Below are 1,118,725 nucleotides of genomic sequence, written 5' to 3'. Positions count from 1 at the left end.
CCAAGGAGGGAGCCTCCCGCATCCCACCGCGGCGCTCAGAGGCAGCCGCCTTCCCTATGGATATACCCCCCACCCCCCCCCGCCACGCAATCCTTGTGTAACGTGTCCCTTCCCCCCAGCGAGGACCAGCATACAAAGGAAGCCTTGCTCCATTGTCCACCTACAGCACCTACGCACCGAGCCCGCAACCACACTCAACCTACACCCCGAGCCCCTTCTACACCCACGAACGTCGAGGTGTTGGCACCCCCCAAAAGGGCTACACAGCCGACGTGTCATTTCCCCCCTGCACCCACAGCCGAACCACGGGAAGCGTTATTTTATCCGTGTTTACTTGCACGAGATCGGCCTCCTCCGAACACGCTAATCCCGGTTCAAAAGCCGTTTGGGAAAGGCGGTGAGAAACGGCAGGAATAGGGGGGTTGCCTGGCTGCAAATCCCCTTCCCAAGCCTCCGACTGAAACTCGGGAAGGTTAAAAACAACCATAAAGGAAAAAAAAAAGGGAATTCACAATTCAGCGCCTGCCATTTTTCCCCATCCATCTCCAAGCAACAGTACCATAGCAACTTTTTCCCTGCTTCGATACATCTTACAAAAGGAGAAGACCTGGACAAAATCAAGCCCCAGGAATGTCACATTCCCACTTTCCAGTGCCTATTCCTTGCGTCAGCCATGCCTGGAATCAACCCAACAACCCCAACGGGGGGATTTCACCCCCAAAACCCTTGTCTTTGTACAACGCTGGGTCACGGCACCCAGCCTGACGGACAAAACCAACCGCGTCGAGCACTGAGCCACGGCCCCGTGGTGTGGGCTTAGGGGGAGAGTAAGAGAAGCTCCATTACACCAGGGCAATGCCGAGGGCTGGCGATGCCGGGATGGAGCTCCGCTGCTGCAGATGCAGCCCAGGAGGGTGCCTCCATGCACCCGTCACCTCAACCGGGTCCCCAACACCATTTTGGGTGCTGTGAGGATGGGGTACGAGCAGGAGCCGGGACCTTCCTTCCCCCTCAGTGTCACCGCATCTATTTTTCCCATGGTGACTCATTATTAAGGACGCGCCGTCATTTTTCCAACGCAGGAAGATTAAAGGAAGCTTTAAAATCCTTTTCCTTCGGTGGGGTGTGTGTTTATGTGTGTGTAACAGCCCTGCTGGAGCACCATGCGCTGAGCAGCCACCCCGGGGCTCCTGACCTTCTTTTTCCCCTAAAAATGGTGAAAAATAAAAACGATTCCATCAACTTTGTGCGTTTCCCGAGGAAAAAGGTGTTGCTGAGGCAGCGGGGGAGAAGCTGCTGCCTCCTCCTCTTCTTCCTCCTCCTCCTCGCATGAAAAGACATGGGGAGGAGGAAAAGAAAACACAACCATGCAAACAGCTACTACTTCCTTATGAGCAGGATTAACCTCGGCAACAACAACAACAAAAAACGGGAAAAAGAAACCCAAAAAAAGCCACGATATCGTCAGGAATCCGCAGCGCTTCCCGCGGGCAGGAATCCCGTGTTTTCCTCATGGGGATCGGTGTGATTTGGGGGGGGGGGGACGGACGGACACGACCGTGTGTTTAAGTCACGTTTTCGCTGCTGCAGCCGCTTCGGTTCCCAGCGCTCGCTGCGGGACGCACACACACACACACGCAGCATCCTCATGGCTCCAAGGCGGAGGAAAAACACGGCAAAAAAGGCGGGGAAACGACGAGAGAGAACTCCAAACGTTGGCTCCGGGTGGAAAACGGCGGTTAGAAAAGCAAGATGGCCAAGCTGGGGCTGCCTCCGGCACCGCGCACCCCTCGGTACGAGATCCACTCCGGGCGCAGCTCCCACACGCGGCTGGCGCTCCGCCGTCGGTGCTGTTATTACCGGTGTTATCACACGGGGACGATGCTCCTCGGCCCGTCCACGCCGCCGTCCCTCTGCGGACGCTCCTCGCCATGGCGCGGGGTTATTTACAGCGATTTTGTCCTCCTGCTGCTCCCCGCAGGCCGCGGCAGCCCCGTTCCCCCGCTCCCTCCCCGCTATTTCCATCTTTGACGGCGTTTTCACCCTCATTTTCCTCACAGCGAGGGCCGGGACGGCCGCGGACACCGACCCGAAGGCGCGGGAAGGCCCCTCCGGAGCCTCCTTTCCCCCCCCCCGCTCTCCGCACTCACCGCTTGAAGTGCTCGATGATCTTCTCCTCACGCACGTTCTCCGGCAGGTTGCCCACCCAGAGGTGCCTGGTTTCCCGCACCATGCTGCGCGGCGCGGGGCGAGCCCGCCGCCCCTGCCCCGGCTCGCTGCCGCCTCTCCCCGCGCAGCGCTGCCGGCCGCCGCTCGCTGCCCGCCGCCGCCGCCACCTCCTCCTCCTCCGCCTCCTCCCCGCCGCCCTCCGCCTCTTCCGCCGCGGGGCCCTGCCGCCCTCAGCGCCGCCGGCTGCCTCCCCCCGCGGCGGACGACACCATCCCCTGCGGGGGGGCCCCCTGCCTGCCGGGCCGCGGGCTCCCCCTCCGCCGAGGGTTTTCTTCCTCGCTGCCTCCCCCCGCCGCGGCCCTCGCTCGCTCGCTCCCGCTTCCTCCTCCTCCTCCTCCGTCAGCGGCAGCGCGGATCCTGCCCCAAGCCCCCCCCCCCCTTCTCCTTCTCCTCCCCCCCCCCCCCCCCGCCCCGCGCACGCGCACGCGCACTGAGCCCCCCCTCCCCACGGGCGCGCGCCTCGGGACCGCCGGCGGGGGTTGAGCGCGGGCGCGCAACGCCCCGCCCTCGTGAGCGGGGAGAGCGGCGGGAGTGCGCCTGCGCGGCGGCGCGAGCAAGTTGGGGGGGAGGGAAGGAGGTTGCGATGGGAAACATGGGGGGGGCAATGAGAAAATGGGGTGGATTGGTAAAATCAAGGGGTTGTGCTGTAAAAAACGGGGGTAAAGGGGGGGCCTTGCAAAAGGGGGGGCGGTGCGAAAACGAAGGGTGAATGGCCAAAAACGGGGTGAATTGGGAGAAATAAAGGGGGCACTGCAAGAAACGGGGGGGTATACAGAGAATAAAGGGGGCTGTGCTGCAGATGTAAAGGGGTGGGTTGAAAAGGGGGGGCAGTGCAGAAAATAAAGGGGGGTGCAATGCAAAAAGGGTGCTATGCAAGAAATAAGGGGGGCTGCACTGCAAAACATAAAGGTGAATTGCAAACAATAAAGGGGGTGCATAACAAAATATAAAGGGGGTGTAGTGCAAAACTAAAGCGGGATGTATTGCAGAAAATGGGGTGCTGTGCAAGAAATAAAGGGGGTACATTGAAAAATGAAGGGGCTATAAAAAGGGGAGACACTGCAAAAAAAGGGGTGGTACACTGAAAATAAAGGGGGTTGTACTGCAAAGGGGGGCACTGCAAAAATAAAAGGGGCTATTGCTAAAAGTAGGGTGCTGTGTAATAAAATAGAGTGCTGTGCAAAACAAAGAGCTGCATTGCAAAAAAACAGTGGGATACACTGCCAAAAAAGAAGGGGGTACATTGCCAAAAATAAAGGGGTGCACTGCAAAAGGTAAAGCTTACCCCAGAACCCTTCCCCAGAATGGGAAGGCCATGGGAATTCCTGTTGGGAGGATTCAGCTGCACACCCTCGAATCCCTTCTCCACCCACCATGGCTCTGTGATTAAAGATGGGGTGAAGGAAACACTCATGGTGAATATGGCGCTGCTCAATGGGAGACTCTGCAATGGGGCAGAACGGTTTTCAGCCCAAAGGGTCTTGTTTTGCACCGTATCAGGCAGAAGCTCTTCCCTGTGAGGGTGCTGAGGCGCTGGCACAGGGTGCCCAGAGAAGCTGTGGCTGCCCCATCCCTGGCAGTGCTCAAGGCCAGGTTGGACACAGGGGCTTGGAGCAAGCTGCTCCAGTGGAAGGGGTCCCTGCCCATGGCAGGGGTTGGAGCTGGGTGAGCTTTAAGGTCCCTTCCAACCCAAACTACCCTGTGCTTCTATGAAACGTGCTGCTGTACAGATAAAACCACCCATTTCTACACCCTAAATTGAACATACCCAACCAGTTGCCACCGTGTGACTCCACACAGCTTGAGGTCAGGATAAAACGCACACCCATGGCCACAACAGTATTTTTCTTGAAGCCCATTAGCAGTTTTCAGCTCAGAATACCAATATTCCCCCATTTTCCTTGGCCAAAACCTCCCAACAGCACTTTTCTGTCAATCCAAACCATGTTTTCTTGTCATGGTCCCCTCCAGTTTGGCCAGACCCTTCCCCAGGGCCACTGTAACCTCCTGGCAACAAGTCCACCTTGAGAAGTGGTCAAAGTCATCGCGCTATCAGTGCTTTAACAAACACACGGATCTCCTGATTTAATCAGGCTCTGACGCACGTCAACATGAGCGCTATCCCCAACCCCTCGACCACGAGCCCATCCCGAACCAGCCCCGTGCCTCAGTTTCCCCAGCCATGATGGGTGTTAGCTGCTCCACCAAAGCAAGATCTACTGATGAACCTAACATAAAACCAATGGACCTTTGCACACAAACCATCTATTATTTAAAACTTGTGATGGAGCCACGTAGACACGAGAAGATGCGCTGCCAGCGTGCTCCACCGCACGTTGATGTGAACAGGTTTTGCTCTCTGTTTCAGCTGGTTGGAAGCACAGAGAGCGCTTGCTACATGTCCATACCTTCAACAGGCTCCACAGGCACCCATCTGGGAGGGGAAGAAACCTAAACCACACACCAAATGGCTCTTCTATGCTGATTTTCTCCCTCCCTGCCAGGGTGGCACCTCTAAGGGACACAAGGAAACTGCGTCAGCTCCCAGGTCTCTCAAGGAATCTCAAGCAGGGTCCGAGAGGGATGTCCATGGATTGGAAGCTGTAGCAAGCAAAGCTGTCAGCTCTGCTGACAGGAAAGACACAGTTGAAATTAGCTCTTCCTGGGCTCTGCCATGCCAGAGCCAACTGGAAGAGGAGCACAAAGCCTGGCTGGTGACGCAAATAAAGATCTGGAACATCCCAGTACTTCTGAAATGCTTTGAAGGGGAAACATTTCCAGTTACAACACTGGGATGTTGCTGTAACAACTCATTGGAAGACTTTGAAGAACACAGACCCAGGCTAGAGACCAGCATGAGCAGAACCATGCACCCAGCAAAAGGCACCTCCCTGATGGAGGGCTGCTCCTACATGGCAGCTGGCAACACTGCCACAGGCAACACCACAATGAGCATCTAGGGGCAAGGCACGGACACTCATTCCCATGTGCCACCTATCCTAGGGGGGCAGAGAGTTTAGGACACGGGGACTCCAGCAGCTCTCCAATGCCCAACAGCTTTCGGTACACACAAGAGCCTGGCACACCTTGAGGAGCAACATGAGTTACTCCTGTGGGTGTAGCCGAGAACCCGGCTATCTCCGGACATCTCGGTCAACCCTGTAGTGAAAACATTGCGACGTTTCTTATCGGCAGTTGGAGAGGATTAAAGCACCAGGCTACATATTAATGAGGTTATAAACCCATCTCAGCTTGAACGCCGTGTCCACGGCAAGAAAATCAAAGCAAGAACAGGGCAGATCAAAAGAGAACCATTAAAGGCGTGAGAAAATGGGGCTGCCTTATAAAGAACTAGTAACGTTAGCAGCAACCAGTTTGGAGGAGAGAAAAAGGGGCAGGAGAATCAGAAACCATCCTTGGGGTCCGCAGACTAGCTAGAGACAGCCTCCCTTCGAGGAGGGAACACCAAACACCAGAGAAAAGGCAAGTTTCTATGTTCTGAACACAGCAGCATCTTACCCATGCAGCACAACTCGCTGCCACGTGTCACCAGGATGGCTTGCCAAACACTTCAGAAGCAAACACAGCAACGGGAGCTCCATGTACACGAGTGTAACTCCTTACACTGGGTCCCAGAGTAGCAATTGATCTGTGGAGCACGGCTGGAGTCGGGAAGGAAGGCGTTACACCTCTCCCCATAGCTGGGGACACGGACAGTGACATCCAGCATGGATTAGAGCAGTCACATTAGTGACACACAGCAATCCCCCCTCAATAGCATCCAGTGCACATCCCACTTGCTTTGTTTTTTACTGGAAAACCACAGGTTACCCATATGGGAGCCCTCAGACATCACGAGGAACACACAGAGCATTTCTTTGTTTGAGCCACCCAGCTCCAGCCACCATCTTGTCACTATAAACTGTATTTATTTACAGCCCTTTCCTGCTCATTGACTCTATTTATTAAAACGATGCTATGGCAGCTGAATACCCAAATGCCAGTGAGGCTTTTAGCTCAGTTTTAAGCCAAGCCTGAATTACAGACCTAATTTTATTGCTTACCCATTAACGTTTTATGCGACGGATAATTTTCTCCAAGAAGGCATTGGTGCTGTTTGCTATTTGGGCTCATTTGTTGCCAAGACAGAGGAGATCAGCTCACACACAGATAATGCTTTGGACACGAAGTCTGGTTCCGGATCCTAGGTAACACAAAATACGGGATTTGTATTAATAAAGCTAGTCATTTTGGTTTGTTCCCCTTTGAGTGTTACTGCTCCAGCTGTTCATGAGGAGATGACCCCCCCCAGAACACTCCCTCCACATTTTCCAAACCCGTTATTTAGTAATTTATTTGCTAAATAATTTTATTTTCTATTTTCTGTTTTTCTCATTTCAGTTTTCTTCAGCAGCAGAGTCCAGTGTGATGGCCGAGCCACGCAACCGAAACACCGCGTGCCAGCACAAGACTGCAGAAGAGCTTATTCTTAGTACATATATTAGAATTTTTATTTCTATATTATGTATTTATATATAACAACCCATACTTTTGCCTGTTGTTGGGGAAAAAAGAGGATTATCACAGTGCTGCTCCCCCTGCCCCTCAGCTTCTGTGTGACCACGTACCATAGAGCTGAACCTGCCCACCTCACAAGGGGTTTTCCCAAAGACAGGGCATTGTACCAGCTAAACAGAGAGGACTTCAGTCTTCCAGGCTGCAAAAGATTACATTTTTGGGGAAAAACAAAAAACAGCCAGCCCTGTCTGATTTGGTACCCAAACAGGACCACTCCAATGGATAGAAATCCCTCACGATGGGATAGATCACTGCATCCTGTACTATTGTTGCACTATTTCTACGTAGAAGCCCTATGTGCCCAAGAAAAAATCCCAGATATTACACTGGAGCTGTTGCAGAGCAAAGTTTTAATACAAAACCCAAAGTCCAAACCTGTCAGCTTAAGGCTGCTCTTCCCCACATTCCCCATCAGATTGATCAGCACAAAATAAACACTGAGCCAGCCACTACCAGAGCTTTTGTTCAATCAAACACCATTTTGATACTGGAGCAACTTGGTGTTTGAGGCAGATGGAACACATGTTGGTGTGCTTATGGCTCTCCCCCTTCAGAGAAAGACACTAAGGAAATGTAACAGCAATACAGCGCAGGAGAAGGGTTCCGTGAGTGGCCTTTGCTTTCATTTCACCTCTGCAGATCTCATGGTGCAGCTTTTTAACTCTATGGGATAACAGAAAAGCTTGAAAGACCATGGTTTTCCCTGCTATGGAACGGAGGTTTCTACTGCTCACCTGCTTTTTGGCACCAGAAGTGTTTAGCTTGGAAACGCCATGGATATAGTAGTAGCAACTCTTCAGTCCAAAGCAGAGGTGGTGAAGGTTCAGCTCTCACAGGGCAATTCTCCCTCATTTGTCCTAAACTGCTGAAGAAAATTAATCCCGAGCCCCACAGGATGTGCCAACCTGGAAAATATGGGAACATCCCAAGCAGCCAGCTTCTCAATCCAGGGTCCCTCCATGCCAGCAGAGGCCTCTGAGGAGCACAAGGTGCATCTCCAAACCAACACATCCCTGATGAGAGAATAAAAGTCATATCCCTGTCCGTGGTGATTTACTTCAAGTACAGCCGAGGCCTCAGGCACAGGAGCTATTGGCAGTTTTCATAGGACACCACACACCAGCTTTCCCAGGAGCACAGTATGAAAGCTGGCCTGGACACCTCATACTTGCTCTGCACTCATTTTTTGTGCCAAAAAAAAGCATGAAGTCAGAGCTGTGCTACAAACCTGCAGCAAGCAGGGGGACACTGGCAGGGAATCCTGCATTTCCCACATGGTGCTGCTCCAGCTTCGCTGGGCAAGGCCTCTCCATGGTCAGCCAGAGGCAGGCATGCGACACCGATGCCAATATTCTCATTACAGGAGGCTAACAGGAAGGTGCCGATACCCAACACTCCCTGTGCACTAATGACTCTGTGCCGTGAAGTCACCTGTGACCTCGGGAAGACCAGCACTGGGTGCTTTTTACAACACCACAAAAGGAGCTGCACCCAGTAAAGAAGCATTGGCCTTCTTCATAACATCACCGGATGGTTTGGGTTGGAAGGGACCTTAAAGCTCCTCCAGTTCCAACCGCTGCCATGGGCAGGGACCCCCTTCCACTGGAGCAGCTTGCTCCAAGCCCCTGTGTCCAACCTGGCCTTGAGCACTGCCAGGGATGGGGCAGCCACAGCTTCTCTGGGCACCCTGTGCCAGCGCCTCAGCACCCTCACAGGGAAGAGCTTCCATCTAACCTAACAGATCATCTTGTGAGCCAGCATGGCTTTGAGGAATCAAGTAATAAACCAGCAGCATCTTACAGGCACAAGTTCATAGGGGGAAAAAGCGTGATTCAAGGGGACACTGATCTCCACCAACACAATTTAGGCCATTGCAATGTTCCTTCTGCCATTTGCTTTAGCAAAATTGAGAGTAATACACTACCACATGTAGGTCTGTTCATTGTAGGGAAAGGGGCCCCACAGTTTTACTCCCTGGAGGCAACTGTTCTCCCCACCCCTTTTGTGTGTATTTTTTTAACGTGCCACACAGCAGCACAATGCTGACAAGTGCATTGTATGTTTTCTGCCTATGCAGCAGTTCACGAGCACACAGCTCGGGAAGGGGGTTTTGAAAGGGGAAAGGGGGAGGGAGCTGTCTTCGCTGTACCGACTGAATTGCACACCCAGCTCTTCTATAGGACCATGGGGAAGGGGAAAGGGCACTAAGGTTTAAAAACAGTACAGCTTTGAGCATCCAAAAGGGTCTTCTCTTTGATACAAGTGGAGCTTAGAGTAAAAGCTACTACAGGCAGGAAAAAAACAGTATATGTAAATCACCAGGGTTTCTTCTCTGGCACTGGAAGTGACCCCAGAATACAGCTCATCAGCCCTCACTGCTGTTAATCTCCATGTTTCCACACCTGACAACGCAGAGATACCAGCTCTGAGGAAGGAAAATGGAGGAGGGAAGGGTATGGAAAGCTGGATTGTCCCTTTTCCACCTGCCAAGAGAGCTCGATGGAGCCTCAGTGGCACCGCTCCACAGAGCAGCAACCAAGAGCACATTACCAGCTGCCATGAATGAATCTGCTGGTTCATGCCCCCCAACACACGTTACACACAGGACTGACAAACACAGCTTCCTCTAACAACGAGGATGACTAATCCACAGCACTTTATTTATTTATTTTTGGTGAAGGCCACAGGGCAGAGCTTTTTTTCCACAAAGCCTCTGCTTTTGTGAATTAGTAAGCAGTGGGAAGGGGAAGCCCTGGGACCTACTCGTGCTATCCAGACAGTAGTAACCACAGAAACATTGTGGGTTTCTGTGGCCCGTGTACAACACACACTTACACAACCAGAGCACCATGCTTCCCGCTCCTCCGCAAGGCCAGCTCCCACTGCCCAGGAGGCTCTGAGATCACTGCGTGGTTGTAATACTTACAAAGGTGTGGAGCGGGGTTACACAAACAATCCTGTGTTTCCCTGGAAAGGAAGAAAAACGGGAGAAAAGGCGTAAGACAAGCTTCCACCCATAACATTGCAATGTCCCCCTGTGCTACCTGGGTCAGAAAAGGGATGTGCTGGAGAAACAGTGGTGTGCAGGGTTCTGTCATGGAAACAGAGCATCTGCATTAGCTCGGTGGGGGCCAGTCCCCCAGGCAGGGTTGCTCTGGCTCGCAGGGCGCATTAGCACTAGGAGCCAGCTTTAATGCAGAGCTGTGGTCAAACCACAGCAGAGCCAGCACCGAAGGAGGTCACTTGGGGACTGCAAAAAGGTAATGAATTAAAACAATGTAAAACGGGGGAGGGGAGGGCACAATCTGTAAGCAGATGCTTACTGACGAGCAGGCAGGTCCACAGCTTCGCCCTGGCAAACTGCAGAGCTGCCTGCACGAAGCAGGGGGAGAAATCCCAGCCCAGTTCCCAGGGCGCAGCATAACAATCCGCAGAGAACACTGAACAGATTTGGGTTACAGCTTTTAGCCAGCCCCGCTCACCCCCACCACCCCCGTTCGGCTCTGCAGCCCTAAACCCCACCGAATCTGCCCTCTATTTAAGCACTCAGAAGCAGAGATTTGCCACCAGAGTGATTCCGGGTGGTGGCACCGTTAAATACTCACCCACCTCACAGCCAAGGGCTGTGAAACCTTACAATTCGGGAGTGTTTGCAAACGGTTTTGAAAGCCTTCCAAGGAAGGTGCTGTAGGATTGTAAATCCTCCCCATTATTAATAAAATGGAGCTGTTGTTCCAACTCTAATCAAGACTTGTCTCCAGCTGGGCAATTTAAAAACGCAATTGAAAACACACACACACAAAAAAAAAATCCCCCCACGATCATGAGGAAGCTTCAAGGAAAAAAAAACACCAACAATCATCAGTGAAAAAGCTGTTGTTTAAGGGGAAAGGAGGAGAAACCGAAAAATAACGAGCCTGCTATCTGAAATGAATTCCAAGCAGGAGCATGGCGGGGCGGGGGGTGTTCGCCGCCCTCCCACCGCCTGGGAAAGGTCACTTCTGCCATCGGTGGCCTCGCTGCGCCCGATGAAGCGAGCAGCAACCCCATTGCTGTGAGCCAGCCCCATCCATCTCCATCAGGAGACAGCCCTGCTTTTAATTCATTTAGCGAAGGGGGAAGGGGAAAAAAAACAAACCAGAAACCAAATTTATGTGAAAGAAAAAAGAAAAAGAAACAAACCCTCGCAAACACCTCCCTGCACCCTTGTCATGGATGGGGAAATCTAGCAAGGGGGAAGAAGATGCCAGGGAGAAGTGGTGCATCCTCCTCATCATCATCTTCATCCTCCTCCTCCGGCAGGGACCACGCCTGCCCGGCTCTGCGGCAGAGGCTCCGCAGTGGGTGCTCCCCTCCCCCGTGGAAGCTTCTGGAATAAGGAGCCGAGCTGGAAAGAGGAGAGAAACCTTTATACCCGCAGAGAGGGGGGGAAGAGAGCGAGCGGCGGAGCGCCTAATAAACGGGAGAGGATTGCACAAGGCTGGGGTGTGTGCAGGGGGGAAAAGAGATCTAAATAGATATATAGATATAAATGAAGCGCAGGAGCGGCTCTGCAGCCGGCTCGGCTTTTAAACCAAACACCCCAACACAGAGCACACACAAATAAGAGGGAATATGGTGGTGTGTGGAGCGGTAGAGGATGGGATAAAGGAGCTGATCCCTCCTCCCGGATCTGCCATTGCGCTGGAGCTCGTTTGTCGTCTCCTTCTGTCGCAATGAGTTGTCTGATCCGGACTCTTTCATTTGCAGCTTCAGTTTGGGGTTTCTGTGTGTGTTTTTTCTTTTTTAATCCTTTTTCCTTTTTATTTATTTTTTTGGCTGTTTGTAAATTATTTTAATTAAAAAGGCAAAAAAAAATCCTCCCAAAATCTCCATCTCCGTGGAACAAATAAAACATTCAGGCACACTTCCACCACGGACCGTAGGAGAGATGAGTTCCTTCTTGGTTTTTCCTTTTTTTTATGGCTTTTTTTCCTTTTTCTCGTGCTTTTAGGATGTGTTGTAGTAGAAAGCCAATGGAGGAAAACAAAGGTAATATATATACATATATATATATAAAATCAAACGTACATACGGGCCAAAATTAGTGGTTATATATAATTAAATCACAGCGGTTTAGGTGTGGGGGTTTAGCTGATATTCTGTAATCAGTCCATAGGAAAAAAGGGGATTCCGATGTATATAGAAATATGGTAGAAATACTTCTGTATGTGTAGAAATGAAAGAGCCATAAGCATGTGGGCCTAAATCTGCTCATTCCAGGTTAAAAACTAGCAGTGGTTTAGGGCTGCGGTTTGGAACAAAGAAGGGACAATGTTAAACTGTTCCCTGTAACAACACCGGGGTAGGAAAAAGGGAAGGCAACATTAAAAGCAACATTAAAAGCCTACGTGGTACCTTGGCTGCAGCCTCCAACAACGAGCATTTGGATGTTAAGGGGTGTATAGATATATATAGATATATATATTTAGAGTATTACCACGTCTGACCACACGAAGGATATGCTTTTAATTAACGTTATGGCGGGCAGGTTGTCGTCGGGAGCAAGACGAGCGGCGACGGCTTCTTCTTCCCCACACGCCTCCGGCTCGGAAGGCACGTCCATCCTCGGGTGCTTTGGGGTTGATTCTTGCTCTTTTTTCAGCACGTTTTGGGTATTTTCCATGGCGGCTCGAAGGAGAAAAGCTGTGGAAGGGAATGGAGGCATGGACCTGCCCGCCCCGGGGTGCGTGTGGTGGGGATGGGGGGAGCGCAGGGAACGGGCAGCTCGGGGCCAAAAAGCTGCAGGCTATGAGGAAAAGTAAGAGCTATTTTAAGGGTCGGTGCCGGCGACCTGCTCCGGAGGAGGGCTGAGGCAGCAGTTCTGGCGGATTTTCGCTTCCTTTTGTCAAGGCGGTGAGGAAAAAAGGGGGGGGGGGGGGGAGGTCTGGTTTCCCCCGCAGCGCTTCCACCGCCCTCCCGGAGGGGATGCGCACACGAGGAGGAGCCCCTCCGCCGAGCTCTTGGCACGGCCGAAGCTCCCTCTCGCCGCCCCGGCCCCGCCAGCCGCGCCTCTCGTCCCGTCCTTCCCCCCGCTGCCCGCCCGGCGCCATTTTGTCGCCTCAGCGCCGCTCGCCGCGGCCCCGCCGGGCGGCCATTTTGTGAAGCGGTTCCCGCCGAGGCGTGGGTGAGGCGGCGCTGTGGAGCCGGGGGGGCAGCCCCGGCCCTCGTCCTCCTGCCCGTGTTCGCCCTCAGGAACGCTTCTTTTGAATGTTTTATTTCTCTTTTCTTCACAAAACGCCGTGCCCTTAAAGCGCCGGTCTTCAAAGCAAGCTTTAGCCTCAGGCGGAGCAGTCCGGTAAAGGAGATTAAAGTGTATTCGCGCGGCTGTGAGGGAAAGTGTGGCCGCACGGAGAATGAAGTGATACATTCATTTTTAGGAGCCATTCACCATTCCTTCTCCTCCTTCCAGCATTTTGTCCCAGTGATAAATCTCCGAGCTCAATAAACGGCCTTGACAAAGGGGATAAACTGAGAAATACCTCTTCCATTAAATAAAACACCTCATCTACAGGCTCTAATGGACGCTGCAGTAAAACGGATAATATAAACCGGTCTGGGCAAAAATAAAAGGTTCATTTGGGGGAAACAGGGCTTGCGGGGTGCTGGGGTCGCCTCGGATATGAGGGAAAGGTGGGATCTAAAAGGTCAAATCCATGCATCTGTGTTCAGAAAGAGGGTTGGGTTGAAATAACCAGAGCCTGGTAATGCGCATGCGTAAACGGCTGCATTGGTTTAACTTGGTGTTATTGAGCAAAACCCAGCGTGCTTTAAATACAGCCCATGCTGCTGGTGGGTCAGGTGTGCAGGAAAATGGGGGGGAAAGGAGAATATTGAGGTTTTATATCTATATCTATCTATATATATATATCCATGCTGTGTAATGAAGCTGGAGAAATCCAGGGCTTGGGCTGCTCCCAAAGGAATCGCTGCTGGTTTTTCCCCCTCTCCCTTAGCAGGATCAGACCACTTCTCATTGAAGGAACGTTAGGGTTTTATGTCGTGTTGCGATGTGACAGCACAGAAAACTGCTCCAAGCACGGTGGGGAAGGACAGCGCTGCAGCAGGATGATGGCAGATGGTTTCCTCTGGTCCGACCAGAAGAAAAAACCCGTTTTCCCTCCATCTCTGTTTGAAAAACAAACCCATCAGCAGCAGTAATTCCCTATCCATCCATCCATCCATCTCTCCCTCCCTCCCTTCATGCACCATTCATCCATCCCTCCATCCATTTCTCCCTCCTTCCATCTGTCCATCCACCATCCATCTCTCCATCTATCCTTCCCTCCCTTCATGCCCCATTCATCCCTCCCTCTCTCCCTCTAGCCCTCCTTCCCTTCAACCCCCATTCATCCATATCTCCATCCATTCCCTCCCTCCATCTGTTCCTCCTTCTATCTATCCATCCACCATCCGACCACCCATGTCTCCCTCTCTCCATCCATCCACCACCCATCCATCAATCCCTCCCTGCCTCCATCCCTCCCTCCTCCCAGCAAAGCCCTGGCAGCTGCTTCAGCCTTGCTTTCCCCTCCTGCAGCGTTCCCCTCCAGCTCCTTCCCGGCCCCTTGGAGGCGGTGATGGCAGAGCGAAGGCACGCGAGGAATCCAGCTCATCTCTCCCGCTCTGTGCTTGCATTTCTCACGGCCGACCATGGGGGATGCTGGGGGAAAAGGCACTTTCCAGCCTGTTTCCCTTTACAGGCTTCGCTTTCCCTGCACCACGCCAAACCTTTGGCTTACAGACAAAACCTCTGAAAAGGCCTCATTTGTAACAAAGCACTACTTCCACCACTGATTTAAAACCACTACAGGTGAGCCTGGCAGCTCGTCCTTTACTTCAAAGGCTGTTCAAAGATCAGTTGAGTTGTGAGGGAGACAACCTTTGGAGTTTTATGGGCTATGAACTGGGGGGGGTTCAGGCTGGAGAAGAGAAGGCTCAGGGGGGACCTGATGGCTGCCTCCAACTGCCTGACAGGAGGATGGAGCCAGGAGGGGCTGGGCTCTGCTCCCAAGGAACAAGGGATGGGACAAGAGGAACCGGCCTCAAGCTGCACCAGGGCAGGGTTAGATGGAGCTGAGGAACAATTCCTGCCCCAGAGGGTGCTCAGGCATTGGAACAGGCTGCCCAGGGCAGGGCTGCAGGCACCGGCCCTGCAAGTGTTCACACACCCTCAGTGCCATGGGGCAGTGGTGGCCTTGGCAGTGATGGCAGCAGTTGGACTGGATGATCCTAAAGGTCTTTTCCAAGCCGGTTGCTCCTGCGCTTCCCAGCTCACAGCAGGGTACGGTGTTAGATGCCTTCGCTGGGAAAGCCCGGGGAAATCTTATCCCCGGACCGCACCCAGCCTGGAGTGAAGAAATGCTTGCATTTGCTTCTCGTTGGAGGGCAGCCACGTCCCGCCCCGCTGCCCTCGGCCTGCCAAGAGGGATTGCAAGACAAGGCAGGCTTATTGCAGCAGCCAAGGGAAGGGCAGGGCCGGCCCGTGCGACTCCAAGGCTGTAGGATCCTCTTTGCCCTTTTGCACTGCCACTGGGGCAGGACAAGACCTTGGGTGGGTTTTATGCCTATGATGGTCCCTGGGGAGCTCTGCAAGGCTTTGGGGTGCTCCTAAGGCAGAGCAAGAGCTTCATCTTGCTCCGTGCATGATTTGTGTTTGGTTTAGTCTTTGCCAAGCAAACCTGGGTGCTTGTAAAAGCGCTTGCAACAGGGCACAGAGCCCAAGGACAAGCGGAGCTGTCGCAGCAGACCTGGGCTTGCTCAGCAGCAGGATGGGACCCGTCTCCTGCAGCCTCACCCTGCAGAATCTCCTCCATGTGGCTCGGCCAGCACTGGAAATTCCTCGAGGTGCTCCCAGGGGAAAACACGGGGCCGTGCTTTTCAGGCATAGCGACGTTCCCAGTGCCTCGACTTGCCGTGCTTCTCCCCTCACCCAAGGAGAAAATGGCTTAAGTCAGTTTATTTTCCTCTTGCCTCCATGTCCGTCCATCCCTGTCCCTCCTCATCTTCCTTTCCTGGAGAATATGCCAAATTTGACCACTTTTCTGTCCCTTTGCCACGCAGCCAAACTCTCCAGTGTGAAGCCTTGCAGAGTTGCCCTTCTGCCCTCCAGCAACTTCTGTAGTGCTTCATGTCAATCAAAACCCTTTCCTGCCTACCTCTGACCAGAAACTGCCGCAGTCCTGGTGCTAACAGCCCATCCTGGCTTGCTCTGCAGGAGAAACACCCAGCCCTTCCCACCATTAGCCCTGCAGAGGGGTAGCATAGCTTGCTGAGCACCCAAGGGTGCTGCGCAGAGGGGTTAAGCCAGCGTGCAATGTAATAACTCATCCAGAACACCTCTCAGCATCAGCGTTTCCATCCTCCCCCAACATTGACTGGAAAATCACCCGTACTGCAAAGAAGAGAGCAGCCCATTGCTCTCTGGAGCTCCCCTTCCCCACACTCTTTACCCACTGCTGAGTCTGCCCACTTCTTTTTACTGTTTTAGTACCATTTGGTGCCTGGTTTTCCCCACAGGACAAGAGGCTTTGGAAAGTGAGAGCTGCCTTGGAGCATGGGACACGCCAGAGTCAAAGCCACCTACTTACGTGACCGGGACAGACCGCAGCTGTGCATTAACATCCTATTTATAATAATAACTTTATAGCGAGTTATGACCTGATTGATGGGCTGTAGACTCCCATTAGCAAACACTGAGTAATTGGCTTTGTAGATGGGGACCAGTCAGCAGGAAATAGTTGCAGGTTGATGTGATTAATCAACCGGTGCTTACATTAATGATACATTAACCCTTTCATTTGTAAATACAGAGCACACTAGAGACATCCTGTGTGACCTAGAAACGTATGGCTGCTGCTTTGGTTGGGTTTAGCCCTTTTTTCAATCAGGGAATGTGTTAACCATCACCTCAGATGTTCTGTTTCCTCCTCTTGATTTCATAGAATGGTTTGGGTTGGAAGGGACCTTAAAGATTCAGTTCCAACCTTTTTAAGCACTTTCAGTTAAAAAGGAAACTTTCTCCAGCTGGTTTGCAACACCCTCACAAACAAAACCCTGGTGACATCGGTCGCACAGATGCTGGGCATGCTTCTAAATAGTTTAATTTCTGCTGGTTCGGAGCGTGGACTGAGAGAAGATCAAAACCTGCCTGAAGGCAGAGCGATCCTCTGTCTGATAACGTGCAGAAACGGGAATGGGTGGTCTTTCCCAGGATCGCAGCGCTGTGGGGTGCAGCACAGAACGTTTAGCCTGAGTTTTCTGCCTGATGGAGGAATTTGTGCTCCGGCTGCCCTCTGCCGACCCGGTTGAGGTGGAGCCCAGACAGCGCAGGCTGTCAGAGAGAAAAACCCCAAACCAGCCACAGCCACCAAACCCCCTTTCCTCAGCACCACCCACACCATGAAACCCCGAATCTTGCCCCCAGAACCGACCCTCTGCTCTCTCCAGGGCAACAGCAGCATCGCTGCACCCCAAACCCAGCCGTGTTCTCACTCCGAGAGACCCAACTCTTGCCACACTTCTCAAAACTCTAAAATGTCCTTTTTTCCTTCCTTCTAAATGTGCATGTTATGGGTTTGGAATGCAGGGCGGAGGAAAGAAACGAGGGGCTTTAAACTCCGGGTTTTATTTAACTGCAAGTAACTAAATCAGTGCCCGCTCTGCGTCACCACAGAGAGAAACGTTTAACTGAAACCCCAAGGAGGCTCAAGAAGAAAGGAGAAAAATCACCCAAGAAACCAAACTGGCCTCGGAAAAGGAGTTTTAAAAAAGAAATGAGTGAATAAACCCTCGGCTCCTCAGTCCCTGAGGCTTTGCCAGGGCTTTTTATGTCCATAATGAGCACAGGGACACTGCATCTGTGCTTCCCGGGGCCAGCCCAGCGAGTCGGGGTCCCGGGTGTGTTTTGGTGATGCAAACCCCAGTCCTGCAGCTCTTTGGGGGTGCAGAGGACACCCGGCACTGGATCCTAGTGGATGCACCCCGTTTGGTGCCCAGGGCTGGACGATGGAGGTTGAACCACAGGGTTTTAGCAGGATGACTCGCTTCGCCAGCGGATGTGGCAGGACTTGCAGAGGAGGTGGTTGTCCAGGGGGTAGCACCCATCCTCCGTCAGCTCTGGTGACAGGGGTGTCCTGCAGCTCTGGGGGGAAGAGGGAAAAGGGAGGACACACGTTAGGGGTCCCGTGCCATGTTGCATCCTATCAAACCCACCAGTGCTTGGACACAAAGCAGCAGACTCCATGAAAACCGGGAAAAGCTGACGTTCTGGCTGAACACATTGTCCTTTTCACCAGATCTGTTTATAATCTCCCCATCACCACCACTTGCAAGATAAACTGATGGCACCTGGGGTGCTGCAGACCCCTCGGCTGTGCTTTACAAAGGCTCAGAGCCAATCCCTTGTGCTTTTGGGGGGGGCACCGTCGGGGCCGTACCTCACAGCAGTAGCAGCTCTCATGGAAGCTGCGTCCCAGGCACTCAATCTTGTAGGTGTCCTTGTCCTCGTGGGGGATGATGGGGCGCTCACAAGCGCTGCAGACCGCAGCGTATTTCCTGATGGGAGCAAACGGGAGCGGCGTGAGCGCTGTGGGGCGATGGGGACAAGCTGAATGTCACCAGCACTGCCATGATCACGTTCCCCAACCTGTAGAAGTCGGCCACGCAGTACACCTCATCCTGCTCGTCCACAGCGAAGCTCTCAGCACCAATGGCCCGGCCGCAGGCAGCACAGGAGAAGCAGTCAGGATGGAAGCCTTTGCCCAGGGCACGGACGATGCGCTCCGTGATCAGCCCCTTGCACTTGGCACATTTCTCCAGTGTGGCCTGGGTTTGGGGGGGGCACACCATGAGATCCCTGCTCCCACTCTCAAGGACTGCATCTCCTGCCACCCCCCCGAGGGTGCTGGTTGTCCCCATGGGAGGACAGGTACCTGGTAGCAGGCGTCGCACATGGGGCGCCCATCCTTCTGGTAGTAGCGCTGCCCAGCCAGGAGCCGGGGGCACGTCCTGCAGGTGAAGCACTCAGCATGGTACTGCTTCCCCATCGCCTCCACCGTGGGCTCCCGCGGCCCCAGTGCCTTGTGGCAGAAGGCGCAGATGTCTTCGGGAGGAAAGGAGAGGGGTTTGGTGCTGCGTGCCTCAGTTTCCCCAACTGAGAAAGCCCTCACAGTGCAGCCCCATCCCCTCCTTACCTCTGGAGCTGTCCCTCTCTGGGTACCCTTTTGCATCCCGCTGCTGCAGCTTGCCAGCTTGCTCCTGGCAGAATTTGGGCGGCCTCAATTCGGCAGGGAGGGCAGAAGGGGCCTGGCGGGGCAGGAAGACAATGGCACATCACACTTATGCCCCTGTATGTGGGGAAACTGAGGCAGTGGTGGGATGCATCCTAACCTGGAGGGTAGCGGGTGCTGCCAGGTCCATTTGCTGCAGCGCCGGAACCAGTGTCTCTGCAGACAAGGGCTGGGGAGCTTCGGAGAGGACAAGGACCGTCGGGGATGAAGGCACGGGGGCTGCTGGGCGGGTTTCTGTGGCAAAAGCCAGATATGGGGGATTTCAGGGGGTCCAAAAATGCCCCATTGCAATAGCTCCCTGACAGCTTTGCAGCACCGCTCACTGCACCGACCTGCCCCAAAAGCAAACGCCACCGCAGCCGAGGGGACAAACAAGGCCGATAAGCACCTGATTGTGAAGAGTAAACACAGCCTGTTCCCAGCAGCCGGATCCATTCGGGGATGGGTGCAGGGATTTGGGGAATAACCCCCTAAAACCCCCCACATCCCCTCCTGCCTGCGCACACATCCCTTAATGCAGAGGAGACACAAAGCATCTCCACACCATCATCCTCCCAGCACCGTTCGCAGCCCCCCGCAGCCACCACTCACCTCCATTGGGCAATGCAGGGGGCCGGGGCAGCGGGGTCCAGGGGTGATGGGTGCCGGGGACCTTGTCCCCATCTGGCCGCAGCTCCCTTTGGGTTTTCTCCTTGGTGGCCTCCTCCCTCCGTGGTGGCACCAGGGTGATGAATACCGATGAAACCATCCTCTTCTCCGCCTTCCCCGGCAGCATCGCCGAAAGCACGGACGGGCCGGACCTGGGCTCGGTTTTAGGGCCAAATGAGAGAGCAGAACCTGTGGGCACACCGGGAGCTCCCCAGGCCCTGCTGCCCTTCAGCCTCAGCCGCCTCCCTCCTCGCCTTCCCGGAAAGGGAGAAGGAGCGAGTGTCCCCGTCCCACGTCACGGCAATAAACAGCCTCGTGCCTGGGAGGACGCAGGGTAAAGGGTCCCGGTGAGGCAGCAGCCAAAATCGCCCATTTTCAGGCCCTTGAGGCCAAGCCTTGCCCGTTTTAATCCCCTTTACTCCCTCTTTTTGCCCCCATTTGGGATTAAGCTCCTGGTGGGCAGCAGAAAAATCTCACTTTTCCTCTTAAAAATAGGGTTGCGATAGGATCTCCTTTTGCAAACCCTTTTTGGGAGTGTTCCCATGTCCCCCGGCTTCCCATTCCCTCCCTGCTTACCCCCATTTCCCTGCTAATGACTTCCAGCTCAGGGCATCCCCCCCTTTAGCTTTACAGATGGGGAAACGGGGGGGCAGTGCTGCACACCACCACATCCCCCCATCACCAGAGAGGCCCCCGAGCATCGCCCAGCAGCACAGGCAGGATGCGCCTGATCCCGATAAACCCCATTCGGGCAGGAAAAGCGCTGTTTATTCAGCTTCCCAACGGGAAAAGCAGCCGGGGCGAAGCTTCCCCTTCCCAAACTGGATGGTTTGGGGGGGCAGGGAGCCCCGAGGCTTTAGCCAGGAGCTGCAGCAGTGAAGATTCATCCCCGTGGTGGATTGTCAGCATGAACAATACCTGTGTGAGGAGCTGCCGGGTCTCATTCCCTGTGCAGGGCGGCTCTGCTGCCCCAAACTCCCTCTCATCGGGGCCAGTGCATCCTTTAGGGGGGGGGGACGGTCCCCCTGCGGTGGGTGCAGGCTTCGGGATGCTCACACCGGTGACCTCAGCCTCTGACTCAAGCAGGGGAAGGGATTAGAAAGGGAACTCGAACCCAGCCCAAGCGGCTTCGCTCCCGCCCTCCCCACCGGCAAAACCCCAACGGGGCTCCAGCCCCGCCGGCCTCAAACCCTGCCCGCGGGAGCCGGCGCTGCTCCTCCTCCAGCGCTGCAGGGGAAAAAGGGGGGGGAACCGGTAATAATGGTGAAACATCCCCCCGAAGTACAAAACCTGATCGCTGGGGCTAATGGGAACCATGTGCTCAGCGCATTCCTCTTTGTGCCGGGGCTCACGGGATCCCGGCGGCCCCATCGCAGCACCCCCGGTTCCCCCCCCCTTTTCCAGGGGCCGTCAGGGTGGTCGAGGCTTGAGGGGTGCAATAATGGGGTGCCCCCCCCACCCCATTTTATATGGGGTTCCTTCCCCTGCTCCTTGCACGTAGCGCTGTCCTGTTTGGGATGGGCCATGTTGGGAAGGGCCTGCCTGGTTTCCCGCAAGCATCGTCCCGAAATCTCCTGGGGTGGGAGCCCAGGTGGGGCCGACAGGGATGGGGCCACTTATGGGGCACCCCAGAATTAGGAGGGGACACGGGAATCCTGCCAAGTGACCCCAACTCTGTCCCCTGCCCTGGGGACCTCTGGGAGAGCCCTTTGAGGACACCCAAAAGAGAAGGGACAGAGCGGGGGGACACAGCCCGGGGTGTCCCCTGCTCCCTTTCACAAGGGGCCCCGCTGTCCCCATGTCCCTTACCCTGGGGCGGCCTTGCAGTCCCCCACAGCCCCATCTCCCACCGGGCCCCCCCATAGCCCCTTATCCCCTGTATGGCGGTGGCCCCACCATGTCCCCCCAGCCTGAGACCCCCAGTCCCCTTCCTGCGGGTGGCTCCGGGTTCCCCTGTCCCATCCCAGACGGCTCTGCAGCCCTTCACCCATTACCTGGGGGGGTCCCTGTCCCCTACCTGGGGGTCCCCAACCCCATACCTGGGCTGTCCCCTACCTGTGGGGGTCCTTATGGGGATGGGGGGGGGGGGTCGCTTGCCCTGCGGTGCCCCCACAGCCCCTGGTTGGGGGTTCCCGTCCCTGTCCCCTACCTGGGATCCGTTGCGGGTCCCTCCGTGCGCTCCGCGGACGCGCCCGGTGCGGCGGGGGCAGCGGGGGGGGGGGGGGGGGGGCAGAGCCGCCCGGCATCACCGCCCCTTCCTCCCTCCTCCTCCTCCTCCTCCTTCCTTCCTTCCTCCTCCCCCCGTCTGCCCCACGGCGAGTGGGGCGCCCGATGCACCCTAGGGGTGTTGGGGGGATCCGGAGCTGTACGGGGCACCCTGGGGTACCCCATAGGTACTTAGAGTGCCCTATAGGACATGGGGTGCCCCATAGCCCCCCCCCGACTGCCCCATGCACCCCAGGGTGCTCCATGGGGCCTCAGGGTACTTCACGGACCCACGGGTGCCTTCTGACTGCCCCCTGCACCCCGAGGTGACCCACAGCCCCTTGGGTGCCCCTGTGTGCCCTGGGGTGACCCCTGCCCCCCTCCCCACTCCCGGTTGTTCCCCCCATTGCCCCAGACCCTCTCAGGTTGCCCCATACAGCACTGGATGCTCCCAACACCCCCATAGTGCCCCATGAACCGCCCCATTACCCCCAGGATGCCCCATGTGCCCCCTCTATCCCCAGGATACCCCATAGATCCCTGTACAGCCCCACATGTCCCGCTGTGCCCCCTTATGCCCCCAGGATGCCCAGTACACTCCCAGAACACCCCCACACCACCTCTGTGCACCCCGCTCTGGCACGGTGGGACCTCAGCTCACTCTGCCCATGGATTTTGCTGGAAAAACCTTTATTTCCCGAGGTTTGCAAGCCCTTGGAGGCCCCTGAACTGCCACAGCAGCCACCAGGGCCGGGGCATCCATCAGCATCCCAGGTCCACAGTGGGACCAGGGAGCCAATCCCCAGCAGTACCACAACTTCATGGGATCCCCCCAAAAACAGGGTATACAGGAGCCCCTGAGCTCCCCCACCCTGTGGGATGGGGTCCAGCACCTTCCAGGAGCCATTTTTCCTTCGTCCCCATGGGGGATCTGTGATGGGGAGGATTTGGGGGGGGTGCAACTGTTCTGGGGGAGCCAGGCAAAGCCACTTTGAGTCTCTGATGCCCAGTTACACCCTGTGTCCATCAGGATGCTTCCTCTGATCCCGATCTTGGCCGCCTATCCGACCGAGAATGCTGGGTGAAATCCTATGGGAGATGGAAGGAGAGAAGCAGAGAAGCCCCTCACCGTGGTCTCCAGGCTGCCGCAGTCCCTCACTGCAGCGTCGTGGCGGTGTCACCACCTCACCTGCCTCCAGCAGGCCTCCAGCATGACACGGGCATGGAGCAGGCACCACAGCTCTCCCAGCAGCGAGATGAGGACGTGGAAGATGTCAACCCAATGCCCAACGGTGAGGAGGAGGATGAAGAGGCCGCCCATCCGCACCAGCACCGTCTGGAACACCGGCTGCCTCCCGCTGCTCTGCTGCGGCTCCTCTGCAAGGACATGGCCACCACAGTGGGACCCTGTCCCTGCCCCACAGCCAGGCACTGACACCTGCTACAGATGCTCACATAGGGACATAACCCCCCAAACCCCCATAACTGGGGACCCGGTCTCCTCCTCACCTTGCATGTAGATGACCAGCAGCGTGTAGCAGATGGTGAGCGGCGTCCAGAAGCGGACGGCCTCCCCGGTGGAGAGGAAATCCCGGTTGATGAGGGCTACGGCAGCCAGGTCCGCCACGGTGAAGGTGATGGCCATTGCCTTGCGCAGCAGGCGCGGGATGCGGTGCCCGGAGCTGAGCAGGAGGATGCAGACGCCGCAGTACTGCGCGGTGCTGTGCAGCTCGTACAGGGTGCAGACGTGCCGCGCCAGGCGCCGCGCGCCGCAGGCCAGCAGCCCCGCCAGCCCCGCCGCCAGCGCCAGGTTGCAGGTGCCGTGGGGAGCCCCCTCCAGCAGGAAGCTGAGGCCGCAGGACACGCCGCAGCCCAGCGAGTACTGGCACAGCAGGTAGAGCTGGGTGCTGGGGGAGCCCTGCGGGACGGGAGGCACCGTCAGCAGAGCAGGGAGGGATGCAGGGCTTCCTCCATGCTGCAGCATCCCTGTGACCCCCCAAGGACTGGTGGCAGCAAGGGGATGCGCAGTTGCAAGGACATGCATCCTCATCCTCCCCACAGATGTTGCAAAGGCAGCGCTTGGCTGCAGTGCAGAGTAGGATGCATGGCTGCAGACACACCGGCATGCAGAGCGATGCATGGATTTCTCCCATCATGCCACCCATCCTCATCCTCCCTGCAGCTGCTGCAGAGCTGCGAGGGGATGCATGGCTGCAAAGCAATGAGTGGTTTTCTCCATGCTGCAGCCCCCTGTAGCCCCGCAGATGTTGCAGGCAGCAAGGGGATGCACGGCTGCAGACATGCATGCATGCAAAGCAGTGCATGGTTTTCTCCATGCCAGCCATCCTCATCCTCTCTGTAGGTGCTGCATGCAGCAGGGATGCACAGTTGCAAAGCAATGAGTGGTTTTCTCTATGCCACAGCCCCCTATAACGCTTCAGGCATTGCATGCAGCAAGGGGACACACGGCTGCAGACATGCACGCATGCAAAGCAATGCATGGTTTTCTCCATGCCAGCCATCCTCATGCTCCCTGCAGAGGCTGCAAAGCAGCAGGAAGATGCCCAGCACCCTCCATGCCCCAGATCCCATACGCCTCATGGGTGCTGCAAGCAGCAGGAGGATGCTTCATTTCGGGCATGCCACAGCCCTCACCCTCTCTGCAGGTGCTGCAAAGCCACACGCAGTCCATGCCCCCTCCCCATCCTCCCCATGCAAACCCACAAGCGAGGCTCAGGTCCGCAGCCCCCCGTTCCCATCTCACCTTGCCGAGGGAGAGCAGGCTGGACACGGCGCGCAGGGAGAACTCCAGCACCACCAGCGCGGCCACGCGGGAGCCCACCAGCGCCAGCAGCCCCGTCAGCCCCAGCACATGCAGTGGCTCCAGCACCCGCCGCTGCGCCCGCATCGCCTCCTTCTGCGCCTGCCCCTCTGGGTCACTGGGGACAGCGAGGGGGACACTGAGCCGGGCGGGACGTCCCCTTCCTCCTCTGCCACCCCAAAAGCGGGGTGACAGCCTCGAGAGCACCCCTGTGCTTTGCAGCAGGGAGAAAAGGGCACAGCCCTTGCCCTGCCACTGCCAGCACGCGTGGGTGCTGCGAGCTGTCCTCCCCACTAGTGGGTCCCAAAGGCGGATCCATCCCCAAACCCCCTTATGGAACAGGGAAGGAGGGGCTGGTGCTTACTTCAGGCACTGGATGTAAAGATAAACCTTCAGGAGGCTGCAGAGCACCGAGACGGCGCAGGCACCCACCAGCCCTGCAGGGAAAAGGCAGCAGGAGGTCACCGGTGTCCCTGAGCCGTACCCAAGCTGTCCCCATGGACCCCCGGGGGCTCTCACCTTGCAGCAGCGCATCCAGCAGCGCCCAGCCCCATGTCAGCCCCGGCAGCCACGACCCCAGGGAAAACATTCCGGATGGAGAGGAGCCACGGCAGAGCCAGGGCCCGGCTCCAAGGTCCAAGGGGTGGAGGCCGGGAGCCTCCCCCTGGCTGGTAAATCATTGCTGGGGCAAGTGAGGGCAGCTGGAGCTCAGCTCCTCCAGCCAGGGCTGCAGCTGCCCCACGGAGGGGAAAATGAGGGTGGAGACAGGGAAGCAGCAATGGGATGGACACAATGGGGTCTGTGGACTGTGAGCATTTTGGTCCCTGGCATCACCATTGTCCTTTCCAGCCCGATGCAGAGCAGCGTTTCAGGTCCCCCTTTGCTCAAGGCTGAGAACACTGGGGCTGTGCAGCCTGGAGAAGAGAAGCTGCATGGAGAGCTCAGAGCAGCTTCCAGTGCCTGAATGGGGCTACAAGGATGCTGGAGAGGGGCTCTTCATCAGGGACTGTAGGGATAGGACAAGGGGTGATGGGTTCAGACTGAAACAGGGGAAGTTCAGGTTGGAGATAAGGCAGAAGCTCTTCCCTGTGAGGGTGCTGAGGCGCTGGCACAGGGTGCCCAGAGAAGCTGTGGCTGCCCCATCCCTGGCAGTGCTCAAGGCCAGGTTGGACACAGGGGCTTGGAGCAAGCTGCTCCAGTGGAAGGGGTCCCTGCCCGTGGCAGGGGTTGGAGCTGGAGGAGCTTTAAGGTCCCTTCCAACCCAAACCATTCTGTGTTTCTATGATTTGCACCACCCCAAAGACCCCAAAACAACGCCAAAAACTAGAAAAACCCCTTTATTGACGGGCGCAGCGGGGCCGGGACCCGTCCTACAGCCCCGGGGGCTGCTGGTGCTGCACCATCTTCCTGAGCTCATCCCAAAAGAAGAGGCTGAGGACGGTGTGCGGGCCGAGGCGGAGGTAGACGGCGCCGATGCCCTTGTACAAGCCCAGCAGCCCCTCTTTGCTGGAGATTTGCAGGATACAATCCAAAAACCCCCGGTAGAGCTTGCCCTGGGGAGAGAGGAGCCCCTGTGGCGCATGGATCCTGGGAAAAGCCGTGTTCCCCCCCATCCCCTTCCCCGCGTGGCCTTACCGTGCCATCCGCATCCACGGGCTGGTTGTAGAGCCGGGTGCTGACCACGTCGAAAGGCGTCATCGTCACCGCCACGGCCACGCCGCTCACCATGCCCCCCGCCAGCACTGCGGCCCAGCTGCCCTCCCCAAACCACTGCGGGAAGCGCCGGGCATCAGCTCCTGCCCCCAGAACCACGGTGGGATCATTGGATCGATGGCTCCCGGATCCCGCGCGGCCCTCACCTGGTGCTCGCAGACCCAGTCCTTGGCGGAGGCGAAGGTGGCGAGCTGCGCGGCTGAGCCCACGGCCACGCGGGGCACGGCGCCCGTCACCCCCCGCCACAGCCCCGCCACCCCGTGCTGCCGGTAGATGCTCTCGAACGCTGCGGAGATGCTCTGGGAAGAGAGGAAATGGGGAGGAATGGGAACAGCGCATCCCTTCCTATAGCAGCCTGCAGTGCCTGAAGGGGATACAGGGATGCGGGAGAGGGGCTCTGCATCAGGGACTGGAGACATAGGACAAGGGGTGATGGGTTCAGAGTGGAACAGGGGAAGTTCAGGTTGGAGATAAGGCAGAAGCTCTTCCCTGTGAGGGTGCTGAGGCGCTGGCACAGGGTGCCCAGAGAAGCTGTGGCTGCCCCATCCCTGGCAGTGCTCAAGGCCAGGCTGGACACAGGGGCTTGGAGCAAGCTGCTCCAGTGGAAGGGGTCCCTGCCCGTGGCAGGGGTTGGAGCTGGATGGGATTTAAGGTCCCTTCCAACCCAAACCATTCCATGTTTCCATGATTCCATCCCACCCTGCCGTGCAAAACCCCCTTGGTGGCACAAAGCCACCGTGGCTCCGTACAGGTGCCAGTGGTCCCGTGGGGTGCCCAGCTCCAGTGTCCCAGCTCCATGTTCCTGTCACTGCCTCCCTGTTCACTGTTATTTATAGCATCCCTACGGGCCAAACAGCAGCTTTCAACACCCAAAATAGCACCGTCCCCACCGGGTCCTGCCGCGTGCGTGGCCACGGTGCCACCAAACCATGGGTGCCCCCCCCAGACCCCACTCCTCACCTCATGATTGTGCTGGTGGCCCACGGCCACTGAGGACAGTGTCTGGGCTTGGAGGTGGGTCTTGACCTGGGAGGGGGACACACAGATGTGGGTCACGACCCCCCCAATCCCCACCGGGACAAACCGTGGGTCCCTCCCCCATCTCAGCAGCTCTCAGGGGTGTTCTGAGCCCCTCGGCAGATGTGGGGTGCCCAGATGTGGGCACCTCCAGACTTCGAACCCCTGTATTCACCCTCCCAGCCCGCAGCAAAGGGACCCTGCGAGCACTCATTGCAGCCCTATCTGAGCTCTGCAACCCTAAAATCCGGGGGGGGGGAACACCCCAATTCCCTTATGAGGGAGTTCTCTGCTCAGATTTCCAGCAGGGGAGGGATTTGGGGTGGGAAGCACGCACAAATCAGACCCTCACTTGGGGGGTGAAGCAGCGCAGGGAGGCAGGGATGCGCCGAGCGCTGCTCAGAGGGCTCTGTGTCCCCAAGCCCCTCAGCTCCTCCCGCAGCGGGGCACAGGCACTCACCAGGTACGCGGGGCTGCCCACGAAGGCTCCCACCGCCCCGGCGATGGCTCCGGCGGCCACGGTACCCCCGGGGTACCGCGTCCAACCGGCGTCCTCAGCGTGCGAGTAGCAATAGAAGCGGACGCCGTTCATCAGCCCCTGGTAGAGCAGGCTGGCGGCCAGGCCCTTCTGCAGCCCCCGCAGCCCATCGGCGCGGCACACGGCCCCCAGCGCCCGCAGCACGCCCCGGTACGGCCGCGGGTAGGTACCGGGGGGCTGCAGCTCGCCCTGGAGCTGCAGCCGCGTCTTGACCACCTCCAGCGGGTTGGTGAGGACGCAGGCCAAGCACCCGGCCGCGGCGCCCAGCACCAGGTCGGTGGCTGGAGGCACCCCCCCAGCTGGGGAACCCCCGGAGACGCGGGGTCTGCCCTGGGGGGGGTAAGGGAATTCATGCAGGGAAGCGGAGGGGACCCCAGGGAAGGGGGCGAGGGCGCCGGCACCCGCCGCCATGCAGCACCTGCCCGCGGGGATGGCCCCAGGCTCCACCTTCCCCCCCCACTGCAGGGAAGCACCGAGGGGAGCGAGCGCCGCCTCCTGCGAACCAGCCCCCCCCCCCCCCAACCGGAGCCACCCCCAATTTGGGGTAGGGAAATGGGGCAAAGGTCACCCCCCCTCCTCCCCCCCCCCCGGACCGCTGCCAAATCCCAAATCCCGGCCGGGCGTCCTCGTCTCACGTGACCCGGCGATTCCCGACAGGGAATAAAAAAGGGCTCTTTCTGCGGAAAAACGGGGGGGGGGGGGGGGGGTTCGGCTCCCCCCGGTGCGGGCTCAGCGGCGGCCGAGCCGCGGCGCTGGTTCGGGGGTTGCGGGGGGGGGGGAGGGGGGGGGCTCTCACCCTCCTCATGTCCCCGTTCCTGACCCTCCGGGGGTTGAAATCAGCTTCCAAGGACAAAAAGCAACGGGGGGGGGGGTGTGGGGTGTGTGTGTGTGTGTGTGCTGCTGCTGTCCATCTGCCCCCCACGTTCCCATCTGTAGGGCAACCGGCTCCAGGGATCACTGGGGATGCTGGGGAAGGAAACCCTCCCCATGGCTGCCCCATAGAATCATAGAATGGTTTGGGTTGGAAAGGACCTTAAGCTCATCCAGTTCCAACCCCCTGCCATGGGCAGGGACACCTCACACTAAACCATGGCACCCAAGGCTCTGTCCAGCCTGGCCTTGAACACTGCCAGGGATGGAGCATTCACAACCTCCCTGGGCAACCCATTCCAGTGCCTCAACACCCTCACAGTAAAGAACTTCCTCCTTATATCCAATCTAAACTTCCCCTGTTTCAGTTTGAACCCATCACCCCTTGTCCTATCACTGCAGTCCCTAATGAAGAGTCCATCCCCAGCATCCTTACAGCCCCCCTTTAGATACTGGAATCCTCCCAACCCTCCCCGCTTGGCTCCCGAAAGGCAAGGGAGGATTTATGGGCTGCTGGGCGCTGGCCCTGTGGCTGTTTCCTTCCTTGTCTAGACTGGGGCTATCAGGATGGGTAACTGAGGGTCAACACCGATGGGGTGCACATCCTCATCCCTCTGTCCTAAAACTACTGCTTCTCCCTGCCCCAAAGCGAAGCTGAGGATGGGAGGAGGAGGAAGAGCAGCCCCTGGCGCTGGGATCTGACTTACCAATGAGTATTTATTTGGGGAGGGGGGAAGGAAGCAGATGTATGTACATACACATTCAGTCCCCTAAAAGGCCCCATGAACATATATTACATGTCTCTCGATCATTATTATTATTTAAAAGCTGGGGTTGTGCCCCAAGGGCTCGCTGTAGAGGGCAAGCAGCAATGGGTCCTCACTGGCCTCAGGTGCAGCGAGCTGAGATGGGGACGTGGTTGGTGACAGCCTTGTGACAACGTCCCTCAGAACACCTGAAGACCATGGGCCTCACTCTCTTCTCTCCCCCAGCACACGGGGCCAGCATCCAACCCTCAAACCAGCTCCTGAGGTCGTCTAAAACCATGCTGGGAGGAGTTAAGGCTGGTTTTTGGCCCTGGTCCTTCTTCCTTTAGCCTCAAACCTCACGGACAGGCTGGGGAGTGGTTTGGTGATGTCCGGAAGCCCGGTGCGGGGTGATCCAGGAGGTGAAGCGGTGCCGCACGCGGTGATTGCATGAGCCAGGAGAAAACATGCACGGCAGCGATGTGTGCTCCCCTCTCCACCTCCATGCCCCATCCCTGTTCTAAAATGAACAAGTCCTCTGCTCCCTGCTGCAACCGGGGGATGCTCACCCCCAGCCCTCCCCTCTCCCACACCGTTTGGGGGATATCATTCCATGAAAGGCAAACGATTCTGCCCCGTGGCCACTGGATGAGGAAGGTGGAGGCTGCACGGCTGGACAGGGAAAGTGGCCGGGCTCAGCCTCACCTCCTGCATGGAGAAGCGTCCGGTTGCTCCCCAAAACGTGCCCGATGTCCCCAGCGGGGTGGGGACGGGATGCAGGGCCCACGCCTGCAGGCACGATCCCGGTGGGGAGCGCGCGATGGCCGGAGGGTTTGGGGAGCCGGCTGGCTGCGGGCAGCTGGGTACAGACCCTGCTCTCCCAAAATGGGCCCCCAGCATCCGTCCTCCCCCCGGGCAGGGTTAGCACCAGGGGTCCCGCTCCGCTCGCCCGCGGCAGAGGCTGTCGCTGCGCTGCCACGCGCTGTCGATGAGGCTCTGAGCGTCCTCGCACTTCTTCTTGATGGCAGCGTCCAGAATGGCTTTGTGCAGGAGGTCAACCTGAAACACACGTGTGGGGCAGTCAGGGGGGGAACCGACCCCAGCCCTTGGTGTCCAATCACCCCAAAACCAGATGGCAGAGTCACTGTGTCTTAAATACAGGTGACAGAGAGGGACGGGGCTGAACCAGGTTATTCCCCTCACTGGCTCTGGATGCTCATAGCCCGTCTTGCCACAGGATTTGGGTTCCAAGTCCCACACCCCATGGTCATAAGGACACTCTCTGGCTCTCCTGCCTTTGTGGGGAAGCTGGGTTCACCCCACATGGAAAATTCCACCCCACCTTCCTCGGGGGGTCCTGTTGGCCCTTCCTCACCATAGGAGGGGTGTGCCACAGCCTCACCCACTCACCTGGTAGATGTTCCTCCAAGCAGCGTTCAGTGCTGAGAGAAACCTCTCCAGTTCTGTAGTGCAACTAAAATAGAGGACCCAGGGGGGCAGGAACTGCTTGCTGTCCTGAGCAAACTCCTAAGCACCAAGAGAGAGGCCGGGTGTTACCACTGGGGTCCTCGCCCAGCCCTGGGACAGCCGTTCCCAAAGCACCACGCTCACCAGGATGCAGTACTCCTTGCCAGCCTCCGTGGAGACAGCGGTGATGTCCGTGAGCTCCATGGTGCCCAGCGAGCGGAAGAAGCTTGTCTGGCAGTCCTCATGGCACGTGAAAGCCTTCTCATCCGTCAGCACGAGGCAGCACGGGACGCACGGCGTGGGGGCAACACCCTGGGGGATCACCTGCACGGGGTGGGAAAAGGGGGGTTTGAATGTGGCAGGAAGGAGATGTGTCTCCATAGGGTGCTTCCTGGGGAAAACCCTGCTGAGGAGGGAGAAAACTGCCTCCTCCATCCCTGCTCCCTGCCAGACACCCCCGGGCAGCTCCACATTGACAGAGCTGTGCCCCACAGGGCGATGGAGGGTGCTGATGCACCCACACCTGGGGCCTGTCCCCGCTCACCCCTTTGGAGACAGCCTGGCAGAAGTACTGCATCCAGTCGGCCATGTCCTCCTCGTTGTCGGCGCTGAGCTCCAGGGAGGGCCGGTCCGTCAGGATCACCTGGAAGGAGTGGGGCCGGTCGGTGGTGTTGGAGCGCCGGCATCCCCCGCACTGCTCACCGCTGGGAGAGAGGGGGAGGATGGAGATCAGCGCCGGGGCGGCCTCAAAGCAGCCTCCGCCTGCCCTCCCGGCGCTGCGCGGCGCCTGCTCCCCATAGGAGACACCCCCGAGGGTGCTCCAGGGGCGGCCTTGGTCTCTGCACCTTGTGTAGAGCTGGAGGTGAGAGCAGTGGAGGGCTCCATCAGCCCTTCAGAGGCCAATTCCCATCAAAGGGTGTGCTAAATCCAGGGGGAAATGAGCCCATCTCCAGCTGCCTGTACCGGAGACTGAGCAAACAGGCACCTGCACCCAGCCAGGAGCAAGCAGGGAGTGCTGCAGCACGGTCTGGATTGTGATGTGCCCCAAAACACCTCTCTGAACACCCCAAGGAGCTCCTGATCCCCACTGGGTCTGGGTGCCACATCCTGCCAGCTGCTTACCCCATGTTGATGGAGAGCAGAGGGGTGACGTCCGTGCGGTCCGGGTACTGGTACAAGATCCCATTGCTGCCCGTTGGGAAGATGAAAGAGATGGGAACTGGAGTCAGCTTGGCTCTGGCAACTGCACGAGCACCCTCTGCCTCTGGTCCCACTGCCACTCCTGCCCTGCCCTCCACCCATGCAGCCCACGGGGTTGCATTCCTGCTGCTGGGCAGACACAACTGGTGGTTTCATCCTCCCAGCCGACAAGATGGGTCCTTGCCATCACCCAAACAGCTCCTGGGCAGCAAACTGGTCCCAGCACCTTCTCCAATGAGCCCTGTCTGACCCCAGTCCTGACCCACAGCCCTGGCACCAACCTGAGCACCACAAAGCAGGTCTTCCACTGCTCCTTGCCCAGGTAGGAGGTCCCTGCCTTGTAGTGTAGGATGCCATCCTTGGTGACCGCGTTTTCAGTGGAGGCGTAGCTGTTGCTGGCAGGTCCCAGCGCCTCGTCCATGGGGTCTTCCCAGTGGACAAGGCCATAGAAACGCACAACCACGTTGCAGGCCTGCAGGAAGCAGGAGGAGAGGTCAATGGGAGGGAATCTCCCGTGGGAATCTCCTGTGCAGTGATGGCTGCAAGGTCCAAACTCACCTCACACTTGGACTCCTGGGCCACAAACTTTGCAAGTGCCAGTTTCTCCATGGTGGCATCAGTGAGGATACTGGGGTACGGCGGCTCCCGGCACCCTTTGATCATGGCTGACTTCAAGGAGAGCAGGAAGAATCTGAGAGGGAGAGAGAGATGAGGCCAGGGCAGAGAGGATTCATCGCCCTCATACAGGCACTTCCCTTCAATGTGAGCCTCTGGTCTTCCAGACCAAAGGATCCCAAAATCAACCTGTGGACCAAGGGTGCAAAGTCTGAACTCCAGGAAGGAGATGGGTGAGAGTGGGAGATGGACGCTCATCCCAACACAGATCCAGGCCCTGAAGGGATCACCTCCCTGAGCTGACACCATGCAGACAGACCTGGGGACGTGCCTTGAAACTCAAGACCTCGTCCCTCCTCATCCAAAGGGACACAAAGAGCACACAGTCTGCACGGCCCAGAGCCCCGAGGCTGTCAGCCTGAGGCACAGGCTGGCTGCTGTGTACATCCTTATCCATGCTCAAGGCCTTCCCAGTTCCCTGCAGGGTTTAGCCAGTGGCGTCACACCGAACCCCACACCCCCCTGCTGGCAGCCCGTTGTTGTTGAAGGGCTGTCACCCGAGTCCCCCAGGAGCAAGCACCACAGTTCACCGCCCGGCCCCTGCTTACTCGGTGAGAGCCACGTCCGCGGTGTCGAGCAGGAACTGCTTCCTCCGGTTGGTGCACACCAGAGTCACCGTCTGCTGATCCAGCCCAACCTGTGCCACATAGGACGGGTTCAGGGAGCCAGGAGGGAGATGAGCAGCAACCAGGCAGGGCTGAACCTGGCTTCTGGCCCCATGGGAGAAGGGCAGCAGCTGCTCTGCTGCCTGTGTGAAGATACGAGCAAGCTGGGCACCCACAGAGGGGGGATTTAGAACCACAGAATGGGTTGGGTTGGAAGGAACCTTAAAGCTCTTCCAGTTCTAACCCCCTGCCACAGGCAGGGACCCCTTCCACTGGAGCAGCTTGCTCCAAGCCCCTGTGTCCAACCTGGCCTTGAACACTGCCAGGGATGGGGCAGCCACAGCTTCTCTGGGCACCCTGTGCCAGCGCCTCAGCACCCTCACAGGGAAGAGCTTCTGCCTTATCTCCAACCTGAACTTCCCCTGTTTCAGTCCGAACCCATCACCCCTTGTCCTGTCACTCCAGTCGCTGATGAAGAGTCCCTCTCCAGCATCCCTGTAGCCCCCTTCAGACACTGGAAGCTGCTCCGAGGTCTCCACGCAGCTTCTCTTCTCCAGGCTGAGCAGCCCCAGTGTTCTCACCCCTGAGGGAGGCTCACTTCCAACTCTCCCAGTCAAAACACTCCCCACAGACAGAGCACCCTCAAAACCACCTCACTGTGATGCCCCCAACACCCCTGCAGCTGGAGAGGTGAGGACTGACCCCACCAGCCCACCTCCTGCTCCTCTCCCCGGGAGCTGCACTCACCGAGATGTAGTCCAGCTCATTGTAGGAAACAGCCTCCTCCACCATGTACGGCTTCTCCGCGGCCCCTGGCACAGACACAGAGAGCCACATGAACCGGGGCAGAGGAGCCCAGCGCCGCGGCTCAGCAGCAGTGATGGACCCACAAACCAAGCTGTGTCCCAGGCAGCACGGAGCTGTGGGCCATGTACCCCGGGGCTGCTCGGGGGAGAAGTCAACCTGAGCTCCCCACTGTGCCACTGCTCCGGGGGACATGGGGGAACCGGCAGGAGCTGGCAGTGAAGGTACCGAGCTATGGTACCCTCATGTATGGGCAAGCCTCCCTCCCTGCAGCCCCGCAGAGGCTCTCAGGATGGGATCTACCTTTCCGGATGAGGTACACGTAGCAATCCGTCAGCAGGACGTAGACCAGCTGCAGGTTCCCCTCCATGTGCCCAGTGCTCATCCGGATCATCTGTGTGGAGGGAAAAGAGCTCTCAGTGGATGCAGGCACAGAGCTGGTCCCTTGGGGGAGATCACTGGTGGCCGCCTTACCCTGAACAACTGTTCCTCGTTCTCCCGAAAGACATGGATCATCAGCAGGAGGAGATGGTTGTTATCCACTCTGAGAAGAGAGACGGGAGAAGATGGACATAGTCATGGGGCTGGATGAGTCCAGGAAGGACAATCCCCTTCCTTACTGAGCTTGTCCTTGATTTGGGAACCCTTTGCCCCCCCCCAGAACCTTTCCCTCCTGAGCCCTCATGCTTCCTCTTCATCCTGGATAAGGATGGGCTTTGCCCCCCAAACCAAAGACAAAGGGAAAAGTGACAGCTTGAGCTCAAGATTGGTTGGAAGATGCTCTCCCTGCTGAGCAAACCCAGCCTCACCTGAACTCGGAGGGATGGGTCAGCTCCGAGGGGCTGCCCTGTCCTTCCTCCACGCCAGAGTCCTCAGCGCTGCTTGGGGAAGGGCTGGGCTGCTCCTTCTTGGGCTCACAGAGAGCCTGGGGCTCCGTGGTGTCTGTGTGGCCAGTTTGGGGCTCATCACTCGCCCCTCCAGACTCCTCTACTTCCCCAACTGCTTCTCCTTCTCCGCTTTCTTCTTCAGGAGCCTCAGGGCTACCAGAAACATGTGGCGGTTGGCCAGGCCCTGGAGTGTCATGGTGGCCACCACCTGGTGCAGCAGCGTTTGGACTCTCGATGGTAAAGCGGTAGAAGTCCATGGGGGCTGAAATCCCCTCACTAAAGTCGCCAGAGGACGATCCATCCGGGGTCTCCCCTGGCGTGCCAGTCCGAAAGGACTGCCCGGGGGGCTCGAGGGGCGCGCTCCAGGCACCGCCGGGGTCCAGCTGCCCGTTGAGCCTGTCCATCACCTTGCTCAGCGGCTGCCCCACGCTCTCCATGGACGTGTCCTTCATCTCGGGGATGCGCAGCGCCAGCTGGCTGAGGGCAGAGCGCTCGGCACCCTCCTCCTGCCCGCCGGGGCCGGGGTCACCTCTCTGAGGGTCCTCTCTGTCGCTCAGCCCGTTGATGCCGCTGTCGCCGCTGGCCTCGGGTGCTGTGGGTGCTGGGGTGTTCACGGGCTCCTCGTGCTTTGCTTTCTTCTTCTTGCCTGTTTTCTTCTTCTTGGCCAACCTGCGTGGTGAGAGACAATGAGAGATGTTCCTCGTCTGCGCCTGCGTAGGTGTTTGTGGCACAGAGAGGGATCCCTTCCATAGAACCACAGGATCAACCAGGTTGGCAAAGACCTTTAAGAACATCAAGTCCAACCTTCCCCCACCACTAACCCATGGCACCGAGGGCCTCAGCTACACGGTGTGTGAATACTTGCAGGGATGGTGCCTGCAGCCCTGCCCTGGGCAGCCTGTTCCAATGCCTGAGCACCCTTTGGGGAAGGAAATTCTCCTGATATCCAGTCTAGAGGTCTTAATCCTTTGCAACTTTCCCTATTGCACAGAACACTGTAGCCACACAGAGCCCTGCGTCCATGCCAGCCACCACAAGAAAAGCAGGCTATGGACACTGTTTCCCACCCATCCAAAAAGAACAGAGGCTCCAGCTGCCAGATGCAGCATCCTGCGCTTCCTTTGACTGTGAAGGGGATCGCAAATGGACACGGAGCTAAAGTGAGGTGAGAGAAACCCCTGAGAGCAAGATGCTGGGAAGGGAGGTTTCAAGAGGCCATGGGAATGCCGTGTCCCTGCCTGCCAGAAGAGGGAGATGCAGGCTGGAGGGAACGGCACTCCGGGGTTCCAGCTGTGGAACTGTTCAGGCCTCCCGTGGCCACAAAAACTGCTGTCAGGCCACTCTTGGTTGGGGAGTGAGTGCAGTGCTCCCCTTCCGGTGTGTGTGCGCCACAGCCCAGCTCCTCTCAGGAAGAACAGGGAGTGAGAACAAAGCACAGGCCTGCTGGGCTGGTTCTGGGGTGCAGACGGAGCCTTGAGCTCTGTCTGGGTTAAAGGCTGCAAGGGTCCCCTGGGGGCCTCCTCTGGAAGAGTCAAACACAGGATGCAGGAGGCATCTCCCTCGACAGGTTTAACCACAGCTCATGGACAAACAAAGAGGAAGGACGGGAGAGAAGATCTGAGACCTGGAGCTGCTGCAAACCTGCCACCAGCTGGAGAAAACCACAGCTAAAAGCTCCTGGCTTCCTCTGAGCTCTCTGATAGTGTCAGGCAAAGGTGTTTATGCTGAGCCAGCCCGTAGCTCTACAGACCCAAGGGACCAGCTCTGTTGACACCTACAGGGCATCAGTTGGTGTCCAGAGGTACAAAACCACCTTCTTGGGATTGTACAAAGGCTACCGCACAGATGCTGCCTCCATTGGGCTACAAGGGGGGGCACATCATCAACCTGTGGTGACAGATGACACCCAGAGCCACGTCTCCAGGCCAGGCAGCTCGGTGCCCACCTGATGACCTCCAGCTCCGTGCAGCTCTCAGACTGGTCCGTCCCTTCAGGGGTGCCCTCTGCCTTCTCCCGGGAAGCCGTGTGCACCGGGGTGGTCTCCGTGGAGGACGCCACGTCCGATTTCTCCTCGTTGAAGGGGTTGTGGCGCTGCGTCGGGCTCTTCGCGGAGCCTTTGCTGCCGTTCGCCTCCGAGGCAGTGGAGCGCGGGCAGCTCAGTGTGTCCGTGAGGTCTCCATCTGCAAAGACAGGAAGGGAGGAGGTGGATGAACGTCAGCTCAGGCACCAGATCAAGTCAAATCAAGCAAAGCGGTGTGCTGGGGGCTTGGGGCATCGCATGGTCACCACACTGCTGGCAGTGACACCACCCCAGGTACCCGCAGAGCATCATCACACCCGCTTCAGTTCAGAGATTGCTGCAGGCAGCAGGCTGCTTGTGAGGAAGGACAGAGGCCAGCGTGCCACCAGCATCGCTCTGTGCTTTGCACCCACTGCAATTTAGACAACAGAGGCATTAAGCTGGGATTTAGACATTTAGCTGGAAATTACAGCTCGGTCCCCAGGAGCCAGCAGCTGGATTAAGAAGTAGCATCCTTGGGAAGGAACTGGAGGGGTCTTGGGGCCGTGGTGCTCCTTAGTAGGATGCCAGTGAGCCAGCGAAGCTGCTGCCCCACACTGCTGCTTCTCCTCTGCAACAGGGTCTTAGGAAGATGCTCACTCAGTAGAAGGGCAGGAATGGAGCCACCCCATAGAGCAGTGACCCTTACGGAGCTGCCTGCTTGCATGAGACATACACAAGCTGGAAGTGTGCTGGAGGGCAGGACACAGCATTCAGCAGGGTCTGAGGACAGCAGGCTGCACAGACAGGTCATAGCACAACCAGCCTCACCCATGTTAGTCTTCAGAGGGAAAAGGAGCAGTGGAGAAGGGCTATAGGAGTCATGCTCGGAGTTACCCATCCACAAAGTCATGGTTAAGGGAAGGTTATCCATGCCCTTCTCTTCCCCAGCACCCTACATATCCAAAGCCACGTAGGAACCTGTTGCTAGGCAGGGAGACCCTGTCTGAAGGAAACCACAGCCCTACGGACTGGTTTGGGGCACAGGGTTTGAGTAGGAAAATGAAACTTCTTCTGAACATCTGATAAAGGCAGTTGTGTGATGGCTCATTTCAAAACACTGCTTTGCTCCTGCTGAAATGCCTGCCCTGAACGTGGAGGGGTTGAAACTCCATCAGGGGATGTAAATCCCATGGTAAAGGGGAAATAAACCATTTAAAAGGTATTTCAGCCCCAGGCTTCAAGCCTGCATCACCACAATGAATGTCACTTGATAGTTCTGTTGAGACAAAACAATCTTTGACCAAAATACAGAATTTTACCCCAAAATGTGTTGAAAACAGGGATCTGCCCCAACCTTCTTAACCCAGTTCTTCTAGCTCTGTGTACAAAGAGCAAGGAATGCATCAGGACACTGACCTGGCAGGGGTTATAATGAAAGCTTTGCTACAGCCAAGGTTTGCTCGGCTCACCCATTCCAGAGCTGCGGTGGCTCACACTGGCCACCTTGCAAGCAGGACCTGCACAGGGAAGCTCCACAAAAGCCAGAGGGATTTGCCCCTGGCATCCATTGGCTTCTCCCAGCCTGCAACCAACACTCACAGTTAAGCTGTTTGCTGGGTGTTGGGTTTGGGAACGTGGTTTGTACCCTCTACATGGACACCCAGGCTTCAGGGACACATTAAACCATCTCCACATGGTAAGAAAGAAGATGAGAAGGAGCGTGTTGGAGCCCAAGAGCAATCCACATGGAATTCAGGCAGACTTTCCCCAAATAATGAGGTGGTACCAGCCAAGGCAATTTGGACCCAAGGCCCCATCCAACTTTGAGCTGCAAAGGACAGAGCATGGGTGGATTTCCTCCAGGGGTGAAGCAGAGACATCTCCTACTCCTGTGATGTGTAAAGGTTATGCACAGGGAGTGCATGTGGAGGAAGGAGAACAAGTTCCTCTACAACGGGCACATGCTCTTGTGCATAAAGGCCAGACACAGTTGACAAATTGGGTTTAAAAGTGGTAATATAAAAAGCATAGAGACCCAAACTGAGCAGAGCCATGTGCTGGATGTTGTGGCTTCAAAAGCTGTTTTGACACAGCACAGCAGGGTGCAAGGGACACAAAACCTCCCAAACCAATCCCTGCAAAAGGCCCCCAGTTAAAGAAAGCAGAATTAATTCAGCTGCTTTCCAGGGCTTTCAGGAAATCAACGACTGGATCAGCTTTTCCATCAGCACCCTGCGTGCTTTATCCCAAAGAGGAGATCTACAGGAAGAGATCTCCTCAGCTGGCATGTCTCACTCATTTTGGGCAGTGATTTTGAAGCTCTTCTTTTGTAACCTGGTCTAGAAGACACAGAGGCATCATCAGAGGCAGGAAAACATCCCTCTGCTCCAGGATACACACCAGATGAGTGTGCCTGCATGCACCAGGAGCTGGGAAAGCTTTGCACGTGGCCTCATAGATGAGACACACAACCTCCCACCTTGGGGGATCCTTTCTGCTCCTTTCTGCCTCTACTGAATTCCATCAAGATGCAGTGGTTGCATGTTAAAGAACTGAACTGGGAAGCATGCAGCAAGCTTCAGGTGGCAGCAATGCAGAGAGAAAACCAAAAGGTTGTAACAGATGAGTATGTCCCACCTTCCCAGTCTCTGCTGGGCATGGTCTGCATTGCTGGAAAGACATCTCCAAAATCATAATCTACAAAAATGAGGGATAAAACTCAGGATTAGAAATGCAAGTAGTGGGGAGGGAGAAGGGACAGGGGAGAGTGTGAGGGGGATCTGGGGAGGGAGATGGGAAAGGAGAAAAAACAAAACAATTTTCCACTGGTATCTGAAAATAGTTAGGGAACATGGATGCAAATGGAAATCAGCTGCACCACTGGTTGTTCTGTGGGATGTCTGTGTTATGGGAGCTACCAGCGAGGGATGAGGGAAAGCTAAAACAGAAACATGGTCATGTCATGGCTGGGATCCCTTCTGGGAAGCAATTTAGTCAATCTGTGTCTCGGTTTTCCCTCTTCACACCTACATCCCATAAACACTGTGATGTTTGACTCATTAACTCTTCCAAAGTGTGATTACAGGGAAAAACTTGTCCACTGATCCTAAAATCCCGAACTCCACCTACACTTGCAGGGCAGGGAGATGCTCCTGTTGAAATGATGAGCAGTGAAACAGTTACTGAGGTTCAGTTCCTCCAAGCAGGAGGAACAGTGGCACTGCCTGGGCTCAGGCACCTCCACTGTCCTGGTCCTTCCACAGAGGATGGCATTTCTGGATCACCACTGAACCCTTCTATGCACAGGGAAACTGAGACACAGATCACAACCACTGCCCGAGCACACGGGATAGCTTGTGATGATGCCAAATCCAAAATCTAGCTGCAAAATCTCTTGGATCTCTACTCCAAACCCCTCTTCTCATGAGCATTAAGCTTCCATCCACCACAGGGGCTAGAGAGCATGGCCTACCCCAAGTGACTCCCCTTGCCCAGTCAATAGGAACAGGAAGGAGACTTGCTGGCACCAAGACAGGTTCTGCTGAGGGAGGAACAGGAACACAAGCCCAGGGCACGCTGCAAGGACTAAAACTGCTGCTTATGTCAAACCCCTGAGGACAGAGAAGCTTCTTCCTGAGACTTTCATTGCAAGGCTCCTCTTGCTGTCTCCACCTGAGATCCTGGAGGTTTGGCATAAGCAAGTCCTGGGAAGCAAAGCCTTCCACACTTACAGCACAAGTGCAGATACCATGGGTGAGCCCAAACCAGGGTTGTGCTTCAAAATCCTTTGCTAAAGGATGCTAACACCCATCCCAGGCTGTTCCTTCCCAGCATCTTTAATGTCTGCTGTTTCTATCTTACACATTAAAGGCAAATGGGGGACCCTTGTCTCAGAGGGAACCCATTCGTACATGGACTCAGTCCTGAATTCACTGCACCCAGTTCACAGCACTCATCACCCCATCTGTTCCTTCCAGAACTGCCTGATCTTGCTTTGTCCAGACTGGCATCAAAAAGGGAACAGGGGTAACGTATTCTGGAGCTGCTCCTTCATGTGAACATGCTTCGTGCAGGGCAAGAGCTCCCTGCTCCAGCCTGAAGCAGGTTAAGGACACAGGCACAAAGTATGTCCAACATCCACGAAGAACATCCAGCCCCCTCTGATAGGGATGAGGGGACGAGTAGGACAACTTGTCACGCTGCTCAAGTTAAGATGCATAGAGGGAAAACCAGCACCTCTGAGCCCACTGGCTGCCTTTTCCTCAGACTGCAGACATGGAGAAAAGTCCCTGGAAACTACTCCCCACCACCTCCATCGTACGTGGGTCTCTGGACTGCAAAAAAAGCAGTTTAAAAAGGTCCTCTGCAGCTCTGTGTGCCTGCTCTGAACTGGAAGGCACATTCAGACAGGGGCTTGGCTTTCACTCCATGGGCAAATTTCTCCAGTTCTTGCTAAAACAGCCGCAGGGTGGAGAGGTGGCCTGAGGTGACTAGCAGGGAATGTCCTCCTCTCCCAGTCTGAGGCAAAGGGGCTGTCCACAGTCTAAGTCCCAGCACCTCCCAAGGCAAGGCAGGAGACACTCACAGCCTAACTTCTGGGTCTCTCTTGCTTTGGTCTTTTCCAGCCCATCATTTGCTGCCTCATCCACTCTGACAGCTCAGCCAAAGGGGATGTGGGAGCACATCCCAACTCCAAACAACCACTGACCTTCACTGGATGGAGCAATGGCACTGTCATCCCATTCCAGGTTGGTGGAGGTGACTGAGTTGAAGGAGTTGAGGGAGAGGCTGTCTGAGCCATGCATGGAGCTGGGCAGACGATCCTCAAAGTCTAGCAGGTACTGAGGCTTGTAGTAATCTGGCATGTATGGGGCTAGATCCAGGTAAGGAGCATCCTGCAGAGAGGAGAGCACAGGGTGAGTCAGGCTCTGAGTCACCACACAATTATTAGCACTTGAAATGATGGGACTGTCCTTGAACGTCCTCTGAGGGCCCATTTCTGCCTTTCAGAGGAAACCCAGTGGCTTTGTGTTCACCTGGAGGGACTCCAGCATTTCGTGCCACACTTGCAGAGCTCAGCTCTTCTACCCCACTACGCTGCCCAGCAGCTGCCATGTTCCTCTCCTGAACTGTGCAGAGCAATAGGAATAAATCCCACTGCTGGATCCCCAAAGACCCCAGCCTAAAGCCTTGTCTAAAAGTGGCACCTTCACGTTCTCAGCTGAAGGCCAACAAGAAGGTACAGCCTGGAGCAAGCAGTGGGACCTGTCACACCCAGGCCTCCCCCTGCCCCCAATACCTGCTCCCTGAGCCAAGGCAAACAGGTAAAACACTCACCAGATCCAAGTCAAAGCGGATGAACTCCAGCCCGGACACCAGTGTTAAGAACAAGGTCAGATGATCATGACTGCAAACCAGGGCGTTCCTGCAGCATGGATTGAACAAAACAGCTTTAGAGATGTGAGAAAGAGAAGAAACAGCTACAAGTGCCCTTCTGTTTTCTTGGTTGTGTGTCTCTGAGCTGCCCTATAAACTGCCCCGGGGCTGTGACCCTGCTGTCTGCCTCCTAAGAGCAGTGCCAAAGCTTAAAGGCAGATGTGTGCAGCTCAGAGCAGTCATACATCCGCTGTGTGCTGTCCCCAGCCAGGCTACAGGCAGATTTCCAAGTGTCTGCCAGAGCTGAGTCCCAAGAGCTCAGTAGCTCCTTGGAAAACATGGAAGAATATAAACAGTACAGCTGGGATGGGGAGTAAAAGCAGTCACTAGGAGAGATGCTTGTAGGCTCTCTTATAGGACAGAGTGCTCGCAACTGGGACCTTTAAATTAATCATGCAAAACCACAAAGGAAAAGTCAGACCCTGATCAGCTGCTTGTTCCCCACTGGCAAATTAGGGCTGGCTTCTGAGAAGGGATGCCCACCAATGCCCAGACAAGGAGCTGGGATACTCACTTGACATAGTACTTGTGCAGCAGGCTTAGGTTCTCCTGGAACAGCCTCAAATAGCTCTCCAAGGAGTTCTCATTGAGGGCTAAGTACAGCCATGCCCGGCCTGAAAACAAAGGAGCAGAGAGATTCATTTCTGGAGAAATACTGAGAAGTGAAGCAAGCCCAGAAATAACCATGAATCAGTTAAAACATGTCAGATCATCCATTCACATTGGTATCATTCCAGGGAAGGAACTGACCACTGGGGAAATCTGGGGGGAAAATGCCAGTGGGAAGTGAAGGGGCAGATTTGTGATTTGGAGTGGGAATGGGAATAAGAGCCTGTGTGGTAGCTGGTTGAGAAGAAGCAGACACACAATTGTGTGTCTCTAGTGAGATGGGAGCCCTGTGGGCATCTCCAGGGATCAGGAGACAGGAGAGATGGAGGAAGAATCACTCTAAATCAGCACAGGAGCAGTCTGAGACATTACACACATTCTGGTGCAGAGAGGTGATGGGGGAGTCTGTGCTCAGCTCCGCTCTCACCAGTACGGGCTTGGGAGACGAAGGGTGTTGGGATAATCAGGCAGAGAGGAGGTCTCTGGGCACCGTCCTGTGTCAAAAGCAGCCTCGATGGTCCCAAACATCCACTACAGACAACTTGCAGCAAGGGAGAAGCAGCATCAGGCACCTGATCCTGAGGCACGGTGCATACGGTTAAGGCAGGACTCCCACCTCCTTGGCCCTGAGCTGCCTGCTGCCTCCCTCACTCTGCTGCAGCCCCAGCCCTCGACCACATCAGCACAGCCTGCCTGGGCCTCCTGTCAGATGTGCCCAGAGCTGTTTGCCCTCAGAGCCGGGGCAGTGTCTGTGAGCACTTACTGCGCCCCAGGTTGGTGGCCACGTGCTGAAGCACCTCTATCTGCTTGATGGCTTCTCGGCGGGTGAAGTGAACGACCAGCACCCAGTAGCCTGAAGAAAGATCTTGCAGGCTGGAAGTAGAAAGAAACCCAGAGGAAGGTTCAGGAAGGGCTGTGTTACCTCCGTCCCAGTGACTGCCCAGATGGCTTCCCCAAACCGAGGCTGCACACTGGGTGAAAAGCACCCTAGCAGCTGCACACTTACCCATAGAGCAGAGCATGGTCCAGATGTTCACAGAGACGCTGCAGGACCTTGTCATGGTTCCTGATGGCTGGTGTCTCATCTTCACAGGCAGCAAAGTAGCTCTGCAGCTGCAAAAGGAAGAGATGAGACAGCTGAAACACCCTTCGACAGCCCACTGAGGAGGCAGATGGAGATGCCAATGCACTCACAGGCAGCATTAACTAGCTTTCTTTAATCCCTCAGCTTGCTAAACCTTGATGCAGGTTACTTACAGGGTGTAGCAACTGGGTTTAAGAGTACCCTAAAGGCAGTAACTCATAGTGAGAACCTCACCCATAAAGACTCATCCACATTTCAGAGACAGCCCAGCAGCATGGCTGTGGCTGCACAACCAACTTCCCTGTGTGCTGAGCAGGCTCAGAACCTGCTGTGCTGCACAACCTGCTCCTTTACAGCCAATGCTGCAGTGGGGTTTCAGTGATGCTTCTGCAGTGGTGCAGCCATCACAGAGCAGTTCAGAACAGAAATAACCCAGAGCTCTGAGCAATGTTTTTGGCTCTGCATGGACAAGTCCCCTCCTCGGTCTCAGGGCCCTGCCATGGGAAAAACCTGGTTGGGGAGAGACATTGCTTCAAGGTCAAAAAGATGCTCCAAGTCCAGCAGCTAAATCTCAGCATCCTGAGAAGAGACAGAGGTTTGCTTGCTGCAGGTGGCCCGAGGGAGCACCATGATGCTGGGTACTGATGCCAGGCAGCTGAGAGCTGCCCCTGACTTTCAAACACAGGCTGGTAGGAATCGCCTGGCCGCACTGCACTGCACAGGCCTCAGAGGGTGCAGAAGGCACTGGATACAGACAGAGCCATGTGCTGCTGCAAAAGCTGCTAGAAATCCTAGAAATCCCCTTACCCCCAAATCCTATATCCCTTTCCCAGCTGACCCACCGGCCTCTGCCTGCCCCTACAGCTTACAGATCTATTTAGGTCCCCGTCTCACACATACTTGGCATTCAGGCGGGGAGATTACTCACGAGGGATGTAATCTCAGCTCTATACACTACCTTTATTTGTCTGGCTGGTGACAAGCTGAAACACAATAACACATCAGCCACAAGTGCAGTGTTTCAGTGACCTGATACTTCTTTGCCAAACCTCTCCAGCTCCATGGTAGACTGAAAAAACAAGAACTTGCTCTGGTTGAGTCTGGTTTGTCCCCAAAAAACTGCTTTCTCCTCTTCAATTATTACTAGAGGCAGAGAAGCTGCTTCCAGTCTCCATATAAAAGTTATCCAGGGGACACAGAACACTCCATGGTCCCTGGAAAGCTGTTCCCAACAACGCTCTTGAAAACAGGAATAGATCTAACTCCAACACCCTCCCTGCTTGAAGGGTGAATCCCTCTGGAGCTCTTAGGTAAGATGGGAGAGCCAGGCGTGTTCCTGCATGGAGCTGGTCCCAGCCCTTACGTGGGAAAGAACTGCTGAGCCTGAAGAATCATGGCCACATTCCCACATCCCATCACACAGCACACATGAACCTGCCCCGTCCCAACTAATCCAGAAGGTAAATCCCCTGTGGAAGCAAACAGGCAGCAGTGGTTTAGCTGCAGAGCCACTGGGTGCCCTGGTGATGCACAGATGTTCTCACAACACCCGGGTACATTGCAGCTCAGCAGCTCTTACCCCTTCCTGGGAGGAAACTGTCCCAGAGGATTTACACTATTAACAGGCAGCCCAGACACAGGTAGGGAGAACACCCTAAAATCCCACTATTCAAGACCTGTTTCAGGAGCTACCTGGTGCCTGTGTTTTAAACTGTAGCAAGGACAGCAGAGGAACAAACAGAGTCATGATTCAGAGCTGTATCCCTCAAGCGATGGATAGATTAAACTCCAGGGGATGCTCTCCCTGGAGCTCACTAAAATATCCCACTTTTGGGGAAACTGAGGCAGGAAGCAAAGCCCCTGCCATACAGGCAGGATTTGAAGGCAGCAATACCTGGCTTGTCCCAACCAGGCCTTTGCCTCTGCAGAGCCTGGGTACCCTCGGAGGAGGGCTCCCGTCCTGGGTGTTTCTGCAGGCTCTGTGCTGGTTTGAGGACAGCAAGGAGGAAACAAAACTAAACCAGGCCCCCCACTAGCTTACAGTAAACCCAAGCAGACCCTCAGCACACAGCTTGGCGAGGTCATCCTGCACGAACTTGGAGCCTGTCTGTGCCACTGACTAGAGGAATTCCCCGTGACAGAGACACTCTGAGCCTGAGCAGCAAAAGAGATGAGCAAATAGAAACATTTCCTCTTTTTCCTTTCCTTCCTTCCCCCCAGATAACTTACATCTTTGTTACAGTCCTTCCGCCAGCCAGTTCATAGCTCCCAACCCTCTCCATTGCTACACAGAACAACCTGCTCCCCTCATCAGAGGATGCAAACCATTAGCAAGTGCTGGCTGTCTCATCTCAACATCTCCAAACACTGAGATGTAACCAGGAATTCCTAAAACCCAGATTTCTCTTCCCTTGAAAAGCCAAATCTTCTCCCATGAAGGGATCTAGGGTTTGAAGGGCTCGTTCTGTGTTATATTAAGGCTTGCTGTCTCTTTTAGCTGCTCTGCCAGAAGCACGCAGCCTCCAGTTCCACACAAACCAGCCACCCTTGCACTGCACCCTCTTCCTGGGAACGCTGCTGGAAAACCCAGCCCCATGGAGATGTCCACAGCAAAGCTACCCCAAAAGACTCAAGTCTGTCCCTCTGCAAGGTCAGGAGGCAGAGGACGAGCTGGTGTGACTGTGCTTTGCTCAAACATGGGGTCACACCAGCCCTGTGCACATGGAACCCTGCAAGGGGGAACCGCACTCAGCAGTTTCAGATCTGGATCTGGGCACTCCAAGTCATGGCATTTTAGGAGTTGTCAGTCACAGGGATGTGCACCGAGGGCTTGTCCTATCCATAGGCACTAAGTTGTGCTGCCACATTCCTATACAGTGCTGTGTCAAGAGATAGTGCTGTTTCCAGCATCCCATTATCCAACAGCTTACAGTCCAGCAAAGGATATGCACAGCTTGCAACAGCCCCAAAATGAGTTTGGCCAGACAAACTCCTGCCAAGGCACCACATGTCCAGGGAGGAAGCAAGACAGAAGAAGCCTCAGGGTCTCCTGGGTTGAGTCATCCCTACAGCGAGGGTGGGGAGAGGCTGAGATTTGCCAAAGTTGATGGGGAGGCATTTTTGGCTTGGGAAGAAGGATGAAGAGGAAAGGGGAAGTGAAACAGCTGTCCCAGTTGGGGAACAAAATCCAGTTGCACCATTTCCCAGAACAGGCCTGGAGCTGGCCTGCTCCCAGATCCACCTAGCTGGAAGTTTGTAGGAACTATGACCATGAGCATCTTGGTGTGCAGGAGCCATGTGGCACTGCCCTGACAAAAAGGCATTTCCATGCAGCAGTTAATTCTCTAAATCATTATAAACCGCAAATGAACAATTTGAAACCACCCGCTCCCCAGTTACAGCAGATGGACCTGTCTGGGAGGTGGTGACCAAACCTTGTGAAGCATCCACAAAGCAGCTCCCTGCCATGCCTGGGCAGTGAGCCACACTGGAACCAGGGAGAATCAGGATGGAGGCAAGGAATCAGGTTAAAAACATGACCCAAACGTGACACTGGTCACTGCTGGGTTGTCCTCAGAGATGCTTTTTCTCTCCTCTGTGCTCCAATGCAGAGGGAAGGGTTGAAGGCTGGCTCTGATGCAGACTCATGTGGGGCACTGGTGAATGCCTCCTGTCCCGGGGCTATTTATAGACATTCCTGTGGCCAAAATAAGCGCTGCTGGCGTGCAGGAGGCACCTGACACCGAGAGCACGCTGCAGCTGGCTGGGTCCCTGCACCGTGGGACAAACCCACTGGGGTGATCTGGTTACAAAAGCCCAAACACTCGAGGCAGGTGAGTTAAACACTCCTGAGAGGGAAGCAGAGCAGAGAGTGTTTGTCCAAAGGGAACAGAGCTGGTTTGCAGAGGGGGAGCACGGGGCTTGCAATCCTTCCATCCCACCTCGCTCCCATTGAGGAGAAGGCGGATTTAATTGCTGTTTATCCATCACGAGCTGACTCGACTTGGTGCAATGACCACCACACCCCGTGCTGGCACGCACCAGGAAGGATCACTCCTTGCACAAGTGTAGAACCTCCTCATTGCACCGGCTCTCAGAGCGTGAAGCTCTGCAGGCCCATTCACAGAGCTCCTGTGTTGCAAGGGATGCCAACAAACACGCTGTGAAGTCCGTTCCCCAAATCCAATCATTCTCATGGTGCTCCTTTGAAATCACTCCAGAGTTTCTAAAACCTTATTGAAATACAGAGCCTCCTTACCCTGATCATGGCTGGCCAGAACCGAACCGAACCTCCATCTCCACTCCATAAATCCAGCCTGCAGGTGTTTCACCAGCAGTTTTCCGACACCAGCTTCCTCTCCCTTGTTCTGCTTGTCCCTGACAGGACAGACACTGCAAAAGGAAAGTAACCCCCCCACCCCCTGCACTCCTTCATGTCCCCAAGCACTGTGCTTGCTGCATGGGGAAGGTGGGGGGTGCTCTGAAACCCACAGCACATGGGCTGCTGAGGGGGTTTCCTCAGCTGCAGGAATGCAAAACAAAAGCAGCCACCATAGAGCAGCAAGTGGGCAGCCAAAACCTAACAGAAGCCTCTTCTCTGCCTCAGTTCTTGTTCTCTCACCATCTTCCCCAGCAGCTGAAAGACGCCTCCTCCAAGCTACCAGGTTGGGGTTTTCTTTGAGGGCAGTATTTCAGGAGCCATCCAGGCAGGCAGCTGGAGATGCAAACAAGACCCAAACCCCAAAGCCTGCTCCCGGGGCCTAATTCTTTCACCAACTGGACAAGGATGGTGGCATCTTACCTACCACACTGCGCACACACAACTCTCTGCAAGAGCAAGCCCATACTGCTTCCTGTGAAGGCAGCCTGCAAAGCTAACAAAGTGATTAAAAACATGCTGATTAAGAACCAGCTCTGGGTCCTCAATCTGGGGCTGCACCCTCAGGAGCAAGCCTGGAGCTCCAGGAAGCACCAAAAAAGGTGGTGGGTGATTGAGCTTGTTCAAAGCAAGCAATGGCAGCTCAACCCCAAGGGAAGTGGCAACGGGAAGGGATAGGACAGACACATAAAGGTGTGAGAGAAAGCACTCTCTTACCTGCTCAGGCAAGTACAACCATACAATGGCAAGTACATAAAGAGGAGACTGAACTATCTGCCTGGAAACCTTCTGGTCTTCCCTAAAAGCAGGCTGAATTTTGAGGCAGGGATGTTATTCTCTCTTGCACACTTGCAGCACACAAACCCTAAAGCTTCAGCTCTAGCTGCCTGCATACACGATCTGACTCAACATTTCTTACAACAAGCTTTCAAACCAGCTTGGGTCTCGGTGCCCAGTGTCCATCCTGGACTCAGGACATCTTGCCTGGATCTTGTGGCTTTCCCAATGAAATACATCATCACGCTCAGAGTGTCAGCATGTTGAAGGCACCACAAGTGATGCTGGAGCAGCCTGGAGAGAAACAGAGTGTGCTCATAATGTGCACAGACAGGAGCCTGAAAGAGGTGAAGCTGAAACCCACAGCAAAGATGCTCCGTGGCTGGAGACACAGAGCTCTGAAGCATTTGCAACCCAGCACCAGGAAGGCTGTCACCTCATGGGACACGTACACTCATCAGCTTCAAGAGCCCCAAGGCTTTTCCAGGGCTTTCCTTCATTACTTCTAAGCAGCAAATCTTGCAGCAGGCTGGACCTGTGCATGGCTCAGCAAAGGACAGGATATTTTCCAGTGGTGACACTTGCTTGCAAGTCACAGGGCACATCCTGTTCTTCTTGCTTGTGCCCTGCAAGTCCTTGTAAAGGTGCTGCTGTCCAGAGAGCTGCTGTTTACTCACACCCTGGGCATCTGATGCTATAAATCTCTCCCCATTATCCAAGTCCTCTGCAGTTGTTTCAGTTACTCCTCTTGGACCAGGTTATCAGCAGTAGGGAAAGCTGAAATCACTCAACAGCAGTTGTGCAATCAGAGGCAGAGAGGCTCAGAGGCATTGCTTCAGCTCTCTGTACAAACCCTCTGCCAAAATTCAGCCTCCTAAACCAACTGCTCTCCAGTGAAAGGCTTTGTGTTAGTGGTAAAACAAGTGGGATGTTTTCTCCCCAAAAAGCTATCATAGCCTTGTCCACCAACAGAAACAGAGCTCATTCTGAGAAATGCCTCCCCTGGGTATGAGACAAGCATCACTTCAGGTACCTGCAAAATCTAAACCCCTTGCAAGCGTGGGCGATGAACCTTCTATCCTCACCAGACCTGTCCCAGGATGAGGCAACAGGAATTTCCAAAGAGAGAAACTTTGAGATCCTCAAGCAACTCAGGGAATACACAGCTGTGCTCTCGGCAGAACCACAGCAAACAGCTTCATTCCCTCATCAGACAGTGGCAAAGCTCTTCGAGAACCACCAAAATACAGAGTGTAGGAGCTGCAAGCATTCACAGGCTTCTTAAAGCACCTGAGAGATCCTTGTGTCTTCACGGCTGACTTCTGAGCTGTGTGAGGTTGCTGCTGGCTTCAGGCACAGGCTTCTGGCAGCTGGCAAACCTGGTACATGTGGTGAAGGGGCATGGCAGGACTTCTGGACTGAATCCCTGCTATGTGCTCCCCCCAGCAACAACAGATGCAAACACGAGCGAGGGGAACACCCTGGGCAGAGATAAACCCCTGTGGTCTCAGAGCCAGCGAGGTGCCCCCCAGCAGGAAGCAGGAGACAAGTCACTGCTTGGCTATTTTCACATCTCCAGAACTGCCACCTCTGTGTCAAGGCAGCTGGGCTCGATAAATCCACCCAGCCAGAGGTGAGCACACTCCCTATGAGATTTGAGGAGGGATGCTCCATTCCAGCGCTACCTGCTCCTCTCCAGGACATGGGGGCACTAAACCATCCCCAAACCTATCCTCCCTCACCACGCTGGAGAAGCAGAGATGTTGCATGGGTGTTGCTCAGGCAGCAGGGCAGGCTGCAAAGGCATTTCAGTGGTACAAATCTGAGCTGGAGACAGGCAGAGAAGGCACAGCATCAATTCACTGAGAGGGAAGTGGAAACCTTCCCGAAGGCATGCACAAACGCAGCAGAGCCAGGGCTTTTGGCAAGAGCTCCTGCAACATCAGCAAAAACCATGGCTCCACCTGATTGGCATGCACCAGGGATCAGCTGCTCTGGGGTTCATGGGAATGTGTGTCCTTCAAAGCCAGTAGGAAAGCTTGAAAAGCAGAGGAGAGCCCCAAAATCCTGGATTCTGATCTCTTCTGGTCTTATATTGAGCTCCTGAGTTGCCAACAGTAAGTGTTGTTTGAGGAAGTCGCATTTTCCCCACCTAATCACAGGGAGGACAGCAGTAAACCTCTCTAGAATACAAAACACTTACACTACCAGCTTTACCATGGACCAGGTCACTTGTGGTAGGTTCTAGCTATCAGGAGATGGCTGGCCAGAGATGGGTATGAAGCTGCTGGCATTTCTCACATGCTTATCAAGGTAAGAGTTCAGCTGGGAAGCACCAGGAGGCAGCTCTCACCCCACTGCTGCCACGCACAGTAGCATCTCCTAGAAGAAAACAAGCACTTGAGTGAACAAGGGAGAGGATGCACAGAAAGGGGTGACTCCACATTGAGTCATAACGTGTCCATTTCCAGCCTTCTGCCTCAATAAAGCCCTAATCCTTTAAAAACCTTAAGGGTTAGGCACCAGTTTGCTCAGTAACTTGTGGTGGAGCACAGCTCAGGGCAGGAAGCAGCGTGAGGGAGCACTGGATGGGAAAGGGGAAAAGAAGCAGTCACAAGGCAAAAGGAATGAGCCCGCAGCACCACTGTCCATGTGGGCAGAAAGCAAAACCCTCTGAATTAACTTACATCTGCCAGAGAGGACAAGCTCTGGATGGGAAATCAACACCATGCTCACAGTGTCCTTGGATGCATGTTGGAACTGATGCAGGGACCCCCCTCACCAGTGCTAATGTTTCCTGACCTCTCCTGAAACCAAAAGCAGAAGCCTCTGACAGGTCTCCAGCTGGAGGGGCAAATTTTGTTCAAATTGGATGTTTTGCCTCTCTCTTTGCAGAGCCCTGACCTCAGACCTCTGCTCTTGCACCTCCACAGTCAACAGCACCATCACCACTGATCTCTGAGGTACAGGTGAAGTACAGGAATGGTCCAGATGTTGTGTACCACAGAGAACCCCTCTGGTTTGTAACTTCCCTCTCCAAGCAGGTTTGTGACCCCACCTTTTCTAGCTGGGTTCCATCCCTCAGCTATTTCTAGGAAAATAAGAGAGAAACAGTCCTGGTTACTGAGGCTCAAGGGTTCACTTGGAACGAAAGCCCTTTTGCTGCTGTTGATTCATACAGAGCTCACCCAGTGCTTGTGCTCTGAGCCCACTCCTGAATTCAGAGGTGCTCTGTGGAACCTGAAGCTGCACCCAGGTAAAGTCACAGCCACAGGGCTCTGTGGCACAGACCCTGCTCCTCATTGCCTTCCCTGTCTGAGGCAGAGGGAAGCTGACCAGTGTCTGCATGTTTTCCCCTGGGCCACTCACTCAAATGAGGCATTTTTTCTGTGGCTGCTACTCAAAGCCTGACACCATAACCAGGAACCTCAGCCTTCAGTGGGGGTTTGTCCCAGTTTAACCAGTCTCGAGGTGAGGTTTAGTCCTGGCTGACTTCTAAAGTAACATTTAACTTGTAGCCCACAGGCTGAGAGTCCACAAACTCCTCTGAGTCTGAAACTGAGGAGTGAAAACCCTATTATCATCCGGCCAAAAAGTGGTGCGGAGGCGTGACCATCACCACAAACACACCCAAACCCTCTGCTGCACCACTCCAACCTGTCACAGTGGTGAAAGTAAGGAGTGAGCAACCTACACAGTGAGGAAGCTTCTGAAATGAGAGCAGAGATACTCTGAAACCTCCTCCATGCCCCATGGTGCAATCCCAGCCACAAGGAGTTACTCAAGAGGGACCCAGAGGTAGGGAGAGGAGCATGAATGAGAACATGATTTCCCAGCACGTGTGTGTACCTCCTCCCCTCACCTACTGCCTTACTGTTCCCAATGACATGGAGTGAACAGAGAAACACCAGGGTCTTGAGGGCTGAGCCTAGAGGCAAGTGCTGTGAAAAATCAGTGGCTCCAGAGCTGAAGAGAGGCACTGTCCCTGAGGAAGAACTGCATCCTGGGGTAAAACCAGGGATGTGCCAGCACTGGACTTTCACCATGTGCTTGAGCTCCAGTGGGATGGTGTAAGGAAGTCCATCAGCATGAAGCTTCACGGAGGTCCCTGCATTTCCCTGAGCTTCCTTGCTCTGAAGAAAAAAGCCAAAGAGGCAGGACTGGAAAAGCCCCAGATCCCTCTTCACCACTGGACCAAGGCAGGAGGTGGCAGGGATCGAGGCAGAGGAGTGCTGGCAGAGCTGTAGAGTCCTGTTCAAGTACAATAATCATTAAAATAAACAACATGCTGGTTCTATAGCATTTCCAACAGGGATCCTCCAAGGTTTTTCTGAATGGAAGGAAGTGATGTGCAACAAATCCTATATGCTTGCAGTATGTTTTCATACAGATGGGGAAACTGAGGCAGTAGCTCTGCAGAGCATCGTAACAGAGCTTGGAGCAGGCTGAACATCCACTGATTTCCAGGTAGATGCAAGAGTATCCTGAGTTTCCAGAGGACAGAAAGGTGAGAGAGCAGAGGGCAGAGTCACCCATGGAAGAAAAGAAGGCAGCTGGGAGAGGTTTGCACATTGCACATCCATCCTGCATCCCAGAGGCAATGTCAGGCCACCCCTTTCATAACAGTGCTGCGAATCCACTGGTGATGGTCTTCATAGGACCATGTCAGGACACGCTGCAGACCACAGGAAAACTCCTATTCCGTAAGGCGGTGGGAACCCAACAACCACACAAATGTCAGCGAGCCCAGAGAAACTTCCCTGCTCCAAAAACTCGGGATGAAAACAAACAAGACACCCCCCCTGCCTCCTTTACCTCCTCCAACAGAGCTCCAATCCCTTCTCCAGGAATGCTGGAGCTCACACGTGGAGCAGGCAGGACACACACTCCAACCCAGACCCCTCCAACTCACTCCTGCAACCACCCAAAGAGACTGCAGCATCCTGGGCCCCTCCGTGCATGCAGACACTTCCCACCAAAGGGAAAGGCTTTAGGAAACGCTCCCACCAGCAGCAGACGCCGAGGGGCAAGGAGCAGGCCAGGGTAGGATGGGGTAGGACAGCACACACCTTCAGAGCCCTTGTTTTGAGGGCGCAGCCCAGCCCATGGGTATGACCCGCACATCCCCTGTGTCCATAGGGAAAAGATTCCAGGTCCTGCCCCTCCAAGGCATATCCCTGGCTGGAGGGAGCCCCCCTTGGCAGAGGGTTTCAGGCTGGACTCGTCCAGATCCCCCCCAGTGAACAGGCAAAGGGATCCCAGCGGCATCCCCACAGCCCCAGCCACAGGAGAAAGAAACCCATTGACAAGGGGGAACCCCAGGGGGAACCCCAGGATATCCCAACCAGCAGAGACGGAAGCTCCCAGGGGAGACCCCGGCAGTGTCCCTTTGGCAGGGTGCACCGGCGGTGACCCCACATTGTGGGGTGCCCCATGGCACCAGCAGTGAGGATGCCTCCATCCCTGACGGTTTCCCCAGCCTCTGGCAGGGGTGTCCTTGACCCCGTGCTCCTATCCCAAAGCATCCCCCAATGTCTTGGGGTGTCCCCAGGCCCCTACATATGGGGTCTGTGGGAGGGGGGTCCCAAGGTACTCACCTTCAGCCCCACATACCCGGGTGTCCCAGGGGTGTCCCCAGCCCCACAGCCATAGCAAAGCGAAGGGGGGTGTCTCAGCCCCACGGCCCCCCCTCGGAGCGGGGGGAAGGTGCCTCCATGGCCCCACAGCCTCCCGCCGCTCACCTTCTTGACGGAGAGGGAGATGTTCTCCAGGATGCGATCCTTCACCTCAGCCGGCTCCATGGCGGGGCCTCCCGCCCGCCTCCTCGCCCGACCGGCGGAGGCCGAATGCCGCCCTCCTCGCCGGGCCCTGTCGCCTCCCCGCCGCCGCCGTGCCCCGCCGGCCGGCTCCGTGCTGCCGGTTGGCCCGGCCCGGCCCCCGGCCCGGCTGCGGGGTAGGGGCCGTGGCTGTTGTTCAACGCGCCATGGCCTCACCGGGGCCTCCAGCGGGGAGGAAGGAGCGGAGCCGGGCAACGATCGTGACAGGCGCCGCGCTCCGGCAGGAACTGAGGTAAAACGGGAACGGGAACTAGAATGGGAACGGGAATAACGCTGCTTGCCCGCCCCCGGCACCGGGACCGCCCCGTCCCGGCGGTAATGGCGGCCGCGGGGATACACTGAGGGGTGGGGGCAAAATGGCGGCGGGTCCCTCAAGGGGCAGCGAGGGGAGATGGCGGTCGTTGAGGGAGCATGGGAGGGGGCATTGGTGTCAGTGAACCCCAGCCTGGTTTGGGGTGGAAGGGACCTTAAAGCTCCTCCAGCTCCAACCCCTGCCTACGGCTGGAGGAGCTTTAAGGTAGGTCCCTTTGGATGGAAGACATCGTTTGGGACTCATGGCCCAGTGAGAGGACACAAGGGGACATGGCGCTGGGTCCTTCACGCTCCCCTGAGGGGACAGAAAGGGACAACAATGGTTGCTGAGAGGACACCAGGCCCTCTTAACCAGGGCCTACCTATGGCTCTGCTGCTCTTTGGGGTGCTGGCAGCGCCCAGTCTCAAAGGAGGGATGCTCAATGGTGAAATGAGGGGGGTGCAAATGGCATCCCATCACCTTGGGCTTCAGCAGTGCTTCCTCTGGTCCCAGCAACCTCAAGCTGGAGACTGCTAAGGTTTATGTGAGAAGAGAAGCTGTGTGGAGACCTCAGAGCAGCTTCCAGTGTCTGAAGGGGGGCTATAGGGATGCTGGAGATGGACTCTTCATTAGGGACTGCAGTGACAGGAAAAGGGGTAACAGGTTCAAACTGAAACAGGGGAAGTTTAGATTGGATATAAGGAAGAAGTTCTCACCGTAAGGGTGGTGAGGCACTGGAATGGGTGCCCAAGGAAGTTGTGATTGCTCCATTCCTGGCAGTGTTCAAGGCCAGGTTGGACAGAGCCTTGGTTGCCCTGGTTTAGTGTGAGGTGTCCCTGCCCATGGCAGGGGGTTGGAACTGGATGATCTTAAGGCCCTTTCCAACCCAAACCATTCTATGATTCTGTGTGCTTGGTGGGACAGCACCTTGGAGCCAGCAATGGGGCAGGTAAGTGTGGCTCAAGCCCAAACCTCCAACAGTGGGAAAAGGTCCTTAAAACCCCACTCAGCATCACAGGACAGAGGCAGGAGGTAGTGGAGAGGCTTAACAGAGGTGCTTTAGGAACTAAAAGAGAATAATAAACTCACCTCCTTGCCCAATGTGAAAGGCCCCGGTGGGGACTTGGGGCTGCAACTGACAATGGAACTGAAAGTAAAAGCAATTCAAACAGGAAGAGCTGTCAGGAATGTTCCCTGCGCCATTCCCACCCCTTCCCCTGTAACTAACCTGTTGGAAGGGAAGGGCTGAGCAAGGACCTGGGTGGAGAAAACACACCAGACCAAGCCTGCTCTCACCCTGCAGCTGCAGAACAGCCCAGCCAGTTCAACAGCTTTGGAGAGCCTGGTTGGAACTCCCAGGGAAGGGATGAGCGCGGCTCCTTGGTGCCTGGGTTAAAACTGAGCCAAACCATGCAAATCCTCTTTGCTCCCGTCCCCAGCAGCAGCTGGAGAAGCAGGAGCGTTGTGCTGAGCTGCCAGCAAGGATCAGGGCTTGTGTAGGCACCGAGGGAAGGTAAAACTGCTGCTGAGCTGGGGGGCAGGAAACATCCCCACTACGATGCACACACAGTGGCTCAGGAGCTGTCCTGAGCATGAAGCATTCAAGCCTCATCCCTAACAAGTCACTGTAGAGACAAAGTCAGCCCCTTTTCGAGAAGCCCATCAGATCCAGTGCGTTGGTTTATTCTCCACTGGTGACTTTTAGGATTTATATTCAGGAGGTAAAGAAAAGCTGCACAGCACCAGCCAGCTGGTCGGTGCATCTGGTTGCATTCCCCATTGCTCTGGAGGAACCAGATGCAGGGTATCCACCTCTATAATCCCAAGGTGCAGCAGACTTCCTGGTCTCCTACAGCTTTCCTGGATGTTTTCAATGCCCCAAGTCTTTTAGTCCAAGTAAAACAAGTTGTTTGCAATCCCTTAAAGCACCCACCACACAATTACAGATCGACAATTCCCTGCTCCCAGCACTGAAAGATAGCTCCCAGTCTCCTTGGATAAGCACAGGAGGCACCATTCCACCCCCACCACATGCTACTGCTTCCTGCCCTCCTCCCAAGAGATGTCTAACTCTTTGCTCTGTATTTACAGCTCAAAGCCAGCATGGAAGATGACCCATAAAGAGAGGAGCCATCAAGGCACGAATGGATAGCAATGGACTTGGAGTCACTGGGGTGGATCTCATCCGCTGCAGCAGTGTTTATTACGTGCAAGATCCCATCCTTGTGAGAGCCACACTTCACTGCGCAGTGCAGTGGTGTTGTCAGTGATCCAGAAAGAAAATAGAGGCACAAGGAACATTTTGGGAGGTAGCAGTATAGGTGTAGGCAGGAAAAACGAATAGTATTAGGAAAAAGCAAGGAAGAAACCATAGCCTTATCAGGCTAAGAAAGCAAAGGGACTGAGAACAGATTCCTTTGGCAGATGCTGTTGTGAGGGATTTCAGCCACCAACCCCTTACCTTGTCTGCATGACTCAGTGCTGTGTGGGCAACCGTGACAGCACCCTGTAATTAGCAAACTTGTCTGTTAAAGGCACTTAGGTCGCAGTGATTACTCTTCCCAGGGGGCCCTTCACACCCGGGAAAGAAGAGGCAGAGCAGATAATCGATGTAAGGCCAAGAGGAAACCAAAAGCCAGGCTGGACAGAATTTTCCAAATCCCATTCTAGCGACAAACCTGCCCCCAAAAGTGGTGCATTTGGCAAAGCAGCACCAGGCACATGCTATAACCAAGAGAAGCAAGTGAGTAGCACTGAGGAATGTGTGAGTGATGGCTCAGTCATGTTTCTTCCGTTGACCATTCTCTCTCTGAAATACTCAGGTGCAGGAAGTCAAATGATACAACAGTCACCCCTCTGCATCCGGCTCCTGCTCTTAATGCAGCCTCTGTGCCCACCTGACTAACCAAAACCCTGTGTTTGTCATCACAGGATCCCAATCTGATTTGGGCTGAAGGGACCTTAAAGCTCCTCCAGCTCCAACCCCTGCCACGGGCAGGGACCCCTTCCACTGGAGCAGCTTGCTCCAAGCCCCTGTGTCCAACCTGGCCTTGAGCACTGCCAGGGATGGGGCAGCCACAGCTTCTCTGGGCACCCTGTGCCAGCGCCTCAGCACCCTCACAGGGAAGAGCTTCTGCCTAAGAGCTCAGCTCAGTCTCCCCTCGGGCAGGTTCAAGCCATTCCCCTTGCCCTGTCCCTACAGGCCCTTGTCCCAAGCCCCTCTCCAGCTTTCCTGCAGCCCCTTTAGGCACTGGAGCTGTTCTAAGGTCTCCCCTTCAGGAGTCTTCTCCAGGCTGCTCCAGCCCAGCTCTCTCAGCCTGGCTCCAGAGCAGAGCTGCTCCAGCCCTTGCAGCATCTCTGTGACCTCCTCTGGCCTCATTCCAAAAGCTCCATGTTCTCGTGTGCTGGGGACTCTTTGGGGAGTCCCTTGCCCTACTCCTAAAGCACCCATGAAAGACAACCAAGGGAAGCACAGCACCTTGCAATAACCTTTACATTTATTACATAGGGGCTGAACCTCTCTTGGCCATGTAAGGGGCATTCAGAAAGTGCCAATGCCTCAATTCAGACAGGCTGGGACAATCCCAAATGGGAACAGAACTGTGACAGTGGTTAATCTGCACTTACCCACAGCACCAGAAGAAAACCATCTTCATAGAATCATAGAATAGTTGGGGTTGGAAAGGACCTTAAGATCATCCAGTTCCAACTCCCCTGCCATGGACAGGGACACCTCATGCTTTAAACCATGTAATCCAGGGCTCTGAAGCAGAATGGACAAGGCCCAAGTGCTCCAAATAGTTTTTAAGGGAAGCATTCAGTCCTTAGATCGTTTCCCAGCAGAAGAAACCATCACCAACATTTTGGACAATGTATGAACAGGCTTGTAGCAGCACACACATTAAAGCCTTCCCTTTTCCCACCCCAAGACCAGAATGAAAACATAGTTTTGCCCTCATAATTAATATCCGCCTTAATGATGTAACTTAGCTGACACCAGCATCACGTGTAGAGCTCTGAGCACGTGAGGAGGAAGCCACTGTCCCAGAAGTGCTTTGTCACAGTGACTGATTCAGAACCTCTCCTGTTTCCGAGGCTCTGCTCACGCGGTATGAACACCAACTGCTCTTTGGACAGCAGAGATTTCAATATGGTTAAAACCTCAGTGTTTGCCTCGAGGAAAAATGCATGTTTTCCAAGAGCTGAGAAAGGAATTACTGCTCCATGAGACAAAGCCTGACTGCACACAAGTGACAGAGGAAGATGCTCTACTCCCCTCTTCCAAAAGCTGTTCTATTACAAGACACTTAAGAGACTTTAGAAGCAGTTATTTCTAACTGAAACTGGCATGAGCCTCCCAGAGATATAAATGCCTTTTTTCTTTCTTCTTTGATGTCCCAAGAGCTTCCAGCTCCAGAAGAATAAAACCATCTCCTAATCTGGCTGGAAATGGGGTGTTTTGATAGGAGACATGAGGACTGCCTCGCTCATTCTTCCAGCAGACAATGCTGTGCCCAAGTGCCAGTTTATGTTGTACTCCAATGCTTTCCCAAATCCTGCCTGAAGGATTCAACAGTCCATCCCTGCCAACGGGGAATACAGAAATTTCCCATGCCTGTCCTCAGGCCCTGATTTCTACTCATTATGTTCAAAATGGCAACATTCATGTTAAGGAACTTCTGCTGGATTTGGAAAAGAAGCCAGAGAAGGATGGAAGCGCGGAGCTGCTGACCTCAGGAATACAGACAGACCAATCAAGCAACGTTATGATAAAGTGTTTATTCTTTTTTTTTTTTAAATATCAAATGTTTTTACACATCCATTTTGTTGATAAACAGTCCCCCAATATTAAAAAAAAATAATCAAAATCAAAAAGAGAATCAAGTGTGTATTACTGTGGGCAGAACCACATCCCATTCTCTGCTGCCACAACCACACTCCTCCTGCCAGCCTCCTGGGAGGACTGCTGCAGTGGTCAGCCCAGAAGAGTAAATGACACAAATGCAACCAGCTTTAGGATTCCTGAGTATTGATTCCCTCAAGCTCCTTAAGTGAGTCTGTAAAACTCTTAAGCTAAAAAGCATCAAAGAGTAACCCAAACTGCTACACATTGGGATCACGGACTAAGCCTCGTCTACACAGTGCAGGAAGAAATCTCTTGAATGCTTCAGAGGGGAATGATGTCCCCAAACCAACCCCACTTCCCAAGCTGACTTCTGAGAAAGACAGGAATATACCTCTGGATTTCTCCTCTTTCAATCCATGTTAGAGTTCTGGGGAGCCATTCAGCAAGAAGTCCAAGTCTGGTGAAGAAACCTCTAGGATCTGCTCCTCCTCTTATTTGTAAATGGCATAGTGTGTTAAAGAAAACTTGCCTGGAAGTTAAGCATTCAGCAAGTACACTTAAATATTGCTACTTCTGAGGAAAGGAAACGCCAAGAGGGGAGACAGGAAGAAGGGAACATATTGAGGAGGTACAAGGTTAACAGTCCTGGAGACCAAGTGTCTACGTAGGAAGTTTAACATACGTAGCAACAAGGCAAAGATTGTCATGATAATGCAGCTCAGCTCTGTCCAGCAACAGGTAAAACCATCACCAGGAAACATTTCCTCCCCTTGTCACCATTATCTATACCCAGAAACTTTCAGATGTGGGTGTTTCACTGAACATCACCTCTCAGCTCACCTAGAGCCTCAAGTACAGAAACGTGTTTAGCAAGAGGCTGAGCAAATTCCTTTGGCATCCTCAAGAATACATCCCAGAAACCCACAGCAAGGGACACGACCACAGTGGCTCCAGCAAACACCCCGAAACGAGCTCTGCAGACCCACTGGGGCATGCCACAGGCACTGGTGTCTTCATGAAGCAGCCTCTGAGTGCTGCTTTACTCTCTATAGATGGACTTGTAAATAGTTTTGCTAAGCTGATGTGACATTAGTACATTGGAGCAGTGATTAATGAGGAGGGGGAAGAGAGTGAAGAGAGGCCAGGATACATGGCTCCTTAGAAACCTGAACAGCTTTTGGTGTTGCCTTGATCCCCTGCTCTAGCCAACAAGCTGTAGCAGTCTACATAGAGGTATTCCCACTTTGTAGGCCAGGGATCAGTTGAGAGACTGCTAAAGGCTGAGCAAAAGATGTGTGCGTACAGCAGAGAGGACACACATGCATGTTGAAACAGAAGACAACTTTTAGACAATGTTCACTAAATACATGTTCTATTACCTTTAACCTTAAATACTCACCACGGCCCCAGTTTTCTCCAACCTAAATCTTGCTCCTAAAAACCTGATTCTCTAGTTTAGCAGCACATAGCCATTCACTCAAAGCAAGGCTCTGAAATGAAGAGATTTAAATCACCAGGCTTGGACTAACTTGATCAGAATAGGTTTAGAAGTATTTCTCAGTTGGGGTCAGGCTGTTTCTAGCAGTCCAGAGAAAGCTACCCAGGAAATTCTAGCACTATTGATAAACGCTTCAGTAACAGCTTTGGCAGAAGGGCAGATTTCAGAAATGATATTTGACAAAGAATAAATCTAAGCATTGAAGCAAATTGGCTGCTGCTCTAAAGCTTTTATAGCATAAATTCTGTATATGCACTCTGAGTAAATGAGGCCATAAAACTAGAGCCTTTAACCAGCTTGGTGCGAAGCAGTGGTACTTTGTCTAGCTATTAGCAATCGCTTCTAAAACCATGAAGTGTAAATACAAAAAGGGTATATACCACTGAATAGCCACTATCTGATGCTTCCAGAAGCTGGCTGCAGGCTAAGGGTGCAAATTCAGCTCTCATGCATCCGAGGGCCGACCTGCAGCTGGTGTCTGTGCACCAGATGGGGGTTTGCCCCTAGGACCACCTCACTGAGCCCCAGGGTGTCAATGAGGAGCAGATTCAGCTGGTTAGACTGAGGATGCTCTGATCTGAGAGCCTCATTCTTGTTGCTGCTTTTGATAGTGAACCAGATGCAGATGGGAATGGGTCTAATATATCTTATTTCCTAAGGCTTCTAGAGGGACATCTGATGACACTGTACTCCCGCACCAGTCCAAGCGTTACCCTTTTCAGAGGGGGCTTTCGCTGATTTGAGGTGCTTGCTGCAAGGAGAGTATGTAAAAAAAGATAATACTTCAGCAAGGGTAACACGTACCACCTGCCCAGTGAAGATGCTAAAGCTGTGTTCTTGCCTCAGTAAGTCGTTCTGAACAGAGCCTCAAGTGAATTACTCAATGCTGCTCTGGCAAAGGGTTCCCAAACAGCAGAGCACTGCCTGCTGCCAGCATCAGAAGGAGCAGGCTATAAGCTAAACACATCTGGGAGCCCAAGGCCTACCTGGTACCCTCACAGTGCATGCAAAAGCTCCATTTGACAGACAGAGGAATGCCTTAAAGCTGTTGGTTCCTCTTAAAGGACCTCCTGGCTGCCCAAAGATCTAAGAAAAGCCTGACAACCACAGCTCACCGACACCACGGACTCCTGCGAGTTCACAGATGAAACCAAATTTGTGCTGGTTTTTCAATGCCACCCTGCACAAAAACAAACCTCGCACACATGGAAGCAAATCTGCCAAGCAACAGGGAAAGCAAAACACCAGGAACACAGGCCAGAGACAATGATGGCAACAAATGAAAGCCATGACAGAAACATGTGTCCAGCTGCTGCTGACCCATCGCTTCAGGTGTAGCTCAAAGCAGAAGATTCCAGATGAACACTTGACACAAAGCCACTTCTGCCATTTGCAAGTGGGACCAAGTGAAAAGTTCCTACTTCAAATTTGGTATCATTTTTCAGCCACACTTTCCTTCCCCTTCCCCAGCCCCAACATGGTTTTGGGGCTTTGCAGAGCATCACAGAGTACTTTATCCCTCCAAAAACAACATCTGGAAAGGGCTTCCTACAGCACAGCCTTGGTGAGTCCTCATCACTCACCCGGGACATCCCAGAAGGCCACTATTGTTAATACAGAAGCCACATCAGTGCATTTGTTTCATAAACCCTATTGGGGAGCCCTCGCTCTCTGAAGAGGTATTAAATTAGTACCCACCAGCTCCTGCTGGTGCCCCCCAGTTTGCATTTCCACAGCTGAGAGGCTGATCATCCCCAAACATCCAGGTAAAACTAGTGCAAAGCAGATTTCTTCATTCTCCTGATCACCCCCTGCTTGGTGCATAGAGAATGCATGCACTGCAACAGTTCATTCTTCCCCGGGCAGAGGGAGCTGTAACACATGGATGGTTTGTTATAATTCCATCATTTTGCCTTAAAGTGGTTGAGCTTGTTCTTTTGTCTGGGGGGAACACCGTGTAGGCAAGGCTAGAAAGAAAATGTAAACCACTCCTTTTCCATCCCCGCCCCTACAATTAATACCAGCGCATCTTCAAATAAGTTAAAACGTCTCTTTTTAAGTTTTGGTAGCACCAAATTCTATCCCTTCCATTCTTCTATCCCCATGTTGTAAACTTGAACACACTGGCCCAAGAGCAGAAAAGGGTTTGGCAAAAATAGGCATCAGCCTTCCCTGTGCACACGCAAAACCACACATATCCAACCCCCCCTCGCCCGGTGCTCCTCCTGCAAAGCACTACACATCTGTGGGCATCTACAGACCTTTAGCAGCTGCCACAGTAGTTTCACGTGTCACAGACGTTGGGTTATGAAGCACAGGAGAGCTAAGCCAGATCCCAGAGTCCATTTGGACACATGCTGCCGTGCCGGCGCCGCACCGAGCTCAGTGTGCAGCTCCTGTCCTGCACACACGCACCCTCAATTCACTTCACAACCTGCTCTGCGCCGGCCAGGGCAGGCACCTGAATGGCTTCTGCTTTTTATTCATAACATTGGAGCTTATTCTAAACTTGTACATTGAAACCATGAATTTTCATCCAGTATGCATCATTAAAAGCTATTCTGTCCACACAATGCTAGGACGCTTTTGTTCTTTTCAAAGGCCAAATCTAACGGGTGAAACAGAAAAGACAAGTTACTTTGGCTGCAAAGAATTAAAACCTGGCTCACATTCAGCTTGTACATCATGGTGTGTAATTTGGATATGTCCTTTAAAAGAAAAGACACCCCAGTCAGCTACCTCTTCCGTGGTTATGTAGGAACAACGATACTCTTAGCCAGCAAGATGAGGAGAGCAAGATCCGTGTTTCCATCTGCTTGTTGCAAAGCCTCAAGAGCTTCCCGCATGGTAAAACCAGCACCAAGGATCCGATCAACATCAGCCACAGGGAAGGCAGGGAGGGGAGAAGCTCCCAAGGCAAGTCCAGTACAGGCCGATGGTGGGTTCTGCACTGGTTCCTCACACCCACCCAGGCAGGGACCTTCTGGAGCAGAACTGCTGCTCCTCCCGGGTGCTCCTGTGCACAGGCTCTGAGTATCTTGAGGTGCACCCTCACCCACAGTGGGTGCAGAGGAAACGGATGTCTTCTGCTCCAGGGCAGGACCAGCTGGACTCTGATGACCTCCTGCCAAAACCTCCTCCTGCTCAGAGCTCTGCTGCTGGTCAGATGTGGCTGCAGAATCCACCATGACCAAATCACTCTTACCTGAAAGCTTCTGAACCTCAGAAGCACCTTCTCCAAGAGCAGACTGTTTGTGACCACCAGACCCAGCGCTGATGTTCTCGATGCCACAATCACAAGGCTCTTTCTCCTCTGCTTTTCTGCCTTCAGACCTCACCTCATAGGAGGAACAACTCAGTTCTGGATCCGAGCCTTTCTGCTTATCTTCAGAAAGCCCCTTCTGCTGTGCTGCTGGCCCTGTGTGAGCCATTTCCAGCTGAGAGACTTCTTCAGAGGCAAGGATTTTACATTCTCCTTTCCGACTGGTAACCAAGAGTTTGTGAAGCTCTTTCAAGGCTGATGCAAGAGAGAAACATCGCTCTTCGGAAGCTCTTCCTGGATCCATGTCCAGCTGATGGATGCTGGAAGGGGAAGAGCTGCCTTCAGCCACCAGCTGATTACACAACTCAGTATACTTTGCAGGAATCCCACCAGTGCTTTTAGACTGTGGAACGCCACCGATGGAAAGCGGATCACTCAAGGAGGATGCAGATTTCAGTGACTCCACTTCCATGGAAGAGGCATCCGAGTTCAGGTTGGACCCACTTCTGTTCCCAGCCTGCTGCTTCTGCTCACTTGTTGAGCTCTGCGCTTCAGCTGCAGCCTGCTCAACCACATCTACTTCCATTAAGGCTTCCGTATGTGTACAGCTGAAGGAGGCTGACATTTGGATACTCCCTTTCCCACAGGAAAGACCTGGTTTCTCCAGTTCACCTCCTCTCACTTCCACAGGAGGATTTTCCATCTGGCTGGCTTCTTCCACAACAAGTTTCTCAACCTCACCAACATGGCAAGGAGGTTCTGGGTCAGTTGTCTCAGTTTGCTCCTCCAGGTGTTCCTTCTCTGGTTCTTTGTGTGTCTGATGCACTATGGGAAGCTCACGCTTCCCCTCCTGTTCTGAAGACAGACATACATCTTTATTTTGCCCATGTTCAGCAGCAGTGTCAGCCAAACTATTTGCTTTTGTCACTTCCAAAGGACATTCCTGACCACGGTCTTGTTCTTCAGCTTTACATTCCTTTTGACTGTCAGCAATAAGTGCTTCTTTGAGTGTCTTCTGTGAAAGGCAAGCTGGACTGCAACAGGGCACCTCCCCTGGCTGGGGAGAAGGGTCATTATTTGCCAAGGAAGCATTACTGGAAAGATGTTGTGATAATAGAGGATGTTCTTCTTCTGGGGTTATCTGGCATTCAGTTGAAGACTCCAAAGACTTGACGGCTCTAGGATCAATGGGCTCCGTGAGGCTGGGTTCGGATGAGCAAACTGAAGCAGGGGCAGAGACAGAACGATCAAGTAATTGATTTGTGGGATTACAGATCTTGGAATTTAGTCCTGAAGACTGGACTGGATTTTGAAACCCATCAGAAGCTGGTAATGAGGGCATTTCCAGTGAGGTAGTTTCTTTGTCACTATTCTCTAACGGAAGACAGAAAGAAAGAAGTAGTCAGGGTACAGGAGAACTGTGTTTTCACTGTAGTAGAGAGAACTTATAAACCAGTGGCTGTAAATACCTGGTCTGTGGCCCATTCCAGCTGCAGTAAACACACACTACATGCATCAAGGCTTCTGACGTTCTGTTTGGATTAGGAAACAAACACACCAAACTTGCGTTAGTATTCAGAGCACACCACATGCATGGTTACAGTCCTGCGACCTCGCAGCTCCCCTCCTGACTGTCCATCCAGACAGTGTGGAAGCAGCTTGAGCTCCTCCTGTTCACTGCTTCCAGGAGTTCTGCCTGGGGAATTCCTTACATCAAGTCAAAAATAACTCTGCTGAGAACCATTTTAAGGCTGTTCTGTACTATCTAAGCTGCAGAGTGGTCCGTGGGTGATACTACACATAGGATAAACTATACACAGCACAAGGCACATGTCTGGTTTGTTCTCCGTAAGGCTGAAGATATTCAGGCAGCATGTTTCAGGGCTATGAGAACTGAGACGGCAACACAATCCCTGCGCTGTGCTCCCAGCAGTGCCAAAACACCAGCTTGCTGCAAAAGGGAAGCATAAAGATCCTAGGGTGAAAGGCAGAAACCCCAAAAAGAATTGCTGGCCGAGGCTGGGATGAGCAGAGCAAAGGAAGCGACAGCCTGAAGTCAAACCCAGCTCACTGCTTCCTTCTCCACCCTGAGAACGGATGGATTGCAGATCTCTATCAGGAGCACCAAACACTGGCTCTAGTTATCAGGAGAGATTAAATAAGAGAACTTATCTTGCTAATATATCGGCTCTCACATGCTCAGTCATTCACCAACATGACCTTTGCAGCAGCGGTGCCTGTTCTTCCATTAAAGCCCTACTCTGTTCAGTGTCAGATATCCAGATTGTGCTGCATGATTTGTTTGCTTTAGTTTCCTTTCCCTTCCCAGAGGCCTCCAAACTCAGTGTTTTACCTGAAGTCTTTCTGCACATAGCCAGGTGTACTGGGGACAGCTAACCATTCCCAAGTACAGCCAAGAATTCCTTCAGGTCCACAACATGGAAGAAATCTGCCTTTCACTTCAGTTACTTGTTTCTTTTATTGTCTGTTAAACAGCAATGATGCTGCACTACCACACCCTGATCAATATGCTTTGGTATAAAGAACAGCAGCGAGGCACACAGCAATCCCTTCTGCTGCCTGCACATCTGGTCTTTATGCAGCTACAACAACTCGGAGATGCTGGGGTATTAAAAAGCCAGAATTATCCTGCAGATCTGCAGACTGCTCAGCTTTCATCCGGTGGCAAAGAGGCTTCAGACACAGGATACGGATGAACACCAGGGGGATCTGTTTCTGTCTCTAAGCAGCAGGATTACATTCACACTCTCTGCTCCCAAGGCAATCCTTCAGAGAGGAAGCAGAACTGTCTTTTGATTCAGTGCGTTGGTAATAAAGGGTCTGATCAGACACGAGGGAGTTGCTGTCATTTAGACAGCAGAAGTAGCTGGTAGCCTGCCAAGCACTCCTCCAAATCATCCTTCCGAGCCACTGTCATCCTGCTCCACGGCTATCTACAGGAGCTGAATCCCAGCCTGTCAAGGGTATTGATCCAGCTAACACTGGGAACAAACTCTTCTGCACAAAGTGCACCAGCAGAGATAAATTCCTCTCTATATTAGGAAAAACCTGAGTTGCATTTGTGGTGGCAGTGCCTTTCTTGTACCGAGCCTGTCAGGACGAAAAGCTGTGTAAGGGGTAAACTACTGAGTATACTTCCTAAAGCTACTGCAGTTTTGCTGCCAGTTCTGTAAATCCTCCATTGTCACCGAGTCTCCCAGTGGCAGGGGAAACACTTCATATAGGCAGAACAGAGCAAGCTCTCAGAGCCAAACAGATGAGGAGGATCTAGATCACAGTAAAACACAACAGGGGTCCACGACCATCTCAGCTGCCCTTCTGCAGGTGTTGAAACGTGGGCTTCAGGGGATGAAGTAAAGCTCAAGAATCCCCCAGGTGCATTCAGAACAAGAACTTTAATAGCCCCCAGATGTATGCAGCAGTGTCTGCTGTACCATCTACCAGAAGGCAGCAAAAATTCAAGCTGTTATGAAAGAACACAGGTCTTGTAGATAGCCGAGCTTCCTTGGTGCTGCATTACATCCGCTCCCGCTTCACCTTCCTGTTCTTTCACTTGGATTTCCTGGTACCATCTGGCAGCAACTAATAGTTTGGGAAGATAGGAAAAGGGTATATTCTGGCATCTTTGGACATAGCCAACAAATGCCTGTGGGCTGGAGGCTTGTAATACACCTAAGACTTACACAGAGTCAGTCTAAACAAGACCTACCTTAGTTTTGTGCACTGGTGTTCTGCAAGCATTAAATGAATACCCAAATGATTTCCTGTTCTCATACATCTCTGACATTCCTCTAAGGCTCAGCAGCAGTGGTGAACTGCGGATTGATTAGCCTGAACAAAGCCACATGGCCTTTGGAACTGCAGCTGCATAAGCAGCTTTAACTCCTTTTAGGCACTTTTCATTTTAAAGCACTCAACTACAATACCTTTATTGTAAAAGCTCATATTTTGGGATGAGGTTTGCTTTGTATTTGACCCTTTCAGTAGAGAACTAAGCCCAACCAACTACAATGTCTGCAAAATCTTTTCTGAAATAGAGAGGTACTACAAAAAACAACCCAGGCTTCATCAAGCTCAAAATCTGAATAGGAAAAGCACTCATATTTACACCTGCATGTTTTCTCTGCAGGTTATATGAGGAGACACGAGCTCAAGCTGCTGAGTCTGACCTTTAGCGCTGCCAAAACCTGAGAGGGACAAGGTCAAATCTGTGTTTGTGTTTCTCTCTGTTTGCTGCACTTAAGAAACATACAAATTTGGTTTTAAAAGTCAAACTCCTAAACTATTTCTTGCTGATTCATTAAAGCCAGGCCTTCCTCTCAAGGTTTTTATATCTCTGGAGAACTTGTATTCTTAGCATGGAAGCAGATGGTCAAAGGGACCAGTAAGTGCAGTCCTGAGCTCCCCTTAATGGAACAACTCCATTATTTGCATTAAGCTCACTACTTACACTTTGGACTATCAAGCAGCGATTGGGAAGTGTTAAAGAAAAATGGCAGTGCATTACAACTGGTTATATATATATATATACACAATATATATATATTTATATTATATATAATATATATCACATACAAGCAATATATAAAGACACATTTATATACATTTAACCATATATATATGTATATATATATATGGTTAAATTTGGTTATCACACTTCAATTGTACATACGGACATGCTAACGTCTTCAAAAAACAGCAACAAAAATGTTGAAGGAATCAAATTTATCAGCTCAAACATGACCCAGCATGTTTTGCGTGTGTGTGGGAAGCAGAATCTCACTGTGTGCTTTCAGGGGGACAATCAGCAGTAAAACTTGAAAGTCTCTAGAAAATACTTGCATGTAAAATGTTGTCCTTAAAGGTTTTGGAAAAGGGCTAAGGAATACACTTTGTGAGGTGTTCACAGCTTCATGGAACTAAAATAATGAAGCTTCCCTCTAGTCAAAAGCCTATGCTGGAGTGAAGGGAGGAATTAAACAGACACTTCAGGTCACAGCTTTCAGCTATTTTGGCATCTCCACTTTACATTTTGCAGCTACCAAATTCTTCCATAGCCTAAAGTCAGGCTTCATTTGTGCAGCTCATGGATTCCAGAGGCACAAGGAACAGAACTATGGGGAGGGTGAAAATCCTCTTTGCAGATACACATCAGGATGTGACTTCAGCTGCTGCTTTTGAAATCCCGAGCACCAGCAGCCTCAGTAAGAGAAGCACTTCACCTTCCAAGGGCACAAGCAGCACTCTAAGGAAAAATGCTGAAATAGTGCTAGTTCTAAGAATTGTCATCTTTGGTCCAGAGATTTGCTCTGATTGCTTCAGCTCCTCTATTTTTACATGCTGCAGCTATTAACAGAGTGCTTGTGGAAGCCCCCACAAAGCTGCCTTTACATGAGGCTGCTGAAATATCACCCAACTGAGCTACGTCCCTGCCTAGGCACTACAGCTGGTGCCAGAGACAATCATTTATCTCCACACCTCTGAAGGCCAAGAAGCCAGAGCAGGTAGGAAGTTGCAAGGAGAGCACACATAAACAGCAAGCACCCCCAAATGCCTTCATGCAAATTTGCTGTACAGAAAGGGAGAGAGAAGCGCAGTTAGAGGCAATGAGCATGAATAAAGCCCCTTCCTCTCCACTGTTTACTCGCTGATGCTGCATTAAACTGCGTCTCCTAGGTGCTGAGAAGGGGGAACTGCTGACTGACACCCTGCCACACAGCAAGGGAACTCTGCAGATCAGTATTTCAGTGGGGCTGCTCCCGGTACCTGCTTCCTCGACGGATTTCTGTATTGCTTCTGCTAGTTCCTGGTCTGCGATCTCCTCCGGCCGGATGTCCTCCCGCCCGGCCCCATACGCCAGCCGGGCACACTCTGGGAGCTCGCCCTCTGGGAGGAACGTGGTCTGTGAGCCTGTCGTGCCAATCACCAGTACATTCTTCTTGAGATCAATGGAGCACTGTGAAAGAGCATCGAGACATCAGGGGCCTGGGTAAGAGCCAGTCCATTCCCAGAGAAAAAGGAGAAACAAGATTAAACAATCCACTTCCAATGGGAAGAACCCACAGCAGCCAACTGTGGGCCAAGAGCATCAGCTCTGAACAAAAGGGCTCTTATGACCTGCTTTGTGACAAATCATTCAGTTGGAAAGCTCTGAGCATCTTCAATCAAAGCAAAAAACTTGCCAGACATGCTCCAGCTACCCATGATACATGAAGTATATGTACTTCACAACTGGCTGGAAGATAATCCACCAGCAACTCTCCCCAGAAAAATCCTAATACATTCCCAGGCAATGAAAGCATTCCTGTTGCACTCAGCACTGAACTTGGAAGTGCAAGTAACTGCTTCAGAAGAGGTCAGGAAGTGGAGCAGCTCTGCTCTGGAGCCAGGCTGAGAGAGCTGGGCTGGGGCAGCCTGGAGAAGAGAAGGCTCCTGAAGGGGAGACCTGAGAGCAGCTCCAGTGCCTAAAGGGGCTGCAGGAAAGCTGGAGAGGGGCTTGGGACAAGGGCCTGTAGGGACAGGCCAAGGGGAATGGCTTGAACCTGCCCGAGGGGAGACTGAGCTGAGCTCTTAGGCAGAAGCTCTTCCCTGTGAGGGTGCTGAGGCGCTGGCACAGGGTGCCCAGAGAAGCTGTGGCTGCCCCATCCCTGGCAGTGCTCAAGGCCAGGTTGGACACAGGGGCTTGGAGCAAGCTGCTCCAGTGGAAGGGGTCCCTGCCCGTGGCAGGGGTTGGAGCTGGAGGAGCTTTCAGGTCCCTTCCAACCCAAACCATTCTAGGATTTTATTTTTCTATGAGGTTCTGATACCTGATGCCTTTTAAGCATATCCAGTCCTAGAAGCATGTCCATGGGCTGCTCTTCAAGGATTGAGAAGGAGCACGCAAGGAAATCCCCTTCAATCTGGACCTGAGCTGAAATATAAGGAAGAGAGTTTACCTCCTTGAAATACCTAAAGTGCAATAAATCTACTCTCATCTCTTTGACCTCCTGGGCAAGGTCTGCTCCTGCCAAATCTGAAACCAGAGCTCTGACATAGCATTTTGGTCACTGCACATCCAGCCCTGTGCAAGCCTCAGGGACTACCAGGCCTGCCTTGGTCTCAAGAAGCTAGTTAAGAGCTGACTGCTGTAAACCCTTACTTACTGCTCATCTAACCCTCCAAGCCTGAGGAGCTGTACAGTGAAGACAATCTTTTTTCAGACAACAAGGAGAATCTTCTCTCATCCAGAAAAACTGAGCAAAAGCACAGGCAATCTTCTCTTCCCAAAGGAATACAACACACTCCACTGTACTGGAGCCCTAAGCAAATCATACTGCCCAGCAGTCCCACCCCAAAGACATTAGCCTGGTTTTTTGCACCCAGACTGAACACAGCCTCTCTCTGTCTGCAGGAGCCGAGGACTCCTGCACCTAAAAGCGTTAAGGTAATTCCATTAAAAAAGCATTAAACGAGACAGCAGCTTTTCCTGAGACAAGCAAACATTCTGGAGATGCACTTTTATTTTACTCTGTGGGACCTCCTAACAATTATAGCATTAAACTAGATCCTCTTGGTGCCAAGAGTGCGGGAAATGCAGTCACACTGCTGCTGAATCTGCCCCGGTGCAGAACGCCAGCACTTACCTAAGTGCACTCTACCGATGATCTTCTGTGTCCCTACACCTTTAGCAATGCCAGCCCATCGTCGATCTACCAGCCTCATAATGTTGCACCTTTCAGCACAGGCTTGGCTCATGATGGTCATCTGGGCACCTGCCAGCAACAGAATTGGTGTTAAAACCTGAGTGCTCAACACAGATGCAAATTCTCCTCTGGAAGGGCTTAAGATCTTGCATTCAGCAGCTGGGAAACCAACCTGCCTGCATCAGGCAACTGCACTGGGGTGCAAAAGTCTCCTGTGAATCCCACTATGTTGCATGGACTGTAATCACACAACAGTATTACTGTAGAGCTGGAATAATCCCAAGTACTTTCCCTTTAAGGCTGTGGATGGGAAGCCCTACATTAAAGGCACGTGTAATCCCCCCATCCGTAAAATGAGATAAGGCAGACACGTGGCAGTGACCGTTCTGGCACTGAAGGCCAAAATTCTCCCAGGAGCATTGGTCTGAGGGGCTCAAGCACTCGTGTGTGCTGCTTCTCTCAACAGTTTTGCCTTATGCAATGCCCAAGCTGCTCTCAGGCTTTAATTAGATGCTTCAAAATGTTCTAACACAGTGCTTTAGTATGGAATTTTTGGGCAATGATTCTGGAATGATTGCTGTCTCCTTCAGTGAGAGAAAGGAGAGCAAAGAGATGAGAAAGAGTCAGTTCACCTGAGTCAACAAAGGCTTTCACTGGATGTCCGTTGACTTTGCAGTTAATGTACAGCATCACCACCTGCCCAAAGCTCTCTGGGGCCTCTTCCATTGCTATCGTCATATTTTCTTCAATGTTTTGTTGCCTGATTTTAATGGAGAAGAGAGAGAAGAATCAGCCCTTCCGTCAGCTGAACCTTACGAGCATCCCTCTGACTTACAAACAGAGCCAGCATTCCCACCCACTGCAGCTCACCTTACAAACAGCACAGCCAGAGCACACCAGGGACTGCTTCATTAGCTACACATACGCTTCCCAGAAAAGGAGTTGCTAGTAATGACCTTGGCTTAATCCAGAGCCATGGAGACTGCTCCTTCCAACACCCTGCCTAACTCACACTACAGCTCCTGACAGCCTTCTCTTTGCAACAGAAACTCACCACCACAGGGTTAACCTGGAGAACTTGTGAGCAAAAACCCTGCATATTTATTACTCTAAAATAAAGCACCGAGGGCACACAATGACAATGTTGCCAGTAGCTACAATGCTGGAATCCCACACAGCAGCTGAACGTTCAAATCCTCCAACGTTTCCCTGGTATCTTCTCCTTGCCAGGCACAGGAAAGGAGGGAGGTGAGCAAAACCACAGTGAGAAACACCACCATGAGCACAAACCTCTGGTGCAATTTCAAGCCTACAGAAGAAACGTGCTTCCAGAAGCCCACCACAGCCCAAGAAGTATCTTGGAAGTGATGGGCATCCACAGCAACTGTATCCAAAATAGCTTCATCTACCAAAAAGGGAAAAGGGCTTCCAATTTTGATGTCATTTCATTTTAACTCCTCAGTAGGGGAAGGGGAAAACCTCAAGAGCCACTCTTATCCATCTTCTGTGCTGTGGTAAGCCTTCCCCCAACGATGGGGAGAGGAGGTTTCTTGGTGGTGAAGGATAGTTAATGGCCCCTGATACCTGGCTCACTTGGGAGCTAAAGCACCCTACTGCCAGCATGTCCCACTTCATGTATTCATGCATCATATTGTCCTGTCTTTTATTATTTAAGCTTACATTGGATACACAGTGGCTAATCTTCAGTTTGTTCTCTTGTCAAATCCATTACTCTGTTCTCTCTGTGCCTGACACTCCATCTAAGGTACACTCTGAAGGGCAGAAACATGTCTCAAAACAAATAGGACACTTGCCACAGCCTCCTGTCAATCCTGGGCACAGCACATCTAATGAAGCAAAGAGTTCAAGGTGTGAAATCTGGGGACAGCTGCATGGCCTCCTGCACCTCACCTTTATCTGTCCCCTCATCTATGGAAGCAGGAGAGCATTCCTGTGCCTCAAGCAACGTTTTGCTACCTACAAATGTGTTTTCCTGCTTTGCTAAACAAAGCATTTATCCAGCACCAACACCTTGTCAGCTGCAACACAAGAATGACTCTTACTGCAACTGAATTTTGGTTATGATCAGCTCTGAGCCTGAACCAAAAAGACATTTCTGAGTTGACGAAGAAAGCATCCAACATGATCTGACTCAAGGATTTATCACTCAGTGTAAGAATCAAGCCCCAGCCCAATGCAATTACACTTGGAAGCCAGCAAGAGGGAGGGAGCGAGTGCTGATGAACAGAACATATTTCTACAGAACATCTCTTCTGACAGCAGCGATGTTCCGGGTCTGGAATTAGCCAGAGACACAAACCAATTAGCAGTACACAAAACCCAGTCTGGAAGGCAGCTGGGAGAAATGACACCACGTTGCTGTGCAGAGAGATCAGCCTAGAGACTAACACAAGCCTGAGGTTCAAAACATGCCTGAGGCACCCAAGTACCACCTCACCAGAGGACCTCAGCTCTTGTTTCAAAGGGAACCAGCTTAGGCAGCTCTGGGACATCACATGCACAGATAGTGATACTGCTACCTCATGATCTGTGCTCAGATAGATACCTCTGAAGGATGGGGTGCACCCACATGTCCCTGAATCCCAAACTTCCCATGTGTGAAGGCAGCTCAGAGCATCGCCCTCCAAGCAAATGCATGTCTTAAGGCAGGATCTAAACATGCTCCATGCATCTTCCATGGAAAACACACCATAGATGGAGGCATGCTGTGGAAAAAGGCACTGTGAAAACCTCCAAAGCCTGCAAGTGGCTTTGGTTTCCTACCTTATGTCTTCTTCTATCTTGGCCTGTGCCTCGAGATCAAAAGGGTCAGCTGAATAGAGCCGGATCCTCTCCTGCTCCCGGCGGGCTCGGTCCTGCTGCTGCTCCAGCAACACCCTGGTGAATTTCTCTGCAGTAACAGGGAGACATAGAAATGCTCTTTACTGGAAATGGCTCTTACAAATCAAGGTCTGGCACAGCAAACTCCTCTTTCTATGCCAGCACGCACTCAGGGCTAGAGTCAACAGCACATGCAAAAAAAGGCTTCCTCTGCAGGCAGCACTGATGGACCACAAATGAGCACACCTGGGAATGCCCTAGGATAAAAAATGACTCTTTCTCCTTGTGTCTGCTACCCAAACTCAGCACAATCAGACTCAATTTCCATGCACATACATTTTTATATGGAGAAAAACACAAAGACAATATTTAAACCAAAGAGCTGCCATTAAAGCACGAATTCACTCTTCTACTGCAGCAAGAATTGCCTACACAATATGCCAAAAATACCCAAACAGCTGCAAAACCAGCAGATAAATGAGACCCGAAGCACAGATCAGGACTAAGAATCTGCACACTCAATTGAGAGGCTTAAGTGCACGTGCATTTTGGAACAGCTTCAGAGATAGAAGGGAGGTTTCACAGCTCTCAGCAAGATGCCCATCCCCAAGAACAGCTTGCAAAATGTGCCACATTTTACACTCAGCATTCCCAGTAAAAGAGCAGCCTGTGCACCCAGCAAAAAACAAAGGCAAAGGCTAACAACAAAGCTCACTTTAAACCCAAGCAACACAGGCAAAGACATCATCATCCCCACAGCTGAATACCTGCCACTGCAATCAGGAGGTCCTAGCTGGGACACCCACTTCCCAAAGTTTTAGGTGCACCTTTTAAGAACACAGTTTTTAGATCCCCGCTTTTTGGATAGCCTCTGGCTGCTTTTTATGACCTGGATGTGAACATGTACATTCCCAAAAGGACTTGGCAATAAATGAGGTTCTGTAAATATAGAAGGTTGTAGGTTTGCTTCCAGAAATGCAGTTCCCATGAAGAAGGTCACTGGCTCCGAGGCTGTTCAGGAAGGCATTAGGTGTATTTTCTTACTTGTTTGGGTTTTTATGTTTTAAACTAGGCTTCTGTATAGCAGGTACCTTCTACAGCACTTGCGGTACATATCTATGCATGTACTGAGGCATGAGAGCTAGAGCTGAACTGGATCTGTGCCCAAACACTAACAGTAGCCATAGAGAACAAGGCAAGCACGACCAGCTCAAACCCCATCCTTCTAGCAGCTTGCTGTGGCAAACTGGGGACTAAAACCACGCATCCGAGTCACAGTTTACAAGCACAAGGCAAGGCAGAGCAGCAGATGAGCCAGTTCTGGGTGTCTGGGGCTTAACCTCTCGTTTTCTGTGCCAGGAGCAGCACATCTTGACAAGGGGATGGAGAAACACCAGCATTACAGGCACAGCACTTGCAAGAAGAGCGCAAGCGATGTGGTTTTAACTCTGGCTATAAACTAAAGTCAGAATTGGGAAATGAAACAGACCAAGAATATTCATGCAAGCTCCTTTCTAGCTTTATCAGACAGTGAAAAATCACAAGGATGTAACCTTGAAAGTGGGGAAGAAAGTCGCCTGCTAGAAGATATTTCATTCTCTGCCCATGGCAGGGGGGTGGAACTAGATGATCTTCAGGTCCTTTCCAACCCTATCTGATGATTCATTTTCCCCAACTCAACAGGATTTATTTCCTAACTAACTGTCTTGCAGCAGTTCAGAAAGCACAACTGCTGATGCCCACACCACTGAAGGACCAACACAGACTCAACTGCAGAGGAAATCAAGGACATGATACTAGGCTTCAATTGCACCCAAATTAATCACAGTGTTCAAGGCCACGTTGGACACAGGGGCTTGGAGCAAGCTGCTCTAGTGGAAGGGGTCCCTGCCTGTGGCAGGGGTTGGAGCTGGATGGGCTTTAAGGTTCCTTCCAACCCAAACCAGTCTGGGATTATGACTCTATGAAAAATCAGTTGCTGAGCCACTTGTGACCAACAGAAACGACTCATCTGTGCAGCTGATATTTCAAAGTAGGGGACTGAAAATATTAAAGCAGCCAAGCAGGAGAAATACACCCAACTCAGCAGAAAGGTCTTGTTAGGAAAGGAACCCTGCCTTGAGTATTCCCAACTGGCACCTTTTATCAGCACCAACAAGGAGTTGGCAGCAAACATCCCAGTTAAACACCCACAGCTGCCTTTTGTCAGAAGGGAGCTCCAACAGGTTCCAAACCACCTCCCAGAGGTTAACCCCCACCTCACCGAGGTCTCCGCTCAGCAGCGCCTCTGCCAAGGGCGGGTTCCTCTCCTTCAGCAGCGACAGCTCGTGGGGGTTTGCGAGCAGCATCTCCCGGAGCAGCGCCGGGTTGTCCAGCCCCTGCGGGAATGAGGGGGCATCGGGAGGCGACGGGCGCAGGCGCTGCGCTGGAGGCTGCTGCTGCTGCTGCTGCGTGGACGTGCCCGGAACTGCGATGCTGCTGAAGTCTATCCTGGGCAGACCTTGAGGGACAAAGAGGTCAGAGGTGTTGGGGCTTCACGTTCACACTGTGAGAACTGCTCTTAATGCTGCACTACTAGACCAGATTCTGTAAGAGCAGTTTGGAAGCATGGCCACGCATGCAGGTTACTGGGTTAGGGATGCCAGCCTTGCTCGACGTAACTCGTCCAACCTTCTATCTGGCCTGTTTTCTTATCCCCTGAAATGCACTTAGTGAATCACAGACTCGTTATTTCCAGCTTCACCAACGTGAATTCCACACGGAGGGATTGCAAGGCTGAAGCTCACGTCTCTCTAAGGCGCTTCTGAATCTCACCGATTAAAACAACCAACCAGGGAAAAAAAGAGAACTGGCATTTCTGCAGACCTGCATTGCAGGTACCCAACCTCCAGCTGAGGCAGGAGGATGAAGACCTCAGGCAATGCTCCCATGCCCTTCTCAGCCAGCAGCAACTTCTTTTCCAGCCATGTTTTATGACACGGATTTGCTGGGAATGGCTGCAGAATGCAGGACAGAGGAGCAGAGCTCTGCTCAGAGGAGTCTGTAGCACAGTTGCATAACTGGGTTTGTTGAGATGCAGCTTCTCTGGGTATCTGTCATGTGTAGATTCAAAGAGCACATCAATACAGCCTTTTAAAGCACCTGAGCCATGCAGACCACATATTACTGTGCCATTACACCAGGTGGCTGTATAAATATTCACAGGCCTTTACAAACCCCGCTGTTCTGAACCAGTTCCCTTCCTTGCTCTCTCTGCATTCCCCCCGGAGAACAGTAAAATGATATTTGCTTCCTTGGAAGAAAAAAATCCCATTAAAAACAAGCCCTCTGGCTAATTTTCAAAGCCTCCCACCTCACTCCTAACCACCCTCCCTTCCAAGGTGCTTTGCCTAGTGAATTGCTAAAGGAGACCGACAAGACATGGAATTGGTGTTTGATAAACATGCAGATCTTTGCATGCTCTGAGCAAATGGTAACACAAATCCTTTCTCACCTGGGAAGCGGATGGAGGGCCGTGGCTCCACGGCCTCTTTCTGTCGGAGGATCACCACATCCCCGTCTTTCAACCCATAGGAGGCCAAAGATCTGTTGTTGTCAGTCAGCGGCCGCTCCGCATAGACTATCTGTTCATGGAGAGAGAGCAGTGAAAAACCCCAGCAATGCAAAGCAGGGCAAGATAAAAACCAGCAAGAGGTTATTATCTTAGGAAAGGCTCCAGTAAATCCTCTGGCCCCATCTTGAGCTTCAGAAGGGAAGGTAAGCAGTGCTCACCACAGCCCTGCCCAAGCACCTCCACCTCAGGCACAGAAAGGCCTCTCTGAGTGGTTGGACAAGGACGCAGACTTGGTCTTGCTGAAATCTGGCAGTGGTTCCTCAGAACCCAGCATCTCAGAGGAGGGCTGGTCTCCTTTCATTTCACATTGTGAAAGAAGGTAAGCCTTGCCCCAGGCCTGGTCACCACACATTTCCAAACTCCAGTCTCTAAGATCACAAGTCACCACTGCCTTACACTGTGCTGTCAACACCTACTGACCAAGGACCAACTGCACACCCACAGGCAGCACCTATCAGGGCAGACCCACGGATGATGCAGTCCAATATCTACAATCTCTGCCTTCTCCCACAACAGCTCCCCAGAATAACCAGTTTTACAAGGCCCACAGTAATCAGCTCAATGATTTCCAGTTTACTTCATTGATGTCCTCAACATAAAAAGGACATGGAGCTGTCAGAACAAGTCCAGAGAAGAGCCACGAGGATGCTCAGGGGCTGGAGCACCTCCTGTATGGAGCCAGGCTGAGAAAACTGGGGCTGTTCAGCCTGGAGAAGAGAAGCTGCGTGGAGACTTCAGAGCAGCTTCCAGTGTCTGAAGGGGGGCTATAGGGATGCTGGGGAGGGACTCTTCATCAGGGACTGGAGTGATAGGACAAGGGGTAATGGGTTAAAACTGAAACAGGGGAAGTTTAGATTGGATATAAGGAGGAAATTCTTTCCTGTTAGGGTGGTGAGGCACTGGAATGGGTTGTCCAGGGAGGTTCTGAATGCTCCATCCCTGGCAGTGTTCAAGGCCAGGCTGGATAGAGCCTTGGGTGAGATGGTTTAGTGTGAGGTGTCCCTGCCCATGGCAGGGGGTTGGAACTGGATGATCTTAAGGACCTTTCCAGCCCTAACTATTCTATGATTCCATGTAACTCTAACTGGACATGAGGGTTCAGCACCCAAACACCCCTCCTGAGACTGCAATCAGCCTGTGTTGGGGAAGTAACTTCTTTTGACTATAAAACACATTCACATCATTTTCTATTAAGATAATCTGCCTTAACAAGGGGTCCACAGATTAAACATAAAATCATATTGAGATCAAAATGAACAATCACCATGGGAACATTTCTATTCACATTAGATCTGTGATACCTACAGATGCCCTGAATTACAGAGAAGCAAGAAAACAAAATAAAGATGTGATTTACAGGAACAGATGTTCCCAGAAATGGTATCTGCTAAACATTACAGTTCCTGTGCCTCCACTGAGGCACAACAAGACCTGTTTCAACAGCTCCTACCCCTAGCAGGACTCCAGGGTGAGAAGTGCTGGAGAACTCGGCCTAAACCCGTTGGGCATATGATGGAATTTCACATTTACCACCTTGTTTAGCAAGACTGGGTCTGGAGAAGGCCGGTTCAGCAACAACAGGTTTGCTGCAGGTCAGGACTAGCAGCAGTGGGGAGCAGCTCTGCAGTCCTCACGTGGATGAGCCACAGCTCTGTTCGATGCTATCGCAAGCAGCAGAGCCAAAAAGAAGATCCAAAAAGCCCCCTAGTTACTGCACGTCTTCATGTCTGGAAGATGCTCCTGACGTTCACTGCTTTACTCCAGGAACTCAGAAACAACACAGAATCTTACTAGTGCCTAACAGCTGAGATCCACCGGCAGCAGCAGTGCCAAAGACAGACAGAAAAGGCAAAACCAACAAGAACCATGTACAACAGCAATCAGAGCCATCAGCATGAGAGAATCCTGCACGAGCTTCCTACCTCCTCATTAACAACACACCTCCCAGCCTCAGCAGTACTGCACTAGGCTGGGTCCCTTCCAAAGCAAACACAGGTCTGTAAGCAATATTCCTTTCTATTCCAATGGCTTGCAAGACATTACCAGCATAATTCAGGTTAGGCTCTGATGGGAAGAGTCCCCACGCGTTACCAGATGCACCCTGCCCAGCCTGACTCAGTAACACCGCTGCCCGCAGGGAAAGCAAGAGTGGGATGAATCCCAGCTGCACGTGCAAGTCTGAAATGGCAGTCTCCCTGCTCAGACACTCGGGAAGAGACAAGTTAATCAGTTTAAGTGAGGCTTTGCCTCCGTCGCCTTCCTGGAATTGGATTTATGAGCATTCGGCCTTAACACCTCACACAATGAATTAAGTGCTCCAAGCTCACTCTACATCCATTAGCAGCCTGGCTTAGCAGCTTCTGACCCACTCTGCTCTGCTCTCAGAACAAGCTGATGTAATTTGGTGTGTTTGGATTGTCTGGTTTGCAGCACACTTTTGTTTGCTGGCCAGGCACCGGACATGGGCTCTTCTGGGGGTGGCCTGAGCCAGGATGGAGGTGCTAAGACTGCACGATGGATGGATATGACACCACAGGGTAGAACCTCCTTACGGAGCAAGGAACCCCAGTCAAGAGCACGAGATACCACCAGCAACCACAGATCAATCCAAACGCAGAACCCATGAAACAACCCTATGCCCAGCCGAGGACAGGAGACACATGGCATGTAAAGAAAGAGAAATGAAGGACATCAGTGGTGCTGCAGAAGAACACGGTTCTGCCGAGAGCCTCCCCATCTCCTCTCCAGAAAAGCCACCACCTTGATGTGTGCAGGAAACCAGAGTGAGCCAAATTAGCTCCCCTCTCCCAGCACAGCTCCTCTTATCACCACAGCCTGCCAGCAGTGTCTCTGTTATCTCATGCCACCCTGTGACCACGGCCCCTGCTCACCTCCACCCCAACTGCAGCACCCAGAATTAATGTCACAAACCAGCAGAGAGTGAGAGTGGGATGAACCCTCCTCCACACACGAGAGGTTTACTCCACCCTGCACAACCTTTCCCATGAAATTCATCCTCTCGTTAGTGCTGATGTGACACCTTCAACATACGCCTTGGTTATGGGAAAATGGCAGCAAACTACGTGGTTTGGTGAATGTAATGCTGCCTGTTTGAGGAGGACGGTTTGAGCACACAAAATCCTTCCACACAACTTGCTTTGCTGATAACTTGTGGTTTTATACCTTTCTCCTCAGTGAAGGTCACAGAATCCCAGACTGGTTTGTGTTGGAAGGGACCTTAAAGCTCCTCCAGCTCCAACCCCTGCCACAGCAGGGACCCCTTCCACTGGAGCAGCTTGCTCCAAGCCCCTGTGTCCAGCCTGGCCTTGAGCACTGCCAGGGATGGGGCAGCCACAGCTTCTCTGGGCACCCTGTGCCAGCGCCTCAGCACCCACAAAGGTCCTCAAAATACTTCATAAGCACTAGGCAGAAACAACAGAGAAAGTGAATACACAGCTGGGCAACATGAGAATGAAGCAAGGGGATGCACAAACAGCAGATGGGGGAGCAGGAGGAGGCAGTGATGGCTACAAAAAGCCCAGCGCTGATGCCCGTTACCTGCAGCTGATTTCAGTACGAAACTCCACTGGTTTCATTGCAACAGAGCAAAACCAAGCAAAATGAAAGTAGAAAAAGCCCACGAGCCCTCGTTATCCCAACCCAGAGCTGGCAGGTGATGGAGGCCAAAGTGAGGAGTTACGCAGTGGTTGTCCCCATTGCTGGCCACAAATTCAACAGCAGCTGCAACACAGCCACAGGGGTTTGCTGGAGCGTGGCTCCTCTCTACCTACCTACTAAAACCCAAGAGTTTGTCCCTGAAAGGAAAACCCATTTCACCTTGATTCTGTATGCTGGCTTTGCAGAGGACATCTGCCCCACAACCAACCTCTCAGTGTAAAACCAAAGGCTGACTGAAGGCAGGGGTAAAGCAAAACACTGCATCAGGAACCTGTTTGGTGAGGGAACATGTCCACCTCAAGGGCTGCTTCAGCACTTTTTCCATCGCTGACTAATATTGCCTTCACTGGAAAAACACTTCATTAACTTAGACTGGGAAAAGGCTTAGGAAGCAAAAGTCATCCCACAAAACTCCACCGAGTTTGCCAGCGCCCTGGGAAGAGGGACATCGCCCTGTCCAGCAATGCCTCGACAAGAAACGGGTAGAAACCGGGGGGGATGGGGGGGGGGGGGAACAGCAGGACTGAGCCCAAAACATTGAGTAAAGCCCAGATGGATGGGCAGACGGACGCGCAGACGGGCCAGAGCCGCCCCCACCCCGCAGCCTCGTGTTTCAGCACGCTGTGAGTAAGCCCCGAATTGGGGCTGCAGGGGGATTTTGGGGGGAACCAGGCGGATGTTGGGTTCAGTCCCTGCACCTGCAAGGAAAGGTAAAGGAGCGGAAAAGCCTCAAACTGCCCTTTCTGACCCGGCTGCGAGTAGGAATGCGCTGATACAATAAATAAAACTCTTCCTGAACGTTTCGGGCTCGATCCCAGGCTCTGCCGCCCTCCCCACCCTTGATTCCGTCCCTTTCACTCCAAACTCTCCCCGACTTGCACACCGAATTCCTCCAACGCCTCAATAACAACACACATCTCTCTGTTCTCCCCGTCAGCTCCGCCGCGGGAGGAGAGGGAGCGTTCCCCACAGGAAGGCACCGCCGGACCGGAGCCCTCTCCTGAGGGGAAGAGGAGGGCTTTGAGGGCAAAGGGAAGCGTCTCTCCCCAAACCCAAAAGGTGGGTGCGCGGAAACACACCCCCCCCCCCCAAACAACCCCGAACTCGGGATGCGGCGGGGCTGAGGCCCCGGGGGGCCTGGCGAGGGGACACAGGTTGTGGCGAGACCCCAAGGGCAGGGGTAGGGGCAGAGCCGGCCTGAGGCGGCGGGCAGGGCCTGACCTGGCTCTCAGACGCCGGGATGCCGGACTCCAGCTCGCAGAGGGCGCGGAAGTTCTGCAGCTCGAAGTCGGCGTCCACCTGCAGGGAGAAGGTGAGCTCGCTGCGGTCGCGGCGCAGGCAGAACACGGTGAGCAGCATGGCCGCCCCGCCGACACCACCACCGGGCCCGCCGCCGCCGCCAACTGCTGCCGCCGCCGTCAAGCGCCGCCGTCGCAAAACGCGCCCCTCCCACCAGAGCTGCCAATCAAGGCAGCTCGACCAATCAGTGAGCGCCGGGCGGGACGAGGCTCCGCCCTCTGCCTGCGGCGGCACTGGGGTGGTCCTTGCCCCCCAAAGCTGCCCCAATCCCCTCATTCACCCCTTTAATTGTGACCCCAGGCAGGGACGGAGGAAACCCCTGAGCCGTTTCCTTATCTTTCACCTTGAAACACCCCAAAACAGCCCTATGGGTACCCCAAAACACCCCCAGGGGTGCCCTGAAACAGCTGCCGATTCCACCCCGCTGCCCATTCCAGCCCTGTGCTCCCTCTTCCACCCTGTTCTTGGGATCTCATCTTCTGGCTGCTCCTTCCCTCCCACCCCCATCAATGTGCATTTTGGGGTGCCTCTGAACTCACCTCTTTGCTTATTGGGCACCAAGCGGCTTTTGGGGTGCCCAGCCTTCCTCAGTGACACCCTGGGCCCCTCCGTGCACTCCAGACTCCCCCTTTGCCTTTCAGCACACTCCAGCCCTGGCACTGACTGTTCCCTCACAGCCCACCCGAGGGACACGCGGAGCTGGAGATGTCGTACATGGCGAGAGCCCCACATGGTGAATTCACTCAGCTTCCACCCAGGGAGACAGGAACAAGACTTTATTTTGGAAAAGGGAGTTAATCTCAAACCAAACCCATCCCAACAGCAGCACAAGACAACGGTCACGAATCCATGGGGGAACAGTGCTGGAAGCATTCTGATTCCAGGGCTGCAGACACTCTGGGGACAGATTCCCCCCCACACACACACTCCTCAATGTGATTTTCTTTACTATTAGTTCCTGCTCTGTGTAAAAATAAAAAGACCATAATGCAAATCCAGGGAGTGTCTGGCACCTACCAGTCCTCACACGGATACAACCGAAGGGCCTGAGTGCAGCCCAGTGCCAGGGGAGAGGCTCCTCTCCCTCCATGGGGAGCTCAGTCAGATTTCTCCTTCTCCTTCATGTGCAGGAAGACGATGCTGAACATGAAGAGCCCGACCATCATGGAGAAGGCACCGGCATAGTACGGGTATGCGGAGGGGATGAACCGTTCGTACTGCGTGTGCTGGAGGGGACGCACGGACACCTGGGAGGGGACAGAGCAGCCCTTCGAGTCCAGCACCCCATAAACTCACCCCCCTGGGTGATTAATCCCCCCTGGGCTCACCTGGGTGGAGGAGTAGAGGTGGGTGTAACCCAGGCGGTTATAATCCACTTTGAACTGAAACACGCCATAGACATCCGGCAGCTTGAAGCGCACGCTGTATTTGCCGCCTGGGATAGAGGCAGTGGTGACGTTGAGGTGATGGTGACATTGAGGTGACAGCAGTGAGGGGTGGGATCGGATCCCTAGCAGGGCTGGGGGAACCTACCATTCCTCTTCAGGAAGGTCCGCACGAAGGGATCGATGCGCACAAACTCCAGCTGAATGTCATCGCCATCAAAGGGGACCCACTTGCCATCAGAAAGCTTCTCGATGACAATGCTGTACTCCTGAACAAACCCACAACAGGAGAAGTTAATGAGTGACGCCTGAAAACGAACCTCAGCCCATTATGAGTTCCAGTGTCCCCTCCCAAGCGAGCAGCTGTACCACGAGGTCGGTGACAGTGTAGGCACTGGGAGGTGTGAGTTCCCCCACACGGTGGTGGGACACGGCTCCGACACGCAGCACTCCCTCTTCCTTGAACACCCAGCGGGACAGGGCAATGGCCAGCTCGTAATTACCCGTCTGTGAGTACCTGTGGATGGAGGAACAGTGGGAAAGCACAGCAGCCATGCCCTAAAACCACACCATGTGCCAAACCCCGAACCGTTAATAGATGTGAAAGCAACACAAAGAGATCCAGGGTGAAAGGAGGGAAGTGTCACGAGGATGGAGCCAGGCTCTTTTCAGTAGCAAACAATGAAAGGACAAGGGGTAATGGGTACAAACTGGAACACAAGAGGTTCCACTTAAACCTGAGAAGAAACTTCTTCTCAGTGAGGGTGACGGAACACTGGACCAGGCTGCCCAGGGAGGCTGTGGAGTCTCCTTCTCTGGAGACATTCAAAACCTGCCTGGACGAGTTCCTGCGTAACCTTATCTAGGTGTTCCTGCTCCGGCAGGGGGATTGGACTGGATGATCTTTTGAGGTCCCTTCCAGTCTCTAACATACTGTGATACTGTGAAAGCACTTTGTTTCAAAAAGCCAGAGGAATGCCCTGATCACACCTGGGGAAACCCCAAGCAAAATATGGCATGGAGAACAGCCCCGAGAAGGACTTTGGGGTGTTGGGTCATGAGAAGCTTCCCCATGACCCAGCTTCAGGGAGTGCTTGAGCCCACAACACCCCTGTGTGCTGGGTTGCACCTCCAAAGTGTGAGCCTCTGCTGCGCTCTGGGGAGACCCCCCCCCTCATAGTGCTGATCCAGCTCTTGGCCAACAGCACAAGAGGGACCTGGAGCTGCTGGAGCGAGGCCAGAGGAGGCCATGGAGATGCTGCGAGGGCTGGAGCAGCTCTGCTCTGGAGCCAGGCTGAGAGAGCTGGGCTGGGGCAGCCTGGAGAAGAGAAGGCTCCTGAAGGGGAGACCTTAGAGCAGCTCCAGTGCCTAAAGGGGCTGCAGGAAAGCTGGAGAGGGGCTTGGGACAAGGGCCTGTAGGGACAGGCCAAGGGGAATGGCTTGAACCTGCCCGAGGGGAGACTGAGCTGAGCTCTTAGGCAGAAGCTCTTCCCTGTGAGGGTGCTGAGGCGCTGGCACAGGGTGCCCAGAGAAGCTGTGGCTGCCCCATCCCTGGCAGTGCTCAAGGCCAGGTTGGACACAGGGGCTTGGAGCAAGCTGCTCCAGTGGAAGGGGTCCCTGCCCATGGCAGGGGTTGGAGCTGCAGGAGCTTTAAGCTCCCTTCCAACCCAAACCAGGCTGGGATTCTATGATTTAATTTAAGCATTCCACTATGAACATTTGCAGGAATTTCTTCATTAAACAGCTCCCTAAATATTCCTCAGCCAGGGAGCCAACATACCTCTTGGAGCCAGGAGTAGCTTTCTGCACAGCAGAATTGAAGAAGGCATCACTAAAGAAATCCAAGGATCCACTGAAAACCACACGGGCGTTGTTCCGAGCCTGGAGTCCGGCGATCAGAAGCGTGTTCTTCCCCACTGCATGTGGGTACTGGAAAGGAACGTGTTTAGGAGGGAGTTTAGCCCATGTGGGGATGATTAAAGAAGAGTTAATCTGGGTTTGTGGTGTGGTGAGATAGTAGCTGGCATAGCCTGTGATTAAGGAGAAACCAAGAAGCTTGGAATAACTCAGAGCTAGAGTTCACAGCTCCTGGAACAGGACATGGAGAGACGATTTGGTCTAGGCAGGGTTTTCTTCCATTGCTTCCCTCACACTGGATATATTGCCACCAACAGAAACCCAAGAGGAAGATTCCCACCAGGGCATTGTCAGAAAGCGGACAACAGCCTGAACCTTTCAAGGAGATGAAACACTTGGGTATGTTCCCAAGTGGCTGAAATCTGAGGGACTTAACTGTAGAAGCTCAAAAGAAGAGAAGTAGTAACAGAACGTACCTGAGTAATGGGTTTATCTGGGAAGAAGGAGTAAGAGGTGGAAGAGCCGGTCAGGATATCCAGCACCAGCGGGTTGTCAGGATCAGCCACCATCCTTGCAGGGAGAGGCACAGTGAGCAGCACCAAGTCACTCCGGGACCCCCACAGAGGGACATGCAGCCCCCACCTCAGGTACCCAACTGCCCTCAGATGCAGCAAGGCAGAGCTTGCACACACACAGATATTAAGTATTTCCACAAAATACTGAGTCAAGCTTTGGTGATTTATGTTAAGAAACATTCCTAATTCAAGGACTGAGTTCCTCTGGAGACTTTATTATCATCTGAAACCTTATTATCTGCTCTGTCAAGAGTCACAGCCGCTCACCCTAGGCTTATCTTGCAGCACATCCATGTTTTCACTCTGCATCCCCAACCACCAGCACCTCCCCTCCCTCCCACTCGACTCACCCAACTCCTCGGAACAGGATGGGGTTCAGTGCTGCTCTCCCCACGATGGTGGGAGCCTTCAGGAGGTTTTCAGTGTCTGCAACTATGAGTGTGTGCTAGGAGAAACAGGAGAGAGAACAGTGTCACCGTGGTGCAGGGCAGGAGGGTTCATGTCAGGCTCTCATGGCTTCTCGTTCGATGGGGCTTGGAGCAACATGGAAGGTGTCCCTGCTTATGGCAGGGGGTTGGAACTAGAGGAGCTTTAAGGTCCCTTCCAACCCAAACCACACCATGATTCTATGATTATTTATGACTTTCCTGGAAGGAAGGTGGGAGAACAGAAAACAGATGGAGGAAAAAGGAAAAACAAGGATAGAAGATTCATCCCTAAACCTTTACACAACAGTTCTAATTGAAAATACCCAAATCATCCTGGCAAACCGATGTACCTGGCCTGGGTCGGATATATCATAGTTGTGATGGTCGATGACAGCTGTCCTCTCCTCATCAAACTCAATCCCACACTCGCTGCCCAGCTCTCGCAGTGGATCACCTGAAGGACAAAGCAGATTCTCCATTCTGCAGCACGCTCAGGACATGATGACAGTCTCAGCACTCAAAATAAAGAGTAAATTCAGCTCAGAGCCATGCATTATTCTGCACTCCACAAGTCAGACCCTGAGGAGCAACACAACCTCCCTGTTGCTAAATCCCTGCAGCTAAATCCCTGTTAAAATGGCAGTAAAAGCTGTTTATCACCCCCTTCCTCATAGTACAAACCTTCACAATGAGAAACTGTTTTCACACCATTTTTGCTGCAGGAACTCACAGAAGCACACATAAACTATTTGCTCACTGCAGAGGATAAGCAGCAGAGGTGCTCATTACAAGAAGTGGCTGAAACACCCCAATTAGCTCTGCTGAACGTTTGTACTCACCGATGTCTGAGCTGGCAGCAACGAGGACGCTGCCACCACCATCAATGAAGGCAGTGATGGTCTCTACATTGATGTTTCCACCAAAATCTGAAAGCACACACCGGAAATTCATAAGCAGTTCTCAGAAAGAACACCACAGCAGAATGAAACCACAGCAAACCAGCAAACCATTTCTCTCATGGCTGAAAGAACCTCTGCTAAATGCCTTGGCTGCATCAGCAGTTTGCTACTGACACAAAGGGTAACATCCAAAGCATAACATTTGATTAAAATTCACAGAACAGTTGGAAAACCCCTTCAAAACCGCTCCAAGAGCACTCTGGTACTTACCTTCTATGGAGGGTGAGAAGATGATCAAGTTGTCATATAGAAACTCTCCATATTTAATCAGGGACAGGCCAGCATCATCCGCCGTGCGGAAGGTGAGATCGAAGCCCCTGTCTGCAGCCATGACACAACATCCAACAGTTTAGGGTGTCACAACACTGACACATAAAGCAACAAAGCAGCATCAAGATCCTAAGGTTTACTTCTCCAGTAAACAGCTGTGTTTTGGCGGAAAATAGCTCTGGACCTTTATGGAAGCACCACTGGGGTGTTCCCACATAAAACCAAACGGGCCCAATCCCCTGGAGAGCCGCTTTGTTGCAAGAGGCTGACACCCATCAAGCGGGTACGTGGAACCCAGGCAGGAGCGGGTAAACACCTCCCTGAGCGCCGGGGGACCCCAGGCCCCTCCTCATCCTCACCAGAGGACCCCGTTCTCCTCCCCCAGCCGCCCCCCGAGCCCTACCCGCGAGGCTGCGGAAGAAGAGCGAGTGCGTGTCGCGGAGGTTGCTGTTCTCCAGCAGCACCAGGGTGCGGGGTCCCCCCTCAGCGCCGGACGCAGCCGCCGCCACCACCAGGAGCCACCACAGCCGCAGCACGGCCAGCGCCATCTTGCTCCCTGGCGCCAAGCTTCCCCCGGAAGAGGGTGGAAGAGGGCAGCCAATCAGAACGGGGAGCCGCGCTCACGACGGCCAATCAGCGACAGACAACTCCTCGCCGCAGGCCAATCAGCGGGGCGCTGCCAGCACCCCCCGCGCGGCCACCGTAGCAGCGTGGCGGCGGTGGCGGTGTCCCGCATGGGAGGAGGCAGGAGCGCAGTAAAAGACCTCGAATGGCGGTGTCAGGCTGGTTTATTGCAGCGGTTGAGGGTACAGGGTGCGAGAGGCCATGGCCACAGCGAGTTCGCCTGTGTCCCGCGCCCTGCTGTACAGCAGGAGCGCTTCGGTGCAGAACTGCAGAGATTTGGCGTCTTCTGCGTCAGCAGTGGCAGTTTCAGAGGCGGGGGCTGCCGGACCCCTTCTTGCTCTTGGTGGTGGCGGTGGTGGGAGCGAAGACCAGGGTCTGGAGGCGAAAGGGTCGGGGCCAGGCACGCAGAGCCCCCTCGGGTCCCGGGGCTGTTGTGGGAGGAGGAATGAGGCCTGGTGAACATCTCCCCTGTGGGACACAGAAACGGCCCGGTCCTGCCCCTGTTGAATCAAGGCGGCTGGGCCAAAAAGCTCTCCCTCAAAAGTGAAGTGAGGAAAGCAAAGGGGAAGTCCGGGATTACCTCGGGTTGGGGTCCGGTTGGGGTGCAGGATATCGCGGGTGCGCCGCGGTTTGAAGTAGTTGGAGGCAATGGTCTCGCTGTCACTCCTGTCGAGCACTAGCTTGTAGCGGTCTTCCTCCAGCTGGAGGTGGAAGACACCGTCGTCAGTGCCAAGCCCTGTGCCAGTACACAGGTTGTGTGGCTTGGGAATGGGGCAAAAGTGGCCAAACACCATGATGGGAATGGGGCAAAATGGTAAAACATGACGGGAAAGGAAGGAGGAATGTGCCGTACCGCTGGCTCTCTGCTCTCAGCCAAGGGGCTGTCATGGTAAGGTCTGGATCCTGGCAGGGCTGGAACTACTGTGAGAGGAGACGGGTGTTAAAGGCTCAGCTAATGCTCTCCTGCTCCCAGCACCACTCCCTCACCACAAGGCTCCGAGATTCCCAAAGCGTCCATGTCTTACACAAACTTTCCAGACAGACTCTCTATATACAAGGGAGATTTCAGAACCCAGCAGCACCATCAGGACACTCCTGTTACCTGGAGGCAAGTGGATTTTGTGAACGACAGGCTCTGGAATTTTCCAGCAGCCAGATTCCTCATCCCAGATGGATTCACGCTTGATCTTGTCCAGGTTGCTGTAGTTGCAGTCACGGCGGACGAGCAACTGCGCCTGATCCATCAGCTGTCGGCAGAGCATCAGGTCTCTCTCCAGGCGGCGGATGGTGCTCAGGTAATCGATCCTCTCCAGTTCAAACTCCAAGTGCAGGTCTTTGATCTCAGTCTCAGCAGCTTGTAGCTGAGATGTAAAATAAATCATTGGGGTTATAAAGGAGAGAGCACAGGGATTTGTCAGGTAGAGGGATGGAGATACACAAAAAGGCTTTAATATTTTGGATTTAAAAATCAGAATGAGATTTGGGTGGAGAGGTTATTCCACATTGGATTTAACAAAGATTTCTCAAGTTTCTCCACAGAGTCAAGTCTTTGAGTTCATAGAATCACAGAACAGTTCAGGTTGGAAAGGACCTTAAGATCATCAAGTTCCAACCCCCCTGCTGTGGGCAGGAACACCTCACACTAAACCATGTCACCCAAGGCTTTGTCCAACCTGGCCTTGAGCACTGCCAGGGATGGGGCATTCACAGCCTCCCTGAGCAACCCATTCCAGTGCCTCAGCACCCTCACAGGAAAGAGCTCTTCCCTTATATCTAACCTGAACTTCCCCTGTTTCAGTTTGAACCCATCACCCCTTGTCCTATCACTCCAGTCCCTGATGAAGAGCCCCTCTCCAGCATCCTTGTAGCCCCCTTCAGACACTGAAAGCTGCTCTGAGGTCTCCACGCAGCTTCCTTTTCCAGGCTGAACAGCCCCAGTGTTCTCAGCCTGGCTCCATACAAGGGTAAGAAACCCTCAGAAGTTCCTAGCACTGACGAAAAAGGAAAATATTTCTTAGGAAATATTTCTTTGATTACCTAAATACCAAAATAAAGCAAGTTCTTAATTTGCAGTTTAGCACTGTGCACACACACAAACACGGAGTTTGTCTGGAACTTCCTTGGATTCTGCCTCATCAGAGCAAACCTGGCAAGCTAAAATCTAAGAGCACTGCTTTTGTATTTACTTATTTATATTTATTTATGTTTCATCCCCCCACCTCCGAGCACTTTTGACGGGGTAATTTCTTCCTGCAATGAGCTGATGAGGAGGAAGCTGTGCAATAGATCGCGCACGTCAGCAGAGGGAGTTGCATCCTCTCGTCACCAGACATCACCAGACATCATAATCATAGAATCACGAATTGGTTTGGGTTGGAAGGGGCCTTAAAGCTCATCCAGCTCCAACCCCTGCCACGGCCAGGGACCCCTTCCACTGGAGCAGCTTGCTCCAAGCCCCTGTGTCCAACCTGGCCTTGAGCACTGCCAGGGATGGGGCAGCCACAGCTTCTCTGGGCACCCTGTGCCAGTGCCTCAGCACCCTCACAGAGAAGATCTGCTGCCTAATCATCGTCCAGGCAGTGCCACACACAGAGACCAGCCTTTAAAATGGGTGGGATTTGGGGTTTCACCAACCTAATTCACTGCCCTGAGGGCTGCTGCATCTGGGCATCTAGCAACATGTGCAAACGGCCATATAGGGACTAACACATGTAGAGTATTTGGCACAGCCAGCATCACTTCATAACATGCTGACCTAGAACAACTCCTTCACCTAAAGAGGAAGTACACAGAGGACGAAAGAGATGAGAAGGACAGCGGGGAGCTGCTCACCCTTCTCTGCATCTTCTCCAGAAGCTTGCTCTTGGCTCGAACCTCCTCGTGGATGGAGTCATAGACTTTGAGCAGCACCCACTCACTGCTGTCCTCGGTCGCCTGCTGCAGCGCGGCCACCAGCTGCATGCGCCGCTCATCCGCGTATCTCTTTCGACGCTTGCGCTTCTCCTTGAGGTCCTTGTTTTTCGCCTGCTCCCCCCCTACTACCTGTTGCTCCAGCACCTGCAGCCTGGGAAAGGGAAACACTGCCCTCAGGAATGTGTGTCCTCACCTGGATGGTGTTTGGGAAGCTGCAGTGCAGAAAATAGTGATGTCTGATGAGATTTGCTGCCCTGAGTAACCATGGCAAATCCCACTTTCATTTTGGTTTATGAGAAAGTGAACATGACCGAGCTTCAGTGTGTGTTTGCAGCCCAGAAGCCACCTGTGAGCTGGGCTGCATCACCAACAGCTTGAGCAGCAGGGTGAAGTAGTTGATCCTGCCCCTCTGATGCACTCCGGGGAGATCCCAGTTACAGCACTGTGTGCAGTTCTGGTGTCCTCAACATAAGGAGGACGTGGAGCTGTTGGAGCAAGGGGCTGGAGCACCTCCAGAATGAAGACAGGCTGAGAACACTGGGGCTGTTCAGCCTGGAGAAGAGAAGCTGTGTGGAGACCTCAGAGCAGCTTCCAGTGTCTGAAGGGGGTTACAAGGATGCTGGAGAGGGGCTCTTCATCAGGGACTGCAGTGACAGGACAAGGGGTGATGGGTTCAGACTGAAACAGAGGAAGTTCAGGTTGGAGATAAGGCAGAAGCTCTTCCCTGTGAGGGTGCTGAGGCGCTGGCACAGGGTGCCCAGAGAAGCTGTGGCTGCCCCATCCCTGGCAGTGCTCAAGGCCAGGTTGGACCCCCCAGCTCACAGGGGCTTGGAGCAAGCTGCTCCAGTGGAAGGGGTCCCTGCCCGTGGCAGGGGGCTGGAGCTGAAGGAGCTTTAAGGTCCCTTCAGCCCAAACCGGTCTGGGATTCTAATTCTATTAACAGTTTCTCTGGCCCCAAGGCAAAACATGTTACTCCAAGCACCTCTGCTGACAGTTATGTCTGGAAATTTGTACCTATACACACAGGATTCTTTTCAAAAACCCCATTTCCTAAAATTTATATTTAAATTATTACTGAAATGCATATTGATATGTTCATACATTTCAGTTCTTCTTTCTTGTTTTCAAAGACTCTAAAAGCAAGCCAAAAATGTTTTTGAGCACTCCCAGGGATGGTGACTCCAGCCCTGCCCTGGGCAGCCTGTTCCAATGCCTGAGCACCCTCTGGGGCAGGAACTGTTCCTCAGCTCCATCTAACCCTGCCCTGGTGCAGCTTGAGGCCGGTTCCTCTTGTGCCATCCCTTTTTCCTTGGGAGCAGAGCCCAGCCCCTCCTGGCTCCATCCTCCTGTCAGGCAGTTGGAGGCAGCCATCAGGTCCCCCTGAGCCTTCTCTTCTCCAGACGGAACCCCCCAGGTCCCTCAGCCCTTCCCCATCACACTTGTGCTCCAGGCCCTGTACCAGCTCCATTGCACTTCTCTGGTCCTGCTCCAGCACCCCAAGGTCTCTCTTGTAGTGAGGGGCCAGAGCCGAACACAGGATTCGAGGTGCAGCCTCACCAGTGCCCAGTGCAGGGGCACAATCCCTGCCCTGGCCCTGCTGCCGCACTGGTGCTGACCCAGGCCAGGATGCTGGGGGCTGCCTGGGCACAAGCTGCTCATGTTCAGCTCCATCAATCAGCACCTCTGGGTTTTTTCCCACGAGCAGCTTTCCAGCCACTCTTCCCCAAGCCTGGAGCGTTGCAGGGGGTTGTTATGGCCCGTGTTGAACCTCATCCCATTGGCAACAGCCCATGGGTCCAACCTGTCCAGATCCCTCTGCAGAGCCTCCTGCCCTCCAGCAGATCAGCACTCCCACCCAACCTGGTGTCATCTCCAAACTCATTGAGGGTGCACTCGATCCCCTCATCCTCATCATCAGTGAAAATATTAAACAACACTGGCCCTACCACCGAGCCCTGAGGGACACCACTAGTGACTGGTCACCAACACTATTTACCACCCCTCCTTGGGCTCTCCCAACCAGTCAGTTTTCAACCCAGCTGGCTGCCACAAACCCATGTTTGAAATCAAATTCTTCTCATGTCCCTGACTGGAAATAAAGCCGTACTCCAGAGCTGTTCTCTTTATCTGCACAGGGGCCTGAAACAGAGCAGACAGCTCAGCTTGGCCAGTGCTGTCCAATCAGACAAAAGCCCACTGCTGATCAAACCTCTTCTGATAGTAACCTCTTAATCATCTTCAAACCACCCCAAAGAGCTCACCCCACCGGAGGTATCCTGCTATTGTACTTTACTGTGCTTGCCAAGTAGCCTTTAGTTTTCTTTTGCTTAATACGTGATTGAATCCTTGCTGAGTACCTGAGCTCTCCCAGCCAGCCTGATGTGCAATGCTTTTAACAGGCAGCTTTGCTAATCCCCACTCCTGCAGAACCAAACCCTCCTGCTCCATCTGCACAGAGCTCTGGTGTTAATAGCAGAATTAGAAAAGCATTTTCCACTTCTCTGTTACAAAAAAGAAAGCTGTGATAGAACTGTTAGAGTCACAACACCCTTTTCTTTGGAAAGCTCTCCACTGACAGACAGAATTGCCCTTAAATTACAGACACTGCTACTGGAGATCTCTTAATAGCTCCTTTTTTTAGCTGGAAGAGCCCCAACAGGGCGAATTTGCACCACATGAGCTCACGGTAAAGCTGAAAGACTGGTTAAACCCCACAGAACTGTTCAGATTCAAACTCTATCATCTACAATCTATTTTATGTTAAGTATTTCTAATTTTAATATAATTCCACACAATGGATTAAAAGAGAGCTATTAGCAGAATTTGCTTCCAGTGTGTATTTCTGAACTAGCCCTAAACCCCCATGCTGTGTCAGTGTGCTGTGTTGTATTCTGGAAGGAGTTCTAAAGGAAATCTGTCAAGCTGCCTCTTGCACAGAGGAAAACCTTCAAGACAGGATGCCCCCAAGATGGGCCAAGCACAAGTCTTAAGCCTCATGCTTGAGAGGTGCCCCTAAAATGTGATTATTGGGAAATTTTGGTGTCAGTTGTGGCTGAGGTCTTGCAAACACTGTCAGGTGCAGGAGTTAGAGCAGAAGTGACTCCAGTGACAAGACAGCGTGGCAGAGAACATGCTCCCCTCCTTCTGCTTCCAGGCACAGCAAGCAGCAGAGCCTTACTTGTAGTGGCATTGGAGAGCTCAAGAACCCTTTCCAAGAGGAAGAGGAGGCTGCCCCCAAAGCCTCTTTGGATACTTAAGTTCTGTCAGAGACCACCAAGACTCAACTTTGTAAACACCTCATAAATTCCACCTGCAGAATGCCAGAGAAGGAAGAGACCTCCCTGCCTACCAATTGAGAAAGGCTCAGCAGGAAAGCACACTTGTTTGCTTCCACAGCTGCTGACACAGACATCTCCAGACCTTTTCTCTCATAATTCTGGCATTTGGTATCACAGAATGCTGCAGCTAACAGCTATTTATCTGCCCAAATAGGACAAAGTTGATTTGGGGGTAAAGAACATGTATGTGCCTGGTTTTGTGAGCTGAAGCTCAACAGCTGTAACATGGGGGAAGAACAGGGCTGCCTCTCACCTGCATGCCCAGGAGGCAGTTCACAGTGCTGCCATAGTAACTGACCTGGCAAGAACCTGCTGCTGGTCCACAGGCAGAGCCATCCCCTCAGCAGTGACAGCCACCCCTGTGCCAGCACTCCTCCTGCACACACCACCAGTGTCTTGGACAGCCTGAGGTGCTGCTGGGTCCTGAGGACAACAGGAAACCAAAAGCTTCATCTCTGAAAAGAGCGAGCACCAGAGCACTGACATTACCCACTCAGGTTTATTCAACCTGGTGAGAAGAAGCCTGAGGGGTACCTGGACTGATGCTGGTTCTTCATCTACTGCAGCAACAGTGTCTTTGGGCAAAGGTGGCTCACCAGGAGCAGTTTCAGTCCTTGCGGCAGCTGAAGAGTGAAAAAGGGAATATCCACAGTGTCAGTAACAAGCACTGCAAAATTGAGCATAAAACCTGGGAAAACATCACACAAAGTCTTCACCAAACACTAGGAACATTGTGTCTGGAAGGAAAAGGTCTGTTATTCACCTTCTTATGCTGGTCAGTAAAAGCCATCAGGGTTTTTATATACCCAGAGTATATCAGGGTAGAAACACAGGGGCTGGGAGAAGCTGGATCCTCGTGGTTGCACACAAATAACACCCTCTCTATTTCAGAGGCTGGGAAGTGGCACATTTGTAATCAGATGAGGTGGGGGGGGGGGGAACCTCTCACCTTAGAGAGTGATAGCATTAAAAATGAAGGATGTATGTTCAGGAATGAATATTGGGTGGTGAGTGCTGTACAAGCACATTGCAAAACGTGCACTGAGGCACTGTGGAAGTGTAAATGGAAAGCAGAAATAAAGAGGAGAGCTGGCAGCAGTTTATAGGTATGTGAGAGGAATATCCACCCTTCAGCAGAGCGATGCTGGTGATAATTCACCAGGAGACCAAGGGCTGCATCCCATTTACATGCAATGGAACAGACTGCAGCAGCCACCCCCAGCTTGGGTGTGTGAGTTGTGCTAAGCCAATGGGATCAGGACAGAGCAGCACCTGGAAGACCAGTCACCCCTGCAGCTCAAACCCCTGCTCCAGAGAAACCTGCCCTGAGTTTCTGAAGAAACTCACAGCTACATGGGCAAAAGAAATCACATTTCATCACCTCAAGGATTACCAGCAGGGTCAGGCGAGTCCTGACAGGGAAAAGAAGTCAGGGAAGTAGGGAAGAGGACAAAGCTGGGACAGTCTTATGGAGAGCTGAAGTTATCATTCCTACTGTTGATAAGGGCAGGTTGAGAACAGGGACTGCTGTTGCTGGGGGTGGCACTTGCTGCAGTAGCAATCACTGCCACTTGAAAGTGGCTGCACCAGATTTGACTTTGCAAAAGCGGCTCCTCCCTAGAGCTGGAGGGAACCCTCAGCCTGGTTCACACCCTCCACATCCACACCTGCTTCCTTCCTGAGGCTCTCCTCCAGAGCAGACAGCTTGCGATCATAGTGAGCCCTCAGGCTACTGATGTCCTCCTCCAGGCGGGCACGGGATGCCTGCTCTGCTTCATAGTTAGCCTTTAGCCAGGCCAGTCTCTCAGCGTACTCCTGAAAGGCACAGCACACAGCTTGGGCACCATACACAAGGTCCCATCGAGGTCACAGTCGTGTCCATCCCAGTAAAATTTCCCATCCTAGATTCATTTGACTTTTACTGTGATTTAAGTCACCACAGTAGTGATGGAAGGGGACTAATTAGCCCTAGAAAACACTGTCTTGGGCAGATGTGGTACCCTGGAAGGGCTCTGTAAAGAGCAAGGAGTTTTATTTCCTTCTGCCCCCCAACTCCTTATTCTTCCTTCTGCTCCATATCCCTTCTTTATCTTCACCCTTGTACTGATCTTAATGTCTTTGACTACTGGTTTCCTCGTCCCCATTTCTCCCTCCTCTGAAAGGAAGAATCTAAGTTTCACTTCAAAAATTATTCTTGGGAATCCATTCTAATTCATCTCAGAGAGGTGGGAACAATGCTGAGAGAAAACAGCATTGTAAACAAGGCTTCCATCAGCACAAGTTCTGTCCACAGGAGAAGACCAAAATAGCATCACAGAATCCTAGAATGGTTTGTGTTGGAAGGAACCTTAAAGATCATACTTGTAATGATTATTATAAACCTCCACAAGCCTTAGTCAAAGTCACTGCAGGATACCTCCTCCTGACTTACTTCTCTGATCAGCTGCTTCTCTGCTTCGAGATCTACCTGGGGTTTGAAGAGGGGAGGCGACTTCGCTGCCAGGTGAGCAGTCTCAGCATGCAGAAGCCCTACAAAGCAAAGCAGAAATAAAAATCACTCCCAATTTCTGGGTGGGATTGTCTGTAGAATGCTGGAAACAGAACAAAGAACCTGGCTGCTGGCAAAGAACATCACGATCCGGGTGCTCCTTTAAACTGTGCTCATGTGCCAGCATCTGTGCTGCCAAAACACCCACTGGCCTCTGCCTCTGTAGGTGCAGGAGAGAAGGAGTCAGCTCAGAGCAGAGCGGGAGAGGTGTAAGCTTTGGGTATATTAAAGTGAATATAAATCTAATCTCCTTCACAAAGTAAAAGGAGAGTCTTTTCCAGGGCTATGCTAACAGGTTTGGAAGATAAGAGACACTGGCAAGGAGATGAAAGGTGCAAGGAGATTGCCTTTGTTCTTCACAGATGTTTCTGAAAGGTGGCAGAAAAGGGGAAAAAAAAATAATCTTACAGTCTTCTTGCTCTGCTTGAAGTTGTGCTTTTTTTTGTGGGGGTATTTCTCAAAAGGGGATCAACTCCCTAAGAATGCTCTTATCACTTGGCTCCCACATTTGCTACTCCTATTTTATAGCAAGGAGCATCTCTGAGGCTGGGCTGAATCCTCAGTGGGAACACAGTGCTGCTTTCTGTCAGCAGTGACTAAAACTCTTGTAGCACCAAAAATTCATAGTGTAGGAGAACAGGGGCTGAGTGCTAACTTTGAAAACATATATATATATATATATATATATATATACACACATAAATATAGATACAGTTAATAGAGAATTTTACATTGCTATTTCTTTTACAGCTCATTTTTACTCTGCCAGCTGAAACCTCTTCTTTTACTGACCAAATTCAATCCAGAATGAATGACCAAGAAGAATCAAGGATTTGAATCATGTCATTTTCTAACAGAGTCAGTCATTATTGAAAATAGTGGAGAGTTGAAATGTTTTTTACCAGTGGAATGAGGTCGATTTGGCAACAGTCCATTACCAGAATGAAGAACTCCTCCTCCAACAGGGAAGGGAAGGGTTGAGGTGAAATCCAGTGAGCATTTTAATGTAAAACCCTTTTTCCGGACAAAGATAAAACATCTCTGCAGCCACTAAGGGCTCTCCTACCTGCTGAGTTATTCACACCCATCTGTTCAGCTAGGATGGCCTTCAGCTTCTTAATCTCCTCCTGATACTCCCTCAGCAAAGTATCCTTGGGGTCCTCATTGATACAGGGCTTGTTCTTGATGTTTCTGGCTCGATTAGCATAGCGCAATGTACTGAGGCTCTCATCATAGTTATTACCAGCTGGAGATATGCACGCAACCATCAGAGTCTTGGTGTTCCCCCCAAGGGAGTCCTGCAGCAGCCTGGTCAGCTTGGAGTCTCGGTAGGGGACGTGCTTACACTTGCCATCAACCAGGGCTGAGATGACGTTGCCCAGAGCGGAGAGGGAGAGGTTGATATTGATGGCCTCTTTGAGCCGCTCCCCTATGGCTCCAGTTTTTGACTGTCTCTCGCTTCCTGCCAGATCCACTAAATTGAGTTTTGCAGCCCTGAGGTGGTCCAGCCCTCGCTCATCTGCAAGAGAACAATTCCAGGTTAAGCTCTTCTTAAGAGGAAGCATCTTAACATGTTTTAGTGCTTCTTTGGACAAGATCTTGCAGAGTAAAAATTCATGCCCATTTTTACTCACCCAGTGAGTTCTGAACACACACCCCCCCTCCACATATTTCCACAGTGTTTAGAATTCCACACAAGTAACAAGGTCAGACCATGACTGCAAGAAACTGGGACTGTGCTTAGCCCAAACCACCTGGATGAGGAGACAGATCTCAGTCAGTGCAGAGACAGGCCCAGTGAGCTGGTGCCATTCCCATTATAATGTTTTAAGGCAAGAAAAGACAGGAGCTGAAGTTACAGCTGGCTCCCCAGCTACATAAGTGCACACCTTACAAGTGTATCATGCTTCCTTACTTGCATTTTGAGGCTGGAATTATGTGTTGACACAAATTCCCTGTGATATACGTCCACTTGCTTTAGGAAGCCCTCAGTTTCACTGGCTAACTTTACTTTCCCAGCCTCATGCAGAGCAAAGACTTGGACACACACTCCCAGATCCCAGACTACTGTTTTAAGCACTGGACCATGCTCTTGGGTGTCCGTACCCCAACCATTCCTTAGATTGCAGCCTACATTCAAGGCAAGACCTCCCTTAGTGATCCAAGCAGAGAAAGCATCAAGGTTTTAACCAAGTCCACCCTTTTATGGACAGACTTTACAAATCCCAGCCTTGAACTGAGTCAGAGTTAAGATTTATGGCTGTGGACAACACCTAAACTTGAGCAATGAATAATCTGATGCATGAGGGAAAATGAAAAGTTCACAGGTAAACACCCCACCGCCCCCAAAGACCCCTACATTTTATTGCCACAGGGTATTTTCCCACTTACAGCAATAGATTGTTAACTGTGGGACTTCACATTTGCCACTGAACAAACTTGTTTCACTCCAGATCTTTGTGGTGTGTCAAGACATGGGAGGACAGGAAAAAAAATAGACGGAGCTGAAAGAGAGCACCTCTCACTATCTCTTCTGAGTGGCCAATCACAAAAAGAGTTTCTGACCTTTTCCCTCCTTCCCCCAGTTTATGTTATCACTGAGGGGCAATTAAAAAGCAGGTTTGGTTCCTGCCAATCCTTTTGCCCATGGTGAGTGTTTCAGTCTTGGAGCTCAAGTGTGTTGGTTTCTATGGTGTGACAAGGTCCCCAGGCTCTTGATAAACGCCTGCAGCAGCCTCAGAGTCTTGTCTCATACTCAGCCCATTGCACAAGCACTGGCTATCATCCTCATTAACAAATGAATCCTTAAACACAAGGTAAAAGAATCAAACATCTGCTATTCTTAACAACAGCAAAAACACTGATGGTGACTCGCACATCTCTAAACATCTGCAGCCAGAGAGCCTGGTATTTGCCATCATTCCTGAACGTGGTACTTCAAAAATGAGCAATTCCAGTCCGCATCATTGCAAAGAGAACCTTTAAAGCAGCAGCTCCCTGTAAATTGTCATTTACTGTAGGTTTAACTGGAAAATAAGTTTGAACTACTCCATGCACCTCTTCAAGAAACCTAAAGATGACAACAAAGCCACCAACTTCATTAGCTGTTTCAACTAATGATAACACAAGTAGAACCATTCAGTTGTAAGAATTGTGCCTGACCCCACAGCTTTCTCCTGACGTATTCCATCTCTCTCCTGTTTAACTGCCAAACCAGCAAGTTTCCCACCTGCCATCCTGTTCCATGTAACAAGTTTTCAAAGCTTTAAATCAGAGAAATTCAAGCTAGATTAGGAGGCCTGCACCAATCTGGGACACAAGAGTGTAAATGTTTTTTTTTCCTTGTTAGGATTAAAGTTGGGATTTTATGGACCCACATAGTGCAGGGATTAGCATCCACTGGCTGTGCTACCCCCCCCTCCCGTATTTTGGGTAGAGGAAAATGAGGTCTTGTCACCAACATCTGGAACCACAATTTAGGAAGACATTGTGTAACTTTCCCATGACTGAAACAGCTGAAGAAAACGAAGCCAAATTGTTTGCAGCCTCGGTGAGGTCAAGAGAGAATATATGAGACTAAATCCTTTCTTAGTCCCAGAATAAAAATCCTTTTGATGTTTGTGTTCAGACCAAGCAAGGCAGCTTTACCAGCTAAAGAACTGTCAATGGAAATGAGATACTTGAGAAAGGAAAATTATTCACTAAAACATTATGAAGGGATTCTTTTATTCTGTCTTTAAAAGATGAGCCCTATGATTAAGCACAGTGGAGGAACTGTTGCATGAAATGATGTGACTTGCATTGCAAAGGAGGGCAGACCAGACACATAATGACAGAAGTTTCTCCAGTCACTGTATGGGCTGTGAGATTTATCCCACTTCACTGGAGAAAAAGGTTTAAGAAGATAAAGGAATGGAAAGAGAATTAAATATGTTCCCAGTTTGAGTGCAAGACATTTCACTCCCAAGGGGGAATTGAGGAAAAGTAAAAGACTTTGGCTACTCAGCCATTTCACACTGTGAAGAATGTTCACACCAGGGCACAATTCTGATGTCTACCAGACCTAAAATCATTTAGGCTCCCAGTTTAGCTGCAGGGTGTCTGGTCAGACCACACAGATTCTGTGCTCTGCCAGGTCCAGGCCTACCACAGCACATCCAGCTACCTACCTACAGTGCAGATCTCAATATTGACAGTGAAGATGGCGTGGGACCGGGACGACTCCTTGTTCATGAGGGTGTAACCCACTGCACGGTTGCTACAGCCTGTTTCCATGAGCTGCTCACACTGTACAACACTGTGCACAGTGTGCAGAGAGAGCCCCTTCACATACACCCCATTCTCTGGGTGCTCCTTCAGCTGCAAACAGAGGGAACACAAGACAGGTTAGAACAAGACATACTGAGACTGCAGGAAGTCGTGCTGGGAACTAGAAGCTCAAGGGCTATGAGAGTTTTGCCTTTCAAGTTAAACAATGCTAAGGCAAAACCATATCTGACTGTCATTAAAAAGCTGTAGTATTTCTGAAGAAGGAATAAAACCAGACAAAAATAAGGAACCTGTTTCATGGCTCTGCAGGGAAAAAGAACTGAAGTTCGCTGATTGATTCAGACATCTCCTGCCAGGCCATGAGAAACTCAGGTTCTCTGTGCTGAGCTGCCTTCTGCCTCCCCTGTTATTAAGCTGTGCATTTGAAAAGAGAACTGAAATGTTTTTCACCTATTATGGCAAAGGCTCCAGTATCTCTTCACTCATAGGGAGCTTTTTTTAAAAGCAAAGCACAGATTCAGCAGTCACAGACACTGTCACTGCTGCTGTGCTGAACCCCTCGGCTCTGAGAGGGCGGCTTGATCCCGCTGACAAAACTCCCATAGTCACACCCAGCACTCTCAGGATTTTTATCCAGATAAATTCATTTTTAAGATGCTCTAAAATCCTATTGAGGCACCTGGGTGGAGACAGAGTGGTAAATACCAAACAGCAGCTTTCCAGCAATTATCAATCATGCAGAAGAAAAACCTCATCCTGCATCCAATAGATGACTAAATGTTCCAAATCCTGACTGACCCATCAAGCCTACATAAAACTCCCAAAACAATCGAGATCCTGCACGCCCCCCTCCACACTCTGAATTTAAAGGAGCTGGATTCATTTTCAACAGCTACATTATACCCCACATCTGCTGAGTTCATAACCAAAAGTCTATTTTTATGGTGGCAGCTGCAATATGGTTGTCATGACTTGGTGTCACAGAGTGATAGATGCTACATTTGGCAGTGTGACTCCCAGAGAAGAGCCCCAGAGACCTGAGTGATGCACTTGCCACAAAAAGCTGATTAAAATAGAGTGTTTGCTGTTAAAAACTGCACAGAACTGAGTGGAAGTGGCTGGAAACGAAACCAGGCAGGATTTTAGCCTTGTTTTAAAGTTGTGTCTGGCCAGAATGAACCCAGTTACAGAATCACAGTGTTCACACACTGTGACTTTTGCCTGTGCTATAGGAGAACCCTATGGCTGGCCCAGCTGTATTTGAGGATGCTGAAGAGTCCCTGAGGAGCAGCCAACAAAGGACACGGCTGTTTAATTCCACCACAGATTGACAGGGGCATTTCCTTACAGAGCTCAGTAAAACCTACTCTTCACATGGTTTCATACCACAGGAGGTGACTGTGGGCTTAAGAATCATCAGTCCTTAATGTTAAAAGGCAAAAGAGCAATCAGAAATGGGACTCTGGAGGAGAATTGTGAGACACAGGAAATCCCAAACACAACTACAGCCTGGGCAGAGACTGGATGGAGAGTAGCCCTGAGGAGGAGGATGGTGGTTGGTGACAGGATCCCCAGGACCCAGCTTCAGTGAGCGCTTGAGTTCAGAACCCCCCCGTGTGCTGGGCTGCACCCCCAGAGCGTGAGCAGCAGCTCAGGGAGGGGATCCTGCCCCTCTGCTCTGCTCTGGGGAGACCCCCCCTGCAGCCCTGATCCAGCTCTGGGGCAGCAGCACAAGAGGGACCTGGAGCTGCTGGAGCGAGGCCAGAGGAGGCCATGGAGATGCTGCGAGGGCTGGAGCAGCTCTGCTCTGGAGCCAGGCTGAGAGAGCTGGGCTGGGGCAGCCTGGAGAAGAGAAGGCTCCTGAAGGGGAGACCTTAGAGCAGCTCCAGTGCCTAAAGGGGCTGCAGGAAAGCTGGAGAGGGGCCTGGGACAAGGGCCTGTAGGGACAGGCCAAGGGGAATGGCTTGAACCTGCCCGAGGGGAGACTGAGATGAGCTCTTAGGCAGAAGCTCTTCCCTGTGAGGGTGCTGAGGCGCTGGCACAGGGTGCCCAGAGAAGCTGTGGCTGCCCCATCCCTGGCAGTGTTCAAGGCCAGGTTGGACACGGGGGCTTGGAGCAAGCTGCTCCAGTGGAAGGGTTTGGAACTAGAGGAGCTTTGAAGTCCCTTCCAACCCAAACCACTCTGTTATTCTCCGATTAATTCTATGATTCAGTGACACAGAAGAAAGCAGTAGGTCAGTCTGGCTTTTCTTTCTCCACAGGACACAAGTCCCCTAATTACTGGGTGGAGGCAGCAACAGGCAGCTGCTGTTACCAGTGGGATGGTGTTACCCTGGCAACTGTTCTGCCCAACTCCTGCCCTCCCAGTGCCAACTGCAGTCGTCATGGAAACCGATGTCACTGCTGATGTGGAACAAAAGCTGGGAAACTGCAGCAAGCGCCTTCTGAACCATCCAGTCTCCTTCTCCCACCCTCCCTTCTACACACACAGGCCAAGCACACTTGGATCATGGAGCAGAGAGGGGTTTGCCTCCTTTAAAGCCATGGTAAAACAATACATCTGCCCCAGAAGATGGGTCTGTCACCATCTCCTGTGCAGAAGATGGTGCTGGTGCCTCGGGTTTCTTCACCAGGGCAGTCCTGCAGAAAAGGAAATTGGACAGAAGATCTGCAGCTCCCACCAGTAATACATGTAAAAACATCTGCAAAGCCACTAAGAAGGAAAAATCAGCCCCTGCTTGGGATTTCAGGACTGTTTTGCCTCCTGTGCTCCTGGAAACTGCCTTCCCCATATGTGCCCATGGGGAACAATGTCTGAGGCATCTCCTCAAAGAAAGATCAGCCTTTTTTGTTTTAGACAGATAATGAGCTACACTACATCAGATTTGTATGGCACAGAATCCTCCCGCTTTAGAGACAGCTATGAGAGGAAGAGATTAGGAAGAAATTGCCCCATCAGTACTTTATTCCATCCTTGTCCAGTAATGACTTTCACAGTAAGCTATCAGCCACTATCCAGTCAGACACACAGGACAAGTTTGACTGGATCCTGTTCCTCCTGCCACTGAACCTTCACTAAAGTCCCTCAAAATCTCCTCTTGGCTTTCATATTCATCACTATGATTTCATAGTCTGGCATTCAGCTTCTGACAGAGCATATTATTGCACTTCTGTGAGACATTCATGGTAACACTTATCTGAGGAAATTAAAGCACTTCCTAACTAAGACAAACTGACTCTGCCTCACCTCCAGCTTCTGCTTGGTATCAGCTCCTAGTAGGTCTCGTATGTCTTCATTGTAAATCTCCAGGTAGGAAGCTCTCACCAAGAACTTGGCATTTTCAGCACACTGCTCCCAAAGAGGAAGGATTTTCAGGTGAGGTTCTCCAAATGGAGGCAAGCAGGCAGCCCACGTTGCCCCTCAGCGCCAGCTGGGTGCCTTCAGCACTTCATGAAATCTCTGCTGGCATTTCATTCCCAGGTGTAACCACTCCACACACTCACTATAGGGACTTTTGGTCCTTAAACACCTCAAGTGGGAGCCCATGAAGTCACAGAGATGAGGGTGCAGCTCATCTGACTATATAGGAGCCTCAGCTTTAGGAGAGGCAGCATACCCCAAAGCCTGGCCCCATTCTTGCTGCTGAGTGCAATCAGCACTCCCTCCTCAGGGTATGACACAAGAAACATCTTTCTAGATATCATGCCATCTTAAAACAGACCTCTTTTACGTTGTTACCTACCTGCACACTCTCAAAAATGTGCTCAAATGCCCTGGGAATTATGCCTTTCTGTGCAGAAGGCTCCACAACTCCCTGCATGGTGAATGACTTCCCACTGCCAGTCTGACCATAGGCAAATATGGTGCCATTGTAGCCTTCAGTGACGCCCTGGAAATGGAGGACAATCAAACAGAAAAGGCATTATCTTCACCCTTTGGTAACTGGAAATGCACTGTCCAGATTCAATCCCACCTCAAAAAAGGTATTTTAGGGGAAAAGCTGGAAATAAACATCGAACAACTACTTGATCTTCACATGTCATCAGAGTATAACAACTAAATAACACATTCTGCTGGCTTATAAACGGAAAACCTGCAGAAATGCAGGTGTTGAAAAGTGGAAGGGCAGTTGACAACACTTAGAATAACAGAGTATTTTTGTCATAGGGCAGAAAAGTCTTGTGAAAACCAGAGACACGAATGGAATGCCAGAATAGGGTGGCCAAAGGGATGGTCTCTAGCTTAGAGCTGTTTTCACTTGGAGAGCTGGCTAAAAGAAAGCCTCATCTTCACTTGTTCCTATTTCAGAGAAGCATTGGAGGCACATTAGATATTTGGATTTTTTAAGGTTTAAATAAGAACCCCCCCAACTTTAATAACATACTGTTTCAGACCCTGCTTGTTCCCATGATCAGGAACTTCCATCTTAAGAATACCATTAGCCATTTCATCCCTTCTAACAAAACTGGATTATTTGGGGGGGGATGTTGGGCTTTTTCCCCTTTAACTGGTTCCTTCCTCACCCTGGCTGTTTGCCATGCAGCAAATGGATCCCCTCTCATTTTACTACTCTAAGCCAGGCTGAGGCTCCCTGTCTTCAGTGAAAATATCCCTAAAGCGATCAGGAGTATTGTTTATTCCCTTCTTCCCTCATCACCTTCAACTGCAGTCTCTACCCAGCCACTGTCTCTAGGGCTTGCTCAGGGGGTTCATCTTTCACATAAACATCTGCCTAAAACAATTTAATGTAATTCTATCCTCAGTGGCCCTCTGGCTGCTGAAAAAGTTGTTTTCCTTCCCAATTTCCCAGCCCACTGCTGGGACGCTGGTTTGCCCACCCCAGGGTTGCAGCTAAGCTTTTTGAAGCAGGAAACAGGGCTGTTTCTGTCCATAAATCATACCAGCTGGGGGTCACCTATCCATGTGGAACTCCTCAGCCCATGTCCTGAACTATGTGTTCATAGAGTCAACCAGATTGCAAAAGACCTTTAAGTTCATCAGTTCCAACTGTTCCTCAGCACTGCCAAGGCCACCACTAACCCGTAGCACTGAGGGCCTCATCTACACAGTATGTGAACACTTCCAGGGGTTCCAGCACTGCCGTGGGCAGCCTGTGTCCCTTGTGTGCGTGGCTTGCTTCAGGCACCACTCACCTCCACGAGCGGGTAGGCAATCTCATTGTAGATCTGCTCCGTGCTGTGCTCTGGGCAGTACGCCCCATCGAAGGTGAACTGCTTGGGGGGCTCACCGGCAGCGGCAGGGTTCTGCAGGAAGCACTGACCCCGGGTGCTCTCCATGCTCACAACCGCCTTGCAGCCAAGAGCTCTCTCACGCACGTTCATGGGCCGGCAGCGCACGATCACCTTCACCGCCTCCGAAGCCATTCAGTCCTGGTCCGGCTCAACCCCACACGCGCTCACTTGAGGGGCCTGGGAGGGCCTAACCCCGAGGCCTGCACCCCTGAATGTGGAGCCCCCCACAGCTCGGCATGGGAAGGAGGCACAAGGAGGGCTGGGCGAGAAGGGGAGGCTACAGAGGAGGAAAGCTAGAGGGGGGTGAAGGGGAGACTCGGAACCAGCCTGAAGGGCAGCTAGGGCAGGCGGGGGGAGGCTTTGCGCGGGGCAGCCTGAGGTAATTGTGGGGAACCCGGAGAAGCCCAACGGGGACTGAGCGAGGCAAAACCTGAGGTGAGCCTGGAAGTGTCAGGCGCCTGTAGGCGGCAGGAGGCAACGCCTGAGGGAGCCGAGGAGAACCCGAGGCGGGCCGGGACGTGCAGAAGGCGCCGGGCAGCGCGGCAGATCCCTGTCCTGAAGGGACGCGGCGGGAGCGCGGCCGGACGCAATGCGCATGCGCGCAGCGACCCCACGCGGTTGCCACAGCAACCCCACGCGGTTGCCATAGCGACCGGGGAGTGGAGGGGTGGGGTGGGGGTGGGAATGACGGCAGCTCGGCGGGAGGCCACGTGACTGCGGGCGCTCGTGCCCGTGCGTGTGCAAGCGCGCGGGGTGCACGAGGGCGCGCGGCGGCGGGTGCACGAGGGTGTGAGCGTGCAGGAGCACGAGAGGGCAAATGCACGAGTGCAAGTGCATGAGTGCAAGTGCACAAGTGTCCGAGTGCGGCTGCAGCCATGCGTGAGTGTGCAAGAGCACAGGGGCCTGAGTGTGCAAGTGCATGAGAGGGCAAATGCACGAGTGCGAGTGCACGGGTGTCTGAGTGCGGCTGTAGCAATGGGTGAGCGTGCAAGAGCACAGGGGCCTGAGAGTGCAGGAGCACAAGGGGGCAAGCGCACATGTGCAAGTGCATGAGTGCAAGTGCATGGGTGTCCGAGTGTGGCTGTAGCAATGTGTGAGTGTGCAAGTGCATGAGTGTCCAAGTGTGGTTGTAGCCATGCGTGAGTGTGCAAGAGCACAGGGGCCTGAGTGTGCAAGAGCACGAGGGGGCAAGCGCACGTGTGCAAGTGCGTGAGTGCAAGTGCATGAGTGTCTGAGTGTGGCTGTAGCAATGTGTGAGTGTGCAAGAGCACAGGGGCCTGAGTGTGCAAGTGCATGAGAGGGCAAATGCACGAGTGCAAGTGCATGAGTGTCCAAGTGTGGTTGTAACCATGCGTGAGCGTGCAAGAGCACAGGGGCCTGAGTGTGCAAGAGCACGAGGGGGCAAGCGCACATATGCAAGTGCGTGAGTGCAAGTGCACGAGTGTCTGAGTGTGGCTGTAGCCATGCGTGAGCATGCAGGAGCACAAGAGGGCAAATGCACGAGTGGAAGTGCATGAGTGCAAGTGCACAAGTGTCTGAGTGCGGCTGCAGCAATGTGTGAGTGTGCAAGAGCACAGGGGCTTGAGTGTGCAAGCGTGAGCGCATGGTGCAGTTCTGCAAGCGTGCGTGGGCACCAGGGCACACGTGCACGGGCCTGCGAGTGCGCGAGTGTGAGTTCACGAGGGTGCGTGAGCGTGCACCGCGGTGGGAAGAACAGACCGGTAGCACAACAGCCATTTATTGCCAGCGCACGCAGCCGCGGGAGGGGGCAGATAAGGCAGACGGCAGCGGTTTAAAGCTCAATGGGGATGTTGGGGGGGCCGGTGCCCTAAAGGGGGTGCCTGGGCTTAACCCCGCTCATGCTGGGCCCCGACGGGGCCGGTGGGGGCCCAGGCAGTGTCCCCCCAGGCGCTGGCTCCGCCACCGGGGTCCTGCTCCTCGTAGCCGGGGTTGCGGCGGCCAGGGGCCAGGCGACAGAAGCAGCCACCTGGTGCGGTGGAGTAGTGAGCCAGGAGGGCAGCCACGCTGGGGAACTCGGTGTTGGAGTGCTGCCATGGGGGAGACCGTAGAGGTGAGACCCTGCAGTGCCCATGCACTGTGCACCCCTGCACTGAATGCACCCGTGCACCAAATACCAGTGTTGCCAAATGCACCCGCAGACCCAAAGGTGCCTACGCACCAATGCATGAGGATCAAACGCACCCATGCATCCACTGCGCCCACATGCTGTACTGATGTACCTGTGCACTGTGCAACCACCCACAGCTGCACCCTGTGCGCTGATGTATCCACAAATCCAAGGCACCCATGACCCGTGCACCCGGGAATGAAACACACACCAATGTGTCTGTCTAGCACGTAGCCATGCATGGATGCACTTGTGCACCCATGAAACAACTGTATTGACACACCAAAGCATGGAAGCACCCATGCACCCACACCCATTGGTACCCATGCACCATGCACTGAGGCACCCATACACTGTTGCCCCCACGTATCAATGCACCTATACACCAATACCCCTGTGCATAGATGCATCAAATCTACTTACACAGTGAAGCAAATGCACTAATGCACCCATGCGCCCATGCAATAATGCACAAATGCATTAAATGTACTTACACAGTGATGCAAACCCACAATTTCACCAGTGCATCCATGCACCAATGCATCAAATGCACTAACTCTGCATTAAACACACAAATGCACCAATGCATCCATGCACTGATGCATTAAATTCACTTACACAGTGAATTAAATGCACCAGTGCACTAATGCGTCAAATGTGCTTACACCAAAGTGCATCCATTCACAAACACATCAAACGCCCTTACTGGGTGCAATGGTCGCACCCCCGCAACCCCAACACAAACACCCCAAGCACCCCCATGTGCTGGCCATGCACTGCCCTCACCTCCACGCAGAACCTGCCCTGGTGTGTCCTGACGAGGCCGTAGGTGACGATGCCGCAGGGCGCCCGCACCCACAGGCACCAGCGCTTGGCCAGCCCGGGCTCGGGGCGCAGCAGGAAGGCGCCGGGCACATCGCGCCGCAGCAGCGCGATCCCGCTGTCCCTGCGGATGGGATGAGGCGGAGGGTGGGTGAGAAGGGGAGGGATTGGGAAGGGATGGGGATGGGAAGGGATGGGGATGAGCAGGGGGGTCCTGCGCACCCACCTGGAGATGCCTGCGAAGCCCCACACGCTCTCAGCAAGGATGCTCTCATTTTCAGGGAGAAAGGCGAAGCTCCTCGCTCCTTTGCTCTCCCATCCCGTTGATGCTGTGGGAGCCCATTAATCCCCTCTTCACCTCCATACACCCCATGACATTAGGGCTGTGTGTGCCCCCCGTGCCTCAGCTCCCCCCCGGCACTCACCAGTGTCACGGGGCGGCTGATGGAGCTGGCTCTCAGCCCCACAGTCCCGGTAAGCCCCCGAGCGCAGCACCTTGCTGCGGATGGCTTTCTTGCGCACCAGCACTGGGGAGCAGTAGGGGTTCCCGGGGCGCCAGGCTCTGCCCTCTGCCTGCCGGTCCTGGGGGTGAAGGGGCTGTCAGAGGGGTGATGGGGAGGGGGGTGTCTCATGGTGTGAAATGTCACATGAGACTCCATGGAGAAAAACGCTGCGCCGAAAACGGCACACCAGAAATGACACCCCGAAAATGACACCCCAAAAATGACTCCTAAACAATGACACCATGAAAACGACACCTAAAAATGACACCCCAAAAATGACTCCTAAACAATGACACCTAAAAATGACACCCCAAAAATGACTCCTAAACAATGACACCTAAAAATGACACCCCAAAAATGACTCCTAACAATGACACCATTAAAATGACACCTAAAAATGACACCCTGAAAATGACTTATAAAAATAACAGCCCAAAATGGACATCCTGAAAATTACACCCTAAAAATGACACCCCAAAAATTACTCCTAACAATTACACCCCAGAAATGACACTTAAGATGACATCCCAAAAATGACATCATGAAAATAACACCCCAAAAATGACACCCTGAAAATGACACCTTGAAAATTACTCCTAAAAACGACACCTCAAAAATGGCACCCCGAAAATGACACCCTAAAAATTACTCTTAAAAACGACACCCCCAAAATGACATCTAAAAATGACACCCTGATAATCATGCCTAAAAATGACACCCTGAAAATCATGCCTAAAAATGACACCCTGAAAATGCTACACCAGAAATTACACCCAAAATAATGTCACCCCAAAAGTGCTACACCAGAAATGGCACCCCAAAAACTACACCCTGAAAAGGCCACACCAGTATTATCACCCCAAAAATGACACCCCAAAAGATGCTGTGCAAGACCTCATGACCGAAAAACCCTACGCAAGGAACGCTGTGCTAACCACCATGCAACAATGCTGTGCGCAAGCCCACCCTGCAGCCCATGCTGAGCGAGAAAATGCCCTGCAAAAGGCACTGCACAAAAAACGCTGTGCAAGAAATGCCCTGCAAACCCCATGTGAGGAATGCCCTGCAGCAGAGCACGCCGCCGAGAGCACCCTGCCCAAACCACTGCAATACATCACCTGCAGAACCGCTCTGCAAAGATCACCATGCCAAGAAAGCCATGCAAGGAGATGCCGTGCAACAGATGCTCTGTCGGGAACGCGACACAAAGAGATGCCATGCAAAACACCCTGCAGAAGCGCTGTGCAGAAACCACCTGGTCCAAAACGTTGTGAGAAAAGGCCATGCAAGACAAAAGCATGCAATAGGCTGTTAGAAATGGGCTGTGCAGGGGGGGCTTGCGAAACGTGCTGTGTAAATACATGCCATGCTAGGGCAGGTTGTGCAAAACGCCGTGGGTACCCCACTGTGCAAAGAGGTGCTGATCAGAGCAGACGTGTGAGGAAAGGCTCTGTGAACCACCACGCCAACCAGGCTCGTGCATTGATGCACCATGAAAAGAGAAGGCAAACTGCAGCATGAAGTGCTGTGCACGTCTTGCTGTGATAGAAACTGCACAAAGAAAAGGCTGGGCAAGAAAAAAGCCATGCAAAAAGCAGGCAAAACCATGCTAAAAACCACACTGCGGAGGGAAGGGCCCTGCAGACCCCGCATGTGTGAGTGCGCCATGCACACAGTGCGTGAGCCCCCATCACCTACCCCTGCGCCCACGGAGCCCAGCGCGGGCAGGCGGCGGAAGGACACGAGAGCGTTGACGTTGCGCGACACCTCCTCGGGGTTGAGCGGCTCCCGCAGCACCCCCGGCCCCGTGGGCTCCCCGTCGGGCGCCTGCTCCTCGGGGTGAGCCAGGAGGTAGCAGAGCTGGAAGCAGCGGCAGAGCAGGAGATGCAGGGTCTGGACCTGCGGAGGCAGGAGATGCCGGGTATTAACCCAATGGAAGCGAGAATGAACTGTAACAACAGGAGTGTGTTTTGGGGGTGCCGGGGCACGCACCTCGCCCGGGAGCCCCACGAAGAGGTGGCAGAAGAGGGGGCTGCCGGGGCTGCGGGGGTTGCGGGCCACGAAGGCGAACTGGCGGTCGGCGCGTCGCCACGTGCTGTACAGGATGCGGCGCAGCGCGTGCGCCATCAGCAGCGTCTGTGGGGACAAGGACAAGGTGGGGTGGGGGTCATTGAACCAAGCACACCCCCCCCTCCCCGCTCCGGGCACCCTGGGGTGCAAGTGATGCTGTGGGCACCACTACGGCACTGCAGGTTGCAGCGCTATTTGTGAATGCAAAGCAGGTTCCCAAGAGGAAAGTGATGCTCAGAGAGGTGCAACCTCCCTACAAAGCACATTTCCAGCATCACTGAGCTCCCCCAGCACCCATGACCCCCCCCCAGGACCCATGGGCTCCCCAGCACCCATGACCCCTGCACCACCCCTGAGCCCCCCAGCATCCCTACCTCGCCATCAGCGCTGTAGACCTTCACCCCCTGCAAGCTGAACCTCAGCACCACCAACCTCCTCCTGGGGCAGTCCTGGCCAGGAGACACACAGCGCTGGGGGGGATCTGGGCTATGTCAGCACCCCACTATTGGGGGTCCCCCTGTTTGCCCAGCGTGGGGAGCAGTGGTGGATGCCCGACCTTCAGTGCCTGCAGCTGCTCCTCCAGCTGCCCTGCTCGCTGCTCCAGGTCCAAGTCCTCCACCACAAAGGAGCCCACGTACTGAGGGGAACCAAAACCAACCCATGTCAGCAACACCCCCCCCATGCTGCTGCAATCGCTTCACCCCAGGGCAATCAGCCCACCCTGAGGGGATGGACTGGGGATGGACCCACTCCCAAACCCCATCTCGGGGTGTCCTGGCCCCCCTCCTGTGGGTAACTCACCTCTGCTGACTTGGTGATGCCCCGGGCTCGCTGCTGGGGGGCTGCAGGATCCGGCCCCCTCCCATTGGCCGCCTTCTTCTTCATGGCAGTGGGGTTTGGGGGGCGAAGGCTGGATCAGGATGGGGTTAAGCAGCTCTGGTGCTGCAGCCGAGTTACCCGGAGGCAGGCACGGTGGTGCAGGAGCTCAGATCTGCCCCCCAGTCACAGTCCCTGTGAGGAGGGAGGGGACAGACACAACCTGCCCCACTGTCCCCCCATTTCCAGCCCAATGAGCCCCAGGAGATGCTGCAGTCTCATACAGTGGCCCCCAGTCCCCAGTGCAGGGGAGCCCGAGTCCTGGCCCTGACACAAGGGTCCCTCCATACCAACCCTAATAAAAAGGTTCCCAAATCCTGCCCCTAACCCTAACATGAGGGCCCCTGCACCCCAAACCCAATGCAGGGGTCTCCATGTCCCCATCCCAAGCACCACGTTGGGGTCCCCACATCCCAGCCCCCATGCAAGGGCCCCCTGTGACCCCAAGTGCCATGTAAGGTTCTGCACAGCGTGACCCCAACCCCAGCATGGAGGTCCCTGTGTCCCCACACTGAACCAAGGATCCCAGCATCCCGACCCTAAGCACAATGTGAGGGTCCCATATCCTGCCCCTGAGCACTGCATGAAGGTCCCACATCCCAGCCCTGTGCAGGATGCAGATGGTCCCCATGTCCTGACCCTGAGCATGATGTGAGGGTCCCCAGATCCCAACCCCAAAGGTGACCCATACGGTCCCTGCATCCTGGTCCCAATTGAAACCAGTGTGATTCCATGTCCTGAGCAAACAGTCCAGACCCTGAGCAAGGTGCATGCAGTCCCACAGCCCAAACTCCAGGGAGATTCTGGGGTCTCTCCCATTCTCCCCTCCCTCCATCCCACTGCCCATGCAGCACCAAGACCCCATGGCTGTCCTCCAGGGGTGATCCCCAGAGCACCAGCGATGGGGGCAGCAGGTTCGGGGGGGGAGGTTTACAGCTAAGGTGCCCACCCAAGGGTGCACCCGGCCGCTCTCCAGCCACCCAAGGGGGTTCTGCCCTCTGCAGCCCTCGGGCAGGCTGAGACCACACTGCAGCCTCCTGGGTGCAAACACAGGGGAATCCGGCAGCCCAAAGGCATCCTAATGGGGTGGGGGGTCCGTATGGTGCCCTCATCCCCTTCGCGAGCTCAAGTTTGCCCCTCTCCTTCAGGCACAATTTGGGGGGTCTCTCCCCCCTCCCCCGAGCCAATCCGCAGGCAGGCAGCCCCCAAGCCCCGCCCCCTTTTTCCCACTCTTCATTTCTCAATGAGCCCCCAGCCCACCCTGGCGGACCCCAGGGGAGGGATGCGGTCCCCAAGGGGAGGGATGCTGACCCCCAGATTTAGTGGTGGTGATGGGGAAGTGACACCCAGACCCCGAGCATCCCCAGAGCCCCCATCCCCTGTGCCCCCTTCCCTGGCTCACCGGCTCTGTCGGATGGCTCCGGAGAAACGCAGGCAGAAAAACCCCCTTGGCTCCAGCTCTCGGCCTCCGCCGGTTCTTCCCCTTCTTCCCGGTGCCTCCTCGGCAGCTCCCTCCGCGCCGCAGGGATGCTCGACCCGTTGGCGTCAGGCCCTCGCCGCCAGCCAGGCCCCAGCGAGCCCGAGCCCACGGCGGGCACGGGGCAGGCAGCGAACTCCCATTTCCTGCCTCCGATCTGCCCACGATGAATCACTGCAGTTTTACCTCCCCGGCTCTCTCCGTCTCTTGGAAGCAGCAGCAGCAGCGCTCGGGCTCTTCGGGAGACGCGGCTGCATTGGATTCCTTTCCCCCTCTCCTGTTTCCTCTCCTCTCCTGCTGCGTGCCCAGCCAGAAGTGATTCTAACCCCACCACGCACACGCGTGGTCGCTGCTCGCCACCCCCTGCCCTGATGCTCAGACCCTTTTCACCCCGGTTGCTGAATTCCCATGGGAGTTGTGCTCACCACGGTCTGCTCGCGCTGGGAATAAAGAGGGATGGCTCTGACCTCACTGCAGAGCCTCAGGTGCCCAAAATCCTCCAGCTGCCGGAGGGCAAAGCTGTTCCCAGCCTCAGGGGTGTGCTTGGCTCCTGGAAAGGGAAAGCAACAGTCTGGGGAGGAGAGGGGGTCACCCCAAAATCCCCTTCCTGCTCCCTGAGGATGCAATAAGGCTCCAAAGAGCAGTGCTCCAACCTTGGGCTGCCGCCAGCTCCGGCTGCTTGGAGATGCTGTGAGATGCCCCAGCAGAACCCGTGGAGAAACAGCGGAAAAATGGAACACGGAGGACAGATGGGGCTGAGGAATAACATATCGGAGCCCAGGCTGGCCAGGAAGCGGAGATGGAGCAGAGCCCCACCGGCAACGCTGCCATGGGATGATGATTTTCCTGTTCAATCCCACTTGCAGCTCTCAGGAGACAAGGATTGGTCCTTGGGATTAAACACAACCAGAGCCACAGCTCTTGTTTTGGCTCAGTGCACGGAAACCACTTAATTAGCAATTAAAACCCCAACCAAAGAGTTTGGGGGTGATCAAGGGAGCCAATGGCTGTTTTCAGCACAGGGCTCTAATTCAAGGTGCCAAGCAGCAGAACTGAGCCACAGCCACGGGTGGAACATCAGTGTTTTCCACCCATGGGGTGGTCGGTGTGGGAATGTTGGGATGAGGGATGTCACACTGCCCTACAGCTGGGACAGGGCTCAGTGTCCCTGTAAATACCTGTCCATGAGTGAAGCACTTGCTCAAACTTGGTTCCCTTAAGTGTCAAACCCCCCTGCTGTTTGGGTACAAGTAGCCCTTAGAAAGAGCCATGAACTAATGCTTCCAATTGCTTTGCTTCCCTGTGGCTCACTCTTTGATCAGGGCTTTCACTCTCCCAGTTTCCATAACTGTTGTTTTTGTTAACCCCCCCATGTCTGCACCCTTGCTATGGGGCTGGCAACAACTGAGGCCGTTTCTGACACTGTTTTCTCCCTGTTGGTCAAGGCAGCACACAGGGACAGCAACTAAAAAGAATAAACTCAATAGGGTTGTTCTCTCTTTTTGCATTTGATTTTTAGAGGTACTGCCGCTCCTCTCAGCATGGAACATGCAAAGCTCTGTCCCAAAGCACGGTGAATGAAACTGCCAGGTCCCATTGGAATCACCAGTGCACAAGGAGAAGGTAGTGAGTGCTCTGACTGCAGGTGCTGCTCTGTTGAGCAGGGGATGATTTCAGCTGGTCCTTTTCTCCCCCACAGGCAGATGGGGGGCAGAGGGAGAAGAGAAGCAGTAAGAGGTTCAAACAGAGCTTTCTACTTGCTCACCTTTGCCTCCAGAGAAACCAGGGAAGAGATGGGTCACAAGGCAGTTGAGCTACAGTGCTCAGGCTAAAGCAGCCCCACTCTTTGACGCTGGCAAAGTGCATTTAACAAAGATTTGCCTCTGCAGCAATCCATGCTGATGGTAATTCCCTCCTCTCTGCAGTTCCAGGAGGAGGAAGCTGTGGCGAGGAAGAGAAAGGACACACAGAGCAGGCCTGGAATCTAGTTTCATTTTATTTTAGCAAACCGCATGTTCTTCAGTTATCAACATCTCTACATTAGCAATTGTATAGCTCTCCCACTGTTCTTTAAAAAAGGGTAAACAAGAGGTGACCAAACTCAGGCTCTTCATCTCTTAAAAACATCGGAAAGTTGGATTTCAAGAAGACTTTTACGTGTTTTGGTTTGAAGGTAACAGATGTGACGTGGAAACACTAATTCAAATCACCCGCCTAACTGAGAACTACCCCTTCTGGAGCCCCTCTGGCATCAGTGGATGCTGCAGGAGGTGATTACTGAAGCTCTGACTCACCATCAAACAAACCCTGCTGGTCTGGAGGAGCCAATCGTGCCCCCTCCTCAGCCTGCCCCCCTACCAGCCGAGCAGAAAGCAGCACCTCCAGGACTCAGTGCAAGTGCTGTATATACACTGCTTCTTCACAGAAGCGATAAGGACCTCGTAATGCAGGGGATCTAGGGAGGACTCTCTTGCCCTTGTACCTTCTCTTTAAGAATCACATTCCCCCAGTCATCCTGGTCCTGCTGGCTAAAGATATAAAGATCTTCTTTGAAGAACATTTAAAAGCCAACCCTCCCCCCTCCCTCCCCAGCGCCCAACCCAGAGGAACACCAGAAGATGTACAGGTTGTATATGCCCTAGAAGAAGTCCTACCATTATTGCAGAAACGACAGATGACTTGTTCCAGGGGAGGGGCAGGCACGAGGCCCGGCACTGAGCTCTAACAACTCCTCGGGTAGCTTTGATTTAAGTTGCAGCTTTTTTCCCCCCCCATCATTCAAGAAAACAAAAATAATAAAACCCCATTAAAAGAAGTGTTGAAGCATCAGAACTAAAATACAAACGCATGTTCGACTTAGAAAACAAGACTGTGGATTCGACCATGGCATTCCCTGACACTCCAAAGGTTTTACTTTTTTGCCCGGAGAGATTTCCTCATGGTGGATTTGCCCTTGGCAGAGGGTTTCACCTCCTTCCTCCCACTGGCTGCTGGTTTCTTAGAGGAGCTGCCACCAGAGGGTTTCTTGATGGCTGAGGCTGCTGGTTTGGCTTTCTTAGCAGGGGTTTTAACCTTGGGGGGGGGCTTTGCTTTGCCCCGGCTGGCGGCGGGGGTTTTCCTTGGTTTGGGTTTGGACTCTCTTCGCTTCATCGGAGGGGCCCTGCTCCGTGATTTTGGGGGTGGCCTCTTCTGCATCCTGTCAGAGAGAGACAGCACAAGAGCTCAGTGGAGTCACAAATGGTACCCAGAGCAGAGCTGCTGTCGTCAATCTGCATCTTGGCATCCTCCGCCTTTACCACGGGTGTTGCTTTATGCAGCAGTACATTTCATTAGCTAAACCCCAAAGAGCAACAACTCCTCTGGCAGATCTTGCCATGCTCAGCACTTCTCAGTGCCCACAGTGCTCTGCCAGAGAGGTTTCCACCTCCTTCGTTAGGGATATGAACATGCAAATAACGACGATGAATCAAAGCCAATTGTCAGAACAGTTCAGAGACCTGACCACTCTCCTCTCTAAATGGAGTTGTGTTACTTAACCAACAACACTTATGTTAAATCCACATTCTAAGGAAGGCTGGCTTTGTACAGGACTGCAATAATACTACTGTAGGGAAAACATTTCCTAAGGAAACAATAAATACAGAAAGTCCCCTGTGAAATGTCACAGTTCTGTGAAGCACAAAAACTGACTTCAGAACACTAAAGGCAATACAAAGGATAAATACAGGCTCTCCTCTCATCTGGAGGAAAAAAGAGGTAAGCTTCAAACTATGGGATAGGGGAGACCAGTATCTCTGGAGCAAAGCATTATCAGAAACTTCTTCCAACACCTCTGAGCAACAGCCCCGTGGATAAATAACCACACTAAGATTCACCTGTATCATCTGAACAAGCCCATTCCTCTCTCATGTGGCCATACCTCTTCTTTGGTGGCGGCTCTTCCTCCTCAGACTCTTCCTCTTCAGAGTCTTCTTCCTCAGATTCCTCCTCTTCTTCCTCATCAGATTCCTCAGAGTCCTCATCCTGTTGCTTCTCTGGGTAGAGCACATCTGGGCTACAAGAGGATTCATGTCAGAGTGTGACTTGCTATTAAGGATAAGACTCCAGCGAGCCTTTGGTAACCCTGGCAGAGACTTTTCCAATCACTATGTTGCCATTTGGCTCTCTGTGGGACACTAAATCACCATCCCTGGGCTCCACGTGGCCCAGCACAATATCCACTCCCAGCAGAAGAAAGGCTGTTTTAGTCTCACAATAGCTGATCTAGGTCATCTTCCCTCCTCCCACTTCTTCTCCACGTCAGCATTAAAAAACAGCTGGGTCCTACTCATTGTGAGCATCCTTGCATTAACACCACCACGCTACCTGCTCACGTGAACTTGTTTTAGCACAGCAACACTTAAATAGCCTCCATCCTGCAATAAAATCACCATGACAGAAGATTTGAGAAGACTGAACCCAATACCTTTAACTGCCCTTAAAAGCTTCCCTTGCTTTCTTGCTAGCTTTATGTTCACTCACAGTCAGACATTCAAGTAATGGCATTATCTAGAGTATGGGTGATATGTAGGGACAGGCCAAGGGGAATGGCTTGAACCTGCCCGAGGGGAGACTGAGCTGAGCTCTTAGGCAGAAGCTCTTCCCTGTGAGGGTGCTGAGGCGCTGGCACAGGGTGCCCAGAGAAGCTGTGGCTGCCCCATCCCTGGCAGTGCTCAAGGCCAGGTTGGACACAGGGGCTTGGAGCAAGCTGCTCCAGTGGAAGGGGTCCCTGCCTGTGGCAGGGGTTGGAACTGGATGAGCTTTAAGGTCTCTTCCAACTCAAACCACTCTGGGATTCTGTGAATGCTGCAGTTCATCAGTTATTAAACCCTCCACAAATTATTAAATTATTATTATTATTAAACCCTGTGAACAGGTCAGCTGATGAACCCCTGCAGTGCTACCTGGCTAACCTCCTCACCACTTGTCGTGAGGACTGTTTAACAGCCAAGTGCTTTACCTAGGATAATAAGGGAAGCAAAGCTGAAAGGTTCCACTGAAGCCCTTTCCAGAGATTTGCTCCATCCAGCCATTCTTCTCACATTTCTGCAGGGTTCTCTTCAGTAGATGCACTGTGAAAATAAAATCAAATAAAAAACTCAGAGGAAGGTTGTTACTATCTTTACCCACTTGTCTGACCTTACTGCTCCCTGCAGAGCCATCTGAAATCAGAGCTGGAGTCAGGATGAAGTCTCCTTTGCTAGGATACCTGCAGAGCACTTAGAAAGTGTGGCTTTAAAGTCTCCAAAGGATGAAGTCAGGAACAGCGCATGGTTTTGATGTCCCCATCAAAGGATGCTCCTATCCTAAATGCAATCAGTAGTGGCATGGAACTACTGCTGTTCAAATTTAACCCAAATCTCAACTTTCTACAGCCTGTTCTCCAAAGTGCTTTTTAAAGACTTGTGTCTTTACCCTGGTTTTACCTTCCTTGTATCCCTAAATGTCAAATGTGATGCATCTTTCCCCAGTCTGTGTTTTTGTTTTGCGTTTTAAAGGGAAAATACCTGGTCTAGACCTAGGACAAATGCACTTTTTATTCCAGCCTTCTGTTCCATGTGCACTGTGTAAGAATTGTAACCAAAGCTGTGCAAGTACAGAGGATCTTTGGCAAAGGGCTGAAGTTGTTTGTTAGTTCAAAACCATTTGCAGCTTCAGTCAGAGGGACCATTTTCATATTTAGCTCCCTCCAGACCAAGGCTGCCCTCAAGCACCTTCCAAAGAGGTTCACTTGAGAAATGGAAAAATACAAAGCAACACAGTGGCTGAACTGTCACCTGGATCTGTGGGGACAATTAATGCAAAGGTATTTGCTCCAACTGCTTATTCCACACTACTGAAACAGGCTTTTATCAAGCACTGACATTTCAGAGCAAGAGAATCCTTCGGGACAAGGCCATACTTACACCAGACTGCTTCTGCTGAAACACTGTACTTTGAATGGCACTGGAAGAGCCTGCACAGCTAATGGAGTTGATCCTATCCATGAAGTCACTACTGTTGCAACATTTGGATCCTCATAGTTCAAGAACTCTTTAAAAATCCACGCTTTCATCAAACAGGAGCAACGCAAAGCCTAAGGCTGGTTTTATTCTTTGTATCAAAGATAAATAGCAGCACAAAGTTAAACAGCACTTGACTCCAGTCAACTCCAGTTCTGAGGTATAAAAGGAGGAGTGCAGAGCACTGGCTCTGCAGTGTGCACCCGCCTGCTTTTACATCTCACCAGATCTTCCTCTGGTTGCTCTTAAAACAGAGCAGAGATCATCAAAATTCCTTTTATGTAACAGAAAGGGAAAGAAAACAACAGATTGCAAGCTGAAATTTCTTTATGTGACTTGCAAGGCTGACAAGCACTAGAGGCTACCTGAGCATAGGCCTCTGAAGACCAGGGAGAATTCCAATGCTCCTGAAAATAAATCATGCAAGGGCTTAGGATGCCTGGAAACTCTTCTCCCTGCCCCAAGATTAAGAAGTCACACTTGACATCAGTCTCTAATTGGCAGAAGGCCTCAGGCAGCTTCTTTAGCCCACGCTGCTGTGAGGGAACCTGCGCCCTCTTGGCATCAGTAAGCCCCGTTTCAAGCTGATGTGCTGCTGCTGTGCTTCAGCTCCAGGTGAAGTGTGGGATCAGCAGCCTCCCACCAGGCCCATGTCCTAACAAATGGCACCAGAACCATGACACCACAGCAACAAACTCATCTACCTCTAGGTTTGACTCTAGTGAAGACTGCTGCAAGCTCATCCTGCTTCAAGTGACCTCCAGCACTGGTTAATAAACTGCAGTGGGGCTCAGGCCAAATAATGCACACAAACCATTAAAACATCTGCTTTAAAGCGTCTGTTAGTATTGCTTCTGCTAACGCAAAAGCCAAAACAGACATTAGAGTCATTCCTGAGAACAAAGACATGCCAAATCTCTTTCCAAATACAACAGGATTGTTTCTCTCCTCACTTGCTTGACCTTTTAAAAATCAGAGCCAAAGAATGACCTCAAGCAAATCCATGAGAGGGGTGCCTGCGAATGTTTTAAAAGTTAGACTGTGCAACTTCTCTAACTAAAAAGCAACTGGGAACTGCATTTATGCCAAGCTGTAGCCTTTCAAAATAGAGACAGACAGATGAAATCAACTTGGTGATTTAAGAACAACAAAAGTACTTGAATACTATTCCCCTTTCCTGGGAACGTGCTACAGACAAGAGAAACATGTATTATGTCTCAAACTAGCCTTTGTCAGGCTTGAAAGGAGCTGATGGGAATTAAAACCACTGAGCATCTCTGCAGCACAAAGAGCTGAGCAGCTGTCAGTTCCCCAGCAAGCTCAATGGAATACTTTAAAGGTGCTGTGCAGACACATCTGCAGCTGCAGGACTCTTTCAGCATGCAAAAGAGAAGCACCACACAGACTGGTACTTTACCCTGGAGGTTGGAGTTGGTCCCTGGGTGGTTTTCCAGGATATACTTCTTGAGGGCTGTGGTGGAGCAGGTCTTCGGTTCGTTCATGGCCGCAATAGCAGACAGGATGGCGTCTTCCATCAGAGTCCCACCCAGCAGGGGCTTCTCCCCTGATTTCTTCAGCTATTTTCCAAGGAGGAAGAGAAAAGCATCAAGACAAAATTCTCCCAAACCAGGTCAGGACAAGCTCCTCTGCACCAGGTGGGTCGGCGCTCCTGCATCAGCACAGATATGTTTTACATTAAACACGGCACGGGGAACGCTGCTCTCCCAGCTTTAACTGGGAGGACAGGCCTAGTCAAGTGGCCTGGAGGGCTTATCATCAGTAACATATTGTCCCAGTCCCCAAATACACTGCAAGGATGTGGCAATCTAAGGGCCTGTCACTTAGGGAAGGAAATAAATCAGCTCTTCTTCCATCCCCCAGACCAAATGTACCCAAGAGACTTCTGTGGAACATCCACAAGAACAAAGCGTTGCAGGCATCTGGGGTACCTACTGCACCCACAGTAAGAGATGGAAAGGAAAGCTTACCCCACCATCTCCCCTACTGTGCTAATGAGTCAGAACCGAAGCAGCGTGAGGAACACGCTAAGCAAGGAAGGCAGGGGGGGCTGCTCCAGAAATGTGGGCCCAGAGGAGAATAAGAGTCCTACTGCTTCATAGTTGGACAACTCCTGAACATGACAGGCTGCTAAAGAAAGGTGTACCCAATGAAACTGGGGGGGAAGAGGGGGTGTTAACTTATATCCAAGGCTTGTGGTCAGTATAGTCAACAAAACAAGGTGAACTCTGGCTCTGACCTGGAATGTCCCAGACGCTCCCTTCCCTGTGATCTGCTCTAACTGGCCCTTCTCTACAGCTCTCTGGAGGGCATTCTTCAACAGCTGGGGTCTGAAATACAGGAAGATAAAGCTTTACTGACACACACACAGACTGACAGCTTCAAAAACAAACAGATAAACAAGGCTTTATAAAGAGTGTGAGCAGAGCAGTACTTCCGAGTGGTATCTGCCTGCCTACAGGCATTTTAAATAGAGATCTGTCAGCAAGTGAGTGCTGATTACATGAGAAAAACAATGTACGTTCGTGGAAACTGAACTGCAACGTTTCCTTGGTGTCACTGCATCCAGAAACAGACAAGCTCCACTTGGGAGGAGTTAATCGTTTTGAAAAGCATATTTGGAGTCGGTGGGCAATGAGTCAGCTCACAGACAACAAGGAACTGAGTACAGGGCCCCTGCAAGAGGTGGCACACATGGCTTTCCCAGATTTGCTTCCTCCCCAAGCTTTGATCCATTTCACATAAGCAAGCTTAATGCTTACTGTAAGCACATGCCAGCTAAGGCATCCAGAACCAAGAGGGACAAGATCCCAAGGAGAGGCTTCACATCCCCACAGCTAAAGAGAGCTCGTTTTGATTAAGGGTGGAGGTGCACAGTCAACGCTGATGTTGGCATCAGGAACAAAGATTGGGTGTGGAGGGATGCAGGAAAAGGCACAGCTTTTCCTCAAGTTTTCCTGCAGGCTCTACAAGGCAGAGCACCACCTGCCTGCTGCAACGCTGAACTGGATCACTGGGAAGCAAGGCAAAGCCAGAGGAAGGCTGTATTTCACTGCTCCTCTGCAGCTCTGCTTACAACAGCATACTCCTGCACCTACCTTATATCTACTTTGAGTTTGGGGTAATACTGAGACACGTATTTCTTGATGAGGCTGTAAGAAGCTTCCTTCGGCTCACAAAGGCGGGTGAAAGCCAGTGGCAGGATATCTTCCAGCTTCACTTGTTGCTCTGCAGCCGAAGTAGAAGTGCTTTTCTGAAATACACACACTTTACTCATCAGTGGGGCCTAAAAGTCTGGGGTATCTGAAGCAGCAATGCACAGGGGGGAAGTGCTCCTGACACTGGACACAGATCTGCAAAGTCAAGTTCTGTAAGGCAACTCTTTAACAATTTAAAAAGTTTAGGTAAAACCAAGCAAATTTGGCTGGAATTTTCATAGGAGTCTCTGGACAGTTTTGCAAATAGAAATTGCTCAGTATTTAACAACATCTGTATTTTTACATCAGTTTCCTTCCTCTTTCTACACACACTTTCCTCTGCTGCCCTTCTGACATGAGTGAAAATCTTACACACTGCCATGAAATTTAAACCACACCAAAGGCTTTTTACATCTGCCCAAAAATGACTACCTTAAACAGGAGTGGGTTTTTAGATGACAGAATGAAATCCTGATTGAAGCCAACTTTTCCTTCTGAATTTTCCTCCCTCCCTTTATTACTGTGAGGAGGGCATGAGCAGGAAAAAATAAAGTCTGCTGTTTATACAGAAAAGACAGTGGGAAAATGTGCTGAAGTTTAATGGTTTTGATGCTGAACAGCAGCTTTGCAAACAGTCAAAGGGGTGAGGGTGCTGCTCACCAGACAGCTGCTAGCTGCATTCACCAACAAAACCAAGCTGTGTTTTGCTGCAACACAGAGAAAGTAACTAGGAACAAAGACACTGATATGCTGCAGACAATAAAAGTGATGTGCTGGCAGTTATCAGGTGTCTTGCTCAAACTTCTTGTGGAGCCAGTGAGCTCTATTTAAAAAGTTACACTGCAATTGGTTTTCTCCTGTTCCACAGTACCAAGCAGGTCACTGTTACCCTCGGCTTTAGGGCTTTTGGTCTCCCCAGAAGTGAAAAGATACATTACAATACTCTCTGGGTTCATCCCTCTAAGCTGCAAGGGGATCAGCTATTCTGGCTAAGTGTTTTGTAACCACAGTGTTAGAAACTTACTTCATACACCCAGTGTAGCAGAGAGTGGAGAACAGTGGAGCTGGACTAATTGTGAGGACTAGGCTCAACCAACCCCCTCCCATATCACATAGTACTACCTCAGAGCAGTATACACCCAACATTAGCAGCTTTCTTCCAGAAGCCTTAGGACGTTGTCTTCTTCCTCCCTCTGCACTCACAGCTCATGGAAAAATGTTCACCTGACAGTCCTCAAGACTGAAGTCTTCCATTTATCCATGCAACAGATAGAACAGACAGCAGTAGCATAAAGCTCTCTTACAATACCTGAGAGGCATCTCTCTCTACCAGGTAAAGACAGAAGAGGAGCTTCCTGGTTATTCAGTTTTCTGCCTCTGAACCAAAGCCTAGGGGTTTAATGTAAACATTTTAAAACTAAGATTTTGTTTATTCTACTTGGTTTAATTTCTAAAACTAACTTTCTGGTTCTGATTTTATGAACAGGTTTTTTAATTACCATACTTGGGGAGGAAAAGTACAGCAAGAAGAATAATGTCTGGGTTGGGGTTAAGCTGCCTTTGGTAAGATACATGTGTTTCAGTGCAAGATTTTTCAGGGTATTGTTTAAAATGATCCATCTTACCTTTCTGTCTCTGGATTTTGGAACAGATTTTCCTGCACTAGCCACCACCACAAAGCTGCCAGAAGCTCCCTTTCCTTTTACCTAGTTTGAAAGAAAGTCCATTTCAGTCTTTAGCAAAGTAACTCAGAATAACAACCTGAAAGAGACTCACTGACACCATTACACAGATTTTGACTTCACTGCCACCCCGGTGATGGGCTGTTATGGCAGACGCCTGTTTGAACCCACTGAAACTTTAATAAGATCAGAAACTACAGCCAGACATTAACAAGGTACCATGACATCCTAACAGACAGCACAAGCATAAATGAGAGCTAAATGTGCTGCTGCAGAAGTGACAGTGCTGGACTGAGTTTGAAGACAAAGGCTGCTGCAATGCTGTATGACACAACACCAAGAAACGGTCATACATTGCACAAAAGACAACTGGGCAAAGTGTCTGACTGACAGAGCAACGGTGAAATCCCATCGGTATCTAACAAAGTGAAGAAACAGGTTGATTAACCTTCATGAGGAAGAAAAGACCTACTAGCAGAGTTTAAGAACCCTGTATGTAATTCAGTAACACCACCTCCAGTGCTGCTCCACAAAGCAACTCTTACCTGTCTAATGATTCCTCTCTCCAGCTCCCTTTTCAAGGCTTGCTTTAGCAGATAGCCTCTCCTCTCCAGCTCCAGGGAAGGGTATTTATGGATGATGTATTTGCGTATTGCAACAACGGATGCACCACTCTTTTGAAAGCATGCCTGAAACGGAAGCAGAACATTAGCAGAAACCACCTGCACTGGAATGATCTTGCTGTGGGACTGGAGAACAGCAGTTGAACTGATGCACACAGGCCAGCACACTAACACAGAATTCCAGGCTGGCCTTTTCCTCATAATGCCTCAAGAGGATAAAATATAACTAACAAAATACTTAAGCTAAAGAGCAGACAACACAACAGCAGCACAGCAAGTGCATGTCAACCACTCCTCTGCTCTGCAGCACTTACATGTAATGGCTTAAACACTAAACGGTACTACAAAATACAGCCACCTTTTGGCAAACCACTGCTGCACAACTGGCAAGTTGGTGCACTAACGTCAGAGTTATTAAGTCAGAACAAGTCAACAATTCTGTGTTTTTAAGAAGATGGAGGCTTGACATTAGCAAACCAGCAAAAAGTCTAAGCTGAAGATCACATTTTGAAGATAGAGCAGCTGGAAAGGCTGTCCTACAGTTAAAGTGGGTAGAATCCAGGCCAGCTCTGAAGGCAACACGTGTGAACCAAGCCTCAAGGGGAGAGCAGCAACACAACTACAACAGCACAGGGCTCTTCTTACAAGCATGAGGGACACAATAGACCCATCCCAACACCACTCTGGAATGCTAGTGTACAGTTTCTCCATCTGCCTTGAATTAGAACAAGTTAATGCTGAATAAATCACGTATCAAATAGATGGCTTAATCAAGGTAAATCAAGTTAAGTGTGGCTAGAAGGCACACCAAATTAAATGATGACAGCAATCAAGCAGATTATGTCATCCACCCTGTTTCTAATAATGTAATGATGGAGGAAACAAATTCTAAACAAAGAAATACTCTACAGGGCCTCTCATCATCATCATGGACTCACATTTCAGCTCCACGGGCTTCCAAGCAGAAGCACACGTGTCTCATAGTGTTTCCTGCTGACAGCCAGCACTATCATCTGTACCAGCAGCAAGCTGAAATGTGAATTTTAGGCACACAAATTATTCTGCTTTGCAACAGATGAACAAAAGAAACATTTGTCTCCTGCTTACCCTGATGGCCTCAGTTAAAATAGCATCCATTTTGGGACGTGAGGTGGCAGCCATCTGAGTCTGTTTCTGTGCTCTAGCTAGCTGGCTAGCAGAAAGAGTAGCCCAGGCAGGAATGGTCTTCTTCACCTTCTTCTCCTTCTCCTTTGACTGATCCTTCTCACTTTGGAGGAATAAAAATCAATAGTAAGACAAGAGACACTGTAAAACAAGCCAACAGCAGCACAACAACTCCACAACATCTGACACTGAAAAGAATTTAAAGGAGATTTTGGTGTTTCTACTAGAAAAAAAAGACCCTGTCTGGATATTCGGTCTCACATATGTTCTAGAACAGCAGGCACACTCTACTGGTAGCTTCTTCCTGAGAAATACAAGCACTTTTTTAAGGGACACATCCTATTTTTCTCATCTCTCCTGTCATCTTTTCCATCTCTAGAACCTAACTTCGTTCAGAACCCTACCCAATTTCCCAAATTCAGCACTAAGCTGAAAGAGCCTTACTCCTTTTTGGTTTCTTCTGAGGGCTTGGTTTCCCCCTTCCCTTCAGTCTCAGGTTCCTTTGGCTGTTCTGCTTCACTGGATGCAGCAGGCAGGGTTTCAGTCTCTTGTTCTTCCCCAGCAGAGGCAGATTCCTCAGAGGTGACTTCTGCATCTAAGGAGACATGAAAATGCATCAAGTTACTGCCAAAAATGAGCCTTTATTCTTCATGAAGGCGGGGGGCCTGGAGGGGGAGGGAGGGGGGAAGAGGTGTGTGTGATAAAAAGCTTAAGAACACACCTCAAAAATTATTTCCCTTCAGACAATTTCTTTTCTCCAGTTTAAACAGATTATCTAAATGTAACTTAAGAAGCAAACAAAACTACTGGGAGGAGCTTCAATAAGGTGCAATCAGCCATCGGATGCCAGAATAACGTCAAAAAACATCATGCAGCTTTTCACAGCGCACTAATTCCCCCGTCTTTCCCTCTTAACTTCAAAGTTATTGTTGCAATCATCACTGGTCAGAGAGGCCTGGGTGGGGAAGAGAGGAGGAAACGGCTTTCCCATAGGCTGAGGTTTATACATTTTTAACTCATAAATGTGCAAACCACGTATCTCTACCCGAAAGGTAGACAGATACATACAAGCAGCTGTGTTTGTACCCACCTTGTTTTCAACACTGCTGTTCCTGCACCACACACTGTGGCACCTGAAGGATTTCTAACTGTTCAATCCATTTTTCCAGACTTGGCAAAGCTTTAGATTGCACACGCACTGACAGAAGCACTTGTCTATCAGCAGGATCAAATCCAACCAGGAATCAACTTCCCAAGCAAATAAACTGGCATATTTAGCTGAGAACAGGACTTGGCTGCCTACTAGATAAGGGGCATATAAACTGCCTTTACCCACTTTTTGGATAAATAACTGTCCACCATCACTGCTCTGCACAGGTTCTCTTGTCTCTGAGAATGAGCTTAATACCCTCACCATGCTGCTGTGCATAGTTTTCCCCATGGAGGCATCATGCATTTAAAATCCACAGTGTATTAAGGTAGTTTGGTATGTAACTGATTTATTTGTGACAGCAAAGAGGACAAAGTCAGTGAAACTGAGTGCAGTACTGAAATGACACATCCTGAGAAACTGAGGTGAAGCTGCTAAGACCACACACGTTAATATCAGACTAGACTCTATGACACGTTGTGGTAAAATCGTCTTGTTTAGGAATAAACTCCTAAATACATTGTTCTTCCATTCCTTAACTCCACCTTTCCATCTCAAGCCACCTTCCTGACACTACTGAGACTTCACAAATGTTACCTTTACTCTAAAGAATGTGCAAATTTAAAAGGGCCTTCATTTATCCACATTTTCATGTCTGGAGTGTCAGAACTTTGCTACAGGGGATGAAGGACAAAATGAACAGGTCAGACTGAAAAGTGGCTACAAAACACAACTTCCCAATAATCCAGGAGAAGCCTGTAGAAAGGAGCTAAGCATTGGGAATATTTTAGTCTTGGCAGGAGGGTTTTCAGCAATGTTAGAGCACAAGCTTATGTTTGGATATACATTAACAATCTGCTGTAGATTTATCACTGTACCTGCTTTGACCTCTTCACCTTCAGCAGGTTTGCTTTTGGGAGGGGTTTCTCGGGGAGAAGAATTCACGGAGCGGCGGATGGGCATTGTGTCGTCTTCAGCCTTCTATGGAAAGCATAAGAAAATCAGGATAGATACTGTAAAGAATCAGAAAGGTTTAGAAATGGAATTAAAGTAAATCAAAGCAGCGTATGTAGAGATATTCTGGTTACATTTGGATTTTTCAGCATTTTAAAAGACCCTCAAACCAGCATACTTGGAAAGGAGAGTTTCCCACTTTACAGTTACAAAAGAAATCATTTATTTTCAATTCCACATTAAAGGAGATTTGAGGATCTTGCTAAACACAACATCTCAGGGAAAGCAGGGAAGGGGAAGGAGAGTGCCTGCAGGGGTTAGTAGACTCCCAATTGAGTTGCCTATGAGCAGGGGAGAAAGAGCACTGAGTAACCTTCAGCAGGACTGGAAGTCAAGGACTGATCCAAGGGCAAGCTTGGAGAATGGGCCAGCCCCTACCTCACTTAACTTGTCCGTGTGGATGAGCTGAGCTCCCGTTAAGAGTGGAAGCGCCTTATGATGCACGGGTTCAGCTTCAGACAGATCAGTCGCCATTTAAATAAATTTCTAGCCCCCAGTGCAGGTAACACTGTAGAGCCCCAGGTTTTAACCCCAAGGACCTTTTCCTAATGGTTTTCACAGTGCAGTGAGGAGTCAACCTGAAGTACAGAAAAGATGTGGTGTGAAAATTAACAAAACAAAACCATCTACGTCCATGTATCTAACAAAGTAAAGATTAAAAAGAAAAGAAGAGTAAATGACTTACAGCTTATGACTAACACAACTGACAATCAACACTTGCATTCAACAAAGAGGCTAAAACATGTACGCAGACTTGAGAGCTATGGATGTAGCAGAAATGGTAAAGGTGTAAAGCCAGACTTGCAGCCTGCTCCATAAAAACAGATCTGAAAGAATAAAAAGGCTCTTTGAATGAACAGAAAGCATTAATGAAAAGCACACATTGCACTGCGCCTGAAGTGAGGCATGGAGGAAACAAGTCATTGACTGTGGGTAAAAGCAGGAGCTGACATCTTGATCCAGCTTCTAACAGCCTAAGGAATTAAACCGTTACATTTGTTAGGAAAATACACACACTGGGACCCAAACCATGCCCTTCCCAAACTAAACCCATGCAGTTCAGAGAAATGGAGGAGCCTTCAAAGAAAACAACCATCAAACCAGCAGTCTCAGACCTTCTAAAGTAAAACTTAAGCTTTACAAAACCCTCCTCCAAACACACGCACGTCATGGGTATAGAATGGGTTAAGCTTAGTCTAACCCTCACCAAGTCTCATCCCTTACTACCATTTACATTTCTATAGACTTTCTTACCTGTTGACCATGGGACTGCATCAGTTTCTCCCAAGGAGGGGTTCTCAGAACCCCTTTAAAAACCTGAGAAGCAAAGCTTCTCTGGCAAACCAGGCTGGACCTGTTCTCTCCTGTTCCTCCAGGCTGCACTCCCCTTCCTTACAGAGAAACCAGATGCTCCCAGTTTCTAGCTATTCTGGATGTTTTCTTTTGCTCACATGAGAAGGAAGGCACTTAACATAAATTTTCACCTTTAATAGGTATCTCCCTAGTGGGTCTTCCTCTTAAATGAGACCTGACATCACTCCTGTCACTGTTTTCAAGATGATTTTCACCAGTTTCAGCACTTCAAACTGCATTCTCCCCTGCCCCATGTACCACATCAATACCATCTCAACCACTCTACATTCTGGCCCCAAAACACAGTCCTCTTATTACTCAGCAGTGGGGGCTTCCAATCCAGAGGGATTCTCTTTACCTCAGTTACTTTCTCAGGAAAACCAAATACCAGTTCATTTGAGTATTAAAACTTCCATTAAAACTCCAAGCTGTGAGTCACTTCCATTCAGAAACCAGTGCCAGTGAAAGAGGAGCAAAAGGGGAATGTGTGGTAAGATATGATGGTTTACAAGGACTGGTGATAACAGAATCCCAGCCTGGTTTGGGTTGGAAAGGACCTTAAAGCTCCTCCAGTTCCAACCCCTGCCACAGGCAGGGACCCCTTCCACTGGAGCAGCTTGCTCCAAGCCCCTGTGTCCAACCTGGCCTTGAGCACTGCCAGGGATGGGGCAGCCACAGCTTCTCTGGGCACCCTGTGCCAGCGCCTCAGCACCCTCACAGGGAAGAGCTTCTGCCTAAGAGCTCAGCTCAGTCTCCCCTCGGGCAGGTTCAAGCCATTCCCCTTGGCCTGTCCCTACAGGCCCTTGTCCCAAGCCCCTCTCCAGCTTTCCTGCAGCCCCTTTAGGCACTGGAGCTGCTCTAAGGTCTCCCCTTCAGGAGCCTTCTCTTCTCCAGGCTGCCCCAGCCCAGCTCTCTCAGCCTGGCTCCAGAGCAGAGCTGCTCCTCGTTACTACAATTGTACGTACAAGATCTTCTCCCCAGACTTGTAAACTATAAACTAAATCCACTGCTGCTGCAGGAGGGTGCAGTGTCACATCAGGTGCACACACCTATGGCACAACAAAGACACTTTCAGCCTGATGGCAGGAGGACTAAACACATTGCTAGGCAGCCTTTCTGCAGGAGGTGCTCCAGAAGACATTTCCCTAGCTGGCCATCTTCAAACCACAGTGCTTGTGGCAGCTAAAGGTACCTCAATCTGCTCCTGCAATGTCTACAACTTCTCCGGTGTGACTGAACAGTCATTCTGAAGAACGACAGGGCGCCAGTCCTGTGTCTCAACAGCAGCAGAGGCAGATGAGTGTAACAGCAACAATGGTTTCTTCCGAGACAAAACAAAAACCCCCAACACACTACATGCCAAAACCATGCTAAATGAGATGAGTGAAGCTTTCTCATGGAATTTCAGGATGGGAAGAAAGAATGCTAATAGCCAATGAGAACATGCAAACTACAGCCCAGCCTTTCTGAAGCCTATTTTAAGGGCTCCTCCTCACTCAAGTGCAGAAAGTGAGAGGAAAAAAGAGTTTTCACCAGCTCAATCCCAAATGTGTTTCCTACCAAGCACAGCCTGAAGCCCTTTAAAAAATGCCAGCATTTTGAAGTGAGTCCTAAAACAACCAATTACAGATCCATCCTCCAGGAAATCAGCTGGGGGCTACACAGACACATTCCCTGGGAATACTAACACACACATCCAAGCATGCACTGTGGCTGACCTGGGCCTGGAGTTTATTTGTTTAAAACTCTGCGACCTGTGTGTCACATACATGAAAACACAGTGCTCCCAACTCTGACTCCAAATTCCCCATGTTCTAAAAGACATATCCTTTGTTTAGCTCTCAGTATAAACCACTCAAGTGTTGCTGCTCTCAAGAGCAAATGTAACACAGCACAATTCCTCACCCATGCACAAAGCCATCACCCAGCAGAAACTTCCAGCAGTGACCCAAACAGGAGCTTGTTGATTCCCTCCATGTTCCCCATGTGGATCATTCGCTCAACTGGCTAAGGGAACCAAAGGGGCAGGAGGATCATCTCCTGTTGGCTTCAAAGTAATGGGATTCTCAAACAGCAGTCACAAGCGCTACCTTGTGAAAGCATCACTGCTCTTGCTCAGCCTGTTTCTTCCCACAAAGGGATCAAAAGTAGTTTTCTGGACAGGGTGTGAAATATCAACCATAAATAGGCCTGAATTTAGTTTTTCAGAAAGATAAAGCAAAAGACTAGACAGTTTTATAACAGTGATGCAGGAAAACTCTCATATCCCCTCCAAATAAAATGGTAGATTGAATGGAAAAATCAAGTCGCCCAAACCAGCTGTTACCCGGACACCCTATTTCATGTGAAAGATAACCAAGACATCTTTAAATGTGTACCACAGACTGCAAGCATCACTGTTAGCAATACACAACTGGAAAGTGATGCCACCTTCTGCATTTACACCTATGTCAAGCAAATATTGTGCTTGGAAAAGAGGACAAGGACATCAGTTGAGGCTGTGGGTTTTCAAGGTGCTTCTTGGGAACTGTCACATACACTCACATCTGATGGACTGTCAGGATAAAAATAATCACATCAGCAGTGAACCAAACATTGGGATACCAACCTTCCAAAAGTTACTTCAAAGTACAGGCAGTAACTCCCCACATAGCTACTCACACTCATTTTCCTATAGGCCATTTGAACTCAACATTACCCAGCCATCATGAACTAGTCACTCCAAACTAGTCATTCCAAAGTGAATCTAGCAAGGAGCTGATAAGCAGCAAAACTCCTACACTTTCAGGATTTCTAGATGAGCAGGAATGGTTGGGAGTGCCCAGTCTCTGAGCTCAGAGTGGCCACTGAAGGCAGCTGCAGTCAAATGTACAGGTAGGTTTCCACAAGCTATTACAAAAAATGACAGCAATTTCCTCCTGAGCTATCAGCACATCCTTAGGGGATAAAAAAAGGGAGGCTTCAGGTGAGACACATGCATTATAGATAATATAGAAGAGTGGAGTCCCCCTACCAATATAACAGACACAAGAACATAAGACTTGAGGCATAGTTTGGCTGACTTCAAGAATTTCTGCTGCCCGTAAGATTTTCCAGCTCTTCTCAGACCTCATTCTCACTTGAGGGAAAACATTTCAGGATAACCCCAGGTCTCCAACATGGCAAGGCACCCAACAGGCTGGCAGAAACACCAAGGTGCAAGGACTCAGGGTAGGGTGCACAGGCCGAGAGGACTGAAAACAAATATGCAATGGAAAAATGAGAAAGCAAATCCCATCGTGTGCCGTTGGGGGTGTCCCCTTACTGTCACACGACACGTACGCTGGTGATTGATGTGCTCTAGACATGACTTGGTATATGGAACATGACGCAGGTCTAGAAACTGGGTCAAAAAGGGCTGGAAAAGTTTTTGTGTTCTTGCAGATGTGAAGCCAGGGTGTCAATGGGTACACACCCAACAACCTTACAAACAAGAACAACAGTTTAGTACCAAAAAAGCTTAAAAAGCAAAGTAACTGGGTTTCAAAACCAGGCTATTCATTATTGTACAGTTATCTACTATTACATAGCACTGTCCTGAGCAGAAGAGCATTTAAATACTCCTCAGAAGCTGCAGAAAAAAGCCAAACAAACCAGGAAATGTTGATATTTTTGCAAATAGAAACCAAACATATCAAAATATCACGTTCTGAATTGCAAGCAGGCCAACTTCTCCAAGGCTTCTGGCCCCTGAAATCCTCAAAGTGCTTCCCTAAAAATCCAGCTGAGATAGAAGATACCTTTCTTGAACCCTCAGTATCTATATCCTCACAGAATGCATCATCCAGGAACACCTTTGATACAAACCTGTTTTATACAGAATGTATCTGTTAGAAGCTCTCAGCTGATTGCTGTCACATCCCGTTGACAAAGGTGCTCCAGCACTGCCTGACTTCCCTTTGGCTTCTGCATTTCAGTGAGCTGCCTGTGCTCTGGATGAAGTCAGACTAGTTGTATTTAGTCATTTAAATGTGCAGAGGAATAAGATACCTTACTGAAGACACAATATGAGTTAGTCCCCACTTCTAATCCTTATTTGGCAGCCTGATCGGAAATTCCCTCCCGTTTCACATCTGGCATTCCCATCACTTTTGCTGCCATTCAACAAGTCTGGGGCTCTGTCCGGATCCTTATGGCAAACCTGTCGCATTGACTTCCTGGGAGGTGTTGTGGTTAAGCTGACTTTTAAGCTACACAGGCTGTACTTGCAGCTCTCTTGTGAGATCTGTTACAGGCTATGGGAGCCCCACACTGCTACAGGCATTACAAACCATCTTGTTTCAATTAAAGGTCCAATACAAAGATCCGATCGCTCATCATTTGCCAGGCAAGAAATACTTTGGCTTGACTAGTGTTACAAGTTTCTATTTCCATCCACTCCTTCCCTATACAGCATTAAGAAAGAGAATAAATCCCAAGTATATTTGGGAAGCACAATGAAAATCTTTCACGCTTCCAGTATCCAAATGCACATGATCCTACACACGCAGACCCAAAGGAGAGTTTTTCTAAGCTGAAAGACACATCCTCATTTCAGAGTAGCACTGAATTTGGATCTCTGACTCCAAACACCACAAATGCAGTCTGACTTACACTTTGCCTATCCCATTGGATTTCAAAGCAAAGGAAAACTCAAACACTGCCCTTCTGCACACAGAGATGCTGCTTCTACTGCAGGGGAAAGCACTCTGCCACAGTGAGATTGATGCTCTGCCTCCCCACCTGGGACTGAGCTCAGTGCCTCATCTCTGATGGGGTGTAACAGCAGCAAATCAAAGTCAGATCCATCTCAACAGCTGTTTATTAAAACAGAAGTAACAACCCCTGCCTCATCTCCACTATTCTTCTCTACCAGCTCAATATGCAGTCCACTATTAGTTTCAGATTCTTTCTGCATCAGTCACTGACCTACACAGAAGACAGTAACAGCAGATGACTTCCGTGGCCTGGATTATCTTCCACTGAGGAGCTTTCCTCAATGTCCCCAAGCCAAAGCCAGGCCCTGTGCAGCTTAAATTATGCACCAACTACCTAAAAACTCACAAAAACTTCAGCTAAGGGATTAATACAAAGCAGAATTTCTGCTTACACTGCTGTCTAAACATAATCCTCCTCTGCACTGATGCTCAGGATTGTGACAGTGACATCACGCTCTGTGGGACAACAGTTTTTGGCTAGTATGGTCCTTGATCCAGACTCTCCATGTGGTGCCACTGACACAAGCAGCTAAGGAATGAAACAGAGTGCACAGGGTTCAGCTTTAACTCTAGAACAAGTTTAGGTCACCAATTTAAAACTACTCCAACATGAAAATCCACTGCTGGGAATCTTATTGTCTTGGATGAAATATGAAATATCTTAATTCTAGGACCCATTATGAATTCTGACAAACCACTGACACCTGAATGAAAATGTAGGCCACTAACATTACATACCAGAGTACAAACCTTTGATAGACCACATCCCCCTTGCTTAGATGGATTAAATATAAAACCACTAGAAAAACCCTCCTTCCAAAGTGTTACCTATGCAGCCATCACTTCTTATTCTGTAGTACAAACCCATACATTTTAAAAGCTGTGACTTCCTTGCAATCTATACAGAATTACTCACACCTCCCATTAGAGTCTATCAACGTAAAATTTATTCCCTCTCTTACAGCAGTTAAAATTCTCAGAGAACCCTGGGTCACTTGTAACACACCACTGACAAAAAGAGTCACACATCAGCTTCTGTGGAAAAGGAAAACACAGCAGAAAAAGATATTCTGAAGGAAAGCAAACAAGTCAAACAGCTTCTACGTGAGGACAGGGTGTGACATGTTGAGAAGTTCATGAATTAGAAGGCACACACAGGTAAAGGGGAGAAAGGCTGCAAAAAGCCCGATGTTGACAAGACATATCCATCAAGTTCTTTGCCCAGAACAGAAATCACATGGGGATTTCTTCCCCACCCCCAACCAAGAGGGGAAAATCCAAGGATTTCCCACTCTGCCCACCAACCTTTTCAAGTCCCTCCTGATGAAGATAAATGCTCTCCTGCCCAGTCCATCAGAACACCTCCACTCGCAAACCAAACAAAAGAAGACACTCACCAGTGATTACAGCCCAACACACACCACACAAAGGAGCTTATCAGTGTGACATTGTTTACAAACAGGAGTACTTCAGAACCTTTCCCGCCGCAGTACAACAGCTATTTGTTTGCCAAGGATTGCCGGCCAACTGTCTTAAAGATGCTAAAATTACTATTTACAGTAAACCCAAACAAACAAAGCCACATGGGTGGAAATCAGAGTGCAATTATTACTCCAAGGGCCCGAGATAAGGACTGAAAAATAACTCAGCAGTCAAGCTAGACTCCCATTAGAAAGGAGAAAACACCCCAATAACCCCACGTTATCCAACTTTTCCTCCCCTGTAGCACAGTCTGAGAATTCCCCCAGGATTTACAGACACCAGTGACAGTGAAAACAGAATCCAGGCAGGAAGGACTTGAGCTGGAGCTGTTCTCATCACAGTAAGCTTTGGTCTAACAAGGGTTACACCACTTTACATCAGCTGCTCCTTCCCTCCCCATTTTCCGAGTGTTTAGCTAAAAAACCAAGCCCAGAACAGCAGGGGAGCTCATGAACCCAGAATGGAAACCCCTCCATTCCAGACTGGAATCTAATATCCTTCTCCATGGAAAGGCATGTGCCATAAGGGGAAGAGGGTAATCAACATTCTTCAACAAAGCTGTGACCACCACAGGGGCTCAGAGAGGAGCCCCAGAAAGGCCTCGTAGGCTCACGCTTCGGCCTGCATGCACCTCTAACCGCACCGGGGGGCATGAGGAGCGGCTTTCCGGCAGCAGAGCCGCACTGACACCCCGGGCAGAGGCTCTGCTCCAGCGGCAGCGCCTATGCGGCCTCTGACGAGGTGTGCTCAGGCAGGAACCAAAAGGCGGGAAGCGGCCCGCAGGAGCAAAGGCCCTTCCTAAGTTTATACACAGCGACTATTGCCCGTGCCGCACCCCCGCCAGTCCCCTCCGCCGCTGACCTTCCCTCCCCCGCCGGTGTGCACCGGTGCCAGCAGGCCGGGAGGGCCGGCTTGAGACCCGCAGCTCCTTTGTGAGAGCCACCGAGGCCCGCACCAAGGCCCGGGGCCGCCGCCTCAGGCCTGGCCGGGGCCGAGGAGCGTGTGTGTGTAAAGGGATGAGCAGGCCGCGCTCACCGTAACAGCATTCACCATACGCACAGAGTATCGCGACCCGTCACGACAGAACTCCCCCCACGAGGCCTGTCAGGGAGGAGGCGCGGCGCTGACAGGAGTTCCCGAGGCCTCGCCAGGCCGCCCCCGCACCTCACACGCACGACCCCGCGGCCTACCGGGCCCGGACCGCCCCGGCTCCCGGCGCAGCGCCGGCGGTGGGGACTCACCAGCGGACACAAAGCGGCCCCTCTAATGGCGGCAGGGAACCGACGGGGGGGGTCGAAGAGGGGGGGACGGGGCAAAGGGGCGAGGGCGGGGCCGCGGAGGGGGGGTGTGGCTGGCGCTCGCGCCGGGAGGCGGGGCGAGGCTGCCCCGTCAGCCAATGGGAGACCTCGGGCATTTTTCGAACGTCGCCCCCCGCCCCCTCGCCTCCACGTCGCGGAGGGAAGGGGGGAGCGTGTGTGTGCGTGCGTGTGTACGTAAGCACGTACGTGCGTGCCCCCGGTGGCCGTCAGCCGCTGTGCGCTTGCATGAGGCGTTTCCCGCCTGCTACCGCTGAGGGCTCCGAGGGCGGGGAGCAGCCCGCAGGCCCCGGCTCACCTCATCCCGCCGGTTCCGGAGCGCTGCAGCAACAACAGCGTGGGGGTGTTGGTCAATGGGAAGCTCCCCATGACCCGGCTTCAGTGAGCGCTTGAGCCCAGAACCCCCCCCGTGTGCTGGGCTGCACCCCCAGAGCATGAGCAGCAGCTCAGGGAGGGGATCCTGCCCCTCTGCTGTGCCCTGGGGAGACCCCCCCCTGCAGCCCTGATCCAGCTCTGGGGCAGCAGCAGGGACCTGGAGCTGCTGGAGCGAGGCCAGAGGAGGCCATGGAGATGCTGCGAGGGCTGGAGCAGCTCTGCTCTGGAGCCAGGCTGAGAGAGCTGGGCTGGGGCAGCCTGGAGAAGAAAAGGCTCCTTAGGGGGAGACCTTATTGCTGCCTTCGAGTTCTTAAAAGTGGCCTATAAGAAAGATAGGAAGAGACTCCAGCAGGGCTCATTGCGACATCACAAGGGGGGTGGTTTTAAACTAAAAAACCCGAGATTCAGTCTGGACTGAAGAAAAACCCTTTACATTGAGGGTGGTGAAGCACTGGCACAGGTTGCACAGAGAGGTGGTGGATGCCCCATCCCTGGAGACGTTCAAAGCCAGGCTGGAAGTGGTTCTGGGCAGCTTGATGTAGTGGAAGATGTCCCTTTTCGTTGCAGGGGGTTGGAACTGGATGAGTTTTGAAGGCCCCTTCAACCCAAACCATTCTTTGATCTTTGCTCTGGCCTCTTAGTTCATCCTCCTGATGGTTGTGATTTCCCCAGTGGCTGCCTGTGCTTTGCTTCAGTCTCTTATCACCCCCCAATCACTCTCACTAGCTTTCTAATTTACTGCCTGCCTCAATTACAGCAGTTCCATGGTTGTGATCTGGCTGCAAGCTGGTAATCTGTCCAAACATGCTCACAAGTCCCTGCTTGCAGAAGGGATCCTGCACTGGTCCTTCACTCTTGTCTCCAGCTGTTTTACCTGTGCCTCACCCACCCAGGGTGAGGATCAGTCTTGCAGAGCATGACCCACACTGGTATTACTTCAGGTCTGTGGAGAGTACACTGAGAAGTAACGAACACCAGCTCTTTCTGCATACCTCATGCTCCAGGTTTGTTTCAATATTGTTTTGGCCAAAACTATGGGTAGGCTTTTTTATCTTGTCCCCAAACCCCTCTAATTCCCCTTCACTTAAGGTACAGATCCTCAGTTCCCTTTATTGTTTTCTGCCATAAGCATTCTACAAGCTGCCTCCAAACACACCACAGAACTCTTCATCTTGCCCAGTTTTTCATGTTTGTTATCTGCACATCGTCCTTACCTTGTGCATTGCCAACCTCTCCTTCTCCATCCTAAGATTTCAAGGCTATATAGGCACTGACACATTTATTTGGGCACTTCCTGTTATGGCAAGCCCCTCTGTGAGCACTTTTTAGAAGCACTAACACCATTCAAAGCATTGTGGAGGGGTCTTGTTTCTGTAACAGTGCTTTGGCTGGTTCTCACCTCAGCTTTTTCCCCCACTAGGGTGGCTGCTGTAGCTGTACTACACCTGAGGATGTCACTTCCCAAAGCCAAGCTGTTGTCACCAAGGCCTGGTCCTGCTCAGTGTCATCTTCTCCACTCCAGATTATCTCTGTGATGCTCTGCTTCCGTACAGCCCTTTGTCTCCTGCACCAAACAGCCCTGGAAGCGCCTTAGCCAGATGGCTTCACTTTGCTAAACATTCCATGCAACTGCAGGAAAATGTGTTCTTTGGCCTTTCCCCCCCCTTGCGGTGCCTCTCGGGCAGGAGGGGACGGATTGGGAGGTGGAGGAGAGGGGACTGAAGGGGAATGTTCTCCTTTACTGCTGGCTTTTAAGGCTCCAAGCAGGAAAAGCTGAAATCACCCCAGCTGCCCTCCCCTTGCTCGCTGCAAGCCTTTGTGCAAAACCCAGCACCTGCACTGGCTGAGCCACAGAGATGCAAGCAGAGGAGGAGAAAAGCTTTCCTTCTTCCCTGTTTTTTACCTCAAAATCCACCCCCGAGCGGAGCTGTGGGCTCTGCACATTCCTGAACAGCCCCACGCTGCCTGACCGTGGTGGGCTCTTGCAAAAATGCCTCATCTGGGAGAGGCAGCTGAGTCCTGCAGCAGGACCAAACCCCATTGTTCCATCCCCTCTGCCCTGGTTTTTGGCTTGTGTCATTGGTGTCTTCCTCCCTGTTCCCTCAGTGCTGTATGCTGGTGACAGGAGTGAAGTTGTGGGGCATGGAGCTGTTGGAGCGAGTCCAGAGGAGGCCATGGAGATGCTGTGAGCTGAGCTCTTAGGCAGAAGCTCTTCCCTGTGAGGGTGCTGAGGCGCTGGCACAGGGTGCCCAGAGAAGCTGTGGCTGCCCCATCCCTGGCAGTGCTCAAGGCCAGGTTGGACACAGGGGCTTGGAGCAAGCTGCTCCAGTGGAAGGAGTCCCTGCCCGTGGCAGGGGTTGGAGCTGGAGGAGCTTTAAGGTCCCTCCTAACACAAATCAGTCTGGGATTCTATGATACAAACAGCACAGGACAGGGAAATCCATCCCCAGGGAGTCCTGCTTCAGCGGGAGGCTGCTCTCAAGAGTTGATCTGTGATTGTATAGAGCATTATTATCATCAAATACTTACAATAAGCACTAAGCACTTTAAATAAGCACTGAACATTTTTAGCCTCATTCCTGCCCCTCCAGGTGCTGCTCTAGGAGGATTCCAACTGCTTCATGTTTTTTTTTGTCCTGAAAATCAGTTAGTTTGATTACATCTTTCAGCAGCCCTGGAGCTTTCACAGGTATGCCTTTGGGTTCTTACTGTACAGCTCTGCTTGCAGTCTAAACCAGATCACTGATAGATGTTGCTGTTGCTCCTGAGGAGTCGCTCTAGAATTTGCATGGCAAGAGATTTACCATTTCCACCCTGTAGCCAGAGAAATGCCACATGTTCTGCTACACACATGAAACCTGTTGTGCTTCTGGTTTAAATGCATCTGGTCACAGCAACTCCAACGCAGGGGCTACTATTGTTAAATTTCATACCCTACATCAACACAGAATTTCCCCATTTGCCACCTTTCTTTTAACTTAAAATGAATGCTTTTTATTTAATAAGCACTGCTCCTGTGTTACTTAACAGCTACCTGCCACATATGGTACAAAGCACAAGATTATCACCTTTTTTATTACTTTTGTCCCATTATGCATGTTATAGGCTGAAATCAGCTTCTGTTGATGCGTTCTCATCCCACTGGCTGTGTTGCCAAATTCTGTTTTAGCAGTGACCTGTAGCTCCAAACTGCAGCCCTATTTAGCCCTCCCCTCTGGTGTTGTCACCCCAAGTTATTGGTGGGATTTTTTGCTTTCCCATTCATATGTCAACTTTTGCATCCATTTTAAAAAGCCTTTTCATACATTCTTGGTGCACAGCCCACTTGGCTCAAGGAGAATTAGAGCCTCGTTCCATTTCACCCCATGTCTGATCACCAGCAGGCTGAGAGCTCCTTCCTGTCACTTCAGTCCTGCTGCTGCTTATTCAGCTTCTTGTGCTTTGAAGAACAAAATATTCTATGAGAAGCTTCTTACCTTTTTAGATCTGGTTATCCCTGAACACACACTGGAGGGGGGTCATTTTGGTTAGATGGGACTGTTCTGCTTTGAAGCTTCCATTCAGCTGATGCAGTGCCCAGCATGAGGGGCCAGTGGCTGCTGGTTTCAGCTTGACCCAGTGGGTTTGCACAGGGAGCAGTGCTGAGTTATCCCAGAACCATCACAGAATGAGGACGTTTAATTCGTGTGGGTCTCACTTTCCTCTTGGAAAGCCACACACAAACTTCCAGAGGCCTTTTGCTGGCAGCATATGTATAACTAAGTGATAAAGGATTTACTTGGAAGGCAGCAGGATCACCCTTCCTGCAGTCCCACACAGTATTTGATGCTTGAGCTGCTTTTTACCTGTTTCCCCCCCTTTTACATATCTAGTAGAAATACAGATTTTCAGAAGACACAAGGTGATGCCCTTTAACCACAATTTCCCCCATGCTGCTGATTCACTTTACCCAAGATGTGTCTCATGATCACCAGGACAACTTACAGTTCTAATTCATACTTACCTTTTTCAGCAGCAGTCTTACCATCAGCTCTGTAGCTCCTGTAACTCTGTGCAAAAAATCATTCCTTTTCTGCTTCCAACTCAAAAATGCACACTTCCTGCCACTCTGTGGCCTTGCAGACATCACCTTTGGTCTCTTTATTCCTTATCAGCTTCCTAACATTTTCTTCTCTTTGCCTTTCCCAGCATCCCAGCTGATGGCTGTGGCTGCCCCTCTAACCCTTGCCCTTAAAGCTAACCTCGTTAGGTTTCTCTTCAAACCATTTCCCCTTTTCCAAGGGGTATTCTGTTCACCTGCACACTTCCCAACTCACCAACCCATCTTTGTATCAGTTCCTGGCAAGTAAATAAAATACATTAAATATACCAAAGTTTCTGGAGCAAATGGAGGATACAAATGCAGCTGGAGCTGAAATTTGGAGCAGGAGAACGCTGTGGACTGCGCTGCCTCCACAAGCTGCTGCTTTTCTAGAGACACTCTAATTTGAAATAGATCCTTACTGCAGGTGCTGTCATCACTCCAGAAGCTGTGAACTGTTTGTGGTGTTACAGTAGTTCTGAGAAGACAGAAACCTTTGCGTTGAGCAGGAATTGGAAGCATTTTTGGCCATGGCTCTTGTTTGAAGGCTGTGGTCAGCTCTGGTACTCCTCTCCATGGGAAATCCTGTCGACTGGCTCTTCTTCAAGCTGTGTCAGGCACAGCTCAAGGCTCCTGCTCTAAATATCCATCTTGTGATGTCGGAGGAGGTCTGAAAGTTGGATGTGTTTCCTTGGAGGATGGGTGAAGCACTTGGCTCCTGTTTTGCAGAGAAGGCATATAAAGTTCCTGTGTTTGATGCTCACGGTGTATGAAACCCCCAACGCAGGGCCTTGCACTGACCAGATCTGTGTGCTGCACCCAGAGCCATGGATCACAGCCCTGCAGAGCGTGGGTAAGGCTGGGTGCCTGCTCCCTGCTCACACCAGCTTCTGGTGAAGGGCCCAGTCCCCCACACACTCACACAGGAACAGGAGGTGGCAGATTATCCACATTAGGCTGACTTTAATGGCCCAGAGCATTTGCACCAGCTTATTCTGCAGCACTGAAACAACCATTTTCATTCACGGATGAGACCTGAATGTACCAGCTGCATCCACTGAGGTGATCTTTTCAGTTCCCTTCCAGCTGTTCTCTGCAATGCTGTGATAAAACACCTCTAATAGGGCTCTGCTCCACATTCCCTACTCCTGAGCTTATTTAAACTCTGCTTCATGAGGACATTTGCTATTCACCCTTACAGGGGCTGCAACGGGACAACCCAGCATGTAAGAGCCAGGCTTTACCATGTGCTCACTCAATCATACAGAGGTTTCCTACTCAAAAGCATCAACTGCCTCCCCCAAGCCCCCTCTCCCCTTTCCAATTTGCAACCACAGCACAACCATCCCTGCAGCTGGGACAGCAACGGCGCACTTGGACAAATTCCCCTTTGGAATGTACTGAATGGAGCAGGAGCTCGTTTGATTCCTGTTGCTGCTTCAGCACAGTTTAGCAGCTGGAAAGGAGGAACAGAATCCAGTGCCATGTGACCAAAGCTTTCCATGGATCACAGTCGGGCATCCCTACAGCAGCATTTAAATAAGCAGGAGTTATTTCAGCAAGCCACACTTCCATGGTGGTTACCAAAGGTGGGAAGTGGAGCCACTTGGAAAACACAAGGGAAGGCTAAGTTTCCTTGGATATTGGCAGGGATTTAGTCACGCTGCTGGAAGCTGAGTGGGTTAATCAATCCCTTGCTGTGGCTGCTTGCCCATCACTGTGGTTTTCCTGCAATGGCTCCATGTGGGATATCTGTCTGCAGGGATGGGCTGGGAGCTGGACAGCCAAGTAGGATGCTCTTGGCTGAAGCCTCCCTGTCCCCAGGTGCTATCAGATGGTTGCTGCAGCTTGCACATGGCCCCCAGGCTGCACCAAACTTGCTTGGAGTTTCTATCAGCGTGTGTTGTCTCGTGCAAGGCCTCTGCATTGGCACCTTATTAAAAGAAAGCAGCGTGCAAATAGCTCCTGCTCCTGCTGATGCTGCTTGGTTGGAGGTGCTGCTTGGCTGGCCTTGTACTGGGCAGCAGCAGAGGGCCAGCATCTCCCAAAGAGCAGAAAAGCCGAGCTCTCCCTGCTAGAGGAACTGTGTGAAGCAGGAGCTTGGTGCACTTGCCAGCCTGGACATCTGATGGTTTCATCCTGACCCAACCTCTACCGCCATCACTCACCACCCTGCACTCAACTCATCTAAAGGCAGTTCAATGCCTCAGGGCCAGAGGTGTGGGATCTAAAGGTGGGTCTGATTTTGAGCTTACTGTCCCCAGAGCTAAACTCTCTCACATCTGCAAAACAAACAATGTGAGGCGCACCAGGGGCACAGTGTAACAGCTCCTCTGCACCAATGCTTCTGACAAGGCAACCAGCTGCAGGTCCCTGTGTTTGTACAAATGACTCGTGCTGGAACAAAATGCAGCAGGAACAGTCTCAGCCACCCTCTTGGCAGCGAGATTCTGACATCTGCAATTGGTTTTAAGCATTTTCAGGAGTTAACAAGACTGTTTAGAGGCTCTGTTTTTCCTTTATCATAAAAAGCAGTCTATAGGGTTGGTACAAAAAGCTCTGTGAGATGTAGGAATGCAGCAATGATGAGTGTAAGTTCCTACTGGCTTGTGCACACTGAAACCTCCTCTGCAGAAGAATCCCTTTGTCCTGGACCAGGAAGGGCAAACAGATTTTTCCATGCACCAAGGTCTGCTCCTGCACCTGAGGCTTCCTGAGAAAATGAGGTTAAAATCCAAGCACGTCAACACAAGCAGGTGGAGTGCAATGTCCGGTATTGGGGTACAGCCTGACCTTGTTCACAGAAATGGCTCATCTGTTTCTGAAAACACCTTCCTAGAAAGAAACCAGCCTTGGGAGTGGAGATTGGCTGTCTGACTGCATCAGGTTTTGGGGGTATTTGCAGCAGTAACCAGGGATGTAAGTGGTGCATCTGCTCCTTCTTGCTAGTGCACACAGCCTCGCGCAAGAAAGGCTCCCAGGAGCAGAAACGGCTTCTACTGCAGGTGTTTCCTGCATTAACTCCCTGCCATGTTCATGAGCCTGCCCAGATGTTGCTAAATGCCTTAAAGGACCAAGACTGGGAGGAAAAAACCCCAACACACTAAAAATCCTGTAGTATTCTTAGTGGAAATTTGCTGTTCTCATGCTCAGGTGTAGCATTCATGGTAACCACAGCTCACCTCACTTAACCTAAAGTGAGGCTCTCACAAACCACATTCTCACAGGAACCTAATTAATGATCCCCTTTTCTGTTGGACGTATCTTAACAGATCCTCCAGGACCATAGGCCATGTCCTTAGGAGCAACAACAGCCTGTGAACCTGTGCTGATCTGGAAGGCAGCTGAAAAGCAACCACATCTCCACATGGGTGCAGGTAAGCACGTGGCAGCACAAGGGGGGTAGAGAAAGCAGTTTCAGTCCAAGACTGGTGTAAGACATGCTCCTTGGGATGACATCTGTGGGAAGCTGAGCCTCAAGGTAACAAACCCACAGCTGGAGCGCTCAAGGTCTCTCCTGCATGAACTGCTCACAGTGCTCCACATGCACCAAAACTGACAATCAATCCTTCAGAAAACACAAAGCTCACCATGATGCAAACCCACCAAAGAGCCTTTGAGCAATGCTAAAAACACCTCTTAAAACCTCTGAAAAGTCTCTTCCTCGTGTTTGCAGGATGCTAAAAGGGCAAGTTCTCACCTTCCTGGAACGTTTAACATTAAAAACAAGGAGAGGAGACTTTCTAATGTCTCCCATCCCCACAGGCTCCCTGTTCCCACTCCCTCCAGCCAGTGGTTTTCCAACTCTTCCAGGCAAAAGGTTCAAGCTCCCCCAACAAACTTCCTTGCCCTGACACACCTCAATGCATGTGGCTGTTCGAAGGCTCTGCAGCCATTTCTTCCTTTTTGATTCAAGGTGACAGATGAATAAATTGCAGCCCGTGCACAGCACGGCTCCGGTGTCACACACGCACGTGCCCAGTGAGGTCTGACACTGCCCATAGAACCACACATTGGTTTAGGTTGGAAAGGAGCTTACCATCATTCAGTTCCAACTCCCTGCCACAGGCAGGGACACTTTCCACTAGACCAGGTTGCTCAAGGCCCTAATGAGAAACCAGAGAGGAAATTCACCAGGAGCAAATAACTGGCCTCATTTACATACCCACATCCATTTAACTCACTATTTAACTGCAACAAGCCATCACATACCCGCTCCTGTTGTGGCTCAAACCTGACAGGTGCCTGAGCAGCATCACACGACCTTCTCCAGAGGTTTAACACACACACCTTTAGACCTGCTGGGCGAGGGGGTTCCACGTGGACCAGCCTTTTGGAGACACTGAGAATGCTGTCACCAACCCACTGCACCCAACTGCTAGGCAGGAGGGGACATGGCTCTGGATGAGGGGTCGCTGGATGTCACACGAGCAGATACAAACATATGTGGATATTAAGGGTGATTCTTTTCTTTTTCTTAACAAAACATCAAAGTGTTTTATTGTTACTAAAAAACCCCCAAACAATGCTCTAGTGTTCCAGGCCATGGATTTTCTAGCTTGGTTCATGGTGTGGAGTGCAGGTTAACAGGGGAAGCGTCTCGGGGACATCTCCCCTCTAGCCACAACCAGGCCCCCTCCTCCCTTTCCCTTGGTGACCAAATAACAGCCTTCTGCAAGTACAGCAATTGTTTACATGTAAAAGTAAGATTAGGAAAGCATTTAATGTATCTCAAGCCTTTTTTTTTTCTTTTTTTTCCCTGTTTTTTTTACCTTTTTTTTTAACCTTTTTTCACCTTTTTTTTTGTAAAAAAAGAAGTGATTTAGCAGCTAGAAGAACAGCATCATGTGGGCACCTAGTGCTGCACAGCCCACCAGCAAGTGCTCCACGGCTTACTCGTGCTCCATAGACCACAGTTCACAAATGTTTCGGGGCTTCACAACCTTTGTGTTGTGGCAGATGCTTCTTCACAGTGAGAGCCAGCAGGTCATTTTTGGTTGGAGAGACACACAGGAGACATCATCCACTCAGCAGCAGCTCAGTTTGGAGCTCTGACTGCACTGCTGCTCAGCTGTACCTGGGCAGCACTCAGCCTCCAGTGGGGTGGGCAGAGCTGGGGGAGCACCACATCGCTGGTTCCTCCTCTTGACTCGTGTAGGGTGTCTCTGTGTTCATCCTTACGGGTGTCTGGCTTCCTCAGGCACAGCAAGGCAACCAGGAGATGCAAAGGGCAGCAGCAAGCCATGGTGCAGGGCTGTCAGTTCTCTGCTCGAGCGGCTGTGACCTCCGGAGCTACCAGGATCCCAGGTCCCCAGGATGATGCCACAGATCCAAGTCACATAAGAGACACCACAGGAACATGGCTGGGAAAGCCGCTCTGGGACCAGCACCGACCACCCCTGAGGCTGTCTCCCAACAACATGCTGGGAACCAAACACACCCACAGCAGCCCTGCCAGCAAGTTCTCTGCAGGAAAGGTCTCCCAGGCAGCAACACCCCCCCCCCCCTTATTTTTTCCTTATTTTCTGAAACAACAATTGCTCTCACCCCTCTTTTTGGTGGACACACAGACATACACACACTATATGTACACAATTTGGAACCGAGGAGCTACACCGCGGCAGGGGAGCGATGGTGCCACACATTCAGCAGCTGCCAAAGGAGAAGTCGTTTGACTTTCTGTTAAACTTGCAACGTTTGTCTTTATTTTGTTCTTTATATTTTCAAAGTGAAAAGAAATAGTATCGAGTCAATTTCTTTTTTTCTCTTTTTTTTTTTTTCCTTTTTTTTTAAATATTTGTTCTATGTATTTACAAGCCTTAAAGTTGCTCTAAAGGTTCTCAAAGTAGCACTAAGGACTCTTTTTTTTTTCCCCCTGGGGAGCACTGGTTTGAATGAGTTACTTTTGTTTTCGGAGCGCTCTGGTCCGCAGTGTGTTTCTCAAATGCGTTTCCTTCCATTCCAAGGTTAGGTAGGGTTTTGGATTACTAGGTTCTTTTTTTTGTGTGTTTAAGTTTCTGAAGCAAGCTGAGAGGCAGGCAGAAAAATCTGATGGCAATTTAAGAAAGAAAAGAACATAAAAGCGGGTCTCTTCCTCATCTAGCTCACCCCAACCCCCTGGAAAGTTTTGTCTATTGTATCATGCTTGGAAACAAAACTGAGGTGCGGATGAAGGGGAGGGAAATTTATTTCTTGGCTTTTGTTCTATTATACAATTTGTATACAGAAACTGCAAATTTAAAAATTACACTGGCATTTGCAGTCCTTAAAATAATAAATTAAAAGTTTTTATTTATTTTATTTCTTTTTTTTTTTTGTTCTTTTGTTGGTTTTTTTTTGCTCAACAGATTTGTTTCGCTTTGTGGTAGTTTTTTTTTTTTTTTGCCTTTTTTTTTTTTCTCTAAGTCCTTGTTTAAAAAGAAAAGAAGAAGAAGAAAAAAAAAAAAACCCGAAAGATTAAAACAGAAAATATTTTCTATAAATAATACATGTGTTTTGGTTTAGTGCTCCCGCCCTCAGGTTTGAAGTTTGCTCTTGTGTTTTGCTGTATGCGTTTGTTTTTCAAGTACCTTTTTTTCCTCCACGGTCACCTTGATGTTTATGTATTTTACCTCTCCCACTCGTGCGTGTGTGGGGAAGGGGGTCTGTGTGAGCATTGGCTTTGCTGCACTCTGATTGGCGAAGACGTGAAACTTGTTAAAAAAATACTTAAATCCTTTCTTTTTTTCTTTTTTTTTGTTTTTTTTTCCTCTTTTTTCTCTCAGTATTTTAAATTTTAATTATCCTCCGACTCCTCTTCGGCCTCCCGTAGCCACGTGAAGAATGCTGTGACTGATTTTAGCGCTACTCCTTTCCCGTTCTGCTCTGCTGGGTCCTTGCTGCTCTCCCACTTGTAGAAGGCGTCCTCTGATATTACCTCCTCGTCGTACAGGCAGTCGAAAAACATCCGCAACAGATCTGCAGAGATGGAATAACGGGAGAGAAAGTGCATCAGTGGACCAAGCACGGTTATGGATAAGGGGATTAAGAGGACCTTTAATGTGAGTGATGCAGATACAAGTAAGGGGAAGGTCTGTAACCGAGTTACTGCTTACACAGAGATGAGAAGGAGCATGGGTCCCTCTGATGCAGTGAATAAGTCCTGCTCTGCAGGAAACGGCCTGGAGCACAGGTGTGATGTGGAAGGGCTGAGGGAGCTGGCGGCTTCAGTCTGGAGAAGAGGAGGCTCAGGGGGGACCTGATGGCTGCCTCCAGCTGCCTGACAGGAGGATGGAGCCAGGAGGGGCTGGGCTCTGCTCCCAAGGAACAAGGGATGGGACAAGAGGAAACAGCCTCAAGCTGCACCAGGGCAGGGTTAGATGGAGCTGAGGAACAATTCCTGCCCCAGAGGGTGCTCAGGCATTGGAACGGGCTGCTGTCACTGTCCCTGCAAGGCTTCACACACCCTCAGTGCCATGGGGCAGTGGTGGCCTCGGCAGTGCTGGGGAACGGTTGGACTGGATGAACTTAAAGGGCTTTTCCAACCTTGCTGATTCTATGAAAGGGAAAGCTTGAACAACAGCTGTGGCTGGGCAGCGGAGTCCCCAGCAGCCTGTCCTCCTCCTGCTGGACCTTGCAGCCAGCTCCTCTCCAGGGTAACGAACAACCAGAGCCTTAAAGCTAAGGACGATCAACTTGGGTGGTTCTGGGCACTCTGATTTTGTGCTGCAGATTCCCCAGGAATCCCTGTTTCTTTGACAACTCCCCGTCCTCTTTTCCAACAGAGGTTTCTGCAGTGTCTCTGGGACAAGACCCATCAGCTGCAATCAGTTCATTCCCTCCACAAACTTACAGAGCACAAGTGCAATCACAGCACCCAGTGCTCCCACGTGTCCAGGTACTGTAAACTCTATAGATGATTTCTTACTGCTCTTTGGTTTTTCCTCTGTTTTTATCAACAGGGTTTGTCCTTCCTTCTGCACGGCTGCTGACATGAGCAACCTGTAAGAGTCGGCCTCTGGCTAAACATGTGGGGACAAGCAGAAACCTCTGTACGGTGTTTTCCCTCATCTGTTGTGTACAAAAAGGTAAGGAAAAGCACATCCTCGACTCCATCTTCACAGAAACAACTTTCCCTCACACTGTCAGCATTCAAATCCCCAGCACAGAGGCAACACTTACTAGGAGGTTGATCAAGTTTTACTATTGATGCTTGTAGTGCATAAAGTGCTTGTAGTTCCTTCTCTGTGTCTGAGTCTAGGTACTTGATTAAGATCGGCACTCTCTGTTTGATAACAGCAGTGTCCACACGGAAGCTAGAAGATTCCGCTGAGGGGAAGAGAGGAAAACAGGGTCAGCTCTGGCAGATGGTACCAGGGGCACATCTTTTACTGATTCAAACAGAAATCACAGATACAGGTTAATGTGGAGAGAAAAAAGAAGATGAGGAACATCAGAAGTATTTCTTTGGCTCTTCCTGGAAGTCTTGGTACTTCCAGTTCCCCAAATTCAACCAGTATCTGCAGTGACCTGGCCTACCCAGTCTGCTGCCACACAGAGAGGGATTCCAGCCTTACTTTGCAGCACAGTTGTTGTGTTTCCTCAGGCAACTGGGTGTCCAAAGTGTGTACAAAGGGTAGGGCTAAAATTTTAGGTATGCAGAAGGTTTGAGAAGATTATATATTAAAATACCAAGGCAGAAACAGAACCACAGGCTGCATATGACATAAGAAATCAGGAATACATAAAAAATAGGCATTAGAAGCCCATCTGGAACATGGATAAATGATTCAGCAGCTTCTAAGTCGATCCTGCAACACAATTCTTAAGTGATATTTTGAAAACAAACCTGCTCAATTAGAGGCAAGGTCACAACATAAACCAGATGTTCCTGATACACATCAGGGAACCCTTGAACATCTGTAATCAAATCCCGAGTCATCTCCCCGTTAACACTAGGTGGCACCAGAAAGGTTCTGTTCTGGAGAGAAGAAAGAAGCTGGGCTCCTTCCCCTCTCAACCAGATGAAGTTGAGGCCATTCCCTCCACCAGGACGTGTGACTCTTGGAGCTCACAGCAGAAACGGCTGCTTTACAAGCACAGTTTCTTGCCTTGCCAGATGCCAACGGTAAAGCTAAAGAAAACATAGTGCTCTGACCAGATGTTTCTGGCTGCAAGCTTATTCAAGCCCCGAAGGGGCTGAGGCTCAGTCTGAGTCGGGATCCCTTCCTTCCCTCCATTTCCAGCCAACTGCTGACACATAAACTGTACATTACTTGAATTTATGTCCAAAATTGCTACTTTGGACATAAACCTATTACCAAGATGAGATGCAGGCTGGCTTCTCTTCTGCAATCCATGCTGCCACCTCGCACGTGGTGATCTGCGATGGCAGCGCACCCATGTGTACTTGCTGACACAGGAGGGGAAATGCTGATTACCTTAATAATGTCTAGCAGCCTATTTCCATCTTCACTAGGAAAAACCCATGAGCAACCTGGCATTACGCAGGGTCGACTGAAACATCTGCTCATGAGAGGTCACTGGGCTATGCCAGCACCTCAGGAACACCATAACGGGGAAGGGACAACCCACTCGTGAGCACTACAACTCAATATGGTGCTATAGTGTGTGACAAAAAGCAGCCTCAGGGGAGAGAAAAGTGATAGAAACCTGAAAGATAGATAGAAAATAACTTGCACATTTGGTTTGTACAGTGTTTCCATTGTGAGTTACTCACCTACAATAGCTGCTTTACAAACTGCTGTCATTAAAGCTCTAAGGAATGTAGGTGAACTCATCTGGCTTTCATCTAGATTAGCCTGAAATCAAGCGCAAATGGACTGGTTAAAAACATGCCACTGGGTGAGAGCAACCCTTTCAAACTCCACTGCTGCCTGTGGTACAGGTACAAGCTCAGCAAAAGCTACTGCAGCAGAAGTCAAGTTTACTCCTCTGTGAGACCTCAGCTTTCCCATTCCCTTCTTGAAACCAGCTCAGGTACATCCATACACTGCAGGAGTGGTCAGCACACCCTCTAACTGTCCCCACAGCCACAGAAACAAACCCAACCTATCAAGTATGGCTCTCACAATGCCCTTTACATGTTCAGGACGTTTTTTAGGCTTTTCCAACCCATTTTACAGCATGCTTTTGGGTGGAGCTTTGTTTGCATTGTAGAAGTTCAGAGAATGGCAATGTAACTTGTCCAAGACTACAAAGAGCCCAGGGGGGGGTCCCCAGATTTTCAGTTCTGCTCTTTCATGTAGCTCTCAGCAGGAGAGAGCTGACATTTCTAACACAGCGCTGCAGCAACAGGAGTAACTGAAACAAAGCTGGCCAGGATTTAGCTGTAAGCACATGTCTAAATGGATCAGGTTGGGTATAACCTCAGACACTAGATTGAATACCTGGCTTAAGGGATGCAGCCAGAGAGAGGGCAAAAGATCAGTGGTTGGCTGGGCTTTCCCCCCCTTTCCATTATTATCTCTTACAGAGCCCAGTCCAGTGCACTGGGAAAGGTCCATGTGCTCTCAGTGAGAGCTCAGGATGTTTCTGCAGCATGGCAGGGGGGGAATTTGCAGAGGTCATGTTGCAAACAGCAGTGAGAAGCTTTCACCGCTTATGGTGGGAAGAAAGAACACAGCAGCGAACTCAGCTGAGAATGCAGTAAGTAGCCAGAAACAGTGTATTGGGCATCAAAGTATTTAAAAGGCAGTTCCACAGTTAATGTGTAACACAGTTACACAGTGTTATGTGGCTAAAATCCTTTCTTCCTAAATCTTACTGTCAGAGAACTGATTTATCTTTTAGACTTTAATCCTTGTCAGTGCCAATTGCACTGACCTGCTCATTTTAGTGTCCTGTGCCTAGGGAGGAGCCTGCGGAGATGCTCCTTTAGATGAGACAGTATTTACAGAAGCAGCTAATAAACTGTGTGCAGGGAGGGAAAAAATAGTCTTTGTACCTCTACCCAGTCAAAGATTTGTTCATCATTTGCCTTGTCCTCAACAATGAGTTTTTCAAGCTGCTTGTTCAGCTCTTCTGCAGAGAGTTCTTTCTCTGAAAGTGCTTCTGAGGAACTGGAACAGTCGGACTCTGTGAAGTCCAACTTCTGCAACATCAGAAATGAGGACAAGAATTAGTTAAATACACTTTTCTATGCCAAATGACACCACATTGAGGCAGCAAGCCACTCTTCCTTCTGCTTTCTGGCATTTTTCAACTGCTAAGTTATCATTACAATGATTTATGTACTTGCTTTCTAACCTTTGGAACAGAGAATTTACAAACACGTGGGATCTACATGTTTGTATCCAGGAAGACAACGGGCACCTCGGAGCAGCTGCAGCCCCACACACTATGAGTGTGCACGAAATAAAGAGCATGTTACTCAACTAAAACGATGGGGAGCTGGAATGCAATGACCAGAGCTGGCATTGCTCAAAGAAACTGCAGTTAACAGCCCAATTAATGGGACAGAGGAGCTACAGTGCCCCCAGCAAGCCCCATGCCTTAATAATCCATTTCATTTCCCGCAGTACAGCACTTCCTAAGTGCTAAAATGTGGTGGATCACTCAGAGCAACAAAGGGAGACTTCCAGCAAGGTGCCCTCCATCAGTCCCGGCTCCTGCAGGTTGTGAAACCCTCTGGGATTGTAACACAAGGTGGGATAAGTGAATAATCACTACCATTCAGTCTGGCCCTTCTGCACAACATCTGTCCTCGCTGCAAACCTGGGCTCATTTCCCCAGCTGGAGAAGCAGATCTGCTGGAGGAAGCCAGCTGATGGGAGATGTGTGCCTGGAGGCAGAGGGGACAAGCCCATCCTCCTGGTGTTTCAGAAAACAATCTAACCCCAACTCAGTGCAGGAGACACTTCACCCCACATCCCAACCAACCACACATAAGAATGGGATGGAAGAGCATGAACAAATGGGATGTGGAGCCAAAAATCAGTGTGCCAACGTCACGAAGCAAGCACTTGCTCTGAACTCACTTGTTCCATGAGAAAGGTATGTACATCCTCCCCTTCGGGTAAGTAGTCCTTCCAACTGAGGCCAGTCTCCCTCCATAAGGCTCCCACTTTCTTATGGCTCTGCAACACAAAGTTTGTTCATTTTAAAGCCTGCAGAGACAACCAGGAGAGTTTACATGAGCTGGAGTGGTGCAGCTGTGTGAGGAGAAATGAAGAACCATTCAGCCACCAAACAAGATGCCTGACAACAAAGTGAAAACCTCTGGAAATCCCATGCAAGAGGCACCATACACACAATCCTGCCACAGGGAACCACATCGTGTCCAGTGTCAAACATGACTTTATGTTTTTAAGTTAACAAAGCAGACTGTTTAGAGCTAATTGTACATAGTCCCTGCTATAACCATCAGGATCAGAATGAAATGACTGATACTACATTGAAATACCCAAATCCAAGTATTGGCCTGGAGGAGACGGGATTAGAAAGCTTCAACACCCAGAGCACAGCAGCTTTGCTTTCACAGAACAGAGGAAATAAATAAATGGAAGTCGACTGCCCAAACAAGCAGAAGACTCAAATAAGTCAATAAGAAGTCACTATTTGCACTGCTAGACTGAAATGCTCCTGGAACGTTCAGTCCTATCTGAGTGCAGGCTTTAAAACAAAGAAAAAGGAGTGAGGGATGTTACAGGTTGAAACTATCCCAAGTGCAGTATCCAGCTGGATTAAAAAATACAAGAAAGACAAAATATGGAAGGAAAATTACAGGGAAACCACCAAAGTGTGGATACTGCAGCACTCTGGCCTCTGCAAGAAGCCAGGTACAAAGGGAAAAGTGATGAGCAAACAAGGAGTTAGCAGTTTGGAACCTTGTCAGGCTCGGCTGGAAACTGGGGAAGGAGCAGCAGGTTTCCTAGGTTATCTGGGCTGGCTCATCCTTCAGGATCTTCATGTGGGAAACATGTTGGCTTCATGCATAAACATGTACTCACTGCACCCAGCCCACGAACAGCACACCAGCCACTTACCATTTGTTTGCATAGAAGGTGCAAGATTTCAGCAAGCAAGACGCCGGCTCTTCCCACAGGAAGCAAAGGTTTGCTAAATTCTCTAGAATGAAAAAGGAGAGATTTTCCCTTAGAACATGAATTTGGAATGCAAGCCTGGGGGTAGTGATCAAACTGAGGCAGGAAAGCACTTGTGACTTATACCAGGGATAAAGGGTTTGATGTGGCACCACTGATAGAAGAGACTTCAGCAATGCAGTGCACTTGCCACAGCAGGGCTGACTGCAAAGGCTTTATGTACCATCAAATGCTCTCATTTCTGTGGGATGCTGCATTCAGGTAGCAGGACCCTTTTAGGGGAAAAGCTGTTATTTTTGTAACACAGGGTTGGCTTCTAGTTAATCCCCAAAATACAGGTACAAAATAGAGAAACTCTGGTCCTGGAAACTATTCCCAGTCATGCAGGTAAGCTTTTGTGCCTGCTCAAGGCAATGCGCAGGTGGTGTTTATCACACCCCAAGATACAAAGACCCCTGCAGAATGCCTCAATCTCTGCAAATCTAATTCTAGAGGCTTGGTGAGCTCTCAAATGCCTCCCATTGTCCACCACAGGGTATTAGCTCAGCTGAAACAAACAGGATTGAAGTGGACTTATGGATAAAACTTTCACCCCTGAACAGTGATGACAGAGCAGCGAGTTCCCTTCCCACCACAGCCTGGTGCAAGCCTTCTATCAATTGATATGAGAAACTGAGCCTCCAACACCACTCATCTTTTATCTACTGATGGGAACCACATGGTGGAACTACTCCAGCAGACCCAGACAGGCTCTGCTTGGCTAGGAATGGAAAAGAGCAGTGTTGCTTACTGTATAAGTTCTCTCATAGAGATTCCTCCTTCTTTTAACATGGGGGTCACCAACTCAGCTAGGTACAACCAAATATGGGGTATATCTATGGCCATATCATCCGCCATCTCCAAGGTGTCTGAAAAGCTTTAAAAGAAAAGGAAAACATCAAGTGTTAAATGCCATTTAGAGAATTGCAAAGCAAATCTTGTCTTTCAAACCCCTTTGTTACAGAAGAGAGGAGGTAACACAACAACTGGTGCCACCTCCTGCTTCCAGTGCTTCCAACTGCCAGCAGAGAATTTCTCTATGCAGTAACAAGGGGAGTATGTGGAAACCAGCAGATAACCCAGGAAAGCTCCATTTACAGTTAATTCTTGTACCACCGTAACAAATCATTTGCCAAATCATCAGACCTGTAAAACTAAGCAGCATTTTTGTCTATAAACACCAACCATTTAATAAATGATACATGGAGCTTTCTTAAAAATATCTAAACATTTCCAGAAGGGGATTGATAACAGTGGAACTCCAATGGTAATGAGCAAATGTCTGTAAGGGTGGAAACCACGATTGGAAGGGAGCTCCGTGCACCAGAGGGAGGTTTCCATCTGGAACAGAAAATGCAGCAGGATGGATTGCAGAATTGCTCCCCAACACTGGATCCACTTTCCAGAATGGCTCAGAACTCTTCTTCCTGATACAAGCCTTGCAAGTGCTTCACCCCTGTGCCTGTACAAGGTGATCGCTGTTCTGGCTCTTTTGCCAGCCCTCACCATGATTCCTTTCTCCCGAAAACCCTGAAGCTTCTGGTGTCTGGTTTAGTGCCTATAAATGCACATTTTCTCTGTGCTTCAAACCCAGAAACCATCTCCTTCGCTTTGCTCTTTACATCCTCTGCTACCAGCTCAGCCTGCCTTTGTCCAAGTGCTTCTGCCAGCAGTTGGTTTCCTGCTGTGTATCCCTCCACAGACTTGTGCTGTGACCATACTCATCCCATACCCTCTAATTACACTGTAATGGGTCTTGTTGAGTGTCGTGGCTTTCAGTGTTCTTCTTATGTGCCCGTTCAACACCACTTGCCCTTTCATCATCTCTGGGAGCCATTTCCCTGTTTATGCCACATTCAGACCACACATCCCACTGTTTCATCAAGGTCCTACTTGTTTGGCATCACAACCGCTTACCCACACTGCAGGAAACACAGGGAGGGCTTTAATCACAATCCATTACGGAAACCTATCACTGCAAATGAGCTGTTGTGACCATTGGTGGCTGCATGGACACAGACAAGCAGCTCCATGGGGATATATGTTTTTTTTTACTGCTGTTCCAGCTGAACTCAGGCTGCCTGAACCTTTCCTGTGAGCCACTGGGCTGCATCATGACAAAATTCACTGCCAGACACAGACACAGGGAGATCACAATGGGAGCAGTCCCACAACAGGATTCACATCAAAGCAGCAGGACAGGGCTGACTGCTAAGAAACCTGGTATCTGGAAGGGTTATTTCACCTGCTCTTCACTGGCTGCTTCTCATGGTTACCCTTGGTTTAATCACCCTGCTCTAAGCCCCAGTGAGGACTGAGCGGTGCCGGGGACCTCCTGGAGGACATGGATTGATTTACAACTGGGCACCAGTTCAAATCCAGGCTGGGAATGCAAAAGCAGCAGAGCAGAGATGAACCAGCAGCTGAAACATCTCTGGAGGAAGGTCTCCTCTGTCTGGTACTACACTGGTGTGTATTCCCCTCCTCAGCCCCTTGAGGACACATCTGCTCCTTAAAGCTGAGCTGTCCTAAGAAGTGGCAGCATGAGTGTGAAGCCAGTTTTACCACTGGGAGGGCAGCTGTGGCTCTGTGGATGCTCAGGGTTTCAGGCATTAATGTCACGTCAAGATGTTTGACTTCTTCCTCTTCTTTTAATCATAGTCAGTGATTTGCCAGAAGGCAAACATTGACAAATGCACCACGAAACAGAAATCTAACCACACACGTTCAAACAGACACCCACTTAGAAAGAAATGCTTACATAAATAGGGAAATATTTACATCCACTACAGCATTTGCAGGACTTGAAACTAAATCACAAGAATCCTATTACTTATAAATACACCCAGGTGAAAATGCTCCTCCGGAATGGAGGCAGGACACCAAAGCAAGGTGGGAATTCATTCCTCTCTAAGGAAAGCACCAAGTTTCCACATGCAGAATACAAACCCCTTGAAGAAATCCTGCTTGCTCAGCTTTCCCGACTGCACCAACTGGTGTAATAACTGGCCCATGTGATCCCTGGTGATCTGACTCCTCTCGAGCGTCGACTCCACTCCCACTCGCACGAACACCGGCAGCAGGTTGTGGGTGCTCAGCTCCTCCACGCACTGCATCGCCTCCTGTGCCAACGACACGCGGGGTCATTTCTGAACTGAAAGCATCCAAACCTGGAGTATTTTCTACTATAACATTGGGGGGTTCCTTCTGGGAAATGAGTATTTAGTGGAGTTGCCAGGCAGAAGTGCTGAACTAGGCTGTGGAACCTCATCACAAACCACCACTGAGATGGCAACTGAATACTAATGACACTGCTAATGGTGCTAACAATGATGTGATAATGGTGCTAACAATGATGGTGATAATAATACTGACATTTATACCACACAGGCAACAAGTTTTACAATACACAGTTATGCTCCAGGGTACAGTTTGGCTGCTCAGTGCAAGGACAGGAATTGTCTTCAGGTTGCCATCAAAACACCTGCTATTTCACCAACTATCATGCCGAGGCAAAACGAGGACATCAGGTGAGGTTCTGTACTGATCCGTTTGACACAGAAATGCCTGTGTACAAACCCACTTCGTGTAAAGAAGCAGACAATAGGTGCAGGGCACCTGGAGGAGAATTTACCCTGTCTAAAGCTTCTGCTTTCTGGCACGTACCTTTTGTAACCTAAGCAAATTGGACACTCCAACAGAGACTTTCAGAGGAGCATCAATGTCACACGGAGAAATCTCCACTGTCGTCAGTAAAGATTCTCCACTGACCTTCTAGGCTCTGCCCAATGGATGTCAATGCACCTCCCAAAGACATCTGCTCTCTGTCTTAGGTTATGCCTTTAGTTATCAAGACCTAGCAGCCCCAGGTACATTATTGCAGGCCCTAAGAGGCTTTTTCTGCATGTCACAAGCCGGGCGGTCCTGGACCACGTCTTCCTGTCAGAGCTCTTCCCTCAGATGTGCCTGGTGGATCCTGGTGTCTCCAGGACAGAGGTGAATGTGCTCCTGGGTGACCCTGCTGTCACCAGGCACTGGCACACAGCTCAGAGGGTTTACTTACAGACAGCTTAAACACAGAATGCTAAACTCCTGAGAAACAGCCATTGCTCTGTGATGTACAACACCAATACACCCATGTATGGCCTTATTAATGTGAGCTTAAGCTGAATCAGAATCATAGAATCACAGAATGGTTTGGGCTGGAAAGGACCTTAAGATCATCCAGTTCCAACCCCCTGCCATGGGCAGGGACACCTCACACTAAACCATCTCATCCAAGGCTCTGTCCAACCTGGCCTTGAGCACTGCCAGGGATGGGGCAGCCACAGCTTCTCTGGGCACCCTGTGCCAGCGCCTCAGCACCCTCACAGGGAAGAGCTTCTGCCTAAGAGCTCAGCTCAGTCTCCCCTCGGGCAGGTTCAAGCCATTCCCCTTGGCCTGTCCCTACAGGCCCTTGTCCCAAGCCCCTCTCCAGCTTTCCTGCAGCCCCTTTAGGCACTGGAGCTGCTCTAAGGTCTCCCCTTCAGGAGCCTTCTCTTCTCCAGGCTGCCCCAGCCCAGCTCTCTCAGCCTGGCTCCAGAGCAGAGCTGCTCCAGCCCTCGCAGCATCTCCATGGCCTCCTCTGGCCTCACTCCAGCAGCTCCAGGTCCCTCTTGTGCTGCTGCCCCAGAGCTGGATCAGGGCTGCAGGCTCCCCAGGGGAAAACATACCCTGGTCCCACAGACCTTTCCGTAAGTGAGGTTTTCATTTTGCTTACCTTGAAATCATTAATATGCAAGAACTCATCAATGATAGATTTGCATTTTCTCTCTATTTCCTCTTCTGATAGCGAAGGCTTTTCTTGTGCTGGAGCTGGGGGAGCTTCTGGCTTGGCTGGTAGAAATACAAGACAAAAAATGTAAGAAACCACATATAGAAAAGGAAAATCAGCATCATTTTGAGACAACATCCTGAAAAGTCACCAGAGCAAAGGGTGTTCCTGTCCCGTCATCAAGCACAGCTCACTTCTATCTTGGTTACACATGCCCCTGTATGAACTCTCAGTATTTCTGTAAATCAACCATCTCACAGAGATGAAGCAGCAGTGACACAGGTTGCAACACCCTCAATGCTGTGGCGCAGTGCTAGTTAGTACTGACAGCTGTGTGGCTCCAATGAATCCTAAGGACAAGTTGATAAGAGATGATGCCAAGGCCTGTGTGAATCAGTTGTGTTACAAACCTCTGGGAGGCAATCACAGCAGCCTGACCACATCTCGCTGTGGCCAAAACAACCGTGGAATCATGAGGTTGGAAAAGACCTTTAAGCTCACCCAGTCCAACCTTTACCCCAGCACTGCCAAGGCCACCACTGCCCCATGGCACTGAGGGCCTCATGTATGTGATGTGTGAACACTTGCAGAGACGGTGCCTGCAGCCCTGCCCTGGGCAGCCTGTTCCAATGCCTGAGCACTCTCTGGGGCAGGAGTTGTTCCTCAGCTCCATCTAAACCTGCCCTGGTGCAGCCACAGGATCCGAGGTGCAGCCTCACCAGTGCCCAGTGCAGGGGCACAATCCCTGCCTTAGCTCTGCTGCCGCACTGGTGCTGATCCAGGCCAGGATGCTGGGGGCTTCCTGGGCACAAGCTGGTCACTTTCAACCAGCACCTCCAGGTCCTTTCCCATGAGCAGTTTCCAGCTGCTCTTCCCCAAGCCTGGAGCGTTGCAGGGGGTTGTTGTGGCCCAAGTGCAGGACCCAGCACTTTCCCTTGTTGAACGCAATCCCATTGGCCCAGCCCATCAATAACATTCACATCGCAATCCAGAACTGTCACTTTGTCTTATAGCTTTTCCCTTAGGCCTTTCCACACAGCCAGCAAGATTCCCTGAGCCCAGAACAGCACTTACCAGATTCCTTGGCTTTGCTCCTCTCTGCCTCTGTGCTGTTTCTATCCATCTCCATGCCCCCTGTCAACTGCTTCACTGTCTCCAGCATCTCCCTCCGCTGCTCCTCCTGTGCCTGATTGTCGAGCAGCAGCTCTTTACTGCTGCTGCCCCGCAGGAAGGTGTTGGGACGGGAGAGGGAAGGCGGCAGAGGTTTGTCATTCTTCTCCCTGCCCGTGCTCCCGCGACTGCGGAACAAAAACCACATCTGCTTAAAGGTTGTGGTACGAGTAACCCCTGCTCACAGCGCTGGGATGTCGGACAACATACTGGAGAGCTTCACAGAACTGCACCTGAACCCAGCAGGATCCTTGTCTCAGTGTTTTACAGTTGTAGTTGCACAGAATAAAGCCAAAATAAACTCAGGTCTCAGACATGGACAAACACAAACACCCACAGAGAGGCCAGGCAGAGCCCAGAGAACACATGGAAAAGCAACAGCATCCTTACAGCACCCCTCTGATACATGGAGCTGGGGATTTTATAACACTGTTTTACTATCAAATGGTGTGAGTGGTGTGGGCTTCACCCATTCACTGAAAAATAGTGAAGGCTACCAGCAGCAGAACACAAGGATCTGTCCCATAAATCACTGTATTAATAAGTAAGATGGGCAAACCAATTCCAGAATGGAATAATTTCCAGCTGAGTTGGAGTTTTAGGTGGAATAGGAAGGAAAATGTCAGAGGCACCAACCCAAGAAAACAGCCCAGCAGCTTGTGTGCACTGGGAGGACAAACACATTGTAAATGACCTGTACATTTATAACCTGTGTCTAGAGCCAATCCATGATTGAGGGTTAATACATGCTTCATGCTCCAGGCTGGAGCAGCTGCAGCCCTGATGGGATTGGGTGTGAGAGCCCTGCGTGATGTGGGAGCATGGGCAGGTCTGGTCAAAGCAATTGGGAAAGGTCAGATGCAGACAGAGCATTTTAGGAGCCCTCCTTAATTTCTGTAAGGTTTTAGGCATTTTTTTCCTTCTAAATAAACCTCCTGAGCTGGCTGAGCTGATCTGACACCTCTTTACTACACCATGTTACCTGGAGGGCTTTTAACCTGTGATGAACTACCAGTGAATGAAGCCTTACATGAAGGGCGACCAAAAAGGGGAAACAAAAGCATTCACTGTAATGGCTTTAAAAACTAATGCTACCTGTCTCTCCTATAAGATGTTTTAAGATAACTCAAAGTACACAGTGGTAAGGGGAAAAGAAGCAGCTGCTCCTGGAAACTCAATGAAATTCTCTTCCTTCTGTGTGCTGGTAACTAGAGCAGCAAGAGAAAAGCAGCAGTGTGCAGACAGCACAAAGGGGTCATTGCTGGGCTGACACTCACCTAGTTAAGGCCCTGCGAGAATCTAGTTCTGCAGATGGAGATGAGGCAGATACAGATGACACTGGAGGCTGCAGTGCAGAAAACCTGTTCAAACTCGTGGCACTTGGTCGTAAGGAGTCTGGGAGGTTGCAAAGACAACACAAAGAGCAATGACAAGGTCAGCAGCCGTTCACACCTTGGCATCACAACATCACTTAAGCAATAGCTGGTTTTGGAGTGATGGGGAGAGAACTGAAAAGGCTGGTCCTGCCCTGCTTCCACCCCCTTGTCAGGCAGTCACACATAGGGATGAGCATTCCCACCCAAGTCCACCCCTGGCAGGGTGGCTGGTACCACCACACAGGGTGAGGGCCCATTGGACTCACCCATCTCGCTTGCCTTTGCTCCGCCACTGCTGCCCTTTCCCCAGCTGCCCAGCTGGGCTTTAGGCACAAGCTGAATCTTCTCATCTATTGTGGGCTGTAAAACACACCAAGGCACCATGTCACCAGGCTGATTGTACAACTTAACTACAAATGGGTAAGGTTTTGGCAACACTCTCTGTCTTCTGAATACCAAAATACTTTAACACAGGTTTGGAATCAGTCACAGAATCCCAGACTGGTTTGGGTTGGAAGGGACCTTAAAGCTCCTCCAGTTCCAACCCCTGCCACAGGCAGGGACACCTTCCACTAGAGCAGCTTGCTCCAAGCCCCTGTGTCCTACCTGGCAGTGAGCAGCACAGACCATGCTAAGTGATCACAAATATCCTTCCACTGAACACCTCCATTGGATTTCTCTCCCCCTTTGCAGTGCTGAGGAGCTTAAGGTTCTTTCCAACCCTGGCCATTCTATGGTTCTGTGATTTATCCCTTTCTGGTGTTCCATGAAAGGCAGCACATCCCATCAGTGTGTGGTAAAACATAACCAAAAAGGGTTCTTCAGATCTTCCATTGTAGACAAAGAAAGAGCAGAAGGAATGAAACTGAAAGGACTTAAATGAACAGGCCATGTGTCATACCCCAAGGGTTGTTGGCTCAGTGCTATGAGCATCTTCCAAGCAGATGAAAGGCCAAGCATTAAACCTGGCCTCCCACTCTGCCACCCTCAACCTGGGTATAAATTCTGTTACAGAGTTCCAGAGGGGGGAAATTTATTACCCAATTGTGAGTCATGTTGGGAGACCAAACCCTACCCAAAGACAGAGGACACAGACAACAAAGGGATCACAGCCTTTCCGAGTGTCACTGGAAGACATTCCCAGTGACCAGGAGCTTCTTTTTATTGGGAAGTCTGAAGTCCAGTAAGGAGGAAAAAGCAGAGGACATCAGTACTGGAAGATGTTCAGTTTGATGGTGACAAATTAAATGGTTCTGTCTGCTCCACCACCAGACACAGCTTTGGGGGGAATCTGCACAGTGACAAACAGAATTCAGAGTGATGAATGACAACAGGCTGCACAACCTGGAGGGAAAATAGTGTCCAACAGGAAGAGAACATTGATTTTACAATGCTCTGCAGGTGAATGTATTGACAAGGAGGTTGTGACCCCACAGATCCCTTTGTGTGAGCTTCCTTCTCTGACAACCCAACTGCTGTGGAGCTAGCTCTGCTTGTACTGAGCTGTACTAAAAGGAGCAGAAGGGCTTTGCCCAACGTGAGCTGTCAGCCCCGACAGAAGCAGCCTGAGTCACTCCTGCTAATTCAGTTTTGGAGCCTGTTTGATGACTCTCACAAGGAACAAAGTGAGTTTGAGCTGCAGGAGGGCTGCAGCCTGTCCCGGTTCTGCTTTACAGCTCTCCAAGCATCCAGGCACTGAGAGTAAAGCTCAGGGAGAGTGACATTCATTGGAAGAGGGAATGTCTGGGAATCACCCTGATCTGTGGGAAGGCCTGAGCTCTTGGCGAGAACAGCCAAAGCTGCTCTGATGCTCATCAAAAAGACATCTCCAAGCTTGCCTGACCTGCAGCCTGAAATAAAGCTTCCCAAAGTACCATTCTGATGGTAAAAACACTGGGAGATGCTCATCTGGAGGATGGGTGTGAAGGTTTATCACATACTGTGGGTTGCAACTGCACCACACACAAGTCCAGGAACACCATAAAAGCGGACACAGCTCTTGTACTGCTTGAACCTGTCAACCCTGGAGCGCTGCCACTGGTGACACGTCAGGAACATCGTGTTTTCAGGCTGAATATGGCACCCTCATTCTGCTGAGTAGCAGTGGCAGAACAGAGCCTTGAGAACTTGAGACAGCAAAGGGTTTCTGCCATGCAGGTGTTTGAGACCCCTCCTGCATCAGGCATGTGATGTGATGCATCATCACACGCAATACCCCAAACTCATGTTCTCTAGTCATTTAAAAGAACACAGATTTACCAATGAAGAGAACTTCTGGGTTACCAAAAGTATGCCAAGAACCTGAGAAAAAGTGTGTGTGTACTGCTCTCCCTCGCAGCAAACACTGAGAAGATAACACTCTTCCTCTGTGCTTTATTTAGGCACAGTATTAACTCCAGAGATACAAAACATCCTCAAACCCCAGTTCTGACCTGTGAACACCACGTCGGTCCTTTCTAGACACACAGAGTAAAGCAAGACCTCGGCACGTTTGTTGCTCTGAAGGAGTCTCGTGCTGGCACCTACCTTGGTGATTTTAAGGAACTTGGTGGGGTCCAGCACTCTGCTGTTCTTTGCCCCCTGCACAGTGTTCCAACCGCCTTCATCGACCCGCTGGACACCTGACAGATAACAAACACAACCACCCTGAGCTCATCCCCGTGGCTCCAGCAGTGCCCAGGAGGACAAGGGCCATCACCTCCACGTTCAGCAGGAGGAGGAGAAGGAGATGGCACGGTTCTGCTCAGCCCCAGCACGATTCCGTGCACAAACCATGTCTTTTGGGAGTGTTTCTTTAGAGTAAGATGATGTAGCCACATGGCCTGACTTTATGATTAGAAACCAGCTTTGACAGGAAAAACCTCACTGTTTTCAAGGGCTGGTTTTGCTTGTGATTCTTCCTGCTCAGGTTTCTCAGTGTCTGTTTCTGTGATCTGAATGTGGTTGCACGTGGTGCATCCACAAGCTCACAAGGAGCAGACCACAAGCCTTTGCTAACACAACCCCAACCCCACTTGTTGCACAGGTTTCTGGTGCAGTCTGCACTGGGCTGGTGCAGACAGAATCCCTGAGGCAGTCCCGAGTTCCTCCCCTCTCCTCATGTCAGCGGTAGGGTAATGAAAGCCTAATCCCCCCCATTGCCCTGCAGGCAGCGCCAGCCTCGAGGGCTGGCAGCAATTGAAGGTAATGCCACACCACTTTCTCCTGCTGAGTTAACAGCTAAAGACAACAGGGTTACTCTAGGAATTAGATGCCGTTCTCTTGAAACCAGATTCTGCTGTATGCCAGAATGGATGGCAAACCTGGCTCCTGCCTCCTAACTTGTAACAGATTCCTGGCAGCCTGACACCGCATCAAACATGGTCTGCACGAAGGAGAAACTTCAGCCTGTGATTGTCTGGTTTTTACCCAAGGGATTTGCCCCCTGGAAAGCGCACACAGCCAGCCCATGGCAAGTCTCTTCCTTCCCCAGCCTCAGCCATCATCAGGCCTCAAATCCCTTCACTTTACACGCTAAGGAAAAGAAACCAGATTTGTTTCTGTTACATGGGATTCCCTCTCTGGCCACTGGATGGGAAATGAGTGAAAGGAGCAGCCAGCTTGGCTTGTACTTACCCGGTCTCCTCTTCTCTTTGGTCATGAGTTGTTGGACCTTTCTCTGCTCCTCCTGCTCCTCAATCTTGGCTTCTTTATGAATCTGCTCGATGGTCTTGGGGCCCTGGTCTGCTCTCCGGGACACCCAATTGCACTGGGGAAGAAGCAAACACATGCTCAGAGACGCTTCCAGGGGAGCATCATGAACAGGGGGGTTTACACTGCCAACGAGGCATCACCCTCACACCCCTGCCACCTCCTGAAGGGGCAGCTCAGGAGGGACGGGGGTCACGTTGGGGATGTGGTTATCCCAGCACCACAGGTCAAAGCTATGTGCTCTGGTATGTGCGCTGTGGTATGTACACTCTGGTATGTACATTGCTGTATGTACACTGTGGTAGGTGCTTTGGTGGAGAGTGGAGGCTGCAGTGAAGACCTGACTCTGCAGAGCCATGAATGAGTTGAGGCTGTTTTAACCCCCAGCATCCTGCACATTCCCAGCCTTCCCATCTTTCTAGGATCAGAGGAAAGAGAAGGACCAGAGGGACGCTGCTGTCACTCTCTATTATTGACACTATTTGCTGAAGCCCTTCCTTCAAGCTCAAGATAAAAACATGAAGCCCTGAAAATAAAGCAGCAAGAAGTGACTGCATTTTATCTGGAGATGGTGCTCTGCCACTCCTGGATCGTGATGGCTGAGCCAGGAATCCTGCAGAGAGAGGTGGAGCTGTCTCCCCACAAAGCACTTCCTACGCTTGATGTGTCTACCTGACCATACATTGCACAGATCCATCTATCCCCAGTTAACCTGACTGTTCCTTGATCTTGCTACAACCTCATTACAGCTTTTGTGGTGACTACCTCTGTGCCCCCTGCAGTCAAAAAGGTGACTCCAGCTTCCAAAAAAGCCCAAACCAGCTTCAAAGCAGCTGCTTGAGGTACGAGTAAAACCTGTTCAGGGCTTGAGTCAAGCGCTGTCTCGTGGCTAAAGCTGCTGTCACACCTACAGGGTGACATTACAGGTACTGGTCTGTGAAACCTGCAGTCACATCCTCAACTGTGTGGTGCAGAGACAGCCGCCATGGCACGAGGCTCCAGCTTTAACACCTTGGCCATGTTCAAACCCATGGTTGATGATAACACAGAATCATAGAACAGTTTGGGTTGGAAAGGACCTTAAAATCATCCAGTTCCAACCCCCTGCCATGGGCAGGGACACCTCACACTAAACCATGGCACCCAAGGCTCTGTCCAACCTGGCCTTGAACACTGTGAGGGATGGAGCATTCACAACCTCCCTGGGCAACCCATTCCAGTGCCTCAGCACCCCAACAGTAAAGAACTTCCTCCTTATATCCAATCTAAACTTCCCCTGTTTCAGTTTGAACCCATTACCCCTTGTCCTATCACTGCAGTCCCTAAACATGGACAAATCCCCATCTGCACTGGGGGTGCACTTGTCTACCCCACAGTATTATTGATTTATGGTTTAGTGTGGACGCACCATTGTCACATCCCAACAGAGCAGATTCCGTTTGCTTCTGTCTGCACAATGCAGCCAGGAGAAAACTAGCAGATGCCTGGCTGTGCCAGCGGTACAGGACCAGGTTCCAAGGAGATCCATACTGCTTTGGGGAAGAGCCCTCTCTTCTCCAGCCACACCAACCACCCCCTCACTTGTGGGGGATGCATCTCAGAGTGATTCAGCCCCATCAGCACAAGTGCTGGCAGGGAACAGCTACATCCAGAGCACATGGACTCGAAGGTAGTGAAGCAATGTGACTGACACAGAGAAGCACAAGGGATGCTGTGGGGGAAGCCCATCCAAAACCTCTCCTGCGACAGGAGCTCAGGGGTGGCTGCTGCCATGGGGCTGCACCAGCAGCAGGAGAAGCCAGTGTGGGCATGTGTCTAAAATGGAGCAGAACCAAAGCACCCGACACAAGCAGCTCCTCACCCCTCTACCAACACTGGCCTTTGCTTAGGCAAAATAAGAGATTTTCTGCCTTTAATCAGCTGCACTTTTGGGATAAGGGGCACAGATCTCCCCCCTTAGCACCCCACTGCTGCTGTAAATACTGTAAATCCCTGCTCTTGCAGGAGAGCTCTTCCAGCCTGGACACGACAAGGAACATGCTCTTTTACTTACTTGTGTTGGTACCTACCAGCCTGAGGTCTATCACATCCTGAAGCATGAACCGAATCCTTGAAGAGGTTTTCCTCTCTTTCACAATCTTCTCCATCTGATTAAAATACTGGTCCATGCGAGGCTACACAAGAGAAACAGCAGCAGCAGCAGTGAGGCTTGGAAGGGAACAGGAATGCTCCCTCAGGCGGGGAGTGAGCAGGTTCTGCACTTCTGTGTCAGAAAAACACATCTGAGGACACGGAGCTGCTCCCTGGAGGAGAGGACTGGGTCTTGTGCGCTCCCCCAGGTTGGATTTGAGTGTGCACAGTGCAGGATGTGCAAGAAATGAAGAACAGATCTGTGGGCACCTCCTTCATTTGGCACCTGCTTTCTCTGTGTATTGAATCACACAAATAATCTACACCCTCTGCACAGAATCACAGAATGGGTTGGGTTGGAAGGGACCTTAAAGCTCCTCCAGCTCCAACCCCTGCCACAGGCAGGGACCCCTTCCACTGGAGCAGCTTGCTCCAAGCCCCTGTGTCCAACCTGGCCTTGAGCACTGCCAGGGATGGGGCAGCCACAGCTTCTCTGGGCACCCTGTGCCAGCGCCTCAGCACCCTCACAGGGAAGAGCTTCTGCCTAAGAGCTCAGCTCAGTCTCCCCTCGGGCAGGTTCAAGCCATTCCCCTTGGCCTGTCCCTACAGGCCCTTGTCCCAAGCCCCTCTCCAGCTTTCCTGCAGCCCCTTTAGGCACTGGAGCTGCTCTAAGGTCTCCCCTTCAGGAGCCTTCTCTTCTCCAGGCTGCCCCAGCCCAGCTCTCTCAGCCTGGCTCCAGAGCAGAGCTGCTCCAGCCCTCGCAGCATCTCCATGGCCTCCTCTGGCCTCGCTCCAGCAGCTCCAGGTCCCTCTTGTGCTGCTGCCCCAGAGCTGGAGCAGGGCTGCAGGGGGGGTCTCCCCAGAGCACAGCAGAGGGGCAGGATCCCCTCCCTGAGCTGCTGCTCACGCTCTGGGGGTGCAGCCCAGCACACGGGGGGGTTCTGTGCTCAAGCACTCACTGAAGCCGGGTCATGGGGAGCTTTGCACATGACAAACCTGCCATTCAGTGCGGCTGTTCTCACAGTGCAGCTGATCGGATGTGCTGGGTACCTGCTGCTCTACCTCAGCCTGAGAAAATGTGGCTCAGGAAACTAACAGGCACGAAGCTGCCTGTGCAGACACCATTCCAACACACTGCCTCCCCGAACCGGCTCCGCTGGGGTCAGGCAGGAGAAGCTGCAGCAGAAGCTGCTCTCTACCAGGAGCCTGTTGAACGGGCTCAGCTCTAGTGCGAAATCCTACGAGCTCCATCTCACCCAAGGAGTCACAATGTGATGGAACCCCAAAGGGTTCACATTAAGACACCAACTGCTATCCTTAAAGAAGCCTCCAGTAGGTCTAAATTTAACCTGCCAGGCTCCACAGCGCCTTTTTCCCCCCAAACGAGGCTCTGGCTGTTTTAAATGAAGTTTCAGGTGGTTTTATAAAGTGTTTCCCACTCCCTCACTAGAAGCAGCCAAACCCTTTCCCTTACACTTAAACCAGCAAGAAAAACCCTGTTAAAATTGGGTTCTGGCCTTACCTTTGAAAAGTTTCAGCTTGAGAGCAAATGTTTCCAAAGTTAGGAATGAGGGGGAAAATATTTAACATGGACTTTGTCCAGGAGCTTTAATCATAGCGCTCACTACCCCTTCAGCTTCAATAAGGACACGTAATAAAACATCTACCCCACTAATAGGATACAAATAACAGATTATCACTTGATAGGAATAAGAAATCACCAAGACAGGACAGGGACAGCACAACATCCACCAGCCCTTCCCTGCCTGCACCCACTGTGCCATGCGGTGCCAGGGCTCCAGGTTGCAAAAGGGAACAGTGCACCAAAATGCTGGCTTCTAGCACGTTTCCATGCTCTCAAAGAGCAAACCAGCACCCAGGAGCCATCCAGCGTGATCTCAGCTACTGCTCAGAGGTCAGACCCTGTCTTCTTCCCAGAGCACGTGGAGAAACTGAATCCTGTTCCTGGCACTTTCAAACCTGCATCAGTGATGTGCGCGCTGCTGCGTTAACCCTGCGCTCAGCTGGGCATCAGTGGTAAACTGCACTGGTGTGGTGACAACACAGAACAGTTTGGGAAGCTGTTTCCCCATAAGGATCAGGATGGATCTGCTGTGATCCCTGCAATCCGGAGCCCTGTTAGGGAACTCCCTTCCCGAGCAGCTGAAAACAATTACAGCTCCATTTGCTTCAGAGCTGAGTCTGACTGATTCCTGGCAAAACCCCTGAGCACTGTTTCATCCCAAGCCTGGCTTTGGGGAAGGAGAAGCAGATTGTGCCAGAAGGAGCTCATCGAGTGTGTAATGCTCTGTGCTACATAGATGTTTGTTGGGAAATGGGAAGGAGGAGGATGGAGTGCTGCGGTTGCTTCACTCTGGAATGATGGTGACACCAGGATGCAGGGAGGGATGGGGGGCAGGCCAGTTAATGAGGGTTTTTAGGTTTAACCCTAAAAATACATTCAAATGATACATTCTATAGGTAACATAAACCTTCAATGGTGAAGAAACAAAAAACAAAGTGTTTGGATGAAATATTTGGAAACAACAACTGGAGAACACGGCTGAAAACACTCCAGAACGTTACAAGGCAAGGGAGCGGGGCCAGGTCATGATGAAACATCCACACAAGAGCAGATGACTTCCTCACGCCATTCCTGAAGGAAAACCAAGTAAATCTTCAAGTAAACCCACCCCACACCCATGTTTCCACCCTGCCCACGAGGCCTTGTCTCCCACTCATGGTCCTGCCCTACCTTTGCCTTCTCGAAGTCCAGGTCCTTGCCAATGGTGGTCAGGAGGCGGCAAAGGCACTCGAGGGACTCCTCGTCATGGTTCTTGAGCAGCTTCACCACGCAGTCATGCATGATGGCCTCCGTCAGCATCTTCAGCTTGAAAAGCTCGCCAATGAATTTTATATTCCCAATGGATCTCCGTCGGGCTTTGTCCTTGGCCTCTTCCAGCTCGTCATGGAGCCGCGTCTTCTCCTCTGGCTGTGTAACAGAAAAGAAGCTCTAAAACCCCATGTTCACAGCGCACAGAACTCTTCAAAGGTCCAGTTTTATGTTTATTTCAGTTGATGTTGTCCCTGTTTACTCTTTTTCTCCTAAAACCCCCAGAAGAGGCTGGTCTAAACCCACTGATCGAGGCAAACGGCTTTTATTAGGCTCAGCCACAGGGACAGAAACGAAACTCTCCCCACATCAACTCCATCTTCAAAAGAGATCACGCTCAGAGGGAGCTCTTGAGAGCTTAAGAGGGAAAACACCACTTACAGTGGTTGCAGCTTCAAGTTCCTTCTGCTTCTTTTCAAAGACGTCGTCGTCAGCCTTGTCCTTTTCAAACTCCTTCTGGCAGCGATTTAGCAGCAGCTTGCGGAAGTTCACCGTGCTCCCGGGTTTGTCTGCCATGGGCACCTTCAGCTGGAGGACAAGGAAGAGAAACATCAGCAGAAATAGGGCCAAACTCCACGTATGAGTGAGGCTTCCTACGAGCCATCGTCACAATCTGTCATGTACTTCATATTGGGCAGCACAACCCTGCAGGGCTCTGGATGTCAAAGCATCATGCTGTCATTTCCAGTGGAGCTTTATGTTTCAGATGTAAAGCCACACTCAGAACTTGGCTGACACCACCTCAGCCCAGAGACAATTACATCTCCATCCACAGCATCTTTTAAAAGACACACTGCTTAAAATCACACTTATTCTGTGCTGCACACTCTGGAGCTCTGCTCCTTTGTTGTGAGCCAAGAAGGATCAGGGGCAGAAGGGGGTTATTTTGTCCCAAGTACAGAGACAGGATTCAGGTTGGATGTAAGCAGGGAATGGCTTGAACCTGCCCGAGGGGAGACTGAGCTGAGCTCTTAGGCAGAAGCTCTTCCCTGTGAGGGTGCTGAGGCGCTGGCACAGGGTGCCCAGAGAAGCTGTGGCTGCCCCATCCCTGGCAGTGCTCAAGGCCAGGCTGGACACAGGGGCTTGGAGCAAGCTGCTCCAGTGGAAGGGGCTGGAGCTGGATGGGCTTTAAGGTCCCTTCCAACCCAAACCAATTTGGAAATCTATGATTCAAATTCACCATCTGAAATGAGCTCTCTGGAGCTCAGCTCAGCCCCTGTGGGCTCTCCTTTGGAATGAGACAGAGGCTGAATTCCCAAATGTGACTCCTGCTTGTGGACAGGCTGAAGAGGGTCTGGAGAAGGGCCACAAAGATAACCCAAGGACTAGGAAGCCATGTGAGGGAAGGCTGAGAGAGCTGGGTTTGGTCTCAGGAGACCTCATCCCCATATTCCAGTGACTACAAAGAAGCTGGAGACTCTTTTTTTATCAGGAGTCCCATAGAAAAGACGAGGGGTGATGGGCACAAGTTACTCCTCTGGACACGAGAAGAATCTTCCCAGTGAGAACACTCAGTCACTGGAATAATCTCCCCAGGGAAGAGGTGGATTCCCCAGTGTTGGACAAGGTGCTGGGCCACTGAGCCTACATCTTGCTTGGCCTGGAAAGGTTCAACCTTTCTAGGATCCTTGAGGCTCCTTGCAGCATGGGTTTCTGTGATTCTATGTCTCATTGTGTATGACTGATGTGAGCAGGCAGGGCCAAGTGCCCTCAGCTCCAACCAGCACATCACTCCAAGCAGAGCTTTCTGCCTGCAGGCTTGGCCAATGGATGTTGAAGAAGAAACCCCTTACTGATGCTCAGCAATTAACATTTAACCCTGCTCTTGCCACTTTCATGTCACTGCCCATCAGGTCATGGGGATAACGTGCAGAACATCCCCATGCAGAGGAATTTCCTGTGTGACTCTTACCGTTACAAGACACCTGCACATGTTGGCATACGCCACCGAGAAGCTCGGTTCATCGATGGCCTTCTCAAAGACCAGGTCGATGACTCCTTTCAGCCTCTCCTCTGTGTCTACCGTCAGGTCTGTGACTTGCTTCATGAGCTGGTTGAACATCTGGGGTGTCAGCTTGTTCAAGATGCTTCGTACCTTGCGGAACAGCTCCTGAGGGACAGAAAAACTGTGAGTTGAGGTCTACATCAGATACCTCTTGGGAACGAGCTGGGATGCAGCTCAGAGGTGAATGGAGATGTAGGAACTTCTAGAAGTTACACACAATTTGGCCTCAGCTACCAAAGACCAAGGCTGTGGGCAGGACTTTTGGGAATGCTCAAGTGCTCTTTGTTTCATGTACAACAGAGGCACAAGGCCCTTGCTCCCACCCAAAGTGTCTTCTCGTTATCAGTTTAGCCAAGAGGTAACAGGGAGTGGCTTCCTCCCTCAACCAGAGATTATTGACTTCTGTATTTACTTCAAAGCACCTTTTTCCCTATCCAGAATGACAAGAGGTCAACAATGCTGCTGTTAACCCGGAGAACAGAATTCCTGTGTCCTTCTACACTACCCCAACTCAGCCTTCAAACTACAGTCTGACCAGCAGGCAAATACCTCTGCCCAGAGTGGCTGCCCCACGGAGGACAGGAGGGGCAGACAGGCACAGAGATGCACTCTTGGGCTGTGCAGGAGCTGAAGGAACTTTACAGAGGAACCTCAGTCTTGCTGAGTGTAAGAGGGGATGAAAAGCAAGTTCTGTGCTGGAAGGTTGAGGCTGTTTTGCTTTCGAATGAGACAGGAATAGCCCAGTAAAGAAGCAATAGAAAAACAGTCCTGGAGGAGAAGTAGCAGGTTGTCCAGTGTTCCCTATTGCAAGCCCCTTATTAGACAGGGCTGCCATTTGAACTCCAGGTCAAGTATAAGCACACGAGAAAGCCATTCAAGGCAGGGGAACGCTGTGGTTCAGACTGGAATTCATTGTCCTTTCTCATGCTCTTACACAACAGCGAAAGCAAAGCCCCATTCTCCCTCTGTCACGCACTGCTGTGCTCCCTAAGCGCTCACCCATGCTCTCACCTGTGTTTTGACATTCTCTGGGTCCTCAGTTTGGTTTTCTCTCTTCAGGCTTGGCTTCCAGGCATTCTCTGCCTTCTTCAGGTGCACATCCTCCTTCACACACACAGTGATGATCTTCCTGGGCTCTCTCCTCTGGCCTGGCTGCGATCTCCTCGGTCCAACATTCAACAACTAGGACAAAAACATTCCTTGTTATATCCCCTTTTAAGCTCCCATCTCCATAACACACTCCAGGGCACACGCCAACGCCGACAACCAGCAGCTCCTCCTTGGGCTCTGAGGACTCCCTCTGACCCAACACACTGCTCCAGGTTGGCCAGAGGGAACACGAAGACACCAAACATGCTTCTCTCAGGCAGCTTTTCCCCAAAGCAGATATGGGATGACCATGGCCTACGCACACTGGCGATGCTCCGGATGCTGCCTGAGCACAAGTGAACCCAACTGACAGAAGCAGCCTCTTGAAAGCCAGAAGCTGTAACTGCGACATCCCAGCAAAGGTGTATTTAAGGATTAGGAAGTCCTTACAGGTGTATTTCAAACACTCCAAGCAATCAGATAAAGATCAACCAGCAGCCCTGCTGAAAACGGGAAGTTTTACTGGAGATTGCTCAAACAAAGCCATTCTGGGATGGGAATGACACAAACCACACTGAGCAGAGCATCAGTGCAGCTCCTGCATTGAAGGAACATGGATCCCAACAGAGATGGGTCAAACCCCTTGTAGTTTCACACAAGAAAGGGACACACGGCACTCTGAAACAGCATCCAGCACCTCTCTGCAACAATCCTGTACAACATGATGCTCCTCCCAGTCAAACCAGGTACCAAACCTGCCAAAACTGGTGAGTATTTCATTCGCTGTACAAGTGATAGGGCACAAGACACCCTCAAACTCCCTCTTCATCACTCGGAGCTTCTGATTAAGGATGAAAGGTTCATCAATGCTGTCAGGTTATTCCTCCCCCTTGCTCTTTTGTATTCCTGAACTCATTCATTAGAAATGACCAACCTCAATGTAAAATTAGTGCAGCAACAAAACTCCATCATCAGACACAAGTCCTTCATCTCCTCAGAGGACAGTGGGCAACCTCCATGTGAAAGACAGGCCATTAAAAACCTTTCTTTGTTCAACAAAGGGATTCAGCGAGCATCAGAGAGGCAAAACCAGCTCAGTTATTCAGCTTCACTGAATACAGAAGGAAACTGCTCTTCGCTGGTGGCTCTTATGTGAGCCCCAAACCTGGTTTTGCAGTATTAGAAGCCAAAAGCCTCCTTAAAGACAGGAGCTTGTATCTGCGATGTGAACTGCTTGGCTTTGACAATGTCAGCGTGTGCTGTGGGTGAATGCAAACACAATCACCACCACTGCTGGAGCTCTTATTTGAGCTTCATTATGGGGTAACAGCAAGAGAGTAAGATGTTGGCAAAAGACAACCACCTCACGCTGTGCACGATGCATGCAAGAGGGGGACATGGTGTGTGTCACCATGCTGCCCCACCACGTACCAAGATCTTAGTCCAGATCCCAGCAGCATGCACAGAAATAACCCATCGCATCTGGGTGCAAGCCATAACTGTAATGCATCCGTGTGAGTCCATCACTCATGAGGAACCAACAGCAGAACAAGACAACAAGAACGGGGGGATCTTCATGCTGCTTTTGGGTGTTAGAACCTTCCTGCACCAGGTACCAATCCTCTCTGCTCCCACCAGCTGGCGTTGAGAGCCCTTGCTTGACACCAGCACGATGCAATGAAGCCCGCTTTGTATGCTGAGACACCCACCTCTGCTCTTACACCATTTCACACAGTTCTGCTGCCCAAGTTCCAACCACGCCACAAACGTAGGGCTGGGGAAAGCAGAAACTTCCCTCCAGCTGGAAAACCAGACAATGATGCAACAGCAAAGCGGCTGGCTTCAGCCACGGGTGTTAGACCTCACCACACAGCTCCTGGCCCACGGGAAGCTGGGGAACCAGAGCCAGGCTGGCAGCAGGCCCTGAAATCCAAGTGTTTGGGCTCATTTCCCCAAGGAACCCAGGCAAAGCCAACGAGAGGGAACCTGTGGCTGCCCCATCCCTCCTGCAAGAGGCAGCTCTGCTCTGCAGGACCCTCCCAGTGCAGCTGGGTTGCAGCACGCGAGGACAGAGCCGCAAAGCCATGGAGCTCCATGGGATACGGGTCCAGGAAAGCCAAAGCCTTGGCTTGAAGAGCACACATGCCTCCCTGAGGGAGGTTACTATTCCTAAAGCAGAGTATTCCAAGGAGCACTTGTGCATCTCCTTGCGTGCCACAGCCTCCTCAAACCCGGCTGCCTTTGAGACCAGACCTTCAACTGCATGCCCAGAACAAGGACTTCCTTTAGGATTGTGTTCTTTCGATATCTGTGAATAAACTCGGTTCAAACTGCTGGATTAGGCTGTAAGAGCAGCGAAGAGGAGCCTCCTTTGAACATGTAATAAAATCATACACGGATCAAACTTAAAACAGAAAATAACCTAGGGTTTTCTGGTTCCAGATTTACAAGGCAGCAAGTTAAAGGGATGCTTCCCTTTTGTAACCTGGCCCCAGTAAAGAACAACGGGTCTGCACCACCTGCACTTACAGGGCTACAGCTTGCACTGAAACAGTGTTTTCCACCATAGGCACAGAGAAACGATCACCTGCATCCATCTGCATTACCTGTCTTCTGGATGAAGAGGGAGGAAAAAAGGAAAGCAGGAAGAAAGAGGGGCAAGCCTCCTGCAGAGGAGCCCAAAACTCACAGCAACACAGCACAACCCATTGCTCAAGGTCCACTTCCACTCTCAGGCCACGAGTCATGGTAACTTTGAAAGCCATCCAAGAAGTGAAAGAACTGCTTCTCCCTCTGCAACAGGCCTCAAATGCAGAAGGGGAAACTGGAGTGACTCTGCCTCCCAAGGAAGCACAAGCATTGAGGTGACTCGAGATCCCATCACCCCATCCTGCCTTGGTGTCTGGGGCCGACGGGTCCTCTCCAACCCTACTCCTCTGTGTCTGAACTTACTACCCACTGCACTCCTCTAACTCCTTGTCCACACCAAGAAGTGTTTATGAACTCCACTTGGCTGCTGTGTAGTTCCACCCCTTGCGTTTGATGCGACATTTGTTAGTTCTCAACACAGTCATACAACACGTTGAAGCAAAAAAGAAGGAAATGAAGACAAAGCCAAGGAAGCAAAACAAAAGATTCTCAAGGTGCCAGAAGCTGGTTAGCGCTGAGCTGCTTGACATCACCTCGAGGGCGAGCGATAGGCAGTGGGTTTAATGGTTCATGGGCATGGCCTGTGCAGAGGTGGGATGACCGAGTGGACAGGCAGCGTACACGCAGGGATTTGCCATGCTTCACGAGAAGGCAAGGTCTGGTTTTGCTCAGGGCTGAAACCCCTCTCTTCCCCTAACAACCACCGCCAGAGGGCTGGTGGGATCACATCACCTTCACACCCTCCACGACAGAAACGCAAAGGAAGGCTCAACTCCGGGAAGGCGCAGATGTAGGATGTATGTTATGTGCTGAATGCTCCAAATGAACGGGGTAAGCGGGACTTACCTTGTCTCCCCCTTTCCACAGGTCTGCAAAGTGCAGACCCCTCGCGGATCCCGCTCAGGCCAACGTCCCAGCATGCCCTCAGCTGGTGATGTCCCACCCACCACTGAAGACTGCCTAGAGGGGTACAATGCAAGTCTGGTTTCGGTTTGCTTTGAAACACGGTTGCACCTTTTTGTAAAGTTTTCTGCCAGTGGTTCTTTATCAACAGCGGGCATTAGGGAGAAAGACAACTCTACAAAAAGGTGCAAAGATGTGGGGGGGAGAGGGGGGGATTTGGCTTACCCCTAGCGGCAGGTTCCTCAATGGTGGGTGAGGCGAGACCAAGAGAGGGCATGCTGGGGACCCGCACCGAGCCAGGGAAGGCAATCCAGGGTTGCTCTGCACTTTGCAGGCCTGTGGAAAGAGAAAGAGTGACAGGGACGTTACCGAGATGCTGGGAGGCTCGGGACATCCAGCGCATGAAAGGAGAGAAGGTGCCACAGTGCCACCTCCATGTCCTACACACAGGGAGCGAAGTCGACCTCCACCAGCATCGAGGTTTTGGCACCCAGTGGTGCTCTGAGAGGAACCAGGGCACCAAAGCTACTCCAGGACACGGGCACAGACCCCATGGCACAGGCCACAGGACCACTCTCAACCCAGAAATGCAACATCAGCTCAAAATCACCAGGTTTGCCTCTGAGCCTCAGGAAATGTGCACGCTTGAAGCCGAGGTCATTCAGTGAATGCTTCCAAAACCAGCAGTTTTGAAAGATAAATGATGGCTACGTCAATAGATACACCCAGATGGAGATACTGGATGTATCTTAATAGGGAGCTGAAAATCCATGATTGCTCCTAATGGAGCAGCCTCCATCCTCAGCTGTGCTGACTGGGCAGGACCATGCTTGGGGGGGGCACCTGCCCCCCAAGGAAGAGATGGCAAAGGCGAGAAGGAAGAATTCAGAGAGGGATTTCAGAGCATGGGCAAAGCCAGACACAGGGGAAAGATGAGAAAGGGAAAGAAAAGAAGAGGAAAAGGCAAGAAAACAAGGAATGAAGTAACCAAAGCGAAACACCACGTGGAAGCACGGAGGAAGCAGGAAGACAGGCTCTGTGTATATTGTGCATTCTTGGTTTTTGTTTCTGGTTAGTAAAAGCTCTTTGCTCTAGCAGTATGTTTCATAAAACAGACTCCTGTGATGGTACATGCTGACGCCGGGTTGTTGTATGAGAACCGTGTGCTCACACACGTGCCAAGGCCGGGTCCTCAGCGTGGAAACGTGCTTCCACACCTCTGGTGAAGGGAAAAGGCGAAGGAGATCAAATCCATTGAAGACCAATACGTACCAGTTCAAACCATCCACCACGCTCTCCTAATCTGCCTACAACAGCCAAGACAACACCACCCTGGCATTCATCCTGACACAACCAGAACCACCGGAGCATCGGCAGAGGCCCGAAAGCCTGAGGATGGACTTCATCAGCATTAAGGCCAGTTTTATATCAGCAAGTTGGGGTAAACTCACACTTCCAGATACGTTTCTTCCCCCGGGGCTTTGCCTCCCAAAGTCAGCAAAGGCTGGCGTGAAGTCTGGTCCTCGAGGCAGTATCCGGGGGTCCAGAGTTCTCAGTGGCATTTTTGGCTGATTGACCTGCATTGTGGTGCAGAAGAGACACAAACAGGACCTGTTCAGCGGGTGCTGCAGCACAGAGCTCATCCAAGTCTACAGACAACCTCTGCTAACCCGTACCAGTCACATTTACTATCCAAATGAATGCTTTTAACAAACCCTGCAGGTCTTATGCATCCACATTTACACTACACATAAGCATTTAATCTTCTGCAGGTGGCTCCAGAGCAGCTCAGTGACACTTCAAGGCTGAGCATGACTCTGGAGGATAAAATTAATGCTGACATGGGCCTGCCTTGGTTCAGGATCACAAAACTGCCACCTTCCCTCAAACAAATGTCTTTTGTGTTAACAAGACAGATGGCCAAGCGAGCAAAGGAAGCTCAGATGCAGACAGAGCAGTGAGAAGCCATCACAGAGAACTAGTAGGTGGATGAAATCACTTGGGGAACAATTTGTCTGGGTATGAAATTCAGAATGGAAACTTTTCTGCACATGAGGATCACCTACGTCCTCCTCTGTGCTTCAGTCTTAAGAGCGAGTCTGTAGTGATTACATCAACATCAACGAACTCCATAGGCCTCACTTAGAGGAGAATAAGGGCTTGGTGTCAGCACTTCAGAAATAACAAGTGTTTCAGTAAGCACAGATGTACAGCAGAGAAAATCACATCTGTAATAAGGCTGAAGAGAAATCACACAACTGCTTGCGAGCTGAGGTTTCATCAGATCGGCTCACAAACAGTGGCATAACTGTTTCAGACCAAAGAGTTTGCCCAAAAGCTTGCCTATGCTTTCTAACCTTAGAACTGATGTGATTAAAGACACCACCTCTCTGTTTAGTCTTGCTTTGCTCCATAGGTCTTCATGGCTGTATCATTTTAAATGCTGATAATGACCCAGCACAACTGAATCCAGATAAGAGACCATTGAAAACGCTTCAGTTCTTAAATCATCTGTGCACATTCATTAGGCACCAATGCCTCTATGGGAAGAACTCTGTGATGTGACATCAGCCAAGTATTTCCCCTTCCCAACAGCAGCTTGCATCACAACAGTCCAGGAATGAAGCAGGCACTTGGATCTTTAGCTAAACACACTGCACGTACCTGTTTGATGGGCTCTCCTCTCACCTTGTCGAGAACCACGTCGCTTATGGGAGGCAGCCCCTCCGGCTTTTGGATGCAGACAGGCATGAACTGGAAATCCAGCAGGAACTCCCTGTCATACTGCTTCTTCCCCTCCGGGTCCAGGGGCTTCCACTGCTCTATAAGGAGAGAAGATGCCTGAGATTCATAGGGAACCAAACCCTCCTCTCTCCAAGATGTGTTTCCATTAAATCCAAAGGGAAGAGGTTGCTACAGCCTGCGAAGCTTTCACTCAGCTTTATCTTCATACTGAAGGCAGCGAGGAGAGGACACACACTGCAATAAAGGAACACAACCACTGGGGAGCATATAGCCAATGCCAGCAGCAACCCCCATGGAACTGATCACCAATTCCAGTTCCAACCTATGGTGCCTTGTTTCAGCTCTGAATTCCACTCTTGTGTGATACGATGAAACAGGGACAATTCCCAGAGGTTTGGGGTGAAAATGCTAAAGTTAACGCAGGGGTTTTGTGTAAGCATCCTTTGAAACCATGGGAACACGGAGCCTTTAACAACCCACGCTGGAAATAACAGTGGGAACTCCAAGAAAATGCACAACCCCAGGCCATGCTCTAAGAATCCCAACTTTTCACCCATTTTTTGCTCCTTTCCAGGCAGGAGAAATACAGTGTGGAGAACCTCACCTGATGCAAATCAAAGTGTAAACCTACGGCCATTCCAGCACAAGGAAAATGGGCATCTGGTCGCCTAAAGATGGGATTTTCCTTCCTGGCTGCACAGTTTGCAGTTAGGAAAGCAAACCTGGATTTGCTTGGCAGCCAGGCTGTCTTTATCAGGCCCCTGTGCTGGGGGCCCCTTTCCTTCTGAAGGAAAACATCTGCACGAGATGCTGCCTTTGTACTGCACTGGTGCCCAATGGCATCACTTCCCATTAATCCAGTTCAGGTTTGCTGTTAAAGGGTTCTATTATTCCTTTATTTAAGTCCCTGATCACCAGCTTTATGTCTCTGGGTTCTCACCATCCTCATCTCTGCACAGGTCACAAAGAGGAACTTACTTCAGCAATGGGATTTAGTAACTGGGAGCAAACACACACAAAGGGAACTACAAACTTAAGCTCTCTGTGCAGTTTTGTTTCTGCAGAGCTTTGGGATAAAGAGGTGCAGAAAATAGTCTGGTGTTCCAGCCAGTGTTCCCAGCCAGCTGCCTATCCCGTGCCACAGCACCCTTCATTTACCATGGGAAAGCCCTGACAGCACCAAGAAACAGTCTGGATGTACAGCTCCCTTCTGCTGGAAGGCTCTCAAGAAGCTGTTTTAATGTGAAAAGCAGCTGGGCAGTGTCACTGGCTCCCCAAGGAGGGCACAAACCAGGATCAAACACACAATTCCTCCTATGGTTGCTTGATCAAAAGGCAAAACTCCCCCTTTATAGAAAGAGCAGAGCTGAAATCCAGTGTCACTGCACCAAGCAGCCAGGGCTGCTCTGCAACCACAGGGTAATTACCTAACAGTGCTGCTCCTTGTCCAGTACCTCATGCACCAGGCTCCAAAGGCTCTTCCTTATTCTGTTTTATACCCTTCTATTTCTGGGCTCCCAAGAAAATGAGTAATTTATTTGGAGGGAGCTTCACCTGAATAAGAAATGGCTTAAAAATCGGTAGCAACTGAGAAGTCGGTCTCAAGGTCTCTTTCAATGAGGTGAATTAATAAAGATTGAGGCCTACAAATTAAATATCTTAATAAATAACAAAACCACCCCTTGGGTATTCTACATCCAGTGCTACCCAGCAAGGAAAGGACCTTATCTTGTGAGCCCACACTTGAATCATTTCATCAAAAGAACTGCCCTCTCACAGTTCAATAGCAGAGCCTGGATGAAACCACAAACTCTTCCCTTTCCTTACTCTTATAGAAACCTGAAGAGCTATGCAATGTTTTACCCAGGAAATTAAATCTATATAACACACATAACTCCTATTTAGGACTCAATCAGAAGTTATAAATCTCTTACTGAAGGAATATACCAACTTATATGGAATTTCTTGGATCATTCTCAGCTGTCAATCACACGGGAACCAATTCACCACCATTTCCACCGTGCTGCAGCCAAGGTCCTCAAATGCAACAAATTCAAGGAATTGGGGATTTCCTCTTCCCTTTATTACCCCCAGCAAGAGGAAAACAACCTTCCCCTTGTGCTCCCCCAAAGGTGTCTCTGGGCCCATTGGGTGGTGGATCCCAGTGAAACACTGAGTACCCTTCCAGCCCCACTGGAAACATCCGTTATTCCATGGGGAGGACACATGGCCTTTCCCTTTGGGAGGCACAAACCCAAGCAAGCTCACAGGAGACCGAGGCAGGATTTACCTGGTTTGTACTGGTACACTGGCCCTTCGCCGGAGCTCTCGGTGAAGCCCAAGTTTGCTTCAGTTCCTTCTCCCTCGGAAACGCTCTCGGCACCGTTCCTCACGGGCTCCGCTTCCTGCTCCCCATTTTCCTCCACAGGTTTTGCTTTCTGAAGCTCAGAGGGCTCTCTCTCCAATTGAAACCCATGGCTCATTTTCTCCGGGTCAGATTCAAGTACTTTGTCACCTGAAAGTTCCTCTTCTACTTTAGGCTGAGGCACAAGATGGAAACATAAGAGATTACGGTAAAACCACGCTGTCAGGACTCAAAGCACGGGAAACTGCTCTTATTTATTCACACAGCGTTTCTGTGTGCCACAGGATACACACAGTCATCTGGAACACTGACAAGGAACAACACACAGAGCCCCCGGGTGATTTACTGGTTCATTCCTGGAGAGAACCCACCAGTAATGAACACTGCAACTGGAGACACTCAGTGCTGCCCATGGAATCCCCAGGAGCTACTGGGATAGGATGAAGGAGCTGTTAAGGCATGAGCAATGCCAGCCTGGAAAGCCAACCTCACTTTTCTCCTCTCCTGCAGCTCAGCACCCCTCTTATAGGGCATGCTTTGGTTGGCTTCAGAGAATCCCAGACTGATTTGGGTTGGAAGGGACCTTAAAGCTCCTCCAGCTCCAACCCCTGCCATGGGCAGGGACATCTTCCCCTAGAGCATCTTGCTCTAAGCCATGTCCAATCTGGCAACGAGGAGCACAGATACAAAGTGGTCACATCTTCTGCTGAACACCTCTGTTGGATTTGTTTCCCCCCTTTGCAGTGCTGGTATCATGACGACAGCCCAAGATCAATGCTGCAGAACTAACGCTCCTCTTGCATCCCTTTTTAGCAGTCTGTGAAGGGCAGCGTTGCAGCACATCCACATCCCATCAGTGTGTGGTAGAAGATCACAGAATCGTAGAATGACGAGGTTGGAAAAGACCTTTTATGATCATCAAGTCCAACCCCCTTGGCAGTGCTCAAGGCCAGGTTGGACACAGGGGCTTGGAGCAAGCTGCTCCAGTGGAAGGGGTCCCTGCCTGTGGCAGGGGTTGGAGCTGGAGAAGCTTTAAGGTCCCTTCCAACCCAAACCAGTCTGGGGTTCTGTGATACACAGAGTATGAACTGGGTGCAGTTCCAGCAACATCCTTCACTCTCTGGCTTGAAAACAAGCACAATGATGCTCTTAATTTCTCTGGATGACTCAACCATCAGCTCTTCCACTGCACACAGACCAGTGTCACTGCAGGATACCCTGCACATGAGCATTGTTAAGTGTCTACTCCCACCCAAAAGGAGGGGAAGACACTTCTATGTCATTGGTAATATGTAAATCTGCTACTTCGGGGGGAAACAAGCACTTGCTTACACAAAGGAGGAGGCACCATCCACAAGAGTCAAGATTTACTCGGTGACAATAGGCTTTATAGCAGAATGGTTCAGTGATGTCTGCACTAAGGGCAAAGTGTGAAGGAAACAGCAGATAAGAAACTAATAAAAAACTAAGAAAAACTGGATAACACCACCAGTTGTTATCAGTGCAGAGACAGGCTGAGCTTGAACACTTTCACCCTCTTATTCCCTTCTCTGATCTAGTCCAACCCCAATTTCATCTAGGATATTAAACCAAGAGGTCCCTCCTGTAATATCTCACCCGGAGCAGCAGCAATGGAGACTTTCATTACTCATCTAATTGCTGTCAAGGTGGTTTTGTCTGCAGACTCCAGGCTTTTCCTTTCTCTGCTTCTCCATCAGGTGGTTGTTAGGAAAACTAACCTGGCTGTGACATCACTGTGGCATCACTGTCCACAGAACCTGCCTGATGTCATGGTGATGGCACCCAAACAAAGCAGTGTAAAGGGTTCAACCCCACTTTGGTTCTCATCCTTAATCCCAGAGTCATTAGTGTTGGGAGGGACCTCATCCAGTGCTGCCCCTGCCAAGGCAGGGCCACCCAGACCAGGTCACACAGGCACTTCTCCAGGCGGGTTTGGGTTGTCTCCAGGAAGGGAGATTCCACACTCCCCCTGGGCAGCCTGTCCCAGGGCTCTGCCATCCTCAACAGAAAGTTCTTTTTCATATTGAGGTGAAACTTGTGGTTTAGTTTATGGCCATTACTCCTTGTTCTGTTGCTGGGCATCACTGAAGAGAGTCTGGCATCATCCTCCTGGCACCTGCCTTTGAGCCACTGATCTGCATTGACGAGATCCCCTCTCAGTCTGCACTTCTCTAGATGAAACAGGCCCAGCTCCTGCAATCTCTCCTCATAAGAGAGATGCTCCAGACCCCTGACCATCCTTGTGGCCCTCCTCTGGACATCCTTGTCTGGAAGGACAGCAGTTGGATGCTCCTGAATGCTGGTAGTTACTAAATCAGGCAAGAGCAAATACAACTGAAGAGCTGTAACAAGGAATGGACTAAACCCCGTTATCTAAAGGGTACTGAGGAATTATCACTGTTGTTCCCCCATAGAAGCCTGCCCTGCATCCTTGCAGGACAACTAGGCAGCAACGCCTCTAAAATACAGCTTCAAGAGAGCAAATTCATCATTAAACTTGAGCAAAGCAGCACTGTGGTTCCCTCTTACCTCTGCTTCTGCCTCTATCACCTCCTCAGTGTCTTGGGTCCGGTCTTTTGGTTTCTTCCACGTCTTTGGTGCAGTTAGAGCAGTTTGGGCTGCAATGTAAATGTACATCCATTACAACACTCAGTGCTATGGAGCAAATCTGCCCGGGGGTGATGCTCTGCCCTCTCACACAACCAGTTTTCCGTAGAGGCAAAGGAAGCGGTCACAGCCTTGCGAGGGTTCAGACTGAACCAGTTTCGTTTCAAAGCAGCAATGACACTGTCATTAGAAGGACATTAAAACAGGGTAATTGTTTTACAAGCTGCTCATTCAGGTTTGACATGCTACCTGTGACACACAGAGTTTGTTAGCAACAGCGTAAGGATCATGCAGGGCAAAAGACATCCTTCAGGAACAGGGCTTTGAAGGAGCTGAGAGTGCTGGTTGCTCTCAATGTATACCACAGGAATATAATGAGAGTTAAAACATTAACCATAAACCATAACCATGGACAGCCCCAGTTTTCCAGTGTGATCCAAAAGGACAACTCCTCAAATCTTGCAGCACTACTGGCTCTCCCGAGCTGGATTTAGATTGCACTTTAAAAGCAGGTTACCAACTCCACCATGCACTTATTTCCCTGGATTGGAAGAAAACACCAGGTAATATTCCTAACATCAGCAGTGATTTACTCTAACCACTTTTCTCCCCCCCAAAGGGTAAAAGAAACCACACCATATATTAGGAGAGGAGACAAAGCATTAATCCAACATGCTTGTAATTAGTTGCAAGTGCCACCAGCTTAACGTCTGCTATGAGGCCCAGATGCAGATGTAACACAGGGCACAAACAGAACTGATTTCGTGACTGAAGTTTACTGCAAACAGATTTCCAGCCCGAGCCTTTGGTTTCCAGCAGTTCTTGTGGCAAACCACAGCGTGCCCTTCTTTTATCACAATAAAACACCACTCTGAAAGGCCCTTTAACTATGGAGGGTGTTATGACAGCCTGCCTTGTTCCTATGGGCACAGAGGAAACAGGATCTGCGACATTCCCACTGTCCCAAAGGATACGTAGGAGCCTCAGCAGTTTCTTAGCAGCGTTTTCCTGTCTGGAGGGTGACTGTGGACTTGTTGGCTGTGGAAATCAGGACCATCAGCACACCAACACCAGCCCAAGGTGCAATAGGAGCTACCATGACTGGTAAGAGATGTCGCCTTCATGCTGAACAACACAAAAGCAAAGGTTGCTTAAAAAAGCCCAAGTCTAATTCAAATATTCATCGTCAGGTTGTCCCCAGAACTGATGGTTCATGGAGGAGCTGGAGAAATCAGCCAGGTCTCCCAGTCTCCTTGTCCTGCATCCCCATCCATCACAGGACCCTATGGAGCAACGTGAAGTTTGAAGAGAACAGAGCCCCAGCTTGAACCTTGAACCTCCCAGGGCTCAAAGGAGCAGAGAAACAGCCAGTGGGCACAGGCTGCAAACCAGCTTCACCTTGCACAACTGGGGATCAGCTCTTCCCATGGCTCCGGCAGCCTGCGGCAGGAAGAGCCACAATCTTAACGTCATCATGGGGTGAAACTGGGGTTGGGTCAGGTCCATGCAGTGATTTCTGTGACTGAGCAAAGCGAGGACCTAAGTGAGGCTCCACAGCTCCCTCCATCACCAAATCTGCCACAGTTTAGTGAAAATAGTGCTTTTCAAAGGTCAACCTGCTGCATGGAGCCCATGGGGAGATGCCTCCTTGTTTGCTGGTGCCACCATGAGGGTTTCGTTAAGGAGGAGGTCACGTTTGCACAGTAATGACCCAAATACTGCCATAGCCAAGTAATTTCACCAAAAAGGAGATGGTTTTTAACCCCAAAGTTTTTAATTTGACAAAATTCAAGTATGGAAAAAACATCCACAGTGTAAAATAACGCTTCGTTTTAAATACACAGAAATAAACTCAAGGTCACGGATTTGGGGTTGGCAAAGGTTTAGGGTGTGACTTCCTCAGCTCTCAGGATGTTAACACTATTGCTCCTCAGTAATACATTTTTTCCACCTTTTCTTTGGCAGAAGAAAGCTATATAAAGCTGTGATCCTGCCGAGCCTCCTGAATGAGCCTCGCAGCTTTTGCCTTTACTTGTGTAGATCCTTTTCCTGCTTTGGGGTTTCCCTACACGAGGATGCTTGGCCAGACTCCTGCCTTGAATCCCGAGAGACCTCTGGTTGTGCAGCCTGTACCCCGGGACCAACACCTGGCTGTGTTTGAGAGCTGACTGGGGTACACCAGCGAGACCTCTGAGACGTTGTTCAACTTCTCCCCTCTTAAAAAGAGCAGACATCAGATTTGGTTTCATTTCTGCTACAGGAACTGACTCAACAGGAGCGTTCACACTAATGTAAGCTTAGAAGATTAATGGGAGTTTAGGTGCCAACTCTCCCACAGCCAAAACCTGACCAGGACAATGGTGTTTCAGCTGCGAGGGTCTCCACAAGCTGCAGAGAGCAACAAAAATGCAACACGTCCAGTTTGGCTCTAGGAGGGGTCCAAAAGCCCCTTTAGGCACTGGAGCTGCTCTAAGGTCTCCCCTTCAGGAGCCTTCTCTTCTCCAGGCTGCCCCAGCCCAGCTCTCTCAGCCTGGCTCCAGAGCAGAGCTGCTCCAGCCCTCGCAGCATCTCCATGGCCTCCTCTGGCCTCGCTCCAGCAGCTCCAGGTCCCTCTTGTGCTGCTGCCCCAGAGCTGGAGCAGGGCTGCAGGGGGGTCTCATGAGACCTCTGATCTGCGCTACCTCAACCCATTTCTGCAGCTACATCATGTTCTTCAGCAGAGCATCTTTCTGCAGGAGATCCCCCCCACAAGCTGACAGCCCATCAGGCGAGGCAGAGCAGACAGTCTCCTCTCTGATGTGGGTGCCAACTGCTAAGCATAAATTAATACCAGCTCTTATATTTCTCTTTCTTAGCCCATGTGCCATTATAAACCAAAGCAAAGACTTGCCATCCCCTTACAGCTCATGGGAAAGAACATATATTCCAGTGCGCTGTGGCAGCAAATCAAGGAATAGGCGATATCTGATTTATGTCTCTGGGTGCTGGGGATATTTCCAATTACTGCCCCAAGCTGCTCATTTATGGCCTCCACAGCAAAGAAACTCAGGGACTTGCAGATGGTTGGGCTACTTTATATTGAAATACATCTTATAAATGAGCTCTGCAAGAAACAGCCCTTGGAATTCAACACGTACGAAGCTTTTTTGGCTTCCTGCGTTCCTCGGAGTTCTGCCTGGGACAGCCATCAGGCTCCTGTTTTCCTCTTTGCTCCTCGTAATAGCCACAACAGAAAGGTGGTACCAAAAGATGCATTCAGAGCATGGCCTCAAGGCTTCGAGTCTGGGAGTGACACCTCCTTTAGAAATGCCCCCTCCTCCAACAGAACCTCTCCAGTTTTGTTCCCTGAGGATGCTGGTCCCTCACTGCAGCCGCCAATGCTACTACAGATAAACCAGAATCTACTGACAAGAGAGGTTGCCTGTCATTGATGGCTTCAACTGGAGCAACGTTTCAGTAAGGATGACGGTTCTCTTCTTGATAATATCTCTATTTTCTTTCCTTGCAATGAAGATGAGTAGCAATTAACAGCTGTGTGCTCTTGCCCTTTGCAGATACAACAGCTCTGCCCATCCTGAGCAGGCAGGAACAAGACCTGCACCCTCCACAACTGCAATAGTGGGAATGTGCCTCCCCATAGCCCACATTTTGGCAAATACTTGGAACAGAAACACCCTCAGTGGCAGGAAACCGGACACTTGGGTACAACATCCTGTCTGTAGGGTGAAAAACTGCAGTTCTCAGGGGTTTAATGCTCCAAAACCCACCAAATCTTCCCCATTTTGCAGGGGATTAGAAGCAAGAGCACCGACGAGCAGGCTGCAGATGAACTGCTATCAGATACTGAGACTAAGCCAATGAAGTTGCTATCTTCATCATGCAGGCTAACACAGCTTAGGACTTAGAGTAAGAGTAGACAGAATATAGTGCAAAATAGAAAGGAAAACCAAGCACACTCCAATGTCCACAAAATAAGAATACAACAGAGGCGCTCGGGCAGAGATTCTCCAACCTTGGAAATCTGGTGGAGTCGTAATGCCAGTGGAAAAGATAGAGCAGAGGTTCCCCTGGATCCCAATTGGACCAGCTCTGCTCAGAGCCCAGCTCCTCCTGCAAACACTGACAAACTCCTTTCTTGAGCTGTAAAACAGAACTGCTGGAGAATGAAGATGTTTAAGGATGTTAAACCTCTGTGGTCCTCCTCTCTCTCTACAGCTTGATGAAGGAAAACACGAAAGTCTTGTTTCTCTGACTGGGAGACAGAAAGTGCATTCTGTTAAGTGCTTGAGAAACAAGCAAATAACTTCATTCATCCCTGAAAAGCTGTCGCCTCCATCACAAAATAGGGAACGCTGCAAGTCTTAACACCACTGCGTCCCTGCCCGTGGCAGGGGTTGGAACTGGATGAGCTTTAAGGTCTCTTCCAACCCAAACCAGTCTATATTTGTGGCCAAACTGCTCTGCAGTAGGCACACATTCCTGCTGGAACCCCTAAGGAAACAGTGTTAACAGTCACAGAGTTCATGCTTACCGGCATGAGTTTGAGAGGTTTTCTTTATCCCAATGTCTATTGTACCTCCAGAGACCACAGAAAAGACTCTTGGCCTTTAGTCCAAGGGAAAAACAGTGATAGCAGCAGCCCTTCCTCCTTGCTCCTGAAGCTCAGCATCTGTATTTTCCAGCATATGGCAGAGACCTGCAATTCCTCATTCAGCCCAGACGGATGCCTGAGTGAGCAGTCACCTTCAGATGATGTTACTTAAACCTCTCTTCCTCTCTCCAAAGAAGAATTGGGAAAGTATGGCTCAAAAAATGCTTAGCACAGCAATGCAATACAGTTATAGGTCATTAAAGGAGGGGTAAAGCACCCAACAGTGACTTGGGAGAGTATTTTGCTTCCCTTGAAGCACTGAGCTTTTAATAGGAATTACAGTTTCAAGCGCTCTTATACATGACTTGAGAAATCTTCGTTTCTCTGTTGCCAAAGCCAATGCATTGGCTAATGTGGGCTGTCCATCCTAATGACATTAGAGCATTAAAATTCATCTGCTGCATAATTAAAAGCTCAAAATGCTTTTTGTTTTTCATCTAAACTACAGGCCCTCACAGAACAAGCGCTAACAGTGCAAGCTGGAGCCTGCCTGGGTAAAACCTGATTTACAGAGAGTCCCATTTCCCTGCTTTGTAAGGAAATTAATTTGTGTTATGAAGTGGCTCAGCCTGAAGGAACAGCAAGAGCCAGAGCAGTGAAATGACCCGAGCAGAATAAAAATAGAAGATGAACAGGACCCCCCCCGTGGCTGCTAGAGCAGGGTTCTTTCTGATCTTCCCAAGATACAGGGTTTTATTTCAGGTCCAGCATATTGACCTAGTGCAGCAACACACAAATATGGAACAAGGCCAAGCTCAGCTTTTCATTTAATTTAATCCATAGCAGACAGTAGCTCGAGATGCTCCTGATGCCAGTGCACATCCAGGGCTGGCTTATGAAAGAATAAACTGGAAAACACCCCAAATCCTATTTTAAATGTTACTTAAAAGACCCCAACAAACCCCCCCCCCCAAATCCCAGCCTACTCTTTCTGCTTTGCCTCTTGACCAAACTTCATCAAATTCCAAGGATATATCTAAATAAAACACCTCATTTTCCCAGCTCTGAAAGGACTCCAAAACGGGGGAAAGATGAGACACATCTAAATGCTTTAACACTGCTAAACATGCACAATAGCCAGTGTTACACTTGCCGCAGCAGCTAAATACAATCAATTGATTTAACTTGATTTCCAGTATCATTTCCAGGAAGTCCTGAAAAAAATCCAGTTTTCTATAGAAAATACAACCATGAAAAGACAGAGGTCTACATGAATCCATTCAGTGCTAACCCAGCGATGACAGAGGACACTGAAACCAAAGGCAGGTGGCAAGGCTCAGAGAAACAGCCTGGATTCTCAAAGGCAGATATAGAAATGTCGAGTCTTAGTCACGCAGCACGATCAGATTTTGCTTTGGCAGACAGAAACGGAAACACCTGATGAAGGAACCACCCCAGATCCCTTTCCATCATCCTCCAGTTCACTGCACGCACCCACGGTGCCAACACTTACCTGGGACAGGACTCTTGCTCGAGTTTAAACTCTGAGCCTCCGTGCTCTCCTCCAGTTGCCCATCTGCTTCTGTCTCTTCCTTCTGTTCAGTATCTTTTACCTCTTCGCTAAGAGTAGTTCTTGTGCTCTCCTCTCCTTCTAAATCTCCCTGGACAACAGGGAGGGCACTAGGAGATGGAAGAGGAGGTGGAGAAGGAGTTGTAGTGGTAACAGCAGCAGCAGCAACCAAACTGGGAGGAGATGGTGGCGGGGGAGTGGGAGGTGGGGTGGGAGGAGGAGAGGGAGCAGCGTGAAGAGCACTGGAAGATGGCACGCTTTCCACTTCTGCTGGAGGTGCTTCGGGGGTCTCCAACTCAGCAGTCAATGGTGCAGCTTCCGTCTGGGCTACATCTACAATGCTCTCTGCAGCAGTTACCTTTTCACTAACTCCATTCACCTCATTAATTAGATTAGTACTAGCAGTCACTGGAATATCACTAGATGCTACACTACTAGGCTCCTCGCACACCTCGGCATCAGCCTCTTCTGCTGGCGAAGGGTCTGACGTGTCCGTGCATGGTGTGGCATTGGATATAGGCATTGCCTCCTCTTTTGGGGAAGCCAGTTCACATGTCTCCTCTGAGTCAGCTGTGAAGGGGGGTTTACTAGAAACGGTGACAACAGCAGCAGATGGAGCAGCAGGAACAACTGCGACGGGAGCGGTCGGGGTTGGCGATGGAGCAAGAGGAAGTTCTGGTGGGGTTTCCACTGAGGTGGCCTCGGCCGCCTGGCCAGCTTGATCTTTTTTCTCCCCAGTAGGTTCTGGTCTGAGGACTGGAGAAGGAGGTTTTAATACTGGGTCTGGTTTTGGCTTCTCTTCTGGGAAAGGAGAGAAACAAAGGCAATGTTACAAACAACAAAACAACCCCACTTCCCTTTGCTGTACCTAAGCCCCCCGGTTCCCCTCGCCTGCATCCTGCCTTCCATCCAAGAAGCTCCAAGGAAGCCACCTGAAGTTAACCCTGCAGGTAAAAGGGAGCTCCAGGCAGCCTGCAGCCAGTCTCAAACACAACCCCTGCTCCTGGTTTTCTGAATGTAATGGCCTTCACAGAACAGGCCTGGGAAATGTTACAAAAGGTGCATTTTGTGCAGAAACTTGCAGCTGAAAATGGAATTTTTCTTGACAGAAATGACAAAAGCATCACTTTACTTGGGTTCTGCCTCAGAGGAGCCTGGGGCTGCAACCCCGAGCCACGGGCCATTCTTTTACAGATGCCACGTGTTGTGCCATTATGAACACATGGGATGCATTGAGTTTATTTTTCCCCTTGTTATTCCTCAGCTCCACCACCATCAGCACACCAGACTAAAGGACACATCCTCTCTGTCTGTTCTAAATTCCAGCAGATACCTCTGTCCAAAGAAAGCAGAACCAAGAAGGGATTTAAGCACAGCCAAACAGCATCATCAGCTCTTGATGTTTGTGGTCCAAGGGTATCAAGCAGGGAAAAGGTACCTGCATGTGTCACACCAAACCCCAAACTACTGAGCACAGAGAAGTCCCTGCACTGATGCTGTGATGACCAAAAAGCTTTGCAATACCAGCCCTGCTGCAACCACCATGCAGCTCCCAAAGCTGAGCTGCGTTTAACACATTTATTCCCACTTCTTTTGAACAAAGTATGAGCCAAGATCCTAAAATATCCTACAGAACTACTTAGGATCTCTGTTACACCCTCTCCTGCCTCTGATTTGGTGACAGGATGTAGGTAGACTGTGAGATCTTGTGTAGGGAAGTGGCTCCATGCTACGACTCTGCAAGACGGATGAGACACTCAAAGCCAACGTCCTGGACTCAACAGCCCAGTTCTAACTAAGCCCTGTTACAAGATCAGCTTTGTCTGGCCTCAGGGAGCTGTGCTCTGCCCCACCAATGCAAAACACCCCAGGGCTTTCTGAGCCCTGAAGCATCAGGGAGCTCCTTTGGGACACTGCAACAGCAGGCAAAAGTAATTCTGGAAAAGGCAGAGGCACAAACCCTGCTGTTCAGATTAGGAAACGGAAGGCCACATCCAACCCCAAACCCAGTTAGAACCGGATGATTTGTAAGGTCCCTTCCAACCCAAACCATTCTATGACTCTATGATCAAAAGTCAGTTAGAACTCAGGTATGGCTTTGCTTGGTCTTCTCCAAGCTCTTTTGGCTTTCCATTTGGGGCTTATTCAACAGATAGGCTGAAGGAAAAGGGTTTTTGAAGGAGAACCCATCTGAAACTGCTTGCAGCACCAAGTCCCATCTTCAGGAACAGCTGGAGCAATGAAGAGTTTTGCTCCCAGCCGTCGACATCCCCGGCAGTGCTAAAGGGAGGACCATGGCCAAAGCAGTAGTTTAACTTAATGAGGCACGTAGGGATATGGCTTTGGAGGAGGATGACAAATGAGGGAAAAGATGGGAGAAAGTATCCCAACATCTGATTTTGATTCCAAAGGCTCCGTGGAAGAAAAAGGACCCGGGAACTGCCTTAGAAAAGCAATTGTGTCACCTCTGGTTTCTGGAACATCCTTTGCAGAACTCATGCAGCATTCCTGACATTTACAGCTCGCTGTAAACAACTGCCTGGATATTCTCTCCCTTGAGTCAACTGCGATTGCTCCAAAACAAAAAGAAGGCATCTGAAGTGTCCAGAAAAACATTCCAAGAGATAAAAACCGCAGCAAAAAATACACGACTGTGTTTTAAACCAGTGTTCAACCACTGTCCTCCAACTGCACCTTATTTGGCCAATGGATCAGCCACCAATACAGGCTGCGTGTGCAAAATCCAAGGAGGAAAGCAATTTGAGGTGGGGGATTTCAGCACAGGAACGAGCAGGTTTGGCTGAAGAGAAGTAAAGCTTAACTGGAACCAGCAGAGAACAACTCTCCAAGCCCTGGCAAAGGAACATTGATCCCTGCCAGCTACGACAGCAAGTGTCACATGGAACAACATACAGTTGGGAAGGGAAAACAAAAATCAACGCAATTCATCCCAAGTGAATCAGATCCCTTCTAAATATGCCAGCATCACTCCTGACATTATATTTAGAAGGTATTTACAGGAAGCACTGGGCTGTTCAGGAGCAGAGTTTGCTCCTTCAGGAGGTATTTTTGATCAATACAGATCTGGCCAAGTTACTCATTAGAAATACTGTGACCAACTCAGCAGGACAGATGCTTGCTGCCTCCTCCATGCAGAGACATAAAGGCCTGAGAGGGACCTGGGTTGCTGCGTGGTCATGGCAGCAGGGACCGCCTGGAGCAGTGCATGGGGAAGATTTCACTGGACACAGGGATTGGTTTCTGCTTCGTGGTGTTTATCTGGAAATGATCGCTGGGCTTGCTGCCATCTTTCCATGCTCTGTCCCGGTGCTGCCGCCGGCTTCGCAGGCAGCTTTTGGAGCCCACGTTAGGAGCCCTGCTGTCAGCCGAGCAGCTCGAAGCTTTCCAGACTTCAGGAGCTCTGCTTTCCACAAACTGTGTCCCACATTTTCCATGTCCACTGCAGCGTTTACAGAGAGTTAAAACCCCATAATGATAATACTCCAAACATCGCACTGAGCCTGAAGCTGAGTCAAAGAGGACAACTCTGATTTCATGCACAATTATACCCCGTTACAACTGGCCTGAAGCCAGGTTCCTGCCCTGTCTGCCACCAGCTTGACCTGGATTCTTCAGCAATATCCTCACCTTCTGCAGCCCGGCTGTTACTAGGAGCACCTCTAGGAATGACAGCTGCCTGTCTGTTCCCAAGTAACGCTCCTTCTCAAGGTATCAGAGCAGCAAAGTTCAAATCATCTTTGAAGCCTGAAAAGCCAGAAGCTGCTGTAAAAGCAGCAAATGCCAAATGCTTGTCTTTTAAAGGAAAAAAACCAGGACGTTAAATGCAATACAGTCCCAAATCCAGCCTTGCAAAAGCACAGGGATTGCAGTTGCTCACAGTGGAAAGTAACAGAGGCCGGGCTGCCGGCACCACACATGCTTCAATCCCGATCCTGGAGCCAGCCAAGGGGCCACAGTTATAAATAACTGCAGAATGATCACTGAATACCACAAACTTGGAATGACAGCTTTACCCCAAACCTCAACTGATGCAAACTCGTGCCCGAAGTAAAGGGCACAAGTGAGGATGCGATCCAGAGGATGAACACGGTGGAGAGGTCTTAAGGGACCTGATAATACTCGTTTTAACCAATGTTTGCTTAAGAAAGCCATGCACCCCATCTATGCCTGGTTTTACCTGGGAACAAAAACCCCAACATCAGGCACAAAGTGAGAAATTATTATTTCCAGAAAGATGTGCCACTAGCTTGCCTGAAATCAATGATTTCAATGGTATCTAAAGTTCCTTCCCCTTCCCTTTGCTCTGTGCTGTGACCAAGCCCACTGCTGCTGCCCCAGCTTGAGGTTCATGGTGTTGTTTCAGGGTGCTCTTGCTCTGCTGTGCTCACCCAAATGCACTCTTGAGCAGTTTTTGGATTGGAACAAATGTTTGACTCTTTCTGGGATGGAACAGATATAAATACAGGAAAGCTCATCAGCGCTAAATCCCACTTGAAGCTTTGATTTATAGTTAACCCAGCACAGTCAGACCTGTGTAACTAAATAAAGACCACATCCAGTTCACTTCCAGTTCCCTACAAAGGGATTAAGTTAAGAGAGAAAACCCACCTGTCCTGGAAATACAAGTTTTCATACGCCAGGGAGGTAAAGTGCTGGATTTTATGGTTCAACATTAACTTGCTCAAAAGGGCAGATGTATTTTGGTACTTGCACCTCAGGCATCAGTTGTTCAAGTCCCGGTGCCACCATGCACCTTGGCATGCTCAGAGATACCCCTGGGATGTGGGTGCCTCGGCAGAGGGGGGACAAGGACATAGACTGGGAAGAGCAGCTGTGCCAGAGCTGAGCGAGCCTGCGAGTCCTGCTCAACCACCACCATCATCATGGATTCCATGGGTATTCAAACCCACCCACAGCGCTTTAGGTGACACAGACATCCAGGTTTTGCACAACTGTACAGAGCCATTGTCCTGCTTCATGTGGGAGATGGGACCAGATGAAAGGGGAGACTGAGCTGAGCTCTTAGGCAGAAGCTCTTCCCTGTGAGGGTGCCCAGAGAAGCTGTGGCTGCCCCATCCCTGGCAGTGCTCAAGGCCAGGTTGGGGCTTGGAGCAAGCTGCTCCAGTGGAAGGGGTCCCTGCCTGTGGCAGGGGTTGGAGGTTTAAGGCCCCTTCCAACCCAAAGGAGTCTGGGATTCTATGAATCTCAAAAGCTTCCACTTCAACCATTTCCAGACACTGCACCAGTTCAGAAACATATCCATGGAACGATTTTCCCTGGGGGAACACCCTGAAGCCTGCACCACTGGCTGTAAAAGAGCAACATTTCCAGTAAATTTTATCATCTGATACAAATGAGCCTCAGGGATCTCTCCTTTTACTTCCAAGCAGCAATGATGCCGCTGTTTGCATCTAGGACAGCTGAAGCATCACATGCAGATTCTCCCCTCTTTCCTCATGAATGAAAGGGCATTTCTCCTTTGGGCACCCCTCGGAGGCAGAACCTCCAACACTGCAGTGCGGAGAAGAACCGGGACACAGCGGTGGTGTCGAGCTTGAATCCCTACACTGGCTCCGTTAGCTTGACAGCAGCACACACCTCATTAAACTGCTGTTTAATGGCTTTTAGGTGGCTGTAAAGTGTGGGAAGAGACTTGGCACAGGTTCCATCCTCCCTCCTGGGACACCTTTCCTTTGAACTGGTTAAAAGAACCTGCCTTTAAATGTATATTCTTGGATAGGAGATGGAAATGTCATCACTTTGAGAAACTTTTTCCATCCGTGCTGTCCTTCCTAAGCCAAGTCTGATCACTTTGCTCACGAATATGTCTTTTTTTCTAATTAATATTGCCCATGTCCTGCAGGACAAGACAGAGCAGCAGCTCTGGAGGAGCCATATGATGCTCTGGTTACGTGCCGTACCTATGGCTAATTGTCCAAGTGATCTAAAACCTCTCTGGCCAAGAGCATTTTGCTGGAGGGTGGCACATGGGCAAGAGGAGGCTCTCACTTCCAGATGCTCTGAAACAACATTTAGGACATATAAGCTCGGCTACAATTATTTTTAACTGGTTTCACATTGGCAAATTTCAATTAATTCCCTTAGCAACACATTGTTAAAATGTTCCAGTGGAGGCAAAGTCGTCCCTCCCCTCCTATTTCTGCTGAGTGCTTGTCTCCATGCCAAAAATACTCAAACTAAAACAAGAAACGAGGCAGGAAAAAAAAAAAAAGAAAACGAAAAAGACTAAAAATAATCAGGGAGGAAATAGGAAATATCCATCAACAAACCTTGCTTCGGGTTGCTAGTCGCAGTGACAGGGGTGCTGGCAGCGAGGTGGGTGCTCTCCACAGTCCCATAGACCACAGGGCTGTGCTCGGGGACCTGGCTGGACAGCTGCTGGGATGTGAAGTACAAAACAGGGTGACAATGAGCGTGTGAACATAAGAACCAGCAACGTGGAGCACAAGCAAGTGGGGAAGAGGGTGGGGTAGGAAAGAAGAACCAAGGGTGAGGGGAATAAAGAGGGAAGGTACCAGACCGAGTGAATGAATTCAGAAAGTATGTGGACAAGGGAGGGAGGAAAAGGCACCAGGAAAAGGGGAAAGAGGGACAATCACAGTTAACAACGAGAAGGAGACAGCACAGCACAGTTATTAACACACTTCATTCTCCAAATGCTTATCCTAAGAGCAGCAGAAATGTTCATCTGGGTAGGCTGCAGAAAGCTGGATACACACAAGCTGGACCCTTTTAATCTGTGTCTGCTTTCTGAACTCCACTCCTTCCTCCACTCATCAGTTACTTCAAACACCTTAGATATTTCAATATTCATTTATTTCTCTGCGTATTTATTTATAGACAGATAACGTGTGAGCAAAGAGTGCTTTTTTATCTCCATGCACACATAGGAACTTGTTATTGCAATAGGAGAAGAATCTGGATTGGTTATACCTCGGTGGTTGTATGAAGGAATCATCTGATACCTTCTACAAAGAGACGTAGGGATGGTGCCTGCTGGGTCACCATCAATCTAAAGGAGAGCAGGAGGAGCTGGTTCCCAATCAACGGGGACTGAGCCTGAGGTTTTCTATATAGAGAAATAAAACTGTGAGACCAACAAAGTCACAAGAGTGAAAAAGCCACAGCCTGCTGCAGAGACCTGACCTGTGTGCCCACTGTTAACGGGACAAACACCTCACTTGTGTTCACAATGGTTCCATAAAGACAAAAGAAAATCCCCTGTATTTTAGCTCACAGTTTAAGGAAGACCTCGTGTAAGAGCAAGTGACTGCAGCAAAGTCACTCAAAGGTAAAGGTGAATCCCTTGGGTATGTTTGAGTGAACGCAGATGGGGCAACTCAAGTCTTCACAATTGCAAAACCCTTCAACATGCTGCAGGGACCGTGGGAGGATGAAAATGGGGCTGAATTCCAAGTTAATACTCGGAAGCAGAAGCCACGCTGTGTGTTGCAGGTGCCTGTTCTCATCCAGTCACTCACCCAAGCCAACCATGCACAACATCCATGGGAAAAGGCATTTTGGAGCAGTCAAAATAAAGCCGAGTGCCCAGGACACAGGTGTCTGAATGCCTTTTTTGGGCAGGCTATCAGAAATACAAACTCCCTGGCAACCTGCTCCTCTTCCTGGGACTCCTTTTTCCTCCCATTTCCAGCTATTTTATCTAACAGTGCAGAATAAGGAGTGAATTATCTTCAACAGGACACTTTTCACCATTTCAGGACACAGAAAGGTAAAGGAGCACTGGGAAAAAGCACATCTGGAAAAAGAGAGACCTAAGTAAGCGGGGTGAAGGGTTGAGATTTTATTTGGGATTGCTCCTCTTCCTGGAAGGAGCCCGATGAGATTGGCTGGAGGATGGATGAGGAATTGCATCCCGACCTCCAGCCAAAGAAGGAAGCCAAAGAAAACACGGTTTCACACATGAGCCAGTCTGGAGAAGGCTTTCCCCTCATCCTGTTTTATTTCATGTAAAATTTATGGATGAAAGCAGTGGGGAAAAAGGGGAATGTGATGAGAATGACAGGGACCAAGCGAGACTGGTGGGCAAGGAGCCTGGAAACTCCCTGGGTCAGAAAACTGGTTTTGTTAAGACCTTTGGAAAACACTCTGTTTTGTGGGAACAGCATCACTAAGTAATAGAAATGGGACTGAAGGCCTGACCCTTCCAGGCTCGTGGCTTCGAACTGGAGCATTCAGAGACTTTCCAAGGAAAAACCCCATTTAAAATTACTCTCATGATTAATGATGCTAAAAGTTGCTCTGCGTTACCCCATCCTACTGCAGCTGTGCACTGAGAAACCCAAAGTGTGACAAACTCATTGACACTTGGAAGAGGCTCCCCAGGAAAATGAGAGTTTCTCACTTTCAAAGGTGCTCTTCTGTGTTAGGGACTGGTGAGTAAACACCAAGACCAGATTCCATATGTGGGCCTGGGGTTTATTTATCTTCCCAGTAAAATATATAGCATGAAAAATAGCATTCAGCCAGAAACATAAATAACATCACCTAGAAACACGTAAGTAATGCCTTACTGCCAGCTTCCCTTGCAGGAACTTTAAAGCACTTCAGCACCACTGTGGAGGTGCTGGGAAGGCTCCATCTAAAGCACTTTCTGGTCAGCTACAAAGCAGGAGGTACAAAAAGCATGGCAAGGGCTAAAACCTCGTGGCTTGAGGCTTGCTTGCCTGATAGACAACTTCAGTGTTCTTTTGGTGTGAAGCACTTGATCTCCTGAGAAGAGGGGGTGCTCTGGGCTTGGGCTGTCAAAGTTTCAGGGTTACTGTGAGTCAGTTAAAAAAATAATCCAAATCTAAAGGAAAAATCCCATTTTTTTATATCTATTATTACTGCTGCTATTATTATTATTATTATAAAAGGCTTCTTGAATTTGGGTCAGGGACTGGTCTGTGCCCTTCTTGAGCAAGATTTTCTCCATGCATACGCCATTTAAATAAAGAGATTACAGAATCAGACACTGGCAGTCAATATAACAGAAGTATTACCCAAATTCAGCCCAGAGATTGCACAGCCACACTTTGAGTGTTCAATCAGATGAGATCTCATCAACCCTCCCAAACTGCAGGGTTTGATCCCAAGGAGCGGTGGAACAAGACACCAGTAACGCTGCTGCCCCTGCACCCAACAGGGACTGTTTCACAGGGAGTTGTTCCCAGGGGAAGCTCACACTGACTGGTCACTGCTTTTATCAGCTGCAGAAAGGGAATATAAGAAAGCTCTGGAATGTTTGTGCAAAGTTGTAGCTGAGTCAGTTCTGGAGCAACAGCACAAGAGGGACCTGGAGCTGCTGGAGCGAGGCCAGAGGAGGCCATGGAGATGCTGCGAGGGCTGGAGCAGCTCTGCTCTGGAGCCAGGCTGAGAGAGCTGGGCTGGGGCAGCCTGGAGAAGAGAAGGCTCCTGAAGGGGAGACCTTAGAGCAGCTCCAGTGCCTAAAGGGGCTGCAGGAAAGCTGGAGAGGGGCTTGGGACAAGGGCCTGTAGGGACAGGCCAAGGGGAATGGCTTGAACCTGCCCGAGGGGAGACTGAGCTGAGCTCTTAGGCAGAAGCTCTTCCCTGTGAGGGTGCTGAGGCGCTGGCACAGGGTGCCCAGAGAAGCTGTGGCTGCCCCATCCCTGGCAGTGCTCAAGGCCAGGTTGGACACAGGGGCTTGGAGCAAGCTGCTCCAGTGGAAGGGGTCCCTGCCTGTGGCAGGGGTTGGAACTGGATGAGCTTTAAGGTCCCTTCCAACCCAAACCAATCTGGGATTCTGTGATGAGCCTATGAATATACAAAGTTTACTCATTTTCGGCTGTTCAATACTGTAACATCCACTACTGGAACATTCCACTACTGGAATTCAGGCACTGAGCACAGTTATTAAGGCACAATCTAATTTCATTCAAGATACTAAACTTGCTCCAAAGAAATGAATTGGAGATGATGTTGGGACAATAACTTTGAATTTCCTGGCTTAAGTGGGCTTTAATTTTCAGTTATGTTACACTAATGAACTTTTTCTGGTGAGCACTATTCCAGAGCTCTTCTGTGATTAACAAAAGTGGTTCCAAGTACCTCATCAGAACGAAGCCTGGATATTAAACAATGAAGTATTTGCATACCTTACTCAGAGTAGATGATTGGACATCACTGCTGTGCTCTGCATCTGAATTACAGCTGATCAAAATTCATGCCTATTAACCTCCTCTTGAAAAACATTCATTTTGTCCTGTTTGACTTAATTGTAGAATCTTAAAATAGTTTTCAGAAGGCCAAAGTGATCCATAAAGTGCCTGAATTAGCTGCACCATGCATAGGCACGACCTGAAACCTGGCTGCTTTCAGCTCTTCCACACTTCTAATGGGGAAAGTCATTCAGTATGAGACAATGGGAAGGGGATCTCACCAGCAGGCAAACACTTGGCATCTCTAGTGTCTCCTCTGATGGAAAAGGCTTGGAAAAGTCTAATTGATTCTATATGTAACCAGCTCTGGGTTCTGTCCCCTTCCAGCTCTACTCACAAACCCCCAGACCAGAAACCCCGTGGCAGAAAACAGGTTATTCCAGCTGAGTATCACACACCTTTGTTGCAGAACCAGGAGCTGCTCGAGGTGTCTTGCTGCTGCTTCCCATGACGGAGACCAGCAAGAGAAAACAGGTGACCCAAAAGTGATGCCTTCACATGACAAAAGGGTGTGATTGAACCAGGGTGATGGCTAAAACCTGTAACTATCCTGTTGGCCACAAGGGCCAACACATCTCACACACCCCTGTGACACTTTCACTGGCCCAGATACAACCTCAAGCTCCCACTCCAGCACAGGGTGTCTCAAGGTGAGCTTGTGCTCTTGCCTCAACAAAACTACCCAGAAGCAGAGGGAAAACAAGGTGTCAGCTCAGGAAAGGCTGGTTTACCTGAAAGCTGGCAAAACCTGGGGACACTGAACAGTGAAGAACTTTGGAAGAAGAGGAAATTGCACCCCAGCCTCAGCCAGGCTCTGATCGAAAGCCTACCCATCACTTGGAGAACCTTCACATCTTCTAATCCAAGCAGTGGACAACAGCCTCCAACAAACACAGCCAACCTCCAAGGCTCGTGCCAAAAAATAGGAGTTCCTTCTCCAATTGTTCAAAACCTTTTCAGTTTAGCAGCCTGTGGCTTAGCAGCATCTCTCCCAAAGGAGAGGGAGAACTAAGAGGATGTATGAAGCCAAGAGCAGCGACACCAAGCTGGGAGGGGGGAAGAGGACCACAGCCTCTCCATCTCTGATGATATGGGGAGAGATCAAGGAGGCATCACCTCTTCCTGCTGCAGGTGGGGAAGGGGGGTCAGAAATCATTTCCTGATTAGATAACATGGCCACTTCCAGCCAAAGCAGCTCACGTTGTGATGGACCTAGGTTGACGTCAGCTCCGCTGGTCTGCAAGGCTCTGGCTCCAATAGGACAAGAACAGACGTGCATTTCCAATCAGTTTAACTTCCACATGGACTTCCCAGGTAGAGCAGGATACAGAGACTTACAAGGGCCCAAACTCAAAGGTGTGTGTCAGAAAGATTCCTGAGCTATGGAAAGTGTCACTTTGGGATATTTATGCTTTTTCCTACACCAGAAAAATGCATGTTTTAAGGCTGAACAGGTAGAGACCAAACGTGCAATAGATTTATCCCAGTTCTCTGACAAAATTCCTGAGCTACAGGAATTCTGGTGACTCTAAAACAACACTACTAAGGCAGAAAGACATTAGCATGGACAGTGATACAGGCATGAGATGGCCTTTCCTCAGGTACACAAGACTGACAGAAGCATCACATTTCTCATTTCTTCCTTAACACTGGAAGTCTTTACAAGCTTTAAAACCTATTGCTGACGCAGAAGCAGGGATGGGCAACAAGCAGCAGTGCTGCAGCTCCATGTTTTCCAAGCTAAAGGCTGGGTTAGGGTTAGGGAGACAACAAATCCTTGTAAAACATTGACAATTTAGGACCATCCCGGTGTTGGAGGTGAGGGGTGGCGTGGACGGGAGATGCGGGGTTTGACTCTAACAACCAGCAAAGCAAAGCAGACATCACTGGGAGAGGGCTACAGGGCCACTTCCTTACCTGAGGTGGAGTCGGTGTGGAAGTGGGTCTCACGATGGGAGGCGTTGGGTTCCTGCTGCCCCCACCAGACATGATTTCTTCTGTTATATCTTTGCCTCCCTGGTTGGGATCCCGGATTCGGATCTACAGCATTGAACAGAGAAGGGATTCAAGTGAGTCTTCCCACTACACACTCTCCTTGGGGTTTATGGAGAGGAGACATGGACAGGCTATAATTCCATTACACCCGGTAGGAGCTGCTCTGGGTTGAGTTGATGCTCTGCAGAACGCTGGAATGTGGTCTGTTTTGATAACTTGAAATGCCTGGTATCTAATTTAATCCCTTAATCTCTAATTTAATCACAACACCACACCAGTTAGGCCTAAATACCTGCACCCAGTGTGTGACCCTGTAATTCAGAGCACGGTCCCTACTGCAGGATAAGAAGTTTACTGCAGCTTAGAAAATCTAGCAGACAGTTTAGCTACAGAACTCATCTGCCAGCCAGGGGAAAGTGCAAGAATTAAACGAAAAGGCCCTGTTTTACCCTGATATGGAATCCAGTGACCTTGCCAAGCCAGCTGCTGGTGAAGGGGGAAAGCAAATCAGCTCTTCCTGCCTTTCCCTTCCAAGCTGGGAAGAGTCACACCAAGAGAAGAGAGGGAATCAACCAAAAAATCCTGAGCGGAGGAAAGGGAAACCACAAGAATAAACTCAAGTCCTATGAAACTCATCAGCATTTAGGAAACGAGCCTGGGTTGGAGACTCTTCACAGCCCCAAAATGGGAAAGGAAAAACATCTTCCAAAATAAACCACTCAAGAGCACACTCGTTTGAATCCTCAGCTGACACTGGAGCCGATCTGAGTCACTGAACACTGCAACAGTCACACTGCCTGGGTCAATCTGAAACAGAGCTTTTAATCTTCAATACAAGAGTTAAAGATTTTCACAAGCCTGAAGCCAGTGCTGCTGTCTGTCCCCCTCAGAAGCTCCTGGTTTAACTCCACTGAAATTGGTGCTGAAGTCCCCATCATGCTGAGCATGATGCACAACCAAAAGACACAATCTTTCTGAGGGCAGGGGGCTCTCTGGAAAGCACCAGGCTTTAATCAGCACCATACAAAGTCAGAAGCTGCAGAAGGGGTTTGGGATTTACCCACTTCAGTGCCTGGCTCTTTGATTTACAATAAATACACACATGGTGCTTGGGATGCTGGCAAGATGTGCTCCTCTCTTAGTTTTGATGGAGTTTTGCTGCTAAAACATTTCGTTAACCACAGCACAAGGACTCAGGAGTTGGCCCAAATCTCTGCCCTCTCCTCCTCCCAGGGAATGTTTTCATGCCATGCTTGATGGTTTGTAGGACTTGAATGCTCACTTAATGGTGCAGAAGGGCACGTGTATGTATATACATTTAGTTTTTCTTTAATGTCTCTCATTTCTTCAGTCCCAACCCCAGTTAGCAAACTGGAACAGAGCATTCAGGGCCAAACAGCTCAGGCATTTAAGAAACCTTTTGCCTTTCCGCTTCGGAGAACTTGGCTTCCCTGGCATGAAACTGCCTTAACCACAGCTGAATGTTTCTGAATGTCTCTGCATTTCAAACAGCATCAACGATGTGGCCATGCTGTGCTCTGGATGCTGAGAAGAAACTCCTCAGGCCTAGCAAGGAGGTGGCAAGAGCTGCCTCACCCTTTGCTGACAGCAGCTACAAGAAAAGCCACTCTCACAAGCCCAGTGGACACATTGTTCAGCTCTTCCAGTTTCCCAACTCAAACTTCATCTCAGACCAGCTTCAAAACTCAAAGACACAAACATATGAGACACATACAAGTCCCTTTCCCCCACTCCTCCCTTTGGAAACAGTTGAGGGCTTTCAAACCACTCCAAAACATGCAGTGATGTAAAGCAATTTCCTTTTCATCCACAAGTTTAAGACCACTCTGAACTCTTTCTGTTTAAACAATACATTCACTCAGTGTGCCTTCACTATTCCCTTCCACTGTCCACCTGCAATAATAATCCAGTGATAATGCAATAATCTGCCCCTCTCAAACTCTCACCAGTGAATTGGGAAGTGAGGAAGTGTGGCCTCCAAATCCCTCAGCACTTCCACGTGTTCAGGTTCTTTCAAGCCTGCCCATATGTCCATAACTTGCTGGGTTTCTGCCTTTTCCAAGGCAAAACCTATTTCTTTTTAGTCAGTTGCACCCAATTCCCAACTCTCCCAAACCGATCCGGGTCTGTTCACTGGTACAGCTCGAAGCAGCAGCACAGGCAGCTCAGGGACCAGGCCTGGGCACCCAACACTGGTTTCCATTTATGTTCACTGCAAAACCACCAAAAACCTTTTCCGTTTTGTCTGGCTGAGATGTCACAAACCCAGAGCACAAAATCCCCCCACAAAAATCAGACACTTGCAGCATTGTGCAATGTTTAATTACACTTCGCCTGTGAAACTTGGTCTCTCTGTGATGCTAAAGCTCAGTTTAAGCTTAAGATCATCAATAACTTCCTTCAAGCTTACAACCAGGACAGACCTTGGGTGGGATGTACCAATCCATGACCATCACTCACCGTTTTTTTCTCTCTTTTAGCTGGTGGAGGCTGCTGCTGCTGTGTAGGCACTATGATGGGTGCTGACTGATACACTGGCTGACTTGGGTAGAAAGGTGTTCCTGGGAGAGGAGAGAACAACAGAAACAAGAGGGAAAAGGTCTATTAATGAAACTAAACCAAGTGCATGATGTAAACCAGACCCATGTGCTCCTCCCTCCCTTCAAACCCCACAACTACAAGCATCCACCTGGCCTGTGTTTTGCTCCTCCCCACTGCCATAAGCCAGAAGCTGTTGCTCCATCATGACACTGATGAAGTCCCTATTTCATTTCTTATCTCCATGAACACAAATGTCATTACAAGCAATGTTCTCATGCTGCACACAGAAAAAGCATGGCCAGGTTTATTGTGGAATTACACCACCTTGATGATTACATTCATAATACCCAATGGAGTTTTGTTAGGTTTTTCTGTCTGCAGTAAGACTGGCTCAGAATGACCAAGTGCTTTAAAATCATGCCACATATAAAGGTGGCCTTGTAGAGCAGTCTTCTGCCTGCAGATTAGACATCAGGGGCACATGGAAGATGGCACTGGGTTTCCTTCTCTCCAGGCATGAATGCCACAGGACTGCCTGTCTGCACTTGTGTCTGGAGCAATCTCACTCATCCTCCAACTGAACCAACCTTTAAATGAGTTGTGTGTCTGTAACCTGAACAGGAGGTTACTGCTATCACAAGTAAATGGTGAAATCCAAGACACTGAATGAAGGCAACCCAGCACAACCTGATCTGCAGTTTCAAAGGCTGCAGTTCCCTAAACTGGGAACTGGGAAGCAAAAGCTCAGAGCAGGCTCCTGTTTGCATGCTCAGAGGGAGAACATTTCTCTGCTGAGATAGTGGGCAAGTAGCAGAGAGCATTGCCTGGCACTGGCTTAGGGCTGTGGAAAGCTCAGCTGCCCAAATTCCATCCTGGATGCTGCAGTGAAGGTGGCCTAAATGATTCAATAAACTTCTTATTGTGAACTCCAGTGACTTCAGATCTGGCCTCAGGGCACAAACGTCTCTGCCCTAGACTCACAGACCGGTTTGGGTTAAAGGGACCTTCAAGCTCATCCAGTTCCAATCCCCCACCATGGGCAGGGTCACCTTTCACTGGAGCAGCTTGCTCCAAGCCCCTGTGTCCAACCTGGCCTTGAAAGAGTGCCTGCAGCTTGGGAAGCAAGAACCCTCCTGCCTCTCTCTTTAAGAACACTAACGAAGCCTCAAACTCTTCCAAGTGCTGCTTTGGCCAAGCTGGCCAGGTGAACAGCATGAGCTTGGATAACAGGAGCAAGCCTGGGAGCCTGGGAGCCTGGGTTCATCATCTTGATTTCCAGTTTCCTAGAAACCAGATCTAATCAGCCAGCCTGTGAGGTGATCCCTGCCTCCGACTGAGCCACAGAAGGAACTCAAGGAAGGAATCCCGAAAAGCAAGAGTAACTTCTGGGAAGAAATACAGCTCCTGTGGCAACAGACCAAGTGCAACAAAGTGCAATTTTCTGTGCAGCTCTGTTCTCTGTGCTTTGGTTTTTGTTCCTGTTTTGTTCCCAGTTCAGCAGCACCCAAGTTTCATTCTCCTTCCTTTCCATTCATCCTGTCAAGGTCTTTCCGGATGCAGCGCAGAAGCTCACTGATACCAAATGACGACACATTGCAAAGCTGAGACAATTACAGAGGATGCATTGTCCATCACCCCAAGTATTGTCCTCTGCAGTACTTTCCCTTCCCCCTTCTTTTCAGCCTGCCAAACTGCAGTGATTTCGCATCTAGCAGCCACACTGGCTACAAAGTCCTGAGGTTTACAGGCAAGGCCCCTGCCAGCAGCATTATCCATGCCCATGTCATAGATTTCCTTGCCTCCCAGAGCCATGGTGAGATACTGACAGTCCCTGTATGAACAGCAAGGATGCAACAGGAGGGAAGGGTGGATGAGCACAGGCAAACCTGCAGTCATCCACTTCCTTGGCTAACCCTGCTCTGCCTGGCAAACTCTGGGCACAATGGAGGGCTCCAGCTTCACCCACTGACACTCTGCAGACGCAGGAACATAAAAGCAAGCTGGGACTGCAAGGTGACAGTCTCTGTGCAAGAAACCAGGCGCCTTCAGGAGTGGAAAGGGACCAGAAGGGAACCTTCTCCTCATTACAGGAGTGAGGACAGACAAACGGCGCTAAGCAAGCAGAAAGCAAGAGAGCAGACCTGTAATGGCAGGAAAAATGAGGAATACCAGGCAATTTCCCCCTTTACTGGATCAGATTTAAAGAGCCAGAGCAGTATTTCTGCTCTTTTACTAGAATAAGCAAACAGGAACCAGCTGCCTTCTAATTGCTCTCCCTCCTTTTTACTCAGGAGCTACATAACCAGGTTTGAAGGCTTCGTGGCAGCCTGTCAAAGTAGTCCCATTAGCTCTATATACACCAAGAAAAGGAAAGGGAAGAAGGGAGGGGAAAAGATGACAAGTAGAAAAGCAGCTGAGGCTCTTCTCCCCTTTAAAAGGCATGTGGATTTGTGAAGAGCAAACATGCAATTCTGCCAGCAATAAGGGGTTGTTTCTGTTCAGCCTGGAAGGTGATCATTCACTTCTAAGGCTCCAACATACCAACAGCTAAAGCCTGAAGTTGCATGGGAAGCTGATAAAATCTCTGCCCCCCCAACAGACTACAGGCCGTGTGTGGGCAGGTAGCAATGAGACTGAACAAAATACCTCCAATTTGATATTGAGAGGTGAAAACCCTTAAAAAGCCCCCACAAAACATTACAACAGGGTGATGACTAGAATCATCCTGGTGGCTTTTCCAAATGTTCCCATAAATGAGCAAGGGAAGGTAAATAAAGAAGTGATAAACTTGACTGCAGGATATCTTGATTCTGCATCTCATTCAACTATAGCTTGCAGGAGGCTGATTTAAATACCAAAATACAGATGCCACTGAAAAGCTTACAGGGATTGTGATATAAATATGATATATCTTGTACATGGCACCACGCTGGAAATTACTACGAAAGGACTTGAATGTAGAAGAGGATTGCCAAGAGAAGAGGTGTCACAGGACACTGAAGGACAGTCCTCCACTGCTACACAGGGTCTGCAAGCTGGAACCCAAATGAGAGGGGGTTGTGAGGTCCTGGAGGAGTCAAGGACCAGTGAGATGCAGCCTTGGGATGTTTAGGTGCAGCTCTGCAGCTCAATACATGGGTGAGTCAATCAAACCTACTGACCATTGTGTGTCAAACAACCACAGCACACACATGATGTCAGGCAATCTCCCAAGCCTTCTGCTTCAGAAAAGGCAAGCCCAGGATTTGCCCATTAGAAGGGCAAATTTCAGCCTGTCCATGGGTTACAAACTGACTGGACTAACCTGACCTTCGCAGCATAGGATCGGTGAATCAAACCACTTGGCTCCTCTAAACACCAACAAAGGGGTGCGAAACATTAACTGCTGTGAGCTTGTTCAGGGCATGGCTCAATGGAAACCAGAGCTGCCCCTTGTATTCACAATACCTTAATAAATAATAATGCTTCAGCAGGGAATAACAAGTAGCCTCCATTCTTGCTCATGTGTGATTACAGGTAGCTCTCTCTGTGAGCTGCAGCCTATCCTCAAGTGCTCCCACAAACAATACTGTGTTACTGTGCATTTTCAGGATTGAATAGTAAGGGCTGTGACACAACCCAACTGAGCAGCTATCTGAAGTTCAAACACATGCTAATCCGTTTTGCTATTGTAAATCTTCGGCTTGACAACAGCAAAATACTTGAGGAGAATGCTCCAAGCAGAACTTACCGTAGGCATTGGGGAATTCTCCAGGACCTGGTCCTGGATAAAAGGGTCCTGGTCCTGGTGGCTGAACGGGATACTGCTGCGGGGGCCCGACATACGGAGGGCCACTGTGACGATACTAGGAGGAGAAAAAATAGCCATCAGCTTACATGGAGTTGGGCAACTTCATCCTGTTGCACACAGAACCTGTAATCAAGCCCCTGTATCAACAGGGATCTGATTAGCAAACTGATTAATTATAGATTGAGTTACTGTCAGAAGAACAGGAGAGAGCTAAAGCTGTGTCATCAACAGACGAGGACTCAAGAGCTGAAGCAGTAAATCCTGATTTCAGCACTGGTGTGTTTTTAAGAGGCCCAGGGTTTCATAGCTGCAGATCTACGAAGTCGATTCAGACACATTTATAGCACTGAACATTCTCCAGGAGCTCAGTTTCACACTGGTTTTGAGGGGGCCTCAAAACCTAGAGGAGTAATTTATTCTTCCTGCCTCCACATACACAACAACAAATACTTGATGTAGAAGAAGGACAGGGGCTAAATATGCATCTACCAGCTTCACTTCACACACACCCCCTAACTCTGCACCGAGCCTTGAGGAGATCCAGATGGAGCCAGCGTTGCTCTGCAGTCCTTTAGGTGCTGGGTTAAGGGGTTTGTTACCTGTGGTATACAGTACTGGGGGCCCTGAGGCATCGGGTAGGGCATTGGCAGGTGATTAACCATCATGATGTGCTGGTTGGTTTGATACACCGCCGTGGGGGTCTGCGCACCAGGACGGATGGAAGGGCTGCTGTTCTGGATGGTGGCTCTTGGAGGCTGGATCTGAGGCCTCTGAAAAAACTAGGGCAGGGGAGAGAGGAAAGAACTGGTCAGGCCTCCTGGGCAACAACTGGAAATACCATTGTGACATTAGAATTCTCATACTACTTTCAAAGGGTTGCCACGCATTCAGAAAACTGCAGGACAATTTCTGCTTCGCTCACCCTCCAGCCTTCCATTCACATGGAGAAGAAAGGTAAGGACCTTTAAACTCCAAGAGTGATGAGTTTGTAGCTGCTGGACTACACAGCTCAGCTTCCAGCGTGAACATTAAGAAACTGGCTTTTGTCACATAGAGTTTGGATAAGAGGGGTTGGCTGCCAAAACCCACCTTTATAAACGTGCTTGGGAATGAATATTCCAATAGAGCTCCAGAACAGTTATAAAGCCAGATTTCAGCAAGGCCAGGGGTGCCTCACACCTCTCCTTTACACAAACTGAAGCAGATGACTTGTCTTGCCCTCTGTTTTCAGGAAGGTGGCAACCTCTTTCCAGGGTGGTACCAAACTCTTCTACCACGTGTGCATGAAGTGATGCCCCACGCAGATGGACCAGGTCCAGGAAACCAAGCAACCCCCTGGAACACGCTCCATCCTCAAGCCTTACACGCTGGGAAAAGGCATCGGTATTCCTGGGATGGAGCATTCACGGCACTGGAAGACCTTGCTCTGGAGTCTTTGCAATCTTGAAACTCAGGTTTTGGTAAGATATGCATCAGACATCAACGCATTCACTAACGGAGTAATGATACAAGTGATAGAGACACTTATGCCATGCAGAACCAGGAGTTAAAATTACCTGTATAGGTCTGAATCCTCCCTTCAAGAACGAAGCAAGAAAGCAGCAGGAAACAGAAAGAAAGCCAATGGAACAGCTTACAGATCAGTAGGAAGGAATAGGATATAACATGCACCCTAATTGCACACAATTCCATTCACTTTGCTACCCTGCCTTGACTAACTTCTTAGAGGAACACCATGAAAAAGACACTGAACTGGCATCAAGGACTCTTCTACCTGAATCACAATGGAGGGGTCAGGAACTGCTGGAATAGTTTAATATGGAAGTATACAAATTTAAAGATAAAAAAGAAAAAACCCAACCAAACCATGGTAAACTGCACAAAATATGATGCTACAAAGATGCTATGGTTACTCTGCTCCTAAACAGCAAAGGTTTTCCTTTCTGGTCTCTTTCAGTGCTACAGAGACAGCAGATGAAGCAGAAACCCTTGTTCACATCTTGGGTTTGGTCTCCATTTCCACACCAAGACTGGAAGGATAAGAAATGCCAAGTATTTAAGTGTTAAGCAAAATAATCATGATTAGGCCATCACACACCACACTGAAGACTGCTGAGTGATGAAGTGCACTGATGGGAGTAGTCTGTGAGCAACTGCATCATGAGTGGGGAGAAGAAAAGAGAGGAAGGAATGAAGGAATGAGCTGGGCTAATCTGCACTGGCATTTAGGAAGAACAGGGTAGGGCAGGAGGAAGCTGTGATGCCTCTATCCTTGACATGACAACAAGCTCAACATGGTCATTCTGGTGCTGCTGAAGACTTTTTGACACCCCATAGCAAATGATGCCTCCAGGAAAGCCAGGGATGACTCCGTATCACAAATCCAGATGCTTTTACGTCCAGCCCTGTTCAACTGGATGAAGAATTGTCCCCAGCACAGTCCAAGTGTGACCTGAACCAGAAGGCAGCTGTTTGAGGAGAAAAGCTTGGTTGGGAGGGTGCAGAAAGGAAAGCAGAAGAGCAACACACTGTCTGCATTAACAAAAACTGTGGCTGTCTAGATGTGGGGAACCACAGGAGCATCACAGGAACCAAGGGCATATGCTGAATTGATGGGGAGAACAACCAGAGTCTGCAGTGTTTCGTTATCCAAAGACATCAGAAAGAGCAAAATCCTTTCTTCTTTCTGAATAATGACTGTTTCTAACCTGTTACACCAGAAGTGTCCCAGAGTGGGGCTGGAAAAGTCAACAGCCACCATGACTCCGTATTCACGCAGAGCGAAATGGGCTGGAGGCTGAGGTGGGACCTGCCTCTGCTGACAGTAACAGCATCCACAGGGCAGCACAGAAAAGCTTCACTGCAAGAGATGGGAGTCCTGCACCAGTGTGAGCTGCAGACGTGAGCTCTGCTCCTCAGGTCCCTGCTGCACCTATGAAACCTGCTACCAACAGCACCAAAACCATCAGAGAAAAACTTGCAGCAACAGAAACTCCTGCCCATGGAGAGCTTCCAGATGTTACCTGTTGGGGTAGCACCCTGAAGAAACTCTGTATCAGGATCACAAGCTGGCTCTCTCCTGCACTGGGACAGCAGCTCTGTGCACCAACACGGGTGGTGTGTGCCACAGGCTCACTCCTCCATTAAGCATCAACCACCCCATGGCAGTGGTTCCTCACTAGGAGTAGCACCTCCGATGAGGAAACTCGTTTTAAACCCTCCAGCCTCTCAAAACCATTCTGCACTGCCCACACCATTGCAGAGGTGGAGATGGAGAAAGAAGGAGGAGAACTCCATTACTATGAGGAAGACAGACACAGCAGGAAGAACAGCAGATCCATTATTCCAAAACAAGAGCACCAGATGCTTTTGGAAGAGCCAACCAGAGATCTCTTAGCAAAGTCTGAATCGGCTGTAGCTCCTCCACTAAACAACAGTATCAGGTACCATCAGAGTGCTGCACATCCCATTTTAGGTGGGTTTGACTGTTCCAAACAAGTATCAGCTGGCTGGCAAACTGGTTTCTGCTCTGTCCTTGCCCCTGTCCCTCCAAGGCTCAGCTAGCAACATTCATTCTTAGAAATGCTTCACTATTCTGACCTGGTTTGCTGAATAATTGGTTGTGTGAGGTCAAACAGATGCCTGCACAGGCAGTGATCACCAGTAACACTCCATGTCCCATAGGAGAACACTGGGAGATTAAAATCAGATCTATTTTGTCTCTTTTTCTTCTAAGAAGTGTAGGATTTGGGAGTGGAGCACACACAGAACCTACCCAGGACCTGAAGAAGGAATCCTGGGCCTCAGCAAGGCTTCTGATAGGTTTCATCCACCCTTCCTCGACTACCTCCTGCAAAAAGTCCTGCTATGTCTAATGATGGTCAAACTGGCTACACAGCCATGCAGCAACCAGTGCGGATCTGAGCCATGGTCCTCAGGTCACGGTCCCATCCCTTACCTTTCCAACTCAGTTACAGAGGAATTTCTTGGATCATCGTGGAGTCAGTAATATGGTGTTTAATGTCTCCCTTCTGAGGATTACTCCCTTGATACACTTATGGAAGGGCACAAGGAAACCCTTCTCAGACTTTGCTTTTATCAGCTGCCTCAAGCTCAACTCTTTCAGCCTCCTCATTTATTAAGCTCTCATCACAGAACCCCAGCCTGGTTTGTGCTGGAAGGGACCTTAAAGCTCACCCAGCTCCAACCCCAACACCTTCCACTGGAGCAGCTTGCTCCAAGCCCCTGTGTCCAGCCTGGCCTTGAGCACTGCCAGGGATGGGGCAGCCACAGCTTCTCTGGGCACCCTGTGCCAGCGCCTCAGCACCCTCACAGGGAAGAGCTTCTGCCTAAGAGCTCAGCTCAGTCTCCCCTCGGGCAGGTTCAAGCCATTCCCCTTGGCCTGTCCCTACAGGCCCTTGTCCCAAGCCCCTCTCCAGCTTTCCTGCAGCTCCTTTAGGTATCCGCTACTCACCTCCTGCCCACCCCTCTCAGCACTACCCTGCCATTTACCTCTTAGTCACTCCTTACATACAAACACTTCAATATCTATTTACTAACCATCATCTTCTCCTGCTTGATTTTCCTCCCACATGACCCTGTGTCAAAAGTCTGTTGAGGACCAGCCACACAAGAGGCTGTCATCCAGAAAAATCAATGAGCAAAGGGCACAACCTCCTCCTGCTCAACCACCAATGCATTTCAATTGATTTTCTCTTTACACTGTATTTCTAAGCTGTTTCTTCCAGTGAAATGTCTGTGGAGCAACTCCCCCTGTGCTCTAAAAGCTTCACTGGGAAATAAACCTGTGGGAAGAGCACTGAAACCCAACCTATGTGAAGCTCAGCCCATCTAACACAATGTGTGCAGGCCCAGCTCAAGGCTGGCAGCTGCGATGGCTCCACAGAGCCCTGCAGAAGGCAGCAGAGAAAGGGACCAAAGGGAAAGTTCAACAAGTTGTCATCAATGCTATCAAATCAAATCAAAAAGCACTGCTTCAATTAAGCTTCTCCTACCCTGGGACAAGCTTGTGATTAAGTTTGAGTCTTTTTATCCCACCAGCTTTCCTGGTGGGATAACCTGACCCTGAGGTGTCTGCACAGGTGATACAGCAGGAACCACATCTACTACTTACAGACCAGCACTGGCACATTGTATTTGATCCTTCAAACTCCAACACAGGGACCAGGGCTCAGCTGAGGAGCTGCAGCCTTGACACAAGAGCTGCTGCCAGAAGCAGGAGCTGCAGAAGGAAGCCCCCAGGTCCAAGTCTTCCTTCCCCAGTGGCCACCAGTAACCCAGTGCAGCCCTCTGGGCACAGCACACGACTTCCCCCCCCCCCCCTTCAGGTATTCCCAGTTTTATTATCTGCTAAATGATAAAACTGGGTGAAAAAAACCCTTTTTGTGTCCTCTGTGGGATTCAGAACTGGCAGCTCCAGTACAGGCTCACGGATGAAGACAGACATGACCATGGCAGCTGTTTCCACCCTCTTTCTAACCTGAGATGCTGCCCAAAGCTACCAAATGGTCGGTCTTGAGTCAGCTCAGGGAGTGCATTCCTGACCTCTCCAAATCACAAGGCTTTAGAACAACAGCACACAGCCCAGCCCAGCTTTCTGTTGTATAAGCTGTACCCAAAGGAACTGGAGTAACCCCAAGCTAAAACTGGAGCAAACTACACCAGCAACCTCAAACTAACTTTGCCTGCCATACCCAGCAAACTGATCTCAAATACAATTACAAGTCAGAAAGGGAACTATGACATTTCAGTTCATACTTCTTCTTATTTCTGTTTCTAATTACACTGGCCTCTTCTGAGCATCCATTTTAAAATAAGCCAGATGCTCCTGAAGTACTTCTTGAATTAAGGGTTATTCTACATTCTGGACTTTAGATTAGAAGGAAACTGCTATTTCCAATTGTGTTTCATGAGGATCAGAAGCAACAAAGTGACAGAAGATCCTTACACAGGGAGAAGGAAAAACAGGGATGCTCCATGCACAGAGAGAGAAATGGAGAAACAACCTAGGCAGGGTCACAGCTGCATCTGCTATGATTCTGAGTAAATCTCGAGCTGACAATGTATTTCAAAATCATAGGATCCCAGCCTGGTCTGGTTGGAAGGGACCCTAAAGCTCACCCAGTTCCAACCCCTGCCACAGGCAGGGGCCCCTTCCACTGGAGCAGCTTGCTCCAAGCCCCTGTGTCCAACCTGGCCTTGAGCACTGCCAGGGATGGGGCAGCCACAGCTTCTCTGGGCACCCTGTGCCAGCGCCTCAGCACCCTCACAGGGAAGAGCTTCTGCCTAAGAGCTCAGCTCAGTCTCCCCTCTGGCAGGTTCAAGCCATTCCCCTTGGCCTGTCCCTACAGGCCCTTGTCCCAAGCCCCTCTCCAGCTTTCCTGCAGCCCCTTTAGGCACTGGAGCTGCTCTAAGGTCTCCCCTTCAGGAGCCTTCTCTTCTCCAGGCTGCCCCAGCCCAGCTCTCTCAGCCTGGCTCCAGAGCAGAGCTGCTCCAGCCCTCGCAGCATCTCCATGGCCTCCTCTGGCCTCGCTCCAGCAGCTCCACACTGAAGCTGGGTCATGGGGAGCTTCTCACTGACCAGCACCCCCATGTCTTTATCCTCAGGGCTGCTCCATCCCTTCCCCACCAGCCTTGCGTTTGTGCTGAGGATTGCAGGACTTCGGTGCAGGACCTTGCACTCGGCCTTGCTGAGCTCCAGGAGGTTCAGACGATGATAAAATACCACCACAGAACACTCTGTTCAGCTCATTTTCTTTCCCTTACAAAATGAGACACTGCAGGGGTTTCCCGGGCATCCGTGGTACTGGAATCAAGGGTTACTGATACACATTTAATCAGGACCACTGCAGCTATTTACATTTGCCTCCGGTCACTCGTAGTGTAGCGTCCTGAATGTTCTCCTGTTTTCTCCTACACAGAATCTGATAACACTCTCTACAGCATCACCTGGCCATCACCCAGCAGGGCAGGCATCCCCATCCAGAAGAAAATCACTCATAAATTTGCCAGTCAACATCAGGTGCTTAAATCACACTAATGTGAGTCTAATAATACAGGAAATATCGTTAAAGAACAATCCATTATTGACTGAAAATGACCCAGAATCAATACGAGGCACACGTTAACACAATCACACTGGGACTGACACAGGAATCATTGCAAACCTCATTTTGCTGCTGCTTTTTGGAAGAGCACGTTATGTTGATGCAAGAAATATTCATGGCACTATGCTTGATTTACTCATTTAGTACTATTCAGGTTACAAAATCTCAGTCTCGAAGCCCAACTGCTTATGTTACATGTTAAAGGCTTCCCATGGGAGAATTAGTACTCCTGTTGGTCTCAAGCATCTTCTAAGTCTTGGGTTTGGGGTGAAGTGGGTCGGTGGCAGAAGTCCCTCTCTCCATCCCCACACCATGGGCAGAGAGCTTTGGATGAGAAGAAACAAAGAGCTCATCTCCAGCCCAGGTTTCTCTGGGCCTGCCCTGAGCCAGCACATGACAGCCAGAGCTGGGGATAAAGCCTGCAATGGTTTGCTGATGGTGACAGCTTCCCTCAGATAATTCACATGTAAGAGAGTCTGCAACGCAGTTAACCACCTAGTGATGGAAGTGGGAAAACACTGGGTAAAGACAAGTTCTAACCTGCAGGCAGGGTGGTAACTGCGTTCAGAAGAGAGTCTGAAATGAAGTTACAACAGACCAGTGGTAGAGGCACACCAGGAAAGCCACCAGTTGCTGGCACAGCCTCCTCCAAGGCTGTGCTGCCTCCAGCCCCGTGGTCCAAAACCTGCTGGCAGTGAGCTCAGTGAGACTATTAAATGCCTCACTCTGAATCAATCCATCACTTGCCTTTGTAACAACCTAGGCAAGAACACACCAGCTCCTGGATGGCAATGTGTGCTCAGTGACAGGCAAGGGAAACACAGACCTGGAGTTAAGGTCAAGAACAAAAGTATCTAAACAAGGTTCTAATTCTGGCATGCCCTGCGCTGCCCGGTCTCCTGCAAACATTCCATCACCACCGCTGCTGTCGCTGCAATCCCTCCCATGCACAAAGAGAATTGCTGCCTCTCTCACATGACATCTGCCTGGGAGCAAACAAGTGCAAATGCCTCATTCTGCTCTTTAAGCCTTTGTTTTGTCCTGCTCTGGAAGGCTGCCTGCCTCCACGCTGCTCTCTGAGGTGGAAGGACCAAAGATAATCAGCTCTTTGGGGTGGCTGTGCCCACTGAACACACTTACCTGCTCCCCTGAGACAGCACTTCCTCAAAGGTGCTCATCTCTACATGATTAAACTGCTCACACTAACAGGAGCAAAGTGAGAACAAAATCGTCCTCCTGGAACAAGGACTCAAGCCCCAGTCCCAACATTAGTGGAGTTTTATCTCCCTATTAACTTGGTGGGAACAACCTGTTCCTTCCAAGCCAGGAAGCAGTGACATGGGAACAACCAGACCTGGGAGAGCTTTCCTGCACTCCTCACACCATTTTTCCTCTCCTCCACCCCTCAGCAGCTTCTCTGTCCCCTCAAAAGCTACGAATGGCAGCAAAATCAGTGCCAGGGGAAAAAGGGTTTGCAAAGATGAATGTAGGAGTTGATAGAAAGACAGCTTTGGACGCCCTGAGCAGGACAGAAGGGATCTGTGCACTGTCCTGATGGTGAGGAGTCCTCTGGGTATCTCTTGACACCCTACTCAGTGCTGCCCATGAGTTTCATGAGCTATTCCTCATTTTCATTCTTCTTAATTAAGTGGTTCCTTAAAAAGTCCAAGTCTTGCAATGGGAACACTACAAAGATTCCTAAATGTTGGCTTTCACAGGGTAAGTAAAACCAACATTAAGCAACATAATGGTAACGGATCACCAGGCATATTGCACAAGAAAGGCATGGACTGGGAAGCCATCTGCCTTGCTGCTCCGAGTTTGAGAAGCAGGATTTTCTCTGGGATGTGAACTCCAAGTCCTGGTTAACATCTTCAGCTCAGGCAGCTTAACCAGCACCTACTTTGGGAAGTAGTTGGCAAGGTTTCTAGACTGTCTTGACTTCTAGACTGTCTTGACTTGACCAAGGCAAGCGAATCTCACCTGTACCTGGACAAGAACTCCTTGTCCAAGGTTCTCCTTTCCTATGGCAACAGCATTAAGTGGGGTGGTTCAAGAGTGCAGTGACACCAACAGAATTAGAAGTGTTACTGAGCGTTGCAGGCAGCTTGTTAGCAGGGTTATGCATGTGCTAGTATCTGCTAGGGGCCGGTTGCCGAAGCGAGCCTTTGCTCTGGGTTAGTGGGTGAACCTCCTCCAACCACCCTCCTCCCCCAGCAATTAGTTTAGGTTGATAACGAAGGGGCAGGTACTGTACCTGGTGATGGGCAGGTCGAGGCCCCGCTGCAAACTGAGGAAAGGCGGGAGAAACAAACACAAAAGGAAAGGCACAAAGAGTCAGAAACACCACAACGAAACCAAAATGTCACACTCTATGCAAAAATAAACCCACAAGGGAAAAAAACAACAACCACCACACAACAGTCAAAAGCTTTGCTGCAGGACAGCGACAGACAGGGACTGAGATATAACGAGTGGCTGGGGGGAGCACGCTGCTCGAGATGGGAGATTAACAGCCCAAGCTGCTGGTTGCTGGAAAGGCGCTCAGGGGATGAACACAGGCATTCCTTATCCTGCCTGGGGAACAAAATAAAGCCAAACCCCAACTTAAACCAAGCTGTTTCAAAGGTGGAGGTCAATGGTTAAAGCAGCTGGACTCAGAGCTGTTCCAAACGTTTGGTGGGAGCGGAGGATGGAAAACTCATGGCTGGAGAGGAGTAAAGAGCCAGGTAGGCACTGCTATATTGTCCTGCCAAGCGTGGGGAGGTCCCTGCAAGGCAAAGATGCAAACACACAGTGCCATTTGTTTCCAGCCTTTTGCTTTTAACCTCACAATCTAACCCTCCTTAACGAGTTGGAACTGTCACCCCCATCTGAAAGTGAAGACAGGTTAACTCACGGCGTCCCAAGGGAGCTGAAGGCATCAGTGGGTAGAGAGCTTGGATGGAGAACACGAGGTCCTGGTGCCCAGCCCTAAGCTCACTAAACCATTCCCCACCCGCTTGGGCTACCCGTGGAGGAAAGGAATCAGGCTTTCACATGCTTGGTAAATATTAAAAGCATTTCCCAATAAGTAACTGAGTGTTAGAAATAAAAATGAATGCAAGAAATGGAAAATATAAAGAAAGATGACAAGGGATGCTCTTGGAGAAGCTGAGTTAAGTATTTAAACCCCTCATTCTCAGTGTAATGAGCAGAACTCCGTGATGAAAGCAGAGAAATCTATTGATAATAGCTCCAGTAATTAAATGGAGCAAATGAAAGGAGATCCCACAGTGGCTTTTTACCCACCACAGCCTCTACCCATCACCAGGCTGTGATGGTTTAGTAACTTAATGCACGTGCTGAGGCACAAGGTACAGTCCAACTCTGCTCATTCCTACTACAGGGGCTCCTCATGCTTTACTCTCTGCCTGAGAAGAGGAATCAAAGCTGGTTACTAATTACTGGTTGTCTTAATAGGAGGGTTTTTCAGTAAGACAAAGTGGCTCCCTTGCAGCCCTACCTCCAGCTATTTTAATGGCATCAAACATGAGAAGCAAAGTATAAATATTCAGCGGTCTGGCTGATTTTCTCCTTTATAACCACTTTAATTGCCTACATTTAAGACTTCCAAGAACTAGGCTGCTAACACTGGTGTTTATATATTCCTTCTGCCTTCACCTCATGGTGACATTTGGGTGCAAAGTCATGAAAACCTTCGCAAATAAGAGTTTTTACAGATGTACTCTATGCCTATATGTGTGTCTATATAAGAGTTGTGTGCCTATACAAGAGTTTATAAGGAATGACCTGCACTGATTCACCAAATAGTCTTCCCGTCCTTGAAAACTTCCCCTAAACCTTACATTAAAGAAAAAAAGCAAAGCAGCATCATGTAAGACTGAAGAGCAGAAGGTTCTATTTTAATGGCAACCATAGGACAGAAGGAGTCAGAGACCCAGCATCCTCCTGAGGCTCAGGGTGTGAAGGATGGTGGCTCTGCCCATTGGTCCTACAGCAGTGAGAAACAGGCCCCTGGATGAGGAATGCACTGCAAGTCCTTATTTTCCTTGAGGAATAACTCCTCAAACCCACTTCCAATGCCTTGTGTTTGAGGATAGGGCTAAAGCCCACCCGAGGTGGGATGACAAGAGCCTCTCTGCAGGGCTACACACTCCATGGTACACACCAATGAGAAAAATGAGTCAAAAAGAGATTGATAGGGTGCTAAAACCTCGTGTTGCTTCATTTCAGGGTCAAGGTCCCTCTCTCATCACTGTTCCACAGGAAAGATTTGTTCTCACTGTGTTTAAAACAAGAGCTGAAATCTTGTACCTTAAGAAGCCAAAATATTTTCCATGGTGAAAAGTAAGATGTGTTACAAGGGGAAAAAATAAAGGAATAAAATAAAACTTCAAAGTTAGTGAAAAACACCCTCATCTATTTTGAACTGGTCACCACTGGCTCTTGATTTGCTTTTAATTTTGATTTCTTTTCATTCATTCAGGTTGATCAGATTTATTCCTACTTGAAGCTGTAAGCAACAGAACAAACTGTAGTCACTGCCGGCTCAGATCAGCACAGGCACTTTGGGCTGGTTTATTCCTCTGGCTGATGAAGGTAGTAGATAGAAAGGAAAACCTGATGGAACCCGGGTCCAGCATCTCTGCCACCCCACTCGTCCTGGTGCTGCCCTTGCTCCATGGACAGCAGAGTACACCCTCTACCTGCTGCTGCTTAAGCCTCCCTGACAATAAACACCTCTGCATCACTCCAGCACCCTCCTGATCATGGGGTTTTGGCAAATGTCCTAGAATTGGCCAGTTTGTGTTAAAATCACCTGGGGCTCCGGGCTGGCACGGGCAAGAGGTAATGGATCATGCTCAGGCGTGCTGAGTGATTCCCAATCCATTCTCCTTCCTCTTAGCTGGAGCTGTGAGATTCTTGCTATTGGAGCACTGCTATGGTGCTAACAGGGAGAAAACATGCAGCCAGTTGGACTGCAAAGGCAGCAGTCCTGGAAGGAGCAGAAAAGCCTCAACTCTGCAATTGCCAAAGGCCCTTGAATGCAGAAAAAAGATGGAGGAAGCTTCAGCTGCTCAAGGAAGCAGGGTTAGGATCAACCTCAGCTATGTACCCACAGCTGCCTGCTGGATGGGACTGTGCTATGGCAGCCCGGGGATGGCAAAGACCCCCTGTCACCTTCCTCACGCCCTCCTCACCCTCCCCTCGCCACCAAAACCAGATGGTTAAAAAATGAATGCCAAAATAAGAATTAAAAACCAAAAGGAAGTCAAGCCCAGAACGAAATGCAGGAGTAGCTCAGGATGGGGCCAGTCCTGCATTTGTTTTGGGATGGGGAGGTGGAATGAGATGTTATGGGTGCAGCTTTTAGTAATGGGGGTGGAAATGGTCACTAGCAGAGCGGGTGGCAAAGTCTGCACACAGGAGAGTTAAAAAAAATAACAGAAAAATGGCTGAGAGCTGCAGACAAGTTCTTCCTCCTTAATAACAGGGCCAAACTCCTACAATTTGACCCATTTTCCAACCAAATTCACTGCAGATGTTACCCGCAGAGCAGCAAACCCAGAGTGAGCCTGGTCTCTGCCCTACCCCAGTCAGACCCTCCCAGCTGCAATCCAGCTTTGGACTTGGTGTCACCACTTGACCTGCCAGGGCAGCTCATGCTTTTAGCAAAGCAGCAAACCCAGTGCAATGCTGTAGATCAGCCAACAAAACCCAAGATGTGGTAAAAGACAAACTTAATAAAGAAAGAAAGGATGAAATCAAAACAGTGCCATCGGCACAACCGCCTGCAAGAAGGAGTACAGTTTGTTATATTGCTTACAATGCAGTATTTTATCCAGCCTCTTCCAGCCAGGGACCTGTAAACCGGACTCTGTTCCAAAACCTTCCTCCTCTTCCAGTTGTCTGTGCAATGTATTGGCACTGTTCTGCTGGGCTGTCAAAAAAACTGGTTTAGAGATGCAGCTCTTCAGTCAGGTTTTCGCTCCACTTCTAACCATACCAACTTAGCTGTGCTTTTCAACAATTCACGATGATTATACTTACTGAGAAGAGAAGGGGGTTACCATCAGTATCCTGCATTACTGATCAAAATGAGGGGCTAAGGATAAAGTTGCAGGTGTCCACATCATCAAACTGGTGTTAACTGTTCATCAACACAGAGGTTAACGGGTCTCAGGAGTCACCCTCCTGCAAATCCCATGGAGGTGGAACCTCCAGGGCTGGGGCAAGCACATCAATGTGGCTGCACACAGGGAGGAAGCTTACCCTCTGTGTGTGAGTGTGTATATATATACCTGGACAACCAGAAGACTTCTGTCTTGGAGCCTTCAGCTGCCACCTGCAGCAGCATTCATCTTACTCTGAAAAGAGAAGTGCTGGGAATGGCGCAGTGGCTTTATAGGAAACCTGAAAGTGTTATGATGCAGATGTGGCTTTGCAAGAGGCACAGGGTTGCTGCTCCCTTGGCTAACTGAGGCTTGAGATGCCATGATGGCAAGCTACCGCACCTCCAGAAGCTGAGCTGAGCCCTAGGAGGGTCTCCTAACACCATGTGGATTTGTACTATGAGCAGAGATTCCGCTAGAAGTCCTACAGCAGCAGAGCAGTATTCCAATACACACACAGAAAGGAAAAATAAAAGATGATGGAGGACAATCAAACCTGAAGTTGGATGAAAAAGGGGCTCACCACAAAAAGATGTGGGTACCCTGAAGCTCTATGTTAAATGTGTGAGCACCTATGAGGTGCTAGGTTAGAACTGATCCAGTGGCACTGAGGCAGAAGCAAGGCCCAGAGGCCACTGGAGACTGAGTGCTGATGCAGAGAACCATTTTGGTTTCTTGACTTCATGAAATACTTCCTTAAAGGGGGAAAAAAAGGGGAAAAAAAAAAAAGAAAAAGAAGAAAGGAGAAAGATTCTGGCAATGAATCTAAACTCTTAAAATAAAGTGAACCTGAAAGCAACTATGCTAAAAATAAATGGTGTTATTTGCACGGAGATGAGAATCCCTCCATCGCTTCTCTTCTGATAAGCCACTTGAAAACGATCCTACCAGGAGAGCGTCTGAAAGATGCAGTCAACATTTGCCATTTGGAACGTGCTTCCAGTTCAGTAGAATACGTTTTCCAGAGAACTGGCCCAGTGCTACAGACACACACAGACACACAGAGACACACACGGACCAGGAAGAAAGAATGAAGGGTAGTGCGAAGGCGAGCTCCCTTACCGGCGAGCGGGTCTGAGGCTGCGTGTTCATTGTCTGAGGGGCTTGAGGGTACACCAGTGTGGTTGGAGCTGCATTCTGTCCTGAGGGGTAGGGAGCCTGCCAGGGAACAAGAAAAGTAAGTAACAAATGAGTGCATCAAGCAATTCATCCCAAAGCACAGAACTGAACATGTTATCAGGTGGACTGCTGATCAACACGGGGATAAAGGTGACACAGGTGATGCTGGTGCAGAAAACCTTCTCCATCAAGGGGACAACCAATGTGCCAACACTGCCCAAAGCTCCCCATTAAAACAGTACATCTCTGAAACCCACTGTGTTCAGACCCCCAGCCACGTGCTTCCCAAAAGCCTCCTCTGAACCTGCTTCCCAGGAAAGCTGGAACCATGGGTATTGCCGATAAATCCTCCGGAACAAGGCAAACACTAAGGAACAAGCTCCAACACATTTAACACACCCCAGTGCTGCTTGAAAGCGTTTGCAACACAATGAAAAGGGCCCCAAATCGTTACAGATGTGAGGCAGAGCATGGGCTGTGCAAACTGTTCCTCATTTCAATGGGCTATAACCATTTATACCACCAGATGCTCTCCCATGTTATGTGCCCGAAGTAACAATAAACTGGAGCTGTGCAGTTATGGGGAATGCACATTTTAACAAGACATTTGGAACTAACTCTATAGAGTTCTCCTTATTCTCTTTAAAAAAAGATTGTAACTCACCTTCTTTAAATTGTTAATAGTTTGTTATTGTAATGGCCTAAACCCAGCCTACAACAGCCTCCACTTTAAAGAGGCATCAGCCCAATTCTACATGCTGCCCTGTAAGTCCTGCACGACTCCTTTCCAAACCACTTCTTCATCCCCTTAGCTCTTCCCCTTCACTGTCCATCCCTCATGGTGCCAGCGCTGGATATTGGCAACCACGTAATAATGGTAACCACAGTCCCTGTTAACCCCCTGGTTACACACCATCAGATTTATCTGATGAATAAAGGAGCTTATTGGGTTTTCTCTGGGAGAAAGACTTTCGGCTCATTGTACAGATTATGCTTAAAAGCACTGCAATACTCCTCTGTACACTGAATTAGGATTTATTCACACCACAAGCTCTGCCGAAGAATCTCATCTTTGAATTTCATGGCCCTTGCATTAAAATTCAATAGCAGGTCTAAGGACTAAAGAGAGCTGCTTCAATCCGTAATGGGATATTGAGAGCAGAGGTTTCGCTGCACCAGCCCTCAGGCACGTTTCAGGGTATCTTTGATTCGAACTGTGCTAGATTTCATTTGAATAATTAAGTTTTTAAACAATAAAACTAAGTTAGAGTTAGTAAACTAAACCTGCTTGTATTAAAGGAAGAAAAAAGAAACTCATAAACCCCATAGCTCTCAAGAGAGATGGTCCAGCATAAAGCCTGAAGCAGTTTTAGGCAAACAGCTCAAGGAGTGGTGTAGGAACAACACAAAACGTGCTCTTTCTAGAAGGATACTCAGTCCTGAAGCCTGCAAAACTTTCAAGTCTGCATTAGCCAACTGTGCCAAGTACAGGCAGGCATGTCCTGCCTTTCAAAGGAGACTCATCCAGGCCTCAGCAGGCAAAGGATGCATGGCTTGAAGAAAAAGAAAGTGATTTAAGGAGAGCTTTTCTTACAGAATTAAGTGGGCGTAAGAGCATGCCACTGGGTAAAGCACGGATTTCCTTCTCACCTCCCAGGCTGAGTCCTACAGCAGAGTCACAGACTTCACCCACAGCTCAGCCTCTTCAGCCCTGTCAGCATGAGCACATGTGGGATGGTTCTGGAGCAAGGGTATGTCTTTAGTTTGGAAGAGCAGACCTGGCAGTGTTCAAGGCCAGGTTGGACACAGGGGCTTGGAGCAAGCTGCTCCAGTGGAAGGGGTCCCTGCCCGTGGCAGGGGTTGGAGCTGGATGGGCTTTAAGGTCCCTTCAACCCTAACCCCTCTGTGACTCTATAGTAAGATTCTATACATTTGGAAGATGTGTACCACCAAGTGCCCCTGCACACACTGACCAGTGTCCTGTGCCCTGCAGAGTGCCCAGGAGACAGGCACAGGTCTCTGTGCTGTTCTATTGTTTCTTTCTCATCACTAAACATAAAATCCCCGCTTCATCTCCTGCTGATCACAATGTAATACAAGGTAAATGAGAACACAGTTCAGACACAATCCAGCCAATGAATTTTCCAGTCTCAAGAAGAAAACAAAACCCAAACCCAAACCTGAATGTGGCAGAGGGAACGAGAGGATTGAGTATAACCCAAAACCAGTCCCTGCTGGTGCAATACCTCCAATTCCTACTTTGGGACCACACTCAAACTCAGCATTAAAAAGCCAAGCTTACCCCCGAGCACACAGACACTGGAGGACAGCGTTTCTATGGCACAAGCTAACTCAGCAGGATGTTTGGCTATGTTCTACCTGATTTTCACACTGCTTTTTTGTGTTAAAGAGATGATAAAAACCTATGCCTCTGAGCACACCACCAGATCTTTGCTGTGATTTAGGACTCCAAAGCACACTTGGTGGCATATTTAACTGACAAACATTGTTCTGTAGTAGTTTATACCAATACAGCAGCAAAGACTCTGGTTCAAGAGCAATTCAATGCTTTAATCAGCTCCTGTGATGGAAGTGGAGATCTCTTGCAGGAGCAGGGCAGCTTTTCCATTGCCACTCCACCCCAGGAGCTCATTCAGTCTAATCCTCCGCAGCCAGCACTTTCCTACCTTCTTACCACTGGCAAAACCTCTAATTCCCATCAACGAGTAATTTGCAAGAAGTCTTCTAATTTTTGGAGATGTCAGATGCAGCATCAAATATTTCCCCCTTTTATTTGACAAGTGTGATTCTGCACGAGCTGTTGGTGTCAGTGCTGTGTAATAAACAGCATGCACCATATCTCACAGCAGCGGTGACACCACAGCGAGGAGCAAGTGCAGCACTGAGGAGTAATCGAGCACTAACAAGATGTGGGGTACTTGTACCTTTCCATCCACAGCCTACAGAAGCTGTCCTGCACTTAGCAGCATCTTGCTGTGGACTTTCTGGTGCCTGGGATCTCTGCCCAGCATGAGGCTGAGGCTTCTCCCCTTGGTGGATCAGCAGCGCTGTCTGTCACCATGAACCTTGCAAAGAGGCCTGATGCTGCTCTTTGTATCTTACCAAACAGCACCAAGGGTGCAAATGGACACCTGGATGTAAATGGACCAGTTGACCTCCAGCTCATAAGAAGAGACTTTATCCCAAATGGTTAGAACTGCAGGTCCCACAGCATCTCAGAAAAGAGAGAAAAAAACATCCACTATTCTCAGACTTCTCCAGGCTGAAGAAAACATGTTTTATTCAGGCTTAAATGACATGCATCAGTGCAAAGCCTAAGTCACTTCCATGCTTCCCCCAAAGTCCTCACCCACCTCCAAAACACCCCAAGTCTTCATCACAGAATTACGGAATGGTTTGGGTTGGAAGGGACCTTAAAGCTCCTCCAGCTCCAACCCCTGCCACGGGCAGGGACCCCTTCCACTGGAGCAGCTTGCTCCAAGCCCCTGTGTCCAACCTGGCCTTGAGCACTGCCAGGGATGGGGCAGCCACAGCTTCTCTGGGCACCCTGTGCCAGCGCCTCAGCACCCTCACAGGGAAGAGCTTCTGCCTAAGAGCTCAGCTCAGTCTCCCCTCGGGCAGGTTCAAGCCATTCCCCTTGGCCTGTCCCTACAGGCCCTTGTCCCAAGCCCCTCTCCAGCTTTCCTGCAGCCCCTTTAGGCACTGGAGCTGCTCTAAGGTCTCACTGGAGCCCTCTCTTCTTCTCATCACCGAAGCAGAAGGGAATTGGAAAGAAAAGAAGCGCAGCTATCACTGAGCCTGAAGAACGATGACTTTTAGCAGCAAGTCTGTAAAGCAGGCATTTCAAACACAGTGCCAAAGCCAGGCACCTCGCTGCTAACAGATGTCATTTCTGACACCCGGAGGGCTGAGAGGCACATGAAAGACGACGCAATCGAGTGTTAAATTTGCTTCAGCATTCAAACCCTTTCAGAATAAGTATAGCATTAAGTTATAAATAAAGAAAAAAGCATGTGAAGGCTTCAACAGAAGCACAGAATCGTTTGGGTTGGAAAAGACCTTCATGATCATCGAGCTCAAGTTAACCCAGCACTGCCAAGGCCACCACTAACCCATGTCTCCAAGCATCACACCCAGACGTCTGCTAAATCCCTCCAGGGCTGGTGAGTCCAGCCCTGCCCTGGGCAGCCTGTTCCAGCGCTTGACAACAAACTGTTCCTCAGCTCCATCTAACCCTGCCCTGGTGCAGCTTGAGGCCGGTTCCTCTTGTCCCATCCCTTGTTCCTTGGGAGCAGAGCCCAGCCCCTCCTGGCTCCATCCTCCTGTCAGGCAGTTGGAGGCAGCCATCAGGTCCCCCTTGAGCCTTCTCCTCTCCATCTGACCCCCCAGGTCCCTCAGCCCTTCCCCATCACCCCTGTGCTCCAGGCCCTGCACCAGCTCCATTCCCTTCTCTGGCCCCGCTCCAGCCCCTCAATGTCTCTCCTGTAGTGAGGGACCCAGAGCTGAACACAGGATTCGAGGTGCAGCCTCACCAGTGCCCAGTGCAGGGGCACAATCCCTGCCCTGGCCCTGCTGCCGCACTGGTGCTGATCCAGGCCAGGATGCTGGGGGCTGCCTGGGCACAAGCTGCTCATGTTCAGCTCCATCAATCAGCACCTCCAGGTCCTTTTCCATGAGCAGTTTCCAGCTGCTCTTCCCCAAGCCTGAAGCATTGCAGGGGGTTGTTGTGGCCCAAGTGCAGGATCCAGCACTGAGCCTTGTTGAACCTCATCCCATTGGCACATCCCATGGATCCAGCCTGTCCAGATCCATCTGCAGAGCCTCCTGCCCTCCAGCAGATCAACGCTCCCACCCAACCTGGTGTCATCTGAGGGTGCCCTTGATCTCATTGCCCAGGTCATTGATGAAGACATTAAACAGACCTGAGCCCTGGGAACACCACTTGTGAGCAGCCACCAACTGGAGGTAACTCCACTCACCACCACATTTTGGGCTCATCCAGCCATTTTTCTACCTAGCACAGAAACAGCAGCACTGAAGGGTTTCTGCTATTAAGCTGCCATCAAAACAAGGTACGTTTGGGCAGGCAGTGGTTTTTAACACAGGCAACCCACAACTGCAGCCTTGAGGAACAAGCGCAACACAAATCCCACTGAAGACAACAAACATCACCTAAATAAACACGTTTCACAACTATTACACAATGAACGCTTCTGCCCAGCATGCTCCAAACCAGATGCAGGTGTGCCTGAACTGGTATTTGTGATAGCACCATAAGGGGGGGGGAGGTGGGAAAGGGAAGAAAAAAGCCCTTTATCAGTTTCTGAAGGTACTAAGTTAACATAGAAGTACATGGCAGCCTGAATCACAACATCCAGCAGAACAAAGCACAGTGCTCCACTGCTTTTCACACAAGTCAGCTGATTAAAAGTATTGCATCTATTCATCTGTCAAAAGGGCTTCCTTTCTGTGCCCAGCATCTAAATAGGTACAAAGTCAGAGAACCACGTGCAGTCACGCTGGAAATACGTGGCTTTTCTGCACCAGGGCTGCAGTGATGGGGACAAAGAGAGGAAATGCTCTGAAAATCCCCTAAATAAACTATGCTGAGGGGAGGCTGGGCAGCAAGGGCTGCTCTGCGTAAAGATTCTGGTGCAGAAGCACCCAAACAGAACCCCTGAAGCCAAGGTAACTGCAGCACCCTGAGCTGGAGGGGACCGGATGGCACCTGAGCTGCTCCACTTTGAGGCACAGCAATTTGTTTCCCTTCAAGCTTTCACCTGAGGCATTTCAGACTTCAGATGTGGCTCTTTACAAAGGGTAGGTGTGCTTAGGTATTCCTGCAGCCTGGCAGGGAAAACCCTCTCCGTGCAGTTCCCACCTTGGGGAAAGGAAGCTCCGAGTGTGCCAAGCAAGGAGAGAAAGGCAGGAACCACAAGCACCAAACCAAATGAAACCAGTTATTCTTAGCTGGTTAATCAACACTGAGCCTGCTGCGTAACACAACTCCCTCAGAACTGCCTGTACTGGGAATACACAGGCAAAGTGCACACATGGGCATGGAAAGAGCTGAGTCAGAGTCACGCCGCTCTGCTCCCACAGCCCAGGGAGATCTCTGCTTGGACCAAACCTCTGCAATTCCCACAGGAAGCACTGCTTCTGCAGCTTGCTGCCCTCTGTTTGGTGTGGGAAGGGGTTAAGAGCTGTGGCTATTCCATGAATCCTGTCCCAGCTTAGGGAAGGAGTTTGGCTGGGTCTATATTTACTGGGGTTACATATGAGGAGGAGAAATGGTCTTGCAGTTCCACCACATGACCGTGACTCAGGAGCTGCTGCTCTATCACCATCGCTGTGACCTTGGGGGAGAAGGAAAACCTTCGGACTTCCAGTTCCTTCCCAGTGACACCAACACGTTCCTGCTGGCTCGGGGTGAGCTGAAACCCTGCTGAAGGTCAACAAAGAGCTTTCACCTCTTGGGGAGGAACACGGCGGCACAAGCAAAACGTTTCCTAACAACAGGGAGTGTGCAGGGGCCACTGGCACCCCCGAGACACCCCAAGGGCTGTTTGTCCTGCACGGGCATGACAGAAAGCAGTGTGGTGCTTGGATGTGAGTTAAACGCTGATACCTTGCTGTGGTGGTTGGTAGCTCTGAGCATGCAGGTCCCTGCACTAACAGGAGCATGCAGCTGACAGCTCACTGCACATGTACAAAAGGAGTTTTTACCACTTTAGACTGAGACATCAAATAGGAAATTGGGAACAGGGTGAAGCTGCTTCAAAATCCAGCTCTTCCTGCAAGAGACCTCAAACAAACCCAGACATATTTCTCAGGGTGCACAGGTATTCCTGCACCACAATGGTCTCCAACACAGATGTTCGCTGACCCAGTTAAACACTAACTGTTGGTTAGAGCCACCCCAGCTGAGCAACTGCAGAAACACTCAGGGTACTTTATACTAAGGTGCCATGACCTTAAGTTCATCAATTCCTATTTACACAAGCTCCTGACACAAAGCTCAGCAAGGTACAGGGCAGAGCACTACACGAGTCATCAATAAGATCCCTGTGCCCGTATTTCCTTTTGATCCCTTGTTTTTAACACCAGACTCAGTTTTCCTTCCAGCTGCTGAAGGAAAACCCCATCAGGGTGTGCAGGACAGGCTGTGGTGATGCACCAGCCCTTCAGGCTGCTCTTAGGTGGCTTTCCCTTGGGTCACAGGCCTGGGCAGCAGGAATCTGGCCTCAGATGCAGGTAAAGAAATCCCCTGCAGCAGCACACGCTGGTCCACAAGTATGGAAGGATGGTGCCAACAGGGATGTGCCTTTTAATTCTGGATCATCATTTATTTGTTGAGTTTGCTCTGCCCTCCCCCAGCCTCAAACCAAACCCCTTTTATTACCTGAACAACTGCCACTACTGGTACCCAGAAGGGGAAATCTCTCAGTGTTCAGCTCTTCAGAAGTAAGAGGATTATTACTGTAATTTAAACCCTGTATCTTCATCTCCATGAATCTCTCACCTAATGAACTCCCAAACCTATTACTTAATAAACCCCCTGCAGCAGTTCTGCCCCTACTACAAACCCAGCACCTTTATTTTCCCTCAAGCTTTAGTTTCAGAATGGCCTCACTTTTAGGAAGGGTGCCTAACAGCTCAAACTCGCAGTGCTGGCAGAAGCAGCTCTGTCTTCCCTCCAACAGGACTGTTTGCTCCTGCTCCTGTGCTCTTTCAGCATAAGTAACCATGAAAATGTTTAAAACTTGCAAAGACAGAATGTTACAGCAGATGATATTTTTTCAGCTGATATGAAAAGTGGCATTATTGCCAAATTACAGAGATAACAGCTACAGCCAGAGCATCTGAGAACAGATCGGATCATAGAGTCCCAGACTGGTCTGGGTTGAAGGGACCTTAAAGCTCATCCAGCTCCAACCCCTGCCACAGGCAGGGACCCCTTCCACTGGAGCAGCTTGCTCCAAGCCCCTGTGTCCAACCTGGCCTTGAGCACTGCCAGGGATGGGGCAGCCACAGCTTCTCTGGGCACCCTGTGCCAGCGCCTCAGCACCCTCACAGGGAAGAGCTTCTGCCTTATACCTTATCTAAACCTCCCTCTATTTCCCCTTAAAAGAATCTCCTCCTACTAAAGCCTACAGAACACATCAGTAACAAAAGGCTCTTTTTTCCATCCCATGCTAACTTTTGAACACTGGTACCATCATGTGAAAGAGGTGAAGCAGTTCCTGCTCTCGCTGTCTCCCTTTGTCCTCCCAGGGACCAAGATGACTGAAGAGGAGGTGAAGCAGCTTTTGACCTACAATCAGTACGTTGGCAACACAAAATAAAGGCTACTGAGCAACCAATGGTGGCATCTCTGGAGATGCCCAGAGCTCAGGTACCTCACCATGGAGTCCACAACCTGTGCAAAGAGTGCGGACAGCAAAGAATTAGCTCTTTTTATCCACCTGCCCTCACAAATGAATACCATGGGAAGCCAAACCAGCCACATGAGATGCTCCCAGTGTCTCTCTGCCCCTCCAGTTGCAGGGGTCACATTATCGAGATACAGACACCCACCTTGGTGACAAATGTGTGACAGCACCACACCACCCACACTGTGGCAGCAGCCAGCCCACGGCTGCACATAAAGGCAGTGGAGTCCTGAGAGGAAAGGGAAGTGCCAAAAGAGCTCACAGAAATCCTGCGGGAGTGAACTGTGCTTGGCACATCGGGAAGCATCCCTGGGACCAGTCCCAGTGTCACCACCATCCCTGGAACCAGCCCCAGTGTCACCACCATCCCTGGGACCAGCCCCAGTGTCACCACATCCCTGGGACCAGCCCCAGTGTCACCACCATCCCTGGGACCAGCCCCAGTGTCACCACCATCCCTGGAACCAGCCCCAGTGTCACCACCATCCCTGGGACCAGTCCCAGTGTCACCACCATCCCTGGGACCAGCCCCAGTGTCACCACCATCCCTGGGACCTGCAGCCACCACGGGCCACAGTTCCTGCATCTCAGTGCAAACACGGCGCTGCTCAGCTCCAGGATTTCTCTTGGACATACTTGGGGTTTATGAGCATTTTCATAACTGCTTAATTCAAATCTATCTTTCTTGGCAGACCCTGATGCCCCCATCTGCAATGGTTTGTGCAATGGGAATTATCCGAGTATGGCTGGGAAAACCCTGTTGTCTCTGGAATACACAGAACCAGCTCACCTGCAAGTATTACAAACCATTATGAAGATGATTAAATTCACTGGAATAATATGAATTAAGATATGAATTATTTAATTCTTTCATCCCAGGCTTTTCTACACATCCCAGGCTTTTTCTCTCCCATAATGCATAAAAGCATATTCTCACTTCTCCTGTGAACTAGCCAGCTTTACAGCTTTCAAACCAGCACAACAGTGATTAAATGATACACAATTCCCCTCCAAACGCTCACAGTTTGGCTTTTCTTATTTACAATGATACTTGAGCGGTGTCTCAACAACCTCACTATCCCATTATTCTGTTTAAGCCCTCATTTGCAGCTCCACGTTCAAACATTCAGGTTTTGGGTTCACATTGCATCGGGAATTGCAAATTTGCTCATTTGCAGATTACCCAGCATCACTGCAATCAGTCCTCATCACAGCATCCTGCAAATCCAATTCCATGGCAATTCTCCTCTGCTGCCTCCCTGTATGATGTACCAGGAACTTGGAAACACTCTGGTTTACTGCAGAGATTGGTATAAATACCCAAAGCCCCATTAAACTCAATGATGCAAGTACCAGACCCCTGACACTGACCACTTTGTGCAGATTCAGGGTTTCTACTCTATAATGGAATTCATCACATCACAGTGCCAATACCTGATTGGTATTGGTATTGGGAGGGACTGGGATGGGACCAGTTTGCAACGGTGGTACAAAGTCTTTGCACACTGGATTTACTGTGAGGTTTGGATGTGGAGGGAAGCAAGAGTGAACAGGAACTGTGACTGCTGCATTTATTTAAAGACATTGGCTTTTCCTTCTCCAAAAGCCACTCTGAGGTGGCACATACCCAGCTCCAGGTGCCTTGCACAGTTTTAGGGATTCCTGACACTGCACACAAGGACAAGAAGCAGGGAAGAGCCTGCACTGCTTGTGAGGAAGAGGAGGAGAAGGGGAGGATGCTGCACAAGGGCTCCTGTTTCCACTCCCTCTTTTTTCCATAAGCCCAGCTTCAAGAATTCCCTGTGTTGGTAATTATTAAACTGAGCCTTTAAATAGAGAAAAATACCCTCATCCAAGAGCAATTCCTTCTCTTAAATGTGGCTCAACCGCTGTTACCTCTATTCCTCTGCAGCCGCCTCTTGGTGTACATGGCCTGGGTCATTACCTGCCCTGATGAACTTCCAATCACCTTTTTATGGCTTTGTAGATGCAGTGTCACACATTTGAGCAGGCAAAAGCAGCACAAGAAACAGGGAAACGGAGTCCCAAGCAACACACACAGACTACAGGCACTTCTCCTACTTGGAGATGAATAATCATATTCTCACTGAGGGAAGGTGGTGAAGAAAACGTGGCTTCCTCTTCCCTGGACAAGGATGGTTTGTGCAAAGGGCAATATAGACACGAGATGAACACTTCTCTCCTTCCTGGTTAAGAAGTTGTGATTACTCTTCTTGTAGGGATGTTACAAAGGAGGAGGGGGGAAAGGAAAAGGCAGAAAAAGCATCTCCCTGCAGTCCAGCCTTAGCTTGTGTTTCCAACATAACAACTGCAATTAATCTATCGGCATTTTTAGCACTGAATGCAGCCATCCCACAACATGCTGTTAAGGGGAATATAACACACAGCTTCGGGGAGGAGAGAAGCATCTTTCTGCCTGTTAAAACAGAGAAGGCATTCAAGTCAGTAACCCTATACCAAATTCCGTAGCACAGGGATGGGGTCAGCTGAAGATGCAGAGTTTAACAAGTGCAGTTTTAAGATATCTGGATGTTCAGATCACAGAATCCCAGCCAGGTTTGGGTTAAAGGGACCTTAAAGCTCATCCAGCTCCAATCCCAACACCTTCCACTGGAGCAGCTTGCTCCAAGCCCCTGTGTCCAACCTGGCCTTGAGCACTGCCAGGGATGGGGCAGCCACAGCTTCTCTGGGCACCCTGTGCCAGAGCCTCAGCACCCTCACAGGGAAGAGCTTCTGCCTAAGAGCTCAGCTCAGTCTCCCCTCGGGCAGGTTCAAGCCATTCCCCTTGGCCTGTCCCTACAGGCCCTTGTCCCAAGCCCCTCTCCAGCTTTCTTAAAGCCCTCTTAGAGGTCTCTCCAGGACAGTACTCCATGCTGAAGGTATAAATGACTCCAGAGGTTATCCTTCAGTTCCCTGGTCTGACAGAACAGCTAATGGTGGACTCCAGTAATTCAAGGGCTCCTTCTCCCCTGTTTTATCTGGATGCAGGGGTATTTACTGCCCTCTACGTTCACAAAACACAGATTGTAAAGCTCTGACTTGGCTGTTTACTGGGACATTTTCCCTTCTGCAACACATTGTGTTTGTTTGACAACTACGGATTTTCTGGAGCATACAGGAAAACATCCATTAAATCGCATGGAACAGAAGGTATTATTGCAGGAGGAATAGCAGAACAGAAAATATTAAACATAAGAAAATGGCAAGTTGCCTCCAATTATTTTGTCATCTGAGATTCTGAATAAAAATGTAGTTCAATGAGTGGTGAAGTTGAAAACCATCAAATGAAAGCACAGTCCACGTGATGGTGAGAAGAGGAGACATGCATGAAGTCCTCAAGAAAGGGATGTGTACAATTTATACCAGCTACTAAGGATTTTGGTTCTCTATTAAAATGCCACTTCAATCCCCCCAAAAAAACAAGTTACTGTCAATTTTAAAACTGCTTTTGGTTCACAACAGTATCACAAGCCCAAAGAAAACCCTTGTGCTAGATCAGGCACCCAATGTGTTGTGTGGCCAAGACACCCACTGTGCAGAGCTTCCTTACTCAGAGTAACTCCGTGTACCCCAGGGTGGATGAGGCAGGGATGACTCTGAGCAAGGCTGGAGCTAAAGGAGACAAACCGCATTATCCTCCTGCACTGGGCACACAGGATGGCACGGAGAAGAATTAAACACAGCTCTGCAAGCAGTAATCCCCTGCACAACGTGGTGTCAGCACTGCAGGTGGGTCTGCAGGCAGAGCCAGGCCTGACTGGACTCACTGTTTGTGCTGATCTTTTCTTTGCAAGGAGATGCTGCGAGGGCTGGAGCAGCTCTGCTCTGGAGCCAGGCTGAGAGAGCTGGGCTGGGGCAGCCTGGAGAAGAGAAGGCTCCTGAAGGGGAGACCTTAGAGCAGCTCCAGTGCCTAAAGGGGCTGCAGGAAAGCTGGAGAGGGGCTTGGGACAAGGGCCTGTACGGACAGGCCAAGGGGAATGGCTTGAACCTGCCCGAGGGGAGACTGAGCTGAGCTCTTAGGCAGAAGCTCTTCCCTGTGAGGGTGCTGAGGCGCTGGCACAGGGTGCCCAGAGAAGCTGTGGCTGCCCCATCCCTGGCAGTGCTCAAGGCCAGGTTGGACACAGGGGCTTGGAGCAAGCTGCTCCAGTGGAAGGGGTCCCTGCCCGTGGCAGGGGGTGGAGCTGGAGGAGCTTTAAGGTCCCTTCCATCCCAAACCACTCTGGAGTTCTGTGTATATGATAAAATTGTACCAGATTTTTCTTCCGTTCCTTTCCTTGTAGAAAGGAAAGAATTTCAGGCTGTTCCTAGTCCTCCTTCAGTGCACAAATATTAACACTAATCCACATCCCACCTACCTTGCGCCTTTTGAAAGCCAGCTGCTTCCAAGGCTAAATAACTGTTGATGTTAATAGAGTTATTTGGCAGCTACCCCTTTCTGCAACCCCAGATCTCCCCTCTGCAGCTCTTAGGCCCAGAGCAGCAGCCACCCATGCGGTTGAGCATCCCCACACTAAAGCACCCCGAAGCCCAAAGGCACTAAGACACAGCCATGCTTTACGCTTCCAGCACAGCTTTACCCAGATTTAAACTAATGAGGTAAAAAGCACAGCAGTGAATCAAACCTAATGAAATATGTGACACAAGCAAATATTCCCAACGTTATTAACCCAATCAAACCCCTACTAATCCTATTACAACACAGAGAGTTCAGCTGCACTTCCAGCAGGTCTTTAACACAAAGGCCACAAGAAGATTACGCTTCTCCTGGATTTATCAGCTATTAAATAACTCACATTTCCCATCTCCACCAGCAGTCACACACTCCTGTAGGCTCACAGTCAGGGAGCTGCACTGCAAGGCTGCGTTGGGAAGCAGCCTGACCCAGATGCACAGAACCACGGCCAAGGGAAGTGTAAGAGGTCAAGTTCTTGCCTGCTCATAAACACAAACTCGTGCCCATGGCTGGAAGGAGGTTTCTTGCCCACAAAGCCCTGACAAGAGTGCAGCTGCTTCAACTGTCTTTTTCCTCATGATCTGGTATGGCCAGGATACCCAAGAGCCTGGAACCCATGGTCCAGAGGGGCATGTGTAAACTCCTGCCTGGTCCAGCCCCGGTTTCTTCACCGACACAAGGAGACTGTGCTCTTCCATTCTGTGACCACAAAGAGGAGTGTTAATGCCCTGAGAACCATTCCTGCTCTGCAGGCTGCAGGACTCTGTGTGCTTTCAATCAGCATGAAATCTTCTATAACTGCACCTTGCATAAACCAAGGAGGCTCCCGTATGGAAAAGCTTTCTCTGGGTGAAGAGTGGAGCTTAGAGCTGACTCCAGCCAAGGTGTTCACATGAGATGGTCTCAAAACAAAGGAAGTGATGGGCAAGGCACTTGTTCAAAGGAGACGACAGAATCAGGGAGCCCCTTGTGCTCCAGGGGCTGTTGAAGTTTATTACATGACTTAGGAGAGAGCACTCCTTCCCAGCAAAGCACACACAGGCTCCTTTAATGGAGAATAGGAGACCTTACAAGAGCCTTCCAAAATCTAAATGGGACGACTTAAAACCTGGAGAGGGGCTTTGGGCAAGGGCCTGTAGGGACAGGCCAAGGGGAATGGCTTGAACCTGCCCGAGGGGAGACTGAGCTGAGCTCTTAGGCAGAAGCTCTTCCCTGTGAGGGTGCTGAGGCGCTGGCACAGGGTGCCCAGAGAAGCTGTGGCTGCCCCATCCCTGGCAGTGCTCAAGGCCAGGTTGGACACAGGGGCTTGGAGCAAGCTGCTCCAGTGGAAGGGGTCCCTGCCCGTGGCAGGGGTTGGAGCTGGAGGAGCTTTAAGGTCCCTTCAGCCCAAACCATTCCCTGATTCTATGGTTCTATCAATAGCTGCATCTGAGGGAAGATGAGTGCAACACGCAGTTCACAGGCAAGAGAACACAGAAGGCAGCTACCTCCAACATGAGGCAGTGAGCAGCTACCATAACACTTGCTATGTACCAGGGCACCTGGGGTATCCGAAGACATGATGGGGTGAGGTTATGATTGAGTAACACTCCTCCTCCCCTTCCTTCATTCCTCCTTCCCTCCCATCCATTAATAAACATCAGCTCATTAAAAGCATCTAAAACCTAAACTGGGCTAAAAGTGATGGGAGGGAAGTAGTGAATAAACATCGTGGCTGTAACAGGATTCCAGCTCTCATAGAAAGGCTCCAAGATAATAAAAGGGGGGCTTGGGGAAAGCCTATAAACCCGCCACAGATGGCACACAGACACGCTTCCTGGCACACATTCCCAGACCTTACCGCACTCAGGAATGTCTCACTGCTATTACAAACGCTGATTTAGCGATGGTGACATTTCTGAGGACCAGAATGAGACCACAAAACTCTTTTCAGTTCAGGCAAAGGACCAGATGGCAACAAGTTCCAGCTTGTACAATCTGCTTCAGGTTTCCATCAGCCACCTACAAGTCAAGGTCTCTGTACACCAAGAGCATTCAGCTCTCCTGCACTTCTGTTCTCTGCGGGTGCTGTCTGGACCCTGCTAGAAGCAGGTAAGGCATCATTAAACACCACTGTGAATATGTGCAACAGCTTCAGGGCAAGGTCTCAATAGATGTCAGAGGTTCCTCTGGATGCTCAAGAGGCAGCTGTGGGCATGAAGCACCCACAGCGTGCAGGGTGTTCCTAAGGAGAGCTAAAGCTCTCCCTGACTGCAAAGGAAATTCCTGGCCATTTGATCCAAGAGCAGCTGGTCAGAGCTTCCAAGCTGTGGTCCCGGGCTGAAGGAATCCCTCAGCACGCACATCAGAGCCTGTGGTTTGAAAGCTGAGGTGGAGAAAGCCAAGAGTCTTTTCCAAGTCATTCCCCTCTTGTGTTGCTTCACCCCAGGCGCCAGAACCCGCAGCACTTGTTCCTTGGGATCCTTCAAGACACTCCTAAGCCACGAGGAGGGATGAAATCATCTTCTCCTGATGGCCTGAGCTACAAATGGAGGAGCCCTCTCCTCTGCTCCCATTCACGCACAGCGGGAAGCACTTTGCCGCTGCTCCCCTCCAAGCCCCAGCCGCGCTGCTTTGGCACAGCTCCACTTTCCCGTTATTCCCATCCTAACACGGATACTCCATAAATTACTGGAACATCAACCCGGAGCGGGGCAGATTTACAGCACTTCAGCTGCTCTGCGTTAACTCCTGGGTGAAGGCTCCTCGCCTGCAGTACTTGCACTGGGCTGGCTCACACCCGTCACAGGATGCGAGCCTGTGGTACCCAGAACACTGTGAATCCATCCCTACCTGATGTCAGGGCACCTTGCTCTGATAGCCATGCCCAAGGAGAAACTTCTCTCCTCCTTTTTCAATGGCTTCTCCTTTCCGCTGTACAATAAGAGAGTGAACTGTCTCAAACCAGACACTCCTGAAGCCTCCAAGCTGAGAGAGGGGGCAGAGGAGACACGTTCCCCCAATCCCAGTCAGTACGAGGAGCCCTTCCACACAAAGAACAACTGGAATATGGAATTTTATATCCATGGGGCCACATCTGGCCATAACATCACTGCAGCAACATGTGCTGTGCATTCCCCAGTGCCGGCGGAGTTCACCACATTCCTGAGAGCAGCAGGATGATTTCAAAGCCCTGGAATTTGGGAAGCACAAATGCTGTGTCTTGCTGTGGAGACAGGGATAGGATGGCTTCACATCGCTGCCGAGCTCTTCTCGTTTCACCACAGAACCTAAGTCTGAAGGGCAGCAAAGTGCCAGAGGCCAGACATTATGGAAGACTTTGGAGGAACAGGAAAAGCCTTTCTCTTGTTTTGGGTCCGTCAGATGGAAAAGGTAGAAGAAAAAGTGAAAGAGGCACCAAACCACAGCCCCGCAGGACCCTCTGCTGCTGCTTACTTAAATAATGGTAAAGGAAAACCAGCTACAAAGCTACAAGCTACCTCTGCACCTGCTTGTCTTTGCACAGGAGACGCTAAATATCCTGTACACCTCCTGACCAGTGCTTCCCAAGACCTTTCTTACAGACCATTCTGTTGTAGAACCACAGAATCCCAGCCTGGTTTGGGTTGGAAGGGACCTTAAAGCCCATCCAGCCCCAACCCCTGCCACAGGCAGGGACCCCTTCCACTGGAGCAGCTTGCTCCAAGCCCCTGTGTCCAACCTGGCCTTGAGCACTGCCAGGGATGGGGCAGCCACAGCTTCTCTGGGCACCCTGTGCCAGTGCCTCAGCACCCTCACAGGGAAGAGCTTCTGCCTAAGAGCTCAGCTCAGTCTCCCCTCGGGCAGCTTCAAGCCATTCCCTTTGGCCTGTCCCTACAGGCCCTTGTCCCAAGCCCCTCTCCAGCTTTCCTGGAGCCCCTTTAGGTACTGGACAAAATCTTGTCATGCACAACTTTGCAGACCTATCAAGTGCTGCAGCTCCCAGTGCCCGGAGTGTGTCCAAGGGTCAGCAGATCCTTTTATCCTTTCCAGTGTTCCAAGGTACCTCCTGAGCCCAGGCACCAGCCTTACAGGAACAGGCAGCTCTGAGCAGCCAGCTCAGCACTTACTAACGCTCTGCTCACCTCCGGCACAGCTCCTGCAACATCCCCACTTAAGGAATCTGGTAAGTGGCTCTGAGCCCCAGGAGGAGGGATGCTGAGATGCCCACTAGAGAAAAGCACGGCACTGACCTCTCTGCTGAGCCCTGCACTGACAGCCCTCAGTGATGTGTGAACACAAGCAAGCAACACATATTCTATCACCAGCAAAATGATTTTCAGGCCTGAATGATACCCGGAGCTCAGAACCACACGTAAATATGTTCATTCACTACTGCCTGAACAGCACTCCCTACCTCAGAAAGACTTGGTTTGATGAGTACTCATTAAATCACAGTTCTGATGGAGAAATCAATGACCTCTTAATCGGATTCTCATTCAAATGAAGTGGTCTCTTCTTTAGCTTTTTAATTACTCTGTCAAATCCAGAGCACACACACACACCTCTGACCGTGCACAAGCATCCCCCACAACATCAGGCACAATGGGACAACCACAAAGACAACCTTTGTTCAATGTCCAGTCATCAGCATGGGGTGTTCAGGTACAGAGCAGCCTATGCAAGCGGGATATTGCTGCTGAAGGAATCAGTAATGAACCATCCATCAGGACACCACACCGGGTCCCTGTGTCTTAAAAGGGACACAGCAGCATTGAAGGAGCCCAAGAATCAGACAAATGAAACAGCCACATGGGAGAACTTTCAAGTGATGAGAGATTTAAAGGATTTGGAGTGTTTACCTCAAAGCAAGCACATCAATGAAATCATGACAGAAAGTGCTCTGGAGATAGGAAACTTCCACTCCCCTCACTCCTTAACACAAGCACAAGAGGGTATTAGCTGAAACCACAGGAGACAAGGGGTAGGTGCAATGAAAAGGTAATGCTTTCACCTGACCCTCTGCTCAACTGGGAGTTCCTTACCATCACGTAACACTGACCCCAACACCTGATGCTGCCATACACAAGAATATCCAGACTTTGAATTCACCCAAACCCATTCAGGGGTACAGAAAAAGTTCTCTGGGTTCTACAGGTTATCCTCTAACTGCTGATGTCGAAAGCCTCGAACCCTTTTAAAGCCTCAGTGCTGGAAGAGTCCCAGGTGTAGACATTTCCAATGTGATTTTTCATGGTCACCTCCAGCTGCAAGGTTGAGGGATTCAACAAAGACGAGTGCAAGGTCCTGCACATGGGCTGGGGCAATCTCAAGCACAAACACAGACTGCGGGAGATTGGATGGAGCAGTCTGAGGAGAAGGACCTGGGGGTGCTGGTCAGTGGGAAGCTCCCCATGACCCAGCTTCAGTGAGCGCTTGAGCCCAGAACCCCCCCGTGTGCTGGGCTGCACCCCCAGAGCGTGAGCAGCAGCTCAGGGAGGGGATCCTGCCCCTCTGCTGTGCTCTGGGGAGACCCCCCTGCAGCCCTGATCCAGCTCTGGGGCAGCAGCACAAGAGGGACCTGGAGCTGCTGGAGCGAGGCCAGAGGAGGCCATGGAGATGCTGCGAGGGCTGGAGCAGCTCTGCTCTGGAGCCAGGCTGAGAGAGCTGGGCTGGGGCAGCCTGGAGAAGAGAAGGCTCCTGAAGGGGAGACCTGAGAGCAGCTCCAGTGCCTAAAGGGGCTGCAGGAAAGCTGGAGAGGGGCTTGGGACAAGGGCCTGTAGGGACAGGCCAAGGGGAATGGCTTGAACCTCCCCGAGGGGAGACTGAGCTGAGCTCTTAGGCAGAAGCTCTTCCCTGTGAGGGTGCTGAGGCGCTGGCACAGGGTGCCCAGAGAAGCTGTGGCTGCCCCATCCCTGGCAGTGCTCAAGGCCAGGTTGGACACAGGGGCTTGGAGCAAGCTGCTCCAGTGGAAGGGGTCCCTGCCTGTGGCAGGGGTTGGAGCTGGAGGAGCTTTAAGGTCCCTTCCAGCACAAACCTCTCTGGGATTCTATGGGATGGCTCAGCAATGAAGACACCTGGTCAGAGCCAAACAAGTGCTGTAAATGAACAGAAACCATTCTTTCTGCTTTGCTACCAAACCCCAGCTCTGTAGGCATCACCTAGGCAAAGCTCCCCAGACCACACTTCTCTATAGCACCAGAAGTGCACAACAGCCAACGCTTCCCCTGCCCTATAACCAAGCACACAAGAGCCAGCTCCATACTGTCAGAGGACAAACATCCTCCTGGAGCTCTCAAGGATCCTCAGCTGACATGGAGGACGTAAGGTCAACCCTCTCCTAGGAGCAGCATCAGAATGACACAATCGAAGCTCATTTCCAAGAGCTCAGAGGCAGCAGAACAGGAAAGGAGCGTTTTCCCGCTGGCTGGAGCGGAGGTTTGGCATGGGGCCCGCTCCCTACGTATGCACTGACTCAACAGGAAAGTATTAAGGGAAGAAATAACCCTTGATTAGAGGAGTTTTTAAAGAGGCTGCCTAGAATGTTCTCCTCCTTGCCCTCTTATCTGCCCCAGGATTAGCTTCCCTCTGCTGCACCAGGAATGAATTTCTTGCTGCATGACCCAAGCCAGACAAGCTTTTGGGGTCTGCTCTGCAGCCCTGCTGCCTTCTCCCTCTGTTAGGTGAGGCTCAGCCTCCAAACCAGAGGCTGTATTTCCACCAGCCACGTGTCAAGAGTGCAAGAAAGGGCTCTGACACCGCTAATGCCCACAAGCTACTTATGCTCCTGAAGAGATACTTCAGCCTCTGACTTCCCAGTCCATAAGGGATGAGCGTTTGCACCTTTTCAAAGAGCACCACAAGTCTCCAGCTTTCCCACCAAGTTTTACGTAGGATGTGCAATATTAAGATGAATGTTCCTTACATGACCTGGTTTGTTTTCACACATCCCCTAGTCCAAAAGGTCAGCTGCAGTTTAATGTTTCATCCAAAGCCAAGAGGCTGCAGGAGGAACGGAGCTGCCTTCTCCCAGTGCTCAGCACACTCAAGGCCCTCACCAGCACCTCGCTGCTCCCAACCCATCATCCTGCACCCCACCTAATGAAAGCACACATCTGAACAGCCAACCTACTCACACCTTCCTACCTCATTCATTTGAGCAAGATAAATTAAACATAAGGCTTTCCTCTATCTCAAACCTCAGAGCTTTTATCTCACTTTCCCCAATCCTAGATCTTCACCTCCCCTCTTTCTGCACCCCATTCCTTGTCTCTTTTGCCCTCATGATAAGATTCTCCACTCTCACATGAACCCTGGTGAATATTCATCTAATACAGACTACAAAAGGACCAATTTACTCCACAGATCTCACTAGATGTTACTTCTCCATTCTTATTATAACTCCTATTTATCTCCTTTTTTTTTGTAATCAGTCCTTTGTCTCATTTCTTTTATTAGCACCCCGTTTTGTAACTCATTTACTGTCCCACTTCTCCCAAGTACAGCATCACAGCCTCCCGCACAGCACACTTGAGATGGAAAAATCCCTAACAGAGGACACTGGGCACCTCTGTGGTGTTTAAAATAGAAGTCAGACCATGCCCAACAACAACGCACATTCCTCATCAGTGAGTACTTCCTGCAGTTATTCACGTTGCTTTTAGTTTCTGCTGCAGACTCAACAATGAACTGATGCTTAATAAACCTGAGAGCTACCTGTAAGGCACTGCAAGGCTCGAGCTGCAGAAAGACACTCTTCACTACTCAGGGTTTCTACACTGGTCACAGACATCTACGCTGATGTCTGAGCAGCAAAGCCGAGCATCAGCCAAGGGGAAAAGAGGGCGGCTGGGAACGCTCTGCTCCAGTGCCAGGTCTTACCTGTGAAAGCCCAGGGGACGATGCATGTCCCGGTGGCGTTGCAGCAAGATTGGGGTGTCCCTTATTTATTTCATGTGCAGTGTAAGGGGATGGGGCAGAAGGACCCGGCTGTCTTGCTACTTGTGTTACCTGTGTGGAGATAAACTGTTAGTAAAATATAGTATTAGTAATCCAATCTGTATAGATAGTGTCATCTTCTTCTTAAGAAAGCAGCTAGCAGCATCTTTTTATATAAATATATATAAAATAATACCTATATTTATCTAAGTGAAACGCTGTACAAGTTAGGTAACTATATGATGCAGGAAAATAGGGAAGGATCACAAAATAAAGAGCTCCAACTGGAGTCAGAGGTGGGAACGTGTAGGAACTGGATGTGGTTGTGATGTGGTTGTGCTTTGCAATAGCCCATTGACTTCGGGCCTGGGATCCCCTGATCCTTCCATTATAGGCCATATCAAACAATACGGTGATTTTGCAAAGGGATACACATTACCAGTGACCCAACAAAGTAAGGGGCAAAGCTGCCTATTCCACTCCAAGAAGGAAAAAAAAGACAACATAGAGGCCCTGTTATCCAAAGGGATTTCTACAAGCAAAGAATAAAATTCCAGAGCAATTCCTGCATACATTTTTCTCCTTTCTCAGCATCTATAACGAAGTACTAATGAAAACACATCCAACAAAATGCTGTAAAATACACTCATGGCACATATCCTTGCTCCACTGTGCTATCTCCATGATGGAAGTGCTTTAAATACACTTTATACAGTCGCTATAGTAAAAAATTATAGGTACAAAAGGTACAGAAGGCAGGAGGCAATTCCTGGCCCTTGATCTTTAATGGCCTATTTAGCACCGAGCTCCAAGAGAGCAAAGTATGAGAGCAAGAGTCACCGAGTTCACCACTAAATGCTTTTTCCAAGCCATTTTATGGCATCCCAAGTACCGACGCCTGTCGCTGCATTACCTAAAGCACTAAAACAGCTGCCCCGGCCCCAAGAACCCCAACCGGGAATTTCTGGAGCCTTGGACATGGACCAGGGTTGTTCACTGCAGGAAGATTTACAGCAGCCTTGTGCTCATTAGAGAGGAGGGTGGGTCAAGCCGCAGAACCTCACCCTCCGCCCCCGACTGCAGCCTTCCCCATGGGGGGAATCAGCTCCCTTGTTTGGCTGATCTGGATTAGCAGGTGTGTGCGCACACAGCCTCATTCAGCTTGAATTGAAGCCACTGCTAGAGAGATGTGATAGAACTTCCCATCTCCCATCCCCAAGAAAACCCAAGTCTCTCTCATGTGACTGCTAAGACAAGCCTGACAGACCTGTCACATCACCGAGGCAGCGCTCAGTGCTTTGAAGTGACTGTAGATCGTGATGGACATCAACACCCGCAGTTAAGATGGGCAGAAGAAAGTGAAGGCAACACAAAAGACGAGGGTATCACCGTAAAGAGCCCCATCAGGAGCCTGTGAGTGTTCACATCACCAAGATGTATCGCCTCTTATAGAGAAAAAGAGGTTATCTGCAGTACCTGTGGTACTTCAAACACTGCCAGTTTTACCTCCCTACACCTACAAATGCACACAGTATTCCAGCAAAGGCCAGAGCCACCCAAAAGCCTCCAATCTCCAACAGCATCAAGTCCACACCAATGCCTGACAAGAGGGACAGGGGCACTAATAATATCCCAGGTTAGTGTGAGCGTTCAAGAGTGCTCTTCAGAAATTAAAACATGCACATAACCTATGCTGGAGGTTAATAGAAAACCCTAAGGAACACTGCTCTGAACTGGGTATGGAATCTGGAAGCCAAACTGAAAGGAAAGCTGTGCAGCACCATGAATGATGCTCCACAAGACACCCTGGTGCAATGTAGCAGACAAGTGGCAGAATGGTTTTAAATGGCTTTTATTAGTAAGGGGATGGCTTTAACCTGATAGAGGGGAGACTGAGCTGAGCTCTTAGGCAGAAGCTCTTCCCTGTGAGGGTGCTGAGGCGCTGGCACAGGGTGCCCAGAGAAGCTGTGGCTGCCCCATCCCTGGCAGTGCTCAAGGCCAGGTTGGACACAGGGGCTTGGAGCAAGCTGCTCCAGTGGAAGGGGTCCCTGCCTGTGGCATCATCCATTGGAGCTGGAGGAGCTTTAAGGTCCCTTCCAACCCAAACCAGGCTGGGGTTCTATGATACAACAACAGATTGCCATTAACAGTTCATCACTGAGATCTGTCCTTTCCTTAAACAAAGCCCCCTTCAAGAAGGGCTCAGACCTGGATGGAACCTGTTCCCTACCAGCATTCAATGAGTTCACTTGTGCTGGCACAAACAGCTTCAGAGCAGCACTGAGGACATGAGCATCCCTTGCATACTCTGCAGCCTCCACCACAGCCAGACAGGGGCACCAGTTGGCCTCCTGACCCAGATCCTTCCTTGAAGCACAGGGTGGCTGGAGCTAATCCTCCCTAATCTCTTTTCTACAGGATTCTCTTCACTGTAGGAAGATCTCTTTAAAGGACATAAAGGCGAATCACAGTACCTCTGCTGGGTTTGAAGCTACCAGGAGGCATCAAGGCGTAGCATCCTGCTGCAGCAAAGCAACCCAATGGACACCCAAAGAAGGGAATGATGGAGTCAAGCTTAGTCACTGACAATTTGGGGCAAAAAAGGTCTTCAATACCTCACCTTCCCATCACCTTCTTTACTAATGAGTTGGGCAACCTGACAGGGGGTGGTACCTTCTCCAAAGGGACATGGTGAGATCAGAGTTAACACCATGAGTTAACACAGAGTTAGCCATGCTACAGAAACTCCGCTCAAGACTGCACCCAACCAACCTGCAAGCACTTCTCTCCAAACGGGCACCCCACATAGCACTAAACCCTAATCCAGGAGTCAATGCTGTCCCTTAGCTCTTAAAAGTATATCCCAAAGTATTTCTGGTCCAAGCTGCAGCACTTGAGATCACGTTACCATGACAGTTATGACCCTCCACCATCATCTGCCCCAAAGGTGTGAGGAGTGGATGTGTGTTACCCAGCCATGGTTTATATCTGATTCCCAGCTCACACCTTGTGCTGACCTTGAAGAGCACACATCTGCTTCTGAGCATCCCTCCACAGGCACTTCAGGTCCAGTAGAAACCAGCCCCCACTACTCTGTGTGCAGGCACACATGGTGGCCCGGGGTATCTGAGGTCACCTTTGGTGCAGTTCCCTATGTGTCAGGAGCCAAGGTCTTTCCCTCTAACCCAAGGCAAACAGGTCTTTGCATTTACTTCTCTGAAATATTTAACAAGAGATCCCAAACTTCATTCTCATTCCCTGTTCCAGACTCCACAGGTTTGGGATCTGACAGCAGATGTACGAGCATTGCCTTAAGGTCTTGCAGTATGAAGAATTAGGGAACACCACTCAAGCAGCTGCTCTACAGGACCAAACCCAAATCTTCACTGCCCATGGCAGGGGGCTGGAACTGGATGAGCTTTAAGGTCCCTTCCAACCCAAACCATTCTGTGATTCTATGTCCGAACACAGCTCTCACGATACAGCGTTCTCCATTGCTGATGAGGGGAAATGATCACAACATCAGTTCATTGTAACAGCTCTTTCCAGCTGAGATTTGCTTTAAAATAATTCTAATGGGTTTATTTATTATAAAACAGACTCCAACAACGTACCAGGTATCAGCATTTTCTACAGTATTCTATATAAAATGAATGAAGATGACAGACACTGAGGTTCGGTGGGTTTGGTTTTAACACCAGCACGGTTTCATTGACAAAGAGGTTCTACGAAGTCTTGGGAGGAATTCTGAGCACCTCCACGTGCTCAGCCAAACCTGATTTCACCTGCCAAACCACACTGTGCCACTTCCTCACCTCCCATCTCTGACCAACAGGGGAACGGGTTCCTCTGCTTTTGTTTCGGGGGAGATTACCGGGGCTCACAGTGAAAGCCACATGATTTTCCATTCCCGTTTTTGGCAAGCAGCATGTAATTCTGGAAAAAAAGAGCTCAGGAATGTGCAACTGATGTCCTGATAACACACGTGGAAAGGCATGGAAAAGATAACCAAGTTACTTTTCATCTTTACCTCACTAAAAATAGTGGTTTCAGCTGTGGGCTGCCCATGACCCCCAAACAGGGGAAGGCTGTGGAGCTGTTGGAGCGAGGCCAGAGGAGGCCATGGAGATGCTGCGAGGGCTGGAGCAGCTCTGCTCTGGAGCCAGGCTGAGAGAGCTGGGCTGGGGCAGCCTGGAGAAGAGAAGGCTCCTGAAGGGGAGACCTGAGAGCAGCTCCAGTGCCTAAAGGGGCTGCAGGAAAGCTGGAGAGGGGCTTGGGACAAGGGCCTGTAGGGACAGGCCAAGGGGAATGGCTTGAACCTGCCCGAGGGGAGACTGAGCTGAGCTCTTAGGCAGAAGCTCTTCCCTGTGAGGGTGCTGAGGCGCTGGCACAGGGTGCCCAGAGAAGCTGTGGCTGCCCCATCCCTGGCAGTGCTCAAGGCCACGTTGGACACAGGGGCTTGGAGCAAGCTGCTCCAGTGGAAGGGGTCCCTGCCTGTAGCAGAGGTTGGAGCTGAAGGAGCTTTAAGGTCCCTTCCAACCCAAACCATTCTGTAACTGTGACACCTGAATGATTCATCCTCCCACCCCACACACACTATAACCTCCAGGGAAACCACCACAGCAACTCAGAGTCACCATGAGCTGGTACCAGACCTCAGACCTCCTCCCAGACCAGCCATCCTCCACCGGAACACACGTGTTTGAAACCTGCCCCGTGCAGGAGCCCACACAGGATGACTGCTAGTGCAGGGTGGTAGTGGAAGAGCAGAGCCCCGTGCTGCCAATGGTGCTCTGCCATACCCGTGATGGTGTGAGTTTTGTCATGTGTAGACAAAATACATCAGACACTAAACACAACCTCTTCGTTGCAAACCCAGAACTGAAGCACACAACGCTGCTCCTCGTGGAATAAAGCAGAGAGACCTGCGATGAATGAATTTGTCAAGGACCTCCATCACGTGCCTCCTCCACCCGAACTCATCTGAGCAAGGACTTCCTCTACATTCGCCATCTGCCAAAGGCTTCAAATAGAAGCTCAGAAGGAACCGAGCTGAGAAATTTCTCTCCTTTCTCTAAACCATGACATTTTCTTTCAAACTTGTGTTTTCTTCAAGCCCAGAACTGAGCTACTCCAGCCCTGGCTTCTATTCCGGTCCCACATCAAGGAGTGGTATTTTTCCACACTCAAACCCTATTTTAGGTCATTCTTCACAGTTACTTTTATATTTTACATTCATTTAAATTTTCACAGTCATATTTTCCCCACAGGCATCTGAATTATATCTTTGGATGAAAGAATTGATAAAAAAGAACCTTCTTCTTCCCCCCCAAAGCAATTCAGATGTATTTAAAGTGGGGTTTAAGTGTTTTATGGGGTATATAAAGGATAAACTGAATTATTTATTGTAACTGTTTGTACATTTGTGTTCCTTTGGGTTTGCTTTTTGCATACATACATATGCATACCCACGCAGACGTATGCAGCATGGTGCTGAGGACAGAGGGAGCAAAAAAACCACCCCAGCAACCAGTGCACACCTCGAGCCTGGCAATCCAACTGCTGTCAATGCCACAAAGCTCAAAGTGCTAAACCCTCATCAGCGTTGTACCCCAACCCTTTGACTCACCTGGATGGAAACCCGCTGCCTCCTGCCCACCACAGCATCCATGCTCAAGCCTGAGGCTTGCTGCTCCTACTATCCAACTATCTTCCTGCTCCTGGTATCCAACTATCACCCAAGTCTCTGCCTTTTCTGGACCCAGGGGCACTGGACAGCACGTTGGCACTTAATCCTGTGCAAAGCCCGGCTCTGCATCCTATGCCAGCAGTGTCTGTGGTGGAAAAGGGGATCACAAAGCTCTTCCTACAACCCAAAACAGGAAGGGGCTGAAGATGCTCCAGACCCAGACTCCACACACAGAGCTGACAACCCCACCACTAGCTATTCATGCAAACAGGGGGAAGGAGAAAACCTCATACGGCAGCTTATGTTTTTCTATAAGCAGCTTATGTCACTGCATAAAATACAGCTAATTTCTCCCATCTACAGCTTTGCTTCCTGTTTTCCCAATAATTAAAAAGAGCAGCTTAAAAGCGGGGTTTTGCCATTAAAAATATTTGTGCTATCCCACCAGAAAAGCAAAATATTCCTTTCCCAGGGCTGTGCTGATTTAGCAAAGCTCATAAATAACACTGGGCTTCCAGCTACTGCCATGGAAAAAAAAAAGAAAGGAATAAAAGGAAACCAGGATCAAACGTTCACAAATAAACTTCATCACGTTTCTCAGCTAAGTTTCTTCAAGAATTACAAACACAAAGGACAGGGAGCCGAAAGCTCCTATCCCAAATACCCAACCTACAACCAAACCATCTTTTCCTCTGGGTAATGGAATGTTTCACCTGAAAAACCAATCTTCCTTGATTGCTTTTCCGATAAGGAACCCTTAGAAACGTGCAGGACTAAAGCACAACAAGGCAGTCTTTGAGATGCAGGAGGCAGGAAAGGGGCAGAGTCAACAGCCTGAAACCATGGCCAGGAACATTCCCACTCAGGTGAAACTCTGTTCGGAAACCACATGCTAAATAAAACTACAGACACCCAACAAAAAAAGGATTGGATATGGAAGTCCCCAGGCTTTCTTCTTTTCCTACTTACATGTGACAGAAAGGGTCTTCATCCAGCATCACTTATTTCAGGAGGCAAAACCCAATGTTGTGGGGTGTTTTCGATTGTGAATTGTGATTTACAAATGGTAATTGCAATAGTTTAATGGTGTTGGGTTTGAAAGGAATCTCCCATTTCCTTATGCCTGGAGAACAGGCTCCTGGCACCAGCAGATACTCACAGTGCTGTACACAGCGGAGACGGTCGGAGTGAAGATCCGGTCCTCGAGGGGCTGCTGCACAGGACCCCGGGGAATCCTGCAACACACCACGTTAAGGAAAGACAGGTCCCAGGGAAGGCTGGGTGCTGGGTGCCCATCAGCTCCCACACTCAGGCAAACACACACACATCACTGGGTCACTCACATCCAACCAGGCGGCTAGGATCCATCAAGGTTTCCCAAAGGAGGAGCACAGTGCGGTTCAGATGTCAAATACAGGAACTGGAAGCAAGCAGATTGCTGAACCATCTACAAAACCTTGGTCCTGTCGAGAGACTCCCCCACCTCTATGTTTGTGAAGAGTAAGGGAAAAAACCACACCGAGCCCTCTGCATGCAGCCAGACAAACCCGCTGGTCAGCAGAGCTCTGCTGGACAATGGCAGAGCCCGTTCTGCAAAGCAGGCAGGAATGGGGCCGTGATTGTTGCCGTGTTTGCCTCCCTGCAACCAGCGACTCCTTCCCGCAGCCTCCCACCAGCAGCGCTGCTAAAAGGGGCTGCCACCGAGACGTGAAGCTCTGAAGAGCTGCTGCCAGGTTATTTAAAGGCAAATTGCAGTTGCTTTCTGAAATTGGAAAGGTATTGTGGGAACACAGAGGGGAAGGGAAGTGGGTAAAGACTTCATGCCAGAAACAAACAAGCCAGAATGTGTTTTACTTGTGGAATAACACAAGAGGATGCAGGTATTTAAAAGGGAAAAGCTTCCTGACTTAGCTAACACCTTGTGGCCTTAGGCCCAGCGCATCCCTGTGCAACACCCGATGCCTGCTGTCACACAGAAGCCATGCTTAACCTGCTGAGACGTTTTCCACTCAACGCCATATTCAGACTTCACCTTTCTGTTTCCACTTTGTATGTCAAAGCCTCTTGGAAAATGAGAGCAGCCCAATTGAGAGACCTCAGAGCAGCTTTCCAGCATCTGAAGGGGGGCTACAGGGATGCTGGGGAGGGACTCTTCATTATGGACTGCAGTGACAGGACAAGGGATAATGGGTTCAAAACGAAACAGGGGATGTTCAGATTGGATATAAAGAAGAAGTTTTCTACTGTGAGGGTGGTGAGGCACTGGAATGGGTTGCCCAGGGAGGTTGTGAATGCTCCATCCCTGGCAGTGTTCAAGGCCAGGCTGAACAGAGCCTTGGGTGCCATGGTTTAGTGTGAGGTGTCCCTGCCCATGGCAGTGGGGTTGGAACTGGATGATCTTAAGGTCCTTTCCAACCCTGTCTATTCTATGGTTCTATGATTCCATGAATTGATTGATTTTCTCACACACACACCAGGAACACAGACCTCACACGTGAACGTGATTGTGGACACTGGTGGATACTGCATTTGGTTGGCAGCCAGAACCCTCCCCATGTGCTGGGCTTAAGGGGAGACCTTAGAGCAGCTCCAGTGCCTAAAGGGGCTACAAGAAACCTGGAGAGGGGCTTCAGACAGAGGGCTGTGGGCAGGGGGCTGGAACTGGATGAGCTTTAAGGTCCCTTCCAACCCAAACCGCTCTTGATTCTATGATGGTTCTATGGCAATCATGAAAACACTTCTTGGGGTTTGTTCCAAACAGCTATAAATTGAATTTTGAACCTGGAACATCAGTTTGAGTCCTCCAAAAGTCCTCGCTGTGCCCCACATGTTTGATCTCCAAACAAATGCTGCTGCCCAAACCTTTGCAGGGACCAACATCTCAGCGGCAGGAGAGGCCCCACCAGCACTGCTAAGTGTCAGAGCAACCCCAGCTCCACAACCTGACCTGCTCCCTGCCTTAAACCAGATGGAACTTCAAGGTTGAAGCAAGGAATGTTCAGACATGAGCTGCTCTGCATCTGCTGCCTGCCCGCAGCACGGCCCAGCTGCATCTCCTCCTCCAGGACCAGTGTGATGCAGAGCAGAAACTCACTGACAACATCCCACTGTTTTGATCCCAAACATGTCACCATACGGTCTGCCTTCTCCCAGCAGGATGGGAAATCGTCCTAAAACCTTCCCATTTGGCTTTATATTCAAGGCTTGAAGCCAGACACGACAAAATCCTGTATTATAGGATTATGCAGGGAAAAGACACCACTGACCTTCACAACACCTCTGCACTAAGTGATGTCCCTGCTGAAGCCTGGCAGGTGTAGAACGGGACACCTACAACCAGCTCCAAAGGAGAGAACTGAGATGAGGATCCAACACTGTTACCAGGACAGTGCTCACCCATCTTCCATCCCTTTTTCCCTTCTAACTGAGTGCCAGAACTGCTCTGCAGGCTCTAAGGCTCATCTTTGATTTGCAGACTCGTGCACAAGTGGTGTTGTTTGATCAAATAAAGAGGCTTTTAACAACAACATTAGCTGCAAAATCCTGACTCAAGCAAAAGAACAGGAAGATGTGCACAGACTTCAGCAGGGCTGAGATGCTGCTCCCAGCCTGCATCCTCAGGGTCTTCCATTCATTCCCGACTTTTGGAAAAGCTAAAAGTAGGGAGAGGAGGGTTAGAGACACACTGCAAAGCAGAACAAACCCTCCACATTCTGTGCATGCCAAGGCTGCAGCACCAACCCTCACCCCACAACCACCAGCTGATGCAGGTGGGTAGGACACAGGCCCCGGGTCAAGCTGCCACCCTTCCCTCAGAGCTGAGGCTTCCCATGGGGAAGCAGGTCTGACAATCAACTGGAGCAGCCTCTGCTTCAAAAGGGATGGCCCCGAGTTTGGAAAACGGCTTCATCCTCGCGAAGGTTGGGATTTATTTTCCTATTTTAGAACTTATATAAGCCAGGAGGAAATAATCTTCTTTGAGCAGAGCAACCTCTCTTTTTGCACCCAGGAAGAGCTGCCTGAAGGAAGGAGTTTTGATGGACTTGCAGGGTTTGGGGCTGCTGTTTAAGATTACTACTAGGAAGTGAAGACTGTCATCAGATTAAAGGGAAACCATTTAAGTCCTTTTTGCCAAAGGACTTGACCTGGATGTGAAATTGATAGGGACAAAACCTCCTTAAACTCCACACAGAGCCACAGGATCCGAGGATGGTTCTGCCCAAGGAGCCCAGCCTGGGGCAACGGCTGCTCCTGCTCCAGAAGCACAAGTCCATCAGCAGGCCCTCACGTAGGAGGCTCTTTCACCTAGAGCTGGGTTAAGAGTGACAGCACAGAGACCCCACCGTGGGACATGAACGGGTCACAGCAGGCAGGTGGGAAGTGGAACCTCACCCAGCACCAGCATCCCCTCTGTGCCCATAGCAAAGTGTACCCCAGGGCACTCAGCACCTTTCACCACACTGAGATCTCAGTGCCACTGGGAGCTGCACGACTCGAGGTGCAGCACGAACTGCCCTCCCACTGCCCCACCACATGCAGGAGGTAAAGGATAACCCAGCCTGGCTCTCTTGCAGCATTTAATGAACCACAGCGTGAAGAAAACGAGGGTATGCTGAATAATTCAGGCAGCTCTTTCATGTTACTATTCCGGCACGCTTAGATCCAATTCCAGAGGATCCTGTGCCCTCCTCCTCCCCCCTATATCCCTGCCACCCACGTCACCCTCTTCAGCTGCACAGCTCCAATACTTGTGCAGCCATGCTCTGAAACGATCCAGGAGGGTGGGAAGGGAAGGGAAGGGAGGGTGAAGGGATGGAAAAGCAAAGCTGAATCCAAACCTCACACCGTTGTCAGAGCTCCTTCCATTACCGCAGCGAGAACAGATGAGGTGGGCGATGAAGCCAAAGAGCAGGAGCGAGGGGAACCTCTTAAATCTCAGTGCAGGGGAACTACAGCCCCTGCTCCTCACGCCTGTGTCAGCTGAATGACTCCTTCCTCCATCAGCATCATGCCAAAAACTAGGAGAAGGACACAGGCAGCGGGCAGCACTGGCTGGATTCTCTTCATTGCTGTTCAGGGCTCATTAACTCATGAAATATATATATTTAAAAGCCCACGTAAGCGAGGTGCTTGTGGCAGGCTAATAAAAGCAGCACAGCTGCAATGGGAGTTCCACCCAGTCCCCATCTGCCTGCAGCAGGGATTACAAGCTGGGGAATTTCAGGAGCTATAAAGACCCGGTGGGAGAAGGCAGGCAAAGATAGAAACCAAACAGGATCCTTCCTGAAACCAGCAGTGTCCCTGCGAGGAGGAGGGGATGGTTTAGGTGCACAGCCACAGCCACGCTCCAACAGGAAGCACCCGCAATTCCTCTATGAAGTGATTAAGGAATAAACCCGGAGCAGAGCTCAGAGCTGCCCATCAGATGGAGTGGTCGGAGGCACTGCCAGAGGCAGAGTTAAATACACGCCAGGAGGAATTTCCTGCAGAAGCCTCTTCCTTGTACCCCATTTTCTCTGCTTGCTCTAATCACCAAAGTGAAATGCTGCACGGTTTTTGTGTGCTTTTACTGCAATGAACAGCCTGGAACACGCAGCTCTTACAGCACGGATCTGCACAGGTCTCTCTGCTCTGCTCCTGCTCCCACGACTGGAGGGGGATAGAGAACACACTATTCCCGTTTCCTTCCAAAATGGATTCATTTTCCTCCTTACCTAAGCTCATTTCCAGCAACCAGCAACCATTTTATCCCCAGCATGCACTGATGGCCTCTTCCTTCACTTCCAGCTGACAGGACCAAGTAAGCCCTTTCTCACATGAATAAACAGATCCGCGGGTACCCAGGGGCACGCAGGCAAATGCCTCACACACAAACATTCCAGAAGTAATGATTTCTCTCCCTGCACAGACCCAGTCTCCCACCAGCCATCCCTGGGGTTGCATAATCCCGGTGCATGTCGCTGCCTGTCCTGAAACTTGAGTGTTAAAGGACTGAAAACACCCCAAGATCAAACCATCACGCGAGATGACACAAGGGCACGAAGCCACGTCCAATTCAAGCCCTTCCTTTGGCTTGTTTTGGTGCTAGGAATTCTTCAGAGGTGTTTGATGGCAGAGAGCTGCTCAAAGAGCCTGGTTCCCCCTCTGCAGCCTCACCTCGAGGGAACACAATTACAGTGCAGGAGGTGAACACCCCGACAGCAGAAGCACTGAATTTAGGGCTCGCCTGAAAGGGAAAAGGGAAAAACTTCCCCATCACCCCCCCAGCATCCTCAGCTCCCCAGCAAAGCCTTTTGTTTGGAATGCTGCATCCTACCTGGCTGCGGGCCCCCGGGGAGCTTGGCTATTGAGCGGGCTCAGGGTCTTCTCCTCTCCATCCAAGCCTGAGCAGCCGGGGATGGCTCCTGAGCTCCTGCCTCTCGCAAGCGGAGCTCTCGCAGTGCGCTTGTGCTCTTAAAGAGGTAGTGCCATGGGGTCTGAGCAGCACCTTGCTGGGGTTGGGATGCTGCAGCAATAACCCCTCTGCTTCCCTGGGCTCGCTGCTGTGCACACAGAGCAGAAGGGACGGGAGGCAGCACCAGGCTCCTCTTTGCAAGTTTAGATGGGATAAAAATCAAAGCAGGCTTACAAAAGCAAGCACAAAGATAAACTCACCCGCAGCACGCTGTGCTTCAGAAACCTGCACTGCAACGTGTAAAGAGCTGGGAAAGCTTCAATATTCCCTATTGGAAGGAGAATTAAATCACAGCATGAACACCTCAGCCAGGAATTTTACAGGCTTGCTCCCTTGCCCCACCACCAGCAAGTACTTCACAGACCAATATTCCCCTCAAAACACATTCCTCTCTTGACAGGGCAGGTTTCAGGAGCTGGGAAAGCGAACTGCAGCCTTCAAATAAGATACCCAAACCCCACCAAGTGACACATCGCATGGGGATAAAACACACACACAAGATGAAAGCGGTGCCATCCGCTCTCTCCACACTGAAATACTGCAATCAAGCAGGGAAGCCCCCAAATGGTACACAACAAACAACTCCAGCTTGGGAAAAGGCAGGATTCATGTTGCCTGTGAGTCCCGAAGTCAATCCCATGTGTACACACAGAACCAAGCCCCTCATTACCAAGGCACAAGCTGGTTTTCCCTGGTGTCTCCACTTTTCCAACTGTCTTCCAGGACTCAAGCACCTGATCCCCTTCATAGCGAAGCAGCTCTTGTTATTAAGAGATAAAGTTGATATTACAAAAATCAAGACCAATGGAATTCAAGGACTTCAAAAAACATTTAAAGACTTAAGAACCACTTCATAAGATGCCAGCCTGCTGCTCCTACCCTTCTGCTGCCCATACCCAAAAGCACACCCCAGCCCCAGCATCAAACATCTCCCATCCTTGCTCAGATCTCATCCCATTTTAAGTGGGTTTGATTCTGTTTGTTCTGGGTTTTTTTGCTAGTGGATTCCTGACAAGGGGCCATGGAACCCCACAGGAACGAGCTGACCTCCTCTATTGAAACACTGGGTTTATCTCAGCTTTCTTAGACAGATGCAACTGGTCTTGTGCAACGCGATGAGATGTCAACATAAAGCATGATTCAGAGCTCTGACTGTACCACAGGTCAAAACTTAATGGGGGGTTGTTGGTTCAATGGTTGGTGTTTACTGTTATTACAGCAGGGAAGAAATAAATACAGCTTCTTGTCGGAGAACTCAGAGTAGAAGTTGAGAGCTGCAGGTGAAGAATCCCCTAAAAGACCACATCAGGTTCACGCCACGCTGAAGCCTGGTACTGAGGGCAGGTTTCTGCTTAGAAACGTGTTAAAAACAAAGGAACACAGTAAAAGCTGTTTGCAAAGGAGCAAATCTGGGGGTCCTGGTTTAGAAGTACCAAGCTGTGGAGCAGAGCAGCTCAGCATCATGCTCCTCTTCCTGTAAACAGATGCAAACCAAGATTCACCCCCTCCTATCATGACTTACATCCAGCAGGACCTTGTGGCAAAAGCTATTATTAAGCTTGTTTCTAGATTTTATGGCCTAATATCCAGCTCTTACCTGCAACTTGTGTAGTCAATGCTCACAACTGCATGGCCATTTAACATCTACACTTTAAGGGGATCAATGGAGTGTTTGTGCAAACACCTTTTGAATCCTTCCACTTATCCTGTGAACTAAACAGCAACTCTAAGCTCCCAGTTCTGGGCTGGTTTATACTTGTAACAAACACCTTAAAGAAGGTATTTACCCTTTTATATTTTATATATATATAAATAAATAGATTTTCTATTACCAGAACTGCACCTACATCAACGCTGTTGCTGTTTCACAGTCTCACTGGCACCTTTATGAACTGCAATTGCCTTGTCTGAAATCACTGACCTCCCAGCACCCAGTCTGAACTGCCTGATGATAACTGGAAGTGATAAGGCTCGTTTAAGTGCTCCTCATTAAAGTATCATCTCCCAAGCCTTGTCCAGATCCAAACGTTACAAGCAGCGAGGCTTTTGCTACTTATCCCAGCTTATACCAGACTCTCAACAAATACTCCCCCCATAGTAACTTTTCTCCAAATTCATCTTAAGCTTTTTACCTAATTACCTATCATTAGGCTCAGTTCCAGCTTTCCAGTAATACCAAACACTTCCTTTCCCTTCTGTCTGCCACATAACATCATCCAATCTGCGCTTGCACTGAGCTGAACAGGAGCAGGGTGAGAGCTTCCCAAAGAAAAGGGGCACAAGAAACCCGATGGAAATCAGTGCCCACCAGAGGACAAGCTTCCCAATGCTCCTCATCATCACTGCTGGAAAGGAAAACGTGGCCTTCAAATGCCTATTGAAAGTGTGCTCTCCATCCCCTTCCCCAGCACTGGGACCCAACATCCTCCAGCCATTGACATTCCCCCTCCTCTCCCTCCAGTACATACCGGAGCTGCATCTGCGGACACTGGTGTTCACATTCATACACTGACTGCATCTGCAGATCCAGGGTGGCCCAACCCCTGGTACACAACACAGGGCCTCTTCCTGGCTGAACACACACTGTGTTGCAGCAGTCACCACCAAAGTGAACCTTCGGTCTCTACCTGAGGCCATATTACATGCTTTAATACCCATTCTCACACAGTATCTATTCCTTTTAGTCTCCAACCCACGTGTGATAGGTCTCACAGCCAAGCCAAATGGAATGCCAAAAGAAAGCTGAGGGTTAGAGGGGAAGATAACAGAAAAAAATACCCCTTTTTGTTGCAAATTAACTGTATTTCCAGCACCTCACTCACAGCTTTCAAATAAAACCCAGCAACATTACCACCACAGCTGTAGGCAGCCGCCATAGTTACACCTGCAGACAACACCTCATTATCCACAGCTCATTATTGCAGGCTCAGGTTTGCATCTCTCAATTAAGGAGAGCTGGAGACAGCAGCTCAGCAGCACAGAACCATCCCCATCGCCATCCTCAGCCCCATCCCTTCATTGAGCCTGTGAGCAGTGATGGCAGCCATCAGCCCATGGACCACATCAGTGCCAACACAACAAAACCCATCCATTACCTGGCCCAATACAAATGTGTTCCTAAGGGCAAACTGATCTTGTCACTTCATCTCTGTCTTCTTCAGCTGCAACCCCAGCATCAATACAAACTGCCTATTTTCAGCTCAGACCTGGAAAGGTTGTTTGGGGTGGAAGAAACTGTGTCTGAACCCCTCTAATCCTGATGGGATTTCCTTGACGTGTGGTGGTTCTGGATGGGGGGACTGGAAGCAACGGACTGAATATTCCTGTTAACTGTGAACTTTGTCCTATGGGTATCTCCATCATCTCCAGTAAGTGTTTATCCAAACCACAGCCTGAATAAGGTGAAATCCAGGTTTGGACCAAGCTGAAAAACAGCAGTAATTAAGACAACAGAACAGTACCAAGGCCCTGGATGAGTCCTGTGCCAGCTCAGGTAACAACACAAGGTGAACAACGTGCCAGGAAGCATCTGCTCAGCAACAGAAAACTCCTCACAGCCAACCTGTTCTAGCTTATTAGGCCTCTTTCCCCCATAAAACACCAGCCACCCCTGTACTTTTTAACTTCATATTTTATTCTTACAATAGATGGACTCTGCTAAGAGATGGGAAAGTCAATAGATTTCATCAGCTCCCTTCAGCTGGAAAGTCATGGTATTGCCTCTATGGCATCACAGGGAATATGCCAATGCAGCCTTCAAATCCCATTTCATTTTAGGAGGGTTATTTATGGGTGCCCCTGTTAATTGAAACTCCCGTCATGCTGCAGACCGCACGCTGAGCTCAGGAACTCCAGACAGCCCCATCAGTCTTCAGCAGTCCTGCCCTGCTCAGCCACTGCTCAGAGTGATTTCTCATGGTCCTCCAGCCACAAACCCAGTTGAGGGAGGTTATAAAGAGCCCAAAATATTGGGGTTGGGTGAAGGTTCAACAGGGTGAGCCCTGGTGACCAGCACTAAACCTGGCTGAGCTCTGGGGGGTCTGCTGTAAGTTACAGAGGAGCACCATATGGCAACAGCCCAAGGAGAGGTGCCAGAAGAAGCCTACACTCTGGAATACACCAAATCAATCAGAAGCAGAGATTTGTTACACCAGTATCGTGCTCACCCAGCCAGCTCTGAGCAGCTTGGCATCCAAAATGAAGCCCAAAGTCCTAAGCAGGACAATGCCTGGAGGTTGGGTTCATGCCATGCGATCCTGAGCTATTTATCTCTAACTATTAGATGAAATTGCTGCAGATCTTACCTGCCAGGGCTATGGGGCTGGGCTGCTCTCATCCATTATTAAGTTTTCCTTTGCTTTCTGCTCATAGAGTGCAAGGTGTGGGAATGATGGGATTTAGGTGGTGCTGCTCTTTACATCTGTGTGCTAAAGGCAAACTTGGAATTTTGCTTGTCACCTTCAGAGGATCTACACCAAGACATCACTTCCTTATTTCATAAAGCATGCACGAACCGATCAATACATACAGTCACAGAAGTGTATCTGTGAGCACCCTACAACATGTACACACACTTCAACAGATGATTCATATGTATGTGGAACAGAGGGAAGAGAACCTGCATTCCCCAGGGGTGTTCCAGCAGGAGCTGTGTGCCCCCAGGCACCATCTATGTGAAGAAACCATCACATCAAATGTGAGCTGGGTAAGACGTATGGCACCCCCCAAAAAGGGGGCTGGATGCTTGCAGAACTCATTTCCAGCTATCTAGGAGGTCAGGCAAACGTCTATGGGTCAAGAAACCACTGATGTTACCAGGGTGAAGCCCTCAGTGCCGTCGGTTAGTGGTGGCCTTGGCAGTGCTGGGGTAATGGTTGGACTTGATGATCTTACAGGTCTTTTCCAACCTGGTTCATTCTAGGACAAGGATAGGTAAAGGCACTCAGCTTTTAAATTGTCCAGCAACTCCCTACCTGCCCTCTCAATACTCATTTCCTAATGCTCAGTTCCTCCTCTCAGACTTTCATTTCGCCTTTTAAACACCCAAATGCAGCCCTCAGTTCCTTCCAGGGGAGGGACTGGCTGGGAAAGAGAGCAACTCATGTGGCTGGAGCTCTCCGAGCTATTCTGAGCCAGTTCCTAACCTGAAAGGGAGGTGCCTCTCAAGGCTCCTCAGGGCACAGGAAGTCACAGCATCTACGAGAAGTCAAGAGGCATCAAAGGAGAACTGCTGTCATGAGGGTGTAATCCAAGGAGCAGCGCCTGCAGGCACAAGGACACAGCATGATGTGATCCATGGCACCAGCATCAGTGCTGCCAGAGGTGGCCCCAGCCTCTCTCAGCCACTTGCCCTGTGCCAGTGGGAACCCATTCAAAGGGCTCAGTCAACAGGACCAGGATTAAAATGAACGTTTCCTTCCAAACTTTGTTTTCCACCCAGCCACACTCACAACTGTGTCAGCCTAAAGCACAGGACCAAGCAGGAACAGAGAGATGGTGAGGTTGCACCATAAAAAGCTGTAGTTTCCCTAAGCACATCCCTGGCCTTCAACACAAGGTGCAGGGATGTATTAACCACAGGGGCAGCTGCTGAGGCTGACCCGAACGTAACACAGTGATCCTAAACGCTAACACAACTTTAAATCACTGCATAAAATGGTTTTCCAGCTATTTTTCTATCCTCCCAAATGAGAACACAAGCAGATCCCCCTTAAGGGATCATTTTCCTGCAGGGGATGGTAATAGGCTAAGCCTTCAGTAGCTGAACTCGCAGCGTGACAGCCATCAGTTTGACAGATCATACAAGCCTTGGGAGATTTATCCAAAGGTTGGGAGCTCAATGGGGCTGGGAAAGGAGGCGCAGGTACTCAAACAAAGGAAATGAGCTGAGGCCCGGCTGCATTAAACCATGAGTAATGCTCTGACTTGAGGCCACGAGAGGACTTGCTGGAGGTATCACCTAAAAGGAGGATGCTGCAGGTATCTCGCATCCAGCCCACGCTGCAGAGCTCTGGAGACAGGGCTCTGAGCTGGGAAGGAATGGATCTGACTGAGAGGCGATGGCAGGTAAGACAGCCAAGACCATGTGGGTTGGGAAGTGGTTCCTTTGGGGTGGCGATGCTGTTCCTCACAACCATGCACATCTCTTCTAGCAGCACAACCCCTTCTGAAAGCACCAGCTCATGCAGCTTAAAAGATGAGGGATGGAAAGACCCCAGTAAGAGAAAGGTAACAGTGAACAGCTTTCAGTGTTTCCCTCCTCAGTCCCAGAGGAGCCATCCTTCAGTCACACACCACCCGAGGAGGCTGGCCCTGCTACCTGGCACACTCGAGCACAGCAATCTGGAAGCTACAAATACAGGCATAAAACATAAAATCACCAGAGCTGGGGCAGTCCTGGGCCTTCAGTTGACCAGAAACAGTGATATTCCTCCCAGTTATTCTTGTTGTTTGGCAGCAGCTGTTAAATCACCTCCTCTGCTCCGTGATGCTCCAGACATCTGCATGTTCTCATGCAAGCAGCAGGTCTCCTACCCCAAAATGCTGGAGGGTCAGCGGGATGTGGATTCACTCCTCCAGGCACTAACATGAGCCAAGAAGTTGGCTCAAACAGGAGAGGCCCTCATGATTTCTGACCAAGAAGCTCTTCCAGACATTCTCACACTCAAGTAATGAGCATCTCAGTGGCAGTTCACAAACCCCAACAGCTCCGCTGCTTCTGTCCATTGGGAGATGTTCTGGAGCTCCTGCTGTTCCCTGAGATCAGACATGGCTCCCGAGTTCCCATCACCCAAATGCTTGGGTTTGTCATTTTTTTATCATTTTGTAATTTTTTTCCCCTTTCCTGGGACAGGAGGAAACCAAACCCACTGCTCCCTAAGGGCATGGTGCCACAAGCACCAGATTGAATGCGATCCCTAAACCAACCCGAGTCAACCCCGCTTCTTGCCACCCGCCTTCAGCAAGGATCAACATTCACGAGCCTCTCTGGTGACCCAGCTCACCCCAGCGATTCAAGAGGAAACCATTGCTTTGTCTTGGCTGGTGGAAGTTTTCCATGGATGCTGTGAGCTGATTTAAATCACCAGATACTCCTATGATCACCACAGCTGGGATGAGGGAGTTGGTATGGAGAGCCACATAGTGAAGGCTGATCCACCCTTTGAGCTCACAGGTACATGCCTCTAATCCCAGGGTCAAACTCCATCCACCATAGTCCCTGCCTTCACCCCACAGAGCCAAGTATCCACGCTGTGAACAGAAGCCAGCACCTTTCCCAGCCGAGGCAGAGCACTCCACTTGCCCAGAGGCCTTTCCCCTTCTGCACTGGAGCACAGGAACTGGGTAGGGCATGAAGTTCAGCTGCACACTCCCCATGCTCACAAGGCTTCCTCACCTCTGCGGACTGCACAGTCCATGTCACAGCCAGGCTTAACAGCCCCAGGGTGCCTGAGTGAGCTCTATGCAATCAGAGAAAGCAAGCAAGCACAGGATGCTGTTCACCTGTTCACCCCAGCTGAAGCCACCCGTAGCTCTGTGATCCTCTAAGGTTATCATTGTCCTCCATGGGAGATAGCACGGAGGTAAACCTTGGAGGATGCAGCTTACTCCTGAGAGGGATGGAGCGTGTTGAGGTGAAGGACATCAGCCAGTGCTCTTTCATAGAGCAAACGGACAAGAATAACCACACACACCCACAAGGACCATATGAGCTCCAAAGCAGCACAAGCCCTGGGGTGGCCACGCAGAGCCTGGCATCATTCACCAAGAACAAGCAAACAAGTGGGAAAAGTGACACTTGATCCCAGCAGAGCTTTCCCAGTGCTTCCCTGGCACACAGTGAGATCTGTTCTCACTGGCACTGCCCGATTTGCAGCCTGATAGCTCTTTAATCAGTGATTCAGTTCAGTGCCGTTAGCTCATTAACGCCCTGAAGCTTTCAGGAGGTGTTTCACACACCACCTCCAACACGCCAGTTCCTGCCTCCCTTCTGGAAACACGCTTTGGAGAGGGCACCCTCCCACCATGAGCCATGTCCTGCAGTGCATAACCCCCATCCTGTGCTGTTGAGAGGGTGCAAATCCTGCAGCTACCTCCCATCAAATCCCAGGGTGGTTTAAAACCCGACTGCAGCTGCGACAGCCAAGCCAAGATGCAACAGAGAAGCTGTGGCTGCCCCATCCCTGGCAGTGCTCAAGGCCAGGTTGGACACAGGGGCTTGGAGCAAGCTGCTCCAGTGGAAGGGGTCCCTGCCCATGTCAGGGGTTGGAGCTGGAGGAGCTTTAAGCTCCCTTCCAACCCAAACCACTCTGGAATTCTGTGGTCAGGCTGCTCCTCTGCAGACCTTGACCAAGGAAGGATGTGTCTGTAGACACCATGTGAAGCAACGCGGGTGGTGTTCAGGAAGGCGATAAGCAAGGCTCCAGAACTCAAACACATAAGGCAAGGATCCTCCCGGGTCAAGCTGCTTCTCCATGCTCTCTGCCAAGCTGCAAGCAGCTGCACCAAGGGATTTTATGTTGTCCATGTTCTGGGTTAGGGATTAAGCATTTTGGGAAAGGAGAGGACTAACACAGGATGCAGGAGGGAGCAGAGATCATAGACAAGGCTCAGGTGGTGCTGATGGCTTCACAGAGCTCATCCAATCCCATTCAGTGTGCTGGCAGGCACAGTGTTTGTAGGACAGTGATACCAAGCGGAGCACTGAGCACTGACTTTGCACACCAGGCATGCTCTAATGGACATGGCAAACAGAAGGCAACAGTCAACACTGCTAAAAAAGTAACATCAATGTTTCAGCCATGGAAATCTGTGCAGGAGGATCTCAACATTCAATGTATGAGCCGTTCCCAGCTGGCACAAGGAGCTACAGGACACATGTCTCTACATAGGCTGTTATCTCCAGCCATCCGAGGACTCCAAAGGAGAAGGGAGAGGAAGGGAGGTGATGGCCACCTGCACTCAACTGAATGAAGTGCTTGAAAAACTCCTGCAGGTTTTAACCCAATGGACCTGGAGACAGAAAGCAGAAGGCTGAAGTCCTCTCTCATCCCTGCAGGCATAAATGAGGCATTCACTGTCATTTACCTTTCCTCCATACAAGACTTCTGCCTAGAACCTGCTGTACACGGCATCAACAGCACCTAAGACGCTCATCTCCAACGCAAGCAGATATATAATGTGCCTGCAGAATGAAAAGATGTGACCAAGGGACAAGACTATGTAAAGTAACCCCTAAAGCCAGAGATACAGGGCTATGACCCAGACATCTTCCTTTCTTCCCTGGTACAGGTGATTTTATACAAAGGTCCTTCAAGAAGGCAGCAATGCTGGTACCAAAGGACATCAGGTCTGAAACTCCTCATTAAGAAAGGAGTTTCCAGCTCGTGCCCCTTCGGTGAATGAAGTTATCTGGCACAGCTTGAGAAAGAATAATTGAGCAGCAGCTTGTGAAATTGGCTGCTCTCTGCTCTAAATTTATGCAAGATATGGTGCATTATCTTGGGTACCAGGCCCACGTCTTCATTAGCTGAAAAGGTCCCTCAAGGCAGGAACCGGTTTCCAGCCCCGGACCCCGTGGTGCCGGCGGGCAGCTCACCAGCACTCACACACTGCAGCTCCTCCTGCAGCACCAAGGCAAAGCTCCTCCGGGGCGCTGGGGACTGGGCAATGAGTATAAAATAGAGGGTGCTGAGGCGCTGGCACAGGGTGCCCAGAGAAGCTGTGGCTGCCCCATCCCTGGCAGTGCTCAAGGCCAGGTTGGACACAGGGGCTTGGAGCAAGCTGCTCCAGTGGAAGGGGTCCCTGCTGTGGCAGGGGTTGAAGCTGGGTGAGCTTTAAGGTCCCTTCAACCCAAACCATTCCTGGATTCCATGATTACACTGGGAGCTTTGCCATGAGAGCCACAGGAACTGGGAACAAGGATCACCAGCTTGGTGCAAGCAGAGGAGGTGTTTCAGGCATTTGTCCTCCCTGCAGCAAGTAACCGTATCCATCACTAGAGAGGCTGCACACACACACAGGTATTTAGATCATCATCATGACATTCCCCACCAGAGGAGTTTTATAAGGCGATATTAAAGCTTCTAATTCAGGAACAACTAAAACATCCCCATGTTGCACAGCAGAAATACAGAGTGATGTAGATCTGTAAGCAATGTAACTCTAAACAACCTTTCCTGGATGCCTGAAGCACTGCATGTGGCTTTCAAACAGTTATCACATCCCTATCCACATAAAGATCTCTCATTCCATAATCTCCCATTATACTCTAAGAAGAAACGTATCCCGCCCTCCCCAGCCATTTCATCACTCTTTGTCCTTCTCTATTTCCACAGCAAATGAAATGACTACAACGGTCTGAGATTTTTCTTGGCAAATAATGTCATTTGATGGCACAAGAGCTGAAAACTGCAATAACCACTTATGCAACCGAGCGGTTTAACACAGGCCAAGAGCTTCTGAGGCCAGTTCTTACCTGTGCAGCAGACAGAGCCTTTATCTGTCAAGGCAGGAACAGCCACGCTGCATCAGAGCAGCAGGAAGCAAACCCAGTTCAAGAGCAGCAATGTGACCTGCTACCAGCAACCTAAGCTGGCATTCCCCAGACACTTCCATAATGTATTCCTTCAGTATTGTAAGAGAAACAGCAATTCAGGAGCTGTTAAAAGCTCTGCATCTGAGTTTGAGCAAAGTCCCATCAAGATGTTTGCAAAAGCTAACAGAAGGGATGGGTTTGTGACTTTTCCACCTATGACTAAAAACCAGTGCTCTTTTAAAGAGATAAACAGGGGCTAACCACACATACCTGCAGCATCTGGGTACCAGCTCTGTGAGCAGCAGTTCTAACCACAGCCATTGACTTAATGTGTGCTCCTGTGCCTTCTAACATCATCTGTCCTGTGATCGGTGCTGAGGATGGGCACAGGCAGGCTCACACCCCCATATCCAAACTGATCACCCCCTCTGCAGCAAGACATGATCAGCAAACAGCTTCTGGGGAAGCAGGAAGCACTCAAGTACAGCTGACCAACGAAGCTCCTCAGAGCCCTCCTCAGCTACTGGAACCCTGCAGAGGTTCAAGCACAGCTGAGCTGGTCACAACTTTTTACACAGACATTAAATGAGGGAAAACATTATCATGGAATCAGAGAACGGTTTGGGTTAGAAAGGACCTTGAGATCATTTAGTTCCAACCCCCTGCCATTGGCAGGGACACCTTCCACTAGACCATGCGTAGCAATAGACAAGGGGAATGGCTTGAACCTGCCCGAGGGGAGACTGAGCTGAGCTCTTAGGCAGAAGCTCTTCCCTGTGAGGGTGCTGAGGCGCTGGCACAGGGTGCCCAGAGAAGCTGTGGCTGCCCCATCCCTGGCAGTGCTCAAGGCCAGGTTGGACACAGGGGCTTGGAGCAAGCTGCTCCAGTGGAAGGGGTCCCTGCCCATGGCAGGGGTTGGAGCCGGAGGAGCTTTAAGGTCCTACCCAACCCAACCCTTTCTATGATTCTATGTGGCTCAATTATCTGACATTATAGGTAATTATAGAATAATTTATAATAAAACCACACATGATACCAAGATCTATTTAATTACATCCATGTCCAAATGCTTTTAAGACACACACACTATCTGTGGAGCTGGGTAGGGTTTCTTGAGCGCTGCTCAGAGACTGCAGGCCAAGCTGCTTCTCCAGGTAAGTGAAACATTAAGCAAGATGTCTTTTAAGAGCAGATCACAAAGAGAAAGCTTTCTGCAAGGTCAGCTATTCCATCAGTCATCTTCCCTTTGATATCCGTTCATATCACCTACTATTAATCTTTACCAAATACCGACTGCAACCAACAGCACTCTTGAGGGGGAAATCCAACTGGAAATCCCCAACAAGATCTCCAGATGTTGAATTCCAATTCATTTAATCAAACCTGCCATAGCCTGAAGTACTTGGCCTTGTCTACCTATGAAGGGTTTTATGCTTGTTATTGAAATGGACACTTACATTTGAGTCAACTTACACCAAACATCAAGGTGAACAGGTACAAGGTCTTCTATTAAAATAAGAAACCAAACCCCCTTTGCCAGGAAAAGTGAGGATCTGTGCACAGAAAAAGAACAGAGAAGGCTGTTTCCTAAGCACAAGTGGTTACTCAGCTAGGTGGGTAAAATGTAATACTAATAGCAGTTACCTCCTCCAGTGAGCCCACAATGCTGCTTGCTCTCCTGCAGTACCAGAGCTACATCATGTCACTGCCTTAAGGCCAGTGCCACAGGTCAGGTGAGCTGCTACCATGGTCCTTCAGGTAAATACAACAGGCATAAAAACTGCCCGGTGTATCACAGAACCTCAGAGTGGTTTGGGTTGAAGGGACCTTAAAGCTCCTCCAGCTCCAACCCCTGCCACAGGCAGGGACCCCTTCCACTGGAGCAGCTTGCTCCAAGCCCCTGTGTCCAACCTGGCCTTGAGCACTGCCAGGGATGGGGCAGCCACAGCTTCTCTGGGCACCCTGTGCCAGCGCCTCAGCACCCTCACAGGGAAGAGCTTCTGCCTAAGAGCTCAGCTCAGAATCCCCTCGGGCAGGTTCAAGCCATTCCCCTTGGCCTGTCCCTGTTTGCTCTCATAAATCCCCAAGGCAATCTGTGGATGATCCAATGACAGGAAGTTACTTTCCTCTTTTTTACTAGAAAATAAATTCCCTGTTGCAGCACAGGGAACAGCCCTGAGAAAGGAAGATCCTTTAGGACTTCTCTCACTTACTGAAGGGTCTGGCACAACCAAGCTTCACCAGTTATTGTAGCTTCCAAGGGAAAAAACCCTCCCCATGAGGAAAGCCTCCTCCCAGCCAAAACACACCCCATGGGGCTCCCTCCTCGTACATTCCTGTAACTGAAGAGCTAGTGAAGTGAGGAATGGAGTCAGGGTGACAATTTCTAATGTCATGGGTTTTAATTTCCTGTTACTTTACCTGGCATTTACCTCATCTGTTACGTTTTAATACTGAGTTTCCAGCTCCTGCATGGTTTAATTGCCATTGGGTCTCTCACTAATTCCCTGGGCATCAGGAAGAGCACTGACTCCAGACCAGGGTTTGTGTTCCATGACATCTCTGGAGCCCACAACAGGCTGAGAACAGCAGCTCTGTTACTGTGTGTGCCCGTGTCTGACCCCACAGGTCTCACCTGGAGCTTCAGCACAGGACTGGAGGACGTCTCCTCTATTTCAAGCCAGCTCCTGACACACAGCGACCAACAACATCCTCCAGCCTTATTCCATGTTCATCTGCAAGCACAGCCGAGCTGCAGCATTATCTCCTCATAACCTCCTGGACACAAAGCAGGAGGAAGAAAGCGTTTCTTAACTTCCTAAAGCTGCCACAGCAAGAACCATGAGGTCTAAAGCACAAACTGAGCAAGCAGCTCCATTTGTTCCATTTAAATTTCAGCTACTGCCCTTTCTCCTCCATCATGAACTGAGCAACACAGGCTGAGTTGATCCCCACTGCAAAGCCTCTGCTTCATCCAGCCCTCTCCAGTACCTATACTGGAGTAGAGCATCCCTGGGTGAGCCTCCACATCCTGCCTTAAGCAATGCTGAAGCCAAATGCTTATTAACATTGCTCAGCCTCTACAGGTGAAGCATACACATGGATTTGGGTGCAACCACAGGGAGCATTGCAATGCCTTACTGCTCTTCCAGTGCCTAAAGGGGCTACAGGAAACATGGAGAGGGGCTTGGGACAGGGGCCTGTAGGGACAGGCCAAGGGGAATGGCTTGAACCTGCCCGAGGGGAGACTGAGCTGAGCTCTTAGGCAGAAGCTCTTCCCTGTGAGGGTGATTTGGGTCTTGGCCTGGTGCCTCCATGCTTCACACAGTGAATAACAAGGAGGGCGCTAAGTATGAGTCTGTTCATCCAGGCCAGGCCGAGGGGCAGAGCTCAGGAGCTCTCTGCCCCAGACCCTGCTCTCCCCTCATGGCCCTGGGGCCTCCTCACTCACTGAATTAACTGGCTCACAACACAGCCTGTGGCAGCTTCCAGGATTCACGCTCTTCAATAGCTCCTTTGAGCAGGAACAGCCACTTGTTCTTTCTTTGGAGAGACGTGGATGATCCTGGAGGATAAATGGGCATTTACAACATTTGGGGAGACAGAAAAGAAATTCTGGGTTCTCTTCCCCCCAGAAAGCTTTTGGAATCTGGTAGCTATCTAGAAAAGGAGCCAACAGCAGTGCAAGGTATTCCTCAAGCACCTGAACTTTGGTGCCCTATCCCACTCCCTGCACTGATTTTGGCATGGGGCTATGCCAACCCATCTGTACCCTACACACTAAATCTCCATGTGCTTATATCCAAGCAGGCTCAACTTTTCAAAGGGGAAAAAAACCACCCTAATAACAACATCAACTGACCTCAAGGGGACAGACACCCTAAACAGAAGAGTCTGCACAAAGAGCAGTACTATGAGAATTAGGAAGAGGATGTGAAAAAGCAAGCTGATTTCCTTAAAACACAGAGATAGGGGGGAAATCAAAGAGGATGCAGGCACCTAAAAAAAGGAGAATTGATCAAATTCCTTCAAGCATCTGAACACCCACCAGGCTCCCCCAGCAGTTGGGTGTAAATCCGGCTGCTATGAGTACAAACCCCAGCCCAACACAGGCAGTGGCTCATCCTGGCTCATCCTGTCCTCCTCTGACTCATCTCCCGCATTGTGCACTCCAGCCCTGTCAGGGAAACAGAAAGGCTCTCTCCAGCGTCAGCCCAGATAGGAAGGAAACTATTGACCCAGCTTTAGCAGCTGCAGGCTGTTCTTATCGCCACAGCAGTCAAGCACACACATTTAATGCTCCAGATTCTCCTGCTCACAGGACTCTGCCCAGCTCACCTCAGCCAGTACGAACATGTGTACAACTAGATCTTATACATTTGGAGTAGGAAAGGGTTAAAGAACTAAAGCAAGGATTGTCCCTTCCCCTGTTTGATGGAACTGTCACTGTTACAGAAGGTCCAGACATTATACAACCTTGTAACTTCATACAATAGCAGTGGTTTGGTTTGAAGGGGCCTTAAAGCTCCTCCAGCTCCAACCCCTGCCACAGGCAGGGGCCCCTTCCACTGGAGCAGCTTGCTCCAAGCCCCTGTGTCCAACCTGGCCTTGAGCACTGCCAGGGATGGGGCAGCCACAGCTTCTCTGGGCACCCTGTGCCAGCGCCTCAGCACCCTCACAGGGAAGAGCTTCTGCCTAAGAGCTCAGCTCAGTCTCCCCTCGGGCAGGTTCAAGCCATTCCCCTTGGCCTGTCCCTACAGGCCCTTGTCCCAAGCCCCTCTCCAGCTTTCCTGCAGCCCCTTTAGGCACTGGAGCTGCTCTAAGGTCTCCCCTTCAGGAGCCTTCTCTTCTCCAGGCTGCCCCAGCCCAGCTCTCTCAGCCTGGCTCCAGAGCAGAGCTGCTCCAGCCCTCGCAGCATCTCCATGGCCTCCTCTGGCCTCGCTCCAGCAGCTCCAGGTCCCTCTTGTGCTGCTGCCCCAGAGCTGGATCAGGGCTGCAGGGGGGGTCTCCCCAGAGCACAGCAGAGGGGCAGGATCCCCTCCCTGAGCTGCTGCTCACGCTCTGGGGGTGCAGCCCAGCACATGGGGCTCAAGCGCTCACTGAAGCCAGGTTGTGTTGAGCTTCTCATACACTTGACTCCATCAGTCCCCTCCAGCCATCCCAAAGCTGCTTCCCAGCTCCACGCTCCCAATAATCAATCAGCCAACAGGAGAATCCCAGGCTAATGATCAGGCATGAGAAAACCTCTCTTTAGTTAAAACTAACCAGAGCTGAGGCAGGGCACCGGTGCCTTGGGTCCGGCAGCAGAGCACAGCACATGCCTGTGGAAATCACCACAAATATGCAGCACTCAGACATCAAAGACAGGAAAAGAGGAGCAGTAAAAAGGGCACCCAAGGTCGTAGGCCACGGCTTTCCAACCCACGATCTGTACCCCAACAAACCTTCCAGGCTTGTACAGGACAATGACAGAATCCATGCTCAGGAAACCTGCACCTCAGCGGCTGCCACGGAGGGATGGGGTGGTGCCTTGGAACAAGTGATGCTGCAGCATCACTGGGTTGAGGAGAGGGGATTCAAAGACCCTACCTCACTTCTATTAGGGCTGCATGTTCACGTTTGGTGCAATCCCAAGGTCCAAACCTCTACCACCAAAGGCAGGGGGGCAGCTACAAGGCTTCACTCAGTGCAGACCTGAAGACAACACCTCATTTTGCTATGCTGGGAAATCTGGGCACAAATCTAAGCAGAATTGAGTAGAAAGGACAATCTGGGTGTCGTCTCACCGCCACATTCCGTAGTTTTTAAGTGAAGCGAAGGCCCCTGGGCCTTCAGAGTCATTTCCCTTTTGATGCACAGGAGCCTGTCTTCATTAGCCTTCTAGACACGCGCAAGTCTCATCTCTTTGTACAGGAAATTGGAAGGAATTCGGACAAGGCTTTATGTAAAGTTCAGACTCCCTCTATTGGGCTGCACTGCCACACCAGCGACTGTACCCCAGGCATTCACATACACACCTAAAAAGCACCCCAAAACTAGAAGCAGACCCTCTGGTGAGGAGAACAACAGAATGAAGACACCACTTCCCAAGGCATGAAGACTGTTTGCATCGTGTGGCGGACCAGTTGTGAAGTTCTCCCTGGCTAAAGTAACCCCTTCTGAGTAATGAATGCTGTATTAAGCTGCTATAGTTCCGTGGTGAAGGAAGCCTGAACGGGAGGTGATGGAGAGCTTCCTCCCCAAGAGCAGAACCAGCTCTAGGTTTTATTGAGTGGCTTCAAAGTACTTCAAAACTCCTTTTGAGCCCTACAGTGGGGCAGTGCCAGGAGGTAGGAGACAAGAGGAGAAGCAGCAGTTCCTATTTTGCATGTGTAGGCATGCGGTGATTTAGAAAATGCTACAAGAAACCCATAGGAAAGCATCACTGAAAAATCCATCCTCCAAATGATGGAGTAGGCAGCGATCAGACAGCGCCGGAGAGGTGGCAATGAAATGCCGACCTAGGCAGATTCTCCTCCCCTGCATCCTCATAGCCCTGTACCTATCTGAAGTTGGTTTAATTTATGAAGAGACTATGGATCTTAAAGCCTTCAAGTCCTTACAAAAAGCCCAGACATTCCCATACGTGGGCAGTTTCTCATTGGGAGCCTCGGGCAATCGCTCTTCCCAACTGCGAGGCACAGGATGGCTGGGGAGGGAGTGATGAACAGTCATGTCCAGGGCGACTTTCTCCAGCTGGGAACTGTGTGCTCAGCAGCCATCTATTAAACAGTTTAAGTCATCCTCCATTAGGGGAAGAGAAGAAGTTGTGCTCTCATGACAAGTGCTTCTCCTGCTACTTTTTGCCCCTCCATGGGTCTGGAGGACATTTTTCTCCCTGCTTGTCACATATTCACTATGGGATGTTACATTATCCTTTAGAAGGTGCAGACATAAAGCCTCACTACTGCTCTACTCCACAGCTCGCACTGCAGTCGAGGCACTGGCTGAAGACAACACAGTTTTACAAGCTGTTAAAAAGTGGCTTAGAGTACCAAAAAAACAACTATTTCTAGGGATAAAAGGTGCACCGAAGTGCTCCAAACCCCAGAGCAGTTTGTGGTCATCTCTCAACTGCAGCAATGGTGCTGACACCATCTCATTCGCACAATCAAACCCATCCTGGCGCTTGTTTCAACCCAACAGGACATCTCATTTTGGGGCATGCCCCCCCAAAATGACTGCCTGTGCTTCACGATAAGAAACAATCATCCCACCTCCCTTTTTCCTCCTCCTGGCAGCATTTACATTTCTTTTTGCATGCCTGCCATGCACCAGTGCTCCCCATCAGCTGCTTCCTAATGCTCTATTTCCAGGAATTAATTCCAGCCTGATGTTTCACAATGATTACAGAGCACCTTCCAGTAGCTCCCAGATTTCCCAATGCGGACTTGGAGCTTTGCCTGCCATCCATCCTCTCTACCTGCTGGTAGGGGGAACCACCTCGCACATCCCCTCCAAGATGAAGCCAGTTTAGGGTGATGCTGGAGTTTACAACTGTTGATCGATGCTCTCCAACTCCACACTGCTGCTCAGCAGAAACAGCTGCTTTGATAGGAGCACACATCTTTAGCTGGCTAATGCCATAACTAAATTAAACAGGACAACATGGAGACTAATCCAAGCGGGGCGGGGGAAAGCCACTTAGTATTCCCAAGCACTGGAACAAGCCCTTTAGCCTGCACCGGCGTCAACGCTGCGCAGCCACGTCCCGCTCACGCAAGGATTTGCCAGGATCTGTTTACAGGATCCGCTTTTCCCTGCTAAAGGCAGGGCAGAAAATCCTCAGCAGAGCCCGCAGAAGGCAACGTGCTGCTTTCTGCAGCTCCTTCCTGTGAACCGGGCAAACAAAGTGAGTTCAGAAATATCAGTGCTGCTCCTGTATTAACAATGAGAGTGAGGGCTGCTGGAAGAGAAAGGGGGGACTCAAAGTATTAACAAAAGCCCACAGCACACTGGCTGTGGCCAAAGCTAGAGCCTGAAAGACTTCTTTGTCTTTCTGCTCAATGCAAGCCTATTCAACAGCCCGATATATAGCAGAAAGAAAGTGAGGGTGGGAGGAAGAAGAGTCCTGTCTCTTTAGGGGACGTCTCCTCAGCTGCCAAGCTGCGAGGCAGGGAGAGGAGACTCGCATGAGCACAGAGCAGCCCATCACCCAGGCATTGTCTGCTAACAAACACCCACTGAAAGGACACGCTCTGCTCGCGCCCAACCTTCCCGACCAAGGGACACACACTCCAGGGACTGGACATCCCGTTCCCAAAGAGCCTCCGAGTGCAATATAAATAATAAGCTATAGCAAATAAACCCCCTATGTCTAAAAGTCTGCTTGCTTTTCTGCAATCCCTTCCTCCCAACAATGAGCTATTGTTCCACTCCTGGTACTGAGGAAATGTTTGTGCTCCTTCTGCGGGTCCTTTACATCAAGAGACCTGCTCCTCATTTCAGGATAATTACCCAGTGTGCAACAAAGCCCACGAGCCCTTCACAACCCCAGAGAAAACAAGCTTAACACTGATTTCCCCAAACAAAACCAACACTTCCTTCCTCATTTCCTTAGTGTTACCATAAAACCTCAGCAGAGCTCAGTAACTGACCAAAACACCTACAATAGGTCAAAGGAGGGTGTCACGGTTGATACTGGTGTGCTACTTACCACGGACACACACGCCCATCAGTTGGAGATGCAGAGCAATGAAGGTGAGCCCTGTCTCAAAGGGACTGACACCTGCTGGGCAGTATTTCTGCTCCCAGATGTTGAAATAGGGGCACACACAAGCTCCTCGCCTCGGCCACACAGCCACAAGCACCAGGAGTGCACTCACACGTGGTTTAAGCATGGCCATCACGTACCTTCTTGTGAAGGAGCAGACTCTGCTGTGTAAAGCAATGAACACACACGTCTAGGCTGGCTCCTCTCCTGCCCTGGACACCCTCTGAATGCTGGAGCCTACAAGTGAAGAGGGCAGCTTGAACCCTCCCTGCTTCTGAAGTCTTGACCAGTGCAAAGGTTCTGACACTGGCAGGACCAGTGAAAAGAGGCCCCTGCAGCAAACCTTGCACGTAACCAAACACAGAACACTTCAGTGAGGTGCCTATTCCCACTCCTTTTAACATTCATCCTTCTAACCATGGGATGCAAGGGGACAGCCCAGCCACCGCCAAATGAAGCTCCTATGGCAGAGGAGCTCCTGCATGCAGGATGCCTGGACTGTACCAAAGCAGACCCGAGCGTGCAGGCTCTGTTCTCATGCCACAGCCTTACTTTGGATAACCACACGAAACACAAACTTTTTTTACACCACCAAACTAACTTTCCACATCTATTGTTGGAGCTGGCCAAGGGGCAAGAGATGCCTTTATAAAGAGACACAAACTCATTTATTTGCCTTAAAACCACAGGCTTCTTAACTGCAATCACAGCATTAACTTCTACAAGAGCAGTTTACAAAGATAGAAACTCTTTCCCCTGTGTCGTAGCTGCACTAAAAGGGATAAGACTCTGCCTAACCACAGTTTTAATTAAGTTTGATTGATAGCCCATTACAGAAGCATGCACAAAGCCCCCTTCGCACAGGGTGCTGCTTCCTTTTGGGTTTTCAATACAGAAAGGGCTCCCCTTCTTAACCATTAAGATAAAGATCGGTTTAGAAGTGCTCATCTGTTGCCTGCTGGAAAATGGTGGAAGCTCTCATTAAAAACAGCCAGCTGTGCTGTGCAAAAAGTTCCTGTTCCTCAGGCATCCCAAACGCCTCCAGAGGGAGAATCCACCCAACGGACCCTGCACACAGCCCCTGTTCACCCCACATCCAGCTCCCAGCGCAAAGGGCCACTGCACACACGCACTGGAGCCTGCTGCTCTCCCCTCCTCGACAGCAGGAGGAGTTTTTGCCTCCTTTGTTTCTTCACAGGTGGGGAATGGCCACGTGGAGGGGGGAAGAGGAACCAAAACCACAACCCCCATTCACTGCAAACAGCAAAGTAGCTTCACTGCTGCAGAAGGGGATTTGACAGCATCTTCTTGCACCATGTCTTCAGTCTCCTGTGTTTTTAATGCTACGTGGTCTCAGATTCAACTGTCCCATTACCAAAACACCCTCAAAGAGGAGAAAGAGCCAAAACAACCAGAAAGAGCAACTAAAGAAAGTTACTCGGCATACAGGTGAATCTTTGCATGCTTTTAACTCAAGCATCTGCTTGTACCGTCCATGAGCTTGAAACCAAGGTCTGAAGAACCATGGAAATAGAGGAGAAAAAGAAACACAGTCCATGAAAGGCTTTATTTCTGACTGACGACGACTCGGGCTTCCATTTGCAACTCCAGCACTATAAATACAGATGGGAAATTCTCTTCCACCTTCTTAAGTGCAAGTCAGAGGCTGCTGCGCTGATGAGTAAGAACAAATCGTAGCAGGGTACAGCTGATTTCTCTCTGTTCCTGAATGCAGCATGCATTGAGCAGCAACTCAAATAGAAAGTCTTTACTCCAAAGCTTTGGTGTCGCCACCGGAGACATGAGGACGTCAATAACACCTGTGTGAAAGTACACCTAGAGATGGAAATATTTGTTCTGCTTAATTCTGCTTTGTGCAGTCCCAATAACACGTTTGAGATGCACTTCTGAAATGCCAGCATTCAGGAATCACTTTATGATAGAAGTTAGTCAATAAAACAACTGAAGACATAACAAAGGCACGCATTCCCCCATAATCAAGCACAACATACCCAAGAGCTACATGATGCTGCTTATACCTCAATATTCATGTGGGAAAACATTAAGGCCTAAGGAAAGGCAGACAAAGACCCTCACTAAGTGCTTTAAGGCAAGTAAATGAGCTCCAAGTGCAGCTGCCATAGAGCAGGTAGATCTAAGCCTCACTTCTGGCCTCTCTGCTGCTTCCAGTGCAAACACTGCAGCCTCGACACCCAAGCGTGTAAAAGGCTTTAAGGGACAAGCAACGCCACTGAAAGATGCATCAATTGAACGAGCCTCTTCAAAGCACAGTGGGTGAAGGCTTCCTGGGTTTATGTCCTGTGTTTTTACTGAGCTGTAAGCTGCAGAGGGGACGAGGCACGTTTTCAGTATGGAGACTGTCAGCAGCTCACTGGTTTCACACCAGTCCCGTTCTGCAGCTGCCCGAGTCAGTTCCGAGATTGGGATGATCTTCAAGCACCATCCTGTTCCCTGCATCATGAAAAATGACCACAGGAACCTTGCTGTTCCCAAGTGATGGCCTGCTCTCATATCCTACTTCTTAACCTCACATGCGGGGTGAGGCCTCTCCTGTGGTTCCCTCTCAAGGGCAGTTTCACACAGCACCCGCTCCCACACTGTGGTTACACTGCACAAGAGCCCAGAAACCAAAACCAAAACCTGTGAGCGGCCATCCTGATGCAGCAAAGACAAACCCTGCTTGGGAATAACACACAAGGAAGTCCTAACTCCACCCTGCAGTTAAACAGCTCCTGGCTTGAAGGCACCACAAGGTGAACTTCACACAAGCTTCAGCCACCTTCTGCCCATGCTGCTAGCAAAGGTTTCCAAGGGGTAGTTGATGCTGTTACCAGGCACAACCAAGCTGCCATCGTGGAGCACTTGCCCGGCACGTGCATGGCTCATTTTTACTTTGGGGCAGCCTCTTTCCATCGTTGGCAAGAGTATTTTGCTGCAATTTCCCCATTCTTAAGTGCAGTTGAGCAAATCTCTGCAGCAGGGCAGGCCAACAAAGGAGGAAGCTCCCTTCAAATAATCCAGATTCACTCACCTCCCATGCAAACAAACCCCACTTTCCTCCACTGGACCCCTCTGCAGTCAGGCTTCTCCTGAAGAGCAGTGACCAGGAGGTTCCACAAACCCCTCTTGCTCCATTACTACTCCTTAGGCTTTTATCCAGACAAAACTTACTGTTCTCCTGAGCTGACAGTAGGAAGCTACCGCAAAGAAACAGTTTACTTCTCACCTTTAGGCAAGAGGAAACTGCAGCCAACAGCAGCCACAACACACATCCCTGGGGAGAGAGAGGCAGGCGATGGCTTCCAGTGAGAGCTGAGGGCTCCATCCTCACAAACACCATTCCCCTTGAGGCACCCGGCTGGAGCCACTGTGTGCTAGAGGCTCAGGACCTCACACCAGGATACGGATGGAGCCCTAGCGGAATGCTGATGCTCAGGGAGCTCCGGTGAGCATCTGGCCAGCACGATTCCCATGCTGTGAGGACAGCAGCACAGTTCTGGATTGCAATACTTCACTATGAGCACAGACTTTCTGACCCTGCAATAGCTAAATGCCTGCTTAGGTCCATCCTGCCCACATCCTGAAGGTATTTCCTACCTCTTCCTTTTTCCTCCAAGAGCTAAAAGGTGATGAAATATTTAGTGCTTCACCAAGCATTTCTTGAATACAGAAGGAGCTGAAGTCCCACCATCCACAGCACCACAATGCATCTGCTTATATATACATATATATACCTGTATGTTACCCAGAGATGCCGTGGCTGCCCCATCCCTGGCAGTGCTCAAGGCCAGGTTGGACACAGGGGCTTGGAGCAAGCTGCTCCAGTGGAAGGGGTCCCTGCCCGTGGCAGGGGTTGGAACTGGATGAGCTTTAAGGCCCTTTCAAACCACTCTGTGATCCCATTCTATTTGAGCTGTATTTTGGGTAGCGACCCTGGAATTCCTTTGCTCTGGAATGCCAAGTTTTGGCACGTTTCAGAAGAGATGTGCTAAGGGATGAAGCAGCAAGTACAGAACTGGAGAAGACCCGCTCTGTCAAGCAGCACTTGGAGCAGGCTGCCTTCAGAGCAATGGTATAGATGACCTGGGGAGTGGCACATAGTGATCCCCATCTAAAAATAACCGGATCAGAGGAGTGACAGTCAATTCTAACTCCATTATTCAAATCTTGATTAAATCTAACGTCGAGTATATTTCTTAATCAACCTGCCACAAGTGACTACTTGAAGGCTCATCTCTCAAAGGCTGTTTTCAGGGTAGAGCCGTAACGCACAGAGGAGCAGGTAAAACATGAAAACGATTATCCACAAAGCCTGTTCTCTCCAAAAATATTTGGCAAAGCACCGTATTTTTTTGGTCTGTTTCATATGAACATGATGTAAACCGAAGGTAAAACACGGTCTCAAAATGCCCTTTAGCATCTAAAAGCGAACGGAGCTCAGAGGGAAGAAAGCATCTTAACCAAGGCTTTTCTCAGTGTGGTGCAGGAAGAAAAAAGTCCTTTGGATACTTTTAACTGCATTTATTTCTGCATTTAACTACAAGAGAAGGGAAAAAACATCCATTGCCTTAAAGAGAGAGATATCTTAACACTGCTTTACTCGACAGAAGCTCTTCTAGACCAGCCTCTGGCTACCAAGCAGCTGGTAAGTGTCAGAACACATACTTAGGTAAGGAACAGCCAGCAGGGCAATGGAATGCTGACTCCTAGCCCCCAGCACATGCACTGGAGGTGACTGCCCGTTGCAAACCCCCCTCCAGAGAGGACGAATGCAAAGACGCTGCCAAAAAGCAGCTCCAGCTGCTGCTCGCTGCAGTTTCTGCCCCGGCTGATAACCAGGCTGCTCAGAGCCAACCACACCCCCTGTGTGTCAGTTCAAAACCCACCCCAGAGCCTTGTTTAGAGCATTTAAAGGTGGAAGTGAACGGAAGGGTCAGGAGAAGGGAAAAATCCCTGGGTCACTTCATAAAGCACAGCCACTGAGCGAACTCACTGCACCCATCACCAAGGAAGAGGGAAGCTGCTCATCCCAGGCCAGAGGTGGGCACAGAATAACAGTGGTTTGGGTTGAAGGGACCTTAAAGCTCATCCAGTCCCAACCCCTTGCCATGGACAGTGACACCTTCCACTAGAGCAGCTTGCTCCAAGCCCCTGTGTCCAACCTGGCCTCAAAAGCCAGGCTGGAAGCACCACTCCCAGCGAACATGGAGGAGACTTCAGAGTGAATGAACTACTTTGTTCAGGAAAGGAAGATGGAAGAGGGGGGGGGAAGTAGGAATCTTTATAGGATATAAGCACTCAAGAAGAAACATCACACCCACAACAGTGCCAAGCACAGGCTGAGGAAGAGCCAGGGTGATACAGGGAAACCTGACACAAGGCAATGGCTGAGCCGAACGTACGACAATGGACGTTCTCCATCATCGCTTGTTGAAGGGGGAAAATAAGTGACAGCAGTAGTGTTCACTGAAGAGCAGCTACCCAAGATCAGGACTAAGGAAATGGCTTGGTAAATGCTGTGAGAACACACAAAGCAAGGCTGCAAGCCAGCCAACTCCACAGGGATCACAAGGAGCAACTGGGAGGAGATGCCATGGAGAACCAGGTTTTGATCTTGGCCATAGCTCAGTGACACGCACCAGCCTTTCTGGAGTTACTTTGGCTTCTGGTATATTCCAGAAGTAATAGGTATGGCTCCTCGGCTGTCCTCCAGGCCTCTGGCTGCATCAGATGCCTGGGCACACCTAGTCTGGCAGAAAAAATAGTAGTTTTAATGAAGTATTATTAAAGTATTTAATTAAAGTATTGTAAAGTAATAATAAATTAATAATGAATTTATCATTAAAGTATTTAATAAAGTATTTTAATAAAGTCAAGAGAGCAGAGCTACAGCCATGAACACCTTCTACCCTTCCCATTCTGCAACACAAGTGCCGGTGGGGTTATTGTCAAATCCTCTGTATTTCAAACACCGAGCTTAAGACAATTCACACCACCACACTCAAAACTCACAAACTGAGTCCCACTTCAAAGACAACAAATAGCCCCAAATTTACACACTTCTGTCCCCTGATCAGTGGCTGAAACAGCAGTTTCTGGCCTGGTACCGGCTGCCTGCATGCCCACTGAGTGGCACTGACCTGCTTCACCACTGTTTGCTTCCAGGTAATCCCATAAACAGGCTTTGGGGTCTGGGTGTGAGGTGTGGAGCTGGGCACTGACCCCACCATCACAGCAATCTCTCCATTTCCAAAGCCTCGCCAGCAAGAGAAGGTTGGGATTGTTTGCTTTGTGGCTTTGGGGTTTTATTCCTTCAGAACAGTTAACACACACACAGTCATTTCCACACTGAGTATATCCTGCAAACACAAAACCAGTTAAGAACACTGAAGTCTGAACAGACAAAGCACAGAGGGACAGATGACACAACTAAAACAACACACGGAAGAGGGCAAACCAGGAGGAATCTGCCTCATTGCAGAGATAAGTAACCAAGCTTCTCTTCAGCCTTTATTCAGCTACAGCCTGGAACAAACTCCCTGTGGGGGTTACAGTCCACCTTCCCTCAGACTGCATCCAGGAAGTCAAACCTTATGTCTCCAGCTTCCCTTTAACACCAGCAACTACCTGTATGTGGAAAGCAAAGCTCCTGATACAGACACAAGTACTGCAGGCTTGCTGGTGGTGATGATCACCCAAGAGTCTGAATGTCTGCAATGTCCTAAAAAGCAGCTTATTCTTTTCATCTTCCTGTGCATGCCATTAACTTACCACAACCTCTGTACCTTAACCCCACAAATAAGTTAAACAGAGCTACAACCCACACACACTTCTCCTCTATAGGAGGATCAGGACCCCCCCAGCAGTGACCGTGTATTTCCAAGGCAGGCTTTCTCTCTGTATGGCAAGCAGGAATATCAAACAGCCCGGTACTTTACCATCTCATCCACTCTGCCACATTTCCTACTGTGTCTTTAGTACTTCATGCTGTGATGTGATTTCCCACTTCATGGGAAAATGTGATGCTCTGCTGGTCAATCCGTCAGGAAGCATCACAGTGACAGCAGCGTTGTCACCCAGACCCATGGCCCTGCCCTCTGCTGAGCGACAAATCCCAGCAGTTTGCTTCTCAAGAGTGTTAATGCTCACCTTGACTCCCAGTTTCGTAACGCCTCGTGATTCTCCCCCCTCCATAACCTTTATTTCCGCAGTTTATCAGAATGAAATGAAATCCTAAATACCCTCTTGCCACATGCAGAGCTCTTATGACTTTATCCAAGCTAAAAATCCTGTGTCATACAAAGTGAAAGCCTGAGGAAGCAGGCAGCTTGGGAAGACAATGCAATGCACCTTACACTGCTGCACAAAACCATACTTACAGAATCATAGAATCATAGAATGGTTTGGGTTGGAAAGGACCTTAAGATCATCCAGTTCCAACCCCCTGCCATGGGCAGGGACACCTCACACTAAACCATGGCACCCAAGGCTCTGTCCAACCTGGCCTTGAACACTGCCAGGGATGGAGCATTCACAGCCTCCCTGGGCAACCCATTCCAGTGCCTCACCACCCTTACAGGAAAGAATTTCCTCCTTATATCCAATCTAAACTTCCCCTGTTTCAGTTTTAACCCATTACCCCTTGTCCTGTCACTGCAGTCCCTAATGAAGAGTCCCTCCCCAGCATCCCTATAGGCCCCCTTCAGATACTAGAAGGCTGCTATGAAGAATACAGGCTGCATGGGAGCTCAGAGCCTCCTTGGTCCAATCCTCCATACATTCTATTTTTCCCTCCTAAGGACTCTCAATTGCATCCTTACACACACCTCTACAGGGTGCTTCAAGAGAAAGAGCAGTAACAATATATTTATCCCAGTAGAGTCTGAAGATGAGCAGTAAATGAGTCTCAGTGTTCTTCACTTAAGAGAAATCCTGGGTTGAATTCTGTTAGCCCTGCCTGCTGAATTCAGGCCACAAACACAGAGGTGGAGCACAGGGGGAAAGCTGAATCTGCTGCACGTGGCCAGCGAGGAAGACTTCCAAGCACTCATCTCTTTACAGTGCAAAGTGGCTTCTGAAGCAATGCTACATGGCTAAACGAGCCCATAGATGTGAGGCAGGAAGATGGAGATGCCCTGCACGGGTTGAGGAGAAGGTCCCCATGACCCGGCTTCAGAGCATGCTTGAGCCCAGAACCCCCCCATGTACTGGGCTGCACCCCCAGAGAGAGCAGCAGCTCAGGGAGGGGATCCTGCCCCTCTGCTGTGCTCTGGGGAGACCCCCCCTGCAGCCCTGATCCAGCTCTGGGGCAGCAGCACAAGAGGGACCTGGAGCTGCTGGAGCGAGGCCAGAGGAGGCCATGGAGATGCTGCGAGGGCTGGAGCAGCTCTGCTCTGGAGCCAGGCTGAGAGAGCTGGGCTGGGGCAGCCTGGAGAAGAGAAGGCTCCTGAAGGGGAGACCTTAGAGCAGCTCCAGTGCCTAAAGGGGCTGCAGGAAAGCTGGAGAGGGGCTTGGGACAAGGGCCTGTAGGGACAGGCCAAGGGGAATGGCTTGAACCTGCCCGAGGGGAGACTGAGCTGAGCTCTTAGGCAGAAGCTCTTCCCTGTGAGGGTGCTGAGGCGCTGGCACAGGGTGCCCAGAGAAGCTGTGGCTGCCCCATCCCTGGCAGTGTTCACAGCCAGGTTGTTGCCTGTTTTACAAGTGCTGGTTTACAGCCTTTTATCAAACTAACCATCATGAAGACAAACACTAAGGTATGGGGAAGAGGCAAAACAGAAGACCAAGAAAAGGATTTGCTCCAGTCTGAGATCACTGAATATGGTCTCGAATGCTGACATTTTGCTACACTTCAGAACAGGAATGGACCACATCACATATTTTACATCCCTGTTGCAGGGCATCCCTGACGCTACCAGGAGCTGCAGCACAAGCAGCCTGCAGATACACAGTTCTCCAGGCCACCAACAGGCTGGTCCCAACACACTTCCTCTTTTTCCTTTGCAATTCAGAGACATTTCTGACCCACCTGCTGCAAGCACTGATGCTAGAGATACTTTATGTCCCTCATTCCTAAGCAAAACCACCACCTTAACAGCAACATCATAAACACAAGGACAGAGCTAGACCTCAAGGAAAATCAGTCGAAGCCTGATGAGTGAACTCTCCTCCTTTGAGGAAGTATTTTCAACCCTCTCCTCCTGGAGGTGGAAGTTCAGCAGACTTCTCCAAGAGCTTCCAAACCTTGAGTGACCTCTTAGCTCAACCAGCAAGACCACAGACTCCCTGATGGAGACCAAAAGTTATCGCTGCTTTCAACACGTCCAGCTTGGCTGTGTTCTTCCCCTGACAAACTCCTTTCAAACAGCAAGACCGACCTGCATTGCCAACAGAGAAGCAGCTCTCCATCCTCCTCAGTGCTCTCCTGCTCTCTTGGTTTATTGCTGTGCTCCAGGTTCTTTCTACACACCCTTCAGAGGTCAATTAACACTCCTCTTGGATGATCAGCTGTCTGATTCAGGCTTTTGAACCACTCCACACCATGACTCTCAGCAAGGCGTTCACATCTCACTAGAAAGCTCTCTGCTGACTGTCCCCACTACTGACATCCAGGCCATTCAACAAGACATTCTGGAAGCAGGTCCAGGCTATAAAACTCACATGTTCTTCAGCTGCCAGGATGGGAATTTGGTGACAGGACAATTCATTCATTTATTTAATGATCTTAATGTCAGCCTGAGTGGATAAAGTGAGCTTTGGCTTCAGCAAGCAGCGAGGGGACCGTGCCAAGTGCAGCAACAATTGGTTGGGCGCATGCCGGCAACACCAGGTACTGCTGCACAGACACTGCAATAGAAACCTAAGTTTTGGGGGGGGAAATAGGAATATTCCAAGTTAAACTTGGTGCACAAGCTCAGCACCAGTTGTTTAAACACAGTTTATTGTGCAGATGAACTTTTCTGTTTCAATTTATGAAGTGGTTTGGAATGTGATCAATACAATTAAGCTGAACAGCTTCAGCTCATCAAAAATCACACTTTGCTATATTTGCATATCCACAAAAATTAGATCTGGTTTCTTTTGAAGAGACAGCCATAAAAGCACTTTGAAATGCATTGTAAAACACAATAATGCTGAAGGAAAACATAAAACCTAAGTCAGACAGGTTGACAGCTGAATTATTTCACAGACCCCAAATACAAAACACAGAGCCCATAAAAGTGAACTATTCAAAGAGCCTGTCCAGTAACCAGCATTTGTATGTGTGTAAGCAGTGGACAGAAAGTGCCACACAAACTTTGGATTCTCCCCCAAGCTGAGCTCAAAGATGCCTCAACGGCTCAAGTACATCCACAAGAGCGTTTCCATGCTGAAGCTGGGCATGAATCACAGCTGCTGAAACCCCCTTCCCAGCGCACGAGATGCACCATGAACTTCACCTTACAAATCACAACAAAGATGCCTTAAATGTGTTTTGATTTCTTGACTTGCCCTCAATGAGCAGTACAGGTTACATACCCTCCGCATAGCACCCTGCCAGCTTCCTTTTCAGATGTAACATAGTTATTGAGTCTCTCCAATTCATCAGCTGCACGCTGCAAAATAAAGCACCCAGTGTCAAGCCTACAGCATCTTCATCACCGCAAACAGGAATTCAAGACTTCAGACCAGATTCCATTCTGCATTTCACATCAGACTTGACAGATCTGCCGAAAATCATCTGGCAGCCCAAGGACAGAAGGACAAATCTCACTGCAGAGTGGAAATGAACATTTCCTACAGAGAAGGCCTTTCCTCGGGATGCTGGGAGCCTTTCAAAGACAGTGGCTGACTCAAAAACCAAAGCTACAAGTAGTATCACTAAAAAAATCTTTCCCTTTGATACCTGTAGGAAGAGTCTCTGGCTTAGTCTGAAAAGACTGAAGACTTCTGTCACTGCTGAGCAAAATAAACCCAGAAAAATGCCGGTTTCAAGGCCCGGTGACTTCTATGACTTCTTAATAAGGCATAAAAGAGGGAAATCCCTTTTTCAGACCACCATTATTGCAGCCATAGCTTTAGTTCAAATGGATTTCCAAATGCCACCAGCAGGGCCGACATTTAAATCTGACTACTCCTATTAATTCAATAACTCCACACAGTCACCCTCACATCACACCAGAACACAAACACACAATCACCACCCCAACCCGAAGAGAGAACTGATGCAATGTTTATTAGCTTCCACCTCCCAAAAGCTTTCCAACCCCAGGACAATCTGTGTTACTTAAGGTCTTTAACTGCATTAACTCTTCCTGGCTCGGTGTTTTCACAGCACCAAGAGCAAACTCAAAGCCTGGCAGCAAGGTTTCTTTGCCCACCACCCTGAGGCTGTACCATGGGCACACCATTCCCCTGGTGACAGGGTGAGAGTAGGGGTGGGGTTTGTGTTTGTGACTTTGACAGAGTTATTCCCATGCACATACTCTTACTCCAAAGCACAAGAGCCTCATTCCTGCTGAGCTCAACCACTTGGAAAGAGCAGCTGCTCCACACATCTTGACAAGTCCTAACCCATTTCAACCCTTCGCTGACGGCTTTGGAGAAGGCTACAGGTATCGGTCGAGGACTGGATATGCTTCCTTTCAAGATGCACATTATAGAAGCCACTCTGCCTTTTTTCCAGGTATATTTCAGGCTCTAGAAATAGTTTCACTCTCAACCAGATAAAGGACACACAACAGAAACGTATTATTTGTGGTAGCAGAATTGCTTTAAACCTGATACAATCTTGGTGTGGGGAAACTTGGCCTTTCCTCTCCCCCTCATATGACTGCACAGCAAATAAAGGTACAAACAATTCTTAGGGACAATCCCAATACACAGTGCATTGTTTTCCTTTCAGGAAAGAAGGAAAATGCTGTCCCATTAACCCAGTTACGTGCCCAGCAGCAATTTGACTCAAGTCCCATCAGCAACAGCGTGCCATCACCTACTACGAGAAGGGAGCATGTGTTCTGGGACACCTTCCAAACGTATATAATAAAACATAAGAATAACATGTACCAGAAAATTTCACTAGCCTAAAAGCTCATTTTGCTCTCTCCCTTTGATGCTTTCCTTTTTTAAGAACACATTCTATTTTCTTCTTCCAGCTGTTCCACATCATCATCTTCTATCTGGGAGGCAAAACCAAGTGGAGTTTGGAAAGAGAAGCTGCACGCAGGAGAAGCTCTTCAAATTGCCACCCAGTGTAAAACACAGCACTATGAGAACTCACAGCAACTGTTCCCTTAGAACAAAGAAAGAGAAATGAGTTCCCCCAGTTCCTCCAGACCCCAGGGTGCACAGCTCTTGCACCCACATCTCCATGCCCCATAGCAAACACTGCTTTGCTGTCCCCCACTCATTCCAGAAGAGCCTTTGCCAGCAGACACAGTCATGGCACAGATGAAGTTTCCTCCTGAAGAACGCCTGTACAACAGTGCTGCTGCCCATCTGGGATTCCCCAGAGTAAAAATTCCAGCAACTCTAATCATATCAGTGGATTTACACACAACTAAACTTGACACTTAACCAGCCTGAAACTGCTGGCTTAGGGAGAGAAAGAGAATACAGGTTACTTATGACCGCTGAAGAGAACACTTCACTAACTTACTGTGAAACAAAACCAGAGGCAATGCACCAGCTCCACACATCCCAGTGTTTGCTAAGAACATGGAAAAGCCTTTCAGCCCTCAGGTGATGGAGAAACCCACACACAGAGCTGAAAATCCTGCTACATCCCAACATCTGAGAGGGAAGTTATCTGTTCCAAGTCTCCTATTACTCTCTCACCAACTTCTCAGCATAGCTAAAAACACAGACTGGGTTCCAAAATCAGCACTGCACATTAAATACGTATATATTGAAATGGCTGAAGTAACCTTCTCCTGCAGGCTTCTGCCAGAGAACCCACACAATCATGTCCTCAGATGAGGGGAAAATCAGCTGTGTGAAATCACACTGCTGGAAGAATCATTCTCTCCAAGTCTCCCAAAGCTGGTAAAGTGACATATCTGCGCTATAACATGATTAGCTTTTGTCATTAAATAAGTTAAAGCTATTTCTGCTGGAGAGAACGCTAAGATGTGCCAAGACTGGGGAACATCAACAGGGGAGATGGCAGAGAGGTCTAAAAGCACTTAATTCTTTGGCAATACGCTCACAAACCCGTTCCTGTTCCTCCCCTGCAGAAGAGCTGCTACCACAGGGAAAGCCTCCATGTTTTCAAAGCTTCCCTCCTGCTGCATTCCCTCCCAAGTTGTATGATCTCCACAGCTTCAGACACTCCCAAATGGAAACACTTCTCAGGCAACACCGCTGCTCTTCCTCCCCTTCATCCAGCCGTGCTTTCGGAAAGCGCACTCCTGAACTTGGAAAAGCAGAGAGCAAGAACACCTCTGAGATCTCAGCCCCGCTCCTCCCCTCCTGCCCACCTCTCGCCACTCCTTCCCCTTCTTGACCAGAAGGCTCCAAACACCCTTCCAGGCGAGCAGCTGCCGCTGGCATCTGCAAGAAGACTTCCAACCGTGCTCTCATTCTAGCTCCAGTTCAATGTCAAAGCTACCCAGAGGCCGAAGTGGATCCACCTGAGGTGCAGGGGGGCCCAGCACTTCACACAAAAGCCACCAGCATGCTCTTCAAGCTGACTTTAATGCTCAAGCAGCTTCCTGACCCCTGGGTCTTCATCTTCAAACCCATCACCAGCTAAACTCCAGGCAGCAGAGATGTTGCATCACACGCTCCAGAAAGAGGTTCTTGTAATGGAAGTAAGCAGGGAGGAAAGACGGCACTGGGGGTACCACAGCAACCCAGAGACCCTGATCCTTCAGTGCGCGCTGAAGATGCTCTCCTTGGAGAGATCCTTAGGCACTTTCCCCTCCAGCTCAACTCTCTGCTCCACTAAGAGAAGACAGAAAACCCCACGCACCCAAATCCTCCTCAACAGCCTTGATTTAACCAGAACATCATCAACACAGGCCTGCTCCAATTGCACAACCTGCCTGCACCCGTACACCAGGTAAGTGCGGACAGAAACTCATCCTTGACTTCACACACAGTCTCTTGCATTCCCAGAAGTGATCCTGTATCTCTTGCAGTTATCCCAGGCTTTGGGAAGCTGCTCGCATCCGGAAGATGCCACTCATCAGAGCAGGAAGCAACACACTGCTTTCAGAAAGGCACTACAGCACCGTTAGCTAAAACAAACCCAGAAGAATTAAAGGCAACACTCAAGTACTGAGGCAACATCAGCAAACCCCACATTTCCATGCACAGAAACAAAGTACCTCACATAGAACCCCCCCTCCAAACACTGACCCTTCCTCTCTGCTTCTCAGCAATGGAATTAAATTGGAGGAAGAAGGATTTTCAATGACTTTCTGTTAAAACCCACCCTGGAACCACCACAATCACCTCGCTGCAGTAACCCAAAAAACATGCATGTCCAGGGATACCCTATCCCACACTGAAACAGCCACAGTGTTAGATTAAGGTCAAGTTTACTGGTCCCTGCACAGAGCCCATCAACAGCCAGAAAGCTGAACTCCCTCCAAACACAAGGAAGTTTGGAAAAGGAAACAAAAACCTACTGACACCAGCCCATGATGGCTCCAACTTGGCTTCCAGGTCGAGCATTAAATTAACCCTGCAGGGCCAGGACACATGGAGCTCACCCACGTCCACCAGTTTGTCCTTCACAGCCCAATGTTTGCCCACATCCAGGCCAGGGCTGTGAGGAAACCAGTGACCTGATTATACCAATCCAGAGAATTCATTCTCAATGTGGAGACTTTGTAAAGAGCAAGCTTAATGCAACACACACAAATCCTTCAGAGTGAAAGTGTGAGGGACAGTAAAGAAACACACTGCAGCTTCGTATGTGTCCCAAGCAGCACCAAGTGAAGAATACAGAGGGACCTTCCTTGACATTTTTATGGAACAAATCTCACTACAGAACAATCAACTCCACCTGGAACTGCTTCTTCAGAGGCATTCGAAAGCCAAAGCAGAGGTGGGCAGGTGGGATTTATTGTTGGTGATATCCCTCTTCAGTTACACCCTTCTCATCCCCCCAGACAAGGCTCACAGTGTCTATGCTGACAACTTCTGAGCACAATTCCTGCCTGAAACCAGGTTCAGCTGAACACTCGCCACTCCCACAGCTGCAGAATTATCCCAACTTACTTGTACAAGGGGAATTTACCTTCTTGAAGCCACTGATAGAAGGAATTTTCTCAAAGCTCTGTCTTGTCTTACAGCAGCTCCCATTAATTTCCTATTCAGCACATAACACAATGAAACTCCCATCAAAACATTTCTGTTCATGTCCATCACTCCCCAGCTTCACTTCCCTTCAAGAAATGTACGTATTTTTTAATCCCTTCTTCCCCCTGTATTTTTCTTCTCCTTTCCACAAATGCACATGCTCTTTCCCCACACAGTTCTTTGCCTCAGTTACACAGATAACATTTCATTTCACGACATATGAAGTACTAAACCCACACGTGTTTCCAAAGACACAAAGTTCACCACATGGAAGCCCAACTCCGAGCCTCATCCTACCTATTAACATACAGTAATCCTTCACATCAACAAATAAACCCTTGTGCTGCCGTGAAGAGGAGACCTCGCAGTGCTCTGCTCGCTCCGAGTCGTCAGAAGCAACCTGCAACCGGCCTGTGTCTGCTGGAGGAGAACGCTGCTGCCTCAACAGTCGGATCAAAACAGAAAGGGAAAAAAAAAGAAAGAAACCCAAGAGAGCTAAAAATAAGGCTGAACTCGGATGACCCTCTGCACTCCAGTAAATCAGAGCTGAACTCTGCTCCCCGCGCTCGCTCCTGCGAGGTAACAGCTTTTGTTTACTACCTGGAAGCCAACAGGAGTTGCAGCGGAGGCTCAAACTCACCAGGACATCCCAACACCTAAAAGGCACCAAGAACACATGGAGGGGTTTGTCCACACCACAGGCACAGAGCAGGGGTTTGTAAATTTACCGTGGGTTAAACAGTGTGTTTTCAAACAGGAATGGCTAGAAATAAATATCAGACTTTATTATTTTAACCTCCTCACCTTTATAATGCCAACCCCTCACGTCTACCCTGTACTCTTCCATTCCTCTCTATCTCCTGCTCCGAGGGTCCAGCTGGGTCCCCGAACACCTCCAGCTCCTTCGGGATCTCGCATGCTCCTTCTGAGCCTTTTTACTTTCAGGCTGCACTCAGATGTAAGCCCCAGCTTCACCCCTCATGTGTGCAAGGCGACTTGTGCCAACACCCACCAAAAGCCACGGCGTCCGCCTGTCTGAGCTACAACAGCACAGCCACTCTCACAAACCACCACCACGCTCACCCCCGACCACGGCAGGGAAGGATTCAAGTCCCTCCACAGTGTTTTTACTGAGTCCTTCAAATCAAGCTCTTGGGAAAGCCCAGCACACTCCTGATCCTAGAGCCTGGCACACCGCAACTGCCAAGGCACCCAAGTGTCACATTCCCTGTTAAAAGAGATCCTTTCCAGACAAACCAGCACCTTACAGGGCAGGTCAGCTGAGCACAGGCTCACTGGCCGGCATTCCCACTGTAACACTTGGCACATCACTCAAAAGTGAGCAAATTTCCCCCTGAGCAACAGTTTTACTCACCACCAACCCTGCTGACTCTGCAGTGACAGCACCTTCCCACTTAATTCCTTCCCCCCCTAAAGCACAGGCTGGAATTCCAGAAGAGGACCCAACGGAGAGTGCGTCCCTCCGTGGCACTCCGAAATCTTGGCGAGGCTTTTCACTTGACCCAAACAAATCCGGAACGTCAACAGTCTCATGATTTAAGCAACGCATTTGTTGTCATGGCAAGACCGATTCTTGCCGGAAGCTCGAGAAAACAATGGCCCTAAACTGATTAGAGAAGGGCTTGGTTTTCCCACCTCAAAAATGAAAGTGAGAGCAAGAAGCCGCTTGCACACGGGAAGCACTGTTCTTGAAGAGCACAGGCTGGAAAAGCCCTCAGCACCTAAAACACCCTCTTAAAACCCAAGCTGCTGCCACCGACCAACAGCGAAGCACCCTCTTTGGTGCTGCCGGCCCCGACACAGCCACACCATTCCTGGATAAGGGCACATTTCCCCCAAGTGTGGTTTACACTTCACGCTTCCCCCCCCCACACACACACACCATTACAAACTCCAGTTTGGGGGGCAGGAAGAGAAGAGCCAGTTTGCCAGGGGATGCTGCGGGACGGGAACAAAACCTCACCCCACTTTCCTGCTGATCCCTGCAGTATTTCCCTCCTGACTTGGGGCCTAGTGGCAGCAGCGAAGCAAAGACCTTTAAGAAACATTCGCCGCCGGCCTCTCTTTGTAGCAGGGGTTGTTCTGCGGTGGGGTTCCTGCCGCGGGACCCTTCCCTTTCCCTTCCCCACCACGCGTGTGAAGCTGCTCTCAAGCACCACGTTCTGCCCGCGCCTCATCCGCACCGGCCGCGGAGGACAAAACAAAAATGGCCATAAAAGAAAGGAATCCCAGGAAAACCGGCCCCCGGCTGGGAAAACCCGCTTGGAAAACAACAGAGCCAAAGCACTTACCTGAGAGCACCGCAGGTACGACTGAGGAGGGGTGCGTAAGTTTACCCTTGGGGGTCACCGCTGCTCAGAGGGGGGGGGGGTGGAAGGGGGCTGAGGGACCCTTTGCTTCCCCAGGGGAAGGGGGTGAACCCCCAAAGCAGCCCATAAGCAAAGGGGGGAAGGGGTGAGGCACCCCCTTTCCCGCACCACCCCAGCAGGTGCAGCCCCCCCTCTGCAATGGGGGGGCACAAACACACACAAACACACACAAAAAGGAGCGGGGGGCCCCAACCGCCACCCCCCGCGGGACGCCCCCTCCCCACACACACACCCCGGGGCTGAAGGGGCCCCCGCGGCCCCGAGCCCCCCCCCCCCGCTGTGGGGAAGGGGCTGTCGCCCCCCGCCTCCCTCTCCCCCTCCCCCGGGGCAAAGGATACTGCTGGGGCGGCTGGGGCGGCAAGGCCCTGATGTTGGGGTGAGGCGCCGGCGCCGCCGCCGGGTGAGGGGGAGCCGGGGGGGGAGGCGGCCCCGCCGCCGCTGCCGCCGCCGCCCCGCTCCCGGGGCCGGTCCCCGCCGCCGCCGCCGCGCCGGGTTTCAAAGCCGCCTTCTGCGGTAAACTCATCGCCAAGCGGAGCCACCACCCCCCGGCGGGGAGCGGGGCCGGGGCCGGGGCCGGGGGGGAGCCGGGGAGCGGGCCGGGGGCCGGTACGGCGGCCGGGGCAGCGCGGCGGGCCGGCACCGGCGCCGGTCTCCGTGACAACGCGCCTCCCGGAGGGCTCGGCGCGGGGAGGGGACGGGAGAGGGGCCGGCGGGGAGGGGAGGGGGGGAGGCGGCTCAGGCCGCGCTGCTCATGAGCCGCCGGCGGCGGGGGGTCTCGGTCCCCCTCCCCGGGGGCAGCGGAGCCCTTCGCGGTGGCGGCTCTCGGGCGATGCCGGCGGATTTTCCTCACTGAAGTAGCGGAGCATCAAACATGGCGCTGCGGCCGCCTCCAGCAGTCCGGCAGGACGGACGCTCGGGCGCCTTCGGGCCGCTCCGGAGCCGCTCGGCCCACCGGCGCTCGGCAAGCTTCGGCTCTTTCCGGAACCGCTTGCTAGCGAGCGGCGTTCGGGAAACCTCGGCTTCTTCCGGAGACCTTCGCGGGCGCACGCGTACTCCGCGCCGCGTTCTCCCCTCCCTCCCCTCTCGGCCCGGCACCTCCCGTGACCCCCGCGCTCGGGAAACATCGGCTCTTTCCGGAGACAGGGGGCGTGAGGGATGTCGGGAAACTTCGGACTGACTCGGATGAGGAGTTCCCGCCCAGCCGGGAGGCGCTCGGGGCTTTTCGGAGCCTCTCGGCAGCGGCGAGGCCGCAGCTCCGGGCGCTTTCGGCTTGGCCCGGCGTGACTTCGGCAACGCTCGGCTCTGAGGGAGCAGCTTGCAGGCGAGGCGGCACGGAGCCGTCAGCACCCACCGCACGGCCGGCCCGGGACCCTAAACTGCCCCAAAACCTCATCCCCGGCCCCATTGCCAGCCCGGCGGCCCCCAGCCACATGCCAGGCTCCCGAGTCGGCTGGCAGGGGCAGCACCGCAGCCCCGCACAAGAACACTGTCAGCTGTGAGAGAGCCGCCTTGGCAATGGACAGGACGCAGGGAGGCCCCTCAGGGCCGCCGCTGTGGTGACAGGCACCCCACCGCCACCATCTCCAGCCCTTCACACCGCTCACAACCACCCCCGGGTTGAGCTCGGCCGAGGCGAAGGCGGTTTGTACCATCTCGGGGAGATAAAAGGGACTTCAGAGCGGATCCCAGCAGCAGCCGCATTGTCCTGACTTGTCCTGCCCCGCCGCTGGCTCCGCAGCGCTCATTCCAGCCGCCTGGCACCTCCCGGCCTGCCTGCAGCGCCGCACGTCCCAGGGAGGCGCTCCCAGCGCGGGCAGGTATCGGCACCCTCGGCCACCAGCCAGGGCCACACCAGCTGCCCCATAGAGGTGCTCCGCAGCTTGTTTGCATCCCGGCCCCTCCGTGTTCTGGGCAGCTGCGGGTTTAGGAGGAAGGTAATAACTTAAAGTGGTGGCAGATAAACTGTTAGAAGGGAAAAGCTTCCTTTATTGCAGTAAGCAGTTCCCTTGGTGGTGTGTTCGGGCACTTGGCAAGGAACTGGTGCTGCAAGTGAAAGCTGCCGGAAGAAAGATGGGGTTTTAGTGTGCAGGACCCCTGCCTGATGAGTTGCCTCTACTCACATCTCCCCAACAGCCCGGTATGCAAACAGAAAAGTAATGTTGTGTTTTAAAACACAAAGGCTGAGAAAACTGGGGCTATGGAGCCTGGAGAAGAGACCTCAGAGCAGCTTCTGGTGTCTGAAGGGGGCTACAAGGATGCTGGAGAGGGACTCCTCATCAGGGACTGTAGGGATAGGACAAGGGGTGATGGGTTCAGACTGAAACAGGGGAGACTGAGCTGAGCTCTTAGGCAGAAGCTCTTCCCTGTGAGGGTGCTGAGGCGCTGGCACAGGGTGCCCAGAGAAGCTGTGGCTGCCCCATCCCTGGCAGTGCTCAAGGCCAGGTTGGACACAGGGGCTTGGAGCAAGCTGCTCCAGTGGAAGGGGTCCCTGCCCGTGGCAGGGGTTGGAGCTGGGTGAGCTTTAAGGTCCCTTCCAACCCAAACCATTCTGTGGTTCTATGATTCTGTTTAGTTCCCCTTTCTGTGCTCTTTGCTCTGCCCTTGGGTAAGGGAAATCCCTGAGATAAGGTGAGCTCACATCTACTTCAAATGGTGTGTGGAAAATGGGGTGAAATAGAAAGCAGTAAGTTGGGTTTTTTTGAGGGTAAAAAGCCTTGCTGGCCTGTAAAGAAGTCCTGAATGGGCACTAGTTCCACCTGCAGCCAGGAACTAACATTTAAAGAGGGCTCTGGGTACTTTTTCCCAAGCCAGTTTCCCTCTGCAGCCTGCTTCCCCACCAGGAAAACTGAAGAGAGAAATGGAAAGGACCTCTAAGTGCTCTCCCACTTCCCAAAAATGGGAGAACAAAGGAGGAACTTTCATCATGGTAGGGGGGTTGCCTAAGGACAACCACCATCTCCAGCCACCCTGGAGAGCCTCTGCCCTGCAGCACATCTCAACTGGCTGCACCCTGCTGGGAAGATGGATCCCCCTCCACAGCTCATGAGCCATAATGACTTGTGTGGTCTGGGGGTGTCATTGTCCAGCACCATCCCATGGACCAGCTCCCAGGCATGGCACATCTGGTACCCCCCAGAGCAAACTGACATCCATGGCTCCCTCTGTTCCACAGCAATAGCTGCTGTAAACACAGCTGTGACGAGCCTCCCAGCCCAGGATCTTTAGAGAAATCACCTCTTTTTGCCAATGTCGAAAGGAAAAACCAGCATTTTCAGGATGGTATCTGCTGAAGCATGAGGCATGCGATGGAGCCAGGCTCCTGGCTCTGCTCCTCCAGAATCTACATCCTCCCCCAGCCATCTTTTACCATCTTGTTTTTTTCCTGCAAGGAAAAGCAGACACATCTCTGTTCTGTACTACCCCACGTAGGATGATTTGGCCAACAGAACCTGCAGTTTTGGCGAGCCCAAGCAAGTGCCAACTGGATTCACACCCTTCCTACCGCCTCTGGCTCCTCTCCACTTCGGTTTTCCTCCCATTTTTCCTGCTAACTTTATTAGCACCTGGGAACTGATGTGTCACCATGGGCAGCTTGAGGTCACAGTGCTGAACTCTTGTTCCACAGCATCACCAGCCCTTTTGCCAGTCCCACCAGTCTCTCAGGTACTTGGGCACAGCATCAAGTACCACTCAACCATGAGGCAAAGAGTGTAGTAGGAACACCAGAGCTGTTGGTGAACTTGGGGAAATAAAGGATTGGGGTGTCACTGAGAAAGTGCTGTTTTCCTGCAGGGATTGTGATAAAGAGGAGAGCATAAAGCACAAAGCTGTGGTCCTGAGATCAAGTAGGACAGATAGCCTCATGGCTGCTTGGCTCTGGGTGAAAACCACTGCGGTGAGCAGGGCCCAAGCTGTGAGATGAGACTCAAACCTGCTCATCACCTCCCATTTGTTGGCCTCTTTCCTTCAGGGAGGTCTGGTTTTGGTCAGGGAAGCTTTAGGCCGTGAAATCTGATGATCCCAGTAGGTTACCCCAGACCCGTTGTCATTTGTTGGGGATTAGATCCTGCGTTGAGGGAGCAAACTGGGAAGGAGACTTTATAACAGTCTTCTGACACCTAAAGAGGCCAACAAGAAACCTGGAAGAGGGGCTTGGGACAAGGGCCTGTAGGGACAGGTCAAGGGGAATGGCTTGAACCTGCCCGAGGGGAGACTGAGCTGAGCTCTTAGGCAGAAGCTCTTCCCTGTGAGGGTGCTGAGGCGCTGGCACAGGGTGCCCAGAGAAGCTGTGGCTGCCCCATCCCTGGCAGTGCTCAAGGCCAGGTTGGACACAGGGGCTTGGAGCAAGCTGCTCCAGTGAAAGGGATCCTTGTCCATGGCAGGGGTTGGAACTGGGTGATGTGTAGGTCCCTTCCAACCCAAACCAGTGTGTGATTCATGAGTAGAGCAGTTCACATGGGTGAGTGCAGCCTCTAAGGCTGCCTTGGCCCCACCAAACCTATGAACAAGCTCCATTTCCAGCTCGTTTTATGGTTCTAGCAAGCTCCATGGCAGCGCCTCCCTCTTTGGCCTTCTCCCACCTTTTCCCCCACTGATCCCCTTCCAACACCTTCCAGGCAAAAACCGAAAACAACATCAAACCCCCGTTGCCAGCCCTGCTCCGAGCATTCCTCGTTCCTGTTCCTGCCCAGGCTCAGCCCTCGGCAAACGTCTCTGCCCTCGGGACACGGCTGAGCAGGGAGTAAAGCAAATACCACCCAGGATCGGGCAAGCCCACGGCAGGAGCTGGCACGGGAGTGAATGATTCACCTCCTGCCTGCTCCGCCTCCACCTCTGCCTCCAGAGAGCCAAACACCCACCGAGGCAAAGACCATCACTCCAAGCCCACCACAAGCAGCTTTAACCACGACATCCCCCTGCCACAAACCACCACCAGTCTGCTGTCTCGTTACAAAGACACGCTAGAGAGCCAAAATACTTCCCTTTTGGATGGTTAAACCACCTCTATCAGCATCCTACATGGGATCCATGGGCTATGCTCCTCTCCCTGCTTCTTTCCCTACACCTTTCACCCCAGCCCCGCTCTCCCTTCTTCATCGCTCTTCACTTTGCGGCCACACCGCTCCTCTTTTCCTAGGAATTCCACCTCATTTTGGGCACCCGGGGCTAGATCCAGGCTGAACCCCAGGGCCGGTAGCGCGGCTGAGCCCTGCAGCCCCGGGAGCCAGCAGCGCAGGCAGCGATTCCCTCAGCTCCACCGCCCTCTGCGGGTCTGCAGCACTATTTCCAGCCGGATCCCAGGGAAATCCAACGGCCACGGCTGCGCTCCCAGCTCCGCAGGGAAGCGAGGGCCCCACACCGAGTCCTGCGAGCAGAAAGTAAGCGCTCTTATTCCATTTGTGACTCAGTCTGGGAGAGAAAGCACAGTAAAATAGGATGAGGGAAATGGCACCGCCGTCTTTATGCAACACTTGCATCCCCAACTCGCTGCTGGGCTCAGTCCTGCCCATCCCAGCAGCAAAACCACTCTATATCCCCAAAAGCTCATTACCAGCGGGGTCAAACCAGGGGGTGCAGCCTAATTCCAGTCCCTGATAATGAGTCAGGGTTAAATAGCAAGTGAGCACCCAGGATTTTACTTGTTTTATGGCCATCATCTCCCCCAGGCGCTGGGTGAGGCTCAGCACACAGCCTGCGGTCCAGGTCCTGCCTGGCATTTTTGGGGCAAGCCTGATGAAGCCATGGAGCATCTGCTTGGGAATGAATGTTGGCCTGTGTTACCGAGCTGGCAGCGTTCAGCAGCATTGCAGGGCTATAAATAAGGCCCTTTGGAGAGGAACCTGCACAGCCCGGCCAGCCAAAAATTCACCCAGGAGGAAACAAAAAGCATCCGGGAAAGACCTCCCTGCTGGAAGATGCGTGGGGCCGTGCCATAGAAGTGGGAAGCAAACACCCACCTGCAGTAAGAGTGAGGGTTTGGGGCACAAAAGCTTCACTTCAGCCTCCAAGAGAAGCAGCAGACACAAGCTCAGGCTGGGAAAAGCCTCCTGGGCTTGGTTTTGGCAGCATGGGATGGTCCCAGTGGTGTGGACAGGGATTAAAATGTAGAAAAAGGGATGCAAACCTCCTGCTATCAGAAATAAAACAAGTCATGAGCAGCTCCAGCCCAAGTAAAAAGTATTTATTATTTCAATAACAATAAGCCCCACATATAGGGTGAAAAAATAGTTACAAAAAAAAAAACAAACAACCCATCCTTCCTTTTACATATAAATATTAAAAATCCCTCTACAGCTTTGCAAGAAGGTGCCCCACGAGACAACACGCAGCACCTGAGCTACTGTCAGTGGTTTCCTCTTAAAACTGCAAAAAGAACATTACAAATAACCCTTACGAAAGCCCCTTGCCCCCATCCCAGTGCCAACCCGGCCATGGAAGGATGAGGTTTGGGGCCAAGGGGTGATTTTGGGGTTTGCAGCTTCCCAGTATAGAGGCTGGGTACGGCAGAGCGCAAAGGAGCAGCAGGAACCGCCTGCACTTGTCTGGGGAAGCTTTTGGGGCAGGAACTCATGGCTGAGCTCACTTCAGAGGGGACAGGAGGGTGCACCCACAGTCACCACCTCGGTGACACCTTTGGCACGCCAGCTTGTCCCTCTGAAATGAAAGCTAATCCCAGGAGCTGCAGCAGAGCCTGTGCCCTGCAGCATCCTCCAGCCCTGTCCCCAGTGTCCCCATCAGCATCCCCCAAGGACAGTCCCTCCCAGAGAAACCAGGATGCAGGGCTGGATAGTTGCATCCACAGCCCCATCCAGCTTCACCAGCAGAGAGCCTGTCACCACAGGGTGCTGCACCTCCAGCTGCACTGAGTAAAAAAGAATTAATAAATATACTCATCTTTTACTTAAAAAAGAAAAAAAAAAAAACAAAAAAGGCTTTTAAATGCATTTTCCCTGAAATTTTCCAGTGTATTCCACAAGGCATGAAAAAAATAGATATTTGCCCCTCCCCCAAAAAATATATCTTAAAATATTTTCCATCCTCATGTGCGCATCTTTGGAGAGAGGAAGGTCCATCGGGTGCCTTCAGACACGCAGCCAAACCTGCCGGTGCCGTGGGATCCCTTTATCACCTCCGGAAATGAGGAATTTGCCGGGATGGTGGGTCAGGCTGGAGCACTACGCAGGGTAGTGCCCATGGACTCGTGCCTGGACACATGGCCCGGTCATGGTGGGGAAGAAGAGACCCCCAGGTGGAAGTCATTCCACAAACGAGCAAGGGGATGAAGGAGTTTCACAGTGAATGAAGCTCGGATGATCCTGGGAATGTGGCTGAGAGCTGGGCAGTTCCTTGCGTGGAGAAGTGGTTTGTGCCTCTCAAAAGGACCTGGGAAATCCAGCCATCGGATGAAGCAGCCGGTTCCCTCCAGGCACTCGCCCATCACCAGACTTCACATTTCTTGGAGGGATTCATGGGGGAACCGAGGGGGCAGCTGAAATGCTCCGCAAATTCCTGGGAGTTGGAGACGGTGCCGATGACCCGGAATCGCGAGGGGCTGTGGGGGTCAGTGATGAGCCCCTCGTGCGAGCTCTCCGGCGTGCGAACCGAGCACCACACCTGCAAATGAGGGCGACAGGCACCAGTGCCAGTGTCTGCATCCATAGGGCCCTGCTTGGTGCCAAACTGGACCTCCCCGATTCCATGATGGACACCAGGAAGACGGAGCTCCAGCTTTGTCTCACTCTAATCTGGTTCAGCATCTCTAGAAACCTCAGGTCTTGCCATCACATCCTTCCAAGACCATCTGGACATGCCTCCACTCCCCACAAACCTATGTGTCCACCCCTCCTGCCCACCACCAAGTGACCTACCTGCGCGAAGCCAACAAAGAAGAGCTGGTTGTTGGTGAGGCCAAGCGTTGGGAGGGTTTCCTCATCCCCATTCTTTTTCAGCCAGTTCTGATATGCCTGGAGGACAGCAAGCTCAGAGGACACCACTGATCCCACCACACTGTTCCCCACACACCTCCTCAGCCCCACAGCCCTACCCTGTAGGCAGCCTTTAGGCCCCCGTTGTCAGCGATGTTCTCCCCAAGGGTTTGCTTGCCGTTGACAGCCTCTCCATTGATGGTGTAGTTGCCATACTGCTCCACCATGCACGCTGTCTGACGCTTGAAGGCCTCTACCGAGGAGTTCTTCCACCAGGGACGCAGGTTGCCATCCTTGTCGTATTCCCGGCCTGCCAAAACCACAACAGATCCTTCATCACCTCCCTGGCCACCCCTCCTGCGGCCCATCCGCCTGGCCCTGGCCGTACCTTGATCATCAAAGGCATGTGTCAACTCATGGCCCACCACCACACCGATCCCACCAAAATTCAGCGACCTGCAAGGAGGCGATGCTGAGGTTTAGACAGCAGCTGCTGCTTCCCGCAGCCTTGAAACTGAGCCTCAAATGTTAGGACCAGAGGATATTCGGGAATCCTGCCCTCCCTGGTTTCCACAGGCTCTTACTTGGGAGATGCACGTGTGTAAAAAGGGGCTTGGAGGATGCCAGCAGGGAAGACAATCTCATTCTTGGTGGGAGAGTAGTACGCATTGACCGTTGGTGGTGTCATGCTCCACCTGTAGAGACACGGACGTGGACAACGTGGCTGCATAAACCCATCACCACCACTTATCATAATGCAAAGCCATCAGCCCAAACTTAACTCCCCGAAACCAGCATGGTCTGGTGGACACCAAATCCTAGTGCTATTCCCTGCTGGGCACAACAGGGAAGCGGAGCAGAGGACTTACTGGTCCCGGTTCGGTGGTTTTCGGAGCTGGTCAGCGGTGACCCTGGCCGAGAAGTTGTAGAACTGCATGACGTTCTCAAAGTAGAGGTCGGATACAGCCTCGTACTGCAAGAGAGCAGGGCATGAGTAGTGTGTGGTGACCACCCAGCCCCGCTCCTCCCTCCATGGTCATGTCTGAGCCTTCAGGCTGGCTGTTACAGCCGCTCTTGTTTCTCCTCCTCTCCCACATCTGTGCAGTCTCAAGGGGATAGTGAATCACCATTACGGAAACCGGCTCCTCCTCTTCCCAGCAGGGATCCCGAGAGCCCCATCCACCCCCAGGCTGGGGCAGAGCTCTCCAGAAAGCCCCCCGAGAAGGGCCAAGGGCATCAGTGAGACCCTTCAGGATGAAACCTGGGACTGTGGTGATGGGCACATCCTGCATGTTCTAGTGGAGTGGGGAATAGGAGACCCAAGGGACATATCCGACCAACTCACATCATTAAAGACTTTATCCAGCTCCTTGGGGTCCATGATGAACTTGGGGTAGCCAATCATGTTGTAGATGGCATCTGCCTGGTGGGGTGACAAGGACCGAAGTGCTTTTGGTGGCAGGGGTGGAAGGGCAGACTCACCCAGCTCCACCATCCTCCACCACCACCCTCTCCTCCAACTGCTGCCCACACCTCACCTTCTCTTTGGCCGATTTCCTTGTCTCTTCATCCATCCACTGCAGGGTCTCCAGACTCTCCTCGAAGGCTGTTTTAATCTCTGCAATCATTTCCTCTGCCTGGACAAAACAAGGCAGCAGTGTTGGTCCAGAGCTGGCCTCCCACCTCAGAGAGATCAAGGACCCTTCACACCAGCAGGGAGGCCGAGATGGAATGTGGACCAGTGAAAACCCAGCAACTGCAGATGTCCAGTGAACAAAATAAGGTGGATAGAGAAACAGCATCTGCCCCAGTGGTTCCACCATCGTGCTGGCTTTCCTGGCACTGGGACCCCCATGGGGGACGTACCACTTGCTTGCTGTCCTCGGCAAAGGTGGCCTTGACGAACATGGCCCCCAGGGCGAAGCCCAGGTTGTTGTCAGTGTCACTGATGCAGAACTTCCAGCGCGGGAGGCAGGTCTGCATGGGACAGAGGTGGGCATCAGTGATGGCACAGCCAAAGCCCCTCACCTTCACACCCCCTTGCCCTGCCAAGAGGTGAGGTCCACATCCCTGTGCTGGAGCTGCCACCCCAAAACCCGCCCCACACCTCTCTCTTTTGGGTACAACATGACAAGGTCTTGGTTTAAAAAGCTGTCACCAGTTTAATGGTGATGTGGGAGCACTGGGAGCTCCATACTCACCTTCTTCGTCCCATACATCACTTCCATGAATTTTTCCTCAGCATCCTGGAAGCGCTGGTCGAGGAAGGGGCTGGTTTTCCGCACCAGGTTCCAGATCATGTAGTTGTTGAGGAGGCTGCAGCAAGAGGCAGTGAGTGAGCAGGGGGATGTTCCTGCCCATCCTGTGCGCTCTCCATGAGGGCTGGGGGCTCTCACCATTTATCTGTGGCCAGGATGAGGTCAGAGACCTGCTCCAGGTACTCCTTGGCATAGACCACGACGGGCTCAGACTCATTGAGCTCCACGGGGTAGAACACCGTGCTGAGGAAGGGCATCCAGTCCACGGCTGGTGCCAGCTCCTGCAAAAGCCATGGCACTGCTATGGACCCAAAACCCATCGATGCAGCGTGGCAAATGCTTCCCGAGCTGGAAGCGGCTGCATCAACCCCAGTTAGAGGGATTCAACTGATTTGAAGAGGCCGGTTCCCATAGCAGCAGCAGCCTCAAAAGGTCAGAGAGGAGTAAACAATTCCCTTCCACAAAGGAAAAGAAAGTGGGGCAGGTGTCAGAGATGTTGACACAACCCATTAGGGCCCCTTTGGGGATGCGGGGAGGTGACCAGGCTGGTGTCCACAGGCAGCAATGCCACAGCAGGGGTGGTCCGGAGGCTGGAGGAACAGGTCAGGGTGGGATTCCCCAAGGAGGACATGGGCCAAGCCGTTGCACAAGAGCTTCCCAGGCTGTGTCAGGCTTCCTCAGAGAGCTGCATCACCTCTCCCCACTCCCTCCACTTCCCAAACCACAGTGGAGCAGGGACACTCACCAACTCCATCCCTACCTTTAGGTCTCCAGCTGTCATTTTATGGTAGATGACCTCTTCATCACGGTGCTTCTCCTGTGGGATGGTGATGTTGGCCAACGCTGTCTCAAAGTCCAAGATCTGCTGCATCTGCTGCCGAGTTGACTCCTCGTCAGTGCCTCCCAGGAACATCCCCAACTGCACCATGTAGTTCAGGTACCCAGCAAGCACCTACATCATAGGACAGGGGGGTGTCAGCATGGTGGGTGCCACTCACCCATCATCAAATCCACCTTTCCTCCACCAACCCTACCTTCTCATTCTCTGTCTTGTTGAGGTAGTAATCCCGTGATGGCAGGCCCAACCCTGACTGATCCACCTGGATCACGTTGCTGTTGGAGTTTTTGGAGTCGGCGCTGACGTAGACGGAGAAGAAGGGTGAGGTGCGGTAATGCGCCGTCACCTCCCGCAGCGTCGCGTTGAAGTTGTCACCGGCCCATGGACCTGTGATGTTCCAGCCACCCAGCTGGGGACAGACAGCAAAAGGATTTTGGGTAAGGAAGAACCACTTGGAATTGCTCAAATATCCACCTAATACCTGTCCTGGGGGGAAACTTCTCACAATGGGGCTCAAAAGCCCAGGAGTGGCATGAGCTGCATATAAATCTATGCCTATAGATATTAGATGGGATCTTAAGCTCTTCCCTGTGAGGGTGCTGAGGCGCTGGCACAGGGTGCCCAGAGAAGCTGTGGCTCCCCCATCCCTGGCAGTGCTCAAGGCCAGGTTGGACACAGGGGCTTGGAGCAAGCTGCTCCAGTGGAAGGGGTCCCTGCCCGTGGCAGGGGTTGGGGATGGATGGGCTTTAAGGTCCCTTCCAACCCAAACCAATCTGGGATTCTATGATAAATCCCTGCCTCTCTCTGCCTGCCTCCTCTGGGGGATGCTCTTCCTTCGGAAGCACCCAGAATGGGGTCTGGAGTGTGCTGGGACTGCCCACAAATGAGCTTTTTCCCCCCATTTTGCAGAGGGCAGACAGCTTTTCCCCAAGGAAGGGTCTGAACCTTTTCGATGAGCTCCATGAGCGGGCTGGCGCGCAGCTCCTCGATCTTGCTCTCGTTCATGCAGGCTTGGTAGTAACGCTGTGCCTTGCGCTCTGCCTCGCTCGACACATTGGCCGTGGTGTTCTCTGCAGGAGGTACCCGGGGGGGAGCTCACAGGAGGTCCCATGGGGCAAGCATCCAGCCCCCCCCATGGGCACAGAGCCCCCACTTTCCCACCTGAGAAATATTCAGCCCCATTTGGGCAAAACCAGGCTGAGCTTTGCCCTGGCAGTCCCCTCTGTGCCTCCAAAAGCTTCCCATGGCCCCCAGCCCCTTCCTGGCCTCCTGCCCACATCTCCTTTCCCACCCGCAGGGACTGCTCTGGGCTCCTTGGAGCAGGAAGATAAAGGGAAAACAAAAAAGCACTTTTCCATTAGCTCTGATGTTCCCACCATCACCCAGCCCTCTGCGCTGCCCTTGCCCCTGTTCCAGTGCTTCCCAGCCTGATATTATTTATTCCCGCAGGCAGGAACAATAAACCCATTTTTCTCCTCCTCCAAACCCAACCTTTTATTCCTTCCCCCCCCCCCCTCTAAATTTCTGCCTCCCCAGAGGTTTGGTTTTTATTATCTGACGTTCCTCATGACACAGCTTGCACCTTTGGCTTCCCAGCTGTGTGGGTTTATTAACTAAAGGTCCCTCGGCTCCAAGGAATTCAAGGAAATGCCGAGCGCGACCACTTGGCTGGAGGCCTGGTCCCTTCTCCCAGTAAAACCAGCACCAGATTTCTGCAGGAAGAGCTGGGATGAAGCCGTTCCTGCACTCCCCCCCCCCACCTCTCCCAAAAGACAACACTCTTCCCAAACCTTCTCTTTCCAGATAACCGGCCCCAGCATGGTGGAAAGTGCTGATAAGGAGCCAGTTGTTTGCTCAAAGCTTGAACAAACCGTCCCCGCCGGTCACTTGGATAAGCCACCCCGCTTTGGTGCTCGCACGCAGAGGCTGAGCCTGGGATCCTCCCTCTGCTGAGGGAGCTTTGGTCCCAAAAACCAGATTGGCAGCCAGCCCCCCCCCCCCCCGAAAGCCACTCACAAGGCTGGAAGATAGAGCAGGAGGAAAAAAAGCCCCACATCCTTGGGGTGCTATTGGGGTGTTACATCCTCTGGAAGCAGTCTGGAGGGCAAATCCTGAACTTAAGAGCTCCTGGGAACACCACCACAGGGTTTGCAGAACCAGGGCCAGGACCCTTCCCATACTCGGCACCAAAGAGCTGCAACATCACGGTCAAACATCCCAGGGGCAGCCAGGAGAGCAAACACAGCCAGGATCTGCTTCCCAATGTCCTTGCAGCACATGCGTCACGGACTGGGTTGACGCTGGGATTGAAGTCCAACCTGACATCCCCATGGGCATGTTTTTGGCATCCCCAGACCTAATGGGGTTCCTTAACGCCGCAGGTCCCACCGCTCCCATGTACTCACCCAGCAGATGCTTCATGACGGCCTGGTTGTGCTCCCAGAGGTTGTTGAAGGTGCCCCAGCGCGAGTGCCCATCGGGGAGGGGGTTGGCCTTGATCCAGCCCCCGCAGGCGTAGCTGAAGAAGTCCTCGCAGGGATTCACTGCCTGGTCCAGTGAGCTGAGGATGGAGCTGGTGACAGAGATGCAGGCTTCTGACAGGCACACGGCCGGTGCCCCTGCGGGAGGGAATGATGGTTCAGCTCCTTCATTGTGGTATGATGAGCTTCACTGGGAAGCATCCTGCCCCATGATGAAGGCCAGGTTGGACACAGGGGCTTGGAGCAAGCTGCTCTAGTGGAAGGTGTCCCTGCCCATAGCAGGGGGTTGGAACTGGATGAGTTCTAAGGTCCCTTCCAATCCAAACCAGTCTGTGATTCTATAAAGGATGCGGGCAAACATCCTGCCCTGTACCCTAACACCCCACTCCAGGATGATACAGGCCAGCATCCCATCCCATGCTAAGCATCCTGCCTGCTCATTCCATTCTACGGCAAGGGATGCAGGCAAGAACCCCATTCTCTCCCTAAGCATCCTGCCCAGTGCCCGAGCATCCCACCCTGGGATGAAGGATTCAGGCAAGCACCCCATCCTATGCTCAAGCATCACACTCCACGATAAAGGATGCAGGGGAGCATCCCATCCCAGGGAACCCCCCCAGCATCCCGCCCTACTCAAGGGGATCCCTGCACGGTGCGAGGAGGACTTACGGGCTCTGTACTGGAAGATGAGACCCAGCAGACACGCCACCAGCACGGCCCCCAGCACCCCCACCAGCACCACGAGCTGCTTCTCGGCGCGCGTCCGCTCAGCCCAGCACCCGGGGGCACTCCTCGAGCCGCGGAAGTTCACCTGGGGGAAGAGCAAGGTCCTTTCCCCACCGCTGGAAAACCCCACCGACACATCCCACATTCTGCTTCCTACAGCCCACGGCACCAGCTTGGCTCCCAGCGACGGATCCGGCGCGGTTCGGCCTGGGAAAGGCGGCAGCTGCCTTCCAGAAACTGGCCAGGAAGGGCGGCACAATGGCAGGAAAGGGAGCGGGGTGAGCGTTTCGGGAGGCTCACCTGCTACCCTGTGCCACCCCGAACCCCTCCTTGAGCACGGCCATAACCCCCCCCCGGGCGTCCCTGTCCCTGCTGCTGGCAATGGGACAGGGTGGGGGCCACGGCGGCGGCGGGAAATGCCTTAACAGGATACTCCCACTCGGCCGAAAAACATCCCCAGGAAACATCCCGATGCGCCGGCGAGCGGAGACGGCCCCGTTGGGAAAGCACAAACACAGCAGAGCGCTGGTCTGGGGACAGAAAGCACCATTCCGGGCACAGAACGATGGGGCTGGGAGTGGGGCCAGCACCAAAAGCATCGCTCCAGTGCCAGAGCTGGCACGCTGGCTGCAGTGGGGTTTCTTTTCTTGCCACCCTCAGCCCTTTTTAAGCTGCTTTTCTGCTACTTGGGGAGGAATTAACCTAATCCCTTTTGGATGGGGACAAAGCTCCCACTGCCACCATAATTGCTCAGCCTGGACATGCTGGGAAGGGGTTTGGATAGCAGAAAACTGGGTGCTGGGGCATTGCGAACAGCACCCACAGGCTCAGGGTGCCAGCGGGAGCCAACATGGCTCTGCCCAGACCGGACTTTGCCCCACAGAAAGGCTGATCCCAGGCGGAAAACCCTTCAGCAACCCCCTCTGCTGCTTACCAGGACCTAAAATCCTCCTTTTTAACCCTAAAACACACATAAAACCCTACCTGGAAGCCGTTGGGGTACCCATCACCATCACCAGCTGAGTCCAGGGGGTCTTCATCGTCCAACGTCGCTCGCTTGTAGGTCGACATCTGCACAGGGGATTGGCAAACAGAGGTGCTCAGTGGCTCGGGGTTGAGGAAGAGGAGGAGGAAGGAGGGTAAGGAAGGAATATGCACCCTCTAAAGCCGCCTTCTCCTTGAGGGAGCTAAATCCCGACCGGCTCTGGGGTAGTGAAGCACTCAACAAACACTGGAGGAAGGTTATGGAAAGCAATGAGGGCTGGAGCCAAAAGGCTGAGCAAAGCCCGAACCCGCCTCACGTTCCCCTGGGGCCGAGTTGTGCAACCTCCAGTTCAGCCTGGAATAAAGCCGGGTCCTCCTCCACCGGCCCCGCAGCAGGGTGAGGGACCCCAGGGCCAGGGAACCCCAAGACCTGGGAAGGGCTGGGAATGGAGGAAAAGGGTTTTTCACCCCAAAACTACCATCTCGTTCATGCTCCACACCCTGTGAGCTGTGTGCACCCCGAAACACCCCATCAGGTCCCTCTGAGAACCCAGAAGCGACAGCACCTTGAATTGAGGCTGCCGACGGGCTCCCTCCCTGCTCCTTGTCCCCAGGGCATTATCTTGTGCTGGTGCCTGGCTCTTATCTCATCTCCAAGCAGAAAAACAAGGGGACACCTCAGGGGTTGGCAGCCAGCCCTTATCATTCTGCCGTTTCCTTCCCCCCTGGCACAGCCCTGTCACCCAGCCAGGGAAAACAACCCTCTGCCTGCCCACCGAGGGGGGAAGCACCCCAAAACCCACCCCAACCCCTGCTACTGATGGGCTGAGCGGCACTGGTCACATCCCTTCACCCCCAGTGCAGCGCCTGGTTGGGGTTTGCACCCATCCGGATGTCCCCATCCTGCTGCCATCGTCCCCAAAGGGACACTGAGGTGAGCTGAACCCAGCACTGCATGCCTCAGCATGCAATGAAAGCCCCAGTTCTCGGCCCTGTTTCCTCTACCGGCCTTCCCAAACCTCCTCTCACGCAGTTAACACCGAATCCCATCCTCACCCCTGGATCCCAAATCACAGCCTGGGTTTCAGCAGGCACAAAACCCACCTGGCGAAGGGAAAGGGTTAAAAGAAAAAGGCATTTTCCCTCTTTGCTTGACCAAAAAGCTCTGCTTCCAGCCCCAAAATCCCCCCCTGGTGCCCTGGAACCAGGAGACGAAAACCCTTTCACTGCAAGATGCTATCGCTGCTGAACCCGGGGCTTCAATGATGTATTTTTTCCATCCCCTTTCACTTTTTCCCCTTATTTTCACACTTTGCACATGGCTGGAACTTGCAGCTCTGGGCACAAATCCCTGCTCATTGGGGGGAGCCCCCCCCCAGCTCCAATAGCACCAAATTCCTGGAGTCCCAGCTTTGTGGCCAAAGCTTTCACTCTGTTTCCTGAGGAAATGAAGTTTTTTTCCAGCGATCCCCCCCCCCATCAGCCTGCAAAGAGCAGGGAAAAGGGAAAGAAGGAGAGAAAAACCCCACGTTTTTCCTTTCACTGAGGATGTGCCGGTTCAACCCTGTATTAGACATCAGAGAATCCAAGCTAAGCTTGAACACCCCCCAAAACGCACCGGGATCAACCCCCAGCATCCTTAATAAGGGGAAAATTGGGTATGGGAGGTATTTTTAACACCCATAGTCCACACACATCATTGGGGACATCGGGGCAGTGCAGCACCCATGGGTGCTCCCCAGCTTGCAACAAGGGAGCACCCTTTTTTGGGTCAAAACGGGGTGGGTTTTGTTTCTTTCCCACCCCCCCCCCCCAGCTCTATTTGCTTAAATCACAGCAAAGATTATAAATAAAGCTTTAAGAGGGTTGGGGGCATCCCAAGGTGCTGGGGGGGCAAACACACTTTAACCCCCCAACCCAAAGGATTTTCATTCACTTTATAAGTTACAGAAGTCCTCACGGGGCCCGAAACCCCTCGTTTTTCCCCCAAACCACCCCTCGGCCTCCTAAACAATGAGCCGCACGTGCTCCGAGCCCGCAGGGCCCCAGCACTGTTGCGGGGGTGGGGGGGTGTATGTGTGGACCCCACTGTACCGCTCCCCCCCACTCCCCGCACCGGAGCCCCTCACCCGGCACCGGGGCGCCCCGAGCCGCCTGCGCTCGGCTGCGTTCGGCTGCGTTCGGCTCCCACTCGGGCGCCATTTCGGAGCGGCCACCTCGGCTCCGGCCGCGATGGCGCTTCCCCGCCTGCCCCAGCGCCCCCAGCCCCCCCCAGTCACCCCCGTACCCCCAAAGCTTCCCCCCTCCCCCCAAGCCGAGCAGCACCACCCCCTTCCCCCCCCCCCAGCACCCATGGGTGCCACCTCCACGGCCTGAAGGGAGCACCCATTGAGTCTCAGGCTTCTAATTAGGATGCCCAGGGGGTTATTAGCAACCCCTGGTGTTAATTAGGGGGGATGGCGTTAATTGGGGGTGCGGGGGGGGCACCCAGTTTGGATGGGGGGGAGGGGGGGTTGTGAGTAAAGAAAAAAAGCTTAAAAAGGGTGGAAAAGGGTTAAAGTTTGCAAAATATCAGGGGGAAGGGGGGGAGCTCAATTTGGGGTTGTTTGCAAACACCCCCCCGTTTGCAGCCCCCCCCCAAAAGTGGGTGTTGCTGGGGGGGGGCACCCCTGCACCCCTTTCTATGCAGAGGGAACCCCTGTGGTTTGGGTCAAGGGGTGGGTGCTGGGGGGGTGGCTTGAGGGGGGTACCCCCCTTGGGGTCCCCACTCTGGGAACCCACAAAGGAAACCAGGCTGGGGGGGGGGTGGCTTGTTGTGCACCCAGGGGTGCGATGGGGGTGCAGGGGGGAGTCTTTGGGGTGCAATGGGGTGCTATGGAGGATCCCAAGGGGGTGCTTCAGGGTGCAATGGGCAACCCTTTTGGGGGGTGCTTGGGCATCCTCCCTCGGGGTGGAATGGGGGTTTCTTGGGGTGCAATGGGAGGTCCCATGGAGGTCTTCTGCGTGAACTAGGAGGATCCCATGGGGGTCTCTCGGGGTGCAATGGGGATCCCCATGGGGGGGGGCATGGCCTTCCCTTAGTGGGGTGCATGGGGGTCCCTTGGCGTGGAACGCAGCATCCCCCCGCGCCGCAGCCCCGATGACCTCAGGGGCAGGGGAGAGGGGGGGTCCCCCCGCTCACTCACCATGCTGACACCCCGCTCCCTCCGTCCCGGCCCCCGCTGGGGCCAGCCCGAGCCCGGCGCCGCTCGTTGCGCTGCGGCCTACGAGAGGGTGACGGCGGGTGACGAGCGAGGATGTACCTGGGGTGGGAACACCAATGGGGCCGGGAGGGACGGGCTTCCCCGCGCGCCTCCGTTAACTCTTTCGGGGGGGCCCCAGACCCCATTTTAGGGGTCCCCATGGGCCCTCCCCCCCAAGTCCCTTCGGGCTGCTGGAAGCATCGCCCCCATGAACCAGCGCCGCTTGTGCAAAGGGATGCGGGGAGCGCAAGGGGACAACGCTGCGGGAGCGTTTAGGGCAAGCATCCGGTTGTGCAAGCACCCGAGTGTGCAAACGCGCTCCTCGGGCTGCAGCGCCCCCCCCCCCCAGCCCCCCCGTGTTTAACAGCCCCGCAAAGGGGTTCGGGGTTCGAGCCCGATGCGTTTGCACACTCAGCGAGGTTGTGTCTGTCCTAACGATGAGCACACAGACACCCCAAGCCCATTGCGATGTGGGGGATACCGGGGATGCGGGGGGGCACACACACACACACATACACAGTGCCACCACCGCACCCCATCGGTGGGCTGAGCACCGACACACTCATCTCACCCATGGGGCCGCGAATCGCTTCGCTGGGCTGGGAAAGCACATGGAAAGTGGGGGGGGAGGGGGGCAGGCAAAGGGTCGGGGAGAGGGGTTGCTTGTGGGATGATGGGGGGGGGGTGTCTGCCTGCAGGGGCCGTCGCCCATCCCCGTGGCGTCGGGGCGGCGCTGGCACCCCCGGAAAGCTTTCTCGGAGCGGGTTTGTGTGCCGAGACCGCCACCTCCTGGGCACCCGCTCCCGGCTCCAGGGCACACGGAGCCCCCGCAGACACCCCCCTGCCATGGGGAAACTGAGGCAGGGGCGAGCGAGCCCCCTCCCGCAGTGCCTGGTTTAGTGGACCTACAGTAAAGCCGTGCCCAAGCCGCAGCCCGCGGTGGGAAACTGGGGCACGGGGACCCCCATCCCCATCATCCCTCCTCTCTAAACCGCGCTCGCGCCGCTCTCACGTTTTGGGTGAAAATAACGCCAAATCCGGCAAAACACCCCCCCACGTGTGCGCACCCCCTGCGCGGATGGGGGGGATGCTCAGCCCCCACACAGCCAGGCTTAGGGGCACCCCAGTCCTCCCAGTATAACCCGGCAGAGGGCACCAGTACTCCCAGTTTGTGCCTGCCCCCCCCCCCACCCCCCGCTCCCCGTGCTGGCGGCCAGTGGGGAGGGAGGAGGAAGGGGAGGAGGAGGAGGAGGCGAAGGCCGGTGCGGGGGATTTAAGGGCTCGCTGCGCCCCCGGCCCGGCTCCTCCCGCATCCCGCAGGAACCTGGTGCCGGCCCCCGAGTTTGTGCGGGTACGTGCGGGGGGATCCCCCCCGGGGCCACCCTGTGGGGCTGGGGGTGCGATGGGGACATGGATATGGGGTGGGGACACGGGGGTGCAACAGGGAGATGGGGGGTGCAATAGGGACACGGGCGAGCGATGGGAGCATAGGCAGGGGATGGGGACATGGGGGTGCAACAGGGAGATGGGGGGTGCAATAGGGACACAGGCGAGCAATGGGAACATGGGCAGGGGATGGGGACATGGGGGTGCAACAGGGACACGAGGGTGTGATGGGGACTTGGACATGGGGTGAGGACATGGGGGTGCAGTGGGGACATAGGGGTGCAACAGGGAGATGAGTGTGCACAGGGGCATGGGGGAGGGATGGGGACATGGGGGTGCAACAGAGAGATGGGTGGTGCGATGGGGACATGGACGAGCAATGGGGCATGGACATGGGATGGAGACACGGTGGTGCAAAGGGGACATGGAGGTGTAATAGGGACATGGGTGTGCAAGAAGGATGCGAGTGCAACAGGGACAGGGTGTGTGGTGGGGACATGGGGGTGCAACAGGGACATGGGGGTGTGATGGGGACGTGGAAATCGGATGGGGACATGCGTGTGCTATGGGGACAAGTGTGCAATGGGGACACGGGTGTGCAACGGGGTCAGACGTGCAACAGGGACATGGGGACATGATGGGGATGTGGATGTGCGATAGGGACACAGGCTGGGATGGGGACAGGGGTGTGTGTGCAATGGGGACACAGAGATACGCTGGGGACATGGACATGCAATAGGGGCATGGGTGTGCAATGGGGACATGGGGATGGGACGGGGTCACAGGCACAGGATGGGGATGCAGGATGGGACACACCATGTGATGGGGACTCTTAACGTGCAATGGGGACCCCGCTGCGCCGCGGGCACATCAGGTCCGTGCCATCGCCCCCCACCCGTGGGCTGGTGGCAATGGGGGGGGACAGCCCTGGGGCTGGCGGCACGTCCCCAGGGGGTCACAGCGGTGACAATCAGTGACAGCGCGGAGAGGGACTTTTCCCTCTGTCCTCGCTCGGCTGAGCCCGGGGGCAAAGGTCTCAGTGGGGAAACTGAGGCACGGGGTGCGCGCAGCTCTCTCTGCTCTCCAGCCCCGCAGGATGAAGCTGCTCCTCCTCCTCCTCCTCCTCGCCCAGCTCTGCTCCGCGTCGCTGGTCCCCGGTAGGTGAGGTTTGGGATGGGGGGCGAGCACCCCAAAGGCGGGCACTGTGGGGTGCGATGGAGCCCGGGTTCTCCCGCAGAGATTGAGAAGGACCCCGAGTACTGGCGGGAGCAGGCACAGGAGACCCTGCAGCAGGCACTGCGGCTCCAGCGCCTCAACCAGAACGTGGCCAAGAACCTCATCCTCTTCCTGGGTGATGGTGAGAGCGGGGCACCCACCGGGGGGTGGGAGGAGCTGGGGCTGCAGTGATATGGGTGCGGTAAAGTGGGTGCAATAAAGAGGGTTCTATGGTAAAGTGCAATAAAGTGGGTGCAGTGAACTGGGTAACTTGGGGGCTGGGATAAACTGGGTTTGCAGTGAGTTGGGGGCTGGGATAAATTGGGTTTGCAGTGAGTTGGGTGCTGGGATAAACTGGGTTTGCAGTGAGTTGGGTGATGGGATAAACTGGGTTTGCAGTGAGTTGGGTGCTGGGATAAACTGGGTTTGCAGTGAGTTGGGTGCTGGGATAAACTGGGTTTGCAGTGAGTTGGGTGCTGGGATGAACTGGGTTTGCAGTGAGTTGGGTGCTGGGATAAACTGGGTTTGCAGTGAGCTGGGTGCTGGGATAAACTGGGTTTGCAGTGAGTTGGGTGCTGGGATAAACTGGGTTTGCAATAAGTTGGGTGCTGGGATAAACTGGGTTTGCAGTGAGTTGGGTGCTGGGATAAACTGGGTTTGCAGTGAGTTGGGTGCTGGGATAAACTGGGTTTGCCATAAGTTGAGTGCTGGGATAAACTGGGTTTGCAGTGAGTTGGGTGCTGGGATAAACTGGGTTTGCAGTGAGTTGGGTGCTGGGATAAACTGGGTTTGCAATAAGTTGGGTGCTGGGATAAACTGGGTTTTCCATAAGTTGGGTGCTGGGATAAACTGGGTTTGCAGTGAGTTGGGTGCTGGGATAAACTGGGTTTGCAGTGAGTTGGGTGCTGGGATAAACTGGGTTTGCAGTGAGTTGGGTGCTGGGATAAACTGGGTTTGCAATAAGTTGGGTGCTGGGATAAACTGGGTTTGCAGTGAGTTGGGTGCTGGGATAAACTGGGTTTGCAGTGAGTTGGGGGCTGGGATAAACTGGGTTTGCAGTGAGTTGGGTGCAGGGATAAACTGGGTTTGCAATAAGTTGGGTGCTGGGATAAACTGGGTTTGCAATGAGTTGGGTGCTGGGATAAACTGGGTTTGCAGTGAGTTGGGTGCTGGGATAAACTGGGTTTGCAGTGAGTTGGTCTGGGATAAACGTTTCAGTGAGTGGGCTGGGAACTGGGTTTGCAGTGAGTTGGGTGCTGGGATGAACTGGGTTTGCAGTGAGTTGGGTGCTGGGATAAACTGGGTTTGCAGTGAGTTGGGTGCTGGGATAAACTGGGTTTGCAGTGAGTTGGGTGCTGGGATAAACTGGGTTTGCAGTGAGCTGGGTGCTGGGATAAACTGGGTTTGCAGTGAGTTGGGTGCTGGGATGAACTGGGTTTGCAGTGAGTTGGGTGCTGGGATAAACTGGGTTTGCAGTGAGTCGGGTGCTGGATAAACTGGGTTTGCAGTGAGTCGGGTGCTGGGATAAACTGGGTTTGCAGTGAGTCGGGTGCTGGGATAAACTGGGTTTGCAGTGAGTTGGGTGCTGGGATAAACTGGGTTTGCAATGAGTTGGGTGCTGGATAAACTGGGTTTGCAGTGAGTCGGGTGCTGGGATAAACTGGGCTCGCAATAAATCACGTGCTGTGATAAACCGAGCACTACCATAAACTGCGCTTGCAATGCCGCAAGTTGGGTGCAATAAATGGGTGCTGGGTGGCACCGGCTGGCACCGGGGTGGCTGAGCTGTCCCGTCCCTGTCCCCATCCCGCAGGAATGGGGGTCTCCACCGTCACAGCCGCCCGCATCCTCAAGGGGCAGCTGCAGCACCGCAAGGGCGAGGAGAGCCTGCTGGAGATGGACAAGTTCCCATACGTGGCCTTGGCCAAAGTGAGTTGGACACACACGCACATACATAGGCACACACATACATAGACACGCACACACGCACACACGCACACACGCACACACGCACACACGCACACACGCATGCACACACATATATACACACACACATACACACACACATATATACACACATACACACACATATATATACACACACATATATACACACATATATACACACATATATACACACATATATACACACATATATACACACATATATACACACATATATACTCACATATATACACACATATATACTCACATATATACACACATATATACACACATATATACACACATATATACACACATATATACACACATATATACACACATATATACTCACATATATACACACATATATACACACATATATACACACATATATACACACATATATACACACATATATACACACATATATACACACATATATACACACACATATACACGCGCACGCGCACACACATGCACACACACATATCTACACACACATATACGCACGCATGCACACACACATATATACACACGCACGCGCACACACATGCACACACACCTATATACACACACACATATACACACGCACGCACACACACATGCACACACACATATATACACACACACATATATACACACACACATATATACACACACACATATATACACACACACATATATACACACACACATATATACACACACACATATATACACACACACATATATACACACACACATATATACACACACACATATATACACACACACATATATACACACACACATATATACACACACACATATATACACACACACATATATACACACACACATATATACACACACACATATATACACACACACATATATACACACACACATATATACACACACACATATATACACACACACATATATACACACACACATATATACACACACACATATATACACACATATATACACACACATATATATACACACATACATACATACACACATATATACACACACACACGCACACATACACACATACATACACACACGTCACGCACCACCCAAGGTCACGGGCGGGCGGCATCGACCTGGAATGGGAATGAGGTCATGGGCAACCGGAGGAGCTGGCGCTGGTGCCTGCGGCTGTGCCAGGGCTGTGCCTGGGGACGGGGGGGCAGGATGGGGACAGGGGAAGCCACAGGGCACACACACACATACATACATACATACATACACACACATGTACACACATACACACACATACACACACATATACACACATACACACACACAAAGCCTCCTCCTGGGGTCGTTTTGCTGCACAAAGGGGTTTTTTTTGGTTGAGAATCATTAAAACTGGTCCCCTTCACCCCACGGGGGATGCTCCTGGTGGTGACTTCTCCTTCCCTGCCGCAAAATGGGCTGGAAAAGGGCTAAATGATGTGGTGAGGGGAGGTGTGCTACCACACTGGGGGAGCAATGGGTGCAAGTGGGGGTGCATTGGAGGATAATGGTCCAATGCAGCCAAATGGCATGGGGAGGGGAGCTCCAGGGTGGGGATGATGATCTTAAGGTCCTTCCCAACCCAAACCAGTCTATGGTTCTATGATGATGAAGCCCCAGAGCTGGGAGGATGATGGTGATGATGATGGTGGTGATGTCCTTAAAACACTTCCAGGAACACATCCCTGGCAGTGCTCAAGGCCAGGTTGGACACAGGGGCTTGGAGCAAGCTGCTCCAGTGGAAGGGGTCCCTGCCTGTGGCAGGGGTTGGAGCTGGAGGAGCTTTAAGGTCCCTTCATCCTAAACCATTCAATGATGATGATGATGATGATGATGGTGGTGATGGTGGTGGTTTCTTTATCTCCCCCCACCCCAGACCTACAACACCAACGCTCAGGTACCCGACAGCGCGGGCACAGCCACCGCCTACCTCTGCGGGGTCAAAGCCAACGAGGGGACAGTGGGCGTCAGCGCCGGCGTCACCCGCGACCGCTGCAACACCACCAAGGGCCAGGAGGTGACCTCCATCCTCCGCTGGGCCAAGGATGCAGGTGAGGAGCTTGAAGAGGGGGGTAAAGCATTGGGGTTTGGGGGTGTTGCCACCATCACCCCTGATCTCATGGTGCAGGCAAGGCTGTGGGCATCGTCACCACCACGCGGGTGACCCACGCGACGCCCAGCGCTGCCTATGCCCACTCTGCCAACCGCGACTGGTACTCGGATGGGGAGATGCCCCCGGATGCGCTGGAGGGCGGCTGCAGGGACATCGCCCGGCAGCTGGTGGAGAACATCCCCGACATCGAGGTAGGGATGGGGATGGGGCCACCCAGGGGTGAGGGTTGGAGCTGTCTGGCGCTGGGGTGTAAGTGGGACCCCCAATAAGTGAAGGGCTGGGACCCTCAGGAGGTGTTGGACTGGAACCACTGGTGGGTGAAGAGCCAGGACAGAGGGGGTGCAAGGACAGGACCACCCAAGTAGAGGTGAGGCTGAGAACACCCATGGGTGCAGCACCAGGATTGGGACCACCAATGGGTGCAGAGTTGGGACCCCCAGAAGATGTTGGGCTGTGACCACCAGTGGGTGAAAAGCCAGAACCCAGGGAATGTGGGACCAGGACCACCCGTGGGTGCAGAACCAGAACCCTCAGCAAATGTGGGACCAGGATCACCCATGGGTGCAGAGCCAGAACCCTCAGCAAATGTGGGACCAGGATCACCCATGGGTGCAGAGCCAGAACCCTCAGCAAATGTGGGACCAGGATCACCCGTGGGTGCAGAACCAGAACCCTCAGCAAATGTGGGACCAGGACCACCCATGGGTGCAGAACCAGAACCCAGGAAATGTGGGACCAGGATCACCCATGGGTGCAGAACCACAACCCAGGAAATGTGGGACCAGGACCACCCATGGGTGCAGAACCAGAACCCTCAGCAAATGTGGGACCAGGACCACCCGTGGGTGCAGAACCAGAACCCTCAGCAAATGTGGGACCAGCACCACCTGTGGGTGCAGAACCAGAACCCAGGAAATGTGGGACCAGGATCACCCATGGGTGCAGAACCACAACCCAGGAAATGTGGGACCAGGACCACCCATGGGTGCAGAACCAGAACCCTCAGCAAATGTGGGACCAGGACCACCCATGGGTGCAGAACCAGAACCCTCAGCAAATGTGGGACCAGGACCACCCATGGGTGCAGAACCAGAACCCAAAAACCAACACCCACAACCAAACCCAGAAATGTGGGACCAGGACCACCCATGGGTGCAGAGCCAGAGCCCCCAGTCAACATGGGACCAGGACAACCCATGGGTGAAAAGCCAGAAGCCCCAGTAGATACAGGACTAGGATGGGTGCAGATCCAGAACCCCCAGCAGATGTGGGACCAGGACAACCCATGAGTAGACAACCAGAGCCCCCAGTACATGTGGGACCAGGACCACCCATGGGTGAAAAGCCAGAACCCACAGCAGATGTAGGACTAGACCACCCATGGGTGCAGAACCAAAACCCTCAGCAGATGTGGGACCAGGACCACCCATGGGTGGGCTCTCAGCACCATTAGGTGTATATGAGACCAGACCCTACCAGACACAGCGCTGGGACCATCAGCTCCCCATCACCTCCCTCCATTCTCATCCTTCCCATACCCCAAACCCTGCATCCCCCCTGGTTCTGCCCAGACCCACACAGAAATGCAGCCTGTAAATAAATACTGTGTGTCCTTCAAACCAGCCCCAAAGCCAAACATCTCAGCCTGTTATTTCGCTCTTTAATAGCCTCTTCTCCTGTTTTTTTTCCCTTTAATATAAATTTAACTCTGTCCCAGGCTGGAAATAATTATATAGTGGGGAAAAGGGGTTTTTTTTTGTCCCTTTTTTTGGCTTAATAACTTTGGCGCTGGTGTTTTGCAGCTTTATAATTCACCTTCTGCGTGGAGAAAGGGGGGGAATGAAAGAAAAGACCTAAAATCTCTGCTGGGTTATAAATAACAGAGGCCAAATAAACCAGGCTCCAAAGCAAACAGCGGGAGCCGCGGGATGAGGCTCCATCCCAGAGGGTTCATGCGGGGATCCCACTGTGGAGCATCCCTCCCCTCCCACTGATGGGGAAAGCAAAAACTGATGGAAAAGCCAAGCTTGCCGCTGGAGACGGGTATTTTTGGCCTGGTTTTAATTAATAGGAAGAGATTCCAGGTTATTTTGAGTGGGGTGAGATTCCTTGGGTGTTTTTTCCACGTGATGCTGGGGTTTTCCTGGACACCCCACACCGCCTCCTTGGGGTTTTCTCTCATTAAACCCCAATTGAGGGGAGGGAGATGAAAAATACTGAAAAATCACTTTAAAAATGCATTTTCCCCATCTTTTTCAGGTGATCCTGGGCGGAGGGAGGAAGTACATGTTCCCTAAAAATGCCAGCGATGTGGAATATCCCCATGAGGACAAGCACCGGGGCACCCGCCTGGACCGCAGGGACCTCATCCAGGCGTGGTATGAGGCCAAGCCCCCTGGCAAGGTGACAGGGACATTGCTTTGGGGGGGGGGGGGTACCTCACTGTGGCCCTACAAAGCCATTTGGGGCATGGGATATTGTGGGGAGAGGGGGGGGATAGAGCAGCCCCGGGGATGGGGAGGTGACAACGTGCTTGTCCCCAGGTTGCCAAGTACGTGTGGCACCGGAGGGACCTGCTGGCGCTCAACCTCAGCCGTGTTGACTTCCTCCTGGGTGAGTCCTGGCACCCAAGGGTGCTCTGGCTTTAACTGGGTGCAGGGAGGGTTGTGGGGGACACCCCTGGCCTGGCCTGTGGTGCTGGGGCAGCTGGAGTGGGCGGCCAAGGATGCTGCTGCCTTCAAGGGATGCTGGTGCCCCCCAAGATGAGGGTACCACAAAGGGATGCTTTTACCCCCGAGATGCTGGTACCACAAAGGGATGCTTTAACCCCCGAGATGCTGGTACCACAAAGGGATGCTTTTACCCCCGAGATGCTGGTACCCCACCCTGAGACTCTGGTACCCGCTAAACATGTTGGTACCTTCCCCTGGGGATGCTGGTACCCCCTAAACATGTTGGTACCTTCCCGTGGGGATGCTGGTACCCCAAAGGAATGCTGATACCCCTCCGTGTGGATGCAGGCTGGTTTTGGGAGCCCATGGCACAATTCCCCAGCCCGGGATGCAGGGTTCGGCTGGGCTGGAGGAAGGAAGGGCTGGGAGCATCCCCCGGCTCCTATCTAAGCACCGGGGATCCGGTAGCCTGAGCCAGCAGAAGCAGTCGGTGCTGCTGGATCTGTGTGTCCTGTCCCCTGTTTACTGGTGGGGAAAGGATGTGCCCAGCAGTGCCATTGTCCCCAGGCCTCTTCGAGCCGGGTGATATGGTGTACGAGCTGGACAGGAACAATGAGACGGATCCGTCCCTCACTGAGATGGTGGCTGTAGCCATCAGGATGCTCCAGAAAAACCCCCGGGGGTTCTTCCTCCTGGTTGAAGGTGGGACAGGGGGAATATGGGGATGCAAAGGGGAGTGGAGGGGATGTGGGGGTCAAAAGGAGGGTGATGGGGATGCAAAAAGATGGGGATAAAGGGGGTGATGGGGGGATAAAGGGGGATGCAAAGTGGGGGATAAAGTGGGAAATAAAAGGGGTGTTGGAGGATAAAGGAAGATGGGTAATATTCAAGGGGGGGGGTAAAAGAGAGACATAAACAGTGAGATAAAGGGGACCATGGAGATGTCAAGGTGGGGATAAAGGGAGTGATGAGGGAATAAAGGGACTGGAGGATGAAAAGGGGGAGATAAAAGGGAGAATGGGGGATGCAAAGGGGATGGTAAGGGGACAATGGGGGATGTCAAGGGCGAGGATAAGGGGGGGACAGGAGGATGTATAGGTGGGGTAACGGGGGCGATGAGGGCTGCCAAAGAGGGATGGAGGGCGATGCTGAGCCATGCTGGGTACCGCAGGAGGCCGCATCGACCACGGGCACCACGAGGGGAAGGCGAAGCAGGCGCTGCACGAGGCGGTGGAGCTGGACCGGGCCATCGGGCTGGCCACTCGCCTCACCTCGGTGCAGGACACGCTCAGCGTGGTCACCGCCGACCACTCGCACGTCTTCACCTTCGGCGGCTACACCCCGCGAGGGAACCCCATCTTCGGTGAGTCCGTGGTGGTGGGCACGGGGGGAGGAAACACCACAGGGACACCGTGGGGATGTCCCCATCGCGCTGATGGTGCCGCCGCCGCCAGGTCTGGCTCCGATGCAGAGCGATGTGGACCGCAAACCCTTCACCTCCATCCTCTACGGCAACGGCCCCGGGTATAAAATAGTGGCAGGGGAGCGTGAAAACGTCTCCGCTGTGGATTTTGGTGAGTGGGGTTTTGGGGCAAACCCCCCTGAGCTCATAACAACGTGGATAAATCAGTGCTTTTCACTGGTTATACTGATCCGGGGCTATCTTTTACCCAGCACACGCTGACTACCAGGCGCAATCAGCCGTACCCCTGCGCCAGGAGACCCACGGCGGGGAGGACGTGGCCGTCTTCGCCCGCGGCCCCATGGCCCATCTCCTGCACGGCGTCCACGAGCAGAACTACATCCCCCACGCCATGGCTTACGCCGCCTGCATCGGCTCCAACCGAGCCCACTGCAACGCCGCCGGCCGCCCCGGTGCCTCCGTGCTGCTGCCCTTCCTCGCTCTTCTCCTCCTCCTCTGCTAAAGTGCCTCTTGCAAAGCACCAAAAGGGGGGGTTATTTTTAATTCCTGCCTCCCTCCTCCCTTCTCTTTGGGTTTTTGTGGATGGCAGCGCCCGGGAAAAGAGGAGAGCAAAAAAGAAAGACTCAGCGGAGCAAAAAAGCAGCCGCCGGCGGTTTCGTGCTGGGAGCTGCCTCTGTAAATACACGGTTCCTTCCCCTGTAATTAGCATCCTTGCCTGCCCTATCCCCATCCCACCGCGGGATTTGGGATGGGAGCCGGAGCCTCAGCGGATAAAACCCCCCTCTTTGAGCCAGACGCAACGGGGCCGGGTCCCACATCGCTGCCCCGGTGCCTTGGCTAAGGACTGACCCCAACTCACCACGTGTGTGGCGACCCCGAAACCACACGAAAATGGGGAAAAAAAAGATTAACTCCCCGGGTTCATTTGTCCCCAAAAGTTGGGTTTTTTTTGGTGCCTTCTGCGTGATTGAGTCCGCTTTAAAAGCCTTCGGTTGGAAACAATGCGCTGCCCCCCGGGAGGGATCTGGGGTGGGAATTGCAGGGAGAGAGGAGTTAAGGGGTGGTACCCACTGAGATGGGGGGGAATTGAGGCTGGAGACAATGTGCCAATGGTGCTCTGAGTGTGCAAACGCTGCCTGAGCTGAGGACAAGGGTGCTTTGCACAAGCAGCACTCGTGCAAACGCCGTTGCTTGTGTGCAAGGGATGCTTTGTAGGGGCAGATGCCACCGGGGGTGCGTGTGTGAATGCACGCACTGCAGCCCCTTGCTGCATCCCGCGTGTGCAGCACCCCTAAACCCCGAATCCCCCCATGAGCACCCCCAAATCCTTCCCTGCACTCTCCCAATCCCCCCCCCCTTTCTATTTATTTACCAGCTTCATAAATAAATCCCTGCTCCGGTTTCCCATTCACCGGAAGGCTCCGGAGCAGGCGCTGGCCTGGATTTAGGGGGGGGGGGTGGGATGGATGCTGTTGGGACACCCCCACATCTCCCGGCGCCCTTCGCACCCACAGCGGCGGCATTCCCGACCGCGGCACAACCGCTTCCCAGAACCCGGCTATGTTTAACTGGTTTTGGGGGGTTCAGGGATGGGATGGGATGGGGGGGGGAACCGCTGTTCCTTGGCTGGGGCTTTGGAATGGTGCCGGTGGCCACCGGCCAAAGGCCGCTCCCGACGCCGGGGTGGCCACGGAGCCAAAGAGCAGGGTTGGACGGGTGGTTTATGGGGGGGGGGTGATGGAGGAGTGGTTTGCCGTGTTTTGGGGTACCCACAACCCCCCCCCCATAGTAACTCGGAGATAGGCTTTGCTAAGCCAAAGCCCCATATTTGGGTGAATAACTCCCCAAAATGGGTGAATAAAGCCCCAAAAATGGGTAAATAACCTTCCCAAAATGAGTGAATAACCCTCCAAAATGGGTGAATAACCTCCGAAATGGATAACCCCCCAAAATGACTAAATAACACCCAAAAAATAGATAAATAACCACCCCAAAAAGAGTGAATAACGCCCTCCAAAATGGGTACATAACACCCCAAAATGGCTAAAGAACCCCCCAAAATGGATAAATAACATCCCCAAAATGATTGAATTACCCCCCAAAATGGGTGAATAACCTCCAAAATGGATGACCCCCCCAAATGGCTAAATAACACCCCCAAAATGGCTAATGGCTAAATAAACACCCCAAAATGAGCGAGTAATGCCCCAAAATGGGTAAATAACCCCCAAAAAATGGGTACATCACCCCCCAAAATGACTAAAGAACCCCCCAAAAATGGATAGATAACCTCCCCAAAATGATTGAATAGCCCCCCAAAATGCATGAATAACCTCCAAAATGGACAAGCTCCCAAAATGGCTAAATAAAACCCCCAAAATGCATAAATAACACCCCCAAAAGAGTGAATAATGCCCCAAAGTGAGTGGATTACCCTCCAAATAATGGGTACATTATCCCTCCCAAAATGGATAAATACCCCCCCAATGAATAAATAACCTCCCCAAAATGATTGAATAACCCCCCCAAATGGGTGAATAACCTCCATAATGGATAACCCCAGAAATGGCCAAATAACTCCCCCCAAAATGGATAAATAACCCCCCAAAATGGGTGAATACCCCCCAAAATGGGTGAATACCCCCCCAAATGGGTGAATAACCCCCCAAAATGGGTGAATAACCCCCCAAATTGGTAAATTTGGGTGTTTTCAAGAGCACCAGCTCTGTTGTGTGAGGTTTTGGGGATCCCCCCCATTGCCCCGCAGCCGTAGCGATAAATAAACCTTTATTTTATACAGGACTCACAGGAAACACAAACACGATTTGGGGGGGGGGGCTTGAAAAAATCCCCCCCTACCCCCCCCCCCCCCAATTCCAGCATCCGACCCATTCCGGAGCCTTTTTCCCTTAAAATAAAGGGGGGGATGCGGGCACAGGGGGATTCCCCACTTTGGGTTTACCCTGGATCTGAGCCCCCGTTTTCCTTAGGGAGGGGGTGATGCTCGGGTCGGACCCGCTCTTCATTTTGGGGTGACAGCGGGGGGGACTTCATAGTCCATCACCCCCCCCCAGGGGGATTTGGGGTGATGGAGATTGTCTGGAGGGTGGGGACACCCCCATTTTTTGGGGGGGTCCCCCCATATCCTACATTGGGGACGATGGCTTCAGCTCCTGGTACATGAGGGGGGTTCACACCCCCCCCCCTGGCGATGGGGAGGGTTAACTATGAGCCCTGTGCAAACGAACATCAGTGGGTGCACCCCAATATAGGTGTCCCCATAATGGGGTGCACTGGGTGAATGAGGGGGGGGAGTCACAGCCTCACCGGATGAGGGGGGGGCCGCTCCAGTTGGATTTTGATCTCGGGGCAGGGGGACTCAGGGGGACGTCGGCCTGGAGAAGGTGGGGGGGAAGATGGGTGAGGGGGGGGTTATGAGTTGGGGGTCCCCCCCCCATTAAAGCCCCGCAGAGCCCTGACGCCCCGGTGATGGGCTACCTGTGGGGGTGCCGGGGGGGTCATCCGGCCACGGGGTGTCGGTGAAGGCGTCGCGGTGGGTTCCCGAGGGGGAGCGGCTCTCCTATGGATGCAGTGGGGGGGGAGGGTGTCAGGGGGATGCTGGGTGCCGTGTGTGTCCCCCCCCCCCATCCCATCCCCGTTATCCCCCGTTATCCCCCCCCCCCCGGCACCCCGGTACCCGTCCCGGCTCGCTCGGCTCCTCGGGGGCGCTGCCGAAGCTGCTGCCGCTGGAGGAGGAGCGGGAGAACTCCGGCGGCTCCGGCTTCTCCCTGCGGAGGGACCGGCCCGAGCCGTGGGCAGAGGCTGGCACCGCCTGCGGCCACCGCCGCCTCCCGGCCCCGAGCCACCCCTCCCTGCGCTGCCTTTGCCCATCCCTGTGCCGCCCCGTCCCCGCCATAACCCATCCCCGCGCCGTCCCATCGCTGGGGGTCCCATCCCTGGGGCTCTGTCCTGGAGTGCCCCATCCCTGTGCCACTCATCCCTATGCCATCCCATCCCTCACATACCCCATCCCATCCCTAAGATATCCCATCCCCTGCCATCCCATCCCTCACATATCCCATCCCCATGCCATCCCATCCCTCACATATCCCATCCCCTGCCATCCCATCCCTCAGATATCCCATCCCCATGCCATCCCATCCCTCACATATCCCATCCCCATGCCATCCCATCCCTCACATATCCCATCCCCTGCCATCCCATTCTATCCCATCCCCATCATCCCATCCCCTGCCATCCCATCCCCATGCCATCCTATCTGTCAGATACCCCATCCCCATGCCATCCCATCCCTCAGATATCCCATCCCCTGCCATCCTATCCCTCACGTATCCCATGCCCATGCCATCCCATCCGTCAGATACCCCATCCCCATGCCATCACATCCCTCAGGTATCCCATCCCATCCCTCACATATCCCATCCCATGCCATCCCATCCCTCACATATCCCATCCCATCCCTCACATATCCCATCCCATGCCATCCCATCCCTCAGAAATCCCATCCCCATCCATCCCATCCCCAATATCCCATCCCCTGCCATCCCATCCCTCACATATCCCATCCCCTGCCATCCCATCCCTCACATATCCCATCCCCATGCCATCCCATCTGTCAGATACCCCATCCCCATGCCATCCCATCCCTCAGATATCCCATCCCACCCCTCAGATACACCATCCCATGCCATCCCATCCCTCAGATATCCCATCCCATGCCATCCCATCCGTCAGATACCCCATCCCCATGCCATCCCATCCCTCAGATATCCCATCCCCTGCCATCCCATCCCCATGCCATCCCATCCCTCACATATCCCATCCCCTGCCATCCCATCCCTCAGATATCCCATCCCCATGCCATCCCATCCCTCAGATATCCCATCCCCTGCCATCCCATCCCCATGCCATCCCATCCCTCAGATATCCCATCCCCATGCCATCCCATCCCTCACATATCCCATCCCCTGCCATCCCATCCCTCAGATATCCCATCCCAGGCCATCCCATCCCTCAGATATCCCATCCCCATGCCATCCCATCCCTCAGATATCCCATCCCCATGCCATCCCATCCCTCAGATATCCCATCCCCTGCCATCCCATCCCTCACTATCCCATCCCAGGCCATCCATCCCTATATATCCCATCCCCATCCATCCCATCCCATATCCCATCCCCATGCCATCCCATCCCTCAGATATCCCATCCCCATGCCATCCCATCCCTCACATATCCCATCCCCTGCCATCCCATCCCTCAGATATCCCATCCCAGGCCATCCCATCCCTCAGATATCCCATCCCCTGCCATCCCATCCCTCAGATATCCCATCCCCTGCCATCCCATCCCTCAGATATCCCATCCCCTGCCATCCCATCCCTCAGATATCCCATCCCCATGCCATCCCATCCCTCACATATCGCATCCCATGCTATCCCATCCCTCACATATCCCATTCCCATGCCATCCTATCCCTGTTCCCCTCATCCCCCTGCCATCCCATCCCTCAGATATCCCATCCCATGCCATCCCATCCCTCAGATACCCCATGCCATCCCATGCCATCCCACGCCATCCCACCCCATGCCATGCCGTCCCCATGTCCCACACCACACCAATGTGTCCCCATGCCACCCCCCCATGCCCACCTCCCCTCTACACCACCCTGTGCCCAGGCCACCCAAGTACCACTCCATCCCTGTGCCACCCACCCCACTGCTCCCCCTTGTCCAGCTCACTGATACCTTGTCCCTGTGCCACTATGTTCCTGTGCCACCCCATCCCTGTGCTATCCCACATTGTCCAGTGTCATTCCATCCCTCTGTCACCCTGTCCATCCACCTGCTGCCCCGTCCCAGTGCCCTCCAGTCCCCATGTCACCTCGTCCCCTTGCCACCCCATCCCAGTGCCAGCTCAGTGTCCCTGCATCCCTGTGCCACCCTGTGTTCTATCCCAGCCCAATGCCCTCCAGTCTCCGCGTCACCCCATCCCAGTGCCACCCTGTCCCATTGCATCCCTGTTACCCCATGCCAGTACCACCACATGCCAGTACCACCACATCCCCATGCCACCACGTCCAAGTGCCACCCTGTCCTTGCACTGCCCCATCCCATTGCCCTCCAGTCCGCACATCACCCTGACATCACTGTCCCCATGTCACCTCAACCCAGTGCCTCTATGGCCTATTGCATCCCAGTGCCCACCAGTCCCTGTGTCACCCCACTCTGTGTCAACCCGTCCCTGTCACCCCAACACCATGTCACCCCATCCCTGTGCCACACAATCCCATATCGCTCCTCCCCATGTTACCCTGTCCCATGTCACCCCATCCCCATGTCACCCCATCCTGTGTCACCCCAACCCTTGTATTCCCAACCCTGTGTCACCCCGTCGCCATGTCACCCATCCCTGTGTCACCCCATCCCGTCATCCCAATCTTATGTCACCCCATCCCATGTCACCCATCCTGTGTCACCCATCCCATGTCACCCATCCCTGTGTCACCCTATCCCCTCTCACCCCAATCTTATGTTACCCCACCCCATGTCACCCATCCGTGTCACCCATCCCATGTAACCCATCCCGTGTCACCCACCCTGTGCCACCCATCCCTGTGTCACCCTATCCCCTCTCACCCCAATCTTATGTTACCCCATCCCATGTCACCCATCCCATGTCACCCATCCCGTGTCACCCATCCCATGTCACCCATCCCGTGTCACCCATCCCGTGTCACCCATCCCATGTCACCCATCCCATGTCACCCATCCCGTGTCACCCATCCCATGTCACCCATCCCTGTATCACCCATCCCATGTCACCCATCCCGTGTCACCCATCCCATGTCACCCATCCCATGTCACCCATCCCGTGTCACCCATCCCGTGTCACCCATCCCATGTCACCCATTCCATGTCACCCATCCCGTGTCACCCATCCCATGTCACCCATCCCTGTATCACCCATCCCATGTCACCCATCCCGTGTCACCCATCCCATGTCACCCATCCCATGTCACCCATTCCATGTCACCCATCCCATGTCACCCATCCCGTGTCACCCTTCCCATGTCACCCATCCCGTGTCACCCATCCCGTGTCACCCATCCCTGTATCACTCATCCCATGTCACCCATCCCGTGTCACCCATCCTTGTATCACCCATCCCATGTCACCCATCCCGTGTCACCCATCCCTGTATCACCCATCCCATGTCACCCATCCCGTGTCACCCATCCCTGTATCACCCATCCCATGTCACCCATCCCGTGTCACCCATCCCTGTATCACCCATCCCATGTCACCCATCCCGTGTCACCCATCCCTGTATCACCCATCCCGTGTCACCCATCCCGTGTCACCCCATCCCCGTGCCCCGTCCCGGTGCGGGACCTGTCCTGGTGCCGCTGGCTCTCGGGGGAGCTGTGCGCGGAGCCGGCTCCCTCGGGGGTGGCGGCGGGGCCGTCCCTGTGCGGAGGGGGCGGGCACTGGGGTGACCCCGGGCGGGGACAGCGGCCGCCCCGCCCCGCCCCGCGCCGGTACCGGCGCTCACCTGCCGGCCGGCGCCTCCTGGATGCTCTCGATGCCGATGGCGCTGGAGCGGCGGGAGCCGAGCGGGCCGGGCCGCCGCCGCGAGGGGCTCTTCCCGGGCACCAGCAGCGCCTGCGGGGCGCCGTTAACCGGGACCGGGTGTCGGGATGGGGTGGGGGTGGGGGGGCACCGGAGGATGGGGGGGGCACCGCGGTACCCACCTCTTCCACCGAGCCCAGCCCGATGGCGCTGCCGCGGCGTCCGCGCCGGCTCCCGGGCACCAGCAGCGACTGCGGGGGGCAGCGGGTGAGAGACCGGCACCGGGAGGGGCGGGGCTACACAGGAGGGGCGGGGTCAAGGAGGGGTGAGCGGGGCTTAAGAGTGGTGCCGCGGATCCGCTAAGCTACCCCCAGGGGGGCGTGGCCTGTGTTGAGGGGCGGGTCCAGAGCGGTTTAGAGGCGTGGCCTCACGGGGTGGGTGCGGCTTCGCCCAGGCTCCCGCAAGGTGATTGGCTGAGGGAGCTGTGGGCGTGGCCAAGGCGCAGGGGGCGGGGCTCTCCGCGGGGTCCCTGGTACCGCCCGCCCCGCTCCGCACCTTGAAGGACTCGAAGAAGCCCGGCGCGGCGGAGCCGTTGTCCGGACGCTCGTCCTCGGGGCCCAGCCCCAGCATGGCCTGGCTGCGCGCCTGCAGCTCCTCGTGCAGCGTCTCCAGCAGCGCCGCCCGCGTCCGCTCCTGCGCACCCGCAGCGATGGGAACCCCCCCCAAGGGAGAGCCCCCCGTGCCCGCCCGCGCACGGCCCGTGGCACCCATGTGCACAGCACCCATAGCACCCGTGTGCACAGCACCCATGGCACCCATGTGCACAGCATCCATAGCACCCGTGTGCACATCATCCATGGCATCCAGTGTACGCAGCACCCATAGCACCCATGTGCACAGCACCCACAGCACTCAGTGTGCACAGTACCCACAGTACCCATGTGCACATCATCCATGGCATCCAGTGTACACAGCACCCATAGCACCCATGTGCACAGCACCCATAGCACCCATGTGCACAGCACCCATAGCACCCGTGTGCACATCATCCATGGCATCCAGTGTACGCAGCACCCATAGCACCCATGTGCACAGCACCCATAGCACCCATGTGCACAGCACCCACAGCACTCAGTGTGCACAGCACCCACAGTACCCATGTGCACATCATCCATGGCATCCAGTGTACACAGCACCCATAGCACCCATGTGCACAGCATCCATAGCACCCGTGTGCACATCATCCATGGCATCCAGTGTACACAGCACCCATAGCACCCATGTGCACAGCAGCCACATAGCACCCATGTGCACAGCACCCATAGCACCCATGTGCACAGCACCCATGACATCCAGTGTATGCAGCACCCATAGCACTCAGTGTACACAGCACCCACAGTACCCATGTGCACATCATCCATGGCATCCAGTGTACGCAGCACCCACAGCACCCAGTGTACACAACATCCACAGCACCCACAAGCACCTAATGTACACAGCACCCATGTGCACCGGACCTACTGCTTCCACAGCACCCATGTGCACAGCAGCCACATGCGCATCATCCATAGCACCCAGTGTACACAGCACCCACAAGCACCCAGTACACAGGGTACAGTACAGTGCACACAGCCCCCATGTGCACTGGGCCTGCAGTGTACACAACACCCATGTGCATGCATACACGGCACCCACTTCCAGGCACAGCACCCACATCCTTAGCACTGGGTGTTGTGCCTTCAGTGCCGGGCACAATGTGGGCGCTGTGGCTGCAATGGGCAGCCCCACTGAGTGCCCAGCACCCCCATTGCACCCAGCACCCACTGCAGCCCCCCCAGCACCCATGCATCACCCACCTCCAGCTTGGCGAACTTCTCCGCCTTATAGCAGGCGTACTCGGCATTGATGAGCTTCGTGAGCAGGAACTCCTGGAACTCGGGGCCCTGCAGGGCAAGGGGCAGCCCTTGGGTGGGTGCCACCCTTGGACCCCCCCTTTAACAGCACCCATGGGTGCTCACCTTCCTGAACACAGCGGGGTCAGGCAGCGGCGGCCCGAAGAAGGGGACATCATCACGGGCAGTGACGGAGACCTGCGGCGGGGCGGCAGGGAGGGGGTGACGGGGGGCCCCCAGCGCCCCATGGATGGATGGGAGGTGGGGGGCACAGAGTGGGGCACCTTGTAGAGGGGTCCCTGGTCGCTGCCCTGCTCCAGCTGCACCACCACGAAGGCGTGCAGGAAGTTGGAGGCGATCATGTCCGGCACGAAGGGGGTGTTCTCGTCCTGGAACACCACGGCCACGATGTCGTTGCCGATGTGGCGCTTGCGCTGCAGCTGAGGGGACAGCGGGGCGGGGGTCAGGGAGGGACGGGGAGGATGGAGGGGACAGGGGCAGCCGCTGTGCCATATGGGTGCCCAACAGCGCCCATGGGTGGCCATGGAGCTTCGGTATCCCATAGGCATTCCCCAGCACCCATGGGTGACCATGGAGCTTTGGTATCCCATAGGCGATCCTAAGCACCCATGGGTGACCATGGAGCTTTGGTATCCCATAGGCATTCCCCAGCACCCATGGGTGACCATGGAGCTTTGGTATCCCATAGGCATTCCCCAGCACCCATGGGTGACCATGGAGCTTTGGTATCCCATAGGCATTCCCCAGCACCCATGGGTGACCATGGAGCTTTGGTATCCCATAGGCAATCCCCAGCACCCATGGGTGACCATGGAGCTTTGGTATCCCATAGGCATTCCCCAGCACCCATGGGTGCTCTGCCATCCCCCTGTATACCATAGAGAGCATAGGTATCCACCCAGGACCCAGGGGTGACCATGGAGCTTTGGTATCCCATAGGCATTCTCCAGCACCCATGGGTGCTCTGCCATCCCCCTGTATCCCATAGAGAGCATAGGTATCCACCCAGCACCCATGGGTGCTCTGCATCCCCCTGTACGCCATAGATAGCATAGTTATCCACCCAGCACCCATGGATGCTCTGCATCCCTCTGTATCCCATAGAGAGCATAGTTATCCCCCCAGCACCCATGGGTGCTCTGACATCCCCCTGTACACCACAGAGAGCATAGGTATCCCCCCAGCACCCACGGGTGACCATGGAGCTTCAGTATCCCATAGGCAATCCCCAGCACCCATGGGTGCTCTGCATCCCCCTGTATACCATAGATAGCATAGTTATCCCCCCAGCACCCATGGGTGCTCTGACATCCCCCTGTACACCATAGAGAGCATAGGTATCCCCCCAGCACCCATGAGTGACCATGGAGCTTCAGTATCCCATAGGCAATCCCCAGCACCCATGGGTGCTCTGCCATCCATCTGTACACCATAGATAGCATAGTTATCCACCCAGCACCCATGGGTGACCATGGACCTTTGGCATCCCATAGACATGTAGACATCCCCCCAGAGCCCATGGGTGCTCTGCCAGCCTCTGCATCCCAAGGATGCTCCCCATCTTCCATGGATGACAATGGAACTTTGACGTCCTATAGACATACAGACATCCCTCCAGCACCCATGGGTGCCCATAGAGCTTTGGCATCTCGCTGACATTCCCCAGCACCTCTGGGTGCTCTCCCAGCCTCTGCATCCCATAGATGCTCCCCCATCGTCCATGGGTGACCATGGAACTTTGGCATCCCATAGACACCACCCAGCACCCATGGGGGGTACCGCTAGCCCTTGTGCTCCATAGGTGCTCAGTAGCACCCAGGGGTGCTGTACCAGCCCCTGTGCCCTGTAGCTGCCCCCCAACACCCATGGATGCCCATGGAGCTTTTCTGTCTCATTGACACCCCCCCTAGCACCCATGGGTGCTCTGCCTCCCATAGATGTACCCCCATGCACCCATGGGTGTACTGCTAGCCCTTGTGTCCCACAGATACTCCCCAGCACCCATGTGTTCCCCAGACACCCCTGCACCCCATGGACACCCCCATAGCACCCATAGGTACCCCACCACCCCTTCCACCTCATGGGGGCACCCTATAAACCCCTATACCTCCATCCCTGTGTCCCCCGCAGCACCCATGGGTGCCCCACCTGCTGCGCATCCCCCTCGGTGTAGGGCAGCTTGGTGGAGACGTGGAACATGATCTCCTTGTCTCGGAAGTGGCAGTAGATGGACTCGCTGCCCGTCTGCCCATGGGTCACATCCAGCCCCCCCCGGAACCTGTGCATGGAGGGGGGCACCCTGAGCCCGGCAGCACCCATGGGTGCCCCCAGCACCCAGCGCCCCATCACGCACCCCTTGAAGTCGCGGAGCTGCACCCGCTGCCCCAGCACGTCCAGGAACTCGGTGAAGGCCGGGCTCTCCTCCGTGGTGCCAAAGAGCTCCTCCTCGGATGTCTGTGATGGGGAGGATGTGGGTGCACCCCAGCACCCACAATGAGACCCCCCCATCCTCACCCCCCCCATACCTGCCCCAGCTTCTGGTAAATGACCCCAAACTTGAAGTGGTTGCTGAGCACGTGCTCGTCGAAGGCGAGGATGAGGCGGGAAGCCTGCGGGAGCACAGGGAGGGTGGGTGGGTGGGGAGCACCCACGGGTGCCCATGGGCGGCCCCGGCCTCGCACCCCGCTCACCTTGGGGTAGAGCACGGGGTAGAAGCGATCCACGTTGACGTCCTCGCACACCAGCTGCGGGAGGGATGGGGGATGCGATGGGTGCCACAGGGTTCAGGGGGGCACCCATGGGTGCTGCTGGAGGTGAGGCACCCACCTTGGCCATCTGCACCACGTTGGGGAACTCGGCCAGGCAGGAGATGGGCACCACGTCGTGCAGGGTGCGGGTACGGGTGCTGTGGGGTGAGGGTGGGGGGGGTTAGGGTGCTTCCCTACCTGCAGGCAGCACCCATGGGTGCCCCCCGGGCCCCTGCTCACCGCAGCAGCAGGTGGAGGTGCTCCTGCTCATCGTACTTGAGGGAGAAGACGAGGTGGCCCAGTGCTGGGTCCAGGGAGTAGTAGTTGAAGTGCTCCTGCGGGGAGGGGGCCGAGCACCCATGGCTGCGCCAATGGGTGCTCACACTGGGAGGCACCAGTGCCCATCAGCACCAATGTCCGTGAGCACCCATGATCGTGAGCACCAATGCCCATGAGCACCCATGCCCATGAACACCAATGTCCATGAGCACCCATGATCACAAGCACCAATGTCCATGAGCACCCATGCCCATGAACACCCCATGCCTGTGAGCACCAATGTCCATGAGCACCCATGCCCATGAACACCCCATGCCCATGAGCACCAATGTCCATGAGCACCCATGCCCATGAACACCCATGTCCATGAACACCCCATGCCCATGAACACCAATGTCCATGAGCACCCATGCCCTTCGAGCACCCATGCCCATGAACACCCTATGCTCATGAACATCAATGCCCATGAGCACCCCATGCCCATGAACACCCCATGCCCATGAACACCAATGTCCATGAGCACCCATGCCCTTCGAGCACCCATGCCCATGAACACCCTATGCTCATGAACATCAATGCCCATGAGCACCCATGCCCATGAACACCAATGTCCATGAGCACCCATGCCCATGAGCACCAATGTCTGTGAGAACCCATGATCACAAGCACCAACGTCCATGAGCACCCATGCCCATGAACACCCCATGCCCATTAACACCAATGTCCATGAGCACCCATGCCCTTGGAGAACCTGTGCCCATGAGCACCCCATGCCCATGAGCACCAATGTCCATGAGCACCCATGCCCATGAACACCCCATGCCCATGAACATCCATGTCCATGAGCACCGATGCCCATGAGCACCAATGTCTGTGAGAACCCATGATCACAAGCACCAATGTCCATAAGCACCCATGCCCATGAGCACCCCATGCCCATTAACACCAATGTCCATGAGCACCCATGCCCATGAACACCAATGTCTGTGAGCACTCATGCCCATGAACACCCCATGCCCATTAACACCAATGTCCATGAGCACCCATGCCCTTGGAGCACCCGTGCCCATGAGCACCCCATGCCCATGAACACCAATGCCCATGAGCACCAATGCCATGAACAACTACATCCATGGGCACTCATGCCCATGGGCCACCCGTCCTGAAGACCTGTAGATTCCCCATGCCCATGGACACTCATGTCTATGAGCACCCATGCCATGAGGCACCCAGGTCCCTGAGCACCCATAACCCTGAGCACTCATCCCCCCAGGGCACCCAGGTCCATCAGCACCCATACTCACAGATACCACCACCTATGGAGCACCAACATGCATGGGCTTACATGCAACGAGCCACCCATGCCCATGAGCACCTATGTTATGGGGCATCCAGGTTCCTGAGCACCCCTACCCATGGGCACCCATACTTATGGAGCCCCCATGCCCATGGGGCACCCAGATCCATGAGCACCTATACCCATGTGGCTCCCATGCCCATAGATATCCACACCCATGAGTCACCCATGTCCATGAGCACCCTGCTCATGGGGCACCCATGTCCATGAATACCCATGCCCATGACACCAATGAGTCAACCTTGTTCAAGAGCACCCATATGCATGAGCACCCTGCTCATGGGACACCCAGGTCCATGAGCACCCATGTCATAGGCCACCATTGCCCATGAGCACCTATCTGCATGAGCACCCATGCTTATGAGGTCTCCATGCCCAAGCGCACCCATAGCCATGGAGCACCCACGGAGCACCCACGGAGCACCCATGGAGCACCCACGGAGCACCCATGGAGCACCCATGGAACACCCATGGAGCACCCATGGAGCACCCATGGAGCACCCACGGAGCACCCACGGAGCACCCATGGAGCACCCACGGAGCACCCATGGAACACCCATGGAGCACCCATGGAGCACCCACGGAGCACCCATGGAGCACCCACGGAGCACCCATGGAACACCCACGGAGCACCCATGGAGCACCCACGGAGCACCCACGGAGCACCCACGGAGCACCCATGGAGCACCCATGGAGCACCCACGGAGCACCCATGGAGCACCCATGGAACACCCATGGAGCACCCATGGAGCACCCATGGAGCACCCATGGAGCACCCACGGAGCACCCGAGCACCCATGGAGCACCCATGGAGCACCCACGGAGCACCCATGGAGCACCCATGGAGGAACACCCACGGAACACCCATGGAGCACCCACGGAGCACCCATGGAGCCCCACGGAGCACCCATGGAACACCCATGGAGCACCCATGGAGCACCCATGGAGCACCCACGGAGCACCCATGGAACACCCATGGAGCACCCACGGAGCACCCATGGAGCACCCATGGAGCACCCACGGAGCACCCATGGAGCACCCATGGAGCACCCATGGAACACCCATGGAGCACCCATGGAACACCCACGGAACACCCATGGAGCACCCACGGAGCACCCATGGAACACCCACGGAGCACCCATGGAGCACCCACGGAGCACCCATGGAGCCTCACCTTGCCCAGGAAGTGCTTGCGGTAGATCTTGGCCGTGTGGTTCCCCTCCAGCTTCGCCCGGGTGCTGGGTGCCGGGGTCGGGGGGGACTCGGGTGCCGCGCTCAGCTGATGGTTGGTGCCCTCGATCCAGTACCCCCCAAACTGCGGCAGGAGGATGAGGGGGAACGGCCCCTCCCGGCCCAGCACCTGCACCCACAACCCAGATGGGTGCTCAGCACCCACCGCTGACCCACCCCGGTGCTCGGGGGCCCTGGCACCCATCTCTGAAGGGGAATGGGTGCTCTACCTCATGCACGCTGGGGTAGGGGATGTAATCCTCTTCCGTCTGCAAGACAGCGGTGGGTGAAGGCCATGCTGGCACCCATGGGTGCTGGGGTTGGTGGAGGCCTTGTTGGCACCCATGGGTGCTGGTCTGGTGCCCCCCACCCCACCAGCGCCTACCTTGAGCGACGGGGGGACGGCGTGGCGCTGCTGGGCCATCCTGCTGCCCTGGGGGACATGGGTGCTGGTGGGTGCCCATCACCCCGCCTTGGGCCTTGGGTGGGGAGCACCCATCGGGGCTTACCTCGGGGTGGGGAGGCCGAGGGGGCGGCGGTGCTGGGTGCAGAGGGGTCTATGCGGTGCGGGGGGGTCCTGGGGGGCCCATGGCGCTTCCTGGGGGCGAGGGGAGCTCCCCCACAGCCCCCTTGAGCCGCGTTAACCCTGAAGCCGACTGCGGGCAGCGGGCCCCGGCACCCCCGGAGGGCGCCCCCTGCGGGCGGGAGGCGGCACCGCGCGGGGCAGCACCACGGACAGCGCCGAGCCCCGGCACCGGCTCCGGTCCTGGTGCGAACGGATCCGTTCTCGCCCCCCCCCCCCAAACCCCCCCCCCAGTCCCGTCCGTGCGCGCCCCCCGTGCACCCACAAACCAACCCCGTGCAAACGGACCCCGCTGCCGGGGCAAGCGCAACCGGGGGCAAACGCGACCCCGGTGCCAACGCGGCGATGTCACCGGTGCCGGTGCAGGCAGGACCCGTCCCCCCCCGTACCCGTGGGTAACACCGTGACCCCCCCACACCCACGCCCCCCCCCGGGCCACCCTGCGTGGTCCTTGGGGGGGGTTCCCCCGCATCGCTTCGCTCCCCCCCCCCCATTTCAGTGGGGGGAGCAGGGGGGGGTGACCCAAATCTGGGGCGAGGATGGGGGGGAGACGGGCAGAGATGATGGGGCCGGGTTTGGGGGGGAGGGGCAGGTTTGGGGGCCCGTTAAGGGGGGGGGCAGGTTTAAGGGGTAATTCAGATATCGGGGAGGGGCAGGTTGGGGGGGGCTGTTCCCCACCCCCACGCCCAGCCCCGGAGCATCCCCCCCACCGCACCCCGCGCTACCGGTACCGGCTGAAGGTCACCGGGGAACGGAGCACCCCCCCCCCCCCCGGTGCTGCACTGATGATGAAGGGGGGGGGTTGGGGGCACGGTGGGGGGGGGCCGATCCCCGCGGAGCGGCACTTACCGGAGGGGCGGCGGGGCCGGGACCGGGGCCGGGGCTGGGGCCGGTACCGGAGCGGAGCCGGTACCGGAGCGCAGCGGAGCGGGGGCCCCGGCGCTCGCAGGCACCGCGCCGCGTCACGTGCGGCGGGGCGGGGCGGCCCCTCCGGGGGCGGCCGGCACCGGGAACCGGCACCGGGAACCGGGGAATGGCAGCGGGCACCGGGACCGGCGACCAGGAAATGGCACCAGAACCAGGAAGCAGCGCTGGGAACGGGAACCGGCAGCACTGGGGAAGGGCACTGGAACAAGGAACCGGGATCTGGCCTCACCCCATCCCCATCCTGCGCTGCCCCATCCCAGCATCCAGGTCCCCCCCATTGCTCCCCAAATCCCTCCCTGGTCCCCAGGGAACCGTCTCCATCCTCCTGCCCTCCATCACCCCATGAGCCTCTCCCACAGCACCCAGGACACAAGGACCCCCCCCCAGCACCCACCTCCCCCCCTGGGGCCACTTTGGTGTCAGGAAGGACACCCCCATTTGGGATCCCCAGGGAAGGGGATGCTTGGGATGCGTTGGGATACTGGGCACCAGCCCCGGAGCTCCCCCAGCCCATTGAGCACCCATGGGTGCTCCGCTTCCAGGCTCCAGTAAGAACCATTCCATGTGCCACAGCCGATGCGATTCCTGCTCCGGGCAGATCCCACTTGCTCCCATCCCATCCTTTCTGGGATGGCCCAGAGTGGGATTTGGGGCTTAAGATCCCACCCACCCCACGTGTGTGCATTTCCATTGAGGCTTCCACAGCTCAAACCACGATTTTAATGGGATAATGCTTGGAAATAACAGATACAACAGGAACTTGGGCCTTCCATCATGTCTTGTACCCGCGGCACATCCGTCGCATACGGAAACATGGATCCAGCTCCTCCCTCCCCACCGGGGTGAGAGGTTTAATTCTGCAACGTTACGAGCTCCAGAATGTGGAGAAGGTAAAAAACAGGGGGGGAAATAACAGCAAATGGAAAAAAACCCCATATGGAATTCCCAAGGAATACGTACACAAGCGTGGGCTTCAGTCGGGGAAGGGGGAACGCTCCTGAAGGATGGAGCAGCTTCAGCACGCTCAATTCCTGCCACGTCTTTACCTTGGGGAAGGCTCCACGGGTCCACATCGCTCCCCTCAACATCACCTTTTAATGTTCCATGGCTCCCTGAGGCCGGGAATGGGCTTGGGAATGGGCAGCTCTGGGGGCTGCAGGTGTAGAAAGTAATGGTGTTTATTAGTGCATTCAGACACACCGAGGGCCGAGGAGGGGAAAAGAACGCCTCTTCCCATGGGAAACACGCACCGGGGCCCCTTGGTCCGAGGGGAGAAAAGCTGCTCTCAGCAGTCATAAAACCAACCCAAACGTTGCTAAAATGCCCCCAATCCACATGGATCCAGTGGTTATCGGAGCCCATCCCGCACTGGGGCATCCCCAGGCCCCGGCGGCGGGACCCAAAGGGGGTTTTGGGGTGAAAGAACTGAAGATTCGGTGCGGGAAGGAGCCAGATGTTCCTCACCAGTAACAATCCCTTTACTTCCATGCGGCACTGAAGGAGTAAGAGCGGATCAAAGACAGGATTATCCGGAAGAAGCAGGTTGGGCCTAAAGGATTCCTCAAGAACGGATCAAGGAGGGGTTGTTGGATGGGATCAGGACCCTCTGCAGACAACACCGCATGGGGCTGGGGCTGGATGAAGCCCCAAAAGAGGGCCCCGCTGGTGCCAGGGCAGGGTGTCCTCCAGTGCAATCTGCTTTGACATAAGGCATTTTGATTTCTTTAATGGGGGGGCAGTCACTTCCAAATGGGATTCTGCCTTCTGGAAGAGTCAAAGAGTTCAGTCCTGTGTCCACCTGCTCTGTTGTAATGCCCTACCCGTGTCAAAATCCTCTTCCCTTCTGGTCGTGCCTCTGTTGCCAAGGCTTAGGAAACCATCAGTGGCCAAGTAAACCAGTCCCTGAGGAGGAGAGGTGATGATGGTCACAGGATGGAGATGATGAAGGGAGCGTGGGTTTAAATGAAAGGGGAAGGGAAAGGCAACCCCCAAACTCACCTTTAAATCCTTCTTCAGGCATACAAACTGGGGAGGGAAAGGAAAAGGTACCGTGTTAGCAACCTCCTGGCAGCTGTTCCTTAAAGGATCTTTTCTACCACTGAACCTCCTGTGGGCACTGACATTGTGGAATCATGGAACGGGTTGGGTTGAAGGGAGCTTAAAGCTCCTCCAGCTCCAACCCCCGCCACGGGCACGGACCCCTTCCCCTGGAGCAGCTTGCTCCAAGCCCCTGTGTCCAACCTGGGCTTGAGCACTGCCAGGGATGGGGCAGCCACAGCTTCTCTGGGCACCCTGTGCCAGCGCCTCAGCACCCTCACAGGGAAGAGCTTCTGCCTAAGAGCTCAGCTCAGTCTCCCCTCGGGCAGGTTCAAGCCATTCCCCTTGGCCTGTCCCTACAGGCCCTTGTCCCAAGCCCCTCTCCAGCTTTCCTGCAGCCCCTTTAGGCACTGGAGCTGCTCTAAGGTCTCCCCTTCAGGAGCCTTCTCTTCTCCAGGCTGCCCCAGCCCAGCTCTCTCAGCCTGGCTCCAGAGCAGAGCTGCTCCAGCCCTCGCAGCATCTCCATGGCCTCCTCTGGCCTCGCTCCAGCAGCTCCAGGTCCCTCTTGTGCTGCTGCCCCAGAGCTGGAGCAGGGCTGCAGGGGGGGTCTCCCCAGAGCACAGCAGAGGGGCAGGATCCCCTCCCTGAGCTGCTGCTCACGCTCTGGGGGTGCAGCCCAGCACACGGGGGGGTTCTGGGCTCAGGCGCTCACTGAAGCCAGGTCATGGGGAGCTTCCCATTGACCAACAGCCCCAGGACCCTCTCCCCAGCAGTACTCTCCATGCAGGCTCACCCCAGTCTGTTTGTGCTTGGGCTTGTCCCAGCCTTGCAAAACACAGCTCCAGCACCTCCATTTTCAACCCAAACCCAACACAACCCTTGCCCACCAGCCCTTCTCCCTGATCACAGTGGTGAGGTGCCTTCCCTGAACCCCAAAGCTTCCGAGGCGTCCCCCACCCCTCACCTTGCATAACGTCATCCATCGCTGCGTAATCTGCAATGGGTTCATCAGCCTGGAAAACAAAGTGGAGCAGGGGATTAATGAGGAACCAATCTTATGTGGGAGCTCAGAGCCCTGCTCAGAGGGGAGCAGGGACCAGCTCTTGTGCCCCAAAACCATCAGGGAACAAGAGGGGAGGACTCACTCCCTAATCAAGCCATATTTCAGGCTTGGACACACACAGCTCAGCAGCAAAGGCCACCTAAGAGATGCTCTTTAACCAAACAAGCTAAAGCAAAGTGGCTTTTCCTCCTCTGAGAAGAAGGACCTCATGAAACCAAGCCATGGAGCATCCACGGGTGGGCACATCTATCCCCCACCAGTTTCCACCCGCACCACAAGGTGTTTCCCTTTGGCTGTACAAAACCCCAGCCCAGTTCCCTGTGTTATCTGGCTCAGTTTGAGCAGCCCCAGCCTCACGTTACCTTTAACAGGATGACAGACTCGGGGATGACACCCAGGCTGCCCAGCGTCGCCGTGTCGTCGCTCAGCATCTTCCCATCGATGGACAAGTTCTGGTCGAAGGGAGCAACTGAAAATGCATGCATGATCTGTGCCAACACAATGAGACAGGCTCACTGGGTGCTGAGGGAAACACCGCGCTGCTGAGCTGCATAAGAACACATCCATAAGAGCAACACACACCTTCCCCTGCCCCATGGGCCCTTATGCTCCATCCCTCCATCCCCTCCAGGCCATGCACTCCTCATGCTCCTCTGTTCCATGGAGGAAAACCCCCCCTTACCTGGATTTTGAGCTCCTTCAGGGTCTGGTTAGCAGACACAAGCAGTGCTTTCTCCCCTCGGACCTTGCGGTGCCGGGTGCTTCGCCGGATGCCTTGTTTTTGGTAAGGGATGTAGCTGTGGTGTGAGATCTTCTGGCGCTTCGCTGCACCGTTGGCCTAGGAGCAAGAGGGAGGGAAGAGAATCCACATATCAGGAGCCTAAGGTTGGGATCAGAGGGCAAAGCACAACCTCCCCATGCCCCGGCCTGGGTTTCAGGTGAGTTGGTCATGCACAGTGCTGCAAAGCCCCTTGGAAAGCAGACTGAAGCGTGCAAGGATCAAGAGGAGCGAGGGGTTTGCCTTGGAGCCTCGGTTCCTGCTCCTACACTAGTGCAGGGTGGGCACCAGCCAAGCCCAGGAGTCACCATCAGTACCTGCTCCCTCCGAAACAACTCAGTGGTGTGGTGCCACCCTTGGAATGAGCTTTAGACACTGGTTTGGGCTGCTCGTGGTTAAGGGAGGAGGAAGGGGCTGTCCCACCATGCTGACTCGAGGGGACGATGCACAACCCAAGGGACCTGGTGGTGGTTTCGATCTCTACCTGGTTAAAATCTGGGTCTTGCTCCCCCTCTGGCTTGTTTTCCTCCCTGTCCTCTTCCGCTTCCGAGCTGCTCACGTTGAGCTCCGGAGCAGCGTCCTTCATTACCTGAAGTCACAAAAACCATTCTCCATAACTAACCCCACAGCATCACCCCCAAACCTGCCACATCCCGGGCTGCCCGCTCGGCCCGAGGAGCTGAGACAGAGCAGGAAGAACACGGGAGCTTGCTCCATGTGCAAAGTCATCTCCACCCCTCCCCATCTGCACTGAACCACGGGGGGATTCGAAGCATGCTTCTCCATTGAGCTGCAGGTGCTTCCTGCTGCTCAGGACCTCCCCTCCTCTCCAGGCAAAGGGAAAGTCTCCAGGGGCCTGCACTGATTTCTTTGCCATTAGCTGGCTGCCTCTCTGGTTCATCTAAGTGTGTTATGAAAGCCCTAACCCAGAGAAAGGAGTATTATCCACGAACCAGGCGCCCATCCAGCCCTGCAGCAGACCCACAGAGGCACTCAGCACCATTATTTATGGGTCTGGAGGCTGTAAGTAAATGAAATCTAAATAATTTACACAAGCATCTGAATCAAGAGGCTGCTCAGCTCTGTGTAAGTCACTCCAGGAGGCATGGATCTGCCAGATGAGAATTCCCATCCAAGCTTTGCCTGGAGCTGGGGATTGCAGGAGCCCTGGGGATGGTGTGCTCCCATCTGAGACCTTGCTTCTCCCTCAATGTACCTACGATGCAATCCCAGCTCCCAAACCCCCAGCAGCAGCCGCAGCCTCCCCAGAGCCCTCTGCATTCCAGCAGTGCTTCCCTGCCTTGGTTTTACCCGGCTGCAGCAGGGGCAATGGGATGGAAGCGCTGCCTGGCTCTGCTCTTGCTGAACTCTCCTCCCCTCTCTCCAACTCCAGCTGCTCAGCAAAGCAAAGCTGCCTCTTGTTTGCCAGCCCCACGTGTGAGCTCCATCCTGCCCAGCACCAGGGGAACAAACCAAGGAACCAACAACCCTCCTCTGCACCAGAGCCAAGAAACAGCCTCGGGATGCAGCCCCGAGCCAGCCTGAAAGCCCAGAGCTGATGAATCATGGAATCCCAGAGTGGTTTGGGTTGGAAGGGACCTTAAAGCTCATCCAGCTCCAACCCCAACACCTTCCACTGGAGCAGCTTGCTCCAAGCCCCCGTGTCCAACCTGGCCTTGAGCACTGCCAGGGATGGGGCAGCCACAGCTTCTCTGGGCACCCTGTGCCAGCGCCTCAGCACCCTCACAGGGAAGAGCTTCTGCCTAAGAGCTCAGCTCAGTCTCCCCTCGGGCAGGTTCAAGCCATTCCCCTTGGCCTGTCCCTACAGGCCCTTGTCCCAAGCCCCTCTCCAGCTTTCCTGCAGCCCCTTTAGGCACTGAAAGGCTCCAGGCTGTGCTGTGTGCTCTGCAGCTCTAAACCACGGCAGAAACCATCCAGCCTCCACCAACCTGCAGTTCTCTGGGCTCCTGCTCCTCCCCTACACGGGCAGGAACACCTTTAGCTGAGCTTGCCCATGAGCCTTGATTCCCCTATTAAACCACAAACTAAGCCCCAAGGAGGGAGGTTTACTGTAACCAGCTTTTGGGTGCGTGTAAAGCCAATTCTAGACCCGATACTGATTCTGCAAGGCCCCAGCAAAGCAGAGACACAGTTCCCAGCCTCACAAGGGATCCTGAACCCCATCTCCACCTTTGCTGCTACTTCCTCAGCACGGAGGTGAAGGGTTCATTTCTATCTAGGAATAAACGTCACTTGAGCGACTAGGAAAGGAAATAACAAATACTGGAGGGGGAGGAGAACAGGTAGAGCCTGGGAAGACCATTAAGACAGAAATAGTTACACCAGTGCTTAAAATACCCCAAGCTGGACACATCCGTGAAGATAACCCCGTAATGCAAAGGAATCGGTTTGGCACAAGTGAACCTGGAGGAGGCCAAATTGTCCAAGCAGCTCCAGACAGAGCTTTCCCATCTGCTGTATGTGCCAAAGCGACAGGAGCTGCAGAGCTGGGTGCTGCCTGCCTGCAGAGAGCAGCCCACCACCACCACTGTCCCCCCCAGCAGGCCCCAGCCCCATGGGGACACAGCAGCCTTGCCACCACGTCTGGATCCTTCTCTGGATGCTCAGCACAGCTCCTGTGCAGTGAAACAGAGCCAGGAGGAGCAAGGAGAGCCCGTACCTTCTTATTATCCACCACTTTATGGATGTAGATGGTTGCCTGGGTGTACTCACGCAAGTCCCGCTGCTGTTGGCACAACAGCCCTTCTCTGCACTCCGGACAGAGCTCTGGGGAGGCACAAAGGTAAAATGCATTTCATTGCTTCAAGCTCCTTGGAGATCCCAGCCCAATAACTCAGAGCATCCTCCAAGCTGCACCTTTACCACCCATCCCCTTAGATCTGAGCCTTCAGCCCCTTGCCCAGAGAGCTGGCACAGAACAGAGCCCATGGAGCAGCAGAAGGTGCACTCACGGGGCTCAGAGGTGTAAAGGGCACCCTCGGGGTCCGCCCCGGGCGCTGCTGTCCGCGTGATTTTGATGACATGATCCACAACAAAGAGTTTTTGAATCCTCTCCCACTCGCTGGGCCATATCAGAGCTATACTGTGCAAAGGAACAAGAACGTGCTTTATGACATGGAAAAGCCAAGCCCCGAGCTCCCCGACAGCCTCCCCTGTTCCTTTTAGGCTCGTTAAGGAAAGCAAAGCTCCAAAAAGTCAATCCCTAACTCCAGGTACACAGGAGGGCCTGAACACCCAAGATAACAGGGAAAACCAGTTAGTGATGCTGCTCTGCTCCAGTCACACCGGGGGCAGGATGGAGGAGGAGAAGGAGAGGGGAAGATGTGCTACTTTCAGTGCTGCATCACTGCAGAAGCAATGCTACGGAGCATGAACTCCAGCCCAGTGCCCAGTGCTCCGGGGGGCAAGTCCCATGGAAACCAAAGTGTGAGGAAGCCAGATGTTCCTATGCCCTGGTCAGATTCAGGGGAGTTGATTGTTAGGAACCAGCCAAGCTGAAGTAAGCTCTTTTTTCCCCTTGACCCAGCATGCTCTGGCAATTTAGGTGTTGCCTTGCATGAAGGCTAAGGAGGGTCTGAGCAAAGCTTATGTGTTCATGTCTTCACGGACAAGCATTTGCTCCTCGTGTTGCTGCAGCCCAACGCAGCTCCCCAGGATGACAACACCCTTCAAAGGCACCCACATGAAGAGAAGAAACTCACAGTTTGGAGTCTTCTTTGGTCATGGAAGCATAGGTGAACATGAGGCCTCCGTGGGGGCAGAGGAGAACGCTGTTCCCTACCGAGGACACGGGGCTGCAGCGCGTTGGCCTCCTGCGCAGGTAAAGGGAAGCGGTTTGCAAAGCACGGCTCAGGTTATCCCACAACCCCCCCCAGGCTCTGCAGGCAGCCAGGAAGGAATCAGAGGTGAGTGTTTACAGGAGGCATTCCAGCTGGGAATATGAAAGCACCACAGAGGGGGAGATCAGATCTGCGTGCCTGTGAGCTGCGGAGATTTCCATCTCCAACAGCAGCCTGTGGAAGCAGGACTGAGCAGTGACCTCTGCCTGGGATCCAGCTCCACACAGATGAACAAACTAATCAGGTTCCCATCTAATCCCACCATCCTGTTGAGACACCATAAACAAGGAAACGCAGGTTCCTCCCAATGTATTACAACGAATCCAAGCTCTGCAGAAAGCAGTTTCCCTGTTCCCACCCAGGGAAGTGGCAGGTAACCACTCACCGCACCAACACTCACAAGCAAAACTCATTGACAGGAATCAAAAGCACCAAACCCCCCCCTCTCCAGCCAAATTACCTGACAAATTTCCTCCACTCTTCCACAAAGAACTGGGAAACGATGTACAGCTCATCTGTCTCCTGGAGGGGAAAAGCAGGGGGGGAAAGGCTCCTTTGTTAATGAATCCCACAACAGAGAGGCGATGACTGCTCAGTGCTTTCTGCAGCGCTCATTCTCCTCCAGCCCTCAGTGGCTTCACCATGACAACTCCATCCAAGCGCGCTGGGAAAGCCAAGCTAAATGATTTGGGATCAAGTACTAAGCACTTACATTACTAATCTGGTGTTTATTGCGGAGTTAGTTTAGCTTTAGATCCAATTACCTCTAATTCACAGCAGGACACAGGCACTTCCCCTGCAGCAGCTAAGACGCCCCACACTGTTCTCCGGGGCTAAAGCAGACACTCCTCTGCACCTCTGGGATGTTTCAATCTCCCTTCTGCACCCCCACATTAAACCACTCTGCTTAATTTCCTCCCCAAACCTCAAGGGTTTTGGATCAGGAAAACTCAGAAAGCTTGAGGGGAAGATCCTCAGCTCTTCTCCATCAGGTTCCCTTGGGGAATTCAAAGGGAATGGAGGGCATAGCCTCACTGCCTGGAGACATCTCCCTATCCTGAGCTGACCCATGGTGGGCTCCAGCTTTCCAGCTCCAAAACCAGACCCAGCCCTCAAACACCACCAGTAGGACGTGGCACATCTCCAGCTCAGTGCTTCCCATTTAAACCCTTCTGAGGTTCCTCAGTTCGGAGACATGGACCTGTATTGACCTTCATATTAATTCCTGGCTGGAGAAGGCACCTGGGAGCAGCAAACTGACCTGGCACATTGGAGACACCGAGGCACCTGCCAAAGACCTTGGCAGGATCTCAGTGCCAATCATTAACCAGTGAGAGGCCCTGGAGCCAAAGCGTGGGGCCAACAGCTTGTGCCATGTCTACAGAGCTGCCTCAAAGCCCTGCAGAGCTTCAGGCTTGTCTGAGAGGTCTTTGAACCCCAGCCTGGATTGGATTGGAAGGGACCTCAAACCCTTGTCCCAAGCCCCTCTCCAGCTTTCCTGCAGCCCCTTTAGGCACTGGAGCTGCTCTAAGGTCTCCCCTTCAGGAGCCTTCTCTTCTCCAGGCTGCCCCAGCCCAGCTCTCTCAGCCTGGCTCCATAGGAAGCCCTGCTCTTGCATGACCATCACTTCTATTTTCAGGGCTCCAGCATTTAGGGAAGCTCCCCTGAGCTGCTGGGATGCAGGAGGGTGCTGGAGCCCACGTAAACTCTGTCTGACCAGCAGCACAATGTGGCTTGCACACGAAAGCCGCCTCCACCGGCCCAGCCACACCACTGCAGTGCTTGCAGGGGCGGATGTAACCACAGCAGCAATATTGATGGTGCTTATCTGGCTGAGTGTGGGCCAGCCACAGCTCCGCTGGCACAGGAGAGCAGCTCGTGCAGCTTCAGCAGGGCTCTGTGCCAGCACAGCTGATGGGGGAATCACACCTCGGCACAGCTCACGTGTGAGCTCCGCTGGCACGGGCTCACGGGTACCAGCAGCCTCTCTCCCGGGCAAAAGAGATGCTCTTGGAAGGGATGAAAGCACTTAAAACCCTCCCCCAAGCCCTGTTATGGTGCCCTCATCCCCATACCTGAGGCCAGCTGCCCAGGCAAGGTCTGCATTTATCATGGAACAGGTTCTGGAGAGAAGTCTTCTGCTCGCTGGCCATCATCTTATGCAGAGCTTCGTTCTCCTCCCCTTCGCGCTCCAAGATCTGCACGGAAGAGGTAATAACAGCAGAGCTTCAGCTCCTCACTGCTGTCAAACGTGCCATTGGGTCACGTCAGAACCATAAACATGACCGTGCATTTACAGTCAACAAGAGGTTGTTTGGCAAATACCTTGCACTGGGAACAGCACTCTTTGTTATTTGGGAATTCAGGGGCCTTTGGGAAGTATTGCTTGAGTTTCTCCCAGGCTTCCTTGGAAACCACCCTGCGTTCGTTCTCGGATATGCACAGGCCACCTGCAGAGACAGAGCCAAGAGAAGGGCTTTGCTCTCCAGTGCTCAGCGATGTGGTGCAGCACTGACCAGATGCAAGAGATTGCAGGGTATCAATGTTGGGGAAGAGAAGAGATTCACACACCGTGTCAGCAAACCAGAGCACAACCAACACACAAAGTCACCTTCAATTCCTTTATGGTTTCCCTGTTCAGACAGGAAAACAACCCAATGTGACTTTAACCCCTGGAAACGTCCCCTCTAGATTCCAGAGCTCAGGAGCACAGCAGCTGATCAAACACAAGCGGTGTTAGAGATGAGGGAAAGTACAGATGTGCTGCAGAGGGCACGGGGCTGCTGCACGCTGCTCCTGGCTGTCCACACCTGCATCTCTATGGGGACTGCACCTCCCAAGCTGCACACTGACCCCATGGCCCATCAAATGGGAGCCAGGTGCTTTCCTCACCCTTGAAAAACCAAGATGACCACTGTATGATCTCAGATGGCTTCATGTGCCCTATGCAAGCACCTCAGGATTGGAAAGGATGGATTTATGCCCTGATCTGCTCTAAGGATCGGTGTGAAGATACAAAGAGGCTTACCAGCTACCCCCCAGACCACGCAGGTTATTTATCCTGCTGCTCAAGCAGCTCAGAACAACCCACAAATGGTTTATCATAGAATCCCATAAGGGACCTTAAAGCTCCTCCAGCTCCAACCCCTGCCACGGGCAGGGACCCCTTCCACTGGAGCAGCTTGCTCCAAGCCCCTGTGTCCAACCTGGCCTTGAGCACTGCTATGGATGGGGCAGCCACAGCTTCTCTGGACAAGAGGCATTTATGCTCGTTGCTTTAGGGACAGCAGGAGCAGAAAGCTCCCACCCACACATCTGGACACTGTGTGTACATGTGACAGCACGTGCTCTGGTAGACAAACAAAGCTTGGGAAGACCGGAGAAGGCGAAAGCTTCAGGATCCAACTCGATGATCTCCAAGGGGAAAGCACAACCGCAGCTCCCTATGGGAGAGCAGCTGGGAAGCTGCAGGGGGAAAAAGCAAGAGGAGCAGTTGCAACGCTGCGATGCAAACCGGATTTGGATGCAGCATGGGAATATCCAGGCCTAAATGTGGGTTTCAGCAGCAAGAGGGAAGCAAAACAGCAAAGTCACAGCGCTGAGCAGGGTCCAGGCAAGGGCACAAACACCTCATTATCCGCTTTTCTATAGCCTGAGGAGCTACAGAAAGAAGAGGAGGAGAAAAGGCTCCTTCTCCCTCTTTAACATTACAGGCAGCTCCTCAGGCTCCTGGACCCGGCGGCTTTCCTCACTCCTGGATTTCTGCCAGCCCTAAAGAGGAGAAAATAGCAACGCTCCCCTCCTGCTTTTCCTTAATAAACCAAGTCAGGCAGCACCGCATCGCTGGAGCAAACGGGACCAAGTGGCCCAGCTTTACCACACAAGGAGGCTGCTTCCCAAGGCTGGGGGGAATCCAGCTTGTCCAACGTAGTGCCTGGGCACTGCATGGTTAATGAGAATGGGTTCATTTGGTGCTGAGCAAAAAGAGGTGGAGAAATGAGATCTGGATGTGCAGGGAACAAGTGCTTTGCCATCTGGGAGATGAGGAGCCTGACTGGTGACCTCCCCACTCCCACCACCCAGGGCATAGGCATCAAAGGATTCTTCACTTGGTATCTGGAAGGAATTAATCCACTGAGGTTGGGCAGCTGCTGGAGGGTGAGGAATTGCAGCAGGGATGCAAAGGGGTTTCTGCAGGGATGGCATGTCTGGAGCCCAGCCAGACCTCGTGGATAAATCAATGGCTTTCCCAGGCCTACCACCAAGGCATTTCCCCCACAGGAAAATGAAAGCCATGGGATGGAGACCACAGGCTTGCTGATAGGCTCCAGAAGGGAATTTTAAAGGTGGAAAGGCTGTTTTCCATGAGGAATTGGGGTGAGCTCAACACGATGCAATCTGACCTGCCAGCAGCCCCCTTATTTAATAGCCTTCATTCTGATATGACCCAAAGTCACAGATCAAGTAGCAATTCACCACCAGAACATGCTCAGAGGCCTCCTGGCCTATTCTTGTCATGTCTGGCTACATTTAGTGTTTCACCACGATGCTGAATGCTTTTATTTAATGGGAGCAGCCTCGTGGCAATGGGAATAGCAGCTCTGAACAACAGCAAACGCCGTGTCAAAGTGCTCAGCCACTTTAAACCGAGGCTTTCTCAAGCCATTACTCGACATCCTTGCTCAGCCCCGACGACAGGAGGTGTGTGGCTGATTTATGGCAGGTTTCCTTCTTCCTAGGAACAAGATGGAGCGTTCCCAACAAGGAAATTGATGCCTACAAACTGGAGCTTACTGAGAGTTAGGTCTGGGAGCTAGCAAAGGGCCACATAAACAGCAGGGGAGCCAAGGATGTTGCTAATGAACCATCACATAGGAAAACAACCAAGGCTGGGGCAGAGCCTTATGTAAACAGACACCAAGAGCAGCAGGTCGGTAAGTCAATATCCTCAGCACTCCCAGATAACCCCTGTTTGCACAGAGGTTAGGTAAGTGCTCCTGATTTCATGTAAACCAGGAGGATAAATGGATGCTCTCAGCTCCCACCTTGACCGATTGCACCACGTTTTATCCCTAAATGCTTTGAGAGCTTTCAAGCAGCTGCAGATCTTTGGCGCTGCTCTCGCTCCATCACGTCATCATGATCTCATGAAGTTCAACAAGGACAAGTGCAAGGTCCTGCCCTTGAGTTAGGGCAATCCCAAGCACAAACACAGGCTGGGCTGAGACTGCATTGACAGTATTCCTCGGGAGAGGGTCCTGGGGGTGTTGGTCAATGGGAAGCTCCCCAGGACCCGGCTTCAGTGAGTGCTTGAGCCCAGAACCCCCCCCGTGTGCTGGGGTGCACCCCCAGAGCGTAAGCAGCAGCTCAGGGAGGGGATCCTGCCCCTCTGCTGTGCTCTGGGGAGACCCCCCCCTGCAGCCCTGATCCAGCTCTGGGGCAGCAGCACAAGAGGGACCTGGAGCTGCTGGAGTGAGGCCAGAGGAGGCCATGGAGATGCTGCGAGGGCTGGAGCAGCTCTGCTCTGGAGCCAGGCTGAGAGAGCTGGGCTGGGGCAGCCTGGAGAAGAGAAGGCTCCTGAAGGGGAGACCTTAGAGCAGCTCCAGTGCCTAAAGGGGCTGCAGGAAACCTGGAGAGGGGCTTGGGACAAGGGCCTGTAGGGACAGGCCAAGGGGAATGGCTTGAACCTGCCCGAGGGGAGACTGAGCTGAGCTCTTAGGCAGAAGCTCTTCCCTGTGAGGGTGCTGAGGCGCTGGCACAGGGTGCCCAGAGAAGCTGTGGCTGCCCCATCCCTGGCAGTGCTCAAGGCCAGGTTGGACACAGGGGCTTGGAGCAAGCTGCTCCAGTGGAAGGGGTCCCTGCCTGGGGCAGGGGCTGGAGGAGCTTTAAGGTCCCTTTAACCCAAACCATTCCATGTATCTCTGGCTCTCTGTGACCTCATTACTGACAGATCCTCCCTTCCACAGCCCAGCACTTCCCGCAGCATCTCTGCCTTTACACCCTTTTCCCTGCCTTACCAAATCTGGGCTGCAAGGTGACAGCTGACTTGCAAATGAAGTTTGAGTGTCAAGAAACACCAGGAAAATGAGAATTAAGCACATTTCTGCAGTCACAACTTGTGCTGGCCTCCGAGGGAGCAAAGGCTACAAGGTTAACGCCTTGAGCAGTGGGCAACAACAGAAACATTCAGCTCCATCCCCCGGACAGACTCACCATGTGGGCAAACGATGTCTTCATTAAAATTTAACTCCTCTTCCTCCTCTCTCTTCTCTTCATTGGATTCATCTAATTAAAGGAAACAACAAAAACCCCAAGCCATGAAGACTGCCCAGAGTTTCCTCTCTTAAGAAAGGAAGAATCTTTGGGCAAAGGAGCGCGGTTGCCTTCCAAATTGCGGCAGAACCCTCAACCCAAGGGTATCTTTGGAAGGAAATTTGCTGTTCTCCACTGTTGTGGCCCCCAGGCAGGCGGGATTCCAGCCTACAGCCCATGTAGGAGTGCTTTGAAGTGCCTGCAGCACAAGCATGCCCTTTGTGAGACTACAAAGGACACATTTGTTAGGGCTAAAACACCACAGGGGTTCCCTGCTCTCAGGGATCGGAGTTTAACCTAAACAGGGGCTAGGTGAGAGCGCAGGGAGCGGAAACCTGCCGGCAAACATCAGTGCCCTCTTTGCCTTGTGGATGCTGATCTAAACCAGATGCTGCCTGACAAAGGAAGGGGCAGCCTGCCAGGGGGGGACAAGCCCCACATTAATCCATAAACGATAGTTAAGAACTGAAGCTCCATAGTAATTCAGTTGGCCCCTGAACTGGAGCATCATAAACACAGTACATTGTTAGTAAGGGTCCCTACCGACCTGCCAGACAAGCACATTGGCTTGTGAGTAATTCCAATGTACTACTCAGAGCTGGGACCTGTTGTGAAACCACCCCTGAGGGATGAGGAGTGGTAACTCAAGTACCCTTTTTGCACTGAGTGCTCCACCAGCACCAGGTATGATCAGAGGGCTGTGGTGCTCTCAAAGCCATCAAGCCCAAGATCAATGCCATCAGCCCATCATCTCCACTTGCATCCGAGCAAGCTTCTTGCCCTCAGTTCTGACACTAAAAGCTCAACAAAATACCCAGTTTCCAAAGGTTTAAAGAGCAGAGGGCAAATAAATCCCCATTTTCTCTTAATACTCATGATATGGGTATAGAATAGAGGGTTTTTTTCTCCTAGGCTGTGTTTTCCCAGTGTGCTTTACACCGCTCATCCATAGACCATCAATAAACATCATCAAGGTAATTTTCATGCTTCTTTCCCCCCCTGGGCTCCCTCATTCAGATAAAAGCAGATGAAAAGAGCATGGGTCTGGGGTGGTAATTTTACACAGCTTTGTAAAACTACTTATCTTCTCAGGGTGTGAAGATCACCCAGCACTTTTGAAGCTTATCAAATCAAAAGCTCCTTAAATGAAGGAGCTTTTTATGTGCTTTATTATCCTTTCCTGGCTACTCATACAAGGAAAGCCAAACAGCTAGAGGAGCACCCAACGTGTCTTTTGTTAGGAGGTATCAGGCTGTGGGTCTCCACAGCAGCACAACTACCTTTGCTTTGTGCGTTTCCATTCATTTTCCCATTACTGTGCTCCGTGTCTTCATCTTGCTCATTTAACTGCTCCAGAGCCAGCTGACGCCAGCTCCTCAAGGATGCTTTTCCAACCCAGAACCCGTCATTCCTGCAGAGAAACAACAGAGCTGGCAACGCAAATCACATCTCTAGGAGGAGGTGTCCCTGCCCATTGCAAGGGGTTGGAACTGGATGGGCTTAAGGTCCCTTCCAACCCAAACCATTGTGATTCTGTGATCTATTTAAGGCCTTCTCAACCCCCTCTGACAACACTGATAGCATCAGGACTTACATACCCCTTGACTGTGATCTTCAGCAGGTTGGTCACGGTTTTGTAGTCTTCATTTAAGCGGTTCTTCAGCCGCAGGATTCGACACCTTTCCACTACGCAGTCCTTGCAAAGTGCTTTCACTGGGGTGACAGGGGAAAGAAACACGATTTATCACACACAGGGCTGAGCTTCTGGCTGCTTTGAAGGTGCTCAGACACGTAGGTACCAACTATGCCACCTCAAGACCGGAGGTTTCACATGGAAATGAGGAGAGCCCTGGGGTCCCTGCCAGATCAGGTCACATTTGCAGGTTAAATGAGCACAAGACACTTCAGAGGTGGGATCTGTTCTGCTGGCTTCCCAGCTTCCCGGTACCAACAGCCTGCAATTCCAGCTGCGAGCCAGGGCATGCCAACACACAGCCAGGGGAGCCAAAAGGCAGGAGGGATTAGGCATATTGCAAGAAAAAAAACCAAACCCATATTGTGGCATTTTGAGGTTAAAGGCAGAAATAACCTCCCCTCCTGCAAAGCTACACTGGAGTAATAGGAGTGGAAACCCTCCAGCTGGGCATGCTCCTCTGGGAGCAAGAGGGGTGCATCAAGGGAAGAAGCTGGAGAAGGCAGCGCATCCATCCATCCATCCATGCATCCATCCATCCATCCATCCCTCCCTCCATCCATCCATCCACCCACCCATCCACCCACCCACCCATCCATCCATCCCTTCATCCATCCATCCATCCATCCATCCATCCATCCATCCATCCCTTCCTCCCTCCCTCCATCCCTTCATCCATCCACCCACCCATCCCTCCATCCATCCCTTCATCCATCCATCCATCCACCCATCCCTCCATCCATCCCTTCATCCATCCATCCTTTCATCCATCCATCCCTTCATCCATCCATCCACCCATCCCTCCATCCATCCCTTCATCCATCCATCCCTTCATCCATCCATCCATCCATCCATCCCTCCCTCCCTCCCTCCCTTCATCCATCCATCCATCCATCCCTCCATCCATCCATCCATCCATCCCTTTATCCATCCCTCCATCCATCCCTCCAAGCCCTACTCCACAAACAGAGCCGCAGGCGACCTTCCAGCTGACTAATAAATGCTGCCCTGGTTGCTCTCCACAAAGACTGCCTGCGTCACAGCGCTTGCTGCTGGATCTGTTCCTTCCCTATAAGCTCCTCGTAGAAGCTGAGCTAATTTGGTCTCAGCGGGAGTCATGGAGCTCCTTCACAAAAGGAACTAAGCCTGGGGCTCAATTAAGGGATGGCCAAAGACGACTGGGGCTGGGCTGACCCCAAAACTCAAGATGTGTGACAAATGCCCCCAACACAAGCATGCAGCTATCAGGTATGTGCTTTCCTCAAGAGGCAGCCCAGGACAGGCTAGGAGTGACAGACAGGGATTTATTTGCTTGGCCTGCACATATCCGTGCTGCTGGCTCCAGGGAATGCTGCCCACACAGGACCTGGAGGTACTGCAGGTACAGGCAAGAGTCTGAGGGGTTGCATGTGCAAGGGAATCAACTTCACAAAACCTTCCAAGTCTTACATTGAAGTTGCTTTCTCAGAAGTGCCTCCATGAGCAGCTCTTCCTAAATGGAGAACTCAGGAAGGAAACAGACCCAAGTCCCAGACAGGCTGGGCTGCACCCCCAGAGTGTGAGCAGCAGCTCAGGGAGGGGATCCTGCCCCTCTGCTGTGCTCTGGGGAGACCCCCCCTGCAGCCCTGATCCGGCTCTGGGGCAGCAGCACAAGAGGGACCTGGAGCTGCTGGAGCGAGGCCAGAGGAGGCCATGGAGATGCTGCGAGGGCTGGAGCAGCTCTGCTCTGGAGCCAGGCTGAGAGAGCTGGGCTGGGGCAGCCTGGAGAAGAGAAGGCTCCTGAAGGGGAGACCTTAGAGCAGCTCCAGTGCCTAAAGGGGCTGCAGGGAAGCTGGAGAGGGGCTTGGGACAAGGGCCTGTAGGGACAGGCCAAGGGGAATGGCTTGAACCTGCCCGAGGGGAGACTGAGCTGAGCTCTTAGGCAGAAGCTCTTCCCTGTGAGGGTGCTGAGGCGCTGGCACAGGGTGCCCAGAGAAGCTGTGGCTGCCCCATCCCTGGCAGTGCTCAAGGCCAGGTTGGACACAGGGGCTTGGAGCTGGATGAGCTTTAAGCTCCCTCCAGTCTAAACCAGGCTGGGAGTCTATGGTTCTATGGCTGCAGTCAGACCAACTGTAGCTGTCTGAACGTTAACATCTGCACGTGAACCACATCACCCAGTGCAGCACAAAAAACTGAAGTTCTGATGATGAAGGATAGGTCTGGGACCAGAACAAGGCTCTAAACCATGTTCAGACCATGAGCTGGAGAAGGTGTTTTGTAGCTGACTCCTTACCATTGAGCCGGGGCCCTCCTCCGTATCTCCTGTAGAAGAAGTCAGCCACGTACTCCGATATCCTCTTCATGATGGATATTTTGTCGGGATGGAGCTTGCCATGGGAGCAGAGGCAGGCAGTGTTATCTATGGGTTTGGGAGGAGTGGACTCATCCAGCCACTTCTGCAGCCACTCCAGAGAGATGAAGTCGTACGGGGAACCTGAGAGGGGAAAAAGCACAAAGAGAAACAAGCCCGAGCGTGTCAGCGAAGGCACAAGGCAGCAGATGGTGTTTTATAATGACTCTGGTATTAAACAGCACTTTTCAAACTTCACAAGCTATCAGTGTTGATTCAAACCCTCTGTTCAGTTCGCAAACAGCCACTACAGCTTCCCCCAGCCAAGTCTCATCTCAGCATCACACATTTAGGAGATAGGTGCTATGTGAAGTTAAGATATGGGAGAGTAAGCGGTCAGTTCAAATTCATGCATGCCATATGGAAGCCCAGACCGCTCCAAGTCGCACTGCTAAACCTACAGGGGCTTACAGGGGAGCAGTCGAGGAAGGGAAAGGATTTTCCTATCAGCCACTGAGGGACAGATATAACACCATAAGGATATGGAGCTGTTAGAGCAAGACCAGAGGAGGCCAGGAGGATGCTCAGGGGCTGGAGCAGCTCCTGTATGGAGCCAGGCTGAGAACACTGGGGCTGTTCAGCCTGGAGAAGGGAAGCTGCGTGGAGACCTCAGAGCAGCTTCCAGTGTCTGAAGGGGGCTGCAAGGATGCTGGAGAGGGGCTCTTCATCAGGGACTGCAGTGACAGGACAAGGGGTGATGGGTTCAAACTGAAACAGGGGAAGTTCAGGTTGGAGATAAGGCAGAAGCTCTTCCCTGTGAGGGTGCTGAGGCGCTGGCACAGGGTGCCCAGAGAAGCTGTGGCTGCCCCATCCCTGGCAGTGCTCAAGGCCAGGTTGGACACAGGGGCTTGGAGCAAGCTGCTCCAGTGGAAGGGGTCCCTGCCCGTGGCAGGGGGTTGGAACTGGAGGAGTTTTAAGGCCCCTTCCAAAGCAGTCTGGGATTCTATGGTTTAAGCTGTGATCATCCATTAAAGGCTCTTTCTAGAGCGACCTCATTGGGTTACACTGACAAATAATAGGCAACAACATTAAACAGACAAGGTCAGTGCTTGCCCCATCCCTTCAGTGCCCAACACTTCAGTGCTATTCTGGGCTGCTCGCCACTTGGGGTGAGACACCCGTGTGCATTTTACCATTTACAGTGCAAAGGGGCCCTGGCTCAAATGTTTAGAAGGTGCAGAGCATAAACCATGGCTCAGCAGCAGCTGTAGGAGCAGTGAAACAGCTGTGGGTGAATCCAGGTATCTCACTGGGCACAGGGTGCCCAGAGAAGCTGTGGCTGCCCCATCCCTGGCAGTGCTCAAGGCCAGGTTGGACACAGGGGCTTGGAGCAAGCTGCTCCAGTGGAAGGGGTCCCTGTCCGTGGAAAAGGTTGGAAGGGACTTTAAAGCTCACCCATGGTTCTGTGGCTTAATACCAAGACCTGCTGGTGATGTGCAAACCTTCCTTTGAGGTGACTGTGAAATGAGGAAGAAAGGAGGAGGAAATGAAACCTGTTCTATGCTGACACAAGGAGAAACATCACCCTTGGTTCCATTCACAAAATGAGCACAAATCCTTAACGTTCTGAACAAAGGAGCAACAGAGAAGCTACAGGAAAATACTTTGTGTTCCAGGCTGCCCTGGCTCTTTGTGAAGCCAGGCTTCAAACCCCCTGCTCCTCTGCAGCACATCCCAGCAGTATTCCCATCTTACGCAATGCCAGCCACCCAGCCATGACCTCCAGAGAATCAGTGCTGTCAGAGCTGCTTTGCTACTTTGGGATCAAAGTGCCTCCCCCAGAAAGAGCCTTTTTCTGGGGCAGGCTCCACAAGGCTGGCAGCAACCGTGTCTGTGCAGCTGCAGAGAGAGAGTCCCCAGCTCTGGAATAACGCTGCCTCCACCTGTGCTAGCGAGATGCTGTGGCCTGGCCGTGCCTTGCAGCAGGCAATGGGTGCCCTTAGGGTCTTGTCATCTTCAAAGTGGGGCAGAGGAGCTCTGCCTGCACTTGTAAACCATCCTTTGGAGCTTTATTAGAGGCGCTGCGAGCAAACCTTGCTGCTGCTGCTCAAGGGGAGAGCAAACACAGCAGGGCTGGACGCGCTGCTCCTGTGCAGCAGTGACTCACGGCACGTTCCTACCTCCACCACAGCTCTGATTTACCAGTGCCACCTCACAGGGCCATGGCTGAGCTGGGACAGCCTCGTGGCCCTGGGGGAAGCGCCTGTTGTCAGCAAACCTGGTGCCTCAATTGCAGGGGCAGATGTTTATAGGAGCCCCAGAGACTGCTTCCAGCTCAAGCAATGGGCACCGAAAGCTGGACACCAAACGGACTGAGAGGCTGGGCAGTTCAACTCATCTGAAAGTCCTGAATGACAAATTCCCTGGGGGTTTTAGGAGATGGGCAGAGGGAGCGCCCCTTCTGCTTGTTTTGAGGTAAACAAGGGAGGGGAATACAGGTCCTTGTGCTCAGATACGCTACGATTACAAGACACAAGGAGTAGTAGGGAAGTTTTAACCCCTATCACTCATCAGGTGGACTACAAAGCTTAGACACAGGGCCTTGGAAGCAGGGCTGAATCAAGTCATTCCCTGCTGGAGGTCCCTGTTACCTGCTGATTCACTCGGATCAACAGCTCCCAAACTTGCCATGAGCTGGCAGTTTGAGACCAGCCCTTTCTTCTGCCTCAGTGCCACCGAGACAAGCTGCTCACCGGGCAGAAGAACACAGTCAGCACGCATGGAAGCACACAGGAGACTGACTGATGGAGAAGGAGCAAGAGGGAATGAATGACACCAGAGGCCATGAGAATGAGCAGAAAAGGGAGAAAAATAGGTTAAGGCAGAAAAAACAGAGAGGGAACGAACCCCTCAGCATGCACACAGCAACAACAGGCACCAATCACTCTGCTCTTGAAGCGGCTAATGCCTTCCAGCAGTGCCCAGGCCACAGAAGGGAGTTGTGGGTTAGTAACAAAACATCACTAATCTTAACAACAGTCTATTACAAGATACTACCACAATGTCTTACAGACCAGCTTCAGCGGGTAACCTTTTGTAGAGCTCCTTCACCTCCTCGTGCTTGATTTTGCCCCTGGCCACGCTCTGCTTGCGCATCTCGGCCATTTCGTTGCACCACTCCTCGAACTTGGAGTTGTCACGTTCTACCAGCTCCTGCAGGAAAGCTGGGGGGAAAGGAGGAAAAAACCTCCAGTCATTCCAAGGAAAAAAATGCCAATTATGTTAATTATCCCTGTGATGGGTTACCCGGGGATAACAAGCCTAAAAATTCCCCACGCAGCTACCGACATGAAGCCTTTCCAAAGGCCAAGTGCATGGATGCTGCTCGCTGCTGTATTCCTGGGTGTAGGTGATGGAGTGCAAGTGCCCTGTGCAATACAAGGCACCCAAGGAAATCATTTACTCAGGGTTGGTGCTGCATGAAGAGAAACTCTTTGCTTGCACAGAAGCCTATGCCAAGCACTGGCAGTGGGGAGCCGTGCCGCAGGGCCGGAGCACAGCATGATGCTTTGCTGCCTGCTTCAGGCCCTCCTTGCTCCTCCTCTTGCTCCCACTGAGAGCAGCTCCGCTGTGCTGCCAAGGGCAAGGAATCTGTGGTTCCCAGGGGAGAAACAAAAGCTTTTCACCCCATGGGCACACCTGAAGCCTGTCCCGACGTGCAGCCGCATGGGTAGGAGTGAGCTCAGTGAGAAGGGTTGAGCACGTTGCAAGCCCAAGGACAAAAAGCCCTCAGGAGATGGGAGATAAGGATGGGAGGGTGAGGGAAATGGGGATTTTTGCTGTTGCCAGCGGAAAAAGCCCCCAAAACCCCAAACCTCAGCAGGGAAAAGAAGATAAAACACTTCCCTCGCAGGGCTGGCGTAAGCAGTGCTTTCCCTTTCCCTTATTGGAAGCTTTCTCCTATTCAGCAGTGTTTTGAAGAGCTAAAATATATCCAGAAAGGTTTAATGCTTGTGTGGCCAGAGAGCACGAGATCCACCTCGGGAGAATACATGGCACTAAAACCCAACCAGCTTGACCCCCTTGAGGTCAGAGCCAAGTTACATCCACATTCCCATCCCGGAAAAGCCTCTTTGAACGGCATCAAAGCGAAATGCCTCAAATTTACAGTTGCATGAAACCTCCCCACAACCACAGGGCTCGCTGCTGCCCTTCGCTCCCTGTTCCCTGGCAGCATTCCATGGGAAACAAAGGCAACCGCGGGGCTGAGCAGGAATTCGGCGCTGGGTGGAGAGGCTTCTGCCGGGGTTATTGTGTTGGGTAGAGGGGTAGGAGGAAAAGGAGCGCAGGAGAGCTCAGGAAACAGACTGCAATGCAGCTCTGAGGCAAGGATCAGCACCCATGGGGTGGGTTTTAATGGTGGGGGGAGCTGGAAAAGGTTTGGTGTTGGTAACGGGGGGGAAGCTGTCGGGTTTACCCCCTCCTCATGCAGGTAACATGAAGAGCAGAGGTCCGAAGGGGATACACCACCTCCGCTGTGCAGGAGAGGGAGGAAGGTGAACACACCTCATCCCCACCAGCACCAGGGGCCTAATTAATGTTTCTAATCAAGCAGCACGCAAACGTGAAGCATCATTACATCCACAGGGATTCCTGCCACCCCCAGTCGTTCTGAAGCAAGACACGACCGCGCTCGTACAAAAGCCCTGCTAAGGGCTCCCATCCTCTTGTTTTCACACCATTTATGCTCAATATGGCAAAGATTCTGCAGAAGCAGAAGAAACCTGACATCCGTCAGGATTATTCACCTCCAGCTCAGTACGTGTGCTGCTGCTGACATTTAACCACGCTGCTCCCCTGTGCCTTCAGGAACCCGAGCAGGATCCTGGCTGTGAATCCCATAGCTCCCGCTGTCACACGTGTCTCCCAAGGGGGTGATCTCCTCCTAACCCTTTCCCAGCTTGTCTTGCTGGTTAAGACACAGAGGTGTGAGCTAGCATAGGGGTGGGATCATCGGGATTTCATCATCAGGACATGGCCACCAAGTGGCTATATGGCACCTCTGTGGGCTCACAGTAGTCACTAAAGGGGCTTGGAGGAAAAAACCCAGCTCCTGGCCTGCCTGGAGCATCCCAGGCACAAACACAGGCAGGGCTGAGAATGCATTGACTGTAGTTCTGAGGAGAAGGACTTGGGGGTGTTGGTCAATGGGAAGCTCCCCATGAACCGGCTTCAGTGAGTGCTTGAGCCCAGAACCCCCCGTGTGCTGGGCTGCACCCCCAGAGCGTGAGCAGCAGCTCAGGGAGGGGATCCTGCCCCTCTGCTGTGCTCTGGGGAGACCCCCCCTGCAGCCCTGCTCCAGCTCTGGGGCAGCAGCACAAGAGGGACCTGGAGCTGCTGGAGCGAGGCCAGAGGAGGCCATGGAGATGCTGCGAGGGCTGGAGCAGCTCTGCTCTGGAGCCAGGCTGAGAGAGCTGGGCTGGGGCAGCCTGGAGAAGAGAAGGCTCCTGAAGGGGAGACCTTAGAGCAGCTCCAGTGCCTAAAGGGGCTGCAGGAAAGCTGGAGAGGGGCTTGGGACAAGGGCCTGTAGGGACAGGCCAAGGGGAATGGCTTGAACCTGCCCGAGGGGAGACTGAGCTGAGCTCTTAGGCAGAAGCTCTTCCCTGTGAGGGTGCTGAGGCGCTGGCACAGGGTGCCCAGAGAAGCTGTGGCTGCCCCATCCCTGGCAGTGCTCAAGGCCAGGTTGGACACAGGGGCTTGGAGCAAGCTGCTCCAGTGGAAGGGGTCCCTGCCCATGGGACAGGGGTTGGAGCTGGAGGTGCTTTAAGGTCCCTTCAACCCAAACCACTTTGGGATTCCATGATCACAGGATGGGCTGGAGAGGCCAAGGCAGTCCCAGGTCACTCACCTGGCACTTCGACTGTCAGGGATTTCTCCCGGGTCTGCAGCCTGTACACCAGCATGTAGGCATTCCGGGAGCAGTGTGTCCCCTTCCCACACTTGGGTTTCCGAGTCTGGGATTTCGATGGCTCCGCTGTGGAACAGAGGGAAAACACCATCACGGCACGAGCTCACTCCCAGAGTCTCTGTGAATGGGACGAGTTTGCCACCTAGCCGGCGTCCCTCTGCTCTGCCAGGCCTCCGTGTGCCAAGCACTGGGCTTGGCATGAGGCAAAGTTGGATCCCAAAGACAGCCCCAAATCCCTCCAGCATTCCTGGAGGCAGGGCAATGCAAAGGGACTAAAATTAGGAGCCAGTTCCAAACCGCCCTTCTACAAGAGCCTTTTTCTCTCTCCCCAGTTAAACCTCCCCGAGCCAAAAGCAGCTCTTGGAAAAACATCCTTTCCCCCCCCAGTTCTGCTGTCCCGACACCAAAGCTCAGAGTGAAATCCCCAGGGGAAGAAGAATCTGATTTACAGGTTGTTGTTTGTGAAAAGCCAGGCGTCATCCTGGCGGGTGACAAAGCTTTTAGGGAGCACAGAGCCACGGAAACCGTAGCTTCAGTGCGACACAAAGGCACGTTGCAGGAGCTGCTGCTCCCAAAGGCGAGGCAAACACACTCACCTACAGCTGCAGCAACCAAAATCAACCTTTTTGCATTGAAAACCAATAGAACAGCCCTGCCATAGGCCAAACTCTAAATAATGCATCGAAATATGAAGAAAAGTGTCTGTTTTTCCCAAATTCTGGCAGAATTCCCATGCCTCCCCCCGCACTGCACCCAGGGCTCTTTCCTAGACACTTTGGATTTGCATTTTCTCCAAATGCTTCCTAAATTGTTCCCATCTGGGAACACAGGCCCCTGCCCGCAGCAGACCCCTGCTTTACGTGCCCGACCTCCTCCTGCTGTCACAGGCATCTATAACAAAGCAGAGCCTTGGTTTTGCTTGGAGCAGGCAAAGAACAGATCAAAATCATAAGGCTCCCAGCCTAGAGGCTTCTAAACACGCTTTGCTCCTACCCTGAGAGCATTCAGCAAGAACACTGACTTGGGGCTCAGCATAAGTTTACAAGATTGAGGCCACCGAGGTTTGTTTGCATTGAGCTGGCTATGCTGGGTAACTGGAGAGGTTAAAGAGAGGCTGAGCAGCTGGTGTTCCCTTTCAGGGCTTATTTCATGTTCCACCACTAGATGTCTAACCAGCTTCACAATCTGCTCGGGAGCAAGAGGGAGTCAAACATTAACTGCATGGTGGGGCTGCTCTGGGCCCTATGAGGTGTTTGCTGCAAGAGCTGGAAAGGCAGCGGCATCCACAGGTGCTGTGCTAAAGGGAGATGAATGCCTCGAGGCACGCCTGCTACCCAGGCTTTACAACAAAGGGAGCCTTTTACAAGGGCCTGTAGGGACAGGCCAAGGGGAATGGCTTGAACCTGCCCGAGGGGAGACTGAGCTGAGCTCTTAGGCAGAAGCTCTTCCCTGTGAGGGTGCTGAGGCGCTGGCACAGGGTGCCCAGAGAAGCTGTGGCTGCCCCATCCCTGGCAGTGCTCAAGGCCAGGTTGGACACAGGGGCTTGGAGCAAGCTGCTCCAGTGGAAGGGGTCCCTGCCTGGGGCAGGGGTTGGAACTGGGTGAGCTTTAAGGTCCTTTCCCACCCAAACCAGTCTGGGATTCTGTGATTCAACTGAATCAACAGATCTGTGCACCATAATGGAAATTTCTGGCATTAAGTTCCCCGTTTCCCAATGCTACAAAGCATCCTGCACTAAGGAACACCAAGGGACTGCAAATCCAAGCGCCCAAAGTGTCAGTTGAAGGCTGAACCACTCCTATATATCGAATGCAGCCAAAGAAACCAACATGTCCAGCCTCAGCCCAAGCTCTCCAATGAATCAAGACCTTACCCCATCCAAAGAACACTGGTATCTGGGCAGCATCAGAACAGAAGAGCCCAAAGAGAAGTAAAGACCTCGAAGCAAAAAGGCAGTTTTTTGCTCCCAAGTCATTATTTGGATCAAGATTTGTTTTAATGGAGACTCTTTACTGCCTCCAAGCAAAACACTTCAGTGGAAATAAAACCATCACGTGTTAAGGAAACTGAAAGCAATCTTGTTATCTGTCCCTACGCCTGCCTTTGCACCCTGGCCAAGGAAGCAGCACCCTGCCTGTTTCATCCCGATAGGCAACTGGTGCCTGAGTTATCAGCACCTTATCTGCCGTGTGGCAGGCAAGGGAAATACTAGAGGAGCTGCTCATGAGGTGGTGTGTGAACACTCACACAGGGCTGAGGTGAAGGAAATCTGGCTGCAATTACCAGAAGCACCGCTTGCCATGTTACTGCTAAGAGGTGAGCAGAGGAGCGCTGCTGTTTGAGGAGCTCAGCCTCCGTGGTTTGGGTGGAAAGAGTGATTTTAAAAAGGGCACTCACAACTTAAAGGTTTTACCTAGATCTTCCTCAATCCCCAGCTGCAGTTTCTTCCCTTCCATCTTTTCGATGTCTTCATCATTAAACTTGTACCACTCGCCCGTCTGCGGGTCCTTCACGTGGGCAATGTAGTGCCCGGAGTAGGCGCTCACCCCACGGTGGATGAGGACAGCACTCAGCTCGTAGACATAGACACCATCTGGAAGGGAAGAGTTATCCAGTGCTCTGGATGCAACAGCACACATCTTTCCCTTCCTGCTGCTTCATGTTTTCACAAGGCAGCAGGTAAAGACTGCTCCTGAAGACCTTGCTAAGTAGGTTGTGGCTTCCACAACCCACTTAGTGAGGGAGTTATTTAAAACATGGGCTTCCAACAACTCCTGACATGGTTTTCCATCGAAGAGGGGATTCAAAAGAGATGTGCTGAGGGATGGTGGGTAAAAGTTAACAGACCACAGTGTTCAAAACTCACTTTTTTGTTCCATGAAAGGCTCCATGTCAAGCAGCTCTGAGAAGCCGATGTAGGTGTTCAGCTTCTTCTTATGGCCAGTTTGTCTGTGTGGAGGCAAAGCTTCAGGTCAGGGAGAGCAGCAACAGCTCACACCCTAAAAGAACCTCCCCTGAAACCCACTGAGAAGCCCTCACACACTCAATCATAGAACCACAAACTGGTTTGGGGTGGAAGGGACATTAAAGCTCATCCAGTTCCAACCCCTGCCACGGGCAGGGACCCCTTCCACTGGAACAGCTTGCTCCAAGCCCCTGTGTCCAACTTGGCCTTGAGCACTGCCAGGGATGGAGCATTCACCACTACATCCTCAAATTAAAGCAGGAAAAGCAGAGCAGATGACTTTCCAAGGAAGAACCTAGGGAAATCCAGGTTTTACTCCAGTGGGAAGCTCACCTGTCAAACACGAAGCGCATGAGCTGCAGGTTGAGCGTGCAGGGAAGGCTCAGCAGCCTGATCTTCCTCGTGGCATTCTGCTTGCTCTGACACGTCTCACAGAAGTAACGATTGTCCCCTTCTAGTTTTTCTTCCTGAGAAGGAAGGGGGGGTGGAAAGAAAGGCCCTGAGACCAGGTTATCACTGAAAACTCAACCAATCCACACCACTCAGCAGTCATAACCAGTCCATGCCACCCCACAGCTGAAGCCTGAAGAGCAAAGAAGTTATTTTAAACCATTGAAGTCTCTACCCAGCTGCTTTCCAAAACAACCTCTGGGTTAAAAAAGCACTTTTCAGCATGGCCAGAGTGGGCTGCTTTGGCTTTAAGAACAACTTTAGACCCTCTTCCTTGTTCTGAGGTCATTTCAAGGCTGCCAGGTTTGCTCCCCGCTTGACTGAGTTGGTTGATACCAAACGAGGGCCACAGAAAAGGAGAAGAATTAATGAGATTGCCCTTTTCAGAGCTCACAAGGACCAAGTTAATGTAAAGCCACATTTCTGCCTGGCAACCCCAGGCCTCTAGTGCTCAGTAACAGCCACCACCGTGCAGGAGTCACTGTGTTACACCTATATAGATCCAGCAGCAGGATCAGGCCAGAGGAGAATTCCACCTGCCCTAAACAAGGCCACGATGGTTTCACTTGGAGGAGGAGCAGACCAACCTGAAGCTCACCAGTGCAGGGTTTAATGCACGTACCCAAACCAGTCTTTTCCCATAGCAGCCCTGCCACAAGTAGAGCAACCGATTTGCTGAGTGCACCACTGGAGGTGCTGCCCAGCAGCCAGACAGCTCAGGCAAAGAGGCTTTGGCTTAGTCCTGCCCTAAATATTGTCACTTGAATCCACAGCTCGACCCTTTAACGTGCCAGAGCTCAACTTAAGACCTAGGATGATTCTCAAGTCGAATTAAGAGCACTTGCAGCTGCTCCTACAGCTATCCCCAACCCTTCCTAGGATTCCAGAGTGCACATTCTGGAGCAGGGACTGTCTCCTGTTGCTGTGCAGATGAGCACTGATATGGGAGACACAAAGGGCACCGCTCTCCTGGTGCTATCCACGACAAAGCATGCAGGGATTTCCTGGCAGACTTTGGAGATGTTTTCCCAACACTGCAGGGGAAGGATGTGAACTGAACACGTGGCTTCAAAGTGCCTTTTACAGCCACAACGTGCACATGGTTTATGCTCTGGTCCAGAGCCACCCCTTGCTTGCTCAATCCTCATTTTCTGGGTGCACAGAAAATGCATTTCCCTTTGGATGCACCATGCTGGAAGAACTCAGTTGCTTTGCTCCGATATTGACCTCAAAGGCTGTTAACTGAAGGAAGGAATTAAACCACCCAGCTAAGAATAGCAGGACTCGAATCCCACCGAGCTCATACCTTAAGGAATTCCGTTATACAGTCTGTCAGCTGCTTGTGCCCTTGGATGTTTAACTCCAGCTCGTAGAACTTAGACACGAGTTTGGACTCTCTGCCACACTGGTTGCAGCTAGGATTGAAGAAACAAAGACAAAACCCCATGAGGACGGTTCATTGCTTCGGGTCTGAACTCCCCAGCCACTGGTAAAATACTCCTTGAGCTATAAAACCAGAAGGAAAAGCTTAACACCTCTACACCACAAAACCTCTGCAGGGAGGGAACAGGGTAACAGCATCTACCAGGAGCAGCTTGCACCAGTTTCTATCACGTCTGAGGGGAAATCCACAGCTCCGAGAGCACAGGAAGGAAAACACAAGCCCCAAGCTGCAGGACTTCACATTTCCTTAACTCCCTTGCAGCTTTTCTTGGTTGGTTATCATTAAAGGCTAAAAAGCAGCTGCAGAACTGCACCACCACCACACAGAGAAACCTAAAAACCTCTTACAAAATGCTCTGGCAGATGCTTACCTGCCTGCTTTGATTGGTAGAAGGCCCTTACCCCCCCCTGCTCCTTTAGCTCTAAAGCATCTAAATATTTACAGAGAGGCTCTTCCCAAAGAGCAGCACTTACACCGTGACGTAGGCGTACTCTCCGCAGAACTGCTTCTGCACTATGTTCCGGACATCTGGGTTCTTTTGTTTGGATAAAGTATCTTCCAGCAGCGACATGAACAGCTTGGAAAACTCCTGGGCATCCTGGAAAAGAACCCCCAAGTCCCTTCACAAGCCATCAGAGCACAAAGCCCAAGCACAACCCTGTTGTTCATTTACTACAAATTACCCAGAGCCCTACACAGGGGCTGCGGCGTGGGCTGCATGGATAAAGAGACCATGTCAGGAGAGCTAAAGGAAAAGAGGAATTTGCCTCAAAGGAGCGTGAGGCCCCCAGCAGGAGGTAACCTGGCTCCTGGCCAGGCAGTCTGACTCCTGCCCTAGCTCCTTACAAGGCTTTGGAAGGGGAAAGGAACCTCCTGCAGAGCTTTCCCCACCCTGGTCTCAAAGCTGTCCCTGCTTGTGTGTGGGGGTCTGAAAGTCAAACAGAACACCCCAAAAGTGAGAAGCTGCCTCGTGGATTCAATCCCCCCCCTGCAAAGCCCAGGGCCTTCCCCTCCCACCCTGGATCTCCTTCGCTTTCCTCTTCCAAGAACAAGAGGTTTTGGCCTCTCCTGGCTGTCCTTCCCTACCCCTGCTCAGTGATGACTGCTTCCTTCCCCTCCTGCATCCTCCCAAGGAAACACACATGGAGCTGGGGCTCTTCCTGCCCCAGTCTCCATCTGAACTGCTCCAAGTGTACGTCCCTCCAGCTTCAGCGACAGCCCCATGGGCCCCACCTGCAGCATTTGTCCCTTTCTAACCCCTCTCTGCCCCCACAGTGCCCCTTGGCTGGCTCCTGGTGATCCCATAAACATCTCACGCTGTGAGGGCCCTTCAACCCCCCTGAACTACCCACTGGGGAGGAGCAGCCCATAAGGCCCCTACCAAAGGACCCTCATGGCAGCTCCAACTCCCAGTCCACACAGTGCCAGAGCCCATCAGGTGCTAACAAAACTCCCTGTCCCCATCACATTGCTCCCCATCCCACTGCTCTCTGGGCTCCTTCTGATCCCCTAAGCCCCAACACTGACAGGAAGAGCCTGCAGCAGCACTCTGTGCTCACAGCAAACAGCAAACCCCAGCTCAGAGACACTAAACTCACACCAAAGGGCAGTTCCACATTGCTCTGAAGGAGGTGGTTACTCAAACCTACCTGCTGCTGCCCCGTGTCCAAGCCCAGCGCCTTGACAAATCCAGAGGGATCGATGTATCGCCGCTTGCTGTTCTGCAGCAGGGCAAACAGGTACTGCAGGTGCTCACAAATGCTCTGAGGCTCATAGTCTATTAAAACAGCACGTTGCACAAGTTACAGACAGAAGTTTAAGGCTGGAGGTAGCTGTGCCCAGTGCCTGGCCTTTCTTTGTAAAGGTGAACTTAGTCATTAGACATGAAATGGGTTTCTCAAAGCCATTTTAAAATCACAGGATGGTTTGGGTTGGGAAGGACAGGGACCCCTTCCACTGGAGCAGCTTGCTCCAAGCCCCTCTGTCCAACCTGGCCTTGAGCACTGCCAGGGATGGGGCATTGACCACTTCTCTGGGCACCCTGTGCCAGCGCCTCAGCACCCTCACAGGGAAGAGCTTCTGCCTTATCTCCAACCTGAACTTTTCTGTTTAAGTTTAAACCCATCACCTCTTGTCCTATCACTACAGTCCCTGATACCGTAAGAACTGAAGCTGTTCATGCCACTGCTGACAGCACAAGCCAAATATCATAGAAACATGAGATAATTTACAGTTGGAAAATCATTTCCCACGTTGGAAAAGACCCTTAAGACCATTGAGTCCAACTGTAACCATCCCACAGTGCCTCACGTGAGCTGTATGTAAAGAGTTCAAGCAGTGTGTGCTGATTACCCTATAGCAACAGCTTCCTGTTAACCCCAAATGGTGAGACATTGCTTTAAAACACCATAAAAAGAGGAACGGAAGGAATGGGATCCAGAGGGCACCTACAGCTCTGTGCCAGACACAAAGGATGGCACCAGAGGCCATGGTGTCCACGCTGGAGGAAACTGGGAACCTCAGTTGTACTGGGATCCTGAATTCTTGCCCTCCTATGGGATGAATGAGGCTCCATGATAGAACAGATTGGCCCCATCCAACTGCTTCCAGCCCCAGCACCATCACTAAGTTGGGAAATGCTTTGGGAAGCAGCCCAGCAAGAAACAAACCCAAACCAGGTTTTCCAACCAGATCAGATCCCCCCTGGGTGAAGAAATAACACGGATAAAGTTTGGGTCATTCCCAAAAGCCGGGTAACGGACCCAAACCCAACAGTGCGGAGATGGGATGAGCGGCTGCTGCTTCACCAATGGATACCCCAAAAAACCATGATCCCAGAGCGAAGTTTAGGAGCAAATGAGTAGAATTTGGGGGCAAACGTGCAAACCCACGCATGGCAGAGGAGCTGCCACTCACCTTTGTCCTTTGGGATGCCCTCTCCAGCCATGGAGGTGCTGGGACACAAGTAGAGGGCTTGCCGGAGCTCCAGGTTGAGGAACCACATCTGCAGGAAGGTGTTGACGTAGCACGTGGCCCCCAGGTTCGTTAAGCCCACGAACGCGTTCTGGTGCAGGACAGGAGAGAGGTTGGTACCGGTGCGGGAGAGGAGAGCAAGCAGCAATCACAGAATCACACAATGGTTTGGGTTGGAAAGGACCTCAAGATCATCCAGCTCCAACCCCTTGCTACTAAGACCCTGTCACCCAAGGCTCTGTCCAACCTGGCCTTGAGCACTGCCAGGGATGGGGCATTGACCACTTCTCTGGGCACCCTGTGCCAGCACCTCAGCACCCTCACAGTACAGAACTTCTTATCTCCAACCTGAACTTCCCCTGTTTCAGTCTGAACCCATCACCCCTTGTCCTATCCCTACAGCCCCTGATGAAGAGCCCCTCTCCAGCATCCTTGCAACCCCCTTCAGACACTGGAAGCTGCTCTGAGGTCTCCACGCAGCTTCTCTTCTCCAGGCTGAACAGCCCCAGTGTTCTCAGCCTGGCTCCATACAGGAGCTGCTCCAGCCCCTGCTCATCCCCATGACCTCTCTGGCCTTGCTCCAACAGCTCCGTGGCCTTCTTACGCTGAGGACATACCCAGCACTGAGGCTGTTTGTTGGGAAAACCCTGCCTCTGGCACTGTAAAGCCACATTCCCAAACTCCCTCTGGCTACAGGGGCACCCGAGGTGTCACCTCCCCTCTTCCTTCCCATCTTTTGGGCCGGTTGGGGGGGTACCTTCTTGCGGCGCTCGCAGTTGGGGTCGTCGATGTTGTGGAAGCTGTTCTCATCGATCTCGCCCAGCCACACGTGCTCCCCGATGCCCACCAGGCAGTTGGGGTTCCCCCGGCAGTTCCTCCTGTGGAACCAGTCCCACTGTCACCCTCAGCATCCCTTTGGGGTGAGGACAGCAAAAGGGGGGGGCCACAGTGCTAAACAGAGCGAGTGGGGAGGGATATGGGTCCGCTACACCCCCCAAAACAATGGTTATGGGTGAATGCGGAGATGGAGACTAAAAACGGGAGGGGAAAGGGGGACCCCAACAAGAGGAGTCCCCCACAACCTCAGGGGGATGCCCTATATCTAGGGAGCCTGTTAACAAGAGGGGTCCCCCACAACCATGAGGAAGAATCCCTGTATCTGAGAACCCAGTTTATATGAAGGGGCCCCCACAAACTCAGGGGGATCTCCTGTATCTGGGGAGCCATTTATCAAGAGGGTTCCCTTATACATGAGGAGCTCCTTAATGAGAGAGGTCCCCACAACCTCGGGAGGGTCCCCAATACCTGAGTTGCCAGTTAACAAAAGGGGTCCCCCCCAACCCTGCGGCGGAGTCCCTGTATCTGAGGTCCCACTTAATATGAGGGGTCCCCCTTAACCCCAGGGAGGACCTCTACATCTGGGCAGCCAGGCAAGCAGAGGGGCCCTCACAAGCCCGGGGAATTGGGGTCCCAAAGCAGCGAACGGCAGCTCTCCATCCACCCTCATGGACCGGGAATCGCCTCAGGGCCTCCGTAGCCGTACGTGGGGTGGGGGGGGTGAAGGAACGCGGGGTCTCCCCAGGCCCAGAGAGGTGAACGGCGCTGGGGAAGGGGATGGGAGGGGGGTTTGGGTCCCTCTATAACGGGCGGCGGGCGGGGGGCAGCGGCGCGGGGGGGTGCCCGTGGTACCGGCAGGCGCCGCGCTGGCAGGGCTCCAGCCCGACGCGGTAGGCCGCTTCGATGTGCTCCTGCGCCACGGCCTCGGGCGGCACCGTCTCTGTCCAGCGCCACGCGGCCTTCTCCAGCTGAAGCCGCGGCGCCATCGCCGACACCGACCGGAAAGACCGAGAACGGCCCCGGCTATACCGGCCACAACGGCCCCTCCCGCGGCTGCCGCCGCCGCAGCCGCCGTCAGGGCTGGTGACGCCACACGCGCGACGCGCTGACGCTCATGCGCGGCGCCGAGCGCGACGCGCAGCGAGGGGAGAAGGGCGGGGCCTGAGCGGCAGAAGGGTGAGGGCTAAAAGGGGGCGGGGCTTGAGGGATGGGGCGGGGCTTAGTCGACGGGGGCGGAGTCTGTCTTGGAGTGGGGCGGGGCTTGAGCTGCGGACGCAAGCGGCTCCCCCGGGGACGGGAACGCGAACGGGAGCGGAGCGCGGTCCCGTGTGCGCGCAGTGACTGGGTCCTGACCCCCCCCCCCTTGTCCATCCTGTGCCGCCCAGACCCTCCCCACACCATAACCCCCCCTACCCCCCCCATACCACAGCCCCTGTACCCCAAACCATACCCCCTATGCTGTGCGCTCCAATATACCCCAAAGCCCCCCAGACCCTCACCCATACCATACCCCCGATCCCCTCTATCACCCCCACACCGCAGCACCCCTATACCCCCCATGCCATATCCCTCCCACACCCCACACCATATCCCCTGTACCCCCAAACCCTCACATCCCCCATACCATACCCCCCCTTCACCCCAATACCCCCACACCTCCCCATCAGCATACCCCTGCACCCCAATACCAAAACCCTCCCATACCACTCCCCTACACCCCCCATACCCCCGCGGCGCACCCCAACACACACGGGTTGGTTCTCTCTCCTTTAATGCTGCCCCTGGGGGCCCCGCCAGCACCCGATTGTCCCTCGCATCCCCACCCCGCCTCCATCCCGGGGGGCCCCGGGCGGCCCGGCCGCCCCGGCACAGGTTTGGGGGGCTGGTGTAGTGGTGGTGGGGGGGGGTGTAAACATTTATGGGGGTCCCGGCCCCCCCCCCCCGGGGTCACCCCGGGGCAGCGAAGCACCGTTTCCTCCTGTCTTGTTTTTGGAAAAAAGAGTAAAATTGGCCAAATTCCCCCCAAAATACAGCTGGGGGGGGTGTTAGTGCGGGCAGGGGGGGGAGGGGGAGCCCCCCACTGCGCCGTGCCGCAGGTCGATGGGGTGTCGGGGGGCACCGGCGGGTGCCAGCACCAGGCCCCGCAGGCACCCGGTGATGCCGGAGCGGTACTTGCCGGCCGTCAGGCTCTGGGGGTCCGGGGCACCACCTGTGGGATATGGGGGGCATGGGGACATGGGGGACACAGGGGTGTGGGGCACCCCATGGGCTCACCCCATAGCCAGTCTCACCTGGACGTGGGCATCGCACCTCCCATCCCATGGCCCATCAGATGTCCACCCTCTGTGCACCCCATATCCCATCCCATGGCCACCCCATGGCCCATCCCATGCGCACCCCATGGCCCACCCCATGTGCACCCCATGGCCCATCCCATGTGCACCCCATGGCCCATCCCATGGCCACCCCATGTCCCATCCCATGTGCACCCCATGGCCCACCCCATGTACACCCCATGGCCCATCCCATGGCCACCCCATGTCCTACCCCATGTGCACCCCATATCCCATCTCACGGCCACCCCATGGCCCACCCCATGTGCACTCCATGTCCCATCCCATGGCCACCCCATGGCCCACCCCATGTGCACCCCATGGCCCATCCCATGGCCACCCCATATCCCATCCCTTGTCTACGTCATGTCCCGTCCATATCCCATCCCATGTGCACCCCATGTCCCATCCCATGTACACCCCATGTCCCATCCCATGTGCACCCCATGGCCCATCCCATGGCCACCCCATGGCCCATCCCATGTGCACCCCATGTCCCACCCCATGTACACCCCATGGCCCATCCCATGGCCACCCCATGTTGCACCAGGTATTTGGTCCCATGTTCCAGCCTATGTCCTACCAGATGTCCCATGCCTCATCCCACACCATGTCCCCTCCCATGGCCATCCCTGCCCTGTCCCATCATGTGCCCCCACCCCATGTCCCATCCCATATCCATTCCATGTGCCACAATGTGTCCTATCCCATGTCCCATCAGGTGTCCTGTCCCATGTCCCATCCCATGGCCATCCCATGTCCCACCATGTGACTCATCCTGTGTCCAACCACAAGGCCATCCCATGTCCCATCAGCTGTCCCCCACCCCATCTCCCATCCCGTGGTCATCCCATCTTCCATCATGCGTGCCCACCCATGTCCCATTCCATGTCCCTCCCATGTCCTATCAAGTGTCTTGTCCCGTTCCATGCCCCCCCCGTCCCATCACATCATCCCCACCCCAGTCCATCCCATGTCCCCTCCCGTGTCCCATTGTGTGCCTCCTTCCTGTGTCCCCATCCCATGTCCCATGCAGTGTCCAGCCCAGGAACCACCCATGTCCCATCCTGTGTGACCCCCATGTCCCTCCCCTGACCATGTCCCCCCCCCCGTGTCCCCTCTGTCCCCCGGTGCCACCGTACCCACGTAGATGCTGCCCTCGGTGTTGGCCATGATGTTGGTTCCTGGGGACTCCCCACTCACCGGCTCCTCCCCATCCACCTGCAGCTGCCCGCGACGGCCCTCCCTGCACGGCACCAGCAGCACCCATCAGTGCCAGCACCACCAGCGCTGGCACCCATCAGCACTGGCACCCATCAGCACCCATCAGCACCAGCACTGGCACCCATCAGCACTGGCACCCATCAGCACCCATCAGCACCAGCGCTGGCACCCATCAGCACTGGCACCCATCAGCACTGGCACCCATCAGCACTGGCACCCATCAGCACCAGCACCACCAGCACTGGCACCCATCAGCACTGGCACCCATCAGCACTGGCACCCACCAGCACCAGCACCACCAGCACTGGCACCCATCAGCACTGGCACCCATCAGCACCCATCAGCACCAGCGCTGGCACCCATCAGCACTGGCACCCATCAGCACCAGCACCACCAGCACTGGCACCCATCAGCACCCACCAACACCAGCAACCATCAGCACCAGCACCCATCAGCACCAGCACTGGCACCCATCAGCACTGGCACCCATCAACACTGGCACCCATCAGCACTGGCACCTATCAGCACTGGCACCCATCAGCACCAGCACCACCAGCACTGGCACCCATCAGCACTGGCACCCATCAGCACCCACCAACACCAGCACCCATCAGCACCTGCACCGGCACCCATCAGCACTGGCACCCATCAGCACTGGCACCCATCAGCACTGGTACCCATCAACACCGGCACCCATCAGCACCAGCACCACCAGCACTGGCACCCAGCAGCACTGGCACCAGTCAGCACCCACCAGCACCAGCGCTCATCAGCACCAGCACCCATCAGCGCCAGCACCACCAGCACTGGCACCCATCAGCACTGGCACCCATCAGCACCCACCAGCACCAGCACCACCAGCACTGGCACCCATCAGCACTGGCACCCATCAGCACCCACCAGCACCAGCACCACCAGCACTGGCACCCATCAGCACCCACCAGCACCAGCACCCATCAGCACCCATCAGCACCCTTTACCCACCTTGTCACCGTCACCCGGTGCCACTCGCCATCATTGATGGGGTCTTCGGAGATGATGGTGCCCTCACCGCTGCCCAGCTGGTAGCTGCAGGGTGACATGGGCTCAGCACAGGGGCACCCATGGGTGTCACAGAGCACCCCAGGGTGACACCGGCTCCCCCTCACCTGAACACCAGGTGCCCGTCCTTCAAACCCAGGCCAATGAAGTCTTTGGCTTTGCCACCCTCGCTGGGCTCCTGTGGGTGCAGGGGGGCAGTGAGCGCGGTGGGGGCACCCTGACCCATGGGGCTCAGCACCCTGGGGCCCCCAGCACCACTCACCGCCCCGTGCCACAGCACCAGCCCCTCGGCGCTGCCCGTCCGCAGCTCCAGCTCCATGGTCTCGGGTGCCTCGGGGGGGCTGTGGGGACAGGGGATGGGTTGATGGGTGCAGGACCAAGGGGGGGTACAGTGTGCAATGGGTGCAGCACCCAGGGGTGTTACAGTGTGCAATGGGTGCAGCACCCAGGGGGGTTACAGTGTGCAATGGGTGCAGCACCCAGGGGGATACAGCATGGATGGGTGCAGGCCATGGAGGGACAGTGTGCAATGGGTGCAGCACCCGGGGGGTTTTTAGGCGTGCAATGGGTGCAGGACCCAGGGGGGTTACAGTGTGCAATGGGTGCAGCACCCAGGGGGGTTACAGTGTGCAATGGGTGCAGGACCATGGGGGGTTACAGTGTGCAATGGGTGCAGCAAGGGGGGGTTACAGCGTGCAATGGGTGGGGCCCAGGGGGGTTACAGTGTGCAATGGGTGCAGCACCCAGGGGGGTTACAGTGTGCAATGGGTGCAGGACCATGGAGGGTTACAGTGTGCAATGGGTGCAGCACCCGGGGGGGTTACAGCGTGCAATGGGTGCAGGACCATGGGGGGTTACAATGTGCAATGGGTGCAGCACCCAGGGGGGTTACAGTGTGCAATGGGTGCAGGACCATGGGGGGTTACAATGTGCAATGGGTGCAGCACCCGGGGGTGTTACAGCGTGCAATGGGTGCAGGACCAAGGGGGGTTACAGTGTGCAATGGGTGCAGCACCCAGGGGTTACAGTGTGCAATGGGTGCAGGACCATGGGGGGTTTCAGTGTGCAATGGGTGCAGCACCCAGGGGTGTTACAGCGTGCAATGGGTGCAGGACCAAGGGGGGGTTACAGTGTGCAATGGGTGCAGCACCCAGGGGGGTTACAGTGTGCAATGGGTGCAGGACCAAGGGGGGGTACAGTGTGCAATGGGTGCAGCACCCAGGGGGGTTACAGTGTGCAATGGGTGCAGCACCCAGGGGGGTTACAGTGTGCAGTGGGTGCAGCACCCAGGGGTGTTACAGTGTGCAATGGGTGCAGGACCAAGGGGGGGTACAGTGTGCAGTGGGTGCAGCACCCAGGGGTGTTACAGCGTGCAATGGGTGCAGCACCCAGGGGTGTTACAGTGTGCAATGGGTGCAGCACCCAGGGGTGTTACAGTGTGCAATGGGTGCAGCACCAAGGGGTGTTACAGTGTGCAATGGGTGCAGCACCAGGGGGGTTACAGCGTGCAATGGGTGAGCACCAGGGGGTTTTGCAATGGTGAGCACAGGGGGTACAGTGTGCAATGGGTGCAGCACCAGGGGTGTTACAGTGTGATGGGTGCAGCCCCAGGGTGTTACAGTGTGCAATGGGTGCAGCACCCAGGGGTGTTACAGTGGATGTGCAGCAGGAGTGTTACAGTGTGCAATGGGTGCAGCACCCAGGGGTGTTACAGTGTGCAATGGGTGCAGCACCCAGGGGTGTTACAGTGTGCAATGGGTGCAGCACCCAGGGGTGTTACAGTGTGCAATGGGTGCAGCACCCAGGGGTGTTACAGTGTGCAATGGGTGCAGCACCCAGGGGTGTTACAGTGTGCAATGGGTGCAGCACCCAGGGGTGTTACAGTGTGCAATGGGTGCAGCACCCAGGGGTGTTACAGTGTGCAATGGGTGCAGCACCCAGGGGTGTTACAGTGTGCAATGGGTGCAGCACCCAGGGGTGTTACAGTGTGCAATGGGTGCAGCACCCAGGGGTGTTACAGTGTGCAATGGGTGCAGCACCCAGGGGTGTTACAGTGTGCAGTGGGTGCAGCACCCAGGAGTGTTACAGTGTGCAATGGGTGCAGCACCCAGGGGTGTTACAGTGTGCAATGGGTGCAGCACCCAGGGGTGTTACAGTGTGCAGTGGGTGCAGCACCCAGGGGTGTTACAGTGTGCAATGGGTGCAGCACCCAGGGGTGTTACAGTGTGCAGTGGGTGCAGCACCCAGGGGTGTTACAGTGTGCAATGGGTGCAGCACCGGGGTTACAGTGTGCATGTGCAGCCCCAGGGTTACAGTGTGCATGGGTGCAGCACCAGGGGTGTTACAGTGTGCAGTGAGTGCAGCACCCAGGGGTGTTACAGTGTGCAATGGGTGCAGCACCCAGGGGTGTTACAGTGTGCAATGGGTGCAGCACCCAGGGGTGTGTTACAGTGTGCAATGGGTGCAGCACCCAGGGGTGTTACAGTGTGCAATGGGTGCAGCACCCAGAGGGGTTACAGTGTGCAATGGGTGCAGCACCCAGAGGGGTTACAGTGTGCAATGGGTGCAGCACCCAGGGGTGTTACAGTGTGCAATGGGTGCAGTGCTGTGTGAAGCCACAGGACCCAGTGGGTGCCATGGCCAGGCTGTGGGTGCAGCACCCACCAGGATGCCCCATCCTTGCCACTCACCCTCGGGGCAGGAGGTGGCCGGGCAGGGCCAGGTAGGAGCCATCCTGGAGACTGACACTGAACTGTCCTGGGGCATCTGTAGGGGGGATAAGGGGGTGTCACAGGGGGTCCTTTTGGGTACCAGAAGGGGGTAAACGGGTGCTGGACCTACCACTGCCCCCGCTGCCCTCCTGCCAGTCCTGCTCCAGCTCCAGGGCCAGACCTGCGGGTGAAGGATGGGGATGGGGATGGGGATGGGGTGCCCACATCCCCCATGTCCCCAGGGGTCCCCCCATGTCCCCCCGTCCCCACTCACGGTGCTGGCAGAGGGGGCCGCTGTAGCCGGGTGGGCAGAGGCAGGCGCTGCCGGTGCAGGTGCCACCATGCAGGCAGGGCTGGCGTGGGCACCCTTCCTCCTCCTGCTCGCAGCGCGGCCCTGGGGACACCCACGGCATCACCCCATGAGGGTGGCACACGTGCACAGTGCCAACTGCACCCATGCATACGCACCAACCCACGCACGCGTGCACTGCGCATGTATGCATATGTACACTGCATACTGCACACACACGTGCAGCGGATGCACCCCCTTGCAGACTACACCCATGCACGTGTCTGCAGCACACATACATGCACACACAGCACACATGCACAGCACACGCAGTGTGCATGCATGCACAGGACACATGTACACGTGCACGCACAGCACTTGCCATACGCAGCACACACACGTGCACACTGCACATGGATGCACAGCACACATGTAGATACTGTGCACATGCACACACAGTGCACATGCATGCACAACATGCATGTACGTGTGCACACAGCACTTGCCATACGCAGCACACACACATGCACACTGCGCATGGATGCACGGCACATGTGTGCACACGGATGCACAGCAGCCACCATGTGCAACACACATGTGCATAGTGCACGTGCTTACACACACAGCACGTGTGCACACATCCATGCACACCTCCATCCATGCACACATCCATGTACACATCCATCCATGCACACCTCCATGCACATATAGAATTATAGAATAGTTAGGGTTGGAAAAGACCTTACCATCATCAGCATCCATGTACACATCCATGCACACATCCATGCACACATCCGTGCACACAGACCTCCATCCATGTACACATCTGCGCACACATCCATCCATCCACGCACATATCCATCCATGCACACATCCATGTACACATCTGTGCACACATCCATGCACATACATCCATGCACACACATCCATGCCCACATCCATGCCCTCACCTCCATCCATGCACATATCCATCCATGTACACACATCCATGCCCACACCTCCATCCATGCACGTATCCATCCATGCACACATCCATGCCCACACCTCCATCCATGCACACATATCCATGCACACATCTATCCATGCCCACATCCATGCCCACACCTCCATCCATGCACACATATCCATGCACACATCTATCCATGCCCACATCCATGCCCACACCTCCATCCATGCACACATATCCATGCACACATCTATCCATGCCCACATCCATGCCCACACCTCCATCCATGCACACATATCCATGCACACATCTATCCATGCACACATCCATGCCCACACCTCCATCCATGCCCACACCTATGCCCACACTTCCACCCATGCACACATCCATCGATGCCCACACCTCCATCCATGCCTATCCATCCATGCACACATCCATCCACGCACACATCCATGCACACCTCCATCCATGCACACATCCATCCCCATACCTCCATCCATGCACACATCCATGCACACCTCCATCCATGCCCACATCCATCCATGCCCACACCTCCATCCATGCCCATCCATCCATGCACACACCTCCATCCATGCACACACATCCATGCCCATCCATCGGTGCCCACACCTCCATCCATACCCATCCATCCATGCCCTTCCATCCATGCCCTCCTCCACCCACTCCCACCCCCACCCCGCACACTCTCTCACCGCTGAAGCCGGCCGGGCAGCGGCAGCGCGGGGCAGCCCCGGGCTCTACGGGGCGCAGGCAGCGGCCCCCGTGCACGCAAACAGCCCCGGTGCAGGGCGAGCGGCCCCGGCACTGCCCCACGCCGCGGCTGCGCAGGAACCCGTAGGGCAGCTCCAGCCGCTTCCCATTGATGGACACCTGCGGGAGGGGGGTGATGGTGAGCAGAGGGGAGCCCCATCCTGTGCCCCCCGAGGGTGCGCAATGGGGCTGGGCTCCGGCTCCCACCTCTCCGATGCAGCCCTGGAAGGAGGCGTTGGTTGGGGGGCGCAGGGGGGGCTCGGTGCCCCCCAGGTAAAGCGGGGAGCGAAGGTTCAGCCCCAGGCTCTTGCCGGGCGAGGAGCGTTTCACCGGCGCGGCCTCATCCACCACCAGCGTCCCGTCCTTGTGCACCCGCTCGGCCATCACCCAGTGCCACTGCCCCAGTGCCAGCGGCTCCGCGCTCCGCAGGACCGCCGTGCCTGTGGGGATGGGGTGGGGGTGTCAGTGGGGGGGCACGGGACAACAGGGGTGGATGGGGACCAAAGTGGTGCCAGGGGACCCCAGTGATGTGACAGTGATGCTTGAGGACAATGGCACCATTTGGGGACCAAAGTGATGCCAGGGGACCCCAGTGATGTGACAGTGATGCTTGAGGACAATGGCACCATTTGGGGACCAAAGTGATGCCAGGGGACCCCAGTGATGTGACAGTGATGCTTGAGGACAATGGCACCATTTGGGGACCAAAGTGATGCCAGGGGACCCCAGTGATGTGACAGTGATGCTTGAGGACAATGGCACCATTTGGGGACCAAAGTGATGCCAGGGGACCCCAGTGATGTGACAGTGATGCTTGAGGACAATGGCACCATTTGGGGACCAAAGTGATGCCAGGGGACCCCAGTGATGTGACAGTGATGCTTGAGGACAATGGCACCATTTGGGGACCAAAGTGATGCCAGGGGACCCCAGTGATGTGACAGTGATGCTTGAGGACAATGGCACCATTTGGGGACCAAAGCGATGCCAGGGTACCCCAGTGATGTGTTAGTGATGCTTAGGAACACTGGCACCATTTGGGGACCAAAGTGATGTCAGGGGACCCCAGCAATGTGACAGTGATGCTCAGGGACACTGGCAGTGCCTGGGGACCAAAGTGATGCCAGGGGACCCCAGTAGTATGACAGTGATGCTCAGGGTCACTGGCACCATTTGGGGACCAAAGTGATGCCAGGGAACACCAGTGATGTGACAGTGATGCTTAGGAACACTGGCAGCATCTGGGGACCAAAGTGATGCCAGGGGACCCCAGTAGTGCCACAGTGATGCCTGGGGACACTGGCACCATTTGGGGACCAAAGTGATGTCAGGGTACCCCAGTGATGTGACAGTGATGCTTGAGGACAATGGCACCATTTGGGGACCAAAGTGATGCCATGGTACCCCAGTGATGTGACAGTGATGCTCAGGGACAATGGCACCATTTGGGGACCAAAGTGATGCCAGGGTACCCCAGTGATGTGACAGTGATGCTTGAGGACAATGGCACCATTTGGGGACCAAAGTGATGCCATGGTACCCCAGTGATGTGACAGTGATGCTCAGGGACACTGGCAGTGCCTAAGGACCAAAGTGGTGCCAGGGGACCTCAATGACATCAGGGCACCCTGGTGACATATGGGGACCACACTGGTACAATGGGATACTGGTGATGGCCATGGAACTTGGCAGCACGTGGGGACCCCAGTGGAGGGCAAGGGAGCCCCAGTGACACCAGGGGACCCCACTGATGTCCAGCACTGGGACCTCAATGAACCCAAGGGACCCCAAGAGGCCAAAGGAGGACTCTGGTGACCCCAATGATGCAGTTGGACCCCGGCACCCCCACCTCTACCTGGTGCCACCGGCACCCCCGTGCCTGCCCCATCCCACCTGAGCCCAGCTCGTAGCGGAACTCGAGGTGGCCGCCGGCCATGAACAAAGCCACGAAGTCCTCGACCGGGGCGGCTTTGCCGGCGCTGAAGAGCAGGAGCCCATCGGGAGCCAGCGGCAGGAACTCGGCCTCCACCCGCAGCTCGTGGTGCACGTTGGTGAGGGCCGGGTAGGACACGAAGGCTCCGGCCTCGCCGAACGACGGCACCGTCACCGCCTCCCCTGCGGCACCGCCGTCAGCACCCGGTGTATGGGACCCCGGCCCCATCCACGGTGTCCCCAGTGTGGTGTCCCCAGTGTGGTCCCCATCCTGGCCCCATCTCCCCAGGCTGGTACCCAGACCCGCACCCATCACTCCCATCTCCATCACATCCATGAAGCCCATAACCTATTCCCCCTCCCGCACCGTGCCTGCATCCCCAGGGTGATGCCAGCCCCATGTCCATGTCTCAGGGTGGTCCCCATATCCCCACCTCCCTTGGGTGCTCCTCATCTTGCTGGGGCACCCTCCGTCCCATGCCCATGTCCCCAGAGTGATCCCCACTCCATCACCATGTCACTGGGGCAGTCCCCATCCCATGCCCATATCCCTGTGGTGCTTCCCAGTCACATCCCCATGTCCCCAGGGTGGTTCCCATCCCATAACCATGTCCCCAGGGTGCTCCCCAGCCATGTTCCCATCTCCCTGGAGTGTTTCCCATCCCATGCCCATCTCTCATGGTTAGTTCCCACCCCATCCCCATAACCCCAGCGTTCTCCCCACCCCATCCCATATCCCCAGGGTTCTCCCCACCCCATCCCCATATCCCCAGTGTTCTCCCCACTCCATCCCCATTTCCCCAGCGTTCTCCCCACTCCATCCCCATATCCCCAGCGTTCTCCCCACCCCATCCCCATATCTCCAGCGTTCTCCCCACTCCATCCCCATATCCCCAGCGTTCTCCCCACTCCATCCCCATATCCCCAGCGTTCTCCCCACCCCATCCCCATATCCCCAGCGTTCTCCCCACTCCATCCCCATATCCCCAGCGTTCTCCCCACCCCATCCCCATATCCCCAGCATTCTCCCCACTCCATCCCCATATCCCAGCGTTCTCCCCACTCCATCCCCATATCCCCAGGTTCTCCCACCCCATCCCCATATCCCCAGCGTTCTCCCCACTCCATCCCTATATCCCCAGCGTTCTCCCCACCCATCCCCATCCCCAGCGTTCTCCCCACCCCATCCCCATATCCCCAGCGTTCTCCCCACTCCATCCCCATATCTCCAGCGTTCTCCCACCCCATCCCCATATCCCCAGCGTTCTCCCCACCCATCCCCATATCCCCAGCATCTCCCACCCCATGCCCATATCCCAGCGTTCTCCCACCTCATCCCCATTCCCCAGCATTCTCCCCACTCCATCCCCATACCCCAGCGTTCTCCCCACCCCATCCCCATATCCCCAGCATTCTCCCCACTCCATCCCTATATCCCCAGCGTCTCCACTCCATCCCCATATCCCCAGCGTTCTCCCCACTCCATCCCCATATCCCCAGCGTTCTCCCCACCCATCCCCATATCCCTTTCTCCCCACTCCATCCCCATATCCCCAGCGTTCCCCACTCCATCCCCATATCCCCAGCGTTCTCCCCACCCCATCCCCATATCCCCAGCTTTCTCCCCACCCCATCCCCATATCCCAGCTTTCTCCCCTCCATCCCCATACCCCACGTCTCCCCACTCCATCCCCATATCCCCAGCGTTCTCCCCACTCCATCCCCATATCCCCAGCATTCTCCCCACCCCATTCCCATATCCCCAGCATTCTCCCCACCCCATTCCCATATCCCTGGTGTGGTGACAGCCCCACATCCCCCTGCGCTCACCCTCGGTGCACCTCTCCCCGCTCTTGCCCAGGTGGCAGCGGCAGGTATAGCCCGTCCCATCGGGCCGGTTGACGCAGGTGGCATCAGCCCCACACGCCTCTATGGGGTGACAGAGAGCAGTGAGCACCCACCCAGCACAGGCATCATGGGGATGATGTCCTGCAGGCCGGGGTGTCCCCTACCTGGGTGACAATGTGATGCCTGTGAGTACTCGCAGTTGCTGCCGGTGAAGCCATGGGGACAGCGGCAGACATAGGTACCGCTCTCGGCATCCTGGCACACGCCACCGTTCTATGGGGGGGGTGACACCGGTGTCAGTGGTAGGCAACCATAGTTTGCCATGGGTTGCCATCACCCCCGAACCCCTCACCTGGCACGGCTGGTCCTGGCACGTGGGGCAGCTGGTGACACCGTGCGCCTGCAGGTCCATGTCCCCAAAGGCCACCTCCTCCCCTTGGATGCGGAGCTGCCGCACGCAGCCTGATCGGGGATGGAGATGGGGGGGTCACGCGATGCTCGGCCCCCACACGGTGCCCCCCTGAACCCCATCGCTCACCCATAAACCCACGGCTGAGCCCCGTCTTCTCCACGGCGCTGAAGTCGGGGTAACCCCCCAGGTACAGCTCCTCGTTCAGGTCCAGCCCTTGAAACCTCCCCTGCAGGGCACACAATGGGATGGGTGCCACCTCCAGCACCCTGACCCCCACCCAGTGCGCACAGCGCCGCCCCCAAAGCCCTACCTGGGAGGTGCCATTGACCGGGGGGTGCCCCTCCAGCGCCAGTGAACCCCAAGTCAGGTTGCGGAGCAGGCGGATGGTGTGGTACTCGCCCAGGCGCAGTTGTGTTGGGTGCCGGATGGTCGCCATGCCCGAACCGGCGTCAAACCTATGTTATGGGGGGGCACAACACGTGTAGGTGGGTGCTGGCACCCATCCATCCCCACCAACCCCCCCTTTCCCGTTCCCATTGCACCCACTTGTGGGTCTCACCTGAACTCGGGGCGCCCGCCCACCAAACCGAAGGAGATGAAGTCGGCGCCGCTGGTTTTGCGCTGCCCGTTGTAAAGGAGGAGCCCTATGGGGTGGCAGGGGGTCAGGAAGGATGGGCCCCACTGGGGCATGTCCTGGGGACCCCAAAGTACCCCCAGGGTGGAGGAGGAACCCCCCCATAGGGGGTGGAGGGGCTCAGATGGACAGGGAATAGGAGGTAAAGGGGAGGATGGAGGGAGGGTGGAGAGGGAAGAGGTGGAGGGGACATAGAGGAACATGGGGGGACAAGGAAACAACATTAAAGGACATGGGGGGACATGAGGGAACATGGAGGGGGTATGAAGAGGACGTGATGGGGAGATGGAGGGACATGAAGGGACATGGGGTGACACAGGGGTCCCGTCAGGCCTCACCATCAGCAGCGTCCGGCCGGAAGGTGATGAGGATCTCGAACCTCTTGTAGGCGTCCTTGATGGTGGGCAGGGGCAGGAAGGAGCGGGGCGTCTGCCCGAAATAGGGGAGCAGGCGCTCTGCGGGATGGGGGTTAGGAGGTGAGTTAGGACAGCCCCCACTGTGTCCATCCATCCATCATCCATCCATCCATCATCCACCCGTCCATCCATCATCCATCCATCCATCAATCCATCATCCATCCATCCATCCATCATCCATCCATCCATCCATCCATCATCCATCCATCCATCCATCATCCATCCATCCATCATCCACCCGTCCATCCATCATCCATCCATCCATCAATCCATCATCCATCCATCCATCCATCATCCATCCATCCATCCATCATCCATCCATCCATCATCCACCCGTCCATCCATCATCCATCCATCCATCAATCCATCATCCATCCATCCATCCATCATCCATCCATCCATCCGTCCATCCATCATCCATCCATCCATCCATCATCCATCATCCATCCATCATCCATCCATCCATCCATCCATCCATCATCCATCCATCATCCATCCATCATCCATCCATCCATCATCCATCCATCCATCATCCATCCATCCATCATCCAACCATCATCCATCCATCCATCCATCATCCATCCATCCATCATCCATCCATTCATCATCCATCCATACATCATCCATCCATCATTCATCCATCCATCATCCATCCATCCATCCATCCATCCATCCATCCATCATCCATCCATCATCCATCCATCCATCATCCATCCATCCATCTCCATCATCCATCCATCATCCATCCATCCATCCATCCATCCATCCATCCATCCATCCATCATCCAACCATCATCCATCCATCATCCATCCACCCATCACCCATCCATCCATCCATCCATCCATCCACTCATCCGTCATCCATCCATCATCTATCCATCCCTCCAGCCATCCATCATCCATCCATCCATCCATCCATCCATCCATCCCCCCATCCATCATCCATCCATTCATCCATCCATCCCCCCATCCATCATCCACCCACCCACCCCTCATCCCTCCCTCCACCCCTCCACCATCCATCCCTCCTCCTCACCTCGGACCTTGAGCACGTAATACGCCGTCTCCCGCCCGCGGTGATTGGCAGCAGCACAGGCATAGACCCCAGCATCCTCATGGCTCACAGCCGGCAGCGTCAGCACGTTCCCCTCCACCTTGGCACCGGCCGGCAGCTCCCCCTCCAGCTACAGCACTGGGTCAGCACCCACGGGACACCCCCACCACCCTACACCCCACCCCGCATCCCTCCTCTCACCTTGCTCCAGGTGATCTCCGGCACCGGGAACCCCGATGCCAAACAGGGCAAAACGGCCGCGGCTCCCACCGAGACCTCCTTCACCTCCGGCTGCCCGGTGATGTGCGGGGTGGCTGCGGACACACGGAGCTGTCACCCCCCACCCCGACCCTACACCACACTGGGTGTCCCCAGCCCCACATCCCCACCATCACCTTGCACGTGGAGGATGACGTGGGACTGGACGGTGCCCACGGCGTTGGTGGCGGTGCAGCGGTACTGCCCGGCGTCCGCCCGCTCCACACGCTCGAAGGTGAGGGTGCCAGCGCGCACCAGCACCCCGGGCCGGATGCGGCCCCCCACTTTGCTCCAGGTGACGTGGGGACGGGGCTCCCCCAAGCCCAGGCACTCCAGCTCCACCGAGGTCCCTGCCAGCACCGTCTGCACCGCGGTCCGGATGTTGATCAGCGCCCTGGGGAGAGCTTGGGGGGGGGGGGAATGATGATGGACAGTGGGGGTTTGGGGTGTCCCCATGGCATCACGGGCACGGGTGCCAAGCGGGTGAATGGGAGATGGGGAGAAGTGGGGTGCTTGAGAGCATGGGGGTTGGCTGCGGCATGGGGAGAGGTTGGGGGTGTTGGGGTACTCATGGGTGTAGGGAGAGATGGGGAGTACTGGGATGCTTGTGGGAATGGGGGGAGATTGAGGGTATTGGGGTGCCCATGGGCAAAGGGAGAGATTTGGGGTATCAGTGGTATATGGAGAGATTTGGGCTATTGGGGTACCTATGGCACAATGGGGTACCTATGGTACCTACAACAGTACAATGGGTGTAGGGAGAGATGAGGGGTACCAGACTGCCCAGGATGTAGGAAGATATAGGGGGATATTGGGGAACAGGAAGAAGAAACTGGGGATACCAGGGTACCAATGGCCATGGGGAGTTGGGGGGTACTGTGGTGCCCATGAGTGTGGGGAGATATGGAGGAGATTGGGGTGCCCATGGGAAGGGGAAGACATAGGAGGTACCAGGATGCTAATGGGCATGGGGAGATGAGGGGTACCAGGATGCTCATGGGTGTGAGGAGAGATGGGGGGTAATGGGGTGGCCATGGGCATAGGGACAGATGGGGGGTACCGGGGGATGGATGGATGGAGGGATGATGGATGGATGGATGGATGGATGGATGGAGGGATGATGGATGATGGATGGATGGATGATGGATGGATGGATGGATGGATGGATGGATGGATGGATGGATGATGGACGGATCATGGGGGCCAGGTTGGGGGAGCTGCTCCTACCCTGCATGGTGAGGGTGGCCCTGTCCTCTGCCTGCCCACCCGGGGCGCTGGCCCGGCACACGTAGACCCCCTGCGCGCCCCACGCCAGCTCCTGTATCCTATGGGACACAGGCAGCGGGTGGGACAGAGCCGGGAGGTGGGACCCCATGGGGGGAACCCCGCTCTCCATCGCTGCTCCTCACCTCAGCACCCCATCCCGCACGCTGTGGTTGGGGGGCAGCTCCCCACCATCCTTCAACCACTCCAGCTGCACCCGGGGGTCCCCGGAGACAGCGCAAGCGAACTCAGCGGTGCCGCCGATGCCCCTGACGAGGCTCCCCGGTGTCACCCGCACCACCAAGGGACCGCCGATGGCATCCCCACCATCACCGGCATCACCTGGGCAGGATGCAAAGCCTTGATGGCACCGGTGTCACCGCGGCGGTGGCACCGGCGGCTGGGGACGGGGCTCACCATGGACGGCCACGCGGGAGAAGGCCTCGGCGGTGCCCACGCGGTTGGTGACGCGGCAGCGGTAGGTGCCGGCATCGGCGGGCAGCACGGGGCTGATGCGCAGGAGGCCGGCGCGGTGGCTGGTGCGTGCCGAGAGGCTGCCGTTGAGCTTGTCCCATGTGTAGAGCAGCGGTGGGGTGCCATGGGCCAGGCACTGCACCTGCAGCGCGTCACCGGCGCGCACCGCAGTGTCCTCCGGCAGGCTGGTGGCGTATGGTGGTGCTGCGGGGATGGATGGTACCGTGAGCACCGTGGTGCTGTGTGTACCCAGGTACCATGAGCACCCCAGTACCATGAGCACCCTAAGATAGCCAGGATGGGGTAAGGGATAGGGCAAAGAGGGCTTTGGTGGGAGCCAATGAGAGGGGGTGGTGAAGATGGTGATGGGCATGTGTTGGGATGGACAAGGGATGGATGCATCCATGAGGATGGAAAGGATGGAGAACCCTGAGAGGAGATGAAGAGATGGGCATGTTCTGGGATGGGTAAGAGATGGATAGATCCATTATGAAAGGGATGGATGGAGGAGTGTGAGAGAAGATGGAGAGATGGATGTGAGGTGGTATGGCTGAGTGATGGGTGAATCCACAAGGAAGAGTTGGATGGATGGATGAGCTCGAGAGGAGGTGGACAAAAGGGCATCTGCTGGGATGAATGAGATGGGTGCAGAAGGGATGGGTGCACGGATGTGGTAAGAGATGGGTGTGAGCTGGGATGGTTGATGGTTGATGGATGAATCCATCAGGAAGGGGTGGATGGAGAAGTCTGAGAGGAAATGGAGAGATGGGTGTGTGCTGGGATGGGCACATGTGGAAGGGATGAATGGGTGAGTTAGGCAATAAAGACATGACCATGTGCTGGGATGGATGAGAGATGGATGAATCCACAAGGAAATGATGGATCGAGTAGTTTGAGAGGAGATGGAGAGATGGATGTGAGCTGGGATAGTTGAATGATGGGTGAATCCATGAGGAAGAGATGGATGGAGGGGTGTGACAGAAATGGACAGATGGACACATGCTGGGATGGATGAGAGATGGATGAATCCATGAGGAAGAGATGGATGGATGAGTTTGAGAGGAGATGGAAAGATGGGTGTGTGCTGGGATGAATGAGGTGGATGGATGCACAAGGAAGGGGTGGATGCAGGGATGTGAAAGCAGTCGGAGATGAGTGTGAGATGAATCCACAGAGGTAGATGGAGGAGTCAGAAGATGGAGAGAGGATGATGTGCTGGGATGGATGAGGGAGAAATGAATCCACTGGGAAGGAGTGGATGGAGGGTGTGAGAGGAGATGGAGAGGTGAGTGTGAGCTGCAATGGATGAGTGATGGACAGATCCATGAATGGAAGAGGAGAGAGCAGTAGCACCCAGTGTGCTCACAGGGATGGGACCAGCAGATGGACACATCCATGGGAAAGGCTGGGTGAGAGAGATGCAATAGGAGGATGAGTGCAGGATGGAGCCAGGATGGATGCACGAGGAAGGGCTATGGGATGGGATGGGATGGAGATGGCCACATGCTGAGAAAGGACAGAGAGGAGCCACACATGGGTGATGGCAACAGCGGGGACAAAGGAGACAATGGAGACAGCCAGAAGGACCCAGGGGCACCCCGACCCCCTGGCACCCCCTTACTCTCCACGTCGAGGGTGACGAAGGCCTCGGTGGCACCGGCGGCGCTGGTAGCGTTGCAGATGTACTGCCCTGAGTCCTGCTGTGCGGCGCGGGGGATCACCAGCGTCCCGTTCACCACCCGGTGCTGCCACGGCAGCGGCGCCCGCAGCTTCGACCACTCGATGCGGGGCTCCGGGTCCCCTATGGGGCAACACCGGCGCCCGTCACCGTGGCGTCAGGGCGCCGACCCTTCCATCACCGCCACCCTCCCGCATCCGCCCTCTGCTGTACCTCTGGCTGTGCAGTGCAGTGTGGCTGTGTCCCCGGCCACCACGGTGACAGTGGCAGGCGCCGAGACCTCGGGGGCACCCGGGTGCCGCTGCGCTGACTCCACGGTGACGTCCACCCGTGCCTGCGCCGAGCCCAGGGCGCTGTGCGCTGTGCAGACGTAGGTGCCGGCGTGCTCCGGCTTGGCTGGTGAGAGCTGGGTGGTGGGGACAGGGTGGTGGTGAGCACTGGGCACCCATCGGCACCCATCGGCACCCATCGGCACCCATCAGCACCTGTTGGCACTCATTGGCACCCAACAGCATGAATTGGCACCCATCAGCACCCATCGGCACCCAACAGCACAAATCGGCACCCATCAGCACCCACTGGCACCCATTGGCACCCGTCAGCACCCGTTGGCATCCATCGGCACCCATCAGCAACCAATGGCACCCACCTGCACCCACCAGCACCCAATGGCACCCACTGGCACCCATCGGCACTCATCAGCACCCAATGGCACCTACTGGCACCCATCGGCACCCATCGGCACCCATCAGCACCCAATGGCACCCATCGGCACCCATCAGCACCCAATGGCACCCACTGGCACCCATCGGCACTCAATGGCACCTATTGGCACACATCGGCACCCATCGGCACCCAATGGCACCTATCGGCACCCATCGCCACTCATCAGCACCCAATGGCACCCACTGGCACCCATCGGCACCCAATGGCACCTACTGGCACACATCGGCACCCATTGGCACTCATCAGCACCCAGTGGCACCCACTGGCACCCATCAGCATTCAATGGCACCTACTGGCACCCATTGGCACCCATCGGCACCCAATGGCACCCATCGGCACTCATCAGCACCCAATGGCACCCATTGGCACCCATTGACACTCATCAGCACCCAATGGCACCCACTGGCACCCATCGGCCCCCACCAGCACCCCCGCTGACCTGCAGGATGGCCTGGCTGTCCATGTGCAGCAGTGTTTGGTGCTCCACCTTCTGCCGGGAGCCCGGCCGGCTCCAGCGCACCAGCGGCCGCGGCTCGCCCCGGCCCAGGCACTCCAGGCTCAGGGATTTGCCCTCCTTCACCGAGACGGGGCCTGGCGGCATCACCGACACCGTGGGGGCACCTGGAGGAGGAGGAGGAGGAGATCAGTGCGGGGATGGGGATGCCAGCACTAAGGGTGATGGCGCGGCATTGGGGACATCACTATGGGGTATCTGGAGCATGGGGGGGACATCAGCATAGGGATGGGGACACCTCCATCCCAGGAGCATCTGGAGCCCATGGAGGACATGGGGATGGGGACACCTCCATCCCAGGAGCATCTGGAGCCCATGGAGGACATGGGGATGGAGACACCTCCATCCCAGGAGCATCTGGAGCCCATGGAGGACATGGGGATGGGGACACCTCCATCCCAGGAGCATCAGGAGCCCATGGAGGACATGGGGATGGGGACACCTCCATCCCAGGAGCATCTGGAGCCAATGGAGGACATGGGGATGGAGACACCTCCATCCCAGGAGCATCTGGAGCCCATGGAGGACATGGGGATGGGGACACCTCCATCCCAGCAGCATCAGGAGCACAGGGAGGACATGGAGACAGAGACACCTCCATCCCAAGAGTATCTGGAGCCAATGGAGGACATGGGGATGGAGACACCTCCATCCCAGGAGCATCAGGAGCCCATGGAGGACATGGGGATGGGGACACCTCCATCTCAGGAGCATCTGGAGCCCATGGAGGACATGGGGATGGAGACACCTCCATCCCAGGAGCATCTGGAACCCATGGAGGACATGGGGATGGGGACACCTCCATCCCAGGAGCATCTGGAGCCCATGGAGAACATGGGGATGGAGACACCTCCATCCCAAGAGTATCTGGAGCCAATGGAGGACATGGGGATGGAGACACCTCCATCCCAGCAGCATCAGGAACCCATGGAGGATATCAGCATGGGGACCTGGACACCACCACTACAGGAGCACCTGAAGCATGGCCACAAGGATGGGGACACCATCACCCCAGCAGTATTTGGGTCACATGGAAGATACCAGTATGGGGACTGGAGCAGGGACACCACCACCCCGGGGGCACCTGAAGCACACAGGCCCAGGGCCAGGGCCACCTCGCACCTTGCACCAGGAGGTTGACAACGCTGCTAGCAACACCAAAGCGGTTGGAGGCCACGCAGTGGTAGGCACCCTGGTTGCTCACATGGGCGCCGGTGATGGAGATGACGGAGCCGTTGGCGCTGATCTTCACATTGTCTGGGCAAGGAGGAGCCATCAGCACCGGGGCCACCCTGGGGATGGCATCGGGGCCACCCTGGGCACCACCATACCTTGGAAATGTTGGCCAGGTCCCATCCGCCAAGTGATGTTGACGGGCCGAGCACCATCGTGGACACGGCACTTGAAGGTGGCATCCTCGCCCGGTGCCACCGCCATGCTGTGTGGGTCGATGGAGATGATGGGGCTCTGCAGGCCTGCAGGGACAAGGGGAAGCCATGAGGGTCACCCACATCCCCTGTACCACCCCTGGGGCACCTTGCCTTGCCCCATGGCCGCACTCACGGTAGCTGGAGCTGTCCCGGGAGGTGACGGTGACGGTGATGGTGGCCTCACGGGACACGCTGCCCGTGTCAGCCCGGCACACGTACTCCCCCGAATCGGCCACTGAGAGCTGGGACAGGCGCAGGCGCGACCCTGATGTCTGGGAACACCATGGCAAGAGGTGTTGGTGGTGGTGGTGGTGGTGGTGGTGGTGGCATCACCCACAGCCACCGTCCCCATCCCATCACAACCCCAAGCACCCCCGTTGGTGCCATCCCCTCCATGTCCCCTACCTGGTGCTTGGCCGGGAGGGTCCCCCCGCGCTTGTACCAGGTGATGGTGGCCTGGCCCTGCCCGGCCACCACGCAGTCCAGGTCCAGGGTCTGTCCCTCGGTGACGGAGGATGCTGAGGACTCGATGCGGATGGGTGGCGTGACACCGGTGGCTGCGGGGCAGGGTGAAGGGTGAACATCCCCACTGGTCCCCAGCACCGGCATGGGCCCCGTGCCCCAAAGGGTGGCACTCACAGTGGGATGGGTTGGCTCCATCATCAATGGTGACGACGAGGGACGTCTCCTGCGTGATGCCACCCGATGTCACCCTGCACACGTACTCCCCCGAATCGGCTGCTGTCACCTGGGGGATGCGCAGGCGGGAGCCCGACACCTCGAGGGGACAACGTGGGGACAATCAGCACCAGAGAGCACAGAACAGGACAAACACAGGGTAACCCCCTCCCAATGCACCCCTACCTGGTGTCCGGCGGGCAGGGAGCCACCGCGCTTGTACCACGTCACGGTGGTGGGACCGGACCCTGCCACCACGCAGTTGAGGTCCAGGACCTGTCCCTCGGCGATGGCTGAGGACGAGGACTCGATGCGGAGGGGCTGGGAGACGCTGGAGGCTGTGGAGGAACAGGGAGGGGGGTGTTTGGTATTGGGGTGGCACCGGGCACCCCCATGCGCTGCCGTGGGGCTCGCACTCACGGTAATAGGAACCGGCGGTGCTGGGCACGGTGACAATGACGGACGCCTCCTGCGTGGCACTACCCAGGGTCACCCTGCACACGTACTCCCCCGAATCGGCCACTGCCACCTGAGCCAGGCGCAGGCGGGTCCCCGACACCTGAAGGGGTGACAACATGGGGACACGTCAATGTCTGATGTGGGGCTGCGCCCCATGGGGTGATGCCATCCCCCCCCCTCTCCTCCCACTGCCCTACCTGGCTGTTGGGGGGCAGAGCCCCACCGCGCCGGTACCAGGTGACATGGGGGTGCCCCTGCCCGGCCACCATGCAGTTGAGGTCCAGGGTCTGCCCCTCGGTGACGGCAGCGGACGAGGTCTCAATCCTCACCGGGGGGGTGACACCGACGGCTGGGGGGGGGTCAATGAAAGGATCAGCTCCGTGTCCCCATCCTGTCCCCGTGTCACCTCCCACCCACCCCCGGTACCGTAGGAGGAGCCGGCGCCGGTGTGGATGGTGACGATGAGGGACGTCTCGTGTGGGGTGCCGCCCGATGTCACCCTGCACACGTACTCCCCCGAGTCGGCCGCTGTCACCTGCGGGATGCGCAGGCGGGTGCCCGACACCTGGAGGGGGTGACACAAGTGAGGAGGGGGACACAGATCCCTCAAGCCCCCCAAAAATCACTTTTCCACCCCAAAACGCTCCTTTAGGCTTGGATGGGGCCATGGGTCAACCCCAACCAATTGATGCCATCCCCTTCACGTCCCCTACCTGGTGCTTGGCCGGGAGGGTCCCCCCGCGCTTGTACCAGGTGACAGTCGCCTGTCCCTGCCCGGCCACAATGCAGTTGAGGTCCAGGGTCTGCCCCTCGGCCACAGAGGACGATGAGGACTCGATGCGCACCGGGGGGGTGACACCAGCAGCTGGGGACAGAGATGGAGGAGTCACCCCAAGGCCCATGCATGGGCCCCTGGCCCCGTGTCCGCTCCGGTCCCCACTCACGGTAGGTGCTGGCCCCGCTGGGCTGGATGGTCACCACGATGGAGGTCTCCTTGGTGCTGGCCCCGCTGGTCACCCGGCACACGTACTCACCCGAATCGGCCGCTGTCACCTGCAGCAGCCGCAGCCGGGAGCCGGACACCTATGGGGAGGGGACACCGGGGTCAATGGGGCCACCAGTGCTTGAACGGGGCCATCTGGGATTGCACAAGGCCACTTGAGCTTGCGCAAGCCACCTCGGCTTCCATGGGCCATCTGGGCTTATATGGGGTCACTTGGTCTTCCATGGGCTGCCTAGGCTTGAATGGGGCCATCTGGGCTTATATGGGGTCAATTGGTCTTCCATTGGCCACTTGGGTTTGAATGGGACACCTGGGCTTATATGGAGTCACTTGGTCTTCCATTGGCCACTTGGGTTTGAATGGGGCCACCTGGGCTTTTATGGAATCACTTGGTCTTCCATGGGCCACTTGGGTTTAACTGAGACCACCTGGGCTTGTATGGGATCACTTGGTCTTCCACTGGCCACTTGGGTTTGAATGGGGCCACCTGGGCTTATATGGGGTCACTTGGTCTTCCATGGGCTGCCTGGGCTTATAGGGGGTCAATTGGTCTTCCATTGGCCACTTGGGTTTAACTGAGGCCACCTGGGCTTGTATGGGATCACTTGGTCTTCCATGGGCTGCCTGGGCTTATAGGGGGTCAATTGGTCTTCCATTGGCCACTTGGGTTTAACTGAGGCCACCTGGGCTTGTATGGGATCACTTGGTCTTCCATGGGCTGCCTGGGCTTATAGGGGGTCAATTGGTCTTCCATTGGCCACTTGGGTTTAACTGAGGCCACCTGGGCTTGTATGGGATCACTTGGTCTTCCATGGGCTGCCTGGGCTTATAGGGGGTCAATTGGTCTTCCATTGGCCACTTGGCCTTGAATGGGCCATCTAGGCTTATATAGGGTCACTTGGTCTTCCATTGGCCACTTGGGTTTCAATGGGGCTACCTGGGCTTTTATGGGATCACTTGGTCTTCCATTGGCTACTTGGGTTTGAATGAGGCCATGTGGGCTTATATATGGGATCACTTGGTTTTCCATTGGCCACTTGGGTTTGAATGAGGCCACCTAGGCTTATATGGGTCACTTGGTCTTTCATGGGCTGCCTGGGCTTATAGGGGGTCAACTGGTTTTACATTGGCCACTTGGGCTTGAATGGGCCACTTGGGCTTATATGGGTCACTTGGTCTTCCATTGACCACTTGGGTTTGAATGGGGCCACCTGGGCTTATATGGGGTCACTTAGTCTTCCATTGGCCACTTGGGTTTAACTGAGGCCACCTAAACTTATATGGGGTCACTTGGTCTTCCATTGGCCACTTGGGCTTGACTGGGTCCATCTGGGCTTATATGGGGTCATCTGGTCTTCCATAGACCATCTCGACCTATATGAGGTTGCTTGGTCTTGTATGGCCAACATGGGCTTGCATGGGACCACCTGACATTGCGTGGTCCACCTGGGCTTGCACGGAGCCAACAGGAATTAAATGGGGCCACCAGGACTTCTATGGGGTCACTTCATCTTGCACAGGCAACCTGACCTTGAATGGGCCACCATGGCTTGATGGATCCCATTGGTGAACCCCAAGCACCCCCATTGGTGCCATCCCCTCCATGTCCCCTACCTGGTGCTTGGCCGGGAGGGCCCCCCCGCGCTTGTACCAGGTGACGGTGGCCTGAGCGGGGCTGGCGATGACGCAGTTGAGGTCCAGGCTCTGCCCCTCGGCCACGGGCGATGACAAGGACGAGGACTCGATGCGCAGTGGGGTCGTGCTGCCCGCTGGGGACCGAGATGGGTTAATAGAGCATGGCCCCACCACGCATCACCCCCCAAGGGACACAGGGAGCCCGGGGATGGGCACGCACACAGGGGTCTTCCGCAGGGAATGATTCATCCCATACCCAAAGCCACCACAGGGCAATGCCACCCTCCCCATGGGCAATGTCCCGTGTCCGCTCCGGTCCCCACTCACGGTAGGTGCTGGCCCCACTGGGCTGGATGGTCACCACGATGGAGGTCTCCTTGGTGCTGGCCCCGCTGGTCACCCGGCACACGTACTCGCCCGAATCGGCCGCTGTCACCTGCAGCAGACGCAGCCGGGAGCCGGACACCTATGGGGAGGGGACACCGGGGTCAATGGGGCCACCAGTGCTTGCATGGGGCCATCTGGGATTGCACAAGGCCACTTGAGCTTGCGCAAGCCACCTCGGCTTCCATGGGCCACCTGGGCTTATATGGGGTCACTTGGTCTTCCATTGGCTGCCTGGGCTTGAATGGGGCCATCTGGGCTTATATGGGGTCACTTAGTCTTCCATTGGCCACTTGGGCTTGAATGGGACACCTGGGCTTATATGGGATCACTTGCTCTTCCATGGGCCACTTGGGTTTGAATGGGTCACCTGGGCTTGTATGGGATCACTTGGTCTTCCATGGGCTGCCTGGGCTTATATGGGGTCAATTGGTCTTCCATTGGCCACTTGGGCTTGAATGGGCCATCTGGGCTTATATAGGGTCACTTGGTCTTCCATTGGCCACTTGGGTTTGAATGGGGCCACCTGGGCTTATATGGGATCACTTGGTCTTCCAAGAGCTTGATGGGGCCATTGGTGAACCCCAACCACCCCCATTGGTGCCATCCCCTCCATGTCCCCTACCTGGTGCTTGGCCGGGAGGGACCCCCCGCGCTTGTACCAGGTGACGGTGGCCTGAGCGGGGCTGGCGATGACGCAGTTGAGGTCCAGGCTCTGCCCCTCGGCCACAGCAGAGGATGGGGACTCGATGCGCAGTGGGGTGGTGCTGCCCGGCGCTGGGGACCAAGGCAAGAGGGTGACACCGGGGACAACAGCAGCTCCCCACCAGCACGGGCACAGGAGCCATGGTCAGTGCCACCCCCTACACTGGCACTGTCACCCCTCCAGTCCCCACTCACGGTACGTGCTGGCCCCACTGGGTTGGATGGTCACCATCACCGCGCTCTCCTTGGTGCTGGCCCCGCTGGTCACCCGGCACACGTACTCGCCCGAATCGGCCGCTGTCACCTGCAGCAGCCGCAGCCGGGAGCCGGACACCTATGGGGAGGGGACATGGGGGTCACCGGGGGGATTTGGGTTTCTATGGGGCCACCAAAGCTTGCACGGGACCATGCATCAACCCCAAGCACCCCCGTTGGTGCCATCCCCTCCATGTCCCCTACCTGGTGCTTGGCCGGGAGGGACCCCCCGCGCTTGTACCAGGTGATGGTGGCCTGGCCCCGCCCGGCCACCACGCAGTTGAGGTCCAGGCTCTGTCCCTCGGCCACAGTGGATGAAGATGCATCAATGCGGATGGGGACACCCGATGCTGGTGGCCCTAGGGGGAAGAATGGAGCCATGAGCCCCAGTCTGGGACCAGCACATCCCTGCCGGTGCCACCGAGCCCGGTCTCACCATAGGATGAGCCGGATCCAGCCACGACGGTGACGGTGACGGACGCCTCCCGCACAGTGGTCCCCATGCTCGCCCGGCACACGTACTCCCCTGAGTCAGCCGCTGTGACATGGGGGACACGGAGCCGGGACCCCGAGACCTGCGGATGGGGACATGCGTTGGTGTCACACAGCGGGGCACAGGGCAGGATGGGGGGTGCTGCCAGTGCCACCGGTGCTGCCGCTGCCATACCTGGTGCCCGGCGGGCAGGGAGCCACCGCGCTTGTACCACGTCACGGTGGTGGCACCGGCTCCGGCCACCACACAGTCAAGGTCCAGGGTCTGCCCCTCGGTGACGGATGGGGATGAGGACTCGATGCGCACAGGCGGTGCGGACCCTGCATGGGGGAAAAGGGGGGACACGGATTGGTTGTGGCCCCCCAAAACCACCCCAAACCCCACCGATGCTCCGCACCCTCCTCACCTGGCACCACCACCACCTCGATGGCAGCGCGAGCCGTGCCCGCGGCGCTGGTGCCCACGCAGAGGTAGATGCCCCCATCGGCCGCTGTCACGGTGGGGATGACCAGCGTGGCGATGTCACCGTGCTCAGTGCGGGACTGCGGCACAAGGGTGGGTGTGAACGGCACCCATGGTGCACACACCCCCAAGGAGCACCCAAGGGTGCCGGTGCCCGGCTCACCTGCGGCGGCAGGGTGCCCCCCTGCTTCTCCCAGGTGATGGTGGCGGTGGGTGACCCCGAGACGCGGCAGTAGAGCCGCACCGTGGAGCCCTCCTGCACCTCCGTCTGCTCCGGGCTCACCTGCACCTGCGGTGCGTTGGTGCCTGTAGGGACAGGAGGGCACTGGAGGTGATGGGAGTGATGGAGGTGATGAGGGTGATGGGGACAACAGGGGATGAAGGGGAGGATGGAGGTGATGGGGGTCGTGGGGATGATGGGGATGATGGGGGGTGACAGGGATGATGGCAACACTGGGGATAGTGGGAATGATGGGGGTGTCTGGTGGGATGATGGTGATGAGGGCAATGGATGATGGGAAATGACGGGGATGATGCTGATGGGGGTGATGGGGACAATGCAGATGATGGGGATGATGGAGATCAATGACAAGGATGATGGGGGTCATGGGGATGATGGGGACAATGAGTGGTGGTGGGGATGATGGGGGGTGACAGGGATGATGGCAACACTGGGGATAATGGGAATGATGGGGGTGTCTGGTGGGTGATGGTGGGATGATGGTGATGAGGGCAATGGATGATGGGAAATGATGGGGATGATGCTGATGGGGGTGATGGGGACAATGCAGATGATGGGGATGATGGAGATCAATGACAGGGATGATGGGGGTCATGGGGATGATGGGAACAATGAGTGGTGGTGGGGATGATGGGGGGTGACAGGGATGATGGCAACACTGGGGATAGTGGGAATAATGGGGGTGTCTGGTGGGTGATGGTGATGGTGGGATGATGGTGATGAGGGCAATGGATGATGGGAAATGACAGGGATGATGCTGAAGGGGGTGATGGGGACAATGCAGATGATGGGGATGATGGAGATCAATGACAGGGATGATGGGGGTCATGGGGATGATGGGGACAATGAGTGGTGGTGGGGATGATGGGGGGTGACAGGGATGATGGCAACACTGGGGATAGTGGGAATGATGGGGGTGTCTGGTGGGTGATGGTGATGGTGGGATGATGGTGATGAGGGCAATGGATGATGGGAAATGACAGGGATGATGCTGAAGGGGGTGATGGGGACAATGCAGATGATGGGGATGATGGAGATCAATGACAGGGATGATGGGGGTCATGGGGATGATGGGAACAATGAGTGGTGGTGGGGATGATGGGGGGTGACGGGGATGATGGCAACACTGGGGATAATGGGAATGATGGGGGTGTCTGGTGGGTGATGGTGATGGTGGGATAATGGTGATGAGGGCAGTGGATGATGGGAAATGACAGGGATGATGCTGAAGGGGGTGATGGGGACAATGCAGATGATGGGGATGATGGAGATCAATGACAGGGATGATGGGGGTCATGGGGATGATGGGGACAATGAGTGGTGGTGGGGATGATGGGGGGTGACGGGGATGATGGCAACACTGGGGATAGTGGGAATGATGGGGGTGTCTGGTGGGTGATGGTGGGATGATGGCGATGAGGGCAATGGATGATGGGAAATGACAGGGATGATGCTGATGGGGGTGATGGGGACAATGCAGATGACGGGGATGATGGAGATCAATGACAGGGATGATGGGGACCACAGGGGTGACAGGGATGATGGGGCCAAGGGGGGGTGATGTAGGTGATAACAGTGATGAGGATGATGGCCAATGGAAGACAGGGATAACGGGGATAACAGGGATGAGAGGGATAACCAGGACAACGGGGACAGCACCCACCTTGCACATGGAGGAAGGCCCGTGCCGTGTGCTGCCCAGCGCTGCTGCGCGCCCGGCACATGTAGTGCCCTTCATCCGCGGGCTCCACGGCGCTGAACCGCAGCATCCCCCCATGGACCACAGCCCGCGGCGGCAGCGCTCCTGCAAGGGGTGGGAACACAGCCCGGTGTCACCCCCATCACCGCACCCCCGAGCCCGGTACCGCAGTGAGCCCCCATCCCCGCAGGCACCTACCGAGCCACTCGAGGGTGGGCAGGGGGCTGCCGGTGCCCACGCAGCGGAACTCTGCCGGCTGCCCCGGTGCCACGCTCAGCTGCGCCGGCTCCACGGCGGCGGTGGGGGCTGCGGCGGTGCCGGCTGTGGTGACACCAGGGTGGGAGGGGGGGGGTTCAGAACTGGCCGGACACCCCCCCCCCCCAGCCAAGGTGCTGGAGCGGTGGGAAGCAGGGTGGTGGGGGGGTGGCGTGGTGCGGTGCACAGTGGGGTGCACGGTGGAGCCTTGGCGTGCAGTGGGTGGGGGGCAGCGCGTGGACCCCCCCCCCAGGCCCCTCCAACACAGGGACTTACCCGGTCTGTGCCCCTCCATGAACTCAACAGGGCCATAAAACATCTGAGTCTTGGAGGGTGCTGTAAGAGGATGCGGGTGTCAGGGGAGCCCATCACCCGGGTGTCTGGGCACTGCACTCACTCCAGTGACCCAGCCTCTGAGAGCCAAGTGTGCCCATCACCCCGGTATCTACATGGTGGGTCTGCCCATCACCCTGGCATCTGGGCACCGAGCTTACCCATCACCCCGGTATCTACATGGTGGGTCTGCCCATCACCCTGGCATCTGGGCACCGAGCTTGCCCATCACCCCGGTATCTACATGGTGGGTCTGCCCATCACCCTGGCATCTGGGCCCCGAGCTTGCCCATCACCCCAGTATCTACATGGTGGATCTGCCCATCACCCTGGCATCTGGGCACCGAGCTTGCCCATCACCCCGGTATCTACATGGAGGGTCTGCCCATCACCCTGGCATCTGGGCACCGAGCTTGCCCGTCACCCCAGTGCCTGCGCAGCCAGCAAGCCCATCACCCCGGCATCTAGGCACCCAGCATGCCCATCACCTTGGTGTCTAAGCACCAAGTGTGCCCATCACCCTGGCATCTGGGCACCGAGCTTGCCCATCACCCCAGTGCCTGCGCAGCCAGCATGCCCATCACCTTAATGTCTAAGCACCAACTGTGCCCATCACCCTGGCATCTGGGCAACGAGCAGACCCATTACCCCAGTGTCTTTGCACCCAGAGTGCCCATCACCTTAATGTCTAAGCACCAACTGTGCCCATCACCCTGGCATCTGGGCAACGAGCAGACCCATTACCCCAGTGTCGAGGCACCCAGAGGGCCCATCCCCCTGGTGTCTGGGTGCCAAGCCTGTCCCTCACTATGGCTTCACGGCACTAAGCGCACCCAACATCTGGTTGCCCATCAGCGTGCTGGCTGTGCCCATCACCCCGGTGCCTGGGCTCTAGGGTGCCCATCCCCGTGGCTCACCCTGCACGTAGAGCGTGGCGGTGCCCTCGTCCATGTCCAGCATGTTGGAGCCGGTGCAGACGTAGACGCCGGCGTCCTCGGGCCGCACGCGCCGCAGGGTCAGGATGCCATTGAAGTCCATGGCCCCGGCCGGCAGCGAGCCGTGGTTCTGCCGTGTCCACACCAGGGTGTAGGCAGGAGACTGGAGGGGGGGGGAATGGGACAGGACAGGGGCAGGCCTGAGGCCACTGTGATGGGCACGCGCAGGGGCTGCACACCCATGGAGCACCCAGTGTGTGCCATAGAGGTACATGGGCACCCAAGGGTGTTTGGGGGGCCCATAGGAATGGCTGGGCACCCAAGGGTGTCCCTATGTCCTCCGGTACCGCACATCCATGGAGCACCCAGTGTGTGCCATAGAGGTACATGGGCACCCGAGGGTGTTTGGGGGGCCCATAGGAATGGCTGGGCACCCAAGGGTGTCCCTATGTCCTCCGGTACCGCACACCCATGGAGCACCCAGTGTGTGCCATAGAGGTACATGGGCACCCGAGGGTGTTTGGGGGGCCCATAGGAATGGCTGGGCACCCAAGGGTGTCCCTATGTCCTCCGGTACCGCACACCCATGGAGCACCCAGTATGTGCCATAGAGGCACATGGGCACCCAAGGGTGTTTGGGGGGCCCATAGGAATGGCTGGGCACCCAAGGGTGTCCCTATGTCCTCCGGTACTACACACCCATGGAGCACCCAGTGTGTGCCATAGAGGTACATGGGCACTCAAGGGTGTTTGGGGGGCCCATAGGAATGGCTGGGCACCCAAGGGTGTCCCGATGTCAACCGGTACCCTATGGGCACTCAGGAGTCCTTGTGCATCCCATGTGACCAGGTGGGCACCCAGGGGTGACCTATATAGCCCCATAGGCATCCAAGGGTGTTCCCATGCCCTGTACATCCCCATGGGCACCCAGGGGCGTCCCTGTATGCTCCTGTGGGAACCTACGGGTGTCCCACAGTGATACATGGGCACCTGAGGGTGCTTGGGGGACCATAAGACTGGCTGGGCACCCAAGGGTGTCCCCATGCCCTGCATATCCCCATGGGCACCCAAAGGTGTCCCCATGCCCTGCACATCCCTATGGGCACCCAAAGCTGTCCCCATGCCCTTCACACCCCTATGGGCACCCAGAGGTGTCCCCATGCCCTGCACATCCCTATGGGTACACCCAGGGGTGTCCCCATGCCCTGCACATCCCCAGGGGCACCCAGAGGTGTCCCCATGCCCTTCACATCCCCATGGGCACCCAGAGGTGCCTCCATGCCCACCCAAAGGTGCCCCCATGCTCACCTTGCTCTTGGCGGTGCAGACAAAGGTGACATCAGCCCCAGGCTTCACCCTCTGCACCCGCTTCTCCTCCACGGTGACGGTGATGGCTTTGCCGGGGGTCTCTGTGCCGAGAGAGGAGAGTTCACCCCACTGCCCCCCCCATAGCCAAGGGGTCCCCTGGGTGACCGCGACCCACCGGTGACGATGACCTCGGCGCGGCTGGCGTTGCTGTGCCGCAGGTTGCGGCAGGAGCAGATGTAGACACCGGCTTCGGAGGGCTGGATGCTGGCAAAGTGCAGCTCCTCACCTTAGGGGGACACACATGTGACACCCCATATCCCCCCATCCCCACCTTGGGGACACCCCAATGCCACCCCATACCTTGCTGCCGGCTCTGGGCACCCTCAGGAAGGGGTCTCCCATCTTCCCGTGCCCAGTGGTAGTAGAAGGGGGGGTCCCCGGTGGCCTGGCACCGCAGGGTGACGGCGCTGCCCTGCGCCACCGCGGTGCGGGGTGGGTGCACCCGCACGGCCAGCGGCACCGGGGGGCCCACCGGGACACAGCCCTGGCCGCGCACCGATGGGTCACCCACATAGCCCTGGGCACAGCTGTGGGGATAAGGGGTGAGCAGGGGTTGAGGGGTGCAATGGGGTGCGTATACTGGGGGGAATGGCAGGAGGGAGGTATTGGGTTGGGTATATTGGGGTGGGTGCATCAGGGTCCATGTATTGGGGTGACTCTATTAGGTTGGGTATATTGGGGTGGGTGCATCAGGGTTCATGTATTGGGGTGACTCTATTGGGTTGGGTATATTGGGGTGGGTGCATCAGGGTCCATGTATTGGGGTGACTCTATTGGGTTGGGTATATTGGGGTGGGTGTATCAGGGTTCATGTATTGGGGTGACTCTATTGGGTTGGGTATATTGGGGTGGGTGCATCAGGGTCCATGTATTGGGGTGACTCTATTGGGTTGGGTATATTGGGGTGGGTGCATCAGGGTTCATGTATTGGGGTGACTCTATTGGGTTGGGTATATTGGGGTGGGTGCATCAGGGTCCATGTATTGGGGTGACTCTATTGGGTTGGGTATATTGGGGTGGGTGCATCAGGGTTCATGTATTGGGGTGACTCTATTGGGTTGGGTATATTGGGGTGGGTGCATCAGGGTTCATGTATTGGGGTGACTCTATTGGGTTGGGTATATTGGGGTGGGTGCATCAGGGTTCATGTATTGGGGTGACTCTATTGGGTTGGGTATATTGGGGTGGGTGTATCAGGGTTCATGTATTGGGGTGACTCCATTGGGTTGGGTATATTGGGGTGGGTGCATCAGGGTTCATATATTGGGGTGAGTGCATCAGGGTTCATATATTGGGGTGAGTGCATCAGGGTTCATATATTGGGGTGACTCTATTGGGTTGGGTATATTGGGGTGAGTGCATCAGGGTTCATATATTGGGGTGACTCTATTGGGCTGGGTATATTGGGGTGAGTATATCAGGGTGGGTGTGTTGGGGTGGGAATATTGGGAGCCCATCAGGGTGGGTTTTGGGGGTGGGTACATGGGGTGACCCCATTGGAATGGGTTTGGGGGTGGGTACATGGGGTGACCCCATCGGGATGGGTTTGGGGGTGGGTACATGGGGTCACCCCTGATGGGGATGGGTCTATGGGATGTGTTTGGGGTGCAGGTGCTCACCGCTCGCAGTACTGCCCGGTGTATCCCGGCTCACAGGCGGTGCAGCGGTACCCACCACCCCCCAAACTCTCACAGGTCCTGGAGAACCTGGATGGGGACACATGGATGAGGTGCGGACACATTCCCCCCCCCCCCCCCAGCACCCCCCAGCACCCCCAGCCCAGCATTGGCACTCACTGGTTCTCGGGGTACGGGAGGGGACAGGCACAGGGCTGGCAGTCCTCGGGGGTACCAGCGGTAGCATCCCCATAGAACCCAGGGGCACATTGGTCACAGAAGTCCCCTGCTGTGTTGTGCAGGCATCCCTGGGTGGGGGACACACACACACAAACACATTGGGGGGGTCAGGGGTGGGATGACACCCCCAGACCCCCCCAAACCTGCTCAATGTGAAGCCTTACGGAGCAGACGCCGCTCTCGGGGTGGCAGCTCTCGGAATGCCCATTGCACTCACAGAGCTCACAGTGCCCCAGGTACAGCCCCCCGCCGGTGCGGGTGTAACCGGGGGCACAATCCTGGGGGGGAGAGGAAGAAAAACGGGGGGTTCAGTGGTATGACACCCCCGAAATACCCCTGGGAAGGGTTGTGGGGATGCAGGGGAGATGCTGGGGGATGCTGAGGGATGCTGAGGGATGCAGCGGGATGCAGGGGATACCGGAGGGATGCAGTGGGGTACCGGAGGGATGCTGAGGGATGCAGGAGGGATGCAGAGGGATGCTGAGGGATGCTGAGGGATACAGTACGGATGCAGCGGGATGCAGTGGGATGCAGGGGGATGCTGAGGGATGCAGTGGGGTACCAGAGGGATGCTGAGGGATGCAGCGGGATACAGGAGGGATGCTGAGGGATGCAGTGGGATACAGGAGGGATGCTGAGGGATGCAGTGGGATGTAGGGGGATGCTGAGGGATGCAGGAGGATGTAGGGGGATGCTGAGGGATGCAGGGGTGATACTGAGGGATGCAGGGAGATGCTGAGGGACGCAGGAGTGATGCTGAGGGATGCAGGAGTGATGCTGAGGGATGCAGAAGTGATGCTGAGGGATGCAGGGGGATGCAGGGGTGATGCTGAGGGATGCAGGGGGATGCTGAGGGATGCAGGGGGATGCAGGAGTGATGCTGAGGGATGCAGGGGGATGCTGGGGGATGCAGGGGGATGCTAAGGGATGCAGGGGCTCACCTGGCAGGACAGCCCGTGGTACCCAGGGGGGCAGCGGCATTCCTCCACCTCGAGGGCTGGGGGGAGGCCGGGTTGGGGGGGCACGGCCACATCCATGGAGACATCGGCGATGCCGGCTGCGGCCGTGCTGGTGGAGTAGGTGGCTCGGATGAGGATCTCATCCAGGTCGGCCAAAGCCATCAGGAGATGCTCCCGTGTCGCCGGTTGTCCATCCGGGCGCTGCCAGTATTGCTGCGGGCAGGGGGGGGTCAGGGGGTGTCGGGGGGGACACGGGGGCTCTGCAGGACCCCAGGGACCCCTCCTACCTCCTGGAATACGATCTCGAAGGCCTGCGGGGTGCCTGGGGGCAGGTCGGGCTGATGGGCCACCAGAGTGATGTCGTTGCCCTATGGGGACGGGGGGGGCAGAAGGGGTTAAGGGGGGGTCCTGGTGTCACCCTATGGTGTCCCATTGACCCCAACACCCCCGTGTACCGTGATCTGGATGTCGGCGTCAGGCAGGGGGGCTCCCTGCCCCCCCGGTGTGTAGGTGAGGGTGTAGCGGAGGCGCCCACCGTAAGAGCCCACCTATGGGGAGATGGGATGGGATAAGGATTGGGATGGGGAAAAGGGTTAGGATGGGAATGGGAAGGGGGAGAGTCGGATGGAGATAGGGATGGGGGGGATGGGATTGGGAATAGACAGGAAAGGGTAGGGATGGGAACGGGATGGGATGGGAACAGGATGGGGCAGGATGGGATTGAAATGGGGATGGGATGGGATTGGGAAGGGGCAAGATGGGATTTAAATGGGGATGGGATGGGATTGGGAATGGGTAGGACAGGGTAGGGATGTGGATGGGAACAGGATGGGATGGGGTTGGGAATGGGCAGGACAGGGTAGGGATGGGGATGGGAATGGGATGGGAACAGGATGAGATGGGAGCAGGAAGGGGCAGGATGGGATTGAAATGGGGATGGGGATGGGATGGGATTGGGAATGGGCAGGACAGGGCAGGAATGTGAATGGGAAAGGGATAGGATGGGAACAGGAAGGGGCAGGATGGACTTGAAATGGGGATGGTGATGGGATGGGGTTGGGAATGGGCAGGATAGGGTAGGGATGTGGATGGGAACAGGACGGGATGGGAACAGAAAGGGGCAGGATGGGATTGAAACGGGGATGGGGATGGGATGGAATTGGGAAGGGGCAAGATGGGATTGAAACGGGGATGGGAATGGGATTGGAATGGGCAGGACAGGGTAGGGATGTGAATGGGAAAGGGATGGGATGGGAACAGGAAGGGGCAGGATGGGATTGAAATGGGGATGGGATGGGATTGGGAAGGGGCAAGATGGGACTGAAATGGGGATGGGGATGGGATGGGATTGGGAATGGGCAGGACAGGGTAGGGATGTAAATGGGAACAGGATGGGATGGGAACAGGAAGGGGCAGGATGGGACTGAAACGGGGATGGAGATGGGGATGGAATGGGGTTGGGAATGGGCAGGACAGGGTAGGGATGGGGATGGGAACAGGATGGGAATGGGAAAGGGAAGGGGCAGGACAGGATGGGAATGAGGAAAGTGAAGGCAGAGGAAGAAGAACAGGAAGAGGAAGAGGAAGAAGGAGACAGAGAGAGAGAGGAGGGGGAAAGGGAAAGGGAGAGGATTGGGATGGGGATGGGGATAGGGAAGGTGATGACGTGAGATAGGGATGAGGAAGGAAAAAGGGGGAAAGGGGGATGCAGGGGGGGCTCCGGCAGAGCTCCCGGTGCACCCCTGTCCCTGTGGGGGGGGCACCCCATGACCTTGTCCCCTTGGTAGGGGGGCGGCAGCTGCCAGTAGTAGGAGTCGGGGGGCAGGGCCCCGACGCGGCCGTAGCTGAGGCGGGGCTGGGGGGGCCCCGGCTGCACCGTGAAGCCGGAGCCCACGCGGGTGCTGCGCTGCCGGTTCACCAGTGCGAAACCCTGAGCATCCCCGGCACCAAACCGAGTCTGCACCTAGGGATGGGGGGGAATGGGTGAGCAAGGGGCTGGGGACACCGGGGACAGCATGGGGATGGCATGGGGACACTGGGGACGCCATGGGGACTCCATGGGGACACTGGGGACATCATGGGGATGGCATGGGGACACCGGGGACACCATGGGGACACCGGGGACACCATGGGGATGCCATGGGGATGTCATGGGGACACTGGGGACGCCATGGGGACACTGGGAATGCCATGGGGACACTGGGAATGCCATGGGGACACTGGGGATCCCATGGGGACACAATGGGGACACTGGGGACGCCATGGGGACACTGGGGACGCCATGGGGACACAATGGGGACACTGGGGACACCATGGGGACACTGGGGATGCCATGGGAACGCCATGGGGATGCCATGGGGACACTGGGGATGCCATGGGGACACAATGGGGACACTGGGGACGCTATGGGGACACTAGGGACACCATGGTGAAACAATGGGGACACTGGGGACGCCATGGGGACACTGGGGATGCCATGGGGACACAATGGGGACACTGAGGATGCCATGGGGACACTGGAGACACCATGGAGACACAATGGGGATACTGGGGACACCATGGGGACACAATGGGGACACTGGGGACACCATGGGGTCTCCATGGGGACACTGGGGACGCCATGGGGACACTGGGGACACCATGGGGACACAATGGGGATGCCATGGGGATGCCATGGGGACACTGGGGACACCATGGGGATGCCATGGCGACATCATGGGGACACTGGGGATGCCATGGGGACACAATGGGGATGCCATGGGGACACCATGGGGACACCATAGGGACAAGGGGGGGTCACTCACGGTGCCGCGGGCATAGCCGGTGCTGGCGCAGTGCTGGACGATGCCCATGCAGAAGCAGGGCAGGCACCCGGCCGCCTGCTCCGCGCTCAGGTGGAAGTGATGGGGCCGGCAGGAGGCACAGCGGGGCCCCTCCACGTTGGCCTGCGCAGGGCACGGTGACACCATCAGGGGTGGCATCGCCCTCATTGGGCTTGGGGACACGGGGATGCGGGCACCGGGCTCACCTTGCAGCGGCACTGCCCGTTGGCATCGCAGCCTTCACCGGTGCTGCCGCGTGGGTCACATTGGCACTGCCCTATGGGGACACCCGGCTCTGGGGGGGGACACAGACACACATGCATTGGTTAACGTGACCCCATCAATGCCACCACCACATCCCCTTTGCTTTGACACTCACCTCGGCACGGCTCCCCCCGCAGAGGGTCCCCCACGTACCCCGGTGAGCACCTACATGGGGTCACCAATAAGAGCCAATGAGGGGGGGTTACACCCCATAAATCACCCCACACCCCCCCCCTTAGGTCCCCCTGGTACCTCTGGCACTGGCGCCCGCTGTGCCCCGGGGCGCAGGCGCTGCAGGTTGGCTGCCCATCCGTGTCTTCAAAGCAGGTCTTGGCCACCCTATGGGGGGACAAAGGGATGGAGGAGACCCCATTGGTGTCCCCAGGGATAGGGGGGGACACTGTGGGGGTGGCACCTACTGGCTTTCCCCATGGGGTCCATGGCAAGGACAGGGCTGGCAGTCGCCCGCGGTGCCGCGGGTGGCATCGCCGTAGTAGCCAGGTTGGCACTTGTCACATTGGGGACCTTCGGTGTGATCCCGGCAGCCCTGCAAGGGGAGGATGCGGGGAGGGAGCTGGCATTGGCACAGCCATGGGGCTGCCATGGAGGGGGGGGTTTGGGGGTGTCCCCAGCTCACCTGGCAGACCCCGGTCTCGGGGTGGCACTCGGTGCTGTGGCCGTGGCACTGGCAGGGCTCACACGTGCCCAGGTAGAGCCCGGCGCTGCTGCGGGTGTAGCCGGTGTCGCAGTCCTGTGATGGGGACATGAGGATGAAGGGGGGGGGTGATGTGGCTGATACTGGGGTGGGGGGGTCTGGGGGGGGGGTCTCACCTGGCAGGAGGCCCCCCGGTACCCGGCCGGGCACGTGCAGTCCTCCACCTCCAGTGCCGGCGGGCGCCCGGTGGCGTGCGGCACCGCCACGTCCAGGGTGACATCGGACAGCCTGCGGGGACAGGGGACGGCCCCACTGCCCGGCCTGCCCGCACCCACGGTCCCTCTGTCCCCATGGCCCTGGGTCCCCAGGCACCCATAGCCCCATGGCCCTGTGTCCTCATATCCCCATGTCCCCATAACCCCATGGACCCATATCCCCATGTCCCTGAACCCCCATATCCCCATGTCTCTGTATCCCTATATCCACATGGCCCCAACTCCCCATGTCCCCATGTTCCATGTCCCTGTGTCCCCATCTCCCCATGTCCCCATGCACCCATATCCTCGTGTCCTTGCGTCCCCATATCCCTATGTCCCCATGCACCCATATCCCCATGTCCTTGCATCCTCATATCCCCATCTCCCCATGACCCCATAGCCGCATGTCCCCACATCCCCATGTCCCCATGCACCCATATCCCCATGCACCCATATCCCCATGTCCCCATATCCCCATGTCCCTGGGTCCCCATCTCCCCATGACCCCATAGCCCCATGTCTCTGTATCCCTATATCCACATGGCCCCAACTCCCTATGTCCCCATGTTCCATGTCTGTGTATCCCAATCTCCCCATGACCCCAGGCACCCATATCCCCATGTCCCTGCACCCTCATATCCCCATCTCCCCATGACCCCATAGCCCCATGTCCTCGTGTCCCTGTATCCCTAACTATATCCCCATTTCCCTATGCACCCATATCCCCATGTCCCTGCATCCCCATATCCCCAGCTCCCAGTGTTCCATGTCCCTGTATCCCCATCTCCTCATGACCCTGTGTCCCCCTATCTCCAATGTCTCTGTGTCCCCATATCCCCATTTCCCCATGGCCCCATGCAGCCATATCCCCATGTCCTTGTGTCCCCATATCCCCATGTCTCTGGATCCCTATATCCACATGGCCCCATCTCCCCATGTCCCCATGTCTCTGTACCCCTATATCTACATGGCCCCAACTCCCCATGTTCCATGTCCCTGTGTCCCCATCTACCCCTGACCCCATGCACCCATATCCCCATGTCCCTGTATCCCCATCTCCCCATGTCTCTGTACCCCTATATCCACATGGCCCCAACTCCCCATGTCCCCATATCCCCATGTCCCTGTGTCTCCATCTCCCCATGACATCATAGCCCCCTGTCCCCCTCTCCCTATATCCCCCTGTCCCCAGCACCTGCTCTCCTCCTGCTGCTCCATGTAGGACGCCCGGATCATGAGGACCTCGACATCCGCCAGCGCCATCAGGAGATGCTCCCGCGTGGCCTCGCGCCCATCAGCCCTGCGCCAGGCGCGCTGCGGCACCACCGGCGTCACCACGGTTCCATTGTGTCCATCCCCCCCCCCCCCATCATATGGGTGCCCCTGTGGGTGCTCCTATGGGTGCCCCTATGGGTGCTCCTATGGATGCTGCTATGGGTGCTCCTATGGGTGCCCCTATGGATGCTCCTATGGATGCTCCTATGGGTGCCCCTATGGGTGCCCCTATGGATGCTCCTATGGGTGCCCCTATGGGTGCTCCTATGGGTGCTCCTATGGGTGCTCCTATGGGTGCCCCTATGGGTGCTCCTATGGGTGCCCCTATGGGTGCTCCTATGGGTGCCCCTATGGGTGCCCCTATGGGTGCCCCTATGGGTGCTCCTATGGAAGTTCCTATGGGTGTTCCTATGGGTGCTCCTATGGGTGCCCCTATGGGTGCCCCTATGGGTGCCCCTATGGGTGCCCCTATGGGTGCCCCTATGGGTGCCCCTATGGGTGTCCCTATGGGTGCCCCTATGGGTGCCCCTATGGGTGCCCCTATGGGTGCCCCTATGGGTGCTCCTATGGGTGCTCCTATGAACGTTCCTATGGACGTTCCTATGGGTGCTCCTATGGGTGCTCCTATGGGTGCTCCTATGGGTGCTCCTATGGGTGCTCCTATGGGTGCTCCTATGGGTGCTTCTATGGGTGCCCCTATGGGTGCTCCTATGGATGCCCCTATGGGTGTTCCTATGGGTGCTCCTATGGATGCTCCTATGGGTGCCCCTATGAATGCTCCTATGGGTGCTCCTATGGGTGCTGCTATGGATGCCCCTATGAGTGCTCCTATGGGTGCCCCTATGAGTGCCCCTATGAGTGCTCCTATGGGTGCCCCTATGAGTACCCCTATGAGTGCCCGTATGGGTGTTCCTATGGATGCTCCTATGGGTGCCCCTATGGATGCTCCTATGAATGCTCCTATGGGTGTTCCTATGGGTGCTCCTATGGGTGCCCCTATGGGTGTTCCTATGGGTGCCCCTATGGGTGTTCCTATGGGTGCTCCTATGGGTGCTCCTATGGGTGCTCCTATGGATGCTCCTATGGATGCCCCACACCCCCCAGCACAGGCTATGGGGACACAGGGGCCAGCGCTCACCTCACGAATGGGCACGGTGACAGCGGTGGGGACACCGGAGGGGACGCTGGTGTCGGAGAAGTGCTCCAGGAGGATGCCGTTGCCCTGCAGCAGGACGTGGGGCTGGCGCGGCACCGGTTGCGCCCCGGCCGGCGCGCGGTGCGTCACCGTGAACCGCAGCTCACCGCCGTACGATGTCACCTGCGGGGGGGGGGGGGACGTGAGGCTCAGCCCGGCATGGGGGCACCCATTGCATCCCCCCCCGACGCCGGCACCGGCACCGGCACCTTGTCCCCGGTGAAGGGCGCGGGCAGCACCCAGTAGTAGACATGGCGGGGCAGCGCATGGAAGGTGTCGAAGAGCAGCTCCCGCGGCGAGGAGAAGCGGGCGCTGGCACCCACCGGCTGCGCCCCGGCTGCCGTGGCCAGGGACAGCGGTGCCGTGTCCTCGGCGGTGAGCGCGACCTGGAGCGGGACAGGGAACGGGCTTGGTGCGGGAACGGTGCGACATGGCACGGCATGGGGTAGCACAATGGCACAGCACAGCATGGCACAGCATGGCACAGCATGGTGCTATATGGCATAATGGCAATGAATAGCATGGCACAACATGGTGCTATATGGCATAATGGCAATGAATGGCATGGCACGGCCTGGCACTCAATGGCATAATGGCAATGCATGGCATGGCACAGCATGGCACTATATGGCATAATGGCAATGAATAGCATGGCACAGCATGGTGCTATATGGCATAATGGCATTGAATGGCATGGCACAGCATGGTGCTATATGGCATAATGGCAATGAATAGCATGGCACAGCATGGTGCTATATGGCATAATGGCATTGAATGGCATGGCACGGCCTGGCGCTCAATGGCATAATGGCAATGCATGGCATGGCACAGCATGGCGCTATATGGCATAATGGCAATGCATGGCATGGCACAGCATGGCACTATATGGCATAATGGCAATGCATGGCATGGCACGGCATGGGATAGCACAACAGCACCGCATGGCATGGCACAGCATGGCGCTATATGGCATAATGGCAATGAATGGCATGGCACAGCATGGCGCTATGTGGCATAATGGCAATGAATGGCATGGCACAGCATGGCGCTATATGGCATAATGGCAATGCATGGCATGGCACAGCATGGGATAACATAACAGCAATGCATGGCATGGCACAGCATGGCGCTATATGGCATAATGGCAATGAATGGCATGGCACAGCATGGCACTATATGGCATAACGGCAATGAATGGCATGGCACAGCATGGCGCTATATGGCATAATGGCAATGCATTGCATGGCACGGCATGGGATAACACAACAGCACTGCATGGCATGGCACAGCATGGCGCTATATGGCATAACGGCAATGAATGGCATGGCACAGCATGGCGCTATATAGCAATGAATAGCACTGCACAGCATGGCTCTATACGGCATAACAGCAATGCACGGCACGGCACAGCACAACCTGGCACAGCATGGCTATGCACGACAATGCCATTTCAACACAACACGGCATGGCACAGCATGACACAGTGAAGCACGGCACAGCAAGCCACTCTATGGCATGATTTGGAGCAACATGGCAAGGCACGACACAACACTATGGCACAACACCGCAAGGACAACATAAACCATTGCATGCCATGGCACGGCACAGTATGGCAGCAGTTGCCATGGCAACAAGGGATGCTTGGTACGGCACAACCCGGGATGCAACGGCCCAGCAGGGTATGGCGGCACAACCCGGCACTAAACGGCACAGTGTTCATACCAGGGTGGTGGTGGCCCTGGGCCATGGCCGTACCTGGTGTCGGCTCCAGGCGGAGCTGGCGCAGTGCCGCGAGACGCCCATGCAGAAGCAGGGCAGGCAGCCCTCGGCGTTGGCCGCGCTCAGGTGGAACGTGCCGGCGGCACAGGAGTCGCAGAGCCGGCCCCGCACGTTGGGCTGCGGCAATGGGGTCACAGGGGAAGGGGTTATGGGGGGGGTATCGGGGGATTGGAGCAGTTTGGTGCTGGGGGGAGGTTGGTTGGGTGCGAGAATGGGGTCAAACTGGGTGCTATGGGGGTTGAACTGGGAACCGCGGAGATTGGGTTGGTACCATAGCAGGGGTCAGACTGGGTTGGACTGGGGGCTATGGGATAGGGGTGGACTGGGTGCTGTGGGAATTGGGTACCCCAGGGATCAGATTGGGTGCTATAGGGGGGTTGGAGTGGGTGCTGTGGGGATCAGACTGGGTACCCCAAGAACAAGACTGGATGCTATAGAGGGGTTGGACTGGGTGCTGCAGGGATCAGACTGGGTACCCCAGGGATCAGATTGGGTGCTGTAGCCAGGGTCAGACTGGGTGCCATAGGGGATTGGACTGGGAACCCCAGGGATCCCACTGGGTGCTACTGTGGACCCCACTGGGTGCTACTGGGGATCCCACTGGGTGCTGTTGGGGACACCACTGGGTGCTATTGGGGATCCCACTGGGTGCTATTGGGGATCCCACTGGGTGCTATTGGGGACGCCACTGGGTGCTATTGGGGACCCCACTGGGTGCTATTGGGGACCCCACTGGGTGCTATTGGGGACCGCACTGGGTGCTATTGGGGACCCCACTGGGTGCTATTGGGGATCCCACTGGGTGCTATTGGGGATCCCACTGGGTGCTATTGGGGATCCCACTGGGTGCTATTGGGGACCCCACTGGGTGCTACTGGGGATCCCACTGGGTGCTATTGGGGATCCCACTGGGTGCTATCAGGGACCCCACTGGGTGCTGTTGGGGATCCCACTGGGTGCTATTGGGGACCCCACTGGGTACAAGGGGGGAACAGGAGCCCCATCCCCACCCTCACCTTGCACCGACACGTGCCACCATCCTCATCCTTGCCCCCGCGGGCATCGCACTTGATGAGCTCCTGACCTGCGATGGGGCAGCGACAATGAGGGCAGGAGGCACCCATGGGTGCGGTGGGGAGCACCCATAGGGCAGGGGTTCACCCCCCAACTCACCGATCGGGGTGCACTTGCCGCCCGGCTGGATGGGGTCTCCCTCATAGCCCGGGGCGCACCTATGGGGATGGGGGTGTTGGTTTAGGGGGGGGTCTTTGGTGTTGGGGGGGTGTTGAGGGACCCCCCCACCCGTGTCACCTTTCACAGCGGCGCCCGGCGTAACCGGGTGCGCAGGCATCACACGTGGCTTGACCATCGGTGTCCAGGAAGCACGACTCTGAAAACCTATGGTGACAGCGATGGGGATGGTGACATCTTATATATGGGGTGTAGGGGGGTTTGGGGTGCCCATGGGGGCTGCTGTCCCCCACCTCCGCGCCGGCTCCGTGTAGGGACAAGGACACGGGTGACACGCGGTGGCCGTGCCCTTGGTGGCATCGCCGAAGAAGCCGGGTTTGCACTTCTCGCACTGGGGCCCCTCGGTGTTGTGCTGGCAGTTCTGGATGCACCCACATAGAAACACGCACACATGGCACCGTATACAGGCGGCGGTGACACCAACCCGTGCCATCGGCACCCCGCTCCTCACCAGGCAGTGCCCAAACACGGGGTCGCAGGTGCTGGAGTGCCCGTGGCACCCGCAACCGGAGCATGTCCCCAAGTAGGGTCCCTTTGTCACCCGCTCGAAGCGGTTGGCGCAGCGCTGGCACGACAGCCCCGTGTAGCCCACAGGGCACCTGTGTGGACACACAGCGCGGTGATGCCGCCATCGTGGTTGGTGGTGGTGGCATCAAGCCTGGTCCCCGCCTTGCCATGAGCATCACCTGCACTCCTCGACGTCCCCGGCTGGCCCCAGCCCGGTGCTGGTGGTGCTGGTGGTGTCCATGGCCACGTCGCTGAGCCCCACGCTGGCCATGCGCCCGTCGTACACCGCGCGGATGAAGATGCCCTCCAGGTCCTGCAGCACCAGCAGCAGCAGCTCCCGGCTCACCGGGGCGCCCTCCTCGTCCTCCCAGCGGTCCTGCGGGGATGGTGACACCGGTGACACCACCGCGGTGATGGTAACACTGGTATTACCCACCTGACACCACCAGTACCCACCCATCACCCTTCCACCACCACCATTACCAGTATCACCATCACCCACCCATCACCACAACCATCATCACCACTGTCACCCACCCACTATCACTGCTACCACGCTCCCACCACCACCATCACACACCCATCACCACCAGCATCACCCAAAGACCACCACCCTTCCACCATCACCATTACCAGCATCACCATCACCCACACATCATCCCAACCATCACCGCCATTGTCACCCACCCACTATCACTGCTACCACGCTCCCACCACCACCATCACACACCCATCACCACCAGCATCACCCAAAGACCACTACCCTTCCACCATCACCATTACCAGCATCACCATCACCCACCCATCACCACCAGCATTACCCAAAGACCATCACCCTTTCACCACCATCACCCACCCACCATCACCAGCATCACCCTCCCACCACTACTATCACCCACCCATGACCACCAGCAACACCCATCACCCTTCCTTTACCACCACCATCAACCACCCATCACCATCACTGACCCCAACCACCATCACCACCATCACCCTCCCATCACCACCAGCATCACCATTACCCATCCACCATCACAACCACAATGCTCCCACCCTTCCACCACCATCACCAGTCCCCCCCACCTCAGTGAAGGGCACGTGCCGCCGGTTGAGGACATCAGGCTGGGTGTCCCCATCGCGCGCCCGCAGCTCCCGCCCGTGGCCCCGCAGCACCACATCGGGGTGTGTGCTGGGCTCGGGGGGGCCGCGTCCCAGCCGGTACCGCACCCCATAGCTCAGCGCTCCCCCGTAGGCATCCACCTGCAGCACCGCAGGGAGTCAGCAGCCGCCGCACCAAACCCATCCCGGTGTCACCAATCCCCGTCCCCGGCATCACCTTGTCCCCAAGGAACGCATCCGGCAGCGCCCAGAAGGCATCGAGGGCCAGGAAGCGTCGGGACAGATCCAGGAGCTGGAACTCCTCAGAACCCACATCCACGTGGAGCTGGGTGGCTGAGAGCACCGGTGTGGCCGGCGCTGCCGGCACCGTCACGTTGACACCTGTGGGGAGATGCTCAGCCCCTGCCTTGCCCTTTGTCCCTTGTCCCTTGTCCCCATCGCTCACCCTTGAAGTCTCCAGCGCGGTCGAAGCGCAGGTGGAGGCGGTGCCGGTGCCGGGCGGTGGCGCGGCAGGAGGTGGTGACACCGAAACAGAAGCAGGGCAGGCAGCGGGAGGTCCCCGTCACCTCGAAGTGACCCTCGGGGCACGGCCCTGTGGAGTGGGGGGGACACAGTGGGTGATGGTGACAGCAGCATGGTGGAGGGGACGGGACGGGACACGAAGAGGGATGCTCACCGGGGCGGGTGACGGTGAGGATGCTGTCGGGGATGCCGAACACCATGCCCAGGGTGTTGATGGCTTCGCAGGTGTAGGCACCTTGGTCGGATTCCTTCACGTCGCGGATGGTCAATGTGCCCTGGCCGGCCTCGCTCACAATCGACACCCTGCATGGCACGACTGGCACCAAGCGCCCAGGACACCGGGACACACGGTACACCCAGCGCATGGGCACAGCGGTACACCCAGTACACCGGAGGACACAGGCACACTGCTATACCCGGTACGCCCAGCACACAGACACACCAGTACACCCAGCACACAGGCACACCGGTATACCCAGTACACCCAGCGCACAGGCACTCCGGTACACCCGGTACACCGGAGGACACAGGCACACTGGTATACCCAGTACGCCCAGCACACAGACACACCAGTACACCCAGCACACACAGTACACAGACACACCAGTACACCCAGCACACCCAGCGCACGGGCACACCGGTACAACCGGTACACCGGAGCACACAGGCACACCGGTATACCCAGTACAGCCAGCACATGGGCACACCAGTACACCCAGTACACTGGAGCACACAGGCACAGCAGTATACCTGGTACACCCAACACACTGGCACACCGGTATACCCAGTACACCCAGCACACAGGCACGCCAGTACACCCAATGCAACCCAGCACAGCCCTGCTCACACCCAAGCCCCGCCCCTAAGCATAAACCACGCCCACGCGCAGCCCCGCTGCCTCTAAGCCCCGCCCCTTTCTGATACACAGCCATACTCCCCCATTACCTCAGACCACGCCCCTATAAAGCCCCTCCCACAACCACAAGCCTCGCCCCAAGCCCCGCTCCCCCCCTCAGCCCCCATACCCACAAGCCCCGCCCTTCCTCAGGCCACGCCTCCTCCCCATGGATAAGCCCCCATTGATAAACCCCTCCATCGCCCCTCCCACCAGCCCTTAGGCCCCGCCCACCTGTGGCTGCTGGGGGGGTGCCCCCAGTTGAGGCGCCAGGTGACGATGGGTGTAGGGACACCGGTGGCCGCGCACGTGAAGGTGACAGTCTGACCCGGCACGGCCCGCACCGCGTCCCGCGGCAACGACACCACCTGAGGGGGCACTGCCCGCGACACCCGTCACCACCCGCAACACCGTCACCACCCGCAACACCCATCACAACCCATAACACCCATCACAACCCTGCACTGGGACATGGCACTGCCTGCAATACCCATAGCAACCTGCAACACCGTCACCACCCGCAACACCCATCACAACCCATAACACCCATCACAACTCTGCACTGGGACATGGCACTGCCTGCAACACCCATAGCAACCTGCAACACCCATCACCACCCGCAACACCGTCACCACCCTGCACTGGGACACAGCCTTGCCCACAACACCCATCACAACCCTGCACTGGGGCATGGCACGGCCTGCAACACCCATAGCAACCTGCAACACCCGTCACCACCCTGCACCAGTACAGCGCCCTACCCACAACACCCATCACAATCTGCAACACCCATCACCACCCTGCACTGGGACACGGCCCTGCCCGCAACACCCATCATGACCCACAATATCATCACAACCCACAACACCCATCACAACCCATAACACCGTCACAACCCATAACACCCATCACAACTCTGCACTGGGACATGGCACGGCCTGCAACACCCATAGCAACCTGCAACACCTGTCACAACCCACAACACCGTCACCACCCTGCATGGGGATATGGCCCTGCAAGCAACACCCATCACAACCTGCAACACCCATCACAACCCTGCACCGGAACACAGCCCTGCCCACACCACCATCACCACTGGTGTACATGGCCCCATGGTACAGGCTCTCTGAGTGCAATGCCCTCATCCCAGTGCCATGCCATGGGGTCCCCAGGCACAATGTCCCCATCCCAGTCCCTTGCCACAGAGTCCCCATCCCAGTGCCACCACACCACATCCCCGCACAGCTTGGGCACAGCATCCCCAGCCCTTTGCTATGGCACAGACCCATGGGCACAACATCCCATGGCACAGGGTCCCCACAGTGTCCCCATCCCAGTGCCATGGCACAGGGTCACCAGCACAGGGGGTCTCTGCCTGTAGTGCCCCCAGTGCCATGCCACGGGGTCCCCAGGCACAATGTCCCCATCCCAGTCCCTTGGCACAGAGTCCCCATCCCAGTGCCACCACACCACATCTCTGCACAGCTTGGGCACAGCATCCCCAGCCCTTTGCTATGGCACAGACCCCATGGGCACAACATCCCATGGCACAGGGTCCCCACAGTGTCCCCATCCCAGTGCCATGGCACAGGGTCCCCACAGTGTCCCCATCCCAGTGCCATGGCACAGGGTCCCCACAGTGTCCCCATCCCAGTGCCATGGCACAGAGTCCCCACAATGTCCCCATCCCAGTGCCATGGCACAGACTCCATGGGCACAACATCCCATGGCACAGGGTCCCCACAGTGTCCCCATCCCAGTGCCATGGCACAGGGTCCCCACAGTGTCCCCATCCCAGTGCCATGGCACAGGGTCCCCACAATGTCCCCATCCCAGTGCCATGGCACAGACTCCATGGGCACAACATCCCATGGCACAGGGTCCCCACAGTGTCCCCATCCCAGTGCCATGGCACAGGGTCCCCACAATGTCCCTATCCCAGTGCCATGGCACAGACCCATGGGCACAACATCCAATGGCACAGAGTCCCCACAATGTCCCCATCCCAGTGCCATGGCACAGGGTCCCCACAATGTCCACATCCCAGTGCCATGGCACAGACTCCATGGGCACAACATCCCATGGCACAGGGTCCCCACAGTGTCCCCATCCCAGTGCCATGGCACAGGGTCCCCACAGTGTCCCTATCCCAGTGCCATGGCACAGACTCCATGGGCACAACATCCAATGGCACAGGGTCCCCACAGTGTCCCTATCCCAGTGCCATGGCACAGGGTCCCCACAGTGTCCCTATCTCAGTGCCATGGCACAGACCCCATGGGCACAACATCCCATGGCACAGGGTCCCCACAGTGTCCCCATCCCAGTGCCATGGCACAGGGTCACCGGCAGAGGGGTTCTCTGCCTGTAGTGCCCCCAGTGCGATGCCACGGGGTCCCCAGGCACAATGCCCCCATCCCAGTCCCTTGCCACAGAGCCCCCATCCCAGTACCACCACACCACATCCCATCACACCATCCCTGCAGCCACAGCATCCCCTCCGGTGCCACTCACCGCAGCCAACCTCATCAGAGCGGTCGGGGCAGTCGGGCTCGCGGTCGCACTGGTAACTGGCGCGGATGCAGGTCCCGCTGGCCACGCACCGGAACTCCGCCGGGCCGCACGCCGCGCCGGGCGCCTTGGTGGCTGCAGGGGTGACGGTGACACGAATCAACCACAACCGCCTGCACCCCGTGTCCCCATCCCAACCACACTCACGGCAATCGGCCTCATCGGAGCCATCCCCGCAGTCGTTCTCGCCGTCGCATCGCCAAAGCTTGAGCGCGCAGTGCCCGTTGCGGCACTTGAACTCGTTGGGTTCGCACGGTGACGGGGTGCCTGGGGGACGGGGGACGGGGTCAGCACCCATGGGTGCCCCCCTACACCCTCCCTATGGCGATGCCATGGACTCACCGCAAGCCTCCTCATCGCTGCCGTCGGCGCAGTCGGCCTCTCCATCGCAGATGTAGTCCCGGGGGATGCAGCGCCCATCGGCACAGGCGGCTTCTCCCACCCGGCACCCATCGACCGGGTGCTTGTGGGGCCGGGGGGTGCCGGGGCGCCGCGGTGGGGGGGTGATGGCAGCCATGGTGGTGCTCAATGGGCGCGTGGTGGTAGCCGGGCGGGAGGTGGTGGGGGGTACCCGTGTGGAGGGGTCTGTGGGGATGGGGGTTATGGGGTGAAGGGGTACAGGAGGGTATGGGGGGGAATAGGGGGCAATGGGGAGTATGGGGGACATGAAGGGTTGTGGGGGTATAGAGGGGAAATGGGATGCACTGGGGGGTTATGGGGGGAAATAGGGGGCAATGGGGGAGTATGGGGGAAAGGAAGGGTTGGGGGTATAGAGGGGAAATGGGATGCGTTGGGGAGGGTTATGGGGGGAAAAGGGAGCAATGGGGGAGTATGGGGGAAATGAAGGGTTCTGGGAAATAGGGGGAAATGGGATGCACTGGGGGGGATTATGGGGGAAATAGGGGGCAATGGGGGACATGAAGGGTTGTGGGAGTATAGGGGGGAAATGGGATGCACTGGGGGGGTTATGGGGGAAATAGGGGGCAATGGGGGAGTATGGGGGAAATGAAGGGTTGTGGGGGTATAGAGGGGAAATGGAATGCACTGGGGGGGGTATGGGGGAAACAGAGGTGAGGAGGATTTAGGGTGTATTATGGGGGGTTACAGGGGTAAATGGGGGTGCAGTGCAAAGGGTTATGTGGAATAGGGGAAAATCAGATTGCAGGAGGAGAAATGGGCGGGTTCTGTGGGATATGGGGGTGCTGAGGGGCTTATAATGGGCAATAAGGATGCACTGGGTAGGGGGGCAGGTTATGGGGTTTAGGGAGGGTGATAAGGGGGGTTATAGGGGGACATGGGTGTCCAATGGGGGGCTATGGGGGTCTCACCGCAGCCGAGCTCATCGGAGCCATCGCGGCAGTCGTGCCGGCGGTCGCACCGGTACTCACTGGGGACGCAGTCACCGCTGCCGCACGTGAACTCGGTGGCAGTGCAGGGCCGCGGGTGCGGGGTCACTGCCGGAATGGGGGGGGGGGACACAAACACCCCCGGTCAGTGTGAACCCCAACAGCCCGCACCGGTGATGGGGAGGGTGGAGGCACACCGGTACATGGGGATGGGTTGCTATGGGGGGGGCACTGACCGGCCCCCAGGCGCCGGAACTGGAAGCCATGCGGGGAGGTTGCATAGGAGGCAATGGAGCCCCCAGCCAGGAGGTCCCGCAGGACCCCCCCAAGCTGCCGCTCGTCCCCGTTGCCCTCCGAGCCCACGTCCAGCTCCACGAACACGTCACCCTCCAGCTCCCTTGGGGGGGGCAAAAGGGGGGGTCAGCACCCCAAAACTGGCCCTGAACCCATAAACCCCAACAAACATCCCCTGCGCCCCCAAAGCATCCCCATCACCCCCCCCGGCAACACAACCCCCCCAAAGCCTCTGTGGCCCCCCCATCTTCCTACACCCCCAAACTCAACAGCTCAACCCCCCCATACCCCAAAACCTTCTAAACCTCCCCATCCCCATAATACCCCCTGCACCCCAAACCTCTCCATCCCCCTTCAACCCCAGACTCCCCAGTCCAAACCCCCCCCACACCCCAAAACCCCCCCAATCCTCCCCATTACCCCCACACCCCAAATCTCTCCTGCACCCCCAAACCTCCCCCAATCCCCTCTGTGCCCCCCCCCATCTCACTTGATGAAGACCACGCTGACCATTTGCTCCCCAGGCACCTTGTAATACTCGGACTCCAGCTGAGGGGGGGCAGAACAAAGAGGGGGTCAGGGTGCTCCTATGGGTGCTCCTATGGGTGCTCCTATGGATGCTGCTATGGATGCTGCTATGGGTGCTCCTATAGGTGCCCCTATGAGTGCCCCTATGGGTGCTCCTATGGGTGCCCCTATGGGTGTTCCTCTGGGTCCTCCTATGGATGCTGCTATGGGTGCCCCTATGGGTGCTCCTATGGGTGTGCCTATGGGTGCCCCTATGGGTGCTTCTATGTGTGCCCCTACGGGTGCCCCTATGAGTGCTCTTATAAGTGCTCCTATGGGTGCCCCTATGGGCGCTCCTATGGATGATTCCTATGGGTGCCTCTAGGGGTGCCCTATGAGTGCCCTATGGGTGCTCCTACGGGTGCCCCTATGGGTGCCCCTATGGGTGCTCCTATGGGTGCTCCTATGGATGCTCCTATGGGTGCCCCTATGGGTGCCCTATGGGTGCTCCTCTGGGTGCTCCTATGGGTGCCCTATGGGTGACCCTATGGGTGCCAATATGGATGCTCCTATGGGTGCCCCTATGAGTGCTCTTATAAGTGCTCCTATGGGTGCCCCTATGGGCGCTCCTATGGATGCTCCTATGGATGATTCCTATGGGTGCCTCTAGGAGTGCCCCTGTGAGTGCCCCTATGGATGCTCCGATGAGTGCCCCTATGGGTGCTCCTATGGGTGCTTCTATGGGTGCTCCTATGGGTGCTCCTATGGGTGCCCCTGTGGGTGCTCCTATGGGTGCTCCTATGAGTGCTCCTATGGATGCCCCCCACCCCCCAGCACCCCCGCACTGACCGCATCCACCACGGCCTCCGAGATCTCCCGGAACTCCTCGGAGTCGGGGTCCTCCAGGCGCCGGCTGTAGTCGATGCTGCGGGTGAAGTTCACCAGCGCCCGGAAGTAAACTGGGGGGAGAGGGGGGTCAGAAACAGGCCCCTGCACCCCAAAGAATACCCCCCTGTCACCCTTTCCAGCTGTGACCCCCATATCCGGCTGTAATCCTCATATCCAGCTCTGACCCCCATATCCAGCTGTGACCCCCAATATCCAGCTGTGACCCCCATATCCAGCTGTAATCCACATATCCAGTTGTGACCCCCCCATATCAAGCTGTAATCCCCATATCCAGCTGTAATCCCCATATCCAGACTGTGACCCCCCCATATCCAGACTCTGACACCCCCATATCCAGCTGTGACCCCCAATATCCAGCTGTGACCCCCAATATCCAGCTGTGACCCCCATATCCAACTGTAATCCCCATATCCAGACTGTGACCCCCCATATCCAGCTGTGACCCCCACATCATCCAGCTGTGACCCCCATATCCAACTGTAATCCCCATATCCAGACTGTGACAGCCCCATCCAGAATCTGACACCCCATATCCAGCTGTGACCCCCATATCCAGCTGTGACCCCCAATATCCAGCTGTGACCCCCATATCCAACTGTAATCCCCATATCCAGACTGTGACCCCCCATATCCAGCTGTGACCCCCAATATCCAGCTGTAATCCCCATATCCAGTTGTGACCCCCCCCATATCAAGCTATAATCCCCATATCCAGCTGTAATCCCCATATCCAGACTGTGACCCCCCCATATCCAGACTCTGACCCCCCCATATCCAGCTGTGACCCCCAATATCCAGCTGTGACCCCCAAATATCCAGCTGTAATCTTCATATCTGGCTGTAATCCCCATATCCAGACTGTGACCCCCCATATCCAGCTGTGAGCCCCCATATCCAGACTGCGACCCCCCCATATCCAGCTCTGACCCCCCCATACTCATCTATGACCTTCCCATATGCATTTGCAACCCCCATACCCAGCTGTGACCCCATATTCACACACACACCCCCCATAGAACACTGGGGATACACTTGGGGGTGCAGGAGGGGGGTCCCCCAAGGTGTCACTTACTCAATGGGGGCTCGTCCTCTGCCACCACCATCCCCGCGGGCACGGGGGGGGGCCCGGGCGCTGCCCGAGGAGGAGGAGGAGGAAGAGGAAGAAGAAGAAGAGGAAGAGGAGGATGGAGGAGACAGAGCTTGAGCGCGGTGACAGGCGGTGACAGGCGGGGGACAGGAGCCACCCCTCGGTGCCCCCTTACCGGTGGGTGCCAGCCCCACGCTGGGCACGTGGGTAGCGCTCGGCCATGGGGCGCCGCTGCCGTCCTCCCCGCTGCCATCTGCAATGGGGACAGCAAGGGGTGCACCAGGGTGACACCCAGACACGGTGACACCTGGCACTGAGTCATGGTGACAGCCACCCACCCATTGCCACAAGAGGCCACCAAGGTCCTGGTGCCATCTGCATGGGGACGGTGAGTGGCGCCCACCCCCAGTGCGTCCACCCATGGTGACAATGAACCATCCATAGACACCCATCCACAGGGACACCCATCCACAGTGACACCCATCCATAGAGACACCCATCCACAGTGACACCCATCCATAGAGACACCCATCCATAGAGACACCCATCCACAGTGGCACCCATCCACAGTGACACCCATCCACAGAGACACCCATCCACAGTGACACCCATCCACAGTGACACCCATCCACAGCGACACCCATCCATAGAGACACCCATCCATAGAGACAACCATCCACAGTGGCACCCATCCACAGTGACACCCAAGCACAGTGACACCCATCCATAGAGACACACATCCACAGCGACACCCATCCATAGAGACACCCATCCACAGCGACACCCATCCACAGTGACACCCATCCATAGAGACACCCATCCACAGTGACACCCACCCACAGTGACACCCATCCACAGTGACACCCATCCATAGAGACACCCACCCATAGTGACACCCATCCACAGTGACACCCATCCATAGACACACCCATCCACAGCGACACCCACCCACAGTGACACCCACCCACAGTGACACCCATCCACAGTGACACCCATCCATAGAGACACCCATCCATAGAGACACCCACCCACACTGACCCCCACCCACAGTGACACCCACCCACAGTGACACCCATCCACAGTGACCCCCATCCATTGCCCCCTTACCGCCGGATGCCACCAGGTCCTCATCATCGGAGAGGTGCCGGTAGAAGCGGTGTCCCCGCGCACCCCCGACGTGGTCGGACACCGTGTCCTCGGGGAAGGAGCTCTCGGCCAGGCCCTGGCTGCCCTGGGGACACGGAACAGCACCGGTGGGTGCCCATGCATGGCACCGGCACACGCGTGTGCACACACATGGGGTGCACACTGACACATGCTATGCACATGCACCACTATCCACATGTAGTGACACGGGGACGTATATGCACACTGACACATTATGCACATGTACCGCTTCCTACATGTGTGACACAGGGATGTGTGCACACTGACACATGCTATGCACATGTGTTTGCACTATGTGCATGCAGTGCCACAGGGATGTGTGTGCATGCAGATGTGCTTGTGCACACGCATTCACACTGCTACACGTGTGCACCCATGTGGGACTCCATGTGCACACGTATGTTTGCACCACCAGACATGTGTGTGCATACCATGACTGCACACATATTCTTGCACCACCAAATGTGTGCACACTGACATGACTGTGCACACACGTGTGCATCACCCATCACCCCACACCTGCGCACACGTGTGTGCATCATTCATCGCCCCATGCCTGCACACACACGTGTGCATCACCCATTGCCCCACGCCTGCGCACACGCGTGTGCATCATGCTTCACCCCACACCCGCGCACACACATGTGCATCACCCATCACCTTACACCTGCGCACACGTGTGTTCATCACCCATCGCCCCACGCCTGCGCACACGCGTGTGCATCACCCGTCGCCCCACACCGTGTGCATCACCCATCGCCCCACGCCTGCGCACACGCGTGTGCATCACCCATCGCCCCACACCGTGTGCATCACCCATCGCCCCACGCCTGCGCACACGCGTGTGCAGCCCCAGCCGGTGCCCCCGTGCCGCGGTCAGGAATCCGTCTGGGCAGCACTTTCTGAGCAAACAAGTGCCGGGGGATTAATGCAGCCGGGGGGGGGGGATGGACCGGGGATGGGGGGGGCGAAAGGGGGGACATGAGAGGAACCCGCACCCCAAGGGGGTCCCAGCCCAGCCCTGGATGCTTGGGGGGGGCAAAGGGGGAAACTGAGGCACAGAGGAGCCCACGCATGCACTGAGTGTGTGGGTGCTCTGCCATCACCCCCCCATCCCTGCACCATGGGTGCTGAGCCATGGACCCCACACCTGTACCAAGCGTGTGGGTGCTCAGCCATCACCCACCCGCACATGTGCTGAGTGTGCCTGTGCTCTGCCCCCCATGCATGTACCGCGCATGTGGGTCCTCTGCTGCTGCCCCACACGTGTGCGATGAGAGCGGCTGTGCTCAGCCACCAACCCAGACACGTGCACTGAGTGTGTGGGTGCGCAGCCATTGTTCCCCCACCCATGCACAGAGCGTGTCTGTGCTCAGCCCAAACGGACAAGCACACACACAGAAACACAGAGACACACACGGACACTCACAGAGTCAGTCACACACACACACAGTCACAGTCAGTCACAGTCACACACACACACTCTCAGTCAGTGACACACACACACACTCAATCACTCTCACACTCAACCACACTTATACACTCACACTCAGTCACAGTCACACACACTCAAACTCACACTCTCAGACACAGTCACACACACTCAGTCACACTCATACACTCACACACATACAGACACATAGAGTCACTCACAGTCACACACACACAGTCATGCACACACTCACACACTCACACTCATGCACACACACACACAGAGTCACAGTCACACACACACTCACAGTCACACTCACACACACACTCACACTCATGCACACACAGTCACACACAGTCACACTCACAGTCACACACTCACATACACACACTCACAGTCATGCACACAGTCACGCACACTCTCACACACACAGTCACAGTCACACTCACGCGCACAGTCACGCACACACACACACAGACACACACACACACAGTCACGCACACTCACACACACAGTCACACACACACACACACACACAGTCACACTCACACACAGTCACACACACACTCACATACACACTCACACACGCACAGAGTCACAGTCACACACACACACACACACTCACAGTCACACACACACACACACAGTCACACACACTCACATACACACGCACACACAGAGTCATGGTCACACACACACACTCACAGTCACACACACACTCACATACACACTCACGCACACACAGAGTCACAGTCACACACTCACACTCACACACAGTCACACACACACACTCACACTCACGCACAGTCACAGTCTCTCTCCCTCTCTCCCTCACTGTCCCCACTCCCAGCTCCCGTTACCGGAAGCTCCCTCACCGGACACCCCCCCACTCCGTTTCCCCCCCCCCGCCGGACGCCGCCGCTCACTTTTTCCACCCCAGCTCCTGCCCCGCACCCGGGGGAGCGCGGGCGGGGCCTGCGCGGAGGGGGGGTGGGGAGGGAGCGGGGCCCGGTCCGGCCGGCACCGGGCATGGGAGTGAGCGCACGGAGCGCTGTGAGCGCCGGGGTGAGCACTGCCCACACACACACACGGACCCCGAGCCCCAGATCGGGATGTTTCACCCCAAACCTGCACCTTCCACCCCAAATATGGACGCTTCACCCCAAATCTGGACATTTCACCCCAAATCGGAACATTTCACCCCAAATCGGGACATTTCACCCCAAATCGGGACATTTCACCCCAAATCGGGACATTTCACCCCAAATCTGCACCTTCCACGCCAAATCTGCACCTTCCACCCCAAATCGGAACATTTCACCCCAAATCTGGACACTTCACCCCAAATCTGCACCTTCCACCCCAAATCGGAACATTTCACTTCAAATCGGGACCTTCCATCCCAAATCTGCACCTTCCACTCCAAATCGGGACATTTCACCCCAAATCGGGACATTTCACCCCAAATCGGGACATTTCACCCCAAATCTGCACCTTCCACCCCAAATCGGAACATTTCACTCCAAATCGGGACATTTCACCCCAAATCGGAACATTTCACCCCAAATCGGAACATTTCACCCCAAATCGGAACATTTCACCCCAAATCTGGACATTTCACTCCAAATCGGGACATTTCACCCCAAATCTCCACATTTCACCCCAAATCTCCACATTTCACCCCAAATCTGCACCTTCCACCCCAAATCGGAACACTTCAAATAGGGACATTTCACCCCAAATCGGGACCTTCCACCCCAAATCTGCACCTTCCATTCCAAATCGGGACATTTCACCCCAAATCTGGACACTTCACTTCAAATCGGGACATTTCACCCCAAATCGGGATGTTTCACCTCAAATCTGCACCTTTCACCCCAAATCTGCACCTTCCACCCCAAATCTCCACATTCTACCCCAAATCTCCACATTCCACCCCAAATCTGGAAATTCCACCCCAAATCTGCACATTTCAATCCAAATCTGGACTTTTCACTTCAAATCTGGGCATTGCACCCAAATCTGCACATTTCACCCCAAATCTGCACATTTCACTTCAAATCTGGACATAACGCCCCAAATCTGCATGTTTCCACCACCAAATCTGGATATTCCATCCCTATATCTGGACATTTCACCCCAAATCTGGACATTTCACTCCAAATCAGGACGTTTCACCCCAGTTTTGGACATAACCCCCGAAATCGGGACATTTCACCCAAATCTGGACATAGCCCCCCAAATCTGGATATTCCACCCCCAAATCTGGACATTTCACCTCAAATCTTGACATAACCCCCCAAATCCAGACATTTCACCCCAAATCTGGACATTTCACTCCAAATCTCCACATTTCACTTCAAATCTGGACATAACACCCCAAATCTGCACGTTTCCACCACCAAATCTGGATATTCCACCCCTATATCTGGACATTTCACCCCAAATCTGGACATTCCACCCCAAATCTGGACATTCCACCCCAGTTTTGGACATAACCCCTGAAATCCGGTCATTTCACCCAAATCTGGACATAGCCTTCCAAAAACAGCCATTCCATCCCCAAACCTGGACATTTCACCCCAAATCGGGACATAAACCCCCAAAATCCGGACATTTCACCCCAAATCTTGACATAACCCGCAAAAATCCGGACATTCCACCCCAAATCCGGACATTCCCTCCCAAACCTGGACTTCCCCCCCCCAATCTGGCCGCTCCCCCCATTACTTCATCCGGCCGAGGAAGAGGAGGTGACGCACACCAGGAATAATACCCGGGGGGGGTTATTAATAGCCGCCCCCCCCCCAAGCCTTATTGTTCCCCCAAGGTCGCATGGAAAAGGTGGATCCCCCCCAAATCCCCGTTTCCACCCCCCCGGGACCACCCTCCCCATCCTAGGTTTTGGGGGGGGCGGACGGGGACCCCCCATGCTTAGGATGGGGGGGTCGGTGCCAGCGCAGATGGTGGGATGCTGCTCCCGAAGGATGGGGGGGGGTCACAGCTGCTTCACCCCCCCATAGCCCCCAGAGGTTTAGGGGTGAAACAGCTGCGGGGTCAAAGCGGCTCCCGGGGGGGCCCCAAAACTTCCTGCCCCCCCCCCCCCCCGGCGCATTCCTCGCCGCTGGCATTGCCTAATTTATCCCGAAAGAGCCGCTCGGGATGTTGGGATGGGATGGGGGGGGGGGGGCGAATGGGAACGCCCCAGGGCGAGCAAAGGGGACCCGGAGCTGGCCCCCACCACCCCCCCCCTTTGTGTCCCCCCCCTTTTGCCCTTCCTCCCCCCCCCATCCCTCCTCCTCCTCCTCCTCCCGGCCCGGGCCATCTTTGGCGATGGGGGAGAGCGGAGCCACGTGCGGATGGGGGGGGGAACGGGACACGTTGAGGGGGGGCGGACACCCCAAAGTATCCCCAATGGGGGGGGGAAGGGCACAACACCCCATCCCCCCCTTCCCCCCCCCCCAGGGCTGATGATCTTATCGCACATTCCAGCCGCGCCCGCGCCCCCCCCCCCCGGCTTTAACCCTTGGGAGCCCTTGGGAGGGGGGAGCCCCACATGGGACCCCCCCATAAGAAGAATGGGGACCCCCCCCTTTCCCCCCTCCGACACTGCGGTTAACCCCGGAGGGGGGGGCACATTCCTCAGCACCGCGCCCCGCGTGGGGGTTATGGGGGTGCCAACGCATCAGGGTGTCCCCAACCGCCCCCGTCCCATAGAGAAATGGGTGATAAATGGGGGGACCCCCCCTTCTTTGTCCGCATCACCCCCCCTTGGGACGTGGGTGCGGGCCCCATGGCGGGGGGGGGGGGGCAGCCCTGCCAGCATGGCCCCAGCACAAGGCCCCCTCTGTTCCCAGCACCGGGCACCGAACCAGCCCCAAACCCCCCCCCCCCCCCCGCCATGGGGGGCCCCCCCACATCGCCATCACCCCCTCACACATCACCATCACCCCCCCTCCCCAGTTTAGGGCCCCCCCCCTCAAATAGGGGGTGCGCAGCCCCACGGCGCAAACCCACCCTGCACCCCCAAAAGGGGCACCCCGAGGTGTCACTGACCCCCCCCTCCTCCCCTCCACGGTGTGGACCCCGCCATCCCCAGGGGCACCCCCAGACGTGCCCCCCCCACCCCGAGGGGGGGTATTTTGGGTGGGTTATTTTTAGGGTGGCCGGCGCCACCCGTCACCTTTAAATATAGACGGGGCGAGGGGGGGTGATGGGGGGGGCAGGAAGGAGTGGGGGGGGCAGCACCCCAAAATCACAGCGCATCCCTATAGGACCCCCCCCATCCAAAACGAGGGGGGCGGTGGGGACCCCCCCACCCCAGCAGTGGCAGGGCCCTGTGACCTCGTGTGCCCCCGGGGGACCCCAAGGCCCTTGCGGGACCCCACCCCCCCCCCACTGCCTGTCCAGTTCAGGGGTCCCCAAAGGGGCAGGGCATGGGGATGGGGACCCCAAGACGTGATGCTGTGGGGGGCACCCCCCAATACTTTCGGGGCTGCATCTTGTTCCCCGGGGGACCCCGATTCCAGGAGGGAGCCGGGCCTGGGGTCGGGGAGGAGGGGGGGGGACACCCCAATTCCCATGGGAAGCAGAGCACGGGGGGACCCCACGGCCTCAAGTATAGCGGAGGGGACCCCAAATTCCCTTTGGGCTCAGCGCAACCTCCCCAAATACTTTAAGGGGATCCCAAACGCTTCAGGGGACCCGAAGTTCTTGGGGGGGGTCCCCAAGTTGTTCAGGGGACCCCAATTAGCGGCGGGACCCAAGGGGTAGAAGGGATGGGTGGGGGGGGCGAAGCATACGGCGGGACCTGACCTCCGGGGGGGCCCTTAACTCCTCCAAGGACCCCAAGTGCGGGAGGGGGACCCCGATCAGTGCGGGAGCGGACACGAACCCTATGGGGAGGAACGCGAGCTCCCCAACTCCTTCAGGAGACCCCAAATGACTCCGAAGGGGGGGGGGGCACCCACGCTCCACAATGGGACACGAACACCACCGGGGAAGGGGGGGATCCAACTCCTTTAGGGCCCCAATCCGTGGGACCCCAAGCACCGCAATGGACCCCAATACAAGGAGGGGGGACCCCAACTTTGGGATGCGAAAGTGACCTCCGGAGGAGGAGCCACCGGGGCGGGGCACAACGGGAGCGCGCAAAGGGGAGGGGGGGGTAAAAGAGGGGAGGAGGGAAAGGGGGGGGAAACCCCTGGGAAGTTTTAAAGGGACAGGGGGATAAGGGGGGAACTCTGGGAAGTCACTCGGGGACACGGGGGGGGGGTTAGGGGTACGGGATACGGGATATGGGGTATGGGGGGGGCGTGGGGACACCCCTATGGGGACCATGAGGACATCCCTAGGGACTCACAGCGGGACATGGGAGCATCAATGGGAGCTCCCAGCGGGACATGGGGGCGCTGTGGGGGCCACCCCCGGGAGCTTGCGCAGGGACACGGGGGTGAATGGGGGCACCGAGGGGACACCGCTGTGCACGCGCAGGGGGGGGGGCATAGGGACCCCCCCCCGAGGGAAGTCCCTCGGGGATAAAGGGTGCGTGGGGACACCTCGGGGAGGGGACACGGGGGGGGGGGGGCCCGAGAACATGGGGGGTACGGGGGGTTATAGGGGCTATGGGAGGCACAGGGGGTGCAGGAGGGTGCTGGGGGCAGGGTGCGGGAGGGTGCTGGGGGCAGGATGGGTTCAGGATGGGTGCTGAGGGCAGGAGGGGTGCATGGATGGGTGCAGGAAAGCGCTGGGTGCAGGATGGGTGCATGGATGGGTGCTGGGTGAAGGATGGGTGCTGGGTGCACGATGGGTGCAGAAGGGTGCTGGGTGCAGGATGGGTGCTGGGTGCACGATGGGTGCAGGATGGGTGCATGGATGGGTGCTGGGTGAATGATGGGTGCAGAAGGGTGCTGGGTGCAGGATGGGTGCTGGGTGCAGGATGGGTGCAGGATGGGTGCAGGAAGGGGCTGGGTGCAGGATGGGTGCATGGATGGGTGCTGGGTGCAAGATGGGTGCAGGATGAGTGCATGGATGGGTGCTGGGTTCAGGATGGGTGCAGGAGGGTGCTGGGTGCAGGATGGGTGCATGGATGGGTGCTGGGTACAGGATGGGTGCAGGATGGGTGCTGGGTGCAGGATGGGTGCAGGATGGGTGCATGGATGGGTGCTGGGTACAGGATGAGTGCAGGATGGGTGCTGGGTGCAGGATGGGTGCAGGATGGGTGCATGGATGGGTGCTGGGTACAGGATGGGTGCAGGATGGGTGCTGGGTGCAGGATGGGTGCAGGATGGGTGCAGGATGGGTGCATGGATGGGTGCTGGGTGCAGGATGGGTGCAGGATGGGTGCAGGATGGGTGCATCCCTGCCCAGCAGGGACCCCACTCCTGAACCTCTGGGGCCAGAAGAGTGACTATATGGGGGCTGGGGGGGGCAGATGGATGAGGAGATGGAGGGAGGGATGCAGGTGGGGGGGGAAAGGTGGAGGGGCTGAAGAAAGAAGGGACAAAGGGAGGGAGGGATGCAGGGATGGACGGATGGGTAGATGATGGATGGATGGGTGGGTGGATGCAGGGATGGACGGATGCAGGGATAGATGGATGGATGGGTGGATGAAGGAAAGGATGGAAGGACGGAGGGAAGGATGGAAGGATGGAGGTTATGAAGGGTACAGGGACAGAACAGGGGGATGGATGGATGGATGGATGGATATGGGCTGGACAGATGAATGGCTGTCGACACATCCCAGTCACATACGTGGCTGGGTGGATGGGTAGATGGATGGATGCATGGATGGATGCATGGATGGATGCATGGATGGATGCATGGATGGATGGACAGATGGATGATGGACGGATGGATGATGATGGATGGATGGATGGATGATGGATGGATGGATGATGGATGGACAGATGGATGATGGATGGATGGATGGATGGATGGATGGATGGATGGATGGATGATGGATGGATGGATGGATGGATGGATGGGTGGATGGATGGATGGATGATGGATGGATGGATGGATGGATGGATGATTGATGGATGGATGGATGGATGATGGATGGATGGATGGATGGATGGATGGGTGGATGGATGGATGGATGATGGATGGATGGATGGATGGATGATGGATGGATGGATGGGTGGATGGATGGATGGATGGGTGGATGGATGGATGGATGGATGGATGGATGGGTGGATGGATGGATGGATGATGGATGGATGGATGATGGATGGATGGATGGATGGATGGATGGGTGGATGGATGGATGGATGGATGGATGGATGGATGGATGGATGATGGATGGATGGATGGATGGATGGATGGATGGATGGATGGATGATGGATGGATGGATGGATGGGTGGATGGATGGATGGATGATGGATGGAATGATGGATGGATGGATGGATGGGTGGATGGATGGATGGATGGATGGATGGATGATGGATGGATGATGGATGGATGATGGATGGATGGATGGATGATGGATGGATGGATGGATGATGGATGGGTGGATGGATGGATGGATGGATGATGGATGGATGGATGGATGGATGGATGGATGGATGATGGATGGATGATGGATGGATGATGGATGGATGATGGATGGATGGATGGATGGATGGATGATGGATGGATGGATGGATGATGGATGGATGGATGGATGGATGGAGGGATGGATGGATGGATGGAGGGATGGATGGATGGATGATGGATGGAGGGATGGATGGATGGATGGATGGAGGGATGGATGGATGGATGGATGGAAGGATAGATGGCGGATGGGTGGGTGTCCTCTCCATCTACCACACCATGATCTGCACTGACAGCCCCAGGGCCGGCTGCAATGTGAGTGCCACTGGTGAGAGGGTCAGAATACACTGGGGACCCCCTATGGTCCTGTCCCCCATCCGCACCCCAGGGTGACTCGGGGGGGGGGGGTCCCTCATCTGCAGTGGGCTCAGTGCTCGGTGTCACCGGTGGTGTCCCAGGGCTGGGCTGCAGCACGGTCCCAACCCAAGTGTTTGCTGTGGGTCCACCTTTGGGGCTGCAGCACTGAGGGGGGGACAGGGTGCTGGGGAAATGGGGCACCGTGCTGGCAGGGTGCTGGGGTGCCAGGGCACTGGGGTATTGGGGTATCATGGCACTGGTGTGCTGGTGAGCTGAGGTACCAAGGTGCTGTGGTGCCATGATGCCAGGATGCTGGCATCCAGGGTGCCAATACACCAAGGCGCTGGTGTACCATGGTGATGGGTGCCATAATGCTGGGGAAATGGGATGCCATGATGTCAGGGCACTGGTGTACTTGGGGCCATGGTGGTGGGGTACCACAGTTCTGGCATGGTAGGATGCTGGGGTGCCAGGGTACCAGGGTGCCAAGGTGCATGGTGCCATGGTCCTGGGGCACTAAGGTACCACAGTGCCATGGTGCCAGGGTGCTGACCTACCATGGTGTTGGTGTACCAGGGCACTGGGTGCCATAGTGCCAGGGTGCTGGGTACCAGGATGCCAGGCCACTAGGGTACCACAGTACCATGGTGCAGGGGTATTGGGGTGCTGACCCCCCCATACTATGATCCAGCCCCAAGCATGGTGGTGGTGACCCCATGGCCCTGGCACACGCGTGCCCCCTGTGGGGCAGGATGAGTGCCAGCAGATGGCACTGGCAGAGCAGGCACAGGGAGCACCCTGACACCACGGGGATGGGCACCCAGAGACACCCAGACACCACGAGGACAGCACCCAAGGGCACGCCCCAGTGTCACGGGAATGGGCACCCAGACACCACGGGGATAGGCACCCAAGGCCGCCCAGATACCACGGGGATGGGCAGCCAGACACACCCAGGTGCCACAGGGACAGGCGCCCATAGGTGCTCAGGCAGCACACGAACGGCACCCAGGCACCGTGCCACGGTGATGGGCACCCAGAAACACACAGGCACCATAGGGACGGGGCACTGAAGCCACGGGGATGGGCACCCTGAGACACCCAGGTACCCCGGGGACGGGCACCCCGAGGTGCCCTGATGCCACGGGGATGGGCTGGCGCCCCCAATGCGACTTAACGCCCCAGGTGCCCCCCCAATGCACTTTAACGCTGCAGAGACGGGTGCCCAGTGCCACCCTGTCCCCCACCGGCCGAGCCCCCGCCGAGGCGCCCCGAGGCCACGGGGGATGGTCCCCTCCGGGCGCCTCCTGGCCGTGACCGTCGCTTCGCAACCGCCACCAGCGGTGCGTGACCGGGGAACAAAGAACCCTTTCACCGGTGACCCCGGCACCCCCCCGGGATGGGGGCTCTGGATCCAAACCCCCCCCCCTAACCCCCCCTCCCCCTGCAATTCCCATTGGGATCCGGGTGGAAAATTCCTGCTGTTCCCTTTTATTGGCCTTGGGGACCTTTGGTCTCCCCAGCACCCAGCACCCAGCACCCAGCACCCACGGGCCCTTTGCTCGGCGCGGGGCTGGATGAGGCCGCCCCAACTCGTGACACCCTTGCACAAGTGTGGGTGCTGCCTGAGAGAGGCCCTGGGGAGGGGGGGGGATGGATATAGGGGGGGTGCTGTGGGGGGGGTGTGGGTGCTACAAGCAGGGTATGGGTGCTGTGAGCATGGGATGGGTGCTGCAAGGGTGATATGGGTGGTACAGACCTGTCATGGGTGCTATGTACATGGTATGGGTGCTGCAAGGGTGCTATGTACATGGTATGGGTGCTGTGAGGGTGGTATGGGTGCTACAAGCCTGTCATGGGTGCTATGTACATGGTATGGGTGCTGCAAGGGTGTTATGTACATGGTATGGGTGCTGTGAGGGTGATATGGGTGGTACAAGCCTGTCATGGGTGCTATGTACATGGTATGGGTGCTGCAAGGGTGTTATGTACATGGTATGGGTGCTGTGAGGGTGATATGGGTGGTACAAGCCTGTCATGGGTGCTATGTACATGGTATGGGTGCTGCAAGGGTGTTATGTACATGGTATGGGTGCTGTGAGGGTGATATGGGTGGTACAAGCCTGTCATGGGTGCTATGTACATGGTATGGGTGCTGTGAGGGTGATATGGGTGGTACAAGCCTGGCATGGGTGCTATGTACATGGTATGGGTGCTGTGAGGGTGGTATGGGTGCTACAAGCCTGTCAAGGGTGCTGTGTACATGGTATGGGTGCTGCGGGTGATATGGGTGCTATAAGCTTGGTATGGGTGCTATTGGTAGGTCATGGGTGTCACACATACAGCACGGCTGCTACAAGCCTGGCATGGGTGCTATGAGGCTGGCGTGGGTGCTGCGAGCCTGGCATGGGCAGTGCGAGCCTGGCGTGGGTGCTGTGGGTGTGGAATGGGTGCAGCGAGCCTGGTAAGGGTGCTCCAAGGCTGGCAAAGGTGCTGTGGGTGTGGAATGGGTGCAGTGACACTGCTATGGGTGCTGTGAGCATGGTGTGGGTGCTATCAGCATGGTGTGGGTGCTATGAGCATGGTGTGGGTGCTGTGAGCATGGTGTGGGTGCTGTCAGCATGGTGTGGGTGCTATCAGCATGCTATGGGTGCTGTGAGCATGGAGTGGGTGCTATCAGCCTGCTATGGGTGCTGTGAGCATGGAGTGGGTGCTATCAGCCTGCTATGGGTGCTGTGAGCATGGTGTGGGTGCTGTCAGCCTGCTATGGGTGCTGTCAGCATGGTATGGGTGCTGTGAGCATCGCACAACCCCCCGGATGCTTCTCCTTCTGGGGGTGCCAGTCCCCTATGAACCCCCCTGTATCCATACCCATGTCCATGTCCATGCCTGCCCCCATACCCATACCCATACCCATGTCCGTGTCCATGCCTGTCCCCATACCCATACCCATACCCATACCCATGCCCGTGCCCGTGTCCATGCCCGTGCCCGTGTCCTCTGCCCGGTCCCACCCCCTCGTGACTCAGCCGCCGGAGCTTTTCCTTATATAACTGCGGGATCCCGGCGAGCGCCGCTCCCGGCCCGGCCTCAGTTTCCCTTTGCCAGCGCCGCAGCCATGTGGATGGTGTCACTGCCGGTCGGTAAGTGCCACCGCGACACCCCGGCATCCCCAGCCCCTCTTTGGGGCCTTCCGCAGCAAGCGAGGGGTCATGGGTCCAGCACTGCCCTGGGAATTGGGGTGGAAATGGTAAAACCCAAGGAAATAGCCCCAAAAGTGGGTGAATTCTGCACTGTTGTCCCTCGGTCCTGGAGGGGTGAGACCCCATAGGGGTGCACAACGCCTGTATCGCACCCGGTGTCACCCAGGATGAGCCAAACCTGCCTGTTTTCACCCCAAAAACAGGGATAAAAGGCTCTGGTGGAAGTGTGGGGCAGAGGATGACACCCAAACACACACCCACACCCCCCCCCCCGGCCTTGCTTTTGGGGCTAAACCAGCCCAAAGCGGGCAATGGGTGCCACGGCGATGCCCGCGCAGGGTGATGCTTACCGGTTACTCCATACCGGGAATGCTCCTGCCCAGGGCAGGGGAGCAGAGGGATGGTGACAGCGAGCCCCAAAGCCACCACGTTTTGTCCCTTTTTCACCTCTGGGCACCCAAAAGCCACCCGAATCACCCCAACCATGGGGGAAACCGGTGCTGGGGTCAGGTTTGGAGCCGCAGATCCCATTGGAGAAAGCCGAGGCTGTGATGCCGGGAAGGGAGATTTTCCATCGGCAGCCGTCCGGCTCTGCCCGTACCGGCAGCTCGGGTGCGGTGTCCAAAGGTCACCAGCAGCACACAGAGCCTCCAGCCCCAGCGGCATTCCCAAAACTGGGAATTCCTTGCAATGAAGGGTTTGTTTGAAGGGTTCGGAGGGGGTTTTGGGGTGGGTTTCGGGGGGGGTTTGACCCCTGGGAGCTGGTTTTGGCGGCGTTTTGGTGATGCTCAGGTGCGGGCTCAGCCGGGAGCGGGTACAGGGAGGGCTGAGGGGATGGGGGTGGCTTTTGTGTTGCTCTGACGTCCTGTTTTCTTTCAGATGAAGGATCTCACCAGCTTTGGGAGCACGGCAAAGGCAGGGGGCAAAGCCCGCTAGTAGGACATGACCCTTAAACTCTGTCTCTAAAGCTTAGCCTATAGGTATATAAGATCCATAGAGCTTAAACCCGGGGTTGGCGTTTAGTCTAAGCTGGGGTTTGGCTTCGTGTCGCTCCATCCTGTTCAGTCCTGTGCTTGTTTTAACTCATTGACCTGGTTTTCTTGTCGCCGCCGGCGTGAGGCAGGGCTTTGCCAAAACCCCACCTCGGGCTTGGTAAAGAGCTTTGGGGGGCTCTGCTTGGAGGAGGGGAGCCACCAGCACCCCCCAAAACCTCTCCTCCAGCCCCTTCCCAAGCGTTGGAAGGGGTTGGGGGGGGCACCAAGGTGGTACATCGGGGGGGGGTTGCTCCGATGAGTCCCTGGTTGGAAGCGGTGCCGGCTCGGCCGTCACCGCCGCCTCGGGGCCTCGCAGGTGTTTTCCAGTCCACCAAGAAGCTGTTCCTGAGCGAGCGGAAGGGATGGGGTCGGAGCAGGGCGCTGGAATTCATCCGGAGGAACGCTGCCAACGGGCTCTCGGTGGCCAACCTGGTGGCCGGGCTCTCGTCCATCCTCTGCAGCCTCAACAGGTAGCAGGGTTGGAGAGAGAAGGGGGGAAAGGAGGTGATAAAGGGGGTGATGAAAGGGGGGTGACACCGGCTCTGCCCTCCCCAGGCAGCACCACCACTCCTGCTGGCTCTTGCTTGTGGGCTTCCTCCTGGATCTGGCTGACGGTGCCGTCGCCCGGCGCCTCAACGCCTGCTCGGCACTGGGTGAGTCGGTCCCACCATAACGGTAATGCACTATGGGGGTGCCCCCTGTGCCCCCCCATTCCCCCAGCATCTCCCTGCCTGCAGGTGCCAAGCTGGATGATTTTGCCGATTTCACCACGTTCGGGTTGGCCACGGCGCTGCTGCTGCAGCCGCAGGGGGTGCTGAGCGCGGCGCTGGCCCTCGCCTATGTGCTGGCTGTGTTCACCCGCCTCTGCTTCTTCTCCAGTGGTAAGATGTTTATGGGGAGGGGGGGCTTAAAAAGGGGTTTGGGGGTGATTCCTCCCCCTGGCTCAATGTATGGCACCCGGCAGGGATCCCCTTCACCTACCGGGGAGTGCCCTGTCCCTATGCATCCTCCCTGCTGGCGGGCACCTTCCTGCTGTCCGGGGGCAACGCCGCCCTGCTGCAGGTCACCGCTGGCATCATGATCCTCTTCATGCTGGACCGGGGTTGCTACCCCCATGACAAGGTGCTGGAGTCCCAGCTCTGGAAGAAAGTGGTTTATGCTGGAGGTAAGGGTAGGGGTGGAAGCATGGAGAGGGGTTAAACCCCATTGGGATGGAGGAGGAGGAAGGGGGCTGATCCCAACGGCTCTTCCCAACCCACAGGGGTGGCTGCTGTCCTCTTCTCGCCAGCCACGGTGGCTTCCATCTATTGCCTCGCCTGGTCCATGTCCTACATCGTGTTCCCCTTTGCCATCTGGAGCTGCAAAGCCCAACCCCTGCCTAACACCTACTAAAGCCTTCCTCCTCCTCTTCCTCCTCCTCCACCAGCATCTCCCTTCATTCCTCTCCATATCCAACCCTGTTTAGGAAAGGGAGTAACAGGAGCTGTAGGAATAACTCTGCCCCAAGCACACCCCATGTGCCCCACTCCTCATATGGGGGACGAAGGAACCCCTGTCACCCACTCCAGAGACCCCCAAACCCCTTCCCTGTGCGAGGGAACATCAAATTTCGGGATCACTCCCACCGTGTGCTGTTAATGGATCCCAAGGGGGGGGATTTACACCTCCAAATCCGAGGAAGACTCTTCCCTGCAGGGGAGGAAGCCGTTGGCTACGTCCAGAGGGATTTGACACCCAAGTCACCAGCAGCACGTTGGGGTTTATGGTTTTACCCATCAAATGTGTTTGATCCCCCCCTTCAGTGTGGGGTGGGATTGGGACAGAGGGAAGCGAGGTTTAGATCCACGGATCCAAACCCTTTGGAAAGCTGGAGGAGGAGGAGGCTGGAAGCGAAGCTCAAGCCGGGATCCCTGGGGAGGCACCAACAGCTGGATCCAGCCCCATGTCCTGATTCCAGCACCGGGAGCTGGAGCCGGTGCCTGCAGCTGCGCTGGCACTCAGCCCCGCTCCGGCACTTCCCAGTCCCATTCCCATCCCCATTCCCATTGGCACCGGAGCCAGACGGGACCAGCACAGGGTTTATTTAGGAAAAGCCCCAAAGCAAGGGGCTCTCTGCTAATAAATAACGCGGGGCTGGAGGGGGCCAGGGGTCACTCGCCCGACGCCTGCATCTGCCTGCAGAAGGAGTCGAACTGCTGCTGCTCCAGCTCCGTCATCACCCGGTTCAGGGCATAGATCTGTGGGAAGAGGGGGGGAAGATGACAAAGAGGGGGGGCAAAGGGGGGGGACAACAGGGGACAAAGGGGGGGCAAAGGGGGACAAAGGGGGGCAAAGGGGAGGGACAACAGGGGTACAAAGGGGGGAAACAAAAGGGGGGGCAAAGGGAGGGGAATAATAAGAGGGGAACAAGGGGGGAAAAGGGGGACAAAGGGGGGGACAAGAGGGGTGAAGAGGGAAAAGGGGGGACAAAGGGTGACAAAGAGGGGGACAAGAAGGGCAAACGGGGACAAGGGGGAACAAGAGGGGGATGGAGGAACAAGAAGGGGGACAAATGGGGGGACACAACAGGGGACAAAGGAGGGGCAAAGGGGAGGGACAACAGGGGTACAAGGGGGGAACTAAAGGGGGGGCAAAGGGGGGAATAAGAGGGGAAAAAGGGGGACAAAGGGGGGGACAAGAGGGGATCAAGGGGGAAAAGGGGGGACAAAGGGTGACAAAGAAGGGGACAAGGGGGGCAAACAGGGGGACAAGGGGGGACAAGGGGGGGGACAAAGGGGGCGACAAAGGGGGGGACAAGGGGGTAAAGTGGGGAGACAAAGAGGGACAAGGGAAGGACAAAGGGGGGCAAAGGGGGGGAAGGGGGAAAAAGGGGGGACAAAGAGGGGGACAACGGGGAGCCAGGCAGAGGGGGGGGACACGCACGGGGTACACAAGGGGGGGGTCGGTACCCACCTCCGCCCGCTGCCGCTGCTTGAGCTCCTGCTGCGCCGCCCTCTGCCGGGCCCTCTCCAGCCGCGCCGCCGGCTCCCGCGGCTTCGGCCGCTCCTTGCGCCCGCCCGCGCCCGCCTCCATGGCTGGAGGTGTGAGAGGAAGGGGGGGGGTCACCACCGAGCCCCCCCCCGAACCGCTCCTTACCCCCATGGCAGCCCCATGGGCCCCACAGCACCGCCCCTCCAACACCAGGTACCAGTGACACCGCCCGAGCCCCACACGCTCCTATGGCACCTCACACGTCCCCATCGCCCCACAGACCCCATCCCCACAGCCCCCTATAGCCCCACTGCTCCATATAGGCCTCACTGCTCCCTATAGGCCTCACTGCTCCCTATAGGCCCCACTGCTCCCTGCAGGCCCCACAGCCCCCTATAGCCTCACTGCTCCCTATAGGCCCCACAGCCCCCTACAGGCCCCACTGCTCCATATAGGCCCCACAGCCCGCTATAGGCCCCACTGCTCCCTACAGGCCCCACAGCCCGCTATAGGCCCCACTGCTCCCTACAGGCCCCACAGCCCCCTATAGTCCCCACTGCCCGCTATAGGCCCCACTTCTCCCTACAGGCCCCACAGCCCCCTATAGACCCCACTGCTCCCTACAGGCCCCACTGTACCCCTTAACCCCCCCCCGGTACCGGCGGGCCCGCTCCCGGGGCAAGATGGCGGCGGCGCGGCCCCCTCCTCCGCGCGCACGCGCGGAAGTGCCACCGTTGTGTCCGGCCCTGCCCGCCCGCCTCCGCTCCAGTCGCGCATGCGCAGCCGGCTGAGCCAGACAGGCGAACGCGCCCCCTGGCGGCCGGGAGGACAGCCCCCCCCAGCCCCTATATATCATACTCTATATATAGCCCCCCCCATACATCCCACCCCCTGTTTGGACCCCCACCCTATAGAGTACCCTTTATACACCTCGCACTCTATATAGCCCCATAGCCCTCCTATGGATCACATACATCACAACCCCTGGATACCCAACCCAACCTATAGCCCACATCCCTCCATAGCCCCTCTCTAGATCACACCCCCCTCAATCCCACCCCCTATATAGACATCATACATCCCGTACATCATACCCCCCTATAAAGTACTCTTTATACATCACATCCCCTATGCATCACACCCCTATATAGCCCCCTATAGATCACACCCCTGGGTAAAGCACCCCCCACCCAACCTACCCCTACAGATCACACCCTTGCTATAGCCCCCCAGTACATCACACCTCCCACAGAGCGCCCATACAGCCTCCCCTATACACCAACCCGTATAACCCAACCCCAAGCAGGGCAGCCCAGCACTCCCCACTGTGTCCCACACACACCCCAGCCCCACAGACAGCCTCCCCTGTAAGAGACCCCCGGTGTGCCCAGGGCTGTGGCACAGTATGGCACAGCACAGTACCTACGGTGCAGTGAACCATACATACAGTGCATGGTGAATGCCCCATGGCATGGCACACCCCAGCACCCCACAGCTCCAACTGGCACCTATAGCACTGAACACACATGGCATGGTGCAGATCCTATGGCATGGCACATCCCAATGCCCCATGGCACGGTGCAGTACCTATAGTGCCCCATACACGGTGCAGAATTGATGCCATAGCCCCCCATGGCACAGTGCAGTACCTATAGTGCCCCATACACGGTGTAGAACTGATCCCATGGCCCCCCACGGCACAGTGCAGTACCTATAGTGCCCCATACACAGTGTAGAACTGATCCCATGGCCCCCCACGGCACAGTGCAGTACCTATAGTGCCCCATACACAGTGTAGAACTGATGCCATGGCCCCCCACGGCACAGTGCAGTACCTATAGTGCCCCATACACAGTGCAGAACTGATGCCATGGCCCCCCATGGCATGGTGCAGTACCTATAGTACCCCATACACAGTGCAGAACTGATCCCATGGCCCCCCATGGCACAGTGCAGTACCTATAGTGCCCCATACATGGTGCAGAACTGATGCCATAGTGCCCCCCGGCACAGTGCAGTACCTATGGCACGGTGCAGTACCTATAGTGCCCCATACACAGTGTAGAACTGATGCCACGCCCCCATGGCACGGTGCAGTACCAATGGCACACCACACACGTGCCCCATGGTGCAGCACCCATAGCACAGGATACCCTGGGAGGGGTTCTCCATCACCCAGCCCCTTCTCACCAAATCCTTTATTGCAGCAGCCCAGGCCCCGCCCACACTGGGCTCCCCCTTGGAAGCACAGGACAAAGGAGTGGGGGGGGGAAAGGAGATCCTACCCAGTGCCAGCACCAGTTCCTGGGGCAGGATCAGCCCGAAACCTCCACCAAAGAGCAGGCAAACACCCATTGGGAATGGGGACACCCACACCCCTACATCAGATGCGCACGGTGTTGATGCGGAGGGGTTGGACGTTCTTCCCATTGGCATGGCTCTGGCCAGGGCTGAAATAGGAGCAGAGCTTGCCAGGAAAGCGCTCCCGGAAGGTATAGAGCCAGGACATGTCATCGGCGTTGTAGAAGATGAGGAGCCCTTTATCATAGTCCAGGAACACCCCCACTTTCTCCAGCTTGCTCTTGACGTTGAGCCTGGTCCAGGGCTCGGTGCAGGCGCTGTACTGGTTGCCGTCGTGCATCACGATGCAGTAGAACCCGCGGCTGGGCTGGATCTGGATGCTGCCCTTGCGGGTGACGGCTTCGTGCGCCAAGCCGATCATCCACTGCGTCTTCTCGGACACCACCACCTCCCAGTAATGCACCCCAGCACCGAAAGCCTCCGAGCCCAGCACCGAGACCTCCACGTCGAAGCGGCGAGGGGAGTCCTGCAGCGGCTGCGGGTGCAGGTTGCCGTAAGCCACGATGGTGCAGTCGTCGGACAGGATGAGGCGGTGGTGAGCGGTGCCGGGGTCCAGCGTCAGCGCTGCTGGCACTGGGGTAAGGGATAATGGGGGGGATAATGGGGTCAATGTGGTACCCAGAGGCAGAAGGGCACTGTGGTGGGGAGAGGGTCGCCAGGGTACTGAGCCCTCATTGGTGATGTCCTAGCCCCGTCCATCACTGGTGCATCCTCAACCAACATTCCCATCCTCATCCCTCATCAATGCCATTCCCATCCTCATCTCTCCCCAGTGCCATTCCCATCCTCATCCCTCACCAGTGCCTTTCCCATCTTCATCCCTCACCGGTGCCTTTCCCATCTTCATCCCTCACCAGTGCCATTCCCATCCTCATCCCTCACCAGTGCCATTCCCATCCTCATCTCTCACCAGTGTCATTCCCATCCTCATCCCTCACCGGTGCCATTCCCATCCTCATCCTTCACCGGTGCCATTCCCATCCTCATCCCTCACCAGTGCCATTCCCATCCTCATCTCTCCCCAGTGCCATTCCCATCCTCATCCCTCACCAGTGCCATTCCCATCCTCATCCCTCACCAGTGCCATTCCCATCCTCATCCCTCACTGGTGCCCTTCCCATCATTATCTCTCACCAGTGCCATTCCCATTCTCATCTCTCCCCAGTGCCATTCCCATCCTCATCCCTCACCAGTGCCTTTCCCATCTTCATCCCTCACCAGTGCCTTTCCCATCTTCATCCCTCACCAGTGCCATTCCCATCCTCATCCCTCACTGGTGCCCTTCCCATCATTATCTCTCACCAGTGCCATTCCCATCCTCATCCCTCACCAATGCCATTCCCATTCTCATCTCTCCCCAGTGCCATTCCCATTCTGTCTCTCCCCAGTGCCATTCCCATCCTCATCCCTCACCAATGCCATTCCCATTCTCATCTCTCCCCAGTGCCATTCCCATTCTGTCTCTCCCCAGTGCCATTCCCATCCTCACCCCTCACCAGTGCCATTCCCACCCTCATCTCTCTCCAGTGCCATTCCCATCCTCATCTCTCTCCAGTGCCATTCCCATCCTCACCCCTCACCAGTGTCATTCCCATCCTCATCCCTCACCAGTGCCCTTCCCATCCTCATCTCTCACCAGTGTCATTCCCATTCTCATCTCTCCCCAGTGTCATTCCCATCCTCATCCCTCACCAGTGCCCTTCCCATCCTCATCTCTCACCAGTGTCATTTCCATTCTCATCTCTCCCCAGTGCCATTCCCATCCTCATCCCTCACCAATGCCATTCCCACCCTCATCTCTCCCCAGTGCCATTCCCATCCCCATCCCTCCCCAGCCCCCCCCGAACCCTTCATCCATCCCCTCCCATGCCCTCACCAGGATGGATATCCTGGAACAGCGATTTCCAGATGGTGTACTGCAGCGGCCCCATGTACTTGGAGGTGGGGAAGTCCTCATAGGTCAGGTTGGTCTCCTGGATCTTCCCTTTGAGCCTGCGAAGGAGCGATGCGATGGAGCATGAGGATGCAGGGGTCGGAGGGGGACAGGGACAGGACCACAGCATCCCTTTGGCATCACCCACCTCTCGGAAAGGGATGCGACTCCAGCCAGGAAGAGGTGTTTGTCGGCCTCAGCCAGGCGCTCCTGCAGGATCTGGCTGCCCTCCTGCACCCTGCGCAGCTGCTGGCTGCAGCGCTGCATCTTCTGCTCGATGTCGGTGATGGTCCGGGCCGTGTCGGCCTCCAGCTCCTCCAGCATCGCCTTCTGCCGCTCCCGCAGCAGCCGGTGCAGCCGCTCAAAGGCCTCCCCGATGGTCGCCCGCAGGCTCTTGGCTGAGGACTTGGGGGGGGTGGAAGGGTCAGGATCCCCCTTCCCCATGAGGCTTTGATCCCCCAAAGAGACCCTTACAGCACCGTTAACTCAACCCCAGGGGCTCCACGGGTGGGTGTTTCACCCTAAAGCTAAACCATGGTGCTGGTGGGGATGGAGAGGACCAAAGCTCACCAAAAGGTGAGCAAGGAGATCAAGGGTTTAAATAGGGTTGGAGATAAGGGAGAAGCTCTTCCCTGTGAGGGTGCTGAGGCGCTGGCACAGGGTGCCCAGAGAAGCTGTGGCTGCCCCATCCCTGGCAGTGCTCAAGGCCAGGTTGGACACAGGGGCTTGGAGCAAGCTGCTCCAGTGGAAGGGGTCCCTGCCTGTGGCAGGGGTTGGAGCTGGATGGGATTTAAGCTCCCTTCCAACCCAAACCATTCCATGTTTCCATGGTTCTATGGAATACAAACTACAAATGAGTTAAAAAGACAACTAAAAGCAGCCCTGAAGGGAGCATCTTTTGTTCCCTGTTTGGGATCAGCAGCCTGATGGGCTTCATCGCACTGCGGTGGGTTCTGGGGTAGCAGCCCCATGGAATGGGGGGGTTTGGGGTCTCTGGGGTGCAGGGAAGGGCTGTGGGTTGGGATGCAGGCGCTGGGGTGGCTCCTACCTTGGTCTCGGCCAGCTGCCGCCGCAGGACGTGCAGAGCTTCCGTGTGGCCGCGTTCACTCTCCTGCAGCCCTTGGAGCTGCTCCCGCAGCTCCCGCTGAGGACAGACCGGGATCAAACAGGGATCAAACAGGGATGTGGGTCCCAGGAAGCAGCTTTCCTGCTCTGGGGGCTATGGGGTGTGTGCTCCTGAGGAACCCATAGCACCCCAATGAGGGGAGGCAAAGAACACAGGGACCCCCAGTGTGGATGGAGAAAGGGAATCCCATGGGAGCAGCTGAAGGGCACCAGGATGGATGGACAGACACAGAGAGGAGGAAGCCGTGGGGCTGACCCCACTGGGTGCTGGGACAGATGGACAAAGGAGCTCGGAGGTGCAGCTCAGGCAGGGATGATGCTGCATGGGAGGTGGGGAGGGACAGAAGGAAGGATGAAGGAAGAAAGGATGGATGATGGATGGATGGATGGATGAAAGGAGGGATGGGTGGATGGATGGAAGGATGGATGGATGGATGGATAGATGAAAGGAGGGATGGGTGGATGGATGGAAGGATGGATGGATGGATGGATGAACGGATGGATGGGTGGATGGATGGAAGGATGGATGGATGGAGGGAAGGATTCGTGGATGGATGGAGGGAAGAATAGAAGGGTGGATGGGTGGAAGGATGGGTGCATGAATGGAAGGATGGAAGGATGGATGAATGGATGGATGGATGGATGGATGGAAGAATGGATGTAAGGAACGAAGGAAAGAAGGTTGGATGGTTGGATGGTTGGATGGATGGATGGATGGATGGATGGATTAAGGGAAGGACTAGTGGATGGCTGGAAGGAAGAATGGAAGGATGGAGGGATGGATGGACAGATGGGTGGATGGATGAAAGGATGGAAGGAAGGATGGATGGGGGGAAGGATTGGTGGATGGATGGAAGGAAGAATAGAAGGGTGGATGGGTGGAAAGATGGGTGCATGAATGGAAGGATGGATGGATGGATGGATGGATGGATGGATGGAAGAATGGATGTAAGGAAGGAAGGAAAGAAGGATGGATGGATGGATGGAAGCAAAGATCATAGATTCATAGAATCATAGAATAGTTAGGGCAGGAAAGGACCTTAAGACCATCAAGTTCCAACCCCTCTGCCATGGGTAGGGACACCTCACACTAAACCATGGATGGAAGGAAGGAAGGAAGGAAGGAAGGAAGGATGGATGGATGGATGGAAGAAGGAATGAATGGATGGATGGATGGATGGATGGAAGGATGGATGTAAGGAAAGAAGGATGGGTGGACGTATGGATGAATGGATGGATGGATAGAGGGAAGGAAGAACGGATGGAAGGAAAGAAGGACGGATGGAAGAACGGAAGGCAGGATGGGTGGATGGGTGAGTGGATGGAAGGAGAGAAGAAAGGAACTCTGGGCAGCCGCACAGACCCACCTGCAGCTCCTCGAACGCATCATCCACGTTGGTGACCTGGTGCTGCTCGTGCATGGCGGGCTGGTCGCAGAAGAAGCAGACGACGGCGCGGTCGGTCAGGCAGAAGAGCTTGACCTTGTCGTGGTCCTTGCAGGGGAAGGGGCTGCGCTGGGCGCCCAGCAGCGTGTCCAGCGGGAAGGCGCTGTACCGCTCCACGATGTTGGCCAGCTTGAGGCTGGGGGCCAGGGTGGGCTCGGTGAAGGTGCGGCGGCACTCGGGGCAGTCGCGGGTACCCTGCGGCTCCTGGCGCACCCAGTGCTCCGTGATGCACCGGCGGCAGAAGTAGTGCTCGCACCCGAAGCTCACCGGGTCCTGGTAGATGCTCAAGCAGATGGAGCAGAGCAGCTCGTCCTTCAGGCTGCAGGCCATGGTGGGGCTGGGGAAGGTGGGAATGGGGTCCTGGAATGGGAATGATGGGAGGTGGGTCTGGGGATGCTAAATGAGGGGGGGAACTGGAGGTTGGGAGGGAATTAGGGGTTGTAATGGGGGGTACCGGGGAGGAGGATGCAACGTGCAGGAGGAGGGATGGAATGGGGGGAACTGGGGGTCAGGTGGCAATTGGGGGTCTGGAGGGATGCAATAGGGGGAATTAGGGGTCAGGATGCAATGAGGGGAGGTGGGAGGGATTGTAATGGGTGGAATTGGGTGGCAGGACGCAATGGGGGGAATTAGGGTTGCAATGGTGGAGTTGGGGGATGCAATGTGGGGAACTGGGGGTGCAATAGAGGGAATTGGGGATCAGAATGCAATGGGAGCACTGGGAGGAGGGAATACTCCCTGCCCCTCAACCAGGGGGAGGACTTAGGGGTCAGGATGCAAAAGGGGAGCTGGGGATGCAATAGAGGGACCGCGAGGGTTGTAAGGGGGGAACTGGGGGTGAGGATGCAATGGCAGCGTTGGGAGAGGGGATGGAACTGGGGGTCAGGTGGCCGCTGGGGGATGCAGTGGGAGGGAATGGGGGATCAGGTTGCAAAGAGGGGGGATTGGGGTGCAGGTGATACGGGGGAGCCCGAGAGGGGCTTTAATAGGGCGGCACTAGGGATGAAGATGACAATGGGGGACTCGGGGACGAGCCTGCAATGGGGACAACCCGGGGGGGGGGAGCGTCCGCAACGGGGCTGCAACGTGGGGCCGGGGATGAGGCTGCATTGGAAGGGACCCAGGGGAGCGGCTGCACCGGGAGGACCCGGGTTCGAGACCCCCCTCCCCTCCACCCAGCTCCCGAAAGGACCCGGGTTCGAGACCCGCCCCCCCCCTCCCGCCGGTACCCGCTGCCCGCTGCCCTCACCGTGCCGCTGTCCGGGATGGGGTGAGGGGATGGGGGGAATGTCACGATCCAGTCGCGACAGGCGGAATGGGGGGGGGGCGTGTGTATGTGTGTGTGGACGACGCGGAGGGGGCGGGGCCACGCCGCACTTCCTGCCCGCCCTCCCCCCGCAGCCACAATGGTGCCGCCCCCGCCCCATTGTCCTCCGCGCGGCGCGGCCCACCGGAGCGCACCACCGCCCGCCCGCGGGGGGGGGGGGGGCTCTTAAAGGGGCCGCGGCCCTCGGAGCTCAGTGGCGCCCTCCCGAGGCACCGCCAAGCAGCGCGGGGGGCACGGGGTGGGGTGATGCTGGCACCGGAGCCGCTGAGGAAAGAGCCGGGTTTTACCCCAAATTGAACCAATCTGGCCAAAAATCACTTAAAGAGAAGTGATGGGTGAGGGGTGATTGGGCCACAGGGGGACCCGTGGGACCTATAGGAACTATGGGGACCTATGGGACTTGTGGGGACCTGTGGGGACCTATAGGGACCTATAGGGGTCTATGGAGCCTGTGAGGATCTATTGGGACCTGTAAGGACCTACAGGAACAAGTGGAGACCTATGGGACATATGGGGACCTAGAGGACCTGTGAGAATCCATGGGGATCTGTGGAGTCCTATAGGACCTATGGGACCCATGGGAACATATAGGAACCTATGGACACCTATAGGACTTGTGGCGACCAGTGGGGTCCTATGGGGACCTATGGAATCCTATAGAACCTATGGAGACCTGTGTGGACATATGGGGACCAATAGGGGTCTATGGAACCTGTGAGGATGTATGGGGACCTGTAGGGACCTACAGGGACAAGTGGAGACCTATGGGAACTGCGGGGACATATAGGGACCTATGGGGTCCTATGGAACCTATGGGACCAGTGGGCACCTATGGGGACCTACGGGCATCTATAGGACTTGTGGCGACCAGTGGGGTCCTATGGAATCCTATAGGACCTATGGAGACCTGTGTGGACATATGGAAACCTAAAGGACCTGTAAGGCTCTATGGGCATCTATGTGACCTATGGGGACCAATGGGCTTTGCCAGCACTGGCTGCCCCATAGCAAGGGGCCCTTTGGTCCCCTATAGAGCAGAGACCAGGGGCTGGGGAGGGATGGAGGAGGGGGGGGGTTCTCTGTGTCCAAGCAGAGGCACAGGGATAGGGATGCAATTCCCTGGGGTGGGAATGAAGCTGCATATTCCAGAGGCAGCGGGAACGCTGGTCCGGAGCCAAAGGGAACAAACTCAGCTCCGGTTGCCGGTACCCCCCTTTTCCCACCCCAACCCGGGCATCCCCCCTTATCCCATCCCCTCCTTTCGGGGAATAACCACCCACTTTGTTCCTTTTCCCGACAGGCCCAAAAAGGTCGGAAAAAGCCCCCCCCTTCCCATTAAAATAATAAACCCACATGGCTTTGGTTGGTGGTTTTTTTCCCTGCTTGTTTTCCCTGCATTAGGAATTCAGGTCTTGTCTCCCCTTGGGGACCCACGGGGGACTGGGAATGGCTGAAATGAAAGCATCAGACAACAGGGATGGAGCCAGCTCTGATGGAGATAGACCAAAATCCCCCTTTTTCACCCCAAATCCAGGCTCAGGGGCTGGGAAAGGGGTGTGGGGGGTCCATCCCAGTGTATGAATGGGTTATTCATTGATGGGGGTGGGAAATGGGGGTGATGGAGAGCGTTGATCCCACTGGGAATGGCGCCGTGCATCCCATGAGGTGATACAGGGAAACCATGGGGCAAATAGGGGAATTAATCCTGGTTAATTAGTTTAATTTGCTCCATTACCTCCCAGTAACCCCAGTATGAAGCCGGAAGCCCCGCCATGCCTTAATTCCTGGGATTCTAAAGGGAAACGCTGCCCTTCTCCATCCATGCATCCATCCATGCATCCATCCATGCACCCATCCATGCATCCATCTATGCATCCATCCATGCATCCATCCATGCATCCATCCATGCATCCATCCATGCATCCATCCATGCATCCATCCATGCATCCATCCATGCATCCACCCATGCATCCACCTATGCATCCATCCATGCATCCATCCATGCATCCATCCATGCATCCATCGCGGCTCCAGCGTGCCGCAGCATGCCAGGACAGCCCTGGCGGGCATGGAAAACCAAGGCAAACCCATCCCATTGCCACGTGCGCCGCGTGTGCCGGCGCTGCCGGAGGGATCCATACTGGAATCTTCCCTTCACCGCGGTCGGCTGGAGCGGTGCTGCCGGCAGGATGGGCATGGGCACGCCGGGACGTGCTCCGGCGCCATGCGTGCTTCCATGGAACGCCGGGAGCGGCCTTTGCTGTCGGATGGGTTTCATCCCGGTTGGGGGATTCCCTTTCCTTATGGATTCATGCAATCATTAACTAATTCACTCTAATTAAGCCATTACCTCATTAGAGCCCAAGCGCCCGCTTCCAGAAGCCGGGAATCTCGGGAACCTTCTGCTTTTCTTTCCCTGCCACCAAACATCCCCAAAGCTCCCAATCCATGGTGCAAATCCCACTGTTTGGGGTCACCAACATGGAAAAGTCGGGAGGGAGGATTAACCCCCTTCCGACACCGGGAATGCCGCATCACCCACCGGCTTTAGATGGAAAATGAGGGGTTTCTCGGGAAGGAAACGGGATGGAGGAGCTGCACAGAGGCATTTCCCAACGGATTTCCTGCCCGCTGACCCGCAGATGGGGATGAAGACATTGAGGACACTGAGGAATTCCCTTTAGGAACCGCGTTTTCCCATCGGGACCCCCCTGCTCGCTCTCCATGGAGCCAACCCAATGGGTTCCCCAAGGCACCATCCGGATGCGGTGATGCCAATGGGAAGGAGCAGCGATGCCAGGGGGGATCCCACAGGTGCATCAGCCCCAAAGCTTTACCAGAGCCCCCCCCAACAGTGATTTACAGCATGGATTCCCCCCTGCTCCTCCGGATCTATCCCAAGGGCATCCCCATCCTTTGGATCTGGGTTTTAGCTCTCTTCCCCCCTGGTTTGGCTGGAGCCGGGTGCGGGGTTATCGCCATTCCATGATTTCATCCCTGATCCCTGCATACCAACCACCTCCCCAGGAAAGGGGCCCCATTCCCACACCCAACACTAAATCCACCCAACGCAGAGCTGGAACAAAACCCTGGAGCGCTGCTTATCCCATTTGTGGAGGAACCCCCCCTTCCCAACCCCGTTCCATGTCCTCCTATGTGGATTTGGGGTTGGAGAAGCCCATTCCCAACAAAGAGCAATCCCCGATGATGCTTCCGAGATTCCCGACCACCGTTTGCATCCCTGTGGGTACAGAAAGTCCCGGCAGGGAAAGCTGTGGCAGAAGTGAAAGCACCGATGGGAATAAACCCAACCAAGGGGAACGTGATCCGAGATGATCCCGGCTCTCCCAATGGCCTGGTTTGGGGAATGTGGGGGCTGAAAATGGGATAAAAGGGGGAGTATCCGTAATGAATGGATCCAGGACCGTCCGAGATGGGAGATGCTGGGCAATGGGGTGATTCGGGGTGCCTGGGGACACTGGGGGGGGCACACCGAAGATGGAGACCTAACCCTAACCCTAAGCTCTTGGAAGCTCATCCCAAACCAGGAGGATCTTAGGACATGGACAGAGGGATGTCAACAGCCTGATGGAGAACCCTTCCCACCCAACTCATCCCATCCTCATCCCCACCCCATCCCAATCCCAGCCTGTTCCATCCCATCCCAACCTGTTCCATCCCCTCCTCTTCCCCATCCCAGTCCTATCTAATCTCATCTTCATCCTCACCTCATCCCATCCTCAACTAATCCATCCCAACCCATTACATTCATCCCATCCCGTTCTTGTCTTCATCCTCACCCATCCCCATCCATCTCCTCCCAGTACATGCCATATTATCCTCATCCTCACCATATCCCAATCCATCCCATTCCAACTCATCCCATCCTCATCCTCACCCCATCCCAATCCATCCCTTTCCAACTCATCCCATCCTCATCCTCACCATATCCCAATCCATCCCATTCCAACTCATCCCATCCTCATCCTCACCATATCCCAATCCATCCCATTCCAACTCATCCCATCCTCATCCTCACCATATCCCAATCCATCCCATTCCAACTCATCCTCATCCTCACCATATCCCAATCCATCCCATCTCATCCCATCCTCATCCTCACCATATCCCAATCCATCCCATTCCAACTCATCCCATCCTCATCCTCACCCCATCCCAACCCAACCCATCCCATTCATCCATCCTACCCCATCCCATTCCTTGTCCTCCTCTACTCCCCACCAATGTCTCGGAAGCATCATTTGGGGTCGGTCCACCCATCCGGGGCATCCCTCTCCTTCCACCACCTTTTCCTTTGGGAAAACTTGAAAGAAATCCCCTTTTCCCCCTTTTTTTACCTATTTTCCCATTATAAACCCAGACACGCCATCATTCCCTGCCCCATGGGGAGGAAGGTGGGGAACCGGTTGGAATTTGCCCCCCCCTTTTCCCTCCCCTATGGCCTGTACCCACCTTTGGGGTGAGGCGCTGCCATGGGGACGCAGGGATAAACCAATGGATAAATGGGGTTCAATCACAACCAAGGGGCTCCCCAAAGGAGGAGAAAGGGAACGGAGGCCTGAGGGGGGGGACCCCGAGATGGGAGGTACCAAAGGGTCTATGGGGACCCCCAAAGGGGTTGAAGATAGGGGGTGGCATCCTGAGGGGGGCTGAGGGGACAGGAAGGGATTTGGGGGTGCTGAGAACCGGGGGGGGGAGGAGATTGGGGGGGGGGGGTTAAGAGGGTGCTGAGGAGGTTATGGGGGGGCTGAGAGGAACCAGGGGGAGAACTTGGGGGGCTGAGGGGGTCCAGGAGGGCTCAGGTTTGGGGGGGGCAGAGGGGGACTGGAACTAGGGGGGGTCCTGAGGTGGTTCGGGGGGGCTGAAGGGAATCAGGGAGTCCTGAGGAGAACCTGAGGTCCTGAGGATGTTGTTATGGGGGGCTGCAGAGATTTGGGGGGGGCCCTGAGGATATGGAGGGGAACTGGGGGGACCCAGGAGGGATGGGGGATCTTGAAGTGGTTATGAGGGTCCTAAGGGGGAAATGGGGGTGCTGAGACAGTTATAGGGGTCCTGATGCAGTTACGGGGGTGCTGGGACAGTTATAGGGGTCCTGATGCAGTTATGGGGGTGCTGATGCAGTTATGGGGGTGCTGAGACTGTTATAGGGGTGCTGATGCAGTTATGGGGTCCTGATGCAGTTATGGGGATCTTGACGTGGTTACAGAGGTGCTGATGCAGTTATGGGGGTGCTGAGACAGTTATGGGGTCCTGATGCAGCTATGGGGATCTTGACGTGGTTATAGGGGTGCTGAGACAGTTATGCGGGTGCTGGGACAATTATAGGGGCGCTGATGCAGTTATGAGGGTGCTGATGCAGTTATGGGGGTGCTGGGACAGTTATAGGGGTGCTGGGACAATTATAGTGGTTCTGATGCAGTTATGTGGGTCCTGATGTGTTTATGGGGGTGCTGAGACAGTTATGGGGGTCCTGATGCAGTTATGGGGTTCTTGACGTGGTTATAGGGGTGCTGATGCAGTTATGGGGGTGCTGAGACAGTTATGGGGGTCCTGATGCAGTTATGGGGTTCTTGACGTGGTTATAGGGGTGCTGATGCAGTTATGGGGGTGCTGAGACAGTTATGGGGGTGCTGATGCAGTTATGGGGTTCTTGACGTGGTTATAGGGGTGCTAATGCAGTTATGGGGGTCCTGATGCAGTTACGGGGGTGCTGACTCGGTTATGGGGGTGCTGCCGCCGCTATAGGCTGCCCATACACCCCTCTATACACCCTATACACCCCTCTATACACCCTATACACCCCTCTATACACCCTATACACCCCTATACACCCCCACATGCCCCGCTGCGGGTGCGTGCGTGCGCGATCCCGCACCCGTGCCCCGCGGCGGGCGGGGTGGAAAGAAGAGAAACGGCGCGGGGGGGGGGGGGGGGGGAAGGCGGCGCCGTCCCCGTGTACGGGTGCGGGAGGGGGGGGGGGAGGCCGGGACCGGTGCGGGGCTGGGCGGGGGCAGGGGCGGGGGCGCCGGCGCCCATGTTGGCCGGTGCGGCGGAGCGGCGGACGGCGGCAGCATGGCTGTTGGTATAGGAAGTGTCTCTTTATCCTCACCCCTCCTTCACCCCGGGGGGGGGGGGGCTATATATGTGTGTGTGTGTGCGTTTTCCTCTCTCTTTATACGTTATCCCCTCCCCCCATCCCGTTTCGTTTCATTTTGGGTCGGTTTCGGGTGTTTTTGTGTGTTCGTGTTGTGTCCCCTGTCCCCGTTCCCCCCCCCCCCCCCCCAATCCCCTCACAGCGGCGCTGCAGAACATGGCGGCCGCCCCGGCCCCGCTCCCGTTTCTGCCATTTTTGTTTTCCTTTTGTCTGCGAATTTTAATAAAACCGTCTGAGAATGTGGGAAAGGCGGGGGGGGGGGGAGGGGAAAAACACCCCCAAACCGGGGGGGGGATGGGGAGAGAGGATCCGAGGATCCAAGGATCCAAGGATCCAGGCCGGGCCAACCCCCCCCCCTCTTCCTCCCTCCTCCCCCCTTCCTTAACCCCGCTCCATCCCCATCCGTTGATGGCTTAAAAATCACCGAAACGCGAGAAAACGGCTTAAAAAGGAGCCCCCCCCCTTTTTCCTCCCCCCAATCCCAGGTTGCGGGTTCCAACTTCGCTCGACGGCAAAGTTCGCCTTTTTTGCACCTCCGCTGCTTTAAAATCGCTGTTATTTCACCCAAATCCCCTCCTTTCCCCCCCCCCATTCGAGGAGGAAGAAGAAGGAAAAGGAGGAGGGAGGAAAAGGGGGGAGGAAGGGGGGCCAAAATCCAAGGAAAATAGGCAAAAAAAAGGGAAAATAACCCGGTTTTGCTGGATTTCCTCCGCTTTTCGCTCCCTCTGGATGGTCTAATGGAAAAGTTAATTGCGGCTGAACGTACCTATTCTTGTGGATGTTGCGTGGCTTGGGGGGGGTGCTGGGTTTTTATGGATTTTTATGGATTTTTATGGATTTTTATGGATTTTTATGTTTTTTTTTATGGGTTCATGGCTTTTTCCTTGCAGGGGGTGGCAGAAGAAGCTGGCGGGGGGGGGGTTGTTGGTGGTGTTCGGTTGTTGTTATCATTAGCAGCGTTATAATCCCGATTTTGATGTTTTTAACCCCGTTTTTCCTCGCTTTCCGCGTTTTAACCGGTTTTGTCTCGCTGGCTGGAAGGGTTTAACGGGGGAGAAGGAGGAAAGGAGAAGGGAAAGGGAAAGGACGGGGGGGGCTGTGTTTTTTACATGGCGTTTTGGCAGGAATGCGGCACAGCCCGAAGCCGAGGACCCAAACCTCGAGCTCTTCCCCCCCTTCTCCATCATCATCATCATCATCATCCCCTTGGATCTTCACCCGCATCCCATTCCCATCCATGCTCTTCCCCAGGCCACACCGGGGGCCCTGGGGGGGGGGGGATATGCGTCTGTGTGTGAAGGTTTTAACCCAAGAATGGGTTCATTTGTTGGCATTTAGGGTTTTTATCCTCCACGATCAGAGGATGCTCTTTGGGGGGGGTTATCCCTGCCCATTGGCCGAACCCATTGGGTTTGTAACCCCCGAGGCCTATGGAGATTATAAAGTGTTGGGGATGGAGGGGGGGGGGGGGGGAGAAAAAGTTTTGGGGCCCTCCCAGCGTGCCATTTGCCGAGGGGATGGATTTCGATCCCGATTTTCCAGCCAGCTCCGCATCCCTTATCCTTACACACACAAAAAAAAACCTAAAACCAGGTTTTTTTTAATATTATTATTATTATTCCTTTTTTTTTCTTTTTTTGGTGTGTTTTTCCCCTTTTTTTCCCCTCTCTGTTTCCAGGAAAACCCCCACGTCCCCATGGGTCGGGTAGGTCGGAGCCGCTTCGCTTTTGTTCTTCCTCCTCCTCCTTCTTCTCCTCCTCTTCTTCTTCCTCCTCCTCCTCCTCCTCTTCTTCCTCCGCTGCGGGATCTGGCGCGCCGGGGGCTGTTGGTGGGTTCGGGGTGTGTGAACTTCTCCCCCCCTTGTGTGTGTGTGTCCCCCCTTCCATAGAGAAACGCCCCACGTGCGGCACCCGGTCTCAGCTAGAGCTGGAGATGGACGCGGATAAGGGCAAGCAACGCCAGTACTCGCAGAGGTGGGCATGTGGCTATGGGGAGATGCTTTTGGGGGATGGGGGCGGGGGACACCCCATAATCACCCACCTGAGTGGCCATGGATGTGGTTCCATGCCCCCCAGCCCCATGGCATAGGGGTGAGGTGTGGATGTGTTGATGGAGGCTGCCCCAAGGGTGGGTTTTTGGGGGGGGGGGTCCTCTGTGGGTTCGCAGTGGTGGTTTCCGTTGTGCGAGACGGGGATTGATGGGCCTAAAATCTCCCTTTTCTCCCTCAAATCCCACCCCCCCCCCTTTTACCCCCCTTCCCTTTACTGTTTTTCCCTTAAAACTGTGGATTTTGGGGCTGGCGGGTGCGATGTCACGACAAGTGCATGTTGGATATGGTGTTTCCTAGGGGTGACCCCCCCCCTCCCCGTGCCTCTGTTTCCCCACCCATTGGCACCCATGGGTGCTCTCCCGGCTGCTATAGGGGGGGGCTGGTTGCCCCCCCATCCCGCTCTGTCTGGTTTGTGGGTGCTGGCTTTGCCTTTGCTGGTCTGTTTTAGGGGGGTCGGGGGGAGCACGTTACCCCCCTCCCCACCACCGGTGTGTTTTGGGGGGGGGGGGCTGTATTCAGTGCAAGCATCACCCCACGGACACCAGGTTTCCCTATGGGGTGTCCCTATGGGTGACGGGACAGACAGACACTGATTGAACCCCATCGCCTCCCTGGTCCCCGTCCCCCCCTCTTCTTTGGTGCTCCCCAGTGCGGCTTTGCCTGGCTCCCACACCTTCCCCATGCAGGGACCCCCACCCCAGGATGGGGTTAGGGTTAGGGGAGCTCATCTGGGGCTGGATTTGGCTGGAAAGCCGCAGGAGAGCCACCAGTGAGCGGCCCTTCGGGGGGCGGAAGCAAAGAGGGGGGGGGGTTTAATTGGTTCCATCTTGGGTGAATTCTTCTGGCGCGCGCTCTGTGTGTGTCCCCCCCTTCCCAAGTGATGGAAAAGGGGGGGTTTGGGTCTTTCCCATTGCGTCTGCGGTGCTGCTTTGGGGGGGTTCATCCCTTTGGGATGGGGGCAGCGTCCCATGGATGGGGTTTTGCTCAAGGGGCGCTCGCTTTCCCTATGGAAACCCGCCTGCTGCAAGCAAACCCAATGGTGTCTGAGGGGGCTGCGTCCTTATGGATGGGGGGGAAACTGAGGCAAAGCCCTGCGGCAATGGGGACAGGGATATCCGCTCTGCCCCATGGCTCTGAGGGCTGTGCTTAGGGGGGCACGCATCGGGGCACGCTCGCTCTTCACCCGCCGCCGCGCTCGCCGCTTGGGTTGGGGAGGGCGATGGGGACGAGATGCTGCGGTCGGGGATGCTGAGGGCTCTGTAAACACAACACCCCCCCCATAAAGCACCCCGTTTTACCCCGTTTTACCCCGTTTGCCGGTGCTCCGTGCCCGGGAGCTGCCCCGTTTTCCCTCGGCGGTGCCGTGCAAAGAAATCTCTTGTTTCTTTTTATTTCAGCCAAGGCGAGACAGAGAGGGCTGCCAAGGTAGAGGCGTTCCCTAGAGAACTGTAGCTTGACTTAGCGGCAGTTGGGTAGGAAGTTGCTGTAGTGAGCTCGTGCCCACCCGTGCCATCATCTACCTCCCATCACTCTGGAGCCTCCTCGACGCGTCTCCCCAGGCAGCTGCGGCCACCTGGCTCCTGAGGCCAGCCTGTGAGTACCAAAACACCGGCGTCCCCCATCCTTTAGCATCCTCTTCCCAACCCCAACCCTGCCTCAGCTTCTGGCTCCTCAATGCTCTTCCTAACCCCAACCCCCCCCCCGCCATCCCATCATCCGTGTAGGAATGTGAGGGTTTCGGGCCGTTATCCCGGTCCTCGGATGGGTGCTGCGGGAATCCGGGGTTCAACCCCTGGCTTTGCGGCTCTCTGCATCCTCCCGCTTCCTCTTCGGTGGCTGCTTCGCCTTCTGCATCCCTCGGGACACCCTTCAGCATCCCCTTGCTCTTGCCTAGGAGATGCTCAGTGCCACTGGAGAGCTGGTACCGGGGGGGGTACCAAAAACTGGGGTGCAGGGAGAGCCCCAACACACCCCCCCCCTTCCTGCCTGGCAGAGCCGCGCTGCAGCATCCCCATCCCTCATCATTTCCATTTTAATGGATTTTCTTCCCTTTTTTCCCTCCCTTTGCTGCATGTCAGCTTCCATTTTTCATAGTTAGCTGAGAACATAGGAAAAGGGAGGGTTTATGTATATATATTTCATGTTTATCCTACCTGCTTTCTGCTTCCCCCCCCCTGCTCCAGTCATCCCAGCCCCAAGCTGCACTCTCTCCCAGTGAAACATTCCAGCATCAAATCGCGACAGGAACAGGGATTTTCTCCTCCTTTTTCTGCTGGTTTTGGCACACCGACCGTTCCTTCCCCATTCTTCCGGGCACGTCCGAGCTTTTCCATCCTTTATTGACAAGACCTCCCCAGGAGGAGGTCAGGATTAGGGGGACACACATGGGATATTTGTGCTTTCCTCCCCAAAACACCCTTTGGGCCTTTGCCACCCGCTCCGGCTCCTGGAGTCAGTCACAGTGATACCTCCTGCATCCCAGTGATGCTTCGGGCGCTTCGCATCCTTCTTGGTGCCACCCATGGCTCCGTTGGAGCCTGGCCCACTGTTGGGATAGGGATGGATGGGAAGGACAGAAGGAGGTCGCAGGGTACCTGCTGTGATGGGGAGCAGCTCCAAAACTCCCTTTTCTAATCATAGCTCCCGCTTCCTGTTTTCCCACTCCATGGGGTGCAACTGGAGCGGACCGGGATGCCCGGAGCTTGTCCCCAGCATTCCCAGAGGGAGTTTTCCCTGTTGCCACCTCCTCTTTTAGCCGCTTGTGCCATCACCTCCATCATCCCGGTGTCCCCCGTCCCATGCTCCGCATCCCGAGTGAGCTCATGGTATATATAGGTAGACAGTGGGTGGGCAGTGCATGGGTCCATATATAACTATAGGATAGCTGGTGATGGGTGCGTGGGGAAGCGCATTCCCTATCCCAGAGCAGGACTCCCAGCTCTGCTTCCACAGGGAGGCTGTGGGATACAGGGATGGAGGGCAAACAGGCGGAAAACCAACTTCTATTACAAGCATCCGGGTCTGGTTTTGCTCCAAACCCCCCAAATTCGGTGCATGGGCAGCCGGGGAGCGGTTTGAGGTGGGAAAGGGGAGGTTTGGTGCCTGGTGTTGGGATCTGCCATGGAAATGGGTCCTGTTCCTGGGTGCTGCCAACAGCCGCGGTTGTGTTGGTTCAGGGCACCCCAAAACGCGCCTGTCCTCGCGCTGCGCCGGATCACCAGGGTTGTGCCGCGAAACTGGGCCTGGAGAGGGTTTCCTATGGGAGCAGGGATGCTCCTGGATGCAGCGGCACCGTTCAGAGGAGCCATGGGGCTCTCCCTACCTCAGTTTCCCCTGGTTCCCTGCCACCAGTCCCCTCATCCCGAAGGCTTTTGGGATGCGCTGTGCCAGAGGCTCCGGTCTGGTTGATCCCAGGATCCTGGTTTATGTCACAGCTCCCGGGGGATGCGTTCCACCGGGGTACACCTGACCCTGGACCACAGGGCACGGCGCGGTGATGCCCGTTCACACCAGCGGCATCTCCCCATCCCCTCCCGGCTGTGTTCTGTTATCCAGAGATGGATTTTGAGTTAATTTAAGTTAATGTCCCCAAAATGTTGGAAGTGTCTCGATAAACCCCCTGCGCCCGCTGTGCCGGCTCTGCCGTGGTTCCGCTATGGTTCCACCATGGTTCTGCTGTGGTTCTGCTATGGTTCTGCTGTGGTTCTGCTGTGGTTCCGCTGTGGTTCTGTTATGGCTCTGCTCTGGTTCTGCTATGGATCTGCAGTGGTTCTACTGTGGTTCTCCTATGGTTCTGTTATGGTTCTGCCATGGTTCCGCTGTGGTTCTCCTATGGTTCTGTTATGGTTCTGCCGTGGTTCTGTTATGGTTCTGCCATGGTTCTGCTATGGTTCTGCTATGGTCCTGCCGTGGTTCCACTCTGGTTCTGTTATGGTTCTGCCATAGTTCTGTTATGGTTCCGCTATGGTTTTGCCATGGTTCTGTTATGCTTCTGCCACAATTCCACTGTGGTTCTGCCATGGTTCTGTTGTGGTTCTGCCGTGGTTCTCCTATGGTTCTGCTGTGGTTCTGCCATGGTTCTGCCATGGTTCCGCTGTGGTTCTGTTACGGTTCTGCTGTGGTTCTGCCATGGTTCTGTTACAGTTCCGCTATGGTTCTGCCATGGTTCTGTTATGGTTCCGCTATGGTTCTGCCATGGTTCTGTTATGGTTCTGCCATGATTCCACTCTGATTCCGCTGTGGTTCTGCCATGGTTCCGCCATGGTTCTGTTATGGTTCTGCCATGGTTCCACTCTGGTTCTCTATGGTTCTGCTGAGCTGCCTGTGGCTGTCACTGGTCACTTCACTCACCGGTGGCTCATTTTGGGTGCTGGGTTCATCAGGATGCACCCCGGTTGCTGTGGGTGCCCTGCGCCGCCGTCCGCTCGCCCTCTCCCATGGCTGTGTTTTCCCACTCTCCTCTGCAGGAGCAGCAGCTCCGGGGATTCCCCCCCACATTCCACCCCCTCCCTTCCCCCTTGCCAAGCTGCATCCTTGCTGCCATCCCGGGGTCTTCCATGGATGCTGGGGGGGGCGTGGGGGGGTTCCCTGTGTCTTTAGGGGTTGGTGCAGTCTGAGCCCCCGGGGTGGGAAGGCAGGAGATGGGGTCCCTGCGGTGCCCGGTGCCATTCCATGACCATTCCCATTTTTCCCTGCAGGATGGCGGAGCCTCGCTTCAACAACCCCTACTTCTGGCCGCCCCCCCCCACCATGCCCAGCCAGGTAGGACCCCCCCCAACCCCGGGTTGGGATGGATGCACATGGAAAGGGATACAGAATGGGGGGGAAAGGCCTGACCCTACCCCGTGTCTCCCCCAATGCTTCCAGCTGGACAACCTGGTCCTCATCAACAAGATCAAGGAGCAGTTGATGGCGGAGAAGATCCGGCCCCCTCACTTGCCCCCCACGTCGGTGGCGTCGCAGCAGCCGCTGCTGGTGCCACCATCCCCCGGTGACAGCAGCCAGGCCATCATGTCCCTGCCCAAGCTGCAGCAGGTCCCTGGGCTGCACCCGCAGGCCGTGCCCCAACCCGACGTGGCCCTGCACGCGCGGCCGGCCACCAGCACCGTCACAGGTAAAGCCCGATGGGAGCATCCCCATCAATTGAGGACCATGCAGTGAGAGGGGGGGGACCCCCATCCTAATGATCACATCCATACGTTGTCTTTGCCTCCCTCCAGGGTTGGGGCTGGCATCCCGTGCGCCCGCCGTCAGCACCTCGGAATCCAGCACGGGGACCGGCACCACCACGCCATCGACCCCAACATCCACCAGCCAGAGCCGCCTCATCGCCTCCTCGCCCACCCTAATCTCAGGAATCACCAGCCCCCCCCTCCTCGACTCCATAAAGACAATCCAGGGCCACGGTTTGCTCGGGGCACCCAAGACAGAGCGGGGTCGGAAGAAGATCAAGGCGGAGAATCCCTCGGGACCGCCGGTGCTGGTGGTGCCCTATCCCATCCTGGCCTCGGGGGAGACCGCCAAAGAGGGGAAGACGTACAGGTAGGCACCCCACAACCCGCTTTAGGGGGGGAGCAATGGGGTGCCCCCCCCCTTCAGCCCACCCTTGTCCCTGCGGGGTTCTCCCACCCCCCCCCTGCAGGTGTAAGGTCTGCCCCTTGACGTTCTTCACCAAGTCGGAGATGCAGATCCACTCCAAGTCGCACACCGAGGCCAAGCCCCACAAGTGCCCCCATTGCTCCAAGTCCTTCGCCAACGCCTCCTACCTGGCCCAGCACCTGCGCATCCACCTGGGCGTCAAACCCTACCACTGCTCCTACTGCGAGAAGTCCTTCCGGCAGCTCTCCCACCTCCAGCAGCACACCCGGTGAGGGCACGCTGGTACCCGGGCATCCCTCGGGGGCGGTGGGGTCTGTGCCCGGTGTCTCTCGTGACCCCCGGTACCTTCTCCATCACCTCCGTGCTCATCCATCCCCACTGCCTTCGGCATCACCTTCGTTGACCCCACCATCGTCTGTTCCCCATCATGGACATCTGCTCCCACCACACTCATCCATCCCCACCATGCCTCTTGTCCCCATAGCCCTCATCATCCTCATAATGCTCATCTTCTCCATGACCTCCATTAATCCCACCATGCCAGTCCATCCCCACCATGCTCATCATCCCCATCTTCATCAATCCCACCATGGACATCTGTTCCCACCATACCAATCCATCCCCACCATGCCTCTTGTCCCCATTGCCCTCATCATCCTCATAATGCTCATCTTCCCCACAACCTTCATTAATCCCACCACACCAGTCCATCCCCACCATGCTCAGCATCCCCATCTTCATCAGTCCCACCATGGACATCTGTTCCCACCATACCAATCCATCCCCATCACACTCATCCATTCCCACCATGCCTCTTGTCCCCATTGCCCTCATCATCCTCATAATGCTCATCTTCCCCACAACCTTCATTAATCCCACCATGCCAGTCCATCCCCACCATGCTCAGCATCCCCATCTTCATCAATCCCACCATGGACAACTGTTCCCACCACACTCATCCATTCCTACCATGCCTCTTGTTCCCATTGCCCTCATCATCCTCGTAATGCTCATCTTCTCCACGACCTCCATTAATCCCACCACACCAGTCCATCCCCACCATGCTCATCATCCCCATCTTCATCAATCCCACCATGGACATCTGTTCCCACCGCACCAATCCATTCCCACCATGCCTCTTATCCCCATTGCCCTCATCATCCTCGTAATGCTCATCTTCTCCACGACCTCCATTAATCCCACCACGCCAGTCCATCCCCACCATGCTCATCATCCCCATCCTCATCAGTCCCATGATGGACATCTGTTCCCACCGCACCAATCCATCCTCAGCACCTTCATCATCCCCACCACACTCATCCATTCCCACTGTGCTTCTTGTCCCCATAATGCTTATCTTCTCCACAACTTTCATTAATCCCACCATGCCAGTCCATTCCCACCATGCTCGCCATCCCCATCTTCATCAGTCCCACCATGCTCATCTGTCCCCACCATACCAATCCACCTTCACCATGCTCACCATTCCGGTACCTTCATCATCCCTACCATCTTCATTTTCCCCACCGTGCTTATCATCCCCATCACACTCATCATCTCCACTGTTCTCAGCATCTCCATCACCATCTTCATTCCTGCCATGCTCATCCATCCCCACCACTCTCATTATCCTTACCATGCTCATCATCTCCACCACCTTCATTGACCCCATCACACCAATCCATCCCCACCACGCTTATCACCATTACCATTACCATGTTCATTGACCCCACCATGGTCATCCGCCTCCATCACACCAATCCATCCTCACCACACTCATCATCTCCTCCATCTTCATCACAGAATCACAGAATGGTTTGGGTTGGAAAGGACCTTAAGATCAATCAGTTCCAACCCCCTGCCATGGGCAGGGACACCTCACACAACTTTGATGGTCTCTGCCACCTTCACTGTCCCCACCATGCTAATCATCCCTGCTGCCTTCATCATCCCCACCACGCTCATCATCTCCACTGCCCTCATGGTTCCCATCACCTCCTTCATCCCTGCCCTCCTCATCCATTCCCACCATGCCTATTGCTCCCATTGCCCTCATCATCCCATGACACTCATCTTCTCCCTGACCTTCACTGATCCCACCACACCAATCCACCTTCACCATGCTCATCACCTCCATCATCCCACCATACACCTCCATCTTTATGGTGTTCATCATCCCTGCCACATTCTTCATCCCTGCCATGGTCATCCATCCTCACCACACTCATCATCCCCATCATATTCATCAGTCCCACTATGGTCACCTGTCCCCACCACACCAATCCGTCTTCAGCACCTTCATCATCCCCACCACCTTCATTGTCCCCACCATGCTTACCATCCCCATCACGGTCATCATCTCCACTCTGCTCATTGCCCCCAACACCACCTTCATCCCTGCCTACTTGTCCATCCCCACCATGTTCATCATCTCCACCACCTCCATTAACCCCACCATGGTCGTCTGTCCCCACCACACCAATCCATCTTCACCGTGCTCATCATCCCCACCCCACTTGTCTGTCCCCACCATGCTCATTGCCCTCACTACCCGTGTCCTCCCCACCATGCTCATCATCTCCAGCACCTTCATCATCCCGACCATGCTCCTCCATCCCTACCACATCATCATCCCCACTGCCTTCATCATCCCCACCGTCTTCATCTGCTCCACCATGGTTGTCTGTCCCCATCATGCCAGTCCATCCTCACCACTCTCATCATCCCCATCACACCCATCTGTTCCCACCACCTTATTGTCCTCACTGTCTTCATAATCCCCACTACGCTCATGATCTCCAGCACCTTCATCATCCCCACCATGCTCATCCATCTCCCCTGTGCTCATTGCCCCCACTGCCTTCATCCCCACCACACTCATCTCTTCCTCTTATTGTCCCCTCATCCCCACTGCACTCCCCATCCCCTTCATCATCCCCACCACGTTCATCCTCTCCAGCCCCACGTCTCCCCCGTGCCCCTTTGTGCCCTTTGCCCCATCACTGGTCCGTGGGGCATGACCCGACGTGTGTGTGTGTCCCTGCAGCATCCACACGGGTGACAGACCCTACAAGTGCCCCCATCCCGGCTGCGAGAAGGCCTTCACACAGCTCTCCAACCTCCAGGTCAGTGCTGGGGGGTACCCCAGGATGGGGGGGGGGGTACCGCAGGATGCTGGAGGGTAACGCAGGATGCTGGGGGGGGTACCCCAGGATGCTGGGGGGGTACCCCAGGATGCTGGGGGGGGTACCCCAGGATAGGGGGGGTACCCCAGGATGCTGGAGGATACCCCAGGATGCTGGAGGGGGGTACCCAAGGATGCTGGGGTGAGGTACCCAAGGATGGGGGCCATACCCCAGGATCCTGGGGGGTACCGCAGGATGGGGGGGGTACTGCAGGATGCTGGAGGGTACCCCAGGATGCTGGAGCGGGATACCCAAGGATGGGGGGGGTACCGCAGGATGCTGGAGGGTACCCCAGGATGCTGGGGGGGTACCCAAAGATGGAGGGTGTACTGCAGGATAGGGGGTGTACCCCAGGATGCTGGGGGGTGTACCCCAGGATGGGGGGTGTACCGCAGGATAGGGGGGTACCCCAGTATGCTGGAGGGTACCCCAGGATCGGAGGGGTACCACAGGATGGGGGGGATACCACAGGTTAGGGGAGATGTGGGATTTGGGGGCACCAGAGCCCCCCCCCGGTGCGGGGCAGGGGGGGGGTCGTGGCTGCCGTGACCCCCCCCGGTGCCACTCCGCAGTCCCACCAGCGCCAGCACAACAAGGACAAACCCTACAAGTGCCCCAACTGCTACCGGGCCTACACGGACTCGGCCTCGCTGCAGATCCACCTCTCGGCTCACGCCATCAAACACGCCAAGGCCTATTGCTGCAGCATGTGCGGCCGCGCGTACACCTCGGTGAGAGCTGGAGCCCCGGAAACACACCCGGAAACACCCCCAAAACCACCCAGAAACACCCTGAAACACCCCCCAAAACACCCCCAAAACCACCCTGAAACACCCGCAAAAACACCTTGAAACACCCCCCAAAACACCCAGAAACACCCCCGAAAAAGACCCACAAAAACACCCCCAAAACCACCCAGAAACGCCCCCGAAAAAAACCCAGAAACACCCCAAAACCACCCTGAAACACCCCAAACCACCCTGAAACACCCCCCAAAACACCCTGAAACACCCCCAAAACACCCTAAAACACCCCCAAAACACCCTGAAACACCCCCAAAAACACCCCCAAAGTCACCCGGAAACACCCCCAAAACCACCTTGAAACACCCCCAAAACCACCCGGAAACACTCCCCAAAACACCTGGAAACACCCCCCAAAACACCCGGGAACACTCCCAAAACACCCTGATACACCCCCAGAACGTCCCCAAACACCCCAGAACACCCTATTAACACCCTGAAACACCCCGTAACGCCCTGAGAACACCCTGAAACACCCCCAAAACACCCTGTAACACCCTGATACACACCCATAACGCCCCATAAGACCCCAGAACACCCTGAAACACCCCTAAACACCCCATAACACCCTGCCCTGAAACACCCCCAAAACCCCATTATTAACCATCAACCCCTCCCAAACCCCATTATTGACCATGGAATCCCCCCTCGAACCCCCCAAAAACCCCATTATTGACCATCAAACCCACACAGAACCCCCTGAACTCCCATTATTGACCATGAACCCCCGAACCCCACCCAAACCCCATTATTGACCATGAAACCCCCCCAAACCCCATTATTGACCGTGAAACCCTCCCCAAATCCTGTTACTAACCATGAACCCCCCCAAAACCCCATTACTGACCATGAAACCCCCCCCAAACCCTATTATTAACTATGAACCCCCCTCAAAACCCCATCATTGACCATGGAACCCTCCCCAAAGCCCCCCAAAACCCCATTATTGACCATGAACCCCCCAAACCCCATTATTGACCATGAAACACCCCCCAAAACCCTATTATTAACCATGAACCAACCCCAAAACCCCATCATTGACCATGGAACCCCCCCTTGAACCCCCAAAACCCCATTATTGACAATGAACCCCCCCAAAACCCCATTATTGACCATCAAACCCCCCCAAAACCCCATCATTGGCATGGAACCCCCCCCCTCGAACCCCCCCAAAACCCCATTATTGACAATGAACCCCCCCCAAATCCCATTACTGACCATCAAACCCACCGAGAACTGCCCAAAATCCCATTATTGACCATGCCCCCTCAAAAAACTCCATTATTGACCATGAAACACCCCCAAAACCCCATTATTGACCATGAAACCTGCCCATGAACCCCCCAAAACCCTATTATTGACCATCAACCCCCCCCAAAACCCCATTATTATCCATTATACCCCCCCAAAACCCCATTATTGACCATGAACCCCCCCAAACCCCATTATTGACCATCAAACCCACCAGAACCCCCCAAAACCCCATTATTAACCATGAACCCCCCCTTGAACCCTCAGAAAACCCCATTATTGACAATGAAACCCACCCAGAACCCCCCCAAACCCCATTATTATCCAATCCCCCCTCCCAAAACCCCATTATTAACCATGAAACCCCCCCAAAACCCCATTATTGACCATGAACCCCCCCTTGAACCCCTGAAAACCCCATTATTGACAATGAAACCCACCCAGAACCCCCCAAAACCCCATTATTAACCATGAACCCCCCCAACCCCCTATTAACCATGAAACCCCCTCAAAACCCCATTATTGACAATGAAACCCACCCAGAACCCCCCAAAACCCCATTATTAACAATGAACCCCCCCAAACCCCCATTATTAACCATGAAACCCCCTCAAAACCCCATTATTGACAGTGAACCCCCCCCCCAAAAACCCCATTATTAACCATGAACCCCCTAAAACCCCATCATTGACCATGAAACCCCCCCAAACCCCATCATTGACCATGGAACCCCCCCTCGAACCCCTCCCAACCCCATTATTGACCATCAAACCCGCCCAGAACCCCCCAAAACCCCATTATTAACCATGAACCCCCCCTTGAACCCCCAGAAAACCCCATTATTGACAATCAAACCCACCCAGAACCCCCTAAAACCCCATTATTATCCATTCCCCCCTCCCAAAACCCCATTATTGACCATGAAACCCCCCCAAAACCCCATTATTGACCATGAACCCACCCTTGAACCCCCGGAAAACCCCATTATTGACAACAAAACCCACCCTGAACCCCCCAAAACCCCATTATTAACCATGACCCCCCCCCAAAAACCCCATTATTGACAATGAACTCCCCAAACAAACCCCATTATTAACCATGAACCCCCCTAAAACCCCATCATTGACCATGAAACCCCCCCTTGAACCCCTGGAAAACCCCATTATTGACCATCAATCCCCCCCAAAACCCCATTATTGACCATGAAACCCGCCCAGAACCCCCCAAAACCCTGTTATTGACCATCAACCCCCCCTTAAACCCCCAGAAAACCCCATTATTGACCATGAAACCTGCCCATGAACCCCCCAAAACCCTATTATTGACCATCAACCCCCCCCCCAACCCCATTATTATTCATCCCCCTTCCCAAAACCCCATTATTAACCATGCCCCCCCCTCCCCAACCAGGAGACCTACCTGATGAAGCACATGTCCAAGCACACGGTGGTGGAGCACCTCGTCAGCCAGCACTCCCCGCAGAGAACGGAGTCCCCCGGCATTCCCGTACGGATCTCCCTCATCTAGCAGGGATCGGAGCAAACCATAGGGACGGGGTGGGGGGGGCACGGACAGCATCATCCACCCCCCCCCCCCATTGAAGAAGAAGAGGAGGAGGAAGCACCCCCCCACCCCCCCACCTGCAGCACCGCAGCCGCAGGTTTGGTGATGCCCAAAGATGGATTCGGAGCACTTTGAACCTCGGCGGTTTGGTTTTTAGGGGGGCAAAAAAAGGGGGTGGGGGGCAAAAAGGGGGGACCCCCCCCTTTGTCCCTCCATTCCCCCCCCCCCCTCCGTTTGGATACAAATATATATATATATTTATTGGCCAAGAACTTGGTGCTGCTACAAACCAGGAATGAGCCCCCCCCAACCACAGATTGGGGGGGTCCCCCAATGCTCCCCCCCCCTCCTTACAGGACTGAGAGCAGGGGCCCCCGCTTTGGTTTGAAACGTTTTGGGGGTTTAATGCGGTTTTATTAGGGGGGGGTTCAAGGGCAAAAGCAGCCACTGGGCCCCCCCTTTTTCCCATCACCCCCCCCCTCAAATCCCTATTATAGGGGTGCAGCGTGGGGGACACTCGCTTTGCCTTGTGCCTGCCGGCCCCGGGCGCCTGTACATAGACCCATGGGGGGGGGCCAACCCCCCCGTGCCCCCCCGTGTTATTTTTTATACACTTTTTACGCCTTAAAACTCGCCCTTTCTTTGGGATTTTTATTGGTTTTTCCCCATGGGGGTGTTTTATTTCCCTCTTTTATTAAGTTTTACCCCTTTCCCCCTTTATTTTTTATCACCCCCCCCCCCGTTATTTTTTACCCCCCCCTCGATGTTGTACTCCCCATAGTGTAACCTCATTGTCCGCATGTTAATACCTGTAAATACGCCTCTTCTACACTAAACCCCCCCCATCCCCATCCCGTACCCCCCCAATTTTGGGGCTTTTTTTATGTTCCTGATGGAATCCCCCCTCCCCCCCCCTAGAGTTAGACCCGACCTTGGTAAAAAAGGGGAAAATGAGGAAAAAAAGGCAAAAAATACGAAGAAAAGGCAAAAAAAAAGGAGAAAAAGAAGGCAAAAATGATCCATCCCCCCTCCCCCCCCCCCGTGTGTTGTGGGTGATGGAGCAGCCCGGGGGGGGGATGGGAGAGGAGAGCCCCCCCCTCCCCCTTCCAGCGCCCGCAACAGAATAAACCAGAGCAAAAATTAATAAAAATTGGGTTTTTTTGGTGGGTTTTGTGCAAAATTGATGGGGATGGGGGGGGAGGGGGCCGTGTCCCCCACACTGGGTTTGGGGGGGTTGACACGGTGGGCAAAGGGGGGGGGGGGAGGAAGCTATCACCATTGGGGATATCTCACTGTGGGTACCAGCTCTGGGGATGCAGCATCACCGTGGGTACCAGTGCCAAGGAGGGGGCACATGGCACTGTGGTGGCCACCAGCAGTGAGGACACGGCACTGTGGTGGCCACTAGCAATGGGGACACAGCATCCCTGTGGTCACCAGCAATGGGGACATGGCACCGTGGTTGCCACCGGCAATTGGGACATGGCACTGTGGTAGTCACTAGCGATGGGGACACGGCACTGTGGTGGCCACTGGCAATGGGGACACGGCACTGTGGTGGCCACTAGCAATGGGGACACAGCACCATGGTCGCCACTAGCAATGGGGACATGGCACTGTGGTGGCCACTAGCAATGAGTACATGGCACTGTGGTGGCCACTAGCAATGGGGACATAGCATCCCTGTGGTCACCAGCAATGGGGACATGGCACCGTGGTCGCCACTAGCAATGGGTACACGGCACTGTGGTGGCCACTGGCAATGGGGACATGGCACTGTGGTGGCCACTGGCAATGGGGACATGGCACTGTGGTGGCCACCAGCAATGGGGACATGGCACTGTGGTGGCCTCTATCAATGGGGACATGGCACTGTGGTGGCCACTAGCAATGGGGACATGGCACTGTGGTGGCCACTGGCAATGGGGACATGGCACTGTGGTGGCCACTGGCAATGGGGACATGGCACTGTGGTGGCCACCAGCAATGGGGACATGGCACTGTGGTGGCCTCTATCAATGGGGACATGGCACTGTGGTGGCCACTAGCAATGGGGACATGGCACTGTGGTGGCCACTATCAATGGGGACACGGCACTGTGGTGGCCACTAGCAATGGGGACATGGCACTGTGGTGGCCACTAGCAATGGGGACATGGCACTGTGGTGGCCACTAGCAGTGGCGACATGGCACCGTGGTCGCCACTAGCAATGGGTACACGGCACTGTGGTGGCCACTAGCAATGGGGACATGGCACTGTGGTGGCCACTAGTGATGGGGACATGGCACCGTGGTGGCCACTAGCAATGGGGACATGACACTGTGGTGGCCACTAGCAATGGGGACATGGCACTGTGGTGGCCACTATCAATGGGGACACGGCACTGTGGTGGCCACTAGCAATGGGGACATGGCACTGTGGTGGCCACTAGCAATGGGGACATGGCACTGTGGTGGCCACTAGCAGTGGCGACATGGCACCGTGGTCGCCACTAGCAATGGGACACGGCACTGTGGTGGCCACTAGCAATGGGGACATGGCACTGTGGTGGCCACTAGCAATGGGGACACGGCACTGTGGTGGCCACTAGCAATGGGGACATGGCACTGTGGTGGCCACTAGCAATGGGGACATGGCACTGTGGTGGCCACTAGCAGTGGCGACATGGCACCGTGGTCGCCACTAGCAATGGGTACACGGCACTGTGGTGGCCACTAGCAATGGGGACATGGCACTGTGGTGGCCACTAGTGATGGGGACATGGCACCGTGGTGGCCACTAGCAATGGGGACATGACACTGTGGTGGCCACTAGCAATGGGGACATGGCACTGTGGTGGCCACTAGCAATGGGGACATGGCACTGTGGTGGCCACTAGCAATGGGGACATGGCACTGTGGTGGCCACTAGCAATGGGGACATGGCACCGTGGTGGCCACTAGCAATGGGGACATGGCACCGTGGTGGCCACTAGCAATGGGGACATGGCACTGTGGTGGCCACTAGCAATGGGGACACGGCACTGTGGTGGCCACTAGCAATGGGGACATGGCACTGTGGTGGCCACTAGCAATGGGGACACGGCACTGTGGTGGCCACTAGCAATGGGGACATGACACTGTGGTGGCCACTATCAATGGGTACACGGCACTGTGGTGGCCCCTAGCAATGGAGACATGGCACTGTGGTGGCCACTAGCAATGGGGACATGGCACTGTGGTGGCCACTAGTGATGGGGACATGGCACCGTGGTGGCCACTAGCAGTGGTGACATGGCACTGTGGTGGCCACTAGTGATGGGGACATGGCACCCCTGTGGCCACCAGCAATAAGGACATGGCACTGTGGTGGCCAGCAGCAAGGGGGACATGGCACTGTGGTGGCCAGCAGCAAGGGGGACATGGCAGCACTTTGGCCACCAGCAATGGGGACATGGCAGCACTTTGGCCACCAGCAATGGGGACATAGCACCCCTGTGGCCACCAGCAATGGAGACGTGGCAATGAGGACACAGCAATAGGGACATGGCACCAGGGTCGCCACTAGCAATGGGGGTACAGCGCCATGGTGGCCACCAGCAATGGGGATACATCAGCACTGTGGCCACCAGCAATGGGGACATGGCAGCACTTTGGCCACCAGCAGTGGGGACATGGCAGCCCTGTGGCCACCAGCAATAAGGGCATGGCACCACAGTGGCCACCGGCAATGGGGACATGGAACCATGGTGGCCACCAGCAATGGGGACAGGGCACCATGGTGGCCACCAGCAATGGGGACATGGCAGCACTGTGGCCACCAGGAATGGAGATGTGGCAATGAGGACATAGCAATAGAGACATGGCACCGGGGTCGCCACTAGCAATGGGGGTACGTCACCATGGTGGCCACCAGCAATAAGGACACAGCAGCACTGTGGCCACCAACAATGTGGACATGGCACCATGGTGGCCACTAGCAATGGGGACATAGCAGCCCTGTGGCCACCAGCAATAAGGGCATGGCACCATGGTGGCCACCAGCAATGGGGACAGGGCACCATGGTGGCCACCAGCAATGGGGACATGGCAGCACTGTGGCCACCAGCAATGGGGAACAGCAGCTCTGGACCTGTCACCATCAGAGCCATCACCCCCAAGGCCCCCCAGTGACCACCGCCATCAGCGGGTACCACCCCCAGGACACCCACCCCTATGGGTCCCAGCACCGCCCCCATGGGGCCCAGCACCAGGTCCATGTCACCCCCATGGGTGCCCCCCCCTGTCCCATCCCCCCCACCCTTTTACATCCCCTCTTCAGCCCCCATCTCCCATTGGGACTCATGGAGGGGGGGGACCAGGGCACCCCTCCCCCACCATAGCGACACTTGGGGGGGGGGGAGGGGCCCCCCCGCGTTGTTCCCTTTTAAATGTTTTTTTTTTTTTCTGTGTTTATTAAAAACAAAAAAAAAAAATCAGGAAGGGGAGGGGCCGGGGGGGGGAATCTTCCTTAATTTTTTTTTTTTTTTTTTGCTTTTCTTTTCTTAAAAAGCCCCGGGGGGGGGAGGGGCACGGGGGGGGCCCTGACCTGGGGGTGGGGGGAGGGGCCCACCCCCCCCTCCTCCTCCCTTCATGAGGTGCCCCCAACACAGCCCCATACAAAGGGGGTGATGCCAACTGTGACCCCCCCCCACTCCCCTTCACATTTCCCCATCCCCCCCGTGGGGGGAGCCCCAAAATCCATGCCCCCCCCCCCCCCCCCCAATGACCCCAAATCCCAGCCGGGGGAGGGGGCCCACATTAAGGCAACCGTCCTGCTTCGCCCTGCCGCTGCGGAGGGGGGGGGGGAAAAAGGGGGGGGATGTGGGGACCCCCCCTCCCTGCTGGGGTATTGGGGGGGGGGGGGCTATAGCTCTATAGCTACGGGCTATTTACACACCCTGGGGTACCCAGGGTTGGGTTGTGCTCAGCAGTGACCCCCAATCCCCATCCCTCACCCCCACCCCATCCCCACTTTGATGCCAAGGAGGGGGTTTGGGGGGGGGTAATGGGATGTGTGGGGTGTAAGAGGGGGTGCCCCCCCCCCAAACCCAACCCACCCCACCCCACCGGCTCTAGGAGTCCTTGAGCATGCTGATGCGGGCGTAGATCTTGAGGGCCGGCCCCAGTTTGATGTTCATGGTGCTCATGAGGTGATCCTCCTTGAGCAGCAGCAGCGCCTGCCCGTCGATCTCCTGCGCACGGAACTCCTCCGCGATCTCCTGGCAGCCTATGGGGGGGACCGGGGTCAGAGATACCCCGAAACAGGGTTAGAGACACCAAAATGGGGTCAGAGATACCACAAAAAGGGGTCAGACACCCCATAACAGGGTCAGAGACCCCAAAATGGGGTCAGAGACACCCCATAACAGGGTCAGAGGCCCCAAAAGAGACTCAGAGACACCACAAAAAGGGGTCAGACACCCCATAACAGGGTCAGAGACCCCAAAAGAGGCTCAGAGACACCCCATAACAGGGTCAGAGACCCCAAAAGAGGCTCAGAGACACCCCATAACAGGGTCAGAGACCCCAAAAGAGGCTCAGAGACATTCCATAATAGGGTCAGAGACCCCAAAATGGGGTCAGAGACACCCCATAACAGGGTCAGAGACCCCAAAATTGGGTCAGAGACACCCCATAATAGGGTCAGAGACCCCAAAATAGACTCAGAGACACCCCATAATAGGGTCAGAGATCGCAAAACAGGGTCAGAGTCCCCATAATAGGGTCAGAGACCCCAAAATGGGGTCAGAGACACCCCATAATAGGGTCAGAGACCCCAAAAGAGGCTCAGAGACACCCCATAATAGGGTCAGAGACCCCAAAATGGGGTCAGAGACACCCCATAATAGGGTCAGAGATCCCAAAATGGGCTCAGAGACACCCCATAACAGGGTCAGAGACCCCAAAAGAGGCTCAGAGACACCCCATAACAGGGTCAGAGACCCCAAAATGGGGTCAGAGACACCCCATAATAGGGTCAGAGACCCCAAAAGAGACTCAGAGACACCCCATAACAGGGTCAGAGATCCCAAAATGGGGTCAAAGATGCCCCAAAAGGGGGTCAGAGACATCCCATAACAGGGTCAGAGACCCCAAAATGGGGTCAGAGACCCCAAAAGAAGCTCAGAGACACCCCATAATAGGGTCAGAGATCCCAAAATGGGGTCAAAGATACCCCAAAAAGGGGTCAGACACCCCATAACAGGGTCAGAGACCCCAAAATGGGGTCAGAGACACCCCAAAACAGGGTCAGAGATCCCAAAACAGGGTCAGAGAACCCAAAAGAGGCTCAGAGACACCCCATAATAGGGTCAGAGATCCCAAAATGGGGTCAAAGATACCCCAAAAAGGGGTCAGAGATACCCCCAAAGGGGGGCATAGACCCCAAAAGAGCCTCAGAGACACCCCGAAACAGGGTCACAGATCCCAAAACAGGGTCAAACACCCAAAAAGAGGCTCAGAGACACCCCATAATACGGTCAGAGATCCCAAAATGGGGTCAGAGACATCCCCAAAAGGGGGGCAGAGCCCAAAACAGGGTCAGAGTCACCCCAAAACAGGGTCAGAGACACCCTCAAAAGGGGGTCAGAGATACCCCAAAATGTGCTCAGAGACCCAAAAACAGGCTCAGAGACACCCCCAAAACGGGCTCAGATAGCCCAAAATGGGCTCAGAAACCCCAAAACATGGTCAGAGACCCCAAAACGGGCTAAGAGACCCCAAAACAGGCTCAGAGACCCCAAAATGGGGTCAGATATACCCCAAAAGGGGGTCAGAGATACCCTCAAAATGGGCTCAGAGACACCCCAAAATAGGGTCAGAGATACCCCAAAACAGACACCCCTGGGTTCACAGACACCCCAAAACCCATCTCCCACACCATTGTATTGGGGGGCTCTCACTGCTCTTCTCCCTCCACTCACCCCCATGGTTGTGGGGTGCCCCTCGCAAACATCCCAAAACCACCCCCTTATGTGGGTGTCCCTCAGGAACACCCCAAAAAACACTTCCCCCCTGCCCTATGCCCCAAATCACCCACCCCGTGGTTATGGGGTGACCCCCTTTGCTGCTCCTCACCCTTTGTTCAGAAACACCCCAAACCCACCTCTCACTCCATGGTTTTGGGGTCACCCCTCTCTGCTCCTCATCCCAAACCCCACCTCTTACACCATAGTTATGGGGTCACCCCTCTCTGCTCCTCATCCCAAACCCAACCCTCACTCCATGCTTATGGGGTCACCCCTCTCTGCTCCTCACCCCAAACCCACCCCTCACTCCATGGTTATGGGGTTATCTCTCTCTGCTCCCCATCCTAAACTCACCTCTCACACCATACTTATGGGGTCACCCCTCTCTGCTCCTCACCCCAAACCCAATCCTCACTCCATGGTTATGGGGTCACCCCTCTCTGCTCCTCACCCCAAACCCAATCCTCACTCCATGCTTATGGGGTGACCCCTCTCTGCTCCCCACCCCAAACCCAATCCTCACTCCATGCTTATGGGGTCACCCCTCTCTGCTCCCTATCCCAAACCCAATCCTCACTCCATGGTTATGGGGTCACCCCTCTCTGCTCCTCACCCCAAACTCCACCCCTCACACCATAGTTATGGGGTGATCCCTCTCTGCTCCTCACCCCAAACCCACCCCTCACTCCATACTTATGGGGTCACCCCTCTCTGCTCCTCACCCCAAACCCACCCCTCAATCCATGCTTATGGGGTTACCCCTCTGCTCCCCATCCCAAACTCACTCCATGGTTATGGGGTCACCCCTCTCCACTCCTCACCCCAAACTCCACCCCTCACACCATAGTTATGGGGTCACCCCTCTCTGCTCATCACCACCCCCCCAACCCCCCCACCCCCCAGTTTGGGGTTGCCCATCCCGGCTCCGCACCGGGCAGCGAGCGGATGAACTCATAGACATCCTCCACGTTCCACTTGCTGGGTTCACTGGGCAGGAAGCGGTGCCCGATCCCGGGCAGGTCCCGGACGTGCACATCGGGGAGCTCCATATCCCGTAGCTCCAGGTCCCGCTCGCCCTGGCGCCGGCGAGAGGTGGAGGAGCTGGCGGAGATGGGCGACAGCGGCTCCTCGTAGCTGGAGTTATCGGAGCAGCGGCTCGAGTCCTCCTGGCTGTGGTTGAGCTGCAACGACGCCGTCACCGAAAGAGGCACCGAACCCGGCGGCAGAGACACCGGTGGCTGCGGGGATGGAGCAGCGCCGGCCTCATGTGGGTGCATGCATGGGGGACCCCCCCCCCATCTTCCCCATTATGTTCCAAAGGGGTGAACCCCACTCTCACCTGCTTCTTGGTGTCTTTGCTGAGCGCTGGCAGCGTCCCCTTGCAAGCACGACGCCGGCCATGGGGGGGACCACCGGGTTTCTGCAGCTTGCTGCGGTCCGGGTGGAACAAACCCACCCGCTTCGTGCAGCCCACGTTGTACCTATGGGGTGATGGCGGTGGGGTTAGGGTCTTATGGGGTGCGCTGGTTACGTTTTGGGGGGTGTTTTCGCACCTTTTGGCACAAGCCATGGAGCAGAAGCGCTTGGAGCGCTTGAACTTGTAAGCGAAGTCGACGCGGCCGCAGAGCTCGCACTTCAGTTTGGGGGGGTTCCCCTCTTCTTTGGATTCTGGGGGGCGCAGAGGGACGCCCAGAGAGAGAAACGCAACCAGCTCAGCCTTAAGGACAAACCCCAACCTGTTCCCAATAGCACCCCATCGGTTTGGGGGGGCCGGGCGCTACCTTGGAGATAGGGCTCCTCCATCTCGGAGTCGGTGGTGGTGGTGTTGTCCTGCGGTGGGAGCTTCTCAGCCAGCAGCTCCTGCGCATACTTCTTCTTCAGGTTCCCCACCAGCAACGAGGAGCGCCCCACCTGCGATGGGACAACACCAATGGGTGCCCCCTAAACCAACCCCCGCCCTCCCGTTCCCTAAACACACACACACACAACCCAGGCTCAACGGAGCCCCAAAGAACCAAAGACCCGTGTGGAAATAACGTTACCGGGAACGGTTCTGCCCCTTCCTGGATGACGAAGCCCTCGATAACGTGGGTGAGGATCTGCGGTTTCACGATGGCCTGAGGCGGTTTGTTCTCACCATTCTGGGGGGCAGCGCCGGCGACGGTGGAGGCAGAGCTGCCGGTGCCCGAGGTCATGCCGGGAACGCTGGCGAGGGCCGGCGGCTGGGCATGAAGGCGCTCTGCGGGCGGCTCTAACGGGGGGGGGGCACACACACAGACACACACACGGTGGTTACGGGGGACGCGGTGACGCCGGCGCTGACGCCGGCATTACCATACAGCTGGGCGGCGGGGGGGCGGCGGAGCAGCTGCTGCCGCTCCCGTGCGGGCCCGGGAGGCACCGGTACAGCCCCAAGGCGCTGCGGTAAAGGCGGGGAGGAGACATCCGACCCCCCCCCTTGGTGGGGCACACAGAGCCCCCCACAACACCCCGGAGAGCCCCGCCGGGACTCAAGGCGGTCCCAGAGCGACCGAACCACCCCGGTGCGAGCCGGGGTCCCCATGGAAGGACCGGGGTGTCCCCATAAGGCCCTCTCTGTCCCAGTGAGACCCGTTACACCCCGGGAAGGCCCCGTTCCCCCCCGCACGGCCCGGTGCGGCCCCGGCAGGCCTCGCTAGGCCCCGGTAGGCCGCGGCACCTTTGTCCGGCGGCGGCTCCCGCTCCCCCGGCCCCTACCTGCGCCCAGGCCGGGGCTGCGGAGCCGGGACCGGCAGCGGGGGGTGGCGGTGGTGGCGGCGGCGGGGGGGCGGATGCGGAAGTGAGGTCAGCGCCCGCCCGCTACCGCCGCCGCCCCGCCGGGCCGAGTCGGGCCGGGCCAGGCCGAGGCGCACCGAGGCGGGGCTGGGCCGGGCCGGGCCGCACTCACCGGCGGCGCTCAGCGGCTCGGCGGCCCCATGGCGCGGACAAAGGCGGCGCAGGGCGGGCGGCGGCGGCGGCGCAGCGCGGACAAAGGCGGCGGCAGCGGCGGGGCCGGGCCGGGGCGGCGGCGGCGGCTGCTGCGCGGGGGAAGGGCGGGGCCTGGCGCAGGGCACGCCCCCCGCGCGCTCCTATTGGCCGCCGCCGCGCGCGCGCCCACGCCGCCGCGGGGGCGTGGCCTCCGAGAGGCGTGGCTTATACAGGGGCGTGGCTACAGCGCCGGTGCCCGCAATTGGCGCGAACGCTCCGCGCCCCTTCCTCGTCGCCGGTACCGACGGCCCCTGGGTCTTACCGTGCACCGGGGGCCGCTCGCCGTCGGGGGGGCCCGGAGGGGCGGCGGGGGGGTTGGCGGCGCTGCTCGGGGCCGGTGGCGGGTCCCGGCGGGAGCCCTCGGGGACGGCGGGTGGGGGCTGCGGGGACGGGGGACATGGACACACACACACGGGTGTGCGGTCAGGGGGGGCCTGCACACGCGTGTGGGGGAAGCAGGCACGTGTTTACACACACACATACATCCACACACGTTAATGTGCATGCTTGCATGTGTGTGACCTGGCACACGTGTGCTCACGCTTACATGGTGGGTCTGTCACAAGTGTACACACACAGGTACATGGCCCACGCCTACAGACACACGTGTAGCATGCACACAGACACGTGTGTGCGTGCACCTAGCTGACCCATGCACACACATGTGCAAGGATCCAGCACACATGGAGCTCATGCATAGAGCAGGTGCATGCACACCACCCTCCCCCACGTGCACAGCCCCCATGCATGCACATGTGCAAGAACATGTCTGCACATGGGTGTGCACAGAGCAGGCACACACATGCAGGGGTGAGGCAAACCTTCACACACATGTGCATGGGTCTGGTACACCTGGATTAAGCACACATGCACACACATGCAGAGATCAGGAGTACATGTGCACATGTATGTGCATGGATCAGGGCAGCGGGCTCACACACAACGTGCATGGACCAGGTGCCTACTGCACATGCATACGCATGGATCAGTGATCCATGGATCAAGCACACATGGACACACATGTGCATGGATTACACACATGCACACACAGATGTGCACAGACTACACCCATGTGCACAGATCAGGTACATGTGTGCACACATGTGCACCAGATGCACACACATGTGCACGGACCACTTGTACACGCACACACATGCAGGGCTCTGGCCTGTGTGCATGCACACACACGTGGGGCTCACACACACACACGTGGGGCTCGTGCACACCTGCACCCCCCCACTGTTGCACACACATGTAAAGGGCTCATGCCCCAGGGGGGGTTTGGGGGGGGGGGGGCCGGGGTGCCCCTCACCGTGGCGCCGGGCGGCTGCAGCTGCAGGATGACGGCCGAGGCGTGCTGGAACTTGCGGGGGGCTGCGTGGCCATTGGGGGGGCCACCCTCACCCCCCGGCCCCAAGGGGACCCCGGCCTTGGGCTGTGGGGCTGGGCCGGGGCTGGCGGGGGGCAGTGGATGCAGTTGGGGGGCAGCAGGGGGGCCCGGGGGGGGCTGCCCGCGGGGGGGCAGTGGCTGCTGCTGGATCACAAACTGCTGCGGCTGCTGCGGCTGCATCGGCTTCGGCGGCTGCTGCACGAACTGGGGGGGCTGCAGCGGGGCGTAGGCTGCGGAGACAGGGACCCCCCCTTGGCACCAGCACCTCAGCCCCAAAGGACCCCAACCCCAGGATCCCCCCCCCCCCCATAAGGCTCATCCTCACTCATTCATCCATTCACTCTGGTTCCTACTGCCAAACTGCTGTGCCAACAGGAACAGGTCCCACCCCATTGTGTCCCCTTGATTTTGTGGGTAACACCAGCGCATCACCCCATGGGGTCCCCAGGCCCACACCTCACTGCTCCAACCCCCTGCACAGGCTCACCCTAGAAGCCCCTATAGGTGCTGCGGGTGCCAAAACCCTCCCAGGCACCCTCAGAGAGGGTGGGTTGACCCACAAGCACCCAAAGACAAGCAGGAAGCCAACGTATAGGCAACACCAGTCCAGGCCATCATTAGGTTTCAGGGTGAACACCCCACACAGGCTGCTCTGCTGAGGGTTGAGGCCCCCCCTGCCCTGACTTTGAGCCCCCGAGGTGGTGATGAAACCCCCCTGGAGTGGGTTTTGGGGCTCCTGCCCCACACAGGGCACAGAGCCCCTCATTAGGTTTCAGAGTGAACCCGGCCGCAGCACTTACCTGTGGCAGCAGCGGGGGCAGCGGCGCGGGCCAGGGGATGGGCACGGGCATCGGGGGGCTCGGCCTTCTTGAGGTGCTCAGTAGGGGGGTCTGGAGGGGGTCCTCGGGGGGGACCAGCACGGGGGGGTGCCCCGCCGGGGGGCTTCATGGCCAGGGCGGGGAGGTGGGGGCCGGCAGGGCGCAGGGCCAGGCTGTGCACCTGCAACAGCAGTGGGTCAGGGGGGGCTGGGGGTTGTTGGGGGGCTGGAGGTGGGGATTGGGGGACTCACCTGGGGGGCAGCAGGCGGTGGGGCAGGCGGTGGGGCCGGCGGTGGGGCTGGAGCGGGGCTCTCAGGCCGGACGGCGCTGACGGGGCCCGTGGGTGTGAAGATGAGCTGGGGGGGCAGAGAGAGGGCATGGGGGACCCCGATGTGGGGAGGACACCCCATTTGTGTCCCATTCCCTCCCTTCCATGTCCCTATGGACAGTGGGTCTCGAGCAGCCCACAGGCCCTGGCCACCCTGCTGTGGGACAACGCGTCCCAGGCAAGCCACATGCATGGGTACCCAATGGGTCAGGGACCCTCTAGGGTACTGGCCACTCTGCAATGGGACCATGGGGACCCCATAAGTCCTGGTCACCCCACAGTGGAATAATGAATACCAATTAGGTCCTCGGCACCCCATAACTAGATGATGGGCACCCTAAGGATCCTGACCACCTCACTCATGGATGATGTCCACCCTGCAGGGAGGCTCTAGGTGTGCTGCCCACCCTGCAATGGGACCATACAAGTGAAAGAGCACCCAGTAGGTGCTGCCCACCCCCGGTGCCCCCTTACCATCTGTGCCCGCAGGTACATCTGGGCCTGGCTGGCGGTGAGGGCGGGCGAGGCGGCGTTGCCCAGCAGCACAGCCTGTTGTGCCATGCCGGCTGCACCGGGTGCCACGCTCTGCGCCCGCGTCAGCAGCTGCGCTGGTGATGGGGACAGGTTCATCTGCACCGAGACGGGGCCGGTTGTGCCGTGTTGGGGTATGGGGAGGGATGGGATAGAATCACAGAATGAACCAGGCTGGAAAACACCTTTAGGATCACCCAGTCCAACCATTCCCACCACTGCCCCATGGCACTGAGGGTGTGTGAGCACTTGCAGGGACGGTGCCTGCAGCCCTGCCCTGGGCAGCCTGTTCCAATGCCTGAGCACCCTCTGGGGCAGGAACTGTTCCTCAGCTCCATCTAACCCTGCCCTGGTGCAGCTTGAGGCCGGTTCCTCTTGTCCCATCCCTTGTTCCTTGGGAGCAGAGCCCAGCCCCTCCTGGCTCCATCCTCCTGTCAGGCAGTTGGAGGCAGCCATCAGGTCCCCCCTGAGCCTTCTCTTCTCCAGAGTGAACCCCCAGGTCCCTCAGCCCTTCCCCATCACCCCTGTGCTCCAGGCCCTGCACCAGCTCCATTCCCTTCTCTGGCCCTGCTCCAGCCCCTCAATGTCTCTCCTGTAGTGAGGGCCCAGAGCTGAACACAGGATTCGAGGTGCAGCCTCACCAGTGCCCAGTGCAGGGGCACAATCCCTGCCCTGGCCCTGCTGCCGCACTGGTGCTGACCCAGGCCAGGATGCTGGGGGCTTCCTGGGCACAAGCTGCTCATGTTCAGCTCCATCAATCAGCACCTCCAGGTCCTTTTCCATGAGCAGCTTCCAGCTGCTCTTCCCCAAGCCTGGAGCATTGCAGGGGGTTGTTGTGACCCAAGTGCAAGACCCAGCACTAAGCCTTGTTGAACCTCATCCCACCGCTCCAACCCACCCAGATCCCTCTGCAGAGCTTTCTGCCCTCCAGGATGTGACAGGAGGGATGGGATGGATGGACTGGGCACTCACCGTGGGCTGCTGCGCCGGTGCTGCTTGGGTGCTGTTACCCCCCGAGGAGCTGCTCTGCCTGTTGGCCGCCAGACTGGCCTGTGAACAGCACCGAGCATCACCCTCCTGCCACCCCGCAGCACCCATGGGTGCCACCAGCGCCACCCATGAGCCCTTACCTGCTGCACAGCGGCCAGGCTCTGAAGCTGGGCACTGGTGAGGTGCTGCTGCTGCAGCGCTGCCGTCTGCAGCATGAGATGCTGCTGCTGCGCCGCATACATCTGCTGCAGGTACTGCGCCGCCGTGTTGGGCTGCCGGTGCAGCGCCTGCTGGATCACCTACAGCGGGGGGGGGGGGGTGATGTGGGTCCTGGGCTGCACCCCCAAAACCCCAACCCCGGCCCCACGTCCCTCACCTGCACCGTCTGCCGGTCGGGGATGCCGCTGTACACGGAGATCTGGGGCGCCGCCGGGCGCGCCGTGCCGGTGCTGTTGGGTGTTGTGGCAGTGCCACCGGCGCTGCTGGAGGCCGGAGCTGCCGGGAGCTGCTCGTTGTCCATGGCGCGGAGCCGGGCGCCGTGGGGCTGCGGGGGTCAGGCGGGAGCTGTGGGGAGATGGGGCACGGTTACGGTGTGGTATCACTGGGGGTTATGGCGCTGCACTGGGGGCTGAGGGATGGAGGAAAGGGGTGGATGGAGAGAGGGGGGGATGAAGGCATGGCTGCAGGAGGGACAGAGGAAGGATGGAGGAGGAGGGGGATGGATGGACAGAAGGAAAGAAGAAGGGAAACAGGGCAAGAGGGAAGGACAGAAGGAGGCCAGGAGAGAAGGAAGTAGGAAAGGGATGGAAGAGATCAAATACCAAGGGGAGGATGGAAGGAGGGAGGGAAGGAAGGAGGAGTGGACAGGCTGAGAACACTGGGGCTGTTCAGCCTGGAGAAGAGAAGCTGCGTGGAGACATCAGAGCAGCTTCCAGTGTCTACAAGGATGCTGGAGAGGGACTCTTCATCAGCGACTGGAGCAATAGGACAAGGGGTGATGGGTTCAGACTGAAACAGGGGATGTTCAGGTTGGAGATAAGGCAGAAGCTCTTCCCTGTGAGGGTGCTGAGGCGCTGGCACAGGGTGCCCAGAGAAGCTGTGGCTGCCCCATCCCTGGCAGTGCTCAAGGCCAGGTTGGACACAGGGGCTTGGAGCAAGCTGCTCCAGTGGAAGGGGTCCCTGCCCATGGCAGGGGTTGGAGCTGGAGGAGCTTTGAGCTCCCTTCCAACCCAAACCAGTCTGGGATTCTATGACAGAATGAAGGACGGATTGACGTAGGAAAGGGATGAATGGAAGGAAGGACAGAGAAACAGAGAGGAGGAGGACAGGGATAGCGAGTAGGACCACCAGAGGAAAGGATGGGCAGAACAAAAGAGGAAAGGCATGGAAGGACAGAGTAAGTACAGATGGAAGGACAGGAGGGACCAATGGATGGACAGAAGGGCAGACAGACGGAATGAAGGCCAGATGGAAGTAGGAGAGGGACACAGGGGTGGAAGGAAGGATGGATAGTGGGAACAGACAAAGGGGAGGAAAATGGAAGGAAGGATTAGACAGACATAGGAGAGGGATGAATGGACAGAAGGAAGGGATGTTAGGATGGGAAGACAACAGGGACAGAAGGCAGTGCCATCATCGACACAGCCACCACAGTTGCCACGAGGCTCCACGGTCACCAACAGCCACCCATAGCCACCACTCTCACCAAGTAACTTCTGTTACCTGTCTGTGGCACCCAGACCATGGGTGCCACCAGGATGGGTGCCACCACCATGGCAACAGGCCCAGCAGTGCAGGGCGCTGCAGACCATGGACAGCAGCCATGGTGGGTGGTTTGGTGGCCACGGCCCCCATAGCAGCCACCCCCAGCCTCAGCACAGCACCCATACGTGGCAGTGACATCCCTGCCTTGGTGGCCTGTGGGGCTGTGTCCATTTGGGAAGCCATGGACACATTTCCCCACTGGTGGCACTGGGTGCCACGGAGCCATCACGGTGACCAACACAGGGGACCACGCTGGGACAATCCAGAGCCAATCCCAGCAGGAAGAGCCCCCATCACCCATGTGGCATGGGTCTGAGCCCCCATGCTCACCCATAGCAACCCTCCTTGGGGGAAACGCACTTCTGAACCCCCAAAACCCATGAAACCCACTCAAAATTAACAAAACCAGGAGGAATTCATGTATTGGGTGGGGGCACAGCGCTAGAACCCTCCTAAGCTGAGCCCATAATGGGGGTGGCAAAAGGATGGGGGCAATTATAGTGTGGGGGGGTGCTTATATGGAGGGTGGGCTCAGATAGAGGGGGAATAGGATAGAAGGGGAAAATGGGAAAGAAGAGGATGGGCTACTGGGGAATGGAATAGAGGGGGGATGGGATAGCTGGGGGCATGATGGGATAGTGGAGGAAAGGATAGGGATAGCGGAAAGGGAATAAGATGGGGGGAATGGGACACTGGGGGGGAGAACGAGATAGAGGGAGATGAGATACGAAGGGGTGTGGATGGGATAGAAGGTGTGGGATACAGGGGGTGTGTGCTGTGATATAGGGGGTAGGATATTGGGGTGCAGGATGTGCAGTAGAGGGGGGTGGATGGGAAAGAACACACAGGAAATGACACTGCAGGGGTAATAAGGTGGAACAGCGAGTGCTGGAATGGGAATGGGGGACAAAACCAGGGGAGGGGGTGCAGGGTGGGGGGTATAATGGGGGGGAGGCTACAATGGGGGCGGTTATAACCAGGGAGTATAAGGGGGGGGGATATAATAAGGGGAGGGCTATAAGTGGGGGGAATATAATAAGGGGAGGCTATAAGTGGAGGGGATATAATAAGGGGAGGGCTATAAGTGGGGGGGAATCTAATAAGGGGAGGGCTATAAGTGGGGGGGAATATAACAAGGGGAGGGCTATAAGTGGGGGGGATATAACAAGGGGAGGGCTATAAGTGGGGGGGGATATAACAAGGGGAGGGCTATAAGTGGGGGGGGAATATAACAAGGGGAGGGTTATAAGTGGGGGGGAATATAATAAGGGGAGGGCTATAAGTGGGGGGTATAGGACGGGTAGCTACAGTGGGGGGGGTGGTTGTAACGGTGAGATCTATAATAGATGGAGGACTATAACTAGGGGGAATAGAGGGGGGGAGGCTATAAAGGGGAAGGGGGCCATAAATAACTAGGGGGGGAAAGGCTATAAAGGGGAGGGGGCTTTAAGAGGGGGTTATAACGGGGGAAGAGGGCCATAACTGGGAGTTATAATGGGGGGGCTATAAAGGGAGGGCACAATGGGGGGGTACAACAGGGGCTCCAGTGTTGCGCAGGCCCGCGGTGGGTAAACTGAGGCACGGCGCAGGGCGCATGCGCGGCCCCCCCTCACCTCACTCACTCTCACACACACACACCCCCAACCCCCCCCCGCCATGGGCCCCGGCCCCGGCCCGGCCCAGACAAAGCGGCCGGGGCCCGGTAGCGGCGGCGAGCACGGTACCTGCGGCCCGGTCGGAGCGGGCCCCGCCGGGCTCGGCCATGTCGCGGCGGGCAGCGGGGGGTGTCCGGTTGTCCCGGGGTCCCGGGGCCGCTCCCTCCTCCCTCAGGCGGCGGCGCGGCGGCCCCGACGCCAGAGCTCATTTGCATTCCTCCGCGCGTCACGTGGCACCGCCCTGGCCAATCACGGACACGCCCGCCACGGAGGACACGCCCACCGAGCCCCGCGCCCGCCGCGCGACGGCGGCCGCCGCTCGCGCCTCGCCATGGCAACGTGGGGAGGGGAGGGGGGGGCGGTCGCTATGGCAACGGTGGGGTTGGGGGGGGAAGACCCGGTGAGGGGGACACCGGTACCGGTGATGTCCGGGGTCACCCGGGGTCACCCCGCCGGGATCCAGGGCCGGGTGCAGCGGCGGAGGGGGGGTGAGGGGTGGTCCCTGGGGTCATCCAGGGTCACCCGGGGGCTCCCCAGGGGATGCCCGGTACCGGAGGATGCTGCCCCATGAGGATGCTGGCCCCGGTCCGGTGCTGCCTGGGGTCATTCAGGGTCACGCTGGGTTAATACCGGCGCCGTGCCACGGTGGCACCGGTCCCTGTGGGTTATCCAGGGTCACCCCGGGGGTGCTCGGAGCCGGGACCGGTAGGATGCTGAACAGGAGGGGTGGTGGCACCGGTCCCCGGTATTGATCGGGGTCATTCAGGGTCACCCCGGGGGTGCCCATTGCCGGTACCGGTAGGATGCTGCACCGGAGGGGTGCTGACACCGGTCCTCGGTGTCCCTTGGTGTTGCCTGGGGTCACCTGGGGTCACGCCGGTACTGCCTATGGGGGAGCGCCTGGCCGGTACCGGCAGGATACCGGTGTCCCCGTGCTGCCTGGGGTCACTCCGGGGGTGCCCAGGGCCCGGTATCACCCGGTACCGCGGTGCAGGGTTGGTGGCACCGGTTCCGGTGTTGCCTGAGGTCACCCCGGTGCTGCCTGGGGTTCACCGGAGTGCCCGGGACTGGGACCAGTGAGTGCCACCAGTTGGGGGCACTTCGGACCCATCCACCCGCAGCGGGTCCGGGGATGGATCCGGGAGGGTCCATAGCGCCGGGGTGGGGGGGCTGGAGAAGGGGAGCACCCGCTCCGGACGGGCTCGGGGGTGCAAAAGGACTCGAGGATTTGGGGGGGCACTGGGAGGTACTGGGGGGAGCGGAGCGGTTGGGAGGGCACCGGAGGCTGTAGGAGCTATGGGGGGACCCCAGGGAAGCAAACTGGGGGCGCTGGGCCCCCCTTTGGGCTTCACGCTGCTGCCACCTGAGGGCGCTGCCTCCCGCGCCGGGCCTGGGCCCCCTATGGTGTGCCGGAGCCGCCCCATTGCTCCATCGCTCCAATGATTCTTTGCTCCATCGCTTCCATGCTCCCGTTCCCTCTTTTCCCCTTTCCCCCTCTTTTTTTTATTTCCCCCCCTTTTTTATCTTTTCCCTTTATTATTTCCTTAATTTTTTAAAATTTTCTTATTTTCCCCCCTTTTCTCCCCTTTTTCACTTTTAGCTCTTTTCTTCTTTGCACCTTTTTTCCCCCCTTTCCCCCCTTTTTTCCTCCTTTTTTTCCTTTTTCCCTTTTTCATCTTTTCCTTTTTTGCCCTTTTCCCATTTTCCTCTTTTCACTCTTTTCTTACTTTTTTCTTTTCCTTTGCCCCCTTTTTTCCCCTTTTTCCTTTTTTCCCCTTTTGCCATTTCCCCCCTTTTTCCCTTTGCCCCTTCCTTCTTCCTCCTTTTTTCCTTCCCCCCCTTTTTCCTTCTTTTCACCCCTTTTCCCCATTCCTTCCCTTTTTCCCTTCTTTTCCCCCCTTCCCTCCCCTTTTTCCATCCCTTCACCCCCTTACCTTTCTTCCCCCTTCTCCCTCCCTTTCCCCCCCCTTCCCCCCAATTTTTCCCACCTCCCCCTCCTTTCTATCCCCTTTTCCCCCCCTTTTCCCTCAGGACCTCCTGGGGGCCCTGTGTATGGCCCAAACCGAGCCCTTTTCAACCCAAACCCGCTTGCCCGGGGATGACATCCCCCATCTTTCCCATTGGGTACCACCCAGTGGTACCCAACGATGCCCACCGGGCACCACCCAGTGGTACCCAACGATGCCCACCGGGTACCACCCAGTGGTACCCAACGATGCCCACCGCCCAAAGCTCCATCAAACCTCAGAGCGCTGCTTCACTTTGGGGTCCCCATCCCGCATCCCTCACCCCATCCCCACATCACACCCCACACCCCCCCCAAAAACGCAGGACCCCCGATGCTCCCCGCGGGCCCCGTGCCACGATGATGCCGGTGGGATGCAATTCCCCATCGCTCCGGGGAACCGGGCAGGAAAAGCTTTTAACCAAAACTGCGCATTGTGTCCGCGCAGCGGGGCCCCCATTGAGCTCCCAACACGCCCAGGGCTGGGTTTCCAGCCGGAAATTTCCCTCTAAACGTACAAAAAAAGCCAATTTCTGCCCCCCCCCCCCGTAATAAAGGATGGGGGGGAATGAGGGGGGTAAATTCCGGTGCGTTCGGGCTCGGCAAATATTTGTGTGGTTCAAAAAGGTCCCGAGGGAACAAAGCGCGGACGCGGCGCGGCCCGAACAATGGAGCCGGATATTTGTGATGGGAGCGGAGCCGCAGCCGGAGCCGGTTCATATCCGCAACCTGCGGCCTCCGGCGGGGAATGAGCCGGACCCCGCGGAACGGGGGCTTAAAGAGGGGAAAACGGGGTTTTTTTTGGGGGAAAAAAGAGCTTTTTGAGTAAAAATAAAGATTTGGGTTTGGGGAAAAAAGGGATGGTTTGGGGAAAAAGGTTTTTTTGTTTTGGAGAAAAAAGGGGGTTTGCTGGAAAAAAGGCCTTGTGGGAAAAAATAAAGAGCATTTTGGAAAAAGGACTTTTCAATTAAAAAAAAAAAAAAGGAATTTTTTTGGGGGGAAGTTTGGGAGAAAAAAGGATATTTTTGGGAGAAAAAGGGATATTTTTGGGAAAAAAGGATTCTTGAAAAAAAAAGGGGGTTGGGGAAAAAGGGACTTTTTGAGGGAAAAAAATAGAAGTCTTTTTGAGAAAAGGGTTTTTTTGGGGAAGGCTTTTCTTGGAGAAAAAAGTGGGGTTTGTAGAAAAAATGGCCTTTTTTTAAAAAAGAAAATGTTATTAAAAAAGGGCGTTTTATTGAGGAAAAAAAAGACGCTTTGGAGATTTTTTTTAAAGTGGTTTCTTTTTCAAAAAGAAAAGTCACTTTTTCTTTGGGAAAATATAAGGGGTTTTTTTTAAAGAGGTGGTTTTAGGGGAAATAATCAAGTTTTTATAAAAAAAATGGGTTTTTTTTTCCCGGGGTAAAGAAATTATTGTGAAAAATAAAAGGATTTTTTTGGAAAAAAGTGCTTTTTTGGTTAAAAAAAATGATTTTTTTTTTCTGTAAAAAGGGGAGAAAAGCTTTATTGGAGGGAAAAAAGGGCTTTTTCTTAGAGCAAAAATGGACTTTTTTAAAAGGAGGGTTTTTTTTGAGGGGAAACAAAGGCTTTTTGGATAAAAAGGCTTTTTTGGGGGGGGGGGGGAGAGGTTTCCTGGTGACGGAGCTCGGGCTCTGCGCAGCCCCGGGGGTCGCACCACGGTGCCGGTGCCATCCGGTGTCACCGCGTCCCGGTCCTGCCGCCGCCGGGGTGGTTTAACGGGGCTGGGGGTTCGTTCCCCCCCAATCCCTGCTCAATGCTCGGACCCCCCCCCAAGCTCCATCGCCCCCATCCAGCCCAGGGAGGTGCGGAGCGGGGCTGACCCCGGTCTCTGGGACGTTTCCAGGCGCCTCCGGGGGGATTTTGGTTTATTCCCGATGGATTCGGGTATTTTTCCAAAGGAAATCGCTGACGTGGTTCCCCCTCCCCCGCTGCTTCTGGATGCTCCAATTTAGACCTTTTCGGGCACAGTTTTGCCTGGTCGCAGAGTGCTTTGGTTGGGTTTCTGTACCACAACCCCCCGGTTTTTACCCCAAATCCTCCGGTTTTGGCTTACGGAGCAGAAACTGTGATTTCCATCCACTTGGTGTCAGCTCCAGCCCCACCATCCGTCCATCCCAAACCACCCCAAGTCCATCCGTGTTGCCTTATTTGAGGAATGTGTTCATCTCCTTGCAATTAACACTTCAATTTACCAGCATTAATGGTTAGGTCAGGAATATCATAGAATCATGGAATGATTTGGGTTGGGATATTAAAGCTCACCCAGCTCCAACCCCTGTCATGAGCAGGGACACTTCCACTAGAGCAGCTTGCTCCAAGCCCCTGTGTCCAACCTGGCCTTCCTATATAATACATAAGTAATATCCCATAGGATCCATAGTGATTCAGCCCCTATTTTTCAGCTAGAAATCCCACTGGGTGCCAAATCAGCACCGTTATCCATGTGCCTTCAACCTGCTTGTGTCTCCTGGTCATCATCACCATCAGGTTAACCAAATCACCCCGATTAGTTTGGAAACTGTGTTCAACATCAGAGCACCCAGAGCATTGAGTGTTGGTGCATCAAATGTTGGTGCATTGGGTGTTGGTGCATTGGATGTCGGTGCATTTACCACTGACCAAGTTCTCATCCCTGAGGGATTTGGGATTCTGGTACCCAGAGCCCAAGGAACACCCAGTGCTGGGTTTCCTCGCCCTACACCCTGTGCTCCCAACACCCATGGAGGGATGAGGCTCCAGGTGGGATAGCAGCAGGCTCCAATGTCCTAAAGAGGAAATAAACTGTCCCCAGGGGAAGTTGAGATGGGATGCATGCAGGAGCCATGTGGGGCACACATAGGACCCATGTGGGACACATATAGGATATATGCAGGACCCTTGTGGGACACACATGGGACATATGCAGGACACATGGGACACATGCGGGCACTGTCCTGTAAGCAGCTGAACAAGAGCCTTCCATGAATCCCAGCACTGGGGAGAGGGATACAGTGCTGGGTAGGGGCATGCAGTGATGGGAAGGGGGATGTAGTGCTGGGAAGGGGGATGCAGTGCTGGGTAGGGGGATGCAGTACTGGGAAGGGGGATGTAGTGATGGATAGGAGGATGCAGTGATGGGAAGGGGGATGCAGTGATGGATAGGAGGATGCAGTGATGGGAAGGGGGATGCAGTGATGGATAGGAGGATGCAGTGATGGGAAGGGGGATGCAGTGATGGATAGGAGGATGCAGTGATGGGAAGGGGGATGCAGTGATGGATAGGAGGATGCAGTGATGGGAAGAGGGATGCAGTGATGGATAGGAGGATGCAGTGATGGATAGGAGGATGCAGTGTTGGGTAGGGGTATACAGTGATGGATAGGAGGATGCAGTGATGGATAGGAGGATGCAGTGGTGGGAAGGGGGATGCAGTGCTGGGAAGGGAGATGCAGTGATGGGAAGGGGGATGCAGTGATGGGAAGGGGGATGCAGTGATGGATAGGAGGATGCAGTGCTGGGAAGGGGGATGCAGTGCTGGTAGGAGGATGCAGTGCTGGGAAGGGGGATGCAGTGCTGGAAGAGGATGCAGTGATGGGAAGGGGGATGCAGTGATGGATAGGAGAATGCAGTGATGGGAAGTGGGATGCAGTGCCGGACACTGCACCGCTGCCCACAGGGCCGTGGGATCTCCACCACCACCTGCTTTTCCCTGTCTGAGAACGCTCAGGACGGGGCTGCTCCAGCACCATCCCTCCTCCTCCTCCTGCCCTGCTCCATCCCAGTGCTGTCGAGCTCCGGCTCCGCTGCAGGAAACGCAGCAGCTCCAGCAGAGAGCAGTGGTTCCACACCAGCATCCGCTGCCTCCCCCTTGGCCCATCCCAGCCTTTCCAGTAAATTTTGACTTCCCTGGAAAGAGAAAAGTGGAATTTGACCAAAATTTTGAGCTTAACTTTAAAAAAAAAAAAACAAAACCAACAAAACCAAACCCACAAAAACCCCGCTCCGTTTCCCCGGGGGATGGGAGCAGACGGAGCTGCCAGCGGAGATTTACGGGATGAATCCAGACTGGCCATGGCAAAGAAAATAAACCCCCGGGAATAGCACCCCCCCCCCCCCCTTGTGCAAATACATGATAAGCTTCTCTATTAAATTATTCTGCCCCGCTGGAGCTGGACACCGGACTCCTTTGATCCTCCCGGGGCCGTCCCGTTCCCAGCCCGCGGGCCGGGGCGGAGGCACCGCGATGTTAATGGGTACCGACAGCTTGGAAAAGCGAGACGGGAGCTTCCTTAATGAGCCCTAATGAGGCCTCGGGGTTAGGGATGGGGATGGGGATGGGGATGGGGAGGGGGGGGTGAGGCCCAAGGGAAGGGGTTTGGGGGTTTCTGTGTCCTTTGGTGTCTCCCTCGTTTTTCCAATGGGGAAGATGGGAAGGTCGGGATCGGGGAGATGGAAGCTTGGGTGGGACAGAGAGCTGAGGGCTGTGTGTTTGCAATGGGTTTGTGACAAGCATGGGATGCATTTGCACAAGGAGGTGGGAATGGGCTTGAAAGGGGGTTCAATGGGCTGGAAATGGGCTTGAGACACACCATGGGTTTGCAAGGGGTTTGCAATGGGCTTCCAAGGAGTCCGCAATAAGCTTGCATCAGGCTTGAAAGGGGCTTGCGATGGGTGTGCAATGGGCTTGAAAGAGGCTTGCAACAGGTTTGCAAAGGGTTTGCAATGGATTTGCAATGGGTTTGCAATGGGCGTGCAGTGGGTTTGAGATGGGCTTGAAAGGGGCTTGCAACACGTTTCCGGTGGGCTTACAATAGGCTTCCAAAGGATTTGTGTTTGGCTTGCAAGGGATTTACTATGGGCCTTCAATGGGCTTCCAAGGTTTGCAATGGGCTTGTCAATAGGCTTGCAATGGGCTTGAAAGAGGCTCACAATGGATCTGCAAGGGGTTTACAATGAGCTTGCAATGGGTTTGCAATCCCTTCAGGCCACCCAGGCAGGCCAGACTCAGCCCATCTCAGGAAGCCGAATCCCAGCTCCCAGTTCTTGCTCCCCATCCCCAAAATGCGGCTGGGGGATCCGTGTGGAGGTTTCCCAAAGCCCTTGTGGTGCTTCCAGCGTTCCCAGGGCTGCCTCCTGTGTCAGACCATCCCGGAGAGGCTGCCCTGCTCTTGGCTTTGCTATCCAGGATTTAAGGAAAAGCAGCTGCAAAAGTGGGAGATGAATCAGAGCATCTCAGACCCCCAGCCTGGGTTGGGTTGGAAGGGACCTTAAAGCTCATCCAGTTCCAACCCCTTCCACTGGAGCAGCTTGCTCCAAGCCCCTGTGTCCAACCTGGCCTTGAGCACTGCCAGGGATGGGGCAGCCACAGCTTCTCTGGGCACCCTGTGCCAGCGCCTCAGCACCCTCACAGGGAAGAGCTTCTGCCTTGTCTCCAACCTGAACTTCCCCTGTTTCAGTCTGAACCCATCACCCCTTGTCCTATCCCTGATGAAGAGCCCTTCTCCAGCATCCTTGTAGATGACATCCAACATCTCCATGTCTTCATGTTGAGGACCCCAGCACTGCACACAGGGATGAAATTGGGGTCTTATGAGAGCACAGCAGAGGGGCAGGATCCCCTCCCTGAGCTGCTGCTCACGCTCTGGGGGTGCAGCCCAGCACACGGGGGGGTTCTGGGCTCAAGCTCTCACTGAAACCGGGTCATGGGGAGCTTCTCATTGACCAACACCCCCAGGTTCTCTCTTCAGGCTGCTCTGAATCACTGCAGAGCCCAGGGGAGGGTGGAAAACCCTAATGGTGCTGTGGAAGGGACCCATTCATGTTGGGATGCGATGGGATTGCAAGGGGCTTACAATGGGCTTGCAATGGGCTCGTTATAGGATTACAGGGGGCTTGCAATGGGATTATAATATGCTTGCCACAGGCATGCAACGGGCTTGCAAGGAGTTAGTAATAGGTTTACAATAAACTTGCAATGAGCTAGCAACAGTGATGCAGTGAATTTATGATGGGCTTGCAAGTGGCTTATAGCAGCCTTGCAATGGGGTTGAAAGGAGCTTGCAATGGGCTTGCAGTGGGTATTGCAATGGGCTTGCAGTGGGTATTGCAATGGGCTTGCAGTGGGTATTGCAATGGGCTTGCAGTGGGTATTGCAATGGGCTTGCAGTGGGTATTGCAATGGGCTTGCAGTGGGTATTGCAATGGGCTTGCAGTGGGTATTGCAATGGGCTTGCAGTGGGTATTGCAATGGGCTTGCAGTGGGTATTGCAGTGAACATGCAAGGGGCTTACAATGGGCTGGCAATAGGCTTGCAATAGGCTTGTCTGGGCTTGCAATGGGCATGTGACAGGCTTGCAACAGGGTTGTAATAGGCTTACAATGGGCTTGCAACAGGTTTACACATGGCTGCTCCTCCCGCACCACAGTAGTCCCACTCCCACCATGGGTCCCCCCTTCCCACCTTGCCCCATCTCACATTTAAGCCAAACTCCTGGGATGCTCCCAACATTCCCAGTTGCCGAGGGGCCTTTGAGGGGAACAGGAATGAAAGAGCATTGCCCCATGATAGCCCATAAACCAAACTGAGGGTGGAAAACACTTGGATTTCTCCTGGAAGAACACAAGCAGAGAGCCCCACACTGCTGCTGAGTGGGAACGTTGTGAAGACAAGGAAGAAGCAGCCCCAAAATGGGTGTAGAGATCTATGAGAGCCACCAGTGACCCCCAGCTCCATCTCTGCTTCCCCCACAGCATCACCCAAGGTTGGGATTTTTCGGGAATGGCTGGAAAATGATGCTGTTGTCCTGGTTGGGCCATTCTGGGCTTGGTCTCACTTCCTCTGGGCATCACTTTGCTGCAATCCCCCTTGGTTTTAACCAGGAAAAGTTGCCCATTAAATTAGGAAGATTGTATTTAGCATTAAAAATGATTAGAAATTAAAAATGATTATCTCTATCATTTATAATTTTGAAGGAAGACCTAAGTACACCATAAATCCAGGGGATTCTTTGCATTGTGACCATTTTGGAAGGAATTTAACCCTTCTTCCTGCCTCTGTTATAGACTTGTGATGCAGACAGAGGAAACCAGCCCCTCTGCTTGCAACAATTGCTTCACTCCAGGCATTTTCTCCATGCAAAAGCCAACAAAATCCCACCTCAGCCTTGGTTTGATGGGCAATCCCACCCCAATGAAGCCAAACACTGGATTTGGATGGGAAAGCTCCAAAGCAGCCCTGAGCATCCCCTCCTTGGCCTTAGCCATTGAGCCAACCTAAATCCAAGTGTTCCCTTCCTAGGGTTTTCCCTTGGGAAAAAATAGTCTGTTTTCCCCCAAATAAGGAATTATTGCCTCATTAATGGCCCTAATTATGGCTTTTCCACCTCTCAGCTGGGTACCACTGTGGGTACCACCAACCTGCTCGTGATGCCGAGCCTCCATTCACCACCATTTTGCTGCAGATTGAGGACAAAATGCAACAAAACCATTTTATAAATCAGCTTTTATCTCTAGATTAGTGCTTTCTGGGCTTTTTTTTTCCCTCTTATTTGGGTTACTCCCAATCTATGGTGAGATTTCATTTCCCTTTTGAGCTTTTCCCTATTTCCAGTGGGATCGGATGGTGCTTTCAGCCCCTGCTTCGCGCTGTGGGGGATGTTCAGCATCATCCCTCATAAGGGTGACATACATGAAGGTCTGAATTGCAACAGATTTGGGGTGGAAATGCCTTTGGACGGACTTTTTTCCCCAGCAGTCCTATTTGCAATCCCAAATCCCAACTTGCTGGAGAGAGATGCTGAGATGAAAGCACCAAGGAGGGATCATTTTGGGATGGGGCTGGGGAAGACATGGCACAACTGGTCTGAGAACTTTCCAGCCCATCCCAAGCACTTGTTTTTCATCCCTGCTATCCAAAATAAAGGCAGAGGAGCCCGGGTCGAAGTGTTTTCACCCACGTTGAGTGCGGTGATTCACCAGCCCCACAACCGGTTGCGTGGGTCCAGTCACCCATGGGTGCTTGGCAACATCCCGCGTGGATTTGCACCCTTGGAGAAGGTCCCAGAGGACCTGCTCCGGGTATTTTGAGTGCTCTTAGGAGGAGCAAAGATGTTATCACCATTAAATCCTGGGGAACTTGGTCAGGTTTGCCAGGAACACCCCTTGAAGCAGAGCAAATACTCCTGGATATATCATGCCAGGAAAACCCGGTGCTGATGCTGAACCTGCATCCCGATGGGGATGTAAAGCTGAGATCCCCCCATTGCTTAGTGGAACGGTGGGGTTTTGGTGGAGCAAATGGAGTAATGTGGCTTCTTCCTGCAAGTGCAGGGTGTTGATCCCTTTATGCGTGCAGTGAGCAGCACTTTGATGTTCTCCCCATGCTGGTGATGGTGATGCTCTGGGGATGCTCCACAGCCCCTCACCCAGCCCCTGGGCACCTCCCAGGGAGATGTTTTGATGTAGAAACCGCCCAATTTTGCCCAAAAAGCCATTTTCTATAGCAGGGGTGAAGTGTTCCTAATAATCAATAGAGGATTGGGGAACATTTTGGAGCACTCCATGACTTTTCTTGGCCATCCCACTGTCAGATGGCATCGGGGAGATACAGAACCCCTTCCTCCAAGAGCATCCATCCTTAAGTAGGGTGCAATCACTTCCAGAGTCTTTGCACACCAGGAGCTTGGCTCTGATAAAGATGCTACAAGCCCAATGTAGTTGCTCATCACCAGGAAGGTCCCACCACCCATTGGGAATGATCCGCTTGGATCTTGGGAATGCTGGCAAGCGAAAATAAACAGAGCAAGCTCTTCTCAGCTTATTTAACATGGCAGTGAGCCAGGCACAGCATCACCTGCGCTGGTGGGAGCGGTTCCAGATCCAGGCTCTTATCTCCAATAGCAGGAGGTAAACAGTGGATTTAGGACGTAAACTGGGCTTAGGTGGGATGGGCCTGGACGTTAAGACGGGTACCGGGATGCTGAGGATGTAATTCCATGGAGTTAGGTCTCTTGTCCAAACGTTGAGTAGGTTTGTCTATGAGTGGGTGACCATATCCCACATCTGCACCCAGCTTGATTTCACATTGCTTTTGGGGCAGATAATGCAATTTTAGGGCAAAATAAGAGTGGTGTCACCTCCAGCTGCTTTACTCAGACACATCATACGCATCCGACCCCAAAGCAAGTCAAGGTTTAAGCTCTCCCCTCTAAGACCTTTATAGTGGATGCTATGGGTGATGCTCTTCCCACATGATGGAGCTGGGACATGGCTGGAGCAATGCAGCTCCATCCATCCCTGCTCTGCTGCTCCCCAGCCAGATGGTTTTGAGCCACTTTGAGGTCATTGACATGAAGTCTTCCCCCATTCCAAGTCCTTCTCATTGCTCTATTAAGAGATTTGGGGACCAGAAGCTGCCTTGGTAACCTCTGGGAGCAATGGGGAGCACTTGGGCATGCAACGCTTCTCGCTTTGCCCGCTGCTGACCCATTGCTGGTTGGTTTTCTCCTCCAGTTTCAGTTTCTGGCTGACATTAAGACCACGAGGGCCAAAGCCTCATTGCACTGCTCTGAGCTGCGTGTGAATGAGAGCCAGGAGCATGCAAACTTGGGGAGCTCCCTATGCAAAGCTTCTGGTGGCTTTGCATGCAACTTGGTCCACCCAAAGCAATCGAGATCCCCAAACTGGGCTTATCTCCAGTGTTAGCTCCAGCTCCTCCTTTCCATGCTTTGGTTCTCCAGCTCAACCTTGCTGCATCTTTTACCCATGTCAAGACCTTCATCCCGTGCTTACACCAAGACCTGCATCTCTTGTTCAGACCAAGACCACCGTGGGTTAGATGCAGGGTCCCAAGTGAGACTCAACCCCATTCCCACCGTTTCCATGGGGTCGCATCCTCCCTCTTTGCTCTCCTGGGCTGTGATTATTTATCTACCACTCAGCTTCTTCCTTTTCCTACCCTTTGAAACTGAGTCTTTGCTTCCGTTTGAGTCAGCCTGGAGTTCCTGCTCTCCCAACAAGGATGCGAATAGCATCGGGTTGGATGAGCCACGCTGCTCCGAGGAGAAGGACAAGGAAGAAGAGGCTGAGATATCAACCAGGCTTTCTCCTCTGACCAGAAGTCACAGCCCCATGGCCAAGGGGAGGTGATGGCTCGTTTCTTGAGCACCAAATTGGTGTTTCCAGCATCCTCTTTAGAGCAGGACCAGTCTAAACATTTGCCCCTTGGGTTGGTGCCACCTTCTTGGGATGATGTGGCCAGTTTGGACCCTCCCAGGTCAAGCAAACAGAGGAAGGACCAATGTAGGATCACCAAGATTCCCAGGTCAATGCACATTGGGAGATACAGGGGAGCTGGGCTGGGGGATGCTGATGAAGAGGAGGGTACAAGGAAGACGCAGCCGTGAAGGATGCTCCCAAAGAAGAAGGCACCAAACAAGACCCGAATTTACCTTAAACCAGCCTCAATTCCACCACGATATCCCCATGACTTAGGGCAATGGAAGCCCTGGAAGCGCAGGAACCCCTGTGGGTTCAGCCTCCTTCCCCTCTCCGTTGCATTTTCTACCTCAGCAGCCTCGAGACTGGGATAACCTCGAACAAAAACCCTGCCAATTATTCCAGCTCAGCAAGCCGGGAGAGGCCGGGGCCGGGGCCAACGGAGCCACCGGAGCCGTCGCTTTCTATTTTCCAGCCCCATGCACCAGCAGGAGCAACTTAATGTAAATAAAGCCTGCCTGGCCCCATTGATCTGCCCCAACCAGCACGTCCCACCGCAGCCCCTCACCCACCTGCAGAGCCAATGGAGCCTATGAAATGCACTGATTTAATGGGTACCCCCCCAATAAATCCTTCCGGGCAGAGTTGTCCAGGATTAGCATCCCGGTGTCCCACATGTGGAAGGGGAAGATGCTCAATGCAGTGGGTCCATCCCGGTGTTTAAAGTGGAGAAAAAGGGGGATTTGGGTTGTATTTATGATTCTTGCATCACTGGGGGGAGCTTTGAAATCCCTTAGTCTGAGTTATATGGGTGATGCATATAGCATAATCTATACACTATATATATACACACACATCACACATATATTTATATATAGTTATATATAAAATACAAAGGTATACATTGAGAACCCATTTCCCAGCATGGAAAGGGAGAACCCAACCCCAATGTAGCTGCCTCCGGCTTAATCCGCCACCAGCTCCTAAGGAAGAACAGACCCGTTATTCATCAAACTGAAATCAAACTATAGATGCTCGAAGGTATTTCCTGCTGGGCCACGTGCTCCCAAATCCCACGTCTGGGTCTGCTGCTTAGCCTGGGTTTATTGGAATCTCGACCCATAGCGCTGCCCTCAAGCATCCTCCTGCAGCTTTTAGGCTTGGTTTCAGAAGTGCATAATAATAATAATAATAAAATTATGCTATTTTATATAATTTAAGGGTTTTTTCCCTGCCTGGAAATGGGAAATCATGCCCAGGAATAGAAGTGGATGATAGAAATCCAGCAAAACTCTACTTCTTCAAGCTACATAAGAGCTCCTAAAGACAAGCAATGAGAAGTCCCAGCTTTTCTATTCTTAAGCAATGCATTATACACAAATTGACCCCTGGTTTATGCCTTTAAGATGCCCCCAAATCCCCTTTCTTTTATGGCCAGGAAGGTGAGGGAAGCGCAAACATCCCTTTCTGGGGTTGGATGCGACCCTCATGGGGGAGATATTTGGTGCTGAAGCTGGTGAGATGTCCCATTGTGGAGGCAAGAAACGTTGCAGCCCCCTTGCCTTTCACAGGGGAATGAGGATGCTTTGCCAAATGATGCTCGGTCAATGGGAGAGAGGAAAAAGAGCATCAGGTTGGCCAAAAAGGGCTCTATACATGGAAAAAGCCCTCTAGGGTTGGAAAAAGGTGTCCCAGTGCTGTAAAAAGGCACCCAGGGTGAAGAAAAGGCACCTTAGACTTCTCACATAGGGTCCCAGTGTTAAGAGAAGAGCCCTGATTTACACAATGGGATCCCCAGGCTTGTTATAAAGCACCCCAGGATTGCAAAGCGGGGTTCCAGGTTTGCACCAAGGGTCCCAGGGATTTCCCAGCCCATTCCACGTGGGAAGTGCCCTTGAGCCCCCCAAAAGAAGGATTAAAGCTGCAAAAGCCTGGTTTTGGGAAGCGGTGTTCAGGTTTCGGTTCATGGCTCAGGGGCCGCTGTTATCCCCGTGGGATTTTTCCTGCTGATCTGCTAATTCCCTGATCCCCGATCTGTGCCTTCAGCAAACCCAGCCTGCAAAACGCACCCCAAAATCCCCTTTTTAGGGCACAAAAGGCCTCGCACCCTGAAACCTCCGTGATCCCCAACACCGCAGCATCCCTCCCAGTCCCTGCTGTAGGGGGGTTTGGGTCTCCTCCCAAACAGTATGGGGTCTCCAACAAGATTCATTTCAATAAACCCCATTCTTTGCATTATTGGGGTCCCCCAACCCCTCGTTTTTTCAGCATGGTCTCCCAGTAATAAACCTATTTTTGCAGGGTTAGAATCCCCCCAAAAGAGATCAAGTGTTGGAGGATGTGGTTCCCCAAGAGACCCATTTCTGGTGCATTCAGATTCCCCCCAGAAACCCGGTTCTGCAGCGCTAGAATTCCCCAATAAACCTATTTTTGATGTAGGGGATCCCTCAAAGCACCCCTTTCTGTAGCATTGGGGTCCCCCAATAAACCAATTCCTGCAATACTGGGGTCTTCAAGAGCCCCCCTTTTCCAGCCCATCAGACCCATTCCTTTTGCAGTGTTGGGTCTCCCAATAAACCTCATTTTCCCAGCCTGATATCCCCCAATAAACCCGGTTTGGCAGTATGGGACCCCAAAAAGACCCATTTCTGCAGTGCCAGGTCCCCCAATAAGTTGATTTTTCCACCCCAGGACACCTATTGGCACTGAAGGGGGGCCCAGGGAGCTGCATTTCCACCCCCAAAGCTACTTTTTACATCAACAGCCCCCCTCAAAGAGGGATATTTATGCAGTTAGAGCCAGCTTAAAGCCATAAACCTAAAGATAAGCCCAGATTAGAGCATGCAGCCCCTTTGCAGTCCCCTAAACTCCCTTTTCCTCCTCTACCCATCACCTAGACCCCAATCCACCCTTTGCAATAATAATAATGATAAGTTTAATTCTACTTCTTGTGTTTCAGAAAGGAAATACTCCATTTAAATGGCTTTAAAATAGGGTTTTGAATGGATTTAGCCCTGGGTCTTGGGAGACACGGGACATGACAAATGGAAGGTTGAGGGGTGAGCTGGGGTGGATGTGCCTGGGCAGGCAGAAGATGCGCTGGAAAGGCTGGATATGGGGGAAAACGGTGGAAAATGGGCAAAATGGATTAGTTCATTTGAAGAATAATGCAAAAGGAAGAGAATAAATAATGTGAAAGTGAACGAATTTAAAGGAAAATGAGGCAAAAGTAAAATAGTGCAAAAGAAGTCAAGGCAGAAATGGAAAGAATGGAACGAATAACGCAGAAGTGAGGCGCAGAGTGGCCGTTTGGAAGGAAAAAGAAGGGGAAAATGGAAAGAAGAAGCTAAACAGGAGGGAAATGAACCGACAGGGGGATAAAAATGAATAATAAAATAAATATAAAATGAAATAATGATGAATAAATAATAAAATAAATTGAAATATATAATAAAGAATACATGAAAATCGAAACAAAGCCAGGCAAGAAGGAAGCCAATGGGAAACTAAGCATGATTGAAGGGATGGAAGAACTAAACTAATGCAACAGCATCAGCAAATGAGTGATGAGGGAATGGACGAATGCAGGAGGAAAGCTGCAGGAGTAGGAGTGGAGAAACAGAGACATGGCTTTAAAGGAAGGAGATGTGAAATGATGTGGGAAGAGACAAGGGTAAAAGTAAAGGAGTGGGAAAAGAAAGGGAAAAGTGAAAGGATAAAAGGATAAAAAAGTGAAAGGGTAAAATAGAAAAGGATGAGAAAGTAAAGAAGGAAAAAAAAGAATAAAAATTAAAGCAGAAATAAAGGAATAAACAAAAATTAAAAAAGGATATAAATGACAAGGATAAAAAATAAAGGAATAAGAATAAAAAGAAAGGAATGAAAAAATAAAAAGAAAGGGTTAAAAAGAGACGGAGATAAAGATAAAAATGAATTAAAAATAAAGGAATAGCCAAAAAAAAGAAGGAAAACCAAAATAATGCAAAAATAAACGAATAAAAAATTAAAATAATAATTAAAAATAATAGGAAAAGAAAACTAATGACATTTATTATTTTACTGTCCCCCCCCCCATGTTTCCCTTGACATCGCTCCTTTGGGAATATCGACTGCAGGGAGGGAATGGCTTTGTGCTGGAGCAGATGAGGAGCGCTCGCACCTCGCCCTCATCCTCCTCATCCTCTTCTTCTTCATCTTCCTCCTCCTCCTCCTCGCTCCCTCCCCACAGGGGGTTCCCACTGCTTTGTTCCCCCCGCTGCACCCGGCGCGGGCCCCACTCGGCACAATGCACATCCCGCCTTCAATAGCGCCGGGAGGGCTTTCATTTGGGCTTTCCTGAGCTAAATAAACACGGCGGGGTTTTTTTCCACCTTTCTGGAATTTTCCTGACCCCATGAACATGACCCCCGCCTCGGGTTTGGTTTATTCCTTTCTTGGGTTTTTGGGTTTGTTCTCCGGGTGTTCCGGGAAGAGGAAAACAAAACCAGGCATCAAAATCCACACACACACACACACCCCCCCTCTCCAACCCGCCTCAGACGTCAGGTGACGGCCGGGAACAGCATCCCAGAAATGTTAATGCCTGGAAAAAATAAGGATTAAGGCTCATTAAGGCCTTTCCTGGTGAGCGGTGGGATGCAGGAGGATGCTGCGGGTACCGTATCCCAACCCGCAGTACCCAGGGTGAGGCTGGTCCTCACCGCAAGCAGGATGCTGAGGGGTGTCCCGCATCCCAAAACAAGCTTCGATCCATGGATGGAGTTCTCCTAAGGCTTGGAAAATCCTCCCTAATCAAATTAGGTGGGATTTAAATGAGGCCTCAAGGGCTTATGGCCAGTGCCACGGGTGGCATGAGTCTGCATGGCCTTATCCCAATGTTCCCTTCGGTGGGATGGTTCTTGCTCTGCGTCTCCTTAGAGAAAGGGACTGGAAAATGGGAGTTTTAGTAGGAAAATCCTTTAGGAAGGATTTGAAAGATGAAATTTTATTGTTATTACTTTGGTATATTTAATCATTCTATTTAATTTAGTAATAGTTACATACTATTGCATCATATTCATATAGAAATCAATATTCTACTCTATTATATTCTATAATACTATATTAGATTACATTTTTACTTTATATATATATGTACTTTGTTATATGATGCTATATCATGTCATAGTACACCATGTTATATTATCCCATATTATATTAGCAGAGTATATTACTATATGTTTATTATATACTATATTATACTCTATATAATGTTATTAATACATTAATACATTATCTTCCTATAATCACAAGGGTTTCTATACATAAGTGTGCAGCTTTCCACTGTAAGGAAGACCTCAAAACCCCACATATATATTTATATACATCAAATACTGCAGGTTCCCAGTGCAAAAAATGACCCCAAACCCTCCATATAGAGAGTTTTACCCCAAATTTTGTGGCTTTCTACTCAAAAAAAGACCCCAAACATTCATAGATGCTTAGATATAGGATTTGGCAGGGTTTTAATGCAAAATAGACCCCAGCCACTCCATATATATATATGTGTGTGTATGTATACATATAATACAGTGTCTGAGCCTCTCTGCCCAGCTCATCTCCTCACATCCCAGCACCTCAGCTGGGTACCAGCCTTCAGCTCATCCCAAATCGGTTCCTCAGGGTTTTCCTCCATAAGGAAAACACCACACAAGTACTTATATCCATATCCCAGGAATAAAACCCTTCCAGATGTTCCCTGGCATCCCAGATCCAGCTGTTCATCCGTTTCCAACGGATGACACTGCACAATTTTCCTCAAATCTTGGGGAAAAACGGTGTTTTCGGCAAAATCTCCCCTGTAGAATCCTATTTATTGCCATTATTCCATTCTCTTCGCTTTCCCAGGTTTATTTTCACACCTTCCCAACCTTCTCTGGAAATCAAACGGAGGGATTTGGTGGGTGAATAAAGCAGCTTTTAGTGCCTATAGGAATCATAAGGATGATGTGGGATATGGATTTTTCGGCCGGGCCGTGCGGGAATTTACAGCCCTCGATGGAAAATTACCGTCGGGCGAACAAAGAAATCCGGGATTTGGGAGCGGGAAAGGGAACAAACAGGCGGGCCAGGAAGCTGGGAGGAAACCTTGGGCAGGGGAAGGGATTGAAAAGGTCCCGCTGCGGGGGGCAGTGAAAATACCCCCCCGAGAGGGGCTGGGGCGTGGGAAAGGGGCGAGCGGCTCCCGCGGCCTCGGATCCCACCGGAATCCGATGGGATCGTGATGGGACAAAGAGTTCCTTGCGCTCATGGGGGCTGCTTCTTCGCTGTCACCATTGGGGTGATCCCAGATTGGGTTTTAGGGGGCAATGAGGTGATTTGTGCTTCCCTGGGTTAATTCGGGATCAGATCCCTATGGAAGCAGTGAGCGTGCGAGGGGAGCGAGTGTGCAAAGGGATGAGTGTGCAAGGACCGTGAGCACACAAAGGGAGCAGTCCCTCTCCAGAGCATCCCAAAAAGCAGGGATGAGGAGATCGGGAGAGACAGGGAGGAGCAGCTGCCTGCTCCAGGGCAAGACGGTGCCCATCACCGCAGCGTCAGGCCGCTACATGCCCGGCCCCGCTGCCCTCCGCCTTGAGCAAGAGCTTGGTATGAGGAAGCAGCTCCTCCTCCTCCTCCTCCTCCTCCTTCTGCTCCCCACGTCCTGCACGGGTGCTTGCTGGGTGTCACCACAGAATCCATCCCATAGAGACCTGTACCCGGTCCCTCTCTGTGGTGCTCCCTGCGCGTCTTCTGGTGGTCACCCCATGGATGTTATTCCCCTCTTTCCCCCCATGGATGTCCTTTATTCCATCCATGGATTACGCTTCACCCCATGGATGTTCCTTCACTCCATAGAATTCTTGGTTCTTCACCCCACACGCTCCTCATCCCATGGATGTTCTTCCTTCCATGGATGCCTTTCCCTCTATGGAACGTTCTGCAGTCCATGGATGTTCTTTCACTCCATAGAATGTTCTTGCCTCCATGGATACCCTTCACTCCGTAGAATGTTCTTCACCCCACACACTCCTCATCCCGTGGATGCTCTTCCTCCCATGGATGCCTTTCCCTCTATGGAATGTTCTTCACTCCATGGATGTTCTTCACCCCATGAATGCCCTTCACCCCATAGATACCCCTCACTCCATGGATGTTTTCCCCCCATGGATGCTCATTCCCCCCATGGATACTTTTCCTTCACCCCATGGATACCCCTCATCCCCTTACAGACCCCACCAATCCCACTGGGAAAAGGCACCTATGGATGTCACGAGCTCCCCAGGGCTCAGCCTCCATTGGCAGCCAACATGCCGGAGCAGAGCTCCGCCGCCCTCCCAGCTCCCATCCAGCAACAGGCCCCAGTGATTGCAACAGGAGGCAACAAGCCTTGGCCTGGCCCCACATCCCAAAGTGTTGGGGTTCCTGAGGACAGGTCCCTGCAGCTCCGGGATGGAGCTGTTTTGGAAAAGAGGGGGGTCTGGTTGGAAAGAGGGATTCGTTTGCTCCCATCACAGAAACCGAGCATCATTTTTGGGGGGTCCTTAGGGTCGGGGGTCCCTAAAACATTGACACCCCCCCCAACGAGGATCCAGGGAATGAGTCCAGGAGGTATAAATAAACCCCACATCCAATGCAGGGAATAATCCCAAAAGCCACAAGAATTCGGGAAGCTAAAACCGAGGCAGGGATGAAAGCGGCTGCGTGGGACCGGCATCCAAGGGTGACCTCGTTGGGACACCCCCAAAACGTGGCTGCATCCAACCGGGATCGCTCCCCATCCCGATGATTCCCACTCCGCATCCCAGAATCTGGAGCACCTGAAGGACTGCGGTGTGTGTGTGGGGGGTTTGTATGAAGCATCCCCTAAGCACACTGGTGCGCTTGCAGCCGGGCCGGTTTTCCGGCATGCCGGGACGTGCCGGGAAGCATTCGCTTTTCCAGCATTTTCCTATCTCCCTCTTCTCTTTATGCAAGGAATTCAGTGCTCGAAATCCAGCGCCGGGGGGTTCGCTCCGGCTCAATCCCACCCTCCCTGCGGGATGCAGCGGTGATGCTGCCCTTGGGGTCCGGCTTTTGGGATCGCATGGGGTTGTATGGGATGATTGCATGGGGTTGTGTCGGATCGCATGGAGTTGCGTGGGGTTGTTTGGGATCGCAGGGGGTGATTGCAATGGAGTTTGTGTCGGATGGCATGGAGTTGCAAGGAATGATTGCATGGATGGCTGGGAATTGCATGGATTGCATGGGAAGCAAAGCCGGAGACCAAGGGAAAAGGTGTATGAAAGTGCATGGAGTTGCATGGAATGAATGCATGGGGTTGTTTGGGATTGCATGGGATTGCATGGGATGGTTGGAAATCGTATTTTGTCAGGTTGCATGCAGGTGCATGGAATTGCATGGGATTGCATTGGGGTTTGGGATTGCATGGGATTGCATTGGGGTTGTGTCAGATTGTGTGGAGTTGCATGGAATGATTGCATGGAATTGCATTGGGGTTTGGGATTGCATGGGGATTGATGGAATTGCATTGGGGTTGTTTGGGATTGCATGGGATGATAGCAATGGGGTTGTGTCAGATTGTGTGGAGTTGCATGGAATGATTGCATGGGATTGCATTGGGGTTGTTTGGGATTGCATGGGATAATTGCAATGGGGTTGTGTCAGATTGTGTGGAGTTGCATGGAATGATTGCATGGGATTGCATTGGGGTTGTTTGGGATTGCATGGGATGATTGCAATGGGATTGTGTCAGATTGCATGGAGTTGCATGGAATGATTGCATGGGATTGCATTGGGGTTGTTGGGATTGCATTGGGATTGTTGGGATTGCATTGGGGTTGTTTGGGATTGCATGGGATGATAGCAATGGGGTTGTGTCAGATTGCATGGAGTTGCATGGAATGATTGCATGGGATTGCATTGGGGTTGTTGGGATTGCATGGGATGATAGCAATGGGATTGTGTCAGATTGCGTGGAGTTGCATAGAATGATTGCATGGGATTGCATTGGGATTGTTTGGGATTGCATGGGATGATAGCAATGGGATTGTGTCAGATTGCATGGAGCTGCATGGAATGATTGCATGGAATTGCATTGGGGTTGTTGGGATTGCATTGGGATTGTTGGGATTGCATTGGGGTTGTTTGGGATTGCATGGGATGATCACAATAAGATTGTGTCAGATTGCATGGATTGCATGGAATGATTGCATGGGATCGCATTGGGATTGTTGGCATTGCATTGGAGTTGTTGGGATTGCATGGGATAATTGCAATGGGATTGTGTCAGATTGCATGGAGTTGCATGGAATGATTGCATGGGATCGCATTGGGATTGTTGGCATTGCATTGGAGTTGTTGGGATTGCATGGAATGACTGCAATGGGATTGTGTCAGATTGCATGGAGTTGCATGGAATGATCACATGGATTGCATGGGATTGCATCAGATTGCATAGAGTTACATGGAATGATTGTGTGGATTTGCTTGGAATCGCATGGATTGCACGAGAAGCAAAGCCTGGAAACAAGGGAAGAGCCGCTTTTGCAGGTGCACAAAGACTTTAGGGGATGTGGGGTGAGGATGAAGCGGGATACCCTGCTCCTATACACTCAGGGAGGGCCTCGGGCCCCGTTTGCCCTTCAGCACATACCTGGGGCTGTGAACCGGTCCCATCGCATTTACAGCCCCTGGGAATGGGGAAGGAAAATCCAACCTGGAAGATACCGGAGCCGGTTTTGCCATCGGGGTCTTTAAGGCTCCATTAGAACTGGATTTAAAAGCCTTAAACCTTGCAGCCATCCCAGATAAGGCCTCTTGGCATCTCCTCCAGCCAAATCCAGCCGGGAAAACCTCCCAAGGTTAGGGATTCAAGAGTAAATGGCATCGATTCCCCTTTCCCTGCAAGACCCTATAGGTCACCCCCTATATTTGGGGGGTCCGAGCCCCCCTTTGCTGCCTCCGCTCCCTCTAACGAGCAGAATTTCCCTTTCCTTTGGCTTTTTGTGTTTAATCAGCCGTTCGTTAAGACCTTGGGCTTTAATTACTCCAACGGGGGCCGCGTTTCCAATTTCCTTCCTTTAATTCTTATAATTGGGAGACTCTTCTCAGCACCGCAAGGAAACCAATGGGGGGGATGGATTCGGGGAGATGTTTTCCATCGATTCTCTCCAATGGGTTTGCACCCCCCCATCCCCTAAAAAACCCAGGGAGAATATCCCCTAATCCATGAGGGAAAAGGTTGGGAGCTCGGCTTTATCTCGCCCATCACGCTCAGGGCGTGCATCTGCTGACTCGTCACCTCTCCCCGCCTGACGCAGCTCATAATAACCATCCTAATACAGATAATTTCTCTCCAGCCTGCTTTAATTCCTCATTTCTGAAGCCGAAATGGGAATTGGGGATGAATCCCGAGGCTGATGGGTTGGTTTGGGGAGGTTTTTCTTGGAGGCGAGCCGGCGGCGCGGCTTTTTCTTCTTCTCCTCCAACTTGGAAGGGAACGGGTCAAGTCAGGAGTTTTGCAACCTGGCTCCTGGATACCCAGGAGATGCTGAGTCATGAGGTTGGGGAATGGGGTTATGGAGAGGGCGGATGAGTCCTTGAGGGATGGAGGGTGGATGGGAGCATCCCCCAGGAGATCAAGCGGCAGCATCTTGGCATGATGAGGAGCCCTAAAAACTCAATGCGCAGCATCCTGAGAGGAGGATGATACCCCAAAAGTCAAGCTGCGGCTTCCCATGATGATGAGAGCCCCCCCCCAAATCAAACTACATTATCCTGGAAGCATGATGACCCCCAAAAGTCAAATTGCATCTTCCTGGGATGATGAAGACCCTTCCAAAATCAAACTGTGTTATCCTGGATGTATGGTGACCCCCTGGTCATCAACTTGAATCATCCTGGGAGGACGATGACCCCCCCAAAATCCAGTTGTATCTTCCTATGAGGATGAGACCTCCACCCAAATCAAACTGTATTATCCTGGAAGTACACTGACCCCCCCCAAAAATCAACCTGGATCACCCTGGGAAGATGAGGACCCCCAAAAGTCAAACTGCATCACCACAGGAGGATTATGACCCCCCCCAAACCCCATTTGCATCCTCTTGGAAGGATGATGACTTTGAAAGAAGCCAAATTGCACCTTTTGGGGATTAAAAGGCCCCCCCCAAATCAATTTGCACCCTCTTGGGAGGATGAGGGCCCCCTCAAAACCAAACTACATCATCCTGGAGGAGGAGGACCCCAAACCCCAGTGCCTGCGCTGAGGCCTGAGGCCGGGTGATGGTCGCTGCCCCAGGGTTAAGGGGGTGAATTACTCCTGTTTTAGCTCCTAAATTAGCAGCAAGGCCTTTGATGTGCGGGACGGGCTTCAGAACATGCCCCTGCAAAGGAGGTTTTAGGGCTGAAGAGCAAAGAAATACCTGACTAATTATTATTCAGAGCGTTAATTAGGTAATGGGCACTAATCCCTCTTCCTGCGGGGAGGTAATTGCCGACGCGAGCCTGCTCCGACCTATTCCCAGTGCACAAACTGGGCTCTTCCCAGTCCAGCAAAGGGATGGGATGGGATGGGGGGGGCAAAGCCCATCTTGCCCGTGGCTGGAGGGGTTTTTAATGCAAGAACTGAGGATTTGAGAGCTTTTCCTTTCACTTTCTGGTGTTTCATTGCTTGGGAAGGCAACGCTGCCTGCACTCGATATCCCACATGCTCCCTATGGGTGCAGGGAAGGGAAAACAAACCTGGCTATGGATTGTGTGGAGAGGGGGATACTGTTAGTGACATTCATTAACTAAAACGGGAATGGTGTCCCATGCAGCATCCCAAAAGCTCTTTAGATCTTCCTGCTTTACCTGACGCAGGATGCGAGGAGCATCCCGCCCTGCATCCCACCAGGAGATGCTCAGCAGCCCCCAGCCCACCGTTGACTTCAATATTCCAACAGTGATGATGCTTCCAGCCTCTAAAACCGTATTTGTGCACCCCCTGTCCCCCAAATCCATGAAATTCAACCCCAAAATCCTCCTTCAGCCTCTTTGCAGCCTCCCCATGAATCACAGAAAGCCCATTCGATGGGCAGAAGGATATTCCCTCTGCACCAGCAGCTTGCAGGCTGCCAGGATGCCTTAAATCAGTAAGATTGGGCTGTTTTGGGTGAAGAAACAGCATTTTTGGCTTTGCCAAGCCCAGCAGGGAACATGCAATGGATAGGCTAAAATCTGCCTCCAAAAAAACCCATCACTGGGTGGAAACCCATGATTTCTCTAGATTCCCCCCCAAAAAATGTGGAGAATTCCTGAATCCTGCAGGTTTGGGTGGATTCCTGCTGGGATGGCGATGCTGGGAGGGGAGGATGCTGGGTGCGAGGTGACAGGGGACCCTTTCCCTTGTGACTCTTGCTCCCACATCCCTTATCACAACGACCTTGGTGGCCTCAGGGCAGTAACCAGGCCAAGTGTCCCTTTTCCACCCTTTTTCCACCCAAGCAGAGAAGATCCCAATGGCTGAACCCCCCCCCCCCCCACCTTGGACCCACTCCCATCTCCCCCATGGTGGGAATGGGGGGAAAAACAATGGAATCGATCAAAAATCAACCAAAAAAGAGCATCCCTGAAAATCAGGATGTGGGAGCAGCCTTTACACGCTTAATATCATTACTGATTCATCATGATTGCGAACAGCCTCTCCCCTTTGGCTCCAGAAACAGCTCCTGAAGGGGACAAAACTCCAACAGATGGGAATTATTTCATCTCAATATTATGGGAAAAGGGGGGGAATCCCCTTTTTGCTGTGATTTTGGCTGTGTGGGAAGCCCAAGGAGTTTTTATGTGCAGGGAAAAGCAGCATTATAGACATATATATGTGTGTGATATATATATGTGTTTATAGATCCCTCTTTTTCTCCCTTTTTTCATGCAGTAACGCATGAAGCCAAAGGGAAAATGGATTTTCCCCCCTCCTTTTCCCATGGTTTTCAGCTCCGGCTCCATCGGCACGACATTCCCAGTGCCATGCCGTGACTCACCGGAGTATTTTTAGCCCCGGCCTCTTTTCTCCCCTTGTTTCCATGCAACCCTAAAACTGCAAAATAAGGGCTAAAAGGCAAAATCCACCTTGGCAAGACCCGGGAGCAAGGGAGCATTTCCCCCTTTTAATGGCTAAAGCAGAAATTCCCTTTATTTCCCACTCTTTTCCATTGTTAAAGGGTGAAAAGCCACCCAAAGCAGCACGGTTTAGGACTAGAGAATCACTGCCCAGCCTGGAAAACTCATTGCTTCTTAATTGGGATCAATTAATTGACAGCAATCGCTTGTATTGGGTTCAATGTCCTCAATTCCTTGGATATAGTGTCCGACTCTCACTCCAACCCAAGGACCGGTTTAACGTGCTTTAATCCCAGTCTATCATGGAGAAGGCTTCACCCAGTCCTGGATTAAGGACAAAAAGGGAAATCCAGGAGGATCCAGATGTTAAATCCGAGCCTGGTTTATGTTAAAGAGCTTTGGTGTCTCCAAGGTTGGGGCGATGGGAATGATGCTTCACTGCATCCATCAAGCCGGACCGGGGATGCTGCTGGGATGGAGCCAAAACCCCTTTAGAAACAACACGAAATCCCAATGGAAAAGCCAACCTGGGTTATTTTAGGCCTGGAATCCCTGGGGAAGGTTGTGCTGGCATTGCCCAATCTGATTTTATTACAAATCCCAATTTCCTTATGGACTTTGCCCTGGATTTCATCACCTGGGCTGATGTTTTCCAGCATTAGGCGCTTCCTGACCTGATCCCTTCTCAACCTGCAGCTTCCAAGATCCTGGAACCGCCACGGGATGACCTGGTTTGTAACAGGGTCACTGGGTACAGCCCTGGCCAGAGGTTGGCAGCTGGTTCCAGCAGGGAATTCCACCAGGAATACCAAGCTCTGGTAGGTTTATTTCTTACTCTCTCATTTCTGGGGGCATGGGGAGAGATTGGGATGGTGGAAAATCCCATTTTGGGGCATTTTTGCTTGGATTTAAAAGAGGGGGGAAAAAAAACCCTTTTTTTTTGGTTCAGGGACTTATTCTAAAGCTCCTCCAAGCTCAAACACTAAATTCCCAATCGAAGCAGATTGATCTTATCCCAAGGATGCTCGGCATCAGAGATCAGGTGCTATGGGTTTCCCTATATTTTTTTAGGGATAATCTAGGATTTTTGGCTCCGTGTGTGTGTGTCTATGATCCACACCGGTGAGTCAGAGCCCCAAATGTGGCTGAGGAAGGAGAGGTTCAGCCCATCCCTGTGGCCTCTGGCCCTGACACAACTCCAGTTCCTGAGCCCATCCCCGTGGTCTCTGACTTCCAGCATAGCTGGAATCCCTTTGGAGAGGCCGAGCCCATCCCCGTGGCCTCTGGCCTTGACACAGTTCCAGTTCCTGAGCCCATCGCCATGGCCTTGGTCTTCCCATCATTCCAACCCCTGAGCCCATCCCTATGGGTCATAACCCTCCCTCCTTGACCCTCCAAACATAAAATCCCATTTTCCCCTTGTTTTCCCTTATTCCTACACCACCGCAGCGCTGGGATATGGGTTTAACGCTTCCCCCCCCTCCATTTGAGGGATGGGGACGGACAATATCTCCCCTAAATCCCCTGCATCCATCGGCTCCGCCGGGATTATCCCGCTGCCGCCTCATTCCCCTCCATCAGCATTCCCGGACACCCAGGGAAAGGCCACATCAGCAAAAAGCATCCCTGGTTCCCAGCCGGGATGAGCAGAACCGGGGGGCACAACTAAAGCAGGGGTTTGGGATCCCGACACCGGGAATGTGGTGGAGGCCAGAGATGAGGATTCGCCCAAAGGATGAATTCGGGGCCAAACTTTGCAGCTTTAGGAAAAGAAATGGATGGGAAAATGAATGAATGGGAAAATGAATGAACCGGAGAGGAGGAATTTTTGGATTTTTTTTTTTTTCCAATTTCTGCTTTTGAAATTTTTTTGCCCTTTTTAAGCTTTTTTTTTTTTATTATTCTGGCATTTTTTTATTTTTTGTCTTTTTATTTTTTTGCCTTTTTAACCATTTTTAGAAGATATTTTTTATCATGTTTTGTCTTTTTCTTTTTGATTTTTTTTTTTTGCCTTTCTTTACTTTTTTTTTCCTTTGAGCATTTTTTTTTTTAGTTTGGGGACTTTTTTCCATTTTTAAGCTCTATTGGGATTTTCTGCTGGTTTTGCCTTTTTTTGGCCTTTTTGCCTTTCTTACGCCATTTTTCCTTTTGATTTCAATTTTTTTGAATTCTTAAAACATTTTCGTTTTGCCTTTTAATTTTTTGGCATATTTTGTCCTTTTTTTTCCCCTTTTGTGTGTGTTTTGTGGGTTTTTTTACCCTTTTTTTCTATTTTTTGTCTTTTTTTGTCCACATTTGTTGTGTTTTCACAAACCTGGTTCCCTCCCCATGGCATCCCCTTGGTGGGACACGGGATGCGTTGCACACATGCACACACATATACACGTACACATGTGCGTGCACACACATGTACACAGCTCACGGGGCTTGCAGCCACGTGTTTACAGGCACACGCATGTACACGCATGTACAGGTACACACTCGCTTACATGGATGTGCACACACGCATGCAGACACACAGGTGCACTCACATGTGCATGCATGTACACATGTGCATGCATACAGGCACGCTTGTGCACACACACAAGCACACAGAGGCACAGCCTTGCACACTCACACGTATGTGCAAGCATAGCTTCATGCTTATTCACATGTGCACGCACAGGTGGAGGTACAAACACTTGCACACTCGCACATACATTCACACGTGTACACACCTGTACATGCGCGCACACACGTGCACCCACATATCCAGCCACGCACACCCTTGCACACTCATAGGTGCACACACAGGTATAGGGACAGGCTCTTGCACACTCACATGTGTACACACATGTACATGCACACACACACATGTACATAGCCCCTTGCACACTCATAGCTGCACACATACATGTACAGGCACACACCTCTACACATGCACGTGTATACACATGTACATGCACACACACATGTACACACCCCCTTGCACACTCATAGGTGCACAAACACACGTACAGGCACACACAATCTCACACGTGTACACACATGTCCATGTACACACACACACGTACACTCACCCTTGCACACTCACAGGTGCACACACATGTACAGGCACACACACACGTGTTCACATATGAACACACACACGCACATGTACACTCACTCTTGCACACTCATAGCTGCACACACACATGTACAGGCAAACACACACTCACATGTGTACACACATGTACACGCACACACACACATATACGCACCCCCTTGCACACTCATAGATGCACACACACGTACAGGCACACACATGTGTATACACATGTACATGTACACACACACGTACACACTCCCTTGCACACTCATAGCTGCACACACACATGTACAGGCACACACACACTCACACACGTACACTCACCCTTGCACACTCATACGTGCACACACACGTCCAAGCACACACATGTGTACACACATGTACATGCACAAAAACACATGTACACACAGGTACATGCACACATACATGTACACACAGGTACATGCACACACACACATATACACACATGTACATGCGCACACACACATGTACGTGCACACACATGTGTACACACACATGTACCCACAGGTACATGTACACACAGGTACATGCACACATACACCTGTACACACACACACACATGCACACACACATGTACACCCACATGTACACACACACATGCACACACACGCAAACAGACACACGTACACACATGTACACACACATGCACACACACATGCACACACACGCACACACACACATGCACACGCACATGTACACACACATGCACACACACGTACACACATGCACACACACATGCACACACACATGCACGCACACACACACATGCACATGCACATGTACACGCACATGTACACACACATGCACACACATGTACACACATGCACACACACATGCACACACACATGCACACACACATGCACACACACATGTACACACACATGCACACACATGTACACACATGCACACACACATGCACACACACACATGTACACACACATGCACACACATGTACACACATGCACACACACATGCACACACACATGCACACACACACGTACACACACATGCGCACACACACACGCACACATGTACACACACGTACACACATGTACACACACACATGCACACGGATACAGCCACGTGCACGCGCACCCCCGCGCGCCGCGCGCCCTCACGCGCGCACACACTCACGCTCACGCGCCGGGCCCCGCCACTTCCCCCACCGCCCACGTGCAGCCCCGCACGCGCGCTCCCCCCCTCCCTTCCCACACACCCCCCTCCCCGCCCCGCGCACGCCCCCCTCCTCGCCCCGCCCCTGCGCGCTCGGCCCCGCCCACCCCGTGTCCCTCCGCCGCCCAATGGGCGCCGCCGCTCCCGCGCCGCCGCGCGCCCCCCGCCCCTCTTAAGCCGCTCTGATGCCCCCGCCGCGGCCGCGCGCCACCGCTCCGCTCCGCCGCGCGCCGCTCCGCCGACCCCCCCGCGCCCGTCCCGGTCCCGCCGCTACCGCAGCCACCGCCGCCGCGCCGGGGCCGCCATGGAGACCGGCAGCAAGGTGAGAGCGCCCGGCATGGCAGCACCCGCTTCCCCCATAACCCCCCCCCCTCCTCCCGTTACCGCCGCGTTACACAACAGGAGAAGCCGACACCGTCCCGGGAGGGAGGCAGCCGGGTTGGGGCCTCCCAACGCCGCCGTTCGCACCCCCCATGGCCCCTGTGTGGCGGCCCGTGCGCGGAACGGGCGTTTTGGTGAACATTTTACCTCAGAAACGCTGAAAAAAGCCCCACTTTAAGCGTTTCCATTCCCCCCCCTTTCCAGTGCGCGGGAACGGGTTTAGCTTTGAGGCGAGGGAATGCTGGAGGAAGAGCACCCAAAAAGGCGTTTTTGGCCCCAATTTGTGAGGGGGGTGTGTGTGAGGGAAAGGCTATGAGGACCCCAAAGCGTTGAGTTTGTTATTGGGGGGGGGGCACTGAGGGGCCTCACTGCGGTGCCTGTGTCCCATCGCAGTGCGGGCCCTTCGCAGTGTTCTGACCCCATTCCCATCATTTCCAGCCCAAAAAAAAGCTGTGAAATGAGTTATTAAATCCCATAAACTCACCGGCCGGCAGCAGCTGAACCCCCCCCAACCCCGGAGCGTCACCCCCTGTTAGAGGTGGGTTAAAGTGATGCAACGTCAGGCCCTAAATGGGGAAGGTGAGTTCATTGCAGTGGGGTCCTTAACGTTAGAACCCGGCTCTGCTCAAACACCACCCCCCCCCAAATATTCCCTTCTGGAAGCGCTTTGGGATCCATTCAAGTATTTACTGGTTGTTATTTTCCAGGGAAGGAAATACAAAATTGGCTCTGTGGCAACGCGTAATTAACCCCCCCCTAAATAATCACTTTATCCCAATTAAAGATGCCACAGGAACAGGGATCTTATTCTTCCCTCTTCCTTGTTTTCCTTCCCCATCTTTAGCGAGTTGGGGGATCCCGTTTTCCTCGCGTTTTGCCCTATGTTGATACCGGTACGTGGTGTTTCTGAAGGGCTTTTTCTCCGGGACTGGCTCTTCCCCAACGCCAGGCTTTTTTTGGGAGAGGCTTGGGGGTGGGAGCCGGGAACGTGACTCCTGGCAGCGCGGCCATGGGGCCGGGAATTAGCAAGAAATTTGTTCTCCTCCTAACGAAGAAACCCGATGCGCTTGATCCCGGCCACCGGCTCTGCGCTGGGGACACACGCTCTGCCACCCTTATAACAGCCCCATTAGATGAATTAGGGTTAGAAAGGATTCATTTGTGTTAAAGGTAATTAATTGAAAGGAAGGGTTTTGCTGCCGTGATTAAACCCCCAGCGGGTTTTGCCAAGGGGAGGGGGGGGGGTAAAAAGGGGTTTCTCTCGGAGCAGCCTTCAGTGGGATGCTGGGGGTACCGGGTCGAGCTGACCCCTCCATCCCTCAACGCGATGGTTCCGTGTTATTAAAGCAGGACTTGCTTTTATTTGGGCTGCTCCAGCGCTTTGCCTGCGACAACATCTCCCGGGCTTGTCGCAGGCGCTGTTGCGGTTGCAAAACTCGAACGGATCGAGTCGCCGTCCTCGGCTGACCTTTAAGGAGGAAGGGAAGGAGGAGGGGGGGGTGGGATAAATAAATACATAAAATAACGCAGCTCCGACCCCGCGGGTTCGATAATCCCCCCCAAATCTCAGCTGATCCCCGCGGTGCCAGCGTTCCCCTTCGCTTTGGATGCCAAATATCCCCCCATATGTGGCTTTAACCCGGCCTTCGGTGGGTGCGTAAGTTTTTCCTGGGCCGGGAGCCAGCGTGCGGCCGTGTTATCCCGGGCAATGGCCGGGTCTGGATCGCTTCACCCCGGGGCCGCCTTGCGCTGTGCTGCATGGTGACTGCGTGCCCTCCCCGTGCTCACCCCCTGTCTCCGTCCCGGTTTGGGACAGAGGGACATTTGTCCCATGCCGGGACAGAGCCCCCGGGACGGTCGGTAAAGCTTCGTGGCTGATTTTAATGGCTCTTTAAATGTGGATCTTCCCGAAATTCCCTCCTGGGACACTTTCTCACTATTAATTGTTTTAAAGGGATTATTCATTTCCGTGTTCCGTGAGGCAGGCAATGTCCCGAAATCCTTCCCTGCTGGAGGAGACTGGGTAGAAAAACATGAGTTGTAAAGCTAAAAGGTTTAGGGGTGCTGCTGTCACCCCACGGGCTGATGCTTGCTTCCTCGTTCGAGGGCTGGAGGAAGCAGGAAGCAGCAAAAAGAAAACGAATTCATTAAAATCACAAGTGCTGTGCTCACCTTCCCATAAGGTATAGCCGGCCTGGGGTGTGTGTGTTAACACATTTTGGCTGGATCCAGGCTGTAAATCAGTTTATTGCACAAAAGCACTAAGGGGAATGATGTCGCTTTGGGCTTTTCCCTCCCCATCCGTCTCTAAACTCCTAATAAAGCTGCTGTTTTCTGCGAGCAGTTAAAAAGGAGCCAGAAATCACCCCCCCCCGTGGCCTCGCAGGAGTTGCCCATGCAAGGCTGCTCCTAAAAACCAACTTTCCTCGCCATCTTAAGCCTCTCCTTTAATGGTGAGGTTAAAGCCCAAACGCGCCCGGATCGGGCCGGGCAGCATGTTTGGAGCTGGGAAGGCAGAAGCGAGCGGGAGGAGCTGACTCACGCTGACCCTGCCTGGGAAGAGCCTCCGAGCCAGCCCCATCCAGTCATCAAAACACGAAGTTTTTTATGCTAGAGGTTAACAATAATGAGGGTTTTGCTACATGTTTCAACCACACAAAAACTGATGTTTTTTTTTCTCTCTAGAGGTTAAAAATCTTAGGGTTTTCTTCTCTTGCAGAGGTTGAAATTGGAAAGGTAACTTCATTATTAGGCTCTGGAGGGGCAGTGGCAGCGCTGGGGAGAGGAGGTGTTGCTACCTGCCGCGTTGCCGGAGCAAAGTTCGTGCCGGTGCGATGCATCCCCATCCCTGCGGCGCGGTGCCGCCTGTGACTCACCGACCTGCTGGGGCGGGTGGGACGGCCCTGAGGGATGCACGGGGCGAACTGCAACCCCAAACCTTAGAAACACCCTGAAACACCCCCAAAATTCTCGAAATACCAAACCCCCTCATTTTTCAAATAACATTTACCCACGCGTGGGTTGATTTCAGCGTTCCCGGTGTTGCCTGTTGCAGTTTTCCACAGCAACAGGCACATGGAAGAGTTGGAATTTGGGATTCTGAGGGGCTTTTTTTCCCCCTTCTTTTTCTGGGATGCCAACACCTCCCCAGCCTGTTTTTGCCCTCTCAAGCTGAGCGTTTGCTTCTCAGGGTGGGTTTATTCAGAAGCACCGAACAGAACCCAGTGCCAAAACCTCCCTGATTAGTTGTGTTGGGGCCAAGCCTAATTAATGGGCTTCATTAACGAAGCTGCCTTTATTCCCTGTTGCTTTCTCCCTACAAACTTTAACACGGAGGGAGGTGGTTTGGCTGGAGAGGTGAGGTCAGTAGTTAAATAAAAGAGGAAGAAAATGCTTCTTAAATAAGAAAATACTTATTTTTCTCGTGTTTGCTTTGCTGTGGTCCCTCTTATTTAGGGGTTGCCTTTAGGTGGGGTCCGACCAGCACCAATCCCTTGGGAATCTTAATCCGAGATGCTGGGGGAGCATCCCTGGGTCATACACTGGTACCTGCGATAAGTGGGGAGAAAGAGCCCAGACCCCACATTAAGGGGCTTATAAATTTCACGTGGATCATCCCAAAGCTGATTAACGGGAATGTGGGATCCTGGTTCTTGGAGCCGAGTGCTGGGAAAACCTCCCGCCTGGGATAATTGGGCTGTTAACGAAGGTGGCCCAAGCACTGGCCTGCCCTGACCCTGCTCCTGAACAAGGCTCTGATTGTCGGCGGGGCTTAAGCAGGAGGAAGAGGAGGCGGGCGAAGGGGCTGCCAGTAGCTGGGTTTTGCTCAGTGACTGTTAATGAGGCTCTGATGCAAACCCGCTTCGTTAGTGTCCGGCCAGAGCATCCCCACACCGGTGCCGTGCCCGGTACTGTCCCATGCTGGCGAGCTGCTGTTGTCACATGGAGCTTGCGGAGAGGACCTTGCGTGCCCAGATAAAATTCCCGGAATCCCCCAACAGTATTATTGTGGTTTTGTTAAGCTCAAACTGGTGATTTTGTGATTATTTTTTTTGTTGCCCTTTAGCCCACGTGGATGCCATAATAAAAGCAAGTTTTATCCTGTGTATTCATGATCACACGGAGGGCTGAGGGGGGGCTTATTGCTCTCTAGAACTACCTGACAGGAGGTTGTAGTGAGGTGGGGTTGGTCTCTGCTCTCAAGGAGCAAGGGATAGGACAAAAAGAAACAACCAGGGGAAGTTTTGACCGGAGCTGAGAAGCAATTCCTTCCCCAAAGGGTGCTCAGGCATTGGAACAGGCTGCCCAGGGCAGGTCTGGAGTCACCATCCCTGCAAGTGGTCACACACGGTGTAGACAAGGCCCCCAGTGCCATGGGTTAGTGGTGGCCTTAGCAGTGCTGGGGAATGGCTGGATTTGATCATCTTAAAGCTCTTTTCCATCCTCTTTGAATCTATAACCTAAGGAGCATCACTCTCCTCCTGCAGCTCCCTGCGGGGAAGTGCTGGGGTGCTCTCTGATAGAGGGAGGGACATAGCTGGGATCCCAACTTTAACCCCTCATTGTGGCTCTCTTCCCCCTTCTGCAGATGACGGCCCGCCTGATGCTGGCTGTGGGAGGAGCGGTGCTGGGTTCCCTGCAGTTCGGCTACAACACCGGTGTCATCAACGCCCCGCAGAAGGTGAGAGTGCTCCATCCCCTCTGCCCCAAAACAAACCCGTGCCTGCTGCCAGCCTGACTAAAATAGAACATCCCACCAGGCAGCTTACTGCCCGTAATGGGATTGCACTCAGCCAGCTCCCGCCTTCCCGGGAGAATTAGCTTCCTCCTTGCTTAGCGTTTTTTGCTGGGAAAAATCCCAGGAACGCGTGCAGGATGCTCGCTGGGTGGGACCGGAGTAACTTTTAACCTCGGCTCTGAGCAGAGCTCTGCGAGTTGATTGGGGTTTGAGTCATCTGGAGAGGGGGAATGGCCGCTCCAATGGGAGCTTTGCATCCCAGAGTGTCGGGGCAGGATGTCCCTGAGAGGAGAGTGGGCAGCAGGGACAGGCTGTGTTTGAAGGAATATGGAGAGCAGGAGGCATGTGCTCCTTCCCCAGCATAGTGTCAGCACCCTCCAGTGACCGGTAGGTGCGTGGGAGCCTGGAAAAACGTGACATTCCCCAATTTATGTGGCTTTTGGAGGTATTAAAGCCTGGGAAGCGTTAGCTCAGAGACCCCATGTGGCACTTGGGTAAAGCTTGGCTGCTGGGTGAGGTGTGGAAGGACAAATCAGGGCCCATCCCTGAGCATCACACCATGCACTGCCCCGAGTAACTGAAACCACTGAGGCAGGATTCAGGATTCACACCGCAAGAAGGCTGATCCCGTTACCAATGAGTGGGCTGCAGCATTCCACCTCCATCACCAAAATCCCTCCTCATGGGAGAGAAGACCCCGTGCAAAAACTTCCCGGGCCCCATCAGCATGGAAAGAGCAAAAAGATGTCAACATTATTCAAGGAATTGCATTAAATTGGAGTCCCAGTGAGCTGTCTGAGCAGAATTCCACGTGTCTGGAGGCTGCGGCTCCCATCTGCTGCATGCACCTGTCTGCTGAAAGCATCTTCCTGCTAAAAACTCCTGATCCCTGCTCGCCTTCCCCTGGACCAATCCGTGCTGGTGACGTTCGTGCTCGGCTGGCAGTGAGCATCCTCCTCTGGAGACGGGCAATAGGAGCAGCATTGGAGACGGCAGCGAGCTGGGCAATCCCTGGAGCTGTGCTGAGGAAGCTGCTTCCTGGCTCCTGCCCTCGTTTCTCCCCAGGCTCCGGCTCCATGGGGAGCAGGGCTCTGTAATTACCTCCCAGCATCCCTCATCCCAAGGACACAGTGATTCCCTGTGGCTGGAGGACTTTTCTCCATCCTCACCTGATCCAGGAGATGCTGCTCGGGATGATGTGGATGGGACTGCATCCAGACTGGGGCTGAACTCTGGTTCCTGCAGACCCCCAACAGGGGCTTCCTTGGCTTCCCTCCTAGGATTGAGCCCCCAGGGCTGAGGCCAGGCCCAGGCTGAGTGTTTCAGGGGCGAGTCACCCAGTGAGTGACTGTGGGGCAGAACTGATGGGGGGAAGGCTTTGGGGTGCTCTGTATGGAGGGCAGGATGAGTGTGGTCTGGGGTAGCAGGACACTGGGCACAAGGGTTCATCCCACCTTTGGGGGGGGATACACTGGGGTGTGGGATTGGGTCTGCATCAGGATTCAGGTTTGGGGTGGGGATGCATTGGGGTGCAGAATGGAGATGCATTGGGACTGGGATGCATCGGGGTACAGAGTTGCGATGGGCATGCATTGGGATAAACTGGGATGAAGGATGGGAATGCATTAGGATACAGGATTGGGATGCATAAGGGTGCAGGGCTGAGATGCATCAGAGTTGAAATGGGAATGCACTGGGGACAAGATGGAGATGCTTTGAGATTGGGATGAATCAGATGCAGGGTCAAGATGGGAAATCCATCAGGGTGCAGGATGAGGATGCATCAGGATAAATTAGGGTACAAGATTTGGGTTGGGATGCAGGATGGGGATGCATCAGGATTTATTGGGGCACAGGATTGGGAGTGGGATGGATGCATTGGGGTGCAGGACGGGGATTATAGAATTGTGGAATCTCAGACTGGTTTGGGTTGGAAGGGACCTTAAAGCTCCTCCAGCTCCAACCCCTGCCACAGGCAGGGACCCCTTCCACTGGAGCAGCTTGCTCCAAGCCCCTGTGTCCAACCTGGCCTTGAACACTGCCAGGGATGGGGCAGCCACAGCTTCTTTGGGCAACCTGCTCCGGTGGGGATGTAGGATGGGGTGAAGGATTGACACAGGGGTGCAGGACTGGGATGCATCATTCCCTGGGCTCCAGCAGCGCAGGGGCAGGAGCTCTGTTGGCCTCGCAGCCAGGCTCCTTCCTCAGGCTGGGGCTGAGCACTGGGTTTGTGCTTCTCTTAACAGAGTCCTTCCTGCTGCTGGAACAGCAGCCTGGTGCTTGTGGGGTGCTTGCAACGTGACATGGGGAGGGGATGACTGGGCCAGGCTGGCAGGAAACACTCGGCTGCAGTGAAACGAGGGCGAGAGAGTGTAAAAAAAACCCCAACTTTGGGGAAATGAGACTGGTTTGGGTTTTTTTTCATGCTTCTCTCTTTAAATTCCTTTTAAATCTACTCTCCCAACAGCTCATGGTGGGTTTTTCATCCATCCTTTCTTGTAGGAGGAAATGGGACTGGGATGGGGGTATTTGGGTGTTAAGTTTTGGTAAGCCAAGGCTCAGCCAGCGCTGGGGCACCCGCTGTCACTTGTATTCGGTTGTGTCTGCTTCAGGGGGAGAGAGCAGGAGGTTTTTGGGAAAGCTGAGAGGAACTCAGAGCACCACAAGGATTGGTGGGGTGTGTGCAGGGTCCTTCCCCCCACCAAGGGCCTGGCTTCTCCAAACTGATCCCAGTTATTTATCCTGGTGATGGCAGGAAAAGAGGATGAAGCCCCCAGAGCATCAAAGCCTTCAGATGAAGCAGGAGGCAAATGGAATCACTGAAGTATTGAAATCCTGATGGTCCAGGGCCTTTGAAAGCTTAGGAAAAGAGTGAATTATTGGACCTGATGGTGAAGCACGGGGTGTGTTTCTGGCACTGCCTCTGCCAGGGGCCCTCATTTGTGCTGGAAGTGATGGAAAAGCCGTGCCATGTGCAAACACTCCATTGGGAGCCCAGTGCCTGTGACACCATTGAGGCAGCGAGGCCTTGGAGCCTCTTTATGACCAGCAGCAGCTTCTCCTGCTCACACTTGATCTGTGCTCCTCCCTGTCGAGCGCTTTGCTCTGTTGGTTTGGGTATGGGTGACCCTTCACTTGAAGCTTTTGGCAGTGGGCTGGCTTTCAAAATACATGAAAAAACACCTAAAATATATGAAGCAGGGTGTTCCGTGAAGATGGCAATTCAGGGGTGTCATGGCTGCTGGCATTGCAGCAGCGTGGTGGTGGTGGTGGTGCAGAATTGCAGCAGAAGTGGTGTGTTATGGAAGTGCTGCGGGCAAAAATCCCCTAGAAATGAGCTTGGAGGGACTGTCTGAGGGGATGGGATGTGATCAGCCGGTCCCTGCTGTCTTCCTCCCCTTCCTCCAGCATCTCTGTGCCTCCTGCTGGGATGCAGCCACATCCCTCCCTGTGTCCTGGGGAGGAGCGTGACCTCCCCATGGCTGCCTGGCGAGGCACAAGAGGTGTTTTGGCAATGCCTCTCCTCTCGGCAGGGCAGGACCAGAACCCGTCCGGCTGCATTTCCCCTGCGCATCCCATCAGGTTCCCTCCCTTGGGGCTGGAGCCGAGCCACCGGCCGGGCGGCTCCCGGCCCTGTGACGCATCGTCTTGTGAGCCACGCGCCAGCCAAAGGCTCTCTGGTGGCTGGGCAACTCCTAACAGTGCTGCCACAGGTGAAACGGGGCTGGGTTTGACTCATGGCTTTGTTTCTCCTTGCTCCTTTTCACAGGTGATTGAGGACTTCTACAACCGTACGTGGCTGTACAGATACAATGAGCCCATCAGCCCTGCCACCCTCACCACGCTCTGGTCCCTCTCTGTGGCCATCTTCTCCGTTGGAGGCATGATCGGATCCTTCTCCGTGGGGCTCTTTGTCAATCGCTTTGGACGGTGAGCACTGACGAGGGTGGACCTCAGCAGGGGGGTTGTACATCCTCATCCCACCCAAGCATCCCGGTGGGGGTGTCTTTGGGCATCTCCCCCCTGCCCAGAGCTGATGTTTAGGTTCTCCTGACACCCCTTCATCCTCTCAGCTCACCATGGGCCTCACCACTCTCCTCCCTTCCCTCTGCAGGCGCAACTCCATGCTGATGTCCAACATTCTTGCCTTCGTGTCAGCCATCCTCATGGGCTTCTCCAAGATGGCTTTCTCCTTCGAGATGCTCATCCTCGGCCGCTTCATCATCGGCCTCTACTCCGGCCTCACCACGGGTTTCGTGCCCATGTACGTGGGTGAGGTCTCACCCACTGCGCTGCGGGGTGCACTGGGGACCTTCCACCAGCTCGGCATCGTCTTGGGCATCCTCATTGCACAGGTAGGTGCTGGGGGGTGTTCCCCCATCTTTGGTGCTGATGCTCATCAGGCACTGCAGGGGATGGGGTTTGTGCAGCAGCACAGAGTGTTGCCTGTGCTGAGCACTGTGCACAGCCCTTCAGATGGAGCTGGGGTGGAGGAGGGATGGACCTGGGGCTCAGCAGGAGCACGTTTGGGATGTGTGTTAGCCACCTGGAAGCAAGATGTGTCCCTCTGGGTGCCTGGGCCTGCAGCACACCCCTGAGCAAGAGTTGGGTCCAGCTTGAGCAGGGAAACATTGGCTCAGCCCCTCTCATCCTCAGGTCTTCGGTTTGGACTTGATCATGGGAAATGACTCCCTGTGGCCGCTGCTCCTGGGCTTCATCTTCGTGCCTGCCCTGCTGCAGTGCATCATCCTGCCCTTCGCCCCCGAGAGCCCCCGCTTCCTCCTCATCAACCGCAACGAGGAGAACAAAGCCAAGAGCGGTGAGTGACCCCCGAGCTCGTCCCACCACCCAGGAGGCTCCTCGGCTGCTCCTGACTCCCTCTGTCCTCTTAGTCCTCAAGAAGCTTCGGGGCACAACAGACGTCAGCAGCGACCTCCAGGAGATGAAGGAGGAGAGCAGGCAAATGATGAGGGAGAAGAAGGTCACCATAATGGAGCTGTTCCGCTCCCCCATGTATCGCCAGCCCATCCTCATCGCCATCGTCCTGCAGCTGTCCCAGCAGCTCTCGGGGATCAACGCGGTGAGTTTGGGGGGTAGCTGCTTCACGCAGGGTTTGGGTTGAGCTGGCTCCAAAGCCTGGCTCCTTTCCTCATGGCACTGCCCTTTGTAGGTCTTCTACTACTCCACCAGCATCTTTGAGAAGTCAGGTGTGGAGCAGCCCGTCTATGCCACCATTGGCTCTGGTGTGGTCAATACGGCGTTCACGGTTGTTTCGGTGAGTTTTGGCTCACGGAGCCCTCGCTGGGGTGGATGTTGGAGGTGAGGCTTTCCTCCAGGCTGGGGATGTGCTGATGGACACGTGTCTCCATCCAACAGCTCTTCGTGGTGGAGCGGGCTGGCCGCAGGACGCTGCACCTCATCGGCCTGGCTGGGATGGCGGGGTGCGCGGTGCTCATGACCGTTGCCCTGGCGCTGCTGGTGAGTGATGGGTATTGAAGGGATGGGTGGGCTGGGGGGAGGTTGTGTGTGCTGCCCTCCTCTGGGGTAGCTCAAAGAGGGACGTGTGGTTGGAGAGCCGGAGGAAGGGTTGGTCCTCCGACTGTCCCCATCTCTCTGGAGGTCCCAGAACTCCAGTATGGAGAAGCCTCATGGCTTCCTGTCAGCACCAAACCTGCACAATTCCCACCTCTGGGACAGCTGATGCTTCATCCTGCACCACACCAACCTTTTCTCTCTCCCTTGGACTAGGACCAAATGCCCTGGATGTCCTACCTCAGCATCGTGGCCATCTTCGGGTTCGTGGCCTTCTTTGAGATCGGCCCAGGCCCCATCCCCTGGTTCATCGTGGCAGAACTGTTCAGCCAAGGCCCTCGTCCCGCTGCCTTCGCTGTGGCCGGGTTGTCCAACTGGACCTCGAACTTCATTGTGGGCATGGGCTTCCAGTACATCGCGGTAATCATCTCGTGGGGTTTGTGATGGGAATGGGGCTGGTGTGAACCTCACCTACGTGGGCCAAGATGGTTGGGTTGGGGATGAAGGATGGAACCGAGGAGAGCAGGAGAGCTGGTCCTTACAGCTCTCATCCCATTGGGATGTTCGATGGCGGGGAGGCCTTGGGCATCCACACCCTCACCCCTCCTTCCTCTTCCCTCCTTCCAGCAACTCTGCGGCTCCTACGTCTTCATCATCTTCATGGTGCTGTTAGTCCTCTTCTTCATCTTCACCTACTTCAAGGTGCCGGAGACAAAGGGCCGGACCTTCGACGAGATCGCCTCCGGTTTCCGGCAGGGAGGAGCGGCTCAGAGCGACAAAACCCCGGATGAGTTCCACAGCCTGGGCGCCGACTCACAGGTCTAACCCTCCGTTCCGGGGCTGAGCTTGGGAACGCTCTGTACAGACCATGGCGCGGGGCCGTGCGCCCCTGCCCCGGCTCCCCCTGCCCTGCTCCAGCGGGGACGGACTCGACCCATTTTATTATCAAGTTTTATTTTGTTTTGTTTCTTTTTTTTTTCCTGCTAGGAACGATTTTTTTTTTTTTTTGTTGTTTCTTTTGGGGTTGTTTCTTTGGTTTTAGCTGGTTTCGCGTCCAGGATTTCAAAGGAGTTTTCCACCCTGGGGCCACGTCCCCTGGGCTCTGGAACGACGCGACGGGTCCCTCGGCGAGCATCACGTTAGCGGAAGGTTTTAAAGCTGGAACCTGTTTCATGGTTGTTTTGTTCTTTTTTAACGTTCTAATCGTAGACAAAAAAAAATCACGTAAATCGACTAAACCTAAAGCCAGGACGGGTGCAAACCCCCACCAGCTCTTGTTTTTTAACGCAGTCTAACTGATTTCAAGCCCCCCGTCGTGGATGGCCGTTTCCCACCCGGGGCAGCGGTTGCAGCGCTCGGGTGTCCCGGTGCGGAGCCTCCGCTTTGGTTTAACCTCGGCAATATTTGCCCGGCAGCCCCACACTACAGCCCCCTCCCCGCGCTGTGTATAGACTGGAAGATATTTATATTATATATATTTTTGTTCCGTGGTTGTTCATAGGAGCCCTTTTAAGTTATAGCGTTTGATTCGACGAGCGACGTACTGTAAATACTCTCGGCGTATAGTCACGTTGTACAACGTCTCCACAAGGTACAGACGCAAAGGGGGTAGTTTTATAGCGACGAGGAGCAGCTTTGTCCACGGGTAGGACGACTTTTGTATAGTTCAGTACCTGCACTGTAGTTGTACCTATTGCACTGAGTTCCAGGCTGTAGTATATTAAAAACCCCGGAAAATACCTGTCCTCTACAGAGATAACGGGAACGATCCCATCACATCCCTTGAGCGCAGCTGTGGGAGCTCCCAGCACCTTCCCCGAGCCACAGGCAGGGCTTGAAGTAGTGGTTTTTCAATGTATTTGGGTTGGAATTGATTCAATGTGCAAGAAAATAAAGGTAAAGGGGAGGGGAGGGGGGGGGAATAAATCACTCCACAAGTTCCCCGTGCTAAAGCCCTCATGGCGCCTATGGGGTTTGGTTTAAAGCCCAAGTGTATAAAGTGAAGTGCCCAGAGGAAGGTGCGTGGAGCGCTCACAATAAAGGAGGATGGACGCAGTGACCTGGCCTGTGCCTTTGTTCTGGGGTTGGGAAGCTCAGGGCATTGTGGGCACCCTCCAGCACTGTGTCCTCCTCATCCTCCCCTCCCGCCTGTGCTGGTGTGTAGATGCCATTGTCTGGGATGGGGGTACCCGGCTCCTACAGAGCCCCCATCGCTCCTCTGGGTCCCTGTGAGGGTTTTCCACCCTGGGAATAACATTCCCGGTGGCAAAGCACCCCCAGCCCTGCCCTGGATCTGTGACTGTGCAGGGCTCCAGCACTGGTGGGCATGCTCCTCTATCCCTGCCAAGGCACCAGGACCTGCAAGTCTGAACATTCCAGGCCAAGAAACGCTGCTTTTGGTCACTTCAGGCTCTTTTTCCTCTCCTCACCCCTGGGGCAGGTGCAGGAAGTGGCTGGTGCAGTGCAGGAAATGCCTAAAATCCTTCAAACCTCCCCAAAACCACTCCTGATTTGCACCAGGCTCTTCCCAGCGCCCGCACCAGCAGCTCCCAGCTTGTTCCCATTCCCAGGATGCTCATCCCGATGCACAGTTCATTTCCAGGCTGTATTTGCAGGGTGAAGCTGTCAGGAGCCGCTGGTCCATGGCGCAGGCTCAGAGCACTGGGATTACCGGCACAGCTCCAAATCCCTGGGCGCTGTGACCCAAATCCCCCATGACCCAGGGCCCTGTGCCAGCAGCACGGTGCCCCCCTGCTGTGGTGGTTACAGCCATAGAGAGGACTGGTGAGGATGGATGCATCCACCAGCATCTCCCATGGGTTATTCAGAGGGTACCCCCTTGGCCTGGCTGCTGTGAGCCCCATCCAGCACAACGGGTACCCCAGCACAGGCTGCAGTGGAGGTGTTCCCTTCACCAACAGCACCAACCCCTTCTCATTGCTCAGGTCCCAGCTTGATGAAGCGCTCACAAAGCCAGGCCCTGGCCTCCATCCCACTCCCCCGAGGCAATTAAATGCCCTCATAAATCCTCCTGAAGTAAATGAGACTTAATCACGGGCTTAAAGCCGAGCCCTGTTCAACCCTTGGCAGCAGCAAGAGCTCCCCTCAGCCTCTCCCAGCTCCAGGAGCCTGCCCCACTCACCAGGGTCCCTGTTACTGAGGGTCACTCACCGCTTCCCAGGGTAGAATCCCATGGGAGCAGCAGAATGGGGGGGCTGTGGGCAGCAGCACGCAGTGACACAAGGGGACAGCTCCTTTAGAGGCTGGCATCACAGTTCATGGGATGCCTGCACATTTACCCACATCTCCTTCGGGTGGGAAGCTCTGATTGGAGCTGCCTGGTCTGTTTGCCCCCCCCTGATGGCTTCCAGGCCCTCACACTGCTCCTGGTCCTTCCATGTGTGGCACAAATGCCCTTGGCTTCCAGACTCCTCTAAAGCTCTGCAAAGAGCAGCAGGTTTGGAGGGGAGGAGATGGAGTCAAACCGGGTCCCGAGGAGCAGGAGGGTCTGCAGCAGTGACCTTCCCCATGTCCCTCCATCGATCTCCCCCACCAGACCCAAAAGGAACCTGAGGAAAGCAGCCACAGACCCCTCAGCTGGACATGGGGTGGGTGCAAGAGGCTGTTGGTTTATTCATAAACCATCAGGTCATGAATTATGCATCAGGTGCTGGTTGTGCTTTTGTTCTACCCCCTAACAGGCTATGGAGGTGGGGTGGTCCCAATGGGGTTGATTTCCAAACACAGGCTCTGGTAGGAAGCTCTTCACTTTGGGGAGGAAGGCTCCACGTTCATCAGCTTCAGCAAGTGCCTGAGGGGCTCTAGAGACTCCTGCAGGGGCAGTTGCTTGGCCAGCTCCAAGGCTTTCAGCCCCAGCTCCTGAGCCTGGGATGAAACGGGAAAGGCAAAGGAATTGTCAGGAAACTGGCTTGAAAAGCAGCTCCAGCTTCTGAGGGTGACCTGAACAAGCTGCTTTGCAGGAGAGAGTAAAGCTGCCAGCACTGATCACGGTGGGGATCCAGTGGTGCAGACAGGAGAGATTACTGACACCCCCTCCCCGTGCTGGGGATCATCACCTCCCATTGAATGCAGCAGCTCCCAAAGCTGTCTCTGGGAGAACACAGCTGTATTGACTCAGTCTGCAGTAAATCCCTCATTTCCCGTGCTGGCTCTTCCAGGGATTAGGCACTCTCACTATTACAGAGCTTTCCCTTTTTCTCCTAATTTCAATTTGCTTCTTGATGGCTTCCAACTTCCTCCAATACAGTGAGGAGACCATCAGTAACCTGGAGCTGAGCCTCCAGGATACAGGCAGCAGCAGCCTGGGGTTTGGAGCAATGGCCCGAGCAAAGAGGCCTCATTTCCAGTTGGATCCTGCTCAGCACTTCCTCGAAACCAGTGTTTGAGAATGGAGCATTCCAAAGCGAAGGCATCACCTCTGGAATTTTTAGGCATAAATATCCAGGGATGCAAAAGCAAAGCTGAATCACAGGGTCCAACTGAGGGACACGGCCATGGCAGGGGGCTGGCTCAAGGAGGACACACGTGAGGCCCGTGCCTTGCTCCCTGCAGAACCTGTGCCCTGATGCCTAAATGCAGCTTGTGACCAGCCAGGGCATCCCAGGGAAAGGAGGAACACGGAAAATACAGAGAACTGCAGGATCCTGCCCCTCTGCTGCGCTCTGAGACCCCCCCTGCAGCCCTGATCCAGCTCTGGGGCAGCAGCACAAGAGGGACCTGGAGCTGCTGGAGCGAGGCCAGAGGAGGCCATGGAGATGCTGCGAGGGCTGGAGCAGCTCTGCTCTGGAGCCAGGCTGAGAGAGCTGGGCTGGGGCAGCCTGGAGAAGAGAAGGCTCCTGAAGGGGAGACCTGAGAGCAGCTCCAGTGCCTAAAGGGGCTGCAGGAAAGCTGGAGAGGGGCTTGGGACAAGGGCCTGTAGGGACAGGCCAAGGGGAATGGCTTGAACCTGCCCGAGGGGAGACTGAGCTGAGCTCTTAGGCAGAAGCTCTTCCCTGTGAGGGTGCTGAGGCGCTGGCACAGGGTGCCCAGAGAAGCTGTGGCTGCCCCATCCCTGGCAGTGCTCAAGGCCAGGTTGGACACAGGGGCTTGGAGCAAGCTGCTCCAGTGGAAGGTGTTGGGGTTGGAGCTGGATAAGCTTTAAGGTCCCTTCAACCCAAATCATTCTATGTTGCTATGGATCCACTGTGGCCTGACAGAGACCAACACAGATCCAGAGGGATTTGTTAGCCTTGATAGAGGGCAGACCATGAGCAGCTTCATGCAGGGTCACTGAGACACCTCCGTCCTTGGTCACCCAGCACTGCGAGGCTGTCATGGTGCCAGGGGAACAGAGCAACTGGCTCCATGACATGAGGTGAGCATGGGAACAGAGTTAAGCAGCTCCCCTGCACCATTTCCCTGGGCAAATCCTACCTTTGGTATATCCATGAGCAGGTAGTGAAGCATGGCAAGAGCGTGCAGGACTCTGGCAGTTTCCCCAGGTTGTTGTGTTGGTGCCTGTTCTCTGATGTCTAATATGGCATTCAGCACTCGGATTCCTTCCACTTGCTGGGCTTCAGCTGCATTGGGAATGAAAGAGTCCTGTTGGATGTATGTCTGTGTGCAAGATGATACATTCAAAACTGGCCAATTATCTCTTCTAGACATCAAAGCATTTCTCCTGCAAGCATCGATGTGGCATCCCCAGCTCCATGCAAATTGCACACCCATTAGCAGGTATCTTTTCATCCAGTCAGTAATTGTGTTGATTAGCCTTTAGTTAAGGATGTGGAGTCAAAACAGCTGCATGAAAAGAGCAACTTTCATACCCCTGTCAGAACCAAGATGCTATCGGGAAGCCTTGTCCTAGGGTGGCTCCGATTGCAGTGACTGCTGATGGAGACAGTGCCTGTAATGGGGTTTACAGAAACCCCTCTCTTCTTTGACCATATCCCTATTGGCAGAGATGGTAGAGAGAGGACAAGGACCAGAGTCTGCTTCGGGGGAGCACAGGGTTGTACCATCCATATGAGCACATTTCCTAACGCTTTTTATCATAGAATCCCAGCCTGGTTTGTGCTTGGAACTGCCCCAACCCCAGTGCAGGACCTTCACTTGCATCTTTCTGTCCTAGTGAGAGATTCCCCAGCTTCTCTCCCAGGAGTGTTCTCTAGAGGAACACATCAGATTATCAGCACACGCTATTCCACAGTGTTCTGTTGCTTTGGAAGATAGGGTTGCAAACCTGCCTCAGTGAGCTGAAATGTCACTTGCACAGAATGAAACAGAGACAAAGGAGCTGCAGAGAAATGAGAATGTTGAAGTGGAACCGAATGCCTGAAAGGCAAAATCCTGTCTTATTGAAGTCAATGCCAAGGGCCCAGTGCAACCAGAAAGGGCAAAGCTGTGTTTCCACCTGAACACCCTCATCCCTCAAGTGGCCTCATTTGCTCCATCCATCCCTAAGCACCAACATCAGGCAGACCCGTGACTGCCTTGCAGCTGGCTCTGTGTAAACGCCACACAAACCATGACCTGGAGGATGTATGGGTTCTCTCAAACCCCATCCCCAAACAGCTCTGTGCCATGGAGGTGCTTACCCATGGGCTCCTCACTGACTTCCCTGTCCTCGGTGAACAGGGATGTTTCTGGTCGTGACTTGAGAACCTGCTGCTGGGCTCGGAGTGACTTCAGGAGAAAGGAATGCCAGGCACTGGTCACCTACCCGGAAACAAGGGAGTTATTGCACTTTGTGAACACGCAGCGTTTAGCAGCTGCTGGTTCTATAAACACCGTGTGCTGCAGTGCTCGGCCTGCCTGCACTGCCTCACACTGGGATCTCACTGCTCCTATCCCATCTTTTGTGTGCGCTCACAGCCCAGAAACCAACCGTATCCTGGGCTGCATCAAGAGGAGCGTGAGCAGCAGGTCCAAGGAGGTGATCCTGCCCCTTTGCTCTCATGAGACCTCACTTGGAGCACTGTGTGCAGTTCTGGTGTCCTCAACATAGAAAGGACATGGAACTGTTGGAACAAGTCCAGAGGAGGCCACGAGGATGCTCAGGGACTGGAGCACCTCCTATATGAAGATAGGCTGAGAAAGTTGGGGCTGTTCAGCCTGGAGAAGAACTCATAGCAGCCTTCCAGTATCTGAAGGGGGCATATAGGGATGCTGGGGATGGACTCTTCATTAGGGACTGCAGTGACAGGACAAGGGGTAATGGGTTCAAACTGAAACAGGGGAAGTTTAGATTGGAGATAAGGAAGTTCTTTCCTGTAAGGGTGGTGAGGCACTGGAATGGGTTGCCCAGGGAGGCTGTGAATGCCCCATCCCTGGCAGTGTTCAAGGCCAGGTTGGACAGAGCCTTGGGTGCCATGGTTTAGTGTGAGGTGTCCTTGCCCATGGCAGGGGTGTTGGAACTGGATGACCTTAAGGTCCTTTCCAACCCAAACCATTCTATGATCCCAGTGGCAGCCTGGGCTGGGAGCTCAGTTCTCCACCTGAGTGTGAAGTTTCATCAAACTTCAAGTAATGTGACTAAGCAGTTAACCAAGTTGGGTTGGTGGGCTTAAAGGGAAATGAGGCTGATGCTGCCAAAGCCCTGTATCCACAGGAAACCAGGATAGGCAAAGGAAAGCTCTTTTTTCCCCTCAATTATTAGAGCGATGAGAGAATTATTCCTTCCCTTGCTTGATCCCCCTGCTCCAACAATCTTTTACCCAGGTGACTTTTAGCATCAGTTTTAGGTGGCTCGTTTTTACCTGCTGCTTTTCCCTGCCTATGGCAACTCCTCAGTGACCCTCTCTCCTTGTGGGTGCCTCTTTAACCACTGGCACAGGGTAGGTGGCAGCAAAACTGGTTTGGAACAAGGTTTAATTGTCCAAATGGAAGACAATTTGAACAACAATGTGTAACCCAGGACAGGATTAGTGTCTGCTGGGCTTAACACTTAACATATTTAAGTATGAAAAGGGTTTCTAAGATCAATCCTAAAAGGCCACACTGGCACTTGATACCGCTGCCATCATACTAAGGGCAATCAAAAACAGGAAGAACATTAGGAACAGCACAGGGACACAGGAGAAGGAGCTAAAGGATGACTGTGGTGTTACCAACCTCAGCGTAGAGTGAGTTTGCTATGTCCATTTTGTTCTGGCGGAAGAAAATATCAGCCATGTGGAAATAGCCTCCAGAGGCCTCGATAGACTTCAGTCCAAAGGCAGAACTAGCGAGGTAAACCTGCAATCAGTATGTAAAATGAAGCCAAACTCAGAGGTTTCATGTTCATCTCAAACTGTGGACACTTTTCATGATGGGTTAATAATATTGCAAGCAATCACTTTATTTTCTTCCTGTGGAACTATAGTGTGAGTTACACCTGATAGTGCCTGTAGAACGTGCTGCGGTTTGGGTTTGATGCAAAGGAATATGATGCTCCCAGACCCCCTGCAAGCTGGGGCAGAGGAATCTCACTGCAGTGGGACCCCAAGGACGCACAGAGCAGATTTCATAGCACCAATGAACCCCAGGCTGGTTTGGGTTGAAGGGAGCTTAAAGCTCATCCAGTTCCAGCTTCTCTGGGCACCCTGTGCCAGCGCCTCAGCACCCTCACAGGGAAGAGCTTCTGCCTAAGAGCTCAGCTCAGTCTCCCCTCGGGCAGGTTCAAGCCATTCCCCTTGGCCTGTCCCTACAGGCCCTTGTCCCAAGCCCCTCTCCAGCTTTCCTGCAGCCCCTTTAGGCACTGGAGCTGCTCTCAGGTCTCCCCTTCAGGAGCCTTCTCTTCTCCAGGCTGTACAATGGGGATGTGCAATCCTGCTTTTAGGTACCAATGGGTACACTGCACCTGAACTGCTGAGCCCTAAGGCATCCGTGTGGCCACGTTTAGCCAAAGTTGTGTTTTACCAGTCATCTGTATTCCCCTGAAGTGACACTGATGTCTTTACTGCATCTGCTTATAGATTTGTCTATCAATCAGCTTTGTTTCGGTGCTGAGAGGGACAGGCATTCCAAACCCAAGCTGCCCCTTACCCAACAGAGAAGTTACTCTATATTTTAGCAGTCATTTCCCTCAGTTCTCTGCTGTCAGACAGCAGTTCCCTGTCAGCTGCTATTTAACCAGTTCCTCATTTAACTGTTTAAATGTCTGGTTCAACAGCGTTTTCAATCCCTTTAGCCACAGGAACGGGCTGTCACATTTGAAGTGCCATCCCCCTGTTCCTGGGGGATGCTTTGCCTGTCATTTGATCCTCCAAAGGCAGATGAACTCCATGACATCCTATTTTTGTCCCGTGTGGACTAAATTTATCCAGTGCGGAGTGATGCATACTCACTACTGTTGAATTTGATAGTAGCTTTGTGTGGGTGTAATGATGACATTCAGTTGGGGAGGATTAGATCTTCTCTAGTATAATATATACAGCCCTGTCCTTGCTTCGTCGGTGAACCTTTGGGGAGACTCTCCTCTGTGCCACTGGGTTTTTTAGGTATCCTAAAGCTGGTGCCCAAAGGGGCGTCAGGTTAATAGCTTTTTGCTATTAGCAAGTGGCTGCTCGACGTCAGACCTGCCTGAACTTTGGCTGCGTGTCTGAGATCTGCTGAGAGTCACACGCCAGCTCAGAATAGCTGGAATGCACCACTGCCTTCCACTGCCTTCCCACTGCCTTCCACTGCCCTGGCTCTGACTGCAGTGCAGGAAACTGGATCAGCTTGAAGGTCTCTTTAACCCAACCCGCTCTGTGATCCTGTGATGAAATCTGCCCATCGAGGTTTCCGTATTGAGCTGAAGTGTTAGGGAAGGAAGGACAATTGAAGCCTTTCTGCCTTTCAGTTTGCTTACATCGTTTGCCAGGTGGTACAAAGCCTCCTCAAAGTCCCCTTTAGCAGCACAGAACAGCCCCAGACTGCGATGCAGTTTGTACTGAACAGCAGCACTGCAGTCTGGAGTTCTGAGGATGATCCACTCGGCTTGTGACAGATACTTGGATGCCTCTGGGAGATGTCCAGCACCTGGAACAACCCATAGAGATAAGCAAGATAAAGAGCATGTTTGAACTCAGAAATGAACGCTCCCATCTGTCCCTGTGCAGTAGCTCAACATTGAGACCAAGCTGTGGATTCCACACATCTCTCCTGAATGCTCCTTAGTCAAGCAGGTGTCCAAAACCTGATTTACAGCCAGGCTGAGTGTCCTGAGCTCCCAGTGGAGCCAGGAGCCGTGTATGGCATTCAGTGTCTCCAAACATGTGCTCCAGACAGGTTAGCCCTGGGCAGCCGCTGCTGACTCATGCAATATCACACTGGAATTACTCATGGCACCCTTTCCCCCTTCCCTCCCCACACCATTTACGACAACCCTGGAGACAGCTCCGTTCTGCTGGCAGAGCATCCATTGTGTGTGCCCCTGCAGTGGGGATGATTTATGGTGATTTCTCAGTCCTTACGTGCAGCTGAGGGGAGCAGTTCCCCACATGCAGAGTCCTAATGGCACCTTTTGTCTGGAGCAGAGAGGCCGTGGCAAAAAGCTCTGCCGCAGGCAGGGTGTGCTTTTGTGAACGGACCGAGGTGCTCCTCTCATGCAATGGACTCACAAAACGTGTGCTGGTTCCCTGAGATAAGAGCTCAACCAAGCACCCTGGGGAATTTAAGGCTTTTGAGAGCCATAGGAAGCCACAAAGGAGAGATTTTCACACCGCTTCTCTTGTGGGAATGGGCAGAGGGGGCAAACATTTCCTCTGCTTTCATTGCTCTCCCATCACCCATGAGGGATCCTTTTCCCCAGACCCACACTGGAAAGGGGTGTGTGTGACTGCTCCAATCTCTCTGAAATGCCCTTGAGGCAGGGCAGGGGAGAGAACATGGCACAATGTTTGAAAGGCAGAGCTGCTCCTTCCCTGATAAATGCTAAAAGGAAACCAGAAACCTGACCCAAGGGAGGTCTTGCCCTTGCCACTGTTGCTATTTAGACAATACTTAACCAGCGGAGGCCTCAGCCAAGAGGAGATAAGCAGGCACCAGTTGGAGGGAATCGGAGCCGTACACCTCGATGCTGAAGCGCAGCGCATGCAGAGCTGCCGGCCGCGCTTCCTCGTGCTTCCCACCCCAAACAAACTCCTGGGCTGTGCTGTAGGCCACGTCGATGATGTGTTTCTGCAGGGAAACAATGGGATCGGGACACAGTGAGCAAAGGAGTCGAGTCTGCAAACTGCCAAAGTGATTGTGGTGTCTGTGTCTGTAATCAAGGGATGGACATCAAATCAGAGCCTGGCTTTCACTCCTGCCTCTATCAGGGATAGCCTTGCACATCCTCTTAGCTCATGTGGTGCCTTAAGAGACAAAAGAATCCTTTACACCTACCCAAAAGGGCTAATAAGGCTGCAGCAATAAAGCCTGTGAAGCACAGAAAATGACCATCACAAGACACAGGGAAGAATCAAAGGGGCTGCGGTGGGGCTTTGCTGACGGTAACAACGGTGACTCAGAGCATTCAGGTTGCCAAGCTGGTGCCAGCATGGGCACAGCTCCAGCAGCAGGAGACACGGTCTGCAGGCAAGCAGAGGGCTCCTCACACGATGCTGCAGCTTCCTCCCACCCTCTCCCAGCCAGTTCTGGGCCTGGTATTAAGGGCATGGAGTGTGGAAAGGCAGGCAAAATCCAAACACCCCAATGCACTGCACTGGGCTTTGAGCCGGGTCTGGGGCTCAAAGCTTCTCCTTCTCTGTTTGCTGCTGGAATCCAGACCGTTTCCTGTACATGCAGCTGCTCCCTGCCTCCTGCAGCCCACATTTGGTCTTTTCACCCTTTGCAGCATCTGATCCACAAGCTCCTCTCCATGGGAATGCCTGTTCATTGCCAGGAGCTCTACAGCAACTGTGGGTGCTGTGCCCCTAAAACGTGCAGAGGGAGGCCAGGGAAAGAGCCAGGATGATTGTTTTATGGTTGTTATTTCTCTTTGCTTTCAGCATAGCCCTTGCCAACTCCCAGCACTTCTGTGTTGGCTCTGCACACAAGTGGTGCAGTGGGAAAGCTGCCTGGAAAGAATCCTGTTGGTGCTGTGCCTCGCAGTGCTGCCATGGTAAGTCAGGGAGGCACTCGCTCTGCTCTTGCTCAGAGGCACGGGCAGGCCTGTGCAGCAAGGAAAATACCATCTCACCGCTTCATTGCTTTCTGTTTTCCAACTGGGGCTGAGCAGAGGGCAGAAATAAGAAATCCCAATGCTTTTGGAGGCCAGGCTTTGGCGTTTTGCTGAGCTTTAAGTGCTTAAAGAAGGGCAGAGAGGATCAGGCCATGGGTGAAGGAACAGCTCAGGGACAGAGGGCCTCAAGGACAGCCTGGGAGATCCTGACTGAGATAAAGGGGCATCCTTTCTGGAGCTTTGAAGAATGCACCGCAGGGTGACAGCACCCAGATACAGCATGAAGAGCTAGGACACACAGCACCCTCTCTCTACCCCACTGCATATAGACAGTGAAACAGCCACACACCAAACCCAAACCGTGCTGGGAAGCATGTGGCATACAGGAGAAAGTCAGTACACGCTGGGGGCACAGAGCAGTGGAAGCTGTTATTTATCAGGCTGCCTTTTCTGTCCATGCCACTCTTTGTCTGATGCAACCAGCACCGGCTCTGGTGTGTGGGTACCAACAGATTGTCATCTGGGGAGCTGCTGGAGATGAGCATCGTTCCTTTTAACTCCTTGTCAATGGCATCATCGCTGCTTCTCGTGATGCAAAGCTATCTTAAAACATCTGCAGTGAGGACAAGGTGAGGGTTAGAACCTTGCACAGCTCCCAGGGGGAGAAGAAAGGGCAGGAGACAACAGGAGCCCTGCGGCACTGAATATTTAAGGCTGTGCCTTCTGGGGATCGTTAGCTCTGGCCCTGAACCGTTTTCATCTTGCCCGTAGCCCCACGCCCTGGACCTGCAGGCTTTGAGCTCTTTTCATGTGTGCTGCAATTACAGAGGTTTCTCTGAAGATGCCCCCACGCAGTTTTCCCCTGGTTGGGGTTTGAGGAGGCCGAGGACCCCAGCTCTGCTGCAGGTGGGAGCAGCGGGCTGGGAACGCGCTTGTGGTTCAATGCCACGTTCAGTTACTCACTCACAGGCACCAAAAGCGAAGCCATGCTTGAAGAAGAGATGATTTCAAGAGGAAGGCTTTCAGTGTGATGTGAGAGCCCTGCAGCCATGGTGAGCAGTGGTGCTGGAGGGTGCAGAGCTGGCTGAGCACGCAGCTCTCCCGCAGGTGAGGCTATTCTACAAACAGAAACTTGGAGCCGTGTCAGTGTGGAGGTGCTGTCTGGAGGCACCCCCGGGGCTACACTGACAAAAGCAGATTTCTATCAACAAAGCTCTGGAGTACAGATGAGGTATGAAACTCAGAACCTGGCTCTCGGCTTCGTGCACCTTCCCTCAAGCCACAGGGCATGTTGATGTGCACAAGCCTTCCTGTGTCCTGAGCGAGGCTTGAGCTGCCTGTTTGCTAAACAAACAGCACGCAGGAGTTTGGGAGTTACAGCAGGAGTGTTCCTCTGAGCAGGTTTTCTCTCTGATCATCCGAATACACAGCTTTCCCCTGAGCTCCAAAGGCCTTTTCTGAAGCGTTTTTGTTGTCTCTGTGAGTAGGAATGTGATGAAGCCACAGCAAGACAGGGCATTAAATCATCTCACCCCTTCCATACCACTCCTCAGGCAGTCCAGGCACAAACCTGTGCCTTGCTGTGTGTAAAAACAAACCCCATTTGTGGGCTAGCAGTGGCCCAGCCACTGCAGCCTTGCTGTGAAGGTAAGCAGGTAAGGAGCAAGATGTTTCCTCTTCTTCACTCCTTAGGAAGGAAGGAAGGCAGAGTGTCCCAGCACACGCTGTTCCCAGCACCTATTATATTTCAAAGGTCTGCAGACAAAGGTCAGAGAATAAACGTAGTAGAGCTGTTAAAGAGCCTGTAAACCCCTCCACTTGGGTGACTTCCCCACAAAGACAGGCCAGGGCTCGGCTCAAGCTGTGGCAGTCGCTCTCTGCTCACGTGTGCCAGCCAAGGAGAGCTGCGCTCCCTTCTCCACTGCCTCTTCCCCTGGCACCTCAGGAAAAGCAAGGATTAGCTTCCAGCTAATCAAGGAGCACTTCCTTGATTTGGCCTCACGTGGTCTTTTGTAACGTACATAGCGTGGTTTTAGTTGCTCTGTGTTCAGTGATGCAAGAAGCATGGTGCTCGATACCAGGTGGAGTTTCTTGAAGCTGTTGAGGACACAAATCCCCTGCCCCAGTGAGACCCATTTAAACTTTTTGCCTTCTTTGCAGCCTTTATAAAAGCTCAGCTTTAGACTTGAACACAACCCGGAACAAAGGAGCTTTTGCAGGTTCTTGGTGTTTCTGGGGCATTCTTTGGACCTTGGTCCACAACCCTGCCTTCAGGGGTCTTCAAACAGAAAGGCTTCTCAAAACCCAACTGCAATGATGTTGGGATGGGTACCAGCTCCCTTGCAGCCGTTCTGCTGTCCTGCTCTCCTGCCATGAGGAGTCATGCAATATTAGAAGGATGATTTAGTTTTCAGGGCAGGGTTTTCAGCAGCAGATGCATTTGGGTGGGTGATTTTATTTTATCAACACTGTGGAAAAGCAGACCCTGCCATCCCCTCAAAAGAAAACCAAAAAAGAGACTTGAAAACCACTGGGGCTAGAAGGGAGCTGCACATCTGCACCACCCACGAGGCCAAAAAGCACAGATAAAAGGCTTAGTGGGAGAGGGTGTTTAAGTTGGGCAGCTAAACAAAGGCAGGGGATTCATTTCTTTGCCCCCCCCCCGGAAGGGGAATCCCTCCCATCAGTGAGGGGTGAGCCCAGCCTGAAAGAAGGAAAACTCAGCTGCAATCCCGGACTAATGGGGGAGATGGACTAATTCCTGGCAAAGCGAGAGATCCAGGAATGCTGCTGTGGGAAGCTCAGGACTTCGAGGAAGGACTGGGAAAGGGGCAAGAAGCTCCTCGGATCATGCAGAGGATGCTCCACTCCCCTCCTGGCAGAGGTTTGCTTTAAAAACCCAACCCTAAAGCTCTGCATCGAGCACTGATGAAGCAGTCAGGTGCCCTCCCAGCCCTGCGTACATCAAAGGACAGGAAGAAGAGATCTAATGTGATTCCAGTGGCAGCACTTTGAAGTGGATTTGGTTCTTGTACGTACCTGCCTCCTCAGCAGCTGCTCCATGCCGTGCTTTCTCTCTCGTTCCGTAGGGGGACACGGGAGGGATGTGCGGATTGGGACCAGCAGCTGGCATATTTGCTTGTGGATACTGACCCAGTCAGCTTCCTGATGGTCCTTATCACTAACAAAATAAGGGAAGAGTGGTATTAGTGCGTGCTCAGAAATGCCGTCAGGAAAGGCTATTGCCTTCGTGTCTTCTGGACTTTCACCCCAAGAAGTAGTCACAAAAGTCACCAGCTGTTTGCTCACACAGCACTTAATGTACTCTTGATATTCCCAAACACAGGAAAGGGCTGGAGCAGCTCTGCTCTGGAGCCAGGCTGAGAGAGCTGGGCTGGGTCAGCCTGGAGAAGAGAAGGCTCCTGAAGGGGAGACCTTAGAGCAGCTCCAGTGCCTAAAGGGGCTGCAGGAAAGCTGGAGAGGGGCTTGGGACAAGGGCCTGTAGGGACAGGCCAAGGGGAATGGCTTGAACCTGCCCGAGGGGAGACTGAGCTGAGCTCTTAGGCAGAAGCTCTTCCCTGTGAGGGTGCTGAGGCTCTGGCACAGGGTGCCCAGAGAAGCTGTGGCTGCCCCATCCCTGGCAGTGCTCAAGGCCAGGTTGGACACAGGGGCTTGGAGCAAGCTGCTCCAGTGGAAGGTGTTGGGATTGGAGCTGGATGAGCTTTAAGGTCCCTTTAACCCAAACCTGGCTGGGATTCCATGACACAGGAGCACGGTGCTCTCCTGCCAGCTCACTGTGACTGTCGATGTTAAAACCTCATTTAAACCACTCACACAGCTCCCCATACAGTTGGGTTTGCACAAATCTCTGCCTTTCAGCCCAGCTTCATCCTGGGCCTGCTCCCTGGCTCCATCCTGGGTCTTGTCCCTCATCCCTGCCACCCGGGCTTCCTCCCTGTGTCTTACGCTTTACCCCGTGACCTAAGCCTCTTCCCGTGTCCCCGTGTTCCCTGACCATACCCCAGGTGTTGTCCCTGTCTCCCACCCCTTGCCCTGGGCCTGCTCCCTGCCTCCTGCCCTGTCCCTATGATCCAGGCCGCACCCAGACGTTGTCCCTGCCCTCACCCTTTGGCCACCCCGATGTCCTGGGGCCTGTTCCTGCCTCCCGTGCCCGGTCCCGATCGCGGTCCCCCCCCCGTTCCTCCCTCACCAATAGTGCGTGAGGCGGCAGCGCCCGCAGCGAACCCGCGCCGCGGCCCCGCACACCTCGCACCGCCGGGCCCCCTCCAGCGCGCCGCCACCCGCGTTACCACGGCAACACTTCCGGGAGCGGCTACTTCCGGCGGAAGTCAGGCGGGGCGGCGCGGCGCGCTATGGCGGAGGCGGTGTCGCTGCCGCCGCCGGGGTGCGGGAGCGCGGCCGAGGAGCGGGTGCGGGTTTGGGCCGCGGGGCACGCGGCGTGCGGGAGGCGCGTGGCGCTGGTGACGTCGGGCGGGACGCGCGTGGCGCTGGAGGCGCGGGCGGTGCGGTTCCTGGAGAACTTCAGCAGCGGGAGGCGCGGGGCCGGCTCCGCAGAGCGGCTGCTGGAGGCCGGGTACGCGGTTTGCTTCCTGCACCGCGCCCGCTCCGCCTTCCCCTGGGCCCGCAGCCTGCCCCAGCACGGCGCCGCGCTGCTCGATGCCTTCCGCCTCACTCCCGGCGCCGGCTCGGCCGTGGCCGCTGATCCGGCCTCGCTGCTGCCGGCGTTGCGGGGTTATCACCGCGCCAAGGAGCAGGGCCTGCTGCTGCCCATCGAGTTCACCGAGCTCCAGGAGTACCTGGAGCTGCTGCGGGCTGCGGCTCGCGCCCTGGCGCCGCTCGGTACGGGGATGGGAGCGGGATGAGCGTGGAAGGGGGAGCGGGAGGGGATGGGGAAGCCCTGCACCATGGTCAGAGTCCTGGGGGGCTGTTGGGGCGCAGTGTGAGGGATGAGGCAGCCCCGGTGGGTGCCAGTGGGGATCCCATTGTGGGTGTCAGCGCTGCCCTGCCTTTATCCCCCACCAGCCACCTACAAACACCCACACTGGAAGGAAAACCTTTGTGGAGCAGCTGCTTCGGGGGCACTGCTGCAGTACCCGGGCTGTGAACCGTGTCTGTGCACAGCTCTTGAAGCACAGGTCCACTGGGTTGCCCCTGGAGGCAATGGTGATGGGAGTGTGTGGAGGGGATGGCAGCTCGCTGGCTCTGCTCCATCCCAGGGCAGCAGCAGTGGGTGAGCGCAGCCCTCTTTCCCGCAGGCTCCAGTGTCATGTTCTACCTGGCAGCCGCTGTGTCGGATTTCTACATCCCCACCTCGGAGCTGCCCCAGCACAAGATCCAGTCCTCGGAGGGACCCCTTCAGGTGAGGCCTCCCCAGCATCCCCACCCTGTGCCCGCTGTCCAGGGCACCAGTGACAGCCTGGAGAAGAGAAGGCTCCTGAAGGGGAGACCTTAGAGCAGCTCCAGTGCCTAAAGGGGCTGCAGGAAAGCTGGAGAGGGGCTTGGGACAAGGGCCTGTAGGGACAGGCCAAGGGGAATGGCTTGAACCTGCCTGAGGGGAGACTGAGCTGAGCTCTTAGGCAGAAGAACGCTTCAGAACACCCTGGTTATTAATACCAGGCTGATGGTTTGACTTTATGGTGCGCACTGGTGACATTTTAACCTTGTCTGGGGAGATCTGGCCAACTACCGTCTTGGAAAGCTTCCCAGTGGAAATATAACATGAAGCGAAGAGAGAATTACCCAATTCCCCCCACCTCTTACTAAAACACATCGCAATGTTTTTACTGAACCTTTCCTCCGCTCTCTTTCTCCAATGCAGATTACACTGAAGATGGTGCCAAAAATGCTGTCTCCTCTCGTCAAAGAATGGGCCCCGGAGGCGTTTGTTATCTCCTTTAAACTGGAGACGGATCCCTTGATCTTAATCGATAAATCCCGGCAGGCTCTGGAGAAATACCATCACCAGGTGGTGGTGGCCAATATCCTGGAGACCCGGAGAACCGCCGTGGTTATCGTCACCAAAGACTCACAGACTCCGTTATCTCTTTCCGAGGAGGAAATAGCCCAAGGCATGGAAATAGAGGAGAAGATAGTGAACTATCTACTGGGCCAGCACACCCTCTTTATAGAGAAGAAGGTCTGAGGACCGGCTCTGAATGAAACGGGAGATGTTCTCTCTCCCAGGTGAATGCTCAGTGGAACCCGATGTGAAAAGCTGCCGTCCAGAACAGCATCACTTCTCTGCACTGTGGTAATGGTTATTGATGCGTGGTTTGAAGGGAAGCCGTGCCAGAGGATGGTAGTCCTTCTGGTGGTGGTTCAAGAAGGGAAGGATGTGTTGCTTTCTTCCTGTTCTGTGGACTGGGAGAACTGGGAGGTGGAGAAATGTTATCTACTGTCTGTATATAAAACATTGTCCTGAATCTGCCTCCTCAACGTTTCTTTTTGGATTGTTGGATGGAAGGAGCGGGGCTTGGCAGGAAACGGGCTGGTTTTGTGATGAGTGGAGTGACAGAGCCGGCAATGACCTGGTATGGACAGTGGATGGTGAAACAAGGGTGCTGGAAGATGGAGAATGAGGTGGTACCAACTTGGGAGAGCATCTCTTGCTCCAGGGGCAATCCAGTGGACCTGTGCTTCAAGAGCTGTGCACAGACACCGTTCACAGCCTGGGTACTGCAGCAGTGTCCCTGAAGCAGCTGCTCCACAAGGGTTTTCCTTCCAGTGTGGGTGTTTGTAGGTCGCTGGTGGGGGTAAAGGCAAGGAGCTGTGGCACGGAGCACGGACAGTGGTCTCTGAGCGTGGCATGGGACAAGAGGTTGGGGGAAAGGAGTTGGTGGGGAGGTGATGATCAGCTTGGGAGGAGAACTGCTTCCTGGCTGTTCGGATGGGGTGGGATCCATAACATTCCTGGTTGTCTCTAAATAATGCTTCCCTACGATTACCAACATGAAGCACATATCCCCCACGTTTGCAAGAAGCAGTGGGGTAGAAACCTTCAAACTGCAGCTCTGTGGCTGTCCATTGTGTGCCTGTTTACAGGCTTTCCTTGAGATAAATTCACTGGAAGCCTGTAAGGAAAGGCAGAAGTGTGCAGGAATGCTGCTTTCACACTGGAAGCACTCTCCAGTGCTCTGTTTAAAACCAGGTAATGACATTGATCCCCTGGAAATTGGGTGTGCTCATAGAAAGAGCAGAATAAGTGCAGAAGAGCAAGGAAAGAGTGAGGATGGGAGCAGCGGATCAGGAGGGAGCGCTGGATGCTAAAGGACATTGGGAAGGATGTGTTCAGTGGTGGGAGAAACAGTCCAGGTGGGTCAGGACTGCTGGGGCCCAGCCAGGACATGGAACTAACAGTGTGGAGGGATGCTTGCAGAAGGTGGAGAGAACTGAAGTTCATGGATGTGGAAGTGCCTGTTGGAGATGTGCAGATAGGGAAGGAGAAGGTGATGGAGCGTCCTGCATGTGCGTTTGTGTGAGATGATGGAGCATCCTGTGCATGTATTATCTGCAGGCATGAGCCTGGCAAGCTGTCTTCATCTTCCAGTCCATAACCAATGTGAATGTTGAGTCCTGGTGCAGGGCTTTCTGTGGTCTTCAAATGGATTGAGTCAGCAAAGATGAGAACATAAAAACCTGTGTAAACTGAGCATGCCCTTGGAGGAGCGTTGGGACAAGGGGTGGGAGATGTGCGACGAGCGCTGGATGTTCTGGGCTCTTACTATGATTGCTGGACCATGGAGATGCTGCGAGGGCTGGAGCCAGGCTGAGAGAGCTGGGCTGGGGCAGCCTGGAGAAGAGAAGGCTCCTGAAGGGGAGACCTTAGAGCAGCTCCAGTGCCTAAAGGGGCTGCAGGAAAGCTGGAGAGGGGCTTGGGACAAGGGCCTGTAGGGACAGGCCAAGGGGAATGGCTTGAACCTGCCCGAGGGGAGACTGAGCTGAGCTCTTAGGCAGAAGCTCTTCCCTGTGAGGGTGCTGAGGCGCTGGCACAGGGTGCCCAGAGAAGCTGTGGCTGCCCCATCCCTGGTGGCAGTGCTCAAGGCCAGGTTGGACACAGGGGCTTGGAGCAAGCTGCTCCAGGGGAAGGGGTCCCTGCCCATGGAACTGGATGAGCTCTAAGCTCCCTTCCAGCATCATTGTTCTATGATGGTTTGTGATTCACTTGGAGGTTCTTGTCTGGTTTTACTGCCTTTATTCAGTGACTTGGGCAGTTTCTCACTCCGCGTGGCCCTGCCGTTGCACCGACCGTCTTCCAGAGGCTGTTTGAAGAACAAAATTGATGGTGTCCTTTGTTTTCCAGCTCTGAACTGTTTGAGAGGGGCTCCTTCGGTAGCAGAGGGTTGAGCTGTGTTCCCATGGATGTCAATGAATTTGCCATTGGCTTTTGTGTAGACAAAGTCCATGCTTTTATAACAACTGTGAAGGAGGTGTTTGTGATGGTGACTCCGAGCTTGCCATGGGTGCAGTGATTCTGTTTAAAACAAATCCCTTACATTTACTCACACATAATTCGCTTTCCCCTCTAGCCCTGGGATCGCTTCCAGTAAGGACAAATGGATTGGTGGGTGTAGTCCTTGATTTCCTTCAGTTTTCCTACTCTCTATTGTGCTTTGAGTACTGCTGATAGTTACCACCAGCTCCTAAGGTAAAACTGGGGCTGGTGGCTCAGCTTGAACAGTTCCCCTGTTACGTGCTTTATTTAAGGGCAACAAATAGAGGAGTTTGGGGAAACTGATTGCAGTTCTGGGATGTTGGGGTTCATGGAGCACATTTGGTGGGGTGATTCTCAAAGTCACCTGCGTGGCAATCTGGGCACATAAAGCCATCGTTGAGCGTTCAAGATGCTGCTGTGGGAGGGTTTCGATGAGCATCGCTCGCTGCTGCAGGGCTTCGTTGCTGGGTCTGCTCCCATCTTCCCCACGAGGTGGCAGGCGGATGACAAAAATCCCCCAGCTTTGGGTTTGCTTCCTTTGCTCCTTTGGCTTTTCCTCGGGATTCCTGTGGCTGCCGAGCACTGCGATGGAAACACAGATCCGTGTCCATGCCGGGTTGCTAACTGCGGTGAGTTCTCACCAGCCTCCCTGTGATGCTTTTGGTGCCATAGGATGCTTGCGTGCAGCTTCCTGGAGGGAAGTCTGCTTTGGGATATCACTGCCAGGCTTTGCTCTTTAAGGCTTGTTATTACCTTACTGATGGCATTAAGTGCCATGGTCATTGATAACGCAGTAACCTAGGCAGGGATGCAGCTCTGCCTTCCCTCTGCAGTGAGGGATGCCAGCCCCTATGTGTTTTGGGATGCTTGGAGATCATTTTGTTGCCTTTCTGCTCTGCCTCTTCACCTAATGAAACCCTGCCTGTCTCTAGCACAGGGTGATGGATGTGCTTGTGCTTTAGCTGCAATGCTTTGCCTGCTCTGGGTCTCCAATGCCCCCCTGCTGCAGGGTCTATTCCCTGGGCCTCTGCTTTCCATCCCAGTTGGTGCAAACCAACCCAGAGATGCCTCCTGAGCCCTGTAGGGTGTGGGGCTGGCTCCAGGTCTTTGGGTCCTATTCCTCTGCTTGGTTTTGCTGGTTGTCTTTAGGAGGGACACGATGATGCTGCAGATGGGGCTGAAGAGGGGTCTTGTGGAAGGGCGCAGCCTGGAGTACTGGGATTGTTCAATGCAAGAACAGAGGGTGGTGAGAGGGAGGTTTGGGGAGGCTTGGGATGATAAAATGGGATGGGAAATGATGGGAAAAGGGCAGTTGAGGCCAGAGGCTGGTGCAAGCTCTGTGGTACAGAGGGGCCTGCCCTGCGGATGGTGAGGTACAAGTGGATGGGATCTGTCCTGATCTTGCTTTGGGAATCTGAGGGATCGGGAAGGGATGGAGCAAAGATGCAGGTAAATGCAGGAGGTCACTCGGGGTGAGGGGGGGAGCTCTCATGAACCAAAGCAGCCAAACAGATCACAAGCTGTGCTTGGGCCTGGGATCTTGGGGAGCAATTCCACCTGCCAAAGCTGTTCCTGGTGATAAAGAGTGAGGTCCTGCTTACACATCTGCTTCTGAAGCGGGCTCAAAGGGTCACTGCAGACCAGCCACCAGTGGTTTTACACTGGTCATTGATCTGAGCTTTACCTCAGTCCATGCCTCTGCCCAGAGTGCCATTTGTCCTGTCCTCGGGGCGGCTCAGTCCCTTTGTGATGGCTCTCATCCATCCATGTGGTTTGGAGGCCTGGTCGATAACTCCTGCACCAGATGGACCAGCAGCAGAACACATCGCTGCTGGGAGGGAAAGAGGCAATAGTGGTGGCCTGAGCTTGCTCATGGTACCAGGTGTGCTGCTTGAGCCAGTGTGAGGAGAGGATGCAGGGGTGAGGATGTGGGTGAGATGCTCATTGCCGAGGAGCCTGCTGGGGAAGGCACCTCTGCACCAGTAAAACCGATCCCCAAACAGCGACTGCAGGGATGCAGCAGGAGATGCTCGCTAATGGGAGCACAGCGGTGAGCTGGTACGGAAGGTGTTTGCTCTTCTCAAGTACGATGCTTTGGAGGTGGTAGGGATAAAGGTGCTGGAGACACTTGCAGGGCTCCCCTCATCCTCACAGCTCCTTTTTCCTCTTCAGCCTATGGAAAAGTTCTTGGTCCCATTACCACAAACTGTACAGGTTCATGTTTTGGAAGAGAAACCATCAGTGCAGGAGCCAGCCACGTGAGTTGGTCCTAGAGGGAGGTGATGGTCCTGTTACTGGCCGTAAAGCAGAGCAGCTTTTGGTTTAGTTTGGATGGGATCTGGCAACATTAAATGGGATTTGGAGGATGCTCAGGGGCTGGAGCAGCTCCTGTATGGAGGCAGGCTGAGAACACTGGGGCTGTTCAGCCTGGAGAAGAGAAGCTGCGTGGAGACCTCAGAGCAGCTTCCAGTGTCTGAAGGGGGCTACAGGGATGCTGGAGAGGGACTCTTCATCAGGGACTGCAGTGACAGGACAAGGGGTGATGGGTTCAGACTGAAACAGGGGAAGTTCAGGTTGGAGATAAGGCAGAAGCACTTTGAGGTCCCTTCCAGCCCAAACCAGGCTGGGATTCTATGATTCCATGATAGCTGTGGGGCATATTGGAGCCAAGGGGGGTGTGTGTCAGTTCAGTTGAGCTGTGAGCTCTTCAGAATGCCTATGGAGCCAGTGAGCAGCTGGATTTCAACTACAAAGCACCGTGTTATGCTCTGCTTCATGCAGGAAAGCTGCAGCTCAGCCGGGTTTGACCCCTCCTTGAACAAGCTGTAGTCTCCAACCACAGGGGAAGCCGCGGGGTGTTTTCCATCCATAGGGCTGCAAAATGCAGAGTGGAAACATGCGATTGATTAGAGCCTTAGGATGTGATTGCACTGGGTCCTCTGTTAAACCCAGTGGAAGTGAGGAGCAGGCTCCTGCCTTCTCCTCCTGCTCTTGCTCCTTGTGTTTCTCCATGCTGATGCTCTCTGCACCGGGATGCAGGATCGCTCCAGCAGTTCGAGGCTCTGGTCTGTGCTGGGATGCGCAGTGTTTGCACTGGGAGCTTCTCCTCATGGCTCCCTCCTGCTCTTCCCCTTGCTCCTGTGATGAATGTGTTTCTATAGCAAGACTGGTCTTTACTGGGTGAAGGTGGAGGGAGCGTTGTCGCAGCTGGGCTGGGTGAAGGACAAAGCCATCAGTGGAAATAACAGGGGCTGCCTATGTGTGAAGAGCAATGTGGGGTTCACTTGAATTCCTCGTGGTACATGGTGCCGGAGTCCCCCAGTGGGTGACAGGCCTGAAAATACCCCATTTCTACCCACTTTTCATGCAGGAATGAGACTTCTTACAGGGAAATGTATTCTTCAGTGATCAAAACACGTTACAAGCTTAATGCTCCTTGTTCATAATGAAACAACTTCCCTGCAGTTCCCATACTGGGCATCTTCGCTGTGTTTTTCAAGCAGGTAAAAGACACACTAGGGATGATGGGGCTGTTCAGCCTGGAGAAGAGAAGCTGCGTGGAGACCTCAGAGCAGCTTCCAGTGTCTGAAGGGGGGCTATAGGGATGCTGGGGATGGACTCTTCATTAGGGACTGCAGTGACAGGACAAGGGGTAATGGGTTAAAACTGAAACAGGGGATGTTTAGATTGGATATAAGGAGGAAATTCTCTACTGTGAGGGTGGTGAGGCACTGCAATGGGTTGCCCAGGGAGGTTGTGAATGCCCCATCCCTGGCAGTGTTCAAGGCCAGGTTGGACAGAGCCTTGGGTGCCATGGTTTAGTGTGAGGTGTCCCTGCCCATGGCAGGGGGTTGGAACTGGATGATCTTAAGGTCCTTTCCAACCCAAACTCCTCTATGATTCTATTCTATGATTCTATGTGGTTTTCATCCCAAAGAAGGCTCTTTATGCCACCCAGATGAAGTCATTGCTCCATGCTTGTGAACTAGAAACTGTTGGTTGAGCATCCATTGTTTGGGGGAGCATCCCCCTTGTTTTACAGAACCACCAGAGCCCCCGCAGTGCCCCAGGGTAATTAATGGGTTCATTGCTCTTGTTGCTCTGTGTACTGGGACGTGCAGCCTTTCTTGTTCCAAAATGACCTGCTCTGGCCATGGTGCACTCCAGGACCACATTCCTGGCTGCTGCAGAGTGAATGCAGCTTTTAGCTGGACCACTCAAGCGTGAGGGGTTGTTCTGATGCATCCCCACTAATGCAAAGAGAGAAGGCACAGACGTGTGTGAGGCTTGTCTCTAATAGGTACATGGGGAGATGCTCCCTGGGCTTTAGCAGGAGTCTCAGCACCTCCTTGCACCACCAGAAAGCCCTTGGGGGATTTTCAGTGTCAGTGCATCTCCACTAACAGGGTGTTTGTGTCAGACTGCATCTCGGAAGGGGATGTTTAAACCAGTGTTATCCAGGTGAAAATCCTGCGGTCGCAACTGGGAGCTCTCATCCAAAACTGGGGATTCCCTAGGGCCAAGGTGCCAAGTGTTAACTAACCAACACACTGAGCGTTAGCAAGGGCTTGATGCTGGTTCCTGCGTGCAGGCTGCAGGGGAGCAGGGATCTGTGAACTTGTACATGGATCTAAAGGGAGGGACATGGGGAAGTAATCCAGGAGTCAAGGGAGTCATCTCCAATGCATCTCTTTGGGCAAAGCTGAGCCCACAGCCTCTAAAAGACACCAAGGAGGTCGCAGACCCAAAGAGTTCTCACTTGAAGCTGAGAATTCCCAGTTGTAGCTGAGGCAACTGAGGGATTTCCACAAGGATTTGGGATAACTCTGGGTTAGACCATCCCCTTCCAATATAAGGTATGGTACAACCCCCCCCCTTGCTTGTGGAGGTGCATTGGGACTGAAAACCCCACACAGTGGTGTTGAGGGATGCGTGGCCCCACGCTTTCTGATGGCAGTGATTTATTACAGCTGAGATTTGAGCTGTGGGGCTGTTCTTAAGCACACTGCGAGGGGTTCCCCAATAGGTTTTAGCTCTGAACTTCAGGCTCTGCAACCCCATCAGCCTGGTGCTGTGCATGAGCCCCTTGCTTCTGCTGAGAGCCAGGGTTGAGATCGCATCAGCTTTGGGTCAGGGCTGTGAGCACTCACAGTGAGAATGGCAAAGAAACATCAGTGGAGATGAGTGGCCTAAAGTCAAGGAGGTGGGAAATAGCTCTTGCTGTGTCAGCTGCAATGGGCAGCACAGGTCAATGGGAGCAGAGTCTTCCTCCTGCCCTATGGGATCAAGTGTTCAGGAATGGCTCCCAACCATGGCTCCAACAGGACCACAAACGCGCCCAATTGACTTGTCCTTGGAGCAAACTCTGCTTGGAATCAGAGCATCATAGAATAGTTTGGGTAGAATCCCTCATGTATAACGTGTTTGAGGATGCATTGTAATCAATGGCATAGTCTCAAGGTGGGGAAACCAGAGCCCTGTGTATGGAAATAGCTTTGTGACACGCATCCATAGGGAAGAGGGTTATCCACTGTCTGCTTCTGCATCTGCAGTAGCTTCCTTGAGCTGCTTTGTGTCGCCACTCTGGTGTGTCAGGAGCAGCTTGGTCACAATACTGGGTCAATACAATACAGAATTGGTTGCAATACAATCCCATTTGTGTTGGAACGTTAGCCCTTGTGTTTCAGTTCCATAGGGATGAGCTGGAAAAGCGACAAGCATCACATTTAAGAGCTGAAGAGGGTCTAGATGAGGCCACACAGAGGCCTGATTAGTGTAAGCCTTGGACTTGATGATCTTAAAGGTCTTTTCCAGCCCAGTTGATGCTATGATTCTCATGCAGGGGAGTTGGAGGCAGCCTGTCCTGTGTCCTTTCTGCTTGTGATGTTAGCCTGGTGCCTATGAGATCTGAATGCATTAGTCACACACCAGTTCTGAGTGGCATCAGATCCATGATTACAGCAGCAGGGTCTTGACTGACTTCCTCATGCCCTAGGAGAGGAAATGATGGCTTGGTCCATGAGGAGAATAGCTAAACCACCACTTAGGCAGTGTTAGCCCAGCTGGACCGCTCATCTGGAGCCTCTTCAGATGCCCCATTCGGGATGCAGCCCTGTTAAGAGCCATTATCAAGGGCTCACCGCTGGGCTTAGCAGCAGTCCTGAAGTGACTGGGTAGATTCTTATCACTGCTCATATTTGCTTAACCTCCCGTTGAAGTGAGTGGGGCAGAGCAGCCTTGAAGTATTGCACTTTGCTTCTAAATACTGACTGTGCAAATAAAGGGCTTTCAGGAGGGAAATCAAACTGCTTCATAAAGCCCCCATTGGAGCAGTGCCTAAAGCCGGGTGCTTCGCTGCTGTCTCCTACAGGAGACTCCCCAAGCAATCCACTGGTTCCTGGTTGCTTTTCCTCTGTGTTACTTGCATTGTCCCCCCCATCCGTGATGCACAGCTTCAGTGAACAGAATGGGATGAAGGAACACGGTCTGGCCCCTGAGAAACCAGCTCACATAAGGAGACTGGTACCCAGGGGTCGGGTTTGTGTGAATGGCAGGTCCTGATGCTGAGCTCGCAGCTCACACACCACACTCAGCCCTTACCAGCCTCAAACCCATCGTTTGCAGCCTTTTAATCAAAGGCAGGGCAATGAGCACTCTGTGGGCATCTGCTTTGGGGATGGATTGATCCACACGTGTCCCTGGGGATGGAGCCAGTGAGAAGCAGCCTCCAAGCTGCTGCTTCCCTGCATCACAGATGGGCTGCAGCGTGTTGTTCTTCTCAGTGCAGCATAGCCTGCATGGGGAAATGTGTGTTTTATAATCTCCTGGAGTATCAAGTGAATAGAAGGCTTCCCAAACCGTGAGTAAGGGTCTCTGTGGTTTATTATGCTGCGAGTGTTAGTGTGCAGAATTAGTGCTGTAACCTCTTATTGGCCTCCCTAATGATGTGTATCTGCATGCCTTCTCCTCCTGAGCAGCTTCAGAGCCGGCTGCTCTGCAAACAAACCCATTTTCTAATACAAACCTAAGAGGAAATCTCCTGTCTTCAGTCAAACTCTGCTTAAAGAGGGTATTCTGGTTCAATGCTGCTTGCTTGCACTGAAACACAGGCTTGCTCCTGGTTTGGGTCATTGGTGATGAGAGATTTCCCATTGCTGGCTGCTGTTTTGGCTTGTTTTATCTAGTTTTCCTTCAATTCTGCACTTAAAGTGCATTTAAAGAGGTGGCAGGGTTCAGTGTTCAGAAACAGCCACAGCAAACCCATCTCTGTGTTATCCCTATAGAATCATGTCTCTGTGTTATCCCTATAGAATCAAGCACCTGAGAGCCGGGAAGAAGGGATGCGCGGATGGAGAGGGAGCAGTTAAGTCACCTATTCACAAGCAGAGTTTTATCAAGGCTTTCCATAGTGGTACATGGGCATTTTAGCCCAACCATCACTTTGGTAGATCCTTGCCTTTGATTTTAAATCCAGTATCTAGCCCCTTGTTTGAAACAGGGCGTTGGAGTTGGGGGTTTCTGGTTGCTTGGTTGAGGCTTTTTTGCTGGATTGGGACCAACAAAGATGTGGGTTTATTTTTGCTTGAATAAAAGTCGAATTTAAGCTGAATTTTGCTGTGCCCAATGTAGAGCTGAAAGGGGAAAAACCCTCTGCTTTTCTGTGAGGAAAGCTGTCTTCTCCCTAGTTCTCCTTAGGATACCAGGTCTACTTGGACATGTCTGGAGAAGCGGCTGTGGATACCTCATAGCAGCCTTCCAGTGTCTGAAGGAGGCTATAGGGATGCTGGGGAGGGACTCTTCATTAGGGACTGCAGTGATGGGACAAGGGGTAATGGGTTCAAACTGAAACAGGGGAAGTTTAGATTGGATATAAGGAGGAAGTTCTTTACTGTGAGGGTGGTGAGGCACTGGAATGGGTTGCCCAGGGAGGTTGTGAATGCTCCATCCCTGGCAGTGTTCAAGGCCAGGATGGACAGAGCCTTGGGTGCCATGGTTTAGTGTGAGGTGTCCCTGCCCATGGCAGGGGGTTGGAACTGGATGATCTTAAGGCCCTTTCCAACCCAAACCATTCTATGATTCTGTGTTTCTGTCAACGTGCTCCTAATGCAAACATCTTTTCCCATTTCTTGCACTTGAACTACCAAAGAACCTGTGGCAATCAGGGTGATGGTTGCATCGAGTTAGGTTTGAAGGGCTGATGCACACCGTTGTTTTTATTGTACTGGCCATCTCATAAACACCAATCCATTCACTGCTTGGCTCTTGAATGTGATGATGAAAGTAAGGAATATGGCAGTGGGTTCTTCCCAGCTTGTGAAACCCATGCCTACACATCAGAGGTGAGGCGTATTCCATGAGCTAGGGGTAAACTGAATCCTTGGAATAACTATGGAGAGGCTGCTGTGCTCCTAGCATAAGCAGAGCACTGCTATTGAAGCTGGATCTTCACAAACCTTTGGTGTGTGAGTGAGGAGATGCAATCCCCTCTGTGCTGTCACACACGTACATGAGGGCAATGCCACTTCAGAAACCTTACCCTTGTGTTAACCCCGCTCTGAGCTTGGTGGAGGGCAAGGTCCACGCTGGTGATGGTGACCCCATTGTTCTGTTCTGTACAGGCAGGGCCATGGAGCACAGCAGCAGAGTGGACAGGAGGATCCTGGCACTGAGAGCACGAGCCCAGACACTCGACTTGGAAAGGAAAGCGTTCATCCATCTGGTGAGTGCCTGCTCCTGGTGCTGGAGCTCTGCTCTGCGCCTGCACCACGGAGCCATGGAATCAGATGGGCTGGGAAACACCTTTCAGCTCATCCAATCCAACCATTCCCACCACTGCCCCATGGCACTAAGGGTGTGTGAGCAGTTGCAGGGATGGTGCCTGCAGCCCTGCCCTGGGCAGCCTGTTCCAATGCCTGAGCACCCTCTGGGGCAGGAATTGTTCCTCAGCTCCATCTAACCCTGCCCTGGTGCAGCTTGAGGCCGGTTCCTCTTGTCCCATCCCTTGTTCCTTGGGAGCAGAGCCCAGCCCCTCCTGGTTCCATCCTCCTGTCAGGCAGTTGGAGGCAGCCATCAGGTCCCCCCTGAGCCTTCTCCTCTCCATCTGACCCCCCCACAGGCCCTGGAATACCCATTTTCCTATGCCCAATGCATGGGATCAGCTGGATGCTTTCTGTTACCAGCCAGTTTGCACTCAATCAAGTGGCTCAGCAGAGTAAGCAACACTTCCACCTTTTCATGGGCCCTGCTATTAAAAGCAGTAAGTTTGGTCTAAACCTCAATAATGGCTGGTTTAAACCAGGTTCAAGTGTATGCTCCTGCTCTCTCAGCCTCTTTGGCTGTTTAATGTGGCTATGTTGATTTGCTCAGTAGGAAAGAAGCATCTCTTTTCATTTCATGTGGGCTTCCTTTAAGTGAATTCCTATTGCATTGCCATCAGTTAGACACTGATTCTCTAAATGCAATAATCCTTATCACTAAGATAGCTCCTCCCTTACTATCAGGAAGATCCTTCTTTATTATCAGTAAGATAGCTCCTTCCTGCACTATTGGAGTTCCTTCCAATAGTGATAGCAATATCACTACTGATATTCCTTCCCTAGTGAATGAATTGCAGGCTGTTTCCCATTCAAATGGGCCATTTGAGGCAAATTCTGCTCTTAAATTCTTTATGTGAGTCCTTCAGCAGCTGGTATTTGGTTGCCAGCACCGTAATTGCTTGCACCATCCCAGCAGAAAGCTCAGTCCTGCAGTTCTCTTGGATTCAAAGGAGTGTTTTTACATGGAGTATCTCTGAGAACAGCTCACATCGTATCAAAGAGTTGTTTTCAATTGAATTTATTCACATTTGAGGGGTTTAAAGTGTTTGCACCTCATTCTGTTCCTTGTGTTTAAGAAAGCTGCTGGTCCTTCCATAGCATCCGGGCATATCTGTGATCTCCAACCTTGTATCTACAGGGCAGTCTCTAAACCTACAGCCTGTCATTGAGGTCACATTCCTTGGCTTGCATCCTGGTTTGCTTTATTCCAAGTAACGTTTTCCTTGTGTTAGGCCATGGCTGCTTTCAGTCCCTGTGTGTCCATACACGTGTGTGTGTCCCTAAATGCTTGTATATACAGAAAGAGAACCAGATACACCCAGAAGATACCTGTGAGGTTTTGCTTTCTCAGCCAGGCTGAGATCACCTCCATCCAACCACGTTCTTGAGCTGAAAGCAGATCACCTTTGTTCCTTAGAGCCCTGTTTCAGTTCCTCTTCACTCTCTAAGGCGCCGAGATGAGCGCTCACCAGAAGTAAACCCAAGTGTTTTCCTTTGGAAGGTTGAACAGCTCAAAGAGGAGATCTCTGAGTACCAGAAGAGGGAGAAGCAAGGAGTGCCTGCGCCAGCCGAGGCTGAAGGAGTCACTGTGCCCTCACTGCAGGTATTTTCTAGGGCTTTTTGATTGCCGTTCTGGAAAGCAAAGTGAGCAAACAGGGTTAGCTCCAAACATGGAGCTGCTGGAGCAAGGCCAGAGGAGGCCATGGGGATGCTCAGGGGCTGGAGCAGCTCCTGTATGGAGACAGGGTGAGAACACTGGGGCTGTTCAGCCTGGAGAAGAGAAGCTGCGTGGAGACCTCAGAGCAGCTTCCAGTGTCTGAAGGGGGCTGCAAGGATGCTGGAGAGGGACTCTTCATTAGGGACTGTAGTGATAGGACAAGGGGTAATGGGTTCAGACTGAAACAGGGGAAGTTCAGGTTGGAGATAAGGGAAGAGTTCTTTATAGTGAAGGTGGTGAGGCACTGGAATGGGTTGCCCAAGAAAGCTGTGGCTGCCCCATCCCTGGCAGTGCTCAAGGCCAGGTTGGACACAGGGGCTTGGAGCAAGCTGCTCCAGTGGAAGGGGTCCCTGTCTGTGGCAGGGGTTGGAACTGGATGAGCTTTAAGGTCCCTTCCAACCCAAACCAGTCTGGGATTCTATGAAGACGCACAGTTGGTGGTGCAGGAGCACTTGGTTTTCCCTTCCTGTCAATGCAGGAGTGCATCCTGTGCAGGTGTGACACAGGATTTATGCCGGGTGTGAGAATACATGGTTGTGTAGAGTCCGTTGGCATGAGCTGATACCAACCAGTGCCTTCATATTACTAAGAGTCATGGGAGGATTTTGCTTCTATGGGTTATCTAATGCAGGTGAATGAGGATGATGTAGCTCATGATTTCTGTCTGTCTGGTTTATTTATGAGAGAAGCGGGCAGGTTTGCAATGTCACTGTGCTGAGTTCAGCCTAAGTTTGTGCTAACTCCTCATTCCCCCTCAAGACACAGGGCACAAAGGATGAAGGGAGGGGTGAAGGAGACTGTGTTCCAAGCAAAGCTGGCTCGGATGAAGAAGATGGGTATCAGGATAGTGAAGCACTGCATAGAAGGTGAGCAATGTAGGGATCCTTTATCCGTTGTGCTCTCACTGTGGCTCCTCTTGGCTCTCTGGTTGCCAGTGTTCTGTCTCACAGGGTGAACTTATCTATTGGCTTCTTTAGGATGCTCTTTGGTACTTTATTCCTCTGCTCCCAGATCAGAAAGCTTGGAGGTCCTGCAGTGCTGGCTGGGTCTGGAGCCCTCAGCATCACGGATGCCGGCTGCTTTCTGATGCTTTCTCCCATCTGTTGCCTTCCCAAAAGCACAGGCTTGACCTTCTGGGGCTCTCTGCAGGCAAAGGCGCTGATTTCACAACTGTTTGGCTGCTGGGGAGGTTCCTGTGGCTTTGGTTGCTGTCCAGGGGTGTAGCAAAGCCCTTGGCTTTCAACCTTCAGTACATAAACTGGGATTCCTAAGGGAAGCCGAAGCTTTGTTCTCCCATGGCCTGGGCAGGAAGCAGCTGTGCCTCTTGCAGCAGGTTCAAGGAGGAAAGAGGAGCTGATCCCATCCCTCTGACCCTTTTTCCCTTCAGATGCCAAACTGTTTCCCCACCTCAAGCAGCTGAATCTGCCATTGCCCCTCTGCTGGCAGCACCCTCCTGCCTGACCCCGTTTCTCCTCAAACCATCATTACCTGCATGGAGCCCATCACTGCTGCTTCCTATTCATCACCACTGAAATAAGAGCAGGCACAGGGTTGTGCTGGATGTGAGACCTGACATTAGCAGGACAGGGATCTCCCATAGTGAAAAGCACTTTGGCCTTTCCTGGCCAGTGGTAGGAGGTCTGGATGCATGTCAACGCGTCCACATTGCAGTCCCAGCCTTGGTGATGTGGGGTTTTGATGCATAGGTGCTGGGAGGTGATTGAGAACAGCATTGATTCACAGCTCCTTCCCAAGCTGCATAAACTGGAGCAGGAGCACAAGGCTTTGGTTGAGTGCAGTGAAGATCTGGAATCGACTCCGGGAGAGACACGGATCCAAAGCAAGCAGGAGAAGGAACACTTTGAGGTCGAGGTGGAGGGACTTCAACAGCAAGTAAGTGAGGAATGGAAGGAGGAAGGTTTGGGTTTGTTCATTGCAGCTGTTTTTCTCTCTGTGTATTGATAGGTCAGAGAAAACCTTTGACCCAAACGTGCTGTTTGCCAAGAGACAGCAGCAAAACCTGTCTGCTTTGGAAAAGATGGGGAAAGGAGGAAGGGATTCCAGCAGTGAGTAAATGATGCGTGCTTGGAGGTGTGGATCCCCTGTGTTACAGCACCATTGTCTTCTCCAGCTCCTGTCCCTCCTCCTTGGTGCTCAGGCAAGCAGAGCTGATGCACTAACGCTCCTCCTGCATCCCCAGCAGCGAGCTGAGGCCGTGCTCCCATCCTGCACAGCCCTTCCATGGGGCTCTGCACCCATCTGTGGCTTGGCTGAGCTGCAGCAACGCTTCTTGTTTCAAATCCAGGTCACATCATTTCTCTTGGAGCTATTTCTTCTGAACCTCTTGTAGCTCAGAAGCTCTTATTTCCCCTGAGGTTGTCCTAGATGGAATCAGTGCTCCCGATGGACCTCAGCGTTGGTCTCCTGCTTTCCCATGCTGGATGGTTGTTTCTTTTGCCTGCAGTTATAGAATCAGAGAATGGTTTGGGTTGGAAAGGACCTTAAGATCATCCAGTTCCAACCCCCTGCCATGGGCAGGGACACCTCACACTAAACCATGGCACCCAAGGCTCTGTCCAACCTGGCCTTGAACACTGCCAGGGATGGAGCATTCACAGCCTCCCTGGGCAACCCATTCCAGTGCCTCACCACCCTCACAGTAGAGAATTTCCTCCTTATATCCAATCTAAACTTCCCCTGTTTCAGTTTTAACCCATTACCCCTTGTCCTATCACTGCAGTCCCTAATGAAGAGTCCATCTCCAGCATCCCTATAGCCCCCCTTCAGATACTGCAATTCCTGCTGATAAGCAAGTCCCAGGAAACCCCACATCCTCTGGAGGCTCAAAGAGAGGCAAGAGATGTCCCCAGAGCCCATGAGCTGTCCCTTAACCTGGCACCCATGCAGAAGTCCAGGCTTTGACTCGGATCCCTACCCCTTCTCCAGACCTGTCCAACAGGAAAGCGGTCACTGTGGGGCACTGATGCTCCCCAACCCCAGGCAAGGCCACCAGTGATGCTTGCTGGGGACAAACCACTGCACTTGTGGCTCTGCCCTGAGCACAGCATCTCAGATATGGGGCAGCCCATGTGCTGAGCACCACCTGTGGGACCTGCGCTGCATGGGGTAACACACTTGAAGGGACAGTTTCCCTCGTCACCTGCAGTGTCCTGGTGCAGCATCTGCTGTTGAATGGGGCCATGCTGGAGACGTCTATTTGAAGAGCTGTGGTAAGCTGGTCCATCTGGAGATGCTCTGCTCAATCTTGATCAAGATTTGGTCTCACCACTCTCTTCCTAACCCGTGACCCACTTGATTTTGGGCACCCTCACCCCAGGGCGATCTGGATCTATTCCTGGTGATGGGACAACTCCACTCCACTCCTCCTTTGACTTTAGGAGGTCGATAGAAAGTCTTTGTTATTTGCACTCATTTGCACGTGTCAGGGAACCTCTGGTTAACGGCAGATGGGAAGCTCCAGGTTGATCCTCTGGTTTACCAGAACCATGGCCCTTTAGATGTCTCCTTACAGCCCCTGCAGAGCCACCTCCATCCATGCTTTGAGCAAGGATTAAGTTATCACTGGAGCTTCTCAGCCTGATGCTGCCTTTGCCAGCATGGTCTTTAGCCTCAGTCTAGTGAGGAGGCAGCTCTGTGAGGAGCACCTGGTTTGTCACTGCTTGTCCCCAGGGAAAACACCATTTGCAACATCACTACCAGGGTGCATGATCCCTTCCAGACAGGGCAGCTGATGGAGTTGTAGCTGGAGAGAACAGAGGAAGCCACAGGTTGGTCTTGCTGGATGGGTGGGTGGGCTTCTCCCCAAGAAGGCTGGCTGAGGAATCCCTGCTGCCAGGCCTAAAGCCCTTCCTTCCTTCCTTGGGCTGAGTTGTCCCCACTCTGTTTGTGGCTAGGAGATGCTCTCTGCAGTGGCCATGGTCCTGGATTGCCAGGCAGCAGGAGCAGTCCATAGTGCCCATAGAGGACCTTGGATTCTGGGGTGAGAAGGAAGGACACACACAGGTTGTCGGTCAGGGATAAGCAGTACTCAAGATGGGTCTGTCCCTCTGCTATTGTGTTAAAACGTGATGTAGGAGACAGTACAAGTGTGAAGGCACATCCCACGTGAACGCTGACACAGCCACACATCTCCAAGGTCAATTGCTCAAAGGAAGATGCCATGGATTCCGTGTCAGTCTCTAAATAACAGTGAAACAAGGCACTGTTGCATGGTCAGATACCTTAACGAAGGATGCCACCAGACATTGTGCTTCTAAGTGTGTAGCAGAGGAGCCAAGGGCAGGCTCTGCGATGGGAACGGCCAAATCTCTGTTCACCATGACTTGTGCTTTGGTTGAAACCCACCTTGGTTCAGCACATACTAAAGCCTCGAAGCAGAATAACCCCAGCCCTCACAAGGTGCATTTCCAGCCTGGAGAAACCCTTCTTTGCTCAGGGTTAAACAGATCCCTGGGAACACCACACTGAAGGATGCAGTGGGGAACCCCAGGTAGTCAAGGAGATGCTGGCAGGGGCTTGGCAGGCGCTGTAGCTGTAAAGGAGACAGAAGGAGGCAAGCAGGGAGTGGGATGGAAGAGGTGGGTTAACCCTTGGTGATGATGCAGAGCTGCACCCTTCATCCCCAAGGGGCTTTTGGGTGCCTTGGGGGCAAGGAGGGCAGGACTTGCATGGATGCAGGGACTCAGGAGTGCAGATGAAGCGGTGCTGCTGGGTGTTTGCCAGCTCCCCCCATGGGAGAAACACTTGGAAGTGGTTTCTGTTTTGCTGGCACACCTACAAGAATGTGGGTGATGAGGCCACTGGCTCAGAAGCAGGACACGGGGATACAATGGGAGCATTGTTCGGCTGTTGGCAGGAGGCTTAAAGGCAACTTAAAAGTTAGTGGCTTGGAGGAATAATGAGCCAAATGATGGGAACGCATGGCTGGGTATCAACTGCGTGGCCAAAGGGTGCCTGGGGAGGTGCATTTTGCCTTCAAGAGCCCTTCTAGAGCTCCCAAGCCTTGCTGAACCCCAAACTATCACCTAGTCATGCAAGAGGAGGGGGGTTATTGCCCTCTGGCTCTTGTGTAAGTGGTCTGGGTGTTTCACCCACTGATTTGCTTTTAGTACCTAGCTTGGGTAACAGCATCTAAGAGTGAGAGCAGCTTTCCCAGTGTGGATGGTTCCCTCCTGTGAGCTTCAACAGAGCCATCTTGTGCCTGAAGCCTGTCGGTGAAAGCAAAGCTCCCAGCGCTGGGACGGCTGGAATCGGGCTGGGATTGGCAGGGAGTCGGCATTTCCTCGGCTTCAGCTTCCCATTGGGAAGGGATGAAAGATGATCTCTGAATACGTGAAAAGAAAGGAGGGTGAGAAAGGCATAAGGCATCTTGCACGCTTCACCACACACTCATCTGTGTGAGTGTAGGGATCGATGCTGCTTGTATAGGTCCAGTGTGTTATGTATGGATGAAGCTGGATTCCATCTCCAGCTGGATTTTGTCTCCTTCCAGTGTCCCCATCCTCCTCCAGTGAAACCCCAGCTGGGTGGTTTATACACAAGAAAACCAGCACAAACTTTCTTCCCAGCATAAGGAGTGGAAAGGCTGTGGAATGCCGTGCTGGCTGACACTGGAGCTGCCAGTGCCAACACTTGGCTCTTATAAAAGGGTCTGCAGGAGGCCTGGCAGGGAGGGGAAGCTGGGCTGCTCCTTGCTCCATCCAGGCCTTTAAAACAGGAGTAATAATCAATCCACAAGGGAATGCCTGGGTGTGGGTGTGGGTGTGTTCAGATGCAGGCAAGCACAGAGGTCAGGGGTTGGCCAGCTCAAGTGCAGAGTCCTTGGAGCCATGCTGGAGGGACATACAGCATCCTTTGGGCGATAGAGGGACCTACAGCATCCTTTGGGTGACAGAGGGACCTACAGCATCCTTTGGGTGATAGTGGGACCTAAAGCATCCTTTGGGTGATAGTGGGACCTACAGCATCCTTTGGGTGATAGAGGGAGCTACAGCATCCTTTGGGTGATGGAGGGACCTACAGCATCCTTTGGGCAGTGGAGGGACCTACAGCATCCTTTGGGTGATGGAGGGAGCTACAGCATCCTTTGGGTGATAGTGGGACCTACAGCATCCTTTGGGCGATGGAGGGACCTACAGCATCCTTTGGGTGATGGAGGGACCTACAGCATCTTTTGGGCGATGGAGGGACCTACAGCATCCTTTGGGCGATGGAGGTACCTACAGCATCCTTTGGGCAGTGGAGGGACCTACAGCATCCTTTGGGCAGTGGAAGGACCTACAGCATCCTTTGGGCAGTGGAGGGACCAGGACAATCCTGCTGGATGAGGTCAGACTGTGAGGGAGTGGGCACTGCAACAGCATGGGGAAGGAGGGTGGCCCATGATATAGATCCGGGTCTTGTGTGTTGGGAGAGCAGCCACAAGCTACAGAGGCCTTGAGCTTTCACCGTGTGTCTGGGTTGTTCCTCTCCTCCTATACAGCAGGGTGCTTTCATTTTCTGACTTGGCTGTGTTGGCTCCCTCACCTTTTGAAGCAGCAGGATGAAAGGTGTGAGCTGGAGCTGGTGCCTGTCCACATCTCCCACCCTTTGCTTCCAAACACGGGGCTTATTCCGCAATACAGCACAAGCAGCAATCCAGCAGTGTTGTGCATTTAGTGCTGGGTTGGTTTTAACTTGTGTTTTCTCTACGTTAAGGTTATAAGTTTAGAAGCAGAGTTACTTCAAGTGCAGAAGAACAAAGCTGAGATGAATGGGGATGAGCAGGCGTTGTCCGGAGCGCAAGAGATGCAAGAGGTAAGAGGTTTTCCTTGGGAAAGACACAGTTTTGTTTAGAAATGCATTACATGAGCATCTCCTGTGAATGGGTTTTTGTCTCCATTTCCTGAGGGCTTGGTGCCCATCAGCTCATGCAGGAGAAATGGGTGTTTTTGGAGGAAAACAGTTTATAACACCCTAACGTGATCTCTGATAACTCATCTCTCTTAGGAGATTGTCTTGCCTTCAGCCCTGCAGGCTGAGGAGCTTGTTGGCTTCCCTGGGGAGGGTGAATGGGTAAAGGTGCTTGGTCCTTGCAGCCTGGGTAGCACATAGGTACGTTTATGAGGCTGTTTCCCACTTGGTTTGGGGCTGACTTTGCTGCTGATTCATTACTTACCACCTGGCCAATTGGATCTGCCAGGCATTGCTCGTTGCATATGTAAAAGGAGCTCCCCAATGTATCCAGGTCTTCAGGGATGTCCAAGGAATAAAGTACAGGAATCCTGCTGGCACCTTTTGAGAGCCGTTTTTCCTGCCCTTGCTTTGCAGAAGACTGGGATTTGTTTGTCTTCTGCCAGAATAAAGCACTCGCACCTCCTTTTCCTTGTTCCAGATGTTGAAAAGCTGTCAGGAAACAATAGAAAAGCTGGGGAGTCAGCTGGGAGAGCGGAGAGAACGCAGGAGGCAGCTGGCATCTGAACTGGAACTCTTACGAGAAGATCTGAAGGCTGAGAAGAAGGTGCTGGGCAGCCAGGTAGGTCCAGCTCCAGCACTGGGACTGCTGCAGGAGGCTGTCACCTTTGGGTGACTCCATGAAGCATCCCCAGTTCCTCCCAAGTGCATTGCTTGACTTTGCTGGATGGATTTCCCTTGTCCAGCCAGTTTCAAAGCTTCTTTCCCTGCCTATGGCAGGGGTTTGGAAGTGGATGATCTTAATGTCCTCTCCAACCCAAACCATTCTATGATTCCTTGGCAGACAGCTTGAAATCCGTCTGTAACTCATTTTTCCTTTCAGTGAATCTAATAACAAAACACTAATTCAAATGCAGCCAAACCCTCTCTAAAGGGCAGAGGGGAAGGCTTCAGACTTAGGTATTTATTGTGATCATAAGGCTCGTGATGAGGAGCCTTCACCTCCCTGTGTCACAACACAGCAGGGTGCTTGGAGACTGAAGCCAAGACTTCCCTGCAGAGCAGCAGCGTGGTTCCCATTGATGAGCTCCATCCACTGGCTAATTCTGCATCTATTTAACACAGGTCACCTTTAACATTAATAGTATTCTTTCTTAACAGCATGGCAAGAAGTGAGGACACCAAAGCATCACTAAAGTTTGAGATCCCGGTGCTCCTTTTTGTTATATGCCCTAAAGGCACACTTTGCTTGAAGCAGTGGAACTGCTGCATGGATTTCTGCTGGGTTTCTCTCTGCTGGGGTTGTTGCTGGTGCTCTTGAGCTCCAGTTGGGCCATAGAGGGGAGAGCGTGTGGTGCCAAGAGCATTGCACAGGGGCCGGTGCTGGCAAAGGCAGGGTCAGGGCTTAAAATTAGGGTTAAACTATAGGAGGGCTGCAGATGCATGGCCTGGGACAGGCAGACAAGGGGGACCTGGGGGGGCTGGCAAAGGGAGGGGAGTTACACCTATTACAAACCTCACTTTTTAGCAGTCTGAGAGGCCTTAAACCAGCTGTGAGCCCTATCACTTCCTTGTATGCAAGTAGAACCCAATGAAGTCCTGGGCTGTCTGACTGGAGGAACAGTGGCATCTAGAGGACAGGGCTCTTGCAGTGCTGATAGGCAACAAATTCACACTGTAAAAGCTCAGGATGTGGATGGAGCCTTGCTGAAGGGAAGGGGCTGGATCAGTCTGTGAATACACATGAAAAGGAATTGCTGATTTGGGGAGGGATGGGGGAAATGGAAGAGTCCTTCTTCAGCATTTGCATCCAAACAGGTCAAGCTACTCATGATACAGGGGCCTTTCAATCAAAATCATACAGCCCCGTAAATGTGGTTCTAATTCAGGCACCAGTTGGTTGTGGTTTCACCTAAGGAGAGGAGTATTCTTTTGCAGGGGTCACAAGATGAAACCCAGTGGCCTCTGTTGGACTGTAACAGTCTTTAATAGAGACGATGGTGCGATGCCTGACTTTACAACCGTGCTCATTCCCTTTTGATAGAACAGCTGTATTGGGATGAATCATTTACCAACAGGGCTGCAAATCAGCTTGGTGTGAAGTCATGGGTGATGCACTCCTGCAGGTCAAGCTGTGAGGCTGTTCAATGCCGGGTTTGGCAGCATGTTTGACACCTAACGGGCGAGTAAGTGGGATAATGTATTTGCTCTTGTACAGGTTAATGATGTGCTGGGAACTGATGCTATGCAGAGAGCTCTTTGCATTTGCTTGGAACCCTCTTGTTTTTAACAGGGTTGTGGACATTTGAAGGGAGAAAGCCTTTTCTGAGCTTGCAGTGTATTGCATCCACTAACTCCTGTTGTTTCCTCACCAGGGGTTGGTTGCCAGACTCACAATGAGAGTTTAGGGGCCATTGTAATAACTTCCCAAGGCTCTCATTAATGTGTCCTGTGAGAAGCTACAAAAGGAGAATGCTTTGGTAGATATAGAGATGAGAAACATAAAGAACACCATGTTGAGCCAGTGTCTGATGCAGACAGAAGCTGCTGATGGACATTGCTCAAATACAAGTAAACTCATGGTCTGGAACTGAAATATTAGTGCTAGTGTACACCCAGGAAGAGCTATTGATGGGAAAGCTTTAGGAATCAAAGGCATTGCAGGTAAAGGAATACACTAATTTAGCTACAGACTCACAAGCTGTGTCTTGGAGATCACCTTATGCTGCTCAAAAGCTTTCCATGAGAGCAAGGAAAGTCCAAGTCGTGGTGTTCTCTGATCTTACAGGGCTCTGAACTCCTACATGAAAAAGAACAGATTGAAAACCTCGAGCAGAGACATGAAGATCTATGTACAGATGAAAAGAGACCTGAAGACCAGATCAGGAACTCGAGGGATGAACAAGAACTGCTCTGGTAAACCCTAACCAGGCCTCTGGTACCTTCTGCTCTTCATCTTTGCTGGTTTAGTCTTTTAAAAACCCCATTCTGCTGCTTCTGGCTAAACTGGGCACAGCAGCTTCGTGTCTTCCTCACTGGGTAATGGTCTCTCTGTAGAGATTCTGGGGAATGAGCATTCCCCTTAGTACCATCACAGAATAGTTAGGGTTGGAAGGGACTTTAACATCATCAAGTGCCAACCCCCTGCCATGGGCAGGGACACCTGTACCTCACCCATCATGATCAGTCAGGAGGAAACCTTGTTTTCTGCAGCTCTTCCACATTCTGCAGGGTATAAATGAGCTGTCCTTAGGGAGGAGGCCCCTTCTCTGGGAGGGAGGGAGTATTTGGACTACCACAGTCCCAAAGAGCTCCCATCATGGAGCTCTTGCAGGCCTCCTGACTCTCCTTGTTCAGTAGATCAATACAAATCTGGAGGTGGAGCATCCATGCTCAGGCTCTCATTACTAAGTAGAAGCCTGGCTCAAATCCATGTAGTTACTGTCAGCTCCATTACCTGGATAGTGAGGTAAGGTAAAACCAGGATAAGACAGGTAGGTTAGCTTACAAGAACACATAGCTTGGATTGAGATACATCAGGCAGCTTGAGCCCATGCTTCCATGCAGCACGGTGCTGTGTGAGTGATGCACAGACCAGCTCACATGGCCCATGCCAGCAGCTCCTTAGCCAGCAGTTAAGCTCCTCATAGCTGACCCTTGGACCCAGGGGGGTTTGTGTGTCAGTATCCAGGGGAGATTGACCCTTGCTCAGAGCTGTTAGGATTAAACCCCCTTTGGAGCCTCCCGAGACACTTGAACGTTGCCCTGAGTGTTTCACTGGGCTCTCTTGTTCCAAGTTTTCCTCTTTGGGGGGTGGTTTCCCTTGGATGTGCATAATTCTCTCTCCTCTGTTATTTCTCCTTCGAGTCCTGAGTTACCAGGCAGCAACAAGAAGAGGAAGGAGCTAGAAAAGCAAAGCAATGAAGACAAGCAGTTGATACTGGAAGAACTTGCCCAGCTAAACCAAGGTGTTCTGGCTACCCAGGAGCAGGGAGACAGCGTGCTTGGAGACACCTTGAGGATGAACCAAGGCTTGGCACAGGGAGGGAAGGGGTTTCCCGTGTTGCAGAGCTCTGTGGGCAGTTCAGATGGGAGCGTTAAACAGGTATGAGCAGCTTTGCTATCTGCACTGTACTTTTATTTCATTGAATTCAGTGGCAAAACCTCATTAAAGTGGCCTGGAAGCCAGTCCTATGGTGTCAGCACATGGGGGGAGATGAGGCTGGCTGATTTCCTTGGGGAAAATGGTTTGGAAAGTAAGAGTGCTGTCGTTTCCATCTGTTGTGGTTTTGGATGTACTGAGAACTTGGATAAAGTAAATGTAGACATAAAAGAAGGACGTTATCCTTAAAGGATGTTTTAAACCTTCTGGAGCTCTTTCTCAGCCCCTTTTTGGAGTGGGAGGAATCCGCTTGCTGTTCTCACTGCAGTCTTGCTCTTGCTGTGGGCAGAAGCTGTTCCTCTTCCCTGCTCCTCCATGGGGCTTTCTGCTGTTACACTCCAGTGCTTGAACTCATCCCGCTGCTCTTGGAGCTTAGTGAGGCTCTGGCACAAGAGTGAAGAGTAAGCTGGGTGCTTTACAGGTTTGACAGGGTAGCTTTAACAGCTGCTCCCTCATCTAGGTTATTAGGTCTTCTCCCTTGATGTCAAGAGTTGTATTGGCTTCTCTGGATGGAGAAGGCAGGGAGCAGGGCATAGCGTGGGGCAGAAGAGATGCTTGCCTGGCTTTACCCATCTTACTGAAATGCTCTTACACCCGACTACCAGACTTCTACCTTCCTTCATAGAATCATAGAATGGTTTGGGTTGGAAAGGACCTTAAGATCATCCAGTTCCAACCCCCTGCCATGGGCAGGGACACCTCACACTAAACCATGGCACCCAAGGCTCTGTCCAAGCTGGCCTTGAACACTGCCAGGGATGGAGCATTCACAGCCTCCCTGGGCAACCCATTCCAGTGCCTCACCACCCTCACAGTAAAGAACTTCCTCCTTATATCCAATCTAAACTTCCCCTGTTTCAGTTTTAACCCATTACCCCTTGTCCTATCACTGCAGTCCCTAATGAAGAGTCCATCCCCAGCATCCCTATAGCCCCCTTCAGACACTGGAAGCTGCTCTGAGGTCTCCACGCAGCCAGTCCTTATCTCTCCTTGAGGTTAATGTCTGTGTCACTGCTGTCGTTCTGCTGCCCCTGCAGGCTCTGACCCATGAGAGCCTCCAGCAGCAGGAGGAGAAGCTGCAGCAGCTCCGGCAGGACCTGCGCCGCGTCCAGAACTTGTGCAGCTCAGCCGAGAGGGAGCTGAGGTACGAGAGGGAGAAGAACATCGACTTCCAGAAGCAAAACCTCTTGCTCCAACAGGAATGCACCAAGGTAGGGACAGAGCAGGGAGAGCTGCTGGAGGGGGGGAGCATCCCAGCATCCTACAAGCTATGGGAGGGATGAAGTGCTGGGGGGGGAGCATCACAGCATCCTACAAGCTATGGGAGGGATGAAGTGCTGGGGGGAGCATCCCAGCATCCTACAAGCTATGGGAGGGATGAAGTGCTGGGGGGAGCATCCCAGCATCCTACAAGCTATGGGAGGGATGAAGTGCTGGGGGGAGCATCACAGCATCCTACAAGCTATGGGAGGGATGAAGTGCTGGGGGGAGCATCCCAGCATCCTACAAGCTATGGGAGGGATAAAGTGCCGGGGGGAGCATCCCAGCATCCTACAAGCTATGGGAGGGATGAAGTGCTGGGGGGAGCATCCCAGCATCCTACAAGCTATGGGAGGGATGAAGTGCTGGGGGGAGCATCACAGCATCCTACAAGCTATGGGAGGGATGAAGTGCTGGGGGGAGCATCACAGCATCCTACAAGCTATGGGAGGGATGAAGTGCAGGGGGGAGCATCACAGCATCCTACAAGCTATGGGAGGGATGAAGTGCTGGGGGAGCATTACAGCATCCTACAAGCTATGGGAGGGATGAAGTGCTGGGGTGAGCATCCCAGCATCCTACAAGCTATGGGAGGGATGAAGTGCTGGGGGGATCATCCCAGCATCCTACAAGCTATGGGAGGGATGAAGTGCTGGGGGGAGCATCACAGCATCCTACAAGCTATGGGAGGGATGAAGTGCTGGGGGGAGCATCACAGCATCCTACAAGCTATGGGAGGGATGAAGTGTTGGTTGCAACGCAGCGGACCTCATTTATACCTGTAAAGCACCTGCGTTCTCAAGTGTGTTCTGCTCCAGCTCCATGCCAAATTCCCTCCAGATAAACCCTTATACTTGCTCCCTGCATTTCTCTTTTATTCTCATTCACTCTCTGCTAATCCCGCTGCCCCTTTCCTAATCAAGGCATTTCAGATGTTCTATGTTGAAGCACAAACTTGGTTTCTTCTTTTGGAACTCAGGTCAAAGCCGAGCTGAAGCAAGCCCAGGCAAAACTCTTGGACACAACAGAAACATGCTCCGCTCTCACTGCCCAGTGGGAAAGAAGCCAGCAGAAGGTCAAAGAACTCGAACAGGAGCTCTTGAAGTGCTCCCAGGCTGACAAAGTGCAGAGCAGGCTGCAAGAGAAGCTTGCACAGGAGAAATCCAAAGTGTGCGAAGCACAAAAGAAGGTACCTGCTCAGCGGGGTTAGCAGGAGGTTTGTGTTTAACACAGCAGCTCCTGAACTGGTTCCCTGATGTCCATTTTGCTGGTCCCTTTTGGGATCGCTTGGTTAAATGTATTAGGAAATATGACTTATTAGTGGGACCATACTGAAAGCAATAGAATCCCAATCCGAGGGCTCAGCTCCTGTCCCTAAAGCTCACTGTCTCTGGAAATGGTGGTCGCAGGGATTCCAGGGCATGCTCCTGGGGAGGAGATTTGCTGCTGTTTGCTATCATAGAATCATAGAGCAGTTAGGGTTGGAAAGGGCCTTAAGATCATCCAGTTCCAAGCCCCTGCCATGGGCAGGGACACCTCACACTAAACCATGGCACCCAAGGCTCTGTCCAACCTGGCCTTGAACACTGCCGGGGATGGAGCATTCACAACCTCCCTGGGCAACCCATTCCAGTGCCTCACCACCCTCACAGGAAAGAATTTCCTCCTTATCTCCAATCTAAACTTCCCCTGTTTCAGTCTGAACCCATCACCCCTTGTCCTGTCACTCCAGTCCCTGATGAAGAGTCCCTCCCCAGCATCCTTGCAGCCCCCTTCAGGCACTGGAAGCTGCTCTGAGGTCTCCACACAGCTTCTCTTCTCCAGGCTGAACAGCCCCAGTGTTCTCAGCCTATCTCCATATGGGAGCTGCTCCAGCCCCTGAGCATCCTCGTGGCCTCCTCTGGACTTGCTCCAACAGCTCCATGTCCTTTTTATATTGAGGACACCAGAACTGCACACAGTGCTGCAAGTGAAATGGCAAAGCTTGTGATTTCCATGGCATGGATTCTGCCATGTTCCTGCACTGATCACTGGATGTGTGCAGGAGCAAATCAGGTGCAAAAAGGGTTGTTGCTAATTCATAACACAGTGTCTGAGCCAAAATCTGGCAGCTGGTCAAAAGGCTTTGTTGTGAAGGGGCTTTGATATGAAGACACAGAATCACAGAGTGATTTGGGTTAAAGGGACCTTAAAGCTCACCCAGTCCCAACCCCCTGTCACAGGCAGGGACACCTTCCACTCAACCAGCTTGCTCCAAGCCCTGTGTGTGCTTCCTTTGGAATAGAAGCAAGCCAAATCTGTCATTCCCATGACTGTCATGCTGAGGGATCAGAGGGAGCTAAATCCCTTGGATTCAGATACTGGCCAACACATTCAATAGGTTTAATCCATGTCCCATTTCAATCCAAGATCTCAAAACTCCAGCAAAAGCTGAAGGATTCCCAGCACCAGCTCCTGCTGGCAGAGGCCCACGTTTCAGACAAGAAACTCCTGGAGGAGGAACTGAAGGAGGCCCGAGAAAATGAAGCTCGTGTGCAGCAAGAACTCCATGAGGAGCAGCTGAAAAGGTACCTGGAGCTGGGTGAGCCCCGTGCTGTGCGTGCCCCCCAAGTGCTGCTGTGCCAGCTTGCTGCTACCTCCTGCTGCCCCATGGCTGGCCCTAGGTGGGTTCAAGGAGTCACTGCATCACTTGTTGTACCCCCAGTCTCTCCCTTTGGCCTCTCAGAGCTCCACAGGGGATTTAAAAGACTTCTGGAGCCTTCAGCTGCCCCAGAAGGTGCGTGGCCCTTCCTGCCAGCCCAGGGATTTGGTTTGTCCTCTGGATGCCAGCAGTCCCCTTTCTTGTGCAGCTGGGACTGATGATCCCACATACATACAATGATGGGATGGTTTGGGTTGGAAGTGACCTTAAAGCTCATCCAGTTCCGACCCCAACACCTTCCCCTACCCTAACCCCTTCCCCTACCCTACCCTACACCTTCACCTAACCCTAACCCTAACCCTAACCCTAACCCTGATCACACACCCATGCACCCCTGGGACATGGGGACAACCAGGATGGGCTGATCTCTTCCTTCCCTTGGTATTGCCCAGGGCAGTGTGATGGTGCATTAAGGCTGGCACATGAGGGGCTGGCCTCACATCAGTGTCTCAGTGTCACACCAACATCCCTTCAGGAAGCTCCCGGAGCAGCAGGTGGAGATGCTGCAGCAGCAGCTCCGGCATTCCCAGGAGAAGGAGGCATCGCTGGCCAAGATGCACGTGGAGCTGCAGGCCAAGACTCTGCACGTCCTGGACAGTGAGAGGAAAACCGACCCGAGCGAGGTGAGCTGCAGCATGGATGGGTCCTCATCACCCAAGGGGATGCTGCGGTGACTCCAGAGCACACCACCAAGCTCCAAGGGGGGAAAATGGGAGCATCCCAGTGTGGAATCTGCACCTGGAAACTGATGCAATAGGTTTAATCTAACCCAACACAAACGATGTTTTCCAGCACCTCCAGTGCCAGAAGGAGAACCAGAAGCTTTCGGAGCAGCTCACTCTGCTGAAGGAGGAAAACAAAGCCCTTTATGAGGAAGGAGTCCGGATCCTGAGCCAGAAGGATCTGTGTGTCAGGTACTGACTGCAGCAGCAGGCACAAGGCACCTCCATGGGACCTGCTCTTTGTGTGCCTGGCATTGAGGGTTCTGCAGCCTCTCTGGTCTCTCCTGTTCAAGGCATTTAGCACTGAACCCAGCAGCCCTGCATCTGCTGCGGTGTCTGCAGCTGGAGGCAGTGCAGAACACGAGCTGGGGCCTCATTAGGGCTATGGGTGCTGCTGCTCAGGGCTGCCACTGGCAGAGATGCTCCCTGGAGCTGCTCCTTTCTCCACAGAGCACTTCTGATCTAACCCAAAGGACCCTTTTGCCATGAGTTTTGAGCCAAATATCCCTTCTATGGTGGGGAGTTCTCTTTGTTTGGACTTTATCTGCTCTTCTCTCCTGAGTGGATGAATGAGACAATAACACTGCCTAAATGGGACAAGGTGGGGGGGAGAGCAACGATCACAAATGTCACTAAAGACAAATACTCAACCCCAGTGTCCAGCTTTGAGAAGCACCCCCTGAAGCAGCTTTCTCCTGTTTGGGATTCTTCTTTTTTGGCCTTTTCCCCCATCCATCAGGAATTCCCCTTAACCACCCACATCCCCATCTGAACAAACAGCTTGCCTTTTCCCTGTTACTTCCAGTACTTTATAACCCTGTTTGGTTTGATGAGCTGAGAGAGGCAGGCACAAGGATTTCTTGTGGGATAACAGGGTGTCAGTTTGGGAATGCTTTGGGTCCTTTTCGCCCTGTTTCCATTTGGTTGGCACTTAACGTAACCATTGCAACGAAGGAAAAACCAACCCCAAACTGGTCAGTGGAGGACAGGGTCCAGTCAGTCAGTGTGCTCCTTCTGCCTTTGGGTGCTTCTGCCAAATGGAGCTGGGAGATGGCTGAGGCTCCCAGTGCAGGCTTGGAAGAGGCTGAATCAATGCAGGACATCTGCCTTGATCCCAGCCCAAGGGCATGAAAGCCTTTGATAGCCTCAAGTCTGTGTCTCTGCCTCTGCAGGAAGTACAATGAAACGCAGCTCCGGCACAAAGCCAAGATCCGCAGGGCCAAGGAGACCTTTATCCACGAGGTGAAGCAAAGGGACAGCAGGATCAAGCAGCTTGAAAATGAGCTCAGCGAGTCAAAGCTCCAAGTGGAAAGGGTGAGAGAACGCATCGAGGGCTTCTCCCCCATAGGAAGGGCAGCTGAAGGAGAAAGGAGATGGGGTTTAGCAATGGGGCTGCTCTGTTAACCATGAGGGTGGTGGAGCACAGCCGCAGCCAGCAGTGCCAAGGGGAACCAGCACGTTCAGGCTGGAACAAGAGACCCCAAGGAAATTCCTGGCCCAAGTTTGCCCTCATAGGAACCCCTCTCCTCAAATCCCATTCAGAAACTGCCCAAGCCATATCTTATTTTGGGAGAGGACCCAATAGCCTGGTTTTGACATATGTTACATCAAGTAGTGTCTCACTTAGACTCATAGAATGAACCAGGTTGGAAAAGCCCTTTCAGCTCATCCAGTCCAACCATTCCCATCACTGCCAAGGCCACCACTGCCCCATGGCACTGAAGGGGTGTGAACACTTGCAGGGACGGTGCCTGCAGCCCTGCCCTGGGCAGCCTGTTCCAATGCCTGAGCACCCTCTGGGGCAGGAATTGTTCCTCAGCTCCATCTAAACCTGCCCTGGTGCAGCTTGAGGCCGGTTCCTCTTGTCCCATCCCTTGTTCCTTGGGAGCAGAGCCCAGCCCCTCCTGGCTCCATCCTCCTGTCAGGCAGTTGGAGGCAGCCATCAGGTCCCCCCTGAGCCTTCTCTTCTCCATCTGAACCCCCCAGGTCCCTCAGCCCTTCCCCATCACCCCTGTGCTCCAGGCCCTGCACCAGCTCCATTCCCTTCTCTGGCCCTGCTCCAGCACCTCAATGTCTCTCCTGTAGTGAGGGACCCAGAGCTGAACACAGGATTCAAGGTGTGAACCTCTAGGAGTTTAACATACGTGATGGTGACCCCTTCAGCAAAGCACTCCAAGGCCTGCAGAGGACAGGGGGAGAGCAAAGCATAACCACTGGTGGTTGTCTCCTTCTGCTGCTCTGCTCAGGGGAAGATGCTGGTGGCTCAGATCACTGCTGAGAATGAGAAACTCCTCCAGGAAAGACGACGGCTCCTGCAGAAGGTCACTGACCAAGAGGAGACCCTGTGGAGCAACCGCTCCATGATTGCCACCCTGCAGAGCAGGTAGGTGCTTAACGATGCCCACACCTGTGGGAACCTGCCTTTTCCCAGTGCTTCTCTGGCTGTATGCCTCTTAAGAAACCCAAAGGAAAGCCTAAACTGTGGCCCAGTCACTGGTGCACAGCTTTTAATTGCTGTGGGGTGTAATCAGCTCCTCTTCCCATCCAAGCCCCCACTGGACAAGCAAAGGCTGTGCAGACCAAAGGGTCTGTGGCTGAAAAAGCAAATGCCCCTTTGTAGAGGCTGCGTGGTCGGAAGGGAAATAACCTGTGCCTTGTACATGTGATGTGCTCAGAGTGAAGATCCTGGATGAGGAGCTCATGCGGCTGCACGAGGGCAAGCTCCATGTGCCCACCTCGCAGCGTGCACCAGGGAGCATCCACGCTTCCAACACGGAGGTGAGACCCCGAGAGGGCTTGCACTCAGCAGGCAGGGTGTGGGAGCTGAGGTCTGCTTGTGAGCTGGTGTTTGTAGCTGCAGCAGAAGGGCTGAGGCGTTGGTTGGAATGGAAAGGGGCACCAAACACAGCAGACAAGCAGTGGCTTTGTTGGTGAGGAGCTGCAAGCTCAAAGTGCTTGTTGTACCACTCCATCAGCTTAGATTCAGACCCAAAGGCCAAATCCTAATCATAATACCTCTGTAGGGCTGGAGCTCATGGGGAAGGCTGTCAGTGGAGCCAAGGGCATGCTGAAGACCAGGACTGTATATTGGAATTTGGGGTCTGATGTGCACATCCTCCTGTCTCTGTTCTTCCTTCCAGGACTGGAAGAGCATCACCTCCTCCGAACGCCGTCTGCAGAGCAAGGTGTTGCCATCTCCCCATCCCAGGTACTGTGGAGTAAAAGGAGGAGTTGAGCGTTTTGGCTGCTCCACCCTGGGCTCTCACCTCCAAAGGAGGTTGAGTTTCTTCTTTGTTGGTCAAAATATAGGGAAAAAAGTGGTTTTTAAATGCTCTGAAACGAAAGGGATGGAGAAGGAAAATCTTCAGCTATGGCAGGGAATGATGTGGGGTTTAAGGATCAGCTTTTGGTGCTTGGTTTTGGGAGGAGTGTCTTTACACATGAGGTTATGAGACTTAGAGGACCACTGCTGCCTGAAGCTGTAGGACCCATTCCCAGGCTTTGGGGCAGGAAGGAGCTTGAGCTATTTCTCCACTGGTGTAGCCACGAGCACCATGATCCGTGCCGAAACAGGCAGGGGGAAGGCAGAGGGGATCTGCAGCTCTGATCTCTGCTCACCGGAGACCCCGCACAGCGGGTTTGGCTGCAGCCTGTGGGTGCTATTGAGGGGGACAGCATCTGAGCAGGTTCTGGGGTAGATGAGGACCATCCTTGGCTGGAGGAAGAGCATTGGAGCCTTAATGCAAGCAATGGCTTCAAGAGAGGACGTTTGCTTTCAGCTTCCCACTGGATTCGCTGAGCATCCCGAAGGGCACACAGCACCCAAAGCCTGAAGGAGAAGCCGAAAGCCAAGACTCAGCCTTTTGCTTATCCCCCTGTCAGCCTTCTGAGCTCGGGTACTTAAATGTAGCTTCGCCTGGAGACACCACAGCCTCCCAGCGGCAGGAGGAGAGGCAGGGGAGCAGCTCTGGGAACTCGTGAACAGGGGAAGATGCACTGGTAAGCTCCTCAAAGGAGAGACAAGTGCCTCAGGGCAGAAGCCTGGGCACTCATTGGAGAGCAAATGCTGCAGCTCCAGAGGTGGTCCAGATGAAAAGGCTGCAGATGTTGTCTGTTTGGACCTTAATAAAGCATTTGCCATTGTTCTCCTGGAGCAACTGGCTGCTTAGGGCCTGGAGAGGTGGAGAGTTCACTGGGTGAAAGTGGCTGCATGGCTGAGCCCAAGGAGTGGTGGTGAATGGTGTCACACCAGGTTGGTGACCGGTCACTAGTGGTGTCCCTCTGGGCTTGGTATTAGGGCTAGTGTTGACACCTTCATTGATGATGATGAGGGGACCAGGGGTACCCTCAGATGACACCAGGTTGGGTGGGAGCGTTGATCTGCTGGAGGGCAGGAGGCTCTGCAGAGGGATCTGGACAGGCTGGATCCATGGGATGTGCCAATGGGATGAGGTTCAAGAAGGCTCAGTGCTGGATCCTGCACTTGGGCCACAACAACCCCCTGCAATGCGCCAGGCTTGGGGAAGAGCAGCTGGAAACTGCTCATGGGAAAGGACGTGGAGGTGCTGATTGATGGAGCTGAACATGAGCAGCTTGTGCCCAGGCAGCCGAGAAGCCCCCAGCATCCTGGCCTGGATCAGCACCAGTGCGGCAGCAGGGCCAGGGCAGGGATTGTGCCCCTGCACTGGGCACTGGTGAGGCTGCACCTCGAATCCTGTGTTCAGCTCTGGGCCCTTCACTACAAGAGAGACCTTGGGGTGCTAGAGCGGGGCCAGAGAAGGGAATGGAGCTGGTGTAGAGGGGGCACAGCCGGGGCCTGGGTGCCCCCGGGGCCGCTCCTGCGGCTGTGGGGATCACGGACAGGCACATCAAGGGGCCTGGGCTTCAGATAAGGGCACTTTAATGCCTGACATAAAGGCCAGCCCTGCTAATAGCACAACAGTAACGCCACAGCACTGCCCTACCGGGTACACCCCACAACAACACCCCGAAACACACAACCGGAGGAGGACCGGAACCCCGCCCCGCCGCTTCCGGCGCCGCTTGTTTCGTCACTTCCGGTTCCGGTGGAGGCGGCCGCCATGGCGCTGCTGGCGTCCAACCCCGGCAACCCGGTGGTGTTCTTCGATGTCACCATCGGCGGGCAGGTGCGGGCCGGGAGCACCGGGAAGGGGACGGGGGCACCGGGGGGGAGCTGTCGGGGAGCACGGAGCGGCGGGGGGGGTGGTGGTACCCGGTGCCCGGCTGGGGGTTGAGTGGAAGCGTAGAGGCTGTGGGGTGCTGGTGATGCGCAGATAGACCCTAGAGCTCGTTGAGGTTGTAAAGCAGGTATGCTTTAAGCTGGTCTTCACTGGAACTAAGTGCTGTTCCTCCCCATTATCAATAGCCGCCTGTTCTGGTACTGCATGGTACAGGTATTTGCAAGCAATGCTTGCTGTTAAACAGGCAAAATCCCTTTATCCCCCCTTATACAACCCCCCTGTACATTGCTCAGCCCTCTGCATCACTAGGGGTGCGTTGGAAGGGTGCAGGGGAGCAGGGCCCTTGGTGTGTTGGGAGGTCCCAGGGCTATGGGGGAATGCAAGCATTGAGCCGGCTGTGTCTCCACAGGAGGTTGGCCGCATGAAGATCGAGCTGTTCGCTGATGTTGTACCCAAAACTGCGGAGAACTTCAGGTGAGGAGCAGCGGTGTTCCTGGGGCTCGGCACCAAGCGGGCAGGGAAGGGGCCTGGGTGCAGGAATGGCTGTGGTGGAAGAGGGACCACGTTTCTGTCCCTGTCCCCCCGCCCCAAACCCCTGTGCCTGCTTTGCTCCTCTGTCTTCCCTCCTTATACCCAGAGGAGCGACTGTGGAACACCCAGATCCCTCTGGCCAGGAGCTGAAGGGCTCTGATCCCTCTGTGCTTCCTTCATGGAGCTCCTGATGCTCAGTGCGTTCAGTACCTCAGTGTCATGGCAGAGGTCTCCTCGCTGGCTGGTTCCCTTGCCACTGACTGAAGAGTGGACTGCTCAGGCAGCCATGGGAGGGATGGAGATACCCTGTTTGCTGTGAGACATGGTGCCTGCTCCACATTCACTGTCTCTTGCAACCCTGGTGTTAAATATCTGATCTCATCCATTACAGAGGGCTCAGAGGCTCTTTGGAAGAGGGAGTGGGGAGAAGTTACTGCTGGTTCCCTTTCACTGGGGATATCCCTGATGCAGTAAGGGGAGTCATAGAATTCCAGACTGGTTTGGATTGAAGGGACCCTAAAGCTCCTCCAGCTCCTACCCCTGCCATGGGCAGGGACCCCTTCCACTGGAGCAGCTTGCTCCAAGCCCCTGTGTCCAACCTGGCCTTGAGCACTGCCAGGGATGGGGCAGCCACAGCTTCTCTGGGCACCCTGTGCCAGCGCCTCAGCACCCTCACAGGGAAGAGCTTCTGCCTAAGAGCTCAGCTCAGTCTCCCCATGGGCAGGTTCAAGCCATTCCCCTTGTCCTGTCCCTGTATGTCCTGTACAGCAGTCAGTGCATGTTTGTTGAATGCATTGCTCTGTCCTCAGAGTTCAGATGTTTCTCACACTCTGCTCTCTTGTTTTCCAGGCAATTTTGTACAGGTGAATTCAGGTAAGTGGCGTAAAGTGGCCTTTTACATGGCATATGTGGAGAAACAGGGCTGGATGAGTAGAAAGAAGGCTCACTTGGAGGTTTTTCTTTGTACATGAGTACAAAACGAAACCTGATGGAACTGTGATGGGCTGAGGCAGTCACAGAGATGGCAGCCTTCCCATTTTGGGCATGACTTTGTGTTCAGGTTGCTCTAAAAAACCTCTGTCTGCAAACCCCACCTCCTTATTGTGCAGATTGCAAAGGGATCCCATGAAATGATGATGTGGAAGTTTAGGGAACCAGGTCGTTTAATGTGCACAGCCCACCTGAGATTTCCTTTTGCAGTAGCTCAGAGCCAGGCTGCAGCACTGGGTTGTGTATCAAGGCAGATACTAATGTGTTTGCAACCCTTTGGGACTCTCAGTTCCTGGGAGGGTTTTGTGTTTGGAGATCCAGTAAGTTGCAATGATTCTTTTTATTTCCTTGCAGGAAAGATGGTGTCCCTATAGGTTATAAAGGAAGCACTTTCCACAGGTAATTCATTTGCTTTTATTTAGACATTAAAATAGCAGTTTGAATTAGATGTGGTTTTGAGATGTGTCTCAAGGTATTATTGGTCTGGGAGGCATTTGTAGGTCATGGCTAATACTGTTCTTCTGTAGCTTTGAGGGGCTTGGGTTGCTCTTTGATGTGTACAATAAGATCAATGGTCAGAGAGAACTTTCTGGCATCTGTCACCCAATCACTATTGCTGGTTGAACAGCAACAGGTCCCACATGACCTGATGGTGACCAGTAGTTAACATTTATTGTAGATTTTAGACTGTATCATTCCCAGACCCTGATAGTTTTCATTGTGCTGCTGGGCACAACTCCTTTTTACCACATGCAAAGCTTTTTGAGCCACTTGTGTACTGAGAACTAAGTCTTGTTTTACTTCCTTAGGGTAATAAAGGATTTCATGATTCAAGGAGGGGACTTTGTAAACGTACGTACCCTGTGTTACCTTTGTACTTTCCCTGCATGCTCTAACATGTAACTGTTCTGTGCTCATCAGTGGGTTATGTTGGCTCTCTTGAGTAATGGGAGGTTTCCTCATAGCATTGCTGCCATCTACTGCAACGAGATGTAATGTACTCAAAAGCAAATCTGGAGTCTTGGATGAATCACAGAATAGTTAGGGTTGGAAAGGACCCATACCTTCTCCTTCCTAAACTATTTCCTGTCTAAGAAAGCATGGCAGTACAGCCAGAGGCTTCTCAAACTTGCAAAGGTCTTTTCTTACCTTGTTGTCCTTCCCTCTTCTCCTGTCCTCCCAAGCAAGGTGCCCTGCAAATGTCTATTAGCCTTGTGCAGAGAGTCCCTGAATACAGCACCAAGTATCTTATGCAGGAGATTAAATCAAAATGGCCTTTTTTAGTTAGTGAATTGTCTCTAAATAGGAAAGACTTCTGGTCTGTAGGCCAAGTAGAAATGACTGGTGATCATTCTGGAGTAAGCAGTGTGTATGGGGAAGGCTGGAGGACCACAGGGTCTCTTTGCTGTCCTTAGACCCAGTGAAATGATTCCATTTCTGGAATATTTTTTCAAAATAGGAGGAAGGTGACAAAGCTTTCTTAATACAAAATGTGTAAAACTTGGTTGTATGAAAGCCACTGAGAGAACTGACGGCACAGATGGCACCAGACTTCCAGGTACTCGCTAACTGTGATACTGCTCAAATGTCCCACTGGGCTTTGTTACTGCCTCTGAAGCTCAGCAATAACACAGATAGCACCAGTGTTTGCCATTTATGAATTACACTTGTTACAAAGCCACTTGGGGAGCAAGAATGGTCACATTGACCACTAAGATAGGGTACAGACTGGGGATGTGTTGCTGTTTCAGCTCACAGTTCCGCAGAGAATAGGAGGAAAAGAAGCAAGGATGAGGCAAGCAGAGCAAAAGATGTGGAGCTGCACATGATATGTTACTTTCTTGTTAAGTTTGGCTTAAGAAAGAGCATATACGTAAAGCAGGGAGACAGACTGCAGCAAAGCAGAAGAAATGGTGCTGAAGTGACAAAGAAAGGGAAAATCAACCCAGAAATGGGAATCACTGTCAGGAGAGTAAGTTAAACTGACTGTGCCAGAGATACCTGTTCACACTGCCTCTGCACCCTTCCCTGAAGAGTTCCTCACTGCAGCATCTTTATGGCCAGTTTATTGAAGGCATCACACAGGAGTGTGTGCAACACTGGACCAAAAGGCAGGCTCCTTTCAGCAGTCCCACAGGTTATGTGTCTTATGTGAGCCATGCTGGGGCTTCTGCAAGGTTACAAACTGAGCAGTCAGAGCCTGCATTCTGCAGCTGGTGTGGGCCTTGCTGCTTTAATTTAGCAGTGTCTTGGGATGTGAGTGCTGGGGCTCGTTGTTAAGTACAGGATGTCTGGACATAGTAGAAAGTACAGCAAAAATTAGCAAACCTCTATTTTAGCAACTGCCCTTGCTGCATGGAGATCACTTCCCTGTTCACAGCAGTCACAGAAAAGAAGGTGAAATAAGTAAGCACAGCATCAGCTCACTTTGTCCACACAACCACTTCTGCTTTCCTTATCACCCCAGCCCATGCTTGTCTCCTTTCCTTTTCCATGCCAAGTCCACCTGTGTCTGTACCAAGTAATCTAAACCTTCCATCCCACTCTGGGAGGCTTGGGCTTAATCCTTACCATCACTGTGGGTTTCTGCCAACATACGAATGGCAAATGATGTTCTGTGCAGTTAGAAAGGAGTTCCTCTTCAGAAATGAAACATGGGATGTGTTCACAGCTGGTGCATGTAACTGGCAGGACAACTTCTGTTTTAGGCTGAGTTTAACCTTGTTCTTTTTCTTGGGGATTTTAAATGTAATGTTTAAATTGAATTGTTCTGTAGCAGTTGCTGCAGAACAAAGGCTGTGGCTGACTGGGCACCTCTTTCGTGCAGGGAGACGGCACTGGTGTAGCTAGTATATACAGGGGTCCCTTTGCAGATGAAAACTTCAAGCTGAAACATTCTGCTCCTGGGCTGCTCTCTATGGTGAGTATGACATAATGGCTTCATAAGACTAAAAAGCTTTTGGTACGTTGTGCTCTTTTCCTAAGTGTATAAAGTTATTTGTCAGACAACAGAAATCACCACCACTGGATCCAAGGTCCAAATAGATCTGGGAGGTTCAAAGCAGCAGCAGTGTTACCATGGTATCTTTTATAACATATGCTTCCTGTTCAGCATTGTAGGAAAAACTGCAACCATTGCACCTTGTCTGGTAGGAACAATACCCTGACTTCTGGGATAGAAAGCAAGTGGAGCCAGGGCTTCACAGCAGCTTCTTCCCCACCTCCTCCAACTGCCCTGCCCTTAAAACCACTTGCTTTGGGCATTCACCATTTGGATTAGCTATTCATCCAGTTCAAAACATGGCCTTTTTAGAGGTGTCACGACACAGCTCAGCCACCAGTGTACTGTGGTGTGGGAGGAGGGATCCTCACTGGTGTCACCAGCTTTGTGTTCAAGTGGCATGGCGCTGGAGTCATTCTGCTGAGCCAAACCATGGTGCATCCCAGCTGGATCCTTCCAAAGCTGGTTAACAATAAGGAAAAGTCCAGTGTGACCATATCCTGTGCAGTCCTGCAGCTGCAAAACTTGCCTAGCTGACCTGTCAGCACAGGAACAGGCTGTAATATCTGCCCTGGTTCCTGGCTTTCAGTGTTCCCCAGGACAATACTGCACCCAGTAAGTACTGATCACCAAAGAGTTCAGCCTGTTTTCAGGAGCAAGCTGTAGAGCCCAGATTTCAGTGCAGTCTTATGCTGAGTGTGCCTTTGTAGAATGACAATAAAAGGCTGCTCTGGTCACTGGCATGACCAGACTTGGTGGTTTGGCATGTCCCAGCACAGGGTACCATCCTGCAGATGTCTGTCTTGCTTCCCTTGGTTTGTGTAGCAATAAGCTAGGCCTAGAGCAGCAGCTTTTCTCTATGTGAGATGTATCTGCCTTCAGTTTTGAGAGCTCTTAAATTGTGCCCTTTTTGTGTTTTGCCATTCTCACCCCCAGGCAAACAGTGGTCCCAGTACCAATGGCTGCCAGTTTTTCATTACATGCTCCAAATGTGACTGGTTGGATGGGAAACACGTCGTGTTTGGTGAGTACTCACCATGAGCCTGGAGCTGTGTGTCCTTCCCCCTGCTCTGTGCTGGTGGAGGTGTCTGTACAGGTGCTGAGATGGGTCACTGAGGAAATGAAATGGGATTTTTCCCAGTTTAGCTTTAATCCAGATCAGTTCGTAGAATCATAGAGCAGTTTGGGTTGGAAAGGACCTTAAGCTCATCCAGTTCCAACCCCCTGCCATGGGCAGGGAACCTCACACTAAACCATGGCACCCAAGGCTTCGTCCAACCTGGCCTTGAACACTGCCAGGGATGGAGCATTCACAGCCTCCCTGGGCAACCCATTCCAGTGCCTCAGCACCCTGACAGTAAAGAGCTTCTTCCTTATATCCAATTTAAACTTCCCCAGTTTCAGTTTTAACCCATTACCCCTTGTCCTGTCACTGCAGTCCCTAATGAAGAGTCCATCCCCAGCATCCCTATAGCCCCCCTTCTGATACTGGAAGCTGCTCTGAGGTCTCCACGCAGCTTCTCTTCTCCAGGCTGAACAGCCCCAACTTTCTCAGCCTGTCTTCATATGGGAGCTGCTCCAGTCCCTGAGCATCCTCGTGGCCTCCTCTGGACTTGTTCCAACAGCTCCATGTCCTTTTTATGTTGAGGACACCAGAACTACACACCATGCTCCAAGTGAGGTCTCACAAGAGCAGAGTAAAGGGGCAGGATCACCTCCTTGGACCTGCTGCTCATGCTCCTCTTGATGCAGCCCAGGATACGGTTGCTTTCTGGGCTGCAAGCACACACTGAAGCCAGCTTATGTTCATTTTCTCATCGACCAGCACCCCCAAGTCCTTCTCCGTAGGGCTGCTCTGCTCTCACCTTGGCTCCTTTTGTCACATTACTACACAAATCCTTGTGGCAGTGCAGACGGATAAGTGGAGAGAAACCTTTCCACTGCCAGAGAGCCCTGACCTTTCAGCAGTTTTTATATAGTAATTCCATGAAACCCCAACTGCTGACTGCCCATGTACTGCCACATGAGCTGTGGGATCTCAGCATTTAAGCTGAAGTTCTACTTACTACTACCTCCAATTCTTAAGTAACACTGATATTGTTCATTGATGGTTTTGCATCATTACCAGGGTGGTGTTGATAGAGGGAGTTCATGGTGGTAGTGGGTCTCAAAACCTACATCTGCCACCCCTGCTATGGGGTCTTGATCTGTTTTGAACGTGGAAGATGTGTTAAGAGGGATCGTTCCCTTTGTCAGTTTAGAGATGGGCAGCAAACCCTGAAGTGCCCAATACACTGCACAAGGCTTTCCTTTGGGAACAAAACCACATGTACCTGTGATGAGCTGGGGGGAGCAAAGGGGAAAAATGGCCTTATTGAAGTGAATGAATTTTCTCATTCTAGGTAAAATTGTTGATGGGCTGTTGGTCATGAGAAAAATTGAGGTAAGTTGGCTTCACCTATTTCTCTGTGAATGTCCATGTTGGAAAGTCATGTAGAGGATTAACAAGGGTTGTTCTGTTCTCTCCCACTGCCTGTTTACAGGATATCAGGGAATACCAGTGCTGATAACTGGTATTATTGATTGTCATCGTTCTAGAATAGCAGGAAATCTGTGGAGGCAAAAGCTGTCATAGAGATTGGCTTTAGAAAGGCTCTGCTCTCGTGGCTGCTGGTTGGTCTGTGAGCAGGGATTGTGTTCTGGTGGCTTTATTTGCAATGCTTTGCATTTGTTCGGGAAGCTGAATTAAAAAGCTGTTCCAGCAGCAGCTCAGACAAGAGTGTAAAGCAGATCACTTCTGTGCCATTGCCTGGGATTATTCATTGGGTGCTAACTCATCAGTTCTGCTGATCTGTGATCAGCATGTTTAATAGGAGAAATTCAACCCCTCTTCTGATGGGCTTTCAGGAGTCTGAAGATGCTCAGGGCTGGAGGTTGCTCCCAGTGTTGTGACTGGGTGTCATGGCAGCCAGATGAGTGGATTTAACAAACAGCAGAGAGTTCTGACACCCAGTTTCATGGCACACACCTGGGATAAGGTGCTCAAGGGCCTTTAGGCTAAAGCTAAAAGCAGGGCAAACACAAGAGCTGCTGGGTGCTGAGAAAAGGCCACATATAGGGAGCTCTACAGCATGATACAGTGCATGTGTTGCTAGTTCTCTTCACCAGGAGCACTGGTGGTGTGTCTGCTTTGTGCACTGCTGCAGTGAGGGGCAAGGTAAAGGAAAGGAGACTCATGAAGGAGCAGAGTCCAGCAGAACGAGGGGTTCAGGGGGGCTTCTTGTGACTGGCTCATGTGTAGGTTGACTTTCTGTACAATACAGTTTAGTTTTGCTCATTGGAACTGTAATTAGTAACTGTAAAGACTTAAGTCTCAAGTGACATGATGCTGGCTGTATCTCAGGAGGAGCTCCCCTAGTTTTGCTCTGTTCCTTCCCTCCCATTCAAAGGATCAGGCTGTGGTCTGTATCCCAAACCTCTGCACATCAGCTTATGGCTGATGCCAAAATGCATAACAGCGCTTCCACGTCACACAGAGCTGTGTCCCAACATCCCTGTTCCTGATGTTGTACAGGCATCTCTCAGCCAATTTTCAGGTACCTGTTGCTCGTTGGCTTTGTGCTTTCAGAAGTTTTAAGGTTATATCTTTCTTTATCCCCAGAACGTGCCTACAGGTCCCAATAACAAACCCAAGCTGCCAGTTGTGATCTCTCAGTGTGGGGAAATGTAGAAACAATGGAACAGAAACGTGGTAAGTCTGTGTTCACAGGCACCCAGTGCAGTTGCACTCTGGGCTGCCCTGCTCCTTCCTGTCCTCTTATTTTCACATTCATTGGTGAGAGCTGACTCAGCTCAGTGAAACACCAGAAAGGGCTTCTCTAACTGCTTAGTTATTTGCCAGCTCAACTCCCTGAACTGGCTTCCCTCTGAGCTACACAGACACCAAAGGCAGTGCTGGAGGGATAGGATTTTGCAGCTGCAGTCATGGGGAAGGTGGGGTTGTGGAATGGGGTTAAGCTGCCTTGAAGCCTCCACTTTAGAAACCAGTGGATGAAAGGGAACTGCAGCAGGAATCTGCTGTTGTTACCCAAGGAGTCTTAAGGGGTGAGGGCTTCACTTTGGCCTGCAGGTTGGTGAACTGATCGTTAACAGGAAGCAGAGCAGGCATAGGTCAAGAAGAGAGGAGAAAGAGTGGATTTAAGTCTCCCTGCTCAGTGCAGCCACAGAGCTGCCACCACTGAAGAATCAGGGAATTACCATGTTAGATAGAACCTTCACTCGAAAAAATGCCACGTGCTCATCTGGAGGGAGATGTTTCCAGCATTCACTATGGCTTTACTCTGGTTAAACCAATAGGTTCCAGACAGAGCTGGTGTACAATGTTCTGTTTCCATTTGTCCGCCTACTTTACCATCAAAAACACGAGCATTTGAACAAATCTGTCTACATTTCAATGTGTCAGGCTGCAGCTTGTCAAAAATCTGCTGGATTAGCCTTTTGGTTGCTGATTTTTCCCAATTCCTACAGTTAGGCACTGACAACAGCAAATCCCACAGTTTTTGACCTTCCATTACATGATTCCCAGAGACATCTGGAATTGCCCATGAAGATGCATCTGTGCTTCCATAACAGTCTTACAGATCTGCAGCACTTCAGGCTCTTGGGTGCTCCTCCTGTTCGATGAAGTGGCAACAGGGGATGTAATCATTCCCTCATTTCCCTGGTGCTTCTGGTGACATTTATAGGCTTTTGAAGGCGGGGACAACCTTGTTAATAGGCTTTCTGCAGATGGGCAGACCCGTGCACATGGGTCAGGTCCCCTTTAGGTTTGTTGATGATTTCATTTTGGAGTATGTGATCTATGGCCAACATCCAACTTGACACTAGAAGCTTTTAATTTCTAGGTATGATGCTGGTGCTACCTTGCTTACTTCCCCAGCCAGGCCTTTGGAACTGCCTTTCTGCAGCATGCTGCTTCTCAGCTTCCTGTAGGCAAGAAGGGCATTTGTCTTGCCCAATGTCAAGACAACTGAGTAAGTTACTTGTCAAGATCCTTCCAAACCAGATAGATTTTAAGTTCATATGTAGGTGCATCTGCCTGGTGTGGAGATGCAGGACTTCTCCTGGGTTTTCTAGCTCAGGGTTGACCTGAGCAAGTAGCACTCGCTTGCAAACTGCTGTAGCATCACCCAGTGTCACTGCCCAGTCTTGCTGTTGTAGGATGAGTTGGGAAGGACTGTCCAGCATTTCGGGTCTGTTTCTGCTTTGTTTCAGTGTTCCATCCATCGCTGGTGGTTAGGCCTGTGCTGGCTCCATGCTGTTCCAACTCCAGCCAGTTCCCCACTGCCCCAGTCCTCCCCGCAGCCCAGGTCCAAGCACTTGGCTCTTGATATTCTCCTGAAATTATTTAGTACTTGGCATCTATTTTGTTTTTTTACATTTTGAAGTGTAAATAAAGAGTTTTGTTAAATACGTGTGCAGTGCACATCAGTGAACGTGCTTGGGAACAGGTTCTTCAGGAGAGGAGGGCGATCGCATCTTCAGCAACGAGCGCCATTCCCAGGCTGGTTCAGCAGGGAACACTTACTGCATGTGCTGTTGAGGAGCTTTGCAAATGGGCAAGAAGGGATGGAAGCAGCGTGGCAGAGCATGGCAATGCTGAGCTACACCAGCTGCTTTACTCAGCAGGTAAGGCTGCCTGGCAGAGGATCGTGGCACCTTGGGAATCACCAGAACCTTTCTACATGCAGCCTTACTGAAGCACAAGAAACTGGTGTGGCACAGACACCCCCTGCATCCTGTGTTCAGCTCTGGGGCAACAGCACAAGAAGGACGTGGAACTGTTGGAACCAGTCCAGAGGAGGCCATGGAGATGCTGCGAGGGCTGGAGCAGCTCTGCTCTGGAGCCAGGCTGAGAGAGCTGGGCTGGGGCAGCCTGGAGAAGAGAAGGCTCCTGAAGGGGAGACCTGAGAGCAGCTCCAGTGCCTAAAGGGGCTGCAGGAAAGCTGGAGAGGGGCTTGGGACAAGGGCCTGGAGGGACAGGCCAAGGGGAATGGCTTGAACCTGCCCGAGGGGAGACTGAGCTGAGCTCTTAGGCAGAAGCTCTTCCCTGTGAGGGTGCTGAGGCGCTGGCACAGGGTGCCCAGAGAAGCTGTGGCTGCCCCATCCCTGGCAGTGCTCAAGGCCAGGTTGGACACAGGGGCTTGGAGCAAGCTGCTCCAGTGGAAGGGGTCCCTGCCCATGGCAGGGGTTGGAGCTGGATGAGCTTTAAGGTCCCTTCCAGCACAACCCAGGCTGGATTCTGTGATGACCTGAGTTTGCTGGGCTCTGAGGTGAGTTATGTTGTGAACAAGTGTTTGTAGAACCTCCATGGCACACAGCAGCACTGGGCCATGGGGCTGTTCTGTGCTATGGATGTTACAGACATTCACCTGGGTGCTACAAGGGTGTTGGAGCAGGGCTTTGGGCTGGGAAGCAGAGAATGACTGTGCTGTAGGAGTAGAAACCGGGGCTCCTTATCCTGTGTGGTTACAGTGAGTGTGACTGAGGCAGCAGGTTTGTGGGAAACATGACTTTCTTATCTCAGAAACCAGTGTCATCTATCTGCTGGGGACTCGTGCTCACTTCTCCCACCCTGAGGCATCATCATCCCACCCTCTTGCACCTGCTGAATGCCAAGTGATGAAAGAAACACAAAGCACACCTTCCCTTTCCTCTCCAGCCCCCAAAAGGCTGCAGAGGGCTCTCTCCTGTGAGCTGAGGGTAGAAGATTCCTAATAGGGAAGAGAAACCTGGAGCCAGATGTCAGCTCTGAGGCAGAGGTGACCAAAAAGAGGGAAACTCAGCTGCTCAGGAAACGGGTCCTGATGGCTCTTCCCTGCAGGGCTAAGGTAGGAGCTTGGCTATGGGGGGCTCTGCTGCAGCGTTGTGGGTCTGGCTGTGGGTACCCAGATTCACTAGGCTTCTTCACCAGTGAAACCAGGTTGTTTTTGGGGCCCAGGCTCAGCAGCACTTTCACAGCCTACAGTATGTGTCAGCATAGCAGGGTCACAGAGCTTCCCCAAAGTAATTAGCAGCAGCAAATCCATTACAACCTCTTTGAAAGCTGTTCCAAGAGCTAATTATATCCTGTGAGTGTTTCTCTTTGACGCCTGATGTGCAGAGTTCCAGCTTCCCAGCTGATGGACCTTGCTGTGCCTTAGCTGCTGGGTGAAAGCTTCCTCAAAGACCACGTTTTTGGGTTGAACTCCCCCATGATGAAGTCCCCTTCAGTTATGCTTTACATAGCACATCCTGGAATCTCCTGCTGTAGAGCTGATGATGGATTTGAGATGTGCAGTTTTCTCCTCTGGATTCTCTCACATGGATAGACCATTATAAGAGTGATTTTCCAGTTGATTTCCTGAGCATCATCCAGTTTTGATATCATTCCAGTTTCTTTATCAAGGCAATAATCCTGATGCAGACCCCTTGTGGGATTGTGTTTTAAGGCTCTCCATTAGCTTAGTTGGAGATCCCATTGAAAAGTTACCAGGATGGCTTGGTGAGACATCCATGCTGGTGGTTGTGGTCGCTTGATCTTGGCCCCATCCAAGCCCCTCGCCCAGTGATGATGCAGTGTGGGGAACTGGCATCTGTTCTCCACTGTGGGATGGGAAAACGGGCATTTGATGCGGAGGTGACACTGGAAGGGCTGATCTCAAGGGGATACCCATTGGTTGCAAAGGTGGTGGAGCTCCCAGAGACCTTGGGTGGTTGCTGGTGACCTTTCACTTATCACAGAATCCCAACCTGATTTGGGTTGAAGGGACCTTAAAACTCATCCAGCTCCAACCCCTGCCATGGTCAGGACACCTTCCACTAGAGCACGATAAAGAGGCCAGCTCAGGGGAGGGCGAGCTGCCCCACAGCCTTCCCCCAGCCCTGGGGCTAAGAAGCTCCACTAGGAAGGATGGAATGGGAAGTATGGGAATGAAGGGATGGGAAGGAAAAGGGTAATGAGGACTCTAACGGAGCCCTGCAGCGGGGCTGCAGCCCGGCTCTCCGTTCCTCAGTGACACGGAGAGGCTCGGCCCGGTCCCCGCTGCCGTTAACGGTCGCGGGCTCCTGCCGTCGGTTACGGCCGCTGCGGGCCTCGCGGTACCGCGAGCGGGGAGCGGCCGGGGAGCCCCCGGAACCGCCGCCACATGGAGCGCGCCCTGCCCCGGTCGTGCCCGTTGTGGGGCGGGAGCGACGGCGGCGGCCAATCAGAGCGCGGGGGTGGGGACTCCGGGTTGGCCGGTAAGAAAAGGGAGCCTGGCAGCGGCGGCCTCAGCAGCCAATGGGCGCGCGCTGCTGAGGAAAGGCAGGAGGCTCAGCCAATAGGCGTTGGGCGAGGGGCGGTGGCCGGGAGGGTGCGAGCCAATGGGTTCTCTCGGAGCTTAACGGGCGTCTCGAGCGGCGAATGGTGTGTCGCGCGGGCGGGGCTCGCGGGGTGGCTAGCCGGTGCGGGCCGCCATTGTGGCCAGTTCGATCGGTCTCGGGAGCGGAGAGCGGAGCTCAGCGAGCCCGGAGCAGGGAGTAGCCCCCCCCCCCCCCCCACGGCCGGCCGCAGTCACCATCACACCGCGGGAGGCGGCGCAAACAGCCGGTTACCACCACCGTCCGCACCGAGCAGCCGCCGCCATGAGCAGCGAGGCCGAGACCCAACCGCCTGCCGCCCCCGTCCCCGCGGCGGCCCCCCCCGCCGCCACCGCCGATTCCAAACCTAACGGCGGCACCGGGAACGGGGGCAGCGGCCTGGCCTCGGCGGCTCCTCCCGCCGGCGGGGACAAGAAGGTCATCGGTGAGGGGACGAGGGGCGGTTGATGGTGGTGGTGGGGGGGGGGTTTGAGGGAAGCGGAGGCGCGAGCACCCACCCCCCTCTTTCCCTCACACGCCGGGCCCGCCATCGCTGAGGGGCGGCGCGTGCGCGCGCGCGCGCGCGGCCGGAGGATGAGGCGGGGGCGAGCGGGCGCGCGCGCGGCCGTTGGGGCGCCCAACGCCTTCCTCCTCCTCTTACTCCTCCTCCTCCTCCCGCCGCGCGCGCCGCCGGGCCCCGCGTGCCGGCGGGGGTGGGGGCGGGGAGGCCCAAGATGTCCGCCACGCGGGGCCTTTGTGCGCGCCGCCCCGCCACGTGCCGCCCTGACGCCGCCGCCTCTTCTTCTTCTTCCTCTTCTTCCTCCCTTCCTCCTCCTCCTCCTCTTCCTCCCTTTCCCCAGCAACGAAGGTTTTGGGCACTGTCAAATGGTTCAACGTGAGGAACGGTTACGGCTTCATCAACAGGTGAGGGGGCGGCCCGCGGTGGAGGGCGGCGGGGGGGGAGGCTCTGTCACCCGGCTCCGTGACACTGGGGTGAAGGAGGGCAGGACGGGGCCTACCCCGGTCCCGCTGCGCCTCCGGGCAGGCTCCTGAGTGCTGCGGCCTCATGTGCTCGATGCGTTTATTGTCGTGGTCGCGTTTATGGTGTTGGAGTGATGCCTTTTCCCGTTGGTTTTTAGGGGGTTGGTTTGGTGGGGTTTGAGGATTAAAGCCTGGCTGTTGGCATAAGCAGAGGTGTTTGTGTGAGCTCCCGCGTGAGGTTCAGTCCATCGGTGTAAGAAAATAGGCGTTGAGTGCTTGGTGTGGTTAAAAGCCCGCTCTCCTGAGGAGACCCAGAATGCATGGGGAGAGCAGCAAGATCCAGGTTGTTTTATATCACAAAACTGGAGCCTTTAAATGGGCTCTCAGGACACAAGTACCCAGAAAGGTGTTTCTGTGACAGCAGTTGGTTTGGAAGAAAAACCGGGGCACTTAGGGAGTTGTATAAGTGCTTAAAACAGGTATTGGTGGGGCTGTGCAGCAGTAGAGGAGTCCTGGAACTGCTCTGCGAGCCAGTTTGGCTACTGGATAGCTCTGGAGGTCTCCCCATTGCTTGTTCTGCAGAGGCCACGTTCCAAGGAGCTCTTCCCGTTAACCAGGTGGTGCTTCAACCCCACAGTATCAGAATTTGGCTGAAGGACTTGGGGAATGCATGTCCAGGGGATTTATAGGATTCCAGCCTGGTTTGTGCTGGAAGAGACCTTAAAGCTCCTCCAGCTCCAACCCCTGCCACGGGCAGGGACCCCTTCCACTGGAGCAGCTTGCTCCAAGCCCCTGTGTCCAACCTGGCCTTGAGCACTGCCAGGGATGGGGCAGCCACAGCTTCTCTGGGCACCCTGTGCCAGCGCCTCAGCACCCTCACAGGGAAGAGCTTCTGCCTAAGAGCTCAGCTCAGTCTCCCCTCGGGCAGGTTCAAGCCATTCCCCTTGGCCTGTCCCTACAGGCCCTTGTCCCAAGCCCCTCTCCAGCTTTCCTGCAGCCCCTTTAGGCACTGGAGCTGCTCTAAGGTCTCTCCAGAGCATGTAGTTGTACTTTATATTTGGCCTCTTATTTAGGTTTGCTTCAGTGCTGCCTTTTTGTAACTGTCTGTTACCTTATGACCCAGTCTTAACTGTCTGCCAAGCTCCTTAATGGGTTTCATGCCTGCAACACTCAGAACTCCACTCTGCCCAGTTTGCATTCTTCATGTAGCGTTTCCATGTTAAATGTCGTGTAGTCATCAGTGCTTTAAGCGGCTTGGGCTGTTGTAAGCACGTGTAAAGTCACAGGCCGCAAACCCTCCCTCCAGGGAAGGCTTTCTTTCCTGTTTCCCTCAGTAGTGGCACAGCTCAGTGATGTGAGTCAAGTGAGGAGGCAGCAGCAGGAGTGAAGACATCCGAGTGCCTTCCCCACTCATTCATTTGGCAGCTGTTTAATCCCTGAGGTTGCCATTTTTAATGAGAAACCCATCATGTTATCAAGAGATTAGAGCTGCAGCCTGGGAACCGATCTGGAAGACATTTCCTCAACTCTGGAATCACTCTGGCTTCTGTGAAGGGAGCTTTAGCTGGGTCTGCTTGCAGCTGAAACGGGCTTTGGATCTATAGTTTAGCTTTGATGAAGGTGCACGTCAGTCTCAAGTATTTCCTGTGTTCTTTTCATGTTACAAGTGTGTTTCTGTTCTGTTGTGTGTGTTTCTGAATCGAGCTCAATAGGAGTTTGGATTCTGAGTGTCTGTCAGTTGTTTCTCACAGTTGTCAAAGTAAGAAATGCCTGTGCAGGCCCTCTTGCCATGACAATCTGCATGTGAGGGTCTGGCTTCCTAGTTAGTGCTCTGCTGGACTTAAGGTGGTGTTTGCTTGATCTGTGCTGCTCTGATTCCTTTATGGATTAGGAGGTTGTGGAGATAGCCATTTGGTGGAAGCATGAGCTGAGTGGGTTGTTAGGCCTGGAGAATGGGGCTTCCTTTGTACCATTTCAAACTTGCTTTGAGAAAGTGCTTATTGCATTTGCACCACCCAGGTGGCCCTGAGCGTGCTGTGTCTGGATGGAAAAGTGCGTCAGGAAGCATCTTGGGTGGTGCTGGGCTTGAAAACTGATCAGTGTGTTTTATCTGTGTGTACACCTTGAGCTCTATCTGTGCACCTGAGTCATGTGTGGATCTAAAACTCCAGTGTCTTCTTAAATGGAAACTGCTTTTCCAAAGGACTTTGGGAACAAGCATCCAGTGGGATTGCTCAAAATCACCCTTGGGAAAGTGTATAGGGTGTCCTCGTGTGCAGAGCACAACCACAAGAACTTACTGCCACTTTTTAACCAAGTGAAGGAAGGTGTTCAGCACTATTGAAAGCCTGTTGCTGGGCTCTTGTGAAGCTGTTGAGCTTTTGGGGCATCTGGTAAAAGACCTTGTGTTGTGAAGAGGAAAGTATTTAGGTTCAGGCTTTGCAAGGGCTTCTGAATGCTCTTTCATGATGATCAGACTGGCTCTATTTTGTGCCCTTTTGACTACCATTTTCCCAGTAACCTTTGAGGCTTGTAGGCATCCCTATCCATGAGGGGACAGAGTGACTTACTTCTGCTGGTGCTGACAGAACAACCTTAGCTTGATCTGAGTTTTTGGAATAGTCTTAAGCATCCTCTTCCTGTTTTAAAGCCAACTGTGAGAAACACCTGGCTTCATCTTGAGGTAATACAACAAAATCCCTTATTCTGTTCTCCATACCTGCAAGCTCTGCAGCTCTGAGCACAGCTCCACACAAGCCTGCTATGCAGTGTCCTTAACCAGTCATTCTAGGAAAGAAAAGCTGCTTTGCTGTTGATTCAAACCCTTGCATTGACCGACGAAGCCAACACCACAGCGAGGTTCTGTTGCACAGTGCAAGCCTGGTGCAGGGCTGTGGGTCTGTTATGAGTGGTTATGAGCTCTCACAGCATGGAGGCTTTTATTGCTGTAGCATTGAACTGCAGAACAGAAACTCTCCTGACTTGAGTTGGTGCCGTATTGTGTTTGTCCAGCCTCAGCATGGAAGCTCTGTCATGCTTGTGCTGAGGGATGCTTTTGGATCCTTGTAGGTAGAGACTTGAGCTGTTTCCTTGGGAAAGCCAAGCTCTTCCCTCTCTGCTCACCAATGCAGCTTGGCTCACCCTGGAGCCTTTAGGGGTTGCTCCTTGAAGGAAGGGAATGTTGAGGTGGAGAGGCTGGAGCTCTGGATTCATCACACAAGGCTTGAGTGGTGATACAGCCTGTTTCAAAGGCTGCAGTAGCTGGTGTTCCAAAGGCTGTTCATTGTCAGGGGTTCTTTCTTCAAGCAGGTCCATGATTGGAGTGTGAAGGATAGAGGGGGTGTGCAAGAGGGAGGAAGAATGCTTCTACATGTGGCTTACTGGACCTGTGTGTGCTCTGAACATATAACACATATAGCTACGTGACAGTCTCTTTACTTCAAGCAGTAAGCTGGTAGGGGACTGGTTGAGAGCAGGTTGGAGGAGCAAGGCAGATGCTGAAAGCGAGGTGTCTTGAGAGATCCATGTTTTGTCCTCGCCCCAAACAGCTGAATTCTTCATTTACTGTGCATTTCCTACATGAATTTCAATTTCCTGTTGTCTTGCAGGAATGACACCAAGGAAGATGTGTTTGTCCATCAGGTAAGATCCTTGTTACCTCTGAAACTTGCTGTGTGTCCTCTGTGGGTAGGATTGAAGTTGTGAAGGAGCCTGTGTTTTCCAATAGCTGTTACTTGAACAGAAACACTTTCTCACTACTGGATCACAAGCAGAGCCTGCTTGTGACACCAGGGGTTGTGCATATCCATGTACAGCTGTCACAGGAGGTGAGATAGGTGGGTTGAGCAGGCTGCTACCATATATATATGCTGTTGGCTTGGGGTAAGTTGCCTTGTGGATTCAAATAGCTGTTAGGTAAGGGTGTGGAAATAGATAAATGAAAAGCATGCAGCAAGGAGAGGAATTAGTTGTGCTGTGATCAAAATGAAGTGCCAGTGAAGATGTCTTGGGTTTGTTGTTTCTTTTCTTTCTAGGCAAAACTTGCACAGGATTTATTGCTCCAGGCTTTCAGTGGAAGCCTGTGCATGTTTTAATAGATGTAACTTACAATGAGCTTGTAAACCTCTGGAAACTAGACCAGGGTGAGCACCACACCCATGGCTTATGCCATGGAACAGGTTGATCTTAGCTTTGTCCTCTGAGTTGTAAGGCTGTGTGTAAGCACTGTGCTTTTCTACCCTTTCTGTCTTGGGCTCTCCCCACAGGAGTGCCATGGGGAGTGTGGGTTATGTCTGGAGTCCATGGGTTGTTCTTTTGTTTCGAGCTAGGGATACACAGCCCCTGTTATCAACACAAAGGGAGGGAAAAGGAACCCCAGAAAGTGTTTGACTTGAGTTTGGTTTTGCCAGCTCTTGGCTTCTTGCTTGGGCCACATCTAAATTACCTGTGATTAAAACATAGAGGCATTTGTTTATGAAAGGTTATTCTGTAATGGGCAGTGGAGAAGGGCCAAGTGACTGTGCTGTGTCTGTATGTTCCGAGGCAGGAATACACACCCCGAAGGAAAGCTGTCAGACCTCATTACTCAGTTTGCAAGTAGAGTAACCTGTAAATGACCTTGACTTACAAGTCAGCTCTCAGGGTTTGTCATGTAGCTGCTGCCTGTGTTTCTGAAAGCATGGTTTGGCAGTGGTGTGTTTCAGTGTCAGAATTTTCATTACAAACCAGTTTTGGGGGTCTAATCTGAAACAAAATTGGTCTGTTTGTGCTTTTTCCCATCCGCATCATGGAGCTGGGGTCTCATGAAGAGCTGCTGGACTCAGCTGCTGTTGGAATAAGGCTTTCCCTTAAAATCACTGCTTTATAGACTGAGACCTGTGGGCATGTTTTGCCATGGATTTGATCCCATTGAAGGGAAAAAACCTCCTCAAATGGTGTTGCTGGTAATTTTCTGTGAAGTTGTTACACTCGTGTTACTGCTCAAAGTGTTTGATAAGCAGGATGTGGCTGAGCTGTGCACATGGAGTATTAACTCATCTGTCACAAACTTAATCCACTGCTGAATAGCACAGAAAAGTCAGTGTTTTCTGGTACTGTCACTTCTCATGCAAGCACCGACACAAAGGCTTGTCTGGTGCTGACACCTTGGGAGGGCTAATCCTTGGTGCATCATACACAGCAGGAATAAACTTGTGATCGATCAGTAAATACTGTGGCTGAAGTGATGGTATTGGAAGCCTTGGAGGAGGAAATCTCTTTGAGTTCTGGCCATCGATGGCCGCTGCACAATGGTGGTGTGGGAGCTGGTGGGGACTGGGAGTCTGAGCGTGCAGCTGGAAGGGCTTGATAGGTTTGTGTGTGTGCTTCAGAGGGATGTGTAGCTGCTCTGGGGGCTTTTCATCTGACCTCTGGTTAGGAATGCTATGGCCAGTGTGCATGGTTTGTTTTCAGACTGCTTTTCCAGCTAGCAGACAGTGTGTTGACAGTTGTTTGCAGTCAATGGTAAAGCTGCTCCATGTTGCAGATAGGCCACAGCTGTAGTACTGCAGGTACATTTTATGGCTTCCTGGATTTTCACAGCAGCTCAAGTGGTCTTTCTCCTAAGATACTAATACCCAAATCCCTTAATGTTAAAATAAAAGGGAGACTACTAAGCAGTATTCTCGTGCTGTGCTGTAAGTGTAATCGTGCAATGTTTTGTTCTTAGACTGCCATAAAGAAGAATAACCCCAGGAAGTACCTCCGCAGCGTAGGAGATGGAGAGACCGTGGAGTTTGATGTGGTTGAAGGAGAGAAGGTAAATGCAGCTCTTGGGTGTTGGGGTCTGAGGTGCCTGGGACTGAGCTGATGCCTGATGACACCCAAGGAGGTGAAGGAGTTTTCATTGCTTTCCAATGGGGGGATATGAATCTTTGCTTGGTGCTAAATGACCCAGGGATTGATGTGACTGTGCCCCTAACACCATCCCCGCTCTGCAGGGCGCGGAGGCAGCAAACGTTACCGGTCCTGGTGGAGTCCCAGTGCAAGGCAGCAAATACGCAGCAGACCGTAACCATTACAGACGATACCCACGTCGCAGGGGTCCTCCACGCAACTACCAGCAGAACTACCAGAACAGTGAGAGTGGGGAAAAGAACGAAGGAGCAGAGAACATACCAGAAGGTCAAGCCCAGCAACGCCGTCCCTATCGCAGGCGGCGGTACCCACCTTACTACATGCGTAGGCCCTACGGGCGTCGACCACAATATTCCAACCCTCCCGTGCAGGGAGAGATAGTGGAGGTAACTCTGCTTGAGAGGGAGGCTATGCTGGGTGCTGGGATGCCCTTTCTTGGTGTACAGGGTGAGGTTTGGGAGCAAGATGAAGAGGTTGCAGCAGGTCTTGGATTGCAGCAGCCAATGAGCTGAAGGTCTCAGTGTCACAGCTTAAAAAGCAGTTTGGATTTGGGTTAACTTACTATATGATTAACATGAGGAAAACAACTTCTGCATCATATTGGGGCTTGGAACTAGAGGATCTTAAGGTCCTTTCCAACCCAAACCATTCGGTGACTCATTCTATGTGTGCTGCTGTGCCCTAGGATCGCTGTGCACCTTGGGCTTAACTTGCCAGCCCCCTCACAGCCGTAAAATCAAAAGGGCTGGAAAAGACCTTTTAAGATCATCAAGCCCAACAGTTTGCCACCACTAACACATGTCACTAAGGGTCTCATCTCTACCTACCTCTACCTACCAGCGCAGGGCAACTAAGATGATTAAGGGAGCGGAGCATCTCCCTTATGAGGAAAGACTGAGGGAGCTGGGTCTCTATAGTTTGGAGAAGAGGAGATTGAGGGGTGACCTTATTAGTGTATATCAATATATAAAGGGGGAGTGTCACGAGGATGGAGCCAGGCTCTTCTCAGTGGCAAACAATGAAAGGACAAGGGGCAATGGGTAAAAACTGGAACACAAGAGGTTCCACTTAAACCTGAGAAGAAACTTCTCAGTGAGGGTGACGGAACACTGGAACAGGCTGCCCAGGGAGGTTGTGGAATCTCCTTCTTTGGAGACATTCAAAACCCACCTGGACACGTTCCTGTGTAACCTTATCTAGGTGTTCCTGCTCCGGCAGGGGATTGGACTAGATGATCTTTTGAGGTCCCTTCCAATCTCTAACATACTGTGATACTGTGATACCTCTTCCTCACACCTCGAACCCATGTCACTAAGGGTCTCATCTCTACCTACCTCTTCCTCACACCTCGACTAGTTGTAGCCTTAACACGCTTTTGCAGGTAGCTAAGGTGGTTTGTTGCTGAATGTCTTCCAGGGTGCTGACAACCAGGGTGCAGGAGACCAAGGCAGACCAGTCAGGCAGAACATGTACCGAGGTTATAGACCACGATTTCGCAGGTATGCTGCAGATCAACTTCTCCCCTTTTAACCCTCCCTTTTAGCACCAGAGACAGAACATGGCGATGGTCAGATGCTGCACTGTTAAAGCCTAGCTTGACTTTCAGGGGTCCTCCTCGTCAGAGACAGCCTAGAGAGGATGGGAACGAAGAAGACAAAGAGAACCAAGGGGACGAGACCCAAAGTCAGCAGCCACCTCAACGTCGGTACCGCCGTAACTTCAACTACCGACGCAGACGCCCGGAGAACCCTAAACCACAAGATGGCAAAGAGACGAAGGCAGCCGAACCACCAGCTGAGAACACGTCCGCTCCCGAGGCCGAGCAGGGCGGGGCTGAGTAAACACCGGCTTTCCACCTCTACCATCATCCGGGTGCGTGTGTGACCCGATAGCTGTAGGATGGGCACAGCTCCCCATGAGGTGGGAGGCCTCAGGGGGGGCAGCTTCAATGGGCATTGCTGGGGGAGGTCACTCTTGGCTGTGCTCAGTAGGTGAGACTTGGAGCTGCTGTTGTCCACACAGAAATAGTCACTGAGGTGGTGCTGGTGGAGTGGCAAAGCCAAAAGATGGGGACAGGGGTTTATTTGGTCTTGTGGGGGTCAGAGCCCTCGCCACTCAGGGTTAAGGACTGTCAGCATTGATGTGTAGAAAGTTGGTGCAGGAAGTGCTGGAAAACCTGGCAGAGATTGGCCACTTTCTTGTGGGGCGCCTGTTGGAAGCACTGTGGGACCGGTGGCTTTGCCACTGGGGAGGATGGCATGAATGTGAAGGGTGGGTTTAGTTGTGACTTAGGTGGGTTATGGTCCGACTCTTGCTCTGATGGTCTGAGCTGTCTGCTGGTTTGGGAATGTCTTCATTGCTTGGACTCTTTCTACTTATTCTGTGCTTTTTCTGGCACCTTTCTTGCCTGTTCTTTCTCTTATGTATTTCCTCTCACCAGTGTTCATATCCCACTCTGTTGTGTCTCACTCATCACTTGTTGCCTTGAAGGGCTGGCAAACAGAAGGGCACATGTGGGTTCTGGTGGGACCCATCCTGTTAGTGGGATGAGTGGGGAGTGCAGGAGCTGGGCAGAGTTTGGTGCCAGCAGCCACAAACCTGTGGGGCTGGGGTGCTGATGGATTCACGTAACGGGTTCAGGTCTTGCTGTGGTGGTCTCTGTGTGCTGGACACGAGCCCTGGTTTCATGCTGGTGTCTATCTTCATGGTGAACACGCAGTGAAACGCCGCAGGGACCTTTTGGTTGCTCTGTCTATTGATAGTATTGGCTGGTTGTGGTTCCTGTGGTCTGGGCAGTGGCTTACCACAGCTGCCTCTGTTAAGTGTGGGTAGATCCGCTCATCCATCACCTTCCCAAGATATTCCCTGTCTTCCTGCCTGAGCTGTGTGTGTGCAGAACCCAATGGGAGCAGCTCTGCACACGGGTGTGATGGGGTTCCTCTTTCTGGAGTCCTTGGGGTTGGTTTTGTGTGGAAGGTGCCTGGTTTGGTCCCTGGTTGGACTGGGTGCAGCTGGGGAGGGTTTCTTGTGTGTGAGAGGTGGCTCAGTGAGGATTTGTGCTCCTAGGTCAGTCTTGGTAGACAGAGCATCCGTGTGACCCCTGGCACGGGTCTGATCGCCCTTTTCTTCCTCTTTTTCAGTTTAGTCATCAAAGAAAAGACTTAAGAAATGAAGAAGAAAAGAAAATGAAATTCCAGCAATAAGAAATGAACAAAAGAATTGGAACTGAAGACCTTAAGTGCTTGCTTTTTGCTGTTGACCAGATTACTCGAACTATCTGCATTGTCTATGCAGCATGGGGTTTTTATTATTTTTACCTAAAGAAGTCTCCTTTTGGAAACGATAAACACGTTTTTTAAAAGTCTGTTTTTTCTCAATATACCTTTAAAGGTTTTTAAATTGTTTCATATCTGGTCAAGTTGAGATTTTTAAGAACCTCATTTTTAATTTGTATGAAATATACACCTGATTTTTTCAAGTCAAACTGCAAGCATCTGTTAATAAAGGTCTTAAAGAATTACCTGGTGCAATTGGTCCTTTTAAAACCCCTCTTTTGTGTGACAGGGTTTGAGTGTTCATAAAGGGTCTTGGGGATGGGAAAGGACTGCTTTAGTTCTTGAGCACACAAAAACCGTTACAAAGTAGTTGAGGTGCCCGGTGGGAAGAGGCTTGGTGTGAGCCCAGCCCTGGTGCCTGCTCACACTGGGGGTGATGGAGCACAAAGCAGAGCTGTGCCTCACTGCAGAACACCTCTGGGCAGTGCTCAAGGCCAGGTCGGACACGGGTTGGAGCAAGCTGCTCCAGTGGAAGGGGTCCCTGCCCATGGCAGGGGTTGGAGCTGGGTGAGCTTTAAGGTCCCTTCCAACCAAACCATTCTATGACTCTTCAAATACCTCCCAGCCCCCTTCTGACTGCACCATGCCTGTCCTTTGGACCAGACCCTGCCATTCCCAGCCAGCTCTTGGTCATGCTCTTCATCTCCATCACAGCTTTAGTGGCCACATCCCTTTCTCCATGTCCCTGAGCTGTTGGATCAGAGGTGCTGATGCTGTGCAGCAAGCCCAGGCCATGGCAGTGCTGCTGTGGGGCTCCTCTGCCCCCATTCATTGCAGGGCCCTGCTGCAGCCCTGCAGGAGGGTCTGCTCCAGCCAGGGGCTTGTTCTTGAAGTCACAGAGCTGCTTCTCTGTGCTAACCTGGAGGTGAGAAGTAGGGGAATAAGGACAAAACCAGCAATTGGGGGATGGTTTGGGGCTCTGGCTTGGTGTTGCAGGTGAGGAAGGGTTTATAGTTCATGTAGAAAACAGAATTCCCTTTCCATGTGGACATAAACCCCAACTTCGGTGGTAGAGCAGCTCCAATGGGCTTCACATTGACCCCTGCAGTGTTACCCCAGTGCCCAGCCCCTTCCCCAGCTGCCCTGGGCTCTTGGCCTTCCCAGCTCCCAAACCTCTGAGCAAACAGGGGTGCTTGCAGCAGGGCTGGGGCCTCCCTGTCCCGGGCCACGTGGAGTCAGTGTTGCTCTGTGCAGAGCTGGCTTTCCACTGAATGCTTCCAAAGCATGGGCTGAGTTTTGGAGCCATGTCAAGAGCTCCATTGGCTTCCGTGTCCCAGCAGCATCCCCAGGGTACCTGGGGACATCTTTCCTTAAAGCAGCATATTTCTAGGGTTTGTTTGCATGAAACCTGGCTGGAAATGGGGAAATAGTGAGACTGGGAAGGACCTGGGGCTGTTGGTCAATGAGAAGCTCCCCATGACCCAGCTTCAGTGAGTGCTTGAGCCCAGAACCCCCCCGTGTGCTGGGTGCACCCCCAGAGCGTGAGCAGCAGCTCAGGGAGGGGATCCTGCCCCTCTGCTGTGCTCTGGGGAGACCCCCCCTGCAGCCCTGATCCAGCTCTGGGGCAGCAGCACAAGAGGGACGTGGAGCTGTTGGAGCGAGGCCAGAGGAGGCCATGGAGATGCTGCGAGGGCTGGAGCAGCTCTGCTCTGGAGCCAGGCTGAGAGAGCTGGGCTGGGGCAGCCTGGAGAAGAGAAGGCTCCTGAAGGGGAGACCTTAGAGCAGCTCCAGTGCCTAAAGGGGCTGCAGGGAAGCTGGAGAGGGGCTTGGGACAAGGGCCTGTAGGGACAGGCCAAGGGGAATGGCTTGAACCTGCCCGAGGGGAGACTGAGCTGAGCTCTTAGGCAGAAGCTCTTCCCTGTGAGGGTGCTGAGGCGCTGGCACAGGGTGCCCAGAGAAGCTGTGGCTGCCCCATCCCTGGCAGTGCTCAAGGCCAGGTTGGACACAGGGGCTTGGAGCAAGCTGCTCCAGTGGAAGGGGTCCCTGCCCGTGGCAGGGGTTGGAGCTGGAGGAGCTTTAAGGTCCCTTCCAACCCAAACCAGTCTGGGACTCTATGGAAAACAACCTCCTCTGTGGGTGACTCCCGCAGCCACTGATGCTACAGCTCACGCAGCTCCTGCTGTTGGAGCCTTAACCCAGTTGCAGACGTGTCCCAGTACAGAAGATGGTGCTTTAATGGGGTCAGGTTGGAGGGGGAGAGCATCCCACAGTGGTGCTGGCTGCAGGAGGTGCTGCTGCCCATCACACGCGGGAGTCCATGGCGTACATCTTGCTGGTGGCCGTTCGGACCCGGGGCTGGGGAGGCCTCTGGGGTTGCTGGTGGCTGCTGGGATCTACTGGGAGAGAGGTGGGGTTGTGGCATGGTTGGCAATAGCAGGGACCCTGCGGTGCTGCAGTGTTGGGGACATGACAGGCGTGAGGGCTGGAGGTACCATCTGGTGAGCCATCAGCTGCCCCATGGTGATGCCAGGTTTCCACTGGCACATCCATGTGGCCACCAGCACAAGGCTTTGACTGGGCACAGTGATGCAGCTCCAGCGCAGCCACTGCTTTGGGTAGGCACCAATGCACCTTCACCAGGACCTCGAGGTCCCATCAGTATGGAAGGAGCATTTCTGCACCTCCTCTGTACCCTTATGGGACACAGCTGGGGTCCTTGGCATGACCCAGCCAGGGTCTATCAAAGGGGGTCCGCTTGGTTTGGCTGGACCCCTGAGCTGGTCCTTCACCCATGGGCATGCCAGGAGGCCACTGGATGGGATGGGATGGGATGGGATAGGACGGGACGGGATGGGATGGGGTGGGGTGGGGTGGGATGGGTTGGGATGGGACAGACTGACCCGTGCAGGCACAGAGGCAGCAGGACAGCAGCACCGATGCCACGAGGCAGCCCATGGAGCCAGCCATGCCCAGCCAGCAGGACCACCCGAAGTCATAGTGGACCCCCAGGAACACGTTGTGTGACACCAGCGTGGCCCTCTCCACGTACACATCCACCGCGTACCACACGGAGCCCACCAGACCCAGGATGCCTGAGAGGAACGGGGCTGCTTGAGCACCCCACAACCCCCCCGTGCTCCCCGAGACCCCTCTAAAGGGGTGCCCATGGGACACGAGGTCCGTTTGCCCCCCCCCAAGCGCTCCAGCTACGCACTCCCAACGCCGAGGATGCCACCGGCCCCGTAGCACATCCTCAGTTTGACACCGGGATCTTCCTTGAGGAACTTGATGCAGTCCAGCCCAAGGAGCAGCATGGTCAAAGCCAGGCCAGCCAGGAGGTCTGCTGTGATCAGCAGGGTCCGTGTCACCACGATCTTCACTGGGCAAGGAAGGGTTAAAACACAGGAGGCTGAGGGATGGTCACAGGAACTGATGTCCCCGCTCCAGGTTGCTGCCCGTGTCCTTTCTAGACCCAGCCCTGCATTGGCCATGCCCATAGGAGATACCTACACTGGGACTCCCCAACCCCATGCCTCCCATTGCCATAGGTAAGGAGCTCACCAGCAACCCTGCAGCAGGACTTGGTGAGCTCATTATGAAGACCCCAAGCACCTTAAGGTGCACCAATCTGCCCTGGGATGTGGTCTCGAGACCGCCTTGCATAGGCTTGGGCAGGGGATGCTGCTGCCCAGACTGGTTTTATCTCCAGGTTGGTGTTTAAAACAGCAAATGTGAACAGAGGGGTGAAAAGCAGGAGAGGTGGCCTGGGTGACACCATAGCTGTGAGCAAGGGGACTTCTCCCTGCGAAGCCCTGCTGATGGAGCAGGAGAAGCCCTGGTCCTGCATCACCGACCGGTGGAGGATGCAATGAGGATCATCTTGAAGAGGTAAGAGGGGAAACTCTTAGCTTTGAGCTTAAAGGAACACCTCCAGGCCATGGCACTTACCCGGATGGTCAGCCAGGATGGAGTCATACTGGTCACAGGTCCTGACCCCATCCTGCATGTTGGTGACACACTCCCTCCAGAGCCCCCGGCATCTGTGGCTCACCTGGAAGCAGGGGAAAGTCACAAAGCACCATGGAAAACAATGGGTTTATCCCACCTTGTCCCCTTTCCGAGGCTGGGGAGACGTGGGGATGTCACCCATGGGTGTCAAGGCACCCACCTTGCTCCATAGAGCGGTTGCCCTGCTCACCTCCAGGCTGTCATCGGCGTTCACCATCCAGCAGTCAGTGCACGTGGCCAGGAGCAGGAAGAGGGTTGAGAGAAGAGCGAGACCGAACGCTGTCATCTGCAGGGCTGTGCTCATGGGGTGACCTGCGAGGGCACAGGGACGCCCATCACCGCTGCTCTGGCCGCTTCCCAGGTACCTGGTACACCAAGAGCAAAGGGCCACCTAGGCCGGGGTGTCCTCTGGATCCCTATGAGTTAGGTCCCATCTCGTGGTCCTCAGTGCTGCCAGGATGCTCTGATACCCTTAATGAGGCTGGGCCACCAGGTTTCATGTAGACAAGGCCTGCAGGGTACATTAACCTTGCAGTGGAGGTGTACCCACATTGGGCTGCTCTCTAGATGTCCCCTCTTCTGAAAAGACCATCTAAAGTTGCCAGCCATTGGTACTTGCCCTTTTGGAATCGAGTGCTGCTGGAAGCCCTTGTCCAGCAACTACTGTGATCATAACCTATGGTCTGAGCATGCGTATCCTGATGCTCCCTTGGTGCCTCCATCCCTGCAGCCATGAGATTTGGTGGGCATATCGCCTGCCTTTTCCTGCTTGTCTTTTTTATTTAGAAGGGAAGGGAAAGGAAAGGAGGGAAGGGAATGGAAAGGAAGGGAAGGGAAGGGGAGGGGAGGGAAGGCAAAGGAGGAAAGGGAAGGGAATGGAAAGGAAGATAAGGAAAGGGAAGGGAAAGCAAAGGAGGGAAAGGAAGGTAAGGGAAGGCAAAGGAGGGAAGGGAAGGCAAAGGAGGGAAGGGAAGGCAAAGGAGGGAAGGGAAGGCAAAGGAGGGAAGGGAAGGCAAAGGGGGGAAAGGAAGAGAAGGCAAAAGAGGGAAGGGAATGGAAATGAAGGGAAGGAAAGGGAAGGCAAAAGAGGGAAGGGGAGGCAAAGGAGAGAAAGGAAGAGAAGGCAAAAGAGGGAAGGGAATGGAAAGAAAGGGAAGGGAAGGCAAAGGAGGGAAGGGAAGGGAATGGAAATGAAGGGAAAGAAAGGGAAGGGAAGGCAAAAGAGGGAAGGGAAAGGAAGGGAAGGCAAAAGAGGGAAGGGAAGGGAAATGGAAGGCAAAGGAGGGAAGGGAAAGCAAAGGAGGGAAGGGAAATGGAAGGCAAAGGAGGGAAGGGAAGGCAAAGGAGGGAAGGGAAAGGAAGGGAAGGGAAGGCAAAGGAGGGAAGAGAATGGAAATGAAGGGAAGGGGAGGGGAGGGAAAGGGAAGGAAAGGGTAGGATAGGAAAGGAAAGGAAAAACAAGGAAAGAACAAACAGGGAAAGGAAGAAGGAAAGAAAGAATGAGAGAGAGAAGGAAGAAAAGACAGAGACAGGAAGAGAAAGAGCTCTCACTAAGAAGGGGCTTGGGGTGAGCGTTGCCTTCACCACGGGCTCATCCTTGCTGGGGTGGGCTCGATGGCGAGAGCTCCCTGTTGCCAACAACTGGGGCTGTGTCTTGAGGGCTTCCCAGTGCTGATGGGATCCGATCCTGACCCACGATGGAGCAGGGCAATGGATGGAGCAGGGCAATGGATGGAGCAGGGCAATGCAGCCCCTGCCCGAGCCGGTGCTGGGCTATTTAAGGTGTTTCCAAGGCTGAGAGCTGCATGGATAACACAGCGATAGGCTGGGAATGGAACCTCCCCAAGGAACACCACGTGGGGAAAACTATGGGAACATTCCCAAAGTGGGGGGGTCTCTGTGTCCCGGTGAATATCCCCACTTCTTTAATGAGACCTTTCAATTCCTGCCTGTGTTGGGACCCCAGGGGGTGTCAGAGGGGTGGACCAAAAATCAGATCACTTCCTCTCCCTTTCTTGCATCCTCTGAGCATCCTTGGGCTCATCCATGCGCAGGCATCGCTGCACCCTCATCCCTTTGAGCCATGGAAAACGCACGCATCCATGGTCCCGTTTCATGGGTTCTATTGAAAAGATGCTGTCAGGTTTGGGTTGTTTTCCCTCTGGATAATCCCCTGCGGGGCTTTGGCAGCACACCGGGGTCTTGGCAAAGTGTGTGATCCTGGGTTATCCTGTTTCCCCAGGACTTTGGCACACGGCAGGTCCAACACTTCAGCATGCAGCGAGGAATTAGTGCTGAAAGCATCCGGGAGGGTTTGTGCTCCTTCATTTGCCACCATTTGCATCTCAAGGACTTGCAGGACTTGGACATCCAAGAGAGATCCCAAGCAACAGGAGCCAGCAGCTGCGTGTCCCAGTGACACCTATGGGATGGGATAGGTTTATTCTCCTTGTCTGCCCATCTCAACAGGCAGCTCAGTGCATCCCAAACTGATCCGAGCTGCCCATTCCCAGCTGAAACCTTTGGGGGGGTTGGAAAGATGCAGGGAGAGGGGCAGATCTATCAGTAGTTGAATAATGAACATCATTTCCCTGGTTAATGAAGGTGAAAATCAGAGCTTGTGCCCCACGGGTTTTTAAACCCATGTGTTCCAGGGAGACCTGAATCTTTGTGTTTTCGGCCCAAAAATGAAGGAATAAAGATGTTTTCTTCGATGGGACCGTCTCACAGAGGTGGAGAGGACCCTGCAGGTGCCATTGGGGCAGGGCAGGGGGTAAAAATGAATAGAAAAAGGTATGAAACTTCATAAAACCACCATTGAATTAAACCAGTTGTGGCTCCGAGGTGTGAGAAAGGCCCCTGTGCATGCAGGCTGGATGCAGGGCAGTGCTGCCACAGAGACATCATCGTGCTCAATACAACAGGCACCGAGATGGATTTGTGCATGGTTTTAATGCATTTAATCACTTGTTAAGAAAAAAAGGTGATTTTGGGTTTTCCCTACACTATTATTTATATGGAATTTCAGTGTTGTGGTGATGTTTGCTATGATTTTGTGTTTGGGATGGGGAGTTTTCCCTCATTTAGTGGGAATTTCCCCTATTAGTGTTATTTCACAGGGATTTGGATGCAAGCAAGAGGGATGAGCAGGCACCTAAATGCTGTCCATCACACTGGTCCTATTAAATAGGAGTGCACTTGGGGCTGTGGAAAACCCTGTTGTCGCCTGATGCGATGCGGAGGGAGGCAGAGCCCACGTCCCTGTTCCCATCGTTCATCCCGCTTTGCCCCGTGCAAACACACGAGGGATTGTCCAGAGGACAGTGGGGGCCTTTATGGCCCTGAGCACGTTATCCCAGCTCAGCTATTTCCCCCCTCCCTCCCTGCTCTTCTGTGCTTGATCCCGAGCATCCATCCCCAAGGAGAACCTCGGGTGACCCGGGGAGATGTCACGGGAGGCATCAACCACCCCAAATTCCTGCTGTGTTGAGGTGGGATGGGCTGTATCTGCGGACCATGCACTGTGGGCAGGATGAGGATGCTGACACAAGGAACCCAATTGGGAAGCGTTGTCCCTTGAGGAAAACCAAGCACAGCATCTTGGAGCGGGATCCGGCCTCTCCATGGGGAAAGCAAGAATGAGCTCCAATGAGCAAAATGCTCAGATAGGCACAAACCAGCTCTGGATCCATGGAAAATGGGAGACAAGAAGGGAGAACCCAGCTGTGAGGGTCCATAAGAGGAGGATGCTGGTGGATTTCAGCCTTGGGAAGAGCCAAGCACAAGGTATTGGGATTCCCATTGGTTTAGCCTTAAATTAAGCCCTTTTAAAGGCCAAATTCCCTCCTTTGGAGAGCAACACATAGGAAAAGACCCAAAGTATCTAACCATCACATGCCTAGGAGGGAAGCCAGTGTTCATGGCCCTGCCTGGGCTGTGCTGCAGAAGCTGCTTCCACCCAGCAACGGGATCACTTGTGAGAGCCTGGCCCAGATTTGGAAGGGGAAAGAACAAAGAGATGGTTTGAGAGCGATGCCCATGATTGGAAATATTTTAATATCAGAGTCACCAGTTTTAGTACAAACAATCAGCAAAACAAAATGCATTTAAAAACCCCAACCAGTCCCATTCCCACGGCCGTGCATCCCATTGGAAACTGAAAGGGATTTCGGATGCAAAGAATAAAACCATTCTTCTACACCACGCTGTTTTCTTGGTATAAAAATGCCTTTTTTGATGTATTTTGGGGGGGGTTCAAAGCATGAGGGTTCGTTTTCAATCCTCACTGCAGTAGCTTTTGGGGGTGTATTTTTGGAGGGGAACCCCATAAGTTGGGTTCAGCCAACCAAGCACCTGATGGGTGAAGACAGACTATAAGCACTGCTCTCCCCTGATGGGTGAAGAAGGCATTTTTACAGGGGGTCTGCGATTTAAAAGAGAAAGAGGGTGGTTAGTCCTATGTGAGAGAGAGAAATCACCCCACCGCCCCCATGGGTGGAAATAGCATCACTTCCCCTCCAGCATGGACCACGACCCCAAGCAGTGCATGGGCATGAAATAGAGGGAGATACAATAAAATGGGATAAAATAAAATGGAACAAAATAACAGAACAAAACCCTAAAATAGAGCAAACCAAACAAAACCTTACAATAAAACGGCGTAAAATAGAGCAAACCAAAATACATCAAACAAAACCCAACAAATCCGCTACTTCATCTAATTGGGGTTAAAAAATAAAGTTGTAATTAAAAAAAACCCAAAAAACCCCAGATAATCTGGTTCTTTGGATCCCTTCCACTGCTTTCCCTGCAGGTTATCTGGCACAGCACACATGGTACATGGAGGGATGGAGGCACGGGGGGATGCGGGGTGCAACCGGAGCAGCGGTGCAGTTAGTGCGGTCAGATGAGGTGTGAGGAAGCGATGGGCACGTTGGCATTGGGGACTTCACCACCGGTTCCATAGGGTCCTGGTGGGGGGAAGAGGGATTTGGACACAGCGGGGAGGCATCGAAATCCAAGCTCCATGCATCTGCCACCCGAAACGGCCATGAATGAGGAATAAATCCCTGCTTTGTGCTCAAAACCCCCTTTTTTGCCTGCTTTAATTTGCTCGATGCTGTTTGTTCTACTTAACAAGGCCACATACTTGTGCCTGGTGAGCAGTAAGGGCAGGACAGGTTTTAGCTGGCAGAGCACCAGCACCCGGGCTCCAATCAAGTGTTAATCATAATGACAAGGAATGCTGGTTTTGGGTAGCAATGAGGGAGGGCAACGCTTTGCACCCCAATACATCCCTCTGCTGGGCCATAGGATGCTCGAGCCTCAGGTTGAGCTGATCTGATGGACATGGCCAGCAGCTTCATCCCAGGAAAACCAAGCTCTTTGTTTGCTCCTGGATATGGGATGCAGGGGGAAGGTGGTAGGGGGGGTTATGGCATCACCCCTGCAGCGTTGGCATCGCTGCTGCACCCATGTGATAGATGGACCCATAGTGCAGGTTGCTGGGGGTGAGAGCCCTTGGAGGGAGCCTGTGCCCTAAAAATCCCTGTTTTAGAGCATGGTTGAGGAGAAGTGGCTGCCCCATCCCTGGCAGTGCTCAAGGCCAGGTTGGACACAGGGGCTTGGAGCAAGCTGCTCCAGTGGAAGGTGTTGGGATTGGAGCCGGATGAGCTTTAAGGTCCCTTCCAACCCAAACCAAGCTGGGATCCTATTAACGTGCTGAAACCTGGGAGATGATGATGAGGAGGAGGAGGAAAGGTCTCCTGGAGCATCCAGGGACCAATGGGGTGGGAGCACCGGGGTCTCGCCTGGCTTTGGGATGCAGGGTGAGGGATCAGACGTACTCCCGCGCCGTGGAAGGCTGGGACTGGCGGTAGCTGCGCTGTCCTCGCCGCTCCTTGGGGGGGCAGGAGCAGCACAGGAGGGAGCCCCCCAGCATCATGAGGCCGGTGGCTCCCCATCCGATGAACAGAGCTGAGCCGAACTCGTACCTGCAGCAAGAGAGGAGGGGGGAGCGTGGCAGGGATGCAGGTGATGGGCACAGGGATGCTCAAAGCCCTGGGTGACGTCAAGGGGGATGTTGGGTCTTCTTCTCCGTGGCCATCCCCCTCCTTTCACATTGGATGGATGCAGCTGTGGGTTCCCCCATGCTTGACTCCTCTTGTGTCCCAGCACTATGTCAGTGGTGGTACCAACCTAAGCTTTAGCACTGGGGACACCTCCTGCCCCACGGTGCCATAGGTCCCACACGGGGTGGCATATCTGCCCCTAACCAGATGGCACAGGAAGATCCTATGGGAAGTGAAGGGATAAGACGGGATTCAAAGAGCATCCCCCAGTGCGGCTCTCACCTGGCGTTGATGGGGACGCTGCTCTCTCTGAAGAACTCATAGGTCACCCGTGTTGCGTACAAGGACACGGCAGCCAGCGTGCACAGACCTGGATGTAGGATCATGGAACGGTTCGGGTCAGAAGGGACCATTGATGGTCTCCTAATCCAACCCCTTGCAGTGAGCAGGGACAACTCCAACCCCGACCATCACCAAACCTCTCCCCCTATCCAACAGCTTTTAAAGGGCATTTGGGGTGCTCTGCATTGGAGCTGCCTTACCCGCGAGGATGAAGAGGACACCTCCAGCGACAGCGATGCGGCTCTTGGTTATGGGGTCCTCTTCACCAACCTTGGTGCATTTCATGCCCACCACGCTCACGATGATGCCGAAGAAGCCCAGGAGGAGGGAGATGACCATGAGAGCGCGGGAGGTCTGGATGTGAACTGCAAGGGGTGACAGGGAAAGGCCTCACCGGGTGCTTTTGGCCATAGATGGTCTCCAAAGCAAGGTCACCCTGTGCCATGCTGGGGATGAACCTGTCCTTAACCCTGTCCTCGCTCACCCTGTGATGCTCCCGACCTTCATCCTGCCACACTCATCCTCACCAGAGCCACCCTGACTGCACCAGCACCAGCATCACTGCCCCTGTGCCATGGTGCTGTCCCCATGGGGCACTGTGGGTCCCCAAATGTGGAGCTCAAACCCATAGGGGCCAAGGGAGCCTGAGACACACAAAGGGGCTCAAAGCCATGGGGACAGGAGGGCTCAGACCCATGGGATGGAGGTGAGGAGCCTGGACCCACGTTGTGGCTCAGGTGAGGGGGAGAGTCAAAGGGGGTCAGAGCCTTTTGAGGGGGGCTGAGGTGCATTTAGGGGGCTCAGACCCATGGGAAGGGTTGTGCAAGGGCTGTGAACACTGGAGGGGTCAGGGGAGCCTCATGGAGAGGCCTCAGAAGTGGAGGGGGCATGGACCCATGGAGGAGTGTCAAACTCATAGAGGGGTTCAGACCCATGGAAGGGGGGATGTTAAACCTATAGAGGGGTTCAGACCCATGGAAGGGGGTGATGTCAAACCCATAGAAGGGTTCAGACCCATAGAAGGAGGGATGTTAAACCTATAGAGGGGTTCAGACCCATGGAAGGGGGTGATGTCAAACCCATAGAAGGGTTCAGACCCATAGAAGGAGGGATGTTAAACCTATAGAGGGGTTCAGACCCATGGAAGGGGGGATGTTAAACCCATAGAGGGGCTCAAACCCACACTGGGGGCAGGGTGTTAAACACATCCAGGGGCTCAAACCCATACTGGGGATGCTCAGACTCACAGAAGGGGGGGTCCAACCCAAAGAGGGCTTCAGACCTATATGGGGGGGGGAGTGGGTATCAAACCCATCGAGGTGCTCAAACCCATTTGGGGATGCTCAGGCTCACAGAGGGGGGGGTTTAACCCAAAGAGGGATTTAGACCTATATGGGGAGGGGGGGTAACAAACCCATCGAGGGGCTCAAACCCACACTGGGGATGCTCAAACTCATAGAGGGGGGGTCCAACCCAAAGAGGGCTTCAGACCTATAGGGGGGGGGGGTACCAAACCCATACTGGGGATGCTCAAACTCACAGAGGGGGGTCCAACCCAAAGAGGGCTTCAGACCCTGAGGGGGGGGGGGGAGTGGGTATGAAACCCATTGAGGGGCTCAAAACCATATTGGGGATGCTCAAACTCACAGAAGGCGGGGTCCAACCCAAAATGGGATTTAGACCTATATGGGGGGGGGAGTGGGTATCAAACCCATCCAGGGGCTCAAACCCATACTGGGGATGCTCAAACTACAGAAGGGGGGTCCAACCCAAAGAGGGATATAGACCTATATGGGGAGGGGGGGGTACCAAACCCATCGAGGGGCTCAAACCCATACTGGGGATGCTCAGACCCACAGAGGCGGTATCCAACCCAAAGAGGACTTTGAACCTATATGGGGTGGGTTGGTGGGTACCAAACCCATCGAGGGGCTCAAACCCATATTGGGGATGCTCAGACCCACAGAGGCGGGATCCAACCCAAAGAGGGATTTAGACCTATATGGGGTGGGTTGGTGGGTACCAAACCCACCCGGTCTCTCCGGTGCAGGCAGCTCACCCCGTTCCCCCCCGCCCCGTACGCACCGTCGAGGGACAGGAGGGAGTCGTGCAGGCGGCACTGGACCTGCCCGGTGCTCTGCGCGGCGCAGCTCATCCACAGCCCCTCGTGGAGCCCCACGGCCGTGATGATGGCGTCCCCGGCGTACGAGCTCTGCCTCCACTGCGGCAGCACCGCGGCCGCCAGCGCCGACACCCACCCGGCCAGAGCCAGCAGGTACCCGGCCAGCTCCCGAGCCCCGCTGCCGCCCATCGCCGCCGCCTCGAGCCTGCTCCGCGCAGCGCTCCCCGGGCACCGGAGCCCTCGAGCACGCCCCCTGGCACCCACGACATGGATGGGGCGGGATGGGGGGGGGGGGGGGGTGTGATGGGTTCTATGGGGAAGGGGGGGTGTGAATTGGGGTGGATATTTGGGGGTTGAGGGGGGGGGGTTGGGTACCGGGGGGAAGAGCAGGGCCTAAAGGGGGGGGATTTGGGTCTCAAGGACAGGGTTTGGGGCTTGGAGGGGGGGAATTTGAGTTCTGGGAGGGGGGATTTGGTTCCTGGGGGACATTTGAGGACATGGAAGGAGGGGGGAAAGGGGATATTTGGGGCTTGGGGGGGATTTGGGTACCAGAAGACTGGGGTGATGGGGGGAGGATTTAGGGCTTGGGGTGACACGGGGGGGGGGGGGGTTGAAGGGATTTGGGGGGAAGATGAGATCTGGGGGGAGAATTGGGCCTTGGGGAGGAGAGTTATGGGGGGACCCCCAAAGAGCAGTGGAGAGGGGAAAATGGGGGTCCCTGCAGGGAGCTCCCCCTTCCAACCCTGGGGGTGGCTCCAGGAATTTGGCTTGGGAGCATAGGGAATGGGGTCACTCCCCCCCCATTGCCCCATTGCCCCATTGCCCCATTGCCAGCCCTGACCCTCGCCTCTGTGTGGGGGGACTGGGGACCGCCACCGCAGCACCAACAACAGCGGCCATTGATGGGGGGGGACACTGGTCGGGTATGGGGGACACACACACACACATGTCCCCACCCCGGTGACACCGAGCCGGTGGCAGCCCCAGGACCTGGCAATCGTTAACCACAGCGGCCTCATCAGCAGTCAGCTCACGCACCCACCCGGATGGGGTCGGGCACTGGGATGGTGGGGAACGAGAACTGGGACCATGCCTCCATACTGGAGAAACCCTCAGGACCCCCCTTCTCCCCTTCACCCCAAACCCTGACACCCACCAGGCCCTGCCCTGCGCCCTCTCCATGCGTTATGGGGGTGCCGGGCTGCGGTGCGTGGGGCAGGATGCATTTACTCGCATTCCCGGGATGGTTATTATGGTAATGGTCAGGGCAGAACAATTCCAGGCCCTGTTCCGGGGTGCCCCGGTGCTCAATGTCCTTCTTGTTCAAGGACGGTTCCCTCCTCCCTGCAATCCCACGCAGCACGAGTGGGGTCCAGGGGATGCCAAAAGTTCCCTAGTGCCCATAGGAGACACTCAGCCCCCCCCAAGTCCCCTCTGTCCCCCCCTACCAAGCACCTTCCCAGGGCTGCAGAACCCTTGGGTGCTTGCAAGGAGGGATGGATGCAGCTCAATACGAGACAGCAGCCAAGGGCGCAGGGTGGGGGCACAGCAGCAAGCACCAGCTTAGAAAACCCACCTTTATTCACCCATTTTCTGTAGAAGGCACTTAAATACCCGCAGGCTGAGCTGAGAGGAAAGGCACTGATCTGCTACTGGAGCACTGGGTCCCCATCCCATAAAGAGCATCCCTCCCTCGTCCCCAAGTCACCCCCAGAGTGTCCGTGCTGCGCTTAGCTCAGCTCTGCACATGGATGGTGTTGGGCATCCCCCAGTTCCCCATCCCATAGCAGTTGTGGGCAGAGGAGGGTCTGGGGCTGGCAGCTTGATGCTGGTGGCACTGGTCCCAGTGGGACATCACAGCTCATCCTTTGCCACCACAACAGCAGCCGGTGATTCCTTCTCCATCTCCGGCAGCAAATCCCTCTCTTCCGTGCTGAACAGCATCTTCACCAGGTCATCCGCCTGCACACGCTCCTGTGGGGCAGCCCCACAAGGGATAAGCATGGCCAAAGCATGGCCATTGCCCACCCGCTGTGGGGAGGGAAGGGAGCTTACCCGCTCGCTGTGCCGGGGGTCCAGGGTGAACCAGAGGGCGATGGCGCAGCGCTGGCCCTTGGTCACGGCTTTCACCCCATGGGGGTTCTCCGAGCCGGAGGAGAAACCCACGGCACGACCACACTGCGGCTGGACCTCTGCCTGCCACCATGGGATGCTCCGGTTGGGATGCACCCCATGGGAAACAGGGTGGGGATTTGGTCCCCATGTTCATCCCTTGCGGGATGGTGCGTTGAGGGGGACAACTGGGTTTGGTGCTACTTACGGTCTCAGTCTTGGCATCCAGCTCGGTGAAGTAGAAAGCTCCTCCTTCAAAGTCCCCATTGAGGTAGAGGATGGCACTGGAGGCAGCAGGAGGTGACAACCATCACCACAGCTCCAGCAACCGGGTGAGGCTGGAGCTGCCCCAACACCACAACAAGACCCAGAGGCTCAAACTGGGCTGGCCTCCCATCCCGCTCCTCCCAACCCATCAAGCCATGGTGCCCTCAAGTGGTAGACACCACCGGTACCTGTAATCCCGGAAGGTGTAGGCTGGAGGCTCCTTCACACACACCAGAGCCTCTGCGTTGAGGATGCAGTTGTCCACGTGCACCTCATGGCTGTGGTCGCTCCGGCCTTCTTGCTTCTCTAGAGTGGCACATCAGAACCCTTTGTCCCTACAGGTCTGTCCCCAAGCATCATGTGCTTGAGGGTGATGAGGAAGTCACCTGCAGCCCAAAGCCCTTCCCCTTGCTAAAGAGTGGACCATGAGATGCTGTTTGGGTGGCAAAAGCCTCCGTTGACTTGTCCCATGGCATCTCCATGAGCACCTGATCCCAAACGCTGAACAGCATGAAACCACCTGCCCCATCAGATGCAACCACCAGAGCTCCCCATCTTCCCAACCCAGGCTTAGGGACAAGCTCCCCACGTTATCCTTTTGGGACAATGAGCATCAAGGAGGTCTCTAAGGTCCACGATCAGACCACCCCAGGCAGGAGGCTGAAGGAGATGTGCTCCTCCCTGGGGAATGCTCACCATCGATGGCCGTGCGGCACACGAGGTGGGAGTAGGAGAAGTGGAGCGGGACCTCCAGGCGGAAGTAGGACTCCATCATGCGCCGGACCTTCTCCGTCGCGTTGTAGTAGAGGTAGGCGCTCTGCAGGGGCACTTTGCCCTCCTGGCCCAGCTGCAAGGGCAGGCGGGTTGGGTGAGCACAACCCTCTAAACCCCTTCTCCCTTCTCTCCCAAGCCCATCCCTCCTCCCTCCCTGCAGCCCCCCGAACCTTGAGGGCCTTGAGGACCGTCACCCCATAGAAGGTCTCACTGGGGGTGTGAGGAGATGTCTTCCCACGATAGCCATCCCCCGCTGAGGCTGCTGCCTGCAAAACCCAATTGGTGTTACCAGTTGCAGAGCCACAGGATGGGACCTGCAGCATCTCCTGCCCCATCCCATCCCTGTGCTTACGTTGGTGAGCCTCTGCAGCTCCCGGCATTCCTCGGCGGAGAGGACTCCATCCACCACCACGCGCTGGGAACCATTCAAAGCCTTGGAGTTCATGGTCACAGTGGCTCCTTCATACACCAAGGGGCCACCTGCGGAACAGGAGCAGACACAGGGATGGGTGCTGCCAGCACCCATGTGGAGGGATGTGAGCTCACATGGAGCGCCCCATCCCATCCCATCCCTCCCTCCGCACCTTCCCGGATGAATTTGCTCATGTCAGCAGACTCCTTGGCCTTCTCCTCCACCAGCGTCTCGATCTCCTTCATGAGGTTCCCGATCTCCTCCGAGATGCGCGCTGCTGTCTCCCGCTCTGCCCTGGGCACACAGCAACCATCAGCTCCCTTATCCCATTGTCCCCGCACTGCGGGGGCACCAGTACTGGGACCAGTACTATTTAATATATTCATCAGTGATTTAGATGAGGGAATTGAGTGTACTATCAGCAAGTTTGCTGATGACACTAAGCTGGGAGGAGTGGCCGACACGCCAGAAGGCTGTGCTGCCATCCAGAGGGACCTGGACAGGCTGGAAGGGTGGGCAGGGAGTAACTTGATGAAATATAACAAGGGAAAGTGTAGAGTCCTGCATCTGGGCAGGAACAACCCCAGGTTCCAGTATAGGCTGGGGAACGACCTGTTAGAGAGCAGTGTAGGGGAGAGGGACCTGGGGGTCCTAGTGATGACTATGAGCCGACACTGTGCCCTTGTGGCCAAGAAGGCCAATGGCATCCTGGGGTGTATTAGAAGGGGGGTGGTTAGTAGGTCGAGAGAGGTTCTCCTTCCCCTCTACTCTGCCCTGGTGAGACCTCATCTGGAATATTGTGTCCAGTTCTGGGCCACTCAGTTTAAGAAGGACAGGGACCTGCTGGAGAGAGTCCAGCGCAGGGCAACTAAGATGATTAAGGGAGTGGAGCATCTCCCTTATGAGGAAAGACTGAGGGAGTTGGGTCTCTATAGTTTGGAGAAGAGGAGATTGAGGGGTGACCTTATTAGTGTATATAAATATATAAAGGGGGAGTGTCACGAGGATGGAGCCAGGCTCTTCTCAGTGGCAAACAATGATAGGACAAGGGGCAATGGGTACAAACTGGAACACAAGAGGTTCCACTTAAACTTCTTCTCAGTGAGGGTGACGGAACACTGGAACAGGCTGCCCAGGGAGGTTGTGGAGTCTCCTTCTCTGGAGACATTCAAAACCCACCTGGACACGTTCCTGTGTAACCTTATCTAGGTGTTCTTGCCCCGGCAGGGGGATTGGACTAGATGATCTTTTGAGGTCCCTTCCAATCTCTAACATACTGTGATACTGTGACGAGGACAGGACAAGCCTTCTCCAGGTGACAAAGCCCGAGTCTCAGTGCATCCCTCACCCCAAGCTTCTTGGGGTGACCTACCCATGCCCATCAACCCAAGTGCTGATGGGGAGCAGAGTTCTGCCCTCCAGCAGCCTCTTCCAGCCCAACACCAAAACCAGCAGCTCCATGGGGGAAGAGGGGAATGTCCCGTTGGTCCCCACATTGGGTAGGCTTGGCTATCAGAATGGGAGAGCACTCACTTTTGTTTCTCTCGCAGCCTTTTTGGTATCACCTCTTCTGGTGTCCATGTGTCCTACAGGCAGAACAACATCATCGTCATCATCATCACCACCATGAGGAGCTGGGTGAGGACGTGGCTGGGATGCAGACCCTTCATCCCCTTTCCATTTGCCACTGCATCCTGCCTGGTCCAGCTCCACTCACCGGGTCCACAAAGGGGATGCCAAAGACATCATAACTGAAGAAGAGCAGCTCCTTCTCCATGAGGCTCCGCTGGCGGTACACCTGGATCTCCTGTGGGATGGGCAGAGGTGCAGGTGAGGGCTCTGGAAAGACCCTGACCAAGCACAGGAGGGGACAGGGTTTACATGATTCCTGCAGCCCTTGCTCCAGACCCTGGCTTCCCAGTCCCTCTGGCAGATGGGAAGCAAGTGGCTTTCCCCATCCTGCATGAGCTTCCCTTTTCCCATGTGGATGAGCCCTGGGGAGAGGATGGGGGAGACAGAGGCACACGTGCCCCTTCTGCAAGAAGCTCTTTAGAAGCAGACTCCCTCTCCTGCTTCAGCTGATGTGGGGCAGAGACCTCCATCCATGCCTACCCCCTCAGGCAGCACCTGAGCATCCGGATCCAGCTACTTTGAAGCCAAATCCTCTCCTCTTTAAGCACTTTCACTTCAGTTGTGGAAGTGTGTAGAAGAGGTGGGCTCTGACCCTCCTGTAAAGTCTCTCCCACAGGATCCATTGTGCAAGCCACCAAGCCTTCACTTGGCCAAAGATACTTTACCAGTGATGCTCTTCATCTTAGCTACTTTCCAACTGCTTTGGTCTTGCGGCCCTCTTCCTCTTCAACCTTCCCAGGTGGACCAGAGCAGGCCCCAAAACCTCTGCAAATGTCCCCAAGAAGGGGAGAAGCCATCCCTGCAATGGCTCATCCCAGCTGGTCGCTCACCTCTCGGGGTTGGATGGCTCCTGCCAGGTTCTCCCCCAGGACTGCAGTGTAATAGGCCAAATTCTGGTTCATCACCTCGTCGTTTGGGAAGAACAGCAAATAGGTTTTGGCACATTCAATGGCTTTTTCGTAATTCCCATCTGCAAAGAGAAAAAGGGATGTCAAATATAGAATCCCAGCCTGGTTTGGGTTGGAAGGGACCTTAAAGCTCATCCAGTTCCAACCCCTTGCCATGGGCAGGGACACCTTCAACTAGAGCAGGTTGCTCCAAGCCCCATCCAACCTGGCACATCGAGAGCATCAGAAGAAGAGCAAACATGGATACGGAGGAGAAATAAGAGAGGAAGTCCTTGCTGTTGTTCAAAGCATCTCCCAAGCAGAGCAGGTACCCTGGAGCAAAGAGCTGCTGCCCCAGAGGCAACATTACAACCCCAGAGGAGCTCTCCTGCCTCCAAAATCACCTCACCAGAAACCAGGGCCACAGACTGGGTAGGTTTCTTGCTTGGAGAACATCTCCAAGCCTATTTCCAGGCAGCAAGATCCAACCATTCCCAGGCTAACCTGCAATTTCCAGCCACTTAAGCACCCACTTGATGCACAGGATCCCAGCTTGTCAGTCTTGGATTTCATGTGGGTTTTTCACTCTTATTTGGAGAAATTTGCACAGAAACAGTTTAGATATTTCTAAGGAGGTAATAACAAAGTAATGATTAAATTGGGTGCGTTTGGGTTATAACCAACTGTTCTGGAGGGGAGGTGCCTCTGTGGTTTGGAGCAAGAGGTGGAGAGATCCAGGAGGAAAAAAAACAGGCTTCTGCAGGCTGTTATTTCACTTGGAAAGCAAAGCTGCTGGGAATTGGGCATCTAAAGCAACGTGGAGGGTTACTGTGGCCAGGCACAGACAGACCCAGATCTCCTGCAGAGCACTGCAGGCTGCAGGAGCATCCCTGTGAGAACCTCATGAAGTTCAACAGGTTGAGTTGAAAGTCCTCCACCAGGATCAGTGAAGACTGGGGAATGGATGGGTTCAGAGCAGCCCTGAGGAGAAGGGTTTGGAGACACTGATGGGCAAAAAATTGGCCTGACCCAGCAGTGTGCACCCACAGCCCAGAAAGCCAAGAGTATCCTGGGCTGCATTAAGAGAAGAGTGAGCAGCAGCTCAGGGAGGGGATCCTGCCCCTCTGCTGTGCTCTGGGGAGACCCCCCCCCCTGCAGCCCTGCTCCAGCTCTGGGGCAGCAGCACAAGAGGGACCTGGAGCTGCTGGAGCGAGGCCAGAGGAGGCCATGGAGATGCTGCGAGGGCTGGAGCAGCTCTGCTCTGGAGCCAGGCTGAGAGAGCTGGGCTGGGGCAGCCTGGAGAAGAGAAGGCTCCTGAAGGGGAGACCTTAGAGCAGCTCCAGTGCCTAAAGGGGCTGCAGGAAAGCTGGAGAGGGGCTTGGGACAAGGGCCTGTAGGGACAGGCCAAGGGGAATGGCTTGAACCTGCCCGAGGGGAGACTGAGCTGAGCTCTTAGGCAGAAGCTCTTCCCTGTGAGGGTGCTGAGGCGCTGGCACAGGGTGCCCAGAGAAGCTGTGGCTGCCCCATCCCTGGCAGTGCTCAAGGCCAGGTTGGACACAGGGGCTTGGAGCAAGCTGTTCTAGCACAGGATATCCCTGCACCTTGGGTTGGATTGGATAACCCTTGAAGGTCCCTCCCAACCCAACCCATTCCGTGAATCTATGGATGCTTGAAACGTATGATTTCTACCTATGAAGAACAGCCCATGCAGAGCACAGTGGCCAGCACCAACGGCCAAGGGAGGATGGGGCAAGGAGCTGCTTACTGTTGTAGTAGGCAAACTGCAGGTAGTTGAAGTGTGAGGGCAGGAAATCCTCCAAAGGCTTCTCCCGGCCGGGCTGCGAGGCCAGCTCCGTAACGCAGCCCTGCTTGCAGCTCAGCACCTGCATGTAGTGATCTGGGGGAGAAAAAACCCTGTGTCCCCATTTATGGTCACCCAAGGGCTGGTGAACAGGACCTCAGGGGTCTCCACTCCCACCTCTTGCTTGCAGCAGTGGGAACCCTCAAGGGTGGTGGTTGCCCACTTTTGCCCATCCTCAGCCTCCTGGTGACCCTCTGCTGGCTCCTGTGTTTTTCCATATCCCTCTGGACTCTGGGGGATCCCTGGGCATCACCCCCAGGGCTGAGTGTGGGCAAACACCTCCTAGCACTTACAGGCCATACACCTCCTAGTGAAACCTAGGATGGGGTTTGCCCTCTTTGGGGACCCACCACCCCCAGAGGTCCTTAGGGACCGTTTTGGGGACATCCACCCCCTCCAGCACTGTCCCCAGCTCTCGGGGTAGGACACAGCCCATGCAGCTCCTACCTGTGATGGCCTGGAAGAGGTCTGCGTTGTACTCCAGGTAGTTGTAGCCCTCGTAGTCGTAGGGTCCCTCGCAGAACGCGCGGCACTCGGTGTCCGCCACAAAATACTCCTCCAACGCCTTCTCCAGGTGCAGGATGGCAGCGCCCGGTTGCTCCTCTGTGTAAAACCGGACCCCGAGACGAAACTCGCTCTGAAAAGGGATAAGAAAGGATGAGGGGAGGCTCAACACCCCCCTCTATCCCTGTGCCTTGTCCCCATGGGACTGACCTCACAGCATCATGAGCTTGACGGGGCATGGTGCGACCTGAGCAAGCCCAGCAATGGATGGGTGTTTTTGGAGGGGGTGTGTGGGGGGTCCTCACCAGGTGGGGTTTGGCCTCCAGGTCGGTGAAGTCATCCTCTCGCACACCCGCCATGGCCTGGTAGTACTCCAGGTTCTGCCTCATCTCCTGGTGCCCGGGGTTGGCCATGAAGAAGGTGTGAGCCGCTGCTGCTGCCTGTGCCGGCCGGTTCATCTGCACCGGGGGGGGGGACCGGGTTGAGACCGGAGGGGACCCCGGTACCGGGATATGGTGGAGGGGGGGTGCGGAAGGAGGGTACTGATGGGGGGGGCGGCCCCGACGAGCTCCTACGTGGCACTATGGGGGGGGGCGGGACAGGGGCGGGCAGGGCTTGGGGCCGCCGTCCGATCCCCCTTGCCCCGCTGGGGCGATCAGCGGGACTCACACCGGTTCCCGGGACACCCCGCGGGGATCGCCCCAGCCCGGTTCCGTCCGTCCCATCCCAATCCATTGCCACGGCTCCGTGATCCCGTCGAGCATCCCGCCCATCCCATAGCAGGCGCAATAGATCCCCCAGCACCGGGACACCCCTTCTCCCTTCCCGGTCGGCCCCCCGGAGGACCCCCCCTCAACACCGCCGGTCCCGTACCTTGAAATAGGCGACCTGGAGGTAGTTGTAGGGGCTGCGCTTGCTGAACTCGCGGTCCAGCTCCTCGGCCAGCCGGTAACGGGAGGGCTCGGCGGGCCCGCAGCCCCTCAGGCAGGCAGCACGGCGCAGCAGCCCCCGGAAGAAGAGCAGGTCGCGGAGCACCGGTTCGAGCTGCGGATCGGCCCCCTCCGCCACCCCGGCCGTAGCGTTGGCGCAGAGCAGGCGGCACCGCACCAACCGTGCGCGCACGGCAGCCCGGGCCCGCAGCGCCCGCTCCATCTGCAGCACCACGGCGGGCCAGTCCCCGCGGGAGTACGCCTCGGCACCGGCGGCGAACAGAGCGTCCGGGGGCTGGGCCGGCAACGGGACCTCGGCCGGTCCCAGCCCCGGTACAAGCCCCGGTACAAGCCCCGGTACCACCCCCGGTACCACCCCCGGTACGTGCCCCGATGGCGTGGAAGCCCGCACCAACGGCAGCACCAGCATCAGCGGCACCACCGGCGGCAGCGCCATGGCCGAGCCCCGGGGCCACGCCCGCGGACGCCCCGCCCCGAACCGGGCACCGGCGGCCCGCCCCTCCGCCGCGCCCCTCCCGCCCACCAATCAGCACCGCTCCTCGGCGGAAGCTCCGCCTCTCGGGGCGGAAGAGGCGGGGCTCGGAGGGGGCCTTTAATGGCGGCGGAGGGCGGTGCGGAGCCCGCTGGCGGAGCGGGGCTGATGCCGGTCCCGTCCTCGTCCCTCTCCCTCGTGGAGGGCAGCACCGGCCGCGCCGCCCGCGTCGGGGACCCCGGGGACTTGGTGGCCCTGGCCCGGCAGGTGCAGCAGGTGAGGGCCGGGCCGGGCCGGGCCGGGCCTCGGCGGCATCAACCGCGGCGGTAGGGCCGGGCCTGGGGCCGCACGGATTCCCGGTGTCCCGCTGCCCTCCTTACCTGGTGGCGGCCCCGGTGACCTTCTTGTGTGCCCTACAGCCCCCCTCGGTGCTTCCCGCTGTGTCTTTCCGCCCCCCCCCCCGTGACTCCCAGTCCATCCCAGTACCAACTGCTGTTGTGTCCCGTTGTCTTGAGCGCACCCCAGTGTGTCCTGGTGGATCCTGCGCCTCTCCCAGTCCATCCCAGCATCTCCCTGTTCTCCCTTCAGTGACTCCTGGTCTGTCCCGATGCCTCTCAGTCCACCCAAGTTCTTCCTAATACATCCTGCTGCCCTTCCCAGTCCATCCCAGTGCCTCCCAGTGTGTTCTACTACCCCCTAGTGCCTCTTGGTACATCCTTATGCCTTCCAGTAGCAGCTCCCAGCCCACTACGTACCCCAGAGCTGCTCAGTCCACCTATACGATTCCCTGTAAGTCCTACTGCCTCCTCCAAGTGTGTCCCATTGCCTCCCAGTATGTCTTATTGCTCCTTTTGGCTGCTTCCCAGCATGTCCAGGCATTCCCAGCCCCCTGCTTCCTGGGGGTGCCTCGACTGCCCCACAGCTGCACATGGGGCAGCTCCCGCATCACCCCCAGCCCTGACAAAGCCTTGAGTGAGGTCCTTGTTCTGATCCTCGTTCTTCTTCCCAGGCGGACGACTTCATCCGGGCCAATGCCTGCAATAAACTGACCATCATCGCCGAGCAGATCCGGTGCTTGCAGGAGCAGGCTCGCAAGGTGAGGAAGCCGCTGGCTGCAGGCTCGTGCCTCCTGCTTGTGAAGGGAGGGAGATGAGCGTCTGACCTGGATGTGAATCGTGGCCAGGAGCCAAGTAGAGCAGATTCAGGGATGAAATCAGGCGGGTTTATTGTGTAGTATCAGCTGGGGATGGGGGGGTTGCTCCTGGTGCTTTCCCCAGGTCATGTCCATATCCTGTGTGTTAAGGTGGAGAAGTGATGGCTCCTCCAGCTGAGGTGTCAGGGAGGACAGAGATGACTCAGTCTGGGGACAGACTTGTCCCTGTAGTGTGTGCTCCTGTTCGGGCTCTCTGCAGTGGGGTGACAATGGGGCTCTGCCTGGTTCTGAGCCCCTGGGAGGGATGAGCTGTTACCTGGTGATGGGTCTGGCTTTCTAGCTCATCCCAGTTCGTTTACTGGAGCAGCAGGCCTTGGCAGCAAGGCCAGCAGGGCCCGACTGTGCTCTTCAATTCACACTTGACCTTCGGGAGTGAAATCTCAAAGCCTGAGTGGGAAGGGATCTGCCAGTCACTGTGACTGGCCCGCTGCCATAGAGGCCGTTGTGTCATATAATCGTTCACTGGTGGGGCCGGAGCTGGGGAGATGAATCCCTCTTTGTTTGCTGTCCCTTCCCTTGGGGACCGCAGCAGGGAAGCTCCCAGGGTACAGCAGCTGTGTATGGAGACAAGGAACGTGGTGGGGTTGGACACAGAGGTGAACCTGGGGCTGTGGTGAAGAGGGCTGTGATGCTTGAAGGTGCCTGCACCTCTGTGGAGGGCTGCAGGAGCTCTGGGGCCCAGCTGACAGGGGAAACTGGGAGAAAACTTTGGGAAGCATCTCTTGCCTGGGGCAAGTTGAGATCTGCTGTATGAAGCCAGACGTGCACTGAGGAGCATGAGGCCTCATGAGCAGCGTGTCAGGCTCTGGCTGAGAGGCCATAGTGTGGTGTTGTTTTATTTCAAGTGTGGAGATGTGATAGTTGGGCTTTTTTAGGTCTTGGATGAAGCTAACCGAGATGCTGACCTGCACCACGTGGCCTGTAACCTCGTGAAGAAGCCAGGAAACATTTACTACATGTACAGGCGGGAGAGTGGCCAGCGATACTTCTCCATCCTCTCTCCTAAGGTGAGTGCTTACAGCCCCAGAGAAAGCAGGGAGGGGAAAAACTGATGTTTCTGGTGCTTGGGCACTTCTGGACCTCAGACAAAAGCACCAACCTAACAGTTGGCCCCTGCTCAGCTGGTGTTTGTCCTTGGTCTGAGTTCCTGTGCTGGTCTGAGAGCCAGGTTGTGAAGTTCTCTTGGTAGATGATGGGCAAGAAGACCTTGGTGCATGAAGTCTGCCTTTTGGTCCCAGTGGTTCTTTCTCTAGAAGTAAGGAACTGCAAACGTGCCCTGGGCCTTCCCTGACCGCTGTGGCTGCCTGCTGCTTCAGTCCAGATAGTGTTTGTCTGCAGCTTGGTAGAGTGCTCCTGGGGGTACCCTCCTTCCAGGCCACCCATTTGCTTAAAGACAGGGGGAAGGCTTCAGAAGAAAGCACCAAACATGTAGAGAAGCTCTTTGCAGGACAGGGAGATCTTGTATCCCCACGCCTCCTGTGCCAACAGCACTGTAGCTTGAGGTGAACTTAGTCCTCTGGTCTAGTTGAACCTATTTTGAGGTCAGAAAATGGGGTGATCACACAGCTGGGACTGCTTCAGAGGTGGTAGGGTTATCCAGCGTGGACAGAGGGACAGCACAAGGGAAGCTGAGCAGTGATGTGAATCTCTCCTTTCTCCTCCAGGAGTGGGGGATGAGTCCCCATGAATTTCTCGGTGCCTATAAGCTCCAGCACGACATGTCCTGGACTCCCCTGGAGGACTTGGAGAGACGAGATGCTGAAATCAACATCCTGGAGAAGCTGCTGAGCCGCCAGGCAGCGCTGCCCCCCTGCACTGAGCCCAACTTCCAGGGCCTGACCAAGTGACACAGGCACCATACGGACACGAGGTACCTGTGTTCTGCCAAAGACAGGGCAAGGAAAGAGACCAAGGAATGAAGATGCTGATGCTGCCAGTACTTGCTCTGTGCTTTAAAGACCCTCATTCTGCATTCAGCCTTACTGGATTTTCTAGTAATTGAGTAATTTATTTCTTTGATTGTACCAAGCTGTAGTGAGAGGTGCATAAGATCAGGTAGAGGCAATTGCAAGAGGACTTGGGGCAAAAAGCAGAAGTGCTTGGGGCCAATGTGGTAATGCCCTGAATTATGTCCTGCCTGTCCAGCTCTGGTGTTCCTCACTGTGCCTGTGGCAGGATGAGTTCAGGGCTGGGTTTTCCCCCTTGTTAAAATGCACAGGGAGACTTTGTGGTATGTGGAGCTGCTCTGTGAGGAGCTGAGGTGGGAATGTGCTGATGGAGATGTCCAGATTGGATCCCAACATGAGCCCAACATGTCTGGTTGCTCCTTCCCATGACTTGTTCACCTCCTTGAGATGACAAGATAATCTGTGCTGCTCAAGGCATTGCCTGTGCACACTGGCCTTAGTGCATCTCCTCTGCTGGAGATGTGGGAGGGTTGGGGACTGCTTGTGGAAGTATACTTGCGGTTGGGCTCCATAACATCCACCTGCATTTGTGCTTGGGCTCTCCTGCCTTCCAGGGTGGTGGTGGAAGAGCAGTGTCCTCTGTTCTCTATGGCATGGCTCTCAAAATAATCCATTCAACTCCTCTAAACTTCCTTGTTCCCCTTCTAGCATTGATTTGTTTGTCTCACACAAGGTCCCCAGAGCATCCTGCTCCTCCTGGCCCTTGCCTGCTGCTGGCAAGGGTTTGGGTGCCCCATTGGAGTCCTGCAGTTTTCTCCCAGGTCACCCTCAACTCACACCTCTCCATCTCGATGCCTGAACCTACTGCTTTGAGGTTGGTGCTGCAGTCACTGCCAAGGGGAGGGAGGACCTCTCTGTACACCCTGACTGATGCTGGAGGCTGCTGGAAGCACCAGTTCCCTGTGGGAAGAGCCATTCCCTGCAAGGATCGCAGAGGGATTGGAGGTCTGAGGCAGCTCCTTGGCAGCCTGGTTTTGTCCTGGATTTTCTTCTCCCAGCTCTGCTCAGCCCCATTGCAGTGTGGTTGGTCCTGGAGTCAATGAGGGACATTTCAATCACCTTTTCCCAGTGCCCTCCCTCATTTGGAGCACAAGGGCAGATTAAAAGCAATGTATGATTACTATTATTATTATTATTAGGCCAGGGTATAGTTAATTCCTTATCGAGTCACAAGTGTCTTAATTTGATGGTTCTTTCCCTGCTTGTTTCATCGCCCCAGGTCTTATTTTACTGCATGTCATTAAATGTGAACTTGGAAGGGAGAAAGTTAATTACAGCATGGGCTTTGCCATGGTGCTAATTACAGCAACATCAGAGACCTTCACTTGTGCTCATTTATGCTCCTCTGGGAAGAGGGGATCCCTGCCCCAGTTTTACCTGTTTCCCATCATGAAAATCCATGTGCAAAGGGATCGGGGTGATGCTCAGAGTCCTCCATAGCTTGTGATTTCATGCATTGGGCTGTGGTGGGGTTTCATGTCACAAAGAAACTCCCTGGCCCTCTGGACCCCACAGCCCAACCTCTGGGTGCTGGCAAGGCTTTTACTTGGATTTGGACCAGAAAAGTAACCCCACCATGGCCACAGATTTGTATGAGAAGGTATCAAGAGGCGAGATGTGGAGGTGCTGGTGCTAGTCTTCATCCTTGTGTTTGGTGCTCTTTGCACTGCAGGGAGCAGGGATGCAGCTGCTGACTGGTCCTGCTGTGGTGCAGGGAGGTGATGCTGGAGAGGGGGGGACCATCTTCCCAAGCAGCTTGCCCAGTGTTGCCATCTCAGCTGGTTTTGGATCTAATTAAACCCAAAGAAGCACTGTTGGAAGTAGTGGAAGATGCCTCTGCAGAGCTCAGCATCCCATCCTCTGGAAAGCAGGCGAGGATGGAGCTGGAGGACAGGTTGACTGCAGAGGTCTGAGCTGTGTCTTGCTCCTGTGTGACTTTCAAGCCTTTCATTTCAGTGAGTGTGTGCCCTCTGCTTTGCTTAGAGCAGCCACCACGTAGGTGAGGAGTGAACACAGCAGAACCAGAGGCTGATGATGATTCCAGCTGCAGAAGGCAAAGCATTTCCCAGATGAAGAGGTGAAAAATCACTCATCTCCTGCACGGCTTCGTTTCCACCCAGGAGTTCATCTTGAAGAATCAGTTTGAAAGCATTCCTCTCCCTTTGCTCTTCCATGAGGACTCAGGGCTGCAGTGAGCATGGTCTGAAGGCAACTGCTTGCTATGAATTCCACAAGGATGGACGGTGTTTGCTGAGGGCACAAATGTCCTTCTGGCACCAGTGGCATTGGGCAGAGCAGGTTTTGCTCACGCACACATAAAGGCTCTTCAGGAGGATGCTGTTAACATCTGATCCAGCCCTGGGTTCCTGAGACCAGCAAGTTGTCTATTTCAAGCCAGATTTTGGCTCCTGCCTCTCAAACTGGCAGCTCCTGCAGGATTCCTCCCCTGTGGTCTTGTTCCTGAAGGGTAGTTTTGGTTTTATTTAGCTTTTTAGAGGGGTTGGTCATAACCCCTCATGAGTGCACGCTGCACCACGGAGTCATCCCATGGCCAGGGGGAGTCACTCTAAGCAGAGTTGTGGCTCTTTGATCCTTTTGGCTTCAGCTCCAGGGAGAAGGAAAAAGGAAGAAGGAAAGCGTGGAATTTGGAAGTAGGGATGCAGAGGTGCACTGCGTGCTGTAGGGGAGACTTTGTGCTCTCAGTATGGTCCTGCAGCCCTGGGGTGCACACAAGGGGGTGCAGATGCGGGGTGAAGGGGTTCTTTGGCCCATGGGGCATGCACAAGGGGTGCAGATTCGGGGTGAAGGGGTTCTCTGGCCCATGGGGCGCGCACAAGGGGTGCAGATGCGGGGTGAAGGGGTTCTCTGGCCCATGGGGCGCACACACATGGGGGTGCGGATGGGGGGGTCCCGGGTACGGGTCCTTTCCCCCCCTTCACCCGCACCCCGCGGGCAGCCGCGCGCGTTCCCGCGGGAGGGCGGAGCGCGCCAGCTGAGCAGCGCCCCCTGCCGGCCGCGCCTCCGCCCCGCCCCTCCGGCCGCGCCCCGCCCCGCCCTGCGTGCGCTGCGCGGTGACGTCAGCGGCGGCGTGCCCCTGCGCCCGAGCCGAGGAGACCCCGCAGCGAGCTGCCAACGCCCGGTGGAGACTCTGAGGTGAGCGGCTGTACCGGGGTGGGCACGGAGCGGCCGAGACCCCGCCGGTACCCCGTGCCCTTGGGCACCCTCGTCCGGCCCTGCCACCGTGGGCCGGTGCGTCCGCCGTGCGGGAGCCGCCCTCCGCGGCGTGTGGGGGGGGCCCTCCCGGGCAGCCGCTGATGGTGGCGGTGGGGGGGAGCGGCCCTTCCCAGCGCCGCAAAGGGAGGAGGGGGTGCGGCTCGGCCGCGCCGCCGGTGCCGAGGCTGGGGCTCGGGCTCGGCTCTCCCGGGGGGCGGCGGCCGCGCCTCCCCTCCCCTCCCCCGCTTCCTGGCGCGGCGGGCGGGGGCCGGACCCTCATCGCTTGGGAGCGGCGGCAGGAAGCGGTCCTATGCGGGGTGCATCGGCCATGGCGGGGCCCGGCCCTGTCCCGGCTGCGGGGTCAGCTGTAGGGCCGGGTTCTTCCGTCGAGCTCTGTGGTAGCGCTGAGCCGCAGCGGGGGTGCGGGCGCTGTTAAAGGCTCAGCCTAAGCTGTATGCGCTGCGAAAAGTCAGTTCCCACACGAGAAGGAGCTGGGAGGCGCTTCTAGGCTTGCTCTTCCCTCAGTTCGAGGTCTTTGACTCGCTCAAAGGCCGTCCCAGCGCCGGTGATGCCGTTGGTTTTGGTTAGGGAGGGAGCCGGTGCTGCCTCGAGGGTTGGTGTTGACATATGTTTGTCTTTCTCCTTCGAGATCTCATCGCGGTGTGCATGCTGCAGCAGCACGTCACCTAGCTGCGGTTTAGAGGTTTGGTTTTAGCGAGCTGGACTTAGAGCTGCGGGTTTCCCTGTGCGGGTAGAACTCGCAGCTGGTGGCAGCAGTGGGAGACCCTCTCCGCCCAGGTAGCTGGGAACAAGCAGCGGCGTTGTGAAACCTGTGCTCAATGGAGGATTGCCGGTGGACAGAATTCCTGGTGCCCTGGTTGCGTGGGTAACCCCTGTGCCTGGACAACACCATGGGGAAGACATGGCCTTAACCAGGAGGCCGTGTTAGATGACAACTGGTTAATGAGGACCACTTTGGTCTGGCCATCTGGGATTGCCTTTGTCTTGTGTTCATCTGTGCTTTTCCTTCTTGGAAAGGAGATGCTCACTGCCTTCATTCACAGTGTTCAGGCTCGGTGTCCCAGAGGCCCTTGGTTTTTCTTGCCTTTTTTTTTTCTTCTGAAAGGTGTTGAAAACCTGGCTCAAGTTCCTTGTGTTGCTAATAGGAATAACTCAGGAAAGCACTTAAAGCTTCTCTCTCTTTCAGGATCTTATGCAAACCGAGCTCTGGATAGAAAGCCTTTGGTTTTGGCTAGCTATATGTGGAAAACCTGCTTTGTAAACTGTTCCTTCTGGTTAGGGTAGGATGATGGGGAAGGCAGAATAGGCAAATGTGTACCTGAGACACAGGTTTTGTGGATGCACGTAAGACCTGAATCAGTGTATTGCTAACTAGAAGTGGTTCTGCGTTTAAGCTGTTCATGTGTATACTTCAGTAACAATGAGGAAAGGGTTTTTTAAGTCTTGGCAAGGAATAAAACCTACTGCGATGCAAGATAAAACATGTTTGTCGTTTGGTAACGTGTTGTAAGCAGAAATTTTAATCGTTAGATTTGCATACTTTGAACTTGGCTATTCATGACCTTCCACTGATGCTCTACATACATTATAGGCCATGCTCTGGGGGTGGTTGGTTGCCTCAGAGTTGTGGCCAGTTCTGGGGGAAGTTTGTGGTGTTTTCACTGTAGAATAGAAATGCCCTGGAAGTCGTGGAGTATCTGAAATGGAAATGGCAGAGCTACTAAAAGAACAATAGTAAACAGAAATGAAGCCCATCTGAAACTGGTTGGGATTTCCCTGATGAGTGTGCAACTGGGCTTTTCTGACTTTACAGGAAAACCCATGAGAGGCTGATGTTAAGTGCAGCATGAAGTTGACTGCAAATCCTGATGTGACAGTTCCTCCTGGTTAAATGAAAATGTAGTACTAAAACACATCCCTTAAGTTGTAAGAGCACAGACAGCTGGACATCTTAAAACCTTCTCAACAGGTCCGTGTTTCCCTGCAAGCTTCAGAGTTAACACAGTCTGGTGGTGCCACTGGGTTCCAGCTCTGCTTCTGGCTTTTGAGAACTTGTACAAGAAATGAAGATGCATCAGTGCAGCCGAGGCATGTGTGACCTGCTGCCTGCTCATGTGGGTGCTCACAGCTTCTGAAAGTCATCCCTGGACTTGTGTACTTTAGCCCTCTTTTTGCCTGCCTTTTGTGGTCACTGCTTTCACACTGTCATTAGGCTCAATCATATGAATTTCAGTGGTCTGAGCTTCTAGAGCAATAGCCTGCAAGGAGGAGTTGAGGGGGATGTTGGTATCCTTGCTCTTGAGGCTCCATTCCTGAGGAAAAGCACCACTTTTGTAGAAGATGAAGGTGCTGTCAAATTAAATGGAACTGAAATTGGTTTCTGATACTCCAGGTAGCAAGAAGCTCTCTTTAACTGCTTGGTGTATTGTAAACTTATGTCTTGGCTCCTCTGACCCTACTTGCTAAATGCAGGTGAACCTTCTCCCCCCTTTATCCTTTAATATACGACCAATTTATTGACTAGGTAAGCTTTTATGCTGAGTTTTTAAGATACTCAAGTTATCTTTACACTTCTGCAGCCTGTTATGTGATTAGGTGGCTTTCTTCAAGCCTTGTTTAAAAAAGCTTAGACTATATAGCTATTGGTATGCATCAAAAAGGACTACCCTTAGGAATGACAGGAAAACCCTTTCCAGAGCTTCCCCTGGGGCTAATACCCAGCACAGAGTTATCCTTCCCTGTGTACATCAGGCTGCATCCTTGTGATGGGTCCAGGTAAATGTCTGACGTGGGTGACAGGGTAACATTAAGACATGGTGTTCCCAGCTTCTGATGCTGGAACCTTTAGGTTGTTTTTGGGTTGAAGAGCTGGGTTTATTTACCCAGCCCTGGGTGTGCAGTAAACTTGAAAATAGTGAGTGCAAGAGGCAGAGTTCCCATGTTGTTGTTGTGTAAATAGTGATGTCTGTTTTGAAGAGTTTCAGACCTTCAGGGTACTATTTGGCCTGTTTTGAGCTGTCCTTTTCTTGAGCTGGATGGACCTTTCTTCTAAACAAGTGACATTTTATGAAGAGAAAACAGAAGAGTTAGTTTTGCAAAAGCTTCTAAACCCTGTTGTTCTGTTTTAAGCTCTTGTGCTGCCAATCACCCTGCTACTTTTGCATGTTATGGTGTAATTCCTAGCAGGAGAGTTGGTCTGTGCTCTCTCTTCTCTTGTGAAAACCCAAACTAAACCCATCATTAAAAAGGTAACGTGGGAGCTTCCTCTGAGCCTTTATGTGTGGAAGGAGTGTGCAGGGACTGGCTCATCACTACTAAGACTTCTCTGGTTAGGTTGGTGGTCTCAGTGCATGTTCTGTTAAGCCTAGACCCAGCGATGGCAGGGGAAGGTTTTACCAGGCTCATGCAGTGTTAGGGGCAGGCTCTGTAGTGGGAGGGGATCCTGGCATTCCACAGCCATAGCAAAGGCTGCCAGAATTGTCTTGGTCTGTAAGGAGCTGCTTTGAATTGCTCAGCTCTTCTCAAGTTGAAAGATGCTGTGCTGTGTCTTTAGCCAATAACGAGTGTTCTGTTTTTTTGGGGGGGGAAATGACAAAAATGCTCCTCGAATGTGGATGGAAGGAAAGAAGGCATCTGCCACCTCATAAAGTGGTGTAGCTGTTTGTGTTGGGGCAGCTGGGGCTGGTAAACAGCTCAGTGCAAAAGGGCTTGTTGTGGGAGGGCTACGTGCTGGCCTTGGCTTGGGCAGTGGCGTGCTCTGCTTGTGGCTGAGCTGGAGCTCAGTGATCTGAGGCTTTTTAGTGCTTGTGAAATGTTGCTGAGCTAAGTAGCTCCTCTCAAGCATCTTCCATCTCCTTACTGCTGAGAAACTCCTGGCTGCCTGATGGGATCTTGGTCCTGCTGCCTTGGCCGTGGTGCTGTGCAAGGAAGGGTGGTTTCAACTGCTCTGGTTCCTTCCTCTGGTTAGGTGAACACAGGGCAACCTCTCCTGCTTCAGTCCTGGTGTTGGTGAGTGTTCCAGCTACTTTGTTAGTTTTAATAGAATCCCAGTGTGGTTTGGTTTGGAAGGGACCTTAAAGCTCATCCACTTCCAACCCACTGCCACAGTCAGGGACACCTTCCACTAGAGCAGGTTGCTCCAAGCCCCTGTGTCCAACTTGGCCACAGCTTCTCTGGGCACCCTGTGCCAGCACCTCAGCACCCTCACAGGAAAGAACTCCTTCCTAGTGTCTCAACTAAATCTACCCTATGTCAGTTTAAAGCTGTCACTGTCTGGGAAAAGTGGCTTTTGCAGTGTTTTTTAACAGAGCTTTATCTCTTTAGTCCTCAGGCAGTGTGGTGCTACTCAGTCTTAGTCATCCCTGAGCACACTGTGTCCTCCTGTGGTGCACGGAGCACCAGCAACCGTCCCACTCCCTGAGCCATGACAGGAGCGAGGGGTGATCAGTGGAGTGGGGATGATCTCTCACAACTGATGTGCCTTCGGGGTGCTTCCTATTATGCAAAAATGTGCCTCAGAATAGAAGAACTTCTGCCAATGTCTGTTTTACTGCTGTTAAATGTAGTTGGCCATGGGTATGAGGAGAGAAATGTTGAAGCTGGTGAATGCCATGATATAGTTGTATAAGCAAAAAGGTCCAGCTTGTATTTTTAACTATTAACAGTATGAAACTAGGCTAATAAAGATAGCTCTTTTTAATGCAGTATTAAAAAACTGAACAGGTTTTTGTTGCATGGTTGGTGTGAGACAGCTTCTTGTGTAGGGTATAAAAGTGAAGAGTAATAATGAAAGATTAAAATGCCTTTGGGAGAAGAGGACTTAATGTAGGCCCACATCCTTCCCAGTGTTTAATCTGGGGCAGGTTTTCCCAGTGCTGACAGCTGGTTTTGGCAGTGTAACCTTACCTGGAGTGATAACAGAGGAGTTGACAGTTTTGCTGTTTCCTGTTGGGGTGGTGGTAAAGGAAAGCTTGCTGTTCTGAGCCCTGAAGTGGGACAGGTCAGCAGTGCTGGTGCTGGGGCAAGCAGGCAGATGTGGTCATGGCTGCACTGACCAGCCTGCGTGGGCAGCTTGTTTTTGTTTAGGACTACAGTGGATTGAGAAGGCTTTCCCTTTCTGTTGGAGTTGTAGAAACATGTTATGGTAACTGAGGTGCATGCTTTTAAAGTTCCCCCGCCCAGCTATCTTCATTTATCTGGTGTGTGTCTGCTTTACCAGGTTGTTTTGAGGAGCCTTTAGGAAGGTGTACAAAGCAGTTAGTTCTTACGTGGTTAGAATAAGAAAGTTGCATTAGGCACAGAAAACATCAGTTGATCTCAGTTTCATTTTTGAGAGGTCTCTTATGCTTCCTTAGTAATTTGGAGTAACTTGTCTAGAAATGTGTGCTTCAGAACCACAGAGCTGTTGTGATACACAAGCTCTGTTAAGTGACAGACTTGGGGATGCTCCGAGATCCCGGACACATACTTTATCTCAAACAGGGATTGCTGTAATGACAGCCAACGTTTTGGCTTTCAGGAACAACATCACCCCCAGAGCTGAATTGGGGCTGTCATGGTGCTGGTGCGGCTATGTCAGTGTTGGTCACAGAATGGTATGGGTTGCTCCTGGAGAGGGACTCTTCGTCAGTGACTGCAGTTGCTACAGCAATAGGACAAGAGGAAATGGGTTTAAACTTAAGCAGGGGAAGTTCAGGTTAGGTATAAGGAAGCTTGTGAGGATGTGAGGCGCTGGAACTGATTGCCCAAAGAAGTGGTAAATGCTCCATCCATGGCAGGGTTCAAGGCCAGGCTGGACAGAGCTTTGGCTGGCAAGGTCTAGTGTGAGGCATCCCTACCCATGGCAGGGGGATTGGAACTAAATGATCTTAAGGTCCTTTCAACCATGTTCTACGATCCTATGGAAGGGACATTGAAGATCATCCAGTTCCAATGATGATAGTCCTGTGTCTCTTCACAGAGCTGGCTTTTGTGTGACCAAGTGTTTCCTGTTCTTGCGTCCACACTAGGTTGAGTCTGTGGGTGTGGGCAGGTGGGACACAGCCCACCAGTGTGCTCCGCTGCTATGGAACCTGAAACCAGGACACTGATGATCTGAATTCTTGCCCCAGTTCTTGTGTTTGTCTTGACAGCCACTTGTAGCACAACTGAGCTTTTTGGCCCTGTGTCTCTCAGTAAGACATCTTCCATCTAAACCAAATAGCCCCACTGTGTTTCTGAGGCAGTTCCCGTGTGGAATATAAAAGGTAGGGTCTAAAGGATTGTCTGACTTGTTAGTGGCAATCAAGCAAACCCCAAAGCAACCAAACAATATTTAAAAAGGCTATGTTTTTCAGGATCCTGAACTGATGTTGTACAAGACTGTTTCTTGAGTCTGCCCCTTCTGCTTTTTTCAGGTATTGCCTTGGACTTCACCATTAGTCTTGCTCTAAAGGAGTGCAGCTCCTGTGCTGGTTTGTAGTTTGACAGCTTTTAAAATACCCAGGCATTATGCTTAGCTTTGGGAGGAAATGCGTTTGTGTATTGAGCTTGTGTGCCTGATGAGGTCTGAGCTGGGGGGCAGCAGGCAGGTGACTTTGGTCCCCAGGTGGTTCACATCACAATATATTCTCTTAAATTTCATTTACCACATTAATACCATAGAAATGGTGGATGTGTGCAGGTCCAGGGTGAGAGCTCCATGAAGAAGATGATTCCTAGCAGGCTGAAAGGTGGGCTTCGGGCTGAGAAGATTTGGGTGATGTCTGTAAAAGGCCCCTGGACACCTGTGGAGGAGAATATCAGCTGCAGGGAAGATGGTCAGTGCTGGCCAAAGAGAATACTGGCCATGCTCGTGAAGCCAGTTTTGCCTTCTGTGCCTGTTTGTCTCTCTGGAGTTCAGCTCTTAATCAGAGAGCAGCTTCTCTTGGTGTTCTGCATCGCAGATCTGTGGTAATATCAATGCACTGAGGAGTCCAGGGTCTTTTAACTGTCTGGTTGACAGCTGAACTTCACCAGTGTGGTCTTTTCACCAGAGGTTTGTGATTTCTGACAGAACTGGTGCATTGTTTGCAGTGATCTTTGTGATGAAGCATTTGCTGTGCCAGGTTTGTGTTGCAGATGTGCAGTCAGAGCCTTCTCCACATAATGCTGGTGGGTATCTCTGGTGGGGAAAGCACGACTGCTGGGGTTGTAGTAGCTGATTATCTCCCTTACACCCTTGATCTGGGAGACTTGTCGCTTTGGAAAGCAGCAGTGTTAGTTTGTAGTAGGGATAGAGGAGGTGGCAGAGGGCAAGGACCTTGAAGTGGTAGGGCAAGGGTGCCTTGAAATGGGTGTGATTAACCTAGGAACCAGTGATGAAATACAGACATGTATTTAATAATGGGGGGGGGGGTTTTATGAGGTAGGAAAGCAGCTCGGAAGGGTAAAGTGGTTAGCAGATCATGAGTAAAATCTTGTGAGTGTTGTTACTTCCATTGTGGACTCCCAAGTGCTTTGACTGCACAGTAGTTACCTGAGTGACCTGTTAGTGTAAAAATCACCTTGTTTGGGAGGGGGAAAAAAAAGGTCTTATTCCTGCTTTTCAGAAATGGATCTGTTTGAGCCTTTCCAACAGGATCTGGAAGCTGCGAGGGACTGGTTCCCCTTGGCCTGCTGAGGTAATGGTGTGTACTAAAGAGCATCATGAAATGGCTGTGGGTCATCAGGCAGTGGTTGCAGTGGTACCTGTGATGAAATGGCAGCAGTTTCAGGCCTGCCTGAAAGAGGAAGTTGTGGTGCTGCTGAGGCTTGTCAGGAAGCTAGTGCAGGATGTGCAGACAGATTTGACAGCTGGGTTTCCTTTGCCTAGGAGAATGGGCACATTTCAACCTGAAAACAGACTTTGGGTAGCTTAAAAATAAAAGGAGTTTTAACAAGCATGAAGGCTTATGGTTTCCGCTTCGAGTTGCTTGTAGAGCAAAAGTAAAGGCAAGATCCTGCAGATTCTTACCCCTTGGGTAACACTGCATCCTGCTGGGACTGGAGTTTAACACTTGCATCCCTGTTGCCACGTTTTGGGATTAACTCTTAAGTGCAGATCAGCTCTCTGATGAAAGTGTGAGGCTGTAAAATGGGCCAGTTCAGTCTGGAGCAGGGCCACCCAATGAATCTACTCCAGCTCACAAAGCTTTGTAGTCAAGTTTCCAGGATGCTGCCTCCCAGTTATCCTGGGTTCTGTGAAGTTCTGTTCGTGTGACCAGGTGCTGAACAGATGAAAATCCAACAAATGTTAGAAGTATGGGCACTTAACATGTGCTGTAGTGAAGCGCTGATGTTTTTGATTACCATACAGAGAGGTTTGAGAAATCAGTTCAGTGTGGGTTTTAAGTCTTTAGAACTTGCTGGGCAGCCATAAGTCACACTGGTTGGTGTAGCCTTCCCAGTCTTTATCAGCTCTTCTCTCTGGGTTTGGCACCATGGCTCATGATTGCATGGCTCAAAATCCACCCCCTGCATTCAAACTGGGATGACTCCAGTGCTTTCCAATCTGTTTCAATTCCCTCAGATACTTGAAACTACTCAGTGTTTTCTAGTTCTGCTGGGTGTTGTCAGTGTAGACTTCCTACTAGCTGCTTTGGAGAGGGAACAAAACCCAAACCCTGGAATTCTTTCTTTCTGCCTCTTTTGGTGTTGCACTCAGGGGATGAGTTATTCCGTAGTTGTAGCTCATGTTGGATTAAATCACTTTTTAAACCCCATGATGTAAGTGTCTTCAAAGCTGTTCCTATGGAAGAGCAGGTCCCAGGATCTAAGCTCAAAAATGAGCATGTTTTCAGCTGTCTGCTGTGGACTTCTTAGAAGTGGAAATCATGAAGTGGCTCATCCAGCTAATCTAGAAAGCCGACTAATCCAAGGAGAACAACTTACTCAACAGCTCCACTTTCCCACTGGCAAGCTGTTGGAGCCCTATGCTTCAGACTCGTATCTGTTTTAACCTTAGGTCATCTTATTTCGGTGTTTAAAGATAAAGTTATATATCCATTAAGAAAAAAAAGGTGAGGGGATCCCTTTACCTGGATATGAGCTTAAATGCATTTGATCCTTTAAAGATGTGATCCTGAAGTGTCTCTTGGGGTGGGGGGCAGTTAAACAGTGGTGTGAGAAGGGTGGTAGTTGCGTGGCACATATAGAACTTCTTTGAGCCAGTTCAGTGCTTTTAATGGTCAATTTTGTTGATACCTTCCTTTAGAAAGGAAGAAAACCAGCAACCAAACAGGAGTGAACTTGGGGTGCAGAGTTGAGAGGAAGCCCTGCTTTTATAGGAGGTATTCTTAATGTGAGCTGCTGGTGTTCTCTGCGGTGTGAGGATAATTGTGTACATAAAGTTGGTGTTCACTGTGAAGGGCTGCTACAGGAATAATGGGATCCACAGGCAAAGTGTGTGTGTGCAGCTTGTACTTTGTCTTTGTCCTTACCAAAACCCAGCAGCTTCTCCCCCAGAGCCAAGTGTGGGCACTGGGCTGTGCTGAGGTGGGGAAGGACATGGGGTTTTGCAGCCAATTTGTTTGAGCTGATGAGCTTTCTGATACTGTGGTTCCATTTTGTTGTTTGCTTGGTGCTCTCTGGAGGAAGAAGTTTTAAAGAGCAACACTAAACATATGTTTGTGATATGTGAACACATGGGAGCTTTTCTTACACAGTATGGGGTGTTGAGATGTATAGTTAATCATGGATTGGTATGGAGCAGTGAGCATAGGAAGTGCTTCAGAGTCTGGACTTTTCCTCTAGTGTGGGTTCTGGGTGGCTGAAGCGGATATGAAACCAGAGTTATGGATAAACAAGGAAATAGAAATAACTGGGGCAAGAGGGTAGGAAGGGAGGGGAATGACAGGGAATGGCTGGGATGTCTGCTGAGGGGTGGGAAGGGAGCCTGGGTTTCTCTGAAGGGGCTGTTAACCTGGAGGTGGATGGGCTCTTGGGTGGGCAAGGGCAGCTGGGACAAGGATTTCCGGCTCTGGCAGGGACAATGTGATGAATCCCAGTTCAATTCAAAAGGCATCTGAGATGTAGCAGGGACACCAGTGTGAGAGATATTTTGTATTTCATATATTGGCTCTGAACGGGGTTCAGGGAGGCTGCTCCCTGTACTGTGCAGCAGCATGGCCCTGTGGCTGGTGGTGGTGCCCTGTTCCATGGGGGAGGCAGTGGGGCAGGCTGGTGAGTTGGGCTGGTTTTAATGGGAGTGTGCTTGAGTTGTTACCCATGCCTTGTACCTGTCTTGATTTGCTTCTGAAATCTGCTGTGCAAGTGACCCTTCCCTTTCCACCTTTGCTGGGAGCAGAAGCCTATCTCCTTGTGGGACTGAGGGTGTCTTTTTTAGTCTGAAATGTTTTCTCTGCTCAATGCCACCAGCATAGCAAGGCCCATCTATGGAGCACCTTCACAGCTGGGGCAATATTGTCTAATACTGCTTAGATACAAACCTGACCTGGATGCAGAAGACGTTTCTTGAAATGGAAGCAATTGCTTTGTCCACCTGAGTAAATGTGTTCAGTTTTTTGTAGCATTAATGAAGGGCCTGTTGATACGCTTCGCTGGTCATGTGCTGGCTGCAACTGAGGTCTGCTGCATAAATCAATGGATTCTGTTATTCTGATACTGAAACACTTACAGCCAGTACAAGAGGATTTGCCTGTGCAAATCCATCATTTTTATATGTTGAAAGAAGATTGTATAAATGGAAATGTATAGATAATGGCAGTGGTGTTGTGAGTGTGACATTCCAGATGCTGCCTAATGTTCTGCTCCAAGAGAGCTTTTGCTACCACTTCCTGTACTTGACTGCTTGTACATCTCCCTGTGGCTGGTGGGATGGTGGTTATTAGTTTTCCTCTACAAGGAGTTTGTAGGAACTCCTGAAGATGTTTATTATGAAGGCTTCATGTAAATCTCTGAGCATCCCTACAGCATCCGAGTAAGTTTAGAGCTGTTACCAGTTACGTGTCCCTGCAAGTGTGATGCTGTGATGTGTAGTATCAAATCATGCTGCAGCTGGGACCAGAGCACTCAAAAGCCTGGAACTGTGTTGGGCTTCCAGATCCCTCGGGCATGCAGTCCCCAGGAAGTGCCCCCATGCAGAGTTCAGTAGGGGTCAATTCAGTTTTAATGCAGTTACCCCCACCTGAGAGCTGTGGTACCATCCTTGGGAGGGTAAAGCACTGCCACCATCCTGAGGGTGAATTTGCTGTAGAAGCTGTCCCTTCCTGTCCTCTCTCCCACCCCTGGCAGGGGGTAACTCAGTTTGCAAATCTGTGTTGCTGTAACTCAAATATGGAGATGTTGAAGGTCAGCGGGGGCTTTGCCTGAGGCTTGTGGGGTCAGGATTTCACCCCTCTGTGTGGGTGAATGGCCAGAGGCCTGGCACTTCTTGCATTGAAGTCATATACTAATGAAGGGCAGCAGTGTCTGGCACTGTAGCTAATGTCTGGAGGAGGTTTTGATGGCAAATACTGATCTAGTTATTGTGCTGAAGTCTCTGCTGGGACAATGTGAAGGTATCTGGGTGCATGATGGCTGTGTAATGTCATGGGAGTAACCGGATTCCTTGGGAACTGGCATCCCGCTGAGCTGCTCAGGGCTGTTGGCCACTTCAAAGTGGGGATAAATGTACATGTTAAGTAGCAACTTGAACCGTGAAGGTTGTAGAACTGTATTTAGGCCTTAAAAAAGGTGAGGGGAGGAGGAATTAGTCATGTTTACTTCTGTCTGTACCTGCTTATTTTTATCCCATAACCTAGTTTGAAAGTTGCTGCTGCTGTGTTTCTTGCTGAGCTTGCTTTACCCAAGTGCTCTCCAGAGGGCACATCTAGGAGGCACATGGGTTATTGGGCAGCTCTTGGGACCCCAGCTCAGACTTTCAATGCCTCTAAGGCTGGATGCTTCCCTACATTAAAAACAAAGCTGGAAAAGCCTTTAAGACCTTTTTGCCCACCTCTGGGTAAGTAGGTAAAAACAGTGACTGAATTCACCCAGTGCTCCTTCACAGTGCAGAGAAGTGACTGCGCCAAACATAGTCTGAGGTGGTGCAATGTATGCTGTGGGAGGGGTCTGGTGTTGAGGTATTTGCATGTATGAAAATGAGCAGCTTCCTATTGGGTGTGTGATGGAGGCACAGATCTACCAGGAATGTCTTGTTTTCAGATCCCTGACATGTGCTGTAGGTGGTTTGGGCTCCAAAGCTCGCTGATGATGTGTGCTGCTGTCTAGTGAGTGTGAGAAACATCTAAGTGTGTGTATCTCCTTTTTCCCTAGGTTCTGTTGGAGCTGATACTCAAGTAGACTTCAGCTATGCAGACGATCAAGTGTGTAGTCGTGGGTGATGGTGCTGTTGGTAAAACCTGTCTCTTAATCTCTTACACAACAAATAAATTCCCATCGGAATATGTACCAACGGTAAGTGTGCCAGTTTCTCCTGTTGTCCTGGGTCACAATGGTGTAGGGCAGCAGGAGCTTCCTTCCTAACTAACCTTTGTGCATATCCTAATGCTTGTTCGTACAGCCTGCTTTCCTCTTGGAGGCTAATACATCGTGGGAGAGTAATGATCACTCTGATATGCTACTGCTGCCCATCTTTCATGCTGCCTGGTGGTGCTGGGCTGCCTTTCCTCTATCTAGGCAGTTCTTGCTGCTTGACTGCTCCTCAGAACCTGGGTTTCTGTTTGTTGATGCCACCAGATGGGATTCTGTGAATGAGAAAATCTGCAGTTGTCAGGACTGTGAGTGGAGAGCAGGCAGCAGGAGCACCAGCTCTCAGCCTGCTCCCTCAGCCCTTGCTACGCCTTCGGTTTTAGGGAAAACAGTATTTATGTTGCTAGAATAGCCAGGGTCTATTTTTAGATGCTCATTTTTGCTTTGCAACTCTTAAGATCCAGAGGTCTTGCTGTGAGTTACAAAGTGTGGCTGGTTAACTGCAGCTAAGCTTGAGAAATGGGTTTGGATTTAGACTTTGCTGCCTCATTCATTTGTACTTCCAAATATCTGTATAGTCCTTGGCTATTTCTGAGTAATCTTTCTGAGTTTTACAGGCTTGTTGTTCTGAGATACTGAATCCCTGCCTTATGTAAAGCTCAAGGTGGGAGCAGTTTGCTGCCTGCCTGTGGTATCTGCATTATCTTTCTAACAGAAGAGTCCTTTTCTTCTTAATCTTGCATATACTGATACAGCTCGGGCACTCAGGTGGTTCAGTGTTTTAGTGAGGTTGCTGCAAGACACTTTGACATCTCTTTTCATGAGTTTTCTCTGTTATAACCCAGAAGGGCCATCATCTACTGATAAATGAGTTGAAGAGTTTACTGAGGTACCTCAAACAAATTTGGATCTGGAAGTGCATCACAGATAGGTTCAGCACCTGCTGGTGAAAGGGTCAGTCATCTTTTGTGTTATTATAAAGCAACTTAAAAGAGCAGAGGGCTCCTCTGAGGTGCCAGATAGCTCTGCCCATAGATCTTTTGCAATAGTCACTTCTTTATAAAGTGGAAAAGAAGTTGCAACAAACATCATTGCCTCTTTTGGGGGTATTGGCTTTGTCCACTACCCAGAGCTTTTCAACTTGCCAACTTTGAGGTTCATTAAGAATAGGACAGGCTTCCACAGAACAAAAATGATTGTGTTTAGCTGTGGATCAGGAACTAAAGATAGAAGGCCTCCCAGACCTGTGTTCAGGTTGGATGCAGTGGCCACTATCAGGAGCCTGAGGGTTGTGCTGCAGGCATGGGGACCCAGGTTCAGCCTCTCTCATGGAGGTCCTTTGGTACAGACCAGTTGAGAAGTTGTATTTGAAACTGTGTATTGCTATGCTCAAGTCTTTTGAGAGTGGTGTTAAGTATCCTGCTGTGGTGCTCTGGGACAGCCACATCCTTTGCTGACCTGTGGAGCTCTGCTTGCCCTATTTAAACTGTTCTTTATGGTCAAGACAAAATGAAAGTGGGAGTTCAGGCAGTGAGTGTTTCTATACTTATCCCTAGTGAAATGATCCTTTAATTATGTTGAAAAATGCTATTATCTTACAGTGTGTATTTTGAAAGCTTCTGAGGTCACCCTGCAGATGGTGGTACTGTCTGAAAATCTCTGCTAAAACCTTCCACTAGAGCAGGTTGCTCCAAGCCCCATCCAGCCACATCTTCTCTGGACAAACACTGGAGAATGCACCAGTCCAGACTGATGGATGAGTTTCTTTAACTTGGCTCTGTGTTTTGCAGCCCTCTCTCTTGTTTGAAGCTATTTCCCAGTGGGAGATGGGCTTCATACTGGTGGTTACACATGATTTGTCACCTGCATGTTCTTGATGCCATTGCCATTATCAGAAAGGGCAGTGAAGGGCATGCCTGTGGAGAGGCGTGGGCAGGTTGGGGGTGAGTTTTGTCACACCAGAGCTCATGCTGCCTGCTCTGGGCTGTCTGGCACTGGCAGGAGTTGGAGCTTCTTGTTGGGCTAATTCTTCTGGTTTTTAGCCTGTTTGGCACAATCGAGGGTGAAGCTGTCTATGGGTTATGCTGTGAGACTGCAGTGGGTCTGTCTGAAGGGGAGCCCTGTCACCCTGGCCAGTTTGGGGCTGAACCCCAGACCTGTTCAATAGTAGCTGTACCTTAAAAAGCAAAAATTAAATATCCCATTCTGTAGATAGAGAGTTTGAAAAATAAATCCTGATGCAAGGGAATGCTGATTCCCCTAAAGGGCAGCTCCAAGTAGTATTATTGACTCCCTGTCCCCTGGGAAATGAGGGATGCCTTTGGGGGATTAAGCTGCTGACCATCTTCAGACATCTGAAAGATGCTTTGAAAGAGCAAATGCTCTGACCTTCAGCATGGACCATACCAGTTTCTTGTTCTGACCCTGACAGTAGCTGGGTTCCCATCCTGGTCTGTCCTTTCGAGTCTTGAAGCAGTAGGCATGGCATACTGAATGTGCTCTGTGAGGTGCTTCCCACCCTCCTAAGCCCCAGGGCCTTAGTCTGGGGTGCTCCATGAGGCAAACCCAGTGTGCTGTGTGAAAGATTGGGCTGCAGGTAGGGAGGTGGGGGTTGGAATCTCTTGTACTTTAAAATCTTGAATGCTGATCCAGAACAGTGTGCCAGGGGTGGACCTCTGCTTCTGCTGCTGTTCCTGGGGACATGCAGCCACTTTCTCAATTGCTATGGGTTGGGAAGAGTTGGGAAGAGTCAGTATAGTGTCAGGTACTGCTGTGACCAGGACATTGGGTGGAGGGGAGGCAGATGGAGCACTTGGAATTCAGCTTTGAAGCACCGTCTCACTGGTCTTACCTCTGGTTTTAGTGGGATTTTTCCCAAAGACCTAAGCTCTTCCTAAAGCCCTGTTAGTAGGTGCATGTGACTGCTTATTTCTCCCTCACTTGCATGAAAAGCTTTTTGAGATGGCTGCTGCCCTCTTCAAGTGTGGGTTACTTCTGCTGTGGGAGCTGCTCAGACTCGGTTTGATGCTGAAGCAGAGCTTCCCTGTGCTCAGAGCTCTCTTCTGGCTTGGGGTGACCTTGCAGCACAGCGCAGGTAGAGGTTGGTCTTCTCGTGACAGTGGGAAGGATGTTTTGCCAGGGGTACTTTCTGAAATGCTGTCTGCTGTGGTTCTGAAGATCAAATGGCTCTTGAATGAAGGATGCTGACCTCAGACAGTTTACTCCTTTATGTGGGTGTTGAAGGAGGCAGCTCCCTATGCACAGCTGTGTTGTAAACAAGTTACTGGGTGAAACCCTTTCAGCAGCGTTGGCTTTTGATCTGCCCTTGAGGACAGAACTGTTGTGCCAGATGCTGAACCAGACAATATAACTTAGGAACCAGATTCTCCACTGACACAGACTGATTTTGACCAACTGTAGTGCTTCCTCCAAAGATGGAAGATAAATTCCTGTTGGAGAGATGGGCTCTGTATGGAATTCCCTGGGTGTTCGCAGAGATGAACGTCAGAGGGCTCAGGTCCTGGCAGAGTCAGCCCCACAGCTCTGTGCCCTGAAGGGCAGTGCTGAAGTTTATCTGTTCAGTCTCTATGGGCATGTCTTCTATGTGTCAGACCAAGTGTGAAGGTGGAGATTTGTGTGCAATGTGGGAAATCTCTTTGCAATTACAGGCAAGAGCTGTTGCAGGTGTTCCACTCAGTGGCTTCTCCCCTGTTAACCTGCACTCATACACCCAGTGTTCCCTTGCTTTAGATGCCTTATGGAAGCAGCTCCTGCATCCTATTCCAGATTGAATTGTCCTATTAACAGCCTTAATGGCAATAGCACTGGGAGCCTCGTGGCTTCTCTTACCCTGTGCAGGTGACTTGCATGGAGGAGCCCTGGCAAGGTGAGTAGGGTGCTGGCTTGAGAAGTGGCTTATTCACATCCTCTTGAATGTGTCTGTCTCTTGTTTTCAGGTTTTTGATAACTATGCTGTAACGGTGATGATTGGAGGAGAGCCTTACACCCTGGGCCTCTTTGATACTGCAGGTGAGAAATCAACTGCTTGGGTCTTTGTAACTGCCCAAGATTTAGTTAAGGTGATGCTGACCATGAAGACATACAGTTGATTATGTTTTTTATGAAAGGGAAAGATACTTCTTGATTCTGCATTCTTGACCTTTGGGTAGTTGCTAAATTGAGTTCTTAAACAACCAAACAAATAAAGCCCCCAAACAAACCACAACAACAACCACATACCAAACCAAAAAAACATTCCAACCAAGGAACACATTCCACTTGCTTTATAGAGCTGTTCTGTTGTGTGACACCAGATGACAACTTTGGAACTTTCACCTCTAATCAAGGTGATACCTGAAGGATAAAGGGCTTCTGCATTTTTCAACAAGACTAAAGGAGGAAATTGTGTTGTATAAAATACATAGATTGCGTGTGGGTTTTGTTTAGTAAACAGCCTCTTTTTGACCAAATGTCAAGACAGAAGGGAGACCTTAGAGCAGCTTCCAGTGCCTAAAGGGACTGGCAAGAAATCTGGAGAGGGGCTTTGGACAAGGGCCTGTAGGGACAGGCCAAGGGGAATGGCTTGAACCTGCCAGAGGGGAGACTGAGCTGAGCTCTTAGGCAGAAGCTCTTCCCTGTGAGGGTGCTGAGGCACTGGCACAGGGTGCCCAGAGAAGCTGTGGATGCCCCATCCCTGGCAGTGCTCAAGGCCAGGTTGAACTCTAGTGGAAGGTGTCCCTGCCTGTGGCAGGGGGTTGGCACTAAGGTCCCTTCTTTAGGGTTTCTTCCAACCCAAGCAATTGTATGATTAAACCCCCTATTGCTAACTGTTAAATTAAAAACAAATTCTTTGTTTTGAGCTTATACTATGGAGAAGCTCTTTGGAGTGGTCTGTTAATTGCAGTAAGATGTTCTGATCGGTGTTTGGCTCCTCTGTATCCATGGGGCTTACATCTTCCAGCTGCAGATCTGCCTCCTTTGAGCTGTCCCAGGTGTTGAGTCAAGTCCCTTAGGATCTCAGATGTCTGTGTTCTCTGTGATAGGTGGGAGAGCATCAGTTGTTCAAAATGCCTCAGATCACAAGTTTTTTATTTGGCTCTCAGTGAATACAACAGCTTCTTCAGGCAGGCTTGCTTCTGAAAGCAGAGTGCTGCTGAACTGAGCAGGAGGATGAATGAGCTCCGGCAGCGTTGGGCTGGAGGGGCAGTGCCCTGCAGGCTCTCTCCGCCTATGCTGGACCCAAGGGGAGGAGCCTGGCTTCCTCTGGAGCACAGCCTGGGCTGGGTTGCCTGTGTTTCTAGGGGAACGCTGCTGAATGCCTGTAATGGCAGCTTTCTCTTCTTGCTGTTTGGGGGATACCTTCCTCAGTGTTCACAAGCTAAGTTGGAACCTCCTAGTGATTGTTCCTCCTCCAAACTGCAGGGTTTTTTGCAGGGCGATCAAATTCGATGGCACAATACCTCTAATGAACGGAAGAGGTGCAGAACACCTCATCTACAACCAGATCCCCGTTCAGCAACTGTTCTTTATAACTGAGGAGAGTGCCATGCACACTGAGGGTGTTTGATCTAAGCTTTCATTACACATGCTTCTGCCAGATTCCCAGCTCTCTGTGCTGGTAAGCTGCTCATTGTTACACAGCAACTGAATGAATTCCGGATTAGAGAACTAGGATCTTTGAATGTTTGGGTCCAGGGCATGTGTATTTGCTTAAGAGTTAGGATTAAACACAGTAATGCTGTTGTGCTGGAATATGCATTCTGATTGCCTGCAAAGGGCAGATTTTCACTGTCTGGGTCTAATACTGTGTCAATTTTCTCCTCTCTAGGTCAGGAAGACTATGATAGATTACGACCACTCAGCTATCCACAGACAGATGTATTTCTGGTCTGTTTTTCAGTGGTGTCTCCTTCTTCATTTGAAAATGTGAAAGAAAAGGTTGGTGGAGTTCTTACCTAGAAAGGCAACTGCTGCAGTGGTTTGGAAGTACGTCAGGAGTTAGCTTATTTGTTACTTGGTTAGTAACAAATACTGTCTCTTCTCTGCCTTTAGTGGGTACCTGAAATTACTCACCACTGTCCAAAGACTCCTTTCCTGCTTGTTGGCACCCAAATTGATCTACGAGATGACCCCTCAACAATTGAGAAACTTGCCAAGAACAAGCAGAAGCCCATAACTCCAGAGACGGCTGAAAAGCTGGCCCGGGACCTGAAGGCTGTTAAATACGTGGAGTGCTCTGCACTGACGCAGGTAAGGGGTGGTCTTGGACCCCTATTGCTTGCTTATATTCCATGCTTTTTTCAGTTATGGGGAAAGTCATCTTAGTATGGATGTGAAAGGGTATAAGCTCTGTTCCTGGTGTTGACATTGTAGCTTTCTCTTTGTCCTGTTGTTCTAAGGCACAAGGACTTGGCAGCGGTACAAAGAAAACCAGCCTGTGCAGAGTAGGCACAGTGTAGAGGGTGATGGAAGAGGATGTGTTTGCTGTGATGACTTTTGTACTGGAGGGAGATAGCTGCTGAAAACTTAGGTTTGTTATGGATAATAAGTGGGACACAGAATGCAGCTCACTGCTGAAGAGAGCAGGCAAAGACAGAAATCTTCTTGAAGTCAGTACTGGTACTTCTGAGACTAGAAGCAGTTGTGAGCTGCTTTCCTTTCCTGTGCATTTGGTGGGGAGCTGTTTCCTGTGTCCGTCTTAAGGTGGAAGTTCTGTTGAAAGAGAAACTAATAATAAAATAGCTCTTAAGATGTAAACATGGTGATGTTGAGTGAACTGACTTGTGAACATGAGTCTAAAGCCAACAAAAATAGCTGCTTTGAGGCCAGGAAACCTGATTATCCTTTCCCTTTAAGTTAGGATTAGTAGGGTGGGGTGGATGGGAGCCATTGGCTGCCTTGCTGATGTGTGGCTTTGACTTTGGATGCCCTGGGAACTTGATCTTGCGTGCCTGGTCTTGCAGAACTGTGATAACTCTTCAATAGATTCCTTAATGCTACTCTCAAGAACTTGTCCCTACCTGATGTGCATGGAATTAGGGCTGCACAGTGTCAAGTCCCTCACCTTTTCAGTTTTGTTATATTCATCTTCTTCAGCACAAAGCTTTATCTCTATGCTTCAAGAAGCCTGAAGTCCTGCCTGTCTTGCACTTTTTGCCCAGATTGCATGTTGACTAACAAAGCTTTGCCTGGCTGTTTGCTGAGAAGGAAGAGGCTTTGATGGAGTTGTGCAGGAGGTGGTGTGGTGAGGCACACAGTCCATCCTGGGAATCCCTGATCCAAAGGTGCTTTTGGCTGTGCTTCCCTACTGCCCGTGTGCAAGCTGAGGGTTAGTTGTGCTTGAGCTGTACTTCTCTTAGATCTGGTCACCCCCAGAGTACCATTTTTAGATGGTGTCTGGCACATCCTGAATCCTGCTGCTCATTAGAACTTGTTAGAATCTGTCAGTTGGATTAATACGTACCAGGACCATTTTGTCCTGTACTGCTTACTGAGATCCTTTCCTCTGTAGCTTTAAGCTTACCTTGTTTAGTCTGCTTAAATTGCATGGGAGCACTTAGAATTACCAGAGAAAGAGGTGATACAATTAAAAATGTCAGTGTTTAACCATTCTCATTTCCAGACAGACTAAACTATCTGTTGCAGAGAACAGCCTCATGAATTAGAAGCTCAGCCTGAATTTCCTTCAGAGCACGAGGGCTCCTGTACCCATTGATGTTTTAGGAGGGTGGTTTTCTTAGCTACGAAGCAGTCACAGTAGCTGGTGTCAACTGAAGCTTGACTCAGTTGGGTAGTTCATCCTCTCCTTATCTTGGCCTTTATCTCCACGGTTCACCTTAGCAGTCCAGGGTGGCTTTTTACTTCCCAGCTAATTTAGAAATGACTTTTGACACCATGGTAGCAAGTGATCATAAAATCATGGAGCCAGAGCATGTTGTTGTTTTTCCTGGGAGCAAGATTTTGCTTGTTGTGTGGAAGAGCCAATGTTCTGGAGTCAAGAGGCTGAGTTATCTCCTCCTCCTGGAGGCTGGATGCCAGCAGTACTGAGGAGACGGTTCTAGCCCTCCTTTCCTAGGGGTTGTGAAATCCCTTTTTGTGATGAAAGCACTTTTCAATGTCTGTCTTTGTTTCTCTACATAACAGTACTAAATACCACGGTAAAAAGTGGGTGACACTTTGCTTTAGGAAATGGTGACTGACAGACATGACAACTAAACAGACTGTAACACTTGAGTTAAATGTGTGAGTGGGCTTCCTGAAGCTCAGGGCTGGTACCTAACACAAGGGAGAACTTTGAATTCAGCTCCTTTCCTCCCCCTGATGCTCGGTTGACAGTTCTGGCACAGTCAGATTTATAAAGTGTCTTAAACTGCCTGCAAAGGGGGGTGAAGGAGCCTGACCTCAGCCTAGTCCCAGTGCAGCACAGGAGCTGTGGTACTTTAACCACCGTATCGAGGCCCATGTGCCAGTGGTATCAAACTCAAGTCCTTTCCTGTCATTACTCTTGTCTCATCCAGGCTTTTAAGCCCACTCCCACCTCCACAAATATTTTGTCTCTCTCCTGTGTACCCCCGCTCTTCCCTTCTCCATTTTCCTGCTGGATTCTTCAAAACAAATCCCAAATCCTGTTCTCCAAATTAATTTCTCCTGTGCAGTAGGAAAACAAGAGCGGAGTCCCCTAGCAGAACTAAGGAAGCATGTTTCCCTGACTCCTGCCCTGCCTGCATCCTTAATCTATCTAACAGGGCATAATGAGTTTATACACCAGCTTTACTCTTGCAGGGCAAGAATATCTAATTAGTGCTCAGCCTTCCCATAGGCGTTATTGTATGATTTATCTCATGTCTCCAGTTCTTCTGTCAGCTCATTTAAAAAGAGCTGCTGGGAGGATGTACAGAATGGCTACACATGGTGATTTCCTTAACTTCTGTTCTCTCAAGTATAATCTTGCCTGTAACAATACGGACTTAAATGCTTCCAGATGGAATTGCCTTAAAGACCTCCCATGTAAAACAAGATTAAAGACCTTCTAAAAGGGATGTACCAGTCCAGCCTGTGAGGGAGAAACCAGTTACATCTGAATGACTGAAAAAGTTAATCCCCATTTTTGCAAAGAGTGCAGTTGTTGACAGGAAGTCATTGAAGTTTCTCTTTGTCTTGAGCTGGGCTCAGGCAGTCCTGAACTTCAGAAGGATGCTCTCCTGACAGCAGATTTAGGCGAGTCCAGTTGGCGCAGCCGGAGCTGGGTTTCACTGCTGGCATTAGTGTGGCTCAGCAGAGCTGCAGCTCCCGTTGTGCTACCGCAGATGCAGCGCTTGCCTCATGCTCCAGTGTAATCCCTTGCAGCCCCCTTGCAGCTCTCTGCTTGTTGGATCTCAGTCACTCCAATCCTAATGCTGTTCTGTCTTCCCATGACTTGACTGGTTAGACTGGCTTTGGTACTGAGCTGAATAACTGCACCGTTACCGTGCTGGCTCCTTAGCAGCACTGGTGAGGTGTCGCATCGCTGCTTCAGGGACTGACATCCAGTGTCTGAAGGTGGTGATTGCTTCACCAGAGAGGTTCTGCTTCGATCCCAGATCCTGTTTTGACAGCCATCTGGAGATCTTCAGTTATTCAGGGGCTGAATTCACAAAGCACGAGGAGTTTGGAGCCTTTGCTCTGGACTCACTGGGGTGGTTGGGAGCAGTAAGCCTGTGCACTGGAGGCACTTGCTTACCCACTGTGGGTGACTGCAAAAGGTTTACCTGACCCTTTGGATCCCTGTGGTGGGACCAGCTGCTCTCCACTGTGTTTATCCCCCTGTAATCTCCCCATGTGTGTGTTCACAGTGAAGTGGAAACCACCATTTCTTGTGCAGCCTCTCCCCCTCTGTGTTCCTGCCAACTGTGTTTGTGCCTCTGCCCTTCTTGGGGTTCATTTTGTCTAACTTGGTCCATCACATGTTCTGTCTGTCTCTTAACACTGACTTCTGGGTCATCTAAATGAGATTTCCTCCTGGGATCTACTTTGTTTCTTACAAAGTAAATCCGTTTGCTGCCTCTGTGAATTCAGCCTGGTCTATCCTGAATGCTCTTTGTATCTGCTTGTTTTTCTCTAATCCTCTAACCTGGCTGCTGTTTTTTCTCCTCCCCTCTGTCTTGTAGAGAGGTCTGAAGAATGTGTTTGATGAGGCTATCCTAGCTGCCCTCGAGCCTCCGGAAACTCAGCCCAAAAGGAAGTGCTGTATATTCTAAACTTTCTCCTTCCCCTCTTGCTGCTGCTTCCTCTGTCCCACTACTGTAGAAACCTGGTTAAAACATGAATAAAACCACCTTGATTGAAAGCTGTTGTGCCTGTTACCACCTTAGAGCAACCTCTGTATTAGCTCTGGACTGAAAACAATACTTAAGATCTTTAGTAAACCGTTGTGATGTGGAACATGAACTGGACTCGCTTAACTCTCTGCTGCTGGGGTTGCCAGATGTGGGTAGCTTTATAATTCAGGGGGAAAGGATCTGGTTACATCATTATTTAAAGAAAGATCAAAAGAATAAGACATGATGCTTGATCTTCCTCAATCCAACTGGAAGAAACTGCTGGGTTGTGTTTTCGATTTCTACTTGTGACTCTTGTTTAACTGTATTTGCATGACAAAAGTACCTGAACCGGTGATCTGCAAGTGAGCTGTAATGTGAAGGGTTTTCTGGGTCTCCTTTGTGCAGTGAGATGTTTTTCTGTTGCTGTTGCTTTGGCTGTCTGTGCTATGGTGGAGTATTTGTCAGTCCTGGGGGGAAGGAAACCTCAATGTACTTGCTACTGCTTTATGAACTGTTAAAATTCTTGCTTTCACTAACATGGTAGAGCTTTCCATTTCAATAATAGAACCTTAAAGCCTGTTACTGTAAGATGTAAAGCTGCTTCTTACTATCATGCTTCTGATTTTTATTGTTTTAAGGAGAAAACATCAATTGTAGCTTGTCTTTCAAGTTTGAAATTAAAAACTGCAGTTGTTTGTATAAATGACTGATGAAGCTTTTATTCTGATTTGCACTTCCTGGCTTCAGTTTAACACTTAACCCTGCGTCCGGTGCCCACTCCTGCTCCTCCATCCTGACTCCTCCAGTACCATCCACAGCTCCTGGGCTCCGCTGCTGCCTGCGGGTGCCTGGCACCAGAGCCTGCCCAGCACGGGACCGGGGCTGTTCTCTTGCATGTCTCTTGCCTTGTCTCCTCTCCTTCACACGGGTGTCTGCTGCTCCGGATCAGGCTCTTCCATTTGAATGCAGCACTTTCTGCTTTGTCATTAGCATGTGAAATGTGTTAGCAGCCAGCTAATGATAAAAATGGCATTAAGGAAATGACTTTGGTACTTCGTGTGAAGTATAGAATCGTGGAATGGTTTGGGTTGGAAGGGACCTTAAAGATCATCTAGCTCAACCCCCTGCCGTGTGCAGGGACAAGTATACACCAAGTGTTCTGCTCTGGTCTCAAAGGATTCATGTTCCTGTTCAGAAAACCAGGTGCTGAAGCACAGCAAGGCGCTGGGAAGGAGCAGTGGAGGCTCTGGGAGTTGTAGGTGTCAAACCTGGGCTCATTGTTCAGGGGTTTCTCAGCCTCTTGGCTTTCGGTGCTTGTGTTTGTGTGAAAGCTCTGAAATGAGACTGCCCCTTTCTCTCTCTGCCCCTTTCCAGAAAGGCCTAAAGAATGTATTTGACGAAGCGATATTGGCTGCCCTGGAGCCTCCGGAGCCGAAGAAGACTCGCAGGTGTGTGCTGCTATGAACGTCCCTCCAGAGCCCCTTCTGCAGAGCTGGTGTTTGATGTCGTACTAAAAGCAATGTTTAAAAATCAAACTAAAGATCCAAATTTTAAAGTTTGTTTTTCGCAATAATGACAAATGCCCTTCACTCCCATCCCCCCCCCAGCCCTGTGTGAGATGAGAATGTTAGTGTTTATTCCCCAGTGCCCCCTCAATTCAGTTAAACTAGTTAATTTTGAGTAATTCTCTATTACCAGAAAACACTGATCAGTACTAGTTTTTTTTATTTTGTTTACTGTTTCTAATTTGTTTTTTTGTTGTTTAAGATCCAGGCATGCTTGTGATGACTTTCTCTGTAACAGACTAATTCTGGGCTGCCTTACTGCAGCCTCGTCCCTTAGGCCAGTCTGGCAAGACTTAGTTCTGGTGGCAAGAACCTGTGGGGCTGTTCTGCAGCCAGCCAGCAGCCTGGGTGTGAGCAGACTTACAAACACGGCAAAGTAAAATGTCCCAAGCTGGTGCTCCTCTAAGGAGGAGTGTAGAAAATGTATCTGCATCTCCTCTGAAGTTGCCTTGTATCTCTTCCCCTGGCTTTCCACCGTGCAGGTCATAAATTTCTACCCCGTCCTCTAAGTTATGAAGCCTTAGGAATAGGAGAATCCTATTCTCTGGATGCACCATCAGACTTGAAAGTAGTTTGCCAGTCTCTTCTTAATCTTTGACATTATAAGCTTTTGTTGTGTGATGGAGAAAGAGCTGCACCTTTTAAAGCACGCCCAATGATGCCGTTGGCTCTTAACAAACCCATCTTCTGCCAATCCTCAATTAAGAGAGAAATTAATGACAGTGACCAGCACATAACACTGCTGATGGACACACTGAGAGGACCTGCTGTGGGTTCGGATGAGTTCTGGAGCTGGCCCTGGTGGTGCATCTCTTCCTGGATGGCTCAGCATCCTCCTGGGAGAGGGGTGGAAAGGGCAGACCTGTGTCAGTGGGAAGGAGCTGCAGGGAGGGGTTTCTGGTGTTTGGGTAGCACCATGCAGGGACCAGTGAAGGGAATCCCCTTTGCATTTGGCTCCTAGGTACCCTTGAACCCATGAGATGGGCTCCAGCCCGCTGAGGTGTGTGCAGGGTCTTCCCACACTGACTGCACCATCGTAGGGGTTTACCACAAGATTATTTGGCCTTGCAAATTCAAAGTTTAAGTCTTAGGGAATCTTCTCCACCTCCCCAAATTCCGGTTTCTCGTAGACTCGGTAGTGTTGAACCAATGCTTTTTCATGTCTAAGTTCTTTGTATATGCATTCTTTTCAGATGTATTAAACATAAAGTATCTTCACAAGCCTGCCTGAGGGTAGTTATTTCCCTTGTCTTTCTCTTGAACGTGAAGGACTTGTAAATATGGCTTTTATCCCATGCGAGCCCCACTCTCCTTGTGTGTTAGTTTGGGTCTTCCTGCTTAATCCTGTCAGTTCATGTCCTCCCTCATCTCTGCTGCTGCCTCACTTCTGTCAGGGTCACTCTAATCTTCAAAGCAATGTCTTTGCTGTAGCACCCACTCTGAAGGCTCTGAGCTAAAGGAATACTCATCATTGTGCATGTTCCCAAGTGTTAAAAGCTGGTTTCTGGGGGGTCATTGGGCTCTGCACCTCTTCTGTCAAGAAGCCAGGCTTTATGGAAGCTGCCTGTGCTTCTCTTCATGGGCAGACAGCAAAACCCATGAGGGACAACTGACACTGTGCCCACGTCCCTCCCAAACCACACAGGGTTCACACCTTTTTGTACATTCTCTCCAAAGAGCCAGCAAAATCTCACATAGCTGCTGCATAACTTGTATTAATTATTAAAACACATCCCAAAGAGTCTCATTAAAGGTCACTTTTAGTCGAAGAAGCTGACTTGAAGGGTGCTGTAATCCAAAAGCTTGCTGTAGGATGTGTGTTTCCACTTTCCATCTGGTTACTGCTGCTGGTCCACTTTGCAGCTCAGGTATGTCTGCAGAAGCCTGGCTGTGGGGTCTGGCTCCTGGTTGGAAGTGCTGCTGGTGCTCATGGTGCTGAATGCTGGTGGCTGCTCTGTGTGCTTATAGGAGGCTGAAGTGAGCTGCTGCACCTTCTGTGAGCTAAACCTCATTCACTTGTCTAAAGCCAGCAGCAAAGCTGGTGACCAGGGGGTTGCCTGTATGAAATCAGGCAGGAAAAGGAGAACCCTTCAGAACATGTGCTTTAGGTAGCAGGGTTACCCTGTTGAGCTGTTTTCTCTCTTGGCTTCATCCTTACATGAGGGTTGTCACTATCTGGTCCCTCTGCATCTGTTTTTATGGCAGTGGTCTGGGCCAGTCCTTTCTGGCAGGTCCATTTGGCCAAGCAATAAAGTCTGTTCTGTTAAATCAGTGCCACGAGGTTGAACTTGGCTCTGGAGGGAATGCTGGAGGTACTGAATGTTGGAAAACCATCTTTCCGTGTTGCATTAGCTTTGCAGAAGTCTGTCTGGTAGCTCCATGGAGATGCTGGGATAGAGCTGTTCTATCCAGAGAGAGGACAGGGTGCTGGAGTAGGTTAAACAGGCTCAAACAGCTTAGCTCCTGGGCTTCATTTGGCTCTCCTGTGAGCCTCCAGTTCCTAATCCTGCACCAGTTTTGCTTAAGAGCAGTTAGTGAGCTCTTGCTTCCATTGGCTTCTGTGTCTTTATCAGGTGCTTGTTGTCTCTAAGCAGTGATTACTCCTTGCCCTGCCTCAGCTGCATTCCTACACCTTCCTTCCCATTAGCTCCATTAAGCTCTGTAGGAAGATGATCGCATGCACTATTTGCATGGAAGCATCTTGCAGGGTACTCTCCTGCTGGGCTAGTGGAGTCTCCTGCCTGGTTTTCCTGGTTAAGCTGATGCCAAAGTGACAGAGAGGAGGTGGGAGCCCTCACAAAGTCCGACCACGTCAGCTCATCAGGTAAAGCAAGACCAGAGGAGGCCACAAGGGTGCTCAGGGGCTGGAGCACCTCCTGTATGGAGCCAGGCTGAGAACACTGGGGCTGTTCAGCCTGGAGAAGAGAAGCTGCATGGAGACCTCAGAGCAGCTTCCAGTATCTGAAGGGGGGCTATAGGGATGCTGGGGATGGACTCTTCATCAGGGACTGTAGCGATAGGACAAGGGGTAATGGGTTCAGACTGAAACAGGGGAAGTTCAGGTTGGAGATAAGGGAAGAGTTCTTTATAGTGAGGGTGGTGAGGCACTGGAATGGGTTGCCCAGGGAGGTTGTGAGTGCCCCATCCCTGGCAGTGTTCAAGGCCAGGTTGGACACAGGAGCTTGGGCAACCTGCTCTGGTGTGAGGTGTCCCTGCCCATGGCAGGGGGTTGGAACTGGATGATCTTAAGATCCTTTCCAACCCTAATTCTTACACGATTCTATGAAACCAATGTATGCTGTGGTGACAAACAGCATGGGTCAGTTTTTCCCACTCTGCTGTTGTTGTCAGTATGGAAATTGAGGACTCCCAGGTAAATAGGCAAGAACTTGACGTGGAGGAAAGTCCTGCCTCTTGTGAAATCCAAAGCAAGAGGTGGGACTCCAGGGCTGATGAGTGGTGGGGACAAGAGCTCCAGGGTAGCAGTTGCTTTCCTGAGCAGGGGATCACTTCAAACACTGCCTTAGCTCAGTCCCTCCCTGACTGCTTCAGTTAATATATGGGTCTGTCCCACTGTTTCTAAAGTGATGTAACCAGTCATGCTGTTCCTGTAGCCTCTGGTGCAGGACTGGTCTCTGCATGGCTGCTGTAACTGGGACTGGTGCTGAGGTTGTGTTATGCTGCTGGCTGGTTTTTCTCTCGGAGCTTCCCTGTGCTGTGTGTGGCTATGGGCTTTATTGTGCTCTCCCATTGCAGGGCAATGGAAAACTGTCATTGCTTGGAAGAAACAGTGCTGCTGAGCAGAGGCTGCAGCTGGGCTCATCTCTTAAGCACTGGGAGATGAGGCTGAGCCCTGCAGCTTTCCCAGAGGGAACTGCTTGGTTCTTTGCTTCTCTCCTCCCCAGTCATGTGCTGGTTCTTGCAATCAGGTCTGTGCATTCTGCTTCCTGCACTGCAGCCCTCATTAAAACACAGGTAGGGGATTGTGTAAGGGAAGATGAGCACATCTGATAACACCTCAAGGGGAAAAGCTCTTTGGAGCAGCTGCATCTTCACCAGCAGCACTGAGGCACCCGGGCTCCATAGCAGGTTCCACGGACTGCAATACCCCAATGGGCAAATGCTGCCAGTGCCCAGAAGCCTTCCCAAGCCGTTTGCCATCTCCTCTGACCTGAGCATGGTCCTCTTCATCCTGCAGTCTGCCTGGGTGATGTCTGCCTGCTCTCCCCCCCTGAAGGGGCTCACAGAGGGAGAGCTGACACGATGCAGCTCCGAGAGCACTGTTAGCTCCACTCCACGTGCAGATCTCCAAGTTGAGGCCACTTTGTGAGCTCTGTTGTGCATCCCAGAGGGTGTTTGGGGTGTGCTCGCTGGATCTGTGCGAGGTAACGTTTAAATGGGTGTTGTCCTCCAGCAGCAAATGGCTTCTGGGTCTCTGGGAGCTGCTGGCATTAGCTTGAAGGGCCCCTGGAAGCTGCTCTTGGGTCTGGTTTCACTTGGCAGATCTGCCCCTGCCGCTTGCTGCTGGAGGCGCAGCTAAAACCAGGCTGCTGATGTTGGCCTGGTCCCAAGAGGCAGCAGTGTCCTCTGCCCCTTGGCCACCATGGAGGTCTCATTTTGCAGCTGGCAGCAGCTGCCTCCTTTTAAAAGCAAGGCTTTGAGTGGGATCTGGGAGTGCTGCTGTCAGCACTGCCCCGGCCCCAGCCTTCCTGTCACCAGGACCTGCAGGAAACAGCCTCTGTGTTACACGGGGGTCCTGTGATGGGGATGGCTGTGGCTTTGCTTCCCCTCTCTGCCCACTGAGAAACATCCCTTGCTGCGGTTCCTCTGAGAGCTGCAAGTCACCAGTTGGGTGCCTGGAGACCTTCCTGCTGCTGAGTAGTAAAACAAGCACAGAAATCCAGAATCAGGGAAGTGCTGCCCCAAAACCTCTCAAAGTCATCCCAAAGTGAGTAAGAATAAATCAGTTGTAGGTGGCAAAAGGAGCCAGTCGCTGCTCCTGGCTGCACATTCCTGCTGGGTTTGTCACCTTAGTCCCGGTGCTGATCTATGGTGATTTGTCCCTTTCATGAGCTGAATCAGTTCCTGAAACCCAGCCTGGGAAGCAGAAAGCAGGAGCAGGGAGCTGGGGTTGGCTGGAGCGTGGGTAACTTGTCCTGCATACCAACTGTACCCTGCTGCATCAAGAGGAGCGTGAGCAGCAGGTCCAAGGAGGTGATCCTGCCCCTCCGCTCTGCTCTCGTGAGAGCTCACTTGGGGCATTGTGTGCAGTTCTGGTGTCCTCAACATAAAAAGGGACATGGAACTGTTGGAACAAGTCCAGAGGAGGCCATGAGGATGATCAGGGACTGGAGCACCTCCTGTATGAAGATAGGCTGAGAAAGTTGGGGCTGTTCAGCCTGGAGAAGAGAAGCTGTGTGGAGACCTCAGAGCAGACTTCCAGTGTCTGAAGGGGGCCTATAGGGATGCTGGAGAGGGACTCTTCATTAGGGACTGTAGTGATAGGACAAGGGGTAACGGGTTCAAACTGAAACAGGGGAAGTTTGGATTGGATATAAGGAGGAAATTCTTTCCTGTGAGGGTGGTGAGGCACTGGAATGGGTTGCCCAGGGAGGTTGTGAATGCTCCATCCCTGCCAGTGTTCAAGGCCAGGTTGGACAGAGCCTTGGGTGCCATGGTTTAGTGTGAGGTGTCCCTGCCCATGGCAGGGGGTTGGAGCTGGATGATCTTAAGGTCCTTTCCAACCCTAACTGCTCTGTGACCCTATTCTATGATCCTATTGCACAAGCAGCCAGTGGCAGGGCGCAGCCTGGAGCTCCACAACAGGGTTATCGTGAGCAGAGATCCTGCTGGACACCCCGGCACATCCAAACCTCCTCCCCCCTCTTCCCCTGTGAGCTGGGGCCAACCGAGCAGCTCCTCACTGAGCCAGGTGAGATAAAAACCTTCTTTATCCTGGGCTTAGACCAGGGTAAAAGCCTGGCTGCAGAAGGAACTGGCTTCAGCTCAGGCAGAGGAGCAGGGCAATGGGGCTGCTGCAGGCTCCTGTCTGACTGAGGACTCTCTTGGGTATGGGTAGGGTTTGGTTTTAGGACCGAGCCTGATGCTGCTGCCCTCCGCCTGTCTCTCAGTTGGGTATTGAGGGTAACAAAGGGGGTGTATTTGTCTGATCACCCCCAGTCTAGTGGTTCCTTGGGATTAGTAAAGCCTTTTCCTTACCCAAGGAGGTTTTGGCTCCGAGTTACCAAGGTAAGCCTTGAGATAAGGACCAAATGGACACAGCCCCCCTGTGCTGTGTGCTGGCAGCAGGGACCACTTTGCAGTGAGAAGAGGGCATCCCTGGGGCATCAACAGTCAGGTCCTCATACAGAGAGCAGAGCACGTGTGGTGGGGTGTCTCTGAGGTTGCTGTGGGGTGTCTATGAGGATGATATGGGGTGTCTCTGAGGATGCTATGGGATGTCTATGAGGATGCTATGGGGTGTCTCTGAGGTTGTGTTGCGGTGTCTGTGAGGATGCTATGGGGTGTCTCTGAGGTTGCTGTGGGGTGTCTCTGAGGATGCTATGGGATGTCTGTGAGGATGCTATGGGGTGTCTCTGAGGATGCTGTGGGGTGTCTCTGAGGATGCTGTGAGATGTCTATGAGGATGCTATAGGGTGTTTCTGAGGTGTGGGTGTCTCTGAGGATGCTATGGGGTGTCTCTGAGGATGCTATGGGGTGTCTCTGAGGTTGTGGTGAGGTGTCTGTGAGGATGCTATGGGGTGTCTCTGAGGTTGCTGTGGGGTGTCTCTGAGGATGCTATGGGATGTCTGTGAGGATGCTATGGGGTGTCTCTGAGGATGCTGTGGGGTGTCTCTGAGGATGCTATGGGATGTCTATGAGGATGCTATGGGGTGTCTCTGAGGTTGTGGTGAGGTGTCTGTGAGGATGCTATGGGGTGTCTGTGAGGATGCTGTGGGGTGTTTCTGAGGATGCTGTGGGGTGTCTCTGAGGATGCTATGGGATGTCTATGAGGATGCTATGGGGTGTCTCTGAGGTTGCTGTGGGGTGTCTGTGAGGATGCTATGGGGTGTCTCTGAGGTTGTGGTGAGGTGTCTCTGAGGATGCTATGGGGTGTCTCTGAGGATGCTATGGGGTGTCTCTGAGGTTGCTGTGGGTGTCAGTGCTCAGCAATGGAGCATTGGCAATGGCCGGGCCAGTCGCTGTTCCTCTTCCAGCTGCCCTCTGGTGGCTTGGGCCCGCAGGACCGGGATGAGGAATGAGCCTTCCCTTCATGTCAGGCTCTGCAGCACAGGGATCGAGCACTCCCTGCTCCAACCCAGGAGCGTTCGGGAGCGGAGCCGGCAGCGTTGGACACGGTGGGTGCCGCTCCAGCAGCAGTGCCTGGCTCTGGGTGCTGCCCATGGAGCCTGGTCAGCCAGGTTGGGATCTGACTGGGTGTTTCAGGAAGCGCTGGGGCAGGAAGGGGCTGGCTGAAGGCCTCACAGGATAAAATAGAATGGTTTGGGTTGGAAGGGACCTTAAATCCCATCCAGCTCCAACCCCTGCCATGGACAAGGACCCCTTCCACTGGAGCAGCTTGCTCCAAGCCCCTGTGTCCAACCTGGCCTTGAACACTGCCAGGGGTGGGGCAGCCACAGCTTCTCTGGGCACCCTGTGCCAGCGCCTCAGCACCCTCACAGGGAAGAGCTTGTACCTGATATTCTTCATGGTCACTGATAAGAACTGGGCCTGAGCTCTGAGGCTCAGGTTTGCTGTCACCTTGAATGTGCTGTCAGCATCTGTGCTGGGATAAACTCCCTCAAGATAGAATTGAATGAGGTATTTACCAACTTCCCCACTTCCTGCATGTGGGAAAACGCTTCTGTTAGTGTTGAATTTCCAGCTTTTCCTTGGATTTGGAGCAATGGGGACCCTGTTGAGGGCTGTGTAGTGCAGCCTGCAGTTACTGCCCCTTCATACAGGCAGTGTGTGAGCATCTGCTCCCTCCTGTGCCTCTGCTGCACCTCAGCCTAGAGCAGTGCCTGTGTGAAAGGTGCTGCTCCAATGTGGGAGCCAAAAGCCAGATCCCTGCAGCACAAGGAGCGCACTGGTCCTGTCCATGCAGCGCTTGGAGACACTGGTTGGAGATGGATGGAAGCTGTGCAGGTTTGTGGGGCTCATCCTGCCGTGCTGATCCCACACACATCTGCCTGCTGTGGGATGTGATGGTACTTCCCTGGGTGTGAAAACACAGGACATCTGCAGGGACCCTGCTGCCACCATCCCAGTGCTGCTGCTGAAGAGTCCTGCTCCTCGCCTGCCTGAATAGGGCACTGATGACCTGGTGATGCCCAGCATGCAGGAGGACATCAGCATCTCACCAGCACACTGTGAGTGCCTGGGGGGGGAGATTTCCCATGTTCATAGAGGGCATCAGCTCCTTTATGCAGCACACAGCCTTGCAATGATGGATGGGGGCTCAGCAGAGAGCTGCATCTGCTTGAAGCCTGTTTTGTGTTGCGTTGCCTTCACCCAGTTTAACTCCCCAGAGCATGCAGCATCAATTGCAGCTTTCTAGCACCCAGAGAGCTGGCTCTGATGCTCAGGTAAAAGCCTTTTCCCTTTCTCTGCTCGTGTTCTGCACCAGGAACAGGGCTCTGGGGCAAACCAGGCAGGTACCACTTGCCATGGGCACTGTTTTTAGAGCACTTGTGGTGGTTTCTGGGTTTGGGGATGAAGAAGTGAGTTACCAACCCCTTCCAAGGGTGTGTTTGTCTGGGCAATGGGGCTGCACTGGTCTGCACTGGGAGCGTTCAAGGCCAGGTTGCTGCAGGCTCCCAAGGAAGCCGCTTGCTCCAGGTTATAGCCAGGCTTGGTGGGGTGAAGCAGCACCAGCTCCTCGGAGCTTTCCCAGGGGCTGGAGCTGGTGGCACTGCTCTGGGTTGGGCTTTTCATTGCCAGATGTGACACCCTGGAGGAGTCTGTTCCAAGAGGCAAGGCAGGAGGGCTCCGTGTTGTGTTTGCTCAGCCCCAGCTGCAGCTGAACAAACTTTGCTTTTCCTCCTCAGGAATTACTGTTTGGGTGAACGTGAACAGTTTGCTCCTCAGTGCCCTGTGATTCTCTTTCTGTTTATGGCCCCTTTGCTTGATGATCCTCAGGATGTGCCCATGGGCTGGACCCACCTGCGTGGGTCCAGGCAGCCTGGATGGTTTCTCATGGAGCTGGCAGCCGGGTTTTCCCGGATGATGGAAGCGTTCAGCCCTTTTCCCTGGAAACCAGTTAAAAATGAGAATATTATAGAGTCATGGAATAGTTTGGGTTGGAAAGGACCTTAAGATCATCCAGTTGTAACCCCCTGCCATGGGCAGGGACACCTCACACTAAACCATGGCACCCAAGGCTCTGTCCAGCCTGGCCTTGAACACCACCAGGGATGGAGCATTCACAGCCTCCCTGGGCAACCCATTCCAGTGCCTCACCACCCTCACAGGAAAGAACTTCCTCCTTATATCCAATCTAAACTTCCCCTGTTTCAGTTTGAACCCATTACCCCTTGTCCTATCACTGCAGTCCCTAATGAAGAGTCCCTCCCCAGCATCCCTATAGCCCCCCTTCAGATACATAGTCCTAAAGACAGCATTTATCCTTTTCTGTGGACAGGCAAAGCAGAAGCAACGCAGCAGCATCCTTGCTATTGTGCCCTGTGACCACCTCACCGCTCTGGGGGTGGATGTTCAGGCTCCTACCATGTACAGAGCCCCCCTGCCCCTGATGGGTGCTGTCCTAGGACCTGTCCCCGCCCCAGTGGGATGCTCTGCAAGGTACCCCAGTGCTGACTCCATCGCTGAGGTGTGTGCAGGCTTTCCCCAGCCCGCTAGATGGCAAACACGTAAAAGCTTTGCTGCGCTCTCGCTGCTGCGATGCCAAGGCCGGGGATGGGGATGCTGTTGTTGTTATCGTTAGTATGTTTTGCCGGGGCCATCTGCAGCAGCAGCAGCAGCCACCGGCTGTAGGTCCAGCGCCATCATTTACATTTCCAGCTCCTTTGTATAACATCAACAGCACCGAGGGTCCAAAGGGCTGAGCTCTTTGGGGCTGCGCCATCAGCCCAAGGAGCCGCATCCATCCGGGCTGGTTCTGGCTTCCTCCGGATGAATCCAGCCCTGCTTTAAGAGAGGATCCAGGAGGAAGAGGAGAGAGTGAGGGGCTCAATGGGGGAGTCATTGCACTGACTGCCACTGCTGAGCTGCATGCGTTTCGCTGGGTCTCCAGGGCTGCTGCGCTGAGCTCATCCCATCACTGCTTGCCCTGAAGCTTGTCCCTATGGGGCAGCTTCTGCATGGGCACAGGGGAGCTGAGCACCTCCCAGGTACCATGACCTGGGGTTTAGAGGAGCCTGAACCCACTGTGGTGCTGCCCAGATGCCCCAGCCCAGCTTTGCACATGTCAGAGAGCCCCAGCCTGGTTTGGGTTGGAAGGGACCTTAAAGCTCCTCCAGCTCCAATCCCTGCCATGCGCAGGGACCCCTTCCACTGGAGCAGCTTGCTCCAAGCCCCTGTGTCCAACCTGGCCTTGAGCACTGCCAGGGATGGGGCAGCCACAGCTTCTCTGGGCACCCTGTGCCAGCGCCTCAGCACCCTCACAGGGAAGAGCTTCTGCCTAAGAGCTCAGCTCAGCCTCCCCTCGGGCAGGTTCAAGCCATTCCCCTTGGCCTGTCCCTACAGGCCCTTGTCCCAAGCCCCTCTCCAGCTTTCCTGCAGCCCCTTCAGTGCTGCTCTCTACCCTGTGGTGTCTCAGCCCTCGTAAACCTGGGGTCATTTGGCCTCTTTGGTGAAAGGAATTGCTGAGATGGATGGGACAAACCTGTCCCAGGGAGATCACTGATGCCTCTCCCCTGCTTTGGCTTCTGGACCATTTCACATCCTGGCATGAAGGGAAGATGCTGAGTGTTCAGTGGAACAGTGGGAGCATCTTCCCTCTCCTTAACCCGTGGAGCTGCTGTGTCCCAATAGCTCCCAACGTTGCCTAGGGAGCTGGGGATGCAGCTGCCTCTGCACAGAGCAGGAGGCTCTATCAAGGTGCTGAGTACTTCAGGAGCTTGATGGATGCTGAGGTGCCCCCAGAGCTGCCTCTGCAAGTCCCTTCACACTTCAGCCTGTGCTATGAGGGCTGAAACACCTTTGAGACCCTGCCCATGGTGTCGGAGCAGAGCTGAGCGCGGTGCACAGGGAGCAGCATCGCTTTTGGAGATGCTCCTGTGTTGCTCGAGGGGGGCTTTAGGAAACGTGAGCTCTGACCCCGTGCCCTGACCAAGCCCATCCCTGTCTGGAGCCCCTGAGGCTGGGTGTTCAGGTGCATTCCTAACCCTGGGAGCGATGGGGAAGGGTCTGTGTGATGCACGCAGCGCTGGTGCTGCCCTTCAGTGATGGACTTGGCTGTGAACACAGGGGAGCCTCAGCGTGGTGCTGCGGGCATTGCTTCTGTCCTGCTCCCTCCTGTGTGGTGCTGGGGTTTGGCTCCTGCATCGTTTGAAGTGTCTGCCCTTTCCTTTGCTCCCGGTTTCACCCTGGTTTGGCTCTGGGCTGGCTCCAGGATGGGTTAATCTGTCAAACTCAAACCCACCCAGACAATGAAGGATGTCGGAGCTCTGCCTCCTCTCCCCTCCTGCAATTGGGGTATGAAAACAATAGCACTGATCTGACAGACCTGCTTTCATTCTCTGGGGAGATTGCAGGCTTGGCTGCTGAAGATAACTCAGTTTACGTGGAAGGCTCCAGCTCTGCAGAGGGCTCCGTTTGCTATCATGGGGTTAAAAATTAGCACAGCACACTGCACTGAGCATGCTGCTCACCCCACTGCTGCTCGTGTCCCATGAGGGATGCTGCAGAACGCAATGGGGCCACCCTCCTAAAGCACAGAGCCTTGGGGTGCTGCCTCCGAGGGTGGGATGGAGCTCTGTCCATGGGGAGCTCCCTTTGAGTCACCCCGTTGCTGTGGCTACGGATGATGCTCAGCATCCTTTCCAGCTGTCCCTCTGCAGGGCTCACATCTGTGCTCGTGGAGAGGTGCGTGGCCAATGGGATGCTGCTCAGGGCACCCATTGCTTGTTGGAGATGCTGGGGATGCTCTGCCTGGCAGGAGTCACAGCCCAGCCCCAGAGCATGGACCTGCCCCAGGTTTGCTGTGCACAGGCACCAAGCAGATCCAGGTTTCCAGGCCCTTCCTTACCTGCCCTCTGCCTTCCAGGAGGGAGCTCTAATCAGGTGCAGGTAACAGCCCCCAGTGCTGCAGCCCTGTTATCCCCATCTCTGTAGGTCTATTTTATTGTCCTGGGAGGAGATGGCAAATGTCAATGGAGGGAGCACCATGCACCCATGGGTCCCACCACTCTGCAGTTGTAGGGCAGGCTCCGTGTGCTCTGTGCTCATCTTCTCCCTAATGCCTTAGCACAAGAGTGTTGCTCATCTTCTCCCTTATGCCTTAGCACAAGAGTGTTGCTGGGGACCAAAGCCCCATCCTGGGTACCTAAAGCAACCCTGCAGCTTTCCCTGGGTGATGCCTGTATCCAAGGACCAACACTGGGAGCTGGGCTCTTGGTGAATGAGGACAAGTAAGGGGGGAACATGAAAACGAGCCATGGGAGCGCCTCAGGACCGGGGTACTGGTCTAGGAAGGGCTGCGTCACTGTGTTTGCATTCCTGGGTGAAGCAGGGCTCTGGAACGCAGCTGGGGCTGTCAGTCTTTTGATGCTGTCCCATCCAAAAAGCCCTGAACCTGCTTGGGGTGGCTGCCCAGCTCTGGCTCCCTGCCTGCTGCCCTCCCAAAGGCTGCCTGGGCAGAAGGAGCCCTTACATCTGTCATAATGGTACTGCAGGGGTAAAAAGAGGCAAAAAAGGACCTGCTCCAGTGGAAGGGGTCCCTGCCCATGGCAGGGGTTGGAGCTGGATGAGCTTTAAGGTCCCCTGAACCCAAACCAGGCTGGGGTTCTATGATTTGGTGCTGTTGGAGCTTGAAGGAGCAGGGCCCCTCACCACAGCCAGCACCAAGGGCTGGGACCTGGCTGTGTGCTGGTGTCTCAGTGGGCTGCCTGGAAGGTCCCTGTTGTGGGGGGGTGCTGGTGGCTGGAGAACCAACACAGACTGGAACTGTTGGTTTACCCAAGCTTTCCCAAGCCCGGGCAGTGATTACAGCAGGTCCCTGGTTTCGATTGCCACCATCAGTGGGTGGCAATAGAACCATAGAATGAACCAGGGTGGGAAAGGGCTTTAAGATGACTGAGTCCAACCATTCCCCACCACTGCCCCATGGCACTGAGGGTGTGTGAACACTTGCAGGGCCCTGCGCAGCCTGTTCCAATGCCTGAGCATCCTTTGGGGCAGGAATTGTTCCTCAGCTCCATCTAAACCCAACTCAGATGCAATAGGAAGGAGCCCAAGGGCTGGGCAGAGGTGGAGAAGGGGCTGCTTTGTGCTCTGGGACCAGCTCCCCAAAGCTCCTGCTGCTCCCACAGTGCTGGCAGCCCCCAAGCCTTGGCTCCATGGGGCAGGAGGCATCGCTTTGCTCTCCCTCGCCGCCATGGGGATGCCTGGCCAAGATCACAGGACAGCTTAAGGGTTTAAGCAGATAGGAGGCTTAATAGCTTGACCCCAGGACCTCCCCATCGCCTGCTTGGGGCAGCAGCTGCGGGTTTGCAGCGCGTGTGGGAACGTGTCCTGAGCTGCAGCAGTGACCTCTGCTCACTGCAGAGACCCAGCTCCTGTGGCCGGGGGCTTGTGTGCCCCTGGAGATGGTGGTTTCCTGTCTGCTATGGGGTGTATGAGGCTGAATGGTGCAGGGGATGTGGTTACCCCACTGATGGCTGGGGCAACCTCTCCTCATCTCCCTCTCCATCCTCTCCCAGGTCCCTGCAGCATGGATGATGGCTGGGATAAACCCTCCCATACCTCCAGCCGCAGCGAGCAGCGAGGAGGAGCGGCCACACCGGGGTCACAGCCCCTCTGACGCTGCTTGGGATCCCCAGTACATGCTGATCCCAGGCGGGACGCGCTGCCCTAACCCCTCCAGTGCCTCTCCTGCACCACTCCCTGCACGTTCCTGTCCTGAGGTTAGCAGGAGCAGGCATTTTTCTCTTTGTTGGTAGCTGTGTTTTGACTTCTGCCTCATGTGATGCCTCTGATGGGAGCTTGATGCTGCTCCGGAGGGGTTTCAACTCTGATGGGCTGGGGCTGTTGGTGGCAGCCTGGCCTTGGGGTGCCCTGTGTCAGCGGGGCTCCAAGGGGGGGGATTTGCTGCCATCTCCCTTCTTGTCTTCAGCCTGTTGGGGGGGGTCCCTGTGCTGCCACCAGACACATCCTGCATCCTCAGAGAGGGTGGGCTCGGCTTTATCCCTGCAGAACCATTGCGCTCAGCATCACCACGCGCCTCGGGGAAGCCTGGCAGCCCTGCTTGTGGTGCAGCATCGTGAGGGCCCAACAGGAGCCCTTGGGTGAGCCCCAAAACCCTGCTAGGACCAAGGCACCAAAACCAAGCTCAGGAGCATCCCTGGCTACGGGAGGGACCAGGACCCCCTGGGTGAGCCCCAAAACCCTGCCAGGACCAAGGCACCAAAACCAAGCCCAGGAGCATCCCTGGCTGCGGGAGGGACCAGGACCCCCTGGGTGAGCCCCAAAACCCTGCCAGGACCCAGGCACCAAAACCAAGCCCAGGAGCATCCCTGGCTACGGGAGGGACCAGGACCCCCTGGGTGAGCCCCAAAACCCTGCCAGGACCCAGGCACCAAAACCAAGCCCAGGAGCATCCCTGGCTGCGGGAGGGACCAGGACCCCCTGGGTGAGCCCCAAAACCCTGCCAGGACCAAGGCACCAAAACCGAGCCCAGGAGCATCCCTGGCTATGGGAGGGACCAGGACCCCCGGTAAGGCACCAGTGCCGGAGCTATGGGACCCAGAGCAAGGGGCCCGGCCCCGTTTCCCCCTTCCCCACGTTGTTATTTCAGGTGCTGGAGCCTCACAAACACCCGCAGGTGCCGTTCGCAGGGACCTTCTCCCCTCACCCCGAAACCCCCCTCTTGGGGCTCCCCAGACCTCGCACCTCTCCCCCTGTGCCCCCCGGGGGACAAGCTCCACATACACGGACCCTTGTTGCTCGCCTCCCTCCTGACCCGAGCTGCGAACAGAGGCTGCTTTGCTGCGGGTTGAAGAGCCGGTAACGGTGCTCACAGCCCCGGCCACCGCGCTCCAGCCCTCCAGGGCTGCCTCTTAACCTGGAGGAGCACTGGGTTATTTGTGTTGCTCTTGGCAAGGCAGCCCCGGCCCTCCGAAACAGAGGTGAATGCGCGGAGCTGTGGGGCGCGGGCCAGCGCGCGCTGTTTGTGTTGGACCCGCCATGCAGGGAATTAGTTCAACCCGGCTGCTAATTGCTCCTGAAGTGCGGGGCTCGGGCAGGAGGAGGATGGGGACAGTGAGTGTGGATGGGGCCTCTCCTGGCTGCATCCATCCTGCTCTATGTGCAGGGAGCAGAGGGTTTTTGGCCACCATCCGGCTGCTTGGGTACCGCGGGACTGGGGTGCGATGCTTGGCTGCTGGTGGAGAAAGCAACCCCATCCCTGCCTCTGTTATCTCTCTCCTGGGATGGAGAGGGGGAATTGCCAGGGAGCTCCTCTGACCGGTTCAAGCCATTCCCCTTGGCCTGTCCTTAAACTCTCCAGCTTTCCTGCAGCCCCTTTAGGCACTGGAGCTGCTCTAAGGTCTCCCCTTCAGGAGCCTTCTCTTCTCCAGGCTGCCCCAGCCCAGCTCTCTCAGCCTGGCTCCAGAGCAGAGCTGCTCCAGCCCTCGCAGCATCTCCATGGCCTCCTCTGGCCTTGCTCCAACAGCTCCACATCCCTCTTGTGCTGCTGCCCCAGAGCATGCACCCATAACCATGTGGCACCTGAGGGTGATGTGCACAGAGAGGGCTCTAGGTCAGGTCAAGGGCAGAAAGCTCCCTGCAGGTTAACGTGGACATGGTGCCTGGTCCTCATCTCTCTGAGGTTTAGCACTGCCTTGCTTTGAGCCTCTGTGGGCTAAACCAGGCTCCTGCCCAGCGCCTGCACCCCTGCTGTGTGCGGAGCCCTGCCCGGCTCCATCCTGTGCTCCTGCCCATGCCCTCTCCCACCACTCCCTTCCCCTGCTTCCATTTAGCAATTACCCTTTACAAGCCCAAACGCTCATTGTCCAAATGGGGATTAAGCACCATCTGTGCAAACTCTGAGGCCACTTTGGGTGACTGGGAGGAAACGGATGACTCAGGCATTGCGACACAGAGCGCTGGGATCCCTGGGGAGCAGCCCTGTTAACCCAGGCACCTCCCGGGAGCCTCGTGAGGCTCATGGCAAGGGCACCGGTAGCAGGTTATGGAGGTCTGTGGTGTCCCCCCTGAACCATGAGGTGTTTCTATCTGCTGGTCCTCATGGCAGAGCTTTGGTCCGTCTGGTCCCACTGGTGGCTCCTGACTTCTGGTTCTCGGTGGGAAGGAGATGCAGTGTGTGGGTGCCTTGGTGAAGCACTGGGGTCAGGTCAGTCTGTGTTAATGTGGATCTCCCAAGACCCTTTTATGTATGGAGCCAGGCTGAGAAAGGTGGGGCTGTTCAGCCTGGAGAAGAGAAGCTGCGTGGAGACCTCAGAGCAGCCTCCAGTATCTGAAGGGGGCTACAAGGATGCTGGAGAGGAACTCTTTACTAAGGACTGCAGTGATAGGACAAGGGGTAATGGGTTCAAACTGAAACAGGGGAAGTTTGGATATAAGGAGGAAATTCTTTCCTGTTAGGGTGGTGAGGCACTGGAATGGGTTGCCCAGGGAGGCTGTGGATGCTCCATCCCTGGCAGTGTTCAAGGCCAGGTTGGACAGAGCCTTGGGTGCCATGGTTTAGTGTGAGGTGTCCTTGCCCATGGCAGGGGGTTGGAACTGGATGATCTTAAGGCCCTTTCCAACCCTAACTATTCTATGTAGCCCTTTTCCCTCAAAGCGGTGTCTGAAGGGTGGTGACAGAAAGCACAGCATCACTGATGGATACCAGGAGATGCCTTCTCCTGGCAGCAAGAGAGTTGTGCTCCAAGTAGTTTCTCTCCATGCCACCTCACCTTATGTGTTCCCATAGCCCATGTGGACCGGGATGACACCCAGACTGGTGTCACCCCACCGCGGTGGTGGTGCAGGGGCCCAGGCTGCTGGCCCAGCAGTGAGGAGCACTTGCCCAAGGTGGGGTTTTGAGCAGGACTCGGTGTGGGTGCAGCTGCTGCAGGGTGAAGAGGGGGATGTTCAATGCTGGTCTCCTTTCAGTACAACCCGAATGGCCGCTGATGGCTGCGTGTGGGGCCTTGGGGCAAAGCATCTGGATTCCCTGCAAAACCCCTGCCCTAGGGAGCTCCAACCAGAACCCGCTTTGGTCCAGTGTCCTGAAGGAGGAAGTCAACAGGGTTTATGGTGGTTAAGGCTGGGAAGAGGAAGGTGATTGAGTTGATCCCATTGTTAAGGTGAATCTGGGTTCCTGAGGAGGGCAAGCGCAGCTAAACCCAAGGATCTCACCAGGGATCCCTGGGTGATGGATGTGAGGCTGATGAATGAAGTGCTCCTGATTTCTGTTTGTAGGGTGAAAAGGGATTTCTTACTTGCAACCTTTTCCCTCTGCCCCATGCTTTTGTTGTTCCCCACCTTCACCATAGCTTGTTTTGGGCTCGCTAGGACACTGCTGATGAGCAGGGGGTGATGCTGGAGCGAGTGAGAGCTCACATCCAAGAGCAAGGATAAGGCAAAGCTGGGTTCTGAGGGATGTCAGTGATAGGGAAGGAGCACCAGGAAAATGCTCCTCATTTGGGAGTGTTTCGCTCAACTGCTGCTCATGGGTGCTGTCCATGCCCATTGCATTGGGATAGGAAACGGGTGTGAGATGTGTCAGCTCCCTCCTTTGATGGGGGCCTGCCTGTACCTAAATCTGGTGTCCTGTGTATGGCTCAGGGTCTTCAGATCCTGAGAGGTGATGGCTGGGGCAGGAAATAAGTCGCCCTCAACAAGGAGCTGTGATTAAGGCAGCTTTACACCACAGGTCCAACCTAGACAGATACAATAACCCCAGGAGTTGATGAAATCATTGGGCAAAGCTAAAGTAAGATGATCTGAAGACAGTGCTAAGGCAGGTGAGATTTTGCTTGGCTTAACCCACAAAACAGGGGAAGAAAAGGGAAGGAAGGAATTTCCCTTGTGAAGGTCTCGGCTGATTCAATTCCCAGTGACAGGCAAAGAGTTAAAGTGATCTGTTGGGAGTTATGAGTGTTTATCCAAAAGCAAAGTGGCAGGTGAAAGGGATAAAATAACACAGTTTGTAAAGCAATGCAATATGTTCGAATTAGCCGAGGATCAGAGCTGGAATTTGGGAGGTAATATTGGATAGAAGGAAATGGGAGATGGAGACAGAAATAGGATGAGGAAAAAACAGCTCGAGGTGGCTTTTGCCATTGGCTGCTACAAAGGAATAAAAAAGGGGTTGGCATTAATCAGGACCACTGTGGATTTGGTTATTAGAGGGGATTTTTATTGTGCTTTTAGAATGAAGCTCAGGGCCTCTGCTCTATCATGGTGCAGAACAGACCCTCCGGAGCTGGGTTTGGCTGCAAAACCATGTGCAGAATCGGTTACCATTCCCAAGGACATTCCTGGGAACAGCCATTGCCATCCCTGAGGGAGTGCTGGACCCTTCCCGTTCTCCTCCAGGACTTTGGGCTGTGGGTGCTCAGCCCCATGGCAGGGCTGGGTTATCCCCAGATCTCCGATGGGCTGAGCACTGTCTCCATCAGGCACAAAACATCTGCTCTCCATCCTCCCCAGTCAAACATTTACTCTTGCAAAGCACTGGGGGGGGATCTTTATGGCAAAGGATGTGGGCAGATGGGTCCTGTCACCATGGAAGATGCAGGGGATGCAGATGGGAAGCCCTCAACAAGGAGCTGTGATTAATGCAGCTTTACACCACGAGTAGTGCCATAGGTACAATAACCCCAGAAGTTGGTAAAATCATTGGGCAAAGCTTAAGTAAAATGACCTGAAGACAGTGCTAAGGCAGGTGAGATTTTGCTTGGCTTAATGCACTAAACAGGGAAGAAAAGGGAAGGAAAAGGACAGAGCTTGGGCACCTCCAAAGGGATGCTCTGAAAAGCAGCGGAGCCATGCAGGAAGGTTTCGAGTGGGTTTGTCCCATTGCCCTCACTGCTCACTGGCTTTTATGGCCTCGGCTTCATCTGCTCTCCAGGCTGTGTCCTCACTAGTCCAGAGCTCAGCTGTTTCATGGCTTCTGAGAGGTTTCCAGCTCACATTGACTGAGAAACTCAGAGAAGGCTTGGGGAAATCACAGCATCTCCACTGCCCTGAGCCCTCTGCCTGCATAGGCTTCCCCATTTCCCCCTCATCCACATCTTTGTCCTGACCCCTGCTCCTCCAGATGGAATGCTGTCACCTCCAGCATCTTCACCCGCTAAAGCCTTTAGGTTGGCAGCTCTGTCAAGGCCATGGTATTGGGAGATGCGCTCCCATTGAGTGACTGCCCTCTCTTATTAGTGGTCCTCTGACACTCACCGCGGAGACCAGCATTGAGTACAAACCCCTGTATGGTTTGCAGGTACTACAGTATACACCAGCCTTCTCTAACCAAGAGGAAAAAGCCCAAGAGTGAAGTGTAATTGATTCCTGAACCTGCAGGCAACCCAGAGCAAGGACTCCGGGGTGCAGCATCATCCCAGCACACTGCTTTACCAGCCTGACTTCTCCTAGCTGTGCCACTTGGAGAATGGAGGTGGCCAAGTGACTGATTTAGTTTGCATCTCATTGAGCTCTGGTTCCCTCCCACATGTTCCAGGTTTCTTGGTGGAAGTGAAACGGCTGCAGATTTTCCAGCTGGCCACAGAAAGCAGAGCACTTACACCAGGCCAAGTCCCGAGTGAGCTATCTGCAGGGCTTCCACTGCTGCTTCCCTTTGGCTGTTCTGCCTTTCCCCGTGTTCATCTCCAAGTGTGTTGTGTGTTTTGTTCCTTCTTCTGCCCTGTTGGTTAGTTGTTCATCCTGCTTTCCATCCATCAGACCTTGTGTCTTTCTTCTCTTGATGGAACAGAATAGACGCAGCACCATCACGCTGGCTTTCACAAAGGCAAGATGTCCTCTTCCATGCTGCTTCCCCTCTTGTCCTTATTACCACAGATGTAGGGAGGTTTGCTGATGGACTTGGCCAAGCCTGCCTTTTGCTCCAAAAGCAAACCATGTGGAAGGAAGTGTGGCTCGTTTCTAATGAACCAAAGCATGAAGTGCTCAAGTTCCACCTCTGGCTTTCCAGAGAGAGGACTTTGCTCTAGAATAGGAATCTGCACCATGAAGCCTTCTGAGATGCATTTCCTATAGCCCCACGTGAGCCTGGAGAGCGTTGTTGCCATGCAATACAAGTTAAACATCCTACCAACAGGTAGAGACTGCAGAACATCATGGTGTCCTTGGAATGGGCAGAAGGCTGGTGGTTATCCAAAGCTTGGCCTCAGAGAGCTTGTCTGCACAAGGCCTGTCACCCCAGTAATTCTGTGTGGCAATAGGAATATTGGTCCTCCTGTTTTTGCAGAATTCCAGGGTTTTTGTTCACTTGTCCAACTGAGCTGCACCTAAACCACAGTGCCTTGACCCCAGCGCTGCTCTGAGCACCTTCTGTATTTCCATGGGCTTTCTTGGACATCTTGCTTTATAGCCTAGTTTCAAGTTTGAAGGCTATCTGTATCTGTCTATATCTCTCTCTCTATGTCTATATATCTATCTATATCTATCTAATCCTGCCATATCTCATTTTCTGCACAACTTCCTTCTGGGACAGTAGCTCAGCAAGAAACCTCTTGTAGTCCCACAGGATGCTTGCACGGTCTTCTTCAGAAGGAGCCTGAAAACTCCCATTTGTAATTATTGGGCTCAAAAGCCATTCACTGATAGTGGAAGGTGTCCCTGCCCATGGCAAGGGGTTGGAACTGGATGAGCTTTAAGATCCCTTCCAACCCAAACCAGGCTGGATGATAAACTTCCATGCACTAACTTCCTCTCCTTCAGAGGAGGTGGGGTTTTGAGGCTGTAGACTGTGTTCTGTCAGGTGCTGAGCCTCTTGGGTTTCTGTGGTCAATCTGTAGATGGAAGATGCAGTAGCACAAGTGCAACAAGTGTTCTAGATCAGCTGTGAGGAACGAATGGAAGCAACAGCCACTGATGGGTTTCTTTGCACTGCTGAACAACTGATTCTAATTGAGGTTTTCAATTGGTGCTCCCACCTGTGGCTGGTGGAGATGTGGAAGGAGACAACCCCTGATGTGCGATTTACCTGCTTTGGACCAAGCGTCTGGTGCTGAGGCAGGTTTGGGACCTGCAGTGGTGCGGAGCCTCACCCAACCAACACACCGTGATCATGTGCTTGTGTGAGGAGGTGTTTCTGGTCGGGTTTGGGATGGGGAAGGAATGTCAGCCTAAGGGAGCTCATAGCTCCAAGCACAGACACAAAACCAGGGTTTGTGAGCGGCCACATCACTGGGAAACAGTGCCTGCAGAAACATCCTGGGCATACCTGTGAGAGACAACGAGGGGAGCACCAGGCATTGGCGTGGTCCAGCCTAATGCTGAGCTGTGGGGTGTGATGCTCAGCTCCTGCCCTGCTTCCCGCTCCGCCTGCTCTGGGTGTTCTGATGCAGCCTGAGGCAGATTGTACCCTTTATTTTCCTGTGCTTAAAGCTGGGTTTTGGCAGTCAGGCACTCTGAGGAGTGCTGGCTGGGCGCCCTCCTGCTGTCATGGCATCACGCTGCTGTCAAAGGCCCTGCTCCGATGGGCGTCCTTCACCGTGGCTTCGGGGCTGATGGAGGAAGCACCCGGGTGGGCAAAACACTGCTGACGTCTTCATCAAATGCAGGTGGGAGCAACGGTCACCCCAGCTCTTGTGCCATACAGGTGCTGTAGGTTCTATGGGCCTATAGAACCTATAGGTCTGTAGGAGACCTATAGAATCATAGAATGGTTTGGGCTGAAAAGGACCTTAAGATCATCCAGTTCCAACCCCCTGCCATCCATCAATTCCAGTTCCTTGCTGTGGCAGCTATAAGGAGGACACCCTCTTCTGCCATCTGCCCGTGCAGAGAGTCACCATCCCATCCTTAAAGCATCTTTTCTTGGTGGTCCTAAGCTCTGGTTTCCTGCTGTCTCCATCACTTGGCTTCCCTACATCCAGCTGGTAAATTCAAAGGGAGAACAGGAGATACAGGGAGATTACCCACTGCAGGAACATGCAAAGGGGTTTGCTGTTACGTTCGCTGACGTGTCAGGGAGGGAAAGGATGCAAGCACTAATTCCTGCCCTGCATGAGCACTATTAATGCCACCCATGGTGATCTAATTGCTTTGTGAGGAGGGTGGCGGGTGAGGCTGAGCATGCCCAGGAAGGGAGGGTGAGATAGTTGGGAGTGATGACAGTGTTGATAGCCAGTAAAGGGCATGAGGGTGATGTGGTCAGAACAGCTGGAGACAAATATCAGCTCTGCCCATGCGCTCAGCCATGCTGTGCTCAGACCAGAGGGTGCAGAGCTGGCAAACGGGAAACCCAGAACGTGGAGGAGCTGAAGTTGAAGGTACGTGAGACACGGGGTGGGTTTCCCATGAGGAAAGAAAGAGCAGGAGATGGTGGTGAAGTCGGGAGGTTGGGGAATGGGAGAAAACGATGGAGTTACCCATCTGCTGGAGCAGGGTGGGGAGGGCTTGGAGGGGATGTCCTGTTTTTGCCATGATGATCTCGAGTTGGCAGTGGGACATCCAGGAAGGTTTATGAGCGGGAGAGGCTGGGTGGAGGTGTCAGCCTGGGAGGCCTCGGGGGAGAGATGAGCTCACCAGGGACAGGGTGTCAAGGGGGACGAGGACTGTGGGGCCCACAGTGGGAGGGATGCAGTGGTGTGGGTGTTATCGGATGTATGGGGGATGTTGGGGACCAGCTGAGTGGGTGGGAGCACTGGAGGATGAGGAGGACATGAACTGCTCCATCCATGGTCGGGGAGAAGCTGCCATCTGCTTGTTTCCACACCAGGGTGAAGCAGGTTTGGTTCCACCACCATGCTGGGAGATGGTATGGGGAGAGGAGACAGTCCTGTACCTGGGGCTGATGCTGGAGTGGGGAGGGATGGAGCTGGGAGGTTGTGGGGTGGGATCCACTGCAGGAAGAGAGGAGCCATTTGAAGGAAGGGGTTTTGGGAGGCTTGAGGCTCATTTTGTCCCATCCTGTTTCTGCAAAAATGGTTAAACTTCAACATAGCCCTCAGGGCCTGCCACCCATGGAGGCCAAAGTGAGAGAAGCCATTGGCCTTACCAGGAAGCCTATGGGAAGGTGAGCTTAGAGAGCTACAACTAGAGAAAGGACACAAGGTAGAGTGTTAGTGCAGCCAGACCCAGCAGCAGCCCATGCTGAAGTGAGCAGAGCCACACCATAAGGAGCAGTGTGAAAAGGATGTAGCTGAGTGCTCTTGGCTTGAGCAAGGACAAGGGGCAAGTGAGATGCATTGGCTGGGGGCAGCTGGGAACGTGCTGGGTATCTGCAGGATGCTGGCTCCAGGGAGACCTTAGAGCAGCTCCAGTGCCTATAGGGACTACAGGAAACCTGGAGAGGGGCTTGGGACAGGGGCCTGTAGGGACAGGCCAAGGGGAATGGCTTGAACCTGCCCGAGGGGAGACTGAGCTGAGCTCTTAGGCAGAAGCTCTTCCCTGTGAGGGTGATGAGGCACTGGGATTCTATGATCCCAGACTGGGATTCTATGATCTGGCACCGCATCCCCTCCAAATCCAGCACCCACAGCACAGGGATGGAGGCAAGAGGTGGCAGGGCCCTGACTCTGCATCTACATCTTGCCCCGTCCCAGCCCAAAGACACCTTGAGACCACGGGCAAGATGCTTCCAGCAGCACATGCAGCAGCTGTGCCCCATGGGCTATGGGCAGTGGAGGGATGCATTGTCTTAAGCAGATGAATATCAGTGCCCTTTGGACAGGAGGAAGTCTTGGACTTACTGAGATCTAAGTGGGCTCCCAAGCCAGTGATGTGCCAAGCGGCTGAGCAGAAGATCAGAGAGGAAGCTCTCCTTTCAATGAGGGGAAAGCAGGGATGCAGCCTGTGGTCCAAGCACCAGCATCTGTGTCCCAGGAGGAGGGAGCAGGACAGCCTCAGTGTCCCTTTCACACTGTTAAAAGGCACCATGTGGACACTTCTAACTAAGGACTCTCTGGAAGAGACCAACAATGATGAGATGTTTGCAGCACGGGCTGGTTTTACTCAGCCCAGCAGAGCCTGATTGCCAGGAGAAGAAAACCCCATGGCTCGTTCAGCACAAACTCATTATTTAATAGACAAAGTAAATATGGAGAGAAGAAAAAGGCATTTCCCACCCCCTTCTGGTGCTGAAATTTACAGTTGTGAGAAGAGCCAGAGCGCTGGGAGCCGGGGTATCTCCGGGTGACATTTGCAAGGGCTCAGCTTTCATCACAGCTTGAAAACATCCCATACGCAGAGATTATCTCCGCGCTGATCTGGATTGTCTTGTTCAGCTTTGGCCCTCATCCTAGATGGACAATGAGCAGAAAACTTGGCCAGTGGCCTCAGGGCCGTGACCTCCTCTGCATGAGCTGGGAAGAGGAGGAACAGCCTCCAAGGTACTTGAGAACTTGCAGCCTTGGGGGGGATGAAGAGATGGAGCAAAGCTTGGATACCCCCCACCCTGAGGATTTAATGCTGCATCCTTGAGCAACCGAGCCATGGGGAGAGGCAACGGCTGCTCTGGTGGGGAGACCTCTGGTTTCCATTGGGATGGCTCAGCTCTGGTTTCCATTGGGACAGTCACCCCGCCACAGGGCACCCTTTGCTGAGGGGTTTGGATGTGGGGCTGAGCAGGCAGGATGGAGGCAGCGCTGAGGGGGATGCCTCACTCCAACCCTCCCTCGCCCTGCGCTGCTTCAAGTCAGTTGTCAGCAGCCTTCCAGCCGGACGGTGTCTGGAGACCTTCCAGCGACCACAGGCTCTCCCCCGGCCCGTCACTGCCACGGCACAGACGGGATTGAACGCATGTCTGCGCCTTCCCCACAACCCTTCCCCTCTCGAGATGAAGCAAGGAACAAAAACAAGACCTCAGGTTTGCAGCAACCTCCTCCTCCAGCCCAAAGGGTGACGGTCACAGCGCCGGGCTCATCGGGACCACGTAAGGAGGGCTCGGCAATGCCACCCCATTGCTGATGTTGCCTGATGTTCCTGTTGCCTCGAGGTGCCATCCCCAAGTTTTGATCCCCCTTTTTCCTCTCGACTCACAGGAAAGCGGGTGAGGGATGGAGGAACCGGTCTGCTTCCACCTCCCCTCGCAGTGCCCCTCTGCTTATTAGCTCTCCAAATATTTCATCCTGCAGCACGGGCTCTGCACTAACCCGATCCCAGGCAGAAGGGAAGCCAGGGTGGGTAGGACAGCGCGTTATCCTCATGGCATCGCTCCAGGCCAGCCTGTGGGAGTGGGATGGGGCAGATGGGGCCCTGCTGCACTGAATCCCAGTGGTCTGGGCACACACAGCAGCATCCCTCCTGCTCAGCCCTCTTGTGCTTCCCAAGGGCAAGGCAGAGGTATTGGCAGAGCACGAGCGTTGCCTTTCCCCCCAGCAGCATCTTTCCCTCACCCCAAACAACTGCTCCACTTCATACTATTGCTTTTCTCAGCACACAACAGGATGGGAACCATTCCCAGAGCCCTCACCAGGTGTGGAAAACAGGAATGTGGAGCCGGAAGAGGAGACCTTCCGAGAAGGGATGCTGGTGGGAGCAATTATGGGACAGAGGAAAAGAAATCCCTGGGATTTCCTCCCACCTCCAGTAAGAGTCACTGGACTGCACCTTAGGAAAAATCTCTTCCCCAAAAGGGTGGTCAGGGATTGGAAAACGCTTCCCATGAACGGTGGATCACTGTCCCTGGAAGTGCTCACAACCCATGCACACAAGGCCCTCAGTGCCATGGGTTAGTGGTGGCCTTGGCTGTGCTGGGGCAATGATTGGACTGGATGAGCTTAAAGGTCTTTCCAGCCTGGTTGTTTCTATGATTTTATGGCCCCTCTGCATCCTCTTCACAGTCTCCAGCTGAACAAGATGCTCAGAAGTGAGAGGAGAAGGGGGCTTGCAAAGGGAAGGAGAGCACGGTGGGAACACTGCGTCCTCCGATCGCCCTGGGCAGCTGCTGAGGTCACTGTAAATCAGAGCGACCACTGGAGCTGCTCCAAATCCATCCAACATCCAGCAGGCCATGGAGCATCCCACAACAGCGGGATGCAGGAGTGTCCCACATCCCCCCTCCTGTACTGATCACCCTGCACTGAGCTTTGCCTCCTGGGGACAGTGCCACCCTGTCACCATCTGCTCATCCTATGCAGGGCTGCAGGCGCTGGCTGAGCTCCATCCCCTCCCCAGGCTCAGCCAAGGCCAGCAGTGCGCTGGGTTGCTTAAACACACAAAAACAACTGCAGGAGAAGATACCCGAGCACCCAACATCAGCCCTGGCTTAAACACCTCCTGTCTGCAGTGCTCCGGGTCAGCAGGAGCGCGTCTGATGAGAGCAGCATCATGCAGGTCTCCCAGCCAGCCACTGAACGCAGCCACATCCCTGCTGGCACAGGACACCAAGGGGCTCTGGCTTCAGCAATAACTAAAGCAAGCGAACAAAACAACATCAAAAAGAAGCCAAGAATGCTCAATTTTTTCAAACTTTAAATATTTTTTTTCCTTTAAAATCTGTTTTCCTCTGGGGCTCTGTCTCTGTGAAGAGCTGCGCTCTCCCTGCAGCGTCTGGGTTCCTTCCTCAGTCCTGGCCATGGGGCAAGGGAGAAGCAGGGTCAGTCAGGGATGGGAATGGACGGGCGCACCCCGTTGTGCATCACCGGCACGTATGGATTTCCACCACCCGATGGCAGGGTTTGCACTTGACGGAGCAGCACCAGTGGAATTTGCAGCTGCACCTTTCCACAACCTCCACCTCGTCCGTATGGAAACCCCGGCCGCAGCACATCAGCTCGCAGCCGTCGATCGCCTTGGAGGTCTTGTTGCACTGCCGGCCGCTGGTACCCAGCACCCCGTTCTTGAGGTCGTGGTCACAGAAGTCAGGACTGGAGTCCAGGTAGACGAGGTCCTCGTCCGTGTGCGGCTTGAACTGGGAGTTCTTGGGCACCAGCACTTTGGTGGAGCCGATCTCGCTCTGCTCGACCTCCGTGGCACCGTCGAATTTCTCCTTCAGGACGTTGCCCACTTTGCGGAAGGGGGGCATGGCTTTCCAGCACGTCTTGAACTCGCAGGAGCCGGACACGCCGTGGCACTTGCACTCCACCCGCATGTTGTTCAGGATCGCCTGGAGCACAGGGCACAAGAATTGAGAGGGGATGGGCACCTCGCGATGGGATACAGGGGTAAGTGGGATGTGATGCTGATGCGCGTGAGATGATGGGGTTAAAGGAAGCCAAAATGGCTCATGAGCTGCACTGGCTGCACAGGCTCCCCCCTCGCCATTACCTTCCTCCCTGCCTCGTTGTTGTGCAGGTTCATCAAGGCTCTGTTGGAAGAGGCCCCTTTGCTCCTCTCGCGGACGTCGACGAAGGACTGGGAGAAGGCCACGCCGTAGGCGATGTTATCAGAGCAGCCCGACCACTGGAAGCCTAAGGCAGAGAGCATGGATGAGATGGATACAGCCAGCCCCCTCCAGCCTTGCCCTTCCAAAAACACAGCTGACCTGCCCCTCTTCTGCCTTGCTACCCACAGAGCTGGGCTGCCCAAGGGTAGGGGGGAAGATGAGGAATGTGGCCCCGGGGGATGCACAAACAGAAAGCTTTCTCTGCCCCATGGGCCATGCTCCCAAAGTGCATTTTTGATGAGCTCATTTGGACTAACAGGAGCTTCATAGAATCATAGAATGGTTGGAAGGGACCTTAAAGCTCCTCCAGCTCCAACCCCAACACCTTCCACTGGAGCAGCTTGCTCCAAGCCCCTGTGTCCAACCTGGCCTTGAGCACTGACAGGGATGGGGCAGCCACAGCTTCTCTGGGCACCCTGTGCCAGCGCCTCAGCACCCTCACAGGGAAGAGCTTCTGCCTAAGAGCTCAGCTCAGTCTCCCCTCGGGCAGGTTCAAGCCATTCCCCTTGGCCTGTCCCTACAGGCCCTTGTCCCAAGCCCCTCTCCAGCTTCCCTGCAGCCCCTTTAGGCACTGGAGCTGCTCTAAGGTCTCCCCTTCAGGAGCCTTCTCTTCTCCAGGCTCTCTCAGCCCCAAGTCCTTCTCTTTATGTGTTTTACATTCTTCTCCTGTCTGGCTGCTCCAGGGGTTGGCATTTCCACGCTTGGCTACTCTGCCCCAAAGCTCACCTGCCCCCCGTCTCTCACTTACCCTGCGGGCTGCCCCCCTGCACCGTGCGGTCGCATCCACACTTGTCCAGCTCGCCGCTGCTGCAGGCGCGGGTCACTGCGAAGGCCACCCCTGCCGAAGAGATGGCATAGACGAACGCTGCCTCCCGTGTCCCTGCAAGGCACAAAGCACGGTGGGAAACAGGGCAGCGAGTCCAAGGCATGCAAAAGGGCTCTTCTTGGGGTGCGCAGCCCTGTGGCCAAAGGCTCCCTGTGCCTCTGCTCCTCTTCCTTCCCACCACATCATGGCACATCACGCTATCAAGTGAGGCCTTGTGCTCCATCTCTTCCTCCCAGGGTGGGGTACCCTGTGCAGGACACTCATCCTTCCATCTCGCAGGGATGCTGTTTGTTCAGTGCCAAGCCTGGACCAGTCTCAGCAGAGTCACCTCAGCCCTGAGACATCATCTGCAGCCATGAGAGCCCTGCTTTGCAATAGTGAAGGAGCTGAGAGCTGCCCACAAGCTTGAAAACAAGACTGAGATGGGCAGATCATAACCTGGGAATGAGAGAGATGCAAAAGCTCCATTGCCGCTCTGGTGAGAGCTCTCCAGAGCTTATATGGAGAGACCGTCTTGCCTGATGCTTGCAGGGCACTTCTACCATGAAATCCCTCCTGCATCCACAATACTTGGCTGCTTTCCACCTCCAGGATCATTGCAGCTGCAGGTCTTTGCCATCCTCTCACATAGGGTCCTGGAGCACCCAGCCCTGCACAACCCCACTGCACACCGGTGCAGAACCACACCGGTCCCCAGGGTGTAGCCCGTGCCCAGCTTTTGCATCTACCTATGGGGTGCCCCATGGTTAAGAAGAGCAGCTTGTCTGGGAAGCCAGGGGACATCCCTGAGCATAACCATGGATCAGCTCTTGCAACACCCAAATCCCTACCACAGCCCTTCCATCTCCAAGGAAGGAGGGTTGGCATTTGGGGTAGTCCCGTGCTTGGGGCAGAGCAGGGGATGTCTTGCCAGCAGACATCACCCTGGCTTGCTGGTTGGACAGAGAGCAACTACTTTGGTGGCCAAGCTGTACTCTGGAGGCAGTGGCTGTGGGGGGACTGAGCCGCCTCCAAGTTAATCGAGGTTAATAGTAGGATCGTGTTGGTCGGTTTGTGCTGCGGCTGCCTCAAAAGAGACGACTTTTAGTTTCTGGTATTTCTGGTATTTCCAGTCCCCGAACCTTCACAAGAAGAGATCTTCACCCCTGCGTTGAGGGGAGGGAAGTCAAACAAGGAGCTGGGGGAAGGCTCTGGCCTAAGGGTGCTGTGATGGGTGTATCAGAGATGGCACCCGAAGGGAGGCAAGGGCCACTTTTGTGCCCTCCATATCCTCACCCTGATGCTCGGGGTGCTTGGTGGTTCAATCACAGCCCTGTGCTGCTGGGACAGCAGTTGGGAATAGAGGGGCTTGGGGCTGCTCTGGTCACAAACCCCCCTGAAGGCTGTCAATGGGTGGTGGTGGGTGATGATGCTGCCCTCAGAGGGTCCACACTGTGTGTTTTACTCGCCTCGGGCGGCAGAGAGCTGTCCTCCCAAGGCTTCACCTTGGGATGCTTGGCTCTGGTCTGGCCCTGCTTCAGTGCTGCGAGGGGAAGAGACCCCATAAATGCAGCCATTGCTCAGCAGAGCGAAGCTCCTGGGTTTGGGGGGAAGAGGTGATACTGCAGGGAGACTTGAACTTGGCACGTCCTTGTAAGAGGTCCAGGCTCTGCGGATGCCCTGTGCTGGCTGTGCGTACCCGCTGGTGTGGAAAAGGTTCAGGAGAGGAAGCACCCAGCAGCTGGAGAACTGCAAGGCCCCCAGTAGAGCAAAAAGAGCCCTGCTGAGATGCCCAGGGAAGAGCCATCAACCCCATGATCCAGCATTGAGCCATTCCCTACTCTACCTCTCTTCTGCCTCAGCAGCATGCAAGGAAAACCCTCCTGCATCCCTCCGGACTGCTGCTGTGGCCATTCCTGCCATGCAGCATCACCCCAGGCACATGTCCTCTGGCTCACCTTGCGTTACCACCTTGCCAAAGACAGGCAGGGTATCCAGTGTGGAGCAGTTCCAGCGGCGGTTGCGGAACTGGTACTGGCACTCCTCGATGGCCAGCTGGGCTCCGCGCCGCACCGAGTCCATCACCTCCAGGTTCCTCTTGCACATCTGTACCTGGCGCTGGATCAAGCCCTTCAGCTTCTCGCAGGTCTCCTCCTCGGAGATGCTCCCCACCGAAGACAGCTTCGCCAGGTACCTGCCGCGACAGCACGACCGGTTAGGAGGAAAGGGTTGGGAGATGAAGGCCTTGGGTGACACGGTCTAGTGTGAGGTGTCCCTAACCATGGCGAGGGGTTGGAACTGGATGATCTTAAGGTCCTTTCTGTTCTGTGATTCTATGATTTGGGACACAAGGGGGTCCTAACCTCTCACCCCCTCCATAGCTGAGACCTGGTGTTCATCCGGTTTCACCTTAAATCTACCACTGCTGCAGCTCCACAGGATGCATTTTTGGCCGGCAGAGAGCAAGCCCAAGCAAAACAACCATCCCTCTGCAGCCTGGTCCTCTGTCTCTCAGCTCCTGGCTCCCCTTTGCCTCTATTGCCTGCAAGGAAGATATTTTCGGCGCTGTCTGAATGTGCCCGGTCAGGTCTCCTGAGTACCGGCACATCCAAGTGCTACTAGGAAAAGCCAGAGGTCTCTGAAGTCAGCCAAAACAAGCAGGACGGGCGCTCTGCTGCCAGCTCCAGCTGCCACACTGCTCCCGCAGCGTGGTGTGTGCTCATCACCCGACGAGCATCGCCCTCCAAACCACTTCCCTCCTGGAGCCTGCTTTTAGCTCCCCCAACCCCCAGCAGGCAAGGATGGCCTCTGGGAGCTGCCAGGTTTCCCATCACTTGGAATTGGAACAGGGCTCGAAGCAGGGAGGACAGAATCAGGAGCCTGCCATGGGTAAAACTGCCCACGCTGGGCACCTCCTCCACCAGCCCAGCTTGTGGATGGGACCATGAGGTCTTTGCTGACCTGGAAAAGACTGGCCCTGTGTGGAGGTGACCACGTGCTCTGCTCTCCATAGCCCCATCCTCAGCAGAAGCTGCCACAGAGCTGCTCCTCGGTGTCAGCATTCGGGGCATGAGGGACCTCATCCTTTTGGGGCACGCATCTTGCAAGCTCTTGGCACCTCCTCACCGAGCGCATGGGCACGATGGTCCCTGTGGCACATTGCAATAACCCAACCCACTGCCCTCTGCATGTGCCCATGCTTGCCCATTTCCCATGTCCATCCTTCTGCTCCAGCCTCCCAGAGGGAGCTTAGGATGGACTCAGCTTATCCACTGGCTCAGTCGGGCTGTTGGGCAGCCCAAGGCTCTGTACATCTCTCTGTGCCCGTGCCAGCACGTGCATAGCTGAGAGTCCCTGCTTCTCGTGGCTGCTGGCACCCGCTTTAAGCGACTTTCTCCTGCCATAGAGAAGGGAGGTCCCCTTCATGGGACAGGCAAAAACCTCCCACTTGCACCCGCTGACCACACCGAGCTTTAATCGCCAGCATCAGCTCCCGTTGCTGTCTCCCCTGCACCAAGAGATGCGAGGACCGAGCGAAGGCTTTTTGGAAACCTCATTCCTTGACTCTGCATTTCCCAGCCCTACGAGAGCTTGTGGGTTTTTCTGTTTGCTTGTTTTTGTTTCCTCCTCCTCCCAAGTTGCGACATCCTGCTCAGGATCCTGCCTTTGAAGCCCTGCTCGCCTCCGAGAAGTGACTGTGCAAAAGTGGCTCCTGCTCCCTGCCTCTTCCCATGTGTCCCGGGAGCCGGATCTGCTGACTCCAGCCACAAAATCAAGTTGTCACAGCCTCTTCCTCCCATTAGCCCTGCCAGCCCGCCCCAGGAGGAGAGAACAGGATTTTCTCTTCTGTGCATCAGCAGAATTATTCACCAGCTTGGTTTCATGCTTACAACTGGGGGACCGTGGGAGACGGTGAGAAAGCCGGCTTGGCTTGCAGTGTCCGTGGGGAGTCTGCATGGCGAGCTGTCAAAAGCATTCAGCTTTCCTTTCTGCGTGGAGATGGCTTGATGCAATGCCTCTCGGACAGCGGGAAGTGGCAGGCTGCCGTGCTTTCAGAGCCAAGTTCTTTTCTAGCCTTTATACCAGCTAAGCATCCCTGCCCAAGCTTGCTGCTCCTCCGAGGGCACAGCCCTGTCTGCAGAGGGCTGGATGCGTGGCTCCGTGATGCACACGGCTGGCTTGGAAACCCCACCGTGGCCAAAGGCAGGGCTGTCACCTTCCAAGGACATGTAGTGATGGGACAAGGGAATGGCTTGAACCTGCCCGAGGGGAGACTGAGCTGAGCTCTTAGGCAGAAGTTCTTCCCTGTGAGGGTGCTGAGGCGCTGGCACAGGGTGCCCAGAGAAGCTGTGGCTGCCCCATCCCTGGCAGTGTTCAAGGCCAGGTTGGACACAGGGGCTTGGAGCAAGCTGCTCCAGTGGAAGGGGTCCCTGCCCATGGCAGGGGTTGGAGCTGGAGGAGCTTTAAGGTCCCTTCCAACCCAAACCAGGCTGGGACCCTATGATTCTGCTGGCCCCCACACCATGCAGTGTCCCTGTCCCTGCGCTGCTGTCCGGGACATGAAGCACAACAACTGCTGTGCCTGCATCTTGCTGCTCTTGGCTGACCCTTGGGAGGATGGTTTGATGCTGGGCAGACCCAGACTGACTGAGACAGCTCCATTCCCTCCCAGGTCAAGCCATCATTTCAGTCTGGGCACATAGCAGAGCAGTCAGAATCATCCCAAGACACTGAATCAGCCGATCAGCTTTGAGCCTGGAAGCCAAGAAAACCCAATTCTGCCTCCAGTACCAACCCTTTGTGCTGATTTGGCTTTCCCCACCTCCTGCAAGTGAAGCAGGATTTATTGTACCAGGGAACCAGCTCCTGCAAAGCAGCAGGGCTGGTCCTGCCGATGAATCAGTGCCTGGTCTCACTGCAGGCACCTTGGCAGGAGAGAGCTGTGCCGCAGGTGTAACAGCCACGTTAATATCAGCTCTGCTAGGGAAGGGGCCATCATCTCCTTTTCTAATATACTTCCCAGCTCACTAGGATTCTCCAGGCGATGGGGAGCTATAAATTCAAAGCACACATGAAGAAAAGCATGACAAGAGCCTTTCAAGCCTTTCCAAGTAGATGTACCTGATAAGATGCCTCCCCAGCAAGAATTTAATGCTGTTTGGGATGATAAAATGAAGGCCAAGGATGCTTCAAAGATAGGTACAGACCTCCAAGAACAGGTCTGGTGATTTGTTTTGTAAGGCAGGCAAATAAGATGAAACTATCCAGAACGGTGCTCTGGCCTCTGTCCCCCATGACAGGTCCTCTGTATGCCATCATTCCCCCTCAGCCCTTGTGGGTCTGCCCTTCCTTGGGGATGGAGGAGCCACTTTTGCACAGTCACTTCTCAGAGGCGAGCAGGGTGCCATGTGCCTAAAATGCCATGGCCTCATCACACTCCCAGCTTACTACCAGTCTCCTGCATCCCATGAGTACCATCACTGCTTTCCAAACACACACTTTCTTTGGGCAGGGAGGAGCTTCCCATCCTGGTCCTTGGTCCAGGAAGGATCAAGAGATTGAGTCAAGGATATAAGGATGGACCTTTACTGAAGGACCTCAGCTTTGACACTTTCGCATGGCATCTCTCCACACCATATCCAGGACACTAGGCAGGAACATCTCACCCCCTTTCCCCTTTCTGGGGCAGCTGAAGGGTGAGACAGAAACTGGGAAACATTCTCTGCCCTCACCAGCACTCAAAGATGCTTCCACCCCACAGCTCAGAGTGCTCCTCAGGGCTGCAGAGCCCAGGCAAGGTACCAAACCCACCCGCAGCATCCCACGGTCACCATGGAAACCTGGCTCTAGCACTTTGCCTGGTCCTTGTTGCGGACCTTGCTCCAAACTTTGTTCTCATGGAGTGAGGTGGTAGAGACCACAGACAAAGCCTCTGTCTACCTGCAGACACAGCAAAACAGGCACAACAGGAGGAAACCCAACAGTTCTGCCCTTTACAAGGTCTCAATGCAGATCTCCAGCCAGAGACACATCACATCTCGATCGTTATGCAGAGCTGCTCTAGAGTATGCCACAAGCCTCGCATGCAGCCTCAAAACAGCCTTGCTTGTGGACAAACCCCTGCAGATAATGGCACATTTTATTCCCTTTCCAAGATTTGGCAAAGAATATTTCAAGAGGTGAGCTGCTCCCCAAGCTGTTCAAGTTTTGTCCTCTTGCTTCATGACTGCTTTATGTGTCTTTTCTCCTGCCTTTAAATCCAAACAGGTCACTTGCAGAACAAGCTCCCTTTTAATGAAAGTTATTGATTTAATACAAAACTGATGTAAAGCCCTTCCTTTTTATCCCCATCCACAGTATATAGATGAAGGCTGTACCCCCAATATTTAAGCAGCCATGGTTGATCCACCCTGCAAGACGGCAAATAAGGAAACCTCATATCCAGGGAGCTTTGAATAGGCCAGGGGAAAGCCATACCTAAGAATGATGGTAATAATCTCAGGAGGAAGAATAACTGATGGAATGACAAGGAGACGTTGGAAAAGCCACAGAAGTTGGCAGATAGAGCCAGAAGGAGAGGGGAGGAGATTCCCTGCCGTGGGAAGGTGTGGGGATTTGAGTCATTGATAAACTCTCAATAGAGGCAGGTCAGAGAAGATGCAGCAGAAACCTCCAGTGTTTCTTTTATATAAGAAAATGAATTTCAAGTGTGAGAACTGTATTATCTCATGTTGGGAATCTTTTCCTGAAGTCAGACCCAGGCCACTGGCATCACTGATGTATCACTTAGGGATGCTAAGAAGTTGGATGAGCTCAGAAGCTTCACCTTGTTCAACAAACACTCACCCTACTTGGGACACCTGCCTGGCCGAGGCCACAAAAGGCTTGTTCAAGTCTTACATTGTAAAGATGCCTCAGCTCTGCTCTGAGAGGCAGCCTCTGCAAACACCCTCCCTGCTCATGGAGGAGCAAAGTCAGCCTGGATCAGCAGCGCATCTCTGTGCCTCTTGTGGCTGGGTGCACGGCCAGCCAGTGGCCCAGGGTTATACCTGGGGTTGGGATTGCCTTGTGCAGACTGGTTTCTTCTGAGGAGGAAAAAAGGCTTGTTTAGGATGGAAGAACCAAAAGTGCATCAAGACAGACAGGCGCATGCAGAGAGATGCAGATCAGGCACTGCAAGAAGCCATCTTGCAGCTATGGCGAAGGGGATCATCACTTCCCTGTTGCTTTCTCCTTATAAGCAGAGAGAAGGCATGGGGAAATGTCCCAGGGTTATCAGGTCAAAGGATGCTCCAGGAGAGCCCCTGTGCTTTCTCATGGTGTCCTGCACTGGGCTTAGCACCGCTCTCCTGTGCCAACAAAGGCCAGGGTTGTAGGAACCACCCCTATTCTTGGCATGGTTCAGCAGCTCTGCTAACTTGGGCATGTTCCTGTCAGGATCTGTGGAGATCTGCAACCTGCAAGCTCACCCTTATCCAGTGGCTGGCTCTGCAGCAGCACGTTTCCTCCCCAGGGACCAGGCAAGCCCTCCTGGGAATAGATATCCTGCCTTTCCATCCCTTCTTAGTGTAAAACGTCATTTACAAAGTCATCACCTGAGAGCCTGTCTGGTTTCCTCCCTGGAAGAAAAGCATCCCTCTGGCTCAGTCCTTCCTGTCACTGTTACTGCACGTTTCACCTCTTGGCTGATACCATGCATTTCACACCCTAACCTTCACCTCCAACTGCCAAAACAGTCCCCCAGGAGGAGGCAATACCATGCTCATCATTACCTGCCTACAGCCCTGTGTGTGCAGCTCCACTGCCTGAGCTCGTATCCTGACCCCACACCTTATACCCTGTACCTAACACCATCTGCACCCAGCGAACACACATCTACCCATGCACCAGCTACTGGTTGTGGCCTGCCTCCCACCATCACAAGTCTATGGGGACAATGAGATGGCCTGGCCACTGATCCTAAGCCAGTGCTGCTTCTTGGCTTTATGAGCATCCAGGGCAACATCTCCACTTTGTGGTGGGGAAGATCGAGGTGGAAGCTGGGAAGACCCTGAGAGAAGCATCCACATTGGAAATCAGCTTTGGAAGAAGCCTTCCAATACCTGAAGGGGGCTACAAGGATGCTGCACAGGGACTCTTCATCAGGGACGGTAGTGATAGGACAAGGGGTGATGGGTTCAAACTGAAACAGGGGAAGTTCAGGTTGAGGATAAGGAAGAAGTTCTCTGCTGTTAGGGTGGTGAGGCACTGGAATGGGTTGCCCAGAGAAGCTGTGGCTGCTCCATCCCTGCAGTGCTCAAGGCCAGGTTGGACACAGCCTTGGGTGCCCTGGTTTAGTGTGAGGTGTCCCTGCCCATGGCAGGGGTAGTGGAACTGGATGATCTTAAGGTCCTTTCCAACCCAAACCATTCCGTGACTCTATGTGAAGAAAACATCCTTTACTGCATCTCCCCTTATAAGTCAATAGAAGGTACTCCTGAGTTGAGAACAGGAGCAGCGCCTTGTTGCAAGAGGAGACAAGCACAGGCCATTGGGCTGAACTGTGGGAATTCCCCTTCTGCACCGCTTCAGGCTAGACCTGCTTGGAGAAAATCCTATGAGTTTATGGTTTTGATCAGAACCTGCAAATATGCAGCGAGAGGAGCCTTCTGCAGGGTTAGTCTGATCTTGCCCAACTTCCAACAGACCCCAGGCTGCTCTGCAGTGGCCAAGAGACTCAATTCATTTCTAACCCCAAGTGATTTCATGAGAGCACAACGCTGGCTCCAGTTCTGCAGAGCAAGATGGATCCTGCACATCCCCTTCACTGCTGCGGCATCCTATGGGGATGCTGCTGGGGGTCACCCACAGGCATGGAGCTGGAGCCAAACCAAGGTTCCCTGCGCTTTGTACCGTGCCAGCAGGCTTGGATGAACGAGATTTTTGGGGATTCAGAAAACTTTCAAGCTTTAAGACAATAAAATCAAGTATTGCAAGAGCCAGCATGGCTGGAAATACAGGAGAGCCCCCGGAAAGTGTCAACCTCCAGGATTGCTCAGCAATTTCATCATTTTAAGGAAGCCCAAATAAATGGCTGTAATGCATTTCTCTCCATCCACAGGGATAAATGAATAGAGTGGACAGTAGCTCTCAGCAGAGTAACATAAACACTTCTTTGGCTTCAATGCAAAAGTCCAGTTCTGACTCACGGAGCCATAGAGAACCACAAAGAAGAAATCAGCTTCTTGCTGTTGCTTGTGTTTGGAGCTGATCCTGGGGTGCACAGCGGTTTTATCTCGCTCAAGTCCATCCTACCTATAAGGCTCTGCTGCAATAGTTGGGCTGTAGTTCCCGTTGTTTCCTTAGGAAAAGGCAAAAATGCCTGTCAGTGCTGAGGAGCAGTGAGCACAGGTCCTTCCAATGCCATCCAGTCTTCCTTCCTTACATGACCAGTGCTCACAGACAAGCCAAACTGGTGGCATGTCCTGCACCAAGACTGGCAGAGGCCTCTTGCCTCTGTGGGATGGAGCACTTAAAGCAAGCCTGTTCTCATCGCTGGGCTAAAATCAGCTGGTTTTGTCAAAAGTGGCAAGACTTATGAATAAGCAAATGTAATTCCAATGGGGCTGCTGGCTTCACTCACATCTCCTCGCCCTCGGGGGATGGGTGTCACTGGTTACATGCACTGACCCTGCAGGATGCCCAGAGCAATGCAAAGGAGCCCTGGGAACCCCAGAAGCAGAGAGCTGCTCATCCAACCCACAGCAGCCCTCAAAGCAAGGGACTTTCTGCATCAGATCCAATTGGTGCACCCCACTATCCCATCTGCCAGAGCAGGCACGACCTTCCTCATGTCCTCGCATCAAAACCCAAGAGTACCGGGTTGGGCAGAAGCGGCTTTGCCCTGGAGAGAGCTGCATCTACCGAACCAGCACCTCCACAGACAGCATCCACTGGGAAAACACTGGACTGGTTCCTTGCCAAGTGGAAAACGGGAGGGTCACAGCGACAATGCAAAGAATCCTGTGCAAATTAAACTCAGCCAGGCTCGAGGTGAAGCTTTCGAGGATCACCTTAAAGAAAGGACCAAGTCTGGTTTAAAACCAGAGGGATGCAAGCGCGGGACCCGGGCGTGCTTCTTCCCAAATCCTCCACATTGCACAACGACCCAAACCGGCACAAAATGAGCGTTGGGGCTGCTCTTGCGACATTCCCCCTGCAAAGCTGGCAGGGATGAGCACGGAGAATCAGGCCCTGTGTTTGCAAAAGCACCTTGTGGTGTTCAGATGAAAGGGGGGGACAGGGAAATCCTCCCTCTCTAAAGGGGTTACTATGAGAGCGCAGCTGCTTAGCCAGCCTTGTTTGGACACTTGCAAGGTCTCCACGCTTTCCCAGAGTGCTCAAATTCAGCTTTTTTAAAGGGTTTTAAAAGCCCATCTGTGCTCCTGGCCCCTTAAGCCAAGTCTCAAGCCCAGACGGAAGTCTTAAACCCCTGTAAATAGGGGGTAGAGGGAGCTGCTGGTGGCACATGCTGCTCCGCAATGGCATAACCACATCTTGGGGTATCCTGCGTGCATACGGAAAGCATCCTCCAAAGCCAGTTTTAGCTGCAAGAAAACAAGAGGGAGGCTACAGTGATACCCAGATAGCTCAATAACCTGGGTCTTACTCATTAAAGACCCCTGTCCTGTGGTACCTGATGCTTTCCAGGCATGGGGTTTGACTCTCATCATTCAAACCACCCCAACAGCTACAGATTGCAGCGGCCCCAGTGCCATGTGCAGTTAGGGGATGCCTCCATCCACAGCACATTTTCTAGTTCACCTCTTCAGATGGACTTCCCTCCCTCCAAAACAGATAACTAAATGTCTAAATAACTAACTAAATAGCTAAATAACTAACTAAATGACTAAATAACTAACTAAATGACTAAATAACTAACTAAATGACTGCTTGCCCTTTACTTCCTACTAAAACTGGAGCCCAAGTGCTCCAGAGAGGTGCTCCTTTGGCCGAAACCTTCTACACAACAGCATCCCCAGCACTGAGATGGTTTTGAAAGGACATGCTTTAGTTCCACCGCATCACTGCATGTGCAGGTTCAAAAGCTGCATCAAGTCTGTGAAACGTAGGTTGCTTTGGAAGTAACTTGGCTATTTCCCCTCTACAAAACACATCCCTGGACACCTCCAGAGATAAAGCACAAGCTAGAGGGACCTTCCCATACACGACCAGGATATAAAAGGCACTAACTACAGTCTACAATTCCATGCCTGAAGAGGCAGGAGGAAAAGCTGTGGAACTCTCTGAGCCTCCAAAGGAAGGAGGAAGGTGAGAACGGGGCGCAGAGCATCCCTTCCGAGCTGGAGAAGAGCAGCTCTCTGGATCGGCAGCAAGCCAAGCAGCAACTCCCCAAACTCAAGGCACTGAGGAAACACAGTTGGTTCCTAACCAGGGAGAAAGGAGCTTTAGCCAAAAGATGTGGCAAAGTCCCATTCACGGACCGCACCATACCAACCGTACCCCCTCAATGGGTAGCAGGGCGATCCCTGTGATACCCACCCCATCTCCCTTTACATGGGATGGGGCAGCTCAGAGACCACTTGCAGAGCCAGAGCGAGCCCTTCCCCACAAAGCCAGGCTTACACAAACCCCCTTCAGCTCAAGTGTTGCAAGCAGCGTCTCTCGGCAGCGCTGGGAATGCGAGTCCGGACAGGTCGGAAGAAGCTTTTTGGGGGGGGTTAGGAAAGAACAGGGGGGAAGAAAAGACAAGAACTGAGCTTAATCACTAATCCAGCAGGTTTCTGGCAAAGCAAACTTCACCGCGGCTGCCACACACCTCTGAGCAGAAGTATGCACTGGTGAGGTGCGGGCTGGCAGAGCCCACTTGCGTGAGGCTTCGCAAAGACCTACGAGGCACGCTCATTCCTCGAATAGCTGATAACTCCTGGGATCCTTCTAACCCTGTTTATTGCCTCCGGCAGCCTTTGTTTCTGATGTGAGAAGACAAACAATGGGAATTGTCTTAATCCTAAAGGCAAAGAGCGGGGGGGACGATCCTTTCATCCCGATACATTTGCAGCATCGAATCAAGTTGACCCCCTTCCTTTCAAGCGCACTGAGATGTGTCTGCTTTTCCTCCCCTGTTGGCAGGAACGAGCCCCCCGCGCCCACCCCGCACCTCGCCAGCACGGACGGCTGCACACAGACCTCCCCGGTTAGTGCCATGATCCACTCCTCCGCCTCGGCTTCCCAAACACGATCCCAGCTGCGTGCAGCACTGGGGACCAGGGGGTCCCAGCTCTGCGCATCCGCTTGTCAACCTCGCTCATGAACCCCCCCCCCTATAACAACCCTTTGGCAGCCAAAGCTGCTCCTCTCCATGGATCTCCCACCATCCCGCAGGGCTTCTTTTCCCTGCAGGAAAAACACTTCCCACAGTTCCCAATATACCTTCACCCGCAGCATGACAGCTTAAAAGACCACCTTGAGAGCTGCTATGATCCACCCACCGCTTGCCGGAGACGCGTGGCACGCAAGTCGCTCCATCTGGCAAAGGAGGAGGGGAGGAGGACGAAGTGCTAATGCATCCCAGGCGGCAACCGATGGGAGAGCACCTTTTCCCACGGGCAGGACACTTGGAGAACGCCGCTGACCCGGCGCTTTCCCTGGGCGTAGGGAGCATCCTCCAAAACCCACCCACATCCTGCAGCCTCCAGCGAGGCAAATTGAGAAGGCAGGAGAGTCGGGAGCTGTATCTGGGTATGGAGAGGACTCCTTGTGCAGGGGATGCACTTGTGGGGCCATGCCTATCTGGGTGCAAGCCACTCGGGATCTCTCATGCCAGCAGCCCCTGGCATTACGCACCCTCATTGACAGAGGCTGGGGAGGGGAGATGGAAGCGGCCCACGTTCTCAGCCCCAGAGGGGGTCTGCTGGGTGCATGCACTGGGAACTAATAATTTCCCAGCAGATGGGTGCAGGCAAAGCACCATCTCCCACCAGAGCAGCTTGATTAGGAGGAACCAGTGCCTTCGCTCAGAGCTAGGTGGGAAGGGGCTGCCATGCTCCATCCCCTCTGCCCCGGGGAGGTGCTGGGGGGGTCTCCCAGCAGACAGTCCCACTGCCTTGGCAAAACACACAGGAATTTTCCAGAACGATTTCCGCCCCTGTTTACCTTACCCACGATTTCAGTGTTTGCTCAGTGGGTTCCCAGTGTCACCAGTGCCGCAGCCCCGCACCACTGTGGGAATGAGCTCCGAGGTGTGGGCAGCCCTTCCCACCGCCGATCCCTGGGGCCAGCGTCAGCCCTGCCAAACCCTGCCCTGCACCGCTGGCCCTCGCGCAGCACCTCACCAGCCCCCAGGCCCTGCTCTGACCCGATGCCCCGACCTCCGTCTTCCCCCGGCGGGGTCCAGCCTCATGACTTGAGGATAAAAAGGGGACGGGGGCTCAATAACCAGCCCCTGTCCATCCAGCCTGGAGAACAACTCCGGATCCGAGCATCGCTGCAGCCCACCGGCCCGAGGATGCGGCTCCAAGCCTCACCACCACCGGGACAGCGGGTACCGGCGCGACGGGGACGGAAGGCGCCTGCCCCGCCGGGTACCACCGAACAGCATCCTCTTGGGGAGGGAAGGGGTGAATGGGGGGGGGTCTCACCACGGAGCTTCCCGAGCCTGGCGGCACCTGCCCCGCGGCAGCAACAAGTGGCGGTGGCCGCGGCTCCCCCCCTCGCCCCGCGGCTACTCACAGCCAGTTGCTGGCGTTGGCCGAGAAGGTGGCGAGGATGATGAGCAGCAAGGAGCGCAGGAAATACTCCGGGCTCATCCTGGAGGGCGGCAGGGATAGACCGAGCGCGCCGGCGGCGGCAGCCCCCCCGGTCCGTCCGCCGGGGCCGGGGCAGCCGCCGCCGCAGGTGGGCGCGGGGCAGGAGGAGCAGCGGCAGCGCTGCCCCGGTGGATGCGCCCGCAGCGGCCGCCGAGCCCGACTGTCAGCGGGGCCGGCCCATCCCGGGATGGAGCGGCGGGACGGGGCGGGACGGGGGCGGGCGCAGCCCTGGGGGCCGCCCCGGCCCCGCCGCTGCCTGGGCGGGATCGGCCGTCGGGGACACCCCCGGAGGCGGGACGGGCATCGGGGGGGGGGCTCTGAGGGCGCCCCCGACCCGCTGCAAGGGTTCGGTGGGTGCGTGCGGTCGGGGCACTGCGGGGCTCGTATCCGTGAGGGTGCAGGGAGAGACGGGGGCATGCGGAGGAGGGGAGGAGAGGGGGGGTCCTCTCGCGTTTGGTGGTCACAGAGTGGTTTGGGTTGGAAGGGACCTGAAAGCGCATCCAGTTCCACCCCCCTGCCACGGGCACCTTCCACTGGAGCAGCTTGCTCCAAGCCCCGTCTTGAGCTTTGGGTGCTTTGAGGGTAATGGGAAAGCAGAGCCTGCAGGATGTGGCTGCGGGTTTCCATATTGCTGGGAGCATCACCCCCAAGACTGCCCTCCCCATAACCACCTGCCGTTCTATCGGGAGAGGTTTCCTAAATCCCAGTTTCTGAGGGTTTACCATAAACGCCAAGTTTTGGCACTTGAAAACTGGCAAACAAGGAGAGGGGCCTGGGAGGTTTCTATCAGGAGGGGATAGAAGCCAGAGCTGAGGTTGCAAATCTCCGCAGTATCTTCACAGGGCTGCCCCCATGGAGTGCTCTGGTGATGGGCTGATGCTCTGGTGACGGGCTCTGGGTGATGCTTGACCAAGCACAGAGGCTTATAAATCCATCTCTGAAATGTGGAAAGGCCAACCTTTGGGAATCTCAGGAGCTCCCAGCAGCACTGCTTGCCCAGCCTGGAGGCTGATAGTGGCAGCAGGGACCCCATGTCCTCCCCCTTTGCCATACCTCCTCCATCCATCCCCAGCTGCCCATGTGGGCACAAATGACTTAATTTAAAGCCAGGAGCAACACGAGATGGCCGCTTGGTGTGAAATCCAAGATCCCAGGCAGCCAAATCTCCTCCTGACAATGTTGTTAGTTAGGTCTATTACTAAAACCTCTTGCTACCATCTCTAAAATCTTGCCAAGCTGGTTTGGAGCTATTCAAAATACCCTTTTGTCTTTTCAATTCCATTTCCCTGCTCTCAGTGTAGCCGGGACACACTTATTCAAAGCACGGCAACTTGCACCGGGCTGCACACATGCCTGTCTAAGTGTATTACACCTACTTTAAAATCTCTGCATTAGTTCCCTGTCAAAGCGAGGATTTAATTTCAAAGTGCTTTGACTTATATTGCAGCTCCTGACAGGCGGCAGCCCACCCTCACCTAGTCATTCATCTGGCTTTCACGTCCTTGCTGATTATCCTGGTTGAAAGCGGGATGCTGGCTGCTTTGCTGGTGAATCGGAGGTTGTTGCTGGGAGCCCCGACTGGGTAATTCAGTGCAACTGGAGCTGATTAATCTGGCTCATCGCTTGAGACAAAGCCGTGGCCTTCCTCCGGCTCCTAATCGCTCTGGGTGTTGAGTGAAGTCGTCAGGAAGGCAAGAGCTAATTGAAAGGCTCAGGGGAATGAGAGGTTAGAGGGCTGTGGCTGGCTGGCCAGGGCCATGTGGATCATAGAACCATAGGATAGTTAGGGTTGGAAAGGACCTTAAGATCATCCAGTTCCAACCCCCCTGCCATGGGCAGGGACACCTCACACTAAATCCATGGATCCATGGGAATACAATAGTTTTTGGGCATCACGTGTTATTTCCCCCCACCAAAGGTTCAACAGGAGTCAGAGGTTGGGCATGGACCCGGCTTTCTGCATGGGTCCCCATGGTACCCTGGCTGGTGTGGACATCTGCATCCCATGGAGCATCCCTGGCCGAGATGCTCCTGATGCCAGGACTGGCAGGGTGAGGGCACCCTACAGCTGTTGTCAGGGTAGCTGTGATGGATAACCTCTGTGAGATGCTATAGTTTGATTTCCCACTGCCTTTGGTTGGGCCCTGTGTGCTCCAGGTGATGTGAGATGCTTTTCTGCCTCATGATGTCCCCTCCAGCACCTAGCTCCAGGCTCATTTTGCTGGGCCTGCATTAAGGGTGGTAGGTTAGGTGGGTTGAGGAGGTGTTTAGGAAGGCAGATCCCCTGGTTATTCTGTTCCTCACCCTGCTAGCAGCAGCAGACGTTGCTGGTCACTTGGCCCCAGCATCCCTGCAGATGCGTTTCTCCTGGGTTTGCTTCCTCCTCCCTTTCATCTCTCACCTTCTGCCCATAACACACCTTAACACCTCTGCTGGCCTGGGCAAGGAGCTGTAGGGCATGTCCACCCCTTTCTGCAGCAGGTTCAAGCCACTGACTGCAGCTCAGCAGGTAGAGGAGAGGGAAACATCCCGACTTACCCAGCAGGAAGGGAGGTACCTGCATAGGGCATGAATGCCAGGCTGTTTCCAGGAGTCACAGCGTGGGATCCCATCCACAGGATGCGTTGGGAGTGGGGTGTCCACGGGGTGCTGGGTTGAGCCCCATGCTGGAGGGAAGGCAGAGGCAGACACATCTGGAGTGAGTCACCCTGCAGGGAAGTGCAGTGTGAGCTGTCTGCGGAGATGATAACAGTGCAGCAGGGCAGGAGGGGTGTTTATTTTACTGCCTCTGCCATGGAGGAGATGATGAGTGTGAACGGACACAGTATGGAAACGGGCACTCACCAGGAAAGGGGGGTCCCTTGGCCTTTTCAAAGATGCCCATGAAACACAGCTCAACCGGTACCTGAAGCTGAGGTGCTTTCTATGAGCTCCATTCTTCTGGCTTCTCATTCAGAAGCTCTGAAGACTTCAAAGCGTGGTTGATTTGGAAGAGAGGAAAGCCCACGTACAGGAGAGCATTTAAAGGAGGTACCAGGTCTTCTGGGCTTGTGCATCGGTGCAGAGCATCCTGCACAGTGGGGTCCCTCCTCTGCCACCCTCTGAGGGCAACAACCAGGGACAAAGAGCCCCTGGCACCCCCAGTGAGCTCGGAGCTCATCACTCTATTAGTGCCCATGTGTTGCTTTAATAAACATCAACCCCCCATTTGATAATAAGGCTCCCTTTGATGTCTAAATGGGAACGGGATGGGAAGAGGAATAAAACGCACCCGAGGAGTGTTTCACAGGCTTGCCCAGGTGCTGCTTTATTCAAAGGCTACAGAGAAATTACCATCACTATATCACAGGCGAGGGAAAGGTCCCAGTGGTGGCAGCAGGAAGGAGACTTCCAGCTCTGAGACCGATGTGAAAGCTTAGAACCTGGATTCAAGTGATGTAAATACAATTACGCTGCAGAATAAGTGCGGACAGGTTGCACTCTTGCTCAGTTTCTAGATGTGACCAGTGCTATTAGTCACAGGGGTGTGGGGGATATTTTACAGGTTCTTTTTGACTTTCTGATGCCCTTGGGGCTTACCAAAGGGGACTGAGAGTGGGGTAGTCTGCAGTTGGGACTGCGGTCTGAGCCACACCATGGGGAGAAGGGCTGTGAGAAAGAGGGAGGCAAAACTCAGTGGTGAATCTGAGGCTGTGGGGGGTTGATGCTGAATAGAAACGAGTTCAGTTTATAACTCAATGGAACATAAATATCGGACACTTAGCAACAGTGCGTGCATTAATCCTGTCCTGGAGAAAGGAGAAGCTGTTCTGGGAGCCTCCGTCCCAGAAAACACAGGACAATTGTACTCCTTTATAGAAACCTGTGGTTTTTCTGATGAAATTTATTTCAAACTATCCAAACATCTCAGCGAGGCGCTGATGACTGCCCAGAGAAGGTGCTGTACAGGGGTGCCCTTCACAAACAGAAGCAGCTTTGCAAGGATGAAAACTGCTCTGACAAAAGAACTGTGTCCAGCCCATTCGAAACAGAAGGCGAGCTGCTGCTGTAACCCGTGCTCACCTGGCTGACTCAACACAGCACGATGGGCACTGGGAAGTCAGGATGGTCCTTTCTGAGCTGTGATGTGAAGCCTTTAGCTCCTTGTGGATTGCAGAGCACTTCAGCCTGTGTGCTTGGGGATGTGCGTTTCCCTGTGTTACTGTTCAGAACCCACAGGCACAGGCATTCGGTCCTAACAAGCTGCTGTGCCATCACCTGAAATCCGGTGCCCAGGCTGGAGAAGTTCACTCCTCTGGGTTCGTTGTCAAATAGGGCATTGAAAAAGCCAAGCAGAGTAGCTTGGGATCTAAGGGTTTTGCTTCTGGATGTTGTCTCTGAACACATCATGGAAGTTTCTATGGTGACTTTGTGGGTGCTGTCCATACAGGAGCTTAAGAGCATCCCTGAATGCTTTCAAACTATACCATTGCAGAAAGAGACAAGTTTACCCCCAGCTAAATATATCCTCTTTCGCAGGGATGTGAATGAGTTGTCCTGTCTTGTAGTATCTTACAGGAGGTTGTGTCACGATTCCAGGCTCTGGGGTTTGAAATGCATCACAACTGACTTTACCACTCGGTTTTGCTGCTGAAACAACTCCTGATGCAGGTGCCAGACCAGTGGTCATGAACAGGGGTGCACATGCAGCGAGCCTGTGCTGGAGTGACAGCCAGCGACTGCAACCTTTGCCCTACTCACCCTGCCCCAGCCGGATACATAACACCCCGACCCACTCCTCTGCAGTGCTTATTATACCTCCAGGCATCCAGGAGCACCGGGACTTCATCCCCCATCACGGGGGAGCCATGCTCAGCTGAGAAGGGATGGTGGCCACCAGGATTGCAAAGAGGCTTCGATGCTGGTGATGGCCAAGAAGGGACTGGGCAGAGATGAACGCCTCTGACCATTCATGTCCTGTGATGGTGTTGTTGACCTACTCAGGCACCTGGTGGTGTTATCAATGCCAAGATCCTCGGATTCAGTGATACCCACATGTCTCTTTCTATGTTTTCAGAGCAGGCTGTGGGGCTCATCTTGCTTTAGCTCCCTCCTGGCATCACCCACCCTGTTAGTCCTCTTGTCAGTATAGTTTCAGCCCATCCAGCTTGCACCCCTCCAGGCAATGGCTGAAGTTCAAGGGAGGTCTTACCCCAAGGAATGGGATAGAGGAGGCAGCTTTGGTTTCGGTTCCTAGCAGGTCTATACCATTCAACTCTCTGTGCCACCATTCCCCGGCCTGTTTTGTTCAGTCATGCAGAGAGAGCCTTTTGGGGATCCAAACCCAGAGGTGGGAAGAAACAGAAAAAAATCAAGGAAAAGTTTGATGCTGATCGGGATATTGGATCTACCCACGGTGAATAAAATGCTGCTGGAGAAAATCCTTCCCAGTGTTTGTGCTGAACCATCTCTTATATTGGCTTAACGCACAGTGTGCATCCACAAAGTGGAGGAAACAGGAACCTGAGGTATGAGCAGCATCTTCTGGGGAGCTGGTCCTGCGCTTGATGGGACCTCTCAAGGTGCACTTGGAGCACAGCACTGTCTGTGGCTGACGAAGGTGCATGGATAGGGCATTGTTTCCTGGTTGGGAGGAAGATGTGGGCTTTGGGAGATAACCAAGGGACAGGTTCCTGCACTTAGACCAACCCTGAGTCCACTGCTCTGCCAAAATGCAGTTGATAATTGAATCTGATTCCGTGTCCAAATCCTTGTTTCTCCTGAAGCACATCAGGAATGGACATTGCACACAGCATTGGGCTGTCTGGGGCCCTTCAGTTTAATTTTCCCTTGTAGTGGGAAGCTGCTTATTTTAAGTAATGTTCTCTTCAGAAATGACTAATTAAACAACAGAGCAGGAAATGTAAGAGACGGTGAAACCCCCTCAGCTGCCCAGCACATTTCTATATCAATATGGTGGTAAAACGATGAAAACAAAACCTTTTGGAGACAAAGGCGAGGGGCAGACCTGATGACACAGCAGTGAAAAATCTATACTTTGTGATAATAAAGCGAAACCACCATGTTTATCCTCTGTCTTGGAGGATTTGGTGCAATTATTCTTTAGGAAGGGAGGGAAGCCACGTAGAAATCAGAATAGCCCAGATTTTTTTGCTGAAATATTTGTACAAATCAGGTTATTCAACTACAGCAAAGGACTTCTTTGGGGCTGTTGCTGCTGAAATTATCCTGCAGAACTGGAAGGACCGTAAATGCTTGGCCTTAATAGCTAGCTCCATACAATGCAAACCTAATCAGTGAAGCTTGAAATGTCTGTGGCAGGGAAGAAAGGCAGAGTTTTATGGCTCTGCGGAGGTGTACAGAGGACGGGGGCACAAAAAGCCGCTTAACGCCCATGGAGGAGAGCAACCTCTGATCTCCAAGAGTCACTTTGTGCTCAGGGACAACGGGGTGAATTTTCCACGCTGACATGAGCTGCCTTTTGCCTGGGTTACCCCCTTTTGCCCCCGACTCCCAGCCAGGCTGCATGCTGTGGGGCAGGGACCCAGCAGAAACCATCCCAGCAATCCGGGCAAGAATTAGGGTCGCACCGTCTAACTTTCGGTTTTGCCTCCAGCAAAGGCTAAAAACGTTCCACATCACTTAGAGGTGTCAGGTTATTTGGCCGTGGGCTGGGAACAGCCCTCAGAACATCTCGGTTACACATTACCCTGAATATCTCAGCAAGTGACTTGCAGCTAATTGAAATAAAGGAAACGCAGCGGCTCGGTTTACCCCATGGACTGTATATAGCAACGCAACCGCTGCGTTCTGCATTGATCATAAATCAGGATTTATTATCCCACCTGGCAAATATTGACTTCATTTTTTTTCTTCCCCCCCCCCCTCGGTCTGTACTTCCTCCTCCCATCAATATAGCAGTGTTCATCCCAACTAAAGTCAATAGTTTCATACTAACGTTTCAGGTCTGGAAGTGCAGAGCCTCAGACTCACACCCTGGATCCCCAAACCTCTGCTCAGTGGTTTTCAACCTGCTTCGGTTTGCTGAGCCTCAAGACTTTTCCCGTGGCAATGCAGCCCCTTCTAAGCCAACTGTACTGATAACAGGCTCCAGGTTGATGAGTTACTTGCTGTGGACCCCGCATAAGTAGGGATTTGCGGATCAGAGGTTCAAAAGTGCAGATCCGAGAGATACAGGGGAGACAGTCAATCAGTTAGACGTGAATAGTTCCACATATTGAATTTAGAGGGGTTCCTGAGTCATGGGGCAGATGTGATCCAGAAAACCTCCTAACAGAAACCGCCAAGAATGGGACTGTTGAAGTGAGCAATCGCTGTGGGTGCTGGCATATATTTGACCTATGAATATGCATATATGTATATATATCTGTGAATTCAGCTTGAAGTCAGGAAAACATTGCCTGGGTCAGGGATGGAAAATCAGTCCCACACTGGTAGTGCCACATCCATTGCCTGTGCCCTGTTCATGGGGAAGTCTGCAGCACTGGGATTTCTCCAGAGCACAACAAAGAGATGGGTTGTAAATACCACAGAGCCAGGGAAATGGGGGAAATGCAGAGGGGCTCAGACACAGGAAATTTGGGGAGGAGACGGGATCAGAAAGGCACATGTTCACTGTCTCACTCAGGTTAGCGAGAAAGAGTGAAAAGGCTGGAGGAAAGAGAAACTCCACATGGAGGACAAGCCGTGGGCAGGTGGAAGGAGCCAGGGTGCCTTGGAAAAGGCTGAATATCAGGTGGAGAAGGGATTAAAAATGATGGATTTTGTTGTCCATGTGCCTATGTTTCTTGTACTCAGCAATGAGGTGGTGGTGGATAGGGGAGCAACATCTCATCTCCCTGATGAGTAACTCCTGGGGGGGGGTTTGGGCAAAGTCAAGTGGAGGGATGGCTGCTAGGGGATGAGGAGGAGCTAAGCACTGTTTCTAGGGCTGCTAAACCCAATGCCCTCTCCCATCCAAGGGGCAGCACTTGGACTTTGTGCCCTGGACACATGGAGAGTACTGTGGGCTACCAGGATTACAGCATCCAAGGGTGGACCACTGAGTGCTGAGATGCAGGAGCCCTGCCAGGATGGTGCTAGTGAAGCAGGCACAGAAGTACTTGAGTCACAGACGATGAGGAAGAGATGCCATGGACAGAAAGGCAGGAGGTGGAGGATGCAGGGCTTCCCATCACTCCTAGTGTCTGGGTAAGCAGTGTCTTAGAGAAGGGGGATGTTACAAGTATAGGAGCTCCCTAACACTTCTGATGCAGATACTCAGCATCAAGGGACATGTCCTAGGTCAAGACCCTTCAGGCAGTAAGTGACCTGGATACTGAAGCTGGGAGGTTGGCTATGTTCTTCCTCTCAAGGGCTTCTCTAAGCTTTGGATGCCAGTGGGCATCTCCTATTACTCTTCTGGGGAGGGAGAAATAGCAGAACCCATGTGGGGAAGGAAGGCATTTGGAAAGCTGAGGTTTTGGGAATGCCATGCTGAGATGTGTAACACACTATAGTGGTGTCTGAAACTGCTGAGAACCTGGAGGGCATCGCTGGACCCCTTTGAGATCCTCAGACAGGCCCTTTGCTGTGATTTGCAGGATGCAGCACCTAAAAAAGGACAGATCCCCAGCACACTGTGGGGAGCTCATGCATGGCAAAGGGTTCAACACATCTTCCTTCAGTGTAACCACCTGTAAAATGTAAGATAACCAGCCAAGGTCCCTTCTTAATCCATGGAGGAATGATGGCCTCTCCAGTGTGTGTTCACCCCATCTCTCCCCAGTGGGTCGCTCTTGCAGAGCTGTGTCAGTGCTTGGCAAAGCTGTAGAGAACCCCATTGAAGTTCCCAAGGTTGGGGGCTCTTTTTGGGGTGAGTGGGTGAGATGAATTGGTTCCGGGCAGCCCATGTGAGGAGGACTCAAAACTGATGTTTGTGATTTGAGGCATTTTCCCCCGTGTCTCTGAAGGGGAAACTACAGCAGCAAGTTCAGGCTACCCAGGCCCACAGAGCTGCTGTCACAGATGCCAGAACTCATAAGTGCAGTCGTGGGTGACTCAAGGGTCTCAAAGGACTCCCAGCTGTAAATGCTGACATTGATATACGGGTCATCTTCCATCCTCGAAACACTGTACAAAGTGACAGGCTTCATACAGCCCCAAATGTTGCATGCTTCAGGAAATACCTTGGGGCACGTCTGGCATCGAGGGAAAGCCAAAGGGAAGATGTTTAACCATCTCTCTGGCTTTCTACCAAGCTGAGATGAGCAGCACAGAGTGGCCAGTGTGCGTGGATCCAGGCCTGCTGAAATGAGTACAAAAATACTCAAAAGTTTTATTTTTTTTTTCCCCTCTTCCCAAAGTGCATTTTTGGGTAATTTCTTAGTTTTTTAGAGTATTTATTTCTGCGGCTTGGGGAAATTCCTAGTTTTCAAGAAAATTGGGAAATATTTAGAGCTCTGATTTCCAAGCAGTTTCTCTCAGAGGTGCAGGAGAGGATGGCAAGAGCCTCACAGTGAAAGAGAGCAGAGCCTGGAGCACCCTTGTCAGTGGACACTGGTGCTAAGTGTACAATGGCACCCACTTTGGGGATCCCAACTTAGAAAGAAACTGAAACACAGCATTTTTAAGGATCTGGCTCAATCCCAGCATACTCAAGCATATTCCTAGGGTGTCCCATCAAGTCTTAGAGCTCCTATGGCCACCTGCTGTAGCACCATTTCAAACCCAGCTGTGGGTCTGTCCTCCCACCCAAGGAAACACCATGCTGATTCAACACGGTTCTTCTCTCTTGAGCAACACAGGGCAGTTTGCATTGCTCGCTCTACCAGGATATATAGAAACATGAAGCTGTGGAACAATTATGGTTGCTTAAGAGAATCGGTCAGCAAAACAAACATGAAATGTTTAGGAGAGCAGGATCAGCTATGTCCATGGTGCACACACAGCTAACAGGGAGCCTGACCTACTGTGTTAGTCAGGACTAAACACAACCTTCATCCATAGATGCAGCAAAGAAACAAGTTTCTCTCCTGCCCCATGGTGATGCTGGGGATGGGGGACCATGGAACTGGAGCTGTTGAAGAAGTCCAAGTTGAGTAATGCTGAGTGCTACATCCACTGTAGTGAGGAGGTATCTTGCTAGGTTCACAGCCTAGACAGCTGTAACTCATCTCTTCATCTGCAGGCAGCAGCTGCCAGAAATTCCACTTAATCCTCCCAACCCTCTCAAACCCTTCATAAGAGGCAGGGGAGGCATTACAAGCTCTGGTACCTGTGGCTGGTTCTAACATTGTCCTGCTTGGCCAAACCATCTTTTGGCTCTTCCTAGTCCACCAACTGAAGAAGTGAGGGTGGTGAGGCACTGGAATGGGTTGCCCAAAGAAGGTAAGTGCTTCATCCCTGGCAGTGTTTGAGGCCAGGTTGGACAGAGCCTTGGGTGATGTGGTTTAGTCTGAGGTATCCCTCCCCATGGCAGTGGATTGGACCTGGATGATCTTAAGGTCCTTTCTAACCCAAACCATTCTATGATTCCATGACTGGGAATACCCTGCTCACCCTGATGTACCAACCATTCCCTAGAGGAAAACCTTGCCCTGGTGGAGGCTGGAGCTCAATATGGGGCAGAAGCAGCATCACTTTATCTTAGAGGGCCTCTTTGTGCATCCTAGGTTTAACGATGCTGACACCCAACACAGGACCACTGAGGAATGGCAGAGGCACGAGTGCCTGGTGACCACGCCAAGGGTGAGCGTGTCCAGCTCATTGTGGTGGCCAGGCACACGCTGGCTGGGACACGCCACTAGAGGGGGACACAGCCACGTGTAACGTGGCCACTGGCCACCAGCGTGGACCTGTGGAGCAGACCCAGTGGCCCAGTGACCAGATGGCCAGTGTAAGCCATTGCTGTCTTAGACCTTCTGGACCTCGGCTGCCCATGGTCATACCCAGCCGTAGCAAGGCAACGTGCAGGTAAAGGCCCTTTGGTTGATGGTGAAGCCAATGGCTGTGGTGTGGGATGGGATAGACTTTGCTCTTCACTCTTCCTGCTTGTCATTGGTGTGACCCTGGAGGTTGGCTGGCATTTCCCAGGTCTTAAAATCCTCAAACCACACATTGGGTCTGCTCAGTGTGTGGAGTGGGCATACGGTGTGGTGGGATGTGATGTATGGAGAAGACCCAAGAATGACTCAAATGAAAAGAAGGGTTTCAAGAGTTTTCCACTTTATTTTTCCCTTCACTGTGATGTCTCTTTAAGAAGAGATCACTGATTTTGGATAACCAGGTTATATGCTTCTGGTGGTGTGACTTGTGGCCTCCAGCTTCTCTTTCCTTGCAGACCCTTTCTTGGGGACTCTTATCTGCAGTGACTATTGATGGTACAGCTGGTTTGATCTTGGATGCACACTGAAGTTGGACTCAAAAGGTTTTGGAAGGACCTAAAGAAGGATGGGACATGATTCCTACAAAATTATCATAGGATCAGTGTTTAATTCTTCAGCCAACTTTGAAAACTACAGGTTTTTGGATCAGATTCCCCCAAAAGGGTAATTCCTGGGAATGTACAATGCTGCTTATCTGCTCAACTGGACGTGAGGTAACTGTGTGGCGGCAGGGTCTATGTGTTGAGTGAAACCAAAGGTGTGATGTTCACCTCTAGACACCCAGTGGAGAGAGGACCACGGTGCTCAGAGAGGAATGTAAGGTCCAAGCATGGCATTTGATGCCCTGGGTGCATGTCATATGTTCTTTCAGCATAGATGATGTACAAGAATGGGGAAGATTCTCTCCGAGCTGCTTATGAGTGTCAGTGGGGCATGAGTGGCTTTGGTGACCTCCTGTTGTATGCCTGTAGTATGGACCAGGGTGGTCTGGCTGGATGTGGCACTTGAAAAGCACATGTGTTTTTGTGTGCATGTGGTGATGGGATCGACTGACTCCAGGGCCTGTCTCCAGCAGTGGCATCTCATGCGTCATATCTAGTCCCATGCAGCGTTTATCTTATCCTCAGCAGACCACACAAAAGGTCTGATGATGGTGCCGGGTATCAAAGTGAGGGGTGATAACAGGGGATCCTGGTGCCTGCAGGTACATGCAGAACCTCTGCAGAGATGTCTATGGATGGCCACCAAATCCCTCCTGGTTATGTTTTCCTCTGGCCAAAGCTGAGGCTGTTACCAGCAGCAGTTTGATGGACAGCTCATCATTCTGTCAAAACCCATGCAAACCCCTGTATTTTCCTCCAGTGTTTTTCAGCTAGCCACAAAAGTTTTGTTTTTCATCTGAAGGCAAAAATGACTCGAAATTCAAACTGGAGCAAATGAGTTTAAACTGGTGGCTTGCAGTTCCCAGGAGATGGTAAGAAGTGAAATTACTTTGTATTGTGTTAGCTAATTTGCTGAATCTTACAGTAATGCCTCCTACTCAAATGGTAGGTATTCTATTTACAAGATTTATTGCTAACCGAAACCCTTCATAGCAGTGAAATTACTTAGGATTTCTTTAGTATAAATTATTATGGATTTCTGCAATTGATTGCACAATGAATGGCTCTTTTTATCCCTCCGGAGCAATGCAGGGATGGGATTTCATGCCGTTAATTTTTATGGGAGTTCAATGTCAGGGCTCCTCAGGGAGCTTTGAAAATCACAGCCCTTCATTTTTAATTTTCAGTCCTTATAAACAATGCTATTTATTTGGGTGTGCCTGCGAGCTGAGGGCCGGTCACACATCGCCTCTTCGTGGGTCCTGCCAAAGGCTGGATCCGCACGAGTTTATTGTTTTAGTCTGTAGTTACAGGGGAAGTGCTGAGCCCTGATGCACAGCCCGAGCCTCTGCTTGGCTCCAGTTGATGCACTTGGCCAAGGACCCATGCCTGGACCGATGTAAGGAGTCAAGGATGGGACATGTAAGAGCCAAAAGGGTAGTTTTTGCTCCGGTTAAGCCAAGTCTGAGCACCTACAGCAACTGTAAGGGCTTGGAGGAGCCTGTGGCCGTGGTGGCTCCTGGGAGGGTGCAGGCTCCCAGGCAGACACTGCACGGTGCTGATCCCCAGGACTTGGGTGGTTGGTCCCATGGAGGTCATGGGGGTGAAGTCTTTGCCATCTGCAGCCAAGCTCAGAGCTGGCACCCACCAACTGCACCTTTGGGAATGGGAACCCCTGCTGTGATCTGCACCTTTGGGAACGGGAACCCACATTGTGATCTGCACCTTTGGGAACGGGAACCCCTGCCATGATCTGCACCTTTGGCAATGGGAACCCACATTGAGAACTGCACTTTTGGGAACGGGAACCCACACCGTGATCTGCACCTTTGGGAACGGGAACCCACATTGTGATCTGCACCTTTGGGAACTGGAGCCCACAGGAACCCCTGCCGTGATCTGCACCTTTGGCAATGGGAACCCACATTGAGATCTGCACTTTTGGGAATGGGAACCCACATTGTGATCTGCACCTTTGGGAATGGGAACCCCTGCCCTGATCTGCACCTTTGGCAATGGGAACCCACACTGAGATCTGCACTTTGGGGAACGGGAACCCACATTGTGATCTGCACCTTTGGGAACGGGAACCCCTGCCGTGATCTGCACTTTTAGGAATGGGAACCCACATTGAGATCTGCACTTTTGGGAACGGGAACCCCTGCCCTGATCTGCACCTTTGGCAATGGGAACCCACATTGAGATCTGCACCTTTGGGAACGGGAACCCACGCCGTGATCTTCACCTTTCTCAAGAGAAATGGCACTAAACCCATTAATGGTTTGCCTCAGGGGACAGGCACCTGCCCAGCAGTGTCTCAAGCAGCTCCCACTGCAATGACCTTATTGCCCTGACTCACATCATCCTGGCCCGGCTCCCCCTCTCACTCACTCCCTGCCTGCTCTGCCCACCAGCGGGCAGGGTGCTGGGGGCCCTGAGGCTGCAGCACCTCCCTCTGCAGTGCTTTGGTGACAGGACCTGTTGCCCAGCCTGGAAGCACTGTTTCCATGCTGCCATCCATCCATGGAGGAGCAGATCTGCCCCACGCTATTCCTTGTAGGCAACCCAGCAGGAGCTCTGGGCAAACCTAAGGGTGTTTGTACCCAACTGAGTAGTGGCCGTGGGTTAAATTCAAGTGGGAAGACTAGGAGGAAGGTCACAAAAAAGAGGCAGCATCATCCCCTGTCCATCAAAAGCAAAGCCCATGGATGAGGGTTGTTTCCTGTCCTTTGCAGTGCACTACTCCATTTGCTGTGCCAAGAGGACAATTTGCAGTAGCCCTGGTTTGGGTGGCAGAGGGTTTACAGGGTTCCTCATCCCACTCAGAGCCAGCCCTGGGTGATAGGAGGGGAAGTGGTGACTTGCAAGGAGGGGATGGAAACTCCCAGCATCTAAGACTGGGAGGCAGTGGGATGAAGGGACAAGGTCCCTGGCTGGTCCTTCTGCCCTCTGGCAAGGGGCATGTTGCTCTGGAACTTCACATGGTGACATGGGACTAGCACTTTGGAGGACTCTGTGACTTCCTTGCAACAAAGGGCAATGGGGGAAAGAGCTTGCCCCAAGAAGGGAAACTCACTTGGAGGCAGCATCCCTGTTGGTCCTGATGGCCCATCAGTTGATGGTGGCCTATTAGCTCATACCTGGCTGTGGCAGGCAACACTGAAGTCTGGCAGGCTGGGCTGATACAACCCAGTACCCAAGGGAGGCTTTAAGGACCGGGCAGCCCTGAGCATCCCGCATCACCCTGCAGCCCCCCGGTCTCACGTGGAAGACTCTTGGGTGACCCCTTACTGCCAGGTGAGCCCTTGTTTGTGCAGTTGCCCTGCGGATGAGATGTATTTATAGCTGTTGTTAAATCACAGCCGTGCAGCTGAGGGACTGGGCCGCTTCCAAGGACTGCTCACGCCGATGTGGCGGGGGATGGAGGCAGGTTCCATATTTACACATTAGTTTAAAATGTGGATTCTTTCCCCCCGGGGGCCCGGAATGGCTCATAGGCAGCTGCTCCAGCCATCAGCTCAGCTCCTATTTATTTGTGTTTTTCAAACATTTAGTCAGTATTTACACAATAGACGCAATATTAGTAATATCTGCAATAATTTATATGATACCAAATGGGATTTCTCACGGCCAGTGGACTGCCTGGGGACTTGGCCCCTGCTCCTTGTTAAAAGCTTGAAAAAGTACAAATTAACAAGCTGTAAAACAACGTCTTCATAAAAGAACAGGGGGGGAAAAAGGCCAGATCCTGAGAGGTGCTGAGTGATTGTGACAGCCCTGAGGGCCGCTGGGAATGGAGGGTGCTCAACACCTCTGCAATCAGGTCTCTGCTGTCCTGTGAGGAGGAGGAAGGGTCCTATGGGGCTCTTTTGGGCTGGGCTCAACATTCCTCTTTGGCATGTGGAGCTGGAGGAAACCTAGTGGCACCAGGGGTATCCCTTTGCCCTAGTGGCAGAGGTTGAGGACAACACACCACCAGGGTGGAAAGCACCTGGCTTCCCCATCTCCCTCTTCTGTAGGTGCTTGAGATGAGAGGAGGCAGCTAAGCTTTGGGGCAGGGATGGACCCATGGGGCTTGTGGCAGCATCAATGCCAGTATGGAAATCGGTGCACATCCATCTCCGTGGCTGGACCTTGCTTCCACCCTGGTCCTCTGGGCACAATGCTGCTGCAGGGACCAACAGTGACCACTCACTGCACCTTGGGGGCACATTTCCTTGCAAGATAGACTGAAATGAGAATGTACGTGGAGCACCTTTGCATAGGCCAATGTTTTCCCATCTTCCTCGTTACCATCAAGAAATGGAAGCACTGCAAGGAGGGTGCTGGGGTTTGGTCTTCCTTTTGGGTTATTCCTGGACATTCGGGTTATCTATGAGCAAAAGCTATTTTGCCAAACTGATGTTGTGCCTTGACTTAACATCAGACCCCTTTTTATTTCCTAGGTAAGTTTACCCTGGGAAAAATGGTTTCCCAGCCTGTACCTTCTCTAGTATGTGACCCTTCATACATGGATGCCCCATGAGCATCCTTCCCTGTGCTTCCAGCAGCTGCATGGCCCAAGGGGCCCTATGCAAGCAGCTTGTGCAGCCTCACACATCATCATGCAATGTTGCAGAGCCTTGGTGCATCCTTTGCTCCACTGGAGTCCCTGCGAAGTCTCTCACCTGTGCTAGGTGGAAGTCGGGGTGTGAATACAGGGGAATAAGGGCATCCTGTGCTCTTTGGTGCTGCTGGTGCTATTGCCTCACCTCATGCCCTGCAACCAGAGATGTTAGAGCAAAGGTTGCTTTTCTCTGCTGAAATTCTCCTGGCATTGGCTCCAACCACCCCCTGGCCCAGCCTCGGTGCCCTGGGGACAGCTCAGCCCTGGTCCTTTGCTGTCCAGTGTGCAGTGATCACACAGCCCTGCTCATGGGCTGATGGAGATGGTGTTTTGGGGAGGGTTAGAGAAACAAGCCTTTGGCATCCATCCTGCTTCCTTTTCCCTCTGCATCTCCCCTCCCACCCTTTCGTGATGCCAGGGAATGTCACCATTTCATCTGTGTCATCCACAGCCATCCTGACCATCACAGCCCACCCCATGGATGTCACCTCATACTGGTCCAAGTGGTTGTCCTCCTCCTCCTCCACCACCTCCTGCTCTTTGGCCAGAGGTATGTACTGCAGTGGCACGGGTCAGGGTGACAATGGCCTGAGATGATGGTGTGTGGAGGTGGTAGCTAACGTTTGGGGATGGAAGGTGGGGTCTTGCAGCATAACGTAACTGCAGGGCACACGGTCCATGGGGGCCGGGACCGTGAGGAGGCGTGTGTTGTATTTCAAGCAGTTCCACACTGTCTCTGCCTCTGCAGCCACTTGCCATATTCAAACCAGATGCAATATCCGCTTGTCAGCAGCGTGGCGTGCATGGGGGGATTTCATTCATATGTTTTGGACCTATCCCAAGCCAAATAAATGATGGAAAGGCGCAATTAACCCAATCTCAAATCTAATCCGCTCTGAGTGCCTCTCTGTCCCAGGCTCTGCCTGCTCCACGTGGTAGTGACTTGCCTCCTAACATGTGTGAGGAGACGTGGACAGGAACTGGAAATGGGGGACTGGTGATGGTGCTGGGGTAGGCTGAGCCTGAAGTGAAGGTCACACACTTGTGTAGCAGCAGCTTTGCACCAGCATGTGGATGGGGAAGGTATGACACAAGGCTGGGATCAAGAGTGGGAATGGCCCAGGTCACACACACACACCAGGCCAGCTTGGATGAGGCTTGGAGCAAGCTGCTCCAGTGGAAGGTGTCCCTGCCAATGGCAAGGGTTTGGAACTGGATGAGCTTTAAGGTCCCTTCCAACCCAAACCATCTGTGATTCCATGATACCTGGGTAATGATGCTCTTTGCATGAGCTGTCCCATGCAGCTTGGGCTGGTACTAGGGACACATGTGGTCCTTATACCAAGCCCCAGCAATGTTCAAGATATTGCTTTCTCCCTGGGGGCTGGCCAATACAAACACAGATCGAATATGTGGGGCACTCACTCCAAGCCCCCCAAAACCCTGCCCTTAGAGCCTCTCCTTGAATAGAGGCTGGGCTTTAGTGGGCAACAGCCACCACGGGACCTCCAGCAAGGGCTGGGTGATGAGCTGCAGCCATGTAGCATCTTCTCACCCAGGCCCTTAACACCTAGAGCTGGTCTCCAGGACCCTCCATGGGTCCTGAACCCCCTGAAGCCTCAACATGCAGTAATGAATGTTCAGAAATACATAGCCCAGGCCTTCTCCTGGATTTGATGTCCACAGTGAGGACTGGTGCCAGACCACCTTCCTCAATGACTGTGGATTGCTCTGACAGAGTCACAGAATGCAGGGGGTTCATCCAGACCAGTCTCAGTGGTGTGGGTCACAACTGGTATTTCATCCAAACTGGATAAGCTTGATTCTTCCCCTGCTGATGCACTGGGCAATGGGAGCAGGAGGGCGGATGTACTCTGATGTGAAAAGACTCCTCGGCATGATGGTGTGATCAATCCCAATGTGGCTTCTCCTAGCATCTCCATGATGTGTGAATGGAAACCTGTTTCTAAATGTGTGCAGGGACTATTCCACCCTCTCTCACACACAAGATGTCATCGTGTCATCTGCAACCATGCGCATTTTGGATGCAGTCATGCTTGTCCCCATCCGTGTTGCCTCATTTGAAGATGCAAGCACTCTTCTGCCTGGCCACACTGCGGACAAAGTCACAAGCCAAAGTACTTGAATGCCGAAGGTGGGGAGAGCACCAGCTCTTGGTAACCAGGAGAGCCCAGGGCAAGATCGTCTTTGTTACTCCATCCACTTCCCAGCAGACAAGCCTGTGGATGCAGTATCTAGCTAGTGCTGTGTTCCTTGTACCCTAGCCCTTCCTTCTCATCTTCTCACCTCATCTCTGCTAGTCTGTTCCTGTAACCCTCTTTCACAAGCTTGCACAGGGAATGCATATGCTCTGCATGCTCCTTAGATGCCATCTGCAAACAGCATGCTGCAAGCAAGTCTTTATAGATAGGGATGAAGAGGAAGAACGCATCCTTTCTTTGATAATCCCCTGGCTCCAGCAGATGGGTCCTGAAGAAAACAGAAAATCTTACAAAATAAGTGCTGATTGTTGGCCAGACTGCAGTGCTTTTGGTCCATCCTGAGCAGGGCTTCTGGGCATGGTTGTGGCTGTTGGGTGCCTCAATACGCACAAGGCAGTGGTTGATGTTGGGGCTTTCTCTTGTGTTTGAGCTAGTGGCAAGGTACTGGGTGGGATCTGACAGTAGGAAAGGTGTTGGGCACTGTGGGGCCTGTCTACCAAGAGCATGTGGCAGAGACTTTAGTGCACAAGCATGAGGATGGGATGGCTTCCACTGTGGTGGGATTTGGAGTCCTTAATCAGTGCTGGACCTCAGGAATCCCCTTCTGCCAGCGCAGCCAGAGACCATCTCCATTGGAGACCATCACTGAACAAGGATGCAGAGGGGACATCTCACTGTCGAACTCCATCTAGTGGCATGTCCAGGCCTTGGCAAGTCCAGAACATCTCCATCCCAGCTGCTTCCCAGCCTGGACACTTGGAGCAACCAGCTGGCCTTGTCCTTGGCTGCAGGAACTGAAACACCACCAGACTGCTCCCTGCTCCTCTTCCCCATCCTCAAGCTATCTTGCCATGTGCTGGGCAGTTTTGGAAGAGCATTTTGGAGCAGTGATCTGTTTATGAGCAAGGTAAACAGCTGATGCAATGGGGGGGATTTGCGGCGAAGGCTTTGCTTCATCCTCCAACAAAAAAGCAAGTTGGGATTTGGCCATTTTGAATGGGACAATCCAGCTGGCAAGTTGTGCGCATTTGTCCCTTCCAGGGGTTACAGATGTGTGCTGGACACTGTGGGAATGGGGTTTTATAACAGTAATTAGTTTATTCCTGAGGTAAGCAGTATAAATAGGAGAAAAATTTGTTTCCTGTTCCAATGCAAATAACTAACTGGCAGCCAGTTGGACAAGGGCCATCGAATATCAAAAGGCGAACAGGGGACTGTGTCAGCTCTATATCCCCTTCTGGCTTATTTGCATGCTGGTTGGTAGAGGAATGTTTCTCTTTAGGTTACTAAATTTACTAGCTTACTGTATTTTTTTAGCTTGGGGCTGGTTATTTGAGTGGCCACTGGCCAACTGGCTGCCTACTGTTTATTTGAATGGCTGGTGGCCAGCATTTGTCACTGGTCCTCTGAGCATCCCAAACCCAATCTACGTTATTGACCCAGGAGAACAGGCTTCTCCTGAGCTGGGCTGACCCCATGTCAGCAGCAGAGCTCTGCGTCACGTCTCAGCAGGCTTCTCCTCCACCAGCCATGTGTCTTGTGCTGCTTTTGCTCTTGGAACAACTGTGTGTTTTCTTTCTGCCTTTCTTGATAGCTTTTAGTTTTCCCCACAGTGGCATAAGCCGCAGCTAGAAAGAGCTCCTGCTGTTCTCTGCTGGGTGATGCTTTCTAATAATGCTTTGGCCTGTCTCTGCACCAGAGGTGTGAGGTCCTCTTCCTGCTCCAATAAACTGTGTTTTCCCCAGGCTTCCTTCATGTCCAGTCCCAAACTTGTATGGGATCCCCACCCTCTGCACACCATGGTTTGAGTAGAGCTTGGCTTTGGGCGCTGTCTCTCTTACCATAATGTCCAGATGGGATAAAGCTTCACTCCTCCTGTGGAAGACAAGCAGCTGGTTGTCCCATCAATAGAGGTCCCTTGTATGGCTATTGACGTTGGATTAGTAGAATGGTGACACTCCATCAGACCTGCTGCAGAAAAGACTGTTTCCCTTCCTATTATAGAAACACCATTTTTGGGGGAACTTTTTGGCTGTATTACAAGCCACTGGTTTTCCCTCCTCCTACTGATGCTTTCACATAAGGGGATGCAGCAAGATTTTGGGGACCTTTGGCAATGACCGTTTCCTCAGGCCCATGGCATCTCCCTTCATTCTCCCTCCACTGCACCTCCTTGTCTCCTGTCCTACTTCCACCTGACAGCTTGCTTTATCAGCTTTGCAAGGGCAAGCAACGCTCCACAGTGGGGCAAAACACCAGCCCACCTTCATCTTCCCCTCTCCATAGTCACAATCTTGTGTGTTTGGGGTCTCACCCTTCTCCATGCCTACATCTCCTTCCTAAGTGCATCCAGCTCTAACTTAATGGCAGCAACTGAATGAACATCCCTGGCTTTTCATCTCATTCATGTGGGATTGCAACGTAGGACCACCCCCTGCTTCTTGCGGATCTTTGGCCTGTGAGGGCAGTACCATGGGTCATGTCCTTCCTGTGGCTAGTGACAAAGATATTTAATAGGAGCTTTTCCCCAGCCTGTGGCCAGGTCCATAAATTCCTCCTGTTTTCCTGAAGAAACTCCACCCATTACGTGTAGGTTGCTCAGTGCGTCCCATAATGAGTGCTTCCCAGCTCTGCCAACTCTCATAGCTGAGGCTGGAGTGGTCCCCAGGCTGGTGTTTGGGGTTTGTTTTGCTACAGAAAGTGGGAAATTTGGTTAAAATGATCTCTCAAAATAAGGCCCGGAGCAATGCACTGCATGACCCAGGTTAGGAAAAGGCTTGGTGCCTGCGGGTGCGGAAAGTTCGGTGGAGAAGCAGTCTGGTGCTGGGAAGCTCTTCTCCATCACCCTCTTGCATGTTTCCCATGCCTGGCCAAGGGCCATCTTTTCCATCTGTCCTGCCTTGGAGATGGATGGAGCTGGATACGAGACGTGACCTCAGCCCCCAGTCTGGGCTGTGCTTCCTCAGGGAGCTGGCAAACACCAGGTCGCTGCCTTTCAACACAAATGGTTCTCCATAGCCCAACAATCCTTATTCACCAGGTTGAGCTCCACAAGACCCTGGGAGTTCTTAACACCAATCCCATGGACTCGCATGGGGACCTTCATAAAATGTTGCTTCCCTTTTGCTGCCTTGCACATGCACTGGGAGAAGCAGATGCTCACATGATGGCTGAAGGTACTGAAGGTGCACTGATGATGGCTAATGGCACTGAAGGATGATCCCTGTGTCCCTGCAGACACATCAAGGTATTGATCTAATGACATCAGATGCTAAAACCCAGGTTCACAAGGGTGTGTTGCAACACCTAAGCCCTGCTGTGAGGCTGAGCCCATGTCTCCAACTGCTCTGGAGTAAAATGAAGAGATGCCTCCATGCTAAAATACTCCAGGAGAGGCAGTTTGAGGAATCTTTCCTTGCAGCAGTGCTAAATCCCACACCATGCAGGACTACAGTGTGAAGGGAGAGGGACCATGGGCTCTGGTCAGGAAGGCTGCAGATCCCTGTCAGCGCAGCCCATAGCTCAGCACTCTGTTGTTTTCCTTGCTCTCTTGTTTCTATGCACACGGCTGGTGCTGGGTGGCTCCATGTGGATTCCTGCTCCAGCGTCTCCCAGCAGATGCTGGTGAGTCGCAGGGCTCTGGCTGCCAAGGAAGGGATCAGGGTAGGGCCTGCCCCTTCCTTACCATCACCATCCAACTCCCATGACAGATGAGTCCCAGCCTTCTCCTAGGACATGGGCTGGCATGGATCCCTTTTTCTGAGCTCAGCCTGGCTGGGTGCTGCTGGAGAGTCCTCCAGGGACCGGGAGGAAACCAGTCCTCCTGGGATGGGAGGTGGAAACCCAGCCACGAGGTGCCTGAAGGGGCTCGGAGCATCTCTGCTGTTGTGGCTTACCTGAAGGTCCCTGGAGAGCCCCAAGCCCACCTTAAACATTCCCAGGACCATGCCAGGTCAGAGGGAGGATGACTGTGGCATCCAGCTTACACCTCATGGAGGACCTGTGATGAGGAGCCAGGGAATGGTCATGGTCCATGGGACAACACAGGAATGCCTCTGGTGGGGATGCGCTTTGGAGTGCCTTGGCCCCATCATCAGAGGTGGTCTAGGCACGGGCTGGTGGCTCCTCTTTATGTGCAGCCCATGGAGGAGAGCCCCCATTGAGCTGCTTGGTGAATGAGGAGCTCCCATCACCAGCCCAGCGGCTGCAGGAGAGGGGATTTCATCTCCTCACCCTTAATTCCTCCATCCGCTCTGCCAAACCCAGCCTCCCTCCCGCCTGCTGCTGGCCGGCTCTCTGGCGCATTCAGAGCCCGCCACACAAACCCGCTTGGGATTGTTTTGAATGTAAAATCCTATTAGTCTTAAATTAATTGCCTTTTCTTGCAGAGCAGCGAGTTGGAACTGGCGGGCCTGGCTTGTAATTATTAACTGGGGAAAGGCGCAAGAAAAGCTGCTTCTCTCCTGCTGGGCTGCGCTCTATAGGCACAGCCCTTCTGTCCTGCTTTCTTCTTCGTCTTTTATTAACCAGCTCATCCCCTTTTGCTGATCACCCTTTTATCTGGGAAGGGATGGGGAAGCTTTGAACCTTGGAATTAAATTCTCCTCGGAGCCATGACGAAGGGGCAAGTTTTGGTTCATTTCACTCTCAGGGAAAGTGAGAAAAGTCCTAATGGGAACTGAAATGTGTTGGCGGGGATGTCAAGTGGTTAATGCAGGGGGAACGGCTGCAGCACCTGGGGAGATGATCCCAGTTCAGGGCTGGCACAAACTGGGACCTGGCATCTCTGCTTGCTTCATGCAGAAGAGCTTCCTTGGGCGCTGGGATCCTCTCCCTTGCTCTGGCATAAGGATCATGCACAAGCTAGGAAAAGCCTTGTGAGGTTACTGCAAACAGCACAGGGACAAGATGAAATTAGGGCTTAGGAAATGGCTGGCACCAAGAGACCTGTGGGACTGAGATCAAGATGGTTTCAGACCTGCATCAGAGCTACATGAAGTGATGGGTCTCCAGATGTGCTGCACTGGGATGGTGCATGGGGTCAGAATGATGGTGGCACCTCTGCTGTGTCCCTGCTTGTGGTCTCACCTGTATGAAGAGCAGGGGCTGGTCCCAAAGCACCCATAGGTGCCAGGGACCGTGCTTCGGGAGGGTGCTGAGTATGGAACATCCTGTGCCAGGGGTGGACATCTCCTGCTCAGGGAGCTGGTCACATTAACAAACTGCTTTGGCTTCTCTCCCTTCTGGATGGAGCCGAGGGCTGCTGTGCCAGGTCCCATCCCGGCAGCTTGGGACTGGCTCTTGCCAGTCTCTCTCTGCCCAGGAACGCTGGTGATGGCCGGCACTGTGGATGCAGCTCCATGGGTCCTCTTGTTCCAGAGCCATCCCAGGTCACTCCCGCCCCTGGGACAGGAGGAAGCAGATTCTGATGGGATTTTGTCATTCCCCCCAGGGCTCTGGGGGTATCTTAGGGAGCATCCTCATACTTTAAGCCCGAGTGACCGGCTGGAGCAGCATCAGTCCGAAGGGACCACAGCAGCCCCGATTGCCCTCCATCCCCAGACAGCCAGTGTGATGTCTAGTGTGGAGAGCAGCCCGGCGAGCAGGGCAGCATCAGTCTGGGCTTTTCCAAGGCTTTTTGATTCCCGGTGACAAATCTCTCTTCAAGTCTGTGCATGACTGAAATTCATCTTGGCTTGTGGGAGCTCAGTGAGCCCAGCCAGGGAGGAAGGGAGGGGAGGCCGGGCAGCTCGTCCAGCCTGCCTGCTGGATTAGGCAGAAACAGCTCCTGCAATGATGGCTCACGGGCAGGGTGAAACAGGAACTCCGGCTTCACAGACAAAGTTATTTTGGTAGCAGTGTGCGAACCCCCCGTTGGAAAATGTGACACGCTTCTTATCCCCTTGAATTTGCTCACAAAACACTAATTAAGGCATGTAATGAAGACAGCAGCATCCATTAATAAAGAATCATTATGGGGATGGATTAGCGAGCTTATCAGAAACAGGTGGAAGTGAGCTGGGAGTCTGCTCCAGGCAGCATGTGTGAGCAGAGGCTTTCCCAGCCCTGCCAGGAGCCTCCAAGGGATGCATCCCTCTGCCATGGGATGGATGGGGCAAGCAGGGGGATGAGCATTAAGGGAGCTCCCTTGCCTCAAGGTTTGTTTTGGGACTGAGCTCCACATCCTTCCCCCAGTTGCTCCGCTGCTGAGGATGCTGCCAGTGGTGTTGGGTGTGGGAAGCCACATCCATCCAGTGCAGCAGATAGGAGCTTGCAGGGACAGCAAGACCCATCCAGCCCCTCAGGAAGGAGGGAGGTGGGGAATGGCTGGAGTATGGGAAATATTCACTCCTTGTAGGAATAGGAGCTTCTCAGGCTGGGGGAGCGTGGTGTCCTATTAGCCCTTGTTAGCACCTGGCAGCACCTGGTTTCTGCCCTGCTATCAATACAGAGCTGACTTACCATCCCTGCAGCCCCTCTGGGCAGGAATTCATCATCAAGGATGCTCAGGCTGGTTATTTGAAGGCACGTTGCATCTATTCCTGAGCAGCTCGGCTAAGGCCAGGGATGAATAAAGGAAGCTGGGCTCTCCCTGGTCCCCTGTCCTTTGCTCAGGAGACATTCCAGTGTCATCCCACACTGCGCCTGTGTGGTTGGGGACCGCCTCCCCTCCTGTGAACAGGGGACAGGGCAGCCCTTGGTGAGACACCCTCCCATCACACAGGGATCCATCAGCCACCTCCAGTCATTTGCCTAGGGGAATCCTGTGCTCCTGTTCCCTCCTTCTTTGAGCTCTGGGGTCCCAGTGCACCCACAGAACTCTCCCCCTATTTCCAGTTAAGTGACCATGTTCACCCAACCCACTATCCCAAACCTGACATCCTTCCACATCCCCTTTCCTTTCCAATGGGAATCTTTGTCCCACAGGGTTCAAACCCACCTGGAGCGGTCCTATCCGCGTGGTCCCATCTCCTGCCCCACAGATGGGGGTCGCATAAGCCTTCAGGGAAAGGGGAAGGACTCCTCACTTATAGACAAAGCTGCACTGTTTCTGTCCCCCCCATGGGCAGACACAAAGTGCCTCTGCTCTCATGAGCATCCTCCCTATGCCACTGCTCACAGCATCCTTCAGCCTGGGACTGGAGGAGCTTCTTAGGCATGGCCTGGGCTGCAGGGAGACCTGGGGGTGCTGGGGCCTTGTGGTCCCTTGTGTGTGTGTGTCGGGAGGAAGCGAAGCAGCAGGTGGTTTTCCTCGCTCAGGGCATGATGCCCCGTGAAGAGCAGAGGAAGGTGTGAGCCAGCAGCTTGGCCTCATGGAAACGGAAACCGGAGAGGGGAGATTTATCCACGGGCATTATGTGTGGTCTCTACAGAAAGCTGGCAATGCAGGGAGGTCATGCGTTTAGCAGGAGGGATGTGGGGCTGATGGCTGGGGAATATCTTGTGTATTCCGGGGTTTTCTTTGTATACTTGTTACCACTGCAGAGCAACTGAGTCTGGGCAGCCCCGGTGCTGGGTCCCAGAGAGCATCACTTACTCCACTCATTGGTCTGGGATGGGGAATGTCCTGGCTTTGTCTGGAACACATGGGGGAACTGTGACAGGTCTCACCTAGGTGTTGCTGTCAGGGTTATGCAATGAACTGGCAGCCTGGAGAGCTCTGCATCATGGAAAGAGCTAAGGGAACCCAAAGGCAAGGGTTTGGCAACAGCACTGGTGGGTTCTTGTGTGCCAGAGGCTCCTCTTTCCTTTGGGAAGGGCTCTCCTCCAACGAGCAACACCCAACATCCACCCTACAAACAGCAACTGAAGCTCACCCAGGCCTTGGAGGGCAGGGGCAGGAGCGCAAAGGGTGAAGACATTCTTTGGATCCCGTTTCCTTCCACGACTCCAAAAGGAAAGCAAAACCCTCTTTTGTTTTGGTGCATGTTTACCCCTGACGGGAAAGCCGTGGCTGGTTGGCAGAACATTCCCGGGAACCGATTTCATGGCAGATCTCATAGCAGTGGCTATGTCCCAGCTCGGCCTCTCCGGCTACGCGTTCCCACTGGCCGTGCCGTGGCTGGGATGTTCAAAGGAGCCTCTACTCCCACTGCATTCCTCATCTGCGAATCGGCTCCGGCAGACCAGCGCGGGGCTGGTCAGGAGGTGCTGGCAGGGAAGGAGGAAATGCCTGCAGTTTGCTTACTCCAGACCATCTGCACATCTTCAGTCCAACGCTCTCTGTAAAGCTTTCCCTGGATGAGAGGGGTTGTCTCCACTCAGCCCGGCTCATGGCATCCTCCCTTGATCCTTCCTGTGGGAACCGGGCTTTGCAGTGGGAACTGATCCTCTCCACCAATATGGCTATTTCCAAAGCATTTCCAAGACGTTTGGTGTCTTGGAGCTGCAGAGCCTGTTGCCTTGGGTACCCCCATGTACTTCTCCATGTACCTCTGCAGAGATGCAGATTCTTGGGGCTCCTGCCTGAGCTTCACACTCCCAGTTCCTGAGCTCCTCCTTGGGAAGGATGACACTTAGCGGGCAGGCAGGACAAGGGGAGGGTCAGGAGGAGAGCAGCAGCCTCTGTGATTTACTGATGCGCTTTCCCCTCTCATGGTGGGTTTTCCTTTCTCCCTTTGGTTTGTTGTCTCTCTCCTCTCCTGTCTGATCATGATTTGCGGTTTCCTCTCCGTGTAACCTGAGTGGATTATGTGTTTATCTGCGATGACACGGCACGTTTTGGTCGCCGCGTCGGTTTCTGAGGTTATTCATGGAGCCTTAACCATGGTCAGCCCCAGGCTCCCCTCCACAACATCCTGGCATAGCACAAAAGTGCTTCAGTGCCTCCTATCACCCTGTCCTGAGCATCTGCGGGAAGGCAGAGGTGTCCAGTGGCTGCCCATGCATCGCAAGGCATCCCTCCTTGCACCACACAGCCTCTTCCTCCCTGCAAAACCTCCTCCTCCTCCAGCAGGCTCTGTCCTGTCCTGCTCAGCCTCCCTAAGATTCTGTTCTTTGCTGTGCATGTCTCTGGCTCCCAGGCCCTGTTGCCCTTGAGGACCCCCTTTTGCCCCCCAGTAGATGAGGAGAGGATAGAGGAGGCTGTGCTGTCCATCTCAAGCTGGTTTATCCCTATGGAGACCAAAGGAGCTGCAGCCTAGCAGTGTCTTGGACTCTGCTCAACCTCAGTTCCTCAAAGGTGAAGCCAAATGGAGACCTGCAAAGAAGTGCATGATCCTGGTCCCCTGTTGAGAAGGTTGTCATGGTCTGAAAAATTAGCCAGCAAGCTCCTGCCCTCCAATATCCCTCCCTACAATCTATGCCCCTGGAGGAGGATTTTCTTTGCAGCAGCCTTTTAGGGGCTTGTGGGCTTCCCATTGAGTGAGAAGCTTCATCCCATGGCTTGTGCTCATGGAGGATGGGCTGGTCCCAACTGTTTTCTGAACCCATCCCACCCTTGCTCTCCAGAGACATGGCTGGGCAATGCACTGACCAATAACATGCCTGTTCAAAATCACAGCCCCCTTTTCCCTTTGGAAACATCTACTTTGAATGTTTAGGAGGGTAAAGTGAAGATACCTTGGCTTGCTGTGACCTAAATGAGAGGAGGGAGTGCAACATCAGCAAGTTTGAGGGTGACACCAAACTGAGGGCAGTGGTTGATGCTTTGGAGGCCAGAGCCGCTGCTCAGAGGAGCATCAATGTGCTCAAGAGACTGGCAGTAAATTCACCCACAGCAAACAGATCCTGGCATCATGGATAGATTATTCTCATGCATCAGGCAGCTGGGAAGCACCAGCTGAGATCCTGTCCCCTGTTTTGGGCTCCTCTACAAAAGAAAGGTGTCTGCTAACTGGAGTGGGTCCATCTCAGTACCCACAGAGGTAACTGGGCACTGGAGGATGTGATGTCTGAGCAGAAGTGGAAGGAACCAGGCTTGCTGGGCATGGAGAAGAGGAACCTGATGGGGATAGAAGCACAGAATAGAATCATAGAATGGTTTGGGTTGGAAAGGACCTGAAGATCATCCAGTTCCAACCCCCTGCCATGGACAGGGACATCTCACACTAAATGGGATCTAACTGTCCATGCTACTACGTACAGGCAACTGTACAGAAGAAAAAGCCAGCTCAGCTGCACAAAGGGCAGTGGCAATGGGAACATGTTGCAAAAAGAGAAATTCAGGCATAAGTTAAATTTGTTTCATCCTATAAGTGGTCAAGCACTGGAACAGCGGCCCTGAGAGGCTGTGCCCAAAAACCCTCTCCATCCTTAGAGATGTTCAGCACTTAACTAGACAAGGCCCCGAGCCATCGAATCTAGTCAGACACAGCCCTGTGTGGAGCAGGGGGCTGGATGAGACCTCCAGAGGGCCTGTCTGACCTACATTTATGTTCATTTCTATAATTCATCATGTAAAATGATTTGCAAACTGCTTCTTCCCAGCTATCTCTGTCACACAGCTGCCTTGCAAATCACCAGCCCAGCAGCTAAAGGCAGTCACCTGCAGCTCTGCCCAGAACATCTGTAATTACACAGTGCAATTCCAAGGTGTGCATTAAATGAAAGATAGCAGGAGAGGGAACACGGGCTGGAGCTACGGTGTTAGACAGGAGTGCCCTATAGCTTAATTCAGTTCTTGGGTTTGTTATTCGTTCTCTGATGGATTCTGGACAAGTTTATAGGTAATGGTACTTTTTACCCTGCATTGTGTGAGTGCATTTCCAGCACCCAGCTAAATGAGACCTGGATATTTTCTGTGGCACTGTGGGGACTGGAAAAAGTGCTGTGGGAGCATCAGGAGACACAAACCTTCCTGGTCTCTCCAATACAGAAAGAATGTTGAGCTTACGCAGTGCTCTGCTTCATACGGGTGAGGTTCCCCAGTAGTGAGCACACAGAGGGGGAAAGGGTGTGAAACTACTTCTTCATATGAAATGAAGATCTTATAGATCTTATAACCTCCTCTGTCAAACACAGCAATAATGGATCCTGCCTGTTTCATTGCCTTCCAGTTTACACCATAGCAGTCATATCTAGTTCTAGTCATGATTGGCTTTTCAGGTGCATCAGCCATGCTTCCATCCTTGCAAATGCTGGTTTCTCATATGGGAAAGCCTGTCTGCTGCCCCTCCTGCACTCCAGCATTCCTATTGTCTGCATTCAGTCTCCAGCCAAACCCATCACCTTGCTAGCCAAGGAGGTAGGAGGAGAAGGGTGAGATGCCACTGCTCTCTCCTGGGTGGCAGGACAGACTCTGGCAATATGGGGACAATGCTTCAGAAGGATCAGAGTGAAATCTGCCATGTCTTCCCCATTCCCTCCAAGGTGTGCTTGCTCTTGGCTTTCACATAGCTGTCCTAAGAGAAAAGGAAGGGCTATGGGGGGTCTTGTCCATCCTTAAGTACAAATGACCCATGTGTCTTTCTCCATTCTAGCATCTGCACAGTAAGACTTGCAGATGCCTCCAAATCCTATTTGAGCCATGCATCTTCTGGCACTGGGGACACAGGAAGACAGAGCGTTGGGTGCAGGACCACAGAGCTCAGCAGAGGTAAAGATTTTCATTACAGAAACTCTGGGCTGGGATAAGGAAAGTGATGTTTTCCTCCTGTGAGAGGGATGATCAATTGCACAGCTCTGTCTGCCTGTTCCTTGCTCTCCTCTTATCAAAGATACCCTTGGTCCTCCCATGTAAGCAGTTCATGGGATGGGTGCGAGCAGTGCTGGGGGAGAAATCTCTAGGCAAAGACTAGACTGATCCTCATGAGCCATTTGGAGTGGCTTCCTCTGGTCCTGCAGGGCTCCTGGCCTCTCAGGTTGCTCACATGCGTGGGCTGAGCACCCTGTATCCATCCCAGGATGTGGTGCATTTGTGGCAGCATCAAATGCTGCCAGGCAAAGAACACGGGAAACAGGGAGGAGGAAGCAGTGTTAAGGCTGGTTTGATACCACCTTCCCTTTGGTGGAGCTGCATCAATCCCCTGTGAGCAGCACGCTGGTCAGGGTAGGGGTGTTTGTGATTTAGAGGGTGTCTCCTCAGGCTTGTCTTTGAGTGGATGGGCTGGAGCAGCTCAGATCTGCATGGAAACCCATCCAGACAGCCCTGTTCACAACCCTCCTCTTCACCAGCTGTCTCTGTAGGGATTGCTAACACACCTATCCCAACGCCTCTGTAACATACCCTGCGATCACCAGCCGGCAGAAGGACAGAAGTCTTGTGTGTTGTTGCAGTGTGTGGGTCTGGCTGGCTCGAAATCCATCTCCGTTTGCTCAGGACAGTCCCTGCTGAGGGGTAAGAGACAGGAGCTCAGCCCCCATGGCAGGCAGCACCCAAACATGAGGATGGAGATGTGGCAAGTGCTGATATGCCCTTGTGCTGTGCAAGAGAAATTCCTTCCTAAAGTGCCTGGGGACTGAAAGGACCCATCCAGATCCTGCTGGAAACTGATGTAATTTAAAGATATGGGGTGTTAACAAAGGCACCTCCAGAGCATCTGATGTGAATGCATCAAAGTAGGAGGAAGAGGAAAGGAAGACCTGGCAGCGGTTGGTGCCTGCATCTCTACAGGAGTGGGGAACCATCACTAGAGTGGAGAAGGATGCTGTAGAGAATGGAGTTTCAAGCTCTGTCTTATGTTTTTTGCTTTGGTTTGGTTTTAATGAAAACAGTGATTTGAGGCTGTCACAGGGCTCCACAGGCTGGGTTTTTAAGGGCACCTGCAGTGCTTCAGGTGTCAGACGCACCCAGGATAAACTGCCCCGTGTTCAACTCAGCCCTGTGGTCGCTGTCAAACCTGTCCAGGGCTGTAAAAAGCAATCACACTGTATTGAAATCGTCTTAACTTGTCCCCAGTGAAAGGTGCCGGGCTAATTCAATTAAAGGCCTAGTGCAGATGGATTTAGGAGCCGGGGTGGCGGATGAAAGAAAGCAGAGAAAGAGGGAGAGATCCCTGCGGAGGTGGGGAGCGGTGTTCCATGGGCTCTAAGTCCATCACCTAATTGCCCTCTGCTTTGAACCAAAGGGACAAAGGCTGCCCCTTGCCTCCTGCCCCCAACACGGCCTTTTTGCAGGGGAGAGATTCGGGGGTGCCCCCTCTGTGCGTGCAAGGAGAGAGCTGCTTAACTCCCCTTTGGTCTGAAAGGATTTCCCCTAATCCTGACCTCTCCTGGCGCTGCTCAGACGCCGCTGCTGAGAGCGGGGCGTTCGTGCCGGCTCTAATCCCACCCCACCGCTCTCCCCTCCGCGGGGGCACTCACCCCTTTTCAGCCCCTGTGTTTGGGATTGAAAGGCTCGCAAAGAGCCTTTGGAGTTCAGTTCAAGAGCCACATTCCTCAGGACACAGCCTGCTCCCCGGGAGCCGGATTGCAGCGGGAAGGATGCAGCTCTCCTAGAAACCCCGCTCGGATGCTGCGGCTCTGTCCATCTTCCCCTGCCTGAGGGTCTGCAGTGGCACCAGGATTCGCACTTGCTGCCGGTGGAGCTGGATCCCGTCTTTTCCGCTTGGGATGCTCTGGATGAGCGGTTTCCAGCTCCTTCCATGGATTTTGCCCCCGGAGCAGCAGGCAGAGCCCTCACAGGATAGTGTGATCCGGCTAAGGATGCTCTGCCGTCAGATTTATGTCTCATGCTGCCGAGGCTGCTGTTGCCAGACACAGCTTCTCCCACGCAAGAAGTGTTCTTCTCCCCTGCAAAGCCTGGCGAGGAACATGCTCTGCTGAGGAGCAGGAAGCTCAGATCAAAGCAGTGCTCGCTCCACAGACTTTTCTGTTGTTTTTCACCTGGTTAAGTGCTATTGACGTGCAAAAAAAGCCCTGGCGGCATTTGTCATGAGAGGACAGGTTGGTTAGATTGATGTGGTGTCAGGCAGCCTCTAAGGCTGATCCATGGGTATCCAGGGGTGTCCCTATGGATCACAGAATAGTGATGGCTGGGAGAGACCTTAAAGATCACGCAGTTCCAGCCCCCTCATCTTTGGGTGAAGCATAGCTGGCAGCAGGAATGCATGTCACCATGCATGTCCAAAGGCTGGAGAAGTGCAGCATCAGGGATGCAGGATGGTGAGAAATGGGGTAAAGAGGACAGTCGCTCTGCGGTGTCTCAGGCTGGAAAGGGGAGAGGCAAATTCATGGGCAAGCAGGGAGGAAATGACAAGACTCTGAATGAGTAAGCTGGGAAGGGAATGGAATAAGGGGAACTGGAAATGAAGTAGCGCTGGGGCACTCACGGAAAGAACACAGAGCTCCTTCCTCAATGGTGGGCAGCAGCGCAGTGCTACCCACCGAACCGGTGTTAGTGGCTGCAATGGGGAGCAGGGATGAACCTCAGCTCCATCCTCCTGCCCTTGGCTGGCTGCTGTGCTCAGGCTCAAGTTTGGACACATGCTGTGTGGAGCTTGTTTCATGTGGACTCAAGAGTGCTGCTCAAGCAGAGAACTGCATCTGCTGATCTCCAATGAGCGCAGCGGGGTGACAGACTGCAGCTCTGCTCAGCTCTGCTGCCATGCCATGGATGGTGTGGAACAGGGAGGTGTTCAGAGGGTTGAAAGCTGCCTGATTGCAGCAGGAAGCCTGTGGACAGGGTATATGTGCCAGCCTGCGTGGCTGTCAAGTCCTGCAGTGATGCCTGCAGGCCTTAAGGCTCTTTCCAGAAAGCCAGCATGGTGATGGGGATGGAACTGCTGTGGTCTGTGCTGCAGTGCCAGCCTGCAGCATCTTCTGCAAGGTGTTTGAAGGGAAAGGCACTGGCTGGATTCGCATCACCAGAGCTGTTTGCTCACTGCAGTTCACTTTGCCTTGAGCTAGGGACAATATCCCATTGCCAGCCCAGCCCTGGGGACCTCATCTCATCCAAAAAGAGGCATCAGACCTGCTGGGGAGACAAGCAGGGTACAACGTGAGGATTCCTCTTCATCCGAGACACTCCTCCAGGGGCAGGGACAGCACGGGGACATTTCAGGAGTGCTGCAGGCTCTGGGTGATGCTGGGGAGCTGAGTCAACCCTAAATGAATCCGCAGGGGCAGTGTCAGGTTGTGGTTGGATCCGAGTTACGGAGTCACATTCGGCACGTCCGGTGGCCGAGGGGCTCTTTGTCTCTCCTCGTCTGGGCTGTTGAAGGCTGCTGAGATCATGTTTCCGAGGTGCTCTGGGTTGTTCAATAAGGGAGACCCATGTGTGAAGCTGCAGGGTCGTTTTCCTGCTGCCAGCCGTGCTTCACCCAAAGACATTAGATCGGGCTCTGAAGAGATGGGGGCATTTTGGACTTGGGCCATCCCAGCACATTCAGCTGCAGATGGTTACAGGAACAGATAACTGGTCCTGCAGAAATTCCAGGAAGTCTGATCACCCTGGAACATAGATCCTATTCACATCGTCTGTAACCTGAGAGCAGCTCTTCGGAGCTGGGATTAGCAAAAGTATTTGGCTTCACCTGCCCTACTCCCAGGGAGCTGGTGGGCCACTGCTGAGCCCCTGCGGTGGGGAAGAAGAGGAAGGGCTTTCTGCAAGGCTAACGCTGGTCCTGGCATGGGAGAAACCTGCTTCTCCTCTGGTAATAGCCATGGAGAGGTGTGAGCAGGGCTGTACCTGGATAGCCCTCTTCTTGGAGCAGTGAGAGGTATGAAATCTATGAATGATGGGTCACACATGCACCTTGCACACCCAAGCTTGTCTTCAGGGCCAGCACGGATGTGCTCTTGCTTTACTGCCCTGAAAAATCACAGCCATCAGATGTGAAAAGCAGGGGGTGGCAGGGTGGGATGGGGTAATCAGGGCAGATGAACACAAAGCACACACAGCCTCTGGAGCTGCTCGCAGGGGAAGTGCTCAAATCTGTCCCTGGAAAATGCCCTTTCTCTTTGCTGAGGTTTATCCTGCTCCCCGAGACTAGGCAGGGGCCTGGTTGCCAGCCCCTGCCCTGGGGAATGGCACCTAGTCCTGGAGTAGATCCAAGGAGGAGATGGGCTCCTTCCTCAAGGGAGAGGTGTTAAGCATCCCAGAAGTGATGCAGGCTGGGCAGGGAGATGCCTTATGCCCACCAGTGCAAGAGGAGAGCACAGCTGTGTGGGAAACCCTTGCCTATCTCTGGAGTTTGCATTGCTTCCCAGGAGAAAAGAGCTGAGAAACTGCCTGGTGCTGAGGAGTGTAGCTGGGCAGCTGCAGAACAAACTGATAAACTGGACAGAAACCATCCCCGGGGCATCCCACACTCACCACATCAGGTGTTCAGAGGGCCCCAATGCCCAAAGTTCTGTCCCAGAAGACTGGAAGCTGATAAATATGATGCTAATCTTTGGAAGAATGAACTAGGAAAGGAAAGGTCAATGAATCTGTCTTCTGCACTGAGCAAATTGCCAATATTACAATGGTAGACCAAACGAATAGATATGTGCATGTTAGTCTGGGTGAGCGTTAATATGAGTGGAAGGGGTGCCTCTCCAGTGCAGTTACAGTGTGCACATCAAGGAGAGTCTCTTGAAAAGGTGTCTTTAGCTTTCCTCCTGACAAGCCTCATCACTAAAAGCTCTTGTTTTGTCACAGCCTGAGCCTGTCATTTGTTTAGGAGCAGGCTTTGCAAAGGGGAGATGCTGGCAGGTTTAAATGCAGCTAAAGGAAGTATTTTACTATGGTTGGTAACTAAATGACGGCTTTCACCACCATGAAGTGTTTGTGAAGGCCAAGTGCACTAAAGGCTCTGAAAAGCAAGCAGATAAAGCTACAGGGGACAGATTCACCCAGCATCCACTGTCTGTCAGCTGGGGGCTATCTGAAGCACAGCCAGGACAGTTTCTGTGATTAGTGCTGACCCATATCATGTCCTGCTGGCTGTGAAAGGGTTGGATGAGTGACCTCCATCTTCCTTTGAGTCCCTTCAGCCTAGCAGTCATTTTATGATGTTACTTGTCCTTTTCTTGGCATGTCTTTCTCAAAGGCCCATTTTGCTGGATGCAGAGGCATCCTTGTGCTCCTTGAGTGGTCCTGCACAGGGCTGGGACAAGCTATGGGCCAGGGCAGGGGATGCACATGGGGAAATGATGGGAGGAGGCTGGTGTGATCCTCAGAGAGCCTCTGGGAGAGCACAAGTGTGATGATACTCAGTGCCATAAGGGCTATGGGTCCCATGGGGGTGAGGAAGCATGCCCTGGAGGATGGATGCCCCTTGAGCACCCGCAGTGCCGCTGCTCCAGCGACTGCTTCCCCAGCAAACCCTGATGGACAGCGCTGGCCCCTGCGAAACCCGAGGCCACGCTGGGCTGATAACAGCACCGGGGAGATGCCGCAGGGTCAGAATACCAGCCCCAGCCCCTGCCATACCAGGAGGGCTTCCAGACACCCAAAACCAGCCGTCAGAGACACGCTCGTCTGAAAGGCAGACGATGGAGAAGACACACAAGCAGCCTGGGCTGGGACGGGGGGGGCATGTATTTGGGGAGGGCCAAGCCTCTGGATCAGTTGCCAGACAAAGGTGGGCAGGTTCGAGGGCTTCGTCCTGCTCTGCTAGGGCAGACAAGCTCGTAGAGCAGTTGGCCTGGGGGCAGCAGCTGCGTTAATCCCGGCCCTGCTCTTTATCTAAGGCTCTGCCCGAAAGAAAAGGAGCGTGTGTCTTGCACACCCTCCTGAGCTTCCTGTTCCTATGTGCTGGGCGAAGCAGAACGTGGCACAGAGGGACAGGGGCTGCCCTTCTTGTAGAAGGAGCAAGCTCAGATCCACTGCCAAACACAGAACAGGGCTTTGAAAGGCAGATGGCCAGCCTTGAGTCCAGAGAAGCAGCTCCCCAAGTCGCTCGGTCTCATATTTTACTGCTTCCCCTCTGCACAGAGCATGTCTGCTGCCTTTCACCATCTGCACAAGTGAAACCCATCTGCTCTCAAACCCTCCTTGCAGGGGTGCAGGTCAAGCTGCACCTAGAGCATCTCTCCAACCACCTTTGCATTGGGAGGCAGCTTTTCTAGACCCTGAATCGTGCCTGTGCCCCTCTCCTGCGTTTCCTTCATGTTGTCAACAAGTGCTTTGAAGAGCAGACAACAGACCTGTGCCCATATGATGGACTTACTCCTGCCATGCATGGAGATAGGCTGCTTCCCCTCCATTCACTGCCCCTCTGCTAAAGCCCATAAGACTGTTTACTAGCTAAGCTCCCTTTTGTCCTGGGAGCTTATGCTCAGCTCATGTTGTTTCCACAACTGCCTAAGGCCCTTTCAGTGCTGCTGCTTTCCAAGGGAAAAGACCCTGCCTTGTAAGTGTGACCCCCAGTCATCCTTCCGGGAGGCATTTGGCCACGTTCAATGTGCAGCACTGGTAAGCCCAGGTTTGTTTGTCGAGTACAGAGCAGTGAGGAACACACTTAAAACTCCAACTTTCATCCCTTGCCTTTAGGTACTGCACAAGACCCTTCATATAACGTACTCTTAGCATCTGACAAGCTCAGGAAGGATGGATTTGGGGTTGAATGACCAGATTGATAACACCGTGCAATAAATGGTGCAATAACTGGGATGTATTACACCCTTGTATAAAATCCACTGTTGCTGTGGATGGTGTTGGTTGTTCAGTCTCAGAAAGGATGGAGAAGAGCTAGGAAAGTGCTGGATATGATCAGAGATGTGAACTACAGGCACACGGTCCAGCATGGGGAGCCTGGCACTTTGCAGAACAGCATATTTTGTCACTTCAGTCCCTTAGGAATGGTCGATGGCCATCATGGCTGGGGTGCTGCCAGGCTGGAAGTGGGACTGGAGGTCAGGGATCAGGATCTCAGCAGCCAGGGACTGTGTCATTGATGAGGGTTTTCCACTGCCACCAGAGCCATCTCTGACTCTGAACTCCTTGGAGCTGGGCAAGGAGCTGCCACCCTGTCCATGCAGGGTACCTGTGCTTGGCTGTTGACGAGTTTTGAGCTGCTCCATGGAGGCTTGGAGCAGAGATGGGATAAAAGGAAGCACAGACGTGGGGGCCAGGAGGATGGATGATTGCAAGGCTGGATGTCTTGGTTTGCAGAAATAAGGTCCGGGTTTGTGCAGAGCTCTTCATCCTGGTGGCACCAGCCAGTGACTGGGGAAGCTCATTTACTTCACGGTCTCTAAAGCTTCAGGAGTAATTTACTGGAGCAGGCTGGCAGAAGACAGAGTCTTGCAACTTGATTTGAACATCTTGAAAGGTGTCTGTACTTGAGGGATGCAGTGCTAAAGAGCCATTCACTAGGGGGTGAGAAGCAGGTCTGGATGTGGGACCAGGTTGGTTCCTGTTCATGATAGTCTTTTGTGCTCTTCATTTGGGTGTTAGTGGTTGAAGGGCTGAGTTAATGACTCCTCCAAACTTGGCATCAAAGTAAGGTCCAAGGCTTCTCAGTTCTCTTTGAAGGGGCTAGAAATCACCTTCTTTCCCTTCCTTCATGGTCCCTTCATGGCCATGGGATCAGTGCCCTTATGCCTGTGCCTTCCTGACACCAAGAGGCTGCAAAGCATCCAGATCTGAGCATAATCCTCAACACAGCTGGGACAAATGCTGGTCCTGGATCCCAAAGTACTTTTGGGTGGGAATGAATGAGCTCTCCTTGTAAATGCTGAGCAGATACCGCCCAAACAAATGACCACAAATATTCAATTACAGTTAGAAATGCATTTGCACCAACGTGCTCTCCTGAGAATGAGCTTTCCTAGGCAAACACTCAGGAAACCCACATCGTAAGCTCAGCTGCTCCCTGAAAACAAATTTCTGGATCATTAACTAACCACTAACGGGGGGATCTGGGAATCTGGCATCCAAGACACTCTCTGGACATGCTTCTTGCCGTACTGGTTCTTTTCCATGCCCTGGCACCCTTGCCCAGTGCGCAGTGCCTTCCCAGGGTGGCCATCTAAGGGACCTGCCCCAGCCCGTGGTGTGATGGGGCATTGCCCCCGGATGGGAAGCTCAGAGCCATTGCCTTGCTGAGCCCTTTCTGCCAGTGGGGGGAGCGTGACCTTGTGACTCCCCACAAATCCCAAATTAATTAATCCCGGGGACGCTGGGGCGGCATGAACAGCCCGTTTGATTTCCCTGCAGTTTTTTCCTGGGGCTCAAAGGGATTAGTGCAGGCGGGAACAGGGAAACATAACAAGGGGCTCAGCTTTCAGCTCCCGCTCCCAGCCAGCAGACTTCTGTTCTTACCAGGGGTATTAGCAGCAGTAATCCACAATGTCTCCGAGCGCTATCTGTGTGCGGCATCCTCTTCCTCTCCCCACCCTGCCCTCACGTGTGTGCTCCCATGCATACAGCTCACTTGTGTGCGTTTGTGTCCTGCCTGATGAGCTCACACCATCACAACCCTCTTGGACACATGCCCCTTCAGGCACATCCTTAAAGGTGTATCCTTATCCTTTCCCTTGTATCCTTAAGGCATATGCAATGCCCGACACAGCGCCCACCCAAACGATTGGGCATCCGTGCACTTCTTGCTCATCTGTCCCCATGGCCTTACGTGCTTTGTGTGCAACCCACTGATGCGTGCTTTCACATGGGTTCTTTATCATGTATACCACACCAGGCTTGGGCATGACCAAGGCCAGGTTGGACAGAGCCTTCGGCAACATGGTCTAGTGTGAAATCTCCCTGCCCATGGCAGGAACTTGGAACTGGATGAGCTTAAGGTCCTTTCCAACCCACACCATTCTATGATTCTATGTCTTCACCACACCGCATTCATGTGCATCTCACTCATGTAAACTCACATATGTGCTCACAGCCTGCCCATCATAGTCTCATCACGCTCCTCATGTGCTCTGCACCAAATACTGGCTCACCTTTGCAAATTCTGCTCGTGTTGTAGTCTATGGGGTCAGGTAATTTCTCTCTTAGGCCACTCTCCTTGAGTCCTTGTTGACAGCATCAGCCATGCTGGTCCCCACTGAGAACTACACTGTGGAAGTGGTTCTCCAAACCCAGCATATGAAGCTCAAACCCTTTCTTAGTTGTTTCATCACAGCCTGAGCAGGCACCAGCTACGAGGACTCATGAAGACATCTGAGCTTGCTATCATTTCAGTGCAAAGTTGCCTTCAGTGGAAATGGCTGAGCTGCCACCATCTGCATTCCCCAGTGAGAGAAAGTCAACCTCTGGAGCCTGGTCAGCAGTGCTGGGCTGGGGCAGAGAGATGTACCACAGATGGTGATGCTAAGCAGGGTCAGAACATCCTTGGATTAGCAGTTAGTAGATGTCAAGGTGAGTTCAGCCTTGCTTAAACCTCTTAAACCATGTCTTCCTTGGGCTGCCTCACCATCGCAGCCTGAATTGGGATCTCAATTCCCTTTTGTACCCTTGCTAGTCAAGAGATGGGCACACACTGAGTCCTGGAGCCTGGGTTAGGTGGGGGGTTCAAATATGGGGAGGACGCTTGGATGCTAACGTGGGATCAGGAAAGCTGGGAAGCAGGTAGGTGACTGTAGAAACCACTGAGGGCTGGATTTCTTCATACGCTGGAGACAACATATGCTGCACCAAGGTTGTGGTGAGGAAGATGTGAGGGCAGGCATCTGGCTGCAGGCACTTGTCTGTATGGTGGTACCTTTTTGGTGGTACCTACTGGTCCTAGGCACATCCTATCAGAGGCAGGAAGCCTTAATCAACCTTAGAGGCTGTTAAGCTCCAGATAAGCTCCGTGGAGAAGCAGGTGCCCCATGTAGGTGTTTTGAACTTCTCTTCAAGAGATACGCCTCGTCTATCTAGAAAGCTTGGGTGCTGGGCTGGACCAGACACCTGGTCTGAAAGCAAACATTAGGATGTGGCCTTGTGCTGCAAACATGAAGTAACTGAAAACGCCCCCTGAAGACTCCTCTAGCACTTACACATGAGCTGGCCTTCAAGATCTTTCTTTTAGTGGGTGAGTGAAGGGCTCCCCAGCTGCTTTGCCATGGGCATCTCCAGAGAATGGAGTTGGAAGGAGGACTTGTGAGCAAGAGGGCATGTCACTGTTGAGCTCAAGGTGAGGGGTGACTGGAGGTGACGGATGCAGTGCAGGATGGAGAGAGTCGAAACTGCATCCTGAGGAGCAAATTAGCGCATCATGAGGCCAACACGGTGAGTTCAAGACTGCTGGGATGCTGCTGCAGAGGTGACACCGCTCAGCTTCCTAAGGGAAAAAGTGCCCCACCAGGAAGGTTTTCTTCTAATGCTTCTTTTCTCCAGTTTCCAGTGGGAAATTGCAGGATGAGGTGGAAAGTGGTGTTTCAAACTGAGCTGTCCACTTCGCATTTCAAAGCATTTCTTTTGAAACTGGAAATGGGAAGTTTTCCCTCTTTCATCTCAGTTTGTTGCTGTAGGGCAACGAGGTGACTTGCGTCCTGGAGTTTTAGTTCTCTGCCTTTTCCCTGTTTTATTTCCCCTCCGTTTTCTCCAGTTTCAGGAAAGTTATCAGGTAGGAAAAGGAACATTACAACCACAACACCTTGTCACCCAGTGACTTGCCCAGCGCTGCTGAAATTTTGAGACATTTTAAATGGAAAAGAACCCAGAAAGAAGAAGGAAAGACCGAAAGCAGTGATTTATCAGAAATAAACTTTTCAGAGGCCAGCATTAACGTTTTCATTTGCTTAGAAGCAAATTGACTTTTCTGATTCGCTTCACATCAGAATTTGCCTCCCCACGGGGAACATTTTCTAATAGAAATGATCTCACTTTAATATTTTGGCATGGTTTTCTTGTGTGTTTTTTCTCCTTGGAACCACGCTAACCCTGGGCTGTAAAAGATGACGGGCTGGTGAGCAGCGTGCGTTCTGAAAGGGCTGAAACTGCTGCTTCGTAGCTGCAAAACTCACTTGTACATGCAACCAGTGGAGCCTCCTACAGGGTTTTGCAAGGCCAGGGCTACACAGGAGTCGGGAGCTACCGGTGCTGCCTTCACGTCCTGGTGCAGAACCCTCACAAGGAGCTCGTGGTGATGCATTTTAAAGCAGGGCCCATTTCCCTAGCTGAGACAGCATGGAAAACCATGTGCACCCATCTCCCCCCACCCAGCGGAGAGCGGAACAGCTGCAGTTTTCCTAGGAATTTTCATGGGTACTTAGTGCCGCGGGGCTGCAAGAAAGGGTTAAAGTGTTTTTGGTTACGCAGTGCACAACAAACAAAGGGGATGTGGTAATCCCTCCTGCCACAGAGTGAAAAGTTCACTTGATATGCTACTTTACACTGATTCTCACAGACTCTGGGATTAAACCGGACACACTCTGAGGTCCAGGTTTTCTAGCAAAGGGCTCCAGCCCAGCCTGCCACATTCACTTCATATTTGGGAGCATATTCTCTGAAAATCCTGCTGACAGATGAAGAGCAGGAAGACAGCCAGTTTCCCATGGAACAATAACTCCATGCAAACCGCATCTCACGGCGTCCAACCTGGCGTTGCTGGGGCGGCCGATGGGGATGTCGATTGGAGCAGCATCCCCGTGTCCTGGCCAAGCCTCAGGTTGTCCTCCTGGTCCATGTCACAGGCTCCCTGCCAGGCTTTGGGGTTGAACTTAACAGGGAGCTTTTGATGAGTTGGGAGCAGAGGATGTGGGACCTCAGCACCAGTCCCAGTCATGTGTGATGGTTGAGCTGGGATGGTGATCGATTCCCTCTCCCTGGATGCCCCAAGCCTTGCTCATTTCCATGCTGCTACGTCTTCAGATGTTCCTGCAGTGGGACCTCATGTATAGGAACAACAAACAGGACTCCCCTGGTTCCACCTCTATCAACGTTGCCAGGTCCACAACATTTGGGACTTCTGTTTTTTGGGGTGTTTGAACATTTGGGTGAAAAAATGACAATCTGCCTATCAGTGAGGACAGCAAGGGGCTGTCTGTGCTTCAGGTGTTTTGGGTTTGCTCTCTTCAGCTGCATGGCAGGGTCTACCCAGCTTTCCCTTTGCTCTGAGATGATCGCAGTGGCATTTTTGAATTCAATGCTTTTTCTTTTTCCAGATGAAACACTTAAAATTTCCTCTGGAAGCAGATGTTTTAATGAAAAGCATGCGTTCAGTTGAAAATCTGATTATGCCTTGGAAACCTCTCTTTGGTGGATGATTTCCGACCAAGTTTGTCTGCAGATTCTATTCAAGGAACAAAGTGCAAAGCTTCCCTCTTGTTCAGTTCTTCAGCTACCTCCCTGCATAGGAGAAGCATTGGCTCCTCTGTCAGATTCTCACTCAGTGGGTGTCAGACTAAGAGAGAAGCTGCTGTGGTTCCCATGCCAGGGAATGCCATGCAAGGTCCCTCCGTGAGCCTGCCCATGTGGCTATTCCCAGCTGCTCCCTGGAGCAAGTACTTTGAGTTTGGAAACAACAATAAAAAGGATGGTCTCATGGAGACCTGTTCACCAAAGGCTGCAGCCTGGGATGCTGGTGTGACCAGCACTGGTGTCATGCTCTGCTCTGGCCCCAAATCATGCTGTGGACATGACCAGGGTGAGCTAGGGCAGACACGTTTATTAACTAACAATTAATTAATTATTTTTTTACCAAAAAAGGTCATTTTCCCTCTTCACGGATGTCCAGAAAGAGTTTGCCCCCAACATCTTTTGGGCTAGAGATGAAGTCAAGCTCCAAATTCAGTTCAAGTCACAGCAGTGGTCCCAGTGTTGTCCACTACCCTTTTATGTTTACCTCTGGGGTGTCAGTGGGAAAAACATGTCCTTTTTGACTCTTCTCTGTGGCACAGCATCTCTGAAGGGAGATCTCTTCCTAAACCTGATCTTCTCGCCTGTCCTAAACCACTGCAGCCTACAGGGGTTGGAGATGATGCCTGGGAACACCCAGGACACCATCCTCTCTGAACCAGGAAAGGAACTTGCCCTGATGTGGGACACGGGGTGCTGTAGGTGGGTTAAGTCCAGCAGAGTGGGATTGGATGGGGAGAAGCCTTTACCCCACAAGAACCACAGGGATGGGATCTCCTGGACCACACACAGTGCAGCCCCCATGCAGGAAGCATGTACCATCACCTCCCACCCCATTGCACCATGGCGTGGGTGATGCTGAAACTCAGCCTGTCCAGAATGGCAGGACCTTGATCCTGCAGAGCCCAGTGAAAGCCTGGCTCAGGACTGATCCTGCTCTGTTCTCTGTGCCCCAGTGAGGGGAGCTGAGGGGCTGGAGGCAGACAGCGCCAGGGCACAGCCGCACGTGGGCTGCTCCCAGGATCGATGGTGCTTTGATGGCATGGGGCGGCTGGGGTTTTGGGACAGGCAGGGCTCCCCAGCTGCCTCCCCCCTGCTGTCCCCTGGCTGGGGGAGGAGAAGGTGCTTGCTAACCTCCAGCTGTCTGTCCTGTCCAGGCCGGAGTGTCTCTGGTTACAGGGTTAGCAGAGCAGTGGAGTGTAAAATGCAGCCTTCCCCTGTCCCATCCTCCTCCTCTCCTGCTCCCTGTCCTTCCCCCAGGCTCTCTCCATCACTTGTCTCTTCCTGCAGTGGTCCACCACGCTCTAACCCCTTTCAACCAAACCTTGTCCTTTGCCTTCACGTTCTGCTCCCCCCATCATCATCACAGAGGCGGGACATGAGGGAAGAAGTGGGTTAACGGGTTGAACTGCTGGGTAAGAAGCAATGAGAAACCTGCAGCTCCTGTCCCTTTGGAAGCTGCTGGGGAACATCTGGCTACTGGGAAAAAGGGAGACTTGAAGGAAACGGCCACTAAGGCAGCTTCCTCCCAGCTGAAGAACCTCCTGGAAGGATGACACTCCATCCTGGAGCTGACCTGCAGAGCCCCGTTCCACCAAGGCGTTCCCATGGGGTTAGCCCCGGGTACGTGCGGTCACACACAGGCTCTGTGGGAGCTGCATGGTGGTTTCTGATCCCTTCTGTCATCCTCCAGCAGCACCGCAGCAGCCGGGGCTTCAGAGAGCGCCCTTCAGTGTCGGGAGAGGCAGCTGCAGACGGGTGTTGGGGAGGGAGGACGGGAGCTGCGCGCTCCCCAGCTGCGGAAGGCGGCTTTAGGTTTTTGGCTGGACCTCAACAGCAGCTCTGCTGGCAGTGTGGGTCTGGGAAATGCACTGTGCCTCCTCCTCCGGCCAGCTCCATCCCACCCCAGGCCCCCCGTGCAGTGCTACTGTGCGCTGCCGATCCCACACCGAGTGCCCGCAGTGCTGGGCTGATGCCACACACGACGGAGGGTACCAGTGAACCATCTCGTGATGCCTACAAGCAGGAGGGGATGGTGAGCACTGCCACGCTCCTTCCATCCTCATCAGGAAGGCCTGGGGTGGTTTTGAGGTGCCAGATGGGGTGAGGGGTTTGTGACTGTCCCGCCTGGGACCTTGCCCTGGGATCATGGTGGGAACACGGCACAAGGGGCAGGTTTCTACCATGTCACCTATTGCACCTCTGGGAAGTGTTGAGATGCTGAAGGTGAAAGAAGAACAGACCCCATTGGATTTACATCTCCAGCAATGGCTGGGTCCCCATCTCTGGGTGGCAGAGCCATGGTCCCACTGTCCCCATGGCCTCGCGCTGCTCCGGTGGCGCTGCTGGAGCGCCGGGATGTGGGAACAGCTGCCGGACAATGCGCGCAGCTGCGTGCTGTCACGCTGCGTAATGCACCAGAACCGCTGCAGCGGGCGGCTGGGGAAACTCCTTTCAAAGGAGAGGGGCAGACGGACACACATGCACCCAGCGCTGCCTGCGGAGCGGGGCTCGGATGCTCTTGCATCCTGGTGCTGGGCTGGGATGAATCATAGAGCGAACCGTAGACTGGTTGGGTTGGAAAGGACCTTAAGATCAGCCAGTTCCAACCCCACTGCTCACACTAGACCATGTCACCTAAGGCCTTTCTAACCCGCTCTTGAAGGTTTGGGACTGGAGCACCGTGGCAATAGGAGGGAGGATGCCTGGCCGTCTACAGCTGTGCAAGCAGTCACAGCAGACCAGAGGCAGCAAGGGAAGATTTGGAAGAGGGAAAGGATGTGATGTGTCCCTTTTCCTAATGCATGGTAATTCCCATCCCTGGAGGTGAAAGGATGCTCTGTGCGTGAGAGGCCAGGGTGGTTATCCACCACTCTGCAGGTACAGCCGAGCTATGGGAGTGCATTTCTGCCACAGAGGCTTCATCCTGCATCTGCAGTCCAGAAAGAAAGCACTGCAGGGCCAAGGTGGGTTTGCAGCCACATGGCAGGGATGCGGGTGGGATGTGAGAGGGATGGCAAGGAGCAGGGCTCTGCCTGTCCATAATATCTGCAGGATGCAGGGACCAGACCATGGGTCTCTCCTTTTCTTCTCTCTCTTCTTCTATCTCCTCTCCTCTCCTTTCTCCCTGTGAAATGGCCCAAATTAGAGCTCTTGCCAAGGGGACAATGCTGGTGTTGATGCCAGGCCTAGGAGCAGCCTGGAAAGGCCAGCAGCTCCTTCCAGGGCAGGCACGAGTGTGAGCTCTGACATGAAACATTGCTTGGAGCCTCCTCACTCCCATCTCTTCAGCAGCACTTTTGCTCTTTGCCCACAGAGAGTGGATGGGACCTCTGCAAACCAGCATGGGACAAGGCTCGCAGCACCAGCCTTGACAACCCCAGTGTTCCCTGCGAGCTCAGCCTGCCTGGTTTGCCTGCCCAGGGTGAGGGCATGTCCCACCGACATCCAATCTGCCCAGTGTGTGCTTGGAGCAGCAGTGCCTTGGGCCAGCAAGCTGCTGCAGGAAGCTGAGATCCTCCTCCCACGCCACCCTAGGGACAGGGCAGTGCCATAGGGACACTGTGGCCTTTCAGAACAGGACTTTGCTGGCCCAAGTGGGGCCTGCAGCTGTGTGGGGTGGGTGGCAAAGCTGTGGCTTTACTGGAATGGGAGTGTGGAGGCACCTGCTTGGGCTGAAACTCAACACAAGTGATGTAAGGCAATGAGTTAATACCGTCTTGCCTGGGCTGCCAAACAGCTTCAGATGGGCCTTTGCCTTAATGAATCCATTTCTCTGAGCAGAGGGTGATGGGAGTAATGTGAGTAGAGCTATCTCCTGGTCACATTTCATTAGGTTTCTGTGTTGTTTGGACCTCTGATTGCTTCTGAGGGGTGCTGATGAGTCTCCATCATTAGGATGTGCACAGTGTCCCTATCAGACAGGTACTGCTCCCCTCTTTCATCACAGTCTAATGTTGGGACAGGTCCTTACCTGGCTATTGAAAGTGGTGAGGGAGTCCATCATTATCCAAAACAAATAGCAAGGAGATCAGATGCTTCCCAGAAGACTGGTACCTGCTTAAATCTGAGCTGGTATTTTAATGAAGCTTCAGCACCTTGAAACTGTCTGAGCATACACTGGGTTTCTGCCTTGCAATAGCACTCATATTGTTCCTGGTGAGCTCCAATATATCTGGGCAGATAAGCATGCCCATAGGCAACACTGCTGCATAATCATAGAGATGCCCAAGTCAGAGGGCTCCCTAATGGACTCATCATTTTGGGTTCATTGAGAATCTTGCAGATGTACTGCAAGGTCATGCATCTATCATGAGCTCAATCATGCCCAGATTATTGGAGGTACCCTAAGTCAACTGCACAGATTTGGGCGCTGCTCATATGTAAGCTCATCCATTTCATCTTGAGTTCAGATTTGGTCATTTTTGATCACATAGATGTCTTCCCATCTTGTTTTGCAGTTGCCCATGCAGCTTTTGAGTGGTGCACAGAGACACCTTCATGTGGGGAGGCTTTCTCCTGGAAGGCATTGAGCTGCATTGGAAGATGGCTCAGCTCCTGTTGCCACATGTTGTCTTACCTGCATCATGTTAGCTTGGGCAGGCTTAAATCTCATCTTTGCTTGATTCAATCACATCCAGCCTTGGAAGGAAATTGTCCTGAATATATAGAGACATGAGGACTAATAAATACTTGTGATGGGTAAGTTTCTTTGAGTTTCTTTTGTGAGCTCAAGAGACTTCTATCCCAACAAATACTAAGTCAGGCAAAATTGCCAGGAGGTCTGCATGGAGGAGCAAAGAGCTCCTAACCAAACTCAAACACAAAAAGGAAGCATACAGAATGTTAAAGTAAGGATGAATAACTATGAGGAATATAGAAACATTGTCTGAGCATGCAGGGTTGAAGTTAGGAAAGCTGATGGATGGAACTGAATGTGGCTGGGGATGTCAAAGACAACAAAATGGGCTTCTGTAAGTATGTAGGTGACAGAAAGAGCACTATGTAAAGTGGGTTAGTTGCTCAATAAGATGGACCTGGCCAAAGATCAGGCATGTGGTGGTTAGGAAAATCATCAGGAGTAGTGTGGATGGCTTCACCATGCTGAAGTCATGCTTGCTCAACGTGATAAACTTCCACCATGAAAAGACTGGCCTAGTAGATGAAGGGAGAGCAGTGGACATTGTCCTCCTGCACTTCAGTAAGGCCTTTGCCTCTATCTCCCACAGGGCAAGCTGTGGATGTATGGGCTGGATGAGCAGAAAGGGAGGTGGATTGCAAATGGGCTGAATGGCCAGGCTCACAGGTGGTGATGAGTGGAAGGAAGCCTGCTTGGAGGCCAGTAACTAGTGCTGTACCCCAGGGTTCAGTGCGTTGGGTTAAACCTGGATGCAGGTCTGATCTCCCAGAGATGTGTCTATATCCAGCCTCTTGCAAGCATCTCTTGAAAGTTGAAATCTGGTTGGAAAAGCCTTGGGGAAAAGCTCCATCACCCAGTGAGTGCTTGCTTTTCACAGCACAGTTTGGTGCCTCCAGGCCTGCACCACCGACTTCTGCAAGTCAGAAGCAAGGAATATAGCCCTCCATAGGGTGATGCAGCTCATCCCTAAACAGACGTCACCACCATCTATAAAAGGAGCTGAGAGATGTACTTAGATACGGGCTTTTAACTTTGGGGCATTTGTGGCTGAGTGAAATGGAAATGGTGAATTTACAGGCAAATACTCATAATTTCCAAGTATGTGATAAATCCAGTTGGTGCATGCTTACAAGCAGTTGATGTTTGCCAGCTGCTTCTCTCCAACTAATTGCTATCAGACTATTGACTGAGTTCAAATGGTCAGTGGCTGAGGGTGGATGATGGGTGTGTGGGGCAGAGCGGCCCCTGTAGAGTGAAGGGAAGAGTTAATTTAGCTCTTTTGCATAGCTTATCTCCTGCTAAGTTTCAGCTGCCTGCTAGGACTTGGTTTCAAACTGCTTTTCCAGGGTGGGTATCATCTTGTGACAAGCTGTGAAGGAAGATGCAGGTAAGTGTGAGTGATGCTGCCCAAGGGGAAGTGAGAAGTGGAGAAATGCAGAGTATTGACTTCAAACACAGCACAGAGAAACTGAGGACACCCCTCATGGATATATAGAGACATGTCCACGAAAGCAGCCTGGAGTGGGTTGGGTATGAAGTATCTGCCCTGGTTGACCCATGCAACCTGTTCAAAGAGCCAGTCACAAACGTATCCAGGACTGCAGACCCCAGAGGAGCACTGGGCTCTTGCAGGAACATTGCTTGATGTTGTCCTAATGATCATCACACTCCCTGTTCCATCTATGGGATGCTTTCTTCCAGGCTCTGATCTGGTTAGTCCCAGAGGGCTCTTCACAAAGCCAAGGCTTGGCAATGAAAGGAAAACTGCTGCTGGTGTTTCCCCTGTTAGTGCCTAGTTTTCTAGCTCACATGCATGAAGCAAGGATGAAAGAGATACCAGAGATGTGGGATAAGGCCAAGCATCCCAATCATTCCTGTAGGGTGCAATGGGGACTGGTGGGTACCTGCTACCTCCTGGCTCTTTCACTGCTTGCTTAACCCTTACATTCTCCCCTCACAGACTGTTTTCAACTTAGCCTTTCAACTCAACCTGACACCAGAGTAAGGTGTGCATCAAAGGAGCCTTGTCCCTTATCTTGGGCCTGAATCGGAGCTACCCCAGGGATGCCCTACCTGGTGCTTCCTTCAATGGGATCCTGAAGGTAGAGAGCCAGAACATGGCACTGGTCCTTGTGCTCATGGAGTCCCCTGCATCAGGGCTGGAAGCAGGACCTGGAGAGGACACGTGTCTCAGGGGGATGTGAAGCATCCTCTGGATGCTAAGGCATCATAGGGCTGTCCCATGGCTGGCAGTCACCCCCCTGGACTGAGAAAGGAGAGCAGGCAGCAAGGGAGGGAGCAGGAAGCAAGGGGGCAGGAGGGGGAGAGGAGCCTTGAGAAGGGGATCCCTCAGGTTTGGAAAGCGCTGCACAATTCACAGGGGTTGAAAGGAGCAGTGACAGGAGGGGGCCGGGCTTGGCAGCAGCTGCCAAGGGCAGTGAATGTCCCCGCTCCCTTTCCCTCAGTGTGCCTTTGTCACCTGCCCACAATTACCCACGATTTATCACCCCAGGAGCCTGCAATAAGTCACTCAGGCTGCCTGCCCCTCCGTCTCCAGAGAGCAAGTCTCCTCTTTCCCATGGGTAGGCAATTAGGTGACTGCTCACCCTTTGTGTGTGCTCAGGGTGGAGGAGGCAGCTCCTTCCCCACCATCCTGGCTCTCACACCAGGCATGACCGGCTCTGCTCACTGCCCTGCTCATCCTGCTGCTGGGCAGCAAACCCTGGTTGGGACTGAGGTCTCTGTGTAGCCATAGGGAGAAGCAGACACCATGGGGTATGGTTTGTTGTACCTCGCAGGAGAAGGTCCAGCCATGCTTCATGTGTGCCAGGGTGCAAAGCTCCCTGTGCTCCTCTCTCCACCATTTTACCCAGCTTGTTGCATGTTCTTGGGCTCAAGGCCATGGGCAAGGGTCTTGGATGAGCCTTCCCTTCAAACAGAGAGAGCTCATCTGGCTGAGCCTTGGCTGAACACTCATGGGAGGACAGCGAGGCTCATCAAGGATGCTGGTGCAAAGTGATGCCCTCACAATCCAGCCTTACATGCCACTGAGCCTCAGTTTCCACATTTCGATGTTCCCTGCTACAGAAAGCAGCAACTGAGCATAAAGACCAGTGAGACAGTGCCTGGCAGGACCAGTGTAGGGCCACACTGCACTTGTTCATCAGGGCTCCATGAGCTGGACCTTTTGTGTACCTCTGTGCATCTCTGCTGCATCCCTCATCTTACACTGCATCTTCCTCTTGTAACAACAAGGCTTGTGGTCCCCCAGATGATGGAGGTAGGATGGTTTCCTTAGGTAACAGAGAGCACACAGAGGCTTAGATCTGCTGTCTTGCCCCCCCAATTACCCTCCTCCCCTGAGTTTTACACAGTGCTGCAGAGAACAGCAGGACTTTACACTTTGCACAGTTATCAGACTCCTACCCCTGCCCATTCATACTTGGATGAGTGGATAAGGGGTGCTACAGACCTTCCATCCCTTGTAATGTGGTCTGTCAGCCTCTGAGGCTGGAGACAGCCCTGCCTGCCTGGATCTCCCATCTCCACCCTGAAACCCTGCCTATAGGGATGCTCCTTACTGGGCCCTGAAGGGACTGGCCTGGGTTTTGCAGGGTTCTGCACACCACACAAGTCTGCCTGTTCAGGCTCCTGTGGTAGGAGCTGAGTCATCCTGAGCAGCAGAAGGTATGGGATGAGCAGCAGGTCTCTCACTGTACCTTCATGCCAACGCATCTGGCACGCCCCGTCTCTGTGCTTGGCACCTAGAGAGGTGATGGGCACATCCAAGGGCACAGAGGGTGCTGGCGGGACCAATTGAAGGCATGGGTAAGCAGAGCTCCCATGCTTTTTCTGCCACACCTTAAACCCTGCCCTTCTTCTCCCCAGAACCCGGTAAACTGCCTCTTGCCTGCAGGAAAGAGAAGTCTTGAGCTGCCTCTGTTACCACCACAAACACCATGGCAGCGGGGAAGGATGGGTGGTAGCCCTGACAATGCAAGTAAGCAACTTGGGTCACCAGCAGCCAGCTCATCCCACCAGGTAGACCCCAGGGCAGTGACTCACAGGGGTGAGTGTGTGGGAAATGCCCATGGTGCCTGGTGAAGCCTCGCTGATTGATGGGATGAGTGCTCTTCTGCTGATTCTGCTTATCGCTGCCTCCAGGGAACATGTCCAGAGCTCTGGTTTTGATGGCTTGTGCTTCTCTGCCTCTTTCCAGCTGTTCTAATGCAGACACAGGCTGTTGTTAGCATCCTGACCAAGCACTTGGAGCACCTCCTTCTTGCTTCTTCCTCCGTGAACTGGTTATGAGGTGAGTGGCCTTCAGTTTCCATGAAGCTGTGTGTGCCCCATCCCATCCCATCCCATCCCATCCCATCCCATCCCATCCCATCCCATTCCATCCCATCCATCTGCCCATAGCTGTGGTTGCTGCTGGTGGCTGTAAGTCATTACAGTGACACTTGTTTCATCATACAAAGTGGAGGCTTGAATGGGAACCAGAGGTGCTCCCTTGAGCCTCTGAAAAAGCAAAGTGCTGTAGTGGTAAGAGGGGTGGAAGAAGGTGTGAACCACAGTCTAACACGACTGTTAGTGTCCTGTGCATCAAGCTTTCCCTCTCTAGTGTGAACATCAGTTTCTGCAGTTGGATCATGGCCCCTGGAGCACCCTAACGGTGTGGGTATGGGGCTGCCCTGCTCCTGGGTATCTGCCCCAAGACTTCTCCTGTCCCAGGGCCCCTCTCCATCTCATGTCCAACCTGCTCTCTGAGCTCCTGCTGCCTGGGGAGGTGTCCCAGGGCAAGGCTCATCCCAACAGGTCCCAGCCCTTGTCCTGACCATGTCCTAGTTCAGGGAGCTCTTCCTGCCCTAGCACAGTACCAGTGGTTTCCTATGAAGCTGGGCTGTCCCTCCCAGCCTCGGTGGCAGCGGTCGGAAGCCACCTTCCCTCGCCCTATGAAGGGTGTAGGTGTTAGTGCAGCCTGTGCTGGGAGGTGGGCTCTCAGCATCTGCCCCTGACACATGGCATGGAGGAGAGCAGTTGCTGCATTGGTCCTGATGCCATCTGATCTAAAGAGCCTGTGCCAGATCAGTGGCACAGCCCCACTGTGTCTCTGGTTACCAGCACCACAACGCCTTGCAGTGATCCCAGCTCCATGCCTGGAGCAGGGTGGGATGCACTGGCCAGGATGTGAGACCAGGTATGGGTCAGTGGTTCCCTCTCCCTTCCCCAACATAACGCACCCATGGGGGAAACTCCATCATACAAAGTGACTCCCTCCATCCCATCCTACTGGCTGGATGCACACTCTTGCTGGTGCTTGCTCCTGGGCAAGGCACCCAGGATGGGAGATGGCAGGCTGAGGAAGCGTGCGTCACCCTTCCCCATCGCCATGGACGTTGGTATTTGATTTATTACCTATTCAAGAGGAACTCTTAGGCTTCCCTTTGGAGCTGGAGGCAGATCTGAGCAGCTGTGTTTGGCATGGCGGGGTCCAGCAGTTAGAGCTGGAGACGAGACTCCTGAGCTCATTACTGTAACGAAGCTCGGGGAATTGGTTGGTGGGTATGGAGCTTTCCATTTAAAGAGGCCAGACTAGATGATGGTCCCTTCTGGCCTTAAAATATATGAAGCTACAAATAACTCAGCCAATAATTAGAAATCTGAGTCTCATTCCTGTGACTATTACAGGCTTGTTGGACCAGAAGCTACAAAGGCTGCACCGATCTTTCCTCGTGTTTAAAGAGAAGTCATTTCCTGGTAGTGGGTCCCCTGTGCAAATCCCAGGGCTGATGTCATCGGTGCTGGTATGGGAGCACGTGCAGGTAAACGACATCACCATGAACTTGTGTCATGCCCCACGTCATCCGGATGTGGCAAGTAGGGGTAATAAATAGGGAAAGGCCAGACTTCTCATGATCGTATCTCCTCTGTAGTTTGGGCTGACTTTGGTACCTCCATCCCAAGCACACAGAGCTTCCTAAAAGGCAAAAATGATGCTTGGTAAGAAAACCTGGAGGAGGAAATACAACTTCATCACCATGCAATGTTCACCACCTTCACCTGCTGGTCCAGGCACATCTCTGAGGGAGTCTTGAGTCCCTAACGTGTCCTGGCATTGCTCTTATCTACACCTTCATTCTCTTTTTGCTCTGTTATTGCCTTTCATTTGCTGAGGACAAGCCTATGTGCAGAGTAACCCTGCTGCTGGATATGTGTGGAGACACAGGTGAGGAAGGCATGGAGAAGATGAGGGTCTCTTGTTCTCAGCTCCAAGTTGCTGTCCACCTGAACCTAAGTGGAGCTGTGAGGGGAGTTTTGAAGGCAGACTTTGGGAATCTATCACCAAATAGATGATATCCCACATTAGGAAACATCCTTCTACTATTTCTACATACAGCCTCATTCAGCATTGCCTTCATCCTCTCCCTTTTAATCCTCACCTTCCACATATGTAGCTTGTTTTCACACAACACACTTCAGACTTTCTTGGTTTTTAAGCTGTATCCTTGCACTTACCAGCATTCCTTCTTTCTCTTTCTGACTGCATCAACAGTCCCAGAGCTGCCAGGAAGATGCTGCATCCCTTCTGCTACAACTCAGCCTTGCCACTGTGCTCTCTGCCTTACATAGTGGACCTGGGTGATGGAGGCAAGCCCAAAGTTAGGATATAAACCTGTGCTCTGTGTATTTTAAACCAATGTCTCCTTAAAACACAGGGAAAGGCTACACTGAAGCAGAAGACTGGGTCCTGCTCTTTCTCCACTCCTCAGTGCACACATAGGTAGTCTCAAATGGGAAACAGCCATGGGAAAGCACATCCCCTGGGACCAGGGTAACGAGTCCCAGGCAGAGAAAAAGGCACAAAGGGAGGAAAAGGAGGTGGCCACGTTACCTAGGGGATTCTCTCCGCAACAAACAAAAAGGTGTGACGAAATGCTGGGTTGCACATATGCAAACAGCAGCCAGAGGTATTTCCTTGAGCAGGAGTGAGAGCTCAACAGCTCGGCATTGCACAAGTGGAGGGTTGGAGTCTAGTCTGTTCTTGTTTTCCCAGTTAAATACCATTTTTGAAATGTTTTATCCTTTGTATTGTTTAATCTCTGCCATAAACTACACAGGACGTGTCATGAAATAGTGCTACAGCAGACGCCTTGACGTGGGGAGTTTCCATGTCTTGAACAAGACTTTGCTTCGCCTTATGGCTTGGCAGATTCAGCACAGACATCCTCCTCTTAGATCTGGAAAGCCAGGGCAAAACCAGAGGTCACAGCAGCCACCGAAAACCTGTCATTCCTATCTAAAAAGACCTGAAAAAAACCACCCTTCCTATTCATGTCAAGCAATCTTCCTGAGAAACCCTCTCTGCATTGTTTTTTTGCTGACATCGGTACTGCCCCAGGTATGATTAATTCTGCTCACAATAAAACGCTTCTCCTTTGCCTCTGGAGCAGCCTGCAGTTTCACAATGAGTCTCTAAACCACACCACGCATTCACCTTAAGCAGCAACGTGAACCCGGGTGCCTTCTGCTCCTGACAGCACCGGGGAGATTTGCCCCCGAGGGGAAACCGCTTGGCACTGGCAGCTCTGTGACGAAGGATGCTCCCGACGGGGTTCAGAGGTGTCGGAGAAAGTGGTTTAGGTTTCTCAAAGGGCTGCTTGTTCTTGGGAGGCTCTTCCTGGGCTCTCGGAGGCTTGGGGTGGGCTCGGGAGGAGGCTGCGTTTGGGAAATCACCGTGGGTTTATCCCCCCCCTCCCTCCCTGCATCTCATACCTCTCATTCCTCCTGCCTCAATTACTGCAGCTGATCCCTTCCCCGCCAGAGCCCCAAGGACACAAACTGACACCCGCTGATCAGGCTTGGGCTCCTCCGGATCCCTGGGGCCCCATGGGAGTGAAGGAACCTCCATCAATGCTCCCACCCCGCAGCTCAGCACTGGGACAAGGGGGTTCCTTTCGAAGTGAACCCCGCGGTGGGTGCGTTTGCAGGAGCAGACAGCGTGTTGGGGGGGCTTGGGGATGCTGGGGAGCAACAGGGTGCTTGCTGGTAGGGGTAAGATTAGCTGAGGACAGCAGGGAGCAAAGCTGGTGCCAAGTTGGGGACAGGCTGCAGTCCCCTCGAGGCTCTTGCATCTCTCTGGGTCTACGAGGGGTCTGTGGTGTTTGTGCTGGATCACACAGTGCCTGCCACTAGCATCCTGGCCTGGATCAGCACCAGTGGCAGGGATTGTGCCCCTGCACTGGGCACTGGTGAGGCTGCACCTCGAATCCTGTGTTCATCTCTGGGCCCCTCACTACAGGAGAGACATTGAGGTGCCGGAGCGGGGCCAGAGAAGGGAATGGAGCTGGTGCAGGGCCTGGAGCACAGGGGTGATGGGGAAGGGCTGAGGGACCTGGGGGGTTCAGATGGAGAAGAGAAGGCTCAGGGGGGACCTGATGGCTGCCTCCAACTGCCTGACAGGAGGATGGAGCCAGGAGGGGCTGGGCTCTGCTCCCAAGGAACAAGGGATGGGACAAGAGGAACCGGCCTCAAGCTGCACCAGGGCAGGGTTAGATGGAGCTGAGGAACAATTCCTGCCCCAGAGGGTGCTCAGGCATTGGAACAGGCTGCCCAGGGCAGGGCTGCAGGCACCGGCCCTGCAAGTGTTCACACACCCTCAGTGCCATGGGGCAGTGGTGGCCTTGGCAGTGCTGAGGAATGCAATTGATGATCCTAAAGGTGTTTTCCAACCTGGCTGATTCTATGATTCTATGACAGCCTGCAGGGAGCTCTCCGTCCTGACTTGCATGTGATGATGCAAGATGCTGGTTTGGAGCGGGGACTGTCCAATATTGCCCCATTAACCCCCAGGAGCACTTGGGGCAGGTCCATGGGGTGGTCTCTGTGTGTGTGTGCAGCTCATCAGGGCTAACAGCATGAGGCTGCAGTGCAGGGCTGTGGAGGGGCGGGTGCCTGCAGCCTGGATGATGATTTATGGCTTTTGTTCACCGTGGAGAGCAGGGCCCGGTTACCCGGCAAGCGTGTGAAGGCAGCGGAGAGCTGTGCGGGCTGGCTGAGCAGCACTGAGTGTAAAGCTCCCCTTATGGAACCCAGTGCTCTTGTTAAATCTTTAGGGCTCAACTTCTCCTCGCCGGGTGCTGCAGCCTGCTCCAGGAGAGGTGTGGAGGGATGCGTCAGCACCAGCATCCCTCCGCAGAGCAGCTGGGATGGTGCCAGCCCTGGTACCTGAGAGGGGCTTGGGACAAGGGCCTGTAGGGACAGGGCAAGGGGAATGGCTTGAACCTGCCCGAGGGGAGACTGAGCTGAGCTCTTAGGCAGAAGCTCTTCCCTGTGAGGGTGCTGAGGCGCTGGCACAGGGTGCCCAGAGAAGCTGTGGCTGCCCCATCCCTGGCAGTGCTCAAGGCCAGGTTGGACACAGGGGCTTGGAGCAAGCTGCTCCAGTGGAAGGGGTCCCTGCCCGTGGCAGGGGTTGGAGCTGGGTGAGCTTTAAGGTCTCTTCCAACCCAAACCAGGCTGGGGTTCTGTGAACTTGGGAAACCAACAGTGGGCCAGAAAAGTGATGCTTTCCTGAATCCATAGAGACCCTGGAACAATTCCTTCAGGAGATGTGACCTGTTTCAGCCAGGAACCTCTGATTCCATGTGCCAGCAATTGGGCACTTTCCCAGTGCTGTGGCTGCAGCCAGTGCTGCACCGAAGGAGCAGGATGCTCACACAGGCACTGCAGCAGGATGCTTGTGGGCAGAGGGTCACACGTAGTAGGTACCTGGCTGCTAACAAACCCTGGCCACTGCTGTGCTTGGGAAGGTGTCAGGAAAGGCACCTCTGGGCACTGGGAATCACTGACTACAAGGGGATGGGGCATCACTATAATGCATCTTCTGCAGCTGGAGAGATCATAGAATATCAGGTTGGAAGGGACTTCAAGGATCACTTGGTCCAACCTTTCTAGGCAACTCATGACCTGGTCTAGGTGTCCCAGCACCCTGCCTAGTCAAATTGATGTCAAAGCTTTGGTGGGGGTACTCAATGGGGAAAGTGTCTGGTGCTCAGGGACCAGGCACAGAAGATGCTGCATTAAACCTTCAGATACAGTGATGGTGACCTGAGGCTGGGCTTCCCATCACATAAAGCTCCTCCACAGACCCTCAGCCCTCTCACTGCCACAGGCCATAGACCCAAACCTGTGGCAGAGCCACCCTGTTGGCATGCAAAGCATCGTTTCCAGTGATATTGGAGGCTTAAAGCTGAATCTCCCCCCCTGTAACGTGCCTTGATCACCAGTCAAGCCCATGGTGGCTTGTAGCTGCCCTCAAGGATGCATGCCTTGGTCCTGTATTTCCTGGCCACGTTTGTCTGTTCAACTCTTAAGCACTTACCCTCCAAAGGAGTGTTTTTACCCTCAAGATAATGCATAGAAGGTAATGCTTTAAGAGTGAATAGAAGCTCACACAGAAGGGCAATGCCACTGCGTGCTGGTAGGATGGATGTGGAGGAAGAAACCAGGGAAGCAGAAAGAGCAAAAGGGAAGACAGAGAATTAATCCTTAAAGTGATCTGGCAATGGGATAAAAGACAATGGCATGGACACGGATGCAGATGGAAAACTTGCAGCCTCTTGTGCTGAAAAACCTCAGGAGAGACCATCCTGGTGGCTTCTGGATGCTGCATTGCCAGGGTGAGACTGGAAGGGAAGGATGGAGGGAGAACCCAGCCTGGAGAGGCAGGTGAAGGGCTCGCTGGAGACAAGCTGCAGAGGGAACAAACTGGCCTTGGCTGCCATCCTGCTTGGTCCTGCTATCACTGAGCAGATGGTCTGAGCTCTTCATCTGTTCCCTCCCCGACTGGATGCTTGCGTTTGCATTTCAGCCCTTGTTTAGGCTGGGAGACCGGATGATGACAGAGGAGGTAAAACACTGACACTGGTGAGCAAAAGGGGATGAAATCTAAGGTACACGTAAGGAAACGGGCTTCTCCAGCCTGCTTTATCTGGGGTTTCTGTGAACTGCAGTGGCCTAATCAGTATTTTGGCTAAAGGGAGCCTTGAAGAACAGATTCTCCCTCCTTGTCACAGAGCTGTGAAGACACAACATGCAGCATCCCCTTACTCCTTGTTGAATCAGTTCAACTCACGCAGGTGGCCCCATTTCAACCTTCCCAGTGTTTCTAGGGGGAAAACTGAGCAAATTTCCCCATGAAATGCAAATTCCTGCCACTCTTTTTCCCAGTACCAGAAAGAAGGAGGGGGGAGGCTTGAGCCCACGGCATAAATCACTGCAAGTCCCCTACCTGTCCCCCTTTTAATTAAGTGTAGCTAAATTATCCTCTGCATCAGCAACCTGGTTGCAGAGACTGGTGCCTGGAGCAGCAGAGTGGAGATCCTCAGGCAGGGCTTTCTGTGATGTCGACCTCACTTTAATTTCCTGAGTTTTCTGAATTCTCGTGCTGTTGGGTAATAAAGGGAACAAAATAGAGGCGAAAGGACAGGTTTTCTGCACAGCTGGCACGTGGTGGGGAGTCACAGACATCTCTCGGTGTGATTCTGGTCTCCTGCGTGGAGCTTTGCAGTGCTGCTTGCTCTGCTGTTTGCACACCCATTGGAAGGGGCTGGAAGTGTACCAGCATAGAATCATAGACTAGTTAGGGTTGGAAAGGACCTTAAGATCATCCAGTTCCAACCCCCTGCCATGGGCAGGGACACCCCACACTAAACCACGGCACCCAAGGCTCTGTCCAACCTGGCCTTGAACACTGCCAGGGATGGAGCATTCACAACCTCCCTGGGCAACCCATTCCAGTGCCTCAGCACCCTCACAGTAAAGAACTTCCTCCTTATATCCAATCTAAACTTCCCGAAGGCTGGGGTCTCACTGCTGGTCCTCACTCCCTGGGGAGGAGGATCTGTGTGGAGACCTCAGAGCAGCCCTCCAGTAACTGGAGGGGACCTACAAGGATGCTGAAGAGGGTCTCTTCATCAGGGACTGGAGCTATAGGACAAGGGGAAACGGGTTTAAACACGGGGAGATCAGGTTAGATGTAAGGAAGAAGCTCTTTACTGTGAGGGTGGTGAGGAGCTGGCACAGGGTGCCCAGAGAACTAGTAAATACTCCATCCCTGGCAGTGTTCAAGACAGAGCTTTGGGCAACCTGGTCTAGTGTGAGGCATCCCTGCCCATGGCAGGGGGTTAGAACTGGATGATCTTAAGGTCCTTTCCAACCCAAACCGTTCTATGATTCTATGATTCTATGATCTGTGCCACCCTCCATGGACACCATGGCCTGGACAGGGCGATGTGCACCCCGGCCTGTATCAGTTGGAGCATCGATCCCACCATCCGGCTGCTGCCTCGTCCTCCCTGTGCCCATCCCGGGGCAGCTGCTTCCTCTCGGTGCTATTTGGGGCGTTGCCGTGGGAGGCTCAGCAGATTCCCCAGGGCTGTGGCTCTCCAGGAAGCCAGATACCAAATCCTCTCCCCTTCCCAGACCCTCCCAGAGCCAGAGCCTTGCCTCAGCATCTGTTTATAACTCCTGGAGCTGCCCAGGCTGTTTGGTTTGGGATAAAGCACAGTCTGCCAGGGCTCCTCCCTGCCACCGCAGTGGCACACGGCTGCCTTATCTCCCATGACAGACCCTTTCCAAGAGCCCTGGGAGCTGGGCTGCCCTCGCCGGCCCCAGAAGGCGTCTGCCCAGGGATGGGTGTGGGAGGAAGACAGCAACACCAGCCAGGTTTAATCATCCAGGATGTGCCGAGGAGCTGGGTGTAACTGGATGCGCTGTGGGAACGGTGCGGGGAGAGCTGGGGAGCAGGGCAGATGTGGCTGCAGGGAAGCATGGATATGAAACACCAAGCAGAAGAAAGCTCCTCTGCATCCAGCTGGGCTTGGGGAGAGGCACCAAGCCCACAGCCCATCATTCCAAGATGTGATTGGAGGCTCCTGAACATTGTGGGGGTGACTGGACAGGCAGGGCAACAGGCATTCACCGGTGTGAGGACCTTGTGCTGGGGTTATGAAGGGAGCGCTTGGCATTGGAGGGGAGGATGCGCATGGGGACAATGGGATGTTGTGTCCCTTCCCTTCTCTTCTGCCTCATGGTGGGCTCTTCCCTGCATGGCATGGAAGCAGGACTGCCAGGAGCGCTTCTTGGACAGGATAGCCCAAGCATCTGCAGAAGATGCTTAGGTCCAGGGCACAGTGTCAGCAGCACGGACATGGGCTTCCTTTACGAAGCCCATGTTCCAATATTACAATACCAATATCCCAATACCTAAAGGGGATGCAGGAAACCTGGAGAAGGGCTTTGGACAAGGGCCTGCAGGGACAGGCCAAGGGGAATGGTTTGAACCTGCCCGAGGGGAGACTGAGCTGAGCTCTTAGGCAGAAGCTCTTCCCTGTGAGGGTGCTGAGGCGCTGGCACAGGGTGCCCAGAGAAGCTGTGGCTGCCCCATCCCCGGCAGTGCTCAAGGCCAGGTTGGACACAGGGGCTTGGAGCAAGCTGCTCCAGTGGAAGGGGTCCCTGCCCGTGGCAGGCGTTGGAGCTGGATGGGCTTTAAGGTCCCTTCCAGCACAAACCATGCCACGATTCCATAGGGGTTTGAACTCCTTGTCCAGCCCTGGCTCTGCACAGTTGCCTTACAGTACCCTTTGCACAAGGCTGGAGCTGGTCTCCTCCCCTGGTGAAGCATCTGGTGCTTTGCTGGGTGGGACAGGGGGATGGACAAGCCATGGTGAACTGATGGGCACAGCTTCGGCCACTGGCATCACACAAACACCCTCCTCTGCTCCCCTAGTGTGGCCATAGCAAGGCCACTTCAGCAAGGTGGTTTTACTGCCTGCACAGAGGATGCTATTGAAGCTGTGGGTAGTTCCAGCCTATCTTTGCAACCTTTTGTTTGCTGGGCTGCTGCGCTCCCAGACCTGCAGCACAGGGCCCAGCCTCTGAGCACAACCTCCCACAGGCAACAGGCTATGATATCCCTTCTTTTCCCAGGCTGGCAAAGGGGCAGTGGCTGCCTCCTGCTTCGCTATCAGCACTGGGTGATAAAGGCAGCTTCCTGTCCACTGGAGGCACTCGCTTTCATCTCTTGCATGAGTTTATGGACGATATTAGTGTGAAACAGCTTTTAACCCTAGGCTTCCTGCTGCAAAGCTCCAGCCCTCATCTGGGCATAAAGCACCGAGCCAGTACCTACGTGAGTAAATGTGCTTGTGGGGAAAGCAAAGCCCGAGGTCGTTGTGGACCTCCTGGAGGAGGGCGAGAATCAACCAGCATTCACCTGCAGGCAAACCCCAGAACACGCCAACACCGTTGCTGACTCATCAGAATCGAAGCGTTTTCGAGGAGAGGGCTCGGTTTTTCCGCATTTCTGATGGGAAGCAGGCAGGGTGCCAAAGGAGACGTGCCTCAACCCTTCCAGCCGCCCACCTTGCTGAGGGCTGCCTGCCAGGACCTCTGCCTGCCTCTACCATGGGGAGCTCTGCGTCCAAATCATGGTGAAACCCGTATTGAGGTGTCCCAGTGCCCCAGGGAGGGGATCTGCTGCCTCTGCACTGCTCTCCTCGCTCCCACACAGATGCTGAGATGGCTTCTATGGGGTAGGAGGTGAAGTGCCCCCTTCACTTGAGCTGGACACTGTTCATGTAGTTATCAATGGGGTGGATTCAGCCCTGCTCATAAACAGGCAATTCCCTCCTCTACAAAGCCTTGCAGCCTGCCTTGCTCTTTAAACTCACTGCCTTACCTGATCCATGAGATCCTGTGCTTCCACACAGCCCCCATATTAGTGGAATCCACTTCATGTTAGAAGCACTCTGGATAAGTACCTCTCACTGGATAATGTTTCTTTCCAACCCTGGAAGACTTCTTTCCGATACAGGACATGTCTGAGCCCTTTGCAAGCTCTTTGGGATGAGTCACTGGGCTTGTTTTGCAAACCCAAGACCTGTATTTGCTAAGGCATGCAGAGGATGGGGGCTATGCTTGTTGGACACCGAGGTTCCTGCAAGAACTTGGCTGAAGGCATCCTTACAGGAGCAGCTAGGCGATGTTTGCCTTTCAAGATGTCACCATCTGCAATTACACTATCCCCACTGCATGAGTTTCTTATGCCTTTGGGGCAAAACTTTTCTGTCCATGTGAAAACACAGCACCTCAAAAGCTGGTGGCATGTCCCCTCTCACTGCACAGCTGCTGTTAGTTGGGCTGGAAATCCCAATGCAAACCAGGGCAAGGGATGCTTGGACAGCCAAGGCCTGGAGGGAAGAGTGAGGTATGGAAGGTAAAGGGGAGGCGTGCTGGGACCAGCCTTTGTATCCCTAAAAACCTTGAACTGGAGGTTATCAGTGTGAGGCTGGAGCTTGTTATGGAATAAGACAGACAAGGGACTGGAGAAAATGTGATGACTGCGAAACAGGGATGGAAGGTGAGAGGCTAAAAAGCCACTGGGTGAATCCCATCCTAGCAAGTTGGGCAGAGGGGAGAATGGGATCTGCTGGCAACAGAGGCCAAGCCCTTCTCCAGACACCACAAAGAAGAGATTGCATGGTGTCCCGTACATAAAATTTCTTAACAGGGCACGCTGACCCCTGGGTTTCTCACACCCTTTTTCTTGTATTCTTCCTCCTTCTTTCCATGCTCTTCCTCTTCTTCCTCCAACACTGAAACATGGAAGCAGAGAGGCACAGATGAAATGTGCTGGTTTGCTTTGTAGGTTGGGGAGTGTTGACAAGTGTTGACCTTCCAGACTGCTCCTTCTGCAGCTCAGTGGCAAAAAAAGGACAGAAAATGAAATAAACCACAATGTATAAGCCTTTATCCCCTTACAAATCACTGCTTTTAAATCAGCCAGTCTGTTGAGGGGTGTCCCCAAGCAGCACCCCTGTTCTAGAGACCTTCTGCAATGGGTTGGTATCCATAGTCTACTGCCTACAGTGGTGGGTGATGTGCTCACACATGGATATCTACCAGGGAGGGGTTTGCAGTCATAACAGTTCTTAGCATGACATCCCTGGTCTGGATGGCCTCCAGTTGAAGGCATCCACTATGTGTCAAAAGAATAAGTAAATCAACTCCAGCACAACCCCAGAGGATGACTGCTGCCTACTTGCAAATGAAGGCCATGAGAACATGGCCCATGTTGAAGGACCAGCATGAAGCTGTCTGGTTGTGCCAGTTTGGAGCAAAAAGGTCAGAGCACAAAGACCACAGCCAAAGAAGCACAGAGAGGTGGCTGGCATAGCAGCTGACATGATGCTGGGAGAGATCATTACTCTGTGACAATACCAGGCCAACAAATGGAGACCCCTTCTGCCTCCGGCCATGACCTGGTTGATGGTGGGCCATTCTATCCTGCTGGAGCCAGCTCTGCTTCCCAGTTCTGCTGGAGCAGGATCTGGGAAGTGCCTCAGGAGCACTGTGAAATGCTCATGGGACTTTTCCACAGAGCTCACACACAAAAGGTCATTGCTCCATTTTGAGCCTTGACCAAGAGGTTCAGATGACACCCAAATGCTCTTTCTCCTACATCTCTGGCCAGGCCTGAATCAAGTCGTAAAAGGTGAAAGAGGAGTCTAACGGGGTTCCAGGAGTGATATTTCAACAGCTCTAGAAAGCACAAGACCAGCAGTACTTTTGCAGAGGTGGGACCATACCCTGACCAGACTTTTCCTATCAAACCAAGCCTTCTCCAGGTCTTCCAACTCCAGCACAAGGTATTTTTAGGACAGAAACCAGAGGAGGTGAAGAAAGAAAATGCAGAACATAAAGAAAGATAAGAACCAAAAAGGAAGTCTGTAGACCCATCTCTCCTTGTACTTTCTGTTCTTCCTTTAGTACTCAGTGACTGTGGCAACCACCCTATGTCCCTAACACATCCTGCTCTGTTGTCACCTCTGAGACCAGGCTGCCAGTCTGTTCTCAGCATTTTCACAGCCTTTGCTAGGCCACAATCTCCTTTCCTGGAGATATTATGGTCCCAATCATGTCTTTCTCAGTGTCCCATGTCCTCTGGGAGGACCAATATCTCTTCCCTTAGAGGGGCTTATCTGCTTTTACCTTTCCCATGTTTTTAAAGAACATGAGAGCAAAGAAGCACAACAGATCCCCTCCATCACAGATGGAGACCTACAAGCAAGATCCAGGTGCTCTGGAGATGATTAAGGCTGGTGCAGGAGAAGGGACCCTTCAAGACCTTTGGGGTGGGCACAATGATCCAAAGAGTTCCAAGCGCTGTGGGACAAGCTGCCATCACCAGTGGAACTGGGTGCCACAAGTGGAAACTATGACCCCCTCCAGCAGGCTGGAAGGAGATGAGGCTCTTTCAAGTATGGAGAGGTATCTCCTGGCTGGCAATAGGCAGCTTAGAGATACCTCAGAGCACCTTGTGAGGAGCAGCAAGGTGACACCACCAACCAACACCATCCCAAAGTCTCTGTGAGCTCATGCTGGAGGGCAATGGAGGGGAGCCCAGCATGGAGTGCACTGTATTGATGTCCAGAGGGGCTGCTGGAGAAGACAGCCCTGATCACCATGGCTCTCTTTTCCTTCTTGTCTTTCAGCATCCCCAGCCCCCAGCATTTGCACATGGGGGCATTAATTCAAACACCAACGTTTCTGCCTTCCCTGCAGCCCGTTCAGCACCTTCCACCACTCCCGCAGCACGTGTTCGCTCATCAGCTTTCACCCCATTCCTCACCACCGAGCTGAAGGGGATCTGGACACCAAACCCTGCGAGGGGCTTTATGAACTTCCTACTTCATAAACCTCTCTGAGTCACTCTGCTCCTGCCCAACATGTCCAGTGCAGCACCTTATTTCAAAGCTGTGGTGGCAGCCCCCATGCATGGGCAGGGATCCTGCTCCTTGCCTGCAGACACAGAGCGCTGCTGCTTTTGTTTTGTCTAGGGGGGAAAATGTTTTTTTTTTCTACTATTTTCACTATTTACTTTGAAACCACTCATGGCTATTCCCATATTTAAAACATTTGGAGCCCTGCGCTTAAAATACCTGCAGGGACCCTCAGCGTGGTGCAGAAGAGGCTCAGGCTCGCAAGCCTTTAACTCACCGTGGGACTGTTTGTCCTTTGGAGCTCAGTGCTGGAATGCTTCAAGGTGTTTAGGCAAGGCCAAGGCCAGGGCATGGGAATGTAGGTTTTTACCAGGCTTTGCCCATAATTACCTCCACGCCTGCGCTCCCCAGTCCCCCACAAAGCAGAGGGAAGGGAGCTGTGCGAGGAGAAAGGTGAAGGGCAGGAACTGAGCTCCAGCCCTGGGAAAAGCAGGACAGAGGGGAGAGGGCTTTGCAAACACTTGGCGTGCGATAAGATCGGCATTGATGCACGAAAGCGGCCCCTGGTTATCCTCACTAACAAAACCCAGCAGAGAAGAGCTGGAAGAGGGAATGGAAGAGCCCGGGGAGGACCAGGCACAGCATGGATGAGATGCTGAGCTCCCACCGGTGGCACGCTGCTCTCCGGAGCTGCTGCCTCCCCAAGCTGAGGTCATTAAAGATGTCAAAGAGCTGTTTTTAACAGGAGGGGGTGTTTGGCTCCATGCCTGGCTCTGCTCCAAAGGGAATAAAATCACAATCTCCCCGCCTGCACCACGTGCAGCTGCAGTGCCCAGTGCTGGGGGCTGCGGGTCCAGCATTGCTGGTGGAGGTGTTTCGGAATCCCAAGGCAGATGGAGGGGTCCCCACAGACCTGGGGTGATGCTGCAAGGTGGAAGGTGGCCAGAGGGTGTCCAGGTTTGGAGCTGCTTTTGGTCCTGGAGGGTCCAGAACATGGTAGGGATGCTCTGAGCAGCACCCAAGTGCAGCAGAGAGACCCTGGAGAGGCTGGGGGAGATGGGGATGGTGCTGGGACTGCTGGAGGAAGCAGACTGCAGAGCCTGGGGTGGAAGAAGGCAGAAGGGAAGGCAGGAGGGAATGGATGCTGTGGGAAGGGTAATTCTTCCTGCCGCATGGATCGCTATGGGAGGACGTCAGGGTGCCGGTGGTGATCCTTGGTGGCCAAAGCCACCTGAGCCTTTGCTGCTGGCCTTGTGGGGTGGAGACCTGCCTATACCGGCAGCTTCCCATGATGGCCTTGGAGCTGTGGGCACAGGATGGGGAGACATGAACCAGCTGAGAGGGTTTGGAGGGGAAAAGGAGAGGGGGACCCATCAGGATAGGGCATGAGCGGTGCTGGGGCACCACAAACTGCCTCTGTCAGGGGTGGCTGGCGTGGAGAGGGGAGAGGGAGCAGTGGGGGGGACAGGGACAGGCCAGGGGTGGGGAGGGGGCCGTCCTGCACCTGCAATAACAAGCTCTGGGCGCTGGGCCTGACAGCGGGACAGGGGCCGAGCTGGAGTTACAGCCCCTGGGGGAGATGCTGGTGGCTTGGTGCCCAGGAAACACCTCGGAGCCAGCCCTGCTCCAACAAGACCCAGACCCAACCTGCCTGGACCCAGCTTTGCCCCCTGCCCCAAGCAGGTCTGAGTGAGTAGCCACCTGCACTGCTGAAATGAGGAGATGGAGCATGGCAAAGGTTCTGCTTCCCTCTGTATGAGGACAAGCAAGGAGGTGAATGTGAGCGCAGATGCATGCAGCATGTTGAAAGTGAGACCTGTGCCTTCCCTCATGGCAGCTTGTCTTTGCCATGGGAGATGCTGGATGGATGATGAAGCTGGGGAAGGTCAGCCTGCTCAAGTCAGGGGTACCCCATGGGGCACTAACAGGGGGTGCTGCTCAGTGTGTTCCCCTCAGCATCCCTTCTTTCCTTTTCATCCTCTTTTTGCCTTTGTGCTCCTGCTCTGTGTCTTGAGGCCATAATAAAGCCCCTTGAATCTTGACACACAGATGGGGCTGCTCACACCTCTGCCCCTGACCCACAGCCTCGTGGGCGTAAGATCTCACCCAGAAGAGCTGACCATAGTTTGTCTGCCCAGTAACCTGGCAACTGCACTAATGTGTGCTCATAAAACATCCCCCTGAACCGGAGCCAGCACCCACTGAGGACCGTATCCCCTTACATGCTGCACTCCTTGCGTTGCTGCTTCACCATGGGCCCTTCTGAAAGGCTAATCCTGCCCCACGCTTCTGTTTTATTCCAGACATGTCTTCTCCTCACACATCTCCATATGCACCCCATGCTGCAGTGGGATGCTCAGAGCTGGAGGATGCTCAGCACAGGGCAGGCTGAGACAGTTTAGGCTGTTTAGCCTGGAGAAGAGAAGCTGCGTGGAGACCTCAGAGCAGCTTCCAGTGTCTGAAGGGAGGCAATGAGGATGATGGAATGAGACTCTTCATCAGGGACTGGAGTGATAGGACAAGGGGTGATGGGTTCAGACTGAAACAGGGGAAGTTCAGGTTGGAGATAAGGCAGAAGCTCTTCCCTGTGAGGGTGCTGAGGTGCTGGCACAGGGTGCCCAGAGAAGCTGTGGCTGCCCCATCCCTGGCAGTGTTCGAGGCCAGGTTGGACACAGGGGCTTGGAGCAAGCTGCTCTATGGAAGGTGTCCTTCTCCATGGCAGGGGTCGGAACTGGATGATCTTAAGGTCCTTTCCGACCCAAACCATTCTATGATTCTATGGTTCTATTATAGGGCAGGGAAGGAGCTCAGCCTCACCTCAACATCACTGAGAGCCATCTTTGCCATTGGGAATGCTGACCCCAAATCCACCCACTTCAGAAATGCACCTCAGTGTTAACACCCAGGGCTGGCTCACCCCTGCCTGCATGGCCTTCAGGAGGAGAGGTGGCTGCCCCATGCCAGAGACCACCTCCTGATGTGAATGCTCCTGCAAGGTATCTACCTACATCCCAGCTCCAATGCCTGCTCAGTGGTTGTGCAGGGCTGAGCTCTGCTGGGGTCGAAGCCTCCTGGCCTTGTATTCACCCTCTCAGATCTATAGCACAGTGTTGTTCAGTGGTAGGCAGTGAGTGTGAGGATTTTCAGGCTGATCTGGAAGAGACTAAACCTGGCACATCAGATAACATCTGCAGCCATGGAGAGAACGGCTCGGGCTCCCTACCCAGCATCTCCATGAGCTGGGCAGCATTTGGAGGAAGGTTTGGGGGCTGTGCTGGGGCAAGTCCCTCTGAGGATCCAGGAGGAGTATCTGGCTGTTTGTGTCTTGCAGCTCCAGGGGTTTCCTGAGCCTGGAGGGCAGAGGGAGGGAGGTGAAAAGAGAGAGGTGGCTGATTTATAGCTTACCATCTTCTCTGATCTTGATCGCCCTTTGTCTTGGGAGTGTCTCTTATCCAGACATGGAGATGGGAGGAGGGGATCTGTTTCAGAGATTGCTGAACTCTGGGTGTTTGCCGTTTCCTGGAGATCTTTTGATGTCCCCTTTGCTTTAAAACATTTTCAACGTTAAGTTTCTCTGCCTCCCGCTGCACCTCAGCTCTCGACATCGGGGCACGATCCATCACCACTTACCCAAACAATCTCCAGCAAGGCGAGACCTCCCCATCTCCGGGGCTGGAGAGGCAATCTGTGCTGCAGGACCAGGCGGCAGGGCTCCTGGGGACCTCACCCCCAGATCATGGTCTCCAATGGGCTGTCTATTGCTTGCTCGTTTTCAGTCTGGTGGGGATGATGCCAGGCCAGCACTGGGAGAGGTTGGGAAGCAGTGTGGACTGAGGTCTGCCTCTTGCTTTTCTCCAAGGCAGCCCAGCACAATGACTTCTAACAGGATGAAACCCACCTCTCTGGGTAAGGTGTGACCAGGCTTGTGCCTTTAAATGAGTCCTACCCTACGCTATACGGGGGATTGAGATGAGCTCTTAGGCAGAAGCTCTTCCCTGTGAGGGTGCTGAGGCGCTGGCACAGGGTGCCCAGAGAAGCTGTGGCTGCCCCATCCCTGGCAGTGCTCAAGGCCAGGTTGCACACAGGGGCTTGGAGCAAGCTGCTCCAGTGGAAGGGGTCCCTGCACATGGCAGGGGTTGGAGCTGGATGGGCTTTAAGGTCCCTTCAACCCAAAGCAGTCTGGGACCCTATAGATTCCGCTAAAAGCTTAATTTGGGATTCACTATAGGAAGTAGTGCAGAAAAAACCTCTTCCTGACCTGAATCTTTACTAGACTGTGAAAGGTCTCATCTCAGAGACAGTCTTCTCCCATGTCCACCATGTGCAACTTGTCAGCTCTGGTAACGGACATCAGCTCTGTAATTAAAAGACCATCAAACATCCCTTTTCCGTAAATCCTCTCCCAGTACTGTCAGTTCATAAAGTGGATTTCATTTAAGTGGTGCTGTTTTCCAGAAGAGACAGGGCAAAGAACAACATCGCCTGTAAAACAATCTTTTTTGTTCCGTGAAAGTCATTAGTTTTGCTTGGACTTTATGTGCTTGGAGGTTAATTATCCTAAAACTGCCCATGAACCCTGATGGTGTGGGGATATTTGTGCTGGGCTGAGGTGCCAATCCTTGCTGCAAGGCTCTTTATGGGTCTTGATGATGCTCATTGTTTTCCTTGAATTCTCAGTTGCATGGAAATTCGCTTCCACATGGATTGTCCCCCAAGAAGTTTCCATCCTTCATGGCTCAAACCCACAACCTGAGAGCACCTGGGAGCAAAAGGCAAATGCAGTTTACCTGTTTATTACCAGTTTAATAACGGGTTTTATGCCAAAGCCTTAATTTTGCCTTGAGTTATGGTTTTCTTGACAGGGGCTCTCAATGGCAGCGCATCCTTGCATCTCTTTTGGGGTGAAAGAGGAGGCCACAGAGGGAGATGGTCCCAAGCTTTGCCTGTAGCAATGGGCTTTCCAAGTGCACGCTCTAAAGGTGAGATCGCACCAAAGCTGCTTGGAGGTTGAGCTTAAGCTTTTGGGTGGAAAAAGGTGAGAACTCCTGAACTTTCACCGCATGTTAGGGTAGAAAAAGAAACATTCAAACAAAATATCTCATAAACCATTTTTCATTCTATTCTTTCATTTATTTTCTTTTTTTTCCCCCTAAAGAAACGGCTCCACATGGCAGCGCTGCTTGTAACCCAGCCAAGAATAATTTGTGGCAGGAAAGTTTGAGCATTTGTCAAAATAAAATAAAAATTAAAAAAAAATAACATTGAAAGCCCGTTAGAGTATTTCAGCGCGAACCCAAACAGAGAGGCGGGTGCTTGGAGGGCAGAATAGCCCCGATAACACGACACTCTGCGTTTCTGGCCATGTGTTGAAACAGAGGGGTCCCCCCCCCCCCACCCCGTTTGTTTTATTAATCACACTACAGAGCTCAGAGCAGCACTTGCTGATTTTTGTCTTGTTAACATTTTTCTGTCCCGCTGCCATTTGGTCTCCATTCGAGCTCTACACCTGCTTCCCACGTGATAAATAGGAGCCTCACGCGGAGTAGAGGCAGAAAGCCACCTCTTACCCCTGCCTTAGCACGTTTTAGTCACCCTTCACGTTTTGCCATCCTATGGAGAGAATCCCAGCCTGGTTTGGGTTGGAAGGGACCTTAAAGCTCCTCCAGCTCCAACCCCTGCCATGGGCAGGGACCCCTTCCACTGGAGCAGCTTGCTCCAAGCCCCTGTGTCCAACCTGGCCTTGAGCACTGCCAGGGATGGGGCAGCCACAGCTTCTCTGGGCACCCTGTGCCAGCGCCTCAGCACCCTCACAGGGAAGAGCTTCTGCCTAAGAGCTCAGCTCAGTCTCCCCTCGGGCAGGTTCAAGCCATTCCCCTTGGCCTGCCCCTATATCCCCTGTAAAAAGTCCCTCTCCATGCACTGATATTCTATGGGTGCTTTTGAACCCAGGGCTGCACTGACTGCAAAGGGCTTGACATGCAGTCCTTGTTCACATGGGATAGATCTTCTTCATGCAAGCACCTCCCATGGATACCAGTGGACTCAAGCGCAAGCAGATCCACTGCAGTGGAGGGCAAGTTGGGAAGGGAATCAACATCCCACTGAGCTTCTCCAATCCATCAAACCCCACATATATTTGCAATAAAGGGCCAGGGATGAAATTTGGATGTGTCCAACAAGGAGTAGGGCATGGGAGGCTGGCAGAGAGGGATAATGCAGGAACGCGGTGGGATGGAGAGGTGGTGGCTGGGATGATGAACAGGAGCATCTCCTCATGGAGCAATTTGCCACAGAATGTATCCTAAGCTGAAAAGTTAAGGGAGATTCCAGCCCGGGCTGGACATTTGCATGGCTAACAAGAACATCCAGAATTACAACAGTTAACACTGACACCCTGCTCGGAAGAGATATCAGATCCGCGGCCCCAGGGCAAACACCGACTGTAACAGATTAGGGAGAGGCCTCCGGTGGGGGATGGATTTGATGGATTTTGGAGGGGGGGGGGGGATGGATTAGCTGACACCTGCCTGATGTGGGGACTCGCACCTTTCCCGAGCGCTGGACGTTAACCCCTCCATCCCATCTCCCACCAGAGACTGCTGATTCATCAGGATGGGAACATTCCCCGGAGTTCCGTCGCTGAAATCCTGATGGAAAACTGCCCGGTTTCCTGCCAGCATGGCCTTGGCAGCCCGCCTGACCAGCTGGTAGCAAGAGGAGAACATGGGAGCCCGGCTCCCGAGACGTTCAGCTCTCCCGACTCCCGTGCAGACTGCAGGGTGAGGGATGGCGGGCTCCCAGCTGCTGGACCACGGTGTGCTGGTGGCTTCCAGCCTCCCAGCTTGATCCCACCAGCTGGGGGAAAGGGGAGAGAGGGGCCAGACTGCTCTGCCTTTTGCAAAGCTGTTTCTAGGAATCATGGAATAGTTTGGGTTGGAAGGGACCTTCAAAGGTCATCTAATCCAAGATGGGTTTTCATCTTGTATTGACCCCCATATAAATCTCATCACCAAAAAGCAGTGGCAGTGCTGCACAGTCCTCCTGCCCGATCCTGCTTATCCATTCTGCCATTCATATCTAATGCCCTTTCCCTCTTTTCCCAATCTCTGCCCCTTGCCTGGGTGACCCAATGTCTCCCAGGGCTGCAGAGGATCCCAGTGGGCTCCTTGCAGGCTCTCCACCAGGTTTGCATCCACCTTTGCTGCTGGACAAAAGAAGCTGAGATGGGTCTTTCAAAGGCTGGCAGCCCCAAATCTAGGTCTCCATCTCCCACACCAGTACTAACACAGCAGCATGGGGATCCGCTGTCCCACTGCTCTGCTGTGTATGAATCCTTGGGGGTCCCTCATTCATTCTTCTCCCAGGGTACGGATAAACAAGACATGAACATGGGGCTCTCCATAGATGCAGTGGTACGAGTCCACTCTTTGCCTGACTCCCCAAGTCCTGTCTCTGCTGCTTGCAGGTGGCTGGAAATGACTTTCTTTTTTCTCTTGCTTCAAATGCGCTCTTGTCTTTGCTCAGAAAACCCTGGAACAGAAAACTCTGCCAGCGTTTTCCTCCCCGAGAAGGTCGCTGGAGCCCTGGCCGTGACAAAGCTCCCAACAGCCCACGCCATCCCTCAGATAAGCCGCCTCGCAGAGGAGAGCTTCAACAGTGACCAAAACACTCGGGATGTTAAGTCCTTGGGCATGAAAGCTGTGCTTGGACGTGGCACTGCTGGAAGAGCCCACAGTGCCATCTAGCCGCGCTGGTCCGAAGTACAGAGCTCACTGCAGGTACCTCCCCAGCCCCAAAACCCAGCTCTGGACCTCAAGAGGCCTTGGTCCCCCTTTTCCATCCCTGACCAACCTTCAGACCAGGCTATTGGGAGATTAACGTTGCCAGCACCTTACCCACTGGTAGGGGATGTGCTTATTTCGGACATCTGCATTTGTTTCTGGCTTACGGTGAGGTTTGTACCTAAGCAACTTGGAATCTCATTTAAATATTACATTTGTTACTATTAAATATTACATTTGTGGCTGAAAGAGTGATGTTTTTGGTGAAAGCTGGGGCTTGAACTGACTGGTCCTATTTCCTCACAGTCTCCTTCATCGTGGTGGTTGTGTCTCATAGTGCCTCCCTTCTATTTGGGCCTGTGCTGGGAGAGCTGGTCTCCTGTCCCACACTGTTACGGTTCCATTTTCTACCCCAAAAGGGTAGGAGAAGCACAGAGAGATGCTTGTTGTGCTTTCAAGCATTTCCCCAAGTCGTTTCTCTAGGTTCTGGTCGTTATTTCCTGGCAAATCTCAGTGCCAGCCCTGGCATCCTAATCTGGAGAAAGATCAGAGATGCTAGGACAGCTGGAGAGCTTGGGGTGGCTTTAGGCTCCACCTAATATGCTGAACTGCTCTGCCCCAGCACAGCCATGCTCACAAACACCTATATCAGGGGTCAGAGACTGTGTCCTCCAGTTGGCTTCAGTCAGCTGAAGCTGTCCATCCAGTTGGCTTCAGTGCTGTGGCATTTTACCTGTGTGTCTTGCTGCTGCTGAGTGTTGGTTCTTGGTGCCATGGAGGGCACCAAACCCTCAGTGCTCAGAGTATGGGCCTTTATCACTGTGCTGTGTCAACTATGTAATATATTATGTGAATCTCACCTCACATTGCTTTTTTATTCTGTTCCATTTCTATCAGCTTCTTCTCCCACCTCTGCTCCATTGTTGGACTATGTGGAGCAAGTGGAACATCTTGCATAAATCTGGGAAGAGTTCTTCAGTATCATGTCCATTGGATGCACAGTGCCTGTGGCTGAAAATACTCTAAGATGCCCTTCACTAGCTAAGATCCCATCAGTATGAACTGTAGAAGAAGAACAGGCAGGATCTTTGGAAAGATCAGTTCCCTGGGTGTTTTCTAGTTATGTGTGAACTGAAATCTTTACGGTGCTCATAAGCTGGCAAAAGTTGTGGCAACATTAAGATAGAAGTACACCCCCACAAATCATTTAAGCAAAGACCAAAGACTATTTCTCCATGGTTTCCCCTTCAGACAACCTACCCCAAAATGGAACCTGCGGGTGGGATTAACTGCATCAACTGTAGACACCAGATATCTATGGGAGAGGCACTTGTGTGGGCACCTTCTACAATGTCACTTAGTGCCAAGAGACTTTCTCTTACCTGCAAAGTTTGCCTCAGGATGATGTGATTTTTTCCCTGGAAGTCCCTACTTCTCTCCAGTGACTATAAAGGCAGCTCTGTAGCTGGCTGAGGTGGAAAATGGCCCAGTGGTTAAAGTCTGGTGAAATGTAAGTAACTGAAAACAGTGTTTTATAATAGGAAACACTGCCTTAACACCAGAGCTTGCTGTGAGACCCACCTGTGACAGTGCAGGAACGGAGGAGGCAGAGCCAGGTCTCAGTTACATCCTGCCTCTGGGGTGTTTTTGTGCAGGGCTGGGTGTTCAGCTGCAGTTTCACCTTTATTCCTCCTGTGCCAGTGTGATTTTGGAGAATGGAAGAGCAAGATGTGCCCTGCCTCTGCTGAGCATCCCTTTGGTCACAGTGAGATATCCTTGGGCTGAGGGCTCCTGTCCACCATGGGTGCGTGTAGAACTGAGTTGGACGACTGCATCACACTGCTCAGCAGGAGAAGACGGGAGAGAATGAGTTGTGTCCAGAGCTGTTCTGCATTCACATTAAGGAGGAACATCGACAGCAGCAGATAGAAATGGGACAAAACTGGACTGTTTTCATGAAAATTGTTGAAATTTCTGAGACGTGCTAAAACCCAAGAATGAAGCTGTGGCTGCACTCCTAAGCTCCATCGGGTGTAACACTGCCAACCTGGGTGATAGTATTGCAAGTCTCTCTAAAATTAGCGTTTTCCTTAAAGCTCTGGCTGCTGGAGACAAATAAAAAGCATCTAGGAAAGAGCCATGGTTTTCAAGCTAGTCCCAAGACTTCTGGAACTTGCGTTTTGGAGCTGGTTGGGTCGTTTCACATCTTTGACTTGCAGTCCTGTAGGAGCCACAATACAGCTGGGTACCCACAGCACACGAGGGTGTTGGTGTGTGCTGAGATGCTGCCAATGCACATCATTTCAGCCAGTAGTTGTTTCCCTAATAACCTGAGATGCTGGAGTCTTGTGAATACCTATGGCTCTCAGCTTTCATTTTAAATCAAAATCCTTTTCTAATCCTCCCAGTTGCAGAGGAAAAAAGTGATAGACTGTATTGAAAGCAGCTTAAGCACCCTAAAAAGCAGAAGGCTTATAATAAGAGTAACAAATGTAATATTTAATAGTGACAAATGTAATATTTAAATGAGATTCCAAGTGGCTTAAGCCAATTCCACACTGGTTTGAAGTCTAACTGTGCTGTGTGCTTTGCTTAGCTATGGTTGGGGTGGAAGGTGATGTGGGAGAAGAAAAAGCTACAACCCGCTCTGTAGGTCAACTCTGAGTCTTATTCCTTAAAAAACCCCATACCTAGGGTATGCTTCTAAAGGAAATCACAGCAGTGAGGGCCAACTGTGTCCTTGGGAATCTGGGTAAATTGTGAAATGCACAGGGAGAAGGGTTGGATGGGCAGGCTCCCCGGTGCAGCGCAAACCTCAAAGGAGCCAAGTGGGACCAAGCACATCTTCTGGCTTCTCTGCAGCTCTGCATTCATGTCCTGTACCTCATGTTGTGTGTCTTGTTCTGACACAGGGGCAGGGATGCTCGATGGCTCTGAACTGACAGTGTGTGTTATAATAAATAGACATTTATTTAAGGATTCAGGCAAGGAACCCCATGGAAGTTGAGGCATCTCTCCCTGGCAGTCTCTTGGATTCTTGTATCATTTGCAGTGCTCTCAAATGGTTTTCAAAGCCAGGTTTTCACTCCCTGTCTGACAGCAGTGCTGGTTTAACTGAAATGCTCTTAAGCTACTCAGAATAAGCAGGCATCCAGCTTGGGAAACGGCGGCCAACTTTAATTCTGCTGCCTTTAATAAGCCTGGAAACAAGCTTCTCCTTGCAAAATCAGGACATGAAAGTCATTGTCTCCTCGGGTGAATGCTGTGAAGGGTCTTTGGGCTGCTATGAAGTGAAGGACAAAAGGAAGTGTGACTCAGAGGCTGCTCTAAGACCTTGCCCTGTGAATCGTGCTGCTGAGAGCAGAAAGGGGGAAGTTCAGACTAAGGCAGGTGCTGGTAGATACTGGAGTGATGCACATTAGTTTGGGAATGAGGAAGTCACAGGTTGATGGTGGCAAAGATCAACGACTGCATCATCAAATAGGAGTTGAACCGTAAAACAAGCTGCCATGACTCTGCAGAGAGGTTGTACTGGGACCTCCCAAAGAGACAGTGATAAATGGAGCAGACATCCCACTAGTACGTGTTATCAACAACTAATTCTTCGACCCTCTCTGTTTTTAGCCAAAGGGTGCTGGTGTATCAGAGAACCCTCTCATGACCATAATGGAGCTGTACTGGTTTACAGTGGCTAAGATCCACACTTCCCAGCTGGTTGATATCTGGAGTGGAAAGAGGACCTGGTCTCCCATGTGAACTTATGACTCCAGTTGGCTGGGAAAAGGCTTCTGAAAACTGCTTCAAAGCAATCAGGGTTGGTAGAAGAAATGCACAAAGAGGGAGAATGAAGAGGTGTGGAGCATGTAGGAAGAGAAGACCTTCCACAAGCTCTTATATGAGCCCAGCCACACGTGCATGGGGGTTTGCAGAAGGGTGCCCAATGGGGAGCGATGCAATGCTGAGATAGATGCTCACCATGCTCATGGTTCAGTTGTGATGAAGCTTTGCACAAGTGCATGGAGGAGCTTGAAAGAGACCCCGGTTGTGCCACAAGCTCCTTTGGAAACCCAGACTTTCTGAACCAACCAATGCTATGCCTGGTCCTGCAGGGTACGGAGGAAAGGGTTAACACCTCCTAAAACCCTGTTGTGTTGGGAATGCAATAAAAAACCTGAAAGCAGGTCAGTACCTCAGCTGCTTCTGAATTCTCATTAATTTGCGTTCCCCTCTCATTTATTAATGGTCTGACTCACACTATATTTGCTTTGCCTTTGCTGCAATTTGCAAAATTCCTTCTTATTCCCAGTAGCCCTCTTGGCAGTGTTATTTTTCTCTGCTTTTCCCTGGCCTTTATCATCTCCTTGCAGGTCTTAGCTGAGTTTGCATATTCTTGCTCAGTTCCCCTGGCTATTTCTTTTCGTCCTTTTTCATTTCATCTTCAGGGCTCCTAAAATATCCCGTGGGGCCATCTCAGTGTCTCTGGTAAGAGTTGGGAATATCTTGCCACCCATCATGCCCATGAAGGGGATTTTCAGAGCTCCCTTGGCCCTTCATTCCTTTTCCCCTTCCAGTCCCATGTGGGGACCCAGGTGGCCTCCTAAAGGCTTGGAAGGTCTTGGAGAAACCTGGATTAGCAGACAGGGAACCACAGATCCGAGTAGCTGGCACGTCCTGTGGAGATCCTGCTCTGCGCTTCTCTGCTGACAAGGGCCTGTAGGGACAGGCCAAGGGGAATGGCTTGAACCTGCCCGAGGGGAGACTGAGCTGAGCTCTTAGGCAGAAGCTCTTCCCTGTGAGGGTGCTGAGGCGCTGGCACAGGGTGCCCAGAGAAGCTGTGGCTGCCCCATCCCTGGCAGTGCTCAAGGCCATGTTGGACACAGGGGCTTGGAGCAAGCTGCTCCAGTGGAAGGGGTCCCTGCCCGTGGCAGGGGTTGGAGCTGGAGGAGCTTTAAGGTCCCTTCCAACCCAAACCATTCCAGGACTCTATGATTTGGCTCATTCCCAGTCTCTGCACCTGCAGAGAGCAAAGCCCTGACTGCGAACCCATTAGGGGGGCACTGTTTGGCCACATGAGCCCACCACAAGGGTCTGCGTGGCTGCATGAGCCTACCGGAGCTCCGCACATTTGCTTTCCCAGATGCTGGAGCATGCAGAGTGCCTGGCAGGGGGTCACCGTTTGGCGAGGCAAACGGGGCGGTGAGGTTGGGTTTTGGGTGCCAGCCTCGCCAGGGCTTCCTGGGTGCTCCCTTTGTCCTTCCCCATATTTGCCCACAAGAGGGAAGCAGCGACTTAGCGGTGTCAGCTCCCATGCTCAGGGGTGTCCTTGGGCTGCGTGGGGACCATGCCCACTCTGCACCCCACACACGCATCCCCACAGCCCAGGCCCCATGGTGGGATGGCCAACGGTGGGTAGCTGGGGCTCGTCCGCAGCACATCTCACCTTGGCAAGAGCCATGGGAGAGCATCGTTGTGCCTCACTGGCTTTATTTTGTGTCAAACAGTGGAAAGATGTTGGTTTTCATTTCTTTGACCTGAGGGAGATGCTGGATGAGACCAGGGCTGGGTGAGACCTTTCATGGGGCAATGGCTATCATCAGAAGAAGATTGCTCCTTCCTCTGTGACACAGGTACTCCTGTTGCTAACAAAAGGCAGACTGGAAGGTACTGTCCTTGACAACCCTTTTCCTTATCTCTACAGACTATCAGACCCTGACTATTGTGGAGCAAAGAGGCCCAAAGAGAGAGGCTTGTACCAACCTGATCCTTGGAAACTGATGCCTTTCCATGGGGAAGAGGTAGGAGAATAGAGAAGACCTCTAGGTACAGGGACTCTGCTCGGAGGTGCAGGATCCAAGCCAGTAGCCCTGTTTCAAATACTCCTGGGACACAGCTCCAGTGACAGCTTTGCCCCCATGAAGCTTGTCAAGACCCTTCCTAGCCTGGGGACCTGTTGAGGTGGTGTGGTTAGGTGGATGGGAGGTCATCCTTTGTTCTCTCTATACCAAAGCAGCGGGTTCATCACACATCATTAACTCAAATGCTGCCTGGATGACTTCAAACATAAGCATATCCCCTTGGGAAGTTCAAGAGAAGGTGATAGCAGGGACTTCTGTCCCAGACCCTGAGTCTTTCCATTGCTCAAGAGACCCCCTGCTCTTTGGGCTAGATTCATGCAGTTGTGACGAGTCCGGCTACCCGGGGCAGAGTTGAGGCTTGAAGCTGCTGCAGGATGGACCATCCCAGCGGGCTCTGGGGTCACCCATCCCGAATAAGCAGTTCATTCTTCCATGCAAAGTGGTTTCGCTCCAGCAAGGGCATGGAGATCGCTTGCCACGGTGAGCTGTAACTTCAACAAAGGATTCCTTTCTCCCAGCCACGACACAATTGATGGAGTTAAATAAATCTGTCACGCACAAAGCAAATGGCATTAAGCGGCGTCCTCTCCCGCTCCAGCCAGATAAAAGCTGGGCCCTTCAGAACGTGTTTAGAAACCATTTTTCATTCCCTTGTGTTCACTCGTCCCTCCTGTTGCATCCTCATTGCACTCACCCATTCAGGAGCCTGAACAAGGACCTGAATTTCTAATAAGAACCAAAAAATAAAGCAGAAGGGGAATAAACCCAGTGTCAAAACCCATTCAGAGCTTCTATTATTTGGATCAAAAGGGGAAGGTCCCTCACAGGTCACTTTTAAATGTGTCTGTCTACAGGCAAAGGGATTCAAAGTGCGTTTATCATCCTTCCCATTCACCCTCTCCGTTGTCCACAGCAACCCAAGGGTATTTTCCTGCTTCATGATGTGGTGATTGCCACCATGTGAAGAAGGAGGGTTCTGCTCTGCCTCACACATCATCCACATGGCTGTCACAGCACTGGTGGTGACACGCAAGGTGGAAGGGGACTGGGACAACTTGTCCCAAAACTCATGTGGGCTGCAGGGCAGCAGTAGGAGCAGCCAGCTGGAACATTTTACATGTAGTAATTCACCAAAAATGGGGTTTCAGCAGGACCAGAAGGAGCTGTAAGTTCAGGTTTCAGTCGTTTGGATGTATGTGAAAGTGTCAGCATAGTCCTGCTAGATGTTTCCAAAGTAAAACGTCTCATTTCAGAAGTGCTGGAGTATTTCACTAGACAGGCTTGAAACAAAACTCTTTTCCTATTTTCATAGGGCATTTTTATTTAAAGCCTGACCCAAAATGGGAGAATATGAGGCTAAGGAAAAACACTGGGTATCCCAAAGGAAAGGCTTCCTTTTGGGTCAAGGGAACAAATGACTCCAGAGAAACCTCTTGTGATGGCTCTGATCCCTGGCCTTGATGTCCAGCCCCAGGGACCTTGACTCAGACATAGGCTGAGCATGGGCAGAAACAGTTGGTGGGGAGGATCAGTAAAGTCATGACAAGCTTCGGGACTGCAGGAATGGTGAGGAATAGCAAAGAGGGAGCCATGGGAAATGGCATGGATGAGGGAGAGGAAAAGGTAAGGACAATATGTGGGTGACAGCAAAGGCAGAGAGGGAGAGGCAGATCTGCTTAGCCTTCAGTGGTGCAAGGATGGGAGAGGAAGAGACAAAGCCCAGAATAAGGCAAACTGGGGCATGGGTTGGAAGAAGAAGGGTTGGAAGCTTTGGGGTTTCCTCCCTCTTACCTTTGGATGGTGTTCTGGGGAAAGGACCCCATGGTGCACCCAGGGTAAGGTCCATGAGGTTCAGGAGAGGAGTTTAGTGCTGGGCAGGCTGTGGAGGGAGCAGAGCAGCCAGACTGGGACCCAGAGCCTGGGAGCAAAGTGGCCATGTCACAAGCAGGACCCACATGTGCCAATGGGACAGAGAAGGACTCATGAGATGCTCTCTTCCTGTGGCTCAGCATCTCCAAGTCCTCATACCCTCCAGGGAACCAATGTAGGAGGGAGTGTCTCTCCCTTTGGCACATCTGGCTGCTTGTCCATCTTTCCTCCCACCACATTAGGAACATCCTGGCTTCATGCCTTATCCCCATGGGATTCCTTTCACAGCCTTGTGTCCCTTCACAGACTGTGCAGTGCTGTTCTTCTCACTGAGGCCAATGCTGACATCTAACAGTCAACATGGTGCTACCTTATCTCCAGATCCAACCTGGTGCCTTTTAAGTCCCCCCATCTCTTTCCAAACAGGTGGCTACGCATTAATGAGGTCTAGAGATAGTTAGAGTTATAAATATCTTCTGAGATGATGAATTTTAATCAGGAGCCTCTAATGAGCACAAGACGAAATCAGGAATGAGAATGATGGTCCCCCGGTGGATCTTCATTAACAATTTAAATGACTGAGGTCTTAATTAAAGGGCTCAGGACTTAGCTGAGGGATTACAGATTGCTCAGGGGAGAGAAACCAAAGACTTCAAACCCCCTTTTTTACAGGAGGTAATGAGCTTTTAAATTAGATTTTTTTATAAATATATATATAAATGAACAAGGCCTTGCTGTTTTCTATGGCTTCTTCACTCATTTAAACAATGCTTAGACCTTGAAATGTACAACCTCGGCCTCACAGCCCCCTTGTCACACACAGGTCTCCACACTGCTCCTATCATCACCTCCACTTAGCACTAACCCTTGGCATGGAAAGCATGAGGGTTTCCATGCTCCCCTTAGGGAATCTCCCAGGGATTCCTGATCTCAGGGGAGTCGTCTGCAGGGAGACACTGAGATGGGTCCAATCTCCCACCAGCTTTAAGGTTCTCCTCCCTTCCTTAGTTGTTCTGAAGTGTTTCCTAGAGAAAAGTATGTTCTGCCTATGCCCTGCCTCCAGATTGCCTCCAGCCCTCCCTCCCAAGGAAAGCACAGTGTCCTAGTCCTTCTACCTGGGATGGAGTGGCCCTCTTCTCTTTACTCCTACCTGCCACCAACACAACTCAGCCTCATCCAGGCATCCCGTTGTGCTGGTGGCTCTCCTGAATTACCTGGGTGTCAGGGTGACACCTGAAAGCTGGTGATGGAAATCAACCCCAGTGACCTCTGCCTGAGACTGTTGGCTGTGTCAGACCCAGCGGACACAGGGAGGGAGGGGATTCTCCAGAGAGAAGAGAGCTCCAGAGGAGAGGAGGAGTTTCAGACCATTGGGCAAAGATGAGTGGTCAGACCTCCTGATCCAGTGCTTCTCTGCAAGAAGGAGAGGGACAGACAGCAATGGAGCCAGACAGGGGGAGGCTGTAGAGGGATGGATGGATGGATGGATGGATGGATGGATGGATGGATGGATGGAGGGATGGAGGGATGGATGGATGGATGGATGGATGGATGGATGGATGGATGGAGGGATGGAGGGATGGAGGGACACATGGGTGGGTGGATGGAGGGATGGAGGGATGGATGAATGGATGGATGGATAGATAGATAGATAGATAGAAATAGACACTCAGGGTGAACAATCAAGGTGGAAATGGCTCCAAAACCTGTGTCTTGGACTGACTGCTGTGTCCATTGAGGCTCAGGAGCTGGTCTTGTACAAAGGGAAGGACATTTCTGTGCCATGCATCGCGGAAGCTGTCCATAAGCATCTCCATTCCTGGTGGCTCCTGAACGTCTGCTGCTCCCAAAGCAAGAAGCTCAAGGAAGGCTATCTGCAGTAGTAGTTTGAGGAACCTGTGTGAAGAGCAAGCCATTTAGAACAGCAGAAACACTGGAGCTGGATTTCCTGGCTATTTCTATATTCCTCCAAGGCCTGGAGAAACAGCCTCTGTGGGGATCCTCTGCTGGTTAATAAGGTCTGAACTTCCCCATGCAGCCTACAGGCATCCATGAAGTCTTAGATCCTCCAACCTCCTCCTAGAAATCTCCCAGATGAAGCTGGGCAAGCTTTCAGAGGGCTGAAAGAGACACACAGAGGCACAAAGTGCTATCCCATGACCTCTGGTTCATTAGGAAACTTGGCTAAAATGGACGGATGCACTTGGAAACTGAAGTGGGAGCCTTTTCCAAAGGGGCTGGCCTGGCTGAGTGCAGCTTGCTGTGGAGTTAAGATAAAGGGCACTATAAAACCTCCAGAAGCCCCTGGACTGGTGTGCTGAGTCTCACCCTGGGGTGCAGGTTGGACAATTGCTGTGGCTCCAGCTGGGACATGGGGCTGGGAGCTTTGAGCAGCCACAGTATGGAGCATCCTCACCTCGGAGGGATCCAGACTGGGAGCCCCATGGACGTGGTGCCTCCAGGCTCAGCCACCTCTGCATGGCTCGTGCAGGACCCAGGGGTGACATCAAATGAACAACACGTCCTGCATGGCTCCAGGTAGGAGGATGGAGGGAAGGGATGCAGTAGGACTGGGCACTGGCTCTGGCAGGGTGCTGTATGGAGTGGGACTGGGTACCAACCTTGGTAGATCCTGCACAGGGGATCTCCTGCATGAGAAACATGGGGATGCAGGGAACTGCTGTGGAATCCTCCCTCTTCTTCACAGCCTTTTGAGAGCTCGGCATGTGAAATACAGTACTAAAAACTGTGCTCATGTGCTTCTGCCCTTGATCTCCATCCTAAAGGCACCACAGTCCCAGCATTTTGGCTTGCTCAGCTGCAGGGATGCTGGAGGGAGACACTGGCTGCTCTGAGGAGCTGGGGTCTGGAAGGGATGCTGGGGTCAACACAGACCTGTCCCACTTTCTTCTGTAAATGAGCCCTTGCTCTTCTTAGAATGGTTTGTGTTGGAAGGGACCTTCAGATCATCCAGTTCTGACCCCTGCCACGGGCAGGGACCCCTTCCACTGGAGCAGCTTGCTCCAAGCCCTTGTGTCCAACCTGGCCTTGAGCACTGCCAGGGATGGGGCAGCCACAGCTTCTCTGGGCACCCTGTGCCAGCGCCTCAGCACCCTCACCGGGAAGAGCTTCTGCCTTATCTCCAACCTGAACTTCCCTTGTTTCAGTTTGAGCCCATCACCCCTTGTTCTTTCCCTACAGTCCCTGATGGAGCCCCCCTCCGACATCCTTGTACCCCCTTCAGATGCTGGAAGGTTGCTATGAGCTGAGCTCCAGAAACGCCCCATCCCTTCAGATGTGATGCTGGTCCCCAGATCAACTCCAGGTCCTTGGATACCTTGCAATCCCCCAGCTGCTCCCATGCTTGCCCTGCTGCAGAACCCCATCCAGAGCAGTACCTGTGGCGCTCCCACCCCATCTCCATCCCCACATCCCGAGGTGCGAGGGTGACTTCACCGGCTGCCCGGGGCTGGCTCCGGAGGGGCAGCAGCTGTGGGGCTGGCCGGGACTCGCACCGATCACTCTGTAACTTCTGAGGGAGGCTGGGTTTGCTGAAATGTTCCCTGGATCCTTTCCAGCCTGCTGGGGCCCATAAATCCGCCCGAGCAGGGGCTGCTCCCGCGCCTTCCCCTCGCTGAGCAGCGCTGGTATTTTTCTTGGAGGGTGAGACTGGTCACAACCCTCCTTCCAGCACCTGCTGCTCCACCTCGAGCCGCATTCCTGAGCGGTGGCAGGGAATGGGTCCGAGGAGATGGTAAGGGCAGGGCTCTGAAAACCATCCCCAACGGCTTCTTCTTGGGCAGATGAGCCACCAACAGCCATGGGATGCTGATTGTCCCGTTCGGCGTTGGTCCCTGTGGTTATTCCCTGCTCACTGGGGGTCTGCTGTGGAGCATGGCTGCAGGGCAGTCTGTGGGACTCTTCTCCCTCTCAGCACAGGGATCTCACTGTGCCTGTCTGTGATCTTATTGCTGGCACAGGGAGCTCCCAGATCATAGAATCACAGAACAGTTTGGGTTGGAAAGGATCTTAAGATCACCCAGTTCCAATCCCCTGCCATGGGCAGGGACACCTCACACTAAACCATGGCACCCAAGGCTCTGCCCAACCTGGCCTTGAACACTGCCAGGGATGGAGCATTCACAACTTCCTTGGGCAACCCATTCCAGTGCCTCACCACCCTCACAGTAAAGAATTCTTTCCTTATCTCCAGCCTGAACTTCCCCTGTTTCAGTTTGAACCCATCACCCCTTGTCCTCTTGCTCCAATCCCTGATGAAGAGTCCCTTTTCAGCATCCTTGTAGATCCCAAGAAACAATATGGGATCCCCAACACAAAGGGTGTCTCCAACATGGAGAGATGCAGCCAAGGGTCAGCAGAGCTGGCTGGGAGTCACAGCAGGCAAGGAGGAGGGAGGAGGCTGGGCTGGGGCATGTCTTGATGCCCGTCATTTATGGACATGCCATCATTTAACACCTCTTACAGACCAGGATCTGCAACATCCCAGCTGCTTTTCAGCAACTGATCCTTTACCATTACTTCATGCACTGCTCCAGAGGTCACCTTTGTGTGAGGAGCTGTGCTTTGGACCTTGTTGGGATGCACCAGAGGAGCCACTGAGAGATGCTTCATCCTGAGCAGCTCCTTCTTGCTCACCTGCCACATCAGTCCTTGCGTCCTCATTACCTGGACAGTTTTCCCTGCCTGTTACCAGCAATTTCCAGATCCCCTGTGGTCTCACTACCAAGTATGTGTGAGCCCCAAGTGATGTGGGATGCAGTACAGTTGGGTGAGGGATGCTGGGTGAGATCGGTGGCTCCTTCTGCTGAAAGCCGCTTGAGATGTGCAAAGGGAAGTGTGTGCATATAAAAGAGGGCACTGAGATGCACCTGGGCAGTGCATGGAAAGCTAACCCTGGAGAGCTCTTTGAACACCAGATTCGAGTTACATGCCTCACTGTAATTAGCCTCTGGCTTTGCTTGCAGAATGAGCAGTTGTTTCTGTAATCTGCCACAGCAGAGTTATGGGCATGTGAGGCTGGCACAGGGGGGCTGTAAAACCAGACCTGCCTGACCCACTTGTCAAAAGGAAACCACCTGGACGGAGAAAAAAGGATTTATTTGCTTCTTCCTTCACCTCCTTCTCAAAGGCAAAATGTCCCTGGACCTGCTGCTGCAAGAAGCAGCCATTTGTACCCTGTCCAGCTCTACTCCCTGGTGCTCCTAGCCCAGCATCACCTTCCACACAGGTATCCCAAACCCCTGCACTTTCTGGTTGCAGGAACATCCTGCACTTGTTCCCAGTAGCACAGGGACAAGTTAGGAGGGTTTTGCATCGGCTTCAAGCAGCAATGTTCTCCAGGCCTGCTCTGCATAGACACGGGTGCCTCTGCACTGGTTTGCCTAAGTGAACATCCCACAATTTCCCCAAATCCTTTTTATTCTGTTTGTTCCCAGGGATGTTTCACAGGAGGTGAACCTGCAGCTGTGGCCCAGGAGCATCACCAGCATCATGGCTTTTCTACTGACCATCATCTGATGAAGACCATGCACCAGGAAAAGGGCAGACAATGGCCCCACCAAAGAAATACCTTGTTCTCCAACTCTCTCCTGAAAGATGTCAGGTATCTTATGAGCAGATCAAGGACTTGGGATGCAACTTCACTCACATTTAGAAGCTCATTCTCTTGAGCTGCTGCATTTGTCCTGGTTCAACCAAATCTCTGGTCCTCCTGGAGCACTGCAGAGACCTGATGAGACCTTCCAGCTCCTGCCACTTTCTGCCCGTATCTGTTTCCCCTGTATCTGACCTTATCAGTGCCAGCAGCACTGGGCCACTTTTTCTGTGTACCAGTTTGGATGCCCAGTGCATGACAGCATCTTGTCTCGTGGTAGATGACTCATTTGGGACCTGCCCCAAGTCCCACGATGAGATTTCCAGCCACATTATTAGCTCCCAGCCTTGATGGATGGGCTCGTTAGCCTTTGGGTTACTCATGAAGCATCTTTCTTCTGCAGTTTCTGATTAAAAACATCTTTCTGTTTCATCTTTATAGGAAGCACAGCACTTATTGCTGGGCTGCAGCTCCAGTTAACCTCTTTGGCCTAAGTTAGCCAAAAATAACTAATCACAGCATATGGTCAGAAACAGAGCTACATCCCAACCATCTCTTCTGGATGTGGGGTGCCGCTGGGAGCAAACAACCCCTCTTGTCCAGGCACTGCCAGCACACTGGGATGCTCTCTGCCTCCAGGGAGCTTTTGTGGTGCCTGCAGTGGTGACACTGCTTGGTTTATGCAGGGGAGCTGGTTAGAGCAGTTGGCCTGCAACGAGAAGACTGGTGTTCTATGCTGCTGGCACCAGAGGTAACTCTTGGGGAGGGTCTCACATGCAGATTACACAGCTCTCCTTGTCGGAGAGGAGCAGAAATAAGGATGTCAGACCCTTGCCTAAGTAGGTCAAGCATCAATTCTGACCCCTAAGTGAGAAGCTATGTGCTGGAGAGATGCTCCAGAAGGAGTGCAGCCCTTCCTGATCAAAAGAGAAAGCATCGATCCCTGTGCCAAGTGCAGAAGGCTATGATCAACCTCCTCATGGCTTGGTGTGCAGTGCTGTGACCAGACAGCACAGCATGCTGCCCAGCCTGAGCCGAGCCCCTCACATCACACACAGGACATGCAGGTGCCTGAACTTGCTCCTGGAGCTGAGACCTCCCGTTTGGGTTTTGCCTGGTGCATCAGTGCAAGGTCTGAAGGAGAACAGCTTCATCCCGTGTTCAGCTCTGCCTGGGTGACTGTCAGATCAAGGCAGGGGAATGTGGGCAACAAACTGAGGCTGGAAAAGTAGGGTTTGAAGGGGCTGGATTACAGCTTGAGCCCAGATCAGTGTTTCAGAGTGGCTCTAAGTGCTGCCTGGTGTTTGCTTTCCTCCTGTCAACACTTCCAGATCCAAAGAAACAGCTGAAACCTCTGAAAACGATGAGCTTAGAAGAAAAAAGGAAACAAAAAGTACCCCCCAACCAATCCCCAAACTAAAGAGATCAAGTGAGCTTCTAGGGCTTCACCTTCCAAGAACCTGGGATTATCTTTGGGAAGGCAAGCAGAACAGGGCAGCTAGCCCCTGCCTCTGATCCCGTCAGCTGCGGGTGCTGTAAGGCCAGCACATCTCTTGGATCCAGTCGGGCAGATCCCAGGCTGTGCAAAGCCAAGACTCAGATTTATTTCTGCAGTTTCCCATTATCCTCATGTCCTGCTGGAACAGCACCAAAACACAGGGCTGGGAGTTTTGTAACACTGTTTTCTATAGCAGAGCATGGAGCTTGCACAGGAGCCTGCATCCTGGTGCAGGCAAGGGGTTAGAGGAAGCCAAAGGGGTTTTGCTTCTCCTGCAACACCCCAGGCATTAAGATACTGAGATCCAAGATAAACAGGAGCTCCCCCATGGTGTCACTGAGAGGTGAGAGAAGATGAGGGTGCTGGCCCCAGAGGAGGGATGCATTCCAGTTCCATTGCTTGTTCCTAGGGAGTATGCCTGGATCACTCAGGGTGATTAGTACCTCTGTCCTGACCCTGGCTGCAAACTTGGCTCTTTGGGTCTCAAAGTTCTTCCTTCTCTCTCCAGAAACATTTTCCCAGCAGTGAGCCAGGATCTGGCCAAAGGCTATGAAATAAGGCAAACTGCCACCCGTTGTGCCCACAGCTTAAAGATGCTGCAGGGAGATATGCTAGAAGCATAACACTGGGGCAAATCAGGTCCCACCAGGATGTGAGCTAAAGGCTGAGTGTGATCTGTTTCCTTAACACTGTTGGTTTCCCTGTGAAACTACAGCATCGTTTAGTGCAGGGACCTGTTTCTACTGGGTGCACACATGGCAACTCTACAGAGCACTACAATCACCTCACTGACCAGGAGAAGCTCATGTATGCTCTCCTGCAGTGTCTGTAGGTAGAGGAGCTGGGCAACAGCCACCCTCCAAGGGGGTTTTACATAGAATCATAGAATCACAGAATGGTTTGGGTTGGAAAGGACCTTAACATCATCCAGTTCCAACCCCTGCCATGGGCAGGGACACCTCAGACTGGACCATGTCACCCAAGGCTCTGAGAACCTGGCCTTTTTGCTTTTCTGCAAGCACTTCTGTCCGTTGTCAAGGGTTTCTTTTTCTGTGAAGGGCTTCTGAGCTAGCAATAAATAGCCACTGTGTGTTTCTGCATGTAGACCCCTTTAAGAACATGACATTGCTTTAGGGAAATAACTGGTTAAAAGCTGTTACCCCCTCACTTCAGCAAAGCATCCATATGAGGAGAAGGCATCCTGAGTCCCAGCAAGGTGGGTGATTCACCCCTGCCCAGAAGGACAAGCTGGCAGCTCTGACTCCAGACGGATGCTGTCTGGTACATGGGTTGCACAACCATGGGATCACAGAATGCTGCTTGGCAGCTTGGGCTGCGGGGTTGCAAAACACGATGCTGTGACACTGCAGCGACTCACCCGAGCGCTGAGCTCATCTCTTGGTGTGCCAGGAGATGCCGATAACCAGGGGTTTAGCGAGCAATAATTTGGGAATGACTGTATTTCCTACTGGAACAGGGCAACAATCAGCGGAGCTGGTGCAGGGCCTGGAGCACAAGTGTGATGGGGAAGGGTTGAAGGACCTGGGGGGTTCAGATAGAGAAGAGAAGGCTCGGGGGGACCTAATGGCTGCCTCCAACTGCCTGACAGGAGGATGGAGCCAGGAGGGGCTGGGCTCTGCTCCCAAGGAACAAGGGATGGGACAAGAGGAACCGGCCTCAAGCTGCACCAGGGCAGGGTTAGATGGAGCTGAGGAACAATTCCTGCCCCAGAGGGTGCTCAGGCATTGGAACAGGCTGCCCAGGGCAGGGTTGCAGGCACCGTCCCTGCAAGTGCTCACACACCTTCAGTGCCATGGGGCAGTGGTGGCCTTGGCAGTGCTGGGGAATGGTTGTAATTCATCATCTTAAAGCTCTTTTCCAACCTGGTCGATTCAATGGTTCGATAAGAAAAGCAGCTACTGTGATGCCCCCAGCACTGAGGATGCTAAAGCGTGTGCAAGGTGCTGGCTGCAGGGAGGGCGAGGGAGGAACGAGGAGGGAGAAGGGATCATTTTTCACTTTTCAATACATTTTCATCATTGAAGCACCTGTGTGAGTGCACATCAGCCCCCTCTGCGGTGGGGAGCAGGGGCAGAGCGTGCTGGGTGGCTGCGCCGGCTCCTATCGCCAGGCAGGGCTGTCCTGATCTCATGCGGTCAGAAGTAATCCCACACAGTTATTATGAACAAGCACTGTTTTCCTTGGAAATAAAGGGCCCTCTTTCAAAATATCCCATTTTTATGAAATATTGTTTTTCTGCTGCCAAGTTTGATTGGGATCTTTTCCAAAAAAATTATGATTTTTTTCTTTTTTGGTATTATTTTTTTATAACCTGAAACTCCCCCAGAAAACTCCATCAGAGAGAATGGAAAGAGCGTGTGTCCTTCCCTGGGCATTTCCTCGCTGTAGGGAGATGGTGGAAGGGGAGAGACTTCTGTGGCTCCATCTCCCAGCAGAAGGGGAGAGTGCAGCTTCGTGCTCAAGCATGCAATAGACAGCCAGTAATGCTGTGAGGAAGTGGCAGAAATACACATGGGAAAAGCAGAACCCATCAGAATCAAAGCATCAGTACCCACCAGAGCACCCTCAGTGCTCCTGCCTAACATGCAGGAAATGGATTAGGAGTATTTCCCAGGAAAGGAAAGTAGGAAAACCTCTTTCTTCCCAGCTACCTTCTCCCAAGCAGGGAGGGACAGGTTTTCCAACCACATGGCAATGGCCATGGTGCTGTCATTAAACTGCCAACCTGTGCTTCAAATAGCACATTTGCAGGCTGGAATTTACAACTCCTTGACTGGTCATTGTGAAGCTTCCTACACCACTTTCACACATGAGCTTGTCAATGGCATCTCATACCGATGAACAAGGCTCAATGCTGGTGCTTTCCACCCTAGCACTGCAAGTGGGAGCATCAGAGGGGTCTCTTTCCTATGCAAAGCCCATAAGCCAGCCAGGTAATTAATTCTCTGCTTTTGAGGAGAGCTTAGTCTGGCAAAGAGTTCAAGGCAGGAGCATTAGCAGAGATCAGCTTCTGCTGAACCCCGGGAGAGATGGATGTACTTCCTTCCCCCTGGGGCCCGCTCAGCTGGGAGGCAGCTAGTGAAAGCAAAGCAGGCTTCCGAACAGGAATCGCATCCCGAGTCGTTGTTGTCAGTCACTTGAGCATCATCCAAGGACATGCATGTCCCGGTGTGAGCCCTGCTGGTTTTACCATCCTGCTGTTGGTTGCTGCCTGTCCTGGGCTCTGTGTGGTTGACCCAGCTCTGCCTGATACCTCACAGACCTCCAGCAACAAGCAGAAAACCGACACGATGAGGAGGTACCCCAGGTATCCCATGCTGCATCCCAGGGTACCAGCATTACATTCCCTCCCCATCCAGCACCCGGTGTGGTGGGATTTCACTGTTTCCATGTGGGACACCCTCCGGGCATGGTCAGGGACCTGGAGGCTTTTCTGAGTGCTCTTACAAACCAGACAGGTTGCTGCAGCAGCGGTGGTCACCTTCCCCTGTCCTCAGGTGTTGAGGGGAGGCTGCGGTGTTGTTTCTGCCCTCTCTCATGGTAGCGGTAGTCGCCCGGAGGGAGCAGGGTAACAGCTTTGTCCACACGCTGGGCTCGGTGACCTGCAGGTCCCTGTGAGGTGATTTGATGAAAGAAAAACACACATTTTGCCAAGTCTTTTTGTGCTGTTTGCTCTTCATTGACAAGTGCCGACTGTGCCCCTGTGCTGGTGGGCTCGCTGGTGGCAGCAGGTCACTGTCGGAGATGCTCCTGCATGCTGAGAGCAACAGCTTTGAGTTCATGGCCTCTGTGCAGGTCCCGATGTTGCTCCCAGGTCAACAGTTAGGTCAGCAGGCTGAGCTTGCCTTGCTGGCACACCATTCCCTTCATGTCCCCATGCCAAGATATGAGGACCAACCCTCTGCAGACCTTGCATGTGGGGTTAGGTGCCTTGTGCATGATCCTGATGTCCAGGTTTGGCCTTTCAGTGCTGCTGCTGCCAAAGTGGGTGCACACATCAGAGGTTGCCACTGCCCAATGCAACAACACAGAACATCACCCCAGGGACCAATGTGAGCCTCAAGGGGTGGCACATCCTCCCTCCATGCTGCTTCTCCCCTCTGTCCCTTCCTTTGCCTCGTCCTGCTGATCCCAAAGAGCAGAAAATGACTCCGCTGCGTTTGTGCAGGGGCTGGGGGGATCCCATCCCCCCCGAAGCTGCTGCTGTGTGTGAGTGTTTTATTGTTTGCCTGTTGAGGTGTGAATGAAGTAATGGGCTTTCTCCGTCACGTCATCCGTCTGGGGCTGACAGCTTTGCTTAGACACATTGTGCTGTTCTGTATAAACCCTGTCACCTTGCCATCTCCAAACAGACAGCTTCCTCTGGGAAACTGTAATCAAGCCCTCCCCAGCACTCAGCTCGCCCTGTCCGCGGCTCATAAATCACAGCGGCTTTCCCGGAAAATCGCGAGAGGAGACGGAGGCACCGACACACACGGGGTCCCCGCCGTGGGGCTGAGGAAGGAGGCACCGAAGCAAGCACCAAAGGCACTGGGTTGGGGTGCAAGGACCTCTGTGAAGTGAGGAAACGCTTCTGCTGCACCAGCCCGGGTGTTGGCTGGAGGTGCCACAGCATCCTTGATGGGCGTGAGGTTGGAGGAGCCGATTTTGAGAGCCTGGGCTGATCTGCTGGCAGTGGGGATGCTTGCTGAGGGTCATTTATGGTCTCCATGTTCAGCTGGTATGGGGGTGATACCTTTCCTTCATGGGAATGAAGCAGCTCTGCTCTGGAGCCAGGCTGAGAGAGCTGGGCTGGGGCAGCCTGGAGAAGAGAAGGCTCCTGAAGGGGAGACCTTAGAGCAGCTCCAGTGCCTAAAGGGGCTGCAGGAAAGCTGGAGAGGGGCTTGGGACAAGGGCCTGTAGGGACAGGCCAAGGGGAATGGCTTGAACCTGCCCGAGGGGAGACTGAGCTGAGCTCTTAGGCAGAAGCTCTTCCCTGTGAGGGTGCTGAGGCGCTGGCACAGGGTGCCCAGAGAAGCTGTGGCTGCCCCATCCCTGGCAGTGCTCAAGGCCAGGTTGGACACAGGGGCTTGGAGCAAGCTGCTCCAGTGGAAGGGGTCCCTGCACGTGGCAGGGGTTGGAGCTGGAGGAGCTTTAAGGTCCCTTCCAGCACAAACACTCTGTGGTTCTATGATTCCGTGGTGGTGAAGTCTCCTCTGACACCAAGTCTCTGCCTCACGTTGCCAGAGACGGATCATGAGTGTGTCTGCATTGCTGCTCCTCAATGCTTGGCCATCTCAGGGTGGTGTTGGATCCCACTCAAGATCCTATACTGGAACAGGCATCCCCTGTGAAGTGCAATGGGAAACAGCACCTGGCCTGCAAGGACCAGTGGTCATGGTTCTGCTTCTCCATGCTGTACTCCAGTTCAAAGTGCTCGTCTCATGCATCACCCTGGGCCCCTGCAAACCTCTGCCTGGGGCCCATCGATGCTCCCCAGAGCCCAGCCATCAGCAGCATAAGCTTCTCAGCATGGGGCTTTTCCCCATCCACTCCACTCCAGTAACTGCTGTGTCAGGGAACAGGCAACTGCTCCCATTAACAACCTGTGAACCATGTGGGACCAGCGTGTCCTGACCAGCTCTGGATGGGGAGAGGTGGCTGAGGGTTTTGCCCTCTCGAGCTCTCACTTCTCCCAGGACTCTTCAGCTGGAAACAGGTAATTTGCTGGTTTTATCCAGTTTTCATGCAGGTGGGAACAGAAGCAGGGTGGGAATGACCAGTTCAGCACAGGCTGGAGAAGGTCTGCCTTCCTTCCAAAGGGAACAGACTCCTCACTTCCTGACAAACCTCTGATCAATTCTGGAGGGCAACAAGGCTTTATGGACCAAAGTCCTCATGTCATCCCCCATTCTCCCTGAAGTCCATCACCAGGCTATCAAGCCTCCCCTTGCCTGAGCCTAAACCTGTGGCTGAGGTGCTAAGCTCCAGAAAACAAGTCAGGGGCTGCCTGTTTTGCAGCTCTGCCTGCAAAGGAGATGAAGACAAGCTGCTGGTCCAGCACAGTTGTCGGGGAGGCATATATCTGAGCTGTGATGATGGAGTGTTAAATACCAGCCAAAGAGGAAAGGGCACAGGGGCTGAGCTGGAGCTCTCTGAAATACAAGAAGACTTTATGTCTCTTCTAGAAGCCTGCAGCATTAGGCTGATGTTGAGCTGGAGCACGGTGCATTAACCTGGGATTAGGAGAAGAGCAAGCATCACCCACCCAGCACTGTCATCGCTCAGTGTGATGGATACCTGAAGGCTTTGCTGTCACAGCCCTGGAGGATGGACCAGTGCAACCGGTGTGTGTGTGGGGAAGCTGCTGGTAGGGAAAGGCCTCGAATCCCCATCCCAGTTCAGGAAACCATCAGCATGAACTGCAGTCCTAATTAGGGGAATAAACTTAGCAAAGAACTCAAACATAAATTTGCTCTTGCTGCTTTCAGGCTTCGCACACGTTCACCGAGCGGACGGGTTCCCCCAGGACCCCTTACTGAGCTCTGCACTGTCTCTGATTTATAAGGTCCTCTTGGACATGCTAAATATAGTATTAAGTGTAATAAATGTAGATCACTTCCCTAAATATTGTGTGATTTATGCCCAGGCTCCTTCCCCTGAGAGCTGGGCTCATAAATCCTCTGTGCAGAGCTGTCGCAGGGGGCACATTTCCTCAGGCAGTTGGAGAGTTAATAGGAGGGAAGGGAGAATCAAGTGTGAAAGGGAAGAGGGGAGAAAAGCCAATATGGAGAAGGCCAGAGAGAAAGTGAAGGGAGCTGTGGGGAAGGAGGGAGGGTTCCCATCACCCTTCTTTCAGCCCATGTTGCACTCCTGTGTTGGGCAGTGGGATGCTGTGATGCTCCTGTCGGGAAGGGGCTGTGGATGTCTCATCCATGCCAGGCAATGTGGCCCTAAAGGAGTCATTGGGAAGGGTCCTGGAGCTCTGTGGGTGGAAAGCTGCTGCTGTGGTTTGCAGGTTTGCTTGGCTGACCATCTTCATGTGCTGGCTTAAGACTGGTCACATCCTACCAAGCACAGGCTGCTCTTGGCTGGTGTCTGCTGATGCAGTCCTTCCTTCTTGCCCTCCCTCCCTTTCCCACGCCTGAGCACCTCTTTTTCCTCATCTTAAGAGTGTTTCCTCCCCTTTTATTTCTCCATCCTCCTCTGGCAAGATCCAGACTCCTGCCCACTAGCTCATCTTTCAACCAACCCTCACACACCTTCACTATTCTCCCTGCTGACCACCTCTTCTCACAGCTTTTGCAGTGCCCATCTTTCATACCCATCACGGAGCACACCATCTCATCACCTTTGCCTCTCCTTCCCACGGGACCATAGAAGCATGGAATGGTTTGTGTTGGAAGGGACCTTAAAGCTCACCCAGCTCCAACCCCTGCCACGGGCAGGGACCCCTTCCACTGGAGCAGCTTGCTCCAAGCCCCTGTGTCCAACCTGGCCTTGAGCACTGCCAGGGATGGGGCAGCCACAGCTTCTCTGGGCACCCTGTGCCAGCGCCTCAGCACCCTCACAGGGAAGAGCTTCTGCCTTATCTCCAACCTGAACTTCCCCTGTTTCAGTCTGAACCCATCACCCCTTGTCCTATCCCTACAGTCCCTGATGAAGAGCCCCTCTCTGGCACCTCTGAAGCTGTTCCTGCAGCTCTAGTACTGTCTGGACAGCAGAGGGACCAGCACCTAAAACTGTGTCTCCCCTGAAGAAGCAAGACCACCCTTGCAGCTATTTCCCACTCCATCCAATGAGAAAGTTGCCTAGGATGAGGTGTGCTATCCATTGGGAAAGCAATGCTGCAGGCCGGGAAGGGCTACAAGTGCAGAGAGACAAACTGGAAGGGGACCCAAAGGGAGGAGAAAGGGAAGAAAGCAGAGAGAAGCGAAACAAAAAAGCTGCAGATTGACATCAGTGTGCCCTGCCGAGAAAGGCTCGTTTGTGATCCTGGACCGTGCTTCCCGAGGAGGACAAGGGGTGATTTATCTGCAGGAACAAGAGATGGGTCAGACAGGGAGAGATGTGAAACACAGATTTGGTCAGAGAAAACGGTCCTGCCAGCCCATGGCACAACAAGGGAGCTGTTGTGGGAGCAAGGACACAGCAGTCCTGTTTTGGGGAGACGATGGCACCAGCTTGGTACACGCAAGGATAATCCCAGCGTGCCGCTTCACTGCTACCCAGCCACAGCCAAAGCAGCAGGGCTGGAATAGGGCACGAGGCCAGCTCTGTAATGACTGTGCTCTGCATTACGGATTTCCAGTAAAAATCCATCATGATTAACGCGCCGAATTTGTCACAGCCTAGGCTTTTCATGACAAAAAACATGACTTTTTGGGTTTTCTCACAACAAGTCATGTTCTTTGTAATCTAATAAGCGCTGCTCCCCCACAGTCCTTTACAAACTCAGCTCTGTGTGGTTCCCGGGTCGTCACAGATGGGAAAATGACCAGAGCTGTGAAACACTTTCATGCCATTTGTCAAGTTTTATTAAATGGCTTGGAATATTTTTATTACCAAACAAGGGTTTCTCAGTGGGGCTGGGGACCCCGCATGGGCCCTCCTCCATCACCAGGGCTTTTGTGTGCTTTCTGTGACTCTTTTCCCTAACGTTTTGCCCCAACAAACAGGCAGCTTTAATGAGAATCTGAGATGTCAAACAGCGGAAACCTAGAGGAGCATGTTCAGTGGCTTGGGGTATTCCAGTGTAGAAACGCGGACCCAAAATGACAGCAAATGAGGTACAAAACCCCATTATCCCCTACAGAAAGGATTTGTTCCCACTGATGTCAACAGGGCTGTAAGAAGCTCCCATAGATGGGGATGGGACACACATGGCACATCTTCTGCCCTCCATCCCTGGCCATCTCTTCCCTGTGCTGTGACATTTCATAGAACCACAGGGTTGGAAGGGACCTTAAAGCTCATCCAGTTCCAACCCCAGGGAAACCTTCCCATGCTGATTTACCCCATCAGCTTTGGCATAGTAAGTTCCGCAGTGCTTTGAAGGCTGGGGACTGTGTGAGATTAACTCTGAAATCAATAACCAGTAACCCTAAAACCAGGGTTAAACCAGGTTACTAATAAACTATAAAACCAGGGTTAAACCTTAAAGCCCTAAAGCCCATAAACCGGGGTCTGTAATGTAATGTCTCCTAAGTCCCTAGGGCCAGGAGTATGATTTGGATAAAACAAAGTTATGCACAGTGCCTGTGGAAGCCAGCAGGCTGCTGCTCATCGGATGCTGCACCATGTGCTGTGTGAGCTACGTGATGGGATTACTTATCCAGAAGCAGCATTTTCCTGCTTGCAAGCCTCAAAGCAATCATGAGTGTGCAGTGTGCATTCCCTTTACTCTTTAGTAATGCACCCTGCAGCCTAACCTGTGAATAAGGGAGAAATACCTGAATTTGATGGAAGTCTGTAGGTTGGAAGAGAATTTATGGCACCAGATGCAGTATAATGCTGGGGTCTGCAGACTAGTTTGGTCAGGAGAAACCAGTAAGGGAAGTCAGGCTGATCTCTTAGCACAATGTGATTTTCCATATTACAGGTGTCTGTCTCCCATCCCATGTATATAAAGAGGATGCAGGCAAAGCTGGGGAATGGGCTTCTTCCAGGATGGTTGCAGGTAGGTGGATGGGGAAAGAAAGGACCACGTCCCTCGTCAGGGTTTTTATCCAGAGTCTCGGGTTGTTTCCTGGCTTGAGGATGATGCTGTGGAGTGCTCAGAGTTACAGACCTGGGACACCAAATCCCCTTGAAGCCATGCTCAGTCTCCCTTCCTGCTACCCACAGAGGTGGTGGATCTCTGAGAGGTCAGTGAATTGGGCTGCATTTTACTGCATTTTACTGTATTTTACTCTTCTGCCTTAGACACTGCTTCCACTGAGCTGCAGATTACCTGGATCTGCCCCTAACAAACTTGCTTGCTTTTCTGTAGGGCTTTGCTGCGTGGTTTCATTTGCACATTAATGTTATTTCTTTCTGTCCTTATTCCTAAGCACTCTCAGCTCTTTGCAGCTTCCCCTGAGCTATTTTGTGTTGGCAGTGCATCAGGATCTCTCCACTTTATCTTCTGAGAATAGTAGCTTCTCTCTCCAGATACGGCTGTGTCTAATTTGCCTGTTTCCCTTCTCACCCATTTAATTTGCTTCTAATCTTATGAGTAGTTTCAGGGATGTTGCTCAAACCACTTGGGCCCTTCTGTTGTCTTTTATGGTACCACAGATTAGCACATGGACAGGCTTCCCTTACAGAAGCCTGGGGATATTTAGCCTGCTTCACTACCAGCATCTGCTGGCACAAGCAGAAAAGCAACCCAAGCTCCAAGCAGGGTGCTACAGCCCTGTGCTGCTGGTGCATTTCCCTTTGCCACTTTGCAAGCATCACTTTTATGATCTGCCCCATCAGCCACCTTTGCTTGGAAGGTGATGCTGAAATGCACAACTACAGCAAGCAGCCTCTCACCTCGCTGAGTGCAGCTCCTGACAGTTCAGCTTCTCATGGGTTTGATGCTGGTGCATGGGGCACCGTTGCTCCCTCAGGCTCACACCTTTTGCCATGTAAGGTTTCAGGTTTTTTAACCTTTCTTTTTTTAAGCTCCTCAGGAGTAGCACTGGAACACATGGGGTTATTCCTGAAGGATGTGAGCTTTGCCATCTGGTTTGGGGAGGCAAAGGTGTTTTCTTGGAAAGGATGCATCTGGAAGCTGTCTAAAGGGGCTGCGTGCAAGAGAAAGAACAAATGTCCTGGACTGGGGCAAGGATGGAAGCACAGGATCCCAGCAGTGGAAGAGGGCTGGGGGGCTCCAGACCAACCTCCCACCACCAGCAGGACGACTTCAGCTCTAGATTGGGCTGCCCATGGCTTTGTCCAGCTGAGCCTTGGACAAACCCATCCTGAACTTCTCTCAGGCCCTGTCCCAAGGCATGGGAAGAAGGGGTTCCCAATGTCCTGCCTGGACCTTCCAACCCCCAGTATGTCACCATTGCCCCGGTACCATCAGCTTGGCTCTGAGCTCTCTGTAACTGCTCTATGAGTACCTGCTGCTGCTGTGTTTCATTGCAGTGTGGCTCTGTCATACAGTCCCCGGTCAGAGCTCAGAGAAGATGCCCAGGCACCAGCCCTCAGGGACCGGCTCTCAGGGACCCCACAGCTGCCACTTGTGTGAGCAGAGGTGGTTTGTGCTGACTTTTCATTTTGTTGTTTAGTAAATCAGGACCTTGGAAATCGGCATGGTTTCCTGCGCGAGCCTCGCTGATGGCCGAGGTTATCACAACAGCCATAAATCCCCTGCGATTCTGGATGGGAAATCTCATTATTTCTCCTCTCTCCTCCCCTCCCTGGGCCATGAGACCTGGCAGAGCCACGGGAGAGAGGAGTTGATTCAACCCAGCCCTGGCTAAAGTGATCAACTGTGAATCATCATCTCCTGGAGACCCTCTCCTTCGCTGAGCCTTGACTCCTGGGAAGCTCTGCTTGAGCAGGCACTGATCCAAGGCTGAAGCACAGTGATGTGGACACCTCCTGCCCTGACAAGGCAGATGCCATGGAAGAGAGGTGGAAACCATCTCCTTTTGTGCCCTCCTGCACTCTCAGTGGGGACACAAAATAGCCAGGAGAGAAGGTAGACAATGATGGTGGACAACCACCATGAGCAGATCTTCCAGGACTTCTAAGATTGTAACTGGTCTTCAGACAGCCAGGTTATGAGGACAAATATTTGCTAACACAGACAGACCTAAAGGGCATTCCTCTCCTCTCTCCTGCTGCCTTCCCATCTCTCTCTGCCTCCTGGGAGGGTCTCCACACCACTTTACCCAATGGGTCCCACTCTACTGTCACATGCACCCCTTCTCCTTCACCTTTGGTGCTGTCTTGAAGAGATGCTCCAGAGACTTTCAGTTGGCGTGTCGGAAGGGCATAGAAATCCCAGACTGGTTTGGGTTGGAAGGGACCTTAAAGCTCACCCAGCTCCAACCCCTGCCACAGGCAGGGACCCCTTCCACTGGAGCAGCTTGCTCCAAGCCCCTGTGTCCAACCTGGCCTTGAGCACTGCCAGGGATGGGGCAGCCACAGCTTCTCTGGGCACCCTGTGCCAGCGCCTCAGCACCCTCACAGGGAAGAGCTTCTACCTAAGAGCTCAGCTCAGTCTCCCCTCGGGCAGGTTCAAGCCATTTCCCTTGCCCTGTCCCTACATCTTTCTCCCTGCCAGCAGCTCAAGGGAGTCAGATGGTTTTTGACCTTCCCTTGTACTTGGCAGCCCTCTGGGTGTCCATGTAAGTCTTTCTTAGCTTGTAAAAGCAGCTGCACCGCAGTGCATTGGTAAGTCCCACAGCAAGATATCACCTTTTCATCCCTGCCACCCCAGCTTTGGATAACAGCAGGTGGTGAGATGGAGTAAAGCAGGTTGTGTGGGTATCCCCAGGCCAACACCTTCTTCTCACCTGTTCACCCCATTGAACCATCCTCCCTCCTGATCTCCCTGGTCCTTTCCACTGCTGCTCTCCAAAGTCCCTCTGCCCCTCTGCTCCCCCATATCCCGTGGGACATGACATGACCACATGGGAGGGCTGCTCCAGACAACGGCACCCTGCTGGCTCATGTGATGGCTTTATAATATACTCCAGATTCCCCTCCATTCCCATCCCTGCTGTGTCCAATTGTTTCCCTCTTTTTCGGGCTCTCTTTATTTTGATTGCTGCTCAGCACAGATCTTTCTCTGCACATTTCTGTTGGTGCACAGTCATTTCTTAACGTTCCTACACAAGTCTTGGATGCATCATCGGAGCCAAGTGACTTACAGCTCTTCAGTGTGCCAATTCCTTCCACCACCTTCTGACACCACTGCTGCTCGTTGTATAACCTGAAATGAGCAGACCCAGGGGATTTTTCTCCCCAGCATCCTCTGTGGTCCTGAATGATATGAAGAAAACACTCAGCTTCCCACTGCTACTTTTTGCCATCACTGTCTGTTTCTCTCCCAGGCTTCCAGCTATTGGCAAACATCAGATTTTACGCCTTTTCATGTCTTTTTATGTCTTTTATTGCTTGTTTTTATACCTTTTTTATTTTATAACATTGTTTGCCATTCGCTCTGATGAAATCCCATCCTAATTCCCTTGTTAGGTAATCCCTGGCATGCTTAGCGCTTGCTTCTATTGCCTGCGTTAAGGCTGGATTTCCTCTTCCTGAAGTACCCCGTTCAGCTCAAACACATGATGAAACCCTCTCATTTCAGCAAATGCTGTTGATTTTCTTTCCCACATGGGCCTTTCTGCTTTTCCTCTTAGGTTACGCAACCTTCAAAGCCTCATTGATGGGCACGTATATGGCTTCCATATCAAAGCTATGGCCTTCAATGAATTTGCCTTTAGGGCCCTTTAAATGAACTCTCCTGATTTATTTATTTTGAAGTAAGTTCCCACTTTCTAACACTGAGCAGCCTCCAGGAGCTCTGGAGACAGCACTTCCCCAAATGACTCTGGCTCGTTGCTTTGTGAGCACTGGAAGTTAATAGCTCGCCACTGGCAGCTTCTTGAAGCAAAACCTCCACTTCAGAGTGGGGCAGAAATGGCAAGGTATCTGTTACCCCAATAAATAACCCAGGCAGCAGTTGTGACTGTGAGTGTCGCTGTCTGGCTCAGATCAGTCACCCCTGCCTGAGCTGGAACCAAGTTGTTCACACTGCTGTTGCAGTTATCTGTGGGAGGGATGTCAGTTTTGATAGCAGTCATTGCAATCAGATTTGAGGGGGACAGGAGCTTTAATTACAATTCAAAGTAGTTATGTCAGATGGGTTGTGGAGTCCTTGACTCTTGCCCTGGGTTCAGCACTGCACCAGCTACTAAGGAGAAAAATGAGTGGTACTGCTGAACCTAGGACAACTCTAAAGTAAAGGCAAGAAAATGAGGCTCGAAGCAGCAGACGTTCCCCCAAACGCTGCAGATTCCCCAACTTGTCATACCAGAATAAACTTGCAAGTACAGTTACACACAAGCATGTCTTAAAAGCATCCCTGTGCTATGGTGAGAAACTATTCCTTCAAAGCATGCTTCCCTGGCCTGTCCCCCTGTGCTGCCCAGATGCTCCAGGGCTTGTGTCAAGGGTTTGCAGTGATGCATCCCAAGCTCCCACAGTGCATCCCGCATCCTGCATAGCACAGGCTGTGTCTCCCAAACCAGCAAAGCAACTTAGAATCATAGAATCATAGAATAGTTAGGGTTGCAAAGGACTTTAAGATCATCAAGACCCAAGCCCCCTGCCATGGACAGGACACCTCGTTCTAAACCATGGCACCCAAGGCCTCGTCCAACCTGGCCTTGAACACTGCCAGGGATGGAGCATTCACAACCTCCCTGGGCAACCCATTCCAGTGCCTCAGCACCCTCACAAGAAAGAATTTCCTCCTTATATCCAATCTAAACTTCCCCTGTTTCAGTTTTAACCCATTACCCCTTGTCCTATCACTACAGTCCCTAATGAAGAGTCCATCCCCAGCATCCCTATAGGCCCCCTTCAGATACTGAAAGGATGCTATGAGGTCTCCACACAGCTTCTCTTCTCCAGGCTGAACAGCCCCAACTTTCTCAGCCTATCTCCATACAGGAGCTGCTCCAGTCCCCTGATCATCCTCGTGGCCTCCTCTGGACTTGTTCCAACAGCTCCATGTCCTTTTTATGTCGAGGACACCAGAACTGCACACCATGCTCCAAGTGAGGTCTCACGAGAGCAGAGTAAAGGGGCAGGATCACCTCCTTGAACCTGCTGCTCACGCTCCTTTTGATGCAGCCCAGGATACGGTTGGTTTCTGGGCTGCAAGCGCACACTGAAGCTGGCTCATGTTCATTTTCTCATCGACCAGCACCCCCTTCTCCCCCTTGAGAGCTCTCTGCATTTATAAACAGCAGCTTCATCCCCGTATCCCCACAGAGCCAACACAGCTCCTGCTGCCCTCAGCCCCCAAATAGCCCCTGGATGCGGCAGGCGCGCTCCATCGTGGACCGCTGAGCCCGGTGTAGGGAGCTCCCTGCCAGCTCCAGCCGGGAGCCAGCATTCCTCAACCGGCAAGCCTCTGGCCCGATGAAAAGCCCCAATTCAGCTGCCTGTGTGCCGAGTACCTGACACCTTCCCCAGCACAAAGAGGGCTTTCTGCCTCCCGCACCCGGCTGCTGTAGGAAGCGGTGGGCACAGCGAGCTGCCTCTTGCGGAGAGGGGTCACCGAGCCACATCCTGCACACACCCCGAACAAAACCTGCTTGTCTGCAGAGGGGTAGCAGAGAACACAGCCCGGGGCAGGTGGCTGCCAGCCGGGCTCCTGGCTCCAGGTCTGCCAAGCTTTGGGATGGAATGGCTTTCCCAGGTCTCCAAGCATTCCTCAGCTCAACGGGATGGCGAGGCTCGGACTGCAGAGGTTTTAGGATCAGTGCTCCTGTCTCTGAGCTGGGTGACCATGGGTGACCAGTGTCCCTGCACACGAGCCTGGGGCTGGGATGGAGTGCATGGTCACTGTTGGGCTGGACGGGGTATGGTGATGCACAGGCTTGGCTGGGAGGTGCGGGGTAATCTCAGAACTGAAACAGGGTTTGTGATGGATGGAGGGCAACTCATTAGGGAAGTATTCACTGGGGAAGCACTGGTGAGTCTGTCAGTCTTCATGTTATCTTTGCTCTTCCTGTTCCCCTGGAGAGCCAAAGTTGGAAGTGGTCCACAAAGGCTCCCTCCCCTTCCAGTGCCTGAATGTGGCTGCAGTGTGTGTGACACAGACCCTGCAGGACATAAATTACTCAGCTCAGAGACCCTAGTTTTCATCCTGGGACTGTCAGATGCGATGTACATGAGCCATCCAGGACGAGAGGACCAGATCTCAGGTCTCTCATCCTGCAGTGGCGAGCCAGCACCTCCAGCCTGCATCCAGGCCCCCATCCCCAGCTTCCCTGTCCATCCCAAAGGGAATCCAGACTTGTAAACCTATCTCTCGATCCAGACACCTAAAATTGAGGCTGTGCAGTGCAGAGCATTGCAGCAAACCCCCTTCTTGGATCTGGTCCTTTGGAACTCAGGGTGTGTGTTGCCTTCAACCAGCTTTGATTCAGGCCCTGTGGTCACACCAAGGGCAAATCATCACCAGGTCTGGTGTCCCACAAGTCCCCAGGCGCTGCCCAGAGAGGATCAGCCCATTACAGGAGACCAAGGAGATACTGGATGCGTTTGCATTCCTCCTGAATGCAAGTCAGATGTGAAGTGAAATGTCACGGTTCAGGCAGATTGGCCAAAAAACCAAAACCAAGATTGCGCTCAGCAAGATGTGCAAACCCTTTCCTGTCTCCCCTCATCATCATTCTGCTTTTTATTGCTCTCATAAACTCTCCTGCAGAAAGCAAACGTGGCTTTAAAAACCCCAGATCCATTCTTGGTTATTGCCCATGCTTCCAAAACAACATCGGAGCACTTTGAAAGGGAAGCAAGAAATCCCTGTGGGGATCTAATGAAGGGATAAAAGGCTGAAGATGCTTGTGGATATCATTGGATACCGTGCCCAGATCTGTGCAATTCTTGCATGTTTGTCTAAGCAGGAACCCAGCACAGGTCACACATGGCCACGTCTACCTCCAACAGCAGTGCTGCATGCAGTCCTTTCAGAAAGGAGTGGAAAAGCCTTGCTCCATCTGTACATAACAGCTGGGAAGAGCAGAATAAATCAGGCTCCAAAGCCTCTTCTGCTGAATGCACTGAAGTCCCTGGGCTCCAAGCTCTCAAGCAGTGGTTGCATCAGTGGCTTCATGGAGGCTGCAGGAGAAAGCTGCTGGGTAGTGGTGTTCCATGGCTCTATGATGGTGCAGAAATGGCCTTGTGTATAGAAAGCCTTGCAGCGGTCACAGCATAGGGCAGGTCCCTCCACTAATGCAGCCCCCAACAACAGTGCAGTTGCTCTGGAGGTCACTAGGCCTGATCCTGGCATTCCCATGCGATCAGCAGGCACTTCTACTGGGGAGAGGATGCTGTCAGGACCATTGCAGGAGATGCTTGGAAGCATCCCAAGCACTCAGTGGGATGTGTGTGGGGGGGTGGCAGCAGACATCTCTCCACCTCCCTCCTTTCCTTTCACATTGAAGCATCTCCCCCCCTGATTCCCTTTCCTTCTCTTTCTTCTGCTTGGAGCTCCCCTCTGCATGCCACAGGAGCAGGGATGCTACAAACAGGATATGGGCTCTCTGGAAATCTGCAAGCAGGAGTGGTTGAAGGTATTTAATAGTATCCCTGCAGTAAACAGGGATAAAGGGGGATCAGCTGTATGGAGCAGGGAGTAAGTATCAGATGGAGTTGCTCTGCCATGCCGGCTCTTCACTGAAACAGGAAACAAATATTTTTTTTGGCTTTTGCCAAAAAGAAAGATTTCTTTAAAAATGTGTTAATATTAGAAGTAAAAATGAAGCTTTTAGACATGTAAAGTGGCCACATTCACTGCAGTTTTATTTACTATATAAAGGTTAACATTGGTCTGTTTATCCTACGGCCGAGATTTCCAGCATATTACAAGAAGGGTCATGTAACAGTCAGCTCCTGCTTGCCTGAGATTATTTGCCAGAGCCAAATCCCTGAAGCCTGTGGAGCTGGAGCAGAGAGAAGGGATATTTAGAAGGACTCAGAATGGGAGAAAAGGAATAACAGGGCTTTAAGTTGCTTTGAGTTCACTCACTGGGGAGGCGGAGGCTGGGCTCATGCTGGTGCTGGGGTGGTGAGAGGCAGAGATGCTCTGTTGGACCCCCCAGTGCGGTCAGCTGGAGGAAGGCTAAAGAAAACCCATCACCAGTGCAAGCAAGCTGCTTTCCTGCTAACCCCAAAGAGCCAGTTTAAAGCCTGGATCAGGAGATTTTATCCCTTGGCCAATGCTTCCTGCCTAGTTTTACTATGATTACTCTGCTTGAGATATGGTGGTCTCCAGAGAAACATCCAGTCTGGGTCCTCCATCTGGGAAAGGACATCCTGAGACTTGTGCTGATGGAACGTCACCATTGCAGTTTCTCTTTCCAGACATGCTGTCCCTTCCGTGAGGGACCAGGCTACCTTGTACCTCACCCTATCCCCCATGACCTGGCAGTCCCCTGTCTTGAATGGGCTCCATGAGGTTGCCCCATCTCCTCCTGCCACTTTTGGAACTTGCTTCCTCCTGCAGCTTCCCACACTGCCCCGAGGGAAGCCAGTTCTCAAAACAGTTGTGAAAGTCCCAGAAAATTATTCCATGTTAAAAAATACATCAGAAAACGAGTACATTATTAATGGACCTGCTGCCAGCACTGCAAAATCCTGACTGAACAGGGCGGAAAGGTTTTCTTTAATGAAGCAGTGCTGGTGCAATCAAGTGACATTGCTATCTTGAAGAGATGCTTTAGCCAAATTATTAGCCCTAACACAGAAAAATCAAGGTAAAGATCAAAGGCTTGAGATACCTAGGAGGTTGAATTAGGGGATTTACTACTTTTCTTGTGATTTGCATAGCCTTGTTAGCAGGAGTCAACCTGATCTTCCAATGGTCCTGGCAGAGAACAGGCAAGGGACAGCCTGGCTGCAGTCTGGAGGTCTTGGCTCTGGGTCTGGTCCTGGTTGTTTTAACACATGGGGATACCTCGGCCACTGGTTTGTGTGGTCATTCCTCAGACTGGTTGGCATCAATGCAGTGTGACCGCCTTCACAGCGGGAAGAGGAACACCTCCATAGGTGTCAAACCTGGCATGGCCATGGAGGGTGAGGGGAAGGACGGGTGTCTGGAGAGGAGGGACGGCCAAAGCAAGCTAACACCAACCTCTGTAAGTCCATAAAGGACCAGGCTTTGTACCTCCCACCATGTGTGGTCTGTCTGGCTTCAGGAGCTCGGGGACCATCTTGCCTGGTCATGATGTGATCTCATGGACGGGGGGCAGGTGATTTCTCCCTGCCATGTTTCACTGCCTACCCACACTGGTGGGGTGCAGGAGCTGACAGAAACTAAGATATCACAAATATCACTTTGGCTCCAAGACTGGAGGCAGCCAAGAGCCACTCCACAAGGGTGCATGACAGAAAGTCTTGGCAGTGTTAGCCATAGCTGCTGCTATACTGGCTATTGCAGGAGGGAAAATCTGAATCAGGAATAATGAACCAAGTGGAGAGCCCTGCTGATGGTGGAGACAAGTGTTCCCTGAACACTAGGAGCATCCCAGCATCACCCTGGAAGAGAGTGCTCCTTTCCAAAGGAACCTTTCCAGGATCAGTCCTCCTCAGGGGTCCAACTTCTTGCCTTCATTACCTGGTGAATAAGAAGAAACCTCCCCAGGCCCTCATTTTGCCAAAGAGGTAGGAACAGCTTCCAAGCACCTTCATGGATCTGTGTTTCCTATGCTCAACAAGCAGGAAAACTGAGCTGTGTCCTGCCCAGGGAGTCACTGTAAGTGGAGAGGCCCTGAAGGAAATCTCACCAAATTTCCTTTCCACTTTGTGATGAAGGGGGCAGCCTGCACTGTAAATGATGGGAAGAAGAACATCAGTTACATCCCCAACCATCAGGTTAACCAGGGTATCTAGATTCTCTGGGGGATCGGCCCGATATGCCATGAAAAAGGATGGGTTTCTGCACCCCTTTTGGAATCGCAGGCTGAAACTTTTCCATTACTTGCAATCAGATCTCCCCATGTATTTCCCCATATCTGTGAGAGAGGGTTTAGAAGGAAAAGGTGGTTTTATTCCACACAAACAAAACTGTTTTCACCCACATGCCCACAAACAGCACTAGGACAAACGTCCAGTGTTCACGCTCCGAGACACAGCTCTACTTAGTGAGTCCTTGCCACAACACAGGAGAAAGGAGGCCAGCAGCAAGTCTCTCTTGAAAAGCTACTCACAGATGTGCTGTAATCTGAATGACCTTGGTGCCACAAATGCCTGATACTCTTTTGCCCCTTTTTGACACCTCTTCCTGAGCTTTGACCTCTCACTCAGGCTTTATGTGTCTACTACACATCTCCACAGGCACACACAGGTCTTCTGAAGGAAGCCCAGTCTACTCCTGTCCCCTGCTCTGATAAGGAAAGGTTGTGTCAATAAGGCATGGTGTTTGCTTTCAAGAGCTTTTCACCTTTTCCTATACCCCACTGCTGGGGTGAGGATTGTGGCCCAGCCAAGGGGGACACAAAGACTTCTGCATGCTCTGATGTCTGCTGCTGGTGGTGATGTGCAATTCTGGCATGGTTTCTCTTTTCCAACCAAGCTCCTCATGCTCTGAGACAGGGCAATAGCTTTGGGTTCCAGAATGGTTTCAGTAGGTTTCTTCTGCACGTGGAAAGCTGGCATGGCCCTCAGTAAGAGCCTTTGTGTTCCTAGGAACAGTCTTTCCTCTCTTCTACCCCATAGAAGGTTTGCATCCATATTTCTTTAACTGCTGGGCAAGGTGATGCAGCCATGGTGAAGAATCATTTGGTTTCCAACTCCTCACCATCCTCCTGGCTGGCTGCTACACCTCTAATGGCATGTCCCTTCTTGCTGGCCATTGCCATCTTCACACCATTGCTGGAAACAGAGGACTAATGCACTGCAGCTCAAAAATGCCGATGAACGTGTGGGTTGGCTGGGTTGGACAGCAGATAATTTGTGGTGAAATCCACAAAACATCTGGGATTTGTAAATGTTTTCATGATGACCTGGCTCTTCTCCAAACACTCCCATCTACTGACAAACACGAGCCATGAATCACCGCACACAGGGAAATCTCCCAAGCCCTTGACTTACTCCTGACCCAGCTCTGTTCTGATAGCACTCGCTGCTCGCTGGGGAACGAGGGCTTCAGGGTCAAGGTGAAGGAGATGCTTGGCAGCCCCACAGATGCTCTGTATTGGTCTCTGGGTAAAGGAGGTGGGGACATGGCATACTGGCTTGTCTCTATGGGTAGTAGCCCACGGGATGGAGCAGTGCTGGGACTGTCCTAGCTGATGTCAAGGTCCCTTGACATAGCCCAGAGATTACCTCCTTTCCCAGAGAGGGGATCTGCTTTCCACCATTGAAGGTGGGGCCCAGGCAGTTTTCTGCCTGCTATGATCTGGAGTCAGTGATGCCTTCCTGCAGACTGGGCTGTTTGGGACTTGCAGAGCTCCTTGCTGGCTGCCTGCAGTGTTTCCCATCAATTCTGATTTCTGGACTCAGGAGCAAGCCTCGAGCCAGCTGACCTAGCAAGAAAAGCCCTCTAAGAGCTGCAACCATAGGGTACCTTTGTCATCTGTCACCCTGTCCCCAGCAGGACCCTAGGCTGAGTCACCATCCTGCCCCAGGGTCCTGCCCTTCATGATCCCTTTCAGAGAAGGAAAGCTACTGAGATGTTTTGTCCTGGAAACACCTGCAGTCCACGCAGTTTGCTGTATCTGAAACCAAACTATTCACAACTCCCTGCAAACCTGGAAGCCACCGCTTCCTGCCAGCTGCTCTGGACGTGGCTGAGGAGCACAGGAGGGCTGGGGCTTGTGGTTGCCTCAGAGCTGGGTGGGCTGATGAGCCAGCAGGGAAGCAGGCAGAGCCCAGCGGTACCAGTGTGCACTCACTCAAAACCTGCACATCGCATGTTCAGTGATGCTGCATTCTGCCAAAACCCATCCACCAGCGAGCTCCCAGCCTGTCCCAGCCCCGCTTCCCAATACACATAACAGTCAGAATGGGTAAGCAACGGGCACTTATGTGTGATGGCTCAGCATATGGCTTCCATGCTGTAGGACGAGGAATGTTCTTCATCCGATGCAAGCCTTGAGTTTGTGCTTTTGGGGCAATGCCACGCAGCCTGAGCAGTGGCACCTTTACATGGGAACATGATGGTGTCTGTGATGGGATAGCTAGACTAGACCGCTGGTGGCATGGGCCAGTTCTCTTCCCACAAAGATCTCTCCCACTGACTGGTAGATGTGCCCCTTTTGACTGTAACTATCATAACATTTCCTCACACAGAGGAAACCTGCACAGGTTTTCCTGCAGGGTGCCAAGGGGTGTCCTTGAGGAAGGCCAAGGTAAGGACAGGGTTGGAGAACCAACAAGCTAGGCAGACTCGGGGACACAGAACAGGTCTCCTGGTATTGGTGTTCTGTCAAATGCCACTTGGGTGAGTGTCATCCTTTACTGGTAGATGCTTTTCTTTATCAGCAGATTTCCTTCTTGGGACTTTTGTGTCTGGTGAGTAACTCCAGCACATGATGACTGTTGTGTTGCTTCTGCCAGAACTGCAGGGACTCAAACCATAGGCCATATCTGTCTGTATGCTTGTGTTTCAGAGAGAGTTCAGTTAAACCAACAAGGGACAGCATAACAGTGATGCTGCTGGTCAGCAAGAGATGCGTGGTCACTTAGAGAAAACATTCCTGTTCACATTGCTCAGGGCCACCACATCTCTGCAGGTCCTCCCAAGAGATTGGCTCTCTCCTTGCACAAGTGTGGACATGAGATCAGGTTTTACTGATGGCACTAGGCTTCTAGAGGGGTCATGCTGCATTACAGAGGCCAATTTGGAGAGGTTAGTATTAGAGGTCTTACAGTAACCAGGCTTACCCCTTGATGGAAAGGAAGGTGTTTGTGTGGAGTTTCCAACACAAGAAGGTAACTAGAAAAGATGGCTTGGGAAACCCAATATTAGGGTGTGTGGAGAGCAAGTCTCCCTCAAACACATTCAGTGCAGCCTGTGGGGAAGGATTCTATTTCCCAGGGATTTGCAATGAAGTTTTAATTCAGCATTGGAATTAAAATTCATTTTATTATGGGCCCTTTAAATATTTCCAGAGCCTGACCTTTCCTGGAGGCTGTTGACTAATTAATGTCTGGTCTGGTATTCTTCAAACTTTCCACATAGTTCAACTTGTTGCCAGCTGCTTTCAAACACATTTTTCAAGAAATTAGGTTGTAATTAAGCACAGTTATTAATGACTGTTTTTCCTGCCTTTCCCATTGGGTTTGCAACTTACTTTGCTCCATGTGGCAGAAAAGATGGCCAATATTTCATGGGGTGAGTGAAGGAACGTCTAAAGCAATCATTGACATGTCGGTTTGACTCAGCTCCAGCTCTGCAGCACATGGTGGTGACCGCCAGTCCGCACAGGAGAGACCTGGGTTGAGAAGTAGAGAGTCAGGGTCAAGTCCCTATGGGTGAGCTGACAGATGGGGCACGGGCATCCTTCACCCTTGGGGTGAGCAGTTTGTGCAGATGGGACGATGCGTTGGTTGGAGGATGGAGAGGGAGAAGGATGGAGAGGAGAAACTGCAGACCCACCAGAGAGAGGGGAACCGCTCTTGTGCTTAAAATACCAAGCATGCAGAGCTGGGAGCTCTGCAAATAACATCCAACCCGTTTGTGTGAACATTCCTCTCCTGCCTGGTCCTCTCTCCACCCAGGAGGGACTCGCAGGGAGACCCGTGTGTGGAGAGAGCAGATGGAGCCGAAAGCAGCCAAGAAGGGAAGCAGCACTCCTACGCAGGGCCCGGGAAGGTTTTACACGCTCTCCGCTCTCCGGTGTCGCTGAGGTCACTCCTCTTTGTCAGGCACATGGCAGCAAATCCTCCTCTAAGCCACAGATCTCGAAGGCATTATAATAATGAAAGCCTGGGCTGAAGCGTTTGAGCAAACACATCGCCTGAGCAAGTGTATGGCTTCCCCCAGCCACGGGAACAGGTTATTCTGGGAGCTGGCAGTGCTGAAACACCAAGGCAGGAGCATCATCCATGGAAATCTGGTGCCAGAGGGTGGGCAGGGTGTAGAGTGAGGGAGCTCACACACAGTGGGTGCACAGCACCCATTTCATTTCCTGACTCATTCTATGAGTCCTGGCAGCCCCAGGCAGCCGAAGCAGCAAGGGTGGAGGCAGATTGGTGCTGACAAATAAGTCACACAGGCATGGGCATGGGGGCACAGATGTGAACAGCCCCTTGCCACAGGGCTGGAATTTCTCCAGGCATTTTACATCCCCCCTTTGTCCAGCGTTTTGCCCCTTTCCTTTTGTTTCCTCCCCATATTCCAGCATCCCCAATATCTGTGAACTGGCACTATCTTGGTCATAGAGATGGGCATGCAATCATTCACAAGCTCACAGAACACACACATGCACACTGCTTCTGTCACACGTGTCCATACATTGTGCAGTGCTGGTGCACCTCACATGTGCTGAGTGATGGACCAGCACGGACACTGGTGTATCCCAATGGTCAGAAATCCATCTGTGCTTCGCTCCCAGTCACAAAAACTGTGCTCGGGAGCAGACTGTGAACACAAGCCCACAGTGACCTGCCTGGAGAGGTTCGGAAGGGCAGGTCAGCCCATAGAGCATCCTTTCTTCCCATGCAGCCCCAGCCAGAGGGGGACCTGTCCCACCTCATGTTTTATCAGCAGAGGTGCACACATCTCAACCAGGCTGCACTGCAGTTCATCAGCCTGCCCTTCAGCACCTGGGACCTTGGTTTTGGCTGATCTTTATGGGCTCATTACTTGATGCCAGCCCTGGAAGCAGCCAGAGGAAGGAGTAAAGAGAGAAGTGGTGAGAGAAGAGATGGGCAGATGAGTCACCAATGGAGATGAACTGAGAAAGGTGGGACTTGATTAGGACCCAGGACAGCCCGTGGCCATTCCCAGAAGTGGAGCTTCTCCGATGGGATGAGAAACAGGCCGGCTTCATCAGCTCAGCCACTAGGAAGGACGGAGCAGAGCCAAAAATACAGGAGAAAAATGTTATGCAAAATTGTTCCTCTGTTACTGATTGGGAGGCTGAGAGCTCAATTCAAACCACCCAATAAAACCGGCTTGGACGAGAATTTCCTGAATCCCAGATTAAGTGAATAAAGATGTTTCAGGAGTTCAGGGCCGCAGTTGGGTGGTTTGCACACAATTTGCTGTTGGTTTCACCCTTTGTTGCTTAATGAAGAACAGAAGGAGGATCTCCCATCTCATTCAACCAAGGGAAGAAATGATTTCTTCTGAATCGGAATTAATTTCCTGTGGCAGGCACAGCTCTGTTTATCTGACCTATGCAGGAGCTCCATCTTGGACTGCAGCTCCTTCTGCTCTGTGTAAGACACTCTTTTCCCCTTGGGGACTGCAGCTTCTCCAGGCTGGTGGCATCAAGTCAGCATGGCAGGGTTTCTGCAAGCAGAGCTCAGAGGCCAAAAAGCCAATGGTAGGAAGTGCTTTGAAAGCCAGGTCTCAGTTCTGAGTTAAAACCCTGCTGTTTTGGACACTCTGTGTGTGTCCCTGCAACCCATTCAAGGAACAGGTCTGTCCTTTCCATACCCCTCATTGCCACCAATGTGCTCCTCGGTGATGCCCTTGGAGGAAGCCCCGAGGAGCGGTGGGTGCTCAGCTTGGATGTAGGTTCAGTGTGGAGCACATTATGCATCCCACAACCAAGGCGATTCCCCACCCTTGCAGCACGTGATGTTGGAGAACTGCTTGACAGGCACAACCCTGAAAATCACTTACTTTAATAAGCCTTTATTAAAGAAGGGAAGGGGAACCAGCCCAGATCTACTTGAAGTCTTTAGAAAGCTTCCAGGTCATGGCTACATCTCTTGCTCCTAAAGGCCTCAATCTATACATCACCTATTCTATCTCCTTTCCTCTCCATCATTCACCTTGCTAGTAATACTGAAGTCTCTACACCTTTCAGTCACCTTGTGCCTGATTCATTCCTCTAAGTGGCACCATGTGTTCTGCTGGGACTTCAAGCTCTAAATAACTGTGGCAGTTTTGCAGCCTTGGGTCCAGAGCCATTACCACCATACTGTAAAATGTAGCTTGTCTAGATGGCAACCCAGGGAAAATATGACACTAACTGTCGGCAGGGATGTGATGGGTATGAACACCAAGGAGACATGCTTTCAGAGTGCCCCATGGGAGGATCAGCAGGAGTAATGGGATGTATGTGAGCAACAGCATATTTAGGCAGAATATCAGGAAACATTTCCATGTCAGCTATTAGTTTTATTAGGAAAAGTCTCCCGTGGGAAACTGGAAGCTGCATCACTTGACTCACTCCAAGCTAAGCACTAGATAACATGAACCAGAGAACAGGCGGGGGCAGATGGCCCAGATGACCTAATGGTCTTTTCCATCACTCCGATTACAATCTACCCCGGGTAGAAGCTCTTTGCTCGTCTCCATCTGAGTCAGGGTAACGACAGGCTTGAGAATAACATGTGAGTTTGTTCCAGTGTTACTCTCCAGTTTCTCTTCATTTGAGGTCTCTGGGTAAAAGATGGGCTGTGCAGTGACCTCAGATGGTGACAATATTTCCCGGTCCTCCTGCCAGGTCCTCCTTCTTGCAGGCTTTGTAAGAGTTGGTGTGGGGGCTGCAGGATGCCATGGGCCCTGAAGGTCCTGATTCAGAAACTGGTGCTTAGCAAATGAATGGAGAACATACAGATACAAAGCCAGCCAGAAAAGCTTGAGGAGCCTCTCACCTGCCTTTGCCACCCGAGTTACGGCTGCTCCACAGTTGGTTATTGCCTTTTCTTGGTGGTTGCTGGTTTCCCATGGAGGAAGGGTGGGAGCAGTGGGAGATGCAGGGTGTTTTGGTGCAGGCAAATAAGCACAAAGGGCTCAGTGCATCTTCCTGGTGCTGAAGCTGAGTAACATTAAAGATATTTCTAAGTGCTTTATTACAGGGCACCATAACCTCTTAAATTCTTTGTTCACTATGAGCCTTCATAGCTAGATGGGAAGTATCCCCTTGAGATGTGCAGCGAGTGCATTCAGAGGAGTGCTGTGAGGAAAGAAGGGCAGTGCTCATCAGAGCCATGCAGTTGGGATGCAGGGGGACACTGCTGCCCTGGCTCCCATCCTTCCAGGGGCTAGGTAAGGATGCTGAGCTCTGCTAAGAAGCACACACATGAACATTGGAGCAAGAATCTGAGGGAACTGAATGGGTCATTCCATGCTATAGAAAACACCTGAAATGGTCTGTGCGAAGAGATGGCAAGGATTTTCTTTCCCTGTTGGAAGCAACTGGTATGCTGCAAGCACAAGAACTTCATGGGAAAAGCTTGTTTACGGGATTAATGACAGCACAGAGTGGTTGGGATGGGATAAAATCTTATCTAAAGAAAAACACAGACAAATACTTGGTGGCACAGGAAGAAATCAAGCTGGAGGGATGAGCAGTTCATAGGCACCGGAACATAGAAAACCAGGGACATTTCAGTCAACCTTTAATGACTGCTTGGTATCAGATGTGCAACTGCCTCGATGGACCAGGGCAAGCAGGGACTCTGGAGAGAGTCTGAAACGCAGAGAACAGAAACTCCCACTGCTGCTGCAAGGCTGAATGTGATCTTGATACGCACGAGCAGGGAATATCACAGAGGTGGCGTTCCCCCTGCCTGTGATTTTAGTGACATCACCACCAAAATGGCACATTCAGGCCTAGGGCTTATGCTTGGGAGTGCCACTGAAAACTTGGACAGGACTCAGGAAAGAACTAGAAAATTATCCCAGGGCTAGAAATCATTCTCAGTGAGAGACGAATGGAACATGATCTGTTTAGTTTATCTAGTTTTTAAGAGGTGATTTAATCATGGTCTGTGAGAACTGATGTGGGGGAATAGTTTGAGTGCAAAGGGCTCTTTAAGAGGGCAGACAAAGACAGAAAAAGAAAGAGGGATTGGAGAGCAAAGCTGGTGGTTGTTGGGGTTGAGATAAAGTCACTATTTTTAACAGTGGGAAGAACTGATCATTGCAACAAAGAACCCAGAGACGTGGTGAATTCTCCATCCCATAGACTTAAAATGCAGGCTGGCAACTCTTCTGTGAATATGTGAACTGAAACTCAAGCTGTTGGTCTTGCTGAAGTCAGAAATATGAATTTTCAGCTAAGAAAACTTTAAATGACCCATGTTGGCAAGACAGAGATAGTCCAGCTTCATCACATGCTGACATGGTTGGACAGGGCTTGGAGCAGACAAGGTTTATCCAAGCGTGTTACCAAGGCTGTGAGAAGTCCTGGATGCTGATACAGATGTGAAGAAACAGCTGTACCCTTATGCACTAGTTTCTGGGTGCTGGGTAGGACTAAGATCTTCCAAATGATTTCTCTGTGGAACTTGGGATATGCTTGGAGCTGAGAAATGGAGATGGAGCTTTCTTCCTAACCCAGCCCAACCCGGTTTACCCATCCCTAGTTGCTTCCTGTGTATCTTTAATTAGCACTTTCTTGTAATGGGGCACTTGAGGTAAGATCCATATTAGTCTGCTGGGAAGATGGTTCATTGTTATGATGACCTAGCTCTGCCTGAACCTCACACCATGCCTCCTGTTCAGGTGGGATTCACTTGTAAAGCAGCCTCAATAATTTAGGGGAAACACATTGGGAAAGGAAGACGGGTTATCTGCAAAGAGAGGAGAAGGAACCAAACCTGAATGGCCTGCATGGGTCTCTGCGTGGTACACAACCTCTGCTGATGGGTGTACAGGATTTGTGTGGCACCATCAAGTCCCCATTGGACCCATGCAGCCAAGGTGTTTGTAGCTGCATGTGGATGGTCTCAGTGACTGGACACGGACACAGCATGCACTGTGCTTCCTATCAATAAGAGCTTGCCCTCCCCGTGGTGAGACTGGAGGTGATCCTCGTGGGTACATCCCTCAGTCCCATTGCTGAGACACCCCAGTAGCTGAGTGCTAACTGGTGGGAAAATCCTGTAGGAGAAAACTGGAACAGGAGAGGGAGTAGGGATATAAGAGATGCCTTGCGGGATCAGAGCTACAGCTTGTCTAGCCTGCATCTAGGAGATGCTGTTTTGGGTGAGCATTCTGCAACCTAAGCACCTAATTCCTTAGCATCCATAGTCTCTGGGCTTGGAACAGTAGAAGGCACATTCCTGCTTGTTCTCTCTGATATTCCCTTATGTCCACTAGCTGGTCTAATCCCTTTCTGACCATGCTGACAGCATCTCCTTCCTCAGCCTCCTGTGGCAGTAAGCTCCTGAGTGAATTCCTCGATGCATGAAGAAATCTCTCTCTTTCTCTGTTGTGGAGTGATATCCTACCAGCTCCACTGACTGCCTCTAGTTATTGTCATTGGGATTTGATTTCATCTTCATCTAATTCACCACCTTGGGGATTCTGTAAACTTCATCACATCCCTCAGTTTTCTCCTTTCCCAAATGATGCATCCCATCCTTTTCCGTGCTGCTTCACAAGACAACTCTCCAGCCCCGTGCTCACTTGAATGTTTAATGGAATTGCCCTTCCTATATGGAAGTTAAAGCCTCCAGGTTTGTTTCTATCATTCGTTTAGCTCTGAAGAAGATCTGGAGGATCTTCTCTAGGAGCTGTAATTGTGGTGAGAGAACATTCAGCTGCTTGGAAATACATGCTAAAACTATCAGGTTGCTTGTTTGCGGTGTTGGCTATACCCCTTCTGGATTTATAGGGCATTGCTCTTGATCCAGCAACCAGCACTGGCAGTTGGAAGACATAAATGCCCTACTGCTAAAGCAGATCTCCGGAGCTCTTTCAGCTCTGAAGAAACAAAAGGCTGTTGTGGTTTAACCTCAGGCTGAGGAACAGCAGAACTGTGAAGACAACCTCAGATTGAGGTCAGAAGTCTCCCAGGCTGATGTCCCTGGTGGCTTACCATGAACATGCATTTAGTTAACACTGGGCTGCATGTGGTCATGGAGCATTTGCAAGAGAATGGTTGGTAGGTCTCACCCTTCTTCCAGAGCTGTCTGGAGATCCCAAGTCTTTGCTTTGCAGAAGAATAGCTGTGCTTAAGTCTCTTATCAAGGCTCACTGCAAAGGTTAAGCTGCATCAAAGGAAGTTGGTTTTCCAGAGTCAGAGTTGAAGGACAGAGCTCTGGTCTAGAAGCACCCAGTTTGTGTGGTTGCAATGGTCCATCAGGCCATTAGAGACCTTTGGGACAGAGAAGGAGGACATTAACTTGTAAATATCCTGGTCTCCTGAAATGCTCACTGCTGAGTGAGTGAATAAAACCCAGCTCTCTGCTGTGTTTCATAGAATCCCAGACTGGTTTGGTTGGAAGGGACCTTAAAGCTCCTCCAGCTCCAACCCCTGCCACGGGCAGGGACCCCTTCCACTGGAGCAGCTTGCTCCAAGCCCCTGTGTCCAACCTGGCCTTGAGCACTGCCAGGGATGGGGCAGCCACAGCTTCTCTGGGCACCCTGTGCCAGCGCCTCAGCACCCTCACAGGGAAGAGCTTCTGCCTATGAGCTCAGCTCAGTCTCCCCTCGGGCAGGTTCAAGCCATTCCCCTTGGCCTGTCCCTACAGGCCCTTGCCCAAGCCCCTCTCCAGCTTTCCTGCAGCCCCTTTAGGCACTGGAGCTGCTCTCAGGTCTCCCCTTCAGGAGCCTTCTCTTCTCCAGGCTGCCCCAGCCCAGCTCTCTCAGCCTGGCTCCAGAGCAGAGCTGCTCCAGCCCTCGCAGCATCTCCATGGCCTCCTCTGGCCTCGCTCCAGCAGCTCCAGGTCCCTCTTGTACTGCAATAGATACAGACCTGCCCACGGCTGTCCCCATGCAGATCCTGCACAGCACGAGCAGGACTCCGACCTCTCCCTGCCCAAGGCTGTACACTGTGGTCTGTGCTTTGGGACCCGCTGACTCACAGGTCTGACTCACTCTAAGGCTGAATTTCCACTGCCCCAAGTTACTCCATCCTGGTGACACAGGGGGATCCTCTCCTTGTGGCAGGGATGCTCTCACCCCTGCTGGGAGAGCAGTAGCTCTATTGAGAGTCAGCAGAATAACCCTACACATACACGAGCAGTGTTCCAGATCATGAGCCACTCTTCATCCTTTTACCTGGAATAAAAGACCATGCAGGGCTGATTCACAGGCTCCATCAGAAACGCTATCTTAGCTACATAACCCACCAACAAACTTCATGGAGCTTTGCCACCCTGTTTCTGAGTCTCCCCTTCATTCTCCAGATGGCTGGCAGGCACAGAGGAGATGCTGGTGGTGGTTTTCTCAGTGGGTGACTGTTGCTGGGTACCCTGCATTATAACAGACCACACCATACAGCCGGTGCGGTGTCACTGCTGCCCTCAGCCAGCACTGGAGGGGTTGGTGGCCATGCACAACCTGTCCCCCAGTGTGTGGGGAGGGGGCTAACACAGTCAGAGGTCTACAACACTTCCCTTGCAAACAGCTCTGTGACACAGACCTTTCCCAGGTCTGCCCTGCCTAGAGAGACCTGAAAATGAACACTGCAGAGCCCCCAAGGAGAGGGACAACCTGGCACACAGGGCAGCCACACACATCCATGCTATTGACAGAGTAACTCCAGCATCTCTATTTGCTGCTGTTTGGAAAAACCTCCCTCTCCAAAGGGTGAACTTCCCCAAGGACAGGATCAATACTTATAAATGCCATGACTTCCATGCCCCGGTGATCCCTATGGGACTCAGGGCAGGCAGGGCTGCTGCATTAACAGTGTCAGTCACCTCTGTGTTCCCCAGGGCAGGAGCATGGGCTGGGGCTGGGAGGAGGAGGTCTGGGCTCTGCAGGGAGGCTGCTGGACAGGGGCAGCTCACACAGAGAATGAGCTATCCTCCCATGTGAAAACATAATGAATCCTTGAGGATATTCGGTGCCAGTGCTGACCCAGGTGGGTTGGAGTTGCCAAGCAGCATTGGTCAGGGGTAACCTGTTTTCCCATGTCACAAAGGGCTGGGGGCTGCTCTGTCACAGCAAAGGGAGTGTGGAGCACACAGAAGACTGTCTCCATCCTCCCCTGTCCAGGGTCCAGATCAGCCTTCCTCTTCTCAGGAGCCTGTTTTGCCCACATGAAGAAGAGACTGAAGTCAGTGCCTCAGCTTTCACAGAGCCAATAAGGAATGCTGCAATGAAATACCTATTTTAGGACAATATGAACTGGGCATTGAGTTTTCTGGATTGCAATTTTCCAGGCCACAATCAGGCAGCAAACACTGCAGCTCTGGTCCTTTCCTACCAGTCCCACTCTCACCACAAACTCAGTAACACAGCATGTTTTCATGGGTGACAAAGATGACTTTAATAATTCCTTTCCTTTCTCTCATGCCTTGCCATTCCCTCCACTGTTCCTATCCAGCTGACTATGGGCTGCTGTAGAAAGCAGATGGGGGTTATATTTAACCCCCAAGTCATCATCACAGCTTGATCTTTAGCACAAGCAAATGTGTCAGCAGATGGCAGGGACAACAAGCTGTGGCATGAGGATGGCGAGACGATTACCAGCAACTCCATAAACTGATTTTCTCTGACAAAAAAAAGGCCTCCTTTGTGACACCACTTCCCAAAACGTCCTGCCTGGCATTTGGACTGGGATATCTGGGAGATGGCATATGGGCTGCAGGTTGCTCTGCCTGCATCAGTTAGAGATAGATTCCACCTCGATGGATGCCAGCCATCAGGGCCTCTTCTACTCAGCCTTCAGTGATCCCACCACACAGGACAGGTCCCAGTCCATGAGAAAAGACACTTCTAAAGTGCTTGGAGCACTACTCCTCTGTGATGGAGGCCCGAAAGCAGGATGCTTCCCAGGCAGGAACACAGGGCACAGATCTACCTGCGTGGTTGAGTGATGGAGATCAAGCCCTTCTCTGCCCTGCTGCCTGGAGAGGAGCTCATGATCCAAACCATAGCACTACCTTGGCACCGTCCAGGGTCTGCAGGAGCCTCCATCCCTTGCTCCTCCAGCAGTGATGGGAAAGCAGAGCGTGCCTTCTGCTCCCAGCCAGCAGCAGGCACTGGTGTGCAGCCACCGAGAGCCCAAAAGGGGACTGGATGGAGTCTCTGCCCCAGCAGGAACATGGTCCATGGAGCAACTGGGATGCGACGTGCTGAGGGACATGTGCCCCAGGGGCAGCTTGGAGGGAGAGCAGCTAAATCTGCCGGCAAGCCACGGCTGGAGCCCTGCCAGCACCTGCCCCCTCTGGAAATAGCTCTTAGAGAGAACGGGCTGCAGGCACGGAGTCCTCTTCCCCTGTGTTGTTACGCAGCACATGATACATGAAGCAAGTTGGCAGCGGTCAGTCTGGGGAGAGTTGCAGCAAGGGAGGGAGGGAGATTAATAGGAAAACAAATCAGCACCTAGAAACGGAGCAAACGGACAACATGGAGGGACTCAGACCACCGGGGATGCTGGAGCGCAGACAAACCCATGCACACGCACGGAAGGAAAAACAGGCTCTGAGCAGAGCTGGCCTCCAGAAGTAAGAGAGGAAAATTAAAGGGAAACCCTTTACTGTCTAAGTGGGGATATGATTTCTGGAAGAACAGACCCTTCAGGCCAGGAATGGTGTTTGAAGCACTCCAACAGCTGAGAGAGGCGTTGATGGGTGCTGTCACCAGAAAAAATGAGAGCACAGAGATACTGGTTTTTGCCTAAAGCCAAGACACGGGAGAAGAAATAGATACTTGATTCTGGAGTAGGGAACTCTGCATCAGCACGGGCCTGCAGAGGTGGCACAGCAGAACCTGTAAAGGAGATGCTGACAGAAACAGATCTAATACAGAAGAAAAGTCACAAGACTAACAGTTATGAGTTATGAGATTGGTAATGAGAGGTAGCTGCCAGTGTTTGGGACATGCTGGCTGAGAGGGATGTACCATGGACACAACGGAATAGTATGGCCAGAAATAACGTGTGGCACTAGGCAGCAGTGGAGGAACTGCTCTGTGCTCAGTGCCCAGTGCAGTTTGCAGCTTCCAGATCTAGGAGCAAGGATCCTGCCAAGGCAGAAGCTTGTTTCTTTGTAAACAGAGCATCTATGGACAGGAAGGGGGTTGCACTCAGACAGAAAACAAGCTGCTGACTGCATCCTCTGGAAGGGGATGAACCCCCCAGCTCTGCAGTGCACACACTGAGTGATGCCCAGTCACCATGAGGAAGCACCTACTGAGGGTTCAAGTAAGTTGAGCTAAGCTTACCTTGCACTGCACATGCAGATGGATCTGCAGTCTTCTAGCTTGCTACAGCACTGGCACATTTGGAAGGAGAAGCTTAAGGGAAGTCACAAAGATCCCAAAAGAAGGAGGTACTGAGACAGGACAATAACTTGTACAGCAAGGTTGGTGAGATCTCAGAAAATCAATGTGACAGACACCAGCAGTTTCTACCAGCAGGTGAGGGGTGAGCTCTGGACCACACTTAGGGTGGGATTTTGCTTAAAAGAGGCCAGGCACTAATACCAGGGGACTGAAGAACTGACATCATGAACAGATGCCTAGGCATGCTGAGTTGAGGATGAAGGCATGCCTGGAGCAGTGCCAGGGCTGGATATTGATGCTCAGCTGAAGACAAGCCCTGTGCCCCATCCTGAAAGGAATCTCTGCAGCCTCCTGAAACTCCAACCCATATGTGAAAAGACAGGAAGAAACCTGATCACATTTAGTAATGGGTCACAGATACACGATCGCTGCAATAGCAACCACAGAGCCCAGGAACTAGAGTCTCTACAGGACACTAAAGTCAGAATGTGATGGAGACAATGCACTGAAGATACACTCAGAAAGCCTGATGTTCTCAACATGTTCTGCTCAGACACTGGGACACCACACTCAGCAGCAGAGTGCACCCAGTCTGGCATCCTGTAAGAACCTGGACACAAGAGATCTTTCCCCACATACCCCACAGAACGGAGAAGGAATGGCAAATGCCAAGCAGAGGGTCCTTGGAGGGGGGGACCCTGGGAATCACTGCAATGAAAAGCAATAGAGTCAAAAGACAAGGAAGCTGGTGAACCAAAAACGACAAGAGGGCATAAGGAAGTCAGTCACCTCCTAAGTGAAAATTCAGTTTGGCTGGAGAAACACAGCAGTGACATACTCCAAACCCATTTCCAATCCCAGCTTCTTAATGTGAATGTCCCCTTCCCAAAAAGACCTCATCAGAATCAAGTTTTGAGGGCACTTTAGCTGGAATAACAAGGCAACTTACAGTGTCTGAATACAACCTTGGACTGTGCTGGCAAAGGCAAGCGGATGGGGCAAAGGAGGGACAGAGACTCCTCTACCATGGAATAGCTGCTCCCTTGGGAGGAGAAGTGAGAGGAAATCTGGAGTTTGGTACACAGAGAGTGCACTTTGCTTGGTAACTCCCAGTGTCTCCTCTGGGACAGCTTGGAGGGGCTGGGCATGGTGTTCTGCTCCATTAGTAATTACATTATGCCAGCACATGTAAATACTTATTCTGGCACAGCCTCCCAGGCCAGGGCTGTGTGCAGTCCTCCTAAGCCCTTGTAGCATTGACCCCGTAGCACAGCCTGCTCTGCCAGCTCCCTTGTAGGCTGACATTAGGAGCAATAAGATCTGTGTTTGCACATGGACAGGCTGCAAGTCCCTTGCATCAACAGCACTTTGGAAACGTAAAAGAGTCTCTGTGCAGGTGAAGTGTATTTCCATGTGAACCAACTCACTGCTTCCCCCTCATTGTGCAGCCCACCTTCTTCCCAGAAATCAGACCCTCAAGAGAGAAGCTTTGGGGTTGAAAAGATGGAAAGGGGAAATGCTTACAGTAAAGGGAAGATAAAAGAAGTCTCCATCACTTATTTTCTATGAAAGCTTTTGCCTGAGGTGGGGTTTATTCCAAAGCTACAAACCCATGTGAACAGCGAAGCTTCCAGTGGAAACCAGAGTCCCTGCAAACTGGTGTGCCTCTGAATGGTACAAGAACCCAAATCTGCCTCTTTCTGAACTCCAACAGTGCCCTCAAGTGCTCAAAGGAGAAGCCGCAGGGCAGGGATGGAGCTTGTCACCACGCAGGCTGCAGTGCAGGATAGATTGTGAACTAGGAGAGGAAAGATGTGGCTGTATGGGCTAGAGCGTGGCTCACCGAGCTGTGCTCAGGGCTGCATCCCCCTGACTAACTTATTTTTCCCTTCGTGGGCAGATCTGCACCATGTGAGAGCCCCGCTGTCACCAAGAGATGCTCCAAGAGATGCAGATCCATGCTCTGTGTTGCACGGAAAAGATGCACATGTCAAAAGCTTGTGAAAACAGCGTGGTTTGGACTTGACCACTGGAGTGATCCCATCCAGCCAGACCTGGACATGTCCCTCTAGAAAAGGGGCCCTCCTCTGGAAAGGAGAGGACTGAGTTTTAGTGTCCCAGCTCCATTGGTCCCATTTGAATCCCTGCTGTGAGCTTTCCAAGCTGTGTGGATAATGGTGGCACAGCAAGGTAGAGCAGTCCTCGCTCCTTCAGTGAGCTCTGTCTCAGCAAGAAGGGTTCTTTCAGGGAACAAGAGATAACGTCTGTTTGGATGTGTGGGACCTCTGCCTGCTCTCAGTGAGACACCAGGAGCAGGAGACACTGGACATGCTCCTCTGGGCTCTTCTGTGACACAAGTGAGCACTGGCAGGATGCTGAACTCAGAAACCAGCTCACCTTGGTCTCATCTTCCCCTGTGGGTTCCCTGGAGAGTCACTTGGTGGAGCTTTATCCAATGATCCTACACTCAGAGGAAAGAAAACACTTGGTACACTTTCCTCACCAGCATGTGCTATATGAGAATTAAGATGTTTCCAAGGGACAACAGGGTGTTACTATGACGGGAATTGACAATGATATCTTGGGACACTGGTTTTGTCCTGTTTCCTCATCCTCATTTGGGGAAGCTGATCTTAGCCTGGATCATGGCATTGATTTACATGATGCGGTCCAAAACTCCTGTAGAGCTGGCTACCTGCTCTAGTGGAAGGGGTCCCTCCCCGTGGCAGGGGTTGGAACTGGATGAGCTTTAAGGTCCCTTCCAACCCAAACCAGTCTGTGACTCTGTCATTCTGTCACCCTAAACTTGGTAGGAAAGGTTTTGCTACTCCAGAGAAGGCACCCACTGTAACACAGCTCCTGCTCTGCTGTGGTTCATCACTGCCTCAGACAGCATGAGACAACCCTGCCAGCAAAAGCAGATCCAGCAGTGATGGGGACTGCCTTTCTAGTGCAGCGGGCAGCACTCGCTGCCCTTTATCTCAATGATGCTTTGGCCAGTGCCAGCCCCTCCCTGCAGCAGATGGGGAGCAGGGTTTTCATCTGGTGCAGCCTGGTTGTCACCTTTAGGTCAGGAGCTGTCAGCAGTCACACAGTAAGAGCCACTCGTCACTTCTCAGGCTCCAGCATCAACTTGCTTTGATCGTTACCAGTCTGAGGATAAAAATAACCAGATGTGGGTCCCACACTTTTTCATGGGGGTCTCTTCAGCACATAAATAGGGGCAGTTAGGAGAGAACTGGTGGAGTGGGAACTGGCATCTCTAACAGAGACAACTAGCTGCTGGAGACCAGCAAAGGACTATGGTGTGAGCAGAAGCCTCTCTCCAAACCTCCAGAAGAACATCTCCTGTCCTGCTTTCCTGCATTCATCAAAAGTGACCTTGAAACCTGCTGCTGCAATGGCATTCCTACTCTAATGGCCAGAATTGTGGCCAAGGATCCCAGCCAAAAGGCATTTCCCTGGCAGAGCTCAGTGGCCCTAGAGCAGAGCAGGTCTCATCATGACACTGTGGGTTTCTAATTAATACCCATTTGTTTGCATGCTGATCTACCCAACCACATGCCAGCCTCAGGATTTCATCTGCATCCCTGTGCGAAGGGCCTGACCATCACCAGGACCCACTGCCCTGACCCTGCCACTGCCAGGTCACACAGAGTCTGGTTTCAAAGCTAGTCGAGGGTATTGCTCTCCCCACCTCCATGCACTTACCCCAGAATTAGCACTTTAACCTGGCTCATTAGGTGTCTCCCTCAATCCATCAAGAGATGGCAGCACATTGTCCCCTTCCAGGTCTGGGAATACAAATAGCAATGCCGAGCCTGCTCCTCAATGCACATTCTAGCAATTTATTTTATTCTTTTTGGTTTTTTTTCCATGCAAAATACAGCCAAGTTCTTTCCGTGACCGTGCAGAGGACACGGCTCAAGTTAACACCCAGAAGAGGGACCACATCTTTGCTGTGGGGGCACAATTGTACCTTGCAGGGAGGTTTGGTGAGGCTGGGAGGGGGTGCCTCGCTGCTCCCTGCACTGATGGCTGGGGGCAGCCCCATGCTGGGGCCATCTGGAAGCTCTCAAAGCTGCTGAGGTGAAATGCACCCAGAGTCCCGCTCTGAGCTGGGGCTGGGCCAGATTACTGGCAGAGACAGAAGAGAAATAGACTGAGGTCTTGGGAAGGCACAGGGAGCACCCCTCAGCCATGCCAGAATGGACCAGGTTGGAAAAGACCTTTAGGATCAAGTCCAACCGTTCCCATCACTGCCAAGGCCACCACTGCCCCATGGCACTGAGGGTGTGTGAACACTTGCAGGGACGGTGCCTGCAGCCCTGCCCTGGGCAGCCTGTTCCAATGCCTGAGCACCCTCTGGGGCAGGAATTGTTCCTCAGCTCCATCTAACCCTGCCCTGGTGCAGCTTGAGGCCAGTTCCTCTTGTCCCATCCCTTGTTCCTTGGGAGCAGAGCCCAGCCCCTCCTGGCTCCATCCTCCTGTCAGGCAGTTGGAGGCAGCCATCAGGTCCCCCCTGAGCCTCCTCTTCTCCATCTGAACTCCCCAGGACACACATGGAAGCCTCACCACCTCTGCCCATTCCACCCCCCGTCCTCCCCCATGCACACAGGCCATTGAAAAGCACCGTGGGGGCTTTTCAGCACCTTTGTCCTTCTCCCCCGTGCTTCCTGGGCCCAGCCGTGCACTGGGGTTGGAAGTGACCCCAATCACTCAGCCTGCAGACCCGGTGCAGGGCCCATGAGGCGCAGGCTGGATGGGAAGGGAGGGCAGAGGACACCGACGGGAGGTATAGCGATCACTGCAATGAATGCTGAACTGGCCGAGGTGGCTCCGAGGGCTCCTGAGACAGCAGAGCACGACGAAAGGTCAATCGCGACCGCCCGCCATGACAGCGCTGCATCACGACACGGCGGGAGGGGCCAAAGGCAGCTCCGTGCGCATGCGCAGCTGCCGCCGGCTACACGTGCCCCTCTCCCACGTGGCCCTGAGTCACGTGACGCGGGAGCCGGCCCACTGCCCCTTCAAGATGGCGGCGCGCGGAGGGGAGGGGCGGCTGTTGTTGAAGCTTTATTGTTCCCGCTGCTCCTGCCTCCGCGGCCCGTGTCCGCCGCGCCGCAACCAATAAAGGTAACCATGGCGACGCCGGCTGGGCCTGGGCCTGGGCCTGCGCTGCGGGGACAGCCGGGCCCGCCCGCGTCCTGTGCCGAAGGGCTCGGCGGGCACCTCTCCGCTTCCGACCTCCCGCCGCTTCCTCATCAAACCCGCGCTGGGGTCCGGGTTCTGCGGTGCCGGGGATGGGGTGGTTTTGCGTCGTCCCAGGGCAGCGGCACGGGAGGGTCTGGCTTCGCGCCTATGGAGGGACTGACTCCTGCAGGCCTTTGCCGCCAGCCTGGCGGGCGCTGCGTCCCTGCGGTAGGGCCTTGTTAAATAGAGGTGTGCTTGGTGGGTGCTCCACGGGTGGCCAGGGTACTGAAGGGCCGCTGTCCTGCTCGTTAGAGCAATGGATGTGTCCCTTCTGCCGGAGGGAGCTGGTTGATTGCATTATTACTGTGGAAAATACGGCAGAATTCCCTCTGGAGCCTGCACTGAAAGATGCCTCCACCAGAACCCTTGGTCTGAGCTTGTAGCCGGATTCTGCTGACCCCGAAGGTGTTTCTTGTTAGATGCACTTCAGAGCATCTTTCATAGGATCTCTGTCTCTCTCAGCTGTGTCCTCTGCCTGGTCAGAAGCTGTCAACCGCTCCAGAAAGTTCTCTTAAATGTAGGTGTGGAATTTTTCATTTCCCAAACTATTATATTTCTATTCAGAGAGCTCACCTAAGCGTTGTGTGCTGTTCTGCTGCCTTTAGAGACTGAAGTGTGCTGAATTGAGTCAAAACGTTGCTTGTTTTCCTCTGTTACCAGTCTGCACTGGTGCTCTGAACTGAAATAAAATAGATTGAAAACCAAATTGGTGTGCCCTAGCTCCTTGGACTGGATTTTACATTATCCCCTGGGAGAGCTGCCTACTCCAGCCCTTTGGAGCACCTCAGAAGCAGGTAATAACCCCTCAGCATCTTTCAGTGCTTCAAAGACTGAATTACTTTTGGTGAGAGGGGTACGAGGATTGAATTGCAGTACGTGATTTTGTGGCTTTCTGCTCTTTTTAAGGTCATTTTAATAAGGAGAAAACAAGAAACTAGTAAATGCATACACAGAATATTCCAATGCTGATTTAAGGCTGTCACTGTCCTTAACACCTCAGTGAGAAAACCAGAAAGGTGCCTATTGGTTTTGGAGGCTGCTGTGGTAGCCAAGGGGCTGCAGGGCCAAGGAGCAATAGAGAACAAATCCAGAATGGGCAGCGATGGGGTGTGCTCCTCTGTCAGGGGCAAGGAGCCTTCCTGGAATGGAATGACTTGTTTCCTGGAATGACTTGCTTCGATGACATTTGCTCTGGAGCCAGGCTGAGAGAGCTGGGCTGGGGCAGCCTGGAGAAGAGAAGGCTCCTGAAGGGGAGACCTTAGAGCAGCTCCAGTGCCTAAAGGGGCTGCAGGAAAGCTGGAGAGGGGCTTGGGACAAGGGCCTGTAGGAACAGGCCAAGGGGAATGGCTTGAACCTGCCCGAGGGGAGACTGAGCTGAGCTCTTAGGCAGAAGCTCTTCCCTGTGAGGGTGCTGAGGCGCTGGCACAGGGTGCCCAGAGAAGCTGTGGCTGCCCCATTCCTGGCAGTGCTCAAGGCCAGGTTGGACACAGGGGCTTGGAGCAAGCTGCTCCAGTGGAAGGGGTCCCTGCCTGTGGCAGGGGTTGGAGCTGGGTGAATTTTAACGTCTCTTCCAAGCCAAACCAGTCTGTGATTCTATGACTTTAGCTCCCTTGATTAGAAAGCTGTGAGTGCAGTGCATGGGAGGGCAGCTCCTGTGAGATGCTCTGATCAGCCCTAACAGAAGTGGCATTTACTTAAGGTAGAGAAGTTGAATTTTTCTTTTCTTTTTCTGTCCCTTTACTTATTTTATTACTTTTTTTTTCCCCTGCCTGCTTTGTTTAGCTATTTAGAGCTCACATAGATACTGCTTCTGCTTATCACTGGGTGTGCAGGTTGTATCCATCGGTGCATGGCATCGCACTGCACTATGCTTGCAGCAAGAGGGAGCACAAGGCTGTGGGTTTGTGCCTTAAAAAGCTCTCTGCTGGTTTTAATTCCTTGCCAGGGCAGCAATAGTGGTTGGTTTGGGGTGTTTTTAATTATTTTAAGCTAAAATAAGCCTGCTCCGTGTGCATCCCAAGGAAGAATGTCAGGCACGGAGCCCATCTTCAAGCTGGCCACTGAGATGCTACTGAGCAATGAAGCCAGGAGTGTTGGGCTCATCATTACACTAACTCCAGCAGTTGTGTAGACCAGCACCTTGTAAAAGCCCTTAATTGTGCCAGTAAGGGACACATAGAATCCTTTTGCCAAGGTGGTGGCATTGAAATTCTTTCTGTGCTTTGTGATGGGCTTTCTAATAGTGAGGGTGCTGTGGCAGCCTCACAACTGCAGGGGAGGGGTGGACTCATAATGCATCTGTGGAGCACCTATCTCTGCTATGTCTTATTGTTAAAGCACTCAGTCCTAAATTTGGATTGTCTTTTGATGAACCTAGTGACGTGGATGGCTTTGGAATCTGTTGAATCTAGGTTGGAGTAATTTTATGAATAATGAAGAGAAGTAATTTAATTTGGAAAGTCCATTTCAGTTCTGTAGGTTGAATTGAGTGTTCCTGTTCCCTCCTCTATGGAGAAGAGTCGGTGTTCTCATCATATCCTTTTCCCATTTTAATGTATCTTAAAGAAAAAGATATGATCCTGTCAAACTCTGGAGGTATGTAGGGGTGGAAACACCTAGGAAAAGAAAGCTGAAATGGGACAGCAGAGGATAATGTTTGCTGCAGACCCGTTTTGGACCTCCTGTGCCTGGGAGGATCAGAACAAGGATTTTCTTTGCTGAAGTGGATGTCCTGAGAGCAGTCACAGATGATAACTTCTGCTTAAGGATGACAGGAGAGCCTTTATCAACAAGTGGGTCAAGTACAGCCTTAGGAATTTTAGGCACTTCTGAAAGTTTGGCTCGAATTGATTCATTGTCTCACTGGAAATGGGTGGAATGAAAATTCCTTGGTGTTCTCCCTGGGAAGCTGGTGGGACAAGGCTGAAGATGTCCCCCAGTGTTCCTCAAAAGGTTAATTTTGCAAGGCCCATTTGTCATACAGCTGACATGAGTGAATATCTTGTCTCCTTTGTCCCCCTTTCTGACTCCAGTGAGCCAGTACTGCAGAAATGGGCAGTGCTGGTGTGGCTTGGGTGTCAGCAGCCCCAGAAGCAGCTTAGACAATGTTTTACCTGAAGTTTGAGATCCATAAGAAGTTCCCAGTGAGCCTGGCTCTAAAGAGGATGCTGAGAAGCATCTTCAAGCTGAAAAGTGACCAGTGGTGCTGGCAGAGGCAGATAGCTCTTGTTCTGCAAGCACTCATCACTGCTAAAGTGTTACCTACTCTCCTAGTTCAGCCCTGTCTCCCAGCCAGATCTCCTGAAAGCTGTCTAGAAGGTGGCTGGGAGATGAAGCCAGACAAATTTGGGTAAGAAACAAGGCGTGTAACTTAACAGAATAAATATGGCAGTGAAAAGTCCTCCACCTAAAAACCTAAGAGTTCTTACCATGACCTTGCTGGAAGAGGAGCTTTAGCCAAACCCAGGTTACTGTGTCTGGAAATATAGGAGGCAGTGAGGGAGAAATCAGGTTGCTGTTGGTGGTTCCTCCTTGCAGAAAAGCCTGAAGCAAGTTCTAAGTAGGGGGTCAATTGCCTTGAGGATGGTCTTGGCCCTCGTTAAAAGCATCTGTTCTCTCTGGCAGTACTGGATCTTTGGGTCCCTATAATTAAAGAAGTAACATGTATTTAAACAAGTATGTCTGATCTGATTGCATTTTCTAGTGCTCCGAGTTGCTATAATAAAGAAGGGGAGGTGCTGCTATGCTGCTTAGAGCTTTCATGTTTTGAGCTGTCATGGGCAAATAAGTCTTCTATATTCTTGCCAAGAATAGAGAGAGCAGACGGTGCTGCAGCTTCCTCCAGCTTGCTATGGTAGAAGTGATGGGTTTTATGTAGAAGGCTATTCATGGCAAAGTGAGTAGATATCTCGTCCAGGACATTGATGTTTCCTGCTTGTCCTTTTGGAGGAAGAGCCACAACTATTATTATTTAACCAGCAGATTCAGTTTCTTAGATACTGGCATTCCTTCAGCTCCAGAGGAGTGGGTGGACTAAAACTGCTATTACATTGAGCCTGGCAAAAGAAACAGATCTGTTTCTTCTCCCACGACCAGCAGCAACTCCACTGATGGCAGCTTGGTTACTCATGATTTACAACGGTGTGGGAGGATCGCAGGACCTGTGTGGTTAATGGGCTGGAGATGCAGGTGACTGACTGGCCCTGTGCATGGGTGAAGGGCTGGATCTGGTACTTACAAAGCAGCAGAGGTGAGCTGCAGACCAGACAGCCTTTGGTAGCAATGTGCCCAGAGAAAGTATGGCTCCTGGGAAGCAGGAGGGTGGGGTATCAGGGACTACTTAAGTTCCCTGCCTTCCAGAAAAGGCCCCAGCTACCCACTGCTCTCACCTCAAAGGTATTCAGATGGGGAGCATAACACTTCTGCTTTGAGGTGATGCCAGAACCATCTATGATCTTATCCTGATGGTTGAAAAGCAAGTTATACTACTTCATCTTTAAGGGGGAGTTCTTGGCTGAGCAGGAGTGCATGGTTACCTACCAGCTCAGATGTCTGTGGCTTTGGGCAGAAGGTCCTGCTTCCCACAGCCTCTCAGCTCCAGAGGGGTTGGCACCTTGCGAGACACCAGCTCAACCTGTACCCAGTGTCTGCCTGCAGCTTGCAGTTCATTGCAAGCTGGGAGTAGCTCCAAGCCTGCTTTTGTGTGAGGATGGTGTATGAGCATCGTTGCACTTCATGCCCTGACGATAGGCAACATTACTCCTGTTCTCTACAAGACGGTAGGAAGCTGAGTGCAGAGATGTTAAACAGTTGAAGGTCATGTAAATCCTGTCCATCTGGGTGCTCTTCCTCCAGCACTCATGCTGCTTTGTTTCAGCATCATTGCCAGCATCAGTGTTAGGCAGCCTAGAGTGTCGACAAGGCAGTAACAGCTTTATCCTGTCTGAGATAAAAACTCCAGATATCCCACTGATAAAATTCTGTTGGCAGATGTCCTGTCTGTTCTCTCTCCTGCAGTGATATGGGGGAAGTAAAAGGGAGGCTCTGGTAGATGGGATTAGGGCTGTGGACTTCTGCAAGAAGTTACAGTTTGGGGTAAAAGACTTGTAAATCCAAGAGTTAGGACTGGGATGTGCTGGGAAGGGAGGTGCTGAAGGCTCTGGGCTGAAAGCAGATCTCCATCACTAATGCCTATGTGCCCCTGCTGATCTCAGCAGTGACGCAGGGGGAAAATTAACTGATCCCAAACCACTTGGTGCTTTACAGGTCAAAGCTAACACCTCTGATTCTCCTGTTTGGTAGATGATCTGAACAGCTCTTCCTGCACTGCTTCCCCACCTGCCCTTTCAGAAACCAGGTCCAGCTTCTGGATGCAGGCAAAGCCTGGTACTGCAGTGCCTGATCTGAAGAGTAATTGCACTTCCTTGAGCTCTATGGTAGGAGGCACATCAGGGAGTCTCTTCTCCCTTTTTGTGCCACCTGGGGCTCAGTATTCATTCCCAAGCTCTTTCTGAAGTATTTCTATTTTAACAGTATCTAGACTAGCTCTAGCAGGGTGAGTTGCTAAGTTTGGGGACTGGAAGTTCAGTCCATGGGGCCTCTTGCTGCAACCACTGAACTGCAGTGTAGTGAGCTACTGGGAAGTGTAAACTGAAAGGCTCCTCTCTGAGCAATGTGCTAACAGCATCCTTGTTTTTTTTCACTAGCAGGGTTTTGTGGAGACCACAGCAGGAGGAGGCCTGTAGACCCTGTCCTGGTATCATGGAGCTTCCTGGTTACAGCAGCCAGCTGCTGCAGCAGCTCTGTACCCTCTGCAAAGAGCAGCAGTTCTGTGATTGCACCATCTTCATTGGGAATGTTCACTTTAGGGCACACAAAGTGGTTTTGGCTGCTGCCAGCCTGCTTTTTAAATCCCTGTTGGACAGTACAGACACCATCTCCATCGATGCTTCTGTGGTGACCCCTGAGGAGTTCGCTCTCTTGCTGGAGATGATGTACAGTGGCAAACTCCCACTGGGGAAACACAATTTCACCAAAGCTATCTCCGTGGCAGATAGCCTGCAGATGGTTGATGTGGCTGTCAGTTGCAAAAACCTCCTCAGGGACCTCATCAGCTGTTCTACTCAGGACCAGGTAGTAAGTGAAGTCTCCAGCCAGGCAGCAGACTCATGTGAAAACCATGCTGAAGCTAATAACCTGCCCCAGCCTGAAAAAACTGATGAAGGAAAAACAGATATCCTCATACCACAGAGACTTTCCCCTTTTCTTGGCTCTGAACAAGCAGAAGTGGAAGCAGATGTTTCTCCTCCTGGCCAGGAACTTGCTGTGAATCACACATGGGTGCACCAGGATGGGATATCGAATGACTCCAGATCCCTCCAGGAGGGTCCAGGCTCTCATCCTGATCAGCCTGCCTGTGCTGAGCAGGGTGGCTGTGCAGAAGAGGAGCTTCCTGAGCCTCCAGAGGAGAAAGGAGGAGTGAGGAGAGATTTAGGTGAGACTTTGCATGTCTGGACATGTTGACTGATGTTTTCCTGTTATTGGGCATCTTTTCCTCTGTGTTTTAGTTTGCCCTAGGCTGGGAGCAAATCCCTTTCCTGCAGGGGTTTCTTCCTTTGGCACTGTGCAATACTTTCCTTTGGTCTTTGCAGTTGCCTCACACTCACCACTTTATCAGAGCTGTAGGGAGCAAAACTTTTCTTACTCGTGCATGTGATTGCATCTGATGTAGAGTAGGGATCTGCATTAGTGCAGGTTGATAAGGCAATCTGTATAACAGTAAGTGAACAGAGTTGTCTGCTAATGCTACTTTATCCTTTAAACTCCTGTTCAGCATGGGAGGAAAACAGAGGCTGTACTGGGTTTAAAATAAATGTTCCATTTATAACTGGTGTTAAATAAACTGTTGGTTTTCCCTCCAGGCTGTGTGATATCTTCAGAAGGGATTTGTGAGTCACAGTTTCCCTATTATAACCAATGTGCTGGTTACAAACCGGTGCCTTTCAATCACATCATGCTTTCTGTGAATCCCTTCAATTAGCAAATAACTCATCTTGTTTCTCTCACACAGCAGCAGACAACGAAAGCTGTAAACTGGATTTCTTTCTTCGGTATGAAAGCATTTTCTCTGAGGCCCTTTCTGATGCCCAGGCTGTGCTGAACAGGCTAGAAGAGTGCAGAGAAATTGATGCCTCTCAGAAGGAGGTAGGTGTGTTGACTTGGGTAAATGATGCAAGTTTTTTCTGTCCCCTGCTGAGGGCTAGAGTAGTTTGTGCCCTGTTTAGGAAATCGTTTCATGGCAAACTGGGGCTCTGGTGCCTGGTTGTTTGAAGGGCAATACGTGCTCACCTGAGCAGCTACCCTGGGCAGAAACATCTGTAAGATCAAGCTGCTCGTGCACATAGGTAAAGAAGTGTGCGTCCTGCCCTGAAGACATCTTCATTGTGTTGTGAGAGTGCTTCACCACTGATTTCTTTCCTCCTGTTTAAGGCATTTGCTTTGGGAACTGTATCAACTTGTCAACATATGAGATCCCAAAATAGGCTTCCCAAGCCCTGGGTGAGGGTTGGCCGTGGAGCATCTGCTCCGTTCTGCATGTGGCAGGCTGCTTGTGGGGAGCATTGCTGGGGGCTATGGGTGCTGCCCTGTGGTGCTTTAGAGCTGTCATCACTGATGAATGGTGCTCAAGTTACTGCTGGGGGGTTATTTGAGTCTGGTACTGGCTTCATGCTGGAGGATACTCTGGGCTCCAGACAATGATACCAGCCGTTGTACTGGCTTGAAGCCACCACAGAAGCAGCAGATGAGTCCGTGCTGGTGTGGCAGTGGTGCAGGAGGACATGGAGGTGGCAATGGTGGTGTGTCTGGTGAGCACTGGTGCTGGCTGCACTCTGCTGTGTCATTGCAGGCTCTGTGCAGAAAACTGCAGCCACTACAGAGCGAGGTTGGGACCACGCTTGCTCTCTTCACCCTGGTAGAGCTTTTTCCACACCAGGCTGCATGAACTGCCCAGGGTGCCTTTTCTGTATGTGAAAGAATGGGAGTGTGACTGTTTTATGGCTGGCTCTCCACTGGCTCTGCTGACCTTTTGAAGGCAAGAAGTGCTGTTCCATACATTGGGGAGCTGTGATGCTCTCTAGGTTCCCGTGCCCTTGCTAGCTAGGAAGGTGTAAGGATTCAAGTCACTTAGTCTTTTCAGCACCAGTATGACCACAGGACATCTGGGCTGTGGTGGCATTTTGCTTTTAAAAACCCAAGGCAGCATGTTTATTAGGAAAAAACCCTTATGATGGCAGGGAAGAGAATTCCCTTGGTTTGGGGAGTGCAGGTTTCTTTTCTGATAAGCCTTTCAGTGTTGCAGGAGGGAAACCTGTGTTCCCTTAGCTGCTGACCCTCCTGATGGTCCCAAACTGAACATCCTTAGGAGCGAGATGTGGGTCCCAATTTGTGTTTGTAGCATCAAGCCCAAGCACTGAGAAGCACCTTTGAGTGTGCTCAGCTCTCAGTGTGCCTGAAAACCTCGGGGAGGATTAGGGTTTCCTAATGTTTGTTCATCACCCTGATCAGACAAATCTGTCAGGTTTAAGGTTTTACTTACTCTGCACCTTGGCAATTGGAGCAGGGCAGAAAGGGTGCTGTACAATGTGGATGGGCACTGCCAGAAGGGGTTTGGCAGCTCCATGCATCTGTGCAGGCAGGCAATGCCTGTGCTGCATGCCTTCCCCTGCCTGCTTATGATGCTCCAGGGTCGCAGCGCAGAACCTCACTGCACAGTGCCCAGGCAGCCGTGCTGTCTGGCTTCTGCTCTGTGTAACAGCCCTGTTTCCTATTGCTTTCCAATAACTGTTGTTTCTTGCTTCTTCAGCACCTCCAAGAAGCAGCAGGTAAGGTTCACACACCTGTGCCTGGCCCTTTCTGCTCCCAGATGAGCTGTTGCAGCAGAAGCCGAGCGAGGGGTTGTGGAGCTCAGGGGCAGTTCAGTGTCTGACTGCAGAACAGCAGCTGGACAATTTTTCTGCAGCTATAAATAAACACTGAATAAATGAGAAATGGATTTTCTTTAAGCCTGCCCGAAAAATCACTTCTCAGCTGTGACAAGTATGAAAAGTGTCAGCCCCAGGGCAGTGGAGCAGGGGGAACAAACAGCAGGGGCTCATCTAGATCTGTTCCTCTCTGAGCTCCCCTCTAGGACAAGCAGGACCTGTGGGTACCAGCACTCAGTCTGGGCTCTGTTTTCAGCAGACAGAGCAGCTTTTCCCCACAATGGCCTGGTGTTTTCCTCGGGGGAGACACTTGTGTGTTTCTAAAGTCATGCTTAAAGTGCAAGTTCAGCTCCAAAGAGGCCAGCTTGGGATGTGTAATTAACACTGAGATTTGTGCCAGTGGTAGACATCAATGGATTTGTGGGGTTTTTTTCCTCTCTCCTTTCCCCCCACCCTCTGTCCCCCAACTTCTCTGTATTATTTTGCTGCTCATTTGCTTGCAGTCTCTTTGGTGCTTCAGGACAGGTAGCAGTAGGTCTGCAAGCCGGTGAGATGCCATTTCTTTGCAGTAAGCTGCTGGGTGCCCTTGCCCTGCTCTAGGGAAGATCTCCCACTCCTCCTCCACATCCTTCCCCAGTTTAGGAGCCTTTTGTGGATGGCTGGTCTCTGTAGGCAAGCAGCAATGGACAGCAACGCTTGGGAATGTGGGGATTTCACAGGGCTGTCCTGGTGTTCAGTCTCCTCTGATTTCAGTGGGATTTTTGCCTTGGACATAGCCTCTGTATTTCTGGTCCTTTGCTTGTGAGCTCATCCCTGTCTGGGTGCCTTGTTCCCTGCAGCACTGCTGCCTGCTCCCCTCCATCGTTGCTGCCTTCTTTCCTACTTCCTCCAGGGGGTTTCTTAGAGCCTGGGTTTTTTCCCCCAAGGAGATTTGTGCAGACCTTGCTTTTGTGAGAATTATTGCTTCTCTCCAAGTTTGATGTTATATTCTGCTCTCTGGGCTGAAAAATGTGGACAAGTTGCTTTTCTGTTTAAGGAGATGTGATTTTGGGGGGTTGTTTTTGTTTTAGAGTCTCTCTGTGCATCTCACAAACTATTCCTATCTAATTTGGTTCTGGCTTGGATGAAACCTGCTTGGAAATGAGAACAAGGCTGAAATTGCAGTAATTTGGGGAAGCGTAGAAGAGCTTTGCTGGTGTCGAGTCTTATCTTCCTGGGCTCTCTTAGAGAAACTCAATTCAAATTATTGCACAGCTCATTTGTTCCCTCTGCTACCGGGTTCAGATGAAGTGGAGAAGCACTGATACTCCCGCATAGAATAAATGTCACTGTTCTTGTGGATCATTTCCATTGCCTATGGGCCTGTCCAACTATCGTCATCCTTTGTTTGCGTTTCTGGATACAGCATAAAAGAGTTTCCTGTTGTCTTCTGCATCCTGATTAGGAGTGATGGCTTCTGAGTGGGGGGTTTGTGGACACAGAGCTGGAGAACTTTCCCCCCCCTTGTTCTGGTGTACTTGTGGGGGAGTTTGGGCTGAGGTTTGTGACTAGGGAAACGGTTTCTCTTGGTTTCCCTGCTCAGAGAGGTGGTCTCTTGTTCCAGTCTGGCAGCTGGATGTGTGCTGATTTGTGCCTTAAAGGGCTCTTGCAAGTATCGCAGACAGTGAAAGCCTAATGGATCAGGCTGTATCGTATGGGCATGTTATGGCTAAGTGGAAGCCGTGATTCCAGTGAATATCAGCATCTGTCTGTTTTCTCCAGGATCTTTGGGAATTGTTAACGCTTCAAAGTAAGTCTCAAATGCACTGTGTGCTCTTTCAAAACAATGCTAAAAGGCTCTTGTGTTCCCACTGAGCAACATGTCCGAGGAAAGGTCTTCTGGAAAAAGACTATAAATAGCAGAGCCTTTCAGTTTCTGAAAACTCATTTCCATTAAGCAGATCCATGCACTGAGGAAGGGGTGGTACCTGAGCCTGGGTAGCAATGCTGAGCTGATTGGAATCAGAAACTAATTAAAACAAAGGAGAAAATACTGCAACAATGCAAGTTACTTTTCATCCCTGTCATAAAACCAGGAATTTGGCAGGGTGCTGAGCCCCTTTGGGATGGGGAGAGTCAAGATGGTTTGTGTTTCCTTCTGATCTGGAAGGGGCCATGCATGCAAACCTTGGGAACAAACATGATCTGGTTATCAAGTCTCATTACAAATCTCTGTTTGCATTAACAAATACCTTTCAGCTGCTTCTTCAGCATGCCTGCAACATCTCCTTTCTTCCTTTATAGCAGAGCCCTTCATGTCCATGTTTCTGTTTGGCAGGAAAAATGCCATTAGCGGGTAAGGAGCTGGGATTCCTGCAGCTTCCCCTCTGAGGATACTCTTTGCAATAGGTCATTGCACTGTCATGCTGCCCTAATACATGAGCATTTGCACCTGCTAGGAAAAGCAAGTCCACCATCCCCCTGGTGCGGCCCCAAGCAGTTGCATTCGGTCTTTTTATCATTGAAATAAAAATGACAATGACAGCAGAAAATGGTCGCTCTCTCTGGAGCTGGGCTAAGCTCTCCACTTCAAAGGTACTTTTGTAGCATCCCTGGAGTCTCTGATAAAGGAGCCTGCTCTGAAAGGCTGGCATCTCTCCTGGAGAGCTGGGAAGTGTGTGTCTTTAGGGGCGATATTTACGGCGTTAAAGGGCTCCAGGGAAATGGGAGCAAGAGTTCCAGCTTGTTTCTTTTCCTTTTATTTCCATAACTGCACAGGCATGTTTGCCTCTGGTCGCTGTTTTGGGTCGCTGGAGTGGGTTTTGGAGCTCTGGGCATGATTGCCAGGCATGCAGAGAGCACACAGTGCGGGGTTTGCTGCCTTCTCTCCAAAGCTCTCTCTGGGAGATGCAGCTCCACTGTGACTTGAGGATGGAGATTCCTGAAAGTCCCATTTAAAATGCCTTCTGTGCAAGAGCTCTGCAGTGAAAACCAATATCCCCTGCCCTGGCTTTGGGCTTCAAAAGTAATGATGTTTAAAGCATGTTTTATTAGGTCTGTTATTGGCATTTGGCTATCAGGGGAAGAGATGAAGTGATGTTCGGTGCTGGAACCTGCTCCAGTCTGTGGGGCTTGCTGTAAAGGGCTGGGCTTGCCACCTTCCTTCACATAGCTGGTGGCCACAGACTGGAGCTTGAGTTCAGGGTTGGGTTTCTATGTGGTTATTTTGTTGGTTTATTTTTTTGTCCCCTGAACAAAACCCCAGGATTCTGCTTTTTGTGTCAGTTTGTACAGGGCAGTTGATTCTGTTGTTAAAATCTTCCCTGTTCTGTTGCAGGCTCTGGTTTCCTGCCTGGCAGAGGCAGGGGAGCAGTCAGTGTTCAAGAAGCTGCTGAGCAAGGTGAAGGATGCTCAGCCCCTGGATGCTCAGCCCCTGGATGCTCAGACCCTCGTGTCTTTACTGAAGCTGTTTCAAGACACAAACCCCAAGCTGAAAGTGGTTTTGCTGGAGAGGGAACAGGGCAGTGGAGAAGCCCTGCAGCAAGGAGGTAGGGAATTGAGTGCAGCCACTGGCAAAGTGAGTGGGCAACCTTACAACCAAAGTGGGTCTCCAGAAACCCTGTGTCCTCACTCAGATGCAGGAGGTTTCTCTCATGCTCACCAAGATCCTGGAGCATTTCCATCGTGCAGCAGAGGGTGTGGGCAGCACAGGGCTCTCCCCATCACTGCCTGCAGGGCTGGATCGATCCATGGCTGCACGGGTCAGAGCACAGCTGAGCCTTGGGATTGAAAGCTCCTTTTTTACTTGAGTCTGACACAAAGCAGTGGCCTTGCAAACCTGGTGTTAACCTCCAGCTTGCTTTATGGCTTTGTGCTCTGTTAGATAAATGAGACATTTTCCTTTCATAGAGTTTAAAGAGAATAGTAAAGTGTTTTTCCTCTACTGCTTGTGCTTGGGATGAGCTTTGCTATTCACTTAGATCTTTCACAGAGTCTCACTCGCTTCGGGAGCCTGTCAGTTCCTTCAGACTGACTTTGTGTTTCTGAATCCTTTTTCCCCCTAGAGAGCACAGACGAGGGAGAGACGCTGACTGCTCGCTTGCTGGGATGCAGGGAGGAGCTGATCCAGAGCGTGACACAGCTGAGCCCCATCCTAGAGTTCTTGGAGGCAGCAGAAGAGGGATTCCTGACTGCCTCGGAGAAGCGGGTAAACCAATCTGAAATAAGGAAAGCTGTGGATGGGAGGGTGGGGGGCATCTGTGGGGCAGCATCTCACCGCTCGGTTTGCCAAGTGATGTGCTTGCCTCACCTGGTGATTTCATCTCCCTTCTGCACAGCATGGATTGCACAAGTGTTGTCTTGGGTCCTTCTGCACTGAGCTGTGGGGATGAGCTGAGCTGTGAAGGCAGCCTCAGGATGATCACAGCCTGGTGCAGTGTCAGATTGCCCTGCAAGCAGGGGAGGTGCCTGGTGCTTCTATAGACCCTGAAAATGCCTTTTTGTGAGCCAGCAGAAGGCTCTCTGGTGGTTTGGTTTCAGCAGAACCACTAATGACCTCTGTGCTGCCTGCTTGCTAATGAAGTCCTTGTGTAGGTGGTCATCAGCTTACCTTTCAGCTGACTATCCCAGTGTTAACTCTTTAACTCCTATCACACAGTTGCCTGCAAGAGCAGCACATCACTGACTGGCATGTTTAAAAGTATGTTTTTGATGTGTTGAATGCAGCAGTTGGGAGAACTGTTGCTTTCCTGCAGGCAGTTGCCTTATGTATACTGATTTGCAGAAGCCACAAAGAAGAAAAGATTGTTCTTTGTGAGGAGCTGGCTGTACCCCGCCTGTGCAGCTAAAACCTGTCAGGTGCCCTGGCAGGCTGTGTTCAGCATGCAGCCTGCACACCTCCTGTCTGATTTTCATGTCAACATAAGAAGGACATGGAGCTGCTGGAGCAAGTCCAGAGGAGGCCACGAGGATGCTCAGGGACTGGAGCATCTCCTGTATGGAGCCAGGCTGAGAACACTGGGGCTGTTCAGCCTGGAGAAGAGAAGCTGCGTGGAAACCTCAGAGCAGCTTCCAGTGTCTGAAGGGGGCTACAAGGATGCTGGAGAGGGACTCTTCATCAGGGACTGTAGTGATAGGACAAGGGGTAACAGGTTCAAACTGAAACAGGGGAAGTTCAGGTTAGAGATAAGGCAGAAGCTCTGCCCTGTGAAGGTGGTGAGGTGCTGGCACAGGGTGCCCAGAGAAGCTGTGGCTGCCCCATCCCTGGCCAGGTTGGATGGGGTTTGGAGCAAGCTGCTCTAGTGAAAGATGTCCCTTCCCGTGGAACTGGATGAGCTTTAAGGTCCCTTCCAACCCAAACCAGGCTGGGATTCTATGATTCTCCTGGTGGGCTGGGCTGAGACTGGCAGCTGATGAATTTTCCCCTCCCAGGGCAGCATGATTGAGCCTGGAATGGGGATGTGAGAGAATGGAGTGAGATGCATGTGCAGGAAAGGGCTCAGTGTCTGTTGGGGATATTGTGGCTGTCAGTAGAGACCTGCACGTTCGAGCCTAGCATTGAGCCATGAGAGCTGCATCAGCAGCAGGGAGATAATGATTTTTCATATATCCCTGTTCCCTTTCTCTGCACTCTTTTTTTCCTCATAAAATTAGGTAGTTAAAATACAGCCATTTTGAATCTCCCTTCTGTTGGAAATCAAGCAGACAAAAAACCCCAACCACCAATGCACCAAACCATTCTATTGCCATAGGTGTGCTCCTTGGGCACAGGATACAGCCTTGGATTGCATCATTGTATACTAAGAGACTCCAGCCTCATTTGGTGAAGGGGTGATGTTGTTGGCTATTTCTTAGCCTCTTCAGTCACTGTGTGCTCTGTTTGTCACAGAGACTCCAAACCCTGCTCCAGATACAAAATCCTTCTCTCCATGAGATCCCTTCATGCTCTTGTTTTAGCCCCCAGGTAATAATATTTGGGGAGCACTCCAGTGGGGCTGGGTGCATAGCTTTATCTCTGCTGTGGCACAGGAAAATACAGCAGAATTGCCAAGTGTAGAACGACCTCCGGGTGGTGGGGTTCCTTTTTTGCAGGCTTGCTTTATTTGTTTGGGGGGGTTTCTTATCCCCCAGACAAGTGGAAAAAGTGCTTAATTAGTTTAGGAATTAAACTGATTAAAACAGTGGGCCTGTGGCGTGTGTGCATTTGAGATCTCTGGTGTCTCAGCTGCAGCACTGGGGAAACAAAGATGGAATTAGCAGCCACCTCTGAAAGTTTCATCTTGCCTGATTGATCCAGCGTTGTGCTAGAGCTCTGGGCTGGCAGAGAGAAGATGTAGTTCTCCAAGGGTTCCTAAAGATGAGGCTTTCCTTTTTCTTCTCACACTAGCTACACTTTCATTAAGGAAGACAAGGGAGTTTTCAGTGTAACAGCCTTTTTTCTAGGGAACTGGGTTCTTCCTGTACCTGGCCCAAGAAGTGTATGGATCAAATCTGATTTTCTTTGCTGGAAAACCAGTATATGATCTGTTGTGAAGCCTCTTTGTAAAACCTTGGGTTTTGGGGGGCGATTTTACCTAGCATTTTGTGGTTTAACTTTGTGGCTTTATCAGTGTTTCTGTAGTGTGGGGAGGTAGGGTGGAGGATTTGGGGGATGGCTTGGATGCAGATTATCACTTAAAATGAATAAACTTAGTTACAAAGGAAGAGCAGGTAGCCTCTCACATGGGACAGCCTCTGTCCCATGGCTTAGGTTGTTGCAGAATTCAGAGCGACCAGTCCACAGCACTGAGCCTGGAGCAACGGAGTAGATGGTAGAAACCTTCATCCTTTCCTTCTGTCCAGGCTCTGTTCTAGAGGGGATGTGGGTATTTTGAGCTATGTGCTTTCCCTCCCCTTTAGCTCCAGTGTCTATGGAGCTTGATGCTTAAGCCAAACTGCTTCAGAGCTGGGACAGAGAATCATAGAATGGTTTGGGTTGGAAGGGATCTTAAAGATCGAGATCTGGAAATCCTGCTGCAGGCAGAATGGGGGGATGTTTTCTGACTGTCCCACCTATTGGTGTCAAACTAAGTCTTAAACTGTCAGTGCTGCATCTCCCACTGCCGTGGCCATCACTTCTGCATCTGTTGACGCTAGCCTGAGAGCAGTGGTAAGTTACAGCATGAGCATCCCCAAAAGGATGCTGCTTTTGTACCTGTTTGAGGACTTCAGACTGAGTGATCCAGAGTCAGCTCAGTGAGAATTAGATGGGAGGATATGTCAACAGGTTCACTGACGGAGTTTTGGCTACAAAAGGACAGCTCTTTAGAAATGAGAAAAACTAATTAGTGAGATCAGGTGGTGGTGAGTGCACAGGAGGAGCTGTTGGAGCAGTTTCTTTTATGTTAAAGGTAGGAGAACTGTCTGAAGTTTGCATCCTGAACAGGAGAGGAGATTTGTATGAGGGGTCACAGACCTGAGTGAATGGATAACTTGAGGAAGAGTATTAGGACCTACAGGGAATGGCTGAAATGTCCAATAGGCAGATAAATGTACTTTAGATATGAAGAGGGGCTTGTGGGTTATCAGGCATGACAGCAACAGGCATTTGTCCGACCAAGTAAAGAGAAAGAATAATGAGGAGATCCCCTGTAAAGTCACAGCTAAGCCTAGTGCCCAGTCTAGGAGAAAGACACAAACAGACACATCCTGCAGCTGAAGTGAGATCACAACTCAAGACAGGAAGAGCTGACACACACGGCTTTGAGAGTGACAGCAAGGTTTATTCCTGTATTTTCCAAGTTGAATGGTCCTTACCATTGATGACCAGGACAGAGATGTAAAAGCAAGCAGTTGTTTAGGCAGTCAGCTCTGTGTGTGCACAGGAATGTGTGTTGGGACAGGCGGGAGGGCACTGCGTGTAAGTAAAAAAAGGATAAAATGCAGCTCAAAATGTTCAAATTGCTTCTGCCTGACTTGGAATCTTCATTTGATGAGAGAAAATGTTTGGGGTTTTTTTCTGCCTCAGTCGAGATTTGAGCAAAGCATTTGAATTTCATGTGAGGAGATTGTTCAGCTAGAGGAAGTGGGTATGCTCAAAAGGATAAGTCTTATTGGGACTGAAGTGCAGACTGTGCTGAAGGCAAGACTGACAGGATGGAGCAAGGTTACTAGTGGGAATCTCGACACTTACTTAATATTAACACTAATGTTATTGACAGAAAAATACCAAAGCATGCTTAGGAGAGCTTGCTGATGAGCAAGACCAGCATCTTTTGTCCACACAGAGGAGGATCTGCAAGAGGGAGAAGAATTACATGGCTGGACAACTAAGTAGTGAGGATTGAATGTTGTGGTAGTCTGAAATGAAGGGTCTGTATTTGGATGTAGTTAATGAGAACTAAGAATTAAGACCTCATGAGAAATTTCTGTGTGCAGGTCCAGTTTTGTTCAAAGAAAGTGAACTCATGTTGAAGCAGAGACAGCTGCAGAAAAACTGGGGAGACAGGGGAAAAGACTGCCAGTTGACCAAGTATTTGCTGCAAATACTGAAGGAGATGCTGTTTTCACCCCATCTTTAAGTCTCTTTTTGTTTCCTTTTGAAAAGAAGCAGAAGTGGCTTGTCAGCCACTTCCAATAGTTAGACATAGCAGAAGAACCCACTGGGGTAGTTTTCAAGGTGACACATGTCAGATGTACCCGGGATGTGCTTAGGTGTTCCTGTAACTAGGACCTCATGACACCTCCCAGCTAATCAAATTAGGGGAAGCAGTAGGTATGGATTCCCTGCAGTCACGAGTACTGTGATGCTGTTCCTGTTTCTGTGATCTCTGTTCAGACCCTCAGGAGTTTGTAGGAAGCTCTCACAAACCGGTTCTTGGCTGTTTCTTTGCTGCAGGTGGTTTTGGATTGCTGTGGAGGCACCTCTCAGAGGGAAGCCGTGGACAATCTCCTCAGGAAGGTGGATGAAGAGAAAACCCTAAAAGTTGAAAGTTTGGTCAAACTTCTTGGGGCTATGAAAGCATCCTTCCCTGGTCTCCACCTTGTGCTGGACAACTTAGTGGCAACAGCAGATGTCTCTGATGGCAAAGGTATGGGTATACTAAGCTTCAGAACCTGGGGACTCAGTTCAGGGAATTGCCAGGAAGGTTGTGTGCTTGTCTGGACTTCAGCATGCTCTTACAGTCTTGCTTTCATCTAAGGTAATGGCTTGGCTATTATAATTCAAACCAAAATGGTCTGGGAGCACTGGGGTAGGAGCACTATGCCAGGAAGAAGGCCCCTGCTTTGCAATGTAATGAGCAGTGTGGGGCAGGAGCCTCTTGGCTCCATCCTTTTAGTTTGACACTGATAGGGTAGAAACTAGGATGTCATCTCTGGAAGACAGGAGAACTGTTCCCTCCAGTGTCAAACTAATTTTTGGTTTTGAGTTATTTAAAAGCAGCAGCATGAGTCTCCATATTAAACAGAATAATTTTCACAGAGGAAATGCTTCACAGGTTGAAGGTATCTTTACCAAACCCTGGTCCATTGGTGACTTTGTGGTACTTGGTGGCTTTGAAAGCAAATACCTAAAAACTCCCCAAAGTCAGTCTTGACATTAAATACAGACAGTGTCTTACCTGCTTGCTGTCCTTGTGAATTCCTTGTGATTGAGGGAGATTGTGGGGCTGAGATTAGTTGGGCTGAGCTCCTATCCTCGATCCAGGTCGCATTTCTGCACAGTGTGGTTGCTGACTCGTGGTCTGCTGTGTGGAGCAGAATGTGCTGATGGGAAACCCACACATACTGTCTCCATTAGACATAGTTATCTTGGACATTAAGTCCCCTCCTGTTTGTTTTGGTGGGGGTTTATTATTCATTGCCTGCCCGCGGTGGGTCGGGGGCTCCTGAGATGCATAGTGGGACAGCTTTCCAAGGTCTGGCTTTAGGCACATCCCTGAGCAATTCCGAGGGAGAGGCAAATTTCACCACCTCTGAAGTCACATAAAAATTAAAAACTAAATTAATATGCAGTGAAATGTAAATGAGTGTTTAATAGAAAGCAAAACTGTGCTCATAATGCTGATAATTTCCTCTGTAGCAAACGTTCCCGACAGGCAGTTTGCTTTGTCATTTGTTAAGCACGATTGCTTTCTTAAAACACCAGACTCCCAACATGGTTAATTATCTAGTGGTAATACCCAGTGCAAGGAGGAGCATTCCTTAATTACACAGAGCTGAATCTCCTCAAATTGCAGCTTGAACAAACAGAAGCACAAATATTTCTTATCGTGCAAATGAAGAGGGAGGGAATGATTTGAGCCACTGGTGGCATCTTTTGATGTCCTGTGCTGTCCTGCTAGCAGAAAGGAGGATGTCCTGACAGTGGTGCAGGATGTGCTCAGGTGATGGAGCTCACCTTGGTACAGCAGCAGAGCTGAGAGCACTTTCCTCACGACTGAAATTTAGGTAATGAAATCAGAAACATTCTGATGGGAGAAGAGAGGAAATAGTTTTCATTTGTAAACCATCCTCTGATCCCTGTGGGGCACATCCAAGTCATACCTAAACCCTACGGAGCTCAAGTGCTTAATGAGTTTCCTTTAGCTCTGCTGGGGAGTAACTCATGCCTCCAAGAAATCTTTGGATTTCAGGGAGTTTTTCCATATTGGCTTAAAATCTTGCATTGATAAGTCCCAGAGCCTCCCACTATCTCCTTCCCCATCCTGGAGAGCTTTCTTCTCTTACCCACCACTGTGTGTCTTCTGGTTCCCAAGCCTGTGTTTTCTTTTCACCAAGCTGTCTGTATTTAGCTGCTGTGCTGTGTGAACAGTCGATTGTTCTGTTTGGTAGTGCACCAAAATGATGAAAAGACCTAAACACACACAGAAAACGTGCACAGATGTCTTGGATGAACTACAGATTTTGGTTTCTTCTATAAAAGTGTAACTATGCATCTTCTCCCATTTAGTAACTCCAACAGTGAAAAGAATCCTTTTCCGATTCATCTATTTGGCAATTTCCAGTTTTATTTCTGAAATAATCTAGTGACAAGTACAATTGTATATTACTTTTGGTACATGGTGTACTTTGCCTGTGTCTCCCGTTTTCCTGTATAAACACTGTTCCCCTTTCTTGAATTCTGCAGAAGTCAAGAGTGGGTTCTCTATAACTATATGAATGGGGGAAGAAGAAATCCTGAGTCTTGGGAGAACTGCTTCTTGAGGTTGTCACTGTCTCTTTCAGCAACATGCCTTGGAAAACCTGATTTTCTCACCCAAAGTTGGACAAGCAGTGAGAAGCAAGGTCTGCCTAGGGTTTTATGCTGGATGTCAGTGCTGCATTTACTATAACCAAAACTTGCCTGCAGTTGTTTGCTGTTTCCTGTGCCCTAAAGAAGTCATTCCTGCTGTTAAGAGGAGTGGACTGGACAAAACTAAGCAAAGTTGAGGCCTGAAGTTCTCCTTGCATTTTGTGTTTTTAAATATCTTTACTTTTCCTTCTCAGTGGCCAACAGCAAGAGCACAGCCGTTGAGATCATCCTGCGGCACAGCAAGCTGATCACAGAGGCCATCCAGAAAAGAGGGGACCTGGAGAGCTTGGCCCCAGAGGAGGCAGGACTCACTGAAGCAGTAAAAGAGGTACAAGGAGATGCTGGTGTGGTTCAGAGTTCAAGGGGTGGGTGGACAGGCCCTCGTGTGCACTCGAATCAAGGGACATTACTTAGGTTGGGGAAGCCATCCAATGTTGGAGGTGCCCTTCTGCTGCAGTGAGAGTGTGTTGGGTGTGTTATATAAATCCTGTGGGAGTTTTGGGGTAAAAGAAATTGCCAGTGAGATTCTCAGTTTGTGAAATCGTGGATGTTCAAACACAGCAAAACTGCTTCAGCTCTGCAAGGGTGTGAAGGGAAAGCAGAGCTGCCAGGGAGTGTGTGTCCGTTTCAGTTGTCTGTTCCAGGATATGTGAGAATGAAACGCTCCTAGAAAGTGCACTGAGGATGCCATGATTGTGTAGCAGCCCAGAGTGCTTTGCCTCTTTTCCCTTTGACAAGGAAAACTTGCTGTGTTGGTAACGAGCTAGCCTTTTCCACCTAGCAGTCTCCGGTTGCTCATTCCTGCTCCAGTAGCTGCTGCTGGAGATCTGGATGGGTGAGATACGTATGGGCATGCACAGATTCTTGCCTTGGGTTTCCTTGCAGTGCTGGACTGAACCAGGCTTGGGTTTGGAAAGTAAAGCCCAGAGACAGGAAAGCTGTGTGTGAAGTACAGGTTTATGAGTTAGGGAAGCTTGTAACGCTGTAAGGCATTGAGGAGCTGCTCTTTCCATAGGGAGGTGGGTTTTATACAATCATAGACTAGTTAGGGTTGGAAAGGACCTTAAGATCATCTAGTTCCAACCCTCCTGCCATGGGCAGGGACACCTCACACTAACCCATCTCACTCAAGGCTCTGTCCATCCTGGCCTTGAACACTGCCAGGGATGGAGCATTCACAGCCTCCCTGGGCAGCCCATTCCAGTGCCTCACCACCCTTACAATAAAGAATTTCCTCCTTATATCCAATCTAAACTTCCCCTGTTTCAGTTTGAACCCGTTACCCCTTGTCCTATCACTGCAGTCCCTGATGAAGAGTCCATCCCCAGCATCCCTATAGCCCCCCTTCAGATACTGGAAGGCTGCTCTGAGGTCTCCACGCAGCTTCTCTTCTCCAGGCTGAACAGCCGTAACTTTCTCAGCCTGTCTCCATACAGGAGGTGCTCCAGCCCCTGATCATCCTCGTGGCCTCCTCTGGACTTGTTCAGTGAGCTAATAACAGAGTGTGAAAATTTCATTTGTTGTAACTTTTTTAATCCTGAAATTCCCTCCACTCATGCACATGCATCAGTGGAGGGGCAAAGACCTGTATGGAAAGGGGTTTCATTTCTGGTTTCTCAAAGCAGGTTCCCAGCAGTAGAGATGAAACAAAGAGGATGTGCCCCCATCCCGACCTTTTACAGCTCAAAATCTCTATCATGTGATGTTTTCTTCATCTTACTTCTCCAGCTGCTGAGTATTTCTGCTCAGGAGGGAAGTTCAGAGGCCTCCTTGAAAGCAGCCCTGAGCACAGCCCAGGAGAAGTCTGTCCTGGCCATCAAGATCTGTCAGCTGCTGTGCAACGTCCATGAGTCCTTCCCAGACCTGCAGCCAGTGATGCAGGAGCTGGGGCATGTGGGTAAGTAAAGCACAAGTTTTTGTCCTTCTGTGGACTTTTAGACATGGTTATAGGAGTCATGGGCAGTTTGATAGTGGACCTCAGTGTCCTTCCTGTCATTTCACAGAACTACCCCTGGCCAGATGTTGGGGTTGTAATTATAGGAGGATTCACAGGGGTAACCCCTTGGATCCAAGCACTGGAAAGTGCTTTTCTCCAGCTGGCAAAATGCATCTTATTAATGTTTTGTACTTTACAAGGGTTGTGGAGACCATGATTGAGCCCAGACTGGTATTCCTTACCTGCCTTTACAGTTCTACACCTCAGCCCTTGCTCTGGAGGCATTGAAGCCACTTACCTATGTAATTTGTATCTATATTGGCTTATTTTGCATAATTATTATCTTGAGTTTCTTTTGCTCTTCCTGTGCTGTTGGATCTGTGTGAGTTTGGGCTTGTATTACAGTGTGTGTGTAGATACTTCACAGGCTCATTGCAGAAAGGTCATGTCAGGGCATGCTTGTCTTGTGCAAAGATGAACATGATGGTGCAGTTTGTAGTCCCAGACTATTTTCTATGTTAACTTTCTTATAGTGCCTTAATTTGGTCTTACTATATATACACTTTACAGAGCAATTGATCCCCTGGGAGGGTCCCATAGCAGTAGGGGAATGTTACATTCTGCACTAGTTTGGCAAAGGGCTGAGCAAAACATACGCCGAGAGCAATTTGGTGAGCTTCAGAAAACAAATGCATGGCAGTAACCATGTGTGAAACCCTGCCCTGAGCTGTGGGATGCTTTCAGCAGAGCCAAATTGAATCTGTGCATCTGACATTTGAATGCAGAATGCTTAACAGAATAATTTGGTGCTTTAATGAAAAAGATAACAGAGGGCCAGGAAGCTAAGTGCAGGTTTGCGTTCTCTTGAAAAGGATGCAAATGGGACTTGCTTATTCTGTTTGTTCACAGACATTTTTATGGCATTGTATTTCCCAGCGTATCCAGATTCTTTGGGCTGCAGAGTCCACTGGGATGTACATGGTGGGATTTTTATCCAAGCACAGGCACTGGTTCAATCCATCCCTATTTACTTGTGGGGCCAGAGCTTCTTAGCTGATAGAAATACTAGCAGACTGGTAGATAGTAGAGCAAGCAGGTTGTTGTTAATGTCTCATCTTTTCTTAGGGATTGAAGATTTGATTTGCTTTGTCTGAACGTTTGGGTCAGGTCCATGACTGGTCTGTATGAATGAACATGAGCCTTGTGGCTTTGACACTTGCCATCGTTTCGTGTTTGACAGTGACAGGCAAAGCCAGTTTTCCCTGTGTGCTAGGAAGGACCAGAGGGTGACCTGCCCCTAGGATACCCTCAAGGTTTGTTGGCTTGCCTCTGCTCTTGAGCAATGAGGGAATGTTTTTGGGGTGGTGGATGCTACTGGGTGACTGGGACCAGTGCATGTATAGAAGAAACCAAGGATGTGTGTTACTGCCCTAGCTGTAGGTCTCAGAAGCTGATAACACATGCTCTGCTCCTCTTTCTTGACTCAGTGGCCTTAGTGGTCTCCCTGAGAGATGTCCTACATTGTAGGATACACCCAGTATTCATGGCCAGTTTAGATCTAGGTCCTCTCTCCTAACTCCACTAGGAGCTGACACCATTCCAGCTGGCTTTTTCACCATGTCATGATTCTGATGAGGAATTGCAGAGAAAAGGTGGTTCATTCTTATCTTCCATTCCATCTCTGTCTCCTTCTGATGCTGCAGGCACTTGTCCCATTCCCCTTGACCCTATCTGGCCATGGGATGTGCTAGGGCTGTTTCCCTGGTGATTCTAGAGGAGCTAATACAAGCAGAGTTGCACATGCCTGTGAATGTGCAGCCCACCTTAGCTCCTGGACACCTTGCAGTGCTCAGCAGCAGGGGAGTCAGCTACATTACTCTGGCAGATGCCTGTGTCTCTGGCACCAATATCAAAGAGAGCAGACTGCTGTTACTAAGTGTCTTTGCAGGGCTTCAAGCCAAGGTTGAGATGAAATCAAGCAAGGAGCAATATCAAAACCAAAAGCCCTGGGAAAAATGGTATTTACTTGGCAAAAAGATATATTCTGTGTGAAGTGTCTGGAGGAAAATTGCCAGTTACTGGCCCCTTTTTGGCATCCCACAGTGAGCTTCCATATCTTAATTTCTAGGTCAGTCTCCTTAGCTCAGATATTGCTGCTTACCAGACCTAATTGTTGCAGGTGGCTCTTAGCATGAGATATGAATGATAACTGTGGGCCTCATGTTTGAGGGCTGTGAGTTTCCACCTGAAACGGGGATCTTACATTTCTGAAGAGCATACATGCTGTTCACAGTTTGCATTTCCACTTGAAAGCAACAGTTTTTACATCTCTACCATGCAAAACCCAAAAAGGGGTGAGCTGAAGCACTTGGAAAGCACAAGGCATCCCTGTGGAGGAAACTGCCTACACCCATCCCCAGCAACACTCAGCATTATCAAAGTACAGGGTTGGTTTCTTTGGTGAAGGTACAATGTGAAATCTGTTAACTTCTCCTTCCTCCTCCTCTCTCTGGCTCCTTCAGTAGCCAGAGCACTTCCCTGTTGACAGCTGGTGCATGTAATGATGAGGTTTGGTTCTTCCAGCCAACTCTGTAACTCCTCTCTAGCCATCTGCTTTTTCTCCATACAGTCACTTCTGGGGGTATCATGTTTGTCACGATATGTCTCACTTTCAAATCTCAGAGATGCAAGGAACTCCAGCAGAAAAGCTTTTCCTCTGTATAGTCTTGTGTTTAAAAAAGACAGCACCTCACTTAGGCCAGAGTCAGCCTCTAGAATCGTGAAATTGGAGGGTCTGCAAGCAAAATGATATTCTTTCCTGTGAAAGGTATGCATTAGAAGCCACCATGCATGTCAGGAAACATTGGATGACCCTCAAGATGCAAAGGGATAGGTGGAATTTTCTTCCAGCTTAAGCTGAAGAGGTGGGAGATGGGATGATCACACATCAAGAGATCTCTTTCTGGAGTTCTGCAGGGAGGGTAGGGCAGCCACCAGGGTTACAGATGCTGAAGGCCACTTACAAAAGGGAAAGAGAACTTAGTGTGAAATACCCCATAATTAACAGCAAGGTTTTCTTCTGGTGCTAAATTTCTGCCACCAGTGTCTGTCACTGGAAAGTGACACAAAATCCAGAGGCCACGAGGACCCCACAGGTGGGAATCCCTGTCTGGGACCTTTCTGGTGTATGTTTACCCTTGGTCTCTGTCTGTCAGGGGCATGGCCAAGGCATGCTAAGTTCTTGCCCCTAAAACTTGATGTGCAGTCACTTCTCAATCTGGTCTTATTTCCCATGGGAGCACTCAGGTTTACCTCCAAGCTTCCTTCATCTCCAAGGACAGAAGTTGACTGGGTTGACATCTGTTGCTGATGTTGCTCAATCAAGGTATGAAGTGTTGTGTTCATCCATAGGAGGGGTTCTGGGAGACATCCTGGCTGCCATGTGGGACACAGTTGCTGTCCTGACATAGCAGTGCCGTGTGTCACCACTTCTGTTCAGGCAGCAGCCACTCTGATACTTGCTCCATTCAAGGAACCTGCAAGTTCAGCACCCTGACACCTGACCTTACTGTCACAGCAGCTGTGTGTCATGCAGTTCAGCATGCCTCCTCTCATGTTTCATGTGGTCTGCTTCAGCTTTCCTTCAAAATGATTCCCTGGGAGTAGTAGCATCCCCCTGAAGATGGGGACCTGTTCCTGGTGCCCCTTTATGCATTTCCTCATGAAGGTGGACTCGAGAGCTGCCTGTGCTTTTGCACCATTACAGTCCTGTGCTGTTGTCCAAGCTAAAGGTTTGTAATCCTGAGCAACATTTTCACATGCATAAGAGCAGTAGGACCTCGAGGTGCCTCTTGGTGCACTGGGGTCTGTGGCAAAACTCTGTTTCACCTGCCTCAGATTACACCCCTGCTGCCATGGCACTGCTTCTAGACATTTCCAGTGTTGGTTTCCTTAGTGCTCATCTCTTCATCCACATCCATCCTGCACAACAAGATGACTCTTTCTGGTGTTTAACATTTCTGGGAGGTTTAAAGATGCTTCTTCACTTGGCAGTGTTGGTTGTAGGGAATGTGGGAAGAAACCTTAGAGGTGAAAGGTGTGTGTTGCTATCTTGACAGAGAGGGGCAGACTGCAAACTTGTCATCCAGTCTGTTTTTCTCCCTCAGTGTGTTCACAGATTGATGGGTCACTGCCACTTGAAGTATTAAGATTTCCAAGTCTGTTGGACTGTCTAACCTGGTTTTTACTTGGCTGGAAATCCAGGGCAGTAGCACTGTGCAGGGAGGACACTTTGCTGAGCTCTTCCCATAGTGAGGAAGGCAGAAAGGAAGTTTTGCAGGCACAGGCTTAATTTCCTGTGTGTTGGCGAAAGGAGAAGTCTGCACTGGTTTCCATGGTCACGCAGTTGCATGGTTTTCATTAGAGCAAAGAAGCCAAATGTATCTGTTTGTATTTTGATTCCTTCCATATGTACATTCCCTGTGGGTCTTTTCTGTAGATTGAGATTCTAGGTGAATTTTCCAGCTTTTGCTTTTTGAGATGATGAAGTTACAGGGACTGAGGAAAGCATTAGGCTCTGTAAGAAATGAATGTAATGAGCGATTCAGAATACCTCAGGGCCCTAACCAGAACACTTAAAAGGGTTGTAGCAAGATTATCTGTTCTCTTTCTAAGTTTGTGTTTGGGAAGTGTTCCTGAGAGTTCTTGTGATTAATGGCTAGATATCCACTCTCTATGGCAGACTTAGTATCATACCTGATGCTCAGACCTTCAGACATTTAAGCACCCCTGTAACTTCATGTTAGGAGGCTGATGCTTGCAAACAACAGTTGTTGGTGCTTGAGGAGCAAGCTGCTTGGAAAATCAGGCTCTTGCCACCTCATCCAGCCCCTGGTATTGTGGATGAAGAAAGCCATGGACCAGGGGTGTGATTTCATGCATCCTACCGTGCATGACCATGGCTGCTTTTGGGTAGAGGCACGGACAACCGCTTTGAAGGGGACAATGTGTCTGATATGTGTCTGTTATTGCTGTGCAGGCACAACTGTGAGTGTAAGAGCATTCAGGAGATAGGAGACCGAGGGGCTGGTGCCCAGTCCTGCTGGTCACCACCAAAACAGGACTTGCTATTCCTGTAGGTCTCTTGACTGAGGGAACTGGGGAGAAGCCTGGGATTAGGAAGTGGAAGGTGAACAGTAAATCCCAAGTTGAAGCCCTGGACAAAGATGAGGACAAGGCAGGAGGTGCTGGTGCCAAGGAACCGAAGGAACCCCATGAAAAACCTTCTTCCAAGAAGAGTTTTGTCTGCAAAGCCTGTGATAAGACCTTCCATTTCTACTGCCGCCTGAAGGTGCACATGAAACGTTGTCGGGTGGCCAGAGGGAAGCAAATCCAGTGTAAGGAGTGCAGTGAGGTCAAATCGACAAAGAAGGAGCTGGAGGAGCATCAGCTGGAGGTCCACAGTGTGGTGGGGATGGTCAAGAAGAAGAAGAAGCGGCTCCCTGTGACGTGTGACATCTGTGGCCGAGAGTTTGCTCATGCCTCAGGTAGGGTTGGTGGGAGCAGGGGCATTTGGACAGAAGCCTGGGCAACATAGTAAAGAGATAGTTAGAAATCTCCTCCTCCTCCCTGGGCTCTGTGAGCATCATGTGTGAGAAATGCAGCTCGGCTCATTTCTCCTGCCCCACTGAGCACAACCGCTTTCTGATTAGCTCTTCCTAATTGGTTTTCCACATGGCTCATCAAGGAAAAGTGGGGCTACTGGCACATTTAAAAGCCTCCAAAAATAATCAAGCTGTTCCAGTTCTGTGACTGGTTTAGCTGGATGAATAAGAGGAATTGAGTCTCTTTCCCTCCCTGTGGCAGCTCATGATATCCCCGTGGACCCCTGGTGTCACAGGTGGGTTGATGGACCTCCAGGCTAGGTGGAGTGGTGCCTTTGCAGCAGGGGTAGGCAGGGCTGGCCCTGTGTGTCCCACCAGTGCCATCTCAGTGTCCTGCCTGCCTCCACAGGGATGCAGTACCACAAGCTGACGGAGCACTTCGATGGGAAGCCCTTCTCCTGCAAGGAATGCGGGGCCAAGTTTGCAGCCAACTCCACGCTGAAGAACCACGTGCGGCTGCACACTGGGGACCGGCCCTTCGTGTGCAAGCACTGCCTGATGACCTTCATGCAGGCCTCGGCCCTTGCCTACCACACCAAGAAGAAACATGCTGAGGGTGAGCCTTCCCCATGGAACCCAGCCACGGGCTTAGCTTGCTCCATCCATGCCCCTGTGCCCTGTTGCTCCATCTGCCTCCGGGCTGCTTCTCCATCCTTTGGGCAGCACCTCCTTCACCTGCATGATTTTGCTTGCTGTTTCCCACTCTATCTTTCCCCCATCCCCTTCCCTGTATCATCCAAATAGCTACCCAGTATGCTCTTCATTAAGGGGGTCTTCATTCTCTTCCTTCCTTGTTCTTCTCCTGAGTAGCTCCTCTCTGTTCCCTTACTCCTGCAATACTTCCTCCTCCCTCTAGTTAACTTTCTTTCTCCTGTCCCTCCCTCTGGCTGAATTTCACACAGTTCTTCATGCCAGTGCTTCTCCGGCCCCCACACTCAGCCCCATGCACTACTGGTGCCTCTTCCAGCTCATGGGCACAGAGGATGCATTGCTGTGTTTGTGATAAACACACTTGGGTTTCTTTCCCACTGTTGCTCAAGTGTGATGCAGCTGGGCAGTATTGAACATGGGACCCTTAGTGACATGGTTTAGTGGTGGACTTGGCAGTCCTGGGGGAGCAGTTGGACTTGATGATCTTAAAGGTCTTTGACTCTATGATTCTATGAGACACACCAGCGTGTACTACCTCTAGAAGTGTATAATACCTCCAGATACTTAAGGTCTGTGCAGGTGTGGTCTTCCCCAGCACCTCTAGGACCTTTCTGACCCTGCACTGAGATGCTCTGGCTACCTCAGGAGAGCCACATTGTCCACTTTATCATCTCTTCCCTCTCCCTTTGAAATTAGGCATAGTCCAGAGAGAGCTCCTGTCCTGTTAGTGCAGGCTCTCACCCTGGTGTCACTGCAGGGAAGATGTACGCCTGCCAGTACTGCGACGCCGTGTTCGCCCAGTCCATCGAGCTGTCACGCCACGTCCGCACGCACACCGGGGACAAGCCCTACGTCTGCCGGGAATGTGGGAAAGGTTTCCGCCAGGCCAACGGGCTCTCCATCCACCTCCGCACCTTCCACAGTGAGTGTGGTCAGCGGCATTCCTGCCTTGGGCAAACCAGCCTTGCGGGGTCATGGCAGGCTCATCTGTGCCAGTGGAGGCTTATGGGGGTGTTATGGTGCCTGCAGGCTGGCTGCATGTCTTGTGATGGGATTTTTTCCACTCAAGAAAAGCAGGAAAATTTAGTGTTTTGTTGCTGTGAGTAGAGTTATCCCAAGGAAAACGGGAGGAATGGCTTCCAGCAAGCTGCTGCCACCCCACCATAAGAAGTTGTAGGTGAGCAGGAGCAGCAAAATCTCTATGCAAAGTGCTAGTGTTCATTTGGGATTTCTTCCCTTTTTCTTTCCTCCCTCTGTGAATTCCTCTCTTAATTCTTCTCATCTTTATTTCTTTGCCCTGTGTTTTCTGTTGTGTCTCTGGGCGGCAGACATTGAAGATCCCTATGACTGCAGGAAGTGCCGGATGAGCTTTGCCACCCTGCAGGAGCACCGCAAGCACGTCCATGAAGCCCACTCTCGGGAATACCACCCCTGCCCGACCTGCTCCAAAGTGTTCAGTGCCCCATCACTCCTGGAGCGCCACATGGTGACCCATGTTGGGGGAAAGCCCTTTAGCTGTGAGATCTGTGATAAAGCTTACCAGGTGAGGGACAGCAAGGGTTTGGTTTCGTGTGCTGGAGGTTGTCATGGCCTGTTCCTGCACCAGGCTGTGGCCATGCATGCCTCATGCAGCAGTTTGGGGTCTGCAGAGGTGAAGATTGCACAGAGGAGGTAGAGTCCATAGGGAAAAGATAGGTCCATAGCATCATAGAATCAACTAGGTTGGAAAGGACCTTCAAGGATCATAAAGTCCATCCTTTACCGCAGGACTGCCAAGTCCATGATGAGAGATGGGCTGTGACTGTCAACGTGCCTGCCCACCTGGAGCCTCAGGAATCTTTCACCCAAGGTTCTAGCTGCCAGGAAGTGTAGGAATAAAACGCTTGTTTTGCAAATGGCATGCCTCAGTGGGAGTAAGTGTGGGAGCATGTTCCTAGTAGGGAACAAAAATTCACACCAAAAGGAGATCTGCAGCAAGTGAGATCAGGATGAGAGATTGTTCACTGAAGGGCAGTATTCATCTCTTCAGGGGCAATGGAGAACAGAAGCGAGGTGTTGGGTCTGTTCCTGTGGGAGGATGAGCAGGTCTTGTAGCTGCTGAGCACAACCCCACTGATGGTGTTGCTTCCCAGTTTCTTGCTGTCATGACACCCCTGGAACAGCTTTGGTTTGTAACCATGATTTGATCCTTATCATTGCAGCAATTGTCAGGGTTATGGTACCACAACCGGACCCACCACCCCGACATCTTTGCAGCTCAGAACCACCGCTCCTCCAAGTTCTCCTCCCTGCAGTGCAGCTCCTGTGACAAAACCTTCTCCAGCACTGCCGCTCACCGAAAGCACGTCAAGGCAGAGCACACAGGTAATGGCCCATTCGTCAGCAAACACAACCACATGGTGACTGCTGGGAGAGGCGTAGTAATAACTGTGACAGGACAAGGCTGCACACCCCCTTTACCTGCAAATCACAGTAGATTCTTTGTGTACTGTAGCAGTCTCTTCTGGCAAGTCTCACCTCAGCACATTGCAGCTCACTTGCTCTTGGCCTCTCCTTTTCTGCCTTCTCTCCAGAGATGCTCCTCTGTATGTGCTTGTGGTGTTGCTGAAGTATTAACAGAGCCCTGGTCCAGAAGGTCTCTTTGTAGACCTTGGGAGCACCCATTTCTGATCTTGGCTTTGTTTGCAGATGTGAAGTTCCATGAGTGTGAGACATGCAAGGAACGTTTCCCTACCCTGGCCCTCCTGCAGGTCCATGTGAAGTGCAGGCACTCAGGTCTGTTGCATCTGCTGTTGTTCATGTTACCCTGTGGGCAATGACTGCTCCTCTCAGTGTATAAGTGATGTCTAAGCTCTAAGCAGGAGTGTGAAGATGGACATGGTAAAGAAACAGGGTGTGAGGAAACAGAAAACATGGATGAACTGAAAAAGCATCAGTTTTGGTGAGGCTGGCACATGTTTGTTAATCTTCTGGAGCCACTGAGTCAAGGAAGGTTCTGGGTTTACTTGTTATAGCATAGAAGGGAGCTAAGCATAGGTGAGGAGACATGAGCACAGAGAAACAAGGAACTGAGCCCCGAGTACTGGAGTTTGTAGAGGATGGTGGTAATGAGAAATGGAGAAAAATGGATTTAACCATCAGAAAGATCAGAGAGGGACCTGGGCTGTGAGGGCAGTGAACTGGCAGACCAGACCACTATGAAAGGTGGGTCTCCAGGGCTGTGCATGGGATAGCAGCATCAGGAGACATTGGAGGGGGCAGCCAACAGCAGCCAGGAGAGTGGGGAAGGAGGAGACTTGCACATAGCTCTCTCTGAGAGGAGAAAGCCCCTGGGGTGTATAGTGGGTTTGCAATAACTGCATCAGGAAGTGCAAGCTAGGCTGATAAAGAGGAGTGCTGAGTGGTGCAGGAAATAGCAAGAAGAGAATACTGTGAGAAGGGACAGCCACAGCTACAGCCAGGTACATCAGCCTGGTTTCTGCACATGGTGTTGCAGGGAGCTAGAGCTAAAGTGGACCTGAACAGCTACAAGCTAGGAGGAAAAGGGATGCTAGCAGATGCTGTGCCTGAGTCCCTGGTGGGTTTCAGCCCTGCATGTCCTGGCTGTGCACCTGCAGCTCCCTGTGCCCTTGGGCTGGTTCTACTCCTCCCATCCCAGGCTCAGGATGTTGCTTCTCCTCCCAGGCTCACAGCCCTTCCGTTGTCTGTACTGCTCCGCATCCTTCCACCTCCCCGGGGCCCTGCAGAGCCACGTCACCAGCGAGCACTTCAAGCAGAAGGAGAGCACCTTCCCCTGCGAGCTCTGTGGGGAGCTCTTCCCATCCCAGGGCGAGCTGGAGGAGCACTGCAGCGCTGAGCATCCCAAGGTGCTCTTCTCCCAAGCCACCACAGCCCAGGTTGTGCAGGTAAAGACTGCTGTATGCCTCACCTCCCACAGTTATTATCCATCCTCCACCTCCAACCTCCTGCTTCTTCCCAGATCCATCCTGTGGCTCCTGTCACCCCTTCTGCTCCCTGATTCCCCCTTCCTGGAGGAGTCCAGGGTGTGAACTCCACAGCCCACAGTGCTCTAGGATTTCTGTGCTAGTGTGAGGTGGGCTCACTGAAGGAGAAGCAGCTTAGTCCTGGTTTTCAGGAGCTTAGGAAGAGGGACCACTAGTGTATGCAGAGGTCCTTGGTCACTGAGAGGCTATTAAAAGTCAAGTGACATACCCTGTGAGATTATAGCTGTTTTGTTGGAGGCCAAATGTTGGGCTTGAACTAGATTCTTCTGTGTCTCAGCCTTCAGTGAAGAATAGCTCCTTGGATGAGGGAGCCCAGTGATTCCCTGGGCTGGCATTCCTCCAGCAGATAATCACAGAGTGTTTATTGTCAGCCATTGCTTATGGAGCTAAATAATAGCAATTTTATGGAGAGAAATATTTAAATTGCTCTCCTGTCTTCTCTTTTGCATCATTGGTGTGTGTGGTTTAGTGTTTCCCACTAGTCTCACACCTACTGTAATTGCACACCTCTGGTGTGAAGCTAAATGTTATTACCAGAACTGGGGCTGGGAAAGATGTGAGCAGCAGAGTGGGTATGGGGGGAAGTGGTGCTGGAAGTGTCTGACTCTGGTCATCTTCCACGCAGGTGATTCAGACGTCGGAGCAAGGAGCAGCAGAGCACATCATCTCTTTCGATGACGTCCAGCTTGCTGGCTCCCAGGTCTTTGTGACGTTGCCTGAATCTCAAGTGAGCCAAACTGGCTCTGAGCTGGTGGCAGTGACTATGGAGGACTTGTTTGATGACAAAATCATGCTGATTTGTGAAGAAACCAAGTGAGAGTGAGCAGCGGGTGCCCATGCAGGGCCCGTTCAGGAGCTGTACCTCAATGTGCTGCTCCAGCAGGGAGACTGGGGGTTTCCATGGGGATGTGACATTGCAAAGAAATGGCATGCTGCAAGTACAGCATGGCCAAGGACAGGAGAGGTTTGTAGACGTTCACATGGGCTTGGGATGTCTCTCTGCAGTCAGCACCTGGCAGCTCAGGTGAGCTGGACCACCCATCTCTCCTGGCTCAAGAGAAATAAAGCAGCAGAGGGAAGGATGGAAATTGAGGGTGTTCACATGTATTCCTGCACTGCTGTGGACAAGAGTGGAGGGAGGAGACTAATGAGGACCAAGTTGGGGTGGTGTTGAGTATGTGAAACCAAAGAAAAAGCTGTCCTGAGAATTTGGGGTGGAGATTTTTATGGCTGAAGCAGTGATGTGCTCTGCAGGTATCTGCTGCTCTGCAGGGTGTGTAAGGGCTGCTTTGTAGCTTCTGTTGCTCTCCCCTGTGCCACTGTGCTATCTGTTGTGCCAGCTAGAGAAGCCCTACCATGCAGAGCTCACATTTGGGACTGCTGAAGCAAAGACTTCTTTGGAGTTGTGTTAAATGGCTCTGGAGCTGTTCAGGTAATACTTTGTGTAGCACAAGTCTTATCCCATCCATGCTTTGCATTTATCTCATAGGAAAGGTCACAGGCATGTCTGGGCATCCATGTCCTCTCAGGGCAAACATCCCTGAGCCCTCCCACCCCCTCTAATTCACCAGGACATGCTGAAGCTGCCACATCTGAGAAAGGAGGAGCTGTGCCTGTACCCCAGGGCCCCTTCCTGCTGCTATCAGTGGATTGCCACTAGTGAAGGTATTTCTGTCTGAGTGTGCAATAGCTGCAGTGACTGCACACAGATGTTCCCCTGGCACACAGGGCAGTGCTTTGTAAAATGCATTCAGATACCTACTGTAAAGTTTGCTTCTCTGGTGCCAGCCTGATGCAAGAGCTTCATTGGAGCACACTGGCCCCTTTAAGACTAAATTTCATAAAGCTTTTTTATCTTCAGTTTCCTAAAATATAATCTGATAATTAATGGTTTGCTGAATCCATTATGAAGTGCAATTAGATAGATGCAGGGTTCCTGTGGCTCTGAGGGGACTGGTAGCATTTATCTTCCTTTCCCTCATGCCAAAAGGTTGAACTCTGCCACTGTGGTATTTACATACTGAGCGGTGATCCCTGAGCAGCCCCGTTCCATTGCGCTGCCCAGAGCCACGGGAGCACAGGAGAGGAACAGATTGGAGCTTTCCAGCAGCATCTCGTGCTGGTTCCTCACAGGCACCAGGCAGAGATGGCTGCTGAGCTGGTTGTGCTATGAGAGAGTTTGTTCCTGTACAGTCTGGGGAGAGGTGAACAGCAAGGGATGCTCCAGGAGAGGGGCTTGGTGGAGCCGATTTGGGGTGTGTGTGTGGCAACAAATGACTGTTGAAGTGTTGTGTTTGCCTTGAGGGGTTCCCACATTTCTCTTCCTCAATTGCATGAACGGTTTGTCCCCCAGACTTCGCAGTGATGGTGAAATGGAGGAAGCATGAGGTTAAGTTGCCACTGAATCCAGGGATGACCAGGAGATGGTGCTCAAGGTCTTGAGGATTAGTGCTGATGGGCAGGTGCCTCTGCACCTTTGCTGAAGCTCCTCTTGGCCTTCCCAGGCCTTCCCCAGCTCCTTGAACTGGGCAGGAGGGTCCTTAAGCTACTGCAAAGCTGAAGGACAGCTCCAAGCCCTGGGCAGGACACCTACAAGCGCTGGGTATTGCTGCTTAAATGAGAGGCTGAAACTGGGCTGTGGCCACCTGTGGAGAGGGGAAAATACATCTGTTACAGAGGCAGAGCAGTGATAAAGGCTGGGACCCTCCTTGGCCAGAAGAACAGAGGTGGAACTGCTGAAGACCATCTCATGCCTGGGCACGGATGAACTCTGTGTGGTGCTTAAGATGAGCATGGGAATAATGACAGGGTGAGCAAGTACATCTTGCTGGTCTCAGAGCAGATGTGTTGTGATGTAAGCAGTAGATTTTGTCCTGCAGGCTGATGGAAGTGGAAGCTGTTTTCCCTTTTCTGGCACCCTAGGGCTGGGAGCTGTGTGACTCCTGCACAGACTGCATGAGTGCTCTGAAGCAGGGATGAATTGTCCAGGCAGCGCTTTGCAGATGTCCTGGCTTTCATTTGAGAGCCAGTAGCTGCAGGGTGGAAGATGATTTCCCTTTGTTCCTAAAAAACTCTGGAGGAAGTGGAAAGGTTTAGCAGGGCTCATGGAGAAGTTGCCTTATATATAGCCCTCTCATAAGGCAGAGGGAGCTTGGCTAGGGGTGCATTTTGGCTTTGATCCATTTGGTCCCTGTTGACCAAGCATTGTCACGGGTGAAGGGGAACGGTGTCAATCACACATCAGGCACAACTCAGGTTCATGTGTCCCATTCAGGGCCATTTCTCCTGCCTTGATGACATGTCCTTGGCAGAGTCCTGCCAGCAGTAAACACCCAGTGAGTGCTCTGCATCTGTACAGACAGCATCAAGCATCTCCCGTATCATTATGAGGAGATAACAACTCAGATTCCCCCATTCCAGTTTCTTTTTGATGGATGAAACGTGCACATCAGAGCAAATTGCAGTGTTAGCAACACCTATGTCCTACCTGGGAGGAAGATGCGTTTCCTAGGGCACATCCTGGTCTGATGTGCATAACACTGAAGATGCTGATCGCTAGAGATTTCTGGTTGTGCTGCATCTCTTTTTTTCCCCTCTGTAAAAAAGATGGAGAAGGAAAGACATGGTTACAGGTTGTCATGTGAAGCAGTTGGTTGGAAGTTAAAGTGTTTGTTCCTGAGAATGTCATTTTTGCATGTTTTCTCCTAGGTGCTGTGTGACCCACTGGGGTTTGTGAGGTCCTGTGGCCCTCTTGACCTTGGTGTCATCCCTTGTAAGGGAGCAGAGGAGCTATTGTCTTCTCAGACTGAAGCATGGGACCATCCTGCCCTCCACATGCTTTTGGGAACAGAAGCCTTGGGGGTACCATCCCATGAGGACATTAGATCAGCTAATGATTTCTCTATCTCCATGCATTAATTGGTAGCGTTTAGGGTGCAGGACTAAGCTTGTGGCTGTTAGGAAATGTCTGTTCTATGCCCACCTTTGACCTGGCATCTGCCCTGTTCATGGAAGGATCCTTTGGAAACAGGCAGGATGCAGTGACTGTGAGCAGCCCTCCCTTGGCATTTCCCAGTGCAAAATGTACATTTGCAGGGTGTTATTCAAACACAGTGTGTGCAAGCTCAGTGCTGCTGCCTTGCCCATGGGCAAGGGATGGAGGTGGCAGTAACACGGGGGGGGGACAGTGCTTGAAGCCCCTCCTAGGGGACAAGAGGAGGAGAGCAGATACCAGCGGCCTGAAACCCCCTGTGTGAGTGGGGCTGGTTCTGGCAGATTTCATGATGGACCCGTCAGGCTGCTGGCGCATCCCCAGCGGATTCAAGCACTGGAGGAAGGAAATGATGGTTTTGATGGGCTCCAGCTCGCTGAGTGCCATGCGGTGTTCCGCAGGGCAGGGATGAGATGCTTCAGCAGCCAGAGGCAATTCCCTCTCCTGAACCCAGTGGTCTGCTGCACACAGGGAGAGCCGAGGCACTGCCCTAGGAGCTGGGCTCAGTAACCTTTGCAGGCTGCTTCTGGAGGGGCTTGGCTGTCTCTCCAGCATCAGTTAATGTGTGTGATCCCCCGGCACAGTCAGCTGTATGGTGCTTCCTTGCAGTCAGTTGCCAGGATTCCTAATTTCCTGTGTTAAAGCAGCAATTCCTTTTATCAGGTCTCCAGCCGGCGTTTCGCACAGAGAGCAAAAGCAGAAGCTCTCACTTTGCCTTCCCTGCGCCATGTATGATCACTGAAAGCAGGAAATCTGCCCAGGTTTCTAATCATATTTAAGCAAACCTGATAAAGTGTAGCTCTTAGTTTGTTTAATATAAGGCACATGGATGCTGCATGGTGCCTGCTGTTAAATTGCTATATATAGCCTGCATCTCCAAATGGGATGGGGTTGGGAAGCATCCGTGGGTTAGACTATGGCACCTGTTTCTATGACCTGCAAGGAAACAGAAAGTCCTTGTTGGCAAAGCATGTTGAGGAGACAGGGGCTGGAGGAGTGATAAGGAGCAGTGGGGATCCGAACATGGGCGCAGCCAAGCTGTGTGTGTCTTACCATCCCTAAATGTCAGGCTGTGTATCTGGGGAGAGGTGATGCTGGTGCATGGAAAGAGGAGGGAATCAGGGCCAGCATGTCTGAAGGCATCCTGAGGTGTGCTCAAGGTAACTGGAGCTGTAAGTGACGTTTGGGGGCTTTAGTAGTTGCTTTTGGTAGGAGTTGGGAAGTGTTTCCTGCTGCCCCTGCTCTGAGCACCGCTGCAGCTCAATGCCATTCCCATACAGCTGCTCACCCACAGCAGTGTAAGAGAAGTGAATGGCAAACTGGAGGATGTGCAGGGAACAACTGACAGCACGAGTCAGGAGCTGGGAAATCTGCCTTATTGCATGAGAGTGAAGCAGCAGTGATTGCTTGGTGTGGGTAAGGAGTGACCTGGGGCAGTCTTCACCCCCTGCACTGGGGACTGTGTTCGTTCCTGTCTCTGGACTCCAGCAAAGTGCTGAAGGGCATCAGTGCTAGCAAGGGCCCATCTGTACACAACACAAATGCTTAGATTTGCCTTATTTCCCTTCCCTTTTGGATGCCTTGGAGATGCCCAGCTTTGAGGGCAGTCCTTTTCAAACAGTGACCTTTTCACTTCTAACAGGAGCAGTCGGTCCCTGTCTTGTTCCCGAGGAGCTCAGGGTCAAATTGTTGGCTGGTATTTCCTTCATCCCCTGGATCAGGGATCCTTAGAGCCCTGCAGCATATGGGCAGCCTGGTCTGGGCAGGCTGTCTGCTTATGTTCCTCTTTGTGCTTCCCAGACCTTCTCCCACTGGCCCCAGAGCCTCTTGCAGATGGGGAGGGCTGGCCAGGGTGGGTCTGCTTGCATGCATTCTCACTCAGAGCACAAAGTACCTGCCAACAAATGGGTCTGTGCAGATAGATCTAGTTATGTGCCATGCAAAATCATCCCAGCCCACAGGTCTTCAGCCACTGGAGGCTTCCTGCCGCTGATGGAGGTTGCTCTCCTCCTCTTGGATGCAATGAGGTGAGCAGAGCCCTGCCTTAGGTTTCAAACTGCCTGTGGAGATAATCCATGGTGCTCCAGCTGTGCTGAACCTGCCATTGAGTATGATGATGGCTTTCCCTGACATGTGAATCTGGCTTTATCTGCCCAAGGAGGCCAAGGCCATATGCCACCAGCTTCATGGTGTTGGCTGCCTTGGCCAGCACTTTGGTGAGGAAGAGTTGAGCTCCAGTCCTTGTCAGCAGCCTTCATCCATGCCCTCTGCTGTGCTTCACCTGGATGAGGTCTCCCTGCAGGTTCACCCCAGCCCTCCACCATCTTCACCTGGTCTGTCATCACTCAGAGCATCTTCCTCAAGGCCCATTCCATGGAGATGGTGCATCTCAAAGTACACTTGCCATGAGCCCCGCACAGGGCTTTGCTGTCTGTAGGGACTACGTGTGGATGCACATCTGGGAAGTCTCCAGTTGCTGGTTAATAACTCCCATTCTGGCCTCCTGCAGGAGTCGTGAGGAGGGCTCTGAGCTGGGTGGGATGGATGGAAGGACTCCTTGGCAGTTACAACCACGTGAGTCACTCCCTTTACCCGACTTGTGTTGTATTAGTTTCTTTCAGCTCAGAGGCTATATCTGAGGCAGTACTTAGAGCAGGGCTGCCCTGTCAGCTGATACTTAATGCCATAATAATGCCTTTGGTTTAGCCCATTGCACTGCAAACCTTGTTTCTTTTGACTCTGAGCGGTTGGTATTGAGCTGTCCAGCGACACACAAGGCTTTTTCCAGCATGGTGTAGATGACAGTGAATTTGGTGATACACAGGAGTAGGCCAGATGATCCCTGTGGCGTGCGTGAACTTCCATTTATCAACAGTACGTTTCCCTCGCAGCAAATCCGGTCTCTGTTAGCAGTGAATTCCCTCTGCAGCTCCCTACAGCCTCTCTCATCGACTAACCCAGATAATCCTCAGCTATCTGCCACATCTCTGTAGATCTATTAAACACACAAAAGTTCTTGGTGTCCTTGTGCGTAACCAGGGTAGGTTTTCAATCCCCCAGTGCAGGATACTGTCAAACTTCTATTGAAAGCCTAAATAAATAAACCCCTTTTACTCAGTGGCTGGAGAGGGCTTTTCTTTCTTAGAGGTGAGGCATTGCTGTTCACCTGATGCACTCAGAGTAATGGTGATGCAGCTGATGGGACCCTATGGTAGGTGATGTGAGTTGGTACTGGGGCTGCCTACAGCCCTGCTGGAGGATAAGGATGGGTAGGGTTTGCTTTGGTGGTTCACAGTGACTGAAATAACCAAACCATCAGCCCTGCTGTGTGTCCAGGCTTTCTTTGCCTGTGTCTCTATGGGACAGGCACAGGTGATGCCATCCTCTGCTCAGCCTGGGGTCGGTGGAGCAGGTAGCACAGAATTAATGTTACTGCTTGTGTCTTGGTACCTGTCCCCCCTCCTTCCCTGTTTCTCGCTGCAAAAGGCTCTACTGCTCCTGCATGCCTAATGCAAACACTGCAGGAGGATGATTCAGCACTTGGCAGAGAACTGCAAATGCCCAGGAGATCATTTTGAGCATCTTGGAGCTGCTCTGGGCAGGGATCAGGGTTCCTGCGCTCCTCCATGCACTCCTCCGCAGCCCGCAGGGACCCTGAGCTTCCCTTTCCCTCTGGGAGCTGCAGCTCACCTTGGCGAAGCCATCGAACACAGTTGCCTTCTGTCCCTGTCCTAAGCCCATTCCTGGGGCTGTGCTCAACCGTGGTGCTTGCAGGGAGAGGTGTCCTGTTGGGAGCAATCCCTTTCCCTGGGCTGGGGACCTGTAATCTGCAGGGGAATTAACTGCTGTTGGTTTAAATGTGAAAGGAGCTGAGCTGTTTCCCACATGGGAAGTGGAAAGAGTCTGAAAGAAGCTGGGATCAGGGGGATAGAGGCAGGTCCTTCCTCATGATGGGCTGCAGCAGAGGCAGTAGGGTCTGCCTGACCCTTAGAGCCATTGGCTGTGCCCTTAGGGCTCTGACATTGGAATCTTCAGAACCCTCTGATTTCCAAGAGCTCCTCTGCTGCCCTGGCCCTTTGTGCCCCCATAGAATCAACCAGGCTGGACAAGACCTTTCAGATCATCAAATCTAACCATTACCCCAGCACTGCCAAGACCACCCTGAACCAGTGCACTGTGTCATGGGACTGATGGGAAGTGTCTTGGGAGGGGGCCACATGATGCTGGTGCTCTGGAGACCCCAGACAAGCCTTCTGGGGGCTGGAGCCTGGCAGTTTAACCTGCAGACATTGTTTGTCTTGGGGTCTTTGTGATGAGGGCTGGGGTGGGGTGGAGCCATCCCCATCCTCTGGTCTTGTTTGGGGCTGATCCATATTCTGCCCCTACCCATCAGTGGCTGCATCAGTGCCCAGCCCCATAGGAGGAACAGTGGCAGGACAGAGAGGCTGTTGCTGGGCAGGATGATGGAGGAAGAGGATTACAACAAACAGAATTACCAGGGAGCGCTTCCCTCTCGCTTTCCTTTTTTTTTTCCAAGCTCAAATAATGCAGAACACATCCATGGAGATTTCATCTCCGTTTTCTCCCCAAAAAACCTTCATCTGTGATGAAGCCGGAGACATCCCCAGCACAAAGAATCCTTTCCCATTATTTTTTCAGTTGTTAACGCCTGAAACGAGGGGTTTAGGAGAGAACGACCTTCGGTGTCGGTTATAATCTCGCTGCACGAGTCTCTAATATCCCTTGCTCACACGAATGCATCCACCCAGCTTCCTCCAGAGCATCCTTCAAGAAAATCGATGAGGAAATGGGATTTGCCACGCTGGGCCAGCTCGCTCGGGGTCCTCACTTCAGAAGCAACCAGTCTTATGTTCCAAAGGTGAAAATCCTTTGCCACCCATCTGCAGCAGCCTGATGGGGAAAGAAATCCCTTTGGAGCATTGTTGTACCCCCTTCAGCTCTAAATGAGTGTTTTGGGCATCCCTGCTGGAGGGCAAAACTGTCACAGTGCAGGTTGAAATGAATTTAGGGGTCAGTTGGCAGGACTTGGTCCAGGACCCTTGTGTTCAGGGGACCAGTTCTGGACATACAGACTCCAGGATGCTCCACCTGTGAAATACAATCACAGCATCCCAGCCTGTTTTGGGTTGGAAGGGACCTTAAAGCTCATCCAGTTCCCCACAGGCAGGGACCCCTTCCACTGGAGCAGCTTGCTCCAAGCCCCTGTGTCCAACCTGGCCTTGAGCACTGCCAGGGATGGGGCAGCCACAGCTTCTCTGGGCACCCTGTGCCAGCGCCTCAGCACCCTCACAGGGAAGAGCTTCTGCCTTGTATTTAACCTAAACCTCCCCTGTTTAAGTGTGAACCCATCATGGCCTCAAACACAGTGAGATGTCACATCTGTTGGGGCCTGTTGATGATCACCCATAGACGAGTACTGGCTGCATGTCCTGCTGTGCCTCTGTGTGCTGCACCTGAGCAGTGCATCCCATTGAGCATCCTAACTGGGGGCAGGCAGTGTCCAGCCTCCATGCTGGCTGTGGCTGTTTTCCAGCCTGATGCTGCCCTTCCAGGGGTTTCCTTTCTTTGGTGAAGCTGTTTTCTCAGTCGTATTTGACTCCCGTCCCCCTTTCCTCTGGCAGAGCCAAGTAGCGATGGGAACCTGTGGTACTCCCCCCGCACCATTGGTGCGGCTCTAATCCACATGCTCCATCTGTGCTGGGGACACAGTGGCTCTTGCTGCCTGCAGGCACATCCCAGTGTTTGCAGAGTTGTTTTAACTTTGCCCTTTTGCCTTCTGTTCACCACCTTCCAGCTCTGCCCTTGCTAATACTCTATGCTGCAGTCTCCAGGGTCAATCCAGCTTTAGGATGGTCCCTGGCCTGATCTCCAGGGCATCTCCAGCTCTAAATGGAGCATTCTCACTCTGGGCATGTTTCAGTTTGTCCTCACTGGGGCTGGAGATACCTCTTGTGGTACCAAAGCAAGCAGCCTGATGGTGGTCCCATTAAGACCCCATCACTCACCCAAACCATAATGCACTCAGGTCACCTTATCCTACCCAGGAACCATGCAGCAGTGAAGCTTGACTTTATTCTTTTAGCAATGATGCTGCTCCCACAGCATCAGGAGCCACAAAGGATGCAAACCCCATCCCCTTGTGTCCCACTGCTGCTGCGCTAATCCCAGCTGCCCTTCCAGTGGGCAAATCCAGTCTACTTGCAGGATTCCTTCTCGTGCTGGGCGCACGGAGGCAAGCAGCTCTTTTAATGACAGCTGGGATTTGTGAGTATTGACTTCATTACTCAGTGATTAAAATATTCCAGCCTCATTGCGACACAGGGGTGCATTAATGATTTATAGGGTTGTGTTTTGATTCGACACCTTTAGCAAGCTGTGGAGTTCTGCTGAAATCTGGGAATTAAACCTGAACGTGTCGTAGTTCATTGGCTTGAAAGGTGGGAAAAGGGGTAGGATGCACCAAGGAGGAGGAAACCTTAATGGGTCTTTGAAAAGTGACCGTAGGAGGGACTCTTCATTAGGGACTGTAGTGATAGGACAAGGGGTAATGGGTTCAAACTGAAACAGGGGAAGTTTAGATTGGGTATAAGGAAGAAGTTCTTTACTGTGAGGGTGGTGAAGCACTGGAATGGGTTACCCAGGTTGGCTGTGAATGCTCCATCCCTGGTGGTGGACGAGGCCTTGGGTGAGATGGTTTAGTGTGAGGTGTCCCTGCCCATGGCAGGGAGGATGGAACTTGATGATCTTAAGGTCCTTTCCAACTCTAACCTATGATTCTATGGATGCACCCACAGCAGCAGCACAGTATCCATGTCCATTTGTGACAGGAGGTTGGTGCATGGGGGACTGCTTTGACCCTTGGTTGTCCTTGAGGCAGCTTTTGCAGTGTGTCAAGTCTCTTTATAACGTGATGTGTCCTGGGAGCTTCCAGTGGCCATGGGGGCTCCAAGCCCAGCATCTCTTCCCATGCCACTGTCCCACGGCCCTGTGGGACACTGACACTGCACACACGTCTGTCCCAGCAGAGCATCCCAACCCTTTCTCTTCCTCCTCTGATGTGGGAGGCTGGGAGTGAGACACAGCCGTGTCTTTGCTGTCCCTGCAGGAATCCAGCATCACTGAGCATCAGTCTCCACCCTCTGCCTCACCTGCTATTATCAGCAAACACTCTGAGACCTGTTTGTCTGAATCCCTTGTACACAGTGGGGGTCCCCATTGATCATTTCTTACCTCTGCTCTTCCCAGCGCCCTGAGGCTGGGTCTTTCCCTCTCACCTATGTCCTGAGACAAGCAGGAGGGACAGTGATGGGGATGTGACCTGCTCTGGCTGTACCAAGATGTTCCACTCCAGATGATCCTGCAGCAGGATCTGCCCCTTGAGCCGGTGCCTGTGGCAGCCTCAGTCCCTGGGGACCCCCTCGTCCCCTTTGGGCGTGTGTTGTCCCCATCTCCTTTTATCCCTCAGCCCAATTAGCTGTTTGCTTAAGGTACTGCAAACCTCACTTGATAAGTTTACCTAATTGCTTCACTTAAGTTAATTACTTCTTGGCTGAACAAGAAAGCAACGTAATTGATGTCAAGGCGTATTTGTCACTTCGATTAATGTCCTGAGAGCGGGGAATGTGGCTTCCCTGCATCCTTCCTTCCTAGCTGCAGCCATGGCAGGGATGGAGCTCTGCTCCCTGTGGCTTCTGGTTGTCACAGGAGTATGGAGATGGGTGCTGCAGCCTGTGTGCCCTCCTGGGACAGGCTGTGGTGATGCTGCCTCCTGCTCCTGCTGGATCCTGGGATCAGGGGATAACTCCCATTATACGGCACTGCCTGCGTGATGTGCAGGCAAGGAAGGTGAAGGCAGGGAGCCCTCGGTGCAGGCAGTGAGCACCTTTTGCATTAACCTATCAATGGGGAAAGGGATGACCCTGTGGCTCCAGCCTGCCCTGTGTGAGGAGCTGCTTCACGGGGACAGCCCCAGCCAGGTCCGGACCATATTCCTATCCATACTAATCTCAGCCCATGCTCTGCCTCATCCAGGCTGGGGTTTGGGTCAGGACATGGCCTCAAGTGACTTCTCTGGATCCCATCTGTTTGCTGGGCGGTGGGATAGCTGGCAGGATGCTGGGCTGGGGTCTGTCCTGCTAAGTGAGGCCGGCAGTGATTGTTAGGGTGTTCGCACCCGCTTCTTCCTTGTGGAGGCCTTTCCCTCTGCTCCCTTTGCAGCTGAAAGGATGCGGGGCCATAGGTGAGCTCATGAAGAGCCTTCCCTGGGAGCTGCTGCCTGCAGGGCTGGGGGTGAATGCCCCGGAGAAAACGCCTTCCACTCCAGTGAAATCTTCCTCCTGTGACCTGCACGGGGAGGTGAACTTTTGTGTGAGAGAAAGATAATCCCCTTTGCTCACCGGGATTGAAGGCTCTGTGATAAAAGCTTTATTCAAGATCAAAGACGTGAGCTGCTTTTGCTGCTTTTGGGGTTTGGTGGTTTTTTTGTGTGTGTTTTGGTTCGGTTTTTACCTTAAACACAAAGTTTGGGTTATGCTGGATGGATGCTCCGAGCGCTGACAGCTCCGGAGCTCATCTTCCCAGCCAAGTGCTGCGGGACACGGAGGGGACATGAGGCACCGTGACCATTATCCTGGCACAAAGAGGGGTTTGGGGGCTCAGCTCCGTTTCCCATCACAAAACCACTCCGGGTTCAGGTTCCCTTTCAGCCCAAGGGATTATCCGGGCAGCTGGAGGAGACAGGGAGGAGCGTGGGGAATGGGTTGTGTTTGATCTTGCCCAGCAGCTTGGTCTGCAGGAGTAGGGGCTTTGCTCAGGGGGTCCTGGCCACCTCCTGCCATGGAGGTGACACAAAGGGCTGTGTCTGTGGTGTTTGGGTGGGTGCTGTGCTGGTTTGCACTTCAAAAGCCATGAGATGGGCTTCCAAAAGTGTGGGCTCAGCTACACATTGCGGGGTTGTTTCTTCGTTGTCAGAGCCACAGCGTTGGGACTCTTCTCATTGCTTTCTTCTCACCTGCAGAGCTTTCCCTTGTTCCTAGTGGAGATGGAGCCAAAGGGCCTCTTTTCGGGATGCTGCAACGCCCACATCCTCACAACCCCGTGCTGTGGGGTTGGACCCTCCAATCTGCCCTGCATCTGAGGACACCTTGAGGATATCAGGCACCCAACTGCAGGACTCCCTGTCTGCAGACACCCTTCAGTGTGAGATGCCCCGTACCCCATCCCACAGCACAGAGGCAGCTATAACATGGGAAGCTCGATTGCCAGGACCACACATTTGAGGCGGTGAAATAAGCCCCACGTAACCTTGCTTTCACCCCAGCACTGATTTTCACATCACAGCCGTGTCCTCCTGTGTGCAGTGTGGCCGAGGGTCTCTCACTTACTTCCACTGCTCCATCCTCTCTGCTTTTAGCCCTTTGTAAAATGAGGGATCACAGGTCAAACTGTGTGCTCAGGATAACTCCTCTGAAGCTAATGGACTTATTATGGTCCCTCATTTCAGAGCTAAGCTCAGCAAACCTGGTCTCAGGGCCGGGGGGAGAACAAGGGGAAATATCTCTCCAGGAATGAATTTCACTCTGTCATGTGTGGCAAGCTTTGCACGGAGATAAACCTCACTCCTCTGTGTGGCTTCTGCATGGAGCATGGACCAGGCCCTCACCAGCGTCCTCCTCGGCTCCCCAGGCACTGTTGGAGTGAGGGGTTCAGATGATGTTTGCCACATTGTTCTGGTGAAAACCTGACATCCCACAGGCCAGGGCAAGGGGAAAGAGCAACTTGCCTTACACTGTTAGAGAAATAAAGCACTTCAGAGAATGAGGCTTGACCCTGGGGTGTCTGCTCTCCAGCATCCCTCCAGCTGGCACAGGGGCAACTGTCTCACCAGATCAGCATTAGGCTGGGAGATCATCGCCAGCAGGACCAAGGAGCCAGGAAGGGTGGACCAGCAGCTTTATGGATGTCACCACCTGCAGGTTAAAGCCTCCTTCACCTTCTGCTCCCGCTACACAGCCTTCCCCTGCACCCACAAGCAGATGCCAACTTGGATGTGTCATGGAGGAGGTGGCTGCTGAGGTTGAAATGAGGGAAGTTAAGCCATGGGGACGGGCTGAGTTTGACCTCATGGTCCAAGAAGAGAGAATGGGTTAGCCCACACAGATTTAGGAAAGGGGGGCAGCTTTCCCTGTGCAGCCCATGAACACCATGGTCATGTTATAGTCTACTACCAACCACTGGGTCTGAGATAGAGGTGGCTTCTGATCCGTGGTGGGCACAGATAAGCAAACTTATCACTGAGACTCCCCATAGAGTGTAGTGGAAAGTGAACACAGCATCCTCACACGTCTCTTCAGAGCCGGGGGTGATAGGGATGCTTGGTCCCACTGAAGTGCTGCCGGGCTCTACCTTACAGCTTCAGATCTGGCTTTAATTAAAGCAGGGCAACCAAGCTGGGATCGTTCTCAGAGCCTGGGGTGGATTTTCCTTCTCTAGGAAGAAGATGCAGGAAGTTTGTAATGGGGAAAAGAGCTTCCCCATGGGGCTGGGCCAACACCAAGCTCTTCTGCTTGGTCTTCTATGGCTGAGCAATGCCCCCTTGCGCTCTGTGCAGCGGCTCGTACCAGTGTGGTTGCCAAGGATGTGGCCATGAGCCATGCGGCTCTGTGGGAGCAGTGAGGGAAGAGGAGGGCAGAGAGGGGCACAACGCACACCTCCTCGAAGGGGAATTGTCCTTTTCTTTAGATTCAAAGCTCCACCATGGAAGGGGTCGTTCTGGACACGGGGGAAGCAGCAGCACAGCAGCTGATGGAAGTGCACTCTCACTGGGTAATCCAAGAGCTCTAATGATCTGCCTTTGATCTCCTATTCAACGGGGAGATTTATTACAGCTTTCATTTCAAGTCAGAACTGATGAATTTCAGTGGACCTGTCGAGTGGCTACAATCTGGAGGCATTTATCTTTCAGGAAGAGGAGACAAGTCTCCTCTCTTTGTCTCTTTGAAAGGATGGGGGGAGACATGGTACCCAGATAGCGAGGGTCAAATGATACCTGCTGTATGGCAGCAAGGTCTGTGTTGCTCAGGGCAGGCTCCCAGCTCCAGCTGTGGCACAGCAGCTGCCTTCCTACTCTGGCACAAAGTTAATCTGCTTAACAAATGTTGCTATCCCTCTTCCCTTTCTTCTTTGGGCCCTTTGAAGATCTTGCCCATGGGAGCGTTATTGGCCTGTTTGCGCTCCCCTTTGCCATGTGTGGTCCCTCAGGCCCTGGTCACAAGCAGCAGGGAGAAGCCACATCCCTGGACCAGCACATCTCAGTGCCATTTCTGTGTGGAGAAGAGCTGGGTACCAAGCATTGGTGCTGCAAAGAGAGATGCATGTAGACAATGAGCAAATGCTGTGGAGAGGTGGTACCATCCCAAAGGGCTTTTTGAAGAAGTAGGGTGCAGCCAGTGCTGGAGTTACCCAGGTCCATTGTGCAATGGGATGGACATGGGACTTCCTGGGAGCAATCCCTGCTCCATTTGGGTGCATCTCTGTACCTTTGGTTTGTTGGTTTGGGCTTTGCATCAGGACAGATTAACTTTAAACCCAGGGTGCTGAGCTAAAACCTTTTCTTGCTCCTGACCACGATGCCTACACCCTGGTGTCCATCTGCCTCCTGATGACGGTGGGATCGCACATGACTGGTGTGGATGGATGCTGGTGGCATCATTCCATGAGCCCACTGCCATGTGCCCAGGGCTGCTCACTGGTCCAGCTGTGAGTTGTGCTGTGGAGCCCTGTGGGGGGATCCTATGGATGCCAATGTCGTCATCCAGCACACCCCTGAGCAGCACAATGGGTTTAAACTGCACTCATGGGATGTGTGACCTGGTCCCTGTGCCTCATCCCCATCTCTATGGCAGAGCTGCCATCTGTATGTGTGTGGGGGTACCCTGTCTGTCTGCCCCCTAACCCGTCCTGCAGATGAGGGGCTGCCTGCCTGGCACGCAGTGCTGGGAGGGCTGCTGCTCCCTGCCAGGGGCTGCTAAAGAGCAGCCACCGTATTGACTGGCCCCATTGCTGCTCGAGGGATGTGTTCTTGTGAGCAGCCTCTGGCATCAGCAGTCTGTTCGCACGTTCACTTGCACCAAGGGCCACCGAGGTCTCCATCATGAGCAGGGCCAGGGCTTGGGGCTGCACTCAGCAGCTCCTGCCCAGAAAGCCAGGGGCAACTCTGGGGCCCCCAGTACAAGAGGGACCTGGAGCTGCTGGAGCGAGGCCAGAGGAGGCCATGGAGATGCTGCGAGGGCTGGAGCAGCTCTGCTCTGGAGCCAGGCTGAGAGAGCTGGGCTGGGGCAGCCTGGAGAAGGCTCCTGAAGGGGAGACCTGAGAGCAGCTCCAGTGCCTAAAGGGGCTGCAGGAAAACTGGAGAGGGGCTTGGGACAAGGGCCTGTAGGGACAGGCCAAGGGGAATGGCTTGAACCTGCCCGAGGGGAGACTGAGCTGAGCTCTTAGGCAGAAGCTCTTCCCTGTGAGGGTGCTGAGGCGCTGGCACAGGGTGCCCAGAGAAGCTGTGGCTGCCCCATCCCTGGCAGTGCTCAAGGCCAGGTTGGACACAGGGGCTTGGAGCAAGCTGCTCCAGTGGAAGGGGTCCCTGCGCATGGCAGGGGTTGGAACTGGAGGAGCTTTGGGGGTCCCTTCAACCCAAACCCATGATTCTGTGATCCTATGAATGCCAGGCTAGCAAGAGGCTAGAGGAGCAGGGATGGGTCGGAGGAAGCACTGGATGCTCCTCTCATTGCACAGAGCAATCCTCTGTGTGTTTGATATGGGAACAGAGGCCCCTGTACTGCCTCCTGCTCTCCTGTGTCTGGTGTCCTGGGAGCCAAGCACTACAGGGGCAGTAATAAAGAGTTTGGCAGCTGCTGTTATTGATGCCCCGTGGGTTTTGGTGCGCCCAGGGTGAGTGATGGAGATGTCTGCCCCAACCAGGATGCTGCTGCCCTGGCACTGCTGCTGCGGGAAAGGCAAAGCACCTCAACCTCTGGCATCACCTTAGGGAGAGGATCACAGGATCATGGAATGGTTTGGGTTGGAAAGGACCTTAAGATCATCCAGTTCCAACCCGCAGAGCTGCAAGAGATTTGTTTGTGGCATGGCTTTCTGGCCATCCTGCTGCCCGCCTGCCACTGCTTGCAGACCTGCGTGCCAAAAGCGACAGTGGTGCCACTGGTACCCAGTGATCCCTGGGCACTGCTTCTCCTTCCAAGCCAGAGGGTGATGACCCTCAGCAAACTGCAGTTGCTGCTTCAAGCCCTCCTCCTGCCCAGTGACTTTCGGTTTACATGGCAGAAACACATTCTCATAACCCTGGTGCTGCCTTCCCTGCTTGCTGATCCTGCCTTGGATGCTGGGGTGGTGGACTGTATGCAGCACAGTCTGCACGACCCCCAGAGTCCCATTTTGGTGCTGGACCCAACCAGTGCTGGGAAATGCAGCTGAATGCCACAAACTAACCAAGAGAGCAGAGAGAAAGCTGCTCAGTGCATCCTGATGGTGTATTTGTGAGGTCGGATCCGAGCCTCTTTGTGCCCCTTTGTCAGAAATCCAGGGCAAACCCACAGTAAGCGGCTAACGATTCAGAAGAGCCATTCAGCCCCGGACTGCAGCGACTTTCCTAACACAGACCTGCAGCAAAGCCTCTGCTCAGCGAGTGCTGTGTGCTGGCGATGGCAGGAGCTCGTCTCTCCATCTGTGTCGATGCGATTTGCATTAACCCAGGACAATGTCACAGGTTACATGCTCTGGGGCCAGTTCTGTCTTCTTCAGCATCTCAAGGGGGGGATTGGGTGCACTTTCTGCCTCTGACCTGCTCCCAACCCCTCTCCGAGCCGTGTGAAATGTGCAGCTCTTGGCTCAGAGATGCTATGTGGAAGGATGCAGGAGTGCAGCTCGGTGCCATTCAAAGTCCCATCACAGGAGCTCGGTAATGAATGAAACAGCTCTATTGGAAAGCAGCGAACAACTCAAGGTGTCAGGCTGACAGGGAAACCTCTGCTTAGACATTCAGGGCAGGCAGAGGAAACTGGATGCCCTGGGCTAGCAGAGCCGGCTGCCTCCTGGGCAATGCTGTGCTCAGCCTCTTGGGAGAGGGGAGGATGTCAACCCAGCTTTGTCTGTGTTGAGATACCCCCTAATGGGAGGTGCTGCAGCTGAGCTCAGGGCCGCTGGTCACTACCCCACTGTGGCCAGTCATTGGTTTCCAGTGTCTCAGTGTGCTTCCCTTAGTCCCAACATGCTCATGAGGACCACAGGGGCCATGATGCCTGCGCTCATCTCAGACACCCCCTTTGAGATGGATGGCATGTGGGGTTCAGGTTAGAAGGATGCACTCCTAGATCCTCCTCTTTCAGACCAGTGCCGCATGGTCAGAGATGATCCACCCTGGCATCCTGCTGGCTCTGATGCAGCTTCCCAGGGATGGTGCTGGGGTCTCCAGGGCCCTTCCTTGCCTCTGGGGTGGCAGAATGCTGACTCCAATCTGTCTGGAAGGTGCTGGAAGGAAGCACAGCATGGAAAAAGCAGCGTTCGGAGGACCAGAGCTGCTTGTATGGGTCTGATCCTGGCCCTGCATCCCGCTCAGAGGGCTGTGAGCATCCCATCAGCTCTGGAAACAGCCGGTCCCTGGACTGGGACTGGAGAGGACCCTCCTCCCTGTCCCCACACTGGTTCTGCTAACGAGGCAGTGCCTCATTTCCATGGGCTTGTGATGCTGCGGCCAGAGGTTGGCTCTGAGGGCACCAATGCAGGGACAGCACCGACCTGCCTTTACCATCTTCTCTCCAAGTGCCAGCCCGTCCCCCTTAATGGGGAGCTTTGAAATGACTCATTCATTTAACCTAATGCAATAAGAGCCTGGTTTGAGTGCGGTCTTTGTGCAGGAACAAACTGTCTCTGCTCCCTGGAAAGGCAGTATTATGCTGTCTCTCGCACTCCAATATGCTAATACACCAACTCCCTGCAATTTCATTTTCAACAGGGACTAATTTAAAAGAAATGACCAGCCTGCCAGTGGACTTCAAAGATATCTTTTGATGAGTTTTAGCAGCTTCAGCAAAACTCTAATTTGAATTTCAGTGGCTGCCGTGTGATTTTCTCGGTGACAGTTAAGAGAGATGATAGCACCAGCTCCATCTGTCATTGGAGCCTCTTCTCGTCCCTCTTTTCACTGATTTGTTACAGAGGGGGGCAAAGAGAGAGGGGAAAAGTTGAAAGAGAGGGTGGTGAAACTCTGGCGCCCTGGTGCAGAGCCACACAATGGGGAAATGTGGAGCTGGGGGGTGATGGGGGGCTCTGGGCAGCATCCTCGGCAGCACTGGGGGGTTGGCACAGCGATGTAATGGCTCAGGCAATCTGGGTTAAACTGATAACGGCAGAGAGGATGCTTTCACAGGGAAATGAGCACACATCTTCTGTCCGAGTTGGTCACCCAGGCCAGCAGCGCAGGGAAGGTGAGCTGTTGTAGCAGGTAAAAACAGCAGGCAGGTTGTGGGTTCCTCTGCCTTCCATCCTGCCTCCATTGAATCCTGCATCCTGCGCGCTGCCATCCCCTCGGTGGTTCAACGCATTCCATTGGGGTTGTAGCAATAGATGGTGAGCTCCAGGCGATGGAGTCTGCAACCTATGGCATAGCCAGGGCCGGGGCAATGTGTTACCTTGGTGCCAGTGAAAGATGGGACCAGCATCACCAGTCAGCGGGTCTGCCCCCATCTCACACACTGGTTCTGCGCCCCATCGCTGCATGCACCGCTCTCTACAAAGGCGGCAGAGCCTCCCGGGTGGATGCGGCACAGCTCCTGCTCCCCCTCTCATGTCTGGAGCTGCCCCTGTTATGGTTGTCACCCAGGATTTCATGCTCCCTCTTACATCTTTAGTTTCCCTTGTCAGAGACAGCTTCATCGCTGGCTCCGTTGCGCCTTGGGGAGTCCTCTCACGCTGAGCTGGCAGCTTTGGGGGCAGAGGCGCTGCAGCCTTTTGTTCCCAGAGACCTGGATTTGCATCCTCTGTCTGATGCCTGTGGACAGAGCCATGGCCGGACACATTTAAGCACCGGTCCCAGCATCTGAGCTTGCCCTCCTCTCACAGGAAAGCCTTGGTCCGGATGTTGGGAGCCACTAAGGGCTGCTCCGGCCGGCCGGGGCATCCGGGTGGCGTGGGAGCAGCTGTCAATCCCACTGTAAGCCCCAGCAAGCTGATCAGGACCTGTTCAGCTCATGTAAAATCTGGGATTAGAGACTGGTTCAAGTGCCCCCATTCCTGATTATAGCTGTCCCCGGAGACCTAGGCCAGGAGTCACGCTGGCAAAGCTGTGTTTTGTGCATGCTGTCTGGTACCCTGTCCCTGGGAATGGGATGCTCCTAGTTCAGGTTTCATAGTGGTGAGTATCCTGCTAGTGCTCCATTCCACACTGATGCCAGGCTGGGTTGATGCCCAGGCTGAGAAGAATAGCCTGGAGAAGGAAAGTATGTGCTCCATGAGCATGCTCCCATCCCATCAAAGTACTGCCCATGCACCCCAAATCTCTGAGAGCTAAGGGATGCAGGGGTCAGTGTGAGAAGATGCTCATGTGGGGCAAGGCACACTGCCAGAGCAGCTAGCAGGACCCTGAGAGCTGGAGGAGGCATCTCTCTGGATGCAGACAGTGCTGGAGATGTGATGAAGACCATCCTTGGCTGGGATCGGCTGCATGGATGCCCTGCCAGCTTGTCAGGGGTCTTTGTGCCGTGTGAGCAGAGGACACAACAAGAAACAAGACAGGAGCATTGAGGAAACCCTGCAAAAAGACACAGAGAGCAGGCAGGTGAGTGCATCCTGGAAGGCATCTGCCAGTACCAACAGTAGCGATGGTACCCCAGGGGTATGAGCAGGCTTGCGACCCCCTGCACGCATCCCTGCTGCATCCATTGTCTCGTGCAGCATCTTTGCTGGGGTCAGTGGGTATCTAACCCCATCTGACCATGCTGCTGAGGCTCCACAGTGGAGACCACAGCTCCTGGAGTCATCCTCCTGCCCTGAGCCCCACCATGAAATCGCTCCGACGTTAGGCGCTGCCTTAATAAAGCTGTCACAGACACCCCCATTATCCCTCGGCTCAGCCCCCTGCCCTCTGTTTAACCAGATAATCTGCTTTTTAAATATACCTTTTCCTCTGGCTCAGTGGAGGCTCAGGCCTGTCCCAGTTCCTTGTCACCGAGGCGCTGAGGAATTATCAGCACGCAGGCCTTTTTGTGTTTTCCTTTGTCATTGTGTGATGCTGAAAAGTCTATTTTGTGGCTAATTATGCTGGCATCTGCGTGCCTCCCTCGGCGTGCATTCAAGTTTGTCCCTGCTGCAGTGGAACAGCCTGTGTGGGAAGGCATCTCTTTCCATTAGGCATGCAGAGATCGGACCTGAAATTTTGCCCAGGCACTCTGCACAAGGCTGGTGTTCGGGGTTCCTCATCCATCCTTTTGTCCTCGGCCCTGGGAAGTTCCAATTCCTCTGCCATAGCCTGGGGGATGAGTGGGTTTTCCCTCTGGCAGCGGGGTTTGCCACTGGATAGTGGTCATGGGATATGTCAGGATTGGAGGAGGGTCCTGGGATCAGCTTGCAAATGTCGCCCATGGTTCCATGCTCATCCTCTCTTCCTTTCCTCCAACCTGGGCATGTTTCCCTCTGTTCCTTTTGCCCATGGCCCTCAGCTGGGAGGCCAAGTGAGGCAACCGCTACTGCAGATGTCACTCCCCAAGGGTCATGGTGTGAATTCATTCACCTTCTCTGCAGTGCCCAGCCTGGGTACGTGCTCATGATGCTGTAGGTTTAGGCATGGTGGGACTGATGGGGACAAACTACCTACTGGAGAGGGGCTTTGGACAAGGGGAATGGCTTTAACCTGCCAGAGGGGAGACTGAGATGAGCTCTTAGGCACAAGTTCTCCCTGAGCACAGCAGTTCTGGCAGAGCAGCATCTCCCTGCACTGTCCTCAAGGCTGGTGCTTTCTCTCTGCAGTGTTCCTTTCATTACCCAACCTGGCTCTATAGGAAAGGGACAGGGTGGAAAGGGTTAATCCTGTGCTTCCATTGCTCAGTTTTGCTATGGCAGGGCATTGGCAGGGGGAGCCACCATGAGCCCCACCAGGCTCTGCTGATGGTGCTGGTCAGGCTTGGTGTGACACATGGTCATAATGCAGGGTCCACAGTCAGTAATCATTTGGCTATGAACTGGAAGACACCAAAGACCAGCTGCAACTGCAGGTGCTTTGGTTTGTCACAGGGGAAACGTGGTGTGAAGCACTGCACCGTGCTCTGAGGGTCGTGTGAGAAGGGTGACACATCAGCCTGGAGAAGAGGCTGATTTATATTCCAGGTCTGAGCCACCATCTCCTGAGAGGATGATGTATCTAATCCCACTAACCTTGCAGAGACAGAGGACCTGTAACACCTACAGGCATCACAGGGCTGGAGGCAGCTCTGGATATAATTACCCAAGTTCACACTGGGGGTTAAATGACTGCTTTGGAGAGCTACTGGAGCAACACTCCAGATCTGTGTCAGATAAGAAGTGTGACATTGTTTTGCAGAATGAAAAAGAACCTTATCAAGGACGTGCCAGCCCCAGTGTCTGTTCAGCTCTGCAAGCAGCTGACTCTGCAAGTGGTGAGGTTGGCTGTGGCTGCATTGTGGATGGGAGAGATGCTGCCCTGCAGCAGAGATGGGTCCCAGCACTGCCCTGTTGAGTGTAATGGAGAGGCTGAACCAGGCAGCGTGGGCCTGGCCTGATGGAAGTGCTGTTAGCATGGTGCTGGCAGCTCTCTGATGGCTGAGATGGGACCACACCATGGTGGAAATGCCTCTGAGGTGCTTGGTACCGAGGAGCAAATTGATGGGGAACCAATGGGAGACACGTGGTGGCATGAGAGGATGGAAAGAAGGAAATTAAAGAGGGCAATGCAACAGTTTAAGAAGAGCATCACCTGAAGCTGGGAACAAGACCCTCACAATGTATTTCCAATGCCCCTGCATTGACACAGGGTCTGGGAACTGCAGCAATGAGCTCTCACTGGGGGATGGCATCGCCACTAAAAAGGAGGAAATGAGTTTTTCCACATGCATTAAGACAAGACACGCCAGCATGAAGGGAGATGCTCCACGTGTGCAGAAATGAACAGGGAACGGCTGCGTCCTCGTGTCTCATCACAGAGGATACAGCAGAAAGTGAAATCATGAAAATGATAATGGGTGGAGAACGATTTCCACATGAGAAGAGAGGAGAAAGGAGCTATTTAGTTTGAGAGGGGATGAATGAGAGAGAGCACGGTGAGATGGATGATAATAATGAATGGGATAGGGAAGACGCATCCACCAGTCACCCTCGACAAAGCAAGAAGTGCCTGGGGATCTGAAAGAGCCCTCCTTGCAAACGGATGCAAGAAACTGCTTTCTGGCAGAGTTCAAGTGATCTGTCCATGGGATTCAGGAGTCTCAGAAGGGAGGTACCCATCCAGAGTGAACAGGGAAGGAAAGCAGTGTTGATACCATCTTTTTGCATGTCCCTTCTGTCACCTTTCCCCAGTGTCACAAAGCAATGTGGCTCGTGGGACTTCACAATGGGATGGGGCAGTTGCTCTGTCCTTCCTCTGCAAGGTAGAAGCCAGTCACCAGGTCTCTGAGCCTCTATGCAGTGTGCTGCTCTGCTGGGCACACTGGGCATACTGGGGGCTGGTATCGGGCTGGTGGGGGAGCCATTCCATCTCCCTGCACCCCTGAACTCACACTGACGGTGACAGTGGATGGTGATGCTGTGGACTGTGCCATGGTGCATGTGATGCACGCTGCTCCTGCAGAGCTTCATTCACATCACTTTGGGTTCTATTTCCTGGTGCTGCTGGTGTGACGTGTCAAAAGGCACGGGGAGGTGCTCTGCACAGCATTCCCGTGCCAATTGGCAGTGTTCAAGGCCAGGTTGGACAGGGCTTTGGGCGACATAGTCTGGTGTGAGGTGTCCCTGCCCATGGCAGGGGTTGGAAGTCAATGATCTTAAGGTCTTTTCTAACCCAAACCAGTGTGGGATTCTATGATTTAAGTGGTGTCCCTGGCTGGACCTCAACTTTGGCATCCCAGTTTGGGCCAGATGGAACAGAGAAGACCTGAGGGCGGCTCCCTTCTCACTGCATCCACTAAGGTTCTCCTAGCCACCTTCTGCTAAACAACACTGCCTTCTTGTCTCACCTCACTACAAAGCATCCTTCCTTCCTTTTCCTTCCTTCCTTCCTTCCTTCCTCCCTTCCTTCCTTCCTTCCTTCCTCCCTCCCTCCCTTCCTTCCTTCCTTCCTTTTCCTTCCTTCCTTTTCCTTCCTTCCTTCCTTCCTTCCTTCCTTCCTTCCTTCCTTCCTTCCTTCCTTCCTTCCTTCCTTCCTTCCTTCCTTCCTTCCTTCCTTCCTTCCTTCCTTCCTTCCTTCCTTCCTCCCTCCCTCCCTCCCTCCCTCCCTTCCTTCCTTCCTTCCTTCCTTCCTTCCTTCCTTCCTTCCTTTCCTTCCTTCCTTCCTTCCTTCCTTCCTTCCTTCCTCCCTTCCTTCCTTCCTTCCTTCCTTCCTTCCTCCCTTCCTTCCTTCCTTCCTTCCTCCCTTCCTTCCTTCCTTCCTTCCTCCCTTCCTTCCTTCCTTTTCCTTCCTTCCTTCCTTCCTTCCTTCCTTCCTTCCTTCCTTCCTTCCTTCCTTCCTTCCGCTGTGGATGGTCCCAGGGGAAGGTCCTCCATCAGTACTGACGAGCAATGCTCATAGAGAGCTCAGAGCAAGCTGTGGGGCAGCCCCATTGCCTGCTGCCTCCAAAGCTGTGTCTCACCTGGATGAGGCGGATGGATTAGAGTTCAGCTTTTCTGCCACGTCTGGAAACAACGGCTTTTAAACCGACATTATGGGACTAAGCCAGAAAAATACAGGTTTCTATTTTCTTCCTTCTTTTTTCTTCCTTCCTTCCATCATTATCCACAAATCAAAAAGTCAGAAAGAAGTTGGTTCAGGGATGGAGTGAGTGACTTTTAGGCTTCGGAGCTCCTCTCTGGTGACTCCCAGGTGCTCTTCTGTATCCACCAACAGGCTGGGGCTTGGCCAGCGCATGGCGTGAAGGACTCTTGCTGGCCCTTCCCGTGTGTGTATTGGGAGGGCAGCACTCCACAGCCCAGTGCATCCCTGTACTTTTCATCCAGGAGTGCCTCCGCATCCCGACAGTGACGGGGTAATTGCAATATTGTCATGACACGTAGAAGATCAAAGGCTGGGTGCAGGGGAGGTGGCAGTGGTGGTAAGAATGACATGCAGTTTGCATTTAGAAAGCACTTAAGAAGCAATTATCCAGTGCTGGGAGCCCTGGCCAGAGAGTGTGGCTCATGTATTTTAATGTGCATTTCAAAGAGATGAAGATTGGTGCCCAGCGGGAGGCCGGCAGTCGTGAGCAGCCCTGTGCAGTGCTCGGGGCCAGGCTGCACTGCAGTGGCCTCACGCGAAGCTGGGGGCTGCCTGCACAGGCCCTTGCCCTCATCCTTCATCCCCTGCCCCTTGGAGCTCTGCTGCATCCGGTCATCATTCCTGTGGCAGGAGGATGAGGAGGAGGATGGAGACTTGGCATTGCCCCCAGGCATCACTGCCCTGGGGATCCCTTGTTCCTGAAGAGGGGCTTTGGACAAGGGCCTGTAGGGATAGGACAAGGGGAATGGCTTGAACCTGCCTGAGGGGAGACTGAGATGAGTTCTTAGGCAGAAGCTCTTCCCTGTGAGGGTGCCCAGAAGTGCAGGATCCAGCACTTTGCCTTGTTGAACCTCATCCCATTGGCCACATCCCATGGACCCAGCCTGTCCAGATCCCTCTGCAGAGCCTCCTGCCCTCCAGCAGATCAACGCTCCCACCCAACCTGGTGTCATCTGCAAACTCACTGAAGATGCACTCGATCCCCTCCTCCAGATCATCAGTATGTTAAACAGAACCAGCCCCAATCCTGAGCCCTGGGGAACACCACTGCCAACGGGATTCTTGCTCCTCTCATCACCAGTCTTTGAGCCCAGCCATCCAGAATTTCACTCATCAAGCAGCACACCCATCCGAACCATGAGTTTCTCCAGGAGCATGCTATGGGAAACAGTGTCAAAGGCTTTGCTAAAGCCTAGGTAGACAACATCCCCAGCCATTCCCTCGTCCACTAAACGTGTCACCTTGTCATAGAAGATCAGGTCAGTCAAGCAGGTCCTACCTTCCATAAACCCGTTCTGATTGGCCTTGATCTTCTGGTTATCCTATATGTGCTGCATGATGGCATTCAACATGACCTGCTCCATAACCTTCCCTTGGTACTCAGGTCAAGCTGACAGGCCTGTTGTGGTTTAAGCTTAGCCCCCCAGGTCCTCCTTCCAGCCCTTCTTGTAATGGGCATCACATTTGCTAATCCCCAGTCAACCGGGACCTCCCCAGTTAGTGAGAACTAAATGATGGAAAGTGGCTTAGAAAACCCTCTGCCAGCTCCCTCAGGATCCATGGCTGGATCCTATTCAGGCCCATAGATCTGTGTGTGTCTAAGTGGTGTAGCAGGTCACTAACCATTTCCCCTTGGATTACGGGGGCTTCATTCTGCTCCCCATCCCTGTTTTTCAGGGGGAAGCAGGCTTAGACAAACCAAATGGGTTAACTGGTAATGAATAAATTGTTGCTTATAATTATCTTGGTTACTGCTGAAGCAGCAAAGAACACAAGGGATAACTTCCAAACCTGACCTGGAGACCTGTCATCTTTGAGAGAGCATCCCATGAGGACCTCCCACCTCCTGGGCTGCCCCAGCGTGGGCAGCCAGCAACACCCCAGGGCAAAGCCATGGGTATGTGATGCTGAGCTGGATCTTCAGCACGTGTGTGTGAAGGACAGTGACAGGGCAAGCGGGTGCAGCTGCCATTGCACCACAGATGGGGTTGGGAGCATCCCCTGTGCAAGGCGCCTTCATCCCCTCTGTAGGACCAGAACTTGTACATCAGTGAGTGCAGGCATGTCCGGACAGAGCTGTTGGCATCACCCCCAGCCCATGATGTGTTGCTGACAGCCCTGGGCAGGCATTCCCCAGGCAAGGGCAGGCTCACACCCTGGAGGTCTGCCCCCTGCATCCACACCAGCGCTGTCCATCAAGCCATCCCCAGGAGGGCTTTGCTGCCCCAACCCGCCACCGGAGCCAGCTGCCTTTGACAAGTCTCTCCAGTGCAGGCCTGACAGCTTGTTTCAGGGGAAGGGGGCATCTCCCTGCGGTGCTTGAGACACTTGTCTGCATCCCACTTGGGCCTCCTTGCTGGGGTCAGGGGGGTGCTGTGATCTGAGCTCAGCGCCCATGGCAGGGGGGTTGGAACAGGATGATCTTAAGGTCCTTAACAGCCCAAACCATTCTATGATTCCATGACCCCAAGCAGACCCTCAGCAAGGCCAGCCTGCCTGGTGCGCTGCTTTCTCTTCCTAGCATCACCTCCTCTGCTCAGCAGGGACCTCAGGGGTCTGGAAACACCTTGCTGTGAACCATGAGGCTTGTGTTGTGTTTTCCCAGGGGCTCACAAAAGCTTGAGGGGTGTCCCCAAAGAACCCCAGCATCCCCTGTCTTTGCAGCAGGAAATGCCTTTGTGGGGAGGTCAACGGATTTGTGCCAAAGTGGGCCAGGCTGCAGATAATCCCAGAGCTACAGGGATATTCATAGTGATTCCAAATCATAATTCTGACTTCAGTCTAAAGCTGTTTGCTTATTGTTGCTGTTCCCTCGCACAGTAACACCCGCTGCAGTGCCCTCATGCTGCCCCAGGATGATAATGGTGTCGGGGGGGATGCTGGCATCAGCTCTGCTGGAGGGAAGGAGATGCGATTAGTGGATCCATCAGGCATATGCAGATCATTCCTGGCCCAGTCTTTGACTTCACCCATTGATTACTGAGCTTTCTCCTTGATGATGCTTACATCTTATCCACATTCACTAAATGATTTAGACAGGAGAGTTGTTCTTGCTTAGGTTTAGGACCCATGTCCTCCAACATGGCCATTCAGGAGGTTGTCCCCTGTGTGGGAGACCTTGGTGCAATTCCCCTGTGCCAGGCTGGAGCCCAGGCTTTAGGACATCTACCACCCCTGAATGTGGGTTGTTCTCAGCTCCTCTCTTCTGCTGCAGGTAAAGTACTTGCAGAGCCCTTAGGAGCATATGGGATGATTTTCCAATCCCATGGATCAGACCTTGCCCAAAGGGCAGGACAAGGTCATTTCATTTAATGTGCATGTGAAAGAACCTGAGAGATGATAGCGTGGCCAGGACATCTGCCTGCCTGGGCTTTAAGACAAGGAAAGACTTGGGGCCTAAACCTGCAAAAGAGGAGAGAAGAGGAGCCAGGTCTCCATCTGCTGTGCAAAGGCAGTGCTGTCCTCTCTGTTCTGTTCCCTCCTCTTCAGTGCTTACCTTACCCCTTTACTTAATATCTTCTGGAGCAGCAGCATTTCCTTCTGGGTAAAGGAGAATGATCTGGAAGTCTTCAGCCTATGGATGCTCTGCTGTGAGAGACTAAGCAGGAAGGTGTAACTTGTACTTGTCTGGTTGCAGCTGATTGCCCCTTTGCTTTGAAGTGCCTCAGGCATGTAGGCGATGTCTTTAGTGGGATTTTGGCACCAGAACACCATCCCTGTGGTACAACCCATCTTCCCAGTCCAAGGCACCTGAGACAGACTGGACTCTTGTGGAGCTCCTGTGCACCCTGGGAGGAACACCTTCTTGCCCATCTGGAGAGGCAAAAAGTGGGGTCTAATCCTCTTGGGAAGAGGGAGCTGTGGAGCTTCTGCCCCATACTTGAGTGTGTAATGGGAGTGCTTCCGCTCTCATGGAAAGATGCTGGAGCTCCTCTGGAGCTGGACTTCCTTGGTGTGACGAGGGATCTTCAGGGAGCTTTCCTCACATCCACTGTGAGTGATAGGTTGCAGTGAAAAGGAAGATGTGAGGGCAGTATCCTTATTTTTGACACTTCTGAAGCATTTGATTTCTCTGGTTGACTGAGGGACTGAGGCTGAGGAAGCTAATTACGGGCATGGGCATGCGGGAACACCATGGGGAAAGAAACGGGACCTATAAAAGACACAGTTAAATCAGAGAGGACTGAAATAAAGAGAAACCTCAGAGCGACTGATGTGTGGCTGTAGAACAGGAAACAGAGAGCGGCAGCGGCAGCGAGAGAGGTCTGGTTGCAGAGCTGACTCCAGGCACTGCAATTAGGATTTGCCAGGCAGCAGAAGTCACCCTGTCCAGAGTGACAGCTTTGAAGGGTGAGCAGCGCGCAGCCTTCATAGACACGCTTGAAAACACTTGACACCAGCAGAGCGACCCGCGGCAGAGATGAGAGCGGATCTGAGGGCAGGAAGGGAGCCCAGCTCAGCACCTGGATGCTGCGTGTGCTGTGATAAGAGGTGAAAGCAAAGCGCCCTTACTGGGGAGAGGCAGCAAATGCAGGAGTCTGCAGGCACCGACAGATGCGCAGGAAGGATAAAGAAGAAAGTGACCATGCTATTAGCTCAGGGGATTTCTTCAAAGGAGGAAAGGACAGTGCTGCAGCTGAAGGCAAATGGACTTTAAATTTCCAGGCTGAGGCAACTTGTTGCTTTGAATACAGATACTGAAGAGCAAGCCAGAAAATATCTCTACAAAAGAAGTTGTCTCTGATAAAGATGAAGAGACTTGACTGGGTGTCCCAGGATACGAGTGGAGTGTAAGATGTTAGGGAAAGTCCTCCTGTATGGCCACATGAGAGGAACAAGGGACATGGAGTCTGCTGTAAAGCTGGGATGAGAGACCCTCATTGCATGTCATTGTTAGGACAACTGCGACTAGCAGCAGAGATGTCTTCAGAGGTTGTTGAATGCCTAAATACTCTCTTGGGGCACCTTGAGATTCCAGCCACACTGTTATAAAGGAGAATGACCAGCTTTGTTGAAGAGTATGTCTAAAGATAGCTTGGAAAGAAGATATGGGCCTTGGTGGGCTGAGATGCCCAAGCAGGAGACTGTATCTTGCCTTGTAGTCAGACTAAAGCCTTGGATGGTGTCTTACCTGGTGTCCTGTGGGACCTCAGACACCACAACAGAACCCATGCAGGGGCTGCTAGCTATGGGTGATGAGCTTTGTGTCCTCAGGATGGGGCACTGGAGAGCAGAACAACCCATGGGGAAGCTAGAGTGATTAAATCAGCTCCACCTGGGGCTCTTCTTAGTTTGCCTTATGGAGAGATGGTTTCCAAGGACAGAATGGGAAAACCCATGTATTTTAAAACCAGAGGCAGCTTGCTGTCAGTCGGAGCAAGAGGAAGGTGACCACTGAGTGTATGTCCTGACACTTCCTGAGCACTTGTCTCAGGCCCATAATGATGAAGCTCCCTTCTGAAGCTGCTTGACTTCAGTTTAGCCCATATTTCCCAAACCAAAGGCAAAACAAACTTCACCCATGCTGGGGGCTAAGTACATCTCACGCTGCTTGAAACATGGGGAAAAATTATGCTACAATCTGGCAAAGCAACCTCTTGCTCCTGTCTTGCTGCTGATGCCACTGCCTTCAGGTGTGTAGGCAGCAGCACAGCACATTTTGGTCAAGCCCTGAAGACTATCCAGGGGCAGAACTGCGATCTGAACCTGTAGCTGTGAGATGACACAGCAGCGCTGTGTGTGGTTTGGGTGTAAAGAGGCAGCTAGAGCCACTCAGTGATGCTGAGTGCTACCAGCCTCGGCTTCTCTAAACCACAGAGACTGTGCTAAACAGCTCCTTGCTCCTCTTGGGGTGCAGCTTGGATTTGCTTGCGTGGACCTTTGGGAGCAGCAACCAACCTTCTGCTGACGCTGAGCAAGTGATGCTCTGGAAGAGAGCTGAGGCTTCTCCTCTGCCTTTGGCTGTGGTCCTTCCTGCAGTGATGCTTCAGCTCCCAGTCAACATCCGAGTCCTTCTCTCCATGTGAAACACATAACATGTCCTCCCTGACCCTTCACCACTTACCCTCAAGACACAGATTATACTCCTGACAATTCCAAGTGAATCAGTTAATTAACTCCTGAGACAGCATTAATTAAATACACGCTTTTTAACAAAACTTCAGTTTGTTTGTTCATCTTCTGCTGACCCCTGAACTAATGAAGGGCTTTCCACTAACCTCTCACACCCTATGGGGAGTTAAATCTCAGTGAAATAAGGCAGAGAAGTGGTTGCTTGAAGAGCAATTCTACAAGGTTACCCAAGGTAAGCACGTTCTTTATTACTTTATATAATAGACAGGGTTGGGTGGGTAGCTCCAGTTCTTCCTAAATAGTCCTACATCCAACACCCCACACAAATGAATACGGCTCCTGAGCAGGGAAATACACTCCAAACTGCATACACAGAGACCAGTGCTAGGTAATAAATAGTCCTACCTGGTGGCATGGCCCCTGATAGAGCTGAACTTCATAAGCAGAAAAAACAAATACTAAACCTGTACTTCAGCTGGGGTTTGGGGATGCACAGATCTAGAACCAAAACTAGAGGGGAAGATTTTAGCTTAGGACCTTCCTTTGCCATTACCTTGCGTTCTGGTGGCCTGTTCCCAAATTTCCTAAGGTGATAAATGATAAAGGCAAAGCCCAGCTTCCAAAAGCATCACCCCGAGGTACCCAGGGAGCTGATGTGCTGGCAGCTCGTGCCTGACGGGTATCCCTCTCTGTTCAGGGGCAGCCCTGGATGAGCTCTGAAGTGGCTGTGGGCGTCCCAGTTTGTTTCACTATTGTTCCCCAATCCATTCATTTTAAATGGAGCTTGGTTTGGTTATTTTTGCAGCATCAAAATTAATTTTGGGAAGTGCCTCATTGTAAGCTTTCAAAAGGATTACACCCGTGTCTGCCCAGCTCTGTAATTAAGTCTCTCTGAGATTTCCACTTCCAGCAGAAACAGTGTGCTTGAAATAAAGCCAGCAGTTCAGGCAGGTACTGGTGCATTTTGTCAGCAGGGTAAAGGATGCCCAAGTTGGGGCTGGAGGTATTTCCTTGTGGCTATGCTGTTAGCAGCAGTGGTTTGGGATAGCAGAAGCTGGGGATGCTGCAGGGTGTTAGCACTTGCTGTAATGTACTTCCAAGGCAGGCTGCAGGACTCTGGTTGGTGATGTGGGTTGTTCTGCTTTACTTTCCATCTCACTGCCAGTGTCCAAAGGCAGGCTTCAATTTTGGTCCAGGAACCCCAAGAAGAAGCAACCATGGAAGTGCCCCCTTTGATCCTATGGAGCATTTGTATCCCTCAACACAACCAACAGGAGTTTGGGGTGCCTTGAACAGCACTCAGCTCATGGCTACTGGAGGAGCCTGGTGGTACAGGGTGGTAAAGGTGAAGCTGGTATCAGGGAGCATAGTGATGGTTGGCTGTGCAAACAGAGGAGATGGCCCTGGGTGGCAGGGAATGGGGACTGAGGTGCCACCACCATCTGGCAGATGCAATGCAGTTCATCTGTCCATGTGGAATAAAGCTCTGGAGGCAGGAGAGAACAGGCCATGTACAAGAAACGAAGGAGCAGGGATAGAGGTGACAGAAGAAGACATAGAGTAAACTGGGAGGAAAGAAGCACAAGCTGGGTTCAAGAAATGTGAGGGAGGCTCAGAGCTACTGAGCGCTGGAGATTGGGGTTAGGTACACACAGCGCTGCCTGGGCTAGCGGCAGCCCCTCTTTTATCAGCTCCAACTGATGTGGAGCACCAGCCTTTCCTAAGAGAGCTCAAAATAACTGTGCCTGTCCCTGTGCCCCTTTCTATTCCAAATACATACATGCTGGATGAGGCTGGGCTGCCTTCGTCCGCAGCTCCTGACACACAAACTATGGGCAGCCTGGCTCCTGGAGGCATATGGTTATGACAGCAAAGCCTTTGGCCTCTGTGACTGTGCAGAATGGAGCCATGCACATGGCAAGGTTAGAAACTGGAAGGCAAAGGAGAGGTGAAGTGTGTTTGTGGCTCTCACACTATTTTAGTGCCTGATTCATGGGTTTTGTTTCCTGATGTGTTTTTGAAGTGCTTAAGCTTGACTGTGCAGCATCTCTGCTTCTTCAGCCAGCAAAGCATCGTTGCTTGGGCTGCCTGAAGGGAAAGAGGCTGTCACAGCCTCTGTGGGTGTTAGAGCTTGTGCAAGGTTTCAGCACTGCAGACAGGCTTGACACCCTCTTCAGAGCATCCCAAAGCCTCTGCTGTGGCCCCAGCCCTGCTGCTGGCTCATGCTGTGGTACTGCCTCCTATGGCAGCTTTCCTTCAGTGCTCCCCATAGCATTTGGGAAGCGGAGGGATGGTCCCTGAGGTCATTACTGCACTGGATACAGAGGGAGGCAGAGATATGCCCCAGACCTGACTTCAGACAGGGCACAGGAAGCATTTTTCCCCATGGCTGGAGATGCCTGGGGATCACCATGCTGCCGTATCCATTTCAAAGGGGCAGCCCATCCCTCACCATCCATCCCTCAGGATGCACTATTGCCAAGCTTGCAGGTGATGCTTCCAGCCTAGGCCTGGGGCTGTTGTGTGATTTCACTCAGTCTAAACTTCTTCTGACTGCCCATTCCCCCTCTAATCAGGTCCAGACTGCCCTGTCAAGGCATGAGCTTGTACCTCCTTATGGCAGCATGGACATGGTGGGGCTTGAAGATGCTGGTACCAAAAAAGTGGTCCCTGGAGACTCTTGCTCTGGTCCCTAACAGCTTCATTGCAACTGTGCACCCACCTTAGGGAGCAGAGACTTAGTTCCACTTCAGCAAGACAGAAAATAGGCAAGAAGGCAAGCACAACCCCAGTGCTCTTGGATAAAAGAACATTAATGCTGTTAATACTCAGCAATCAGAATTTCTTAGAGAGAGAACAGTGCTGCATCCCTTCCCTCCTGCTCATCCCCTGCTTGTTTAATGAAAATCAGAGACAGCCATTAAAGAGCTGCTTAGCATTTCAATACATTTAATATCCTCACTGATAAGGGAACGATGGATATTACCAAAAGGCCTTTCTTAAACTCTCCCCTTCTGCAGCCGGTACTCCTGGTTTGTGTTTGTCTCGATTCCAATTCCAAAGCGTCTCCTTCAACAAGGAAAAATTATGATAAGGTTATTTTTTTAATATAAAGGATATTAATACACATCATTTCTGATAATGACAAGGAGGAGAGGCATGCCGGGCCTCCCAGCCTTGACCTGAATCAATCGGGTGCTGATTGCTTGCCTGGCCAAGAGCCTCACACAGTCCTGCCTTGTCACAACTGATGCCAAGGGCTCACCCTCCCCACTGGCTCTGATGCAGCATGAGGAATCCTGATGTAGCACCTGTGTTGCTCCAGATGAACTGTTATAGTGATGTAGATAACTTGCTGGCATGGTTAGATATTAGATGCCAGTTCAAGGGGCTGTCCCCTTGCATTGTTACATGGGGTACACTGGAGTTCACCCCAGAATTACCACCAACAGAGGGACCAAATGCAAGTTTTGTTGATGGATGCCACAGCCATGTGGAAGTGCAGAGGAGGATGTACCCCTGAATGGGTCCAGGACCCCCATCCTATCCTGCTACCCCCAGAGCTTTGATGGGGAACCCAGGGCATGAATGGGAAGCCAACAGGTATCTGGCTTGTTTAATCACAGTTTTAAAAGGTCATTGGATTCAGGGCTGTTATCTGGGCAAGACATGGAGGGGGTATTGTGCATGGCCATCTGTGTGGGGGAAGCCCCCCTAGGGCCCCTATCCACCACCTTCATGGGGGCACTGCTTTGCCAGGAGGATTCTGGACCTCTTTGGAGCGTTGCCTGTGCTTGGGAACACACTCAGCTCATCCTCATCCTCTTCCTCATCCTCATCCTCATCCTCATCCATCTTCATCCTTATTCTTATCCATCTTCATCCTCATCCTTATCCATCTTCATCCTCATCCTTATCCATCTTCATCCTCATCCTTATCCATCTTCATCCTCATCCTCCCACAGACACCTTGTGAGTGGGATGCACACTGGGCTTGGAAGAGATCATCCACACCCCTATCATGTCTCTGCACTCCTTCTTCTGGGAAAGGGATGTACAGGAGAGGACAGACTGCCATGAGTGATCCTGGGTGCAAAGGTGGCTGAAAAGGGCAACAGCCACTTAGGTCTGAGCTGCTGAGTTAGTGAGGAGGTCTCCTTGGTAAATGCACAATGACCTGGGCTGTGCTTAAAGGGGGTATAGAGAGGCTTGACTCCCTTCCTTCGCTGATCCTCACTGTCTGAGCTGTGCTTTCCTTTCCCTGCAGCATCTATAAATATCCTCCCTATCTCCGTTTGCGGTTCCTGCGATACCCTGTGATGGTGTCCACGGCTGGATCCTGGTATGGAAAGGATCCATGTTTCCAGACAGGAGCATCCCAGGCTTCTTAGTAAGTGTTGATATCCTGTACCAGCTTGCACACTGACAGTGCCCAGCCTCCAGGCACCTGCACCCATCATCCACACGAGGCACATCCTGACCACAGAATCAAGTGTCCAGTGAAACCATCTGCCCAGCGTGCGTGCTCTGCACTGCAACATGCAGCTCTCACAGTCCTCCACCAAGGCTCAGCACCCTGCTGCACCCACCGCTGCATGCAGGGACCCCAGTACATCATTCTCTCACCCCAAAGCCGACCGTATCTGAGAGGCCTCCCATTCCCTGGGAGGGATTTGGGGAACACTAGTCTGGTGTCGCTGTGTCCTTGCTCCTGCATAGCCCCTTTGCACTCTAACCATGCCCAACCACTGCAGCTTCTCTGGGCTGCAAAGCCAAAAGCTGTGGGGATGTGCCCTGGGCATCACTGCAAGGCTTGGAGGACCCATGGTCCTGGGACTGTGTCTGAGGTCTGCAAGGTTAACCCCTTGCATTAGAGCATTGCACGGAGAAGGCATCACTCATCCTGCAAGGACAAATCTGGCTTCTGCTTCCCTAGAGGTTCATTTCCAGAGCTTGGGACTGAGGTTGTGGCAGTGTTCATGGTGTCCCTCTGGCATGCTTGGGCATTGGGTGATGAAGAGTTGAGGGATCCAGCACTGAGCTGTGCCAAGTCCTTTGAGCACAAGGAGATTGTGGGGTTGCAGTAGCAATGCAATAGCTGGCAGAACATCAGCTCTCCCACCGGGTGCAGGTGGGAGATCCCATCATGGCATCACCCTTGGCCTGACAGCACCACTCACCCTCTGCCAGATGCCTTGGGAACTGCTGGATCCCCCCCCTCCAACCATGGCTGTGTCAGTGCCTGAGCCGCTCTGGAAGCCCATCCCATGATACCACTGATGACAGGATCTCTCCAGCGCTGTCTCTGATAGACGGCTTCCCAGGCAGGTAGAGCAAAAAACCTGGAGGGATCTGCTACCCTGAGCTGTTCCCAGGTCCTGGTGATGAGTGGTGCAGGCACATCCCTGCAGGCACAGCCCCATTCCGCTCTGAATGGGGAATTGTTGCCACCATGTGCTGCGAGACAGGCGGGGAGCCCCTCTCACTCCAGCGTGTAGGAAGCTGCTGACAGCACTGTGGGATACTCCAACATGGGGTCCAGCACCTCCAGGGAGCACAGGGCAGGATGGAGGGTGTGAGACACTCCCCTCCTTCCCAAGCCCACTGAGCAAACCTGGGGTGAGCTTCATTCAAGGGATGAACAGTCAACAGAGCAGGATGCCTGTCCTTCCTCACATGCCTTTCCCTGGGGTGATTGCTGAGGGCAGGGGAGGGCTGTGATCACACATCCATCCTTAGGCCATGAGCACATGGAAGAGCGAATAACCCCACTGCAAGAGTCAGCATCTGTGATTACCACGGGCAGGTATTAGTGGTTGTTCAGCATCTAAATGGGGAAAGAGTCATGGCCACTGCAGGGGGTCTGTTGACAGATGCTGAGTGTTTAATGCTGAACAAGGTACTCCCCTGACTCAACAACTGGGGCAGCTCTGAGCAAGTGGGATGCAGGGGTTTCCTTGGAAGCGCTGTGGGGAGGATGCTCTGTGAGTACCTGTTGCAGTGCACCCTGCCCCGTGCCTTGCCTTGCCCACCCTGGGACAGCTTCTGCATCCTCCTAAGCTCTGCTTTTGAAGGGTTTGGCCCTCTTTCAGGCACCCATCGTGGCTGTAAATGGCTTGGGTGTTATCAGCCCTGGCCGTGCTGTCCCCTGCTCAAGGGTGAGCAAGGAGCGTCTGCCCCAGGATGCTGTGGCGTGATGGGGTGTGGGGGGTGTCTGCCTGTCTCTCCTGGCCCCAGACATACAAGGGGAGCAAGCGCAGGGGATTTTCCTCCCTGTGCACACCGGCACTGAGGGGTAACCCCATCCCCTCCACGCCTGACCCCGACTGAGTGCAAACTCCCCGCCGGGCCATGGCTCAGGTGCAAGTTTGGCTCTTGCAGACGAGAAGGGTGAAGAGCGATGGGGAGCAGAGGAAGCAGCGGGGGCCATCACGGGGCGGGAGTACGGGCGGGTGGATGGGAGGCAGCGGGGAGCAGGAGCCCCCCGTCCGGATGCTGGGGCTGGGTACAGCGAGCGCGAGTGTTGCGGGAAGGGGGGCTCGCTGCAGAGCCCACCCAGCCCATTGGCTTGCGAGCCGTGACAGGCAGGCAGCTCCCTCCCCGCCAGCGCTGCCTGTGTGGATGCGAGCAATGTGCGCAAAGTGCCTTTGCATTAGCCCGTGAGTGCCGTAGCGCCGGGCTCTCGCTCGCAGAGGTGCTGGCACAACCGAGGTGGCCCTGTCCCGTGCCTGGTGGCCCTGCCGGACCATGGCATGGGCACAGGGGGCCCTGACATCCTCACTCTCCATCGTCATCGCTTTGGCTGCCTGCCTCTCTGCCACCACCAGCGAAGGTAGGAACCGGGGTGGTCCTGGGCAGTGTTGGGGGGACCCGCAGGATCACTGCGGTTGTTTGGATGTGTCCACATGGGCTTCACTCCTCTGTATTCCCAGGGGGGGCACAGCTCCAGGTTCCTGCCTGCTTGAGTTTGCTGAGCCTGGAGCTTTTGCACCAGAGGCTAAACTTCGGAGCTGGGCAGGAGGACTTGATTTCTGCAGCAGCGCTGCCAGCTCTGGCCTCCCTTCAAGGGCTCTGCTGCAGCGTGCAAGGGTGGCTGCAGAGGGGACAGGGACACAGGCGTCACCTCAGCCATGGCAATCCCCATCACCAGAGCTGGCAGCAGCACGGGGCTGTGCTTGCTGGATGGAGCAAACGGGTGGGCACGGGAGGATGTGAGGAGCTGGGAGGGCAATTCGGTGGGAAACTTGTCACGAGGGAAAAGGGCTGGAAACTTCCGAAGTGGAAAGCAGGGATGCAGCCAGGGACCCTCTCCTGACAGCTCGGTGTCAGCCGTGTTAGGCCTGCTCCCTCTGCCTGGCCACGCTGCAGCAGCGCTCACCTCCTCAGCAGTGCCATCCTGCTTCAGTGTCCCCCCTTGGCATCGGGAGCGCTGCTGACACCCACCCGCTCGCCTGCCTCCTCCTACACTGGCAGTGGCAGCACGGCTGCTTCCCGGGTCTGCTGCTCATCATCACCCAGAGATCTGCTGCTCCTGCTCCCAAGCGTGTCCTTGGCACCGGCAGTAGCATCCTTCCTTCCTCCCTTCTGCTACACCTGAGAGCCACGGCCAGCACGGCACATCCCTCTGCAGCGAGCCCCATGCTGGTGTCCCTGCCCAGTGGTGGCAGTGGGATCCCTCCCTTCTCCTGCCTCTGCATCCCTGCCATCCTTTCGGCATGCTGAGGCCCACGGACTGGCACTGTGATGCCTCACACACTTTGCAGCACCCACTGTGCCGGGTCGTTGTGCCTGCTGCCATCTCCCGTACCCACCCATACCTCCCCTCCCACCAGCCTGTCTTCCTCACCAGTATAATCCATTTCCAGCTATTCTGGTCCTAACCCTGTTTTCTGCCCCCTGTCCGCATCCTGGCACTCCTCCTGTTCCTTTATCCACTGCTTTCTGTCCTTGACGGGGATTCACTGGTGTCTCTCTGCTGAGGATAGGCTGTGTGAGTGCTGGATAGGACCCCAGCATCCTGACACCCCAGCCCTTGCCGCCCTGTGCCCAGGGCAGGGTGCAATGCAGGATGCTGCCTGCGCTGCCGGTGGCTCTTGGTGCTGCACCCCTTACAAAGCCAGGCAGCTCTGCCTGAACTTGGGTAACCCTGGGCATGGAGAAGTGATGCTGAGGCCTCTGCTTTCCTCTGCGGAGGAGACTGCTGGCTGCTGCGGTGGGTTTTATGGTGTGTGTATGGAGATCCAGGCCCAGACTGGTGCCTGCCTCTTCCCAGCTGGGAAAGACCTGGGTTTCCTGCAAGACTTTCTGGAAAGGAAGGCTGGTCAGGGGGATACGTGGGATTGGGGATAAGCTGGGCCCTGGTGAAGACCAAGCAGGCAGGACCTAGGTTAGACGGGGTAGAAGGTGCTGGGTGGCATCAGGACAAAGTGTGGGATCCCTCAGGAAGATGGTGGTGGCCCCATCCACTCGCAAGGTTGGTTGTGTCTGCAAGGGTACTGGGGCTGATCAGTGCCAGCCATGCCCTGCAATCTGAGCAGCGGAGTGGGGATGTGACTGCAGGTTCCTGTGAGCATCCAGCACCTCAGGGTGCTGCGCTGTGCTCATGGCACTGTCCATGCCGTGCCAGTTGTTGAGCGCCCTGGTACAAAGATGGGTCTAGAAGCACAGAGAGATGCTGCGAAGTGCAGCACAACCCTGGTGCTTCCCGCACCCCGGTTGTGCTGGGCTTTGCTATCCCATCCCTGCATCCTGTAGCTCAGCACAGGGGGTAGCCATAGTGCACAAAGGTGTTCAATGCTACCAACCATAACCTCTGCCCACTGCACAGCCACAGTGCATCTCTGCTCATGCCACCCAGCAACCCTGGTGCTCATTTGAGGGTTGTAGGGTAGGAAATTGCAGCCACACAGCAGATTTAAGACTGGTGTGCATTGCATTCTGCGTGTGCATACTGGGAGGCAAATGGTGTATAAAGACACGCATTAACCTGAAGGAACGGCTTCACTCTGACTTTATTCCCCTTCCAAGAGCTCCCAGTGCCTTTCTCTTTGCTGAAAGATTTGTTCCAAGTTTCAAGCTTATATTTTTATTATATAATTATATACAAATAATATATTATTATGATTATAATAATTATTATAAACAATATATTCTATATATTGTTATATATTTTTCATTCATTTCAGTCTTCTGAACAGTATGTGCCTTGGAAATGGGAGGAAAAGGGCATCTCCATTCCGTGGTAAATCCCCACATTTTGGCGCGGCAGCCATTGCAAAGCGCTTCGAAAGCCAAAACTCAGATTCTTTATAGACGGGCGGAAATTTGCAGGATGTGGGAGATTTCCATTTGGAACACTGAAGAAAAAAAGAATTCCGAAATTGTTAAATTGCTTTAGAGAAGGGCAGGAGGAAAGTTATTTTCAATAATATGAAGATAGTGTGATAGACTAAAATATTTACACTATTACACGCTGTGTTGCATTGGCAAAAAAATATCAGTGCAGATATTTTATATGACAGCAGCAGCTGAAGTTAAATAATAAAATATGAAATATCTTTGTTGTATGGAAAGAAAATCGGACGAGCAGAAATTGCCACGTTTAAAGCTTGGGCAGGGGGTGACAAAATCTGATTTTCTGCCCGAAAATGGCACTTGGGATGCCGCTGCTGGGGTCTGCTCGCTCCCAAGCAATGGGTGACATTTCTCCCCATCACAGCACAGAGCCCATGGCCTGCGGGTGAGGTTGGTGGTACCTCGATAGGGATCATGGTGCGGCAGGGAAGGGGGACCAGGGGACATCTCCTGCATCGTTTCAGGGCTTATCAGGATGGCCGAGGCAGAGAGCAGGTGATGAGTACAGGGACTACACCGGGAAGGATGCAGTGCTGATGACACCGGGATGCTCATCCTTTCCCTGTACCATGGGGTCAGTGATGGAGATGTTTTGTTCCTCCCTACAACAGCACCAGGATCCTTGGGAAAACCCAGCAGCTGAAACAGGAGCCAGAGGAAGGGTTTGTGGCGATCTCCCCTGCTAATCTCTCGACTGTAATCTCATTAATTGCCCCTCTGCTCAAACAGAAAAAGAGGTAAAAGCTCATCTCCGCATTTATTCAGGGCTACTTTTGTACCCCTTCAATACCGAAGTCGGGGCTGCGAGAGAAGGAAAGCTCTGAAAGGGAGAGGAAATAGCTTTTTCCGTTGTAAAAAGGCTGTGAGGATGCCGTGTTCCTCCATAAGAATAGGAAACAAGAGGTTTTAGGTGGACAGACTTTCGGTGATGGGGGCATGGGGAAGCGTTAGTTTAAACCAGACTTGATTTGGGCTATGTTTGCAGAAAAACAAATAAAATCATTTTGGGGTGTGTAATATCTTTATTACTCCCAAAATGCTGCTATAAAGCAAGCACTTGCAGGATTTCAGGTAGGATTTTAGGATCATGGGGCAATGTTTCTGGTCTTTCTTTCTCATCTTCATTTCCATCTCTCTTATATTAACAGCTTCCTATAGTAAAACTTCTGGAAAATCTAACCTAAAAAATCTCAGACAAATAACACAACAGGGCACAAATTGCACTCACTCTGTGGGCTTTTTATTCACTCTCCTTGAATTCTTGTCTTCAGAAATAGTGAGGGATTTATTTACAGTGAAAAGAAATGGGCACCATTTTGGTGACGGTGGAAATAGATCTGACGGATCCAAATTTAAGTATAACTGAAAACCCAATCAATTACTACAGGGACAAAGGAATTCCCTATTTATTTTTGTAAACTGCTGAGAAATAGTTAGGAAAAAAAAAATATTTTACCCAAAAGAAAAGCACAAAACCCAAAACCAACAAAAAATAACAAACCCCAGCCCTAAAAGATGCTCAATTAGGGGGGGAGGTTGAGCTGCTCGTCCCATGCATTTCGCTGGGGTCGGCACTTGTGGGTCCTGGTGGGTGATGCTCTGTGAGTGCCGATTACATCGAGACACCCTGACACCTCTGCTCATTGTTTCGGCCGGGTCCTGTGTTTCGTGCATCCCTGCTCGCCTCCCTGGCAGCCTACGGTGCTGCCTTTATCTCCAGGGGTAAATCCGTTCATGTGATACCTCTATTCATACCCTGACAGTTTTTGATAGTTCGGTCTCCTCACCCCAGTGTATTTGTGTGAACAACACTCAGAATTATTCCTCTGTCACACAGAAATGGTTAACCCCTGAGCGGAGGGATCTCGCCGTTGTGTTTCCTTCATAAAGAAACAAAAACCCCCATGTCCTGCCCGGGTAGGTGTGTGGTCATAAATAACAGCATAAAGGATGTAAGTCCTTTATGGATCACATCGGTAAAGCCTAATGAACGGTGCTTGGCCCAGGGATACTGTCAAGAAAGCTGTTCAATATTTATCTGAAGACATGGGCAAAGGCAGACCCTTCCCTAATCCATTCCAACGGCTCATCAGCCTCAGCCTTAAAAAATTGGACTCTTTTCCCTAATATAAATGTCCCTCATTCACCTTCCAGCCATTTGTTCTTGTTAGGCGTCTCTTGCTCTATTAAAGACCCCGTATTCTAATGCTGTGAAAGCATGCTGGGTGCAAGCGGGTGCCTTGCACCCCTCACGGGCACAGGCAAAATTGGGCTTTGCAGTTACCGTTCTCACACACTTTTTCCTCCATCCCTGGTATCATGGCTGTGCCTGTGGTACCTTCTGCTCTATCTCCAGTTTCTCCTGTTTTAAATGCCTTAAACATGTAAGTGAGTGGCTGCAGCTGGATAGACCATCTCGATCCCAGCATCAAGGGCACGCACAAGTCCCTGATCCTTCCTTGGTTGAAATACCTTTTGTGTTAGGTACCTCCCATACGATTTTTAAAGGCTCTCGTTTTATTTCATTACTTGGTGGCGTGAGACATCCATCCCTTCCCTTCAAACCTTTTCAGTATTGGTATTTTTGTCTGTGAAAACGTTCTGTTTTAGAAAAAGCTATTTTTTTTAAGAGCAAAGTAAAGCAAAAGCCTTTAAAAAGGAAAAAATTAACTTGCTTGAAAAACATCCCTGTGGCACGAAGAGCGGAATGTGGTCTAGGGTGGCTGACTGCTATGAGAGCAAAAGATGAAATCAGGGGAAAAAGCATCCGACAGCCTGATGGCAGGAAAACTGCCATCCAAAGCCCCTTTGGATAATCCAGATCAGTGGGGACGTTTGCAAGCATCCACATTTCACTACTGAATCCTCTGGAGAGGATAAACCCCAAATCTTTGCCAGGACTGGTGGGATGCAGGGGTCAGTGGGAAGGGCAGGGTGTCTTTATGGTTTGTCCAGCTAATGGGCTCACAGCCTTTTCTATAGGCACAGATCTCCAGTGCTAGGTGACACCGGGGCGTCTGATTTTGGGTAAGAAATCTGCAAATCCCAAACAGGCTGGAGATAAACTGAGCAGGCAGCTTACAGGTGGGGAGTGAAAGCACTGGGATGCTCTGGGATAAAGACCTGGGATGGTGTTAAGGGATTGCCTGGTGTGAGCTTTGGCTCCCAGAAAGCTCAGCAGAAGTCAGAAACATCAGTGTCTAAAGCTGAAAATGCATTTGTGTCTATTTGGCTATACCAGATGTGAGCAAAGAGATGAGGGATTCAGGACTGGTGTGAGGTCACCATCACAAACCCCTGTGAAGAGGGGGTCCATTTCTCCAAGTCCGTACACACAGGTTTTGCTTACCACAAGCAGAAGAGGCGTATTTGGTGTTAGAAAACTCTCCGGTGTGATTCTGTCACTATATTGGTGGCATGAGGTGTTCAGCCTGTCCCTGAAACTGGGGCTGCAGCTCAGTGGGAAGTCCTGGTGAGGGTGCATGTCCATTATCTGTTCTTTGAGCTCTCTGCTGATGGATGGGTCCCTGTTGTCTTGCTGACTCTGTGTTGGAAGGGACATGCATGACTCCCTGAAGGCCAGATCCAGACCTGACCACACCAGGTCTGCAGATCCCTCCTACAGGGCTCCAGGGACCTTTCAGCTGCCTCGGTGCCCCCCTCCGCAGCCTCGCGTGGTCCTGCTCCTTCCCCTGCTCACGTTGGATGTTTCCATGGAATTTCTTGCCTCCCTGACCTTTCTCACCCCCCCATCCCCGGAGCCTTCCCACCTCCTCCACTGGTTTCTGCCCTGAATTACAACGAGCCCAGCCGCCCCTTGAGCCCAAAATACCTGCTTCCACACCAGCACAAGCCCTTGGACTAGGGAGGTAGAAGCGTGTGCTCACCCCTTGCTCCAAGCCTCACGTCTGGCTCCAAACACCCCATCCCTGAGCCCTGGCACAGCCTGTGGATTCTTTTCACGTTCCCAGTCAGTTATTCATGCCCAGCTCTCACCACGCACTGTCTGCACCGAAACCTCTGTGTGCCCCAATGCAGGATGCACACCAGTACCGTAACACCCTGCCCAGCAGCGGTACTGGCTGTGCTTCCATTTGGGATGCCCAAGCCCCTGTGCTCGATTCGCCTTGGCTGTCTCACTGCACAAGAGCATCAGGAGTCTCAAACAGAGCAGGAAACAGGAGCATTTTACATCTCTATTTTCCCACCTATATTTCTGTGAAGGAACATTTTTTTGTTGTTTCGCTTTTGATGTGTTTTTCTGGGGAAAAAAAAAATGCTGCCCTGTAATTTCAAGGTTTTTACCCTTGGAAACGCTTTACGCAGGGTGTTTTGTTTTGTTTCTTTTTTTACATTATTTCATGACACCTCGGTCCTACCACGGGTTATGCTCTTGTGCTGCACATTATCTCACCCGAGATCATGCAGGGGCTGGAAGGACCGGGGTGGTAATTTCATTCTTAAAACCTGAACTGTTATTTTTCTGTTAGCACTGATTGAACAAACAAGCTTTCTTCCTACATCAAAGTATCTTCTGCTCCTGGTATACTGAAAAGGGGTGACCCTCTGGGCAGTCCTTATGGGCATTACCGCTCCTGATGCATTACAAAACGATATCAAATTAAATATAGGAAGTTCACAGCAACAATCCGGAGGTCTGAGAAGAAATCCTGGAGTGGGAATTAGGGCACGTCCAGAAAGCAGCACTGTTATTGCCACGGCGATTGTTTGAAAACATGCCTTTTGACTATATTTCTTTTTTCCAGCCTGATTCTAGTGTTCCAGAAATGTGGAAATCCCACGTTCCTACCGGATTTGGTGACATCTTTTCAATCTACCCGCAATGCTTTACTAAATCCCTCTCTGGGTATCCGAGGCACCATCCCCGCTGTGTCCTCAGTGCGTGCAGCCCGACAAAGCCTGCCTGGATCCGGCTGAGCGCTGGGGTGCAGCACCCCGCTGCCACGGTGCCGACCTGCATCCATGGGGCACATCCACTGCACACAGCTCCCGAATGGGAAGCGCTGACCTGCCCTCCAGGCTTGTTGCTCTTCCCTCCAAGCCCTGTGTGCTGGTGAATAAATCACTGCTTTTCTTTCTTTAAGGATAAATACTGGGAAGGGGGAAAGCTAAAAGCAGAACATCCCATCCCATCCCCTGTGATGCTCTGAGGCCAGTAAGACGCAGCTTTGTTGCTCGGCTTTGCCTCCCAAGTTGGAAAGGTCGTGGCTAGCTATTCAGCATGCCCCTGGATTAAACGGTGGGACACAAATAGCTGACCCACCCCGGCCCCACCTGCCCCTTCAAAGTCCTGTCTGAGCTTATGGGAAACGAACGGCAACGGTTCTTGTTCCCCTCCTCTCAGCGAGCCTTTCCCTGCCCCTTTCCCATCACCAGACTCTCTCTTCCTGCTGCACCCCGTGCCGTGTTATCCTCCCACTGAGTGGGGCTGGGGTTGTGGGGCCAGTGTGGGGTGTGCAGAGCCTGCGTGAGGCTGCAGGGGCTGAGCCTGACAGCCTCTGAGTTGCAGGGAGCAGGAGTGCCTAACTGCGCTGATAAGAGTTTAATTATCGATGCAAAAAGCGTTGTTGCACGGGGGGAGCCTTGCTGTGAATCTTGGGAGGCCTTTGAAGTTGTGATGGAGAGGAACTGAAGCCCAAGGGAACAGGGCTGCTCCCACTGACCCTTCCTCCCCACGCCTGAGCTACAAAGCCCCTGCCTGGGAGGGAGACAACAGAGTAATTAGAGTGAGGACCGCAGTGGGTTAACAATTAGTGAGGGTGCTCAGAGCCCTCTTTGGTCCCCCACTGCTCTATGGAGGCTGGGGCTCAGCGCATCCCTGCCCTGTGTCACCATGGGCTTGTCCCAGCATCCCACCACACACTCCCAGCCAAGCTCCATGGGGCTGGGCAGCTCTTGATCCCACAGGACTGTTCCTGAGCCCGGGATGCTTGGATAAGAGACCCCAAGGTTCCTGTTTGTAGGGATACATCCCTGCAGGAGCTGTGGCCACCACAGCAAGTGTTGGGAGAGGTTTCTGACTGCTCCATTTCATAGATAGGTGGCAAGAGATACATGGACCCAGACAAAACACACATCTTCTGCATGCTAGTCCCTGCCTTGGCTTCCTCACTTATCCCAAGCAGTGTCTGAATTGGGTAGATACGGGTACGGATAGGGGTAAGGATATGGAGATTATAGATATATAGATATAGATAGGTATAGCTATAGCTGTAAGTGTATATCTATATATCTATATCATCTATCTCGATATTAGATATCTATAGCTATAGCTATAAATATATATATAGATAGAGCTATAGCCATAGGTATCTAATATCGAGATAGATGATACAGATATATAGAAACACATATAGATGATACAGATAGATTTAGATATAGATGTAGCTATAGAAGTAGAGATAGGTTAGATTATATATATATATATATAAACATGTAGCTATAAATAAATTCTACATATATCTCATATACATACACATACACCTAGTCTTAACTCCTGTGCAGTCTGCATCTGTGAGACTACCACTTCTCACAGCTGTAATGCAGCATCTCAATGCAGTGCAACATTAGATGATGCAACCTTATAAAGGATCAAGTAGGTCTGCCTTGCATGGCACACCATCTCAAGACCCCAGTTGGTGCTGGGGGAGCGACCTGCTCTCTCCTAGGTGCTTCCATTTGAACGGGCAATCGGGCTTGACAGCTCCTGAACCAATGCAAGTGCTTCCCCTGACACCTCCTGGTGTTTTGGCTCAATATGGCAAGTCAAGGCCAAGGCACAGAATAGGGGAGATACAAAATGGTGCTCAGGAAAGCAAAATGGAGCTCGCAGTTTGAGCCTGATCCATGCAGACAGTCCATAACATCAATCAGAATCACCCAGCTGTAGGACATAGGTCTCCCAAACCACGTTTTCTGAGAAGCATTCCAGCTGAAAGGGGTCCTTTGTCCTCTGAGCATTGCCTCCAGAGATGGGACATCACCTACAAGGGGCTGGACAGGGCCCTTGTTGTATGTGATGTGGTTTGTTCCCTTCGGTAGCCTTTCCCTGGAATGGATGATTGGGTTTTGGAACAGTGTTTGTCTCCCTATACCTAAGCACAGTGTGCAATAGTGCTGCTAGTTGGATGCTCAGGTCCACAGAAGCGTGTGCTACACCAGGAGTTAACACAAACGCTCTTGGGCACGCAATGCCTTTGTGTTTGTGCAATGCCCACTGCACTGGTCTTAATGGCTGAAACACTTGCTGAGGAATAAAAGAAACAACTTCACCCTCTTTATGCGACAAGGCACGAGCAATCTGCTCCGCAAGGCTTCCTGCAGGAAGTGCAAGCTTGTGCACCAAGGCACCTGCAAGGAGCAAGGCTCCATCATCTATATGAGGTTGGGTAGCAACCATATGGTCCGCATGGTGGGATGGGGTGTTCCAAGCTGGCTCCAGGTCCCATATAGTGCAGTGCAGACAAGCCTGGGGTACATCCCACCATGGATCCCAGCTCCTTGTGCTGCCTGGAGAGCAGCTGCATCCATTGCCGAGCATCTTGGCGTGGGAAAGAGGGTGCAGGGACCCCAGCGGGGGGGAAGAGGGGGTCTGCAAAAGCGGTCTGCTCCCTGCAGCCTGCCTGCTGAGGGTCACTGGGACCGTGCTCCTGCTCTGCGAGCAGGGAACTCCCGAGCCCGAGCTCCTGCTGGGTGAATTACCCAGGGAAAATAGGCAGAAAATCTTCAGATTAACAATAACAAATAAAAATGGATTTGAGATCTCCGAGGTAATTACTCCGTGCTGAGGGCAAGGGGCCTCTTTAGCAGTGGGAGCAGCGCCACGCAGGGAGTGGAGGGGCTCGGCCTGCTGTCGGGCCAATGGAGTCACACAAGAAACCCTGGAAATTCTTTCAAATTGTTCTGCTAACATTAATAAATGCCTCAAAAGCTCCTAATCTGCTCTGTCAGGAGCATGACGTCCGGGTGTTTCACAGCCAGCTCACGTCTCTGCTCCTCTCTCCCTCCGCCTCTCCTTCCCTGCCTGGTAATAGTAAATGGAAGTGGCACCCGTTTCTCTGGGTTCTGGGACCAGCATCGTGCTGAGCGCAGCCTCTGCTGAGCCACTGTCCCAGTGTGCCCCATCCCCAGCATGATAAACCACTGCCTTGCTCCAAGACAACCATCCCTCTGGAGCCCGGAGACCAGCCGAGACCTGATGCTGCAGCAGGGATGCAGGCAAGCTGCATCAAGGGCTAGGGGTGATGCTGCTCGAGGGTGAGGAAGGGCAGTGAGCATGGAGGCAGCATCCAAAGTAGGCTTGAACCTACTGGGTGGCTGCAGGGCTTTGGCTGGGGAAGGGCACTGGAGGTCTTGGGGGAAGCCTGGTTCTGATGAGGGGCGATGAGACAGGGCCACGCTGGTGTTGGTGCCTGCTGCGCTCACTCCCAAGGGTCCGGGCACCTTGTTGGCACCCTCTCCCAAGCCTCCATCCCTCTGGATCTGTACCCTGGGCTTGGGCTCCTTCCCCTGGTGCTGAGCAAGCCGGGGGCTATCAGGCAGCGGCAAGGCTCTGCTCTGCCTCGTGCTGTAGGAGCTGGGTTTGGGGCTCACGGGCAGCAGATGATGCTCAGCAGCAGCTCACCCTGTGCATACAGCAGTGCTGTGGCATCCTGCTGCTGACACTGCTTGGGTTCGCACAGGAAGCTCCTGAGCACATTCAAAGGCGTCCTCACCTCTCCCCCTGCAGAAGCTGCTCCCCTTTCCTTGCGGATTTGCTTGTGCCTCCTCGTTAAGCTGGGCTCCTGGTGGTGACAGGGCTTTTGAAGGATTGGCTTTGATGGAGCCTGTCCCCCACTGCCTGGCCTCTCCACTGGGGTGTTAGCCAGGACCATGGGGGGTCACTTTGTGCTGGAGCCGGGCACCGAGGTGCGTAATTACAGTGGCTGCTGGAGCGCAGGCTTCAAACTAGTGATGCTGGGAGGGATGTGAACATAAAGGACTTGACTGAGCCTCTGGAGAAGTGTCCAAGTGAGGAATGATGCTCCGGTTGCATCAGTGCTGGCCCAGGGTGGGACTGGTGGACAACCTAATGCTTGCAGTTTGTGTTCCCAGCTTCCCTATCCCCTCTGCCCTGCTCTGCATCCCCTCCAATCTGTTGTTTGCACTCCCCTCTCCTCCAAAAGAACACATTACTCTCAGTCCTATGGCCAGGTCTGATACAGCCTTACCTCAGTTATACCCCAAACCAACAGCACCATTTATTGCCATCTCCTCGCTGCACATCTGTTTCAGCTGCAGCCAAACAGGTCCCTGGCAGCAGCCCCATGCATTGATGGGCACAGGAACAATCAGGCGAGTGGATGCAAGGAGGGATTGCTTGTGGTGGCTCAGTTCCTCAGCCCTCAGGGATGGGGAGAAAGCTTTCTAATGCAGCATTTTGCTCCTGTGTTTTCCAGTGAACTTGCTAGACACGTCAACAATCCCGGGGGACTGGGGCTGGATGACTTATCCCTCGCATGGGGTAAGTATGAAGCGGCTGTTGGCGTGTGGGGAATGGGTCACCACTGGTCCCCCTGGTATCTAGGTCAGTGCTGATGGGGCAAAGAGACCACATCCAATGGGAAAATGTCAGCCCGAAAGACCAGTGGGATGCAGCTGGTTTGGAAATGCCATTTAACTCTCCATGTCCCCTGGTAGTGACTAGGTTGTCACCAAGGCCTGAGCAAAGAGGGAACTCAAGAGCGGGGTCACCCCATGGGCTCTCACACTGAGAAGCATCTCATTCCTCACTGCACCAGTGGAGCATCAGGACGAGCAGCCCAAAATGTCTGGGAAACCCTCAACAACCTGTAATCAGAGGAGATGGGAAGAGGGGCGGGGATGTGGATGGTTTCTTAAAGGGGATGGGGATGTAAATGGATGATGTAGGGATGGTGACCCCCATCTGAACCTGCCATTTCTACTGGCTGGGTCCTTTCTGCATGCTCCCTTCACCTGCATTTCCATGTCCGCCTTTCCCTGCCACAGCAGCTTTCTGGGAATGGTGAGCTTCAGATGGCAGCAACGCCCTGGCTGCAAGGATTTTGCTCATTCATTGAGTGAACAGAAACAATCCCATAATAGACACACAGCGGACCAACTGCGAGGCACAGTGGGGCTTGCCGCAATGCACAAAACAGGCAAAATTGGGGTGCCTACCCGGCTTCCGCTGCTGTGCTGCTTTTTCATGTCCACTCTTTTTCATCCCCTCTCTGAACTAAACGGTCCTAATCTTTTCAATTCCACCTCCTACAGAAATCTTCCCAGGCCTCTAATCATTTTCATTGATCTGTTGCTTGAGACTTGCAGTCCCCACGCTGTTCGAGCAGGAGTGATCGGAACGGTGAATTCATAAGAATAATAACGACGATTGGGTTTATATCAGGCATTATTATATATGTAAATATATTAAATTATTAGCTCTAATTTTAGCAGCTCTTGCAGTGACTTTCCTGGAAATATAACAGATTCAGAGGTACAAGGTCAGTGGGGACCGCAGAACTGATATGATGTGATCTCCTGCATAAATACAGGCCTTCAGACCTGCCAATTCACTCGCACCTCAGAAAAGCCCAGCTTCTATCAAATCAAAACCTTTGACTGCAAAACTGCCAGTGGTTGTAAATCCTTCATGTCCCATAGTGATGCTGTTAACAGGTCGCTGTTAAAAACCCATCTCTACGTGGGTTTGCCTGGCTTTGGTTTCCTTCTTCTGCCATTGATGGATGAGGGGGACGTTGTCCTCATCACAGTCATGCACAGGTTGCCCTTGGTCATGTCGATCCCTGTCCTGTCACACCACTGCTGCCATATCCCAAACCTGCTGCTGAATCCTGGTGTCCTGTGGAGTGCCCTGATGCACGTTCAGAGGTCGGCGTTGCTGACCCTGTTCCTCAGCTAAAGTCATGCTCGTTTTTGCTTCACCCACATCTCCATTCCACTGCCCTGCCTGAGCCTGGGGCCATGACATGGGTGACAGTGGGGAGATGGGTAGCTCTGCATGGGTCTTTAATGCACTAAACAGCACAGATCCCCAGTCCCCATTCTGAGTAGCTTATAAAGGGGCCTTGTGTCCTCTAGCTCAGTCTTTAGTGCCCTATAGCTTGCCCTACAGTTCTGTCCCACCTCTCTGGGGCTACTGGGGATGCCAGAGGAAAGGTGGCAGCCTCAGAGCTTTCCTCTTGCCTGTGCAGCAAGCCAACAGTTCGAACCATCAGCAGCACAAAGCTGGAAGAGAGGCCCTTGCAAAGTCCTGATGCTTTCATCTCATCTATGGGAAAAGTGAACTTGCCCCTCTCCGGGTTTGCTATGGCCACCAAGAGCAGAGGAGCAAAGGGCAAGGAGCAGTGGGCACAGTGGGGGTCAGCAGCACCATGGACCCTAGGGAGTGTCAAGCCATCAGGGAGGCATGTGTGGTCTGTTTTGACATTTCCTCTTGCCAGACGATTAACTGAGGGGTAATTGGCTGTAATTGCTGCTCAGGGGTTTAACTACATCCCCCCCTCACCTCCACCACGGAGACACGTGCAGGAAGTGGAAGGGTCACCAGCAGCATCCCTGTCCCGCAGGCTGCGGCTCCTCTCAATTAGAACTTCAAAGGGCTCCCGGGAGCTTTGCAGCTCGCTCCATCCCCAGAACAATTCCCTTTGCGCTGGAAATTAAACTCTTATCAGTGCTGTCAAAGAGGCCGCCCCTTCCCCTTCTGTGCCTCCGCTTTCCCAGCTCTCCCCAGTAAAACGCCCCAGTGCCCCAGTGCCCTTCTCTCCCCTCTCCTTGCTTGGCACGTGACCCACTGGATCAGAGGGAACCTGATCGGCCCCTTTGCAAATTGCTTTTCTACTGACTAATTAAAACGCTGATGAGATAAGTCAACATATTATTAATAATTATTGTCTCATCTACTTTGATTTACAAAGTCAAACAGGAAACGATTTGGTTCAGACTCAGGGTACCTAAAGAGCTTGAATGATGCCTTGCAAGAGCTAATTACAATAGGAACACCTTGAGTGCTGGAGGAAGGCTCCCCATGCTGCCCGTGACCTCCCCATCTGCCCCCCACCAGCACCTCTGTGGTCTGACCCCATAGCATCCCTCTCACTGCATGGGCTGGGGTCAGCCCAGAGAGCTGCTGGGCATCTGCCCCCAGGGGCCTGCCCCAGTGCCTGGCACGTTCCATGTTGGTTCTGTTGGTGGGAGCACCAGGAAGGACCTTCAGAGGTGGTATGTGCATCCCCACCTGTGCCATTCTGCTTCTGGTAAAGGGGCTTCTCTTCCCATCCGGAGCCTTTGCCTGGATCCAGGAACACCAGCAAGTTACAGGGCGAGCAGCGGTGAAACTCATCTGCTCTGAAGAAAAGAGAGGGGTAGGAATGGGATGTTGGAAAAACAAAGATTTAAACTAGTAATTGAGATAAAAGCTCATCTCCCAGAGCTCGTTCAGTAAATGCTGGGTTATTGCTAATTCCCCAGACACTGGTCACTACCAGGAGTTAATCACCTGCAGGGAAGCTCAGGGTAGTTAACTGCCTGACAAATCCCTCCTTAGCCACAGCAGTGACTGATTTCATGAGGATTATCTCCATTAAGGCCTCCCACTACTGATTTATAGGTGCAATAACATCCTTCTCTTTTTCTCCTCTCCCAGTGACAGAGTGAGGGACCTGGCAGCTCCCAGAGAGGTGCTGCAGCTCAGTGCTTGCTCACAGGAGGAAGGACGGTGCTGGATGTCTTAGGGGCAGCAGCTTTGCTGTGCCAGGCAGACCAAGCATCCCTCAAGGAAGCCATCCCAGGGTGGGGAAGACCCCATCCCTTGGTTCTCTCTGTGGTCACCAAAGGGCGGTGGGATGCTGGATATGGTCTCTCCTTGTGTGTTTGCCTCTTCAACTCCTCCTCCTCTTCTTCCCCATTCTGCTGCACCACACAAGCCCTGGGAGACTTATAAGACCTTGCTCAGCTGCCCAGATATCTGGTGTTTGCATCTTTCGCCTTCCATATATCTGGCAAATATTATATAGCTGGTGTTGACTTTAATTTAAACCATTAGGCAAACCCCTGCATACAGATGCAATCATGTCCCGTGTCCCCCCCCCAGCGCGTGTGCTCACCACAGTAATTATGATGTCCTCATTTCCGTCTCGCTGGGGGATCTTATCGCACTGATGGGGGCCAGGCTGAGCTTCCTCTAACAAAAGCCACTTCAAACTGTGGGCAGAGAGCAGGCGATGCAGGAGGCTGGGGGTGAGCACAGTGCCCGTGCTCCCGGACCCATGGTACCCAGCGTCAGAGACTCCTCTCCCCAGCTATAAGAGCCCCCCATTAGGGTGAAACAAGGGATGCCTGAAGCAGAACCCTCCATCCCAACTGCTCTAGGGATGTCAGAGCTTGTGGGATCTCTGTTGCCTTATGGCATGCTGGGAAGGATGCTCCTGTGGCATCCGAGCCACCAGTTTGGATGGCCTGTCCCCCTCCATGCATTTCCACTGATGGCAGAGCACTTGCCCTGTAGGTTGATGGTACAGGCAGGCGTTTTGGGATCCCAAGGTGCTGCATACAACCCTGGGAAACAGCTGACTTTCCAGACAGTCCAGGATGAAGGCAGGCTGAGAACATTGGGGCTGTTCAGCCTGGAGAAGAGGAGCTGCGTGGAGACCTCAGAGCAGCTTCCAGTGTCTGAAGGGGGCTGCAAGGATGCTGGAGAGGGACTCTTCATCAGGGACTGGCATGATAGGACAAGGGGTGATGGGTTCAGACTTCAGCAGGAAGAGTTAGGTTAGATATAAGGCAGAAGTTCTTCCCTGTGAGGGTGCTGAGGTGCTGGCACAGGGTGCCCAGAGAAGCTGTGGCTGCCCCATCCCTGGCAGTGCTCAAGGCCAGGTTGGACACAAGGGCTTGGAGGAAGCTGCCCTAGTGGAAGGTGTCCCTGCCTGTGTCAGGGGGTTGGATCTGAATCATCTTAAGGTCCCTTCCAACACAAACCAGTCTGGAGTTCTGTGAAATGCAAACCCTCCAAGTTCTTCCCTGTGGTTGATGCTGACCATTGACAGTAATTGGAGATGGGCATTTAGCTCCCTGCTCTCTGCCAGCCATGAGGGTGCTGCCAGCTCTGGCAGTGCCACAGGGTTGTGCAGACACCAGAGGCAGGAAAACCATCTCCTCTGCCAGATTTGGGAGAGAAGTGAATGTCTGGAGACCCAAAGCATCCACACTAGCTGGAGATCAAGGCATTTTGGTGCATACAATAGCCTCATATTTCTTTTGTTGGACACACCTGGAGAGCTCCAGTCCCTACATATGTTGCATAGGGAAGCTGTAAGTACATAGAATCATAGAAGGGTTTGGGTTGGAAGGGATCTTCAAAGGTCACCTGGTCCAACTGCCCTCCCATGAGCAGGGCATGGCAGAGAGCATCCCTGCTGCCACCCTTCAGAGCATCCCTGTACCCCTCGGCCAAGCGGCAGGGGTGTATCCTGTGTGTCACAGCACCTTCTGTGGGCTCCTCTCCATGGCTGGGGAAGCTGAGCTTCTTGCTGGAAGCCTTGTGTTCACTGCATGCTTCCCCTTCTCCTCATGGTAAGCACCCAAAACTCACTCTCCAGCTGGAAAGCAGCCTCTTTAGTTTGTGCATGGAGGTTGCATGAGCCAGAAGAGATCCACGTGCCTTCCTGCTGCTGCTGTGGATGACAGGTTGAGCACCAAGAGACCTGCAGACATGGTCTGGAGGGTTTGGAGCTCTCCCAAACACACACTGACATCTGTTTGTGCCATCAGATCAGCCTTGTGCAAGCAGGGGTGCACTGTGCCCTTAGCTCTTCATCAGTGTGGGCTGTGAAAGTTCCTGCCCCAGTTAGTGCTGGGTACAGCCTGCTCATCATTGTCTTTTGGCCTGTGACAGTAGTGACCTCTTGCCCAGAGACAGGAGCAGAGGGAGCTCATCCCAGAGTGGGTGACAGCACAGACTCCTGCATGCCCTGTGCTCTCCCGGTGTTTGAGGACACCTGGAATGACCTGTTCTCTCTCTGTCCCACAGTGGGATTCCATCAATGAAATGGATGAGTTTTTTAGCCCCATCCACACTTACCAGGTCTGTAATGTCATGACCCCCAACCAGAACAACTGGCTACGGACCAACTGGGTCCAACGGGACGGAGCGCGGCGGGTCTATGCAGAGATTAAGTTCACGCTGCGGGACTGTAACAGCATGCCGGGCGTGCTGGGCACCTGCAAGGAGACCTTCAACCTCTACTACCTGGAGTCCGACCGGGACCTGGGTACCAGCACCCGCGAGAGCCAGTTTATGAAGATCGACACCATCGCAGCCGATGAGAGCTTCACCAATGTGGACCTGGGGGTGAGGCGCCTGAAGTTGAACACGGAGGTGCGGGGCGTGGGGCCATTGAGCAAGAGGGGTTTCTACTTGGCATTCCAGGACATAGGCGCTTGCATCGCCATCGTTTCAGTGCGAGTGTACTACAAGAAGTGTCCGGCAACAGTGAGGAACTTGGCGTCCTTCTCCGAGGCTGTGACTGGGGCAGACTCGTCCTCCTTGGTGGAAGTGCGGGGAGAGTGTGTGGGCCATTCGGAGGAGAGGGACACCCCCAAAATGTACTGCAGCGCCGAGGGAGAATGGTTGGTGCCCATCGGGAAGTGTGTCTGCAGTGCTGGCTATGAGGAGCAGCGGGATTCCTGCATGGGTGAGTCTCTGCTTCTTGCTAGCAATGCCTGCAAGGGGAGGGATGGATGCAAGGGGCTCTCATCTCCTTGGGGATGGGCTGAGGACAGAAACCCGCTCACATGAACTTGGACAGCCATCCTCTGTGGAGGCGAAGGGCTGCCCAAGCCTTTGCTGACCATCTTCGTGCTTCCCAAATGTGTTGCAGGTACCACCAGCAAGCTCCTTGGGAGCTCCTGTGAGCCTGACCATAACACATCCTGGTGCACAGGGCTTCGGGATGGGGACTGGCTTTGCAGTGGGAGCTGGCATCAGGACAGGGATTGCCCTAGCTCCATCTTTTCCTACCATGGAGCATGGTGGCCCAGAGCTCCCATCCCAGTGCCCTCAGCATCTCTGGCTGGTGCTGAGATCTCTGCTGATGCACTGCAGCAAAGCATCACTTGACTTCTCCAAAACACCCCACCACTCGCTTCCCTTTGGCAGGGGGGTTGAACGAGAGGAAAGCAAACAGAAAACCATGGAGCTTTCATGAAACAAGGTTATTGCGTCCATCCATCACGGCTCCCCGGGGCCGCTCAGAGCTCTGCAGCCTGGGGGTGCCGGGAGCCTTCCTGGGGGCCCTCTGTGCCGCTGGGCAGACTTCAAGCTGCCGACTGTGCAAACTGTGATAAGGAAGCGGGGTGACCAGCAGCAGCCGTGCATCAGGCACAGGGATGTGTGTGTACAGAGCACGGGCTCCCCGTGAGAGCCCTCTGCACGGATCTGTTTGCTCTCGGTTTCTTTATGGGATGTGTTTAGGGGGAGCAGCACAAATAAGAGTGCGGGGCCTTTGTTTGCGTTTCATGGAAACGCCAAATGGAACATTTGTCTTAGGGAGACTTGACGCAAGGTCGGGATGTCCGATGCTGGATGGGAATGGATCCAGGGGCTGCGGGGACCCACACCAGCCCCAGCGGGCCCCCAGCTATGAGAGAGGAAAGGACAGGCAGAATAAATGCTTCTATCCGAAACTCCTGCCTGCAACCATTGGTTTGGAAGTCATCCTCTGATAGATCTGATAATTTATAAGGGATTCTTTACTGTAAGGGTGGTGAGGCACTGGAATGGGTTGCCCAGGGAGGTTGTGAATGCTCCATCCCTTGCAGTGTTCAAGGCCAGGTTGGACAGAGCCTTGGGTGATATGGTTTAGTGTGAGGTGTCCTTGCCCATGGCAGGGGGTTGGAACTGGATGATCTTGAGGTCCTTTCCAACCCTAACTATTCTATGATTCTATCTTGTCCCATGTTCAAGAGTGTGCATGAAAGAGGCACTAGTGTGGGACCCAGCCTGACTGCAAGGAGCTGTAAGTTCATAGAATCATGGAATCGTTGCAGTTGGAAGGGACCTTAAAGGTTGTCTTTAAAGGCAGTGACAGGGACCCCTTCCACTGGAGCATCTTGCTCCAAGCCCCTGTGTCCAACCTGGCCTTGAGCACTGCCAGGGATGGGGCAGCCACAGCTTCTCTGGGCACCCTGTGCCAGTGTCAACCCATGCTGCTCAACCAGCAACGCTCTCTGGTGAAAATCTCCAGGGCCTGTGGCATCAGAAACAGGACAGAAATGGCACCGGACTTTCTCTGACCTCGGTGTTGTCTCACACTCCTGCTTTCCCTTTCGCATTCATCCAGCACAATGAGTTGGATAGCTCAACACCTCTTCCTTGGCATCCCCTTTGGAGCAGGAGTACACGTATTTATACACAAAAGCAAACAGATGCAAATCTTTAATCTAAGCTTCTCGTGCTTGACTGGGGCAAAGTGCATTTTTCATGGTGAAAAGTGCCTTTCCAGGGTGATTTATAATCCCAGCGGATCTGCCGGGGTTGGAAATTAGCTGGTTTAATTGTCAGGTGGACAAAGAGCAGGTTTCCAGTGGCTGGAAATTCTCATTCTCCATCACAGGGATGAGCTGATATAAATCACTCCTTGTGGCCCTAATAATCTTTCTATAAATATCAGGGAAATTCATTTTTTTTGCTTGGGGGGGGAAAATTAGAGAGAAGATGCTTTGCCTCTATGGCAGTGTTTAAAATGTGATTCCAAATTAATTTCCTTCCGCCTTTCACAGCCAGACGCCTTATTTGTCAAAGCTAAAGATGTTTGAACAGTGGAGGTTTCTCCCCCTCCTCTTCAATGCTCATTTTTCTAAGGACCTGCCAGAGTGAAGGAAGAGAGCTCTGGAAACCAGATCATGGCCCGAGCTGTTCCCAGGCCTTCAGAGGAGAAGGAAAGCTGTGCCACAGAGCTGGGAAGGATGGGGTGAGGTGGGACATGGTGGAGGATGAGGAAGAACCTGGGGAACTTCTCTGCCTCTTGTCCCCTTTACTGTCAGTCATCACCTTGCCTAAGCAAAGGCTGGGCAGGAGGGAAGTCACTGGGATCTCTGACTCCTTGCTCTTATTCCAGCAGGATCCACACATTTTATCCTATTGTTATATCCTAGTGTTTGCCGTAAGGATGTGAGGGGCAGTTTCTATGGGATTGGAGAGAGGACCACACTAACGCTGCCAGGTAGGCTGGCATCAGATGCATCACAGCTCTGCATCGCACAAGGCGTTTGTCCCCACTATCCGTGCCTCATGCATCTACAGATGCAAAGGACCCCCTTTTCGACTGCGCCAGTGCTGCACATGAATGCTGTACAACTGGTGTTGGGGTCCTGGAGCCAATTCCTACAATTCCCAGCTTCCTGTCCCATGGAATCTTCTGCCACAGCCACCCCAAGAACGAAACCCCTCAGGGTCTCTGTCCCAGGGCAGCTCAGCCCTGCTGCCCTACTCACTCTTCCCCACCTTAGTCAAGGGTCTGAAGGACTTTGCTTCCCTCACCCCCATCATACACAGCCAGGTCTTTCCTCCTTGAAACGCATCACTCCACAGCAAGACACATTAGTATCTCTTAACCACAGCAAATAGCAACTGCTCTGCCTAAATAGCAGAATAAGCAATAGCATAAGTAAAAGGGATCTGTCCTAGCATTTTATCAGATAAGAAGACAATCAGCATAATCCACCTTATTTGTATGCAGCTGCTGTACAGGACAAATAGAGACCCATCTCGATAAGGTCAGTGCAATTAAAGTAATGAGAGAGGGAAGCACTTTAACCCTGGTTCTGCTTCTGTGGGACTGGAAGACGGCCATAAGCCACCTCCTCAAGGAGCCATGAGGCTGAGACCCAGAGCAAGTGTTCCATATCCTGGGGTTGGATGGAGAGGTGGAGGGAGGCTCCAGCAGGTGAGGACAGGATCCCTGCATCCACACCCCTCCTACCTCCCCTGGCCAGACCCTCTTTGGGGAGGGCCACCCTTTAAGTCCATGATCCTTGCATCATGGTCAGCATTTTGGGTCAGATCTGCACCATTCCATGGACAGACTCTTCCTTGCTGTCAGAGTGGGGGGATGAGCCTTTGACAGAAATGCCATTCTGATACGCAGATAGACTCCACAGCTTGTTAAAGTTGTAAAGTAGGTATGCTTTATTCAGCACTGAGGCGCATGGGGGATTGCTCCTCCAAAGGCATGTGCACCTCAGCGTTGTTTTCCTCTACATTTATCCTCTAAAGTTATACATATGCATGAGGATGATGATGATGACACAATACGCCTATACATATTCCTGTCCTATCCCTGCTTCATATTATAATGAGTCCTTTGTGCTTGGTGGTCGTGGGCGAGGGTCTCAAGATGAAGTAAACGAGTCTTCCTCGAGCCTGAACTTTTTACCCCTAGTCGTTATGCATGCTCCCTGGAGGCTTGGTCATTGTCCAAACCACAGAGCCAATTTCAGCTGGCCTGGGCTTCCAAAGGATGGGAACCAAGTCACGGTTCCTACCTCTTAACAATAGCCATGTCCTCACATCTTGTTCTAGCATACACGGTGAGTACGATAGCATGAACGAGCAGTAACATTGTCAGGCAAGTGGCTTAGCCCTAACCCCCCATACATTGATTAACCCTTTGCATCAATTCCCAAAGAGTGTCTCTGTGATACATCCATGGGTTTCAGCAGTCTGGGAGCAGGCATCTTAACCTCCTGGCTGCTTTCCCTCTGCTGTACTCTGGTGCTTCAGCTTGGCTGGAAAGCAGTGATGAGGGAGCAACAGGTAGGTGATTACTGTTCCATCAGCCCGTTTGTAACTGAGGAAGGTGTTTATAGCCTGCCAGGGTTGCGTGAGCACAGCTTCCAAACATGGGAGCCATGAATGAGGATTTGGCCCTGGGGTAGACTTCACCCAGCTCTGCTTGAGCTGAAGAAATGGTCGTGTCCTCTAAACAAGGAGAAGAGAGGGACACTGTCACTACTGGGACCCTTCCCAAACTGTGGGAGAGGTTGGAATAGGAGAAGATCTGCTGGCTTCTCATGGACAAACCCCTCCGCTGCTGCCCTCCTTGTGTCTTCTGTGGCACATGGCTGGTGGAAATGGATCTGGAGAGTCTGGTTAGCAATCTGGGAGGCAGATGATTTTTTCCAGTTGGTGGGATTCATGCTGGTGAGCCAATCAGCAAATTTAATGTACCTTAAACCTTCCTTGTGGGCAACTTTAATCGAGCAATTAAAGCACCATGGCATTGCTAATTAAGAAGAGAAAATACCCAGCTTGGTAATTATGTGTTTGTGAATACAGTTGTGCCTCCATGGACCTTTATGAAGGAAGTCAGTGGGGGCTGACTTTCCAGCTGGTGGGGAGCGGAGCTGTATGGTGTGAGAGGAGGGAAGACTCCATCTATGTGCACCATGTCACTGATGTACTGTCCTGGCTGGGCACAACACAGGGACAGGGCAAGCCCTAAACACCCCAGGGGACAAGATGACACAGGTGAAGGCATTGGCAGACGAAGCCAGGTCAGACACATGGACTCCATCTGTGCTGGGCAATGACCTGCAGCCACAGCAGCAAACCTTTGCAGATGTGGTCCAGATGCTGGTGTTGGAAGGGGAGGAAAGGTGGAGACATACGTCCTGTTCCCCTGGGCTTGGGCATGAGGGGACAGACCCTTTGCCCAGTGCATTGAATGCCCCTGGGTACCTACCCAGGGAGACCACAGCCTGTGCTCCCTTCCCTCAGTGTAGAAGGGGTGGAGAAGCATGCAGGGGGAAAGAATGATGTGCTAGTGGGTTAAGGGAGCCCATCAGAGCCTTCCTCCATTCTCTTCTTTCCCTGAACTCCAGATCCCTTTCTAAGCCAGGGAAGCCTCAGGCTTCTCTCTCCCTTTCCTAATAACAGTGATGTTTTTCCCCCTCCTGGGTAAGAACATCACAGAGGAACCTCAAGCTTGTTGTGTGGTGTCTTCATGTGAAACAGCCCATCCAGGCTGCTTGGTTGGAAACAGGAGACTGATCTTGGTGTGCTGACTCCAAGCAAACCCCATTTTTCCTGGCTCTGAGCTACAGAGTGTGCCTGGGGGTCACACATACCTGTGTCAACCAGCAAACCTGGGATTTCAGTGCACCCATCACCAGGCTGGGCTCCACCACCCTTAGGTCCTGCCTGGAAGTTTATGTACCATATATCAAGGTGACAGATAAATGTATGTCAATATACCTTCCAATTGCAACTGCAGACAAACATGTTGGGATACTTTTCTCATTTCCTTGCAAAATGGGTGTGGATTTCATGGAGATTTTCCATGCAAGTCCCAGTGCTCATATGCCAGCCCCAAGCTGCAGGCTCAGTGATGCCTGCTCAGGCTCTCCTCTGCCCATTGGCAGGGTACCAGCCTGTCACACCAAGAGCCAGACTGCACCATTGCCCTGAGTGCCCACCACAGAGGGATTCTGCTGTGAGCCTCCCAAAACAAACCTTTCAAGGGCAGGAGCAGTGATAGTTCCAAAGATGCGCTATGGGAGTTCTGCATGTGTCCTCTCTGAGATGCCAGGCAGGAAAATCAAAGAAACATAGTGATTTACAAGATTTTCGTTGCTGGTTTGCAAACCAGTCAGCTGCTTTGTAAAATACAGGCAATATCAGCTGGTGAGATTAAATCACCTCTGCTTATCCCTGCATCCTTAAAAAACAACCCCAAAAAACCAATAAAAGCCAAAACCAGTTTGTTTTCCAGATCACATAAGCCAGGACTATCCAGGATCCTGGTATTAGACATCAGATGGGAACAGACTGCAAAGAAGATGCGTCAGAGACACACAGATTGCTTGCACAGTTTGGGCTGGGTGTTAGGAAATCTTTCCTTGCAGGATTATATCCAGCTCTGGGATGGGATCCTTGGATTTGCACTTGCCTCAGATCAGTTTGTAGCACCAGACTTGGATGTTAGTTCATCTGTTTGGATCCCAGGGTTGCTGGGCTGTGTGTGCATGGCTAGTTGAGCTCAGTGAGCGTGCTGGAGCAGGACAAGGGAGCCTCAGCATCTCCAGCACCTTCAGTCCCTCGAGCAAGTGGCCAATTGTGTGTATGAGGGAAACAAAATGAAGCAGCCCCAACACTTAAAACAATTCTATATTTTTACTGGTTAGGCACAAACAGAAAGGACAGTGATGACTTCAGAGCTGCCCTTTCCCCACCAACAGAACTATATGGGGTTTATCCCGTATTTTATTATTTGCCACTTTTCCTCTGAGTTTGCTGTGTTTCTCAGCTGATGTAGATGAAGGGTGAGAGTGATGCTAGACTGGAGTTCAGGGCATCGATGGGGATGAAACAGATTCCATTTGTGCTTAGTGGTCTCTGTAGCCCCTACAAGAGGTGCCGAAGAGCAGCTGGGCTGTGATGGATGGGTCTGGCAGCATTCAAAGACCTTCACCAGTTGGGAATGTGGGTTTCTTGTGGTTTGAACACTTCCAGAGAATCTGGCTCCTCGTCCCACACAGCATTAGGACAGTGGCAAAAGTTTGCTCTGTACTTGGCATGAGATCCCACACACGACAATGCTTCTTGTGTGATCACTTCTTCCCCTTCCTGAAGACAAGATGCTGCTGCTGACACCTCCTTGTGAAGAACAAAAGGGCCCAAAACCTGGATGCTTTTGCATCCATGCAGCATCCTGTGATGCCCTTCACTTGTTCCTGCTGTGGGCACCCTCATTTTAAAGCTCAGCCCCTGTGTATATCCAAAGCCATATGCATGTGGTGAGAAGGCTCACATGGCCTCTAAAGCTGCATAACGGTTCCTGCAGGGGATGGGGTTAGGTTCTCAGTGTTCTGTGTGACCTTTCCTCATTTATGCATCTTTGCTTCCTGAAGCCTTGCAGGAGGGGTACAGGGTTACCTCCAGCACCCTCTTCTGCAGGGGTGGCTCCTGTTCACCCCTGCTCCTTTCTGAATCCAGCATTTTCTGTGTTTGGGTTTAGTCTGGTGAAAACCATGGGGTTTTTCCGAAGCCTTGAATGATTCTGTCTAAAACCCTCTGAGAAGCTGAGTTTGGAAACAGCTCTTTTTCTAATTCTAGCATCAGGCCGCTTGTTTCTGGCTGACTCCTGCAAGCTGTAGCATCTCCCACATAAGCTTTATGAAATGCCTTTGCTCTGAGAGCATGCTGGGGCTGTCTCACCTACATGACCCTGCACAGCATCCCCCTGACTCCAGAAGGGTGTCTGCACCAGGCAGCAAAGCAGTGCACATAGCAAACTGGGATTTGGATGCAGATGTAGGGACGAGGATCAGGATGGAGTCAGGGGTGATTTCAGCAGGGCTGAATTCAAGGCATGTGGCAAGAACTGCTGATTTCAATATAGCAGCACAGTGCAGATGTCCAGTTCGGGATGCAGCCAGTCTGCCTCATCAATGGTTCCAGTTTGCCCAGCACTGCAAGTGGAACTACTCCACTTTGTGGGTGAAAACTGCCCCCATTTCCTATTCTGCAATATTTAGGGGGTCAAAGGAGTGTGAGATGGATTGAACCGTGGGAAGAAGGACTGAGCAGCGAGGAGGTGATGTCAGACAAGTTCTGGTACGTGCTAGTGGTGTGATGGGTTATAGGGCAGTACTGGGTGTGAGAAGGGCTGTGAGCTGTACAGAGGGGCCACATGGTGGGAACTGGGATGTGTGAAGGGCTGTAAGGTGGTGCTCAGGAGCTAGAGACAAGGCAGTGACTGCGGGTGGGTGAGACAGAGGCAAGCAGCACACAAAGGATGCAGAGCATCAGCAGGGCTGTGGGGCAATGCATGCTATCAGGACCAAGAGTCTGCCTGACAGAGACAGTTTACCCAGCCCCAAAACACCCCTCCAAGGCCACAGACCAACCTGGTGAGAGACCCTGAGCTGACCTGGGACTGCAGAGAAAGGGGAGCACACAGCCTTGCAGAAACACAAGGTTTGGCACAATGAGGCAGATGCCTCTTTTTAAGACATGACTGTGAATAACACGCTGATGCTTCAGTGTCTGTGTTGTGTGGGAGCTGAGATTGGTGGCATCATGCTGAAACTGGATGGAAAGGAGCTGGGATTTTCTGTGCTAGCTTCTCCTGCAACCTGGAGGCCTCCGGGACTGGTGCCTGTCTCTGGCTGTCACAGTGGCTATGATACGCTTATTTCTCTCTCTGTCTCTTCCCAGCACTGCCAAAGGGAGGTACCTGGCTGCTCTTCTGGTGGTTGCTGATGCTGAGCTTCGTTGCGGGGTCAGGGAAGGGGGCAATTGGTAGCATCAGTCCCACATGGCACCCTCTCAACCGTGCCCTCACCCTGCCCAACCCTCCCAGGCTGAGGATGGAGCTGGGAGGGAGTGACACAGAGTCAATGCGCAGCCCTACTGAAGCAGCCCTTGGTGGTCCCACCAGGGCCACCTGCAGAGCACTAGTCCCAGACGGTGACTTCAGCATGAGAAGAAAGGCTCGTTCCCAAATAGCGCATCCTCGACAGGTCCATCCATCATCTCCCGAGCTCTGCCAGCTTATTAACAGATGTTGTCCTGTCCCCAGAGGACGGAGAGGGAGGGAAACAAACGGACTGAACTACAGATGGCTGGCAGAGCCATCCCCATGCTCGCTGCTTCGGGCTGCCTTGGGCAAGCAATGCACAGGAGAGTGAGCCTGTTAGGATGGTAAAAGCAGGCAAGATGTGCTGCACAGGGTGGGGGGATCAGTGGCACTGACCCCAACAGGCTGGGGTGATAACTGGGGACCCACTTAGGTGATAGAGAGCTGGAGGTGTGCTCTGCCAAGCACAGGTTTGTGCTGGGTTTTGTAGGCTCTGCCTGTGACACTGGGAGCAGCAGTGTGGATGTGCGAGTGTTGAGCTGGGCTGCAGGCGAAGGTCGCTGCTGTCCCATGTGCACTGTGAAAGCACACTGTGAGATGAAACTGCAAGGACAGACAGAGCCTTGGCTGGGTTTTACAGGAAGGTGGCACTGGCGGCAGAAAGAAGATGCTAGTAGGAGGACTTCTGGTGGTCCACAGAGGCAGGGCCCTTAGGCACAGATTTAGGGTATAAATTGCATGAAATAATTAAAAATGAGAAATCTCCACCTTCTGCAGGGCTCCTGGGAGGGAGGTGGGATGAGCTGGGTGCAGTGCAGACAGCAGGACAACCATTCTGTAGTGGCTTCAGGTTTTGGTGGCTTCAGCGCATGCTGCAACCATAACTGTGGAGCACTGTGATTTTAGACCTGGGGCATTTGATTGGATTTGTCTCACTGGCCACTTCTCTGCTGGTTTGCTTTTACCAGAGCTAAGCCAGGAGGTCCTGGTTTCCCACATGGCACTGGCCTGGCATCAGAGAGCTCCTGTAGGGATTTCGTATCCTGTGCAGGTTCCAAGCTGGTGCCCTCTCCTGTGCCTATGAAGGGGTTCCCACATGTGTCCTGCTCCCATCTAAAGCAAGCATTGAGACACACAGAGGTGCATGACCCCGTCCAAATCAGTGCCTGCCCCAACCCCAGTTGCTCTCTGGGCCTCCCCATGTTCTCATGCTGTCCAGGCTCCCAATGGCTCTGCCCTGGTGCACAAATTCACCTGTAATTTGTCATTTAGGATAATTTTCCTCTTGAGTGCATCTAAAATAATTGTGAGTCATTGCTACGGGTAATTAACAGGGTTTATTTTTACAGCATTGAACACTAAGTGATTACAACTGCTTGGTACAAATCTGCTTTACAACTGCTTGGTACAAATCTGCTGTGCTTCGTGTTCCCATCCTTCCCCCATCTCTCCATACTTGATGTAGCACTGGTTTCTCTGCCCTTAATTAACTATTTTGGGGAGGGGAACCACTCCAGTGCCTCTTGAATCAAGAGTCCCTGGTTGCTGCGTGGATAGAGGTGACAATGGTTTGCAAGACCAAGGAGGATTCACACAAGTTGAAGGCGACATTTACACTGCCAAGCATGGGCAGTGGGGCTGCGTCATCACAGGGGCATTTGGTAAAGGCAGGGAGTCCCTGGCCCTGTTAGTGTGTGGCATCAGGAGAACCAGTCAGCACCAGAGCATGGCAAATGTCCTGGGTTCTCCTTGGTGCAGTGGCTAGGGACAGCAAACCTCCTCTCCAGGTCTGCCTGCCCTGTGTCCTCTGCTCTTCTGATGGATGGTCCTGGGGAGATGAAATGTGTCAGGAAGGTTGGGGAGCAAAGCCAGCCCTGAGCTGCATCAATTTCCCCCTAAGTCACATCTGCCTTCCCTTGCATCCCCAGTTTGGGCATTCCTGTTCCTTGCCCTTATGCCCTTTAGGAAATGGAAGAGCAGGAATTTAGAAGCAAACTCTGCAATGGTTGAGCTTCTCTTTTCCAGCCTGCTGTACCAAGACATGACACCAACCTGTGACACCAACATCTCTGGCACATGCAGTGTGTGTACATCCTGCTGATGCTCTTGCTCCCCTGTCTATAAGGTAGCACTCGGTGCAAAGTGCCACAGAAGCTGGTGACAGTAAAGAGAGACCAGCAAGGCACCAGGGACGCATGTGGATGAAGCCCTGCCTTCAGCTGCTATAGCTGGAAGTAGCTCAGTTATAGAGTCTGGTTTATTACTGTGCAGTGTGTGATGTGTGAAATATGCTGGTATCACAGGGAGATCTGTGGCAGGGGAAGGAGTGCTGTTAATAAGAAAACAAATCAGCACCTAGAAAGCAGAACAAGCAGACAGACCCAGACCACCAAGGATGCTGGATCACAAACAAAACCCTTCTACATGTCTGGAAGCAACAATTGAGGCTGAATGCAGAGCTGGCGACAGGGGCTGAAGGTATTACCACCTCGGTAGGGAAAACTGAAATGAGTCAGAGCCAGGAATAGCGCTTGAGTCACTGGAACTGGTCCTAGAAATGCTTGATGAATACAGGGACCCAGGCAGAGCCTGGTTTTTCCTTACTTGGAATGGAAATGTGCAGGAGAGGGCAGATCCTTCCCCGCCTAGGCAGGCACTTGACGCGCCACATGTCACTGTGGAGCTAATCGATTTTCCTAACGAGAGAAGAGACGAGCTGTTTGTTTGTGTGACAAATGATTCACCCAGGGGGCTGCTGGAGAGCTGGGGTTGGGATGGAGCAGGCTGATGCCATCGCGGGTGTGGGATGAGCGTGTGTGCTCCTGCCTCGCAGCCCCAGCCGCAGCATGAGGCAGAGCCACCGGAGGCAGGAGGTGTTGTCAGAAGAAACTCAGCCTGGCTCGCTTGGCTTTGCTGTCCCTCCACAGAGCTCGGTGTGCGCTGAGAGCTTGCAGCAAGGTGACACAAAAGAGGGTGTTTTCTCTTTGTTTTGTGAAAGGAAGACATTTGTCCAGAGAAGCTGTGGCTGCCCCATCCCTGGCAGTGTTCAAGGCCAGGTTGGACACAGGGGCTTGGAGCAAGCTGCTCCAGTGGAAGACGTCCCTGCCCGTGGCTGGGGTTGGAGCTGGATGAGCTTTAAGCTCCCTTCAACCCAAACCACTCTGATTCTGTGATCCTATGAAGGAATCTGCTCTGTGTAGCAGTGCACCAGGGTCAGAGGACAAGCACCGCCATGTCCCAGGAGTGGAGCTTTTAGTTATTGAAACCCTTGCCATAGATGCTGCTGGGCACACCCAGAACAAGCAGTGGGGCAGCTCCTGTTAAAGAGCTCTGCACTGCATAGACTGTGGCTCTTATAATAGTGAGGTGATTTCCAGTGCTGGTCCCGAGGCCAGGCAATGGCCCTGAGCTGCATCAGGGAGGGTTCTGGGCAGCAGGGAGGAGGGAAGCACCTCCAGCTTTATAGGCAGGTCAACAAAAGCAAAAGCACCGGGGTCTGCCTGTGGAACAGTGGGGAACAGGGACCAGGGTGGCAGCAGTACAGCCTGGGAGAGAGACAAAAGCAGTCTTCACAGGGCTGTTTTCCCATGCACTGAATGGGGGTGAGAGCCGGGTCCAGGTTGGTGCTGCTGGGCTGTGCTGAGCTGTGGGATGCTCCTCATGCAGGCGCATCCCCCTGACCCTTCCCTCCTCCGCAGCCTGCCAGCTGGGCTTCTACAAGTCAGCCCCTGGGGACCAGCTCTGTGCCAAGTGCCCCTTGCACAGCCACTCGGAGAGCCGGGCTGCCCGCGTGTGCCGCTGCGACAGCAGCTTCTACCGGGCCCTGCAGGACCCCCCCTCGGCCGCCTGCACACGTGAGTACCCCAACATGAACCATCCATGGGCAGGCATCACATCCACAGCCCCTGCAGATGATGCACCCCACAATGCACTGTGGCAGCCTCAGCACTGGGTCTCCCCTTGACACATGAGCTGAGACCCCCTTTGCTGCACTCCCTCAGTGCTCTGTGTCTCCCCTTCATCCTGTTCCTCTCCCAGCATCCTTGCTCCTCTCCCAAGGGTGTCTCCTGTGATGGAGTAGGGTAAGATCATGGCTCGACCTGCTCACACACCAGCCACTTGCTGGCTGCTCTCCTTTGCACAAATGGGGAGGGTGATCAGACCCAAAGGGCAGCACGAGTGTTGCTGTGTTCTCCGGGACACTGGCACTAAGGTCTGTCATAGGGTTTCAGCTCAGCTCTCTGCAATGGGCTGCTTTGAGGGGTTCAGTACTATTAAAAGGGGACAAGAATATCCCAGGAGCCCTCCTCCTCTCTGTAGCTGGTCCAGGAGGGAAGAAGGGTGGATGGCTACTAGCTGATGCCAGGGTGAAAGACATGTCAGCAACATCTGACTTGTGTTTCCCTAGGGAATATCCACCCAAGACTGTTAAACTCCCCAAGAAACACCAGTTTACCCTTCCCTTTAGATGAGCAGGTCCTATTCTCCACTGTTCAGCCCGTCCACACCTTGGCTCTTCCCCCAAAAGACTTCATGCATCCCCACTGCTTCCTGCTTCCCCCCAAACAAACATCAGCTCTTTCCTGCCTGGCATTTGGCATCATGATCCAGAACATCTCACCTCCATGGCACTTTAACCTGAGACCTGTCTGTGGAGCGTTCCCCACTCTGGGCAGCGTTTCCCTGCAGCATCATTTGCACGCACAGCTACAAATGTCAGCACCTTTGCCACGTGCCCATGACAACAGCGGCGTGCCCAAGGCGCATCCCTCCATCGGTCCCATGCTTCGCAGCCCCCACTCTGCCTGAACCTCCGCTTCTTTCCCAGGCCCCCCCTCTGCTCCCGTGAACCTGATCTCCAGCGTCAATGGCACCTCGGTGACACTGGAGTGGGGGCCGCCCCTGGACAAGGGGGGCCGCGCTGACATCGTGTACAACGTGGTCTGCAGGCGCTGTGCGGGCAATGCCGGGCAGTGCGAGGCGTGCGGCAGCGGGATCCGCTTCGTGCCCCAGCAGATGAGCCTGGTGAAGGGCGCGCTGACCGTGACCAACCTGCTGGCCCACACCAACTACTCCTTTTGGGTGGAGGCCGTCAACGGCGTCTCAGACCTCAGCCTGGAGTCCAGGAGAGCCGCAGTCGCCAACATCACGACAAACCAGGCAGGTAGGAGGAGCAGAGGCTTCGCCTCCACCTTTGTGGGTGATGCTGATGTTGCTCTGATGCTGCTCCAACCAGTATCTGCCAAGGGCTGGTTTGGTGATGGGCATGGGACACCCTGGAGAGGAGGGTCCTATCCTCTCTGCTGCAGGGAGCCAGCATGGGCTGCGGACAAGCTGCTGCCCAAGGCAGCAGTGGTTCTCTGCTTCACAGAATCCCTTTTCATCCTCCTTTCCCTCCTCTTCAGCCTGCGGCTGCTGGTAGAGGCTCCTTTCCTGCAGGAGACAGGGGGCACGGAGAACACTTGTTTGTTGACAGGAACATTAAGTGGAGCATGAATCTTTCAGGCTGTTCCTCCAGCCTTCTGTCCCTTCCCAAAGGGCCAAGCAGCAGTTCATGCTCTGCTCTTAGCTCACACCAGTGCCAGGCCCTGGCGGGTGACAGCAGCTGGGGAAAGTCTCTCTCATGCGTGTCTCATCGTTGCAAATCCCTTGATTTGAATTGCTTTTTTCCCCAGGAAATCATAGAATAGTTTGAGGTGGAAGGCACGTTCCAAGGTCTTCAAAGAAGAGACAGAGGCTTTTCAGCAGGGCCTGTTGCAATAGAATGAGGGGTGATGGTTTTAGACTGAAAAAGGGAGATTCAGGTTGGATGTGGGGAAGAAATTCTTTACAGTGAGGGTGGTAAAAAACGGACACAGGTTGCCCAGAGAGGTGATGGATGCACCATCCCTGGAGACATTTGAGGCCAGGGTGGATGTGGTTCTGGACAACCTGATCTAGATGTCCCTGTCATTGCAGAGGGGTTGGAACTAGATGAGCTTTGAAGGTCCCTTCCCATCCAAACCATTCTATGATTCTATGGTTCTATTTCAATCTCTCTGCTGGGAAGTGGATGCTGAGCAGACGCTGCAAAACCAGCAGGGTTGGGAATTTGGTAGTGATTGAAGTTTAGGTGTGTGCCTGCTCCAGCTCCACACCACAAAGCATCCTGCCCACCTTGAGGGCATGAGGGACCCAGCTATGCTGCATGGGGAGCCCTACCCATGCTGGTGCTGGGCACTCTTGTCGCCCAGTCCCTGAGCAGGACAGGAGCGGGTGCAGCAGTGATGCTCTGGGGCAGATTCCCATCATCCCACCCTGTCCCAGCTCCCTGGGGTCTTGTGTCCCAACAGTGATTTCTGCTCTTCATAGGAGGCAGCCCAAAGAGCTACAGCTGCTGCCTTTCAACCCCTGAGTACCCCACTGCAGACCCTGTGGTCTCTTTTGGTCTTTTGGTGGTCTTGGCAGCCCTGGGGTAATGTTGGACTTGATGATCTTAAAGGTTTTTTCCAATCTGATTCTGCAATTTATGATTCTATGGCTTTAATTAAAACAGAAATATGGCTTAAACCAGGGGTCCTGCATGGGGCTCCAGGTCCAACCCTCCCTGTCATTGTGTCCAGCTGCCCCCACCATGCCCAGCCAGTGGGCATCTAACACCCTGCCATCTGCATCCCCAGCCCCATCCCAGGTCATGGTGGTCCACCAGGAGAGCACAGGCCAGAACAGCGTCACCCTGCTGTGGCAAGAGCCAGACCAGCCCAACGGCATCATCCTGGAGTATGAGATCAAGTACTATGAGAAGGTAACGCAGAACTTGCTGCCACAAACCGGTTCCAGCATGGAACCTGTTGTTACCCTGATAGCAATTGCTGCTGTCAGCCAGCCTTACACAAAGGACTGTCATGGAAGGCTTTGTGGTTGATGTGTTGATGCAGCAAGGTTTTTTGGGGTTGTTTTTCACCAGGACAAGGAAATGCAGAGCTACTCGACTCTGAAATCCAAGGGCACCACTGCCACCATCTCTGGGCTCAAGCCTGCGACCCGGTACATCTTCCAGGTTCGGGCTCGCACGTCCGCGGGCTGCGGGAGGTTCAGTCAGACTGTGGAGGTGGAGACGGGGAAGCCAGGTGAGCGACTGCACCTGTGGGGTGTGGGAAGTGTGGGGCAGGGAGCTTGGGGAATGGTGATGGCCTTCTCCATGGCCACTGTGGGGTGTGGGAAGTGTGGGGCAGGGAGCTTGGGGAATGGTGATGGCCTTCTCCATGGCCACCGTGCCTCTGCTGCATTGAGAGGAAGGCAGGAGGCACATCTAGGGCTGGAGCTTGCAGCTCTTGCTTGAGGTTGCCCTCCTGAAATGTGCTGGTACATTAGAAAGAAGAGGGAGGAAGGACATAGAAATTAAGGCAAGGAAGACATGGTGAGGTCCTGAGACTCCAGACTCCACTCTGTGATGGTTTGCTGTATCACCATGGCTTTCCCACATCTGTGCTTGGTTTTCCCATGTGTAAATGGTCCCTGTATGCTGGGACATCCCCAAAGCTGGGATTGCATGGATGATGAAGACTAGAACCCCATTGGGTTAGGTAGGTTCCTGAGCCCAGCAGAGTCTTTGCACTCTATCTCACCTCCTTCCTACCCTGCTTCTTCCAGTTTCTCTCCGGTACGACACGATGACGATTGTCTGGATCTGCCTCACACTCATCACTGGCCTGGTTGCATTGCTGGTGGTTTTAATCTGCAAGAAGAGGTATGTGTTTTCTGGAGGTCAGTGTGGCTTGTCAGCAAGCAGGGCTGGAGATGTGGGAGATCTTGAGCACAACTTTTCTCTTCTCAACTTGTCCAGAGCATCCATAGGTCAGGAGTTAACAATCAACTTCATTTAGGGGTCACCCTGCCTCCATGTTCCCTGAGGCAGAGCCAGTCTCCAGGCCTTCCCCTCATTGGCAATCCTGGGCTAAAAGTCTTTCCCAACCTGGTTGATTCTATGATTCTATGTCAGCAGACTAGCAGTAGTGATAGCAATAGCCATAGCAATAGCAGAACCAGCACCAGTGCCAGTACAAGGGCTGACTGGATGGGCTTAGGGTAGGTCCTCCCAGGCTGCCTACAGCCCTGGCCCACCCTGCCTTTGGGCTGCTGGGGGGAGCAAGGGACAAGAGCACCTCTTCTGACCTGTGTGTCCCCATGGCAGGCACTGCGGGTACAGCAAGGCTTTCCAGGACTCCGATGAGGAGAAGATGCATTATCAGAATGGGCAAGGTAGGACCCCCCCTGCTGCTGCCTCTGGGGTGTGAAGGACCCTGTGGATGGGCAGGAGTCTGGATCATACCCCCTGGAATTGCTGTGGTTTCCAGAGGGAAGGGGTTTGACCACCAACTGCTTCTGGGGATGTGTCTAAGAGCTAAACAGGGGCTCTGACCCCAGGGACATCCTTGTGATGGGGTTTGAGGGGATTGCACAGCATGAGATGGGACTATGGTGGCTCATCCCGAATAGCAGCAGGCCAGAAGAGTGGTGGCTTGATGGAGGGGGACAATCACATTGAGGAGACCTGGGCAGCTGGTCTGATGCCAAAGAGTGCCTTAAGTTCCCTTGTGGCTGCAGCCTCTGTGGCTCCTCAGCATGTCAACCCGACAGTCCTGCCCTTGCCCATCCTCTGGGTGCCCCTACTTCTTAACAGAGCTGCTTGAAAAAGCTTATCTCCTTTCTCCCCTTTGAAACCTGCAGTGAAGTTCCCCGAGTCCAAGTTCTATGTGGACCCTCACACGTATGAGGACCCCTGCCAAGCTGTGCATGAGCTCACCCGTGAAATTGAGGCCTCCCGGATCAAGATCGAGAAGGTCATTGGGTCTGGTGAGTCCCTGGGCCAGGCTGCCTCTTCACATCATGTCTGATGAGGGAAATCCAGTCTGAGGTTACACTGGAGCATCAGCACGGTGCTCACCCAGGGCTTCATCCGCTCCATATCCTGTTAGAGACCAAAGTCATGGGGAGAGTGGGAGCTTTTCTGATGCATGAAATAAGCTCCTTGGAGGCAGCCCTGTGTGGGAGGGCTGCTGGTGTGGCACCGACAGCTCAGGCTGACACAGCAGATGGCTCAGCCTGTCTTGTGTGGGCACTGCGACGCGGCCACCCTGCTTTGAAACCTCGGAGCAAGCATCTACAGTGACAAAATGCAAATGAAATCGTAGCAAAATGGCACGTTTTCAACACAAAAAGGGGCTTTTTTGCAGGGAAGCACAGGGCAGAGATGGCAATGGAGGTTCACCAGCAGCACCCCAAGGGCTTACCCCAGAACAGCATTGGGACATCCTGCTGCTCTATGACTTTGTTCATTAAAAGCAGTAAAGCAAGTGCCACTGTAATCGCTGTTACTGGCCCATCACTTTCAGTGTAAGGCATCAGAGGGAGGTGGTATCTGAGATTCCTGCCTGGTTGCCAGAGGTGGCACTGGAAGCTGGAGATGGGAAACCCTTTCTGTGCTCAGAGGCAGTGATGCACAAAGAGCCCGGGAGTCCTGAGGGGATTGATCACAGCAGACGGGGTGATCCATGGTGCTGGTGGGTCAGTCCAACACGCTCAGGAGCTTCCCATGCCCTTCCCTTGCCTTGCAGGGGAGTCTGGAGAGGTGTGCTACGGCCGCCTGAAGCTGCCAGGGAAGAAGGAGATTCCTGTGGCCATCAAGGCACTGAAAGCTGGTTATACAGAGAAGCAGAGACGAGACTTCCTGAGCGAGGCCAGCATCATGGCACAGTTTGACCACCCCAACGTCATCCACCTGGAGGGGGTGGTGACCAGGAGTATGTTGCTGGTGGGGACGGGATGCTGGTGGGCAGAACAGGGGTGTATCTCCCTCTGGGCACCCTGCGAGATGAGGGTCAGGGCTCGCTTCGGGGGTACTCATTCCTCCAGCTGCCCCAGATGCCCACTTCTCAGTTGTCCATTTACTGGGGTCCCCTCCATCCCACCCCCTTGCCTTCTCTTACAGGACAGGTTTCCCATGTGGCAGTTCTTCACCTTGCTCTGCAGCAGCCCCAGGTCAGGGTTATTGGTTTAGGAGATGTTCTGCCCATTAGTGTTTATTTTAAAGGCTGCCTGTGTTGCATCATAATTTGAAGTCTTCCTCCAAAAAGCACATTCTGATGCAAAGCATTATGCTAATGGCATGTAGATTTCAGCAGGATAAGGAAGCTGACCTAGACACATCAATAGCACCGGGAGGGAGGGGTAAGTGTCGGGGTTATTGCCACATCCCCAGTGCTGTGCCCGTTCTGTATGGCGCAGGGGTGAGACCACCCTGGGGGTGGGTGCAGGAGGATGCATTCACGTCTCTTCCAGTAAAAGCCTGGCACTGGGCTTCCCAGAGGAAGGTGACTTCTCTGCTAACTTGACCTCCCTTGTCTTCTGCAGGCAAATTGGTAATGATTGTTACAGAATACATGGAGAACGGCTCGTTAGACACCTTCCTCAGGGTAAGGAGCTCTTTTGTGTTTTGATTCATTGCACATCCCCATGGGCTGAGTGAGTGGAGGAAGCTGGCTCCTGCTCCTCAGCCTCACGGCCGCTGCAACCCCTGCAAAAGAGGGGTGTGCTCTGGGCTCTCACCTCTACAGTAGACATCAGCTCCAGGGTATCGTGCCCAGCTCCATGGTGAAAGCAGGGACACCAGCCTGAGCTGCATGTCAGAGGCTCTGGGAGGGCAGGAAGCAGGCTCTGGGACAAGACAGAGGCACTGGGGCTTGAAGAGGTACTAAGTCAAATACAAGAGGTCCTAGGGGGTTAGTTTAATGAGAGCAGCATCAATAGGATGCTGGCAAAAACCATGGATGAACTCTGGGATATTTCCTTTCCAGAAACACGATGGGCAGTTCACCATTATCCAGCTGGTGGGCATGTTGCGTGGCATCGGAGCAGGCATGAGGTACCTGTCTGACCTGGGCTACGTGCACCGGGACCTGGCTGCCCGCAACATCCTGGTGAACAGCAACCTGGTCTGCAAAGTGTCTGACTTTGGCCTCTCTCGCATCCTGGAGGATGACCCCGATGCTGCCTACACCACCACGGTGCGTGGCTCCTAGAGCTGCAGTGTCTTACTGAGCCTTGCCAGTGGTCATTGCCCTGGCCACTGACAGGTGGAGAAGTTGGATGCTCTCAGGTGAAGATAGGCAGGGTAGGACCAGAGGTAGTCACCTCAGTGCTGCTATCTGGACCAAGAGCATGAACCCACAGAGCTTTTGAGTATTTTCCTTCATCCAGGGACATCCCAGAACTGAGGTGTGCAGTGAACAGAGCAGGGAGATGATCAAACCTCTCCAAATGGACAGCTCCTGTGGGCACACGTGGCTTATTGCACAGGGACAGTCCCATGTCCCTGCTGGAGTCCTTCCATAGGCTGTAGCTCCATCCACTCCTTCAGTTGTTCCATAGCCATGGGTCAGTGGGTGTTATGGTAGACTCAGCAGCAGCGTGGCCACACAATAGTTTTTCCATGTGATTTTGCCTCATTCAGGGGTGTGGAAAGGGTGGGAATTGGCTTTGCAGCCCAGGTTATTTTGGTTTGATGAAGACACTTCTGTCTGTGAAGCCTTTTTAAGACTTTTCTGGCCAACCTGACAGCTCTGGAGTTTGATGTGCTGCTCCACTGGAGGCCACCAGACGTGAAATGAAGTACATAGAGGGAATGTGCTCTTTTAGTTCTTCTCTGGCCATGAAAGGAGGAATTAGTGTGCTGCCCAGGCACACCTCTGGCTGGGAAAATGTTGTGGATAGACAGCTCCTGATGGAGGCCAGTTTGGAGCTGCAGCTGAGGAGTCTGAGCATCCTTTTTCAGAAGGACAAAGGCTAAAGAAGCAGAGCTTCAAGTTGCTTTGGGTTAGCTGATGGCAATGCCCAAAGCAGCTGCAGCTTTGAGGGATGAGCACACAGTGGCCTACCCTGGAAACCATGGCCTTCATGCTTTTTGCTTGGCTTCAGCCAAGAGAAGAATTGAGCTGGAATGTGTCCTCTGTGTGTCTTTGTATTCACCTGCTCCCTTTGGTATCTCAAAGGCAGATACCTTTTGTGATATTCCAAATTCTTTAGTTCTGGGGAACGCTCCTGCTGCTTGGTTCAAGTACAGCATCCTCTTCATCTTGGCATTGGGACTGTCAGAGGAAGGGTCAGAAGAGTCACAAGATCAGCTAGGGCTTCATGGTGGCATACAGACACACACAGCCTGGCCTTCCTCCCACTAAGCCTGTCTTTGACCTTTTCCTCCACTGTTCCTCCCTTTTTCAGGGGGGGAAGATCCCCATTCGCTGGACGGCTCCGGAGGCCATCGCATTCCGCAAGTTCTCCTCAGCCAGTGACGTGTGGAGCTACGGCATCGTCATGTGGGAGGTGCTGGCCTACGGCGAGCGCCCATACTGGAACATGACCAACCGGGATGTGAGTGCACAGGGGCACGGGGCAGCACGGTGCATCCCTGCCTCTCCTCCGGCTCCCTCCCAGTGAGGGCTGGGGAAATGGGACCCAAAGAGCAACCCTTGCCTCTTCTCACCTCCCCACGGGGCTGTGCACACTGTGCTTGTCCCCTCAATGGGGACATCAGCGTGATGCCCATCACTGCACTGCACAGATTTCCCCTTGCAGCACCATGGCTCCTAGCTGTGCCTGGTTGTGAGCACTGTGGGTCGCCCCATCCCTGTCTGTTGCTCTGTACAAGACTTTGTGCTGCTTGGAGAGCTTCAGCACATGTGCCACCTTTCCCATTCCCTGGAAGGGGTCAGAGCTTCCCTAGGAGCACTGCAGCCCCACTGCATTATCCTGGTTGTTCTGTCCTGCACCCAGGGTTGCGGGTCCATCATTTCTACTGCCCATGTGAGGCTGCTGAGAGCACCAGGCTTGCATCACTTGGCAGTCAGCTTTGGGCTTGCCAGAATTATGTGGAGCTGCTCTTACCTCAAGAGTGGCATAAAAACTATAGGCAAACGTAGGTTGTGTTCCTGATTATAACCTGGGAGCAATAGTTCCAAAAGGAGGTGATAAAATGAGTATTTTGACTGCAGAACCACAGAACTTCCTTTTTACTTTCACCTACAGGGACTATACACCTATTTGCCTTCTCCCTGCTGTGGGAGTCCTGAGAATACCCTCTCCCAAGTGGTTTTAGTATTTTAGAAAGTGGCCTTGGTGACAACAAGGAACGGATGCAGTGCTTGCACTGCCTTCTCCACACAGTTCTTCAAGCAGGGCTTCCTCTGAGCAGCAGCAAGCCCAGAATGACTGAGTGTGAGTGAGGGTCTCATGGCTTGTCTGCTGGAGGGAAGCTGCAGTATTTTAGGCCTATTGGACACCATAATAAATCCACAGTGATTTCTGTGTCTGTTTGGTATCCAGCTTGCTCCCAGCTGGCTTCACGTGGCCCACTGGAAATCCTTTTGTTCAGCATCAATCTTGTGCACACCTCACCCCTGCTTCCCCATCTGAGGGTACCAGCAGCTCACGCACCAGGGATCATCCTTGTGTGCCATTATCCAGGCTGCTGGGACTCACTTAGGGTGCAGCTCCTGACTCCTGCCTTCCTCCCAGGTCATTAACTCGGTGGAGGAAGGCTACCGCCTGCCTGCCCCCATGGGCTGCCCCACGACCCTGCACCAGCTGATGCTGGACTGCTGGCAGAAGGACCGCAGCGAGAGGCCACGCTTCTCCCAGATCGTTGGCATCCTGGATAAGCTGATCCGCAACCCGGACAACTTGAAGTGCACGGCCACCGTGAACCGGTAAGGGCTGCGTGATGCGCTGGTGCTGGGCAGAGCATGTGGGTTGCAGTGAAGGAGGGGTGGTTCTGTCCAGCTCCATCAGCAGTGTGTTCCCTTGTGACCATGGTCATGCACAGGACTCATGGGCACGGATTAGGGTGGGCACATCACTGCCTTGCTCCATGGTCTGGGGTAGCAGTGATTCCTGCCCTCTCCTCCCCTCAGTCTCTTCAAGCTGGACCTCACAGCCTGGCCATCGAGGACCAGCACCTCGTCTAACCCATTTTTACCTTGCTCCCAGGTTCACCCAAACACCCTTTGACAGGGGCCTCCTGGACCTGGCCACCTGCCTGACTGTGGAGGACTGGCTGGACTCCATCCGACTGGGGCACTACCGGGACAACTTTGCCATGGCAGGATACTCCTCCCTGGGCATGGTGATGCGCATGAACATCGAGTGAGTACCAGAGAACAAACAGCACCTGCACCTTCCCACTACCCTCAAACAGTGACTGTCCTGCCTTGGTTTGCTCAACCTAGTCAGTCGTTTATGCCAGAGATATAACCCTAAGGAAAAGGTGTTGAGATCTATGATGTCCAAGGCAGTGCTGACCTTTTGGAGAAGGTCTGGGAGTTGTTCTTGAAAGGGTGTGAGCACCAGGTCACCTCTGTGATTTCTCCCCAATGTCATCATAGATTCATTGGTAATTTGGGTTTTAAAGTGCCTCATGAGGTCATACAATCCAGATTATATGATAGATATCAGGTTGCTGTCTCCTTGTTCTTCTCACCTTTGTTTCCCTGGCAAAAGGTTTGTCTGGATCAGAGCATGGCTGTGCCATACTGCACAGCTTCGCTGGGATCACTGGCAAACAAACAGAGCTGGAGGCATCTCAGATCTTCTTCAGACCCCAGAGCACTGGACTGGCTCCTTGCTCCAGTGCAGCTGGGCAGGGAGGTACCATCTAGGGCCTTGGTGTGAGTGCAGGGTCATAGCCAAGTGACCAAGGCTGAGTTAAGCAGGGAGAGCTGCGGAAGATGTGTCTGACCCATCCTCCTCTTGCTGTAAGGAGCTGCCACTTGTACAGGGGTCTCCAAGTTTGCTCATGCTCCAAGCAGTACCAGAAAAGGTGGTGACTGTATTTGCTCCTATCCCGGGCTTACATTCCCCATCCCTTGGTATTAGCGTTAGTGCCAGGGCTGACAACAGCCTCACCTGCCTCTGAGAAGACTTCTTCCCTGTCAGAAGGCATGGAGCTGCCAGATGGTTCCTGTGACTGGGGAAGGATGTGACAGTGCACACCTCATCCGAGGTGCAGCAGGTTGAGAAGGAGCCAGTGAAAGGGAAGATGGAGGGACACAGACAGAGGGTTGTCATGCATTGACTGGGGGCTGTACTTGGGGCCTTTGCTGTGGGATTGAGCTGATACTGATCCTCGTTTCTCATGCACATCAGGGAAGCTCTAGAGTGGGGAAGGCTCATCATCCATCCGTCTTTCTGACTGGGTTATCTGAGGGCATCGCACTAAAACTGAATCCAATTTCAGATCATCGATCTTGTCACCTGCTAGCTTGTCAGGAGTGATCCCACTCCTGCTCCCCCTGGAGCTGTCACAGCAGTCCTGTCAGGAGGATATGGCAGCCTTTGTGTCCCTGGGAGGATGCTCATGGACCCTCAGCAGTAACAGACTTGTGCTAATGGGCAAGTGGAGAGGAGCCAGATATGAGGTCCTGGGCTGGTCCATGGGGTGCATGCATGGGGAGGAGCAGTGCCTCTGTCCAGGTCCAGCCCTTGGGGTGTCTGACAGTGTCTTTGCTCTCCAGGGACATTCGGAGTCTGGGCATCACCATGATGGGCCACCAGAAGAAGATCTTGAGCAGCATCCAGGCCATGAGATCCCAGCTGCTGAACACAAACGGCCCCAGGAGGCATCTCTGATCACCAGCTTTGCAGACCTGCAATGGGCATTCCTTAACACTTACCCTGGCAAAGGGGCAGCAGGGTGGTGAGCAGGAAAAGGGGCACCAGATCAGGACCTGGAACCCCACCAGCATCTCTTTGATTTCAGCATCAGTGGAAATGTGCTTTCCAGATACCTCGATGGTCCTGCTGCCTCCTTCCCCCATCTGAAGGGGGGAGCAGACTTCCAAGCAGGCAAGGGACATGTCATGCCTCTCTCCATCTTCTACTGTGTCTCTATGGCACTGGGGGTCCCCACACAACTATGCAGGACAGGGGGTAACCCTTTCACACAGCAGGATGGCCCCAGCAGATGGAGGAGTATCAGACGCAACAGCAATACCAGGAGCAGTGGGACTATGCTTGTCATGGCACACAGCTCCTTTGGACCTGACAAGTGGGGAGTTCCGCAGGCTGCCACACAGCAGAGACAGCCCTGCTCCCACTACCTCCCAGTTCCAGCGCACTCCAGCCTGGACCTCCTGAACTGCACCAGCCTGCAGGTGCCTTCATGGTCCACCTCTACCAAGCCCAGGAGAACGGGGGGACCTGGTGGCAGTGCCAGGAAGAGCAGAGGAAGCTTCCCCAGCATGGAGGAGCATTGGGCAGGGTCTGCTCTCTGGAGCCTCAAGAAGCTCCATGATGCTGCGGGAGGCTCTCCACCTCCTGCCTGCCATGTCAGCTGCAAAGGAGGGTTCTGAGCAATGCTTCCAGGTGCAATCCCACATGGCTGAGGACAGCAGGTCTGGGAAAAGAGGGTCTTGAGCACGACCCAGCTGGTGAGCCTGGTGGCTGGGAGGTTGGACTTCCCTCCACAGCTCTCCTCTCTTCCACAGGAGCATCTCTTCTAGCTGAGCAATGGCCTCCGAAGACTTGTGGAGCTGGTCTGAGAGGCTGAGCTGGCTGCAGATGCAGATGGGGGGCAGGCTGTGGTCTGGGAAGGTTTCTCTTGGGTGTAAATACAATTTTCTAAGGGTTTGGGAACTGTTTTGCTGAAATACGATGTTAAGTACACAAGAACGGTCTCAAAGCACAGAAGCCTCAGTCATGGGGCTGAACTCACTGCAAAAAATACCTACTGGGAGCACGGCTGGGGAGGGGGGAAGTACTGGAAGGGACTCACAGTGACTGCCAGGGACCAGCCTGGCCCACAGCATCGTGTCCTTAGCTGTGGCGCTAATCCAGCATCACTCGAATGCAGGTACTGGTAGGATGTGGCCTGAGGTCTGCTCCTCCCAGTGCTGTTTGGGCACAATGGGGTTTGGGGGGGAGGGTTGAAGCCATTTCTCAGCTGCAATAATCCTGGCTAAACTGGGCTTTCTGGGGCTCATTTAGCTTTCCATCCAGGGTGGTTATGTCCTGATGGATTCTCTGACTGTGGCGGGCACTTTACTTCTTCCTATGGAAGCTTTTTGTAATGGGGGACAGATGCAATGTGTTGTTTAATTTGTATTGCACCCTGTGTCCTGCACTCAGACCTTCACACCCACCCTGCAGTCAGCATCATGACGGAGGGCAGTCTGTGCCCTGCAGCACAAGATGGTAGGTACTGGCCATGTCCTCTCTTCCCAGCATTTGGGACACCCCGGAGGGTGAGTCCACCATGGGTGAACAGGGGAGAGCAGAGGGCAGGCCAGTGCCACAGACCTGTGTCTTTGGGGTTTGCTGGGCAACCCCAGTGATGTGGCTGCAGGATCTGAGGTTGGGAGCTGCCTGATGCCCCTTTCCAAGGTAGTCCATGAGTCAGACCCTGCAGCCTGGGGTCATTGGGCTGCTCCGGGCTGCAGGGATGGTGGGGCAGGGTTTGCCTTTTGTGTTCAGAGTGTGCACCTCCTCCTGAACAATAAAATTCCTTCTTCCCATGGGCCATCCCCTTGCCTGTTATTGTCGCTGTGGGCTGCTCCATCACTTTCAGGGACCTCTGAAGGTCACCTCATCCCACTCCTCCACATGCATGTTCAGTGCTCAAAGCTGTGCAGGTCCTGCTCAGACCCTCACCCACAGGGACAGTCACCATGTCACACCTTGCTCACATCACACTGCTGGCACTGGGCACAGCGGGGCACCCTGGGAACGCTGGGACAGGTCAGTCCTCACCAAGGACCCACATTTCAGTTGTGAATAAAGCCAGTATCAACACTGTGCAAGGTGTACAAAGTTTTCTTGCATTTCTCAGTCCCAGAGCAAATACTTGATCCATGGATGATGTTGGTGCCTGATTCCTCCCTTCAGGTGTGGGAAGGGGTAGATACACAGCTACTACAGCATCACTTTGGGGGAGGACCATGCCAGCATCACTTTGATGGGGAGGACCATGCTCAGGGAATCACCCCACTCACAACCCTCAGAGTGCAAGGCACCATTGTGTCATTTTTAACACACCATTTGTTCTTCTTCTGGAAGCAACTGCCATGGGATTGTATTACTGGCAAGGGCCACTCACTGGGGGCTCCTCTCCAGGACACAGAGCTACATTTCCAACCTTGTGCAGTGCTCCATGTTCCCAAAGCACTGCCGGCAGTGGGTATCCGGTCCAGCCAGGCTGGGGACAAGGCTGGCACACGGGGATCTGATGGCTGAAAGGGGAAGCAGCTCAGCAGCAAACCCCTTGTGGAGAGGATTTCAGGGACCTCTCCAGGGAAGGAGCTGGTCAAGAGGCAAACTCTTCCATTCGAGGGGAGGCGATGGGAACTCTGGCTTGTGTATGACAGCAAATAAACCTGTTCGTGTATCAAAAGAGCCCTCAGGATTTTCACATCTTGAATATCCCCCAAGAGACTTTAATAGCACTTTCCTGAGTAAAGCAGCTTTTCTTCCCTAATCACGCCCAGCATCACCCCAAGCTATCAGTAAGTCATCTCCGAAGCATCCCGTTTACAGCTGCCCAGGCCAGATTTGCCTGCGCCGTTAGAAGCACGGCTCTGTGAGCTGTATGTGCCTGGAGGTGGCAGTCTGGCCTTGCAGAGCACCCGCAGAGCCCTGCATGGAGCCACCCGCCTTAGCTCTGCACCCATGCTCAGCCTGTGCCCAATAGATGCAGGTTTGCAGGGGTCAGATGCGCTCTGTGGATGGTGCTAACAGATGGTGAACTCTGCTGCCTGTTTACTGATATGACTCCTGTCTGATCACATACCAGCTTAGCCTGCCAAGAAGCCTGTATTCACAAAGCACCTTCCCTCTCTGCTTTTAGCACAGTCACTTAGCATTGTGTCCAAGGAAATTACTCAGGATAACCTGATGTAAGATAGAAACCTGTTGACCTAGACTCCCAGCCACAGATTTTCATTCTGCTGATGCTGAAAGAAGGTGAAGCTGTTCCCAGGCACTCACTGATGTTTTCTGGACCCCAGGCTCTTTCATTCATATAGATTGATTATTATTCATCCTATGAAGATTACTTATCTTCCACCTCACAAAGTTGTCCTGAAAAGTGGCTCTTGTAGGAAGCATTCAGCAGATGCAGTGTCCTTCCCAAACACAGAGAAGGGTGCAAATTACCTGGGTGCACCAAGGGGAGGTGAGTGTATTCTATGCAGACTATGGTGAGAGTTGGTCTTCATGCCTGCAGCTGAGGGAGTGTGGGGTGACAGAGGTAGTTTGGGTGCATGTGTTTTGGTGGATTGATGGGGCAAGAACTTGGTGCTGCAGGGCATGCTCCAAAGGCACCGGGTGAGCTTAGAGCTCTCAGTGCAGAGATGCAGGAGGTGGGGATATAGGAGGTGATGGAGCAGCAAGAGCCTCCCAGAGCGGTGCAACTGATCCCATCCTGCATGGACACAAGGCAGGGAGGGATGAAACCCCATTTGATGCTGGGCTGTTCTGAACCTGTTGTCAGAAGATGAGGTTCCTCATTACAGTTGTTGGTTTCTTTCACATTTCGAGCTGCCCACGAAGGGTCAGCAGTTCTTATGACACTTTCAATTCTCACAGGTTTTGAATTTACGTGGGGTTTTTTTTCTGCATCTGAGCTGGAAGGAGATGATGAATAAAAGATTAACATTGGAATCCTCCAATCATTTAAGAGCAATGCAACGAGCATTTACTCCAGGAACAAGCACGAGCCAAGCACCGCTGCATGCATACCGAAAATTGGCAGCAAACCTCAAACAGGGCTGAAACAAAAGGCTGTGCTCTTTGATGTGACTGCTGGAGTGCGGGGAGGAGCTGGAGATCCCTGGGCTCTGCAGGGTCTCGGGAGTGGAGCAACAGCCTCCTTGACTCCAGATGCTCCACATGGAGTCCTGACGGCTCCATTGGTGCTCTTCCATTGCTGAGCCCTGATGAGAGGCTCTAGCATTGTACAAAAGCATCCTGTGCAAGTGATGGGGCCCTTCAAGAGAGAATGGAGGGATGGGTGGTGGGAAAATGAGGGTCAGTAGGACAGATGCGGGTGAACTAGGATGTGGTTGAGAGGCTTGGGAAGATGAGGAGTAACTGGGATGAGCTGAGAAGCACTGGGGAGTCAAGGTAAGCCTGAGTGGGGCAGGAGCCAGGGCAAGCCTGGTGTGAACAAGGGCTTTTCATAACTAGAGACAATGGCTTATTGAGTATAAGCTTTGCAAAGGGAAAAGAGCTCTAGCAAAATCTTTGGCACATCTGCTCAGAGAGATGAAAACAGGATGGGACTCGCTGGTATTATGGCCCCTTCTTGGCCATGGGCACATTTCTGTGCATGTTATCACCATGCAAAACAAAAGCCCCATCCCTTACACCTATAGGTATTTGACCTTCCTTCCCGTGTCCTCACTTTTCCAGGCACTTTGATTTGAGTGCACTTCTCACCCAAACCATTCTGTGATGCTGGACAGGAGAACCCAGAGGTCCCTTTCACCAGCCCTGCTGGGTCCTGTGAAATTTGCAGGCAGTGAAATATCTCTAAGCAGCAGAGCTCATCAGTAAGTGCTCTATATAGAATCATAGAATCATAGAATAGTTAGGGTTGGAAAGGACCTTAAGATCATCAAGTTCCAACCCCCCTGCCATGGGCAGGGACACCTCACACTAAACCATGTTACCCAAGGCCTCGTCCAACCTGGCCTTGAACACCGCCAGGGATGAAGCACTCACAACCTCCCTGGACAACCTATTCCAAGCCTTCACCACCCAATACATAAAGCACTCAAATGCTATGATACAACTTCCCAAGAAGACATTTCCAAGACTTGCACCTTTTTTTTACCAAAGGCTTGGCATTGCAGTCATAGGCAGCATCCCCCCTGTCCTGCATCTCTGTCCCTGTCCTGGAGCAGCAGCGGGCTTCAGCCCAATGTGACAGAGGTCAGCAGCACAGAGGAGCTCATGTTTGTTGTACAGGCTTTATGGAAATAGATGACAGCAAGAGGAGGAGCGTGTGATGCAGCAGTGCCCATGCACACAGGACAGTGCCAGGCTCAGTTTCTGTCTACAAGTGTCCATGAAAGAGGGACCTGTGGGAGCTCCCTGTAGGCAAAGCTTGGCTTCAAGCTTGCAATGAGCCCTGAGACAGTCTTGAAACTGCCCTCAGGATTGCTCATAGCTCCTGTGCTCTGGTTTTCCACATTTTACCTTGTCCTCTGCTCTCCTCGCACTGTGTCTTCAGCTGCTCCCAGAGACCACCCCAACAGCTTTCCTTCCTGCTGCTGAGGGCAATAGGGCAGGGTGAAGCATCCTTGGTAGTGAGGGTGTCTCGTGGTTCTCATAACCATGGATTACACCAGGTTTCACCTCCCTGCCTGTCCTTTGAGCAGGGCAATGCCTGAGGAAGACATCTGCAATGGGGATGATACTTTGCCTACAAGAGAGCTCCACACCTCGAATCCTACATCACTAGAAGAGAGACATTGAGGTGCTGGAGCAGGGCCAGAGAAGGGAACAGAGCTGGTGCAGGGCCTGGAGCACAAGTGTGATGGGGAAGGGCTGAGGGACCTGGGGGGATCAGATGGAGAAGACTCAGGGGGGACCTGATGGCTGCCTCCAACTGCCTGACAGGAGGATGGAGCCAGGAGGGGCTGGGCTCTGCTCCCAAGGAGCAAGGGATGGGACAAGAGGAACCGGCCTCAAGCTGCACCAGGGCAGGTTTAGATGGAGCTGAGGAACAATTCCTGCCCCAGAGGGTGCTCAGGCATTGGAACAGGCTGCCCAGGGCAGGGCTGCAGGCACCGTCCCTGCAAGTGCTCACACACCCTCAGTGCCATGGGGCAGCGGTGGCCTTGGCAGTGCTGGGAACAGTTGGACTGGGTGAGCTGAAAGGGCTTTTCCAACCCGGCTGGTTCCATGGTTCTGTGATTCTGAGGGCAGAGTTGCATCCTCTTTGAGATTCCCTGCACACATTGCTGGGAGTCGGGGGGGCTCAGAGCTGGGGGGAGCCTGGGCTTTTGTTTTCTCTCTGCAGAGTGCCTGTCAGAGCTGCCCACCTCCGGGAGGACAGGATGGACAGATGGACGTGGCTGGGCTGAGCAATGCTCACAGAGGGCTGCTGGGAGCTCCCCCTGCCTTGACAAGCCCTCCAGCATCGGTGCTGACAGCCGCAGTCACTCCCTGCCCTCACAAAGCAGCGCCTTCACTTTGATCCTCTCCTCGGACTGCTCCCACCACGGACAAAATCTCTCCCTCAGCTTTCACACATCCTCATTTCAGCAGCCAAACCCCTTCCTTTGGCAGGGGAGCTCAGCCCTCCTTGCCCGCCCTGCTCTTGCTGAGCATCCCCAGGATGCTGCTCCCGCTCCCTCCCAGTGCTCCAGTGCAGCCTGGTGAAACCTTTACTTTCACAGCCTGTAGCTGAGGGAGAAGGGCTGGGGGTGATGAGCCTTGGTGGTGAAAGGAAGCAGCTCAAGGATGCCTCGTGGTCCACCCCCAGCTCCCCACCAGCCTGGTGAAACGTTCTCAAGATGAGTGGGTCAGTGCCAGCTGCTTCTCCCCCATGTCCTGCACCCTCTTGTTCTCACTTGATTTCCCAAGCCTGTATCATGCCTATATTCACATTCACTTTTCAAGCCTCTCTAAAAACCCAGTGCATTGCAAGGTGGGGGATTTAAGAGCACCCGATAAAAGGGGTTCAACAGCACATGCTGCTTGAGGTACTGGGCTGCTTCTCAAAGGGCCACCATTGCAGCTGGGGTGAGATTCCCCATTTCTTCTATGGGAGGCACTTGTGATGACTGCCCACAGCTCTTGCTTCTGCCCGGTAGCTGTCTCCCACTGAGTCTCTGTAGGTGTTTGGAGCTAGAGCGTAGGACAAGAGAGCAGATGCAGGCAGATATGTTGTGAGCTCGATGGTAACAGGAGATAGGCCAGGCTCCATCTGGAGATGCTGTGCAGGAAATTGATAGCATTTCTGCTTGTGTACCCCAAGCCCTTCTTTTCTCTGTTGCTGTTTCAGCTTCTTCCCTTGTGGATAGAGGTGGGGATGCAAACCTGCCGCTTTTGAGGGACAGGACAGGTACATCCTGCCCTGGAGGCTGGGTTTGTCCTCAGTGAGCCCCTTGCTGTGGTAAGCTGGGTGTGCGGATGTGGTCCTCAGGTCCAGCCACCTCCTTGTGCACAGGTCCCACTGCAGCCTAAGAGGTGCAGGATGTTTATCACACCCCGGCCCTGCAGCCTGTTACAGAATCATGGAATCACAGAAGGGTTTGGGTTGGAAGGGACCTTAAAGCTCCTCCATCTCCAACTCCTGCCATGGGCAGGGACCCCTTCCACTGGAGCAGCTTGCTCCAAGCCCCTGTGTCCAACCTGGCCTTGAACACTGCTATGGATGGGGCAGCCTGCTCCTCATTCCCTCTTCATCCATGGTGGTGTTGCTCCTCTTCTGCATGGCTCATTTACCCCTGTGGCTGGATTAGCCACACTCCTGCCCTCACATCTTCCTGGGGTAGGACAGCTTTTAGAGGGCAACCAGAGCCTGGTCACTGTCTGCCATATATTCTGGCTTCTCCACATCTTGATGGTCATGACCAGTTTGAGCTTCTCTGGGGTGTCACCACCACCAGCAGCATTGAGGAAGAGCTGCCCCACAGCCAGGGGTTACGAAAAGCCTCCAGCAGCAATGGAAGAGACGGAGTAAAGCCCCATGCACCCCACTTCCTTTGAGGACCTTCAGAGGCCCCAGCCTGAGAGCACTGACTTGAGCTACCTGGAACATCACTGACTCCCTGGAAAGTGCCACCCACTCCCAGCCCATGCTCAATCTCAACCCTTGGGTCCTTCTTTCCCGGTCTCAATCCATGGTCCCGGGGTCCTACCCATGCCAGGCAGGGCTCCCCCATCTTCCACACCGGCCTTTATCTTGCTCAAGTAGAGCAAAGCATGAAATATGAATGAGGCGCCGTGGCCTGTCGCGTGCTGCTGGGCTGGACCCTGATTCGATTAGCACTGATGTTTCTTTCATGAGCGAGAGGCTTTCTCCTCTCCGGAGCTCTTTGCTGCCGACCGGCGCCGAGCTCAGTCACGGAAGCAGACGGCTGATTAACCACCCGCTGCCTGCCGCTGCTCCTGCCTGCTGGCCCTCCACTCCCGCCCTCCTGTCCCTCTGCCTGTCCACTGCTGTCCCCAACCACCTCCTGCGGCTCTGGGGCAAGGATGCTCTTGCTGATGCTGCTGCCAGCATCTGGCTTTTTCCCTCTTGCTAGCCTGGCATTCATAGGATCACACAATCATGGGTTTGGGTTGAAGGGACCTTAAAGCTCATCCAGCTCCAATCCCAACACCTTCCACTGGAGCAGCTTGCTCCAAGCCCCTGTGTCCAACCTGGCCTTGAGCACTGCCAGGGATGGGGCAGCCACAGCTTCTCTGGGCACCCTGTGCCAGAGCCTCAGCACCCTCACAGGGAAGAGCTTCTGCCTAAGAGCTCAGCTCAGTCTCCCCTCGGGCAGGTTCAAGCCATTCCCCTTGGCCTGTCCCTACAGGCCCTTGTCCCAAGCCCCTCTCCAGCTTTCCTGCAGCCCCTTTAGGCACTGGAGCTGCTCTAAGGTCTCCCCTTCAGGAGCCTTCTCTTCTCCAGGCTGCCCCAGCCCAGCTCTCTCAGCCTGGCTCCAGAGCAGAGCTGCTCCAGCCCTCGCAGCATCTCCATGGCCTCCTCTGGCCTCACTCAAGCAGTTCCATTGTCCCTCTTGTGTAGGGATCCTCTCTATGGATGTTGTCTGGAGAGCGCATCTAAGGATGGGTCTTTCCTATGCCAAACATGGGGCTGTTTTCATGATGTGATGGGGCTGGGTACAGCCGGACATGGAGCAGCACTGCTAAGGGAAGACATGGTCAGACCTGCTTGGTGTGAAAGCCACAGTTCAAGGTGTGTGACCGGGTACCTCCTGCAGGAAGGACGCAGCTCCTGCTCCTGCACAGGGTGGGCTCCTGAAGAGGCTGATAAATGCTCGCTCTTCAGCAAGATCCTGATGATTTTCCTAATGACCAGACCTGCAAAATGAGCTTGGCTCCTGAGAATTGAGCCGAGTTATTTCAGGCAGCTAATTGTACCTAGCAAGGACGTTCCTACTGTTCAAATTCTTCAGTTATCTGGGACAACGTGAGCACTAACGGGCTTCCCCAGAGCTGCTCCGTGGGGCAGGGAGAAGGGGACACAGCAAAGATCGTGGTGCATCTACCTCTCTCTCCATCCCTGTGCTTTTGTAAGGTAACCTTGAAGCTGATATGTACCATCGGCTTTAAAACTTTGTGCATCCCAACTTGCCTCATCTTTCTTTGTTCAAGAACAGCCATTCCTCCCCGGCTCCATTCGCACACACAAGCTTATGCCCGGCAGGATCTTGGTTGTCTCTTTTCCCACACAACCAGCTGCAGGAGGCATCAAAGGCACAGGAACTTTGCACAGAATTGAATGCTTTAGTATCTGAAAAGGGACGGGTAAAGAAGCTTTCCCTTTGCCTTTCTGCAGCCCTGAATTGTACCTGTGCTGTTTATCACGGCCATGCATAGAATTTCCCTATCAGAGACTCACTGACCTTCAACAGGAGCAGCTCAGGAGATGGTGCAATGAGATCCAGAGATGATTTTTCTGGCTGCCCACACTGGTGTGACTTCATGGGTGCAATTTGAGAGCTGGTAGTGGCACCATTAATGGGGGTGGATGGCACACAGCTCTCTGTGCCTCCCCTGTGCTGCCCCTTAGCCAAGGGCACAGGGGTTTTCATGCTGTCCTGCCTGTGCTCTGAGGGGAGGCAAAGTGATGGAGCAGAAAGACTCCAGCTAGAAGTCAGTCTGCTGAAACAAGTTATAGAATCCCAGACTGGTTTGGGTTGGAAGGGACCTTAAAGCTCATCCAGTTCCAACCTCCTACCACAGGCAGGGACATCTTCCACTATACCAGCTTGCTCAAAGCCCCGAGATGAGGTGCTGTAAAGCATCCTAAATGCACTGACTGCAGCTCTTCACCCTCCAAAGGAGTGACCCAGTTCTTGCCCCCAACCCCACCTCTCACCTCTCCTGGGTTCGGGAAGCACATCCCCAGTTGAGGAGAGCCTGGGCTGTGCCTGGGGATGGATGCATCCTGCGCTGCCTCCCTGCCCGGCGGCGGAGCTGCCTGCTGGGATGCCGCTTCCAGCCGCTTTCCGCTGCTCTGCCCTTGGCTCCCGCACGGGGAGGGCAGGGATGGAGGCAGGCAGCGATCCCGCAGCCCTGGGGAGCACTTGACACGCGATTCCTCTCTCACAGACAGCGCTTTACACGCTATTGCTGGCACAACACAGCGAGCGGCCAGTGGTGCCTCTGACACACACGCTCCCCGCTGCAACCTCCCGGGCTCGCCTTGCTCTCAGCCAGCACACCAAAGCCATCGGGTGCTGCTGGGGCAGCGGGAGCGGTATCTGTTCATCAGAGCCCTGGGCTCATCACTCTGCCTCCTCTCCCTTTGCTCTGCCTTCCTCTGCCCCTCCACTCCTCACTGCTTGGTTGCCCCAGGCCACCCGTGAAGCCTTGATGGGGATGGAGATGGCTTTCTCCCTACTCCATCCGCCGAGCTGGAGTCATGGTGGGAGATAGCCATGCCAGCCATAGCAAGCAATTAGCCACCCCTGCAGTTCAGTATGGTTGATAGATGACATTTCAATTTGAATTTGTCATGCTTGCCTCTTCTGGCCAAGCTTCAGTGTCTGAGTTTTCTCCCAGCTCCTTCTGACACTGGTTGACCAAACTTAGTGGTTCAAATCCATGCTGGTTACAGTGGTCCTGCCCTGGAAGGTCTCTGCTCCTCTCCATCCCTCACATATTCAGAGGGGTGACAAGACTGTGTCTACCATGGGGTGATAACACCTCCAGGCGTTCCTAAATCCTGGGCCATTTCTCCCATTCCTGCACTTCAGTTTGGAGCCATTTACATGCACAGAGGGCTCAGTATGTGTTTTTCTCCATGCATTTGCCTGTGGTGCAGTTAATCTGCTGTTGCTTTGGCCTTGCATCACACTCAGCCAGGTCACCCCAAGAAGCTTAATCTGGCAGTCATGGAAAAGCTCCAGAAAAGAGACAGGGGGGGCCTTGGGGGCAAAGCAAGTGACTCTGCCAGCAGGCCATCACTACAAGCACTGGAAGGGAAGGACGGTAGACACAGTGCTGAGGCAATGCCATCTGTGGCCACCAAGCACAGGAGATGCCCCATAGGGTCTAGTTCACGTGGGAAATTCAGAGTTTCTAGAAGTGGGAATGTTCCTAACCAAATAGGAAGGGCTACCCCATGCTGTGACATTTGGGTACCAAAGCTGATGCTTGCAAGAGGATGATTAGGGCGAACCTCTGGGTCAAGCTTATCAGAGCAGAGATGCTGACCCTGGATGCACACAGAAGGACAGTCCCTGCCCAGAGGTGCTCTGTGTGCTGGTGTGATCCGATGGGGTGGATGGCAAGCCCCGTGCAGGCTGTGGCTGCAGAGAATGGTTCTTGTGCTCCTCTTCTCGTGGACGTCAGGCTTCGGACTCCATCTGCTGTAATAAAAGTGGAATTTCCCCTGCTTGCAGCACTGTCGGTGCTCAGCAGCGAGCAGGAAACTAGGACAGGCAGGGATGAACCGGGCTGGGGATGCAGCCTTGGGAAGCCCGCTTATTTCCCAGGAAGGCTGAAACCTCCTTTCAGCTTGATTAACAAAAGCGCCAGGAGCGGTCTAGCTCAGCAGAAAGAGGACAGAAGCCACTCCAGCACTGCTCATGTGAGTCAGGGCTCTGGCAGCATCCCTGTGGTACGTGAAGGTTTCTGTTCCTATGCCCAGTGCTGTGGAGCGGAGGAGCTGTCGGCACAGATTCCTAACTGAGACTGTCCCATAAGGGATGCAGGTCTGCATGGGAGCAGTGCAGCCTGCATGGGACAGGTCTGCGGTGCTCTAGCAGCAAAAAGCTGCTTTCCCTCTTCATTGCTCTCTCCTGGAGCAGTCTGGAGCCATGTCTCCAATGGGACAACCCTTCTCCTCTCCCCACATCCCAGGTTGTGTCTCTCCCCACCTTGCCCCTCACACCCTGCACAAGCAGCCAGGCTTTTTGCTATAGAGAGAGGGAAACCAAGCCCTCGCTTTAGGGCAAGGCTGGAGGCAGCTCCATGGATGAGACCCATGCTGGCCCTGCTGCCTCCTCTCCCCAGGGTGCCTGCTCCTGGCTCTGTGGGCAGGGATATGTGGGCAGCTCCTGTCCATTTATGTGTGAGGAAAGAGAGAATACAGACTGGTGATTTTCTCGGGGGGGCTGAGCACCGATCAATCTCACTGTGCGCTGTGAAGCCTAAAGGACACCTTGAAAACGTCTTTTGTCAGGAAAGAAGATAATTTCTCAGTCCCTGGAACTCCTTGGGGACTTCCCAACAGATTTCCAGCTTTTGAGAGAGCATCTTCCCTTTGCCTGCTTCCCTGACACCCATCGGCAGAGCACGCCCATGGGCTGCAAATGAGCCCAGAGCAGGGGATCCTGGAATGGGACGGAGTGCAAGGGGATCCATTTTCATAGCTGCATGTTTCTCCCCAGGATCACTGCAGTCTCTGCACTCTGGGGCATCTCAGACCCCATGAGGAAGAACGTGAAGGAGGAGAGATATTCTATTCCAGTCCTACACCTCCTGGCACAGGGACAGAGGTATGTCTCCAGTGCTCACTCCCTACAGCTGCTGGAGCGAGGCCAGAGGAGGCCATGGAGATGCTGCGAGGGCTGGAGCAGCTCTGCTCTGGAGCCAGGATGAGAGAGCTGGGCTGGGGCAGCCTGGAGAAGAGAAGCCCCAAAACCTGCTCTAGTGGAAAGGGTCCCTGCCTGTGGCAGGGGCTTGGAGCTGGATGAGCTTCAAGATCCCTTCCAAGCCAAAGCATTCCATCGTTCTGTAATCCTTTGGCTGCAACAATGGGACACCCTGCAGGGTCAGTGTAGCCAAGGAAACGCCAGGGCTGAGGACCAGGTGAGGACACCAGTGGCATCCCTGCAGCTGGGGCCAGATCCCGCACGGTGCTTGGATTCAGGAGGTTCCCATGGAACAGGAGTGCCTCTCAACTCCCTTCCCATTGCAGCTGCTCCTTTCGTCCCTCCAGGATCATCCATCTCCCAAGCCTCATTGTGCTTCAGTTTCATTGCTTGGCACAGCAGAAGGGCCAAAAGCCCCCATGAGGAAGGAGGAGAAGAGTTGTGGGGTGGGGAGAAGGGGCCAGAAGACACCTCACAGATCCCCCTCCACCCCTTTGTCTTTCCCCCAGTTGCTTATGGCAGGCCCCAATCAGGGATGAAAGGTTAACAGGCCAAATGTTCATGAAGGGAACAAGCAACACTTTGGTTCTCCAAGCCACCACCAACCCTGTGGCAAACTAACGTCACACCAGCCCTTGCCTTGCTCCAGATGGGAGAGCTCATTGCGTGCATGGAAATGTCCCCATGTCCCATAAGCTCCAGTCAGAGCCCTTCATTTTGATACTGTAATTTAGCAACCCAAACCCAGTTGTGTTCTGAAATTAAGCATACAAGGAGCTCTCCTTAAGCTACGGGGATTATTTCCACATCATTTCAGATTTTCTGCTCTATTAATTTCCCTCTAGTCTCTCATTTTCTTCATTTGTGCCAAGGCTCCCTGGGTGCAGCAGAGCCAGTGCTGGGCACAACGCTCAGTCCCTTCTCCTGAGCCCAAATCCCCATGGCTTGCTGGGCACTTGGCTTTCCAGACCCTCTAGGCTCAGTTAGATCCCAGGCTGCTCCAGGATAATGGATGCTCTTCTAGGTTCAGTCCTTCAAAGGAGACCCTGCACTAAGCACAAGGACACGAAGATGCCCCAGTGCCAACAGTGCCTCCCCCAGTAGCAATTCCCCTCCTTGCAGGCTCCCACCTTTACCCTAGGCTGGATGGGGCTGGGATGCCTGGTTTTTCCACAGGGATGCTGGCAGTGGTGAGGCTGGTTTGGGGTGGAGGGGACCTTACAGCACCTGGAGAGCAGTGAGAAGAAGCAACCCATTGCCTTTCTATGGAGTGCCATCTGTGTTACAGGTGCCACTTAGTAGGGACGTGGATGTCCAACCCTGTCCCCTCTGTCTCCTTCCTTACCCTGAGATTTCAGAGCTGCTTATGCTGTCTCCTGGCTCTAGTATTTGGGTTCTTCCTGCCCCTCATGATTTATAGTGACTCTTGAGACTTTCTGTTTCAGGACTGATGCCCTGCTTGGCTGGAGAGCGTGGGGTCTGTGCCTGTGCTGCAGGTGAGCACTGGAAGCAGGATGCTGGATTAATCCCCCTCCTCCCCAGTCTTCATACACTTACTCCCCCACGGTGGTCCCTCATTATCATCTCACTGCTGTCCTCCAGCTGCTTTCCCTGTTTGCAGCATTTCCAAGGCTATGGTAGGACTTTATGAATCATTTATCTTAAGCAGCAATTATTGTACAAACTTGTAAATACTGTGGCTATTGGCTTGCTCTGAACATCAGAGATAAAGCGCGAGGCATAAACAGCACAGAAGATGGATGGATTGAGGGGAGGATTGTTTCAATTATGTGAGCCCCTATCCTTTCTTCCTCACAGAAGCAATTTCAGGGATGCCTGTGGGATACCTGTGGTCTGAGCAGCTCCATAGCAAGAAGGCACGAACAGGGCAGCAATGAATGCTCAATGAATGCTGTATCATGTCATGTCAAATATAGGGGAGCTTTTGCAAGGCAGCCCAGCAGATGCCCCAGGGCAGTGGTACCTCCCAGGCATCACCAATTGCCTTCTGCAGTGATAGCAGCCTAAGGGTAAGACACATTTGATAGGGCTGAGCTGCTTCATCAGCACCATCCCAGGAGCAGGACTTATGTACCTGGATGGGAGCCTACAAGGGTAAGGGGCCTAGAGGATCCTGGGGCAGGACCTGAGGAGGGTGATGCTCAGCATGGCATATTCCAGGGGAGCTTGCAAGGAAAAGGATTGCTAAGCTGTCTGTAAAAGGATGCCTTCCTGCAGGAGGGTAAACAACACAACCCTTAGCATCTGGTCAGTGGGGAAAACTTCAAAGCTGAAAACAAAGCCAATTCAATCACAAAGCTGAGGATCCCGCTAGGATAAATTGTGTTTGCACAGCCTCAATCACTTCAGTTGGTTTGTGATATAACGTACAACGTTTCCTGGTGACAACTGCCATGGCACCATCACTCTGCCCCATCCAGCACCCATCAGCCACGATCCGATCCAAGCCCAGGGGTGGCCCAGACCATCCCTAGGAGCAGTAACCTTGAGTCAGGCTGGGTTGTGCTTTGCTGGGACAAGCATGTGCAGTGTGCCATGGGGATTCAAGGCTTTATCTTTTGTCATCCTTTTAGATGAGATTGCTCAGAAACACATCCATGTGAGGGGTGATGGTTTCAAACTGAAACAGGGAAATTCAGGCTGGATCTGAGGAAGAGTTTTTACAGTGAGGGTGGTAAAACACTGGCACAGGTTACACAGATAAGTGATGGACGCTCCATCCCTGGAGGTGTTCAAGGCCGGGTTGTATGTGGTTCTGAGCAACATGTTCTCATTGAAGATTTCTTTGCCCATTGCAATGGGTTGGACTAAATGAGCTTTGAAGGTCCCTTCAACCCAAACTATTCTATGATTCTATGATCTCACCTTGCAAGGAAGAGATGTGGAGCTGGGAGAATGGAAGTCCATAGAGAAAAGGCTGTAAGCACTCAGAGACCTCAGAGCAGCCTTCCAGTACCTGAAGGCTTCAAGGATGGTGGAGAGGGACTCCTCATCAGGGATTGTAGCAATAGGACAAGGGGAAATGGTTTTATGCTTAAACAGGAGAAGTTCAGGTTGGAGATAAGGCAAAAGCTCTTCCCTGTGAGGGTGCTGAGGCACTGGCACAGGGTGCCCAGAGAAGCTGTGGCTGCCCCATCCCTGGCAGTGTTCAAGGCCAGGTTGGACACAGGGGCTTGGAGCAAGCTGCTCCAGTGGAAGGGGTCCCTGCCCGTGGCAGGGGTTGGAGCTGGATGAGCTTTAAGGTCCCTTCAACCCAAACCAGTCTGGGGTTCTGTGACTCAACATCAGCTCCTCCTCACCTGCCCTTGCAGAGGAGAGGGGTGATGATTTTGGCACTGCTGTGCTCATAGCACCGCGCCAGCAGCCCCTGTGTGCAGGCAGCGTGGCTCTGCCTGCCGGCACCTGAGCGTGCAGCTGATGGAAGCTGGAAGCATCATCTCCTCTGCTTGCCCGACCCATCTCCATCCCCATCCCCATCACGTGCAGCACACGCTGGCCTCTCCCTGCAGCCCCCTCGGGGAGCATTCCCCAGCGGAGGGACCTCAGGGTGGGGATTGGAGCCGCACTGAAGCTTTTTTAGCCACTTCTTCAAAGCCATCATCGCGTTTGAGGCTGGGGTCAGCACGAGGCCGTTCCCTGTCGCTTCTTCCCCCCGAACCCCTCCACAAACACATGAAGCTGTTTTCAAACGAATTGAAATGAAGCACCTCTACTCCACAGACAAACTCCTCTCCCCCTCGCTCTCCTTTGAAGATGCTCACAACACGTTGGGCTTATCAAGACTAATTTTAGAGGAAAACAGGGAAAAATATGCAAACTACAGGCTCAGGCCCCTGAAGACTGAAGCACTAAGAGCTCTTCTAAGCAGTGCAGATGCAATGAGGCTGCCTTATCTTGGAGTCAGCGCTGAAGTAGAGAGCCACGTAACGAGGGACTATTTCCCATCTGCTGCATAAATCTAAAGTTACTTCAGGCAGAATGAGGAATCAGAAGATACTTCAAAGGCATTTGAGCTCTGTATCTGTGTCAAACCGCAGCTCTAAGCACTCTGTGTTGCCCTCCTATTAAAGATGAACTTTTGTACTCTGTTAGACATCTTAAAAAGCATAAAACACAAGTTCATTTGCTTTTCAAGCACTCCCACCCCCACACTTCTCCCAGCTCCTTTGCAAAATAGGATTATTTGTGAACAAACAACCCTGCTTTTGCTGCAGAGGTTTCCTTTTCCCTGCCAGCACAGGAGGGTGCAGTCACAGGGCTCCAGCCTTGCCCAGCACTGCGATCATTGCATTGTCAGGGCACAGCGGGACCAGGCACCCACTTCCCATGGAAGCATCCCCAGCATCTTCCGGGCTGGGAATGTCTGTGCCAGGGGAGATGCAGCTCTGCCCTGCCAGAGACCTGCAGGGGTTTGCTTGGGAGGGGAGGGAATAAGGCTGACTGTCACCATAACCCTTTTCCTTATGGATTTGTGGCTTCATCAGCATTTTCTTGCAAAACGAGATGAAATGTGGAGGGTTTTCAGCTGTGAAAATTAATCACTTCATTTTAAGCTAGCACCAAGCCCCGTGGCGCAGGGTCCTCATGGGGTGATGCGGCTTTCCCCTTGCACGTCAGTGGCCACGTTACGCTACAGGGCTCCATGTACCAGTGCCACAGACACTGCAGGAGATGCTGGCTGGGTGGTGGAGAAGTGGGAACAGTGCAGGAGGTGCCTGGCTGGAATCAATTTATGGCATAGAAATGAAACAAAGGGCTTTGCTGTTTCCAAAACCCACTGTGCATTTGCCAGCAGATCAATTGCCTAGAGTTTGGCCTGTTCTTTACATGGTATTTCTTGACAGGGCTGTGGCTCTGCTTCTTTAATGAGCAGCAGTCCCATTACTGATGGGGCAGCTGAGTGGGAGGATGGCCCCAGAGAGATGCACACAGCCAGGAGCTGGGGAGGATGGCAGTCAAGGCCAAGCAAAGCCTTCAAAACAGGCAGGGTCTGAAGGGAATCATCAGAGGCACTGGGGAGGAAAGATATGAGAAGAGAGGGGAAAAGTGTTAGGAAGAAAGAGAAGACATGGATAGGGTGTTTGACAGAGACATCAGAGGCCAGGAGCACAGTGGGAGTAATTAGGGTGTCGTGATGCAGGTGTGAGGCTAAAGGATGGGAGCATCCATAGGGGTAGAGGAGATGGAGAACAAGGAGGAATTCAGTCTGGTAGCAGGCGGGCAGGAGGGGTTTAGTGCAAATGCAGGGAGAGAAGAGCTAAAGCATGAGCAAAGGCGAGCATGGGTATGGTATAGAAGGCTTGCAAATGGCTATGACTTCCTTGGAGAAGGATGGAGAAGGGTGATACAGGGTGCTGGATAATGTAAACCAAGGACATGGACACAACCATACATAATATAACCTGCATTATATTTGGGAGGGCAGAAAGGCTGGTGATGATGGGGTAGAAGTGATGGAAATGAGAAGGACAAAAGATAGAAGCTTTCAAGTTAGGAAAGCAAATAACACTAGCAACTGTGCCTTAAATGTGTGGTTGTTATTTCTTAGCTGGAGCTGCCCTCCACATGGCTGCACCAGAGCCAGAGCCAGAGATGGGGACAGGTTTGTACAGACCATTGGGAGCTCCAATCACTTGCCAGTCCAGGGTGATGCCAATGAACCCCCAGCATTACCCACAGTGAAGGCTGGCTGCGACTCTTCAGGCTTTGCTCCATCACCTCGTCTGACGCCTCTCTTTGAGGCAATCTCTCAGGGTTATTTATCCCCTGGAAAAGCCCTTCTGCTGTGGGAACCTTCTTGATTTTACACATGCAAAATGCCACTGCAAAGGTTTAGCTCTATTTTAACTGTGGAGCTATGTGCTCCTCCTGTCCCACTCCAATCTATGAGAGATGACAGCCTCCTGATGATTTAGTGGGGAAAAAAAAGCTGCATTCTTTGCTTTTAAGCTGCTAGCAAGTAGTCCTTAAGATTATTTAACCTTTATGGTTTGGCTCTTCATTCACCAAATCTGGGCGCATTTCTGTTTCCTGTAGTTGGACACTGCTCTATTTTTGTTTCTAAGGAACTGGATCAGTTTAACCATAGTAAGCTTTTAAACAGTAACAATACTGATGCCCAGTGTTTAAGAGAGCATTTCTCCAGCTCAATACACAGCTGATGGCAATGCAGAAGCTTTACTTAGTTTTAAACACTACTTACTTATGGGTTTAGGTTTCTGCAGAGTGGGTCTAGTACTGCCCTAAAAGTATGGCTTATCACACTGGAAGATAGGAGAGGCAGTTATGGACTAACAAGCATGACCAAGACCCCAAAATGGATTTACCTCATTTGAGAGGCTTTTCCATTAATTTGTTTCACTCCAGGCAAATTATATGTGCCTCTCAAATCAAGCTTAGTGAAGATCTTAGTCACAAACAATTGGTCTCAAACCTCAGAGATCAAGGGTAGTTGATATCTCTTTTTTCCTCTAATCTAATTTGATTCCCAACAGTCTGTGGCTAATGCGGGCACACAATGCACCAGACAGAGCATTTGCAGCAGAGACAGGAACGTACAAGGCGGTGTTAAGATCTTACTTAGGTTATTATCTACAGCTACGGCTGTTGCCAGCAGTGCTGGGAGGATCTGGGGAGCAGAGGAGCATAGAGACCGTGGCCTGACGCAACTGGGGTCGAGAAAGGGGATCATGATCTTTTAAATATGGAAAGGGATTATCCGATTTCAGTGACAATTCTGTTAGCACGTAACATCTGCATAAACTGCCTGTGACCACGCTGACACGGAAAATCAAGAGATTCATCAGCACACAAAGGGGAAGGATTTCCCAAGCAGGGAGAAAGGGGACAAAAAAAGAGGCTTGGGATTAATACTGGAGCAAAGGGTTAAGGGAGGAGTGAGCCTGGTCTGCACCAGGAGTATTCCTGCAGCAAGGATAACAGCATCCCCCAGCGAGGCTGAAAAGGATGGTCCATCGCTGCCTGCGAGCATCCCTTTGTCAGGTCCTGCCGACCACATGCAGGGCCAGAAAACATTTTTCTCCTTAATCATTTTTTCTTTCTCCATAACTCAGTCTCTTGGTCCTCTTCCCTGCTGGAGCACTGAAGCAGCTGGAATAATGTATAGGGTAAGACCATCCTGACACATCTGTTACCATAACCGAGGTCAGAAAGGAAGCTCCCCCAGCCAGACAGGTGGAGATGCTGTTATTTTCCCCCCACTATAGGTTTTGTGCACTTTCTCTTAGGATTAACTGGAATCTTCCCAGAGAGACTGCCTGCTGTCAGTTCTCTTTGATACCTGTCTAGCATTGCAAAAAGCATCCTGCCTTTGCCTTAATCTTTTACAAATCTTGGCAATGTGCAGTGTATGTGGTTTTGGAGCAAACATCTGTGATTACCATGAGGGTGGAGAGATGGGCTTGACTCATGTGGTCCAGTCCCACATCTTCATGACACCAAAACAGGCACAAAAGATCACCTTGATGCTGCCAAGGGAAAAAGGTATTGTTGGGGTGACCCGAAGAGTCACTTTGTCTAAAAGCATCTTCATCAAACATGGGACAAGGCCACAGACTGAGTCCATGGAGACTGCTGGAAACCAGGGAATACCTGAACCTTTCTCCATGGGTATGGCTGGGAAGGGTCCCATAGGGCAGCTTTGTGCCAGCCACATCCTGCTAAGGCCTCTGATGGAGAATTGCTGAGCAGGGACTGAGGCAGGTCCATTGGTGGAAGGGGAAGGATGTGTTGAAATTCAGCACAGCACACCTGAGCATTTCTTTGTAAATTCTCTATTTAGCAGCACCCACATCCTAGCAAATGATACCAACCCCGCAGAGCGCTGCTCTGCAAGGGGAATACAGATGGGATGTTGGGGTTTAGTCCATGTGTGATGGAGCATGCTGGAGACCATGAAAGCTGCATGCAGACTTTCTGGCTCTTGTCAGCCTTGTTCACAGTCACAGCCAAGGGGCAGTGATGAGTCTTGACAGGAGACATGCCAGCACTTTTGCCTCCCAGGTGTTTCCTAGTGCTTGTATCCCAAGGCAAACTGCAGAGCCTAAAAGATGGACATGCACTCACCACTCTGGGAGAAGTGGTCCATCATAGAATCCATCCTGGACCATCCTGGAGAAGCAAAGCTGTGGCACAGTAAGGGCTGTCCCTTTCCCTCCTCTGCTCCCAGATGCACTGCAAAATCCCCATAGGACGCCAGCACCCTTGGAGAACCCAGGACCTGGGTGAGGACCAGCCAGTCTCTGATTACCAGCAGATGGAGGATGCATGCAAGAGAGAGGTAATTAATTAATTGTGACTTTCCCAGCCTCCAGACTTTGGTTTCTATTGATCTCAGTTTTATCTGGAGTAATAGAGACAATTAGGAGGGAACACAGCAACAGAAGTTAATTACCAATGAAATGGAAACTGTCTTTCCATTTATTCCACTTTTATCACAAGGCAGCAGTGCTGCAGAGGCACTGGGACAGGCTGTGTGTGCCCTCCGTGTCGTGTCGGGTGCTCCCCATTGCTGACCATCAATAATAGATGAGACACACATCCTCCTCCTTCCAAGCAGGGCCAAGGCTCCTGTGCCAAGCCCCAGGGAACTGAACCCTGAGATGAGAGCATCTGGGCTGCTTGGATGGGCAGTGCTTGCTCCTGATGGGAGCTGGGAAGCTGCTGCTCAGCTCGGCCTGCACCCCACTGTGCTGGCAGCTCTTGCAGGCAGGGGCTGCACTGCGGGTGCCGGGGAGAGCTCATTGCTATTCCTGTCCTGAGCCTGGGGTGGAAGGCAGCCCTGCTTCCACAGGCTCAGAGCAGTGTGCTCAAAGGGATGCTGCGGGCAGAGGAAGCAGTGCAGGCTGCCTGGGGAGGAGCTGGTACAGCTCAGGGAGCTTCACTGGTCACAGCTGGGTTTCGACTGGCTCTTGGAGGTGGGTTTCAAGCAGAGTCAGAGACACATTCCCCCTTGCTAGCCTTGCCAAGGTATGCATTGCCTCTAACAGGGCCAGGGATGCAGGAGGTAACCAGGAGGACTGTTACTTCTGCACCACGGGTCCAGTGACATCCATCCTTCAGCCTGAGGCTTGGCTGTCAAGCAAGGACCAGGGATGGTCCTGCCTTTCTTCTCTCCACCTTCATTCCACCCTCCCCTCTGTTCCCTCCTCAGCACATCATGGGAGATGCCAGTCGTGCCAGCAGTGAGCAGGTTAAGGGATGCTGTGGCAATCCTCTGTCATTCACTGCCCCTGAGCATCACCCGGATCCAGGCTGGGGACTGGAGAGCAGCATCTGGCTCAGGGGCTGAGCTCACTCTGCCCTTTCCTCAAAACAGGGGGGAAAATGATGTGTTAAATACTGAGCACTTCTCTGAGGGTGGCAGAGCAAATGATGCGACATAAGGGGCTGCATTGGACCTACAACATGCTACACCGCTCTTCTCATCTTCATGCCTACCTCCTGTCTGCTGAAAGTGCTCCCATTTGCTGTGTCCCTCCAGCCCCAACCTGGGCTGGGGCACCTCTCATTTACATGTCACTCGGCACATCCTCCTGCTCGCCCCCGAGGCCCACATTCGATCTCATTTCAGTCTGATTGCTTTCCCCTCCACTTGAGTGAATTAATTAATCTCCGGTTCCGCTATGTTGTGGGTCCGTCCCCCCCCAATCGATCAAAGGAGGAAGGAAAGGGGGGTGTGCCTGTCATTAATCATCATTAAATTAGTCGCTCCGGAATTAGCTCACCATGAAAGCCAGCACTGGTGCAGCAGCAGAGCTCTGCCCTATCACTGTACAGCAAGAACTGGATCTCTGCAGAGTTCATGCAGCAAGAGGTTGAGCTCTGAGAGGGGAGTCACCTACTCATGGGTACCACATGAGGGAAGGGATGCAGAACCTCCCTGTTGTCAAAGGAAAGACCCTGCCACAGTGCAGAACCTCTATACAAACAGCTCCAGGTATCTCAAGCCAATGCAGAGCTTCATGGTCACTGATCAGCATCACCCACATTCCCCCTGAAGCTGAATGCTGGCTCTCTGCTCAGATGGCCACAGGGCTCACACAGCACATGGGCTCCATGTGCACAGGAAATGTAAAGGGTTAGGAAGGTGTTTCCCTGCATCCCTGCATCCATCTGCCCACAGGGATCAAGCAACACTCTCCCCTGCCCTCATTCCCATCACGCACCCTGTCCACCCTGTTTTGACCTGGAGCAGTGATGGTGGTAGCACATGGAGCACGGCTGGTGGGATTAGGAGGGCAGTATGTCCACATGTGGCAATAGGTGATTAGCACACAGTGGTTTGTATCTAACAATAGATATATCCATATGTGTACTGTATATTTTGCTCTCTTGAGCATGTTTTAGTTCCTGGTCCTTGTGTCTCTTCCTGATTGCCTTTTGCCACAGCTTTGATCACTGAGCATCTGCTTTGCTTTACAAAGAAATGCTCTGGTTGTGCTGTGGGGCAAAGTGATGGAGATGATGGGACTGTGCAGGGGCAGTGCCTCTCAGATCATACCTCTGAGGACCTAGTGTCTAAGTGACAGTTCAGACAGCGCAAGGCAGCTGCTTGGGTCTGGAGGGTTTGTCTTTGCCTTCCCTTCACCAAGCCAGTTGTGCCTGCCCTTCACCAGCACATCTGCATACAGCACTCAGACACAGGCACCCGTTTGCTCTCCCACACCATAAACATCCTCTTCTTGACACTGTGAAAGCCATTGTCCACATTACAGCTTTGCAAGGGCTTGGATACGTGGGCAGGGAGGTCATCTCCCTCTGTGGCACTTCTTGCTCACACAGGCACTGCATTTGTCCCATTAATCACATCCAATAGTGCCTTTGGTTGCTGCAACTGCAATCCTCTCTTAAGGGCACTACTTTCTGGGATACAGCCCTTGTCTGATCAGTGTGACCTGCCCTCCTCAGCCTTTGATGTGTGACCTTGCCTCTGGCCCTGTTAAAATGCATGTCTGAAATGAGCCCCTCCTTAGCCAGGATGCTGCATCACACATCACTGCTGATTGCACATCTTGCTTTGTCTCTCTGTAAATAATGTACCTTAACAACTAAGCATGCAGAGCAGGATTCCTTGAACAGACATTGCCCAGAGTGGCTGTGCTGAGGAAGAGCATTCGCTCCTTCTATGCCTCGAAACACTTCAGAAAATGCCAGAGAAACCATACAAACCTTGTGAGCTCTTTGGGAAGGATTTACTGTCCCCGACTGGCTGTGACAGGTCCAGACACCTCCTTGCACCCAGCTCCACTGCAGCCTTTCTGGGGGGCTCTGCCCAGCTCCCCCCATCTTTGCAAGCCCCATAACGTGCTCATGGATGTTCCCAAGGCACTGTGTCCTTGTGACTGCAGGTTTAACCCCTCCAGGTTTGCAGGATGCTTCCCACCCCCTCCTTCTTCCCCTCTTCTAAGCTGCATCATTTGCCTGGGACATCCTCTCCTTCCCTGTGACAGCTCTGGTCAGATCACCAATCCTGGTCCTGTTGGGAACCACCAGTTTGGGAAATCAGGCATAAACTGCTCCCTTTCCACTTGCAATGCTGATCTTGCTGCTGACAATGGGAGACTGGGTCAGGTCATCCCCAGAGCTGCTGGGTGATACTATGGGCAAAGAGTAAGGTGTGCAAGGGGGATGCTCTCCACGCTGGCCTGGAGAGGGTGGGCACGAACACCCTGATGCTGTTATCCATAATCCTGTCCCAGCAGCAGGCAAGGAACACTCCCAGCACCAGGAATTCCTGGTCAGAAGCCCTTGGGATTGACATTACATCTCCCTGAGACTTCCAGCAGCCATCAAGACTTGCTCTCCTCAGCCTGTTCCATTGGCAGAGCAGCCACAGATCAGGCAGGAAGAGATGCTCTGAGGCATTCAGCAAGGATCCATGTCCACAAGCCATCTGTCTGCAGCATCACAATGACTCCACCTCTGTGCCCACTAAGTGGAAGGGATGTGTAGGCTGCTGATGACAAGCAAAGGCACCATCACTGCCAGGGACACAGTCAAACCATTACTATTCTGCTCTTGCTTTGCTGGGCAAGCCTGGAGCTGTGCTTGCAAAACCAGAGTGCTCCTTTGCACATGCCTCTTCCCTGGAAGGGCCCTTGCTTGCAGTTAATACCAGCTAAATTCACCACGATTCAAGGTGTTATTACAATGAATGTGAGCGTGAATTAATAATGGCACTTTGAAGCCACTCTCTGAGCTTGCCTGCATCCCTCCTGCTGCATAACCGGCTCTGTGCTGCCAGGGAGCTGCATACATGCTGCTTCATTTTGCAGTAATAACAGCCTTCCGCTAAGAGAGATAAACAGCTTGCAGAAGTTTCCCTGGCAAAACACAACTCCAAATGAACTGCTAAAAGTGGTGCACAAAAGGCTATTTCCAGCTACTCCACCCAGCTGGAGCTGGCTCTGCTCCCTGCCTGTTGTCATCGCAGAAGATGCATCTGCATCCATCGCAGGAGGGATGCAGAGAAAGGAGGCAGGGAGGATGCAGGCAGAAAAGGGGCTGCAGCTGTGTGCTGCAGTGCTCATGCACCAGGCCCTGACAGGGGACAGATATGGCAACCACGTCTCCAAATAGCATCACCATCCAGGCTGGGAGGTTTGTGCCAGCAGCATCCCCATTCCCCACCAGGAAAGTGAGTCCCAGCAGTGCCTTTCCCTATCTCCTGCTGCTGCTCACTCAAGCAGGGTTCCTTCCCTTCTGGCTGCCTTACAGTAAGCAGTTGTCAAACACTTCTATAATCCCAGGTATAATAAACCTCCCCCAGCTCCCTGCTTCCTGGATCTGCCATGTGAGCCAGCTGTGCATGAGGGAGGCACTTTGCATGCAGATTATTTATCTGTCCTCCATCTGATCCAAGTAACGCTCCCTAAGCACCATCAGACAGAAGCAGCTCCTCCTTCCAGAGCCAGGTTTTAGGACACTGGAGTGGGAGTTTGCACACACAGGGGTCAACAGGACCATTTAGGACCAGTTGCATCCTCCCTACAGGGCTGTGGGGCTGGCAGCAGGGCTCAGCCATCAGTGGGTGCAGCGAAGGGCACTGGTGTGAATTTATCACTAGGGAGATGTCTGGTTAGGATGGATGCCCCTGAGTGCTTCTCTTCAGCTCGCAGCCCTGACAGCTTTCCCTTGGGGTGGATGTCCTGCTGGTGGTCCTCATCTTTGCCTCCCTTCAAAGACCCTGTAAAATGGGATGTAAGGGGAGCACATTCAGCTCTGCTGAGGCACAAAAGCACAGGAGCCCTCAGCAGCACTGCCCGGGGGACTTGGGTACCACCACTGGCAAACAGTTTTGATGGCAAATTAAGCAGCATCCAAAGCAAAGACGCTTCATAAAGGGTGATAAGATGCAGTGCAGCCCCAGGGCCAGGCTGTCAGCTCTGCAGGGAAGTCTCTTAACACTGTGCACAGGGCATGCAGGAGGTGAGAGCTGCGGCTCAGCACACATCTGGACCTCAGAGGCACAGGGTGGATGCTGCCATCCTTAGTGACATCTATTGCCTATGTCCCGAAGACTCCAGTGCCCCCAAACCAGTGTCACCCTGGGGGTGCTTGTGCCCCAAACTTATTCCACACCCCTACATCAAGCCTGGCTTAAAAAACATGATTGATTTTGAATTCTCATCCTCAGCTTTAGATGGCTGAATGAACAGCAGCCTTTTAATAATGTTTTGGGGCTCTTTCTTCACCAGATGGGCAAAAAATGAAGTAGTTTTAAGTGGGAACTGAGTTTTATGCTTAATCTCATGATTTAAGGAAGTGGGGCTTTAAGAAAGATGTCTTTATCAGAAGACCTGGAAGAAAAAGAGCATGATTTTTCTCTGAGAGGGGCATGGCCAGAGATGGAACAATGACTTTGCTGTGGAGGAGCCAGGTCTCAATGAATACTCAAGCAGGTATCACCACACAGCTGCAGAGAACAGTCTCTCACCTCCAGATCCAAACCACAGAGTAACTGGGATGCTAAAGGAGAGGCTTTGCATGTCACGCACTGAGCTAGTGAGATCCCCGAGGAGCAGAAGGATGCTCATCTCCTGAAGAACAACATCATAGGGAGAGTTACTTGGTCTTCACTCCAGAAAGGGGATTTTTCCCTGCCTGTCTGCATATCCAGAGGATGCAGCACTCAGTGTCGGCAGTGGGAACCCTGTAACCACAGAAGACACAAGTGCAGGTAGCTCCTATGCTCATTCCCAACCTCTTTGGCATAAAATTGCTAGTTTCAGTATTTATTGTTGGTGGGAAACATGATGCTGGATCCAGCAGAGAGAGGTGAGGCTGATGCAGCTCCCCATCCCCAGGGCCAAGCAGTAGTGAGGATAAAGATGTGTGCTCCCATACACATGCAAAGCACGCATGTACTTTACACATACCTATATTCCTATGTACTTATCTATATACAGACAGACATCATCCACATGAGCACTGGCAGCACCATCAGCCTCATCCTGCTCCCCTCTCTGGCTGAGTAGGATGGAGAGCCACTAGTGACAAATATATAATATTATGATTATATATATATATTCACTATATATACATATGTGCTTCCTCCAGCAGCTGCATTCAGACATCCAGCTTGCCCATAACAACTCCAAAAACGCTTTTCCCCTGTATCCTATCATTCCCCTGCATCACACCACTAGGCAGCAGCCCCCTTGGTCTGGAAGGTGACCTGGGAAGCTGCTCCCAGTGACTTATGGTGATGGATGTCACACCTCAACACTGGGACTGATGGGGGGGCCCTGGACAAGGAACTGTTCCTTGGGTGGCTGTAATTTGGGTCCCTACCTGGCACTGTGTCTCTTTGCTCCTCTGGGCTTGTGGACACTGGGATGAGTGTGGAAGTAGCCCCAGGGTATTGTTTGGGCTCCCTTCCTTGTGCAGATGAGCTTTTATCCCATACTCTCATCTCTAAGTGTGACAGATACCTCTAGCTTAACCCCTCCTAGTTAAGAGCCAGGAGCATGGGAAGGACCAGCTTGGGCAGAGCAGGCAGGCTGCAGGTCCAGGGTGCAGGCAGGCCCTGTCTCCAGGTTCAGGCTCAGCAGCAGGTTTTTGGCAGTGCAGAAATGTCCTCTCACCCCTTTAATTCATGTTCCCAAGAGCAATTGCACAGCTGCCTGTGTGCATCTAATGGATGCTGCCTCAGGGCAGCAGGCAAAGGGAAAGCAAGGAGGGTCAGTGCCCACATCCCCACTGTACAGTCAGGGATGCCAATGGGACCAAAGTACAGTGATACAGCCAGCTAGCTGCCATCAATCACAGGGCCTTAGCAGAGGCTTCTGAGTATTTAAATCATTAATTAAGATTAATGAAATACACTTCTGCAGTTTATCCAAGTGCATGTTCCAAAACTGAAACCAGGTCATTAATTAGTGAGTGAGACAATTTGAAGGGCTGTATCAGTAAAATCCTCTCTTAAGCCCAAGCAAGGCTCATCAGCGTGGCTTCAAGTGGAAGGATATGGCCCTACCCAGGGGATGCTACACCACATAGGATAGGTGACACTTGAGAAGAGACACAGCTGCATGGTCCCATCAATATGGGCTTTTAGGGGATTAGGGAGGTCCATCCAGCTCAGGACTGAGAACAGGAGACAGAACCTTCTAATCTTCTTGTACCATTGTGGCTTCCCCAAATAAATTAATTTGAAAAGCTTGGGGATTACTGGAAGGATTAGAGCTCCCTAGAAATCCCCCTGCATGATCTGCCCATCCCAAGGCTTCTGAAGCCTCCTTATGAAGATTAATGTAAACAAATATGTCCCATTACAGGATTAATCTGAACTGGAATTAAGAATGCCCAGTAGTGTAACGTGGAATGCCACGTGAAGCCCAGCTGTAGGGTCCTGCATGTGTTAGTTTGGGCTCATCCTCACTCCAGGACATCTGTGCTCACCAGACCCAGATCCAGAGGACCAGAACCCACTGTCCAGAGGCAGCCCCCTTCCACCACGCTGTGCTCCTTTAGTGCCTTGCATGGCTCCCCATGGACCTCCTGGATGAGCATCTCTGATGATCGGCACAGGACCACAGCCGCCTTGTGCCTCTCAATGCAAACTTCCCTGTGGATCCTGAGTTTGGAGATGAGTTTCAGGGCCTGGCTTCTGGCCACTCACTAGGGTGCTGGAAAAAGACAGTGTTACAGAATGACCTTCTCCACAGTGCAATAAGACAGACACATTGGCAGTAAATTGCCTCAATTACAGGGAACTCAGTAATTAATTAGAAGCTGGGAGTCCTCCCATCCCTCGGTGCAGCTCTGAAATTAAAGAGGCTGAGTGAAGAATAACTTCCAGGCCAGAGAGCCAGTGCTGGGGCTGCCACACAATTGCCCCACACACAGAGAGCTGCAATTGCCTCCTAGATGTTGATCGATCTGCTTGTGAGTTGGCAGCAAGGACATGGGTTTGACCTCTGCCTGTGGAGAGCAGAGAGAGGACTTCAGGCAGAGCCTGCGGAAGGGGATCCTGAGCAGGTATTGCCACTGCAAGGGGAAAAGTGCCTGCTAAAGCTGGGAAGGGGCTGTCTCCTCATTGGAAAACGATGGAAGTGGGTGAGGAGGGTGAACACATAGGGAGCACAGCCTCATAGGAGAGGTTGGGATCTGCCCGTGGAGGGTAGCTAATGAAACTGCCTGAGAGGATGCTGTATGCGTATGGACCACAGAGTGCTGAGGATGTAGCTCTGCTGCTGCCTGGGGAACCAGAGCCCAGAGACCTACCAAAGTCAAAGCCTTACTTCTAGTGCTGAATAGCTCAAGCGTGGGCCAGAGGGACAAGGAGGCATCGTGACCTCCCTCCTATTACAGGCTGAATCCATCCCTGCCTTGAAAACATCAGGCCTGGCTCTCCACAGCATCACTGCAGCGGGGCTGGGATGCTCCTCAGCAAATCCACTAACCTGGAGATTGGCTAATGGTGCCTGCAGGACACCAGCCAGGGTCCTGGCAGCCAGCAGCAAAGGCAATCAAAGCCTCTGAAGCAGCAATCAGACCCCTCCAAATGGAGCCAATATGAGAAGGGAGTTTGCAGCTCTGGATCAATCCGCAGCCAAGGTCAGCCAGAGCAAAGCCGGGTTCCTGGAGGGGCCACTGTGCAAAGCAAGTTGTAATAGAAATAAGTTGTAATAGTCTGCAGCCATCACAGACCTCCAGCTGCTGCTGACCCAGTTAACAATAGCAGGAAACTTCCACTCCAGTTTTGAGGCGTTCTGTCAGGGAAACCAGACCATGGATGGAGATGCGCTTGGGAAGGGTATGGGATGCTCTGGCAGCTGCACTAAGGGCTCATGCTGGTCATCTCACCCAGTGGAAAGCTTAACACTGCTATGAACAAGTGCACAGTGATCCCCATCCACTGGGATGAGCACATCGCTGTCTGGTGGAGGGATTCCAGGTGGTCTTGCCATGGCCTGATGAGTGCAAACCTCACGTACCCAGAACGCATCGAAACATAAAACCCAGAGAGGAGGACCATGTGGCTCTCTCACAGCATAGCCATCCCCTTGGGCTTGGAAGGGGATCTCCTGCTGTCCAGGGTGTCTCTCAGAGCCTCATCTCCTGAGCCCATAGCATAAAGCCAAGGGGTGGAGGGAGGGAGGAAGGACCAGGATTTGGCTGGGGACTCACTGCTGAGTCAGCAACGGGTTGGAGTGGGGAGCAGAGGAGAGCAGGCTGAATGCAAGCCAACCACAGGTGAGATAAACTGCTGCCTTAGGGGCATTGTGGCCAAGGTCAAGGGAAGTTATTCATCCTCAGGATAAGCAGTGGGAAGGCCCCTATGCTGGGCTGTGGTTAGCCACGGGAATAGGAGGATGAGGTCAGATCTAACCACAGCTTCAGCTCCCTGGGGGTAACTGCAAGGAGGACAGAGCCAAACAGTCTCACTAGTGCCAACTGATGTGACAAGGGACAGTGGTCACAAAGTAGACCCTCAGATATTCAGGGTGGACATTAGAAAATGCTTCTTCAAATGGATGGATGTGATGCAGTCCTGATGCAGCGATGGGAGATCTCTGCCCTTGGGGAGTTTCAACACTAAGGCAGGCAAAGCCACAGGCACTCTGATCTGGTGTTGGGAATAGTCCTGCCCTATCCTGACATCACTGTTCTCCTGGCTGGGCTCCGGTCCAGGGATGCCCTGCCATGGTGTGGCTTTGCAGATGTCCTGCTTGGCTCCCTGCTCCTCAGCCCAGCTGCAGTGCCTGTTGCCTGCAGGCTTATGGCACTTTGATCTCTTGAGTGATCTTGAGTGATCTCTTCTACTGACCTTGGGATGGACAGAATTGCATCTGGGGCACATCCATTGACTTTCGATGGAGCCCTGAATGGTCTGAAGAAACCAAACATGAGCCAAGGTGGCAAGCAAATCAGTGTCCCACACAGTGGGCAGATGCTCCTCGCAGCCCTGTGTCTGCACCCTTTTCACCATGCTAGGCTAACCAGCAGAGCAGGGACTCCTGTTGCATGCCTCAGGGCTCCTGGCATGGTGTCAGTATAGCTCTGGGCACCCTGCTCTGATCCCTTCTTATTTATGGCACATCCTTCCTGTCTTCTCCCTGCTGTTACTGCCTGCAATGTTGTCATTTAGATTCCGGCTGTGTTTGATTGCAAACTCTCCCAATCTACAGATTCCAGTGACAAGCTCATTTACATGGCAAAGTGATCAATCCGGAACTGCTTGTTACACACACGAGTACATAAATAACAGATACACCAAAGAATGGGAAACAAGCAGCCCAACTAACCAATACACGTCAAATAATGACAAGCCTTGACATCCTGAACAGAGAACAAGAGGAGGATGGATGGGATGAGCTTGCCCAGCATTGCCCAGGGCTGCTCAGCCTTCACCTACCTCTCATCCCCCAAGGCAACAGGGATGTGCATGGATGCCAGGTTCCAGTGAGCAAAGACTGGAGCATGAAATCCTGGCTTTTAAACCACATAGCTGCCCTTGTCCCTCATACCTGCTCTGTCATAGGAATAACACATCCCCTGTGACAGGAATTCAAATGGCAAGTGGCCTTTCAGCCTGATTTCCAGCTGACATCGCAGGAAATCCTTCCAGGGCACCTGAACCATCCCATCTCCTTGTTCCATTGATTGAAGCATGGGAGACTCACACATTCACACAAACCTTGTTTTTCTGGTGATCAGCAGCATTTTGGGACAGGCCAGCTCATCAGCTGCAGAACCGGTCTGTGTGGGTCCTTGGGCATCATTAAGCCACCAGTGACTGCAGAAGCACAGGTGCTCTGAGCTGTGCTGGGTCTGGGGGGACCCCACCACTCCGGTGAGCATCCCCATCATTTAGGACAGCTCTCACTGCCTCCTGGCTCTGTTGCAGACCCAGGATCAGCATCGTTCCGGGTGGATTTTACCCTGAGCATCCCTTTTCCTTTCAGGATGGAGCAGCTCCTTCACCTCCTTGCTATGCTGTCCTGGTGGGTGTGGGTGCAGACCGGGGTGCTGGTGAGGTGTGTGCGGTGCATCGCTGATCTCCCACCACCTCCCTTTGTGCTGTCTCCTATGCAGTGACAGGAAGGAGTCAGCTGCCTGATTTATCCTCCTCTGACAGCTCCTGCCTGTCACTGCTTGGCGCCCCAGGGGATCCCAGCAGGGAAGGCAGTGAGGAGCATCTCTCCCTGTTGTCTGCTGTCAGGCAGCTCATGTGTGCCTGCAGGCACTGGGGATGCGGGGAGGAGATGTTTCAGGGTCAGTTTTCTCCCATGGAAGGGTGCAGTGCTGGGGTGGCTCTGACACATCCTGCCAGGTGATGTGAAGGAGCTGCCCCATGGCCCATCCTGGATGGAGGAGGGTTTCTCAGGGTAAAATCCATCTGGAGCGACACTGATCCTGGGTCTGCAGCAGAGTCAGGAGGCCATGAGAGCTGTCTTAAATGACGTGGATGCTCACCGGAGTGGTCAGGTTCTCCTGGACTCAGGGCTGTCCTCTTTGGGGCAGGTTTTGGGGGGCTCTGCAGAGTACCCACAACCACTGGATACCCCAGTGTACAAACACCTTCCCCTCTGCTTTGGGTTTGACCCCATTTCACATCATCTGCGGGTCTCCTCATCATCTTGTCCCTGTTCCATGCTGGACCCTGCTGGTGGTGCTGCTGGTGGGATGCTGCTGGACCTGCACCAGCAGGGCTAACCTGCCAGGGCTTCACAACCACGGTTGCATCCTTACTGAGGGAACACCACTTCTGCCCCAGTCTCAGGGGATGCCAAACTGCTCCCAGCTTGGGGAAGGACATTTGTGGCCTCACTGGGGCAGTTTGCAGGAGGGAGCTGGGGCAGTTCAGCCTGGAGAAGAGAAGACTTCAGTGAGACCTTACTGCAGCCTTTCAGTACTTAAAAGGGGCCTATAAGAAAGATGGGGAGAGGCTTTTCAGCAGCGCCTGTTGCGACAGGATGAGGGGTGATGGTTTTAAACTAAAAGAGGGAGATCAGACTGGATGTGAGGAAGGAATTTCTTGCCCAGAGAGGTGGTGGATGCCCCATCCCTAGAGACATTCCAAGCCAGGCTGGAATGAGCAACCTGTTCTAGATGAAGGTATGTCCGTTCTCACTGCAGGGGGTTGGACTGGATGAGCTTTGAGGGTCCCTTCAACCCAACCCATGCTGCGGTGATTCCATTCCGGGTCCGGATGCGTGGTGGCGCCGGGCAGGGCAGGGCTCCCCGTGCGCTCACTGCAGCGGGACACCCCGCGATGCTAAGGGGGGGTCCCCCCGGCCTCTGCCTTACGCGGAGGAGGAGAGGAGCGGCTGTCACAGGGAATGGCTGAGGCAGCACTGCCACCTCGCGGCGTGTCTCCCCGCTGCCACTGCCCGGCGCGGCCCTCACCGTATCCCAGAGACACCCGCAGGCAACTGGCGGGAGTGAGCCAGGCTGGGGCTATGTTTGGGCTGGCAGATGTGGTCCATCAGTTCATCCATCCCTCCCTCCATCAGTTCATCCATCCATCCCTCCATCAATTCATCCATCCATCCCTTCATCAATTCATCCATCCATCCCTCCATCAGTTCATCCATCCATCCCTCCATCAGTTCATCCATCCATCCCTCCATCAGTTCATCCATCCATCCCTCCATCAGTTCATCCATCCATCCCTCCATCAGTTCATCCATCCATCCCTCCATCAGTTCATCCATCCATCCCTCCATCAGTTCATCCATCCATCCCTCCATCAGTTCATCCATCCATCCCTCCATCAGTTCATCCGTCCATCCCTCCATCAGTTCATCCATCCATCCCTCCATCAGTTCATCCATCCATCCCTCCATCAGTTCATCCACCCATCCCTCCATCAGTTCATCCATCCATCCCTCCATCAGTTCATCCGTCCATCCCTCCATCAGTTCATCCGTCCATCCCTCCATCAGTTCATCCATCCATCCCTCCATCAATTCATCCATCTCTCCCTCCATCCATTAATCCATCCATCCATCCCTTCGTCCATCCATCCCTTCATCCCTTCGTCCATCCATCCCTTCATCCCTCCCTTCCTCCCTCCTTCCCTCCCTCCCTCCCTCATCCGTCCATCCATCCCTCCATCCATTCATCCCTCCAGCAATTCATCCATCCATCCACCCATCCGTCCCTTTATCCATCCATCTATCCCCTCATCCATCCATCCATCCATCCATCCATTCCTCCATCCCTCCCTCATCCCTCCCTCCCTTCCTCCCTCCATCCCTCCAGCAATTCATCCATCCATCCATTCATGCCCTCATCAATCCATCTATCCCTTCACCCATCCCTCCCTCCCTCCATCCATCATCCATCCATCCATCCATCCATTCATCTATCCATCCATCCATCCATCCATTCATCTATCCATCCATCCATCCATCCATCAATCCATCCATCCATCCATCTTCCGGAGCCACTGATGTCCCAGCTGCAGATCAGGAGGAGGGTGGAGGAGGAAGGTTAGCTTGAACACAGCAACACTGAAAGTCAAGCAAGTGGGGCTAAGCACTGATAAGAAGCCTAAAGGACCTGGAGGAGGTGCCACCTGGACCACCAGCATCTTCCAGGAGATACTGGAAACCTGTAACCATTCCCCTGTAATTCAGCATTTCAGTGGGGTTAGAGGGACAAACAGAGACAAAGGACACAGGAGCATGAGGCCATTGATCAATCCTGGATGAAATGACAGAGCGATCATATTTTGACTGTATGTTAAGGAAGGGCAGTAGGGCAGAAACACAATTACTGTCCAGAAGCCCTGCTTTGCAGAAGGTCATTTCAAACTCACCCGTCATCACTTCTTGACACAAATACAGGTCTGGTTAATAGAGGAACTCTGATAAAATAAAACTGCATCTCTTCTGGGCATCTGATTTATTACAGGGTGACATTTTGATCAAAAATGTGTATTATATTGCATTAAGAGGACCCATGCTCAGCTCAGTGATAGATCTCCAAAGGTCATTATTAATGGAGATGCATCCATGAACAAAGTTTTGTCTGGGAAGGGTCTCTGGGCTCATTTTTGGTTTCACATCAGTCATTTCCTTTTTAAGCTGTTTTGGAAACAATACAACACCTTCCTTGGGACCACAAGAGGTGGCCTGGCTGGTCCCCAGCATCCCCAAGGACCTGCTGCACTCATTGAGGCTTATCTCATCCCTCTGCTCCCTGCTGCAGTGGGGCTTGAGTACTGGTGACATCTGGGGGCTCTCCTGTAGTTTGCTGGAGCCCTGCTTCATCAGGGAGCAGCCCTAAGGTGGGCATCTGAAGGGGTCAGCCCCCAGCAGCAGCAATGACAAGGCTGGGTACCAGTGACAGTCACCCTCTGCCCATCACCTGGACTAGAAGCCATCAGGAGTGATCCCCACAGCGAGCATCCCTTGGATGCCACCTCATGCTCACACCTCCTGTCCCCTCCTGCGGTGACAGAGCTATGGGATGCCCTTGAGCAGCCTCCACCTTCCCGTTGCTTTGTGCCCAGCCACTGCTGGTCGCTGCTGCAGGGACGGTGCCTTGGGCTAGGCTGGGAGCGCTGTGGTCCTGCACTTGTGCTGACCAAGCTGTTCCCTGACTGTGCCCGGCACAGCAGGAAAGGGAACAAGTTTCTCGTGCAAAGAAAGCGAAACCTGGCACTCCTCTTCCCCAACCAGGCAAACCATCGTGCATGCAAGCACATCCCCTCGCCCTGCTTCTCTTCCTCCCTGCTCCCAGCTTCCAGCGAGGAGAGCTGCTGCTCAGACTGCTCTGTCTTCATTCACCCCAGCAAGGAGGTAAGTCACCCCCAACAGCAAGGGACACGTGCCTCCTCTGCTGACACTCACTGGTCCTTGCTCCCTGTCCCAGTTGCCTCCTCCACAAGTAGGAAAAGGAGGAGAATATGATGCCAGGGGGAAGCGAGGGCAGCAGTAATCTGTCCTTGCTCCATGCGGTTGGGAGCATCGCTGGGTTCTGCAGGCTTGTTCCAGGCTGAGCACCTCAGGTTTTGGGGCATGTCTGTGTGCTCAGGACATCCCTTCTCTCTCCCAGCTCTATGTGCTGGACAGCTGGATCTCTTTCCTGTTTATCCCTCCTCTGTTGTGTCTTTTTGCACCCCTTCCTCACTTGTGGACTCTATCCCATGGGACCACTGCCTGTATCTCAGTGCTTCAACACTTCTCTGCATGCATCTGACATGCAACCACCCATCCCAAGGGCAAGCAAAAGGTTTATGCTGTGGTTTGTGTCCCGTGCTTTGCAATCCCACAGCCCTGCCTTGGCCACACATCAGATTTTCTGTAACACCAGTGATTTCAGATCACATAAGGGAACACCCTTAAAATCCTTCTGTGAAGTTATTTTCACCTATCTGTATTGGACAACAACACAGGTGCCATGGTAGATCTGTGGATGCATTTGATGTGTGTGTATCCAAGGTTTGTTTGCTGTGTGCTTGCCTCCATCCCCAGTTCCCTCACCCCTGTGTCTGTAGGGAGGCAGGATGCACCCCGGGCTTTGGCTGGCGACCAGCATCCTGGCAGCACTGCTGGCCATGGCCCTGATGGAGGACGGTGTGTGCCGGGCACCAGACGGCAAGGACGGCTTCCCTGGAGTCCCTGGCCTTGATGGGAGGCCGGGGCAGAAGGGTGACGTGGGAGAGCCAGGTAAGGGATCCAGGGATGTGCGGTGCAGGGGACCTGAGGGCCCCAAGCCCCTTGGTAGCAGCATCACGGGCTGTGGGAGTAGCTCAGGTTATGACAGCCATGCATGAACTTCTCCCCGTCACCACCTCTCTGCAGGGAGACCAGCACAGAGGACGGGCATCCAGGGGCTGAAAGGGGATGCAGGTGAGCCAGGGCCTCCTGGCATCCCAGGGAACAGGGGCTACCATGGCCTGCCCGGTCCCCCTGGGCTCGCTGGGCAGCCGGGACCAAAGGGGCCCAAGGGGAAAGCTGGCAATGTCATGGAGCAGCCGCATCCTGCCTTCTCTGCCTCGCGGAGGTCCCCACCGTCCAGGGGCAATACCGTGGTGTTCGACAACATCATCACCAATGAGGAGAGCTCCTACAGCCCCCAGACCGGGGAGTTCACCTGCCGCATCCCCGGGATCTACTACTTCTCCTACCAGGTGATCTCCAGTGGTGACCTCTGCCTGAGCATCACCAAAAACAGAGAGAACGTGGTCAGCTTCTGCGACTCCAACAGCCGCCAGATGCTGCAGGTGAACTCGGGCAGCAGCGTGCTCAGCCTGGAGCAGGGGGACCGGGTCTCCCTCAGCACTGACCCTGCCCGGGGCAGCATGATCTACAGTGGCTCCGAGGCAGACAGCGTCTTCAGTGGCTTCATGCTCTACCCAATGATGGGCTGATGGCTCCATCCACCAGCCCAGACCTACCTGTCTGTGTGGTGTTTCCCCCCTGTGAGTGCACGGGGTGGTTCAGTACCGCAGCAAACACAGATGGCTGCAAACTGAGTCACCAGATGAGTCCTGTGCTTCCACAAGTGCCATAGAGTGGCCAGGCTGTGGGTCAGCACTGGAGCAGTTACCTCCATGCTGAGCATTCCCACTCCATCCCGGAGGCAGAGGGCATTCAGACCCCACATTGGAGAGGTCCAGTTGTTCCTGGAGACAACTTTCCCAGCTACAGTTCTTGGCTCCTGAGTGGGAAATCACTGCGTGCCACTGCTCCTGCTACACCAACCATTGCAAACGCCTTTCTGGCACCCAGCCACTGCTGCTTCTCGCACCCTTCTCCATCTGCATAAATAAACCCTTCTTCCACAACAGCTGCTTGGCTTTTCTTTCCTATTCATGATTCTTCCCCAAACCGTCGATGTCCTGGGCCCCTTCCCAATCTGCCCAGTGGGAGAAGTGATCCCAGCTTGCCCCTGGCCAATCACAGGCCCCTATTGCAAAGGCAGAGGGATAGGATGGACTGAATGTGGAAGCAGAGCAGTTATAGGGAGGAACAGGGAATGTCTGGGACTAGCCCATGTCTGTCCTTTCTTGGATGAGTCGAAGGTAGCTGTCCTGTACAAATACAGGAAGACCATGCATGCACTTCATCCACACGGTACTCTTTGGTACCCAAACTCTCCAAGGAAGGGGAAAAGCAGCTGTGATCCTCCAGCCTTTCAGCAAGTGCTGTGTTTCAGCCTTAGTCTGAGGACAATGCTGACAATGCACTGATGGTTTAGTTGTTGCTCAGTAGCACTTACCCTGATCAAGGACTTTTCAGTCTCTCATGTATTCCACACCACAGCACATCATGCCCAGTATAGAAACTGGGGGGAGATGGCCAGGAGGGGCTCATCACTGCTTGGGATTGGGATGGGCATCCGTTCATGGGTAGTGAGCAATTGTATTGGGCATCAGTGCTGTTGTGCTTTTTTGTTTCATCTATGCCTCTTTGTTATCTCCCTTTTTATTGGTATTAGCATCACCATTAGCATTATATTGTACTTTATCTTAATTATTGAACTCCTCTTATTCCAACCCCTGGGTTTTTCCTTGTCTCTGACTCTCCCCATCCCACCATGGCAAGGGGCTGTGACTGAGCAGCTCTGTGGTTCTTAGTTGCTGTTTGAGCTTAAACCACAAGAACAAGAATCCCTGCATGTGTCATACCCTGGGGATGCTACTCCCATGTTGGACAGTCCGATGTCCCCATTGCTGAGTAGTGAGGAGGAGGTCAGCTCAGCAGTGAGGAGCAACATCCTGACCAGGGTTTCTGGGTTCCCAGCAAACCCAGAACCCAGCAGAGGTGGTGGAGCACAGGGCATGGTGAAGGGAGGACAGATGGCCTGAGGGCCCAGCATCAGAGCCAGGCAACAGCCTTGCACAAACCCTTCATTGCACTGTCTCTGGCTATGTGGGGCTCTGCTCCCCATCCATTTGCTGCCTTGCTGCTCAGAAATCAGTTCAGGATGTGCTGCAGTGCCACAAGTGCAGATCTCTCTGGATGGACAGGAAAGTGCTTGCCCAGAGGAAGCAACCGCTCAGGAGGATGTGAAACTCATCTGGGGCTTCTGGATCCCCAAGGGCCCTTTCCTAATGCTGAGACTTCCTCAGGGAGGCTGTCACGGACTCACACACTCTTTGCAGTGCCCACAGCAGACAGAGGGCTCAGCAGCACTGAAGCCCCCATCAGAGGTAAGAGGTGCTGCAGGGTCCATCTCTTCGGGGTGGGCTGCATGGGGCTGGGAGTCCATCAGTATGGCACAGCACTGGGCTATGTGAGAGGAGGCGGAGAAGGAGACACAGGCACGGCCAGGCTTCACCATGTCATGGGGAGAAGATAAGCACTGGTCTTGATGGGGGAAGACCTGTTCCTATGGGCCAAGGATTGTCCTGGGAGATCCCCAGCTGATGGGGGCTTAAACCTGATGGGCAGAGCCAGGGAAGTGAGGATGCTGCTGGAGGAGGGCTGGGGTGACTCAGGTCCACCAGCTGGCAGTTGGAATGGGGGGGACATTGAGGGCTTAGCCAGCAGTCAGCCTCATAACACCTCCTTTGTCCCATGGCCACCATGCAATTCCTCCAGCCCCCAACACTTTCTTTCCCTTTCCAAGCTCCAGAGCACCGAAATGGGGCAGAGCTTCTGGGAGCAGCTCCATCTGCTCCTCGCCCTCCTGCTCCTGAACCTGGGCTCTGCTGTGAGCGGAGATGCCCATCACAGCTGCTATGGGGTTCCAGGCCTGCCGGGTATGCCAGGTCTGCCAGGCAAGGATGGCCGGGATGGGCTGAAGGGAGCCAAAGGCGAGCCAGGTGAGTAAACAAGGAGAACCATGCAGGCTGTTGGATGGGGACCATCTGGTCCTCTATGGCTGCTTTGCCTTGGTTTGCAGGCATAAGGAGAGCATCCTCTGTGGACAGGGCAGGAGGAAAGGCATCTGGAGAGAGACAACCCTCTCCTGCCTGAGGGAAGGGGATGGAGGAGCCTCTCCCCATGTCCTGCCATTGACACTCCCTCCCTTCCACCACCCCACAGGAATCCCGGCCACTCCTGCAACACGAGGGCCCAAGGGCATGAAAGGGGAACCAGGCAGCCCTGGCTTGCCAGGTAAGAATGGCCCCATGGGTCCCCCTGGTGCCCCAGGAGACCCTGGAGCCCCTGGCATGGCTGGAGAGCCGGGAATGCCGGGCAGCCACAAGCAGAAGCACCAGTCAGCCTTTTCAGTGACGAGGCAGACCGGTGAGTACCCCCTGAAGAACACCCCCGTGGTGTTCAACCACATCATCACCAACACCAACCACGACTACAACACCACCACGGGCAAGTTCACCTGCAGGATCGCCGGCCTCTACTACTTTGTCTTCCACACCTCGCAGACAGCCAACCTCTGCGTCATCCTGCACAAGGATGAGATCAAGATGGCCAGCTTCTGTGACCACAAGACCAACACCATGCAGGTCAGCTCTGGTGGGATCCTCCTCCACCTGGACGCTGGGAACCAGGTCTGGCTCACAGTGAATGACTACAACGGCATGGTGGGCATCGGCAACTCTGACAGCATCTTCTCTGGCTTCCTGCTTTTCCTGGACTAGAGGACCACCAGAGCCCACCCCAGCATGCTGGCCTCTTCACCCTGCCCTGCAAACACTGCTGCTTGTGCCAGGCTGCTGCTGATGCTCCAGGTTCCTATGCTGGGTGGGATGCCCCATGGAAGAGGTCAGCCCTAGCCCCAGACACAATGGCCTGACCTGGGGACCACGCACAGGCGGCCACTGAATGGGGCACATCTGGATGCATCTGCACCCAGAGTGATGGTGCCAAGCCCCCAGCGTGCTGCTGGCACTGCCATGTGCATGCATGCTGAGAACCCCAGGTAGCCCAGGTCTCTCTGCACCTTTCCCCTTCACAGCAGGACACCCATGTGTCTTGGAGCAGGTCTGCAGCAGCGCCTTTGCCATCACCCAGCTATAGAAAGTGTCAATAAAACTTTCCCCAGTGCATGTGGCCCATCCTGTTTGTTCCTCCGTGACTTTTAGGTAGAGCCCACCTATATCTGGGTGAATGTTGTGTGCATGTGTGGCATCAGAACTGCCCCAAGTGCTCCCTGGCTTGTCCATGTTCAGCATCAGAGCATCACACACCGTTCACAACCCTGGCTTTGCTCGGTGGGGTAGGACTCACAGCCACACTGACTGCAGGAAAGGGGTGGTTCATGTGCCAATGCCCCTAGGTCAGGGGGGACCGAAACTCTTCCAGGCAGGGGCCCTTGTACTCCTGTTCCCCTCCAGCTCAATTGCAGAGGGCACAGAGCATGCAGAACACCTCATAGCCATGCCTCTGGTGGCTGGGACACCCCAGCCTTCAGGGCAGGGGGAAGCACTGGTTTCCCTGAGCCTATGGCCTTTGTGGCTTTGGAGGCTACGAAGCCCACCAAAGCCCACCAGAAGAGTCCTCCTGGTGGCACACTTTGTGTAGTGGAAAAGGAGATCATCACCCCTGAGCATCCTGTGCTTCACCACCACAAGCACCAGCAAAAAGCAGGACTGGAAATGCTTTTACCCCAGGATGGAATCGCTTCCCATCCTCAGCATTTAGGAGAGCCTGGAGAACAGATTCAAGGTGATGGATGACCCTATAGCATCCTCTGGTCTGAGATGGGTATGTGCAGAGAAGCCTGGGGGATGATAGTTCAATGCACGCACATCTCTGCAGTCCGGAGGGGTTACCCCAAACCTGTCTGGAGCCCATGGCAGCATTCCCCATAGCAAGCATGACCCAGGGAGCCTGCAGGGCAGAGCAGACATCCCTCTGCTCCCCAAGGCCAGAGCTGCATGCCTGGGGCCACAGGGTGCTGCATGGGGATGGCATGTTCTGCTGTTCCGATGGACAGCATCTGCGGCGGATGTGAAAGTGCCACTGAAAACAGGGTAGGAGCTAAAGATAGAAAAGGGATGTGGCCCAGATCCTTTCACAATAACCCTTCCAGCAAACTTCTGCTTCTCCTCATGGGCATTTCCAAGCAGGACGCTGGTGTGTCCTGCCCCATCTCCCCATCTGTGCAACGAGAACATCAAGGTAAGAGCAAGGCATGGGCAAGGCCTGCAGGTAGGGGCACGTGGGGAACCCGGCACCATCAGGTTCCTGGTGCTTGATGCCTTGCATGGAGCGGAAGGGAAAGGGAGCTGCTGGGATGGAGGTGGTGGAGATCCCTGGTGGGATCTCAACCCCTCCTGCTCCACCTGGGGAAGGGGGAGATGGCAAAGGCCCAGCAGGGAGATCAGTGACTGAGCATCAGTTTGAAAGGGGCTGGTGAGGCCATTGAGGGTGCTTGGGGTGATGTGGTGTCCAGATACAGCCCTGGATCGTGCAGTGCCCACCACACACACTGCTGCACCAGGAGCTGGGGAAAGGAGCCAAGCCGCGGGATGCAGGGAGGGCAGAAGGAAGATGGGACCCCAGGACCAGAAGCCCATATGGCTGTCCCATCCCAGTAAGGATGGTTAGACACAGAAATGCTCCTGGGATGTGGCAGAATGCAACAGGAGCACACAGGGGTTAGAGGGCAGGTTTGGGGATTTCATTGCAACCTGCAAGTGATGCTGTCCCTCAGATACGCTGGTGGGAGGCAAGAGCTTGTAGATGAGGAACTGTTCCCACCTGGGGAAGGATTTTACCCTCCAGGTGTGATCCGAAGGTGGGGTGGAGAATTTCTCCTCTGATGGAGCAGTGGGGACCTGCAGCACATGCCTGTGGCAGCAGCATGGCCAGGATGGCATCAGACCCCTGGGCCAGGCTAGGCTGTCCCCAGATACTCATGTGGCTGAAGCTCTGGACACTTGTATACTGGTCATTTAGAAGAGAGAAGAACTGATCAACCCTCCCATGCTGGTCCCTCCAAGGCCATCAGGAGAGTAGATTTGGCTCTGCAGCTGGATGTTTTCCCTTCCCTGATGGCATTACCCAGATGTGCTTCTAGCCATTGTCCTCCAGAGCAGCTCAGAGTGCCTGCCCCATCCCTCCCATTGCACAAGCCAAGCCCCTCAATGTCCTTCTGTGCTCCAGCAGATGCAGACCCTGTGGGCAATGCTGATCTGCCTGGCTGGAGGGCAGCTTGCAACTTCCACCCTCTGCAACACCTATGGCAGCATCCCAGGCATCCCAGGGTCACCGGGACGGCCTGGAAGCAACGGCAGAGATGGGGAGAATGGCCTAAAGGGCGACCAAGGTAAGGAGAAGAGGTTGCAGTTGGGGAAAACGTCATCTTGGGACTACCAAGAGCAGGAAAAAGCAGCGCCAGTTGCATGGTCTTGGGAAAGCAAGCCATTTTCCACGCGTGACTATAGGGGTTATCAGGTGGGGGTGATGACTGGGGACAAAAGGGGACAGACTAGAGGAACGAAAGCAAGATGCATCACTGATGCCAGGCAGGTAGGGCTCTCCATTGATACTCACTCCATGCAGGTACTGGTGGTTTCCTTCTCAGTGCCCTTTGCAGACCCATGGGGATGGGCTGAGACCACAGTGACTCTTCCTTCTGCTCTCTAGGTCCCCCCGGCCAGGTGGATCACGAAGGAGACATGGGGGAGAAGGGAGACCCAGGACTACCAGGTTACCCTGGGAAGGTTGGCCCCAAGGGCCCCCCCGGTTCAAAGGGATTACCAGGTCCTATGGGAATCCCTGGCCTTCAGGGGGATGCTGGTGACTACAAGGCCACCCTCAAGTCCGCCTTCTCAGCTGCCAGGACCATCGGTCCCTACCCACGCCGGGAGCAGCCCATCCGCTTCGACCACATCATCACCAACGAGAAGGGCCACTATGAGAACCGGTACGGCCGCTTCCTCTGCCGCATCCCCGGCATCTACTACTTCACCTACCACGTCACATCCAGGGGCAACCTGTGCCTCAGTGTGAAAAGGGGCCGGGGTGGCAGCAGGGGCGAGAAGGTGGTGACCTTCTGTGACTACGTTCAGGGCAGCTTCCAGGTCACCACGGGTGGCGTGGTCCTCAAGCTGGCAGCCAACGAGTCCATCTGGCTGGAGCCATCAGAGAAGAACTCCCTAGTGGGGATAGAAGGGTCCGACAGCATCTTCTCTGGCTTCCTCATCTTCCCCAGTGCTTAGCCTGTTGAAGGTGTTCTCCATCCTTTCTCCTGTAGCTCCCTGCAGGGCTGAGGGCTCCCCTGGAAATCTGAATCTTTGCTCCATATTTAGGGCCTTAAGCACGTAGCTGCTGCTCTTGCACATTAAATGACAGCTCTTTGTGCTGCTGACTCCTTCCTGCCTGGGATTTGCCTCTTTCCCTCAAAATAACGCTCAGATATGCAGGGCACTGCTTCTCACACACCTGGGTGCAACCTGGGCTCAATAGTGCTGAGCAGAGGCAGAGGATCCATGCAGTTCCTGCTGCAGATCGCTGTCACAGAGCCACACAGCGAAGGTCTCAGCCCAGGGTTGGGAAAACAGAGAGGAAAACGTCATCTCTAGGAGGATGTGGGACACACAACACAGTGGGGAAACTGCAGCCACTGAGTACAGGTGGTAGATGGGGAGATGCTGGAGACAGCGTTGTACCGAAGAGTCCTGAGGCTCGTTGGATGTGGGGACACCAACCTCTTCTAGAGCTCTTGGTTTGGGTGGTGGTAACTGTAATATCCAGAGGAGTCTGTGGAAGCTTCTGCCAAGATGAGCTGTGATGGGGAAGCCAGAGCTCAATGCCATGATGGAAGAGGTGAGCACACATCTACCCCTTGGTGCAGCTGGGGAGTGTCCAGAGCAGCCCTGGAGGACATGCAAGCCTACATCACTACCCTGAGCCTACAGAAAACCTGGAGAGGGGCTTGGGACAAGGGCCTGTAGGGACAGGCCAAGGGGAATGGCTTGAACCTGCCCGAGGGGAGACTGAGCTGAGCTCTTAGGCAGAAGCTCTTCCCTGTGAGGGTGCTGAGGCGCTGGCACAGGGTGCCCAGAGAAGCTGTGGCTGCCCCATCCCTGGCAGTGTTCAAGGCCAGGTTGGACACAGGGGCTTGGAGCAAGCTGCTCCAGTGGAAGGGGTCCCTGCCCATGGCAGGGGTTGGAGCTGGAGGAGCTTTAAGGTCCCCTCCAACCCAAACCAGGCTGGGGTTCTATGATTCTATGAAGCCCTAAAGCACAACCAAGCCCTCTCGGGATGTCTTTATTAACAGTAGAGCTGAGGACCCCAGGAATGTCCCCATCCCTGGGGAAGGTGACAATGCAGCATCGTACCTGCATGTGCAAGTTGCCTGCAGCCTCCAGCCCAGCTGTGCTGGGTTGTGAAGCCCATTGGGGTGTCCACAGGGCACTCACTACATAGAAGAGGAGAATATCTATGGGGGTCTGGGATTTGAAAGGGGCTTGATGAAGGGGATGATAAAGGGGCTTGGGGTCGGATATGGAGCATTGCCACTGAACTCTCGGGGTCTGCAGTGACCAGCACTGGTGCAGGCAGCCTCAAGGCTCCAGTTCGTCCAGGGTAAATGGCCGGCAGATGGCACTGGAGACTGGATCAGCCCTCGCATCCATGTCCCGCAGGCTGGGAGAGCAGCGCTGGCAGGGACCGGGCAGGAGGTGAGGGGAGGCTTTGCCTTCGACGAGGCACCAGGCAGGGGTGATGCTTCCTCCTGCACCATCCCCGCTGCCTCCCTCCCCCAGCAAAACCAGTGGCTTCTGTCCCCGGGGGTGCAGCTGGAGATGCAGCGCCTCAAATGCAACCGGGTGAGCAGGGCAGGGGGAGGGAAAGAGTTTTGACCCCAAGACCAGACCGGGCAGCAAACAGCAGCTCAGTGTCCTGAGCCCTCAGCAGGTCTGCAGCAGTCAGCAAGCCAAGGAGGACAGGGCTGACAATGAAAGAGCTTTGGCAGGATGGAGAGATGAGCTGGCAGGACCCTACTGATGTTTGATGGAGACAAATGTGAAGTCCTTCCTCTGGCATGGGTTAACCCCATGCAATAGGGCAGGTGGGGAGGAACCTGAAGCAGGAAGGGATCTGGGATGTTGATGGACAGCATGTCGAAGCTTCCTGCCTTTCTGAGTAACTGATGTAATCAGTTTGGACTTTTGGAAAGGTCTTTGTCAGGACCCCTCTGGAGTGGAGCTGCTTTGATTTGTAAAACTGATGTCTGACCTAACACCAGCACAAGGCAAAGGGTTTCCAGGGTCTTGGCTGGACCTGGAGTGTCAGGGGGCAATGCAGGTACCAACTATCTCTAAAGTGCACCTCGCTTATGCAGCCGGAACACAGAAGTCCACAACCCCTGCCATGGGTCTCAGCCAGCACCCCTAATGCCACCACAGGCATGAGCTCCATGGGATGGCAGCTGTCTGCTCCTTGGAGCAGCACAACCTCTCAGGTATCCAGAATGGATGAGGAAATGAGAACAAGAGGGCTGTGAGTGGTTGGGGTGGGTGGTGGACCGTGCAGCATCCCTGTTCAGTTCATCCATGGCCACTCAGTGTGGGCAGTGTGCTTCTGCCCCTGCAGGAAGACTCGAGCTCTCCAGCTCACCATGAAGAGGACCCCTTCTCCCAAGCTATTACAGCACCCACTGAGACCAGAGCCAAACTGCAGGTGCCCCCTCCCAGGGGATCACCCACAGGGTCCACATTCACTGTCTCAGGGAAAGGAGTGATTTACACCTTTAGTTAATCCTTTACATCTCACCCATCCTGCCACCCTCTAAACTTTAACCTGGCCATCACTGCACCCATTGCAAGAGCTGCAGGCTTTGCTCTCACCCGGGACATAACAGAGCTGTCCCAGTGCTCTGTGCATGCTCCCTGCAGAGCTGCCCTCACACACACACTCTGCTCTCCTTCCCTCCCTTTGGGCTTTTCTTCCCATTCCATGGTGAGCCCGGTTCTTCCTCGTGGTCCCACCAAGGCTGAGCCGTGGAGCTTCACCAGGTGGTGCTGTGACCCTCGCCGGTGGCATCGGGCCTCCACCAAGATGCAGAGGCCACCAGATGCTGAGCAGATGTTGAGACGGGTGGTGCTTTGAGGTGATTTCAGAGCAGGAGGTTTGGGGGTGTAAGCATTTTGCCCTAAGCAGATATGGGGTGCTTGGAGGTCTCGCTGTGTGGGACAGAGCTAACCAGGAGCCATGTCACCCATCACACCAAACAGCAGCACATGTGGCAGTCACTCTATGGGGACCCCAACAACCAGGCACACTCGGGAGCAAACCCACTGATGTGCCAAGACACTGATAGATGTGAGGATCCTAAAATCAACCCTTCCTGTCACCCAGCACCAGGGATCAGCAAGAACATAATCACAGGGAGGTTTCCCTTGAGTCATCTACATGGGTTTTGGAGATTGTCTCTGTGTAGAAGCTCCAGTACAGGCAGGATCTGATGAGGAGGAGCATGCAAGGTGCCTGTTGAGTCCCATGGGAAGTGAAGCTGAACTGGAGAGATCAAAGCCTGGCTGTGTTTATCAGTGATTGAGCCAGTGATGATGATGGTCCCACGGCCTGGTCTCACATCACCAGCAAACACTGTGGCATTTGCAGAGGTGCTGACCTCTGTGCTGAGCCCCATCAGTTCTTGGTACCTGTTATCCCAGATCTAACCTCAGGGCTCCTGATAAGTTTGTTTCCCCCATCCTCACTCAGGCTTGGATCTGAATTTGAATGGTAAGAAGCAATCTCTTCTTTGCCCTGGAGCAATAGGGACTGGCTTGTCTCCCACCTTGAGCTGCACAGGGAATTCCTTCTTTCCCTGGCCTCTCTGCAAGCACTGGGAGCTTGCAGAGCTCTGGGCTGGCTACCAAGGGGTTAAGTCCCAGCCCTTTTTTCCTGCTCTGCCTCCTTATGAGGAGCAGCCTTTACAGGGCTGCAGAAAGGCTCTTTCTTTCCCCAGCAGATCTCTGGGAATGAAGTCTGTGTTCCAGATATTAAATTACTCATAAAATAGTTGGCCTGTCCCCGAGGCAGCTCCGCAGCCCCCCCCGGCCCCCGCTGCCCGCTCTGACGGGCTGCTGATGTGCATCTGCATGTCACCTCCTGCTACAAGGTCAATCTCTCCAATTTAAAGCAGCAACGCTGGAAAGCAAACCAGATTTCAGCCGAAATTAGCTTCAAATGGAGCATTCAGGGCACTTGCGCTGCGAAGGGAGCGAAGGAGGGGAAGGACCAGCAGGACTGGGTGGTGTGATGCTGCTGCTGGAGCACCCCACACAGCCCCAGGGGAGGCAGGGATGCTGCCAGCGGAGAGGATGCTCAGGCATCCCTGACCCTGGGGTGTGGGGTGCAGGGGTTGGGAAGGGCTCCATCCCTCGCCCCTTTGCAGCTTTAGGTGATGGAGAGTGGCTTCATCCATGTCGGAGGCTGCTTGGACCAGCGCGGCCATCGGTGACCTACAAGGCCAAGGTTTCCATGGGGATGTGCGGGGATGGAGAGCCTGGCCAGCATTCAGCTCCAGGCACATCTCAACATCGAGCTCGGCTCCTTCCGCTCCGCTTCCTGCTGCCTCCCACTCTCCTGCATCTCCACATCAGCAGCATCCTCCCCAGTCTCTGCTGCTACACAGAGCAGCAGCAGAAGGGTATGCAGGAGAGTCTGTTGTGAGCACGGCTTGGTCCTGCCTGTCCCCGTGCATGTCCTTAACTCCTTAGGGATGCATCTCAATGAGCTGGGATTTCCCCCCATGCCATGCATGCAGATGTCTCATGGCTCCTGAGCTCAGACCAGTTACTGTGCTGGGGATCCTCTCTGCCTCTGTTGGCAAAACCCCCAAACCAGCACTGGGAATGTGACAATGTGGGTCTGAGGTTATCTGTGCTTTGCAACAAAAAGGAAAAGCAGAGCTCTTCTTCCTTCCATTCCTGGCTCTGGGGAGTGACTGGGGACGAATCAATGACAGTGTCCCCAGATGCCTCAGTTTCCCCATAGGGAGGAACCGACCCTGCTGAGTTACAGCATCCTACCAGCCCTGCTGGAGAAGTAAGTGGGGTTTTCAGCCCTCATTTAGCCTTACATGTCATGATGTCCACCTATGTGAGGCTGTGAGACAAGCCCCAAGCCCAGTCCTTGTCACATATGCAGCCATGTGCCTCGCATGAGGCTCATGTGAATGAATACACATGGCACGTAGCAGGCATATGCACTGATGCAAACCACACAAACACCACACAAAGCACAACCCATCCTGCAGCATGAGAGCAGTGCATGAGCAGGCTGGGCAGTCGGTACCTGAATGGTGGAGTCCAGGATTGCTCCCAACAGCCTCCTGCTGCCCTAAATCTTGCATTTACATGCAGAGGGAAAGCAAAACTCAAGTAAGACAGCTAGGAGCCCGCAGCACAGCCAGGCTGCCATGTGCGGCCTCACAAGGGCTGCTTCATTGCAGAAGAGTCCCTAGGGAAATGTGTGCAACACACATGGGCACATACCTGGAATACCCATCTGGTGTTTGAATGGGGATTATCTGGGAGTCTGCAGCCCTGGCTGACTCGGAAAGAGAGGGCTTGAGTTTTGAATGCACTACCCAGTGCTGCCTTCTGTTCCCATTATATGCCAGGAGAGCTTTTGTCTGGGGATGCTGGCATGTGCAGTCACCAAGGAGACAGAACAGGACGGGTCAGCAGCAGCACTTCCAGACAGCTGGGAGGGAGTCAGACAGCCCTGCACATCCCTAAGGGAGCTGCTCCTGCCAGCAGTGATGGGTTGGAGATACACGCCCACCATGGACATGGAGATGCACATCCAGCATGGACATGGAGATCCAAACCCACTGTGGACCTGGAGTTGCACACCCACCATGGACATGGAGATCCAAACCCACCATGGACATGGAGATGCACTCCCACCATGTACATGGATCTGCACACCCACCCTGGCCCTGTGGATGCACATCCACCATGGACCTGGAGATGCACATCCAGCATGGACATGGATATGCAAACCCACCATGGACCTGGTGGATGCTCTTGTATCAGAAATTGCACTGAAACCCTATAGTGGGGATGTTAATGATTAACCTTTTCAATGTGTGCTCTCCAGAGTGGATTTTCCAGTGTCTAGTAAGGTATTGAAGTTCTTGCCAACGCCTTAACACAGTCTGGTTAATCAGTGAGCAGCCCAGGCTGTTATTCAATCTCAGATTGTCACACCCCTACCAGGACCATGCGGGCTCGGAGGCCCCCTTAGCCGGGGCAAGATGCCCTGCGAGCATCCTTAGAGCCACGTTTTGTGGTGTGAGGTCACTTCACCTCTGAATGCTGCAAACGTTTTGCCTCTTTGCAAGACATGGGGCAAAGCACTGGGAATGTTCCCAGGCCTGCCATGTATGTCATAGAGCTGCCTTGGAGCAGCTGGCGGGCAAATGAGGGGACGTGTTGGAGCAGGGACTGGAGTGGGAAGGGTGGGATGCATGCTTGTGAGTGCTTCCATTTCCAGCCCAGGCATTTGCTTTGGGGCCCTGAAAATCCAAGAGAAGGCACAGGGGCAAGGGGTGGACTGTTTGACATCCCTGAGCCGCTGAGGCTATTGTGCAGCTCGTTTTTGCTTCCCTCGTAGCTGGGGGGACTGTCTGCTGCCATACAAAGGGCAAAATGCCACAGCAGGAGATGGCCGTGCTCCAGCCGGGAAAACCCAGCCGACATTTTCCTCCTTCCATGGCTTTACCACTAGATGTCATAGGAAAGGCAACGTTGCCAGCCCCGTTCGGCTCTCCCAGATGGGATTTTGGGGGGCTCGCGGGTCCTTCTCCCATCACTGGATGAAGCATCTTCCCATCCTCCGAAGCATCCTCCCAGCCTCCGAAGCATCTTCCCAGCCTCCGAAGCATCTTCCCAGCCTCCGAAGCATCTTCCCAGCCTCCACCTCCATTGGCTTTGTCTGTCTGCAGAGCCCCTGGAAAACCCATCTCCAAGGATTCAGGGTTCAATGGATATTGAAATGCAACTGAAACCCTTTTTTCCCAGCGCCTGGCTAAGCCGCCCGCTCGGACCCTCCCAGGAGGGAGCCGCACGTCGCCCTTTCTCAAAACAGAGACGCTGTCACGCCGGGACCCACAGCACCTACAGCAATATGGTCCCTTCAAACAAATGGGACAAACAAGGCCTTTATAGGCACTTTCTTTTCTTCTGGAGTGGAAGAGAGAGAAGCCGGGGGAGAACTCGGGGCCGTCCCACCGCAGCGGAGCAGTACACAAAGGCTCGCAATGAAAGGGGCACCAGCAAATCCTCTTAGGGGCTTCACTGTGTGCACATTCATATCTCGGCCCCATCTGCCGGGGGGGATCCCCGGGAACGAGGGGGGGCAGAGGGGCTCTCCCTGCCCTGCGCCGCCAAAGCAAGCAAAGTGCATTCAGGGAGTGAGAAAGGGATGAAAAGGAAGAAAAGGCCGTGCCACGCCGGTGCGGAGCCCCGCGGTAAATGCAGCAATGGGGATGCTTTGGGTATGGGGGCCTTGCTCACAGGGGACGGGAGGCTACAGTAGGGGTTGTGTGAGTATCGTGCCCCCCCTTGGTCCTGCAGGGTGAGACTGTAGCAGGGGGAGCCATTGCGGGGAGTGAGAGCGTGGTGCCTCTGGGCAGGAGAGCTGTGCTGGCACTCTTGGTATAGAAAACACCTTCCATGGGTTTAATGGTGCCTTGAGTGTTGGGGATGTGGTGGAGGTGACCTGGTCCCCCTGGGAAGCCAATGTGGTGGTGATGATGCTTGGTCCCACACAAGCTGAGCCATGCTGGGGGGTCGTATCCCTGCTGCACAGGGCTTTAGGGAGCATCGTGGGGCTCCAGGCAGGCCCAAGGTCATCCAGCAGCACACAGCCCTCAGAAACCAGAGTAATGGTGCGTTTCATGTGGGTGAGGTTGGAAGGATGGGATCCGCTCCTGCATCCCACCATCAGGGTGCGAGCATCTGCCTGATGCTTCTTTGAAACCAGCAGTTGTCAGGACCAGAGGAACCATGAGTGGGGCTAAAGCAGATGGTGGGCAGTAGCTTCCAGAGGCTGGAGCCAGGCAGGGGAAGGAAATCCCCATCTGTCAAGGCATCATGGTAGTTCACCAGGGCTTCCAAGCAGAGCTAACACGACTTGTTTCCTCCCAAGACAGGGGAAAGGCAGGGATACTCCTAGTCTGGTCTGGAGAAACCATCTATCCCTCCTTAGAAGCAGATGATGAAGGTGGCTTAGTAAATAACACACACTGACACCGACTTCCAGGTACTGCAGGACAGCAAACATCCTGTCTCCCATGGGTTTGCACTCATTGGGCCTCCTCTTCTTCCTGCCTGTCCTGCAGCCTCAGCTCTCTTTGCACTGGGCATTGGTGAGTACAAGAATGTGTTTGGACAGGGTCAGCCTACACCAGGAATTTGCTTCTCTGCTCCCCCAGGCTCCCAGCAGCCACTCTGAGATGCTCAGACATGGGTGAGCAGATCAGAAGGGTCAGGAAATGGGGGGGGCTTTTGGAAAGCTGGCCCAGAGGAGCTGGGAGCCCTGCCTAGGCAAAAGAATGGAGCCTAAGCCCAGCCTAAGTCTTCCACTTCTCATGGGGATAGCTGATGTGCTTGTCAAGTGATGCTAGTGGCGTGCACATCCTGCAGCACTATGGAGAGAGTGGGAAGAGGCAATGTTCTCTCCCATATAGGCTAGGGATTTAATTACTGCAGCTAAGGCAGCTTGTGTCTCTTTCTAGCCTGGCTCCAGTCCAGTCCAGGGAGTGGCCCTTCCTCTCGGGTGGCCTGGAGCCAGTGATCCAGGAGCACTTCCAATTCTGCTGTGATGTGGTTGGGTCATGCACTGGGAGAGCATCTCTTTCCTGCAGCTGGGTGGGGATGTCAGGGCAGGAGGACAAAGTGCTGGAGAAGCAAAGAGGATCAGGGTGCCCCAGGCTGCGTTAGCTCTCACTGGGAGGCAGCGGGGCAGAAAGAGGTGAGCAGGAGTTTGGATGAGGTTGGGATGTGGCTGCTTTGTGCAGTCCCATCAGGGTTTCAAGCATGTGGAAAGAGTGCAGGGGTGAATGGTGGCAGCTCCTTCCCACCTTCCCACCTAAGCCCTGTGATCAGAGGTGGATAGCAGTGGGTACATCCATTATCCAGAGCATGCTGCTCCCTGCTGCATGCAGAAATGACTCACGAGCAGGTCAGGTAAGTCCTGGTGCCAAGCTGGTGATGAAGGTCCAACAGTGGGTGCGTGGCTCTCCAGGGTGAGTGTGAGACACAAACAGCACCAGACTGAAGGGGAGGGAGGTGGAGGGCACCACGGGCCATCCACACCAGTCTGCTGAATGGTGCCAATGCAAAGGGCTGCACAACACACAGCCTGAGCTTGTAGTGTCAGCTCTGTGTATCCATCCAGCTAGACACCTAGCTCACCAGCATAGCCTGCTCCATTCCTGTTGTGAAAGGAAAAGTCTGGGAGAAGGACTCACAGGTAGAGGCTCATTGAGCTGCTGATCATGACCATCAGATAACTTTGAGTGGTGGCTGCACTGGGTGCATTTGGAAGAGCCAGCTGGAGCAGTTTTTCCACAGGCAGGAGAACAAGTCATGTTTGTCCTGCCTGGTTATTCCAAAGACCGTGTGAGGCGCGTGGGAAGAAGGAGGGGTGCAAGAACATCACTGGTGACTCTTCCTACCGGGGATCAGCGCCAGGGCAGGGATCAGGGAGGGAGTGCTGAAAAAGCAGAAGAGAAACACACGAACATGGCCCGGCCTCACTGTTCAATTGACTACATCTTCCTCCAGCGATCCACCTCCCTTGTCCCCTTCACCACTGCCTTCTTAGCAGGGAGGACTTGTGATGCCCCATGAAATGCAACCAATATGCTCATGGAAAGTGGTGGTGGGGTGGTTGCTGTGGTGGAAAGCAGCATATATGGCTTTTTTCACTTGTTATTCTGAAGAGAGCAGTCTGAGCGTCACCGAGTTCACCAACTGCAGACAGGCTTTCATAGCTCCAGTGGAGCTCACATCCCATGGCAGCAAGCTCCCTGGGCAATCACACAGGGTGTGAAAGCATCTCCCTGATGGAAAGGCTCAGAGACTGCATCCAAAGGCCTGCAAACATCCCTTCCTGGACACCAGAAAAGCCTCTCGAGAGTGGAACATGCTGCTGGTTTTTCACTATACTGGATTCCAGCAGGATATGGGAGGCTGAGCAAGGGACATCATGAGGGTCTGTGTGTGCTGACATGCAGGGGGCAGGATCCGAGCAGGGCACTGAAACCTGGCACTGGCTGCTGAAGAAGTGCCTGATGCTTGCCAGCAGCCCCCCCTTGCTCCCCTCATCGCTGCAGGCAGCCTCTGGCTCACCCTTTGCTCCTGCAGCTTCGTTTCTCGCAGTTGCACGTATTCCTCGTCCTGGGTCTCCTCCCCTTCCTCCGCAGGCCTGGATCTCGGGGAGGAGCAGCTCCTTTGCGGAGCCCCTCAAAGCCTGGTGGGCTGGGCTCCTATGCGCAAGCACCGGGGTCTCCCAGCTACCCAGGGATGCTGCTTGCCTTGGCTCATGCAGACACAGGGGTGACAAGCGACAGGCGCTGCCGAGCTGCTGAGCAAGAGGCTGGGATCGCTGCAACTGCAGCCCCCGTGGTTTCCATGCTGCGCTCGGGCTGGATTCACGGCAGCTCCTGGAGATCTCTGGCACTGGGCAAGTCCCTCTTGGCAGCTCCTCCCCGCTCCAGGGCTGCGCTGTTTGCTTATCTAGCGCCGTGATTTAACACAGACGCAGGAACTCACACACTCTCTCCCAGTCTCCTTCAAATTACTTTATTGCTTCCTGTCAACTAGCCGAGCATATCCTGTTAATATACAATCCCCAACGAGCAGTTTTCACAGCATAATCCCCCTTCATCAGATAACACGGCTCGAACTCGCAAAGGATGCCCGGAACTGTCAGTTAGGCACCTAAGGATGCAGGATCCTGGCACCGGGCAGGTATTTTCCAGCAAAGCTGTCATTGTTATGTTTAAAGACAAACCCCAGCACTGCAAGAGATGCTGGCCTTCTGCCAGTTCTGGGCTATTTCCAGGGCATAAATCCCAGAGGTGGTGGTGGAAACCCAAGCAGGGGTCCAGCCTCCTGCTTGCAGCAGGACTGGCATCAACACCAGGTCAGGGAGACATGGATGTGTCCCCCTCCAGGGGATTTCTTGCCACCCCAGGTTTCCTTACATTGCTGCAGCCCTTGGGGTCTTAGAGCTGTTGGTGTCCTGTTATCTGCCCTGAGGGTACTGTGGACTCTCAGCATCCCTCAGTGACATCCAGCCACCAGGATGTCTGCCAAAGGTTGTGTTTTTGAGGGGACCTGGTGTGTTTCTCCTACATGCTTCTGATCCTCCATCCACCACACTCGGGTCCCATGTGTCCCGAGATTGCATTTGTAGGACACACTGTTCTGCCCTATCTGGTTGTCTCCAACCTCCTCAGGAGCTTTTTGCCCATCTGATGTGCCCGCTGAGCCTGTGTCCATGGTGTAAGATTAAGGAGGTCCCATTCAGGAAATACCATCAAGACTTTTTGACTCTTGGATGTGGAAGTGCCCTAAGGACAGGGTTGATGACCAAGCAAGGGACGCAGCTCAAACCCAAACTGCGTCTCTTCCCTGTGGGAGCAGAGACCTGTGCTAAATAAACCTCCCTGACATAATCTGCTGCATCTTCTGTGCCCATTTCATCAGCAGACTGGGGTATTTCAGGACTACGGAGGCTGTTGGTCCCTAAAAAACACTGTGTCTGCTCCAAGCATGCCCCTTGTCATCAGACTCCGCTGTTGGCGGAGGAAAGGGAGCATACGCAACCACATAACGCAGCTGTAACACGAAATACAGGCATGTTTTTGTGGTTGTATTTCCCCTATTTTCCCCTTGATCCTACCCCTAGGACAGTTTCTTTGTCTGAAGCTGTTCCTGGAAGTTGAGGACAATCCTGGTGTTAGTTGTTGGTTTTACTAGCAGCTGGATCTGCCCTCAAGTACTTGTGATTCTCTCTACACTTAACACCTCATTAGCTGGAACATCCACTTACACTGCTGGTCTGAAAAGAAGGGAAATCCTGTTTGACTCAAGAGGCACAGAGCTCACTCATCTCACAGGCATCTGAACAGCCGCTCCTGGAAATGCTTCCTTATTAAAAACCAGTTGAGAAGAAGTGTCTGTCCTCCCAGGTAAATCAGGGCCTGATTTATTTCCTTCCTAGGATGCCTGCTGAGAAATGTATTCAGCACAGAGCCAGCCTGACACATCCCTGCCTCCATATCCCAAGGTTGGAGGCCTCGGTGATGGCTGTGCCTCTTGGGGATGGAGCACCCATGGTCCCCCTAGGGCTGCCTGCTGCTCCCTTTCTCCCTGCACTAACTCTGCCGCCCAGGTCCCCATCCCAGCACAGGCACTGCAGCCCTGGCTCAAGGCAATCCCAGATCTCCAGGCAGAACAAAAACCATCTCAAGGAAGGAAAAAGCAAAGAGTTGTTTTACATTAAAACCATATTAAAGACTTCTCTGGTAGCAGCCTCAAGATGAGTATGGCAGGGGATATCCTTTGTCTTGGGAGCTGAGATTGGAATGAATGGGGCTGGCAAGATTGTGCTGGTGGTCCCCGCACATGCACGATGGTGATGCCACAGAGGTTAGCATAGCCCACAGGGCAAACCTCAGGTTCACTGGGCCTAGGAAGGGTTTTCATGGCAGAGACAGGCTGGAGGGGCTGCATGAGCCCAGAAAGGTTTTTATTGAAGGCTTCCCAACTGTTTTTATGGGTTTCCCTCTGTATTGTATGTTCCTGTACCTCTCTTGCCCAGTCTCCACTTGAATCCCTGTGAGTTTTGTGTAGCTCTGCCAAGGAGCTCCACAGCAACTCTCCCATCCATGTGAAGAATCACCTCCTCTATTCCTGAACCCTGGCCCTGAGCTTCACATGTTTCATTTCCTGCCATTTCTGGGTCTGTTAAAGATGGGTCTCAACTTGGACCCTTCAGGACTGACTGGCGATTTCCCTTTGCTCACGGTACCTGCTGCTTACTACTCTTTGCTACCATCTCTTAAGTGTTTACAAAGACAAGAAACTTCCCTTGTACCCCCTGGCTGCTTGCTTTCCTTTAAATACTTTTGGCAAGGGACCTAATGGAAAGCCTTTGGAAACCCCATCAAATGACACGAACAGACTGCACTGACCCGCGTGTGATTTGGCCACTGTGAAGGAGTTCTGGAAAAGGACTCCTCTGTCCACTAATACACCTTCTCCCTTGTACAAGGCTGGCATCATGCTGGCCATGCAGGAGCATAGACACCTCTCATGAGAGGCCCCTGAAGTAGAAGTTTCTCAGAGACCAGCCAGGATGCTGATGCCAATGAGTGGAGGATGTGCCAGTAGCTGCAGGGACCAAGTCCTGCATGGATAAATGAAAAGAGGTTTGTCCAACAGCAGTGAAGGGCTCAATGAAAGGACCCTTCTGACCACCGTGTCCCCCTGTGCTCGGTGTGCATGGCAAGGCCCTGTGCAACAGCCCTTCCTCCCCTGCCTCCCCTTCCTCTAGTCTCTCTCTGCCCACCCCATGCACACCATTAAAGCTGCCCTGTTCCATCCCACCACCCTCCTGTCTGTACATGTGTGTGCTTCTCCAATGATCATCCCCATGATCATCCCCCTGTGGTCCCCAGGCAGGAGAGGATAAGTTGGTGTTAGAGTTTATTACATAGATGAGTCTTCAGTAAGTAAGTGAATATTAGCTTATGCATGCATTTGCCAGCATCCAGCAGCGCTCTCATTTGCAGTACTTGTTCCACCTCAATCACATTCTAGCTAAAACCTTAAGGGAGTGGATAATCCCACAGCCAAGGAGGAAATGTGAAATGCCCATCATAGAGTACACAGCATCATTATCACTGACCCCTGACTTTTTATCTCCAGACCTTGGGGAGCACAGCTCCACTTTCTCCATGTCAACTTCATATCCCTTTGCTTGCTTCTCTTTGGAAAGACCCGGACAACCAGTCTCTCTTCCATCCTTCTGCTGTGAAAGGAGATGTGATTGCTTCCTTCAGCTCTGTCTTTTTGTAGTAATCACCCCTTAGGAGAAAAGAGCAATTTCACAACATCCCATCACTTTTGATCCTATATTGGACTTCTCGTGTTCCTACACCATCTCAGGGCACCAGAGGATGCTGCTCATGAGTGCCTCTGAGCATAATGGTGCATTTTCTCATAGCGTTCATAAGCATCTGCAAAGCTATTTTTAACACTTGCGTTGGCAAAAACCAGGTAGTTTTCTCTCCAGCTTCCTATTAAATGCCATTTCAGCGTTCTCAGTTTCAAGGATGCCACCCTGTAATTTTGTAGTATTAAGCAGAGACCCGAGTCTGACATTTCAACTTTTCCAGCTTCCTTTGAACAAGTCTAAAACTATTTTCCAGAAGACTTTTGGACTGGGGATATCTTGGGTTACATCCTTTTCTTTTAGAAGTCTTTAAGAAATCAAAGCAATTAAATTGTGCATCTTTTAATGTCATTATCTCCGTCACTATGTAATGCCTGGTAGGTTTTCATCAGAGGTTACCTACTGGGCAGATTTATTCTCTAACATTGCAATTTCTGCCTAACCATAAAATAATCAAGGACTAAAATGAAAATAGTTTCCAGAATACAAAACCCACCTTCTGCCAGTCAATGTCTCATGGCTGTAAAGTCTTCTGGATTAGATTTGCATGCATAACATGATATTCTGCTGATGATTCCACCCATTCTTTGCTATATATCTAAGGGTTTTTTTTTCTTTCTGTATTTTTTATAACATAGATTAACAATTTATATTCTTGGTTGTTGCATTTCTCCACTTTCTGGGAAATTGGGAGTTCCTTGTGATTTATATGTTTTTATTCACATTTGCATTCCTTCATCAGGTTTCTTTCCATCTTTGCAAGGTCCTGCTTATGATGGGCATTCACTTTTTCAAGAAGACCTGACCCATTTCCAGTCCCAAAGGAGATGCTTCTATAAAGTTTGCTTTTCCTAAAGTTTCTTTCAAGTCTACAATTAGCACACAGCCACCAATGGATAGTTTCTGCAGTCTAGTCCAAGGTTTACCCATTCCATCTAAGGTTTACCTGCCTGCGCTCAGTTCTCTCATCATAAACTGGGTTCATATTAGCTGTTGAACAAAACACCCAAAATTTCCTGCCCAATTCTGCAGTTCTAAATCTATTTTAAATGCTTCAAAAGTGCCTCTTCTCTTTAATTTGTTCCCATGGATACCATTCAGAAGTTTCATTCATTTTAGGAGTGCAATTTCAAGTCTTCAGTGCAATCTACCAGTTGACTTCTGCTTCTTAATTTAGCTGGAGGCTCTAAAACCTGATTTCAGACATTGGAATGGCAATAGAAACACGGCTGCCTTCTGCTCCTCACTCCTCTCTGCAGCCCCCTTGTCTCCCCAAAGAGATTAAATCCTCCCTTGAAGCTTTCCTGGGGTTCTGCTGCGTTCCTGGGGTCCCAGCACAGGATGATGCTTAGTTGACCTGTGCCATCTTCTTACCCTCCTCCTTTCCTCTCTGTCTCATCCCCACTTCTGGTTCCAGGTAACATCAGAATTCATCACATGCATGAACCTTTCGTTTAGGAATAGATGAGTTCAGAAATGCTGGAGGAAAAAGCTGAAGGGGAGAGGGAGCTGCTGGTTCATCCATTAGCTCCCTCGGGGCAGGACCCTCAACAAGCTGAACAGGTTGAGTGAGGACTCTGGCTCTCCAGTGTCACGTTTCAGCACAAGCCACCCAGGGCCAGGTACCCTCACAAACATAAAGGGAGGTAAAACCCTTATCTTGATTGAACTTTGCACAGAGAAACCTCACCACCATGTCCCTAATGGACTGGGGAGGGCAGTGGGTTGCAGCCAATGCCTGTGTGAATGGTGGTTGGAGACCAGTCAAACTGGTAAAGATGCTGGTCCACCCTTGGGAGGGTGTGAGAGAGCACTGATGAAGAACATCTCTTTACCACACAGATGAGGGATTGAGCATCCTGAGCTGGGAGGCGCTGGGCAGCACCCGGGTCTCAGCCCATGCTGTTCGCACCCATCTTCCTAAAGGACCAGACCTGCTCCTCACTGGACCATGGAGCATTGGGGTGACAGGAAAAGGCAAGGCAGGACAGGGGAGGCTGTTCTCCGTGACAGCCTGCAATCACATATATTCATGGGGTTTCTTGCTGTTCACACACCCTTCACAGAGGTTAGAAAACCCTGCTATTGGGAACAGTTCCTCCATCCCTGCTGAGCTTGGGAACATTAAGTAGGTGATAATAAGCGGTCCCCGAGCAGGAGGGCCTGCTCTCCTTTGGAAAGTGCTACTCGAGACAATTTATCATCCAGACAAAGAGGGGAAAAAGGGTTAAACGCTGCCCGGCCTCCGCAGCCAGAGGTGGCTTTGGTTATCTGCAGCATGGCTGCAGGGCTACATGGTGCCTGTACATGTTTGGGGATCAAGAGTTAAGTGTTTAAATGATAAGTGATATCTTAAAAACATAAGTTTAGCAATGAATCTTTACCGACAATACCATACTATTAGTTAATAGGCAGAATTAACTCACTGGCCTGGGGCCAAGCCCGTCACAGCCAGAGCCAGAACAGCTGAAGCTGCTTTTCACTTGGGTTTTGCCTTACGGGGTTTGCTGCTGCAGGGAGACTCCAATTTCTGTGAAAATATGCTCGTGTTTTCCTCCTCCTGACCTGCCCCTGGAAGCTCGAGGCTCCTTGGAGCCCGAGGGATTCAGCCAGGAGCTGAAAAGCTTTCTTTTTGCATGCAGAGATTTGAGCAAGGGTGCTGGTCTCCTGCAGGGCTTCTCTCCATGGCTCCAGACCCTGCTGCCTGCCTGCTCTCCGTGGGTCTTTATGGGCAGATTTACTGCCCCAGGTGCCACCATGGGACTCAATCCCCACCCCTCACACCCAAAATTAACTGCTCTCTCCCTTGATGAGGGGATTGAGCTTAAGCAAGTGGCTCTGGAAGAAGGACCTTTACTAGACCCCAATTACAAGAGGCTTCTCCTGGCTCCTTCTGATAGCTGGGGCTCCTTGGGTGATGCTCCCTCTCACCCCTGGCACCAGGATGCTGCACTGAGCCTGGAGTCTGTGCATGACAGCTCTACACCACCCGTTGCACAGATGCTGCTTCACTCATGCTGCTTCCCTTTGTGCCTGCCATGACTCCTGATTGTTGCCCGCTGCACCTCTTTAACCTTGCAGAGGGCGAGAGGAAGCCACCTCCTGCAGGTGTGATGAGCCAAAGGCTTCATGTGCAAATGAAACCTGTTCTTCCTGCACCAGGAACTGAAAATGCTACAGTGAATGCGTCACCATCAAACCCATTTTAATGTCCTTTAGATGTCATCTCTCTTGGCTCTGTCTGCCTGGGAACCATCGTTTGATGTAAACTTGGTGCAACCAAAGTGGTGGCTGTCCTGTTTCTGAACCCCAGTCCTGCTGCTTGTCCTTTATCTGGGAAAAGCAACACTTTTCTTGTAGCAGGGTTTGAGACTTCAATGATGGCACTGCCCAAGGGTCAGATGCAGGCAGCAGCTACCAGTAAAACCAATAGACCTTGCCTCCCAAGGCAGGACCCACTGCCTGGTCGTGATCAGGTCCATGTGACAGTGCTGGGGACACTTGTCATCAGATGGTGGCAAGAAGAGCATCACGTCTCCTGTCTGGGTGAGGACAGCAGTGAGGATGTACAGCACTCTGTGGTCCATGAGCATTTTACATGGAGGCCACCAGCTGGTGCAGAGGGAGAGGAAGGTGCAGACCTGGACACTGGAGGAGGTCTGGCATCACTTATCATGGAGTCATGCTTTGTGGCACTTGCTGGTTTGCCACTGTCATAGGAAGCCCTTCTTGGGAGCAGAGTGAAGGCATGAGGTGGGAACAGAGCTCACAGTTCATGGCTTACTCTGAAGAGCATCATCAGGGAACAAACTTCACCCTGAGGAGTATGTAAGAGCTCCAAAGTCACTGCAGCAGTCAGACAACCTGCATAGTCCAAGGTCCCATCTCTAGCAGCAACAGCCTAAGGGGATGCTCAAAGGAGAGGAAAGGTCTCCAGTGACTGTTCCCTCCCTAGGACAGAATTCCCACTGTGTCTAGCAATGCAGCCCTGGAGAGCTGCAAGAAAATCCTGAGGGTCTGGGTGGGCACTGGCAAACAGACGTGGCTGCTGCTTCCTCTTGGACTCTGGGAAACCTGTGTGGATCCTCTGGGATGTACCTGCCCAGGGCACTTGTAGGACACAACAGCAGCTGGGGATCTGGAATGATGGTTTGAGAAGGTTGGGGATGGAGAGTGCTTTCTAACATCTGATGGGAAATATTGAGTGCTTCAGAGCAGTGGGGAGGGAGGGGGCTATAACAGAGCCTGATACTTAGGCTTCTTGTCCTATGGAGGAGCACATCTGGAGGCAGTAGCAGCAAGACAACTGCTTGTCCCTCATCTTTCTGCCTCCTTCTGTGATGAATTGAGCTCTCTCCATGCAAGAGTGAACCCTAATGAGGCACTAAAGATGAAAGGAGGTGGGGCACAGGATTCTCTGGAGGCTGCTGCATTGAATGTGCGGCCAACTTGTATGACCAGTAACATCTGCTGTGGTAGGAGCTTCCAAAGGTGCTCAGAGCCTGAAGCTGGCCACAGTGAGTTGGGGAAGCCCACTTGGCTCATGCACATGGCCAATACCATCAGGGAGCCTTGATTGCCTCCAAACACTTGTGAAGTGCACAAGGGTCAGATCTGCAGAAGAGGTGGAGCTGGGTCAGCTTGCACCTTCAGGGAGGGTACTGCTTGACATCGTGTGGTATGAACGGGGCTTGTGACCAACCCACAATGGCACCACACAGATGGAATATGAGAGAACTTGTGCTCCTGCCCCACCTGGGTTGACTCCAAGGAGTCTTCTCTGGGCACCCTGTGCCAGCGCCTCAGCACCCTCACAGGGAAGAGCTTCTGCCTAAGAGCTCAGCTCAGTCTCCCCTCAGGCAGGTTCAAGCCATTCCCCTTGGCTTGTCCCTACAGGCCCTTGTCCCAAGCCCCTCTCCAGGTTTCCTGCAGCCCCTTTAGGCATTGGAGCTGCTCTAAGGTCTCCCCTTCAGGAGCCTTCTCCAGGCTGAACAACCCCACCAGCCTCCTGCTGGTCATGTCCCCTTCCCTGCCTGCGGCCAGCTCACACACCAGCACACATGCTCACACACAAGCGCACACCCAGCTCATAGCCAGCGTATACAAGCTCAGACCCAGCTCACACCAGCAATCACACCAGTGCACACAAGCACACACCAGCTCATACCCAGCACACACCAGCTCATACCAGGCACACACCAGCAATCACACCAGTGCACACAAGCACACACCAGCTCATACCAGGCACACACCAGCAATCACACCGGTGCACACAAGCACACACCAGTTCACACAAGCACACACCAGTTCACACAAGCACACACCAGCAAGCACACCAGTGCACACAAGCACACACCAGCAATCACACCAGTGCACACAAGCACACACCAGCAATCACACCAGTGCACACAAGCGCACACCAGCAATCACACCAGTGCACACGAGCACACACCAGCTCATACCCAGCACACACCAGCTCATACCCAGCTCACACCAGCAATCACAGCAGCGCACTCCAGCTCACCCTCCTCCACCTCCCTCTCTCCCCGGCGCTAGTGATGCTCAGCCCGGGGCCGCGGGCGCTGCACTGGGCAGAGGCGAGGGCATCCCTCGGGGAGCCCGGAGCCTGTCCCCCCCTCCCCTCTGCCCGGTGCCTGCGGCGCGGGGCCCGCCCCGGCGGGGCAGATTTGGACTGAACCCGCGGCTTTCTGCGGGTGATCGACAGCTCCGGGAGGAACCATCGCTGCGCGGGGGGAGCCAACGCCCGCCCTCCGCCCGCCGCCCCCCGCCGTTCTCCCTCCGCTCCCCTCCGCACCCCCCCGGCCCCTAGCGCCGCCGCCGCCGCCCGCCCCACACCCGGCCGCCTCCCCCGCCGGCCCAGCGGCTCCCCGGGGCGGGGCGGGGCGGGCGGCGGGGGGAGCTCCCCCGCTCGGCGGCGGCGGTGGCTCGGCCCGGCCGGCGGTGCGCTCCGTGCCCGCGGCCGTGCCCGCGCCGGCGGCGGCCCCAGCCCCAGCGAGGGGCTCGGCTCGGCTCCGCCGCTCCCCCCCCCCAACGCCGCCTCCATGGAGCGCCGGCCGCGCCGCCTCTGATGCCCGGCCCGGCGCGCACCATGGGGCCGCTGTGGCTCTGCTGCCTGCCCCTCGCCCTCCTGCCGCTGCTCGCCGCCGTGGAAGGTAAGGGAAAGGGAGGGGGGGGGGGAGGATGGGGCCGCCTCGGGGCGATCCCCACTTCGGGTTTTTTCCCCCTTTTTTGGGGGAGGGGGCAGCACTTTGTGTGTGGGCGGCCCCCACCCGCACCCCTCCAGCGCTGCAGGGAGGTGAAGTTTGGGAAGTGCCGCCGCAGCCGGAGGTGCCGCCGCCGGAGCCCGGTGCGGAGCCAGGGGCCCCTTGTGTGTCGCCCCCCCACCGGCGCCGTCCCCAGACCCCCTCGGTCTCGTATCCCGTCTCCCCGCCATCCCCTCGCCAGGGCGGGCATCCCCCCGCAGGCAGCTCGGCCGGTCCCCCGGTGCTCTGAGGGATGCCCCGGCTCCGCCGCTCCGTGCCCGCTGCGGGTAGAAAGCAGCTTTTGGGCGCAGCTCAGCAAGGCCGTGCCGGCATCCCCCGAGCTCCCGGCCGGCTCCCTGCTGGCGGCGTGGCTTTCCCGGCTCCCCGCCGCGTTCCCCCGGTGCTCAGACAAAGCAACGGCAGGTGGGGAGCTCCACTGGGGAGGGTCCTGGGTGGGAGCCCGGTCGTGGGGTCCAAGAAAGGGGAAGGGGGGAACGGACTCGTCCTCCCGCTCCCAAGCCCACCCCGACCGAGCCTGCAGCGCCGGGGAAGCGGGGTTGGGCAGGGGTGAGGGCATCGTGTCCGGTCAGAACCTGGCTCATCCCGGAGCCCGCTGCGGGAGGTCCCTGTGGTCCCCCGGTTCGTTGGCCCCGGGCGTGGAGGCGCCGGACGGTGGGAGCCGCACGGACGATGTTTGTCTGGAACATGGATGAGGCACCATTTATTAAGTTGGAGTTTTGGGAGATGACTCATAGGTTGGCCAGCTATACATCGTGATATTTACAATATGGGAGCTTGGCATAAATAGGACTATTTACGTTGCAGCGGAGAGCGCTAGCCAGCTATGCTATTCAAATGAGCCTGGTATGGTTTTAATTATGGGTGGGGGGGGAAGGGTTGGGGTGGTGAGCGTGTTTGTGGGAGCATACATGTCCACGTGGGACATCTGGCCTCATCAGCTGGTGTAGCTGACACTGACAATGGGGTTTGTGCCTGGCCAGTGGGGCCGAGCGGGCTGGGCTGTACAGAGCCATTGGTGCTGACTACAGCAGGAGATGGAGCTGGCACCGTGTACAGGGACGGGGTGACACCATCACCCCACCCTGTGCTTCCTGCACCCTGAGAGGAGCCTCCAGGCAGTGCTGGGGGTTGGTGACCTGCTCCTGGCACCCTGTCCTGCGCCTATGGAGAAGTGGGTGACTTTCCCACCATCGTGGCAGTAGCAGTGGGGACTGGATGCAAGAGCACCTGGGCTCCTCCCAAGAGATAAGGAATGCATCTGGGGATGAGGGGCCAGACAGCACTGGTGGGGGCTTTCATCCACCTGAGATGATCACCAGAAGGTGCGCTTCTCCATGGATGGGGATGCTCACAGGGAGATGGTCAATGGGGACCAAGCCCTGTGCTTCCAGTGGTTGTCCCCATCTGGGGATGAATGCATTGGTACAGGCTCAGTGGGTCCCCCCTTTGCCCCTGCTGTTGCCTCCTGTCTTATGTGTGTCATGGGGTTGCAGTGGTCACTTGCAGTGCTGGTGTGGGCAACCACCTGCCATGTCCCAGCCTTTCCCTGCTTGCAAAGGCTTCTGGAGAGCTGATGCGGTAAAAGCGTGTGGGATACAGCTCCCTAGGAACACCCCTGCTCCTTCCTCCCCTTTGGGAATTGCCTCTTCCCGGAGCTCCATGGGATGCTTGGGTGCAGTGGCTGCCTGCATCTCCAGATGCCCTGGGCCCTATTGGTGTAGGCAGACTTACCCGGTAGTCACTGGCCAAGGAGGTGAGAGCTGGACCCCACCACATCACCCTGGCCACGGGCTCTTCCATGCTGGAGATGCTTTCCATGCTGCCATTACCAGCTCCGGCAGATTCCCAAGGCCAAAATGGGGGCAAAAAGGGGGAAAAAAGCATCCTGGTTATTTGCCTGGGGATCCTGCCTCTTGTGTCCTGTTTTCAGCTCTGCTATGGAGCTTTTCTCTAATGCTGATAATTTCACTTGTCTCCTCTGTGCCTCAGTTTTCCTAATTACAAGGCGTAAAATAATACCGGCATCTTTCCCAAGGGAGCCGCAAGGTTTTGTTAATGAACATGACAAAGTGCTTTGGGATCCGTGGTTGAAAGTGCAGCCTTTAGTCAGTGCGCCTGTGTGTGGGGTGTTTATTTATCTACATGCTTTATATTTCTCTGTATGCTATATATTCACTTGCATTTAACAAACCTTAATTAGAAACAAAGCCGATAGGGAAGGAAATATAAACAGGAGTGTGCATGAGAATTGGAAGTTGATTACTGACTGGCCGGCAGAATGCGTGGCTTGGGCTCGGGAGGGAAGGCTGTTTGGTTAAAACCGGCGCTGTTAAAAGGGAATGTGAAAAGAACGTGAACCATAAATCAATATGGAAAACGGGGAGGCGGATGACAATGTACATAAAGCAGAGGTGAAGGGCTGTGTTCAGGCAGTTGCAAGGTAACGTGTCTGCAGCTGAGAAAGTTCAGGCTTTTGAAAGGAAAAGTTCTTTTTTAGTGTGTTTTTAGAAACAAAAAAAGACCAAATCAAAACCAGAAAGTTAAGAACAAAGGAGCCCGGGCAGGGTCTGGAGCCCACACTGGTTGGTAATGGTGCCACTATCACTCACGGCTCCTCTTTGTACTCCTGCTGGTGTATGCTGCACGTGTACCTGGAGTACTGATGCTTCCAAGGTGTTTTCGGGGTGAGCTGGGAAGGGCACTGAAGGTATTTTAAACCCAGCAGCCCGGCTGTAACTCATGTGCAAGGCAGGAACAAGCCCCCAGAGGTGCTCCTCATCCTGCTGGAGTCAACTTTCCATAAGCCCTGGGGTGTTGGCAGGATTCCGAGGGCTGGAGGAGAGCCAAAACATGGGAAAGGAGGGATGAGGTGGCCCTAAGATCTGCGAGGGTGCAGGTGCCCTGGGAGGTGGCAGTGGGCTCTGATGGGCGAGGGAGCATCGCCTGGTGGGAATCGTGCTGGGAAGCAGCATCATGGCTAGTGCTGATCGTCCTTCTGTGCCGGGCAGTCGTGATCCTGAGCTCGGCTATGGGCTTGGGGATGGGTGCTGGGGCAGGACAATGTCCTTGCCTGGGTTGGGTGTCTCTGGGGCATGCTGTGGCTGAGGTGCTGGGCATGAATACATGTGCCCCATCCCCTGAGCAAGCTGGAGACAGGACCTTTGTGTTTCTGCGTGGTTAATAATGCATTATAATGTGCACATACGCATTTATTATACTGCATACATGTCCATACTATACAGTATACTGTATTTTATGTATTCTGTAACGTATTTTAGTGTTAAAACATGGTTACTTCTATTGTACACATGGTCAGGACTTGCTGCTGAGCACCTCCGTAACCTTCTCCAGGCCCAGGGCTGGAGCGACCACAGGGATTGACTTGTGCCTTGTTGGGTCCAGCTTCATGGTCTCAGTGGAGAAAGACTTGAGCCATACTTTTGGGGTTGCAGGTCACACCAGGGCAGCAACAGGGAGAACTCCTTTTAGAGACCAAATGAACTGGTGCCTGCTTTGAACATCTGTGGAGCTGCCGTTGCCACTCTGCTTCTCTGCTTTTCCCATGCTGAAGCAGTAGTTGCTCCCGTATCCCTGCTGTATTTCCAGCTTCTCTGGGTGATCAAAGCAGGAGGGAGATGCCAAGGGGACAGGGCAGTAGGGAACCATGGCTTGGAGGTGGTGTCACCACTGATGCTCTCTGCAGAGGGATCTTGGGATGTGAAGGGTGCCTTGGGGATGCTTCTAAGGGGCTTGGGGGCTGTTCCCCAAGGGTGGGAGCAGCGGTTCCCTTTGCAGATGGGCTAAGGATCTGCTTGCACTAGTCCTTTGTGTACACACACATACCTGAGCTGGCTGTAAAGAGGGGTGGGCACCAGCGGGGCTGCGAAACCTGCTTGAGGAGCTGAGTAAATACTGAATGCTGCAATAGCTCCCAAGGCCTGAGTGCCTTTGTGTGAGCTGAACTGGAGCTGTGTTAAACTGGAGCCTGAGCCGACCGCTCTGGCCCCAGCACTCCTCACAGACCCTGCCGAGGTGCATCCTTGTGCATGGGTCTGTCTGGGAGTGGGTATGGGGGTCCTCTTCCATAGAAAGAGCTTTATTTTACCATCCTGATTTGCAGTCCTTCCCAAACGTGGCTTTTGGTTTGCAGAGACTTCAGAACGAAGCTCAGCTGCCTGTTGCATCGTGTTGGGATGGGGGTAGCAGGGAGATCCTCGGAGGCAAAAGTTCAGCGTTAGATAAGGGGGTAACCACAGGGCCTCCTGCGATAAGGTGCTGACGTGCAGCCAGGGAGGATGGAGGGAGGGTTAGGAGCAGGCTCTGTCCTGGCTGGTACCCAGGGATGCAGGCAGCACAGGGAGTGAGTATTGCTGGGGATGCTGGAGGCGGGCAGGGACCCCTTGGGTGCAGGGATGTATCAATACCAGCTTCATACTGGTATCAGGTGCTTAGGGATGTGTTGAATGAAAGAATGGCACTTTGTGGCAGGGGGGTGGCTGTGCAGGGTGTGTTGGCTCTGCGAGCAAAGCAGGATGGGGGTGAGTAGCCCAGAACCCCCCTGTGTGCTGGGCTGCACCCCCAGAGCGTGAGCAGCAGTGGAGGGAGGGGATCCTGCCCCTCTGCTGCACTCTGAGGGGACCCCCTTGCAGCCCTGATCCAGCTCTGGGGCAGCAGCACAAGAGGGACCTGGAGCTGCTGGAGCGAGGCCAGAGGAGGCCATGGAGATGCTGCGAGGGCTGGAGCAGCTCTGCTCTGGAGCCAGGCTGAGAGAGCTGGGCTGGGGCAGCCTGGAGAAGAGAAGGCTCCTGAAGGGGAGACCTTAGAGCAGCTCCAGTGCCTAAAGGGGCTGCAGGAAAGCTGGAGAGGGGCTTGGGACAAGGGCTGTAGGGACAGGGCAAGGGGAATGGCTTGAACCTGCCCGAGGGGAGACTGAGCTGAGCTCTTAGGCAGAAGCTCTTCCCTGTGAGGGTGCTGAGGCGCTGGCACAGGGTGCCCAGAGAAGCTGTGGCTGCCCCATCCCTGGCAGTGCTCAAGGCCAGGTTGGACACAGGGGCTTGGAGCAAGCTGCTCCAGTGGAAGGGGTCCCTGCCTGTGGCAGGGGTTGGAGCTGGAGGAGCTTTAAGGTCCCTTCCAACCCAAACCAGGCTGGGATTCTATGAAGGAGTGCTGTGCTGTCTGTCCGTCTGAATTTCCATGCTCTGGGATGAAGGGAGCAGCATTTGGTCCCCACTACCCCTCTACCCTGAATTGTGACGCTGATTGCTAGACGTTAAGGGAGATAAAGAGGCTGGTGAGCTCCAAAAGTTGATGGAGTTTTATCAGTCGATCTAACAAAGTAGGTTTTTAGCTCAGAGGCCAACCAGTGCATCCATAAAATGACCAGCACTTTTCTATAAGACAGCATCATATTGTAAAACAACTGCAAAGATACTACATGGTAACGCTTTGCAAGGCAAAATGAAGGAGGTCGCCAAAGGGAGCAGCTGAAATAGTGACGTACTTGCACGTGATGGAGGAAATGATATTAAAACTCAGAATAAAGGGATGTGGCCATTTAATGTGTGAGGTTTGGTTGGGGTTTTTTGCACATAAATCTTGGTTAAATGGCGAATGGAAGGAGGTCGCTGGAGGTAAAAAAGAGTTCTTCAGATATTGGAAGCAGTGTCTAAAAGGGGAAGACAACAGAGAAAAGTCAGAGCCTGTGGTGTAGTGAGTGTGAAACCAGCTCTGTCAGGCTGAGAGGAGCTCGGGAAATAACTTGGGAGAAGAAATTCATTATCCCCCCCAAATTCCACCTCAACAAATGGGAATTGGGAGGGTAAACCCAACCAGGATGGAGCAAGTGGGGAGATGGGAACTGCTTCTGTGCACCCCCCAAATGGCCATGGCCAAGGGCACTCCTGCCCCAGGGCAGGGCTGAGAGATGGCCCTGAAGTGATGGCAGAAGCGAAAATAAACTGGTCCAATGAGTATTGGGATGAGCATCCTTTAAGAAGGGCTCCTTGGGTGATCCAGGAGACTCCAGAGCAGTACGTTTAGAGGAAGGGCTCTCATGGATTAGAATCTGCTTAAAGAGGGGCAAACAAAGGAGTCAGTTTTCCCACTGGACGGGGGTCAGCGTGAGGTTTGTGCTGTGTGATGTACTCGTAAATGCGTTGGGAAGGGGTGGGAGCTCGGAGGCAAGAAAGTTTGCAGATTATACGGAGTGATTCAGGATGGTAAAAACAACTATTGTCTTTAAAATATTGGAAAAGGATCTCATGACACTGGATAACCGGGCTATAAAGTGGCAGATTAAATGTAGTCAGTGATGAATGGAAAGGGATTCGCAGGAAAAAAATTACCCTAAACCCATGCATGCACAGTGGCAGTCTTTAAATTACTTATTAGCATTTTAAGAAAGAGATCTTAAAGTCATTGTGGATGGCTCTTTGAAAGCATCAACTCAGAACTGGGAAAGGCTGGGAAAGGAGGGCCAAGACACTTGTGCAGGAGTGGTACAGGGATGGGGGGGGCTTCAGGGAAGATGCAGATTGTGGGGGACATGGAGGTGTGAGGAAGAGGGTGATGGAGGGATGACTGGTCGTTCTTTTATCTTGTTTTTACTTGCTTTTGAGTTCTGAAGTAGCAGGTTTAAAACAAGGAGCAATGGAGGGTGGAGGCAGGAGTCCCTTGGGCAGGGTGAAGCCTACCCCTGTGTATGCCAGCCATTGGGTGCATCAAGTAACCCTTGATGCTGGGCTGCAGAAAGCAGGGTGCTTTCTGCTCTTCCTCCCTGAGCATCCCCCTCGTGTGCTGCTAGTGGTGGGAGGGAAACCAGGAATCTCTTTGGCTCAGCCTCCTGTCACAGATGTGTCATGGGAGGGCTGTGCCAAAGGGAAAGGTGCCTTCTCCAGGTCCTAGTGCTGGATGGGGGCTTGATGGTGGTCTCTGTTCCCCCACAACCCCCAGCTTGGCTTTCCACACCATCCACAGCTTCTGAGGCCAAGTGCCGTGGGGTTCTGCATCGCTTCCCATGCTCACAGCCTTGGCCATGACGATGGAAGCTCCCGGTGTGGGAATGCCTTCCAGCCTTCTGCAGGCTCCTGGTTTTAGCAGGGTGGCTGGGCAAGGGTAAGGATCCCTGGAAGATGCCCACTGGTGCTCCCCTTTGCCCTTTATGCGTTTGGGAGGGTTGAGAGCATCAGGGAGGGGAGCTCAGCACCGGGTTCGGGGGGTGGCGAGGGCGGCCGAGCGTGTGAACGTCCCCGTGGCGGAGGGGATGCCTCGTCGCGCCGGCTTGTGCTCAAAGGGGCAGACAAAGGGAACAATGGGCTTTGCGGACGGGCTCCTGGGCAGCCTGTGCTGGCTGCTGAGCCCCCGCCATGGGAGAGGAGGGGGAGCTGGTCTGGGGCTGCTTGCGGAGGGCTCTGCTCCCATCCAGGCTTAAGGGACACCGGGCTCAGAGCGGACAAACTGTGTCGAGGTGATGGCTGTTGCATGCAGGGCAGCAAGCTGCCTGTAGCTGCCTTCTGTGGGGGGTGTGTGCCCAGCAGCAGGCTGAAATGAGTGCTGCTCCATGGGGAGTGTCACCCCAGCTCCCAAAACTGCGTTCCTAAAGTACGTGGAGCTTGGTGAGGTCTGGTTGCGCATCCTCAGCATGGTTGCAGGGATCATCGTTGAGGGTTGGTGCTGTGAAAAAGAAGGGGAGAGCAGAGGCTGGACCCCCTGGACCTTGTATCCAGAACCTCCGTGAGCCTGAATAACTTCAGCGGAAAGATACAGGGGAGAGAAGGCATCTCCATCCTCTGCAGCCCTAGTGCGCAGGGGTTATGGGAGGCTGTGGATGAGGAGCATCCCATGCACCATGGTGTGGCACTGCAGGTTCTTCCTATCCCAGAGTCTCTCAGGGCAAGGGAGGACTGATTAGGGCACTCTGACAAGGAGTTCTTGGATCATTTTTGGTCTCCAGAAGATATCCTGCTTTTCTGAGCCAGGAGGCCACTCATTCATGCAGGGTGGCCACTGGACCCAAGTGCTTTGGCTTGGGTTGCTCACTGGGACTAAAGGGTTGGGATGCGTCTGAGGACAACCTTGGCAGGGGTGGGCTGTTAAGGTGCATCCAGGTGTGTGGTTGCTTTCACAGAATGACCTAAACAGAGGGCTTGGTCCTAGGACCGTGCCTTTAACCCATATCTGCCACCTATTCTGAGGATGTGTCTGAATAAGCTGTTTGTGGTCTTGAGTAAGGGATAGGGATGCTCTGGACTGCCAGATCCATGTGCAGCTGGTTTAAGGCAAGGTATGGTGGAAAGCCTGCTGAAGATCAGGGCTGGGCCTGCTGAATGAGTTAGGTGCAGCTGCAAGGAGGTTGAAGAAGCCCCGGGCCCTTATGGGGCCAGCCAGTGCACGCCGCATGCTTGGGTGTGCGATGGGCTGGAGCACGTGAGGGGTCACGTCTCGCCGCGCAGAGGTCACAGTCGTGTTTCATGATTCGCTTGGCTTCTAAACCCCGTTTCCAGGCTCCACAACTGCAACTCAGAAACCTTCACCGTGAGCCCCATGTCATAAATCTGTGCCTTGGGTTTCGCTTAAGCCGGTCTGATGTCAGGGGACAAAGCGAGCAGGAGAAAGGGATGAACCGGGGGCAGCAGGAATGAAGTAAAGCGAGGTGTATGAGTGTTTTGCCTGCAGAGAAGGGGCTGGCCAGGCTGCATGGAGTTAACTGCAGTGTGCCAGCTTTGTGGAGAGCATTTCCTGTGGATCTCCTGCAGGATTCCCACCACTTCCCCTTTGCTTGCGGAGTGCCCTTGCAGGTGAGGAGCGCTGGGTTGATGTGTGCATCCCCAGCCTCTGTGTGCGCAAGCTGCACGCCAAGAGCACCTGTGTGTTAAATGTGAGTGAGGATGTGGCTGCTCCTCTGCTCTGGTGCAGGAACGGGCACAGCTCTGGGAGGGAGAAGCTGGTGATGTTGTGAAGATGCTGTGAGGGCTGGAGCCAGGCTGAGAGAGCTGGGCTGGGGCAGCCTGGAGAAGAGAAGGCTCCTGAAGGGGAGACCTTAGAGCAGCTCCAGTGCCTAAAGGGGCTGCAGGAAAGCTGGAGAGGGGCTTGGGACAAGGGCCTGTAGGGACAGGCCAAGGGGAATGGCTTGAACCTGCCCGAGGGGAGACTGAGCTGAGCTCTTAGGCAGAAGCTCTTCCCTGTGAGGGTGCTGAGGCGCTGGCACAGGGTGCCCAGAGAAGCTGTGGCTGCCCCATCCCTGGCAGTGCTCAAGGCCAGGTTGGACACAGGGGCTTGGAGCAAGCTGCTCCAGTGGAAGGGGTCCCTGCCCGTGGCAGGGGTTGGAGCTGGATGAGCTTTAAGGTCCCTTCAATCCAAACCATTCCATGAGTTTGTGTTTTGTGTTGGTTTTTTTGGGGGTGTGGTTGCTGGTACCTGCTGTGGGGAATGGCTGGTGTCAGGGTATTGCCTGATGCTGGAGTGTGTCGTGTGGTGGGACTCAGATCTCTGCCCCTCTGAGCTAGCTCCTGCCTGGCATGGGGTGCCTGTGATGCTGTGGCAGCAAAGGGGTGGATGGAGGCAGTCAGAGCAGAGCAGCCCCACCAGGGACAGGTTGGGCAAATGCATTCCCTGGGCAGAGCCTGGAGCTGTCCTGTCCATGCCAAAACTGGGATAAAGGAGGGGACTATCCCTCCTTTTCCCTGCCTTGCAGAGGGGAGGGATAATCCCCAGGTAACAAGGACCCTCGTGCGCTTCTTCCACCCTTGCTGTGTGTTAGCACTGCTCTGGAGGCTCGAAAAGGATAAAGCCAGAAGTGTGGATGATGCTGCATGGAGCTCCTTTGACAGCAGGCACAGCAGAGCAGTGAGCCCTGGCATGGGCTGGAGCAGCACACTGAGAGGAAGGGGTGCTGAGCACCTCCAGGACTTGTCCCCATTCGTCTGCTTTACCTTTGGGCAAGCTCAGAGACAGCCCTTGGGCAGATGCAGAGCAGTGGGGAGCAGGGCAGGCCCAGGGAAGGTGCTAATTAGGATGTTGGCAGCACTGGTAGGGGTCGGTGTGTGGTTGGTAGGAGGTGTTGAGCACAGAACCCTGTGTCCGAGGGGTTCAGCCTGGCTCAGGTGGGTGATGGAGCTGACCTGGGGTAAGTGGGTACTGCTTGGTGATGGTGGGTGATGTGGCTTTGTCATGGGGGGCAGATCCTCTCTGAGCATCGTCTAGTGATGGGGAGATGCCTGCTGGTGTGGCTGTGCTGCTGAGCCTGTGTTTCTCCTCCTTTTGACTCTTCACCTTCCTTTTTCCATGGCTGCAGGCAAGATGGGAGTGCAGAGAAGCTGCTAAGGATGGGGTGTGATGTTAAAGTTTGTGCCTTCGGATTGAATAGCTGCCATGGTTCTGCTGTGACAGGCACCTGTTCTGGCTTGCGAGCGACAGCTTTGGATACACACAGATCCCCTGGAAAGGCTGCATTTACTGGCAGCTGCTCCCATTTGTCGTCTGGTCTCTGTTCCTGGCTTTGGATAAACCTTGCATCGCTCCAGGAGGTGGCTGATGCTCCCCCTTGGGTTGAGCAGTGCCATTGGTTTATGGTGAGTCAGGACACACGGACACATGCAAGTAAGGCTTTGCTGGGGAGGGCATCCAGGCTGGTACCTCTGGGGCAGAACAAGTGGCTGTCCCCATCCTGGTGGGACATGGAGGACAAGGGGGCATGTCCCAGAAGCTGAGCAGACCAATTCCTTCTTGGTGTTTGCTTTCACCCCTTGGCATTGATGCGGGAGCTCATCCTTGCTTGTCAGTGGGGCTGGGGTGAAGTGCAGCTTCTCCAGGCTGGGTCTCGCAGTTATGCTTTGCTGTTCCCATCCTCTACCATATGTCTGTGTGTAGGTAAAGGTGGGGCTGTGGGGAGGTGGGGGCTTGAATTTAGGACTGGAAAGCGAGGGATGTGGAGGGACATGGCCAGGGACTGTGGTAGGCTTGGGAGTGGCATGTTTGAGGACCAACAGGAGGGACTGGTGGAGCCCATGTGTCCCTATGGCACAGCAGGGGCTGCCCCTGTGGCTTTGTGGCAGGTCCCCCTCAAGGGTAAGTGCTTCCCTGTAATTTGGGATGCCAAATACGTCTCGAGCTCCCTTGTGGGTGCTGAGCCCTTGAGAAGCTGACCCAGTGTTTCAGTGTGTGTTTGGGAGGTCCTTGGTGTGTGGGCTACGAAGGGAAAAGGGGAAAAGAGTGGATTCAGGAGGTCAGCCCTGGGTGTGTCGTCCACCAACCTGGAAGTGCTCAGTGGCCAGAGGGGTGGAGAAGGGCTTGGCCTGTGGGGCTCCCAGGGTGCTCATTGAGCCATGGTGGCATTCCCACCCACCTTGTTTCCATCAGGGTGCCCATCACCCTGCACGTGGCGCATCGGGGACTGCGGGTGCATGGGTTCAGGTGATGGCATCCTAAAGCACTGTGGGATCTCCTTCCCTTCAGCGACAGGAATGTGCTGTAGGTTTGCACAGGGCTAAAATAAAACTGCTGGCAAAGTCCCATCCCACATAAAGAGCCCGGCTGTGCAGAGGGACACATCCCTCTCTTGGCTGCTGTGGCTGGGGATGCTACGTGCAGGGTTTCTGCAGTGGTGGTGGTTGATGCAGAAGAAGGGTTTGAAATCAATGGTAGGCTCTTGGGCTCGATGTGCTCCAGAGCTTCAACTCTGAAAGGCCACCTCATAGGGTCAGTGTCGGGAGCCCATATGGAATGGGTGTGTGTGGCTATGGAGGGGATGATGTGTCACGCCACGATGTATCATGACAGCGACAAGACAAAGTGGTGGATGAGTCAACCAAGCCAACAGAAAAAAGCCAAACCCAAGCCTTGGTTCTGTTCCAATTCTATGACAATGAAATGGAACCACCATGTTCAAAATGCCAGGAGAAATCCCATCCACCAGCAGTGCCGAGGAAGACCCCGCACATCCCATGTACTGTCCTCACTGATGCCTCCAGCAGAGGGGTTCCCAGGGTCAGCATCTGCTTGAGCCAGGGGAGGGTGTTTGGATATCCTCTGCCCAGAGGCTGGCCCCTGGGAAGGGGGGGACCTTGTCCGTGCTGAGGACCATGATCTCTGCTCCAGTCTGGTGTGAGGAGCAGGGACAATCCACTTGGATCATCTCACTTTAGTGCAGTTGGCTCAAAATCCAGTGTTTTAACTGCTCAGTGAATGTTGCTGTGGGGTTCACCCAGTGTCTTAGGGTGACTGAGGCTCTGTGTTGACTGCTTCTAGGAGAGAAGGATGCTAAAGCCCACTGCTAACAGCACATTTTCACAAGAGCAGTTGCCTCTCCTGCATCCAGCTTCTGGGTGGTTATCCCTTGCCCTCCTCTGGACTGCATCAGGAATAAATACTCAATGGAGATCCATGCTGAATTGCTTTTATTTGGGTCTCTTAAGGCAGCAAAGCCTGTTGGAGGTGCAAGGGGGGATGGCCTGTGGTGAGGCTCACTGGCCTTTAATGCTTAGCATACTTCTGCTGCCTGCATTTGCAGGGCTCTGGCAGGGATGAGACTTGCTGGTCTCCATGGTTTTATGTGCCATGGGACTGTGCCAACAGTTTAATCACAGCTGAACCCTCATAGAGCAGCATAAAAAATGTTGTAGTTGGGATTAGGTTACCCATCCTTCCTATAAAAGACTCTATAAACAGTCCATCAGACCCAGGCATTCCTCTGTTGGCTGTGAGGTCCTTTGCTCTTAATGGGTCTGGCATTTGCTTTGACTAAGTCTTTTCTTTGGGTGGGGGGAGGCCCTGCTTTAGAGGAGCCCCCAGAGGATGGCTTTCCTGCTTGCACTGGTGGGGGGGACCCAGTGTCTGGCTTGGCAGGGGTGGTGTTGGATGTCAGAGGATCTGGCTTGGGAGGCAGGGGGTAAAAGGCAGCGTGACAAGCCCAGAAAGCACTGACAACAGCAGCTGCTCCCTCCCAATTGCTGAGGGTTGTTCCTGGATGGATTTGCTACTTGCTGGGGTGCTGGAGAGGTTTCCTGAGCCTCAGGACAGGCAAGGACCTGAGACTCCCAGTACACCTCAGCCCTGGCTTGTCTGTGCTGTGGTGGGAGCAAGTTCCTAAAAGCTGTTGAAAATCCTATAGTTTGGGCTGGGCATCGAGGGGTCTCTTTCTACCCACCTTTACCTTCACCTGTGGAAGAGCTCTGGTTTGATCCCAACTGTGGGACTTTCTTGGGGTACCCTAAGTTTTGTTGTTCACCCCCTGGGGGGTCTTGTGGCAGGGGATGGATGGATGGATGGATGGATGGATGGATGGATGTGGGTGGTGATGAGTGTGTTCCTTGTCCTGGCTGGTGCATCCTTGGGGCAGGTCTGTGCACGCCTCCGTTGTGTTTTGGGGCAGCTCCTCTATGGAACATTGCATGGGACAATCATCTGTCTCCTGGAAACCTTAACCCCACTGTTCTCCTGCTCTGGAGGAGCAGGAAGAGCAAAGCTGGCATTTGTTTGCCCACCCAGACTTAGCCCTAATCCTGCTGGTTCCCAAGGAGCGGCAATGGCAGTCCTATTGATGACCCTTGAGGCAGCCCTGTTGCTTCATGCACTGCGTCTCCCAGGTGGGAGCAGCATCTCTGCTGCAGTGCCAGGGCACCCACCCTATCGGTGCCACCGTGTCACTGGGACCATCTGGAGTTTCTCCTGGCTGGTGCTTACATCTGCTGAGCCACACCAGCTTGAGGGGAGTTTCCTGGGGGAGAGGAGGCTTTCCAGTGCTTTTCCCAACAGACTTTAATTTATTGTAAGGATTGTGCCCCTCCAACCCCCCAGTACCAATATGATTTGGTCAATTTAATCACCAGCACAAAAGGGGGGTTGCTAATATAAGCTGTTAGCAAGACCCCCTCTCTTAGCATCCTGCAGAGGGCAATTTGGTCCACCTGCCTGGAGTGGCTGTTTGAGATCATCTGCCTTGTCCTCAGAGGCCCTTTTCTCTCTGCTGCTATTATCTGTAGAAAATTAACAACCACATTAAAGTGGGAGCGTTATTTTTACGTATGGTGAATGCCAAGTGAGGTGAATCCTGTATCTTTTACTGAAGGATGCTCTGCGAACTTGGAAGAGCATTAGATAGCATCGGCTTCCTGCATCCCTCTCCATCATGCTGACTGTAAGGCAGAAATGAAACTGGGGCTGGTTCCTGCAGAGCCTATTGAGATCCAGTGCTGGGAACTGTTACTTGGAACCCGCCAGCTCATCAGCTCTTAATCCCTTTGTCATGTTTCGGGCGACAGGGAGTTGCACGTCCCAGCAGCCACTGAGCTGTGGCTGGCAGGGCTGGCTCTGCTCCCCGTGCTGCCGTCACGCCTCCTGCTTCCAGTAGGCAGAAAGCCTCCTGCCTTGTACACGGTTACTCTCACCAATCAAACTTGTAATCTCAGTGAAGAATGAAATCAGATTTGTTTGACAAGACCTGTTTCCTGTCGAACTATGTTGACTGGTGCTAATTATACTCCTGTTCTTTAATTCTTTATGATTTGAATTACATCAGCGTTTTCATTATTCTCCCAGAAGTGATTTCAGGCTGAGCAAGACCTTGAATGCCTACTATTGCATCACTCTATCATCCTAAGGCATCTACTGATCATGATCCTCCTCCTGCAAGGACTTTCCAGCTTTATTCTTCTTGCAGACATCCCCTCATGGCCTCTTGCCTGCTCATTCCTGAAGTCTGTTGAGTCTGTCACTGTGAAATGTGTTTGATTTTCTTAGTTCTCCCTTTCCCCATTGTCGTAAGTTTAACCCCATTTGGCTACTGAGCCCCACATAGCAGCTCACCCGCTCCCCTTAATGAGACGGGGGAGAGAACTGGAAGAGAAGAACTAAGAGAACTCATGGCTTGAGGTAAAGCAGAGCAAAATAAGGAATTAATCCACTGGTTCCCATTGCAGGCGGGTGTTAGCCATCCTCAGGAGAGCAGGCTCCATCATGTGTAATGGTGACTTGGGAAAACAAGCATCATCACTCCCAGTATCCCCCCCCTTCTTTCTTCTTCCCATAACTTTATGCTGAGCATGACATCCTATGGTCTGGAATCCCCCTTGGGTCAGTTGGGGTCAGCTGTCCTGGCTGTCTCCTCTCAACTTCTAGCGCATCCCTGCTCAGCAGTAACAGAAACATCCCTCTATCATCAACACAGATCATGGTGCAGGAAAGAGCTGCATGGGTTTCCTCCACTGCCCAGGTCTTCATGCAAACATCGGCCAGTATTGGAGCTGTGAAGCTTTCTTGTGGTTTTCTTCCAATTGATGTTAATTGCTAGCCCCAGAATTTGATTTTTCAGTCCATTGCGGAGGTGTCCTATGGGAATTTCTTGTATTCATGGTTCCTTGGGCTTGTTTATGACAGTGTCATAACTGAAAAACCCAGAAATGAAGATAAATGATGGCAGTGGCTTCTCTCACCTCAAAGAGGCCGTTGTACATATAGGAAAGAGAGGAGCTGTTTGGTCACCGTGTGGTCCTGACGCATCTGTTCCAGCCGTGGACAGAGTCTTGGCTCTTTGCTGGATGCTTGCAAGCAGTGTGTGTGATTTTTAAGTGAATTACAGCCAGCCGGTCCCTGGGTCATTAGTTATGTATGAGCTAAGGAATCCTGTGTTAGGAGTGGGAGGAAGCAGCCCCGTCCTCCTGGGGGCTATGGAAATAACATCCTACCTTTCTAATACAGACACAGGCTGGCCATGGCCATCCTTCACAAGCAGTTGTGAAGAACAGCAGAGAGGGAAGCTGTGATTGCACGCCGGGCAGTAGATGAATAGATCAATCAGCCTGCAGGTGATGCAGTGCTGAGGCAGGGCTCAGAAAGGTGGCAATGTCTCCATTCCTGGGCAGTTGTCAATGCTTTTTTCCTATTTTTTCTGTTAATTTTAACCTTTTTATTTAACATTTTGTCTAGATGCTTAAAAGAACTCCACCACCATAACCTTTACCTTGCTTCACTTCATGCCACTCCCAAGAAAATATGTGTTGCCTGCTCATTCTACCATTTCTCATGCATTGCCATTGTATGTGCAGTTGTCACAAGCACTTTTCTACTCTGAGCTTGGTTTTGGTTGAAGTAATTGTCTTCCTAGATTGTCAAAGTGTGGCCTGTGGAAGTTCTATGAGTCACAGAATCACAGGATGGTTTGGGTTGGGAGGGATCTCTGAAGATCATCTAGTCCAAAACCCCTCTGGTTTTCATTTTACTTTTTGCTCCTGTTTCCTGTTTGACTCTGCTTGTGAATTTTATGAGATTTGAGAAATGAATGTATTTGGAACAATGGGCAAAGCCATTTGAGGTTTGGCTTGTCCTCCCTTTGGTCTACATAGGCTGTGATCATCAGTGCTAGGGCAATTCCATGCTTCCAGTCCAGTGATGTAGCCCTTTCTTTGTCATTAGGAGGTCCGAAATTGTAGGCCCTCGGGGTCTTTATTGCACTTTGTGCATTAAAATTATGCAACAAGCCTGTCCTCACCGATCCCAGGGTATAACAGTGTCACAATGACAGATATTGACAGGTACAAGGCACTACTGCTTCCAGGCAGGGCAGGAAGCAGGACTCTGTTAGGTTGTTGGCTGTGTCCATCACATGTTGACTTTCCATCACATGTTGTTGCACTGTTTCATGTCCTGAGCATGTTTCTGATGTATATTGGCGTATGGGTGGTTTAGCTGAACTAATGAGAACTGAGATGTCTTCTCCAGCTTTCTCTTTGGTTTAACTGCTCTGTGATGGGTTTACAGTGTAGACTGGTCCTGGTCGCAGCTCTGATGGCTTGATGTACCAATGATGCCTTGGGTGGATCACCTCCTTTCGATAGAAGCCAGGAGGTGACAGCAGAGTCTGCTGCAGCAGATCAGGTCAGGCATGCTGGTCACCCTGCACTCACCTCTCCCTAGCTCTCACTATTGTCCTCCTCAGGAGCCTTGGCCAGATTTCCTGCTGAAATGGGGAGTCCAGGACTACCTCTGCCTCAGGCAGTGTCAGATGAGTTGAGCAGGGTGGTTTAGGACTGAAGAAACACTGCTAATGGCTGGGTTTAAGAGGATGTGCAATGACAACAGCCTTTATGAGCAGGAGATATGCCCTGCTTTGCTGCTCTAGGACCTGATGCTCTGGCAAAACCCGTTTTCACCTGAGAAGGTGGCTCCTGATAGAGATTTGCTGGTTTCTCTGTTGGGTTTGGGCTGTGCAGGTTAAGCTGACTCAATGCATTGCTGCTGGTTAAGGAAGAAGGGTCCTTTTTGCCCAAGGAAGTGGTGAATGCTCCATCCTGGGCAGTTCAAGGCCAGGTTGGACAGGGCTTGGAGCAACCTGCTCTAGTGGAAGGTGTCCCTGCTCATTGCAGGGGGATTGGACTAGGTGAGCTTTGAAGGTCTCTTCCAACTCAAACCATTCGATGATTCTATGAAGGGAAAAAACTCTTAAGAGGCACCAAAAGTCCAATTGTTGTGTTTCATACTCACCCAGCCCCTTCGCTGTGGAAACCCACTGGCCCTCAGCAATGTCACCTCCTTGGCTGGCACAGCTCCATCCTGTCCCACACCCCTCCCATCCATCCTGGGCTCCTTGGTGCAGGGCTTTGCTCCTTGCGGATTCTCTCTGAGCATCAGTCTTGGCCTGGGGACATCACAGCGCGGGGACAAGTGCTTGTGTGGAGCACACGAGCCTGGGCTGGATGCTGCCCTGGGTGTGATAATGTTATCACTTGCTTGGAGCAGGGCAGCTTTAAGGTTTTACCAGGTTCTTCAGATCCACGTCCCGTGGGTCAGAACTGCGTCAAGAGTTAATTATTTTCTCGGAGAGGAGTAAACACAGCCTCAGCCAAGGGGCTTTATTAATCCATAAATCCGGGCAGTGTGAGCGGAGGGATGGGGCCAGCAGCCCTCTGCATCCTGCCGGCGCCTCGGCTCTCCAGGCAGAATAAATCAGAAGGCACGGAGGAGGATGCTGCATCCTCCACGGGCAGGAGATGTACCTCCTAGGAATGGAGGAGGTATTTCTAACCTCGAGGAGGAGATGTTTTCCATTGCCTGGGGTGCGATGAGGTGCAGACATGCTCCTGGCAGGGCTGGGACTGACTGGTCCCCCCCTTCACTACACACCAGGATACTGGGTTTTCGGGGGCTTGCCTTGTGCATTTGGGGTGGGCAGCTCAGTGGGCACCCGGTGTTCTTGGTGAGCAGCCAGGTCATGTTATGGCAAGAGGGGCTCACTGAAGTCAGCAGAGCCCAGGGCTGTTTGAAGGGAAGGGTTTCCAGCTGGATGAGAAGAGCCCTGACACCCAGTAAGGCTGCCTGTGGTAGGAGCCCATCTCCCATGGGACTGTTGTTCCTGCTGCACCAGCCATGATGCCCTGTGGATGGGCATGGAGACATGGCTCTGTGCCTGCTGAGATCCAATCAGCTGGATGTGCTCCAGCTTCCAGGTTCGGAGGAGCAGTGCTGATGCTCACCCCGGGCTGTGCTCACCCTCTGTTTGTAAGCAGCCTGCCAGGGGACAGGTAACCAGAGGGTCACATCTGGACTTTGGCTGCATCACAGCCTCTGGCTCTCCATGGCACTTGCAGCTCATCCATCTTTCCAGGTGTGCTGTGCTCCCAGGTGCTCTGCAGGAGACACGATGGCCGTGTACACAGCTCTGTGTGCAAGCCTGGGCTTGAGGACATCTATGTGGCCACCTTCAGCTCAGGCTACCCGTGTTGCCTGCCAGAAATTCCCTGTCTATCCCAGATCCCAGCTGCTCCAGCAGTGGTACAGGGTGCTTGTGGTTCCATATGGCTCGGCCATCGTGGACACTGGCGGCATCAGAGTCCCTCCCTGAGCAGGACGTGGGACTTGAGCCCTTCAGAGATCCCTTCCATCACACTTGTGGGATTTGAGGATGATCAGGAGTGCAGCAGCAAGGGGAGGATGAACTTGCTGCTCCCTCACGTGTTTTCCTCCTGCAGGCATTGATTTATAAAGGCTGCTTCATGCTGAGTAGGGAATTTGGGGGATGGTGCATTCCCTGCATAAGACTTTTCGCCTGATTTCCCATGTCAAGGCTGAGGGGGTTGTCAGGTAATGCCTCTGCCTCCCTGTACATTGAATTTTGGAAGTGTGGTGCGTTTATGAGGCTTGGGCAGCATGTGCTAAATCCTGCAAGGCTGGAGGTGTTTCCCTGCACATCCCTCGGTGCTCAGAGGATGCAGGGCTGCTCCCTTCTCGGCTGGGTGGTTTTGCATGTGGGGAGGCAGCAGGAATGCATCTGTCCTTCCCTGCCTCCTGTAGGACGCTCCTGATGCTTGTGTCTGAGGTGGCTGGGGATGGCACCTGCCACAGAGGGATGCAGAAGGGATGCAGCAGGATGCAGGGGGATGCAGAAGGCATGCAGCGGGATGCAGCGGGATGCAGAGGGATGCAGAGGGATGCAGCTCCTGTCCAACATCCACACTGATACCTCTGATGCTTTATCCTCAAAGCTTGCTCAGGGGATGTCCCCCTTGCTGCGCTTCCTTGACAAAGTGCCAGTGCAGCATGGGGAGTGTGGGGCTGACCTGACTGGGTTTCTTTTGCTCTGGAGAGCTCTCAGCACTGGATCTGCCCTTCCGGGTGCTTGCTGTGTTGTCTTGTATCCTGGCTGCTCAGGTGGTGCCCCAGGCATCTCTCTGGTTTGACTGCTGCAGTATCTGTAGAGCCACTGTAGCCTCCCTGTAGGCAGCAGCCATGTGTTTTCAGTACCCTGCTGCTCTGGGAAGGGTTTGCTGAGCAGCTGGAAATGTCCGTGTGGCTTTGCAGTGGGTCCATGGGGCATTCCCAGGATCAGTGAGGCCAAGCCCTCCCGGGCTGCCCTGTTCTTGTGATGGGGATGGGGTTGGACTGAGATGCCCGAGCTTCTTTCCACCAGCCCTGTGAGATGCTGTGGAATCATTCCCCATCCTCAGATTGCTGTGGCCTTACTTGATGCACAGCAAAGAGTGTTGGGCGAGGTGCATTATTGGTCCTGGGGCTGTCCTCACCCCAGGAGTCTTTATGGGCTCTACTGGCCCCATGAAAGAGAATGAATGAGAGAAAATAGTTGTCTTGAGGATGCTGCTGCTGTTAGGAAACAACTGCAGAGTTGCTAACGTGGCCCCACCATTCCCCATCCTTTGCTCGTGGATGGGGCATGATGTTGGGATGCTGCCAGTGAGGGGGCTGAGGCTGGTCCATGGCTCTCGGCATTCCCTGGCCACTGCTGCTCTCCAGCTCAGAGCTGCTGCTTCTCATCCCTCCTGGCTCTGCCCTTGTTTTAGCCCAGTGCTTTGGGGCATCTGTTTTGCTGCTTGACTTCACACTCGAGCGTCCCCATGGGCTCGCATTTCCACAGCTCCGGTTGTGTTTGCTTTTGGTGTATTTAAACTTCTTCCTCTCCTTTCTGTTTCCTGGCAGTCGAGTTTCTTTCATTGATACCTCCTTTCGCAACTTGTCTGCATCGTGTAACTGCTGATTTGGTGCTGCCAACTTCCCCCGGGTTTAATTTATACAATATGTTTATTTTTACTGCAATTTTTTCTTTTATTCAAAGCCAAGATAATTTTAAGCTAAAGACGCCTTCTTTTATGCTCTCAGATTTATGAGATTTTGGCAAACCCTTCTTAAGCTGTAATTACTCCTCATTGTTTTTGTTTACATTTCCACCCTAATCAATTTTTGCTAATAATCCCTTTCAACTTTGGAAATTGCCTCTTTTTCCACCTCTGGCTGTGTTTCTTTTTGGAGGGTGCAAAAATCTCTTCCCACGTTCATGTAACCAGATTAGGGTTGCCTGTACCTACGCAACCGCTCATCCCCGCTCCATTGATGTGCTCCTCTTCAGCTCACAGAACGAGCTTTGCTCTGCGTTTACCCGCACTGAATTTACTTGTTTTGTGGTGGAAATTCATCCCCATGACCACTGGGGTCTCCAGGACCCCATCCTGGTGGCAACTTGGACCCCAGTGTGTGCTCTCCATCAGTTGCGTGAGCATCAGAGCAGTTTCATAAGTTGCTTCCACCTTCCTTGTTCTGGTTGCTGCTGGTCTACAGACATGCAGGTATGTCCCAGCATGGAGTGTGATCACTCAGCTCCTCAGCGTAGCCCTTGTGGGTGATGGCTGCTCTGCTTGTGGTCCCACAGCCCATCTCTTACCTGCTTAAGGGGATGCTCTTTCTGGATGGAGGGCAGCTGTCTGACTCCTGCTTGATGGGCAATGCTACTATGGATGGAGGGGCTTCAAGGCCAGGTTGAATGGGGCTTGGAGCAACCTGCTCTAGTGGAAGAAGGGGTTGGAACTGGATGAGCTTTAAGATACCTTCTAACCCATGATTCTATGAGGGAGCACATCCCTTGCCCGTGTAGGGCCACCAGCAAGCAGGAGCCTTGAAGCATCCACCGGTGGAACATCCCGTTGGTTCAGCCTGCTGCCTGCTGAGGTTTTATGAGCGTGTAATGAGTTACTTGGGCATGAAAGAGGAAGCCTTCTCCGTGGTGAGCTATTGAAGATGGGGTTTTCCCAATGCAGGAAACATTTACAGCTTTCTAAAAATACCCAGCGCCAGCAGTGCCGGCTCCTCTGTGGCTTTATCTGCGGCAGGGGGCCCGGAGGGAATGCAGGGTTTGTGTTCTGTGTCTGTGAGCAAACCCCCGGAGATAACAAGGGGATGATGGTGAAGAGATGCTCTGGCCTTGGGAGGGGCTAGAAGGAAGCCAAGCTCCTCGTAGGGATGTTGGGATTTCCTGTGTGTGTCCCAGTGAGAGGCTTCTTGTGGTTGGGAGCCTGATCCAAAGCCCCACCATGGCCACAGCCATCCCAGGGCACGGGGCATCCCTCTGTGGCTTGGCTGGCCTTGTGGCTCCTCCTGAGCCGTTCGTGCTTGCTGCCAGCCAGCAGCATGTTTGCATGTAAGAACAGTGGCAAGCAGGAATGACAGAGCCAGGGGTGTGTGGTGGAGAGCATCCTCACCCAGCTGCATGGGCTTGATGGCAGGGGCTGTGAAAGGGGGTCTGGGGCTCTGCACGGCAGCACCGGCACTGCTGGATGTGTGGAAGCATCCACAGCACCAGGTTTTGGATGCTGGAGTGTGTGCAGCCCAAGTTCTGACCTGAATTGCTGTTTGGAGCATGTTCAGAACAGCTGTGGGGCTGCAGCAGGGGTGGGGGGTACACAGTGTGCCCCTTCAGCCCTAAGCAGCAGCTTTGAGCATCCTTCTGCTCTGGGGTGCTTTACAGAGACCCAGTCACTGAAGAAGCCAGCCAGGTTAATCTGCCAGGCTTGCTTGGTTGCACCAGGGGCTGGTCCTGGTGTTTAATTCTCCTTTGGTGGATGCTGGTGCTGCCTCCCCTTGCCCACACCATGCTGATGGCTCTGTGTGGACCTGCCTTTATGAGCTGGGCACGGTGCTATGTGGCACGGCTGCACATCACTGTGTGATGGTGGGGCTTCTGCTGGAGCTTTGGCTGTGGTTGGAGATAGTATCTTTCCCCTGTAAATGTTATTACCCCGTATATGTTCAGGCAGGAGGGAGGGGGGGGTGGTCACCATCTGTGTTTTCCAATAAAAGCAAATTAAAATTGAAGCCCATTAAGGATAGCTCAATTGGGATGCTGAGCAGGGCTCTGGAGCCTGCTGGGAACAAGTTGCTTGCAGCCCATGCCACCATGCGGGGTGACAAAACCTCATTTAGTGCCAGCAGTGCTGGGAGGTGAGACAGGGGCTTGTTGCACACACTGGCTCTGCTCTGGGTGCGGGTGGCCCAAGGGGAAGGGAAGGCAGAGCTGCCCAAAATCCATCCATGTGTCATTCCTGCTGCTACCCTCAGTGCTCATTGCGTTGGTTAATGGGCAGAGGTTACTAGGGTAAAGGGATGAATATCGGGCATATGCTCCTCACCCAGTAATGCTCTGCAGCCTCCGGGCTTCCTGCTGCATCCCAAATCTCCTGAGGTCACCTCGGCCCAGGGATGCAGAGGAGTTGGTCTGTGGGCACAGCGTGCTATGAATGGGACACAGGGGTCTGGGGTACCGAGGGAGATGAGGTGCCCTGCACCTTGGGCACTGCATCTTGTACAAGTTGTTAACAGCTGGGATTCCCTCCTGCATGGTGTCTTGCAATGATGGGGTCGGTGCCACTGCAGGGATGGAGTCATTAGCACTGACAGTAGCAATGGCTGTTAAACGCCTGCATCTGTGTCTTCTCTGTGTGGCTACCGCGTTCCCGGCAGCAGCAGGAGGGCCCCTGCTCGCTGGCATTTAGCATCTGCATTGTGTCTTCCAGCAGCCTGCCCTTGGCTGAACCCGGACCACCTACAAGCCCCGGCTCCTTTTGGGACAGATGCTGCCAGCAAGGACTGTGGGTCCCTGGTGCTGCTGGAGCAGCTTTCTGGGGTCTCTGGTGGGGTTATTGTGTTTCTTCTGACCTCCGGGGCAGACGGTGTCAGGAGACTGGGGACAGAAAGGATGCATCTGCCGTGATAACTGGGGGCAGTGTGGCAGCCGGGTGGAGCGGGGTCATTCCTTGCATCCAGATGAGCTGCTCCTTTGGCAGAGACCCTCTCAGAGCCAGAGCTGGGCTGTCTCCAGCTGGGCAGATGAGAGGGGCAATTCCTAGCTCTTGGAGCTTAGCAAGCAGGATGCTGCTCTCTGCAGTGTGCTCAGCCCCTGCTCGTGGCTCACGCACTGGTTTGCTGCATGCCCAATGGCAGCTCTGCTCCAAACCCTGCTTTCTGTATTTCCCAGTCTAGCAAGGGCCTCAATGGTTTCCCCCCTCTGCACAGCAGCATCAGCCCTGGGTTTGCTCCCCTGAGGACAGTGATGTGGGTGGTCAGACAAGGTGTGGGGGATCAGGGGAAGCGAAAGGGAAGGATGTAGGTGGGAATGGGGAAAGCAGAGTCCAGCTCACGGCAGCATCCGCCAGCAAGGTGGGGAAAAGCATGGGGGGTTTCCAGTGTGGCTGCTGAGCTAAGGGCAGGAGATGTTCCTTTGTTTGACACCGGTCCTGTCTGGGTGTCACAGGCAGGTGAGCATCACCCAGTGAATGGGTGAATGTGTCCCAGCATCATCCCTCAATCCCCTGCTGGCTCTGCGAGTCTCAGGGCTGTCAGGCAGGTTTGGGGAGTGATGTTCTGATGAGATGAGGCGCCAGGAAGGCTCTGTGGCTCCACAGAAGTGGTGACATCTTTCCCTTGCTAGCTCTGTATGGGGTCAGGCCTCCTCACTGTGCCTTGTGAGCCCCTGGGACTATCATCAGCCTGGTGGGTCAGATGGAGATGCTTATTCTTCCTCTCTGGATCTGGCTGGACCTAATGTTTTAGGGACGGGCTTTGACTAACCAGGTGCCTGCCTGCACCGGCAGCACCAGCAAGACCTGATACCGCTGCCCTTGGTGTGGCCTTTGGGGCTCTGGTTGCAGGGCGGGATGCTGGCGGTCCCCATCCCAGCTCTGTCAACTGCCTCTTCTCGCTCCCTATCAATCACTCTCCCTCTTGGAGTTTAAGTGGATCCCTGAGTGAAGTATCCAAAATATCCTGTAGCCGCCGGCTCACAATGCAGCGTGCTGTTCCCGCGCCAGCGGATCGGCCGGGGGGGGATTGGGTTTCAGTTTGTTCCGCTGGCCATCGGCCAGGCAAAGCAAAGCTCGGGGCTGCAGGGAAGGGCCACTGGGTTTGCTCAGCCCCTCTCCGCTCCTGCTGGCAAAACTACTATAAGAAGCCTGCAGTAAAGCACAAGAGGCAGAGAAGGGGTTTTCAGCTTGTGGAAGGGTAAATACATCTGTGGCAGGGGCTGCTCAGGGCGGGGGACAGACGGGTTTCTCATTAGCTGCCCCCCCTCCTGCATGGGGATGCTGTGGCTGTGCCTGAGGCCAGGATGGAATCATGGTTCCAGGAGCACGTCTGCCTGCATGAAGGAGTTCGTGTGGATCCCGGTCCTGCTGGGCTCCGGCGCTGAGCCACCCTGCAGCATCCCAACACAAAAGGAATGTGGAGCTCTTGGAGCCAGGCCAGAGGAGGCCATGGAGATGCTGCGAGGGCTGGAGCAGCTCTGCTCTGGAGCCAGGCTGAGAGAGCTGGGCTGGGGCAGCCTGGAGAAGAGAAGGCTCCTGAAGGGGAGACCTTAGAGCAGCTCCAGTGCCTAAAGGGGCTGCAGGAAAGCTGGAGAGGGGCTTGGGACAAGGGCCTGTAGGGACAGGCCAAGGGGAATGGCTTGAACCTGCCTGAGGGGAGACTGAGCTGAGCTCTTAGGCAGGAGCTCTTCCCTGTGAGGGTGCTGAGGCGCTGGCACAGGGTGCCCAGAGAAGCTGTGGCTGCCCCATCCCTGGCAGTGCTCAAGGCCAGGTTGGACACAGGGGCTTGGAGCAAGCTGCTCCAGTGGAAGGGGTCCCTGCCTGTGGCAGGGATTGGAGCTGGATGAGCTTTAAGGTCCCTTCCAAACCAAACCAGGCTGGGCAACTTCTTACCGGCGTTGGATGTCCAGCACTGGGCACAGCTGGTGCGATCCTTGGTCAGCGGAGAAGCCTGCTCGCTGTGTTAATGTTATACCAGGATTAAAATGCTGGCATGTTTCCTACCCTGGAGGAGGAGCTGGCCTGTGAAGTGAAAAGGGAAGGGAAAAAGTTGTGGGTGGAAAAATGAGGGTGGAGGCTCCAGCTATCTGTGGGGCTATTTATTTGTCCAGCTGTTTCTTTATCTGGATGAGTTTGCAGCCTGTGAATGTGAAGGATTTGCCAGGGCTTCTGAGAAACCCGGGCCCAGATGCTCTAAATTGGTCTGAATTGGCAGAACTCCATGGCAGTTATTTTCCCGGACACAGAGAAGTGTGTCTGCTACATGCACAGCGCCTCTGTTAATCCCTTGCCCGTCCAGCCTCTCTGCCACTGTTCCTTGGTGCTGTCACTCCATCCCCACCCCTGGCCATGCCATGCTGGTGTCTCCAATCACTGCCGGTACCCAGTGTGATCCCAGTCTTGTCTTCCCCTCCCATGTCTGCCTGCTAGTCTCATCCTGACCTGGCCAGATGGGAAGAACTCATGCAGCAGCACCTCACTTGTGGCTGAGCAGCGTAGGAGTTTCTCCCCCCCTCCCCAAGTCATTGGCATTGCAGTTGATGATGCCTCAGCGTGGCTATTGAGCATCTGGAGGTGGTGGTTTGGTGGTGATCTTTAGATGCTAGAGGCAGAGCCCTCACGGCAAGCAGCAGTGCCAGCTCCGGGCCACAGCGCTGGCAGAAAGTTGCTTATTGAAAGCATCTTCAAAGTGAAAAGGACAGGCACTTATCTCCTAACTGCCCCGTGGGGAGCAGTGTGGTTTCTGGTGGGAAGCGGGCCAGGGTTGCGTCTGCTGGCTTGGAGCAGCTGCAGGTTTATTTATAATGCCGTGGGTAGCACGTGAAGCTGCAGATAAACACGCGGGAGGGAAGAGCACAAACAACAACACCGAGGAAAAGCTGCTCTGGGGAGAGCGTTGCACTGAGCTGCAGCTATTGCGAGGCACCAAAGATGGGCCAGGGCCAGGCACGCCGCCCGCCCCATTCCCATGTGGGTTTGCTCTGTGTGATGATGGCACTGTGAAAGCATTGGCTGTGATAGTGAGTGAAGCTGCCCAGATTGCTGGTTGTAGCAGGCACCTTGTCTACACAGCTGGCGGGCACTAACAGATGGGCTTGGGGTTGCCCATCCACCAATTGGTCCTATTGGGTGCCTGGAGCAGGATATGAAGAGTCCATCCCCAGCATCCTTGTAGCCCTATTCAGACACTGGAAGCTGCTCTGAGGTCTCCACGCAGCTTCTCTTCTCCAGGCTGAACAGCCCCAACTTTCTCAGCCTGTCTCCATACAGGAGCTGCTCCAGCCCCTGATCATCCTCATGGACTTGTTCCAACAGTTCCATGTCCTTTTTATGTTGAGAACACCAGAACTGCACACAATACTGCAAGTGAGGTCTCATTCATTAGGGACTAGTGATAGGACAAGGGGTAGCAGGTTAAAACTTAAACAGGGGAGGTTTAGATTGGATAAGAGGAGGAAGTTCTTTACTGTAAGGGCGCTGGAGTGAGTTGCCCAAGGAAGTTGTGAATGCTCCATCCCTGGCGATGTTCAAGGCCAGGTTGAACAGAGCCTTGGGTGCCATGGTTTAGTGTGAGGTGTCCCTGCCCATGGCAGGGGGGCTGGAACTGGATGATCTTAAGGTCCTTTCCAACCCTAACTATTCTATGATTCTATGAGCATGGGGCAGCCTTCAGGTAGGATACAGAGACCTGCTGGGTGACATATGGCCACAGTTCACCGTGGATGCAGATTGCAAGGGGCTGAGGGCAGCCTGGTTGGGACTCCTTTGGGTAGGATGGGATGTTGTGGCAGAAAAATGGGTTCCCATTCCTTGGCATGCGTTGCACCTTGTGTGGGGCTTGTACCTGCTGCAGAACTCTTCACCATTGGTGTCTTGGTGCCTGGAGTCACCCATCCACTCAGATGTCTCCATGAATATCTCCTCATTTATCATACCTTGATAGCCAGAAGGAGCCAAGGCAACCTCCTGCTCAGTGTATGCTCCAGCAATGCATGCAGCTTCTCCAGCTGCTGGCACACCTGGAATGGGGAAGGGTACAAACAGAGCAAGATCTGCTTCTCTTGGCAGTTACCCTTCTACCTCCCTAGGCAATTTTGCATGAGTAAAATTGAATCTTGTTTTCCACACATCTCACTGAGTTCATCTCCCAGGCAAAGCTGTAGCTGCTATTTCCCTCATGGGCTATAGGGAACTCTCTTTGCTACTGTTTTCTCCCGGTGTAGATCCTTGCAGACCACAGTCAATCATCTTGCAAACTCCTCTTTGATGAGCTTCTGCAGTCCCCTCCACCCCATCCATCTGAAGAAGGAACAGACCCCAGGGGAATCTCAGACTCTGTGTGGTTGAGGTGGGTGGTAAGGCCATTCCATGATGGGATGTTGGAGCAGGGCTTGGCTGTGTCTTCATGCAGCCTTCTTCTCATCACTGCCTCTTACTGTGAAGATCTGAGCCTGGGGTTGCTGTTGAGCATCACTCCTGATTTTGCTTGCTGGATAAATGAATTAGTGTGCTTCTTTTGTCTGGAAATAAGAAACCTCTCAGGGATGAGACAGTGCTCTTCCCTGGAGGACCACATGGACCTTGGGTGGAGGGTGAGGATGCTCCTGGCCACGTATGCAAGCAGGATAACTCTGTGGCAGGCATTACTTGGGCAATAAGGTGTTTTGAAGTCAACTGTCAATGGATGGAGCAAATCCACCATCACCACTGAAATCTGTCCTGGATTCACATTCACTGTTGCAGTCAGTGCTTACCAGATTCACCCTGATTCAGGCAAAACTGCTAAGCTCTAGCATGTAAGTGGTCCCCAAAGGGACTTTAGCCAGGGCAGGAGTGTGGTAGGGAAGCTGTGCAAAAGTGGGGACCACAGGTTTGTCATCCACCCTAGACGAAGAAGGTTGATAAACAGGAACCTCAAAGAAAGGAACTTGTTTCAGGGTGGCAGAGTAAGGAAGCTCAGATAATGTAGTTGTCTTGGAGATGACATTTCACCACCCTTAAGCACCGCAAGAGGGAAAGGAACCTTTGGGTAGGAGAGTCTGTATGCAAGTGAAAGGAAATCTAATAGCTGGCAGGCGAACAGGGTAAATTCAGAGTAAAATTAATGGAAGATCTGCTTTTTTTGTTTAATGAGGAAATAATTGACCATTGGAAAAACCTGCACATTTCTGCTCCTCCTTGGCTTGGGTCAAAACAAGGTGGCCTTGGGCCAGCTGGGGTGGGTGCAGAGCTCTGAGGAGATACACAGGTTTTCAGCTGAGGTTAGGAGGCAATGGCTGCGTTCAGCATGCTCGGCAGTAATGCACCAGGAACAATTGTGTTTTCATTAAATAACGGGCTTCTAAAAATGCAGAATGCTTCAAAAGATGGTTTTCATTTGGGGAATTATTTATATTGGTTTAGAGTATATCTTGTTTTACATGGTAGTCACTGCTGTTAATGTATTTACTGTGCACCACTGTCACTGATAGTTAAAGTAACAAATTTAAGGGTTTATTTTGTAAATCAGTGCAGCTTCTAGCTAGCACTGGGTGAAAAATGTTGTTTTCCTTTCAGATCAAAGTGCCACTGGTGTTTTAATGAAAAAGCCAGATCCCCTGATAAAATAAACACTATTATCAACCTATGTAAACCAATATTCAGTTGAGAAAGAAGTTTCATAAATCTGAGTGACAACAGTTCTGGGCTAGCTGTTTTCCAGAACTCTTCCTAGTGGGAAAGTTTGGAAAGCACTATTTTTGCTTTTTACTCTTGGAATCAAACCAGATTTTGAAATCCTGGTTTCCTGTGAACTGGAAACCTCTGGCTCGAACCAGGAGTAACGAACAACCCACAGTCTGAAAGTGATTTACTGCCACAAGTAGGTGCAAGGAGTATATATCTGTGCTGAGGCACTCTTTGGCTGGGTGATGGGAAAAGGGGAGTTGATGTGCACCATTGGACAGGCTGAGAGCTCGGTTCTGCATCCAGGCTTTTCCCCTAAAGGATGGGTCTGCTCGAGGCTGAGCTGTTCTTCCTTTGTTGTTGCTCCACACAGTGAAAGTGGAGGAGGTGAAGCTGCTTTTGAGGGGTTTGTGCCAGTACGCTTGGGTTTTGATGGTGAGGAGCAGCAACGGGACACAGTTATAGCCAGTAACCCTCCGTCCATGTGTGGCCATAGGCAGCGGCACCGTTTGATGGGTTATGGGATGGTGGATAGAGCTCTCTACTGTATTGGGGTTGATCCCTCTCTGTGAGCTGATGGGAAGGTGTGCACATCTTGTGCATAAGATACTTTTGCTTGAGATCCCTAATGCTGGATATTTCCCCTGCCTGTCCTGCATTGACTGGGAGGGCAGGGAGAGTGAAGCTGCAAACTGAGTTTCGTATTTGTCTTGCCTGTGTGTGAGATGGGCGCTTCCCAGCATCCCTGTTAATGTAGTTGGCATCCTGAGTGCATGTTCTGAAATCAGAGGCATGTTCACATTCTCCCTATAGAGTAGAGGAGTAGAATTTCTTCTGTGGGCATCACCTTGGTCTCAGCCACAGAATGAGCCACAGGACGGTTGTATGCTGGCCTGCAGAGTCTGTCCCATGAGCATCACACTTTTCCCATGCCCTTTGGTGTGCTGAAACCTTTGGGTGTGATTTCTAAACTCCATTTCCTAAACACTGGAATATTGTCCTGTTTTCTTGAATTGTCAGCACTGGGCATAGTGCAGAAAAATCCCTGTGTTGCAGTGAGCATGCAACCGCAGACCTAGAGGATGGATAGTCACCCAGATTGTGGAAACCACTCATAGAAGTGTCTGTCTAATGTATTTCTGATAGGGCCATCTAACCCATTCCTTCCCTGGATGGGAAAAACCTGCACAGGTTAGCCCAAGTATTGGGGTGCCATAACCTGAGCATCCTTTCTTGTGCCATCGGTGTCGTTAGGCCGACCTGTAGCTATTTGGGATGAGGACTTCAGTATTGGAAGTGTGACAAGCTGTGGAAAGGACAAGGAATCTTTGCTACCTGTGTGGCTCAGGGAGACTTCTCTATGATAGTGGTGGCAGCATCGCTTGACCTATTTCAACCCAAATCACCTGGGAAAACAGGTTTAACATTACTTTAATTTTTTAGTACTTTTAAGTCCTAAAAGTGCTGTTCCTTCCCATGTGCTACAGCATCACCGAGGATTCTGCCTACCATGCAGAAGAAAACATCCCACTTCTGCAACAGAAACTGCAGAGGGGATGGAAGGAACTGGCTCAGGCTGGGCCTCTTGTCTGCAGCAGCAGAGCTGCTCTGGGGCTGTCCTACCCTGCTTCTGGATTTTGAGGAGCAAAGCCCACCCGGGCTGGAGGGTAGAAGGGCAAATGCTCCCACGCACTGCAGGAGACAAGGGGGCCAGGGAGAAATGGGCAATGGATGAGGAAGCAGATGGGTGGAGAGACCAATTCTTGGCTCCTCCACAGCTAAGGGCTGGCCAGAAAGCACAGCACAGGCTGGGCTCCATGGCTGCGGTCCTGTTCTGGCTCCTCTTCTCTTTTTTTCCCCTTCTCCTGCCTCAGGCCTTCTGCAGCCAGTCACTGACTCCTTGTTCCACCTTCCTCCTGCAGAGACGCTGATGGACTCCACAACAGCAACGGCGGAGCTGGGCTGGACGGTGCATCCTCCATCAGGGGTGAGTTAACCGATTGCATCGTGGGGGCCTGGAGCCTGGTCTGGGGTCTCCTGCTGCACATGAATGTAGGTGGGTTGGCTCAAGAGAAGTCAGCCACTGGAACAGGGTGCCTTGACCATGTGAAAAGGTCAAGTGGGAAAAGCACAAGAGGGGTGGGTGACAGTCGGGGTTTCCAGTAGTTCTCTAGAAGGTGATGTGTCCAAAAGATACCCCAGTGCTGGAGAAGTATAATTCTCACCCTATAGCATCAGGCCAGTGTGGTATTGGAGGAATCATACTCTATAAAACTGGTCTGCAGCCACTTACAAATCAGGAAGGGGGAGAAATGAAATGCTGAGGCCACTGTCATTTATCCCCAGTATCTCACTTGTATCCCCAAGTATCCCAGTATCCCCATTGCCCATCACTCGAAAAGAAAAGGATGGGGGCATTGACCTGCAAGGTTGCACCTACAGGAGCCATTTAATAAGTCCTGAAATGACTGTCCAGCATTCCTGGCATCTCATGGAGGGACATTAGCTGGCTCAGCAACGACCGTCTCTCTGCTTTGCTGGTACCAAGAGTTCCCCAAGCCATATCCCAAGAACACCCAGAACAGGCTTCTTTAAAGAAGAGCTTCAACAAGGTAGGGTATCTCTGCCCCTTTCTACTCACGACACAAAGCTGGAGCAGTCCCAGCCACCTCCATGACCTGCAGCATTTGTGTGGGGCATCAAGGTGCTTCAGAGCATCCTGCCCCAGCTCTGGCTGCAGTGGCCAGCAGCAGTGTGGAGCCTCAGTCCTCGACACCCCCAGGCTTGAATGGCCCAATCCAGCTTGGCCAAAGGCTGGAGATGCTCCCCCATCGCCTTGTGTAGAGATGATAGCTGATGGTAGCCCTCCGCAGGGGCTGGATGAAGATGTTCTGTGGGCCTCACCCTGAGGATGACAGCAAGCCCCCTCCCCAAGCTGACTTGGCAGAAGAAAAGAAACAGCCAAGAAAAGCCTCTGTTGGGGAGATTAAACGCAGCTCCCGAGCAGCCCTGCCGTGCTTGGGGCGCAGGCGCTGCCGGCACCGGTCCCCATCACCATGAGAAAGCCCCACGCCTGCCTGCGAGCCTGGCGCCTCACCAGCGCTGGCCCGGCCGCCAAAGGGGGATGATGGGCTCACAATGGGCAGGAGCAGAGGTCAAGTCTTTTTCTCTCCTCGCCCAGCCTTTCTTGTTTGCGGTGTTTCCATATGTAAAGCACGCCTTGCTCCCGCTCCCCGGCCCTGCGGTAATGAGGCCGGGGCCGGCTGGAAGCCGTCTCCCCGTATTATTGTGCTGCCTTCTTCTTTTGAGCTCCCAGCATGTTAATTAGAGAGCGAGGAGAAAAGGGAGAGGCTTCTAATTAAGCATCAAGGAAGCGCAGGGGCTGCTGTATGGGGGTGACTTTCTCTCCTGGCTTGGGAGCCCCCCGCTCGCTGCTGCAGGGATGTAGGAGGATGCTGGGTGTCTTGATCCTCACCTCCAGGGTGCTCCCATGTCCTTGTCCCCATCAGGATGTGGATGCCCATCTAGAGAGACCAGCACAGCCCTGCTGGTGCTGGTGGAATGGCCTCCCATTGCGGGCAGGATGTGGCGTGCCCTGTGCTGTGCACAGTGTGGGTGCTGATGCTGCAGTGCCTTTGCAGCTTCTCCCAGGATGGCCTCGTGCCCACTGACAGGACAAAGGGCATCCTGCCCATGGGTGACTGGTGAGGTTGGTGCAGTCAGCATCATCTGGGAGACAAAATCTGCTTCCCATTTACTGCCTCCCTATTAAAGGTCCAAAAGCCCAAACAGTTGTTTTTTCCCTCACTGTGGAGCTCCCCTGTTGCTTGTAAGTGTTCCTATGCCTACCTCCACCATCTGCTGTTCATCCCCTAGCTGTAGAGACTCTCCTTCCACCATGCACTGCTCCTGCCTGACCAGGGATGAGCTCTTCAAACTCATGTCCTGAGACCTCCCTGGGGGCCCTGCAGATGTAGATGGGGCAGTAATGGGCATCTCCAGGTCCTGGTGGCTGACATGCTGTTTCAGAGTGGGTGTCAGGAGTGGTCCAGGTGATGGAGAGCCATATCAAAGGCAGGGCAGAGGAAGGAATTGCTTCCCTATGTTTTGCCTTTGATTCCTTCACCTGCTCCCAACCAGTGCCCTAAAAAAGGTGGAGATCCTGCAGTTTTCCACTACCACACTGAGTTTATTTCTGGATGAGAAAGCAAATGTTCCCCCTGTGTTTTGTGAGGATGCTCTCCTTCTCCCCCAGCGACGGCAGCAGATTTCCAGTCACTGCCAATCAGAAGTGGTTGGAGCTGTTTGGGGATCTTCCCTGACAGCCTTCTGTTGGGCTGTTAGCCTTGATGTGCTAGGAGCAATCTGTCTCTCATCCCCTGAGCCTCCCTCTACAGTCCTGGGTGCTCTTGTGAGGCTGTTTGCAGGCTGAGGGCTGGGGATGCTCTGCTCCTCATGTTTTCTGTGCCAGACTTGGTCCCAACGTTGATGCTGGACCTGGGCTGTTGGGGGTACCTTACCCTGGGTGTCATGATCCTGCATCCAGGGCAGGGTTGTGCTCAGGGTCTGATGTCCGTGGGAAACAGCTCGGCTTCCACTTGAGCAGGTTTATGAACAAATTAATTGGAAGCTGCTCCAGCTGGCTGGGACTGTCACATGCTAGCTGCATCCCGGTCCCTGCCACCAACATCAGGAGGGATGCTGCTGGTGGGGAGCGGGCAGCACAGAGAGAGATGCTCTGCACTCCTGCAAGGTCTGGGCTGGGGGGATGCTCTGGTGAGCCAGGTCAGAGGTGCTTTGTTTTCAATCTGTGCTCACCACAGAGGAGCGGTGGCCGGTTACTGCCTGCAGCTCTGCCCTTGTCTGGTCTCATCCTCAAGTATCCCCATCCTAAAAAGGATGGAGACAACAACAAAAGCTGAAGGATTTGTTAAAAACCAGCTTGGGGAAAGGGCAAGGAGCAGGACAGGGCCAGGAGGTGTCACAGCAGCCCCAAACTTTTCAGAGACTCCTCCAGAGTTACCTGTTAGCCAGCTCGGGGAGGTGGGCTGAGCTTCCTATAGGGAAATGTGATCTCCAAGTGTTTTGCTGAGAAGGATGTTACTGTCGTGCCATTGCTCATAGGGCATCCCATAGTTGCAGTCTAGGACAGCTGGGGTTGAGCCCTGTGTAAATGTGCAGGAGGGACTCCAGAACATGTTGGTCTTTGAAGGGGCAAGGATAAGAGCTACCAGCAGGATCTAACTCAGCATCTCCCTTTGTGGGTGCACAGTGGGATCAGCCAGGCTCCCATAAACCTTCCCTCCTGCCCATGGGGAGAGGCTGATGGCTATGGGCCCATTGCACAGCCGGTCCTTGGGCTGAGAGGAGGTTTTATGGCTGCGTTACGCGCTCCGGGTCCTGTCTGCCACGTCTCTAACTGCAGCAGCACCAGTGGGAACACATCTGCTAAAGGCATCGTGTTCCTTTGCTGCGATGCTCTGCTGCGCAGTGCAGCCCACGGGCAGGAGCCCCTGCTAAAGACATTACTGCCTGCAGAGGTGGTGCACGACCCTGCCATGCTCTGCCACCCCCAGCAGAGGTGCTTTAGCATAAATCCAGGCATAGAACATGGTGCTCATGGCAATGAGATTGACCCCAGCACTGCGGAGGTCTTGGGCCACCTTGTTCCTACAGAATGGAGCCTGCCATGTAAGCAGTGAGGGTGAAACCCTGCCGGGAGGTGTAGGTATAGGCTGTTGGCAGGGTGATGCTGGAGCAGTGCTGGGTGAGGTGGGCACAGCATGGGGCAGCTGGCATTGGCAAAGTCTGCCCTCTTAGCACATGATGTGGTTGGGAAGAGGTGAGGTGGGTTGGGAACAATAGTTTGGTGCAAGGCCTTGATTTCTTGTGTCCTGTCCGCAGTGGGAAGAGGTGAGCGGGTACGACGAGAACATGAACACAATTCGCACCTACCAGGTGTGCAACGTCTTTGAATCCAGCCAGAACAACTGGCTCCGTACCAAGTACATCCGGAGGCGAGGAGCACATCGCATCCACGTGGAGATGAAATTTTCTGTCCGGGACTGCAGCAGCATCCCTAACGTCCCAGGCTCCTGTAAGGAGACTTTTAACCTCTACTACTTCGAGTCGGACTTTGACTCAGCCACCAAGACTTTTCCTAACTGGATGGAGAATCCTTGGATGAAAGTGGACACGATTGCTGCCGATGAGAGCTTCTCGCAGGTGGACTTAGGTGGGCGGGTGATGAAGATTAACACCGAGGTGCGCAGTTTTGGGCCTGTCTCCAAGAATGGTTTCTACCTGGCCTTCCAGGACTATGGGGGCTGCATGTCCTTGATTGCCGTCCGTGTCTTCTACCGCAAGTGTCCTCGTGTGATCCAGAATGGGGCCGTCTTCCAGGAAACCCTCTCAGGAGCGGAGAGCACCTCGCTGGTGGCAGCCCGGGGGACGTGCATCGCCAATGCAGAGGAGGTGGATGTGCCCATCAAGCTGTACTGCAACGGTGACGGCGAGTGGCTGGTGCCCATCGGCCGCTGCATGTGCCGGGCAGGCTACGAGTCAGTGGAAAACGGGACTGTCTGCAGAGGTAACCGCTGGCTTCGGTCTCACACCACACAGTGCCTTGGGGCTGGTGGCTGTGCCCATGGGGCAGTTGGGATTTGCAGTAGGGATGTGCATGGGCTGCCTGGGAGCAAGCTCTTTGGGCAGGGGTGGGAGAGGAGCATGTGTATGGATGCGACTCCTCCAGCTCCTCACTTTGTGCCCTGGGCCCATCCATTTGCATTAACCTTTGCGTCCTCAGAGGCAGTGGGTCCAGGGTGCTCTCCAGGTCTCGGAGGTGTGTGCCACCAATCTGCAGTCACCTCTCAAAATACTTTGGCTGTTTTCACTTCAGTTTGTGCCCTGGGCCTTGGTGTGACCTGAAACGCTTCTGGGATGAGGGGAGCAGGAGTGCAGGCAGCCAAAGGTGTTGTGCTGGGAGGGAGCAAGTTGTCCCCAGGGTTTTTTGCATGGTGAGGTGCAAATGGCCCAGGGTGGGACATGCTCACGGGACTGTTCAGGGCCAGGCTCACTGGTGTCCAGGTGAAGAGGTGAGCTCCTGCAGCAGCCAGAGGCCTCTTGCCCTGTAGATGTTCTCCTGCCATCTACAGAGATGTTCAAAGCAGGCTCTGGGGGTGCCTGAGTACTCTGGGGCCAGCGTGGTCCCGGTGAGCAAGAGGTTCTGCACCACCCGTGCTGAAAGCACCATGCCCGCACTCATCTCTCTGTTCCTCCTGTGTCATGTGTGGGCTTGGGGAGGTTTAGAAAGGAGCTGTTGGGGAGAGATGGGGACGTAAGAGCTGCATGTTTAATGGGTACCTGCTGCTGTCCCATGCACAGAGCAAACTGCAGCGATTGGCGAATGGCTGAATATCAAAATCCTATTACAGGTTTGATAGCATCATCGTGCTCTGAGCAGAGCTGGGGTTTCTCTGAGATCAATTACAGATACGTCAGTGGGCACTGCAGAGTGTAAGGAAGGAGCTGCATCTCTTCTCTTTATGCTGTGGGAAAGGGGTAGCTGGGTTGCACCAAGCAAGCATGGGGGGGAGCTGATGGAGGGGGTGGACAGTCTCTGGCCATTCTCAGTTGGGACTGCAGGCTGGGTTGTCCCCTTGGAGAGGGCCCCACGTCTCCTGCTAGTGGCTGGGCTGTTTCTGCATCAAACTACGGCTCCTGATGTGCTGTGGGTGTCAGTTGATGTTTGTGATTTGAGCTGCTCCTCACCGGGCCGCTGCACATCTCTTCCCACCAAGCTCAGGGTGATCGTGTCCTCCAGCTGTAGCAGGGATGGGGTGGGGATGGGGACAGCAAGGAAGCACTGTTGCAGCACAGTGTGGAAAGGGAGCCTGGCTAATCCCAGCCTTGAAGGGAAGACGGGTGTTTTACAACACGCAAGTGAGCATTCGTAGCAACACCAGGAAGCCAAAAGGATTCGTGTCAGCTTTTCCATCTCACCTGATTTATTTCCCTCGTGTGAACCCAGCCCTGCACTTTGCTCTGGTGCAGCTTCGGTCTCCAGAGACTCCCTGGTCCCACTGCCAGCATAGCCAAGGGATGATCCTCTCGCATGCCCCGTGGCTCCCAGGTCTCCTTATGCATGCTCTGGCCTGGCAGAGCCAGGGGCCCCGGTGGAGGGAGCAGGCAGGAGGGAGAGGCTGGGTCTCCTCTTTGCTGACAGCAGGAGGATTTGGGGAGGTCCAGTACCTCGGCAGCTGTTTCTCCAGCCGGTGCTGGCATGCACCAGCCCCACTCTCCCCAGCAGCATCAATCATAGGGTGGCCAGCAGCCTGATGTCTCTGTGGGGCAGCTGGCTCTGGGGCTGCCTCTTTCCTTCCCCTTCCCTTTCCCCCTTTCACCTTCCCCTTCACTTTCATCTTCCCTTTCCCCTTCTTTCTCTTCCCTTTCTTCTTCCCTCCTGCACGGGGCTGGATGGGACCCCAGGACTGTGTCAGACTGGGACACATCATCTGCTTTCCCCCAGAAGAAGAGTGAGGACTGGGAGGAGAGTGCCGTGGAGTAGGCAGGGCAGCCATAGCATCCCTCTCCTCTCCCAGCGCCTCCAGTTAGCCCCACAGAGGACTGGGAAAGGAGCTGGTCACCCCAGCTCGGTCAGGCAGCTTAACTCAGGAAGGACCTGCAGGATGCATCCCTGTCCACCTCCCATTGTGTCCTTGCCCCTGGTGCCTGCAGAGGTAGGGTACGAGCCGCCTGGTTTGGGGGACTCACTTGTACATGTAGCTGGCAGGTTTTCTCATGTTTCAAGGGGTGGGAGGGAATCTGGGCCCCTTTCCAGCAGCAAAACAAAAGCAAATCTGAGCTGGCTTTCGGGGCAAAGTGCTCTCACACGGCTCGGTTGCCCAAACAGGACGTGATGGGGAGCGTGGGGAACATGTCACTGGTCCTGCCCTGCCAACGGGTCCTGGTGGAAAAGGGCATCCCAAGCAATGGACAGCCCCTTGGTGCAGCTGAAAGGCACTGAAAGGAGCTGCTCATTTTCTCCGCTGGGCTTTCCATCTGGCTACGGCAGCGCAGGGCTGCTCACGGCAGCGCACACAAGGGATATTGATGGAGGAAGTTCATGCGTCTAACAGCTTAAGCTCTCCTAAGCTCGCAGCCCCAGCACAAAAGGATTTGGGAGCAGTTAACAATTCTGTGTGGTTAAGAGATTTCCATTTCGCTGGGCCTCGCTGCCCCATCCCGCAGGCTCCTGCCTGCTCTCTCCTCTTTGCTTCCCGGCTCCTTCCCGCTGCATTGGCGAGGGGCTCCCCACGCCGCCTCCCCCAGCCCGGCCCTGTCCTCCTCACTTCACCTTCTCCTGCTCCCTGCCTGCGTCTTTTTTCTCCATCTCCCTGTTCTTTGTCTGCTGCCTCCCCCCTCTCCCCCGCCTGTCCCTCCCATGCAGCATATTAAGCGCATTTCTCTCTCTGCCTCCCTTATTCATTGGCTCCCCTCTGCAACGGCAGAGGCAGAGCTATTGTGCTGCCTGCTCTCTCACTGTTTGGGCTGCACCATAGAGAATACTGCCTGCGAGGGTCTCTGCTTGCTCAGGGATGGCAGTCCCTGGCTGCTGGTCCCGGCTGTTGAGCCCTGCATCCGTCTCCATCTCCTCCCCATCTTTGGAGGACGTGGAATCATCACAGAATCCCAGACTGGTTTGGGTTGAAGGGATCTTAAAGCTCATCCAGCTCCAACCCCTGCCACGGGCAGGGACCCCTTCCACTGGAGCAGCTTGCTCCAAGCCCCTGTGTCCAACCTGGCCTTGAGCACTGCCAGGGATGGGGCAGCCACAGCTTCTCTGGGCACCCTGTGCCAGCACCTCAGCACCTTCACAGGGAAGAGCTTCTGCCTAAGAGCTCAGCTCAGTCTCCCCTCGGGCAGGTTCAAGCCATTCCCCTTGGCCTGTCCCTACAGGCCCTTGTCCCAAGCCCCTCTCCAGCTTTCCTGCAGCCCCTTTAGGTGCTGGAAAGCTGTTACAAGGTCTGTGCCCTTGCAGATATGTGTCCTGCACGTAAGCTCCTTGATGAGCTTCCTTGCCTGTGTGCTTGTGTGTAATTTAGAGGTCTGGCACAGCAGATCTGCCACCAACCCCATTGTGTGCTGGGAATTTGGGTGCAGAAGTAGTGATGTTCATGTCACATATGCAGAGAACCCAGAGGTGTGGAGAGCAGTGAGGGTGTGTTACAACTGTGCTGTGCTCGGGTTTTGGAGGGGGCAAATACATGGTAATGGCCTGGAGACACATGCAGGTTTCTCATGTGCCAGGGAAGGGTATGTCCTAGGTGTCTCAAAGTCACCTGCCATGAGTACATGATGTTTTGGAGATAAAGACTATTTATGGCTCCATGCCTGCTTCAGGTCTGGCCCATTAGTGTTAATGCTGGACCCAGCCAATAAATTGTAAGGCCTTAGGGATAATTAGGTTCTTACAGGAAGCATTCCTGGTTGAGCTGAAGCAGATACAGCCAGTCGTAAATGTTTGCAGAGATGGAGAGCTGCCTGTTAAACACTGCCCTTGGCACTGCTTTGGCTTTTCCATTGGTAGATCCACCATCCCATGCACAGGATGCATGTACGTAGTGACAACCTATGTGCCAGGGGGATGCTGAGATTTCCTACATCCCCTCTTTGCTTTAACTATTTCAGCAATGGCATCTCTCTGAGTGCTTTTGAAGAGCCTGCATCCCTGTTCCTGGAGGTGTGATCTGACATGTGTCTGTGCTGAAATGCATGTTCGTTGCTTGCGCCCAGCTCACTGAGGCATCTGGATTGCTGCGTATCATCTTCAAGTATTTACCACACTACAACTTCCATGTCATCAGCTAACTTTACTGGGAATGCTTTGGGCTTTCTCCTGGGTCATTGATAAAAATGTTAAATAGCCCAGAGGCATGAACCATATTTGTTGGCTCTAGTAGAAACAGACCTGCTCTCTGCACATTCCCTGTTTAGATCTCAGACCATAGCAGCATCAGCTTGCCAAGTTTTAATGCATTGAATATGTCCCGCAGTGTCGGTGGACTTACTAATTTCTGAGTCAAAATATCATGTGTTACCAAGGGAAATGCTCTGCAGAGGTTTGGGTGTGTTGGGTTAACACTGTGAAACTCTCCCAGCCAATCTTGTAATTGCATCAAAAAACCATACAAGACTAATTTGCCTTAATCTCTTTTCCATAAGCGTACGTAGGTTGGCACTACTATTACTACCTCCCTTTCATCCTTTGCTGGCCAAATCCTGTAGCTGGCACATCCTTATCTGACTGGTACTGACGCTGCAATGGCACTCCTAAAATAGCCAAGACTGCCTCATTTAACAAAGAGCTTTTTCCTACAGCTCTGAAACATCCTGCTACTTGACGGTGTCTGGAAAGTGAGCATTATCTGCCCACTGGTTCATCAGCCATCTCTTTAAAAACTCATAGGTAGATGCTATCCTGACACACTGAGTTAACAGTGTTTAACTTTAGTAGCTGCTATTTAACATCTTGAGTTACTGCTGGAATGGAAAGTATTTCACCATCATCCTATAAGATGATTACATCACCTGGCTTCTTCCCAAGTACAAAACAGGAATTTGTCTGCCTTTTCTATAGGGTTGTTGACAATTTGAATGCTCCCAGCCGGCTGTGGCTCTGTGTCATTGTGGATACTGCATTTTGGGCTTCTCCCTCTCCGTCTGGGAAGCAAGAATAAAGCATCTTTCTTTCCATTGCTTTGATTCTTCTCCCTCCTGCTTCTTGCTGACCTCTCCATGTTGTGAATCCAATTAGGGCTGCGGTGGGGATTGCAGCTGCTCAGTATTAACCGCTCCTAGCCTGCTTGGTGCACTGTGGAGTTGGAGATGCCAGCTTGTCCTCTGCACATTGCTGGCTGCTGTTTGGGCTTCTGGAGGTTGGAGCAGGGAAAGCCTCATGGATCAAGGGAGTGTCAGGCAGGGGAGCTGGGGCATCCATTTCTTGGTGCTTTGAAGCCCTGAAGAGATGCTGAACCCACAAGGAGGGTCATGGGTGGTCCACAAATGGGGCAAGAAATGTGCTGCTGACAGAGGGAGATGGACGACACCTCAGAATAGGAAATGCTGCTTCTGAGGGACAAGATCTTCATGGCCAAAATAGGCAAAGGCGATGACAGCTTCTTTCTCATTTTGCTTTTCGAGACAAGGGGTGGGCCGAGACCTTCCACAGAAGTGTTTTCTCTAGAGACAAAGTGATGAGACGAGGTTTTACAGGGCATGAGTGTGATTTTTGAACAGCAGAGCACTGCCAGCCCTGTTTTGAAGACATAGGAAAGACCCCAGCAGGATGCAGAAGATAACCCAAGAGCAGCCCAGTAGAAGCATGGAAGAGAACAGCGTACTCTCATTTGTTGGTGTAGATGCAGGTCATGAGTCCCGGTGTTGGAGGAAAGGATGGAGATCTCAGGTCCAGCAAAATCCATAGGGAGTTTCTTGATGGAAGTGATGGCCATTCACAGGATTTCTCAGAGGGACGTGGTGGAGTTTTGCATTGCCACTGTCTGCCATAGCTGGCACTTCCCAGTCCCTTTGCATCCTGCTCACCATCTCCCACAGTAGAGTTTGGGGGAAGGTCTCTGCTCCCCATCCTGCTTGGTCCCCTCATCCTTCTCCCCAGGTGCTTCTTGGTGCTGGCATCAGTGGGAAGAAGGGCGGAGGTGAATGAGAGCAGATCTGGAGGGTCTCCACCAGAGAAAAGAGTGATGTCCTTTCTGACCCTCCACATGTAGATACTGACTGTATCCTGGGTGTGAGGATGGGACCCCCCTGGTAACATGGGTGCATTCATGGAGCTGGTGTCTGTACTGATAAAAAAATCTCCTCTGGACTTATTTTGACAGAAGAAACAGCATTTTGGATCAAACACCACATTCCTGATCTTGCTACACCCATGTGAGTGGGGAATAGCGGCTCTGGCAGCATCCTGTGCTGACGCCAGTGGGAGGGCAGCATTGATTCCTGCTTTTCCACTCTCTCCATCATAGGCCTCCCTTTCCCCCTGCACCAACCCCCCTCTTTTTCTGAGTAAAAGTGGTAAACATTAATAGGAACTGGAATGAATAGCTGGGATCCAGGCCCAGGCTTCCAGGATTTTAACTCATTATTGCCATAAAATGAAGGGAATGTGGTTTTTTTTTTTTTACCATTAGTTTTTCCTTTGAATCAAAGTGCTTGGGAGATCTGGGGGGCAAGGAGAGTTTTTCCCTGAGTTCATCAGAGTGGTGAATCTTTATGGGGCAAGAGGAGAATATTCTTTATCATATATAACATGAGAAAATTGAGGAAAATACTGGTTTTCAGGTGTTGCTTTTGTTTCATTTGGGTCAGCAAAGTGAAGAAGAGATTATTTTGCATGTTTAATTCTGGGAAACATCCTCAGCCGTTCCCTGTGCTGATGCAAAGTTATTTGGATGTCAGATGATCGCTCTCTAAAAGCACAGTTATTTTAGTGATACAAGGTAAAAATCTTCCAGAAAAATTAGTTTAGAAGCCATGATCAGCTTAATTAGCTCCAGGGAAGCTCTTTATTTATCCCTATATGCCTTAGAAACATAGTACATCACCGGAAAGTGAACATAAATGTCCCCATAAAGGTTCGGAAATGGAATCAAAGTGTTCATAGCTCACCTGATGGCTGTGTTTACATAGAGCAAACTTCAAACAATGATAAATTAGGTTTGGCCAAGCACAATACACAATATGTTCACGTTTTGAAGGACACATTAAGTTTGGTCACACCAACCAGTGATACCCAGTCCTTCCATGGGCGGGTGTTCCAGTTTAAACACTGTAAGGAAGGAGTTGCATGAAGGATGCAGAGCAGCACCAGTGAGTGCTGTCTGGTGAGTCTGAGGCGTCCCCTTGTCCCATTTATTTCTTGGCATTTGAAGAAGCTATATCTAAGAAAAGAAAAAAAAAAAAACACCCAAAAACCTACAAAAAGCAAACAAACAAACAAACAAAAAAGCCAAAGAAAAAACCCCAAACCAAAAAAGGTTGACAGGTTCTATAAAAAGAAGAGACACTGAAGATGGTCACTAGGTCTTGGAAAGCACCCTGTTAAAGAGAGGCAGAAAGAGTCCTGCTGGTGTCTGGAGCTACCAACTTGGTGCATTGCTCCTCCCAGATCCTGCTCTTTGAAGGGGGACCTGTGGAACACAGTGTGTTCTGTGGGTAGGTGATTCTTGTGAAGCCTTTCTAGGCCTCTGAAACAAGGTCTTCAAGCTCTTCTTCGCTTCAGCGGGTTGAAATGACACCTGCGAAGGTGCTGGCATCTTCCCGGAGTCCCTGGAGGCAAACTGGGGATATTGGTTTTGTTCCCTGTGTCAGAAATGAGAGAGACCTTTCTTAAAACCTACCTCATGGTTTTAGTTGGCCAACAGGGCTCTTGATGCTTGAGTGAATGGCTCTGTGCTCAAGCACATCCCTATACTTGGGCTGGCTCACCCCTCCTCTGTGGGCTGTGGGTACCACAGTGATGCTGCAGGGAGGTGGTGGGCATGCCTGGACCATGAGGTGAGGGTCCATGGGTTAGGTGGATGATGGCTAATGGGGCAAGTTCAGGATGCATTTTGAGGGAATCTCTGGTTCTTCAGTATTTGGGAGCTGACAGCTTTCAACAACGACAAGCTCTTACTTGCAGTGTCTTTTTGCGCTTTCAGACTGTTGTCACATTCAGAGCTCCCAGAAAGCCTGTGTTCAAGAAGACAATTTTTAACTCACAATCCAAAGCTAGCAATTTCCCCTCAAAACATCATGATCTCAGAAGCACCACAGTTGTTACACCTGCAGCTGTGACAGGAGACAACAGCAGAGGGAACAATGAATGGACACTGATAAAGGCTTTATTCATTTCCAACTATCAAAATGCTCAAACCCTCAAGATGAGTCAGAATTAAAGTGCAGCCTGAAGTGGGTCTTATAAAGTAAGAGTAACGCGGATGCTTTGCTCCAAATGGCATTTCTCCCAGCCTGGATGGCTTTTCAAAGCATTGCAGTGACTTCTGGAGCGGCTGTAGTAACAGATAATATTTGCCAAACAGCAAACAGCACACTCCATTAAATGCACGCTCTCTGCCTTTTTATGGCATCAGCTCTCCAGGAGCTTTCTGCAGAGGCACGGGAAGGCTCTGTGCAGTGTCAGGGACATGTGTGCTCTCTGACATCAGTGGGTGGCTTCCATCATGCTGTTCCACCTTTCTCCCTGCCCCTCAGCAGAGCCATTCCTGACCACAGTGTCTGCATCCTCGCAGGGCAGGCAGAGCAAAGGGCTATGGGCTGGTGCTCCGTGCAGTGGCCTGAAGTGCCCGCATGAGCATCAAGGGATGGGCAGGATGCAGGATGTTGCTGGGCATCATACCCTTAACTAGGGATTTCTAAGGTGCTGATCTCTCTCTCTTGAGGCATTGCAGTGGAAGCCAACTGTTTTCATGGCCCCCCTTCTGCCCCTTTCTCTCCCCTCCCTTTTGCCTCATCCTTCCAGTCTTGTGTGCCAGTGACAATCCTCCAGACATCTGTGTTGCTTTCACCACAATAAAGAACGTTACTTTGGCATCTAACCTCCCCATTCATCCCCACCCCAGGATGGCTCAGGATCATTCAGCCCCGTCTTCAGCTTGCAGGGAGCTGTGACAAGGGAGGAAGAGGTGGTTCCTCAGGCTGCCCAGGCAGTGGATGCTTGATCGGCTCTCTCATGCCAGCCATCACCCAGAGGACTCCTGTAGCTGAAGGCAGGAAGCTGAGGAGGGTTTACTGCAGTGGAAGCCCTACTGCTGCCAGCCTTTCCTTGCAGCAGAGTGAGCAAAATGAGCTCTGAGCTTTTTGGTGTGTATGCACAGCCCTCATTAATGAAACAGAAAGAGTAAAAACGGGGACAGCAGGATTAGGAGAAACAGTCAGGGAGTGATTCACACCCCGAGAAGTTTCTTGTTCACCTCTCCCTGCTGTGCACCCCAGTGATGGATTAACAATTGCCTTCATTTGTCATTGCATTGCTACTTGCAGCGTGGTGCAGCGAGCTCTGCCCGCACTGTTATTTCCAGTCACCTTCACAAGTGCAGTGATTATGCTGTTACTGTCACCTCCATTAGCTTGGACATTGATCCAAGCTGTAATGGTGGTGTTTTACTCTCAGTTTACACCTTAGGAGTGGACCTGTGGCACTGACTGAAGAATGAGAGATGAGGTAGCTGTTGTAGGTGAAATAATCACCAGGCTTTCTCCAGCTCAGTCTTCCAGCTGCAGCCGTGCAAATCCCAGCCTTAGGACGTGCCAAAGGTCTGCAGTGCTGGGGATGGGAGCACCGGATCGCCCTTGGGTGCTGCCTGCACTGGTCATGCTGCTTTCTAAAGAGGATCAGGAAGCCAGATGAGGAGCTTCATTGTGCCTATTGCTCACTTGTGTTGCTGCCATGAGTACGGTGCATTTACAGAGTGACAAATGTGTGTGTATCTTCAGCATACCTATGATTAAAACTGGTCTTTTTGCTCCTGGACAGTTTTTTGCTGTCTGGCTCGGATGGAAGCGATCCCAGTTTGGTTTTGTTTCTCTTGAATTAGGACATGATGCCTCTTTTCAGGATTTCCCAGGTGAAACTATGTGCATGGGGACCTGCCCAGTGTGCCCAGTGCTTCCTCTAGAACATATTGAGCCCTGTGCACGTGCAGCTCCCATGCAGCCTGTGCATGTTCCACAGATGGAATGGGTTTTGGTGCGTTTGGCTCTGTGCAGCTTTGCAGGACCCATGGCAGGGATTTGCCCATGTGTGAGAGCTGGAATTCTGATGCTTCCAGTTGCAAGGTAGGAATTGAGTGTGGGAACAGGGGGTGATCATCAGAGAGCAGTCAGAGCATGATGTGCAAAGCTGAGCAGAGGGCTCGGGCTGGACACAAGTGCAGTTTTGCCTGAAGAAGAGGGGTTGGTGCCATGTGTTTAAGTGCTCCAGACTTTGTGTTGCCTTGAGAAGGGGTCAGAAGGGCTTTGGTGGAAACCAGGAGGAGGATGCCAAGCCAGGGATGGGCTAGCAGGACACAGCACTGCTGCGTCAGCTCAACCCTGTTGCATGCTTTGGGGGATGGAGAGGACAAGATGGGGTTTCCATGGAAACCAGAGCCATGATATCCTGCATACCCGTGTGCTGGAAGGCCAAAAGCAAATGTGGGTAGGAGGAAGGAAGCAGCAGATGGTGGGCAGCATACTGTCCTTGTGGAACTTCATCCCTGAGCATGGAGGAGAGGAGCAAAAGAGGACCTTTCATAGAGTCACAGAAGCCCAGAGTGGTTTGTGTTGGAAGGGACCTTAAAGCTCACCCAGCTCCAACCCCTGCCCCGGGCAGGGACCCCTTCCACTAGAGCAGCTTGCTCCAAGCCCCTGTGTCCAACCTGGCCTTGAACACTGCCAGGGATGGGGCAGCCACAGCTTCTCTGGGCACCCTGTGCCAGCGCCTCAGCACCCTCACAGGGAAGAGCTTTGGGTACCCTGAACTCTTGTGTTGTCTCCCTGAAGCTCAGGGCATGGCTGGGAGCAAGGGCCAGCTCTGGCAGAGGGCTCTATGGGTGTCCAGCAGTGTGTGTTTTTGCTGTAGTAAGGGCTGCTTAGCCCAACAGGAGCTTGCAAGTGTGCAGCATGGCAGCAGAGCTCCACACCAACCCAGGTAGCTCAGTAGTGAGCAGGATTGAGTAATAAGACCAGGAGGAGCTGCAGCAGTATTGCTTTTGGTGTTTGGTTCTGGTGTCTGCCTGTGCACATCACCTCTGTGTGCAGGAAGGTGGCAAGGGCAGATCAGTACAAGGCTGAGACCCCGTGCAGGGTGGAGGTGACACCCCTGGGCAGGCACATGCACAGCTGGGTCAAGCAGGAGAGCGGGATGCCTTCAGCCAGCTGCTGGGTCCTAACACAGGCACATCTGGCTCAGTTCTGGTGCACAATGTGAGGCTCGTAGGGGTACCAAGTGTTCCATCCAGCTGTGAGCTGACTTACTGGATGCTCCTGGCAGTGGAGGTGTGGATGTGCCTCGTACCCACAGGTACACGGCGTTGCCTTGGCACTGCCACATCTGCACCCTTGGGCTGCTGTGGCCGTGTCCCTGCTGTCACATGGCCGGGTTGTGGCTGCAGCAGTGATGAGTGCTGGAGCTGCTAGCAGACTGGGAATGTCTTTTGTCAGAGCCTGAGATGCCTCCAACCTCCTTTAATTAAAGACAATTACTGCTTTCAGCCCCTCTTCACAGCTCAGCTGGGTTGTTTGCAAACACACAGCTGCGGGAGTCTTTGTGCCCCTCTCTGAGTCCCACTTCCCTGGAGATGCACAGAGGTTTCTTTATTATCAGCATTACAGCCAGCAAGCGGTGATGGGGAGAAGGGGGTACCCCGGGGTGTTCTGGGGTGCAGGGCAGCCTGGAGCAGCCCTGCGTGGTCCAGCTTTCCTGCAAACCCTGTGTGGTTTTATCAGTGCTCTTGGGAGAGTAGGGCTGTTGCTGGAGGTGAGAAGAGAATCAAAGGGGATGAGAAGGTGGCTCTTGTCCCCAGCTGCAGAGACAGGACTGGGCTGAGAGCATCCTTTTAAATGACGCTCTGCTGGGTTAGCCCTGATTTTGTATGCTCATGTAAAGAGGCTGCTTCACCTCACTGCAAGAGCTGCACCAGGCAGCCCGAATCTGCTCTTTCCCAACTGAACTGTGCTCAGACAAAAAAATCCCTGAAACCTCCTGTAACCAATAACCCCCTTCTCCGTGCTTCAGTAACTCCAAGGCAGCCAAATGGAGCTTAACCAAACTTTCCAAAACAGTCAGGGCTGGCACGAGAACAAGCAGCATCCACTGCAGCCCTCTGGGATGCCGGTTCCAAAAATACGAGCCTCATGAAGCTGCCTCATGGCCTTGGCTCTTGTAGCATCCTGCTTCGCTCTTCAGCGCCGCGTCCAACCCCAAGCCAAGGCCGTGGCTTCTTGGTTTTCAGGTGCTAATGGTCTCGTCAGGGAGGAGCCAGGCAGGAGAGCCCAGCAGGCTTGGTTGTTAAATGTGAATGGTAAGTGCTCAGATTCTTTTTGAGCTTCTAACAGCCTGACACTGCTCTGTCTTCTCAAATTCATTTTGCAGCTCGGATTCCCTGGTGAGCACTAATCACTGGGCTGAGCATGAAGGGAAGCATACTCCTTAAATGGGAAGCCCAGAAGCTCTTTCCCCTTTAACAACCTCTCTGTGGACATCTTTGATCTGTTTTGGGATGGTTTCTTATTCCACAGAAGGCTAGAAGATGAGTTGAAGCAGCCTCCTAGAACAGGTTTAAATACACAGGTACTGTGCTGTGGGTTTAGTGCTGGTAGCAGATGGTCAGGGCTGGACACCCATTGTAAGGGCAATGACCAGGGCATCAGAGACCCACTTGCTGCAGTGTTCGTGTCTGTGGGATGCTGGAGCGCTGGGGACCCAGTCCGTGGTCCTTAGTGCAATATCATGGGATGCTGGGGCTTTGAGAACACCATCCTTAGTGTGACATCATGCTGCTGTGGTCCAGCTGTGCTCATGGGAGATGATGACTGTCCTTAGTCCATCAATGAGGGCACTCTGCTCACAGGCAGCTCAGTAGAGTAAGGTGCCTTCATTCGGCAGCCCCTCCAGTTTCTGTTCCAGGTCTTAGGCTGTGGACTTGGCTAACCAGAAGGTTTATTTGGGGCTTTAGTGTGCTTTAGGAATGGACATCTTCCAGTTCTGTCCCCTGGGAAACTGTTGGCTGCAGCCAGTTGACGGGTAGGTGGAGGTCCTAGGAGTGCTGACCCAGTCCCATTAGTGGCAGACCCAGAAACACAGTCAGGAGGTGTTTGAGAGAGAGTTTCCCATGTGGTGAGCATGGCTGTGTCTTTGATGGAAACACCCTGGAGCTTACTGGTTTGTGAAGGTCTGCACTGGCCAGAAAGCAGGAGCAATAAGGGAGGGATGGAGTGATGATTCCTCTTGTCTTCTGGCATGCTGCTCATATTTTCAGTGCCTACAGTATCTTGTGGCAGTAAATGCTGCAATTTAATTATGCACCATGTGAAAAATATGTCCATGCACACTGTAAGAAATTGCAAGCCATCTATTCCCATTCATATCCCTGTGTTCCTGATGGCTTTATATACCTCCCTGCGTGGTCTCGCTTCAAATGGAAGCTCCTGATTGATTCTCTAGATGGAAGCTGTTCAGTATTCCTAATAATTTTTATTATCTCCCTCATGATCTCGTCTGAGGACGACCACCATTGCAAACACTGATCAAAACGTCACTCCCTGCAATGGTTTAATAACATTCCTGCTTTGCATTGGGTTCCTTTCTTAATAATTCCTTACATTTTCTCTTTTTTTGTGTGTTTTTTGTTGATGATAGATGAGCTTTGAACTGATGTTTTCAGAGAATTATCTCTAGTGCTGCCGAGATCTCCTCCCTGCATGTTAATAGCTAATTTAGTGCCCATCATTGTGTTTGTATAATTAGGGCTCTTTTCCCCCAAGTGCATTCGTTTCCTTTTGTCACCACTGAATTTCATTTGCTGGGTTAGCGCCCAGTCACCCAGCACCCTGAGATCTTGCTGTTACTCTTTGTGAGTGGCTTTAGTTCTGGTAAACCCATCTAGTTTGGGGACATCAGGAGGCTACACCCCCTGCTCCAGCCTGGGTGCTCACAGTGGTTCCTTGTTCCTGCACCATGATGATCGACATCCTCAGCATCTGTGTGAGTATGTGTTACTCGTGCATTATGCAGTGTGGCTGGTCTCCCTTGGTGGGGCCTGCCTGAACTCTGGATGCCAGTAGGGAATGCATTGCATTGCTGGGACTTTCTGGCTGGGTCGTGGTTTCCTGGACATGACAAGCTCTCTTCCAGATCTCAGTTTCTTCAACCGCTATTAGGATGGCAGAGACACTTTATCTCTTGTCTCAAGTGACTCTTTCCCGATATCTGAGCAGCCAGCAGAGGATTGCATTGCATTCTGTGCACAGCAGTGGAAGGATGCAGCTTTGACTGTGTTCCTCAGCCCTTGGCTAGAGATTCTTGGAGCACAAGGAGATTGCAGCAAGGTGGAGTGAACCCATCCTGGGTTCAGCAGTAGCAGTCATTTTTCTCCTTCTTAGTAGCTGGTGCAGTGCTGTGGTTTTGACTTTACTCTGAGAACAACGCTGATAACACACCAGTGTTATAGCTGTTGCTCTGTAAGGCTTACCCTGATCAAGGACTTTTCAGTCTCACGCTCTGCCATTGAGGAGGGGCACAAGAAGCTGGGAGGAAGCAGAGGCAGGACACCAGACCCAAACTAGCCATAGGGGTATTCCATACCACAGCACGTCATACCCAGGGTAGAAACTGGGGGGAGTCACCCAGAAGGCCCAGATCGCTGCTCAGGTCGGGCTGGGTATCGGTTGGTGGGTGGTGAGCATTTGTGTTCTCTCCCCTTGTTATTTCCCTTACCATTATTATTATTGGTGATAGCAGTAGCAGCTTGTGTTATACCTTAGTTACCAGACTGCTCTTATCTCAACCCGTGGGTTTTATGTTCTTTGGATTCTCCTCCCCAACCCTCCTGGAGCTGGGGAATAAAGAAAAGGGGGAGTGAGCGAGCGGCTGCATGGTTCTGAGTTACTGGCTAGGCTTAAACCATGACAGAGAAGAAGAACCCAAGAAGGGATCTGAGCACAACAACATCTCTGCACAGGGCAATTAAAAGAGGATGGAGCCAGGTCCCCATCAGCAGTGGTGCCAGATCGTATAGAAAGTGGTAACAGCCACAAGCTGCACTTTGAGAGGCTCAGGGCAGGCACTGGAAAAGCTGAGACGGTTCCCTCAAGAGGTTGAGCATCACCATCCCCAGAGATTTTCAAGTCTTCCCTGATTTAGGGCTTGGCATAACCCTTCTATGAGCTGGAGACTGGTGTGGAGACCCCAGAGGTCTCTTCCCAGCAGTCCTGCTAGGATACCATGAAAAACCATGTGCCAGGACCATGGAGCACCAATGGCTAGAGAAACCACAGATAGAGAAACAGTGCTGAAGCCAGCTTGGGTCTAAATGCATTCCTCAGGTGGTAGAGTGGCATGGAGGATAGGAGACTGCAGCATGGGTCAGCACGTGCTCAGGGACAGACCTGCTGTAACTGCATCTAGCAGGGAGTTGAAGGATGTCTGCTGATAAAACCCATGGAGCCATGAGCTGTAGGTGAGGAGGTTCTGTAGCCCCATCATAGAAGGCCACCCAATTGGTGAGGCATGATTTGCCCTTAGTGAAGCCATGCTGGCTGTCACCAGCAACCTCATTGTTTTTCATGTGCCTTAGCATGCCTTCCAGGAGAATCTGCTCCATGATCCTGCCAGGCACAGAGGGGAGACTGACTGCTCTGTAGTTTTCCAGTTTTATTCTTCTTGAAAATGGGGTTATATTTCCCTTTTTCCAGTCATTGGGAACTTCACCTGACTGCTGTGATTTTCAAATGCATATGGTGGATAGTGGTGTAGCAACTTCATCCACCACCTCCTTCAGGACCCGCAGATGGATTTCATTATGTCCAATGGACTTGTGCACATTCAGGTTCTTAAGATGATCTTGGACATGATCCTCTTCTACAGTGGGCCTGAGGTCTTCATTCTCCCAGTTCCTGTATAATGATGCTGTTGCATAAGCAACAGCAGCTCAGCATTGTAATCAGCGGCTCAGCATCCTCGCCATGAGCTGCAGGCACCGGGCAGGGTGGGAGAACATCACTCTCATTGACCCGTCACCCTGCTGCAGGGAAGAGTGGCTTTTGAGCTGATTTGCTTTCATTAGGTAGATTAGCTGCTTTAATCTGCTCAAAGTGAGAGGCAGTTGGTCCCAACACGGCAGAGAGGGCTTTCACTGGGGAGGGGAAGCTGCAGGGGAGAGGTGATGCAGCAGGTCTTTGCTGTGCCCCTTTGCCATGGACAGGTTCACCCCCTCTTCCCTCACCCCTTTTCCACCCCTTTGTACAGATGGAAGAGGGTATAGGGATGATTGCACTGTCCCCTCGTGGATCACCCCCATGCAGATGCACGTCACTGTGCATATGGCCTTAGCCTGAACGTGTTTGCCCTTCCTCAGCTTTTTTGCATCAGACAAAGAAATGTGGCAGCAAATGGGTAGGATTCGTCCACTGCTGTGCTTTAACTCACTCCTCAGCTGGAGACAGGTGCAGTCTTCATCATGATCCAAACCACTGATGGACCAGTTGTGCTCCGTCTTGAGGCATGAAGGCTCCTCTCTACTGCTGTCTCCAACAGCAGGTTAACATCATCTCTGCTCCCTGTTTGTGTTCTGCTGCTGCCCTCATGCATAAGGATAGGATGCTCCTACCTGCACGCAGAGGAGTCAGGGGCAAAGTTGTGATGCAGAAGGCAGAATCCCAGCCTTGAGCTCTGCCCTCTCCACCTGCTTCCACTGTCCTGCATCAGTGCTTTCTATTTCTTGCTCCACTCCAGTTTTGGTTGTTGGGCCTTTATTTTTTGCCCAAGGAGAAAAGGATCATGCAAATGATTTGCCCCAAGGGATTTCTGGAAGCTGTTTAAGCCAGCAAATGCCGTCTCCTCCACAGCTGTGCCGTGCAACTCAGTACGCTCATGAATTTCCCCTCCCCTAAGTGCAGGAAGGGGCTGACAGATGTTAACACACAATCAGTGTCTCAGGAGAGAGGAATTAAAGCCACACTGGACCCTTGGAAGACACACATTAGTGTCAGAAATTTCTAATCAATCAGCTCAGAGTCTCCTGGGGTCAGAAGCCTCTTTGAAATTCAAATGGGGAATGGCTCCTAATGGGTTTTATTTTGATTGCTATAAATTGATTAGCGTTAAGATAAACAAGTTTTGTTTCCTTCTGAAAGCTCTAAATACGCTCAGGGGGCAGAGGCGGGGAGAGAGAAGCAGTGGAACCTGATTGCTTCCCATTAGGACATCCTCACTTAGCTTCCACCCCATCACCTGTTTGCTCCAGAGGCGAGGCTAAAGGCAGTGAACTGCTTTGGCAGTGCTGGAGCAGGATGCAGGTTAGAGGGGAAGGTGTGAGCATCCTCCTTGGTTTTCCAGGGTGGGATGTGAGAATGCAGCTTGGTTCTGGAGGGGATTGGTGCAGGTGTGGTGGAAGATGGAACATGCATGGGTTTGAGGCTGGTTCAGCCTACCAGCTGCCATGAGACTGGGAGATCCTTTTGCAGGAGCATGCTCGCTATTGTGACTGTCACTGAGCACAGGAAGACCCCATCTTTACAGCTTGTATTAACTGTACAGCCCCATGTGTGTTCCCTATGCCTGTGTGTGCTCCCTACAGCCTGCACATGGTCCCAACAGTGTATGGTATGTACAGCCCCATGTGTGGTCGCTACAGCCTGTGTGTGCTCCCTACAACCCATGTGTGCTGCAGTACAACCCATGTGTGACGTCTACAGCCCCATGTGTGCTCTCTGCAATCTGTTCACTTCCTAAAGAACCATGTGTGCTCCCTACAGCCTGTGTGTGCTCATGCAGCCCCTGTGTGTGTCTGCACAGCCTGTGCCTGTGCTCCATACAACCATACGTGTGTTTCCTACACCATGTGTGCTGCCTCAACCCATGTGTGGTCCATATAGCCGGTGCGTGCTCCTTACAGACTGTATATGTGCTCCCTAAAGCACCATGTATGATGCTTACAGCCCCATGCATGGTCTATACAGCCTGTGTGTGCTGTGTGTGCTCTGCATGACCCATATGTGCTCTGCACAGCCCCATGTGTGCTCCCTACAGTGTTCGTGTGCTCCTTACAGTCTGTGTGAGCATCCTTCAGCATGTGTGTCTCAGTACAGCTCATTTGTGCTCCCTACAGCCCATATGCTCTCTACAGCCCCATCTGTACACCCTAATGTGTCTGTGTGTGCTCCCTACAGCTTGGGTGTTCTCCCTGTAGCCTGTGTATGCTCCCTGCAGGCTCTGTGTGCTCTCTACAGTACAAGTGTGCTTCCTACAAGCCACGTGTGTGCTCCCTCTAACCCATGTGTTCTCCTACAGCTCCCTGTGACCTATGTGTGTTCCCTGTATGCACTCCATACATTCCCTTACAGACTCCCTACAATCACCCATGGGCTTCCTACAGATGATGTGTGCTCTCTTCAGTGCCTGTGTGCTCCCTGCAACCTTTGTGTGTACAGCCTTTCTTTGTGTTCTGTGCACCTCCATCCCTGGGGGTGTTTAAAAGACATACAAATGTGACACTCAGGACATGGTTTAGTGGTGGACTTGGCAGTGCCAGGTTAATGGTTGGACTTCATGATCTGAAGGGTCTTTTCCAACCTAAATGATTCTATGATTCTGTGATGCTATCTCCTAGTACCTTTTCAGGGATCAGGGTGAGGGGAAACAATGTCAGTGCATCTTGTCTGTGGGATGTGGATGACTGTGGGTACCAGTTTTAGGGAGTGCTGTGGGTGAGTGCTGAGCACCACTTGGCTCCCTGACAGCGGCACAGGGATGCTGTCCAGAAACGAGGGATGTGGTCGATCAGTGGTGGTGCTGGGCTGTTCTGGTGTCATGGTCTTGCTGCTATGTGGGGATGGAGACCTCCTGGCTGTTGGTGGCCACAGGGGTTGAGGATGGTGGCTGTGTCTGCACTGGGTGATGGTGAGGATCTCACTGCTGGTAGTGGTGAGAGTCTTGCTGTTGGTGGTGGTGTCTCTGCTGGGAGGTGATGGGAGGCTGGGTGCACCCTCGGAGGGGGTGACCAAGGCGTGCTCTACTGTGCATGAAGCCCAGGAGACATGCAGTTCATATTTCTGTGCTGAACAGGGAGCTGACAGTAATGAACAGCTAATTAACATCACAGGGCTTGATGGTTGCAGTGTCAGCGTCCCTAATTAGTCTCGCACTAATCTGCTTTAATTAACTGTCCCTGTCGTGGTTTTAATTTAATTTTCAGCTCCAGACCAGAGAGAGCAGTGTGTGAGCATCTGGGTTCCAGTACCACGGCGCTGTACTGGGATGCACTGGAAGCGCAGTGGTGGCCAGCCGGGCACCCCAGCACAGGGAGAAGCACATCTCCTGTGCTCCATCTGCTTGTGCTTTCCCAGGGAGGAACAGCCACCTCTGCATGACCCCAGCCGTGCTGGTCCTATGCCTATGGCCACCTCCAATCCAGGCTGTGCTGGCTGAGCTGAGCATCACACCATTAGCTGACGCCATGCTTTCACACTGCTGCTTTGTCTGCATTAGGGATATTTTATGGCATAGAGAGCTCCTATCCTTTCCCTGTTTTGGTGTGGGAGAGTGTGGGGTTGTCTGGAGGAGTAACCAGGAATGTGCTGCTTTGTGTGAGGTCTCCTTGAGGCAGAGACACAAGAAGCTGGTCACTGTGCCTTGCTTGGCCAGCCATTTTGGAGGGCCCATGGCCTTCACACTGCTTGGTATCTCTTCATTTGGCTTCAAGTGTTTTCATACCAGGAGCTCCCAGTACAGAGCAACCACTGGGACTTCTCCTCATCAGGTTTTCAGTATCTCCTTCCTGCAGGGGACATCCCCTGCACCTTATGTTAGACCAGCCAGAGACCTAAGAGCTGGACCAAAGCCGGCAGCAGAGCACTTGGGGACCGGTGTGTCCTGCTGTGAGGAGTGTGAGGGCTGCCCATCTGTGTATGGGAGGATGGGCAGAGAACAAGCTGGAGAGATGCTTAACTGATGGTTTCCCTTGGGAGCAGATGAAATCACAAGAACAAAAGCAGCAGGGAGAGGAGGAGGAGAAGATAGGCAGGAAGAGCTTTAGCATCCTAGACATGCTGTGAGGAACTTGTATTTAGTCCCTGTAGAGTTGCTATTTGCACAAAAGGATCTGCTTGTCCTGCCAAGCAAAGCTCTGCCTTGAAAGCTGCATGCCCTTGCCTCTGACATTGCTTTTCTGGGGAAAACCAGGCTCTGTATTGCAGACAGAATCAGAAGGAGCAGGGGAGAGAAGACATAGACCTCTCCATGAGTAGTATGGCATCTAGAGTTCTGCTCACGCAGCTCTAACAATAAGGCAATTCCTTGTTAACATCCCTACTTTGAAGCATGCACCCTGCTGGAATGAAGGATGCAGATGTGTCAGGGTGGGAAACTTTGGGGTTTTGCACTCTTAGTGAGAAGTGCAGCAGGAGTAGGCTGGACATGCTCCAGCCTGGCTCTGCTTTCCTTCTCTGCTCCAGAACAGCATCCTTCATCAGGCAGGGCACAAATCTTCTCAAACATGAGCATCTCCCCATGGGACCTGCTCAGGGGGTTGTGTTAATCTGTAAGAGCACGTGGGGCCTTTAAAGTGGGAGTTGATGCTTGGCAGCATCCCATGGAGCTGCGCAGTCCTGAGCTTGGCTTGCCTGTCTGGATTAGCAGGGGCTCTGCCATCTGTCCTGCTCTCAGTCCTGGCTGGAGCTGCTCCGGGTGCCTCACACTTTGATGAAAACCCCTCTCCAACCGCAGCCCCTGCTCCAAATAACTCAGCTGTTTCCACCTAGGCAAGCATGGATGCCTTCCCTGGTCCTCTGCGGACGGAGGAAATCCTTATGTCAGCTGGAGCCATGCTGTAAAGCTTTAGGAGCAGCTAACCTTGGGGAAATGCAGTGAGGGTCCCTGGTGAAGGACTTTTGGGACCCCTCAATGATTGGGCAGTCTATGGTTTAAGAAGCCCAAATCTATGTTCTTCTAGGGCTGCTGAGGGATCAGGCAGTGGTTGGTTGTACCACGCTGCCCATGTGCAGTTCTCACATCACATCAGACTAACACAATGTGTTGGGCAGTTTCTGCCTTACCCATCTGAGGATCTCGCTGAAGTGCTGCTGCAGCTTCATGCAGAGCTGTCACACTCAACCCATTCCCTGCAGCAGCTGCTGTGGTTTTCAGCCTTTCTTCTCTGGGGTATATGGCACTGAGAACCACTTCTTGCAGAACGGGGCTGGGAGGATGCTCAACCTCACCAGTGCACCGGGTATCTCCTATCCCGCTCTGCTAAGTGACCAGTGAACCAGTGAAACCCCACAACACAAAGACACATCAGGGGACTCTTATTTGATGTCATGCTTTTACCCCTGACAGTGGTGCCATCATCTTAGCAAAGAGAGCTGAACATATCTTACCCTTGAAAACCACACACCGCAGTGGTACCCATGTGTCTGATCCCCTGAAGTCATCTCACAGCGGTTGATTTCATAACCACCAGCACTCACATCACAGAGCTTTTCCTTAAAGCTCTTGGGTGCAAGTTATCTAATCCTGCCTGGTATTGGGAGCTATCACTGATACTCTCCCTACTTTCAGAGGCAATGGGAAATTTTAATGTTGGTTATGAAACAATCCTTTATATATCCACTATTATTATGTCTTCCTGTCTTTCATTGTCACAGTACATAATTTGGCCATCTTCCCTATGCCTTCGCTTTTCTGTCATTCTTGATTGCTGTTAATCTTCCAGTCCCTGTTTTTTCCACTGCCCAGTTCAGCTGCTCTTATCTTCTATTTTGTGCTTACTAAAGCCACTGCTGCCAGTTTATGACATTTTAAGATGCGGGTTTTTTGTACTCCTTCACTGTAATTTCTTGGCCAGAATTACTTTGTATTGAAAATTAGGACTAGCATTTTTAGGGGGGGCAGCAACACTTTTGGTTGTCATTGTGGTTTGGGTTTGGGTTTCTTTTTCTCTTTTGAGGCCATTTTGGTTCTTATTCACAATGGTTTCCTTGTACTTTGTGTCTTTGGTGGTTTTGCTGGCATCTCTGGGAACGTGTTCCATGCTCATCCCACATGCCCAGTGCTGGCAACAAGCTCTCAAGCACAGTGGGAGAGCCCTGGCAATCTGGGAAGCTAGGGAAGACCCCTGGTTTACTGAGAGCTACTTTTTAATGCACAGAGGCAGGAACCGAGTTCAACTTCCATGCATCGGAACCAGCATAATCCCAACCTTGTGTTTGAGCAGCCTCCCATCTTTTCTGTGTCCCATTTGTTTGCTCTCTGCTTTCCAGTGGGAGTATGAAAATCTGAGAGTATGGAAGTATGAAATCTGCTTGGAAGAGAGCTTTCAGGTGTGGAAGGTGCATATTGATGGATGCGGGCAAACTCCATCCAAATAAGGGGAATTACGAGCTGTTGAAAATTGCCTCTTCCCATCTGTGTTTTCTGACGGTGCATGCTTGGCTCGCGGGTCCTGCCATACAGCACTGCTCCTGATGGATACAGATGGATAACTGTTTGCTGCTGCTTTTCCCTCATCAGAGCATCCTTTCAGAGAAAGTTATCAGTGAAATGAGAGCCAGGGGACCTGGGGTTCAACCTTCTCCTTCTGATGTTGATCCCTCGATGCTGCACAGAAAGCACTACCAAACTGATGCAATGAGTACAGAGGGAATGCCGATGGTGGAACTTGTTCCTGGGTATTTATTCAGCGATGAATTGCAGTTATTACAAACATGCAAAGCAGGGAGGCTTTATAAGGGGTTTCCTAGAAAATAATGTATAAAATCCCTACTTTAACTTTCACATGCACATCCCTGGCACATGGTGTGTCCATGCTGCTGTTTCTTCGTGTGCAGGGTGGAAAGAGTTGGGGGTTTTGGTATATTCATACTTCATTGTGTATCATATTGCCACCTCCCCATCAAAAATACATGTGTATTACAGAGCTGTGGCTTCCTTGCTTGGGCTTCTGTGCTCTCTGCCCAGCCTCTGAGTGCCTGGTTCAGCACAGAAAGTGCCTGGTTTGTCAGTAGAAAGAAAGGTTGAACATATCTGGGGTGAAACCATAGCAATGTGGTTAAGATCTTATTACCCCCTGAACTGCTGATGCCACAGGACAGGTTGAGCTCAGATGAGGCTGCAAACCCACAGCAGCCTGGATGTCCAGATCAGATCCTGGGCATCCAAGAACCCTGAAGGCAGTGGCAGTGCCAGCAGGTGATGATGCTGCTACACAGCCATCCACATGTTCCCAAAACCCTATCAAATAAGGGGAAACATGAACCCTTCTCAAGAGGTTTTGTTTGCCCTGCTTTTATCTTTCTCCCCACTTCCCCCTCTCCTGGTGATGGTTCACTCAGTGATAGCCCATGAGCGCACAGCAGCCAGTTACTGCATCAGCCAGTGCTCTCCTAAATCCTATCTGTCCTATGCTATGATCATGCACATAGGCACCGAAGGCTGGGAGCTGGGGGCTATTCAAGTGATTCTATTCCTGCCATTTCCTAAATTTCTAGCACTCAGGTTGTAATGCTTCAGAAACCTTCTCTCCCCATTGCAAAGCCTTCTAATTACAGTATTTCTGTGGTTTATTTTATCAGCAGTGCTCACATAGCATCCTGACTGCTTCTAAATGATACTGCAGACAGACAGACTGTATAAATGAGGATGGGCGCAGAGACAGACCCCAGTGCTCTAGCTGTGCCCTCTGTAGGGGAGGAGAAGGGGCTCATGGTCAACCTGCCAGTCCCAACAATCCTTCTCCATCCCTGGCTTAAAGCTGGCATTGCCCCTGCAGGGATGAAGGTATCAGACTGGTTGTACATCCCTCCTCTCCTCTGGAACACAGTGTTTCAATGGAGCCCTGGCTTTTCAGCAGATCAGGTGCCTGGAGCTACAGCAGTTTTGGTTTCTTTTTGCAGTTCCCTTCATAGGCTGAAAACCTGGTGCTTCAAAATCCACTGCAGCACACTGCAGCAGCAGCTCGTTGCCGCTTCACCTCTGCTCATTGGGGAAGCCTCGAAGATGTTTAAGGGCCAGAACTGTGCCTGTTCAGATGTGAGTGAATCACATGTGGCAGGGACAGATGGACTTCGGGAACAGAGCTGGCACAGTGGTCCATGAGGTGTGCATGGTGACAGCAACAAGGGATTCTGCTTTGGGGAAGGGGACCATAGCTTCCCACTGTGACTGATCTAGCAAACTGTGAATTTAAGCAAAGTGAAAAAGTGAGGTTTTTTTCCCCAGTCTGCTCCTTCAAACAACTGCTTGACCTTTGTGCTCCTGGTGTAAGTGGCTCTTTTTTGCCTTCAGGCCAGTAGCTTGTTTGTGTAACCCCATTTAGTGTGCTCATATGGTCATCCAGGATGCGGTGGTTCATCAAGCAGGGAGCAAGCTGGGCATCCAGCAGCTTGTGAAGCAGAAGCTCAACTGGTGATGGGCAGATAGAGTGACAGGAAAGCACGTCAGTCCCTTGGAACAGATCTTGACTGTCTCTAAGAATACAGATCCCTGCACTGTCCTGAGCCCTCCTTCCAATACTTCACTGACCTCCCACATGGTGGAAAATGTTCTCCTTGTGTCAAGCTGGAGTTTCCAATGTGCCACTTTAAGCCTTGTCCTACCTCTGAGCGTCTGGCTTCATCTTCCTTACACCCTCTTGTTGGGTCACTGAAGGCAGCAGTAAGGTCTCTCCTTTGCCTTCTCTTCTGCAGGCTCTGACCCTCAGTCTTTGCTTGCATTGGATCCGTTGCAATGGCTGCCAATGATGCTGCTCCAGTATTTTCCTTGTGCTGGGGAGCCCCAGGTCAGAACAGTGCTTCACGCATACCTGCCCAGTGCCAGAGCAGTTGGGAGCTGGTTCTCCTTGGGTTTTGCCCTTCTTAAGCATGTAAGGAGACTTCAGGGCATTTGGGGATGTGAAGGTGGACGGTGTGCAGCCACCCTGGGAGATGCTGCCTGCCTGCATCTCTGCTCACTGCAGGCTGGGAATTAAAGTCACTCTGCAACTACACCCCAGTGATTTAAACCACCATCACTGACCATTCTTATCCAGCCCTTATGCCAGCTCCACTCAGCACCTAGGGCTGACAAAGAGCAATGTTGTCATCTGGAAAGCGGCTGCTGGCGTTTAACCAGCTGGCGTGTTTGAAACTTGTCTAAACTGGGTGCTAAGCAGCATTAGAATGTAATGATTAAGTGTGCCCACTCGCAGGGTTCCTGGCCACCCCCATTTCCACCTGGAAAAGCTGCTTGTGCCCTGAAAAGGCTCCCCTGGGAGCTGTGCCTGGAGGGGGTCTGCAGAGTGCCTGCTTGAGGGGGAGAGGAGAACATGGGGTGGAACAGCCCTGGTGCTGATGCTGTGGGAAGTCAAGTCAGAGCAATCTGGGAATAGCACTGTCAACACCTCTGCATGCTGGCTGTAGAGGTGGGAGCCTCTAGGTTAGGTAGGGATGTCCTTCAGAGACCAGGCCTCTGCAACCCTGACTGGAAACCTTACCCATCTGGGGTAAGGGAGTTAGGTAGAGACAGGCGGTTTGCAGGTGAAAACATTGAGCAGCCACAGATGCAGTTGGAGTCCCTGGAGGTGGAGGCACAAGTCCACTTGGGTGCTCTGCAGACACTGGATGGTCCCTGCCTGCGCTGGTCCCCCAGTCCCTGTGTCTGGTGTTGGTGATGTGCATGAGCATCCCTGCCAGCCCCGCAGTCCAGGGAGTGTGACCCTAGGTCTGCATCAGGACCAAGAGGGCGGTCCTGGAGGGCTCTAGTCCAGGGAAAGCTCCCTTTTTACTTTCATGTTTCCTTTAGGATTAAAGCCATTCTCCTCAGTCTCAAAACATGGAATGTTTGTCAAGTTTATGAGGGTTTTTAGAGGGGCTTTTAGAGAGTACATCCTATCCCTTCTTTTATAGGGCTGAGATAAGATTATCTTTGTTTTAACACCAATTAAAGCAGGAAGGGTTTATAGGATTAGGGATTTTCCATCAGTGCAACTTTGATGTCACCACTTGCTTGCTCTCTTTGCTTCTTTCCCCTGTGTTAAAAGGTTGGGAGCTGTTCCTGTAATGGTTAACATACCACTCTGTGGAGGCAGGGCTCTCCCAGGCAGAAGCTTTAGGAAACATTTAAACAAGACCAAACTAACAAAATGTGAAAGTCCTAAATTCTTCTGGAGACCACTTGGGGAAATCTGGCTTAAGGTTCAAATAACCACTCTTGCAGTAGGCAGCGCTGCAGTGCTTGCATCCATTGAAAGAGGAGATGCTGCCTGCCTGGAAAGTGGGTTTTATAATATCAAAATAAAGAATCTAAATTAAATGAAAACACCCTGCAGTCTGTCAGTCATAGGCTGGAACACACATCAGTCCATCCTCTGCAACAGAAGAAAAGAAGAGGCTGAATAACATGAGTGTGACATTTGGTGTATCTGCTAGCGCATCACTCCACAGCAACAACCTGATGGCACAGCACCTCGGCTGGCATCGCTCCATGTGAGTGGCCCCAGGGCTCTGGGGGCAATGCCCTTTTCCATCACCTGAAGCTCTAAGTACCTTTGTGCATGCCAAGCCACAAAGGCAAGGGCTTGAGTTTGAGACTGGATGGGTGCTGGCAGCATCCTCATCACACCCATGGGCTGAACTGGGATAGCTCCTAGACATCAGCATGCAGCATGCCCAGGAGAGCACCAGTGGCTGCTGAGCTTGGTCTTGGAGCTACAGCCTGGAGTGGTCTTCGGATGCCTGCAGGAGTGAAGATGTCCAAAGTGTCTGTTGCCACCAGAGCTGTGCTCCTAACCTATAAACTTGCCATCTGGTTTTGGCCTTACTCAGGGATGCTGGCCTTTGGAACTGAGCTGTGAACTGTGCCTTTGAGGCTGCAGTCTCCTGTGGCCTACAGCAGTGTGATAAATGTAGAGCTCCGTGCCTCCTTTCACTAGGGAAGTCCTCTCCCCTTGGGTGTCTGCTGAATGGCTCTAGCAGGGGAAATGCTGGATTACAGTCTTTGCTGTTTGTACTCTGGGGATGTGACCAGCAGGTCAAAGGGGGGGATCCTGCCCCTTGACTATGCTCTCATGAGACCCCACTGGGAGCCCTGTGTGCAGTTCTGGTGTCCTCGGCATAAAAAGGACATGGAGCTGTTGGAGCAAGTCCAGAGGAGGCCACAAGGATGATCAGGGACTGGAGCAGCTCCTGTATGGAGTCAGGCTGAGAACACTGGGGCTGTTCAGCCTGGAGAAGAGAAGCGGCGTGGAGACCTCAGAGCAGCTTCCAGTGTCTGAAGGGGGCTGCAAGATGCCAGAGAGGGGCTCTTCATCAGGGACTGTAGTGATAGGACAAGGGCTGATGGGTTCAAACTGAAACAGGGGAAGTTCAGGTTGGAGATAAGGAAGAAGCTGTTTACTGTGAGGGTGCTGAGGCGCTGGCACAGGGTGCCCAGAGAAGCTGTGGCTGTCCCAGCTGTGGTGTTCAAGGCTGGGTTGGAGGGGTTTTGGAGCAGCCTGGTATAGTGGAAGGTGTCCCTGCCCATTGCAGTGAGTTGGAGCTGGGTCATCATAAAGCCTTTTCCAACCCAAACCAGTCTGGGATTCTGGGATTCTATGCTGTTGGCAGTACCGCAGTGCTCAGGTAGGCTCAGAAAGCTTCCCATTTCTCTTTAAGAGTCCCCTGATGGGTTGGGGAAGCTGACCCAAGCTGACCGGGCAGGTAAGACATTCCAGGCATGTTTCCCTGACAGCCAAATCCCACCCCGCTGATGGATGTACCGCCCAGAGCCGGTCGGCAAGGGGGCTGCAGGTGTGCATCCCACTGGTCCTACATCTGCCTTGCCAGCTGCTTGCACTTCTGAGGGTGCCTAAGGGGACATGACCTGGTGAACCCTGGGAAGCTGCAGGGGGATTTGCTGGGAAGCCCCCAGTGCAAGGGCTCATCCCTGTTGAGAGCTGCAAGGGTTTGGGTGATGCTGCTCCCTGCCCAGCGTGGTCCTGGCGGCCAGGCTGGTGATGCTCTTGCTGGAGAGCAGGCAACCGCAACTGCCTTGGCCCAGGCTGTGCTGCAGGGTCAGTTTGTGATGACCACCATCAGTTTTGTGGTGTCCAGAAGGGCTCTGCAGTTTTCCTGGTCTTTGGAGCTTGTTTGGGCTGGGGACTGTTTGTCCCTTGCAGGACTTTACAGCACTCTCTTTTGGGGAGCTCCCAAAGCAGGGCATTACTGTGCACTGCCCATTCCTCTCCAAAGCTCTGTCACACCCCAGTACTAAGGGCCCATCACAGCCCCATGCTGACCCCGTGCTGCCCCTGTGCCCATGGACCAAGTGAAAGGTTGGATGATGGTGGGAATAAGAGGTGAGGTCTTGCATCATGCAGGCAGTGGTTAGCTGCAGACAAGCAAGGTGCAGCATGGAAATCCTTGTCTGGGGGTTGAGTCTGAAGGAGCCCTGGGCTGAAGCCAGGAGACAGATGAGGTTGCTTGGAGAGCACTGTTGTAGGGGATGTTGGTTTTGGAGTCCTGGTAGGTGGTACCTGTGTGCTGTGAGATGATGTGACCCAGCTGATCTCCAGTTGCTGATGAGATGCAGGAGGTTGGTCCAGTCAATGGCATAGGGACCTGTCTAAAAGTCACTAGTAACTGGAGGATGCTTTTGCAGGCCTGTGTCATCTGCTTCAATTTGTATCCTGGGGAGAATGATGGGGTTAATCATGAGCATGTGTACTGTGACTTCCTTTACTGACAACTCTTTAATCCACATTGCAGAAGTTGGCTGAGCACATTCCCCGTCAGTTAATCTCATTTAACCCTGTTTTCCCTTCTGTGTTTCTATCCTCTGCTCTCCAAATGCTGTCAGAATTGCTGGCAGTGACAGCACCTGGCAATGGGATTAATTGCTTATCTCAAGTATGAGGTAACAGTGTAGGCTGTTAATTGCATTTATCAGGAGGGAAACTGGAGGGCCTGGGCGGCCCTAGCAAGGATGAGTGCAGAGATGTGGCACCTGGGAGTCCCAAGATCCTTTCTAGCAGCCAACTCCAATGTGAAGGCCAAGGAGCTTGAGTTTTATTGCCTGCCTCCTACACTGCAGCCTTGCAAGGCAGGATTGAGTCTTCTTCTCTCCAGCACTGTAATGCCCAGGCTGAAGATGCTATGGCTGACGTGTAAGCAGATCCAAAAGGCAGTGGGCAGCATTGCTCCTTTGGGTGGTCCAGAGGCCAGACTTCTGCTAAGGTGACAAACACCATTGTGGGAAGGCCTGGGGATAGGAACAAGCAGAGAATGGGCAACTTCTGCAGGTAAGACAAAGTGAGACCCATTTGCATGCAGAACTTAAACCAAGGGTCAAGGTGTGAGGGGCAGAAGGGAGAAGAATATGGGAAAAGTGACTGTTATTACAACATCCACCTCATCTTGTATGAAGATGGGGACCTGCTGGAGAGAGTCCAGCGCAGGGCAACTAAGATGATGAAGGGAGTGGAGCATCTCCCTTATGAGGAAAGACTGAGGGAGCTGGGTCTCTATAGTTTGGAGAAGAGGAGATTGAGGGGTGACCTTCTTAGTGTATATAAATATATAAAGGGGGAGTGTCACGAGGATGGAGCCAGGCTCTTCTCAGTGGCAAACAATGATAGGACAAGGGGCAATGGGTACAAACTGGAACACAAGAGGTTCCACTTAAACTTGAGAAGAAACTTCTCAGTGAGGGTGACAGAACACTGGAACAGGCTGCCCAGGGAGGTTGTGGAGTCTCCTTCTCTGGAGACATTCAAAACCCACCTGGACACGTTCCTGTGTAACCTTATCTAGGTGTTCCTGCTCCGGCAGGGGGATTGGACTAGATGAGCTTTTGAGGTCCCTTCCAATCTCTAACATACTGTGATACTGTGAAGGGCATGGTTGATGAAAGGAAAAAGGGATGAGTTCAGAGCTGATTGGACATAATAATCTTCTGCACTGGGCAACATCAGAAATACCTTCACACACACAGCATGAGCAGCAGAGACCTAGAAATGCTGGTGGAGGAGGCTCTGTGGTCTGGGTCCAGCCTCCCACTTGCGGCAGGACTGCCACCAGCATTAGCTCAAGACAGCCATAGTGTTTAGCTGACTCTCCTGCAAGGAAGGAGATGCACCACTGTGACCTGCACCATCCTTTGGAGAAGGAGCTGTTCCTGCTGCCCTCTCTGAACTCGTGGTCCTTGTCCTTTGATGCAGAGTCCGGCCCTCTGAGAAGTGTTTGTGTCTGTCTTTGCATCTGCCCCCAAACAGCTGCAGCTGCAGTTAGTTGCCCCCCTTACCCCAAGTAAGCCATCCCAGCTCTTTGCACCTCTCCTTGTATACCATGTGTCCCAGGGCTGGCCATTTGGTGACCCTGTACTGAGCTGTTGTTCCTCATACTGCCCTTGAACTGGGCAATCACAAACGAGCTGTGACAGCATCCCCAGTGCCTGGCAGGGGAAAACACCTCCCTCGAGGTGCTAGCCACGCTGCTGCTGGTGTGGCCCAGGACATGGTTCCTTTGTAAGAGCAAACCTCTGGCACCCACTTGGCATGGGGTCAGTGCAGGGGAGCCAGAGGCTTGTGTAGGGTTTGCAGTGTGAGTTGGATGCCAGTGGGAGCAGGGAGGGCTGTGGGAGAGCCAAAGAGCAGGGGAGGGCAAGAGGAAGGATGTGGCTGAGGAAACCAGCGCCAAGGATGCTGCCAGCATCAGGCTGCAGCGCCAGCCTGCCTGCCCCCTGCCTCCAGCCCCGAGGGAGAAGAGAGGCAGCTGGGAGATAAGGCTGGGGGTTTAAGACTCTTGGCAGATCCCAACTGACAGAGCCAGGGCTGCCTGTTTTCCATCAGCCGTTAAAAACGCCTTGCTCCAGTGGAAGGAGCCTGGCTGCCAGGAGGAACAAAAGGCAGGCAAAGGGAGCCGAGGGGAGCCCTTCCTCAGAGCCATTAGCACAGAATGAAGGTGCCATTTCGGAAACCTTGACTGCAAGAGAGAGCTGTTTGCTCTGAGCTCTTTGCAGAGCTGGTCTGGGGTGGGCTCTGAAGGCCAGGGCAGGTTTTGATGCAGAGGAGATTGGAGGCTGCTCAGCTCACACTGGGTTAAGTTGGCTGGAGAAATGCAGTGAACCCCTCTGTGGCCCCTCTTGCACATTGCATCAAAGGCTTTTCCTTATCGTGAGCTACAGGCTGCCTTACTCCATCAAGCTGCCATGGGTAGGCAGTGCTGGTGGAAGAAGGGCTGGATGCTGCCAGGCTGCCTCCAGCAGCAGATGCTGTGGAAGTGGCCTTCCCTCCCAGATCCATGGTTGTGGTCCTCCTGCAGGGGAGGGCAGGACCGTTCATGGGTTCCTATCCATGGCATTCCCTTCCCAAACCATGTGCATTGCCAGGCATGGCCCCCCTTCTGTGCCCTGGGAGTGGGTGGGTGGGAAATGAGGATACCTGGTGCTGGTGAGGTGCTCTGAATCTTGTTTGAGAGAGCTACCAATGCTCTTAGCTGCTGTGTGGAAGCTGTGCTCTGGTGAGGCAGCCATCCATGCCTATGTGCAGCAGTGAGGCAATTAAAGGTCCATATGTTTCCTGTGAGCCCCTGTTAGCATCCTCGGATTGGTGCTGGAGATGCAGGAACCCACCATGTGGGAAGCTGCAATCCCCCCCTGCTTCAGTGATGGGGCCAAAACCACTGTCACCCTCCTGGGATGAAGGATGCTCTGACAAAGTAAAAGTCTCTATGCTTTCAGTGTTTCAATTCCCTCTTCCCAAGCAGCAGTTTCTAGGGATGCTCTGCCTCTGCCCTCATTGCAAGGCTGCTGTCTTCACCTAGGGCAGAAAACTGAGGTGTCCTCATGTCTTCCAGCAAGTGATGAGAACATCCAGGCTGTTCAAACGGGAGGGGGTTTAGCCATTGCCTGAAGATTCCAGGTTTGATTTGCTGTTTACTCTGGAAGCAAGACATTGGGTGGATTCCAAATTAAAAGCTGTTTCCTCTAAGAGCAGAAGATGCAGAAGTATTAAACTGCAGCCATGGGCCTGTGCCAGGCCAAACCTGGAGAGTGTTTTTTATCCCTTGGGGCCAGTTGCTAAATCTCAGCAGCGTCACTTTTTTGTTGTATCTCTGCCTTGATGCAGAAACCGCCTTACAGGAAAGTTGTTACTCTTAAAATAAGCCTCAAGAAGCTGAAAGAGGCCCGTGTCTTTAAATGTCTTTGATAACTGACTTTGTATTTCACCCTGGTTGTCAGACTAGGGCCATTTGCATGTTGGTCTTACCATGCTTCAAAAACTGGTTTTAGTACCTGGACCCTGTTACCATTTCCACTGCAGAGCTGACATCACTTCTCTGTAACAGAGAACTCTGCATCCATCACCTCTCCCAACAGCTTAACACCCTCTGAGATGGGTCTGTACCAAGGGACATGCTGGAAATAGGGTCAGAAATAGAGTCAAATACATGGCTGATAGGGGACAGCGAGGGTGGAGGGATCCAGGAACATGAGGAGAAGGCAGGTTTTCAGCAGTTCTCTTTGACTGTAGGAGGCAGGAGAGCATTCTGCAAGCAGGACAGCTTGATGGTGTTTTTCTGTAGAGCTTTTCCCATTGGAATCTCAAGATAATTTTGAAGGAAGGGAGATGAAAACTGTCCTCTCCTCTTTCTCCTTCCCCCCCCAAAGGAAAAAACAGCTACTTCTGAGCCCTTCTCTTGCTTACAGCAGCCCTGAGTGCATGTGTTTCCCAGGCTGTTTCTCTGATCTTCCTCATTCCTGAATGCCTTGGCAGCAAACTGAAGGAGGAGTTTGTTTAACTCGTTTCAGTGCAGAACCCACCTGCCAGCCCCCAGGCTCTTTGTGCTGCAGAGGGAATGAACAGCGGCAGAAAGTCCCGACCAAGAGTAATCACCAAGAGCTGTGTGGATAAATGCTTTAAAGCCAAGCTTGTGCTATGGCATTGGTGATCCCCTGACTTAGAATGGACTTTGTGGTGTTTAAAGCTTTGCAGTGATGTTTTTAGCTACCTGTGCTGTATCTCTTAATACTGTATTTCACATCGTGGTCCAGCCTTCAACACTCAATCTGCTGCAGGCACAATGCATGCCCCATGCCACCCTCACCAGCCCTGCATGGCTGAACACACATATTTGAGCTACTGTTGTTACTGGAGCATCTTCTTCATCTCTGAGTGGTTTAGAGATCTGAGCCCCAGTGGAGGTAGAATCTAGCACGCTGCTACCAAGAAGTGGTGCTCTAGCTATGATACCAAGTAGTGAAGAGAAGGACTGGCTGTGGAGAGCTGCAAAAGGACCTCATGAGACAGTGAGATTGGGGAATGAGAAGGTAACTGGAATTCAATAGGCTTGAAGTGGTGCAAATAGGAGAAAATAACCCCAAACTTCACACAAACACACACAGAGATAGGCTGAGTTGGCCCAGTGTCTCTAAGGAATGAGACCCTGGGGCTATAATGAGTAGTCCAGTTGATGCATTGCTGGTTAAAGAATAATTTGGAGACTTAATGATGGGAAAAGAGTAGAGAATAAAGTAGTGAATGTTGTTATGCAGCTTGCTGAGGCGTGACAGAGATCTGTGCAATCCTAGAGGTCATGGAGAAGATGGATGGTGATTGAGTGTTCATTGTCACTGCAGGTGTGAAGTTGCATCAAATGAAATGGCAGCTTCCAAGCAGAAGGCAGCAGTTCCTTCATGCAGCCTGTGGTTGCACCTCGGGGCTCTGTGCTGCGGGATAAAAGGGGTGCAAAGCATTTGCATGGAATAAAGGAAGGACTGGAAAACTCAGTGGAAGAAACATCCCACTAGAGATGCTAAACGCAAAGAGCCTGCCTGTTAGAAACTCTATATAGGCTATAGGCTGTTGGAGGGTGGGGAGGTATCATGGCTAGTGCATGTGCCTGGATTGTGCCTTACTCCTTGGGTGGTCACTGTTGGTGACAGTGGTCTGACTTGCATCTTATGTGGCAATGGCTCAAAATCCCCTTTGCATTCATAGGACTCTGTGCGTGGTCCCTGCTCTGCCCTCACGGCTGCGGAGTAGCAGAAGGAGATGTCTGCATGTGGACCCGATGTCTGCATGTGGACCTGATGTCTGCAGGCAGCACAGGCAGCAGCTCCTGCCTCCTCAGCTGCTCCTTCTCCACTTTGTTCACTTCCATTTGTCAGTTTTGGCTTTGGACTCTGCAGAGCCCCAAAGGGTGTTTCCTAGCAGCATCACCAGGCTCCGGGCATCCCTGCCAGCCCCAGTCCTCACCACTGCTCTTGGTTCTCTTCCAGGCTGCCCATCGGGGACGTTTAAGGCCAGCCAAGGCGATGAAGGGTGCGTCCATTGCCCCATTAACAGCCGGACAACTTCAGAAGGGGCCACAAACTGCGTGTGCCGAAATGGATATTACCGGGCAGATGCCGATCCTATCGACATGCCGTGCACCAGTATGTGAGCTCTAGGCAACCTGGGGAGGGGGGGCTGCACATGGCTGGGAAAGGAGATGCTCATCAGCCAAAGGCATCTGCCTCAGTGGGTCGCAGGGGCTCAGATCACCTTGTCCAGAGGAGCCTTGCAGACATGGGTCTTTCTTCCCTTGGGACAGTCTGTGCTTGCAAACATTGCATGTGCAGAGAGGATGGAAATCTGGGTTGTTTTGTGCTGTTCTAGGAAGTGGGATGACTTCACTTTAGGGCTGTACTCAGATGAGAAGACCTGCGCCTTGGCATGAAGGACATGAGTCCAAAGGCCAGAAATCAGGAATGTTGTAAAAAATAACTGGTGGATTTTGCCAGGGATGCCACATAATCACATCAGCCTGGGTTAGGAGGACAGGTTTTGTTCCCACTTTTGCCTTTGGGTATCCAGCTTGCTGCACATCCCTGACACCAAGAGAAGCATCCAGCTCCGTGCATGCCCACTTCAGAGCCCTGTCCAGGGGATGGAGAAGAGGAGGGGGTGCAGATGGTCCTATAGTGATGAGCAGCGCTCTGGTTCTTACACCTTTCTGTCTATTCCCTTTACAGCTATCCCATCTGCCCCCCAGGCCGTCATCTCCAGTGTGAACGAGACATCTCTGATGCTGGAGTGGACCCCACCACGAGACTCGGGGGGCCGGGAGGACCTGGTCTACAACATCATCTGCAAGAGCTGCGGCTCTGGCCGTGGGGCATGCACACGCTGTGGGGACAACGTGCAGTTCGCCCCACGCCAGCTGGGCCTGACGGAGCCCCGCATCTACATCAGTGACCTGCTGGCCCATACCCAGTACACCTTCGAGATCCAGGCAGTGAATGGTGTCACCGACCAGAGCCCTTTCTCCCCGCAGTTTGCATCGGTGAACATCACCACCAACCAGGCTGGTAAGACCTGGCCCCGTGTCTCCCAGCAGACCTCTGCAGGAAGGGGTGGTGGGCAGCAGTCTCCTGGTTAAGAGGCAGTGGGTGAAACCCTGTGGGGTGAGCAGAGCTTGAAGAGATGGGGTGAGATGGGGCATGGTGATGCTTGCTCTGCAGATTGCTGATGGCCAGATTGCATGGGCCTGGCTGGATGAAGCCCAAGCCTGAGCTGTGAAAAACACCTCTTAGGTTCAGTGAAAAGGTGGGGTGTGTTGCAGGCCCAGCTTCAGGGCTCTCTGTTGCTGGTAGCTTTGCTGCAGCCCCTGTTTATTAAGGAGGGAAGGTAACATTAGCCCTATCATTTTGACACAAGCTGCAATCTCTGTCCTGACTGCAAAGAAAGCCAAGGCAGGCCGTGAAAGCAAAGGAAATCTGCACAGCAATGGGTCTAGGAGATGGATATGCATGATGTCCATCTGGAGATTTGCCCCAGGTCCTGTGTCACTGCAGAGTCACCTTGGGGAAGACCATCAAGCAGCAGAGCTGGAAGGGTTTCATTTGGGGTCTGCAGCTCTGTGCTGGCATGGGGGGCTATGCTCCCCCTGTGCAAGGTGGTTTTGTTAGGGGAAGGGATGTGTCAGGGTGGCTGCAGCAGCTCTGCTGGTGGTAGGATGCTCCAGGATGCTGCTGGTCAGAGGCTGCTTTCCACAGCCCATGTGGAAGCCATCTGGAGCTGGAGCACACACTGGGGCTTTACTTACTCTGCATGGTGGAAGCAAGTCAATAAGGTACAAGCATGTGTGGGAGAAAACAAGTTCCTGTGGTCTCTCTGAGCGCTGCAGCAAATGTGTGGGGTTGTGTGAACAAGCCCCAGGCCGCTCTGGGCATGACATGACCTTTAAGACTGAATTTGGCCGTTGTGAATGATAGCATTTGCTGAATTGCCTGGAGACCATGGTGTGTACTAAGCACAGTGTGTGTGGTTTGGGGTTAAGCAGCCACAGTGGTGCAGATGGGCATCACTTGGTTGGGCATGCAGAGGTAACCTGCAAACATGTCTTGGTTACCCATGAACCATCAGAGTGACCTCTGACCTCAAGTTAGCTGGGGAGCCCCAGGGTCAGTGTTTCCAATGCCATATCAGAAGCCCTGAAGGCAGATTTAACATAGCATTGAACCGTGGTTTGACTGCGAGCAGGAACACATCCCACAGGATGAGCAGAGAGGAGATGGTCTGGGATGGTGACCTGTTGCAGGTTCCTTTACAGAGATGGCTGATGGGGATGGAGTGGGTGCAGTGCTGCCTGGGGATGGGAAGGAGCTCTGCACACTTCCAGATGAGTTCTTGAGTGCTCAGGTTTTGCATTTTGCAGTTGTATTGTGTGCTTCTTACCTTCATGTACTGCCTGTGGCTACTTTCCCATTAGCAAAGCCAGAGAGCTGAGTTGCATGTGAATCCCTGGATCCTCCTCCTTGTGTTTTCCTTGTTTGACACTCCTTTATTACCAGGGCTCACACTTCTCAGCCTGTGTGATGTCTCTCTTAATGTATCTATTCATTAGCACTAAACAGTAACTGTCTGCTCGCTAATTCCTCTGTAATTAGAGGATCTGAATTCTTCTGCTTACACTCAGCACTGCCTGGCAGCCTTGATGTAGATCATTAGCAGTTGGTAAGAGAAGCTGCAGACACAAAAGCAAGGCTGGGACAGGAGAATAAAGGGTGTTGTGGGGAGAGGAAGGCTGCAGAGGGAGGGAAGGGATGGGCCTGGGGAAAAGGCATTACAGCCTCCCTCTGCCTTTGCTTTGGGTTGAGCAGCCATCTGGAGCTCCATCTCAGGAAGAGGTGGACTTAATGCGTGATGGGATGTCATGGTTTAAAGCAAGGCCAAATCGCTTAGGTTCACCCAGGGATAAATGCATCACTGTTGGGCCACCACCCATGCTCAGTGAGTTCAGGACTGAGGAGAGGTGTCGCATCACCAGCATCAGCACCTTCAGCTATCACAAGTTCTTCAGCGTATCGGGGAAAAGCTGCTGTGAGAGAGTAAGAAATGCAAAGTAAGAGAGCAGAGCAGCCAGCAGGTACCTGCTGAGTGTGGCTGGAGGTGTGATGGTGACTGTCATCCCAAAAGGAAAACTGGGGATCAAGAAGGTGAGACACCATTCACCTTGTTCTTCCAGAGAAAGATGGCTGTGGTCATTACTGCTGCACCCCTCTCCAACAAGGTCTGGGTTTCACTGACATTGGTCTTTACATCAACTTAACTTATTTAGCAGTGTGGTGTTGCATTAGGCCATTTCTCCTCATGTAGACACAGGTGGTGGGTGGCTTCTATCAATGGATGTTAAGGCATAATTAGACCAAGCTGAATCATCCTTTCTTCCCATGAGGTGGCTTTCCAGAACGTGGATCTTTGTGGAAACTTCTTTATTCCTCATCATCGTTTTCTGAATTAGATGTTGTACTCCATAGCAGCTCTGCTGCAGCTAAACTACTGCCCTTGCTGGGCTCACTGTTCCCTTCACACATCCAAGCGTAAAGGGCTGCCTCACTTAGCCATGAGGGAAGACCTTTACCTCCCTGGGGGCTTCTGTCTTGTTGCTTCCCTCTATGCAGTCTCCCATTCTGGAAGCAAGACAAACCCAAGCACAACCTTGTAATTGTTCTCATGAGCTCAGCCATCGAGCCATGATCCGCACAGAAGTTTTCATCCCAATTTTGCCATTTTGGACACTTTATGAACAATTTGACAGCCATGGTTTTATATCATATCCCAGGTCTCAAATAATTTTTCTGGCCACAGTGTGAGTCCCCACTGAGTGCCAGCCTTGCTTAAAACTAGTTTCATGTGGTGCAGATGATGCTGATGCTGAGCCACAAAGCCATGCTGCCGTACCTGATTCAGGGCATGGGATCACATCAGGCTTTGTGGAAGGGACATCTTGGGTCTTTGCTTCACCCTCCTATTTGCAGTGGAACTATCAGCAGCAGTAGATCTGGGTTTCAGAAACCTTCACTGCTCTAACTTCTCTCAGGACTCAAGTCACCCTGCTGGGAAAGACTTGGCTTAATTTCCAGCCTGATTTGTGGCTTGTGCCCCTTGTTGCATCACCTACCCCTGCTGGGAAGAGTGAGTTTCCACCCTCTTTTAGTGGAGCTCTAAGCGGTTGTAGCTGTGATTAAATTCACCCTTAATGTCTTCATTATCAGGCCAGCTCTTTGCACTTGTCATAAGCCCTGTGCCCCAGACTGCCTTGCTCACCCTTGGCTGGATCCTCTTGAGTTCCTTCTCAACCCACGTCCTCGTGTTCTGCATTGTCCAGGTTGATGCTGGCCTTAGACTATCCACATTTACCCTTTGCAATTCACTGTAATGTCATCATTTCAGTCCCACCAACAAAACAGTGATCAGTCCAGGTGCCATGGTGCAGAGAGGAGCCCTGAGGGACTCTTCTTAGGAGAAGGTTGGTCAAAAGAGAGCAGCCGGCACCAGCCTGTGCTTGGAGATGGGTTTCCTGGACCTTTCTCCTGCAGTGAGTGTCCTATAAGGACCAAAGGTGTTTAACATCCTAAGGGCAGGTTTTTGTTAGAACAGGAGGTGTGATGCTTCCTTTCTTACAAGATAGAAGATCAGAAAAGACTGGGATGAGCAGAATAGGAATAAAAAGAGCTTGGAATACGCATCCTCTTCCCACCACCTCTTTGCTAACCACTCATTCTTCAGCCAACTGGAACTTACTCCTTCCAGCAAACTCTGCATGGTCTCCACTGCCTTCCTATGAAATACCCTCTGTCACCTCTAAGGCTGGGTTGTGTTTTCTCTCTGCTCTTCTCAGCAGGCATCTTCTTGACCTCCAGCTCCATGCTGTGCATCTCCCAGCTCACCCCCTACTTGCCTGCCTATTGCATCCTGCAGCCGAGTGGCTTCTTTTGCCCAAAGCTCAGCAGCTCTCCAAGGAGGGAGATCCAGGACTTGCCATCTTATGCAGCCAGTTGTAAGGGACCGTGATGTGGCTAAAGAAAACAAGCCACACCATTTAGTGGCCCATCGCTCAGAGATCAGGTGCCACTAAAAAGCCTTTTCTCAGCCATCCCAATACAAAAGATCTATGCCAAGAGGGTGGTTGAGAGCCATGCCAGCATCCCAAGAGGGAAGGCACAGGAGAGAAGCCAGGGGTTAAGGAGCTGAACATGGCCCAGCACTCAGGATAATGACACTTGACTAATTGAAAGCCATGCCAAGTTTCAACCCTCTTGCTGGTGACAACACACAGCCCCTGCTTGCTAATTTTGGGCCATTCTTTGAGGAATTCTTTGCAGGCCCCATCCACACTGTGGCTGGCTGAGTGCCCTGGGAAAGTCATCAAGAGAAAGGGCTCCTTGGGCAGGGGTGACATAAATAGCACATGGGTAAGGTACCTGTTGATACCAGACTGGGGCTTTTGTGATCTGAGAAAGGGAGGAAAGAGCCCTGGGCTCTGGAATATCCAGAGATAAATTGAAGACCTCCCAGTGATGGAGGAAAGAACATTCGGGTTTTTGGGAGTGTATGCCTTTTGTGATCGACTCTTGTGTCACATGGGATTAGAAGGGAGGATTTACTCTGGTGGATGAGGGTCTTGGCTGCAAGCAGAGCCAAAAAGAGCCATAAACACCCAATAGAGTGTGAATGCAAGCTATGAGTGACAGAGGAAACCGATACACTTTCCTGATAAACCCATCAGGAGCAGCATCCGCAGTGGCAGAATTAACTGGAGCTTCTCCCTTTGTGTGGATCCAGATAACTTAGGAGTTTGTGCATTATTATTCTGGGTATTCTTTCACAGCAGTATGTCATGAAATGGGTCCTTTGGCTGGGGAGATGTGCAGCTCACACATGTGCATCATGTTTGTGCCATTAGGGTTTGAATTTCTGCGTCATGGTGGCTATCATCCCAACCAGGGGCTTGCATCCCAACCAGGCACAGTCTATTGGACAGGACTGTCCTGACAAGACTCAGAGGTGCCTGTGACCTCCAGGACAGCTGAATGCTTCAGTGGTCCAAAACGTGGGTCATGGATTTGCTCTGCTCTGAATGTACAGTGAATGGACTGAATCCACCCTGGCCCTTATGCAGGGGTAGGGAGTTCATCCAGGATTGATGCAGGATGGATCCTGGGAAGTGCAGAGAGGTATTTCCCTCACCTTCAACCAAAAGCAGTCCCTTGCAGCTTTACTGCCCAATGCAGCAGGGGCATGGAGGGGTCAGGTGAGGAGAGAAAGGAGTGGAATCAGGATAGCCGACAAAGTGAAGCTATAAGGTTGGTAGGGATTAGCACTTCTCACCAGCCATCAAGCTTGCTGTTTGCTTGTCACATTAGTTATGCTGCAGGCTAGACAGAGAGAGAAGTGTATTGCCAGAGGCACACAGGCTTTTGCTTTTACCTTCTCACTTTCATCAGAAGATCTGGCTGGATTCCTCCTTCAGAGGGATGCACAGCAGTGGCCTGCAGTCTTCTGAGCACAAGAAGGCACTCAGCATCTCCTGTTCTCTCTCATGCTGCTTTAGCCTTGCCCTGAGCTGGCCTCAGTCAGGAATTACTTTGTGAAACAACCTGGGAAGGCGTATGCAGAAATCACCTTGAAAAGGTGGAATGAGCTTTCCAGACCTTAAAACCTATGAATGTCGATTTCTTCTTGTCTTCCAGTATAGAAGTAAAAGGCAGGAGATTGCAGCATCTCAGCATCTTGGATCCCTCATCCAACCTGCCACATGAGGCAGAACTACTGCCAGCAATACATCAAGGCAGCTGTGTCTTTGGGTAGACACTGGTAATTCCCAAAGGCAGAGATCTCCCCACGTTTCCAGTGACTTGTCCCAGGGTTCCCCCTGGTCAGGGAGCTTTTCCCTGTGTTCAACATGAACCTCCCAAGCTATGATTTATGGCCATTGCTCTTTGTTATACCAAGTTTCAAAGGTTCAAGCCAAGAGATGTTTTAGATTGATCTCCATATGAATTACCCTCCCATTCTGTCCTGTGTTTGGCTAAAGCATCATTCAGAAAGGCAACCAGTTTTGACTTGGCACATAAAGAGATACAGGGCCCATCAAGTCCTTCTGCATGAGTGTGTGTAACATCAGCTTTTTCCCAATGGCGTCAGTGATTTTTCTAAGGAAGTCCAGTAGACTTTGCCTGTCTGGACACCAGTAAAACATTTGATTTGGAAAACTACTGGCAAAGCTGAAAGGCTGCCCAGGAACTGCCTAAATGGGAGAGTACTCCCACCCGCATGGGGACTCAGGAGACTGGACTGAGGTGGCGAACTGAGGTCAGTGAGAAGCAGTCTCATAGTTCTTGATGTTTCAAAATCTGGTAGAGTATTTCCTGTGCAGAAAATGGACACAAATGTTGTTAGGACGGAGGAGGACCGTGATACCATCAGGAAGATGCTGAGGGGTGGAAAAGCAGAAATGTTGAGCTTTGGAGCTGTCTCCCACATGGAGGAAGCCAGGGGAGCCTGTTTATCTGTGTAACAGAGCAAGGAACATGTCTATTCCTGAGGTCCCTTAAATCCATGTTTATTCTGTTTGGGACTTCACTGGATGTATTTCATGACTATTTGGCTGGCTCCTAAGCTCCAAAGCTTCTTGAAACCTTGACATCCTCATGGCTGCATCTGTTATCCAGCATTAACAGCTAGACCTTACCCTGCACATGGACCCACATAACCACCCTGGCTCTGCAGCCCTTCTTCTCTCCCTCTTCGCTTTCCTTCAGCCCCAGCTCCCACCTTCACCCTGACTGCCTCATACCCAGGGCTGTTGCCACTGAAACCTGATGGCTGCAGCTTGACATCTGCTGGCCTCCTCCTTTCACTTGGTGGCCCAGCCTCTTGCTTTCGCTGCATCTCCTTGGCTTGCAGCAGTGTGGCGAGTGCCCAGGAGGGACCCTGCTGTGTCCAAGTCCCTTCTCTGCCCACTGGAGAGCGTCTGCAGCCAGGGTTCCCAGATGGCAGGAGTTCTGCCAGCTGCTGGCTCTACCCCTCCTCTTCATGCAGTTGGGGGATGTTGGCAGAGCAGGGGATGGGTTGCACTGCTAGAGCCTTTCTAGCAGATGCCCTTCTCTGCCTGCTGCCGGCTCTGTGGGCTTCTCCTGCTGACTCCCAGGGTTTTCCCTATTGCATAAATTGCTCTGTGAATCCAAGGATCATTTTTCCCACACCTGCCTGGAGCTTCAGAAACCTGTTCCAATGCATCTGGAGCTGGCTTTGGGCAGAAACCAAATGCGCATCCGTGATGAATGGGGTGGCAAGGTGAACCCTCCCCTTCTCCCCACAGCGTGCTGCTGTCCCTGCTGCTGAGGGTTGATGGAGGGGCTCAAGGAGCTTACGTTTTGCTTACGTGTTTAAGAGGGGTGATTTCGCTGCTGCACTTGGCACACAGAGCCTGCAGTGCTGCTTGCTTTGCCTGCTCACAAGGCACCAAGTGCCAGCATCAGGCAGGTGGAGATGCTGGAGGCAGGTAGGCACGGCTGCAGAGATAGGGCAGGCCAGTGTCAGGGTCACAGTGCTTGGACAGCTGAGCATACACCGCTCAGTGGTGCGTTTATGTGGGCCATAATAGATGATTGTAACCAGCCAGGTTTAACACAGCCCTCTGGCTGGTTGTCTCTTGGTCCATCCAGGAGTCGCTGTGATTTAGTAGTCCTGTCTATGTGTAAAATGATGTCTTTATCTGATGGGGTTCAGGCAGGAGTATCCTCAACATGCCTGTCTGCCTGCAGCCTGGTGCATGTTCATCACAGCCATTGGCAAGTGTGCAGGAGCCTGCTGCATTGGTAGGGCTGGGCAGTAAATGTTCTTTCCAGATACCCTCCCATGCTTCCAGACTTGCCCCCCACAAAAAGGAAGACCAGCCTGGTGGAGTCCTCCATGAGACATCAAAAGAACAAGTTCAGCCTTAGGTTAGCCAGACTCAGTGGGTCCAAGGGGATGCTCTGCATTAGGTGTCATTTTGCTGATGACATTGCCCTGATCTGCAGCAGATGAGGTTTCATGGGGAGGGGGGAAGCAGGAGGTGGAGAGGACCTTGGTGCCGAGTGACCCCAGACTCGCTGCAGTGGCGGGATGCTGGGATCCTGTGGAGCATCTCCTCTCAGTGCTGAGTAAAAAGCCCTGCCTCCTCCATGGGCAGGATGGCAGCATGCAAATGAAGGCTGCAAACTCAACTAAACAAAGAGCATAAAGACAGCCAAAAGCCTTCATCTGCCTGGCCCCAGTCACTGGGCTCGTGGCACGAGGAACTGCTTTAAAGGCTGTAATCTACACCAAAGCCTTTGCTGATTCCAATGGGGCCGGAGCCAGGGCCAGCTTTGGACTGCATCGCCATGGTTTTAAGATTTTCCAGCTTTCATCATCACAAACTCAAGGGGCTGGAGGCTGGGCCTGCTGGGATCTCTTCCAGACACTCAGCGCACACAAGCAGTGTGGGTACCAGCCTGATGGGGCCACCTTGCCAGGAACCTTGGAGGCAAAAACCTCACAGGCTGTGAAATCCCGGGATTCTAGAGCTCTGTCAAGCCCGGTGCTTTTGCTGCTTTGAGGGTGAATGTGAAGGGCTCCAGTGCTGCCATCCCTGGGATGCTGGGTGGCTTTCCTCAGCTTCTGCTGGTGGTAATGATGTCAAAAGGATGCAGCTCCTGAACAAGCCATCACAAGGGAGGGCATTGGGAAATAAATTGGGTGAGAAAACGTTTTAATAGTCCAAGCAGTAGTGAACCCTTTTGGCAGGAGAGTCACACTCACAGGAGTGCTGATGGAGGAGCCTCTGGAGGTCTCCAGCCCAACCTCCCATGCAGAGCACAGTCAGTGGTGTTGCTGTTGAGGACAAAGGAAGAGCTTGCCTTCCTCGCTTCCTCAGCCAGGTATTCCTTACTGTGATGCTTTCAGTGCTCCTGTTAGAGGAAAGCATCTCCAATTCAAACCCATTCTCCAGGAGGGCTTGTGGTATGAAAGCCTGCGATGCTTCAATGGCAGGAGAGTGCTTTACCTGGAGAAGTGAAAAATGGAGGCTTAGCCAAAGAAGTCAGTTTTCAGTTAGATATTAGGGGCAGTTGGACTTTGAGCTGAGTAAGAGCGAGAAGAACTGGGGCTTTGAGCGGTTGGACCTGGACTGGGGACAGCTAGAGCATTGTGCAGTGGCAGTCACCTTCTGGGGCTTGTGTGGGACTGGGATGCCTTGGGGTAAGGAGTGATGGCTGATGTGGATTATGTGTTCTTGGGTAACCTCCTGGGACAAGGCACCCAGGTCTGTGGGGAAGGGCAGAGTGAGTTTTGCTGGCTTTCTACTGTGCCCATGCTTGAGAAACAGAGGTCATCTAAGCCCCATGTGCTTATTTCATCTGCCTGCAGCCTTGCATGGAGGCCCTGTGTGCTCCTGCCAGTTCAAACAATGGGGTTTGGGGCTCTGCTGGAGCCTGGATTCCAGCCTAAATGTCTCCAGGCTCTGTGGCTTCAAGGTCAGGGAAGCCCTTGCTCCATGACTGATCACAGCACTTACCCTGCTGCTGGGGTTGTGCAGAGCTTGAAGTGCAGAAGGAGCCCTGGGGACCTGCTGGGTGCCCTGTACTGGGGGATGCCCCACTCTGGTACCATGTGGGATCCTGTTCCCATGTGTTGGAGCTACCTGAATGACCAGTGAGGCTGCATCCCTGGGTAAAAGCAATGGAAGAAAAGCTTGCCCCCTACCCAAAGGCTTCCCAAGTCTTTCTCTTTGCCATGTTTGCAAGGCACTTGCAGGCATCCACTGCCAGATTCTCTGTCAGCAACTTTCTGCCCCACATCTCCCCATTTACTGCCCTGTCCCATGGCCTCTGCACTAACTGGTGCCTTGCAACATCATGGTGCGTTTCCCTGCTGCTCTGTCTTCAGCTGGGGGTCATGCAGTTAATCCTGACCCCAGATCACAGCCGCTCCTGCGTGTGGGTAATTGAAAATGCCAGAATTCCCTGCTGGCTCTCCTATAATAATAAAAGCAGCTCCCGGTGCAGTAACCTGACACTGCGGGATCTGTCAGGAGGGCTCCGAGGAGATGCTGGAGAACTCCCAGCTGTTCACCTCTTTTTTTGTGTCCCCTGGGTGGTTTCAAAGTGTTGCTGGGGAGAGGCCACAGGCCAGCTTGGCTTTGCTTTCTCTGTCCTGAGTGTTTTCCAGAGCAAATGTTGACTCTGTCTGACATGACATGGGTTAGTGGTATTAAAGTGATCAGAGATAGGGGGTTTGCTGCCTGTAACCTAACTCTTCCAGCTAAGCCAGCAGAGGAGTGGAGGCGCTTTGATTGTACCAGGATCTCAATAGTGCTGACCCACTGGTAGGCAAGGAGTGAAAGGCTGAGCCTTGCAAGACTGACAGATGAAGGAGGCAGGGGGTAGGGGCAAAACGGGGGATGGATTGCAACTGGTAGCAGTTCAAATGGGATAAAGATCATGAAAGAGAAGCTGCAGGAAGATCCTGGTGTCCCCCAGCAGCTGCCCCATGGAACAGACAGGGATTGATGCAGAAGATGCTGCCGGGGGAGTCCAACACACTGGGCTGCTCCCTGTAGTGTTGCTCTGTGTGCTGGCAGTGTCTTGTCCAGTGTTATCCCCTTTAGTCCAGCTTCCCAGCCTGATCAGTGTGAGCTTCCACTTCTTCACAGCAGCCCCAAGGGTATAGAGGTTCTGGAGTAGCCCTGAAGTGCTGTGGGCATGATCTGGTGTGTAGGTAGAGGGGGGCTTGTCTCAACAGCATCACATCACTGGGAGTTAGACCTACTAAAAACCAGTGGCAGCAGCCCCTGCCAGTTGTGGTGGGCCAAGATCAGGACCTGACATGGAAAATTTGCCTCTAATATCAAAGCTTCTTAGAAATAGGATGCTTGTAGCCCTGAAAGGTCCCTTGGGATGGGATGACCCAGCATATATAAGGGACCAGACTATGCCACAGGATGTCAGATTACGTTGTTTGATGTCTGTGAGGAAGATGCCTGCTTGTTCTCCTATTAAATGATTCCTCATAGACTCTTACGTCTTTATTCTTGGTCTCTCTGTAGTGAGAAGGTAGAAGTGGTATAGGAGGGAGGTCACCATAGGATATTGAAGAAACAGGGCTAGGAGAAAGGTAACAGCTCCCAGATGGATGCTGCTTCAATAAAAGAGGAAGGTGCCCCAGCAGATGTCCTGAGGACTCCTGGTCTTGTTTGGCCAGATAGAAAACCTGGTGTTGTGGGTATGGGTAGGGGAGGGAAACACTCAATCTTCCTAACAATGCCTCTAAATGGTACAACTCAGGGATGTAACACCAAGGAGGAAAATGGGCCTATTTATTTCCCATTCACCCAATACATTGTGTGATGCCCCCTTGCTGCTTTTTGTCAGTTTTATTGTAACGAATTGCCCTAAGCTTTACATAGCAATTTTACTAATTGCTCTGATTTCAGATGCATCCAGGGCCTCTCGCCCTGCTCCCAGCACGACACAGGGTTATAGGGAATGAAGGAGTGTCCTGGGTCCCGAGGCATTTGTTCCAACCCTGCCTCAGCAGTGAAGTGCACAGAGTGAAGGAAGCAGCAGAGAGGGAACAGCAGCTCTGCACAAGCTGGCTGAGGAGTGTCCTGTTGGACACAGGGCAATAGCAGACCTGAGTGAGGAGGTGGATGCTGTCTCTGGAGCTGAAAGAGATGGTTAGGGTTAGGGTTAGGGTTACTGGCTAGAGATGGTTACTGGGTACTGCCATCAGTTTTGGGGTTTGTATTTAAAAAAGAGGTTAACAGAAAACTGGGAAAGGTTCAGAAGAGAGTCATCGGATTGATCCGTGGGCTGATAAATCCGTGAAGAAACTCAGATAACAGAGGAAAAGGAAATACTTCCGTGATCTTTCACTTCTTCTATGAGGACAGAAGTCCATTTCTAAACTTCCAGCCCTTGGAAGCTGAAGCCCATCCATTTCAACCTGAAAATAATAGGTGCATTTTAGAACAGGGCCAGTAACTGCAAGGCAAACCTCACAGGGAGCACAGCGGGCTCATCGTAATACAAAGTCCTCAGAGAGATCGGGGTGTCTGTCTATAACGCACGCAGATGGTCACCCCAAGTGTTTCAGCTGTGATTATCTCACTGCCTGCCTTCTGTGGCCAGTCTTGTGCTGATGTTCAGACCAAATGTTAGGGTAGCTTTTCCCAGTTGCCTGCAGAATTGACCCGTCCTTGTGCTATCCCATCAAGCTGCCCTGGGTTTTGCAGTCGCTGTGACCTTCTTTCAGGTATTGGCTAAAAGTGTCTGTTTCTCCTGGAAAACTCAGGTTTCTTTCCTTCTTGTCTCCTCGCCTTTCCTTATTTCCCTTCATCTTTTCTACCATTTTCAACAGGCTCTGCCGTTAAGACCTGAAGGTGGGGTACATCTGGATCCCCATCCTTCCCAAGCGTTTCCAGTAGCTGAGCTCAGGCAGCTTCTTGCCCTCTGTGTGGGCTGCAGAAAAGCCAGACAATAAGAGCTTTTGACACCCCCCTGCATTCATCCTGCAGAGCTGCCCATGAGCAGAGACGTGTGCTCAGCTCCTGGTGCATTAAGGTGAAGTCCCAAGCTCGAGCCTAGACAAGGCTGATTTTGAAATGATCCTGCAAGCGAGCTGGGCTGGAAACCTCCTAAGTCTTTCTGTGATGTTATTATGGTGCATTTCCCCTGTGTCTGTGATAGCAAGAGCAGTCACTGAGAAGATGCAGTGGTGGAGATCCCTGCCTATGCAGAGACACTCCTTTGCCCCAGGTAGAAGAGAAGTGCTGAACTTGCGGTAGTCACTCATCCCATTCGCCTCCTCCCCAGCAGGCCATGTGTTTGCCTCATGAAGGCTCATCAGATGAGCTCCACCTCATCTGTTTGGTTCTCTCTTTTCTAAGCCAGATGAGGACAGGTTCACCGTGTTCCACAGCTGCCTACCTGGGCCATGGCTGGTCACAGATGATTCACATGATGCTCTAGCTGTTACCTTCTGTAGCTTCCTCAGCATGGAGGAAGCAGGAGATGCCTTGCAGAAGCCTTGTGCTCCCAGGCTGGCACACAATGCATGGACGTGGCAGAAAAGCATCCCAGGGTCCTTGCTCCTACCCGGAGGGACCCAAAGCTGAGATGCTTCTGCAGCTGCAAGGCCAGCCATGGAACCTGTGTCTGAATCATGGAATGTTGCCACATCCCAGTTCTGTGGTGGGACAGGTCTGGGTGTATGCAGCCCCTGTCCTGGAGCAGCCTGTATTAGTGTGGGAAGGGTTCCCAGAGCGTGTGCAGCTCGGATGTGCCAGAGGGACCATGGGCTGTGTACTCGGTCCCCATCCCATGCTGTAGCTTGGTCACATCTTCCTTCCAAGGCCTTTCTCCACAGGGAGAAACACTTGTCTTGGAGATTGCAGATGTCCTGTGAAATGTGTTGTCAAGGCTCCAGAACTGTTACCTCTGTTTTATCTCAACACCAGTGTGAGAAACTAATCCCAGGAGTTTACAAGATGGGCCCTGTAGCAGTGGGACTAGGATATAAGGGATAAGGGATGGTCTGCGATGGTGGAGAGTTGCAGACTGGTGGGTAACAGGGTTTGGCTTAGCCAGGAGCAAATGGAAGGATTGGTGTTTAGGAGGAGGTTAGGCGCTGGTCTCGGGATCTGTTTGAATCAGAGGATGCTTTGGGTCAGAAGGTACCTGTAAAGATACCTTCCTGGTATGGACAGGGACATTTTTCATTAGATCAGGTTGCTGCAACGCCTGTCCAACCTGACCTTGGATACTTCCATTGATGGAAGTTCTCTGCACTTTTAATGAGTGCAGGACAAACCTGGTGATCAACACTTTGCTGAGGCTAGCCTGCCTTGCACCTTCCTTCAAGAGTGGGGCAACCCAAGGAGATGAGGGAAATGATGGAGCAGTGCAGTGGCAGATTTTGCTTTACCATATCCAGCCCTTCTTCCCCTTGGCACACAGGCATTGAACATCCTGAGAGCTACAGGGCTCTGAATCCAGAAACCCAGTAGTGAAGAGGCAGATGGATGGCTTCTGTTGGTATACTTTGAGAGCAGTTGCTCAGCTGTAATTCATTACAGCAATGTGCAAGAACATGCTGCAGCCACCCTGGTCCAAGTAGCACAGTCCTACGGCTGCTGTGTCTGCAGCCCTCAGCTGGCACAGTTTCTGTCGCTGCTCATAGTGCCAAAGGAAACCAGACTGGAGACGGGTAATTGATGCTTTGCTTTGTGTGCCACTCTTCCAAACTGTTTCTCAGAGCTGTCAAATGAGTTGTTCTTCCATGAAATATTGAAAGGTTTGGACCTGGTAAAAGCCCTTCTGAGTGCAAGCCTCTCTGCATCCATTTATAACTAGGCCTGGCATGCAAGTGATGGGGAAGTGTTCTTGCTACCACTTTCCATTTCTCTCCCATCCCAGAGGCTTGCCCTCTGCCCTGAAGCTGCTGAAGCAGTGAGTCTGTGCTGGCAGATGTGCCAGGGCTAAGGCTGTGCTGGAGCTAGCACTCTCCAGGGCTGGGCTGGTGATGTGTGATGTCTGGGATGGGCTCTGGACTATCATCCGTGCAGGCTGCATTGGCTTTGCTGGAGCTAGCACTCTCCAAGGCTGGGCTGGTGATGTGTGATGTCTGGGATGGGCTCTGGACTATCATCCATGCAGGCTGCATTGGCTTTGCTGGAGCTAGCACTCTCCAGGGCTGGGCTGGTGATGTGTGATGTCTGGGATGGGCTCTGGAGTGACATCCATGCAGGTTGCATTGGCTCTGCTGGAGCTAGCGCTCTCCAAGGCTGGGCTGGTAATGTGTGATGTCTGGGATGGGCTCTGGACTATCATCCATGCAGGCTGCATTGGCTTTGCTGGAGCTAGCACTCTCCAGGGCTGGGCTGGTGATGTGTGATGTCTGGGATGGGCTCTGGACTGACGTCCATGCAGACTGCATTGGCTCTGCTGTCTGCAGGCTGGGCACCGAGTGGACAAGGGCCCGTGCTCTGCTCACTGCTCTCAGAGTGAAGAGAGGGCAGCACAGGCACCTCCGTGTTCCAACCCCTCCAGCAAGGGGGCTGTAGGCAGATACCTGCAGTGCTGAAGCATCTCTGCCATCAATGGCTGAGCCAGCCCACGTTGAAAGCAGTCCAGGCTGCTTGCTCACCTGCCCCAGCCCACATCAGGCAGGAACAGAGCTGGTCAGCTGGCAGCTCCATGCTGAGGTCCTGCCACATGGGATTGTCAGCACAGGTCCTTGGAGGAGCGTTTCCCCATGGTGTGATCCCAGCTGTGGCTGCACTGCTCCTACCTGGCCGTGTGTGAAGCCATGCAGGCAGCACAGGAGGGTGAAGGGGTGGACATCTGCCTGGGCTGTCTGAGAGGCTGCTGCAAGGTCTCATTGTGCACAGTGGGACGAGTGGCATCTGTGGGTGTGCTGTTTCCAGGGCACGCTGGCGAGGCGGGTGGCTCACCATTGTCAGTGTGTCAGGTCAGGTTTGCATTGCCTGCTCAGGCTGCTCTCTGCGCCTCCCCTGATTGGCATGTGCAGCTTGCAGAGCCAGCACACCGAGGCAGAGAGGAGCTGCTTGCTTCCTGCGTCTGCCTATGCCTTAGAAAGCTTCTCTATGCAAATGTCAAAGTACAAAACCCCTATTTCCCCAAGGCAAGCAGAGAGGATTGCACGTTGCTGGGCTGGTAGTGCTTTTTCCAGGGGAATAAGGTTGTGTTTGCTCTGACCCTGGCCTCACTTTGCCTGGGAATGGTCTGTTTTCCTGCCTGAGACACTGTCTGCATGCTGTCTAATTACAAACTCTTACTGGGCAGTAGAAGCATTTTGTCCTCCCCTAGCTGCTCTCTGCAAATAGCAGCAGCCAGGATCCCCTGACCCCTGAGCAGCCCTGCCACTGCTGGAAGCAAGTTAATTAGCTTCAAGCATCAGTAATACACCTGCCTACCTCCAGCCAGGGGATGTAGCAGGCATCTGACTGAGGCCTCTCTCTTGATCTCTCTTCCAGCTCCTTCAGCTGTGTCCATCATGCACCAGGTCAGCCGCACCGTGGACAGCATTACCCTCTCATGGTCTCAGCCTGACCAACCCAATGGAGTCATCCTGGATTATGAGCTGCAATACTATGAGAAGGTACTGCGGGACCTTGGCTGGGGTCAGGGACACGTTTTGGGGAGAGGAGGTGGTGCAAAGCTTCCTGTAAGGGTCTAACACTGGCTACAGCAGTTGGTTGGTCAGGAGGTTACCTCTCTGGTTGTAGTTGGCCATGGAGGTGGCAGGGGCTGTCAAGCTTTTGGTGGTTCCAATGACTGTGGAGGTACTGTGGGTGTGGAAAAGCTGCTGGTCTTTAGGAGGAGTTTCCTCCTTCACCTCTCCAGCACTTGTGGCTGGTGGACCCATTGCAGGGAGAGCCTAGTAGCCAGGGTCCAAGCCAGGGTCCAACCTTTCCCCTACTGGAGCATTAGTGGGGAATTGGGATGGTTGGTAGGGAGCATCAAGTCTCTCCCTGGACCACACTAGCTGAGTGTCCAGTCTTTGAAATGCAGTATAATTCTGTCTTTCTGTGTATTCACACCAAAGGTAAGTTTGGCATCTGTGTGCAGGCTGAAGCAAGATGTTGTATCAGGGAGAAGCCACCCCATACTCCCATGGAGGGTACATAGTGCACTACAGAGTCAGGGGAGGCTGATGTGAAGCGGGTCTACAGCTGTGGCTCTTTCATCCCCAAGGAACGTGCTCCTTCTGCATCCTCTCTGCTAATGCAAGCAGAGGAACTGTGCCAGTGTGTCTGTCCCATGGGGCTGGAGTTGCGTGGCTGCTGAGACCTAATGGCCATGGTCCCAGGACCTGCCAAGCTCTGCCACACTGGTGAACTCCATCCCTGCTACCCAGGGGATGTGGGGAGCAGGTGATTTCTCCTTCCAGGAATCTGCCCCCTTACACAAGAGCTTATAAACTATACATTAAAAATTGCAAACTAACTAATTAAAAAGCTTTATGATTAAATGGAACTGAAAATATTTTTCCCAGCAGTTGCCAGAAGAAATGATTCATCCCCCCCACTGCCTGCCTGTGACCTATTTTCTCGTCACCAAGAGCCAGAGGGAGAATGGGGAGGGAGGGGGGAGCTTCTTTGTAGGCTGTTAAATAGGTCCTGACCTATATCACATAAATCACAGCCATTTATTTGACCCTTGGACATGATCCCAGAATATGTGGCAAGGTAACAAGACAGATCTGGTCTTTTCCCCATGGATGCTCAGTGTAGGGACAGAAGATCTCAGGGAGTCCGTTCTCCTCCTCTTACTTTCTCTTAATCTCTTCCCTGGTTTCTTTCTTTCCCCTCCCCTCTGTTTTCTGGGAGAGGCTGTAAATAAATGGGAGTTTTTATCTAAAGGGGAAGCTTCTGCTTGTGGCCAGTCTTCACAAGGGACCGCAAGGTGAGCATCTGCTTGCCCCATGGTCAGAGCTTAGAGCACAGCATGTCCCTGATGACAGGGACAAGTGGCCCAAGCCACACTCGGGCAATGCTTTTCGTGGCATCAGGCTCTCAGGTGGAGCACTAGCCCCAGCAGAGAGGATAAGGCAAGCAACCCCATGTGCTGGTGCTGAGGTGCTCTGTCCCAGTATTTCATAGAATCATAGAATGGTTTGGGGTGGAAGGGACCTTTAAAGGTCACCCAGTTCCAACCCCACTGCAATGAGCAGGGACATCAACTTGATCAGCTTGCTCAGAACCCTGTCCAGCCTAATGTTGAATGTTTCCAGGGATGGGACATCCACAGCCTCTCTGAGCAAACTATGCCAGTCTTTCACCACTCCCATTGTAAAGATTTCTTCCTTACATCTAGTCTGAATCTACCCTTCTTCAGTTTAAAACTGTTACTCCTTGTCCTATTGATGCAGGCCCTACTAAAAAGTCTGTCCCCATCTTTCTTTTAAGCCTCCTTTAAGTATTGAAAGGCTACAGTGAGGTCTCCCCATTCTCTTCTCCAGGCTGAAAAACCCCAGCTCACTCAGACTTTCCTCACAGAAGACATTCACCAGCCTTCTCATGGCCTTATCATAGGATACTGATGGCTTTCCTGCAGTCCCAGGGGCCACACTGCTTCTGTGAGGGGCTCAGTTTTCTTGTGAGAGCCATCCAGACACTCTTTAACACAATGCAATTGATCAAATTCCTGGCTGGGAGAGCAAATGCTTTTGAGATCTCCACCCAAGTGGTGTTCTCCCTCAGTCAGGAAACTGTGGACCCCATGGATCTACCCCCAGAGCGGCTGGCAGTACCCTGTTACCACATCTGAGCATCCCTCTTTAATGCACACGATCCCGTAGGGGCTGAAATTCAGATGTATGTGATGATTTGGCACGCAGCCCTGGACTAGCTTTGTACGTGTGGCTCTGTTTGCTTCAGGAACCACAGCAAAGTGCTGCTGTGCAGATGCACAGAGGAGCTGTCTGCCAAATCCAGTCGGTTGACATTTTCCTTTGGCTTCATGTATGTTTTTATTGATTGATTTTTGGATGATAAAGCATGACTTTTAGAAACACTTCGGGCCTTTCACAGACTAACTGTGTTTCAAGGAACTCTATTGATCAGACTTTGGTTCCAGCTTAAATTTGACTCATGGGAAGGAGAAGCAGATGAGGACCCAAAAGCAAAGCTATGAGGAAATAAGAAGTGTGTTATTTTGAATTAGGATTTCCAAATTAAAACCAAAATCAGCAGGAAAAACAATAACAAACGCCCCCCCAAAAAACCAACCCAACAAACCTGTGCCAAAACCAACAGCTTGAACTTGGACTCTAAACTGCCTGGGATGCCCTTGACCTACTGCAGAAGCCCTAGGGGTGGAAGGGGAGAAGTGTTTGAAGTGAGTGCTGGAGAGCTGATGGCTGAGCTGTATGCCAAGGGAAAAGAATAGGTTTGAGGAGGGAAGGTGGAAAGCTGTAAATGCTTTTTTATTTGTGGTCTGGGATTAAAGGAGAGCAGAGTCATGAGCACACCTTCCTCAGATAGACAGACACCGATTTCCCAAGTCATAAACCACCTTGTAAGCATGCCCATTGCATTCCATTTAAAGTCCTCCAAGAGCAGGGATGAGGTCCCCTCCAGCAGTTGGACAAATGATGTTAAGACAGTTGTGTTGTTTGTGCCATCCAAGGGCCTGGGAGGATTCATGCGAGCCCCTAAGCACTAAAAGCTGTAAACGTGTCCTGACCTATTTCCCTCTTAGCCTTCCTGGGAAAGGTCCAGAGGACTGCTGAGGCCTGATCAGACACACAAGGCAATCAGTGTCCTGTGTGTTCATCTTTGCTTGGTTTTTTCTCTGTACTTGAGCTTTTTGCTGTCATTAGTGTAATTCCCAAACTCCCCAGTGATACCTGGGCACCTTCAGTGCCAGCTCCAGGTGGATAAAGCTGGCTTTTTAGTTATTTTAGGAGAAAAAACTGTTCCTGTACCTGTTAATAGTGGGGGTCTCCGAGGTGTTTTCAGAGGTGCTCCTCATTACCCTGCAGTGATGTGCTATCAGCATCTCTGAGCCTCCAAGTTTCACTGCACATTTGACTACACATTGTGTTGGGAGAAACACATTCCGGGCAGACCACTCTCTTACCAGCCATCCACACCAGAGCACTGCTCAATCAAAAGCTTAATACAAGAAGGAATTAACTCCATGAATGTTGCCTTTCAGCTGCTTTGCAGCTGTGAGGAGAATAGTCTGCTCAACCCCAGGTCATGAGTATAATCCACCTCACAAATGCCAGTGTACTTGCAGTTCTGTTCCAGCACGATGTCTAATTGAGAAAGCACCAAGCTCTCCCAGGAACATAAGGAGAACATTGGTTCAACATGGTGTGCTGTATGGAGCCCCACAGTGAATGACTGTTCTCTGTGGGCCTCTTGTGTTGCTGGTAGCACGGCTTCTGGCTGTGCAGATCCTCTGAGTGAAGGTACCAACGCTGTTCTCACAAGGGAATGAATGTGAAAGCTAAGTCACCAGATGGCTAAGCAGAAAAGGAAGGAGACCAGCAGCCCCCAAAGGCAAACTCCACCATTTATGGGTGAGGAAGACAACTTCTGACTCACCCTGTGCTCCATCGGTTGAGGAGGCTGAGGACGCAGCCCAGGCAGAGGGTGTGCAAAGCTTGGTGCAGAGCCTCCACTGGCAACTCCTTCACTGTGCCTGCAGGCAGCCAGAGCAGCACAAGAGAGCAGCATCCTGCGTGACTTGTACCACTGTGTGATGAAACCTTGGTTCATCACAAGGTGGGACCTTCTGCCTCGTCACCGCTTTGACACCCTCTGTCCTTGAGGAGCCCTTGCAGGAGTTAGTGAGGAGGGGGGAATGCTTTGCTCCTCATGAAGAGTTTCATTCTGGTCTAATGTTAGCACAGGACAAGAAGAAAACCCTCCATGCCTCCCCCATGGAGTGTCACATCCTCAGTCCTACTTGATCCCACCCTCCATCCTACTCGATGCCATTGCACAACCCGTGTGTCTGACTCCTTTCTGCCAGTCCCTGCCTACTTCTCATGAGGTTACCTCACCTCACTAGTCAGCCCCAATGGAGTGGCAGTCCTTGGGCTTGCTGAGCCCTTTGCAGTGCCTGAAGTGAGCAGATTCCAGAGATTTGCCTGTGAACTTGCCAGCGCAGATTCTGAGCTGTCAGCTGCTGATCTCTTCCAACCAGTGCTCCTGCCAAGGCAGCCTGACCTGCCAGATCAGAGGTGTTACCAGAAAGGTTGAGCCCTTTCAACATAGCTACACACGTTTGATTCAAAACCTGTTGCCTGTGCCTGTTTTAGGGGAGCTCCTACTCCCAGCTTGGTGTTCCTAAGATGTCTGTGTTTCCCAGAAACCACACTGTTTACATACATTGCTGCTTTGAGCTGGCTTTTGAGCATCTGCCCACCTAGCCCTGACCGCATTCAGCACCCTGTTTCATCCTCTGTTGACCTGTTTCTCCATATCCCTGGAAGGGCAGGGGCTGTCCTCTTGTACAGTAGCTTGCACATGGAGACCCTGCCCATGCACTAGTGCTTCTGGATGTTCAGCTAAAAGGGCGTAATTACTAAGGACAGTGATGGATCCATCATCTACACAAGTGCAGTGCCATCTATCCCGTTATGATGGGGCTGCTCAAATTTGGAAGTAGTCTCATTGTCGCTTCTAAATATGCTGTTTGGCTGCCCAGCTTTGAAAGCCTGGCATGGTCCCTGGTGAAGCAGTCACTGGGCAGGGGTACTGCAAACCAGTGAGTGAAGCAGGCTGTAACAGTTCTTTTTCTCCTTCTCAGTAGCTATTGCAGGGCTGTGTTCGGCCTTTACTCTGAGAACAGCGCTGATAACACACCAGTGTTATAGCTGTTGCTCTGTAATGCTTACCCTGATCAAGGACTTTTCAGTCTCATGCTCTGCCAGTGAGGAGGGACACAAGAAGCCAGGAGGAAGCAGAGGCAGGACACCGGACCCAAACTAGCCATAGGGGTATTCCATACCACAGCACGTCATGCCCAGGGTAGAAACTGGGGGGAGTCACCCAGAAGGCCCAGATCGCTGCTCAGGTCGGGCTGGGTATCAGTCGGTGGGTGGTGAGCAATTGTATTGTGCTTCGCTTGTGTTTGTTGGGCTTTTTTTCCTTTCCCCTTTTAGTTTTATATTCTCTCCCCTTGTTATTTCCCTTATCATTATTATTATTAGTAGTAGTAGTTTTATATTATACTTAGTTATTGGGCTGTTCTTACCTCAACCTGTGGGGTTTACATTCTTTTGATTCTCCTCCCCATCCTGCCTGGGACATGGGGAAAAGGGGGCACTGAGTGAGTGGCTGCATAGTTGTGAGTTAGTGGCTGGGCTTAAACCATGACACAGGCCTAGGTAGCAGTACTTCTCTTGGGGTCCAAAACCTTAGGTTCAGGTGGGCTTTAGCTCCAGCACAGGCAAAAGGAGATGGAGAAGAGTGAGGAATAAGGACAGTGCTAAGACAAAGTGGGTACAGAAGAGGGAAGCAGTTCCCATCCCCACTTCTAGAAGTGCAGTGCCTCATTCTCCACTTACTTCCCTGATGACAGATCTGTGTTTTCTTGGCAGGATCTGAGCGAGTTAAATTCAACAACAGTGAAGAGCCCCACCAACACTGTGGCAGTGCAAAACCTCAAAGCTGGCACCATCTACGTCTTCCAAGTGCGGGCACGTACTGTGGCTGGGTATGGCCGGTATAGTGGCAAGATGTATTTCCAGACTATGACTGAAGGTAAGCCTTCAGATGCCTTTATATAAAGATGACAACAGGGTTTAGAGAGACGATGGAGGAGCACTGGTAGCAGTGCTGGTCCCCCTGCTGTTGCTTCAAGGGTGCATGGGGACATGTCGCCTCAGTTGGATTTAGGGGAAGCCAGGTTTGTGATTTTCATGTGCACAGCTGTCAATGACAAATGCAGACCTGAGTCTTTATTTTCTGAATTTGTGCTGCTAAATCAAACAGGCCAAGCCAGTTTTCTGGCCCTGAGGCCAAGGAGCAAGGCACAGCTTGCATTCATGGGACTAAAATTTCCACTCAAAAGGGATAGCTCCATCCAGCCTTTCTACTGGGGCACTTTTCCAGTCACAGCCAACCTGAGCCATGCTTGGGATAGCACTACAGGTCCAGGATCAAAACCATGCCAGGAAACCCATTAGCAATAGCCATGCAAATGTGGACATGGCTCAGGGATGTGTTCTGACCTTAGAATCATAGAATAGTTTGGGTTGGAAAGGACCTTAAGATCATCCAGTTCCAACCCCCCTGCCATGGGCAGGAGCACCTCACACTACACCATGTCACCCAAGGGTCCATATAGCCTGGCCTTGATCACTGCCAAAGATGGAGCATTTACCACTTATTTGGGCAACCTTTGCCAGTGCCTCACCCCCCTTACAGTAAAGACCTTATATCTAACTTGAACTGGGATTGCCCTGACCTTGCACTTGGCTTGGTTGAACTTCATGAGGTTGTCATTGACCCACCTGTCAAGCATATCCAGGTCTCTCTGGATGGCATCCCTTCCCTCCAGCATATCAACAGAACCACACAGCTCGGTGTCATCAGCAAACTTGCTGAGGGTGCATCAATACCACTGTCCATGTCAGCAATGAAGATGTTGAACAAGATCGGTCCCAACACCGATCCCTGAGGAACACCACTTGTTACTGGTCTCCAGCTGGACACTGAGCCACTGACCACAAGTCTTTTGCATGTGGCCATCCAGCCAATTCTTTATCCGAGTGGTCCATCCATCAAAGTGATATCTCTCCAGTGTAGGATGTCATTGAGACCTTTGTGAACTTGTTAGTGTAGACCTATCCTGTGTCCCAGTAATCCCTTCCTTCTTCCTTGCTTGCCAGCTGAATACCAGACCAGTGTCCAGGAGAAACTGCCGCTCATCATCGGCTCCTCTGCGGCAGGACTGGTGTTCCTCATTGCTGTGGTCGTCATCATTATTGTATGCAACAGGTAGGTCAGTCTGAGCCCATGGCCGGGGCTGGGGCTGTACAAGGGGGTGGTGACTGGAGGCAGCGGGTGGCAGGGAAGGGGAGAATGGGGATTGGGAGATGAAGAGGGAAAGATGCCCCTGCAGTGCGTCTTCAGCCCCAGCAGAGCCGTGCTGGTGCTCAGGACTCCCTTTCTTTCCAGAAGACGGGGCTTTGAGCGTGCAGACTCTGAGTACACCGACAAGCTGCAGCACTATACCAGTGGCCACAGTACGTACTGCGGCCCCCCGCCAGGCCTGGGGGTCCGCTCTCTCTTCGGTTTGTGTTCCTGTTCACTCATTCCTTGCAGCATGTGGGGAGCGCTCAGGCCACCTAGCCAGGCTGGCGTGTGCATGGGTAGACAGGAGGACCTGTGCCATCTACATCACCCACCAGTCCCCTGTGATCTAGATCCCTGTCCCACTCCCCAGACCTGGGTGTTGTTGTGTGCCATCCATGCAGCAAACATCTATGATGCCCTATGAGTCCCTGTGGCATCCAACACGCACCCCTGCAGCTGCTGGCACTACACCTTGTCTTGCTATGCTAACTCCTGAGCTTTGCTTGGCTTGTGGGCAGCAGTGAAGACCCCTTTCTCAATCCACTCACCTCCTGCAGAGCACTGTCCTGTGAAGGAACCCACATAACTCGTGGTGCTTTTGCTAGAGCCCACCCCAGTGCTCCCAGAATCCTAGTAGATACAAGATATATCTCTATATAGGTATCTAATGCAACACATAACATGCCCTCTCTTGTATCCTCCTTCCAATACCCCTGTGTACTGCAAGGCACATCTGCTTTCACACCCTGCCTCACCCCAGTGCATACTTACTCCTCTTATTAACCCCTTGCTGCATACCCCTTGCAATGCCTTTCTCCTCCCTCATCTGTCACTATAATCCTGCTTTGTTCAAACCTCAGTCGTTACTTACATCGTGTTGTACTTGCAGCTTCAGGATTTCTGACTACCATGTTCCTGTACAGAGCTGGGCCTTCTTTAGGGAGTGGAAAACATCAGTAGTGTTTCAGCACAGGACTCACTGTTGCTTCTGCATTTACCTGAAGCAGAGCACGGAGGCTGCCAGAGCAGCACCATTGCTGTAACTTACCAGGAGAAATGACACTCAAGAGAGATGATGGAAATGCAGCTCTCAGTTGTTTGTCAGCCCGTGCTGCATGTGAAAACATACATTCATGCTTTCTCCTGGGGTCTGGTATGGAACATGACAACTTGAGGCTGTGATGGCATTAATAGCTTTGCCTTCACGACTGTTGAACAGGCACGATGCCACTGGGTGCAGATGAACTGATGATGGGCCTGGGGTGCCTTTTAGCCACATCGTCACTCAAGAAGCCAGTCCAAGGCCCGGCTCCCCAGCAGTGATTGCTGCGGAGAGGCTGCAGCTTATGGTTAGCGAATTGCCAAGGTGCATGGAGCCTGTAAGCATTGCAGGAACTACCCTGAATCCTACACATGGAGCCAGGAGTTGTGCCTCTGGTTGTGTTGGGCTCCTTATTTTAGTGAGCTGTGAGCTCTGCTCTCCAAATACCCCTAATTTGGGGGCAAGCCAGAGGCCAGGGAAAGAAGTATAGAAAGGGGAGAACTGCAAGTAGGAGCCATCTCACAGTGTAGGTAGTGTGCAATGTGGCATCAGCAGTCCAGCCTCACCAGATCCCATGGCTGTTGCCTTTCACATAAGCATTGCACTGTGTCTTCTGGTCTGCCTAGCAGGAAGAGCTTGGTTTTTGCAGTTTCCCCAGCATTCTCTACAGCCTGTCTTGGCAGTGTTGAGGGTACAGAAGGGACCCAAACCTCAGGCAGAGTTAACCATCAGGAGAACAGGGACAGACTGTCCCTGCTGTCTTGAGTGCTAAGCCCAGGTCTTCTCCACTTTCCTGTGCCCCCAATGGGATGGTGTGATGAGGTGGAAGCAGCATGCAGAGGAGGCCGGTGGGGCAGAGCTGCAGTCTACCAACGGTCCTCTTGCAGTGCTGCAGCATGATGAGCGTGGTGTGGCATTGGTGTGCCTGTGCACCACCTGAAAGCAAATGCTCCTCTTGCTTTTCCTCTGGATCTGCTAAAGCCAAATCCTGCTGCAGAGGATGTGTGGTTCTCTGTGGACAGTTTGAAGTCCTAGCTAATCATGTAGCCCTCCACTGCCCTACGATGACTTACGCCCCACTATTCATTACAGTCCTGCTTTAATAGTCCTGTTCAAACATAGCTCTGCATGTTTTCTCTCAAACTGCCTTGCTGTGTCTGCTTCATGCTCTTCATGATGTGACTTGCTGGGGTAAAAAAGTCCCCCACCACCGCCAATAGGTTTCTCTTTTCCTCGATGACATCCATCAGTCATTCCATTTGCATCTGTCTGTCTGACTCTCTCCCTCACCTTTATGCAGTGACTCCAGGGATGAAGATCTATATCGATCCGTTCACCTACGAAGATCCCAATGAGGCTGTCAGGGAATTTGCAAAAGAAATCGATATCTCTTGTGTCAAAATTGAGCAGGTGATTGGGGCAGGTAGGTGAACTGGGAATGGCTGGCTGGCCCTCAGCAGCAGTCTCCTTTGTGGTGTCAGGCTTTGGTGAGGATTTAGCCTTACATGTACTGGGAAGCCTACTGTCAGTAATGTGTTGCCCTTAGCCCCAGCCTGGACTAGCAGGAGGAAGGTGGTCCACTACTGGAGGAGTAAGTACATCTCCTCACTAGAGACAAGGAGTTCCTGTGTGCGCATAGTCCCATGTGCAGTGCTCCTCACCAGTGATGAATCCACCTGAAGGGAGGCCTTTGGTGTGGAGCGAGGGAGGAAGCACAGATGAGATGGTGGGTGGTGAGCTCAGGGGCATGCAGGGAGCATGGTCCCTCAGGGAGAAAGGCAGAGATGTGGGAGGCTGCCAAGTCCAACGTGTTTCCCTCTCTGCAGGGGAGTTTGGTGAGGTGTGCAGTGGGCATCTCAAGCTTCCTGGTAAAAGAGAGATCTTTGTGGCCATCAAGACCCTGAAGTCTGGTTACACGGAGAAGCAGAGACGGGACTTCTTGAGCGAAGCCAGCATCATGGGGCAGTTTGACCACCCCAATGTCATCCACCTGGAGGGAGTAGTGACCAAGAGCTCCCCAGTCATGATCATTACTGAGTTCATGGAGAACGGCTCACTGGACTCCTTCTTACGGGTACGAGATCCCAGGAGCATGCAGCTCCAGAGATTATGTTGGGCCAGGGGAGGACTGGAGGGGAAGGGTCCCTTCCTTGTGCCAGTGTAGCAGTGCCCTTCACTACCCAGCATTTGTTGTCACTGGAGCAGTGGTCTGTGTTTCAGCAACAGAAGTGGAGGTGGCACCAAGGCTGTCATCTGTTAAGTGTGTGCTCATACCAGCAAAAGGCTGTGCTTACCTGTACACATGCCAACAGATGCCTGTACCAACTCTGCCTCTGTGGACATGGAAAGACAGTCTGACATAGCTTTAACACAGCAGGGCTTCACCTCCAGCTGCTCTGTCTAAATATTTACACGTCTGAGTTTGAAATGGATAATTCACTGTGTTGAAGGGAGATAACCTAGGAATAGGTAGCCCCTTCAGAACCCTCCTGTGCAAGGTCTGGCAGATGTGCCACCTTTGGATAACAGCAGCCATCACAGTGATGCCCACAGGGTGTGAGAGTGACTTCCAGCCCTGTGAGCTCTTCACCCTCTTTGAGAGGGAGCTTCGGTACTTGTGGAATAGATGTGTAATGACATGCAGTGTAGAAAGAGGCTACTGGTTGTTAGCCTCACCATGCCAGGCTGTGCATTTTCTCCTCTCATGTGGACTCTTTCCCTCTTTTCCCCTAAGCAAAACGATGGGCAGTTCACAGTGATCCAGCTGGTGGGCATGCTGCGGGGCATCGCCGCAGGCATGAAGTACCTGGCCGATATGAACTACGTGCACCGGGACCTGGCTGCCCGCAACATCCTGGTGAACAGCAACCTGGTCTGCAAAGTGTCTGACTTTGGCCTCTCTCGGTTTCTGGAGGATGACACCTCTGATCCTACCTATACCAGTGCACTGGTAAAGCTGCTCTTCATGAGGGGGAGGGATGGGAGGTGAAGGAAGCAGTCAGGGAAATGGGAAGATCCTTCCCCTTTGACATCTTTCAGGATGTCACCAATAATAAGGTGCCAGATGGGAAAAACCAATGAAATGAATCAAGATTTTCTCTTGCAAACTCCTGTCCAGTTGTCCTGTGGCTGTTGGTGGCCCTATTCCTGTGGATAACTGGGTCTTCTTCCAAGCATATCTGCAAACATCTACATGTCCTTGATAAAGCTTTTAGTTGGGATGGTGCATTATAACCACCCAGCGTGGCCCAGATGGGAGTCCTCTGATACGTTTGCACAGGACTATTAAGGCTGGATTGTAATGAATATTGGCCCATAAGTCATTGTTGGGGCAGTGGAGAAATCCATGGGTTTCTTTTTAGCCATTTTTGAAGTCTGCTGCTTGTCAGGAGCTCTGTTAATACTATACCTGATGGGGAAGACAGCATGGTTGATATGGAGTGCTTGGTGTCCCCTTCTTGTGGAAACCAAATGATTTTGTCTGAGGTTTGTGGCTTTGAGGAGATTAAGGAACATTATCTTGTTCTAGCATGTACAGGGTCTGAGTCCTATTAAGTCCTAGAAGACCCTTAGTAAGACATGGTAGTTATTCACTGAGAAAATACAATGTTCCTTTATCTTCTCAGAGCCACAGAACACAGACAGGTTTGCTTCCTTTTCAGCACAGGAGAAGATTTTTCCCTTCAGAAAGCCTCTTGAATTGTGAATGCCTCAAGTCCAAAGTTCTTGGTGGAAAGAGGCTACATTAAGCAGAGCGTTGTCCTGTGGCCCCATGCTGCGTATGCCACTCTTCTGCACTTCAATGCATAGCTCCTCTATGGGAGTGGAGAGTACTGCTTTCTCCAGAGCTGCTGTTGCTCAGCAGGATGACAGGGACCCCACAGCCTACCCGGTCCATCTCATTTCCACCAGGGACCAAGCATGCCATACTAAAGATGTTCACTCCACCCTTCGTTTTTGCCACTGAAGACCTTACCAGCACAGAGGGCATTTTGTCCTTCTGAAGTCTGCTATAGGAGTAGGCAGGTAGAAGGAGCTGGGCTTGTTTAATACTATGAAGAGGAGGTTGAGAGGGAATCTGTAAGTGACCTGCAGTACTTGAAGGGCAGTTACGAAGAAGACAGAGCCAAACTCTGCAGTGGTACAAGATGGATCTAAGGAGGAAGTTCTTCACTGTAAGGGTGGTGAGGCACTGGAATGGGTTGCCCAGGGAGGTTGTGAATGCTCCATCCCTGGCAGTGTTCAAGGCCAGGTTGGATGAGGCCTTGGGTGATATGGTTTAGTATGAGGTGTCCCTGCCCATGGCAGGGGGTTGGAACTTGATCTTAAGGTCCTTTCCAACCCTAACCAGTCTATGACTCTAAGATGGTGCAATAAGAAGCAATAGATAAAACCATGGCTTGAGAAGTTCAAGGTAACAGAAAAAGCTTCTTCCCCAAGAGGCTGGAGCAGCCTTGAGATGGATCATGATACAAATGAGGGGAATCATCATCCTTGATGGTTTTGTGGCCTTTGCTCGACAAACCACAGACACCCTGATGTCGTGTTAAGGGTAGTCCTGGGGCAGTTTTGGACAGTTGTCTTTTCCAGTTACTCTTGCTCTTTCTGTTACTATCCTGTTCTTTTTTCCTGCAGGGTGGGAAGATCCCCATACGATGGACAGCACCTGAGGCAATTCAGTACCGAAAATTCACATCGGCCAGTGATGTGTGGAGCTATGGAATAGTCATGTGGGAGGTGATGTCGTATGGCGAGCGGCCTTACTGGGATATGACCAATCAAGATGTGAGTTGTTAAGAAACAAGGAGCAGAAACACTGAAATTGGAAGCAATGCAAGGCCAAAGCATAGCTACAGCTAGACCCAGCCTGTGGCATGTCCGGAACCTTCTCTGTCATGGGAGATGTGTCCAAGGTCAACACCTTTGGGAGAAGTAATGGGGATAACTTTGGCTTTTGTGCTGCTGTGGCAGAGGTTAGGGACTGTACAACACCCAGTGCAATAGGACAGGGTTAATGGGAGCACCCTCAGGGATGGTAGACAGATATCCAGGAGGAAAGGGAGCAGGCAGGTGGAAAAGGAAATGCTACCACTGACCTGATTGCTCCTGGAGCAGCAAGCACATCTTCATCTACAGGAGATCACAGGCATTTGGTAAAAGTTTGTTAGAGTCACAGAATGGTTTGGGTTGGAAGCAACCTTTAAAGATAACTTAGTCCAACCCCCCTGCTGTGGTCAAGGTCATCTACTAGAGGGTCATTAAATTTCCCATGGCAAGCTTGGACTGTGATGTGTAAGAAGCCCCTGGAAAAAGCTGTGCAGCTGCATCCTCCTTGATCATAGAGAGGATGGAGGGCTGCAGGAGCAGAATGCCAAGGGTTCCTCTTGAAGAAGAGCCTCTAGCCCTTGTGCCTGTGCTTTTTCCACTGAACAGTGCAAGACCAGACATTTTCCCATGTTGTGTGATGCAGTAAGGAGAGACCAAACATGCAGCAGCCAAAGCCGCCTTGTGTTTGGCCCACAGAGCTGCAGCATGGCTTAGGCAAGGTGTGCTGCAACCCTTCTGTATGTGCTGTAGCGAAGTTGTCATGTGTCTGGTTCTGTTGACCAAGGTCTTGGTCCTCCCCACTGCGTGCCCCAGTTTGCATTGCACAGGACTGTAGGGAGATCCAACATGTTCTGCTGGCTCAGTGCACCCAACCCTGTCTCATAGCATGACTGTCACCTGGGTTGTTGGCAGGAGTGAGCAGAGAGTACCACTGGAGAAAGGAGAACACAGGGGCAGCTTCCCCTGCCTGTAACTCACAAACAGACACTTCACTGGACAGGGATGCTCTCCTCCCAGTGAGCTGTTGTGTTGGGCTGTGTACCCGTACAAAACTACAGACCCTTCTCTGACTCACCTTCCTCATGCCTGACACTGCAGGCTTACACATCCTTGTCAAAGTAGAGGGGATGTTCTCCCTGGTTTAGGAGACTTATGGGCATGGCTCATTGCATGTAGTCAGCAAGGCTGCATGTCAGCTGAACAAGGCCATCATCTCCTCACTGGATATCATGACGTGGAGAGGGTTGGGAGCTACAGTAATACATGGTGGTGGCTGAGATGGCAGGCAGCAGTCAGCCCTGCTGCAGTATGTCTGGTCATGCCAGTTACACTCCGAGTCCAGGAAAAGGAACATGATGAATTAAATAGGTTTTATTGCCACTGTATTGATCTCGCTTTCTCCTCTTGTAGGTGATAAATGCTATTGAGCAGGACTATCGGCTACCACCACCTATGGATTGTCCGAATGCCCTGCACCAGCTAATGCTTGACTGTTGGCAGAAAGATCGAAACCACAGACCCAAATTTGGGCAAATTGTCAACACCTTAGATAAAATGATCCGAAATCCTAACAGCCTGAAAGCCATGGCACCTCTTTCCTCTGGGTGTGTATTTCTGTCTTCCTCTTGTCCTATGGCTTCTCTTTGCAGATCTGCTGTCCTTTTTGTCCTGGTAGGTACCGTCTTTGCATCTCTCTAGGCTAGTTATGTCAGAGGCAGCTTGCCCTGTGATGTTTGGTCCTTTATAGGAAGGGTATTAAAAGAAGTCAAGGTCACCGGTCCCTCTCCTTGGACATGTTAGATGTGGTGAACACAGCTCACTGAGTTGGACGGTGACTCTAACTGCAGTTAAAGGAGCACATTGGTTTCACGTACACATGATGCTCAGTGAGTGTGGTTGCTTTGGTAGTTGAATCTCGCATTCAATGGAGGCAAATAAAGCCTCATCCAGCAGTACGATGTTTCCCTGGACTGGGTGGAGATAAACCCAGAGAATGTATTTTCTCCTCTGTTGCAGCCATGATTTTAGAGCTGCATCCCATCACCTTTGAAGGCTTCTACCTCTCCTGTACAAACTGATCCAGTAAGACTTCTCTGATGCTCTACACCATCTTTCCCTCAGTTGAATTAGACTGTTTTCTGATTGGTACTTCATAATAAGGTGCAGTGCAGGCACTGTGAATGGTGCTGATCCAGATCTCTTCAGCTGATGGAGGCTGCAGAAATGCATGTGCTTTTTGTTGTGCTCATTCCCCATTTTCTCTGTTTCAGGATGAACCTCCCCCTACTTGACCGCACAATCCCAGATTATACCAGCTTCAACACTGTGGATGAATGGCTGGATGCCATCAAGATGAGCCAGTACAAGGAGAGCTTTGCCAGTGCTGGCTTCACCACCTTTGACATAGTATCTCAGATGACTGTAGAGTAAGTGCCCTGGCTTCTATTCCCAAAGCACAAGGAAAAGCCTCAGCAGTTTGACAACAACTGGTTGTTACTGAATTAGTTTTTATTCTCCCACAATGTAGTTTCTATAAAACTTGTTGCCTTCTGGACCCACTTCTAGTCCATTCAGTTTCTGCAGGACTACTTTGTGCTGCGTGCTCTGTCTTGTCTCCGGCCGGTGTGTGTCTGTCTGCTGCCCTGGGTCTGCAGAATTCATTTCAGCACTATCACGCTGCACATCCCCCCTGTGAAAGCAAGAACCCCACAAGGGTCTCCTAAACCCCCACATGATAAAAATAGAGAATTTAGGCCAGCACCAGACCATTCTCCAGCCACTCAAGAGCACCTATAGACTCCACAGTCCTTTCGGATGTATGACATATTGGTGATGGCGACAAGCACACTGCAAACGGATTCTGACTAAGAAAGGCCTCTGAAGGTCCAGATGGTTTCAGATGTGTTCTAAATTGCCCTGCATCGACTAAAAACATCCCTTAGTGGCAAAGTCTTAGCAAATTCTTCAGAGAAAGCAGGCAGCTGAAATCTGTTTGTGGTGGGTTTTGAAATCCCTTGGGGCAAACTGGGACTTTGATGCTTCTGGTGAAAGATTTGTGGTTGGTTGCAGTTAACTTTAGCAAACCTGCCTAAGAAAGCACCAAGCATTAAAGCCATCTGTAAGTGCTGCAGTGTCTCTGCCTCGTAACCAGGAATTCTTTTTTACTTGGTCCCTAATTCCAGTCTTTAAATCTACTAATGGGTCAGAATCCACTCAAGCAAACAGCCAGACTGACCATCTCTGGCTTTCTGTTCTTAATTTGCTGCTAGGAAATTCATATGGCCGTTCTGACTATTCAGTACATCTGTGATACAACCCCAAGGCCCTGGGGATGATGTTGGCACATTACAGGCTGTGTTCATACAACAAAAAGAGGGTCCATAAAATCTGAAGGAGAAGGAAAAAGAACTTCGACTAAACTGGCACATCCCAGCCTGCCTATGTTTGTCTGTAGGCTGGGACACCTGGGCCAACAAAGTGTCTGTGTCCAGGGCAGAAAGCTGAGGAAGCACAGGGCTGTGTGGGGCCACAGTCTTATACTGGTTTATAGACATGAGTGAAGTCTTTGGTCTTTGTTCCCAATCAGAACAAAAGCTAAAGTCAAGGTGCCAGACTCACCCAAGAAGAGAAATCCTCTAGTTCAGCACATCTGCCTGGGACAACAAAGTCTAAAGCAAGCTCTGAAGGCTCATGTGCCACTTGTGCTAGAGGATTTTTGCTCCCCTTTCCTTGGAGCACCTGTTTACCCTTCTTTGCCCATTGACTTCCACTCTAAAACAGGCAGGGGTTTTGCCACACTTAAACATCTATTCTGTAACACTCAAGGAAGGAGAAAAGGCAGCTGAAAATCCTTACAGACAGGTACAGGTCACATCTCCTGAATGCCATCTGTTGCCTGATTAGAAGAATTCATGAGTGAGATTTATCCACCAAGGAGATGAGTAACAAACTCATCTGGAGTGACCGCAGGTACGAACAACGCAGAGTCACTTCCATGCTCTTGGCACAGCCTTTGTTAATCCCAGATGCCTACTCTCTATAAAAAATAGAAGCAGTGGAAAAAATGAGATTGCTGTGATTTAGCAAAGAGGGTAAGTAGCAGAAGTTTATCACTTGATGGCCTCATCGGATCAAACCAAAAGTAGCGAGAACAACCATCATCTGCACCGGGGGGAGTGGGATTCACAATGCTGATGATGTGTGTCCCCAGGGGTGGAAAAAATGGGTTACTGTGTCACAAAAAGAGAGAGATAATCTAAACATGCAACGAAGAAACAAAATAATGCATGGGTAGAAAACCTTAAGGTAGAAAACCTTCACTTACAGACAATGAGCAGAGCCTGTGGTCTCTGTTGAGGTTCCAATACTGCAGGGGTGATGCAGGTAGGTAGCAATTGCAAAGCCAGGGAGAGTCAAAAAGAAAGAGTAGAAGTTTCATTAGGTTTGCATGTATTTGGTGCATATATGGAATGTGCTCATATATCAACTTGTTCTGCTGTGAGAAAAATGTGATATTTATATGGTGTCTGTTTCTTTTCCTCCAAAAGGGACATTCTGCGAGTTGGGGTCACTTTAGCAGGACATCAGAAGAAAATCCTTAACAGTATCCAGGTGATGAGAGCACAGATGAACCAAATTCAGTCTGTGGAGGTCTGATAGCAACGCGTCCTCCTACTCCTCTTCCTTGAGGCCCTACTCCCCTTTGCCCTTGTATGTCCGAACTACAGTTCTTGAGTGTTCTACGTGGACCAGAGACAGGCAGCTGCTCTGAGGATCATGGCAACAGGAAGAAATGCCCTGCCATCAGCAATGGGAAGTCACCAAGAGCTTCTAGAATTTAAGCAATGGAAAAAGGGAACAAAAAAAGACAACTGTTTTGAAAAAAAAAAAAAAAACAGAAAAACAAAAAAAAAGAACAAAACCACAAACTATGAAATATTTTTAAATAATAATAAAGCAATTGTGTTCTTGAAAAGGGCTCCAAGACCAATGGGAGTCTCCAAAGGAAGAGAAGAGAGCAGCTTCATCTGTTTCCTCTTGCACAAGGCTGCTGCAGCTGGGCCCAGCACCTCTGGAGCAATGAGACTTCTTCAAGAAGATGAATGCAAAGCAAGGTCCCAAGAAGCACTTCTCTTTCTCACATGGGCTGGTGGCTCTGGGAATGGCATGCGGTCAGCGGTCCTTCCCTAAAGCCCCTGTTAGCAAATCAAAGGGGAGAGAGAGCTGAAGCTCTTTGGTGCTGTGGAGCCAAGTGCATCTCAGAAATGGGTGGACTTCTTAAAAGATGAAGACTTTTTCTAAAAAATAAAAAAAAAAACAAAACAAAACACAAAAAACCCCAACAAACAAATAAACTGAGACTAGAAGAGGCTGTTTCCGACAATTGAGAAGGAATCTGTAATGCTTCAGGGGGTGGGGATGGGGAAAACCAATCCTTTTTACATCTCTTACTTTCTCTTGTCATGGAACGGTTTTGTGAGTGACAGTTTCCTAAGGGTCCGTCCATCCACCCTCCAGTGGCATCATTGTCTCATACATATCATATGCACAAGACTTTTAGTGATGTCCTCACTAGATGCCAATGATCTTTCCCCAGAAGACTTCCCAAGTACAGTATGTAGTAGTTTTTGATTACAAATGCTGATGTGTACCTTTATTTTTCGGTTGTCATTGTTGGGAGATTTGTCCTTTTACCTTCTTTTGTTCACACCAGATTGGGAGTTTGGGGTTGGAAATTTTTGGTTGGTTGGGGTTTTCTAATGAAAAATGACATCTCCAAGCATCATATCATTCAAGAACTTAAACCCCTTCCCCGGGGAAGGAAATTTGCAGCTTATTGACAATATGCCAGGAGAATTGGGTTTTTTTATATGCACATTTCCTCCCATTTGCTTGTTTGTTATTTTGCAATTTGTCACAGCCCGACCGACGTTTCTGATGTTGGGTTTCCAGTTGTTTGCCAAGATAAAATGATCACCCACTCGATTCAGGGTTGCTGGTGCAGGGCTGAGCAGCATCGTAGGGTTTGGGGAGGGAGCTGCAGGGGAGAGGGAAAGACAGGGGAGGATGGATGGGTTGTGGGAGGGAATGATAACTCCACAGCTGGCTGTCAGAGCCCTTTGGAAATGCAATGCCTGACTGCTTAGAAAGGTGTCATTGGTGTATGGACCACAGAAAGGCAGGGTAAGCCCCGACCTCTAAGAGGAGCTCACAGCATGTGGTTTCATGGAATGGGAATTGTATTAGCTGCCAAGTTGTGGATGGTTCACTGCAGTGATCACACTCTCTGGTGCTCTGTGCCGTCTGGGGAGCCCAGTCCCTTCGTTAGATGATGCGCTGGGGGCTCTGAAACAGCTTCAGACTCAGCCAGTCGCCTTGAGGAGAGCCTGGGATGGCAAAGGCAAGACTTCTGATGCAGGAGCCCAGGTCTCCAGAGGCAGAATGCTGTGGTTGAAGCTGAATGATCAGTCAGTGGCTTTATAAATAACTGAAATAAATACTATAGTTACCGACCAGGTCTTTGGTTTGTGTAAATGCCACCAACGAAGCGCAGGAGGGTGCAAATGAGAATCAGGCTTGTTCTCCTTGTTCAGCACCTTGTATCCTTCTAAACATGCCTTCCACCAGTAGCCTTCCTCTAGCCACATGTGGCATATTTCTACACATCTGGCCATGGCCAGCATAGTTGTGTTTACAAGCCCTTGTCTGCAGTTGCCACCTGTAGGGTCCTCCACTTGTTTTCAGCAGCACAGGGTGTTGGAGGCATGTTCATAGGGAGCTGGTTTGCTGTGTTTTCCAGGAGCTGCATCCAAGAGGAAGTGTGTCTGCTGTGGATGGAACTCCCGAGCTGTCTAGACTCCTGTGGCCAGACATCACCTCCCTAGACTGCTTGTAAAATACGAGGCCATTTATAAAATACTTAGTATTTTCCACTTTCAGACCAGATCCAACAAAGAAGAACTTAGGAGTGGCAGCAGAGCATTCCTTACAAGTGAGAGGTGTTTCTCTGCTTAGCTCTTGCAGTGTCCCAACGTTTGGTGGACAGCATCAGCAGCAGGGGCTGTAAGTGGAATTTCCCCCCCAGCCCCTATTGACCCGCAATCTCGAGTGCAGCATCGTATTTGCATTTGTGTTGTTGGTATTTTGCTGTTCTTGCAATCAAAAGTGCATCTGTAGTCACGTTAACTTAGTAGCAGGTGCATGCTTGGACACACAGGGATGTATTCTGTACTCAGTGTCCACAGTGCTCCCGCTCTGACAGCGGTGCCATTGCCCTACATCTCTATCAGATGGCAGAATATGATATGGAGGGAGGGGTCAGTGGACTATAGGCATGTTTATATGCA

General features: G+C 53.0%; 40 protein-coding genes and 5 long non-coding RNA genes across 135 annotated transcripts in view; 19 read left to right on the top strand and 26 right to left on the bottom strand.

Annotated features, from left to right (window-relative positions):
- SPEN (spen family transcriptional repressor) overlaps positions 1-2,346 on the bottom strand; it is a 66,954-nt gene extending 64,608 nt beyond the window's left edge. For all 4 annotated transcript variants that reach the window (XM_061379510.1, XM_061379512.1, XM_061379513.1 and 1 more), the window contains exon 1: positions 2,151-2,346. In XM_061379510.1, coding sequence (XP_061235494.1) covers positions 2,151-2,233 — 83 coding nt within the window. In that variant the 5' untranslated portion in view covers positions 2,234-2,346. The remainder of the gene's footprint in view (positions 1-2,150) is intronic.
- A 3,494-nt stretch (positions 2,347-5,840) lies between these two features.
- LOC133226238 (uncharacterized) lies at positions 5,841-8,397 on the bottom strand. The gene is made up of 3 exons (XR_009729449.1): positions 7,713-8,397; positions 6,879-6,946; positions 5,841-6,433 (listed from the first exon to the last, which is right to left on the bottom strand). It is a non-coding gene; the product is annotated as an uncharacterized LOC133226238 (long non-coding RNA).
- A 1,031-nt stretch (positions 8,398-9,428) lies between these two features.
- LOC133226237 (uncharacterized) lies at positions 9,429-10,234 on the bottom strand. Its single transcript, XR_009729448.1, has 2 exons — positions 9,852-10,234; positions 9,429-9,774 (listed from the first exon to the last, which is right to left on the bottom strand). It is a non-coding gene; the product is annotated as an uncharacterized LOC133226237 (long non-coding RNA).
- Positions 10,235-17,815: 7,581 nt separating this feature from the next.
- On the bottom strand, positions 17,816-20,736 carry FBLIM1 (filamin binding LIM protein 1). 3 transcript variants are annotated; one of them, XM_061379602.1, is made up of 8 exons: positions 20,703-20,736; positions 19,728-19,936; positions 19,237-19,370; positions 19,041-19,152; positions 18,780-18,949; positions 18,494-18,672; positions 18,285-18,402; positions 17,816-17,989 (listed from the first exon to the last, which is right to left on the bottom strand). In XM_061379602.1, exons 1-8 carry the CDS (start codon positions 20,726-20,728, stop codon positions 17,876-17,878), a joined length of 1,062 nt encoding a protein of 353 aa, XP_061235586.1. In that variant the 5' UTR covers positions 20,729-20,736; the 3' UTR covers positions 17,816-17,875. The 3 variants fall into 3 exon arrangements, with proteins under 3 accessions (XP_061235586.1, XP_061235587.1, XP_061235588.1); XM_061379603.1 differs by lacking the exon at positions 20,703-20,736 and having other exon boundaries at positions 19,728-20,153; XM_061379604.1 differs by lacking the exons at positions 19,041-19,152; positions 19,237-19,370.
- Positions 20,737-22,660: 1,924 nt separating this feature from the next.
- On the bottom strand, positions 22,661-25,999 carry TMEM82 (transmembrane protein 82). 2 transcript variants are annotated; one of them, XM_061379484.1, is made up of 6 exons: positions 25,330-25,999; positions 25,175-25,247; positions 24,754-24,928; positions 23,499-23,907; positions 23,179-23,366; positions 22,661-23,078 (listed from the first exon to the last, which is right to left on the bottom strand). In XM_061379484.1, exons 1-6 carry the CDS (start codon positions 25,397-25,399, stop codon positions 23,016-23,018), a joined length of 978 nt encoding a protein of 325 aa, XP_061235468.1. In that variant the 5' UTR covers positions 25,400-25,999; the 3' UTR covers positions 22,661-23,015. The 2 variants fall into 2 exon arrangements, with proteins under 2 accessions (XP_061235468.1, XP_061235469.1); XM_061379485.1 differs by lacking the exon at positions 24,754-24,928.
- A 132-nt stretch (positions 26,000-26,131) lies between these two features.
- SLC25A34 (solute carrier family 25 member 34) lies at positions 26,132-28,530 on the bottom strand. Of its 2 annotated transcripts, none has more exons than XM_061379482.1 (5): positions 28,001-28,530; positions 27,484-27,549; positions 26,670-26,822; positions 26,446-26,580; positions 26,132-26,381 (listed from the first exon to the last, which is right to left on the bottom strand). In XM_061379482.1, exons 1-5 carry the CDS (start codon positions 28,487-28,489, stop codon positions 26,181-26,183), a joined length of 1,044 nt encoding a protein of 347 aa, XP_061235466.1. In that variant the 5' UTR covers positions 28,490-28,530; the 3' UTR covers positions 26,132-26,180. The 2 variants fall into 2 exon arrangements, with proteins under 2 accessions (XP_061235466.1, XP_061235467.1); XM_061379483.1 differs by having other exon boundaries at positions 26,132-26,363.
- Positions 28,531-29,761: 1,231 nt separating this feature from the next.
- On the bottom strand, positions 29,762-55,688 carry PLEKHM2 (pleckstrin homology and RUN domain containing M2). Of its 3 annotated transcripts, XM_061379605.1 has the most exons (20): positions 55,360-55,482; positions 44,386-44,492; positions 44,143-44,252; positions 43,285-43,384; positions 42,672-42,759; positions 42,043-42,229; positions 39,972-40,031; positions 37,278-37,512; positions 35,255-36,001; positions 34,920-34,989; positions 34,749-34,839; positions 34,389-34,453; positions 33,585-33,673; positions 32,920-33,052; positions 32,643-32,833; positions 32,284-32,349; positions 31,706-31,865; positions 31,306-31,485; positions 31,105-31,221; positions 29,762-30,753 (listed from the first exon to the last, which is right to left on the bottom strand). In XM_061379605.1, the coding sequence occupies exons 1-20, from the start codon at positions 55,417-55,419 to the stop codon at positions 30,616-30,618; spliced, it is 2,994 nt and encodes a 997-aa protein (XP_061235589.1). In that variant the 5' UTR covers positions 55,420-55,482; the 3' UTR covers positions 29,762-30,615. The 3 variants fall into 3 exon arrangements, with proteins under 3 accessions (XP_061235589.1, XP_061235590.1, XP_061235592.1); XM_061379606.1 differs by lacking the exon at positions 39,972-40,031 and having other exon boundaries at positions 55,360-55,688; XM_061379608.1 differs by lacking the exons at positions 44,386-44,492; positions 55,360-55,482 and adding an exon at positions 43,807-43,957.
- Positions 55,689-60,511: 4,823 nt separating this feature from the next.
- On the bottom strand, positions 60,512-84,585 carry DDI2 (DNA damage inducible 1 homolog 2). 13 transcript variants are annotated; one of them, XR_009729462.1, is made up of 11 exons: positions 84,410-84,585; positions 79,391-79,520; positions 78,161-78,397; positions 75,841-75,967; positions 73,689-73,816; positions 72,997-73,125; positions 72,181-72,284; positions 71,141-71,330; positions 62,472-66,727; positions 61,993-62,083; positions 60,512-61,122 (listed from the first exon to the last, which is right to left on the bottom strand). XR_009729462.1 is itself a non-coding variant. In XM_061379580.1 (10 exons), exons 1-9 carry the CDS (start codon positions 84,545-84,547, stop codon positions 64,842-64,844), a joined length of 3,069 nt encoding a protein of 1,022 aa, XP_061235564.1. In that variant the 5' UTR covers positions 84,548-84,585; the 3' UTR covers positions 60,512-63,963; positions 64,831-64,841. The 13 variants fall into 13 exon arrangements, 5 of the variants coding, with proteins under 5 accessions (XP_061235564.1, XP_061235563.1, XP_061235567.1 ...); XR_009729464.1 differs by having other exon boundaries at positions 63,207-66,727; XR_009729460.1 differs by having other exon boundaries at positions 61,993-66,727.
- A 659-nt stretch (positions 84,586-85,244) lies between these two features.
- Positions 85,245-90,548, bottom strand: DDOST (dolichyl-diphosphooligosaccharide--protein glycosyltransferase non-catalytic subunit). The gene is made up of 11 exons (XM_061379500.1): positions 90,365-90,548; positions 89,902-90,012; positions 89,572-89,658; positions 89,083-89,186; positions 88,655-88,749; positions 88,206-88,299; positions 87,653-87,801; positions 86,242-86,389; positions 86,021-86,141; positions 85,816-85,922; positions 85,245-85,734 (listed from the first exon to the last, which is right to left on the bottom strand). The coding sequence occupies exons 1-11, from the start codon at positions 90,507-90,509 to the stop codon at positions 85,585-85,587; spliced, it is 1,311 nt and encodes a 436-aa protein (XP_061235484.1). The 5' UTR covers positions 90,510-90,548; the 3' UTR covers positions 85,245-85,584.
- Positions 90,549-90,749: 201 nt separating this feature from the next.
- Positions 90,750-109,076, bottom strand: KIF17 (kinesin family member 17). Its single transcript, XM_061379501.1, is given in 15 exon segments — positions 90,750-90,868; positions 90,871-90,960; positions 91,166-91,286; positions 91,439-91,506; positions 91,688-91,946; positions 93,418-93,649; positions 97,135-97,259; positions 97,371-97,459; positions 98,504-98,651; positions 99,268-99,365; positions 100,451-100,903; positions 103,554-103,743; positions 106,901-107,002; positions 107,397-107,543; positions 108,808-109,076. Coding segments are annotated over 15 exon segments (2,472 nt in total). The 5' UTR covers positions 109,039-109,076.
- Positions 102,573-106,885, top strand: LOC133226234 (uncharacterized). The gene is made up of 2 exons (XR_009729447.1): positions 102,573-102,708; positions 105,915-106,885. It is a non-coding gene; the product is annotated as an uncharacterized LOC133226234 (long non-coding RNA).
- A 1,554-nt stretch (positions 109,077-110,630) lies between the features above and the next one.
- Positions 110,631-116,301, bottom strand: SH2D5 (SH2 domain containing 5). The gene is made up of 10 exons (XM_061379609.1): positions 116,255-116,301; positions 115,231-115,468; positions 114,986-115,066; positions 114,804-114,878; positions 114,352-114,495; positions 114,058-114,258; positions 112,282-112,438; positions 112,083-112,185; positions 111,821-111,980; positions 110,631-110,954 (listed from the first exon to the last, which is right to left on the bottom strand). Exons 2-10 carry the CDS (start codon positions 115,312-115,314, stop codon positions 110,754-110,756), a joined length of 1,206 nt encoding a protein of 401 aa, XP_061235593.1. The 5' UTR covers positions 115,315-115,468; positions 116,255-116,301; the 3' UTR covers positions 110,631-110,753.
- A 2,459-nt stretch (positions 116,302-118,760) lies between these two features.
- HP1BP3 (heterochromatin protein 1 binding protein 3) lies at positions 118,761-140,555 on the bottom strand. 6 transcript variants are annotated; one of them, XM_061379591.1, is made up of 13 exons: positions 140,484-140,555; positions 132,050-132,249; positions 131,536-131,638; positions 129,952-130,102; positions 129,451-129,610; positions 128,266-128,409; positions 127,664-127,744; positions 125,940-126,094; positions 125,081-125,171; positions 124,241-124,400; positions 121,782-121,893; positions 120,702-120,836; positions 118,761-119,978 (listed from the first exon to the last, which is right to left on the bottom strand). In XM_061379591.1, exons 2-13 carry the CDS (start codon positions 132,143-132,145, stop codon positions 119,693-119,695), a joined length of 1,674 nt encoding a protein of 557 aa, XP_061235575.1. In that variant the 5' UTR covers positions 132,146-132,249; positions 140,484-140,555; the 3' UTR covers positions 118,761-119,692. The 6 variants fall into 6 exon arrangements, with proteins under 6 accessions (XP_061235575.1, XP_061235576.1, XP_061235574.1 ...); XM_061379592.1 differs by lacking the exon at positions 140,484-140,555 and adding an exon at positions 132,357-133,010 and having other exon boundaries at positions 131,536-131,635; XM_061379590.1 differs by lacking the exon at positions 140,484-140,555 and adding an exon at positions 132,357-133,008.
- Positions 140,556-150,690: 10,135 nt separating this feature from the next.
- On the bottom strand, positions 150,691-298,387 carry EIF4G3 (eukaryotic translation initiation factor 4 gamma 3). 13 transcript variants are annotated; one of them, XM_061379486.1, is made up of 36 exons: positions 297,995-298,153; positions 255,377-255,452; positions 248,472-248,615; positions 227,649-227,744; positions 222,668-222,700; positions 214,840-214,860; positions 213,883-214,062; positions 213,224-213,338; positions 209,413-209,513; positions 206,854-206,976; positions 201,025-201,133; positions 194,657-195,514; positions 188,475-188,563; positions 185,850-186,099; positions 183,479-183,636; positions 182,266-182,391; positions 181,040-181,150; positions 177,185-177,355; positions 176,081-176,278; positions 174,550-174,696; positions 174,031-174,267; positions 171,215-171,319; positions 169,071-169,203; positions 167,982-168,076; positions 165,722-165,815; positions 165,357-165,474; positions 163,984-164,207; positions 162,856-162,971; positions 161,046-161,218; positions 158,848-158,973; positions 158,001-158,082; positions 156,993-157,091; positions 155,960-156,106; positions 154,733-154,814; positions 153,175-153,321; positions 150,691-151,971 (listed from the first exon to the last, which is right to left on the bottom strand). In XM_061379486.1, exons 4-36 carry the CDS (start codon positions 227,676-227,678, stop codon positions 151,790-151,792), a joined length of 4,980 nt encoding a protein of 1,659 aa, XP_061235470.1. In that variant the 5' UTR covers positions 227,679-227,744; positions 248,472-248,615; positions 255,377-255,452; positions 297,995-298,153; the 3' UTR covers positions 150,691-151,789. The 13 variants fall into 13 exon arrangements, 12 of the variants coding, with proteins under 12 accessions (XP_061235470.1, XP_061235472.1, XP_061235473.1 ...); XM_061379488.1 differs by having other exon boundaries at positions 201,025-201,130; XM_061379489.1 differs by having other exon boundaries at positions 248,472-248,600.
- Positions 298,388-303,822: 5,435 nt separating this feature from the next.
- On the bottom strand, positions 303,823-316,200 carry ECE1 (endothelin converting enzyme 1). Of its 3 annotated transcripts, none has more exons than XM_061379530.1 (18): positions 316,053-316,200; positions 312,868-312,954; positions 311,827-311,968; positions 311,083-311,295; positions 309,623-309,747; positions 308,874-309,086; positions 308,600-308,791; positions 307,978-308,120; positions 307,783-307,897; positions 307,448-307,558; positions 307,120-307,218; positions 306,927-307,004; positions 306,451-306,554; positions 306,166-306,276; positions 305,970-306,037; positions 305,701-305,891; positions 305,525-305,620; positions 303,823-305,270 (listed from the first exon to the last, which is right to left on the bottom strand). In XM_061379530.1, exons 1-18 carry the CDS (start codon positions 316,053-316,055, stop codon positions 305,094-305,096), a joined length of 2,268 nt encoding a protein of 755 aa, XP_061235514.1. In that variant the 5' UTR covers positions 316,056-316,200; the 3' UTR covers positions 303,823-305,093. The 3 variants fall into 3 exon arrangements, with proteins under 3 accessions (XP_061235514.1, XP_061235516.1, XP_061235515.1); XM_061379532.1 differs by lacking the exon at positions 316,053-316,200 and adding an exon at positions 313,434-314,407; XM_061379531.1 differs by lacking the exon at positions 316,053-316,200 and adding an exon at positions 313,042-313,288.
- Positions 311,065-536,335, top strand: SLC2A1 (solute carrier family 2 member 1). Its single transcript, XM_061379536.1, has 11 exons — positions 311,065-311,069; positions 525,005-525,042; positions 529,690-529,782; positions 533,609-533,769; positions 533,954-534,194; positions 534,496-534,658; positions 534,732-534,919; positions 535,010-535,114; positions 535,216-535,317; positions 535,588-535,791; positions 535,999-536,335. The coding sequence occupies exons 2-11, from the start codon at positions 525,025-525,027 to the stop codon at positions 536,194-536,196; spliced, it is 1,473 nt and encodes a 490-aa protein (XP_061235520.1). The 5' UTR covers positions 311,065-311,069; positions 525,005-525,024; the 3' UTR covers positions 536,197-536,335.
- On the top strand, positions 317,369-327,570 carry ALPL (alkaline phosphatase, biomineralization associated). The gene is made up of 12 exons (XM_061379509.1): positions 317,369-317,460; positions 318,476-318,652; positions 318,733-318,852; positions 320,524-320,639; positions 322,537-322,711; positions 322,789-322,964; positions 325,033-325,176; positions 325,317-325,386; positions 326,013-326,147; positions 326,617-326,808; positions 326,900-327,019; positions 327,120-327,570. The coding sequence occupies exons 2-12, from the start codon at positions 318,592-318,594 to the stop codon at positions 327,368-327,370; spliced, it is 1,560 nt and encodes a 519-aa protein (XP_061235493.1). The 5' UTR covers positions 317,369-317,460; positions 318,476-318,591; the 3' UTR covers positions 327,371-327,570.
- On the bottom strand, positions 329,639-343,556 carry RAP1GAP (RAP1 GTPase activating protein). 6 transcript variants are annotated; one of them, XM_061379502.1, is made up of 21 exons: positions 343,418-343,556; positions 342,495-342,641; positions 342,371-342,418; positions 342,216-342,254; positions 341,930-342,115; positions 339,360-339,454; positions 339,199-339,277; positions 339,063-339,116; positions 338,898-338,981; positions 338,726-338,826; positions 338,521-338,650; positions 336,636-336,791; positions 336,478-336,549; positions 336,316-336,402; positions 335,015-335,152; positions 334,642-334,710; positions 334,443-334,552; positions 334,283-334,357; positions 330,566-330,656; positions 330,367-330,448; positions 329,639-330,263 (listed from the first exon to the last, which is right to left on the bottom strand). In XM_061379502.1, exons 3-21 carry the CDS (start codon positions 342,407-342,409, stop codon positions 330,184-330,186), a joined length of 1,767 nt encoding a protein of 588 aa, XP_061235486.1. In that variant the 5' UTR covers positions 342,410-342,418; positions 342,495-342,641; positions 343,418-343,556; the 3' UTR covers positions 329,639-330,183. The 6 variants fall into 6 exon arrangements, with proteins under 6 accessions (XP_061235486.1, XP_061235488.1, XP_061235489.1 ...); XM_061379504.1 differs by having other exon boundaries at positions 342,495-342,614; positions 343,418-343,535; XM_061379505.1 differs by lacking the exon at positions 334,443-334,552.
- Positions 345,147-377,215, bottom strand: USP48 (ubiquitin specific peptidase 48). 6 transcript variants are annotated; one of them, XM_061379585.1, is made up of 27 exons: positions 377,057-377,215; positions 376,125-376,245; positions 375,311-375,458; positions 374,044-374,171; positions 372,868-372,992; positions 372,257-372,365; positions 370,834-370,967; positions 370,402-370,484; positions 369,949-370,128; positions 367,476-367,601; positions 364,642-364,791; positions 361,511-361,711; positions 359,144-359,258; positions 358,826-358,956; positions 357,447-357,518; positions 353,559-353,683; positions 353,309-353,431; positions 351,694-351,755; positions 351,096-351,206; positions 350,346-350,476; positions 350,054-350,160; positions 347,858-347,962; positions 347,278-347,433; positions 346,958-347,083; positions 346,497-346,545; positions 345,494-345,520; positions 345,147-345,397 (listed from the first exon to the last, which is right to left on the bottom strand). In XM_061379585.1, the coding sequence occupies exons 1-27, from the start codon at positions 377,188-377,190 to the stop codon at positions 345,375-345,377; spliced, it is 3,102 nt and encodes a 1,033-aa protein (XP_061235569.1). In that variant the 5' UTR covers positions 377,191-377,215; the 3' UTR covers positions 345,147-345,374. The 6 variants fall into 6 exon arrangements, 4 of the variants coding, with proteins under 4 accessions (XP_061235569.1, XP_061235571.1, XP_061235570.1 ...); XM_061379587.1 differs by lacking the exon at positions 347,858-347,962; XM_061379586.1 differs by lacking the exons at positions 345,147-345,397; positions 345,494-345,520 and adding an exon at positions 345,551-345,611.
- On the bottom strand, positions 377,959-432,294 carry HSPG2 (heparan sulfate proteoglycan 2). 4 transcript variants are annotated; one of them, XM_061379516.1, is made up of 87 exons: positions 431,309-431,326; positions 429,987-430,096; positions 429,141-429,179; positions 428,573-428,733; positions 428,319-428,444; positions 427,333-427,575; positions 427,138-427,257; positions 426,934-427,065; positions 424,654-424,798; positions 423,679-423,827; positions 423,448-423,594; positions 423,220-423,383; positions 422,967-423,143; positions 422,063-422,259; positions 421,828-421,975; positions 421,610-421,737; positions 421,437-421,523; positions 421,299-421,357; positions 421,142-421,209; positions 420,102-420,242; positions 418,556-418,732; positions 418,290-418,469; positions 417,072-417,190; positions 415,796-415,907; positions 415,602-415,715; positions 415,384-415,511; positions 415,217-415,303; positions 415,080-415,129; positions 414,907-414,995; positions 414,683-414,823; positions 413,650-413,841; positions 412,334-412,426; positions 412,166-412,246; positions 411,861-412,091; positions 411,084-411,197; positions 410,860-410,987; positions 410,683-410,769; positions 409,364-409,590; positions 409,179-409,289; positions 409,004-409,104; positions 407,678-407,858; positions 406,704-406,763; positions 406,371-406,493; positions 406,137-406,277; positions 404,396-404,538; positions 404,177-404,312; positions 403,945-404,090; positions 403,714-403,852; positions 403,482-403,636; positions 403,218-403,356; positions 402,943-403,094; positions 399,722-399,860; positions 399,493-399,644; positions 399,257-399,395; positions 399,023-399,174; positions 398,798-398,936; positions 398,564-398,715; positions 398,292-398,430; positions 398,060-398,203; positions 397,851-397,985; positions 396,654-396,835; positions 395,702-395,894; positions 395,432-395,611; positions 393,754-394,014; positions 393,483-393,678; positions 393,301-393,398; positions 392,211-392,477; positions 392,017-392,129; positions 391,798-391,945; positions 390,684-390,800; positions 390,271-390,355; positions 390,022-390,166; positions 389,838-389,937; positions 389,652-389,761; positions 389,464-389,572; positions 389,282-389,380; positions 387,413-387,634; positions 385,727-385,959; positions 385,462-385,639; positions 383,788-383,907; positions 383,644-383,694; positions 383,493-383,568; positions 381,065-381,143; positions 380,910-380,980; positions 380,746-380,829; positions 379,680-379,783; positions 377,959-378,413 (listed from the first exon to the last, which is right to left on the bottom strand). In XM_061379516.1, the coding sequence occupies exons 2-87, from the start codon at positions 429,989-429,991 to the stop codon at positions 378,250-378,252; spliced, it is 11,589 nt and encodes a 3,862-aa protein (XP_061235500.1). In that variant the 5' UTR covers positions 429,992-430,096; positions 431,309-431,326; the 3' UTR covers positions 377,959-378,249. The 4 variants fall into 4 exon arrangements, with proteins under 4 accessions (XP_061235500.1, XP_061235501.1, XP_061235502.1 ...); XM_061379517.1 differs by lacking the exons at positions 399,023-399,174; positions 399,257-399,395; positions 399,493-399,644 and adding exons at positions 431,119-431,178; positions 432,241-432,294 and having other exon boundaries at positions 398,798-398,906; positions 399,831-399,860; positions 429,121-429,179; positions 431,309-431,386; XM_061379518.1 differs by lacking the exons at positions 402,943-403,094; positions 403,218-403,356; positions 403,482-403,636; positions 403,714-403,852 and adding exons at positions 431,119-431,178; positions 432,241-432,294 and having other exon boundaries at positions 429,121-429,179; positions 431,309-431,386.
- Positions 443,218-447,268, top strand: TMEM269 (transmembrane protein 269). Of its 4 annotated transcripts, XM_061379557.1 has the most exons (7): positions 443,218-443,235; positions 444,653-444,766; positions 446,177-446,330; positions 446,416-446,513; positions 446,598-446,741; positions 446,825-447,025; positions 447,122-447,268. In XM_061379557.1, exons 2-7 carry the CDS (start codon positions 444,742-444,744, stop codon positions 447,250-447,252), a joined length of 753 nt encoding a protein of 250 aa, XP_061235541.1. In that variant the 5' UTR covers positions 443,218-443,235; positions 444,653-444,741; the 3' UTR covers positions 447,253-447,268. The 4 variants fall into 4 exon arrangements, with proteins under 4 accessions (XP_061235541.1, XP_061235537.1, XP_061235540.1 ...); XM_061379553.1 differs by lacking the exon at positions 443,218-443,235 and having other exon boundaries at positions 444,613-444,766; positions 445,706-446,330; XM_061379556.1 differs by lacking the exons at positions 443,218-443,235; positions 444,653-444,766 and adding an exon at positions 445,337-445,523 and having other exon boundaries at positions 445,706-446,330.
- SVBP (small vasohibin binding protein) lies at positions 447,925-600,887 on the bottom strand. Of its 3 annotated transcripts, none has more exons than XM_061379574.1 (3): positions 600,882-600,887; positions 448,813-448,940; positions 447,925-448,097 (listed from the first exon to the last, which is right to left on the bottom strand). In XM_061379574.1, the coding sequence occupies exons 2-3, from the start codon at positions 448,930-448,932 to the stop codon at positions 448,011-448,013; spliced, it is 207 nt and encodes a 68-aa protein (XP_061235558.1). In that variant the 5' UTR covers positions 448,933-448,940; positions 600,882-600,887; the 3' UTR covers positions 447,925-448,010. The 3 variants fall into 3 exon arrangements, with proteins under 3 accessions (XP_061235558.1, XP_061235561.1, XP_061235559.1); XM_061379577.1 differs by lacking the exon at positions 600,882-600,887 and adding an exon at positions 524,689-524,692; XM_061379575.1 differs by lacking the exon at positions 600,882-600,887 and adding an exon at positions 449,490-449,567 and having other exon boundaries at positions 448,813-448,934.
- Positions 451,211-456,054, bottom strand: LOC133226249 (E3 ubiquitin-protein ligase TRIM62). The gene is made up of 5 exons (XM_061379537.1): positions 455,617-456,054; positions 454,173-454,268; positions 453,273-453,529; positions 453,068-453,183; positions 451,211-451,764 (listed from the first exon to the last, which is right to left on the bottom strand). Exons 1-5 carry the CDS (start codon positions 456,022-456,024, stop codon positions 451,214-451,216), a joined length of 1,428 nt encoding a protein of 475 aa, XP_061235521.1. The 5' UTR covers positions 456,025-456,054; the 3' UTR covers positions 451,211-451,213.
- ZNF362 (zinc finger protein 362) lies at positions 463,015-477,632 on the top strand. Of its 8 annotated transcripts, none has more exons than XM_061379543.1 (10): positions 463,072-463,124; positions 465,085-465,169; positions 466,644-466,839; positions 469,944-470,007; positions 470,113-470,359; positions 470,466-470,787; positions 470,888-471,112; positions 473,891-473,969; positions 474,602-474,760; positions 477,494-477,632. In XM_061379543.1, exons 4-10 carry the CDS (start codon positions 469,945-469,947, stop codon positions 477,608-477,610), a joined length of 1,212 nt encoding a protein of 403 aa, XP_061235527.1. In that variant the 5' UTR covers positions 463,072-463,124; positions 465,085-465,169; positions 466,644-466,839; position 469,944; the 3' UTR covers positions 477,611-477,632. The 8 variants fall into 8 exon arrangements, with proteins under 8 accessions (XP_061235523.1, XP_061235524.1, XP_061235527.1 ...); XM_061379544.1 differs by having other exon boundaries at positions 463,083-463,120; XM_061379539.1 differs by lacking the exon at positions 466,644-466,839 and having other exon boundaries at positions 463,015-463,124.
- PHC2 (polyhomeotic homolog 2) lies at positions 482,735-495,341 on the bottom strand. Of its 4 annotated transcripts, none has more exons than XM_061379525.1 (15): positions 495,187-495,341; positions 492,075-492,262; positions 491,839-491,997; positions 491,681-491,758; positions 490,652-490,807; positions 490,101-490,205; positions 489,832-490,030; positions 488,954-489,261; positions 487,904-488,021; positions 486,678-486,886; positions 486,417-486,546; positions 486,189-486,303; positions 485,975-486,116; positions 485,567-485,873; positions 482,735-482,894 (listed from the first exon to the last, which is right to left on the bottom strand). In XM_061379525.1, the coding sequence occupies exons 2-15, from the start codon at positions 492,216-492,218 to the stop codon at positions 482,740-482,742; spliced, it is 2,325 nt and encodes a 774-aa protein (XP_061235509.1). In that variant the 5' UTR covers positions 492,219-492,262; positions 495,187-495,341; the 3' UTR covers positions 482,735-482,739. The 4 variants fall into 4 exon arrangements, with proteins under 4 accessions (XP_061235509.1, XP_061235511.1, XP_061235512.1 ...); XM_061379527.1 differs by having other exon boundaries at positions 485,567-485,816; XM_061379528.1 differs by lacking the exons at positions 487,904-488,021; positions 488,954-489,261; positions 489,832-490,030; ... (4 more) ...; positions 492,075-492,262; positions 495,187-495,341 and adding an exon at positions 487,562-487,678.
- Positions 539,115-551,836, bottom strand: ZMYND12 (zinc finger MYND-type containing 12; the record flags this gene model as incomplete). The annotated part of the gene is made up of 8 exons (XM_061379599.1): positions 539,115-539,256; positions 540,805-540,950; positions 541,971-542,091; positions 543,487-543,609; positions 545,207-545,376; positions 546,345-546,516; positions 550,541-550,682; positions 551,712-551,836. Coding segments are annotated over 8 exons (1,119 nt in total), but the record flags the coding sequence as incomplete, so codon positions are not given.
- Positions 551,875-553,910, top strand: PPCS (phosphopantothenoylcysteine synthetase). Its single transcript, XM_061379597.1, has 3 exons — positions 551,875-552,361; positions 552,778-552,881; positions 553,341-553,910. The coding sequence occupies exons 1-3, from the start codon at positions 551,875-551,877 to the stop codon at positions 553,662-553,664; spliced, it is 915 nt and encodes a 304-aa protein (XP_061235581.1). The 3' UTR covers positions 553,665-553,910.
- On the top strand, positions 564,580-577,417 carry LOC133226270 (uveal autoantigen with coiled-coil domains and ankyrin repeats protein-like). Its single transcript, XM_061379596.1, has 9 exons — positions 564,580-564,672; positions 566,271-566,372; positions 567,246-567,352; positions 568,193-568,379; positions 573,204-573,302; positions 573,880-574,020; positions 576,187-576,314; positions 577,266-577,331; positions 577,384-577,417. Exons 1-9 carry the CDS (start codon positions 564,580-564,582, stop codon positions 577,415-577,417), a joined length of 957 nt encoding a protein of 318 aa, XP_061235580.1.
- On the top strand, positions 577,330-585,468 carry CCDC30 (coiled-coil domain containing 30). The gene is made up of 9 exons (XM_061379547.1): positions 577,330-577,503; positions 578,598-578,771; positions 579,800-580,009; positions 581,230-581,387; positions 581,997-582,144; positions 582,314-582,435; positions 583,416-583,557; positions 584,490-584,626; positions 585,384-585,468. Exons 1-9 carry the CDS (start codon positions 577,420-577,422, stop codon positions 585,463-585,465), a joined length of 1,257 nt encoding a protein of 418 aa, XP_061235531.1. The 5' UTR covers positions 577,330-577,419; the 3' UTR covers positions 585,466-585,468.
- PPIH (peptidylprolyl isomerase H) lies at positions 587,275-596,792 on the top strand. Of its 7 annotated transcripts, none has more exons than XM_061379571.1 (10): positions 587,275-587,390; positions 587,854-587,918; positions 588,825-588,848; positions 589,320-589,364; positions 589,775-589,817; positions 591,793-591,885; positions 592,903-592,990; positions 594,369-594,409; positions 595,628-595,717; positions 596,552-596,792. In XM_061379571.1, exons 1-9 carry the CDS (start codon positions 587,325-587,327, stop codon positions 595,694-595,696), a joined length of 534 nt encoding a protein of 177 aa, XP_061235555.1. In that variant the 5' UTR covers positions 587,275-587,324; the 3' UTR covers positions 595,697-595,717; positions 596,552-596,792. The 7 variants fall into 7 exon arrangements, 4 of the variants coding, with proteins under 4 accessions (XP_061235555.1, XP_061235556.1, XP_061235554.1 ...); XM_061379572.1 differs by lacking the exon at positions 596,552-596,792 and adding an exon at positions 596,119-596,404; XM_061379570.1 differs by lacking the exon at positions 596,552-596,792 and adding an exon at positions 596,096-596,404.
- YBX1 (Y-box binding protein 1) lies at positions 600,445-610,741 on the top strand. Of its 3 annotated transcripts, none has more exons than XM_061379550.1 (8): positions 600,445-600,790; positions 601,206-601,269; positions 604,935-604,968; positions 607,034-607,123; positions 607,305-607,607; positions 608,638-608,720; positions 608,816-609,093; positions 610,367-610,741. In XM_061379550.1, the coding sequence occupies exons 1-7, from the start codon at positions 600,631-600,633 to the stop codon at positions 609,060-609,062; spliced, it is 981 nt and encodes a 326-aa protein (XP_061235534.1). In that variant the 5' UTR covers positions 600,445-600,630; the 3' UTR covers positions 609,063-609,093; positions 610,367-610,741. The 3 variants fall into 3 exon arrangements, with proteins under 3 accessions (XP_061235534.1, XP_061235533.1, XP_061235535.1); XM_061379549.1 differs by having other exon boundaries at positions 600,447-600,790; positions 610,362-610,741; XM_061379551.1 differs by having other exon boundaries at positions 600,450-600,790; positions 608,828-609,093; positions 610,362-610,741.
- A 1,737-nt stretch (positions 610,742-612,478) lies between these two features.
- On the bottom strand, positions 612,479-614,878 carry LOC133226264 (claudin-16-like). Its single transcript, XM_061379578.1, has 5 exons — positions 614,665-614,878; positions 614,445-614,547; positions 613,711-613,875; positions 613,397-613,588; positions 612,479-612,889 (listed from the first exon to the last, which is right to left on the bottom strand). Exons 1-5 carry the CDS (start codon positions 614,806-614,808, stop codon positions 612,798-612,800), a joined length of 696 nt encoding a protein of 231 aa, XP_061235562.1. The 5' UTR covers positions 614,809-614,878; the 3' UTR covers positions 612,479-612,797.
- Positions 614,879-618,539: 3,661 nt separating this feature from the next.
- Positions 618,540-623,248, bottom strand: CLDN19 (claudin 19). Its single transcript, XM_061379565.1, has 5 exons — positions 623,003-623,248; positions 621,118-621,282; positions 620,858-620,945; positions 620,351-620,497; positions 618,540-618,927 (listed from the first exon to the last, which is right to left on the bottom strand). The coding sequence occupies exons 1-5, from the start codon at positions 623,226-623,228 to the stop codon at positions 618,876-618,878; spliced, it is 678 nt and encodes a 225-aa protein (XP_061235549.1). The 5' UTR covers positions 623,229-623,248; the 3' UTR covers positions 618,540-618,875.
- A 1,628-nt stretch (positions 623,249-624,876) lies between these two features.
- On the bottom strand, positions 624,877-632,874 carry P3H1 (prolyl 3-hydroxylase 1). 2 transcript variants are annotated; one of them, XM_061379534.1, is made up of 16 exons: positions 632,767-632,864; positions 632,362-632,730; positions 631,794-631,946; positions 631,432-631,621; positions 630,889-631,020; positions 629,067-629,206; positions 628,322-628,411; positions 628,138-628,190; positions 626,777-626,898; positions 626,545-626,672; positions 626,363-626,458; positions 626,115-626,265; positions 625,607-625,724; positions 625,360-625,435; positions 625,095-625,235; positions 624,883-625,013 (listed from the first exon to the last, which is right to left on the bottom strand). In XM_061379534.1, the coding sequence occupies exons 1-16, from the start codon at positions 632,845-632,847 to the stop codon at positions 624,894-624,896; spliced, it is 2,160 nt and encodes a 719-aa protein (XP_061235518.1). In that variant the 5' UTR covers positions 632,848-632,864; the 3' UTR covers positions 624,883-624,893. The 2 variants fall into 2 exon arrangements, with proteins under 2 accessions (XP_061235517.1, XP_061235518.1); XM_061379533.1 differs by having other exon boundaries at positions 624,877-625,013; positions 632,362-632,874.
- A 159-nt stretch (positions 632,875-633,033) lies between these two features.
- On the top strand, positions 633,034-636,110 carry CUNH1orf50 (chromosome unknown C1orf50 homolog). The gene is made up of 4 exons (XM_061379569.1): positions 633,034-633,186; positions 633,920-634,006; positions 634,999-635,130; positions 635,788-636,110. Exons 1-4 carry the CDS (start codon positions 633,034-633,036, stop codon positions 635,968-635,970), a joined length of 555 nt encoding a protein of 184 aa, XP_061235553.1. The 3' UTR covers positions 635,971-636,110.
- Positions 636,111-639,115: 3,005 nt separating this feature from the next.
- CDC42 (cell division cycle 42) lies at positions 639,116-664,837 on the top strand. 2 transcript variants are annotated; one of them, XM_061379566.1, is made up of 6 exons: positions 639,116-639,243; positions 651,598-651,738; positions 655,710-655,782; positions 657,581-657,690; positions 657,805-658,002; positions 663,426-664,837. In XM_061379566.1, exons 2-6 carry the CDS (start codon positions 651,634-651,636, stop codon positions 663,513-663,515), a joined length of 576 nt encoding a protein of 191 aa, XP_061235550.1. In that variant the 5' UTR covers positions 639,116-639,243; positions 651,598-651,633; the 3' UTR covers positions 663,516-664,837. The 2 variants fall into 2 exon arrangements, with proteins under 2 accessions (XP_061235550.1, XP_061235551.1); XM_061379567.1 differs by lacking the exon at positions 663,426-664,837 and adding an exon at positions 661,899-662,757.
- Positions 664,838-690,383: 25,546 nt separating this feature from the next.
- WNT4 (Wnt family member 4) lies at positions 690,384-706,070 on the bottom strand. Its single transcript, XM_061379548.1, has 5 exons — positions 705,850-706,070; positions 694,077-694,312; positions 692,062-692,193; positions 691,196-691,338; positions 690,384-691,034 (listed from the first exon to the last, which is right to left on the bottom strand). The coding sequence occupies exons 1-5, from the start codon at positions 705,924-705,926 to the stop codon at positions 690,567-690,569; spliced, it is 1,056 nt and encodes a 351-aa protein (XP_061235532.1). The 5' UTR covers positions 705,927-706,070; the 3' UTR covers positions 690,384-690,566.
- Positions 706,071-752,116: 46,046 nt separating this feature from the next.
- Positions 752,117-760,356, top strand: LOC133226265 (uncharacterized). The gene is made up of 3 exons (XR_009729455.1): positions 752,117-752,272; positions 757,207-757,299; positions 758,679-760,356. It is a non-coding gene; the product is annotated as an uncharacterized LOC133226265 (long non-coding RNA).
- Positions 760,357-813,195: 52,839 nt separating this feature from the next.
- On the bottom strand, positions 813,196-817,863 carry LOC133226266 (uncharacterized). Its single transcript, XR_009729456.1, has 3 exons — positions 817,803-817,863; positions 816,403-816,543; positions 813,196-814,037 (listed from the first exon to the last, which is right to left on the bottom strand). It is a non-coding gene; the product is annotated as an uncharacterized LOC133226266 (long non-coding RNA).
- A 14,547-nt stretch (positions 817,864-832,410) lies between these two features.
- Positions 832,411-865,994, top strand: ZBTB40 (zinc finger and BTB domain containing 40). Of its 5 annotated transcripts, none has more exons than XM_061379523.1 (16): positions 832,411-832,550; positions 838,376-839,160; positions 839,740-839,870; positions 844,965-845,175; positions 845,692-845,834; positions 850,503-850,695; positions 853,094-853,227; positions 854,628-854,796; positions 859,974-860,381; positions 860,848-861,054; positions 861,907-862,071; positions 862,478-862,692; positions 863,351-863,513; positions 863,838-863,924; positions 864,834-865,054; positions 865,779-865,994. In XM_061379523.1, the coding sequence occupies exons 2-16, from the start codon at positions 838,428-838,430 to the stop codon at positions 865,968-865,970; spliced, it is 3,372 nt and encodes a 1,123-aa protein (XP_061235507.1). In that variant the 5' UTR covers positions 832,411-832,550; positions 838,376-838,427; the 3' UTR covers positions 865,971-865,994. The 5 variants fall into 5 exon arrangements, 4 of the variants coding, with proteins under 4 accessions (XP_061235507.1, XP_061235504.1, XP_061235508.1 ...); XM_061379520.1 differs by having other exon boundaries at positions 839,737-839,870; XR_009729451.1 differs by lacking the exon at positions 865,779-865,994 and having other exon boundaries at positions 839,737-839,870; positions 863,406-863,513; positions 864,834-864,869.
- Positions 865,995-902,740: 36,746 nt separating this feature from the next.
- On the top strand, positions 902,741-946,051 carry EPHA8 (EPH receptor A8). The gene is made up of 17 exons (XM_061379481.1): positions 902,741-903,049; positions 915,030-915,094; positions 920,639-921,302; positions 933,668-933,823; positions 934,798-935,133; positions 936,629-936,753; positions 936,916-937,078; positions 937,602-937,698; positions 938,143-938,210; positions 938,679-938,804; positions 939,566-939,751; positions 940,362-940,423; positions 940,805-941,014; positions 942,228-942,377; positions 943,521-943,711; positions 943,992-944,147; positions 945,515-946,051. Exons 1-17 carry the CDS (start codon positions 902,965-902,967, stop codon positions 945,627-945,629), a joined length of 2,955 nt encoding a protein of 984 aa, XP_061235465.1. The 5' UTR covers positions 902,741-902,964; the 3' UTR covers positions 945,630-946,051.
- Positions 946,052-981,933: 35,882 nt separating this feature from the next.
- On the top strand, positions 981,934-984,073 carry C1QA (complement C1q A chain). Of its 5 annotated transcripts, none has more exons than XM_061379560.1 (3): positions 981,934-982,080; positions 982,779-982,950; positions 983,086-984,073. In XM_061379560.1, the coding sequence occupies exons 2-3, from the start codon at positions 982,788-982,790 to the stop codon at positions 983,652-983,654; spliced, it is 732 nt and encodes a 243-aa protein (XP_061235544.1). In that variant the 5' UTR covers positions 981,934-982,080; positions 982,779-982,787; the 3' UTR covers positions 983,655-984,073. The 5 variants fall into 5 exon arrangements, with proteins under 5 accessions (XP_061235544.1, XP_061235548.1, XP_061235547.1 ...); XM_061379564.1 differs by having other exon boundaries at positions 981,992-982,080; positions 982,787-982,950; XM_061379563.1 differs by lacking the exon at positions 981,934-982,080 and adding an exon at positions 982,173-982,297 and having other exon boundaries at positions 982,787-982,950.
- A 1,175-nt stretch (positions 984,074-985,248) lies between these two features.
- On the top strand, positions 985,249-987,115 carry LOC133226254 (complement C1q subcomponent subunit C-like). Its single transcript, XM_061379552.1, has 3 exons — positions 985,249-985,439; positions 985,859-986,054; positions 986,278-987,115. The coding sequence occupies exons 1-3, from the start codon at positions 985,341-985,343 to the stop codon at positions 986,832-986,834; spliced, it is 852 nt and encodes a 283-aa protein (XP_061235536.1). The 5' UTR covers positions 985,249-985,340; the 3' UTR covers positions 986,835-987,115.
- A 1,052-nt stretch (positions 987,116-988,167) lies between these two features.
- Positions 988,168-990,518, top strand: C1QB (complement C1q B chain). 2 transcript variants are annotated; one of them, XM_061379558.1, is made up of 3 exons: positions 988,168-988,317; positions 989,308-989,467; positions 989,788-990,518. In XM_061379558.1, the coding sequence occupies exons 2-3, from the start codon at positions 989,308-989,310 to the stop codon at positions 990,360-990,362; spliced, it is 735 nt and encodes a 244-aa protein (XP_061235542.1). In that variant the 5' UTR covers positions 988,168-988,317; the 3' UTR covers positions 990,363-990,518. The 2 variants fall into 2 exon arrangements, with proteins under 2 accessions (XP_061235542.1, XP_061235543.1); XM_061379559.1 differs by having other exon boundaries at positions 988,169-988,317; positions 989,305-989,467.
- A 19,815-nt stretch (positions 990,519-1,010,333) lies between these two features.
- EPHB2 (EPH receptor B2) lies at positions 1,010,334-1,117,892 on the top strand. Of its 4 annotated transcripts, none has more exons than XM_061379614.1 (16): positions 1,010,334-1,010,525; positions 1,041,790-1,041,854; positions 1,045,772-1,046,456; positions 1,080,876-1,081,031; positions 1,081,611-1,081,946; positions 1,097,945-1,098,069; positions 1,104,031-1,104,193; positions 1,105,324-1,105,432; positions 1,105,616-1,105,680; positions 1,107,853-1,107,975; positions 1,108,379-1,108,626; positions 1,109,287-1,109,502; positions 1,111,188-1,111,337; positions 1,112,790-1,112,983; positions 1,113,650-1,113,805; positions 1,115,927-1,117,892. In XM_061379614.1, exons 1-16 carry the CDS (start codon positions 1,010,441-1,010,443, stop codon positions 1,116,033-1,116,035), a joined length of 2,985 nt encoding a protein of 994 aa, XP_061235598.1. In that variant the 5' UTR covers positions 1,010,334-1,010,440; the 3' UTR covers positions 1,116,036-1,117,892. The 4 variants fall into 4 exon arrangements, with proteins under 4 accessions (XP_061235598.1, XP_061235595.1, XP_061235597.1 ...); XM_061379611.1 differs by having other exon boundaries at positions 1,105,616-1,105,728; XM_061379613.1 differs by having other exon boundaries at positions 1,105,613-1,105,680.
- The last annotated feature ends 833 nt before the right edge of the window (positions 1,117,893-1,118,725 follow it).

Source organism: Neopsephotus bourkii, unplaced genomic scaffold (assembly GCF_033783945.1).
Source record: "Neopsephotus bourkii isolate Nb327-2 ecotype Australia unplaced genomic scaffold, CSIRO-AGI_Nbou_v1 NB_1778, whole genome shotgun sequence".
In the NCBI taxonomy this organism is placed as follows: domain Eukaryota; kingdom Metazoa; phylum Chordata; class Aves; order Psittaciformes; family Psittacidae; genus Neopsephotus; species Neopsephotus bourkii.
Note: the sequence above shows the minus strand (reverse complement) of the source record. Positions and strands in the feature narration are given on the sequence as shown.

What these genes read in the sequence shown, in the direction of transcription:
- FBLIM1 (XM_061379602.1), bottom strand. Translation starts at nt 20,728, where the DNA reads ATGAGACCCGGCAGCTCCTCACACAG. An exon ending in CCCGGCAGCTCCTCACACAG is followed by an intron (nt 19,937 to 20,702) that starts GTATTGTTCATG and finishes AACCGAGCCCAG; the next exon opens with GTCCGGCCCGTCCGTGCTTT. An exon ending in CAGCACCCGCTACCCTCCAG is followed by an intron (nt 19,153 to 19,236) that starts GTTAGGATGCAT and finishes CTGCCCCGCCAG; the next exon opens with GCCCCTTCTGCCCTCCCTGC.
- TMEM82 (XM_061379484.1), bottom strand. Translation starts at nt 25,399, where the DNA reads ATGTTTTCCCTGGGGTCGTGGCTGCCGGGGCTGACATGGGGCTGGGCG. An exon ending in GCTGGTCATCTACATGCAAG is followed by an intron (nt 23,367 to 23,498) that starts GTGAGGAGGAGA and finishes ATGTCCTTGCAG; the next exon opens with AGGAGCCGCAGCAGAGCAGC. An exon ending in TGGAGGCCTGCTGGAGGCAG is followed by an intron (nt 23,079 to 23,178) that starts GTGAGGTGGTGA and finishes CATCTCCCATAG; the next exon opens with GATTTCACCCAGCATTCTCG.
- SLC25A34 (XM_061379482.1), bottom strand. Translation starts at nt 28,489, where the DNA reads ATGGCGGCGGGTGCCGGCGCCCTCGCCCCCTTCCCTGGGGTCCCCTCC. An exon ending in TGGGCAGCCCCGCGTACCTG is followed by an intron (nt 27,550 to 28,000) that starts GTGAGTGCCTGT and finishes TCCCCCTCCCAG; the next exon opens with GTCAAGACCCACCTCCAAGC. An exon ending in GCCACCAGCACAATCATGAG is followed by an intron (nt 26,823 to 27,483) that starts GTGAGGAGTGGG and finishes CTCTCTTCCCAG; the next exon opens with AGCATCTCCGCAGCGTTCGA.
- PLEKHM2 (XM_061379605.1), bottom strand. Translation starts at nt 55,419, where the DNA reads ATGGAGCCGGCTGAGGTGAAGGATCGCATCCTGGAGAACATCTCCCTC. An exon ending in CTGCACAAGTACTATGTCAA is followed by an intron (nt 42,760 to 43,284) that starts GTGAGTATCCCA and finishes TCCATGCTGCAG; the next exon opens with GAACGCCCTGGTTTGCAGTC. An exon ending in CGTGTACCTCATCCGGAAAG is followed by an intron (nt 34,454 to 34,748) that starts GTAGATCCCATC and finishes TGTCTGTGCCAG; the next exon opens with GGGCCGCGGAGAAGCCGTAC.
- DDI2 (XM_061379579.1), bottom strand. Translation starts at nt 84,547, where the DNA reads ATGCTGCTCACCGTGTTCTGCCTGCGCCGCGACCGCAGCGAGCTCACC. An exon ending in TCCCGGCGTCTGAGAGCCAG is followed by an intron (nt 79,521 to 84,409) that starts GTCAGGCCCTGC and finishes CTCCATGAACAG; the next exon opens with ATAGTCTATGCGGAGCGGCC. An exon ending in GCCCTCCATCCGCTTCCCAG is followed by an intron (nt 78,398 to 79,390) that starts GTGAGAAAGGAT and finishes TTGTCCCTCAAG; the next exon opens with GTCTGCCCAGGATAGACTTC.
- DDOST (XM_061379500.1), bottom strand. Translation starts at nt 90,509, where the DNA reads ATGGCGCTGGCCGTGCTGCGGCTGTGGTGGCTCCTGGTGGTGGCGGCG. An exon ending in CAGATAAACCCATTACTCAG is followed by an intron (nt 87,802 to 88,205) that starts GTACGTTCTGTT and finishes GTTCCTTTCCAG; the next exon opens with TACCCACATGCAGTGGGGAA. An exon ending in GACCTTCCTGAAGAGGAATG is followed by an intron (nt 85,923 to 86,020) that starts GTAGGTTCCCCC and finishes CCTCTATCCCAG; the next exon opens with GCGGCAAATACAGCGTGCGC.
- SH2D5 (XM_061379609.1), bottom strand. Translation starts at nt 115,314, where the DNA reads ATGAAGAAGAAGGCGGCCAATGGGAGGGGGCCGGATCCTGCAGCCCCC. An exon ending in TCAGCCGCCCCGTGACACTG is followed by an intron (nt 112,186 to 112,281) that starts GTGAGTGCCGGG and finishes GGGCTCCCACAG; the next exon opens with CATCAACGGGATGGGAGAGC. An exon ending in GGCTTCGCAGGCATCTCCAG is followed by an intron (nt 111,981 to 112,082) that starts GTGGGTGCGCAG and finishes TCCCATCCGCAG; the next exon opens with GGACAGCGGGATCGCGCTGC.
- HP1BP3 (XM_061379591.1), bottom strand. Translation starts at nt 132,145, where the DNA reads ATGGCGACTGATCTGTCTGAAGCTGAACCCGTGCATCATAAGGCGCTT. An exon ending in GACCAACTCCAACCTCCAGG is followed by an intron (nt 121,894 to 124,240) that starts GTAAAGTACCAG and finishes TTATTTTCACAG; the next exon opens with TGCATCTACTGAAGAGAACC. An exon ending in TGCTTCCCTTATTATCCTAG is followed by an intron (nt 120,837 to 121,781) that starts GTAAAGCACTTG and finishes ATCCTCTTGTAG; the next exon opens with CCCAGATGTGCTCTACCCAG.
- EIF4G3 (XM_061379486.1), bottom strand. Translation starts at nt 227,678, where the DNA reads ATGAACACGCAGCCTCAGACCCGCTCGCCG. An exon ending in TGAGGAACCTGCCGCTAGGG is followed by an intron (nt 177,356 to 181,039) that starts GTAAGCCAAATC and finishes TTTTTGTCCTAG; the next exon opens with TTGTTGAATGTTGGACCGAG. An exon ending in AAAACTTGATCAACCTCCTA is followed by an intron (nt 151,972 to 153,174) that starts GTAAGTGTTGCC and finishes CCATCTCTGCAG; the next exon opens with ATCTGTTGCGGATGTTTTTC.
- ECE1 (XM_061379530.1), bottom strand. An exon ending in CATCTTCCAGTACAGAGCCC is followed by an intron (nt 311,296 to 311,826) that starts GTAAGTCCTCCT and finishes TCCCTCCCGCAG; the next exon opens with GGGCACCGGCCGTGTGCCTG. An exon ending in TGATGTATGGGACGAAGAAG is followed by an intron (nt 307,559 to 307,782) that starts GTGAGTATGGAG and finishes TGTCCCATGCAG; the next exon opens with ACCTGCCTCCCGCGCTGGAA.
- ALPL (XM_061379509.1), top strand. Translation starts at nt 318,592, where the DNA reads ATGAAGCTGCTCCTCCTCCTCCTCCTCCTCGCCCAGCTCTGCTCCGCG. An exon ending in CATCCTCTTCCTGGGTGATG is followed by an intron (nt 318,853 to 320,523) that starts GTGAGAGCGGGG and finishes CCCATCCCGCAG; the next exon opens with GAATGGGGGTCTCCACCGTC. An exon ending in GTTCTTCCTCCTGGTTGAAG is followed by an intron (nt 326,148 to 326,616) that starts GTGGGACAGGGG and finishes TGGGTACCGCAG; the next exon opens with GAGGCCGCATCGACCACGGG.
- RAP1GAP (XM_061379502.1), bottom strand. Translation starts at nt 342,409, where the DNA reads ATGGCCCAGCAGCGCCACGCCGTCCCCCCGTCGCTCAAG. An exon ending in CCGTCCCCCCGTCGCTCAAG is followed by an intron (nt 342,255 to 342,370) that starts GTAGGCGCTGGT and finishes GCTGTCTTGCAG; the next exon opens with ACGGAAGAGGATTACATCCC. An exon ending in GCTTCTTCGAGTCCTTCAAG is followed by an intron (nt 334,711 to 335,014) that starts GTGCGGAGCGGG and finishes TGCCCCCCGCAG; the next exon opens with TCGCTGCTGGTGCCCGGGAG.
- USP48 (XM_061379585.1), bottom strand. Translation starts at nt 377,190, where the DNA reads ATGGCGCCGCGGCTTCAGCTGGAGAAGGCCGCGTGGCGCTGGACAGAG. An exon ending in AGTGCTGTTCCCAGTGCAAG is followed by an intron (nt 353,432 to 353,558) that starts GTATTTGCCAAA and finishes TCTTCCGTGCAG; the next exon opens with ATCTTGGAGCGCGAAGGGGA. An exon ending in AAGACCCAGATTTTAACCAG is followed by an intron (nt 347,434 to 347,857) that starts GTAGAGATCGAA and finishes TCTTGCTCCTAG; the next exon opens with GCCAACGGTGCAGCGAAGCG.
- HSPG2 (XM_061379516.1), bottom strand. An exon ending in TCACCGTGCCCATTCGTGAG is followed by an intron (nt 417,191 to 418,289) that starts GTGAGCGCTGGC and finishes GTGGTGCCGCAG; the next exon opens with CGCGCCTGGCGCAGGGCTGA. An exon ending in CCGGCTATGCCCGCGGCACC is followed by an intron (nt 413,842 to 414,682) that starts GTGAGTGACCCC and finishes CCCCATCCCTAG; the next exon opens with GTGCAGACTCGGTTTGGTGC.
- TMEM269 (XM_061379553.1), top strand. Translation starts at nt 446,116, where the DNA reads ATGAGTCCCTGGTTGGAAGCGGTGCCGGCTCGGCCGTCACCGCCGCCT. An exon ending in CAACGCCTGCTCGGCACTGG is followed by an intron (nt 446,514 to 446,597) that starts GTGAGTCGGTCC and finishes CCCTGCCTGCAG; the next exon opens with GTGCCAAGCTGGATGATTTT. An exon ending in GAAAGTGGTTTATGCTGGAG is followed by an intron (nt 447,026 to 447,121) that starts GTAAGGGTAGGG and finishes CCCAACCCACAG; the next exon opens with GGGTGGCTGCTGTCCTCTTC.
- SVBP (XM_061379574.1), bottom strand. Translation starts at nt 448,932, where the DNA reads ATGGAGGCGGGCGCGGGCGGGCGCAAGGAGCGGCCGAAGCCGCGGGAG. An exon ending in AGCAGCGGCAGCGGGCGGAG is followed by an intron (nt 448,098 to 448,812) that starts GTGGGTACCGAC and finishes CTCTTCCCACAG; the next exon opens with ATCTATGCCCTGAACCGGGT.
- LOC133226249 (XM_061379537.1), bottom strand. Translation starts at nt 456,024, where the DNA reads ATGGCCTGCAGCCTGAAGGACGAGCTGCTCTGCTCCATCTGCTTGAGC. An exon ending in GTCGCATCCCTTTCCGAGAG is followed by an intron (nt 453,184 to 453,272) that starts GTGGGTGATGCC and finishes GCTCCTTCGCAG; the next exon opens with GCTCAAAGGGAAGATCCAGG. An exon ending in GTTCCAGGATATCCATCCTG is followed by an intron (nt 451,765 to 453,067) that starts GTGAGGGCATGG and finishes CCCTTACCCCAG; the next exon opens with TGCCAGCAGCGCTGACGCTG.
- ZNF362 (XM_061379538.1), top strand. Translation starts at nt 463,934, where the DNA reads ATGGAAAAGTTAATTGCGGCTGAAC. An exon ending in CAACGCCAGTACTCGCAGAG is followed by an intron (nt 465,170 to 469,943) that starts GTGGGCATGTGG and finishes TTTTCCCTGCAG; the next exon opens with GATGGCGGAGCCTCGCTTCA. An exon ending in GGCCACCAGCACCGTCACAG is followed by an intron (nt 470,360 to 470,465) that starts GTAAAGCCCGAT and finishes GCCTCCCTCCAG; the next exon opens with GGTTGGGGCTGGCATCCCGT.
- PHC2 (XM_061379525.1), bottom strand. Translation starts at nt 492,218, where the DNA reads ATGGACAACGAGCAGCTCCCGGCAGCTCCGGCCTCCAGCAGCGCCGGT. An exon ending in TGTACCTGCGGGCACAGATG is followed by an intron (nt 490,206 to 490,651) that starts GTAAGGGGGCAC and finishes CTGCCCCCCCAG; the next exon opens with CTCATCTTCACACCCACGGG. An exon ending in TCCATGGCTTGTGCCAAAAG is followed by an intron (nt 486,117 to 486,188) that starts GTGCGAAAACAC and finishes ATCACCCCATAG; the next exon opens with GTACAACGTGGGCTGCACGA.
- SLC2A1 (XM_061379536.1), top strand. An exon ending in TGGGCATCCTCATTGCACAG is followed by an intron (nt 534,195 to 534,495) that starts GTAGGTGCTGGG and finishes TCTCATCCTCAG; the next exon opens with GTCTTCGGTTTGGACTTGAT. An exon ending in CGGCGTTCACGGTTGTTTCG is followed by an intron (nt 535,115 to 535,215) that starts GTGAGTTTTGGC and finishes TCCATCCAACAG; the next exon opens with CTCTTCGTGGTGGAGCGGGC.
- PPCS (XM_061379597.1), top strand. Translation starts at nt 551,875, where the DNA reads ATGGCGGAGGCGGTGTCGCTGCCGCCGCCGGGGTGCGGGAGCGCGGCC. An exon ending in TCGCGCCCTGGCGCCGCTCG is followed by an intron (nt 552,362 to 552,777) that starts GTACGGGGATGG and finishes TCTTTCCCGCAG; the next exon opens with GCTCCAGTGTCATGTTCTAC. An exon ending in CCTCGGAGGGACCCCTTCAG is followed by an intron (nt 552,882 to 553,340) that starts GTGAGGCCTCCC and finishes TCTCCAATGCAG; the next exon opens with ATTACACTGAAGATGGTGCC.
- LOC133226270 (XM_061379596.1), top strand. Translation starts at nt 564,580, where the DNA reads ATGGAGCACAGCAGCAGAGTGGACAGGAGGATCCTGGCACTGAGAGCA. An exon ending in AGTGAAGCACTGCATAGAAG is followed by an intron (nt 567,353 to 568,192) that starts GTGAGCAATGTA and finishes TTTGATGCATAG; the next exon opens with GTGCTGGGAGGTGATTGAGA. An exon ending in TGGAGGGACTTCAACAGCAA is followed by an intron (nt 568,380 to 573,203) that starts GTAAGTGAGGAA and finishes CTCTACGTTAAG; the next exon opens with GTTATAAGTTTAGAAGCAGA.
- CCDC30 (XM_061379547.1), top strand. Translation starts at nt 577,420, where the DNA reads ATGAACCAAGGCTTGGCACAGGGAGGGAAGGGGTTTCCCGTGTTGCAG. An exon ending in TGTGCGAAGCACAAAAGAAG is followed by an intron (nt 580,010 to 581,229) that starts GTACCTGCTCAG and finishes TTTCAATCCAAG; the next exon opens with ATCTCAAAACTCCAGCAAAA. An exon ending in GGAAAACCGACCCGAGCGAG is followed by an intron (nt 582,145 to 582,313) that starts GTGAGCTGCAGC and finishes GATGTTTTCCAG; the next exon opens with CACCTCCAGTGCCAGAAGGA.
- PPIH (XM_061379571.1), top strand. Translation starts at nt 587,325, where the DNA reads ATGGCGCTGCTGGCGTCCAACCCCGGCAACCCGGTGGTGTTCTTCGAT. An exon ending in TGGGAAACACGTCGTGTTTG is followed by an intron (nt 592,991 to 594,368) that starts GTGAGTACTCAC and finishes TTCTCATTCTAG; the next exon opens with GTAAAATTGTTGATGGGCTG. An exon ending in TGGTCATGAGAAAAATTGAG is followed by an intron (nt 594,410 to 595,627) that starts GTAAGTTGGCTT and finishes CTTTATCCCCAG; the next exon opens with AACGTGCCTACAGGTCCCAA.
- YBX1 (XM_061379550.1), top strand. Translation starts at nt 600,631, where the DNA reads ATGAGCAGCGAGGCCGAGACCCAACCGCCTGCCGCCCCCGTCCCCGCG. An exon ending in AAGATGTGTTTGTCCATCAG is followed by an intron (nt 604,969 to 607,033) that starts GTAAGATCCTTG and finishes TTTTGTTCTTAG; the next exon opens with ACTGCCATAAAGAAGAATAA. An exon ending in ATGTGGTTGAAGGAGAGAAG is followed by an intron (nt 607,124 to 607,304) that starts GTAAATGCAGCT and finishes CCCGCTCTGCAG; the next exon opens with GGCGCGGAGGCAGCAAACGT.
- LOC133226264 (XM_061379578.1), bottom strand. Translation starts at nt 614,808, where the DNA reads ATGAGCACAGCCCTGCAGATGACAGCGTTCGGTCTCGCTCTTCTCTCA. An exon ending in CATCCTGGCTGACCATCCGG is followed by an intron (nt 613,876 to 614,444) that starts GTAAGTGCCATG and finishes TTCCTTGCCCAG; the next exon opens with TGAAGATCGTGGTGACACGG. An exon ending in TGGCATCCTCGGCGTTGGGA is followed by an intron (nt 613,589 to 613,710) that starts GTGCGTAGCTGG and finishes CGTTCCTCTCAG; the next exon opens with GCATCCTGGGTCTGGTGGGC.
- CLDN19 (XM_061379565.1), bottom strand. Translation starts at nt 623,228, where the DNA reads ATGGGCGGCAGCGGGGCTCGGGAGCTGGCCGGGTACCTGCTGGCTCTG. An exon ending in TGTCCTCTTCATCCTCGCGG is followed by an intron (nt 620,946 to 621,117) that starts GTAAGGCAGCTC and finishes TCCTACATCCAG; the next exon opens with GTCTGTGCACGCTGGCTGCC. An exon ending in AGCGTCCCCATCAACGCCAG is followed by an intron (nt 620,498 to 620,857) that starts GTGAGAGCCGCA and finishes CTCTTGCTGCAG; the next exon opens with GTACGAGTTCGGCTCAGCTC.
- P3H1 (XM_061379533.1), bottom strand. Translation starts at nt 632,874, where the DNA reads ATGGCGCTGCCGCCGGTGGTGCCGCTGATGCTGGTGCTGCCGTTGGTG. An exon ending in AGCTGCAGAGGCTCACCAAC is followed by an intron (nt 626,459 to 626,544) that starts GTAAGCACAGGG and finishes TGGGTTTTGCAG; the next exon opens with GCAGCAGCCTCAGCGGGGGA. An exon ending in CGGTCCTCAAGGCCCTCAAG is followed by an intron (nt 626,266 to 626,362) that starts GTTCGGGGGGCT and finishes CTGCCCTTGCAG; the next exon opens with CTGGGCCAGGAGGGCAAAGT.
- CUNH1orf50 (XM_061379569.1), top strand. Translation starts at nt 633,034, where the DNA reads ATGGCGGCGGAGGGCGGTGCGGAGCCCGCTGGCGGAGCGGGGCTGATG. An exon ending in TGCAGGAGCAGGCTCGCAAG is followed by an intron (nt 634,007 to 634,998) that starts GTGAGGAAGCCG and finishes GGGCTTTTTTAG; the next exon opens with GTCTTGGATGAAGCTAACCG. An exon ending in TCTCCATCCTCTCTCCTAAG is followed by an intron (nt 635,131 to 635,787) that starts GTGAGTGCTTAC and finishes TTTCTCCTCCAG; the next exon opens with GAGTGGGGGATGAGTCCCCA.
- CDC42 (XM_061379566.1), top strand. Translation starts at nt 651,634, where the DNA reads ATGCAGACGATCAAGTGTGTAGTCGTGGGTGATGGTGCTGTTGGTAAA. An exon ending in GGGCCTCTTTGATACTGCAG is followed by an intron (nt 655,783 to 657,580) that starts GTGAGAAATCAA and finishes TCTCCTCTCTAG; the next exon opens with GTCAGGAAGACTATGATAGA. An exon ending in AGTGCTCTGCACTGACGCAG is followed by an intron (nt 658,003 to 663,425) that starts GTAAGGGGTGGT and finishes GCCCCTTTCCAG; the next exon opens with AAAGGCCTAAAGAATGTATT.
- WNT4 (XM_061379548.1), bottom strand. Translation starts at nt 705,926, where the DNA reads ATGAGCCCGGAGTATTTCCTGCGCTCCTTGCTGCTCATCATCCTCGCC. An exon ending in TGGCAAGGTGGTAACGCAAG is followed by an intron (nt 692,194 to 694,076) that starts GTGAGCCAGAGG and finishes TGTGCCTTGCAG; the next exon opens with GGACACGGGAGGCAGCGTTC. An exon ending in GCAGGGGGGCAGCCCGCAGG is followed by an intron (nt 691,339 to 692,061) that starts GTAAGTGAGAGA and finishes TCTCTGCCTTAG; the next exon opens with GCTTCCAGTGGTCGGGCTGC.
- ZBTB40 (XM_061379520.1), top strand. Translation starts at nt 838,428, where the DNA reads ATGGAGCTTCCTGGTTACAGCAGCCAGCTGCTGCAGCAGCTCTGTACC. An exon ending in AGGAGTGAGGAGAGATTTAG is followed by an intron (nt 839,161 to 839,736) that starts GTGAGACTTTGC and finishes TCTCTCACACAG; the next exon opens with CAGCAGACAACGAAAGCTGT. An exon ending in AGAAGCCCTGCAGCAAGGAG is followed by an intron (nt 845,176 to 845,691) that starts GTAGGGAATTGA and finishes TTTTCCCCCTAG; the next exon opens with AGAGCACAGACGAGGGAGAG.
- EPHA8 (XM_061379481.1), top strand. Translation starts at nt 902,965, where the DNA reads ATGGCATGGGCACAGGGGGCCCTGACATCCTCACTCTCCATCGTCATC. An exon ending in CGTTAGACACCTTCCTCAGG is followed by an intron (nt 940,424 to 940,804) that starts GTAAGGAGCTCT and finishes TTTCCTTTCCAG; the next exon opens with AAACACGATGGGCAGTTCAC. An exon ending in ATGCTGCCTACACCACCACG is followed by an intron (nt 941,015 to 942,227) that starts GTGCGTGGCTCC and finishes TCCCTTTTTCAG; the next exon opens with GGGGGGAAGATCCCCATTCG.
- C1QA (XM_061379560.1), top strand. Translation starts at nt 982,788, where the DNA reads ATGCACCCCGGGCTTTGGCTGGCGACCAGCATCCTGGCAGCACTGCTG. An exon ending in GGGTGACGTGGGAGAGCCAG is followed by an intron (nt 982,951 to 983,085) that starts GTAAGGGATCCA and finishes ACCTCTCTGCAG; the next exon opens with GGAGACCAGCACAGAGGACG.
- LOC133226254 (XM_061379552.1), top strand. Translation starts at nt 985,341, where the DNA reads ATGCTGAGACTTCCTCAGGGAGGCTGTCACGGACTCACACACTCTTTG. An exon ending in CACTGAAGCCCCCATCAGAG is followed by an intron (nt 985,440 to 985,858) that starts GTAAGAGGTGCT and finishes TCCCTTTCCAAG; the next exon opens with CTCCAGAGCACCGAAATGGG. An exon ending in GGGAGCCAAAGGCGAGCCAG is followed by an intron (nt 986,055 to 986,277) that starts GTGAGTAAACAA and finishes ACCACCCCACAG; the next exon opens with GAATCCCGGCCACTCCTGCA.
- C1QB (XM_061379558.1), top strand. Translation starts at nt 989,308, where the DNA reads ATGCAGACCCTGTGGGCAATGCTGATCTGCCTGGCTGGAGGGCAGCTT. An exon ending in TGGCCTAAAGGGCGACCAAG is followed by an intron (nt 989,468 to 989,787) that starts GTAAGGAGAAGA and finishes TCTGCTCTCTAG; the next exon opens with GTCCCCCCGGCCAGGTGGAT.
- EPHB2 (XM_061379610.1), top strand. Translation starts at nt 1,010,441, where the DNA reads ATGCCCGGCCCGGCGCGCACCATGGGGCCGCTGTGGCTCTGCTGCCTG. An exon ending in GCTGCTCGCCGCCGTGGAAG is followed by an intron (nt 1,010,526 to 1,041,789) that starts GTAAGGGAAAGG and finishes TTCCTCCTGCAG; the next exon opens with AGACGCTGATGGACTCCACA. An exon ending in GTATCTCAGATGACTGTAGA is followed by an intron (nt 1,113,806 to 1,115,926) that starts GTAAGTGCCCTG and finishes TTCCTCCAAAAG; the next exon opens with GGACATTCTGCGAGTTGGGG.